Raw genomic sequence first — 1153433 nt, forward strand, 5'->3', positions numbered from 1 at the left:
GGCACTTTGCAAAAAACACCTCTGTTTTCTTTAAAAAAATGTGATGTGTCAACGTTGCGTTTTGGGGCATTTCCTGTCACGGGCGCTAGGCCTACACACACAAGTGAGGTACCATTTTTTTCGGGAGACTTGGGGGAACGCTGGGTGGAAGGAAATTTGTGGCTCCTCTCAGATTCCAGAACTTTCTGTCACCAAAATGTGAGGAAAATGTGTTTTTTTAGCCAAATTCTGAGGTTTGCAAAGGATTCTAGGTAATAGAACCTGGTCAGAGCCCCACAAGTCACCCCATCTTGGATTCCCCTAGGTCTCTAGTTTTCAGAAATGCACAGGTTTGGTAGGTTTCCCTAGGTGCCAGCTGAGCTAGAGGCCCAAATCTACAGGTAGGCACTTTGCAAAAAACACCTCTGTTTTCTTTAAAAAAATGTGATGCGTCCACGTTGCGTTTTGGGGCATTTCCTGTCGCGGGCGCTAGGCCTACCCACACAAGTGAGGTATCATTTTTATCAGGAGACTTGGGGGGAACATAGAATAGCAAAACAAGTGTTATTGCCCCTTGTCTTTCTCTACATTTTTTCCTTCCAAATATAAGAGAGTGTGTAAAAAAGACATCTATTTGAGAAATGCCCTGTAATTCACATGCTAGTATGGGCACCCCGGAATTCAGAGATGTGCAAATAACCACTGCTCCTCAACACCTTATCTTGTGCCCATTTTGGAAATACAAAGGTTTTCTTGATAGCTATTTTTTACTCTGTATGTTTTAGCAAATTAATTGCTGTATACCCGGTATAGAATGAAACCCCACTGCAGGGTGCAGGTCATTCATTGGCTCTGGGTACCTAGAGTTCTTGATGAACCTATATATCCCTGCAACCAGAGGAGTCCAGCAGACGTAACGGTATATTGCTTTCAAAAATCTGACATTGCAGGAAAAAGTTACAGAGTAAAACGTAGAGAAAAATTGCAGATTTTTTCACCTCAATTTCAACTTTTTTTTTTTCAGTTGTTATCTTCTGTAAAAAACCCTTGTAGGATCTACACAAATTACCCCTTGCTGAATTCAGAATTTTGTCTACTTTTCAGAAATGTTGCGGTTTCTGGGATCCAGCTATGGTTTCATGCCCATTTCTGTCACTGACTGCAAGGAGGCTGAAAGCACAAAAAATCGTAAAAATCGGGCGTGTCCCAGTAAAATGCCAAAATTGTGTTGAAAAATTGTTTTTTTTTTATTCAAGTCTGCCTGTTCCTGAAAGCTGGGAAGCTGGTGATTTTAGCACCGCAAACCCTTTGTTGATGCCATTTTCAGGGAAAAAAACACAAGCCGCCTTCTGCTCACCTTTTTCCCATTTTTTTGTAAAGACCGAAATTTTCAATGTATTTTGGCTAATTTCGTGGCCTCCTTCTGGGGAACCCACAATGTCTGGGTACCTCTAGAATCCCTAGGATGTTGGAAAAAAAGGACGCAAATTTGGCGTGGGTAGCTTATGTGAACAAAAAGTTATGAGGCCCTAAGCGCGAACTGCCCCAAATAGCCAAAAAAAGGCTCGCCACAGGAGGGGGAAAAGGCCTGGCAGCGAAGGGGTTAAAATGTACTCTATTTTTCTGAACTGATTTGAGATTTTAATGGTGCCATGTTTTCAGTTTGCTACTGTGTGAGTTCTGCATTAATACTTTACAGCCTCTAAGTTAAGCCTGACTGCTTTTGGGTCAACCTACCAGAGGGCTAAGCACAGATTTAGTTAGTGACTTTTATGGTTCAATCTAACAAGGGCTGTGTTTAAAATTTGTGTGGAGCTTCCAGTCCTCTCAACTAATAATCCATCTTTTTGCAGGAGGCACTGAGGGAAAGGAGAAACAAATACCTGTTATCTGGTGTCTCTCCTGGCTACCTGCCAACAGAGGTGATCAGATCTCCCTCTTAGGAGATCCTGCTCACATACATGATGAAAGCAAATGGTTCCGGCACACTTCAGAGCCCTTTCAAATGGCAATGCACCATGCATACACTGGCAGCATGAAATCTTGCAGACAGAGGGGTTCGGTGGCAGGGGAAGTGCTTCTGCTGCCATTCATGATCGGAGTGTGAAGGGAGCACCTTGAGGAGAGCTACAGTGCTTCCCCTGCAGGTGGGTGTTTGGACGTGAACTCTGCATCAACAGTGCCCAAAAGACTGCACAGTGGACATGAGCGTCATGTCCCCTGTACCCAAGTGTTAATGCAGATTTTGGGCAAAGATGAGCCAGAAGCTAGAGAATGAGCCCATATTATACAAATACATCGACATCTATAATCAGATGTATTCTCCTTAGGAAATATGAATATACAGAAATGCGTAGGCACACAAAGGCAGGTATGGGTAAATAACAAATGTAAAACACACTGACAAATTTGAATAGAGGTGCACAGGAAGGCATACAAGGCCATACGTGTACAGACAAGCCCAAGCTGAGATACCACAGGTGCCCTTGATGATGCGCCCACCGTTGAATGGGTAAATATAGCAAGAAAACACAGACAAACACAGTTAAGAAGGCTTAGGTGTGACAGTATGAAACAGACAGACAGATAACAGAATCATCCAGGTAGATACATGAATAGGTAGGCAAGCACTGTGAAACACAAAGATGAATAAAAACAGGAGGAAACAGGTATATACACCAGAGAAAACAGATGTAACCACATATTTGAACAAGCAATGGCAAAGCCAATAGATCTTGCTTTAATGTGCTAACACTGTAAACACAATTATGCACAAATGCACATAGACTATTTTACCAATTCACTGTGTGCCACGACGTAATCTGCTGACGGGCACAGCAATCTTGTGGTAAAAAAAATATGCCACGAACAAAGGCGGTACAAAAAAAGGCAGTTGGCACAGCGACACAGAACACGTTATATGTGCACACTTGTGCATTTTTGTGTCTATAGGCATTATCTAAAAATTTTTTACAAAAGATACGTGCTATTTTAACTTTCCTACTATATTTATCATTACAACAATGAAAATAGTGGAAACAAACTGTACATTTACAATAGATCTACAGCAGTTTAATCTGTTCACACTCATTTTAAAATGGATTTAAAGTATTTTTACACTTTAAAGCTTACAAGGGTGACTGTACTCACATGTTAAGACTCAAAATAGAAAATTAAAATCTAATGACTATTACCAAGTCAAGAGAGTTGGTAAACCAAAAACCGTCATAGCTTTCACTGTTTAAAAGCCTACACTGAACATTTCATAACCCTTTTAGCTTGAATTGCTAAACCTGTTAGGCTGGAAAGTCCATGAAGTTAAATGTTTCTTTCATAACCTTTCTTTGACTTATGAGTTGCAACAAAATATTGTCCTAAACAATGGAACCAGTATTAATTATATCCTTTTCACTTACTAAACTGTTTTGGAATGTGTTGACATACACAGAAAATAGGCCCTCATTCTGACCCTGGCGGTCTTTGACCGCCAGGGCGGAGGACCGCGGGAGCACCGCCGACAAGCCGGCGGTGCTTCAATGGGGATTCCGACCGCGGCGGTAAAGCCGCGGTCGGACCGGCACCACTGGCGGGGTCCCGCCAGTGTACCGCGGCCCCATTGAATCCTCCGCGGCGGCGCAGCTTGCTGCACCGCCGCGGGGATTCTGACCCCCCCTACCGCCATCCAGATCCCGGCGGTCGGACCGCCGAGATCCGGATGGCGGTAGGGGGGGTCGCGGGGCCCCTGGGGGCCCCTGCAGTGCCCATGCCACTGGCATGGGCATTGCAGGGGCCCCCGTAAGAGGGCCCCTAAATGTATTTCACTGTCCGCTGCGCAGACAGTGAAATACGCGACGGGTGCAACTGCACCCGTCGCACAGCTTCCACTCCGCCGGCTCGATTCCGAGCCGGCTTCATCGTGGAAGCCTCTTTCCCGCTGGGCTGGCTGGCGGTCTGAAGGAGACCGCCCGCCAGCCCAGCGGGAAAGTCAGAATTACCGCCGCGGTCTTTCCACCGCGGAACGGTAACCTGACGGCGGGACTTTGGCGGGCGGCCTCCGCCGCCCGCCAAGGTCAGAATGAGGGCCATAATGTTTTGTCTGAATGACCTAACCTTATGAAGGGTATAAAAAATATATACTTATGTACGTAATATTGTTCTTGCAGAATGTAAGAGCATGTGGAAAAGGAGGCGCATATATCAAACACTTCCATCTATCAAGACTTTTATTGTGCAAATCTACAACCTTTCAAGAAAATATTTACAAATGTTAATGATTGTTACAACTGACAATGAATAAAAGCTGTCCACGGTAAAGTTAGACACAACCTCATCATTACAAACATTAGCATTTTAATTTGAGAGATTTTATTATTACTGCAAGAGTATGAGAGCAGAGACCTCAAAGCTGATGATCCGTGACCTATGGGACACCCATAGCGATTTCTCCCTTCACCTTGAAGCTACCTGGCTCTTGAATTTTTTGAGTATGAGATAGTTATTCATTCCGCCTCAGGATATACTTTAGTATTGCACTGGAGCAGAGAGGACTTGATAAACAGTAAGCACTTGTAGCTGATAGCCCTGGAAAACTGTGTTAGAGTGGGAAAGAGAATTATTTTTAACCTTTTTGTGAAATATTCCCAGTCTGAAGTGACTATTAGAGTTTGCTTCTAGAAATGTTCTTTCATTCTGTGGAGTAGAGACGAGCAGAATAGGGACAGATTCAGTACACAGTTCATGTGTGTTTCTGTATCCCTTTTTTGATTATAAAAGAAAATTGATTCCTACAATAAATATATTAAAGCTCCATAAGACACTCTTCATTGACTTCAGAGAATGAAGACTATAATTACATTTGAAGTTTATAAATCTTTTTGTTGCAGCTTGTTAATACCTAACAGCCACCTCAAAGAAAGATCCATGCTGAGGGCCCATAAAAGAAGAGTAAGTGGTAGCAGGGAAATTGCAATAGAGATAGTGGTTCTATAATGAGGATGCACCCAGCACACAATTTAACATGGAATGTGTTAAATCCAAAACAGGCATAGACATTCTTGAACCTCTGTGTCCTTTGTAAGGTCCAACATCAAAAGACACCGCAGCTTCGCTAACAGGCATTATCGTGGGGGAATTTTAGCTTAAAGACCCACCAGTCCATGAGAACCGTGGAGTAGACATCACTCGTGTTTTTTTCATGTCTCTAAACCTTTTTGGAGACTCATTGAATGGGGCCAGGCACTGTTATTCCGCGCTACTTGTCGGGCGGAAGGTTGGGGGGGGAGTTACTCGTGCGTATATTGTTAATTCAAAGTGAACATGTGTGTTAAAAATGTCAACCAATACAGAAAATTAGTTTTTCATTAGCCTGCATGCCGTCGCATAATCAGCAAGTTACGCAGTCATTTTCGTAACTGTCCATTTTTATTTGCTCATTATTTGACTCAACTGCGCAATTAAGTCCACAGATGCTGCATAAAAAATACAAGCTACCTCATTCGGACATGATAATGGCATTCACACCCTTGATTTGGTAATGTTCTCTCCGCGGTGAGGTGGTGTTTCTTTAAATCGGGCGTGTCTTGGTACCCTGCAGTCTACAAGTTTTGCTAGCATGTACTATGACCGATAAATCCAAGTTAGAGAAACAAGGCTGGCAGCCTTCGCGTGAAGTATCAAAGAGAGCTCCATCAGTGGATCATAATGTAATTGATGAAAGCTGGCTGTAAATAATCAATATGTAGCAATCAGAAAACACATGGATCAGGAGAATAAAAAAAAATGTATCGAGCCTCTGGGCATGGAATCCATCAGGGAAAAAGAAAACACTCTTTCAAGGGCCACACGTAATACAAATTATTCCTTCAGAAGCCGAATCAATTAAATACAAAGGACTGATAGAACAGCTGAGCAATTTCAAGATTATTTGGTACACGGATATATTTTCTTAAATGTATCAATTCTATCCTACCTAAAAGCTCTGTAATAGGAGCATTTCAAAATCCTTATGAGCTGCTGAACTCCCAGTACACAGATTTCCGGTTGAATAAGAAACCAGCAACTCATTGGTGATTAAAAATTCCAATTGGAAAAATCACACTTTTCCTAGCACTTTGTCTAAATTTGGCCCAGGGAAAAAGTGTTGAAATGCCTAATATAAAGAATGGGACATATTCCTGGCCTATTTGGTGAATAAGGGGGTTATTCTAACTTTAGAGGAGTGTTAATCAGTCCCAAAAGTGACGGTAAAGTGACGGATATACCACCAGCCGTATTACGAGTTCCATAGGATATAGGTGGTCATTCTGACCCTGGCGGTCTTTGACCGCCAGGGCGGAGGACCGCGGGAGCACCGCCGACAGGCCGGCGGTGCTCCAATGGGGATTCCGACCGCGGCGGTAAAGCCGCGGTCGGACCGGCACCACTGGCGGGGTCCCGCCAGTGTACCGCGGCCCCATTGAATCCTCCGCGGCGGCGCAGCTTGCTGCACCGCCGCGGGGATTCCGACCCCCCCTACCGCCATCCAGATCCCGGCGGTCGGACCGCCGAGATCCGGATGGCGGTAGGGGGGGTCGCGGGGCCCCTGGGGGCCCCTGCAGTGCCCATGCCACTGGCATGGGCATTGCAGGGGCCCCCGTAAGAGGGCCCCTACAAGTATTTCACTGTCTGCTGCGCAGACAGTGAAATACGCGACGGGTGCAACTGCACCCGTCGCACAGCTTCCACTCCGCCGGCTCGATTCCGAGCCGGCTTCCTCGTGGAAGCCTCTTTCCCGCTGGGCTGGCGGGCGGTCTGAAGGCGACCGCCCGCCAGCCCAGCGGGAAAGTCAGAATTACCGCCGCGGTCTTTCGACCGCGGAACGGTAACCTGACGGCGGGACTTTGGCGGGCGGCCTCCGCCGCCCGCCAAGGTCAGAATGAGGGCCATAATGGACTCGTTATACGGCTGGTGGTAAATCCGTCACTTTTCCGTCACTTTTGGGACGGATTAACACCTCCTCCAAAGTTAGAATAACCCCCTAAATGTTTTATGGGCTACTCATGTAATCACGCTTAGGCATACGAGTAGCCAAGTACCAACTCAGATAGCTTATTAAATTCACGATAATTGACGATAATGTTACTCAGGGAAGTTTTTCACTACCACAGCTAATCCTTACTAATTGTACCCTTCAATCATAAATGTTTTGCTACATCTAGAACTGCATCTATTACTATAATCCTAAATTATTTAACAAATATTCGTAAGGCTTATTTACCGTCCATGTTCATTTTTAGGTTTAATTGTAACAGCACTTGCGCCGTTCATCTTGAAAATAGTTTACTTTACACATGCTACGGAGAACTTTTGTTGACGCCCCTTCAGCCATTGGGTGTCAGCCATTCACTCGAGGCCGTGACAATCACATCTTGGATCAGTACATAGGAATGTTTTGATTTTACTTTCTTTCTAGCGGTTGTTTGGGTGTGTCCTTCTGCCTGCAGAGCAATGCATGGAGAACTATTTTGCATCACACACATATTTCTCTGGCTTACCTTTGCACTGTGAACAAAATGCTATACCCATCCATGTGTTGCACTGAAGCATTTTTTAATAATGCTTTGTCAGTGCTCGACTGGAAGTGTCAAAACTATTGTCTTTTTCAAAGCTTGCTAGAAGAGTAACTGAGTAGAGGCGCTGACAGAGTCACCTGTCACTTTTACTGAAAACCTCTTGACATATTCGAGCAGAGATAGCCACGAGCAAAAGAGAAGAACGTCTTTTTTAAAGTCACTAAAGATCAATAGTTTGGTAGGAGACAAGGAATCCGTCGTTCCTTTAGAAGTGATGTTGGTCAGTTTTAAAGCAACAATAATATAAAATGACAGAGCGTCATGCCGTAAAGATGAATTCAAAAGTACAGTCTTTTAAGATTATGTTTTTGGAAGTACAAATGAGGTGCTAAATTATAGCTGGGATGCTTTACCAGGTATAGAAAGAGATGTAAAAATGACCGAAAATGTTTCAATATTAAAGTAGGGTTTTAAGAAAAACGTGTGCCTGTATTTGTGGCATGTGCAGTTCTCAGGGTAAGCCCTACAAAATATACCTTAAGTAGACTGACCCTATAAGCCTGATTTTGATGTGGGAAGTCATAAAGAATACTTCAGTCTTAGAAGGAAATTGTGTAATTCAATGCATATCTACACATATCTACTGTGCTATGCCGTGATTTGGGCAAATCAATGGCTTCTTCTCATACTAAGAAATGCAGGCAGTGTTCCTCATCACCAACCTTGCGCCCAGGACAAATGTCTTTCTTCTATTGTTTGCTCTGTGTAAAGATGGTGTACCACCGTATAGTAGTAGCCTTATTGCAGTGCAGCATTGTTTGCGCTGACAGAAGCTTTTCTTTTTACTTAAGAGTATTCTGAGATTTCTCCAAAACAAGAGAAATTATTAAAAGAGCACTTCTGCTTTTGTGTATCTGGGCCCAGATTTGTGAAAAGTGGCGCAGCACCTAGTGCAGTGCCACTTTTCTTGCACCCCGTTGTGCCCACCCAGTGCCACCACGTGTACGCCGTATTTAAAATATGGCGCACCATGACGGTAGACAGGATGACTAGTGTCATAATTTTTTATGCTAGTCTGGCACTTTGCAGGACTATTGTAAAAAATGTTGGCGCTAATCCTTCATAGCACCCAGAGGTTCATTGAACACAATCAGAGCCTCTTTTTAACGCCTGCACTTGGCAGACTTTAAAAATCCCAATAAAAATGGTGCAAAAGAATCTCATAGATTCCTTTGCACCATTTTTACATCCCCCCCCTAGTGCCGTAATGCCCCTCCTGTGTAGATTATGCCTAGCACAGGCATAATGTAGTGCATGGGTTTACAAAGTGGCGCAATGCAAGCATTGAACCAATCTGTAAATATTACACTGCATTTTTGCCCTTCCAACGCCACATTTGTGTAAAAAAAATTAGGCTAATGTGGTGTTGGAATGGCGCTAGGCCACCGTAAACCTGTGCCTTGATTTAGTAGAACAAAACCACAACAGACGTGTAAACATTTCTAAACCTTTTGTCTGATAGTACATATCTGAAAGATAACTGCAATCTCTGATTTCGAATTAATACCACACTCTGCATTAGCACTCCCAGAGCATCAAGGAAGCACATTCTGTAGAACTAGGCACTTGCATTCATTAATGAATTGGCACATTACGAAAACTCCCAAGTAATGCAATGTTATGTCATATTGAAATGTGAACTCTGCCTCAAGATTCTGGAAAGCAATAACGCAGGCCCTGTTAGATTACCATAAAACGTCCAACTATTCTCCACAATCACATGCTCAGATAGAAAGTAGAAAAGAATAAGAATCGTCACAGCCAATAGGTCTGGCCTTAGTAACCTGGTGCAATGGTTAATTTCTTTTTTGTTTTTTATTACAAGAGTGTGTCACAAAAAGAAAGAAATGTAGCCACCCTATTTTTGTATTACAAAGTTAAAAAAAAAATCACTAATGTGGCCGTTTTACTAGATGTTTTTTTTAAAGTAAAGCTGTTAAATTGTGACAAGCATTTTATTGTTATTTGTAAAGGTGTGAAGGACTGTTCACCACCTAATCAAGCAATCAAATCACAGGCAGCTAAAATGTTACAATGTCATCTAAATATGCCATGACTTAAAAGAATAAACAAAAAAAACAAATCATCATCTAGCTGGGCACTTGAAGTGCAGAAAAAAATAAATAGCAACTGTTTAAAGTTAGTATAAAAAATAACTAAAATTAAAAAGCTCTCTTGCAACCAGATATATCTTTGAAAATAAATTAACTGTTTTGCGGTAATGTGAACAACTGTGTACATGTTTTATGCAGTCATTCAAAGCGATGTAACTGATCAGTGGATGAATCCTGCTGAGTAAACTCAGTCTATGTATCTATGTTATGCATTTTTTAAAATTAGTCTGGCGAGACAGATAAAGCTGTTTCAAATGCCAGAACTTAAAAGAAGCATATCTCCAATTTTGGTTGGCTCTGTACAAGAATATATGAGCAAGCTTACTTTCTTTGAGTGACATTATGTGCAACCATCTACAACATAGCTCATGGCAATTCTCAATGGTATTTTTTCCCCTAAACATTTAATTGCCATATGCTTCTATTTTTGTGGACTTCTTCAAAGGCCACACCCATACATCACAGCTTACTTATTATTTGGCATGCTATTTAAGGCAGCAAATATCCCTCTTAACCAGCCTTAAACAGTCAAACTCACTTTATTGAAATTTACCGATTAGTGCAGCATCCGTAATCATTATATCATGTAGCTAACTAAGAATGATAGTAAACAAGACTGCTGGCATACTGTACATTGGCAGGTTTGGTCCTAAATTTTTGTGGTGCTACCAGCCTGATAAAGACCACAACAGAGTGGCTATACAGCTTCATGTTTACCTCTTTGGCACATAAACCCATACTTTATTTTCCAACACACTAAGGGGCATAATTATGAGCCCCTAGCACCACCACAGTGTCACTTCAGGTGACGCTCCAGTGATGCTGTGACCTGCACCGTTTTTACAAGGTGGCGGTAAGCCACTTTTTGTGGCTTAATGCCTCCTTATAATTACGCCCCTTCACACGCAGCACTTTGCGTGGAAGGGGCATACAATGGGTGTTGCTGTGAGCGTGCCACAGCAACACTTATTGCATTTTGACGCTGGCCCAGATTTAGGTATTTTCGCATACCTGAGGCAGCAAAAACATCTAACACCACCCCATGGGTGATGTTGGTAATACGCAATGAGGAAGAATACTTTTATTTCTCCTTGTTTTGTGGTTTTTCTATGTGTGCTGCATTCTGCAGCACGCGTAGAAAGAGCAAAATGCCAGCGCTCCATCATTTTCCAATAAATATGGGCCCATGTGTGCCATCTCCCTCTGTCTTTCAGCAGTGCTGGATGAGAATATGTGGAATAGGTGGTTTCTTTGATTCTGGACTTTGCATATTTTGGCATGCTGAAATGCAACATCTGTATATGAAAAAATGTTTGTAGTTCCATTCACAAAGGGGAAGGGATCCCATAGGGAACCCTTCCCTTTTGCGAATGGGTTACCTCCCATTTCAAATGGTTGCAAACTGCGATTGCTTTGCGACCGCGTTCGCGGTCACATAGCAATCTGGCATTGCACTGCGACTCGCAATTAGGAAGGGGACTCCCCTTCCTAATTGCGACCCCCAAACTCGTTTTGCGATTCGGTAACCAGGTTACCGGATCGCAAATGGGGTTTTGTGCATTGCAAAGTGCAGTTTGCACATTGCAAACAGCAAAATTCACTGTTTGAAACATGCAAACTGTTTGCTACGCTGGCCCTTAGGCCCTCATTCTGACCCTGGCGGATTGAATCCGCCAGGGCCGAGGGCAGCGAATGCACCGCCAACAGGCTGGCGGTGCATTCATGGGCATTCTGACCGCGGCGGTAACGCCGCGGTCAGAAACGGGAAACCAGCGGTCTCCCGCCGGTTTCCCGCTGCCCATGGGAATCCTCCATGGCGGCGCAGCAAGCTGCGCCGCCATGGGGATTCCGACCCCCTTCCCGCCAGCCTGGTTCTGGCGGTTTACACCGCCAGAACCTGGCTGGCGGGAACGGGTGTCGTGGGGCCCCTGGGGGCCCCTGCAGTGCCCATGCCAACGGCATGGGCACTGCAGGGGCCCCCTAACAGGGCCCCACATTGCTTTTCAGTGTCTGCTTAGCAGACACTGAAAAGCGCGACGGGTGCCACAGCACCCGTCGCACACCTTCCACTCCGCCGGCTCCATTCGGAGCCGGCATCCTCGTGGAAGGCGCTTTCCCGCTGGGCCGGCGGGCGATCTTTTGCAGATCGCCCGCCGGCCCAGCGGGAAAGTTGAAATGCCCCCCGCGGTCTTCTGACCGCGGGGCGGTGTTTAGGCGGTTTCCGCCCGGCGGGCGGCGTCCGCCGCCCGTCCGGGTCGGAATGAGGCCCTTAGTCCTTTAGATTCAAGATGTATTATAATGCAAACATTTGGATAGGACCGTGACCCTAAATCCTGTGCGTCACAGAGCACACACATTTTAGAGGGAGTACCGCTAATGATGTCATTGGTGAATGACTCTAGCTGAATCTGGTGCTGGGATAGTTTTTATCATTTGCACAATGCAACAATACTACTTTTAATGCAGTGTCAGTTATGTGAACAATAATAAACTTTGGTCTCAGCCTTTGTTTACAGGCTGATGCCACTATTGAACTACTAAAATTGATAGATGGGACCTCTGTTCAGGGTGAATGGAGAGTACCTCCATAATTTACACTATTGAGTACTATTTTAATGGATTCTTAGCCAGCTTGACTTAAAACCACTCGCCAGTCCAGGCTTCCTGCAGGGTGTCAGAGAAACTTCAGACAGGGGGAATGCAGGGGCACAGAAAACTAAACTGCTAATTGATCACATACTGGAATCATAGCTGTCCAGATTTCATGAGTTTTAAGCTAACATGCTACAGTTGGATTCTTTCTGACAATCCTATATGAGCATGGCGCATCACCATAGAAAGAATCACGCAGTCAGCAATTGGCATTGATGACTTCAGCTGGAAGACTTGGAACAAACTAAAGACTTGAGTCACACCTGCTGTATAAGCTTTAGCAGTCTATGTTACACTGCTGACAAATAGTACTTGATAGACTGCTAAGGCCCCACAGTGTTGCCTGGTATATCTAATGAAACAAATGAACAATGCCATGATCAGGCTGTATTGGGTACTTCTTTGATAGTTGCCCGCTCCTCATAAATCTACCACCAAGCAAACGTTTTGAGGCTAACACTAAACATTGAATATCTCTCAGAAAACCATGCCATTGGACTAATAAAATCATGAACAAGTGCCAGGTATTTCAGAGGCATGTTTGGACTTTGGGCCAGCTGTATCAAGCTCTTTTACCAGTTGCAAACAGATAATCTGGCCCTTTGCGACTAGTTAAAGGCTTTTTGCCATGTACCATTCCTATTTTGTGAGTCAATAACCTGTTACTGACTAGCAAAATAGGGATTGCGACTTACTAATAGGAAGTGGTGTGCCAAGGGTGTAACTTCCTAATAGCGAGTCACAGAGCCATGTATGATTGTTTTGTGACCAGGAATGCGGTCGCAAAACAATCACAGTTACCACCAACTTCAAGTTGGAGGTAACCCATTAGCAAACGGGAATGGGTCCCCAAAGGACCCTTTCCTCTTTGTGAATGGGGGTGAAAACATATTTTTAGAGAAGGCAGTGGTCTCACAGACCACTGCCTACTCTTACAAAACGAAACTGAAAGATTTCCTTTTTATTTTTGAAGTGCATTTCGTTTTCTTTTTAGGAAAACGGGCTGCATTTAAAAAAAAAACGCTTTATTTAAATGTCAGTGACAGACATGGTGGTCTGAAGACCCCAGCAGGCCACCTTCCTGTGAGTTAAACCATTCCAAATTGGATTGCAATTTGTGACCGGCTTCATGAATATTAACAAGGCATGTCTCTTGCGACCCATTTCAGAATCACAATCAGTGTTAAACACACTGTTGTACATAACAGTTGGTAATTTCCTAATAGCAAATCCCAAAAAATTGCTATCAGGACATCACAAACCTTAAACTACATACATTTGGCTCTTAATTTCGAGCTGCACTGTCCGAGGGCAATTTCACCTCACAATAAAATGTCACATGATTTTACAGTTTTCATGCATTAAAATTGTGGTAAACAGCATTGCATGCCCACCCCACCTTCAGAAAAAAGAAGAAGCAAAAGCGGCATGAAACTTAGCTGCTCCTGTAGCCAAAGTTGCAAGCAAGTTGTGTGGCTAGTGTTAATGACCAGAAAAATCAGTCTTAGTTCTTCCACACCCAATAAGTCAAGTGCAGAAAAATCTAACCACTAATAATGTGAAAGAGTGATTGATACTTAGCTTTTTAAATTATTGATATGTAATTTAGTATTGTATCTGTTATTCTGTAACTATGCATTTTGTATACTTTTATGTGCATCTCCTCTATCTATCCACAAGGAAGAGTGTCATTAACGTGGAGCCTGATCAATACATAGCCTGCAAATACAAGAATTTAATCCCAACAGATTTGGGTCAACAGATCAAATGTATGTGGGTGAATAAATGAGTTTCAAATAGTCGGCTAAAAATAACACCTACTCTGTAAGCCCCTACTAATAATTCAGTTTTTTTTTCAGGCCCTCCATAAATGTCAATCTTATTATTAGTTGTGGATGTAGGATGGAACAACGCATGTGAGAATGATTTTTCATTGTAATAGCATGCCTAGTAAAGGCATATGTGGGAATGGCATGAGTGGTTCAAGCATGCCACCCCTCCACCCGCCCTAAGGCCCAAAAGCACCCCACCCCTAATACTAAAACTTTCCTGACCCAACCCTAAAAACAGAACTACCTCGATACCCCCACCCACCCTGAGCCCTAAAACCTTCCAGACCCCTCACCTCCCCAGAAATCAACTGACCCATCCAACTCTGCCACTAAAACCCAAACTACCACAGCCCCCGCCACCTCTGCCCCTAAAAACAAAACTATCCTGACCACCCCACCTGCCCCTAAAAACAAAACTACCCCGACCCTAAAAACAAAACTACCCCAACCCCGCCTCTTAACACAAAACTAACCCGACACCCCCACAAACCCAGAGCCCTAAAACCTTCCCCGACCTCCCCACCCGCTTTAAAAACAACCGACCCCACCCCTAAAAACCAAACTACCACCAATATCCCCACCCCGCCCCTAAAAACCAAACTACCCTGCCCCTGAAAACAATATTACCCTGATACCCCCACCCAGCCTGAGCCCTAAAACCTTCCCCAACCCCCCACCTGCCCTAAAAACACTACCTCACACCCCTAAAAATAAAACTAGACCCAACCCCCATCCGCTCCTAAAAAACAAACTACTCCGACCGCCCCACCCCACCCCACCCCTAAAAACAAAACTACCTCGATACCCCTTACCCACTGAGCCCTAAAACCTTTCCCGACCCCTCCACCGACCCTAAAAATAACTGATCCCCCTCCCCTAAAAACAAAACTTCCCTGATCCCCCACCCCCTCCTCAAGCCCTTAATGCACTCCAACCCTAAAAACTACCCCCCACCCTTCCCCAGCCACACTTACCAGACCGCATCCTCTCCCGATCTACTCTGCATTTTTCTCTGCCTTAACAACACATATGCGTAATTCAACACATGCTTGGTTAAGGCAGAGAAAAAGACAGTCGTTGTTCCAGCAGGCATGGTTACGCTTGCATTGTAAGCATAATCATTGTTAGGGAGGCATTGTTAAGGATGTTTTCTTCTCAAACTCTGGTGCCTTACATACCATTGATTTCCTGTCTACCACTACCCAAAGCTCTCACCTCTCCTATGCTGAGGAGGTCTACCAATGTTGATTCAAATTACTGTAGGTGTGAGCATGATTAGTGCATGTAAATTCTAAATGTTAAAGACTGTCACTAAGATCTGGTAATCTCAAGGTTTTAACTGGTCTGTGTTTCACCTGGTCTCAGACCTAGCTGTAATTCAAAACTGATTTTGAAACAGGTTCATGTCAACCTCGGTGGCTTCAACATTTTTTCAAGGGGGGGCATAATTTTAACCTCATCAGCTGTATTAGTGCAGGCAGCGTAACACTCCAGCTGCCATAGTTTGCACTGTGAGCCTTCACACCAGGCTGTACCTATATCCAGGGGGAGGCCAGCATCCCCCTCCTCATCTTCCCCTCCCATGGATGCCTATGCCTGTCAGGCCTATATTGGTATACTCTACAAGGAAAACACTGATTGATTTCTCCACAAAGATATCTCTATCCATGTTGGTGAGCTAATTCCTATTTATATTACACATGTTTTACTTACTTTACTTCCCTAACAGTATTTGCTTGTTCCAGGATGCTGTTTTTCTGTAGGTTTTCCACTGCAGAGCACCTAGGGTTATGGTGATGTGCCACTTGTAATTGTGAGTAAATCCGGAAGTGTGTAAGGGAGCTATAACGCTGTTGAAATATTGACTGTGTGAACATAAAGCGAAATTAAGTGCTTATGGGTGATTATATGTAAGGGATGGTGAGGTGAAGTGAAGGAGATGCAATTATGTAAGTGCAGAAGGAGAAAGTGAAAAGAGGATGCATAAGAGGAAAGTGATGAGAAGTGAAGTATGCAGGTGGGGGATCTCTGAAAGATGTCCGGAAATAAAAGGGTGTAAGTGTTTTACAGAGCGGCTGCAGAGGAAAATAGTGTGAAGGAGAAAACAAGAGTAATTGCAACAGTCTGAATACCACTATCCCTTCTGCAGACCCAAAAAATATTTCTTTCAATTTCATATTTTCAGAATTGAAATATCTTTAAATCTAACTTTTCACCACAATATTATTGTTATTCATTTATCTTCCAGGCATAACAAGTATTGTTGGCAAAGAAATGAGATCCATCATATTTTAAGCGCATGCCCCTTATTGTATGATGTGTCTGTATGCATTAACAGAAATCTCATATAAAGGTACTCAAAAGCTAATCAGATGGAATGCTGAGTAAAGCAGGAGATTTTAGCTTCACGGGTGTTAAGCCATGGCCTTAATTATAAAGAGCACAACTCTTGGAATGGATTCACATATGCGCTTATTTGGCCACACACCCAACTTTTTCATCACACTTATAGCCCTTGGTACCTTCTATATAGGCAACTGACACCTTGGCAGATAGGTCAGTGGATCAATACGCCCATTGTAGAAATCTGTGGGAAGCTTGCCATGTTTGAATCCAAAGATCCACGCAACCTTTCGACCAACTGAGTGATAAAATGACTATATTTAAGTAAGTAATCAATACCACCAACAATTGATGCTTAGTGACCGGAGAAGTTGTAGAGTCTACTATATAAGAGCAGTAAATATAGCTATATGTTGAAGGCAAAACAAATAATTGGCTGTGGAGACGTCTTGTCTAGTCCTTGAGATAACGGTTCTCAACCCTCGCTCCACTTTAACACAATTGGCGCATTTTAGGAAAATTATATTTTCTCAATGGTAAGGGAAAGTTTGGCTGCCGTGGGCAATGGTCAAATCTCAGCCGACAAGTCTCGGCCGGACGGTGCAATGCTATGTTTTGCCACACATGAACACAAGTGAATAAAGCAGCATTTTAGAGACTGGCTTGGGAAATATGTGTTAGTGCTTAGATTGTGAATTGCTGATGAGGCAGAGCGGAGTTGTATTGCGGACGTCTATAACCTCATCAAATTGTGTGATACTGGCCAAACCACTTCATCTTATTTTGCCTCCATTCCCTTTTCACAAAATGTTGAGAATGTCGAGAAAGCTCCAAAAGTCAAAGGAACTGAGATATTTGCGTTCATATTTCTCTCAAGTGTGGGTAGGACACTCACTGGATAGACGCTGTGGCTGTCTTTCTTATCCAAGCGAAGCTTTAAAAAGTCTTCAGTCGAACATCATTAGTTTGCTAATGTGTCCTTAAATTGATTTCTTTAAAGTGGGACTCTTCGCCTGGTCGCTATCTAGAACAAATTAAATATGAATTTATCTACAAGCGCCAAGCCACATTTCACGAGCAGTAATAATGGAAGCGGTCAATTGTCAGCGAGATGACAGACTTATTTTTCTTAAGGAGATATTGCCTCTCGTTCGATATTGCCTCTCGTTCGAAGCGGCTGAAATGGCCTTGACATCTAAATCAAGCCTTTCAGAGAAGGTGCAATTAAGTGAGAGAAAGCGTTAAAGATTGAAATAAAACTGGCGAGAGGAAGGGGGAAACGGGAGAAGAACATTAAAGAAAAGGAGATGTGGGCTAAAGGCTCCAGTGGCCGCTCTTCATAGTCGGGAAGGAGGCTTCTACTACCAGCGTCAGCTCAACGTCCTGTGATTCTGGGCAAATCACGCAATCTCCCTATGCTTATGAAATGGGTAATGGCTGGTTACTTACTAGTAGTCTTCCTTTCCAGGAACAGAAAATATGCCAGCACCAAAGAAAGAGTCCCCTATTAGAGAAGCAGATGGCTAAAAAATGTGGCTCTTGTTTGCAAATGGGGGCAGGTTTGAACTTGTGAAAACATGCTGTGTACTACAGCCTATATTCATGTGCTTTGTGGGACAGTGAAGCATGGCACTGCAAGTCATCTTGCTGCGTTGCCCTGCCTCACAGTGAAGGAGCAGGAATGCACCATATTTTTATCCTATGGCACATTCATGTCCTTTTCCCCTGTGCTGGAGCCCTTTTGGCTGCCTAGCGTCAAAACAGACAGCCTTGGTGCAAGGGTGTCTGTGTTGTATGCAGGATCATTTTTGTGCACAAAGGGACACCTTCCTGCTCAAAAACAATCCTGAAAGGCTTTTCCCTCTTTCTATGTGTGATGCAGAATGCTGCACACATAGAGGAAAAAAGAAGGAGAAATAAACATATTTTTTCTTGGTACTCCTCTCCTGGGGAGGCGTATCTTTTTAATGGATTCCTAGGTTTACAAGTTCTTGTTAATCAGGGAACCCATGAAAATCTTTGGATGTTGTGTGGAACTACCCATGCAACACCCATGGAAACTCCCTGGTGCAGAGTAATGTAATGCAGAAATTTGTGCTGCGTTACATTACTCGAGATTTATGAAGCCATGCAGGGCCACGCAAGGAGGCCTTGCTTGGCTTCATAAATCTCACTTTAGTGTGGTGCAGGAGAGACACAAACCAGGTCGTGAATATGGACCCATGTTTTCAGGGTATGGAAGATAGCATGGATTCGAGTTAGCGGCAGGCAAATTTTGTTTTTGCATAGGGAAATCAGCAGTAAAACCGGCCCAATAGACCATAAAACAGGCCCACAAGCAGCCAAAAATAACAACCGTCAGAGCAGCCCTTTGGGCATTGCCTCATTGCCCAATAGGCCAGTCTGATCCTATTCATTACTCCAAGTTCTACTCTTCCCTGTCACAGTCCTTGCAGAGTGAGCAGTAGCTTCTCCCACTCAGTGGTGCAACAAAGGTCCCTGCAGCACCCGCTGTGCTGGAGGGCCCTGAGCTCCAGGGGGACCTCTCAGGACAGTACCCTGGCCTGAGAGCTCCGGAGTGAGTCCGGAAGGGGGCCCTCTAAGACCTTTGCAGGGGCCCCCTCAAGTTTGATATGCCATGGCTCCCACTTGATGTATCACAAAGGGCCAGATTATGAGTCTAGTAGTCTCAACACTGGTGGTCAGGTCTCTGATCCCAATGGGCTGATGGCTGTCTTGGTTGTGATCAATCAGGGGGGCACTGAAGTCAGCGCTGCCCTCTAGATTACAACCATGTTCTCCTCCAGCCTTTTCATGGTAGATCAACCACCATGAAAAGGCTGGCAGAGAACAAGTGTTGGAAGTCACTGGTAGACTCCTGCACTGTCCACAACAGTGCTGTGGCCAGTTCAGGAGCCACCCTCTCAAGCACAGGCAGAATGCGCACTCTCTGCCACGAGCGGCTTGCAGGGCACGGAAGGGGTTGGGCGGCGAGGGGGTGGAAAATAAACATTACATTTTTTTAATTAAAAAGAAAACACTTACCTTCTCCCTCGTTGCTCCTCCCCTCAGCCGCAGGCAGGCACAGGCTCCCAGCCTGCCCTGCGGCCAATCCTGACACTGCTCAGAGCAGCATCAGGATTGGCTGGGAGCACCCAGCCAGGGTGCCCCAAGGCAGACTGGGAGCCTGTCCAGGCTCTCTCCAGCCCGTCAACTGTGTTGCTGGGCTGGAGAGAGCCTACTGCGAATGTGTGTTTCACCAACACAAGATTGCTGGCCAAACATACATGTGCAGTGCGGAGGGGTGCTGATCCACATCCCTGTGGCCTGCCTCTTTAAAAGAAAATGATATTAAACAAAGTTTATTATTGTTTTCTTTTAAAGGTTTTGCACCTGGTGATGCTGGTGGTGGGGGGGCAACGCTCCTCCGCCCTAACAGAGGAGCTTCCCCTGCTCTCTGCTCAGAAGACAGTGTGCATTCCGAAGGGTACTAGGGAGGCCCCCTGTGTGACGGCATTGGACTCAGCTTCATGTGGAGCCGAGTCAAATTCCACCACATGTTTTCCACTGGGATGAGTGAGGGAAACTTTGCATTCCACCGGTCAGCCCAGTTGAAAACTCCTAATAGGGCAGCTGGGGAGACCACTAACTCCACTGCAGTCTCCTCACCATGAGTCTGGCAGTCGGGTTTTCCGACCACCAAACTAGTAATCAGGCCCTAAGATTTCAAATAGTTCCCATTCTTACATCATGGCAACCAACCAATTTCCTGTCATACGATATAAAACAATCCGGTCACCAGCCTCTCATTCGGTTTGTGTAGCGGCAGCTGTGCCACCCAGAGAGAGAGGGATGGGAAACATGGAGTATAATGGAAAATAATCTATTTAGGAGAAATAAGATGACTAGCAAGTAATCAGTTATTGCCTCTTTATCCCTCTTCCTCATCACAAGGAACCAATACCAAAGCAAGCACACAGCTCCACTGTGGAGAAAAAGATGTATTCCCAATAAATCAGAAATGTATTCCATTATCAAGATCATTGTTGAATTATCAACAGCAAATAAAAAATATAGGTGGTCATTTCAACCCTGGCGGTCGAAGGTAAAGCGGTGGTAAAACCGCCAACAGGCCGGCGGTAACAAAAATCGAATTACGACCGCCAACAAAGACAGCCACTTTAACACTCTGACCGCCACGGCGGTACAAACAAACAGCATGGCGGTCACCGCCAACAGACAGGCGGAGGACAATGTACTGCCCGCAGTATCACAACCTACCAATCGGCCACCTTTTCCGGGGCGGATTCACCACGAACGAAAACATGGCGGAAACAAGACTTGGAAGGGAAAATGCTCACCGCTGCACACCCCAAGAGGAACCAGGACGCCATGGAACCAGAGCTGCACTTTTCCCTGCCCTTTCCTTCTTGCTCCTCTACCAGGAGCACGAACGCCGGCGGCAAAGACCTCGGTGAGTAATGCACCAACGACACAGGGGAGGGAAAAAACAGTGACACACACACGCAACACCCCCACCCCCACCCTCACCCACTACAACATACACACTAATACAGCATGATACATTACAGTTAGACACCCCAAACCCCCTGGAAGAATGCAAAGACAAAAGGAAATGAGTGTAACCGTTGTAATATATTAAAATCCAGTACGCAAAAATATATATACACTATTAACAAATATATACACCAAGAATAGTAGTCCAGGTATTGCTCCATTTAAGTCCGTGGAACACTGGGCCCACACAGCATGGGCGAGGCCCACACCCAATACCCGAACATGACGGAGAGAACACTGCAGGGGCATCAGATAGCAATAAAACAGGCACCTCAGGGGGAAGGGAAAGGGGGGGGCACCTCAGCCAGTTGAGTGCAGAACTCCAAATCCACGAGGGGGCCCCATGCCCACTGTGCAATCCTGGGGAGTACACAGCCACAGTCTCTCAAGTCTCTACAGTGGGTGGTTTGCTGAAGGGCTGCCTGGCCAAAATGAATGCCCTCCAGGAATGCATTGGTTTGTTGCAACTGCCTCTCTACACCCTGGATGGCATTCAAAATGGTAGACTGTCCAACAGTGAGGGACCTGAGGAGGTCAATGGCCTCCTCACTAAGGGCAGTAGGAGTGGCTGGGGCAGGGCCTGAGGTGCCTGGGCAAAGGTGATGCCCACCCTCCTGGGTGAGTGGGCACGGGGCAAAGGCTGAGGGGCTGTTTGGAGGGTGGTGCTGGTAGGGGGGTGGCGGCTGTACCTGTAGATGCGGGGGCACAGGTGTGTCCACCACAACAAGGGAGCTCCCATCAGAGGACGAGTCCATATCACTGGTCTCAGCTCCGGCCCCCGCCGTGGAGCTACCCTCACCCTCCGTCCCACTGGTGAATTCCGAGTCCGTAGTCTCGCCCTCCAGGGCCATGTGGGATGCAGCTCCCTCCTGCTCCGGTGCCATTGCTCCTCCTCCTGATGATGCTAATGCACACAAGAACAGGGAGACCACAAAAGGGTGGGGACGACAGAAGAAAGACATGTTGAGTGCATGCATTACCAGTACCGTTGGCAGACACGACAGACACAGAAGCCCCCTACACTACGCCGTGCACTTGGGGTCCACTGTTCAATCCCTGGGACATGGCCTACAAGGCTAGGGCCGACATCTGCACACACATGGATGTCACAGGAACCTGACTAGGTGTAGTTGGCACTGTACACAGGTGGGGTAGGGTGGCACAGGGTCTGCCAGGAGAAGGGGACCTAACTAGCACACTCGTCCTGGCCAAGGGAAACCCACAGCCCACCTCCCCCACCCAGTCACCTCCACTGCGTGCTGAATCAGCTGAATTAGCATGTACTCACCCCCTTGTGGCTGCTGTGATGCCCTCAAGCGCCCATCCAACTCTGGGTACACCACTGCCAGGATCCTGAACATCAGGGGGGTCATGGTGCGACAGGCACCCCTCCCACGTTGGGAGTCCATACCCAGCTGGGCCTCCGCCGTCTTCTTGCTCCAGCGGCGAATGTCCTCCCGTCTCTTACAGCAGTGGGTGCTCTGTCTGTGATAGACCCCCAGGGTCCGGACATCCTTGGCAATGGAACGGCAAACATCCTTCTTCTGGTGGGCGCTGACCTACAGGAATTGTACAGGGGAAAAAAAGTTATCACCAACTGCACTGTCACAGTCATTGGCCCCCATCCCTACCCTTGCCATGTGGCACATGCACTCACCGTTTTTTCATGCACGCCTCAATCTCCCCCCCCCCATCTTTCATCCACCCCACTCCACGCAGGCATAGCCCCTACAGAATGCTCCCAGTGTACTAACCTGTTTGTCTGGAGGACCGTAGAGTAGCGTGTACTGGGGGAGGACCCCATCCACGAGTTTCTCCATCTTCTCCGATGTGAAGGCCTTGGGGGGGACTTTCCCCAGACGCATGAGCCATTGACTCTTCCAGACTGAGGTCACAGCAGCACTTGCAGTGTAGGTCCTCTCCTGTAGAAGAAAAGATATCGAGTGATTGAACAGATAGAAAATGGCAGTCACGTCCGCGGCGGTGCGTACCGTCACCGCCGCCGCGTGATTGGCTCCTGGGACCCATAGGGTTCAATTTTAACCAATGCAGAATTGCGCCGCAGCAGTGACCTCACATCCAATTGTCCCACTTTACAGGTCACACAGCCGCCATTTCAGGGGCCCACATTGCTAAATTTTTAACTGCGTCACACATACCTAGGCCTTGCCTCAACACTCACACATGCAAATTTCAGATTAAGAATCGTGTTCTGTGTAGGCTGTGTGTACGTACCTCTGAGTTGGTTGACTTTGTGTTCGCTGTTGTCCTTCATAGGCACCGTCCGCTGGGACATGTGAGGAGATGGCGGCATCCTCGGGTGTACAGACCGCTGGTGGATCTGTCGACAATGGAGGAAAGACATGTGATCATCACCTACAGGCTTGATCGTGCCACAATCCTGGAACTGTGTGCCCAGTTGGAGCCAGACCTGATGTGAGCTATCCGCCATCACACAGGAATCCCCCCTCTAGTGCAGGTGCTGTCAGTACTCCATTTCCTTGCAAGTAGGTCATTTCAAACAACAGTGGCCATAGCATCAGGGATGTCCCAGCCTATCGGTTGTCCAGACTGTTGTCTGCCCTGCTGAAACACATGCAGAGCTACATCGTTTTCCTCAGGGGAAGGATTTGCCTACAGTGAAAGGTGATTTCTATGCCCTGGGACATATCCCCAACATTTTAGGTGCCATTGATGGGACATATGTGGCTTTGGTACCCCCCGCAGGAGTGAACAGGTGTACAGAAACCAGAAGAGTTATCATTCGATGAATGTGCAGATGGTGTGTTTGGCCGACCAGTACATCTCCCATGTTAATGCCAAATTCCCTGGCTCAGTGCATGACGCTTATATCCTGTGGAATAGCAGCATCCCTTATGTGATGGGGCAACTCCAGAGGCACAGTGTGTGGCTATTAGATGAGCACCTGGAAGCAAGTCAGTGGGAATGGTTTTCTGGGTCTGGGGATATCCCTACAGGTTAGTGTGGGTCTAACAGTTGTCTCTCCATATTTGCAGGTGACTCTGGTTACCCCAACCTGTCATGGCTACTGACCCCAGTGAGGAATCCCAGGACAAGGGCAGAGGAACGCTACAATGAGGCCCATGGGCGAACTAGGAGGATTATAGAGTGGACCTTCGTCCTCCTGAAGGCCAGGTTCAGGTGCCTCCATATGACAGGTGGATCGCTATTTTACTCACCAAAGAAAGTGTGCCAGATCATCGTGGCCTGCTGTATGCTTCACAACTTAGCTTTGTGATGACAGGTGCCTTTTCTGCAGGAGGATGATCCAGATGGAGGTGTTGTGGCAGCTGCGGAGCCTGTGGACAGTGAAGACGAGGAAGCAGAATAAGAGGACATTGACAATAGGAACTCGGTGATCCTGCAATACTTCCAGTGAGACACGGTAAGAATACAAACCTGCCCACTACATGTACTTTAACACTACTACCTCTCTACTGTCTGTCGTATTCACCCAGTGTAGGGTCACTGAGTTGTCACTTTCCCTTACGATTTCACAGATGTGGGTCCCACTGTGTGACATCTGCTTTGTATCCTCATGGACTAGAGCTGTGTGACATAGGTATGTTGACATTACAATTGAAAGAGCATTTTGACACTGTAATTGCTAATACACTAATTTGAAATCACAGGCAGACTCCAGATTGTTTTGTGCTTTAATGGTATTTATTTAAGTGCTAAATAGTGGAGGGGGTTGTAAAATTTTGAGGGGTGATAGTGGAGGAATGTCTATGGCAGAGTCCAGTCTATTAGTCTCACAGGTGCATTGTCCAAAGGGGCATAGGAAGTGGAGCTGGGGCAGGTTAAGTATGGACAGGGTGACAAAGTGGGACAAAAGAAAGACAATCAGGGTGGTCTCATTTCTTGGCAGGGGTCTTAGCATCGTTCTCTGTCCTCCCTGAAGCCCAAATACTGTTTCTCCTGCAGCCGCTGGGTCTCCTGAAACTTGGCCAGTACCGTTTGCCATTGTCTCCTGGGAATGATGGTATGCTCCCATGATGTTGGAGAGGGCCTCATGGAGAGTGGGTTCCCTGGGTCTGTCCTCCCCCTGTCACACAGCAGCTCTCCCAGTTCCTCTGTGTTCCTGGGCCTCTGTCCCCTGGACCATTTGCCCACTGCCCCCAGGTCCCTGTTGTTGTTGGGGTGGTGCGTTAGCCTGGGTTCCCTGTAGTGGTGGACACACTGCTGATTGACGTGTCCTGGGGACAGAGGTATGGGCCCACTGGGTGGGTGCTGTGCTGGTGTTTCCAGAGGGGGGAAGCTTTGTGGTGGCCTGTGCCAGTGTGTGGGGAACCGACTGTCCCGAGGTCCCAGATGGGCTGGGCTTGTCATCTAGATCAAGTTGGACAGAGCGGCTGTCATCACTGTGGGCCTCTTCTGTTGGTGGTGTGGACATGTGTGGACCCTCCTGTCCGTTGACTTTGGGTAGGGGTCCTGCAGGGGTATAAAAGGATGTTTATTGCATCTGTCTGTGCCAAGGTGTGCAATGGGCAGGTGACCGTATACCCCAGTGCTTGCATTCCTATGTGGGACCTTGTGTGATAATGATTTAGGGGGGTGTATGGGTATGTGCAGTGGCCATGCATTGGTGATGGGTGTCCATGCTTTGGTGTTGCATGCAGGGCTTGGTGTTGGGATGTGTGGTTTGTGATATTGGGACATTTGTGAGGAGTTGGAGTGATGGGGGTGAGGGCGAGGGTGGGGGTATGTGATGGCATGCAGGTAGGGTAGGGTATGTAATAGTTAAGGTTTGACTTACTAGAGTCTCTTCCTCCATCTACTCCTGCGAGGCCCTCAGGATGCAGAATCGCCAAGACTTGCTCCTCCCATGTTGTTAGTTGTGGGGGAGGAGGTGGGGGTCCGCCGCCAGTCCGCTGAACCGCAAGGTGTGTCTTGAGACCACGGAATGCACCTTCCCCCGTAGGTCATTCCACCTCTTCCTGATGTCATCTTTATTTCTTGGGTATTGTCCCACTGCGTTGACCCTGTCCACTATTCTTCGCCATAGCTCCATCTTCCTAGCTATGGAGGTGTGCTGCACCTGTGATCCGAATAGCTGTGGCTCTACCCGGATGATTTCCTCCACCATGACCCTGAGCTCCTCCTCAGAGAACCTGGGGTGTCTTTGCCGTGCCATGGGGTGGTGTGGGTGATGTGTGGGGTGGTGTGTGTTGTGATAAGTGGGGTGATATTTAGTGGTGTGTTGTGTGAAGTGCGTGGAAGTTATGTGGGTGATGGTATTGTGTGCCTGTGGATGCTTGATAGTAGTTTGTAGTGTCTCTCTGTGGCCTTCTTTCGGTATTTTGGTCGTAGGGGTTTGTGGGTGGGTGTTTTATATTGTATTGGGTGTGTGGGAGTTGTGTTTGTATGTGTATCAGGTGTGTGTATTTCGATTTGTCTAATGTGGCAGTGTTTTGTAAATGTGTGTGTATTTTGAGCGCAGCGGTGTGTACCGCCAATGGAATATCGCGGTTGAAAGACCGCCGCGTGGATTAGTTGGTCGTGATAGTGTGGGCGTATTTCTGTTGGCGTGACGGTGGAGGTTTTCTTATCGCCAGTTTATCACTGACCTTTGGTGTGGCGGACTTCTTTGGGTGTCTGAACTTTGGCGGATTCCGAGCAGTGGGTCGTAATAGCTGTTGCAGAATTCCGCGGCCACGGCGGTGTGTTGGCAGTCTTCTGCACAGCGGTAAGCGGCTTTTACCGCCAATGTTGTAATGAGGGCCATAATTTTATGCATGATTATTCTCCAATCCCTGTACTGAAGCCGAGAAATCCTGCTGAAGTACTTTACCTGAAATATTGATCTATAGTGAATTACAAAAGGGTTAGTGGAAGCCCAAGTGGCTGCTTTACAGATCTTCTGCACTGTAGCTCCATAGAATGCCACCCACGAGGCTGCCATACCTCTATTATATTTACCCTGGACAACTCCTGGAATGCTCCTTCCCTTGACTCATGAACTGAGATTAGTGCAAAATGTAACTGTATGCTTAACGTAGCAGCAGAAAGCTTCAACTCCTGCCCAGTTTAATTTCCTGAAGGATCGTGCCCTGCCCAGATAAATGGATGCAACCCTTTCTACATCCAACTAATGGAGAGCCTTCGCATCATCTGATTCTGGATCAGAACACAGACCTGAAAGAACTAAATCTTCCAAATAATGAAAATGGGATGCCAAAATCAGAACCACCTTAGGGACTCAGGGTAAAATAACCTTGTCTGGAAAGAACTTAAAAAATTACCTAGAGGACAACAAAGATCCCAGTTCCTCCACCCTTCCTGCAGAGTAAAGGGTCACTAGAAAAATTACTTTACATGTAAGATATTTTAGTTCTGCTTGCTTAACAGGATCAAAGGGGTGGTTCTATAAAGCCTATGACCCCAAAGGGCGATCCCAACAAGGTATGGGAATACTAAAAAGAAGTCTGTTAAGCAAAACCCCCTTAGGAGTTTGACAACCAAAGGGCTACATTCTCAAAATCTGCATTTCTAAGTGCCCTCACTCATGTCCATTGGGCTGATAAACTAGAAAATGCCAAACCCATGATAAAACCTTCCTTCAGAAATTCCAAAATGAACACCCGAATAATTAATAATCTTGAAGACTGCCTTTTCTTGCACCAATTGTCAAAAGAGTGCCAGTGATAAGAATAGGCTTTTAGGGTAGCTAGAAGTCAAGGTTGTTGTATTATTGAAGCCACTGAAAGAGAACAACCACTGGCTTCCACATTAAACATTTCACAACCACACGCCCAACCTCTGAGTCTCTAACGAGGGTGGGAAGGATAACAGATGAGCACTGAATGGGTCTTTTAATTTCCACTCCTGCAGCACCTTTAAAGAATCTTCAAACAAAATAATTCCAAACTAGAATCAGAACTCTGTAGTACATAAATAGTCCCTTCACAGAACTCTCCTCCACTTTTAATTGGAGCAACTTGAAAACATGAATCATCTGTTCCTTCTTCCACTATTTCTCTGAGAATAATGTTCCTCTTAAAACTGTTCTATTACATCTCTAAAACAATAAACAACATTAAAAATACAATACCTTGTTTGTTCTTTTATTTATTAATACCACCAAACAACTATTCATATTTTACAAAAACATGTACTGTAAAAATTGCATTACCTCTCTTCTTACCTTTCTACTTACATAATCTAAAAAATATTTTATTTGTTTACATATTTTTTTAGGGCAGCAGTGGGAGGGATAATGTTAGCCTCCATATCTTTAATAAAATCTAGATTCTCTGTTCATTACACTTGGAGAATCGCTATTTCATTACAAGACCATAGGCTACCATTCTGCATGTTGAAAGCCCTTCAATACCACATTTGCCATGTGTTCAATTAGTCTAAAATGATCTTATGCAAAAGTGTTTGCATTTGACCTGTCAGCAGCTTCTAACAAATTTATTTGAATCTGCCACCAGAAAAAGTAGGCTTTACAGGCCATTGCACCTCTTACAGAGTGTGACTGAAATTGTTGAATGCCAATACCTGCTTGTTCCAAATACTATTTAATCCACCTTGCTATAGTAGCAGCAGTCAGAACTCCATTTGGCTTTGCATACGAGATCAGTAACGTGTTTTCTCAATAGTTTCTATATTCCAATATTCTGCTTTTGTGTGCATTCAAGCATTCAATCACACACATTTTTTACATTCTTCAAATTATTGGTAAAATATAGAATTAGACACTGTCTTAGTTCTTAGTTATCTTGTGTTCCTTGCAAAAATACTCAAATTCTTTTGCTAAAGGGTCTGCTCATCCCCAAATGATTGATGTACAGAACTGCTGGAATATTGTTAATTTTCATCAACACAGTCTGCCCTCCAAGAACTTTTCTGAAACTCCTCACATCTGCTGTTAGGTTCAATTTGTATGTTTTTTCCTCTCCTCTCCTGACCACAGACCCCCTGTCCATCTCTCTCCTTAGCATGCTCCCATCCTGGCCAAACTGGCATCTGTTTCCAACACAAAATCCAGTGCACAACAAAAAAATTGGTCAACCATTCAACGCTTCCATATTTTGCAACCACAACTTCATTTCTTCTTGTGCTTCCAGATTTTAAAAAATACTTTGTTTCCATACCACAAACCTTTCTTCAATGCCTCTATCTTCATTCTCTGTAATGCACAATAATGTAACGGTACCTGAAAAATTGAGTGAATGGATGAAGACAGAAAAACTATCATTCATGTTAAATCTCTCAAAAAAAGAACACCCTTCTTTAACACATGCAATATTTCCTTTTGAATCATCTTCAGTTTCCTTTCTGGCAGTTGAAGCACCACCTTCATAGTGTTTACCTCAAACCTTAAAAATGTCATCATTTGTGCTGGATCCAAAATTGACTTCTCTAAATTTATATTGAAACCAAGACTTTCCAATAATTCTTTCACCATATATAACTCTTTCCTCAACTGTTCTTCATCTTGGGACATAATCACAATGTCACTTAAGTTTACTATTAACCTAACTCCTCTTTACCTCAAATAAGCCAACACTACTCTCATTACCTTCGGGAAACACCTTGGGGCCGAAACAAAACCAAAGGACCCAGGAACTGATTATAGCTGTTTTCCTCCTGAGGAACTGCAGAAATCTCTGACTTCCCTCACCCATTAGAATAGTGAAGTATGCCTCATTCAAATCCAGCTGCACTACTGATAGAGATCAAATTTGACTAATACATTTGTGGCATAGAAGTTAGCATATGGTGACTTATGAGTTCCATCTGAAAGCCTAACAGAAAAGTTAATACGAAATGCGACAAATGCACGTTTGAATGATGGTGGACAATGTGACCTCCATTCTTATTTGACATCACGTTTTGTCATAAAAGATGTTTTGCATTTATATTTGAGCGAACTACTGACATTAATTATTATTAAAAAGTATTATTCTTAGAAGAATTAGAAATGAAGCATATGATGAGTATTAAGCAAACATGAATTAATCATACTTATACTGATTTAAATTAATTTGCTAACGTGAGTTACATGTGTGCAGAGAAATAAAAATGCATGTTTAAACTGTTTCTAATGCCATAAATAAGGTTTGCAGTTAAATAATTAGCTTTGCATATTTGATTTAAATTGGAAAGTGCGCAATGTATTTAGGATTTTTAGCTAGACTAGGCCTGAAGATTCATTTTTGCACCAGTAAGAGATAATAAGTGATTCACTCTGTTTTCCTTTAATCTGAAATAATTTCTAGGTTGCTGATGTGTGGGAGAGTATCCTATTGTATTAAAGACCAAGGGAACGTTTCAGTGTTAACAAATGTAACAATATTTGATCTTTATTAATTACATGTGAGAAATGTTAGAATCATACTCCTGGAAAAAATTGTGAAGTTGCAATGTACAAAGAAATATCATATTTTGGCGGAACTGTATGAATTCATCGTGATGACTATGCATCTTCCCTGAGAAAATCCAGAATAGTTGCAACCCTGATGTGTGTCTGGAATTCCAAATGAATATTGTAATGTGCGCTAGATGAACCCACCTGTAGGGACAATCAGAAATGTGTGGACATTTCTAGTTAGGGAGAAACTTTTGAAACTTTTAGTGAGTCGAGTAGAGTTGAAGCTGGCTGATGATCCTTGATCTCTGCTCTCTCTTCTCCTTTATCCCTATGACCCTTAGATGCCTTTTGAAGAAATAAATTCATTCTTTCTGATTGCCCCACTTGCTTATGCTGTTTAATACTAATATGCCCAATAAATTCTGAGCTGCTGACCAGCTCGTGTTCTGTACTGTCCTGATGCTGCTGTCTACTGATGCTGTGAAGCTGTGGACGATCTTTTGGGCAAAACTTTACTGTCTGCTGTCCCATGAGGAGAGGTATAATCTATAAGGTGGTTTCTTGTTTCCTTTTCAGCTTAGCTAATTACAGCAGTGTATTTTTATAGTGAGTTACCCTAGTTAGATGATTTTTCCTAATTATTTTTGCCTTTTCTTTGTTTGCCCGCATCTATTAGTCTGTTCCCACACATGCAAGTCTAAATTCATGTTAGAGATAGGTATGGTCCACCCCGAAAACTAATTGTCTTAATTGAATTTTGATGATTTACTAATGTCACCATCATCTGCTTTGAAATTTGATTATAATGTGCATATTATAGTTTTGTTAATTTATGTTGTCCTTTTGGAGTGTTGAAAAGCATTGATGCTAAGTAGGCTTAATCTCAATAAATGTTTTGGTTGGCCTATGTTTTCCATGTATGTCTATAATGTAGTTTTGCGTGCATTACACCATTACATTAGCTTTATTGTTGTAAATTTGTATATGTTTCTCATGTAATTGGTCTGTGTTAAATGAAACCAATTACCACACTCCTCACCAGTCGACGTCTAGTATGGTGGGATAAGTTATGTTGTCTCACCAGAGTGCTTGCGGTTTCTGAACCTGAGGCAGGAAGAAGATCTACCTGGGTGCTCCAGCACTAGCCAATCGTTCTTTAATAGCTTATCTCCTAAACAGTGGATTCCTTCCATTTTGAACTTCTTGTATATCAAAACATTGTTTAGCGCCCTTAGATATGTAATTGGTCTCCATCCCTTGTCTTTTTTGGACCAAAAAAAGAGTGCTTATGTACTATTTCATACATTCTTTTACAGGTTTTTGTTATGCCTTTCTGTAACTTCACTTCTACTTCTGCATCTACTACTAACATTTGATTTTCTGTCTTAGAAATCTCTCTTTGTTCTCTCTCCTGCCAAGGACATTCCACAAAATCTATTTCAAAACCTTGAACTGTTTCTTTGACCCAAGGATCCTTTGTACTATTTTCCCATGCACTCACAATTTTTTTAACTGTCCCCCAACTTGTTCTTGGAAAGAACCAATTGTAATCTCCATACTCACATTGGGCTCTTTGTAAATTTTGTCCTTGCATCGAACCTCTTGCTTGTCCAGTGTGACCAACTCTGCCTCTATTCAAGTACAAACCTGTTGAGACCTGATAACCTCTACCATATTACCATATCCTTTATGTTGATGTTATATTGGGACCTTTTCATCCCACAGCCAGTAGTAAGTCCCCCTCGGCTGGCCCTATCAAAAACACCTGTATTGGAAATGTCTCTCATGTTTATTTGAGCTTTGTATAAATCTGTGAAGGCAGATACATGTTTTTCTAAACTTTTAACTAATTCTTTACCAAACAATAAACCTTTGCCATATTTGCTAGGTTTTCTATCTGTCATAACATCTAGCTTAGGGCTGATTTTCTTTAGAACAGCTTTCCTGTATTCAGCCATTATTACGGCATTTGCATTGCCAAATATTATTATTGCTAGTTGGCACCATCCTCTTGATAATTCCAATTCCACCTCACTTTTGTTAATGAACGCCTCATCTGCCATGTCAAAAATTCTAGCTAATGGCCCTAAAACATCTAAAACTTTGTCCTGACATTGCTTAAGAGAATGTTCCAATCCCTTACATGGATCTCTACCCATCCAAAAATAAAAGCTGATTGATTCAAGATCTAAATTAGGTGTTACATATACCTTTTAGTCTATAACTGGCACTGAACATTCCACCTTTAAAATCCTTCTCACTTCCTTTCCCAAAGGCCTCCTCAATCCATTTTAATACATTTTCCAAAATGTTCAATTGGCCACCAGTCACTATTATGAGGATGCCTTATATTGAAAGGAGAAAACATTACTACCCCTGAAGGGTTCCTTAATACATATTCTGAGGATGAACTCCCAAAATCATCACATTCCATGCTAAAATCATCATCCTGTGTCATGTCAAAAACATATTCATCCAAATCATTGTTTATGTAAAAAAAGGACATTTCATCTGAATTATTCATTTCATCTTTATTCGTGTCATTAAGGACATTCTATCTCTGTGTCGCGTAGGGCACCTTTTTTCTGTGTGCTGCTATAGACACCATTCTTTTTTGTGGATTTTAAACCATCTCTCTGTCTTTTATTTAATTAACTTTTCTCCAAGTGCTTTGTTTTTCATAATGTTTTGCTACCTTTCTTTCTCATCTTGTCACCCTCAGACAATGAAAATAATTCCTCACAAGATTCCATCTCTTTCCTCTTTTATTCTTTAAGAATACCATCTGAGGTATCCTTAACTTGCGTTCTCATCTCTTGTTGAATAAGTCTATTGATAATTTCCTCATTAACCTTTGCGCCAGTAATTTCCATACTACCACCCTGTTCAGGTTCTATAGTAACCAATCAAAATAGACCTAAAACACTGCTTCTACCAAAACACCTCAAAAAATCAGATTTACACTCTACAGCACAATAAAAAACTTCCTTTAATGAACAGGTTGTTAATTACAAATGCTTCGTATCACCCATTTTTCCTCAGCTGAATGTTTGCCCATTAATTTAATGGTATCCAAACAGCAAAGAACAATCAACCTTTATTGACTTATTATGAAAAACAAACCCAATCCAAAATGGCCACTAAGATCTCGCGAGATCTCAGCAGCCAATTGCATTCCTAAACCTGTTGGCAGAGTGTATGAAGTTACCCACAGCAGAAAATAGTCCCATAGTGTAAATGCTTCACAAATCACACAATCTATTGGGAAACTAAAACAATATAGTAGACATTTGGTGAATGAACAGTTTATTCCACAACAGACAGCTAACATGTGTTTTGTCTTCAGACGACATTTTCATGGATGCAAGAACACATACAAAGAGAAAGAATTTGTATATACATAGTTATAATACAAAAACAAATACAATAATAAAAATATATCAGGGATAAAAAGTTGGTATGTGTAGTAATTACCAACAACAGCAAATTCAAGAAAAGCAAGCGAGTACAAAAGAGAACCATAGGATTAGCAAAGGGAGAAATGTAAGGAAAAGACTGAACCATGCCATAGATTGTATACCCAGATGAAGACAAAAATTTCTTTAGTGTATGTTGTCAGAATTTAGAGTCTGAAAATTAAACCACATGCTCTGACAACAACAACACGGAGGTACGAGCACAGAGGCATGTGTGAATGGAGCTACACACGCTTGCCTTGTGCCACGCTTCAGGCCTGCAATTGAACTGGAGAGCTAAAGCTCTAGCAACCAGAAAGTAGCATACCAACCTCACGACATGCTTCTTACTTACAGTGCAAGCATCTACTTCATCAAGAAAAACAAAACAAGAGTGCAAGGCATTTACCCGCTCCCAAGAAAGGTAAGCAAAATAATATGGAATAGTAAGTGCTAAAAAGAAAAAACACTCACTCAGCACTGGCTGCTAACTGAAGTTATAAATGGATCTTTTTAAAACCCCAAACAACTATATTTTTTAAAAAAACTAAAAATATCAGAAAATCTACTTTTCTGATTATGATCCTATAAATTAGAGGATATATAAAAATAAAGTAGAACCACAATTAACTCTAAAAAATTAATTCCTTCCTCATTCAAATTTTTTAAAGGTGCTGCAGGAGTGACAATTAAAAGATTAATGCATAATGTTAGCCTCCGGTCTTGTAATGAAATCATTGTTTCATCATCTGTCATTTTTTATAACACCTTCTGTATTAGAGGAATTGAGGGGAAAGCATATTGCAGCCCCTCTGTCAAAGTGAAAGACATTGCGTCTATTCTGTAGGCTTTCTGATATTGTGTGATCATGCCGATCCTGGGAAGGATGACACTGTCTTCTGAGGCAAACCAATCCACCAGCAGAAGGCCAAATGTCTTTCCCAAGTGTTAGAATGTCTGCCATGTCAGTGACAATTTTGACACAGATCTAAAAACCTTGCTGAGTGATCTGCCACTGAATTCTCTTTTCTCACTTACTTACTTATTCCTACTACCTCCAGCTGGGTTATAGGCTATCATCAAGGACTCTCCAGTCATCTATGTCCTGAGCTTTTTTTTCAATCTGACTTCAGGTGTAGCCCAAATCCTTCCAGTAAGTCTTGAGGCCTCTGCACCAGGTGTTTGGCCTTTCTCTTTTCCTTTTCCCTTCAGGGTTCCAGGTCAAGAGTTGCCTGGTGGTGTTGGATGTGGAGTTACAGAGGGTGTGACCTATTCAGCCCCTGCTTCTTTTCAGGATTTCTTCATGAGCAAGGATTTGGAAAGTCTGCTGCCATAGGTCATTGTAGCTGATGGTGTTTGGCCAGCAGATTTTGAGGATTTGTCTCAGACAGGTGTTGATGAAGGTCTGGACTTTATCGCTGATAGTCACTGTTGTCCTGTTGTCAGAAGGACTGATTTCCATTGGTGTTGAAAAGCTTTACCTTGGTTTGCAGTGTTAGGTCCTTTGAGCTTCAGATCATCTTTAGCTGAATGAAGGCAACCCTTGCTTTGCTGATTCTTGCCTTGACATCAGCATCTGTGCCACTCTACTTGTCGATGACATGGCCCAGGTAGGTGAAATCCTCAACCTCTTCCAGTGCATCACCTGCAAGAATGACTGCAGTTGTACTGGTGTGTTAACCTTCAGAATCTTGGTTTTTCCCTTCTGGATGTTGAGGCCAAGTAGTGCTGACATGGCTGCCACATTGTCAGTCGTCAGCATTGTTGCATCTGCAGAAGAAAATGGGAGATTAGGGCCAGATCATCTGCAAAGTCAAGGTCATCGAGTTGTATTCAAGATATCCATTGGAACTCATTTCTTCTCTCGTACTGTGGATGTCTTCATGATCCAATCTATGGCCAAAAGGAAGAGAAAAGGTGAGCGCAAACAACCCTGACAGAAGCCAGTCCTGAATTGGAAGGCTTCCATGAGTTGATCTCCATGGACTATCTTATATGTAATTCCCTCGTAAGAGTTCTTGATTACTCTTACAAGTTTATGTGGCATACTGTACTGGTGGAGGAGTTTCCAAATGGTCTCTTTGTCCACGTTGTTGAATACCTTCTCATGGTCAATGAAGTTAACTTACAGGGGGTAGTTCTGTTTCATCAACTGATTAACTAAAGGGTACTTGTACTGTTGCCTTCTTGTCCAACACTTTCTATATTCCTTTCGGTAGAACCCCTCTTTTCATTGGATGACTTAGAGAAGGAGACGTGCATAAATATTCAGCCAGAGGAGAAATTAATTTTATTTAATAACCCTCTTGGATGTCATGCAGTACCCATCTGTCCTGAATCGAGCATTTGTATTGCTCCAGAAAATACATAAGTCTTCCACCAACTGAAAGTTTCAAGCTTTACAGGAGTAGTCAGTGCCTGGTCTAATAATTTCTTGTCCTCAGAAGATTTGTTTATCATATTGTCAAGCTGATCCCTGAATAACTTCAGCCCAGAGAAAGGAATCTTCCTGAGAAAGGTCTGTTGTATGGTGTCTGCTTTCCAAGGCCTAATCCATAGCAGATGACGAGTCGCTACTGTAGAACACACAGCAGAAGAGCAGCACTCAGAGTGTATTAGAAGATATCTGACATAAATCTCAGTTGCTATAACGTGGTCAGCAATATCTGAGAAAATTCTTTACCTTGATCCAAATGTTATTCTAACATCTGGATGTCTTTAATATGCTTAACTGTACAAAGCAAAATGTTATTGATGGAGTGATCAGTAGAGTACATGAAGCTAGTTGGGTGTGAATAATAGTATATGATTGGTTCTTCTAACTTAATAATGGCACACCACTGCACCAACCTATGTCCTCTTGCTTCTCAGGTACCATCATGCTTACTTAACTCTCCAATATTGACATGTTGACTGAGATTTACTAAGGGCTTGCATCCCCTTTGCTTCACACAAGATGATGCAAGCCCTTAAGAGTGTGGCTCTGTGTGGCATAGTAAATCTTGAGTAACACAAAGCAGTGCAAGTCACTGCTTTGCTTTACTGAGCCCTCGGAAGGCATTCCATGGGGAAACGCAGGTGCTTCCACACATTCACCCATGGACTTTGGTGTATTCCCAGATTTACTAATACTAGTAAACCTGGGAATGCGTCAAATTGCTACACCTTCCCAAGGGAGGCATAACAAGGAGAAATATTTTTAGCTCTCCTCATTTTTCTTCTTTACATGTGTGCTGCATTCACATTTTTATTTTCATAACAATAACTATTTTCTAACTTTGTGGGTGCTTCCTATTTTGAATTTTGAAGCCATAAGTCACAAACTGATTAGATAACATGGAAGTCTGAGGCCTGAAGGACTGCTTGCTTTTGGTAACTGCACTATCATGTTCCTTACACAACAGATGTAATGGGCTCATCAACTTGATGAGTGTTGTGTTTGTCCATCCCTCACCTTCCCCTAATTCCCCTAACCCATCCATTCATAAAAACGTCTAACCCTCTTTCCCTAGGTTAGGTGATCAGTTGAGTTGTTGAATAATTTCCACCATCAACAAATCTTAAAGAAGGTGGTTAGCACCAAAATTGAGTTCTGCCCACTTCAACACTCCTATCCAGGAATGGAAGAGACATCGTACTGCAGAGACTTAATTACAACAATGAGTGTCTAATCTGTGCCCCATGTATTCTACGGGAGAAACCTTCTACTGAGTCCTCCTGACTCCTTCTGAGATGTGAGGGGCTTGTAATCTTACTTTAGTAGCTAACTCAGCACTATGTTGCTAATTGTTTTTTTATTATGGTAGTCTCAAGCTTGGATTTCACACTCATTCCATTTTCTTTTAGTCTACTTGTAAGGAAATGCCACTTTTTGCATGTTCACCCCCATATTTTTGGACTGATGCTGCTGTTTCTTTGACTCTGAGTAGGCACTGAGGCCTGATAACCAGACCTCAATGGCACTGTTCTAACCGCTTACAATTGGCATGTACTGACTCACTGATAAGACCCTAGTATATGGTACCCAGGGTACCAAGGGTATGAATGGCAGAGTCTCCAACCAGGGCTGCAGCACTGATTGTGCCACCCTGAGTGCGACAATGTACAAAATTGGTCCCAGCCTGCCACCACAGACTGAAAGGACAGTATCTACACTGATACTTTGACTTTAAAGCCACCATTTCCCTTAACAATATATGTAAGTCTCCCCTAAGGCAGGCCTACAGAGCCATATGGCAGTGAGCTCTACATTACTAAGTAAGACATATAGGCCCTCATTATGACATTGGCGGTAAATGCTGCTTACCGCCATGCTGACGGCCGCCAAAATACCGCTGTGGTGGCAAATATCCGTTCAAGTTATTATGACACACACACACCAATTCTACAGAATACAGCCACATACACAAATCCGCCAGACCAAAGGTCAGTGCAAAAGTGGGGGACCCAACACCCATACCGTTGCGCCAACAGAACAAAGCCCACCACATTACGACCCACGAATCACCACGACGAACATTCAACGGCAGTAAACCATTGGCGGTACATACTGCTGGGCTCAGAATGGACACCTACATACAAAACAACACCACATTGGCCAAAAACACACCTGACACCTATACACACACCACACCCACACACCAACATAGCTATAAAACACACACTCACATTACCCGCCACCCTTTCCAGGAGATTGACATGAACAGCACAGAGACAACTAGGCCCACACACCACTCACATCCAAACATCCCTCACACACTCCACATCACACACCCAATCACATTACTCAACATACTCTCACCAACACACACCACACAACACCCATGGCACCACAAAGGCACCCCTGTTTCACTGAGGAGGAGTTAAGGGTCAAGGTGGAGGAAATTGTAAGGGTAGGGCAACAGCTGTTTGGAGTACAGGTATAGCAAATATCCATTGCCAGGAAGATGGAGCTATGACAGAGAATCGTGGACAGGGTGAACGCTGTGGGACAGCTCCCAAAAACAAGGAACAACATCACGAAGAGGTGGAACGACATATGGGGGAAGGTACGTTCCATAGTAGCAAGGCACCAGCTTGCCATACAGAGGACAGGCAGTGGACCCTTACCTTCTCCCCCACAGCTCACAGCATGGGAGGAGCAAGTACTGGCATCACTGCATCCTGAAGGACTCGCTGGAGTAGCCGGAGAACTGGACAATGCTAAGTCAACATTTACTACTTATCACCACCCATACCTGCATGCCATCACACCCTCTCCCCCTCACTCCCATCACTCCACCACATCTCATGCACTGCACCCACACATATGACTAACCCTAATGCCAAGCCCTGCATGCTATATCAATGCATGGACACCCCTCCCAGCCCTGCATGGACACTCATCACTAAAGCATGCACAGCATAGGGAAACTAACATTCCCTCAATACATCATCATACTGTAGGAGGCTGGCCTGGCTTATAGTGGGTACCTGATGGTACTTACACCTTGTGCCAGGTCCAGTTATCCCTCATTAGTAGATTATTACTGGTCTACAATTTAGGCTGATAGAGGTAGCTATAGCGTAGCAGCTTAGGCTGAACTGGGAGACATGCACAACTCCTACCATACCACTTTTATCATATAGGTACTATTTCATGAGAAACACAATACGCAGAGTTATTAAAAATAAAGGTACTTATTTTAGTAACAATGTGCCAAAAATATCTCTGAGGAAAGTAAAATACACACAATATACACGCAAACCAAAATCAGGTAAGTAAACAGTTAGAAAAGTAGTGCAAACACTGTAGAATACAATAGGATGTAATAGGCCTTGGGGGCAACACAAACCATATAGTAAGAAAGTGGAATGTGAACCACTTAGGGACCCCTGGCCTAGTGTAGTGTGTAGAGGGTCGCTGGGAGTATAAGAAATCACTAAGGGTGTCCAAGGTACACCAATCCAAGACCCTGAAAAGTAGGATTAAAGTGATACTACTTCCCCAGAAACACACTAAAGTCGTGATAGAAGATTCTGCAAAGACCACAATAGACTGCAAAGCCCTGAAAACTGATTCCTGGACCTAATTACCTGTAAAGGAAGGGGACCAAGTCCAACAGTCACGAAAGTGTCCGGGGGGACAGGAGCCCACTAAACCCCTGATGAAGGTGCAAAATGGCTGCCTCTGGATGGAAGAAGCTGAAGATTCTGCAACAACGCAAGGTGCTAGGAACTTCTCCTTTGTGCAGAAGATGTCCCACGGAGTGCTGGAGGATGCAGCATTGTTTCTTTGGAGAAAGACTGCAAACAAGCCTTGCTAGATGCAAAGGTTGCAGTAGAAGAAAAAGGGTGCTGCCCAGGCCCAGGAAGGACCAGCAGATCACCACTTGGAAGAGGAGACAGAGAGGGGTCTCAGCAACACAGAGAGCCCAAGCACAAGAAGGCAGCACCCGCAGAAGAATTTGAACACAGGTTCAAGAAAACTGAGCATGTGGTCATCTCAACACTACAAAAGAGGTTCCCACGAAGTCGGTGGTCAACTCAGCGAGTTGAGCAATGCAGAACGGAGTGCTGGGGACCTGGGCTAGGCTGTGCATGAAGGATTCCTTGTAAAAGTGCACAGAAGCCCTAGCAGCTGCAGTTCACACAGTACATAGGATTACTGTCTGGAGAGGGGAGACAAGGAATTACCTCCTCCAAATTTGGACAGTTGGACAACTGTACAGTCTGGGTCACTTGGGTCCACCACTTGTGTTCCAAGGACCACGTTACTCAGGATGAGAGGGGGCACAGAGTACCTGTGACAATGAAGTTTGGTGCTTGCTGGAGCAGGGAGAAGATTCCATCAACCCACTGGAGATTTCTTCTGGGCCTTCAGTGCAGGGTGAAGGTAGACAGCCCCCAGAGCATGCACCACCTGGAAACAGTCAAGAAAGCTGCCAGGATTAGGCACTACAATGTCACTGGTAGTCTTCTTGCTACTTTGTTGCAGTTTTGCAGGCATCCTGGAGCAGTCAGCGGTCGATCCTTGGCAGAAGTCAAAAAGGGAGATGCAAAGGAACTCTGGTGAATTGTTGCACGTCGTTATCTGAGTAAAAGCTCACTGAAGAGACCCTAAATAGCCCTCTGAGGAGGATTGGCCACCTAGTCAGGTAAACACCTATCAGGAGGGGTCTCTGACATCACCTGCTGGCACTGGCCACTCCGAGCCCTCCATTGTGACCTCACACCTCTGGATTCAAGATGGCCGAGGTATGGGACACACTGGAGGAGCTCTGGGCACCACCCCCGGGGTGGTGATGGACAGGGGAGTGGTCACTCCCTTTCCTTTGTCCAGTTCCGTGCCAGAGCAAGGACTGGGGGTTCCCTGAACTGGTGTAGACTGGCTTATGCATGGAGGGTACCATCTGTGCCCTTCAAAGCATATCCAGAGTCTGGGGGAGGCTACTCCTCCCCACCCGTTAAGACCTATTTCCAAAGGGGGAGGGTGTAACACCCTCTCTCAGAGGAAATTCTTTGTTCTACCTTCCTGTGACTGGGCTGCCCAAACCCCAGGAGGGCAGAAGTCCGCCTGTGGGTTGGCAGCAGCGGTAGCTGCAGAGAAAACCCTAGAGAGCTGGTTTGGCAGTACCTGGGGTCCATGCTGGAGCCCCGGGGATGCATGGGATTGGCACCCCAATACCAGATTTGGCATGGGGGACAACTCCATGATCGTAGACATGTTACATGGCTATATTCAGAGTTACCATTGTGAGGATACATATAGGTATTGACCTATATGTAGTGCACACGTGTAATGGTGTCCCTGCACTCACAAAGTCCGGGGAAATTGCCCTGAACTATGTGGGGGCACCTTGGCTAGTGCCAGGGTGCCCTCACACTTAGTAACTTTGCACCTAACCTTCACTAAGTGAAAGCTAGACATATAGGTGACTTATAAGTTACTTAAGTGTAGTGAAAAATGGCTATGAAATAACATGCGCATTATTTCACTCAGGCTGCAGTGGCAGTCCTGTGTAAGATTTGTCTGAGCTCCCTATGGGTGGCAAAAGAAACGCTGCAGCCCATAGGGATCTCTTGGAACCCCAATACCCTGGGTTCCGAGGTACCATATACAAGGGAATTATAAGGGTGTTCCAGTGTGCCAATTAGAATTGGTGAAAATGGTCATTAGCCTATAGTGACAATTGTAACAACAGAGAGAGCATAAGCACTGAGATTCTGGTTAGCAGTGCCTCAGTGACACAGTTAGTAACTACACAGATACACACATTCAGGCCACAAACTATGAGCACTGGGGTCCTGGCTAGCTGGATCCAAGTGAGACAGGCAAAAACATAACTTACATACATGTGAAAAATGGGGGTAGTATGCCAGACAAGAAGGTACTTTCCTACACATACACAAGCAAAAGATGGCAGTGCAACACCAACGATAGAGGGGAAGCCAGGGATGTACAAATGTCTCACACATGAAGCATAATACAACACTTACATCCCCACAGGTACCCCAGCCAATGTCAGTGGAGATGAGGTGCCACGACTATCCAGTCCCCCAACATAAGATGCCCCCAGTGATGACAGTAACTCTGGACTTCAAGATCTGGATGACCTACCTGGCCCATAAGGGGCCAAAGGAGAGCTGGTCAACCAATCCCACTCACAGACCCCCAGAGAGCCTCCCCATCAGGATCCAACACCACAGGACCCACCCAGCGTACCCACACATTTGTTTCAAGGACACGTTAATCAGCAGTGTGCCCACCTGTACAGGGACCCCAGTCCACACCTTGTCCCCAAGACAATCAGGGTCAGGGGTACAGGCCAACAGGGACACTGGGAGGACTGTTGTGCGCCAGGAGGGAGGACAGGACCAGGGAACCGACTCTCCAGGAGGCACTTTCCGAGATCCTGGGAGCCTACCAAAATTCCCAGGACACGATGGGCCAGATCCTTGAAAAAGTGCAGGAGGACAGGTGGCTGCAGGAGGGACAGTATCAGGGGATCAGGGAGGACTTGCAGGCCATTAACACCACCACTGCAGGGGTGCTGGCAAACATGGCCAACATCATGAGGGAGGCAACACCACACCAGCGGGCCCCTACCACTAGCCTGTCCATTGACCAGTCCTCCACTTCCACTGCCGCTAATGGCCAGGAGGCCCCACCACAGGGCCCACAGACCACCAGCACCCCTCTCCCTGCAGAACGTGAACCACCCGCAAACGTTCTCTGCGACCTGGACAGAAGCAAGAGACACTTGCGAAGACCACAGCCAGGAAATGAGACTTTCCTGATTGTCCCCTTTGTGTCCCACTCAGTCACCTTGTCTACCTTGAACTGCCTTTGCTCCCCTTCCTATGACCACTTGGACACTGCACCTGTGCTACAAACAGACTGGAACAATACCCTGGACTTTCCTCCATCATTACCCTATTCCATTGCACTTTTCCCTCAATTTCTTAGCACTACAATAAACACCCTTGAGCACAACTAAAATACTTGTATGTCATGTGTTGAAACAGTGTATTTATAGAAACAGTTACATCCGTAGCAAATTAACTGTACAGTGTGAGAGCATAGAAATAATGACCTGTGGCTGGCAGTAGTTAGCACATCAGTAGACAGTTGTCCTTGCGCCAACATCTGTAAAATGATAATCCATAAGTGACAGTAAGTAGAGGTAAAAAGTGGTCAATGCCCTCATGCCACAGCCACACAGAATACAATAGTCATAGAAATGTGAAGTTGCCCTGTCTCACCTGCGTGTCATTGGAAGGACTGATGGCTAACTGACGTTCTGTTGTCCTCATCCTCATCTTCGGCCTCTTCACCCTCATTATCATCAGGGTCTACTGCAGCCACAGGGGCATCTCCAGTCTCTTCCTCCTGTAGAAAAGGTACATGGTGTCTGAGGGCCAGGTTGTGCAACATGCGGCATGCCACTTCTATCTGGCAGATTTTCTTGGGTAAATAACGCAGGGATCCACCTGTCAGATGGAGGCCCCTGAAACTGGCCTTCAGGAGGCCAAAGGTTCTCTCAATAATCCGTCTGGTTCACCCATGTGCCTCTTTAGCACTTGTCCTAGCATTCTTCACAGGAGTCAGCAGCCACAATAGGTTTGGGTAGCCAGATTCATCTGCAGGTATTGAGGAACAACATTTAGTCAAACACTATCCTATGAGGTTAACACCAGAGGCATACACTAACATACAGTGGGTGGGAACCAAGGCTCACATATTAGCCACACCCTGTGCCTCTGTAGTTGGGCCATCACATTTGGAATGCTGCTATTCCTCAGGACAAAGGCATCATGCACCGATCCAGGATTCTTAGCATTGATGTGGGAGACATACTGGTCCACCAGACACACCATCTGCATGTTCCTGGAGTGGAAACTCTTACGTTTCCTGTACAGTTGTTCATTCTGGCGGGGGAGACAAATGCAATATGTATCCCGTCAATCGACCCAATAATATTCAGGATATGTCCCATTGCACAGTGGCCAAATCTTCCACCTGGGAGAAAGCTATGTAGCTGCACAAGTGTTTTACCAGGGAAGACAACACACTTTCCAGCACGATTGAGAACATTGGCTGTGACATTCCTGCTGCCAAGCCCACTGTCACTTGGAAAGAACCAGTTGCCAGGAAATTGAGCACTGATAGCACTTACACAAGAGGGGGGATCCCAGTCAGATGACGGATAGATGAGATCAGGTCAGGCTCCAACTGGGCACACAGCTCTGTAATTGCGGCCCTGTCCAGTCTATAAGTGAGTCTAATGTGCCTGTCCTCCAGTGTAGCTAAGTCCACCAGGGGTCTGTACACGGGGTATGTCTCCACCTACTATTCATCTGCAGCAATAAGGCCCATATTTATACTTTTTGACGCAAAACTGCGCTAACGCCGTTTTGCGCCCAAAAAAATTGCGCCGGCTAACGCCATTCTGAAGTGCCATGCGGGCGTCGTATTTATTGAATGACGTTAGCCGGCGTTAGCCGCCGGCGCTGTCTGGTGTGCGTTAAAAAAAACGACGTACACCAGGCAGCGCCGGCGTAGGGGGAAAATGGCGTATGGGCGTCCACAAATGGTGCAAGTCAGGCTGAGGCAAAAAAATCACCTTAACCCGATTTGCGCCATTTTTTTACGAAGCCCATCCCCCATTGAAATGACTCCTGTCTTAGCAAAGACAGGAGTCATGCCCCCTTGCCCAATGGCCATGCCCAGGGGACTTCTGTCCCCTGGGCATGGTCATTGGGCATAGTAGCATGTAGGGGGGCACAAATCAGGCCCCCCTATGCCACAAAAAAAAAAAAAAATTTTTTTACCTGAACTTACCTTAATGTCCCTAGGGTGGGTCCCTCCATCCTTGGGTGTCCTCTTGGGGTGGGCAAGGGTGGCAGGGGGTGTCCCTGGGGGCAGGGGAGGGCACCTCTGGGCTCATTCTGAGCCCACAGGTCCGTTAACGCCTGCCCTGACCCAGGCGCTAAAATCCGGTGCAAATGCGGGTTTTTTAGACCCGCCCACTCCCGGGCGTCATTTTTGCCTGGGAGTATAAATACGACGCATATGCATCGGAGTCATTTTTTAAGACGGGAACGCCTACCTTGCATATAATTAACGCAAGGAAGGTGTTCACGCAAAAAAATGACGCTAACTCCATGAACTTTGGCGCTAGACGCGTATAACGCCAAAGTATAAATATGGAGTTAGTTTTGCGTCGAATTTGCGTCTAAAAAAACGACGCAAATTCGGCGCAAACTGAGTATAAATATGCCCCTAAGTATCTAAGGGACACAAGAGTGAGTAGGCTGTCACAATTGGAAAAACAGAACCACAACAGCAGTCCACATGGTGCACTTATGTATTTGGACAGTGTTCATGGCGAGGTATGTGCTAATCTATGCTGTGAAACAGTTAATGTTGATATGCCTGTCCCACCCCCCGAAATGGCAACCATCTGTCCTGTATGTAGGGACAGGTGGAAGTGAGGTAACGCCACCGAAGTTGGGCATCATGGTGGAAGGTGGTCTTGCACGGCAGTGCAATTCCTAATTGGATAATATGGGGCTCTATGGAGTACAGTGGCCAATGGGGATCTATGCTGGTGGTGACGGTGTACACCGCCGCAAATGTGACCTTCATTTTCTAACTCAATCCTCACTTGTTTCCTGACCTTCAACAGGAGAAGACCTACAGTGCGTATGCTGCTGTGACCTGTGTATGGAACCTACCATGGCCTGTGTGCCCGGGGAAAGGGCCCCTGCTTTCACTTCGAAGGAGTTGAAGCGACTGGTGGATGGGGTCCTACCGCAGTATGGACAGCTGTTTGGGCCTCCAGACCAACTCGTGAGTACACTTTGGGCACGATGCATGTGTCAAGGATGTATGGAGATGTGTGTGCAAGCATTGTGTAAGGGTGGGGAATTGTCTGTTGGCGGTGCACATGTTGTGCGCTGGGCTATGTATGTGCCAATGGTGATGGAAACGGGTATGGTGGGCCATTTGTGTGAGGGGCTGGACTGTTTGATTAATGGTGTTCTCCTGTCTATATTGCCTCTGCAGGTCAGCGCCCATCAAAAGAAGAGATTATGACATGCCATTGCCAAGGACATGCGGACCCTGGGCGTCTACGGCAGGCGGTGTACCCACTGTTGGAAACGGTGGGAGGACTTGAGACTCTGGGAGTGGAAGACCACGGAGGCCCAGCTGGGAATAACCTCCCAATGAGGAAGGGGTACCCGTCAGACCCTGATCCCCCTGATGGCCCGCATACTGGCAGTGGCCTACCCTGAGCTGGGTGGGCGCTTGAAGGAATCACAGCAGCCACAAGGGTGGTGAGTACAGAAGGTATTAATACATATTTTGTATGGTGGGATGGTATCTGGGTGGTGGATGTGTGTCAGTGGAAGCCCCTAAGGCCAGGCCAGACATTACAACATGGGCCATCTGAAGGGTAATGGGTGTATGGCAAATACAGGTAACCTAGCTTGTTAGCAGTCAATTTCAGGCAGGGCATAGTGGGTCCCAGGAGTGCTGCAGTGGCGGTGTGTTGTCCTCATCTTGGCTTTTGACTTGCCATATGCCTAGTAGTGCAATGCATAGTACTTAAGTCTGTTCCCTGTGTGTGACGGCGATGTGTATGCCAACTGTCGTGTTGGTGCAGTTATTGACCCAGTGTATCCTTTGTCTCTCTCCCCTCCCTACTTGTTTTGTCATCCTATCCTTGTGTGCATTAGCATCAGTTGGTGGAGGAGCAGGGGCACCGGCGACAGAGGGAGCTGAGTCCCACATGACCCAGGAGGTAGAATCCACTGAAGCTGAGGGGACCAGTGGGATGGAGGGCGAGGGGAGCACCACGGCAGAGCCTGTGGAAGATAACACAGACTCAAATACCTCATCCGATTGAAGATCCCTGGTGGTGCGGACACCTCTGTGACCACCCCAGCTGCATGTACAGCCGCCACCCTCGAACCAGCTCCACCCTCCCAGCAGCCCCTCATTGAGTTTCCCGTGCCCACTCACCCACAAGGGTGGACATCTCCTTCGCCCCAGGCACCTCAGGCCCTGCCCCAGTGAGCCCTGCTGCCCTGAGTGAGGAGTCGATTGACCTCCTGAGAGCCATCTCTGTAGGGCAGTCAACCATTACGAATGCCATCCAGGGCTGGCATCCCAGATGCAGAAATGCAATGCATTCCTGGAGCGGCATCCACAGTGGATTGGCAGCCCAACAGATATCAATTTAGGCTCTGGCCTCCCTGATGGGAGACATTCACCCTGTTTCTACCATCCCCCCTCCAACTCCCACTTCCCAGTCCCATTCTCCTCAACCCCAACCCATCCCAAGCACACATACAGACGAGCATGCACACAAGACAACACCCAAGAGTAGCACAGGCAAACAGAAGCATCACTCTTCATCCCACAAGCACTCACACAAATACCATACAGTTGCAGACACAGCAACATCCACTGCCTCCTTGTCTCCCCCTCCTCCTCCTCCACCTCCCTCCCAGTCATGTCCACACTCACACCTGCATGCACTACATCAACATCCACTACCAGCATCACCACACCAAGCAGGTCACACACCTCACTGGCAGACTGAAGGAAAGTGCCTTCCTTGGCATGTTACCCCCATTTTTACCAGTATGTCAGTATGTTTTTGCCTGTCTCACTGAGATCCTGCTGGTCAGGACCCCGGTGCTCATAGTTTATGGCCTAATGTGTGTGTCTGTATAGTGCTTAACTGTGTCACTAAGGCTCTGCTCATCAGAACCTCAGTGCTTATGCTCTCTCTGCTTTTAAATTGCCACTGTAGGCTAGTGACTTCATTTACCAATTTTAATTGGCACACTGGACCCCCCCTTATAAGTCCCTAGTATATGGTACCTAGATACCCAGGGCATTGGGGTTCCAGGAGAGCCATATGGGCTTCAGCATTTCTTTTGCCAACCATAGGAAGCTCAGACAAACCCTTAAACAGGCCTGCCATTGCAGCCTGCGGGAAATAACGCACAAGTATTTCACAGCCATTTTCACTGTACTTAATTAACTTATAAGTCACCTATATGTCTAACCTTCACTTGCTGAAGGTTAGGTGCAGAGTTACTAAGTGTGTGGCCACCCTTGCACTAGCAAAGGTGCCCCCACATAGTTCAGGGCAATTTCCCCAGACTTGTGAGTGCTGGGACACCATTACACGCGTGCACTACATATAGGTCAATACCTATATGTAGCTTCACAATGTAACTCTGAATATGGACATGTAACATGTCTAAGATTATGGAATTGCCCCCCATTCCAAACCTGGTATTAGGGAGCCAATTCCAGGCATCCTGGGGGCTCACCATGGACCCCCAGTACTGCCAAACTAGCTCTCTGAGGCTTGCACTGCAGCTACAGCTACAGCTGCTGCCGTCTCACAGACAGGGTTCTGCCCTCCTGGGGTCTGGGCAGCCCTATCCCAGGAAGGCAGAACAAAGCATTTCCTCTGAGAGCAGGGTGTTACACCCTCTTCCTTTGGAAATAGGTGTTACAGGCTGGGGAGGGGTAGCCTCCCCCAGCCTCTAGAAATGCTTTGAAGGGCACAGATCGCGCCTTCCTTGCATAAGCCATTCTACACTGGTTCAGGGACCCCTTTTCCCCTACTCGGGTGCGAAACTTGTCAAAGGAAAGGAGAGTAACCACTCCCCTGTCCATCACCACACTAGGGGTGGTGCCCAGAGCTCCTCCAGTGTGTCCCAGACTTCAGCCATCTTGCTTTGCAAGGTGTAGGGGAACTCTGGAGGCCTCTGAGTGGCCAGTGCCAGCAGGAGATGCCAAAGACCCCTCCTGATATGTCCATACCTGTTAAGGTAGCCAATCCCCCTCTCAGGTCTATTTAGGGTATCTCCGGTGGGTTCTCTTCAGATTCTGCTTGCAGGTTTCCCTCAGGAATCCTCTGCAACTACTTCATCATCCTCTGAACTCGGATCAACCGCAGCCTGCTCCTGGAGCCGCTGTAACAGCAACAAAGTATCCACAAGGGATACTTTTCTTCTGCAACTTCAGCTCCAGCCAGCAACTGCAACAGTTTCCTTGGTATGCAGACTCTAAGGACTCCCTGTCTTCACCCTGCACCAGAAGGACTGAAGAAATCTTCCGTGGGGTGACGGAGTCACTCCCCTGCTCCAGCAGGCACCTTCTAAGATGATGACCTGTACCTTTGGAGTCCTCTCACAGTAACAATCATGCTCCTAAGGACACAGAGGTTGGACCCCATCGACATAGACTGTCCTGAAGTCCTGCTGATGCAATTTGGAAGGGGTAAGACCTTGCCATCCCTGAGAGCAATGGTACCCCTGTGTTCTGCGTCTTCTTCATCTTCTGAGGCCTCTGTGCACTATTTGACAAATTCCTTCATGCACAGCCTGGCCCATGTTCCCAGCACTTCATCCTGTGATGCTCAACTCGCTGAGTTGTTCTCTGGCGGCGTGGGACCTTCCTTTGATGTGCTGCACTAACTGTGTTTTGCACCTTCTTTGTTCCTGTGTCCTGGGACTCCCGTGGGTGCTGGCTGGCATCCTGAGGGCTCTCTAAAGTGCTTAGAGCCCCCTCTTCCTCCTCACACAGAGTTGAGGCCCCCATGTCCCTCCGTGGTCCAGCCAGCACCATTTTGACTCAAAACGCACTTTTGTCATAACCAAGGCTTGTTGGCGACTTCCAACATGAAATCACGTCTGCATCCATCTTCACATCGTGGGACATCCTTTGCATCATGCAGGAACCCGCTGGCACCTTCCTAGGGTGCATTCCTGCAGTTTTTGAGTAATCAGAGACTCTTCTTTTGCACTCACTTCTGGGTTGGCAGGCGCTCCTGTCCTTCCTGGAACTTCTTTCGACTTCTGGACTGGACTTGGAGGCCTTGGACTGGACTTGGTCCCCTTCTTTTGCAGGTCTTCAGGTCCAGGAATCCAGCAGTTGTTGTTTGAAGACTTGGGTGGTCATTACAACCCTGGCGGTCGGTGTTAAAGCGACGGTAAGACCCCCAACAGGCCGGCAGTAAAAAATTTGCAATTACGACAGTGGAGGAAACCGCCAACAAAGACAGCCACTTTAACGCTCGGACCGCCACGGAGGTACAAATAAACAGCACGATGGTCACCGCCAACAGACAGGTACCGCCCACAGTTTCAAAACAGGCCAATCCGCTACCTTTTCCGGCGCAGATTCACTGCGGATAAAAACACGGCGGAAACTGGATTCCGAAGGGAAAACGCTCACTTCTACACACACCACGAGGAACTAGGACACCATGGAGCCGGAACTCCAAATTCTCCCTGCAATAGTCTTCCTGCTCCTCTACCAGGAGCATGAGTGGCGGCGGCGAAGACCACGGTGAGTACTGCACCTACGACACAGGGGAGGGGGATGGAAAAAACAGGGACACACACATGCAACACCTCCACCCCACCCTCACCCACTACAACACACTCACTAATACATAATAATACATGATAGTTACACCCCCAAACCCCCTGGAATAATGCAAAGACAAAAGGAAATGAGTGTAACCATTGTAATATATTAAAATCAAGTAGGCAAAAATATATATATACACCATAAACAAAATATACACCAAGCATAGTAGTCCAGGTAGTGCTCCAATTAAGTCCGTGGAACACTGGGCCCACACGGTATGGGCGAGGCCCACACAAGATCCCCGACCATGATGGAGAGAAAACTGCAGGGGCATCAGAGAGCAAGAAAACAGGCACCTCAGGGGGAGGGAAAGGGGGGCACCTCATCCTGTTGAGTGTACAACGCCAAATCCACGAGAGGGCCACATGCCCACTGTTCAATCCTGGGGAGTGCAAAGCCACAGTCTCTCAAGTCTCTACAGTGGGTGGTTTGCCCACTGTTCCATCCTGGGGAGTGCAAAGACACAGTCTCTCAAGTCTATACAGTGGGTGGGTTGCCCACTGTTCAATCCTGGGGAGTGCCAAGCCACAGTCTCTCAAGTCTATTCAGTGGGTGGGTTGCCCACTGTTCAATCCTGGGGTGTGCAAAGCCGCAGTCTCTCAAGTCTCTACAGTGGGTGGGTTCCCCACTGTTCAATCGTGGGGAGTGCAAAGGCACAGTCTCTCAAGTCTCTACAGTGGGTGGGTTCCCCACTGTTCAATCCTGGGGAGTGCAAAGGCACAGTCTCTGAAGTCTCTACAGTGGATGGGTTGCCCACTGTTCAATCCTGGGGAGTGCAAAGCAACAGTCTCTCAAGTCTCTACAGTGGGTAGGTTCCACACTGTTCAATCCTGGGGAGTGCAAAGCCACAGTCTCTCAAGTCTCTACAGTGGGTGGGGTGTCCACTGTTCAATCCTGGGGAGTGCAAAGCCACAGTCTCTCAAGTGGATAACAGTCTCCACTGGTTCTGGAGGAGGCATTGTGCCCAGAGTACTTCATCCTGCTAAGGACTGAAGTAATGGATGTATTGCTCCACTGGTTCTGGAGGGGGCTTTGTGCCCAGAGTGCTTCATCCTGCTAAGGACAGAGGTAGTGGATGTATCTCTCCACTGGTTCTGGACGGGGCTTTGTGCCCAGAGTGCTTCATCCTGCTAAGGACAGAGGTAGTGGATGTATCTCTCCACTGGTTCTGGAGGGAGGCTTTGTGCCCAGAGTGCTTCATCCTGCTAAGGACAGAGGTAGTGGATGTATCTCTCCACTGGTTCTGGAGGGGGCTTTGTGCCCAGAGTGCTTTATTCTGCCCGTGACGGACTCAGTAGCGACAGTGCCCTTGGCGCTCATGGGCAGCGGTGCTTGAGGCGGCGGTGCTCTGTTCAGCGGTCCTTGGAGCGGTGGAGCCCTGTTCAGCGGTGCTTGGACTGGCGGTTCCCTGTTCAGCGGTGCTTGAGGCTGCGGTGCCCTGTTCAGCGGTGCTTGGAACAGCGGTGCCCTGTTCAGCGGTGCTTGGAGCGGCGGTGCCCTGTTCAGCGGAGCCCTGTTCAGCGGTGCTTGAGGCGGCGGTGCCCTGTTCAGCGGTGCTTGGAGCGGCGGTGCCCCGTTCAGCAGTGCTTGGAGCGGCGGGCTCCTTTGCAGTGACTCAGCTGCTGGCAGTCCTCTCTGTCCCAGCGGGGCTTGTGCTGGCAGTCCTCTCTGTCCCAGCGGGGCTTGTGCTGGCGGTCCTCTCTGGCCCAGCGGGGCTTGTGCTGGCGGTCCTCAGGACCAGCGGGGCTTGTGCTGGTGGTCCTCTCTGGCCCAGCGGGGCTTGTGCTGGCGGTCCTCTCTAGCCCAGCGGGGCTTGTGCTGGCGGTCCTCTCTGGCCCAGCAGGGCTTGTGCTGGTGGTTTTCTCTGTCCCAGCGGGGCTTGGTCCTCTCTAGCCCAGCGGGGCTTGTGCTGGTGGTCCTCTCTGGCCCAGCGGGGCTTGTGCTGGCGGTCCTGTCTAGCCCAGCGGGGCTTGTGCTGGCGGACCTCTCTGGCCCAGCGGGGATGATGGCGGTGGCCTCCTGGGCAACGGGGATGATGGCTGTGGCCTCATGGGCAGCGGGGATGATGGCGGTCTTCTCTGCCGTGCTGCTCTTCCCAGACTTTCCTGGTTTCTTGTGGCCCTTCCCCACCTTGGAAGGTGTCGCAGCTGACTCCACACTCCCACCGGGACCCCTGTGAGCGGCTTTGGTGGTTTGAGTCTTCGCCCTCTCCCGCCGGGCACTGGCCAACTTTTGATGCTTCACAGGTTGGGGACTGTCTGTGCTGTGGCTCCGTGCCACACTGGCTGCCATGGTGGCCGGTGCACTCCATATTCCGGCGACTACAGGCACCACTGGTCCTGGAGATGATGTGGCTGAGGTGCTAGTTCGGGATCTAAGAGACGGACGGGGTGGGGGAGGTGTGGGAAAGAGGTCAAGGTTGAACAGGAAAAGTTTTTGGGAGACACTGGGACGGGTAGCTGGAGGGGGTTTGGGAGTGGAGGAAGAGGTTGGGGTTGTAGGAGGTGTTCGTTTGGTGACTTTGGGTGAAGGTGCATGCGCTGGAGACTGTTGTGAGGGGGATGGCTGTTGGGTGAGTGTGTGCCTGCATTTGTGTATATTGGGAGGTGGCGTCACAGACACACTTGGAGAGGACACAGGGGACGTGTGAATGGTAGTGGGGGTGGTGACTGCACATGAGCGGGGTGTGGTGGTAAGTGTGCTGGTGATGGCAGTAGTGGCTGTAGATGTAGTGCATGCAGGTGTGAGTGTAGACAAGACTGGGAGGGAGGAGGGAGACGAGGAGGAGGGGGACACAGTGAAGGCAGTGGATGTTGGTGTGTCTGCATGTGTGTGATGCTTGCGTGAGTGCCTGTGGGATGTGTGGTGCTTATGTCTGTCTGAGCTTCCCTTGTGTGTTGAGGTGTGTGCATGCTGGTCAGAAGGTGTGCTTGAGATAGGCTGGGGTACAGGGGATTGGGTCTGGGTGGAGGAAGTTGGAGGGGGGAGGCTAGAGACGGGGACAATGGCTGCCATCAGTGCCGAGGCCAGAGTCTGAAAAGCTCACTGAAGGGCCGCCTGACCAAAATGAACGCCCTCCAGGAATGCATTTGTTTGTTGCAACTGCCTTTCTACACCCTGGATTGCATTCAAAATGGTAGACTGCCTAACAGTGAGGGACCTGAGGAGGTCAATGGCCTCCTCACTGAGGGCAGCAGGGGTGACTGGGGCAGGGCCTGAGGTGCCTGGGGCGAAGGTGATGCCCACCCTCTTGGGTGAGCGGGCACGGGACAAAGGCTGAGGGGCTGCTGGGAGGGCGGTGCTGGTAGTGGGGGTGGCGGCTGTACCTGTAGATTGCGGGGGCACAGATGGGCCCGCCACCACAAGGGAGCTCCCATCAGAGGACGAGTCCGTGTTGCTGGTGTCAGCTCCTGTCCCCGCCGTGGAGCTCCCCTCACCCTCCGTCCCACTGGTGAACTCCGAGTCCGTAGTTTCGCCCTCCAGGGCCATGTGGGATGCAGCTCCCTCCTGCTCCGGTGCCACTGCTCCTCCGCCTGATGATGCTAATGCACAAAAGAACAGGGAGACCACAAAAGGGGGGGGACGACAGATGAAAGACATGCATTACCGCTACCGTTGGCAGACACGACAGACACAGAAGCCCCCTGCACTACGCCCGGCTCTTGGGCTCCACTGTTCAATTCCTGGGAAATGGCCTACTAGGCTATGGACGACATCTGCACACATGGATGACACAGGGGCATGACTAGGTGTACTTGCCACTCTACAGAGGTGGGGTGGGGTGCCACATGGCCTGCCTTACGGAGCGACCTTGCCTACTAAACTCGCCCTGGCCTAGGGAAACCCACAGCCCACCTCCCCCTCCCAGACACCTCCACTGCGCGCAAAATCAGCAGGGTGAGAGTTTACTCACCGCCTCGTGGCTGCTGTGATGCCCTCAAGCGCCCATCCAACTCAGGGTACGCCACCGCCAGGATCCTGAACATCAGGAGGGTCATGGTGTGACGGGCACCCCTCCCACGTTGCGAGGCCATCCCCAGCTGAGCCTCCTCCGTCTTATTGCTCCAGTGGCGAATGTCCTCCCATCTTTTCCGGCAGTGGGTGCTCCGTCTGTGGTAGACCCCCAGGGTCCAGAGGTCCTTGGCGATGGCACGCCAAATATCTTTTTTCTGGTGGGCGTTGACCTACATGATTTGTACAGGGGGAAGAGAAACTTATTACCAACTGCACCGTCAAAGTCATTGGCTCCCATCCCTACCCTTGGCATGTGGCACATGCACTCACCGTTGTTTCATGCACACCGTACTCTCCCCCCTTCCTTCTTACATCCACCCCTCTCCACACAGGCATAGCCCATACAGCATGCTCCCAATGTACTTACCTGTTTGTCTTGGGGACCGTAGAGTAGCGTGTACTGGGGGAGGACCCCATCCACAAGTTTCTCCAACTCCTCCGATGTGAAGGCAGGGGCCCTTTCCCCAGACACTCGAGCCATTGTCTCTTCCAGACCGAGGTCACAGCAGCACTTGCAGTGTAGGTCCTCTCCTGTCGAAGATCAGGTAGCGAGTGATTGAACAGATAGAAAATGGCGGTCACTTCCGCAGCGGTGCGTACCGTCACCGCCGGCATACATCGTTATTGGCTCCTGGGACCCATAGGGTCCAATGTTAACCAATGCAGCATTGAGCAGCGGTCTTCGATTGCCTACCGCGACAGTGTACAACGCCAGCGCAGTTACCTCACATCCAATTGTCCCACTTTACAGGTCAGGCAGCTGCCATTTCAGGGGCCCACATGGCTTAATTTTTAACTGCGTCGCACATACCTAGGCCTAGACTCAACTCACATACAGGTCACTTTTTGGATTATGATTGGTGTTCTGTGTAGGCTGTGGGTAGGTACCTCTGAGTTGTTTGACTCTGTGCTCGCTGTTGTCCTTCATAGGCACCGTCCGCTGGGACATGTGAGGAGATGGCGGCATCCTCCGGTGTACTGACCGTTGGTAGACCTGTCGACAATGGAGGAAAGACATGTGATCATCACCTACAGGCTTGACCGTGCCACAATCCAGGAACTGTGTACCCAGCTGGAGCCAGACCTGATGCCAGCTATCCGCCATTCCACAGGAATCCCCCCTCAAGTGCAGGTGCTGTCAGTGTTCCATTTCCTTGCAAGTGGGTCATTTCAAACAACAGTGGCCATAGCATCAGGGATGTCCCAGCCTTTGTTTTCCAACATGTTGTCCAGACTGTTGTCTTCCCTGCTGAAACACATGCAGAGCAACATCATTTTCCCTCAGGTGGAGGGTTTTCCTACAGTGAAAGTTAATTTCTATGCCCTGGGACATATCCCCAACATCATAGGTGCCATTGATGGGACACGTGTGGCTTTGGTCCCCCCCACAGGAGTGAACAGGTGTACAGAAACCGGAAGAGTTATCATTCGATGAATGTACAGATGGTATGTATGGCAGACCAGTACATCTCCCATGTGAATGCCAAGTTCCCTGGCTCAGTGCTTGACGCCTACATCCTGCGGAATAGCAGCATCCCTTAAGTGATGGGTCAACTCCAGAGGCACCGTGTGTGGCTATTAGGTGAGCACCTGGAAGCAAGACAGTGGGAATGGTTGTCTGGGTCTGGGGATATCCCTACAGGTTAGAGTGTGTCTAACAGTTGTCCCTCACCATTTGCAGGTGACTCTGGTTACCCCAACCTGTCATGGCTACTGACCCCAGTGAGGAATCCCAGGACAAGGGCAGAGGAACGCCACAATGAGGCCTATGGGCGAACTAGGAGGGTGATCAAACGGACCTTCGGCTTCCTGAAGGCGAGGTTCGGGTGCCTCCTTATGACAGGTGGATCCCTATTCTACTCACCAAAGAAGGTGTGCCAGATCATCGTGGCCTGCTGTATGCTTCACAACTTGGCTTTGCGATGACAGGTGCCTTTTCTGCAGGAGGATGGTCCAGATGGGGGTGTTGTTGGAGCTGTGTAGCCTGTGGACAGTGAAGACGAGGAAGCAGAAGAAGAAGACATGGACAACAGGGACTCAGTGATCCAGCAATATTTCCAGTGAAACACAGGTAAGAATACAAACCTGCCTACTACATGTACTTAAGCACTTCTACCTCTCTACTGTCTGTCATTTTCACCCAGTGTATGGTCACTGACTTGTCACTTTCCCTTACGATTTCACAGATGTGGGTCCCAATGTGTGACATCTGCTTTGATTACTCATGGACTAGAGCTGTGTGACATAGGTATGTTGACATTACAAATGAAAGAGCTTTTTGCTAATACACTATTCCGAAATCACAGACTGACTCCAGATTGTTTTGTGCTTTAAGGGTGTTTATTTTAGTGCTCAATATTGGAGGGGGTAGCAAAATGGTGAGGGTTGATGGCGGAGGAATGTCCATGGCAGAGTCCAGTCTATTAGTTTCACAGGTGCATTGCCCAAATGGGCATAGGAAGTGGAGCTGGGGCAGTTTAAGGATGGACAGGGTGGCAAAGTGGGACAGAAGGATGACATTCAGGGTTGTCTCATTTCTTGGCAGGGGTCTTGGCATCGTTCTCTGTCTTTGTCCTGGATCTCAGGGACCGTTTGTGAGGTGCTTCTACCTCTGCAGGGGGTGGGGTGCTGGTGTGGTGGTCCTGTGGTGGTGCCTCCTGTCCACTAGCGCCGGCGGAGGTGGTGGGCAGTTAATCGTCCAGGCTAGTGTCAGGGGCCACTTGTAGTGCCACAGTGTCCCTCCTGGTGTTGAGTACTTCCTTCAGCACCCCTACGATGGTGCCCAGGGCGGAATTGGTGGCTCTGAGTTCCTCCCTGCACCCCAAATACTGTTCCTCCTGCAGGCGCTGGGTCTCCTGAAACTTGGGCAGTACCGTTGCCATAGTCTCCTGGGAGTGGTGGTAGGCTCCCATGATGTTGGAGAGGGTCTCGTGGAGAGTGGGTTCCCTTGGCCTGTCCTCCCCCTGTCGCACAGCAGCCCTCCCAGTTCCCTTGTGTTGCTGGGCCTCCGTCCCCTGGACCTTGTGCCCACTACCACTGCCCCTAGGTCCCTGATGTTGTTGGGGTGGTCTGTTAAACTGGGTTCCCTGTAGTGGTGGACACACTGCTGATTGACGTGTCCTGGGGACGGAGGTATGGGTCTGCTGGGTGGGTGCTGTGCTGGTGTTTCCAGAGGGGGGCAGCTCTGTGGTGGCCTGTGCCAGTGTCAGGGGAACCGAATGTCCCGAGGTCCCCGATGGGCCGGGCTGGTCATCTAGATCCAGTTGGACAGAGGTGCTGTCATCACTGTGGGCCTCTTCCGTTGGTGGTGTGGACATGAGTGGACCCTCCTGTCCGGTGACGTTGGGTAGGGGTCCTGCCGTGGTATAAAAGGATGTTTATTACATCTGTGTGTGCCATGGTGTGCAATGGGTGGGTGACCGTGTACCCCAGTGCTTGCATTCCTGTGTGGGACCTTGTGTGATGATGGTTTAGGGGGGGTGTATGGGTATGTGCAGTGGCCATGCTTTGGTGATGGTTGTCCATGCTTTGTTGTTGCATGCAGGGCTTGGTGTTAGGATGTGTGGTTTGTGATGTTGGGACATTTGTGAGGAGTTAGAGTGATGGGGGTGACGGTGAGGGTGGGGGTATGTGCTGGCATGAAGGTAGGGTGGGGGATGTAATAGTTAAGATTTAACTTACCAGAGTCCATTCCTCCACCTACTCCTGTGATGCCCTCAGGATGCAGAACCACCAAGACCTGCTCCTCCCATGTTGTTAGTTGTGGGGGAGGAGATGGGGGTCCGCCTCCAGTCCGCTGAACCACAAGGTGGTGTCTTGAGACCACGGAACGCACCTTCCCCCATAGGTCGTTCCACCTCTTCCTGATGTCCTCCCGATTTCTTGGGTGCTGTCCCACTGCGTTGACCCTGTCCACTATTCTTCGCCATAGCTCCATCTTCCTTGCAATTGAGGTGTGCTGCACCTGTGATCCGAATAGCTGTGGCTCTACCCAGATGATTTCCTCCACCATGACCCTGAGCTCCTCCTCCGAGAACCTGGGGTGTCTTTGCCGTGCCATGGGGTGGTGTAGATGATGTGTGGGGTGGTGTGTGGGGTGATAAGTGTGCTGATATGTAGTGGTGTGTAGTGTGAGGTGCATAGAAGTTATGTGGATGATGGTGTTGTGTGCCTGTGGATGCTAGTATTGTTGATGGTGGTGTCTCTCTCTGGCCTTCTCTCAGTAATTGTGGTCGTAGGGGTTTGTGGGTGATGTGGGTGTGTGTTTTATATTGTAGTGGGTGTGTGGGTGTGGTGTGTGTATGTGTATCAGGTGTGTGCATTTCGAATTGTCCAATGTGGTGGTGTTTTGGAGATGTGTGTGTATTTTGAGCACGGTGGTGTGTACCGCCAATGGAATGCAACAGTTGAAAGACCGCCGCGTGGATTCGTGGGTCGTTATGGTGTGGGCGTATTTCTGTTGGCGTGACGGTGGAGGTTTTGGTATCGCCAGTTTATCACTGACCTTTGGTGTGACGGACTTGTGCGGGTGGCTGAATATTGGCAGATTCCGTGCTGTGGCGGATTTCCGCAGCCGCGGCGGTGTGTTGGCGGTCTTCTGCACGGCGGTAAGCGGCTTTTACCGCCAATGTTGTAATGACCGCCTTGGGTGGTTACTGCAATATCCCAACCACGAGGTGTAGTGTGTCCTAAGGAAACTTGCAGTACTTTACTCCTGCTTGTCTGGGCTTTGGGGTGGGGTAATTTACTTACCTTTACTGTATTCTTACTCTCCCAGCGATTCTGCACCCACTACACTTGTCTAGGGGGGAATCTGTGATTCACATTCCACTTTTTTAGTATATGGTTTTGTTGCCCCTATACCTATTTTCACCCATTGCGGGCCATATTTATACTCTGGTTGCGCCGAATTTGCGTCGTTTTTTTCGACGCAAATTCGACGCTAAACTAACGCCAACTAACGCCATATTTATACTATGGCGTTAGACGCTTCGGGCGCCAAAGTGCCCGGAGTGTGCGTCATTTTTTTGCGTGAACCCCTTCCTTGCGTTAATGATATGCAAGGGAGGCGTTCCCGTCTTAAAAAATGACTCCCAGGCCTTTACGTGGTATTTATACTCCCGGGCAAAAGAGACGCCCGGGAGTGGGCGTGGCCAAAAACGGCGCATTTGCGCCGCTTTTTAACGCCTGGGTCAGGGATGGCGTTAAGGGACAAGTGGGCTCAAAATGAGCCCAGAGTGCCCTCCCCTGCCCCCAGGGACCCCCCCTGCCACCCTTGCCCACCCCAGGAGGACACCCAAGGACGGAGGGACCCATCCCATGGACATTAAGGTAAGTTCAGGTAAGTATTTTTATTTTTATTTTTTGTGGCATAGGGGGGCCTGATTTGTGCCCCCCTACATGCCACTATGCCCAATGACCATGCCCAGGGGACATAAGTCCCCTGGGCATGGCCATTGGGCAAGGGGGCATGACTCCTATCTTTACAATGATAGGAGTCATGTTGATGGGGGATGGGCGTCGAAAAAAAATGGCGCAAGTCGGGTTACGACGATTTTTTCGACGTAACCTGACTTGCCCCATTTTAAGACGCCCATACGCCATTTTCCCCCTACGCCGGCGCTGTCTGGTGTACGTGGTTTTTTTCCACGCAAACCAGGCAGCGCCGGTCTGCTTGCGCCGGCTAACGCCATTCCATAAATACGGCGCCCGCATGGCGCTTCAGAATGGCGTTAGACGGCGCTAAATTTTTTGACGCTAAACTGCGTTAGCGCAGTTTAGCGTCAAAAAGTATAAATATGGGCCTGCATTCTACAGGATTTCCTACTGTTTGCATTGTTCTATGACTATTTACTTATCTAATTTTGCTGTCTAGTGTAAATATTGTGTATAATACTTACCTCCAGAAGGAGTATTGTCTATAAGATATTTTAGTTTCTGTGTCACCCAAATAAATACCTCTATTTTTGGTAACACTGAGTACTGTCTTTACTTGTGCATAAGCACTGTGTAATTATAAGTGGTATTACATGAGCTTTGCATGTCTCCTAGTTCAGCCTAAGCTGATCTGCTATAGCTACCTCTATCATCCTATGCTGCTAGAACACTACTACATTCACTAACAAGGGATAACTGGACCTGGTGTAAGGTGTAAGTACCCAAGTGCCCACTATAAGTCAGGCCAGCCTCCTACACTGTGTAGTAGCACACCAATGCTATGAATATGTGTCAGTGGATACTCTTGTGAAAACCATGCTCACAATTGTTTCTCCATTACGCAGGTGACAGTACATATGCATTGAGACCATGGATCCTTACCCCATACCTAACACCTGCAGATCAAAATAAGAGGTGCTATAGCATTGCACATAGGCGAACCAGAGCTGTGATTGAGAGGACCTTAGGCTTTCTTTAATCCCCTTTCCGATGGCTGTATAAAAGTGGAGTTGCACTCCAGTATGCCCCATAGATTGCATGCAAGATTGTGGCTACATGTGCCATCCTCCACAACAGTGCAACCAGGTGTGGGCTACATCTCACCATTGATGAGGTGGAATCCGAGGACAAGGAGCAGGAGCATGAGACACCGCTACCACAGCCTGGTGATGGTAGAATTGCGATGGAGAGCAGACGGCGACGTGATCACATTTCAACCCATTACCTTGGCATATAAGTGAAAACTGATACCGCCCTCACAAATGTCATACACACATAGCCATGTTCTTGTTAACAACTATCCTCTAATGTCAGGATTGTAATATGTGAATAGGAATACAGTTGCATACATCTTGCTATAACAACAAGTGATGAACGGAATGCTGAACATTGTCAAACACTCACCCCCAGTCACAGATCTGGGTTTAATCCATTGTTCTTTTGCTCAAAATGCCACCCCAGTTTGGACCCAGCCATATGCAAATCAGTCTTGACCCTGTTCCTCATGGGAACAGTTCAGCCCGAACTGCCAAGCCAGGTCCTCACTGGACCAGAAACAAGCATCCTGGGACCGGTTTCAGGGTTTCACCCCTCATCAGCCAGACTAGTTTGAATCTAGTGGCATGGGAAGCACGGGACCCACGTCTGGGCATACCCTTCCCACTTAGGGCGACAAAGCAAAAACAACAAGTGATGGACGGAATGCTGAACATTGTCAAACACTCACCCCCAGTCACAGATCTGGGTTTAATCCATCGTTCTTTTGCTCACCATGCCACCCCAGTTTGGACCCAGCCATATGCAAATCAGTCTTGACCCTGTTCCTCATGGGAACAGTCCAGCCCGAACTGCCAAGCCAGGTCCTCACTGGACCAGAAACAAGCATCCTGGGACCGGTTTCAGGGTTTCACCCCTCATCAGCCAGGCTAGCTTGAATCTAGTGGCATGGGAAGCACGGGACCCACGTCTGGGCATACCCTTCCCAGTTAGGGCGACAAAGCAAAAACAACAAGTGATGGACGGAATGCTGAACATTGTCAAACACTCACCCCCAGTCACAGATCTGTGTTTAATCCATCGTTCTTTTGCTCACCATGCCACCCCAGTTTGGACCCAGCCATATGCAAATCAGTCTTGACCCTGTTCCTCATGGGAACAGTCCAGCCCGGACTGCCAAGCCAGGTCCTCACTGGACCGGAAACAAGCATCCTGGGACCGGTTTCAGAGTTTCACCCCTCATCAGCCAGGCTAGCTTGAATCTAGTGGCATGGGAAGCACGGGACCCACGTCTGGGCATACCCTTCCCAGTTAGGGCGACAAAGCAAAAACAACAAGTAATGGACGGAATGCTGAACATTGTCAAACACTCACCCCCAGTCACAGATCTGGGTTTAATCCATCGTTCTTTTGCTCACCATGCCACCCCAGTTTGGACCCAGCCATATGTAAATCAGTCCTGACCCTGTTCCTCATGGGAACAGTCCAGCCCAAACTGCCAAGCCAGGTCCTCACTGGACTGGAAACAAGCATCCTGGGACCGGTTTCAGGGTTTCACCCCTCATCAGCCAGGCTAGCTTGAATCTAGTGGCATGGGAAGCACGGGACCCACGTCTGGGCATACCCTTCCCACTTAGGGCGACAAAGCAAAAACAACAAGTGATGGACGGAATGCTGAACATTGTCAAACACTCACCCCCAGTCACAGATCTGGGTTTAATCCATCGTTCTTTTGCTCACCATGCCACCCCAGTTTGGACCCAGCCATATGCAAATCAGTCTTGACCCTGTTCCTAATGGGAACAGTCCAGCCCGAACTACCAAGCCAGGTCCTCACTGGACCGGAAACAAGCATCCTGGGACCGGTTTCAGGGTTTCACCCCTCATCAGCCAGGCTAGCTTGAAACTAGGGGCATGGGAAGCACGGGACCCATGTCTGGGCATACCCTTCCCACTTAGGGCGACAAAGCAAAAACAACAAGTGATGGACGGAATGCTGAACATTGTCAAACACTCACCCCCAGTTACAGATCTGGGTTTAATCCATCGTTCTTTTGCTCACCATGCCACCTCAGTTTGGACCCAGCTATATGCAAATCAGTCTTGACCCTGTTCCTCATGGGAACAGTCCAGCCCGAACTGCCAAGCCAGGTCCTCACTGGACCGGAAACAAGCATCCTGGGACCGGTTTCAGGGTTTCACCCCTCATCAGCCAGGCTAGCTTGAATCTAGTGGCATGGGAAGCACGGGACCCACGTCTGGGCATACCCTTCCCACTTAGGGCGACAAAGCAAAAACAACAAGTGATGGACGGAATGCTGAACATTGTCAAACACTCACCCCCAGTCACAGATCTGGGTTTAATCCATCGTTCTTTTGCTCACCATGCCACCCCAGTTTGGACCCAGCCATATGCAAATCAGTCTTGACCCTGTTCCTCATGGGAACAGTCCAGCCCGAACTGCCAAGCCAGGTCCTCACTGGACCGGAAACAAGCATCCTGGGACCTGTTTCAGGGTTTCACCCCTCATCAGCCAGGCTAGCTTGAATCTAGTGGGGTGAATGTTTGACAATGTTCTGCATTCCGTCCATCACTTGTTATTTTTGCATACATCTTGCTATAGCCATCAAACAAATTTGGTTACATCACCGAAAAACATCCAAGCCATATGCATATAAATATAGCAAAACTCTGTACATCACAGCCTTCTACGGCTATGACCACCATGGCCTGTGCCTGGCTGGCCTCAGAGGTCTGGCAGGCACTGCTGCTCCGCAGGATGTGGGCATCTAGAGCAGAAATGCTGCTCACACTGGACGTCTCCTCACTGTCCTGAAGTGTGTCATCTGTGCCCCTTGATGCCTGGGAAGTCTGTAGTAGGTCCACAGCTGCAATAATGTGGGCCTAGTCCCCTAGCCACAACTCCAGCAAAATGCCCCAATTCCACCTGAAAGGTGACTGTGTGTCGTGACTGCCATCTAGTAGTCATGGTTAGACGGCCAATGGACTGACTTAGCCGATCCATTTGTGCAGCAGTGCTGCGCTCCTGATGCCTTACATGGGCACGATCTGCAACAATTTCCCTGCATGGATCACTCATGGCAGTGGTGAGGCTGACAATGTTGCCATTCATGGTGGCCAGTTGTGTTTGCACATTCCCCAATCTCTGTGTCAGAGTGTGTTTTACCTGTTGTAGATTTCTGTTCATTAATTGCATCTGTTTGTTTTGTATGAGTTGACCTGTGAGTAGGGATGTCTCCAGCCCCAGAAAAAGCAGAGTACTGTGGTCCTCATCACCCACATCACTCACCACATGATGCCTTCTACGCCCACGCACTGCAATTCTCGGTGGGTGGCTCCCACTCATCTGTGGACTGGGAGGCATCTGTGCAATCTGATTGTCAGAATCTTGATCCTCAATGGGTACAGGGTCAATACCAGCTATGGTTTGTGGGTTGCACACCTCTGTGGCAATGCTGACTGCCTTCTCTGCGGCCATGTTGGCATCATCTCCTCCCTCCACACAGGGGTCATCATTGGATACCTGAGGCAGACCTATGGAACACAATGGATGCCCTGTAGGTACCTATGATATGTTTGGTACAATACATTTCTTTATCCATCACTATTTTGAGTACTAGGACTACATTACCCATTATGCACTATACTTCTACTGGCAATATAAACATGGACTACTCAGAATGATGCATGCTTTTATGGACTGGGGATAGCTGCTGTCAGGTGTTAGCCACGGCGCCTACATTGCCGATCGGGATAACATAGTCCTTTTGGACTACATATCCCATGACGCCTAGAGGGGAAGAGGTCGCTTAAAAAGCAAGCACATACAGGAAGTAATGTGCGTTATTCGTTTCCTAGAAACCAGTCGGATGGGCAACGAGGGCTCTTGCTGACGGCGTTTCCGAGGTTGAGTTGTTTGCTTAGGAGGTTTAATTCCTCCTTCGGTTTTCCGTGGAGCCTGGGACCTTCCCAATATCAGGGGGGAGTGTCGAGTTTATTTTCCCAGAGGAACCTGCCACGAAGGAGAAGTGGTAGCGGTGAGACGATTTGGTGCCGGAATCCCTCGCCTTTCTTTTTCAGTTCGACAAGGACACTGGTAACTTCTGAAGCACGGCGGTCTTTTGTTTGAGTTACCAATAAAGCACGATTATCCTTGGGGCCAGAGAACATTATATGTTTGGCTACGACAAGGGGTTAATGTTTATTTTTGCGGGAATTGAACTGCCGGGACGATTTTTCTTTTCAATACGTAATGAAATAACACCGGGTTATTCCTACAAATTGCGTGACTATGACCTGGGGCTTAGTGGATTAACTGAGTCATAGAAAGGACTACGAGATATGTTCTTATCATCGTTAATTTTATTCCCTTTCTCTTTGTTTCTGTCTCCTCATTATTTCGTGACTATCTTGTATAAATGTGGGTGTTGAGCAACCCATTAGAGATCATCGGTATTAATTGTTGGTTTGGGGCGTCCATCTATGATTCAGATGGAGCACAGATAGGTGTTGGATTAGTTCTGCCCTCATGAGTTATGGGCAGGTACGGTCGTTGGTACTTTAGCGAGACATTGCGAGAGTAGACAGGCAATGTGATATTAACACTGTGTATTTCTCTCTTTACAGATATCCCGTCCCTGCTGTTCCTTCCCCTTCCTTCCCTCACCCGATTACTCCAATGCACCGTGGTTTATATAGGTGACTTGGTGGAGTCAGGAGGCGGACCCTTATTTGCATCGCGCCGAGTCTGAGGAGCATCTACAACGTGACAGAATAACGCACCCACGAATAACGCTCCTCCCGCTCGGTGTGATACAAAGATGGCGTCTATGGATGATGTATTACAGGCGTGAGTAGTAGTGCAACAAGAGTTGGCTAATTCTAGGGTGGAGGCAGCAGCGTTAAAGGAAAAGGTAGAAAGGCTTACTAGGAATCCCTTCGATGCTTCAGCATCCACACCACAGGTAACCGTGAATGTCTCCCCTCCTATCCCTTTGGCCAGCCCGGAACGGTATTCAGGGGACCCCAGGAAAGTTCAGGCCTTTCTAACTCAGTTGTCTCTACAATTCTCTTGTAGACCCGCGTCTTTTCCCTCTAACCTTTCCAGGGTAATGTTCGCTATTTCTTATCTCTCGGGAGACGCAGCCAATTGGGCCGTACCATTAGTCAGGAACGATGACCCCTTGTTATCAGACTGGAATGCCTTTCAGACGGCGTTCGAGAGGGTGTTTGATCATAGAACAACCACTTTTAGTGCTGACAGGGAATTACTGGAGTTGAGACAGGGGAGGTCTGATCTGGTCTCTTATCTCACGACCTTTAATAGATTGGTGGCAGAATCAGGGTGGCCAGAAGAGAAGAGAATGTCTCTCTACTATCAAGGTTTACGAGACGACATGAAGGATATACTCGCTCAAATAGACCCGCAGCCTTCCACTTGTACAGATCTTGTGAATCTTACCCTGAGACTGAATCACAGATTAGCAGAAAGAAGGGGAGAGCGTAGAGCGGGGGATAGGCGACCAGGCATTCCAGAAAGGGAAGTGCGATCTGTTTCTACTCCCAATGATATAGGTGGGGAGCCTATGGACGTGGGAGCCGTTAGGGCACCCTTGTCGAAGTCCGAGAAGGAGAGTAGGAGGGTACAGGGGTTGTGCATGTATTGCGGCAGGAAGGGTCATTATGTAAGAGAGTGTCCCCAGAAACCACGTAAGAGATTCTCCTACTCCCCCACCCAAAAGGCAGCGGTTACGGCAGGAAAAACATCGGAGAAAGAGGAATTGCCCGTTATAGAACCCCAACCGGTGTTACGGTTAACTTCCTTAGCCCTTTTTCCACAGGAGCAAAAGGCGTCCCACCTTTTGTTAGCAGTGGAGCTGGTGTCCAAAGAACGAAATTTTCCAGTATGGGCGATGATAGACTCCGGAGCCACGGGAAATTTCATAGATGCAGGGGTGGTTAGGAGATTGGGACTTCCTAGCATTCCGAGAAAGGACCCCGAAATAGTGTTGGCGGTTGATGGTACACCGCTGAAATCTGGGCCCCTTACAGAACATACTGAGGACGTTGGGTTGATCTTCAATGGGGTATCTCCGGAACATAAAGAAAGAATTAGACTGGATATAATAGAGGCTCCTCAGTATGAAATTATTTTAGGAATGCCCTGGTTAAGAAAACACAATCCTGTTATAGATTGGCAAACCAAGACGGTTAGTTTTCAGTCCTCGAGGTGTGAGAATAACTGCTTCTTGTATGACGAATCCCCAATGTTAGCATTGGCTCAAGGGTTACAGTTGGCCACAGTGATGGAGAAAACAGTGATATTGCCCTCTGTTTATGCCGAGTTCAAGGATGTGTTCGACGAAGGTCAGGCTGAGACATTGCCACCCCATCGTGTATATGATTGCAAGATAGATCTGATTCCTGGAGCTCTCCTTCCTTCCTGTAGGGTATATGCTCTATCAGACCCAGAAACCAAGCATTTGAGAAAATACTTGGATCACTTCCTGGAGCTCGGGTTCATTAGACCATCTTGTTCTCCGGCAGCCTCTCCACTCTTTTTCATAGCTAAAGCTAATAAAGAGTTGAGAACCTGCATCGATTATCGAATGCTGAACAAGAATACAGTGAGGAATAGATACCCTCTTCCTCTCATTCCTGTGTTATTGGAACAGGTGAAAGAGGCGGTAATCTATACAAGGTTGGACCTGAAGGGAGCTTACCATCTGGTCAGAATCCGCGAAGGGGACGAGTGGAAAACGGCGTTCAAAACCCATTATGGTCTGTTTGAGTACTTGGTAATGCCGTTCGGGTTGTGTAACGCCCCGGCGGCATTCCAGTATTTTCTGAACGATGTTCTCAAGGAATACGTAGACCGTTTCGTGATCGTTTATATAGATGACATTCTGGTGTATTCCACATCCCTGGAGCGCCACTCTGACCATGTTTCCTTAGTACTCCTAGCATTGCGACAGCATAGTCTTTTTTGCAAACTGAGCAAATGCGAGTTCCATGTCCGGAAGGTTGAGTTCTTGGGGGTGGATTTAAGCCCTGAAGGGTTTTGCATGTCGACAAGAAAAATACAGGCTGTTCAGGAGTGGCCAGTACCCACTAGTGTGAGAGACGTGCAATGCTTCCTTGGGTTTTCCAATTACTATAGAAGATTCATCTTTCATTTTTCTCACATTGTGTCACCTATAACAAGGTTACTAAGAAAGGGGGTGTCTTTTGTTTGGTCAGAGGAAGCAGAGGAGGCCTTTTGCTTTTTGAAACAGGCCTTCTGCTCCGCACCTATACTTCAACATCCCCAGCCGGAAGCCCCTTTTATCGTCGAAGCGGATGCCTCGGATATAGCGATAGGGGCCGTGTTATCACAAAGAAACAAAACCACCGGACAGCTTCATCCTGTTGCGTTTTTATCTAGGAAACTATCGGCTGCGGAACTTAACTATACGGTGGCAGAAAAGGAATTGTTAGCCATCAAAAAGGCATTCCAAGAATGGCGACACTACCTATGGGGAGCTCAACACCCGGTCACGGTATATACTGATCACCGAAATCTGCAGTATATGAAGGAGGCAAGACAACTTACCCAGCGGCAAATGAGGTGGATGCTGTTTTTTTCAGAATACGAGTTTGTGGTGACCTTCCGTCCTGGGGTTGACAATCGCAAGGCAGATTCACTGTCTCGACAAGAGGACGTGAGAACCATCGCTTCAAGACCTGAGGAAGCAATCATCAAACCTGAAAGAGTGCTTTGTGCCCTTCATATCTCCCATTTCTTAGAAAAGGTTTCTAAGCATAAGTCTGCTGCTCAGTGGAAGAAATGGGCGGAGTTAAGTCAGGACCGTACCCTTAAGCATGGAATACCGTTGCAAGGTAATCGTTTGTATTTGCCAACACGTGAACTCCGAGTGCAAGCCTTTAATTGGTGTCATGATGCGGTAACGGCTGGTCATCCTGGTTACACCAAAACGGCGCAAATAGTTCGACGACATTTCAGGTGGGAAGGTTGGGCTAAAGACGTTGCGGCCTGGGTGGCTCGGTGTGAGATATGTGCACGGGCCAAGGGAGAAAACGCGAAGAGCCAGGGCAAACTGATACCTTTGCCCACTCCGGATAAACCATGGCAAACCATTAGCGTGGATTTTGTGGTAGGATTACCAATGGATCAGGGGTACAACGCTATCATGGTGGTAATCGATAGCCTTACCAAGATGGGTCATTTTCTCCCTTGTAGAAATCTGCCTACAGCCAGTCAAACCGCCCATCTAATTTTGTCTCAAGTGGTGCGGTTACATGGTCTACCGAGAACCATTATTTCGGACAGAGGCCCCCAGTTTGTTGCTAGGTTTTGGCGTATGTGGTGCAAGGTGCTGCGCATTGAATCCGCACTGTCCACCAGTTTCCACCCACAAACCGATGGCCAGACGGAGCGCCTCAATCAAACCCTGAAAAAATATCTGAGGTGCTATGCAAAGGACGCTCACGAATCCTGGGTTTCGTTGCTATGGCTGGCAGAACTATCATACAACAATGCTTGGCATAGCTCGATACGAGAATCTCCTTTTCGTGCTAACACGGGGTTCCACGCGGAAATGTTGCCCATAAACATACCTAGGGAAGTCACGGATCAACCTACGGTTCATGCCATGATTAAGAATCTGCAATCCGTGCAAAAGAAGATACGACTCAATCTGGAGAAGGCCAAAGAACAGTATAAAAAGTGGGGTGATGAACATCGGCGTGAGGGGCCGGCATATCAGCCAGGCGATAGAGTGTGGCTTTCCACCAAGTATATACGCTTCAAGATGCGTAGCGTCTTTCATCCTCGTTACATTGGTCCCTATGAGGTGTTACGCCAGATAAACCCTGTGGCTTACCGTCTCAACTTACCTGCTTCCTTAAGGATCCATCCGGTATTTCATTGCAGCCTTTTGAAACCGGCTCTTTCAGCGACCCGGCAGGCGGTGCCTCCGGTGGTCAGAGATGGGCAGCTGGAGTACGAGGTGCGCAGAGTGTTGGATTCCAAACGACGGGGGGGTCAGCTGTGGTACTTGGTTTCATGGAAGGGGTACAATGCTGAGGACGATTCATGGGAGCCGGAAAGCAATGTCCATGCCCCTAGGGCAGTACGGCTGTTTCATGCCCGTCATCCCTCTAAACCTGGTCCTAGGAGGCGCTTTGGAGGCGGGCGTACTGTCAGGTGTTAGCCACGGCGCCTACATTGCCGATCGGGATAACATAGTCCTTTTGGACTACATATCCCATGACGCCTAGAGGGGAAGAGGTCGCTTAAAAAGCAAGCACATACAGGAAGTAATGTGCGTTATTCGTTTCCTAGAAACCAGTCGGATGGGCAACGAGGGCTCTTGCTGACGGCGTTTCCGAGGTTGAGTTGTTTGCTTAGGAGGTTTAATTCCTCCTTCGGTTTTCCGTGGAGCCTGGGACCTTCCCAATATCAGGGGGGAGTGTCGAGTTTATTTTCCCAGAGGAACCTGCCACGAAGGAGAAGTGGTAGCGGTGAGACGATTTGGTGCCGGAATCCCTCGCCTTTCTTTTTCAGTTCGACAAGGACACTGGTAACTTCTGAAGCACGGCGGTCTTTTGTTTGAGTTACCAATAAAGCACGATTATCCTTGGGGCCAGAGAACATTATATGTTTGGCTACGACAAGGGGTTAATGTTTATTTTTGCGGGAATTGAACTGCCGGGACGATTTTTCTTTTCAATACGTAATGAAATAACACCGGGTTATTCCTACAAATTGCGTGACTATGACCTGGGGCTTAGTGGATTAACTGAGTCATAGAAAGGACTACGAGATATGTTCTTATCATCGTTAATTTTATTCCCTTTCTCTTTGTTTCTGTCTCCTCATTATTTCGTGACTATCTTGTATAAATGTGGGTGTTGAGCAACCCATTAGAGATCATCGGTATTAATTGTTGGTTTGGGGCGTCCATCTATGATTCAGATGGAGCACAGATAGGTGTTGGATTAGTTCTGCCCTCATGAGTTATGGGCAGGTACGGTCGTTGGTACTTTAGCGAGACATTGCGAGAGTAGACAGGCAATGTGATATTAACACTGTGTATTTCTCTCTTTACAGATATCCCGTCCCTGCTGTTCCTTCCCCTTCCTTCCCTCACCCGATTACTCCAATGCACCGTGGTTTATATAGGTGACTTGGTGGAGTCAGGAGGCGGACCCTTATTTGCATCGCGCCGAGTCTGAGGAGCATCTACAACGTGACAGCTGCATTGTGGCCTGACAAGTGTGAACATGTGATATGTGCTGCTCACTTTTTGAGGTTTCTGGTGCTGAACTGTCCAGGTCCCCTATTCCCACGACAGCCTCCGGCTCCAGTGTGGTCCCTACCATACTTTCCATTGCTCTGGGTGGTGGTGCTGTGGATGGCCCCCCACCTGTTCCATGTGCCTCCTTCAGCTGCTCTGCAAAATTTGTATTCGTTCTGGACCTAAGGTCATACCACCTTTTGCGGACTTCATCAATGGAGCGATGGCTGACTCCAATGGCATTGATTTTGGCCTTTATGTTCAGCCATATTTTCTTTTTTTGCTGACTCAGATACAGTCATTGAAGCTCTCCCAAACAGGACCTTATGATGTGAGCAGCACTCCTCAGTGAGTATTTTCAACTCTTTTGCAGAGAACTTTAGCCTTCTCTTCTTCCCTGCTATGTTTGCCTCCTTGGTTTGGCTAGCCATGGCTCCAATTGCCCGTCTCTGCTTGGTGAGCCTCTGCTGTTTGTGCTGCGAAGGCTACTCCCATATTCATGAAGGCCACTTCCTGGTTCAAAGGCCATTACCCAGCACCAGGAAATGAAATTGTTCTCTTTTTGCTCCCCGTTCACTAATTGCGACTCAATTGCAATTTGCGAGTCCGGATCGCAAAATGTGAGACGGTTTCAATTGCAGTTGGAATTTTGTGAGTCTCTATTTGTAATTTCACAAATTGTGATGCGAGTTACCCCGAATCTCTAAATTGGTGTTCCCTTCCTATGTACATACCGGTTTTGTGACTCAGTAATTGCAATTCGCATTGATTCGCAATTACCGAATCGCAAATCTTGATTTTAGTACATCTGTCCAAATTTTTTTTTGTGTGCAGCTGGTTGTGTGTTTGGTGTGTGTGCTTGTCGGTTGTGTGTCGTGCATGTGTGTGTCACTCTTGTTTTACTCCCACCCTCCCTTGTGTGCTAGGCGGCAGTACTCACCGTTGTCGTCTTTCTCGGCGTTGGTGTTCCAGTTGGAGCGCAACATAGAAGATCATCGTGAAAACTTGGAGTTCAGGTTTCATGGTGACGTTGTTCTTCCCTGTGTTTCCGATGGTGAGTCCTTTCTCTTCTGTGATGTGTTTCTGCCAGGCTTTTGATGGCGTTGGAACCACTCTGGAAAAGGTGGCGGATTGCATGGTCAAAATATGGTGGGCGGTACTTTGTCTTCCGCCTGGCTGTTGCCTGCTACCGCCGTGGTGAGTGTTGTTTCTGCCCTGGCGGTTGGTGTGGTACATTGGCTGTCTATGGGAGTTATCACCGCCATGGTCATAATTTGGCAGCACTTACCATCAGCCTCTTGGCGGTATTACCACCACTTTATGCCTCACCGCCAGAGTCATAATGAGGGCCATAACCTTATATATGTCTTAGCAGCAACATCTCCAAATTGTTGTTTTGCTGTGGAAAAGTTAGTAGCCCCATTGGCTAGTAGAGGGTTACCAGTTTTGCATCCCAAACTGGCTAACTTGTGACTGGGACTACCTAACTGGGAAGTATAAGGTATCAAATTAATCATGGCATTGAACCTGTCCTGATGCCAAGGTCATATTTAATGTCACTATTAAAGTAATGCAACTTTTAGACCGTTGCCACTCTGTGACCCATCTGGTCCAGTGGCTTAACATGGACACTTCCAGCAGACAGCTTTCTGCCTGCCAGGGGAGTGGTGTGAATGACTCCCAGGGTTAGAAAGACTAGGGATTTGTGAAAGGGTGATTTGGTACTGTTTTGTTTCACTAATGACCGAGTTGAAACACTCATGCACTGACAAAAAATCCCTGGAAGGTGCTTCTTAGTCCAAAAAAGACATTTACTATTTCCCTACGCAAGGTTCCTATAAGGAGATTAGCTTGCTGAAAGCACACGTTTAAAAATGGTCACAGCAATGAAATGAAACAATGTACAAATGATTCTCTGCTGCAACATACACAGCAAATATATGTATGTACATGATAATGCAAAGCAAATAATGACTAAAAAAATATGCATCACCATGAGAAAAGGGCACCGCTGCTTCATCTCCCCCTTTTCAGCATCAGATCGCCAGATCCCAGAATCGATTGAGAAGAGAGAGAACAATTATCCTCATGGGAAGGATGGCACACTCCAGCGTCCTGGATGTGTCTGAGATCTGCAAACACTCTCTGTCCCCGGTCCGTCTGGTCTCGGCCTCTTACGGGGGCCCCGCGGCACCCCCTACTGCCATCCTGTTCCTGGCGGGAGACCCGCCTGGAACAGGATGGCGGTAGGGGGTGTCAGAATCCCCATGGCGGCGGAGCGCGCTCCGCCGCCATGGAGGATTCTCAAGGGCAGCGGGAAGTCGGCGGTACACCGCCGACTTTCCGTTTCTGGCCGCGGCTGAACCGCCGCGGTCAGAATGCCCAGCGGTGCACCGCCAGCCTGTTGGCGGTGCTACCACCGACCTCCGCCATGGCGGTAATTACCGCCAGGGTCAGAATGACCCCCTTAGTGTGTTAGCCCAAAAGGTGAGCTTCAAATTGGGAGCCACTTTGGTGGGCAAATGCAGTTAACTTACCTTAGAGGCTCTACTTTGTTCAGGTAGGCAGGCTGGAGACAGGGCCAAAGAGAGAAGACCAGTGCCCAAACTGGTTGTGTTAATGGAGTGTTGTCCACAGGTAGCACACCTCGAGGGTGGGCTACCAAGCTCCTCACAGTCAAGGGAAGGTTCAGAACTCCACAAAATGGCTAGAATGATGCACCCAGGGATCTCCACATGCCACACTTTGCTGGAAATTCATCACCTAAAGGGTGGGGACCTGGTAGCCTATTGGCCAGGGACTTGGTTGTTCCCCCAGGACACTTTCTTTAGATATATATGGCACCTTTCGCACTCTGAGCATTAGATCACATTAGAGCTGGAACATGGACCGAAGAAGGATTGCCCTGCTGCCTTTGGACCTGCATGAAGAGATGCTTCATCGTCTGCTGGACTGCACCTGCTGTACTTTGGGCTAACAACGCTTTGACTGTCTCTGTAGCTTCTGCCATGGTGAAAAGTCATGCCCAGACCAAAGCTGTGACTTCAAGGATCAGTTGGCTCATTCCCTGGTAATCAGCTCTGGGGAAAAAAGAGCTGAGGAAGCCCAAACCATCAAGTTGGTAGCCACCACAAACGATTTGCAGCTACCGGCAGCTGGGTTCCCCAGGAAACTTATGCTTGGCAGCCAAAAGTTGCACCCTGGTCAGTCAGACCCAAGAGTGTTATCAGAGTCCAGATTGGTCCCCAAAGGGGGACACCAGCCTCCACCATACGTTTTACTCCAAGCACTACATTTGGAGACCAGTAGCCCAACAGCAGCTCTCCTTCTACTGGCTTGAAGATGACTTTGTCAGGCATCGACCTCTGTGGCCAAAGTCACCTACCATCCATGTCATATAAGACACCCAAATATTCACACTAGTTGTAAACTGTGATGCACTTCACCTCATCGGATTAATTTATAAATAGAATCACATCCTGTTACAATCCCTGTGATGCCATCCCTGTTAGCGCAAGTTGTCCACCACCATTTGCATTAAGCAGGCCCTTTGCAAAACCTTTCATTAATATATGGACAGACAATGGGAGAGGTAGCAGACATCCCTTTATATACTCAGGCTGGAAAAGGAGCTCTATGAAAGCAGGGATTGTGGTTTTTGCTGGATGATGACCAACCTCATTAGTGTTCACTAGTTACAGAGGGTAGGGCAAGGGCAGTAAGCGATATGCAAATATTTCTGGCACTGCTGGGAGGATTTGTGCTGCTCAGCCACATCAAGCAAGGGTGGGAGGTTTGTGTATGGTCACTCATATTCTCTTTTACAACACTGTTTCCAGCATGGGTTCTAGAATGAACAAGGTATGATAAGTAGAGTAGTTAACAACACATGAGAAGGGAGCTCTGGGAGGGAAATATTGAATGGGAAGGAGATGCACACAATTGGACAATTGGTTTGTGATGGGACAGATACAGAGAACAGCTTGTCATCCCTGCATTGGTTGCTGTGCTTCTTTAACTGTGTATGATGCTATACTACCCAGTAATACAAAAGGAGATATTCATAGTGCTAAACAAACCCATTTATTCAATTTAACAAACATATATGAATGTCTCACATTCTCCTCCTACAAAAAGTCTGTCCCTCACTCAAACCCAAATTACCACAACAGTACCCTGCCCTGAATGTTTTTCCCATCCTCTCCTCCCACAAATGGCTAACCCCCTCAACTAAAAATAGCATACCCCAAAAACACCCTATCCTTATCTGTCTTTCCACAACAGACCTGCTCCCTCATCCAAGCTCAACATATCCTAAAAGCACCTTGTCCCCATGTTTCCTTCCCACCTTCCCAACCCACACATCCCACCCCACCTTATGAAAAACAGGCCTCTACAGCCTCTACCTGAAGCAAAAGGTCCTGCTGGCCACACTTTGGGCCTCATTACAACCTTGGCGGTAATGCCCCCTTCTGCTGGGCCAACATACTGTGACCGCGGCGGTATACCGCTATGGGTATTATGACACACGTAGAGAAATCCGCCACTATACAGACACCCACATAAGTCCGCCAAAGGTCAGTGATAAAATGGCAGTAGCAAAACCCACACCGTTACGCCAACAGGAATACGCCCACAGTATCAGGACCCACGTGTTGGAAAATGGGTTATTGGTAAGGGCAGGTAGCTACCTACACTTAGCAATAGGCCACTAACCTCCACTAAGGTCCAGTTAGTTCTCAGTAAATTAATCCCAGCTCAACCCTTGGTAGCTTGGCAACAAGCGTCAAGGCTTAACTTAGGAGACAGAGGGGGTCATTCTGACCCCGGCGGTCTTAGACCGCCGGGGCCAGGGTCGGCGGGAGCACCGCCGACAGGCCGGCGGTGCCCCGCAGGGCATTCTGACCGCGGCGGTAAAGCCGCGGTCAGACCGGCAACACTGGCGGTCTCCCGCCAGTGTACCGCCGCCCTATTGAATCCTCCAAGGCGGCGCAGCTAGCTGCGCCGCCGAGGGGATTCCGACCCCCCCTACCGCCATCCAGTTCCCGGCGGTCCGCCCGCCGGGAACCGGATGGCGGTAGGGGGGGTCGCGGGGCCCCTGGGGGCCCCTGCAGTGCCCATGCCACTGGCATGGGCACTGCAGGGGCCCCCGTAAGAAGGCCCCTACAAGTATTTCACTGTCTGCTTGGCAGACAGTGAAATACGCGACCGGTGCAACAGCACCCGTAGCACCTTCCCACTCCGCCGGCTCGATTACGAGCCGGCATCCTCGTGGGAAGGGAGTTTTTCCCTGGGCTGGCGGGCGGTCTTTTGGCGACCGCCCGCCAGCCCAGGGAAAAACTTAGAATACCCTCCGCAGTCTTTCGACCGCAGAGCGGTATTTCGGAGGGGGAAGTCTGGCGGGCGGCCTCCGCCGCCCGCCAGACTTAGAATGACCCCCAGAGTGTAAAGCATTCAAATATCACAAAACAGTAATTAAATAAAACACAGGAAACAGTTTAAAAATCCAAAAGCAATTTATAAAAATAGATTATATTTGTATCTTTAAAATGACACCGAAAACAAATAAAATCGGATAAGGGGAACCAGAGATATGAATTTTTTAAGAATTTTTTTTTTTTTAGCACCTAGAAACAAAAAGTGCCAATCGGTCATCTGGTTGCACCTCGACCGGGGCAAAGTGAAAGATTAAGGCCGACCGTGATGGAGCCCTGCTCGGCTACAGGTCACGGGAGGCCTCGGTTAAAAGTTTACCTTCACACTTAGGGCCTCAGTCCGACTTTGGCTGGCGGCGGTTGCCGCCAGCCAAACGGGAACCGCCACTTGGCCGCTCCGCGGTCAAAAAACCGCGGAGGCCATTCTGGCTTTCCCGCTGGGCTGGCGGGCGCCCGCCGGCCCAGCGGGAAAGGCCCTGCAACAATGAAGCCGGCTCTCAATGGAGCCGGCGGAGTTGCAGGGGTGCGACGGGTGCAGTTGCACCTGTCGCGATTTTCACTGTCTGCAATGCAGACAGTGAAAATCTTTCTGGGGCCCTGTTAGGGGGCCCCTGCACTGCCCATGCCAGTGGCATGGGCAGTGCAGGGTCCCCCAGGGGCCCCACAACACCCGTTCCCACCATCCTGTTCCTGGCGGTAAAAACCGCCAGGAACAGGATAGCGGGAAGGGGGTGGGAATCTCCATGGCGGCGCTGCTTGCAGTGCCGCCATGGAGATTCAGCCCACCCAGGGGTATTCCGGCGGGAAACCGCCGGATCCACTTTTCTGACCGCGGCTTTACCGCCGCGGTCAGAATGGGCAATGTAGCACCGCCAGCCTGTTGGCGGTGCTTCCGTTGCCCGTGGCCCTGGCGGTCTAGGACCGCAAGGGTCAGAATGAGGCCCTTAGTCTCTTTTTTGATGATTGTTCTTCAGCGGGACGAACCTGCCAGTCCAATCCGACCTCCTGGAGCCCTTCTCCAGATACGCGATGCGGGAATCCTCAGTGGAGATTTTTACCTTTGGACTTAGTCTCTTTTTCGAGGTGAAAATCCTTCGACCGGGCTAAACCTGGATCTTGATCCGACGTACCTGGAGTCCTCCTCGGATACGCTGGCTGGAAGTTCCCGGTCAACTTTTTAACTTCCGACTTAGTCTCTTTTTCGGAGATTTTCTTTACCGGGACGAATCAGCAAATCAGGCCGGGTCGCGGTTGAGGCAAGCCGGCTAGAGTTGCCGCGGCGGGTCGCTCCCTCTATAGAGCTTTTTTACAAAAGTTCTCCAAACTTCTCAAAACTTCTGGGGCTTCTCCCAGATGTCCTTTTAAGGTTCTTTTGAGGTCCACAGCTCATCCCAAGGGTCCAGAAGTTCTGAGATGGTCCTTGGGGGTGCGGACTACAACTCCCAGAATGCACCTGGCGCAAACTCCTTTTTGGCCACTGGGCAGTGGCCAGCTGGTTTATTTCTTCAGGAGTTGGTGCAGGGGACTCTAGATAGCAATTTTTCACCTGTAGCAAACAGGGAGTCCCTCCTTGAACCAGTTGAAGCGAGGCAAAGTCCTTCTTGTGGTGAAGCCCAAGTGTGCAGCTGGTGCAGTCCTTCTGAGTGCAGGTTCCAGGTGCAGGCCAGGGGTCCAGCAGGGCAGTCCTTCTTCTCCTTTGGTTCTTCCTTGTTGGATGTGGTAGGGAACTGAGGTGTGGGTGCAGGTCTGCCAGTTTTATCCTTGCTCCTGGGTGAAAAGCGGGGGGTCCTGGTTCTCCAATCAGGTGCAGGGTCCTTCCCCCTGTGATGACCACTTCCTGGGAAGTGTGGCAAAAATCAATCCCAGGAGGCAACATTCTCTAAAAATCCATCATGGCTGAATCTGATTTTTGGAGGTTACATCTGGCTGAGCCCACCCACTGGTGTGGCTAAAAATCATAAACACACCGCTCTCCTGCCCTCTCCTAATCTAATCAAGGGGGGACCTAATTGTCTGGGGTTGCAGGATGTGGGGGTGTTGCTGGTTGCTTCAAATGTCCATCTCTGCCTTTGAAGACCAGTTTGGCAGCCCTCCCCCTTCCTGCCTCACCATCTGCTGAGGGGAGATTCCTTCCCACAGGCAGATTCCTTTGTGTGAAGCCAGGCCACTTCACATCTCATCAAGGCAGCTTTGCCAAGCTATTAGAGGCTGGCCAATCAGAATACAGCAGCAAGAACAATGCAGGGCTGAAATTGGCAACTTTTCAGGTAAAGTTTAAAACTCTTTACCTGAACAAGTTATATTAAATCCCACAACTGGAAGTTGTGGGATTTATTACAACAATTAATTTGATACCAAATTCTTGGTATGCATCATTTAAGGAGACTTTAAAAATTAAAATAAAGACTCCCCATTCTAGCTTATGAAGGCCATTTACTACAATGAGGAGAAACGAATTTGCCTGTTTTTACCTCACCAGGGCTTATAAAACTATTTTTATACAGTCCCTGCTTATAGTTACATGACACCCAGCCCTAGAAGCACATAGGGCACACCTTAGGGGTGACTTATATGTAAAAATAAGGTAGTTTAAGACTTTGGAACTACTTTTAATTCCAAAGTCGAATTTGCATATAACTTTAATTTAAAAGCAGCCAGCAAGGCAGGCCTGGCTTTAAAATGACACAGGGCACCTCAGCAGTGCACCTATGGGTGCACTATCTATGCTGTGGTCCCTAAACCTACATGCCCTACCATATACTAGGGACTTATAGGTAGGTTAACTGAGGCAATTATAATTAGCCTAATTTGCATATCCATTTTACACAGAGCACAGGCCCTGGGACTGGTTAGCAGTACCCAAGGCACCATCAAAGTCAGGAAAACACCAGCAAAAAGTGGAAAATGGGGGCAAAAACTTAGGGGGCCTCTGCATTCAGCCCTGTTTTCTCACACCACGAATAACTGCAGAAGTCTTTCAACCGCGGTAAACCATTGGCAGTACACACCGCTATGCTCAAAACACACCCCCACTTACAAAACTACAGCACATTCGACAATTCAAACTATACATACCTGACACACATACACCCACCACACCCACACACTCAGACCACTATAAAACACCCACCCACATTACACACAACCCTTTCAACTAAAAAAAAGATTGCAAACAGAGAGAGAGACAAGGCAGGAGCACCCACTCAATCTGAGCCACAGAACACCATGACCCATACACCATCCACGTACCTCACAACACACACCACAACACATCACCCCACACATCCTCACACATACCACTCACACCACATCCATGGCACCCCAAAGACACCCCAGGTTTTCTGAGGAGGAGCTAAGGGTCATCCGGATAGAGCCACAGCTATTCAGATCGCAGGTGCAGCAGACGTCCATTGCAAGGAAGATGGAGCTATGGCGAATAGTGGACAGGGTCAACGCTGTGGAACAGCACCCAAGAACAAGGGATGACATCAGGAAGAGGTGGAACGACCTACGGGGGAAAGTGCGTTCTGTGGTTGCAAGACACCAGGTAGCCGTACAGAGGACTGGCGGTGGACCCCCACTTCCTCCCCCAAAACTCACAACATGGCAGGAGCAAGTCTTGGCAATAATGCATCCTCAGGGCCTCGCATGAGTAGCAGGAGGACTTGACTCTGGTAAGTCAAATCTTTACTACTATATCCCCCACCCTACCTTCATGCACATTAACACACCCATCCCAATACCAAGCCCTGCATGCAACACCTATGCATGGACACCCATCACAGACCTGCATGGACAACCATCACTAAAGCATGCCCATTAGAATCACCTTGCCCACAAAATCACCATGCACACAAGGCAAAGCTGACAGAGCAATCACAACCAAGCAGGGAAACACACCCATGCACAAGTTGGCATACGCAGATACAATAACATTGCATTTTCATCCCCACGGGACCCCTACTCAACGTCACCAGAGAGGAGGTACCACCAACATCCAGTCCCCCCACAGAAGAGGCCCACAGTGATGACAGCAACTCTGCACGCCTGGATCACAATGACCAACCTGGCCCATCAGGGACCTCTGGACAGTTGGTTACCCTGCCACAGACCCATTCCACCACAGAGCCTCCCCCCTCTGGAACCACCACCACAGCACCCATCCAGCGAGCCCATACCACTGTCCCCAGGACATGTCAATCAGCAGTGTGTCCACCACTACAGCGACCCCAGGCAACCCCACAGTAAGGGGAAGGAGACAGAACCACCCAGCAAGGCCACCACAAAGACTCCAGCTGCCAGACCCAAAGTGACACCTGTAGGAGGCTGGCCTGGCTTATAGTGGCTACCTGATGTTACTTACACTTTGTGCCAGGTCCAGTTATGCCTTATTAGAAGATTAGTAGTGTTCTAGCAGCTTAGGCTGATAGAGGTAGCTATAGCAGAGCAGTTTAGGCTGAACTAGGAGACATGCAAAGCTCCTACTATACCACTTATAGCATATAGCACTATATCATAAGAAACACAATACTCAGAGTTACCAAAAATAAAGGTACTTTATTTTAGTGAAATTATGCCAAAAGTATCTCAGAGGATATACTCCCTCAGGAGGTAAGTGAAATACACAAAATATACACACAAACCAAAATCAGGTAAGGAAAACACTTAGAAAAGTAGTGCAAACACTGTAGAACACAATAGAATGCAATAGGAGAAAATAGGCCTAGGGCAACACAAAACATATACTCCAAAAGTGGAATGCGAACCACAAATGGACCCCAGGCCTAGTTTAGTGTGTAAAGGGTTGCTGGGAACTTAAGAAAACACTAAGGGTGTCCAAGATACCCCACCGCAAGACCCTGAAAAGTAGGAGTAAATTTACCCTACTACCCCAGAAAGGCAGTAAAGTTGGGAATAGGGGATTCTGCAAAGACAACAACTGACTGCAAAGCACTGAAGATGGATTCCTGGACCTGAGGACCTGCAAAGGAAGGGGACCAAGTCCAAGAGTCATGCAAGTGTCTAGTGGAGACAGGAGCCCACTAAAGGTGCAAAAGGGCTGCCTCTGGGTGGAAGAAGCTGAAGATTCTGCAACAACGGAAGGTGCCAGGAACTTCTCCTTTGGTCAGAAGATGTCCCACGTCGTGCTGGAGGTTGTAAAGTTATTTCCATGCAGAAAGACCACAAACAAGCCTTGCTAGCTGCAAGAGTCACAGTTAAAGGTTTTGGATGCTTCTAGGGCCTCGGAAGGACCAGGATGTCGCTCTTTGGAGGAGGAAACACAGGGGACGCTCAGCAACACAGAGCCCACGCAGAAGCAGGCAGCACCAGCAGAAGTACCTAAACAGGCGTTCAGAAGATCTGAGCACGGTGGTTGTCTCAGCACAACAAAAGAGGGTCCCACGAAGTCGGAGGTCAACTCAGCGAGTTGAGCAATGCAGGAATGAGTGCTGGGGACCTGGGCTGTGCTGTGCATGAAGAAAGTCTTGCAAAAGTGCACAGAAGCCCTAGCAGCTGCAGTTCACGCAGTACGCAGGACTACTGTCTGGCGTGGGGAGGCAAGGACTTACCTCCACCAAATTTGGACAGAAGGGCCACAGGACTGTCGGGGACACTTAGTTGCAGCTCTTGTGTTCCAGGGACCAAACCCGTCAAGATGAGAGGGGACCCAGAGGACCGGTGATGCAGAAGTTTGGTGCCTGTGTTAGCAGGGGGAAGATTCCGTCGACCCACTGGAGATTTCTTCTTGGCTTCCAGTGCAGGGTGAAGGCACACAGCCATCAGAGCATGCACCACCAGGAAACAGTCGAGAAAGCCGGCAGGATGAGGCACTACAATGTTGCAGGTAGTCTTCTTGCTACTTTGTTGCAGTTTTGCAGGCATCCAGGAGCAGTCAGCGGTCGATCCTTGGCAGAAGTCGAAGATAGAAGTGCAGAGAAACTCTGGTGAGCTCTTGCATTCATTATCTGAAGAGAAACCCACAGAAGAGACCCTATATAGCCCTCAGAGGAGGATTGGCTACCTAACCAGGTAAGAGCCTATCATGAAGGGTCTCTGACGTCACCTGCTGGCACTGGCCACTCAGAGGTCTCCATTGTGCCCTCCCACCTCTGCATGCAAGATGGCAGAGGTCTGGGACACACTGAGGGAACTCTGGGCACCTCCCCTGGGGTGGTGATGGACAGGGGAGTGGTCACTCTCCTTTCCTTTGTCCAGTTTCGCGCCAGAGCAAGGGCTGGGGGATCCCTGAATCGGTGTAGACTGGTTTATGCAAGAAGGGCACCATCTGTGCCCTTCAAAGCATTTCCAGAGGCCAGGAGAGGCTACTCCTCTCAGGCCCTTAACACTTATTTCCAAAGGGAGAGGGTGTAACACCCTCTCTCAAAGGAATTCCTTTGTTCTGCCTTCCTGGGACTGGGCTGCCCATGCCCCAGGTGCGGCAGAAACCTTCTGAGGGTTGGCAGCAGCGGTAGCTGCAGAGAAAACCCCAGAGAGCTAGTTTGGCAGTACCCGAGGTCCTTGCTGGAGCCCCGGGGATTCATGGAATTGTCTCCCCAATACCAGAATGGTATTGGGGTGACTATTCCATGATCCTAGACGTGTTGCATGGCCATGTTCAGAGTTACCATTGTGAAGCTACACATAGGTATTGACCTCTATGTAGTTCACACCTGTAATGGTGTCCCCACACTCACAAAGTCCGGGAAATTTGCCCTGAACAATGTGGGGGCACCTTGCTTAGTGCCAGGGTTCGTTCACACTAAGTAACTTCACACCTAACCTTCACTAAGTGAGGGTTAGACATATAGGTGGCTTATAAGTTACTTTAGTGCAGTGTAAAATGGCTGTGAAATAACGTGGTCGTTATTTCACTCAGGCTGCAGTGGCAGTCCTGTGTAAGAATTGTCTGAGCTCCCTATGGCTGGCAAAAGAAATGCTGCAGCCCATAGGGATCTCCTGGGACCCCAATACCCTCGGTACCTAAGTACCATATACTGGGGAATTATAAGGGTGTTCCAGTATGCCAATCAGAATTGGTAAAATTAGTCACTAGCCTGCAGTGACAATTTTAAAAGCAGAGAGAGCATAAACACTGAGGTTCTGGTTAGCAGAGCTTCAGTGATACAGTTAGGCAGCACACAGGGAACACATCCAGGGCACACTTTATGAGCACTGGGGTGCTGGCTGGCAGGATCACAGTGACACAGGCAAAACAAACATATATACAAGTAAAAATGGGGGTAACATGCCAGGCAAGATGGTACTTTCCTACACAACACCCCCAAACGAGGGACAATAATGCTAACATTGCCCAGATGAGTCTTCATTGTCTAAGTGGAAATATCTGGAGAGTCCATCTGCATTGGAGTGGGTACTCCCAGGTCTATGTTCCACTGTATAGTCCATTTCATGTAGGGATATGGACCACCGCAACAATTTAGGGTTTTCACCTTTCATTTGTTTTAGCCAAAGTAGAGGTTTGTGGTCTGTCTGAACAAGAAAGTGAGTACCAAACAGGTATGGTCTCAACTTTTTCAGTGCCCAGACCACAGCAAAGGCCTCCCTCTCTATGACAGACCAATGCTTTTTTCCAGGGGTCAACCTCCTGCTGACGAAAGCAACAGGTTGACCCTGTCTATACTATGAACTTTTTGGAGTAGCAAGGGCTTTTTAGGACAGGTGCAGAGCACATGGCCTGTTTGAGCTCCTCAAAAGCTTTTTGACAGCTAGCTGTCCACAATACCTTTTTAGGCATCTTCTTACTAGTGAGGTAATTAAAAGGAGCTGCAATGGAGCCATAATTCTTAATAAACCTCCTATAGTACATTGTGAGGCCTAGAAAGGTTCTCACCTGGGTTTGAGTTTTAGGGGGAGCCAATTCCATAATGGTCTGGATCTTCCCCTGCAGTGGTGCAATCTGTTTCCCACCAACCAAGTGGCCCAGATAAACCACTTTACCCTGCCCTATCTGGCACTTTGAGGCCTTGATAGTGAGGCCTGCCTTTTGCAGGGCCTCCAAAACTTTCCACAGGTGGACCAGGTGATCATCCCAGGTGGAGGTAAATACAGCTATATCATCCAGATGTGCTGCACTAAAAGCCTCCAACCCTTGCAGGACTGTTTTCACCAGCCTTTGAAAAGTGGCAGGTGCATTCTTCAGACCAAAGGGCATCACAGTGAATTGATAGTGCTATCCAATGTTTGAAAACGCAGTATTGAGTTTAGCATCTTCTGATAATTTAATCTGCCAATACCCTGCAGTTAAATCAAAAGTGCTTAGATACTTGGCAGAGGCCAGTGTATCTAACAGCTCATTTGCCCTGGGTATAGGGTGAGCATCTGTCTTGGTTACTTGGTTGAGCCCCCTGTAGTCAACACAAAACCTCATCTCTGTTTTACGATCCTTACTGTGAGGTTTTGGGACAAGCACCACTGGGCTAGCCCATGGGCTTTCTGAAGGCTCTATCACTCCTAAGTCTAACATTTTCTGACTTCTTGTTTAATGCAGTCCCTGGCATGGTCAGGCTGCCTCTAAATCTTACTTTTGACAGGTAAACTGTCTCCAGTATTGATTGTATGCTCACACCAAGTAGTGGTACCTAGTATCAGTGAGAAGAGTTCTGAAAACTGACTTAAAAGATTTACACAGTCTTTCTGCTCAGCAGTAAGACAATCTGCAAGTACTACTCCCTCCACTAAGCCATCAGCTTCAGTGGTAGAGAAGAGATCAGGGAGAGGGTCACTCTCTTCTTCCTGTCCCTCATCAGTTGCCATGAGCAGGGTGAGATCAGCCCTGTCATAGTAGGGTTTTAGGCAGTTGACATGGAGCACCCTAAGGGGACTCCTGGTAGTGCCCAGGTCTACCAAGTAGGTAACATCACCCTTTTTCTCAACAATTACATGGGGTCCACCCCATTTGTCTTGGAGTGCTCTTGTGGCCACAGGCTCCAATACCCACACCTTCTGTCCTGGGTGGTACTGGGTCAGGACAGCCTTCTGGGCATGCCATTGCTTTTGCAGCTCCTGGCTGGCCTCAAGGTTTTTACTGGCCTTTTTCATGTACTCAGTCATTCTTGGTCTTAGGCCAAGTACATAATCCACAGTGTCTTGTTTAGGAGCTTTTAAAGGCCAACCTTCCTTACCAAGTGCAAGGGGACCTCTCACAGGGTGCCCAAAGAGGAGTTCAAAGGGGCTAAAGCCCACTCCTTTTTGAGGTACCTCCCTGTAAGCAAAAAGGAGGCAAGGTAACAGGACATCCCATTTCCTTCTGAGTTTTTCAGGGAGTCCCTTTATCATACCTTTGAGAGTTTTATTAAACCTCTCAACCAGACCATTTGTTTGTGGATGATAAGGAGTGATGAACTTGTATGTTACACCACACTCCTTCCACATTGCTTTGAGGTATGCAGACATGAAGTTAATACCTCTGTCTGACACCACTTCCTTAGGAAAACCCACCCTGGAAAAGATTCACAGGAGGGTCTTTGACACTGCAGGAGCTGTAGTGGTCCTTATGGGGATGGCTTCAGGATACCTAGTGGCATGGTCCACTACCACAAGGATAAACCTATTGCCTGAAGCTGTTGGAGGGTCAAGGGTGCCAACTATGTCAACCCCTACCCTTTTAAAGGGCACCCCAACCAAAGAGAGTGGAATTAAGGGGGCCTTTGGAGTGCCACCAGTCTTGCCACTGGCTTGGCAAGTCACACAAGAGCAACAAAACTGTTTGGTGTCCTCTGACATCTGAGGCCAGTGAAACAGGGGAACAAGCCTGTCCCAAGAATTACTTTGGCCCAAATGCCCAGCCAAAGGAATGTCATGTGCCAAAGTAAGAAGAAACTCTGTGTATTGCAGAGGGATGATCAATCTCCTGGCAGCTCCAGGTTTAGGGTCCTTTGATTCAGTATACAGGAGGTTGTCTTCCCAATACACCTTATGGCTATCACTGACATCCCCATTCTGCTGTTTGATAGCTTGCTGTCTCAAACTGTCTAGTGTGGGACAGGTCTGCTGTGCCACACTCAGCTCTTCCCTAGCAGGCCCCAATGCACCAAAAAGCTCAGAAGTGTCTGCTGCCAGCTCCTCTGGTGTAGGTTCTGCACAGGGAGAGGATTCCTCTTCCTCAAAAGGGGAATCTTCTGGTGAGGGAGGGATAGTGGGCAAGGATTTACCCTTCCTACCCCTAGCTTTTGGGAGCACTTGGTCCATTGTTCCAGGATCCAAGTTTCCCTGTCCTTTTTGCTTTTTGGCCTAAGCCCTTGTTAAAGCAAAAATATGCCCAGGAATGCCCAGCATTTCTGCTTGAGCCTCCAACTCCACTTCAGCCCAAGCTCATGTCTCCAAATCATTGCATAGTAAGCAATCTACAGGTAATTCAGTGGCTACCACAACTTTCTTTGGACCAGTAACCCCCCAGTTGAGATTCACAACAGCCGCGCGGTGGCTAAGTGTGTTATTGTGAGCATCAGTCACTTGGTACTGCTGACCAAGTAGGTGTTGATCAGGGTGAACCTGTTTCTCTATAACCATATTTACACTGGCTCCTGTGTCCCTGTAGGCCTCAACGTCAACACCATTAATTAGGGGTAGTTGCTTGTACTTACCCATATTAAGAGGACAAGCAACCAAGGTGGAAAAGTCAATGCCACCATCAGAGACTAAAACAGCCTCTGTGGTCTCCCTAACAAGACCAACCCCAACTACACTGCCAATAGTGAGGCCAGCTACACCCTTGGATTGGCTATTTGTAGTAGACTTCCCACCACCACTGCTATTACTAGGGGCACTAGAGGCTGCAGTTGGGGTTGCGGTGGTGGGAGCCTTGGTGGTTTTCTTTGGACAAGTGGCATCACTTGCCCAATGGCCTTTTACTTTACATATATAACACCATGGCTTTTTCTGATTGTTAGAAGAAGATTTGGACCCCCCACCCCCAGAGGATTTTTGTGGGCCTGATGAAGACTCAGAATGTTTTTTGTCTTTGTCCCCACTCTTGTCAGAAGACGTACCATCCTTCTTCCTGCCATCCTTGTCAGCCCCTGTATGAACTTTTCTGTTCACTCTTGTTCTGACCCATTTGTCTGCCTTCTTTCCCAATTCTTGGGAAGAGGTCAGATCTGAGTCTACCAAGTACTGGTGCAACAAATCAGACACACAATTGTTCAAAATATGCTTTCTCATGATTAAATTATACAGGCTTTCATCATCAGTCACCTTACTGCCATGTAACCAACACTCCAAGGCCTTCACTGAACAGTCTACAAAGTCTGCCCAGTCTTGGGAGGACTCTTTTCTGGTGTCTGAACTTAATCCTGTATTGTTCAGTGGTTAAGCCAAATCTATCCAAGAGTGCATCCTTCAAAACTTTGTAGTTATTAGCATCACTTTCTCTGACAGTAAGGAGCCTATCCCTACCCTTACCAGTGAAAGATAGCCACAAGATAGCAGTCCACTGCCTCTGAGGAACAAACTGTACCATACAGGCCCTCTCAAGTGCAGCAAACCACTTGTTAATGTCATCCCCCTTCTTGTAAGGGGGGACTATCTTATGCAGGTTTCTGGAATCTCGCTCTCTAACAGGATTATTATCAAAAACACTGCTGATGCCACAATGGGGATCTAACCCCAACCTCTGCCTTTCCCTTTCCACATCCAGAGATTCCCTGTCTAAGGCCAGCTGCTGCTGTTTAAGCTTCAGCCTGGCATCTTCCAACCTCAGCTTTCTGAGTTCCCTTTCCATTAAGTTATTCTCAGGGTGGGAGGCTTGGGAATTGTGAGACACAGAAGAAATATGGGAATTGGCAGAGAGATACCTGTCCCTGACTGGCTGGACTCTAGTAACCTGGCCTTTAGGAGTGAAAGATGCCCTACTAATGTGTGACCCCCTACCACTACCAGTGTCACTAGATGGCATGTTAGCTAGAAGGTCCTTGGAAGAACCCTCCCCAGCATCCTCAGGGGACTCCTCTGAGTCTGGCTGTGTACCCCCTCCTCTAACTCCTGATCCTGGGATGGGCCAGACTGGTTCTAGTCACTTTCTAGGAGAAGGCTAAGAAGAAGATCTTTTGTAGGATTCTTACCAATTGCTAAACCTATTTCAATGCAGAGTCCCCTCAAACTTTTAAAGTTTAGATTCCCATATGTTGCCTGGACAACTGTGGGAGTAAGCTCTACTGCAGACATGATAGAAAAGGTTTAGGACAAAGAGAGAAAAACTTTTTCAAACTTTTGAAAACTTTTCAGAAACGTTTTAGAATGTTTTAGAGAAGGAAAGTTAAACTGTTTAGGTTACTGTGTATATTCTGAAGTATTTAGTATATGTTTTTCTTATGAAAAGCACCAATGACAAAGTGGTAAAGCAGTTACAAGTAATTATCCCACTGCTGCACCACCAATGTAGGAGGCTGGCCTTGCTTATAGTGCCTACCTGATGGATGTAGGATATCCAAAACTTTCTCCTCCCATGCTGTCAACTGTGGGGGAGAAGTTGGGGGTCCACTGCCAGACTTTATTATGTCAATGTGTTGCCTGGGGGCAACTGCACGCACCTTCCCCCATAGGTTGTTCCACCTTTTTCAAATGTCCTCCCTTGTGCGTGGATAGGTTCCCACGGAGTTCACTTGTCCACAATCCTCCGCCATAGCTCTATCTTCTTGGCAATGGATATATGCTGGACCTGTGCACCAAACAGCTGTGGCTCTACCCTGACGATTTCTTTTACCATCACCCGCAACTCCTCATCATTGAAACAGGGGTTGTTTTGTGGGGACATGAATATTGTAGTGTAGTGTGTGTGTTGAGCAGAGGGTGTAAGGTGTTGAGGTATGGTGTTTGGTGTGTGATGGGTGTATAGGTGGTTGTGGTGTGTTTGTGCAGTTCTGTCAATGTATGTGCTTGCAACGTGTAGCAGAATTGTTGAGTTTGCAATTAATTGTGGGTTGTGTGGGGTTGTGTTTTATAGTGCTGTTGGTGGTTGTGTACGGTGTGTACATATGTGCCGGGTGTGGGTTTTTCAATCTGGCCAGTGTTGGCTTCTGTTGGTGTGGAGTGGCCAAATCGGCCGCTGCTGTCCACACCACCAATGTGTGGCCAATTTGAGTGTCCACTGTGGTGATTCATTGTTCATAATTTAGAAGCCGGTGTGTTGCAGGTGTAGTGGGGAGGGTGGTGGTACCGACTGTTTTTTGCCTCCGTTGGGTCTGGCAGGATTGTTGTTTTGGCTGCTTTCAGTCAGTTTTGTGTTTGTGTGTCATAATCTGGCGGGTGGATAGCCACCTCAGTGGTGGTCTGTTGGTGGCCGTCACCACGGCGGTCTTCTGAAAAGACCGCCAGTCTTATAATGAGGGCCTATGTTGCAGATGTTGGGTTATGAGGCATTTGCAGTAAATCTCTAGTTATGTGAATATTGCTGTGGCTGTTCAATTGCATTAATCCAGTGGCCCTGATTAATAGTAATCTGTAAAGTGGGGGGCATGAAAAAAGGGGGGTCTCCCAAAACATATTGGGCAGTTCTACTTATATCAGTATTTCCATAGGAAATGCATTTTTTGTGTTGCTAATAACCTTGACACCGTTCAATGAATCTCCATGAAACTTTGCCTAGTTTGTGCATGGAAAGTTTCAGGGTGATCCGTCAAGCGGGGTCCAGGAAAAGAAGGGGGGGGGCACAAAATGCAAAATTCCAACACATTTTCTATAGACTTCTTTAAGAAGCACTACCGCAAAAAAACGCTAAAACGAATGACATCAAGTTTGGCAGGAAGCTAGATGTTGGTCTGCAGATTGAGCTTTTTTTGATTTGGGATAAATTCATTCAGTATTTTTTTAGAAATTAAGGTACAAATATTTTTGTATATCAGGATGGTTGGGTCTAGAAAAGACTCTAGAGAGTCTCCAGGAGTGCAAACGTAAAAACAGAGTGCTCTGATTGGCACAGAAAGCTTTTTTTCCCTGGACTACCTTGCTTCTGTATCTGTCAGACTCCCGCAGGAGTGAGCCCTCTGATTAGCTGTCAGCAACATGAGAAACATATTGTTGTAGCCATTATAGTCCTGGTCTCTTAATATTCCTCTGTAAAAGAAATTGTTGTCCAGAGATTTTCATTTTTGATTTGTGTTTTTGGATCACTAGAGAAGTAATGTAGCTTGGATAGACATTGCCAATCCGGGCCCATTTTTTCTGGATGACATTGCAGTGATGATGTAATATTATAGGAACCATGAGACCTATATATACTTCACATTGGTGTCAAAACATAGGTTTTTGGGGTCAAGTCATCTAATAAAGAAAGAAAATAACTCCTCAGAGCAACCGTTCTGCCATTTTCCAAATTGTCGGTACTATAATGATGTATTATAGCCATCATATTTGTAATTCATTTAAATTTTGTTTTTGTTTCAGGTTTTCTGTTGATTCAAATTTGTAAACATAAGCGAAGCAGGCGGTAGCAGAGGACCTTTACCTCCTGACAGAGTGTTGCTATCTACAAAATCTGAGAACAAAGGAAACTGTGTCATATGGTAAACTGACCTGAAAGAAAACCTAACATCAACAGCGGCTGGACAGAAGAGAGGTTGAAATGCTACATGTAGAAGGCTGGCCTGGTTTGTAGTGGGTACCACAGATACTTACACCTTATACCAGGTCCAGTTTTCCCTTATTAGTGAAATGTAGTCAGTGTCTAGAAGCTAGGCTGTCCAGAGGTAGCTGTATGCAGAGCAGCCAAGGCTGAACTAAGAAACATGCAAAGCTCTTGCAATACCACTGTAGTCACACAGTACTCACACACATGAAAGACAATACTCAGTGTTACCAAAATTAAAGGTACTTTATTTTAGTTACACAAGGCAAAAAATACTTTGGAGAATATATTGCCTTAGGAGGTAAGCAAATTACACAATATATACACTAGTAACCAAAAACAGTACGTAAACAGTCAGAAAATAGTGCAAATGGGGAAAATCTCAATAGGTTGCAATGGGCCTAGGGGGTACACAAACCACATACTAAAATGGTGGAATGCGAAAGTTGGTTTCCCACCTAGGCAAGTGTAGTGTGTAGAGGGGCGCTGGGAGTGTAAGAAAACACCAAAGGTAAGTAAAATATCACACACCAGAGCCCAGGAAAGCAGAAGTGAAACATAGCACGTTCCCTAAAACACACTAGAAGTTGTGATAGAACATAATGCAAGCAACAGAAGAGACTGCAAGACACCAGTGATGGATTCCTGGACCTGAAGACCTGTGGAAGAAGGAGACCAAGTCCAAGAAACACTGAAGACTCCCGGAAGAACAGGAGCCCGTGCTAACCCGGATAAAGGTGCAAAAGAAGAACCACCAGTGAGAATACAAAGTCAGTATTGCACCAAAGAAGATAAATGCGGGTTCCTGGTTGGTGCAGAAGATGTCCCACGCTGGATAGATGAATGCAGTCTGGTTTTCGTCAGTGAATTCTGCAAACAAGCCTTGGTAAACGCAAAGCTCACAGTTCATGGAAAATGGTGCTCACCGGGCCCAGGAAGGACCAGGTCAACTCTACCCAGGAGGGTGAGACAGAGGAGGATCTCAGCAACTCATAGAGCCCTCAGAAGACTAGGCAGCGCACACAGGAGTCCCACAACATGGGGACAAAGAAGGAGCAAATGGAGGTCCACGCAGCATGGCACAAAGGATTCCCACGTTGCCTGAGAACCACTCAGGAAGCTGTGCATCACAGGATGGAGTGCTGGGGGCCTAAGCTGTGCTGTGCATGAAGAACGTCCTGTAAGGTCGCACACAAGCCTTGGTAGCTGCAAGTCATGCAGTGCATAGGGGTACTGTCTTGCGTGGGGAGGCAAGCTCTTACCTCCACCAATATTGGACAGCTGGACGTTGAGACTGTCAAAGTCACTTTAGTCCACCATCCATGTCACTGGATCCACTACTGTCATCGGGAGAGGGGACCCAAGCCACCAGTCGCCGCTGCAAAGAGGTACCTGCTGAAGGAGGGAAGTGGCTCTTTCACTCCATGGGAGATTCCTTTGGTTCTTCTGGTGCAGGCTGAAGACAGGCAGTCCGCGGAGCATGCACAACCTGGAAACCATTGCAGTTTCTGGCAGGAGCTGAAGTTACAAGCTCACAAAAGTCATCTTTGTGTCTTTATTGTAGTTTTGTAGAGTTCCTGGAGCAGTCAGTAGGTGATCCGTCAGTAGAAGATGAAGTAAAGGATGCAGAGGATTCCTGCTGGAGTCTTGCAATCTGAATTTGAAGAAACACCCAGAGGAGAGACCCTAAATAGCCCTGAGAGGGGGATTGGTCACCTAACAAGGTAAGCACCTACCAGGAGGGGTCTCTGACAACAGCTGCTGGCACTGGCCACTCAGATGCTCCCAGAGTTCCCTGACAATCCTGAAAACAAACTGGCAGAACCCAGGGACACTCTGGAGGAGCTCTGGGCACCACCCCTGAGGTGGTGATGGACAGGGTTCACACCAGAGCAGGGACTGGGGTCCCTGAACCAATATAGACTGGATTATGCAAGGAAGGCACCATCTGTGCCCTATCAAAGCATTTCCAGAGGCTCTGGGAGGATATCCCTTCCATGCTTGTAACAAATATTTCCAAAGGGAGAAGGTGTAACACGCTTCTCCTAAAGGAAATGCATTGTTCTGCCTTCCTGGGATTGAGCTGTGCAAGCCCCAGGAGGGCAGAAGCCTGTCTGTGAGGTGCAGCAGCTGGGGCAGCAGTGAAAACCTCAGAAGGCTGGTATGGCAGCACTGAGGGCACACGGTGGAGCCCCTAGGGGGCATGGAATTGTAAAACCAATACTGCAATCAGTATTGGGGAACAATTCCTAGTTGTTAGACACCTTACATGGCCATATTCAGAGTTACCATTGTGAAGCTGTACATAGGTATTGACCTATGTGCAGTGCACACTTAAAAGGGCATCCCGCACTCACGAAGTCTGGGAAAATGGGCCTGTACGACGTGGTATCACCTCTGCTAGTGCAGGGGTGCCCTCACACAGGTACTTTACACCCAGCCTTCGGGGTCTGAAGGCCTAACATATAGGTGACTTATAAGTGACCTGGTGCAGTGAAAATGGCTGTGAAGTAGTGCATGCACTATTTTACACAGGCTGCAATGGCAGTCCTGTGGAAGCCTTTGTATGGACTCCTTATGGGTGGAAAATAAATGCTGCAGCCCATAAGGATACCCTGGAACCCCTACTGCCCTGGGTACCTATGTACCATATACTAGAGACTTATAAGGGGGGTCTAGTATGGCAATTTGGAGTGAAATACTGGGTTACCAGTATATAAGGACCAATGTAGAACCAGAGAGAGCATAAGCACTGGAGTTCAGGTTAGCGGGACTCCAGTGACACAGTTAAGCACACTGACAAAAACATTGAAACAGACTGACAAGTAGGACACAAATCATACACCCTTGGGTCCTGACTAGCAGGATCCCAATGACACAGTCAAATTACACTGACAAACAGGCCGAAAATGAGGGTAACCATGCTAGAAAGAGGCTACTTTCCCATACTAGAGAAATACAGAAAGACTAAGTTCACAAAATATAGATACTGATAGGTGAAGAGGATCATATATTTTATGATTGTAACAACAAGTGCTACAAGTTGTATACAATAGAAGAAAGCCTGAAAAAATGTGTCAACAGATAGCAGAAGCCAGCAAATTACAAAAAGAATCCAAGTCTTCTGAGAAAGTGATGACAACCAAACCCAATGCCCATCCATTTAGAAGATCGATGGGTGCCCCTCGTCCACTTCCAACAACTGATCCGAAAGCAGAGGATCTTCAATGTGTTATTTGTGGTTTAGCAAGAACAAGGGCCAAATGGAGTGACGAAAGAACAAAGTACAAAGTATGTGAGCCTCAAAGGGCAAACATGTTTTTATCTGCAACTAGTATCTTCCAAGATTAAGGCCCTCATTACAACCCTGTCTGTCGGTAAGAAAGCGGTGGTAATACCGCCAACAGGCCGGTGGTAAAAGAAATTGAATTACGACCACGGCGGAAACCGCCAGCACAGACAGCCACTTTAACACTCAGACCGCCATGGCGGTAGCAACAAGCACCATGGAAGTAACTGCCAACAGCTAGACGAAAGACAAAATACCATCCACAGTATTATGAAACACCAATCTGCCACCTTTTCTGGGTCAGTACCAATGCCATCAAAAGCACAGTGGAAACAGTACACAGAAGGGAAACAACTTACTTCTGGACACCCAGGGAACAACCACAATGCCATGGAGCCCAAACTACAGGTGCTACCCATGCTGGTCTACCTCCTCCTACACCAGGAATACCAACGCCAACAAAGATGACCACGGTGATACCGCCCCTAGCACATAGGGGAGGGGGGAGGAAAAAGAGAGTGACACACACATAGGCAACACCCCCAACCCTATCCCCACCCCCAATACCATACACACAAACAGATGCAATAACATTACATATCCACCCGTACCCCTCAGGAATAATGCAAGGACAAAAGGAAAATGATTGAAGTGAAAGTAATAAGATCAAAATCCTGAAAAAGTTCTCAAATTACATACAGTATTTACAGATATTCAAATGGAGGGACACTGCCCAGTCCATAATGTCTGTGTACCAGAGGGCCATATCACATAGGCCAAGGCCCCAATTGTCTCCTGCCTCAATACAGAGAGAACACTGCTGGGGCATCAGGTCGAAAATAAACAGGCAGCTCAGGGGGACGGATAATGGGGGGGCACCTCAGCCGGAAGATGGTACAACAGCACTGGTCCTGGAGGGGGCTACATGCCCTGTGCGATGTCCTGGAGAGTGCACAGCCACAGTCTCTCAAGTGGGTGGTTTGCCCACTGCTTGGTCCTGGGGAGTGCAAAGCCACAGCCCCTCAAGTGGGTGGTGTGGTATGCCCACTGCTTGGTCCTGGGGAGTGCAAGGCCACAGTCTCTCTAGTGGGTGGTTTGCCCACTGCTTGGTCCTAGGGAGTGCAAAGCCACAGTTTCTCTAGTGAGTGGTTTGCCCACTGCTTGGTCCTGGGGAGTGCAAAGCCACAGTCTCTCCAGTATGTGGTTTGCCCACTGCTTGGTCCTGGGGAGTGCAAAGCCACAGCCACTCAAATGGGTGGTGTGGTTTGCCCACTGCTTGGTCCTGGGGAGTGCAAAGCCATAGTCTCTCTAGTGGATTGTTTGCCCACTGCTTGGTCCTGGGGAGTGCAAAGCCACAGTTTCTCAAGTGGGTGGTTTGCCACCTGCTTGGTCCTGGGGAGTGCAAAGCCACAGTCCATCTAGTGGATGCCTTCTTCGACTGGTTCTGAAGGGGGCCTTGTGCCCGGTGTGCTTCATCCTGGCAAGGAGAGGGTGAGTGGATGCCTTCTTCCACTGGTTCTGGAGGGGGCTTTGTGCCCCGTGTGCTTCATCCTGGCAAGGAGGGGGTGAGTGGATACCTTCTTCCACTTGTTCTGGAGGGGGCCTTGTGCCCAGTGTGCTTCATCCTGGCAAGGAAGGGGTGAGTGGATGGCTTCTTCCACTGGTCCTGGAGGGGTATCTGTGCCCAGTGATGCAGATCTTGGGGAGTGCACGGTCACAGTCTCTCACCTGGTCTTCAGACCCACGAGATTTGCAGTGGGCAGGATGTATGACACTCCATGGAGGCTGGACTACAGTCCATCCGCCTGCGGCGATGGCTGCACAGTGGTGGCAGTGCCGGTGATGGTTACGGTGCTGTCAGTGTTGGGGGGAGGCTCCAGCCCTTCTCCTGCAGCCTCGGACGGTTGCCCACTGGGACTGCTCCTGCTGCCAGTGATGCTGGTGGCGGTGCTAGTGGTGGTGCTGTCAGTGGTGGGGGGAGGCTCCAGCCCTTCCCCTGCAGCCTTGGACGGTTGCCCACTGGGACTGCTCCTGCTGCCAGTGATGCTGGTGGCGGTGCTGTCAGTGGTGGGGGTAGGCTCCAGCCCTTCCCCTGCAGCCTCGGACAGCTGCCCACTGGGCTGCTGCCAGTGATGCTGGTGGCAGTGCTGGTGGCGGTGCTGGTGGCAGCGCTGTCAGTGGTGGGGGGAGGCTCCAGCCCTTCCTTCCTCTGTAGCCTCGGACGGCTGATGTGCCATGGTTGGTGTTGTGGACTCAGATTCAGCTCCAGCACCAGGCCTACTATCCTTCCTGCCTGGACTTGGCACCTGGTGGTCCCTTCTTGCCCTTGACAGCTGCTGGTGCCTCCTTGCCCTTGGCAGCTGGTGGTCTCTTTTTGCCCTTGGCAGCTGCTGGTGCTTCCTTGCACTTGGCAGCTGGTGGTCCCTTCTTGCCCTTGGCAGCTGCTGGTGCCTCCTTGCCCTTGGCAGCGGGTGGTCCCTCCTTGCCATTGGCAGCTCGTGGTCACTTCTTACCCTTGGCAGCTGGTGCAGGCACACTGGCAGTGCTGACGGGTGTCTCCTTGGAGCCTCTCACACCAGCAGTAGCTGCCGAAACTACAGTGGCCGTGGACTGGGTGGCTGAGGTGCTGGCCTGGGTTCTGCCCACCCTGGCTGGAAGTGAAGGACGGGGGTGCAGGGAAGAGGTCAAGGGTGGAGAGGAAATGCTTCTTAGGGACACTGGGGTGGGAAGAGGGTGAAGGTTTGGGAGTGGACGAAGAGGGAGTGGTGGTTGGAGGTGTCTGTCTGCTATGTGTGGGTGCAGGTGCATGGGCTGGATGCTGTTCTGAGGTAGATGGCTGTTGGGTGTCTGAGTGCTTGCATTTTGGTACTTTGGGAGGAGGGGGCACAGACACAGTGGGAGAGGACACAGGGGACATCTGCATGGATGTGGGGGTGGTGAATGCCAGTGAGGGGTGTGTACTGATAGGCGTCATGGTGATGAGGTAGTGGATGAGGATGTAGTGCATGCAGGTGTGAATGGAGATGCTACTGGGAGGGAGGTGGATGAGGAGGAGGAGGGGGACACAGTGGAGGCAGTGGATGTTGGCATGACTGCATCTGGATGGTGTTTGTGTGAGTGCCAGTGTGATGATGTGTGGTGCTTGTGTTTGCCTGAGCCACTCCTGTGTGTTGTCTTGGGTGCATGCTGGTCTGATGGTGTGCCTGGGATAGGTTGCAGTTGAGGGGAATGGGACTAGGTAGAGGAAGTTGGAGGGGGTAGGCTGGAGACAGGAACAATGGCTGCCATCAGGGAGGAGGCCAGGGCCTGAAATGATCTCTGTTGGGCCGCCACACCAGTGTGAATGCCCTCCAGGAATGCATTTGTTTGTTGCAAATGCCCTGCCAGCCCCTGGATGGCATTCACTACGGTTGACTGCCCAACAGAGATGGATCACAGGAGGTCAATAGCTCCTCAATCAGGGCAGCAGGGCTGACTGGGGCAGGGCCTGAGGTGCCTGGGGCGAAGGAGATGCCCACCATACTGGGTGAGCGGGCACAGGAAACACGCTGAGGGGCTGCTGAGAAGACAGTGCTGGTACCGGGGTGGCGGCTGTACCTGTAGTTGGGGGGGGCACATAGGTGTCTGCCACCATCAGGGAGGTTCCATCGGAGGAGGTATCACTGTCAGAACTGTCCCCTCCAGTCTCCGCCGTGGTGCTCCCCTCACCCTCCGTCCCACTGGTGCCCTCACCGTCATTGGATTCGGCCTCATGAGCCATGTGGGATGCAGCTCCCTCTGTTGCCGGTGCCTCTGCTCCTCCACCAGATGATGCTAGTGCACATAAAGACAGGGTGACAAAACAAAAAGGGGGGGAAGAGACAGAGGATACACTTGGTCAATGCCAGCAACAAAAACCCCTGTGGCGTATACAACACACAGGGAACAGCCCTATGCACTAGGCAATGCACTACCAGTCACAATGCTAGTCACCAGGCCATGGAGAATAATGCCTAACGCCCAATAGCAGCATACTAGAGACCCACTGATCCCTGCCCAGTAGTGGATGCCCACTAGCATGTTTGGGGTGGAGTGCTACAGAGCCTGCCCAACATGGAACCTACCCTGCAATGTCCGACCTGGCCTTGGGGCACGCACAAGCCCACATCCCCCACCCAGAGAACACCCCACCAAGCCCAATTTGCAGAATTGGTAAATGCACTCACCCCCTTGTGGCTGCTGTGATGCCCTCAAGCGCCCATCCAACTCCGGATAGGCCACCACCAGTATGCGGGACATCGGGGGGGCAGGGTTCGATGGGGACCCCTTCCTTGTTAGCAGGCCATCCACAGCGGGCCTCCTCCGTCTTCCTTGCCCAGCGTCTCAGGTCCTCCCACCTTTTGTGACAGTGGGTGCTCCGCCTGCCGTAGACCCCCAGGGTCCACACGTCCTTGGCGATGGCACGCCATGTACCCCTTTTCTGATGGGCACTGACCAACAGAAAAAAAGAACATATAAGAAGGGATCAGTCATACCGTCCGGCCTGTTACATCTATGGCCCGCCACATCCCTCCATCCCCTTATGTACATACATTGACCACCATACATGAAGCTCTCTCCCCAGGACCCCTCAACCACCCCCCTTAAACAAGGCCTTCACACACAGCACTCCATACAGTCATGCCACATGCATCGTGCACACTTTGTACACACCTGTTGGTCTGGAGGCCCATAAAGCAATCGGTACTGGGGTAGGACCCCATCCACCAGTCTCTCCAACTCCGCAGCGGTGAAGGCAGGGGCCTTTTCCCCAGAGACTCGAGCAATGGTCGCTTCCAGACACAGGTCACTGCAGCACTTGCAGTGTAGGTCCTCTCCTGTTGAAGGTCAGCTAGCAAGTGAGTGAACTGATAGAAAATGGGGGTCATGTCCGCGGCGGTGCGTACTTTCACCGCCCGCGTACATCACCATTGGCGAATATACCCCATAGGGGCCAATGATAACCAATGAGGAGTTGCACGGCGGTCCTCGACCTCCTCCCACAACGGCGCACAACGTCAGCGGAATTACCTCATTTCCACCTGTCCCTCCACACAGGACAGGCGTCCGCCATTTCAGGGGGGGGCAGGCCATGGCACATAACTGCGTCACAGCAGACATAAGCAAATTTAGGGACTACAGGTAAACATACTCTTTCTGTCACAACATGCAATGCTATTTACTCTGAGGATATTTATGAAAATGACCTGCTGTTCACCATTTTGCCCCCTAGATTACAACCGCTGAGGATGATTAGGAGATGGAGACATCCCCTCATGTACAGGCCTGGTGGACTTGGCAACAATGGAGGACAGACACATTATCCTCACCTACAGACATGACAGGGCCACAATCCAAGAACTGTGGGCCCAATTGGAGCCAGACCTGATCTCAGCTATCCGTCAGCCCACTGGGATCCCCCTCTTGTGCAAGTGCTATCAGTGCTATATTTCTTGACATCTGGCTCCTTCTAAGTGACAGTGGCCATGGCAGTAGGGATGTCACAGCCAATGTTCTCAATACTGCTGACCAGAGTGTTGTCTGCCCTGATTAAACACATGCGCAGTGACATCATTTTCCCCAAGGTAGAGGATTTGGCCACAGGGAAAGCTGACTTCTATGTAATGGGACATATCCCCAACACCATTGGAGCAATTGATGGTAAACATATTGCCTTTGTCCCCCCCAGGAGAAATGAACAGGTGTTCAGAAATCGAAAGAGCTTTCACTCGATGAATGTGCAGATGTCAATGCAAAGTATCCTATGTCTGTGCATGATGCCTTTATGCTGAGGAATAGCAGCTTCCCATATGTGATGGCTCAACTCCAGAAGCACCATGGTGTGGCTAATAGGTGAGCCCATGGTCCCCACCCAGTGTATGTTGGTATATGGGTGTGGGCCTGGCCCTAAGGGTGAGTGTGTGGCTAACAGGTATCCCTCGATATTTGCAGGTGACTGGTTACCCCAACCTCTCATGGTTACTGACCCCAGTGAGAAATGCCAGGACAAGGGCAGAGGAATGTTACAATAAGGCATATGGGTGAACAAGAAGATTTATTGAGCGTACCTTCAGCCTCCTGAAGGCCAGGTTCAGGTGCCTCCATCTGACAGGTGGATCCCTTTGCTACTCACCAATGAAGGTGTGCCAGATAATTGTGGCATGTTGCATGTTGCACAACCTTGCCTTGAGATGCCAGGTGCCTTTTATGCAGGAGGATGGGGCTGGTGATATGCGTGTGGCAGTGGTGGAGCCTGTGGACAGTGACGAAGAGGAGACAGAGGATGAGGATGTGGACAACAGAACAACTACCATTCAACAGTACTTCCAGTGACACACAGGCAAGACACTGTAACTTCACCTTCCATTGCTGTTTTGTGAAGTGAATTTTCTCTGGCAGGCTGCTGTTCCCACTACTATGGCCAGTTACTGTACCCTTCGACATGTCTATTCACAGATATTTGTGCCCTACTCTGGCTCCTAGTGTATTGACTGCAGCACATTACAGGTCATACCTATGTATATATAACTGTACAGTATAATCGCAATGTCTACAGATTGTTAAACGAATACATCCTTAAATCATTTGACATACTCCATACTTGTATTTTTTTCAAAGGGTGTTTATTTAGATGCTGAGAAGCAAACGGGGATGTACAATGGGCTGGGGTGATGGTGGGGGAAAGTCTAGGATAGAGTCCTGTCTATTGGTATCACAGTTGCATTGTCCAATGGGGCATAGGAAGGGGAGCAATGGAGGTTCAAGGTGGACAAGATAACAGAGTGGGACACAAGGGTGATAATCAGGATAGTCTTATTTCCTGGCGGGGGTCTTGGCAATGTTCTCTGGCTTCTGCCTGGATCGGAGGGAACGTTTGCGGGGTGGTTCTCCTTCTGCAGGGGGTGGGGTGCTGGTGGCCTGTTGTTCCTGTGGCGGGGCCTCCTGTTCACTAGCGTCAGCGGAGGTGGAAGGCTGTTCATCAGTGTGGCTATTGTCAGGGGCCCGATGGTGTGCCACTGCCTCCATCATGGTGTTGGCCATGTCAGTCAGCCCCCCTGCAATGGTGACCAGGGTGGTGTTTATGTCCTTCAAATCCTCCCTGATCCCCAGGTACTGTTCCTCCTGCAGCCACTGGGTCTCCTGCAACTTGTCCAGTATCTGGCCCACCGTCTCTTGGGAATGGTGGTATGCTTCCAGGATGTTGGTGAGTGCCTCGTTGAGAGTCAGTTCCCTGGGTCTGTCCTCCCCCTGTCGCACAGCAGTCCTCCCAGCTTCCCTTTTGTCATGTGCCTCTGTCCCCTGAACCGTGTGCCCACTGCCACTGATCCCAGGTCCCTGATCATCCTGTGCTAGTGGGGTTGCCTGGGTCCCTGTAGTGGTGGAAACACTGCTGATTGACGTGACCTGGGGACAGAGATATGGGCCTACTGGGTGGGTCCTTTGCTGGTGTTTCCTGAGGGGGAGGCTCTGTGGTGGGTTGGCACTGTGGCAGGGGAACCGACTGGCCTGCGGTCTCTGATGGGCCAGGTTGGTCATCGTAATCCAAGCGTGCAGAGCTGCTGTCATCACTGTGGGCCTCTTCTGGTGGGGGACTGTATGTTGGTGGCACCTCCTCTCCAGTGACATTGGGTAGGGGTCCTGTTGGGATGCAAATGCATTGTTATTTTATCTGTGTGTGCCATCTTGTGCAATCGGTGTGTTTCCCTGTATAATTGTGCTTTCCCTATCGCCTTAGCCTTGTATGATTGCTGATTGTGTGGGCTGGGTGATTCTCTCTACTGGGCATGCTGTGGTGATGGGTGTCCATGCAGGGCTGTGATGGGTGTTCATGCATTGGTGTTGCATGCAGGGCTTGGTATTGGGATGTGTGGGTTGTGATGGTGGGGTATATGTGAGGTGATGGAGTGATGGGAGTGAGGGTACGGGTATGTGTGGCATGCAGGTAGGGTGGGGATATAATGGTAAAGATTTGCCTTACCAGAGTCCAGTCCTCCTGCTACTCCTGCGAGGCCCTCAGGATGCATGATTGCCAAGACTTGCTCCTCCCAAGTTGTTAGTTGTTGGGGAGGAGGTGGGGGTCTACCGCCAGTCCTCTGTACAGCTATCTGGTGTCTTGAAACCACGGAACACACCTTCCCCCATAGGTCGTTCCACCTCTTCCTGATGTCATCCCTGGTTCTTGGATGCTGTCCCACGGTGTTGACCCTGTCGACGATTCTCCACCATAGCTCCATCTTCCTTGCAATGGACGTCTGCTGCATCTGTGATCCGAATAGCTGTGGCTCTACCAGGATGATTTCGTCCACCATGACCCTTAGCTCCTTCTCAGAAAACCTGGTGTGTCTTTGGGGTGCCATGGATGTGGGGTGAGTGATATGTGTGAGGTGATGTGTGGGGTGATGTGTTGGGGTGTATACTGTGATGTGAGTGGATGGTGTATGAGTGATGGTGTTCTGTGCCTCTGATTGAGTGTGTGCTCTTTGCTTGTATCTCTGTGCTTGGTCTTTTTTTTGGTTGTAAGGGGTTGTGGGTAGTGTGGGTGGGTGTTTTATAGTGGTGTGAGTGTGTGGGTGTGGTGTGTGAATGTGTGTCAGGTATGTGTATTTTGAATTGTCCAATGTGGTGGCGTTTTGTAAGTGTGTGTGTATTTTGAGCGAGGTGGTGTGTACCTCCAATTGTTTACCGCGGTTGAAAGACTGCCGCGTTGATTCGTGGGTCGTGATACTGTTGGTATATTCCTGTTGGCATGACGGTGTGGGTTTTGCTATCGCCAGTTTATCACTGTCCTTTGGTCTGGCGGACTTGTGTGGGTGTCTGTATTGTGGCGGTATTCTCTGTGTGGTTCATAATACCCGTGGCGGATTACCGGTAAGCGGGATTTACCACCAGGGTTGTAATGAAGGCCTCAGTCTCCTTCTTTTGCAGGTCCAGGAATCCACAATTTGTTGTTTGCAGATTTGGTTGGTTCTTGCAATAATTCCAATCACGAGGTGTAGTGTGTCCCTGCAGTACTTTACTCCTGCTTTTCTGGGCTTTGGGGTGGGGTAATTTACTTACCTTTACTGTATTCTTACTCTCCCAGAGATTCTGCACACACTACACTTGTCTAGGGGGGACTCATTGAATCGCATTCCATTTTCTTAGTATAAGGTTTGTATTGCCCCTAGACCTATTTTCTCCCATTGCATTCTATAGCATTTCCTATTGTTTGCCCTATCCTATGTCTAATTACTTGCCTTATTTTGGGATCTAGTGCATATATTGTGTATAATACTTACCACCAGAAGGAGTATTGTCTCTAAGATATTTTTGGTACTGTGTCACCCAAATAAACTACCTTTATTTTGTGGTAATACTGAGTATTGTCTTTACTTGTGTATATGTACTGTGTAACTCTAAGTGGTATTGCATGAGCATTAAATGTATCCTAGTTTAGCCTAGGCTGCTCTGCTATAGCTTCCTCTATCAGCCTAAGCTGCTAGAACACTACTACATTTCACTAATAAGAGATAACTGGACCTGGTATAAGGTGTAAGTACCCAATTTACCCACCACAAACCAGGCCAGCCTCCTACAAGCATCAACACCTGCAAGCAAAGGAGGCAGGGCACAGATGAATGTAGAAGCTACTGGCCACATGACCTCCAGTCACAAAACCCAACATCAAGGGACCCAGTGGACCGGAGGCCGAGCGGCGTGCCACTTGGGAGACCGGATCGAATACATCGTCTTCAGAATTCTCCTTCAGTGGCCACTCCCTAGTGGTGGCGTACTCTCACTGTCTTTCACCCCCCATTTTATCACCGGACTCACTGTAGCTCCCCACCCAGTTGGCCGTGCACCCCCATCCAAGAGGGAGGGCATCTTGTTTGCTGCAGGCACCTCTGCCCCAGCCCCTGTTAGCCATACTGCCCTCACTGAGGAGGCTATTGACCTCCTGAGGTCGATCTCTGTGGGTCAGTCAACCATCGTGAATGCCATCCAGGACTGGCAACTCAAATACAATAGAGTAATGCGTTCCTGTAGGGCATTCACAGTGCACTGGCTGGACTACAGAGATCTTTTCAGGCTCTTGCCTCCTCACTGATGGCAGCCAGTCACCCCTTGTCTACCATCCCACCTCCACTTACCTCTTTCCAGTCCGATTCCACACTTCCCCAACCCAGCCAAAACACACATAAACAGACAGGCATGCATCCACCTCATCATCTAAGGAAAGCGCAGACAAGCATAAACCCACAGGACACACCACAGGCAAGCACACAGACAACTTCCACCTGCAGAAACAGCCACAGTCACGACCTGCACTGACACCCGTACCACCATCAGCATCACAGACACAACACCTGATACACCTGCAGGCACCACACCAACATTCACAGTTCCAGCCACCACACTTATCCTACCTGCAGACAACTCCCCAACAGACCCTCAGACATTAACCCATCATCACACCCACAGACACCACAAGTACTGAAATGCCTAAATTCCGCAGATCCACCATATCTGCAGTCACAGACGCCCACCCACCAACCATGGCATCTGCCAGCACCTCCGACCCACCTCTCAGCCCAAGACACATAAACACCCTCACTCACCCACCCAACAGACACCCACCACCTACAAGCATACCTCATACAAACATGCACCCAAGACATCCATACCTAAAATTCAAACAACCACTCCCTCCCCGTCCACACCCAAACTCTCTTCTGATAATCGTCCCTGTGTGTCAATAAAGATTTTCCTTTCTGAGAATTAACTTTTCCCTGCTCCTCCCCCATGACAGCCACAAAATGACTGTTTCCACTCCCCAACAAGGCCATCTGTTTCATCTCCAAGGCCTCTCCTACCCCCTCTGCCAGCACCCCTGCCCCTCCTCCTGCCAGAAAGAAGGCCACCCTCCCAAAAAAGTCCAACCCCCTCCACCCAAACTCCCTCCCAAGCCTAAGCCTAAATCCCCCTCCTCACACCCCCCACAAATCCCTGAGGTGTCTGTCTACCCCCTTGATGCCCCTTCCTGTGGATGTTACGGGCAGTCAGGAGTCAAGCAGGGGCACCATCTAGTGCCTTTGGGGCTGTTTTATAATGGACAATGGACTGGCCTATGGCCTTGCACAAACTTATTTTAATCCTTATTATCTACATATAAATCACCAGCAAGTTTTTTGTTTTTGTTACACCCTTGTCCTGCATTTCCTTTCCTATGTTTGATTTGTTCCTGGCTGACATTGATTGTGTGCCAGTATGTGTGTGTGTGTGCTGCTTCATGCTTCCTGTATTGTCTGAGCAGTCTGTGAGGTTGTGTGCAGTGCTTTTATCCCCCACGCATAGGGTGTGTTTTTTGTGATGGCATGTGCAAATAGCTATAATGTTGTTGTCATGGTGGTGTGTTGTGTTAGTGATGATATGTGTTTGTTGTAGTGCTGTGTGGCTTTTTGTGCTGAAACTCCTTGAGTCTGCGTGTAGTGTGCATAGCATGATAGCTTTGGTGTACTGTGTGTGTGATGTGTGTGTCGATTGCTAGGTTGTGTTATGGTGTAATTGTGTGTGTGTTCCATCACAGATAGTTGTACATTGTCTTGTTTGTGTGTGAAGTCCCTGGCCAGAATCAGTAGTGAGTGTATGACATGTGTTTATATTTGTGCAGCTGTGTTGTTATTACAAGTTTGTATGTTGTATGTGTTTTTGTGAGGCTGGGCCTCTGCTGTGTTGCTGTGCGTAACTGTGTGTTCTTGACGTGTGCTGTGTGTGTGCTGGCTGCAGCGTGCATGCTGTGTATGTTTGGGTGTATTTGTTGCTGTGTGTCAGTATGTGTGTCACTGTACTGTTAAGTGTGAATATGGCCCTCACACCTTCCTCCTTATGGTATGTTATGTTTCAGTTCAACTTCATTCATTTTGCAACTGTAAGAGGTGAGTATGTATACTTACGGTTGTTGTTGTCCTCGTTGGCAGTGATTCCGTTGTCTTTCTGTGAGCAAGAGCAGTGGGATGATGTCTAGTTGTGGTTCTCCGGTGGCTCTGGATGAGTATGGCTTCCTGGAGGTGTGTGACTCCTTTTATACTGTTTGTTTCCACCTCGTGTTCTGTGGAAATGCTGGTGGTGTGCAACCTCATATTGAGTCCGGTGGATTCATAGTCTCCATCGGACTGGTGGTGGCTCCAATCATCCCTGGTGGTCTGAGCTCAATGGCGGTGCTTTGGCGGTCTGCACCACCACCACCAAACTTATAAGTTGGTGGACTTCTCTGTCTGGCTGTTTGCAGTCGGACCTCCACCACCAACATGGCGCTCCTCAGACTGCAAAACTCAAAATGAGGTCCTAGGGGCCTTACTTATACTTTTTGGTGCAAAACTGCACTAATGCAGTTTTGCACCAAAACGTTTTGCACCGGCTTGCACCATTTTATAGCACCAGCTGGGCAACATATTTATGGACTGGTGCGAGCCGGTTCAAAGGATAGGCTAGCATAAACAAAAATGACGTTAGGCAGGTTAGAGTCAAAATAATGACTCTAACCAGATTAGTGACATTTGTTTACGCTAAGGGGCATATTTATACTCTGTTTGCACTGAATTAGCGTCATTTGCTTTTACTCTAATTCAGTGCAAAACTATCTCCATATTTATACTTTGGTGCTGGACCCGTCTAGCGCTAAATTTATGGAGTTAAAGTCATTTTTTGGAAGTGGAAACCTACCTTGCCTTAATGAGATGCAAGGTAGGCGTACCCGTGCAAAAAATGACTTTATGGCCTTAACGCCATATTTATACTCCCATGCAACAATGGTGCAAGGGAGGGAGGACGCACTAACGCAGTTTTGCACCAAAAAGTTTAGCACTGGCTTGCACCATTTCTGTGCACCAGCCGGGCACCATATTTATGGAATGATGCAAGCCGGTGCAAAGGGTAGGCTAGTATAAAAAAAAAAGACATTAGTCGGAAGGGGCTGGCGGGATGGAAGAAGGGGGTTTTACACCCAAAAATTATGTTAGGCAGGTTAGAGTAAAAAAATTACTCTAACCTGCTTAGAGTCATTTTCTGACGCAAAACCATCCATACCACACGACTCCTGCGTTAGAAAAGACAGGAGTCATGCCCACTAACCCAGTGGTCAGCACAGGGGACCAGGGTTTCCTGGGCATGGCCATTGCACCCTGTGCCATGTATGGGGGCCTATTTCACTTTAAAAAATAAAATACTTACCTGTACTTACCTGGGATGCAGTCCCCCATCCTCCGCTGTCCCTCTGGTGTGGGTGGGGTGTCCCTGGGGCCTGGAGAGGGCACCAGTGGGCTTATTCCATGGTGTTCCACCATGGAAATAGGCCCACAGGTCCCCTAATGCCTGCCCTGACCCAGGAGTTAAAAAATGGGGCAAGGCAAGCTTTACCCCATTTCTTTACCCCCCCTCCTGTGCATCATTTATGCACTGGAGTGTAAATATGGCGTTAAGGTCTTGGAGTCATTTTTTGCACGGGAATGCCTACCTCGCATCTCATTAAGGCAAAGTAGGTTTCCACATCCAAAAAATGACTTTAACTTCATAAATTTGGCACTAGACGGGTCTAGCACCAAAGTATAAATAGTTAGTTTTGCACTGAATTAGAGTTAAAAAAAATTGACGCTAGTTTGGTGCAAACAGAGTATAAATATGCCCCTTAGTGTTCACTGAAGCATCACAAATGTTTTGCCAAGTTAACATCTCCAAGTTCATCTTGTTCGATGTTGATGACCAGACTTCATCAAGCTGCACAGGTATAGTTGTCCACTTTTAATGCAGGCAAGGTCAATTGTTCCACTTTTAGATATTCGTCTGATTCACTCACATTCTTTGACAAATAGTTCAAGATATCTTTAAAACACAATGTATATTACTTTGATATCTGTAGAACAGTCTCAAAATTTTTGCATAGATGAAATCTTCACCATTCGCAATTGTGACATATAATCCGCAACAACAGCAGTTTTCAATGAGAACGCCTTTACAAATTGAAATTCTTCAGGTGAAAGTTTGTTCAAGCTCTTATACAATGTGTGTCTCACAGGCATGTTTGCAGCATCACCATCAAATAATGCGTTTGTTGGAAGAAGATCATGTGACAGAATGTCCTTGATAAATTCATCCCTTTCTTTGGTTACATCCATCTCTCTATGTGCTTGTGAAAGTTCTTTTTTGTAACCTGTTTTGTAGTGGCTGGTTGGACGAAACTCTTACTATGGCAATTAAAGTATATAAGTTTAGCTTTAGTGATTATGTCAAACAGCTTTTTCTCTTTCAGTACAAATCTTTCCTGCTTCATTTTTCATATAGTTTCGATCCATGTTCCAGTACATCTGGTGGGCGTGTCTTTATATCATTATCCACATATTGTTTGGACATGAAGTTTTGTAGTTACTCAGGCTCGGTCATTTCAAAGGGGCTTTCTTACTGCTGCATGAAATTAAGAAGGCTGACAACATGATAATTAAAATGTTTCCCTTTCTTTCTCACACGTTCATGGTGAGGAACAGTTTTACAATGGTCCATTAATTTTGATTTTTTCATCTCTCTGAAAAAAATGCAAATAGAAAGGACTTCATGGTAAACTAGCTGCCAGTGAGCCTCATATTCACTTTTATGTGTCTGACCAACATGTCCTTTGGAGCTTTTCTGTGATCTCTGGATCATCTGTTCCAGATTCATACCTGGAGCCACAGCATTGAACCCTCCCTCTCGGTGTTTCACCACAATATGTATTTGGATGAATTTTCTGTAGAGGTATGCTTTTTTCACCTCTAGTTTCTTCACTCTTTCTAAATACCAGGATCCATATCTCAGGTAGTTTGTGCAATTGAATTCATGAAACACAATAATCAGTGACTCCATAGTCTTTATGTGCAGCTCCCAATCACTTTCCTGATCCGCATGTATCACGTTTTTCACTAGAGCTATCATGTGTAAAACATTTCCCCAGTACTTGTGAAGTTCAGACTTTTCTTTACATTCTTTGACAAACTCTACAAACTTGTTTTTCAGGTTTTCTGATTTTGAACTGAATGTATTGAACATTACCTGGCTTTGCATTAGGTCTTTTGAATGACGTGCACCCTGTGCCTTGTTCACTTCTGAGATAAGATATGCAAAACCTATTTTATCATTCTTGTTCCAGAAAGCATCCCAACGCAATGTTCCTATAACCTCAAATATGATGAGCATGCCTGGTAACATATTAACATAATGAGTTCTGCTCAGTACTGAATGGACAGTTTTGCTTCCAATGATTTCAGCCTCAATTAGTGCATTGACTATGACACATCTCCTGAGATAACTTTCTGCACACTGCAACACAACTTTTGTCACGTGGAAAACATACATCATTGGATAAGATTGTCAAATTCTATTGTTTGCTTATAAAAATGTCAGCTACAATACAAAAAACACCTTCATCATATTAAATTGGCAGGATAGGCTGGTCTTCAAGCTGAACATGCACATTTTGGAATTTGTTTACAGCTATGTATACTGTTGCAAGGTTTGTGACTGGAAATGTTAGTACCGGCAAAAGCTCAACCTTCTACAGTGGGATGGTATTCTGGGAGATCAGAGCATGGATTCCAGCCGACTGAGGAATTCACTTTTCTTCATCCTTCCGTCCACACGGAATAAGTGATATGATATATTCAGGTAAGTCAGCTTTGCAGACAGCAGCATCAGTTAGAAGAAAATCCATGTCCTCAGACTCTTTGAAACTTTCTGGTAGCTTGGGACGTTTTGATGTCTTGCAGTGATTTGGCACAGATTGACAAGGCAGTTGGGTTATAAGTTTGCAGCTTTGTTTGATTATGCCTACAGCTGACACAGCTTGTTTATCAGCAGCTACTTCATTGGTACAGTCTTGAAAAAGCACTGTGGCAGTATCATGTGTGCTGGATGTTGTAGACAAAGAAGATTTGTTTTCAAAATCAAAATTATCAACAACAGCAATTGTAAATCCTTTCCTGGTAAAGTGACTTGGAAGTGGTGTGCTGTCGGATTCACAAGAGTTTATAGCATGAGTTGCTCACACGTTTCTGTTCCGTACTATATATATCATTGTAACTTCTTGATACATCAATCCTATTCATTGAGGTGAATAGCTCTCCACTTTTGCACTTGTCATAGATTGTTTGGGCAGTCATCATGTGTAGTTGAGTTTTCTTTTTGCTGTGATGTAATTCATAAAACATGATTTAGAAAAGACAATACATTTGCACATCATGAGCCTGTCAGTTGATGGGATTGTCTTCCACTTCTTTGCTTGTATCTTTAAAGCTACCACCAATGTGATTGGCTGCTGTTCCAAACTCAAGTACTTGAGATTGTAACAGTATTGCTTTGCTGATATTAAACAATGATGTGAAAAATGTTAAGACAACATCAAACATTCTTATTGACTTCCATGATCTGCGGAGCTGTGGGCTATCACAAAATTTGTTATGAAGTCGAAAATCTAAATATTTCAGGATGGTTTTTAAAATGGTTCATGCTAATTGTACTGCATTCTGTAATCTTATATTGGCAGCAAGATTTTTAGGAGTCAAATCAGCTGAGAACACCATACAAAGCTTATTCTTTTTGTTAGACTGACAAAAACAAATTCTGTCAGTTTACATTCTCAGCAACAATATCTTAATTTCATTATTATGGATCAATACAGTCCCGTCAATGGTGACTATTATTTCTCTGATTTCAATGAGTGTGAACCCATAGCCAACACTCAAGAGTGCCTTTAAAACTTCATTTGATTTGTCAAAGAGTGCAAACTCAACTGAAGGCTGGCTGTTGCATTACTGCTGAGAGGTCATTGGGCATACAAATCCGCTGCAAATGAATTCACCTTGCTGTTAGGATCACCTACTCGGCTGAAAACATAGGGGGTCATTATGACTCTGGTGGTAAGTGCCGCTTACTATCATGCTGACTGCCAGCAACATTCTGTGACCGCGGCGGTATACCGCTACCCGTATTATGACCCACACACAGAATTCTGTAACTATACAGACACACACACAAGTCCGCCAGCACAAAGGTCGGTGAAAAACTGGTGGTACCAAAACCTACACCGTTACGCCAACAGAACTACGCCCACAGCATTATGACCCACGAATCACTGCGGTGGACATTCAACCACGGTAAACCATTGGCGGTACATACTGCTGCACTCAAAATACACACACTCAAACAAAACTACACACACCTCACACACATACACACACCACACCCACACACACAACACTATAAAACACACACACACACACATTTCCCACAACCCTTTATGACTCAAAAACATTGACAACTGAGAGAGAGAGACACCAAGAGCACCCACAGAACCAGAGCCTCAGAACCCCTTCAACCACACTCCATCCACGCACCTCACAGCACACACCCCAACACATCACCCCACACACCCACACACACACCACTCACACTACACCCATGGCACCACAAAGACACCCCAGGTTCTCAGAGGAGGAGCTAAGGGTCATGGTGGAGGAAATCATCCGGGTAGAGCCACAGATATTCGGATCACAGCTGCAGCAGACATCTATTGCTAGGAAGATGGAGCTATGGCGGAGAATCGTGGACAGGGTCAACGCCATGGGACAGCACCCCAGAACAAGGGATGACATCAGGAAGAGGTGGAACGACCTATGGGTGAAGGTGCGACCTGTGGCAGCAAGACACCAGATTGCATTACATATGACTGGCAGTGAACCCCTACCTCCTCCCCTACAACTAACAATATGGGAGGAGCAAGTCTTGGCAATCATGCATCCTGAGGCCCTGGCAGGATTAGCAGGAGGACTGGACTCTGGTAAGTCAATTCTCTATTACTATCAGCTCCCCCACCTGCATGCCATCACAAACCCCTACCCTCACGCCCATAACTCCACCACCTCACGTACTCCCCACCATCACAACCCACTCATCCCAATGCCAAGCCCTGCATGCACCACCAATGCATGGACACCAATCCCAGACCTGCATGGACAACCATCACCACTGCATGCACACTAGAGACAATCACCTAGCCCACCAAACAACAAATCACACTAAGGCTTAATTGCCATGGCAATATCAACTGTAGAGGGCAACCTACCCATGCACAAGAAGATATACGTAGAAACTATAACACTGCATTTACATCCCCACAGGTCCTCCACACAACGTCACCGGAGAGGAGGTGCCGGCAACATCCAGTCCCACCCAGAAGAGGCCCACAGTGATAACAACTTCTATGCAAGCCTGGGTCAGAATAACCAACCTGGCCTATCAGGGACCTTCGGACAGTCGGTTACCCAGGCACAGTCCCATACCACAACCAACCCTCCCCCCTCCGGAAACACCACCAAAGCACCCACACACTGGTCCATACCACTGCGCCCAGGGCACATCAATCAGCAGTGTATCCACCACTAGAGGGACCCCAGGACACCCCACAAACACTGGACGAGCAGGGACCTGGGGTCAGTGGCAGTGGGCACATGTTTCAAGGGACAAAGGCACAGGACAACAGGGAAACTGGGAGGACTGCTGTGCGACAGGGGGAGGACAGGCCCAGGGAACCGACCCTCCACGAGGCACTCTCCAACATCATGGGAGCATACCACCATTCCCAGGAGACCATGGGCACGGTACTGGCCAAGTTACAGGATACCCACCGGCTGCAGGAGGGACAGTACCTGGGGATGAGGGAGGACCTCACAAAAATCTACACCATCCTGGTCACCATAGCAGGGGTGTTGTCTGACATGGGCAAGACCATGAGGGAGGCAGTGGCACAACAATGGGCCCCTGACTCTAGCCAAACAAAGGAACATCCTTCCACCTCCGCCAGCGCTAGTGGACAGGAGGCCCCTCCACAAGACCAGCAGGCCACCAGCACCCCACCCCCTGCAGAAGGAGAACCACCCCACAAACGGTCCCTGAGATCCAGGCAGAAGACAGCGAACATTGCCAAGACCCCCTCCAGGTAATAGGACTCTCCTGATTGTCACCCTTCTGTCCCATTCTGTCACCCTGTCCACCTTGAACAGTCATTACTCCCTTCCTATGCCCCATTGGACAATGCACTTGTGATATCAAGAGACTGGACTCTACCCTGGACTTTCCTCCACCATCGCCCCAGCCCCTTGCCCGTACCCCCATACTATTTAGCACAAAAAATAAACACCATTGAATTATAAACCATACTGGAGTCAGTGTAATGATTGGAATGATGTATTCTCACAACATTCTCAAAGCATTGCAACGTCTATGTTTTTTTAATTATACCAATGTATGACAGTTGGTGGGCAGCACTACACATAGCAGGATCCAGAATGGGGCACACAGATCTGAAAAAAGGGAATCCAAAGGGAACAGTCAGTGGCCATAGATAGATGGTAAAAGTCTGCCATGTACAATGTTCAAAATTATACTGAAATGTGAAGAGGAGTTACAGTCTCTTACCTGTGTGTCACTGGAAGTACTGCTGTATAATGTTTGTTCTGTTGTCCACATCTGCCTCCTCTTCCTCACTGTCCACAGGCTCCACCACTGCCACAAGACCATCACCAGTTCATCCTCCAGCAGAAAAGGCACCTGGTGTCTCAAAGCCAGGTTGTGCAACATACAGCATGCCACGATGATCTGGCACACCTTCTTGGGTGAGTAGTACAGGGAGCCAGCAGTCAGATGGAGGCACTGGAACCTGGCCTTCAGGAGGCCGAAGATCCTCTCAATAATCCTCCTTGTTCGCCCATGTGCCTCATTGTAACGTTCCTCTGCCCTTGCCTTGGGATTCCTCACTGGGGTCAGTAGCCATGAGAGGTTGGGGTAACCAGAATCTCCTGCAAATATCGAGGGACAACTGTTAGACACACACTCACCCTTAGGGACAACCCCATACGCAGACACCTACTTATACTGTGTGGGGACCTTGGGCTCACCTATTAGACACACCTGGTGCCTCTGGAGTTGGCCCAACACATAAGCAATGCTGCTATTCCTCAGGATATAGGCATCATGCACTGAGCCAGGATATTTGGCCTTCACATGGGAGATGTACTGGTCCGCCAAACACACAGTTTGCACATTCATCGAACAATAGCTTTTTCAATTCCTGTACACCTGTTCATTTCTGCGGGGGGACAAATGCCACATGTGTACCACCAATGGCACCAATGATGTTGGGGATATCCCCCAGGGCATAGAAGTCAGCTTTCACTGTGGTCAAATACGGCACCTGGGGGAAGACGATGTAGCTGCGCATGTGTTTCAGCAGGGCAGACAACACTGTGGTCAACACGTTGGAGAACATTGGCTGAGACATCCCTGATGCCACGGCCACTGTTGTTTGAAAGGAGCCACTTGCCAGGAAATGGAGCCCTGACAGGACCTGCACTAGAGGGGGTATTCCTGTGGGCTGGCGGATAGCTGACATCAGGTCTGGCTCCAATTGGGCACACAGTTCTTGGATTGTGGCACAATCAAGTCTGTATGTGATGATAATGTGTCTGTCCTCCATTGTCGCCAGGTCCACCAGGGGTCTGTACACCGGAGGATGCCACTATCTCATCATCTGCCTCAGCGGTTGTAGCCTATAGAGGAGAACAGTGAGCAGAAGGTTATTTACCACATAGATAGCACAACTGTGTTAATGTCACAGAAAGAGTGTTTGAATTCGAGAGTCAAGCCATGTGCCCCCCTGAAATGGCAGCTGCCTGACTTGTGAGGAGGGACTAGGGGAAATGAGGGAAATGCGCTGGCATTGTGCTGCGTCATGGTAGGCGGTTCGATGTCCACCAGGCAGCTCTGCATTGGTTATCATTGGGCCCTATGGGTCCCAGGAGCCAATGGCGATGTACGCCGGTGGTGACGGTACGCACCGTTGCAGACGACACCGCCATTTTCTACCTGTTCACTCACTTGATACCTGACCATCATCAGGAGAGGACCTACACTGCAAGTGCTGCTGTGACCTAAGTCTGGAAGCGACAATGGCTAGAGTGTCTGATGAAAGGGCCCCTGCTTTCACTGTGGATGAGTTGGATAAACTGGTGGATGGGGTCCTCCTCAAGTACACGTTACTCTATGGTCCTCCAGACAAACAGGTGAGTACACTGTGAGCATGATGTGTGGGCAATGCCTGTTTGGAGTGGTGTGGATGAAAGCCACATGTTGGGTGGTGCTAAGGCGTCCTGGTCTGAATGCTGCATGATAGGTGGTCACTGTATGTGTATCAGGGCATGGGTGGGAACTGGTGGGCAATGAGTATGACGGTCCGGATGGGTGAGTAATTATAATTTCCGCTGTCTTTTCCCTCTAGGTCAGTGCCCACCAGAAAAAGGGTATTTGGTGTGCCATCGCCAAGGAGGTGCGGACCCTGGGGGTCTATCACAGGCGGCGCACACACTGCTGCATGAGATGGGAGGACCTGCGCCGCTGGACCAAGAAGACGGTGGAGGCCCAGCTGGGGCTGGCCTCCCAACGTGGAATGGGTGCCCATCGCACCATGACCCCCGTGATGTTCCGCATACCTGCGGTAGCCTAGCCAGAGTTGGATGGGTGCTTGAGGGCATCACAGCAGCCACAAGGGAGTGAGTACAGTTTCAGAAAGCTGACTTTGTGCGCATTAGTAGGTAGCTGAGTGGGGGATGAGGGCCGTGGGTGCCCCTAGGCCAGGGCGATAACGGCAGGGTAGGTCCCTTGTTTGTAGACTCTAAAGCACCCCTACCCCAGTTGTACAAGTGGCCAACTACTACTGGGCAGGGTCTTGTGGGTGTCATGTGTGCAGATGCTGGCTTTAGGCATTGTACCCTATGGGCTGGTGACTACCTTAGTGAGTGGTTGGGCATGGCCTAGTGCATAGGGCAGCTCAGTGCGTGTTGTGTAAACCAACGGTAGTGGTGTTGCTGGCATTGTCCATGTGTATCCTCTGTCTATCCCCCCCCTTCTTGTTTTTTCACCCTGTCCTTATGTGCCTTAGCATCATCTGGCGGAGGAGCAGAGGCACTGGCTACAGAGGGAGCTGCATCCCACATGGCCCATGAGGGCGAATCCACTGAGGGTGAAGGCACGAGTGGGACGGAGGGCGACGGGAGCTCCACGACAGGGACTTGAGGGGAGACCAGTGACAGCGACTTCTCCTCTGATGATAGCTCCCTGGTGGTGGCAGACACATCTGTGCCCACCCCAGCAACAGGTACAGCTGCCACCCCCTACCAACACTGCCCTCCCAGCAGCCCCTCAGCGTGTTTCCTGTGCCCACAGACTTATGAGGGTGTGCATCTCCTTTGCCCCAGGCACCTCAGGTCCTGTCCCATCAGCCCTGCTGCATTCAGTGAAGAGGCTATTGACCTCCTCAGATCCCTCACTGTTGGGCAGTCAACCATTCTGAATGGCATCCAGGGTGTCGAGAGGCATTTGCAACAAACAAATGCATACCTGGAGGGCATTTATTCTGTCATGGCAGTCCAAGAGAGAGCATTTCAGTCTCTGGCCTCAGCACTCATGGCAACCATTGTCCCTGTGTCCAGCTTCCCCCCTCCAACTTCCACTACCCAGACCCAATCCCCTCTACCTCACCCTATCCCCAGCACACCATCAGACCAGCATGCACACACATCAACACACAAAAGTGGCTCAGGAAAACATAAGCACCACACATCATCACACAGGCACTCACACAAGCACCATACCCATGCACACATACCAACATCCACTTCCTCCACTGTGTCCCCCTCCTCCTCTTCGTCCACCTCCCTCCCAGTAGCATCTCCACTCACACCTGCATGCACTACATCATCAGCCACTGCCTCCATCACCAGCACGCCCATCACAACACACCCCTCACGGGCAATCACCACTCCCCCAACCATGCACACGTACCCTGTGTCCTCTCCCAGTGTGTCTGTGAGCCCTCCTCCCAAAGTACACAAATGCAGGCACACACCCACTCAACAGCCATCCACCTCACAACAGCCTCCAACCCATGCACCTTCACCAAACTCAGCAGACGTACACCACCTACAACCACTACCTCATCCTTCACTCCCACACCCCCTCCATCTTCCCGTCCCAGTGTGTCAAAAAAACGTTTCCTGGCTAACGTTGACCTCTTCCCTACGCCTCCCCCCCCTGTCCTTCCCCTAGGGCCAGGATGTCTAGATCCCAGGCCAGCACCTCAGCCACCAAGTCAGCGTCCTCTGTGGTCCCTGCAAGTCCGAGAGGATGAAGGGGGCACCCATCAGGGCTTGCAGTGTGCCACATACCGATGCTAAAGACCACCCGATTCCGCCACCTGCCAAGGTTTAGAAGGGGCCATCATGCAGCACGGACAAGACGCACCACCCACCCAGCAAGGCCTCATCCAAAATAAAAGAGGACAGTGCCAAGGTCCCAGCAGCGTCTACTAAGGTGGGAAAGGGACACAAAAGCAAGGGCAAGTCACTTCAGGGCTCGGAGCCTCCAGGTGAGGGACTGGTGACCACCATTTGTCCTAACAGGCCAGCAACCTGTACCACAGTAAACACCGCCGCAAGGACCACCACCTGCACCGCCACCTGCCCCGCAACCTGCACCACCCCTGCTCTGCTGCTGCCGCAATGACAGTCACCAGCATCATCCCTAGTAGGCAGCTGTCCTAGGCTGCTGGAGACGGCCTGGTGTCTCCCTCCACTACTGCAAGCACCTGCACTAAGGGCACCACTGCAGGCACCGCCACCTGCACTGCCATATGCACCGCCACATGCCCAGCCAGTGCCACTACATCGGACATCAGCAGCATCCCCAGTGGACAGCCGTCCGAGGCTGCAGGAGACATCCTGGACCCTGCACACACCACTTGAGGTACCACCACCAGCACTGTCACTACCAGCAGTTTGCAACCTAAGTCACGGCAGGATGGAGTGTGTCTTTGCCTCCATGGAGTATCATGCTGCCTGTTCCCTGCACATATCGTGCCTCAGACACTCAGCTGAGGGAATGTGAACTGCAACACCCCAGGTGCAGCATCACTGGGCACAATGCCCCCTCCAGAACCAGTGGAGAGATGCATCCACTCACCCAATAATGGCAGGATGAAGCAGACTGGGCACAATGCCCGCTCCAGAACCTGTGGAGAGATGCATCCACTCACCCAATCCTTGGCTGGATGAAGCAGACTGGGCACAATGCCCCCTTCAGAACCAGTGGAGAGATGCATCCACTCACCCAGGCCTTGGCAGGATGAAGCAGACTGGGCACAATGCCCCCTCCAGAACCAGTGGAACAAGTCAACCACTTGAGAGACTGTGGCTTTGCACTCCTCAGGACCAAGCAGTGGGCAAACCACTTACTTGAGAGACTGTGGCTTTGCACTCCCCAGGACCAAGCAGTGGGCAAACCACCCACTTGAGAGACTTGAGAGACTGTGGCTTTGCACTCCTCAGGTCCAAGCAGTGGGCAAACCACCCACTTGAGAGACTTGTGAGACTGTGGCTTTGCACTCCCCAGGACATTGCTGTGGGCATGTTGCCCCCTCGAGGAGCAGTGGCGTAGTACCATTTTCCGGCTAAGGTGCCCCCCTCCCCTTCCCCCTGAGGTGCCTGTGTTTTTTCGACCTGATGCCCCTGCAGTGCTCTCTCCATTTAAGGCAGGAGTCAAGTGTGGGCTTCGCCCATGATTTTTTGGGCCACTGGTCCACGGACATTTGCAATGGACAGTGTACGGCCCTCTGTCATATTGCACATATTTGTAGAAACTGTTGTTTTCAATTGTTCACTTTATATGCATTTTCAAAATATCACAGATTTGACTCAATTCCTTTTGTCCTTGTGTTCTTCCAAGGGGTTACGGGTGTATCTTTAATGTTTTTGAATGTGTTAGTGTGTATTGTGTTGTGGGTGAGGGTTGGGGGTAGGGGTGTTGGGTGTTGCATGTGTGTGTCACTCTCACACTCGAAGTGTTAAAGTGGCTGTCTGTGATGGTGGTTTCCGACGCGGTCGTGATCCCATTTTTTTGTCCGTCAGCCTGTTGGCGGTATTACCCCCGCTTTATCTCCAACCGCCAGGGTTGTAATGAGGGCCTAAGTCCAGAAGTCAAAACAAATCCCAGAAGAGGGTGCAAAAGAAGAATCCCCGGTTGAATGAAGGCTTCAGAGATGCACCTTGGGAAGATCCCAGTGGGTTCCTGCATGATGCAAAGGATGCCCCACATCGTGAAGTTGGATGCAGGTGAGTTTTGGGGCTGGATTCCTCCAACAAGCCTTGGTTCCGGCAAAGTCATGTTTTGCGTCAACTAGGTGCTATCTGGACCTAGGAGGGACCTGTGTGTGGAGGAAGAGGGGGCTCTCAGCACTTCAGAGAGCCCTCAGACCACCAGATAGCACCCAGAGGAGGCCCAGGACACGTGAACAAAGGAGGTGCAAAATACAGTTGGTGCAGCACTGCAAAGGAAGGTCCCACGCCACTGGAGATCAACTCAGCGAGCTGAGCATCACAGGAATTGGCTACCTTATCAGGTAAGGACCTATCAGGATAGGTCTCTGACGTCACCTGCCAGCACTGGCCACAAAGAGCCCTCCGGAGTGCCCCCACACCTTGCAAATCAAGATGGCTGAAGTCTGGGACACACTGGAGCAGCTCTGGGCACCACACCTAGGGTGGTAATGGACAGGAGAGTGGCCACTACCCTTTCCTTTGTCCAGTTTCGTGCCAGAGCAGGGGACAAGGGGTCCCTGATCAGTGTAGACTGGCTTATCCAAAGAGGACACCATCTGTGCCCTTCAAAGCATTTCTAGAGGCTGGAAGAGGCTACCCCTCCCCAGCCTTTAACACCTATTTCCAAAGGGAGAGGGTGTAACACCGTGCTCTCAGAGGAAATGCTTTGTTCTGCCTTCCTGAGACTGAGCTGCTCATCCCCAGGAGGGTAGAACCCTGTCTGTGAGGTGGCAGCAGCTGTAGCTGCAGTGCAAGCCTCAGAGAGCTGGTTTGGCAGTACTGGGGGTCCATAGTGGCACCCCAGGGTGCATGGAATTGGCTCCCCAATACCAAATTTGGAATGGGAGGAAAATTCCATGATTTAAGACACCTTAGATGGCCATATTCAGAGTTACCATTGTGAGGCTACAAATAGGTATTGACCTTTATGTAGTGCACACGTGTAATGGTATCCCCGCACTCACAAAGTTCTGGGAAATGGCCCTGAATTATGTGAGGACACCTTTGCTAGTGCAAGGGTTCCCTCACACTTAGTAACTTAGCACCTAACCATCAGCAAGTGAAGCTTAGATATATAGATGACTTATAAGTTACTTAAGTGCTGTGAAAATGGCTGTGAAATAACATGTGTGTTATGTCACACAGGCTGCAATGGCAGTCCTGTGAAAGGGTTTGTCTGAGCTCCTTATGGGTGGCAAAAGAAATGCTGCAGCCCATAAGGACCCCCTGGAACCCCAATGCCCTGGGTACAAAGGTACCATATACTAGGGACTTATAAGAGGGGTCCAGTGTGCCAATTGAAATTGGTAAATGAAGTCACTAGCCTATAGTGACAAATTTAAAAGCAGAGAGAGCATAAGCAATGAGGTTCTGATTAGCAGAACCTCAGTGATACAGGTAAGCACTATACAGACACACACATTAGGCCATGAACTATGGGCACTGGGGTCCTGATCAGCAGGATTCCAGTGAGACAGGCAAAAACATACTGACATACAAGTAAAAATGGAGGTAACATGCCAAGAAAGATAGTACTTTCCTACAATGCTAAAAAAGAGAAAGTCATGTATTGTCATCACAGTCACAATATGACACTTCCACCATGCAGTAAACATAAGATTTATTACATCCTGCTCGACAACACCCCCAGGTAGTGCCAGTTAAGTGCCAACATCAGGTCACAACTAAATATGAAGTAGGTTCCTCAATTTAAACAGTGTTATACACCAGCTAAGCAAGCTAACTGACACCTACAATACCAAGGATCAAGTTGACTAATCACACTGAACATACCATGACAGGGTGACTTTGTCACATGATACAGGTTCCCTATCCACACCAACATAGTAAAAGCACCAATCAAACAATAGTTTAGGAACATCAATTTGCTTATCAGTAATCAAAAACACGTACTCAACACACACACATTTTACTCTGATGTAAAATACCAGGCTATGACACATGCTGTAAAGCAAAGGCAAGCAAGCCTGTGTAGACAAGCCATAACTTCTTCCTTTCACATAGTTACAACCATACACCATGGACTTATGGAAACCTGTAACAACTCAAATTCCCATTCATCACAATTTTCAGGTTAAGGAGTCAGAAACCATGGCACACACACATCTACCAATAGTGATGTATCAAGGATGGAAATTACAATGTCGACCAAGCCATCCAGCTCATTGGTCTTCTGTAAATAAACGTTATCAGTCAAATAAGGGCCAAGTAAGCACAGGCCTATGTTCCATACTCAGCCACAAGATGTCAAAAAGACTTTACCTTAATATTGGACTACCATACGGTGAAGAAAGATGACAATCAGATCTACCTAATCATGCAATTAGTCCATCAATAGGCCACTGACTGAGTGGAAACATCACTACACACATATCAGACATGGCAAGCCTTACATCTGTTTGTGTAGGATGCTCAGAGGCAAAGCACATGTGTTGCTAACATGACAGGTACGCCTATCATGATGTAGGCCACAAGCCTAGAAACACAATACAACACACAGTTGTATGTGAACTTTCATACATGCAACATATTGGTGTCATTGCCAGCATTAGGTTCCCAAACAGCTAGCACTCAATGTACACATCCTTCATAGCAACAGAAAGTAGACATAACTATTTCCAATGTTGATTCAGTACTAAACCTTTCAATTTATACATGATGTTGACACATATCTGTCAAGTACTTACCAAGGGGGATAACCTTGTTACAGGTGTGAAGTAGTTATCCTTGTATGTCATATGACATGTCCGGTGGACATCACAGCCTCACATGCTGCTGTCACTTATCAGAAAGCATCAGAAAACTAGAGATGACGAGAATATGTATGACTCTATTTTGCACATGGACAGGAATCTTGAGACATTGCAGAGAACAGAAATCAAGGACCTACACAACTTACCACCATGATATTGGGAAGATTGACCTGATGGTGGGTATGTACAATCGCCACCGTAGGAAATGCAGTATAATGGTGTACCATAAAATGCTATTGTAATGAGGGGACTACATATTTGAGTACCATGGCACCAAATACATAGGTATGTGCACATGTAAGTGCTATAGATGGCTATATTACATCAATGTGTACAGAGGTGATTTGTGACACTTTGTACTTACCACATTGTCAGAGCTGACATACTGTTCCCTAATTTAATCACCTGGTAAGGGGACAAACATAAATTTGGTCTGTATATACCCCCTTGTGACTGTTGTGCTGCCTTGAAATGCCCATCCAACTCAGGGTAGGCCACAGCCAAAATGAAGGCCATTTAGGGGGATCAGGGTCCGACGGTCATCCCGTCCTTGATGAGAGGACATCCCCAGCTGGGCATCTGCGGTCTTCCAGCTCTCTGCTGGCTCGTCCGGTTGTGGACCACCAGGGTCCACCCTTTTTTGGCGATGGCATGCCAGATCTCCTTCTTCCGATGGGCATTGACCTCCATGGATGACACAGAAAAAATAAAGATTGCCATGTCCACATGTTCCATACTAAAACAGGCAGGGTAACTAACTAGTTAGTACAACTAGCCAACACTGACTGTCTTGAACATCCCCTCCACAGATAGATGAGCATATGCAGTCAGGCCAGATGTGAGGCGGACACAGGCAGACGACATGCAACTTCAGCACCAGCTTTCATGTTATCTCATATGACCAGACAGCAAACACTTATGCAAATATGGTATTTCAGGAGAAGTCTGGAATACCAACTCCACTAACCTTGTGCAACAGACACAATGTGAGTCATGGAACATACAGAAAATACTCTCCACAATATCTCAGGACTCAATCCCTGTCCCCAAATAAGTGTATGACAGTAACTCATCCCATTCTATCAGAAATGTGGCACCCTACATAACTTTAGGACACATTCTGTAGCATTGCCCATCAGCCTTTGCTTAGTATTACAAAGTTTAGTTGGCCTAAGGAAATGTTTGTGCTCATGGTGTACTTACCTGCTCCTCTGGTGCACCATAGAGCTGTCCAAACAGGGGTAGGACCTCCTCCACTAGCTTCTCCAGCTTCTTGGGTAAGAAGGCAGGGGCACTATCTCGTATAAGACGTGGCATGATTGCTCCTAGAGACAGTACACAACAGCTCAAGTAGTGGAGGTCTTGCTGACAGACGTATCAGGAGTCAAGTGAGAGATGAAGTTTAAAATTGTGGTCACGTCTGCCACATACATCACCATTGGCCCAAAGGCAGCTATGTGTTCCAGTGGCAATATCCAACGTGGTAGTATCCGCCTACCACCAAGCTGATGTCCACCGACAGACTTAGGTCATTTACTAATGTCCTGTACAGTAGGTCAGTCAGGTGCCATTTTAAGGTCCTTAGATGCTCAGAATAGTAGAAATAAAATGCGTCATGAGGTCAGAAACATTTCTACACCATCGTTTTCAGTGCTGGCTTTGTGGAACTGTGTATTTAAAATCTGAATAAATAGACATGTTATACTATTCATGATATTTGAGCAATTTATCATTAGTGGCAGATTCTGCACCCTCGTGACAATTGGAACAATGGTATTAGTGTCTATCATATGTGAAACATGGTAAGAATGTCATTATCACTGAGACTTTCATGACATGCATATCCATTTCTTAGTCACAATAGAGGTAAGGGGATGAGATTGCAGCAATAAGCCAGTATTTCCCTAGTTCTGTCCTGTGTACCATATTTACCTTTTTCATATAGCATGTCCAAGCATCATGTGACATATGTAGGTTTACACTTACAATGGACGCAATGACTGATAGACATAATTTCTTATATTCCATCATCTAGTTACCCTGGAATGAAGATGGTCAGACAACCTCCAGTGTACCGTCCACTAGCAGATCTGCAGACTATGGAGGATCGACATGGGATCCAGATCTACCGCCTGGATAGGCACACAATCATGGATCTCTATTGTCAGTTGGAGCCAGATCTGATGCCTGCCATTTGTGATCCCAATAGCATTCCGCCCATTGTACAAGTCATGTCAGTGCTGCACTTCCTGGACACACACACCTTTTTAAAGTACCATGGCCCTTACTGCAGGGATGTCACATCCAATGTTCAGTTTAGTCTTGAAGGATGTCCTTGCAGCACTGTTGAAACACCTGGACAGCTACGTCCGATTTCCACATCGTGAAGATTTGGTCCATGTGAAGGCTAATGTCTATGCTTTGGCACATATCCCACATGTGGGAGGAGCCCTTGATGGTACCCATGTAGCCTTGATTCCCCCTAATGTCAATGAACAGGTGTATTGGAACAGGAAGAACTTCCACTCCAGAAATATCCAAGTAGTCTATTTTGTGGACCTCTACATTTCCCAAGAATGTGGTAAGTACCTGGGTTCAGTTCATGATGCCTTCATCATGAGGAAGAGCAATATCCCACTGCTGATGACACAACAGTATATAGAGAGGACCTGGCTGGTTAGTAAGTGATATATATGTTGTGTGTCAGTATCTTATGTCTGTTACCAAATGTAATGATGTCAAAGTTTTATGTATGCACACATGTCATGATTCCTTACAGGGGATTCTTGCTACCCAAACTGTCACTGGTTGTTGACACCAGTGAGGAACCCAACCAAGCCAGGAGAAGTTTGCTTCAGTGAGGCTCACAGAACAACAAAGCGTGTTGTGGAGCAGCCTTCTGGGCTCCTAAAGGCTAGATATCATTGCAATGATAAGACAGGTGGAGCCCTCCTCTACTCACTCGCCAAAGTGTGTCAAATCATTCTTGCCTGCTGCATGCTCCACAATCTCGCTGAGACGTCACATCCCATGTATACCAGATGAGGGGTAGCCAGCATTCCAGTGGGCAAGAATCCAATAATGGCAAGTGAGGATGACAGTGATGAGGAAGAAGATGGAGACAGCTGGGCAGATCTCATAAATCAGTACTTCAACTGACTGTAGGTATGTGTTGTTCTGTTCAATACTTGACTCAGAGGGTTATTGGGAGGCTTGGAGATGTTTGAAAAGGGTCTTTGCATGACCATCAGACAGCTCATTAGTTGCTTAGCTGTATTTTGTGCATGCAGATTTGTACTTGGAGTTGTGCTTATCGTGATGATCTCCTTTGTTAATGTTTTTCTCACTACACATTCATTGTTACTATTGTATTTGGGTCATGCCTTTATTGTTCTTCATTTCTATTACCTGCCTATATATTTTGTACAACATTTCTACTCTGCAGATTTCTTTACATGGTCATCCTCATGTGGTCAACTCCAAATTGTGTCACAGGCTGGTGGGATTTGCAGGTCTGACATGTGAAGTGAACATGGATGGATCAAGGCACTGTATGGCATCATGGTGGTATCTAAGTTCCATGCCCACACTGTTAGGACAGTGGGATGGTAGTGTACTGTTCCATACATTAGAAGTGTGTGCCATATTGTTTGATTCAAGGGTGTCATATGTATGGTTTTGTGCCTCTGACAGGTTATCCTGTGCAATCCATAACCTCAACCTCCTCATTGGTTTGATGATGCTGCTATTTAACTTGAATATAGCTGCCACTGTGTTTCCTCATTGCAGACCACTGTGCATGTGTGTCAAGATTGACATAGGTGAGTAGTATTGTGAGGAAGTAGCCTCTTTCTAGCATGGTTACTCCCATTTGTGGCCTGTTTGTGAGTGTTTGTCAGTGTGTTTTTACTGTCTCACTGGGACCCTGCTAGCCAGGACACCAGTGCTCATAGTTCAAAACCTAGTTGCTAGTGTGTTTTCACTGTCTCACTTGGATCCTGCTAGCTAGGACCCCAGTGCTCATAGTTTGTGGCCTTGTGTGTTGTCAGTATGCTTGACTGTGTCACTGAAGTTCTGCTAACCAGAACTCCAGTGCTTATGCTCTCTCTACTTACCAAATTTGTTACTATGCATTAGTGACTCCATATTCCAATTCTGATTGGCACACTGGACCACCCCTTATAAGTCCCTAGTATATGCTACCTAGGTACCCAGAGCATTGGGGTTCCAGGAGATCATTATGGGCTGTAGCATTTCTTTTGCCACCCACGAGGAGCTTATACAAACCTTTCTTCAGGACTGCCATTGCAGCCTGAGTGAAATAGTGCAGACACTATTTCACAGCCATTTTCAATGCACTAAGGTAACTTATAGGTCACCTATATGTCTAACCTTCATTTAATGAAGGCTAGGTGCAAAGTTACTGTGTGTGAGGATGCACTTGCACTAGCAAAGGTGCCCCCACGCTGTGCAGGGCCAATTCCCTGGACGTAAGTGCGGGGACACCATTATAAGCGTGCACTACATATAGGTCAATACATCTATGTAGCTGCACATGGTAACTCTGAATATGCCCATGTGAGGTGTCTAAGATCATAGAAATGTACCCCCAATCCACATCTGGTATTGGGGGGCAATACCATGCACCCTGGGGGCTCCACCAATGACCCCCAGTACCCCAAACCAGCTCTCTGAGTTTTCCACTGCAGCTCCAGCTGCTGCCACCTCACAGACAGGTTGCTGCCCTCCTGGGGATTGAGCAGCTCAATCCCAGGAAGGCAGAACAATGCATTTCCTTTAGGAGATGAGTGGTACACCCTCACCCATTGAAAACAGGTGTTACAGGCATGGGATGGGTAGCCTCCCAGAGCCTGTGGAAATGCTTTGGAGGGCATAGATGGTGCCCTCCTTACATAATCCAGTCCACATCAGTTCAGGGACCCCCAGTCCCTGCTCTGGCGCAAAACTGGACAAAGGAAAGGGGAGTGACCACTCCCCTGTCCATCACCACCCCAGGGGTGGTGCCCATAGCTCCTCAAGTGTACCTGGCATTAGCCATCTTGGAATCCAAGGCGTGGGGACCCTCTGGAGACCTCTGAGTGGCCAGTGCCAGCAGGTGACGTCAGAGACCCCTCCTGGGAAGGTAGCCAATCCCCCTCTCAGGGCTATTCAGGGTCTCTCCTCTGGGTTTTTCCTCAAATTCGATTTGCAAGATTCCGCCAGGACTCCTCTGCATCCTCTGCTTCAGCTTCTGACTGTCAGATTAAGCGCCGACTGCTCCAGGAACTGATGTAACTGCAATAAAGTATCCAGGACAGCTCCTGTGACCTGCAACTTCAGCTTCAGCCAGCATTTGCAACAGTTTTCAAGGTGTGCATGCTCTGAGGACTGCCTATCTTCACCCTGCACCAGAGGAACCGAAGGAATCTCCCATGGAGTAACGGAGTCACTTCCCTGCTTCTGCAGGCACCCTTCTGTGGCAACAACTGTTACTCTGGGACTCCTCTCCTGATGATGAACATGCTCCCAGTAACACAGGTGGTGGACTGAAGTGACCCAGGCTGTCCGAAGGTCCAGCTGTCCACATTTGGTGGAGGTAAGAGCTTGCCTCCCTGTACTGCAACAGTACCCTTATGCACTGCATCTTCTGCAGCTCCTTGGGCTTCTGTGCAGTTCTTCCAAAAGTTCTTTGTGCACAACATAGCCCAGGTCCTTAGTACTCCAGCATGCATCGCACAGCTCCCTGAGTTGTTCTCCGGCGGCGTGGGACCTTCCAATGTAGTGCTGCAATGACCGCACTTTGCATCTTCCTTGTCCCCATGTTCTGGGACTCCCTTGGGTGCTGCCTGGTCTTCTGAGGGCTCTCTGAAGTGCTGAGAGCCCCCTCTTTCTCCTCAGTCCAAGTTGAAACCCCGAGGTCCCTCCTGGGTCCAGGCAGCTCCTTTTTGATGCAAACCACGAACTTGTGTGAACCAAGGCTTGTTGGCGGAATCCAGCAACGCAAACAGCCTGCATCCAACTATGTGACGTGGGACATCTCCTGCACCATGCAGGAACCCACAGCCATCTTCTTTGGTTCTCTTCTGTACTTTTCTTCTGATCAGAGATTCTACTTTTGCACCTTCTTCTAGGTTGGCAGGGGCTCCTGTCCTTCTTGGACTCTTCTTTGACTTCTGGACTTGGTCTCCTCTCCCCACAGGTCTTCAGGTCCAGGAATCCATCATTTGTTGCTTGCAGTCTTGTTTGGTTCTTGCAGAATCCTTTATCACGTCTTGTAGTGTGTCCTGAGGAAACTTGCTGTCCTTTACTCCTGCTTTCCTGGGCTCTGGGATGGGGTTCTTTACTTACCTGTGGTGTTTTCCTAACCTCCCAGCACCCCTCTACATACTACACTTGCCTAGGGGGGAATGCAGCATTCACATTCCACTATTTTAGTATATGGTTTGTGTTTCCCCTAGGCCCATTGAAATCTATTGTATTTTCTACTGTTTGCACCATTCTATGACTGTTTACGTACCTGATTTTGGTTACTAGTGTATATATTGTGAATAATACTTACCTCCAGAAGAAGTATTGCCTCTAAAATATTTTTGGTCTTGAGTCACTAAAATTAAGTACCTTTATTTTTGGTAACACTGAGTAATGGGCCAGATGTATCAAGGTTTTTTGCATTTGCAAACAGTGTGAATGCCCGTTTGCGAATGCAAAAAGCCAGTTCAGAATGTATGAAAGGCATTCTGAACGCAATTTTAAGGAATCGCAATTGCGGCTGTCTCGGTGTCCTCTTCCTGGTCACAAATGGTAGGTGACCTATTGAAGAAGTGGAACAGACAGTCACAGATTGTAATGCAATACGTGGTATCAAACTTTGACAGTAGATATCCTTTGAGCCTTGTACAGAAAGGTGTAGCTTGATTCCCTGATATGACAGTTTCATCTGCTTTTAAATCTGTGGTACAACTATATTTGAGATACAGGGAATTTCTATTGCAGTAAATCCTAGTTTGTTTTAACGGGATACAAGAGTTAGCTTAGCCTGTGGCTTGCAGACTTGTGCCCCTGTCACCAAGTGACTTTTACCCCACTCAGCTTTGTCTGTTTTATGGCATTTATTTAATTAATTAATTTAAGATGGCTGTCTTGTTTTGATCTAGGCCCATGTTTTGATTTTCCTTATCAGTGCCACCACGCTAAGGCGTCAAGATCAGACGGCAAATACAAACTGGAGGCATTAGGCACTTTCCCTCTTGTTGGTCAGTGCCAGCAGTTGATGTCAGAGACCCCTCTTGATTGGTTCTTACCTGATAAGGTAGCCAATCCTCCTCTGAGGGCTGTTTAGGGTCTCTCCTGTGGGTTTCTCTTCAGATAATGAATGCAAGAGCTCAACAGAGTTCATCTGCATCTCCCTCCTTGACTTCTGCCAAGGATCGACTCATGACTGCTCCAGGACACCTGCAAAACTGCAACAAAGTAGCAAGAAGACCACCAGCGACATTGTAGTGCCTAATCCTGCCGGCTTTCTCAACTGTTTCCTGGTGGTGCATGCTCTGAGGGCTGTCTGCCTTCACCCTGCACTGGAAGACAAGAAGAAATCTACTGTTGGTAGACGGAATCTTCCCCCTGCTGACGCAGGCACCAAACTTCTGCATCACCGGTCCACTGGGTCCCCTCTCATCTTGACGATCGTGGTCCCTGGAACACATGAGCTGGATCCAAGGGACCCCTACAGTCAAGTGGTTCTTCTGTCCAAATTTGGTGGAAGTAAGTCCTTGCCTCCCCATGCTAGACAGTAATCCTGTGTACTGCGTGATCTGCAGCTGCTAGAGCTTCTGTGCACTCTTGCAAGGATTCCTTGTGCTCAGCATAGCCCAGGTCCCCAGCACTCCGTCCTGCATTGCTCAACTCGCTGAGTTCACCTACGACTTCGTGGGAACCTCCTTTGTAGTGTTGAGACGACCGCCGTGCTCAGATTTCTTGAACACCTGTTCAAGTGCTTCTGCGGGTGCGGCCTGCTTTTGCATGGGCTCTCTGTGCTGCTGAGCGCCCCCTCTGTCTCCTTCTTTAAGTGGCAACCTCCTGGTCCTTCCTGGGCTTGGGCAGCACCCATTTTCTTCTACCGTGACACTTGCAACTAGCAAGGCTTGTTTGCGGTCTTTCTGCGTGGAAACAATTCTGCATCCTCCAGCACGCTATGAGACATCATCTGAACAAAGAAGAAGTTCCTGGCACCTTCCGTTGTTGCAGAATCTTTGGCTTCATCCACCCGGAGGCAGCCTTTTTGCACCTTCATCTGGGGTTTAGTGGGCTCCTGCCCCCCTTGGATACTTGTGTGACTCTTAGACTTGGTCCCCTTCCTTTGAAGGTCCTCAGGTCCAGGAATCCGACTTCAGTGCTTTGCAGTCAGTTGTTGCCCTTGCAGAGTCCCCTATCTCGTCTTTACTGTCTTTCTGGGGTATTAGGGTAACTTTACACCTACTTTTCAGGGTCTTGGTGTGGGGTATCATGGACACCCTTAGTGTTTTCTTACACTCCCACCAACCCTCTACCCACTACACTAGGCCTGGGGTCCATTCGTGGTTCGCATTCCACTTTTGGCATATATGGTTTGTGTTGCCCCTAGGCCTATTGTCTCCTATTGCATCCTATTGTATTCTAGTGTTTGCACTACTTTTCTAACTGTTTACTTACCTGATTTTGGTTTGTGTGTATATTTTGTGTATATTACTTACCTCCCAATGGAGTATATCCTCTGAGATACTTTTGGCATATTGTCACTAAAATAAAGTACCTTTATTTTTAGTAATTCTGAGTATTGTGTTTCTTATGATATATGGGGTCATTTTGACCTCTGCGGTCTTTTTCCAAGACCGCAGAGGGACCGCAGTGCGGAAGACCGCCAATGGTGGCAGTTTGCCACTCGGCCTATTATGACCGTTGGCAGCTCTCCGTCCTTTTGCGGACGGAGAGCCGCCAACAGCCATACTGGCAGGAGGCGGGGAAGTGAAGTTTGCTCCACCTCCACCGCCACGCCAACAGAACACCGCCCAGCGAATCACGTCCTGTGATTCGCCGTGGCGGTGTTCTGTTGACGGTGTGGTGTCGGCGGAGCTGCCCCCATGGCTCCTGTCCTCTCCCGGAAGATCGATGGACCAGATAAGTCGATCGTCCGTTAGGGGAGGGGGGTGGGGGGGTGTTGTGTGTTGTGTGGGTGCATGGGGGTGTGCGTGTGTGTATGTAGTGGGGGTGTGTGAGTGCGTGTATGCTTGCGGGGGTGTTTTGAGTTTGGGAATGAGTGCGTGTATGTCTGTAGATATGTCTGTATGGATGTGTCTGTGTATGTTTGAATGTGGGTGTGCGTGTCTGACTGTGTGTGTGGAGGTTGGCATGTATGTCGGTGTGTGTGCGTGTATGTGTGTTCGTGGTGCCTGCATGCGTGTCGTGTGTGTATGACTGATGTGATGTTGGGGGTCGGGGTGGGGAGGGGGTCCTGCCACCTTTGAAGGGTGGCAGGGGTGGTGGGGGGTGTAGGGGAGGGAGTCGGTGTGTGGGTGGGCGAGACCCCTATCAGTGCCAGGGAAGGAATTCCCTGGCACTGATAGTGCTTACCGCCATGGATTTCATGGCGGTTCCAACCACAGAAAATCCACGGCGGTAAGCCGGGTCAAAATACCGCTGGCGGTATAGTGACGGCCGCCAGGCTGGAGACCCAGGTCTCCAGCCCGGCGGTTGTCTTCGCCCTGGCAGGCGGAACAGAGAAGCGGCGGATGACCATGGTCGTAACCGCCATTTCCATAATACAAAAAAAAAGACCGCCAGCCTGTTGGCGGTCTTACCGCCGCTTCTCCGCCTTCCGTCAGGGTCATAATGACCCCCAGAGTGCTATATGATATAAGTGGCATAGCAGGAGATTTGCATGTCTCCTAGTTCAGCCTAAGCTGCTCTGCTATAGCTACCTCTATCAGCCTAAGCTGCTAGAACACTACTAATCTACTAATAAGGGATAACTGACCTGGCACAAGGTGTAAGTACCATCAGGTACCCACCATAAGCCAGGCCAGCCTCATACATACATTCACTTATAAACCCCGTGCTACAAAAAGATGTTGAGTTAATATGCTCTTCTCAAACATTCAATATTCTGCAAATGTACCACGAGTGATTTCCCACACAAATAAATAAAGTGAACTATGCAAATATGTTTTAAAATGGAGTGATAAACATTATCTCTTTCATACTCAGATCACAAACATTGTTTAATGTATAAATAAAAGGATTAAAAAACATTATTATTTGTTTCATTACTATATATGTCTCTTCTTCCTCTATTATAGCCCCCATTTTGGATTTAAGTAGCCATCGATCTTCTAAGTGGATGGGCATTGGGTTTGATTGTCGTCACTTTCTTAGAACACTCGGATTCTTGTTGAGATTTGCTTGTTTCTGTTATTTGTTGACACATTTTTTTACTGGCTTTTTTCCATTGTATACAACTTAAAGAACTTGTTGTTAGGATGATAAAATATGTGGTCTTCTTTGCCATTAGTTTCAATATTTTGTGAAATTCACCTTGCCGTATTTCTGCAGCATCTCAAAGTCTCACGGTTCCTGAAATATTACATCATCACTGCAACATATCTGCCATTTTATAAAAAGTCAGCCAGAAAATTTGGCCTGGACCAGCAATGTTTAGCAAAGCTAAATTGCTTCTCTAATGAGCCAAAAACACAAATCAAAAATGAAAATCTCTGGACAATATTTTGTTAAGGAGGTATGTCAGGGGGCGGGAACTAATACAGGACTTGGGGACTTATGGCTTGAGTTAGATATTGATGGGCAAGTTACTCTGTCACAACAGTGATGGATATCCTGTCTGCGGAAATCTAAATCTCATTATATCCTATAGGATTTAGGGCCATATTCATACTTTTTGACGCAAAACTGCGCCGGCGCAGTTTTGCGTCAAAAATATTACTGCCGGCTAATGCCATTTTGGTGCGCCGTGCGGGCGTCAAATTTATACTTTGACGCACAGCGGCGCAAACCACAGGTGGGAGTCATTATTTTTGACGCACACCGCAGCGTCAAGTCATAAAGCAAAGTGACATTAACGCGGCGGAAATGACTGTGGGTTGATTTACGACCCGGCAAACCGGATATGCGCCGTTTTTTTACGCAATAGCATAAAAAAAAAACGCGAACACTGCCATTTCACCAGAGGAGAGCCAAAATGGATCCCAGATGTCACTACAGACCCCAGGAAGATGAAAACAGACCAGGAACCAGCCAGGAGGACCCACACAAGAACCAGGACACTTATAAGAAGAAAAGAAAGTGTCGCTTCAGTGCAGAGGAGCAGGAAATTCTGGTTAAAGAGGTGACGGAACACCAGCACCAACTGTTTGTCACCTCAAGTTGCCAATCAGTAGGAGAGAGGCTATACGGCAACAAATTGTTGACAAGATTAACAGTGTGGCTGAAGTATGCAGAACAGTCATCGAGTGCAAGAAACGCTGGCATGACTGCAAGCTCAGGACAAAGGAAAAGATGGCCAGGAACAGGAAAGCAGGACTGCAGACTGGAGGGGGGAGTCCAGCACACCAGAAGGCCCTGGACAACATGGAGGAGATGGTGGCAGCCGTCATCCCTGAGGAGATCGTCACAGGGATTCCAGGACAGCGCAGACTACCAGGAGACAACGCACATGCAGGGAAAGTCGCATGGGGAATCAAAATGCACTAATGTTAACAGTAAGCAGGAGGGGATACCCACCACAAAATGCATGGAAGTCATCATATACATGGAGTGGCATGGGTAAAGGGGCACGGTATGGGGGCATGGCCGGCACAAACATAAGCTGGGGCACACCAATACACTACACCAACAATTGTCCCATGGGGGCATGCTGTCATGCCAACGATGGAGCAATGGGAAATCCACGCCAGGAGGGAAGGCCACAACGTCAAATTGACATCCCGGCACACGTCAGCCACCATACCCCATACATTAACTAGGGCCCTCTTAAAAACCTCTAGCCATAACGACAAATGGAATGTAACTGTGATAACACTTTCCACTACTACCTCCGCTCTGTGTGCAGCTCAAGTAGCCAATGACAGTAACCTCCCCATGGATAATACACACCTAAATTAGGGGGTTGAGGATGACAGCTTCAACAATCCCCTGAAAAAAAACAAAGGCCCCAGTACCATCAAGTGTCAATGCCCATAGTTGTTGTAAACATCAGCCAATGTAAACAACAATAGGAGCTACACAGCACTAAGGACATACCCATGCTGCATATGTCAGGGTCCATCATGTGCCTGGGTCACAATGTAACATCCCAAATGTCATACTGCTCAGACAACAGCATTGATGGGGGGACGCATGTAACTGGTCACTGAAATACACCTGCACAGTCAGAGGAGGAAATAGGACACTGATACGATTATCAGGGCAATCCAATGTACCACGCATTCCCCAACATCAGCAGTACACATTACCAATGCCAACATCCATATTGTGTCATAACATTTCTATGCATAGGATATGCCACATGTCAAATACATTTAAGTGGATGTGAAAGATCAGAGATTGGAGCAGGCCCAGATTGTTAAGTGTGCTGCCAGGGCCATCAGAACACCCACAGCTAGTGAAAGGTCTCACAATGAGAATGGATGTAGATGGAGGGTTGAGTAGGACAAGAAGGTGGCAATTCTCTATTTGGCCAAAACCAACACCTAGAAGAGATGATGCCGACAAGTCTAATAACTCAATAACATACATGTGACATGCAGGTGGGCCATAGGCCTGGGGGAATGCCCATCTGAACGACTGGAGCAATGAACACGAAACAAGATCACAATGTGAATTCATCCCAAGGCAGGCATGTCACATCACTCATGCCACAACACAGACACACTAATTGTACCCTGTTTCATTGCAGAGGAAGATGGATCTCCTGCGGATATGCCTGTCCCAGATTACCCTGATGACATGGATGACAAGCCGATAAACATTCCCCCGGAGCCTATCCAAAAGGTCCTTGAAACCCTCCAGACCCCACCTTCAGTCACAAGGAGGAGCACAGAACAAGCAGCCATCGCAGAGGATCCACCCACCGCTCCAATACAGTTGAGGACTCAGACGACACAGGCACCAGCTTTGAGAGAACTGTAGTTGGGGTACAGCAGGAGTTGGCCAAGGAGGTGCGGGTGGGGATGCAAACTATGGCAGCCAGCATTGAGGGGGTGCGTTTGTGCATGATGTCATCTGCAGATCAGGCAGCAGCTATGCAGGCCATAACATCTATCTTGCAGGAACAGCAAAAAACCCAGACGGAAATCAGCACAGCTGTAATACAGTTGACCCAACACCTACAAAAGCAATCATGTCAACGCGTGCATGAATGCAACATTGAACCCCTTAGGGCCGACCTTGCTGCCTACCATCGTGATGTGGCTGCTATTCTCAAGAACCAGCAGATCCTCCTTGCTGCAGTACTGCCCTCAAGACCTTCACAGGTAGCAGCGACCAGAATGTCTGACTCTACGTCTTCTAACACTGAGGTGTGTGTTGCCCCTTCACAACCACCAACAACAAGGGCAGAGGAGGCAACACACACATCAGAAGAAGAATGGAACAGATCACATTCACACGGAAAAGTACCCGGAAGCACTAGTCCCTGCCACATGGCCAAATATTACCAAGGTCCTGCGCTTTGTAACTTGCCAGTCTTGCAACAACTCTACTTAATGACAGTTCTGCTTACCACTGTATATCTGGTCAGCCTGCCCAGTGATTGTCTCTCTCCTACTCATTGGCAAATCCTGGCCCTCTGCACTCATCAACCCCAGCCTGTCAAAAGCATTTCCGTAACCCCTTGTGTAGGATCACAATGTAAGATGTCACTATAATGGACTCACAATCATGGACAATGTACAGATAGCACTACAACACTTTTCAATAAATAGCACTTACACAACAAATCTGCCTCTGGGTAATGGTACATATCAACTGTGAAGTAGATAACTGAAATGTGCCTACTGTCAAATTATGTAGCTTGCCAATACAACTGTCCTGATATTATGTAGTCAGATAAATCTGCACAGTGCCCATGATTGCATCATACTCTGCCCATCCTGAGGGACATATCTGATTAAGTGAGAAACCATACACCATCATGCTGTGTTGGACAGAAGAATGCTTCCTCAAGGGATATCTAAGTCATCAAAAAGTGGCCGCAAAATGTTGTCACCGTGCAATACTAACACATATAACAGTGCACACTAATATAAGAAAATACTACAAAAACTGCATAAATGAAGGTGTCTGAGTTTACATACAAATAGGTAATCATGCTGAACTGTGTCACAAATAACGTATGAGAGTCATGAAGAAAAGAATACAAGAGTGCCTACGAGAACTCATCTTATAAGGGTGTCCTTGATCATCACACTGCAGTCAGACCTAAAACTGTTCCCCCAATACCAAGTCTGGAAGCACTGTTTGTGACGTAGAAAACACACTTATCAACAGAAACACATTGTCATCCATATTAACTATGATTGGTGGCTGCAACGAAGGGTGAAAACTTTGCAAGGTAGCTCTGGGGTAGCTGCCAATCGTACAGATCAGTTGGGATTTTTTTGTAGCATAGGACACAAATGTAATAGTACAAAATTCAAGTACACTGATTCCAAACCCAGGATCAAGCACCATTTAACAAATAGGGGGTCATTACAACCCTGGCGGCCGGCAATAAGGTGGGTGGCGGTAACACCGCCAACAGGCTGGCGGTGTTCCGCCAGCAATTATGACCGTGGCGGAATTGCCACGGCCATACCGCCGGCCCCTCCAATATACCGCCAGGATTCCGCCTGGCGGTCATAATCCCCAGGGCAGCGGTGCAAGCACCGCTGCCCTGGGGATTATGAGTCCCGACCGCCAGCCTGTCCGTGGCGGTGAACACCGCCATTGAAAGGCTGGCGGTAAAGGGTCTTGGGGTGCCCCTGGGGGCCCCTGCACTGCCCATGAACTTGGCATGGGCAGTGCAGGGGCCCCCAGGCATAGCCCCGTCGCGCATTTCACTGCCCGAATTTCAGGCAGTGAAATGCGCGACAGGTGCCACTGCACCCACTGCACATCAGCATTGCCGCCGGCTCTATTACGAGCCGGCTGCAATGGTGATGTGACATTTCCGCTGGGCCAGCGGATGGTAACACTGTTACCGTCCGCTGGCCCAGCGGAAATGTCATAATAGGGAGACAGGAATACCACCGGCAATGGCGGTATTCTGTCTCCCGCGGCCTTGGCGGTCTGTTTCCAAGACCGCAGAGGTCGTAATGACCCCCATACTGTTAAGGGTTAACCAAATATTTATTAAATGCTAATCACAGAAGAGGAAACTGAGGGAAGAATCTTACCTACACTAATCTACCCTGACTACTCATTACCCACAACTGTCCCTAACTAACCTTAGCTACACTTACTTATCACATGTAACAAAACGTTCTAAACAACCACCCTCCCACCCCCCTTATGAGACGGGACACATGGAGGGCAACACATACTAACCTAAACACATACTATACTATCCTAAACAAATATATATTTTTTTGTATTTTTTTTTTTAAACACACAAGAACCCCAACATAGCCCCCCACCCACTCACCCACACACTTAATAAGTAAACATAGAAAGAATCAGGACCCCACACCCCCCTCCCACTAACACTAACTAAACTAACAGCCTATACTAACCTAACACTAAGCCCCCTAAGCCCACTAACTATAAGAACAAGGAAAGAGGAGGGAGGGGAGGGAATCATGTCCATTTAAAAAACAGTCTAGAAGTTGGCCCTGCGGAGGGTCCTCTTGATTGACTTCACACGCCGGTTAATGTGGTGCACATCCCGGCTCAGGTGGCTTAACTTGCGCAGCACACAGTCCATCTTCTGTTCCCTGTTGTGGAAGGCTGCAGGGTCAACAGATGGAGCTGGGGCAGTCTGGGTACCGATGGAGGAGGTCTGTGTGTTTGTGGAGCCAAGGCCAGTGGGCTGTCCTGCACCTGTAGCAATGCTGGGGCCTGGAAGTCCAGCAGATGTAGGCACAACAGTCCCAGCTATGGGTGGGGCCACCTGGCTTGGAGTGGTGGTTGTGCTGGTGGTGGCTGTGGTAGGCAAAGTAGGGCCACCCTATGGGAAGGCCCTCCATGACCCGGAGGCCCGTTCATGGCGATATTGACGGGCCATCTTCCTGAACCCCGACTCCACCAGCAGGATGTGCTCGTATCTCATGGCCCGGAGCTGGAATTCATGGGCCTGGTCTTGAGTCATGTTTGCAGCTGTGAAGACAAATGCAAATATTCTACATTAGTAACTGCATTGTGTGAAATGGCACAAGAAGTTAATCAGACAATACCTATACTGTACTTGTAACAGCTCATATCACAATACAGATCATTGAATGTCCCTGAGGAATTAAATGGCAGGCCAGCCTACAAAGGTCACATCACACATACTACATCCATAACCTACAAGATGGGTAACAACTGGCTTTGACTTGCCATCTGAGTTCAGCAAGTTATCAGCTAACAATCATGCTGCATATCCTCCGCCAAGACCTGGGCTACCAATGTCAGTGTACGGAATGCAAAACTAAAGCCACATGGTCTGTAAGTTGTAACTGGACTTGCCAGTATAGTACCAAGTGCCAAACCTGAGTGTGTTTACTAGGTTCCAACCAAACAGTCACTTATTCACATGTATGTGTAACATACTGGTAGCATCAGTACTAGGTACCCCATTCACAAACCCATGCCCGTGTTTGTCGGTGGGTGGGTGGATAAACATCTATCAATTTCCAACAACATGTACACCGAGGAGTGTATAGAAAACTCCACACGTGTTTCGCTCTACACACACACCACAGGTAAGGTCTATCAACAATTAGGAGTCAGCAAACCCTAGACCAATCATAGGGCCACACATGTCAGGAAATGCAGAACTTGGTACACAACATATACTTCCAGTAAGGCCTGACTTACATCAGACACAGAGTTGCAAGAACTCCCATGATCATGATTAGCATGCACACCTAGGGCATTGCACTCAAGTTCCACATACTTGTAGCACTACATGTGGATGTACATGCTGCTAGGAGGTTCTACCTACAGTTTAATAAGTACCTTGGTAAATAGGGAAGCAGAAGTCTATTGGAAAGCAAGTTGCTGTACCAATCTTGGAGGATGTGGTTCTGACAGGCTGACTAAATCTGAGCTGACTTCCAGTGCGACTCTTGTTGATACAAGTGTCATACACATGACTCACCCCAGTACTCACTGTGGGGCCTACAGGAATGGCCTACAGTCCCTAGATAATACCATAGGATACACATTGGCCAACTCTAAACATTTGAGAAACTGAAATCCCACTCATGGAACAAGAGAAATGATTGCCCAACGCATCACACCTAGCTATGCGTTCAATACACACGAGTCCATAACCAGCACACACAACACATAACAGACATATCAACACTTACTGGAGTGGTCGGAAAAATGTGCTCAAAATCTGTGCACAGAGCAACAATTTCATTAACATATACAATGTGTAGGCTGAATAAGGAAATGGCAGCCATTCAGACATGATGATACTGCATCTGATATATCACCACCAACTTGTACATAGCATGGGTCTCCTGTACACACATATCTGCACACATGCATTGGCCCTAACTATCATGTGGTGTTAAACATGCCCTGCCATTGGTAACCTGAAGAAAATATGGAGTGTAATTGTCTCATCATGTGCATCCAAGAGAGACATCCAAAGCCTGGTTACTTGAGGACTGCATTACCAGTCAAACATTCTATGTGGCCATGACACATTAATGACGCATAGGTACAATGTACAGAGGGAGGGGCAGGGACTTTTGTAAGCCCTCCTGTTGTTACAGTTTATTCAATTGATGTGGCCCAGCTATGGTGATTAGCACCAACCATGGAGATGTGAACCCATGTGCATACCTTTGGACTGCCATCCCTAATTGGAATGTGGCACAACTAACTCCAAATACCAGTCTAAGATGTTAGCTGAGGGCACCTTACACCTTTTCACAATGTTTCCAAATCCAGATCTGACATGTATCCAAAAAGATAAAGGACCACAATAATCCCAAACATTCATAGTACTTCCGTGAACGCTTTCCTTCCACACTCACCAGACTCACATGAGACATATGTCTGAGCCACTTTGCTATAATCAATTGACGTGAAGCCAGCACTCATTTTCTGCATCATGTAGTGATTCTAAAGTCAGTCTAGCTATTGCGTCAACAAAGTTAGCCAATATGTTGGTACATCTTTACTTCTCTGGCCAAAGTTCCCTATATAGACATGATTGGCTCCTATTTTGTTTGGTTGTCTGACACAAAGGCCGCACCAATTTACTTAATGGAAAAGTATCCTGTAAGTTTGCTGAGCACCTACTACCTGACAGCTAGCAATTGTGATCCTTACCATAGTGCATCAATTATCCCTGTATGTTTCCCCAGCATTACACACAGTCAGCAAGTTAGCTGGCAGACATAGTACAAATCATCTGATGTCACTACAGAGCATTTAATCGTGCACTTTTACATGATTAGTACTCACCAACAGGGCCACCAATCATGATTCCCAGGTGGTCCAAGAGATCCTGCTCCCTGGTGATGAGGTCAGCCCACCGGTGCTTCACCTGGTGGTCACTCCTCTGGCTGGCATACACACGCTGCAGGTGATGCAGCACCTTTCCCCACTGGATTCTGCGCGCCTCTGTGTGATACCCCTGTATCACCCTGATCCCTGCCGCGATCATCAGTGGCAAGAAATGGCACACAAGCCATATGAAGCCCCCCAACGCCTCTTCACCCATCCTGCCAAGACATGGCCTACCAGACATTGTGGAAATGTGAAAGGGAATAGGGGTTAAAGAAATAGAAAGGGGAAAAGGGGGAAAGTAGGGGTATAAATACAGAAGAAAAGTAAACTTAACCACTATAAGAGCCCAACTATCCCCAAACTACCCCTACCCACAACAGACTCCCACAAACAACAAAAACACTAGATAAATGGACAAATGTACACAGAACACAGTAGGACAATATACACCAACAATATTTATTTTACAAATTGACAATAGAGAGCACACAGGACAAAAAAGCACAAAATCTTAGGACACCACTCTCTACACAGCCACACAGTCTAGAAGAATCATAGACTGCAAAGTGAAAGTGAAAGTACACCCACTGTAAATGATCTGTAAACAGGATATCCTATTACATCACTTCCTGTATGAAATGTCCACCCTTTTTCGCATTATGCGTCATTTTTTTGTCCACCAATACTGTATTTGCGTCATTTTTTTTTTACGCACAGGAGTGAAAATTAGCCCGCATCCAAATAATAGTACATGGCCTGTACAAATATCTGGATGCGGCCTAATGTTCACTCCTGTGCGTCAAAAAAAATGATGCAAATACAGTTTTGGTGGACAAAAAATGACGCATAACGCTAGGAACGTCAAAATTTCAGGGCATGAACTTGTTTTGGGCATTTTTTCAGTTTTTATGTTATGTTACATTTGGGACACATCAGAAATAGGTTGATTGAACCCACTATGGTGTTGATGGTATATGTTCACATGTGTGACATCATATTGCAGAGGACCATGATCCTCTACTCCCTTCACAGGATTTGTACGTTTGGCTGACACACTAGATGGCCATATGTATGGTCTACATATAGGTGTTGCACAAATCGGGCATGTTTGGCATAAGGAGAGGATAGCAATGTGACACACATATGTACAATACCTAAATGCCTTTGGCTCAATGTGTGTGCTTTGGAAAGTAATGTATTTGTTGACCAAGTGTGTGTGTATCACATGAAGCATTATTGCACAAATGCTTGTATGAATGTGACGTCCATGTGCCCAATCCTTAGATGCAAGTCATTGTGGAAATGAGAGAGGACATATGTTAGTCATACATGTAGCAACATCTGTAATGTGGACTTCCAAGATTTAGGGTAACGTAGACACCACATGTGACAAAGCATGCACCAGATAGATGGCAGACGCTTGGTCATGTCAATGGTCCACATTTTCAACATCCTATGTCCTAGAGTTTTGGTAACAGCTTCCTAGGCACTAGTTGGTGAATCCCACAGTGAGTCATACACATGCATTGAGGAAGTGGGTACCATGTAATTTGCCCAGACAGACAAAGGTGAATCACAAATGTATGATGACACCACAGTTGAGGTCATAGAAGTGAGCCACAACTCTCAAGTGGCTGTGGTGGACCAGCAGACGAGGCAGCACGTGTCCACATATTTCCAGTGATCAATTGCATGTAGGTGTCTTGTTCATGTGTGTGGTCCAGTGATAATCCTGTATATTTTTTGGGGTGTAATTTGTCACAGTTTGGTCCAGTACTCATCATAAGTCAGTGGCAGCTATTCCTGTATCTACTGAGTATCCTTGGTTGATCAATGTGAATAAAGTGGATGAGGACATGTGAACCTACATGGGGATGGTCCCACCCTGTCACTTAAGAAATGTAATGAGACAGTCAACAGGGCAACCTTGGTGTGCTGAGTGAGATAATGTCTCAGTTGTCATGTTCTGGCAGGTGTCATTACAACATTTTTACACAGGTTAGCCTCTGCAATTCCCACTGCATCTGGGAACATCATAGCCTCTGTGCTGATTATTCTCACAACTATTGACCACACACGGCCCATCAATATGTTGTGAGCACTGTGATTCTATGAGTGAACTGTCAGGGTTCTGACATGTGTGGATTTTTCATGGACATTATCAGAGGTTGCTGGTTCTGCTGAAGGCCCCGTACCCAATCCTTTCATATGGCCCTGGGACACTGTCACACTTTGTCATTCATGCATAAATGAGACCCAGACAAGGGATGGGCCATGAATTTTGCTTTTCACAGAGGATTTAACTCATATGGTACAGTTAAAAGGCAGATGCTGCTATACATTGAAGAAGCCCATGCCGAATACCCCCTGATGAATGAGAGGTTTTCTGACGCAATGTGATACATATGTAGACACAGGGTACTTTAGTGTGACGCACAGACAGATGCCAGTCAGGCTGACAGAATGCAGGGTGAATCAGGATCCAGCAATTTGACAAGTTCCATAATCAGTGGTCTGACTCAGACTGTTTGGAGGACGAACTAGACAGTTGACATGTCAAATTGTACATGTCCTGTGTTTTTTAAGGTGACAAATGAACCCAAGGGCTGTGTTACATGGCTTAATTAGTATCAATGCTTAATGGTGTATTTGACATAATGGCACTCCTATGCTGTTCCAGGCATCAGCAGGGGCAGTGCTTGTTGAAATGGGTGGTGTGCATGGAGGTGATCACAGGTGTGGGCTGCATCTGTTTCTCACAAGTCCTGTAGGTGAGATTTGCATTCGAATGGCCAACAGACTTTTTCACATGGGAAGCAATCTACAGGTGCTAACAGGGCTTAGAAACTAGAAGCCAGTGTATTAATTGACCTGACGTCCATGCAGTCAGATGTTCTATGACAATGGCATACCATAGGAAAGGGTGTAGCACACTGGATTGCTATTGTTAGTCTGTGTGTGTAGAGGAGGGAATATCAGGGTACACATCTTAGTATTCCAGGGACATCTTCAGACAGGTGGGTTGTAACCAGGTGCATGGGTGTGTCAGGAGTTAGGAAATAGGCTGACATGTACATGGAATGTCATGTGCGCAATGCTGCTCATATGAGTGGCACTTGTGCTGTCTATGTTCTGCTTCTATGGAACTCTGGTCACAGATAGTCCTTGCAAATATTGGATGCAGTTGGACTTACTGCTGTCAAGGGTCTGGTCAGACATTCCTGTTACTGATGCAAAAGCACATCGACTGCCTCATGTATGAGGCTTGCTTTCCCCTTTTTGAGTGATGATGTCTTAGTTGTGTGCCATATGCTGCGTTGGACTTTGATTTCAACAGGTATGTGTGAAATAGGTGTAGTCCTCTTCTATTGGCCTACAAAGGAGAAATGTACATGATATATGTCATTTACAGTGTGTGTGTGTATGTGACCATTGTATGTTACGCATCACATTAGCTCTGGGATTTTCAGTGTCCTAATCAGTATATCAGCAATGCTCCATGAGGCAACACTCTTATTCTGATAAGTAGAGATGAAGGCGTGCAAAAATGATTAGCCAGACCATGATATGGTGATTATTTAAATTAGTTCATTAAAGTGGTGATGGTGATTATATTTAAAAGAAATTGTTAACAATATGTTGCCGCCTGCGTATACCAGTGGCCGTGTTCTGTAGTTCCTCCTCATGTTGCAGGCCACCATCCTCGTCTTCCTCCTCTTCGGGCATGTGTGGCTCTGGTTCCAGGAGGGAAATGTTCCTTTTGATGCAAATGTTGTGCAATATTGCACATGTTAGGATGATCTTACAGACCATCTCCGGGGAATATAGGAGGCTACCACCAGTGATGTTGAGGCACGGGAACCTTGACTTGAGGATGCCGAAGGTCCTCTCGACTATTGTGTGTTCTCCTATGTGCGTCGTTGTAGGCACGCTCTGCTGCAGTACTCGGGTTGCCAATAGGTGTCATTATCCATGGCTGGATGCCATACCCCTGATCAGCTGCAAGAGAAAATGAATGGGATCATGTTGATGTAGCTGGCCCTATTGAAATTACCTTTCATGGCAGTAGTTGTCTTGTGTTGTCTGTGACTCTTTTGTGTTATAATGTCGCATCCTAGGCTTCTAGGATGTACCATCTGCATTGTGTTGTTTCCTTGGCTGAACGAGTGTTTGTCTGGCGACCGTTTGTCAGCAGTATGTCTGGGTATTTGCAGTAGTGTGCACTCCCTAGCATTGTGACTTGTGATACAGGTGTCCCTGTGTCTTCACTGGGGGTGAGATGATAGTGCCATACACAGGTTAAAATTGACAGTGTTGTTAACACATTCATATCAATGTACCCTGGGCATCCCATACCTTTAAGACTTATGCAATGGATTCATGTAAACGTCATTGGGACACTTAAAATTTGCAAGGTGACATTTAGGCAACCCACTCCTCACGTTGTGATCATTGACATCTTAACATTAGACTGTATGCTAATTTCCGATGTGTGACAGGTTCACTGCAGACCTATGAAACATGGCTTGCGATGTCACGACCTCAGTGTGTCCCTGTCGACATGTTGCTGTTGTGGTGTATGTGTTGTGTGTCCTAGAGGGTTGCTGTGCAGTGTATATATAAGTAGGTTTTTGTACTTACCAACAAGTAGTCCTTTGCCATACCGTCCATCCTGGAAGTGCTCATTGATGGTGCAGTGACGGAAGATGAATGAGTCATGGACACTCCCAGGATATTTAGCCACGATGTTGGTGATCAATCCCTGGTGATTGACAATGGCCTGCACATTGATGGAATGTGTGTGCTTCCTGTTGCAGTAGAGGTGTTCAGTTGCAGCAGGTGGCACAAGGCGTACATGTGTGCAGTTGATTGCACCAAGGACGTGTGGGAAGCCACTAATGAGGTAGAACCCCTGTTTTGTTTCCTGCTGCTTCTGCAGTGTGTTAGGGAAGCAGATGTGGCGGGGTGTAAGTCCAATGATGGCATCCAGTACTTTGGGCAAAAAGGCAGAAAATTATGGTTGTGATATTCCTGCAACCAGGGCACCAGTTGTTTGAAAAGAGCCACTTGCCAGCATGTGCAGTACGGCAAGCAGCTTGATTTCTGTTGGGATGGTGCAGGGTGTCAGCAAAGTGGGTGCCAACTGCAGCTGCTGAATGGCCTGCCAGTTCAACCTGTACCTCCGGATGATGTTGTGTTCCCTGAGGCCATGAAGGGTTGTTCTGGGGTGGAATATCCTCTCCTGCCTTCTGCGCTGCCTTTGGGGTCCCTGCTGGTGTTGTGGTAGCTGCTGTTGTAGCTTCTGGGCTCTGCGTCTGTGTGCACGCTGGATAAGAATCACCTCCATGTTTCCCTGTTGCTGCTCTGCTGTTGCTTCTGTGTGTTCCGATTAAATACAGGTGTGTTTGTCCTCATTTTAACGCCTGCCCTGACCCAGGCATTAATTTTTTATGCAAATCAGGCTGTGCGTCATTTTCCGGTTCCGCCTCCCAGCCGTGCGTAATTTTTGCCCGAAAGCATAAATACGACGCACGGCCGCTTAAGTCATTTTTTGGACGGTAACGCCTACCTTGCATATCATTGACGCAAGGCGGGTTGCCGCATCCAAAAAATGACGCACATGGCGGAATTTTGTCGTCCTCGAACTCGGGCGTCAAAGTTTAAATACGGGGCAACGTTTGCGCTGAATGTGCGGCAACATTTTTGACGCACATTTGGCGCAGACAGAGTGTAAATATGCCCCAGCGTTTTTTGCTGCAATCCTGCTGGACTCCCACAAGATTGTGGTAAAAAATGTACAAATTGCCAACCTGTGCCACATTGTTTAATGTAGGAGAGGGGGCGTGCGACCCCCTCTCCTGATCCACTTCTGAACACAGGCAATGTTATTGTTATGGAGAGGGTGGTGCACAACCCCCCCCTTAGCCACTGCACATCTCAATCCTTTAAAATCATGGTCTTTGGTGATGGGGTCCTCTGGGCTTCAGAAGGCTCATTTAAAAGAATAAAATCCCTTGGTGGTGAGGTCCCAGGAACCAAATTAGTCTCAGGGAGGGCTGCTGCAAACGCCCTTCCCTTTTTTAATTACTTAGCCCTGGGGATTTGGGGTCCTTGGGGCGTAAGAAGGATCAAAGGGGGGGGGGACCACGCAGCCCACCTCCCCTTTATAATGTAATGCGGCCTCAGGTAATGGATTGCTGTGGTCTAAAAAGGCTCAGGTAGGTGAGCCATGTGGTCCCCTCCCCTTTAAAAAACAAACAGCACTGGGGGATGGTTTCCCGGGGGCTAAAAGAGGCTGAAGGAGGTGGGGCATATTGACCCCCCTCCCCTTTGGAACAACTGTCAGTCCTGGGTAATGCGGTCCCTGGGGACTGAGAAGGGCTTGGGAGGGGTCATGCAGCCTCCTTCCCTTAATATATATGTTTTGGCCCCAAGGGAGGGTCCATTCGGCCAGAAATCCAACCCTACTCTATGTTTTTGTTTCAGAAATTCACTGAAAAAAACAAAGATTATAGTAACATTAGAGTTAGATGAATATGTCTGGGACAAAACTAACATTTAATACTCAAACAACACATAAATTCACTATTTATTATTAGCAGAGATAGGTATAACTAGTTCCTCACATATTACATCATCTATGACCTGTTCTATGACATCATTTATGAAATGACTGGGGTAGCCGACCTCAAAAGGGCAACCAACCCCTTTCATTGTACACAGCATAAGTTTGGCCACAGCAGCCACGCCCTGTATTCAACTCCCTGGAGGCAGTCACCTGGAGGCAGCCAAACCCATGCTACACATGGCCCTTGGTCATCCATGGTGTGGGGGTAGCTACAGGCTATGTCTTGTAGCCAGGACCTACGTCCAACTCCCCGCAGGCAGGCAGCCAACCCCATGCTGAACACTGCTTTTGGCCGTACACATCAGGGGATTGGTCAAGGCCTGATCTGCCACCAGGCCCTGTGGTTAAACACCCAGCAGGCTGCCAACCCCACATTGTGCATGTGAAGCATATGCTTGGCCTCTGAGCCTGAGATACCCCATACCCTCAGAGGAAAAGATATATATATATATATATATATATGTATATATATATATATATATATATATGGGAGGGGGTGAGCAGCACGCTCCTTAACCCTTAAATAGGCCATGGACCATCACCTAGGGCCAGTTCCAGTATAAAGGGAAAGAGGCTGCATGGCTCCTATCCTGAAGCCTGAAATAGCCCCTGGGACACCATCCCCAGGGCCAAATACATTTAAAAAAAGATTGGGGGCTGTGCAGCACACTCCCTGAGACTTTGTAGGCCTCCATCCCCCAGGGCCAAAATCTAGAGGGAGGAGGGCATGCAGCCACCAGAGCCTTAAGAGGTTTCAGGGAACCTATCCTGCAGGGCAAAATGTAATAAAAAAAGGGGGGGGCTGCGTAGCCCCCCTCAGTGAACCTTCTCAGGCCCCAGGAGCACCATCCCAGGGCCAAACTAAAAACAAAAGGGAGGCGAGTGGGCAATGTGAGCCCCCCGACCCCTAATATACCCTAAAGACCCAATCTTTTGGGGTCAAATATAATAAAAACGAGGAGAGGGACAGGAAACCTCCATCTCCGAGCCTTCTCTGGCTTTTTGGACCCCATTTCATGGGGTGATGCCTATTTTGGCCTTGGGGAACACATCTCTCAGGGCATTCATTATTTATAGGTAGGTGTCACTGTGCCCACTTGGGGCACCCACAAAGCACACACACTGGGGGCCATGAGGGAGTCCCAGGGCCCCTGCAGGTCCAGCTGGCTCCCTGGATGGTGCAGGAGCCACCATTGCTCCTGCCCAGAGGGAGCAGCTATTTATGCTGATCCCACCGGGAAGGGATGTTATGAGTTCTGCATGCAGCCCCCCATCCCCAAGACCTAATAGGCCCTAGACACACCACTTCAGGCCAAAGTCAACACAAAAGGCAGGCCTTCAGGGCTTCCCTCCCCAAGCTTTAACCGGCCTTGGGGACCTCATCACTCAGGGCCAAATTCTAAGGGGAGGGGAATGAAGCCATCCTCCCCCAGCTTTACCAGGCTTCAGGGACCCCTATCCTCTAAGGCTAAAGCCAATAAAAAAGTGGAGTGGGCCATGCGGCCTCATCCCCCAAGCCTTATTAGGCCCAAGGGACTGCATCTCCCGGGCCGAGTGATTAGTAAAGGAAGGGGTGCCTGCCCCCTCCCCGAGCCTAATTAGGCCAGAGGGACTCCCATCCCACTGGGGCCAAGATGTACATGAAATAGAAAGGGAGTCATGCAACTTCTGTCCCCAATCCTTTATAGGCCTTGGTGACCCTATTCCCTGGGCCTTACCTTATTTTAAAGGGGAGTGGGCTGCATGCCCCTACTCCCCAGAGTCGCATTAGGCTCTGGGGACCCCATCCCCCAGGCTGAGTAATTCGTGAAGGTAGGAGGCATGCCGCACCCCCTCCCTGAGCCTAGTTAGACTTTGGGGACCTCACTCCTGGGTCCCAAATATAAATGAGAGGAAAGGGGGTCATGCGGTCCTCCTTCCCTGAGCCTTCATACACTCCAGAGACAGGACTTCATCCCCTGAGTCTATCATTTTTAGAAGCTATAAATACTACTTCCTGCAGGCAGGATCTATTTTTTCATTTGTTTCCAAAATGTACACATATGCATGACACGTGTAAAATTACTTTGTACAAGTCCCATTCATTGCTGGACTCTGGGTCACATATGCCCAGTCCAGTCAGTGGCAGAATGGAATGGGGGAGCTAGCACCCCATTTCCTTTGATTCTACCATCTGAAAGCAGGTGGTCTCACCACCACAGTAGCTTCGATGTGGAAGCACATCATGATCTGGATGGCGATCCCCTTGTCTGCACCCCACTCTGAAATGTCATTCACAAAGACTAATTTTCAAACAATATTACACAATTATTTTGTGTTATCTTTTTTAAGGCATGGGAAGGCAATATGTCGACCCTATTTTCAAATATACATCCCCTGGACAATGGATACAATAACTTAAGGCTTGAATTATAATTCTAAAGTGTTAGTGCACTAATCATAAAGTGCATCTAATTAATGTAAATGTACATGTACATGTATGAAATGCTAACACTAAATTGTTTCAATTGTATATTGCGCTAATCCCAATTCAAGAGAACTAGAACCACATAATTTTTAAGTACTAGTGCATTAATCTATTTGATCATAGAGCACATCCAATGATTGTACATGTACATGTATAAAGTGCTATCACTTATTTGTGTTGGTTTTGTTAGACCTGACAGTCTTATGGTTGTCATCCCCAAACGTTTTACCTGCCTACCTCCACTTTTCTGACACTGTTTTTGCTGGTTTTAGGACTCTGCACACTTTACCACTGCTAACCAGTGCTAAAGTGCATATGCTCCCTCCCTTAAACATGGTAACATTGGCTCATCCCCGGCTGGCATATTTGATTTACATATATGTCTCTAGTAAAGTATACTACATGTGCCCGGGCCTGTAAATAAATGTTATTAGTGGGCCTGCAGCACTGATTGTGCCACCCACATAAGTAATCATGTCTCAGATCTGCCATTGCAAGTTCCACTGCCACTTCGACTTGGCATCTAAAAGTCTTGACAAGCCTTAAACTCCCCTTTTTCCACATATGTCACCCCTAAGGAAGGCTCTAGGTAACCCATAGGGCAGGGTGCTATGTAGGTAAAAGGCAGGACATGTACATTTGTGTTTTATAAGTCCTGGAAGTGAAAACTCGCAAATTTGATTTCCACTATTGTGAGGCCTGCTCCTTTCATAGATTCGAATTAGGCTTGCCCTCATATACTTTTTGAGTGGTAGATTCTCATCTGAAAGGGGTAACCAGGTCATATTTAGTATGACCAGAATGGTAATAGAAAATCCTGCTTATTGTTGAGGTTGGATTTTCTATTACTAGTTTTAGAAATGCCACTTTCAGAAAGTGAGCTTTTCTCTGTACTTAAAACCATTTGTGTCTTACAGCCTGTCTCCAATCAATGCCTGGTCTGTGCTGGTTGACAGCTCCCTTGTGCATTTCACCCAGTCAAACACAAACGCAGGACACTCAGTCACATCTCTATTCATCTGCATGCTGAGTGGGTTGGAAGGGTGAAGGGCCTGACACTTACATTTCAAAGCTCAGTGGCCTGCCCTCACACAAAGGACTCATAACCCCCCACCAGGATCCTGGCAGACAGGTCTGGGCTGAAAGGGGAACTTGTGCACTTCAAAAACACTCTTTGAAGCCTCCCCCACTTAAAAGGCATTTGGGGGTATATGAACTGGGTCTCTGACCCCACCAACTCAGACACCTGAACTCTGTCAGACGACCTGCTTGGCTGCCCAAATAACTCTCTGGACTGCTTTGCTGAGAAGGACTGCTGGCTGCTGGCCTCTGACTGTGCTGGAAGGACTCTGCCTTCCCCCAAAACTGATTCCAATGGCTTGGATTGAGCTTGTCTCCTGTTCTGAAGGTCCCGGGACAGCAAAGACTTCAACTACTAGCTTTTTGCTGGTACCCAGAGACTCTGGAACGACTTCAGCGATGCCAGCAACGCCGCAACCTGTTCCTGCTCTGTGGACCTCATTACACGCACTGACCACGGACTGCAACGCAAGTCAGATGTTGATGCGACTCCGCAGATGTCACTCAGGGACATTGCAACACTGTGAAGTCGACGCATCATGCCCTGATGGACCGGAACTAGCGACCTCACAGGGTCAAAAGGATTCAACGCATTGTGGATGATGACGCATCATCTCCCCCTGCATCCGGATGGAACCAATGCCTCACCTCCACCTGCTCTGCATTATTGAACTGACTCCTCTTTCCTCAGAAGCTGTAAGGGACTGACTCTGCACCGATTCCAGCAATGCCTCTTTCTGACTTCATGCGAAGTCCTTTGTTCTTTGTTTTTCAAAAGGTAGTGTACCTGGGGTCCATGTGACTCCGTGATCGGCACACATGGTGTTAGATAGCTGGGAACGACTCCGTCAATGGCGCTGTGATAGCCCCTGTCGGAGGTACTGTGTTTCTAGGCGGTTTAGATTAATTTAATCTTTAGAAATTCATAACTTTGCTTGTGCACATTGGATTTTCCTCGTTTCAACACTATTTTATCTGGATAAATAATTTCTATTTTTTCTAAACCTGTGTGGTGTCTTTTTGTGGTGTTTTAACTTGTTTATGGTACAAGTTCTCCACAAATACTTTACACATTGCCTTCTAAGTTAAGCCTGATTGCTCAGTGTCAATTTACTGGAGGGTAGGCCAAGGATAATTTGGATTGTGTTGTGATTTACCCTGACCAGGATTGGGGTCCCTGGTTGGAAAAAGGTGTATACCTCTGCCAACTAGAGACCCCATTTCTAACAGTTTTATATTATATAGTTTGTATGTCATTTTATTTACTCGATATTCATAATGTCCTGCATCTTGCTCATTTCCAGAATCCAAGCAGAGTCAACTCATTTGTTTTCAATGATCTTGTAGGAGGCATATAGCTTCACATCCAGAGATCACCCAGAGAAGCTACCTTTTTATAAGCTATCTTTGGATGTTCTTAAAAAATCTCCTTTCAGCTCTAATACAGCCGTAGAATTTTCTGATTCTTTTGTATATTGTTCCAAAATTGAAGTTGTTCTATATTGTGGTCCATAATAAATTGGGTGTCACTATCTTCCTAGGGTTCTTTGTTGCTGATTACTAACAATTCTTCCCTTGATTTTGCTCTCATACTTGACATGGCGTTCTGGAGAACCTCAAATGGATAACCTCTCTGATCATACTGTACAAACATTTCTGTTGCTTATTGTTCAAAGTCTGTGACCTCTGAATATTTTTGTCTGCCACGTTACGTTTCTCCAAAAGTACATGAGACTTTAGAGTCTTGGGATGCCCACTGTTTGAGTGCAAGATACTGTTACACAAAGTCTCTTTTCGATTAATTTTGCTACAGACTTTCATGTCCTTAATGTACACTTCAATGTGTAGAAAATCAATTTTGTTAGTGTTAATGGTATGGGTAGATCTCAGGGCATACTTATTGTTATTCAGGGATAAGATAAACACTTCCAAAACATTTTTTCGTCACCTACCCAGATGATAAATAAATCACCAATTGAACATGAAAACATTTTGAGTCAAGCAAAATTCTAACATTTCCAGTAACATGTTAGAGTTATCCATGTAACTCACTGACTTTGCTCCAAAAATATTGACATGCTTTGAGGCCCTCACAGTGTTGGATAGATGTATATAATGAGGTTATGTCTATCGTTACCATCAGATAATCATCGTTCCAGGGAATCTCCTGGAGATTTTTAATCAGGAAATCAAATGAATCTCTCACATATAGTGGGACAGCTGTCACATACTAAAAGAGGAACATGTCCACGAACCTCAATGTTTTTTTTCCAGCAAAGAGCTTATTGAGCTCACAACTGGATGAATGGGGGATTTGTTTATGTTTTATGCACTTTCAGTAGGAAGTAGATGGTTGCATAATCAGATGCTCAGTTTTCAGATCTCTACAATCATCCAGATCAATTCAAGCTAGATTCATCCACTCCACAAGTTTGCCATGATATTCTGCAGTGATCTCCTTCATTGGGGTTTTGTTCAACCTCACATAGTGCTGTTCATTGTTAAATTGTTTTTCAGCTTCCAACACATATTTCACATGATCTTGTATCACTATAACTACAGATTTGTCAGAGGCCATAATCACAATATGTTGATCTTCCTGTAGTTCACCTATAGATTTTTTCTCTTTAAAAGTTAAATTGGTTCCTTTTTTGTGAACTAACCGATTGAGATCTTCCACCATTATTTTTTGGAATAGATCAATTTTTTTCCCAGCAGGCATTTGCACGCTAAAGATCTAGGTTTGAAGCTACTATTCTAGATTTCCAAGTGGTTAGAACCACTTCTTTGACGGAATTGTGCATCAGATATACCTGGGGCAGTATCTACTGTCAAATTACTCAAATTCTCCCTCTAATGTTGTCAGTGCTCTTAAGTCAGGTAAAACTTTCACTATATTAATGACTCCTCAATCTCTTCTTTTCATTCTTACCTGTTGTTTCTGGTACAGGTCGACAAGTATTTTCTTAGTTTTAATTTCCATGAAAACTTGAATAAATATATCCGTTCATTTGCTAAATCCAATCCAGCATCTGGGCAGAAGGCTACATCATTACCCAGCACCCTAACTTGATCCTCAGTTAAATTTATGGATTCTTTTACTTCTCCATATCTTGAGTTTCCTCTTCCTCAGCCCTTTTTATTACATTGCTTCTCTCCCTGTGCCTGGGACACATTTGTTTCCGTCTCCCTCATTTAATTAAAAGACGCATTGGAACAGATGGAGAAGAAAGTCAGTGAATATGACCTGGTAGAATGTATTAGGGATTATCTGCTCTGCTGACACCAGCTGACTTTTGACAGTAGTCATACTGGTTCCTGTGTCACGCAGAGCCTCCACCCTATGCCAATATTTATATTTTTTTCTCCCTGGGCTGGGTCTTTATGTTTGTTTACTGCATACATATGACACAATGGATTGCTCATTTAAGTTAATGAGAACACTGATTACACATCCAGAAAGGAAACTGGATAAAGCAATGGTAAAAAATAAAAGAATTGGAAGGGGAATTAGATAAGCATAGAACAAATGACAACATTAAATTGGTTCCAGCAGTAAATCTAAACATCTGGGGTTTTGGGTCCACTACTTATATCCCTTTCTACCTTTGAAGTAGGCAAACCTCAAAGGAAAGTTTCTGTTGTTCACAAGATCCTGCCTTGCCCAGGCCTGGCCCCAGACACACACTATGGGGTTGGAGACTGCATTGTGGTAGGGAAGGCACAGCCCATTCAGGTGTAAGAAATCAATCCTCACTCCACTCTTGCCCAGATGGCTCATCAGGATATGCAGGCTACATCCCAGCTCCCTTTATGTCACTGCAAAAACAGAGTCCAGTACACAGTCATATCATGGGAAGCAGAGGCAAAAAAGAGAGGGGAGACCACACCAATAATGCCAGGTCTAACACTTATCATATATCTGTAGGAAAAGTACCATGTTGCTTGGCATGTTACCCCCAATTTCTGCCTGTTTGTCAGGGTGTTTTTACAGTGTCACTGGAATCCTGCTAGTCAGGACCCCAGTGCTCATAGTTTGTGGCCTATATGTCAGTGTGTTTTACTGTGTTGTCAGTATGCTTCACTGTGTCACTGGAGTTCAGCTAACCAGAACTCCAGTGCTTATGCTTTCTCTGTGTACCAAATTGGTCACTATAGACAAGTGACTCCATATTCCAATCCAGATTGGCACACTGGACCCACCCATATATGTCCCTAGCATATGGTACCTAGGTATCCAGGGCGGTGTGGTTCCAGGAGATCCTTATGGGCTGCAGCAGTTCTTTTGCCACCCATAAGGAGCTCATGCAAACACTCCTTCAGGACTGCCATTGCAGCCTGAGTGAAATAGTGAAAACACTATTTCACAGCCATTTTCACTGCACCAGGTAACTTATAAGTCACCTATATGTCTAACCTTCAGTTTCTGAAGTCTAGATGCAAAGTTACTGTGCGTGAGGGCACCCTTGCATTAGCAATGGTGCCCCCACATTGTCCAGGACCAATTCCCTGGACTTCATGAGTGCGGGGACACCATTATAAGCGTGCACTACATATATATCAATACATATATGCAGCTTTACAATGGTAACTCTGAATTTGGCCATGTGAGGTCTCTAAGATTGAGAAATTGTACCCCCAATCCGATTCTGGTATGGGGGTAATTCCATGCTCCCTGGGGGCTCCACCATGGACACCCAGTACTGCAAAACCAGCTCTCTGAGGTTTCCACTGAAGCCCCAGCTGCTGCCACCTCACAGACAGATTTCTGCCCTCCTGGGGATTGAGCAGCTCAATCCCAGGAAGGCATAACAATGCATTTCCTTTATGAGAGGGGTGTTACACCCTCTCCCACAGGAAATAGCTGTTACAGGCGTGGGAGGGGTATCATCCCAGAGCCTCCAAAATGCTTTGAAGGGCACAAACGGTGCCCTCCTTGCATAATTCAGTCTACACCGGTTCAGGGACCCCCAGTTCCTGCTCTGGCGTGAAACTGGATACAGAAAAGGGGAATTGTAGGAGGCTGGCCTGGTTTGTAGCGCATATACCTAAGGTACTTACACCTTAAGCCAGGTCCAGTTATCCCTTATTAGTGAAATGTAGACAGTGTCTAGCAGTTTAGGCTGCCTAGTGGTAGCTGTAGCAGAGCAGCCAAGACTAAACTTGGAGACATGCAAAGCTCTTGCAATACTACTATAGTCACACAGTTCTTATACACAATAAAATGCAATACTCAGTGTTACCAAAAATAATGTGACTTTATTTTAGTGACATGAGGCCAAAAATATCTTAGAGACAATACTCCTTCTGGAGGTAAGTATTATACACAATATATACACTAGTAACCAAAATCAGGTACGTAAACAGTCATAGAATACTGCAAACAGTAGAAAATGCAATAGATTTCAATGGGCATAGGGGAAACACAAACCATATACTAAAATAGTAGGAAAGCAGGTGTAAAGTACAAAATGTTTCCTCAGAACACACTGCAAGTCGTAATGAAGAATCATGCAAGAACCAAGTAAGACTGCAAGCAACCAACAATGGATTCCTGTTTCTGAAGACCTGTGGAGAGAGGAGACCAAGTCCAGAATTCTATGAAGAGTCCAGGAAGAAAGGGGAACCCCTGCCCACCTGGAAGAAGCTGCAAAAGTGGATTCTCTGGTTGGAAGAAAAGTACAGAAATGCACCAAAGAAGATAGCTGCAGGTTCCTGCTTGGTGCAAGAGATGTCCCACGTTGAGTTGTTTGATGCAGGCTGTTTGCGTTGCAGGATTCAGCCAACAAGCCTTGGTTCACGCAAGAACGCTTTTCATCAAAGAGGAGCTGCCCGGACTCAGGAGGGACCTGGGGGTCTCAACTCAGAATGAGGAGACAGAGGGGGCTATCAGCACTTCAGAGAGCCCTCAGAGGACCAGGCAGCACCCTTGGGAGTCCCAGGACATGGGGACAAAGGAGTTGCAAAGTGCAGTCGTCGCAGCACTACACAGAGGGATCCCACGCCGCCGGAGAACAACTCAGGGAGCTGTGCGTCACAGGAAAGAGTGCTAGGGACTGGGGCTACGCTGTGCATGAAGAACGTTTGGAAGAAGTGTACAGAAGCCCAAGGAGCTGCAGAAGACGCGATGCACAGTGGTACTGTCGCTGTATGGGGACGCAAGCTTACCTCCTCCAAATTTGGACAGCTGGACCTTTGGACATTCAGGGTCACTTTGGTCCACCACCTGTGTTACTGGGATTACGCTCGTCGACAGGAGAGGAGTCCTACACTACCGGTTGTCGTCACAGAAAGGTGCCTGCTGATGCAGGCAAGTGAGTCCGTCACTCCACAGAATATTCCTTTGGTTCTTTTGGTGCAGGGTGAAAACAGGCAGTCCTCAGAGCTTGCACAGCTTGGAAACTGTTGCAGTTGCTTGCCGGAGCTGAAGTTGCAGGTCACAGTAGTCTTCTTGGGTACTTTGTTGCAGTTACAGCAGTCCCTGGAGCAGTCTGTGGTTGATTCGATAGTCAGAAGCTGAAGCTTCCCCTGGCTAGACATCTGGGGATAAATAAGACCAGGGGCAGACTTGTCCCTCACTTTCACTGGCCTCACATGTCAGAGTACATAAAAGAGATCTGTCATTCTTGTGTCACTTGCCAAGCCAGTGGAAAACTGGTAACACCACAAAGGTCCCCTTAATCCCACTGCCTGTGGTTGGGGTGCCTTTTGAAAGGGTAGGGGTTGATGTTGTTGGCCCCCTTGACCCTCCAACTGCTTCTTGAAACAGATTCATCTTAGTGGTAGTAGACCATGCCACAAGATACCCAGAAGCAATCCCCTTAAGGACCACTACAGCTCCTGCAGTGACAAAGGCCCTCCTGAGAATATTTTACAGGGTGGGCTTTCCTAAAGAGGTACTATCAAACAGGGGTAGTAACTTCATGTCTGCATACTTAAAAGCAATGTGGAAGCAATGTGGTGTAACCTATAAATTTACCACACCCTATCATCCACAAACAAATGGACTGGTTGAGAGATTTAATAAAACTCTCAAAGGCATGATCATGGGACTCTCTGAAAAACTCAGAAGGCGATGGAATGTCCTCCTGCCATGCCTCCTTTTTGTCTACAAGGACGTAACCCAAAAAGGAGTGGGCTACAGCCCCTTTGAACTCCTATTTGGTCACCCTGTTAGGGGTCCCCTTGCTCTTGTTAAGGAGGGTTGGGAACAACCTTTAAAAGCTCCAAAACAAGACGTTGTGGACTATGTACTTGGCCCGAGAAGTAGAATGGCAGAGTACATGAAAAAGGCCACTAAAAACCTTCAGGCCAGCCAAGAGCCTCAAAAGCGATAGCATGACGAGAAGGCTGTTGTAGGATGCTGGCCTGGCTTATAGTGGTACTTTCACCTTGTGCCAGTTCCAGTTATCCCTTATTAGTAGATTAGAGGGGTTCTATCAGCTTAGGCTGATAGAGGTAGCTATAGCAGAGCAGCTTAGGCTGAACTAGGAGACATGCAAAGCTCCTACTATACCACTTATCTCACTTAGCACTATATCATAAGAAAACACAATACTCTGAGTTACTAAAAATAAAGGTACTTTATTTTAGTGACAATATGACAAATGTATCTCAGAGGATATACTCCCTTAGGAGATAAGTAATATACACAAAATATACACACACAAACCAAAATCAGGTAAGTAAACAGTTAGAAAAGTAGTGCAAACAATGTAGAATCACAATAGAATGCAATAGGGAGAAATAGGCCTAGGGGCAACACAAACAATATACTCCAAAAGTGGAATGCGAACCACGAATGGACCCCAGGCCTAGTGTAGTGTGTAGAGGGTTGCTGGGAGTGTAAGAAAACACTAAGGGTGTCCAATATACCCCACCCTAAGACTCTGAAAAGTAGTAGTAAAGTTACCCTACTACCCCAGAAAGACAGTAAAGTCGAGATAGGGGATTCTGCAAGGACAACAACTGACTGCAAAACACTGAAGATGGATTGCTGGACCTGAGGACCTGTAAAGGAAGGGGACCAAGTCCATGAGTCATGCAAGTGTCCAGGGGGAGCAGGAGCCCACTAAGCCCCGGATGAAGGTGCAAAAGGTGTGCCTCCGGGTGGAAGAAGCCAAATATTCTGCAACAACGGAAGATGCCAGGAACTTCTCCTTTGGTCAGAAGATGTCCCATGGTGCGCTGGAGGATGCAGGGTTGTTTCCACTCAGAAAAAACACAAACAAGCCTTGCTAGCTGAAAGAGTCGCGGTTGAGGATTTTGGGTGCTGCCAGGGCCCAGGAAGGACCAGGAGGTCGCCCCTTGGAGGAGGAGACAGAGGGGGCGCTCAGCAACACAGAGAGCCCATGCAGACGTAGGCAGCACCCGCAGAAGCACCTGAACAGGCACTTAGAAGATCTGAGGACAACGGTCGACTCAGAGCAACAAAGGAGGGTCCCACGACGTTAGAGTCCAACTCAGTGAGTTGGGCAATGCAGGATGGAGTGCTGGGCACAAAAGAAGTCTTGCAAAAGTGCACAGAAGCCCGAGCAGCTGCAGTTAACGCAGTACACAGAATTACTGTCTGCCGTGGGGAGGCAAGGACTTACCTCCACCAAATTTGGACAGAAGGGCCACTGGACTGTTGGAGACACTTGGACCCAGGTCCTGTGTTCCAGGGACCATGCTCGTCAGGATGAAAGGGGACCCAGAAGACCGGTGATGCAGAAGTTTGGTGCCTGTGTTGGCAGGGGGAAGATTCTGTCGATCCACATGAGATTTCTTCTTGGCTTCCAGTGCAGAGTGAAGGCAGACAGCCCTCAGAGCATGCACCACGAGGAAACAGTCGAGAAAGCCGGCAGGATGAGGTGCTACAATGTTGCTGGTAGTCTTCTTGCTACTTTGTTGTGGTTATGCAGGCGTCCTGGAGCAGTCAGGAGCCGATCCTTGGCAGAAGTCAAGGAGGGAATTGCAGAGGGACTCTGGTGAGCTCTTGCATTTGTTATCTGGTGAGATACCCACAGGAGAGACCCTAAATAGCCCCCAGAGGAGGATTGGCTAGAGAGAAAGGTATTCACCTATCAGGAGGGGTCTCTGACGTCACCTGCTGGCACTGGCCACTCAGAGCTGTCCATTGTACCCTCACACCTCTGCATCCAAGATGGCAGAGGTCTGGGACACAGTGGAGGAGCTCTGGGCACCTCCCCTGGGAGGTGCTGGTCAGGGGAGTGGTCACTCCCTTTCCTTTGTCCAGTTTCGCGCCAGAGCAGGGCTGAGGGAATCCCTGAACCGATGTAGAGTGGCTTATGCAAGGAGGGCTACTCCTCTCAGGCCCTTCACACCTATTTCCAAAGGGAGAGGGTGTAACACCCTCTCTCAGAGGAAATCCTTTGTTCTTCCTTCCTGGGACTGGGCTGCCCAGGCCCCACAGGGGCAGAAACCTGTCTAAGGGTTGGCAGCAGCGGTACCTGCAGAGAAAACCACAGAGAGTTAGTTTGGCAGTACCCGGGCTCCATGCTGGAGCCCCGGGGATGCATGGAATTGTCCCCTCAATACCAGAATGCTATTGGGGTGACAATTCCATGATCCTAGACATGTTACATGGCCATGTTCAGAGTTACCATGGTGATGCTACATATGGGTATTGACCTACATGTATTGCACGTGTGTAATGGTGTCCCCGCACTCACAAAGTCCAGGGAAATTGCCCTGAACAATGTGGGGACACCTTGGCTAGTGCCAGGGTGCCCTCACACTTAGTAACTTTGCACCTAACCTTCACTAAGTGAGGGTTAGACATATAGGTGACTTATAAGTTACTTAAGTACAGTGTAAAATGGCTGTGAAATAACGTGGACGTTATTTCACTCAGGCTGCAGTGGCAGTCCTGTGTAAGAATTGTCTGAGCTCCCTATGGGCGGCAACAAAAATGCTACAGCCCATAGGGATCTCCTGGAACCCCAATACCCTGGGTACCTAGTTACCATATACTAGGGAATTATAAGGGTGTTCGAGTGTGCCAATGAGAATTGGTAAAATTAGTCACTAGCCCACAGTGACAATTTTAAAAGCAGAGAGAGCATAAACACTGATGTTCTGGTTGGCAGAGCCTCAGTGATACAGTTAGGCACCACACATGGAACACACACAGGCCACAAACTTATGAGCACTGGGGTCCTGGCTAGCAGGATCCCAGTGACACATATCAAACATACTAACAACATAGGGTTTTCACTATTAGCACTGGGCCCTGACTAGCAGGACCCCAGTGAGACAGTAAAAACACATACTCACAACCTAACAAGGCTAGAAAGAGGCTACCTTCCCACTGCTGTCCTGACTGAGATCCACCCAGGACAGAAGGTGTGGTTATTGGAGCTTGTGGCACCAAGAGCACTCCAAGACAAATGGCATGGACCACATCTTATTGTGGAAAAGAAGGATGAGGTCACCTATTTGGTGGACCTTGGCACTCTCAGATGTCCCCTCAGGGAACTTCATGTCAATCGCCTTAAACCCTACTCTGATAGGGCAGTTTTGACCCTACTCAAGGCCACAGATGAGGGACAGGAAGAAGACAGTGACACGCTACCTGACCTCTTTTCCAATACTGCAGCTGATGGCTCAGTGGAGGGGGTTGTCCTTGCAGACTGCCTTACAGCAGAGCAAAAGAAGGACTGCATTAACCTCCTAGGCCAATTCTCTGGACTCTTTTCACTCACACCTTCTTAGACCACTTGGTGAGAACATACTAATGATAGTGGAGACAGTTTGCCTGTCAAAAGTAAGATTTATAGGCAGCCTGACCATGTCAGAGACTGTATTAAATCTGAGGTTAAGAGGATGTTGGACATAGGAGTTATTGCACACTCAGACAGCCCCTGGGCCATCCCAGTGGTGCTTGTCCACAAACTTCATAGTCAAAATGGAAAAAGAGAAATTTGGGGCCATATTTATACTTTTTGACGCAAAACTGCGCTAACAAAAAAAGTTAGCCGACCGGCGCTGCCAGGTGTGCGTGAAAAAAAACGACATACACCAGGCAGCGCCGGCGTAGGGAAAAATGGCGTTTGGGCGTCCCAAAATGGGGCAAGTCAGGCTGAGGCAAAAAAATCGTCTTAACCCGATTTGCGCCATTTCTTTTGGGCGCCCAGACGCCATTAACATGACTCCTGTCTTAGCAAAGACAGGAGTCATGCCCCCTTGCCCAATGGCCATGCCCAGGGGACTTCTGTCCCCTGGGCATGGTCATTGGGCATAGTGGCATGTAGGGGGGCACAAATCAGGCCCCCCTATGCCACAAAAAAAAAAAAAAAAAATACTTACCACAACTTACCTTTTCTTCCCTGGGATGGGTCCCTCCATCCTTGGGTGTCCTCCTGGGGTGGGCAAGTGTGGCAGGGGGTGTCTCTGGGGGCAGGGGAGGGCACCTCTGGGCTCATTCTGAGACCACAGGTCCCTTAACGCCTGCCCTGACCCAGGCGTTAAAAAGAGGCGCAAATGCGGGGTTTTTTGCCCCGCCCACTCCCGGGCGTGATTTTTGCCCGGGAGTATAAATACCACGCACATGCCTGGGAGTAATTTTTTAAGACGGGAACGCCTACCTTGCATCTCATTAACGCAAGGAAGGTGTTCACGCAAAAAAATGACGCTAACTCCATGAACTTTGGCGCTAGACGCGTCTAACGCCAAAGTATAAATATGGAGTTAGTTTTGCGTCTAATTTGCGTCGAAAAAAACGACGCAAATTCAGCGCAAACGGAGTATAAATATGCCCCTTGGTTTTGTGTAGGCTACAGCAGCTCAAATTATCAGAGAATGCTAAACCAAAACCTGCATGTTCAACCATTGGAGGGTGTAGGAGGCTGGCCTGGTTTCTTGTGGGTACCATGGGTACTTACACCTTATACCAGGTCCAGTTATCTCTTATCAGTCAAACGTAGTAGTGTTCTAGCAGCTTAGGCTGATAGAGATAGCTACAGCAGAGCAGCTTAGGCTGAACTAGGAGACATGCAAAGCTCATGCAATACCACTTACAGTTACACAGTACCTATACACAAGTAAAGACAATATTTAGGGGGTCATTACAATATTGGCGGTAAAAGCCGCTTACCGCCGTGCAGAAGACCGCCAATACACCGCTGCGGCCGCGGAATTCCGCCACAGCTATTATGACCCACATCTCGGAATCCGCCGAAATTCAGACACCAACACAAGTCCGCCACACCAAAGGTCAGTGATAAACTGGCGAAAACAAAACCTTCACCGTCACAAGAACAGAAACACGCCCATGCTATTACGACCCACGAATCCACGCGGCAGTCTTTCAACCGCGGTATTCCATTGGCGGTACACACCGCCGCGCTCAAAATACACACACATCTCCAAAACTCCGCCACATTGGGCAATTTCAAATACACACACCTGATACACATACAAACAACACTCCCACACACCCAATACAATATAAAACACACACCCACATCACCCACAAACCCCTATGACCCAAAATCAGAGACGAAGGCGACAGAGAGAGAGCACAGCAATAGAGAACCCCACCACACAGAGGCACAAAACACCATCACCTATACAACAATCACGCACAAAATTCCACATACCACTACACATCACCACACTCATCACCACATACACCACCCCACACATCACCTACACCACCCCATGGCACACCAAAGACACACCAGGTTCTCGGAGGAGGAGCTCAAGGTCATGGTGGAGGAAATCGTACGGGTAGAGCCACAGCTATTTGGATCACAGGTGCAGCACACCTCAATAGCAAGGAAGATGGAGCTATGGCGAAGAATCGTCGACAGGGTAAACGCAGTGGGACAGCACCCAAGAAATCGGGAGGACATCAGGAAGAGGTGGAACGACCTACGGGGGAAGGTGCATTCAGTGGTCTCCAGGAACAACATCGCGATTCAGCGGACTGGCGGCGGATCCCCACCTCCTCCCCCACAACTAACAACATGGTAGGAGCAGGTCTTGACCATTATGCATTTAGAGGGCCTCGGAGGAGTCGGTGGAGGAATGGACACTGGTAAGTCAAATCTTAACTATCATATCTCCCACCCTACCTGCATGCTATCACACCCCCACCACCCTCACCCCCTCCCCTCCCCTATCACTCCAAAAACTCACTAATGTAATTCTAACACAAATCACCCATCCCAACCCCAAGCCCTGCATGACACAACTAAGCATGGACACCCATCACTAAAGCATGCCCACTGCACATACCCATAACACCCCCGAACCATCATCACACAAGCCCCCACACTGGAATGCTTGCACTGGGGTACACGCACACCCACCCATTGCACACCATGACACACACAGATGCAATATTCATGCTTTTATACCCCTGCAGGACCACTACCTAACGTCACCAGACAGGAGGGTCCAGACATGTCCACTCCACCCCCAGAAGTGGCCCACAGTGATGACAGCAGCTCTGGCCAACTGGATCCAGATGACCAGCCCGGACCATCGTGTGCCTCAGGACAGTCGGTTCCCCTCGCACAGGCACAGCCCAACACTGACCTTCCACCGTCTGGCCACACCAGCACAGCACCCATCCAGCGGGCCCATACCTCCGTACCCAGGACACGTCAGTCAGCTGTGTGTCCACCACTACAGGGAACCCAGGATAACCCACCACCCCAACAACAACAGGGACCTGGAGGCAGTGGTAGTGGGCACACGGTCCAGGGGACGGAGGCACAGGAACACAGGGGAACTGGGAGGGCTTCCGTGCGACAGGGGGCGGACAGGCCAAGGGAATCCACTCTCCATGAGGCCCTCTCCTCCATCATGGGAGCACACCACCACTCCCAGGAGACGATGGCAACGGTCCTGGCCAAGTTTCACGAGACCCAGCGCATGCAGGACGAACAGTATTTGGGGTTCAGGGAGGAGCTCAGAACCATCAGCTCCGCCCTGGGCACCATCATAGGGGTGCGGAAGGACATACAAAAGACCATGAGAGACACCGTGGAACTCCAAGGGGCCCCTGACACTAGCATGCGTGATGCACTGCCCACCACCTCCGCCGGCACTAATGGACAGGAAGCCCTGCCACAGGACCACCACACCAGCACCCCACCCCCTGCAGACGGAGAACCACCCCGCAAGAGGTCCCTAATATCCAGGAACAGGACAGAGCAAGATGGCAAGACACCCGCCAGGAAATGAGACCACCCTGATTGTCCTCCCACTGTCCCACTTTGTTACCCTGTCCAGATTGGAACTGCCCCAGCTCTACTTCCTATGCCCATATGGGCAATGCACCTGTGAGACTAATAGACTGGACTCTGCCATCGACATTCCTCCAACATCACCCATCACCATTTCCCACCCCCCCCTCCAATAATTAGCACTTCAATAAACACCCTTGAACCACAAAACAATCTGGACTCAGCCTGTGATTTTGAAAATGTGTATTAGCTATGACAGTGACAAAATCCGTTCTCAATAGTAATGTCAACATACCTATGTCACACATCACGAGTCCATAAAGGATGCAAACAGATGACACACGTTGGTAACCACACCTGTGAAACCGTAATGGAAATGTATCACTCAGTTAGCAGATACTACTTCAAATTGACAGACAGGATAGAGGTAGAAGTGTGAAAGTGAATGTAATGGTAAAAAGATTGTTCTCACCTGTGTGTCACTGGAAATATTGCTGTATGACAGAGTCCCTGTTATCAATGTCTTCTTCCTGTGTTTCCTCCTCATCACTGTCCACAGGCTCCACAGCTGCCGTCATCTAGACCATCCTCCTGCAGAAAAGGCACCTGGCGTCGCAAAGCAAGATTGTGAAGCATCGAGCAGGCGATGATGATCTGGCACACCTTCCTTGGTGAGTAGAATAGGGAACCACCTGTCATATGGAGGCACCTGAACCTGGCCTTAAGGAGGCCAAATGTGCGTTTGATCACCCTCCTAGTCCGCCCATGGGCCTCATTGTAGCGTTCCTCTGCCCTGGTCCTGGGATTCCTCACTGGGGTCAATAGCCCTGACAGGTTGGGGTAACCAGAGTCCCCTAATAGCCACACCCGGTGCCTCTGGAGTTGACCCATCACATAAGGGATGCTGCTATTCCACAGGATGTAGGCGTCATGCACTGAGCCAGGGAACATAGCATTTACCTGGGAGATGTACTGGTCTGCCAAACATACCATCCGTACATTCATCGAATGATAACTCTTCCAGTTCCTGTACACCTGTTCACTCCTGTGGGGGGGGGGCAAAGCCACATGGGTCCCATCAATGGCACCTATGATGTTAGGGATATGTCCCAGGGCATAGAAGTCACCTTTAACTGTAGCCAAATTCTCCACCTGAGTGAAAACGATGTAGCTCCTCACGTGTTTCAGCAGGGCAGACAACACTCTGGACAACACGTTGGAAAACATAGGCTGTGACATCCCTGATGCCATCGCCGCTGTTGTCTGAAATGACCCACTTGCTAGGAAATGGAGCACTGATAGCACCTGCACTTGAGGGGGGATTCCTGTGGGATGGCGGATTGGTGACATCAGGTCTGGCTCCAACTGGGTACATAGTTCATGGATTGTGGCACAGTCAAACCCATAGGTGATGATTAAATGTCGCTCCTCCATTGTTAATAGGTCCACCAGCGGTCAGTACACCGGAGGATTCCGCCATCTCCTCACATGTCCCAGCTGACGGTGCCTAGGAAGGACAACAGCGACCACAGAGTCAACAAATTCTGAGGTATGTACCCACAGCTACACAGAACATGACACCAAATACAATATCCTTCCTGTATGTGTGTTGAGTGTAGGCCTAGATATGTGTGACGCAGTTGTAAATGAAGCCATGTGGGCCCCTGAAATGGCGTCTGCCTGACCTCTAAAGTGGGACAATGGGATGTGAGGTAAATGGGATGTGAGGTAAGTGCGCTGGCGTTGTACACCGTCGCGGTAGGCGGTCAAAGACCGCAGCACAATGCTGCATTGGTTAACAGTGGACCCTATGGGTCCCAGGAACCAATGACGAAGTGCGCCAGCGGTGATGATACGCACCGCCGCGGACATCACCGTCGCGGACGTGTCTGCCATTTTCTATCTGTTCAATCACTCGATACCTGATCTTCGACAGGAGAGAACCTATACTGCAAGTGCTGCTGTGACCTCGGTCTGGAAGAGACAATGGCTGGTGCGTCTGGGGAAAGGGCCCCTGCCTTCACTGCACAGGAGTTGGAGAGGCTCGTGGACGGGGTCCTCCCCCAGTACACGCTACTCTACGGTCCTCCAGACCAACAGGTAAGTACAGAGGGAGCACGTTGTATGGGCTATGCCTGGGTGGAGAGGGCTGGATGTCAGTAGGAAGGGGGCAGAGTCCTGCGAGCATGTAGAAGTACAATTGCCTGTGCCTCATGGCAAGGGCAGGGATGTGGGCCACTCACTTCGACGGTGCTGTTGCTAATGACTTCTCTTCTTCCCCTGTACATGTCATGTAGGTCAGCGCCCACCAGAACCAGGATATTTGGCGAGCCATCGCCAAGGACGTCCGGACCCTGGTGGTCCACCAGAGACGGAGCACCCACTGCCGTAAAAGATGGGAGGACATTCGCCACTGGAGCAAGAAGACAGCGGAGGCTCAGCTGGGGATGGCCTCCCAACGTGGGAGGGGTGCCCGTCGAACCATGACCCTCCCGATGTTCCAGATCCTGGCGGTGGCGTACCCTGAGTTGGATGTGGCACATGAGGGCATCACAGCAGACACAAGTGGGTGAGTACACTCACATTCTCATGACTTTGTGCGCAGTGGAGGGGTCTGGGTGGGGGAGGACTGCTGTAGGTTTCCCTATGCCAGGGTGAGTTCCGTAGGCTATGCCCCTCCGGAATCCAGGTCATGTGCCACTCCATCCCACCTCTGTAGACTGCCAAGTACAGGTATACATGCCCCTGTGTCATCTATGTGGGTAGATGACACTCATAGCCATGTAGGCCATATCCCATGAACTGCATCTGTAGAGGCCAAGAGTACGGCGTAGTAAGCCATGCACTCAACATGTCTTTCTTCTGTTTCCCCACCCCTTTTTGTGCTCGCCCTGTTCTTTTGTGCATCAGCATCATCAGGCGGTGGTAAGGTGGCACCGGAGCACGAGGGGGCTGCACCCCACATGGCCATGGAGGGCCAAACCACGGACACAGAATACACCAGTGGGACGGAGGGCGAGGGGAGCGTCACGTCGGTCACCGGATCAGCCAACAGCGTCACGGACTCGTCCTCCGATGGGAGCTCCCTTGTGGTGGCGGCACCATCTGTGCCCCCCACTTCTACAGATACAGCCGCCACCCCCCCACCAGCACCGCCCTAACAGCAGCCCCTCAGCCTTCGCTCCGTGCCCGCTCATCCAGGAGGGTGGGCATCACCTTCGCCCCAGGCACCTCAGCCCCTGTCCCTGTCACCCCTGCTGCCCCCAGTGAGGAGGCCATTGACCTCCTCAGGTCCCTCACTGTTGGGCAGTCTACCATTGTGAATGCCATCCAGGGTGTAGAAAGGGAGTTGCAACACACAAATGCATTCCTGGAGGGCATTCATTCTGGTCAGGCTGCCCATCATCGAACCCTGCAATCTCTGGCCTCAGCACTGATGGCAGCCATTGTCCCTGTGTCTAGCCTCCCCCCTCCAACTTCCTCCACCCAGACCCAATCCTCTGTACCCCAGCCTATCCCAAGCACACCATCAGACCAGCCTGCACACACCTCAACACACAAGGGCAGCTCAGGCAGGCATAGGCACCACACATCCCACAGGCACTCACACAAGCATCACCCACATACAGACACAGCAACATCCACTGCCTCCACTGTGTCCCCCTCCTCGTCGTCTCCCTCCTCCCTCCCAGTCTCGTCTACACTCTCACCTGCATGCACTACCACTAAAGCCACTAGGACTCGCACCAGAACACCCAGCACCACACCCCGCTCACCTGCACTCACCACCCCCACTACCATTTACACGTCCCCTGTGTCCTCTCCAAGCGTGTCTTTGATGCCCCCTCCCAAAGTACACAAATGCAGGCACCCACACACCCAACATCCATCCACCTCATGACAGCCTCCAGAACCTGCACCCAAATCATCTAAAGTTACACCTCCTACAACCACCTCCTCTTCCTCCACTCCCAGACCCCCTCCAGCTACCCATCCCAGTGTTTGTCAGAAACTGTTCCTGAGCAACCTTGACCTCTGTCCCACCACCCCCACCCCTTCAATTCATAGGTCCCGTACTAGCACCTCAGCCAAAAAAAGTCTGGTACCAGTGGTGTGTGTTAGAGGTCTGTGGAGTGCACCGGCCACCAGGGCAGCCAGTGTGACACGGAGCCAAGGCACTGCCAGTCCACCCCCTGTAAAGCACCAGAAGTTGGACAGTGCCCGACGGGAGAGGGTGAAGGCTCCTGCCGGCAAAGCCGCTCACATGGGTCCCGGGGAGAGTGTTGAGTCAGCTGTGACCCCTCCCAAGGTGGTAAAGGGGCAGAAGAAGTCTCCAAAGTCTGGAAAGAGCAGCACAGCGGAGAAGGCCGCCATCCTCCCCGCTGGCCAGGACACCACCGCCAGCACTCTCGACACTGGTCCATAGACCACCGCCAGCGTCAGTGCCCTGGAGGCCAGCACTCTCATCACTGGTCAGTGCCCAGGAGGGCAGCACTATCGTCACTGGTCCAGAGACCACCGCCAGAGTCAGTGCCCAGGAGGGCAGCACTATCATCACTGGTACGAAGACCACCCCCAGAGTCAGTGCCCAGGAGGGCAGCACTATCGTCACTGGTCCGAAGACCACCGCCAGAGTCAGTGCCCAGGAGGGCAGCACTATCGTCACTGGTCCGGAGACCACCGCCAGAGTCAGTGCCCTGGAGGGCAGCACTATCTTCACTGGTCCGGAGACCGCCTCCAGTGTCAGTGCACCGGAGGGCCCTGGCAGCCACAGCCCCGCTGGGCAATGAGGGACCGTCATGCCACACACCGCTGCACAGGTCAGAGACAGCAAAGTCAAGCCCCGCTGAACAGGGCAAAGACCGCCATGACAAGCACCGCTGAACAGGTCAGAAACTGCAAAGTTCTAGTACCGCTGAACAGGGCAAAGACTGCCATGGCAAGCACCGCTGAACAGGGCAAAGACCGCCATGGCAAGCACCGATGAACAGGTCAGAAACTGCTAAGTCAAGCACCGCTGAACAGCGCAAAGACCACCATGGCAAGCACCACTGAACAGGTCAGAAACTGCTAAGTCAAGCACCGGTGAACAGGGTAAGCACCGCTGAACAGGGTAAGCACCGCTGAACAGGGCAAAGACTGCCATGGCAAGCACCGCAGAACAGGTCAGAAACTGCAAAGTCAAGCACCTCTGAACAGGGCAAGCACCGCTGAACAGGGCAAGCACCGCTGAACAGGACAAAGACCGCCATGGCAAGCACCGCTGAACAGGTCAGAAACCGCTAAGTCAATCACCGCTGAACAGGGCAAGCACCGCTGAATAGGGCAAAGACCGCCATGGCAAGCACCGCTGAACAGGTCAGAAACTGCAAAGTCAAGCACCGCTGAACAGGGCAAAGACCGCCATGGCAAGCACCGCTGAACAGGGCAAAGACCGCCATGGCAAGCATCGTTAGCCCATGTGCAGCTGGGACAGTGACAGAACTGGGACCGTCATGGCGAGCGTGATGCACTCTGGGCACCAGTCCCCCTCCAGAACCAGTGGAGAACTACATCCACTACCTCTGTCGTTCACAGGATGAAGCACTCTGGGCACCAGTCCCCCTCCAGAACCAGTGGAGAACTGCATCCACTACCTCTGTCCTTCAAAGGATGAAGCACTCTGGGCACCAGTCCCCCTTCAGAACCAGTGGAGAACTGCATCCACTACCTCTGTCCTTCACAGGATGAAGAACTCTGGGCACCATTCCCCCTCCAGAACCAGTTGAGACTGTTATCCACTTGAGAGACTGCAGCTTTGCACTCCCCAGGATTGAACAGTGGGCAAACCAGCCACTGTAGAGACTTGAGAGACTGTGGCTTTGCACGCCCCAGGATTGAACAGTGGGCAAGCCAACCACTGTAGAGACTTGAGACTGTGGCTTTGCACTCCCCAGGATTGAACAGTGGGCAACCCACCCACTGTAGAGACTTGAGAGACTGTGGCTTTGCACTCTCCAGGATTGAACAGTGGGCAACCCACCCACTGTAGATACTTGAGAGACTGTGGCTTTGCACTCCCCAGGATTGAACAGTGGGCAAGCCAACCACTGTAGAGACTTGAGAGACTGTGGCTTTGCACTCCCCAGGATTGAACAGTGGGCAACCCACCCACTGTAGAGACGTTCGAGACTGTGGCTTTGCACTCCCCAGGATTGAACAGTTGGCAACCCACCCACTGTAGAGACTTGAGAGACTGTGGCTTTGCACTCCCCAGGATTGAACAGTGGGCAACCCACCCACTGTAGAGACTTTAGAGACTGTGGCTTTGCACTCCCCAGGATTGAACAGTGGGCAAACCACCCACTGTAGAGACTTGAGAGACTGTGGCTTTGCACTCCCCAGGATTGAACTGTGGGCAAGCCACCCACTGTAGAGACTTGAGAGACTGTGGCTTTGCACTCCCCAGGATACATCAATGGGCATGGAGCCCCGTTGTGGATCTGGCATGGTGCTGTAATCCGGCTGAGGCGCCCCCTCCTTCCCTTCCCCCTGAGGGGCCTGTTGTATTTTGTATCTGATGCCCCTGCAGTGTTCTCTCCGTTTGTGGACAGGTATCTAGTGTGGGCCTCGCCCATGCTTTGTGGGCCCAGTGGTCCAAGGACATTGAATTGTGCATACCTGCACTACTAATCGTGATGTATATATTTGGAATGTGTATATATTTCTGTATATATGAGCTTACTGTATTTGGATACATTACAATGGTTCAACTAATTTGGTTTTGTCTTTGCATTCTTCCGGGGGGTTGGGGGTTGTTACTGTCATGTTTGGAAATGCATTGGTGTGTGTGTTGTAGTGTGCGAGGGTCGGGTTGGGGGTGGGGGTGTTGCGTGTGTGTGTCCCTGACTTTTGCCTCCCCCCTCCCCTATGTCGTAGGTGCAGTACTCACCGTTGTCTTCGGCGCCGCCGTTACTGGTGTTCGTAGAGGAGAAGGAAGACAAGCGCAAGGAGTATTTGTAGTTCCAGCTCCATGGTGCCCTTCTTCCTTCGTGGAGTGTGTTAAGGTGAGCGTTTTCCCATTGCAAAAGCAGTTTCCGCCGTGTTTTTATCCAAGTGTGAATCCGCCCCGGAAAAGGTGGCAGTTTGGCCTGTTGTAATACTGTAGGCGGTACTTTGTCTTCCACCTGTCTGTTAGCGGTGACCGCCGCGCTGCTTGTCTGTGCCGCCATGGCGGTCGGAGCGTTAAAGTGGCTGTCTATGTTGGCGGTTTCCGCCACGGTCATAATTCCTTTTTTTTTTCTGCCGGCCTGTTTGCGGTATTACCGCAGCTTTAACACCGTCCGCCAGGGTTGTAATGACCCCCTTAGTGTTACCAAAAATAAAGGTATTTAGTTGGGCGACACAATACCAAAAATATCTTAGAGACAATACTCCTTCTGGATGTAAGTAGTATACACAATATATACACTAGACACCATCATTAGACAAGTAAATAGTCATAGAACAATGCAAACAATGGGAAATGCTTTAGAATGCAATGGGAGAAAATAGGTCTAGGGGCAACACAAACCATATACTAAGAGAGTGGAAAGCGAATCACGAATTCCCCCCTAGACACGTGCAGTGTGTGCAGAATCACTGGGAGAGTAAGAATACAGTAAAGGTAAGTAAATTACCCCACCACAGAGCCCAGAAAAGCAGGAGTAAAGTACTGCAAGTTTCCTTAGGACATACTACACCTCGTGCTTGGAATTATTGCAAGAACCAACCAAGTCTGCAATCAACAAACAGTGGATTCCTGGACCTGAGACCTGCAAAAGAAGGAAACCAAGGCCCACATTACAACTTTGGCGGGCGGCAACCCCGCCCTCCAAGTTGTAACCACTGTGCAGCCGCCAATGCGGCCACACTCCCGCAGTGGCCATTATGACATCCCCGCTGGGCCGTCGGGCGGAAACCGAGTTTCAACCCACCGGCCCAGGGGGGATGTCGGCTGCAACATGGGAGACGGCTCCAAATGGAGCCAGCAGTGTTGCGGCCGTGTGCCGGGTGCAGTTGCACCCATCGCTCTTTTCACTGTCTGCTGTGCCAAAGGCATGGTCAGTGCAGAGGCCCCCAGGGGCCCCTGGTCTCCCCTTTCCACCAGCCTTTCCATGGCGGTTCCTACCACCATAAAAAGGCTGGCGGGAAGGGGACTCGTAATCCCCTGCGCAGCGCTGCAAGCAGCACTGCCCTGGAGGATTAAATCCGCTAGGACCAACGTGGCGGAAAACCACCGGTCCCGGCGGTGCGACTGCGGCGGAATATGTGAGTTTGCACCGCCACCCTGTTGGCGGTGCAACCTCCAAAACAGCCCTGGCGGTCTTTGACCGCCAGGGTTGTAATGAGGGTCCAAGTCCAGAAGTCCAAAGAAGTTTCAGGAAGGACAGGAGCCCCTGCCAATCCAGAAGAGGGTGCAAAAGAAGAGTCCCCGGTTGGACGAAGACTGCAGAAATGCACCCTAGGAAGATGCCAGCGGGATCCTGCATGATGTGAAGTTGGATGCAGGTGAGTTTTGACGCTGGATTCCTCATACAAACCTTGGGTCTGGCAAAGTTGCGTTTTGCTTCAACTAAGCGCTATCTGTACCCAGGAAGGACCTGGGGGCCTCAACTCTGTGTGAGGAGGAAGAGGGGGCTGTCACCACGTCAGAGAGCCCTAAGGGCATCAGATAGCACCCACGGGTGTCCCAGGACAGGGAGAGAAAGGAGGTGCAAAATGCGGTTGGTGCAGCACCACAAAAGAATGTCCCACGCCGCCGGAGATCAACTCAGTGAGTTGAGCATCACAGGATAGAGTGCTGGGGACCTGGGCCAGGCTGTGCACGAAGGAATTTTGCAAATAGTGCACAGGGGCTGCAGAAGGTGAAGAAGGCGCAATGCAAAGGGGTACTGTTATTTGGGGGGAAGGCAAGGTCCTACCTCCTCCAAATTGGGACAGCAGGACCACAGGACAGTCTGTGTCAAAGGGGTCCACCACCTGTGTTCCAAGGAGGACGCTCGTCACCAGGAGAGGAGTCTAAGAGAACCAGTCAATGACATAAAAGGTGTCTGCGTGAGCAGGGGAGTGACTCTGTCATCCCACGGAAGATTTCTTTGGTCCAACTGCTGCAGGGTGAAGGCAGGGAGTCCTCAGAGCATGCACACCATAAATTTGTTGCAGTAGCTGGCTAGAGCTGAGGTTGCAGTGGAAAAGTATCCCTTGTGGATACTACTTTGTTGCTGTTACAGCGGTTCCTGGCGCAGGCTGCTGTTGACCCGAGGTCAGAGGATGAAGTAGTAGTTGCAGAGTACTTCTGCTGGAAACTTGCAAGTAGAATCTGAAGAGAACCCACAGGAGTGACCCTAAATAGCCCTGAGAGGGGGATTGGCTACCTTACCAGGTATTGACCTATCAGGAGGGGTCTCTGACATTTTCTGCTAGCATTGGCTCCTCAGAGTCCTCCAGAGTGCCCCCAAGGTGGCTGAAGTCGTGGACACACTGAAGGAGCTCAGGGCACCACCCTTAGGGTGGTGATGGACAGGGGAGTGGTCACTCCCCTTTCCTTTGTCCAGTTTCAGGCCAGAGCAGGGAACAAGGGGTCCTGAACCGGTGTAGACTTGTTTATGCAAGGAGGGCACCATCTGTGCCCTTCAAAGCATTTCCAGAGGCTGGGGGAGGCTACCCCTCCCCAGCCTGTAACACCTATTTCCAAAGGGAGAGAGTGTAACACCCTGCTCCCAAAGGAAATGCTTTGTTCTGCCTCCCTGGGACTGAGCTGCTCTGCTCCCAGGAGGACAGAACCCTGTCTGTGAGGTGGCAGCAGCTGTAGCTGCATTGCAAGCCTCAGAGAGCTGGTTTGGCAGTACTGGGGGTCCAAGGTGGAGCCCCCAGGATGCATGGAATTGGCTCCCCAATACCAGATTTGGAATGGGGGGACAATTCCATGATCTTAGACACCTTACATGGCCATATTCATAGTTACCATTGTGAAGCTACATATAGGTATTGACCTATATGTAGTGCACGCATGTGATGGCATCCCCACACTCACAAAGTTCCGGGAATTGGCCCTGAACTCTGAGGGGGCACCTTTGCAGGTGCAAGGGTGCCCTCACACTTAGTAACGCACCTAGCCTTCATTAAATGAAGGTTAGACGTACAGGTGACTTATAAGTTACTTAAGTGCTGTGAAAATGGCTGTGAAATAACGTGTGCATTATTTCACGCAGACTGCAACGGCAGGCCTCTGCAAGAGTTTGTCTGAGCTCCCTATGGGTGGCTGCAGCCCATATGGATCTCCTGGCACCCCCACCACCTGGGTACCTAGGTACTATATACTTGGGATTTATAAGGGGGGGTCCAGTGTGCCAATTGAAATTAGTAAATGAAGTCACTGGCCTAAAGTGACAAATTTAAAAGCAGAGAGAGCATAAGCACTGAGGTTCTGATTAGCAGAGCCTCAGTGACAAAGTAAAGCACTATTCATTAGACCATAAACTATGAGCACTGGGGTCCTGACCAGCAAGATCCCTGTGAGATAGGCAAAAACATACTGACATACAGGTAAAGTGGGGTAACATGCCAAGGAATATGGTACTTTCCTACAGTCACCCAAATAAATACCTTTATTTTTGGTAACACTGAGTATTGTCTTTACTTGTGTATAAGTACTGTGTAACTCTAAGTGGTATTGCAGGAGCTTTGCCTGTCTCCTAGTTCAGCCTAAGCTTCTCTGCTATAGCTACCTCTATCAGCCTAAGCTGCTAGAACAGTACTACATTTCACTAATAAGGGATGACTGAACCTGATATAAGGTGTCCGTACCCAAGGTACCCACTACAAACCAGGCCAGCCTCCTACAGGCATTCACTTCCTTTGCATCTCAACTTACTGTCACCCATGACAATGTGGGTGTGTGTTTTATAGTGGTGTGAGTGGGTGTGGGTGGTGTATGTATGGGGGTCAGGTGTATGTTGTTATTAAATGGCCAATGTTGTGTAGTTTAGTATTTGAGTGTCCATATATTGGGCTCCAACTGATGACATAAATCCACAATAGTTTGCCTGTTCAGACAGAAGAGATTTATTATGTGACATTCTTCCATTGCTTGAAAGTCTGGCAGTGGACGGTAGTCTGGAACTTCTTGCTTCCTCCCAGGGTACCTGTAGGAAAGTACCATCTTGCCTGACATGTTACCCCCATTTTTATTGTATGTGTGTTTGTTTTTGCCTATGTGTCACTGGGATCCTGCTAGTCAGGACTTCAGTGCTCATACAGTATGCCCTGTATGTGTTCCCTGTGTAGTACCTAAGTGTATCACTGAGGCTCTGCTAACCAGAACCTCAGAGTTTATGCTCCTTGCTTTTAAAATTGTCACTGCAGGCTAGTGACTAATTTTACCAATTCTCATTGGCACACTGAAAACACCCATATAATTCCCTTGTATATTGTACCTAGGTACCCAGGGTATTGGGGTTCCAGGAGATCCCTATGGGCTGCAGCATTTCTTTTACCACCCATAGAGAGCTCAGACAATTCTTACACAGGACTGCCACTGCAGCCTGAGTGAAATAACGTCCACCTTATTTCACAGCCATTTTACACTGCACTTGAGTAACTTATAAGTCACCTATATGTCTAACCCTCACTTGGTGAAGGTTATGTGCAAAGTTATTTAGTGTGTGGGCACCCTGGCACTAGCCAAGGTGCCCCCACATTGTTCAGGGCAAATTCCCCGGACTTTTTAGTGCGGGGACACCATTACACGCTTGCATTACAAATAGGTCACTACCTATATGTAGCGTCACAATGGTAACTCCGAACATGGCCATGTAACATGTCTAGGATCATGGAATTGTCACCCCAATACCATTCTGGCATTAGGAGGACAATTCCATGCATCCCCAGGTCTCCAGCATATAGCCCGGGTACTGCCAAACTAACTTTCCGGGCTCTCCACTGCAGCTACCGCTGCTGCCAACCCCTCAGACAGGTTTCTGCCCCCCTGGGGCCTGGGCAGCCTGGTCCCAGGAAGTCAGAACAAAGGATTTCCTCTGAGAGAGGGTGTTACACCCTCTCCCTTTGGAAATAGGTGTGAAGGGCCTGAGAGGAGTAGCCTCTCCTGGCCTCTGGAAATGCTTTGAAGGGCACAGATGGTGCCCTCCTTGCATAAGCCAGTCTATACCGGTTCAGGGATCCCCCCAGCCCTGCTCTGGCATGAAACTGGACAAAGGAAAGGTGAGTGACCACTGCCCTGACCAGCACCTCTAGTGTGTCCCAGACCTCTGCCATCTTGGATACAGAGGTGTGAGGGCACAATGGACAGCTCTGAGTGGCCAGTGCCAGCAGGTGACGCCAGAGACCCCTCCTGATAGGTGCTTACCTTTCTCTGTAGCCAATCCTCCTCTGAGGGCTATTTGGGGTCTCTCCTGTGGGTATCTCACCACATAACGAATGCAAGAGCTCACCAGAGTTCCTCTGTACTTCCCTCTTCGACTTCTGCCAAGGATCGACCGCTGACTGATCCAGGACGCCTGCATAACCGCAACAAAGTAGCAAGAAGACTACCAGAAACATTGTAGCGCCTCATCCTGCTGGCTTTCTCGACTGTTTCCTGGTGGTGCATGCTCTGAGGGCTGTCTGCCTTCTCCCTGCACTGGAAGCCAAGAAGAAATCTCCCAAGGGGTCGATGGAATCTTCCCCCTGCTAACGCAGGCACCAAACTTCTGCATCACCGGTTCTCTGTGTCCCCTCTCATCCTGACGAGCGTGGTTCCTGGAACACAGGAGCTGGGTCCAAGTGTCTTCAACAGTCCAGTGGCCTTTCTGTCCAAATTTGGTGGAGGTAAGTCCTTGCCTCCCGACGCCAGACAGTAATCCTGTGTACTGCGTGAACTGCAGCTGCTCGGGCTTCTGTGCACTTTTGCAAGACTTCCTACATGCACAGCCAAGCCCAGGTTCCCAGCACTCTGTCCTGCATTGCCCAACTCACTGAGTTGGACTCCGACGTCGTGGGACCCCCTTTTATTGCTCTGAGTTGACTGTCATCCTCAGATCTTCTAAGTGCCTTTTCAGGTGCTTCTGCGGGTGCTGCCTGCTTCTGTGTGTGCTCTCTGTATTGCTAAGCACCCCCTCTGTCTCCTCCTCCAAGGGGCAACCTCCTGGTCCTTCCTGGGCCCTAGCAGCACCCAAAATCATCATCCGCGACTCTTGCAGCTATCAAGCCTTGTTTGCTGTCTTTCTGTGTGGAAACAACTCTGCATCCTCCAGCGCGCCGTGGGACATATTCTGACCAAAGGAGAAGTTCCTGGCACCTTCCGTTGTTGCAGAATCTTTGGCTTCTTCCACCCGGAGGCAGCCTTTTGCACCTTCATCTGGGGTTTAGTGGGCTCCTGCCTCCCCTGGACACTTGCGTGACTCTTGAACTTGGTCCCCTTCCTTTACAGGTCTTCAGGTACAGGAATCCATCTTCAGTGTTTTGCAGTCAGTTGTTGTCCTTGCAGAATCCCCTATCCCGACTTTACTGTCTTTCTGGGGTAGTAGGATAACTTTACTCCTACTTTTCAGGGTCTTGGCGTGGGGTATCTTGGACATCCTTAGTGTTTTCTTACACTCCCAGCGACCCTCTACACACTACACTAGACCTGGGGTCCTTCTTGGTTCGCATTCCCCTTTTGGAGTATATGGTTTGTGTTGCCCCTAGGCCTATTTCTCCCTATTGCATTCTATTGTGATTCTGCATTTTTGCACTACGTTTCCAACTGTTACTTTCCTGATTTTGGTTTGTGTGTGTATATATTTGGTGTATATTACTTACCTCCTAAGGGAGTATATCCTCTGAGATACTTTTGGCATATTGTCACTAAAATAAAGTAACTTTTTTTTAGCAACTCTGAGTATTGTGTTTTCTTATGATATAGTGCTATATGATATAAGTGGTTTAGTAGGAGCTTTGCATGTCTCCTAGTTCAGCCTAAGCTGCTATGCTATAGCTTCCTCTATCAGCCTAGTGCTTCATCCTGCTCGTGGCGACCTCAGTAGCGTCGGAATCTTTGGCGCACAATGGCCTGCGGTGCCGGTGGCGGCGGTGTCCTGGGCAGCGGTGCTGGTGGCGTGGGTGTCCTGGGCAGCGGTGCTGGTGGTGGCGGTGTCCTGGGCAGAGGGGCTGGTGGCGGTGGTGTCCTGGGCAGCGGGGCTGGTGGTGGTCTTGTCCACCGTGCAGATTTTCCCAGACTTGCTGGTTTTACTGTGCCAATTCCCCACCTTGGATGGTGGCGCAGCTGTCTCCACACTCCCAACTGTACCTCTGGGAGCGGCTTTGGTGGCTGATTTCTTTCCTCTCTCCCGCGAGGCACTGGCCAACTTTTTGTGCTTTACAGGTGGGGGACTGTCTGTGCTCTGGCTCCTTACCACACTGGCTGCCCTGCTGCCTGGCGCACTCCAGAAGCCGGTTACTACTGGCACCACTGGTCCCGCAGATGTTGTGGCTGAGGTGCTGGGTTGGGACCTGGAGAGGCGGGCCCTAGTTGACTGAAGGGGTGGGGGAGGTGAGGGGAAGAGGTCAAGGTTGGACATGAAAAGTTTTTGGGGAACACTGGGACGGGTAGATGGAGGGGGTTTGGGAATGGAAAAAGAGGTAGTGGTTGTAGGAGGTGTACGTTTGGTGACTTTGGGTGAAGGTGCATGGGCTGGAGGCTATCGTGAGGTGGATGGCTGTTGGGTGGGTGTGTGGCTGTGTTTGTATAGCTTGGGAGGTGGGCTCACAGACACACTGGTAGAGGACACAGGGGATGTGTGAATGGAAGTGGGGGTGGTGACTGCACGTGAGCGGGGTGTGGTGGTGGGTGTGCTGGTCATGGACGTAGTGGCTGAGGATGTAGTGCATGCAGGTGTGAGTGGAGACGAAACAGGGAGGGAGAAGGGAGATGAGGAGGAGGTGAACACAGTGGAGGCAGTGGATGTTGGTGTGTCTGCATATGTATGATGCTTGCGTGAGTGCCTGTGGGATGTGTGGTGCTTATGTTTGCCAGAGCTTCCCTTGTGTGTTGGGGTGTGTGCATGCTGGTCTGATGGTGTGCTTGGGATAGGCTGTGTTACAGGGGTTTGGGTCTGGGTGGAGGAAGTTGGAGGGGGGAGGCTAGAGACAGGGACAATGGCTGCCATCAGTGCTGAGGCCACAGTCTGAAAAGCTCGCTGATGGGCTCCCTGACCAGAATGAATGCCCTCCAGGTATGCATTGGTTTGTTGCAACTGCCTCTCTACATCCTGGATGGCATTCAAAATGTTAGACTGCCGAACAGTGAGGGACCTGAGGAGGTCAATGGCCTCCTCACTGAGGGCAGCAGGGGTGACAGGGGCAGGGGCTGAGGTGCCTGGGGCGAAGGAGATGGCCACCCTCCTGGGTGAGCGGGCACGGGACACACGCTGTTGGGCTGCTGGGAGGGCGGTGCTGGTAGGGGGGGGGTGCCGGCTGTACCTTTAGATGCGAGGTTACAGATGGGCCCGCCACCGCAAGGGAGCTCCCATCAGAGGAGGAGTCAATATTGCTGGTCTCAGCTTCTGTCCCCGCCGTGGAGTTCCCCTCGCCCTCCGTCCCACTGGTGAATTCAGACTCTGCTGTGTCGCCCTCCAGGGCCATGTGGGATGCAGCTCCCTCCTGCTCTGGTGCCACTGCTCCTCCGCCTGATGATGCTAATGCACACAAGAACAGGGAGACCACAAAAAGGGGAGGAAGACAGAAGAAAGACATGTTCAGTGCATGCAATACCGCTACCGTTGGGGGACACTACTGACACAAAAGCCCCCTGCACTACGCCGTGCACTTGGAGTTCCCTAATCAATCCCAGGGACTTGGGTTACAAGGCTATTCCCGATTGCTGCACACATGGATGTCACAGGAGCCTGACTAGGTGTAGTTGGCACTGTACACAGGTGGGTGGGGTGCCACAGGGCCTGCCTTAAGAAGGGACCTTGCCTACTAAACTCGCCCTGGCCTAGGGGAACCCACAGCCCACCTCCCCCTCCCAGACACCTCCAATGCGCGCTAAATCAGCAGAATGAGAGTGTACTCAACCCCTTGTGGCTGCTGTGATGCCCTCACGTGCCCATCCAACTCCGGGTATGCCACTGCCAGGATCCTGAACATCAGGGGGTCATGGTGCGACGGACACCCCTCCCACTTTGGGAGGCCATCCCCAGCTGGGCCTCTGCCATCTTCCTGCTCCAGTGGCGAATGTCCTCCCATCTCCGTCTGTAGGAGACCCCCAGGGTCCGGACTTCCTTGGCGATGGCATGCCAAATGTCCTTTTTCTGGTGGGCGCTGACCTACAGGAATAGTACAGGGGAAAAGGAGAAGATATTACCATCCGCACCGTCACAGTCATTGGCCCGCATCCCTACCCTTGCCATGACGCACATGCACTCACCGTCATTTCATGCACGCCTCATTCTCACCACCCCCTATCTTTCATCCACACCACTCCACACAGGCGTTGCCCATACAGCATGCTCACAGTGTACTTACCTGTTTGTCTGGAGGACCGTAGAGTAGCATGTACTGGGGGAGGACCCCATCCACGAATTTCTCCAACTCCTCCATGATGAAGGCAGGGGCCCTTTTCCCAGACACACGAGCCATTGTCTCTTCCACACTGGGGTCACAGCAGCACTTGCAGTGTAGGTCCTCTCTTTTCAAAGATCAGGTATCAAGTGATTGAACAGAGAGAAAATGGCGGTCACATCCGCGGCGGTGCGTACCGTCTCCGCCGGCGTACATCGTCATTGGCTCCTGGGACCCATAGGGTCCAATGTTAACCAATGCAGGATAGTGCTGCGGTCTTCGACCGCCTATAGTGACGGTGTACAACGCCAGCACAATTACCTCATATCCTCTTGTCCCACTTTACAGGTCAGGCAGTCGCCATTTTATGGGCCCACATGGCATTATTTTTTACTGCGTCACACATATCTATGCCTTGCTTAAACACTAATGCAGTCATATGTCGATTTGCTAATATTTTCCGATTAAGCTGTGATTATGTACCTTAGAGTTGGTTGAATCTCTGCTCGCTGTTCTCCTCCATAGGCACCATCCGCTGGTGCATGTAAGGAGATGGCTGCATCCTCCGGTGTACAGACCGCTGGTGGACCTGTCGACAATGGAGGAGCGACATGTGATCATCACCTACAGACTTGATCATGCCCCAATCCTGGAACTGTGTGCCCAGTTGGAGCCAGACCTGTTGTCAGCTATCCGCCATCCCACAGGAATCCCCCCTCAAGTGCAGGTGCTGACAGTACTCCATTTCCTAGCAAGTGGGTCTTTTCAAACTAAAGTGGCCATGGCATCAGGGATGTCCCAGCCTATGTTTTCCAACATGTTGTCCAGAGTGTTATCTGCCCTGCTGAAACACATGCGGAGCTACATCGTTTTCCCTCAGGTGGAGGATTTGCCTACAGTGAAAGGTGATTTCTATGTCCTGGGACATATCCCCAACATCATAGCTGCCATTGATGGGACACATGTGGCCTTGGTCCCCCCTTCAGGAGAGAACAGGTGTACAGAAACCAGAAGAGTTACCATTTGTTGAATGCGCAGATGGTGTGTTTGGCAAACCAGTACATCTCCCATGTGAATGCCAAATTTCCTGGCTCAGTGCATGACGCTTATATTCTACGGAATAGCAGCATCCCTTATGTGATGGGGCAAATCCAGAGGCACTGTGTGTGGCTATTAGCTGAGGACATGGACCCAATACTGTGTGACTAGGTGTCTGGGTCTGGGGATGTCCCTATGAGTTAGTGTGTGTCTAACAGTTGTCCCTCGCCATTTGCAGGTGACTCTGGTTACCCCAGCCCGTCATGGCTACTGACCCCAGTGAGGAATCCCAGGACAAGGGCAGAGGAACGCTACAATGAGGCCCATGAGTGAACTAGGAGGATTATGGAGTGGACCTTTGGCCTCCTGAAGGCCAGGTTCCGGTGCCTCCATATGACAGGTGGTTCCCTATTTTACTCACCAAAGAAGGTGTGCCAGATCATCGTGGCCTGCTGTATGCTTCACAACTTGGCTTTGCGACAACAGGTGCCTTTTCTGCAGGAGGATGGTCCAGATGGAGGTGTTGTGGCAGCTGTGGAGCCTGTGGACAGTGAAGATGAGGAAGCAGAAGAAGAGGACATAGACAACAAGAACACGGTGATCCTGCAATACTTCCAGTGAGACACAGGTAAGATGACAACACTGCCTGCTGCATCTGATTTAATTCTACTACCTCTCATCTGTCTGTCATTTTCACCCAGTGTATAGTCACTGAGTTGTCACTTTCTCTTACGATTTCACAGATGTGGGTCCCACTGTGTGACATCTGCTTTGTTTCTGCATGGACTAGAGCTGTGTGACATAGGTATGTTGACATTACATTTGATAGCATTTTGCCACTGTTATTGCTAATACACATTTTCGAAAGCACAGATAGACTCCTGATTGTTTTGTGATGTAAGGGTTTTTATTTAAGTACTCAATAGTGGAGGGGGTTGTAATATGGTCAGGGGTGATGGTGGAGGAATGTCTTGGCAGAGTCCAGTCTATTATTCTCACAGGTGCATTGTCCGAAGGGGCATAGGACGTGGAGCTAGGGCAGTTTAAGTATGGACAGGGTGACAAAGTGGGACAGAAGGATGACAATCAGGGTGGTCTCATTTCTTGGCGGGGGTCTTGGCATTGTTCTCTGTCTTTGTCCTGGGTCTCAGGGATCGCTTGCGGGGTGGTTCTCCATCTGCAGGGGGTGGGGTGCTGATGTGGTGGTCTTGTGGCGGTGCCTCCTGTCCACTAGCGCCAGCGGAGGTGGTGGGCAGTTCATCGTCCAGGCTAGTGTCAGGGGCCCCTTGTTGTTCCCAGGGAGGAATTGATGGATTTTAGTTCCTCCCTGAAGCCCAAATACTGTTCCTCCTGCAGCCGCTGGGTCTCCTGAAACTTGGCCAGTACCGTTGCCATCGTCTCCTGGGAATGGTGGTAGGCTCCCATGATGTTGGAGAGGGCCTTGTGGAGAGTGGGTTCCCTGGGCCTGTCCTCCCCCGTCGCACAGCAGCCCTCCCAGTTTCCCTGTGTTCCTGTGCCTCTGTCCCCTGAACCGTGTGCCCACTACCACTGCCCCCAGGTCCCTGGTGTTGTTGGGGTGGTGGGTTAGCCTGGGTTCCCTGTAGTGGTGGAAACACTGCTGCTTGACGTGTCCTGGGGGCAGAGGTATGGGCCCGCTGGGTGGGTGCTGTGCTGGTGTTTCCAGAGGGGGGAAGCTCTGTAGTGGCCTGTGCCAGTGTGAGGGGAACCGACTGTCCCGAGGTCCCAGATGGGCCGGGCTGGTCATCTTGATCCAGTTGGACAGAGCTGATGTCATCACTGTGGGCCTCTTCTGTGGGTGGAGTGGACATATCTGGACCCTCCTGTCCGGTGATGTTGGGTAGGGGTCCTGCAGGGGTGTAAAGGCATGATTATTGCCTCTGTTTGTGCCATGGTGTGCAATGGGTGGGTGACCGTGTACCCCAGTGCTTGCATTCCTGTGTAGGACCTTGTGTAGGACCTTGTGTAAACCTTGTGGTTTAGGGGGGTGTATGGGTATGTGCAGTGGCAATGCTTTGGTGATGGGTGTCCATGCTTTGGTGTTACATGCAGGGCTTGGGTTTGGGATGTGCGGTTTGTGATATTGGGACATACGTGAGGAGTTGGAGTGATGGGGGTGAGGGCGAGAGTGGGGGTATGTGATAGCATGTAGGTGGGGGGGGGATAAAGTAGTTACAGGTTTGACTTACCAGAGTCCATTCCTCCTGCTACACCTGCAAGGCCCTCAGGATGCAGTATAGTCAAGACCTGCTCCTCCCAAGTAGTGAGTTATGGGGGAGGAGGTGGGGGTCCGCCGCCAGTCCTCTGAACCGCAGGGTGGTGTCTTGCGACCACAGAACGCACCTTCCCCCGTAGGTCGTTCCACCTCTTCCTGATGTCATCCTGTGTTCTTGGGTGCTGTCCCACTGCGTTGACCCTGTCCACGATTCTTCGCCATAGCTCCATCTTCCTAGCTATGGTGGTGTACTGCACCTGTGATCCGAATAGCTGCATTTCTTCCCAGACGATTTCCTCCACCATGACCCTGAGCTCCTCCTCAGAGAACCTGGGGTGTCTTTGCGGGGCCATGAGGTGGTGTGGGTTTTTGTGTGGGGTGGTGTGTGTTGTGATGTGTGGGGTGATATTTAGAGGTGTGTTGATTGAGGTGCTTGGATGTTTTGTGAGTGATGGTGTTGAGTGCCTGTGGATGCTAGTTTGTAGATGGTGGTGTCTCTCTCTGGCCTTCAGTCGCAATTGTTGACATAACGGTTTGTGGGTGATGTGGGTGTGTGTTTTGTATTGTATTGGGTGTGTGGGAGTGGTGTGTGTATGTATATCAGGTGTGTGTATTTTGAATTGTCCAATGTGGATGTGTTTTGTAAATGTGTGTGTATTTTGAGCGCAGCGGTGTGTACCACCAATGAAATACCACGGTTGAAAGACCGCGGCGTGGATTCGTGGGTCATGATAGTGTTGGCGTATTCCTGTTGGCGTGATGGTGGAGGTTTTGTTATTGCCAGTTTATCACTGATCTTTGGTGTGGCGGACTTGTGTGGGTGTCTGGATTTTGGCAGATTCTGAGCTGTGGGTCAAAATGACCGTGGCGGAATTCCGCAGCCGCGGCGGTGGGTTGGTGGTCTTCTGCACGGCGGTAAGCAGCTTTTACAGCCAATGTTGTAATGACCCCCATTGTCTTTTGACTGCATCGACAGAGCAGCATTTTCTCTTGGTGAGTATGGAATGTCCAGTGGCCTGATTTTGGTACAGATACTGTTACCCTCATTCCTTGGGCCCACATGTTAGCATGTGCCCCTTTCACTTTTGTTATGTCATGTACACTTCTGTTTCCTACATGGGCTACCTGTCGTCATGGGATGATGTCTGATTCCATTACATATGTATACATGCCAATATGTGTTTGGATTCAGACATATCTAATGAGTACACAGTTAATGTGGTGCCCCAGATAGGAGTGTGTCACCATTGATTAGTGACTCACACATACCGTAGCCCGCCATGTCATGACATTTATTATTTTCAATTTCAGCAGCAATTAGGACATGCAAGGTAGGACTACATTAATTACTCACATTGTGCATTTTTATTTCCATGCCATCGCTGTGAAATCATTTTTGTAAGTGCTTTGCACACGTCATTTGGTGAAGGTTCATTGCCTGACTGTTGACATGCATCAGGAAATGAGCTGAAGGAATTCTGGAACATATGTGAGTGTTTATGCTCATTCATCCATGGAAATCTGTGTTTGCATGACAAAAAGGGACAGTAATGTACCTTCACACTGGGCAATATATTCAGGCCTTATACAGGTACTGGAGTTTCCTTGAGCCTCGACAACATTCAATGGACTATTGGCTTTTACTCGTGCAATGCTAGAAGGGTGTTGTCGGCAAAACCAATCAGGTGATTTCCCTGGGACTAGCAAATTCATTGCGGTATGGATATGTCTATATACAAGTCTACCAGGCATTTTGGAATACTGGTCTCCAGTGTACATTTTCTGTTTAAGATGTATTATCTTAGGTACAACTTCCCTGAGGGTATTTAGACAACGTTCATGTTTAGAAGTTTCCATTGTGAAGTTCTGACAGTGTGACATGGATATTTCCATGTCACCTTCCTCCAGCTGTTGTAAATCTTGTGATAGCATAGCTGGGTTATTTGTCCATCATCTCATCCTGATGTGGTTTTGAGGATACAAGGTTTTTCTGGATGTATGGCCGTTTTTAGGATGTGTGAGAATGAACTTGGCATTGTCATACTATTTGATGAGGTTACTGAGGGATGCAACAAGGTGCAAGCTATTCAAGGTGACAAGGTCTTCTACCTGATCCATGGATATTGTGATTGGACAACTACACGTATGCAATTTGAGATGTCTGTGATTCTGATTTTCCTTGGGCAACTGTTTATAGTTCTTTTAGCATGCATGCATTGGTGTTGAAAATTTTGATGCCATGTTGGTGGAGCTTGTAGCTGGAAGCTACTGTACATTATTTTAATATTTGTTGATCACAGCTGTTGTTCAACTGTGATCATGCACATAGACCAACCCTTTTTGTCTCTGTAATTTCAGCACAATCGCAGCCAAGCAGAGGAGACTGGAGAGACCAGTGGGAACCCAGCTAGCCACGGTACCTATGGTCAAGATACATCAGACACAGAGGACCCAGTGGCCTGCAGGGTGAGGGGAGTGCATTGGAAGAGACAGGATTTACCTCTTCATCTTCAGATTTGTCCTCCTGTGGCCACTCCCTAGGGGCGGCGGAACAGTCAGGGCCTGCATCTGTACCATCCTTGTCCGCCAGCCCCAGTTCCATCTCCACCTTCTCTGTTGCTCCCCACACAGTTGGTCGTGCCTCTCACCCAAGATGAGTGGTTGTTTCCTTTGCACCAGGTACATCTTTCTGCCCACGTTACCCCTGCTGCCATCAGTGAAGAGGCTATTAACCTCCTGAGAATTATTTCTGTGGTCAGACTGCCATGCTGAATGCCATCCAGGTGCAGGGTAGCCAGCTTCAAAAGGTGATTGTGTAACTGGAAGGCATTCATAGTACACATACACCACCCCCTCCACCTCACTGCCCCCAAGAAACGCAACTGCACACAATCACACACCCAACAGACACACCCAAACATACATCATCAGACATCCAAACACCAGCATCAACAAAACACACATCAGACACAACCACTCCCTCAACCTCGAACCCCCTACCCACTTTTGATGCCCCTTCCCATTTGCCCAAAGAGAGTTCCCTGTTTTGCCTTGCCCTTATCCCTGCCAAAACCACCCCCTCCTAAAAACAATAAGAGCCCACCCAAATCCCAAGACAAGCCATTGGCCTTTACTACTTTCTGGAGGTAGACTTAATAAAGAAAAGTTTTTAGGGTTATTACACATTTGTCCTGCCATTCCTTTTATACCATTTTGCTATTCCAGAGTAATTAGTGATGCATGCCTACAGTTGTGTTTATTTCACCCTGATGGCAGATCCATTTGCTGTTTTTGTCAGCATCTGACATTTGGGAGCAGTGCTGGAGTCACACAGGAAAAGGGGAAATGATCAATGGATGTGAAAGAGGTAATCAAATTGGGGTGTCATTGCATTGTGTGGTCTTTGCTCTGGTAAGTATTTAATGTTGGCTTAGTCACTTTCAACATCTCTTGTGTTACATTTGTCACCCTGATGTATGTTGCCCATTGGTATCATGTTTGTGAGCTGGAATTCAGTTTGTCCACACATGGAGAGTGTTCAATTATGCTACCTTCCTATAACTTTGAATGGCCATGTGTCCTTTTTCATGAATGTATCTTCCAGCTAGTTCATTTACATATGTGGCCCATGCTGTTGCTGGTAGATTTGCTTTCTTGACTTTCACTTCCACATTTGGCACATGGACATGGCACTTGTTAATACTATTGGTTATCCCTGAGATACACGAGGCTCCAGTACCTGTGCAAATAGTGTTTATGAGTCACATAAATCCCAGTGCAGCATCCTTCCTAGGATCCCCCTGATGCCACCATTCCTAATCTACATGTATTCATCACATTGTGCGTTTTGGATATTGTTCTCACTAAAGATTGTGCATCCCATTTAGCTTAGGTACTCCTGCAATGTGTGTGATATGTGTGAGTCCATTAGAGGTATGTTATAGAGAAGGGGTGTTTGAGTTCAATGACACATCCATACATATGTGTATTTAATATCACAACAGGTCATGGAATGTAATGAATGTGCAGGCATCACTTCCATTTGTATGGGTGTTTGTGATGTGAATTTGATGTTGTGCAAGTCAATGTTATGTCTTCATCACTGGCCCTGCAACTGGGATGTGCAGACATGTCCGTTTTTGACAAATGTGGGGTGATGTGACCAATGGGGGCATTGTGGAATTGTGTTGTATGTTGTGTACGCATCCGAACTGGGACACATATGATATATGATATACTTGGTCCACAGAGCACAGCCCCCATAGCTGGTGAATGGTGGATCATCGATGTTCTGTGGAGTTTGTGGTAACAGCTAGGTATGTTGTCTCATCTTTGGTTGCCTCCACGGCCGCTTGAATTTTGGGCACCATCGATTATCATGAGCAGCGGCAGGCTGCGTATGATCAGCTTCATGGCAGCACAGGATGTGTGAAGCTGTCTGGGGTGAATTCCTCCCACATGTCCCTCCCTTTCTGGCAGCTGAGACATGGTGTTTGGACTGCCAAAGACACATCAGTGGAAAGCATTGTCATAATCTAACCTGCAGGGAACACTAGCGTCTGTCCTCCGACATGCAGATTGTACTATCTCGCCACTGTGGCAGTCTGCACTGCCTGTCAGTGCCGGTGGGACCGCAATGGTCTTTTGTCTCTGAAACCATGTGCATCGTAATACGAAGGTCTGACCGCCAACCTGACGGCGGTCGGACCATCGCCGCCACCATGGCAGTATATGGAACATCAAAGTCTTAATCAGGCCTGTAGTTAAAAGCCACTATCAATATTTACATTTTCAACAATGTCTAAGCTGTCAGCCAGTCTTTCTAATGGTATTGGCTCATCTTCTGTTATTAAAAGTAGCAACTGTAAATCACAAAGGTCGGATACAGTATGTTGCGGGGGCTGCTCAAACGATGGAACACATTGTCTAGGAACTGTGTGAAAGTAATTCTTTAATTTCAACAGACATGTACAATTATACAAATCCACAAATACATCCACAGGTCCCCCATTTGTGTGGGGCAGAAAATTAACCCCTTACTCAAAACCCTTCATTCACTTTCATTCAGTATATAATTTGATAAATTGGCAATGTCCAATTCTCTTTGTACACTATTATTCCTCATCCACATTCCTTCCAGCTCACCACCATTTGCACTTGCAGATCCTAGTTTTTATTGTACCCTGTCTGTATCCCCTGGGCTACCAGTTCTCTTTGTTTCCCTCCATTTCCTCCCACCCCTTCAGGCTTTGTATTTGTTCTTACTTGTTTGTTGCGTACCCTCAACCGTTCCATTTCCATTAAAAAAGTGGACCTGCCCTAAGGGGTGGAGACACCAGGGTCTCTATTATATGCCAGAATGCTCTTCATAAATATTGATGAACCACTTCTTATAAGCCTGGTGTCCAAGGACTCCTTACAACCTCTCTTGACATCCCCTAGTACCTTAATATTATCATACCTTTTGGCAAAAGTGTATACCCTTCCTTCCTTATAATTTATCTAATCTCTCTTGATTTTCTTGAGTTTCTTGTCATGTAAATACACCTGCTGTCCCTCAATAATTTTCTCCAAAGTGTCGTTATTCTTTCTAACAACTTCCTTGAGATAACTCACCTCAATCTCCTATTCCATTTTATCAATTTCAGCTTGTAGCTTCTTTACTTTTTTATCAATGTGTCTCATCTGTATTTCCATCACTGTTATAGACACACCCTGTAAGATGTCCTCCCACTCTTTTAGTGAATCCTCATCAAGGTCCTTGAATGTAGGGAATATAAGGATCCTTAAGCCTCTTGGAATTCTATTGTTGTCCAAATATTTCTGCAGGGTGACCCCATCCCACCATCTGGAAATTTCTTGTTTTCTTACTCTTTCCACAGAAAGGAAGCTCTTAGTGACACCCATGCCAGCCCTTTCATTGTGACCTAAGTCTTAGGGTGTAGTATTGACTATGGTAGTAGCCTGTATGGACCATATGCAACAAGTCAATGTGCCTGGATGTGAAGGTGTCTTTACAGTCATGCACAAGTAGTTTGCTCTTCAGAAGGTCACAATCTGTTGTGTTTCATAGTGGCTCACATGACAGTACATGTTTGTTGGCCCTGAGGTACATGATGTTAGTGGGCTTGGTGAGTCAGTGTAGGTCATGACCAGGGTTCTGGATAATCAGCAGATGAATACCAAAGTGCATATGTATGTCCCTGTACTTATCAGCATGTGCAATTTCCACTTGTAGTGTGTTAACAAATTAAAAATGCTTGTGCTAAGTGTCTACAAAATGTTTTTGATGAAACAGATATCCTAAATTATGCATTTATGTTCTCTTCTTTCATCTGTTGTATCCATACAGGTCAACGCTCATCAGAAGCAAGCCATTAGGAAAGCACTCACCCAGAATTTGCGGACCCTGGAGGGGTCTACGCCGGCGCAGTGTCCCTTTACCAAAAAGGTGGGAAGACCTGACGACACTGGGCCCGAAAGATCACAGTGGTCCAGCTGGGGCTGTCCTCCCATCGTTGACGTGGCATGCACCAAACCATAACCCCCCTAATGGCCCTCATGCTGGTGGTGGCCTACCTGGAACTTGATGGAAAGTTGAGGGAATCACAGCAGCTGCAACGGTGTGAGACCTTGTCAGATTCATGCATGTTAGAGTACCACTTTTATGTGTTAGAAACAGCCATCTCCCCCTGAATATTGGAGCTGGCCCATGTGCGACACACAACAAGAGTTATTGTTTGTGTAGGTCTGGTAGTAGGAACGTGCTGATGTGCTTGCCTATTGTCCAAATGACCAGGTACACAACAGATTCCAGTCCACTGCCAATATGTTCTATTGAGCAGACACATGGCTGAGTAAAGTGATCAATCAGCTCATGTTGTTTGATGTTGTGTGTGTCATTTGTACCCAACAGTCCACAGGCCAAAAGGGTGTCATGAGTGCTGGTACCTCACTACTGTGTCTAATGTGATGGTGGCCCTCATTCATGTGACATGGCATATAGTGCACTTTGGGTGCAGTCACTGAGCAATAATTCCCCTTGGTAAGTGGGAATGTACAGTTACATGAGTTGGCTAATATCACTGTTGCCAACAGTATTAGTGCCAGATTTATTAAAAGTGTCGCTGCACCTAGTGAGGCACCACTTTTCTTGCACCCCTTAGTGCCCCCCTAACACCACTATGTGTGTGCCGTATTTCAATTACGGTGCACCATGGCAGTAGTTAGGGAACTAGCATCATAATTTTTCACGCTAGGTCAGCGCTTTTCAGGACTAGCGTCAAAACGTTGATATTAATCCTGCAAAGCACCCAGAGGCCTAGTGAAACCAACAGGAACCTCTTTTTAACACCTGCTCTGAGCAGGCATTACAAATCTTTTAGATTCCTTTGTGCTATTGTTTCGCCCCCCTTGCATACATTATGCCTGGTGCAGGCATAATGTGGTGCAAGGGGTTACAAAGTGGTGCAATGCATGCATTGTGCATCTGTGTAACTATCGTTCATACATACCCTAATCCATTAATAATCAATGTCACTTGTCCACTCCAATTGCTGAAGAAATGAAGGACATGACAGGTAGGCCTACTGTACTTATTCACAGTGTGCATTTCCATAGCATTTATGTAGAATTGTTAAGCTCAGTGATTTGCCTATGTTTATCGGTGAATGATTATTACCTGACTGTTGACATGCTTCAGGGAGTGACATGCAGAAATGTGTGAATCATATGTGAGTGTGTACAGTCAGTAATACACTGGAATTTATGTTTGCATGACAATTGGGTACAGTGATGTGCCTTTCCATTGAGAAACAGATTAAACCACTTCTTCAGTTAATGGAATTTTCCTGAGCCTCAACAACATTCAATGGGCTATTGGCTTTCAGTTATGCAATGTTGAAATGGAGTTATACCAGTGCCAATCACAACTGATGATTTTTCTAGGCCTAGCTGATTGTGCTGTGGATATTTTTAGGCAAATCTCCCACACATTTTGAGCAGACTGTCTCAAGCGTATTTTTCAGTATGACATGTGAACACTATTTTGACAATGGACAAATTAGGAAGTTACAATTTGGAAGTTTGTAAAGTATGACCCACGTTTTTCCATGTCACCTTCTTTTAGCTAGTGTACATCTTGCTGCAACTTAGATGTATTAGCAAACTATCATTTCATTATGATGTGGTATGAGGAATATTTACATTTGCAGAATGTAGGGCCTTGTGTATAATCAGTAGTGTTGGACCTGACAGCCTTAGGGTGGTTAGCCCCCAACTTTTTGCCTGCCCCGCTCCACTTTTCTGACACTGGACTCTACGCACTTTACCATTGCTAACCAGTGCTAAAGTGGATATGCTCTCTTCCTTAAACATGGTTACATTGGCTCCTACCCAATTGGTATATTTAATTTACTTGTAAGTCCCTAGTAAAGTGCATTACCTGTTCCCAGGGCCTGTAAATTAAATGCTACTAGTGTGCCTGAAGCACTGATTGTGCCACCCACAAAAGTAGCCACTTCAACTTGGCATTTAAATGTACTTGCCAATGTTTAAACTCCCCTTTTTCTACATATAAGTCACCCCTAAGGTAGGCCATAGGTAACCCACAGGGCAGGGTGCTATGTAGGTAAAATGCAGGACATGTACATATGTGTTTCATATGTCCTGGTAGTGAAAAAACCCTACATCTATTTTCCACTACTGTGATGCCTGCTCCTTTCATAGACTAGCATTGAGACTACCCTGATATACTTTATGAATGGTAGATTCTGATCAGAAAGGGGTGACCAGGTCATATTTAGTATGGCCAGAACGGTAATAGAAAACCCTGCTCATTGGTGAGGTTGGATTTTATAATACTATTTTGGAAATGCCACTTTTAAAAAGTGAGCATTTTTCTGCACTTAAAAACCATCTGTGCTTTGCAGCTTGTCTCCAATCAACGTCTGGGGTGGGCTAGTTGACAGCTTCCTTGTGCATTTCACCCAGACATCCACAAACACAGGACACTCAGTCACACCTGCACTCATCTGCATACTGAATGGGTCTTCCTGTGCTGGAAGAGTGGAGGGCTAGTGGCCTGCCCTCACTCAGTGGACAGCCAATCCCGCTACTGCGACCCTGGCAGACAGGCCTGTACTGAAAAGGGAACTGGTGCACTTCAAAACCAATCTTTGAAATCTCTCCCACTTCAAAGTCCTTTTCGGGTATATGGGTCTCTGACCCCACCAACTCAGACACTTCTGGACCTGAACCTGCAACCTGTCAAGAGGAGCTACCTGGCTGCCCAAAGAACTCACCTGGACTGCGTTGCTGGGAAGGACTGCTGCCCTGTTGTTGCCCTTCTGCCCTGCTGCCCTGCTGCCCTGCTGGCCTTTGACTTTGCTGAGAAGTGCTCTCCAATGGGCTTGGATTGAGCTTCCCTCCTGTTTTCTGAAGTCTCAGAGCCACCTCTTCAGGAAACTCCTTGTGTGCCCAAAATCGATGCACAGCCTGCCAGAAACAATGCACAGCCTGCCTTGCAGCCAAGAGATCACTGCACTGCCAAACCATAATGACGCAGCCCGACTTCCCGAATGGAAAGTCAATGCAGCACCTGCCTTGCGACTGAAAATTTGACGCACAACCCTACCGGATTGATGCACAGCAGGACTGGAACTAGACAAGACTATGCACCGAAAAACGACGCAAGCCCCTTGTAGCGTGGAAAGAAATGACGCATCATCTGTGCTACATCAGAAAATCCAACGCACACCCTATTTTTCCACGCATCTTCTCTTCTGTGGTCTCTGTGCATGTTATTTTTGATGCAAACCAGGTACTTGTGTAATCCAGACAACTGTTGATTTCTCAGATTTAAGACTCTTTTTTTATCTTGCAAAAGTGATATTTCAACTTGAGCTTATTGAATCTTTATTCTCTTGACCTTATTTTATTCAAATAAATATAATGTATTTTCTAAATCCTGTGTGGTGTATTTTTGTGGTGTTTTCACTGTGCTACTCCATGATTTATTGCACAAATACTTAACACAATGCCTTCTAAGTTAAGCCTGATTGCTCAGTGCCAAGCTACCAGAGGGTGGGCACGGGATAATTTGGAGTGTGTGATTTACCCTGACTTGGATTGTGGTCCCTATTTTGACAAGGGTGTATACTTCTGGCAAATAGAGACCCCATTTCTAACAAGTAGGAATAAAATTTGCATTGCCATACTATTTTATGACAACAGGTCATTGAGTTATGCTACAAGATCCAAATCATTTAATGTGGCAATGTTTCTTACTTGATACATGGGTATCAAGCAGGCAAACAATGCATTGATTACTTAAGCAGAAGGGAGTCCATGCATCAATTCTTTCTTCTCTGGGTAATCGATGCATTGATTCTTTCCACGCTGAGGAGGAATGCATTGATTTCAAGACAAACAGCCTCAGGACTTTGCGGTGATGAAGATTTTGATGCCCAGGATTTATGTGTGGAAAATTCTGTCACACTGTGCGAAGGGTCCATGTTGATAACAGGTGATGCATCGATTCTCTAGCTGGAAGGCAGGCGCTGCATTGAATTTTCAGCCGTGGGACAGGTGCTGCATTGAATTTTCTGACATGCACATAGCGGTGCATGGATTTTCCCTCACAGGTTACTATCTTTAACTTCGAAGGGCCCAGAGACTGGATTTTTCATCACTTAGCAAGTCAGGACTCTCAGCAGAACAGCCCATGCACTGGCAGATTAAGTCTTTGATGTCCCTGAGACTTCTTAACAGGAGGCAAGCTCAGTCCAAGCCCTTGGAGAATCTTCACAAGCAGGATGCACAGTAAAGTCCAGTCTTTGTCAAGCAGCTACAGGCCAACCTAGCAGAGAACACTAGGCAAAGGGGCAGTACTCCTCCTCCAGCTATTCAGCTCTTCTCCTTGGTGGCTGCTCCTCTTCATCCAGAAGTGTTCTAAAAATCTCAGTGATTGGGTCCATTGCCTATACTCATTTCTGTCTTTGAAGAAGGCAAATTTCGAAGGAAAGTCTCTGTTTTTTACAAGATCCTGCCTTGCCCAGGCCTGGCCCCAGACACACTCCACGGGGTTGGAGATTGTACTGTGTAAGGACAGGCACAGCCCTTTCAGGTGCTGGTGTCAGGTCCTCCCTCCCCACTCTAACCCAGGAAGCCTCATCAGGATATGCAGGACATATCTCAGCTCTGTTTGTGTCACTGTCTAGAGGGAATTCACAAACAGCCCAACTGACAGTGTGACAATTGTGAGTACAGAGACACCAAAATCCAAATATCTATCTGCTCCCAATGGGAAACTTCACTTAAAGGATTCTCAAAGGCCGCCTCCATGTTAACCTAAGGGAGCGATAGGCTTTGCAATAGTGAAAAACACATTTGGCAGCATTTCATTATCAGGACAAGTAAAGCACACCATTACATGTCGTACCTTTTGAATACACGTCACTGTGCCCTTGGGGCTACGCAGGGCCTATCTGAGGGGTGACTTACATGTAGTAAAAGGGAAGGTTTGGGCCTGGAAAGTAGGTACACTTGCCAGGTCAAATTGGCAGTGCAAACACACAGACACTGCAGTGGCAGGTCTGAGACATGTTTACAGGGCCACTCATGTGGGTGGCACAACCAGTGCTGCAGGCCCACTAGTAGCACTTGATTTACAGGCCCTAGGCACCTCTAGTGCACTTTACTAGGGGCTTGCTAGTAAATCCAATATGCCAATCAGGGATAACCAATCATAATCATAATGTATACAGGGAGCAGTTGCACTTTAGCACTGGTTAGCATTGGTAAAGTGGCCAGAGTACCAAACCCAGCAAAAACAAAGTCGAGCACACAATCAAAATTAAAGGAAACAGAGGCAAAAAGACGGGAAAGCGCGCCAAGGATGCCAGGAGTAACACATATTTTAATTGCACAACTTTGCTAATGCAATTGAAGTCTGTGATTCTGACTTTACAATAGGCAACTGTGCACATTTCATTTAGCACGCATGCTTGGGGCCTTGCAAATGTTTAAGCCACTTTGGTGGACCTTGTAGCTGGGGTCTACTATACATTATAGTTATATTCTGTGATCCTTTGCATTTCAACATCATCCCAAGCACATCTCAGACATGGAGGGACCCAGTCTCTTCCATAGGGTAAGAGGAGTGCCACGGACTCTACATCATCCTTGTCCGAATGGTCCAGTGGACACTCCCTAGTGGTGAGCCGTCTAGTTTGCTCCATGTACCTCACCCCCTGCCCCTGTTCTCCCTGATGCCCTGAGTGAGGAGGCTATTGACCTCCTGAGAAACATCTCTGTGGGTCGCATGGCACTACTGAATGCCATCCAGGCATCCAGGCATCCAGGTCCAGGTGCAGGGCAGCCATCTGCAACAGATGGTGGCCTACCAGGAAGATAGCCACAGTTCTATGTCTGCCCTACATAGATCATTTCAGGCTCTGGTCTCATTCCTCACAGCAGCCTTCCACCCATCCCATACTTCTACCTCACCACCTGCCTGTCCCCATGCAATTTCCTTATACCCATACCTGTTCCAAGCACACTCATATATAAGCATATACACACCTCAGCAGCCCCAAAGAGCACACATAAAAAAACACCACAAAACACACAAGCATGCAACCACTCAATAGACACTGACCCCACTCACAACCACCACCCCCACAATACCTGCAGATACTATAGACCCATACACCACAACCACCACCATTCCCACAGACACAAGACCCACACCAACAGACACAACCAGCACTCCCATCATACCCCCGGACACCACACCTGCACCAACAGACACATCCACCACTCCTACCATACCCCTAGACACCACACCAACAGACATTCCTACCAGCCCCACCACACCGCAGGATACCACACCCATACAAACACACACATCCCCCAGCATATCCAGCACATCTACATCACACACCACAAAGAAACGCAAACACCCACAAAAACCACACAAAAGACACCTATAAAACACAACCATCATACATCAGACACACAGACAGCAGCGCCACTAACACACACACTCACACCTGACACTTCCACATACTCAACCTCCCTACCCCTAATCCCTCCTGGACACCCTACCCATTTCCTTAAAGAAAGTTTGATGCTTGCCCTATCACTATAAAAACCACCCCTCCCAAAGCCAAATGGACCACAGCCGCACCCCAACTAATTCCTTCCACATCCAAGTCCTTGCCTGTGACACCTGATCCCCCATTGAATCCAGCCATACCCCTAAGAAACCCCAAAAAAGGACACCACTCCCAAAGTCAGGCCCCCCGCTCCCAAAACCAAACCCACCCATCCCAAAACAGCCCCCCCCCCCTTCAAGGACATCATTGAAGTGCCTGGACTGCCCTCTTAATGCCTTTTCCTGGTGAGGTTCCCATGGCAGTGTTATGAGAGGCAAGTTTAGAGGCACAGTCGTGCTCTGGACCACCTATAGAACTATTGGACTGGCCATTGTGTGTATTTTATTTTAAATAAAAAGATGTTGCTAGTTTTTTTACACATTAGTCCTCCTGTTACTTTTCTACTGTTGGATGTACATGGATACTTTGAGATGCATGACTACAGTTGTGTTTGTTTCATCTTGATTGATGATCTGTTTGATGTGGTTGGTGTGATCTGACCTTTGAACCACGGCTGATGTCACCCAGGACAAGGGGAAATTTCCAATGGATGGACACATGGATTTAATCTTATTGGGGCTGACATTGCATTGGGTGGTGTTTCATATGGTAAGTATTTCATCTTTGCTTGCCATTGCCAACACAATTGGGTTCCCATTCTCCCCATGATGTAGGATGGAGATGTGTTAATGTGTTCAAGCTAGTGATTTGTTTTTCCACACATGGAGGATGTTCAGTTGTCATACCTTTGTATATATTTTACTGGACGTGCCCATTTTCATGTCCATACCTTACATCTATTTTAACTAAATGTGTGACTTGTGCTGTTACAGCTGTATTTGCTTTCATGACTTGTACTTGCACATTTCTCACATATGCATGGCACTTTATTATACTATTGGCTGCCCTTGATATACATCATGCCACAGTTCCTGTGTAGATAGTGGTTTGGATGGATGAGCAAAGTGGTCTGTGGCCCAGAGCACCAGTCCTCCAGGAGCTCCCCTGGTATAGGCATTCCTATTCTACAGTGATTATTTACATTGTGACCTTTGAATGTTTCTCACACTGATTATTTGACATCCATTTACATTGAATTATCTTGGATGATATGTGGAATTCCATAACAGAGGTTTAGCAGAGAAGGTGGGATTCAGTTTCATGACATTTCCACACAAATGTATTTTTATATCACAACAAACCATGGCATGTGAACAATGCGAGGGTGTCACTTAGATTTGTAGGTGGGATATCGATGATGAGTTTCTGTTGTGTGACACAATGTTATGGATGCATCACTTACCCTGAATATTGGTTGTGCACACATTTACAGATTAGAAGAGTGGGCCAGTGCAGTGTCAATGACCTGGCCAAAGAGAGCATCATAGGGCGTGAATGTTTCATTCACTGAGTACAACTTCGAATAGGGGCACACAAAATATCCTTGTCCATGGACCACGTACTCCACGCCAGGTCTATGGTGAAGTATCAATTTGCTGTGGTGTTGTTGGTAATGGGTATTTGTTTGGCTTACCCTCAATTGCATACATGACAGCATTGGTTTTGGACACCATCTAGCAACACAAGCAGCGAAAGTGCATGTACGATCAGCTACTTGGCAGAACCGGATTTATGAAGCTGAGTACAGGTGAGTTTCAGCCTTCTATGCCTCAATTTGTGCCTGCTCAGATGTGACAGTTGGACCACCATAGTCATGTCAGAAGAATTCCAGTTCGTAATTGGACTGGGTGCCCGCCCTCCGACAGACGCATTGGCCTATCTCGCTAAATCAGTGATCTAGTTTTGCTGGCTGTGTCCGCAGGACAGTGGCGGTCTTTTGTCTATGTAACCATATGAGTCATATTACAGTGGTCAGACAGCCAACACTGCAGCGGCGTGACCATCCCCACCACCACGGCGGTCCCAGTACTGCCAAAGTCATAATCAGGTGCTAAGTCACATGAACTACACTAACATCCAAGAAAAGTTACTGTTGGAAATGTGAATTCAAAATGTACAAAATATTATTCTAATGCATACTACAAAAAAATGATGATGTAATTAATGTAAAGGAATATAACCAACCCCTACAACACTATGGTGGTCATTATGAAATTGGCTGTTTGGCACGCCATGCCGGTGGTGGCAGGAAAACCCACCAGCTGGCATGGCGGGCCACACCGCCACATAAAAAACATCTTGAGGGCCACCATCGGCAGCCCTCACTCACCGCCAGGCTGCCTCCGTCAGGCAGCCTGGCAGTGGTCGGAATCATTATCCGACAGGGCAGAGTTGCTGCCCCTCAGAAAATGATACCTAATCCTCCAGCCTTTCCCTGGCAGGGAAACCCTCCAGGGAAAGGCTGGCAGAGGGGGTGCGGGGTCCCTACACTGCCCATGCACTTGGCATTCCTCTGGGCCGGCAGGCGGAAACAATGATTCTGCCCGCCGGCCCAGAGGAATATACCTAATACAGCCGGCGGCGATCCGGGGGTGCTGGTGGTCAGTGTTTTCACCGCCAGCACAAACACCGTGGTTTTGACCATCGTGTTCATTATGAGGGCCTATGTACTAAGTGCCTGATTAAGAGTTTGGCAGTCGGATCGCCAGACTGCCAACCTGGGGGTCCCAAAAAGACCGCTGCTCCTGTGGTCTTCAGACTTCTGTATTATGAAGTACACAGGAACAACGTCTGCCCTCCAAGCCAAAGTGCAGACCGTCAGCGGCGCAGTGGTCTGCTATCATGGCAGACTGTACTCTGGTGCTGTCAGCACCACTGCCAACTACCAAGCCTATTACAAGCACACAGTTTCTGTGATGGTTCATTTTGGCAGTTAGCCAATGGTGGTCGACCACCGTGGCCTGCGTTCATCAAAGTAACAGGCAAGTGCACACAAAAAACAACACGGTTGACAATTATGGGCCCAGTGGACTCACCTGGAAATCACATTATAAAACACACCCTTTCATAGACCATGATCCTTTACATCTCCACTGCAGCACAACAAGACAGAGACCACACTACTTTTTGTAACTTCTAGTCACATAAAGAAACCCTTTTTGACCATCCCATTTTCACCTTACACACACTTCTACTTTTCTCATTTTTTGTACCAAATATCACTTGTCTTGTTTACTTTGTCACTGTCACCCAATTTATTTTCAGTCATGTCACGTACCAAAAACTACTATTTTTCAGAGGATGCGTTGAGAGTCATGGTGGTTGAAATCATAAGAGAAGAGCCACAGTTGTTTTGAACCCAAGTCCTGCACACTCGTTTCAGTAGGAAAATGAAACTGTGGCACAGGGACATCGACAGAGTGAATGCTGTTGGCACCACCCTGCGCACAAAGGAGGACAGTAGGAAGAAGTGGAATGACCTGAGGGGCAATGTGCATTCTCTGGTCTCCAGGCAACGGATGGAGGTTAACAAGACTGGTGTTGGCCCTCCCAGTGCCCCTTTCCATGGGAGGAGAAGGTCTTGGCCATCCTGCATTCTGAGGGCTTGACAGGAATACATATGCAACGGAGTATGGTAAGTTACAACACAACAACTGTTGTAAAACTGCAATGTCATGCATGCTCACAGCTCAGCTTTTGCCACAGTGTTGTTCATTGACTATAACAACATTCAACACCCAGAGTATTTGAGTTGTAAGACTGTCAATGTGTATTGTTGGACCTAACATCACAGCTACCAAAGGCCATAACATGCCATAAGTTGGAATGGTGCATGTAAGTGTTTCAATAAGAAATATTTATCCCAGGACTAATGGAATGCCTCAACATGTTAATGTACGCTCCAACCTAAATGCAGTCTGGCTACGATAGATAATACCCAACATTTGTCTAGTGTGATGAAGTAGAGGGAGTGACCTGTCTCAACTCCCAAGAGGCCCTGTTTCTGTAACTTCTAACACCAGCCCAGTGTTCACTTTCCCAAAGACACCTGTATGTGTACTCTCTAATGAAGATTACTCACCTGGGAGTATGCCATTTGTCTAGTGTGTAAAGTAAAAGGAGTGACCTGACTACAACTCCCAACAGGTCCTGTTTCTGTAAGTCCAACTATCAGCCAGGTGTTCACTTGCACAAATACATCTGTTATTGAGCTCTCAAATGAAGTTTACTCAGCTGTTAGTATACCATTTGTCAAGTGCTGGGAAATAGAGGGAGTGACCTGACTACAACTCTCAGGAGGCCCTGTTTCTCTAACTCTAAACAACAACCCAGTGTAGACTTGCCCAAATACATGTGCTAGTGAACTCTCAAATGAAGTTTACTCACCTGGGAGCGAGCAATATACAGATGATGCTCAACTCGGATATGTGCCTGTCTAACTAGCTCCATCTTGACCTGGTATCCCAAAATGAAACTAGTGAGGACACAAATGACACCTTACCAAGTTTGTACACCACATATACCCAGGGCATTAAGCTGCATCAGCAGATTAGTAGAGGCAGCAAACACAATGACACACCAATGCACACATGATGACTGCAGATACAGGTACAACGAAGTTGTGAGTTTGCCTGTATCACAATCAAGTAGGCCTCCAAATGATCAAATGAACATGTTGCCTCTCCACTGTTTTGGCATCACTGTTGGTAAGGTGTCATTTGTATTCCTTCATCCACACTGCAAATGATCAGCATATCTACATCTACTTAGCTACTTGAGTTCAACAGTCTAGGCAAGTTTCACACATGCCATATCAAGTACTCCAATACCAGGGCCTGTCAAATGTATCTCACAGTATGGGACCTAGTCCAGGCTGGGGTAGATTTACTGTGGCATGTTGCCATCGGTCCCTCACAGGCCACTAGTATTCAGTGTGTCAAGGGTGCTGGTGCCCCAATAATGTCTTAAAAATGATGTTTGCATTCATACATGTGATGTAGCACACATTGGTGGTCATTACAACCCTGCCAGTCGGTGTTAAAGCGGCGGTAAAAGTGCGAACAGGCCCGCGGAAAAAAAATGGAATTACGACCGTGGTGGAAACCGCCAACATAGACAGCCACTTTAACACTCCGACCGCCAAGGCGGTACAAAGAAACACTGCGGCGGTAACCGCCAACAGACAGGCGGAGGACAATGTACCGCCCACAGAATTACAACAGTCCAATCTGCCACCTTTTCTGGGGCGGATTCACCGCGAACAAAAACACGGCAGAAACAGGACTGGGAAGGGGAAACGCTCTCCTCTACACATCCCACAAGAAATCAGGATGCCATGGAACCCGAGCTCTAGATTCTTCCAGCCTTTATCTTCCTGCTCCTCTACCAGGAGCACGAACGGCGGCAGCAAAGACCATGGTGAGTACTGCACCTACAACACATGGGAGGGGGGAGTGAAAGAACAGTGACACATACACGCAACACGCAAAACCCCCACCCTCACCCACGACAACACACACACTAATACATCATGATACATTACAGTTACACCCCACAACCCCCCCTGGAAGAATGCAACGACAAAAGGAAATGAGTCGAATGATTGTAATATATTCAAATACAGTAATCAAAAACATATACATATATAAAGATATGTACACTATAAACAAATATATACACCAAGAATACAAGTCCAAGGTATTCCACTGTCATAGTATGTGGACCACTGGGCCCAAAAGGCATGGGCGAGGTCCACACAAGATACTCGAACAAGATGGAGAGAACACTGCTGGGGTATCAGATAGAAAAAAAACAGGCACCTCAGGGGGAAGGGAAGGGGGGGCACCTCAGGCTTATGAGTGCACAACGCCAGATCCACGAGGGGGCTCCATGCCCACTGTTCAATCCTGGGGAGTGCAAAGCCACAGTCTCTCAAATCTCTACAGTGGGTGGTTTGTCCACTGTTCAATCCTGGAGAGTCGAAAGCCACAGTTTCTCAAGTCTCTACAGTGGGTGGTTTCCCCACTGTTCAATCCTAGGGAGTGCAAAGCCACAGTCTCTCAAGTCTCTACAGTGGGTGGTTTGCCCACTGTTCAAACCTGGGGATTGCAAAGCCACAGTCTCTCAAGTCTCTTCAGTGGGTGGTTTGCCCACTGCTTAATCCTGGGGAGTGCAAAGCCACAGTCTCTCAAGTAGAAAACATCCTCCACTGGTTGTGGAGGTGGCTTTGTGCCCAGAGAGCTTCATCCTGCCAAGGACAGAGGAAGTGGATGCCTTTCTTTACTGGTTCTAGAGGGGGCTTTGTTCCCAGAGTGCTTCATCCTGCCAAGGACTGAGGTAGTGGATGTATCTCTCCACTGGTTCTGGAGGGGGCTTTGTGCCCAGAGTGCTTCATCCTGCCAAGGACTGAGGTAGTGGATGCCTTTCTCCACTGGTTCCGTAGGGGGCCTTGTGCCCAGAGTGCTTCTTCCTGCTCGTGGTGACCTCAGTAGCGTCGGAATCTGTGGCGCACAATGGCCTGCGGTGCTGGTGGCGGCGGTGTCCTGGGCAGCGGGGCTGGTGGTGGCGGTGTCCTGGGCAGCGGTGCTGGTGGCGTGGGTGTCCTGGGCAGCGGTGCTGGTGGTGGCGGTGTCCTGGGCAGCGGGGCTGGTGGCGGCGCTGTCCTGGGCAGCGGGGCTGGTGGTGGTCTTGTCCACTGTGCAGATTTTCCCAGACTTGCCGGTTTTACTGTGCCCCTTCCCCACCTTGGATGGTGGCGCAGCTTTCCCCACACTCCCAACTGTACCCCTGGGAGCGGCTTTGGTGGCTGATTTCTTTCCTCTCTCCCGCGAGGCACTGGCCAACTTTTTGTGCTTTACAGGTGGGGGACTGTCTGTGCTCTGGCTCCTTGCCACACTGGCTGCCCTGCTGCCTGGCGCACTCCAGAAGCCGGTTACTACTGGCACCACTGGTCCCGCAGATGTTGTGGCTGAGGTGCTGGGTTGGGACCTGGAAAGGCATGACCTCGGAAACTGAAGGGGTGGGGGAGGTGAGGGGAAAGGGTCAAGGTTGGACATGAAAAGTTTTTGGGGAACACTGGGACGGGTAGATGGAGAGGTTTGGGAATGGAAAATGAGGTAGTGGTTGTAGGAGGTGTACGTTTGGTGACTTTGGGTGAAGGTGCATGGACTGGAGGCTATTGTGAGGTGGATGGCTGTTGGGTGGGTGTGTGGCTGTGTTAATATAGCTTGGGAGGTGGGCTCACAGACACACTGGTAGAGGACACATGGGATGTGTGAATGGTAGTGGGGGTGGTGACTGCACGTGAGCGGGGTGTGGTGGTGGGTGTGCTGGTCATGGACGTAGTGGCTGAGGATGTAGTGCATGCAGGTGTGTGTGGAGACGAGACAGGGAGGGAGGAGGGAGACGAGGAGCAGGGGAACACAGTGGAGGCAGTGGATGTTGGTGTGTCTGCATATGTATGATGCTTGCGTGAGTGCCTATGGGATGTGTGGTGCTTATGTTTGCCAGAGCTTCCCTTGTGTGTTGAGGTGTGTGCATGCTGGTCTGATGGTGTGCTTGGGATAGGCTGAGGTACAGGGGTTTGGGTCTGGGTGGAGGAAGTTGGAGGGGGGAGGCTAGAGACAGGGACCATGGCTGCCATCAGTGCTGAGGCCACAGTCTGAAAAGCTAGCTGATGGGCTCCCTGACCAGAATGAATGCCCTCCAGGTATGCATTGGTTTGTTGCAACTGCCTCTCTACACCCTGGATGGCATTTAAAATGGTAGACTGCCGAACAGTGAGGGACCTGAGGAGGTCAATGGCCTCCTCACTGAGGGCAACAGCGGTGACAGGGGCAGGGGCTGAGGTGCCTGGGGCGAAGGAGAGTGCCACCATCCTGGGTGAGCGGGCACGGGACACACGCTGATGGGCTGCTGGGAGGGCGGTGGCGGCTGTACCTGTAGATGCTGGGGGCACAGATGGGCCTGCCACCGCAAGGGAGCTCCCATCAGAGGAGGAGTCCGTATTGCTGGTCTTAGCTCCTGTCCCCGCCATGGAGCTCCCCTCGCCCTCCGTCCCACTGGTGAATTCAGACTCTGTTTTGTCGCCATCCAGGGCCATGTGGGATGCAGCTCCCTCCTGCTCTGGTGCCACTGCTCCTCCGCCTGATGAAGCTAATGCACACAAGAACAGGGAGACCACAAAAAGGGGGGGAAGACAGAAAAAAGACATGTTCAGTGCATGCAATACCGCTACCGTTGGGGGACACTACTGACACAGAAGCCCCCTGCAAAACGCTGTGCACTTGGAGCTCCCTAATCAATCCCAGGGACTTTGGTTACAAGGCTATTCCCGATTGCTACACACATGGATGTCACAGGAGCCTGACTAGGTGTAGTTGGTACTGTACATAGGTGGGTGTGGTGCCACAGGGCCTGCCTTAAGAAGGGGCCTTGCCTACCAAACTCACCCTGGTCTAGGGGAACCCACAGCCCATCTCCCCCACCCAGACACCTCTAATGCGCGCTAAATCAGCAGAATGAGAGTGTACTCACTCCCTTGTGGCTGCTGTGATGCCCTCAAGTGCCCATCCAACTCCGGGTACGCCACTGCCAGGATCCTGAACATCAGGGGGTCATGGTGTGACGGACACCCCTCCCACGTTGGGAGGCCATCTCCAGCTGGGCCTCTGCAATCTTCCTGCTCCAGCGGCGAATGTCCTCCCATCTCCGTCTGTAGGAGACCCCCAGTGTCCGGACTTCCTTGGCGATGGCATGCCAAATGCCCTTTTTCTGGTGGGCGCTGACCTACAGGAATAGTACAGGGGAAAAGGGGAAGATATTACCATCCGCACCGTCACAGTCATTGGCCCGCATCCCTACCCTTGCCATGACGCACATGCACTCACTGTCGTTTCATGCACAACTCATTCTCGCCATCCCCTATCTTTCATCCACACCACTCCACACAGGCATTGCCCATACAGCATGCTCACAGTGTACTTAACTGTTTGTTAGGAGGACCTTAGAGGAGCGTACTGGGGGAGGACCCCATCCACGAATTTCTCCAACTCCTCCATGCTGAAGGCAGGGGCCCTTTCCCCAGACACACGAGCCATTGTCTCTTCCACACTCGGGTCACAGCAGCACTTGCAGTGTAGGTCCTCTCCTGTCAAAGATCAGGTATCAAGTGATTGAACAGAGAGAAAATGGCGGTCACATCCGCGGCGGTGCGTACCGTCACAGCCGGCGTACATCGTCATTGGCTCCTGGGACCCATAGGGTCCAATGTTAACCAATGCAGGATGGTGCTGCGGTCTTCGACCGCCTACCGTGCCGGTGTACAATGCCAGCGCAATTACCTCATATCCCCTTGTCCCACTTTACAGGTCAGGCAGTCGCCATTTCATAGGCCCACATGGCATTATTTTTGACTGCGTCACACATATCTATGCCTTGCTTAAACACTAAAACAGTCATATGTCGATTTGCTAATATTTCCCGATTAAGCTGTGTTTATGTACCTCAGAGTTGGTTGACTCTCTGCTCGCTGTTCTCCTCCATAGGCACCGTCCGCTGGGGCATGTAAGGAGATGGCTGCATCCTCTGGTGTACAGACCGCTGGTGGACCTGTCGACAATGGAGGAGCGACATGTGATCATCACCTACAGACTTGATCATACCACAATCCTGGAACTGTGTGCCCAGTTGGAGCCAGACCTGATGTCAGCTATCCGCCATCCCACAGGAATCCCCCCTCAAATGCAGGTGCTGTCAGTACTCCATTTCCTAGCAAGTGGGTCTTTTCAAACTACAGTGGCCATGGCATCAGGGATGTCCCAGCCTATGTTTTCCAACATGTTGTCCAGAGTGTTGTCTGCCCTGCTGAAACACATGCGGAGCTACATTGTTTTCCCTCAGGTGGAGGATTTGCCTACAGTGAAAGGTGATTTCTATGCCCTGGAACATATCCCCAACATCATAGCTGCCATTGATGGGACACATTTGGCCTTGGTCCCCCCTACAGGAATGAACAGGTGTACAGAAACCAGAAGAGTTACCATTTGATGAATGTGCAGATGGTGTGTTTGGCAGACCAGTACATCTCCCATGTGAATGCCAAATTTCCTGGCTCAGTGCATGACGCTTATATTCTACGGAATAGCAGCATCCCTTATGTGATGGGGCAACTCCAGAGGCACTGTGTGTGGCTATTAGGTGAGGACATGGACCCAATACAGTGTGACTAGGTGTCTGGGTCTGGGGATGTCCCTATGAGTTAGTGTGTGTCTAACAGTTGTCCCTCGCCATTTGCAGGTGACTCTGGTTACCCCAGCCTGTCATGGCTACTGACCCCAGTGAGGATTCCCAGGACAAGGGCAGAGGAACGCTACAATGAGGCCCATGGGTGAACCAGGAGGATTATAGAGCGGACCTTCGGCCTCCTGAAGGCCAGGTTCCGGTACCTCCATATGACAGGTGATTCCCTATTCTACTCACCAAAGAAGGTGTGCCAGATCATCGTGGCCTGCTGTATGCTTCACAACTTGGCTTTGCAACAACGGGTGCCTTTTCTGCAGGAGGATGGTCGAGATGGAGGTGTTGCGGCAGCTGTGGAGCCTGTGGACAGTGAAGACGAGAAAGCAGAAGAAGAGGACATGGACAAGAAGATCACGGTGATCCTGCAATACTTCCAGTGAGACACAGGTAAGATGACAACACTGCCTGTTGCATCTGATTTAATTCTACTACCTCTCATCTGTCTGTCATTTTCACCCAGTGTATAGTCACTGAGTTGTCACTTTCCCTTACGATTTCACAGATGTGGGTCCCACTGTGTGACATCTGCTTTGTTTCTGCATGGACTAGAGCTGTGTGACATAGGTATGTTGACATTACATTTGATATTGCATTTTGCCACTGTTATTGCTAATACATATTTTCGAAAGCACAGACAGACTCCTAATTGTTTTGTGATTTAAGGGTGTTTATTTAAGTGCTCAATAGTGGAGGGGGTTGTAATATGGTCAGGAGTGATGGTGGAGGAATGTCCATGGCAGAGTCCAGTCTATTAGTCTCACAGGTGCATTGTCCAAAGGGGCATAGGAAGTGGAGCTAGGGCAGTTTAAGTATGGACAGGGTGACAAAGTGGGACAGAATGATGACAATCAGGGTGGTCTCATTTCTTGGCTGGGGTCTTGGCATTGTTCTCTGTCTTAGTCCTGGGTCTCAGGGATCGCTTGCGGGGTGGTTCTCCATCTGCAGGGTGTGGGGTGCTGATGTGGTGGTCCTGTGTTGGTCCCTCTCTCCACTAGCGCCGGCGGAGGTGGTGGGCAGTTCATCGTCCAGGCTAGTGTCAGGGGCCCCTTGTTGTGCCACAGTGTCCCTCCTGGTGTTGAAGAATTCCTTCAGCACACCTAAAATGGTGCCCAGGGAGGAATTGATGGATTTGAGTTCCTCCCTGAAGCCCAAATACTGTTCCTCCTGCAGCCGCTGGGTCTCCTGAAACTTGGCCAGTACCCTTGCCACCGTCTCCTGGGAATGGTGGTAGGCTCCCATGATGTTGGAGAAGGCCTTGTGGAGAGTGGGTTCCATGGGCCTGCCCTCCCAGTTTCCCTGTGTTCCTGTGCCTCTGTCCCCTGAACCGTGTGCCCACTACCACTGCCCCCAGGTCCCTGGTGTTGTTGGGGTGGTGGGTTAGCCTGGGTTCCCTGTAGTGGTGGACACACTGCTGCTTGACGTGTCCTGGGGACAGAGGTATGGGCCCGCTGCGTGGGTGCTGTGCTGGTGTTTCCAGAGGGGGTAAGCTCTGTAGTGGCCTGTGCCAGTGTGAGGGGAACCGACTGTCCCAAGGTCCCAGATGGGCCGGGCTGGTCATCTTGATCCAGTTGGACAGAGCTGCTGTCATCACTGTGGGCCTCTTCTGTGGGTGGAGTGGACATATCTGGACCCTCCTGTCCAGTGATGTTGGGTAGGGGTCCTGCAGGGGTGTAAAGGCATGATTATTGCCTCTGTTTGTGCCATGGTGTGCAATGGGTGGGTGACCGTGTACCCCAGTGCTTGCATTCCTGTGTAGGACCTTGTGTGATAATGGTTTAGGGGGGTGTATGGGTATGTGCAGTGGCCATGATTTGGAGATGGGTGTCCATGCTTTGGTGTTACATGCAGGGCTTGGGTTTGGGATGTGCGGTTTGTGATATTGGGACATACGTGAGGAGTTGGAGTGATGGGGGTGAGGGCGAGGGTGGGGGTATGTGATAGCATGCAGGTGGGTGGGGGATGAAGTAGTTAAAGGTTTGACTTACCAGAGTCCATTCCTCCTGCTACTCCTGCAAGGCCCTCAGGATGCAGTATAGCCAAGACCTGCTCATCCCATGCAGTGAGTTCTGGGGGAGGAGGTGGGGGTCCGCCGCCAGTCCTCTGAACCGCAAGGTGGTGTCTTGAGACCACAGAATGCACCTTCCCCCGTAGGTCGTTCCACCTCTTTCTGATGTCATCCCGTGTTCTTGGGTGCTGTCCCACTGCGTTGACCCTGTCCATGATTCTTCGCCATAGCTCCATCTTCCTAGCTATGGTGGTGTACTGCACCTGTGATCCGAATAGCTGTCGTTCTACCCGGATGATTTCCTCCACCATGACCCTGAGCTCCTCCTCAGAGAACCTGGGGTGTCTTTGCGGGGCCATTAGGTGGTGTGGGTTTTTGTGTGGGGTGGTGTGTGTTGTGATGTGTGGGGTGATATTTAGAAGTGTGTTGTGTGAGGTGCTTGGATGTTTTGTGAGTGATGGTGTTGAGTGCCTGTGGATGCTAGTTTGTAGATGGTGGTGTCTCTCTCTGGCCTTCAGTCACAATTGTTGACGTAAGGGTTTGTGGGTGTGTGTTTTATATTGTATTGGGTGTTTGGGAGTGGTGTCTGTATGTGTATCAGATGTGTGTATTTTGAATTGTCCAATGTGGACGTGTTTTGTAAATGTGTGTGTATTTTGAGCGCAGCAGTGTATACCACCAATGAAATACCGCGGTTGAAAGACCGTTGCGTGGATTCTTGGGCCGTGATAGTGTGGGCGTATTCATGTTGGCGTTATGGTGGAGGTTTTATTATCACCAGTTTATCACTGACCTTTGGTGTGGCGGACTTGTGTGGGTGTCTGGATTTTGGGGGATTCTGAGCTGTGGGTCATAATGACTGTGGCGGAATTCCGCAGCCGCGGCGGTGTGTTGGTGGTCTTCTGCACGGCGGTAAGCAGCTTTTACAGCCAATGTTGTAATGACCCCCATTGTCTTTTGACTGCATCGACAGAGCAGCATTTTCTCTTGGTAAGTATGGTATGTCCAGTGACCTGATTTTGGTACAGATACTGTTACCCTCATTCCTTGGGCCCACATGTTAGCATGTGTCCCTTTCACTTTTGTTACATGATGTGCACTTCTGTTTCCTACATGGGCTACCTGTCGTCATGGGATGATGTCTGATTCCATTACATATGTATACGTGCCAATGTGTGTTTGGATTCAGACATATCTAATGAGTACACAGTTAATGTGGTGCCCCAGATAGGAGTGTGTCGCCATTGATTAGTGACTCACACATACAGTAGCCCGCCATGTCATGACATTTATTATTTTCAATTTCAGCAGCAATTAGGACACGCAAGGTAGGACTACATTAATTACTCACATTGTGCATTTTCATTTCCATGCCATCGCTGTGAAATCATTTTTGTAAGTGCTTTGCACACGTCATTTGGTGAAGGTTCATTACCTGACTGTTGACATTCATCAGGAAATGAGCTGAAGGAATGTTGGAACATATGTGAATGTGCTCATTCATCCATGGAAATTTGTGTTTGCATGACAAAAAGGGACAGTAATGTACCTTCACACTGGGAAATATATCCAGGCCTTATACAGGTACTGGAGATTCCCTGAGCCTCTACAACATTCAATGGACTATTGGCTTTTACTCGTGCAATGTTAGAAGGGTGTTGTCGAGGGTGTTGTTGGTAAAACCAATCAGGTGATTTCCCTGGGACCAGCAAATTCATTGTGCTATGGATATGTCTATATACAAGTCTACCAGGCATTTTGGAATACTGGTCTCCAGTGTACATTTTCTGTTTAAGATGTATTATCTTAGGTACAACTTCCATGAGGCTATTTAGACAATGGTCATGTTTAGAAGTTTCCATTGTGAAGTTTTGACATTGTGACATGGATATCTCCATGTCACCTTCCTCCAGCTGCTGTAACTCTTGTGATAGCATAGCTGGGTTATTTGTCCATCATCTCATCCTGATGTGGTTTTGTGGATACAAGGTTTTTCTGGATGTATGGCCGTATTTGGGATGTGTGAGAATGAACTTGGCATTGCCATACTATTTGATGACAACAGGTTACTGAGGGATGCAACAAGGTGCAAGTTATTCAAGGTGACAAGGTCTTCTACCTGATCTATGGATATTGTGATTGGACAACTACACTTATGCAATTTGAGATGTCTGTGATTCTGATTTTCCTTGGGCAACTGTTTATAGTTCTTTTAGCATGCATGCATTGGTGTTGAAAATGTTGATGCCATGTTGGTGGAGCTTGTGGCTGGAAGCTACTGTACATTATTTTAATATTTGTTGATCACAGCTGTTGTTCAACTGTGATCAGGCACATAGACCGACCCTTTTTGTTTCTGTAATTTCAGCACAATCGCAGCCAAGCAGAGGAGAAGGGAGAGACCAGTGGGAACCCAGCTAGCCACGGTACCTATGGTCAAGATACATCAGACACAGAGGACCCAGTGGCCTGCAGGGTGAGGGGAGTGTATTGGAGGAGACAGGATTTGCCTCTTCATCTTCAGATTTGTCCTCCTGTGGCCACTCCCTAGGGGCGGCAGAACAGTCAGGGCCTGTATCTGTACCATCCTTGTCCGCCAGCCCCAGTTCCATCTCCACCTTCTCTGTTGCTCCCCACACAGTTGGTCGTGCCCACTCACCCAAGATGAGTGGTTGTTTCCTTTGCACCAGGTACATCTCCCTGCCCACGTTACCCCTGCTGCCATCAGTGAAGAGGCTATTAACCTCCTGAGAAGTATTTCTGTGGTCAGACTGCCATGCTGAATGCCATCCAGGTGCAGGGTAGCCAGCTTCAAAAGGTGATTGTGTAACTGGAAGGCATTCATAGTACACATACACCACCCCCTCCACCTCACTGTCCCCAAGAAATGCAACTGCACACAATCACACACCCAACAGACACACCCAAACATACATCATCAGACATCCAAACACCAGCATCAACAAAACACACATCAGATACAACCACTCCCTCAACCTCGAACCCCCTACCCACTTTTGATGCCCCTTCCCATTTGCCCAAAGAGAGTTCCCTGTTTTGCCTTGCCCTTATCCCTGCCAAAACCACCCCCTCCTAAGAACAATAAGAGCCCACCCAAATCCCAAGACAAGCCTTTGGCCTTGACTACTTTCTGGAGGTAGACTTAATAAAGAAAAGTTTTTAGGGTTATTACACATTTGTCCTGCCATTCCATTTATACCTTTTTGCTATTCCAGAGTAATTAGTGATGCATGCCTACAGTTGTGTTTATTTCACCCTGATGGCAGATCCATTTGCTGTTTTTGTCAGCATCTGACTTTGGCAGCAGTGCTGGAGTCACACAGGAAAAGGGGAAATGATCAATGGATGTGAAAGAGGTAATAAAATTGGGGTGTCATTGCATTGTGTGGTCTTTGCTCTGGTAAGTATTCAATTTTGGCTTAGTCATTTTCAACATCTCTTGGGTTACATTTGTCACCCTGATGTATGTTGCCCATTGGTATCATGTTTGTGAGCTGGAATTCAGTTTGTCCACACATGGAGAGTGTTCAATTATGCTACCTTCCTATAACTTTGAATGGCCATGTGTCCTTTTTCATGAATTTATCTTCCAGCTAGTTCATTTACATATGTGGCCCATGCTGTTGCTGGTAGATTTGCTTTCTTGACTTTCACTTCCACATTTGGCACATGGGCATGGCACTTGTTAGTACTATTGGTTATCCCTGGGATACACGAGGCTCCAGTACCTGTGCAAATAGTGTTAATGAGTCACATAAATCCAAGTGCAGCATCCTTCCTAGGATCCCCCTGATGCCACCATTTCTATTCTACATGTATTCATCACATTGTGCGTTTTGGATATTGTTCTCACTAAAGATTGTGCATCCCATTTAGCTTAGGTACTTCTGCAATGTGTGTAATATGTGTGAGTCCATTAGAGGTATGTTTCAGAGAAGGGGTGTTTGAGTTCAATGACACATCCATACATATGTGTCTTTAATATCACGACAGGCCATGGAATGTGATGAATGTGCAGGCATCACTTCCATTTGTATGGGTGTTTGTGATGTGAATTTGATGTTGTGTAAGTCAATGTTATGTCTTCATCACTGGCCCTGCAACTGGGATGTGCAGACATGTCTGTTTTTGACAAATGTGGGGGTGCAGTGTTAGTGATGTGACCAATGGGGGCATTGTGGGTCTGGAATTCTGTTGTATGTTGTATACGCATCCGAACTGGGACATGTTAGAAATGGGGTCTTTGGTTGACAGTCAGGTTACCCCCTGTTCAAGCAAGGACCCTCACTCTAGTCAGGGTAAAAGAGAATCACCCTCAGCTAACCCCTGCTTACCGCCTTGGTAGCTTGGCAGAGCAGTAGGCTTAACTTCAGAGCGCTAGGTGTAAAGGATTTGTACCAACACACACAGTAACTTCATGAAAACACTACAAAATGACACAACACCGGTTTAGAAAAATAGGAAATATTTATCTAAACAAAACAAGACCAAAACGACAAAAATCCGACATACACAAGTCAAGTTATGAATTTTTAAAGATTAAACTCAAAAATAGCGCTTAGAAACAAAAAAATGCTTCGATGAGATGTTAACACTGCGTTGTGACGGGGTCGTTCCCAACAAGCCAACACCATCGGTGCCGGACACGGAGTTGTGTAGACCCCCAAGTACAGTACCTTTGGTGAAGAGTGAAAACAAGCCGATGCGCGTAGTCTGGAATCGCGGCATCTGTGCGAAACGTTGAATCCGTGCACTTCGAGCGGCGTCGGTCACGACGCGGTGCGGCGACTTCCACGGAGTCGCGGACTTCAGCGGAGCTGCTGCGGCATCGGGCCTGCGAAGAGCGTCGCATTCCAGCAAAGGTCACGGCGTCAGGTGCAGGCGGCGTTACCAGATTCAGCAGCGGCGTCGGTCCGAAGTCGTCCGAAGTCGATTTCCTTGGATTCCACCAGCTTTCCTTTCAAGGGCCCAGGGACTGGATAGGGCACCACTTGTCAGAGAAGGAGTCTCTCCAGAGACTCCAGGTGCTGGCAGAGAGAAGTCTTTGCTGTCCCTGAGACTTCAAACAACAGGAGGCTAACTCAAGCCCTTGGAGATTTCTTCACAAGATGGAAGGAACACAAAGTCCAGTCTTTGCCCTCTTACTCTGGCAGAAGCAGCACTGCAGGAAAGCTCCACAAAGCACAGTCACAGGCAGGGCAGCACTTCTTCCTCAGCTATCAGCTCTTCTCCAGGCAGAGGTTCCTCTTGGTTCCAGAAGTGCTTCTAAAGTCTGTAGATTTGGGTGCCCTTCTTATACCCATTTTAGTCTTTGAAGTCACCTTTCTTCAAAGGGGACTCACACCTACTTGTGAAATCCTGCCTTGCCCAGGCAAGGCCTCAGACACACACCAGGGGGTTGGAGCCGGCATTGTCAGAGCCAGGCACAGTCCTTTCAGATGAGAGTGACCACTCCACCCCTCCATCCTAGCAGAGATGGCTAATCAGGAAATGCAGGTTACACCCCAGCCCCCTTTGTGTCACTGTCTAGTGCGAGATGAGAAACAACCCAACTGTCAAACTGACCCAGACAGGGAATCCACAAACAAGACAGAGTCACAGAATGGTTTAAGCAAGAAAATGCTCACTTTCTAAAAGTGGCATTTTCAAACGCACAATCTTAAAATCAACTTTACTAAAAGATGTATTTTTAAATTGTGAGTTCAGGGACCCCAAACTCCACATGTCCATCTACTCTCTAGGGGAATCTACACTTTAATCATATTTAAAGGTATCCCCCATATTATCCTATGAGAGAGACAGGCCTTGCAACAGTGAAAAACGAAGTTGGCAGTATTTCACTGTCAGGACATATAAATCACATTACTAAATGTCCTACCTTATCCATACACTGCACCCTGCCCTTGGGGCTACCTAGGGCCTACCTTAGGGGTGCCTTACATGTAAGAAAAGGGAAGGTTTAGGCATGGCAAGTGGGTACACTTGCCAAGTCGAATTTACAGTGTAAAAATACACACACAGACACTACAGTGGCAGGTCTGAGACATGATTACAGAGCTACTTATATGGGTGGCACAACCTGTGCTGCAGGCCCACTAGTAGCATTTGATTTACAGGCCCTGGCACCTCTAGTGCACCTTACTAGGGACTTACTCGTAAATCAAATAGGTCAATCATGGATAAACCAATTACGTACAATTTGCACGGAGAGCATATGCACTTTAGCACTGGTTAGCAGTAGGAAAGTGCTCAGAGTTCAAAAGCCAACAGCGACAGGTCAGAAAAAAATAGGAGGCAGGAGGCAAAAAGATTCAGGATGACCCTGCATAAGCAAAAGTCCAGCAGAGCACATCCCCCATAGCTGGTGAATGGCGGACCATCGATTTTCTGTGGAGTTTGTGGTAACAGCTAAGTATGTTGTCTTATCATTGGTTGATATTATTGGTATAATTGGTTGCATCCACGGCCGCTTGAATTTTGGGCACCATCGATTATCATGAGCAGCAGCAGGCTCCGTATGATCGGCTTCATGGCAGCATGGGATGTGTGAAGCTGTCTGGGGTGAATTCCTCCCACATGTCCCTCCCTTTCTGGCAGCTGAGACATGGTGGTTGGACTGCCAAAGACACATCAGTGGAAAGCATTGTCATAATCTGACCTGCAGGGAACACTAGCGTCTGTCCTCCGACATGCAGATTGTACTATCTCGCCACTGTGGCAGTCTGCACTGCCTGTCAGTGCCGGTGGGACCGCAATGGTTTTTTGTCTCTGAAACCACGTGTATCGTAATACGATGGTCTGACCGCCTACCTGACGGCGGTCGGACCACCGCCGCCACCATGGCAGTATATGGAACTCCAAAGTCTTAATCAGGCCTGTAGTTAAAAGCCACTATCAATATTTACATTTTCAACAATGTCTAAGCTGTCAGCCAGTCTTTCTAATGGTATTGGCTCATCTTCTGTTATTAAAAGTAGCAACTGTAAATCACAAAGGTCGGACACAGTATGTTGCGGGGGCTGCTCAATCGATGGAACACATTGTCTAGGAACTGTGTGAAAGTAATTCTTTAATTTCAACAGACATGTACAATTACACAAATCCACAAATACATCCACAGGTCCCCCATTTGTGTGGGGCAGAAAATTAACCCCTTACTCAAAACCCTTCATTCACTTTCATTCAGTATATAATTTGATAAATTGGCAATGTCCAATTCTCTTTGTACACTATTATTCCTCATCCACATTCCTTCCAGCTCACCACCATTTGCACTTGCAGATCCTAGTTTTTATTGTACCCTGTCTGTATCCCCTGGGCTACCAGTTCTCTTCATTTTCCTCCATTTCCTCCCACCCCTTCAGGCTTTGGATTTTTTCTTACTTGTTTGTTGCGTACCCTCAACCGTTCCATTTCCATTAAAAAAGTGGACCTGCCCTGAGGGGTGGAGACGCCAGGGTCTCTATTATATGCCGGAATGCTCTTCATAAATATTGATGAACCACTTCTTATAAGCCTGGTGTCCAAGGACTCCTCACAACCTCTCTTGACATCCCCATGTACCTTAATATTATCATACCTTTTGGCAAAAGTGTATACCCTTCCTTCCTTATAATTTATCTAATCTCTCTTGATTTTCTTGAGTTTCTTGTCATGTAAATACACCTGCTGTCCCTCAATAACTTTCTCCAAAGTGTCATTATTCTTTTTAACAACTTCCTTGAGATCACTCACCTCAATCTCCTATTCCATTTTATCAATTTCAGCTTGTAGCTTCTTTACTTTTTTATCAATGTGTCTCATCTGTATTTCCATCACTGTTATAGACACACCCTGTAAGGTGTCCTCCCACTCTTTTAGTGAATCCTCATCAAGGTCCTTGAATGTAGGTAATATAATGATCCTTAACCCTCTTGGGATTCTATTGTTGTCCAAAAATTTCTGCACGTTGACCCCATCCCTCCATCTGGCAAGTTCTTGTTTTCTTACTCTTTCCACAGAAAGGAAGCTCTCAGTGACACCCATGCCAGCCCTTTCATTGTGACCTAAGTCTTAGGGTGTAGTCTTGACTATGGTAGTAGCCTGTATGGACCATATGCAACAAGTCAATGTGCCTGGATGTGAAGGTGTCTTTACAGTCATGCACAAGTAGTTTGCTCTTCAGAAGGTCACAATCATCTGTTGTGTTTCATAGTGGCTCACATCACAGAACATGTTGGTTGGCCCTGAGGTACATGATGTTACTGGGCTTGGTGAGTCAGTGTAGGTCATGACCAGGGTTCTGGATAATCAGCAGATGAATACCAAAGTGCATATGTATGTCCCTGTACTTATCAGCATGTGCAATTTCCACTTGTAGTGTGTTAACAAATTAAAAATGCTTGTGCTAAGTGTCTACAAAATGTTTTTGATGAAACAGATATCCTAAATTATGCATTTATGTTCTCTTCTTTCATCTGTTGTATCCATACAGGTCACCGCCCATCAGAAGCAAGCCATTAGGAAAGCACTCACCCAGAATTTGCGGACCCTGGAGGGGTCTACGCCGGCGCACTGTCCCTTTACCAAAAAGGTGGAAAGACCTGAGGACACTGGGCCCGAAAGATCATGGTGGTCCAGCTGGGGCTGTCCTCCCACCGTTGACGTGGCATGCACCAAACCATAACCCCCTAATGGCCCTCATGATGGTGGTGGCCTACCTGGAACTTGATGGAAAGTTGAGGGAATCACAGCAGCTGCAACGGTGTGAGACCTTGTCAGATTCATGCATGTTAGATTACCACTTTTATGTGTTAGAAACAGCCATCTCCCCCTGAATATTGGAGCTGTCCCATGTGCGACACACAACAAGAGTTATTGTTTGTGTAGGTCTGGTAGTAGGAACGTGCTGATGTGCTTGCCTATTGTCCAAATGACCAGGTACACAACAGAGTCCAGTCCACTGCCAATATGTTCTATTGAGCAGACACATGGCTGAGTAAAGTGATCAATCAGCTCATGTTGTTTGATGTTGTGTGTGTCATTTGTACCCAACAGTCAACAGTCCAAAAGGGTGTCATGAGTGCTGGTACCTCACTACTGTGTCTAATGTGATGGTGGCCCTCATTCATATGACATGGCATATAGTGCACTTTGGGTGCAGTCACTGAGCAATAATTCCCCTTGGTAAGTGGGAATGTACAGTTACATGAGTTGGCTAATATCACTGTTGCCAACAGTATTAGTGCCAGATTTCTTAAAAGTGGCACTGCACCTAGTGCAGCATCACTTTTCTTGCACCCCTTAGTGCCCCCCTAACACCACTATGTGTGTGCCGTATTTCAATGACAGCGCACCATGGCAGTAGTTAGGGAACTAGCATCATAATTTTTCACGCTAGTTCAGCGCTTTGCAGGACTAGCGTCAAAACGTTGATATTAATCCTGCAAAGCACCCAGAGGCCTAGTGAAACCAACGGGAACCTCTTTTGAACACCTGCTCTGAGCAGGCATTACAAATCTTTTAGATTCCTTTGTGCTATTGTTTCGCCCCCCTTGCATACATTATGCCTGGTGCAGGCATAATGTGGTGCAAGGGGTTACAAAGTGGCGCAATGCATGCATTGTGCATCTGTGTAACTATGGTTCATACATACCCTAATCCATTAATAATCAATGTCATTTGTCCACTCCAATTGCTGAAGAAATGAAGGACATGACAGGTAGGCCTACTGTACTTATTCACAGTGTGCATTTCCATGGCATTTATGTAGAATTGTTAAGCTCAGTGATTTGCCTATGTTTAGCTGTGAATGATTATTACCTGACTGTTGACCTGCTTCAGTGAGTGACATGCAGAAATGTGTGAATCATATGTGAGTGTGTACACTCAGTAATACATTGGAATTTATGTTTGCATGACAATTGGGTACAGTGATGTGCCTTTCCATTGAGAAACAGATTAAACTACTTCTTCAGTTAATGGAGTTTTCCTGAGCCTCAACAACATTCAATGGGCTATTGGCTTTCAGTTATGCAATTTTGAAATGGAGTTATACCAGTGCCAATCACAACTGATGATTTTTCTAGGCCTAGCTGATTGTGCTCTGGATATTTTTAGGCAAATCTCCCACCCATTTTGAGCAGACTGTCTCAAGCGTATTTTTCAGAATGACATGTGTTACAACACTATTTTGACAATGGACAAATTAGGAAGTTACAATTCGGAAGTTTCTAAAGTATGACCCACGTTTTTCCATGTCACCTTCTTTTAGCTAATGTACATCTTGCTGCAACTTAGATGTATTAGCAAACTATCATTTCATTATGATGTGGTATGAGGAATATTAACATTTGCAGATTGTAGGGCCTTGTGTATAATCAGTAGTGTTGGACCTGACAGCCTCAGAGCGGTTAGCCCCCAACTTTTTGCCTGCCTCTCTCCACTTTTCTGACACTGGACTCTACGCACTTTACCATTGCTAACGAGTGCTAAAGTGGATATGCTCTCTTCCTTAAACATGGTTACATTGGTTCCTACTCAATTGGTATATTTAATTTACTTGTAAGTCACTAGTAAAGTGCATTACCTGTGCCCAGGGCCTGTAAATTAAATGCTACTAGTGTGCCTGAAGCACTGATTGTGCCATCCACAAAAGTAGCCACTTCGACTTGGCATTTAAATGTACTTGCCAATGTTTAAACTCCCCTTTTTCTACATATAAGTCACCCCTAAGGTAGGCCATAGGTAACCCACAGGGCAGGGTGCTATGTAGGTAAAATGCAGGACATGTACATATGTGTTTCATATGTCCTGGTAGTGAAAAAAACCCACATCTATTTTCCACTACTGTGATGCCTGCTTCTTTCATAGACTAGCATTGGGACTACCCTCAGATACTTTATGAATGGTAGATTCTGATCAGAAAGGTGTGACCAGGTCATATTTAGTATGGCCAGAACGGTAATAGAAAATCCTGCTCATTGGTGAGGTTGGATTTTATAGTACTATTTTGGAAATGGCACTTTTAAAAAGTGAGCATTTCTCTGCACTTAAAAACCATCTGTGCTTTGCAGCTTGTCTCCAATCAACGTCTGGGGTGGGCTAGTTGACAGCTTCCTTGTGCATTTCACCCAGACATCCACAAACACAGGACACTCAGTCACACCTGCACTCATCTGCATACTGAATAGGTCTTCCTGTGCTGGAAGGGTGGAGGGCTAGTGGCCTGCCCTCACACAATGGACAGCCAATCTCGCTACTGCGACCCTGGCAGACAGGCCTGTACTGAAAGGGGAACTGGTGCACTTCCAAACCACTCTTTGAAATCTCCCCCACTTCAAAGATCTTTTCGGATATATGGGTCTCTGACCCCACCAACTCAGACACTTCTGGACCTAAGCCTGCAACCTGTAAAGAGGAGCTACCTGGCTGCCCAAAGGGCTCACCTGGACTGCGTTGCTGGGAAGGACTGCTGCCCTGTTGTTGCCCTTCTGCCCTGCTGCCCTGCTGGCCTTTGACTTTGCTGAGACGTGCTCTCCAATGGGCTTGGATTGAGTTTCCCTCCTGTTTTCTGAAGTCTCAGAGCCACCTCTTCAGGAAACTCCTTGTGTGCCCAAAATTGATGCACAGCCTGCAAGAAACAATGCACAGCCTGCCTTGCGGCCAAGAGATCACTGGACAGCCAAACCGGAATGACGCAGCCCGACTTCCCGAATGGAAAGTCAATGCAGCGCCTGCCTAGCGACTGAAAATTTGACGCACAACCCTACCGGATCGATGCACAGCAGAACTGGAACTAGACAAGACTATGCACCGAAAAACGACGCAAGCCCCTTGTAGCGTGGAAAGAAATGACGCATCATCTGTGCTACACCAGAAAATCCAACGCACACCCTATTTTTCCACGCATCTCCTCCTCTGTGGTCTCTGTGCATGTTATTTTTGATGCAAACCAGGTACTTGTGTAATCCAGACAACTGTTGATTTCTCAGATTTAAGACTCTTTTTAATCTTGCAAAAGTGATATTTCAACTTGAGCTTATTGAATCTTTATTGTCTTGACCTTATTTTATTCAAATAAATATAATGTCTTTTTCTAAATCCTGTGTGGTGTATTTTTGTGGTGTTTTCACTGTGTTACTCTATGATTTATTGCATAAATACTTAACACAATGCCTTCTAAGTTAAGCCTGATTGCTCAGTGGCAAGCTACCAGAGGGTGGGCACAGGATAATTTGGAGTGTGTGTGATTAACCCTGACTAGGATTGTGGTCCCTATTTTGACAAGGGTGTATACTTCTGGCAAATAGAGACCCCATGTCTAACAAGTAGGAATAAAATTTGCATTGCCATACTATTTTATGACAACAGGTCATTGAGTTATGCTACAAGATCTAAATCATTTAATGTGGCAATGTTTCTTACTTGATACATGGGTATCAAGCAGGCAAACAATGCATTGATTACCTAAGCACAAGGGAGTCCGTGCATCAATTCTTTCTTCTCTGGGTAATCGATGCATTGATTCTTTCCACGCTGAGGAGGAATGCATTGATTCCAATACAAACAGCCTCAGGACTTTGCAGTGATGAAGATTTTGATGCCCAGGGTTTATGTGTGGAAAATTCTGTCACACTGTGCGAAGGGTCCATGTTGATAACAGGTGATGCATCGATTCTCTAGCTGGAAGGCAGGCGCTGCATTGAATTTTCAGCCGTGGGACAGGCGCTGCATTGAATTTTCTGACATGCACATAGCGGTGCATGGATTTTCCCTCACAGGTTACTATCTTCAACTTCGAAGGGACCAGAGACTGGATTTTTCACCACTTAGCAAGTCAGGACTCTCAGCAGAACAGCCCATGCACTGGCAGATGAAGTCTTTGATGTCCCTGAGACTTCTTAACAGGAGGCAAGTTCAGTCCAAGCCCTTGGAGAATCTTCACAAGCAGGATGCACAGTAAAGTCCAGTCTTTGTCAAGCAGCTGCAGGCCAACCTAGCAGAGAACACCCAGCAAAGGGGCAGTACTCCTCCTCCAGCTATTCAGCTCTTTTCCTTGGTGGCTGCTCCTCTTCATCCAGAAGTGTTCTAAAAATCTCAGGGTTTGGGTCCATTGCCTATACTCATTTCTGTCTTTGAAGAAGGCAAATTACAAAGGAAAGTCTCTGTTTTTTACAAGATCCTGCCTTGCCTAGGCCTGGCCCCAGACACACTCCAAGGGGTTGGAGATTGTATTGTGTAAGGACAGGCACAGCCCTTTCAGGTGCTGGTGTCAGGTTCTCCCTCCCCACTCTAGCCCAGGAAGCCTCATCAGGATATGCAGGACATACCTCAGCTCTGTTTGTGTCACTGTCTAGAGGGAATTCACAAACAGCCCAACTGACAGTGTGACAATTGTGAGTACAGAGACACCAAAATCCAAATATCTATCTGCTCCCAATGGGAAACTTCACTTAAAGGATACTTAAAGGCCGCCCCCATGTTAACCTAAGGGAGCGATAGGCTTTGCAATAGTGAAAAACAAATTTGGCAGTATTTCACTATCAGGACAAGTAAAGCACACCATTACATGTCCTACCTTTTGAATACATGTCACTGTGCCCTTGGGGCTACCCAGGGCCTATCTGAGGGGTGACTTACATGTAGTAAAAGGGAAGGTTTGGGCCTGGAAAGTAGGTACACTTGCCAGGTCAAATTGGCAGTGCAAAACTGCACACAGACACTGCAGTGGCAGGTCTGAGACATGTTTACAGGGCTAGTCATGTGGGTGGCACAATCAGTGCTGCAGGCCCACTAGTAGCATTTAAATTACAGGCCCTAGGCACCTCTAGTGCACTTTACTAGGGGCTTGCTAGTAAATCCAATATGCCAATCAGGGATAACCAATCATAATCACAATGTATACAGGGAGCAGTTGCACTTCAGCACTGGTTAGCATTGGTAAAGTGGCCAGAGTACCAAAACCAGCAAAAACAAAGTCCAGCACACAATCAAAATTAAAGGAAACAGAGGCAAAAAGACGGGAAAGCGCGCCAAGGATGCCAGGAGTAACACATATTTTGATTGCACAACTTTGCTAATGCAATTGGAGTCTGTGATTCTGACTTTACAATAGGCAACTGTGCACATTTAATTTAGCATGCATGCTTGGGGCCTTGCAAATGTTGAAGCCACTTTGGTGGACCTTGTAGCTGGGGTCTACTGTACATTATGGTTATATTCTGTGATCCTTTGCATTTCAGCATCATCCCAAGCACATCTCAGACATGGAGGGACCCAGTCTCTTCCATGGGGTAAAAGGAGTGCCACGGACTCTACATCATCCTTATCCGAATGGTCCAGTGGACACTCCCTAGTGGTGAGCCGTCTAGTTTGCTCCATGTACCTCACCCCCTGCCCCTGTTCTCCCTGATCCCCTGAGTGAGGAGACTATTGACCTCCTGAGAAACATCTCTGTGGGTCGGATGGCACTACTGAATGCCATCCAGGCATCCAGGTCCAGGTGCAGGGCAGCCATCTGCAACAGATGGTGGCCTACCAGGAAGACAGCCACAGTTCTACGTCTGCCCTACATAGATCATTTCAGGCTCTGGTCTCATTCCTCACAGCAGCCTTCCACCCATCCCATACTTCTACCACACCACCTGCCTGTCCCCATGCAATTTCCTTATTCCCATACCTGTTCCAAGTACACTCATACATAAGCATATACACACCTCAACAGCCCCAAGGAGCACACATAAAAAAACACCACAAAACACACAAGCAAGCAACCACTCGATAGACACTGACCCCACTCACAGCCACCACCCCCACAATACCTGCAGATACTATAGACCCATACACCACAACCACCACCATTCCCACAGACACAAGACCCAAACCAACAGACACAACCAGCACTCCCATCATACCCCCGGACACCACACCTGCACCAACAGACTCACCCACCACTCCTACCATACCCCCAGACACCACACCAAAAGACATTCCTACCAGCCCCACCACACCGCCAGATACCACACCCATACAGACACATCCCCCAGCATATCCAGCACATCTACATCACACACCACAAAGAAACGCAAACACCCACAAAAACCAAACAAAAGACACCTATAAAACACAACCATCATACATCAGACACACAGACAGCAGCACCACTAACACACACACTCTCACCTGACACTTCCACATACTCAACCTCCCTACCCCTAATCCCTCCTGGACACCCTACCCATTTCCTTAAAGAAAGTGTGATGCTTGCCCTATCACTATAAAAAACACCCCTCCCAAAGCCAAATAGACCACACCCCAACTAATTCCTTCCACATCCAAGTCCTCGCCTGTGACACCTGACCCCCCATTGAATCCAGCCATACCCCTAAGAAACCCCAAAAAAGGACACCACTCCCAAAGTCAGGCCCACCCCTCCCAAAACCAAACCCACCCATCCCAAAACCGACCCCCCCCCTTCAAGGACATCATTGAAGTGCCTTGACTGCCCTCTTAATGCCTTTTCCTGGTGAGGTTCCCATGGCAGTGTTATGAGAGGCAAGTTTAGAGGCACAGTCGTGCTCTGGACCACCTATAAAACTATTGGACTGGCCATTGTGTGTATTTTATTTTAAATAAAAAGAGGTTGCTAGTTTTTTTACACATTAGTCCTCCTGTTACTTTTCTACTGTTGGATGTACATGGATACTTTGGGATGCATGACTACAGTTGTGTTTGTTTCATCTTGATTGATGATCTGTTTGATGTGGTTGGTGTGATCTGACCTTCGAACCACGGCTGAAGTCAACCAGGACAAGGGGAAATTTCCAATGGATGGACACATGGATTTAATCTTATTGGGGCTGACATTGCATTGGGTGGTGTTTCATATGGTAAGTATTTCATCTTTGCTTGCCATTGCCAACAAAATTAGGTTCCCATTCTCCCCATGATGTAGGATGGACATGTGTTAATGTGTTCAAGCTTGTGATTTGTTTTTCCACACATGGAGGATGTTCAGTTGTCATACCTTTGTATACATTTTACTGGACGTGCCATTTTCATGTCCATACCTTTCACCTATTTTAACTAAATGTGTGACTTGTGCTGTTACTGCTGTATTTGCTTTCATGACTTGTACTTGCACATTTCTCACATATGCATGGCACTTTATTATACTATCGGTTGCCCGTGATATACATCAAGCCACAGTTCCTGTGTAGATAGTGGTTTTGAGGGATGAGCAAAGTGGTCTGTGGCCCAGAGCACCAGTCCTCCAGGAGCTCCCAGGTATAGGCATTCCTATTCTACAGTGATTATTTACATTGTGACCTTTGAATGTTCCTCACACTGATTATTTGACATCCATTTACCGTGAATTATCTTGGATGATATGTGGAAGTCCATAACAGAGCTTTATCAGAGAAGGTGGGGTTCAGTTTCATGACATATCCACACAAATGTATTTTTATATCACAACAGACCATGGCATGTGAACAATGCGAGGGTGTCACTTAGATTTGTAGGTGGGATATCGATGATGAGTTGCTGTTGTGTGACACAATGTTATGGATGCATCACTTACCCTGAATATTGGTTGTGCACACATTTACAGATTAGAAGAGTGGGCCTGTGCAGTGTCGGTGACTTGGCCAAAGAGAGCATCATAGGGATGTGAATGTTTCATACACTGAGTACAACTATAATAGGGGCACACAAAATATCCTTGTCCATGGACCACGTACTCCACGCCAGGTCTATGGTGAAGCATCAATTTGCTGTGGAGTTTTTGGTAATGGGTATTTGTTTGGCTTACCCTCAGTTGCATCCATGACAGCATCGGTTTTGGGCGCCATCTAGCAGCACAAGCAGCGAAAGTGAATGTACGATCAGCTCCTTGGCAGAACCGGATTTATGAAGCTGAGTACAGGTGAGTTTCAGCCTTCTATGCCTCAATTTGTGCCTGCTCAGATGTGACGGTTGGACCACCATAGTCACGTCAGAAGAACTCCAGTTCGTAATTGGACTGGGTGCCCGCCCTCCGACAGACGCATTGGCCTATCTTGCTAAATCAGTGATCTAGTTTTGCTGGCTGTGTCCGCAGGACAGCGGCGGTCTTTTGTCTATGTAACCATATGAATCATATTACAGTGGTCAGACAACCAACAGTGCAGCGGCGTGACCATCCCCACCACCACGGCGGTCCCAGTACTGCCAAAGTCATAATCAGGTGCTAAGTCACATGAACTACACGAACATCCAAGAAAAGTCACTGTTGGAAGTGTGAATTCAAAATGTACAAAATATTATTCTAATGCATACTACAAAAAAATGATGATGTAATTAATGTAAAGGAATATAACCAACCCCTACAACACTATGGTGGTCAATATGAAGTTGGCTGTTTGGCACGCCATGCAGGTGGTGGCGGGAAAACCCACCAGCTGGCATGGCTGGCCACACCGCCACATAAAAAACATCTTGAGGGCCGCCATCGGCAGCCCTCACTCACCGCCAGGCTGCCTCCGTCAGGCAGCCTGGCAGTGGTCGGAATCATTATCCAACAGGGCAGAGTTGCTGCCCCTCAGAAAATGATACCTAATCCTCCAGCCTTTCCCTGGCAGGGAAACCCTCCAGGGAAAGGCTGGCGGAGAGGGTGCGGGGGGCCCCTGCACTGCCCATGCACTTGGCATTCCTCTGGGCCGGCAGGCGGAATCAATGATTCCGCCCGCCGGCCCAGAGGAATATACCTAATACAGCCGGCGGGGATCCGGGGATGCTGGCGGTCAGTGTTTTCACCGCCAGCACGAACACTGTGGTTTTGACCACTGTGTTCATTAAGAGGGCCTATGTACTAAGTGCCTGATTAAGAGTTTGGCAGTCAGATCACCAGACTGCCAACCCAGGGGTCCCAAAAAGACCGCTGCTCCTGTGGTCTTCAGACTTCTGTATAATGAAGTACACAGGCACAACCTCCTCCCTCCAAGCCAAAGTGCAGACCGTCTGCGGCGCAGTGGTCTGCTATCATGGCAGACTGTACTCTAGTTCTGTCAGCACCACTGCCAACTACCAAGCCTATTACAAACAGACAGTTTCTGTGGTGGTTCATTTTGGCAGTTAGCCAATGGTTGTCGACCATCGTGGCCTGCGTTCATCAAAGTAACAGGCAAGTGCACACAAAAAACAACACGGTTGACAATTATGAGCCCAGTGGACTCACCTGGAAATCACATTATAAAGCACACCCTTTCATAGACCATGATCCTTTACATCTCCACTGCAGCACAGCAAGACAGAGACCACACTACTTTTTGTAATTTCTAGTCACATAAAGAAGCCCTTTTTGACCATCCCACTTTCACCGTACACACACTTCTACTTTTCTCATTTTTTGTACCAAATATCACTTGTCTTGTTTACTTTGTCACTGTCACTCAATTTATTTTCAGTCATGTCACGTACCAAAAACTACTATTTTTCAGAGGATGAGTTGAGATTCATGGTGGTTGAAATCATAAGAGAAGAGCCACAAGTCCTGCACACTCCTTTCAGTAGGAAAATGAAACTGTGGCACAGGGACATCGACAGAGTGAATGCTGTTGGCACCACTCTGCGCACAAAGGAGGACAGTAGGAAGAAGTAGAATGACCTGAGGGGCAACGTGCGTTCTCTGGTCTCCAGGCAACGGATGGAGGTTAACAAGACTGGTGGTGGCCCTCCCAGTGCCCCTTTCCATGGGAGGAGAAGGTCTTGGCCATCCTGCATTCTGAGGGCTTGACAGGAATACATATGCAACGGAGTATGGTAAGTTACAACACAACAACTGTTGTAAAACTGCGATGTCATGCATGCTCACAGCTCAGCTTTTGCCACAGTGTTGTTCATTGACTATAACAACATTCAACACCCAGGGTATTTGAGTTGTAAGACTGTCAATGTGTATTGTTGGACCTAACATCACAGCTACCAAAGGCCATAACATGCCATAAGTTGGAATGGTGCATGTAAGTGTTTCAATAAGAAATATTCATCCCAGGACTAATGGAATGTCTCAACATGTTAATGTATGCTCCAACCTAAATGCAGTCTGGCTACGATATATAATACCCCACATTTGTCAAGTGTGATGAAGTAGAGAAAGTGACCTGTCTCAACTTCCAAGAGGCCTTTTTACTGTAACTTCTAACACCAGCCCAGTGCTCACTTTCCCAAAGACACCTGTATGTGTACTCTCTAATGAAGATTACTCACCTGGGAGTATGCCATTTGTCTAGTGTGTAAAGTAAAAGGAGTGACCTGACTACAACTCCCAACAGGTCCTGTTTCTGTAAGTCCAACTATCAGCCAGGTGTTCACTTGCACAAATATATCTGTTATTGAGCTCTCAAATGAAGTTTACTCACCTGTTAGTATACCATTTGTCAAGTGCTGGGAAATAGAGGGAGTGACCTGACTACAACTCTCAGGAGGCCCTGTTTCTCTAACTCTAAACAACAACCCAGTGTAGACTTGCCCAAATACATATGCTAGTGAACTCTCAAATGAGGTTTACTCACCTGGGAGTGAGCAATATACAGATGATGCTCAACTCAGATATGTGTCTGTCTAACTAGCTCCATCTTGACCTGGTATCCCAAAATTAAACTAGTGAGGACACAAATGACACCTTCCCAAGTTTGTACACCACATATACCCAGGGCAGTAAGCTGCATCAGTAGATTAGTAGAGGCAGCAAACACATTGACATACCAATGCATACATGATGACTGCAGATACATGTACAACTAAGTTGTGAGTTTGCCTGTATCACAGTCAAGTAGGCCTCCAAATGATCAAATGAACATGTTGCCGCTCCACTGTTTTGGCATCACTGTTGGTAAGGTGTCATTTTTATTCCTTCAACCACACTGCAAATGATCAGCATATCTACATCTACTGAGCTACTTGAGTTCAACAGTTTAGGCAAGTTTCACACATGCCATATCAAGTATTCCAATACCGTGGTAACCTGGCACACTCTGCTAACCTACAACCTAAGAATGTCCAATGTCTCCATTTACTGTGACACAAAACCTTTGAAGTTGCAAGGCACACTTCAACCAGTAACAATGTACTCTCTTACTCAACAGGTTTAGTTAGCATAGCCCCGGGATAGACCTCTTTCACTGACCAGACTACTACTCCACCCCTGGATGAAGCCCTCTGTGATTACAAAACTCCAGATACATCTGGTAAACCTTGTCAGATGGCAACAGTGAGTCTTACTGTGCCCACAACTACATCTCCCAGCCCTGTTGCATCAACATCACAGCAACAATACGCCCCAAAACCTATGTACCTAGCACAGTTTTCACCATCCTGTGCCCCCTAGTCCTGGATCCACCAGTCCAACCCAACATTCCTGATACTGAAGTTCCAGAGCCCAGTGGGGGAAGGCACCCTGTGCCAAGGGCACAGGCTTGTTTGGTAGAGTCAGTGGGAGGTATGCTGTGGGCCGGCAGAGTGAGGTCAGTGGGGCCACTCATGACCAGGAGACCATCAGTCAACTTTTGTGGGTCTATCAGGAGTTCTAAGGCGTGATGGGCTAGGTATTGACTAAACTCCAGGAATAAAGCAGCTGCAGAGTGACATGCATACATGTGTGAACAAATGGAGGCCCACAATTCAAACATGGCCTCCCTAACAGGTGTGCTGATGGACAGCCATACAATCCTGAACAGGGCTTTTCCAACCCAATCTTTCCCTTCCTTTGGGGAAACTACATCACTCACATGTACATCAGTGCCAGCCACAGGAAGGGAGGCCCTGCCAGAGGCACAACCACCCACAGGCACTCCTGCCTTTGTAACAGCTGAACCCCCACCTCCCGCCAGCGGGATGTCCATTCACAAATCTAGGAGGTGTGGATGGTAAGACACCCACCACTGCTAGCAATAAACCTCTTCTTTCATGTCCACCTTTGTGTGTCACATGTACACTCTGTGGACTGATCCTCAACCACATTCCATTTCAAATGGGAGGAGTACTCTGCACCTTGGACTTGAAATGGTGCTGCAGCTACTCCAGTGATATAATTCACCATGACTGTCCCATTCACTTTACATTTTTGTTTTTTTTCTGTCACAAATGTTTTGCATGTAGTAGCATTGCAATAAATTCACCCATCAAAAGCTCATTGTCTGCTGTCTTAAATTTCACATTTTGCCATGTAGATATGTCAGGCCATGTGAGCCATCCGATGATGATCCAAGGTACTTGTGCAAGCAGGGATATGTTACATGTACATAGTGTCCACAAACACCTACATACAAGTGTCTTGTCAAATAAGACATTTTATTCAATTGTTCAGCTCATAGGCTGTCAATGTGTGAGAAACATAGCAATTCATTCTTGATTGAATCATACTAGGTAAATTATCAAATTTACAGGTACAGACCTCCGAACCATGGAAGGAATGGATTTATCAGACACTGTCCTGTATAATAGGCAAATATTAAAGTGGTTGATGTCATCAGCTGGAGTCATATCGCCTACCACCCAAAAGTAAGCCAACATCCTATAATGCAAGACTCAGACAGATGGCAGTACAATGGTTTCTGATCACAGGGTCATTACAATCCGGCATCTGGTTGTATGACACCAACAAATGTCCGTGATGTGTCACATGCCCTTTAGCCTACAATGATGAAACACATCAACAGCTCCATACTGTTCGTAGAAAAGAGTGATTAGCCAATATGAAGGTAAACTAACATGAATTTGGCCTAGAACTACATATTTTCGGACTACGTGATAACAAACAAGATGCATCATGGCCACCACATGGCAAGGAACAACTCCAATGGAGTCTTCCAAACGTTCATTATATCACTGCGCAAGCTGTCTTGGCACAAGCCTTGTGACATACATTCCCAGGAACAATCCATGTTCACTTTGCACGTCCAAAACAGCATTATATACCTACCATTGTCACAAATCTAAAATGCCCACATGAAGATGTCATGGTGAAAATACCTGAGAAAAGAACAAAACCGGAAGTAGAGTTATGAAACCATACATGTGACACAAGTCACATAGTAATCATCTGGACAACTAAGTACATTATAAAATATCTGACACAAACAAAACAGCAACATCAAGATGTGGATGTATCAAAAGCTTCCACATCAAACACCCTTTGGAATATTTTGCCTGCGCATCAGCACCCTATTTCCAATAATAAACTACACACATTACCACAACTACAGTTCATTGTACAGTCAAAGTCATGACATCTCATGACATACCTACCATCATGAGAAGAAGCTGTCTATGAGATCTTTTTGCAACTCAGCTTGTTCCTCTTCACCGCTGTTATCATAATTTGGCATTTTAGGATTCTCACCTGGTGGCACCACAGACTCCCCCTTCTCTGGAATGCAAGCAATATTCCTCCACAGGGCGATGTTATGGAGCATGCAACATGCCACAGTGATCTGACACACTTTACCAGGTGAGTAGAGGAGGGCTCCCCCAGTCCTGTCCAGGCAACAAAATCTGGCTTTCAAGAGCCCAAAAGCCCTTTCAACTGCCTGCCGTGTTCTTCCATGGGCCTCACTGAAGTAGACTTTCCCTGGTGTAGTTGAATTCCTCAGCAGCGCAATTAACCAAGGACGGTTTGGATATGCTGAGTCTCCTGTTTAGGAATGAGACATAAGTGCCACAATGAGTCACTCACTTCATGATTGTAGCACCTGACATTGCACACACAAAATCAGGACAGATGTGACTTACAAACCAGCCAGGCCCTCTCTGGTTGCAGTTGTGGCATTAGCTTTGGTATGGTGCTGTTCCACATTACAAAGGAATCATGTGCTGAACCTGGGAACCGGACACAGACGTTTGAGGTATAGCGATCTGACAAGCATATAACTTGCATGTTGATAGAATGGAAGTGCTTCCTGTTTCGATAGACTTGTTCACTTGCTTGCGGAGGCACTAAGGCAACATATGTGCCATCAATGGCTCCCACCAGACAGTACTGTTTGATGATGTGACATTCTTCCATGGTTTGAAGGTATGGCAATGGATGGTACATTGGAGGTTGTCAACTCCTCCCACTCTCAGGGTACCTATTTGTTAAATTACATGAGTTGGAGCATTGGTCACTGTGTCCACACCAACTTACATAATGTATAGCAACAAAATCATGTGACAAAGCATTTCTGACTGGAAATACATTACAGCCATTACACATCATAGATGTCAACTACACAAGGGTCAAATGAAATCCCATCATTGTCTACACGTGTCCATAACATAGATTTGGCCAACACCCAGCTATCTGCTCCTCAAATGCCCCTCGAAATTTAACAGTCTGTTCCAAACGCCAGACTTACCGTCAGCGAGGATGGACAGTGCACCAGGATAATACGCCAACTGTGCCCAGCAACACACTACACTGGTGATTGTGTAGTAGAACCTACACAATAAGGCTGCTTTAGAAGGTTTGTGATGATCCAGCACATATATCAGTGTTGTGATGCATTTATCAGGGCCCAGTACTGTATTCCAACCACCAAATTGTTGGATGCCTGACCTATTTCACTGGACATTAGCAACTGCCCACAGCTGCCAATGGACGTTGAGCACGCGGGGGCAGTTTCAACCATGGCAGACCCAGCCATAGGCTAACATTGTTGCCTGTGATGGTTGCGGTCCAATGGCTGTGCCGTCTGTGGTGATGACCACATAAGTGGCTTACAAGTACACAACGTTTAGCAAATTCCCTCTCTTGACTCCTGACACTGCTGGCGTCAACACCTCCACCACTTTAGATGCTGTCTTCCGCCTCTAGGAGCAATCATGCCAGGCCAAGAAGGTGAAAGGGTCCCTGCCTTCTCTTCTGAGAGGTATGTGGACTAGGTCCCTCCTCTGTATGGTCAGCTCTATGGCTCACCAGAAGAACAAGTAAGAACCTCATATTCTCATTTGTCTCTGTTCAACACCATCCTTTCCTTTCATGTAGGCTACAATGTGCCTCTGTGTGTCAGTTAGACTTTTTGGGTGCCTACCGTCACATTTTGCGTGCAATACATTGGATGTACATAGTGCAGGTAGTGTAGAAAAGTACTCTACGTATTTCACATTAACATTGTGTTGTGTGATGTATTATAAGGCCTAGATCTTCCTTGTGTTGCAGTCATATATCTAGGCAAGGAGACTTTACAACCATACATCACATCATGCATCACAGCATGAACTGTGTATGTATCCTTTTGAGTCATTTGAGAATCCTGTAAGCAGTGGGTATAGTGCCACAGATCACTCAGCTCACACCTGGCCTTACCAAACTGTTGTTTGAGAACCATATACAACTCACTGTGCCCTTCAGAGTGCCACACAAGCCACAATCCACATAGAGGATGGGCACATGATATATTGTCATGCATGGAAGTGATGGAAATGTGAGTGTCATGTAGGTTCTGCATGCTCAGCCTGCGGAGACCAGGGCCTGTCAAATGTATCTCACAGTATGCGACCTAGTCCAGGCTGGGGTAGATTTACTGTGGCTATGAAACTGTGGCACAGGGCCAACTCCCTGTGGACCTGAGATCCTGGCAAGTGGCCACAATGAGTATCCAGGGGCAAGACCTGGCCTGAAGGCCTTTGTCTATTGACTTTTTTAGAAATGGGTACTGAGGTAACTCCCTGACCTAGTTCATATATGTGTTTTGCCTTACTCCCACGACTCTGCTGTCACTTCTAAATAAGTTATATTTGTCCATTACAGGTGTATTGGGCAAGTGACAAACCAACAGTGCAGATAGTTAGTTGATACCAGGAAGGCATGACATGTGACTCACTAGTTTGGTTGCATGCAAACAATCAGACCAAACATACCTTAGTATGTTGGATGCCATCTCTGTAGGATTTCCACATATGGTAAGAGGTACTACAAGTACATATTACACAGACCCACCCCAAAGTGGTATGTGTTTACATTGTATAGGTGACCTGTGCACACATGCACAGGGATGAGACTTTCCACGGCATTCATGGCAGCCCTCTCATTGTCGCCTACGTTTTAGGGTGAAGTCTGTACTATGGTAGCTGCCTGTGGAGACTGTATGCATTGAGTCAATGTGGCTGGATATGTATGTGTCTGTCCAGGTAGGCCCAAGGACTTTACCCTTCAGAAGGCCACAATGTTGTGTGTGTTTCATTGTGACTCACATCACAGTACATGTTGCTTTATCCTAGGCTACCTGATGTCATTAGGCTTGCTTGGTCAGTGTAGGCCATGAGCAGGGTAGTGGATTAGTCTGCAGATGTCTCCAAAAGTTTGTAGTCATGTACCTGTCCTTATCAGCATGTGTGCTTTACACTTGTGGTGTGTTGACAAGTACAACATTTTTGTGCTTGGTGTTTCTGAAATGTGTGTGACACAACCATTTGTCCACAAAAAGGGATTTGTAACCTTTTGATTTGTCACGTGCATCCACACAGGTAAATGCCCATCAGAAGAAAGATATTTGGAAACCCATCACCCGGAAGGTGCAGGCCTTGAGGATCCATAGCCGGAGGAGCACCCACTGTTGGAAGAGGTGGAAGGACCTGAGACACTGGGCCCTGGAGACCACAGATAACCAGCTGGGACTGTACTCCCAATGTACACAGGGAGCACTTCGGAGTCTGACCCCCTCACTCCCTTCCCCACAAATGCCCGCATTCTGCCTGTGGCCAACCCCGAGCTTGATGGGCATTTGAGGGAAATACAGCAGCCGCAAGAGGGTGAGTCCTGTGCATATTCCAGCCTGTTACATTGCCAAGTTTATGTGTTAGAGTCTGCCATATCCTCCTGCAGATCGGAGATGGGCCATGCATGACACAAAAGATGAGTAATTGTTTTTGTAGGTATGATAGTTGGATCATGATGATGTGCCTTGCCTAGTGGCCCAGTGACCGAGGACACAACAGAGTACAGTTCACAACCAATTAACTCTCCACGGCCAACACAGGGCTGAGTACAGTTATCAATCAGGTCAGGTTGTTTGTTGTTGTTGGTGTCATTTGTACCCCCACAGTCCACTTGTCTTCAGTGTGTCAACCCAAACAACATGAAGAAATAGATTACTGTACTCAGCCATATGTCTGCTCAAGTGTGTATATTGGCATCTGTCCCCCACAAGCCACTTGTCTTCAGTGTATTATGAGTGCTGGTGCCTCCCTTCTGTCTGTCATGTAAAGGTGGCCATCTTAAATGTGACATAGCATATATTGCCCTTTGGATGCAGTCACAGATCAATTCTTTCCGTTGATAAGTACTGACTGTCCAGTGACATGATTTTAGTGACATCACTCCTTGTGCCCACATGTTAGCATGTATTCCTTTCACTTTTGCCATTTCATTTTTACTGCTGTTTCATGCATGGTCTACCTGTCTTCATGGGATGATGTCTGATTTTCTCACATATGTGTGTATGCAAACATGTGTTTTGAATTGGACATATGTGAAGGGGCTACAGTTCATGTGGTGCCGCAGGCAGGAGTGTGTTACCATTGAGGGATGGTGCACACATACCCTCTTCAGTCATTCCATGTAATTTGGCATGTGCAATTGCAGAAGCAATGAAGGACGTGACAGGTAGGTCTATAGTTTTTACTCTCAATGTATATTTCCATGTCATTGATGTAGAATCATTTCACAGTCATGAGATATCTGACACTGAGCGATTCAGTGGACCAAAGGGTAAGAAGAGTGCCAGGGAGGACACATGATCCACATCATCATCTTCAGATTCTTCCTCCAGTGGCCACTCCCTAGTGGTGGTGGACCCATCAGGACCTGCTCCTGTTCCATCCTTGTCCCTCATCCCGAGTTCCATCTCCACTCTCCATCTTGCTCCACACCCTGTTGGCTGTGCCTGCTCACCCAAGAAGATGGGCATCTCCTTTCCCCAAAGGACCTCGCACCCCACCCCGTTACCCCTTTTGTCACTCACACACACTACAACACACACCATACCTCCAGACACCCCCCCAACACCCACAAACACAGCCACCACACCCACATTATCCAGCACCTCCACCTCACAGCCCCTAAGAAATGCAATCGCCCACACTCACACACGCAACAGACACCAGCCAAACCCAAGCATGCCTCAGATTTGCACACACCACCAGCATCAACACCTACAGCAGACACGACTTCCCCAATCTCCCAACCCTGAGTCCCTTCCAAAGTTTCCACCTGTTTTGCCCAAGCAAGTTTCCTTTTTGATCTTGCCCTTACCACTGTGATCTCTACCCCCTCCCAAAAACAAAATGACCCCACCCACATTCTGACTCATCCCTTCCACGTCTAAGTCTTCCCCTGTCACACCTGCCCCCCAAAACCATCCATACCCCTCCTACCCTGAAGAAGCCCACCCCTCGAAAAGTTAAGCCAACCCCTCCCAAAGTTAAGTCCTCCCCTTCCAAACCTACCTATCCCAAATCTGACACCATCAAAGGATGATCCCTGAGGTGCCTGCATGTCCAGTAGATGCCCCTTCCTGTGGAGGATCATTAGCAGAGATCAGAGTCAGTCTAGAGCACAGTACACTGCAGAGACTTTCTCACAGACTGGCCAACGGCCTTTCATTCACATTACTCTGGAACAATAAACCCAAGGTATTTATATGGGTACACCTTTGTCCTGCTATTACTTTTCTACCTTTTTGCTGTTCCTGAGTAATTAGTGATGCATACCTAGAGCTGTATATAGTTCTCCCCGATTGCTGTTTAATTTGCTCTGGTTGTCAAAAGCTGACTTTGGGAGCAGTGCTGGTGTCAACCAGGACAAGGTTGGATGTTTACTGGATGGATATGTGTGGGGTAATCCAATTGAGGTGTCATTGTATGGTGTTTTGCTTGATATGGTAAGCATTTCATCTTGGCTTGGCCAATGTAAACATGTTTTGTGTTTGATTTATCCCCTTGATGTATATTGTACATTTTTATCATTTGTGTGAGCTAGAGTTTTGTTTGTCCACACATGGTGGGTGTACATTTGTGCTAACTTCCTATACATTTTACTGACCATGTGCCCATTATCATGTGTGTGGTTTCAAGCTACGTAATCTGAATGTGTGGCTCATGCTGTTGCTGTTGTATTTGCACTTACCAATTGGCACATAGACTTGGCACTAGGTTCTACAATTGGATGTCCCTGTGTTACATGAAGGCCCAGTTCCTGTGCAAATTGTGTTTTAATTGCATTTGTAAAGTGATATGTGTGCCAGGACTGCATCCTTCCAGGAGTCCGCCTGATGCTGCCATCCCCATTCTGCAGGTATGGTTTAAATTGTGAGCTTTGGATAACTTTCTCTTACAATATTGTCCATACAAATTACCTTCCATTCTCTTGCCATGTGGGTGATATGTGTAGGTCGATTACAGGGATTTTGCTTGGAAGGCGTGTTTGGGTTAATTGACACATCCATATACATGTGTCTTCAGTATGCTGACAATCCATAGCATGTGTAAAATGTGAGGGCATCAGTACAAATAGTAGGATGTGATACTGATGTGGTTTTGCTGCTGTGTGACGCAATGCAATGTACATTTCACTGTCCCTGGAACTAGGATGTACAGACATGTGTGGTTTTGTGGAGTGTGGTGGTGCACTGTCAGTGACCTGCTCAAAGGGAGCATCATGGTGCTGTGATTGTATCATATGTTGTGTCAGCTCCCACCCAAGGCACAAAATATTATGCCAGGGTCACGGAGCACAGCCCCCATACCAGGACAATGGCAGCGCGTCGATTTGCTGTTGAATTTGGGGACAGATGTAGGTGTGTTATCAGTGGCAGTACACAAGGGATCAGCTTCATGGCAGCACAGGATGTGTAATGCTGTCTGCAGGTTAGGTCTTGCCTTTTATGCATCCGTTTCCGCCAGCTTGGACATGGTGGTTGCACCGCCACATCGCCGGAAGGCAACATCATGATATTTCTGAGGGAAACAGTGGCTCTGACAGCCTCATTGGCCATTCTCATGACCGCAGCGGTCTGGATGCCTGGCGATGCCAGCAGCGCTGTGGTGGTCTTTGGTTTATGGAACTGCATGCATCGTAATATGGTGGTCCGCCGCCAACCTGATGCCCATCGTACCACTGCCGCCACCATGGCGGTCAATGAACCGCCAAACTCGTAATCAGGCCCTAAGTGTAGAATATGCTACAAAGAGCCACTTTGCTTTTGAAATAAAAAAAATGAAAGCACTATCCTACATCCCTGTCACTGAGGTAGCTAACGACTACAATTTACTATTAAAAAGCTTTTTCTGCTAACAAAATTAATACAAACTAAGCCCCCATTGCGTTATTTTGAAGGTACTTTGGCTGGCAGACTACATCGCTAAGGACACAGACACTAACCCAAATTCCCAATAGGATGGTGGAATGTCCACATTGGCACAGGAAGCCAATTCCAATAATGCAGTGGATGGATGGCACAATGCCGTTTAGTCCACACTAGTTAGAACCTAACCGACACTTGTTAAATGTATAGAAACATTACAAAATGAGCAAAGCTACCAATATCTGTAAATTGAGCAATCAGTAACCCAAGTTGTACCTAAACTTAGTAAACTAATCAAAAGAATGTACGCCATGCTGCAATTTAAAGTCAAACTTTTCATAAGCAACAAAGGGCTTAGCAATAATAGCTTAAAGCATATTATAAAATACATACTAACCAATGAAACTCCAAAAAATATATTATATAATCTTAACCAACATGACAATTACTTTTTATATAAATAATAGATATAATACTTTCTTACACAAACCAAAACACATATTTTTCTTAAATAGACAGATATAATAGATTAATATATACATTATTTACATACAAAATGTAAACCTCACTGTTAGAAATGGAGTCTTTGGTTGGCAGTCAGGTTACCCCATGTCCAAGCAAGGAAGCTCACTCTAGTAGGGGTAAGTCACACACAATCCAAATTATCCTGTGCCCACCCTCTGGTAGCTTGGCACTGAGAAGTCAGGCTTAACTTAGAAGGCAATGAGTAAAGTATTTCTGCAATAAATCATGCAATAACACAGTATAACACCACAAAAATACACCACACAATATTTAGAAGAATACATAATATTCAAAATGATCAAGATGCAATAAGTATATGTTGAAATATCACTGTAAAAATTATATAAAGTGTTGTTAGTCTTTTAAAAAGCAACAAGTGTCTCTTGCAAGCACAAAGTACCTGGTTTGCGTTCAAAGTCTCTGCAAGGGACCGCAGAGGAGGAGATGCATTGAAAACGGGCAGGTATGCGTTGATTTTCTGGCGCACACAGTTGATGCGTTGTTGAGTGTTCCTGCAGGGCAGGCTTTGCGTCGATTTCCGGTGCTTAGACTGGGATCCTCTTCGGGTTGCGGGGTTTTTGGACGCCCGTGATGATACGTCGAAATCCTGGGTGTGCAGGACAAAGTCACAGGGGCTGTATCGATCCGGTGGGCAGTGCGTGGAAATTTCTCCTGTACGCCAGGCGCTGCGACAATTCCTCTCAGGAAGTCGGGCTGCGTCGTTCCAGCTCAGCTTTGCGTCGATCAAATTTTCCGGTTGCAACAATGGCGCTGTGTCGATCTTCTCCTTGCAAAGTCAGGCTGCGTCATTTCGGTTTGCCGTGTGGTGATTTTCTCACCGCAATGCAGGCTGTGCATCATTTCTTGGAGGCTGTGCATCAATTTCCGCTGCACAAGGAGCTCTTTTGCAGGAATGAAGTATTTTTGGTCCTGAGACTTCAGGGAACAGGAGGCAAGCTCTATCCAAGCCCTTGGAGAGCACTTCTCAGCACAGCCAGAGAGCAGCAAGGCAGCACGGTAACAGCAAGGCAGCAGTCCTTCTCAGAAAAGCAGTCCAGGTGAGTCCTTTGGGCAGCCAGGCAGTTCATTGCCAGGTTGCAGGTTCTGGTTGAGGGTGTCTTCTCCAGGAAGCGTCTGTGAAGTAGACGTGTCTACCTCAGAAGTGTCTGAGTTGGTAGAGTCAGAGACCCTGCTTCAATACCCACATGTGCATTTGAAGTGGGGGGGAGACTTCAAAGAGTGGCTTAGAAGTGCACAAGGTCCCCTTTCCGTTCCACTCTGTCTGCCAGGGTCCCAGTAGGGGGCATGGCAGTCCTTTGTGTGAGGGCAAGCTACTGTCCTTTGACATGTAAGTGTCAGGCCCTCCACCCTCCCCAGCCAAGGAAGACCCATTCAATATGCAGATGTATGCAAGTGTGACTGAGCATCCTGTGTTTGGGGTTTTCTGACTGAATGCACAACGGAGCTGTCAACTAAACCTAGCCAGACGTGGACTGGAAGGCACAAAAGGATTTAATTGTAAATGCTCACTTTCTAAAAGTATGGTAATAGAAAATCCAACTTCACCAATAAGCAGGATTTTCTATTACCTTTCTGGCCTTACTAAACATCACCTGGCTACTCCTTTCAGATCAGAATCTACTACTCACCTGGCTACTCCTTTCAGATCAGAATCTACTACTCAAACACTGTATGACTGTAGCCCTAATGCTCTTGTGGGAAAGGAGCAGGCCTCACAACAATGCAATACGAATTTAGGAGTTTTCCACTACCAGGACATCTAGAACACACATGTTCATGTCCTGCCTTTTTCCTACGTAGCACCCAACCCTATGGACTACCTAGGGCCTACTTTAACCTATATGTAGAAAAGGGGGAGTTTAAGGTTTGGAAAGTACTTTTAAATGCCAAGTCGAAGTGGCAGTGAAACTGCACACACAGGCCCTGCAATGGCAGGCCTGAGACATGGTTAGGGGGCTATTTATGTGGGTGGCACAGCCAGTGCTGCACCCCACTAGTAGCATTTAATTTACAGGCCCTGGAAACCTGTAGTGCACTTGACTAGGGACATACAAGTACATTAAATAAGCCAATTGGGTATGAGCCAATGTCACCATGTTTTTAGGAGAGATCATATTCACTTTAGCACTGATTAGCAGTGGTAAAGTGTGCAGATTCCTAAAGCCAGCAAACATGAGGTCAGAAAAAGAGAAGGAGGAAGGGAAAAAGTTTGGGGGTGACCCTGCAGAAAGGCCATGTCAACACTCACCAGCCAAAAAGGTCAAAGAACAAACTCAAACTGTTATATAAAAGAATTACAACACATAAAATACACAGCTCCATATAACAATCACAGAAAAGTGACAAAAGTATGCAATTTACCACCCAAAGCAAATAAAATAAATATGACTCACTGTTCTGTAGCTGCAGATCAAACTCTGTATCCAGGTAATCAAAATGTATAATCAACTAAAGTAGGAAAAATATTTTTTTTTAATCCCCCAAAAAATGCAAAATAGAACAAATTCAATAGAGATGCCTCAAAGCAATTCAAAGACACTTCTGGAAAGCCAAAAAAAGAAATCAAAGTTAAAAATATTGATATATTATAAACCAAAAGCAATTTCCTTCAAAATCAATGGTAACATATGCCTGTAGGACGTGTTAAGAAAGAAAAACCAGTAAAGTAAAACAGAAAACTCACCCACAAAAATATTACATTCCTGTAGGAAAGTATCCTCTTTCTTGCCATGGTTACCCCCATTTTCTGCCTGATGTTGGTGTGCTTGACTGTGTTCACTTGGATCCTGCTAACCAGGACCTCAGTGATTATGCTCTTTCTCCCAAAACTCTGTATTTCATGCACAATTGGCATACTGGTGCCTCCTTATAAGTCCCTAGTATATGGTACCTAGCTACACAGAGCATTGGGATTCCAGGGGATCCCTATGGGCAGCAGCATATATTTTACCACCCATAGGGAGCCCATGCAAAGGCTTCTGCAGGACTGTCATTGCAGCCTGCGAGAAAAGGTGCAAGCGCCCTATAACTGCCATTTACGCTGCACCAAGTCACTTATAAATCACCCCTATTGCAGGCTCTCCAGCTCTGAGGGCAGGGTGCAAATTAACTCTGTGTGAGCGCACTCCTGCACTAGCAGAGGTGCCCCCACAACCTCCAGGACCAGTTTCCTGGACTTCGTGAGTGCGAGGACGCCATTTTACGCGTGTACTGGATATAGGTGACTACCTATGTCCAGCTACATAATGGTAACTCCAAACATAGGCATGTTTGGAAACAAACATATTGGAATCATACCTCAAGGCTTTTGCAAGCAGTTGTTATATGATTACATGCACTCTGGGGGCTCCTTAGAGGAACCCCAGTATTGCCATTTCAGCCTTTTGATGTTTTCCAGGCAGTCCCAGCTCCTGCCACCTCGCAGACAGGTTTCTGCCCACTTGTTGTTTCAAAAGCTTGAGCCCAGGAAGGCAGAACAAAGGATTATCTTTGGGAGAGGGGTGATACACCCTCTCACTTTGGAAAGCGGTGTTACAGGCATGGGAGGGGTAGCCTCCCGAAGCCACGAGAAATGCTTCTAAAGGGACATTTGGTGCCCTCCTGGCATAAACCAGTCTGCACCGGTTAGGGACCCCCAGTCCCTGCTCTGGCGTTAAACTGGACAAAGGAGAGGGGAGTGACCACTCCCCTGTCCATCGCCACCCCAGGAGTGGTGCTCAGAGCTCCTCCAGAGGGTCCCTGGGTTTTGCCGTCTTGGGTTCAAGGTGGGCAGGGAACTCTGGGAGCATTTGAGAGGCCAATGCTAGCAGATGACATCAGAGCCCTCCCCTGATAGGTGCTTACCTGGTTAGATGACCAATCCCCCTTTCAGGGCTATTTATGGTATCTCTTTTGGGTGGCTCCTCAGAATCGAATTGCAAGACTCCAGCAGGAATCCTCTGCATCCTCCACTTCGACTTCTCACTGAAGAAGCTACATCTGGACCCTCCAGGAACTCTACAAGCTGTAACAAAGAAGCAAGACGCCTTCTGCAACACTGTATCTCTGGCTCCTGCCAGCAACTGCAACTGTTTCCCAGTCACGCATGCTCTGAAGACAGCCTGTCTTCAGCTTTCATCGGAAAGGTAAAGGAACCTCCCATGGGTGAAGGAGCCACTCCCCTGCTTTTGCAGGCACCAACTGCAATGACGGTCAGCTGTGATGATCCTGCATCACGGGTGGTAGACTGAAGTGGTCCAACGGTCCTCTCTTTCAGCTGTCCCATTTGGCGGAGGTAAGACCTTGCCTCCCCACACAAGACAGTACCCTCGAGCACCACGTGTTTTGCAGCTACCAAGGCTTATTGGCATCCTTCCTCCAAGTCCTTAATGCAGCATGTAGTTCCAGCCCCGAGCCCTCTATCCAGCGATGCACAGCTTCCTGAGTGGTTCCCCAGCAGCATGGGAGTCTTTGTCGTAGTGATGCGTGGGCCTCTTTTGCAACTTTCTTGTCCTCCGGCAGTCGGACTCCTGCGTATGCTGCTTGGTCTTCTGTGGTTCTCTGAGTTGCTGAGAGCCCTCTCTGACTCCCCATGCTGGGTAGAGTCCACCTGGTCCTTCCTAGCCCCAGGCAGCGCCATTTTCAATTAACTGTGAGCTTTGCAGGTTCCAAGGCTTGTTGGTGGACTCCAACGACGCAAACCCAACTGCAATCCTCCATCCAGCGTGGGACATCACTTGCACCCTCCAGGAACCCAACTTCATCTTCTTGGGTTCAGTGCTGACTTTTCTTCTTCACCAGTCGTTCTCCTTTTACACCTTCATCCGGGTTAGCAGGGGTTCCTGCTCTTCCTGGACTCTTCTGTGCTTCTTGGGGTTGGCACCCTTCTTCCACAGATCTTCTTGTCCAGGAATCCATTGTTGGTGTCTTGCAGTTTCTTCTGGGTTTTGCATAATTCTTCTCATTTCTGTGTGTGTTCTGGGAAAGTTACTGTGATTTACTCCTGCTTTCCTGGGCACTAGGGTGGGTTCTGGTAATTATCTTTGGGTTTTCTAGAACTCCCAGCTCCCCTCTACACACTACTGTTGCTTAGGTGGGAGACCGACTTTCGCATTCCACTTTCTTACTATAAGGTTTGTGCTCCCCCAGGCCCATTTATGACAATTGTGATTTTCACTAATTGCACTGTTTTCTAACTGTTTTTATGCACATTTCTGCATACTAGTGTATATAATTTGTGTATTACTTACCTCCTAAGGGAGTATAGCCTCTATGGTATTTTTGGTATTTGTGTCACCAAAATAAAGTACCTTTATATTTACAACACTGAGTATTTTCTTTCATGTGTGTGAGTACTGTGTGACTAAAGTGGTATTGCATGAGCTTTGCATGTCTCCTAGATAAGCCTTGGATGCTCATCCACAGCTACCTTTAGAGTGCCTGGCTTCTAGACAGTGCCTACACTTCACTAATAAGGGATAACTGGACCTGGTATATGGTGTAAGTACTATATGGACTCACTACACTCCAGTCTAGCTTCCTTCAATTCACAAAAGTACATGTACATTACAATTAGGCCCTCATTACAAGGCTGGTGGTCTTAAGACTGCAGGCCTGGCTGTGGTGATCAGGACCACCGGTGTTGTGGCTGTCCAACTGCCGCAGTTGTGGCGGTTTAAACGACACATTAAGACCGTGGTGGTTAGACCATCAGGGTATCGTCAGCATCGCTGGGATCCATGATCGGACAGCCTGGCGTTGGCAGAGATAGGAATCAGAAGGTCAGAGAAGTAGGTCATAATCAGCAGGGCAGGGTGCAGGGGACAACATGGGGGCCCCTGCACTGCCCAGGCACTTGGCATGGGTAGTGCAGGGGTGCCCCTGCTCAGCAATATTGCAAAGTTCACTGTCTGCTGTGCAGACAGTGAACATTGCGAAGGTATTGCCTCCGGTTCGATTACAAGACGGAGACTATGCTGCAACCTGTTTTCCGCCAACCCAGTGGCAAACTCATAATGAGTCCAGTGTGGCACCAACCTCCCCGTTGGAAGTTCGGCAGACAGTGCAAACCGTCTCCTGGACTCCTAATGAGGCTCTTAATCATCATAAAGCAAGTAACATAACGCAGTATAATATAACATAGCGATACACTACTAAAACAGTGCACAAAAAAACAAATCTACACACTAGTGAAAAGCAGAAGAATGAATACAACTAAACATACAAAAAAAGCCACAAGCAAAACTATGACTAACCTCTAGAATGCCCCTTATTTCTCTTGCTACCCTCAGAACCCTAAAAAACACCTTTCAGAAAGACTTACCTGTTCTGATAAACAGCAGCACCTTACCGTAGCCTGGATCCCAGAAAATATACTAAAAACAACAAAACTAGACTATAAAATAGAAGGTAGCTGTAAAAAACATGGCTGCTAAATGAAACTAAAAAAGACTGTCTTTTGGAAATGAATGAGAAAATAATTTAAAATGTTGAAAAATGTATTTAACAAATTATAAACATGCACAACATGTCAAAAAATGTTGCATAAAATGCTGTGACAAAATGTTAGAAAGTCACAATATATACATTAAATAATAGTATAATTGAATAAAAATATACAATACATAAGGAGCAATTTAAGAGCCCCCAGCACCTCCTTGCACCACATTAGTACGATTTTATTTTTACATTATTGTGGCCCAACTAAGCCAAAATCAGGGTGCCAAATTTACAAAGTGGTGCAATGCATGCACCAGGCATAATGAATGCAAAGGGGGTGTTCCCCAGTTAGGCGTGAAGAAATCTAAAAGAAGCTGCTCCAATCGATGAGTTTGCTGTTAGTGGTACTCAGGAGAGTGAGCCTGTGCCTTCTGAGTGCTGCCACATGTACCATACGCAGCCAAACATCGCTGAGCAGGATCAGAACTTGCAAGTGCCTGTGCTTAGGGAACCCACAGCAAAGTCAAACACTTCTGTGCTGCATGAGCGAGTAGGATTTGAACTAGAACTGTGGATCCCCCACTGATTTACTGTTGAAGGTGCTGAGGCACCATAGACACTTTTGACTAAATCCCTTAGAGTCAAATGGGAACTCTTGAGCAGGGCCTAATAGAAAGCATTTCCTGGATGTGGCTACCAGTGAATGGGGAAAAACACCAACCACATTATAAGAAAGAGGGATTTGCCTGATAGCTACTAGGTTCCAAACCTCAAGGGGCTTGTGGAATTGCTCATGAATATTGTTATTCCTTCGAATGTGTAGAATTAGAAATAAAATAGTTATTTTTCTTGTAAAAGTGTGCATTGGGCTGGACATTGATTTATTTTTGAGACTGTGTGCACTTTGAGTTATGATTTGTGTTCACTTACCTGTATTTATACTTCCTCCCTGAGGGAGCCTTGATAGCTCACCCACAGCTACCACTGAGAGTCAAGTTAAGAAGGGGTACTTGGCCCAGTTGCTCAGGATCCATACTAGTTTGAGTCTCAAGACATTAGGAATAAATGGCATCAACCACTCTGGTTGATCTCGGTAGTCCCTGCATGCCAGGTGGCCCTCTAAAAGGGGTTCTAACAATGAATGAACAGCTAGGCATCAAGTGGACCATAACTAATAATGGTGAGATGATAAATAGCCCCTTGCCACATCAAATACACAATGAGATGAGAGGCATGTAAACCATGAACAACTGGTGTGTGAGCGTGAAGATTGAGCATAGGCAGAGCATAAATGGAAAGAAAAATGAGAGGAAGGATAGAGCCTCAGTGGAGTAGTTAATGAATAATGGGACACAAGGATTGAACCTAAAGTGACCAATGCATGAATAATAATAATAAAATGGAGAAAGCCTAAGTGGTCTAATGGTTGAATAATGGGATGAGAGGAAGAGTAGAGCGTAAACAGACCAATGAAGACTGAGAGAAAATATAGAGCATGGCTACTTCATGATGTGGTGTAGCCATTTTTAAATATAGCTTCATGCACATTAGTTTATCATACTAGGCCGCTGTGCACCTGGCCCTAGATACATTTTATTCAGCCTCGCACTGTTATTTTACAATAATCAGTTTTACGGTCTTGTTTAAATTTCCTTCTATCACACTGTTTAGCTTAGTTCAGCACTGTGTTCTCAAATAATGCATTCTTGATCGCCCTGTGCTTCAGCCAAGGCTACAGTCTGGTACATTGCTGGTAAATGTGGTAGAAGTTTAGTCTTCAGTATTCGGAGAAAATGCACATCCTTACGTAGGGACATTTTCTTAAAACATCTGCATGTTAGTTATAAAAACACTTCCTAGTGCTAGTACACGTCAGAGGGAGATTCCGGCCAGGAACCGACAACTAGATGCTGACTGCCCCGTTGCAGATGCTGATGCAGATTACAGGCCTTTGCTCAGGTATGAGGGTTGATGTCATCCCGGGAGAACCTGAAAGGCAGGCTTAGAGCTTCACATGCTGTACTCAGAATATAACTTAGAGAGAACATAATCTACTGGCACTATGATAGCCTTATTCTTGTGCTTCACTCTCATTGTTACTATTTCAATCCTATTGTGTTGCGTAGTTCTGGTTATTGCAGCTCACACTTTGCAATCTAAAATGCAGTTGTTTTATTAAAACAATCTTTAAAACTTATACTGCCTTTGTCATTTCTATATGAGATCGTACTGTGTATGAGAGAACCGGTTGTGACCTGAGTGACCACGACTTCCCTGGGAAGTGCTAAGATGTCATGCGATCGGCTGCCCAATTGCTCTTCCCTTTGGGAGAGATGAGGCACTGCTAGTTAGCCGGAGCAAAACCTGGATTTAGAGTAAAAAGGGTCCTTCACCGTGGGCAGACTTAGTCCCCCACACTGCGAACGATCTTGCCGCTCAAAATCCAGTAGTCTCATTAGGAAAATGAGAGCCTACGCGACATGGCGCTGCCAACGTTTGGTCAGGCTCTAATTTTCGAGTGCACCGGTATGTCTCGGTCTCATATAATATAATGACCCCCCCAGTTCCGTATACGGAGACCTCCGTGGTACTGAGGATTTCCACCACCGCCGTATAGGTAACTCTATTTTACAGCGGGTGGTTGTTCAAACTTGAACCTTAAAAGGAAAAGAGACCCTGTCATGGTGTGCCTTCTCTGAACCTTTAGTGCTTTTATAATGACTAATCCCCAGGCTGTACAAATAGCTCTCAATTTGAGACAACCACTTACGGTACATTTATTAGCACATGGACTTACAGCACAGAGAGGTCCAGTCACATTTGTGGTGGACGCTCAGGCAGCTTATAGAACAGAACTGTTCTATTCTTGGGTCACATTTCCAGCAGTTGATGGGAACACAAATACATTTCATACATACACAGTTGCAAATGCGCCTGGACAGTACAGGGCATGCGCATACTGAGAGATACCTCTATCTTATCAAGAACATAATAATTGGCTTGATGGCCCCTACCCCATACAATATTACCAGTACGGTTAGATCCAATAAGTAATGAAGGTCCTACCTGGCCTTTATTGGCCACATATACACCTCATTCTGCGGTTGCGAACATGGCGGTGGCTGAGGTTCGACGCTTATATACTGAATTAACAGCAATATATAGACGATTAGTACAATTTGTGATACAGACACTAAATACAAACCCAGCGCGTGCTGCTCCAGCACAACCACATGCAGTAACACCAGGTATAAATCCGGTGACTGTACACTCTATTATGGGTAAAGTTCCAGCAAAACGAGAGGAGACTCCATTTTGGCTGGCACAAAAAAGTAATACGCTGGAGGTGGTATTTCCCCATACAGGACCTCAGGATAAACATAGAATATTAACTATGTGCTTGCCCTTTGGGATGGTTCCTACAGTGGAACACTGTAATACATGGGGCACAGTATTTGCCGTGCTCTATACAACGGCACACAGTATACCGACACTAGCCAACCTACCGGAAGTGCTTAAACAAATTCAAGATGAATTCGGGGCTGCCCCGGCCTGAGATTTAGGAATGCAACTGATGGACAACTTTGCCACGGTTTCTTCAATTATCCTAAGTAATCTTAAAGGGGAATCAGTTGCATTTGCAGTGCGCATGCGTCTTCGTGATGTTCCGCAACAAGATCAGGAGCGGGAACTGCCTAAAATAATAGCGGAAACATATTCCAGTATCGGTCGAGATAGCCTTGGGGCTAGACCACAAAAACATCAATTTCAGGGTAAAATTAGTAAAGAGAATACTAAGCAACAACCTGAGGGTAATTAGAAGCGCTGGGAGAAAAAGCAACAAACACCTAAAAAAGAAAGGGGAGAATCTCGGCGTACGGAGACCCCACAGAATAGGTATAATCTCAGAAATAGAGAGAGTATAAAAACGCCTGATAGATATCAATATACTGATACATGCCAATCTCGTTCCTTTCAGGACTTACTGGAAAAGAGAAATGAGAGAGGTGGGCGATCAGAGCGGAGAACAGAGTACGTGAAACCGAGACAGGAATCACAACGCTCTTCGGAGGTTTCTGTTAAGAAGGAAGAGAAACCAGTACAACAAAAACAACAGTTTAAAAAGAAAAAAGTGGCAGCAGTCTCAGTTAGACATGCCACTCTGGATGAGGGTTCTCTTGAAGAAAAAGAACTGGGCTCTAGCACTGCAAGACAGCGCGGCTGAGGTCACAATAGTTCACCGGAATCTTCTAGAGCATCTTGAGGTGAAAGCAACTGATGACTTCATTCAAGTAGAAACAGCAGATAGGTGTGTCTCCGAGCCCGATAGGGTGTATAGAGTAACTCTACAATTGGAAGGAGACATTGAACGCACCATACACGCAATCTTCTGGGATTGTGTAGTTGAAATATATGACATTTTTCTGGCCGAACAAGATTGGCCGCCTGATTTTGTCCGCACCTGCCCTGTTGGGGAGGAGGTTATTAAACCTTCCTTTTCACCCCTTGTTCCTGAGGAACTCACTGAGTCCTACTCTATAGAATGGGCCCTCGCACAACCACCTGCGTTATATAGAAATCACATGGGATGGGACAGGGATTCTCCATACCATGTAATTCCCATTAAAGGTGAACTGCAGCCACAACCGCAGTATCCCATAAAACATGGAGCAAGGGCACCGGTGAGAGAAATACTTACGCAATTAGAATACCAGGGAGTGATTGAACCCTGTGTCTCGCCGATGAATAATCCCTTATTCCCTGTAGCTAAACCGAACCATTCATATAGAATAGTCTTAGACTACAGACATTTAAACGGACATACACGTACATATGCTATACAAAATTCAAATAGCACTGCCCTAATGAGCAACATTGTACGGAAAAAATGACTTTGGATATCTCGAATGGATTCTTCTGCCAGAATATAGCACCTGAAAGCAGAGATTTAACAAGCTTTAGCGCACTAGGCTCCCAGAAAAAAATCTGTTGTTTGCCTCAAGGCTATAAAAACAGCCCTAGACTGTTTTCTGTTCGTGTGACTGCTATCTTACACGAGATAGACCCTGAAGTGTTGTCATGTGTGGACGATATATATCTCACGGATGACGAGTTGCTACAATATTTCAGACGGGTAGCCCGCATTGTTGTAGGGTTTGCCAAACTCGGCTACGAATTTAACTTCAAAAAATCAGAAATTGCCTTCCTCAGAGTCCTGTTCCTGGAATATGAGCTGTCGAGTAAAGGGAAGAGCCTAACGCCACAATTTTTAGAAAAATGTGCACAATTGCAACCACTGAATACGATTAAGAAATTACAATCATTGTTGGGCTTTCTAAATTTTGGCAGAACAAACATTCCTGATTATGCTATGCGCATAAAACCATTATATGAATTAATACGTCCAGATTTTTAAAGCAAATTCTGGACAATCGAACATACACATACTCTTCGAGAGTTACAGGCAGATATGCTAGCAGCAACACATTTACATTCACAGCACAATAAGACGCATTTGGTCATCAGGGGGATAGCTGGGGCCATTGGGTTTACTTATGTCACATTTAATGAAGGTAAGACGGTCCCGATTGCATACAAGTTACACTTGTATTCCGCTGCTGAACAACGTTTTGCGCCCACAGAGAAAATTCTCACTGCTGTACAGATGGCTGTTATTAAAGAAAGACCTCTTGCCCAAGGAAAACACATTATTGTCGTTTCTCCTATTCCGGCCCTTGAGGCTGTTACAAAAGCTAGCGTCCCGAACACAAAAGCACTTCACCCACGATGGATCCAATGGGCGACGTCTTTGACAGCCACTGATGTAGACTACTTTTTTGACCCAAAGTTACAAACTCAGGAATTCCTACAATACGAAGTTGAATATCCAGTTCCTGCTGACACATTGCCTATTGATCAGTATCAGGTGGTCATGTACACTGATGGCTCTGCGCAACCAGCGACTGGAACAAAACATCAATATTCTGTTGCATGTGCGGTTATGAGCAGCTATATGGAGGGGGAGAAATTCTGTCCCCAACATACCTATACACAGACCTTAGGGAATTGTACAGCACAATTGGCTGAGCTAAAAGCTCTACTAATGGCACTAGAACATACAGATCTGACACAGTTCACACTGATTGTTAGTGATTCTTATTATTGCGTCCAGTCTTTTAATGAATACCTGCATTACTGGCGCTTGAATGGGTTCAGAGATTCAAAAGGCAACACCATAAAACACAGACTACTGTGGGGGAAGGTAACAGACCTGAAAGAGACGCTACCCAAAGTCCATGTTGTGCATACACTTAGGGCCAGATGTATCATCACGGCCCTTTGCAAGTCGGAAATAGCAATTTTTAAGAAATCGCTCTTTCCGACCCGCAAAGTGCCATGTATCACATTTGCGATTCGGTAATAGCGATTTCTTAAAAATCGCAAATGCTATTACAGAATCGCAAATTGCGATACTGGCCCCATTCGCAGCTATGGGCCTGTTGGCCCATATCTGCGAATTGTTTGCATTTCCAAAATTGCGATTTCTGATCCAGAAATCGCAATTTTGGAAATGCAAAAGCACAGGGTGCTGGGGGGCTAAGGCCCCCTCTGCTGCACCCCAAAAATGTTTTGGGGGACATGTAAGGTGCACACATGCCAAAAGGGCATGTGTACTTTACATGTTCAATTTAAAAATGCATTTTAAATGCATTTTTTTTAATTTTGCACCAGGTTACCACCTGGTTTAATTTCATGGTATTTTGCATGTGCAAAATGCCATTCTGCGAAAAATCGCAATTTGCGATTTTTTGCAGCATCGCCTTGCGATGTGGATTTTGCGAATCGCAAATTGCGACTCGCAAAACCAGGTCGCAACGCAAGAAATCGCAATTTTAGCGATTTCTTATTTGTGGTCTACGAATGCCTTTCATGCATCGCAGACCACTTTTTTGCACTCGCAAACGGCCGAATTTTGCGATTCGAACTGTTTGCGAGGGCAAAAAAATGTCATACATCTGGACCTTAGACACCAGCGCGTTTGAATACACGTTACTGTTGTTAAGGCAGATGGTGTTCGCGTAGTCGTGTTCACGCTACGCCACGCCCACCTCCGGTGCCGGCTCGTTCGAAGATCGAGAGTGGGCTGAGGACGCTCCTCAGCTCGGGAGAACGCTGCCCTTTGTTTTCTTTTCCACCCGTATCGGAGGGCACCAGGCGGCCGGGGCTCCTCGCGCCCTCACTGCGCGGAGCGAGCGAGGTCGCAGAGACGCCGCCGCCTTGCCGCTCCGTGCGGATTGCGGAGTCCCCTGCAGGCCGAGGCCAGGTCGCACCTAGGAGCTTGGCGCGCACCGGCCTGTAAGCGTGTCTTGTTTGGATTTCTTTTGGATTAAAGCGGACTCCGCTTTTTACACCATCTGTACCATCGGCGTCGGTTTGGGGCCCCGTGCCTCCCCCCATTCCTGGGATGTAAGAAGCAGCAGGAGGGGGAGAAACAAAAGGACTAAAACCCCAGGAGGATATCCAGAAGTGGCTGGGCAACAAATGCAACCAGGTACCGGGTCTGTGGTAAGGGCTCCATAAGGGCTATATTACTCTTTCTTCTATAGGACCAGGCCCCCCTCTTTTTTTTGCAGGTCTACTGACTATCAATTTACGAACTTGGTGGGGGCTCTCTGCTCCCTTTTTGGGTGAGTTGGCTCTTGCATAGTGCATGATGCATGAACATTACATAAATGGGACTATGGACTGTGCTAAAAAGTAGTAATAGATTGTTAAACTAGAGCTTGTAGGAGTAATGATCTTTTGAAATACCCAGACTGAAAACTGTGCTCAGAATTGAACTGGATTAGACATCAGGATATGTACAGCCAAGCCTACTTGAAGTTTGTGAATTTCTGTTCCTTGAAAACCTTTGGCGCATTGTTGTTGAGCACGCAAACTGGGCTAGTATGTTTGGAGAGAACTTGTGATAGCAATTATTAGCAATCTTATGGCTATCATGGCACCCAAAAACAGTCGAAACCTTGGGGAGAAAGGAGAAGGGACACGAGCTGCCCGGGCTAAAAAATCTAGTGGTGAAATTGCCACCAGTAATAAAAGACCAACCCTAACGCTTGGGAAAATAAGCGAGAAGCAGGCTATGGGAACAAGTAGAGAAGCCAAAAACAATGCCCTTCTAATGTCTCCCCCCGGGGGAAAGAAAACACAGCCTATAATTACTGGCTTTTGGAAGGGAGGCATACAAGAGGGCAATCTTGCGCACTTCTCTCCCCCCACCAAGTAGGAATGCAATCGACAGTATGCATGAAACAGGTGGATGATAGAGAAGTGAAGGAGCTTCCTGAGGGTGGAAGTCAAGAGAAGGACCTCCCTTCGGACTGGCAGCAAACTTCTATGTCCTTGAAAGTCGCTGAGAGCGCAGTGCTCAAGGGGGGAAAGGAATCCTAAGGCCAAAGGATGTAGAGACATATACGGCCCCCGAAGGGAGTCCTCAATTCGGATTCGAAGAACAGGGAAATTGTGTCCTACCCCAAGTTACTCAAGAAGCTATCTGTACATCAAAGGATTCAGCAAGGGTGCCAGAATTGTACAAAGATGGAGGGGACAAATTTTATTCTTTAACAGAGGACTCAGACTCCACTAACAGTGATCTAGGGCCAAGTGAAAGTAGAGATAGTATCTCTTCTGAATCTGCTAGCTTTCTATCCCTCGCAGAGTCCACGGGGTGACAGCGGCGGCAGAAAAGCAAGAAAACCCCAGTGGAAATAATGCGGAGCCCTCAGCCCAGACCCTGAAAGCTCTCAAATGGGACTATTCAGGTACAAATCTTATGAGCACAATAGAGGCCCATCCCTCCCAGAATGCAACTAATATGGCTGATGAATCGGTATGTGGCCCAGCCCATTCAATTGATGATCAACATACAGATTCTGAAATGCTACAGTCTATATACAATTCAATAAAGGAGCTACAAACTGAGACAAGAGCAAAAAGCCGTAGAGCACGGTTGGCTACTAAACAGCTACAAGGGACAGTGTGTAAGGTGGTCAAATCCTGCACAGAAATTGAGGGGAAACTAAGTTCAATGGAAGAGAGGACGTCGGTCATTGAAGGAAAGATCGAGGCTCTGAGAGCGCAAAGTACAACGCATAAAGGACAATTAACTGACATTATGTGGAAGCTAGAGGATCATGAAAATAGGCAAAGTAGGAATAAGTTGTGCTTCCTTGGCATCAAAGAAGAAGCAGAAGGCAGCAATATTAGGGCCTATATGATTAGAGTATTGCAGGTAACGTTTCCAGAGATTTCCAATTGGGACTGGGAAGCTGAAGTCCAGAGGGTACATAGGTACCCACTAGTATGCCGGGAAGGCCGCAGAGAGGAGTCTAAACATCCTAGAGCTATTCTAGTCTATTTCGGGAACTATCTTTTAAAACAGTCTATATATGAAAAAGCCCGTCCCAAAGCCCTGCGCAGTGGTGGCGGAGCAACTTTTTTCACTCGACCCGATTACTGTCATGTTACAGTGGAGCGAAGGTGGAGACTGCAGCAGCAGATTAAGCCCTTTCAAGATAAAGGGGGAGAGGCTTATTTACTTGCTCCCGCTTGTCTTAAAACTGTGTTCAATGGGAAAACTAGAGTATTTAATTCAGAGGTTCAGGCTAAAGAGTATTTGCTTGGGCTGTGATTTAGTATGATGTGAAGAATGTATGTAGTCTCGGTGTCCTCGAGGGGAGCGTAAGAGGCCGGTTAACCAGGGGTTGGGGGTGGTGGGCAGCAGGAAGCACCTAGGCGACACCAACATTCAGGCCAACGGTGGTCTGACTGCCTCAGTGGGTGGGTTAGGGAGAGGGAGTGGGGCGTTTTCAGGGGGGAAGGTTGAGGGGGGTGTCATGGGGATATGGGGGGATGGGGTGATGGGGTGGGGACAAGCTCAGTTTGGGGTAAGGGATGGGGGGAAAAGAGAAAAATGTTTACCCAAAAAGATGCGTAGCGTTATGCATGATTGTACCAATGTAAGATGGTCACTGGTTACGTGTAAGGCTAAACCAGCCAAGTTAGGCAAATGTCATGAATTGAGATTGTACACATGTCAAGTATTAGGCTTGCAACCATTAATATATGTGGGTTAAATACCCCCCGGAAGAGGAAAACAACCGCAGATGATTTGAGAATGTTAAAAGCAGATATTTACTGCATGCAAGAAACACACGCAGAAAAGGCAGATAGGAAATTGTTAGAAAGCCTGGGTTTGCGGTTATTAGGGTGTACCGAACAGATGACCAAAACAAAGTGGGTTGCGATCATGGCAGCTAGTACTAGCTGCATTGTTAATCGGCAGAAAGTAGATACAATTGGTAGGTGGGTGATAATGGAGTGTTTACTAGGTAATGTTAGACTTACGTTATGTTCATTATACGGCTCAATGGAAGATGACCCCTTACTATTTGATTTTATATCTGTAGAACTGACACTTTGGCCCGCACCATACATTATCTGTGGCAATTTTAACTTTAATGGGTCATGGGATGGGGCACAGAGCCTAAGAGATATTAGAAGGAATAAATATCCAGGGCGTAAGCCTAGAGTTTTTCAGGCTCTTAAGAATATGCAAAGGAAGGTCGGATTAATAGACGCATGGTTAGCTCTGGAAGGTCCTAAACCGGGATATACCTATTTTTCTGCACCACATAGGAAATTTGCTAGATTGGATTATTTTTTAGTGTCTCCAATATACCTAGGCGAATTAGAGATTAAGTTATACCCTGCCTGATCCTGTATGACTGACTTCTGAATTAGTGACTCATGTGACGGCCAGTTCCAAGGTCTCAAATTCAAAGGGGAACCAATGTTAGACATTTGTAGTAATGACCTGGGCCCAGGGGATGTTGGTTGCTCAACAATGGTGATAAACAAAGGCAAATGTACATTAGAACTCATGTCTTGGAACATTGCTGGGTTGGCAAAGAAATTAGATGATAGCGAGTGGGCCTTTTTTATTAAGGATATAGATATTTGTCTCTTTCAGGAAACTTGGGTAGAGGATGCTACTATTATAGATGGATTTCTTTCATTCAGTGTTCCTGCTATACCTTCAGAGAAGGGGTTGGGCCGGGCGAAAGGTAGGTTGTTACTACTTGTTAATAAGAACTTGCAGTGTGACTATAAGCTTTTGGAAATTGATTCTGTAGATATAAAAGCTATGTGTATTACGTTTAAAAGAACTTTATCAATTGTTATTGTTAATGTTTATATACAATCGGTCTCATGCAGTTCTGAGTCTCATACCCTGGCCATTTTGTCCGAATTTGTAGAAAGCCTTCACCCCTCAACTATTTTAATTGTAGCTGGAGACTTTAATTGTACCTTTGAACCTTCCACCCTTATTAGTGACCTAACTGATGAAGAGGATGAGCTGTGGGGGATCCCGCAACTATCTACTATTCGGCCCTGCAAAAAATCTCAGGTGGCAATACAATTAGCCACACTATGTTTAAAACACGGCCTTAGGGCCTGTAATGGCAGGACGCCATCTGATATGAACATTGCACCAACGTTCAAAAGGGGCAAGTCCACAAGCACTATTGATTATTTCTTAGTTGATGTTAGGTTGTGGCCCCACTTGGAAGACATGAAAGTAGTAGTGAGAAGCGATAGCGATCATTTCCCCTTGCTTCTTACTCTTTCCGGAGAAATGTTCAGGAGAACACTCAATAATCATGTTACAATAATCCCGTCACCATGCTGGAATAATAAATTCACTAAGATTACATGGCCAAAAGTGATGTCCAACCCATATCATATCAGAGCAATATATCAAATCTTTCTGAATAGCTTGGCCCAATATGAAGAGCAGACTGTGGGGAACATTCCGATTCTTAAAATACATGATAGTATGGTCATTCAGCTACGGGGTTCTTTTATCAAGCAAGGCGGCCAAAGCCATGTGAAGGAAAAGGGGTACGTAAGGGATGGTTCGATGAGAGGTGTTTAAAGGGTAAGTCTGGGCTAAAAGCAGTAGTAATGTCTGGTTCACAGGGGGAGATTAAACAAGCTAGGTCTCTATATAAAGAAACCTTGTCCAATGCAAAAAAGTGGTGGGAGGATTCCTTGTGGCAGGAATTATTAAATGCCTCTAGAGAGAAGGATAATAAGCGTTTTTGGGAACTTCTGTCTAAAAGAGAAAATGGAGGTAGGAGTTGCCCCAGCAACCACATACAACCTGAAAGCTGGGTAGAACATTTCTCCACTCTCTATGCCTTACCAGAGGGCTCAACGGACACTAATGTAGTCTACTCATCATCCGTGCTATTGGATTCGAACCCCAGTATGCAATCCAAGTGGGGGCCCAGTATATCCCTAAGGGTAATCTCATTTTTAAAGTAGAAGAAACCCTTGAGGCTATAAACAGTCTGAAACTTGGCAAAGCACCCGGACCGGACAAACTTCCTGGAGATCTTTATAGATCGGAACCAAATATCTGGTCCTGGTATATCAATGCCATCTCAAATAGTATAGCTGCAGGGGGACAAATCCCAGGCACATGGAAGGGGGCTGAAATTATACCCATCTATAAAAAAGGAAACGCCAACGTTCCAGCTAACTACAGGCCAATTAGCCTTATAGACAACTTGCAAAAGATTTTCGCCAAACAAATTCTACAGAGGCTAACTAGCTGGGTTGAGGAGCACCAAATTCTTTCCCAACTACAGGCCGGGTTCCGCGCTAAAACTAGCACAGTAGACCAGGTCTTTCGATTGGCTATATTGTATTGGAAATATGTCTTTATTGCCAAGCAATGTCTATATGTAGTATTTATAGACCTGCGATCTGCTTTTGATCTGGTTCCAAGAGCTAAACTGTGGGAAGTGCTGGGCAGACTGGGAGTTCCAGAGGACTTACTACTCCTGCTAAAACGACTACATGAAAACACTTATGCCCAAGTGAGGTGGGGCGAACAGGGCGAATTGACAGAACAGATCCCAATCAGAAGGGGAGTCCGCCAAGGTTGTGTGCTAGCCCCCTTATTATTCACTCTATTTATCAATGAAGTAGTGAAGGTTGTGTCCACATGCCAGAATGACACTCCCTCCTTGAATGCACAAAAAATCCCTATCCTGCTTTTTGCGGATAATTCGCTCCTCATTTCCAAGACACGATGGGGTTGCAAATCCTTGTTGATCGGTTCAATTTATTTTGTAGCAACCACGGGTTGGAGGTTAACATTAATAAAACAAAACTAATGGTGTTATCCAAAGGGCCTAGTAAAAGATGTTCCATTTACATTGGTGGTGTTCTCCTGAAGGAAGTTAGCTCTATAGACTATTTGGGAGTTAGGCTAACTAGTAAACTTTCATGGGAAGAGCAGATCACAAAAAGCGCAGGGTTGTTACAACACAGAGACTCATCCATACTGCGCTTCTATCAAGGTTCATTTGCAAAAGCTGTTTCCCCAGCATTAAAGATTTATATAGCCTAGGCACAATGTGCAGCCATGTATGGAGCGGAGGTATGGGGTTTCTCCAACTGTAATAAGATCTCAGTGGGGGAAAATAACTTTGCGAGGGCCTTGTTAGCGTGCCCACGCTCTACACCCCTGCTTCCAATATTTCTGGATCTGGGGTTAAGCCGAGTAGCAGATCTAGTTATTTTAAGACCCCTCCTGTATTGGATCAGGTTATGGACTACCCCTGAATTAGATATATATAAGACCTCATTACTTGACCTATTAAAATGCCAAAATGCCAATACTCTCCCCTGGATCTGTCATGTGTCCCATTGGTTCCGCTTGTTGGGGTTGGGCGATTATTGGGAAAATCCTCACAAACTAGAGAGACGGCATAAAAATGTTTTAAGGTTAACGTATCGGTCTTATGTTAAGGATAACAACATAACCTGTAAATCTCATGGTCGTCTAACCAACTCTTTTATTGATCTTGAATGGACCCCAAAGTTCGAATCCTACCTGGACATTATACCGTACCTGCATGGCAAAAGCCTATATGCAAGGTTTCGTTTGGCTCTTTGCCCCTGATGTCATTGATTCACATGTGGGGGCCGATCAGTCTTCCTGATATATGCCCTGCTTGTGGCATTACCTCTGAAACCATCGAACACTTTATGTTCTTCTGTCCAGCCTATGTGAATCCACGATCAAAATGGATCCGCAACACTTGTAGGGCTATGGGATTTAAGAACTGTTGCCTGGCTCTACGGGTGTTAAAAAGTCACAATTCAGTTGATGTACTTCTTCCAGTGAGCAAGTATTTAGTGATAGCCTGGCGCGTACGCTGCCATCTCCAAAAAGCAACTTAAGGTCATTATCTTTTTAGAGTTTTATGTCTAGTTTGAGCTTTTTTTTATTGTTTTAATGATTCGAAACTAATTTATAGATGTGTAGATGTTGTATTTTAACAAAAAAATATTATTTATTCTTGTATCTTTTGCTAGTTTTGTTTTATGTCGCTTTCATTGTCAATTGATCGAATAAAGCTGTGTGTGTACAAATAAAGTTATACCCTCGTTTTATGGTGGATCATAACCTGCTGATATTAGTGAGTAAGGATAGAGAACGCCAGAGAGTTCAGAAGACTTGGACATTTGAGCGTGGTTTGCTGAATGATCCTTTGTATATACAGCACATGAGTGTGCGGCTAAAGGAATTCTTAGATTTCAATATTGGAACAGCCCCAATAGAAATGGTTTGGGATACATTAAAGGCAGTTATATGGGGGGAAACTATGGGGTACAGTATAAAGCGACGGAAGCAGGCGACAACTCAGCTTCAGATATATATGGGGAAATTACAGACAGCAGAAGAGCAGCTTATCCGGGCTATTAGGAATGACGTTGGGGTCGAGGACGCTATACATCAGGTTTCAATCACAAAAATGGCCTTTGGGAACTATTCAACCGAGAGGCTAGCGGGAAAAATAGCAACAAAACGTAGTGAGTGTTATGAATGCAGTGAAAACGTAGGGCATATATTAGCCATGCGGACCTGCCAGAGGGCAACTTCAGGTATAGTCATGCAAGTACAAAATAAGGCAGGGCTGACAGTTACGAGACCTGACTCTATTAGGGAAGCCTTCCGGGAATACTATACAGAATTATATGACAAGGCTAATATGGGACAGGAGCGTATTGATAGTCACTGGCTGATGCCGACTAGATATAGCCAGATTACAGCAGACGATCAAAAGGTACTGGGACAGGAGGTGACAGTGGAGGAAATGTTAGACGCACTTGAGGCACTTCCAAACGGGAAAGCTGTGGGCCAGATGGCATTCCTTTAGAGTTATATAAACATTTTGAGAAGGTGCTCTCATCAGTTTAGTTGGAATTGATGATTCATGTACAGATGGGAGGAAACCCCCCTCCATCCTGGGGCTCTGCTAATATTGTGGTATTTTTAAAGAAAGGGAAGAACCCGGATAGCTTAAGCTCCTTCCGCCTGATGAATAGTGATGCAAAAATGTATTCTAAAATATTAGCGACTGGACTGTCTGGATGCATTCGTAAGTTGGTTAGCTGTAATCAGCATGGTTTTGTTCCCGGTAGGGACACAACTGATCACATAAGAAGGGTTATAGCATTATTTGATGCTACGCATGTGGCAGCAGAGCCTATGGCTATGATTCTATTGGATGCAGAGAAAGCATTTGACAGAGTTAACTGGAAGTATCTTTGGGATATATTAAGGGTATATGGCTTAGGAGAAAGATTCACCACAGCTGTCAAAGCGCTATATGAGGAACCGAGTGCTAGCATACAGATCGGGGGAGAATACTCCCATCCCTTTAGGATTAGATGGGGTACACGGCAAGGATGTCCATGCTCACTATTATTATTTGCGCTATATTTAGATCCCTTCCTACGATTTTTGGAAAAGAAAGCAAATGTTCAGCCAGTTATTCGCTATGAGTGGGCAACAAAAATGTTGGCTTATGCAGATGATGTGGCAGTTATAACTGCGAACCCTGACCTTGCCCTGAGAGAAATTGAGGATGCAACAGAAAATTTGGGGGCAGTCTCTGGCTATCTCCTCAACAGAGATAAGACACAAATAGTTATGAATGAGTATTGTAGGTCATCAGATACACGGAAAGTAGAACACGCAGTGTACGTAGGGATTGATATTCGACCTCAGGTAGAAGAGATTGTCCAGTCTAGTCTTTTGCCTATTATAGAAAATGCCAGATATAATTTTAGTAGATGGAACAACTTGCATATGACGATCATGGGGCGGTGTAATTTGATAAAGATTACGTTTCTACCAAAAGTACTATATTCATTTTGTGCGATTCCATTGGAAATTGAGAAATCTTGGTTTAGGAAATTAGATCAACTAATTATGCAGTTTGTTTGGTCATATGGTAAGATACGCAGGGCAAGCAAATATATGACACTTTCAAGGGGAAAGGGTGGATGGTCCCTCCCCAACTTTAAATTGTATCAGATGGCAGCTACAATGCAGTATATGCAATCATTGTTTATAACGGGAGCACTGGTAAATGATTGGGAATATGTCCCTAGTATCTATGAGGTATTAATTGGCCCGGATGCAAAAGGGGTGATGTTTAAGCTTTTGGAACCAAGCTATTTGAAGAAAAATCGGTTTAAAGTTCTCCAGGCAGCTTTCAAAATTTGAGGTTCGTGGTGAAAGAAAATTGAGTTGTGAACGCATAATTATTACACTTTGATCAAAGATAACATGTTCCTCCCTGAGATTTTTCATGACAGTATTATGGAGCGGTGGAATCAACAGGGCATACGGGGGAAATTCGAATTAGCCCAAACAAGCTTTTTCAAATACTTACAAGTAAGAGGTTTTATCTTACGAAAGACTGGTGGACCAGTAGGGTTTGTTAAGAATGCTTTACTAGAAAAGATGATTTCACCTGATAAGAATACAATACGATTATTATATGTGGAATTGACAGATAATCTATCTGATGATCTGGTGAAGCATAGCCAAAAATGGAGTATTAAGTTAAATGTGGAAGAGGAAGCCTTCTATGAGTCCCTAGAGTTAGGGTGTACCTCCCTGCTGTCAGTATCTCTCCAGGCACAACATTATAAAACAATATTTGACCTGTATATCACGCCCGGGAAATTAGAACAATGGGGTCGGGAACAAGGGGTACATTGCCCAAGATGTCAGCAACACGGGGTGGATATAATCCATATGTTTACGACTTGCATAAAATTAGTGAATCTTCAAGGGAAACTGGAACAGTTTGTTAAAGATGTTGTAGGATTAGAAATTGAGTTATCACCGGGGGTGGTTATATTAGGAGTCACGGAGCAAAGGAAGCCTACTGTCAGAAAATTTCTTTTTATGATTATGTCAGTATATCAACTGCGTATTTCATCGGTATGGCTTGATCAAACACCCCCTACATATCAGAATTGGTTAGATCATCTCCTTGCAGTATATCAGCTGGAAAAGGCCCTGTATGAGCGAAAAGGGAAAAGAGGGAGACAAAAAAGCAAGAGAAATATGGGTTTTTTTGGATGAATGGCTTGCCAATAAGTGACGATTGTACAAGATATGTTACATGTGGTAAATGATCTGCAGATTTATTGTTGTGATTTTTGGTAACTATACATATGTTTATTTATGGTTGTTTTGGGTACTAATAAAAATATTTTTTTTTAAAAAGGAATACACGTTGCTGGAAACACTGTGGCTGATGAAGCCACAAAGTTGGCAGTGGCAGTTGCCACTGTAGCTGCAGTGACGCGTTCGAGTTCCAAACCAGACACAGACATTATGGCTGCCTTAAAAGCTACGGTTGATGGTACGCCTTATCCTAAAGGATTTCCTAATAAATATTAATACTTGATGGGAAGTATGCTGAACACAGAAGTTAAAATTCCAGGCGTGGGCGTACGCGACATCCCCAATAAAGATGTAAGATCACAATTGATTAAAGCAGCGCATGAGGGGGGGGCATCTGCACATGCTGGTGTGGCTGCTACTATTTCACTCTTGCAGGCCTGTTATTGGTCGCCTGGTCTCTATAAAGAGACTAAGCAGTATGTGCATTGTTGTGACATCTGTCAACAAATTAAAGTTTCCACAGCTAAGCGCCCGCCGCAGACACCCCTCTTAATCTCGAACAGACCATTACAATGTGTGTACCTGGATCATTGCGGTCCATTAACACCGGATAATGCATACAAATATATACTAGTAGCTGTTGATTCTTGCTCCAGATTTGTGTGGGTGTGGCCAAAACGCTCGGCTGACGCTCGATCTGTTATTAAAGATTTGAGAGTCTTTGTCGGTACATATGCAGTTGCAGCATTCCATTCGGACCAAGGCCCTGCTTTTGCCTCAAGGGCATTCGGGGACACCATGGCTTCATTGGGGGTCCAGCTCCAGTACTCGTCTCCATTTCATCCCAAGGGAAATTCTGTTGTGGAGTGATTAAACCGTGATTTAAAGTAATCCTAAACAGCCAGAGTCTTAGGTACGGGTCATAGTTGGCTAACCCACCTGTATGGAGTTCAGAGAGCACTAAATAACCTGCCTAGAAGGTCCCTTTGGGGTTGACTTCATATGTTTGTTCCAGATCTTGATGGTCCTGGTGTGGAGGTGGCGGAAACACCTTTTGACATAAATGATCGTGTCACTGTTTTACAGGAATTACAGTAGTTCCGTGAAGATAACTCTTCTAAAAGTGCTGCCTCCACAGGAATTAAAGATGTGCCAGTAACACCTACTGGCTGGATTCCCAGGGTTGGGGATCTTGTGCGTGAAAAGGTTGCAGTGAAAAAATAATTTGGCCCTTCTTATCGTGCACCAGTCCCTGTGTTGGGGATACACGGAACCAGAACTGTTATTCTACCCCCGTTGCCAGGTGCCAAAGAAAATCGCTTTGTTTCTATGGAAGAAGTCAAGTTACAACATGTGGCCGATTCTACACAGCCGACCAAGAGGAACGTCCAGTAATTCCCGAATCCCTCTCACTACTGGAGAAGAAGTTCCGCTTCAAGTTGTCTATACCAACACTGCTACCTCTCCGAGCTTGGGGAGGGTGGATGATGATCTCGCATTAGTTCGACTAACAACGAGCAACTTAGAAACATTTGATCAAGTCACCATGAATACAAATGTGACGGATGGTGCTGTCTACAGTGTCCCACCACGGGAGACACCGACTCCTCCATTGACTACGGCAAAGCCTTTTGCACGAACTGCCTCTGGTTACTTTGCCAACAACAACGATGGTCTGTCGGACTCGTTTGCCTCTTCGACTGCTGACCTGTAGGGTCCACGTAAGCTGATACATTTTCTTAAAGATACATATTTTATTTTTCCATGGAACTAGCTGTGGCTTTTATTGACTGTCCTAGCATTTTTTCTTTGGATTGGGTTTGGCATGACCTTTTTTTGGTTAATACATGGTCACTTTCTTCCCGAGAGATCAGCGGTTGAACGGGTGGAGGAGGTATTGAAACCACATTTTTCATCACATAAGGTTCGAAGAGACTAGTCCTTTGTGAACATTGCTGCAGTGCCAATTCCAGATGGGATTGTGTGGGATAAAGTAATGTTTGATATGTACGTACCCACTGAACTAATTCAAATACCGTATGTGCTAAAGTTATCCATGAATGATATAGTTATACCAGGCATTGTATCTGATGATTGGGATGTGACAGCAGTTGACTCAATGATGACAGAATTGCAATATTATACTGTCTATGAAAATGAAGATGTTTACCAGTTTAAAGACAATTATGGTGACATGTTTTGCTATAATTATTATGGGCACCACTTCATACATAAAGCGAGCAGTCCAAAAACAATATTTGATTATGCGCAATGGGAACATTGCCCAACTCCGCCGCAAGGGAGTTCAAAAACTTATTTTGAAAAGTTTACATATTTTTCTGGGCATTATCAAAAAAATGCTGAGTCATATTATTTTAAGATAACTCCAACTAGGGATAAACAAATGTTGTTGACCAACACGAAATTTATATATCTGGACTCCTTTGTTTCCCGGTTATCAATTGAAGGTTATGAATATTGGTCAAATAATGTTGATTTGAAAAGTGTTTGGGGAACAAAAAATTGGCAAACCAGGGGTAGAGAAACATTGTTTAGAGCATGTCTCATCCCTGTTCAAATGATTTTTTTAAATGAAACAGTACAACAGACCAGTTGCTTAGGCTTAGCTACAATCAGAGAATTAAACATGCCCAGCATACCTGCCCCTGCAAAATGTAATAACTGGCAAAAGTACACAAATGCAACTTTTAGTGAGCTTAATGAATGGGTCCAGACTGGTACATTTAACACTTCACTGACACGTCCAGGCGGGTGGTTATTGTGGCCAATAGATACCAACGGGTGTCATCAACGTTTTGTCACCTCCTCGGGGGGTTTCCGAACGAGTAGGTCAGACCCTCGCTATATAACACCACAACATGCTGAAATAATTACAACATATAGTCTGGGTAAATTGTGCCAGCATTGGCTAAAATCATCCTCACTAGATGCAGTTAAGACACATCGCACTCTCCTGTCTAATAACACTGACTTACAAGATTTTTTGTCAGGCCCAAAGATACCACGTAGGAAGCGTTTCTTGTATGAGGTATACAATGAAATATGGAAACTTTCCCAACAAGAGGCTGCAGCCCGGTTAAGACAGATAGATCAGGAAAATCTGAAAAAAGCATTAGCTGTTGTGGATAAAGGAATTCACACATTGTCTGACCGGATATTTACAATTAACAACATTGTTTCATCTTCTATAGACATTATACGATCTGATGTGTCTTCTTTATATCAAGGACAGAGTCAGACCAAGTCCATTATGCAGTTGGGTTGGACGCTTCAGACATTGAAGGCGGGTCGCATTCCGTGGCAGCACATCCGTGCCAGGGAAATATTTTTTTCCTTTAATTTAACGCGACAACAACAACTAATGGCTAAGAAGGAGAAGACTTATGTCATGCTCAACATTGAAAAGTTAGAAAGATTGCATTTTACTGTGGCCGAGATTCCCTCAGCAGAGTGGTTGATCCATGGGGTTATTAATCTGCCTATTTCTACATTACAATTCACTTCTTGTTCGAAACATGTTCCGGTAGGCAGATATGAAAAGTTGGGAGATAGTTACATCCATGAGGTGTGGGAGCTTCCCTTCTCGTACAAATGCCTCAATGGCATGAAAGAGGTCTTTCTTAGTGGCAGTGAACCTGAGACTTCAGTCAGCCATTCGATGATTTGTAAGCAGCTGTCCTTGCATGGACATGCCTCGGTTGCGAACTTGGCATTGCTATCTGAAGGGAGTTCCAGTCCCCTTGATTAAACACATGTTCCAGGTGCTTTCAAATGGCAGCTACATCCTCCTCAATAGTGAAGACTGTTGTGGCATGCGGGCCGGAATAGTTTACGTTGTTTCAGTCACTAAGGTCGTTACTTGCTGCGGGAACGTGTTGTTTCCCCCCACTGAAATTAGGGAGGTAGCGGATATTTGGCCTCACATTGCTACTTCGAATTTTGACAAGTTAAGTAAACTGAAAGCTTTATTGTTTCAGAAGCATGTGGCCCTTACATCTGCACGCGAGACCTACGCACTTCAGGTGGCAAGGTCATCGGCGGAAATACAGTCCCTGTTAAATACAAACTTTCCGAGACACTTTGATGAACTCGTGGGATGTATATTTAATGGCTGGATTAAAACATTTCTTCAGAGCTGTTGGTATTGGTTTCATTCACACCTTTTCCTCTATATTTGATTTAATACCTTCGGCTATTCATTCAATTTTCTGAAGCATTTTTGGGGGATTTCGGATAACTTTGGCTTTATTAGCCGGCATTTTGCTGTTGCTGTTGTTTTTCCGCAATGGCTGTCCCACTGCAACAAGGACGAATGTGGGCGCTCCCATCAGCGCAGCTGTGTCGTGAACGCATGATGCAGCACTTTGGAGCAACACTCCTGGAACATTTGGAGTGTGACTGGTCTCTGTCATTTAGACCGGTTTTGGATTGTGTGCAGCCCCTATTTCGGTGCCGTTGGTGCTCTCTTGAACATGCACTGGACGTTTGTCTCTCACAGCAACGCCCCCCAGTTATTGATGCTGATCTGTTGATGTTCTCGATGAGGGTTCATTACCAGACATGCGCGCTGCGGCTGCGTTTGCTTAGAGAAGCTGATTACGAGCTACCCTTCCTGGAGGAAGTTGATATTAACTTGTTCGTAGGCACTACACGGCATGCCGCCTTGGTTGACACTGGGGCTCTGGAACACACCTGCTCCTTGGTAGTTTTTGGTGTGGATTTACCGGATTTGTCATCTGCCGAGGTGGAGAAGCTCCTGCTTTCCATGACTGATGCTTGATTTGGAACTATTCTAAATTGACATTTTCCTTTGAATTCGGCATTTGGCCGCATGCTCGTTGTTGGAAATGGCCCTTCTGCAGGGTTATCCCCAGACTTTTTGCCTTCCTCCTTCTCTTTTTCTGACCTTATTTTTGCTGGCTTTTAGACTCTGCGCACTTTACCACTGCTAACCAGTGCTAAAGTGCATATGTTCTCTCCCTTTAAACATGGTAACATTGGATAACACCCAATTGGACTATTTGATTTACCTATAAGTCCCTAGTAGACTGCACTATATGTGCCCAGGGCCTGTATATTAAATGCTACTAGTGGGCCAGCAGCACTGGTTGTGCCACCCACTTTAGTAGCCCCTTTACCTTGTCTCAGGCCTGCCATTGCAAGGCCTGTGTGTGCAGTTTCACTGTCACTTCGACTTGGCATTTGAAAGTACTTGCCAAGCCTAAAAACTCCCCTTTCTCCACATATAAGTCACCTCTAATGTGTGCCCTAGGTAACCCCTAGAGCAGGGTGATGTGTGGGTGAAAGGCAGGACATGTACCTGTGTAGTTTATATGTCCAGGTGGTGTAAAACTCCTAAATTCAGTTTTACACTACTGTGAGGCTTGCTCCCTTCATAGGCTAACATTGGGGCTGCCCTCATACATTACTGAAGTGGTAGCTGCTGATCTGAAAGGAGTAGGAAGGTCATATTTAGTATGGGCAGAATGATAATACAAATTCCTGCTGACTGGTGAAGTTGGATTTAATATTACTATTCTAGAAATGCCACTTTTAGAAAGTGAGCATTTATTTGCACTTAAATCTTTCTGTGCCTTACAATCCACGTCTGGCTGGGTTTAGTTGACAGCTCCTCGTGCATTCACTCAGACACCCCAAACACAGGGTACTCAGCCTCACTTGCATACATCTGCATTTTGAATGGGTCTTCCTGGGCTGGGAGGGTGGAGGGCCTGCTCTCACACAAAGGACTGCCACACCCCCTACTGGAACCCTGGCAGACAGGATTGAACTGAAAGGGGACCTGGTGCACTTCTTAGCCACTCTTTGAAGTCTCCCACACTTCAAAGGCACATTTGGGTATAAAACAGGGCCTCTGCCCTACCTCATCAGACACTTGCTGGAGAAGAAACCTGAACCAGAACCTGAATCCTGCCAAGAAGAACTACCTGGCTGTCTAAAGGACTCACCTGACTGCTTTCTACAAAGGACTGCTGCCTTGCCGTTGCCCTGCTGCCTTGCTGAACTCTTACCTTGCTGCTGAAGTGCTCTCCAAGGGCTTGGATAGAGCTTGCCTCCTGTTCCCTGAAGTCTCAGGACCAAAAAGACTTCTCTTTTTCATTTGGACGCCTTGTGCGCCGAAAGATTAGATGCACAGCTTGCTCCGCAGTGAAAAATTCACTTCACGCCGATCCGGAAAGACGCCGCTCAACGCAACGCCTGCGGTGCGACCGGAACTTCGACGCACTGCCTCGCCCTGACAACGCCGACTTCAGAAAGGAAATCGACGCGACGCCTGCCGTGAGGGAGATGATTCCACACACAGCCCACCGGAATGACGCACAGCCGGAAAACAAGCCTATGATTCCAAGCACCGACCCCGGGACATCTGGTAATCCCGCGAACCACAGAAGGAGACTGTCCGCGCTCCGGAAAACGACACACGACTTCCCCAAAAGAAAAATAACGACGCAAGTCCGTGTGTGAAGGGGCGAAACCGACACACACACCATTTTTCCATGTATCTCCTCCTCTGCGGCCCTTTGTTGAGATTTTCTACTTTAAACCAGGTACTTTGTGCTTGAAAGAGACTTTGTTTGCTTTTTAAAGACTTAAGACACTTCATAACACTTTTCAGTGATATCTCTACAATTCCATATTGCATCTTTATTCGTTTTGACCTGCAAATATCCAGATAAATATTATGGGGGTGATTCCAACCCTGGCAGTCGGTGATAAAGCGGCGGCTAACCCGCCAACAGGCAGGCGGTTAAAAAAAAGGAATTCTGACCCTGGCGGGAACCGCCAACACAGCCCGCCACTTTAACACTCCGACCGCCACGGCGGGACAGACAAACAGCGCGGCGGTCACCGCCAACAGGCAGGCGGCAGACAATGTACCGCCCACCCTATCACAACTCACCAATCCGCCACCTTTTCCGGGGTGGGAGCCCCGCCGATAAAAACACGGCGGAAACAGACTACGAAGGAGGAAAGCTTACGGGCACACACATATGCCATACACCCACCCCTTCACCCCCCTCCCCACCCACAACTATCTACACACCAATGCAGAGCAACAACTCAGAGGTTCATTGAAGTCATGGAAAATCATCTATTTGAAATATAAAAAAAAAACAAATGAACAGTGCTAAATCTAAATACATAGGCAAGAAGTCCAGCTCATTTTGTTAAAGTTCCACAGTCCGTGGGCCAATGTCCACAAACACATGGGCAAAGCCCACACAGGAGACCAGATACCCTTGGAGAGAACACTGCTGGGGCATCAGATGATAAAACTACAGGCACCTCAGGGGGAAGGGAAGGGGGGGCACCTCAGCCAGTTGAGTCCACGACGCCAGATCCACGAGGGGCCTCCATGGCCACTGTCCCATCCAGGGGAGTGCAAAGCCACAGTCTCACAAGTCTCTACAGTGGGTGGATTGCCCACTGTGCCATCCTGGGGAGTGCAAAGCCACAGTCTCACAAGTCTCTACAGTGGGTGGATTGCCCACTGTGCCATCCTGGGGAGTGCAAAGCTACAGTCTCACAAGTCTCTACAGTGGGTTGATTGCCCACTGTGCCATCCTGGGGAGTGCAAAGCCACAGTCCATCAGATGGATAACCGACTCCACTGGTATTGGAGGAGGCAGGGTGCTCAGAGTGCAGCGTGAACACCAGCTCGACACAGAACCAGCACTGTCAATGGGCCAGTGGTGCTTGAGACGGCGGGGCCCAGCGGAGCGGTGCTTGAGACGGCGGGGCCCAGCGGAGCGGTGCTTGACAGGAAGGGCCCAGCGGAGCGGTGCTTGACAGGAAGGGCCCAGCGGAGCGGTGCTTGACAGGAAGGGCCCAGCGGAGCGGTGCTTGAGACGGCGGGGCCCAGCGGAGCGGTGCTTGACAGGAAGGGCCCAGCGGAGCGGTGCTTGAGACGGCGGGGCCCGGGGGAGCGGTGCTTGAGATGAAGGGCCCAGCGGAGCGGCGCTTGAGATGAAGGGCCCAGCGGAGCGGTGCTTGAGATGAAGGGCCCAGCGGAGCGGTGCTTGACAGGAAGGGCCCAGCGGAGCGGTGCTTGAAATGAAGGGCCCAGTGGAGCGGTGCTTGACAGGAAGGGCCCAGCGGAGCGGTGCTTGAGATGAAGGGCCCAGCGGAGCGGTGCTTGACAGGAAGGGCCCAGTGGAGCGGTGCTTGAGATGAAGGGCCCAGCGGAGCGGTGCTTGACAGGAAGGGCCCAGCGGAGCGGTGCTTGAGACGGCGGGGCCCAGCGGAGCGGTGCTTGACCGGAAGGGCCCAGCGGAGCGGTGCTTGACCGGAAGGGCCCAGCGGAGCGGTGCTTGAGATGAAGGGCCCAGCGGAGCGGTGCTTGACAGGAAGGGCCCAGCGGAGCGGTGCTTGAGATGAAGGGCCCAGCGGAGCGGTGCTTGAGATGAAGGGCCCAGCGGAGCGGTGCTTGACAGGAAGGGCCCAGCGGAGCGGTGCTTGAGACGGCGGGCCCAGCAGAGCGGTGCTTGACAGGAAGGGCCCAGCGGAGCGGTGTTTGAGACGGCGGGGCCCAGCGGAGAGGTGCTTGACAGGAAGGGCCCAGCGGAGCGGTGCTTGACAGGAAGGGCCCAGCGGAGTGGTGCTTGAGACGGCGGGCCCTGTTCAGCGGTGCCTGTCTTGGCGGGGCCCTGTTCAGCGGTGCTCTTCACGACGGGGCCCTCTTCAGCGGTGCCTGTCTTGGCGGGGCCCTGTTCAGCGGTGCTCTTCACGGCGGGGCCCTCTTCAGCGGTGCCTGTCTTGGCGGGGCCCTGTTCAGCGGTGTTCTTCACGGCGGGGCCCTCTTCAGCGGTGCCTGTCTTGGCGGGGCCCTCTTCAGCGGTGCTTGTCCTGTCTTTCAAGGGAGCCAGACCTGGCCAGGACTCCCCGCTTAGTCGCCCTCTGACCGTGCGGTTGCTGGCCCCTCCTGTGATGGAGTCCTGGGCCCGTGGGTGTCCTCCGTCACACCCGCTATGGGGCTGGTGGGGCCCTCCTGGTCCGCGTGCCTGCTGGCTGACTTCTCCGCCCTGCTGCCCTTGCCCTCCTTTGATGAAGCTCTCTGGCCCTTGCCTCCCCTTGATGTTGTGGCAGGTGACGGGCCACGACTACGCTCCTTGGTGGCAGCCTTCTCGCGCCGGCCCTTTGTTTTTCGGGTTCTCTTCCCAGGGGGTGGGCTGGCTGTCCCCTTGCTGCTGGCCGATGTATCTGCACTCGGAAAAGGTGGACTCCAAAACCTGTGCACAATGGTCGCCCTCGATGCAGGGCTGGTGGTGGCTGAGGTGCTCTTAGGACTCTTACCAGATGGAGGGGGTGGGTCAGGTGATGCAAAGAGGTTAACTTTGGAGAGGAAATTTTTTTTAGGAGCAATGGGAAGGGTAGGTGCAGTGGGTATGGGAGTGGAGGAAGAGGATGTGGTTGTAGGAGAGTCAAGTGTGCTGTCTTTGGGTGCAGGTGCTTGTGACGTAGGCTGTCGTGAGGTGGATGGCTGTTGGGTGGGTGGCTGCCTGCGTTTGTGTGTTTTGGAAGAGGGGGTGACAGACACACTGGGAGAGGACACAGGGGACGTGTAAATGGCAGTGGGGGTGGTGACTGCACGTGTGCGGACTGTACTGGAGGGTGTGCTGGTGATGGAAGTACTGGCTGATGGTGGTGTGCATGCAGGTGTGAGTGGAGACGTCACAGGGAGGGAGGAGGGAAACGAGGAAGAGGGGGACACAGAGGTGGTAGTGACTGTTGGCATGTCTGCATCTGGATGTTGTTTGTGTGAATGCTTGTGGGATCTGTGGTGCTTATGTCTGGATGAGCTGCCCTTGGGTGTTGAGGTGTGTGCAGGCTGGTCTGATGGTGTGGATGGGATAGGCAGAGGAACAGGAGACTGGGACTGGGTGGAGGCAGTTAGAAGAGGGAGGCTGGAAACAGGGACAATGGCTGCCGTCAGTGCTGAGGCCAGAGCATTGAACGATCGTTGATGGGCAGCCTGACCCGAATGAATGCCCTCCAGGTTTGCATTGCTCCGATGCACCTCTCTTTCTACACCCTGGATGGCATTCAAAAGGGTAGACTGCCCAACAATGAGTGTCCTGAGGAGGTCAAAGACCTCCTCACTGAGGGCAGCAGGGGTAACTGGGGCAGGGCCTGAGGTGCCTGGGGCGAAGGAGATGCCCGCCTTCCGGGGCGAGCGGGCAGGGAGCGAAGGCCGAGGGGCTGCTGGGAGGGCAGGGCTGGTGCGCTGGGTGGCGGCTGTACCTGTGGTGGCGGTGGGCACGGATGTTGCCGCCACCGCAAGGGAGCTCCCTTCCGAGGACGTGTCGGTGTCGCTGACGTCCCCACGGGTCCCCGTTGTGGAGCTCCCCTCGCCCTCCGTCTCACTGGTGAACTCGGTGTCTGTAGCATGGCCCTCCGGGGCCATGTGAGTTGAAGCTCCCTCGTGCTCCGATGCCAATTCTCCTCCGCCTGATGATGCTAATGCACACATGCACAGGAAGATAAAGAAAATGGGTGGGGGGAGAAATAAAGACAGGTTGAGTGCATGCACTGGCAATACCGTTGGCAGAGAGGACAGACACAGAAGCCCCCTGCACTACGCCGCGCAATTGGGGTACACTACTCAGTACTTGTGACTAGCCCTACAGGTCTATGGACAACAAATGCACACATGGGTGATGCAGGACCATGGATAGCTCGACTTGGCACCCTACAGAGGTGGGGGGCGGGGGCACAGGGCCATGCCTAAAGGAGGGGACTAGCCTACAGAAAGCACCCTGGCCTAAAGTCACCCACAGCCCTCCTCCCCAACCCAGACACCTCCACTGCGTGCAAAGATAGCAGAATGTGCAGATACTCACCCCCTTGTGTCTGCTGTGATGTCCCCACGCGCCCATCCAAATCGGGGTAGGCCACCGCCAGGATCCGGGACATCAGGGGGGTCAATTGGCGGCTGGCACCCCTCCTACGTTGGGAGGCCATCCCCAGCAGAGACTCGGCGGTCTTCCTGGTCCCGCGGCGGATGTCCTCCCACCTCTTTCGGCAGTGGGTGCCCCGTCTGTTGCGGACCCCCAGGGCCCGGACATCCTTGGCGATGGCACGCCACATCTCAATCTTCTGATGGGCGCTGACCTATCTGACATGTACAGGGTGGGAAAGGAAATATCATCACTTTTCTGCATGGTAGATGTGAGTGGCCCCCCCTCCCCAACCTTGCCATGTGGCACATTCTCTCATCTGTCGTGCATTGCACTCCTCATTCGCTCCCCTCCCCACCATCTTACATACACCCCACTCAACACAGGCATAGCCCATTCAACGTGCACCCAGTGTACTCACCTGTTGGTCTGAAGGACCGTAGAGTAGCGCATACTGGGGGAGGACCCCATCAACAAGTTTCTCCAACTCTTCTGAAGTGAAGGCAGGGGCCCTTTCCCCAGTCGCAGGAGCCATAGTATCTCCCAGACCGAGGTCACAGCAGCACTTGCAGTATAGGTCCTCTCCTGTGGATGATCAGGTCTCGAGTGATTAAGCAGCTAGAAAATGGCAGTCACGCCCGCGGCGGTACGTACCGCGGCGGTGCGTACCGCGACCGTCGGCGCACATCGTCATTGGCTACTGAGACCCATAGGGTTCAATGTTAACCAATGCGGCTTCGCACCGCGGTCTTCGACCTCCTACCGCCACGGTGTGCCACGCCAGCGCATTGACCTCACATCCCATTGTCACACTTCACAGGTCAGGCAGCCTCCATTTCAAAGGCCCACATGGCTTAATTTCTACTGCGTCACACAGGCCTAGGCCGTGCATTGCCACTCATACACGCCTTTCACTGCATTGCGATTCATTTACTGTGCAAGCTGTGTGAACGAACCTGTGGCTTGCTTCACTCTGTACTCCATGTTGTCCTTCCTAGGCACCGTCCGCTGGGACTTGCGAGGAGAAGGATGAATCCTCCCGTGTACCGACCGCTGGTGGACCTGTCGACAATGGAAGAACGACATATTATACTTCGTTACAGACTTGACAGAGCCACTATTCATGAACTGTGTGCCCAGCTGGAGCCAGACCTGATGTCCCCCATCCGCCAACCCACAGGGATTCTCCCTCTGGTGCAGGTTCTGTCAGTACTCCATTTTTTGGCAAGTGGGTCTTTTCAGACAACAGTGGCCATGTCATCAGGGATGTCTCAGGCTATGTTTTCTAAGGTTTTGTCCAGAGTGTTGTCTGCCCTGATGAAATACATGCGGAGATACATTGTTTTCCCTGAGGAGGATGATTTGGCTACAGTGAAGGGTGATTTCTATGCCCTTGGACATATCCCCAACATCATTGGTGCCATTGATGGGACCCATGTGGCTTTGGTACCCCCCAAAGGCAGTGAGCAGGTGTACAGAAATAGAAAGAGTTATCATTCTATGAATGTCCAGGTGGTCTGTTTGGCAGACCAGTACATCTCCCATGTGAATGCCAAGTTCCCTGGGTCAGTGCATGATGCGTATGTTATGCGAAATAGCAGCGTCCCCTATGTGATGGAACAGCTACAGAGACACCGTGTGTGGTTATTAGGTGACTCTGGTTACCCCAACCTCTCCTGGCTATTGACCCTAGTGAGGAATCCCAGGACAAGGGCAGAGGAACGGTACAATGAGGCCCATGGGCGAACTAGGAGGATAATAGAAAGGACCTTCGGGGTCCTGAAGGCCAGGTTTAGGTGCCTGCATATGACAGGTGGATCCCTAATGTACTCACCAAAGAAGGTGTGCCATATCATCGTGGCCTGCTGTATGCTTCACAATCTTGCATTGCGACGCCAGGTGCCTTTCCTGCAGGAGTATGGTCCAGATGGTGGTGTTGTAGCAGCTGTGGAGCCTGTGGAGAGTGAAGAGGAGGAAGACGACGGGGACGACACGGACAACAGGGATACAGTTATACAACAGTATTTTCAGTAGCACACAGGTAAGATTCACCCACGCCATTTTACATTTACTTGAGGCCTCCTGCGTCTCTACTTTCTGTGTTTCCCACCATTTCCTTTTAACTGAATTGTGACTTTCCCTTCACTTTTCAGAGCTGTTTGACCAACTGCGTGACTTCTGCTTTGTTTGCCCATGGACTACAGCTTGTTGTCATTGGTATGTTGTCATTACAATGTAACAGAACATAATTGCACCGTTATGTGTGATACATAATAGTAAAATAAAAGCAGACTCCTGTAATTGTAAGTGCAATAAGTGATTTATTATAAGTGCTACATATCGGTACATGATAGTAAAACGGTGATGGGTGGGGGTGGAGAAATGTCCATGGCAGAGTCCAGTTCTCAGTCGCACAGGTGCATTGTCCATATGCCTGTGGAAGGATGGAGCAGGGGCAGTTCAAGGTTGGACAGGGTGACAATGTGGGACAGTGGGATTACATCAGGGGGTATCTTATGCTGGCGGGGGTCTTGCAATCCTACTCTGTCTTCTTGTGTGATCTCAGGTTCCGCTTGCGGGTGGTTCTTCTTCAGCAGGAGGTGGGGTTCTGGTGGCCTGACGTTGTGTGGGGGCCTCCTGTCCACTAGCGCCGGCAGAGGTGGTAGGCTGTTCCTGGCCTGGGCTAGTGACAGGGGCCCTTTGGGGTGCCACATGGTCCCGCAATGTGGTGACTATCTGGTTAAGGGCCAGGAAGATGGTCCCCATTGCGGAACCGATGTTCCTCAGTTCCTCTCTGAACCCCATGTACCGTTCCTCCTGCTGTGCCTGGATCTCCTGGAACCTGGCCAGTACCGTCGCCATCGTCTCCTGGGAGTGGTGGTATGCTCCCATGATGGTGGTGAGGGCCTCTTGGAGAGTCGGTTCCCTAGGCCTGTCCCCCCCCTGTCGCACAGCAGCCCTCCCAGTTCCCCTGTTTCCCTGGGCCTCTGTTCCCTGGACGGTGTGCCCACTACCACTGCCCCCAGGTCCCTGTTGTTGTTGGGGTGGTGGGTCAACCTGGGTGCCCTGTAGTGGCGGACACACCGCTGATTGACGTGTCCTGGAGACAGAGGCATGGGCCCGCTGGGTGGGAGCTGTGCTGGTGTTCCCAGAGGGGGTTAGGTCTGGTGTAGCCTGTGGCTGTCTGTGGGGAACCGACTGTCCAGAGGTCCCCGATGGGCCGGGCTGGTCATCTGGGTCCAGGTCGACAGAGCTGCTGTCATCGCTGGGGGCCTCTTCTGGGGGTGGGATGGACATCTCTGGACCCTCCGTGGCGGTGTGGTGGTGTTCGGGTCCTGCAGGGGTATAAGGGTATGGTTATTGGTTCTGTGTGTGGCTTTTCGTGGGATGGATGGGTGTCCGTGTACCCAAGTGCAGGCATTCCCGTGTGGGGGCTTTTGTGAGGGTGGCTTGTGGGGGAGATGGTTATGTGCAGTGGTCATGCTTTGGTGATGGGTGTCCATGCTTTGTGGTCGCATGCAGGTCTAGGTGTTGGGATGGGTGGGTTGTGATGGTGGTACATTTGGAAGGAGTTGGTGTGATGGGGGTGGGGGTTAGGGTGGGGGTATGTGCTGGCATGCAGATGGGGTGGGGGTGGGAAGTAGTAGTTAAGATTTGACTTACCAGAGTCCATTCCTCCGCCTACTCCTGCGAGGCCCTCAGGATGCAGGATGTGCAAGACTTCCTCCTCCCATGCTGTGAATTCTGGGGGAGTAGGTGGGGGTCCGCCGCCAGTCTTCTGCACCGCAATGTTGTGCCTTGATACCATGGAACGCACCTTCCCCCATAGGTCGTTCCATCTCTTCCTGATGTCCTCCCGATTGCGTGGATGCTGTCCCACCGTGTTGACCCTGTCGACTATCCTTTGCCATAGCTCCATCTTCCTAGCAATTGTTGTATGCTGCACCTGTGCCCCGAAGAGCTGGGGCTCTACACATACTATTTCCTCCACCATGACCCTGAGTTCTGCGTCAGAGAACCTGGGGTGTCTTTGGGGTGCCATGGGGTGGTGTGGATGAGGTGAGGGATGTTGTATGTGTTGTGGAGTGTGATGTGTGTGGTGGTGTATGGTGTTTTGTGCGTTGTAATTGTGTGGGTGATGTTGTGATTAGCCTCTGTGTGATGGTCTACTCTAAGCAGTTCTGTCTCTCTCTGTCCTTGATTTGCAATTGTGGAAGTAAGGGTTTTTGGGTAATGTGGGTGTGTGTTATATATTGTATTGGGTGTGTGGGGGTGGTGTGTGCATGTGTATCAGGTGTGTGTATTTCAAATTGTCCAATGTGGTTGTGTTTTGTAAGGGTGTGTGTATTTTGAGGGCGGCGGTGTGTACCGCCAATGGAATACCGCGTTTGAAAGACTGCCGCGTGGATTCGTGGGTCGTGATAGTGTGGGCGTATTTCTTTTAGCGTGACAGCGGAGGTTTGGTCATCGCCATTTTTTCGCTGACCTTTGGTGTGGCGGACTTTTGTGGATGTCGGGTTTTTGGCGGTTTGCCAGTTGGGGGTCAGAATGACCGTGGCGGTTTACCGCGGCCGCGGCGGTGTTATGGCAGTCTTCTGACTGGCGGTAAGCGCCTTTTACCGCCGAGGTCAGAATGACCCCCTATATATTTTTCTAAACACTGTGTGGTGTATTTTTGTGGTGCTATATTATGTTATTGTATGATTTATTGCACAAATACTTTACACATTGCCTTCTAAGTTAAGCCTGACTGCTCGTGCCAAGCTACCAGAGGGTGGGCACAGGATAATTTGGATTGTGTGTGACTTACCCTGACTAGAGTGAGGGTTCTTGCTTGGACAGAGGGTAACCTGACTGCCAACCAAAAACCCCATTTCTAACACTCATTTTTAAATTTGCAAATTAGCATGCTTGTGTGTCCTCTTAACTTGTTAAAATTTGAATAGGGTTTTAAGTATATTTTAGCTTAGGGCATTTTCGCTTCGGCTTAAACCACTTTCTACCGACAAGGGGAGGGTGTAGTGTAGCAATTTTTTTAATATAGCTTCATGCACGTTTAACATACTAAGCTGCTGTGCACTTGGCCCTAGATACATTTTATTCAGCCTTGCACTGTTATTTTACAATAACCAGTTTTACGGTCTTGTTTTAATTTCCTTCTATCACACTGTTTAGCTTAGTTCAGCACTGTTTTCTCAGATAATGCATTCTTGATCGCCCTGTGCTTCAGTCAAGGCTACAGTCTGGTACATTGCCGGTAAACGTGGTAGAAGTTTAGTCTCCAGTATTTGTAGAAAATACACATCCTTACGTAGGGAAATTTTCTTAGAACTTCTGCATGTTAGTTATAAAAACACTTCCTAATCCTACTACATGTCAGAGGGAGATTCCGGCCAAGAACCGACAACTAGATGCTGACTGCCCCGTTGCAGATGCTGATGCAGATTACAGGCCTTTGCTCAGGTATGAGGGTTGATGTCCTCCAGGGGGAACCTGAAAGGCAGACTTAGAGCTTCACATGCTGTGCTCAGAATATAACTTAGAGAGAACATAATCTAGTGGCACTATGATAGCCTTATTCTTGTACTTCACTTTCATCGTTACTATTTCAATCCTATTGTGCTGTGTAGTTCTGAATATTACAGCTCATGCTTTGCTATCTAAAATGCAGTTGTTTTATTAAAACAATCTTTAAAACTTAAACTGCCTTTGTCATTTCTATATGAGATCGTACTGTGTATGAGAGACCGGTTGTGACCTGAGTGACCACGACTTCCCTGGGAAGTGCTAAGATGTCATGCGTTCAGCTGCCCAATTGTCTCTTCCCTTTGGGAGAGATGAGGCACTGCTAGTTAGCCGGAGCAAAACCCGGATTTAGAGTGACAAGGGTCCTTCACCGTGGGTCAGACTTAGTCCCCCACACTGTGAACGATCTTGCCACTCAAAATCCAGTAGTCTCATTAGGATAATGAGAGCCTACATGACAATGAGTGTGTGTTGTACGAAAAGAATGAAAGAAAGAGCCTGAGTGTACTTTGTATGTATAATGAAATTAGTGGAAAGCTGGGGCCTGACTAGACCAATTAGTGAATAATGAGATGATAGGAAAGATAGAGCCTTGGCCGGCTATGAATTAGAGAAAAGGTGCATTAGAGAAAAGAAAGTATCTGAGTGGACCCTAAATGGACATAGCGATGAGAGGAAGAATAAAACCTGAATGTTACAATAAATTAATACTAAGATGAGAAGCCGAATAATAGATTTATAGTGGACTAGTGACTAAATAATGCCATGAGATGAATTATAAGGCATGGGCAGCCCATGCATTACTGAAGTATGAGATAAAAGGTGGAGCCTGAGTGAGCAATGAATGACTAATGAAATGAGAGGAAAGATAGTGTCTGGGCGGACCATTAATAAATAATTAGATGAGGGGACTGGAGATATGAGAAGAAACATAGAGCATCAATGGACCAATAATTGAGTAATGACATGTGCAGACCATGAATTTACTGCAGTATGACGGGAAAGAAAGCCTCTTATTGGTCCTTGAGCGAGAAGTGAGACTAGAAGAAAGACAGGGCCTGGGCAAATTGTGAATTACCAGTATATTGAGAGGAACAAGGAAACTGAGTAGACCTTGAATAAATATTAAGAGGTGAAAAGGGGAGCCTGAGCAGACCATGAATACAGAGAGTGGAACAAGCTTGACCAGGCCATGAGCAGTCAGAGAGCTGAGGACAAACAGAAACTTCATAGATTGTGGTGGATAGAGAGATTTAACTTAAAGCCAGGAAGAAGCCCATGATTAACTAGGAAAATGAGAAGAAAAAAGAAAGCCTCTGTAGACATGAATGAATAGATATGTGGGGGGAAAGACAGAGCCTGAACAGACCATGAATAAATGGAGAGATTAAAGGAAAGGTGGAGCCGGAGCTAACCATGAAATGTCCAGAGAGGTGAGTGGAAGGATACAGTCTGAGCAGGCCAATGAATGAATAATGAGATGAGAGAAAAGAGAGAGCCCGGGCAAGCAATGAAAGGAATGATTAGATGAAACATAGAGCTCAAACGACAATGAAAGCGTAACAATATGAGAGGAAAGAATTATCATGACCAGAACATGACTGAAGAGAGAGATGAGAGGATTTGCACAACCTGAGCAGACCAATAAATGAATAATGCGGATAGAGGAAAATTGAGCCTGCGAAGATCATGATTGAATGAAGAGATGAGAGAAAACGTAGAGCTAGTTAAGATCATGAATGAATTCAGAGATGATAGAAAATGTAAAGCCAAGAGTAATGTGGATGAATAGTGGGATGAGAGGGAAGATAGAGTCTGGAAGACCAGTAAAAAAAACTGTAAAAAAGGATATGGAGCCTCTTAAGTTTATCACCCTTTTCCTCTGCTCACAATGCCCCCGATTGCGCTACTTTAAGGAACATGGAATTTACTCCGCCTGGCTATGGCACTAGTAGCGCCCAGTGCAACAATGTTTTTTGCCCCTCCTCATGACCTCCTTCTCTATGGAGACGCTAGTCTACTACCCTCGACCAGTCCCCCTCATTTCTCCATAGCCTCGGTCTCTCAAAGAGCTGATTGGGGTTGGCTTTACCAATAAGAATGCATTGCTACCCAAACTAACTCTTTTCAGCAACATTTCGGGAGGATCAGTGAATGAGAGATGTTAAGAACGAGAGCCTGGGGCAACATTGAATAAACAAAGAGATATAGGATGAGATTAGAACCTGATCCCACACAGGGTAAACATACAGTTGAGAAGAAAGACAAACCAGTGAATGGAAATAGATTTTGCAAGCTACAGCCCGAGCAAAACATTGAGTGAACAGAGATGTGAAGAGTGAGAGCTCGAACTAGCCATATATGAATGAATAGACATGCGAAGAGGGATAGCCGGGCTCGGCAGCGGCTGAAGAGGGATACAAGCAGAGATAGACTGAGTAGACCAGTCAATGAAAGCAGCGAAAGTACGAGGAACTATATTCTGAGCAGACCAGCGAATAAATATAAATATGAGGAGCGGCGATCTGGACCGATGAGAAACTGGTGGAATGCATGCATTAATGCGAGGAAAGAGCGTCGAACAGACCAGAGACTGAACAGAAGGGAGGTCGTTTTAGTAGAGCAGAAAATAGGAAAAGGCGAAAGTTGATTTGAGGACAGATCTTTTGAGCAGACCAATCAATGAGTAAAGAGATGCGGAGAGATATTCGGAGCATACTGGCGATTGACTAGAGATGCGAGAAGCGATAGCCTGGGTTGCTAATGAATGAAATAAATGTGTAGGGAGAGATATTCGGAACACAACAGTCAATGAATACAAAAAAGGAGGAACTGTTCCGAGGAGACCCGAGGATAGAGAGAGACGTGGCGAGCTTTGGTCTGAGCAGTGACTGAACTAAGACTGAGGGGTGCGGGTCTCAGCAGCCCCCAGCTCCGGGAGAGATTGCAGAGGAGCACAGCGCGCTCGTCTCAGCCCTGGAAGCTCCGCGGTGACATCACGGTCGGTGTCTTTATAATGACAGACACTGGATGCTCCTGCAGCCAGATGCGCAGGGGCTCGGCGAAGACCGCGCCTCGGACTCTCAGCAGTGCACTCCAGTGATACGCTAGGACCGGGACTTTCAGTACCCGCTGCTATTCACAGCCGATGCTGCTGGCACCGTTCCCTGGACTACCGAGCACTCATATTTGTGACTAAAGTTTCTTTCAGACCTGTGGATCTGAGAGAGGGAACGAAGGCAGGTAAGACTGCAGTTTCATACTGGATGGAAGCAGAGTGCTGCACATGTTTATTTTAAATAGCGTTGATACCACTCACTGGCGTCAGGGCGCTGTAGAGCAAAAAGAGACACGGGAATAACAGCTGGCAGAATGTACTGTTTACAGACTTTCACCCCCTTATCAGTTGAAAGCGTAGCTCAATGGGTTGGACACCCGCTAGCACTAAAATGCCCCCCCCCCCCCCCCCCCACCACCACTCCTGCGTTTGAACTTTAGTAGATAGCTCAGTGACGTCTTAGCAGACCTTTGAAAATAACCAGTGAGTCACAGGTTCCAGTGGAGGTGGGTGAGCCAAAAAATTAACAGGAAGCGCTGAGCCAAGGGTCTGGCTTGGGAATAATAGCCCCCAAACCAGAACCCTGCCATGAAAATGTTTGGCATGTATATTGTGCAACAAACATCATGTAAGAACATGTTATAGTCTCATATAAAAAGTGTATAACTTTAACACACGTAAGCGTTTCACCTTAATAGTCAATATTGTATCACTGCATTGAAAGGCATTTCTTAAAAGTGATGGTATTTAAACATGAACTTGTAAGCCTTTGTCATTAGTACACTTAGAATCAAGTCAGTTGTCAATTGCCCCCTACATATAGCCCAGATTATAGATAGAGCAACAGTATGGTATACAAAATTATAAACGAGAGGTTGTTGTACAGCGCACACCCTGAGCGCATGCCACTATGCCAAAGTTTGCTGTGGTGTGCGATAAGGAAGAAAAAGAAGACATGGTGAAATTAAATATTTGCCTAGGATCACACATTTCGGTCAAGCGGGGAAGCCGGGATTGTTCAGACTTTTTTTCTCTCATTCAGCCTCGATTTTTTTAATCCCTTTTTCACCACTGTGTAACATCAAAGCTTCACGGTTTGTGAATGGTGGGGGAAGGTGGAGTTAGGAAGGAGCCACATTGCAATTCAGTTTGTTTTGGCTCAATGATCCAAGACCACCTTAAACTGTACCAGTGGCAGGCGTCTGTTCGATCCTTCAGTAGCTCTTCCACTTCAAGGTTTGAGTCTTGCTTGAGTCGACTCAGCCTTTCATCATTTCAACGTCAATACGTCGACACACCACAACATAACTTGCCACTAAAATACCTTCATACAAGTCAATGTGTTTACTGCCAAGTATGGTCTAAATAACCGATAATATAGACAAGCTTTGCCCTTCTAGCACGCTTTTTAATGTGATATTACCTATAGTTACAAGCGATTCCTTATCACCAAGGCCACAGCTCGGGGCCAATAGAATTACGAAATTCTGCAGCCGCTGAGTTTTCTGCATAATTATAGATTCGCTGCATTTGTCACATAATCATCGCCTGCTTCATAAATTGCAGATTTTAACAACACAAGTTGTCTCTATTTCAAATGATCGAAAGTTACTAAAAAAAAGCAGCCATGCGTGTTGGTGTGCAGTGGTCCCCTTTTAGTAGGGTATTGCTGTATTTGGGTGTTAAAGTGGTACGAATTAGGCGAAACTTCAGCTAAGGATTGGTAACATGGGTAAAAATTACAAAGTAATTAAGAAATGCTATCTCAAAATGTGCTGCATTTTGCTGCATAATTTGCCTTTTTTGCTGCATTATTTAGCCAAACCTGCCACGTAATTTCGTCCTCCCCTGCTTCATCATTCTAGTGGCCCTGACTATACTCTGCTAACAAACTTCTCTATAACACGTTATGATTTTCGGGTCTGTTAGTCCAATTCAATCAGTCGAAGTAGCCAATATGCTGCTTACCAGAAGTCAGAGTTGAAAAAAATTGGTGACAAAGTGTGACTGCGTGTTAGCGCTTTATTTATTTTCTAATAGTCTGTTCTTGCAAGTGGTTGGAGAGCCAATATTGTGAGACAGGGCCATCATTAGGGCAGAGCAACTGTTGCAGACACACTTCCAACTGACCTTGGGGTGGATGTGTTTAGAAATAACTTATGGGTTTACAAGTACCTGTTGCAGTTTTATCTGTGTGTCTGGCAGATTTCAGGCAACAATAAAAATGTCAGGATAACTAGCAATTAAAGTTCCTGCTGAAGAGAGATGGAGTTTTATCTAGTGGCAGCGTACTCATCATAAAGTAGTAGAGAAGGTGATGCAGATCACAGAACTTTATTTTATGTGGTTAGCTCAGTGGGTTACTGCTTGTGCCGCAGAGATCATTTTGCTACGGGCAGTTTATAAATTAATACAGCACCGTAACTTATGAACTGTGATTAAAGAGCTGCAAGCAAACTGCATAGTATAATTTAGGACTTTAAGGGGTATATATATAGAAAAATGGTGCATCATGATTCTAGCACCTCATTCCATGCCCCTAGCAACACTATTGGCCATATTTATACTCCGTTTGCGCCGAAATTGCGTCGTTTTTTTTGACGCAATTTCGACGCAAAACTAACGCCAACTAACGCCATATTTATACTATGGCGTTAGAGGCGAATAGCGCCAAAGTTCCCGGAATGTGCGTCATTTTTTTGCGTGAACCCCTTCCTTGCGTTAATGATATGCAAGGGAGGCGTTCCCGTCTAAAAAATGACTCCCAGGCCTTTACGTGGTATTTATACTCCCGGGCAAAAGAGACGCCCGGGAGTTGGCGTGGCTAAAAGCGGCGCATTTGCGCCGCTTTTTAACGCCTGGGTCAGGCATGGCGTTAAGGGACAAGTGGGCTCAAAATGAGCCCAGAGTGCCCTCCCCTGCCCCCAGGGACCCCCCCTGCCACCCTTGCCCACCCCAGGAGGACACCCAAGGCTGGAGGGACCCACCCCAGGGACATTCAGGTAAGTTCAGGTAAGTATTTTTTTATTTTTTTTAAATAATATTTTGTGGCATAGGGGGGCCTGATTTGTGCCCCCCTACATGCCACTATGCCCAATGACCATGCCCAGGGGACAGAAGTCCCCTGGGCATGGCCATTGGGCAAGGGGGCATGACTCCTATCTTTACAATGATAGGAGTCATGTTGATGGGGGATGGGCGTCGTTAAAAAATGGCGCAAGTCGGGTTAAGACGATTTTTTCGACGTAACCTGACTTGCCCCATTTTAAGACGCCCATGCGCCATTTTCCCCCTACGCCGGCGCTGTCTGGTCTACGTGGTTTTTTCCCACGCAAACCAGGCAGCGCCGGTCTGATTGCGCCGTCTAACGCCATTCCATAAATACGGCGCCCGCATGGCGCTTCAGAATGGCGTTAGACGGCGCAAAACTTTTTGACGCTAAACTGCGTTAGCGCAGTTTAGCGTCAAAAAGTATAAATATGGGCCTATGTGTGCACCATATTTACAATACTGCACATCATGGCGGTCGTGTCCACGTTAGCATCATTATTTATGGCACTAATGTGGCACTTGTCTGGATTAGCGCCACAAATTATGGCGCTAATGCAGCACTGGGCGGTCCATTTTTTCAATGGGAGAGTCATCTTATTGCTTGCAGTAGCTAATAATGATGCAAAAAGTGGCGCCACAAAATCTAGTAAATTTTGCTGTGGCATTTTTCGAGGCCTCCCTACTGGGAATCCCCCACTTGCATACATTATACCTGGTGTAGGCATAATTTGGAGCAAGGGTTTACAAAGCAGCACAATGCTTGCATTTCACCACTTTGTAAATATGGTGCATGGGAAATGCCGTCTTAACTCCACATTTGTGTAAAAAGAAATTACACAAATGTTGCGCAAGATGGAGCTAGGGGCATCATAAATATGCACCTATGCTTTTTACCCTAGTCTTTCATTATCTTTTCAGAATGTTGCTGAAAAGGGTTACTTTGGGTAAAAATGCATTCCTATTAGTAAAGCCAATCCCAATCAGCTCTTCAAAACAAATGAAAAGAAAGATAAAGAGGAGCTATGTAGAGATGAGGGGCACCGGTCGAGGGTGGTAGGGTTGGGTCTCCATAAAGAAGGTCATTTGAGGGGGGGACAAAAACACTGTTGCACTGGGTGCTACTAATGCCATAGCTGGCCATAATTTTACTCCTTCCAGGTGGAGTAAAGGGCATATTTGAGAAAAATGGTGCTGTACACAGTGCAGCGCCACTTTTCTTGTGCCCCTTAGCACCCCCTAACACCACTATGTGTGCGCCGTACATTTAAAATCTGGCGCCAGGGCTTGACAGGATTAGTGTGAAAATATTTTATGCCAATCCTGCAAAGCACCCAGGGGCCCATTGTAAACAATGGAAACCTACTTTTAACGCCTGCTCTGAGCAGGCGTTAAAAGTACTGAACAAAATGATGCAAGGAAATCGTTTAGATTTCCTTGCGCCATTTTTTTAGCCTCCCTAAGGAAGAGCGCACGCTTTGCATACATTATGCCTGGCGCAGGCATAATGTAGCGCAAAGGGTTATAAAATGCGCGGTGCATGCATTGCACCACTGTATAAATATGGCTCAGCATTTTTGGCCTTTTAATGCCACATTAGCGTGAAAATAATGACGCTAATGTGGTGTTGAAATGGTGCTAAGGACTCTTAAATATGTCCCTGAATTCCCTTGTCAATAATGTATAGTAAACAAGACAGGACATTATGAGCAAGTGGGAAGGATGATCCACTAAAGAGGCTCCTGCCAGTTATGTCTTGCTACTTGGGTTACAGAACCAGGCGGGGCTTTGATATTTACACCTCATATAATTTACGCGCGCCATATTAAGGAATTGAAATGTCAGATGCAGCCAGGGTTGCTGGAGCGCTGTGTGATGTCTAGACAATCCTGAATTCATTTTACTACTCCGCATTGCAGTGAATGTTTTTTTATCCCCAGTGATGTTTTTTTTTTACTCGCGCACCATATGTTCAGTGATGTTAGGGTGCAGGAACGTGCGTAGCGATCCTATTTTTGTTGGTATGGCCTCGCAGCGCCATCTCAAGTTCAGGTGCCTTCTTTAATTGTTTTGGGGCAAGTCATGGCAGACGCTGTCAGATTCAGTTTTGAAACATTATTGTGCATATGAGACTTGTTCAGTAAGGTAAAAGTGTTTTATATCTGTGCCCAGAGAGATTTAAGATGTTTATAGCATCTTCAGGTGGATAGGCTTGCCCATTGCTTGGCAAGCTGGTAAGTGTAAATTTAAAATATTTCTTATGAGTCTCCACTTGCACAAATACCTTACTGGCGGTGACTGGCTTTTCCCCGGCCACTCCAGCCTTTTATATAAACCCGACTAACTCGGACGTCTTCCTCTGTCACTGGGGGCCAGCCAGCCTCTGACTTTCCATCATCAAACTCTGCGCCTGGCATGTCCCTGTCGAGAACTCCATCACCTGCTCTATGTGTGTAAGGACTAGAGCACGTTCTAAATGTTTTCCCACCTAGAGATTCTGGAGAGTTGCTGTTTTTATACTTTCCTTAGTTCTCCTTTTAAACTGTGTGTGAGGAAACAGTCCGAAAAAGCCAATTTTAAGATCTAAACAGTGCAGCAGCGCCGACTCAAGGGTCCTGTCCCTGCTGGAGAGAAATATGAGTTTTGTATAAAGTAGCGCAAAGGGTTAATATGCCTGCTTTAAAGAACGTGTAGCGTCCAAATCAAGAACTGTAAGTGGATAGCTCAGTGGGTAACTGATGTTGTCGCAGAGATCCTTTTGATACTTGCGGTTCATATATTACAAACCTAATATAATTCAGTGGGCTTGGACCGTTATCAAAGAGATGCATACAAACCACATGATGTAGGAGAGAGCGTCATGTTTTCCCCAGTCTTTCATTATCTTAATATTGCCAGAAAGGGTTCGTTTGCGTATATATGCATTATTGATAGTAAAGCCAACCCCAACCCCAACCATTGCAATAGTTCTAAATTCTGGGTTTGTGTTTCTCCAGGCAAAAACATACTGCCTAGTAGCATGGGTGGTATGTATTCCTTCCTCTACCTTCTAATCCTCATTGTTTGGTGTAAAATTTTCTATAGATTGATTTACACACATATGATTCTTTGTCTCTGTATAATGTGTGTGTGATGTAAAATGCTCTGACACCCTACACTGATATAAGTAGCACTATACAACAAATGAAGTAAATGTGAGGGTGGGTCTATGGAAAGATGAAGGGCACTGGGGGTGGTAGTAAGGGAATTCGTGGAGGAGAAGGTTAATGGGGGGGTGTGGGGGTCAAAAAAGATGTGGCGCCCTGCTTGGCCATCAAACTACCTGAACCTCTGCAACACGAGATTCGGCTGCTCTTGAGAGCAGGGGGGCTTTTCGGCAGTATCCTGCAGGGAGCGTGGGCATGGGCATATCTTGGTCAGTAAGACTGGGGCTGGGTGTGAGCTTCAGATTTCTCAACAATCAGCTGGGACATTGTGCTAAAACACATATATGTGAAACAAAGAGGAATTAATGGGCAGTGAAAAGATGGGGATACACTCGTTAATGGTACTTACAAAAGCAATATTTTTTCGACTAATCAACATTTGTTAAGGCTTTCAATACATGGATGAAAAAGAGTGTGTGTGTTTGTCGATGGGGGTATGTAAAAATCCCAGGTGAAATCCGCAGACACTTCACATTATCCGACTGGAAACACTTGTACTCAACTATTTACTGCCGAGTACATTTTTAAGGGAAGTGTGAGACTCCACGAACTCCTCCTGGACCTACTCCCCTCGCAGTGGGCGACATCATAGTTTGCTGACTCGTCGTTAACGACAGGTTCAATGTTTGTTCAGGTATTTTATATGGCGCTGGTAGTCACTTTATGGATGTCCGCTTCAGAGCGTAACAGCACGTGTAAGCGCACAGAAGTGTTCAAGCAAAGCGATGTGCCGCCACTATTTTAAGCATGAGCTGGGACACAAACGATAGCCTCCGACTAACTCGAGATGAACCCCGAACGGCCACTAGAGGGCACCTTATCGCCGTAAATCACTTTCATGAGCCAAGGGACATATTCAGATTATTGTGAGCTGCGGCTTGAGGGTCCGAGTGCAAATGTCATGACGCGATGTTGATCAGTAGACTAAGTGCTGTAAAGGGGGTGGCCGTTCGAGCACTAGCAGAAAACATGCCATGTTTACAAGCTGCCTAGTCATTTAAAGTGGTTTAAACTCATTGAAATATGTGAAAAGTCTTTGCATTACTGACCCTCATTAAGGGCCATATGTACGAACACATTTTCCCATTGACAGAGAATGGGAAAAACCCTTTGATACATCTGGCCCTAAATCTGTTAAACGTTCCTAGTCTGAGGACCGCCTGTTGTTGGCTGAACAAACACTCGAATTAGAGGCGACAACCTGGTCATACAGAAAGATCAACCAGACTCGCGACGCTCCCCATCAACCACTTGTAATTTCCTTGCTCATTTTTGCTGAGGTGCTTTAACATGCATCAAGAGAAACCTATTTTATATGCCTTCCTTATTTGAACACTCTATTGTGACGAGATATTTGTTTTGCGCAGGTGTTCTATGTAGCGCCAACATGCCATATTACAGCTGCCTCGTGGCACTCTGAAGAAGTATGAGCATACATAAATACCAAAATGAGACTGAAGCCTTACAGTCACAGTGGGAAGTTTCAGCCTCTTGCATCAAGGCGTGTCGTACTGGGAGGCGTTGCTCTCTCGCTGCTGACCTCTGACTCTCTGAGGCTGACCCCTAATTTGATAGGTTCAGTATGTAGGCTATCTGCATTTTACTAGGCAACCATTCAGTATTTGTAATGGCAGTTTGGCATCCATTTTGGAAGCGGTGTGGTTGGCCTCTGCCTAGAAGTGCCTCGTTTCTACATTTTTGGCCCTTCGCTGGTATGACAGCAGGGTAACTGAGAGATCACACGAAGGGCAGGTGTGCTATTCTGATACCCCTGTGGGTTTGACTGCAGTGGTCCTGTGGGTCTCTCACACGTGTTGTGCTATGACAACTGCTTGGCTCGGACTATTGTGTTGCTCTGACAGATATTTGGCTATGACTGGAGTGTGGCTGAGGCTCGGGAGGTTCGGGAAGCTCTGTCTCCCATGCCAGTGTGGCTAAGATTGATGTGGCATTTGCAACAGTTGGCCCTAACAAGTGTAGCTGGCATGACTGCGCAGTGTCGGCCCTCAGCATGTTGAGCAGGTGCAGAACCGAGGCAGGGATAGAACAGGGCCTGCAGCGCTCGGATAGAAAAGCTTTTCGAAGAGGTTGGCAGCCGCGCACCTGTCTAGAACGTAGGTACTTAAGCTGGGGTTTGGCTGCTCCAAAAACAGTGACCTACTAGGTTATGAAGACTTCTCAATATGTGGAAAACCAAAGAATAAACACTAACCCAAGGTCTGTGGGTGCCTGCAGAAGGACTTTGAGGATGCGCATGTGGAACATATCACCTATGAAAGAATGGTGTCTGACCTACATAAGGACTCACTCATCCCCCTCTACATTCCTCAGCCCCAGAGATATCTCTATAACCTACATGCCACTCACGCCTTAACCGTACATGTTCTAAGGGCGATGATAATCTGTTCTGCAGGGAGTGGAAGCTTGCACTTGCTGCCTTGTGTGAGAAGGGGAAGCTTGCTTTGCTACTGCGATGTTGTACATTTTCTGTGAGAAGGCAAAGCTTGCGGCAGACCAGTATGTCTGTGGCATGTGAAGGAGGGAAGTTTGCACTGTTTTTGCTTTATGAAGATGCGATGTTTCCTCTGTTGCTGCCCGGTTTGTACATGGGGTAAGAAGGGGGGAAGGTTGCACTGTTTCTGGTCAAGTTGTACTTGTTCTATGAAGATGGGGTGTTTCCATTTCTGTTGCCCCCTCACCTTAAGAAAAACCAAAGGACATACTAAATGCACTTATACCTACAATGTAATTGGTACATTATAGCTTAAGAACCAGGGGCTGTTTAACAATTTTTGATGTAATATACAAAGATATATAATTCTGAGGAATGTGCTTGACTGTGTAGAAGTAATATTTGAGCTCTGAAACATGAAACGGAAAGGGTAAGCATATGAATGTATGGACATTTCATACTTCTATGCTTCATCTATGCTTACTTCTGTTTACAGAGAACATACAACAGACTTTAAATTCCTCTCACTACCTTTTTAGTGTGCTAGTTACCTGTATTTTTTCTGTCCTGTATGTGTGAATGAATTTGATGATGCTCCACCTGCTACTGCCACCATGTATTTACTTATTCGTTCTGTCAGGGAATATCACACTGTTGCTAAAGTGTTGTACTTTTGTTTGTTTGTGACTTTTGGACTTAAGCTTTCCAGGACACAAAATATTTTGCATTGTCAATGCTTGTTTTAATGCATAACGGGACTGAAAGAGCGAACCCTTCCATTAAACGTGAGTAGAGTTTACTTTGGTTTTATATGTGAAGGATGCAAGTTTTGAAATGTGCAGGGCGATTTTCCAAAAACGCAAAACATAGCTGGCAAGTGGCTTCATGTCATGTAAAATACCTTTGGCCAATTCCTGCATTTTAGCCAACAGCACTTTGTATGCTGGGAATTTGAGTCCATAATGACAGTGTTAAAAGCTGTGTTTAATTTGAGCCAGTGTTTGCAGACGGCACCTACCTGCATTTATTTTTTAGTACTGTAACTTATTATATTTCTACATATTAAGCACTGATTAAACACAACACTGCAAGCCCCACAATGCAAAATGCTGTTGCCTGAAAGGTCAGGAATGGTTGATGGTATCACATGACAGAGTGATACTTAGCAGACTTGTGAAATGCAAAAACAAAATGAAGGGCATATTTAAAAGCCCCTAGCACCATTCTAACACCGCATTAGCGTCATTTTTTGACGCTAATGCAGTGTTAGAGGGCCAAAAACGCTGCACCTTATTTACGAAGTGGCGCAATCCATGCATTGCACATCTTTGTAACCCTTTGTGCTACATTATGCCTACGCCAGGCATAATATATGCATAAGGGGTGGTTCCCCTGTTAGGGGGCCCAAAAAATGGCGCAAGGAAATCAAACAGATTTCCTTGTGTCATTTTTTTCGGCACTTTTAACGCCTGCTACCCCTGCCAGCTCGGTCAGTGATTCCGCAGCAGCTGTGTGGCTCTGGTAACAGTGGTGCCCTCACTGCAGTGCTTCTATGGCAGAAAAGGGGCTGTGAGAACGCCGTTCAGAGGGCTGCGGGGCAAGCAGGAGTTACAGGGCCCAACTATGGAAGCGGATGCATTTTAATCCTGATGACCTGAGACCCTCCCTACTATAGATTCTGAGCAACTGAGCCACATACCCCTTCGGCACTTGATTCTCAGGTGTAGTGTAGTCTGAGCAGTCCAAGGCTCCCTTGAGATAGACGTGGATGTAGGGGGGTGGACACAGGCTCACAACACAAGATACATGTAGCAGCAGCAATAGATTATTGTCCAAATAAATACTCCCATTTAGGATAAGAGAAATACTTTATTTTACTGCTAACAACACAAGGGAAATAGGACATTCATGATCAACTAGATAGTCTCCTTGAGATTGGGGCTCTAGTGTTTTTGTAGGCAGTTTGCTGTGCACCACCTCCTCCTTGCTCTAGTGATAGTAGTCATTCCACATTCATTATAGGCAGCATCTAGGGCAATCCTCACTGGAAGTCTGAGGTTCAAGAGTTCACTCTGGCTCTAATTTAAAGTCAAAAGTGTTCCAGCACTGATGTGCTATTAAGCAGCAAGTTACCGCAGAGCTGGTTTGGCCCAAATTTATTCATACCCACACCTGCAGTCTCGGAGCGTTCAGAGTTCCTGAGCATGTCCACACTGTAGGCACTGGAGTGGCAGTGGCTGGTGCAGGTGAGTTCACTGCACACAGCCCTGCACTTGACAATCCTTGAGGTCAAACTGGTTAGTGATATAAATATATTGGTGCTAGAATTTGCTAAATCGGTGATTCACAAAGCAGAAATTGGAAGATCAATCCCTATGACATGATTTAAAATGGTATAAAATGCCTAAAAGTATGAAGATTCCCATAAAAAAACTATAATATTGGCTTATTGAAGCCGTAAAAGGGCATAACTTTGACTCAATGTGTTCCATTTCGCGTGAACATTTTTTTTTAAACAAAAAATTCTGAAATATTTATGAATTTGTTTTGTTAATTGCTGCTTGTGACCGAGTCCACTTTGAACTGCTAGGTCTATAATAACATGATCTTCTTCCTTCCAGGATGATCTGTTAATATGAAGATGCTGTAGCATTTATAAACAAGGTGCTGTCACGGCGCTTATGAGATAACAAGGAGTGCTCCTCAGGTACTCAGCACCCCAGGCAAAGCTTTCCTTTGCACTGAGAATCAAGCAGATGCAGGGGCCACAGCACCCAGCTCCTGGAGGACACAAACGGAGCACAAGGCCAGCACAAAGGGGATGCAGTCAGTGGCAGTTTCTCCTAGTGACCCAGCAGGTCACAGGTCAGCACAGCAGCAGCAGTCCAAGGCGGTTCCTGGTGAGCCTCTCCAGCAGCATTCTGTGTCCATTTCTTCAACAATGTTTCTTGTGTAGGAAAGTGTCTCTAAACATGGGGAAAATCCCCTGTACTTTTCAGTTTTGCAAAGCATTTTCAAAGAGAGGGAGAAAAGGTTCCAACCAGTTACAACTGGTTGAAGGAGTATCCCCTCTCTCCTCCAGCACAGGCTCCAGGTATCAGTTGGGGGAAAACAAACCCTTTGTGTGAGGGCAATGCACAGCCTTTACAAATGCAGGTGCACCCCACCACCCCTTCACTCAGCCCCGGAAAACCATTGAGAATGCAGATGCACCTCTGTGACACCTGCACCTCCCTTTGTAAAGGCTGTCTGAAAAGTATGCACAAAGCCCAGCTGTCACTCTGCCCAGATTTGGATTGGAGTCCACCTACACCAGTAAGCAGCATTTCTCACTACAATTACAACCATGTCAAACATGCCTACGCTACCCCTCATAAATCAGACAATACCCCCTAGTCATAAGGCAGGGCATTTGCAATGTAATCCTATGAGCAAGGCAGCCCCCAAGGCAGTGAGAAACCAAATAGGCTGTGTTGGACCTGGCTTTTTGACAGGGACATCCCCAAACTTTTTGCCTCCTTCCTCCTATTTTTTCTGACCTGTTGTTGTTGGCTTTTGACCTCTGAGCACTTTACCACTGCTAACCAGTGCTAAAGTGCATATGCTCTCTGTGTAAATTGTACTATTGATTGGTTTATCCATGATTGACTATTTAATTTACCTGTAAGTCCCTAGTAGAGTGCACTACATGTGCCTAGGGCATGTAGATTAAATGCTACTAGTGGGCCTGCAGCACTGGTTGTGCCACCCACCTCAGTAGCCCCTTAACCTTGTCTCAGGCCTGCCATTGCAAGGCCTGTGTGTGCAGTTTCACTGCCACTTCGACTTGGCATTTAAAAGTACTTGCCAAGCCTAGAACTCCCCTTTTTCTACATATAAGTCATCCCTAATGTGTGCCCTAGGTAACCCCTAGAGCAGGGTGCTGTGTAGGTAAAAGGCAGGACATGTACCTGTGTAGTTATATGTCCTGGTAGTGTAAAACTCCTAAATTCGTTTTTACACTACTGTGAGGCCTGCTCCCTTCATAGGCTAACATTGGGGCTGCCCTCATACACTGTTGAAGTGGCAGCTGCTGATCTGAAAGGAGCAGGAATGTCATATTTAGTATGGCCAGAATGGTAATATAAAATCCTGCTGACTGGTGAAGTCGGATTTAATATTACTATTCTAGAAATGCCACTTTTAGAAAGTGAGCATTTCTTTGCACTAAAAACTTGTTGTGCCCTTCAATCCAGGTCTGGCTAGGTTTAGTTGACAGCTCCTTGTGCATTCACTCAGACACACCCCAAACACAGGGTACTCAGCCTCACTTGCATACATCTGCATTTTGAAGGGGTCTTCCTGGGCTGGGAGGGTGGAGGGCCTGCCCTCACACAAAGGACTGCCACACCCCCTACTGGGACTCTGGCAGACAGGATTGAACTGAAAGGGGGCTTGGTGCATTTCTTAGACACTCTTTGAAGTCACCCCCACTTCAAAGGCACAACTTAGTATAAAACAGGGCCTCTGCCCTACCTCATCAGACACTTGCTGGAGAAGAAACCTGAACCAGAAACTACATCCTGCCAAGAAGAACTGCCTGGCTGCTCAAAGGACTCACCTGTCTGCTTTCTACAAAGGACTGCTGTCTTGCTGTTGCCCTGCTGCCTTGCTGAACTCTTGTCTGGCTGTGAAAGTGCTCTCCAAGGGCTTGGATAGAGCTTGCCTCCTGTTCCTTGAAGTCTCAGGACCAAAAAGACTTCTTCCTTTCACTTGGACGCTCCGTGCGCCGAAAATTTTGACGCACAGCTTGTTTCGCGGCGAGAAAAACGCCGCACACCGACGCTGATCGACGCGACGCCCTCGGGACGATCGAGACTTCGACGCACAACCTCGCAAGGACAAAGCCGCCCGACTTTCCAGGAGAAATCGACGCGACGCCTACCGTGAGTGCGAAACTTTGACGCACGGCCTCGCAAGGACAACGCCGCCCGACTTCCAAGGAGAAATCGACGCGACGCCTGCCGTGAGACCAAAATTTCGACGCACGGCCTCGCAAGGACAACGCCGCCCGACTTCCAAGGAGAAATCGACGCGACGCCTACCGTGAGATCGAAACTTCGACGCGCAGCCCCGCAGAACGACGCGCAGCCGGAAAATAAGCAGGAGAATCCACGCACAGACCCGGGACATCTGGTAATCCCCGCGATCCACAAAAAGAGACTGTCTGCGCGCCGGAAAACGACGCCCGACTTCCCCGCGTGGAAAAGAACGACGCAAGTCTGTGTGTGCTGAGAGGAAATCGACGCACACACCCCTTTTTCCACGCATCTCTCCTCCTGTGGCCCTCTGAGGAGATTTCCCACCAGAAACCAGGTACTCTGTGCTTGAAAGACACTTTATTGCTTTTTAAAGACTTAAAGACACTTAATATCACTTTTCAGTGATATCTTTACAAATTCGTATTGCAACTTTGATCGTTTTGACCTACAATTACCCAGATAAATATTCTATATTTTTCTAAACACTGTGTGGTGTATTTTTGTGGTGTTATACTATGGTGTTGTATGATTTATTGCACAAATGCTTTACACATTGCCTTCTAAGTTAAGCCTGACTGCTCGTGCCAAGCTACCGGAGGGTGAGCACAGGCTGATTTTGGATTGTGTGTGACTTACCCTGACTAGAGTGAGGGTTCTTGCTTGGACAGAGGGCAACCTGACTGCCAACCAAAAACCCCATTTCTAACATTGGTGATCAGCGGTGAGGATAGGACTTGTGTTTGTGCAGTGACATACAGTAGCTAAGTATTTCACTACCTACCCACAGTTGAAGGTCAACTTGATCTTTCATCTTTTTTTTTTTGCTTTTGGTTCTCTGATGTCCTCCTGGATATACTATTGATATTTTGGACTTTGGATTTTGGTTTTTGCCGGTAAGACCTTGTCAGCAATGAGATTGCTTACCTACTCACTCTTTGTGCCTACTGACCACCTCACTAAGGCTGACTTAAGGAGGCTTTGCAGAAAATGGGGCCTTCCTGTATCAAGGAAATCTACTAAGATGGAAATGCTACATGCCTACGTAGTCTGGGCAGAGAGAGAGGCAGAAAAAAACCAAATGACTAAATACCCCTCAGATGAGGAGGGGGACTACTCAAATGAGGAAGATGACGACTCAGATGAGGAAAGAGATCCAGTGAGAGCAGAATGGCTCCGAGCTCGAGAGCGGTGGGTGGAAGAACTAGATGAGTTTCTTGAAAGGGCTGAGGCAACAAGTCTCTTAGCCCTGGAAGAAGAAAAGATTGCAGCTCAGGAGCTGAGCTGTAAAGAGCTGAAACTGGAGGCCGGAAGGGCTGAGTCCAGTTCAGATGGTGGCAGCAAAAATCTTGCATCCAGTACTGCTGAAGAAGGGCACAAGCCCAGAGATGTGGTGCCCAACTTGAAGAAGGGAGTTGACACACCCCAGGTGGTTCAAGAGTATGAGGTAGTTCCCGTTATGCACAGGGTCCCTGAGAAGGATTGGGGAACTGGCACAGGGAGTCATATTCCTACTGGGGGGAGGGACACTTTACTGACTCTAGCAGAGAGTGACAGAGAAAAGGGTTCCCCCCTGGTGGACGTCCTGGATATAGAGTGTAGAGACATCCCAGAAGAGTATGGGTTGAGTGTCAGGGACAGGCAGATACTGTCTCACCAGTCTCAAGAGGGTGACATAGAGTGCTTTTCCAAGGCTGAGTTACTGGGTGGTTGGGTGAAGGGTACTGTGGTTAATACATGTGAAGGGCAGAGTGATGTAATTGCTGGAGAGCATATGTCTGGTCCTTATTTTCCAGAGCTACGCCAACACCAGGTGGAGTGTGAGTTCTCTGACCCCAGGGAACTTACAGTGGAGGCAGACTTTTGGGTGAGTACCAGAGAGTCTGAAGAGGCATTTGGGGGTGCTCCTGAAGGGAGTGGTCTAGGTGGTTCCCGACCAAGTGAGGTGGGAGAGGATTGTAGTGTCCCAGGTAGGTCTCAGAGCCTAACCTGTACCGTAGGGCCACCTTTTGAGGGAAGCCCGCAGTGTCAGAAGAACTTGGGGGGATGACTGTAGACAGCATCCCAACAGTTCTGGTGTCTGGCAGTACCACTCCTAGTGAGGGGGTGCAGAAGTCCAGACATAGGGTTGAGAGGGGGTGGCAGACCCCAGTGGAGGATCTTGAAAGTCAGGGGTCAGCTCTGAGAGCAGAGCCCCCCAGGAATGACCCAGGTGAGACCGTTTCTGGTTTGGGGGAAACCCAGACTCTGCCGGATGGGCAGAGGTCGGGAGACCTGCGCCAACCAGACTCTTGTGTGGCCCTTGGGGACGGCGTGTCCCTTGTGGGGGGTGAGAGTGCCCCGCAGGAAGTCCTGGCATGCCAGGCAAAGATTCAACCTCAGGGTGGTGACTCTGGGTTGGATAACTGGGTTCAGAGGTTAAACTTTGACCTGGTGGGGGGTAGATGTGCCCCCCAGAAAGTCCTGGAATGCCAGGCAATGGTTCAACCTCAGGGTGGTGACTCTGGGTTGGCTTACCAGGTGAAGAGGTCAAACTCTGACCGGGTGGGAGGTAGGTGTGCCTCCCAAGAAGTCCTGCTGTGCCAGGCAATTGTCCAACCTCAGGGTGTTGACTCTGGGTTGGATGGTCAGGTTCAGAGGTTAAACTCTGACCTGGTGGGGGGTAGGTGTGCCCCCCAGAAAGTCCTGGCGTGCCAGGCAGTTGTCCAACCTCAGGGTGTCGACTCTGGGTTGGATGGCCAGGTTCAGAGGTTAAACTCTGACCTGGTGGGAGGTAGGTGTGCCTCCCAGAAAGTCCTGGGGTGCCAGGCAATTGCCCAACCTCAGGGTGGTGACTCTGGGTTGGCTAACCAGGTTCAGAGGTCAAACTCTGACCTGGTGGGGGGTAGGTGTGCCCCCCAGAAAGTCCTGGTATACCAGGCAATGGTTCAACCTCAGGGTGGTGACCCTGGGTTGGAGAACCAGGCTCAGAGGTTAAACTCTGACCTGGTGGGAGGTAGGTGTGCCTCCCTGAAAGTCCTGGCCTGCCAGGCAATGGTTCAACCTCAGGGTGGTGACTCTGGGTTGGATATCCAGGTTCAGAGGTTAACCTCTGACCTGGTGGGGGGTAGGTGTGCCCCCCAGAAAGCCCTGGTGTACCAGGCAGTTGTCCAACCTCAGGATGGTGACCCTAGGTTGGAGAACCAGGTTCAGAGGTTAAACTCTGACCTGGTGGAGGGTCAGTGTGCCCTCCAGGAAGTCCTGGCGTGCCAGGCGATTGTTCAACTTCAGGGTGGTGACTTTGAGTTGAATGGCCCAGTTCAGAGGTTAAACTCTGACCTGGTGGAGGGTCAGTGTGCCCTCCAGGAAGTCCTGGCGTGCCAGGCAATTGTTCAACTTCAGGGTGGCGACTCTGAGTTGAATGGTCAGGTGCAGAGGTTAAACTCTGACCTGGTGGGGGGTAGGTGTGCCTCCCAGAAAGTCCTGGTTTGCCAGGCAGTGATCCAGTCTGAGGGTACAGACCCTGGGCTGGAAGACCAGGTTCAGGGTGTCCCCCCGGACCTGGAGAGAGGGGCTACTGATAACAGTGCCCCTACCCTATTGTCTTCTGAGGAGGCCACTCCTAGTTGGAGGGTGCTGGACCCCAGAAGGGAGGGCAGGGGGAGGGAAGCCTCACCCCGGGCCCTAGTCCAACCTGAAGGTACAGACCCCAGGTTGGAGGGCCAGTTTCAGGTTAACAGCCCTGCACTGGTGGAGGAATGGTACAGGGCGACTTCTATAAGCACCCTGACCATGGTGGACTCTGGGGGTACCGCTCCAGGAGGGAGGGTACAGAGCCCCAGAGAGGCTGTCATCCCTGACCTGGTGGAAGGGAGAGTGGTTAAAGGGTGCCCAGCACCTGGGGCTACCGCCCCCCACTCTCCACAGCCACAGTGGTGGGAGAGCTTTGAGAGGCCTGGGGCCTGGCTCTCATCCCTGACAACTGTCAGTAACCACGGTGGCTTGCTGTCCGGGTGGACAGAGTTATCCCTGGGGAGGGGACAAGTGTCACACCCCGGGGATAGAATGGGCAGCACCACTGTGTTGGTCCTGGTGGTACTATCCTGCTCCTGGGATACATCTGTGAGCAAAGTAAGGTTAGGTGCTGCACAGATGGGATCCGCAGGAAAGGAGAAAGGTTCCCCATGGATGGGCTTAGTGGGCCCTGAGAGTATGGACAGAGGGATCCAATTGGAGTCAGGAAGGCGAAGAACTGCAGCATGCCCCTGCTGTTGTGGGCCTGGGTCCTTGTTCTGTCGCCTCAAACAGGGAAGTACATCAGGATAGTGATTGTTCTCCCCTGGCTTTAGGCTGGTAGGGGGTCATGTTGGACCTGGCTTTTTGACAGGGACATCCCCAAACTTTTTGCCTCCTTCCTCCTATTTTTTCTGACCTGTTGTTGTTGGCTTTTGACCTCTGAGCACTTTACCACTGCTAACCAGTGCTAAAGTGCATATGCTCTCTGTGTAAATTGTACTATTGATTGGTTTATCCATGATTGACTATTTAATTTACCTGTAAGTCCCTAGTAGAGTGCACTACATGTGCCTAGGGCATGTAGATTAAATGCTACTAGTGGGCCTGCAGCACTGGTTGTGCCACCCACCTCAGTAGCCCCTTAACCTTGTCTCAGGCCTGCCATTGCAAGGCCTGTGTGTGCAGTTTCACTGCCACTTCGACTTGGCATTTAAAAGTACTTGCCAAGCCTAGAACTCCCCTTTTTCTACATATAAGTCATCCCTAATGTGTGCCCTAGGTAACCCCTAGAGCAGGGTGCTGTGTAGGTAAAAGGCAGGACATGTACCTGTGTAGTTATATGTCCTGGTAGTGTAAAACTCCTAAATTCGTTTTTACACTACTGTGAGGCCTGCTCCCTTCATAGGCTAACATTGGGGCTGCCCTCATACACTGTTGAAGTGGCAGCTGCTGATCTGAAAGGAGCAGGAATGTCATATTTAGTATGGCCAGAATGGTAATATAAAATCCTGCTGACTGGTGAAGTCGGATTTAATATTACTATTCTAGAAATGCCACTTTTAGAAAGTGAGCATTTCTTTGCACTAAAAACTTGTTGTGCCCTTCAATCCAGGTCTGGCTAGGTTTAGTTGACAGCTCCTTGTGCATTCACTCAGACACACCCCAAACACAGGGTACTCAGCCTCACTTGCATACATCTGCATTTTGAAGGGGTCTTCCTGGGCTGGGAGGGTGGAGGGCCTGCCCTCACACAAAGGACTGCCACACCCCCTACTGGGACTCTGGCAGACAGGATTGAACTGAAAGGGGGCTTGGTGCATTTCTTAGACACTCTTTGAAGTCACCCCCACTTCAAAGGCACAACTTAGTATAAAACAGGGCCTCTGCCCTACCTCATCAGACACTTGCTGGAGAAGAAACCTGAACCAGAAACTACATCCTGCCAAGAAGAACTGCCTGGCTGCTCAAAGGACTCACCTGTCTGCTTTCTACAAAGGACTGCTGTCTTGCTGTTGCCCTGCTGCCTTGCTGAACTCTTGTCTGGCTGTGAAAGTGCTCTCCAAGGGCTTGGATAGAGCTTGCCTCCTGTTCCTTGAAGTCTCAGGACCAAAAAGACTTCTTCCTTTCACTTGGACGCTCCGTGCGCCGAAAATTTTGACGCACAGCTTGTTTCGCGGCGAGAAAAACGCCGCACACCGACGCTGATCGACGCGACGCCCTCGGGACGATCGAGACTTCGACGCACAACCTCGCAAGGACAAAGCCGCCCGACTTTCCAGGAGAAATCGACGCGACGCCTACCGTGAGTGCGAAACTTTGACGCACGGCCTCGCAAGGACAACGCCGCCCGACTTCCAAGGAGAAATCGACGCGACGCCTGCCGTGAGACCAAAATTTCTACGCACGGCCTCGCAAGGACAACGCCGCCCGACTTCCAAGGAGAAATCGACGCGACGCCTACCGTGAGATCGAAACTTCGACGCGCAGCCCCGCAGAACGACGCGCAGCCGGAAAATAACTAGGAGAATCCACACACAGACCCGGGACATCTGGTAATCCCCGCGATCCACAAAAAGAGACTGTCTGCGCGCCGGAAAACGACGCCCGACTTCCCCGCGTGGAAAAGAACGACGCAAGTCTGTGTGTGCTGAGAGGAAATCGACGCACACACCCCTTTTTCCACGCATCTCTTCTCCTGTGGCCCTCTGAGGAGATTTCCCACCAGAAACCAGGTACTCTGTGCTTGAAAGACACTTTATTGCTTTTTAAAGACTTAAAGACACTTAATATCACTTTTCAGTGATATCTTTACAAATTCGTATTGCAACTTTGATCGCTTTGACCTACAATTACCCAGATAAATATTCTATATTTTTCTAAACACTGTGTGGTGTATTTTTGTGGTGTTATACTATGGTGTTGTATGATTTATTGCACAAATGCTTTACACATTGCCTTCTAAGTTAAGCCTGACTGCTCGTGCCAAGCTACCGGAGGGTGAGCACAGGCTGATTTTGGATTGTGTGTGACTTACCCTGACTAGAGTGAGGGTTCTTGCTTGGACAGAGGGCAACCTGACTGCCAACCAAAAACCCCATTTCTAACAGGCTGTTTGTCACAACCAGAACAGGCCACACAACCAGGCATATGTCCTGCCTTCTTCATACATAGCACCCTGCCTACAGGGCTAGCTAGGGCCTACCTTAGCGGTGACTTACATGAAGTAAAAGGGGGGTTCTCGGCCTGGCAAGTAAATTTAGATGCCACGTGCCTGTGGCAGTAAACTACGCATGCAGGTCCTTTACTAGCAGTCCGGAGACAGGTTTATAAGGCTACTTCTGTGGATGGCGCAAGCAGTGCTGCAGACCCATTAGTAGCATTTAATTTACAGGCCCTAGGTGTAGGGATACCACTGTACAAGGGACTTACAGGTAAATTAAGTGTGGCAATTAGTTGTAAGCCAATCATACCCACTTTAGTAGGGAGAGCAGCTGCACTTTAGCACTAATCAGCAGTGATAAAGTGCTCAGAGTCAACAGCAAGAGATCAGAAAAATTAGGAGGAAGGAGGCAAAAAGTTTGGTGATGACTCTGCAAAAAAGGACCAGCTCCAACAGGATAACACTGGATTACCTTATTAAACTTAATAAGTGATAACCTGATTTTGGTAGGGAGATAGGAAAATGAGATTTGCACTCAAATGAATTGTATTTTTAAATCCTCTTTAATGGTATTGGATTTTACATAACAATTCTGAAAATGCCCTTTTTAGAAAATTGGCATTTTCTTGACCTAACCATTTGGTGCCTGATAACTGTGTTTTTGGTCACTTGACTAAAACGCTTCTCAGCTGGCTTTTCTGTATTTCTCCCAGACAGTGAGACAAAGGGGGGCTAGATGTTGGCAGGATGGAATTCCTGTAAGGATGATTGTAGGGGAGCTCTTCCCTGACCCACTTACATTTCAAAGAGCTGCTTACAGAACACATACAAAGGAACCTGACACCAGTTTTTTGTAACCTCAGACAAATTGAAGCCTTGGACAAGAATCAAAGAACTTTCCATAACCAGACGTGGCAGTAGTAAAGGGAGTCCCCCCCATTTCAAAGGCTGGCACCAGGTATAGCTATTGGATAGAATAAGCCACTCATCAAATCACATCTGGATGTGTGGGAGACTCAGAAAACGGACTCCCTGCTGTCCTGCTGATAGAAGGAGTGCCCTGCTACTCGGCTGTCTGAGAAGGGAATCCTGGACCTACTCCTTGAATCCAGGACTACCAGAGTGACTCCAAAGGCTATCTGGCTGGCCTCCTGTGTGAGCAACAGGGGGCATGCAAACTCCAGAGACCTATCCTGCTTTTGCCCAACTAACCAGTCCTGCAACTAGAAATACTTCAGTCCTGCTGGCCTCTGCTAGTGTGAGTCCATTATTGCCAAGAAGTGTCTTCCAGGTCCTGGGCCCTTGGCAGGCATCAGAGTGCACTCCTCTGTAAAGAAGAGCAAACCCCTTCAGTTTTGGGCTCTTTCTGACCACAGATAAGCCGATTCGAGCTGATAAAGTGCCTCACACAATGACCCCAGCGCAAAGCTTCAGTGAATCTGACTCTCAGCATTACAGAGACAACCAGCAAAGACTGGTAATGTGAGATCTGCACTTTAGAAATGCATCGACATAAATAGACAATGCTCACATCCCACCAAACTTGTAGATACTCCATTCTTTCTAATGTCGGGGGTCGCACCAGGATTACACCAGAAGAGCCTTTACATGGCAGACACTGACTGTGATAATGGTTCTCACGCATAAATAGAAAAGTCCCTGCGAGTTGGGACCCTTTTATTTTTCAGAGGAAACAAATTTCCATTTTGTGAATGTGTTTTCTCTGAATAAAGTTTGTCCAGCAGAAGCTTTGAACAAGGCACCCAGTCAGCAGACCTTAATTGCTTTGGTGGGAGCCAACACAGCAGCATGTACCTCTGCAGCGCACAGAATCCCGACAGGTAGGTGGCTATCTCTAATTAGGATGGATGCTCCTCCTCCAGTAGGATGGAGGCAATGGCCACCAAGCTCTAGTGGACCGACAAACGATCAGCTAGGTTAATGATTGTGTCTGAACCTTTTCCTTTCAGGTTAAACATAAACCAGATTAGTGCTTGTTTCACTCACTGACCTTTCTTAAATATAAATGCATGCTTACATAGCTGACAATTTACATCGGGTTGTAAAGAAAAGCAACATGTGAGCTGTATAAAATTGCTCCTTTGGTGACTAGACAGAATGTTCCTTAGGTGTCTGCAAGACCTGCTTATTCGGTAAAAGGACTTTGATGCCACCTGCTGCTTGCCATAGGTTGACTGCAGTGTCTCTCTTCTTTGCTGCCTCTAACCACCCTATAAGTCACTTCCTTTCTTGGCTGAGGAGCACTGGCCAAATACAGTTTGCTTATGCTTTGATTGTTCATCTCTTGTATTGAGGAACTCTTTTATTGTTTCATGCCTTGGCTCATGGTCTGATGTACGTGTATACTCTTCATTGCCCCATTCTGCCTGCTCTTTTCCCTCCATCCTTCACCACACCAATCATAGGATGTTGAGCCTCCTGTCCTACTTGAGCCCTATTTCTGAGCTCCAACACCCTCCCCAGCTCCATTATATTTACACCTCCTCATTGGCCATTGTTCTTTTAAGACCCACCACATGTGGCCTCCCCCTCTCTATTATTTGTTTTTTAAAACAACTCCCACTTTCCGTTATTTTTAATCCACCCACCCTCTGGCATTGGTTTTGATCCTCATGACCATCGCCTTTGTTTCCCACCTTCCTCCCCCTTGTTTTGCTTTTTTCCACCAAAGGTGTATATAGCGCAAAGAGATCCCAAAGGTATTTGAATGCTTTAGATATGCTCCGTGCATGCTTAAAGGAATAGTGATCTCTTCAAAATCACTACTTCTAAGTCGAGCTATAGAAGGCATTCTAGTTTCTTGTGGGAAAGGAGTCATGGCATACTGCCCATATGTTCTATACAATCATCACTTGTCTGAAGCACTTTGCAAAAGGTCATACCAAGAATATCCGAAAAACATTGTTGCAGTTATTAGGAATCTGAAGAATACTATTAAGTAGAGATATCTATTTTGTTGTTTTAAAATGCATGTACATTTTGTCACTTACCTTGACCCACACTATTTTAATTCACTCTTTCCCCACTAAGTACGGTGATTGAGTAAAAAAATGACCAGTCCCCCTCAAACACAGTTCACTCATCACTTAAGAATTCCGCACCCTTGATGTACATTCCTCCCCGGCACCTGAAAAGATCATCTCATGGTCAAGAAAAGCATCACCCAGCCTAATGTAAGCTGGGGCTGCAGTGGCACAGCTTCTGTGCATTCCACTACTAACATGCGTGCAAACTTATCAGAGCCCTGAAACACGAGCGGGAGCTCAATCAGGTGTAGAATTCTTTATGAAATGCAGTACACGTACTTTTTGTCAGGAAATACGTGTATGTGTGTTGTATGGGGTTCCTATGCAACAATATGTTATGTTGCTTTCCAGAGGCAGCTTTACACTAAAATACAAGAGCAGCATCAGCATAACCCAAAGGGACTAGTGTAGTGGAGGCAACATCTCATTGTGAGGTGAAACTTTGGGATCAAGGTAGCTTCCCGTTAGTGGGTTAGCATTGTGGAGGGAGGTTTCTTGTTGGTGTGCTGGGTACGGGCATTAGAGGCTGTGACTTATAAGGAAGCAGTGACAAATTGAATAGAGCATATCAGTGTTCTGAGGAGCAGGGCCCGGGGGAATGATAATTGCAGGAAGGACTTCCACTTTTAGCCTGCAATGTAAGTCTGCTGCCTACTTTGGGATAATGGTTTCAGGGGGAGACACCTACACTAGGGTGAGTAAAGATCAAGTTTTCAAAGTTAGGATAGGCTGTATACCTAAAAGTAGGTTTGCAATTTGGCATGGGTGGGACACCGGAATGTCGTGACAGCACCAGGCCTGGCTTTAGTTCTGGTGGTGCCTGGTGAGGCAATCTTTTTCAGAACGCTGACTCCATCCATGACTTCTTTCTCCATTGACTCCTTTGCTATCACCCTCCAACAGTGCCCCTCATCTCTCCATAACCCTTCTCTCACATGCACTTCATTTTATTTATTGCACCACTCATACCAATGTATGGTGTCTGAGTATTTCATATCACACATATTGTTGAGTTTAGTATTAATATCCCTGCATGCAACATATTTACACTACACAAATATACACTCAATTCCAAAACACAATCCACAAAAATGATTCAACTTTGCAACATCCCACATAAATCCACACCATATAATACTACTCCACACCATGCCACATAATACCACTACAAACCAAGTCACATAATTCCACACAACACCACACAATTCAGTGCACACAATCTGGCACCACAAGTTGTCATTACACTCCACCTATTACCATTCAGTACCATTCAGCGCCACATCATTACACTACACATAATTACACTCTACTCAATACAACATAACACCCCACATAAATGCACTCTATGTCACATACCAACTATTCACTTAATTGCACTCCACACCCTAACACATAATTCCAATACGCATAATTGTACTTAACACCACACAGTTCCCACGCCACACTATTCAACTCCACACAATTCCACAGCTAACAATTCTAATACAAACCGACATAATTCCAACCCACACCACATAAATCCTCTACACTCCTAACCAAAACACAAAGGTAAAATACATTGTCATTTACAATGCCAATGGCTCAAACTCTCGCAAATGTGAGACATATTGCATCACAAATGCTTGCCTATATTCTCTTTTCCCACTTTTAAAATGCCACTCTTTATCTTGTTTCCCTCAGTACACTCCTGTTTCATAACTTTTTCCTTTCAACCCCCACACCATCCAAATATATTGTTGCCCCCTTCCCTCCTTCACTCCATTGTTTCACTCTATTCTCTCTCTTCCAACCTTCCTTCCCCTTTACTTTAGTTTCCCCAACTTCTCTCCCTACCGCCAGTTTCAGCCTCTTGCCTATTCAGCATCCCCCCATTTCTTCCTCGACATTTGTCCTTCACCATCGCACCATAGTGTGCCATTTCAGTCTTCTCTCCTTCATGCCCTCCTGTCTCCCTGTCCACCTGTCCTCAGCCTATCCTTCCATCTTCCCATCTTCTCTTAAATGCTATCCCTTCCTTCTGTTTCTTCTCCCTCCAGTTCTACTGCTGACCCTGCCCCGTAGGTCCACTCCTGACCTCCATTTTCTTCTTCCTTCCTCCTTCACTCCTAACGTCCTATCCCACTCTTCTCTAAAATGATAACAACGATCACTGTCACTTTCACCAATGAAACATTGTGGTACAGTTTTAAATCTCCACAAGAAGAACGATTAAAATGAGATTTTTTTAAATCACAAAAGTTTCCTTTTTTTACACATCCGGAATTATTTATCAGAAAGCTTCTCATATGAAATAGAGTATTCTTTCATAAAGGCAATAAATGTTCAGATTGGCTGATAGTGGAACATAATGTGCGCTATCCATATCAAATATGGCTGCAAGGGAGAAGAGAATTTGCTACCGAGGCAACATTGGATCTTGTGTCCCGGTGTCATGATGGACTTGATATATATTCTACACATTTTCAAACACTATTTGCCTTGATGCGGGTACTACATCCCCAGGTATCTATATAAAAAATACAAACACATTTGATGTGTGTAGGAAAGTACCATCTTGCCCGGCATGTTACCCCCATATTTCACTGTATATATGTTGTTTTAGTTGTATGTGTCACTGGGACCCTGCCAGCCAGGGCCCCTGTGCTCATACGTGTGCCCTGTATGTGTTACCTGTGTTATGACTAACTGTCTCACTGAGGCTCTGCTATCCAGAACCTCAGTGGTAATGCTCTCTCATTTTCTTTCCAAATTGTCACTAACAGGCTAGTGACCAATTTCACCAATTTACATTGGCATACTGGAACACCCTTATAATTCCCTAGTATATGGTACTAAGGTACCCAGGGTATTGGGGTTCCAGGAGATCCCTATGGGCTGCAGCATTTCTTGTGCCACCCATAGGGAGATCTGACATTTCTTACACAGGCCTGCCAGTGCAGCCTGAGTGAAATAACGTCCACGTTATTTCACAGCCATTTACCACTGCACTTAAGTAACTTATAAGTCACTTATATGTCTGACCTTTACCTGGTAAAGGTTGGGTGCTAAGTTACTTAGTGTGTGGGCACCCTGGCACTAGCCAAGGTGCTCCCACATTGTTCAGGGCAAATTCCCCGGACTTTGTGAGTGCGGGGACACCATTACACGCGTGCACTATACATGTCACGACATATGTATAGCGTCACAATGGTAACTCTGAACATGGCCATGTAACATGTCTAAGATCATGGAATTGTCACCCCAATGCCATTCTGGCATTGGGGAGACAATTCCATGATCCCCGAGTCTCTAGCTCAGACCCGGGTACTGCCAAGCTGCCTTTCCTGGGGTTTCACTGCAGCTGCTGCTGCTGCCAACCCCTCAGACAGGTTTCTGCCCTCCTGGGGTCCAGCCAGGCTTGGCCCAGGAGGGCAGAACAAAGGACTTCCTCAGAGAGAGAGTGTTACACCCTCTCCCTTTGGAAAAAGGTGTCTGGGCTGGGGAGGAGTAGCCTCCCCCAGCCTCTGGAAATGCTTTGATGGGCACAGATGGTGCCCATCTCTGCATAAGCCAGTCTGCACCGGTTCAGGGATCCCTCAGCCCTGCTCTGGCGCAAAACTGGACAAAGGAAAGAGGAGTGACCACTCCCCTGACCTGCACCTCCCCTGGGAGGTGCCCAGAGCTCCTCCAGTGTGCTCCAGACCTCTGCCATCTTGGAAACAGAGGTGCTGCTGGCACACTGGACTGCTCTGAGTGGCCAGTGCCAGCAGGTGACGTCAGCGACTCCTTCTGATAGGCTCCTTCAGGTGTTGCTAGCCTATCCTCTCTCCTAAGTAGCCAAACCTCCTTTTCTGGCTATTTAGGGTCTCTGCTTTGGGGAATTCCTTAGCTAACGAATGCAAGAGCTCATCAGAGTTCCTCTGCATCTCTCTCTTCACCTTCTGCCAAGGAATCGACTGCTGACCGCGCTGGAAGCCTGCAAAACTGCAACAAGGTAGCAAAGACGACTACTGCGACCTTGTAACGCTGATCCTGCCGCCTTCTCGACTGTTTTCCTTGTGGTGCATGCTGTGGGGGTAGTCTGCCTCCTCTCTGCAGTAGAAGCTCCGAAGAAATCTCCTGTGGGTCGACGGAATCTTCCCCCTGCAACCGCAGGCACCAAAGAACTGCATCACCGGTCCTCTGGGTCTCCTCTCAGCACAACGAGCGAGGTCCCTTGAACTCAGCAACTCTGTCCAAGTGACTCACACAGTCCAGTGACTCTTCAGTCCAAGTTTGGTGGAGTTAAGTCCTTGCCTCCCCACGCTAGACTGCATTGCTGGGAACCGCGTGTTTTGCAACTACTCCGGCTCCTGTGCACTCTTCCAGGATTTCCTTTGTGCACAGCCAAGCCTGGGTCCCCGGCACTCTAACCTGCAGTGCACGACCTCCTGAGTTGTCCTCCGGCGTCGTGGGACCCTCTTTCGTGACTTCAGGTGAGCTCCGGTTCACTCCACTTCATAGTGCCTGTTCCGGCACTTCTGCGGGTGCTGCTTGCTTCTGAGTGGGCTCCTTGTCTTGCTGGACGCCCCCTCTGTCTTCTCACGCAAATGGCGAAATCCTGGTCCCTCCTGGGCCACAGCAGCATCCAAAAACCCTAACCGCAACCCTTGCAGCTAGCAAGGCTTGTTTGTGGTCTTTCTGCACGGAAACACCTCTGCACGACTCTTCACGACGTGGGACATCCATCCTCCAAAGGGGAAGTTTATAGCCCTTGTCGTTCTTGCAGAATCCACAGCTTCTACCATCCGGTGGCAGCTTCTTTGCACCCACTGCTGGCATTTCCTGGGCATCTGCCCACTCCCGACTTGATTGTGACTCTTGGACTTGGTCCCCTTATTCCACAGGTACTCTCGTCAGGAAATCCATCATTGTTGCATTGCTGGTGTTGGTCTTCCTTGCAGAATTCCCCTATCACGACTTCTGTGCTCTTTGGGGAACTAAGGTGCACTTTGCACCCACTTTTCAGGGTCTTGGGGTGGGCTATTTTTCTAACCCTTACTGTTTTCGTACAGTCCCAGCGAACCTCTACAAGGTCACATAGGTTTGGGGTCCATTTGTGGTTCGCATTCCACTTCTAGAGTAAATGGTTTGTGTTGCCCCTATCCCTATGTGCCCCCATTGCATTCTATTGTGACTATGCATTGTTTGCACTGTTTTCTATTGCTATTACTGCATATTTTGGTATTGTGTACATATATCTTGTGTATATTTGCTATCCTCATACTGAGGGTATTCACTGAGATACTTTGGCGTATTGTCATAAAAATAAAGTACCTTTATTTTTAGTATATCTGTGTACTGTGTTTTCTTATGATATTGTGCAAGTGACACTAGTGGTACTGTAGGAGCTTCACTTGTCTCCTAGTTCAGCCTAAGCTGCCTGCTAAGCTACCTTTTCTAACAGCCTAAGCTGCTAGACACCCATCTACACTAATAAGGGATACCTGGGCCTGGTGCAAGGTGTAAGTACCCCTTGATACCCACTACAAGCCAGTCCAGCCTCCTACAATGTGTCAAACTCGAAAACAGGAAATCCTGACCCACATGGCGTGTGGACCAATGCCCAGACATCTGGGAGACAAAAATGACTTCAATAAAAATTACCTGAACCATAAACATCTAACAACTCATCTACTTTTTAATGAATGCTACACGTATCTTACTTTACTAAAATTACATTAAATGACTTACAGAATTAAAAAAGTCAGCACCATCATGGGCCAAAGTGCAATAGTACTACAAGATCTATAATGCCAAATCAGAGTTGAAAGCTGGTAATCCTTTGGGGTAAACCCTTTGGGAAAATATGAAAACCTTCAAGGAAAGGGGGCTAAAGGGTGAAAGGGCTAAGCTGGTGTTAAAATGGGTTCTTTCTATCCTACACTTAACTCTACCTATCTGCATTTTCCCTGCACCCTCTTAGCCCAAAAGGCATCTCTGTAATCGCCATGAAGCAGAAACCCACGGCATATCTCCTCAGACCTGCCCTTGGTGAGTAGCATCCTGCCAAGTACTGAGATGTACAAATCGAACGAACCTTTGTGTGACTCAACGGAGCACAGCACAAGATAATAGGAAAAGATGCGGGATCGTATACAATATCTATGGAAATGGAAGAAGAAGATGGACAGAATCTGTCTTCACTTCAAACAGGACAAACAGAAGAGAAAACTGTGAAACAATGGTGAATGAAGCAGCACTTTTCTAGAGGGTAGGCATGGAAGAGCAAGCCTGATATTTTCTGGCGCATGAGTACCAGCTCTAGGTAGGTAGGGTCCATATGTAAACGTTTTTTGCGCCGCATTTGCGTCATTTTTTGACGCAAAAGCGGTGAATACTTACAAAAGATATTTGTATTGTGTAAGTTTGTGCCGCTTTTGCGTCAAAAATTGACGTAAATGCGGCGCAAAAAAGTATAAATATGTGCCCTGGTTTGTTTTTTTCTTCTTTGCACTTCTTCACTTCGAGCCTGGTGATGTATTGGCTACTTCTGTTGCAAGGTCTCTCAAAGATGGCACTTTTTTTCGACCAGATAAAGCAGAGCTTCGATCATTACATTCTTACACATGGTGCAGCAGGTTTTGAACAAGATGGTGGCCTACATGTATTGTCTGTGTGGATCCTCTAATGTGTTGCCAATGTATTTATCCCATTAGGAAGCAGGCTGTGGCATGAAGGAGCAACGTTGTTGCCTCAGTGGTTTTGGGTGACTGCAGCGGGTTTAGGAAAATTGCAGGGGTGGAATGGGGGCAGTGAGGCCATCTGACTATCCCAGACACATGTGTGAGTGGAAGGAGAAGAATAACATGAAGGTGAGGAACCAAGCATACATTTTACTTTGTTGTAGGTCGATGCTGTTTCAAATTGGTTAAGGTGTAGTGTGTTCAAAAGTAAGTGTGGGTGGTGATGATTTTATGATGTGTGTAGGGTATTTTATTGTGCCTGTGAGAGAAGACTATGTGGTGGGGTGTGCCATTAGATGAATAATGGTACTCTTTGTGTTATGAATGACACACTACTGTTGCCCTTAAGCCCCGATAAGCCTAAAATGTTAAAAAAAGAATTGCTTTTTTCTTCATCTAGTCTGTGTGTCAGACACCTAAGTTAAGGTACACTGTGAGTCCAGTAAATGAGGAGGAGTCTGATGAGCACGTACATTCCGGCTTTAATTTGCTGAGAAATGCTGAGTCAAATGACCTTATACCTTGGGAGTCTTTTGGAAGCTGCTGAATATTATACCTACTGAAAGTTGGCAGAAAATACAGAAAATTCTTGTTAGAACCAGTTGGCTGGCCTTCCAAACTATACTGCGTTTTAGGGTGCAATGAGACAACTAAAAATGCCTCTTTAAAATTGCGACTTCCATCATATACAGCACCATTGAATTGGGGATCTATGGAAACTCATAAAAATGCAGCTCCTCCACCAGTAAAATTGTAAGCATTTCTGTGCAGACACGACAGTTTCATCAACAACATGAGTTCTCTTTTAATGCGAACATTTCAGTATTTCAGTGCAGCAGACGTAGTCCGAGGACTGCTAAATAAATACATTACGTACAAAATGTAACATGTGAACCAGTCACTGTGGCCTGGACTATGGACTGGGCACAACTGCTAGTCAATGAAGGACTGGCACTTGCATGGGTAGATCTCAATAGAGGATGCTGCCTTTTTTGGGGGTTGGCAATGGGACATAACGGAACCAAGGATACTGCCTTTCAACTATTTCAGTTTGTGTGTGTTATGTTGTTGCATGTCTTAGACCTTCAGCACCCGGTTCCAGACAGAGATATTCTACCCTGTGGATAAGCACAGGAATATCAGGCCTCCAGCAAGCAGCCTGTCTGGAGTTGACAAACGAGGAACATTTGTCCACGAAGTTAGTCTTATTATTATAATTTAAGAAGTATGTTTCAAGAAATAAGCCAGCTTTACCAGCACAGAATTCTAAATTGTGATTGCAAATATGGATTAATTTTTTTTTAGGCCATGCCTTGGCAGACATTATGGGCCTGATTACGACCTTGGCGGATGGGATACTCCATCACCAACGTGACGGATATCGCATCTGCCATATTACAAATTCCCCTCTATCCTTTGGATCTTGTAAAATGGTGGGCGGGATATCTGGCACATTTGCGATGGAGTATCCCATCCCCAAAGGTCATAATCAGGCCCTATGTGATCAACCTAAAAAGGGGGTTTAAAAAGCACCACCAAGAGAGGGACTTTGGCTCCTCCCACACGTTGGTAGCCAAGACTACATGTTTTGACTTAGCAGACGTTGTGTGCATCCATAAAAAAAAGTGCTTGGCTTCCCTGCAGCTGTGATCATTTTGTTTATTTGGCATGAGCTTTCAGGGACACATAACACACTAATGCCATTACTGTGTCTTACAGAACTAGATAATTTATAGTGTTTGTTTTTCTCTGGCAGCAGCACAGATGGGAGGAGGGCAGGCATTAACTGTAGACCTCAGAAAATTGTGTTTGAGATCCCAGGGTGACACTAATCTACGTTGATTTTTAGGTCTGGCTCGATGGTGTAACCAGCACATGACCTTTTGTGATCAACAAAAACACAACTTTCAAAGTCATACTGAGAGAGGGGTTTGGGCCCCACCAACACATTGCTTCCACTCAGTATAGGACTTGAAAGTCTGAATGTGTGCACTTCCACAAAAGGATGGTTTGTATTGCACTTTTTGACGTATGACAACATTTAGATCAATACAGTAGGACTGAGTTTGTTATGGTGACAAGCCAATGCTCATGGCTATTGGCCTTAATTATTCATTATGAAATGTTATGATAAAGGCACTAGGCCTGGCATATTTATTGTGAAAAACATAAGTTACAGTGAGTAGGAGTATTTGTGGATTGTTAATACTCTATATTAACGCCTACAGATAGGTATTTTGTAACATGGAATCTTGTAGATTATCATAGTAGGCAATGGTTTTAGGTGTTCGTCACCCAGTGTGGCAAGGCATCAATATGGAAGGTGTGCTCTTTAAAGAATTCTTGTAGGGCATTTGTAGCAGAAATAATATATTGTTTGGTGAAATGTAATTTTGTACTCCTTTCTAATTTTATGGCTGTCTGCCTGATGGTTGCCTTGTGGAAAAGCTTATGCTCAAAACTGTAACATGAGTTGGTTATGGTGGCAAGCTATTTGTCTGTTCGGTATGATGGACATATGTTCAATGTCATAGGGGTGGTCTGCTTATTATGAAGCACTGTGACTAAAGGAGTTGGTCATGATTATTAATTGTGACAAGCATATGTTAAAGCTAATATGCCTTTAACAGTTAGTTGTTATTGCGTTCTGTTACAGGCTATGGGCAGGCAGTTTGTTAAATGTAATCTCACAGATTACAATAGTAGGCAAGGGATTTAGTGCTAGCCACCCACTCTGACATAACCTGGGGGGTTTCACTGTTTTGGGTCTTGTTAGACCCTGTTGAGAGGTGCTGTACATTGTTTTGTAAAATGTATTGTTCTACATTGTTGTAATTTTATAATTGCATACATGATGGTTGCCACTTTTTGTGGAGTTCAATAGGCCATTGCTGGCTAAAGTGTAAAGACAAAGGGACAAGGCCTCATTGGATCATTAGGAAAAAACATACAAGATTTCATAGGTTTCACCTCTTTGTTATGAAACTTTATGACAAACCCAGTAAGTCTAACCTCTTTATTGTGAAAAGTATGTGTTAAACAGTAGGCATATAAGGATGGATTGTTATCACACCATGCTAATGCCTTTAGACAGGTATTTTATTACATAGAATTTCACAGATTGCCAATATAGGCAAGAGTTGTGCTGTTGGTGATCCATCCAAACAAATGGTGGGAATAGAAGTTATGAACTACAATAATCCCTTTTTGGCTTTCTTAGAAGCAATAGTATTTTACTTTGCCAACTGTAATTTAGAATATATTTGTACTTCTTTGACTGTATGCCGGATGGTTGTCTTGTGGAAATCTTACGCTGAGTTCAGTGGGCTTGAGTTGGGTATGGGGACAAGCCAATGATAAAGGCTATGGAACTGATTCACAAAAGCTAAATTTACACTTTTGAGTAAGTATATATATATATATATATATATATATATATATATATATATATATATATATATTTTGGTATTCACAAACTACCAGTTAATAGTAAGTTTATGACTGCAGATACTCTGCAGTTGGATGGAGAACTCTGCACATATAAATAGGTTTGTCCTATCTTATTATGCGTGGAATTCTCCCCCCCTCCCGACTGCAGAGTCTCTGCAGTCATGAACTTACTATTAACTCGTAGTTGGCGAATACTAAAAAGAAGTAAACATAAACAAAAGTGTCATTTTATTTTATTTGACTGATTGTTTATTATAAAAAGGTACAGTGAAAGCACTAGACCTGGAACCTAGATAGTGAAAATCATATATTAAAGGTAATAGGCTTTTAATGGGAGAGTGTTATGATTTTGAATTAATGTCTACAGTGGTTTGACATTGGTTTCCCTCTCTGACAAACCATGAGTCTAGGAGATTTGCACTGTGAGAGCCCATATTGAGTCATGTTAAGAGAGATAGTATTTTGCTTTGCCAAAACATAATTTTGTATACACTTGCAATTTTGTGACTAAGGGCCAGATGTAGCAAAACTTGGTTTTGCGACTCGGAAATTGCGACTCCGAGCGACTCGCAATTTCCGAGTCGCAAAACCATATGCAGAACGGTGTCTCAGACACCGTCTGCGAGTCGCTATGGGGTCGCAAAGACCCACCTCATTAATATTAATGAGGTGGCTCGCAAATTGCGGCCCCATAGCGACTATGGGCACTCACTAACATGGAGGCCTGCTGTAGTCAGCAGACCTCCATGTCCGTGACTGCTTGTCAATAAAACAGTTTTTTTTTTTTTTTAAGTGTAGCCCGTTTTCCTTAAAGGAAAACGAGCTGCACTTAAAAAAAAATCTGAAACCTTTTGTCTCTGAATTTTTTCAGGGCAGGTAGTGGTCCCTTGGACCACTACCTGCCCTGAAAAAATATTTTGGGGTCCATTCACAAAGGGGAAGGGGTCCCATGGGGACCCCTTCCAATTTGCGAGTGGGTTACCATCCACTTCAAGTGGATGGTAACTGCGACTCCATTTGCGACCGCGTACGCGGTCACAAATGGAATTGCATCCCACTGCGAGTCGCAAATGGAAAGGGAACACCCCTTCCTATTTGCGAGTCGGAAATGCATTTTGCGAGTCGATTCCGACTCGCAAAATGCATTTCTGCATAGAAAACTCCGGTTTGCGACTCGCAAACGGCAATTTTTGCTGTTTGCGAGTCGCAAACTGTTTCCTACATCTGGCTCTAAATGCCTGATGGTTGTTCTGTGGGATAGCTCAAGTTCAGTACAGTGGGCTTGAGTTAGTTACGGTGAAAAGCCAATGTTAACCACAAAAGGCTTGATTGGTGTTCTGGGAAATGGTATGCCCAATGCCATAGGTCTGGCCTGTTTATTTTGAAAAGTTACGAAGACAGTAGACCTTGCTTGTTTCTTTGGAAAAGTATTTGGTAAAGCCAGTAGTCCTCTAACAATGTAATGGGATCACATTATGTTACAGGACGTATGAAGGTATTTGGTTAAATTTTATTTCAGAGATTACCATAGTAGGCAAGTATTTTGGTGTTAGTCACCTAGTCTGATAAACCCAGGAAGTAGAATTTCACTGTGATGATTCTTGTTAAGCTCTGTTGAGAGGGGTTGTGTATAATTTTGCCATCTGTAATTTTGTACAGATTTGTAAGTTTAGCAATGTCCGATGGTTGCCAGCTTAAGTACACCTCAGTCGATCTGGGTTGAACATAGTGGCAAGCCATTAGTAAAGGTTAAATGCTTTATCAGCTCACGAGGTGTAGCTATGTCACATTCCTTAAGTGTGTTCTGTTCAAATAAAAGGGATGACAAAGAAAGTAGGGCTTACTTGCTCATTGTGCTTAGCATCTATTAAAGGCTTAAGGGTCGATTGTCAGTACACTGTGCTAAAGCCTGTATTCAGGTAATTTTTTACACAGAATCTCGCAGATCACTGTAGTAGGTAAGGGTTTTAGTGTTGGTGACCCCCTGAGCAAACAATGGGAGGAGATGATTTGTACTGTGATAATCTTTATTAAGCTCTACAAGAATAACAAAATAGCTGTCTACCAAGGATTACAATAGGAAAGTACAAACCCTGAGGAAGTCATTTTTGGAGGTTAAGCAAACCTATGAATCTCTTATACATGTTGCTGTATCCTGCAAAGCTTTGAGTGGTGACAGATGGCAAGACCAACTTCTTTGAGATGCCAAATGAAGTGTGGTCATGGCGGTAGCTTTGGCACAAGGTTGCAAATCGGGATGGACCCCAGTGTATGGAAGTGCACAGAGGGGGAGATCCCGCTGGTATGTCCGTGTGGGCCCCAGGGTTGAAGAGAGTCCCCGGATGACTTTGTTTCCTAAACTGTTGTCAGGGAAGATGGCACAATGGGAAGGGATTCTGACGTCGTCTGGAGAGAGGCGTTTGCCAGGGTGACTCAGAAATGGGATTGGGGTAATAGAGGCAGCAATTAAAGACACAGACGGGCATGGATAAGTGAGTAAGACATTCACATGAGGATTTGATTGGGCATACTAAAGGAAGGAGCATTAGGGTAGCAGAAGGGGGTCTTGACTGTGATTCCCCCATTAGGGTTGGAGGACCTCTCTGGACCCTCTTGTGAGATCCAAAGGATAATTAGGGTTAGACTTTGCATTTCAAGAGTTATTTTTTCTAAGGAAAAGGGTGGAGTGGGAATAGGAGGAGACTTGAGCCATGCAGAATGGGCAAACACTCTGTTTCGATGTTTTTAGTTGATACCCGAGGAGTAGGAAGGGGCTAGTTTTACAAGGTTGCGGTTACAACATTGACACGGAGATGATACAGGCAGCAGACACTCACAGATGCTAACGGTGAATAGTAAGGGACACTCAGTGGATTAACCCCCTGAACCTGGCAAGGAGAAGGTGAAATGATGCATCCACACTATAACATAGGCACACACATCTTAAATGTTGCACATCCACAAACTGCTCACATGGAATGTCTGAGGACTCTGAAGGTATGTGAACGAATTTAGGGTACTATCCTATTTATGCAAGTATGTGGTGGGCATAACGTGTTTGCAAGAGGCTCACCTTGTAGAGAGGGGAAGCCAAAGCTAAAAAAGAAATGGGGAGGTTAGTTGTTCTCATCCATTTATTCTGCCTATGCCAAAGGTGTGTTCATGTTTATATTTTTATATTTTGTATTTTTTCGTAATGCAAGGGGCAACAAAAAAATTCAACATAATTATTACAGCAGGGTATTTCAGACTTTTTGCCCATTATTTACTCAGATTCTCGATCATCAAGGTTCAAAAGTTCAATGACTTCATACATCATATCTTAACAGCAAAGAGAGCTAAATACAGTACACATTCATGACATGCAGTCCCAAAAAATAAAGTGTCATGTGCCAAATATATGTATCTCTGAGACAAGATACAAAAGTGCAATGGCTCCATACATCACAGCTTAGCAGCAAAGAGGGCTGAAACGGTAAAGATTCATGAAATACGGTCCCGAAGAATAAAGTGCCATGTGCCAAATATATGTATCCCTGAGACACTAGCACAGTTAAGAGATTATTTTTCAACCACAAGCCTCCTGTATGTTAAACTGCTTATATGCAGTACTCTAAGATCCCCAGAGGACTCAAGTCCCCCAAGCCCGATGAAGACCCAAGGCATGACCATTTGTTAAAACAAATACATATTTGAATACCCATATGCATCATGAGATGCTCAGTCTCGAGGAGCGGTTCCCTGATTAAGATCTCTGATCCACTCTGACATTAGTGACCAAATTACCTCTTGCTATTTCCTGGCCTTCTGGCTTTTATGTTCATACCGACCCTTCTCTATATTCTACATAGCTAAGAACTGTGACCTGTGTTCTTCAAATGTTGGAGGATCTAAGCTTATCCAGCTGGAAGCTATGCAGATGCAGGCAACCACCATGGCTACAAAGACCAGATATATCTTGCCTTTGGCTAACCTATCTTCTTCACCGAAGCCCACCAAAATTACTTGAGGAGTGATACTGACTGGCTTCGTGAGGATAATTCTGATAAAGGCCCTAACCTCTCAAATGTAGGTATTTAATATCCGCCAAGCAAAAAACATGTATAATTTCAGCTTGATCAGCTCCACACTTATGACAATTGGCATCATCTCTCCTACCTCATCAACATATTTTAGCAGGAGTATGATATAAATCAAAAACTGTTTTAAAATGCTGACTTTTCAAGTCTGCTCTTAAAAGAGTTTCCCCACCGATATCAGAGAGCACTCAAACAGTGGTACTGACACCCCCAGCCTCTCTTCCCATCTAATATTCTGGGAGTGTAAATCATCAGGTTGAACCTGAACTAATAGACTGCAGAGCTACTACGATGCTCGATGGCCTCAATAATTGGGGATTTTAAGAGTGAGATGTTTTTCTTATCCAGTTTCATAACAACATTTCTCATCTGCAGGTAGTTAAAGAATTTATATCTACTCAAACCAAATTTATCCTGCAGCTCACTTCCTAGATGCCACACACCTCAAGTCTTTTACCAACACTATCATGAAGTATAGCTGGCAGATCGGGGGATCCCCATAACGGCGTATATTAATTGAACCTTGTATTATTTATTTTCCTTTTTAACAGCTGCCATACCTTAAAAGCCCCATCCAATGTCTTCAATCTGGTTCTTTTGTAATAGCTCCTTTCTACATTCCTCAAGGAACATCCCTTTGGCTTCAGACCATAATGTAAGCTCATAAATAGTGGGCCTCTTCGAATAATTTACATTGTGTGTGTGGCTCGTGATTAAGACCTCCATATGCTGCAGCATGCAAGAACAGTAATACAGCACAATGCTGGGTGCCGCCCAACCTGCTTGGTTTCTGGGAAGGATCATGTATCTTGATGCCCTTTGTGGCTTTTAAAACTTCCAAATAAAGCTGGAGCTTAAATCGTCCAACTTGGTCAACCAGCTATTAATTATTTCCAAAGGTATAGGCCTGAACATGTATAATACTTTCGGGAGAATGAGCATCTTCAAAATATTAAACCTCCATACTAATGACAAGTGTAAATTATTAATTCTATTGAAATCCTATCTAATCTTCCCCTTCAGTGGACTAACTTGTCAGGGGTTACTCCCAAATAATTTACATGTTCAATGACCCTCTGATCCTCCCATTCGATCCCCGCTGTGCAGACTATTTGAGTCTTTCCTTTGTTGAGATGGTACCCAGCAATTGACCCAAACTTTTTGGGTTCACTCTCGATTATGACCCGAGCTTTTCTGGTATCCGGTGTCACAACCGCTACGTTGTCAGCATGGGCCAAAACTTTACAGTTCATTTGCCTGACTGAAACTGGCTAGATCCCCTTATAGTCTTCTAATCGAGCAATCAATGGGTCTATTTACAATGCAAATAGTAAACGTAAGCACGGACAGCCCTGCCTTGTCCCTCTCATCATGGGAATCTTCTCTGAGCTTTCCCCCATCAACTCAAGCCTCACATTAGGAGCTAGATATAAAGTCCTAATGGCTTTGTTAAAGCCTAGACCAAGGCTCTTCCATCTCAGTACCTCACAAAGAAGTCCCTAAGAGACTCGATCAAATGCCTTTTCCGCATTCAATAAAATTAGCCCCATAGTGGCAGCATTGTTGACTAAAGTAATTACCCTAAGTACATGGTTTGTAGTTCCCCACCCAGTGATAAAGGCATGCTAGTGGGGAGTCACCTGACTGACAATCACTTTAGCTAAGCTTGGAGCTAAGATTTTAGAATATGCTGTGGAGTTTGCGTTAATTAGAGATATAGGCATATAGGACCCTGGATTGAGAGGAGGTTCACTCTTTCTCTTAAATAGCATTTTGAAGGCGAGGTGCAGGATGGCAGCCATGTGAAGCGGCGGTGCGAGTCCTCCCCATCTGGTACACTCTGCAGAGTCAGCACATTGACAGGAGAGCAGATCCTTCCTCTGGCCTGTATGCTTGTCAGCTGCGTGGTTTTCATCTGCTGTGGGCATCTCGAGCTGAGAGCGGTGCATACCACGGTACATATCATGACACTGGTCCGGCAGGTCAGGCTCACTTTGGGGTGACTTTAGACTAACAGAGACAGCAAATGGTGCTGGATGAACCTCCACTCCCCAGCAGGCGGGATGGGACCCAAGACAGCTGGGGCCTCGAATTTCCAGCCATGTCACCCAAGTGGGAGTACAGCTAATTGAGGTAAATCACTCTCTAACTGGGAAGCTAATGGTGTTATGGCTCCATAAAAGGCAGACCCTGGAGGTCCAGATCCCGCTAAGGTAGCGGTGGTGGCTGATTTTGTTTCCAGAGAACAGATCATGTCACTGGTCCAGCCACAACTGATAACGAGCCCCCCCAAGACCTCACAGCTTTCTCAGCCCCCTCTGCTCTGTCAGGCATTGGAAGTATCGACAGCTTCAAAGGACCAGAGTCTGGATGTCAGCAACCAAGAGGCTCTCAGTGTGGGCAGGGAAGTAGGGACTGAAGCAACAACATGGATCATGAATGCAACAATAACTATGACAGTGACTATGGTAACAATGAGTACCCTGGGGCAAACCAACCCTTCCATGTTTCCGAGCGGGTCCAGCTTGAAAAGTATGTATATGACGGATGCGGGGGCCCTAGTAATACCACAGAGGTATCGAAGAAGAAGGCTGACGACGCCTTATATAGGGTACAAGGAAATGGGATTAAGGGAAGTAGCACCCGCAGTCCGAGGGTGGACACACAGGAGGAGCCCCATGGGGGACAAACCCCCAGTGATAGGATCAGGGAGTGTATCTCCAGTGGGGCAGTCGGCACAAGGAGAATCTGCTAAATAGAAGTACAAATGTTCTGGTCGGGGCTAGGGTGAGGCTGATTTAGTGGAACAGATTTTCACGCTGTCAGATCAACCTGAATGGTCTGGTGATGATACAGACGAAGTGACTGGGAGAGGTAGTGGAGGTAGCAATGCAAGTCACTCTAGTGAAATGAGTGAAGGAGGGGGGTCTTCTTGGACAACTTCGGTGTAAAGGACCCCTGACAAACAGTAAAAAAGGCCAACCTGGCGGATTCTCGACATGGAGATAATGCTGGTTTAAAATGGGATTACTCAGCGATGCCAAGATGGGAAGAGAGTTTATCATCTGCCCAGGAGCGGAGGCCACAACTCCGGCTGACAGAGCTAATCTGGAATCAATTTATCAGGGGATTATGGCCCACAGGGAGGAAACCAGGGTGGATAACTGAGTGGAGGCCGCCAATAGAAAATTGCAAGGCGCCATACGGAAAATGGCAAAAGTATGCTCTGAATTCTCTGAGAAACTGTCTGAAATTGAGAATAGAATAATGGCTTTAGATCGGTACTTGCTCACAAGTCAGAGGTGGTGACAGAGCATGAAGCACGTTTGACGCATACCCAATGGAAAATCCATGAATTTGAGAATAGACTGAGGATCAACAACTTGGGATTGCAGAGGGGCTGAGAAGGATAACACTCACAAGTTAATCATTGGTCTATTTAGAAACACCTTTCTAGAGCTGGCAGAATGGAACTGGGACATGGAAGTCCAGAGAACACATTAGTTCCTCTTTAGGCAACATTGGCGGCATGTGCAAGAAAGTGGCAAGCCAAGGGTCATCCTGACATTTTTTGGTAACTTTTTCTTTCAGCAAGCCATTTTTGAAAAAGCCAACCCTGATGCAAAGCGGTCGGCTGACGGTCATACATTTTTTGTCAAGCCAGATTTTTGTCACATAACAGTGGAGAGACAATGGAGTCTGAGGCAGCTGATTAAGTTGTTTCATTCTAAAAGGGCACAGGCATTCTTGATGAATCCTCCTAAGTTACAGGTTGTTTGGCAGGATAAAATCAATCAACATTTTTCCTCTGAGATTGAGGCAAAAGACTTTCTGGAGAGCCTTGAGAGATAAATGTCTTAGAGGGCTCGAAGAAGTCTGTAGGAGGGCTCCTTGTTTCTAGTAACGAGCTCTGGAGCAACATCCACTTTGAGAGCATGAATGAATGACAATTAGTGACTGCTTAACAATAGTGATAATGATGTTGCAGAGTTTTTATCACGTAAAGCTGCTTGAGCACACCAGGGTGTATTTCAATGCATGCTGAGGTGGTGCTTAGAGATACTTTGGAAGCAGCAATGAAACTATAAAATTGGCTGAGATCTGGTGTAAGAATGTTGAATGCCTCAGAGCAAGTTGAAAAACACTACCCAGGGAATGATGTCCAGGGGGTGGCCATTGTAGCTTGCAAAAGTACCTGTAAAGGCAATAGAAGCCTGACAGATAAAGCAGGGAGGTGGGTCATCTTGGAACCAATGGATGTTTAATTTGTGTTCAGTGTGCTGTTCCAATTTTGATGAACCTGCCCTCATTGACTATCTTAACCCAGAGCTGTTATCCTGGCCAACACCCCTCATTTTATGTGGGGATCTCAATATTCAAATGCCTGTCAGTGGGAAGATTTGGGGATGTAATGTAAGTACCAGAATGAAGCCAGCTGTATTTAGAGCAATCCAGAGGATAGACGTAGACCATGAAGCTGGTCAATGTTTGGAGTAAACTGAAGAAAACATGCCCTGGATATACATTCTTTTCCTTTGCCCATAACAAATTAGTGCAGTTGGACTAACTTCTAGTGTCAGTGGCTGGACAAGTGAGAACTGAGATACTCCCCAGGTACTATCTGACCACAATCCCCTAGTGCTTCTTTCTGTAATTGAGGGCCTAACTAAATCACGTGGGCTCTGGATGTTTGATAGGAAACTTTCAACTGGAACATATGCGTAAATCGCTAAGGGATTTTCTGCCAGTTAATTGGGGGACGGCCTGTAAAATGGTGTGGAATTGCCTTAAGTCAGGCATCGGGGAAACACCTAGCTATAGTCTTTCTAAACTGAAGCAGAGGTGGAAGCAGATCCAAATTGTATATGCTATTCTTTCGCTCCTTGAAGTAGCACTGGACAGGTGTATTCAGGAAGGGCAAGACTGTGCTGGAACATTGCAGAATATTTGTGTATGTGAAGCTAAAATTAACCAGTATTATATCTACTAGATAGCCACCAAGTATCTGAGACATAAGACAGAGTGTTATGAGTATGAGGAACATACTGGTTGACTGTCGGCACACCGCATAAGGCAAAAGGAGGCAGAGAAGGGGATTGAAGCCATTGTTGATAAACAAGGACAAGATGGTGGGGACCCCCATACAGATTGTTAGAGTTTTTTAAGAATCCTATGAAGAACTCTACACTGAAGATATTTTGCCTCAGATAGACAAGTATGCCAACTTTTTTAGCACAGTTGGTGGGAATACCTTGAGTGAAGAAGAGAGGGCTATTCTTGATCAGGCAATCACTCTGGAAGAGGTAGCTGAAGCAGTCATGTCCTTGGCAACAGGTACAGCTATAGGACCAGATAGGATTCCTTTGGAATTCTAAAGGATCTTCCTTCAGGAACTTAGGGAAATGATAACTGCTATCTTCCTCAGTTTGTGGGTAGAAGACATATCTCCCCCCTTGTGGGAAGATACACATATTGTGGTATATAAGAAAAAGGGAGGGGTGTCAATTTGAGTGGCTCCCTGTGTCCCCTTCAGAATGACTTATTCAGATGCAGAGCCAGAAGGTAAATATATACTTATACACAGCACATTGGACGGTAGAGATCTCTGCATCATTAATACTTATGCCCCTAATGGTGATGAGAAATATTCTTATGTGTGGAAGCTGGCCCTTCTGCTTGACTGCATAGGCCTCCTGATACTGTGGCAGAAGACTTCAAGTGTGTATTGAATGGGGAACTGGACAGATACCCACCGAGGCCCAGCACCAAACCAGGCATGGTACAGACTTTGCAGCAGGCAATCAATAATCTAGGTTGAAGAGACGTCTTGAAAGGTGCTGCACCAAAGTGGTAGGAAGTATTCATGCCATTCTGTGACACATGACACATACAGCTGACTAGACAGACAGTTGGGAACTAGGGAAGTAATCGACAGAATTCAGTGAGCTAGGTACATGGGCAGGGCCCTATCAGATCATTATCCTCTGCTGGTGACCATAGATAATACACAAACAGAGGTGGTGACCTCAAACTTGAGATTAATTGCCACTGGAGGCTTTGCGGGACCCTGCTTGCCAGGAAACACTGATTAATGTCTTGATAACATATATGGCTAATAATTGGGGTATGGCAGCCAGTAGGGTGATTGAGTAGGAGGCAATGAAGGCAGTCCTAAGGGGAGAGTGCACGAGTAAAGTTTATCAAACACCAATTAACTAGAGATAACAAGGCACTGGAGGAGCAGCTAGCAACACTGCAGAGAAAGAGGCTAACTCTCATGACACAAGGATAGAGATCGTGGATACTAAGCAGGCTCTGGGGGAAACCTGAGACAGGCTAGCCAAATTAAAGGAATACTGTTAGCACCTTCAAAGTTAGGGTGACAAGCCCAGTAAGCTACTGTCTTGAATACTGAAGAGAAAATGATAGACCTCCTTGATGGTCATGAGGCAAACTAACGGAAGGCTAGCGACCACACAGAGGAAAACTAATGACACACTGTAGGTTCATGCACAAGACCGCTACGGCAGAGTGGGACAGCTTGCTTGGGACTCCGTTGCCTCCTCCTTATAGAGGATCAAATTACCTAGCATATCACTAGAAGTGCGCAAGGATTTGAAAGCCGATTTTATGTTAGAGGGGTTTCGAACAGGGTTTAAGACTGCGGGGAAAGATGCCGGAAAGTGATGACTTCCAGTTAGAATTCTATCAGACCTTCACAGGGCAATTTATGGAAAAATTGCTGGAGGTATTGGTAGAAGCAAGAAAAACTGGGAGCCTCCTTTCTGCAATGCAGGAGGATATGGTGTGTATGAGAGAAAAACCAGGAGGAGACCCCTGGATCCCTCCCATTATAGGCCCTGACAATGAAGAACACAGAAGTCAAAGTATTTTGCAAACTTCTGTCTGAGAGATTGTGCATAGAGGTGGGGTCACTGGTACACCATGACCAGTGCAGCTTCATCCCCGGCTGCACCTGTGACGGCTAACACACGTGCTTCACATGATGAAGGATAGGAGGGAGGACAAAGCACTGATATCAGTGGCACTTGCAAAGGAGTATGATACACTCAGCTGGTTCTCATCATATGAGGTTTGGCCTGTTCCTCTGCAGCTGGTTCCAGCTAAAATATATGTTCCCCAGAGGGAGTGTCAGGCCGGGAAGAGTGATGCCCTCTGTCTCCGCTACTGTTTGCACTGGCGCTGTAGCCGCTGGCCATTAAACTCCAATATGTGAATCCGTACATTTGCTCTCCCTGTATGCTGGTGGTGTGCTTCTCTATCTGAGGAGTCCTTTTCCAATCTTCTGTCTAAACTTAATGAGTTTAGGGATAGAGCTGTTCTCAAAATTAATAGAAATAAAATGTATACTTTCCACTGGGTACACTTAAAGGTTGGCAGGAGCCTGAATTGACTAGGCTGTGCCTCAGATAAGAAATGGAGAAAGACTACTGTCTGCAACTACAATAGATGGCCTTTGCTGCTACAACATTGATAGGCTGCTGGAGGGTCTCAAAACCCTCACTGCTTTCTCAAATACATTTCCCCTCTCGATGACAGAACGGGCGGCCATCTTTAAGATGGTCTTCCTGCTTTGATGCCTTTATGTAGTGCAAAATGTGATGTTTCCAATTACCCAGGAACACTTAAAGATATTGCATAGCTCACTGATCTCCATGGTTTGGGTGGGAAACATAGCAGAGTGGTAATGAAAGTTCTAAAAATGGTTCACGACCAGGAAGACCTTGGACTGCCTGACATAGTTTTATTACTACAAGTCACAGCTACAGCATGTGGTGCAATGGGTGGGCGAGGAGAACACTTTGGAAAAGGAGATTCCTGGTGGTGCCTGCAGAGAAACCCTCTTACGGGAACTGCTCATGAGGGGCTCAGGAATTGTCAGATATGTCCTTATCTGGTGTGCCAGACTGCGAATTCTTGGGAGAAGGCAACTGTTAGGGTTTTATTACTCTCACAAAAAGGACAAGGAAAATGGTGGAAATCAAAAAGTAGATTCTACTGGATCATTGAGCAAATGACAATTGTTAAAGTATCGGCCCTCACCCACTAATCGTGGCATGCTTCATCATCTGGCTCTTGCTACCTCATCCCTATGCTTGCCAAAGATAGGGACAGAGTAATAAGGGGGGAAGGGGAACAAAAATGAGACAATACAAACAAAGAACAAATAACAGTGATCTATACACAGAAAAGCACTAAAACTGTCTCATGGGAGTCCAATAAATCTTTATTATGGGTCCCTCTGGGCAGGATTAAAAGAAAAATAGGCTCATGGTGGTGATCTTGGGCTGCAATCACCTGCCACCCCCAAGTCTCTGCTACTAAGGCAACATGTTTCGACTGTTTCTTTTGCCATATGGGTCGATTGGCCTTCATCAGGACTCTTGATCCCCTTAAGTACACTCCCCTACCTGTTCTTGTACAAGGCTTTTAAGTCAACATGAATGCTTGGGCTTAATTGTCCCCAGTCAGTAACAGTCTCTGATTTATCAGGTTTTCATTATGACTTTCTTAATTTGGCGCTTGGTGGGAGCACCTCCCTGTAGTCACACATTTGTCAAGGGACCAGTGCCACCATACCACCACTCAGAGCTCCTTGGAGATTCAGTTCTCCTTCCTTTCATTCTCTACTTTCTCTGCATCTCTTTCTATCATGTTCTCCTTTTCAATCAATCAATCAGGAATTTGTAAAGCGCACTCCTCACCCGTGAGGGTCTCAAGGCGCTGAAGGGGGGGGGGATAAGGGGGCCATCCCTCAATGCTTTCCCATCCTCTTTGTTTTTTTATTCCCCTAAATCAAAATAGATTTTCAACTTTCCCTCCATTCCTAACTCTCCTCTCCTATTCCTTCCCTTATAACTTCCTTTCTTCTTTGGCTTCGCTCGCTCCCTTCTTCATTCCTTTCTCCTACTTATCCTCACCTACCATCCACTATATTCATTCAAAATCAGACTCAATTTCTGCCCTTTCTTCCTGTTTCCGTACTTATACTGTTTCAATTGTTGTTTATTTTGTCCTGCCCCCATCCTCTCTTGTATTCCCCTTTTCTCTTAAAACTCCTCTACATTTTCTCACCTCATCTGCCATCACTGGCAATCCAGTTCCCTCTCTTTCCCCTATTCCTTCTATCCACCTTTCTCCTTACTATTCACCAATCTCCCCCATGTTCAATTTTCACTATCAACCTTGAAAACCATCCTGCAACCCACTCTCATCCTCACTCTTTTCTTCACCATCAGCATTTTATCTATTACTCATGCTGCTTCTTCTCATCTTTTCTTCCTCTATCTATCTCACTTTCTCTCTCTCTCTGATTCTTTCTATTTGTTTACTACCCATATTCCTTGCTACAGCTCCGTTGTTGTCTTTCTCTATATTTTTCACACTTTATCTTTCTTCTCTGACTCTCTTGCTCTGTTTATCTATTTCACTCTTCCCTTCTCTAGTCCTAATCTTTGTCTCTATTTTCCGATCCCTAATATCTTCTTCCTCATCTTTAATTTACACCCAGCATTGTTTGGTGCACTGGTAGGATGTGGAAAGTGTGGAGCCTCTCTAATTTGTATACAACATGACATCACAGAAAGTGACATTACAGTGACATCACTTGACCATTCATCCTCTTTAGTAACTCTGAGGTGACTTTAGAAGAAGTAACTTTACTGGTAATAAGTGAAATGGAACAGCATAAATAAATAACAAGTCTAATTAAAATGAATAACTACATCTAATTGCTGTATTAATTGGTAATGCATTGCATTATCTCACTAGACAGAAAAACTAGCCCCAGGCTCTTTTTTCTGACAGATCAGTGAGTTACAGGGCAAAGTGAGTCACAGACGAGGCCACTTCCTAAAAGAAAGGTTGAGTTGGGGAAGTATAATACAATAAATTGTTTTTTGTATATAAACCTACAAACATCTGCTCTTTTTAAACATTCAGATGTTACTCTTGCCCAATTTATTGAATCAATTTACTGACATCAGGAGGGTGGAAGGCTGATCCTGCCTTTCAGGATTCAAACTGATCACCACTAGAACATCATGGTCTCATATTTATACTTTTTTAGCAACGCATTTGCGCCGCTTTTTTACCAAAAACGGCGCAAACTTACAGAATACAATTGTATTTTGTAAGTTTGCGCTGCTTTTGTGTCATAAAATGACGCAAATGCGGCGCTAAAAAAGTATAAATATGGGCCCATGTTTTATTAACAGGAAGCTTTTTTTCCCTTTTTGGTCTTTTGCCCCTCTTAGTTCTCCTCAATTCTGGTGCCTCTTTTCTACACGCCAGTCTCTTTTTCCCTTTCCCGTTGCCTGCCCCATGTTCTTGTGCGATTGTTTCTTTTCCTTTCCCGTATCTACTGTTATTGCTCTCCACTTTTAACCTATTTTCTTCATTTCTTCCTCTTGCCTTCTGCTAACCCGCAAATACCCTACCCTTAACACAATCCATCCGTTCCCCATTTTCTGTTTTGTAGTTTCTCCTCTTCCTGTCCTCGGCTTTTTTCGTTTCTATCTCTCTTTACCACCTTTCTTGTCAGTATTGCCGATGCACGTCACCGCGACAGAGCCAGACAGACGTCTTGTGTGGCTCACTTACCGGGGGCTCTGTATCTTCTTCCGCCCTGCACATGCCTAGAACCTGGCTTGTTCACACTCCACTGTCTCCCTCATTCTCTCTTTACATTGCAGCTACATCCCTCTTTCTCTGTCCGTCGTTTTACCTATCTTTCTGCCTCGCCTTCTCTCTTCTCATTCTCTCCTTACTTCATTTCACTCTCTATACACCTTTCTTACAGCGAGTCCTCATAAGTACCCATTCATAAATTGTTTTTCCTCTTCTGCGCTGTTTTTATTTTATTTTCCAATTATTCCCAAGACAACGTATAATACAACGAAAATGGCAGTGGATTTACATGTTGACGATTTAATCACCTCCATACCCTCCAACCATCAGCATGAATATTTAAAATTGCAAAAATTCACAATAAGTAACCAAATATGTTAGTTGTTTTTTCAGGGAAACGATGGAATTAGATAAACTTGGCTCCGAATTTCAATCATGATGTAATAATCATTCTCCCTCGGCGCGGTTGCTTTTCATGAAAGTTATATTTTCTACGTGTGACTTATATTTCCAAGGGAAGTAGTATAATATATTCAGTATTCACATAGAGTTAATCTAGAATCTTACCTGGTCTTCTACAGCGGATGCTGCTATTTCTCTATTCCGTGTGACTCATTTTGTGGTGTTAAACTGATTTGAAGGCGGATTCCGCCCTCCTGGGATTCAATGTTTTCAGAGTAACTTGTAAGCTACAAACTCATCTCTAAAGCAGGGCTCGCCCACAGAGCTACTAAACCGCCCTGTTGCTGCTAGTTTTATATCGATAATGCTTAGAAGTTGACAGAAGGGGGTGCTGCATCTTCTGCAAAATTGCACATATTGCAAACAACATGGGCCCATGGTTTGCGTCAAAAGATTTACCACCATTCCAACGCGCCAGGCGGGCGCCTTATTTATGGATTGACGTTAGCCGGCACTGCAGGCTGGTCAGTGTTAGAAATGGGGTTTTTGGTTGGCAGTTAGGTTGCCCTCTGCCCAAGCAAGAACCCTCACTCTAGTCAGGGTAAGTCACACACAATCCAAAATCAGCCTGTGCTCACCCTCCGGTAGCTTGGCACGAGCAGTCAGGCTTAACTTAGAAGGCAATGTGTAAAGCATTTGTGCAATAAATCATACAACACCATAGCATAACACCACAAAAATACACCACACAGTATTTAGAAAAATATATAATATTTATCTGGGTATCTTCAGGTCAAAACGATCAAAGTTGCAATATGAATTTGTAAAGATATCACTGGAAAGTGATATTAAGTGTCTTTAAGTCTTTAAAAAGCAATAAAGTGTCTTTCAAGCACAGAGTACCTGGTTTCTGGTGGGAAATCTCCTCAGAGGGCCACAGGAGAAGAGATGCGTGGAAAAAGGGGTGTGTGCGTCGATTTCCTCTCAGCACACACAGACTTGCGTCGTTCTTTTCCACGCGGGGAAGTCGGGCGTCGTTTTCCGGCGCGCAGACAGTCTCTTTTTGTGGATCGCGGGGATTACCAGATGTCCCGGGTCTGTGCGTGGATTCTCCTGCTTATTTTCCGGCTGCGCGTCGTTCTGCGGGGCTGCGCGTCGAAGTTTCGATCTCACGGTAGGCGTCGCGTCGATTTCTCCTTGGAAGTCGGGCGGCGTTGTCCTTGGGAGGCCGTGCGTCGAAATTTTGGTCTCACGGCAGGCGTCGCGTCGATTTCTCCTTGGAAGTCGGGCGGCGTTGTCCTTGCGAGGCCGTGCGTCAAAGTTTCGAACTCACGGTAGGCGTCGCGTCGATTTCTCCTGGAAAGTCGGGCGGCTTTGTCCTTGCGAGGTTGTGCGTCGAAGTCTCGATCGTCCCGAGGGCGTCGCGTCGATCAGCGTCGGTGTGCGGCGTTTTTCTCGCCGCGAAACAAGCTGTGCGTCAAAATTTTCGGCGCACGGAGCGTCCAAGTGAAAGGAAGAAGTCTTTTTGGTCCTGAGACTTCAAGGAACAGGAGGCAAGCTCTATCCAAGCCCTTGGAGAGCACTTTCACAGCCAGACAAGAGTTCAGCAAGGCAGCAGGGCAACAGCAAGACAGCAGTCCTTTGTAGAAAGCAGACAGGTGAGTCCTTTGAGCAGCCAGGCAGTTCTTCTTGGCAGGATGTAGTTTCTGGTTCAGGTTTCTTCTCCAGCAAGTGTCTCATGAGGTAGGGCAGAGGCCCTGTTTTATACTAAGTTGTGCCTTTGAAGTGGGGGTGACTTCAAAGAGTCTCTAAGAAATGCACCAAGTTCCCTTTCAGCTCAATCCTGTCTGCCAGAGTCCCAGTAGGGGGTGTGGCAGTCCTTTGTGTGAGGGCAGGCCCTCCACCCTCCCAGCCCAGGAAGACCCATTCAAAAATGCAGATGTATGCAAGTGAGGCTGAGTACCCTGTGTTTGGGGTGTGTCTGAGTGAATGCACAAGGAGCTGTCAACTAAACCTAGCCAGACGTGGATTGAAGGGCACAACAAGATTTTAGTGCAAAGAAATGCTCACTTTCTAAAAGTGGCATTTCTAGAATAGTAATATTAAATCCGACTTCACCAGTCAGCAGGATTTTGTATTACCATTCTGGCCATACTAAACATGACCTTCTTGCTCCTTTCAGATCAGCAGCTGCCACTTCAACAGTGTATGAGGGCAGCCCCAATGTTAGCCTATGAAAGGAGCAGGCCTCACAGTAGTGTAAAAACGAATTTAGGAGTTTCACACTACCAGGACATATAACTACACAGGTACATGTCCTGCCTTTTACCTACACCGCACCCTGCTCTAGGGGTTACCTAGGGCACACATTAGGGATGATTTATATGTAGTAAAAGGGGAGTTCTAGGCTTGGCAAGTACTTTTAAATGCCAAGTCGAAGTGGCAGTGAAACTGCACACACAGGCCTTGCAATGGCAGGCCTGAGACAGGATTAAGGGGCTACTGAGGTGGGTGGCACAACCAGTGCTGCAGGCCCACTAGTAGCATTTAATCTACCTGCCCTAGGCACATGTAGTGCACTCTACCAGGGACTTACAAGTAAATTAAATAGTCAGTCATGGATAAACCAATCAGTAGTACAATTTACCCAGAGAGCATATGCACTTTAGCACTGGTTAGCAGTGGTAAAGTGCCCAGAGGTCAAAAGCCAACAACAACAGGTCAGAAAAAATAGGAGAAAGGAGGCAAAAAGTTTGGGGATGTCCCTGTCAAAAAGCCAGGTCCAACATGACCCCCTACCAGCCTAAAGCCAGGGGAGAACAATCACTATCCTGATGTACTTCCCTGTTTGAGGCGACAGAACAAGGACCCAGGCCCACAACAGCAGGGGCATGCTCCAGTTCTTCGCCTTCCTGACTCCAATTGGATCACTCTGTCCATACTCTCAGGGCCCACTAAGCCAACCCATGGGGAACCTTTCTCCTTACCTGCGGATCCCATCTGTGCAGCACCTAACCTTACTTTGCTCACAGATGTATCCCAGGAGCAGGATAGTACCACCATGACCAACACAGTGGTGTTGCCCACTCTACCCCTGGGGTGTGACACTTGTCCCCTCCCCAGGGATAACTCTGTCCACCCGGACAGCAAGCCACAGTGATTACTGACAGCTGCCAGGGATGAGAGCCAGGCCCCAGGCCTCTCAAAGCTCTCCAACCACTGTGGCTGTGGAGAGTGGGGGGCGGTAGCCCCAGGTGCTGGGCACCCTTTAACCACTCTCCCTTCCACCAGGTCAGGGATGACAGCCTGAACCTGGTCCTCCCCTCTGGGGCTTTGTACCCTCCCTCCTGGAGCGGTACCCCCAGAGTCCAACATGGTCAGGGTGCTTACAGAAGTCACCCGGTACCATTCCTCCACCAGTGCAGGGTTGTTAACCTGCAACTGGCCCTCCAACCTGGGGCCTGTACCTTCAGGTTGGACTAGGGCCCGGGGTGAGGCTTCCCTCCCCCTGCCCTCCCTTCTGGGGTCCAGCACCCTCCAACTAGGAGTGGCCTCCTCAGAAGACAACATGGTAGGGGCACTGTTATCAGTAGCCCCTCCCTCCAGGTCCGGGGGGACACCCTGAACCTGGTCTTCCAGCCCAGGGTCTGTACCCTCAGACTGGATCACTGCCTGGCAAACCAGGACTTCCTGGGAGGCACACCTACCCCCCACCAGGTCAGAGTTTAACCTCTGCACCTGCCCATTCAACTCAGAGTCACCACCCTGAAGTTGAACAATTGCCTGGCACGCCAGGACTTCCTGGAGGGCACACTGACCCTCCACCAGGTCAGAGTTTAACCTCTGCACCTGACCATTCAACTCAGAGTCACCACCCTGAAGTTGAACAATTGCCTGGCACGCCAGGACTTCCTGGAGGGCACACTGACCCTCCACCAGGTCAGAGTTTAACCTCTGAACTTGGCCATTCAACTCAGAGTCATCACCCTGAAGTTGAACAATTGCCTGGCACACCAGGACTTCCTGGAGGGCACACTGACCCTCCACCAGGTCAGAGTTTAACCTCTGAACTGGGCCATTCAACTCAGAGTCACCACCCTGAAGTTGAACAATTGCCTGGCGCACCAGGACTTTCTGGGAGGCACACCTACCTCCCACCAGGTCAGAGTTTAACCTCTGAGCCTGGTTCCCCAACCCAGGGTCACCACCCTGAGGTTGGGCAATTGCCTGGCACGCCAGGACTTTCTGGGGGGCACACCTACCCCCCACCAGGTCAGAGTTTAACCTCTGAACCTGGTCATCCAACCCAGAGTCAACACCCTGAGGTTGGACAATTGCCTGGCACAGCAGGGCTTCTTGGGAGGCACACCTACCTCCCACCAGGTCAGAGTTTAACCTCTGAACCTGGGTATCCAACCCAGAGTCACCACCCTGAGGTTGAACAATTGCCTGGCACGCCAGGACTTTCTGGGGGGCACACCTACCCCCCACCAGGTCAGAGTTTAACCTCTGAACCCGGTTATCCAACCCAGAGTCAGCACTCTGAGGTGGAACAATTGCCTGGCACGCCAGGACTTTCTGGGGGGCACACCTACCCCCCACCAGGTCAGAGTTTAACCTCTGAACCCGGTTATCCAACCCAGAGTCAGCACTCTGAGGTTGGACCACTGCCTGGTACACCAGGACTTTCTGGGGGGCACGCCTACCCCCCACCAGGTCAGAGCTTATCCCCTGAACCTGGTTAGCCAACCCAGAGTCACCACCCTGAGGTTGAACCATTGCCTGGCAGGCCAGGACTTCCAGGGAGGCACACCTACCTCCCACCAGGTCAGAGTTTAACCTCTGAGCCTGGTTCCCCAACCCAGGGTCACCACCCTGAGGTTGGGCAATTGCCTGGCACGCCAGGACTTTCTGGGGGGCACACCTACCCCCCACCAGGTCAGAGTTTAACCTCTGAACCTGGTCATCCAATCCAGAGTCAACACCCTGAGGTTGGACAATTGCCTGACACAGCAGGACTTCTTGGGAGGCACATCTACCTCCCACCAGGTCAGAGTTTAACCTCTGAACCTGGGTATCCAACCCAGAGTCACCACCCTGAGGTTGAATCTTTGCCTGGCATGCCAGGACTTCCTGGGGGGCACTCTCACCCCCCACAAGGGACACACCGTCCCCAAGGGCCACACAAGAGTCTGGTTGGCGCAGGTCTCCCGACCTCTGCCCATCCGGCAGAGTCTGGGTTTCCCCCAAACCAGAAACGGTTTCACCTGGGTCATTCCTGGGGGGCTCTGCTCTCAGAGCTGTCCCCTGACTCTCAAGGTCCTCCACTGGGGTCTGCAACCCCCTCTCAACCCTATGTCTGGACTTCTGCACCCCCTCACTAGGAGGGGTACTGCCAGACACCAGAACTGTTGGGATGCTGGCTACAGTCACCCCCCCTAAGTTCTTCTGACACTGCAGGGCTTCCCTCAAAAGGTGGCCCTACGGTACAGGCTAGGCTTCCCTCCTGGTGTTCCCTCATGGAACCCTCTAGGACCTGGGACCTACCTGGGACACTACAATCCTCTCCCACCACACTCGGTTGGGAACCACCTAGACCACTCCCTTCAGGAGCACCCCCAAATGCCTCTTCAGACTCTCTGGTACTCACCCAGAAGTCTGCCTCCATTGTAAGTTCCCTGGGGTCAGAGAACTCACACTCCACCTGGTGTTGGCGTAGCTCTGGAAAATAAGGACCAGACATATGCTCTCCAGCAATTACATCACTCTGCCCTTCACATGTATTAACCACAGTACCCTTCACCCAACCACCCAGTAACTCAACCTTGGAAAAGCACTCTACTTCACCCTCCTGAGACTGGTGAGACAGTATCTGTCTGTCCCTGACACTCAACCCAAACTCTTCTGGGATGTCTCTACACTCTATATCCAGGACGTCCACCAGGGGGGAACCCTTGTCTCTGTCACTCTCTGCTAGAGTCAGTAAAGTGTCCCTCCCCGCAGTAGGAATATGACTCCCTGTGCCAGTTCCCCAATCCTTCTCAGGGACCCTGTGCATAACGGGAACTACCTCATACCCTTGAACTGCCTGGGGTGTGTCAACTCCCTTCTTCAAGTTGGGCACCACATCTCTGGGCTTGTGCCCTTCTTCAGCAGTACTAGATGCAAGATTTTTGCTGCCACCATCTGAACTGGACTCAGCCCTTCCGGCCTCCAGTTTCAGCTCTTTACAGCTCAGCTCTTGAGCTGCAATCTTTTCTTCTTCTAGGGCTAAGAGTCTTTTTGCCTCAACCTCTGCAAGATACTCCTCTAATTGTTGCTCCTGTCGCCTTTGACTTCGGAGCCATTCATCTATTTCTGGGTCACTGTCCAACTCTGAGTAGTCTTCCTCCTCATCTGAGTAGTCTTCCTCCTCATGTGCGTAGTCCTCCTCCTCATCTGAGGGGTACTTAGTCATTTGGTTTCTTGCTGCCTCTCTCTCTGCCCATCTTTCCTCCCCCCAGACTATGTAGTGATGGAGCATCTCCGCTTTAGTAGATCTCCTTGCTACAGGAAGGCCCCATTGTCTGCAAAGCTTCCTTAGGTCAGCCTTAGTGAGGTGGTCAGTACGAACAAAGAATGAGTAGGTACACAATCCCATTTTGATAAGATCTTATCAGCAAAAACCAAAATCCAAAGTCCAAAATATCAATAGTATATCCAGGAGGACATCAGAGAACCAAGAGCCAAAAAAGATGAAAAATCAAGTTGACCTTCAACTGTGGGTAGGTAGTGAAATACTTAGCTACTGTATGTCACTGCACAAACACAAGTCCTATCCTCACCGCTGATCACCAATGTTAGAAATGGGGTTTTTGGTTGGCAGTTAGGTTGCCCTCTGCCCAAGCAAGAACCCTCACTCTAGTCAGGGTAAGTCACACACAATCCAAAATCAGCCTGTGCTCACCCTCCGGTAGCTTGGCACGAGCAGTCAGGCTTAACTTAGAAGGCAATGTGTAAAGCATTTGTGCAATAAATCATACAACACCATAGCATAACACCACAAAAATACACCACACAGTATTTAGAAAAATATATAATATTTATCTGGGTATCTTCAGGTCAAAACGATCAAAGTTGCAATATGAATTTGTAAAGATATCACTGGAAAGTGATATTAAGTGTCTTTAAGTCTTTAAAAAGCAATAAAGTGTCTTTCAAGCACAGAGTACCTGGTTTCTGGTGGGAAATCTCCTCAGAGGGCCACAGGAGAAGAGATGCGTGGAAAAAGGTGTGTGTGCGTCGATTTCCTCTCAGCACACACAGACTTGCGTCGTTCTTTTCCACGCGGGGAAGTCGGGCGTCGTTTTCCGGCGCGCAGACAGTCTCTTTTTGTGGATCGCGGGGATTACCAGATGTCCCGGGTCTGTGCGTGGATTCTCCTGCTTATTTTCCGGCTGCGCGTCATACTGCGGGGCTGCGCGTCGAAGTTTCGATCTCACGGTAGGCGTCGCGTCGATTTCTCCTTGGAAGTCGGGCGGCGTTGTCCTTGCGAGGCCGTGCGTCGAAATTTTGGTCTCACGGCAGGCGTCGCGTCGATTTTTCCTTGGAAGTCGGGCGGCGTTGTCCTTGCGAGGCCGTGCGTCAAAGTTTCGCACTCACGGTAGGCGTCGCGTCGATTTCTCCTGGAAAGTCGGGCGGCTTTGTCCTTGCGAGGTTGTGCGTCGAAGTCTCGATCGTCCCGAGGGCGTCGCGTCGATCAGCGTCGGTGTGCGGCGTTTTTCTCGCCGCGAAACAAGCTGTGCGTCGAAATTTTCGGCGCACGGAGCGTCCAAGTGAAAGGAAGAAGTCTTTTTGGTCCTGAGACTTCAAGGAACAGGAGGCAAGCTCTATCCAAGCCCTTGGAGAGCACTTTCACAGCCAGACAAGAGTTCAGCAAGGCAGCAGGGCAACAGCAAGACAGCAGTCCTTTGTAGAAAGCAGACAGGTGAGTCCTTTGAGCAGCCAGGCAGTTCTTCTTGGCAGGATGTAGTTTCTGGTTCAGGTTTCTTCTCCACCAAGTGTCTCATGAGGTAGGGCAGAGGCCCTGTTTTATACTAAGTTGTGCCTTTGAAGTGGGGGTGACTTCAAAGAGTCTCTAAGAAATGCACCAAGTTCCCTTTCAGCTCAATCCTGTCTGCCAGAGTCCCAGTAGGGGGTGTGGCAGTCCTTTGTGTGAGGGCAGGCCCTCCACCCTCCCAGCCCAGGAAGACCCATTCAAAAATGCAGATGTATGCAAGTGAGGCTGAGTACCCTGTGTTTGGGGTGTGTCTGAGTGAATGCACAAGGAGCTGTCAACTAAACCTAGCCAGACGTGGATTGAAGGGCACAACAAGATTTTAGTGCAAAGAAATGCTCACTTTCTAAAAGTGGCATTTCTAGAATAGTAATATTAAATCCGACTTCACCAGTCAGCAGGATTTTGTATTACCATTCTGGCCATACTAAACATGACCTTCTTGCTCCTTTCAGATCAGCAGCTGCCACTTCAACAGTGTATGAGGGCAGCCCCAATGTTAGCCTATGAAAGGAGCAGGCCTCACAGTAGTGTAAAAACGAATTTAGGAGTTTCACACTACCAGGACATATAACTACACAGGTACATGTCCTGCCTTTTACCTACACCGCACCCTGCTCTAGGGGTTACCTAGGGCACACATTAGGGATGACTTATATGTAGTAAAAGGGGAGTTCTAGGCTTGGCAAGTACTTTTAAATGCCAAGTCGAAGTGGCAGTGAAACTGCACACACAGGCCTTGCAATGGCAGGCCTGAGACAGGGTTAAGGGGCTACTGAGGTGGGTGGCACAACCAGTGCTGCAGGCCCACTAGTAGCATTTAATCTACCTGCCCTAGGCACATGTAGTGCACTCTACCAGGGACTTACAAGTAAATTAAATAGTCAATCATGGATAAACCAATCAGTAGTACAATTTACCCAGAGAGCATATGCACTTTAGCACTGGTTAGCAGTGGTAAAGTGCCCAGAGGTCAAAAGCCAACAACAACAGGTCAGAAAAAATAGGAGGAAGGAGGCAAAAAGTTTGGGGATGTCCCTGTCAAAAAGCCAGGTCCAACATGTCAGAGTAAAAAAAATTACTCTAACCAGGCAGCGCTGGCGTAGGGGAAAATGGGGGTTGTGCGTAAAAAAATTGTGCAAGTCAGGTTAGAGTAAAAAATCATGGCTCTAACCGGACTTGCACCATTTTTTGACGCACATCCCCCTTTGAAATGACTCCTGTCTTAGCAAAGACAGGAGTCATGCCTCCCTGCCCAATGGCCATGCCCAGGGGGCTTCTGTCCCCTGGGCATGGCCATTGGGCACAGTAGCATGTAGGGGGGCCCAAGTTAGGCCCCCCTATGCCACAAAAAAAATATAAAAAAATTCTTACCTCAATTTACCTGTACTTACCTGGGATGGGTCCCCCCATCCATGGGTGTCCTCCAGAGGTGGGTGGGGGTGGCAGGGGGTGTCTCTGGGGGCAGGATAGGGCACCTGTGGACTGCTTCCATGGTCAGAGACAATGAAAATGAGCCCACAGGTCCCTTAACGCCTGCCCTCACCCAGGAGCTAAAAAACGGCACACATCCGGCTGGGTGCTGCTTTTTAAGGACCACCCCCTCCTGTGCTTCAAAATGACGCTGGAGTATGAATAAGGCGCACAGGCCTTAAAGTCATTTTTGGACAGAAACGCCTACCTTGCATGTCATTAATGCAAGGCGGTTTCCTGCATCCAGAAAATGACTCACACAGAGGAATTTTGACGTTTGCGGGGTCGGGCGTCATAGTATAAATATGGTGTAAGATTTGCGCCGAATGTGCATCAAGGTTTTTTACGCACATTCGGCACAAACTGAATATAAATATGCCCCATGGAGTCCAGAATGCTTGTTGCATTAGAAGGGCTTCATCGTCAGAACACATTTTTTAGCAGCTCAGCTTCTGATATTTTGATTGGTCCCTTTCATTTAATGACACCTTTTATGACATGTCCCTAATGAATCACATGCTCTCTGAACTTCAGAGAGGTTATGGGTGGTTGAACAATGGTGTGTGTAATGTGCCTCGCATTAGAGGCCACATGTAGGAAGATTTTTAGAGGTCACAATCGTCCGATTTGCAGAATTTGGGATTCTGTTACCAAAACTACAGAATCGCAATTTGGGTTTGAGATTCGCTATTTGCAAGTTGCATGCTTATGGTTTTCCTTCCAAATACAAAATAGTTGTGGTGTGTATTAATGTTGTACGAATTAATTCCAGTGGCAAAACATTAATATTTTACCACCGCCTCTAAGAAAATGGTAAGTCACTTGCAAACAGGAAGGTGTCACCAAGGAAGAAAAAACAGGAAGATAAGATGCATTAAAAAAATGAAAAGTGTAAGTTTAATTATTTAAGAGTGGGTAGTGGTCCCAAGGACCACTGCCTAGTATTTAATAAAGTTTGCAAAACTTTTAAGATTTTTGTAAATGCATCCCTTTTACTTTAAAGAAAACAGGCTGCATTTAAAAATTATTTGCTTTATTTAAAAACAATCACAATATGGTGGTTTGCTGACAGCAGCAGATCATCTTCACGGGGAAGGCAGCAAATATTAATAATGGGTAGCAATTTGGGACCTACTTTATTAATATTCATGGGATAACTAGACTTGCAACTCACTACCATTCTGCATTTTGTAAACCAACCTATTAGTAGGTAGCTTAGTTTGCAAAAAATTACAATGCATTCGCTAAAGGTTAATGCACAAATTGTGACCAAGTTTACCAAACACATTGTATGTATACTGAAACACAATTTAGGTTTTATACATACGCCAATGCTGTTTGGTGATCACCAAGGCTCTGATTTTGCATATCAAAGCCTTTGTGACTACAAACTGCCTTTGTATGTAAGGTCCTTCCTCTGGGCAAGATGTACTAAACAATGGTTGCAAAATACCGGTCGCAAATTGTAACCCGCGTTTGTGTGGCCAGCTTGGTATTTTGCAAACCGACCTTTGAGCTAATAAGTCAGTTCACAAGCAAAAACAAATTGTAGTTGGTCACAAGTCAACCTATGACATGAATATTAATGAGGTAGGTCTCAAATTGTGACCCATTCCGATTCACTGCCTTCACAAGGATGTCAGCCTGCTGATCTGCATACCACCATGTTTGTGATTGTTTTTTAAGAAGCAAACGTTTTCCTTTTTCTCTTTTCTGTTTCTTTGTTTAAGAGGAGGTTCATCCAAAACAAATGTTTTTTTTTTTTCAATTCCCAAGTGGACCCCTTTCACTTTGCAAATGGGTTGCAATCTCCTTTAAAGTGTCTGTAAAATGTCAAAGTTTTGTGACTGTATTTTGGTTGCAAAACATTGATTCATAGCATACTAATTCAGTATTTGGAAGGGTCGCCTGCAACACACCCTTTCCAAATACCGAATTTGTATCCATTTCTAGACCAATTAGTGATTCAGAAACAGGTCTTGGAATTGCTAAATTTATACATATGAGAAAGAGTGTTAACAGTTGCAAATCCACCTGATTTACAGTGAGATTCAGAGTGTTTACACATGCTAAAACCCGTTCTGCATCTGGCCCCTGGTGAATTATTCATGGCAGCCCCAACCTCCAGCACAACTCACACACATTGTTAGACTGGTGAGCAATAGCTATAGGGCAGCAAACTTCGTGTGGAGCATTCACTTAACATTCTAAAAGAATTACTTTTCTAAACATTAGTCGGACACGTGACAATTGTGTAGCAATGAATCCTCTACATGTACTACTCTTTGAAAAGGAATATTTTGCTTTTCGTTCTATAGAACGTGAGAAAGAAAAACTCTGTTGACTGAATGGTAGTTTTAAACTATTTCACACATAGATTCATCTGGTTGTTGTAATCGTAATCTCCTGTTTCTAGAAGTAAGCAAATGTGAATAGTCGTGTTAGACCAGCAGAGTTTATAATTCTAGGGAATGTCTTGTAAGGGTGGACACCTTTAATATACTGAGCACAGTTTTTATATAACAAGGCAACCTAAGCTGAGCTTTAACAGTATTGTGAACTTCAGGAGTTAGATCTATATGTGACTTTAGAGCAAACTTTTTAATAAATGAAGAACTGCAACAGTGTACCTTCAGTTACTTAGGAATTTGAGGGAAGTGATTTAATTTTCCAAATAAAATTTTCACCTTTTCACTGCTTAGACTACATTTTTGAAACTTGCAAAACTCTGTTCGTATGTGAATATCTAATGTGAAGTGCTTTCAGTTTTTTAAATGTAATTTGAAGGCTAAACTGAATGGAATTATGAGTAATATCGTATTGGACTTCCAATCCACACTCCTTGATAACTGTTACCAAGTGGAAATGATGGGAATGATGGTCATTTTTACTGTACATTAATGCATTCGAGTATGTCAGGATTCTGCCGAGTTCCTGTAAGAATAAACTCTGCCAAAATGATTGGTTAATTTCACGCCTGAGTTGCTCGCATGCTCTTGAGCTAGAGCTCTTTTTCAAAATTCAAGGATTTGGTTGTTCAAACACGATTACCTCTTTGGTCTTAAATTGTATCCATAGAAACTAAGGGGCATATTCACAATATTTTGGCTCAGGGCAGCGCCATAATGTTTCTTGCTGCGCTCCCCTCCGTCAAAAGAAAAGGGTAGGAATGCACAATATTCATAAGATACAGCACATTCCTGTCCTCTTCCACTGCACTGGTGCACAATGGGCTGCCATGCGCCAATACAGCACCCCTGCACCATCGTGCAAAGGTGCCTGCATTGTAGGAATGATTGTTTTTGTGCAGGAAGGGGCACCCTCCTACACAAAAGCAAACAATGGAGGTGTTTCCTCCTTTTATGTGTGCTGCAGAATGCAGCACACAGAGAAAGAGGTAAAAGCGAGGAGAAATAAAGTTTTTTCTCCTCTTTACACCTCCACTGGGAAAGTGTAGGCTTTTGACACATTCCCAGGTTTACAAATCCTTGTAAATCTGGGACTGCATCAAAATCCATGGGTGTTGCGTAGGAACACCCACGACAACGGCCACAGCACTCCAGTGGCAGAACAAAACTTGAGGGGGTCCCCCTGCAAAGTACCAAGAGGGGCCCCCTACCTCCTGGACCCAGTTAGGCGCTACCACCTGTGCACAGTATACTGTGCTGAGGGGGAGGGAGGGAGGGCTGGAGCTTGGGGACCCCCTGCACCACAGGGTCTGCATGGGGCCTTTGTTTTGCCACTGTGGAACACCTCTTTTACGTCGAGTAAGGCAACGCAGCGACTTGCGCTGCGTTGCCTTACTATATGCCTACAAGGCCATAAAAAGCCATGCACATTGGCTTTCCATGGCCTTTTAGATAATGGCTGCAGCCTGCACTGCTGGTTCATCAACAAAGGGGCACACTGGTGACGCAAGCTGCTTGTAAGTACGGAAATGAGTGTGGGCTGTAGTAGTGCAACCTATTAGGTTCGAGGAGAAATGTTCTAAACTCAAATGCGACGTGGTTGTAAACAGTGCCTCCTACAAGGTCTTGCTAGGACTAACCCGCTTGTTTCACTCTAAACCAGATAATGGTAGGGGCATGAAGTGATTAGACTCACAATAATTTCAAGTGGTAAAGCCTTTAATGGGATCACTGAAGTGGAATGAAGCAGAGGTTAAAAGTATAAGTAACACCTGGTCAGCCCAGAAAAAAATAAGATTATTATTGAAATGGGTGCAAGGTTCATCTAGTCTAAAATGAACAATTATTTTCCCCAAGCGATGCTATAAAAATACTGCAGTGTAACTTGAGCGCCGCCTGGGTGTAGTCTTTGACTGTTTGCCTGTGTATTGTTGTTTGATGTTGAATCCCCCACTCCTCACTTTCTTTGTATTTTCATTCCAATTGTTATGATTAAAAAGTTTAAAAAGAAAACTCCCCTATTTAGAATATTTCATAAATATGACAAAACTGAATTTCTCTTCAGCCGTATATACGTCAAAGCGCAGCATACATAAGAACTCCCTGGTAATCCCGAGCATCACAATATTCATTTATTTATTTTTGTACTTGTATTGTGCTAGCATTTTGCCAAGAGCCACCTTGCAGTGCTTATCTTAGGCTGCTCAGGAACACTCGTCAGAAGCTTACATTCAGGATAGTCATTTGTGGGAGATTCATGAAAAGACACAGAGGTTGGATCCTCCAAAGTTGGGCGATGTTCCAATAAAGTGTACTAATGAGATCTAGGTTTATTTGAACATAATCGTCTTTAGGTCTTTAAGCCTCTTCCTAAGGACAGCAATGTGGGAAGAACATGCAGGAGAGGATCCAAACATTTCCATACAAGAACTCCCTGAACTTTCACTGCCGTCCCTGCAATTTGTTCTCATGTATTGGCTAGTAATGTGGTGGCATCCAAGGGTGTAAAGGTGGTTGTAAAGAAATGGGTTCTGTTCATCAAATCAGCCTAGAGTTTTGACCACCTGGTATGTGACCTTTTTACTACGAGTGTAGCCCCATAACCTGTTACTCACTTACGGTAAACTGATGATAAATGGACTGCATGTGTCTATCATCAGTGCCTGCATTTTAAGATAAGCCCACTGTAATGTAGCAAGGGTAAGGGGCAATTGGTTGGTTACACATGAACACATGTGCACATGCTTGTGCGCACATGTGAGGGTTGGAAGTGGGAGATTCCCATTGTGTGCAGCCCAGTAGCTGTGCACAGGTAGCTTGGAACAGAGGGGACTCTGTAGGAGTGTGTATTGATCTGCAGTGGTCCTCATAATGTTAGTACACACACATAGGGAAAGTTAGTGTGGTTTACTATCTTGTCTGCAGTGACCCTCATTATACACCTGTGGGCAGCCTCACAATGCAGCTTCACCTCACCTTGGCCTACAGACACCAGAGCTGTACAGATTTAGAGTGTAATCTGTATGAAAAAGATCAATTCTGCAAAGTCCGAAGAGATATCTGTACAGTTTATGGGTCATTCATGAACGTCATATTTCTCTGACTCAGCTCAGGATCAGAGCCCAGGTCTTTTGTAACCCTGCTGGGCTGGGTTGATTACATTTCTCTCCAGAAACAGACGCCTCCCAACACAAAAGGAGCAATTAACAGTGCTTAACTCAGCTTCTAAGGATGAAACGAGTGGGGCAAAATGTTGTGCATCAATCAGCCAGCTGTCACACTGTGCCCGAAACCAGCCTGCTCAAGCCCACTAAGCAAAGGAGGGAGGCCAGACCTCTAGATCCAACCCAGGAAGGGGCTCCCATTGAAGATTTTTTGGGAAAGGCCCTGGCCATGATGTTAGTGTGAGTCGCAGCTGAGACCCCCCAGAGCAGATGTGACAAGTGACTCCTGGGTGATGTAATTTTGAAACATTCCAGCAGGCTGTGCAGGAAGGTTGGGAGAGGGGCATGAGGTGATGTGGCACCCCAGGATAGGTGAGCTGCTCCTCCCAAATATGCATTTTGACAATTTATTTTGATGCTTTTGAAAACACACAGTGGCAGAAGAGGGAAATGATACATTATTTCTGATATCTGTCCAGACTAATTGAGCTTCATTGATCCTAGGGAAAAAATATTTGGCTTCATCGGTCTCGCTAACATTTTGTGTATGGGGCGTGTTTCCAGTTTCAGCCGCCACAAATGTCAAGGGGGGAGGGGTGACAAAAAAAAACACTTACAGTTCTTGTTGCCGCTGCCTCCTGCTGCCACCTCACTCCTCTTCTGGTGTCCCAACATTCACTGGGACACCAGCACAGGCTCCCCAGAAAACCTGGCACTGTTTTCATGCTAAATCTAGCATAAAAGCAGCATCAGGCTTGATCTGAGCGGCTTGGACTGCCACTCAGACACTGCCCTGGGGTATGTGCAGTTCCTCCAGCCCTGCTGTTCAACACAATGGCCGGCCAGACACACATGCACACTTAGGTGCGCTCTCTTCCCCTCTAACCTCCCCATCCCGTGGCCTGGTCCAGCCCCTCTCTTGACACGCTGGCTGAGCCCAAGGTCTTCTGGCTTTAAGTCATGTCTGGCATCTACAAATTGTGCAGCGGTTTTCTGTGATCAACTTGTGCAGAATCCACACACCTCCAAATTTCCATCTGCCCATGCCTGTTCAGGACCCATTCTTTTCCTGGGTTCACTAATCTGTGTGCATTATGTCCCTCCCTAGTGCAGTGAATCTCATTCCATTTAAATAATTAAACTTCACTGCCAGTTCTTTAAGGAAAAGCTTCATTGACCACTCCCTGTAACTGCACTTACGATTACTAGTTCAAAGTCGGTATACATGAAGGACAATTACCAGTAAATATACATAATTGGCAGTTCCAAGGAAGCAGATAAGTGCTATTTCCTTGTTAGCAACCATGATTTTCAGTTCTCTATTCACAGAAAATATATACATGATGTCTAAAAACTGTCAATTCTATGGTATTTAGTTGAGTAGTAGGCCCCTCCCTGAGATGGAAGAGAGTGGTTCCCAATTTGTCAGTGATCATGTATATGTTACTGGTATCCTTGGTGACAATAGTAATATGAAAAGAGGATTCTGTATTGACCACCTGTTTTTTCAATGAGAACATGAATAAAGGAGGGGATGTGAAAGAAACTGGGAGCACTGATCACTGATCTCAACTCCCTCTCTTAATTTTTCTCAATCCAACGCTCTGAATTTTTGCTGAGATAGGAGAAGAGATTAGAAACTCAGAGGATAGGTGCTCTTTAGTTCTTTTCACCCTTCCACCACCTCTCATCATAAAACTGCAAAAACTGCACAAGTAGATAGATAGAGGTACCAGGTGAGGTCACAGGAAAACACTCAGTAGTTTCATTTACTGGTCCCTCTTCTCAGCACTCATTTATTTTTGGAGTGCAAGAGGAGTTGGATGTACAGTTGGAAGAGCTAATGAGCTCCCCACAATCCCTACCAACGGCACCCAACCTTATCCTCAAAGAGATTAGAACATGGACGTGTGAGGGTCATATTGGGGGTCAGTAAAGAATGCATCTGGCATTTTCCCTCAGCACACCAAACTAATGTTCCTCAACTGAGGTCCTAGAAATGGGCATGCAATTCGCAATGAGAAGATTGAATTAGCACCAGTGCAGCGACCGGAAATTTGATGCATGGCCCACTTGATCTACGCACAACCGACCCAGAACTTCACAGCCCGACTTACAGAGAGGAATCGATGCAGCGCCTGCCGTACGGTAGAGAATTCAATGCAACACCCACCGGATCGACGCAGCCCCTGTGACCTAGTCCTGTCAGCGCCGGAAATCCACACATTTTCCCCCGGGCATCCAAAAACCCCGCAACTGGATGAGGATCCAACACCGAGCGCCGGAAATTAACGCACAGCCGTCCCTGTGTGAAAACTAAATGACGCATCGCCGTGTGCGGCCTGAGAAATCGATGCACACCTCCCCATTTTCCACGCATCTCCTCCTCTGCAGTTCTTTGTGGAGATTTTGAACGCAAACCAGGTACTTCGTGCTTGAAAGAGACATTTATTGTTTTTAAAAGACTAAAGACACTTGATATCACTTTTACAGTGATATCTCAACATATACTTATTGCATCCTAACTGTTTTGACCTGCATTTTATCAGATAAATATTATTTATTTTTCTAAACACTGTGTGGTGTATTTTTGTGGTGCTATACTGTGCTATTGCATGAAATATTGCACAAACACTTTAAACATCGCCTTCTAAGTGAAACCTGACTGCTTAGTGCCAAGCTACCAGAGGGTGGGCACAGGATAATTTGGATTGTGTGTGACTTACCCTGACTAGAGTGAGGGTCCTTGCTTGGACGGGGTAACCTGACTGCCAATCAAAGACCCCATTTCTAACATCCCTTGATTCAAAAGAACCCAGGCGGGTGGTTACTTGTTTAGGGTTTTAGCTGCTAATCCTTAGAATTCACTTTCAACTCAGTTGTGTCTGTGTCCATCTGAGACCATTTTTAGGAAGAAGCCTAAGACCTGACTCTTCTGACTAGTACACTTTTGCTTTCAAATTGCTGGTTCATTCAATCTGTAAATGCTATAAGCATAAACATCTAGTTCTCAGTGTTGACAACTTTTGTAGGTCTCAATTTTCACACACCAGTCAGTATATTTACCAGTTCGGACACTCATGCCAGTTGTCAGATTGCACATTGCTTCCAATTCCCAATTGTTGCTCTTGTTTGAGTTCCCAGTGTGCATACGCTTTACAGTTTCATCTTTGTACACACTTATTAAATGCTAGTTTCCAAACCCTTGCTATTGTGCATGCTTGTGAAAGATCTTGGCATTTCTACCCTTCCACTCACTTTCACAATTTCATCAGGAAGACAAGACTGATGATGTGTGGGTAGACAACAGGGGTGGCATTATGTAGCACAGATTAAATAATTTTACTTTATATTTGTCAACCTCCTAGTTTTAGGTTTATGGTTGGATTGTAAATTAAAGGCAGAGGTTGACATAAAAGGGGCTGTATGGCCCCTCCCTCAAACCTACCTTCCAACCACAGCCAAGAACATGAGTACAGTGGGAGAAGTGCCCATTGGAAAAGCTGCATATTGTCATTGCTGCTCGGCCTACCCCTTGTCCATGTCCACCCTCTAGTTATCAAATGAAAGCCAGTTATGGATGACTTCCACCAAATGATGCCCAATATGTATCTTACATCACTGTAACGTGAGACACACATCAGAAAATCTAGCTGAATTTTATCACTCAACCATCTCATAAAGCTGTCCATTTTCTCAGTTGGTCCAGTGAGCAGACAGCTGTGAAAATGAGATTTTGTACCGTCTCTGCATCCCAGACCTTCCCCACAACTCGGCAAATATATGGTGATCAAATTAGAAAAATGTGGGTTCTCTTATCTACAAGCCTCAGAAGTACTTTTGAAACCGTTAGGTCACAACACACTTTTGAATCTTCAAATTTGACACTCTCAGACAACACTTTGGGGCAGACTTAGAAGAAAGACTACACCAGCATAAAGTGATGCAAAGCGGCAAAATGTATTAGAAGACTGTTTCTAGTGCAAATGATATTTCACATTGAAAAGATGTTCTTTTCTCGTGTCAGATTGCTGTTTGCTGTAATTTGGGCCACTTTTCATCTAGACGTTGTTATATGGGAGTAACTAGGGTATATCAGCTCAAGCTCCAATAGTTTTTGACACAAAGCCTGATCTACTAAGATAGACAGATCTCACTTTACATAAAAAAAGAACACCTCCATAAATCAGGTACTAACATGGTTAAATGTTTTAAATTCTCCAAGCTTTCCCCATATTTCATGTGTTCTGCATTGTACATCACACGCCCACTTGGCATAGGATTTTGTACCAGAGAGGTGTGCTTCAGTAGAAAGTCTCCACTAGACAACATGCACAAAACTCGGCACCATGGTGCATAGGTTGCGCATGGTACTAAGCAGCCCGTTGGTGTGCCAGAGAAGGGGTTTGACAGCAGCATCAGGCATGTTTTAATAAATGTGACTGTGCTTCTTTCTCCCCCTTTCGCAGTACAGTGCAGCACCTTTGATTGCTGTGCTAGGTTGTGGGAAAAAAAATCTTCCCATTATGTTTATTAAGCCAGCAGCTCCTAAGACTGGGGGCCTCATTTACGAGGCCCTAGCAGCACACTGTGCCATCGGAGTATCATTTTTTTGACGATCCTGCACGCAGCGTGCCAACTCATATTTACAACGCCATGTAAAGCCGCCTTGTGTGGCTTTTCAAGACCTTGTAAATATGGACTCCTTTCACGCATAACAATGCGTAAAAGGGGCGTTCTATGGGTGTTGCTTGGGATGTTCCCATGCAACACCCATGGAACCTGAAGAAATCTGACGCATTCCCAGATTTACACGTCTGGAGAATGTGTCAGATTCCTACGCCACCTCAAGGGGTGGTTTAAGAATAATGCAAGGGGAAGAAATATATGTATTTCTCCCTGTTGTTCCCTCTTTCTATGTGTACTGCATGCTGCAACACACATAGAATGAGGAAAACACCTCTTGTGATTGTTTCTGTGCAGGAAGGTTGCCCTTCCTGCACAAAAATAATCATCCCCACAATGCAGGCACTCTTGCACCATGAGGTGAGGGTGCCTGCGTTGGTGCTGGACAGCAATTTGTGTGCCAGCGCAAGGGAAGAGGACAGAAATGCACCGTATCTTGTAGTTACGGTGCATTTCTGTCCTTTTCTGGTGACGCATGGTTCCACCCTGCGCCACTGGCCTCGTAAATGAGGCCCTAAGGGGCATATTTACAAGGAGCTTGCACCGCCACTGCATAATTAATTTTGACACAGCAGTGGTGCATTCAGTGTTCCTTATATACAAAGTGCTGCATTCAGTGAAAGGCATTGCTTTTCTCTGTCTTGTGTGTTTTTTTACCTTCGCTACAACTCGCTGAATCAGGTGATGGTGATCGTATGCAAGGTAGGTGTTTCCTCTTAAAATCCAACCAGAATGGATGCATCTATGTTTACAAGTATTTAATTTAAGAAAGTGACACATCACTGACAAATTTTGTGCGGAGTTCAAAATGCATCAACATTCTTGTGCATCGGCAACCCAGGCCTAAAAATGATGCATGGCACTGGTACATAAGCAGAATATACCCAAAGCTCTTTGGCAAGCTAAACTACATCATGGAGCTACTTGTACTGCAGCTCAGAGTAGGAAGAAAATGACCACCACCTCCATCATCACCAAAGAGGCAGCGCAGGAGAAGAGAGAGGACATACTGGCTGAGGACTACCCTCATTGACCTCAGGGAGGAGGAGGTAATCGCCTATTACAGACTCATGAGGGACTCCATTATCCAGCTCCTGCACCTAGGCCACTGTGGCCCTCATATACAAGAGGCCTGTGCTGCTGGAACGTCTAGTTCCATGGCGCTCGGGGGGACCAGGACTCACAATCATGTCTACGAGGCAACGCAAAGTCACCGTTTGTGACCTTTCATGGCCTCATAGATATGGACTAAGGCAATGCAGTGCAAAGTGCTGTGTTACCTTACTCTACATAAAGATGTGTTCCATGGGCTCTGCATCGGGATTTCTCACACAACCCCAATGGGTTTTGACACGTTACCAGATTTACAAGGATTGGTGAAGCTGGAAATGTGTCAAAAATGTGTGCATTCCTAGGGGAGGGGTAACAAGGAGAAACCACTTTATTCCTCCTTGTTATTTACTTCTTCAATGTGTGCTGCTTTTTGCATCATACATACAAGAGGATAAAGCCTCTGTTTGCTTTTGTGCAGGAAGGTGTCCTTTACTGAATAAAAACAATTGAGCCCACAATACAGACACACTTACACCATGATGCATGGGTTACGTGTTTGCGCTACTCAACAATATGTGATCTTGTGCATGCAGAAAGAACATCAATGCACCATATTTCTGCTGTATTTGTTTATGCAGGGTGCCACAACTAAGTGACTCTCTGTGCACCCCTGTGGCAACAACCCCTAAATGATGCCCTATGTGTGTTTTCAAATGGTGGGAAGCTCCTCAGTAATACAACACTATATCAAATAGTGTGTCTCAATACAGTGTTGAAGGAAGAGCCTCCATTTCTGTTGTCTGTGTTTTCACAGGTAACTCTGATGGTAATGAGGCATGTCATGTATCAAATTCTTGTGAAACTGAGAAAGTATCAAGTATATGGCGCTCCCCAGGTCATATGTACCATGGACAAATACATTAGTCATCATATATATGCGCCTGCCATCTTATGTGCACTCCCTTTTGTGCCACACAAACCTACTCTAACAGTCCTCCAAGGGGTCAGACTGTGCCACAAGTTAGACCCTAATGCATAAAGTATAGCTCAAAGGATAGTTTGCCACACATTCACCATTCATGTAATGTGTCTGTCTTGGTGCAATGCTGCCACTGTCTGCCAGTGCAGGCTGCACATGCAGGACACTTCATCACATTCAAGAATATGGCCCTTATTACAACATTGGCGGTAAATGCCACCTAACACCGTCCTGACGGCCGTCAGCATACCCTGACCGCGGTGGTGTACCGTAACGGGTATTATGACCCACACAGAGAAATCCGCCACTATACAGATACCCACACAAGTCTGCCAGCCCAAAGGTCAGTGATAAACTGGTGATACCAAAACCCACACCGTTATGCCAACTGAAATACACCCACAGCATCATGAGCCACGAATCCCCGCGGCAGACATTCAACCGCGGTAAACAATTGGTGGTACACACCGCTGCGCTCAAAATACACACACACTAACAAAACTACACCACATTGGACAATTCAAACTACACACACCTGACACACATACACACACCACACACCCACACCACTATAAAACACCCACCCACAATACCCACAAACCCCTTACAACGAAAACAAATATTGTCAACTGAGAGAGAGACAAGCCGGAGCACCCACTGAATCTCAGCCACATAACACCATCACCCATACACCATTGACGCACCTCACAGCACACACCCCAACATATCACCCCAACACATCACCCCACACATGCCACTCACACTACACCCATGGCACCACAACAACACCCCAGGTCTCTGAGGAGGAGCTAAGGGTCATGGTGGAGAAAATCATCCGGGAGAGCCACAGCTATTCGGATCATAGGTGCAGCAGACATCCATTGCTAGGAAGATGGAGCTATGGCAGTGAGTCGTAGACAGGGTAAACGCCATGGGACAGCACCCCAGAAGAAGGGATGACATCAGGAAGAGGTGGAACTACCTATGGGGGAAGGTGCGTTCTGTGGTTGCAAGACACCAGATAGCTGTACAGAGGACTGTCGGTGGACCCCCACTTCCTCCCCCACAACGAACAACATGGGAGGAGCAAGTCTTGGCAATCATGCATCCTGAGGGCCTCGCAGGAGTAGCAGGAGGACTGGTCTCTGGTAAGTCAAATCTTTACTAATATATCCCTCACCCTACCTGCATGCCATCACAAACTCCTGCCCCTACCCTCACCCCATCACTCCACCACCTCACATATACCCCACCATCACAACACACCCATCCCAATACCAAGCCCTGCATGCAACACCAATGCATGGAATACCCATCGCAGACCTGCATGGACACCCATCACCACAGCCTGCACACTAGTGACAATCACTTAGCCAAACCAAGCACAACTCACACAAACCAAAGCTGCCTTGCTAATAACAGTCATAGAGGAAAACATATCCATGCACAAGATGGCACATGCAGATACATATAACACTGCAATTATATCCCCACAGGACCACCACTCAACGTCACCAGAGAGGAGGTGCCAGACACATCCAGTCCTCTCCAGAAGAGGCCCACAGTGATGACAGCAGCTCTGCACGTCTGGATCACGATGACCAACCTGGCCCATCAGGGACCTCTGGACAGTCGGTGACCCTGCCACAGTTCCAAACCAACACAGAGCCTCCCCCACTCAGGAAACACTAGCACAGCACCCACCCAGCGGGCCCATACTTCTGTCCCCAGGACACGTCAATCAGCAGTGTGTCCACCACTACAGGGACCCCAGGCAACCACACAAACACAGGACGATCTGCGGCCTGGGGTTAGTGGCAGTGGGCACACGGTTCAGGGGACATAGGCACAGGACAACAGGGAAGCTGGGAGGACTTCTGTGCAATAGGGGGAGGGCAGGCCCAGGGAATCGACTCTCCACAAGGCACTTGCAGGGATCCTGGGAGCATACCACCGTTCACAGGAGACCATGGGCCAGATACTGTACAAGTTGCGGTAGACCCAGCGGCTGCAGGAGCGACAATACCTGGGATCAGGGAGGACCTGAAAGACATCCACACCACCCTGGTCACCATTGCATGGGAGCTGGCAGACATGGCCAACACCATGAGGGAGGCAGTGGCACACCAACGGGACCCTGACACTAGCCATACCGAAGAACAGCCCTCCACCTCTGTCGGCGCTTGTGGACAGGAGGCCCCGCCACAGGACCAACAGGCCACCAGCATCACACCCCCTGCAGAAGGAGTACCACCCCTCAAATGGTCCCTGCGATCCAGGCAGAAGCCAGAGAACATTGCCAAGACCCCCGCCAGCAAAAAAGACTCTCCTGATTGTCACCCTCGTATCCCACTCTGTCTTCCTGTCCACCTTGAACTGCCATTGCTCCACTTCCTATGCCCCTTTGGACAATGCACCTGTGATACAAATAGACTGGACTCTACCCTAGACTTTCCTCCATCAGCAACCCAGGCCATTGCAATAACCCCTCCACTTATTAGCACCAAAATAAACACCCTTTGAACAAATTCAAGTATGGAGTCTGTGGATTATATGACACATGTAAAAGTTTCACAAACTGTAAACATTGCATTTCTAATCTACTGTAATATTAACATAAACATAACCTGTAGTGGGCAGCAGTAAACACACCAGGAGCCAGAGTGGGGCACAGATATCTGCAAATAGAGATGCCAAAGTGTACAGTAAGTGGCCATAGACATAGGGAAATCAGGCTGCCATGTTCAATGTCAAACACAAAACTGCAATGGAAGGTGAAGTTACAGTGTCTTATCCGTGTGTCACTAGAAGTACTGTTGAATGAGTGTGCTTCTGTTGTCCACATCTTCTTCCTCTGCCTCCTCTTCACCACTGTCCACAGGCTCCACCGCTGCCACACAACCATCTCCAGGCTCATCCTCCTGCAGAAAAGGCACCTGGCGCCTTAAGAACAGGTTGTGCAACATGCAACATGCAACGATGATCTGGCGCACCTTCTTGGGTGAGTAGTACAGGGATCCACCTGTCAGATGGAGGCACAGGAATCTCGCCTTTAGGAGGCCAAACGTTCTCTCAGTTATTCTCCTTTTTCACCCATGTGCCTCATTGTAATGTTCCTCTGCCCTTGTCCTGTATTCCTCACTGTGATCAGTAGCCATGAGAGATTAGGGTAACCAGAGTCACCTGTAAATATTGAGGGCTACCTGTTAGCCACACACTCACCCTTAGGGCCAACGCCACACCCATATACCTACATCAACTGGGTGTGGACCATGGGATCACCTATTAGCCACACCCGGTACCTGTGGAGTTGAGACATCACATATGGAATGCTGCTACTCCTCAAGATAAAGGCATCATGCACAGAGCCAGGATACTTGGCATTCACATGCGAGACGTACTGGTCTGCCAAACACTCCATCTGCACATTCAGAGAGTGAAAGCTTTTTCTGTTTCTGAACACTTGTTCATTTCTCCGGGGAGGGACAAATGCAATATGTGTGCCATCAATGGTACCAATGATGTTGGGGATATGTCCCATTGCATAGAAGTCAGCCTTCACTGTGACCAAATCCTCCACCCAGGGTAATTCGAAGTAGCGGTGCATGTGTTTCAGCAGGGCAGACAACTCTCTGGTCAGCACTTTGGAGAACATTGGCTGAGACATCCCTGATGCCATGGCCACTGTTGCTTGGAAGGAACCACTTGCCAGGAAATGGAGCACTGACAGGACCTGCACTAGAGGGGGATACCTGTGGCCTGGAAGATACCTGAAATCAGGTCTGGCTCCAATTGGGCACACAGTTCTTGGATTGTAGGCCTATCAAGTCTGTAGGTCAGGATAATGAGCCTGTCCTCCATTGTCGCCAGGTCCACCAGGGGTCTGTAAATGGGGGGATGTCTCCATCTCCTATTCATCCTCAGCGGTTGAACTCTAGGGTGAAAGACGGTGAGCAGAGGGTCATATTCACACACGTCAATATTAATATGCATTTCTACCTTTGCAGAAACAGTATGTGAATTTGAGAGTCAGTTGATGTGCCAATGTCTGCTGTGACGCAATTAGGTGCCATGGCCTGTTCCCCCCTGAAATGGCGGCTGCCTGACCTGTCAGGAGAGACAAGTGGAAATGAAGTAATTCCGCTGGCGTTGAGCGCCGTTGAGGCCGGCGGTCGATGACCGCCGTGCAACTTCACATTGGTTATCATTGGGCCCTATGGGTTTTAGGAGCCCATGGTGATGTACGCCGGTGGTGACAGTATGCACCGCCGTGGATGTGACCGCCATTTTCTATCTGTTCACTCACTTGCTAGCTGACCTTCAACAGGAGAGGACCTACTCTGCAAGTGCTGCTGTGACTTGTGTCTGGAAGTGACAATGGCTTGAGTGTCTGAGGAAAGGGTCCCCGACTTCACTTAGGAGGAGTTGGAGAGACTGGTGGATGGGGTTCTTCCCCAGTACACTTTACTCTACGGTCCTCCAGACAAACAGGTGAGTACACTGTGAGCATGATGCGTGGGCCATGAATGTATGGATTGCTGTGTGTTTAAGCCTCGTGTAGGCGGGGCTGAGGGGTCCTGGACAGAGTGCTGCATGTCTTGTGGTCAATGTCTGTGCGTAAGGGGATGGGAGGGATATTGTGGGCCATTGTGTAACAGTCTGGACGGTATGACTAATCCCTTTTTCTATGCATATATTTCTGCAGGTCAGCTCCCATCAGAAAAAGGGTATTTGGCGTGCCATCGCCAAGGAGGTGCGGACCCTGGGGGTCTTTTTCAGGCAGAGCAGCCACTGCCACAAACGGTGGGAGGACCTGCGCCGCTGGGCAAGGAAGATGGCAGAGGCCCAGCTGGGGCTGGCCTCCCAACGAGGAAGGGGTGCCCGTCGTACCCTGACCCCCCTGATGTTTCGCATCCAGTTGGTGGCCTATCCGGAATTGGATGGGCGCTTGAAGGCATCACAGCAGCCACAAGGTGGTGAGTACAGATTCAGAATCATAATTAAGGTTTTATCTGGGTGGGGGGTGTGGGCTGTGGGTGCCCCTAGGCCAGGGTGACCATGGCAGGGTAGGTCCCTTGGTGGGCAGGCTCCAACCCCAATAGTGTTAGTGGGCATCTACTACTGGGCAGGGTCCTGTGGATTTCAGGTGTGCAGCTAATGGCATTAGGCAATGTACCCCATGGGCTGGTGACTAGCTTTGTAACTGGTAGTGCATGGCCTAGTGCATAAGGCTGATCCCTGTGTGGTGTGTACGCCAACAGTAGTGTTGTTGCTGACATTGACCAAGTGTATCATCTGTCTCTCGCCCCGATTCTTGTTTTGTCACCCTGTCCTTGTGTGCATTAGCATCATCTGGTGGAGGAGCAGAGGCACCGGTGATGGAGGGAGCTGTATCCCACATGGGCTTAGAGGCCAAATCCACCAACGGTGAGGGCACCAGTGGGACGGAGGGCGAGGGAAGCACCATGATGGAGACAGGATGGGATACTGCCAACAGAGACTCCTCCTCCGATGGAAGCACCCTGGCGGTGGCAGACACCTCTGTGCCCAACAACGGGTACAGCCACCACCCCGTACCAGCATCACCCTCCCAGCAGCCCCTCAGCATGTTTCCCGTGCCCACTTACCCAGTAGGGTGGGCATCTCCTTCGCCCCAGGCACCTTAAGCCCTGCCCCAGTCAGCCCTGCTGCCCTCAGTGAGGAAGCTATTGACCTCCTGAGATCCCTCACTGTTGGGCAGTCAACCATACTGAATGCCATCCAGGGTCTAGCAGGGTATTTGAAACAAACAAATGAATACCATCGCAAGATTAGCGACCTCCACGACAGCTTCGGACACCAGACCCAACCATAGACCACCGAACCGGCATCCACGGCCATCACCCTCAACAACTGGTCCCACATCAACACAGAAGAAACCAAATCCATCATGAACTCTATCCACTCCGGCGCCCCTTTGGACCCCTGCCCGCACTTCATCTTTAACAAAGCCGACGACATCATCGCCCCGCACCTCCAGACCGTCATCAACTCTTCTTTTTCTTCTGCTACCTTCCCCGAATGCTGGAAACACGCCGAAGTCAACGCCCTACTAAAGAAACCTACGGCTGACCCGAGCGACCTAAAAAACTTCCGCCCCATCTCTCTTCTGCCTTTCCCAGCCAAAGTAATAGAGAAGACCGTCAACAAACAGCTGACCATCTTCCTGGAAGACAACAACCTGCTCGACCCCTCACAAACCGGATTCCGAACCAACCACAGCACTGAAACCGCCCTCATCTCAGTCACTGACGACATCAGAACCCTGATGGACAACGGTGAAACAGTCGCCCTCATTCTGCTCGACCTCTCGGCTGCCTTTGACACCGTCTGTCACCGCACCCTAATCACCCGCCTCCGCTCCCCCGGGATCCAAGGCCAGGCCCTGGACTGGATCGCCTCCTTCCTCTCAAACCGTTCCCAAAGAGTTTACCTCCCTCCGTTTCGCTCAGAACCCACCGAGATCATCTGCGGCGTACCCCAAGGCTCATCACTCAGCCCGACACTCTTCAATGTCTACATGAGCCCCCTCGCCAACATCGTACGCAAGCACGACATCATCATCACCTCCTACGCCGACGACACCCAACTTATACTCTCCCTCACCAAGGACCCCGCCAGCGCCAAGACCAACCTACAAGAGGGTATGAAGGACGTCGCAGATTGGATGAGGCTCAGCCGCCTAAAGCTGAACTCTGAAAAAACGGAAGTCCTCATCCTCTGCAACACCCCGTCCGCCTGGGACGACTCCTGGTGGCCCACGGCCCTCGGCACCGCACCGACCCCCACGGACCACGCCCGCAACCTCGGCTTCATCTTGGACCCTCTTCTCACCATGACCAAGCAAGTCAACGCCGTGTCCTCCGCCTGCTTCCTCACCCTCCGCATGCTCCGCAAGATCTTCCGCTGGATCCCCGCCGACACCAGAAAAACCGTGACCCACGCCCTCGTCACGAGCCGCCTGGACTACGGCAACACCCTCTACGCCGGGACCACAGCCAAACTCCAAAATCGCCTGCAACGCATTCAAAACGCCTCGGCCCGCCTCATCCTCGACATACCCCGCAGCAGCCACATCTCCGCACACCTGAGACACCTGCATTGGCTCCCTGTCAGCAAAAGGATCACCTTCCAACTTCTCACCCACGCACACAAAGCCCTCTACGACAAGGGACCGGAATACCTCAACAGACGCCTCAGCTTCTACGTCCCCACCCGCCTCCTCCGCTCCTCTGGCCTTGCACTCGTTGCTGTCCCTCGCATCCGCCGCTCCACGGCAGGTGGGAGAATTTTCTCCTTCCTGGCGGCCAAGACCTGGAACTCCCTCCCCACCAGCCTCAGGACCACCCAGGACCACTCCGCTTTCCGGAGACTCCTAAAGACCTGGCTGTTTGAACAGCGATAACCCCCCCCCTTTTTCCCCTAGCGCCTTGAGACCCGCACGGGTGAGTAGCGCGCTTTATAAATGTTAATGATTTGATTTGATTTGATACCTGGAGGGCATTCACTCTGGAGTGGCGGCCCAACAGAGAGAATTCCAGGCTCTGGCCTCTGCACTGATGGCAGCCAATATCCCTGTCTCCAGCCTCCCCACTGCAAGTTCCTCTACCCAATCCCAATCCCATCAACCCCATCCTATCCCAAGCACGCCTTCAGACCAGCAATCACCCACATCAACACACAGGAATGGCTCAGGCAAACACAAGCACCACACTTCATCTCACAGGCACTCACACAAGCACCATCCACATGCAGACACACCAACATCCACTGCCTCCACTGTGTCCCCTCCTCCTCCTTGTTCCCTCCCCTCCCAGTAGCTTCTCCACTCACACCTGCATGCACTACATCCTCATCCACTACCTCCATCACCAGCACGCCTATCACTACACACCCCTCTCTTGCAGTCACCACCCCCACATCCATGCACACGTCCCCTGTGTCCTCTCCCACTGTGTCTGTGACCCCTCCTCCCAAAGTACACAAACGCAAGCACACTCCCACCCAACAGCCATCTACCTCACAACAGCATCCAGCTCATGCACCTGCACCCAAACACAGCAGACTGACACCTCCTATACCCACTCCCTCTTCCTCCACTTCCAAACCTTCACCCTCTTCTCACCCCAGTGTCTCTAAGAAACTTTTCCTCGCCAACATTGACCTCTTCCCTTTGCTTCCCCTCCCCCCGTCCTTCACGTCAGGGCTGGGTGGCCAGAACCCTGCCCAGCACCTCAGCCATCCAGTCCACGGCCACTGTGGTTTCTGCAGCTGTGAGAGGCTCCACGGAGGCACCCGTCAGCCCAGCCAGTGTGCCACCAACACCAGCCAAGGCCAAGAAGCGTCCGCCTCCTGGCAAGGGCAAGAAGGGGACAGCATCCAGCAAGGTGAAGGAGGCACAACCATCTTGTAAGGCCAAGTAAAAGACTCCAGCTGGCAGAAGCAAGGAGGCACCACCATCTGCCAAGGGCAGGAAGGGGCACAGAACACCAGCCATGGCACTTCAGCCATCCGAGGCTGCAGGCGAAGGCGTGGAGGCTACCACCACAACCGCCAGTACTGCCACCTGCACAGCGGCCAGCACTACCACCTGCCCCGCCGCATGCAGCACCACTGCCAGTAGCAGCAGCCCCAGTGGGCAGCCGTCCAAGGCTGCAAGTGAAGGCCTGGAGGCTACTACCACAACCGTCAGTAGCGCCACCTGCACCACGGCCACCACTGCCACCTGCACCATGGCCAGCACCGCCACCTGCACCGCGGCCAGCACCGCCACTTGCCCCGCCGCAAGCAGCACCACTGCCAGCAGCAGCAGCCCCAGTGGGCAGCCTTCCGAGGCTGCAGGTGAAGGTCTGGTGGCTACCACCACCACTGCCAGCACTGCCACCTGCAGCTCAACTGCGCTTCACTGAGCAGCCATCACCGCCGGAGCGCAGTGTGTGTGGTGATGACTACATGGGCTGCAGTGCATTCTGGCCCCTGCAAAAGTTGTCGTTGTGACACCCAGGTGAGAGACTGTGACATTGCTCTCCAAAACATCTGCATCACAGGGCGCAATGCCCCCTCCAGAACCAATGGAAGAAGGCATCCACTCAGCCCCTCCTTGCAGGATGAAGCACACTGGGCACAAGGCCCCCTCCAAGACCAGTGGAAGAAGCCATCCACTTGAGAGACTGTGGCCTTGCACTCCCCAGGACCAAGCAGTGGGCAAACCACCCACTAGAGAGATTGTGGCTTTGCACTCCCCAGGACCAAGCAGTGGGCAAACCACCCACTTGAGAGACTGTGGCTTTGCACTCCCCAGGAGCAAGCAGTGGGCAAACCACCCACTTGAGAGACTGTGGCTTTGCACTCCCGAGGACCAAACAGTGGGCAAACCACCCACTTGAGAGACTGCGGCTTTGCACTCCCCAGGACCAAGCAGTATGCATGTAGCCCCCTCCTGGAGCAGTGGTGTTGTACCATCTTCCGGCTAAGGTGCCCCCCCCATTCCTCGTCCCCCTGAAGTGCCTGTGTGTTTTTGACCTGACGCCCCTGCTGTGTTCTCTCCGTACTGAGGCAGAAGTCAAGTGTGGCCTTGGCCTATGTCTTTTGGCCCAGTGGGCCACGGACTATTTTTGAGTGGGCATTGTCCCACCTTTTGTATATATTGTTTATATTCTACATTCTGTTTTTAATTTATGCATGTATTTCTAAGTATTACTAATATTACACTTATTTTACTCCATTCCTTTTGTCCTTGCGTTATTCCTGAGGTTTACGGCGTGTTTATGTAATGTTGTTGCATGTGTTTGTGTGTATAGTGTTATGACTGAGGGTGGAGGTGCGGGTGTTGTGTGTTGCGCTTTCTTTTTCCTCCCCCCTCACTTGTGTGCTAGGTGCAGTACTCACCATGGTCGTCATCGCCAGCGTTCGTGTTCCTGCTGTATGAGAAGATAGACCGGCATGGGGAACACCTGCAGCTCGGGCTCCATTGCGTCCTGGTTCTTCCTTGAGTGTCGAGAGGTGAGTCATTTCTCTTCAGAGTACTGTTTCCGCCGTGCTTTTGATGGTGTTGGTACCACCCCGGAAAAGCTGGCGGATGGGCGGGTTGTAATGGGGTGGGCAGTACATTGCCTTCCACCTGGCTGTTGGCGGTTACCGCTGAGGTGTTTATTGCTACCGCTGTGGTGGTCGGAGTGTTAAAGTGGCTGTATGTGTTGGCGGTTTCCGCTGTGGATATGTTTCCATTTTTTTTACCGCTGGCCTGTTGGCGGTGTTACTGCCACTTTAGCAATGACCGCCAGGGTTGTAATGAGGGCCTATGTCCGATAATGTCCTCAATCAAAGAGGCAGTGCATTTCTGAGAGTTTACCAGTTGCACTATACAGCACAAGACTCCCACAGATCTCTCCCCTTGTGTACTGTAAGCACAGTGGACACATTGCACTGCTGTGTGTAGACAATCATGTCCCACATTGACATGCACTCACTAATCTCTCCATGGCAGTAGCCAATGAACAACAATGACTACTACTGTCACATCTAAATATGTGTGAAAGAATTAGTCAACATCATCTACCTGGTTAAATTTTGAAAAATCTGACATGTGTTACTTCAGAAAAGCCAATAGCAGTCCCAAAGAAACATAATAGAGGCGTGTGAGAGAAGTGTCTCCTCGATGGCTAACTGGCTCTCCATACTATGAATGATCCACCACTTTCATGGCATTCGCACTCACAAGTATTAGAAATAGTAAATGTATCACCCAAGTCAGTATACTTGTACTTGTAGTACAGTGTCATTCATACAAAAACTGAAAGCATATGCATGCCAAACAACATGACTGCACATCTCATACTGGTTGAAAAGTGTATGAGTCATTCAGGACACATAACAAAATGTACATGAATGTGGGCACATCAACCATCATGACTATTGACTGATTGTTCCCCTCCTGTCTTTTCAGCTGACCAAGGATATGACCCTATATGCATATCCCCAGACAGCGTTCCAGCGGAGCTACAACCTTGCACTTCACAGGACTTGGTCCATACTGGAGCGGACCTTTAGAGTCCTTAAGTCCTGCTTTCGCTGTCTTAATATGTCCGGGGGGAGATTGCTCTAATCACCTACTATGGTATGTAAGATCATACTTGTGTGCTGCATTTTATACAACATATGTGTGCGGACCAATGCCCCATGGGATGAGGGAATTGAAGTTCTTGAAGGCCCGGAGGACGATGATGAGAAAGATGAGGACCAATCTGAAAATGTAGCTTTGTTGATTGCAGATGTCTGATCGAATCAAGGGATCACGAATGTGTGGACTACATGAGAAAAGTGTAGTAAAATGACAAAAAAATGTGAACACTAACAATGTGTAAGCAATCTTACTTCAGAGTTACAATAAACATCAAAGTACTCACATTACACATGTTAGTAATTGGGATGCAACAAAGGTGTGTAGCAATGTGTAACAAAATGTGTTGGACAACATGTTGTAATTCAACAGATGTGTGCATACCAACAACCTCTGCCAAATGCACGTCCATCTGGAAGACAGACACCAATAAAAGATTGCAATGTGGCATAGTTTGAACAGGTCATGATAATGCGTTCTGTCTGTTGCAAGGCAATGACCGTCAGACAGCCAAACACAATCCAAATGGTGTGCTAAAGTAGATAGTGTACGATAGCTACGTGTGTGTGTTGTACAGCTAGCCATTTGTACAGCCTCAAGCTTGTGAAGGATAGTAGAGTTAACTCATAGTCACATGACGGGAACAGAGTTCAACCCATACAGTCTAAATCTGCTACATCAGTGTCTGCAGGCACATATTAAATCTATAGAGACATCACATAATACACATATAAGTGCAAAATATTCAACTGTGACAGTGCGAGATTGACTACCTAGTACCAATGCTGCCATGCTTGCCCAACCAGGCTAATAGGAAAATGGACCAAGCAGGGATATATCCTACCATGCTGGTGTGTTGCACTCAGATTCAAACAATGGGTAGACTCCAACAACTACATTTTATATGTGATTGTAAAAACACAACACAAAGAGTCACAATATTAAAAATTTGCCCAGAAGCAATGACTAAATGCAAGGTGAATCCAGCCAATGTACCATGCACTAATGTATTCCAGTTGATAGAGACAGAATGTGATAATAAATGCCCAGGTGACCGTCCTGTGTGAATGTATACTGTTGGAAATGGCCCTTTTTGCTGGGTCATCCCTAAACATTTTGCCTCCTTCTTCCTATTTTTCTGACCTGCTTTTGTTGGCTTTAGGACTCTGGGCACTTTACCACTGCTTACTTGTACTAAAGGACATATGCTTCCTGTGTAAATTGTATTGTTGATTAGTTTATCCATGATTGGCATATTTGATTTACTAGTAAGTCCCTAGCAAAGTGCACTAGAGGTGCCCAGGGCATGTAAGTCAAATGCTACTAGTGAGCCTGCAGCACTGGTTGTGCCACCCACATTGGTAGCCCTGTAAACATGGCTGAAACTTGCCAATGCAGTGTCTGAGTGTGCAGTCTTGCACTGACAATTTGCCCTGGCAGGTGCACTAACTTGCCAGACCTAAACATTCCCTTTTTACACATGTAAGGCACCCCTAAGGTAGGCCATAGGTAGCCCCATGGTTAGGGTGCAGTGTATGTTAAAGGTGGGACATGTACTGATGTATGTTACATGTCCTAAACATGTACTGATGTTTGTTACATGTCCTAACAGTGAAATACGGCTAAATTCAGTCTTCACTGTTGCAGACCTATCTCTCTCATAGGTAACATGGAGGCTGCCTTTAAATATTAATAAAGTGCAGATTCCCTTTAAGAGCAGATAGAAATATGGAGGTCTCCAAACTCACAATTTAAAAATACATCTTTTAGTGAAGATTGATTGGCCCTGATTTATACTTTTTGCTGCAAACCTGCGTTTGCGCAGGTTTGAGGCAAAAAGTATAGTGCCGGCTAATGCCATTCCTAGATGCCGGCTGGGCGTCATATTTAAGGAATGATGCTAGCCGGCGCAAAGGGTGGGCTAGCATAAAAAATTATGATGCCAGCCGGGAGGGGGTGGCGGTATGACAGATGGGGATTTAGCACCAAAAAATGACGCTAGGCTGGTTAGAGTAAAAAAAATTACTCTAACCAGATTAGCATCATTTTATGGCACCGAACCTACCATGCCACATGACTCCTGCCTTAGAAAAGGCAGGAGTCATGCCCACCACCCCTATGGCCAGCACAGGGGACAAGGGTCTCCTGGGCATGTCCATTGCACCCTGTGCTATGTATGGGGGCCCATTTCACTTGGGCCCCTATGGCACTTTAAAAAATAAAATTAAATACATACCTGTACTTACCTGGGATGGGGTCCCCCATCCTCCGCAGTCACTCTGGTGTGGATAGGGGTGTCCCTGGGACCTGGGGAGAGCACCTGTGGGCTTATTCCATGGTGTTTCACCAAGAAAGTAGGCTCACAGGTCCCCTAATGCTTGCCTTGACCCAGGCGTTAAAAAATGGGGCAAAGCAAGCTTTGCACCATTTTTTGACCCCTCCTCTCTCCCGTGCACCATTTTTGCATGAGAGTATAAATATGGCGTTAAGGCCAAAGAGTCATTTTTTGCACGGGAACGCCTACCTTGCATCTCATTAAGGCAAGGTAGTTCTCCACATCCAAAAAATGACTTTAACGCCATAAATTTGGTGCTAGACAGGTCTAGTGCCCAAGTATAAATATGGAGTTAGTTTTGCACCGAATTAGAGTAAAACAATTATGCTAATTCGGTGCAGAGTATAAATATGCCCCTTAGTTTGAAAATGCCACTTTTAGAAAGTAGGCATTTTCTTGCTTAAACCATTCTGTGACATTGCCTGTTTGTGGATTCCCTGTTTGGATCAGATTGACAGTTGGGCTGTTTGTGAATCCCCTCTAGACAGTGAGAGAAAGGGAACTGGGGTGTAGCCTGCATATCCTGATGAGCCATCTGTGCTAAAGTGGAAGGGGGAGCTGTCACTTACACCTGATTGGGCTGTGCCTGCCCTCTCACATTGCAGTCTCCAACCCCCTGGTGTGTGTCTGGGGCCTGGCCTGGGCAAGGCAGGATCTTGCAAACAAGAGAGACTCCCCTTTAAAGTTTACCAACTTTAAAGGCAGAAGGGGGTATAAGTAGTGGACCCAAAACCCCAGAGATTAGATTTCTTCAAGATCACTTCTGGGACTAAGAGGAACTTCTGCCAAGGAGAAGAGCTGAAGGGCTGAGGAGAAGTGCTGCCCCTGCCTGTGACTGTGTTTTGTTGGGATGTCCTGCAGTTGCTGCTTCTCCCTGTGAAAGGGGACATGGTATATTCCTGCTTGTAAAGAATCTCCAAGGGCTTGAATTCAGCCTGCCTCCTGTTTTGAAGTCTCAGGGCCATAAAAGACTTCCCCTGCTAACACCTGGACTCTCTGCTGAGACTCTTGCCCTGCCAAGTGGTGTCCTATCCAGTCCCTGGGCCCTTGAAAGGTGAAGTTGGCAGCACAAGAGCTGAAACTCCACACACAGAACGCTGTGCAGGGAAATTTTTAATGCACCATCCGCAACGCGGCTGATAAACGACACGCCACCAGCTTTGTGGATGGATACATGTGTACCTCATCTCTGCACTGGGCACATAAATATTCGAGTAATGGAGGAAAAGAATTTTTTTTTCCACATAAATTGTATTCTAGAGTTTGGGTGCACGTAAATCGAAAAGTCGGTCTCCCCTTCTGAGATGGAGGGCACAATAGGAGTTAGTCAGAGAAGGGTGGTGTGTCAGGGGGTTCTCCTCTAGAAGTATTAGGGGATCTTGTTTCAGAGGTAGATGGTTTACAAAACCCACGTGGTTCATAAAGTTGAAGCTTAGAACCATGAAAATGCTAGGTTTCTGGTAGTGAGTGTAGTTTGTGTACAGCAGATCAAGCATTTTTCTTCTGTTTCGGATGTGATGCCACTTTATCTCTGCCTTCTCGCTGTGGTGGTTGCTTGTTTTTCTACATGGAGGAGACCACACCTTCAGTTAAGCCTGGACTGTTCTTAAGGTAAAAAGGACTAACATTAATTTGCATGTGGATGGAATCCGTCTATAGTGGGACAGTCGGTGACAAATAATGACTGTAATGTGGACCCACAGATTCCCAGGGGGTAGATAGTAATTCAGTCCTTAATTAGATCACTTTGATTACACCTTAAGTGCTACAAGTTAACCTACATGTAGGTTTCGTCAGGACTTATTTACACAAGACTGGCTTCTGCCAAGAGCACAGTGAATGAAAAATATCAATTGGCAGAGATTAATTCAGATACTCCCTTCAGCACTTTTAATTGGTTGCGGAGATGCTTTAAAGGCAACAGGTGTGTACAGAAGTAGGTCCCAAGCTCACTGTGCCATTGGGCCTGAATAGCATTTCACCAATCCCGCTGGCGGAAAGTTTAAATAAAACGAAAGGACAAAGGTTCGCCTGTGTAAAGCATTGGCAGGGGTTGAGGAGGGGATAGTTTTGACGCCAGTCAATAAATGAGCAAAAAACTTTATTTGACACTTGATTACAAACTACCTACGATCAATTGAACAGCTCCAAGCACGATAATCAGGGGAACACGTTAACGCAATACAAATATGTGTCTCTAGATTTACTGAAAGAAAATGAATATGTTGGCCAATTACGGGACAATCTGTTTGAACAGATGTATGCAAAGGCATCCTCATTTCAACTGAAATCCAGACAAAGGCATGCTGAAAAGACCCGCGGTTTGCTGATTTTATCTGCTCTAATGAACAACACAGACATTCACAAATAGAAAGGGCAGAAAAGCAGCAGGCAGCATGCATTACCGTCTGTCTACATTGTCTTTATTTCACGTAGAGAGGGGGCAGCTACGCTGTTATCTGTTTGATGTGCGCTGTGCTGTACTGTGACATTTCACAGCTCCGCTATTACAGGCCATTTCTGCATGCTGCGCGTCTCACTGCGGGGCGCCAGGAGGTGTATCAAAATGCGTGAGGCGCGTGCTGCACGTGTGAGGGTCGCGCTGCAAGAACAACAGGGGTCAGTATCGAGATGTGGTCAAGGAATATTGTGAAATAAATGATGTTGTGGCGTAGCAAAGACACTATGGGCCAGGGCGCAAGCATTGCCTCTGACTGCTGTTGGGGTAAGAAAAAACAGCCATTAGCAGGGTTCCATGGATCCCATGGCGCTCGGGGCCCCGGCGCCACTACATCTGCTGCACGAATGATAGCTACGCACCGTTTCAGCTGTAAAACCAGAACAGGGTGAAGCAAGTTATACTTTGACTCTAGGACAGACTTCTGAGCGAGATCTGGAGAAAAAAAAGTGCTGGCTGAAGGACTTCAAAACTCTTTGTCACGAGTTATTTGTTAAAGAGGAATTAAGGGGGAGCATTAAAGTTAGTGAATTTGCTTTATACGAATTCAGAGAATCGGGAATTTGCAATTCAGATTTGCAAAGTGCATTCAGAACTGATTGTTCTTTCAAATTAAAGCTCAATAGGAGACTAGACTGAAAAATATTTAATATGGAGAGGGTCTAAGGATGAGCTGTTCTGCATTGTCGTCGCTTGATTTTGAACCTTGTATAAAGGGGCAGTTTGTTCCATTACAGCCTGCGTGTACCGCTGTCGTGTGGATTTGGTTTTGCTGATGACATCTTCACTCTACTCACTCTGTGTTAATCAGCCGCCTGTCGAGACTGACTGATTGTGCACAGCGAAAATCATAAAATGCGATGTTTACAGAAATAACAGGCACGCAAAATGCCCTTCGTACTAAAGGTACTGAGAGATTTAAAATAAAGGAGGAATCCTCGAAATACATTTTACACAGAGCCAACAATCTTGGCAACATTTGAGTACTTAAGAAAAGGTGCACAGCTTATAATTCGTTGTTTAACCTATTTTGCCTTCAATCTTTTTTTTAATGAACCTCAATATTCTCTCCATTAACTCGATTTTATGTCAAGATTGGGTGGCAATTATGCTGTCTTATTTGGATTTTCACAGTAGCCACAGAGGAACAATTCTACACTCCCCATTAAGCGGTGGATTTATATAGTTTCCTAGCACTTTTGTTAATCCTCTCTTTGTTTTTACTTCTCTAGCCATGACTGTTCTTTAGTTATATCGGTACTCCAACAGGTATCAATGTCGGAGCTTTTTGTGTGCATGTGGACCACCATGATGGTGCTATTATTTTTTTTGTTGTCCTTATTCACCACGGCCCCTGAACCAACTCTCCTCCAAAACACCGCTCTCACCCTCTCAACAAGAGAATGGTCCATACCAAGGGACTCAATTTAACTCTCATACAATCTTCAGCCGAAGGGGGAGAGACCACTGTCGGACAGGAGATCCTAGAGAGAGGTGTATAATCATTGGACCACCGAAAGAAAAATTGTCATTAAATACCCACTAAATACTTACTACCCACCCATTCAAACAAACTTCAAATAATTTCTCTCCAATCTAGTAAAGGGGCCCAAAAGTTCACCCTTGTCCTCCTAGTATTTCATAAATTCAAGTCCAGTTCCGAGGTATGAAACACAGCATTAAGCCACTCGAGTGCGTCGGAGGGGAAACAGACATCCATTTCTTACATATTTCTCTTCTGCCCAACAGAATCACATAAAACAGAAGTTTAAGCCTTTCATTACTCCCCCTTCTGCTCCATGATTCCTGTTCCTGTGGTTGCCCAAATATTATCAAAGGAAGAGATGCTATAATATCCCATCCTAATATGATCGAGGCCGTCATACATACTTCCTCCCAAAATAAACAAATGTCTGGGCATTCCCAGAACACATGAATATCTGTTGCCCCTTCATGACCGCATTTTAAACATTTAATCACCTCTGCTTTTTTAATTTTAGACATCTTATCTGGCGAAATATAGGCTCTATGTATAGTGGAAAAGTGGTTCTTCCTTAATGAGGCTGGTTTTACAACCTCAAACAAAAGTGCCAAAGACTTCTTCCACCACCTATGAACCCTCTCCTTAGGAATAAAATCACTCCAATGATCGATAGGCAATTTAAAATCCCCATCTAATCCTTCTAAAATTTCCCAATACCAAACCGCAACCTTTTTTGAAGATAGGGAGAGCAACGGGAGAGAGTCTTCCAAATCCCACACCCCCCTTTACCCCCTGTGACCACTCCTTTATCTGCAAAAAACATCAGTCTTGACAGGGATCCTCTAGTTTCCTTTGTCAATTCTTCCCATGAAAGCAAAATAGCCTCATGAAATAGATCTCCCAAAACTTCCATCCTCGACATTTTAATTGTTAAAGCCAGAACATCTTTAAAACAATCTGGTGTGCCCAGAGAGTCACAATTGGGCGCATTACAAATATAATAGGTTGCCTTTGCTGCTGATCTTAATTGATACCAACACTTCGCAAGACTCTGCAATGTTTTTCAATGTAACCTTTTTGAAAAACTTACGGTCTCCAAACTTAAACAAAAAGTGTCTTGAAGCCCCCTTAATAGTTGAAGCCATGTTCTTAAACATAAGACCCTTTGCTGTAGTGTCTGGACAAAAAAATAACATCCATGAATTCTTAAGTAAAAAAGCCCAAGCATAATACCTCAAATCTCCTAATGTCAGGCCTCCGTTTTCCCTCCTTCTACGCAATTGTTTCCAAGATATTCTTGGCCCCTTTGACCTCCATCTGAAATCGTTTATAACCTGTTGCATCTTATCCAAAATCCTTTATGCATAAGAAGAGGAATAGCTGAAAACAAAAAATTCCACTTAGGGAGGATGGACATTTTAACCAAATTGACTCTCCCAAGTATTGTCAATGGAAGGTGTGCCCATCTTTGCATTATACCTTTACATTCTGCTAACAATTTTTGTCGATTCTTTTCTACTAGCTGCTTAGGATCATGAGTCACCAATATACCTAGATACCTTACTTCCTTCTTGCAATATACTGAGCCTTCCTCTATATTCCAAGACATAGTATCTGTTTTTTCAACATTCACCCTATATCCTGATATACTGCCAAATCCCTCAGTCAATTTTAGAACTGCGGGGAGAGCTGTTGATAAATTATCAGTGTATACAAGAAGCTCATCCGCATATAGTGCTACTTTTTTCCCAACCTTTACAGCTAAAAGGAGAGATTGACAAACTCTACCTGATCTTCCTAGCAAATGGCTAAATATACAAATTAAACAGTACAGGAGACAGTGGGTATCCCTGTCTAGTGCCTCATGAAATTGCAATAGATCCTGTAAGGTTCCCATTAACCAAAACTTTAGCCGAAGGGGCCCTATAAATCTGATCAATAATCCCACACAATTTGTCCCTCAAATTAACTCGTCTTAGAATCGATTTTAAATAACTCAGATTCACCTGATCAAAAGCTTTCATCGCATCAATAATAATAATCGCCAGGGGTGTCTCAATGGAAGTAGCCAAATCTATAGCCCCAATCAAATTAAAAGACAACTCATGCAAATATCTTCCCCTAGAAAACCCTTTCTGATCAGGGTGTATCAAATTATTCACTACCCTATTCAGCCTATCAGCTAATATTTTAGCAAATAATTTATAATCACTGTTCAGCAACGATATAGGCCTATATGATGCACATTTTGCAGAGTTTTTATCTAGTTTGAAAATGAGTGTAATAATCGCCTCATTCCACAAACTTGGAATACCAAATCCATTTTCAAAATTTTTGCCAAATAATTCAGTTAAAGTTGGAATAATAGCGTCCCCTAATGCCTTATATAATTCCATTGGGATACCATCCGGCCCATGATGGTGCTATCTTGATTAGAAGTTCAATAGGAGATGTTGGTTTGGTGAAAGACCCAGGGGGACATTCTTCCTCTGTGCAGTTTTGGGCTGCCCCATGCTGAGTCTTATTTCTCTGTGGCAATCTGATGGACTTGAGCTCTTTGACACTCAACTCAGAAGGAGAGCTTGCTGATTGAAACATCCCCTTGTAGAATGCTGGAAATTACTTTGGTAGATAATTTCCAAAGTTTTCTGGGAAGTGAACATTTATTTACATAGGATGAAGTGGCTATAATGGACTTAAATGATGCTTATCTATTAGGACTTGTATGTCAGAAACTCATAAGGGACCTTCAACTCCAGTGGGGATGTCACGTTTTCAGTTCTCCTCTTTTACTTCTGGGTTGACTTCAGCTCCTCAGTGCTTCACAAAGCCTCCCAAACACGTAGCAGGTACCCAGAGAACACAGAACGTATGTATCTGGACAACATGTTTTTGTATTCACATGTATCTGGACAACACATTTTTCTGGACCAAAGACTATTCACCATTCTTTTCTCTGAATGGTTGAAATGACAATCAATTGTCTGTGGGACTTAGGTTTTGTCATCGTGTGGTAAATGGTTTCTCTGGTCCAGTCAAGTTATAGCAATTGTAGGGCTACACTGTGGATTCATAGAGGGAAATGTTACAATTTCCAGATTTGAGGTTGAGACCTGTTAAAGGTTGTTACATCACCACCCAGCTGTCTTATAATACTCTGATAAATGTGGCTTAGACAGTGGGACTTCTGGACCCTTTAACACAAGCAACGATTCCAAGACACCTTCATCATTGGGCTTATAAAAACTTAAACCTTTTGCTGCTACAGATGAGACCAGTCTTATACAGATACAGTTCCATCGAGCAGAAGTAATCACAAAGAGATGTGGTCATGATTGAACCACATGAAGACTTGAAATGGAAAATTAGTTTTCTATTTTCTCAGATCTAGTTTTAGAATAGGTTGTAAGCCAGTGGAAATCGGGAGTGATTTGTGTCAAGTTATCAAATGGAGCAGCAAGGTCTCTGGAGAGGTTTATATTGGAGATCAACTGTATGGAGCTGCTTGTCAGTTCCATTGTAATTAACCCTTTCATTAAAGACATAGGCCCTCATTACAACATTGGCGGTAAATCCCGCTTACCGCCGTGCAGAAGACCGCCAACACACCGCTGCGGCGGCGGAATTCCGCTACAGCTATTACGACCCACAGCTCAGAATCCGCCATAATCCAGACACCCACACAAGTCTGCCACACCAAAGGATTTACTGGCGATAACAAAACCAACACCGTCAAGCAAATAGGAATACGCCCACACGATCACGACCCACGAATCCACGCGGCGGTCTTTTGACCAAGGTATTCCATTGGCGGTACACACCGACGCCCTCAAAATATACACATATTTACAAAACACAACCACATTGGACAATTCGAAATACACACACCTGATACACATACACACACCACTCTCACACACCCAATCCAATATAAAACACACACCCACATCACCCACAAACCCTTACTACCAAAATTGCGAAAGAAGGCCAGAGAGAGAGACACCACCAGAAACAACATTAGCATCCACAAACACACAACATCATCACTCACACAACATTCACGCACCTCAAACAACACACAACAACACATCCCCTCACACATCACAACACACACCACCTCACACATCACCCACACCACATCATGGTGGAGGAAATCGTCCTGGTAGAGCCACAGCTATTCGGATCACAGGTGCAGCACACCTAAATTGCTAGGAAGATGGAGCTATGGCGCAGAATCGTCGACAGGGTCAACGCAGTGGGACAGTATCCAAGAACTAGGGATGACGTAATTAAGAGGTGGAACGACCTACTGGGGAAGATGCGTTACGTGGTCTCCAGACACTAGATTGCAGTACAGAGGACTGGCGGTGGACCCCCACCTCCTCCTCCACAACTAACAACATGGGAGGAGTAAGTCTTGTCAATAATGCATCCTGAGGGTCTCGCAGGAGTAGCAGGAGGAATGGACTCTGTGAGTCAACTCTTAACTATTATATCCCCCACCCTACCTGCATGCCATCATATACCCCCACCCTCTCCCTCACCCCCATCACTCCAACACCTCACATATGTCCCACTATCACAACCCAGCCATCCCAACACTAAGCCCTGCATGCAACACCAAAGCATGGACACCTATCACCAAAGCATGTCCACTACAGATACCTGCACAGACCCCAAACCAAATATCACACAAGGACCTAGACAAGAATGCAAGCACTGGAGTACAGAGTCACTCACCCATTGCACACCATGTCACACACAGATGCAATAATCATGCCTTTACACCCCTGCAGAACCCCAACCCAACGTCACCAGACAGGAGGTTCCACACATATCCAGTCTCCCCACAGAAGAGGCCCACAGTGATGACAGCAGCTCTGCACAACTGAATCAAGATGACCAGCGCGGCCCATCTGGGACCACGGGACAGTTGTTTCCCCTGACCCTGGCACAAGCCACCACAGAGCCTCCCCCCTCAGGAAACACCACCACAGCACCCACCCAGCGGGCCCATCCCTCTGTCCCCAGGACACATCAAGCAGCAGTGGGTCCACCACTACAGGGAACCCAGGCAAACCCACCACCCCAAGAAAATCAAGGCCCTGGGGGCAGTGGCAGTAGGCACACGGTTCAGTGGACAGAGGAACAGGAAAACAGGGGAACTGGGGGGACTGCTGTGCGACAGGGGGAGGACAGGCCCAGGGAACCCACTCTCCACGAGGCCCTCTCCAACATCATGGGAGCGTACCATCATTCCCAGGAGATGATGGCAAAGGTAATGGCCAACTATCAGGCGACCCAGCAGCTGCAGGAGGAACACTATCTGGGGATCAGGGAGGAACTGAAGTCCATTAACACCACCCTGGTCACCATTGTAGGGGTGCTGCAGGACCTTGTCAACACCAGGAGGGACACAGTGGCACAACAAGGGGCCCCTGACACTTGCCTGGATGATGAACAGCCCTCCACCTCCCCCGGTGCTAGTGGACAGGAGGCACCACCACAGGACCACGACACAAGCACCCCACCCCCAGCAGATGGAGAGCCCCCCGCAAACGGTCCCTGAGATCCAGGAACAAGACAGAGAACATTGCCAAGACCCCCGCCAGGTCCCCCTTCTGTCCCACTTTGTCACCCTGTCCATCCTTCAACTGCCCTTGCTCCACTTCCTCTGCCCCTTTGGACAATGCACCTGTGAAACAAATAGACTGGACTCTGCAATGGACATTTCTCCACCATCACCCCTGCCCATTTTACAACCCCCTCCACTTATTTGCACAGAAATAAACACACATCAATCACAAAACAATCTGGAGTCAGTCTGTGCTTTCACAAATGTGTAATTGCCATAACTATGGAATGTAGCAATGTCAATTTAATTGTCCACATACCGATGAAATACAGCTGTAGGACTGGAGGAAATATAGCAGAGGTCACAAAGTGGGACCCACATCTGTTAAATGGAAAGACAAAATGACAGACTTATGATAGCTCAAACAATAGTATGAGATGTGTGAGGCAGTTACATCTTCTTACCTGTGTCTCACTGGAAGTATTGCTGGATAACATTGTTTCTGTTGTCGATATCCTCTTCTTCTGCCTCCTCTTCTTCACTGTCCACAGGCTCCACAGCTGCCACAAGACCTCCAGCTGGACCATTCTCCTGCAGAAAAGGCACCTGTCGTCGCAAAGCCAGGTTGTGCAGCATACAGCAGGCCACTATGATCTGGCACACCTTCTTCGGTGTGTAGTAAAGGGAGCCACCTGTCAAATGGAGGCACCGGAACCTGGCCTTCAGGAGGCCGAAAGTCCGCGCTATAATCCTCCTAGTTCGCCCATGTGCCTCATTGTAGACGTTCCTCTGCCCTTGACCTGGGATTTCTCACTGGGGTCAGTAGCCATGACAGGTTGGGGTACCCAGAGTCACCTGCAAATTTCGAGGGACAACTGTTAGACACACACTAACCCGTAGGGGCAACCCCATACCCAGACAACTATTCCCACTGTATAGGGTACTTGTCCTCACCTATTAGCCACACACAGTGCCTCTGGAGTTGCCCCATCACATAAGGGATGCTGCTATTCCTCAGAATGTAAGCGTCATGCACTGAGCCAGGAAATTTGGCATTCACATGGGAGATGTACTGGTCGGCCAAACACGCCATTTGCATTTGCATTTCCGGTTTCTGTACACCTGTTCACTCCTGCTTGGGGGTACCAAGGCCACATGTGTCCCATCAATGGCACCTATGATGTTGAAGATATGTCCCAGGGCATAGAAGTCACCTTTCACTCTAAGCAAATCCTCCACCTGAGAGAAAACGATGTAGCTGCGCATGTGTTCAGCAGGGAGACAACACTCTGGACAGCACTTTATAGAACATTGGCTGTGACATACCTGATGCAATGGCCACTGTTGTTTGAAAAGACCCACTTGCCAGGAAATTGAGAACTGACAGGACCTGCACTAGAGGGGGTATCCCTGTGGGATGGCGGATAGCTGATGTCAGGTCTGGCTTCAACTGGGCACACAGTTCACGGATTGTTGCACGATCAAGTCTGTAGGTGACTATTACGTGTCTCTCTTCCATTGTCGACAGGTCCACCAGTGGTCTGTACACCGGAGGATGCCGCCATCTCATCACCTGCCCCACTGGACGTGCCCTATGGAGGAGAACAGCGAGCAGAGAGTCAGCCTACACTGAGGTATCACAAAATGTTATTTGCACACATTTATTAATCCGCAATGTGCCTGTTACTGTCTGTATGCAAGGCCTAGATAGGTGTGATGCAGTTATTATTAATGCAATGTGTCCCCCTGAAATGGTGGCTGCCTGACCTGTAAGGTGGGACAAGGGGATTTGAGGTAACTGCACTGGCGTTCTACACCGTCGCGGTAGGTGGTCGAAGACCACGGCGCAATCCTGCATTGTTTAACATTGGATCCTATGGGTCCCAGTAGCCAATGACGATGTACGCCGGCGGTGACGGTGACCGTACGCACTGCCACGGACGTGACCACCATTTTCTGTCTGTTCACTCACTTGATACCTGGCCTTCAACAGGAGAGGACCTACACTGCAAGAGAGGACCCTGGGGGTCCACCACAGACGGAGCACCCACTGCCGGAAAAGATGGGAGGACCTTCGCCGCTGGAGCAAGAAGATGGCGGAGGTCCAGCTGGGGATGGCCTCCCAACGTGGGAGGGGTGCCCCTCGCACTATGACCCCCCGATGTTCTGGATCCTGGCGGTGGCGTATACGGAGTTGGATGGGCGCTTGAGGGCCTCACAGCAGCCACAAGGGGGTGAGTACAGTCACATTCATCTGACTCTGCACACATTACGAGGTGTCTGGGTGGGGGAGGTGGGCAGTGGGTTCCCCTAGGCCAGGGCGAGCTTGGTAGGCAAGGTCCCATGTGAGGCAGGTTCAGTTGAACCCCATCCCCACTAGTGGTTAGTGCCATCTACACCTAGTCAGGATCCTGTGATTTCCATGTGTAAAGCAATCGGGCTTAGGCCTAGTACCCCATGGGCATGTGAATAAACTAGGAACTATAAGTGCATTTCATAGTGCAGAGGGCTGCTGTGTCTGTAGTGTCTGCCAACTGTAGTGGTGTTGCATGCACGGAACATGTCTTTCTTCTGACTTCCCCCCCCCCCCATTTTGTGGTCTCCCTGTTCTTGTGTGCAATAGCATCATCAGGCAGAGGAGCAGTGGCACTGGAGCAGGAGGGAGCTGTATCCCACTTGGCCCTGGAGGGCGAAACAACGGAGTCTGAAGCCACCAGTGGGACGGAGGGCGAGGGGAGCTCCACGGCGGGGACAGGAGGTGACAGCAGTGACATCGACTTCTCCTCTGATGGGAGCTCCCTTGCGGTGGTGGGCCCCTCTGTGCCCCCCGCATCAACAGGTACAGCCTCCACCCCCTCTACCAGCACCGCCCTTCCAGCAGCCCCTCAGCGTGTGTCCTGTGCCCGCTCACCCAGGAGGGTGGGCATCTCCTTCGCCCCAGGCACCTCAGGCCCTGCCCCAGTCAGCCCTGCTGCCCTCAGTGAGGAGGCTATTGACCTCCTGAGATCCCTCACTGTTAGGCAGTTTACCATTCTGAATGCCATCCAGGGTGTTGAGAGGCATTTGCAACAAACAATTGCATACCTGGAGGGCATTCATTCTGGCCAGGCAGCCCAACAGAGAGCATTTCAGGCTCTGGCCTCAGCACTGATGGCAGCCATTGTCCCTGTGTCCAGCCTCTCCCCTCCAACTTCCTCCACCCAGACCCAATCCCCTGTTCATCAGCCTATCCCAAGCACACCATCAGACCAGCATGCACACACCTCAACACACAAAAGTGGCTCAGGCAAACATAAGCACCACACATCCCACAGGCACTCACACAAGCATCATACCCATGCAGACATACCAACATCCACTGCCTCCACTGTGTCCCCCTCCTCCACGTCTCCTCCCTCCCAGTTCATCTCCACTCACACCTGCATGCACTACATCTTCAGCCACTACCTCCATCACCAGCACACCCATCACCACACACCTCTCACGTGCACTCACCACCCCCACTACCATTCACACATCCCCTGTGTCCTCTCCCAGTGTGTCAGTGAGCCCTCCTCCCAAAGTACACAAATGCAGGCACACACCCACCCAACAGCCATCCACCTCACAAAAGCCTCCGGCCCATGCACCTTCACCCAAATTCAGCAGACATACACCTCCTAAAACCACTACCTCTTCCTCCAATCCCAAACCCCCTCCATCTACCCGTCCCAGTGTGTCTAAAAAACTTTTCCTGGCTAATATTGACCTCTTCCCTACACCTCCCCCGTCCGTCCCCTAGGGCCAGTCTTTCCAGGTCCCAACCCAGCACCCCAGCCACCACATCCCCAGTCACAGTGGTGCCAGCAGCTGCACGCTATTGGAGTGCGCCAACCATCAGGGCTGCCAGTGTGCCACGGAGCGAGGGCAAGGATATTCCGCCACCTGCCAAGCTAAAAAAGTTGCCCACATCCCAGAGGGGGAAGCAGAAAACACCTGCCACCAAGGGGTCAGGGAAAATGAAAGGGGATAGTGGCAAGACAGCTGCGCCACCATCAAAGGTGGGGCAGGGCCAGAAACTGAAGGGCAGGTCAGGAGAGGGCATGGTGGCACCGATTGAGGGACCAGTGTCACACCTTCTTTCCACGTCGACGCCAACCTGTACGGTGGAGAAGACCGCCACCTGCACCGCCACCTGCACTGCCACAGACTTCGCCGCCAGCACTGCTGTCACAGACCCCGCCACCAGCACCGCTGTCACAGACCCCGCCACCAGCACCGCTGTCACAGACCCCGCCTACCGCCAGCACTGCCGCCACAGACCCCGCCACCTGCAGTGCTGCCACAGAGCCCGCCGCCAGCACCGTTGTCACAGAGCCGGCAGCAAGCACCGCTGCCACAGAGCTGGCCACAAGCACCGCTGCCACAGAGGACACCACAAGCACCGCTGCCACTGAGCCAGCCGCAAGCACCACTATCACAGAGCCCGCCACCAGAACCGCTGCCACAGAGCCCGTAAACAGCACTGCCGCCACAGAGCCCGCCGCAAGCACTCTCGCGACTGACACCGCCGCAAGCACCGCCAGCAGCCCCATGACATCCTGAGCTAGTGGCACCACAGCAGACATGGCTGCCATCCCCAGTGGTCAGTCATCCGAGGCTGGTGGTGAGTTCCAGGAGCCTGGGCAGCTTCCATGAATCATCACTTTCAGTGGAGAAAGGCATCCACTACCTCAGTCCTTGGCAGGATGAAGCACTCTGGGCACCAAGCCCCCTCCAGAACCAGTGGAGAGATATATCCACTACCTCCGTCCTTGGCAGAATGAAGCTTTCTGGGCACCAAGCCCCCTCCAGAACCAGTAGAGAGATACATCCACTATCTCAGTCCTTGGCAGGATGAAGCACTCTGGACACAAAGCCCCCTCCAGAACCAGTGGAGACTGTTATCCACTTGAGAGACTGTGGCTTTGCACTCCCCAGGATGTAGCAGTGGGCAAACCACGATCTGGAGAGACTTGAGAGACTGTGGCTTTGCACTCCCCAGGATAATGCAGTGGGCAAACCACCCACTGGAGAGACTTGAGAGACTGTGGCTTTGCACTCTCCAGGATAAAGCAGTGGGCAAACCACCAACTGGAATGACTTGTGAGACTGTGGCTTTGCACTCCCCAGTACAAAGCAGTGGGCAAACCACCCACTGTAAAGACTTGAGAGACTGTGGCTTTGCACTCCCCAGGATAAAGCAGTGGGCAAACCACCCACTGGACAGACTTGAGAGACTGTGGCTTTGCACTCCCCAGGATACATCAATGGGCATGGAGCCCCCTCGTGGGGCAGTGGCGTTGTGCGTTCATCAGGCTGAGGTGCCCCCCTCCCCCTGAGGTGCCTGTATATTTTCTATGTGATGCCCCTCCAGTGTTCTCTCCGTTTGGAGTCAGGTATCTAGTGTGGGCCCCGCCCATGCATTTTTGACCCAGTGGTCCACGGACAATGATTGGTGCACTATCCAGACTTGTGTAGTTGGTATACATAATTGTATATACTGGATTTTGAGTTTTGACTGATGTTTTTTTTAAAATTACAATCGTTCAAATCATTTCATTTTGTCCTTGCGTTATTCAAGGGGGGTTGGGGTACGTATATGTAATGTTGCAGCATGTATTTGTGTTAATGGTGTTGTGGGTGAGGGTGGGGGTGTTGCGTGTTGCGTGTGTGTGTCACTCTCTTTTCCCTCCCCTGTGTTGTAGGTGCAGTACTCACCATGGTCGTCGCCGCTGTCGTTGGCGCTCCTGATAGTGGAGCAGGAAGACCATAACCGTCAGGATCTGCAGCTCTGGCTCCATGGCGTCCTGGTTCCTCATGGGATGTGGAGAGGTGAGTGTTTTCCCTTCTGTGTACTGTTTCTGCCATGTTTTTATTCGCGTTGGTTCTGCCCCGGAAAAGGTGGCGGATAGCCGTGTTGTGATAGGGTGGGCGGTACATTGTCTTCTGCCTGTCTGTTGGCGGTGTCCACCGCACTGTTTGTACCGCCGTGGCGGTCGGAGTGTTAAAGTGGCTGTCTATGTTGACGGTTTCCGCCACGGTCATAATCCCATTTTTTTTTCCGCTGTCCTGTTTGCGGTATTACTGCCGCTTTAACACCGATCGCCAGGGTTGTAATGAGGGCCATAGTTTAGTTCACAGTTCTTCTTCGCATTGATAATACTTCTTGAAACATAGAATAAGCATTGCTTCTATTTAAAGTCATTATTTGGAATACCAATTTGAAATCCTATTATTCACTGCTATTATGTCGCAAAAGTGTAAAACATAAGATGCTTTCATTGCTATGATGTCACCAAGAGTAACCCTTGCTTTCCCAGTCTTCCCCACTTTGTCAAGGTCTCCAGCAACTCCAAAGAAGGAGTGAAATTCCAGATGATTTCCATTCTTCTCCACAGTCTCTTTCAGGTGTACACAAACTCTAGAAGAGTGGAGGAATTCAAGTGGTACTCACGCACCACCATTCACCCTTTCTCCTGTCAGCTGCAGGTGTGCAGTGACCCATGGTAACAGGAGAAGCTCAATCCATGCTGACTGTGCAGGGAAAGTTACTGTCAGGAGAATGCTGGCTGCCCACCCTCTAATAAACAACAGAAAGCACAGAAATTTGATGGGTAGAGGAAACAATTCCTCAGATTGTCATGGAGAGTGTGACTAGATGTCCTGCTTTGTGTTTTTAAAATATTATTACAACTGGAAGTGAGGGGGCGGATTGCTGTATGTGGTTATGGAGACTGACTTGACACGGATATGCTTCATTTTAAATTTAGTCAATGAAAGGGTCTGGCTAGTGAAGTAGGAAGAGTAGCAAGACATTCATACTGTTTCAGGTTGTTGCCGATTGTGGTGAGGACGAGAGGCCTTGAACTTTCATTTTTCAAATTCATATTTTGGTGCAGATTTGCTGAGGGTGGAAGGACTTGCTCCTGAAACTTGTACACCAAACAAAAAGAATGAGCTGATTCTGTTGCTACAACACATGCCTTACACAGTATGCATTCCATGAGTCCAAAGGACGTCAGCATAAGAGTCTGGGTGACTGTTACACGTGTAACGTTATAAGCGAGGACTGTAGGCATGATTCTTCTTTAAGGTTACAAAAAGTAGCGAGTGCATTGGTATAATTTTAAAACTTAAACAAATTTTAAAAATTATTATCTAAACATAAATATTAAAAAATACTAAGATCAATTCATTATAATAGCAAATGACAGGTATAAAAAAATTGAAGAATGTACATACCAACAACATAGCAAAACTATTTAAAAAAAAATGAAAACAAGGAAATGAAAAAAATTGACAATAAACAAACTTTTAAAAGTGAAACAGATATACATTCAAATAAATTAAAAAAAATGAAGAAAAAAAAACTCACTACTTTCGTTGCAACCTGAGCAACAATTGGTGAAGTGTTGGGCTTCGGAGGGGGTAAAATCTATTATTAACTCTCCAGCTTTAGCAAAAGTTGGGAAATATTTGGTTTTTAGAAGGAACATATTCACTATTCTAACTCCAATCTGAGGACCAGTACAGAAAATGTTGGACTTTGAAGGGATCAAATTTACTATTCCTACTCCAAAGAAAAAAAGTCAGGAAAGTGGGGGACTTTGTCGGTGGTCAAGTTTATTATTCCCATTTACCACAAGCAAATGAAGGGCAAGTATTCAACTTTAAAGGGGTCAGATCCGGTCTGAGCAACAGGGAAAGTGCTGGACTTTGGATCTCCACTCCAACCTAAACAAGTTTATGGAAAATATTGAACTTTAGAGTGGCCAGAGTTACTATTTCCACTTCAATTTAGTGTGCGTAGGGAATGTGTTGGACTTCGAATGGGTCAGATTTACTATTCATTAATCCAATTTAAGGAAAAGTAGAGAAAGTGTTGGATTTTGGAGGGATCAGTTTAGTATATCCACTCAATCTGAATATCAATAGGAAAAATGTAGGACTTTTGAGGGGTCAAATTTGCAACCCCCACTCCAATTTTGGTTAGTAAGATCTATTATTCCCAATTCAATGTTAGAAAAAGTAGGGAAAGTTCTGGACAGTGGAAGGGTCATATAAGAAAGTGGATTACTAATTGGGCTGGGTGTGAGACCTCACCATGTAAAAATGTCCCTATTCTGCTTCAGATACTTTCATTTAGACTTTAGCTCAGTCCTTGGTAGCTGTGACACAGAACCGTTAGACTTAACTCACAGGAAACCAGTGAAAAGCATTTCTTAGGACCCAAAACAGTTAATAAATCAAAAATACAGCACAATAAAAATTCCACTCCAATTTATAAAAATGGTATAATTTTTTATATAAATAAATAGACACAAAAAAACAACAACTATTGGATTGGGGAACCAGAGATAAGATTATTAGATGTTTTAAAGTTTTCTAGCCCCAAAAAGCGCAAACCAAAGGCATCAGATCTCTCTAGACTAGGTCAAAGCCAAAAGTTAGGCCGACTATGATGGACTGTGGGTCAGATACTGGGACCAGGTTCATCCCAGTAAAAGTTTACCTTCTGACTAATGCCCTCGTTACGAATTTGGCGGTCGAAAACTCCAACTGCCAAACTTGCAGGGAGGAGGCAAGCGTCATACCGGCTTCCTCCCCCCGGTTATATTATGATGTTTCCTCTGGGCTGACTGGTGGGAACATCATATTGCGATGTTTCTGCAGGTCAGACCAGTGGGAACAGTGCTACGATATTGGTCTTGGCTCATGTAAGGGGAGCCAATACCATAGCTCTACATCACCCTCGGAATGTGCACGGTCTGCAAAACAGACAGTGTGCATTCTGACGGTGCTGGGCAGGGAGGCCCCTGCACTGCCCATGCTATGGCCATGGGCAGTGCAAGGGTGTACCTGTTGCCCCCAGCACTGTGGTTCCAGCAGTTTTTCCATGGATGGATCCCCATCCATGGAAAGGCTGCCAGAAACAGGAGACATGATCAGCATAGCAGTGCTCAGTTCAGCACTGCTGTGGCTGACCACAAGTCTGTGCACTGTTGACAGTGACAGCGGTCCCCTGGTGGTCTGACTGCCAGGGTCATAATGTAGTGGTCAAACCGCCTGAAGTGTGGCGGTCCGACTGTCACCACTAGTCTGGGGGTCCCTGAACCTCTAGACTCATAATGAGGCCCTTAGGTTTTTGACTATCAGTCCTGTGGTTTAGCAGGTACAGTCATTTTCTGTTTTCCACAGGTCCAGCAGTGTTCTGAGAAAGGTAGCCAAGGGTGCCACTTGTTTGCCCGGTTCTTGGTTGTGGGTGGGGTGACTTCCTCATTAATAAGAGAAAGTTAACAGAGGCAACACTACTCACTTTGATATCACTTCTTGGGGTGTTAGCCCTAAACAATATCAGAGTGTTCTGCTCTGCCAAAATGCAGCATGACAGAATATTGGTCAGAGCCCTAGGCACAAACCTGAGGTGTGTCTAAGGCAACGATGAACTCCTCCTGCAAAACCAGTTCTGGGGAAAGATTTCCCCCACTGGCATTGGTTCCACTCTGGCTACTGATACAACAGTAGGCCTAGGTGTGAGTTATATCTGCCTTTGACAGGGGTTGCCTGCTGGAAGCTTGTAATATGGTGCCCATCGCCCTCTAGGTCATCATGTCTGGAGGAGGTCACACCTCTCCCCTGCTAAGGCTCTTTAATCCTTTTCCTGAGAGAAATTCACACCTCCCAGCCGAATGGCAGTTAACAGCAGGAGACTGGCTCAGAAAGGCCTACTGGAGGCTTTAAGTGGATTTTCAAAATCGTATTTTAAATCCCAACTTTACCATCATTATGGATTTAAAATTCTAAATCAATTCAACTTAACACATGGGTCTAGCTCTTCCCAACCCAAAGTTATACCTTATAAGTTGTTATAATGTATCCTAGTACTTTTCTATTGGAGAGCCAGTCTCACCACACTGCATACTGACTTTGGAAATGTTTCACTAGCAGGACATGTAAAACGTAAGTACACATGTTCAACGTTTAATGCTATGCACCCTAGGTAAAATAAATATGACAATCAGGTTTAAGCCAATTGCACCTCAGCTTTAGGGATCAGATCGCATACACTGGGTGCTGAAAATCAGAACCCCAGTGTTCATATTCAGTAAACCAGCACTAAATCTATCAAAAAGTATTGGAAAAAAACTGGGGGTGATCCTGCAAAAAAGGGCCTGTTCCCACAGTCAGAGTAAGGAAAGTGCTGGACTATGAACGGTCAGATTTACAATTTTCTCTCCAACGTAAGAGAACATAGGGAATTTTTTAGACTTTGGAGGGGTCAGATTTACTTTCCAATTTCAACATAAGGAAAAGTAGGGCAGTTGTTCAATTTTAAAGGGGTAAGATTGAATGTGCCCAGTCAAATGTGAACAACAGTAGGGAAAGTGTTGGAATTTGAAGGAGTCACATTTGCCATTCCACTCCAAAGTAATCTGCAGTAGGAAAAGTGTTGGACAACAGAGAAGGAGGGGTGGCTCCTTCACAATGCCAAAGGAGCGTCACACCACTGGCTGAGCCAGCAGCTGAAAAATAAAACAATATTTTAAAATTGTTTTATTTTTCAGCTGATGGCTCAGCCAGCATGTGCAGGGAGGGGTGGGGCTGGTCAATGGGAGGGAGTCAGTGCACTATGGCCCAGATTTAAAAGACTTTAGTGCATCAGCACTGATGCACCAGGTTTCTTGCACTTCCTACTATATGGCACACCATGCACACATTAGGCCAATAGCATCAACATTTTTCACGCTATTGTGCCGCTTTGATCCACTAGCGTCAAAAATGTTGTCGCTAGTGGAGCAAAGCACAAGGAGGCCCATAGTGCGTCATTTTAATGCCTGATTTGAGCAGTCATTGAAAATGACATAAAAAATGGCGCAATGAAGTCTTGTAGATGTCATTGCACCATTTTTGTGGGCCTCCTAACACTGGAGCGCTCTCCTAGCATACATTATGCCTGTCGCAGGAGTTATGTGGCGCAAGGGTTCGCAAAGTGGCGTAGCGATTTTTGCCTCGTTGAGCCACATTATCGTAAAAACAAAATGACGCTAATGTGGCACACGGGAGGCCCTAGGTCCTCGTACATGTGGCCATAAGAGTGTATGTCAGTTTACCTGGCTGTCTTAGGCCGGCCAAACTGACATTTTCACTTAAGTTTCTCCAACCCGACTGTGCAACCCCAGTGCACAGTCTGAGTGGGAGACCAACCTGCACAGATCAATCCTGATTCTGCTCTTATGCTAGCTATAGCATGAGAGCTGCACCAGGATTGCGTGGAGAGCCTGTGCTGGTGTCCAAGGGACTGCTAGGACACCAATACTATAGAGAGGAGAGGATCAAGGCGCCGGTGCCGGCAGCAGCAGCAGCAGAAACAGGTACGTTTTTTTCTAATTAATATTTTATTCCTCCCATAATCCTCCCATTTCAACTTGTCCACCCCTCCCCCGCGATTTACAATGGCTGCCACTGTGAAGGAGTCAGATTTTACTATTTGTATTCCAATTTGAGCAACAGTAGGGAAAGTATTGTACTTTGGAGGGGTCAAATTTACTTTTCTGACTCCAGCTTAACCAAAGGTAGGGAAAGTGTTATACTTTGGAGAGGTCAGAATTACTGTTTCCATTCCTAAATGTTTTAGATAAAACATAAGAATATAGATGAAAATGTTAAAGGTTTTTAAAAAATAAATGAAGCTATTGAATGTAAAGCAAATACAATTGAATTAAAAAATACACATCTCGAATTTCACATAAAAATTATGAAAGGTTAAGGTTTTTTTAAGTAAATACACTTCCTTATTGCTAAACTAAATTATTACAATTTATAAAAGGTTGTGAGTTGTGGTGATGGTAAACCTCACCAAGTAATAATGCCACAAATCTGTATCAGATCCAGTTAGGTCACACCATGTTAAACCTTAGCTCAGTCCTGGGTAGCTATGGCCATGTGTATGGTAACACATATAAAGTATTTAACAGTAGCAAAACAGTCAGTAAATAAGAAACATAACACAATAAAAACCAATTTCTAAAAATATACTATATTTCTGCCTTCAGATAGACACCAAAATGGGAACATCTGATGAAGGTAACCAGAGTTATCATTTTTGCAAGGTTTTCATAAATCACTGCTTTTCACTCGAAAAGTTTTAAAAAGTAAAAACAAAATATAAATCACTGTTTTTCACTTTCAGCAGTAATCTATGAGCCTTGAAATTGAGGGACAAGCGCAAAGGCAAAGCTTCAGGCTGACCACAATGGAAGTCAAAGTCGGATGTCGACTCTAGGATGGCCTTGGTCAAGATTTTGCGTGCACACCTAGAGACTTTTCTGGTTCTTTTTCTTGTTGAGAGTGGGAGGCTGGCAGGGACCTCTGAAGCTTAAGTGTGGTCCTTGGTTCAATGTGGATGGATCAGCAAAGCCCAAGAATCTGTTGTCAGCCTCGGTTCACAGCACGGTTCGAGGCTACCTAGAAACCAACAGTTGCAGTACTCTTGGAGCCCTGGACTTTGGGCTCAGGAACCGTTATCTCTGGCTTTAAGTTGGCAAATGTAGTTCTGTGGAGACAAAGGGTCTCTTCTAGAACCGGCCAAGGGTTCAAAACCTGAGAGGGACCTCTTAGGGACCAAAACTCGAACTCTGTGATACACCAAAGGAGTCCAAGGCAAGTCCAGGGCGAACTGGTCAGCAGGGAACTTTGCAGGTGCAGAGTTTCTTTAGCTTTTGTGTCCCTGAAGCCTAACACTGGGCTAACCATCTAGCTGTTAGAGTCCACTCACTGGTCCTTGGCATGAGTGAGAGTAGGTCCAGCCCTTTAGGGTCTCTCTCCATGGAGTCAACAGCAGGAGCAACTCTTCTCTTACCGATGTCCTGTTGTGATCCAGGTGAGTCATCAGGTGCAGTCTTCCTTGGTGCAGCCCCTATTTCTAGGGTCTACAGAAGCAGTTTTAGTAGGTATGCTCTTCATTTTGAGTCCAGTAGTGTTCTGAACCTGGAATCCAGAGGTGCCACTTTTATGCTTATTTTGAGCTTGTGGATGGAGAGGACTAAGGGCCAGATGTAGTAAGGTTCGAATTTGCGATTCGGAAATTGCGAGTCTGTCCGACTCGCAATTTCCGAATCGCAAATTCGGATGTAGAACGGTGTCTCAGACACCGTCTGCGACTCGCTATGGGGACGCAAAGACCCACCTCATTAATATTAATGAGGTGGGTCGCTTTTTTCGACCCCATAGCGAGTCCCTGCACTCACAGGGATGGTGGCCTGCTGAAGTCAGCAGACCTCCATGTCTGTGACTGCTTTTTAAATAAAGCAGTTATTTTTTTCATTTTGCAGCCCGTTTTCCTTAAAGGAAAACAAGTTGCAAAATGAAAAAAATACCGAAACCATGTGGTTTCGTTTTTTCAGTGTAGGCAGTGGTCCATTGGACCACTGCTTGCTCTGAAAAAACATTCTGGGCAACATTCACAAAGGGGAAGGGGTCCCCTGGGGACCCCTTCCCTTTTGCGAATGAGTTACCACCAGTGTGACACTGGTGGTAACTGCGAGTTGCTTTGCGACCGCATTCGCGGTCACAAAGCAATTCTGAATTGTGATGCGAGTCGCAAATAGGAAGGGAACACCCCTTCCTATTTGTGAATGTGCATCGCGTTACGGCTACCTACATCTGGCCCTTGATCTCCAATTGGGCACTATTCGCACAGGCTACCCTAACCCACTTACACATAAGTTCCTATGGGATTGGCATTAAGCAACCACACAGTGCATCCCTCTTCCAAAATCCAAGATGTCAGGACCCTTCTTGCATGGGACAGAGATGTGTCAAGGCCCCTCCAGTGTGTCCAGTACGAAGAGCCTACCCTACTGGAAAAAAAAGTCTGCAATGGATTATCCCCTCTGGAGAAGATGCCAACTTGTCTACCTGCACATAGGAGTGGTCAAGCTAAGGTATATTTCATATTTGCTTTTCAGGCGTAGCAGCCCTTTGGAAGCTGTGCCATCTGTGGTCACTGCCCCAGGGCCATCATGACAGGACAAGCTCACACAACTTGCCTTAAGCAGACCTTTTGTTTCCCTTTCTGGGAGTACTTCACACCTCTTAGAAATATGGTAGCAGGCTGCTTCAGGTGTCAATTCCCGCAGTTAATCTGTTAATCAGAAATAGGCATTACAAATTTGGGGCAGGAAGGTGCTGACTTAACTACTTTGAATAAACATTTCCTTTAATTATCCAAATTCAGCATGAAGTTGGGGTTAACATAACAATTCATTTGATACCTTGGAGTACTAGGTTTGGTGGTCCCAAATCGAATCTAGCATTTAATGCGTGAGATAGAACAACTTCATGTTAGTCAATAGGGTTACCAGCCTTGCTACAGTGAAAACAATATTTGTGAGTTTCACTGAAAGGATATGTAAAAGTTAAAATCAACATGTCCTTTTTAATATTTGCATTCCTTATGGGCTAATAAGCTTTGCTTTAGGAATGATTTACAAATATTAAAAAGGAAGGTTTGGGCATGGCACAAGGGTTACTACCAGCCTTTCCTACTTGGACACATATTTATTGAAACTACTTATATTTCTGCCAGTGAGGCCTGGTTTTCAATGATGGCCAACCTCTCTTTTAGAGGCTTAGATGTTTATCTATCTAAATAAAAATGACATCTGGCAGTGTTTCTGTTAATAATCTTGTTATTGTTTACATTTTTACCATTTATTCAGAAAATTGTTTCACCTCCACTGTGCAAAGATGCTTAGTCCTTAATGCCACAACTTCAATAACACCTCTACTTTCTTTGGTGCTGGAGAAGCCAAAAAAGGATTTTGAGCAGCAGCCACATGATGCAAATTCCAAATGAACACATTTCTCCTTGTTAATGCCTGCTTCAAGGAGTCTTTGTTTGGCGTTCATTTTTTAAAATCTATATTTTAAGGAGACGTTTTTTGAAGCAAAGCCTGGTTTGGATATCTTAATGGACCAGGCTGTGCTTCACATCCTATGAGTCTATGCTCAAATCCACCAAAGCAACACTCAGTAATTAATGTTTATTGTGTCTCAAAAGTCATCAAAGTAAGCAAAAGTGTGCACAATCCATTTATAAAATAAATATACACCAATAAATACACTCTCTCAATTGGATTTCAGTAAGATTTACAAGACTGGTCCTTTTAAATTCACAAACGTTTCAAGAACACTTCTGGAAACCTGTGACAGTGTGGGGGTTTTATATCGGTATAGTGCTCAAAACACTGCAAAGAAGCAAGACACTGCAAAGAAGCAAGCAGGCTTTGAGGAAACTTTAGATTGCAGGATGTAGAGAGCTAAGTCCAGTCCTCTCACTCCCAGGCAAGAAGCAACAGGCAGCTGGCCAACACAGCAAAGCAAACAGCAAGTTGGCAGTCCCTCCTGGCAGCACAGCAATCCTTCTTCCCATTAGAATGTCCTTTGTCCAGAAGTGTTCTGGGTATATGGTGTCAGAGGCTCAGTTCTTACACCCAAAAGGCCTTTGATATAGGGGTAACTTCAAGAGGATATCTCTGAAGTGCACAAGGATCCCTTTCAACCCAGCCCTGGCTCCCGACCACCAGTAGGGGATAATCAGCCCTTTGTGTGAGGTCAGGACACAGCCTATTCAGATATAAGTGTCAACTGCCTCTCCCTGCCCAGGATGACTATTAGTATGCAGATGAATGCATATGTATCTCCTATCACAACCAGCCCTTCCTGTTTGTGGCTGTCTGGAGAGAATTCACAAATGTAGGGGTCACCTAAACCCAAATGTGTATTCAGAGATAGGCTAAGGCACAGAATGGTTAAAGTAAGAAAATACCAACTTTCTAGAAGTGTCATTTTCAGACCTGTAATTTAAAAAACACCTTCACCAAAAGATGTATTTTTAAAAAGAGAGTCCAGAGGCACCACTCTCCATATTTCTATCTTTTACCAATTGGAAATTACACTTAAGAAATGTTTTAAGAGATAGCCCCTGCAACCGTGAAAAACAAATTTGAGAGTTTGTCACTATCTGGGCATAATAAACTCAAAAGTACATGTCCTGGGGCTAGCCAGGGCCTACCTTAGGGATGACTAACATGTAATGTAAAAAAAAGGAAGGTTTAGACCTGGCAAATGGGTACACTTGCCAGGTCGAAATGGCATTTTAAACCGCACTGTAGTGTGTTGCACAACCAGTGCTGCAGGCCTACGACTAGTAGCATTTGGCTTACAGGGCCTTGGTACACATAGGGGCATATTTATTAGAAAGTGGTGCATTGGTCCCGATGCACCATTTCTCATGTGTCCGCCCTTGCCCCACCTAAAGACACCATGGTTGCGCCATATTTGTAATACAGTGGCCCATGGCGGTCAATACCACAGCTCTTTCCTGCACTACTGTCAAAAAAAATTATGCTAGAGCAGCAAATCACAGAGAGGCCCATTGATTTTAATGGGTGCTTCATTTTAACACCTGCCTTGAGCAGGGTTAGAAATGGGGTCTTTGGTTGGCAGTCTGGTTTCCCCTGTCGAAGCAAGGACCCTCACTCTAGTCAGGGTAAAGGAGAATCACCCTCAGTTAACCCCCGCTCATCCCCTTGGTAACGTGGCACAGCAGGCAGGCATAACTTCAGAGTCTAGGTGTAAAGTATTTGTACCAACACACAGGGTAACTCAGTGAAAACGCTACAAAATGACATAACACAGGTTTAGAAAAATAGAAAATATTTATCTAAACAAAACAAGACCAAAGCGACAGAAATCCACCATACACAAGTCGAGTTATGAATTAAAAAGCAAGAAAGAGTCTTGAATCCTTGAGAAAACAGTAAAGACACTGTTAGCATTGAAAAGTACTTGGGTAGCGTCAAAATAACATGCACAGGTGCGTGTGCATCGGAAAAGGTTAGCGATGCGCCGATTTCTCACCCGTAAGCAAGACCGTGTGTCGTTTCTCCTCCTCCGGTCGGATCGGCGTGCGTCGTTTCTTCTCGCCACAGGAGAGCGATGCATCAGTCCAGGCAAGTACTCAGGTCTGGGTAGGCTTGCGTAGTTTTTCCACACCCAACAAGGTTTGCTTCGAATATCCTGCCGCACGGTATCAGCAAAACCACGCTATGTGGGTTGTGACATTATCAGCCTCCGTGAGCGGGTGTTAATAGACATTTCTCCATTTCTTTCTAAAAGTGGCATTTTCAAACACGCAATCTCAAAAACAACTTTACTAAAAGATGTATTTTTAAATTGTGATTTCAGAGACCCCAAACTCCACATGTCTATCTGCTCCCAAAGGGAATCTATGCTTTAATCATTTTTAAAGGCAGCCCCCATGTTGACCTATGAGAGAGATAGGCCTACAACAGTGGAAAACGAACTTGGCAGTATTTCACTGTCAGGACATATAAAACACATTGGTATATGTCTGCCTTCAACATACACTGCACACTGCCCATGGGGCTATCTAGGGCCTACCTTAGGGGTGTCTTACATTTAAGAAAAGGGAAGGTTTAAGTCTGGCCGGTGGGTACACTTGCCAAGTCGATTTGGTAGTTTAAAACTGCACACACAGACACTGCATTGGCAGGTCTGAGACGTGATTACAGGGCTACTTATGTGGGTGGCACAACCAGTGCTGCTAGCCCACTAGTAGGATTTGATTTACAGGCCCTGAGCACATCTACTGCACTTTACTAGGGACTTACTAGTAAATCAAATATGCCAATCATGGAAATCCAATCGACAATACAATTTACCAGACAGCATATGCACTTTAGCACTGGTTAGCAGTGGTAAAGGGCTCAGAGTTCTAAAGCCAACAAAAACAGATCAGAAAAAAATAGGAGGTAAGAGGCAAAAAGATTGAACCTGCAAAAGGAAAAAAGTCCAAAAAGCAGACGTTAAAAATTACAGAAAAAATCTAGCAAAATTCACTGCTTCATTTTTTCAGGCCTCCCTACGTCGGAACGTCCCCCTTGCATAAATTATGCCTGACGATGACATAATGTGGGCCAAGGGGTTGCAAAGTGGTGCAATGCATGCATTGCGCCACTTTGTAAATCTGGTGCGGGGGAAAGGCCACCATAGCGTCATAAAAATGACGCTAAAGCAGCGATAAGGTTGCACAAGGGTCTTTTAATTCTGCTGCATAGTGTACTTTACTAGACTACTAGGGACTTACTAGTAAATCAAATTTGTCTGTCACGAAGAAGCCGATGTTACTATGTTTTAGACATAGAGCACATGAACTTTATCACTGGTAAGCAGTGAAAACTGCATAGAGTCCTAAAGCCAGCAAAAACGAAGTTCAGCACGCAGTCAAAACAGGAGGTCAGAAAGGAAAAATTCAGGGGAAACCATGCCAAAAAAGCCAGATCTAACACATAGCATATTCGTACTGTGGAAACACCTACATTAATTAATAAACACATAAAGTAATAAACGCACCAATTCATTAAATAGGAGGGAACATCCGGCATTGTGGAATGTTGGGAATCTTTGCAAGAGTTAGATGGAAACCTTTTAAGTATTACGAGTTTCAGAGAAGAGAAAGGGAGTCTTTTTTTATTCAGTTTCATAAGAATCCTTCTCTTCTCTCTCCCAGAGCAAACATGATAGTTTTCTTTAGCTGGACCCCCAGCGAATAACATACAAAAGAATATATTACTTTTTGTTGTCGCTGAAACCCCAGGAAGAATGTTCTTACTATGTATGAATTTGTGATACTACTGTAAATTGGACCGCCTGTGAGCTCTGAATCAATAAGTGGATGATTCCCAGAGTTAGCCTGAATTCATTAGGTCTGTTTTAAAAAGTATATGATGTTTACTGAAAATTGCAGAAACTATTACAAAAGAATCTCTCAGGCCAAGATATGACTTTTGAAACTGCAATAAAGTTATGTAGATAACACTCAAAATGGCTGTTTTCTGTCTGCACAGACCCCTGACTTACATTCACGTTTTTCCTTCAGTTCATTTGGAAATTGGCTCACATGATAATAAAATCTAGATGGTGGCAGAATGTACTGGAGCAATTTTTGAAGCACAGCTTTAGCAATTAATTAAATTCATACGTGTATGATCACGTTTGAATATTCTACTTCAATAAAAAATAAATGTTGGACTTTTTTGCCGTTATTGGAGTTATATCTATTTTTCCTTTCTAGACATAGTATAGCGGTTGTAGGCATGTCCTTCTAAGAACTTCCTCAAAAAGTTGTCATCGTAAGTGATGTTGAGCAGGTTTGAAATGATATAGTAATCTGTGCTCCATCTTTTTAGGTATTTTTGTGTCGGTTCCCTTTCAGCCTGTTTCGAGACGGTTGTAGGCATGTCCTTCTAAGAACTTCCTCAAAATGTTGTCATCGTAAGTGATGTTGAGCAGGTTTGAAATGATACAGTTATCTGTGCTCCATCTTTTTAGGTATTTTTGTGTCGGTTCCCTTTCTGCCTGTTTCGAATATTTGGAGACAGCTTTGGCTTCATGTGGAACCATTAGTCACTTGAAATAACTTTGGTCCCTACAACTGCTAATGATAGGAACCAACTGAGAGCAAACAGAAAATTGATCCAACGACCATGCATTTTGTTTCACATTCTTGCATGTGCGCGCCTGCAACAGGCTATTGCATCAGCTTTGAAACACTTCAGCAAGACCTGCTTTCATGCTGATCGGATGTCAAGGAACACTATTTGTACAGCAATCAAGATTTCCTCCTTCCTGGAGTTATTGCTTCCAACATCTCTTGAGCCAAAAATGATTGATGGAGATGTATTGCCTATGTACGCTGCTTCTGCAGGTACCATCTGCACCTAAAGCTTTTTTCTTCAACTGGAGTCATCTCCATAAATGAGTTCATTGACCCCAACTTAAGGCTGTACATCCTGGTATAGAAATGACCTGTAACCTTTTCACTTTAGTAGACAGAACTCTATAGTTTATTCATAATCACCCCAGTGTCTACCAATAAACTGCATTCATGCTAAAAGGATCAATAAAAACAGTCAAAGAATAACTTCAGACATTTTGTATTCTTTCATTTGTAGCAGAAAGTATCCATGGAGTCGTAACTTCACATTCCGTTTTTTAGGCAGTCGGCTTTAAGGGACTCAAAATTAGATCTCAGAATGTTTAAAGGGACTCTACATGGTAAAAGAAGAGGGGCGAGTTACATTTTTACCTAAGTGAAGATGAGTGATTTGAGCAAAAGAACAACTTAGTGCAAAATATCTGCAAGACTGTATTTCGCCTCTCCCTTTATGTATGGGAATATGACTCCACTAAACTTCTGAGCTCATTCAGCGCCACCGTGAGCCCCATTAAACAACGAGGTCAAAATCCCCACGCCGTATATACAGGCTGGAGCAATGCCAACCAGCCAAGCGCCACCCCAAGCACACCGCCAGCCAAGCACCACCCCAAGCACACCGCCAGCCAAGCGCCACCCCACCCACACCGCCAGCCAAGCACCACCCTAAGCACACCGCCAGCCAAGCGCCCCCCTAAGCACACCGCCAGCCAAGCGCCACCCCACCCATACCGCCAGCCAAGCGCCACCCCACCCACACTGCCAGCCAAGCGCCACCCCACCCACACCGCCAGCCAAGCGCCACCCCAAGCACACCGCCAGCCAAGCGCCACCCCACCCACACCGCCAGCCAAAGGCCACCCCACCCACACCACCAGTCAAGCGCCACCCCACCCATACCGCCAGCCAAGCGCCACCTCAAGCACACCGCCAGCCAAGCACCACCCCACGCACACCGCCATCACTTTTTGTTTTGTTTATAAACAACACAGAAACCACTAACTAATTATAAAATAAGAACAAAACTACAAACACAAAAGCTCTAACTAAATACATGACAGTGATGCCAACCGTGAAACTCAACATATGAAAATATAAAACAGGCAGTTCACGCTCACGGTATTTCCCAAACAGTTTTTTTGTGTGGTAACTTCTAAAACAGCTGGGCACACACAGCCCAGGCTTTGAAGGGCATTTGGGGCAGTACATCCGGCTCTCCCTCCGGATTGATCTCCGGGTACATACTCTACATTTCTTTGTGGGCAAGTCTTTTTTGGGAGTGGGAGGAATGTGATCTGGAAAGTGCCGATCTTTCAAACTAGCCACATCCTCCACCACTTCTAATCTAGGAACTCTTGCATGTTCCACCACAATAAGGCTTTCTATCACTGACTCCTGAAATTTAACAAATGTCATCGTTGACTCAAGTGAACAATCCTTGAACACAATAAAAGCATTAAAAGTTGCCAAATGAAATAAATGTAGGGCCAACTTTTTATACCACACTTAAGACTTACGAAGAGCAGTTTAAGGTTCCAACCTCTGATCTACTCTATCAACACCACCCATGTGCCTATTGTAGTCCAAAATGCATGCAGGTTTGCGCACTTCCGCAACCTGACCCCAACCAATCACAGGGGAAGTACTCTCATCATGGATGGTCGATAGCATGTACACATCCCTCCTGTCTGAAAATTTCAGAGCTAGCAGCTCATTATTTCGCAAGGCACTGCACTGTCCCCTCTCAAGTTTTTACAGACAAGCTCCCTTGGATAGCCTTTCCGGTTAGAACGGATTGTGCCACAAGCAACAGTGTCCACTCTAAACAACTCCTTGAACAACTGCACTCCATAGTAGAAATTATCTACGTACAAATGGTGACCTTTGTTAAACAGTCGCCTACCAAGTTTCCACACAATTTTTTCGCTAACTCCAATAGCGGCCGGACAACCAGGAGGGTCAATACTGGAATCCCTACCAGTGTAGACCCGGAAATTATACACATATCCTGTACTGCTTTCTGACAGCATATACAATTTAATCCCATACCGTGCCCTCTAACTAGGAATGTACTGCTTAAAAACTAAACGCCCCTTGAAAAGGTCCAAAGACTCGTCCACACTTATCTCTTTGCCTGGAACATAGACCTCTGAAAACCTATCTACAAAATGATCAAGGACAGGCCTAATCTTAAAAAGACGGTCACAATCAGGGTGATCTTGTGGCAAGGCTAAAGCACTGTCTACAAAATGCAGCATACGAAGAAGAAGCAAATAGCGATTACGTGTCATAGTTGCAGGAAATATAGCCGTTGCCATCAAGGGACTAGTAGACCAATAAGAAGCCAGAGACGGCTTCCTGATCAACCCCATCAAAAAAGTCAAACCTAAAAACTTTTTCATCTCTTCCAGATATGTAGGAACCCACTGAGTAGCTCTACACTGAGGCTTAAGTCTGGCAGCGTTGTCCCTCAAATATTGCTCTGCATACAAATTAGTCTGCTCCACAATCTCTTCCAAAACTACATCATCCATAAACAAGTGAAAGAAATGGACAGGCAAAAAGTTTTCCGTATTGACTCTACACCCTGGGAGACCAGTAAATGCAGGTAACTGTGGCTGCTCCTTGTTTGGGGCAATCCAGGTGTCAGGTCTTCTAATGGGAAACCCTTCAGCCCCAGGCTGCTGCACTCTTGGCACATCAGTGTCCTCCTCTACAACAGGCCCTTCATCTGCACTGAGAGTAGCTTCCTCATCAGAAGAATACTCTCGGACAGAAGACTCACTGCCAGAATCTCTCACTTCTTCCTCTGCCTCAGATGCAGACTCAGTCTCGTCATCATGGTCTGAAGACGACTCAAAGAGCATGCCAACAACCTACTGAGCGGTCACTCTGCGGCTAGCCATGATCCTCACTAACAACAAATGGATTGCCAACAACAACTAGCACTAAAATAAGTAATAAACAAAGTGTAGCTTTATCACAAAGAGTTATGTACTAAAAAACTATACCATTCACTTGCCTGAAAAAGCTACTCACCAGCAACTACTCTGCACAGACACAGCAATCACCAATGATATCCCACTAAAAAGAAAAAAGAAAAAAGCAAATTAGACATATGACAACACAAATATCATTGTGCTAAAATCTAAGGTCAATTTCACACACAATACTGCATTTAGTACACCACCTACAAACATGTCATTCATGCACGTCAACAATACTCCTTTGGAGCAAATTGCTTTCACTTACCTAAAACATGCAACTATGCAAACCGCAGGACAACTACTGCCAAAACCGCAAGGATCCACAGCAAAGGACGCAAAAGCTTTGAACTAGAACAAAAAGAAGAAATAAACTGCTATAATCACAAATACAAATACTTCGCCAGTTGACAAACACCCCACCACCAAGAACTTAGAAATTGTCCCTGGTGCCTAAGTGGACTCTGCCCCCCTTGGGGGCAGATGGGCGTAAAAAAAATTGGCCGATCTGCCTCCCAAGGGGGGCAGAAATGGGCAACAGCTCTGTGCCACCTTTAGGGGGCGACCCTGCCCAAAGGGGGCACTCCCAGCACAAAAGAAAAAAAGGGGAAAAAAAAAATGGCGTATTGGTGGTTTCTATGTTCCTTGTGGGCAGATCGGCCTAAAAAAATTGGCCTATCTGCCCCCAAAGGGGGCAGAGATGGCCAATACAAAATTTCCCCACTTTGGGGGGGCGACCCTTGCCCAAGGGGTGCCCCCAAACACACACCACACACATACACACCACACAATCCCGGGCGCCTAGTGTGTTTCGACCACCCTGGGGCCAGATCGTCCAAAAACATGGCTGATCTGCCCTCGGGGGGCCGAAACAGAAAAAACAAATAGCCCCCCAGTGGAGTGACCCTTGCCCAGGGTTCGCCCCCAAAATAAACTTATAAAAGTAAATCCCTGGTGTCTAGTGGGTTTCGCCCCCCCGAGGGCAGATCAGCCGAAAAATAGGCCGATCTGCCCCCGGGGGGGCGAAATACTAAATAAAATAGCCCCCCAGGGGAGCGACCCTTGCCCAAGGGGTGGCCCCCAAAATAAACTTATAAAACGAAATCTCTGGTGTCTAGTGGATTTTGCCCCCCCGGGGGCAGTTCGGCCAAAAAATCAGCGATCTGCCCCCGGGGGGGGGGGCGAAATACTAAATAAAATAGCCCCCCAGGGGAGTGACCCTTGCCCAAGGGGTCGCCCCAAAAATAAACTTACAAAACTAAATCCCTGACGTCTAGTGGATTTTGCCCTCCCCCCGGGGGCAGATCGGCCAAAGATAAAATAGCCCCCCAGCGCTCCCAAAAACGAATAAAATAAAAAATCCCTGGTGTCTAGTGGAGATTCGTGCTCCACGATCACGGGCCCTGCCCGCGATCATGGAGCAGGAATCCAGTGAAAACCAGCACAGGGGGAAAGGAAAAACCCTTTCCTTTCCCCCGTGTCTGTTCCCCCCCACCCCAAACCCCCAAAAAGGGAATGACTTACCGCAAGGAAGTCCTCTTCCCTCGACGCGCTGGAAGCAAATGGCTTCCAGCGCATCCCAGCAATACTTGATGACGTTGGCGCGCTGTGAGCGCGCTGACGTCATCAGATTGTCGGGGGTGGTCAGGGGTGGAAGGGGAAGGGCTTCCCCTTCCATCCCTGCCTTAGGGCAGTGGGTGGGGTGCAGTTCCCGGGTGTAGGACGAGGTGATCTCGTCCATGGCACCCGGGAACTGGTGCCTTGGACGAGATCACCTCATCCAAGGCACTCTAGGGGTTAAAGAAGTTCTAACCTTAGGATCCCCAGGGTGGGAATGTCTCTGTAGTCAGTCCCGAAGAACCTGCAACTTAACTCACAGTTCAGTTGCCACTCTGAGCCACATAAAATTGACACCATCAAGCAAAAGACAGCTCTCGCTCTAACTCATAACAACGAGGATATCAGTTCTCTTACAGCAGCAACCCTGGACTGTTCTCAGAAAAAGCTCACTGCATATGTATAATAATAACATGGAGTAGAACTACTTTTATTCGGTTATTCTAAGGCTGTTTAGGCAAACCCTGGAAAACAGTTAGGTCTTTTTCAACTTAGGTTTCACAATTATTAACCTGTGCCTACTGTATAGTGTAAGTTTTATTGAATACATATTTACACATTAATATTGACATATATGTAGACATTAAGTTTAACCTATTTTTGCATGATGGTTGTTTACTGAATCCTCCAGCACCTATGACGATATAATGGCTTGTGCATGACAAGCTACTTATGGGTATTTTATTGAGCCTTTAACCCACTTCTGTTGCTGAACAGCTGGATGCATGCACTTGTGGGAGCCAAAGTTTCTTTTTTCTTGCCGTTCCACTTTTTAATGCATCCTTCCATCTAAGACTTTACAATTAGTAACTATCAAGAGTAAAAGCTTTATGAGAGTTCACAAAATGGCTAATGTGATGTTTTCACAAATATGATAATTTTATGTTTTAGAGTGCATATCTTTTTACTTGAACTCTAAACTGTTTTTGGCAGGTTGATACTTCTCGCTTGGAAAAAGCTTCCTGCTCAGCGGACACATTCTGAATGAGTAGAATCTTTGCCTCTACGGTCCCCCTAGCTCTCACCATATAGAAAGGAGGTAAAAATGCTCACCACTTAGTGTTGGCTGGCAGCAAGAGGGAAAAGGATGGAATAATAATAATAAATAATAACCCATGATTTGTAAAGTGCGGCTCGGGCTAATATGGCATACCCTCTCCGTAAGATCAGAGCTGGAAGTAGCACTCCATTTTTCTACAAACAGAGATTTGGGGAGTCCTCTGCCTTTTCTCCACAGTCTGCAATATGTAATATTGATTTGTATAGCACACTAATCACCCGTGGGGGTATCCAAGCATTTAGACGTTGTGAAGAACCAAGGGACATATTTAAGAAAAGTGGCGCTGCATACAGTGCAGATCCACTTTTCTTGCACCCCTTAGTGCCTCCCCGATGCCACCATGTGTGCCCCATATTTGATTGTTTAAATATTTGTTTCCTCTAGTCTGGAGCTTTGCAGGATTAGCATCAAACATTGTGATGTTAATCCTGCAAAGCCTATTGAGGCCCATTGTAATCAATGGTGTGCCTCCTTTTAACGCCTGCTCCGAGCAGGTGTTAGCACGTTGGTCCTTAATAGGTAAACTTACAAGGGGGCGCGTATAGGTCGATGAACCTTTTGACTCGTTTAGGATGTTCTCACCATAGTTCAAGAACAGAAACAATAATCAATAATCATTAATCAAATCAATAATCAATAGAGTTAGTAATTTTCACACACCATGACTTTTCACTCATGAATAACCACACCTTGGCAAAGGTTTAGTAAGTTTATTTTCCTTAAAATAACAATGCTAAAGTCATGTAGATTAATCTCAAAATCAAATTAAAACATGCAAGAACAATACTGGTTGACCAAAACGGTGAAAGAAACGCAATCTAATCAAAGCCTGAATCCCAACGCATTCTAAGGCAACGGTGCAAATCAATAGCAAAGTTAGCTGCAGTAGCGATATATGATACATAGAATTCAGCAAGATAATTAATCAAAAATTTGTCCCTGCAATTCATTAGTCGTCATGTTAATAGCCTCAACTAACCCATATTAGCATCAGCATGTTGGACTTCATGCAAAACAATTTACAACACAAATTTAGGAAACCATCTAGCTAAGGAGACTATTAAGACAGCACAGTTGGTACCTAGAGAGAAAAGGCATAAAAATGCTTTACAGTCACATTGTCATATCTACCTGTCATCGGTATGGGTCAGCAGCAGAATTGCTCTTCGTCCTCAGGTCATCAATCGATCAGCAAAGCATCAGGCTCTCAGTTAGAGCGTATGAGCCCAATGTCAGAATCTTGAGTTGCTTCTAAAGTATTGTCTTCTCTCTCTATCTGTAAAAGTCTAGGCCCATATTTATACTTTTTGACGCTAAACTGCGCTAACGCAGTTTAGCGTCAAAAAATTTTGCGCCGTCTAACGCCATTCTGAAGCGCCATGCGGGCGCCGTATTTATGGAATGGCGTTAGCCGGCGCAAGCAGACCGGCGCTGCCTGGTTTGCGTGGAAAAAAGCCACGTACACCAGACAGCGCCGGCGTAGGGGGGAAATGGCGTATGGGCGTCTTAAAATGGGGCAAGTCAGGTTACGTCGAAAAAATCGTCGTAACCCGACTTGCGCCATTTTTTTTCGACGCCCATCCCCCATCAACATGACTCCTATCATTGTAAAGATAGGAGTCATGCCCCCTTGCCCAATGGCCATGCCCAGGGGACTTCTGTCCCCTGGGCATGGTCATTGGGCATAGTGGCATGTAGGGGGGCACAAATCAGGCCCCCCTATGCCACAAAAAATAAAAAAATAAAACTTACCTGAACTTACCTTAATGTCCATGGGATGGGTCCCTCCATCCTTGGGTGTCCTCCTGGGGTGGCCAAGGTTGGCAGGGGGGGTCCCTGGGGGCAGGGGAGGGCACTCTGGGCTCATTTTGAGCCCACTTGTCCCTTAACGCCATGCCTGACCCAGGCGTTAAAAAGCGGCGCAAATGCGCCGTTTTTGGCCACGCCCACTCCCGGGCGTCATTTTTGCCCGGGAGTATAAATACCACGTAAAGGCCTGGGAGTCATTTTTTAAGACGGGAACGCCTCCCTTGCATATCATTAACGCAAGGAAGGGGTTCACGCTAAAAAATGACGCACACTCCGGGCACTTTGGCGCCCGAAGCGTCTAACGCCATAGTATAAATATGCCGTTAGTTGGCGTTAGTTTAGCGTCGAATTTGCGTCGAAAAAAACGACGCAAATTCGGCGCAACCAGAGTATAAATACGGCCCCTAATCTCAATAATGGTCTGAGGTCTTTTCCCTCTGACGCGTTGTTATATCAAAGTCACCCAAACTATCCCCTAATTCCCTATTGGTCAATTAATCATACGTTTACACAGTGCCCAATAATATTTCCATACTAAATCTATGAATTCTAATACTTCGCTCTTCACTTGACGTTGATTGGTCTGCTTTACGATGTCCTCATCATCCGGCTCGTCAGGTAACAAATTGTTGCATCTTCGTCTCCAGTCAGTGTCTTCAATGTTCGCATCCTGGGAAAGCACATCCCACACATATTACGCATCGCTTGTTACAATTTTAAGGACATTGTCTCCTGTTAGTTGGTTCTCATAGAAAGCTTCTGCTAAGCATTTTTAATAGACAATGGATATTTCACAGTTAGTTCACTCTGTCAGCATTTTCTATTAACCTCTAAGAAATACAGCTTCTGCATGAGGCCTGGCAAAACTAGGCCAAGACACTCGCTAAGTTAAGGCCTACAATTAATAAGCTAAAACATACTTTATAAGCTTAAATATGACATATTACTACATCAGTCTAGTACAATTTCAATATTTCATTAGTATTAACCATCAATTAGTACATTTTGTGAATATTGGTGACTATTCTCTGAGGTCACATTTTCAAACGTGCATTATTTTTCCCTACGTTATTCATTTTCTACATAACTCATTATTCAAAATACATAAACATCCATTAATAATTTCTAATTAAGACACCTGCTTCAGCACAGGCGTTAAAAGTGCTGTAAAAAAATGACGAAAGAAATCTCTCAAATGCATGTATTTCATCACTTTGTAAATATGGTATGGGATTTTGGCCTTGTTGGGCCACATTAGCGTAAAAAAAAAGTGGCTCTAAAATATGCCCCAAGTCTTCAGCTTCTTGCGGAACTCATAAAGTGAGGAGGAGGCTATAATGTGTAGAGGGAGGTCCTTAAATATCTTGGGTGCAATATAAGAGAATGAGCAACCTCCAGTTTTGATTCTGAGCATGAAGGGAACTTGTGCGAGTAAGAGTGAGGCAGAGCGTGTCTGGTGGGTTGGTGAATGTGTACGCAGCTGTTCAGGTATTCTGGTGCTGTATTGTGTAGGTTATTGTAGGTGTGCATGAAAAGTTTAGCTGCACTTGTGAATGGGGAGACAATGAAGCTTCCTGATGTGCGGTGTGATGTGGCTGTGGTGTTGGAGGTCAAATATGAGTATTGCAGCAGAATTCTGGATCGTTTGGCATCTGTTTAAGATTTGTTTTGAGATTCCGGCAGAGAGTGTTGCTGTAGTCCAGCCTGCTGGTGATGAGTGCTTGCCTGATGGTTGTCTGATGTTCTGAGGCAACCTTTTGAAGAGTTTTCAAAGGACGCATAAGATGCGAAAGCAGGAGGTGCACACTGTGTTATCTTTAGCTGTTATGTTGAGCTTGTCGTCAAAGATGACCCCTAGATTTTTTGTGTGGTCTTGGGTGTTGGTCCTAGCTCCGACTGCCACTAGGTGGAAACCCATGAAGAGACCTTTGTTACTGAAGACCAGTGCTTATGTTTTGTCAGAGTTGATCCATAGGCAGTTGATTTGCATTCAGCCTGCTACCATGGGCATGTCTAGCAGATGCTGATGATCAAGGTGGGCTTTGATTTGCTTTGTTGATGTCTTTCCCAATCACTTTGGCAGGATAGGAAAGCAGGAAGATGGGTTGGAAGTTGCTCAGTTGATTTGTGTCAACTGTGGGCATTTGAGGAGTTTTTAGATTTCTGCAAGTTTCCATTCATCCGGGAAAGTGACAGGCGTAATGGAGGTATTGATGGTGTGGGTCATGGTAGTGTTGATTGGTGATGGTCCCAGGTTGTAGATGTGGTGGGGATATGGATCCATTGGGCATGCTGACTGGAAGGTCTGCATGATTGCTGCTGTATCATTTCTGGTGGGGGTTGTCATTTGGTCAGGTGGCCCTCTTGGTTGTTTGGGTAGGTTAGCTACACTTTTTCTGGGGTTGGTTTGGTGTGAGAAGTTGCTGTAGTTGTTTGCGATTTTGCTGTAGAAGAAGATGGATAGGTTGTTGCAGAGTTGCTGGGAGGCAGCGATGTTGGTGACAGTGGTTGAGGGCAAGGTGAAATCCTTAACAATTGAAAAGATCTCCTTGCAGCTTTTGGAGGTTCCTTCAATGAGGTCCACTAGTGCCTTTTTTTGGTGTCTTTTATTTGCCAGTGATAGCGTCTGAGTGCAGTATTGTAGGTATTTCTGTCAGTGGGATCATGCCTAGCTCTCCATTTCCTTTCTAGATGTTTACAGTGTTGTTTGGTGTCTCTGAGGTCTTCTGTGGCCCAGCTGGCCATCTTGTATGATCTAATATGCTTGTTGGGTTTGATGGTTTCAAGGGAGTTGCACGAGAGTCAGCACAGTTCTGGATTCAGTTGTTGGTGTCCTTGTCAAGGTTATCTGTGGGGCTAGGTTGATCAATGCTGAGGGTGCTGGGCCTGTCTGCTTATGTCATTTTGCCCCAGCTGCGGACTGAAATGCTGTTCCTGGTACTGATGTTGACTTGGGGTGCGTTGATTTAGAAGTGAATAATGGAGTGGTCGGTCCATATGAGCGGTGTGGTGGAATATATTATGCATTTAAATATGCATCAGGCATTCTGGAAAACCGTGGCAAGAGAGACGTTGTCCACATCACCCACCCACTCAGGTGAATTTTAGAAGTCTTTGGGATAAACCGCTCTAGAGTGTGCAAATACTCTTGGGCAAAAAGGGAAACACTGGGAGTTCCACAGCTGTACTGTGCATGCAGTTCTGGTACTGCCACTTTGTCCACTACTTTGGGTATAACTACATAGCTCACCACCACACTATCAAGATAAGTTTATAATTTATAACATTAAACTTGCATTCCAATTTCTTTTACAAATTGTGAATTATTTTATTTCTTGTTTTTTTACTTCTTGTTAATGTTAATTACATTGTTTTCTAACTTTAATTGTACTCCTGGTCTTTCAATAATGTTGTTGCTTATTTTTTTTATTTTTTTCCCTAATTCTGATACACCACCTAATATTCTATTTATTTTAATTGCATATCAGCAATGTAATATATTGACCTTATCCTATCCCTACAGCTAACCCTGAACCCTCACATAGTTATAACTAAATTAATTTAAAATTATGGTTTATTCTTAACCTAAGCCTTAAACTTTGCTCTTAAACATCTTTAATTACATTTAAATCCATTTCAGAAATTCATTTTAATTAGTTCAATTTAAGTTAAACACAGTCACTGTCAAATCTAAACGTATCATACATTTACACTCTATGAAATGTAATTACATTAACAAATAACTTTAACACTTATACTAGCCGTTTATTGAGTTAAATTGATGGATCTGTGGTTTCTGTGTAAATTGTGCCTGCATATGTGCTGCTTCGTAGGCGCCTGTGAAAATCTGCTTTGTTCTGTCTGCATGTGTACATGTATGCGGGCATGTGTATCTGTGAACAAGGCTCCCTCACATCCCAAGTTTGATGTCTATTTTGTTGTGACTTGCAGCTCCCGTGCCCCATGTCACAGCAAACCAAAGTGAAAGAAGACATCACAAATGGTGTGGTCTGCCTTCTCTTCTGACTAGTGCTGAGGGGGTATAACTGCCATCCAAGTACTGATAAACATTGGAGACAATGTCACCTTTCCAGTGCTGTCTGTCCTTGAGAGCCTAATCCGCAAGTAGGAATCCACCCCACCAGACCACTTGTGCCTGAATAGATTTTGCATGGTTACCTGTTTAGTCCATTCCTGTTGTGAGTATTAGGCCCACCCACACAAGTGAAACATTATTATCAGGAAACATGGAAATGCTGGGCCATAGGAATGTTGATGATCCCACAGAATTTGACATTTTTGCTCACAGAATTGTGAGTAAAATTCATGATTTTAACCAAAGAGGGATTTGCAGGGCATTCTAGATAAGGAATCATAGTGGGATCTATGCGAGTCAGGCCACCCTGAGCTCCCTTGGGTATCTAGTTTTCAGAAATGCCTAGGTTTGGTTTTCTTCCCTGGGTGGCTGATTTACCCAGGCTCAAATTCCACAGCCACCTACATCACTAAAAAGGCTCAATTTTGATAGGGAAAATGTGATGCCTCCATGTTGCATTTTGAAGTCTTTCCTGGTGCAGGCACCTGGCCCATCCACAGAAGTGGGTTACCTTTTATATCGGGAGAAGTTGTGAACCACCGTGCAGCAGGAATGTTTTGGATTCTATCAGATTCTGGAACGTTCCCTCAGAAATGGGATATACATTTGTGATTTTAACCAAAGTTTGAGGCAAGCCAGGCTTTGTGGGTAAGAAAAGGTAGTAGGAATAACACAAGCCAGAAAACATTAGTTTTCCCTTGGGATCTAGTGTTCAGGAAGGTCAAAGTCTGCTAGGTTTCCCTAGGTGGCAGCAGGGCCCAAATTCTGCAGCTACCTTCACAGCTAAATATTGTCAATTTTGATGAGTGAAATTTGATATCTCTATGTAACGTTTTGGGGCCTTTCATGTCATGGGTGGAAAGCCCAGTCCCACAAGTGGAGCACCACCTTTATCAGGAGAAGTGTGGGAATGGCGGGTGATATGAATTTTGTGGATTTTCACAGCTTACTCAACTTTCTCTCTTTGAAATATGAGGGAAATGCCTGCATTTTGCTAATGTTTGAGGTTTGCAGGCAATGTGGGTAAGAAATGTATGCAAATCACACTATCTTGGACCCCTGGTATCTAGTTTTCATAAATGTTTGTGCTTGGTGGGGGTTTCTAGGTGGTGGCCTAGCACAGGGCTAAATTCAGCCACTATCAATGTCTCTTTTCATGACAAATAACTGATGTCTCTGTATCACTTTTAGGGGCAGGCTTGGGCAGACCCTGCCAGGCACCAAGCATTTTCCTGGTGGACTGGCAAGGTAGGGGCTAGTTTTACTACCCTTGGAGGGTGGTTTTGTTGCTGGGTGCTGCACCTGTGTTTCCTGCCTGTAGTGCTTTGGTACTTTAAAAACAACCAATGAAAAACAAATGGTTTTAAAGTTTGCCAGTCAAACTCCATTTGCTTCAGAACCAATTGTCATTTCTCATCATTAGCAGTGCTTACTTTTAGGGCTTTGTGGGTAAGGGGGTGAGGTGTCTGCTGTCACATCAAAATTCAAAAGTTTGTTTCTTTAATAATGTGACCTTTGAGTTCAGTATATTATTACATTGAATGACCATTGTTAAGCCTTGATCAAAGCCTTCCCAGCTTTTAGGAACAAGCAGAGTTGTTAAGGAAACTCATTTTCACCACAGTGTTTGCATTTTTGTAAATGGCAGCCAATTTTTATAAATGTTTGTGTTTTCAACCACTTACTTGTAGTTTGTGATGGAAATGTGTGTGAATGATAGCATGGTGATATTCACACCAATAGTTTTTGTGTGGCTCGGTCAGGGCTTATCAACTTTATGAGGGATGTCGAGCCCCCAAAGCGTTGGTTCCACATGTGCGAAATGGCTACTCCCTGTTTCTTTTACATAAAGGTAAAAGGTATAGTGAGGAAAGCAGCAGTGGAGGATTTTCCCAAACACACAGAGTACAGATATGAAATGAAAATTAGCGGCCCTGGTTTCGCTCACAGACAGAGATGTGCGTTGGGGTCTTTAAGTGTGTTGTCTGAGTGCATAGGTGCCTGCTTGTATGCTGGTCTTTGTATCTATGTTGAAGCTTATAACTCTTTTACCATGTCTGTGACATACACCTGTCAAACCTATGGGCTTTTTAAAAATGCTAATGGCCATCAGACAATTTATTGATATCTGTACTGGCCTGCACACAGTGTCTGACATGGATGACACTGCCCTATCTCTAATGGCCTTTCATAGGTGTATGTAGCATCTGAATGACTGTGCCCCAGTCTTCTGTCCTCTAGATGGCAGATATCTGACTTGTACCCGCTCATAATGATTTTACCCAGACTATGGCCCTCCTTACGAACTTGGCGGTAATCACCGCCGACTGCCGAGCTGCCGGTGAATAAGAGACCGCCAGTGGCGTTGAGCTGCACACCACCAAATAATTATGCCAAAAAGATAAACCTCCAAACATCCTGCAACCTCTACCAACTGCCAGGGTCAACGATGGCGGAAAGGCAGTACACCCCACCCGCCACCGCCATGCAGACAAATCCTCCACTCACCAAATAATGATGCACAAATAACCTGGGCGGACAGTGAATGCAGAACGACCATTGGTGGTACGGACCGCCACGGCCAGCAACGGGACCCACCAACAACAAATGGACACATTGGCAAGTTTGAAACCCACACACTTGACACACATCCACAACACTATAAAACACATACATACAGTACATGCCCCACAATCCTTTTCAATGCCAATAGCATGACATACATTGACAACACGCATACACTGAACTCAACATCACACAAGTCACACACACAAATACACCACCAAAACCCATACATACCCCAAACACCATCACAAGCAACACACCCAACCACACAACAGCACCCTCACAAATACACCTACAACACACCACCCACAACAAACACCATGGTACCTCCTAAGCAACCCTGCTTCACAGAGCGGGAGCTAAGGGCCATGGTGGACGAAATACTCAGTGTTGAGCCACAACTATTCGGGGCACAGGTGCAGCAGACACCCGTCATCAGGAAGATGGAGCTATGGCAGAGGATGGTCAACAAGGTCAAGGCAGTGGGAAACCATCCACACACAAGGGACGATATATGGAAGAGATGGAACGACCTGTGTGGGAAGGTTCCGTCCATGGCATCCAAGCACAACATCGCTGTACAGAAGACTGGTGTTGGTCCCCCACCTCCTCCCCCCGAATACACCTACTGGGAGGAGAAGGTCCTGGCCATCCTGCACCAGGAGGGCCTCACCGAACTCACTGGAGGACTGGACTCAGGTAAGTCAACTACAGTACCTTAATAGTCACCACACCTGTAATGCATGTATCAGCCCATCCCCACACTACCAACAGGACCTCATCCACTACCCAGTCCACAACACCCACATCCAAGTCACCTGCATGCCCAGAATCCCATAAATCTCCATCCAGCCCCCTGCACACAGTCACCTACCCCTGCATGGAATCCCAGTGGCACTACAGCACCCACAATGCACCTCCAACCACCTCAAAAATGCACCAAAATGTACACAAAGGGACCTTGCATACCACAACAGGGGAATAGAAGCATAACATATTGCAGATCAGTGCAGCAATTGCCAAAAATGTACAGGGCACCCACATGTCTATTCTCCCTCACACAGGCACCACCACCCATGCCACCCTGATGGAGATGTCAAGGAGTGCCAGTCCTCCACCTGAAGACGGAGTCCCCACACAGGAGAGTACAGAGGGATGTCTGGACACAGAGGACATTTCTGGCCCATCCCACAGTCCTAGTCTGTCACCCTCCAGAAGCCCCACCCAGGACACCACTGACACCCCTACCACACAGCCACCATCATCAGCTCTGGCCAAACGACCCCACACCAGTGTTTCACGGGCAGGATAATGAAGGGCACAGTGCAAGTGGGACTACCAGACCTGTGCAGGAGACACAGGCACAGGGGGCTAGGGGCAGTGGAAGGGCATCAGCGGCCCAGGGGGTAGGCAAAGGATGGATGCTGCAGCCCACGAGGTGATTTATGAGGTCCTGTAAGCATACCACCATACCCAGGATAGGTCAGATCCTGGCCACCCTGGAGCAGAATCAGAGGCTGCAGATAGCACACCTCCAGGAGGCCACGGAGCAATGGAAACAGCTCAATGCCACCATGACCTCCATTGCAGGGGTGCTGGAGCACCAGTACAACAGCCAGCCTGAGTCCTCCACCCACCTGCAAGCCCCTACCACTAGTCAGGACACTGCCCTGCAATCTACATCAGCATCATCACTGGACTGGTGGCACTGCCAGATGACTCACAGAACGTCAGCACCCCTACCCCTGCAGCCCAGCTGCACCTTTGCATACATGCCTTCAGACCCAGATATGCCACTGAAACCCCAGCCAAGACCAAGCCCAGCTCCAGGAAGTGACTCTGCCCTGAACTGTCTTCCTTGTGTGCCACTGAGCTACTTTGTTGACATGCCACTGCCATCACATCATCTTCCAATGGCCACATGGACTATACCCCTTTGCAACCAACAGCAGAGCATATGTAACTGAGTATGTTTTTCACCATGTACCCACTCCATTTCACTGTCCCAACACTTATGTATATATTGCCATTGAATAAATACACCTATGCACTCAAATTATATGTCCTTCATCAACATGAGAGATCAATTGTGAATGTGAATGCATTAGCCAGATACTCTCATAATGACATTTTTATTGCATGAGAGGATCCAACACACTGTAGTGTCTGAACTATGTCACACTGTACCTAAAATTGCGTTCCCTGGCACATGCCAATTCAACCATGATTTAGCATTGTCACTGACAAAAGGCACCACAGTACTTATTACATGAGTCAGACTGTAACTATGCAATGAACAAATCAGCATTATTGAACAGTACCTTAGAGTCACTGGAAGTATAGTGGATTAGCTGGGTCCTGGAGTTCAGATCTTCCTCCTCTTCTTCCTCACCATCACTCTCATCCCCTCTCTGAGGTTGCAGGGCTGATTGGAAAGCACCCTCCTCTTCCAGAAGGGGGATAGCTTTCCTCACAGCCATGTTGTGCAGCATGCGTCAGGCCACCACTATCTTACACATCTTGTCAGGGACATAGCACTGGGATCCCCTAGAGAGATGAAGGTAACTAAATCTTGCCTTCAGGAGTCCTATAGTGCGCTCTATCACCCTCCTAGTACGACCAGGGACCTCATTATAATTCCTCTCTGCATCTGTCCTGGGATTTCTCACAGGTGTCAGGAGCCATTGCAAGTTGGGGTAGCCAGAATCACCTGCAAATTGGGCGAAAGAGTACTTGAGCAAACTGCCTTTACTTGCATACAGCCTGGCTATCAGCTATGTAACTGATACAGGGGGTCATTCTGACCCTGGTGGTCGGTGATAAAGCGGCGGCCAACCCGCCAACAGGCCGGCGGACAAAAAAATGCAATTCTGACCCTGGCGGGAACCGCCAACACAGCCCGCCGCATTAACACTCCGACCGCCACGGCGGAACAAACAAACAGCGCGGCGGTCACCGCCAACAGCCTGGCGGCAGACAATGTACCGCCCACCCTATCACGACCCACCAATCCGCCACCTTTTCCGGGGCGGGAGCCCCGCCGATAAAAACACGGCGGAAACAGACATTTCCAATGGAAAACGCTCACCTCGAGACACTCCACGCGGAATCCGGACAGCATGGAACCCGAATTGAACATCATACCTGCTCTCGTCTACCTGCTCATCTACCACGAGTACGAACTCCGGCGCAGACGTCAACGGTGAGTACTGCACCTACGACACACGGGAGGGGGGAGGAAGAAAGGTTATGGGCATACACATATGCGACCCCCCCAATATGTACACACCAATGCAGAGCAGGAAGTCACAGTGACACCACACAAAGACCCTTTAAAAATACAATGACACAACCAAATTTGGAATAAATTTTCATGTACAAAAAAAGCACCTGGAAATAATTGAGCAACCGTGAAAAATATTTACAAAAACCAAAAAGATATACACATCAGTGTATCACTGAAGTAACAAGTCCTGCACATCCTACGAATCTAACATGTCCGTGGGCCAAGGTTCTGCGAAACAAGGGCAAAGCCCACACACGAGACTTGAGTCCTTTGGAGAAAACACTGCAGGGGCATCTGATGTCAAAACTACAGGCACCTCAGGGGGAAGGGAAGGGGGGGCCACCACAGCCACATGAGTCCACGACGCCAGATCCACGAGGAGCCACCATGCCCACTGTACCATCCTGGGGAGTGCAAAGCCACAGTCTCTCAAGTCTCTGCAGTGGGTGGGTTGCCCACTGTACCATCCTGGGGAGTGCAAAGCCACAGTCTCTCAATGTCTCTACAGTGGGTGGGTTGCCCACTGGACCATCCTGGGGAGTGCAAAGCCACAGTCTCTCAATGTCACTACAGTGGGTGGGTTGCCCACTGTACCATCCTGGGGAGTGCAAAGCCACAGTCTCTCAATGTCTCTACAGTGGGTGGATTGCCCACTGGACCATCCTGGGGAGTGCAAAGCCACAGTCTCTCAAGTCTCTACAGTGGGTGGATTGCCCACTGTGCCATCCTGGGGAGTGCAAAGCCACAGTCTCTCAGGTGGATTACAGAGTCCACTGGTCAAGGAGGAGGCATGGTGGGCACAGTGAACCATAAACAGTGCCTGAGACGGCGGGACCCAGCCCAGCGGTGCATGACATGGCGATGTCCAGCGGAGCGGTGCTTGACAGGAAGGGTCCAGCGGAGCGGTGCTTGACAGGAAGGGCCCAGCGGAGCGGTGCTTGACAGGAAGGGCCCAGCGGAGCGGTGCTTGAGACGGCGGGGCCCTGTTCAGCGGTACCTGTCTTCACGGCGGGGCCCTGTTCAGCGGTGCTCTTCTGCACGGCGGGGCCCTGTTCAGCGGTACCTGTCTTCACGGCGGGGCCCTGTTCAGCGGTACCTGTCTTCACGGCGGGGCCCTGTTCAGCGGTACCTGTCTTCACGGCGGGGCCCTGTTCAGCGGTGCTCTTCTGCACGCCGGGGCCCTGTTCAGCGGTACCTGTCTTCACGGCGGGGCCCTGTTCAGCGGTGCTCTTCTGCACGGCGGGGCCCTGTTCAGCGGTGCTCTTGCAGTATGTCAAGGGAGTCATACCTGGCCTGGACACCCTGCTCAGTCGCCCTCCGACCGTGCTGTGTCAGGCCCCTTCGGGGAGTGAGTCCTGGGCCCTTTGGTGTCATCCCTTGCAGCCGGGATGGGGCTTGTGGGGCCCTCCTGCTCCGCGCTCCTGGTGGTTGTCCTCTCCGCCCTGCTGTCCTTCCGCTCCTTAGATGGGGCTCTCGGGCCCTTGCCTCCCCTGGCTGCTGTGGCCGGTGAAGTGGCCGGAGTCACCTCCTTGGGGGCAGCCGTCTCTGTCCGCTCACGGCGGCCCTTCAATTTCCGGGTCCTCTTGCCTGGGGGGGGGGTGGCTGTCCCCTTGCTGCTCACCGAAGTGTTACTGCCGCCAAAGGGTGGACTCCACATGCCATGCACCACTTGCACTGTAGAAGTTGGGCTGGTGGTGGCTGAGGTGCCCTTGGGACTTATCCCAGTTGGAGGGGGTGGGTCGGGGGAGGGAAAGAGGTCAAAACTGGAGAGGTAATTTTTCTTGGGACCAAGGTAAGGGGTAGGAGTAGTGGTGAGAGAAGTAGAGGAAGAGGATGTGGTTGTATGAGAGCCAGGTGTGCTGTCCTTGGGTGCAGGTGACTGGGATGTAGGCTGTGGTGAGGTGGTTGGCTGTTGTTTGGGTGTCTGCCTGCGTTTATGTGTCTTGGAAGAGGGGGTGACAGACACAGTGGGAGAGGACACAGGGGACGTGTAAATGCCAGTGGGGGTGGTGACTGCAGGTGTGCGGACTGTAGTGGAGGGTTTGCTGGTGGTGGAAGAACTGGCTGATGTTGGGGTGCATGCAGGTGTGAGTGTAGACGTCAGAGGGAGGGAGGAGGGAGACGAGGAGGACGGGGACACAGAGGTGGTAGTGACTGTTGATATGTCTGCATCTGTGTGTTGCTTGGGTGAATGCTTGTGTTTTCTGTGGTGCTTATGTTTGGATGAGCTGGCCTTGGGTGTTGAGGTGTGTGCAGGCTGGTCTGATGGTGTGGATGGGATAGGTTGAGGTACAGGAGACAGAGAAAGGGTGGAGGCAGATAGAAGAGGGAGACTGGAGACAGGGACAATGGCTGCCGTCAGTGCTGAGGCCAGAGCAGTGAACGCACGTTGATGGGCAGCCTGACCCGAATGAATGCCCTCCAGGTAGGCATTGCTCCGATGCACCTCCCTTTCCACCCCCTGGATGGCATTCAGAAGGGTAGTCTGCCCAACAATGACCGTCCTCACCAGGTCAATGAGCTCCGCACTGAGGGCAGCAGGGGTAACAGAGGCAGGGGCTGAGGTGCCTGGGGCGAAGGAGACGCGCGCCTTCCTGGCCGAGCGGCCACGGAGCGAAGACTGAGGGGCTGCTGGGAGGGCGGTGCTGGTGCGCTGGGTGGCGGCTGTACCTGTTGTTGCGGGGGGCACAGATGGTGCCGCCACCGCTAGGGAGCTCCCAAACGAGGACGTGTCCGTGTCGCTGATGTCTCCACCGGCCCCCGTTGTGGTGCTCCCCTCGCCCTCCGGATCACTGGTGCCCTCGGTGTCTGTGTCAGTGCCCACCGGGGCCTGGTGACCTGCAGCTCCCTCCTGCTCCGACGCCAAATCTCCTCCGCCTGATGATGCTAAAACACAAGAAGACAAAGATTTAGGGTGGAGGGAGAAATGAAACAAAGTTGAGTGCATGCCTTAGCAATACCCTTTGCGGAGAGGACAGACACAGGTGCCTCGTGCACTAAGTCGCGAACTTGGGGTACACTACTCAGTACTTCTGACTAGGCAAACAGGTCTAGGGACAACACACGCGCACATGTGTGATGCTGGAGCATGGGTAGCTGCACTTGGCACCCTACAGAGGTGGGGGGCGGGGGCACAGGGCCATGCCTAAGGGAGCGGACTACACTACAGAGAGCGCCCTGGCCTAATGTCACCCACAGCCCTCCTCCCCCACCCAGACGCCTCCAATGCGCATACAGATAGGAGAATGTGCGGATACTCACCCCCTTGTGTCTGCTGTGCTGTCCTCAAGCGCCCATCCAAATTAGGGTAGGCCACCGCCAGGATCCGGGACATCAGGGGGGTCATGGTGCGACTGGCACCCCTCCTAGGTCGGGAGGCCATCCCCAGCAGTGTTTCTGCGGTCTTCCTCGTTCCGCGGCGGATGTCCTCCCACCTCTTGCGGCAGTGGGTGCCCCGTCTGTTGTGGACCCCCAAGTTCCGGACTTCCTCGGCGATGGCACGCCAAATATCGATTTTCTGGTGGGCGCTCAGCTGTTTGACATGTACAGGGTGGGAAAGAGAAACCGTCACATATCTGCATGTTTGGAGTACATGCCCCCCCCTCCCCAACCTTGTCATGGTTCCCATTCTCTCATCTGTCGTGCGTTACACTCCTCATTCCCTCCACACCCCACCAACTTACACCCCCCCCTCCACACAGGCATAACCCATTCAATGTGCACTGAGTGTACTCACCTGTTGGTCTGGAGGACCGTAGAGTAGTGCATACTGGGGGAGGACCCCGTCCACGAGCTTCTCCAACTCTTCTGAACTGAAGGCGGGGGCCCTTTCACCAGTAGCAGCAGCCATTGTCACTTCCAGACCGAGTTCACAGCAGCACTTGCAGTATAGGTCCTCTCCTGTGGATGATCAGGTCTCGAATGATTGAGCAGATAGAAAATGGCGGTGCGTACCGCGGCGGTGCGTACCGCGGCGGTGCGTCCCGCGACCGCCGGCGCACATCGTCATTGGCTCCTGAAACCCATAGGCTTCAATGTTAACCAATGCGTCTTCGCACAGCGGTCTTCGACCGCCTACCGCCACGGTGTGCCCCACCAGCGCAGTGACCTCACATCCCATTGTCCCACTTCACAGGTCAGGCATCGGCCATTTCAAGGGCCCACATGGCTTAATTTCTAATGCGTCACACAGGCCTAGGCCTTGCAATGTCACACATACAAACATATCAAACCATACATTTACCTGTACTGTGCAAGCTGTGTTGTACGTACCTGTGAGTGGATTGACTCTGTACTCCATATTCTCCTTCCTAGGCACCGTCCGCTGGGACTAGCGATGAGAAGGAGGAATCCTCGCGTGTACCGGCCGCTGGTGGACCTGTCCACAATGGAAGAACGCAACATAATACTACGATACCGACTTGACCGAGCCTCCATCCATGAACTGTGTGCCCAGCTGGAGCCAGCCCTGATGTCCCCCATCCGCCAACCCACAGGAATTCCCCCTCTAGTGCAGGTTCTGTCTGTCCTCCATTTCTTTGCAACTGGCTCATTCCAGACAACAGTGGCCATGTCATCTGGGATGTCTCAGCCTATGTTTTCCAAGATCTTATCCAGAGTGTTGTCTTCCCTGATGAAACTCATGCGGAGCTACATCATTTTCCCAGAGGAGGGTGATTTGCCTACAGTGAAAGCTGATTTCTATGCCCTTGTACACATCCCCAACATCATTGGTGCAATTGATGGGACCCATGTGGCTTTAGTCCCCCCAAATGACGATGAACAGGTGTACAGGAACAGGAAGAATTACCATTCAATGAATATCCAGGTGGTCTGTTTGGCTGACCAGTACATCTCCCATGTAAATGCCAAGTTCCCAGGGTCAGTGCATGACGCGTATGTTATGCGAAATAGCAGCATTCCCTATGTGATGGAACAGCTACAGAGACAGCGTGTGTGGCTAATAGGTGACTCTGGTTACCCCAACCTGCCGTGGCTATTGACCCCAGTGAGGAATCCCAGGACCAGGGCAGAGGAACGGTACAATGAGGCCCATGGGCGTACTAGGAGGGTGATTGAGCGAACCTTTGGGCTCCTGAAGGCCAGGTTTAGGTGCCTGCATATGACAGGTGGATCCCTAATGTACTCACCAAAGAAGGTGTGCCATATCATCGTGGCGTGCTGTATGCTCCACAACCTGGCTTTGCGACGCCAGGTGCCTTTCCTGCAGGAGGATGGTCCAGATGGTGGTGTTGTAGAAGCCGTGGAGCCTGTGGAGAGTGAAGAGGAGGAAGACTCTGAGGACGACACAGACAATAGGGACAGAGTGATACAACAGTATTTCCAGTAACACACAGGTAAGAATCACCCACGCCATTTCACAATTGCTTATAGCCTCCTGCATCTGTACTTTCTGTAGTTCCCCACAGATGTTTTTCATTAAGTTTTGCCTTTCCCTTCCCTTCTCAGTGCTGTCTGACTCAGTACCTGACTTCTGCTTGGTTCGCCCATGAAATACAGCGTATTGACATTGGTATGTTGTCATGACTAATTGACAGAACAGAAATTGAACAGTAATATGTAATACATTTGTTAATAATACAGCATGACTCAAAACAGATTTGTGTGCAAAATGTGATTTATTTACAGTGCTAGATATCGGTACATGTGATTCTAAGGGTGATGGGTGGGGGTGGAGGAATATCCATGGCAGAGTCCAGTTCTCAGTCTCACAGGTGCATTGTCCTTTTGCCTGTGGAAGGATGGAGCATAGGCAGTTCATGGTTGGACAGGGTGGCAATGTGGGACAGTGGGAAGACTTGAGGGGGTATGTCCTGCTGGCGGGGGTCTTGACATCCTACTCTGTCTTTTTTTTTGGTCTCAGGCTCCTCTTACGGGGTGGTTGTTCTTCAGCAGGAGGTGGGGTTCTGGGGGGCTGTCGAGGTGTTGGGACCTCCTGTCCACTAGTGCCGGCGGAGGTGGTAGGCTGTTCCTGGTCCGGGCTAGTGACAGGGGCCCTGTGTGGTGCACCATGGTCCCGCAACGCGTCCTCTATCCTGTGGAGGGCCAGGACGATGGTCCCCATTGCGGTCCCGATGATTCTCAGCTCCTCCCTGAACCCCATGTAGCGTTCCTCCTGCTGTGCCTGGATCTCAGTGAACCTGGCCAGTACCGTCGCCATCGTTTCTTGGAAGTGGTGGTAGGCCCCCATGATGGTGGTGAGGGCCTCTTGGAGAGTGGGTTCCCTGGGCCTCTCCTCCCCCCCCTGTCGCACAGCAGCCCTCCGAGTTGCCCGGTTTCCCCCGGCCTCTGTCCCCTGGACGGTGTGCCCGCTACCACTGCCCCCAGGTCCCTGTTGTTGTTGGGGTGTTGGGTTAGCCTGGGTGCCCTGTAGTGGCAGACACGCCGCTTATTGAGCTGTCCTAGAGACATAGGCATGGGCCCGCTGGGTGGGAGCTGTGCTGGTGTTGGCAGAGGGGGTCGGGTCTGGTGTGGCCTGTGGCTGCCTGAGGGGAACCGACTGCCCAGAGGTCCCCGATGGTCCGGGCTAGTGATCAGGTTCACTGTCGACAGAGCTGCTATCCTCAGTGTGGGCCTGTTCCGGTGGTGGGATGGACACTTCTGGACCCTCCTGGCTGGTGTGTTGTCGTTCGGGTCCTGCATGGGGTAAGAGAGTTTGGTTATTGTTTCTGTGTGTGCAATAGCGTGCGTGTTATGGGTGCCCTTGTCCCCCAGTGCAGGCATTCCCTTGAGGGAGGTGTTGTGAGGGTAGTTAGTGGGGGGGGGGGGGTTAGTGCAGTGGTCATGCTTAGGTGATGGGTGCCCATGATTTGTGTTGGCATGCAGGAGTTGGTGTTGGGATGGGTGGGTTGTGCTGGTGAGACATTGTCAGGGAGGATGTGTGCTGGGGGTTGGGGGTGAGGGTGGGGGTGTGGGTTGGCATGCTGGTGGGGTGGGGGGGATATAGTAGTTTAGATTTGACTTACCAGAGTCCATTCCTCCGGCTACTCCTGCGAGGCCCTGAGGATGCAGGATATTCAAGACCTCTTGCTCCCACGATGTGAATTCGGGAGGGGTGGGTGGGGGTCCGCCGCCAGTCTTCTGGACCGCGATGTTGTGCCTGGAGACCATCGATCGGACCTTCCCCCGTAGGTCGTTCCATCTTTTGCGGATGTCCTCCCTATTCCTGGGATGCTGTCCCACCGCGTTGACCCTGTCCACGATCCGCTGCCATAGCTCCGCCTTCCTAGCTATACTGGTGTGCTGCACCTGCGAGCCGAAGAGCTGGGGTTCCACTCTTAGGATTTCCTCCACCATGACCCGGAGTTCTTGGTCCGAAAAGCGTGGGTGCCTTTGGGGTGCCATGGGGTGGTGTGGGTGAGGTGTGGGGTGGTGTATGTGATGATAAGTATATTGGTGAGTGGTGCTTTGTGCTACTATGTGGTGTGTGTGATGGTGTAGTGTGCCTCAGTGTGTCTTGCTATGGATTGTCTGCTGTGTCTCTCTCTCCTTCTCTCAGTAATTAGGGTCGCAGGGGTTTGTGGGTGATGTGGGTGTGTGTTTTATAGTTGGTTGATTGTGTGGGAGTGGTGTGTGTATGTGTATCAGGTGTGTGTATTTCAAATTGTCCAATGTGGCTGTGTTTTGGTGCTGTGTGTGTATTCTGACCGTGGCGGTGTGTAGCACCAATGGAATACCGCGTTTGAATGACCGCCGTGTGGATTCGTGGGTCGTAATGGCATGGGCGTATTTCTGTTGGCGTGACGGTGGAGGTTTGGTCATCTCCAGTTTCTCGCTGCCCGCTGATGTGGCGGGCTGCAGTGGAGGACGGATTTTTGGAGGTTTGGCCGTTGTGGGTCAGAATGACCGTGGCGGTTAACCGCGGCCGCGGCGGTGTTATGGCGGTCTTCTGACCGGCGGTAAGGGCCTTTTACCGCCGAGGTCAGACTGACCCCCACAGTGTCATACACACTCACCTATGAGCCAAGCCCTGTCCCCCTGTAGTTGTCCCATCATGTGTGGCACATTGCTGTTTTGCAGGACAAATGAATCATGGACTGATCTTGAAAACCTGGCATTGACATGTGATATGTACTGATCAGCAGTACACACCAATTGTACATTTATGGAGTGATAGTTCTTACGATTCCTGTACACCTGTTTATTCACTTTTGGGGCTATGTGGGTTCCATCAATGGCTCCTATCACATGGGCGATATTAGCGAAGGCATAGAATCCAGATTTGATGGCGGTGAATTCAGCCCTTTGGGGAAACTGGACATAAGTTTGCAATGTTGAACAAATGCATCCAGGAAATTGGACAGGATGTGGCTGAACATTGGCTGAGAGACCCCTGTAGCGTGCCCACTGTCACCTGAAATGAGCCAGTGGCCAAAAAATGTAGCACAGATAGCACTTACACAGTTGTAGGGATGGCATGCTGATTCCGATGGGCCAGCTTCAGAACAAGATCCATTAATGCACAAAGGTCATCGATTGTAGCTCTATTGAGTCAGTAGGTGATAATGATGTGATGTTCCTCCATAGTAGCCAGATCTACCAGGGGTCTGTAAACAGATGGGGCCCTCCCTCACCACATGGGTCTGTACCTAAGGGGGAGGAAAGAATACATTTTAAGTGTCAACATACAATTGCATCACATGATGTCACTGTACTTTTCAAAATGCGTCTCATATGTAACGCACCAAAACAGAAAGAATGAGGTTCACCGTCAGGCTAATGTGTACTGAGGTTTCTCTGTCATAATGGCATCACATTGTATACACGATTCCAACCATGACTACATGTGTGGATCAAGGAATCATGTCAGTAATTGATGAATGGGAGAAATAATGGGCCATGGATGAGGCCCCCGGCAAGGCTATTGAGAAGTGGTGAAAGCAAAATGGCAGCCTCCTGCCAAACAGGTATGGTGGTGTGGAAATGACTTAATTTCTCTGGCGTTAGTCATCATGGCAGAAGGTGGTGTTCACTGCTGTGCACCTGATCATTGGATCACTTGGAACCTGGGCCACTCATGATCGCCGCCAGCGGTGACGGTACACACCACCGCAGAATCTACCGCCATTTTGTTAGACCCTTGACACTTGACTCCTGCATCACGTGAAGGGTAGTACTCCACTGCGTGTGCCGCTGTGTCCTGACTCTGGTCCCTGAGATGGCACATGTCACAGGGGAACGGGCCCCGGCCTTCACCACGGAGGAGCTGGAAAAGCTGGAGGAGGGGTCCTACCCCTGTATGCGAAGTTGTATGGGCAACCAGAGGAGCAGGTGAGTTGCCATCTGTCATCCTTAAATGTGTGTGATTGTGGCTGATGCCTGTATGCATGTGTGTTCGATGTGTGACTGCACAGCCGTAGGTTGTCTGGCACATTCTGCCTGTGTTTTGTTCATATGCACGTCAACATGGGCCGTTCAGTATGAAAGGGCATGGCATTTGTGTAAGGGGGACCCACAATGACGTCTGTTTCTTTGCTCTGTGTGTCCTGTGCAGGTCAGAGCCCATCAAAAGAAAGGCCTGTGGCAAGCCATAATCAAGGAAGTGTGGACCCTGCGGGTCTACAACTGGTGGAGCACCCACTGAAGGAAGCGGTGGGAGGACCTGAGGCGTTGGGCCAGGAAGACAGAAGAGGCCCAGCTGGGGAAGGCCTCCCAACGAGGAAGGGGTGCCCGTCAGACCCTGACCCCACTAATGGCCCGATTCTGGCAGTGGCCAGTCCAGATTTGGATGGGTGCTTGAAGGCAGCACAGCAGCCACAAGGGGGTGAGTACCAACACTGTTGTGATACATCTTTGATGGGTGAATTTGGTTACTGTGGGATGTATGCATTGTAGTGCCAGGCACTTAGACAGGTGTGCCCCTGCAGTCCTGCCCCCCTTCACGTCCTTGGGATAGTGTCATAGCTAGTTTTGGCAGGGTCTGTAGGCCTATGAGGAGTCCCATTTTTGTCATCTGGTATTAATTGTGCCCTTATGGACTTGTAAGTGCACTGGCTTGGCATGGTCTCTCATGGGTGTACTTCGCACAGTATATCAGAGTCGTGTTTCATGAGGGTTATGTGGTGTATTCTGGGGTCATGCCTACTAGTCAGTGGAACATTCATAACGTATGTTGTGTCCGCTGAGGGTTTGTGCCTGACCTGGGTGGGAGTGTCTGTGACCCAAAATGTACATATTTTCAGGATTTTACATACTTCTTTCTTGTTTTGTTTTCCCACCCCTTTGCTCTTGTGTCCCTGTGTACATTAGCATCATCTGGTGAGGGAGCTGAGGCACCGGCGAGTGGGGATGCAGCAGCCCATGGTTCCAAGGATGCAGAGTCCACCGATGCCAAGGGGACCAGTGGGTTGGAGGGCGAGGGGAGTACCACGGGGAGGCAACTACCACTGGAGGTAGTGACTCTGATACCTCCTCTGATGGCAGATCCCTGGTTGTGGCAGCCCCTACTAGGCCCACCAATTCTTTGTCATTTTCTGCCACTCCCATACCATCACTGTCCTCCCAGTTGCTCCCCACTGAGTTGCCCGTGCCCTCTCACCCAGGAGGGTGGGCATCTCCTTCACCCAGGCACCTCATCCCCTGCCCCAGTCAGCCCTGCTACTCTCACGGAGGAGGCTATTAACCTCCTGAGAACCATCTCTGTAGGGCATCCATCCATTGTGAATACAATCCAGGGACTAGCATCCCAGATGCAGTAATGCAATGCATACCTGGAAGGCATTCACGGTGCCATGTCTGGCCTACTGAGATCTTTTCAGGCTCTGGCCTCCATTTTGTCGGCAGCAAGTGTCCCTACTTTTTCCGTCCCCCCTCCCACCACCTCTATCCCTTCCAGCACCCCACTCCCTTCACCCATTCCAAGCACACATACAAACAGCCATGCACACAACTCAATACACAAGAAGCACACAGACAAACACGAGCACCACACTTCCCACCACAGACAGGTACACACCCAACATACCAAAGCACACACAACAACATCCACTTCCCCCAGTGTGTCAACATCCCCCGCCACCCTGTCTGTTACCTCACCATGAACACTCACATGCACTGCACCCTCAGTCATTGCTGCTGCACCCATTCATGCAGTCACCACAACATCTGACATCCAGACATGCACCCCAGACACCACACCTACACTCACCACGACTACATTTACAGACACTTGCAGCACACTCACCAAACCTGCAGAATCCCAGACAACATCCATCTACACTGGCAGCCGGTCTTCTCTCACTGAGTCCACCCCCCCTCCTCCCAAAACACTCAAATGTTCGCACACATCCACACCACACACATCCACCACACATAAGCATACTATACAGTCACCTGCATCCACATCCAGCACAACTACACCTAGTACGAGCACTCTCTCAACCTCCACTCCCGCACCTGCCTCAAAATCCCCTCCATCTGCACCTAAGAAGTTTTTCCTATCCCATGTTGACCTGTTTGAACCCACTTGCCCACCCTTTTTTGACCCTAAACGTTCACATGTCTTTGCCCAGTCCACTCCTTCCTCGTCTAAGTCTGCCCCAATCCACCCTTACCATTCCTGTGTCTCTTCCCCATGGAGGAATAAGCCCCATTTAGCCCCAGGTCCCTCTGCCACCCCCGGTCCAGGCCCACTCATTATCCTTCCAAGGGGAAGCCCAAACCCCCTCCACCTCCCAAACCTAATCCCAAGACCCCCCTCTTCCAGGCCTAAGTCCCCACCGCTGCCACCCCCTACACCTGTTCCCTGAGGTGCCTGGCTGCCCCATTGATGCCCCTTTCCAGTGGAGTTCCCTTCGCCCATTTGGAGTCAAGTTTGGGCTATATTTGCACTTCAGGGACTTTATGATGGACTTCCCAATGGCCTTATTTGGACATTACTTTTGATAATTAAAATAAATTTTAATTTCCCAGCAGTGCTGTTGGCACAATATAGTGACGTTGTTCAGCGTTTAATTGTGGGGGTGGGGGGTGTTGTGCACAGGTGTGTACATTTGTGCAAGTATTTGTTGCCTTGTGTCTGGTAAGTAATTTTGTTATGGTATGTATGGCTTGGGATGGTGGGGGGGTTGGGAGTGCCTAATTTGCCTTTTCTTGCTGCATAATTTAGTCAACCCTGCCACATAACTTGGTGCTCCCCTACTATATGATTCCAGTGCCCCTAACTATCAGAGACGTAACTAATATGTGACTGACTCTACCCCAACTGTATTTGCTTTTTATAAGTGCACCTTCTGATAAACCAGCTCCCTTCAGTCCTACCAGAATATTAGATGTGTTTAATTCATGTCCATATCTCTGTCTAACCTCTACTAACATTTTCACCCCTTCCTGCTTTTCCTTCACAGCTCTGCTTAACTTTTAACTGATGCTTTCAGGTACTACTAGATTTCCCCAGACATATGACTGATATTACTCCAGCCCCACCATCCTCCTGGAAGTGCATCTGGCATGTAAATAACTCTGCTGCATCCATACCGGGTGGTCTGAAGTGCACCTTATATATGACTGACTGGCCAAAATCTGCTGACCTATGAAAAGGTGAACTTGGAATGTGTTATAATTGGGGTCTCTAGTTGGCAATTAATTTACATCCGGTTCAAGTAGGGACCCTCACTCTAGTCAGTGTAAAGGAGATACACCGCTCAGGTTACCCCTGCTCACCCCCAGGCAGTCAGGCGTACCTAAGAAGCAATCCTTATCTAATTCAAACAACCAAAATTACAAAAATCCTCCATATACAAGCAAAGTTATGCATTTTTAAAGTGAAAAGAGTCTCAGTCCGTAGAAATCAATGGATGTGTTGTTTTAGCACAAAGTACCTGATATGTATAAAAAATAAAGCTACACAGGCGAGTGCGCATCAGAAAAGCAAGCGACTCGCAAATGAGGCCGTGCGTCAATTCTTTCTCCACCGGGTAAGTGATGTATCAGTTTCCATGTGAGCAGGCTCCAGTCTCGGCAGGGATGTTGAAGATTTTGACGCCCAAGGATGATGCGAGGAAAATCCAGACACACGGAAATTATGAATCCGCGCTGAGCTGTCGATGCGTAGATTTCACTGGCGCTGCATTCATTTTTCAGTCGCAGTGCAGGTGTGGCATAAATTTTTCTGCCACTTGGCTCCAGTATATGGATTTTCACCTTGGGTTGACCAGATTCTCCTTTCAAGGGTCCATGGACTGCATATGGTACCACTTGGCAGGGTAGTGGTCTCAGCAAGAGAGCCCAGGTGCTGGCAGATGAAGTCTTTGATGGCCCTGAATCTTCAGAATGGGGGTCAAACTCAGTCCAAATCCTTGGAGAAACTTCACAAGCAGGATTTCAGAAAGCAACGTTCAGCCCTTTACCTCTTAAGTCAGAAGCAGCAGCAGCAGGCCAGCACAGCAAAGCAGAGTGGCAGGTCCACCTCAAGCATCAAGTTCTTCTCCTTGGCAGAAGTTCTTCTGGATCCAGAAGTAATTTAAAGTTATGTAGTCAGCAGTCCAATACTTATACTCATTTCTGCCTTTGAAGTAGGCACATTTCAAATGAAAGTCTTTGTAGTGCACAAGATTCTGCCTCTTCCTTGCCCTGCCCCAGACGCACTCTAGGGGGTTGGAGTCAGTATTGTGTGAGGGCAGGCACGGCCCATTCAAATGCAGGTGACGGCTTCTCAATCCCATTCTAGCTCAGGAAGACTCATCAGAATATGTAGGACACACCCAATATTCCCCACAGAACTGGGTAATCTAAACTGTAAAGCAATGTTCATGGAGGAATCATTTGCATCCAAATATTTCAGCAATGTTAAATACTATTAATGTTGTAATTAGCCATAAATCAAATTCCATAAATGGATAAATCTTCAAACAGCGTGTTTATTAGTTTCTGGAAAAATAAAGAATTGTTATATATACACTAGTAGAATATTCATCAATATAGCAAAGCAACAAAGAGAATTGATAGTGTTTTTATATAAATGCACTGGTGACCCCTCAAGTCCACAATCCCTTTGCATCCAAGGGATAGAAGGAGAGCAAAACCCCCCCTGACTCTCCAAATACAAAAGGTTTGAGTCCTATATGCAGTCTTTCAAACAAACAGAAATCACTCCTAATGGACTCCAGCAGCTCAGGTGAAGAAATGTGTCATGGAGAGAATAAGGTCAACATTCGGTCTCCCAAGGCTCAAACTATCCATGAGATCATCCTCAAGACAATGCGTCACAGTGGATTAAATCACAATAATTGTTGCTTTCAACATCAACTTCGTAGAACAGCACTGCTTAATCCTTTTCATTCGGCACATCCAACGTTAGTCAGTTACTCCAGTATAAACAAAGGACAATGTAATTTCACCACAGATCTGTAAACTCCCACTGGGCAGTATTTCACTATCAGGACATTTAAAACACACCAGAAGATGTCCTACCTTATAAATACACTGCACCCTGCCCACGAGGCTGCCTAGAGCCTACCTTGGGGTGGGGGGACTTACATGTAGTACAAGGGAAGGTTTGGGTTTGGCAAGTGGTTTCCGTCTAACCGTCAGTCTGGTCTAATGACTCATCCCATCAAAGGTATTAAACAAAAATAAAACTAAACCATAATCTCAAAAGCATAATCTTCCCATTAAGGATGACAATTTTGAGTGTTTTAAAAGATGTAAAAAAGAGAAACACTGTAGGAAGGTTCTGCTTTGTATCAAGCCCAGTGGTGTCCGGCTACAAAGCACATTGAAGGCTTCCATTGATTAACTTTGATTTGTTACACTATAGGGCTCAACTGGGGAACCAAAAAGCAGCTCTGACAAAAATGGTTAAGCCAGACGCCAGACCCACTGCGTTAGTCTCCTCGCCCCTCTCTCTCTCTCACTCGCACTTTCTCTCTTTCCATCCATACATTGTTGCTCCGTCTCTCTACTCTCTGCCCACTCTCTCTAATCGCTTACTCTCCTTCTCCCCCTCTCTTTAAACCCACCTGTGCCTGCTGTATTTAACCCTGGGAATCTGAGAAAATCATTGACTCCAGCCCACCGGGAAAATGCCCGGTGCAATAAAAGGCCACTCTTGCCCTGTTACAGTATGTTAATTACTTTATACCAATCCTGTATCTTGCCCTCCACATCCATCAATCCTTAGTCTTACATTACACACTTTGATTGGCCATCCATGCAATGATCCTTAAGGGACAGAACACTCTTGATAAATAATAGAAATAACATCAAGTCGCTTGCCCCGATAGGATTAAAAGAAAGTTCGAATGGGACCCGGGACAATCACCTGTGCCCAAAAACAAAAATACAAAAAAAAAAGAACTGGTATAATCACAGGCAGTTTATGAAGGAGCCCATAGATGTTTATGCATCTAGTTATATGAACAATATTTCAGTTCACAAAACCTGCTTATTAAAGTTTTGACTGCATATGTAAGGTAATTACTGTAACTGTACAGCAATGTCTTTTTTTGCATGTTCACCGCAACATGTTTGGACTGATACTCCTGTTTCTTTTGACACTGAGAGTGCACTGAGGGCTGCTAACCAGGCTTCAGTGCCAGTGTTCTGACCCTATGCAAACTGAATGTAGAATTGGATACACCCAATTGGCAAAGACTGACTTACTTATAAGTCCCTAGTTTATGGTACCCAGGGTATGTAAGACAGAGTGTTCACTCAGGGCTGCAGCACTGTTTGTGCCACACTGTGTGTGACAAAGAACAAAATGGCCCAACCTGCCACTGTAGACTGTAGAAGCAGTGTTTTCAATACCAGATCGGCTTTGCCTTTCACCCCAAAGGCATAGCCACTCTATACCTTGGCAGGTAAGTACGTTTCCCCTTAGGAAAGCCTACAAAGTCCTCTTGCAGGGAACTGTATTTTTTAAGTTGTTAGATCTGACAGCCTTAGGGTGGTCAAACCTAACTTTTTGCCTGCCTCCCTCCACTTTTTGGACACTGTTTTTGTTGGTTTTAGGACTCTGCGCACTTTACCACTGCTAACCAGTGCTAAAGTGCATATGCTCTCTCCCTTAAAAAATTGTGACATTGGTTCATTCCCAATTGGCTTATTTAATCTACTTGTAAGTCCCCTGTAATGTGCACTACATGTGTCCAGGGCCTGTAGATTAAATGCTATTTGTGGACTTGTAGCACTGGTTGTGCCAACCACATAAATAGCCCCTTAATCATACCTCAGGCCTGCTATTGCAAGGTCTGTGTGTGCAGTTTCACTGCCACTTCAACTTGACATTTAAAAGTACTTGACAAGCCTTAAACTCCCCTTTTTCTACATGTAAGTCACCCCTAAGGTAGGCCCTAGGTAACCCCTAGGGCAGGGTGCTATGAAGGTAAAAGGCAGGACTTGTACCTGTGTAGTTTATATGTCCTGGCAGTGTAAAACTCCTAAATTCCCTTTACACTGCTGTGAGGCCTGCTGCTTTCATAGGCTAACATTAGGGCTACTGTCATATACTGTTAGAGTTGTAGATTCTGATCTGAAAGGAGTATCAAGGTCATATTTAGTATGGCCGGAATGGTAATACAAAATCCTGCTGACTGGTGAAGTTTTATTTAATGTTACTACTTTAGAAATGTCACTTTTAGAAAGTGAGCATGTCTCTGCACTTAAATACTTCTGTGCCTTGCAATCCAAGTCTGGCTAGCTTCAGTAGACAGCTCCCTTGTGCATTCACTCAGACAACTCCAAACACAGGATGTTCATTCACACTTGCACACATCTGCATTGTGAATGGGTCTTCCTGGGCTGGGAGGGTGGAGGGCCTGACACTTACATGTCAAAGGACAGTAGCCTGCCATCACACAATTGACTGCCAAACCCACCTACTGGGTGGGACCCTAGCAGACAGGGTGGAACTGAAAGGGACCTTGTGCACTTCTAAGCCACTCTTTGAAGTCTCCCCGCTTCAAAGACATATTTGGGTATTTAGACAGGGTTCCTGACCCTACCAACTCAGACACTTCTGGACAAGATACCACTGGAGAAGAATCCCTAAACCAAAATCTGCAACCTGCCAAGAGGAACTGCCTGGCTGCCCAAAGAACTCACCTGACTACTTTTCTGCAAAGGACTGCTGCCCTGCTGTTGCCCTGCTGCCTGGCTACCCTCTGGCTCTGCTGAGAAGTGCTTTCCATGGGCTTGGACAGAGCTTGCCTCCTGTTCCTTAAAGTCTCAGGACCAAAAAGACTTCATCCTGCAAAAGAACTCCTAGTGCGTTAAAAATTTGACGCACAGCCTGCAAGAAACAACGCACAGCCTGCATCACGGTGAGAAAATCACTGCACGCCGAACCGGAACGACGCAGCCCTGCTCCCAGAAGTGGAGATCGACACAGCAGCAGTGTTGCCACCGGAACTTCGGTGCACAGCCCATGGAATCGACCCAAAGCTGAGCCAGAACGACACAGCCAACTTCCTGAGGGGAATCAACGCAGCGCCTGTGGTGTGGCAGAAATTTCCACGCATGTCCCACGGATCGACCCAGCCCCTGTGACTTCGTCTTGCACGCCCAGGATTTCAACGCATCGTTCCCGGGGCGTCTGAAAACCCTGCACCCTGAAGAGGATCCAAGTCAGCGTGAAGGAAATGGACGCAAAGCCTTCCCTGCATGGAAACTTATTGATGCATCCTCTGTGTGTGCCCAAAGAAACCAACGCACACCTCCCTGTTTTCCATGCATCTCCTCCTCTGCGGTCCCTTGCGGAGAATTTGAACGCAAACCAGGTACTTTGTGCTTGCAAGGGACAGTTGCTGCTTTTTAAAGACCAAAGACACTTTATATGATTCTTACAGTAATAATTCAATGTATACTTTTTGATTCTTGATCGTTTTGACCTGCATTTACCCAGATAAATATTATATATTTTTCTAAACACTGTGTGGTGTATTTTTCTGGTATTATACTGTGTTATTGCATGATTTATTGCACAAATACTTTACACATTACCTTCTAAGTTAAGCCTGACTGCTAAGTGTCAAGCTACCAGAGGGTGGGCACAGGATAATTTGGATTGTGTGTGACTTACCCTGAATAGAGTGTGGGTCCTTGCTTGGACAGGGGGTAACCTGCCTGCCAACCAAAGACCCCATTTCTAACATAAGTAAAGACATATATTTTTGTATATCTCTTAACAACAGTGTTTCTTAGTTGTAATTTTGCTGTGGATAAAGTTGGCTTACACAGAGTACCCAGTTGGCATCTCAACCCACCTAATTCCTGAATGGGATTACCCAACTGTTCATGTACAGTATCAAATTAATTGTGGCATTATGGCATTAAAACCGACCTGGCGCCCAGATCGAATTTAGTACCACTATTTAATCTAAGGAAGTGGCAGAAAGTTACCAGTCTGTGCCCCAGCTAGCCCATCAACCTCTCAAAGGCCCTGGCAAGCAGAGAGCTTCTGGACATCTTGGGAGGTGTGTGACTGCACCTCAGGACAGGAAAAAAGGCAGTTGCCATGGAGAGCGTTGCCCCCTCTCCCTCAGGATGTTCACTTAGGGTGTTAGCCCAAAAGACGAATTTCAAAGGTGAAGCTGCCTTTGTGAGGAAAGTACCATCAACAAACTTCAGCAGAAAGCCTTTTGTTCCTGCAGGCAACGTGGAGACATGGTCAAGGAGTGAAATCCTGCCCAAACCAGTTCTACTGTGGGCGTGTAGCCCTCTTGTAGCCACACCTCTAAGGTGGGCTACCAAGTACCTAACAACTGAGGAAGGATCATGGCATCTTGAAAGCGGCAAGAATGGTGCACTCTGGGATAGCCAGATGCCACACATCACAGGAACATCATCACTAGGTAAGAGGGAACCCAGTAGCCTATTGGCTAGTGAACCCTTGGTCTCCTCCGGGCACTTTCCTGGGATAAATATGGCACCCAGGCACTCTGATCCTTTAGATCATGCTGAAATCAGTGAGAGGACCGGAGAAAGACTGCCCAGCTGCCCTTGGACCCTCATAAAGAGAGGCTGCATACCTGGAAAGGTTGCATCTGCTGCACTTTGGGCTGGCAAAGTTTGAACTGTGCCTAATGCTCCTGGCTCAGGGAAAAGTTAGTTCCCAACATCCAATGACAGCAATGACTCAAAGGATCAACTGATCCCCTGGAACCAGCACCAGGGACACAAGACCTGAAGTTGCCCAAAATGACAAGTTGGTAGCCACCACAGAGGTTTAGCCTCTACCATTCGCCAGACACCCAAGAAGACAAATATGAGATAGCCAAGGTTGCACCGGGTCTGACTGACCTGGAAGTGCTATCCAAGTACATACTTATTGCACCCAAGGGACACTGGCCTCTGTCTACAGATTTCACCCCAACGGCGGTGCAGACTGATCAGTAGCCCAGCATTAGATGGCCTGCTACTGCAACGTAGAGGACTTTTTAGGGACCCTTATCTCTGTGGCGAAGGTAGCCACACTTCACCGAAGAGCACCCACAAAGACACCCCCATTGACGGCACCACAAGTGGAGCATTCTTTCAGCATCTTTTGCCTACATACCCCAGCATCACGACCACTCCATTATGGTCAAGGCAGGTTGTCCTTTAAAGTATGGATTTTGCTTCAAAAATGATCCGATGGCCAGGTAACTGTCCAAAATGTCCACTTGGCACCCTAGACCTCAGTGTGACCAGAATTAGTTGCCCAACTTGGGATGGAGTTGCCAAACTAGGGGGTATATTTATAAGCCCCTAGCGCCACCTTGTGCCACTTTAGTGTCACTGGTTTTATTTTTGCGCTAATGTGGCCAAACGAAGATAAAATCCTCACGCCATATTTACAAAGTGGCGCAATGCATGCATTGTACCACTTTGTAACCCTTTTCACTACATTATGCCTGCACCAGGCATACTGTATGCAAAGGAGGTGTTCCCACGTTAGAGTGCCAAAAAAATGGCAAGGTCAGTTTTTATGGCACTTTTACCACCTGCTCAGATCAGGTGTTAAAATGGGGCCCACCATTATTTATAACAGACACCTATGTACTCTGCAGGAGTAGCACCAATATTTTGGCGCCACTCGTGCAGAGTGCCTCAATAGTGTCATGACAAATGATGCTATTGCCACCTACCCTGCGTCATAGTGTGCCATATTTTAAATACTGTGCACGTAAAATGGCGGTAGGGGGGCAATAAAGGGTGCAAAAAAGTGGTGCTCCACACAGTGCAGTGGTGCTTTTCTTAAATATGCCCCTAACTGTTTCAACTTTTCAAAAGTTTCCATAGATTTTGTTGATCAATGCTTGTTTGTAGTTGCATTAAAAAGTGATAATATCTTCTAAAATCTGTATCTCTGGAACTCCATGTAGATTTTGTTCATCAAGCGCTCCTAAAATTCATAAAAATATATTCTATTTTTATAAATTGATGTCTTCTTTCTTTTGTGTGTCATTGCTTTTTTTAGTTAATTGTTTGATGCTGTTAAATGCTTTGCATATTATTCCTTTGTTAAGTGTTACTGCTCGCAGCCACAGCTACGTTGGGCTTAAGGTTGAGTAAATGTACCTGACTGGACCCAAAACAGTATTTATGAGTGAACAGCATGATAAGGCCCCACAGCCATATCAAATAGAACATTAAAATCCTCATAATTGGTTCCTAGTAGGTAGGATCTCAAACTTTTGTTTATCTGTACCATACAATTAATGTAAGTGACCACTCAAAGAAAATATCCAAGTCAACACTGCAAAAAAGGTTTTTTCTGAGAGTGCCTAGTTCTGTTGCAAGGCATCTGCTTTCCAAGGAGAAAGTTTTTGAAGTTTGTGATGGACCTGAGAGCCTTAGGGCTGTCTTCCTCCAGATGTTTTGCCTGCTTGCCTCACATTTTTGCAGATTTATTTTTGTTGGCCTTAGAACTCTGAGCATTCCACAACTAATGACCAGTGCTAAAGTGAATGTGCCCTCTCACTAAATCATGGTTTGATTGCTATATACCTAATTGGTATATTTAACTCACTTATGAGAGCCTAGTAAAGTGAAGTAAATTTCTCCTGGGCCTGGAGATTAAATGCTACTATTGGGCCTGTAGCACTGCTTGTGACATACACTTAAGTAGCACTTGAAAACAAGTCCGAAGTCAGGCCTGTCATTACAACCTGAATACATTGTTCACTGTTATGCCAAACCCCTTGGCAAGCCTTCAACACGTTTATATTTACATCTGGGTTACCCCTAAGTAAGGCCACAGGTAGCCCATAAGAAAGTGTGCTATGTAATTAAAAGGCAGGGCATATACTTTAAACTTCTACATGTCCTGGTGGGGAAGAACTCTCAAATTCATTTTTCCCTTCTGCGAGATGTACTTCTCCCATAGGATAACACTGGGAATTCCTCATTATATTTAGGGGCATATTTATGAGCCCCTAGAGCCACCGGAACATCACTTTCCATGAAGCTCCGTTGATGCTATGCCCTGCGCTGTATTTATAAGGAGGTGGCAAGCCACTTTTTTGTGGCTTAATGCCACCTTGTACATACGGCCCCTTCACATGCAGCACTTTGCGTGAAGGGGCATGCAATGAGTTTTGCTACGGGCGTGCCACAGCAACACCGATTTTATTCCTCCTCGTTTTTTTGGCTTTTTATGTGTGCTGCATTCTGCAGCACGTATAGAAAGAGTAATATGCCAGAAATTATTGTTTATGTGCGGGAAGGTGTCTGTTCCTGCACATAAGCAATCATTCAAAATGAAGCTTAGACAGAAGTGTCAAATTGCCATTAGTGATTATGTGCAGGAAGGGACACCTTCGCGCACATAAACAATCAAACCCCTCAACGCAGACATCCTTGCACAATGGTGCGCAGATGCCTATATTGGCGCTGGCAGCTAAATTTAGCGCCAGCGCAGGGCAAAATGCAGGGCTGTGGGGCATAATATAATAAATACGGTGCAGCCCTGAGTTTCTAAAGTGATTAAATGTGGCGCTGCGCCACTTTTTAGTAAATCTGGCCCTTAATACGCTCTTGACTCTTTTCCCCTTGGGAACAGTCCAGCCCGAACTGCCAGGCCAGGTCCTTCCTGGACTGGAAACAAGCATCCTGGGACCAGTTGGAGGATATCCCCTTTCATCAGCCAGGCTAGCTTGAATCCAGTGGCATAGTGAGCCTGGGACCCACGTCTGGGCATTCCCGGAACACTTCGGACGACACAAGCAAATACAAATGATGGACAGAATGCGGAACCAATCAAACAATCACCCTCAGTCAAAGATCTGGGTTTAATCCATCACTTGTTTTTCTCACCATGCCACCCCAGTTTTAACCCATCCATACGTAAATCAGTATTGACCCTGTTCCCCATTGGAAAAGTCCACTCCGAACTGCCAGGCCAGGTCCTCCCTTGACCAAAAACAAACATTCTGGGACCAGTTTCAGGACATCGCCCTTCATCAGCCAGGCTAGCTTGAATCCAGTGGCACAGTGAGCCCGGGACCCACGTCTGTGCATGACTGGGCGACAAAAGCAAACAAACACAAATGATGGACGGAATGTGGAACCAATCAAACATTTACCCCTAGCCACAGATCTGGGTTTAAACTTTTAGAAAGTTAGCATTTTTCTGCTTTGAGTCCAGTGTGCCTGCAGCCTGTCTCCAATATATGTCTAGGGTGGGGTGACAGCAGGTCATGTGCATTCCCTCTAGACAGAAACACACAAAGTGAGCTTAGGTGTGACTGATGGACCATCAACATCCAGATGGGCCATCCTGGGCAGGATGTAAAGGAAGAGTTGGAAACAGCCTCTTACTTCTACCTGAATTGGCTGTGTCCTGTTACCACATAAAGGGCTGCTTAACCCCTGTAGTGTGTCTGGAGCCAAGCAGGAAGGGAGGACCTCTGTGCACTTAAAAGCCTCTCTTTGAAGTCTCCCTAACTTCAAAGGCACCACTGGGTATAAAAACAGGACTTCAGACCCTACAAACTCAGTACACTTGTGAACCTGCAGATACTCTGCCAGAAAGAAGGACTTATATACTGCTACAAGGACTGCCACTCTGTTGGATTGCTGCCCTGGAAGCTTTCTTCCAGTGCTGACACGTTGACTGTTGCCCTACTTCCCTGGGTGAGAAGAACTGGATCCACATTACTTGAACCCAGAATCAGAGCGTCTCTAAGGGCTAGCTCTCTTGCCTCCTGATTGATGTTTCAGGGACATAAAAGACTTCCAACTCGACTACTACAGCACCTGGACTCTGCCATCTGTGAGTCTGTCCTTCAAAGTGGTGTCAACCCAGTCCTGGACCTTTGGACGTGGGTCGGAAGTGCTGCTCAAGCAGAATCCATGCATCTCTGTCGACACAAGGACTCACAACTGGTGCATCTACTCCACTGCAGCCACATCACCGCTGTTGTGAAGATCGACTGATGTGTAGCTGACTGTGCAGTGGATCAACTCCAATCCTGTTGCATAACTGCCACTGTGTGGCTCAGGACAAGTGCATCATCTTCCTTTGTGGACCGATGACGACGCCTCATCTCACCTGCACCCCGCATCTCTTCCCTGACGATGATGGAACTAAGTTTCTTTGCAGTGGGCCCCTGCTTCTCCCTGTATACAAGCTGTGCTCCTTTTGACTTTGTCCCAGTCCAGCTCAACCAAATATCCCCACTTGGTGCTTTTTGTTTCAGTTTGTCATTTAAAACATACGTAACTCCGGTTCTACTAATTGCACTTTTTTTGTTTTTATCTTGTTTTATTTATTAAATTAAGCTCTGTTTGTCTAACTAGGTTTGGGATCTTGTATCACGTTTGCAATGTTTTAAGGTTTGAAGTATTACACAAATACTTAATACATTGCCTCTTAAGCTAAGCCTTACTGTTCTGTTCAAAGCTACTAGGGGGTGAGAACATGTTAATTTAGGGTACGCTGGTGACTTTCCCTGACTAGGATTGTGGTTCCTGCTTGGACAGAGTCCATATCTCTGCCAACCAGAAATCACATTTTTAACAGGGTGATTCCTCAGAAGAGAGTATGTTTCGGTGCTTTTGAACTGCTCTTTGGGCACCCTGTTAGGGGTCCTTTAAGTCAAGTTACAGAATGTTAGGAGAGACCTCTTAAAGAGTTGTAACAGCATATTCTAGATTATGTATTATGCCTCCACTTCAGGATGGCACAATTTATGAAGAAGACAAACAGAAAATTGGAGGCCAGCCAGGAGCTTGTAAAGCACTGGTATGACTAAATGTTTTCAATGGCTGAATACCAACTTGGACAATTTGTGTGGTTCTTAGAGCCTGTGTCACCCAGATCCAAACAATACAAATGGACTGTGACTTCCCTAAAAAGGTGGAAATCACATACTTGGTGGACTTAGTTACCCTAAGGAACCCTCATAGGGTAATACATGGGAATAGGCTCACGTTACATCACAACTAAACAGCTATCACAGTGCTCATAGTGACAGATGGTGGGAAAGAGGAAGAAAGTGAAGCTATCACAGTGCTCATAGTGACAGATGGTGGGAAAGAGGAAGAAAGTGAACCTTTCCCAGACCTGATGTCAACCAATGTCAAAGATGGTTCAGTGGAGGGAGTGGTTCTCTCTTCCATTTTGACAAGCCCACAACAGAAAGACTGTTACAAATTGCTTGGACATTTTTCTGGACTGTTTTCCTTGACTCCAGGTCTGACAACATGGTGTACCCATGATGTGGACACAGATGACAGTTTACGAACTGTCAGATCAAGTTAAGGCTAGCTTTAAAGCTGAGTTTGGTCAAATTCTAGAGTTGTGGGTGATTGAGCCCTCCAGTAGTCCATGGGCCAGCCCAGTGGTTCTAGTGCCCAAACCCAATCCGAAAGAAGGCATAAGATTTTGTGTGGACTACAGAGGTCTAAATGCCAAGCACCAAGACTGATGCTCACTCCATGCCCAGAGCTGGTGAGCTCATAGACAAGTTGGGGGCTGCACAATATCTGAGTACCTTTGACACGACTTCAGATTATTGACAGATAGCCCTCCCACCAGGAGCCGAGGAGAGTTCTGCCTTTTCAACCTCAGAAGATCACTTTCAGTTCCAACTGATGCCCTTTGGCACCTACCATCTTCCAGAGGTTGGCGAATAGAGTATTTTCCGGTCTGGAACGTTTCAATGAAGCACAGCTAGATGATATTGCTGTCTTTAGTTCTACCTGGGACGATCACCTAGAACACCTCAAGGAAGTGCTTTAACCCCTTTAACAGGCAGGACTTACTATCAAGGCAAGTAAGTGCCAGATAGTGCACAGATCTGCAGCACTCATGGGCCACCAAGTAGGTGGAGGCCATGTACAACCCCCCTAGCTCAAGATCCAGACAATTCTGGCCTGGGAAACTCAAATACGGCACAGATCAAACCTTCTTAGCCCTGACTGGATATGATAGGAGGTTTGTCAAGAGTTATGGTACAATAGTGGTAAATTCAAAAGTGTTAACTGCACTCTCAAAAGGACTGTGCCTGCTGCACTTTAAGCTAGCAAAGTTTGGACTGTGCCTATGGTTCCTGGCTCTGGGAAAAGAAGATTCTCAACATCCAACAAGAGCAGTGACTCTAAGAATCAGTCAGCCAATCCCCTAGAACCAGCTCATGGGTCACAAGAGCTAAAGTAGCCCAAACTCACAAGTTTGTAGACACCACAGACATTTTGACACTACCAATCGCCGTGCACTTAAGAGGATATATCCAAGAAAGCCAAAAGTTGCACCCAAGTCTACATGGCCCAGGAGTGTTACCTGAGTCCAGATTCATCACACCCAAAGGACAGTATCCCCCACCTAAGGATTTCAACCCAACCCCACTGCAGACTGACCAGTACCCCAGCATTTTCTGGCCTGCTTCTGTAATGTAGAGGACATTGTGGGACCCCAATCTCTGTGGCTACATTTTTCCACTTTACATCTGGACCAAGGAGCCACCAAAAAGACACCCCCATTGACAGCACCCAAACTGGAGCATTTTCTGAGCATCTTTTGCCTGTATCCCTCAGCATCAGGACGACTCCATTATTGTCTAAGGTGGTTGTTCTATAAATTTTGGATTTTGCTTCAAAAACACTCTGGTGACCAGGTAATTCCCAAGTGACCAAACTGGATCCCCAAGACCTATGTTATGAAAGAAACAGGTCACCAAACCCAGGCCAGAGTAGCCAAACTAACTGTCAAACATATCAAAAGTTTGCAAAGTTTTTGTTGAAAATGTATGTTTGCGGTTGCATTTAAAAGTAATAATATCTTCTAAAATCGGTATCTGCGGAACCCTCTGGTGGATTTTATTAATCAAGGTCTCTAAAATTCATAAAAACATAATGGGCCTGATTATAACTTTGGAGGAGGTGTTAATCCGTCCCAAAAGTGACGGTAAAGTGACGGATATACCACCAGCCGTATTACGAGTCCATTATATCCTATGGAACTCGTAATACGGCTAGTGGTATATCCGTCACATTTGGGACGGATTAACACCTCCTCCAAAGTTGTAATCAGGCCCAATCTATTTTTTTTAATTGGTTTCTTCTTTCTTTTGTGTTTCGTTGCTTTAATATTTCATTGTTTGGTGCTGTTAAATGCTTTACACATTGTTATTTTACTAAGCCTTACTGGGCGCAGCCACAGCTACTCAGGGCTGAGGTTAAGGTTAAGTAAACGTACCTAACTGGACCAAACATGGCATTTTTATGAGTGTAGTGAGGATAAGGCCCCACAGCTGTATCATCTAGTACACTCAAATCCTCACAGTAACTATAAGATAACTTGGGGTGGAAAAGTAGGGATGGTACATCTGGAGACCAAATGCAGTGACATATTGTGATGTGCTATTGAATAATCCATACCAAGTGGGATAGCGTATGGTGTTAGGTATTATAATTCTTTGCATCCTCTCATTTCTGTGTGTCCTCTACCCTATGGGCAGGCTTAGTATACTAAAAGATTTCTTGCGGGGGCGTGTCCAAGATGGCGGCGCGCTGGGACGGGCCTGTCTGCGCTCTGCTGCCTCGACCCGCAAAATTGCTTTTCGGCCCGGCGGGGGGTAGCCTGGAGGCCCCCCCCGAATTGTGAAGCACGCCCGCGGGTTCAGCGACCCGGCAGTGGCCCTGAGCAGAGCCGCGCTACGCCCGCAGGGAGAGCGGCGATCGGCCCTGGAATCAGGGCGAGGCTGCGTAGTGGCGTGAGAGGCGGCCTGGACCGCGAGACGGGCTTTCCCCCGGCGGCCCTTTCATCTTGGTGCTAGGGTATCGGGGGGCCTGGAGGGCTCAGTCTGGGCCCCGGGAGCGGCTGGAACGCGGCGTGAGCCCTCGCCCTGAGACGCCCGAGCGCTCTGGAGGTGGGGGGCGCCCCCATATGTGAAACAGGACGGGGGCTTGAGGCTGGTGCTCCCCACCCTGGCACCTATGAGTGGGGCGGAGTAAGAAGATCGAGTCCCCGATAGAGGACAGGGGGCCCTGCTGCTTGGCCCCAATACTGCTGCACTTTATCACCTGAACCTCAATTAAGCGCGGGCCCACATACTCGGTGAAAGAGGCAGCTGAAGCGTATCTTTGTAAGCGGTGGCTGCCGGGTGTGGGACCCAGGTGTGGTCTGTGACACAGTGGCAGATGGTGATCGGTCTCAGACAGAGGCTTTGGAAGACCTGCAGGGTTGAGTCGGCAAATCGAGATTAGGCCGGAGCGCCATGGCGACGTCTAAATCCAAACGTGAGCGCTCAGTGAGAGACATGCTTGCGGGGGCACGCCTGACATCTGGGAGTATGGCGGAGGACTTACCTGCGGCGAAGGCCCTGGAAAGTCGGGTGGAGACAGACCGTGATGAGAGTTCTCCCGTAACAAAGGGCTTTCTGACCTCCCTGTTTGATTCGCTCTGGGGCGATATCCAAGAGATGCGTAGGGACACCTCACAGGAGATGAAGGAGCTGCGAGGAGAGGTGACCTCCTTCGGTGAACAACTATCGCAGCTAGAAGATGGTGAGATCCCTCGTGGTGAAGAAGTGGCGGGCCTGCAACAGGAGGTAGTCCGCCTCCGAGAGCAGCAGGACCTCCTCCAGACAGTGGTAGAGGATTGGGAAAACCGCTCGAGGAGACACAATATCCGTATCAGAGGGGCCCCGGTTTGGACATTGGGGACTATGTGGTGGGTCTGTTTCGCTCACTTCTTGCACCAGACGAGACACAGTAGGTTGTCCTGGATTGGGTTCATCGCGTTGGACGTGCTGGTGGCCCTGGAGATCGTCCTCCGGACATCCTAGCCTGTCTCCATAATTATGTTCTTAAAGAAAAGATCTTACAGCGGGCCTTCAATCTTCAACAGGTACTCTTTCGAGGGCATGAACTCCAACTATTTCACGACCTATCTGTGCGGGCTCTGCAGAGGCGGAGAGAATTCAGACCGACCACAGACTACTTGCGAGTGCACAATGTGTCCTATTCTTGGGGCCACCCGTTCCGCTTGATCTTCCGCTGGGAGCAGCAGCTCCGGCAGGTGAAATCTGTTTTGGAAGCCAGTCGTATCCTGGGTCTGGAGGATATAGGCCGTGAGGCGAGCGAGGAGGCGATCCTGCCTATGGGGGGTCCTCCCCGTTGGCGGCGGAAAGAGAAAAGAAGGAAGCTGCAACACCCAACGGCCTCGGAGCTGAGGTCGGAGAGAGAATCTGTCCTGAACAGTGTGGCCGCCGGAACTTCAGCCTAGGAAGGGCAGTAGGGGGTGCCCCGGATTGCTTTTGGCCGCGTTGCTAACAGCATACTGATCGTCGAAGAGGGTCGGGCGGCGGGGGCGATTGACCTGGTTACCTGACATGCTTGGATATACTGCCCCGTGGATACTTCACCTCGCGAAGATGGACGATCGAGGACTTCTGTGTTCTATGCACCTGTTGTGCGTATTAGTTGAATGTTGTTGGGTTTCCCTACGATACTGGCTCTTTGTAGAGATATCCTCAGGCCTGGGTGTCTTAGGTGGTCTTGACCTTTATGTGGGGGGTGGTCCTATGGCGTGCTCCCTTCTCTTTTGCTTGTCGCCCTCATTATAGGATATGATCATTAAATGTATAAGCTTAAATGTTCGGGGGCTTAATAACCCTACCAAGAGGCTAGCCATCCTGTCTGCCTTAGAGAGATTGGGGAGCCATATATGCCTTCTGCAGGAGACGCACCTTGTCTCAAAAGATACTTATCGTATGTGGTCTAAGTGGTTCCCCAGGCAGTTCTGGTCTTCGTTACCATCAAAGCATGCAGGGGTGGCGATACTTCTAGCACGCTCATTCCCTAGGGAAGTGATATCAAAATTGCACGAGGTTCCAGGGAGGCTTTTAGCCATGAGGTTGAGACTGTTTTTTTTTTCCTTTACGATTGCCTCCATATATGTGCCTAACTCCCAGCAGGAAATTTTCCTAAGACAGGCTTTGACTCCGTTGCTCCAATCCCCTGATGGTGCTGTCCTGTTGGGGGGCGATTTTAATCTGGTGATGGACGGGGACTTGGATCGTTCAGGCCACCGGTACGGGCAGACAGGGTCTTTGTCTGATGATGGTCGACAGTGGCTGAGTGAGTGTGGTCTGGTGGATGTGTGGAGGAGTGCGCACCCCACGTTAAGAGATTATTCCTTTTATTCAGCAGCAACTAAAACATACGCTAGGTTGGACCTTTTTCTAGCAACACAGGAGCTTCTCACCCGGGTTAGGAATTCAGTGATTGAGCCGCGAGCCCTGTCAGATCACGCCCCGGTTACAGTTAAGATTCATATGAACACGGAGCAGGTAGGCGCATCGGGGTGGCGATTTAGGGATAGTTGGTGAGATTGTGGGACACTGGAGCAGATGGTACATATTTGTCGCCAACCAAACTTTTGAAAATGGAATCAGTAACTACACATGCTATGTTAGGGCAACGGTTACGAGGGGCGCCAAGCTTTCTCTCTAATGGGTTGGTTGATGGAAGGAGTGAAGCAATTGTATCCAACTTCTATAGATGTGGAGGAGAGTTGGGGTCTTTGGCCTACGATTTCAGAGGCACCGGTATGGGCAGACGGGGTCTTTGTCTGATGATGGTCGACAGTGGCTGAGTGAGTGTGGTGGATGTGTGGAGGAGTGCGCACCCCACGTTAAGAGATTATTCCTTTTATTCAGCAGCAACTAAAACATAAGCTAGGTTGGACCTTTTTCTAGCAACACAGGAGCGTCTCCCCCGGGTTAGGGATTCAGTGATTGAGCCGCGAGCCCTGTCAGATCACGCCCCGGTTACAGTTGAGATTCATATGAACATGGAGCGGGTAGGCGCATCGGGGTGGCGATTTAGGGATTCGATGCTTCAGAATGGTGCAACGTTAGAGGCGATCCGTAGGGCAATAATAGAGTATCTTAGCTTTAACAATGATGGGACAACCAGCATTGCGACGCTGTGGGAGGCACTGAAGGCTGTGCTGAGGGGCGAGGTGATGTTGCTTTCTGCAAGGGACAATAAGTCAAGGAGACATCTCAGGGAGGACTTGGGGCAGCGAGTGAGGGTGTTGGAGCATTCGCATAAGCACACCGGCGCACCTAGAATATGGCGAGAGCTTGAGAAAGTGAGGAAGCAGTTGAGGAGGTTGGACTGGGACAGGGCAGAGTATACGGTAGTCTGCCTTAAACATAAGTACTATGTGGGAAGTAACAAGTGCGGGAAGCTACTGGCACATAGGTTGAGAGCGCGGCGTCAATGATAAAAATAGTTTGCTCTCCCTCAGGAGCAGAAGCTCGTACGAGCTACCAAATAGCGGAGGTCTTTGCTGAAATCTATCGAGGTCTATATGGGGCTGAGCAGCCAGGCACTTTAACTCCGGAATCCTTCTTAGAGGGTATAGCAGTTACTCCTTTGACTGAGGGGGAGGCGACTTCGTTAGATCAACCTATAAGGGCAGAGGAGGTCATATCGGCAATCGCACGGCTACAGACTGGGAAGTCACCTGGCCCTGATGGTGTTTCTGTGCTTTTTAATAAATCCTTCTGTAAGGAACTTGTACCTGTTTTAGTGAGACTCTTTAAATCCTTTCGTCAAACGGGCGCCCTCATGCCTAGCATGTTAGATGCTACTATCGTGGTTATCCCGAAGCCGGGGAAGAACCACCTCATACAGGCCGATCTCCCTCCTGAATATTGATGCCAAATTATTTACTGGCATTTTGGCACACCGTCTCAACTATTATATGCCGGGGCTTGTGGCTCCCGACCAAGCAAGATTTATACCGCATAGGCAGTGTAGTGATAATACCAAGCGACTGCTCCATCTATTGGACAAAACCGAACGCTCTTGAAGGGAAGCGCTCTTCCTATCTATTGATGCTGAAAAGGCGTTCGATAGGGTTTACTGACCATACCTGTTCAAGGTGCTAGAGCACTTCGGGTTGGGCCCAGGTTTCATGGCGTGGATTTGCTGCATCTATCAGGCACCTCGGGCGGCGGTGCAAGTTAATGAGACGCTCTCTTTACTCTTTGCTGTCCAAAGAGGGACCCGGCAATGGTGTCCGCTCTCGCCCCTCTTGTTCGCGCTTTACATGGAGCCTATGGCGCAGAGGCTCCGGGACAACCCTCTGATCACGGGTGTGAAGTTTGGGGGGGACGAGCATCTCATATCGTTATATGCAGACGACGTCATTCTCACTTTGGTGGAACCTACGACCTCATTGCCGGTGCTAATGGATGTATTAGAGGAATTTGGACGAGTCTCGGGATTCCGGATGAACATGCTAAAATCGCAGGCTATGGGCAAGTTTATCAGTGCTGAGCATGAAGGGGACCTGAAGGCTCGGTTCCATTTTATATGGTCTTCCTCGGGGCTTCCGTACTTGGGGATCGAGTTGGGCTCCATGGTCGCCAGCACGGCGTCGTTGAATTACACGAAACTAATCCGGGAGGTGCAGCGGGATTTAGAGACATGGGGGAGACTCAAATTGTCTTGGTTGGGCAGGGTGGCGGCAGTGAAGATGACCATCCTACCACGTATACTGTATCTGTTTCAGGTGCTTCCGCTGGAGCCCCCGCCGTGAACGATAGCGACCCTCCAAACAGCGGTTCTAAGATTTATATGGGAAGGGAAAGCATCGAGGATACCGCGACGGGTGCTGTATCGCCCTAAGCAGGAGGGCGGGCTGGCGGTCCCATGCCTCCTTCGATATTTCCATGCAGCACAATTGCGTTTCCTCTTGGAATGGAGCCGACCATCCTCCGAGAAGCATTGGTGCTTCATGGACGAGGTAGTGGCTGGTTCTCACATATGGAAGGAACCCTGGCTTAGACGCCGTCACAGAGCGCGGGGGTTGTATGTATCCCCGGTTACGGAGGTTTCGATGAGGGTGTGGGATCGGGTGGCCGGCAGGGTGGGTTTGACGACCTTCCCTTGGGTGCTAACCCGGATTTCGGCCCGGGCCTACAGTCTGAGGCACTGCGTCGATGGTATGAGGGGGGCTGTAAAAGGGTGGGATATTTATTCGATGAGCAGGGGGTGATTCCCTTTGACCAGCTGAGGGAGACATATGGCCTAACCGAGGCTGACAGGATGATGTATTAACAAATATGACACTGGGCCCTGCTTCCAGCCAATAGGACATTAATAGATAGGCCGTTAACGCTGTTTGAAAAATATCTGAGCTCTATGCTCTCTTGCGGGGGGAGGCCCGTACGCCCAAGACTAAGGGTCAACTGAGATGGGAGAGGGAACTGGAGAGAGAGCTATCGGAAGAGGAGTGGGAGAGTATTTTTTATAGGGCCCACCACACAGCTTACAATGCAGCAGGCACAGAGACAGCCTATAAAGTGGCCTCCTCCTGGTATTACACCCCAGCAAGGATCCATGCTTGGGATCGCGATAAATCTAGTCTCTGTTGGAGGGGGTGTGGGGGAGGGGGGTCGCTTGTGCATTTACTATGGCACTGTCCCAAACTACATCGGTACTGGGAGAACATAATAGACATTATTGACACAGCTTTTGACACTCAGGGGGTCATTCTGATCCTGGCGGTCATGGACCGCCAGGGCCAACGACCGCGGAAGCACTGCCAACAGACTGGCGGTGCTTCCTGGCCAATTCTGACCGCGGCGGTAAAGCCGCGGTCAGAAAAGGAAAACCGGCGGTTTCCCGCCGGTTTTCCCCTGGCCATAGGAATCCTCCATGGCGGCGCTGCAAGCAGCGCCGCTATGGGGATTCCGACCCCCTTCCCGCCATCCTGTTCCTGGTGGTTCTTACCGCCAGGAACAGGATGGCGGGAACGGGTGTCGTGGGGCCCCTGGGGGCCCCTGCACTGCCCATGCCACTGGCATGGGCAGTGCAGGGGCCCCCTAACAGGGCCCCATAAAGCTTTTCAGTTTCTGCTTTGCAGACACTGAAAATCGCGACGGGTGCCACTGCACCCGTCGCACCCCTTCAACTCCGCTGGCTCCATTCGGAGCCGGCTTCATTGTTGAAGGGGCTTTCCCGCTGGGCCGGCGGGCGGCCTTCTGGCGGTCGCCCGCCGGCCCAGCGGGAATCAGAATGACCCCCTCAGATTCCTAGATTCCCTGCGTATATTTTGCTGGGACGGCAGATGGCCTTAGCTTTAAATGCTGCAATACAGCTTTTGCTATCCGTGTGGGGGACTGACCAGATCCCGACAGCAACTTCATGGCTACACAAGCTCTGGTTTATCCTCGCTATGGAAAAGCTTACCCTGACTTCTCAGCAGCGGGGCGGGGACTTTAAAGAACTTTGGCTACCATACTTACAAATCCTATCTGGGGAGTTTACAGAATTGATATGTCCGACTTATTTGAGGGTTCTGAATTTGAATTGAGTTAATAGGGGCTAACCTTTAGTGGAGATGTATACATGCGACAGGGACTATACTGTAACGGGGCCTGGGATTGTTTGATTCTTGTATTGTCAGCCAGCTATGGGGAAACAAAGTTGTATTTTGTATTTAAGGTTTTGCTTTTTTTTTTTCTCTATGGTTGCGCATGGAGAAAGCTGTCTATGAATGCAATTGTAATATTTTGATGTGTTGCATATGCGATGTTCTATAATTGAAAAGTCAATAAACAGATTTGATCCATAAAAGATTACTTGCTTTGAATTTTTATACAATTTCAATCTATAAATGCTAATGTGATTTCGGAGCACCTCCGCTATCTTATCTATTGTGTATTCTGAGTTAGTTGGGTATGTAACTTTCTAATGAATATAATCGTTTTCTCACTATCTCATTGTTGTTATTTTGTCAACATTCCTTGTGCCCTACTGGAGCTTGATTTGCTGGGGTGGTCTTTATATGTGTTCTCTGATCTCATTTGATATTTATCTAGACCCATAGTTATACTTTTTATTATACATTTTGACGCAAAACTGCTCAAACGCAGATAGCGCTGGCTTGTGCCATTCCAGAGCACCAGCAGGGTTCCAAATTTATGGAATCCCACAAGCCGGCACTGTGGTTGGGCTAGTGTCATTAAAAAATGACATTGGCTGGCTGGGGGCGGCAGTATGGGGGAAGGGTTTTTTGCCTCAAATCATGATGCTAGGCTGGTTAGAGGCCAAAAAGTGCCATTAACCAGCCTAGAGTCATTTTCTGACGCAAAACCATCCATACCACATGACTCCTGTCTTAGAAAAGACAGGAGTCATGCCTGTCACCCAATGCCCAGCACAGGGGACAAGTGTCCCCGGACACGGCCTTTGCACCCAGTGCTATGTAGAGGGGCCCATTTCAGGGCCCCCAATGGCACTTAAAATATATTTTTTAAGTACTTACCTATATTTACCCTACTTACCTGGGATGGTGTCCTCCATCCTCTGGTGTGCGTGTTTCTGGGGCTTGGGGTGGACACCTGTGGGCTCTTTCCATGGTGCTTGACCATGGAAATCGGTCTAAAGGTCCCCTAATGCCTGCCCTGACTCAGGTGTTAAATAATGGCACTAAGCAGGCTTAGCGCCATTATTTAGGCCCGCCTCCCCCTGTGCACCTCTTTTGCATGGGAGGATAAATAAGATAGCTAGGTGCTTTAAGTAATTTTTTTGAATTGGAACATCTACCATTGACGCAAGGTGGTTTCACGCACCCAAAAAACTACGTTAACTCCAATATTTTGACGCTAGACGGTTCTAACGTCAAAATATAAATATGGAGTTAAGTTTGTGCTGAATTTGCGTGAAAAAAAATGACACTAATTCAGAGCAAACAGAGTATAAATATGCCTCTAAATGCCAAAACCGGAAGCACACTTTAGGCTGTCTACCATACTTGTTGTTTGGACATTTATGAATATTAAACTTATGTATATGGTGACTCAGAAACAGCTTGACGATTTAAAGTTGATTTGTATAGGCTGATTAGTTCAAGTACATTTAAATGAAAAACTTACTTTCTTTGTTAGATGGATTGAAAGCCCTGAGCAACCAACAAGTTGGTACAAAAAACGTGTTGACTGCTTCTTCATTGTAGGTTGCTGGTTTGCATCTCCTTTGCACTAAACATATTATTGTTTGTTGAACTGACTCCTTCATCCATTTGGGTCCTTTTTGTTTTGTTCTCTGTCCATAGGATTGGTACATTTTATTTTCCTCAAAGTCTCATTAAGGATCAAAGACCATTGATTTGGAATGATTTATCCTGCATAAAAATTTGCGGACAGAATAGATAATCATTTACAACAGATTGAAGATCAATGGACATGTAGAGGTAGTTCCTTGAGGAAAAGGATGGGTATTGAACCCTGCAGAAAAGTAATGAAGACACACTTAAATTTAGATGTTTTTAGATGTGATGTCAGGAATAAAGTATATTTTTGTGTATAAAAAGTAGGATCATGCTGCTATGATTTAATGTGTGATGTGCCTTAGAACCGAAGTAGCTGGTTTTTATAACATTGCTTTTTCTAGGTAATTTATAGAGTTTTTGATCATATTCAACCAACATCCACACTGCTCAAAGCACAAAAAGGGATGGGCAGCACGGCTTGGCCTTCTGCCAGGTCCTGTGCCCAAACCCACTGCAAGTACCCAACTACTCACTGTGCATAGCTTTTGGCTGTGCACTGTGGGGAGTGCCCACAGGTCCTAGCACAAGGTCAGGCACAGCAGTGTTCTGGGCACCCAACACCACTTTAAACAGCTTTTAGCTGAGCACAGTGGAGGGTAGGCTTCAGGGACTGGCAGCGGCACAGTCACTGTGCCCAACGCCACCTTGAGTGCTCAATCTCCTGTCAGGCATTCCCTCAAGCCATGCACAGCTGTTGGTTAGCCACTTGGCCTGGCCTTCAGCCTGGTCATGAGCCCAACCATGCCACAAGTACCCAATGCATGCTGTGCACCTGAATGGGAGCAGTGGTTAGCGGCACCGGAGCATCATAAAAAGTGATGCTCCGTGGCACTAGGGGCTCTTCAATCTGCCCCTAAATTCCTAACTATTCTTATGCCTATACGAATTTCAGTGAAGAATGTCAGCACTACAGAAACCTCTGTAAACGTTTCTGTCAAGAGAGATGTGAGCAGAGTAAAGCCACAGAAAGAAACTCAGGCCTGCACTCTGGTCAAACTATCATAGACATAAATGCACATTTGATTTAAACTACTTTCCACTCATTTCTCATGAACAGGATGAATATAACATGATTATGGAAATAACATTCCTAAAATACTGTAACATAAACATACGTGCAAAATGATTAATAAATGTGGTTTCCACGAAACGTTCACAGGATTTTAATCATGACTGCAATTTACTAGTATGCTTTTCAGTGCACCACCTTTACATGAAAATCATTTACACAGGTTATATAGGAAGCAGATTATTATTTTATTTTACGTTCCAGGAAGCATAATTAAACAGCAAAGTTATGCTTCCCCACTTTTTTTGTTTTCTTTGCACCTTTCTCCCATCTTCCCTTGCACTGATATGTTCTTGTTTTGAGAGACACCTACTTAAATATTTTTGTTCATTTCTAGGCTGATAAAATTAGATTCTGTGTTTGTTGTCAGATTTACTTGTAGAAATTCAAGTATTTTGTTCATGTGATCTCTGATGTGTCTCTGGACATACTTAAAACATGATTTAAACTTAAAACCTGTTACATTAGAGCTTGGAAACCTCACTGAAAAAGAATGTAAAATTGTTTTTTAGAGATTTTGGAAGTAGGACTGTGTATTTAGCTTTCACAACGAAATCTATTTTATCTTCTTATCTCAAATTTGCAGGTAAACCCGAGTCCAAAGTAACATGACAGACACAGCAGCAGATACAGAAGATGGTGCCAACAACACCTTTTCCAACACAGGCAGCCACCGTGGTAACTTCAGCTATTCACCATATTACCAGCATTCCCCACCAGTCGCTGCAAGTTACATTATTTCCTACCTGTTCATATTTGCCTTGTGTATGATTGGCAACAGTCTAGTGTGCTTGATCGTGCTGAAGAACAAGCGGATGCGAACAGTTACCAACCTCTTCATTCTCAATCTCGCCATAAGTGACTTGCTAGTAGGGATCTTTTGCGTGCCGACCACTCTTGTGGACAACTTGATAACAGGTAAAAGTGCTGTTTGGTCAAAGATAAAGTGCTATATCTTGCTGAAGGAAAGAATGTGGGGTCGACAGCATTTGTAGAATGGAGATGTCCACTCTAATGTGTACAGAATTAATGAATTGTCCTATTTACAGTTTCTGTAGCTTGGTCAAAGCACTAGGAGACAAAGGGACGACTACGCATTACACGATGATCCTTTCGAACAACGCAGGTTTTGTCTATTTCTTCTAAAACATAGTTATAAATACTAGATCGAGTCCTGTAGAGTTGCAGGCACAAATGACTGCTTACCTAATCACTATCATTATTTCCTCCTGAAACGGGACTGGCCAGCGTTTCTCACATGTTGAAGTATAACCTGCTTTGCACCCACTCAAAGGCTCTTCAGTGCCTTTGACATACCGTCCTGCCCACCAATAGATGCATTTCGCATTTATGCTCTTGACATCTGTGCACTACTCGGATGGATCGGTGTATCCTCCTCTCTGTACCCTTGGAGGTATCTTGCATATCTGCATTCACTTATTTCTAGAATAGTAGAAGAAAATCACCAGGTCAGCACTTTAGGATTTGTACCTTTCACAACTAATATCAAAGCACCATTGCTCCCTCACTTATCTGTTAACAGAGTGCATAATCTATGTCCTCTTCCAATGCCCCGGATCAGGTGGTCCATTCTGATGAGAATCATGATTAATAAAGTAAGCTAAGCATGTTTAGAAACCATCCAAACATAGTTGGACAAGTCCTTCAACATGATAAGTGCGAATAAAAAGATGGTATTTTTGTTTGTTTCCACTTAGAGCCAAAGAGAATCTCCACAACCCAATTTCACATAATTTTGATTCCTTTACCAAAGGGATCAATTAAAAAAATGCAGATTGTTATCCATGGAGATATATCTGTGCAAAATCATATCAAAACTGTAGTTCGAATACTTTTTTGGAGTGAACAAGGCTTGAAAGATACTCCTTCCAAACTCACTGCAGCACTGCACCTTAATTCCATTGAAGCATAAATTCCTAAAGATTGGTTCAGTTTTGGCTTTCTGAGAACTAATCTTATTCTGTGATTGACAGTCGTATCACATAACAATTTAATAAAGAATAAATTGTAATGTAACAATACATTTTGTATTGAAGACCAGTCTATATATGGATTCATCTAGGATATTTAAACTCACAATCAAATTAGTGCAGATTGACACTCATACTTATCTTCAGAAGCAAGACAGGGATTATATGTAAACAATGGAGCACTAAGACGGCTGTAGTATTCTCTATCATGCAAGACCAGATGCAAACATCCTCTGACTTAAGTAGGTAATTCTCTGTCCACATCCTAACATTTGGAATGCCTTACAGACAGTGCTTAAGTTATAAAGCAAAATGCCCCTGAGCCTACAGTACTGTGGCCGGTGTTATGAATATTGGGGCTGCTGAATACCAAGGCTGTGTAGTCTTGATTGCGCCTTATGTATTTTTTTATTATTCACCAGCCACTCCCTGCTTCTTTATCTCACTCTTGCTGCTTTCTTCTCTCTGTTTTCTCCTCTAGCACTTGTTTTTCTAGTTTCCTCGTCCTTTTTAATTGTGTTGTGTTTTTCTTTCTTGATCCGGGTGAAAGTTTAATGAGAAACCACAAGATTTGTCTTAAAAAATGTGTGCATGCACACCGGCAACCACTGGCTCAAATTAAGCACTCCTTACAGGATAAATAAATAGAGAATTATGGTAAGTTCAGAACAGAGACAATTGTCCTGAAGTACATTACAAGACCATTGAAAAAGTTGGTTCATCCAAGCATACTTTATTAGAGAAGATAGCTCCAATGGGCCAGACTCACAAAGAGCTTCTGCATTCATGGCAGAGGCCCCACTGGCGAGGGGAACTCTCGGTACTAGGGGTGAAATCTCAGCAAAGAGAATTCTTATTGAGGAGACTCCCCCATGAACGCGGTGTCTTTGCCATAAGTGCATAGGCCCTTTTTAAATCAGGCCCATTGTCTACTACTCTATTGATTTTCCCACTCTCTTCAGCCTTGTGTGCAACTCATTACCAATGAATTCTGACGGTTACACAACTTCATAATTCACACTAGTATCCACTGCTTAGCACCCGCACATTATGGAATCACTGGTTACATGTATCAAAGTAAATGTAGCCCATAAAGAACATCCAAGCATGGATCAACACTCTCAACATGCCATTCTATCCATGCTCCTTGATGAACAGTACTCACAAAGGCTTATTTGACAGTGTATACCTTTATGTAAACAAAGGTACTTCCAAATAGGAAGGTATGGAGACTTGGTGTTTGGGATAGCCTTACAACCTGCACCCAACCAAAACAGCAAAACCTTTCTATTCTCCCAACCATTCAGTAAAAACAAAGAAGGACAAAAAGGTAAAAAGGAAGGGAAGCAGTAAGGGTACACCGAAAGGGGAGGAGAATGCATAACATGGAGGAGGATTTTGAATTCAATTTTATGGTGCAGTTTGCTCCCTTTTAGTCCAGTGGGCTTCCATTTGGGTACCAGTGCTCCTTACATCTTTTTAGGAATGGGAACAGTTTTCTTGTTCTCTCAGCTTTCGGTCGCTGGTCTATCACTTCTCACCGCGGTGGTGTAAACAAAGGCCCCCACAGCCCCCGCAGTGCGGGGGGGGGCGAGCTCCAGGAGGCCCGCTCAGCACAGCACACTGTGCACAGGCAGCAGGCCTCTGACCGTGTCTAGGGGGCCCCCCTCAAGGTACATTGCAGAGCGACAGCTCAAGTTTCGTTACATCACTGCTCACCTTCAGCCCCACTGGTGAGAAAGTGAGGTTGTTTTATGCTGGTTCACTTATAGCTCTTTAGGTGAGTCCCTATGGACTAAGGAACTCCACCTAGTTATGAAACACAGATTATCAAATGCCTTCTAAGAGAATTTCTTGAAAATAACTTCTTCCTGTCTTCCTTGCCTCTGCAGGTGAGGGACAGCCTTAAGTTTGGGGTCTCTCTTATGGCCAAGAAGTGATCACACTTTTGCACCTTCATAACTGCTGAGACTTTAGACACTGAGGTGCAGAGCACACAGAATAATGAAACCAATTTAGCCTGTGGTGAATGTCTTCTGTTCTCTTCGTGTAGCTGAGTTCCTGTGATGCTGTGGTCAGTGCTTAATTTGAGCCAGTTGTTGACGGTGGGGCCCACCTGCCGTCAGTTTTGGGGACTGGCACTTTGTTTCTGATCATACACTTCTGGAGAGCAACAGAGAGAAAACACACACATGGGAACGAAGGAGGAATAGAAAGTTGGAAAACCCATCACAAGGGGAGAAAGCAGGAAGTGGATTAAAAAGGTATGAAGTGAATGGGAGACTACACAGGCTTGGCAGTCGGAGTTCTGACATTTAATAGGGGCTGTTGGAAGCTTCTAAGCAGAGTTTTAGGCACCAACACTTATTATTTTACAAATTAAGCACAGGCTGTGGTCCTGTCCCCATCTTTAGCATTCCACCAGCAGTGGAAGCCTGCTACAGATCCATCACCTTATGAAGTATTCTTAAAACACTTCCATCTGGGACGTATGCTTATCAATAACAATTAATGAGGGAAGATCTCTTGCAACCCTGGGGATCCTAATATTGCAAATGCTGCATCTATAATTGGAGAGAAATTGCATTTGATTAGTTTAATTTTTAATGACAAATAGGAATGGTTTAATTCAATTACTTAAATGACCCTTAAGAAATTTGGACAGAGCACTACATTCTAGTTACCTGTTCAACGTTTACTGATCATGTCAACAGAAAATGTTGCAAGTTTGCTAGTTAATCGATTATTGTTGCTCTTTGCAGGTGGTTGACCTTTGTTACCTTACTGGTTGGGGTTGGACATGTTCTCAGATGGGGAAATGGGCCGTACCACTCACTTGCACTTTGTCCCAAAGCTGGAAATATAACTGAAGTTTGTTTTTGCAGGACTGAAGCCTGCTCAACAGGGGAACTCGGAAAAATAGCATACTGTATGTTTGAAAATACTATCCCATCCCTGGGAAGTCCAGGGCCTAGATAGCCATAGTGCAGCATGTGCAGTAGCACAGGGGCAGAGAGGTCTGATGGGCTACTGTACGCCATTTAACCTGTTTTAACTGGAAAATGTTTGCCCGTGCTCTTCGCTTGCATTAGGGCCCATGGCATCCTTGCTAAGCCACAGTGGGAACTGCTTCGCTGCGAAAAATAAATTGTCTCTGTGAATCAGCGTTAGTGCCTTAAGCATTAAAAGGCACAATTATTACGCACTCTTGTTGGCTAGACGAAAATAAACTCAGGCACAATTTAAGCCCAATGTTCTCCTGTACTGCGCAGCGTTTTTGGATCGTTACATTATTGCCAAGCGCCCTCAACAGAAAAAAGCACCGAAATGATAACCTTTTTAAATCGAAGATTACGATTAGAATAGAAATAAATAATTGTGGCTTAAAGAAAGCTGGAGACATTGGGTTCAGATGCGGTTTTAGCCTCCGCCTTCAATGTTTTATAGAGATAAGAAAAAATGCATAGAGTTTTAATATAATAGTTGAGACATGTTTTGGTGTCCTTAATTCAGGGGCATAGCATAAAAGGGGGTATTTGGGGTGTCACACCCCCCTCAAATAAATGTACTTTTAGGTAAATAGTTGGGTACGTGTACTTTCAGTCGGGTATGGTAGGGTGTCTGCCGGATTTCACAAGGAATGTTTACATAAATATAGACAAAAAATGCACACACACACACACTCTCTCCTCTTTAAAAGCCTTCAAAAATGCTAGTTATTCTTCAAAAATTATGTTTTTTCTCACTCACTGCCCATACCAATCCGCATTTGTCTCCAATTTCACTGCCCCTTTATCCTCTCTCATGTGCCCTGCTTGTCCTATAATGTATTTTAACTTTATGTGCCAGCGCGATTGTTGGAAAATCTGAAGCTCACACTGCCCAGTCTTACTGACCAAGTTATGCCCCTACCTTCTCATATAAGAAGTGTGTCTCAGTATAATAATTTATGGAAGCTTTTTACAGAAGTAAGAAAGATAGGCTGTGGCCCGTTGTCCTGTTTGCATATTCCATAAAGTGTTATTCTAAAAAACAGATATGTGGCATATCGTCTTATTTTATTAACTTATTCTTAGCCAGAGATCGAAGTGGGCATTATTTGAGGGGCAAGAGGTGCCCATGCATTAAAATTTGAGACAAACTGTTCCCCTACTTTATGTAAAAGGCAACTGTCCCTGGACGGTTAATGCAGACACTTGACTCGCCTCAGCTGAAGTGGAAGGTGAGAGTGCTGTGAAGTAGAGGGAGGAAGAGCCAAATGAACAGGAAACAGGCCTTCTTGCCAGTGTTGTCTGCTGCCTGAAACAAATGTAAGTATGCGTATTTGGTTAATCTGAAAAAGTAAAGACTGCTTGGAAGCTGGTGTTGGCTTTAATTGATGGAGTCACTTGAAGAGTATTCTTTTTGAGTGGTATTGTAAGGCGACCTGATGAGCTGGGGAGTGTGCTTTTAACTGAAAGTTATAAAAGATGTTTGCACTAGGTATAGTCTACATGACTCAAATCTATATTTTGGAAAATTTACTTTAAACCTAAATCTGTTCATGCACTTTGTGGCATCCTATCGTAAGTTTAAAATAATGAGGTATATATTCAGAGTGTTTTCTGTCACAGGTTCGGACATCTGAACACTAAAAACTATTTCACATGCAGAAACCAGAATTCAATTTTGTGGCTCTCTGGTTACACACACAGATATCTGCAGTGATCGCATTAACCAGTGGAGGTTTCCCAACATAAAATAGTGCATTTCCCACTGATTAGTTTAACTTGCATCTGTCTACCATTGAGGTGTGTCTTTTTATATGTAGTTACATCTGTAGCTATGCACTGCTAGGACATTGTGCATCTAACCTTCTGGGGTGGGCTAAAGTTACAATTCGATTCTGATTGCACGGGGAGGATAGCATTGAAGTACAAGTTTTAGAGTGAACCACAGCAAGTGCTGCATGTGATCTAGCGGAGACTGTGGGGCTGAGACATGGAGAAAAGGACTCTAGTACAACACTTTGATCATTGCCTGCCAGGACATCCAGAAAATGATTACTTTGACAGAATTGTGAAGATACCTATATATGTGACCCTGAATGTGCATGATTGTGGTGTCAGTGTAAAGTACTTTTTTATTTTTTTAATTCAAAGCTCTTTTGGGCATTGGTTTCTTGTATGCTTCATTGAGGTCTGAATCTCTAAATCCATCTTACCCCTCTGAGAATCAAATGTCAAAGAAGTGTATGTGATATTCAGTTTTGGGTCAAATAGTAGGTCGGCCCTTTAAATATCAGGGTTAAAATGGCTCAATTTGACACAGTTGGTGCCCAGTAGACCTTGTGTGCTTCGGACATGGAGCCATTCTCCAAAACATCTTAATTAGCTAAAACATACATTACGTACTCAACGATGCAAAGGTCTATTTGGTATAGTAACTGCGTAGAGGGAATTGGACGAAGGTACTGGTTAATGGCTATGGGGCCTACACATATGAAATTTCCTCGTTACAATCTAATATATTAGTGGAAATTAAATTGAAGTCAGACTCCCCTATTATATCCTCTTACTGTTTTCTGTAAAAGACACTAAAGGATGAAAATAAGGCAGTTTAATTTGATTTCTACCTTTGAGATTAAGAAAATAATTTTCCGGTCTAACAGATTTAAAACAACTAGTATATATGCAGAGCACGTGGGTGGATGGGATGAGACAAGAGAAGATTATTAGTTGATTGAAAAAGGTCAGAGATGGTCAGCAATAGTGTTGGAGAAATTAATGTTATAGAGGAAGAATAAAGTCCAATTTTGCAATAATAGATATGGCCAACATACTAGAACATCGATTTCAAAAGTTTACAAAAGTCGTCTTTAATTTTCCCACTGATGAACATCCCGAGAGCACAAACTTGAGAACTGTCTCCAGAAATAAACATCAGTCCAGATCATGGAATTAGGGAGATGGGACAATATAGAGGATATGTATCAACAGGTGCATCCTATATTTTAAGGCTACCAATTACCATTGCCCATAGGCAAAGGAGAGCTTCAACTATCTTGATTTGCAGTTTGAATTACTCATGTATGCTTAGGGACATAGGGCAAGACGTCTTGATGTAGGAATCAATGACAAATGGCTCCAACTCTCTGAAACCATGTTCCAGTCCTTGGTTTGTCTTCGTCCAAATAATTGAAATCTGTAATTTCATCCAGTTGGCTCAAATAGAATGACTTGACCCTAATATTTCTTGAAAGAAATTAGCGGGTAAACCTTAACCTGGGAAAGGAGCACAGCACCTAACGCACCATGGGCAGCAAACCTGCACAGTGTGTGGCAGTGGGCTTTATGCAGTGATGTTTGGCTGCAGGGTCTACTTAAAAAGCTAAACGCTCCTCCCAACTTTTCATGGGTGCCCACCCACCACTGCTCATCGTCTTTCTCTTTGAACAGTTGTGGGAGGCTGCCTGGCATGGCGAAGGGCAGGCCTGATCCCTAGGCACACCACAGGTGGCGAACCCCTGCTGCACACAGCATTCATCTGTGCACAATTGACTCTGGCAGAAGTATCAGGCCTTCAACCTGAACTATAGCCTGCCCCTATTTTTGTTACATTTTTAAAGTCCTCAAAGTCCTCAAACTCATAAACTCTTGCTGGACAATCTACTCTGTCCATGGAATTTTTAATTGGACCATAAACACTCGGGGCTCGGTTTGTAGCTCATTGGGAGGGCACACTGGGGGCTGCAAACCCATTCAAGGGGTTTGAGAACTCTGTAATATTTTTTTAATTTGAATATTTATGGACTCCTTTTAGCCCCTCCATACCTGAGTCAGGAGATCAGGGGAGGAGCACTCTGCCACCACATACTACTCCAAATGTTTTTAGAACATGGGGGACCACAAGATTTTTTTTTCAAGTTCCGGCCAGCCAATAAGTCAGCTTCGGGTCCACAAACACATTTTGGTTTAGTGGATTCCAAGTGGGCGCCAGGAGAAAAAGCTTCCATGTCCAATTGGATGATTACATTTTTTTAATATCTAAGTTCAAGGATGGTCTGTGAACCTGGCTTTGTGGACAATCCGCAGACGATCGATTCTGATATTAACATCTTGCAAACTGTGATTGGCTGGCTCAGTTTTAGCTTTTCTAATACTAATTTATCAAACACCTACACGTAGTTATCTCAATGCAACCAAACATGCTTCCTTGAATAAAGTTACATTTGCATGCTGATGTTACTTAATTCTGTTCAGCCGCTTCATCTTTATTTGTGTTAATTGCTTCCTAAGGGAATGAAAGTCTATTTTTGACATTCCCTTTTTTGCCACTTGCTTCATGAAATGTGCAATACTGAACTCAAATTGGATGACTATGTTTTTGGAACGTTCCATGCAGATTCATAGAATGATACCAAGGTCATTCACAAAACAAAAATTCCTTACAATGGAAAATGTGACTTAACCATACCTACGGGGATACAATTGCTGCATCTCTAATAAATAAATACACACACATATGAGCTGACAAATCATTTTTAAATGTCAATAAACTCACAAATGTATGGGTGTGCCTAAACTCTCCAGGGTATTTCCTCTTAGGAGCACCCACTCTGTGTCCCTGGATGAAAATGTATTCACAGGAATACCTATTTGTGAGCAATACATTACGTAAGTGTACACCTTATCTTGTGAACCAGAAACATCGTTTTTCACTTCTAAAAATTACATTGAACATGTAACTATAAGCTACATATACAAATGGCGTTTGATGTAACAGCACATTCTTGAATTATTTTCAGCACCGAAATAACTCCTTCCCACAGAGCCTCTTATGCTAAGAATAACTATCATACCAGCAAATGAATATCATATCTACTGAGCCACAAATGTGGTCGTTAACACTTACCAACATTGTGAGAAAACAGGGCTGATTGCAGAGGCCCCCTAACTTTTTGCCCCCATTTTCCACTTTATGCTGGTGTTTTCCTGACTCTGATGGTGCCCTGGGTACTGCTAACCAGTCCCAGGGCCTGTGCTCTGTGTAAAATCAATATGCGAATTAGGCTAATTATAATTGGCTAAGTTAACCTACCTATAAGTCCCTAGTATATGGTAGGGCATGTAGGTTTAGGGACCACAGCATAGGTGGTGCACACCTAGGTGCACTGCTGAGGTGCCCAGTGTCATTTTAAAGGCAGGCCTGCCTTGCTGGCTGCTTTTAAATTAAAGTTATATGCAAATTCGACTTTGGAATTAAAAGTAGTTCCAAAGTCTTAAACTACCTTATTTTTACATATAAGTCACCCCTAAGGTGTGCCCTATGTGCCCCTAGGGCTGGGTGCCATGTAACTATAAGCAGGGACTTTATAAAAATAGTTTTATAAGCCCTGGTGAGGTAAAAACAGCCAAATTCGTTTTTCCCTCATTGAAGCAAATGGCCTTCATAGGCTAGAATGGGGAGACTTTATTTTAAATTTTAAAGTCTCCTTAAATGTTGCATACCAAGAATTTGGTATCAAATTAATTGTTGTAATAAATCCCACAACTTCCAGTTGTTGGATTTAATATAACTTGTTCAGGTAAAAAGTTTTAGACTTTACCTAAAAAGTTGCCAATTTCAGCCCTGCATTGTTTTTGCTGCTGTGCTCTGATTGGCCAGCCTGCAGCAGCTTAGCCAAGCTGCCTTGATGAGGTGTGAATTGGTCTGGCTTCACACAAAGAAATGTGCTTGTGGGAGAGAATCTCCCCTCAGCAGATGGTGAGGCAGGAAGGGGGAGGGCTGCCAAACTGGTCTTCAAAGGCAGAGAAAGACATTTGGAGCAACCAGCAACACCCCCACATCCTGCAACCCCAGACAACTAGGTGCCCCCTTGATTAGATTAGGAGAGGGCAGGAGAGGGGTGTGTTTATGATTTTTAGCCACACCAGTGGTTGGGCTCAGCCAGATGTAACCTCCAAAAATCAGATTCAGCCATGTTGGATTTTTGGAGAATGTTGCCTTCTGGGATGGATTTTTGCCACACTTCCCAGGAAGTGGTCATCACAGGGGGACGACCCTGTACCTGATTGGAGAACCAGGACCCCCCTGCTTTTCACCCAGGAGCAAGGATAAAACTGGCAGACCTTCACCCACACCTCAGATCCCCACCAGAATTCAACAAGAAAAGAACTAAAGGAGAAGAAGGACCGCCCTGCTGGACCCCTGGCCTGCACCTGGAACCTGCACTCAGAAGGACTGCACCAGCTGCACACTTGGGCTTCACCACAAGAAGGACTTTGCCTGGCTTCAACTGGTTCAAGGAGGGACTCCCTGTTTGCTACAGGTGAAAAATTGCTATCCAGAGTCCCCTGCACCAACTCCTGAAGAAAGTGACCAGCTGACCACTGTCCAGTGGCCAAAAAGGAGTTTGCGCCAGGTGCATTCTGGGAGTGGTAGTCCGCACCCCCCAAGGACCATCTCAGAACTTCTGGACCCTTGGGGTGAGCTGTGGACCCCAAAAGAACCTTAAAAGAACATCTGGGTGAAGCCCCAGAAGTTTGGAGAAGATTTGAGAATTTTTGTAAAAAAGCTCCATAGAGGGACCGACCCGCCGCGGAAATTCTAGCCGGCTTGCCTCAACCGTGACCCGGCCTGATTTGGTGGTTCGTCCCGGTAAAGAAAAATCTCCGAAAAAGAGACTAAGTCCGAAGGTAAAAAGTTGACCGGGACCTCCCAGCCATCGTATCCGAGAAGGGCTCCATGGACGTCGGATCAAGATCCAGGTTTACCCCGGTCGAAGGATTTTCACCTCGAAAAAATTACTAAGTCCGAAGGTAAAAATCTCCACCGAGGAATCCAGCATCGCGTATCCGGAGAAGGGCTCCAGGAGGTCGGATAGGACTGGCAGGTTCGTCCAGCTGAAGAAAATCTTCAAAATAAAGACTAAGTCAGAAGGTAACTTTTTAACCGAGGCCTCCCGCGACCTGTAGCCGAGCAAGGCTCCATCGCGGTCAGCCTGAAACTTTGACTTTGCCCCGGTCGAGGTGCAACCAGATGACCCGATTGGCGCTTTTTGTTTCTAAGCGCTAGAAAAATAATAATTCTTTAAAAATTCATATCTCCGGTTCCCTTTATCCGATTTTATTTGTTTTGGTGTCATTTTAAAGATAACAATATAAACTATTTTTATAAATTGGTTTTGGATTTTTAAACTGTTTCCTGTGTTTTATTTGATTACTGTTTTGTGATATTTGAATGCTTTACACACTGTCTCCTAAGTTAAGCCTTGACGCTCGTTGCCAAGCTACCAAGGGTTGAGCTGGGGTTAATTTACTGAGACCTAACTGGACCTAAGTGGAGGTTAGTGGCTTGTTGCTAGGTGTAGGTACCTACCTGCCCTTACCAATAACCCATTTTCCAACAAACATACATTATAGGAGTGTTGATATGACTTCCTGTCTGAACTGTCTCCTCTCAGTCCACCATGGTCATTCTGAGTCCACTTATTTCAAGACGCCAAACCGTTCATAAAGCATGAACAAATTCTCTATTAACCATCTCCCTGATAGCAACATCCTTTCACCAAAGATTACAGTTTTAATTTCACTAATACCGTCCTCCACTGAACAGTTCCCTTTTAACCTCCACTGGCTTGCAATTGTTAACCTAGCAGCCAGTGATCTGAAGAATGGTGTACCTAGCATTGAGTAGGTTTTAAATAGTGGGTACAAAATATACACCAAATATTTGCAACCTGCCCAGCATTTTCCGAAGGGAACGATATAGCAATCAGTTGCATTGCAAAATGTGTATTTGCAGGAGATCACAAAGTTACCTGTCTAATAAGTATTGAATAGGTAGGACACCATGGTTGCGAACACAGGAATGCAAGCCTGCAAGAGACAGTAAGGGGCCGTATCATGATACCGCTGTCTTCATTACACCAGTGCATAAGCTTTCTGCCACCTTATTTTTGGTGCCTTGAGTGCATACACTAACACAAATTTTGAAATAAGCAGGCTTTCACTGTCCTGTGTTTCCGAGCTCTGCTGTCAGCAAAATATGCATTAACACAGAGATATTTTGAGTTAATGAATACGCTCAAGATGGCAAAGAGAAGTGAACAGATCCTTCCAGCACTGGTGCAGAACCGTAAATGCAAACACGATAGAGCCCAGATCTCTGTTCCTTTTTTCATATTCTTGACTGGATTTTTTTTTATAGAAGCTCTAATCTCTCAAAAGGGCATGTACTGCTCACTTTTAAAAAAAATAGTTTTCCAGTCAGGAATGATATTGAAGGAAAGCATGCTCCTTTGGACTACTGCTTGCTTCCACCAAGTCAAGAATTGATGATTCCCTTAGTGAAAGCTGAACCTTGGAGACAGCTTCTCCATTGCAAAATAGATGAATGAATTAATGAATTAAACTTTTAGACCACAGCTGCTATTCACAAACTGCATCCACGAGCTATAGAGGCAAATTCTGGCTGATGGAATTAGTTAGAATGAAAAGCCAAGTTTTTAACCTCTTCCTGAAAAGCATAAGGCAGGCATTGCTCCTGCAAATAAACCTAGGGAATTCCAACGTTTAACAGCTAAGTTGGAGAAGGAGCATTGGCTAATGTGATTTTGTTTGAACTATGGAATCACTACCTGATTGGTAGTAGCTGACCAAAGAGCGTATAGGACAGTAGTGGAGAAACATATGTCTGAGACAGACTGGTCCAAAATGTTTAAGTTCCCAATGTACAAAAATAGAAGCCTTAAAGATGGACCTTTAGCAGAAGGGCTGCCATTGATGTTCTAAATGAGAAGAAATTGACAAACGGGGGTAGCAGTTTCAAGGTGAAATAAGCAGCTGCATTTTGAATGATCTGTAATAAACGGCGAGAGAAGTAAAAGGGAACCCCAATGTAAAGAGAAGGTAGATGCTACCCTAAATCGGGTGTCTGCATCTGGGGGTGTTTGGAAATAATAAGCTTCTTTTTTGATCCTTTATCTTTTCAAGGAAAGTGTTTTGATTTCACCATATCCTTAGTGAAAATTGAGTCTCTGTTTATACATTAGTTGATGGAGGCTTTATACTCCCAATACAATTTTCTGTCATCCTCTCCATGCTACAAGGCACAAGACTTTGGTTGTGGCAAGGATTCTGCCAATCAAATGACAGAATGCTTGCTTCTGTCAGTAGAAGATTCTAATTTGTCCAAGTGTTGAGAAAGGCCGGTGGTGGGGTGGCAGTCGGGCAGCTCAATCACACTCAGCAAAAGGAGAGTCCTGGGAATGTATGAATCCTGGGAATGTATGGTACTGGTGAGCCAGTCCTTGGGATTCTTCTTTTGACCAGGAGGTGCTTGCATCCCCCTGAAAGTTAATCTCATCCCCGGGTGAAATCCCCATGATTCCATCTGACATTCTTTGCTGGGGCATAGCAGAGAATGACTATTGGTACGTGAACACAAACTAAACATCTGAAAGTCAGAAAAGAATGAAAAAAAGAGCTTTATATTCCTATTTTGGAGCAACATGATGCACCAAATGTTTGTAATTTAAAATGATCCGATATATATTTTTTTAACTTTAGTTTTTTTGTTTCTAAAATGTATTTTTGAAAGACTGGAAACTAACATTAAGCAAATAATATTTTACCCAACAGGAAAATAAATTACGTTGTAGAATTTCTTTATAGAACAGTCTGGTGCATACTTCCATTCCTCCATGGCAGCAGAAAGAGTGCAACAATTAGAAATATACACAGCACTGTGGCATCCGTACCTGTCTCTTATTCAAAACTTAGAACCCCATTATGTTATTTTGCATCACATAAAGCTGGAATGCAAAGGCCGCCGCCTCTCACTCAGTGATCCGTTCATTTGTTTGGTGTGCACTGCTTGCAGGATGAGTGGGCACGATTTTATTCGAACTTTTTTTCTTTTGCTTTTACTTTTTTGTCAGCTTCTCATTTTGTTAATGTTTTCACCAGAACATTTCTCCTACATATCTCATCCTAAAAACTGGCTGATTTCCGAATATGTCCACAAGTGCCTTTTACTATATTTTTGTAGCGGCACAAATGACTGTATTAGTTGCAGTGCAAAAGACTAAAATACATAGGGCCTGATTACAACTATAGGTGGCATTTATCGCGCATGATAGCGATATAACAAGGTACGTTATTTATGGAAAGAAATATTCACCACATACTACAAGTTGTTGCGGAGTCACATGGAGATTTTGGTATTTAAGGCACCAAAATCCACAAGATATAGCAAATACCATATGGTTTCCACCTATTAAATTTCGGCAGATTTGACCTGCCGAAATGTAATGAAGGTGTTTTCAATTTAATGCATCCGATAATTATCTGATGTGTTAAACACTTAAAAACTCATAATTCCAACCTGTGCAGGGGTTTGTGCTTGGGACCGAATCTAATGAGCTACTCCTACTCAGGCCCTTAAAGAAGTGGGAAGCGGCACACATTGGCAGGCTGCAAATATTGAGCTTTATTTTTATTTACAATTTCAAGGTCAGCGGGTCACTGGTGTATTGAGAGAGTAATTCTTTAATATCACAGTTACGCTGCACTCAGGCTGTTGCTTTCTTCAGCTCACCATCTGTGTTGTAGTTATGTGAGTAAATTTCGTTGTAGCTGCAATTGCTGGGTCGCTTGATGAGATATTTAATTTGAGAGTAACAGCTGTGCATATTGAATGTAAATACATCCTGCTTCATTATGAAAAAGCAAATATTGTCAAATTCCTGCTTGGAATAATCCTTATTTTGTGGTGGCAAATGTCAAAATAACCTCGAATATTGACAAAACAAATAGCTCTGTAGTTACTATATTATGTCCCACAAGCACAGGTTTTGTATGTATTAATACATGGAATACAGAGCTTTTGACTTTTTCAATGCCTATTTATTTAGAGCTGGGAGGAAGTGAGACCTTCACCAATATTTAAATAGGAGTCAGTGCATTTACAATCATACATAGAACTGCTGAATGAGAAACATTTGACTATATCTTTACTTGCATGTTTGTTCATGGAATCTGCTTTTCATAAAACAGACATTTTGTTTACACACCGTGCACTTTGTCTGATCGAATTTGTTTCGTACGAAAACACTTATGTCAGGATTCCCCTGGCTCGTGCTATTACTTTTAGGATGTGGTGCTTTCCAGCAAGTTATTTAATTGGATAGTGGTATCCACCCAAAGTGTGACTCCTTTTATCACTGGCTAAGACCCTCTCCCGGCCATTCTGGCTATGAAAGGTATATGTGTGGAGAGCCCAGTAAACCCCCAGGCTCATGACTTCACACAACACAGGCTTTTAAGCAACTCCCTCCTTTTGTCAGCATGCACCTCCTCACATACACAGGCCATTTAGTCTATTTGATCCCTTGGTTGGCCTACATAATACGTGTCAACTATAGACTGGATATTTCTGGATTTCTGGTTATACCCTGAGGTACTTTTACCATCGTGTAAACAAAGATTGAAGGCTTGCTTCTGGGTTTTAAGTCGGTATATTAGGGTGGCACTGAAAGTCTCAATTGTACTGCATTACAGCATAGCGCTCTAAAACGTAGCCTGGGCATGAACATGAACACAATCTTATTCGGTTTGTTAACGATCATAGGACCTTACTTATCAGATTGAGACTGAATACATTGTACTTTATGGTTGCATTCTTAGAACCAGTCTCGTGCTACTAAACGTGCCTATGTGACGACTCTTCTTCACAGGCTACTGTACACTTGATGCTATTCTGCAAATATATACTATGACAAAACTATGTTTATTACCATTTGTGCCAGAGGCTAATTTTAAATGCTGTGGGCAAGCCATACTGTGTGTACAACTGATGCCTTCTACTAACATGTGTTTGACGGTACTCAGTTATTTCCCGTGTCCAATTAAATGGGTGACCAAATTTGGGATTCCTTAATGTTTCTATGCTAATTGCGCTTGATGTATTTTTAGATTTATTGTGATATATTTACACTGATTCTAGAATGGTTTTTATCTATGTATGTGATCTCTTTTAGATGACGAAGTGGGTGTCCTGGCTCTCTGCACCACTTTTTATGTTCATATTAGATGTGGAAATTTGATATTTGTTTGTGTCTTTTATGACTTACTTGTGGCGGAATAAAGAATTTGCTTACTAGTCTCATTGTGTGTCTGGGTCAGATAAACCATAACTTCAAAGGAGGGAGAAAGGCTCCTTGTACTTACTTCATTGAATCAAGACAATGCATACAGGTCACTTGAATGACTAATATAAACAACACTTTAATGAAGACCTGAGCAAAGACTGCAGCTAACCATTCTTACATGATGATAAGGGATGTGCAGTGTGTTCATGTCCTGCATCATGTGGTCACCTGTGGCAGGGAGAACCGAAGCCCTGCTACACCTCTTGATTCACTGAAGCACTGTCTGGAAGAGATGTGCTTTCCATGGGGGCTTGATGGAGTGTGAGCATGATTGAATGCTTGCCAAACTCATGGGTTAGGGTACATGGTAGGCACTGTCTGCTGTTGGTTACCATGTGATTGAACCAACATCATTGAACTTGGACTTATATGGGTCCCTTCAAAATTTAATTTACTCCTCAGTCACAGTGGCTTGTTGAACTGACACCACATATCGTTGTGATGAAATATAATCTGTTCCTATGGGCCAGGATGTAAGTTCATCATTTGACTTCAGAGAAGCTCTAGATACCGGTTCAAAGAAAGGCAGGAATAGACTGTTCCAGATCCAGGAAGCCTGTCTACACTCAGAGTCAAGACCAGACTCCAGGCTGACAAAGAAACATCTGGTGTTGCTTATATGAGAAGGAGGTAGACTGCTTTGAGAGTTCAGCATCTGTGTGAAAAATGTGAAGAACAGCCAATACCTAGTTGCTGTAAGTGCTATATCGAGACAGTGGCTGATGTTAGGAGTCAGTCATTGACTAAAATTCTGCTGCTGACGGCCCACCCCAACTCAAGAATAAGGTTGTTGAAAATATCTTTATTTCTCCTCGTTATTTCCTCTTTCCATGTGTGCTGCATTCTGCAGCATGCATAGAAAGAAGAAAGTGACATAAAAGATTGTTTTTGTGCAGGAAGGTGTCCCTTCTTGCACTAAGCCAATCCTGCCCAGAATGCAGACACCCTGCACCATGGAGTAAGGGTACCTGTGTTGGCATGTGGCAGGGCAGTCTAAAGTGTGCCAGCAAAGGGAGAGAACTGAAAAGTGCTTGTTTTGGAGCATAGGGCACCATAAGCCCTCTTTCATCAGTGCTTAATTTGAGCAGAGGTTTCTGATGCGAAGCACCAACACTTATTTTTGAGGGCCGTCGCTCATGCAATTACTGCAAGCAAAAACTGAAAAACGCCACAAAGGGAGAAAGCAGAAAGCTGCAATAGTAACCTGAAAGGGCAGGGAGTGGCTGCAAATGGATTAAAGAGGCCAGAGATGACTTCAGGATTACGCTGCCCCAGTATTCCGTGCTCGCACATTCAATTGCAGCAGCTGCGTGTTTCAGGGGAGAGCTTTGGGCACCAGCCCGTTTTTTATTTACAAATTAAGCACTGACTTTCATTCATGCAAAGCAGCACAGCATCTTGTCTTGCTGCACTGAGTTGAGTGAATTCTTTAAAAATCTGTCCCCTCCGGTGTATCTGCCCCCTCAAATGCCCGAGTGCGCCTAAAAACTAGCCAACTCTTTGTTGCGATCTGACTACCATCTTTTGGAAATGTTTCCAAAGCGGGATTGCTAGATACATTGTGAAACAGGATCTGCTTTGCCAATGCAAAGTACAAGATTTCCAGTGGCCCCAAAACACCTTCCAAGAGGATGAGGAATGCTGCAACAGCCCTTTTAGGAAAAAGACTATTAGCGGATGTTTGAAAAGTAGCTCCATGGCTACCAGTGCACATTTCTACAAGACATTACTTTTGTCTTTATACATGCAAGAAAAACACACTTTGAAATGGAGCGAAGTAGTTGCAGCATCAGAGGTGAGATTTTTGAGTCCTGACTCATGGAGGAATGGTTTGAACTTGAAGAAGAGACAGAGGGAGAAAGAGGCGAGTAGGCGTAATCCTTTCTTAACCCTATCGATAGTCAGGTTGCTCGAAGTACTTTAAAAGCGTAGCAGAGATTTTAAATTCTTTTTTTATTTTACGCCCATAATATATCGAAGAATGGTTAATTTAATTTATGTTGCGTATTTATTTATGCATGTGTTCATTATTTATTTTACAAAATAAGTGACCTTTTCGTATTGTGTTTTAGAACTGGTTCATTTTCCAGTGCATCGAAAAAAATGTGCATTCTAAACAAACGCGTTGCCAGGCTAAAGTCGGAGGCAGAAACATATGGGCCCCCTGAAGGGGATTTGCAGTCAGGCATACACGTGCCTTATTACTATTTGCTATTGAGTTTAGGGGTCAGTTCAGAAATTGCAGACCTAGTGAAATAACTATCTTGTCATAATTTGCATAATTAAAAAGTGTATGCTGCAGAACAGGTTTAGGATGGCTCTCCTTTCAAATATCTTTGCAAGGCTGCTCTCCAGGACAGCCTTTTTGCACTGATGCCCATCACAGCGGGTAGTCTGTATCTGGAAGCACCAACAACAGAGGCGCAAAGAGGTGTGAGAAGCCCAACTGAAAGTGCGATCAAGACAAAAGGCACATCCTCCCCTAAAGAGTCCCTTTCACTTTGCATAGACTCCTCAGCTTCACCCCCTGCATCTCTGAGCAGCGTCTGGATTGGCCATAGGGCAGGCTGGGAGCCTGTGCCTGCTAGAGAACGGTGGACCGGTAAAGTGGCGCGCAAGTAAATAGTAAAAAAAAAAATTTATTTTTATATTATTAATATTTCCCCCCAAATTGCCCGCCCCTTGTATGCCCCATGAGCTGCGACTTGCTCTATTAATGTATTTCTTCCCACACCTCATTTCAAAGATCCCAACCTCTCTCTTTTATTTCCAAAGTGACAGCCATTCAATTTATAACAACCTAATCTCCTGTTGCTTATCTAATAACCAAATATCTAATACCAAACATCTGCATGAACTCACAAATCCCATTTCTAATATACCTCAAAGAAACTGGAGTGAACGCATGCAGTGGTTTGCTTCAGCACAAAAAACTAATTCCCAATAACCAATAATACTGAATAACCCACTAACTATGGGATGCCAGGCCGAAAACACTTAAACACCTCATCAAGAGTAGTAAGCACTATGTAAACACCAATACAAAACAATAACTCACTGAATCAAGAGGACTGTGTAAGAGTTCCTTAGGTTTTTTTTTAAAGACTGTTGTTCTAAATGAGAAAATAGACTTAACGCCTTGGTGAACACAGAGAAAACAACAATTTAAAGAATTGTTCATTTTCACAAATGTTGTTTTTAGGTCTCAGATAAAGAGGGAACTGGAAGTGTAGAATTTTTGCATGGAACAAATTTAATTTTACTGTTTTCCAATTCTTCATAATCGTAAGCACATTGACTTTCTCCTAGAAATGCACATTGATCGTTAGATCAATATTTTCTTGTGAGGTTGTAATTTCCCTCAAGTTTGCTTTGGTTGAAGAGTTGTCAAACAACCGGAATTAAAAAACAAAATGTAAAGGCTCGTCAAAGAAAGAAAGAAATGCACCCACATAACAGATGAATATCAATGCCAATAAAAAAAGTCGTATTTATTTCTGTAAACAATACAATTACTGGGCTAAGCCTCCAGGGGTGTGTTTCATAGAACTCACAAAGTATGATAATCTACACGTTTCTATAATTGAAAGATCCACCTATTCCATTTAGTACCTCTTTGTACTATATGGGCAATTTATTATTGAAAGATAGGGAGAGGTGTGTTGCACAGCCCTGTTCGCATTTGTTTTATTTAAACCAGTGGTGTACCAAAACAGTTCTGATATCCAAGTTTAAGACACCTAGTGAACCTGATTTTAGGAACACTTGTTAAGCCTTCACTAAGCTTTGGACAGGAGAGGCATTCTGAGATAATGTAATTGGGTACAATTGTAACACAGCTGAGATTTTAGCAGGATTTAGCAATAGAACTACTGTGCATAGGCAAGATTGTGCTGAAATGGTTCAAGCAAGATGGCGGCAATATTCCACTGCAGCTATCTTCTCAAGGGCTCTGCCCACACACACGCTGAGAAACTGAGTTTTGGACAGGATCCTGAAATTATGTGTTTGCCTCCCTACTATAAGCGATTTTACTGAGCATTTTAGGAGGGAGGCAGGGAATTCCATGGTACATGAATCAACCTTCTTAGACTGGACAAAAGTTACTTAAAGGATTTACCTAATTGAAGTTCTTGGCCTTAAAATACTTTCTGTTTCTTTTTCTTTTGTAGTGGAAGTTGCTCATATTTCTCCTAGCACTTTTGTCTTGTTTCCCTACCTTTTAAGCTGTTTTGTTTTATTCCTACATTCCCACCACATTGCATGTTTGTAGCACTACAACATTTTTACAAATGTACTATAAAATGCTATTCACAAACATATGTGTGGAGGATCTACCTTCGCCTCTCCTGTCTTTTTCTGTTTGGAGGAATCCACCCTGACTACAGAGCCTCTGCACACATAGGTATACATTTAAGTAGTAAATGTGGGAGGGACAGAGGGGAGTGGGTAGAGAACGGGGAATACTTATGACTAAAGAGAAGGGGATTAGGGAGGAGTAAGGATCGGTTTAACAGGGTAACTTAATTTTTAATTAAGCCTTTCATCAATTTAGATATATTAAATTACATTAATAATTATTCTGAAGTTAAATAAAAACAATTACATAAAAACTATACAAATATTATGCATTGAATGAATAAGAAGTAATGTAATTAGATTTTAATAAATTGAAGACTACATTTTTAAATCCAAAAAGTGTGTAAAAAATGTTTTACTTAAAGAAGAAATGTTTTTATATATATATTTTAACATTAAAATATCGTCATTTATATATTTAACTCATTTATGTATTTTAATTTACTTTAACATCATTACTGATGGCACTTTTTAAAGTCTTTGCCTCTATTATTTTCCATGGAAGGGGTTTCTCAGTATCAGTAGTTGGCCATGTGCGGTGCTGGCCTTACTACTGTTTGTTTTTGGCAGTAGCAGCTTACACTTTTAAATTAGTCTCTATCTCCTTTGTTCAGGGGGTAAGGACTTGTAAGGCCAGACTTTGAGTAACTGTACTGTTGAATTTTGTGAATAGCCAAAAGTAGTCAAGTTATTCAAAAGTATAAATGTACATTAAACATGGAAATTACTCACAAGTATGCCTTTGTGAATAGCTTATTGGTCTATGTATGAATCAATGTCTGCATCCATGTTAATCTGCCTGTGTGGATATGCCTCTATATGTGTCTCTGTACCAATGTCTGTATTAGTATGTAGATGAATGTTTGTGCATTTATGTTGATATCAATTTGTATAAACATTCCAATGTATGTATGCTTCCTCCTTGAATAACAATTTCTGCACACATATGCATAGGTACAATTGACTTAATGTTTATAAATGCAACGTAATGGCAAATATGAAGGTGTGCACTTGTATCTATATATTGTGATCACCGCTCTTTGGGAGCTAAAATAAGTCAATGTCTCTTTGTTCTGGTGTGAAACACCACACTACCATTTGAGTGTGGACCACATGAATGTATTTGGGTCATTTGCATGAACCGACATGAGCTTGTACATGTGTGCTCTGCACCCACCTTGCGTGGTGCCCAGACATTTATACAAGGAGAAATTTGATGTGACTATATGTATCTATGTGCTGGTCAATGTTTGTTCATGCATGCATATGAACATATGGATATATATCTAAGGAGTTCCTTGATTTTATAAATAACTCAGACTTTATCTCAGGAGAATATGAGGAAAAACAATTACATGCAGAATCATGAATACCACACCTGATTCCTCCAGTAATCCCATTTCTCCCAGTGTCCCCCAGAGACTTTGGGTGCTTTCAGCAGCAAAATTGTGTGGATGAATTGTAGAGGTCCTGTGGTGTTCCCATGGATCTCATCATTCAAATGGGGCCTGTAACTCATATTAATGACCCAATCGGAATTGCAAGGGCACTTGAAATGCTGCCTCATGTTTATCAATACTTTGCATATATGCATGTGAATGTTTACATTTGTACTCACATGTCTATTTATGTCAAGGTTAGTGTATGTGCATTTAGCAATGGCTGTGTCTGTATCTTTGCTTCCGTGTGTATATAATTTATTTATAGTTAGTCAGGCTACGATGATGTATATGTTCTATCATATGTAAATGCATTTGTAAATATACATCGATCTGCGTAAAAATGCATGCATAGGTAAGGGCATCTCATTAACAGGAAAGACATCCTGGACATCTCAAGAATCTCCCTCTACTGTGTTATAGTACCTCCCATACTCTACAATGGTAATAATTAGCATATTACACTCTTCACATCTACATGCATACTATTTATGTATGTTTATGCTATATGCACTAAAAGTAAACTGGCATACACTTTATGGATATATAGACGCTAAGGCCCATATTTATACTTTTTGACGCAAAACTGCGCTAACGCAGTTTAACGCCAAAAAAATTAGCGCCGGCTAACGCCATTCTGAAGCGCCATGCGGGCACCGTATTTATTGAATGGCGTTAGCCGGCGTTAGCCGACCGGCGCTGCCTGGTGTGCGTGAAAAAAAACCACATACACCAGGCAGCGCCGGCGTAGGGAAAAATGGCGTTTGGGCGTCCAAAAATGGGGCAAGTCAGGCTGAGGCAAAAAAAACGTCTTGCGCCATTTTTTTTGGGCGCCCAGACGCCATTAACATGACTCCTGTCTTAGCAAAGACAGGAGTCATACCCCCTTGCCCAATGGCCATGCCCAGGGGACTTCTGTCCCCTGGGCATGGTCATTGGGCATAGTGGCATGTAGGGGGGCACAAATCAGGCCCCCCTATGCCAAAAAAAAATAAAAAATACTTACCACAACTTACCTTTTCTTCCCTGGGGTGGGTCCCTCCATCCTTGGGTGTCCTCCTGGGGTGGGCAAGGGTGGCACGGGGTGTCCCTGGGGGCTTGGGAGGGCACCTCTGGGCTCATTCTGAGCCCACAGGTCCCTTAACGCCTGCCCTGACCCAGGCGCTAAAATCCGGCGCAAATGCAGGTTTTTTAGTCCCGCCCACTCCCGGGTGTCATTTTTGCCCGGGAGTATAAATCCGACGCAATAGCATCGGAGTCATTTTTTAAGACGGGAACGCCTACCTTGCATATCATTAACGCAAGGAAGGTGTTCACGCAAAAAAATGACGCTAACTCCATGAACTTTGGCGCTAGACGCGTCTAACGCCAAAGTATAAATATGGAGTTAGTTTTGCCTCGAATTTGCGTCGAAAAAAATGACGCAAATTCGGCGCAAACGGAGTATAAATATGCCCCTAAGTGTTTGGATGCCACTACCTGCTGACGTCTTTTGAAAGTGGTATGCCTGAAACATACAGCTGTACATTTCGCTTTAAACAAAGATGAACACTTGGTCATTCCTACATTTTTTTGATTGTAAGAGCTTAATCTATAATTATTTTTTGATAAAAATGATGAAACCTCTCAGTAACATCAATTGTCAGAAATAGCACAATCATTCCTGAGTCACTGATTATGTTTCTTCCCCACTTTTTCTAGTTGTTGTTTTTTACCTTACAACTTGTTGTAGTTGAATTTGTAATTGTGTGAAGACATAAAAAACATAATTACCTTCTTGACTAACAGCAATTTCTTCTGACTAGCCAGGAAGCCCCCACAGAGAGGCAAAATACCCTCTCCTTTTAGAGGAAAGGGAGAAACATTGTTTGGGCCCAATTGTCCATCCACCCACTGAATACTAGGCTGTGCTCCATTTGATTTTGATAAACTGCAAAATTTTGGTAAAAAGTATGTGAAATTACATGTTACAGGAAATGCAAAACTGGCATTTTGGACTCTATTTTACTGCAAAATGCATCCTCACGAGATTTCAGATGTGAGGATGTTTTACGTCTAAAAAGTAGTAGAAAAAAAACAAAATCACAAAGAACAACTGTTGCTTGTGCTCAGTTGATTGCATTGTTCTGGTGTGTTCGCTGTAAATTATAATTAAATATTTAGTTCAAAATAAGTTAATAGTGCTCTAGCTTTTTTGTTTTTATTACATATACAGAATTAATTTACTATAAAATTTAACAGAAATATTTTTGCCATCCCTTTCCAAGTTTAATAAACCTTTTCAGTTTTCTATTTATTTTACTATACAGAGAGCTCTACACTTACAGTGGAGTCTCCCTGTTATAAAGAATAGGTAAAAGAAACAAGTTTCTCTACCTGGAAAAAAACAGAAAACATATTTTCATGTTAAATAATATTGTAAATTATTGTTGTTTTTACTTAATTTAAATGTAGAATAAAAGTAAAAATGCTATTTCACTATTAACTTAGTTTTGAGTTAAACCTTTAATTAATTTTAATATTTTAAATTAAATAATTTTTTCTGAAGTTTAAATTAAAAAAATAAACACATAAAGTCAAATAAATAAGTTATTTATTCTGTGCTAATAGTTATTAAAAGGGATGTATAGAATTAATTAAAAGTACTTTTAATATATTTAATTAAAATGTATTTTCTTTTTTTATTAACAAAGTTAAAATATTTTGAAGTTGATTAATAAATAGACTTTATTTTTATATTTAACATTAAGTTATACTTATTTCTATTTTTAACAATTTATCTTAATTTAACATTATTTCCCATGGTTATTTTTAGTATGTACCTTCATTATTTACTGTGGGAGAGTGTTGCATTGCCAGTGTTTGGCCAAGTATGGAGTGGACTTACTCCAGCTCTGAGTTGAAGTGATTCACAATTGTTTTGGATCCCTTTTTGGCTGTAGTAACTTTTGAAATGCAGTTTGTGAATAGCAACGGTCTTACTCTTTTGTGAGTATGCACACATCCCTCCCAAAACCCCTGACTGGCCCTCCCTAAACACCTCCTTACTCCTCCTTATACCATCCACTTTAGTAACAGATATTCACCATGTGTCAGCCACTTCCCTCTGTCCATTCCCCATTTACTACTAGAAGGTATACTTACTTGTGGGGAGACTCTGCATTCGGGAAGGAGATATCCACACAGAAAAAGATAGGAGAGGCGGAGTCAGAAACTCCACACATAAGTTTGTAAGTTTCATTTTGTAGTAAATTTGTAGCACTATTGTGGTAGTGTTGTGTGAACCACAGAAAGAGACACTGCTTAGTTTGTGCAGGTGGTTGCATGTGGTGAACTCCTGCACCCAGCAATCAAGGACATATTTTTCATAATCCAAGTTTGACCCACGATAAGGATAGGCACAAAGGGAGGAAGGTGGGAAAACAGTGATGAAAGAAGAACTCAGGGATGAAACAGACCGTCCAAGAGTGAGATAAACTGACAAGAATGATAGGGTGGTGGAAGAAAGAGATATAGGGCCTCATTATGAGTTTAGCGGTCCCACTACGGGACTGCCAAACTCATGGGGAGGATTCCACCGCCCCAGCTGTGACGTTCCACCCCAGTGTATTACAATGTTTCCACCAGGCTGACCGATGGGAGCATTGTAATACTTGTTCCAGCCAGGCTGACAGGTGGGAACAGTGTTAGGATATTGGTCTTGGCTCCTTTGAGGGAGCCAAGGTCAATATTCGAACACTCCAGCACCCTTGGAATATGCACTGGGCAGGGGGGCCATAGGCAGTACAGCCCCCCCCGCCTTGGGCTGCAACATTGACTTTCCACCAACCTTCTCATAGCAGGGTCCCTCCATTGAAAAGGCTGCTGGAAAGTGGAGTTGTAATCAGCCAGGCAGCGCTGAGTTCAGCGCCACCTGGCTAGTTACAAGCTTGGCCGCCATCATACCTTCTGGAACAATGTTCCCGGCAGGGATGGTGGTCCCTGGCAGGTTCCCCTGCCAGGCTTGTAATTGGGTGGTCAGACCACCAAAGGTGCGGCCTCCTGACGGCCTCCTCACATCTACTGTTCACATCATGTCTAGCAAGGAGCTGGTCTAAACATAGGCAGTGTATGTAATTTAAGCAACAGCTCTATTTTACTGGTTTGGTATAATATGATGGCATCCTCTTGTGGTGATCAACGGGGACTCATTTCATGGATTTAAAACTGGTGTGAGCCCTCAGTTGCCAATTTCAAGGCTCCCATAATACACCAGCACAGGTGTTTCTGCCTTATTATGAAACTTTTTTCAGTTTTTTACTGCTGGGTGGAATATTCCACAATAAGGCCCAAGATGTTTCAATTTTTGTGACATTTGCGGAGTGCTGTGGCACTCTTGGGGGCACATGTATGTACCATTTTTTCTGTCGCAAACGGCCACATTCACAGAATCGGACCGCTTGCGACAGGAAAAAAACATTTTGGTATGTACAGACCCTATTTTGTGATTCGGTAATCTATTTACCGAATCGCAAAATAGCTTTGCCAGTTGCATTTAGGAATGGGCGTTCCCTTCCTAATTGTGAGTCGCAGTGCGATGTAGCATTGTTTTGTGACCGCAAATGCTGTCACAAAACATTCGCAGTTAGCACCAATTTCAAACTGGTGCTAACCCATTCGCAAATGGGAAGATGTCCCCCTGGGACTTCTTCCCCTTTGTGAATGGCAGCTAAAATATATATATATTTTTTAAATGCATCTCATTTTCCTTTAAGGAAAACGGGTTGTATTTAAAAAAAAAAAAACAGCTTTGTTTAAAAGCAGTCACAGACAAGGTGGTCTGCTGTCTCCAGCAGGCCACCATCCCTGTAAGGGCAGCCATTCCCAATGGGGTAGCAAATTGCGACCTACTTCATGAATATTCATGAGGAATGTAATTTGCAACCCCATTCCGAATCACAAACAGTGTAAAGTACACCGTTGTACATAAGGTTTTGCAGCCCGCAATTTGCAACTCGCAAACGAGTCGCAAATTGCGAGTCCCAAAACTCGGGGTCGGACATCTGGCCTTGGTATATCTCTTGGGTTTTAAAAGACTTTATAAGAAAAATAAATAATATGTTAAAATCTATGCATGTTTAGGAAGGTATGTGGTGTAAACACTGTCTTTCAGGAATACTGACTTGAAATATGCATTTTTTTCAGCCTACACCTGGTACCGGTTTCATTCTACACCCTTACCCATTGAGGCATTCTCCTACCCTTCCTCTGTCTTCTTTGAGGAGGGTGGGGATTGCCATAGTCGGTATCAGGTGTTTTCTTCTGCTGCTGGGAGGACCCCCAACAAAGCCGGATAGGTTAAAGTGAACCCCAACAAGCAGACATTGCATGTTAGCCAAGTCAAAGGCAGCATGTCCTCTTGAGGAAAGGCTGCCAGCATCCTTCATCTGCACCCTACCCTAAACTGGAGGATGTGCGCAAGCATCATAGTTAGATGAATCAGTGGTGGTACTGGCATCCAGATGTGTGCTTTATGGTAGTCTTCCTATTACATTAAAAGAGTCATCCGATACAGAGGAAAACCAGTTCTGTTTTGGCTAGTCATGCATCGTTAACAATCAGCATTGTTAGGCATTCCAGAGTGATTCATTGTTTGATGTTGTCTCTTGCGGTTTTAAGATCCTTTGTGGCATCATTCACCTGGTGGACTCCTCCTGTTAACAGAAATGTCTTTAGAAATATTATTAATGCAATAAAGTCAAGGTCTGAATAACATGCGGTTCACTTAGAGGTCATTGCAGGACAATGCAAGCCCTTAAAAAGTATTTGGAAAGCCATACAAGAGGCAATTTGTTCTACCTTCCATGCCTTTGTAAAGAAATGTCATGTAATGTAATTCAGTGGCTTGTGCTGCGTTGCATTACATTTCGTTGTAATAGGTGTTTCATGGTTGAAGCATGAGTGTTCCAATGCATCCACCTATGGTATATGATACAATCCCATATTTACTAAAGGTAGTAAACCTTGTACTACGCCAAAATGGTGCACGTACCACAGAAAGGTGTAACAAAGAGAAATTACTTTAGTTTGCCTCATTATTTCCTCTTTCCAAGTGTGCTGCTTTCCTCCAGAGCACTTGTGCTGCAAATAGTTTGTATTCCAGACAGTAAGACAGGACGTGTTTCGACCCCTGCGGGTTTTGATCACATGTCATCTGTTTAGAGTAAAGTGCTTTCATATTGCAAACAACACCCATAACAGGCTATCTCTTCCAGTTTGAAGGTTGCCCAAACAAAAATTACATGAATTATACAATACAATATGCAAAACTGGGCTGGTCATATTTACCCATTTACATATCTAATACATCATTTTTTTTAAGCTCAACATACTTACTTAAGAAAACATCATTGTCATACATAGTTCTGGAGCAATTCCATAAGCTGTGTATCAATCAATCAAAACAAGCTTTATTCGATTTTGTATATAAAATCATAAAAACAAATACAATATTAACTTAAAATAGTTTAAAAGAAGAAAAAACTGACACTTAATACCATCATCATCATCATATTAAAAGTATAACAAACACACTTTAAAACTTCCATACTAGGGTTGCATACACTTTGGGCCAGATGTACGAAGCATTTTTCAAGTCGTAAACGGCGAATCTGGCCGTTTGCGACTTGAAAAATGCTATTTGGGATGTACGAAGGCCAAACTGCGATTCGGTAACTTGTTACCGAATCGCAGTTTGGGTTTTGCGATTCGGTATTAGGAAAGGGCGTGTCAAGGGCGTCACTTCCTAATACCGAATCCAAAGGGTAAGTATGATTGTTTTGTGACTGCAAATGCTATCGCAAAACAATCACAGTTAGCACCAGTTTCAAACTGGTGCTAACCCATTGGCAAACAGGAATGGGACCCCTTCCCCTTTGTGAATGGCAGCGAAAATATTTTTTCAGAGCAGGTAGTGGTCCCATGGACCACTGCCTGCACTGAAAAAATGAAAAGAAAACTTTTCATTTTTGATTTTGAAATGCATTTCGTTTTCCTTAAAGGAAAACGGACTGCATTAAAAAAAAAAAAACTGCTTTATTGAAAAGCAGTCACAGACATGGTGGTCTGCTGTCTCCAGCAGGCCACCATCCCTGTGAGGGCGGCCATTCCCAATGGGGTCGCAAATTGCGACCTACCTCACGAATATTCATGAGGTGGGTCATTTACAACCCCATTGGGAATCATAAACAGTGTCATTGACACTGTTGTACATCAAGTTTTGCGAGTCGCAAATTGCAAGTCGCTATGACTCGCAATTTGCGAGTCGCAAAACCTGAATTTCGTGCATGTGGCCCTTTCTCTGTTTTTTCACTGCCGATAAAAATTTAGACCAAACATTACAAATAAAAACAGAAAGCAAAGATTGTAAAAATGGAAAGACAGGCTGACATTGTACAAACTCCAGTGATCTCAGCACTGGCACAATCAAATTTTCCTCTAAGCATTATATTATTTACAAAACAGAACTACATGGTATGTGCTTTGACTCGACATGTTATGACAAGGACATTTTTCAATAGATGGAGTCCAATCATTGATCTTAGGGAAACTCGTCAGATAATTAAATATCTCCATTCTGAAGCGTGTTAATACATATCTATGTTGAGCACTATTCACCTGTTTTAAATAAGGCTGCTTAGCGTGTGTTACTAACTTCTTCTGCTTTTTTAGGACAGTTGGCTTTAACAGCTCAGCAGACAGACTTATTTCCTCAAGTAGAGACAAGTACTATTTTTTAAATTTCTGTCTTGCAACCTGCTCCATGGATTCTGGTTGATCAAAAAAATCAGGTTGTCCCAGATCACTCTTAAAATTTTCGATATATTTCACCCATGGACTATATGACACCATGTCAGATTTAAGACAATCCCATTATACCTTGTGATTTAATCTTGGGTGCTCAGAAGACCAAGGGCCAGATGTATCAAAGATCGGTTTTGCATTTCTTAAATAGCTAATTTTAAGAAATGTAAAATGGGATGTATGAAATTTGCGATTCAGAAATAGCGATTTCTTAAAAGTCGCAATCGCTATCACTGAATTGCAATTAGAGAATGGGACTCTATTCGTCCCTGTGGGCCTGTCCGCCCAGAGGTGCGAATAGTTTTGCATTTACCAACTTGTGCATTCCAGTTATGAATTCACAAATTAGGTAATGCAAACCCCAGGGTGCTGGGGGCCTAAGGTCCCCTCTGATGCTCCCCCAAAAAATATTTGCGAACATGTGAAGCACACACATGCCCTAGGGGCAAGTGTGGGCTACATGTCTTTTTAAAAAATGCATTTCTATTTGGGTTTGGTGGTAATTGCATTTCCTAAATGCCCAATTCGCATTCAGGAAATGCTTGATACATGTACTTTGGAAACCGCAAATAGGAATTCCCTATTTGCGATTTCCTAGTTATAGAATCGCAATTTGCTAAATGGGGTCACAATATAAGGAATCGCTAGCGATTCCTTAAAATTGCACAGCAATGCCTTTCATACATCTTGAAAGGCATTTTTGCATTCGCAAACGGCTGAATTTTGCGATTTGCTCCGTTTGCGAATGCAAAATTGCTTGATACATCTGGCCCCAAATCTTATGCCACAATAATATTGGCTGAATCTTTACAATATCAGTAGTGAGAGAAAGGCCAGCTCCACATGACAAACGTATGAAAAGCTACTAGATAGTAATGAAAGAATATACCTTAAAAATGCGTTTTCAACCAATTGCAGGGCATGGCTGTTTAAATGCCCCCACAACCTGCCCCAGATAGGGCTATGGACAGATACTTCACCTTATAGATAGACAATAATCAGTAGTCATAATGCTCCAGCCTCTTCCCAAGTTTACGGACAATATTACACAAAGCCATGGTAGCTTTCTGAAAGAGAAGCTTCCTAGTACAAATGCCCTGTGTCCACAGACCCTTTTGGTCAAACACAATACCCAGATATGAGAAAGTCTTTGGGCCTGATTACGATCTTGGCAGCATTGCCACAAGACCATCAATATGGTGGGTGTGAGACTGCCGTCAAGGTGGCAGCCATACCCCCGTCATATTGCGATGTTTCCACTTGGCTGACCGACAGAAACGTTGCATTATGACATTTCTGACAGTCAGCCCAGTGGAAACAGTGTGGTGGCATTGGCCTCGGCTCCCTTAGGGAGCCAAGGTCAATGAGGTCACACTCCAGCACCCTCGGAATGCGCACTGTCTGCATAGCAGACAGTGCGTATTCCAAAGGTGGTGGCAGGGGGGCCCTGTACTGCTCACAACATGGTCGTAGACAGTGCAGGGGCCCCCAGCACTGGCTTTCTGCCAGCTTTTCCACGGTGGTGCTGCCATGGACAACTTCATCCTCTGCCAACCCATCAGGATTATGATCCTGGTGGTGCTCTCCTGCGGTCTGACCACCAGGATCATAATCTGGCGGTCGGCCGCAAAGAGTGTGGTGGTCTGCTGCCACTGTGAGTTTGGCAGTCCTAGGACCACCAAACTTGCAATCAGGCCCTTGGTGTTACAAATCTTTGTGCTGCCAATCATCAGATTTGGGGTCTTTGAGATTCTTTTACCACACATCATAGCAAAAGTCTTGCTGTTATTAGCTAACAGCCGTAATTACGCCATATAAGAAACAAAGTGGGTTAGCAACTATTGCGCAGCCACAGGTGTGTGGGCCGTGAGCATCGTCAGCATAAAGGAGGGCGGAATCGGTCAGTGTCCAATTTGGGGAAGATATTTACATTGTTCAACTAGCACCCTTCCCAAACTGTTTATATATAAAGTAAAGAAGAAGGGTGGTAGAACACAACGCTACCTCAACCCTTTCTTTATGCTATATGCCCTAGTACATTCTCTCTTCACCCCATATCACACCCTCACGATACATCCCTGGTAAAGTTGCCTGAGAAATTGTACATTAGCGGGGTCTACTCCTGGGTCCAACATATTAGTCCACAACTTATCACGGATAACAGAGTCGAAAACAGGCCAAAGATCTGCAAAAACTAAGAACAGACTCCCCTTTCTAATCTGGCAGTATTTCCCAATTAACATTCTTAAATTGCGCCAATGCCCAATAGTTCCCACTCCAGGCCAGAAGTCGCACTGTAGGTCAGATCAATTGCCCTTATCATCAGCCCAAACCTGCAGTCCTTCTAAAAGAATATGTCCTGCTACCTTGACCAAGGATTCCAATAATTAAATCAGCCGGTAGCAGGCTGGACTGCGTCTGGCTCCCTTTTCATTGTTAGGGACAATGAGCGACTCTGCCCAGGATCCCGGGAAACCTACCTGACAACAAGCTTTTAGGACCTGTGTAATGAATGGGCTCCCCAATGCAATGTTCACTTTAAAGAGGTCATTGGGATGCCATCAGGGCCTGTAGCTTTTCCCCCTTACTTGCATTTAAGGCCTTAATAACTTCATCTAGAATCAAAGATAAACTGATTGAACAGTGGAAGAAGACAGTATTGCGGCGACTAGATACGTCACAATCGGCCGAACCCTCAGCAGAAACTGAACAGCTGCTGGAGAAGTGGGAAACCCACTCTAGCTCACTGATAGCAATCTCCAGCCATGATTTTCTACCTCATTCAGAAAGGGTGAATTACTTGCACGCCAAAATGCAACATTGTCCTTGCTATAACTGCCCTCTATTAACGACTCTCAAGCTTTCTTTCTAAGGCATATTTCTGATGTTTTATTGGCTGTTTATGGTTCCTCCTTGCAGCCCTGATTTCATAAACACAACAAGAGGATTTGTGCAGCACAGCTTTTTGACTCCTATGCACTTTAGGGCAAGCAGAGTCAAACCATCCCCTCTTCTCACTAGCTGCACACCTCCGACCATCCGATGGCCCACTCTTCACCCCTCTAGCGATAGACTGGAAGTCCAAACAAATTTTCTGAGGGTCATTTATCACTTTTAAACAAGTCTTAAAAGCCTCAATATGACCCTTAATCAGCTGTTCCAAAAATATGACCTTTAATCAACCATTCCAAACATTTGTTGGGCTGAATTGTGGACCATTGCGAAGAATATTTGTTAGACGTGGCCTATCTCACCCATAGGTTTACATAGGGACTGCTTTTAAATACCTTTGAGGTGCAGTTTCCTATCAAGAGCTGTTAGAGATTTAGAGTTTGGGGGTCTCTAAAGTCACAATTTAAAAATACATTTTGTGGTACAGTTGGTTTTTCCATTGTTTGAAATGCCACGTTTAGAAAGTAGGCATTTTCTTGAGTAACCATTCTGTGCCTCTGTCTGCCTGCGGAACTCACATCTGGTTCAGACTGACACTTGGGCTGAGGTGTGTGCTGCATATCCTGATGAGTCTCCTAGGCTAGAGTTGTAGGTGACGAGCTGACACCTGCACCTGAAAGGGCTATGCCTGTCCTCACACAATGCAGTCTCCAAACCCCCGGAGTGTGTCTGGGGCCAGGCCTGGGCAAGGCAGGATCTTGTGGACAACAGAGACTTTCCTTTGAAGTTTGAAGTTTGCCTACTTCAAAGGCAGAAATGAGTTTAAGTAGTAGACCCGAAACCCCAGATTTTTAGAACACTTATGGACCAAGAAGAACATCTGCCAAGATGAAGATCTGAAGAGCTGGAGGAGTACTGCCCCTTTAATGTGTGTGTTTTGCTGGGCTGAGCTGCAGTTGCTGCTTCTGCCTTAAAGAGGACGAAAACTGGACTTTGCTGTGCATCCTGTTTGTTAAGTTTCTCCAAGGGCTTAGACTGAGCTTGCCTCCTGTTAAGAAGTCTCAGGGACATCAAAGACTTTATCTGCCAGCACATGGGCTCTCTTTCTCAGACCCACTGACTTGCCAAGTGGTGTCACAACCAGTTCCTGGGGCCCTGGAAGGAGAAGGTGGAAGAACAGAGTGAAAATCCACATACCTGAGCCGAGCGGCAGAAAAATTGATGCAGCGCCTGCACCCCAGCTGAAAAATCAACACAGCACCGGTGTAATCGACGTATCGGCAGCTCAGGGTGTATTCATCACTGCAGTGCATCCCGATTTTCCATGCATCATCCCTAGGCTTGAAACTCTTCAACATCACCACAGACCTGAGGCTGCTGGTCCAGAAATCGATGCATCGCTTACCCGGCGGAGAAAGAATCGACGCACAGCCTCACTTGCGAGTAAGGAATCGACGCATCACTTGCTTTTCAAACAAACTCTTGCCAGTGTGGCTTTATTTTTCATGCATACCATGTACATTGTGCTAAAACAATGCATCTATTTATTTTGATGGATTAAGACCTTTTTTTAATTTAAAAGTTCATATCCTTGCTTGTGTATGTTGGATCTTTGTTGTTTTGATCTTGTTTAATTTAGAAAATATTGACGATTTTTCTAAACTGGTGTGGAGTACGTTTGTGGTGTTTTCACTGTGTTACTGTGTGTGTTGATGCAAATACTTTACACGTTGCCTCTGAGATAAGCCTGACTGCTTGTGTGAAGCTATGAAGGGGGTGAGCAGGGGTTATCTGAGCTATATATCTCCCTCACCCAGACTAGAGTGAGGGTTACTGCTTGGAGAGAGTGCAAACTGACTGCCAAACAGAGACCCCATTTCTAACAATATCCATTTGTGGCGATCTTGATATTATTTACTATGTGTGAGGATGTATTTGAGGTCATAAATGGTAGATGTATGGTAGTAAAAGTAATAGAAATACTCTGGGGTAAATGATCACTAATTACAAAATCATGGGTAATGAAATTTACAACCCTTCGAAAGTGACAGTTAGTAATCTGAACAAAGTCAACAATCAAATTTACCCCTCTCCCATTAGAGGTGCAAATAAATAGCAATGCCAGTGAACATAAATCATTACCAAAAGCCAGGGCAAACTTAAACAATAGCTTATTTTATCTCCAAAGCTACTGTGTAAAACATTTGTTTGACCAGAGTTTCGCAGTTAGTTAAGACACAAATCTTTTTTGATGGCCATTGACGCAGATTACCAATAAAATCACCTCTGCACAATATAATCAAATCCCTTTTAGATCCATTATTAATAATATCAAGGTCTTTGTAAAGTTGATTCAGAATAGTGATAATTTCTGTCTTGGAGCGTTATTGTAAAAATGAACGACTTCAAGTAGACCAGCAGGCATAAATTCAAATGTAACAACCTGGTGATGTATTTTTGACACTGCCATGGCAATGTTTGGCAAGGGGAAACAATTTGAAACATACATACTTAAGCTCCCCTTTGGCCTCCAGTAGCTAGATGGCACAGCCGGGCCATGATAAGTTCCATACCTGTTAATGAGAATTGGGTTTACTACCCAGGTCTCCTGGAGGCAAAGGATTTTAAATTCAGACACAATTTCAACACTTTCTGGCAATATGCACTTTTTCTCGAGACCTGTCACATTCCAAAATAAACCCCACACTGCTACGCAGTCAAATCCATTAGCAGAGGAGGGAGAAGAGTTACTAGATATATTTGGGACTGCTCTATTAAATCTTAGGGACTCACTCTGTGAAGACCCAGATATCATGCAGGGTTCCATGACATGTCAATCGACACCATCAAGATGCAGTAGACTGGCAAAGTGATTACTAGTGGAATGGAATAATACTCAGTAGGTGGACAGTCCCTATGGGTGGTCAAGGGCCTACCAAACCATTCCGCTTTAGTCAAAAGTGGATAAAAGTATCCAGGAGGTAATATTGATAACTGGTTTGGAGACACCAGTGCAGAACGTGCTCTATCTAAAATTGTTTTGACCCAGTGGGGAGTTTTAAAAGACAAAACTACACAGTTACCCTGTAGGGATTCTCAGCCCCTCCCACCCATTTAATCTTCTGGCCATCTTTATAGCTATAAAATGGTCATATGTTATGCCTGTTTTCCTACCCAACCAGTGAAATGCTCAGTTCCTAAAAGAGACCCATGATTCTTTTTCTGCTGGCAGTAAAGTAAGCACATTGCACAAAACAATCACATAAGGTGTGGCTGCAGGTGGTAAGTCAAGAAAATCAAATACACTCTCCGATCTGGGACATGCCCTGTTGTACGGTTTGTATGCACTTGAAGGGGAATGGGGAAATTAAATCATCACAATTAGGAGCATGGATAGATGACTGCATGGTGCTAGATTGCTGCAATGGGAATTGGTTAACCGCCGTGCAATTTAACTGACCATTATCAGATAGAAACTTATGTGCACCTAAAGCTGTATGTGATGCAACAGAAGAAACACGTTCACCAGAAAGTGGCATGATATCAGTCACGGTGAGCCCCATAGAGTGGAGGCACGTAGGCCTACTTCAGCCATATTTGCAGTAAAAGTAGCCACTGTAGACTTAACAACAGTTTCTAATGATTAAACCTGCATTAATAGAACCTTCAAGTTATCTATTACAATTTTGCCAATTTCCTATTTACTGTACACTTGGGCCACAACTAATTTACTTACTGGTTTAAACTTGTGTCGCTTCCTGGACCCCACATCTGCTGCAATGCTTGTGTTAAGGGTAGCCCCTGGGGTCCTAGGGCATTTTGAGGGTGGTTGAGGGTCATTACTACTCTTTTCTCTTGTCTTTGCTACACAGGCGCCAGAATGAGTTTCTGTACCAGATGCACACTCTCGCAGTGGCAATGGTGTCACACCCTCAACACACGTTGAAAGGGACTCTTTTACACTTGAGATTTGTTTTTCAATTGCATCCTTCATCCCCATAATATAATTCAATCGGGATGTACAATTCATGCCCACTATTTCAGCCTTCTCCCCAGATGGAATATTAAGGAGGGGATCGGAGTCTAAAAATCAGGCTGCTAAAGCAGGCATCGTGAGCAGTATCCCCTTCTACTGAGGCCTAATATCTGGGTTCCCTGTTGTTCAAACCAAAAGAGTTATATGGCCCCCTAAACCTCCTTAGTGAATACATCCAGTTCCTCCCCAAAGTAACATCACTCAGCAAAAATAAAACAAAGCTAATGACCAGACGGATCTCCACTTCGTGTGTCGCCAAATCAAAAAAGCAAAGACATATCAAACACACAGACCCGGAGACTTTGTACTGTCACATAGCTGTCCAAAGGCGTCCTGACAGTATCCACATAGCAGCCCCAAGGCAGAGCCAAAGCGGGTGACCCTGGCCTGCCTTATCCTGTCCCTGATGGGCACAGGACGTGTCCGCCCTTGGCCCAAGCTTCACACGGGCATGCCTGCGTGCAGCCTGCACTGTGGGAAGAGAGAGGCAGCGCTATAAGTGTGTTGTCGGCACCTCCCCCTCATGTCAGATGTGGTAAGTTAGGTGATGTGGTGGTGCACCCTGGGGCAGGGAGTCCCACCAGCATGAAGTCAGGTAAGTTCGGGCAGCCCCCAGCCCAGCAAAGTATCCCATGTCACGAGGAGAGAAGCAACGCTGGAGGCGTAATGTCACCGCCTCCCCTCAGTGCAGCTGCGGCAAGTTAGACCTTGTGGTGGCACCATGGGACAGGGAGTCCCACCAGGGTGAAGTCAAGTAGGTTAGGGAATATCCCTACCCAGCAAAATGTTGCATGCCATGCGGAGAGAGGCTGCACTATATGCATAATATCGCTCCCTCCCATCTGTGCAGCTGTGGCAAGTTAGGTGATGTAGCAGTGAACCCTGGGACAAAGAGTCCCACGAGGGTGAAGTCAGGTAAGTTTGTGCAGTCCCCAGTTCAGCAAAGCAACCTGCTCCACAGGGAGAGAGGCAGCGCTTTAGACATGATGTCAGTGCCTCTCCCTCAGTGCAGATGTGGCAAGTTAGGCGATGCAGCTGTGCACCCTAGGACAAGGAGACCCACCAGGGTAAGTAAAGGCAGTCCCTAGCCCAGCAGACTTTTTGAACCGCGGGAAGAGAGGCAGCACTATAAGCATGATGTCAGCATCTCCTCCTCAGTGCAGCTGAGGCAAGTCAGGCAATGGGGCAGTGCACCCCGGGACAGGGAGTCCCACCAGGGTGTAGTCAGGTAAGTTAGGGAAGCCCCCAGCCCAGCAAAGCATCTCACACCACAAGGAGAGAGGCATTGCTATAAGCACAATGTTGCTACCTCCCCACGGTGCAGCTGCAGCAAGTTAGGCCATATGGTGGTGCACCCTAGGACAGGGAGTCCCACCAGGGTGGAGTCAGGTAAGTTAGGGCAGGCTCCAGCTCAGCAAAGCGTCTATTCCCTCAGGGAGAGAGGCGGCACTGTAAGCAGGATGGCAGTGCCTCCCCCTCAGTGCAGGTGGTGTGAGTTAGGCAATGCAGCTGTGCACCCTGGGACAGGAAGCCACACTAAAGTGAAGTCAAGTGAGTTGGGGCAGCCCCCAGCCCAGCAGAGCATTTGCACCATGGGGGGAGAGGCAGCTTTATAACCACGATGTTGGCACCTCCCCCTCAGTACAGTTGCAGCAAGTTAGGGGATGTGGTGGTGCACCCTGGGACAGGGAGTCCCACCGGGGTGAAGTCAGGTTAGTTAGAGCAGCCCCCAGCCCAGCAAAGCATCCCTTGCAATGAGGAGAGAGGCAGCACTATAAGCGTGATGTTGCTGCCTCCCCTCTGTATGTCTGTGGCAAATTAGGTGTTGTGGCGGTGCACCGTGGGACAGGGAGACCCACCAGGGTGAAGTCAAGTAGCTTAGGGCAGCCCCCAGCCCAGCGAAGCATCCCATGCCACTAGGAGAGAGGCTGCACTATAAGTGCAATGTAACAGCCTTCTCTTTGTGCAGCTGTGGCAAGTTAGTGGGAGTGGCAGTGAACCCTGGGACAGGGTGTCCCACCAGCGTGAAGTCAGGTAAGTTAGTCCAGCCCCTACCTCAGCAAAGCATCCTGCTCCGCAGGGAGGGAGGCAGCGCTATAATCATAATGTCAGTGCCTCGCCTTCAGCGCAGATGTGGCGAGTTAGGCGATGCAGCTGTGCACCTTGTGCAGGGAGCCCCATCAGGCTAAGTAAGGGCAGCCCCAAGCAGAGCATTTGCACCATGGGGAGAAAGGCAGCTCTATAAGCGTGATGTTGGTGCCTCCCCCTCAGTACATGTGAGGCAAGTTAGGCGATGTGCTGGTGCACCCAGGGACAGGAAGTCCGACCAGGGTGAAGTTAGGTAAGTTAGGGCAGCCTCCAGCCCAGCAAAGCGTCATGGCAGCTATAAATACAGAACTGCCAATGCCTCCATTTTGATCTCTTCAAATAACAGTGACCTTTATAATCAATCATAAATGAATGTATGCACCACTGCAAAAAGTATCAGGGCATCATCATCAAACTTTATCACATAATAACATTTGACAACTGTTATTACTTAAGTCATCCATCAAAGTCCAATGAAATTATGTTATTATTATATTATTATGGTATCTTCACTAAAAAAGAGAAAGGTTAAAGTGACGTCACACCTAGGAAAATATTTCACTTACAACATAACATTTTCATCTAAAAAAACACTTAAATTACCAGTTATAGTTTACTAACCCAACTGGAACTTGCAACACTGCCAGGTACAGTGTTCTTGGAATGATGGTATTTGAGACATCATCAGTGATGTCATCAATGTCGTCATTAAACATGTCCTGAATGACTGAGTATGTAAGGTCATAAAAAGTGGATGATGGAGTTGCAGGTTCTGCCTAGGCCAATAAACTATAACTGGTGAATTTCAATGGATTTCTGAGTAAAAAAATGTAACATTTTAGCTGACATTTTTAAAGAACTATAAAATCACTTTAAACTGTGTATTTTTCATTAAATGTCTTGTGTTTTTATCAAAATAAAGTATTTTATTAGCATACCTAACTATGCCAATTCCCACTGTGCATGTCCTCTGGCCAGGCCGTGTTTCCACCACCCTCCAGGTGGCTAACTTAAATAGACACCCATCCCACTTTTTTAAATTGCTTTTTTAAACTTGCCGGAAATATTGTCCAGTCATGACTCTCTCTTGTAAAAAGGAAAGGTGCATTTATTACACACATCACTAAACACAACCCATCTAGTAGGTGAAAATTCCTTTGGTGAAAAGCTGAAATCACATGTGTCCCATAGTGGGTCCTGAACCCCATAATCACAATACATCCCAGCTATATCAGATGCAACATCATGATATAAAAGGGTGTCGTTTTATAAGGCAGGCCTACTGTTTTTTTCAAGGGGGCACCACATCAATGTTGTTGTGTATTTATGACAACAGTGTAGCACACCTGAAGTCATCTTGATGGAATCAACACTGGAAAATCTAAAGTATTTCTACCCAGCATTGCAATTCACTTAACTCACTTGCAGAAGAGATAAAACCTCCAGAACACAGGAACTAAATGGATCCGTTGGATCGCTGTGCCCATCTCCCCTGGACCATGTGAAGTACTGAATAAAGATTGCAACACGGATTACTATAGGACATAATTGCTGTTTGGGAATAAACCCCAAGAGCTGTGAAAGATATATATGGACAGATCGATCATGATAGAAAAATTGCCAAGTATGCTATGCGTGATACAGTAAACAAAATAAAGTGACAGAGAGATACGTGGCAAGCCCAAACCATCCATCAAGTGAGGAAGTAGGAATCTCCTACTCTCCAGAAGTAAACCAATACAATCATCCAAGCTAATGCAGGAAACTAAGATAGGGAAGGTAGGCATGGATGTGTCTCCGCTCTATCAATATCACTGGAATGTGGCAGACCGAGTAACAGAGGCAGAAAGCAACATGTATGAACTGGAAGATACTGTGAACCAATTGCAGATCACAGTGACCCAATTAGTCATCACAATGTGGTCTTTGGAAGTCCTCATAGAAGATGCAAAAGGTTTAGCAAGAACTGATAATCTGTTATTTGTGGGATTCCCAGTTGAAGAAGAAGGCAGAAAGCTTAAACAATTCCTGGAACAAAGGAGAAAATGTTTTGTCAAAGAGGCGGCTCTATCAGCATTCTTCTTCATGGAAAGGGTGTACAGGGCACTGTACAGTAGGACTCCTGGCACACCACTGAGGCCTATTGTTGCAAAGATACTCAACTATAAGTACAGAGATGACATCCTGCAGGTGGCAAAAGGAAGTGCTGCTGTGACATATGAAATCTATGGTATAATGACTTTCCCAGATTACACCAATAAAGACCAGATACAGAGACAGTCTTTCAAGAGAGTGAAAGTGAAGTTGAGAGTAATGGACCTTAAATATACATTGCTTTAATTAGCAAAACATTTCCAGCTTAAATCATATTTCTTTATTAAGCCCAAGGAGGCATGGAATCGGGTGGAGGAGAGGCACAATACTAGGGGTGGGAAGAGCTTGTTGAATTTCACTCAGTGGAATTGCACACAGTTACCCAAAAACTTTGTGTGATTCCGCTGAGTTCGCCAAAGGGTGTAAAATACACATGTTGCACTGATTACATTGCAATGTAGCACCAGTAGTGTGAGTAGCGCTGCAAAATCAGGGCAGATGGCATCATGCATTGCGCAAAGGCACTTAGCCATTCAAGTTGATTCTGCTGCTCCTCGACTAGATAATCTACCCAAACAGAAGCAAATCTACTCAAGAATCAGCTGTCTGACCACGACCTCTCACTCCTGCCAGCAGTAGAAAATGCACTAGCGGGTCCCAAATCTCTCTTGTGCTTGCATTTCTGGAAACTCACAGGGACAAAATCAGCAACGTGGCGTTTGGTGGATTTTGACAGGAACGCCCCGTTACAAGAGTAAAGCAGAGTAGCTCAATTCTGCAGGTGGAATGAAACATTTCATCCTCTCTAAACAAATAAGAAGAGGCCTGGATCTAGAGGTCGACCTTTAACAATGTACCTGGGTCAGTGAATGTCTGAAAGGATGAAACTTTCCTATTATAATTATTATATATATTATAATTATATTTAATTATATTTTTACCTTATTTTAAATAATTTAATTTAACATAATTTCATATGGGATTTTATTTTAATCCCCTACCTCTGTTATTTTCTAAAGGTGGCTGATGGATCACCAGTGGATGGTCATGTGTGGTGCTGGACCATTAGTTGTGTCTTACACCCAGATGAGGAAAAAGTTGTACACTTACTCAAAAGCTTGGGCTTGGGACTCCTCCATAGTCAGTTTTGTTGTTATCTGCAACTAAAGCTTGCACTGAGCCATACCTGACAAATGTGGAGATGATTCCCAACTTCAGCACATCGAAAGTCAACCTCACAGTGTCCAAAGTGACAAGCAAGGAAAATCTCTGGGGTATGGTAGCTACTTTTTCAGGATGAGGAATGGAGGGAAGCAATGATGGCCCAGAGGTAAGTTGCTAAACATTACTTAGTGGCCGTTGCCACTGTTTAGTCATGTTTATGTGAAACGTTCCATAGGAATAGTGTTTTTGTTTCATTATTAACTATGGCGTCATTTGACAAATCTTCATGAACTTTCCCAAAAAAGTTCATGCACCTCAACTCCTTTCTGGAAACATTTATAGTGATCTGTCAATTGATCTGTCAAGCAGGGACCGATTCAAAGGTGGGGGTCACAAAATGCTATTTCCCTATGGAGTTTTCATAGGAAACTTTAGCTAACATAAAAGTAAAAATGGCTGAACAGAATTACAACAAATTTAGGAGAAAGCTGGATCTTTACCCTGAAAGTAAGGGCCTCATTATGAGTGTGGTGTCCCGAGAATCGCCACACCTGCAGTGATGGGGTGGACTGCCTCACTCACATTACAACCCCGGTGGGTCGACCCTAAAGACCGCCATCCTCATCAAGAATATGGTTCCAGACGTGGTGACGGCATCCTGAGTTGTACTCAGCCATGGCTGAGTACAACTCAGCTTTCCACCAGCCTTTTCATGATGGGGACCTCCCATGAAAAGGCTGATGGAAAGCCAGTGCTGGGGGCCACAGGGGCCCCCCTGCCCAGGACCGTCGGAAGGCCCACTGTTTTCTTTGCAGCCAGTGCACATTCCGAGGGTGCTGGAGTGCTACAATATTGGCCTTGGCTCTCTTAAGGGAGGCAAGACCAATATTGTAGCACTGTTCCCGCCGGGAAGCCCATGGGAAACTGCGTACTACAATGGTCCCGCTGATCAGCTAGGTGAGAACATCGCTTGGGGGGACGTCACCTCCATGGCGGTGGCGTCCTCACCACAAGTTGGAGCTCCTCCAGTAGCACCGCCAAACTTATAATGAGGCCCTAAGTGTATTGTGATTTGGTGTAAATCTGTTCTGTAGTGTTTGAGAAATGAATGTTCAACAAATAGTAATATTTGGGTGAGACATGTCCAGATATACTCTGATTTGCCACTTTGATCACAACCTGAACAAAAGTTTGTGGCAACCATTACAGGTCTAAAGGACATGAAAGTATTTTATCTTTAATAATAGGGTGATATTTCTTCTAGAAATAATTGTTAGTGCTCTAGAAAGCTCTCAGTTAGCGAGAACAGGTTTTTAAACTAGTAGCTATTATCAGTTTTTTATCCATTTGATGATTGTATTATTTATTGTATGAGTACCTAAGTGTTTTGCACCCTTCTGTAATTGGCCTAAATTTAGGCTACAATTGGGTTTCTCTATTTTTTAGTTGCTCTCCTGGGAAACATTTTTCTATCAGGTTCACTCAATTCATTATTTACTGCAGTATTCTCTGTAGGAAATGCTTTCAGCTTTACTGCTTTGATTCCATCAAGATCGCGTTCACATTTGTCAAAGACACAGAATGTTAGCACTCTATTTACCACACCTCTCACCATGCACCATCCTGTGGTAGTCATTTCTCAGCCTTGTTAGAATTTGTTGTTCATTCTCCTCTCTCCTTTTCATTTACTATGTCCTGGTATTGTTGCCAGTAAGGGTTTCTCCAGGGACCAGCCCTCAGATATTGACCTGGGTTGGTACCTTTGGCCCCGCTTCAGCTTCTAATTTAGTAGGCCTCTTTCAATTAAGTACCCCGCCCTTGAGCCCTCTATTATGAACTACCAAGTTGCTGTTATCTCTTGGGCTCTTCTCTTAAAATTGGCCCACATCTCCTAAATTTCTGAGAGAGGGGTTTTGTGGTGAGAAGGGACACAAGGAACAGTCTTTTCCCCTGCCTGGTTATCTTAGGTCTTGCTTCTTCAAGACCTGCTCCTGTGAGGGCAGCTGTTAATCTCTTATTTCTGTGGTCTTGCTGCATCTCCAGTGCAGCCTTTGCTATTTGCCCGCTTCCAGTACAGCAAGGGAGCAGTACAAGAAGCCAAGACAGAAACAAGCCAGTCTCAATGATATGCTGGACTTCTTGAACTTCCTCACCCTGGACATATCTACCCTGCTTCCTTGGGCATCAATCACCCACTGGCTGTGCTTTTAACGGAGCTACCCTGATCACTTTTCTCAGATCTACATTATCTTTGATGAGCTGCTGTTTTGTCAGGCCTCCGTCCTTCTCCCTCAAGCAGAACAGTTATCACTGTGGGTCAATATCCTGCTATTGTCCATCACTGTTCTCTGGGATAGGTTCAAGGGTATCTGAGTGCACATACATCACATTTGCGATGGCTGATACAATTCCATACGAGATTTTATGCGCTGAACAAGCAGGATCAGACTGGCCATTATACCACTCTGGTATTTTACCGTGGGTGCAAAAGATGACCTGCTTTCAAAACAGGATGATCTGTCATTACCCCAGTATGCCTCCTAGTCTGCGCCTTCAGCAGTCTAAGAGTAGTTTGACATTTTTATAAGGCTGATTTTGGTTTCCAGTACTACCTTGACTTCAAATGATTCAATAACATGCGTCTGAAGGCAACGAAATGTGAGTGGTGCAGTTTTCACACTGTGCTCTGTAGCAAGACAAAATCATAGTAAAGGTTTACTTCAAAAGCTCACTAATTTATCTCTGGCTAACAATCACTAAGTCACTGAGCAAGCATGCGTAAAACAGCTCATGCATTTAAAAAGTAGTGCTAAATGGTGCAATTTACAACACATTTTTCTAAAGATATTAAAAAGTGTCAGCAGCATTAGATTTGGACCTGAAGCGGCAGTCTTGATATAACTTTATAACTCTGCGTATGCCACAGTACCCAAGAGCATTTAACCTCTGTAATAGTAATGAGATTTTTGTGCCATTTAAACCACTTGATACATAGTACATATTGGTTATCTGACACATCGTGATTCAGTTATAAAAATCTAATTGTGAACTCCAAGCAAAAGATATAGGGGGTCATTACAACCCTGGCGGACGGTGTTAAAGGTGCGGTAATACCGCAAACAGGCCGTCGGACAAAAAAAGGGAATTATGACCGTGGCGGAAACCGCCAACATAGACAGCCACTTTAACACTCCGACCGCCACGGTGGTACAGACAAGCAGCGCAGCGGTCACCGCCAACAGACAGGCGGAAGACAAAGTACGGCCCATAGTATCACAACCCGCCAATACGCCACCTTTTCCAGGGCGGATTCAGCGTGGATAAAAACACGGCGAAACTGTTTCTGCAATGGGAAAACGCTCACCTTAACACATCCCACGAGGAAGGAGGACACCATGGAGCCAGAATTACAAATCCTACCTGCCCTTCTCTTCCTACTCATCTACGAAGACCAGCGCCTGCGGCGGCGAAGACAACGGTGAGTACTGCACCTACGACATAGGGGAGGGGGGGGCAAAAGTCAGGGACACACACACGCAACACCCCCACCCCCACCCTCGCATATTACAACACACACACCAATGCATTTACAAACATCAGAGTAACAACCCACAACCCCCCCGGAATAATGCAAACACAAAACGAAATCAGTTCAAACATTGTAATGAATCAAAATACATGTGTCAATTATTTACAGATATATATAAACTCATACAAAGGTATATACAGTACGAGAAGTAGTGCAGATATGCACATCTCAATGTCCGTGCACCACTAGGCCAAAAATGCATGGGCGAGGCCCACACAAGATACCTGTCCACAAATGGAGAGAACACTGCCGGGGCATCAGAGAGAAAAACAACAGGCACCTCATGGGGAAGGGAAGGGGGGGGCACCTCAGCCGGATTACAGCACCACGCCACATCCACGACGGGGCTCCATGCCCATTGATGTATCCTGGGGAGTGCAAAGCCACAGTCTCACAAGTCTCTACAGTGGGTGGTTTGCCCACTGTTCCATCCTGGGGAGTGTAAAGCCACAGTCTCACAAGTCTCTACAGTGGGTGGTTTGCCCACTGTTCCATCCTTGGGAGTGCAAAGCCACAGTCTCACAAGTCTCTACAGTAGGTGGTTTGCCCACTGTTCCATCCTGGGGAGTGCAAAGCCACAGCCTCACAAGTACATAACAGCCTCCACTGGTTCTGGAGGGGGACTGGTGCCCAGAGTGTTTCATCCTGTGAAGGACAGAGGTAGTGGATGGATCTCTCCACTGGTTCTGGAGGGGGAATGGTGCCCCGACTTGATTAGTCTCCCCCTGACAGTTCCTGTCCCGTCACAGTCCCAGCCTCACATGGGATAACGATGCCTGATGTGGCGGTCTTTTTCCTTCTTATGCGGTGCTTGCCCTGTTCGGCGGTGCATGCCCTGTTCAGCGGTGCTTTGCCATGGCGGGCTCTGGACTGTTCAGCGGTGCTTTGCCATGGCGGGCTCTGGACTGTTCAGCGGTGCTTTGCCATGGCAGGCTCTGGACTGTTCAGCGGTGCTTTGCCATGCCGGGCTCTGGACTGTTCAGCGGTGCTTTGCCATGGCGGGCTCTGGACTGTTCAGCGGTGCTTTGCCATGCCGGTCTCTGGACTATTCAGCGGTGCTTTGCCATTGCGGACTCTGGACTGTTCAGCGGTGCTTTGCCATGGCGGTCTCTGGACTGTTCAGCGGTGCTTTGCCATGGCGGGCTCTGGACTGTTCAGCGGTGCTTTGCCATGGCGGTCTCTGGACTGTTCAGCGGTGCTTTGCAATGGCAGGCTCTGGACTGTTCAGCGGTGCTTTGCCATGGCGGGCTCTGGACTGTTCAGCAGTGCTTTGCCATGGCGGGCTCTGGACTGGCCATTGGTGTGTGGCATGACGGTCCCTCATTGCCCAGCGGGGCTGTGGCTGCCGGGGCCCTCCTGGGCAATGACTCTGGCGGTGGTCTCCCGACCAGTGACGATACTTGGGCCCTCCTGGGCAATGACTCTGGCGGTGGTCTCCTGACCAGTGACGATACTTGTGCCCTCCTGGGCAATGACTCTGGTGGTGGTCTCCTGACCAGTGACGATACTTGTGCCCTCCTGGGCAATGACTCTGGCCTTCGTCTCTATTTTTTGGTCGTAGGGGTTTGTGGGTGATGTAGGTGTGTGTTTTATATTGTGTTGGGTGTGTGGGAGTGGTGTTTGTATGTGTGTCAGGTGTGTGTATTTTGAATTGTCCAATGTGGCGGTGTTTTGGAGATGTATGTGTATTTTGAGCGCGGCGGTGTGTACCGCCAATGGAATACCGCAGCTGAAAGACCGCCGCGTGGATTCGTGGGTCGTAATAGCATGGGCGTGTTTCTGTTGGCGTGGAGGTGGAGGTTTTGTTTTCGCCAGTTTAACACTGACCTTTGTTGTGGCGGACTTGTGTGGGTGTCTGAATTTCGGCGGATTCCGAGATGTGGGTCATAATAGCTGTGGTGGGATTCCGCCGTCGCGGCGGTGTGTTGGCGGTCTTCTGCACGGCGGTAAGCGCCTTTTACCGCCAATGTTGTAATGACCCCCATAATGTCGGTTTTAAATATTATATTAAAGGAATTAGGAACACTTGAAGAATTAAGTAGGGGTGTGTTTGTATGTAAGCTATAGACTCACTCATACAAACAAATGAGTCAACCTAATCCATGAATAAACACATACATTGCTAATAAACATTATAAAAGAGGTAAAAAACAGATGTTAAACCTACTCAGTAGATTGATATATAAATATAATGGGGTTGAATCCTTCCTACATTATCCAACATATTTATCGTTGGGCTTCAGCTCAGTTTATCATCTCATAGCTATTATATACCTCCAACGTGGATCAAAGAATAACATCATCAAAGTGCAGTATCTAATGTTCATCATCAGAAGTTAGCACGGATATGCTTTATAATTTGATTAAAGATTAATCAATAATTAAGTTATATCAACCATAAAATGCAATATGTGACGCCATTCATTAGTTAAAAATAAACTCTGACATAATTTCTTTACAGTCATTTCTGCACATGGTTAGAGGCAATCCTGTTTTATCACTATTCATATATGCGTAGTTCAAATCTACTTAACAATTCTATCTAAAAAATAAAAATGTCTGATAATCCACATCAATTAAAAACATGCATTAACATAACTTTTCATTTTTACAAACTCATGACATCTCAGTCTTAAAAAATATAATTCATACCTATCAATTCCACTATAATATTTCTACTCTGTTTTATAATTTCCTTGACTTTTTGATCCAATGAAGTCCTCACATTCCAGGTGCTTGATAACTAATCTTTAGCTCATTTAGATGCACCTGAAGTAGTTTTATTCTTATCAGTTTCGTCCATTCTTTAATTAACCTTTATGTCTTATCTTATTCAAGCTAACCGATTATAAACTTTCTGTGACATGATGTTATAAATATGTTAGAGTATCCTTCAACACTTATCTTAAGTCCTACTAGATTTTGGACTGGGTCTCGTTATTTATAGACCTAAAATCATATATGTATATATCAGCGTAGTCATGCTTCATCTTCTTTGTAGCATTTTAGATTACCTATTAATAGAACGCCCACCATTATCGAATCCATGCAGTTGGACCAGATAGTGGAAACCTAGGAAAACAGTCTCTTATCAGGTTGTTGGTCATAATGTATCTAATTAGAGCAAGTCTACATTCTGAGTGACAAAAATACTAATTGATCGATATTGATCCTAAAATTCAGGTATACCATAAAAAATAATCTGATTTTGTCAAGACCCTAGTGATGTATTTATTGATATTTATTACTTTCAATAATATTCCTAGATCCCAGGATTTTTTTTAAGTTGTCTGTCTTCTATTCCAAATGAAGATTTGCACTAATTAGATACTTTCTGTCCCAAGATAATTAAAAACAAATAAAATACAACTTTTTAATATACAGAGAATATAACTCTGACTGGGGTTAGGGCTTTCTGCCCTTCCTTCTAAAATAAGCATTTTTGCCTGCTCCCGTCTTTTTTGCCTCTGCTTCCCAGGTTTTGACTGTGTGCTGGACTCTGTTTTTGCTGTTTTTGGTAATCTGGGCATTTTACCACTGCTGACCAGTGCTAAACTGCAAATGCTCCCTGTGTAAAAGGTATGTGTGAATGATTTATCCATGATTGGCATATTTGATTTACTAGTAAGTCCCTAGTAAAGTGCACTAGAGGTGCACAGGGACTGTAAATCAAATGGTGCTAGTGGGCTTGCAGCACTGATTTTGCCACCCACCATGAAACATGGCCTAGACCTGCCATGCAGTGTCTGTGTGTGCAGTTTTAAACTGTCAATTCTACCTGGCAAGTGTACCCATTTGCCATGGCCAAATCTTCCTTTTTCATAAATGTAAGGTACCCCTAAGGTAGGCCCTTGACAGCCCCATGGGCAGGGTGCAGTGTATGTTGAAGGTGAGACATGTACTGATGTGTTTTACATGTCTTAGGAGTGAAATACTGCCAAATTCTGTTTTCACTGTTGCAAGGCCTATCTCTCTCATAGGTTAACAAGGGGGCTGCCTTTAAATAACTTTTAATTGTAGATTCCCTTTGGGAGCAGATAGAAATGGGCAGTTTGGTGTCTTTGAACTCACAATTTAAAAATACATCTTTTGGTAAAGTTGTTTTTTAAATTGTCAGTTTGAAAATGCCACTTTTAGAAAGTGGGCATTTTCCTGCTTAAACCATTCTGTGACTCTGATGTTTGTGGATTCCCTGTGTGGGTCAGACTGACAGTTGGGCTGTTTGTGAATCCCCTCTAGACAGTGAGACAATTTTGGGAACTGGGGAGTAGCCTGCATTTCCTGATGGGCCATCTGAGCTAGAGTGGAGGGAGGAGTGGTCACTTACGCATGAATGGGCTGTGCCTGCCCTCTCACAATACAGTCTTCAACCCCCCGGTGTATGCCTGCAGCCTGGCCTGGGAAAGGCAGAATCTTGTGAACAACAGCGACTTTACTTTGAAGTTTGCCTACTTCAAAGGCAGAGAGGGGTATAAATAGTCTACCCAAAACAACAGACATTTAGATTACTTCTGGGAACAAGAGAAACCCCTGCCAAGGAGAAGAGCTGATGAGCTGAGGAGAAGTGCTGCCCCTGCCTGTGACTGTGCTCTGTTGGGCTATCCTGCAGTTGCTGCTTCTGCCTGTGAAAGGGGACAAAGGCCGGACTTTGTTGTGCATTGCTCCTTGAGAAGAATCTCTAAGAGCTTGAACTGAGCTTGTCTCCTGTTTTGAAGTCTCAGGGCCATCAAAGACTTCCTCTGCCAGACGCTGGACTCTCTCCTGAGACTCCTGCCCTGCAAAGTGGTGTCCTCTCCAGTCCCTGGGTCCTTGAGAGGTGAAGTTGGCAGAACAAGGACTGAAATCCACGCACAGAACTCCGTGCGGGAAAATATTCGACGCACCACCTGCAATGCAGCTTGAAAACAACGTGCCATCCACTTCGTGGCAAAAATCAACGCTCCATCTGCATTGCGGCTGGAGAAATGATGCAACACCTGTTTGTGGCTGCTGTTAATGATGCAAACCCCACAAAGCATGCTTTTCCATCACCGTGGGGCCGGTTTTCACACTCATCATTGCTGGGCATCAAAAGTCAATGCAGGCTGGCACGGAACCGAGGAGCCTGTCCGGAAATCGACGCATCACTCTCTTGCGGGAGAGAAAAACGACACTGTGCCTACCCGATCGGAGAAGAAAACAACGCGCGGTCTCAATTGTGAGTGAGAAATCGACGCATCGCTGACTTTTTCAACATACACTTGCCCATGCAGCTTTATTTTCGATGCAAACCAGGTCCTTTGTGTAACAGCAATGTTTCCATTGTTTTCTACGGAGTAAGACTCTTATTTTTTTGAAAATTCATATCTTGACTTGTGTATGTTGGATTTTTGTCATTTTGGTCTTGTTTCATTTAGATACATATTACCTATTTCTCTAAACTGGTGTGGTGTCCATTTTGTAGTGTTTTCACTGTATTGGTGTTTGTGTTGGTACAAATACTTTACACATTGCTTCTGAGTTAAGCCTGCATGCTTGTGCCAAGCTAGCAAGGGGTGAGTGGGGGTTAACAAGGTTTGTTTCTCCTTTGCCCTGACTAGAGTGAGAGTCCTTGCTTGGACAGGGGTTAACCTGACTGCCAACCAAAGACCCCATTTCTAACAAGTACTATAAATGGAGAGAAACCAAGAAGGTTGATAAAATGAACACAGCCGTGTCTTCAGAGTGGTCAGGTTGAATGAGATCAGGAGAACATCAGTTTCATTACATTTTAGATGATAAGCAGACAATCAACCTAGAATATTTTTGACACCTTTGGGGGAGAAGACCTTGAGGTACGGCTGGGTGTGATCTACACATTGGTAGAAGGAGATTCTTTATTTATGGAACCCCTCTCCCAAGCATTCCAGATAGAGCGCTCTGGCCTGCACCTAACCGTGAGAAGTATCTTTAGATAAGGATATGAGGTAGGAAACATGTCTGTCAATTTTGATCATTTGGGTTTAGTTTGATAGATATAAAGTTATAAAGTAAACTAGTCTAACCATGTATCCCTAAATCCCATGTGTTCTTTCAGAGTGAGAATGAGAGTATTATGATTTACAGTGCTGCAAACTGCAGTGAGAGCAGTTTTGGTACTGTATTCAGCCCGGAAACTTGATTGAAAATTTCCAGGAACTTGTTCTCTCTGACAAATTAGTTCCCTTGGTTGAGCGCACAATTTCCCAAGATTCTGGCAAAGAAGGGTAGGTTAATTACAAAGCAGAAGAGACATCCAGAAAAGAGAGCTGATCTTTTAACCAGAACTCCAAAGTATCATTGCTAATCTGAAATGTTCAATTCATTCTGACAATCCCATGCCTGTATATCTTGCTCATGTGCATTTCTACTGAATTCCTTAGTGGGTTAAGCTGATCAAGCTCTACCTCTCCCGATGGGTGTTTTGTGTCAGTAAAAATATAGATCAAGTCACCACGTACCAAAATAAAAGTGACAGCAGACCCCTGTAACTTCCACCGCAACTGAATAAAAGAAAGATTATTCTCCTACCGATCACTCCCAAGTCAAGCCAAACTGCAAAGATCATCAGAGAAGAAACTTAGATTGGGCTTCTTTTGGTAGAAGAACATGCTAGTTTTTGAATGGGCTTGCTTTAGTAGGATGTTGGATTGTTTTGGGCTACTTATGACAAGGGTTGTTTTGTTATTAGAATTTTGAACTTGCAGTCGATGGGCATGACTTGGGCTGTTTTGATAGGAGAATAATTTTGCTACTATGCAATTGAGGCCCAGAGTGGTGCATTTGACTGCAGAAAAAAGGGGGCGGGGTCAATGGTAAGGTCAAGGCCGCACCATCCCACGGCTAAATCCTGTGTGGTCCATTGTCTTTCTGCTAGATTCAGAGGAGGCAGGCTATGATGGTGGTGGTTGCTCGCTAGTCTATTGAGTTTCTATCTATCTATCTATCTATCTATCTATCTATCTATCTATCTATCTATCTATCTATCTATCCATCCATCCATCTCTATATTCACTGAAACAACAAAGGCTAAAGTGAAGTTATGTGAAAGTAGCAGTTAAAATGTTACATTTTTAACTCTAAAAACCACTGAAATTCAACAGTTACAGTTAACTCAAGGAGTTATAGCATGCACCTTTGCTATACAATGTGTTTCACCAATTATATAATTTCAGATCTCATCAGTGCTGTTGTCAATGAAATGATAGCATAGCATATGTCATGTGTGATGTAGTATGGTAATCATGAGCAGAGCATGGTGAGGACGTAAGTTATGCTTAGTACCAGATCTCCATAGGAAATTGATTTTTACATGTTAATAAGTTTGGGCCAGTTTGACAAATCTTCAAAAAAATTTGAAAAAAGGTTCATCCACCTCAGCTCCTTCAGGGTGATCTGTTAAGCAAGGGCTGAGAAAAAGAAGGGGTGCCAAATTGTGTTTTCCACATGCAATTTCCCATAGGAACTTTAGACACAGCTACTGCCTAAATGGCTGAACAGACATACACCAAATCTGGGAGGAAGCTAGTTATTTTCCCAGAGAGCATGCTTTTTATGATTTGATGTAAATATGATCAGCTATTTCAGAGAAATTTAGAGACATTAAGGTTCAAAATTTGTAGATATCTTTTGCTGTGGGACTCCAGTCAAAAAATTAATTTGGAATGGCGGAGCCCACAGTAGTCTAGTTGGACTGAAGTATCTGATTGATGGACACAACAGAAAAATGTTGCAGCCGCCATTACGGACTCAGGGAATTAGTCCTGAATCCTGAAAATAGCAAAATGATTAGGGGCAGGGTACAGACCTGCTCGGGGCCAAAATTAAAGAAAAATGTTGCCATGATTTCAGGGAAGTCACTCGAAAGAGACCCCAAAAAAAAATTAAAGCACACCTTTTGGCCAATGCAAAGATCCTTACGGAGACTACACTCCCAATACACTATGAAACCTCATTATGTGGAGAAGCCCCAATCCACAAGTCTGGGCTCAGTGTGCTGACTGTGCGTAGAGTCCACACCCTCTAGTGACCTAAGCCCTGTGGTGGCCAAGCTTCTACTACACACAGTGCGGAGGGTGTGCCTAGAGCCACTCCAACCAGATGTGCAAGCCCCATTAGGTAAGCAAGGTCCTACTATGCACAGTCTGCACTCAGTGCACAGAACTCACTCTCTTCAGACATGCAAGCCCCATTAGGTGGGCAAGCCCATACTACATATAGTTATCACTCTGTACAGAAACTGCAGGTAGAACCCACTCCCTCCAGAGACCTAAATCCCATTAGGTGGCCTAGCCTCGACTATGCAGTGTATGCTCAGTGTGCAGACCATGCGTATAATCCACTCTTGCTGAGCATGCAAGCGCAGTTAAGAGGGCAAGCCCGTAATCTGCACAGTCAGTGCTCAGTAAGCAGAGTGTGCGTAGAGCCCACACATGCCAGAGATCGAAGCCCCATGAGGTGAGAAGCCCTTACTACACACAGCCTGCAGTCTCTGTGCAGATCTTCTACACTCAGATATTTTTAGTAATATTTTACCTGACCTTAAAAAAAACTAGAAATGAATTAAAAGGTAAACGGGCATTATAGTTAAAGGGTGGTAATAGTTTGTTACTGGATGTTAAACTATAGTATTTCCCTGAAAAAAAGATAGTTTAAAGTAATGTTAAAGTTAGATGAACATGTGAGTTACAACTAATGTTATAGTTAGGTGAATTTGTGAGCTACAAGTAATGTTATAGTTAGGTGAACTTGTAAGTTACATATAAAGAACACTGAAATTCAATAGGTATAGTTTACTGAGATAACTATAAATTGAGCTCATGCATGCGCTGCTTATGACCTCATGTATTACATCACTCAAAACCAAAGCCCGTCCAATAACTGGCCAAAAAAGCCAGGCATTCCTCAGAGAAATGCATAATCAACTGTATTATATTGTTTGGTATTTTCAAATGGTTGGCCCCTCTTGCAGCAAAGGCAACCGCTGCAAATTTTTAATGAGCTTTACTGGAGGCAGAGTAAATTGCATGTTAAAAATCAAAACATTCCATGGACAGTGATCAGGTGCCAGCTTCACCCAGTGGCTCATTTGAGAACTTGTAGAATAACACACCACATATGTAGCTGGAGAGTGTCTCCTTTCATACCTACATTGAAATATGTGATGAAGGAGAGATTTACATAGAAATGGATGCAAAGACTGAGATGGGACTGGTGCTGGCAATGAGTACTGAAACTAACTAACTGAAAATATTAATTTCTGCAATTATGCGATTATGATAGTGGAAACTCTCAAGCATATCCGGCACATATGTTACACAGGCATTTTGTAACTTGCCCTGAATGTATTTCTTGTTGTCCAGCTGGAGATACAGTTTGGTGCCATCTGTCTTAATCTGAAATTCTAAGTGGTGTTGTTTGGTGAGACAGTGAAGTGTGCGCATGGCAATGATGAATAGTAGGAAAGAAAGGGGGACATCAAATGGATAGCCCATGGGCATTTGGGTCCTAATTACACTTCCTGTTACTGCACAGAGTCTGACTTCGGAGAACCACTTAGATTATCGTACCACAAATGATTTGCCAGGTCAAACTGTATGGTAATTGCCTGTACATGTGGGGGTCGATGCTGTGAACATGAATTTCCGAACGGTAATTCCCATTTCTGTGTAAAAACATGGAAGGGGAGGTACTTACCTGACCAAATGTTATCAATATTTACCAAGTGCAGTAAATACCTCTCCACCAACTAATCCTCTTGTATTGGGTGCACAGATCTCAATGGTTTGACGGCCCAAATCCTGGTCATGTGGCTGCATCTAAGAAATAAGCATTTGCAATGCAACAGGTCTCGCATTTCTTTGCGTTAGAGCTATTAGCAGTTGTAAACTCCCAACCGGACTTTTCTTGCCACATTAAATGGAAAAAAAGAGCGCGACTGCGCTGCTACAGTTCACTCGTAGTGAAACCTATCAGCAAAAGGGGAATGATGTACGTAACCAGCAAAAGTGCAATTAACTATGTAACAGGGTCGATGTCATGCAAAGCGCTCGACTTCTGGTAAGCGAGATCGCGTTGCAAAAAAAGATAAAAAGTAGTCCACAAACCGGACGGAAAACAGCCAGCCTCGTATGTTTTCAGTACCTTCAGTACTTGGTTGCTGCGCTCGAGGAGGGCTAACCACCGGAAAAGGCATGACGTATGAATGCCTTCCACTAATGAAAGCAAGCAGATTTTTAAAGGCAAGCCCACGGACCAATGAAAGACACTGACTTGACATGGGCGGGGCTTCGAGCCCTTTTCTAACTACTACAGCATTGCGCAAGTGCATGCTAGTGCAGGCTCGACCCTAAAAAACAACACCAAGTCAGAATTTTCTAAATGCAACAGGCGAAGGTGCTATGTGGACGTTCAAGGCATACATATGCTTGTTTCTTCATCACAAAATGAAGAAACGCAAACATTAAAAATCACAAACAGGGTGCACTCAGGCAAATGAGCACAATAGGTTTCATATGCGTGTGCATTCGATCAAACCCCAAAGCACTGCGGCCCATGCAGTACTTTCATTCACAGCTGTCAAACTTCCCAGGTGCAAGTGTAAGTAGCTAATTGAGTTAAGGCTCAACCTTGAATTCTGGGAACTGTAGTCCTGATTTAATAATGGGTTAACAATGACCACAAATCACAGAGTTTAAAGGAAAAAACCCTCCACTTAATGAGCTACTCATGCATGGACCTGGAAAACATGAAAGTCGTGTTAATTTCATGTTTTAGTTATTTAGAAGTTAAATGCTGGTCCATTATGAGTGAAGTAATCTTCACCTTAAACAGTACGATGTTGGTTGGAATCCTGTGATGGTCTACTTCGGCTTTCCAAATTCCATAAATATTTTACAAAGTGCAGAGCTGTAGCGGTCAAATTTTGGATAAACGTCACCGCAAAGACGTAATTTTACCACTGATTGGTGCACAAATACATTGCAGAACTGCAACGCCTTGTCCCATATTTCAATAACAAGTAATAGTATCAGCTGAAATTAACACCAGCTTCTTTAAAAAAAAAACTGCTTTATAATGTGAGCTTTATGAACATCAGGGCTGGAATAGAGCGGAACCAAATGGGTTTCAGTTCTTGAGAACCAAGCTCCCGACGGACACTTGTGAACAGCCCAGACTGTATGCTGATTCAGTGATTGGTGCTGACGGAACACATGCGACGATGGCCACATGCATTCAGTGAGCGTCTCCTTTCCGGTGAAACCGACTGCTTAAGTCTCACTTCATGACAACCTACTCGCTTTTGTGTTCAAGTGGTGTCCCGGTTGAGAGTACCCTGCCGCCAGAGTCATCACCTTATCAGGGAGGCCAGAGAAAGACTGACTCATCATGTCACTTTGCAAGAGATAAACTGTGATTTGGAGGTGTTTTTGACTTTCTCAAGCGGTGCATTTATCTAAGATGTGAATGTCCACGCATTTTATCTGTGAAATTCAGGTAACGGGGTCGATGTTATGCAACGTGCTCGACTTCTGTCAAGTGAGATCGCGCTGCGAACAAAGATAAAAAGTAGTCCACAAACCACACGGAAAACAGCGAGCCTCGCATATTTTCAGTACTTGGTCGCTGCTCTCGAGGAGGGCTAACCACCGGAAAGGCATGACATATGCGTGCCTTCCACTAATGAAAGCAAGCCGATTTTAACAGGCAAGCCCACGAACCAATGAAATACACTGACATGACGTGGATGGGGCTCCTAACTCCTAAAGCGTCTCACATGCGACTCAGGCTCGACCCTAAAAAGTCAGCCCGTGTTTTTCCCATTCTCTTTTTAGTTGACTGAGTCGGCTATGGTAGTTGTCTAAACAATTAGCTCTTCATAGATTAAAGCAAATGACTATTGGTCTGGGAGCAGTTCCGGATGTTCTCCATAAGTGTTACATTTTCTTGTAACTTTCCTCTAGGATTTTGAATGGGAATGGAATATTTAAAACATTTGTAGCCTGGACAAAGACATTGGAATTCTCACGGTTTCTTTAAAAGCTGGGAGGCAATTGGTTGCTCCATATAGGATGGGTGTCCTTGTGGCATAGTAATGTCAGAGCTAGCCTAGTGGAATAGCACACTTTAATCCTACTACATGGTTATATTGCTAATTTTCCAAGATTTTAAGGTGGGAAGTAATATATGTTGGGAACAAACATGCTGAGAGCGGTGTTTGGAAAGGTATGGTCAAAGTAGGTCCAAGACTGCAGAGTCCATTGCAGATTTTCAGGATAATAATATTAAGTTCGATTTATATTCCACTATTGTAAATACATTTAACTTACTTAGGTACACTGAAAATCTGGCAAAGGTCTAGCCTGCCTGTACACACAACGGACAACGTATGGATGGTTTTTATATAGTTATTACTGGCTTGGTCCTAAAATGAATCACATCCTTTTAACAGAAAGAGATCAAGGAGCTGCACTGCCCGTTACCAGCCACCATCCTTAGCTAGTGGTAATCCACAGGGCTCGATCCTTTCTCCTTTACTGTTCGATCGGTACATTTTTCCCCTTGCCACAGTACTCCATCATGCAGTATCTTAGTTTTAAATGTAAGCGTATGACACTCAGCTCACACTCAAGGCTTGCCGTATAGTAGATACAGGGCTCCACAGTAAGCAACCTGGAGACCTGGAAAATTGTTTGACTATCATTCGGTGGAGGGTGTCCACCAATTAATTGAAACTGAACCTACTAAGGTTGTGATTTTGTTTACTCACTCAGATACCACTCTGTGGAGAAATAGTCTGACCCAAAGTTATAGAGCCACTACCAATGCCTAAGCAAGTTGGCTGAAATCTAAATGTATGGGTGGATTCTAATCTAGCACTAGAGTTTAAGGTAACAAGTGTGGCAAATGTCTGCTCCATCAAAGTGCAGATTCTCTAAAAGATTTTCTACACATTGTGACAATTTTACAATTCCTAGTTGTGAACGCTCAAATTCAATCTAGACTTAATTAGGCTAATTCTGCATGCATATACATACATCCTGCCTGAACAAAGTGTGATTCAAAAAAGGCAAAACTCATAATTCTGATATGTGTTTTAACAGAAGTTACAGCACACACCGTAATTATCGTAATTATCTGTCCACATGAAATGAGATAATGCCAATTCATTATCGTCGAAACTGGGAGGGAGTCATATCAGGTATGTGGTGTGCATGAATGACATTGAGAATCTGGATCAAATCCTGACTGGTCTTCAAAAGCTTTTTAGTTACTTTAACAGAAAAATGAGTAAAGAGACTAAGGGCCAGATGTATCAAAGTGGTTTGCGATCGCAAAAAACTGCATTTTGGTATGTAACAAATTCAATTTGCAAATCAGTACTTGTTACTGAATCGCATATTGGAATTGCGACTACATACTGATTCGGTATTAGGAAGGAGTGTGTCAAGGGCGTTCCTTCCTAAAACTGAATTGCAGGGGTATGTATGATTGTTTTGTGACCTTGAATGCAGTCGCAAAACAATCGCAGTTACCATCAATTTCAAATTGGTAGAAACCCATTCGCAAAGGAGAAGGGGTCCCTTGACCCCTTCCCCATTGTGAATGCATGCGAAAACATTTTTTAAGAGCAGCAGTGATCCCTTGGACCACTGCCTACTCTTAAAAAATAAAAAATAAAACTTTTCATTTTTCATTTTTAAACGCATCCCGTTTTCCCTTAAGGAAAACGGGCTGCATATAAAAAAAAAAAAAAGATTGCTTTATTGAAAAGCAATCACAGACATGGTGGTCTGCTGAGCCCAGCAGGCCACCATCCCTGTGATTGTAGCCATTCGCAACGGCTCACAAATTTCTACCTACCTCATGAATATTAATGAGGTAGGTCCATTTGCGAGCCCTTGTGAATCGCAGTATGAAACTCCTGGAGTTTCATACATTCCTATAGCGATTACTTAATTGCAATTCGCAAAAATTCACAATTAGGTAATCGCTATTGGACAAAATGATACATCTGGCCCTAAGGGCCAGATGTACAAGGCATATCGCAGAATCGGCCCATTTGCTACTAGAAAAATGCTTTTTGGGATATACAAAGCCCAAACTGCGATTGAGTAACTTGTTACCGAATTGCAGTTTGGGTTTTGCAATTCAGTATTGGGAAGGGGCATGTCAAGAGCGTCCCTTCCTAATACCGAACCTAAATGGTATGTATGATTGTTTTGTGACCACGAATGCGGTCGCAAAACAATCATAGTTAGCACCATTTTCAAATTGGTGCTAACCCATTCGCAAAAGGGACCCCTTCCCCTTTGTGAATGCATGCGGAAAAAAAAATTCAGAGTGGCAGTGGTCCCACGGACCACTGCCTACTCTGAAAAAATGAAAAGTAAACCTTCCATTTTTGTTTTCGAAATGCATTACATTTTTCTTTAAAAGACCATTTGTATACTTGCTTTGCGCTGAATTAGAGTATTTTTTTATGCTAATTCAGTGCAAACTTAACCCCATATTTATATTTTAGTGCTAGACCCATCTAGCTCCAAAATATTGGAGTTAAAGTCATTTTGTGGATGTATGAAACTACCTTGCGTCAATGAGATGCAAGGGAGGCGTTCCCATCCAAAAATTACTCTAAGGCCCAAGTGTCTAATTTATCCTCCAGTGCAAAAATGGTGTACGGGAGGGAGACGTGCCTAAATAATGGTGCCATTATTTAACGCCTGGGTCAGGGCACCTGCTAGGGGACCTGTGGACCCATTTCCATCTTCAAATACCTTGGAAAGAGCCCACAGGGGCCAACCCCTAGCCCCTGGAACACCCCCACCCACACCAGAGGGACACGACAGGATGGGGGCATCCCATCCAAAGTAAGTAGGGTAAGTAGAGGTAAGTATTTTATTCATTTTTTAAGTGCCATTGGGGGCCTTGAAATGGGGCCCCTACATGGCACTGGGTGCAATGGCCTTGCCCAGGGGACCCTTGTCCCCTGTGCTGGCCATTGGGGTGGTGGGCATGACTCCCGTCTTTGATAAGACAGGAGTCATGTGGTAAGGATGGTTTTGTGTCAGAAAATGAAGCTTAGAGGCATTTTTTTGCTAATAAACTAGGCTAACATCATTTTTGGTGGTGGAAAAACCCCTTCTCCCATACCCCCACCCCCACCCGGCTAACATCATTTTTATTGACGCTAGCCCACCCTTTGCACCGCCTTGTTGGATTCCATAAATTTGGCGCCTGGCTGCTGCCCTGGAATCACGCAAGCCAGCACTATAGTTTTTGACCAAAAGTGTGTATGCGCAGTTTTCGTCATAAAGTGTAAATATGGGCCTAAATTGGGTGTAATTTGACGAAAGCTATAACTCTGATCTTTGGTAAACACAAGGGACAAATGAGATCAACGTGGCAAATGCTTCTTCCTCTTTGTTGAAAAGGTGAGATATACTGTTTCCTCTGCTTGTTGGGAAAATCAGAGCGATGGCTTGCAGTAGCGGTCATATTCATAGACTCTTTTCAATGAAATGCTCCACTAGTGGTGCAGAGAGGACCTTACACCTGAGTCTACAATGTTGGCAGATGCGAATTCTGATCTTTTGAATTGTCTGTCCATTATAGAGCAGGTTATACAGGATGGAGTATACGTTATGCCAGTTGCAGTTAAACAAATTTCTCAATGAAACCTTAATGTTCCTGCTAAAGCGTCCCTTTTTGGTAATTTATTTCACATCAGGACTCGTTTTATGCCAATGAATCTTTTGACCCAGTTGAGAGACACCGTAGGACGAGATAGCTAAACAATATATCAATCAATACATCAATGACATCATCAATATTTATCACAACAATACATTTCACCTTAGTCAAAGTCATTAATCAATTCAAGACGCTACTATGACCTTTCACCCATGAATAACCACACCCGTTTAGAAGAATTTTATGGATTTTATTCCCTATTAGTTACAATCTAAGATTAAGGGCCTCATTATAACTTTGGAGGGCGGCAACCGCCGCCCGCCAAGTTGTAACCGCCGTGCGGCCGCCAATGCGGCAGCACTCACGCGGTGCCAATTTTGACATCCCCTCTGGGCCGCAACACAGGAGCCGGCTCCAAATGAAGCCGGCGGTGTTGCGGCCGTGCGACGGGTGCAGTTGCACCCGTCGTGCTTTTCACTGTCTGCATAGCAGACAGTGAAAAGCCGCATGGGGCCCTTTCAGGGGGCCCTTGCACTGGCATGGGCAGTGCAGGGGCCCCTAGGGGCCCCGCGACTCCCCATACCACCAACCTTGAACCGCCAGGAAAAGGCTGGCAGTCGGGGACTTGTAATCCCCTGGGCAGCGCTGCTAGCAGCGTTGCCCTGGCGGATTACTACCGCCGGGGCCATTGTGGCGGAAAACCGCCGGCCCCGGTGGTGTGACCTAGGCGCTTCCGCCGCGGTCGTAATGAGCCAGGAAGCACCACCAGCCTGTTGGTGGTGCTTCCGTCATTTTAGCCCTGGCGGTCACGTACCGCCAGGGTTAAAATGACCCCCTAAGTGCGTTAACCTCAAAACCAAGAAACATAACAGCATAGTCACAATATGGCAACTTTGATAAGATTTCATTAAGGCAAGAATCACAAACATTAGAACATAACACGGCGTGAACATAGATCAAGTTTAGCAAAGAGGCAATATCACGTCAGTTCAACATAGCATAATGTCAGTCATTTGTCTATTTGCGTCAGTTTGGTGAACACCTGTCCTAACCACTAATTAGCAGTCGCATGTTGGGTTTCATGCAAAACAACTTAGAACACCAATTTGGAAAAGCATCTAGCTATGGTCTCTGTCAAAAGCAAGCAGTTGGTACCTAGCAAGTAAAAGCAAACAGACAAATTACAAATGCATTGTCATAATTACCCTCCAAGGATTAGGTCAGCGCACAGGTTCAGTCTTCGTCTTCAGGACATCGGTCAGATCACCATTAGTCAGGACTCAGCTAAAGGGCAAAAAGGGCACTTCCCTCATAAGGAGGAAAAGTGTAAATGGATAAACTAAGGGCAAGGATGTTTTTTTCAATAATCTCAAGTCACCAAACAGAGTGACAGAGTTTCTGGATAAAATCAATAGCATTCCCTAACCCACCGCTCCAATGACTTCCTGTGACATGGGTTTTTATTCCTTTTTCATTGTTCATTCCCCCAAAATTCTATTGGACAATTGCTATACCCCACTATCTTTAACCTATCAAATTAGACATTAGGTAATCCTAATCTTCACCCCATATTGGTTTACAAGTCTTTGATTGGTCCTCGTAATTGACGTCTTCAGAGGTGACACGTCCGGTATGACTTCATTTCTTGATAATTCTTTGCACATCTTTTGGTCAGCAGTTCCATTGTATTCACCGGTTTGAATGACCTTGTACATTAGATTAATCTACACTGTTTCACTTCTTTTAAAACATTTATTCCATGGGCGTAGAAAAGGCGCCTGAGAACGGATTTAACATGGTCACATTCATCTTCCAAGTTTGAAGAAAAAGAACATTGTAGGGTCATGGCCCCTTGTGAGTCAGCACACTGAAAAATAGAAAAATGCATTTAATACAAGAGCCAGGCAGCTAAACTCCGGCTCATGCTAACTTAAGGCCTATGAGAATTTCAGCACAATTTCAATAACGCAAATATTAGTATAAGCTCATTTGAACGTAACATAAACATTTTGATCATCATTATTGATTTGCGTATACATTGGTGGCCACTCATCGTGGTGACAATTCAAGTGCACGTTTATGCAAAATCGCTATTCATATAGTTTCTATGCGGCATCATCACACATTAGTTCATAAACATTTCATGTTAATATAGATTATATAAACTACGCTCTCTCATTCCCATAGATTAACTTCTTAGTTTCAATAGCGAGGTTACGAATCCTACTCTGACCACATTTATGGTGTCCTAGTAAGGGCGAAATGACCCAAAAGTCAATGATGGTGTTTGGTGGATTATTGGAGGGAGTGTGGACATGAACGTCAATTAACCAAAGTGCCACGGTTGCCGAATGACATCACATACCATTTAACCTTTTCTTTCATTTACACACCAATGCTTACACATACACAGACATCCACACAAACATGCTCTCTCACTTAAACACACTCTCACTTGCAAGCACGCACACAACATACATATAAATGCATTTCTTACTTACCTTAACTGCTATGGAGGGTCATTCTCCAGCTAATTGTAATATATTCTTTATTACAGTAATAGTGAATAAAAAAACATTATTCTCTATTATTGTAATAAAACGTTGACAGACAATAAGGAGTTGGAGCCACAAGCAACATCCATATGGACGAGCTGCACTTGTATTCCTGGCATTGAATTTGCCACCTTTGAGGCCGGGGGTTGCAAAGGCAATACCAGAGATGCAAGGGGCAAGCCAAATGATGATGGTGCGGAGTGAACCAAATGGTTTCTAAGATTTTTCCCATTCTTAAGTACAAACATAGGAACATTAGTGCAAGGTTCCATCCTGCTAAGATATGCCGGTGTCTTTTATACATCTTGTCACAAATTTTGATGCAGAGGAAAACATGGTGACACAGACCACCCTGTTTGACTTTCTTTTTTATTAACTACCAGGATGGTGTTTCTGGGGCAGTACCACGCTCTTTTCATAGAGCTTTTCATAATACTTTTGGGTAACCTCTAAATTGAAATCTGGTTGAAAGCACTTCTGCTTCCCTGAAATAATAACTGCTTTTTGTTTGCATTTCCTGCTGATTCAGAGGAACTGGTTATACAGAAATATGAAAGGAAGTTGTTTCTATCGGTGGGTTTACAGAAAAGGGTAGTGGAGATATGATGATTCTCAACCTTGATGGCCAGGAATAGAAAGAACATTTCAGAATTATGGCAGTGCACAGTACATGTTAAGCGTTTACAGTTCGGGTTGAGTCATGTGAGAAATTTGTCAAGACAATATGTCACCTATAAAATTAGAAATATGTCATCAATATATATTTTCAATAAAATGATGTACTTCTGAATGGATTGGAGTCCGACAGAATTACAAAGGGTTCCAAATTCTCCATGAAAATGGCATTGTGGGGAGCAAAAAGATGTGCCTTTAAATTGTAACTAGAATTGATTGTCAAATAGGAACGTTTTTGGTAAAGGCTAGCTGGAGGAGGAGAATTATGAAGGCCTTAGGGTACTTAGGGTCATAGCCTAGTATCAAGCAGGTTCTGAATAACTGTTCTCCCAACATTTTGAGGGATATTAGTATAAAGCTACTTAATATTGACTGTTGCTAAAAAGATAAAACAAGTTTTGTACAGTTACATGGTTTATCTTCAAAATTATTGATAAAATCAAATTTTGTGAAAATGTAACAATCAGTCAAGGCAGTAAAGTTTTTTTTATAAAGAAATCCACGTATTAGTCTATTGTTTTTATTATAGAGCCACATTCTGATTTCATGGATACAACTTGTGGGGCATTGGTGTTCCTGTGAAGTTTAAGGAGTATGTAAATCACTAGCTGTATGGAATTGTTCACATTAAGGTGCAAAAACTCACTGGGACATAAGAAACTGACCTCTTTTGCACCAGTGGTCAATTTAAGAATCTCAGCTTGCAATTCTATAGTGGAATTTCTGCTGAGTTTGGAATAATGCTCACTATTGGATAGTGGGTGATGTATTTCAAATCTATAACTGTCAATGTCTTGTAAGACTGTGCTGCCACCCATGTCAGATGTCTTGATATTCAAAGAGGAACCGCACTTGAATATTTCTAGAGCTGTTCTTTCTTCTCATGAAATGTTGTGTCGTGTTTGTTTTACATCACACAAGCTTTATTCGGTCATATTTACCCATGAAAGCAGATAAAAAATCACAACGAATAAAATAGTAGTGTATACATAATAAATACAAAGATACAAATGGGGTAAAAAAAGACAGTAAATATACAAATAAAAAATAATTAAGAGCCATATGTACATGTAATCCTTAACGTACTACCACAGGTTACTTGGTGATTAGGAGAACTATCTCTCATCAGCGTCTATTTGCAACTTGGAATATCTCATATAGTTTTTATTACCATCAGCTGCAGATTGGCCGCAGTAATCATAAAACTTTTATATAAAAATAGGTAGATAAATAAATTAAGAACAATGTTCAACTGAGGACAAATCATTTGGGCTTTTTAAAACCCGAGAACGTATATGTCATGCGGCTGCAAGGAACTTGCTGACAGCACAGAATAAAAGAGTAGAAGTGTCTCTCATCAGCAACCTAAGTGCAACTTTACAATGTCTCAAGCCCATATTCCTACAAGCTGGGCGAATCCACTTCCGCCGAGCAATCCCATAAGCAGGACAGATAAACATAAAATGTACTGTAGTTTCTGCAGTACAATTACAACTAGGGCATAGATTTGTTGTTAGAGCAGGTCGCCAGGTGCTAGAAAAGGACTTCAATGGTAAGCACCCATACCGGAAACGGGCATACAAGCTTTTACTTAATAGGTCAGGAATTAGATCCAGGAAGGGTTCGAAATAAGGATACCACTTGAAATCAAGGAATTGTGATGTCAGTCGAGCATGTGACGTACATAGCAGATAATTATTCCTGTCATAAGACCAATAAACTGATTTCAGATGTTACTTCTGGGCCCGCCTTAGATTGTGGGGTTGTCTGCAAAAATCCTTGCGTCCCAGAATGTGGAACCATCTTGAAACATGCTTGAGCCAGGGAATGGAAAGTGCACTGGGTTTATCTATCTAAGATGTCTTGTAGGGATTCCTTGTATACAGCTAATTCAGGGGTAGTCCAAATACGTACCCAAAAAAGTAAGGGTCTTACTTTTTTACATCGGAAATACGGGAAAACCTGAGGTCCAGAAACACTGGAATCAGTGGGGTAATGCGAGGGCATGCAAGGAGAGATCTTATATAGTTGTTTTCCCCCACAGATAATTTGCTAACGTTAGAGAATCCCCAAACCTCAGCACCATAGGACGCCACGCCCTGAGCTTTTGCTAAAAAACATTTGATGGCTGGAGAGACAGCTTGCATGGAAGTAGATTTGTAGAAGCGCAGGATAGCTCCAGATCTGTGCTGTAAAAGTGCTGTGCTCTTATCAATCTGGGCCTCCCATTGCATATTGTTGCTAATTCTAACCCCAAAGTAATCAATAGAACATACCTTACTTAAGGGAACCTCGTTGAGTAAGATAGTACATCTTCTGGTAGGGCCTCTACTAAAAGTCATAAATTTGGTTTTCCTGGGGTTAAGCTCCAATCCATAGTCCACACAAAAAGCACTGAACCTATCCACTAGGACCTGAAGACCCATGAGGGTTTTGGAAATCAAGAGAGAATCATCAGCAAATAGCAAGATTGGAATTTTTTGGTCATTCAAGGAAGGAGGGTCATTTTGACATTCAGATACAACTTGCACCGCCTCGTTAATAAACAATGAAAAAAGGGTAGGAGCGAGGACGCAACCCTGGTGTACCCCCCACCTGATGTCTATTCGATCAGTGAGTTTAACCCTGATTACCCCATCTCACTCATGCGTAGGTATTCTCATGCAACCTTTGAATTAGATACACTAAATTCTCTGGGGCACCGATTTTATTCAGAACTTCCCAAAGTTTCCCTCTGGGGACCAGGTCAAAGGCAGATCTGAAATCCACAAAAGCAACAAACAATTTTTGTTTTGCTAGAGGGACATATTTCTAAAATAGCAAGGAAAGCCTAAAGACCTGATCCATAGTACAAATTTTTGGGCAAAAACCGTCCTGAAGGGGAGACAAAACCTTATTATTTTGAACACATTCCATGAGCCTGTCTAAAACTTGCTTAGCAAAGATTTTTTGCAAATTATCAATAAGGCTGATTGGTCTGTAATTGACAGGTGAGCCCACATCACCTTTTTTATATATAGGAATTATCTTCACCCCATACCACATATCAGGGATAGGGCCACCTTCTGCTATGGCATTTGATAATGTATTTATGTACCACGCCCAAAGGACAGGTTCAGATTTGAACAAGTCCCCCAGTATCTTATAGGGACCAGGAGCCTTGGCTGGTCTCAAGGAATTAATAGCAGCCGTGGTTTCAGTTATTGTGAAAACAGTATCCACCACGGAGCCATCAGCAAAAATTCTGCAATCATCGCCCCCATAACACACAAAGTCCTGTTGTGCAGGTAAGGCGTAAATCTCAGAAAAGTGGGCCACCCATCTTTCAGGCTGGATATGCGTGCTAATAGTATCATTACCCCCTCTATATCTACAGGCCAACAGCCACCAGAAGGACCCATTATCTCGGTTCTTAATGGCATCCAACATCCTCTTCCAAATATCGTGTTTCCATATTTTCTTTGCTAGTTCCAAGGCCTTGTTGTACCTGAATCTGGCATGTCTGATCTCCCCCTGAGAGTGCATTTTAAGGACTGATTTTAGATTGGACTTCGCATGAATGCAATCCTTGTTAAACCATTCCCTAGATTGAGTATTATCAGGGGAATGCCTAGAAATGGTTTCCTTATAAAAAATGCCTTGTAAGGTACTTGCCATTTCTGCATGGATTCTCAGGACTGGAATATTACTAACCTCTTTCTCAACAAACCTAGAATAAAGTTTTAGAAAGGATAAATAGATTTCCTTAATCAGGTATGGATTTGAGAATACTTTTGGCCAGCTAACAGGAGTTAGTCTATGATTAATGAGAGGGTGCGGAAAATCAGTAAACTCAGAATTCCGAACTCTCTTGAATGCGTGGCTGGTTAAAGTAAGGCACAAAGGGTTATGATCACTATCATGGCGAGGTTCTACCTTCATATCTAAAGTGCTTGTCCAAAGCCTAATATCCACCAAGAAACAATCAATGGTACTAGATGAGGACCCATTCTTAAAGGTGGGGGTACAATTTAAATCAGATCTAGTACGGCCATTGCATGCTCTTAATCCAAATCTGGAGCAGGGGAAAGCCATCTGCGAAGCAGCACAAAAACCAATACAGTGGGGATCCTCCTTCGGTTGAGGAATACCCCAAAATTCATCCTCCTCAGTTGTCAGATCACTAATAAGATTATTGGTTTCAAGGGAACAGTTCATGTCTCCCGCAACCACCAGGTAACCTGATGGATGCAGGAGCTCCATATATTCGGCTAGCTGGACAAGTACCCTGGACTCAACGCCTCACGAAACAGACCTTGCGTACACAATAATCAAGATCACTATAAAGCCAGGTTGGAATGTAAGTTGAATGGTAAGTCATGCGAATTAAGACGTAATACTGAATGATTACATTCCAATTTTTTGTTCAAAAGGATCATGAGACCACCTTTCGATCTACCAAAACCCCCAGATGCAGGTTGGGCCGCAGAAAAATATGTTATGAACATATCTAAATAGATCACCTCTTCAGCCCAGGTTTCCTGGAATAGGCATTGTTATAAGTACGTGACAGGAGGCAATAATATGAATCTAAAAATAACTAGAACTATCATGCCCCATTTCTTGTAAATAATATCTTATGTTCACAAATGTTATTGTTATAACGGAAGAAAACTTAAAGTGAATACTTAAACCAAGTTGTGACTATTCAACCAATGGTACACTCCCGTGCTCCTTAGAATGCAGAGACAAATGGACCGGCCGGGAGCTTACCTTGGAATGTTGAGTTAGTCAGTTGAGTCGGTTGGAGCGGTGTAGGCGTGTGAGGAGTTCTGTGAATAAACCATTTCATCCCACAGTTGTTGTTGTTGCTGACATTATTTACAACAACTTAAATTGGCGATGAGGATGGGATGCTGCGCAGGGGCAGTTGAACTCCTCACCCCCGGTTCTTGCACCATTGTTGGAAGTTACCAAGCAGCAGTGCCTTCACTGAACCACAAAGTTGGGATTTTGTGGTTCCCTCAAACACTGGTGTGCACCCATGTCTAGGGTGTGGGGAAGGTAGCCTGTCTCCAGTCGAGGAAGGCAGCCACTCAACTCCTACTGGTGTGCTTCTCCGGTTTGTGTGGACCTGTGGATCGGAGAAGCGGAGTGACGCGGTGCCGATCGGAGAAGCGGATTGACGCGGTGCTGGCGAGCTGGGGACGTCGAGGATCTGAGGGGCAGAGTAACGAGGTGTGTGGAAGAGGCGTATTTCCACAGCACCTGTGCACGACGCGAACAGAGTGAGATGACTCTCCTTTTCAGCTTTGCTTCCGGATTACAGGGCTGCGCTGCCAACTGACAGCTGAGGGTGGAGGCTTTCTCATCGATCGGAGTTGAAGTTATGAACATTTTAGGGACCTGAACGTGATGCCTCAAAAATAAAGGGGGGAATTATTGCAGCGTTAGCAAGTTGACACGGTGCAACTTCTAATTTATGTAAAAACAACTGTGTATTGAGGAATTGAGGCCTGAGGATTCTAACTCATAGCAGACTGCAGTTAGAAAAGCTGTTCCACAAGTGGAGGACAAGGAATATTTGGTATGATTTTCTTCCAGGAGCTGACATGGTACAACAGTAGACTTATGCAAACACAACTGTTTAGGTGTGTAATTTTGGCCAGAGGACTCTAACTCATAGAAGACTGCAGTTAGGGGAGCTGTTCTAAAAGTGCAGGGCAAGGAATATTTGGTGCAATTCCCTTTCAGGTGCAAAAGGGAATTAGAGTTAACAATATATAAAGTTAATATTCTGAACAATTGACTATACAGGTACATAGCATAACATGGCTGCTGCTAGTATGTCCAAACCTCCTCCGTTCCTGAATGAGGTAGGGGAACCTAGCCTACTTTGGAAAGACTGGATAAAATTATTTGAATCGTACCTAATAAGTATTGGTGGGGAGAAGTTCTCACCACTGAGAAAACAGCACATCCTTCTACATAACTTAGGCATACCGGGACGGAAAGTTTATGATAACTTATCATATCCTGAGGAGGAGGAGGGGGAGGATCTAGAAGAATATGAGAAAGCACTCAAGAAATGAGGAGGTCATTTTGGGTTAAGTGTTAACGTCATTCTAGAAAGACACAAGTTCTTTAGTGGGACGCAAGGCAAAGATGAGAAGGTTTCAAGCTACGTTGCTTGCCTGAAAAGTCTTGCTACAACTTGTGATTTTGGAAATCTTGAAGACTCTTTAATTAGAGATCAATTGGTAAGATGCACCAATAATGTTAAAGTACAGGAAAAACTATTGGTCCTAAACCCCACCTTAAAAGAGGCTATTGAGGTTGCCAAGAGTATTGAGCACACAGCAGAGTGCATGAAGTTAATCAAAAGTGCCATCACAGAGGAAGAGGTAAGAGAAGTCAAAGTTAGTTCCAAACAGGAGTGTAGAGAACCAAAATTTGAGGAAGAGGTTTGGGTCCATGAAGTCTTACTAAGGAAAAATACCCCTGAAGGCACGAGAAATAAGTGCTATAGATGCGGTGATAGGGTAATAGTAGACATCTTGCTAACAACCCGGTGTGTCCTGCTTGGAATTGCATATGCCGGAAATGTGGAGCTAGGGGACATTACGCAAGAGTAGGCAAAGGTGACAAAAATGAGTATAGCGAAAGGAAAGTAGTGCATAAAGTAGAAGACTCCCAAGATCTTCAAGGCAAATTTGTGTTACAAGTGAAAGGAGGTAATGAGATCAAGTGTAGAAATGAGGCATACCCTACCTGTGACATTACTCTGGATGGTGAGCATGTACGAGTGTTTGCAGATTCATGTTCCCCGTTCACTTTTAAAAATTACAGCATTTACGAAAGCAGTTTGAAGAAGAAAGGGTACGTGTTACAACCAGTGCACATTTCCCCGGGTTGGTACAATAATGATCCCATTCCATTGAAGGGAACGTTAAGCATGCACATAACATTTAAGGACAGGCAAACCACGGACAAGGTATATTTTACCAGCAACGGATCAAATCTCTTGGGCTGGGAACATCAGCGAGAATTGGGCATACGTCTAGACCCTAACATGGAGGAACCAGTACTATTAGTGGAAGCTTTAGGTAGTGAGTATGCAATATGTAAAGAATTCCCCAAAGTATTTGAAGATAAATTGGGTCGGCTGAAAAACTACCAACATAAAATCATTGTAAAGGAAGGGGCAATCCCAGTAGCCCATCAAGTAAGACCAATTCCGTTCCTTATGCAAAAACCTTTGAAACAGGAATTAAACAAATTGGAACAGTTAGGGGTCATTGAACCGATTGAAAGCTCATCATGGCTGGCTCACATTGTGGTAGCCAGGAAACCTGTTGGTAAGGGCAAACACGTATGCGTGGACTTGAGAGACTTGAACGCCAATATTAGCGTCATAGACCTATCCTCGGCTTACCACCAAGTTGAGTCGCACCCCTCTTCACGTTCTCTCACCTCTTTCATCGCACCGTTCAGAGCTTTCAGGTATTGTAGGATGCTATTTGGTCTGGCATCTGCAGCGGCTGTGTTCCAACGTATTATTCAAAACATCTTGCAAGACATTGATCGTGCATTATGTTTCGAGGAAGATGTGTTGATTTATGGTGACAGTGAAGACGTACACAATGATACTTTAAGGGAGGTATTCAAAGTTTTGAGTAGGCTGGGATGACAATTAAAAAGGAGAAGTGTCAAATTTGTGTGGAATCGGTAGAATACTTAGGACAGAAGATCACGAAGGATGGCGTCCAACCCAAACATGATTTGGTAAAGGCTGTAAAGGAAGCATTAGCGCCCACCAACAAACAGGAACTAAAATCATTTTTAGGTTTAGCTGAATACATTGCGGTTTGTACAAAATTTTGCCATGGTCACGGCTCCTATGAGGATGCTTTTAAAAAAAGATGTTCCTTTTGTATGGAATACTGAATGCCAATTGGCATTTAGCAATGTCAAGGAAGCCATAGTTCAGTCTCCACATTTAGGAAATTTTGATTCTAAACTAAAAACGTGGGTAACTACAGATGCTAGTGGCCAAGGTTTGGGGGTGACGTTGTCTCAAAGTGTTAATGGACAAGAAAGAATTGTAGCCTTTGCATCGAGATCGTTATGCGGAGCAGAGGGGAACTATTCCACTATTGAAAGAGAAACCCTGGCATGCTTTTGGGCCAGAACTCACTTTAAGTTCTTTTTGTGGGGTTTACCGTTCACGATCCGAACTGATCATAAACCCCTAGTCAACATATTTACTACCCAAGGGAGGGAACGCGCCACTCCACGTATAGCTAAGTGGATGATGGGCCTTGAGGGTTACAATTTTGGCGTGATATATGTTCCAGGTAGCAAGAATACTATAGCCGATTATTTGTCCAGATCTACTAGGAGCGGTTCAGTAGAGATGGAAATGCAGGATGGTAAGATGGGTACGCAGACACCAGAACCAGTGTTATTAGTGGAACTTGCAAGTCTTACTAAGGAGGAATGGGTGGAAGAGACCAGGAAGCACCGCATACTACAACTACTCCAGGAAAAGATTAGCAGTGGGTGGCCAAATAAACTAAAAAACGTGGAGGAAGATCTGAGGGATACTGGGACATCAGATCGGAACTTCACATTTCTAATGAGTTGGTCATGAGAGAAGAGAGAATTGTACCCCCTAGCAAGTTGTGGGATAAACTTTTGGGGCTAGCGCAAGAGGGAAATCCAGGGCAAAGTCTTACAAAGAATAAATTGCGAGCCACGTATTGGTTTCCAAAAATGGATTGGTTGGTAGAATGTATGGTGAGAGATTGTGTTGCGTGTGCCATGAGTGATAAAACTAATCTGACACGCAAACCTCCGCTGTCACCTGTGAGTGTCCCTGTTAAACCTTGGGATAAACTTGGACTTGACATATGAGGACCAGTAAACCATCTGGGTGGCAGGGTACGTTATATCTTCGTATTAATCGATTATCATTCGCACTGGACAATGTTCACAGGAAGGGCAGTGTTTAGTCAGTCCAGGTCAGATAACGAAGGAGAGGTATTCTCTGTCATAGTTGGAGGACAGTTCTGGTATAAAACTTGGGCCTCACTCATATAGCCATCGGATGGAGTGCAACAGCTACTAGTCTTGCCACCAGGTGGATACATGTGAAGAACAATACCTATTCCTCTACCAGCCCTCAAGGAACTGGACCTTATATCAAAGGCAATAAGATTATCCACCAGACTAGTATCACAGAAGAGAATTGAGATAAAGTCAAATTACGATCCTAGTTGACCATGTCTTCACACCTCCAGGATGTCAGACCAGATAACAGAGAGACATTTCCTCTGTGTACGTATCCAAAGGATAACTTTATTAATGAGGGAGTCTTGGGTCTCTTTGTGACCCGCTGGCAGCCTGGGAACCCCTGTCATGTAGATGTAACCATCTCTCCTTCTCCGACCAAGTCTCCCCTTCATGTCATACACCTGTGTTATTCACGGATTCCCGGGGGGCCAAGAGGGGGAAGCCTAGATGGACTATCGGGCGCCTGCACACCCATGACTCCCCGGGAATACTTAGAGGTGATGACATGGGGGAAATAATCTGCTTCCCTAAACCATACATATGCCCATTTTTATTTGGGACTGGGTTGGACAATCGCCCAATTGTGGTTGACGTAGATGAACAGGTCACTCTTCCGCTCGCCACATTGCTTCCAGGCCTAACATTAAGCATTGGGCGTGCGAAAGAGGTGACCACTTCGCCACTGATATCTGAAATAACTGGCATATTTAACCTCCCAACCGGCATAAGGTTATGATCATCCTCACTGGACAGTTTGCAATTGCACACTGCCCTCTGTTCGGGAAGCCCAGAAATTTTATCCAAGATTGTCAGTACTAAGGTCTTTAAATCGTCCAGCTTTTAAGAGATGGTAGTCAGCTCAAGTGCACCATTTGATTGCATCTTCTTAACCTGCTTCCCCATTACTGGTTCATCAGGGACTAGATACAAGGCACGTTCTGGAATTTCACTAAGAGTAGACAGAGCTGAGAATCTGTTAGAACAGGGAATATCAGTAGGGATTAGGGCCACTTGCCTTGGAGGAAAACTGTCCCTGGTTTGAGGGCATTCGACTGACTTCACGCACGAAGCAGGGCTCTTCGTAGGCAAAGAAATTAATGTCTGAATTGCAGGCGGAGGGTGTAGATCCACCTCTACAAACATTTTGGGCATCTGTTGTCTTTTCTTGAAAAGGTCAGGGATCTTCCTATGCGAGATAGTATCAGGGCTTGGGAGGGCAGTAATGGACGGGCTCCTCAATATTGCCTCGACCTCCTCAAACAACAAATCAATAACTTTAAATTGATTGCTGCTGGTATTGGAGCATCCATCCACTTTCCCACGTAACCGTTTCTTGTGCTTTATAGCTCCAGAGTAGGGCACAGGGATGTTGGCAGCCTTCGGCTTCCCCATAACTTTAGCAAAGTGATCAAGAGTTGTGTGGGGAAAAAGAAAGGAATAGAGCAAGTACCAAGGAAAGTGCTGTAGGTCTCCTTACCTGAGACACTAATGCTCCAGATCCAAAGCAACCCAGACTCGAGCAGGCAATGACGGGCGAAGACAGGCCCGTCTTGGCCCAGTCTTGGCCCGCACGCGTCCCGCGCGCATCCCGTGCAGCGAAGTACAAGGCCCCTGAAATAGGGCCGGCGATGCAGGAATGCTGGAGGATGTAGTTCCTGCTCCCCCTGCTGCCGTGTCAAATGTCTTTGATATGCGCGTCCCACACGGTGAAGTAGAAGGCCCCTGAAATAGGGCCGGCGATGCCAGGAATGCTGGGAGATGTGGTTCCTGCTCCCCCTCCTGCCGTGTCAAATGTCTTTGATATGCGCGTCCCGTGCGGCAAAGTACAAGGCCCCTGAAATAGGGCCGGTGATGCCAGAGATGCCGGGGATGTGGTTCCTGCTACCCCTGCTGCCGTGTCAAATGTCTTTGATATGAGCGTGTTTTTTAAAACTTGGACCTCGGTGCAAAGCAGTGCTGTATTTTCCCAAGCTGTCAACGTTGTGTGCCTTTTCCATAACTCGTTCTTCTAAATAGTAAGTATAAACCCATAAATGGCTATAACACCATTGTACTCTTTTATAAGGTTCTCTGTTAGAATAGAGCAGTACGTTTTCCATCTACAATGTAGCATTCTGGGAGGGCCTATAGGGACTATATTCATAGTATAGAACAAATGCACCTTCCCATCTCCATTGTCTCTTCTGTGATGACCTCAGTTGGTAGTGCAGCTCAATTGCAGCTTTCCATCTCCACTACACTCTTCAGTAAGGACTTCTAATGGTTTTATAGTGCACCTTCAGTTTCAACCCCTATTGCACTCTTCTGTGAAGACTTTTGTTGGTAGTGTAGTGCAACTTCAGCTTTCATCCATCTTTAGATTCTACTCTGAGAATAACTGTTTGCAGTACAGTGCTACAAGCTTTCTATCTATATTCTCCATTTACTCTCCTGTGAGGACATCTGTAGGTCACATAGTAGCACTTGTCTAAGACATTGGTAACCTGAATTTAGATGGTGGGCAACACTGTATACATTTTCTCAAGATGTCAACTCTGTCAGTGCACCGTCATGTCTTTGTTTTGAATGGTGCATGTATGGTTTCACATCTACAAGAATACATATGGAGGTTGCATAGCTCACTCTACCGATACTTATCTATGACTAGTGTAAGAAAGAGATTTATTTTCTTTTAGGTATGGCACTGCTATTTCTGTGTATAGTTATTAATAAAAGGTTGCAAATAAAGGAACGCGGGGAAAAAGCTGAACTTGATGAACCATTAAGTGTTCATCCATGAAGAGCTGTTGCACTCAAAGTTTTGTCATTTCTTTGATTTTTAGGCCCCCTCCTGCACTCCTTTGGCAATAATCTGTAATGAGAGACTATTTAGCGGCGGTACTATCTGCCCGCACATTATAATTTTATGTGACCATACCTGTCCTCGCTTTAGTGCAAGTGCAGTCTTCCATGTTCCATGAGGCCATCCAGGGTTGTAGCTTAGCCAATGAATTTCAGGAGGTGTGAATCTCAAATTTCTCAGCAAAAAAAGCAGTGGGCCTCATGGTGAATGGGTGAGATGACCAAAGTTCTAAATTAACTGTTCCCATGAGGTACATGAAAAGTACTGATTAGGTGGGGCTCTGAGGTTGATTTAGAGTTTGTTGTACAGGTACTTCCTCCACTGCCATGGTTACGGAGTACTCTGTCAACCAACTTCAAGATACTTCTGTGGGTGCAGAATTGCTACTTTTTTATAACATCTCTCCATTTACACATTTAAGTTCCTGATCCAAAAAATTAACATATTTAAGCCTCTTAGTGAAATCAGGATGAAGGGAAAACCAACACTGACCTGGGACACCCAGACCAAACTTCCAAGGCAAGTATGCATTTATCTGGGGGTGTCACACCCCAAGCACCCTCCCTGAACCTATGTCCCTGAGGATATCTGTTTGTAGTGCAAGCCTGCTATAGCATTACATCTCCATTATTGTATTCTTCTGTGAGAACATCTTTTGGCTATTTATTGCAACTTCGGCTTTCAAGCAGCTGTATTCTGCTCTGAGGACATCAGTCAGTTGTGTAGTATAACTGCAACTTTTCTGGTCCTAACTTGGTTTCCAGTAGCACCCTCGTGAAGCTCGAGGTGAAAGGAGGACTGTCCTTTTAGATATTTGGGTTGTGGTAAGACTTGGGTCTCTTATTCTGCCAATGATAAAACCAAATTACAAATCAGTGCTACAGAGCAAAAACAATGCTATATATAAAATACTTCCTCATCCATTCCACATAAGCAAGCCCAAAACTAGCACAATTCAAACTCCTCACCCACACTTTCAAGGCACTACAGAACACTGGCCAAGCATACCTTAAGAATTGCACCTACTTTCACAAACCTTCCAAACACCTTGGCTTAGGCAGACTCCTACTTGCACAAATCCCACACATCCAGAAAACCAGAGCTGGTGGCCAAGCCTTTTCCTACTTTGCTTCTAAAGCTTGGAACCACCTACCACAACTCATAAGAGCATCTCCCTCATGTCTTCAATTCTGTAAGAAGCTGAAAACTGGATTTACGAGTAGTTCTAGTAGGCCCTAAGTGTACCTAGATTCACACCTATTCAGTGGCAGGATTCCCCGCCAGGTGATACTGCACGCTCTACAAATCTGCTTAACATTACATAACGTAACATAAAGGAAAAGGATACATCTAAGCCCCTTCCTTAGATTTGTGAAGTATGTATTGAATACAATATATTTGCCAAAATGCTGCAATCAACATCACATTACACGCCAAGCATAATAATGACACAAGCAATATTACATCTAAAACCTAAAAATATATATGTATTCTTATATTAAATGTATAATGCATCCAGTATTGCCATACACAAAAGACAGCTGATGCCAGACCTAATAGATTTGCCAGTGTTTATCACCTGCAGTGATTAGAACAAACACAGTTCCTATACAATCATAGGCTAACTGCACTTTGTGTCAGAAGATGACTATACACAATGTTAGATTACAAGCATACAATTGGATCTAATGTGTTCAACTGGATCTGTTTTAGACAAGGTATAATTACTTTTGTTTCATATAATATAATCTAGTGAGCAGGAAGAGAAGCAGGCCTCTATAATGAGATACAGGACTAGCAATGGAATTACAAAGGACTTTTAGGTGAGAAAGCTTAGCAACCTGTCTGTCAAGTGCTCCTCTTTTAAAATGACATTGAGGCAATTAGTGGCAAAAGAGTCAGGTAATGAGAACATAATTAAGGCATAGCAGCAAAAAATTGTAGCACAGATTGAAAAATACTTTAATGCAATGACAACTCAGGCCCATATTTATGTTTTTTTAGTGCCGCATTTGCGTCATTTTTTGACGCAAAAGCCGCGCAAACGTACAAAATACAATTGTATTTTGAAAGTTTGCGCTGCTTTTGCGTTAAAAAATGACGCAAATGCGGCACTAAAAAAGTATAACTATGGGTCTCAGTGTTCTTGAATTAGTATCCTCCCCTCCCTACTCAGATATTAATACATGCAATAATATTTATTGCTACTGTTCTTGAGTATAAATGGTTCATAGCAAATATTTTGACCAATTCACAGTTATTGCAGAATATGTAGCTGTTTCAGAAAAAAACAGTTTCTTCTTCCATGTTTAATTAGGAATTTTGGCATCACATATACAACATTTTTTGAAAAGTATGGGATTGATTTATCAAAACTTTGCTCTATGGTAAAGTCATCCAAAGTAGTGTAAAGTAACACAAAGGGGCATATTTAAGAGCCCCTAGCGCCACCTTAGCGCCACCATAGCATCATTTTTTTTATGCTAAGGCAGCGCTAAAGTGGCTTTTCTGCTGCGCAGTATTTACAAAATGGTGCAATGCATGCATTGCTCCACTTTGTATCCACTTGTGCCACATTATGCCTGCAGTACACATAGCACCCCGACGCAAGAAGAAAAAACGGGGAGAAATAAAGATATTTCTCCCCGTAGCATTATTCTAATGCCACCCCTTATAAATCTGGCTATAAATAAGGCTCATAAATCTGGGAATGCATCTAATTCCTTCGTGTTCCATGGGTGTGGCATGGGACCACTCCAAGCAACACCCATGGAACACCCCTTTCACACAGTGTTATGCTTGAAAGGGGTTCATATTTACAAGGCCATGAAAAGCCACGCAATGTGACTTTGCATGGCCTTGTAAATAGGGGCTGGCACACTGTGCCACGGGAGCGTAAAAACAAAAATTACGCTCTTGTGGTGCAGTGTACAGCTACGGCCTCGTAAATGAGGCCCTAGATGTCTTAGGGGTTGAAATATGATTAAGATTGCTTTAGCTGGTGTAAATGGCATGCTAGTCAGCGTCTGCAAAGATTGCAGGCATTACAATGGTTTGCAAGCCCTTTACAAACCCCTAAACTTTGATTGGACTGGCATGACTTGAAACTATTCAGAAAATCACTCTTGAAAAAAGCTACAGTGCAATCCTAAGACCTGAGAAGCACAACCATCTCCAGTGGCTCAAGAGGCAGGTAAGAGGGATAGAAAAGATCAGTCAAATATCAGAGTTCTTGGAGGGAAATTACAAGGAACAGGACATAGTGATGGAAAATAAAAAGCAAAAAAAATCCATGTACTTAATGTGGGCACTGAGTACAAGGCATGTTCAGCGGCAATGCTCAGTGGCCAAGGATGGATTTCATGGAGACCATGAAAAGCGTGTGGCAGGGGCCTGACAAGGTTTGTATGGCTTGCAATAAAACTAATCTCAGTGGATATTTGTATTTGCATTGTAACAATAACATGCTTCTTAGTTTTTAATAGAAGATTTAGAGGATATGTTGAATGCATGTGAGGTACAGAGGGGCTTATTTACGTGCCCCATGGCTCAGGGCGGAGCAGCAAGTGTCTTGCTGCGCCACCATGCGCTACCGAAAAAAGGCAGAAATGTGCCATATCTACAAGATACCAAACACAAATGATGGACTGAATGCAGAACCAATCAAACATTCACCCCCAGTCACATATCTGGGCTAAATCCATCAAATCTTTTGCTCACCACGCCACCCCAGTTTGAACTAAGCCAGATGCAAATCAATCTTGACCCTGTACGCCATGGGAACAGTCCAGCCCACACTGCCAGGTCCTCCATGAACTGAAAATAAGCATCATGAGGCCGGTTTCAGGGTATCACCCTTCATCAGCCAGGTTAGCTTGAATCCAGTGGTATAGTGAGCCCGGGACTCATGTCTGGGAATACCCGGTGCACTTAGGGGTACAAAAGCAACAAACACAAATGATGGACAGAATGCGGAACCAATCCAACATTCATCCCCAGTCATAGATCTAGGTTTAATCCATCAATTCTTTTGCACACTACTCCACCCAGGTTTCTGCCTAGCCATATGCAAATCAGTCTTGACCCTGTTCCCCATTGGAACAGACCATGCCGAACTGCCAGGCCAGGTCCTACCTGGACCGGAAACAAGCATCCTGGGACCAGTTTCAAGGTATCACCCTTCATCAGACAGGCTAGCTTGAATCCAGTGGCATAGTGGGCCCGAGATCCACATATGGGCATACCCAGTGCACTTAGAGCGACAAAGGCAAACAAACACAAATGAGGGATGTAATGCAGAACCAACCAAGCTTCACCCCCAGTCACAGATCTGGGTTTAATCCATCCATTCTTTTACTCACCACGCCACCCCCAGTTGGACCCAGCAATGTGCAAAATCAGTCTTGACCCTGTTCCCCATGGGAACAGTCCAGCTCCTCCGTGGACCAGGAACAGGCATCCTGGGACCAGTTTCATGGTATTACCCTTCATCAGCCAGGCTAGCTTGAATCCTGTAGCATAGTGAGTCTGTGACCCACATCTGGGCAAACCCAGTGCACTTAGGGTGACAAAAGCAAGCAAACACAAATGATGGACGGAATTTGGTGCCAATCAAACATTCACCCCAGTCACAGATCTGAGTTTAATCAATCAATTATTTTGCTCACCACGCCTGTCTCAGGATGCTTGTTTCTGGTCCAGGGAGGACCTGGCCTGGCAGTTCAGGCTGGAAGGTTCCCATGGGGAACAGGGTCAAGACTGATTTGCATATGGCTCGGACCAAAATTGAATGGCATGGCAAGCAAAAAAACTGATGGATTGAACCCAGATCTGTGAATGAAGGTGAATATTTGATTTATTCTTCATTCCATCCATCATCTGTTGTTTTTGGATTTCTCGACTTAAGTGGGAAGGGTATGCCCGGATGTGGGTCCTGTGCTTGCTATGCCAACACATTCAGTCTAGCCTGATTTAAAAGGGTGATATTCTGAAACTAGTTCTAGGATGCTTGCTTCTGGTCCAGAGAGGACTTGGTCTGGCAGTTCATGCTGGACTGTTCCCATGGGGAGCAAGGTCAAAACTGATTTGCATATGGCTGGGTCCAAACTGGAATGGCACGGTGTTGGAAAATGGGTTATTGGTAGGGCAGGTAGGTACCTACACCTAGCAACAAGCCACAAACCTCCACATAAGTACAGTTAGGTCTCAGTAAATTAATCCCAGCTCTACCCTTGGTAGCTTGGCATCGAGCGTCAAGGCTTAACTTAGGAGACAAAGTGTAAAGCATTCAAATATCACAAAACAGTAATTAAATAAAACACAGGAAACAGTTTAAAAATCCAAAACCAATTTATAAAAATAGCTTATATTTTTATCTTTAAAATGACACAAAAACGATTAAAATCGGTTCAGGGGAACCGGAGATATGAATTTTTAAAGTATTATTATTTTCTAGCGCTTAGAAACAAAAAGCGCCAATCGGGTCATCTGGTTGCACCAGGACCGGGGCAAAGTCACACTTTCAGGCCGACCGCGATGGAGCCCTGCTCGGCTACAAGTCGCGGGAGGCCTCGGTTAAAAAGTTACCTTCTGACTTAGTCTCTTTTTTGATGTTTTTCTTCCCCGGGACGAACCTGCCAGTTGGATCCGACCTCCTGGAGCCCTTGTCCGGATATGCGAAGTCGGTTTCCTCGGTGGTGATTTTTACCTTCGGACTTAGTCGTTTTTTCGAGATGAAAATCCTTCGACCGGGGTAAACCTGGATCTTGATCCGACGTCTGTGGAGCCCTTCTCGGATACGATGGCTGGGAGGTCCCGGTCAACTTTTTACGTTCGGACTTAGTCTCTTTTTTGGATGTTTTTCTTTACCGGGACGAACCACGAAGTCAGGCTGGGTCGCGGTTGAGGCAAGCCGGCTAGAATTTCCGCTTCGGGTCGGTCACTTTATGGAGCTTTTTTTCAAAAATTCTCCAATCTTTTCCAAACTTCTGGGGCTTCACCCAGATGTTCTTTTAAGGTTCTTTTGGGGTCCACAGCTCACCCCAAGGGTCCAGAAGTTCTGTGATGGTCCTTGGGAAGTGCGGACTTCAACTCCCAGAATGCACCTGGCGCAAACTCCTTTTTGGCCACTGGACAGTGGTCAGCTGGTCACTTTTTCAGGAGTTGATGCAGGGGACTCTGGATAGCAATTTTTCACCTGTAGCAAACAGGGAGTCCCTCCTTGAACCAGTGGAAGCCAGGCAAAGTCCTTCTTGTGGTGAAGCCCAAGTGTGCAGCTGGTGCAGTCTTTCTGAGTGCAGGGTCCAGGTGCAGGCCAGGGGTCCAGCAGGGCAGTCCTTCTTCTCCTTGTAGTTCCTTCTTCTTGAAATTTGGTGGGGATCTGAGGCGTGGGTGCAGGTCTGCCAGTTTTATCCTTGCTCCTGGGTGAAAAGCAGGGGGGCCCTGGTTCTCCAATCAGGGACAGGGTCGTCCCCCTGTGATGACCACTTCCTGGGAAGTGTGGCAAAAATCCAACCCAGAAGGCAACAGTCTCTAAAAATCCAAAATGGATTAATCTGATTTTTGGAGGAGAGATCTGGCTGAGCCCACCCACTGGTGTGGCTAAAAATCATAAACACACCCCTCTCCTGCCCTCTCCTAATCTAATCAAGGGGGCACCTAGCTGTCTGTGGTTGCAGGATGTGGGGGGTGTTGCTGGGTGCTCCAGATGTCCTTCTCTGCCTTTGAAGACCAGTTTGGCAGCCCTCCCCCTTCCTGCCTCACCATCTGCTGAGGGGAGATTCTCTCCCCCAAGCACATTCCTTTGTGTGAAGCCAGGCCACTTCACACCTCATTAAAGTAGCCTGGCAGAAGCTGCTGCAGGCTGGCCAATCAGAGCACAGCAGCAAAAACAATGCAGAGCTGAAATTGGCAACTTTTTAGGTAAAGTCTAAACTTTTTACCTGCACTAGTTATATTAAATCCAACAACTGGAAGTTGTGGGATTTATTATAACAATCAATTTGATACCAAATTCTTGGTATGTAACATTTAAGGAGACTTTAAAATTTAAAATAAAGTCTGCCCATTCTAGCCTATGAAGGCCATTTACTTCAATGAGGGAAAAACTAATTTGGCTGTTTTTACCTCACCAGGGCTTATAAATCTATTTTTATAAAGTCCCTGCTTATAGTTACATGGCACCCAGCCCTAGGGGCACATAGGTCACACCTTAGGGGTGACTTATATGTAAAAATAAGGTAGTTTAAGACTTTGGAACTACCTTTAATTCCAAAGTCGAATTTGCATATAACTTTAATTTAAAAGCAGCCAGCAAGGCAGGCTTGCTTTTAAAATGAAACTGGGCACCTCAGCAATGCACCTAGGTGTGCACCACCTATGCTGTGGTCCCTAAACCTACATGCCCTACCATATACTAGGGACTTATAGGTAGGTTTACTTAGCCAATTATAATTAGCCTAATTTGCATATCCATTTTACACAGAGCACTGGCCCTGGGACTGATAAGCAGTACCCAGGGCACAGCCAAGAGTCAGTAACCACCAGTACCTATCCAGAAAGAGTGGGGGTGATCAGGCAAAAAAAAAGGACTTTCCTACACACGGCAAGCAAAAAAACTGATGGAACAAACCTCGATCTGTGATTGTGGGAAAATGTTTGACTTGTTCTGCATTTTGTCCATCATCAGTTGTTTTTGTATCTACAAGTTACAGTGCATTTCTGTCTTCTTCTCCTGCTGGCACACAAATTGCTACCTAGAACCAACGTAGGGAACCTTGCGTCATGGTAAAATGTTATACTCTGGTATTTAGGAATAATACTTCAGTAAATGTTTCTTTCATGCATGTTGACTGGTGCTGAAGATTGATGGATGATTGTCAGAAAGTGGGCTGTTAATTTGGGAGGCGGAAGCCCATGAATAATTAATAAATAGAATCTGGTTAGGTTAAAACCACTTTGAAAACTATTTCTACTCAACTACAGGTATCAATAGCACAAGATGCAGGTAATTCCTCCAAAAAATGTCTGTCTCTACCAAAAAATATTAAAGTCAATAACGCAACAATATGAAATTCCAGTTTAGAAAAAATAAATAAAAAAATCTAGAGTCATATGTGAAAACATTTGAGCCGTTACAAATGCAAAAATTGCTTTTTCATATGTTCAATTGGCAAATTATTTGTTACTGAATAGCAATATGGTTTAGCGATTTGGTATTTGGAACAGGCATGTTTAGTGTGTCCCTTCCAAATAACGAATGACAGTGCTATGTATAAATGTTTTGCTTTTGTGACCAAATTACAGTAACAAAACATTCATTTTTTACTGACTACTTAAAGGTAGGGATAACCATTCACAAACAGGAAAGGGTACCTGTGGAACTATTTCCACTTTGAAAATGTAAAAGAAAAATATTTTTTTACAAGAAAGGAGTGCCTTCTCTTAGAAAATGAAACGTTAAATTTTTTCTTTTGAAATCCACCCTTTTTTCTTTGAAGGAAAACGGACTGCATTAAAAACAAGCATTTGCAATGCAAAAGGGTCTCGCATTTCTCCGAGTTACAGCTATTAGCTGTTGTAAACTTCCAACAGGACTTTTATTGCCATCATTAAATGGAAAAAAGCAGCGTGATTGCGGTGCTACAATTCACTCGTACGGACAATTGAAGACGGCACGCAGGTAGAATTTTTTTTTAAAAAGAGCTGCTACAGTTCACTCATAGTGAAAACTATCGGCAAAAGTGCAATTATCTACGTAACCAGCAAAAGTGCAATTAACTATGTAACAGGGTTGATGTCATGCAAAACGCTGGACTTCTGCCAAGTGAGATCGCGCTGCGAAAAAAGATAAAAAGTAGTGCACAACCCTGACGGGAAACAGCGAGCCTTGCATGTTTTTAGTACTTGCCCGCTGTCCTTGAGGAGGGCTAACCACCAGACATATGCGTGCCTCCCACTAATGAAAGCAAGCAGATTTTGAAAGGCAAGCCCACGAACTAATGAAAGACACTGATGTGACATGGACGGGGCTCCGAGCCCTTTTCTATCTACTAAAGCATCTCGCAAGCGCATGCAATGCAGGCTCGACCCTAAAAATAAAAATAAAAAAGTTTGCTTTATTAAAAAGCAATCAAAGACTTGTTGGTCTGCTGACCCCAGCAGGCTACCATCCCTGTTATGACTGTTCATTTCTAATGGGTCACACATTGCGACCTACCGCATTAATATTCATGAGCTAGTGCGATTTGTGACCCATTAGGAACCGCTATTGAAAACATTTAAGTTTTCCTGCATTAGGAATTGTGATTTCCTAATTGCGATTCAGTAGGAATAGCAATTTAGTAATCACAGTTTCTAACTTTTGTACATGTGACCCTTAATGAGCAAAAAGACTCCAAAACAATTGAAATCGGATAAGGTAAACCAGGGATATGATGTTTAAGGGTTTAATGGAAATGGTGCCTTAAACATACAAAGCACCAATCAGAAGTTACAGTCCATAGTTATGTTATGTCATGTTACATGGAATTTGTAAATGGCACGTACACCAGATAGGTTTCATGCCGCTGAAGTCATAGGTAGGCAGCACGCTGTCAGGGGAATTAGCCATATGCTTGTTTAAATTGCCAGGTTTCTAGGAGTTTCCTGAACCTCGCATAGTTGGGTGCGGATCTGAGGTTGAGGGAGAGAAAGAGTTCCATGTGTGGGGGGCAATCACCGAAAATCTGGCATAGCCCCACATAAAGGCCCTCATTATGACCAAAGCGGTAAAAACAGCACTGCCGGCGGTGGCGGTAACAACCGCCAACAGACGTGCGGTCCGAACTGCCAAATAATGAACCAACTGAAACACAGGCATCCTGAAAACCACTCACCGCCAGCAGAGGAGTGCAGACAACGATAGCAGAGCCTGCCCACAGGCCGACAGAAAGGCCCTACCTGCCCATCAAATAATGAAGCACTAGACCGCCGTCAGTTCCGGGGCGGGAACTACTGCCATGCAAAGCCAGACGGAAATGAACCAAATACAAGGAAACACTTACCGGAGGCTCACACAACATGCCGAAGCAGACATGGATAGAGAGTTGCAGATCATGCCAGCCCTGCTCCTTGCCATATACCTCCACCACTGAGACCGCCGACGAAGACGACGAATGTAAGTAACGCAACCTACTAAACAAGGGAAGAAAGGGCACTGTTACATACCCACCCACTCCACCCACCCTGCAATGCTCCCGCAACCTTTTACAGCAGCACAAGCCATACACCCCACAGCAAGATGTACTTACCCAACACAAGGCAAATCCAACCTGTCCAAAGTACATGCACGTGCCCAACACCCCCAAACAATGAAACGAGAGACCACGGATCCAGAGTGTGCCTCAAACAACACAGGTCACACATTAATCTTTATTGTGCTCACTGAGCAACAGAATTGCACAGAAAGCCAATGGCCAGCCCATAGTAAAAGAAGTCCGATGGGCCACAATGGCCCCAACTTGACTCCCACAAGTGCAACGGTACTCCACCTCATAGGGGCAACAATGGAGCATCCAGGCGACTCAGGAAACAGGGGCAGGAGGTGGTGGGGGTGGGGATTTACGACTGGGAGGCTTAGAGTTCCATTTGGAAGGTGGAGGGGGCTTAGGTTTTGCCACAGCAGCTGGTGGAGCAGACTTGGCCTGGGGTGCAGCAGATGTTTCTGGGCCAGCACGGGATCTCTTCCTCACAGGGGAGGTAGCACGGGAATGGGAAGGGTGGACAGGGGCAGGCTGTGACATGGGAGGAGTGGACAGAGCTAGGAGGTGAGCACATTTAGGGACGAGACTGGGTGGGCCAGTGGATTCAAATAGGTCAACATGGGATAGGAAAAGTTTCTTAGGTGCAATTGGGGTGGACCTGGAGGAAGGCATGGGAGTGGAGGTAGAGGGAATGGTCATGACAGGTGTAGGTGTGCGTGACGTGGGTGCAGGTGACTGGACAGTATGCTGAGGTGTTGTGGATGAGTGACGGTTGGGTGTTTTGGTGCATTTGAGTGTCTTGGGAGGAAGGGGAGCGGACACAGTGGGACAAGACAGGCTGCCAATGTAAATGGATGTTGTCTGGGTGTCTGTAAGTCTTGTGAGTGTGCTGCTTGTGTCAACTAAAGTCGTTGTGGTGAGTGCAGGTGTGGTGTCTGAAGTGCATGAATGGATGTGTGCTATTGTGGTGACTGCAGGAATAGGGTCATCAACATTGAATGAGGGTGCAGTGCCTGGGGGTGTGCATGTACAGGGGACAGACAGGGAGGCGGAAGAGGTGGACATACTGGGGGAAGTGGATGTTGGTGTGTGTATGCTTGTGGTTGGAGGTGTGGTGCTTGTGTTTTGAAGTGTGCTTCTTGTGTGTTGAGGTGTGTGCCTGCATGTCAGAATGTGTGCTTTGGACGGTTGAAGGGAGTGGGATGTTGGAAGGGGTAGAGGTGGTTGAAGGGGTGGACAGAATGACCAGGGAAAATAGCTGCCGTCAAAGAGGAGGACAGAGCCTGAAAAGATCTCTGTAGGCCAGACACGGCACCGTGAATGCCATCCAGATAGGCATTGGTCTGCTGCACCTCTGATGCTAGCCCCTGAATAGCATTGACGATGGTTGTCTGCCCTACAGAGATGGTTCTCAGGAGGTCAGTAGCCTCCTCCGTGAGGGCTGCAGGGCTGACTGGGGCAGGGAAGGAGGTGCCTGGGTCGAAGGAGACGCCCACCCTTATGGGTGAGCGGGCACGGGCAACTCGGTGGGGTGCAACTGGGAGGGCGGAGATGGTATGAGGGATGGCGAAAGATGACACAGTAGGGCTGGGCCGGCTAGGGTCCGCCACCGCCAGTGAGCTCCCATCGGAGGAGGTATCAGAGACACTATCTCCAGTGGTAGTTGCCTCCCCCATGGTACTCCCCTCGCCCTACAACCCAAAGGTCCCCTTGGCGTCGGACGACTCTGCCTCTGAGGATCCGTGGGCCGCTGCTTCCCCACTCACCAGTGCCTCACCTCCCTCGCCAGATGATGCTGATGTACACAGACAACACAAGAGAACAGATATGAGGAGACAAAACAGGACAGACACATGTAAATAGCTGAATGGAGGTACATTAGTGGTTCATACATACACCCACCCAGAAAATATTCCACCAGGCAGCACCTACCGCTATGCACATGGCTATGCCCCTGACTAGTGGCCAGAACCCTGCTCTACAGCCATTCCCAATGAACTTAAGGACCTGACTTACTACAGACTTGACCCTTCCACCCCCTACTCCCCACAGGCGCCAATATGTAGATGGACATCAGTCAGAGTCCCTGCCGCTACACAGCATAAATACGAATGGACACACACACATCCATCAAGGAGCCAAAATATGGTATATGTTTTCACCCCCTTCTGACTGCTGTGCAGCCTTCAAGCACCCATCCAGGTCCAGGTACGTCACCGCCAGGATGCATTGCATAAGGGGGGTCAAGTGAAGTTGAGGTGATGAGTTCGCGTATGCACCACGGTGGTGTGCACCGTCACTGACGGCGGCGATCATGATACACTAAGAATGCCCATTGACAACCATGTTAACCAACGAATTTGCCCACGGCGGTAAACACCGCCTTACGCTATTATGTCAACCGCTAGCGCAATGAGGTCCCTTCCACCACGACACTTCTGGGTTACAGGGGGCAGACATTTTGGCCTTAACTATGCAGTTGTAAAACCCTCATCAGCACAATTAAGGCCCGATGGTCCCCTAAACACCCATAGGCATGAAACAATATACATTACCTAACCGGACCAGTCCTGATATTTCATTGTGGTCATGTTGCTGTAAAGTCACACACACTAAGCATTTGTGTCGTCGACAATCATGCCGGCAGTGCTGAATGAGAAACAATGTGTGCAGATGTATGTGTGTTCCTCACGCGTATTTTCAACTCCTCCTAGGTACAGACCCTTGTGGAGAGGGAGGGCCCCATCGGGGTACAGACCACTTGTTGATTTGCGGACCATGGTTGAGCGTCACATCATTATCAACTACAGACTCACTCGTGCTACTATTGATGAACTTTGTGCATTACTGGATCCAGAACTGAGACCGGCTAATCGTAATCAGCATACCATCCCTACTGAAGTGCAGGAGCTCTCTGCACTCCATTTCCTGGCCACAGGCTCATTTCAAGTGACAGTGGGCATGGGTGCAGGTTTTTCACTGCCAATGTTTAGTATTATACTGTTCAGATTCCTGAATGCATTCGTACGACACCTGCAGTCCTATGTGAGGTTTCCCCAAAGGGCTGACCTCCCTGCCATCAAGTCGGACTTCTATGCCTTTGCCAACATACACCATGTGATAGGTGCCATCGATGGCACCCACATAGCTATCATCCCCCCAAGAGTCAGTGAACAGGTGTACAGAAACAGGAAGAACTTTCATTCTATGAACATTCAATTGGTGTGTACTGCAAACCAGTACATCTCACATGTGAATGCCTGTTCCCTGGATCAGTCCATGATTCCTTTGTGCTGAGGAACAGTAGTGTGCCACACAAGATGGAACAACTACAAGAGGACAGAGGATGGATCATAGGTAGGTGTTTCTGACACTCATTGCCACATAGCAGACAGCCAGCTCAATGACAGTCCTGTTTTGCACCATTTTCTAGGTGATTCTGGCTATCCCAACTTGCGTTGGCTCCTGACACCAGTGAGGAATCCTGGAACAGATGCAGAGAGGAATCACAATGAGGCCCATGGACATACTAGGAGGGTGACAGAGTGCAAAATAGCTCTCCTGAAGGCTAGATTTTGTTGCCTACATATCTCTGGCGGTTCCCTGGCCTATGGGCCTGAAAAGGTGTGTAGAATAGTGGTGGCCTGCTGCATGCTGCACAACGTGACTGTAAGAAATTCTGTCCCCCTCTTGGAGGAGGAGGGTGCTGTATATCCAGACCAGCTTCCTCAGAGAGGGGATGAGAGTGATGGGAATGGTGATGAAGGAGAAGATGTAAACTCCAGGACCCAACTGACACAACTCTACTTCCAGTAGATCTGTAGGACAATTGGATGAGATTGCTGTCTGTGCAGCATGCTGTCAGTGTACCTTGCCATCTAGGGGGGTGTTGGGTCAATATTCATTGCCACTGTGACCAGGTCTTCATAGGACAGGTTACATTATAGCATAATAGTTCAACACATCGGTAGGCACAACAACATGCAATGCGTGTGGTGCATTTCCTGCTACTCAGATAATAATAGAGTTATCATCCAGTTGTATCCATACTTCACTTTATTTAAACATAATGACAGGGGACATTGTAACAGGTGAACTGATGTTTTATTTGGTGCAGGGATTAAATCGTGCAGACTACAATGAAGGGAGTGTGCTACTGGTGGTTGTACAATATAGCAACATGGTTGCAGCATTTGTTGGCAGTAGTGGTAGGTCCTACTATGTTTACTGGCGTTTGTTGTAGTTTTCACACAGTTTGGTAATTGATTCAGTGGGACACATGGAGGAAAGTTCTTGCCAGATTCACTTCTCTGAGGGGGCCTTGGTCTTGGCAGGTGTTCTAGTGCCATATCTGGGCCTGAGGGTCCGTTTAGGTGCCTGGTGTTGGCCTATATGGGTTGAGATGGATGTCCCCTGTGTGTCCTGAGAGGGTGGAAAATGTGCAGCTACTGCTGATGCTGTTGTTGTCCGGTCTGTATCCTGGCCTGTAGCAGGAGTTTCTTGGTCTGTGTGGGCCTCAGGTTGTGTTGGGACAAGGTGCAGCAGCGCACCTGCTATGCTGGCCATTGTGGCATTGTGCAGTTTCCACTGTTCCATGGCCTCTTGGTGGTGTGCTAGCTGCATCCTTTGACTCTGCTCCAGGGTGGATACTATCAGGGCCAATCTGTCCTGGGCATGGTGATATGCTCCCAGGTACTCAGAGATCACGTCCTGGGCTGCAGCATCCATCCTGTGGCCTCCCCCCTGGGCCACTGATGCCCTCCCACTGGGCCTAGCCCCCTGTGCCTTTGTCCCCTGCACAGGGCTGGCAATACCACTTGTACTGCGTCTTCCTGCCTGTTGGTAGGGGGTGTATGTGGCCTCTGTCCATGTGTTTCCCCAGTCTGTGGCCTGGATACACAGGTGTGGGGACGGTTGCCCTGGGCTAATGTTGTTGGCTGGGTGGTAGGGTTGTCAGTGGTATCCTGGGTGGGGCTGCTGGATGGTGACAGTCCAGGACTGTGTGAGGGGCCAGGGTAATCGTCAATGTCCAGGGTTCCATCCCCAGTGTCCTGGGAGGTGCCTCTGTCTCCTTGTGGGGCACTGCCACTCCTTGTCCTGTCCATCAGGGTGGCATTGGTGGTGGTGCCTGTTGGGGGGAATGGACATGTCTGTGACAATTGTATGAATGGGGTGCACAGGACTAGGCAGTTTTGTGCAAGTTTTCACACTTTGGGGCCATGCAGGACACTTTCGTGAGGTTAGCATTGCTTTTTGCTTAGGATGTGGAGGTGCATTGTGGGTGCTGTAGGCCATTGTGATTCTTTGCAGGGGTGGGTGGCTGTGCACAGGGGGAGGGATGTGGGTCTGTTAGTGGGTTTGTGGGCATGCAGGGGAACTGGATGTAGTGATTGTGGCCTGGGTGGGCTTGTGGTCCTGGTGGTAGTTGGAGCAGTGAGGTGGTGCATGCATTACAGGTGTGATGGATATGGGGTAATTATAGATGACTTACCCGTGTCCATTCCTCCAGTGAGTCCAGTGAGTCCCTCAGGGTGCAGGATGGCCAGTACCTTTTTCTCCCAGTCAGTGTAGTCGGGTGGTGTTGGTGGAGGTCCTCCCCCAGTCTTCTGGACTGCAATGTGGTGCCTGAGTGCCATGGACTTGACCTTCTCACAGAGGTTGTTCCATCTCTTGCAGATGTCGTCCCGGGAGCATGGATGGTGTCCCACTGCATTGACCTTGTTGACTATTGTCTGCCATAGCTCCATCTTCCTTGCGATGGGTGTGTGCTGGACCTGTGCCCCGAATAATTGTGGCTCGACCCTCAGGATCTCATCCACCATGGTCCTTAGCTCCCTTTCTGTGAAGCGTGGGTGTTTGGGGGGGTGCCATGGTTAGTGTTGTGAGTGGTGTCTTGTGTGGATTTAGGTGAGGGTGCTTTTGTGTGGTTGGGTGTATGTATCGTGTATTGTGGCTTTCGGTGTCTGCTTCTGGGTTTCTCTGTATTAGTTGGACTAATTTAATTGCAAAGGATTGTGGGTTGTGTCTGTGAGTGTTTTATAGTATTGTGGATGTGTGTCAGGTGTGTGGGTTTCAAACTTGCCAATGTATACATTTCTTGCTGTTGGGTCCACTTGCTGCCCGTGGCGGTCTGTACCGCCAATGGTCATTCGGCTTCCACTGACCACCGCAGTGATTTGTGCTTCATTATTTGGAGGGCGGGGAGTTTGTGTGCTCGGCGGTGGCGGGGTGGGAGGTCCAGCATTTCCGCCAACAAGGTCCTGGTGGTGACTGGTGGCAGGGAGATTTTTGTTGGTTTCAGTTTTTTTCATCATTATATGGCGGGTTTCTGTTTACCACCAATGGCGGTCTTCTGTTTGCCGTCGCCACAGCGGTCGACGGTGTTTACCGCTGTGTTCATAATGAGGGCCTAAATCTTGATACACATCTTAGGTTACAACCAGGGGTGTAGCTCTGAATTCTGGAGGATACAAACACCGGGCTTTTGTTGTGAAGAGATCCGAAGATAATGCAGCCTGTTTTAAAGATAGGTCTCTCTGAGCTACAGGAAGCCAATGTAGATTTTTCATCAATGGCTTGATTTCACAATGTCTGGATTGATGAAAAACCAATCTAGCTGCCTGGTTTCGTGCTATTTGTAATCTACAGTTGAGGGCTAGTGGAAGTCCAAAATAGAGGGTGTTTGCATAATCTTTCCGGGAAATAACTAAGGCAATGATGACATGGACGATAGATTCAAAAGTAAAGAATAACCTGATGTTTCTGTTCTCTCAAGTCTGAGAAAACATGAGGAAATCACTGCTCCTGTCTGTGGTTTTATGGATAGATCCTTGTCAACAATGATTCCGAGGATTTTTACAACTTTCTTGGACATGGGAGGAGATCCAACTCAGGGGGAAGGAGGGGCTCCATAGATGGAGTTTGTTTTTTGTGATAACAATTTCTGTTTTATCAGTATTTAATTTTAACTAGTGCGGGGGCCACTGGTTGCTTTGGGCACTGGGGCTCCGTCCCTAATGTTTGTGCTTTATGTGCCAAAGACATTGGTAATTAAATAATCACATTACTCATTGTGTATTACGATTATTTAATTATCAGTGAGGATGGCACCTAAATCATGAAAAAATGTGCAGACCCAGCATCATATCGTCAGTGCCTGTCCTTTCTGTCGGCTTCATACTCTGCTCTCGCATTGTAGGAGGGTAAGAATACCAGGCAGGCACTTTCACTGACAGACACACTGGTGCGCATGTACCAATCATTGTGGTGACCAAAGGGCTTAATTCACTGCAGCCCTGGCCTTCCTTTATCTGAGTATTCTGGGGTCCACCAGAGCGTCAGTTTTTGAAGCAGCCCTATACTGCTCTGTACTATCTGGGGCTGGATGCTTATTTTCAGAAATTCCCCTTTCCATGTCATCATAGGGTGGGGTGTGGTCCGTAAGAATCACAGACCCCACCCCACCTTATGACAAGTTGGGAAGGGTGGGTAGGCATGTCCACAGAAGCAGCAGGCTGCAAAAGGCAGCAATCAGGATCGACTTTCGCTAGATCCCACTGGCAGGCGATAGTACCAGCTCCCTCCAGCAGACCACCCAGGGCCAGCTAACCCCTCATCAGCAGGATTGGATTCCCTGCTGCTGGGTTCTGTGACCGGAGGTTACAAATGCTGGGTCCAGACACCCAGAAATAACTCTGTGCATGAGTGGGATCTAGCCGTGCACTTATCTTTTCAGCGTGTCTGTACTTGTAAATATAGATCGCAGTATCTGTGCCATGCAGAGATGCCTCACAGCATCACACTGCTCAAGCAGGCCAATGGCAACTCCTGAGAAATATGAGGGTCAATCCAGAACTGGCAGCTTTGAAACTGGGAACCCTGGCTCAAATTTCAGCATCTGCTCCACCTACTGTGATACTGGGCAAATTAATTAATCCTACCGCACCAAAAAAAAATATATATATAATCTGGCCATGTGTAATGTAACGGGTGCTCGTGAAGCTCGCCAATACCCTTAGGCTGAGTTATAAAAAGGTGTTGCGGGGTGGGGTAGTGGGAATTAGGCTTTCAAAAATGAAACCGTACATCTCTTACGTTAAATGTAACTTTGGTTACCATAGTCAGGGTTGCCCAGTCACATTGTTCCCCAGGAAAATGGCAGAGGCAAAGTGATTAGCCATAAAGCAGAGGCGTGTGCTGAATAGATATGTGATGGGACAATTACACAGGCTAAAGGTACCACTTTCGGAATTTACTAAGCATATCACTTTAATGATAGCGTGAAGATCCCATTTCCCTCTCCCTCTTCTCCCATACAGCACAAGTAAGTGACCATAGAGTGAGAGGGCAATAAACACCTTGGTGTCCACAGGGCACAGGGGATGTCAATCTATCCAGGAAATACCAAGAGATGAAAGGCCAGCCTCCCAGGGTCACTTCCAGCAGCAAAAGGTAAATAACCTGTTTGGAAGCAATTTTAAAGCACCTATTGCTGCATGCTTACCCTCTACTTTTAGGAGGAGAACCATAACCTATGAGTACAATCTGTAGGAGTTGTACAGAGGATCTAGAAGCAAGAGAGAAAGGAGGGGGTCGGGAGAAGACATACAGGAAGAATCTTCTTAAGACATGACCATTGTTTTAAAAAAGTGAGGATCTGTGCCCCACAGTGAGTCTATGACCTTGTTTGGAAGGTGCTGGAGACGAGCAAAAGACTACCCTCAGCGCCCTAGCTTTACTGGCCCAGGTACTGTCTCTTCTTAAAGGTACGTTTTTGCTGATAACTGAAAAAATATGAATGTGTCCATCGCAAGTGTAATTGCTGGTTGGCAGACAGTATGGGTTTTAATTGAGATTTAAAGCTTCATGGTGGATGACTAATGTTTATTCTTTTTCAGAGATGGCGTAAGGGTGTTACTTGGTGTGTTCTGGTATATATTCTTTCAATAGTCACATAAAAATTTGGACCAGGTGCAGACTTATTGCTGTTCCTAAAATATATATCTTGAATGCACTTGTTTTATCTTAACCATTAAATAATGTTTATCATTTGACCCAAAATGTGTCTGATTCAATTGTAAAATAATGGCTACAGGTTTTCAGTGCTTTCAGTTACATGTGATAGAGCGTTCCGTACTAATAATTTACCTGTATTCGGACGCTCTTTAGGCCGATGAATCTTTTGACTAAGTGGGACTCTCCGTACTCTATATCGAGCAATTTATCAGATCAATAATCAATAACGAACATAAGCAATACCCTGAACAACGTAACACTTAACCATTAATCCAGAATACATTTCGGCGAACCCTGACCTTTCAGTCAGGAATAACCACACCAGTTTATTGCGAAGTTAGTAAATTTATTTCCCTATATTAACAAAGCTAGCACGATATAGATGTGTCTCAACACCAAATGATAAACATATATGAACATTAATAGCTGTCCATAGCGGCGAAACAAGTGCAATCTATGCAGCATTTGAATCACAAGACATTCAATAATAGCAATGCAAATCACTAATACGATAATCTGTAATGAGCTAATTGCATACATTTAGTCAGCATAACAAGGTCTCAAATTGCATCGTGCAACAAAAGGAATCCTCATCTAACCTCAAATTAGCATCAGCATGTGGGACTTCATGCAAAACAATTTAGCAACATTAATTTAGAAAAACTCCTAACTAGGGATCTTGTCAAAAATCAGCAGTTGGTTACCTAAAAGAAACACAATGCAATTGTACAATTTCCTTTCATATTTACCAATTACGATCAGCATACAAGGAAGTCTTCGTCTCACAGGTACCGTTTCTTGATCAGCATGGGTACCGTTTCGATCAGCATGGGACGGGGCAAAGGGGCAGGGGTGGACGGGGCAATTGCCTCACGGCGGCAAGGTAAAACTACTACTTCATGCAAAGGGATCAAAGTTAAAGTCTCTAGGGCAAGAATCATTTAAGGTCTCTTTCTCTCGATTAGAGAAAGCATCAAAGTCTCTTTCAAAATGGCGTCGCAGCAAAGTGGGCCATAATAGCTACGAAGTCTGCAAAGTGGCGGGTATCGAGCTGGCAATGGCTGTAATGGCTGCAATGGCTACCTTCTTCTCGTGCACCTGGTTTTTATAGACAACAGTTCGAATCCAGTAGGGTCTTCCATTGGAGGGTTCATAGGTTAGCTTCAAATTGTCCAATCAAAAACGACAGTTCTCAAGCTTTTACTTAAGCATACATTATCCTTGGAGATGGGTACGCATGTTGCAACATTTTATACCAATTAACTCACTTTCAGAGCCTCCATTGTCCGCACCTGCAGATCGACCTTGGAGTAAAGAGAAAAATGCCAAGCTGGCACGAAACTTTAAGATAAGCATGTGAACGATCTCAGTGGAAAAGTACAGCTTCAAGCAAAAATACACGTTTAATAGCACATTGGAAAAATACGAGCATCTAAACCGTGAGACCGGGCAACTAGGCCAAAGCCTCCGCTAAAGTTATGCTAAGCTAAAGCATTTCAAACAAGCAAATCGTAGCATACGTTCATGATTATGTCGCATTAGTGCAATTCTAATACACCGCGTTATATAAAGCACGCTTATAAATGTTGGCAAACTACTCTAAGGGCACATTTTGTCCCCGTACAATCTTTATTAGTTCGGTTAAAGTCACACATGATTATTTCAACACTAAGCTCTAATAAATGTAAAACCTTCATTTCTGCTTCATCAATCCCTTCTCTGATGACTACTAGTCATCACACAAATCATGCCCACAAATTTTATTCCATTAAAATTCTGTCAGTTCTCTTTTCCTTTTAGTTCCCCTAGTTTTCGCTTTGTATTCTTCTGCCATTCTTTTCATTATTTTCTCTTCCTTTCTTCTTTTAATTCTTTCCATAATCATTATTATTCCCCTTTTTATTCCCCATATTCCAAATATACAAATTATAACTATTAAAATTCCCTCTATTATTTTTAGCAATATTCCATTCCAAATTCCCCCAATCCAATGTCCCACTGAAGCAAGTCCTTTTCCAACCTTCTCCCACACTCCTGGTTCTTTCAATTCCTTCAAATCTGCACTTTCTTTTGTTAGATTAGCAAGCATAGTTTTAATTTTCACACTATTGTCTGGAATATAAGTACAACAGTGGCGCGCACCAAGCATTTTGCAAACACCGCCATCCTTTGCTAAAAGAATGTCTAAAGCAAGCCTATTTTGAAGAGTCATAGCTCTTTCCGCTGCAAGTTCAGCATCTATCAGGATTATAGCACCTGAAAACTTTGTCAACATGTTATCCACTATAGTAGACAACTTTCTTATTTTGATAGAATTCAGCACAACTCCCAATGAAGGAATCATGGCTCCAAATATATCTCCTACCACAGCACCTGCGGTCTCTCTTTTCTGGATACGATGGGATCCAGATGTCTTTTGAATCATCGATAGGTCATCCAGTTGATAAACCTTTGGGAACACTATACCCAAATAACATCTCACCCACCATCCCTTTGGAAGACGATAATAGGCATTATACCCACAAATGTAATATACACCTGGAATGACAGGGTCAAGTCCGTTCATCATGAATGTCCATTTGGCCTTAAAGATAAACGTATGTTTACACTCACTCGCTCCTACGAAAATGTTATCATAATAAGATTCACCTCGATATATACAAAATTTCCCAACATGCCAAGCGTCTAAAGCTATTCTCCCTTGTGTCTTTATTGCGGCAAAATCATAATTATCTACTGAAGTCCTCTTATGTAGTTCCTTTTCTAATTTCACATTCATTTGTGCCCTTCTATCATCTGTGCGATCTAAAAAGCTTATTTCTACTGCAGAGAGCGAGCAGGTAAGGTTTTCCCTATGAGCGTGAGCCGTTTCAAAAGGTAGCATTGGCTCGAAAAATTCCCTCATTATTTTAGCATCCCAATCCTTAGCAATCTGGCTTAGCTGCGCTATTATAGGAACATATGCAAAGGTAACATCATAATTTGAGTAAAAATACTGTATGTTAGTTTGACCATAAAACCTAGACATTACTATACTACATGTAATCCCGTATGTAAGAGGCATGTGGTGATATGTCACCCCTTCCTTTACTGATGTCGGTATTTGTGTACACACATAACAATCTTTCGCATCCATAGTCTCAACATATTCTGTTAGCAAGCGATAGAAAACATTATACGAAAGCTCCTTCTTATCATGCAAGAGTCTCTCATCTATTTCTAGTCTTTTCAGTGCGGTTAGTTCAGTGACAGTAACAGGAGCAAAAGTAGAAACATCAATTTTCTCATTCTCACCCTTTCCATGCATTCCAAGCACTATTGCCATTATTATTAGTACACATGTAATTATCAAGCCTATACACACATATTTACAATATTTCTTTCTACTGTTTTGCGTCATGATCTGTATAGAATCAGAGAGCTAGAAGCACCTATAGATGAAACTATTTAGCAATTCAGTTACAAAGCTGAGCGAGCGCAATGTTCACACAGTCTTCTTCAAAAGGCCAGTCACTTATCGGTTAGCAGCATTTGTCTCAATTCGGCAATAACTCAGTCTTTATCGGTTCAGCAAATGTCTCATCCGGTTTTGCAATGTCTCAGCTGGTTTTATCACTTTAGATTGTAGCAGGCAATATCATTTATCACCCTTTCAATCAACACTGTCCATAAAACTTTTCTTTTCTATTGGTATCTCTTCTTCTTCGTTCTCGATGCTTAGAGATACAAACTCGTCAGTCCAATCGTCATTGACTGCATATGCCCATTCTGGACCGGAATATCTCCTATTCGGTATCCTTTTCCTTTTCAATTTTGCTTCTCTTTTCGATTCTGCCTCGCTGGTACTTTCCTCTTTTGTCAAGTCTTTTTCTTCACTCGAGGTTGGTACCACGACAGACACTTCCTTCCTTTTCTCTTTCACTTTTGGACTTTCTCCGTCATTCAAACCTTCTCCAGCCCTTTGTTTTACTGGTGATATACTTAGTCTCCTCTTTGCACCGTGTCCATTTGATGGACCTGCGACCTTTTCTGTAGAAGCTTGAACCTTTTCGTTCTGTTCCGCCTTGTTCCCTCCTTCTGGGGAATCAATTACGTTCTCTTTTTTTTTTCTGTATCGTCTGCTTCTGGGAAAGCCCTCCTCTGATCAGGCTCTCCTGCTTTTTCACCTTTTTCGAGCCCTTCGTCACTGTTACTTTCGTCAGGCTCATTATCACTTTCAGCTGCTTCAGGTTCTTTGTCACCTTCAGCTGCTTCAGGCTTTTTGCTACCCTCAGCTGCTTCAGGCTCTTTGTCACCTTCAGCTTCTTCGTCGCTGTCTGAACTTTCTCCTTGGTCTTCCCCAAGTGAGTCGGACTCTTCGTTCTCCAATAATATCCCTCTCTCTCCTGCTTCTGCCTGTTCGCTTTCAGTCCTGTTTTGTTCTGTCTCAGCACTCAGCACTGTTTTATCAGGCACTGGCAGTTTCAGCGCTTCAACTTCCTCATCTGTGGGACACAACACTTTCTTTGTGTGACTGGCGTGGATCCAGTTGGGAACCCCCGCACACTTCACAGTGGTAGTTGTCGTAAGGATCACTTGGAAAGGGCCTTTCCAACGGGGTTCCAGACACGACTTCCTCACGTGCTTCTTTACCACGACCCAGTCACCTGCTTTCAGTGCGTGTCCTGGACCTTGGATCGGTGGCAAGGTGGTTGCTTCCACCTGGTGAGAGAAAGAGCGAACCACGTCAGCTAGACCCTTGCAGTAGTCTAACACCATATCATCTGTAATATTCAAAAGCGCGTTTGCGGGAACTGCAGGAAGTCTCATAGCCCTGCCCATGAGAATTTCGTGCGGAGACAATCCAGTCTTTCTATCAGGGGTGTTTCTCATTGACATTAGCACCAAGGGCAATGCGTCAGGCCATTTCAAATTTGTCGATGCACATATTTTCGCCATTCTTGATTTCAGTGTACCATTCATCTGCTCCACCAATCCTGATGCTTCGGGGCGATAGCTACAATGCAGTTTTTTCTCAATGTTCAGCGCTTCGCAAAGTAACTTTATCACCTCGTTATTGAAGTGACTTCCCCTATCTGATTCTAAAGAGATCGGGAATCTGAAACGTGGTATCAACTCTCTCAACAGTAGCTTTGCAACTGTAAGGCTGTCATTTCTACGTGTGGGGTATGCCTCAATCCAGTGACTAAAAATGCAAACAATCACCAACACATACTTTAGACCTCCATGCACAGGCATCTCAATGAAATCTATCTGCATACGACTAAATGGGCCACTGGCTCTGCCAATGTGGCTCGCGTTCACAACTGTTCCCTTTCCTGGGTTCATCTGCTGGCAAGTGACACATCGATGGCAAACTGCTTCTGCAGCTTGACGAAATCTGGGGTTAAACCAATCAGTTTTGAACAATCTTATCATGGCATCTCTCCCTAGGTGAGCTTGCCCATGATAGAACCGCGCAAGCTGTGATAAGAGACTGTTTGGCAAAACAAATTTTCCCTCATTTGAAACCCATAACTCATCTGGTCTCTTTATACATTGTGATTTAATCCAGGAATCTCTCTCATCCTCCCTGACATTATTCTGCAATGCTTTTAGTTCATCTATCGTATCTACGACCTTTAAGGCAAATGCTTCAGCTGGTTCGAGTTCTGGCTCACTTATCGAATTCCATTCATCCCTGAGTAATATACAGTTCAAGGCACAAAATCTTGCGACTTGATCCGCATATGCATCTCCCAGAGAAACATAGTCCTGTCCTTTTGTATGAGCACTGCACTTTACCACTGCAACTTCAGCTGGCATTTGGATGGCGTGTAACAATTCCCTTATTCTCTCCCCGTTTTTCACTGGGGATCCTGAAGAAGTCAGGAAACCTCTCTGTGACCATAGTTGTCCGAAGTCGTGCACAATTCCAAACCCGTACTGACTATCAGTGTAAATGGTGACTTTCATCAATGCAGACAGTTGACATGCTCTCGTAAGGGCTACAAGTTCTGCTACTTGTGCAGAATAGACTCCTTGGAGCCAGGCCGCTTCCAAGACACCTGTTACAGTACATACAGCATATCCTGCTTTCAAAATTCCCATCCCATCTCTTAGACATGAACCATCAACGAAAACAATTTGGTCATTTTCATCAAGCTTAGTATCCTTAATGTCAGGTCGAGGTTTTGTGCAAAATTCAGTCACCTGAAGGCAGTCATGCTCGACGTCTTCAGCGTTCTCAATTTCAGCATTTTCACCAGGAAGCAAGGTTGCTGGATTCAACGTAGTGCACCTTTTCAGCTGCACGTTCGGTGAGCCCAGAATTATCGTTTCATACCTTGTGAGTCTTGCTCCGGTCATGTGTTGCGTTCGGGAGCGGGTCAAAAGTATCTCAACTGAGTGAGGGACCATGACTGTTACTGGGTGTCCCATCACTATTCCTTCACTCTGAGTGAGGCTGATACCAACTGCTGCTACGGCGCGCAAACACCCTGGAAGTGCTTCTGCGACCGGATCCAAGGTAGCTGAAAAATACGCTACTGGTCTGTTTACGCCACCATGGGCTTGAGTCAAGACAGACAAAGAACATGCATCACGTTCATGACAAAACAATGTGAAAGGCTTTGTGTAATCAGGCATACCTAAAGCTGGAGCCCTGCACATGCACTCTTTCAATTCAACAAAAGCATCCATCTCATCTCCTTTCAGTTCAATTTGATCCAAGGCATCCTTCTGGGTCAGTTTCAGTAAAGGCTTTGCTAGAGTCGAAAAGTTGGGAATCCACTGACGATAGTAACCCACCATTCCCAAAAACTTCCTCACCTCCCTCCTTGTCTTGGGTGGACTCATTTGTAGTACACTTGTTATTCTTTCCTTCATTATTCTCCGTGACCCTTTCTCTATTTGGTGACCCAAGTATTTCACTTTCTTCTGACAGAACTGCAATTTGGAAGGAGACACCTTGTGTCCATTCCTTCCCAAATGGTTCAACAGAACAATGGTATCGGCTGTGCAGCCACTTTCCGTCTTTGATGCAACCAGCAAGTCATCAATGTACTGTACTAGGGTTGACTCGAATGGCAATTCTAATGCTTCCAAATCTTTCTTTAAAATCTGATTGAAGATTGACGGTGACTCAGAGAACCCTTGAGGAATTCGACACCAACTGTACACTCTGTCTAGGAATTTGAAACAAAAGAGGAATTGGCTGTCCTCATGAAGAGGCACAGAAAAGAATGCTTGTGACAAGTCGATAACTGAGAACCATTCGGCATCGCAAGGGACTTGAAACATTATCACAGCTGGATTTGGTACGACAGGGCAACACTTGACTATGATGTCATTTATTTTCCTCAAGTCCTGCACAAGTCGGACCTTTCCACTTGGCTTTATTAGTCCCATTATTGGTGAATTACATGGACTGCTTAACACTTCTTTCAATACCCCCTGTTTTACAAATTCGTCAATAAGTTGGGCAACTTTCATGAGGGTATCTTGTGCCATGTGGTATTGTGGGGTCTGGGGAAAGATTGCATTGGGCTTTACAGTCACTTTCACTGGTTCCACTCCTTTCATCAATCCCACCTCTTTCCCTGTCATATCCCACACTTCCTTTCCGACTGTTTCCCGTAATTCGGCTGGAATATCTTCTTCAGTTATCATCGGGAAAAGACAAATCGGAGGATATTCTTCATCGACAGTTTCCATCTCATCCCCCTCTACACTGTCCTCTTCTTCCCCATCACTGCTCGTCTGGATTGTTATTCCCTCGTTCGAACACATGATCGAACAACCCAATTTGCACAATAGGTCTCTCCCTAAAAGTGCTATCGGGCTTGAGTCACATATCACAAACTGATGCACCCCTTGATAGTTACCGATGCTGACTGGTACCGGATCTGTTATTGGGTTCGTCAGGTGCCTGTTTGCTACTCCCACCACTTGAACTGTCCTCCCTGAGAGTGGCAAATTTGGTACTTCACTGCTCTTAACAGTTGAACGTGTGGCTCCTGTGTCGACCAAGAATGAAACACGATGACCCATTACTCTTCCCTCTACGTACGGACCCTTTTGATCAACTTCCAAGGATGCTGCAAGCACACAATCTCCTTCTTCTTCTGAACTTTCACTCTCCCATACATTGTTTATTCCACTCTCACTGTGTAGTGGGAACTGTTGTACGGTGCCATTTGTACTCATTACCTGACCCGAGACCTGTGGAGGAACCATCACTTGCTGCTGACTCATTGGTGCCAAAGGTATTTGCATTTGCTGATTAGGTACCATGGGAAACTGCTGTTGCATTGGCTGCATTTGCGTCACCTGCATACAAGGCATCTGCATCTGCTGCGGCTGCATAGGTTGTAATCCCTGCAACTGATTTACGGTCTGGAAATTTGGGCTTGGACCTCTCATTTGCGGTCCCCTCATTGTCTGAAATGCATTGACATCATTGTTTTGCTGACTAACACCTGCACCTGCACCTGCACCTGCACCTTCCTGCACCACCATCGGGCACTCGCGTTTCCAATGACCGACAATTCCACACACGTGACATGGCATCACCTTCTTCATTGCCTGCACACCCGTCACAACAGTGTTCAAATCCGGACCATTATTCACAAAACCTCCTCTGCCCCTGCCTCTGGCCTGTGGCTGAAACATCATATTTCCCTGCAACTGCGGCTGCGGTTGCGGTACCTGCTGTTGGAACCCTTGCATCCCTTGCAAACCTTGCAGACCTGTCTGAGCTGCTTTAAGTTGCATCATCATCACCTTCTCTTTCAACCTTTTCTGTTTCACTTCAATTTCGTCGCTACAGTATTTCGCATAATTCAACACCTCATCAATCGGTTTCGACTGCCAACAAATCAAATGCGACTTTATCATCTGGCTTATCTCTGGTCTCAGCCCTTCCACAAATCTGAACACAAAATGAAGCATGTCCTTCGCCTCTATTGTCTCTGTACCACTGTAGTTCTTAAACGCCTTCAACAATCTCTCATAGTAACTATGAATCGACTCTTTAGCCTCTTGGGCAGTTCGATCGATCTTCTGCCAATCCACATTTTTCGCGGCAACGTTCGTCTTCAAATGCTCAATCACCTTGTTGTACAAGCTCATCACCATAGGTGATGGTGCACCCGTCTCCCTGTCTCTCTCTGGTTCACTTGTTGGCCAACCTACAGCTCTTTTGCAATCCTCCCACAAATCTGCAGGAACTACAATCTCAAAGAGAGTGTTCAGGTCTTCCCAGAGACATTTTGCAAGCTTCACAAACCTATCAGTCTGTTGATACCATTCAATCGGCTTCTCTCTCAGTTTGGGAAAATCATCCGTAAATGACTGAATGTCGCTTCTGTGCCATGGTACATGTATTAATTTTCCCCCTGCTGTCTCCCTCATTGGTAACATGGTTACTGCCTCGCTACTCTGTGGTCTTTTCTCGTTGAGCTCTGTAGCACTGTCCCTCCTCTTTTCCTTCCTCTTTACCCACCTGCTTTCCCACTTGTCTAAGCACCTCCACACTTGTGCACTCTGTAGCAATTCTCTAAGGTGCGCCTTCATACCTGCTGACCTCATGTGTTCAAAATCTGTGGTCCCAAAATCCAACCTATAGCTCCTGCTCAAGTGTTTTGTCTTGTCTATATCAACCCCGTTTTTGTCAGCTACTTCTTGCAAGCTTTTGTGTACCTTGTTCACTTCTTTTGTTATCCTGGGACATAGATACCTCAGCTCTTCTTCCGAGTAGGACTCTAACCTATTTACCCCCATAGTCCCTTCCACCAATTCCTGTGCTTCCATGTTCAACCTGACCCTATTCAGATAATCTTCTCCCTTCCCACTGGCTGAACTTTGTGTGGAATTTAGACTGTTGAACCACTGTGTCAGCTGTTGCGCATTCAACCCCATCAGTGTAGCATTCACATCGACTGCCATTGATGGTTGCGGCAACTTTTCAGTATTCGATGACAGAGGTATTATCAGTGGGGGACTCGACCTCACCAGTGTTGACTGAGCACATATGGGACTAAACTCCATCAAGGACCCAGATCCATTTGGCTGAGCCGCTATCGGAGTTATCCCTGGAGTGTTTTCTATGCACCTCCTTTCTGTCCCACTCTGCAGCATTGATCCCTGACCGCTCATACCTAAGTTAGGCTGACTGTACAGAGGTACCGGTGGACCTACAGTAATGGGTAGCAATATCGCATCTGGGTTTTGCCCACTTCCCATGTTCTGAGGCATGTTCATTCCCACACCATGGGTCATCATCGCCGGCATGCCCATCTGACTCCCCGTCATCTGAGCATGTGCATTTCCCCCCTGCATCTGCTTTTGAGGCATCAGAAATTGAGTGGATTCAACTTGTGCCATTGTCGGGTTGTGACCATTCTGTACTCCCCTTACGGTTGGATCTAGAATCATTCCTGCACTGTTGTCACTGCTATAGTACCCTGGAATCTGCGGCTGATAATTTTCTGCTGGTTTCAACATGGGCACATCTGGATATATTCTCCTAACCTGCGGTATCTGTGGGGTGAACAGTAGACTCGGGTCCTTAGATCCCGATGAAGCTCCTGAACTCTGACTTTCACTGTTCTGTACCGATGCCGGAGGGGCAGAACTGGTACTTGGACCTTGTCCACTCTCTGCATAAGGTGGTGGACGGTCGTTCAGCAATTGCATGATTAACTCCTCATCCTCTAACTCCTCTTCTCTTCTCAACTTTTCCTCGTCCTCTCTATCCTTGGAACACCTCCTGTTTGTCTTACAGGTAGCCTTCTTGCCTGTCGTCTCTTCTTCCTTAGTGATTGCGGGAAACAATTTTATCCCCTGCAATACATCTGACCTCCACACCTTCTGTGCATTATCCCACCTAGCGTCTGCTAGTGTCTTTTCTACCTTTCTTATCCTGTTCTCAAACTTATTTTGCTGTTGCTGTCTAGCCATCAGTTCCCAAATCGCTAGAGCCTCAAACTGGGCTGGCCTTGGAGGTACTTTCATGTCGTACATCGTGAATCTCAAATTCTCTAGGATCCTTATATTGAATGCCCCATGTATCGGGAACGCTACGCTCCCATGTTTCTCCGTCAGCTTGTGCCATTGCTTTAGCCAAAGGCACGGAGCTACCCCTTTTTCCTCCATTACAATGTAAGCTGGTGTACCTTCGGGCGGCGTCTCCTCTCCTACGCTCGCTTTAATGTAAGACTCCCCCTTCATCCCACTCCTTAATGCTTTAAAAAATTTCATTTTCTCGTCTTTTATTTCACAAAATTTGTAATCAATAGGTGACTTTAATTCCCGGAATACTCTTCGCTTGCCTTTCCCCTTCCAATCGAGCCCCACGGACTGCGTCCAATCCGTGCGCGACCCTTCTCTCCAACCAACCTATCCCAGCGCGGCTCCTAGTGACGTCACACTCACACACACTGCGGCTGACAAAGCCTCGCGGCTAGTCCTCCTTCACTCAGCTCCTCTCGTAACAACTTCTTGCATGTATCGCGAGCTACCAAAAAATAAAACAGATCTGTCGGTTTACTACAGGAAGGGTAACACAATCGCTTCAGGACCTTAGGGATTTTTCACTAGCCTCGGCAGTTATTCCATCTTTCTCGGTCCCCACGTTCGCAAGCAAATCTGACCCGCAGACCTACTCTCAACTTGTCAATGATCTATTCTAGTGCACTTAGAATCTTGTCAAAGCCCAAAGTCGAAGTTCCGTTCACTCCCTTAACACACGTACCGACTCGTTGACCACGCCCGATCAACCTACTAAACCGCCCAGACCACAACATGGATCAACATACTCCGGAGTCTCTTGACCTCGCAGGGCCCGTCTCAACAACAACAACCACGTGGACCTTTTTATGCACAAAGCGCCACACGCACATGAAGTTCGACGACTTCCCTACTCTCGCACTCGGAGTCGCACCTCCGCTATTTCTGTGAAGTTCGACGACTTCTCTACTTCTACACTCGGAGTCGCACCTCCGCTATCCTCTACAAAAGAAAAAAAAAAATCCTCGCAACCTTTTCACACACCCTGCGGCAATAAGCTGTGCAAGCGCAAAACCCTATCTTCACTCATACCATCACTAGTACCGCCAACGCTGATTCCACACCTCCGTTCTCTCCATTCGCAAGCTCCGAGATCCCGGGAAAGTCGCGGTGGACCTAGCCCATCATCATTCTGTCAATCTATTTTACCCAAGAAAAATCTAATTCAACTTCTCAAGAGGGATCTCAAAAGGCGTTACCGTTAATTCAACACCATGTACTTTAAGAGTACAGGGTCCCAAAAGACGAAACCGTCCTCTGCTACCATCTACTGATAGAGCGTTCCGTACTAATAATTTACCTGTATTCGGACGCTCTTTAGGCCGATGAATCTTTTGACTAAGTGGGACTCTCCGTACTCTATATCGAGCAATTTATCAGATCAATAATCAATAACGAACATAAGCAATACCCTGAACAACGTAACACTTAACCATTAATCCAGAATACATTTCGGCGAACCCTGACCTTTCAGTCAGGAATAACCACACCAGTTTATTGCGAAGTTAGTAAATTTATTTCCCTATATTAACAAAGCTAGCACGATATAGATGTGTCTCAACACCAAATGATAAACATATATGAACATTAATAGCTGTCCATAGCGGCAAAACAAGTGCAATCTATGCAGCATTTGAATCCCAAGACATTCGATAATAGCAATGCAAATCACTAATGCGATAATCTGTAATGAGCTAATTGCATACATTTAGTCAGCATAACAAGGTCTCAAATTGCATCGTGCAACAAAAGGAATCCTCATCTAACCTCAAATTAGCATCAGCATGTGGGACTTCATGCAAAACAATTTAGCAACATTAATTTAGAAAAACTCCTAACTAGGGATCTTGTCAAAAATCAGCAGTTGGTTACCTAAAAGAAACACAATGCAATTGTACAATTTCCTTTCATATTTACCAATTACGATCAGCATACAAGGAAGTCTTCGTCTCACAGGTACCGTTTCTTGATCAGCATGGGTACCGTTTCGATCAGCATGGGACGGGGCAAAGGGGCAGGGGTGGACGGGGCAATTGCCTCACGGCGGCAAGGTAAAACTACTACTTCATGCAAAGGGATCAAAGTTAAAGTCTCTAGGGCAAGAATCATTTAAGGTCTCTTTCTCTCGATTAGAGAAAGCATCAAAGTCTCTTTCAAAATGGCGTCGCAGCAAAGTGGGCCATAATAGCTACGAAGTCTGCAAAGTGGCGGGTATCGAGCTGGCAATGGCTGTAATGGCTGCAATGGCTACCTTCTTCTCGTGCACCTGGTTTTTATAGACAACAGTTCGAATCCAGTAGGGTCTTCCATTGGAGGGTTCATAGGTTAGCTTCAAATTGTCCAATCAAAAACGACAGTTCTCAAGCTTTTACTTAAGCATACATTATCCTTGGAGATGGGTACGCAAGTTGCAACATTTTATACCAATTAACTCACTTTCAGAGCCTCCATTGTCCGCACCTGCAGATCGACCTTGGAGTAAAGAGAAAAATGCCAAGCTGGCACGAAACTTTAAGATAAGCATGTGAACGATCTCAGTGGAAAAGTACAGCTTCAAGCAAAAATACACGTTTAATAGCACATTGGAAAAATACGAGCATCTAAACCGTGAGACCGGGCAACTAGGCCAAAGCCTCCGCTAAAGTTATGCTAAGCTAAAGCATTTCAAACAAGCAAATCGTAGCATACGTTCATGATTATGTCGGATTAGTGCAATTCTAATTCACCACGTTATATAAAGCACGCTTATAAATGTTGGCAAACTACTCTAAGGGCACATTTTGTCCCCGTACAATCTTTATTAGTTCGGTTAAAGTCACACATGATTATTTCAACACTACGTTTAAGCTCTAATAAATGTAAAACCTTCATTTCTGCTTCATCACATGCGGTGACAAAGGACGTAATAACACTATAAATACACAAGTCACTAGTCTCTCAGGATTCATTTCTGTGACTCTTTGGATACGCACACTAACACCCGCAGTATCTCGTAATCCAATTAAGGTTTCACATTGCAACAGAGTTCATTTTGCACAGCTTAGGTCAACTAAGATTTATTTTTCACTTAAGGTAGGTGCATTATTTTATAGGCTGGTACCTGAAGATAAAAGAGAACATGTTGTCCTTTATGCACATCTTCGACCGACCTCTATACTCACAGACCCCTCCACCCCATAAGACCCAGCATCATACTTCCCATATTTTGTGTATTTTTATGACCTAACAACTATTCACATGACAGCTAATTTGTGTTCCAGAATCATGCCATATTGCATACTCAATGCACATTGGCCAGAACGTTACTCTCTAGGCAACCATCTAACTGAAAAAGCATCTCTTTCCTAGTGTAATGTATGTTTTAGACACCACCGTTGAAACAGGATTTGATCTTCCCTCAACCATGTGCATTAGAATACGCTGTTAATGAGGAAGAGTAACAGTGGATGCTACATCAGGGCATACCTCCGTGTGTTTTTGGTCAATCTCTTACAGAAGTTGTAATTGCAAATGCACAATTTCCCACTCATTTTTTGCAATTTTCACAGGCAGAAACTCCTTATCCCCCAGGTCAATGTCAAGCTTGTTCACTGCATTTGCTTACCCTCCAAAGTTAATTTGGTATTCTTACGCCCCACCACTATCAAATTCCACCAGCCACTACTAAATTAGTGACTATTCATCCAGTAGCGAATGTATAACTTTGTGTTTTGATAGAACTCCATGGATTCTGAAGTATGATCTATGGTGAAGAGCAGCTGCAAATCATCAGCATAGTTGTAGATATTCAACTTCCACTTCTGTAGGGAATGCACTAGAGGGCAAATGTAAAGATTAAAAAACGATGGAGTGGATAGGGAGGATCTCTGTCAAACACCATAGCTTAGTTGGACCTTCGATGAACTGAAGGGAGAGAGACAGACCAACTGAAAATGGTCTTATAAAATAGATTTCATCCAGTCCTGGGTAAAGTCCTGCAGACTTATGGCCTTGACACATGCAATCAGAATGGCGTGGTTGACAGTGTAGAATGCTGTTGATAAATCTAAGCGGACCAATGTCCGAGTGATGCCTTTATCTGCTTCCTCTCTCCTGTCACCTACTACAGAAAGGATGACTGTTTTTGTTGAGTGGGGAGGTCAAAAGCCTGCCTGGTGGGAGTCAAGATAATTAGAGTGATCTAAGAAGGAGCAGATTGCTAAGTGACATGGGTCTGTAGCAGCTTTGCTGGCTTCTGTTATCCAGTCCAATATTGCCTCCTCGAATTCAGGCAGGCTTTAAGTAGGGGAGGGTAAGGAGAGTGCCTGTGTGTCACAGAAGGGCTACTATTTATACGATTCAAGTTCCTAGAGAGAATACCCAGGCATGTGATAGGTTTGAGAGGGGTCAGGCCATTTAAAGTTAATTTGATTAAGTGTTGGTCTAACCATACACAAGGAAAGACAATGAGATTGGAAATGGTTAAGTTAGTGGACTAAACATGGTCTAATGTGTGACCTATGATGTGAGTGGGTACAAACACAAGTTGGTTGAAGTTAAGACTGTTTAGTATTTCAGTCAGATCTTTAGAAGTTTGGCCACCGGTGTCCTTGTTCACTCAATAATTGAGATCTCCAATGAATAGGACTTTTCTGTGGTCAACGGCTAATGAGGTGATGGAGTCAGTTAAGAGTTAAGGGATTTGTTGTAGGTGGCCCCTATGTCTGTACATAAGGGCACATCAAGGGGAAGGTTGGCAAGTCTAATTTGATCAACATATTGTCAACTGTTGGGATCAATAGAAATGTGAGTATTGTGAAAAAAATATTTTTTTGACAGCTGCTGCAACCCCTTCTCCCTTTTTACCTATCAGTCTGTTAGTGTTGAGTAAATAATAATTTTCAGGGAGGGCTGCTAGAATATCTGGGACCTATGCGCAATTTCAGTCTGTTCACCACAGAGTGTGAAGTAGGCCATGCAGGTCACACCAGTCGAAGGCTCTTATTCACAAACTGCTCTCGTACTAGTACAAACATGGAGCCTCTGAAGAAGCTGTCTTTTCCCAGGCTTATCAGGTCCGTTTCATGATTACATACTTGATGCTTTGAAATTGATGTATTTATGGCATTTGTAATACATTTGGAGGACATTTGAATCCATCTTGATATCGTTCTGAGTAGGCGCTTATGTGGAATTTTGGCTTGAAAAAGTCTTTTTGACAAAACACGCGTCTGCGTTATTTTCATTTGAAGGATGTCTTGCGCACATGGAACACTTGTGGTCTACACCGGAGATGTACAATTAAACCAATTAATGAAAAAAAATTCTTGATGAATTATACTGCGTTGATATACGATTCTTGACAACAACACAAAGGACTAAGTGATGGACCTTTTTGGTGGTGTGCCGCGATACTTTATGTTATGTGATTGGGTTGTTTCTCAACCTGGATTTTGCATCTTAAGTGTCTGGGTGCGTTATTGCTTGGCACCCACGTGGTATTGTATTATAACTATAGTAACTAAGCTGGTATTTCAAGGAAGTGCGAACCTTTGTTGCACAGCCACTACCATTTGTTTGTTATAGCACTTTTTAGTATGTTCACTACTTTTTGGTATACACAAACTTAACTTTTGCAGTATCTACACAACACAAGGCCAACCACATGCGTTGCAACCTCAATTATTTTCTATGGAAGGGTACTGCAGTACCAGTGGTTGTTCATGAGTAGTGCTGGACTTACTACTGTTTTTTTTAGTAGTCACTCAGAGTAAAGTGTAAACTTACTCCAAAGTGTAAGTTACATCCGCGAATCAGGTCCATAGTTTTTATCTTCTAAATTACTCTACTTTTTGGAAGTCTGAGTCCTCCAGCAATGTAAGGGAAGTAGCTGAAGCCAGTGAGGGTCCATATAAGTGGGATAATTGATCTCTGAGCTCCCAATGAATCAATCATTTGTCACAACAAAAGTTTGGATCAGGCCAAAGCAGGATTCTGTTGCTATCAGTCTCACTTTGCCATGTTGCCCCTATCCAAGGCTTTGACTTCTGACTTTTTGGTTCTCAAAATCCACCAGTGGGGTAAAGGCTGGAAGCTGTAGCCAAATAGAGCAGATACATAACTTGTTATGTTATGTAATGTTGATTTATATAGCACACTAATCACCCAAGAGGGTATTCAGCCGATTTGGCATGTGTGTGGTAATGTGGTCCCCAAAGTGCTTATATAAAGAGCCAAGTCTTCAACTTCATGAATAACTCAAGAAGTGAGGAGGCGACTCTGATGTGAAGAAGGAGGTTGTGCCATGTCTTGGGTGCGATTTAAGATAATAAGCAACCTCTGTTTTGATTTTGTGGATGCAGAGAATGTGTGCAAGGGAGAGTTGGGCAGAGTGTAGGTGTCCGGGGGATGATGAAAGTGTATGCAGCTGTTTAGGTATTTTGGTCTTGTGATGTGTAAGGCTTTGAATGTGTGTGTGAGAAATCTGAATTGGCTGTGCTTTTGAATGGAGAGCCAGTCAAGCTTCCTGAGCTGTAGTGTGATGTGGATGTGGCCTGAGAGGTTTAGTACGAATCTCACAGCAGTGTTCTGGATGGTCTGGAGTCTGTGTAGCAGTTGTTTTGAGATTCTGGCATAGAGAATGTTGCCGTAGTCCAGCCTGATGGTGATGCGTGCTTGCGTGATGGCCGACTGGTCTTCTGAGGCAACCATTTGAAGATTTTTTGGAGCATTCATAGAATGTGGAAGCTGGAGGTGCACACTGCCTTGACTTGAGCCATCATGATGGGCTAGTCATCCAGGATGATCCCTAGATTTCTTGTGGCTGTGACAGATTTTCCCAGTCCTGACGCCACCAGGTGGAGTCCCATGGGGAGACTTTGTTACCGAAGACTAGTACTTCCGTCTTGTCACAGTTGAGCTGCAGGGATTTGATTCACTTCCGGTCTGCTTTCATGGTCAGGCAGTTGATGAAGTTGATTCTGGCAGTGGTTGTTTTGTCTGCGCTGCCAGGGAGATGATGAGTTGGGTTTCATTGGTATAGGAGATGACAGTAATGTCTTGTGATTGGAGGGTGTTGGTGAGCAGTGTCATGCATATGTTGAAAAGGATGGGGATGAGGGAGAAATACCTGTGGGGCTCTGCATATCAATTTCTTGGTCTCTGATGTGAGGGGTGGAAGCCTGGCCCTTTGGATTCTTCCTGTGAGGAAGGAACAGATCCACTTGAGAGCAGATACTTGTAAGTCAATCTTGTGAAGTGTTCTGATGATAGTGTTAGGGGAGACAATGATGAAGGTCCAGAGAGGTCAAGCAGCATGAGGGCTGATGCTTCTTCTTATTCCAGGATAATTTCAATGTCAACGGTGGCAGTGATGAGTGCTGTTTCTTTGCAGTGGTTCTCTATGAATCTGGATTGAGTATTGTTTAGCTTGTTTAGGTGCTTGTTGATTGCCTTTTCAATCACTTTGGCTGGATAGGGAAGCAGGGAGATGAGTCAGAAGTTGCTCACTTCATTCAGATCCTTATCCTGTTCACTAGCCCACGGATTGGGGAATTCCCTACATTCAATCCTGGTTCCTTTTTACAGCTTTCCACATTCTTTTTCAACACTTGATTTCCCAGTTACTGTAATCTTCCCAGTAACCAATAATCAAAATGGACTTTGTTTTTCTACACCTGAAAGAGTCTTGTCCATCCCTCTAGTCACTTCCCGACAGATATGATAGTTCTTAACCTCTGTCAGAGCGGAAACTGGTTCCCCTCCTGTAGGGTCTAAGGATAGCTTAAGATGGCTTTCACAATTTTATGTTTCAGTTCCAGCTGTCAAGGCAAACTCATTTTCTTTCAGGAGGATAGTTTATAATCAACCAGGGATGTACATTCAGTCTCTGGAGCAGGGCTGCTCGGCGAACCTGATCTAAAACAATTTATTCGCAGGCAGTGTAAGTAACATGTGTTGACCACTCTAGAATTTTCTCAAGCCTAGATAAAAAATTAACTTTTATTCACAGTTAGGTCTGGTCATGATAATTGCAGCTTATTCTATACAGAACAATAGATTTTTGTAACTATTGACTGTGGGGAATACATTTTTCAATTTCTATTATGGATCAGTTTTATACATTAAGCACCCACGGCAAACTTATATGGCAGACTTTAGGTGTAAGCTAGATATTATATAAAAATATCACTTTCTGCATGGCAAAGGCACTTTTCCTTGGCATACGTTACTGCAGTACTTTTAAACTGCACCCCAGCCAGGGCACCATGGTGCTCTGTGGGTCCATACTTCCTTTCAGATAAATGGGTGGTGTAAATACACACTGCAGTCTACATATGACATTTAACTTGCTATTGAATAATGCAATTTGTGTGCCATCTACTAGGGTCTTACTGAAAACGTAAAAAAGCCAGTTAAATGAAACCAATGCTCATTGCATGTTTAAGAGGAAATCATATTCGCTATGCTTCTGTTTAGCAGTGACGTAGTGTTCACAACCCTAAAGCCAGCAAAACCAGGAAGAAATAAGTTGGCTGACGAAAACAAAAGTGATGTCCTTTCTTACTGCGATTAATTAAGTTTTTTTGTACTTCTGTTGTGTTGTTTTGTAGTTTTTATTGTGCTGCTAAGGTTCCATATTGGATTTTGCTGTGTTGTGGTGTTATGTTTTTTCTGTTCCATGCTCATATTCCAAAAGAGCTGTCTAGGACCCAAAGGACATGGTTTGGAACTTTTGACTGTAATGTGAACAGAAATGGGCCAATCAGGGAAGCTCCTAGGGGAAAGTCTGAGAGCCAGATTTACCCAGACCTAGCGCCACTGGAGTGTCACTTTTAGTGATGCTTCCGTAGCGCTGTGCAGTGCACCACATTTATAAGGTGGTGCTAAGCCACTCTTTGTGGCTCAATGCCACCTTGTAAATTTTGGATCCTTTGGCACAGTTTCCTGCATCATAGGGACCTGCAATGTTTGTTGCTGTGGTAGTTCCACAGCAACTCCAATCGCTTTTGACACTGCCACAGATTTACTAGAAGCCATAAATCTGTGGCTGTGCCAAAAACTAACACCACCCCAGGGGTGACGTTAGCATTGCACAAAAAGGGGGAACACCTTTATTCCAGCTTCTTTTTTTGTTTTTTCCATGTGTGCTGCATTCTGCAGCACACATAGAAAGAGCAGAAGGCCATGAATGGTTGTTTATGTGCACAAAGGTGTTCCTTCCTGAACATAAACAATCATAAAAAAATGACGATTTGGTTCTTCACTAGCACACATAGAAGTGTCAAATCACCATTATAGATTGTTTATGTGCAGGAAGGGACACCTTCCTGCACATAAACAATCACTCCCCTCAATGCAGACACCCTCGCAGTTTGGTTCAAGGATGCATGAGTTGGTGCAGGCAGATTGATTTAGTGCCAGGGCAGGGGAACCACAGGGGTGCACCATTATCTTGTAAATACGGCACACCCCTGCGTTTCAAAAATGGCACAGTGGCGGTATTAGCTTATGATTCTCGGTGTGCAGGTGATTAATGTTGATTTTATTGATGAATGGTTGCTCTGTATTGGCATAATATTGGTTCTATATTGGTGTATTATCTTACTTGTGTGGATGTAATAGGTTGAATGATTTATTGGATATATCAGTTCCATGCCGCGCTGCCCCTGCTGCATGCCTACATATTGTGTAGAACCTCTGTAACCCCACACCTCACCTCTGTCTCCCAGTCCTTTGCAGCTATTCTGAGTGCCCATGTAGAAAATTAGGGGGCATAGTTATCCTGGCTTTGTGTCGTTCTTGTGTTGTGCAAGGGGGCACAAGAGAGATACAAAACCTGAGTTAGATTTATCAAGCCGTGCAAGGTCACCTTGCATGGCCTTGAGTGGCTTGATAAATCTGTAGTAATGCAAGACAGCCAAATTGCTGCCTTGCGTTACTTTACCTATGGGAGACGTTCCACTGGTGGACGGTGGGTGTTCCCATGCATCCACCAATGGATTTTGGTACATTCCCAGATTTACCAACACTGGTAATCCTGAAAATGCATTAAAATTCTACGGTTTCCCAGGGGTGGAGCAACGAGGAGCACTATCTTTATTTGTCCTCGCTGTTTCCTCTTTCTAAGTCTGCTCCATTCTACAGCAGATTTAGAAAGAGGAAAATGGCTCTTAGGGTTGTTTTTGTGTTGTTACATGCCCCTACCTTCAGAAATTAATCCTGTGCAAGGTATCTTGCTGCATGGAATATAAATGTGTCCCTTAGTGTATCCTACTTGTTGCGGGGCTTCAGTAGTGGCTGACGACTCAGCAAAGTAGTGGGGTGGGGGCAGGGGAAGCACAACAAAAATAATTTAAAAAGTATATTAAAAGAATTAAACTTACCTAGTTGCCGCCGCTGCACTCTAGGCTCCCAGCCTGCCCTGTGCCAATCGTGACGCTGCTCAGAGCAGCGTTATGATCGGTTGCAGCACCCTGGCTGGGCGCTCCAATGCAGACTGGGAGCCTGGGCTGGCTCTCTCCCACCCAACAACACAGTGCAGGTTTGGAGAGAGCCCTTGTGCGCATGTGATGGCCAGCACATCTCTCCAAACCAATTTTTTAAACTCTCTGGAGGTTCACAAATATGTGGAAATATTTTTTCAGATGGATGTTTCTCTAGCATTCAGATTTTACACATTCCAATCATTGTGCATTCATATTCTAGAAGAGTGTGGCCTTTGGCTATGCCAACCTTTTGAATTGATATGTCTATTATTTGTGAATTTTTTTGCTAAAAGATGAAGAAAGATTGAAGAAATGTGTGTTGTATTTACTTTGGATGTGTGTTTCTGTAGGTATGTGTACTCACAAGCACAGTGCAAAATTGCTACATTTTAAATAAATTCCATATGTAACTTGTTAAATGTATATTTACCCTTCATTTGTTGTGATGTTCAATTATGTAACTGAAGGGATTTATATTGATTGTGGGTGTGTTTGTGTGTTCATATGTGTGTATGTGTCAGTATTCTTGTTTTATTTATGAGTTGTAACCAGGCAGAGTGGGACAGCGCTAAATAATTTGATGTGTTAGACAATGGGATTTAGCATGAGTGAGGGGAATCATGTCTATGCTGTGGTGTGTGTTCTCTGTATTATGTGTCTGTGTCCATGCTACTGAAATGTTTGCAAACAATTAAATACCAAGTATGTATAAACTTGAAAACACATATGCTCCATTTTGTTGGGTGTATTGATGATTTGACAGGGCTTATTCTTCAGTCACTCACCTTATGCTGTGTGTTCTGTTTTTTTATTTACACTTTTAGTATTGTTTACAATTTAAAAATGGTACTAAGTTTTAATTTGTATGATTCAACTCCATATGTACTGTTCATGACTTATGTTGCTTATAAGAGATCTTGGGCCAGATGTATCAGGCTTCCGTTTTGCATTTCTTAAATAGCAAATTTTAAGAAATCTCTATTGAAGAAATGAAAAATGGGATGCATCAAAATTGCGAGTCGGTAACAGCGTTTCTTAAAATTCGCGAACGCAATTTGCGAGTAGCAAATACCGAGTTGCAAAAAAATAATGAATCAGTATTTGAAAATCGCAATTGCAAAAACGGCAAACCGGAACAGGCTGATAACATCACAACCAGAAAGTGAGTCAGCCCATGCTGTTTCCAGTAGCCACACCCACAGGAGCAGGCAGAGAGACACAGTCCACCACCAGGGAGGCAGCCTTGTGAGCCAGCCAGGACCAAACAGCAACATAGCCACTGATGGGAATGTGAAGCAGAAAAGTGACAGGAAGCGCAAAGCTCAAATTCAGTGAGCAGGATTTGGAGGTGCTCACTGAGGAGGTGGTCAGGAACCACAACAAACATTTTGAGAAGAACTCACTCCAGGTACCTGAAAGTGAGAAGAGGAAACTGTTGTCATACATCCAGACCAAAATATGCGCAGTGGGTGTTGTGCAGTGCTCCGTTGAGGAGATACGCAAGTGCTGGTACAGCTTCCGTTCCTATGCCAAAGAGAGGGTAGCCAGGTGAAAATCACCAATGTTTTGGATACAATGCACACAGCACGGAATGCTACAAACAGCGTACTGGGTGGTGGGGATAGGGAGGAGCTCTCTAGCCTCAGCAGTCTTACAGCCACTGTGATGGATCCTAGGCTTCGCAGTACCAGACACAGTACTGTCTTTGAACCCGCTACAAGAGGTGCCACTGAAGCCACTGAGCAGTCAAGTGGAGTGCGTTGATGTAGGAAGTGATGATGATGAGGGGTGTAGGGGACTAGCTTAACATGTAGCAAAACAGTTATACTATGATGGTAATAGTGTGATACTGTTACTCACACCTGTTTGTGTATAGTGCATAGCTATATCCTAATCACAGATATGTTACCTGAAGTCAAGGCAATAAAGATGCTACCTACAGCAATACATATAATATACGTAGTATTGTCATTACTTACATCAGAAATGGTTGGGAGTGATGTCAGCACGTCTTTGTCTGCCCTCTGCTGCACTGCTTCTGTCTACTGGGTGAAGGGGTGACAAGGGATCACCATCCTCATCTGAGTCCTCCTCGGTGGGTTCCACAGGTATGCCCCTTGATGTAGCAATGTTGTGCAACATAGCACATGTAGCCACGATTTTGCAGGTTGTTTCAGGGCTGTATTGTAGTGCACCACCACTCTTGTGGATGCATCTGAAGTGACTCTCAGCAGTCCGAAGGTCCTATCCACAACACTGTGGGTTGTCCTGTGAGCAGCATTATACCTCCTTTCGGCTGGCTTTGCAGGACTCAGGTAGGGCATCAGTAAGAAGGACCGCACGGCGTAGGCACTGTCTCCTGCAATGACATGAGAGTAAAATGAGTACTTGTTATACGTTACCTCTCATTTACATCAATGCAAACATTGTCATCCATTACATTAACCAGTAGATATCCTTCACCAAACTCCCCAGCTATTAGTTTTGAGTAAATCCTACTGTGGCGAAAGATGTAGGAGTCATGGGTGAGATCGGTTATGATGTTGGAGGCATTGCTAATTACTTGTATGTTCATGGAATGTGAATTTTTACGGTTCTGATGAACATACTGTGTGTCCGATGGTGGACAGATAGCTACACGTGTCCCATCGATGGCGCCTATTACATGTGGGAATCAGGCAATCTGGTAGAAATCAAATTTTGTCTGTAGTATTTCCTGTGGGGTGTTAGGGAATCTTATGTGCTGTTGAATTTTGCTCAGCATTGCATTGAGAAATGCATTGAAAAATAATGAGACAACACTCTGTGAGACCCCTCCAGCTGCTCCTATAACCCTTTGAGAGCTCCCTGAGGCTAATAGGTGCAGGGAGCATAATACTTGCACATGGGTGGGTATACTATTGGTCCTGTGTGGTGTGCTGTAATATGGGTTGTAGATCAGCTATCAGGTCAAGTATCATGGCTGAGCTTAACATGCACTTCTCATATATTTCCTCCTCTGTCTGGTCAAAACGGGTCATGCGCACTCTGAAAATGCACTCCTGTCTCCTCCTCCCTCTCCTCAAACCTGCCAGGATCCTCATCCTCCTTGCCATGACGTAGAGTGCGGCCATTGTGGAAAAGGGGCTGAGTCATTCTGGGCCTCTTTATATAGGTTGCACCTGGTTACCACCTGATTTCAATTTTTGGTAAATTGCATGTGCAAATGGCAATTCTGCGAATATTCGCTATTTGTGAATTTTTGATGCACAGCATTGCGAGACGGAATTTACGTGTCGCACTCTGCGTATCGCAAATAGCGACATGAATTTGCAATTCTCATTCTGCGAATCGCAAATCTAGGTCACAATTTGCTTTACGCAGATAGCGATTCAATAAAGCATGTCGCTATTTGCAAAATGCAGATTGCAACATGCAAATTCATGTCTCATTTGCAAGGAATCGCTATTTTAGCGATTCTTTATGTTTGCTCTGAGGATGCCTTTCATACATCGTTAAAGGCATTTTTGCACCGTTTGCGAATGCAAAAAAGTTTGATGCATCTGGCCCTTAGTTAGGTTCTGGCTTGCCTCTGTTGATCTGAATGTGTGTGTTTCCATAAAGAATTTATAAACTCAAAGAATGCTGCAAGATTTTCACATGCCTATTCACCTTAGTAAGTTGTTCTTTTGTTTTATGATTGTGAAGGGATTTCAGTGTGTGTGTGTGTGTATGTGCATGTGCAGGCGTGTGTATAGGTGTGTGTGTAAGGGGACACATTTTTTAGTAGGTTGCTGTGTGTCTATTTTTGATGAATTATTCACAAACACATTATCAAACATGGCAAATTGATTTGTTTTGCACAAAATTAAATTCAATAATACGTTAGACTATGGTCTTGTGTGAGGAGTTTAACATTTATGCTGTTGTATGTATTCTCTATATTGTCTGTCCATCTGTGTGTCTGTTGTTACTAAAATGTTCATTCATGGCCTGAGCTATGAGGAAGATGGGCGTGTGGGCATGAAGCTCCGCAGCCAACCCCATGCTGCAACTATCCTGGTGCCTACCCCATGTCACCCCAAACCAGAGGGGAGGATTCAGGGCAGGCAGCAACAATGGAGAAATCAGTGAGCCAGGTGAAGGAGGGCCACGGGACGGTGAAATTGGGCTGCCGCCGAAGTGGGGCAAGATGGCAGCCTCAGCTCCTGCGGTGAGCTAAGTGACCTTGTTATGGCTCTGGCTGAGGCCTGCGCTGTGTGCAGGGATTGTTGGCAGCCCCGTGGATGGAGGGGGTCCGTCCCTGAGTGCAGGAGAGGCAGCGGCAGAAGAGGCAGTGATCTGCCATGGCCTAGTTGAGGGACTATATCCAGGCCAATGTTGGCCAGGAAGAGTGCCAGTAGACCCCCGAGGGAGCGGCCCTCGTGGAGACCCAGTGAGAGGTGTTGGTAAGCTGTGAAAAAAGGCTTGGCTACCTGTGGATGGACCATGGTGGGGCCTGTGGGTAGTGTTGATGACCCCCTCCATGGACTGAGTGAAAGCAGAGGTGTGAGCTTGGGGGACAGACCGCTCTGGACACTTTTTTTACATGGCCTCATTTGCTTGGGAATGGTTGGAGTTGAATGTATACTTGTTCCCTGGATGAGCAGACAGGCGAACAGGAATGGCAACAATGGACGTTGAGACAGAGGAGGCGAGCTGGCCCGGCGGCGGCACAGACAAGATCACATACACATATGGGGGGGCAGTGTTGTGGCGGACATTCAACAGCCACTGCTCATGGGATCAGGTAACAAGTGGGACTTTCTGGCAAAGGAGCTTGATGAAAATGCCAATGACTCTGGGAGTTTGGGAGCGGGCTCAGAGGGGAGTTGCAGGCAGCTCTTACCCAAATGACTGCTGATATAATACTTTGAGGCTCAGTGCTGATTATGTGGGACGGGGAAAGGAAAAGCTGCCCAAATACAGCCAGTTGCTGCTTGGATGGGCAATGGATACCACTGCAAGCTGCCTCCCCATTACATTCACCAGGAGATGCTTGCATGCTAGCGTGTAATGTTGTTGTGGCTGGTTGAGTGAGGGCGATGGATACCTCGAGCATTGGTGGGATGGGTAGTTGTAAATTCTCAGCATAAGCAGGTGTGGTGGGGGAAGGAAGGGACTTTTAGAGGCAGACAGAGGCACCATAGAGATTGATAGGCACCAGCCCGGGAAAGACACCGAGGGCAATAGCCACATACCACCTAAATACCCCGGACCTCACCCTTAGGGTTATGTCCTGGAAAGTCAATGGCCTAAGCAATAACTTGAAGAGGTGGGCAATGAGGAAATATTTGGTGAGACAGAATCCATATATTATTATCCTTCAGGAGACACATCTCATAGGGAACACCTACAGAGTTCTGCACCATGGCAAATATTGATGGTTGGTACATGCCAGCTTTTCATCCAGCTCCATGGGGGTGGGCACACTGTCTCGCTGGTCCCTTTACTTGCAAGTGCACCGTACATGGGTGGGTAGTATGGGATGCCAAGCTGCAGTGAGTGGTTGATGGAATGGGGCAGACCTGATAGAAGTCACCAGTTCCTTCCCTCCGGGATTGGAGGCTGGTGGGTTAGATAGACTGGTTACATCGCAGGCAGAGGTTTCAGAGTCTATACTGTTGGTAGGGGGGACCTTAACATAACCCACCATGGTGATCTGGATAGAATGACACAATCTGGGGCACTGCCCAGACAAGATGTGCATTTGGTGTTCTTTCTGGACACTATGAGTTTGGTGGACCTATGGCGGGGGGAACACCCAGGAATTCGAAAATACACATATTGCTCTAAGGAACCATGCTCCATGTCCAGGCTGGACTACTTTCTGATGCCGCAACACCAGTTGGGTTGCTTTGGGTACGCTGATATCCTTGCACTGAGTAATATCTGACCATTCACCACTGACAACAATCCAATTCACTGACATTCAGTGTTTGAGGAGGGAGAAGAGGTTGGACCCCTGGGACCTGACTGTGTGGGATACTGGAAAGCTGGAGGTAGAGACCACAACTCAGTACTTCAAGGAAAATGTAGGGGCAGTGGATTTAGGGGTCACTGTGTGGGAGGCCCACAAAACAGTCCTACATGGCCACCTCATAGCCAATGTATCCAGTTAACATAAGGAAAGAGGCACAGAGATTGATGAGCTCAAAAGGCAGCTGGTTCAGTGGAAAGCCAAACATGTGTCCAACCCCACCCCGGGCCATGCAGGAAAGCTAGAGGGAGGGAGAGAGGAAATGGGCCTCCTGCTACACCAAGAGGCGAGGGCAATGTACAGAGCACAGTAAGGCAGACTATATGAAGTAGGTTATAAATGAGGCAAGTTGCTAACTTGGCCGGTCAAAAAGGAAGAAGACCAGAGGTGGGTGGCTGCAGTGTAGCTGGCTGATGGGAAGTAGATGGTGTCCCTGAGGTCCATAGCACAGGCCTTTATGGTGCATCTGGAAGAACTACACTGGGTCGGGGGGTTGCCACAGCTGAGTGAGCTTGATGATTTCATAAGTGAGCTTGATGATTTTATAAGTGAAATTTCGGTATCCGTGCTGCAGGCCGACCAGGATGAATCCCTCAGTATGGAGATGTCCAAGAGGATATTGGCTGAGGCCACTAGTCAGATGAAAAGTAGGAAGTTTATGGGTCCCAACGGGTCCTCCAGAGCTGTTTAAATGTGAAAAGATGTGTATAACAGGCCAGTTAATGTCACTGTTTAACAGGGACCTACAGCACAGTTGCCTACCCCGAGACCTCCAGAGGGCAACCTTAGACTTGATTCATAAACAGGGAAAGCCCAGAGAGGAGTGCCCTTCCTGTCATTCCATCTCCCTCCTTACCTTAGAAACAAAGATTTTGGAGAAGGTCTTATCCAATATACTTGTGCAGGTGATTGAAACACTGTTGGCCTGGACCAATTGGGCTTCATTCCCTAGCCTTCACCTGTCATCTGCCTGGCACTATGAAAATGATTTGCAGAGACAGCTCTCATACTTTCTTAGATGCTGAAAAGGCTTTTGATTCCCTGAATGGCCTCATCTCAAGGTTGTACTGAGGTTTATGTCTTGGGTGGGTTTATGATGCAGGGATGCAGTGGCTTGGGTCAAGGTGGTAGGGGGGCCCGCTTTCTCCCTGCTGTTCGCATTGGTGATTGAACCATTGGCATGCTGGTTCCAATGAGATGCATTATTGTGAGGCTTGAAATGGGATCTATATTGGAAAGATGTCATATCCCTGTAAGCAGGTGGCATCCTGCTGTACTTGGCAACCCCGGAAAACTTGGTATCTAGGGTGCTGGAGATTTTGGTGATGTTTGGCTCCTTTAAAGGCCTGAGGATTAACTAGCATAAGTCAGTGGTCCCACTCTCAGAGGGGTTGGGATGTGAGACTTGGCAGTATTCCATAACGTGATAACCCAGTGGGTTTAGGTTCCTGGGAATATTTGTCACAAAATATAGGGACTTGGTCATAGCAGAAAACTGGGGATAATCCTAGACTCGTATAAAACTGGAGTGGAGCTGTAGAAGAACCTGTCACTTTCTCTGACTGGCAGTTCGGCCCTATATAAAATAGTATATCTTCCTAAATATCTGTTTGTTCTACAAAATACTCCAGAGAAGTTCTTTCAAGTGGTGACAAATGTCACATGAAGCCTGCTCTAGGATGGTAGGACATCTAGGATAGCATGAAAATCCCCACACGGAGGCCAGTGGACCATGGTGTAGCTCTCCTTGACCTCCCCTTGAATTACTGAGCTGCCCTGCTGCAGATAGTCAATGACTGGTTCTTCTCCTCAAAGCAGGAACCCTTAGTGATAGCCGAGAGACGTACAAAGGACCCGGAGGGAAATGTTCATCAGTTATGGGATGGACACGGGATGTCTCAGTTGCCGACACCTATGGAGGTGGTGGTCAGGATCTGGCACAAGGTGACAAGGGCCTTTGGTTGCAGTGGTAAGTTCACATTGGAAACCTAACTATGGGTCACCAACTGGTAGAAGGCATTGAGGATGGTATAAGGACATGTGAAATGGGAATTGATTGGAATATCCAAGGTGGCGTTGGGGGACGTGTGGAGAGGATGAAATGGTACTGTTCCCCGATTTTCAAAACCAGTACAAACTATCCTCAAGTCAATACCTCTGCTGCCAGCATCTGAGACAAATCCTTCAGCTACATATGGAGGTGCTTAGGGAGGGCCCATACAAATTCCCTTTAGAATATAGCGTACTCAGGGCTCTTCTGACTGACAACGCTGTGTGTAAATTATACTAGGCACTCCTACACAATAGCAACTCCTGAATGGATTGTCTCTGAGGACAATGGGAAGGAGATTTTGCCAGACTGAGGACAGTGATTAGGAGGGGCTTGCAGGTACCCTTGGGAGGCAGCCATTTGAGCAGTATCCAACTGATCCAAGGGAAACTACTCCACAGGGCCTATTTCACTAGAACTAGACTAATTTGAATGGGGAGCACAGACTCAGAACTGTGTCTGAGGGATGCGGAAATTAAGGTACACTACTGCTTGTCATCTGGGGATGCCCCAAACTTTGGAGGTACTGGGGGTGAGTGGGAAGGAGGATATCCACAGGCGTAGGCTGTCTACTGGAGTTGACCCCCAGCTGGTTGCCCTAGGGAACTGGAGGAAATAGTCCTTGGACTGACACTCCCTACTGTTCTGCAACACCACCTTGATGGTGGTGAAATGAGAAGTGGGTTGGCTGTTGGAGTGCAGAGGTATCCCAACTCAGAGGGCCTGGAAACTCAACATAGATTGGTGTATGTGCTATGAAAAAAATGGTGCATCAGGCATGTGGCTGCCCCAGGAAATACAAGAATTGTAAGGACAACATTCTGAGGAAGATGTTCCATGGGGGAGGCTGAGGACTGGGGAAGGGACCCGGCTGGGCCCAGGGACAGAAGGCATTAAGGAGCCTTAGAATCATATGGTGGGGTCCCACATGGTGTAGGCCCATGTATGTAATTTTTGCAGGGATTGGCCCAGTGCCACTGTCAATAGAATAGTTTCTATTGTTTTTCCCATGTCTCAAGCTTTTTTTTTTGCGGGAAGGTGGCCGCTTTCCACCCGGATATAATAAAATCAATAAAGAGGTTTTTGAAAAAAATGTTCAGTAATAATAATGTGCATGTTCTACACTGTTTGTATTTATGATTGGGGAAAGCCAATGCCAACTTATGCTTTGTTTATTCTCTGTCCCTTACTTTTACCTATGAACTTTATATATGATGTGAAGTAGTTTGCTGTACTATACAATTCTATGTATACCATTCATCACATTGTTTATGTGACTTTTGGTTAGGTTTTGGCAAGGTATGGTCTCACCCACAACAATCCCAGAGCACACAGGCCCTGATTTATACCTTTGACACAAAACTGCACTAACACAGTTTTGCGTGAAAAAGTATACTGCCTGCTAGCACCATCCTTAGGATGTCGGCTGGGTATTTATTTATGGCATGATGGTAACCGGCTGTATGGCTCGGCTAGCATCATACAAAAGGACGCTGGCCAGGTGGGAAAGGCATAGGGGGAACAGGAGGTTGTGCGTCAAAGGATAACGCTAGTATAGGCAGAGGCATAAATAATGCCTCTAACCAGACTAGCAACATCCTTTGACGCACAGCCCCATGGACATGATCTTGGTAAAGACAGGAGTCATACCCATCACCCCAAAGGTCATGCCCAAGGGACATATGTAAGGGGACTTACCTTACTCGCCAGAGGATGGGGTCCCCATCCTCTCGCGTCCCTCTGGTGTGGGTGGGGATGTCCCTGGGGTAAGGGAACGGCAGCTGTGGTCCCATTCCATGGTCTCTGACCATGGAAACAGGCCCACAGGTCCCCTAACTCCTGCCCTGACCGAGGCGTTAAATAATGGCACAAACTTAGAGCCATTATTTAAGGCCCCATTCCCCCAAGCTTGATTTTAGCATGGGGAATAGATATGGCGCTCAGGCCATATCATCATTTGTTTGCCTAGGAATGCCTACCTTGCATCTCATTGACGCAAGGTAGTTTCCCGCAGGCAAAAAATGACTTTAACTTTTAGGTTTGTGCCGAATTTGTGCAAAAAAATTGGCGCAAATGGGGTATAAATATGCCCCACAGTTTGTTATGTAATTTCAATGTCAATTTTTGTTTAATTGGCCAACCTATTACTTAATACTTTCTATCGTACATGCACAAGGATTTACACATTTGTTCCAATGTTTGAAAACTGTTTGAAAATTACACAGACTTTGACATGCATATTACAACCTTACATTTTACTGAAACTAAAAGAATGTATTTGCATCAACCAAGAAAACCACCAAATGGCTGAAAAACCTCAGTGTAATGAAAATTTGGTGGACATTCATTTACCATTTTCATAGCTATGATGAGAAATAACGTCCGACCAGAACTGCAGAAGGACCTGGCTTGGCAGTTTGGGTTAGACTGTGCCTACTGAGTACAGTCAAGACTGATTTACATATCACTGGGTCCAAACTGAGGTGGGGTAGTGTGCAAAATAACAGTGGATTGGGATTGATGGATTGGGAGGAGGCCCAAAATATTGCCAGTGGCTGAGATTAGTTTAAGCATTCCATCCACCACTGTTTTGTATTCTTACTGTGTCACCCTAAGTAGGACAGGTAAGCCCAGATGTGGGTCCCATGCACACTGTGTCACAGGAATTAAGCTGCACCCAGCTGATGAGCCCATAACTAGGGAGAAACTAGTCCTGGGTTGCTTGTATTCCTGTTCAGAGTGGATCTGGCATAGTAGTTAGAGCTGGACTGTTCCTATTTGAGGACGGTCAACACTGATTTGCATATACCCGGTTCCAAACAGAGGTAGCATGGTGTGAGATTAATTCAACAATTCCATCCATCACTGTTTTGTATACTTTGAATTATCTCATTTCAGTACCCAACTTTAATGAGACTTTAACCCTGGATTTTCAGTGAATTTCTTCATGTTTTAATATAAGCTAAGATCTTATTACCATACTTAGCTGTCACAGCATGGCCAGGCCCTGCACCCATTGCCCCATGGAAACCCAACCACCACTGCACATAAGCTTTAACTACAAGCAGCAGGGGTTGGGCACAGGGCCTACACCCAAACCTCACCGGTGTAAGAAAGTTGCTCATTGGTTGAAGGATGTGAGTGTTTAGTAATACGTCTGCAAACTTCCATCTACTGTCAGCCAAGTAACCTGTTGTAGCATTGACCATCTTAGGATAGCAAGGCAGTGCTGTAAAAGGCCTACTCAAGTGAGGTAGAGAGGGCTAGTACCCCAGTCCATAGATTATAATTAATTGTCCATCCAGTACTTTAAATACTATATTTAAGTTACAAATACGTACAAGTAGGCAGGTGGAAATGCTTATGGTGTTACTCTCCTAAAAAGAAACTGTCCTAGTGAGCCACCCATATTTATAGTAGAATAGAAGGGGGTGTAGTTATCAAAAGACAGGTCCAGTGTCTTTGTCAGAGTATCACCTCATATGCAAGAACAGAGATGTATCATGACAGACCAATAGAGCACTATTCATTCTGCTAGACAGGTTACCGCCTTTCAATGGCTTTCTTTAGAATTTGTAATGGCTTAGGGTTTGATGGCAACTCTGGCAGTCGGAAAGATCTGAGCGCCAAAGCTGCAGGCACAACAGCATCATCACGCATTATGAGGGTGCTGGCAGGGGGGGTCCCCAGCGTTGGCTTTGAGCCAGCCTTTTCATGGCGGGAGCCCGCCATGACAAGGCTGGCGGAAAGAGGACTTGTGATCAGCATGGTGGTGCTCAACTCAGCACTGCCGTGCCTGACCACGAATCTGACCGTTGCCGCCCTGCCGGAATCCATGATCCTGGTGGTGGTCCCCTGGCGGTTCAACTGCTAGGGTTGTAATCAGGCGTTTGGACCTCCAGGAGTGCTGCAGTCTGACTGCCGTCACGGGTATGGCAGTCCTCGGACCGCCAAACTCATAATTTGGCTCCATATGTTAAACTGGTGATATTCAACAAATATGACATTCATTAAACCATATAAACTATCATTTAATTTTGTGTTTCTCAATCAAGTATGATAATTTCAATAAAACATGAACATAAGCCTACTTTTTACTTTACCTATACTAAAACACAACTGTAAGACCCCCAGCATCCAAACCCTCTCAGGCAAAACCCAAGCTTTCACAGCTAGAAATTGTCAAAAAGCTATCCGGAGTAAACCAGTTTTACCCCCCTTGTAGACTTAGGGTGACTTTTATAAAAATGATAATGGAGCTGCTGTGGAAACTCACATAAAAATAAAGCCCCCCTCCTGAAATTAATATAAGTCTGGGACGGGGGGATGCACAACCTGACAAAAGACAAGAGTCTCACAAGACCTGCATTAGTTCTAATGTGCTTCAACAAACACTATCAGTTCTGATCCCCCAGTGGGCAATAATATCTTAAACAGATTTATTCATGTAAATTAGTTTATTTACTTAATTTTATTTTAAACATAATTTCATCTAAAAAAATCAATAAAGTTTGCTAAAAATATCTCACATAATTTCTCTAAATATGTTTCTCTATAATACTATTTACAAACAGACTATACAACAATCAACATATAATAAACAACAAACATAGAAAAATAGAAATACAAATTCAAGAGGCCCCCGCTGCTCACTCATTAGTTCTCACCTACATAGACATTCACTCTCATCCTCACCATTCATATCCCAATCCAGCCATTCTACACATACAAAACACCATTTAACAGAAAACAATATTGATTTTCAGACACTGCATTGTTGTGAGATGGGTTCCTCCAAAACATTGGTCAACTAAAGTTTCAGAGCGAAAGGAATTAACAGCCTTCTTCAGGACCACACTACCATGTGATTAGTTCGAAGTGGTGGCACAAAGGGGCAGAATATCTTAGAAACTGTGCAAGTTTGCACTAATTAGCATTAGGTTTGATTCATGTGGTCTATGGGGAAGAGACACTCTACCCTTTTTTTAAAAAATACTCCTGTTTCAATGCTATCACCTTCAAGGACTGAATGAAAACAGGTCATGAATAATGAAAATAAGCTTCCTCATATCAGGTCATAAGTAGCAATAACTCCTCACTCACTGCAGTTAATTTATTTGTACTACTACCCAATCCAATATAATTAAGTGGACCTGGGAAATTGGACCTGGGACCTTTGTTTATGTCCTCAAAAAAACCTTTGAAGACCAAATCATGACCCTATGGCGTAACCCCGTTTCTCTCTCGGTGTCTCCTGTGGGAACTGTCACATCCATAGTAGTGCAACAAACATTTAAAAATGTGTTTGCGGAGCCACTGCCCTCTGGAGCACCACAGGCAGGATATGCAATTTTTAAAACAGCCTTGCAACAGCTTATGGGGAACATTACTTAATGCGATACAATTTACAAATATGTGCAAGAAGGAAGATAGAAATGCCTATGGAAACACCCTCCTTAAAGTCCACACCAATATGAGGGATGTGTCAGTCCTGAACCCCCAATACCATGATACTGCCACACAAATAAGCCACAGTGTAAGGAGATATAGTTATCAAAAGGCAGGCCTACTGGTTTTGTCAGGGTGTCACCAAATTTATAAAAGCAGAAACATACCATAGAGAACAACAAAAAAACAATTAAACTTTCTAGAAATTATACCACTATAACGTGTATTGACTCATTGTAAGGCATTTCCAAGACAGTTATTACAACAGTTATTATCATTGTCACTGTCAAGAAAGTGTTATAATTTCAAGAAAATATAAGCATAAATATTTATTTTCCCTTCAACAAGGTGCAAGAACATCTTTAGAACCCACCAAAAGAATGCCTCATACCCAAGAGACTTTGACCAAATACCCAAGTTCTGACAATGTTTAAAACTGCATGAAAAATCTGCTGTTATTAATTTAAACCTGTAGGAGAGTTAGGGTGACTTTGAAAAACATTTTAGAGGTGTTTCTGTGGGTTCTGTCACAATCCTGGAAATCCCATAAATTGAAAATGCACACGAAAAATAGCACTCTCATGGGCTTATTGGGAGCTCCTTTCTTCAGCTAAACTTTGCCCGCAGCAGCCTTCTGATGTGGCCACTGTGGAGAAATTGCTTTTTTTGGAGTGGGTGCCCCACTCTCACTGGGGACAACTGTAGCATTTATTTTTGTTGGAGGGAATGGGGGGAGCTCCCAAGCCCATTCCGGCTCCCTGCATGCACACAAAGTGGGAGCCACCATACTTTCCTCCCCCTGCCCATGATGACTGGAGGCTGGAGCAGAAAAAAAGTATTTGCATCTGCAGTTAGTGTGTGTAGGAGACGTCAGGCTGTGCGCACCTGCCTTCCTGCAGACACAGGCACACGGGTTGGAAGAGCATCTGGCTTATGTCCTCAATCTTGTCCCTCAGGGGACGAAGGCTCCAGTGAAATAAATCAAAATTGCATGCAGCATTCATTTCATTCATCGGTGCCAGGAAGATGGGTACTTGGGAGCTAAGACTCCAAACATGCCCCTCCCAGAGGCTATATAGTTTTTTAATCTCCTAGCATTAACCTAAGGGGGCTTGGCCTTCCCTGGGGTTAAAGAAGGTTCTGATGTACAGGGAGTGGAGCACTACTGGTTCCTGCTCTTGGCCAGTCCCGCCCCGGGACAGAGCTTCTTTCAGCATTTTGTCAGCCCCTGGTGGGCTGTTTTGTATGTTTTTAGTGTTTTTTTTGGGGTGACCCACTCTAGCCACTAGGATGGGACTCTTCAGGCCTTCTCCCTCCAACCACAAATGGCACAGGGCCTTACATTTTTTTAAGAGTGCTGTAATAGCTGCCATACTGCATACTCCATGTAGAGGCCAGTCAATCTAAATCCACCTATTTTCTTGAATGGGTCGAACAGAGCATACCTGGATACCGGGAGGCATATTTAGTCAACTTTGACACAATGCAGGGCAGCAAGCAAAGTTGCTGCAGTGCATTGCATGAAAGGGAGGGAGCAGAAATGCTTCATATTTACAAGGATAGGGAGCATTTCTGCTCTCTCCTTCCGCTGGTACACTTCAGGCAGCCTAGCGACAACGCAGGCACCCTTGCACAATGGTGCAAGGGTGCCTGTGTTGCAAGGAGAATTGTTTTTGTGCAAATTTGATTCCATGGAATCAATAATGACCCTCAGAACGTTAGAGGCGGTGATGGGGAGCTAGTGTTGAGACAAAATGAAGTGGGTTGGATCAGTCTTCTGCGGAGTGTTGAGATGGGACACAATACGGAAAATGAATTTAATTATTTTCTTTATTCATGTCATTTGCTCCTGCTTGAGCTGATTTCTGGTACTTCTCGTTGTATAATGCTTATGGTGCTCTATGAACAAGAAAAGAATATATCTATATATCTACACGTGGAGCCGTGGTTTGGATGCTCTCTAACATGGGCTAAAATTGTGAGATTTATATATAACTTGAATAGGTCAAATGATCACATTTACCTTACCCATTATAATTTTAAGTGGTATTTTTTTAAATATGTAATACAGGATAATGTATCCATCATGGAAATAACCCCTGTTAAATTACATAAGGGCAGGTCTTAATTGATGATTTATTGTCACCATGTATTTAACTATAAAATATGCAGGTATTGTGTGGAGTGGTGGGCTAGACGATTGTTATTTAGTTTTGGCCAGTAGACCCAACACAGGGTTTGAATCTAGTATGTGGCTATATTTGATTTCCATTTGTATCATTTTAGTAATTCCTTTTTTGGACTAACAAATATTACTACATGTTAATTACAATTTTGTGATTTATTCATGGGTACTAATAATATTTTGAAACATGTAAGATAGAACAACCTATCTGCCACTCAAATAACTCCTTTTAAATTATACTTGTCACTGTGCCCTTGACTGCAAAGCCTTGGGCACTCTGTGAAGTAGTGGGCTAAACATCCACACCCTCAGGTTAGATTCCTGCAATAGTATAGGGCTTGAATCTGACATGTGGTTATCATGTCAGTTTGAATGTCTTTGTGAAATAAAAAAAATTGTACATCACTGGGAGAAGTCCACTATATTTCAAGTCAGACCAACATTAGGTATAAATTGAGCATGGGATTATACGTGGATCACATCTTTCTGTGGTCTTTTATGATTTGGAACTAGATTAAGCCACTATGGAAGAAATGTATATTTTTGTTGTGACTGATAAGGGCTAGATTGAGTTCTTGTCACTATAAATATGACATCCAATAAAGTATGATGTGGAAAGACACATTTGTCCACCAGGGACAGGCTAAATTAGGGTGTTGTCACTGGAGGTTAGATTTAATTTAAACAAAGACATGTGTATTTAACTTTAAGGGGTCCTAGTCATGTGACCCTGGAGGAGTATTCAAATAGAAGTGAATTTGGTGGCAAGGACACCTCATCATGGTGTTTGTCTAAGTGTTTGGAAATGGACGCAGTGCCTCAGAGTGGCTTATTATGGCTATTATTTGATTCTAACTGGTGAGTTATTTTTCTCTAAGTAGGGGTGATTCTAAAGACCAAGTTTTCACATGATGTATTTGACTATTTATGTTTTTAAATAATGTGTCATGGAGTCAGGGGTTCTTTCATTTAAAAGCTGAATAACCTTCTGGCTAAATGAGATTTAGGGGATATTTGTTGAAGGTAGTGTAATTTATTGCCTTGTCTTCACCACTTGACCTTCCTTATCATGCATGCTTGCAAGGCTGTATGTATCTCTATTTCCCAATTATTAAACCAGAAGGGATAATGTTATGTGGGGAATTAACTCATTTATGCAATTTTAACTGTGGACTGGCATCCTATTTTGACCTTTCTGTCTAGGCCTTTGATTTAGCTCCACATGCATTTTAACATTAAACCACAAGCTGCAGAAGCTTTTTGTTATCATTTTGCTTTCAACTGAACATGAATTTAACATGTCTGGGTAGAAACAATTTTGAGTTTGGCCTTGATTGTGAGTGATGGCAACGACATTTTGCTGGCGGTTACTATGTACACATATTTTCAATTCATTTTTAGGAATTAATATAATTTGACCGAAAGAATAATACAAAATATGCGGTTGAGAACTTGCAGGGGTTGTACTGGGAAACTTCAACCTTCTGCACAAACAAAAATAGTGTTGGTATGTTATTTAAAGCTAAACATAAAAACGTTCATGGCAGAGAGAAAAAATCTTTTTAAATATTATGTTTAGATTGAACAACTGTTTAGTAATATGTATGATAGAATATTGACATGTAGGGGAAATATATTCGAACTAAAATATTTCATTATAGAGTGATCACAGGAGTTTATTGATACCTAGGTCTTGATCATAATTTGGATTACTACTGCAGCATTATGGAAAAGGGGCAGGGTTCAGTCCTTCCCTTTTCTTTTTAATGTCTTTAGATGGTGCTTTTTTATGAGCAGTAACCAACAATACATAGGGGGAAGATACATGTGCACATGTTTTTAAAAGTGTAATGATTAAATTTGACATTGGTTTCTATTAGCATGATGAGCTCAAAACTTTAGATGTCATGTTTGTATCGCTCTATTATGTATTGGAATCATATCTTTTGATGTAGTAAATGAGAATTATGTATACTTTATGTATGTTTGGTTTACAACCCTCAGGAAGTCCACAGGTGTTGAACGAAATCCGTTGTCTGTTGTCTGTTATATTGAAGAGAATAAAAGATCACATTGGAGCAACACATTTGGATGATTACTTCCTTTATGAAGTTTGTCGGTGACCCTCCAATTGCAATTCACCTTACTGCACAATAACAATTTCTCAAGACACTTTCCTCTTTCTTTGTGTGCAGAATATTGCAGAACGCAGAGGAAATGATGAGGAGAAAAAAATATTTTTCTCTTTGTTACGCCATCCTGTGGGAGGCACATAGATTTCACGCCGATGTTCCACCAAAGGAACGCCTCCCAGAATGAAATGTAACTTAATGCAACCATGGAAAATCACAATTTTGACCCCTTAACACTTTTTTTCTTGGACCTGCTTGACAGATCAACAAACTTTCTACGAAGGAGCCAAAGTGGATGAACTTTTTCTGGTAACATTTTGTGCTGATTTGTGAAAGGTGTGAAAGTTTTTAAAGGAACAAAAAACGTTCTTGCTATAGAAACTCTTTTCTAACACCAAAATTAGTCCTTTGCCATTCAGCCATTTTTTTCTTTATCGTACAGCAAACTGTTTTATAGGAATTACCATATGAAATTGCACTTTTGAGACCCTGCTTTTTCTAGGCCCCTGCTTAACAGATCGGCACAAACTTTACATGAAGGAGCACAAGTGAGATGAAATTCTATTTTGGAAAGTTCTGTGCCAATTTGAGAAACGCCACCAAAGTTATTAAAGAAACAAAAAGCACGCTTCCTATGGAAAATCTGACCTAACAATAGTTACACAGTTGAAACTGCCATTGTGTAATATATATTACACAGTGGCACCTGCCACTGTGTAGTTATAGTTCGGTTAAAGTTTCTATAAGTAAATTATTTTCACTAATAATTTTGATACAGCTAGGTGAATCTTCACAAAAAGTTCTAAAAAACTGATCATCCACCTCAGCTCCTTTCTAGAAAGTTTTGTACTGATCCATTAAATAGAGGCCAAGAAAAAGGGGGGAGGCAAAACATTGATTTCCTATGCTAATTCCCACAGGAAAATTTGAGAAGTTATACAGAAAAATGTGTCTGAATGGAATTACACCAAATTTGGCCAAACGCTAACTCTCTACTCAGAAAGTATGCTTTTTTTTTGTTTGGTGTAAATCTATTCACCCATTTTCGAGAAATTTAAGTTTAAATAGGTGCTCAGATGGTCACGAGGACAAAAAGATAGTAAAAAATCGATGGTCCACATTATATATACATACACTTTTTTTGTTTTGCTATTGTGGCTTTTGACTAATTTTCATAAAAAACTTTCCATTCTAACTCAGTTCCTTCTTCCAAAGTTTTGGGGAGACCTGTGAAGTGGGGGCTGAGAAAAAAGAGGGTCCCAAAATGCAATTTCCCCATGCAATTTTCATGTGGATTTTTAGCAAGGATACATAGAAAATGGCCAAAAAAATGAACACCAAATATGGCAAACAGCAAGATCTTAATCTAGAAAGCGTGATCTTGGGATTTGGTGTAACTATATAAATATATTTAGCCGATTTGGGGGAATTAAGGTTAAAAATAGAAATACCTAGCAATGCTGGACTCTTGAGGGACTCTTGCAGGAAAATAAAGAGATGTGATTGGCAGGGGAGAAAGTTATAGTTAGCTTGCTGAACTATACCTGGTAAATTTCAGTGGTTTGTCAAGTTTAAAACATCACTCTATTACTGCCATTTCCATCTAACTATAACATACCCCTTTTCTTTGTTTTTTTTCAGTGAATTGTAGGGGTTTGTAAAACATGAAATAAAAGTATTTTCTTCATACCTAACTATGGTATCACTTTAACATATGGTTTTTCGGTGAACATGTATTCACTGCAAAATACAAATGGTTAAGCAATTTGCCACCAAGTCCCATTTACTGAGCAACCTGTGCAGTGCGCAGTTTGGGCCATGTGCAGCAGGAGATGGCTGCAGTGCCTGGCCTGTACTTGCACCCAATCCCTTTGGCACATATACATTTCCCATTGTATTTCCCGTAAGAACAATTGATCAACAATACAGAAAGGTTTGGTGTAATTGAAAGGAAATACACCGAACATGGCGCAAAGTTGATACTTTACTCAATTATCGTGTATTTGTCAGTTTAATGTATTTTTGTTCTATAGTTTTCAAGAATTTAGCATTTCAAATGGGTTTTAATGTTGGGTATGAAGAGGATAACATTCAGAAACAGACTTATCTGGCCCATTAAGCAGTAGAGGATCCATGGTATAGTAAGGATCTGATTTGCGCGATGCAAGATTGGGAGAAAAAGTTGTGACTGCCATTTCTGCTCTACAGTTCTGTGATACTGTAAGGACCTGATGGCTGGCCACAACTCTGGGAGAAAATACTGTGGCCGCCATTATATAACTCAGGGACTCTGCCTCAGAGTCCTAAAAAAAGTGTAGGGGACACATAAGCACATGAGGGGAAACGGTAAGCACACCCTCACCTCAAGTTCCATGTGGAGGTGTCCCAAAGTTACCCCTTAAGAAAAAGATACATTTTGTCAAAAGATCTGTGGTACCAGTACACATTACTGTGGAACCCAATGAGTCCCATATGTCTGTTTCTTCAGTACTAATGCAGACCATCCCAAAAAAGCATCCTTTCCATCATACTTCCATTGTGTTCATGCAATCTTACATGGGACCTGGCTTGCGGGGCTCAACCACAGTGAGGGAAGCGTCTGCGGGACTGTGGCACCATGGTCAGGACTTCAATTATGGATTGTTTGCTTATCGAACATTGAGCATGGCTGGTTAAGTTACTTGCAAACCATAAGGCATCTAGCACAATCATTGGATGATGCCATTAGTGATGTCATCACATTTCATTCACCATGTCATGAGTGATGTACTATGTGAGATCATAAGCAGTGCTTGAAAAGGGGTACTAATTATAGTTAGTTCGTTGAACTATAATTGGTGAATTTCCGTGTGAAGCACTGGTTGGCCGCAGGGTCTGGCCTGCAACCAGGCAGCCTAACCCACCACAGGGCAACAAACCCCAACTGCACGCAGCCAAAGTAAGGGTTAAATGCAGGGCCTGGCCTGCTTCCAGGGTTTGTGCCCAACCTACCAGGGATCACTCACCACAGCCATGCCCAGCTGCGATTGGCTGCAGGACCTTTCTTGCGATACCCCAGCAGCAGTGGCAGTACAGCGGGAGTACCACAGTATCTCATAGAGGCCTGCCATAAATCCAAGGGGAGTATTACAGTACTTTTTAGTATGTTTCTATACTAGGGGGGGTCCTATGTCCACTCCCCACACAGGACTGGGTGTGAGAGTGTACTCACCCCCCCTTATATTTTTTTATATTTTTGTTCTGTAAAGGTGCCTTTTCCTTTGATGTTGCAACCAGCCAATCTGATCTTTTTGGTACCACTGCCAGGTTTAACTCTCTTGGTACCAAAATGGCTAATAGGAGTAAAAGGTCCACTCACCAATCCTGTCTGAGTATTTTTTTCATCTTGGTGCCAAGGTACTCCCAGAGTACTGTACTGTGGGAGTACTGCATGACTAACTGTCTAGCTATCTTTAACTTTTTCTAAGGGTTACTTAGAAAAAGTGGGCTTCATGCCCACCCAGAGCTCCTCTTTAAACACTAATGGGGTCATTACGACCCCGGCGGTCGGTGCTATGGTGGAGGTATTAGCGCCAACAGGCTGGTGGTACCTACCTCCACTATTATGACATTGGCGGTTTGGCCAAAGCCATACGCCAAGTCAACACACTGACTGTCACTAGGCTGCCCATGGCATTTTGACCCCTTCCCTAGCACTGATAGGGGTCTCCCCCGCCCCTTTCCCCTCGTTAGAGTCCTCCCCCACCCTCCCTCTCCTCCTACTCCTCATCCCCTCCCCACATATACACACATACATACACACCCATACACACATGCATACACACATTCACCCACGTATGCATAGATACATACACACTAACTGCAAAACTCACAAACATACATCCAGGCACACATGCAAGCACTCAACACAACATGCATGTACACACCCACACACATACACACACTCATGCACACACGCATCAAACACAATCAGACACAACCCCACACACTCACACAACACCCCCTTCTCCTGTCAGAGAACCAGACTTACCTGCTTGCAGGGGGTCCTCCGGCAGGAGACAGGACGCAGCGCTGCTGCCAGCAGCAGTGTCCGCCAGCAAAACATCACCAGGCCGTATCATGGAAGATAATACGGTAGGCGGTGTTTTGCTGTCGTGACACTGCTGCTGGCAGCAGCGCCACCTTACCGCCGTCCGCCGCCATGACCGTCCCCGGAATTCTGCCAGCCTTCTGGCAGAATTCCAGACACGGTCATAATGGCATAGGTGGTCAGTAGCCACGCGACGGTATGTTGGCGGCCGTTGCCGTGGCAGTAGGCGGCATTTGCCACCAATCTCATAATGAGGGCCTAAGCTTTCAAAAAACAGCTGAACTAATTTAAACTAAGCTTACAAAAACACACTTACTGAGTAAAGTTTTTTTTTCACCAAATGGGGTGTAATTCTTTTGAGCCGTTTGTTTCAGTATCACAGAGAGCAGTGTTTCTAACTGGAATAAACATGGGCAGTTGCACTTATGGGAGCCCCTCTCTCTTACTTGGCCTCTGCTTGACAGATCAGAGTGAAACTTTCCCTGAAGGGATTGAGGTGGATGAAATGTTTGTTTTCGCAAGTTATGTGTGGATTTGTGAAGTTGTGTCAAAGTTATTTAGAGTCTGAGTACAGTAGTTTAAAGCACAATATCAACGGACCTCTCAAATAAATTATGTTCAGTAAGGGGAACAGAAAGAACAACTCTATAGAAACCAACACATTAGCCTTGTCTAGCGAAATGTCAGCAGCTTTGACATCTCGATTGATCTGATACATCATAGAAAACAAAGTACAAATGTGCTTTTCTGTCAATCTTCCTGGTATGAATCTGGACTGATCTGGCAGTACCTGCTTGGCAGTTCCAGAATCGACTCATTAGCAACAATCTTGCTAAATGTGTTATTATCTGTGTTTTCTTAAAGATAGAGGTTGAAATGATTCTAAGAAGTGTAGGGTTTAATTAAGTTTTAGCAATGTGATAATTTTGTCTCTCTCAGCACTGATGCTATCGTTCTCTTCCCCAAACTTTTGGAGCAAGTATGGTATGAGAATATTAATGTATCCTTTGTAAAACCATTTTTGGCAAGCTATCTCTACCTGTTGCTTTACCACTTGCCATTGATTTCAGACCATCTTTAATCTTCACGAAGGTGGTATTTAGAATTTCTCCATCTATATTTTCTAGCAAAGCAAGAATGACCCTTTCAAGAAAATCATTAGAGCCTTGGTATATAACTTATTCTGAGGTTTGTAAATCCTAATGTTAAGGTTAAAATATTTCACAAATGTTTCCTCCGCATCATGCAAAGCTTAGCCCGTTTCAATATCTACCCTAGTGATAGTGTATGCAGCACCCTAAGGTTTGAATATATTAGCCAGTGGTCTGCTTAATATCTCACCCTCACCAGATGTGCATGCTGTGTTAGCCTTGGCCATATAATTCATTTTTCTATCTGCTTCTTTCATATTCTGATAATATAATGTAGTTTGGAGAGTAATTGGAGATCACCTATAACTCTTTTTTCTGTACTATATGCTATATTTCCGCTCTGTACTTTAGTGGAATTTTTCTAGTTTGCTCAATATACTTTGAATGGATCTCAATATACCGTAAGCCTTGAATATACAGTATCCTGAATGACTACTTTAGAAGCTTCCCAAATAATTGAATGATTCCACAGTCCCCAATGTTTTTAAAATAGTCCTCTACTGATGTTCTCCTTTCGTTCCTAAATGCCAAATCTAGCAGAATATTAGATTGAGTCTCCAAGTAATACATTTTGCCTTTAAATTGGTAGGTGTGTCAAACTGCTTACGCTCAGTGTGCCTAGCCAGAAATCTAACTCCACCTAAGATACTATACAGTGGTGGGATGTATCATAGAGTGGTGTGTAAATTTTCTAGCTTCATTCATTCTTCGAATGCCTACCAATTTGCACCTGTCTATTATTGTTTTGATCATTAGGATTGCAATAGATACACTTCTAGCTACCCTATCTGTCCACTTTATTGTTGAGTGCATGGTTGAGCCCCTGCATCAAATAAAAGGGAACATTGATTATTATCAATACATTTGACTGTCCTGAAAGAATAAATACATGTTAGATGTTTCCTATCCCATATGCCATGTAATAATAGATATTGGCCATTTATATCTTTTATAACATTTAGGGCCTGAATTAAGAAAAGTGGCGCTGCACTCAGTGCAGCACCAGTTTTCTTGCACCCCCTAGTGCCCCCCTAACGCCACCATGTGTGTGCCGTATCTAAGATATGGTGCATCATGGTGGTAGTTAGGGAACTAATGTCAGAATTTATGACGCTAGTTCAGAGCTTTCCAGGATTAGTCTAAAAAATGTTGACGCTAATCCTGCAAAGCCCATTGAGGCTCATTGTAAACAAGCAGCTTCCTTTTAACCCCTTCGCTGCCACGCCTTTTCCCCCTCAGGTGCCAAGCCTTTTTTTGGCTGTTTAGGGCAGTTTGCGCTTAGGCCCTCATAACATTTTGTCCACATAAGCTACCCATGCCAAATTTGCATCCTTTTTTCCCAACATCCCAGAGATTCTAGAGGTACCCAGACTTTGTGGGTTCCCCCGAAGGAGAACAAGAAGTTGGCAAAAATACAGTGGAAATTTAATTTTTTTTCTCAAAAATGGGAAAAAAGGGCTGCAGAAGAAGGCTTGTGGTCTTATTCCCTGAAAATGGCATCAACAAAGGGTTTGCGGTGCTAAAATCACAATCCTCCCAGCTTTCAGGAACAGGCAGACTTGAATCAGAAAACCCAATTTTTCAACACCATTTTGGCATTTTACTGGGACATATCTCCTTCCAGTTAGTGGCAGAAATGTGTGTGAAACCAATGCTGGATCCCAGAGAGCTAAACATTTTGGAAAAGAAGATAACATTCTAAATTGAGCAAGGGGTAATTTGTGTAGATCCTACAACGGTTTCCTACAGCAAAATACAGCTGAAATCATCAAAAAATTGAAATTGAGGTAAAAAAACAGCCATTTTCTCCACGTTTTACTCTGTAGCTTTTCCCTGTGATGTCAGATTTTTGAAAGCAATATATCATTACATCCGCTGGACTCTTCTGGTTGTGCGGATATATAGGGCTTGTAGGTTCATCAAGAACCCTAGGTACCCTGAGCCAATAAATGATTTGCACCTTGCAATGGGTTTTCATTCTATACTGGGTATGCAGCAATTAATTTGCTGAAATATAAAGAGTGAAAAATAAGTATCTAGAAAACCTTTGCATTTCCAAAATGGGCACAAGATAAGGTGTTGAGAAGCAGTGCTTATTTGCACATCTCTGAATTCCAGGGTGCCCATGCTAGCATGTTAATTACAGGGTATTTCTCAAATAGACCTCTTTTTTTACACACTGTTCTACATTTGGAAGGAAGAAATGTGGAGAAAGACAAGGGGCAATAGCACTTGGTTTGCTATTCTGTGTTCCCCCAAGCCTCCCGATACAAATGGTATGTCACTTATGTGGGTAGGCCTAATGCTTGGGACAGGAAATGCAACATGGACACATCACATTTTTACATTGAAATCTGACGTGTTTTTTGCAAAGTGCCTAGCTGTAGATTTTGGCCTCTAGCTCAGCTGGCACCTGGGGAAACATACCAAACCAGTGCATTTTAAACTAGACACCTAGGGGAATCCAAGATGGGGTGACTTGTGGGGCTCTCACCAGGTTCTGTTACCCAGAATCCTTTGCAAACCTCAAAACTTGGCCAAAAAAACACTTTTTCCTCTCCTTTTGGTGACAGAAAGTTCTAGAATCTGAGAGGAGCCACAAATTTCCTTCCACCCAGCATTCCCTGACGTCTCCTGATAAAAATGGTACCTCACTTGTGTGGGCAGGCCTAATGCCTGTGAAAGGAAATGCCCCAAAATACTATCTGGACACATCAAAATTATCAAACACAAAACTACCTGTTTTCTGCGGGGGAGGCATCTGCGTTTTTCGTCCTGGGCTCAGCAGCCATCTGGGAGGCTTACCAAACACAGACATTTCTGAAAACTAGACATCCAAGGGAGTCCAGGGAGGTGTGACTTGTGTGGATCCCCAATGTGTTCTTACCCAGAATCCTCAGCAAACCTCAAATTTAGCTAAACAAAATCAAATTTTTCCAACATTTCTGTGTGGGATAACTTCACCGGGACAAATTTCCTACCACCCAACGTTCCCCTCAGTCTCCTGGTAAAAATGGTACCTCACTTGTGTAGGTGGGCCAAGTGCCTGTGATAGGCAAGAGCCAAAAACATGTCGAAATTGAGGGGGAACCAAAGCAGGTTCAAAAGTACAGTTTGAAAAAAAACATTTTTAGGCTGACAAGTGCAGCAGAATTTTTATCGGTATAGATGAGACAGTGCTGGGTGGTAGGAATTTTGTGGATTCCTGCAGATTCCGAAAGGTTCCATCACAAAAACGTAGGAACAATTTGTGATTTCCAGCAAAGTTGTGAAGCATACCACCCTGGAAACACCCAGATGTTTAATTTTCAGATGTGTCTAGGTCTTGTGGATTTTTCTACATAGCAGCATCCCAAAGTCCCAAAAGTGCACCCCTCACCATTCCAAGTGGAACGATTTTGATAGTTAACCAAGCTCTCATGACCCAAATGTAAAACCAAAACCCAAAATAATCAAATGTCCTCTTGCTTGTTGTGGTATAAGATGTTTTAGTGTGCGAGGGGAGAGCTGAAAGACTGTTTGCCCCTTCATTTGGGGTCTGGCCATAACCAGGCCCATACTGGTTGATAGCCACCACCACCCTATTTTTTTATTTTATTTTTATTCCCTGGCATCTAGTAGACTTTCTGCCCCTCTGGGGTGTGGATTGGGGGTAACTGCCCCATCTGCCCACTGGTGGGCAGAATAACTTTGGCCCCATTTATTTGGGGAGGGGGTATGGCCATAGCCCCACTCTCTTATTTTGAAAAAAAAATCTTCCCTGGTCTCTGGTGAGCTTTCTGCCCCCCTTGAAGGCAGACGGGCCTTCCAAAAATAGGCCGATGTAATGTGCCCCCATGGGGAATGACCCTTGCCCAAGGGGCTGCCCCCCCAAACAAAACACACACACACCAATCCCTGGTGCCTAAGTGCTTTCTAATAGAAATAGGCCAATCTTCCCCCAGAAGGAGCAGAAATGGCCTAAAATAAATTCCAACCCCGACGAAAATTCCGACCCTTGCCTAAGGGGTTGTTCCCCTTGCGTTAAATTGGCATAAGAAAAATCCCTGGTGCCTAGTGGTTTCTTCCCCTCTTGGGGTAGATTTGCCTAATAAAAATTGGCCGATCTGCCTCCAGGGGGGCAGAAATGGCCTAAATACAATGTGCCCCCCAGAGGAGCGACCCTTGCCTAAGGGGTCGCTCCCCATACATAAAAACATAAAGTAAATTAAAAAAAAGATCTCCCTGGTGTCTAGAGGTTTCTAACCCCCCCCGCTACCCTTATGAGTAAGTATAAAAAAAAAATGAAATACCTTTTGTCTAGTGGGCATTTCTGCTGCCCGATCTCATGGAATGCTTGCAGAGACATGAAAGAATGGAAAGGCCTTTCCTTTCATGCCAGCCCACTCCTCCCGAGCGTAAGAGAAATGCTGAGAATTTCTCTTCCGCATTGCGCTGGAAGCATCCTTCCTTCCAGGGCGATGGGAGGTGACCTCTGATGAGGTCTGCACGCAATCGCGTGCTCATGTCATCAGATGTCACTGGGGGGGTTGGGGGGATGGGGGTGGATGGGGAAGCAATTCAATACATACATTATGCCTTGTATTGTTGAGCAATATTAGCGTAAAAAATGATGCTAATGTGGTGCAAAGAGGCGCTTAGTCTCATAGAGAATGTGTCTTCATTATGACGGTTACTCCAATGGGAGCAGGTAAAGTAAGAAGAAAAATAAAACTGTGCGCTCCATTCATTAGAAAATGTATTCTCTTTGTCTTTAACCAATTATTTTTCGTGCAATAGAGATATATTTATTTTATATCTTTCCAAAATTCTAAAACTTCCCATTCCTTTCTCAGATTATTTAAATCACTGACATTTCCATCGAAAAACTTCGCAGGTTGAGCCACATTATCAGTATCAACTAGATGGAATATACATTCCCTTGTATCACTTGCACCATGATGATCTTATGTTCCATGACTGGTGCATTGTGATTGTGTATAAGGTTCTGACCATAATAACTAACACCCTCTAAACTAACTGACTCTCTGATGTTCTGAAAACAACCTACATGACCCATACTTGAGTGATACTCAGAAGCTCTTAGTTCAATAGCTGCTTCTCAAATCACTCTCCCTTTCCATTTTGAAACAAAATTTCCATTTTCTTCGCCAAAATGTTGCATTTCCATTACTTCACCAAACTGTTGAAGAGTTCCAGGTGCTTCAGAAATATGTATCGAGCTTCACACATTGCATCTCTGAAGTGCACATGATGAAAATTATACTGTTCATAAATGTGTTTCTTTCTTCTTTGGTATCTACAATTCGATTTGACTGACTTGGTGTTATTAAGGTTCTTCTTTTCCCCACTGCTTTCAATAATATCAACATGTGAGTAATATTTGTTTTTTAAAGTATTCTAGAGTCTTCATGATTTTTTCCTAGATTCAATAGTACTTGCCAAATCTTTTTATATATTGAATTCTTTATTGAGACTATATTTGGTTAAACAAAATATACATTGGAGCATAAAACAATACGACTATCTAAGAATAATATAAAAAACAACCTTCAAATAGAGCTAAAATACACATTTCCAATTGCTCACGACCTTTAAAAAATTGCCTACTGCACAAATCACATCTAAAAAACGTATTTCTGTTGAAAATGTTTTCGCAGTTTGAGTGATATTAACAGGTTTTAAAAATGCAGTCTAATAAAATATGAAGATTTGTACATTTTCCTCCTACAGAATACCAGCCCAAGATCATACAAAGCTCTAATTTATTAGCAGCAGTTGGACTTGAATAATAGGAGTTAAGCCTTATTCAAAATATGACAATGTCTTGGTGCAAAACATAACTTGGTATTTTTGCTTTATATGGAAATTTGTTATCTTCGACCCAAGCGTACCTAAACCAGAAATCACTGCCTACCCTTAAATAATGTTTTTGGACCATTCATGAAACTGAAGGAGTCCCCTGAGCACTTCTTCCCATCTGAGGTGTTGGTAAAACATTAAAACATTAATGTTTCGTGGCTGCATATCAGTCACACAGTATGAAAGCATTCCAGGAGGAATCACAATTTGGAATGGGCATTCTAAATACGCCCCTTCCAAATAATGGTTCCTTATAATTTCCGAAGCAACTTTTAGTACATTTGAAAAGCATATTTGTTGTCAAAAATCCTGCGATTTACTGAATCACAGGGTTTAAGACAAGGAAATGCATTAGTACATCTGGCCCTAAAGTCTTTAATAAATTCACGTAACCTTACTATTGAAGAAAGAAATCGAACTTTGCATTGGTTTTCATCCCAGTCCATTTTAAGTTTTGATCACAAAATATCCCTCAAGTATTTTGGTGCAGATACTTCCTTAAATTTTAAGTCCCCCTTGGAACTAATGCTTTTGGGGCGAAAACTAATGTTTTGGTTTCATCAAGATTTATTGTTAAACAGTTTTGCATACAATATTTACGGAAAACAATCAGGGGTATATTTATGAGTGGCTTGCACTGGCCTTGAGTTACGTAGTTTAACGCAAGGCCGGTGCAAGAAGTAAGTCATATTTTTAAAATGACACATCTGCAAAAATGTGTAATTTTTTAAGAGTTGCATGAGGCAAAAGCTGTTCTGAATCCCGGTGCAGTGAAGGCGTTCCCCACAAATTCCAACACAGCTGTAACACAGTGGTATTTAAGGAGTTAGCACTGGACCACGCATCACGGAGGTAGTCTAACACAAAGCTAGAAATGCATCAGAATTGCAGCACGTTGGCAAACCAACGATAGAAAATAACGCAGTACCAGCAGTATAAACTCCTCAACATCACAGAACATTTTTGTAAACTCAGCTACACCATGGATGTCATCATACAGCAACTAGGAGTAGCTAGGAGACCACCATGTAAGGAGGGAGGAACGTATTTTCTGCCAACGCATATCCCTGATTGACCTCTGGAAGGAGGAGGTCCTGTTGTTTTACAGGTTGAAGAGGGATTCCGTCATGGACTTGCTGGTGAAGACAGGGCCAAGTCTCCAGACAGCAACTACAAGGGCCATAACATTCCAGCACACTTCAAATTGATGTCTGTACTAAACATCTTGGCCTCTGGATAATTTCAAACTGCAGCAGCAAGATTGGCAAACCTATCCCAGCGAGTATTATCTGCCTTTCTCCCATTTGTGTTGGATGCCATAATTAAGTTGACCACAAAGTACCTACTCTTCCCCAAAACTACTCAACAGGAATAGGGTACCAAGCAAGGGTTCCACAACATTACAGGATTCCCCCATGTGCTTGTTGCCATAGATTGTACATGTGCAATGTGTGCACCCTGCAGCCACTACACACCTAAACAGGAACCGGACACAGAATTATTCAATAAATGTCAAGGCAATAGTGGAACGTCAGGCATTCTTCATAAATATTCTAGCTAAATACCCTGGAAGTGCCTTTGAGGTCTACATTTTCTGCCACAGTCTCATCAATGAGCGGTTCAAGAATTGCTGTTACAGTAATGGCCTACTCATTGGTAAGGGAAGTAGAACTACCAATACTAAGCCTATTTTGAAATGAGTGCCTAAATATGCTCCTCTGTGTTTGGATCATGTGTGATGTGCACCTAGTGGTAGTATTTCACTCAAACATGTAGCCAATGATGCCCCCATGTGCGATTACCTCACAGATTATGAAATGGAAGAATACAAATATACATAGTGCTAGGTGTTGTGACTTGTCATACTGTGTGAGCTGACAGAACCATAAGTAGTATAATTGCATTGAAAGCAAATGACAAACCATGTGCCCCACAAGCTGTGTGCAATGGTGTATAAAGGTGCTAATATATGTGAATTCTCTTGATTCAAAATATTGTAGGCAAAATCTTCACATCTACAGTATCTGTTTCACACCTGGCAGTGTATCTGTTGGCTGATAAATTTCTAAGGACTACAAACCTGAAAGGTCTTCAAATATCAATGGCTGTCATGCACTGAAAGTGATGGCTCAAATAATGTAACAAATATCTACTCTAGGCACATGCAGCCTAAAAGTGCAAATGGTGGGTATACACCAGCCATACAGCATTCAGTCATAAAATACACATTCATAAGGCACGTTGACATTCTTCATCAATGTAATAGATGATTACATACATGCTGCAAGTTAACTACATTTGCTGCATCTCCCTTAATCAAAGTAATGGTTGCACATTGATTACATAGGTCAATACAGAAGTCACACACTAGGAACAAACCTAGGTCACATAGTGATGAAGGAAAAGTATTACAATGCAATTACCACAAACATATCTACACAATTACGATCAAGAAATGGTGTAAGAATCAAGGCCTATAAGTACTGATTCATCCACATTGACATTTCACATACATACATTTTCTGACAGAACAGAAGCTTTACCTTACTGGTCTGTTGGATCAAGTCAGTCTTTCAAACATAATTAGGTCTCATACAGAAAAGGGACCATTTCTATTCCTATTTGTTAGTCTAAGTTCTTCCAGACATCTTGCCATGGTGAAAATAATACCTGAAGGATGGTTATTCCAAACTGAAATATCTATGTCAATGGAAGCTTTTTATAAGCTACCGGACATGCAAATTCATAACTAACTACGTAAAGCTGTGGCATACCATTTTGCAACCTAGCACATCATAGTTGAAAATATGTCAACTTTATTTGTGAGTGTCAAACTTACTTTCACTATTCCAACTCCTAGATCTCAATATGGCGGCAAGAGACTCATCTAAAGTTGGAGAAATTGTACACACCTACACCTCAATTTACATTTAGCAGATACAAATAGACACATTTCTTATCTTGCCAATCTTTGGCAGTTAACTTAGCAACAAGCATGTGTAAAGCAATGTTCAACAATAACTAAAACATATCGGTGTCAATTAAAATTAAATGTGTTTCAAAATGCCTGCATACAAATGGCACATAGGTAGTTATTTTGAAGGCATAAAGAAAACTATCATTGTTTTGTGATGTCTGTTTTCAGGTGACCGGGGATATGGTTTGCAGCCATGCCTGAAGACCCTGTTCACTAATCCACTGACTGAAGGGCAGAAGAAATACTAGGCAGTTCTGTCCAAAACCCGCAGTGAGCGCATGTTTGGGGTACTAAAGTTCTGCTTTAAGTGCCTCAACAAGTCAGGTGGCAGACTGCTCTATTCACCTGCCATGGTGAGCAAAATAACATTGGTTTGTGCAATTTTGCATACTATATTTTTAAGAACCAGTGCCCCATGGGACGATGAAGGGGCAATGCCACATGAGAATGAAGAGGAAGAAGACTCTGAGGGAGAGATTGTCAACACAACGGCAGGTCGGCTGAGACGGACCAAAATTGTTGAAAATTACTTTTCAAAGTAAAATGGAAATTACGTCATTAATGACATAAACTATCTCAATATCTCACCTAATAAATATTCTTTCGAACTCATCCATTGTGTGGTGTATGTGTCAATGTACCTAGACAGACACTCACCTTTTCCCAACTAGGTATAGGGCCCAACATGTATAATTGTATAGCTGTTGATAAACATAGTGGCGTATCCCCAACTCAGACCAAATCAACACAGCAAGTCAACAGCCTTGCTGTGTTTTGCTGTATCAAAGTGTGTTAAAGGTAGCACTCAGTGTATGATGTATCACAAATCTTACAAAAAGTCAGTCCCTGAGACAATCTTCCAATTGATGTGTGTTTCACATATGGACTAGCATGCAGAGTGACAGCACTTTGCTGGTATGTGTGTTGCAGCAGATACCATCACGGATCATGAGAGACGTGTCATGGCCAAAGTCCTAGTCTCAAGTGTAGATGTCAAATCTTCATTTGAAAAAATGCAGTCACACATGTTTGTTGATCCACAAAATAGCACACATGTAATACCCTTTCATTGTTGATTGATGTAAATACCACACATGATACAATACACATTTACCATGCTTTGTACAGCAATGCAAGGCGGCTCAGAGGCCCGTACCAAAACATAATAAACTGCTGAAGTAGCAATGTATGGCATTTTTCAGAAAAGTAAGACAAGGTAGATGTTTTCCAGCCATCGCATCACGTTAGGAAGACAAATATGGGTAATGTGTGAAAGGTGTATGTCAAAATGCAAACACAAATGGTTGTGGACATACACAATTTTTTAAAATATGGTGAGTGGCTGTGTTGGGTAGGAATATGTAAAAGAGGTAAAAGTTGTGCACCCCTGGCATGAGTGCCTAACCTTAGTGTTGAGTGGATCACAAAGGCTGGTATATTCCCAAAGGGGAACATGGAATATAGTTGTGTGCTATGACATAGGCCTGTGTTATGGATTGGACCAGGAAGGCCACCCAAAGACCTACTCTCATGGTAGTTGTATGCTAATGCCTTCACCAGGAGTAAACAAGAGAAAACATGGACAAAGTGTAGTGATCAGTAGTAGTGAACTTCACCATTCAATTCCTGGTCACTGCACTGAGGCCCACTGGCCCACTCACCTCTTTTAAAGTGATGCTTCTCTGTGTTTCACTCACCCTTGCCCAACATCAGGTTGATCTGGAAGTGCGTGCATGATAAAAGTATGTGCAGAATGCATGTGCCTGTGCCAGACATACACAACACATAGGATGAAATTTGGAACAGTGTTAACATGGTTAATGTGTGTGGGCTGGTAGTCTGTGTTCAAAGAGAGCTAACGTCTCTGTGCTTCCCTAAGTGTGTGTTGAATCTGTGATACATCACAAGGAAAGGTCCTGGACACATCTCAGGAAGAGAGAGAGAGAGATTGGGCTGAAAAGGGAACCTAAAAGAGTGGGTCAGAGGGCCCAGCATAAACCATATAATGCACATGTGACTGTGGCTGACATCCAGGTGTGTACCCTGGTAACTAATTTGATTTTTTTTGTGGGAGCAATCAGCTCTAGATTCCTGGTTTGCTGCGCTGCCCAGCTGTCTACTGTTCACTTGGCTGGGTGATAGAGTCTGCACATGCATCCCTTAAACCCAGAGTGACTCCAGGACAATCTGCTTGGCTTACCTTTGTGAATTCTCAGGGATATTAAAGACTTCAAACCATCCTGCTTCAGCACCTGGACTTTGCCATCTGCCCGTCTGTCCAGTCAAGTTGTGCCATCGCAGCCCTGAACTCATGGAAGTGGGCCTAAGGTGTTTGCTCCAGCAGAAGCCACACTTCTTCAGTAGATCCTATGCATTGCCTATTGCACAGGTTGGAACCAGCGCATCAATACTGTTGCATGGTTTGGAACCAGAAAATTGCCTCTATTGCGCATTTCAGAACTGGCGTATTGCCCCTGTTGTGTGGGTCAGAACTGGCACATCACCCCTGTTGCGTGGCTCAAAATCGGTGCATCGCTGCCATTGTGTGGGCCTTAGCATAGCTGCATAAGTGCAACTGTGCAGTGCATCATGCAATGCACATTTCCATAGCAATGCATCACAAAATCAACTCACTTGTTACGTTCAGGAAATGATGCAGTGGGTGTGGCAGACTGCAAACTTGAAAGTGTCAAAGTTACTTCCACTTTTTGTCAGTGTCTGTTGGTTGGAGCTGGTTGTTGTGGGAGTAGGGAGAGAGTTTTGTGGAGATTTGGGCAGTTTGTGGTGTAGTCGGTGGCTGGTCTGTCCCTTGTTTCTCTATATTGTGCACATTTTGTGTATTTGTGTTGTAAGCTGTAATTTGATTTATCTTTGTATTGTCGGGTATTTGTCCTTTTTGGGGGCTGGTTTCTAATTTAGGCCTAGTTTGGTGTTTAAGGGTAGTTATTTTTTTGTTTAGGGTGTTAAGAAGGGATAGGGCCATGTCTGGGAAGGGTAGAGAAGAAAATTATTCTGCAGGAGAGGTTGGTGGCTTGACATGGCTGATGCTGCAAAACCTGTCACAGATAATGGCTTCTGGGAGTAGGGTCAGCCAAGGCTACACCCCAAAGGATTGAAAGGACAGATGAGAGAGGGTGCGGTGGCACATGGCCCAGGTTTTCAGAGAAGACCAGTCTGTTTCGCACCTCAAGCACAGTTGGGCAGATTTGATAGCCCATGAAGTTGATTTTGTGGACTTGCTCGGTTTGAAGGTTGGAGAGCCCATAGGTATGTATTCATGTACCATCAGCATGTGGTAATGTTACTGTATTAGTAATGCTAAAATGAAAACCCAAAACTTAGCTGCATATGTGGATGCCTTGTCAAAAGTAAAGCAAAAGAGAGTGACACCGAGTGGGAGGAGTATCAAAGGGTCACACTAAGCAGCACCCTTAGTATAAAATCGTATTTCCATCATATGGAGTCAGCACTCGTGGGCCAAATAATGGAAGGCAGCCCTTTTCCCAGTGGAGGGTCACTATTGACCAATAACCTGCCTGATGAATGTATTGCCATGTCAATGTAATGGTATACATGAAGGATTGCTGTTTTGATTCACTCAGCTGACACTGATACTGCACACTATGTCATACTAATTGCCCCATGGCTAGATTTTCATTACATATCGCCATCTACACTGCACACAGAATAAGGTATGAGTGTTTGGAAAGGCTAGTATGTATATACCAAGTTTCACATTTATTATTACACACAGCACAGCAAATCAGCTTGTTGTGCCACACCAGAGTAAAAGAGCAGGAATGCATCATCTTTACCTTTACAGTGCATTTCTGTCCTTTCCCATCGCAGGCAACTTTTTGTACCTAGTGCCAATGGTTTAACCTTTGTGTCATGGTTCAAGGGGGCCTGTGATGATGCTGGCCAGCAGTACTTAAAACCTCACATGCCTGAAGAATGATTCTGGCATGTTATGTGAGATATTGCTGACCTTTTACCTCCAGTCAGATCTGTCATACCAGGTAGCTAGCTGCATTCCATGTTCTGACAGCGTATACATATGTGTGTAACAATGCCATTATATTAGGATGTCATAGTGCTTAGTTTTGAATTTGAACTGCGTGTAGTAGCACCATTTACATGCAATTTCCAAATCAATGTCTTGCAGTTTGACATGTGCCTTTCACCCAGGGTGAAGTGAAATGCTTCAGTGAACCTGATGTCACAAGTAAATGTAATGCGTACACAGCATTAGCTCTGTGACGTCTGTTTGTAGTGAATGCTAGTTGTAACAGTGTGATGTGTATGGGGAGGCATTCATCACCTGGCAAGATATGACATTCAGTGTGCCAACATAACAGCCTGTCTCTACAGAATCATTTGGCATTGATGAGGAGGCATGATAATGTGAATGTAGTATCAATATAGACAGGGCCACTGGAACTCAGAAACTGTGAGGCTGTGGGGATTTCCCATATTTATATATTTGGCACATTTACATTATTTATTTGGCACATTTACATTATTATCCATCATCTGGAACATATTCTGCAGATTTTAAAATTTAAAATAATCACATGGATTGGCATGTCAATGCCAGCCTCGTGGCCAGTATATCCTCATGTGGCGTTTCTGCGACACATTCGTACAATGCAAGGTGTGAAGCCAAGTTGCTGTACTGTGTAAAAGCTAGAAAGCAGGAATTCTCAGTGAAACCAGGATACACCACATTACTGTGCTTTCTTACTAGTAGTGTGCTATTTTCTGGCTATCACTAATGCAGGAACACTTGCACCATGTTGCAAGGGGCCTTCATTGTAGGCAACATGATTCCTGGCCGATGAGTACTCCTGGCTACATACACACACACTGAGAGACATGTGGCATTTTGTTTGTACGCTGATGAATGTACCACATGGGGAATGAGTGTACAGAAAAGCCAGAACCTAAAATTTCTCCTGGTGTTGTTACACCGGTATACATGATCCATTATGTCTTGTTTCCAAGTTATTACATGATGCTAAATTGGTGAAGTGTTCAATGCTAAAGAACTGCAGCAGTGAGACATCCACCCTAAATCTACTGGCTGGCTCTTTGACGCAAAGTAAGCCAAGTTAGCAATGTGTGCTCCCTTGCATAACTCATTACTTATGAAATGCAAAGTTACATAAGGTGGAGTAGCTTATCTTAACACCTCTCAAGTAGGTTTTGCTAACATTTTGTCCCACTCCTTGCATGATGCAAGACAAACACCAAAAGTTAACATATCTGGGCCATGTCTATAATTTGCCATTGACACATCTGAATGAGTGTGAATCACTCACTGGTATGAGCAATACGCATATTATTTTCTTGTGACTAAATAGATGCATGGTACACCTACACTGACCAAACTTGAGTCAGTTTGACCTAAGGTATTAGGAGATGTCACTGTACTGAAGGCATATTGTACATATGTGTATCTCAAGATATGGTGTAGGTGTGGTGTGGCACATGTGATTGCATGTCAATGTCAGACAAAATTTGGTAAATGTCCTGAACATTTGCAACTTGAACTAATATGTGTTTACATTTACTCCCTAGATAACAAGACAGTAGACATGGCCAAGAGCTTTGAGCTTCAATCAGCACACTATGTCCACATCTGTAAGAGTGCCCGTGGCTATCACAAAATGGGAACCAGATATGAAAACGGAAGGCAAGTGGAATATGGGGATCAGGAAGGAAGCCCAGGCCCGGAAGACCCCTGTGGCAAAAGAATCTCAGGGTGGCAAGCAGCGGCAGGGAAGCACACAGCTAACTCTGGGACGCTCATGTGGGTCAACCAGGGCAGTCACAGGGAAACAAAGGGCCAGATGTGCTGCACCCTCCACCTTCAACTATGTAATGGTGAAAATGCGCAAATTGACAGGCGAATGGCTTACACTGAAAAAGAGAGGACAAGTATTCAGGAAATATTGTCGACATGTCAGGACACACTGGAGCAGATTGCAGCACAGATCTGACTCTCCCTCAGAACATTCCCTTCCCAGTTATTTTTATTGTTGACGTTTTTACATTTTTAGTAGGCATAGTGATAGTGTTTAGTGGAGGTACAGGTTTAGTTTAGATACGTTTTGGATAATGAAGAAGTTTTTAGATAGTGTTTTTTTAGTGTGTTCTTAGTATGGCAGGTTTGTAAGTGTGTGGGGGGTTAATGTTTTGTGTGTAGAATAAGAACAAAACAAATATACCAAAAAATATGTATTTGTTTAGGCTTCTATGTCCAGTTAGTATATGCTTAGAATGTGGTTAATGTTTGTATTGTAATGAGCTATGTGTCTTAAGAGTGTGGGTTGATGTTCAACTTGTCAAGTGCAAATAGTGGGTAAGATAGGTTGAGTGAGGTAAGTTAGTATAGGCCAGTGTTAACGATAGTTAGCGTAGGATACGTAGGGTTAGTTAGTTTTTGTAGATAGTAATTTTTCACCATTAATAAATGTACTGTTCTCTAGATGAATGTTATTTGTGTACAGTTGGTATGGTTGTGTTGGGTGAGTAGAGTTCATTGTTAGTATATGGTGTTTTGTCAGGGGCCTCTGGACAGCTGTAAGCCTTCCTCAGATTTGAGTTCTATATAAACTATTTCGATACTGTTGACTCTGAAAGTGGAGCCCAGAAAGTGACCCAGCACAGGAAATCCCCTCCTGTAGCTTCATGAGTGTTTAGGCTACTTTAATTTGACTTTTTTTCAGAATGCTGCTCCCTGTCTGCATTGTGACCTAAACTGCTAACACCCTTGTAGCACTGTGCAAGGAGGTCTGCATTGTTGTGTGGATTTTAAATGTGCAGGAAGTGACATTTGCCTCGACAATGCCCACCATGATTTGCTATTATCTTGCTTAGTGTGCCACATCATACTCCTCACTTTGACAAGGCCGACAACAAATGTATTTTTATATATGTTTCCCATTTATCCCTGCCATGGGGAGGCATAGTATTAATACAGGTTCACTGGTCTTCCACCCGCACTAAACTTGTATGTACAAATGATTTGATATGTGGATGGACTCACACTCAACAATGTGAGGCCTCTATGTGGCAGAGTAACATAAGTCATCTATTTTGTCCTGTGTTAAATTACTCAACACTTATCAGTGCACATGGGGAGGGGCAAGGCGCACTTGCATTTCAGTTACTATCATTTACAGTTTTGTGCTACCCTAGTGCATGCGCCTGTAGCACAAGTACATTGCTAATCCATGAGGAGCATGGGCATGGCTATCTGGCTAGTATTTGTACAACCATCCAGAGTTTGGTATTGTTGATTATGTTTCTGTAAGTAGTAATGTTTTATAATTTGCAAATTATGTTGTAATCTTTACATTGCAGCACTGATTTTGACATATGTTACAGTGGTTGGACCTAACATGCCTCACACATCCCATTTATAGGTGATAATATTGTGTGTTTCTTGTCAGAACCTTTTCACTATGTGTGTTATCGGGAAAAAGCATCTTGTTAAAACACCCTTACATGAGAGTGATAAGGTACACATTGCTCGTCATAACATTGCAATGGGTATTATTGGTATATGTGCAAATACAAAGGCAGCATGTGCAATTAAGTTGTGCTCTATCTTCTTCAGCTTAACAAAAGTAACATTGGGGGTTATAGTTACAATATATTCATAAAACTTTGAGGAACACCGTACAAATCTCAATACACTTTCAAAAAGTTATATTTATTTTCCTGTCCTCACATTACAGCATGTGAATAGGTTTATTCTTAAAAGGTTTTACAAAAACATGTCAAATCAAATAGGTATTGTGTGTAAAATACATTAGTTCACACATGTTACAACACATTACATGTGTAAAGTGAGATCAGCGAGGAGAAAAACATTGCCATTATCAGGTGTTGCAAAGGTTTTAAAGGCACAAGTGGAAAATAAAGTAAAGCACAAACAAAGAGTACTGTCCTGGCTTACAAAGAGGGTAACATGATGTCCTGCAAAGGACAGGTAGGAAAACCAGCCAGGGGGGAATCACAAATGTTTATCAGGGTGTTGATCATTGGAAACTGGGTAAGTCTGCATCTTCCTCCTTTGATGTGTGTCCTGCCTCCCCTGGAAGTTATGATGTTTGAATGGGAGGCAGCGGAGAGGTGTTATCAGCCTCAGGCACACACACATCAGAGACTGAAGATGTGACTTAATTGTTCCAAACAACATTTGTGAGTGCCAGTAAGGCAGCATGGTAGTCCTGGGCCAGGGTGTGATGGTTGGCCAACAAAGAAACAAGGTTTGTATTGAGAGCACTTGTTATGAAGGAGTCTATTTTGGCCTCCAGGAACTGGATGGATGTATTAATGGCCCTCAGCTGCCTGACAACTTCTCTGGTGTCAGATGCAGAAGGATGGTGGTGTTGCTCCTTCTGCAGCATGATGCCAGTGTTGTCAGCTAGGAACTTATCAGTCCCTGCGAGCTAAGAGTAGGACTCTGTGATAGCCTTTGACAATCGCTTTTTAGGGCACAGACACCTAGGGACTCTTTCAAGAGTGACCTCTATGGTCGCCATCCCAAACCAGACCTCATCAGCCATCTACCGCTGGATTCCTACCACTTGCAATTCAAAGAAAGTGGGTCCTCAGAGTCCTCAGCTGTGATGTTATTGTTTGATGGTGCATGTCCAGTGTGTGTCAGTTCATCTGGAGAACCAACAACGGCACCCTCCTATGTCAGTCCCAGAGAAGAATTGTCTAGGAGCTGTTGAAAGGTGTCTTAAACCATGGGAGGGCAGGATGGTGTCCTCAAACGGCTGGGATTCACAGACAGACTGATATCCATGATGTGTTGTTTGTCCCTCTGGAAAAAAATAGAAATATGTTAATATGATTCCATAATTTCTTATGACATAAGTGATTTCTGTAATATTCAGACAGTATTTTTCTTCCCTTCCAAGTACTCATTGATATGTGGAACATATGTTTCTACAAGTGTATATGGCCATGTTGTTCTATTGGTTCTTTTCACATGGCAATACATGTACATTGTTCACACAACCTCAGTTTTCACTAGGGAATATATTTGTGTAAATTCCAGGTAGTGCAACGCAGCTCAGCAGCTTGCTGTCCTGCCCTGTCTGAAAGAATGAGTGCAAGAATGTGCCACATTCTACATGTGTCTGCTGTCTGCCTGCACTGTTGCAATTTAGGCTTCATAGCACCACTGCAGAGACCGTTGCACCATATAGCAAGGGTGCCCCCATTTGCTCTAGCCATCTGTTTGCACCCCAGCACTGGCCAAGGCATGTCAATTATCATTATTATATCTCACACTATCCTGCACTCTGCTGTTCATGCAGAACTACACACCAAGCTGCATTGATGTACTGTCTTGCATGCAATGTGTGCATTAGTCGACCCTAGGGTTAATCTTTCACAAACATCCGCACAACACTACACGGCAATCCACCTTGCTGCACTGCTTTTGAGGAGAATGGCCTGTGCAAGCCATGATCCAAGTTTGACTGGAGAATCCTGTAGTTTTCTAACACATGCAGTCAATTCCAGACGCCACAACATTAAGAACTAAGGAGAATCTCTGAAGTGGGTAGCCTCCTTTCTAATTGGTACTATGCAACAGCTAATGCTCACTTCATTCTCTCAGAACCCAAGGGACTTATCTCCAGAGTCCAGCAAACGTCTTCACTCTGTCCCACTATTTCAGATATGTACACAACTCCTCTGGCAATCATAATTCAGACCCAGGGACTATACTCCATCTCTTACAATGATGACACCCAGATCATACACCAACTCTTAGGAGACACCAACATCACCACAGTAGTTACATTATATTATTAACTAACATGGCTAGCTGTATGTGAGAATAGCTGCTCATACTCCACATGACAAGTTAGAAGTGATGACATTCAGCAACATGTACTCACTCGGGCTGCCACATGACTAAGCCCAAAACCATTGCCCTCCAACCACCACGGACACCTGTCCATCATCCTGGACACCTCACTCACCATGAAACCTCACATTTCCACAATCACCTCTACTTGCTTTTACTTTATGTGCATAGTCAAACATTTCTTCATATGGTTCACTCCTGACACTTGTACGACCGTCACACAGCCATCATCACATGTTGATTGTAGTACAACAATGACCTCTACTACAGCATCTCTGCACACCTATTACTCAGCCTACCTTGCAGCATACACCTCCCACGTCACCACAGAAAATGACATTGCTTCACCATTCAGACACACTGGCAGTTCAAGATGCTTAGCCACACTTACAAGGCACAACGCTAACATGGGCTCACATAGCTCACACACCATGCACAATTTCACAACCCAATAATAAACCTCCACTCTTTATCACTTGTACTCATCCACAAGCCCAATGTCCATATTATTATGCCAGGTGTTAGGGTGTTCATCAGATCAGATGTGGCAAATATAGTTTTGTACTAGAAACTATACATGCGGCTAGTTGAGTGATACTAATTGCAGTGCATGCATCTCCTCAGTACACTCTCAGGAGACTTACTGACCCTGTACAAAGACATTGACTAATTTTACATTACAGTACACTTTGGACTACTTGGCCCCAACACAAGCACAACTGCAAGATTGTGCAAGGGGGTCTGCATTGGCACTGGCATATCTGCCAAGTTTCCTGGGACCATGCATGATGTGCTGCTCCAGACCAGTTTTTTTCCTTTGCATTCTGTAACTTGTAGTCCTGTTTTGTGAAGGGATAAATGACAAGTCCCAGTATTGAGAGGTAATACCTTTACTGGGGCAGCACTCATGGACCTGGGAAACTTGGTAGGGCTGGACTGGGGTGATAAAATTGGTACTGCCCATACAAACGACAGTTGTATGAAGGATTAGTTGACATGTTATGGTTGCCTTTCTTTTCCCTTTCATGCAGCGCAGTGCAGCACGGCGCAGTGCAGCAAAGTGTGCATGTCAGTATGGCACCTCCTACTCCAATGGATCCAAGTCCTCCTGATGTCAAGTCCTCCTCCGGTCCTCTTTGCCGTTTTAAGGTCTCTGGCCAGTTGTTCTTTTGTTCTGCCCTTGTTAATGTGCCACCTTTTCTTGCACTCTAGGATGGTCCTATTTTTTCTGCTATGTAGATGATCATGTCCACTATGGGTTGTCAAATGCTACCCTTCCTTGCTAATGGCAATTTTGAGGTGACAATTGCGAGATGTTCATTTATTGTCACCACACTTATCAGAATCTGGTTCTCCGTCTCATTGAAATTGGACTTCCTCTTCCCCTAGGATTGTGGCAAGTCATCTGTGTTAATTGCTACCCTCCTTCCATGCTTTTCTGTAGTTTTGAAGTATTGCTGTGTTGATTGCACTTTTGTGTGACCCAATACTGATACTGATTTTCAGCACATACAGGGGCTTTACGGCATACAAATCAGCCTTGTATGACATAGGAAGTACTTGCGTTGCAGAACCTTGTGCTATTCCTGACACCGTGGTGTCAGAATTAATGACGCATCTTTGGTCCTTGCCCCATGGTGTGCCGGCCCATAAATATAATGCATCCATGAGGCAAAGAAATGCTGCAACACAGCACAGAATATTCCGACACAACACTGCTGCAATGCAGCGTTGCATATAAGTCATACATATGACCCTCAGTTTTCTTTGGAAACTGCTCTACCTACTATCCATGATCATTAGACCATCCACATACAAAGAAAATGAATCCTTCCTACTTTTGGTGAGCATGGGATCGTTTGTGCCAATATTGTTAGAAGATCTGCCATTAAATATGAAAATAATGGAACCAGCATGCATCCCAGTTGCAACCTTTTATACAAAAGTATTTTTTCAGGGAGGGAGTGCTTGTGCTTGATTTCTACTCTCTTCCAAATTTGGGAGCACTGTTGTCTTAGAATTGAATGTAAAGAAGAGAAAATACCCTGTCAAACAATTATTACCATAATAGATGATCATTTACCACATGAAAAGAGGCTCTGAAATGAGCAAAGCTGCGAAGGGCATTTCAATTTTGCTCCATTGATTTCCTCGCCATTACCCATAACTAAAACTGTGATGTATGACCTCTAAAGCCACTGTGTAATTCAGGAATTAGATTATTTTACTTAATCAATTCTTTCAGGACCTGCATAAGTTTGAAGATGCGTTTTCCCCTACATTTATTATTATGTCAAGTGACAATTTTTGGATAACATTAGATTTTTCTTTTTTGTGTATTGCATTGATCAGGAACCCTTTTCAACTATTAGGAAATATTAGGAGTCAATATTTTGGCCAACAAATCTGAATCAGTTTTGATAGTAACCACTAGTAATATCTGGGCCCATGGCTCTTACTAAAATTGAAGAGCTGTTGGGAGCATGGCTTAGCTGAGCAAGATGGTGGTGACATCTAGGTGTACTCCTGACCATCCTGACCCTCATTACCATCCAAGCAGCTGAGAGTTTCAATAACACAGCTGCTCCCATGCTCAGACCTGTGGAAATTGAGGGTTACTCAGGATTATCTCCATCGCCATCCTGGAAAGTTGGACTCCTGGAGTCCTGCGGCCTTGCAGCCTGCTGCCTGAAGATCAGGAGTGGCATGCTGTTCAGCCAATGGGTGAGTGAAGAGGAGACCTGCACCAGAGCAAGGCCACATTGCTATCCCTCCCTGCTATCAGTTCTGAGGATTTCAACAGCCCCCGGAGAGGCTGCAGCAGAAGTGGATGAGCCCCGGGGAAGGTGAGCACTGCTCACAGCCACAGTGATAAAATAGATCCAGCAGGTGCAGCTGCTGAGGCCTGGAATATTTTAGGGGGGTTTTCTCTGCCCCAGTATAGTGACTTTGCTGGCCCACTTTGAGCTCCATCCCCCCCCAGTTCTCCTGTAGAAAGGCAATAAAATAGGCCTCCCCAGGGGTTACATGAAGTTACCTCTCCCTTTGTTGCTCCCGGCCTCATTTGCCTATCTGCTTGGCGCTGAAGTGCTGTTGTAGGCTGCTGGGGCATGTGGGGGTGGCCCTGTTTCTGGAGCAGTCCTGGTACTACCTCTGTGCTGGCGGTGCACCATCATAGTCCCCCTGCTGTCCCCACCTTGGGATCCTGGCTGGGTGCTGAACTGTACTTCCCACATGGACTGATTTCTATAAAGAGGGCCATGTTTTGGGGCTTCTATAATTGATGCATTGGCTAAGAGCCTTGCTCACATATTGGATACCTACACTACCTATGATCCTGAGGCTTTCAGCCCCCCCACTTTTGCCACCGCTCTGCTGTGAGATAATTCACTTGTGGCACCCAGTGCTTGTGCTGCCCCTGAATGCTGGATGCAAGCGGGCCAGATTGGGACCTGTTGGACCGGCCTTAACAGCCTTTGCGTTTCAGCCTCTGCTCTGGAAGTCCCTACTCAGCACAATAGTGAAGGACGAAGGACTGGCAACACATGCTCAGACTTAAATCAACCACTTCACAACAGCTCCAGAAGTGAGCACCAAACATCATGGGGCTACTTCTTCCTCTGACTGCCGCACAGTGGAACTTATGAACCTTAGCACCACCCTGCAGGCTATCCAGGTGTCCTGGGAAGTGGTTGAAACCAAGATAGGAGAGGTTAGGGTTGATGTCTCTCTTATCTGGCAAGATCTCCAGAAAATAACCCACAGAGTGACCACGGCGGAGGAGAGCATCTCCACGTGGGAGGATGTGATCTCGTTCCTAGCCTAAGGAGGCAAAGTTACTATCTATCACCACCACACTGGAAAAACATGAAGAATGCCAACAAAAGATTTCAACAATGTGTGCTTTATGGGTTTCCCGAGGGTTCAGAATCCTCTGACCCTGCGAACTTCCCCCATGACAGGCTAAAATCCCTGGCTGCCCAAAGAAGCCATCTCACAATGGTTTGTGATTGAGAGTTCTCCCAGGTTGAAGGCCGAGTGCTCTCCACCGGGGGCATTTCCTTGCCCACTCATTGTCCAGGTGCTGAACTACTGGGATAGGCACTCCATCCTGTGTGAGACCCATAAGGTTGGGACATTGAAGTTTCAGGCTGCTTAAATCATGTTATTACCAGACAATACCTTTGAGATCCAGAAGCATCGCTGAATCTTTGTTGAGGTTAAACAGAGGTTGTAAATCGTCAAACTCAAATATATGCTTATCATTCCAGAAAGGCTCAAAGTCCTGCATGAGGGCTGTTCTCACTTTTCATTACCCTGGAGGAAGTCTGGGAGTGAGATACAGAGCTGGCACCCACGGGCTGTCTACAAGTGGACCCCAGCACCATTCTTAAAATGAAGAAATCCATTAAGACTTGACCCTCGAGGACTGGGCAGCAGTGGCGTGGTGGATCTTGCCCAACACGTGGCTATTCTAGGGGGGTGGCGAGCCTTCTGCATAAGTCATTCCCCTTATCGGTTACACATATGAATGCTAATCAGCTGGGCAGATAAGTGGGGGTGGAGTGCCTACTGGAGGGACATGCCTGCAGCATCCTCAGTGTTTACATCCCACCCCATTTATATAGTCCAACCTACCAGGCCCTTACATGTATTCTCACTGCCTTTCCTGTAGGTTTGCTATTAACAGTGGTGACTTCAATGCTGTGCCTGACGCCATCATGGACATGCTGGTGCTCCACCTTGTACCTCTCCACACACTCAAAGCAACTTCAGGGGTGGATGGAGTCTTTTGGTCTTTGTGATATATGGACGCTCTGGAACCCCCGGGACAGAGCATACACCCACATATCTGTGTTTCACAGGAAGCTTTTACACATCACCCTCCTCCTGGTCCCTGTGACCGAGTTGCATGACCGAGGTGCAATATATTACCCTAGTGGATATCCTCCCTTGAGGCATTTTCGGACCACTCCTACCTGGACCTTTGTTTTGGTGGTTGTGGCCCTGCTGTGTTTCCCATTTGGTGCCTGAACGCCTGGTTCTTTCAGGAAGAGAGCTGTGTGTATTTCCTATCCACTGAGTTGCATGCATACTTTGATGCTAATGCTGCTTTAACAACCTCCGTGAGCACCCTTTGGGCCGCAGGGAAGACCATAATGTGAGGGATTGCTAAGGTCGATGTGTGGCAGTTGGAAAACAGCAAGTGACAGACAATGATGAGCTTGGAGACTCAAGTCTCTGCCCTTGAACGATAATACGTTAGCAGCACCACTGAACCTGTGCTGCATCAACTGGACCTGATTACATCCACCCTTAAACAGACTGCCGTTGACAAGGCCCATCAGTATTGGATGACTTCCATCTGACGATTTTATGAGTTTGGGGACAAATTTAGCAAGCTCCTTTACTGGCTGGCCACTAGAGATTTGGCCACCAGGATCGTACCTGAGATTCTTGACACATGGAGTCCTACTGGTCAACTCTGTCACCATAGCAATGACATTCACTGCTATTACCATGAATTGTATGTGCAACACCCCTGCCATTCCCCTAAATGTAATCAAGCACTCCTGTTTGATGTACCACTCCTGCAGCTCTTGTCCAGTGAGTTGGCAACCCTATATGAACCTCTTACTGAACAGGAAATACAGGATGCTGTAACTGGGCTGTCATCCGGGAAAAGACCTGGGCCAGATGGATACCAATTAGAATATTACTGGAAGTTTCGTGACAGCATCATGCCTCATCTACTCAACCTATACACAATAGAGTATGCCTGTAAGGGCGAGATACTGCCAAACTTGATGCTGTGACTATCGCAGTGATTCACAATCCTGGTCAGCCCTCGCCCCAGTGTATCTCCAACCATTCTATCTCCCTTATTAACACTGAGATAAACATGTTTGTGAAAATCCCTGCATCTAGAATCCGGCAGGCAATTTCCAGACTGGTGCACCCAGACCAATGAGAGCTGATGGCTATTCAGAGCACCGGCCACTCTATACGTCGCCTGCAGGTTACCTTCGCCCAAGCACATAAAATACGTGAGTGTGTGCTCTTCATCCTTGACTTTAAGAATGCTTTGACTTGGTGGACTGAGGCTCTATGAGGACAGTGTTGGTTAGAATGGGTTTTGTTTCCTGAATACGATGCTACATTGACCTCCTGTACTCCCACCCCAGAGCCCGAGTAATGATTAACGGGGTACTCTCGGACCTCTTACCTGTAAACAGAGGCACTCATAAAGGATATCCCCTATTATATCTTATTTGCCCTCACAATCAAATCGTAACTCATTTGTTTGCCCTCACCATCAAACCTCTCACCCAATTGGTATGTTGCAACACTCAACTCCGTGGGTGAAGCTAGGTGGCTCAGAGGATTACAGGATTGTGCTATATGCTGATGATGTTCTCCTGTACCTGGCCACCCCCTGTTGGACAGGGCTGTGATGCCTTGGCATTCCGGAGCTTTATGAGGAAGCCTTTGGCTTGCGGGTGAATCTGCATAAATCTGTGCTAGTGCCAGTTCGTGGTTATGCTGCAACGACACACTGGCAGACCTCTATACCCATAAAATGTTTGAGCTTCAAGTACTTGGGGATAAACATATCCCTTGCCCCATAACTGATTTGGTACCTCAACCTGCCCCCTCCTCTCACCTGGGCGATTGTGGACCTGCAGCATTTGGTGCACCTCTCACTTAACCTGTTAGCCCATGTGGCCCTTTTTAAAATGATGATTCTCTCCAGCTGCCTCTACATTTTCCCAAACATCCCCCTGCTAATTCCCGATCTATGCCTTCCTGTTGGTTGTCCACTCGCGCCACATTGCATGGACTAAACACCGGTTGACAGTTTACAATGGTAGGGTGGTGATGGCCAATCTCCAAATGTACTATTGAGCCACACAGCTCCTGTGATCAATGATAGGCTTACTGGCTTAATATGGGATGGGATGACCACTCATATCGGACAGAACTTGCCTTACTGAGTCTGGATAAGGTTGTGGGCTTTCTCCATGGGGAGCCGTTCACTGAACGTCTTCCTGAGGTAGCTAGGGTGGTTTTCCTGACTGGGAGAGCAGTGTCACAAGTCATGGGTTGGCATAACAGTAACTCAGCAGACCCCACTGTTGCACAGTGGCTGGCTCCAACACATATCTAACTTTCAAGGCTTCCAAGATTGGGATCACATAGGATTTACGAATCCAGGTGACATCTGGTAAGGGGATCACATCAAATCCTTCCAAATGCAGCTTGCTGGAGGCCCAATTGCTTATGGGTACGTTGGAAAGAGGGGTGCTCCGTATTTCCAGTAACATTATCAATAATACCCCTGATGCACTGGTTCTCCTAAGGACAGAGTGGGAGGCCTGGCTGGATTCTTTGGATGATGTTGACTGCCGGTTTGCCTGTATGGCTCCCCACAAAACAGTGATGTCCTCTTGGCTTCATCTCATTCATATGAACTATCTACACTGCACATACATTACACCTTTCAACTGTGGCTGGCCTGGAAAATATTCCAATACTTGCTTTTGCTGCCCTTCCCTGAATGCAGACTTCTTCCACATGACATGGCTGTGTCCTCCAGTAACGGAGCATTGGAAGCGTGTGGCCCATGCCTTGACCCGGGTGTTGGGGTGCATGCATGCTCACTGTCACACTGAAGAAGGCACTACTGGGGTTTTGGAGGATCTTGGCAACTCCAGGAGAAAGGTTCCTTATCAGTTTACCCATGGTTGTGGCGAACAGAGGAATTGCTCGGTGGTGTAAAGGGGCCACTGCACCAACAGTGGCTGAGTGGAGGAGGGGGATGGATTGGTGTGCGGTGCAAGAGGAGCCAGTGTATGCAACATAGGGGTGCCCCAAAAAAATATGAACACATATAGGGGTTTTGGATGGATCACTATGGACTGCAGGTAACATCATATGGCTCATCTATCTTTGTTTTCGCTGTGGCAGGTGTGGTGATTGGCGAGGGGTGGCTTCTGTAGTCATGTACTGTATTGCTTTAAAATCAATAAACTTGGTTAGAAAAAAATGAAGAGCTATGAGTTCGTTTTATTGCTATTAAAAAAAAAAAAATCTATTATTGAGGAATCACTTTGATACTCTGATGAATGCCCAATCTTTGAGGTATACCAGTATAATTCTCCTAGAAAAAACATTTCAAGAATCTTCAGCTATTTTACACGTTAGTGCGAGTTGCCTCATTGACTTTCCATATAGCACTAATCACAAAAATTCTCTACTGTCCATAGAATTGCTAACACCTAACATTTGATTAGAGCAGTTACTGTGAAACTCTGATTTCTTATTCTGCAATGTATTCCTATAATTACTTCTAAATTGTGTATATTTGACTACTCACATGGATCATTTAATATCTTTAAGTTAACATACATCTTCCTTATCTTACTTTTAATTTCATAACAATAGCTTTCAAGCCAGTAGCTAATAGTAATGTGTGTTCTGTTAAGATTGCCCTGGTTCATATCAGAATTTTTCACCTCAAACCTCATTGTATTTTCAGGCTACCATCCCGTAAATCCGCTTTTAAATCTACGTTTATGCAACTTCTGACATACTTCTGGTATCGAGTTAGTTGGAAAAGATGCTTTGCATCTAAACGTATCTCTGATTGGATCACCATTTAAAATAACAATCCACTGTTTTATAATTTGACATCAACTCCTAATGTTTGTATGTTTTCTTTTAAAATAAGAGGGGAGTACTCCTAATGATTTCCGTAATTCACCTAGGTAAAACAAACTTTTTCATTTGCTTGCATACATTTGAATGAAAGCGATGCACAGTCTGAAATATAATGCCTTCTTGAAGGTTCAAGACTTGCACATCTTTTGGGATTTCTTGTGCCTTCACTTTGTTAAAGACTGACATTGAGGGTATACATTTGGCATCCAGCTTTACCACACAATAAATACAACACGCGTGCCCGTCACTGCTTTTAAATTAGTCTTCTGCAATCAAATACAAAGGTATCCTGAATCAATGACTATCTGCTGTCCTATATCTTATGATTTATACTTGTTTTGTCTGTCCCTTGTAATAATTACAACAGAATCTTTGCGATATCAGCTGAAATGGCAACCCATGTGACTATTTCCTTTTATAAACTGCTTCTCTACACTTTATGTGCTCAGTGCATTGGCAGCCTTCATTGCTTGTGGAACAATACCAATCAGAAGTGCATTGTTAAATCTTTCCAAATCAAGAGCTAGATTCCTTCCATAGAAAAACGTCTCACAAAATGTACAGATTGTTTATGTAATACACTGCGAGCATCCAAAGATGATGAAACGTGCTGTCCCACACATTCTCTGAGACGAGCAAAACGAGGATCATATAGATTGGAAAGTTCCCTTACCTACCAAGGGACCAGGTTCTGCACCATTCTTAGTTTTTGGTTTACCGAAGCCAAGCGGAGTATTTCCTTTCAAAAGCTTTCAGTAATTTTTGCCTGATGTTGCAAGGAGAGGAGCGTCTCTATTTAAAGACAGGCAATGGGGTAGTCTTTGTTGCATGTGGGCTAGTAGCAGTGGTCACTTTGCTCTCAGACCAGTTCTACCTTTTCTCTCATTTCTCAATCAGGTACATATTAGCTATTCCCATTAAGATCAATTGCAAATGTTAACACAGCAGTTTTTTGTAGCTCTCTTGATTAAAATAGACCTCAGTAAAACAAGTGTGTTCTAACGCCTCTTCAAAACCCTCCTTGAAGATGCTCTACTATAGTTTTTTCCTTTTCATTTCTGATTCAAAAAGTTAACCAACGTGTTAAATTCTTTTATCCCATTTAGCCTGCAGATTAATCATTTTTCTGTACAGTGCGAATGTGCTGACCATTATTGGTTCCACAAACATGATTGATTTTGATGCAGTCGTCTTAACTGTTTCTTGTTTGTACATCGTTTTATTTGATTGTCAAAAGCACACCAACTAAAGAACATGTGTTTCAATTTCTGTATTTTTTATATTCTTGAATGTAAGAATTTGGGTTATTAGTTGAGAGGGGTGAGAAAATAGCTCAAATACTTATAAAACTCCGGGCCAGATTAGGAACGTAAAGCAGCCCTGGCAACCTTGTAAGACTAGCCCTCAGGAGGAAGAGGGCAGGGAGGGGGAGCCTGGAAGTTGGGAGGTTTAGGGGCTGGGTGTGCAAGAGTGAAGAACTGTTACAGGGGGGCCATATTTCTGCAACGCTCCAACACCAGATGCCAGTAAAAAAAACTGGTCCCCACTACTGCAAATCTGGCCCCCACCCTTCCAGCCTCACAGGGACACTCCTGGTGCCTGCTACGGTCAACCCTGATCAGACTTCTTATCAGGGTGAACCACTAAAGTCACTAAATCAATTCTAGTTCAGTTTCCTGGTGGTTTGGAACAGAACAGTCAGGGTTAATTTAGAGGCAACGTGTAAAATATTTGTGAGGTACTCAAACAGTGATGATCTGAAAACATAACACAAAGGAAATCCCAAACCAATTTAGGAAAATAGGAAATGTTTTAATAAAAACGACAACGAACTGACAAAAATTCAATAAGTATAACCAGACAAATGAAAAGTTTGAGTTAGAAATAGAACCGAAAAGGGTGTGTGGCTTGGAGCCCAGAGAGCTGGCCATCTGAAATGAGAGCTCTGGGAGCCGGGGAAGATTGTATGCAGTTTTCTCCCTACATCCAAAAACATCAACCACCAATTAAGCCAGAGGGAAGTCCAGCATGACCCCCTGAGTCCATAACAGGGCTTTAAAACTCCTGAAGCTCCCCATTTCCATCAATTGTCTCCCGTCCCAGGAACCTGCAGTGGGCCCAGTGGTGAGAAAATGGCAGCTGGGGTGCCATTAAGATCAGCCCGCCTCTGTGATCTGTCTTATTGATCCCCAAAGAGTCTCATCCGAGTGGCAAGGGCACCAAAGATAAATTGCTTGCCCTCTGCTTTTGCTGTTGTCCCAGTACTCGCTACTGGCATCCCCCTGTGGGCCTAATACAACTGATTGCTAAAATGGCACAAGTTTTATGGAACATTACCTTGCTTGCTTCTTCTAAAAACGGACTGTCTATCCCAGAGATAGAGGCAAGAGACACTGCCCCATAAGGTTGGAGGCACTAGCATCCTGGTGCCTGCCCCTCCCAAACTAGTATTCTTCTGCCCACCGACTGGAACATACGGGAACGCTAGAGGAGCAGTTGGCCATGTAAACAAGATCACACCAGATCACACCAAAAAGTAAAATGAATAGTGAAATAGCACTCACCACTAAGCCCTAAATCAGCCCGAAGCGTGCTGTGGACACATCATAGTAAGGGCAGTGTGGGAGAGCGCTCTGGCACTTACAGCCACATATTGCACAGATGTAGGTTCGCGGAAGAAATATCACTCACCACTAACCCCTATATTAGCTCGTAGCTGGAAACACTACTTACCACTAAGCTCTATATCAACTTATAGCATGCTGCTGTTGCAGCCTAACTCGGGCTGTGCGGGAGTGCACATTGATTCTTTGACCGCAGAATACTGAGACGCAGGTACTTACGTCCACTGACTTCACAGACGTAGACTCCATGGTGGAAATATCAGTCATTACTTTTGTTCTTTCCTTTGTTTCTGGACAGTTAGCAAATTTGCATTATCAGGCATGGTGTGGTGCAAGTTATGGCATGTGTTATGTGCATTGGAAACCATAAATTGCAAATTTCTCCCGTTTGTTGTGTTTGAGACACAAATATACCCAGTTTTTCACTGTTGTTTTTGTCAGTTAAAAAAGGTTCAAGAGAATTTAAGATTCGGTTTCCTAAGGACACCGTAAAATCTGTGAAAAAACAGCAATTAATGGTATGAAGAATATAAACCGCTGTATCATGATTAATGCTATGTACAATGTCATCAGCAATATCATTTAACATGTCATAAGCATTGTAATATGTGAGGTCATGATCAAGTTATGCTTCTCACTGATCCATAAATGGTGAATGCCAATTCTTTTTAGGTTTTGCAGTGGTAACTGCACTGTGCGTTTTTTTAATAAACTTCAGATGTTTTTTTAAACATATGTTATGACGTTAAAGGAAAACCTAACCATAGCTTCACTTTAACATTTGTTTTATTCAGCGATTTCTGTGGTGTTTTGATCATATCACATGGAACTTTTTTCATACTTAGGGCCAGATGTAGCAACTTGGCAATTTGCGACTTGCAAATTGCGAGTCCCTGCGACTCGCAATTTGCAAGTCGCAAATTGCTATGCAGTACGGTGTCTCAGACACCGACTCGCAATGGGGTCGCAATGACCCACCTCATCAATATTCATGAGGTGGGTCGCAAATTGCGGCCCCATTGCGAGTATAGGCACTCGCTAACATGGAGGCCTGCTGACGTCAGCAGACCTCCATGTTTGTGACTGCTTTTTAAATAAAGCAGTTTTTTTTTTTTAAGTGTAGCCCGTTTTCCTTAAAGGAAAACGAGCTGCACTTAAAAAAAAACCGAAACCTTTAGTTTCGGTATTTTTTCAGGGCAGGGAGTGGTCCCTTGGACCACTCCCTGCCCTGAAAAAATATTTTTGGGTCCATTCACGAAGTGGAAGGGGTCCCATGGGGACCTCTTCCAATTTGCGAGTGGGTTACCATCCACTTGAAGTGGATGGTAACTGCGACTCCATTTGCGACCGCGTACAATTGCATCCCACTGCGAGTCGCAAATAGGAAGGGAACACCCCTTCCTATTTGCGAGTCGGAAATGCATTTTGCGAGTCGGAGCGAACTCGCGAAATGCATTTCTGAATAGCAAAGTGGCTTTTGCGCCTCGCAAATGGCGATTTTCGCCGTTTGCGAGGCGCAAACACTTTGCTACATCTGCCCCTTAATTCTCTATTTACTTATAACCTTCACTACACACAAACTATGGCTGCACATAGTAGGCAATGGCTCTAGGTGCTCTAAAGGTTGGCTTACCCTACAACCTATGGCCTTTAGCCATGTGAACTAGCAGCTAGCTGCAGGGCACAATTTTAGCATGACCCCTTACCCTAGCTGTATATTGTGTTCAGTAAGTAGCCCTAGTTTCCAATCCACCGCTAGTGATTAAACACCACTGCACTTAAACAGTTGTGAGCATCAGGGTTGGGTAGTATGAGCACTCATGTAACATTGCCACTGGCCATGAATGAGCGACCACTCCTGTGCACAGCAGAGGGGAAGGGCATCAAGACTTTGTGTACAGCTATGCCCTGAAGCCAAGTCACTGCATGAAGTCTAACCCCGCTGCACAGAGCTTTTGGTTCTAAGCAGCGAACTTTGTTCACAGGGGCTAGCTGCAAGTGAAAACCTGCATTCAACCTGCAATGGGAGGCCAATCCACACAGAAAAATGCCTTGTAGATGAGTAGCCATCAAGAACATTTGCTGGTCAAACCTTTTTGGTAGGTTTTATGATGTAACCTCTAACCTTTTCACGGATCACGCTTGTCTCTAATGTGCCAAGAAATTTCAGTGGCAACATCCTCGTCGTCTTGCTGTTCTGGTCTTCTTCATTGCACTTCTGCCTAGGGGAATTCATTGGTGGTCATAGTGCTGAGATACGTTATCATACCTGAACTCCTGAAAGAGTAAATGCTTGGATGGGCATTTTTGTAGCACCCAATTACAAAGAGTGCAAGTTACATTGCAGGTATTACATTTTATTCTCCAGCTGGATGGGTGAAACATTTCCACACCAATTTCTTTCTACCTGAGGTGTATCAGAAACCCTGTTATGTGGTCACTGCCATGGCAACATCATCTCACTTGTGTGTCCCTGTAGAAGATGGTCCTGTTGTTGTTCTAGCAGCTTTTTGGCCTTCTCCACTCGCCTGAGGTCCCATGATGGCAACAGATGAATTTTCTCATGCTCACTCTCTGAAGAGACTCTAAGACTGGAATTGCAGACTCTGTAACATTTTATAATGTCGAGTTGCATAGTAAAGCAAACTAATTTTTAATGTTTGAGACCATGGGTTTGCTAAGAGAAATGTGAAACTCAGGACTGCATTGAGGGAGCACAGTACTGAGAATCAGTATCGCAACTCAAAAGCTTACCCTTGGTACCACGAAGGATTTCTGAATCTGTGCACAACCTTGGAAAGATTTCATTGTTTATGTTTACTGTATTATTCTAAGTCAAATAGTTCTTGTCCTTTTTGGCATATGACTGCTCTCCATGCTGTAAGACATCCAGAGCACAAAAGGTTAGCTTGCGTTTTCTTCCTGTGTTTTTGGGATACAAATATTTTCTCCAAATTCATCTATAACTTCTGGACAGGATGACCAGCAGAAAAGAAATTCAGGGGACGCTGCCCAAATTACCAGTGAAGATCAAACCAAAGACAGACCAAGCTCAACCATCCGTGAGCATCCACTGCACTCTGCTTTTTGCTATTTGTTTCAAGTGTGAGCCACTGGACCTGTGCTCCACGCAAAGGATCAGTAACCCACAGTACACATTAGTTTACCCAAACTGGTATACAGCAGTGTAAAGTGCCATTTGCACTGAAAGAAAAGCATCTTTCCAGCGCAAAATGCCTTATACACTTGAATATAAATATCCTTGCAACACTTTGCTAGACTTTGCCTCAATTTTCAATACATTGTTTCACACCAAACCACTAGTAAATCTGGCACTGTGTGTGTGGAAGTTACATTAGCATGGTTTAATGCATCCGAAGTAGTCTTTTGTAAAATCAAATGTGGCGCCGTATCAGGATGGACTTTTTGAAGCAGCGGATAGAAGAGTGCCTGTTTTAATCACCTGCGAGTTGTAAAATGTACTAATTTAACCCCATATTTCTTTCAGTTAGTGCTATGTATGCAACTTGTACAGCTTGCAAACAGCAGACATCATTTCCCTTTTTTCTGTTTCTGAACTGTGCTCTCTGCAAGAAAGCACTAACTCAGACAAGTATCACGTTAAAGCAATTAACTTTACACCTTAAAGGTACATAAAACAAACACTCTGCTCTGCACCAGAAATGTCCATCATGATACAGCCCTGCACAACATTCAGTTTTAAAACATCATAAATGCATTCCCACAAAGCTTGCATCTGCCAAATCTTTCTTGATCTTCTTAATAAAACATTTAGGGCCATATTTATAAGAAAGTGGCGCATCACTAGTGATGCGCCACTTTACTTGTGGCCCCCTTCCATCCTCTAACGCCACATTGGCAGTACCGTAGTTAAAATACGGTGTAAGATGGAACATGTAAGGGGCAATTGCGTCATTTTTTTATGCTATTGTAACGCTATTCTGGATTAGCATATAAAAAAAATGACGCTAATCCAGTAGTGTTAAGAGGCCCTTTTAAATCAATGGGAGTCTAATTTTAATGCCTTCTTTAAGCAGGAATCAAAAATGATGCTAGAAATGCCACAAAGGAACCATGTAGTTTACATTGTGCCATGTTTAGCGACCCTCTCACGGGGGAATGCCCCCTTTGCTTGTATCATGCATATATTATACATGGTGTGGCACAAAGAGTTTACAAGGTGACACAAATCTAGTTTGCGCCATCTTGTAAATATGTGGCTAGGGTTGTGGCCCGTCAGATTAACTTTTGCAACAAAACATTTACCGCAAATGTGGCGCTAAGGGGCACAAGTGTGTAAATTTGGCCCTTAGTCTTATGGCTAATTTTCAAGCTGCTCAATTTCTCACTTCTTTAGTTTAACAATGGTCAACACTACGGTTTTTACTATGAACATTCAACACTGTTTTCCTTTAACTATGTTTCCTTTTATTTTACTTCGTTAACGCACACTGCAAGGGCTGTTGCAGTTGGGAGACTACTTACCCCAGAGTACCCCTTGTGTTGTAGAAGGCTGTTAGTGGAGCGTGACCACTTCCTCTGAAAGCTCTAATTAAGTTGCCTTTATATCCTACTGCAAGAGAAACCCATGGCAAGAATTGTTACTGTTGGGGGACTACATACCCCAAAGTGTGCTCGTTCTCTTGGAAGGCAGTTGATGAAGCGTGCCCACTCCCTCCGAAAGCGCATCTGGGTGCTAAGGGGCACAAGGAAAGGGGTACAAGGAAAGTGGCACTGCCCTCGGTGCAGCTCCACTTCTCTTGAATCAGGGCCTTAATTTAATAGCATAATATGGAAAAGAAAAGCTGCATCATGACTGCTTATGGCCAGTAAAGATAACACACAGAATTTTCCTCCTTGCTGTTAGATCATTTCCTGGTTAAAGCTGTTGGGGCCTTAAATGAAGAAAGTGCTAGCACAAAGCTGCTAAATGGCTCTATTAATGTTGTTAGCAAAGAGAAAGGGGTTGGAGAGACTATGGAGGTAATAGCAGAAACACATTAGGCTAATGTATCCGACTTGGTCAGTCCTGCTATGTCTAATCAAAGACAGTTACCTGCACCATTTCTGAGATATTTGACATCAATTTACCAAACAATGTGGTGACTTTGATGAATACAATCTTGGATACTTTGTTTAACTTCGTAAAGCATCTTTTGATCCCTCTCTTTGAGAATTTACATGGGAGCCTACAAAAAATTAAACACTATTTGCCTTCTGCAGAGGTGATCTCTTAAAATCCCAACAACATATAAATTGTGGTTCCTTTTCTCTTACAATCCTGAATTTCTAAAGGCATTTTAAGGTCTATCAGTGTTGATCATACTAACCAGGGTTCATGTCATGAGGAGTGCCTAATCCATTGGAGGATAGATTACATGATACTACTAGCTTCCACAACAGGCTGCCCCTATGTCATGGTTTCGAAAAATGCTCCCCTTTTAGTAGATGCCCAGAGGGTGGGCAGTGACCAGTTAAAAAAAATAAGACCTTACACTTGCTTCATTGTTGATTCAGGGATCAATTTCTTTCCTTTAATTTTGTTATTTTTGTTAAGCGGTAAGCCTTGATTGGCCCTTCCCTAAAGGAATGTAGTGGTGACTGTATTGTGATTAATTTAAAAAAATGTTTTTTCTTGCAAAGGCTGTTATCGTTCCATTCACAGGGACATTAAATGGCTCCATGATATGTGTATGTGGTCTCTCTATGCTCATTTTACCACCCGCTTGTAATGAACTAAGTTCAAGAAAGCTACTTGTAGCAACAATGCAAAGTCAACTGTATTCACAGTTGTGAGCCAGCTTTAGGACGGTGCACCCTGGGCAATTGCACCTGGAACTGACTGTGGTGGAGCATGTGACCTTCCTTGTACGTCCAGCAGTTTTCAGGCAACAATAAAAATGCAAAGATAACTTTGGTGATTAATGTTCCTGCTGGTGAGAGATCGAATTTTGTCTAGTGGCAGTTTTGACTCATCATAAGTAGTGTGGAGGGTTAATTTGCCTGCTGCAAAGAACGTGCACCATGTAGATCACAGAACTGAGTGAACTATGTGTATCATTATAAAAAATGAAATAAGTGACAGAGAGGCCATGGAAAGATGAGGTGCACTGCTGGAGAATGGTAGTGGAGGAATTAAATGAGAAGGAGGTAAATGGGGGCGCCAAAAAAGAATGCTACAGCAGGCACTACCAGCACTAAAGCCGGTCCTGTACACCATTGTCACATATAGATTTTCTCTATTGTCTACAAGAGAATCTAATGATTGACTTTCTTTGGGGGATTCCAGTCTACTTAGCTCTAACCATGCTACTTTGTCGCATGTGGGAACCCAATCAATCCTTGCCTCAACAAACATGTTGATCATTAATTAGCGGTTCAACACACAAAGCCATATATTGTAGAGTTTATCAAGTTAATTTCCTAGGATCTAGCTGGAATTATGAACAAATTGTCCAATACGGAATGGTTGCTGTTTGGTAAAGCCTATGATATCTTTATGTTTAAGTAAACATGAGAAATTGACACTCCTCTTTTAGAGAGCTCAACTCTTTTCCATATTAAAGCTTTGCCATCCGCTTCAGGAAGAGCCAGATGGGGTCTAACAATTTGGGAATCTCTCATTTTAAAGTACGTTGTGAAGCTATTTTCATTAGGCCAGTCCAATATAAAGGTCATTTTGTAGACATTTTCTCAGTACGGGTAAAGTTCTTAACAAATACCTCTCTAAAACTTTCTTTCTAAGTGGTTTTTACGTAGATTTAGAAACGGATTTCAACCCATGGATAAGTCATATTATCAGTAGTTCTAAACATGGTAGTTCAAACTTTTTTTATGAATGTTTGCCTTCATTTATTGCTGAACAAGGAGAAGCTCTAATAGATGTTCTTGCCGACCATAATCTGTGCAGTGCTTATGAGTTTGTTACTGAGAATTCAGGAGTTGTCCCGACATATAAGGAGAGGGAATGTGTCAGTTCTATGGCCTACTCTTTTGTCTCCCTGAATATATGGGGTGGCTTCAGATACTACTATCAGTGGCGTAGCTTGGTCAGTAAGATTAGGGGAGATTGAGCTTCATAATTTCCTGCAATCAGGCTGTCATACAATGTTTAAATACATTATACAACAAGAAGGGTACATGGGAGGGGCCTAAGGGGCAGGGAAAGGGTAGAGGAATGTGGATTGGTAGGAGTACTAAGGCCCTGATTTATACTTTTTTGGGCAAAACTGAACTAACACAGTTTTGCACCAAAATGTTTAGCACCGGCTTGCACCATTTCTGTGCATCAGCCGGGCACAATATTTATGGAATGTGCAAGCCGGTGCAAAGGGTATAACAAAATAACAAACAAAATAGCATAACAAAATGACGTTAGTCGAGTGGGGCTGGCGGTATGGAAGAAGGGGGTTTTGCACCAAAAAATGACGTTAGGCAGGTTAGAGTAAAAAAATGACTCTAACCTGCCATACCACATGACTCCTGCCTTAGAAAAGACAGGAGTCATGCCCACCACCCCAATGGCCAGCACAGGGGACCAGGATCCCCTGGGGATGGCCATTGCACCCATTGCCATGTAGGGGGGTCATTTCAGGGCCTCATCTGTACTTACCTATACTTACCTGGAATGGGGTCCCCCATCCTCCGCTGTCCATCTGGTGTGGGTGGGTGAGTCCCCGGGGCCTGGGGAGGGCAGCTGTGGATTTATTCCATGGTGTTCCACCATCGAAATAGGTCCACAGGTCCCCTAATGCCTGCCCTGAGCCAGGCATAAAAAAATGGTGCAAAGCAAGATTTGCAAAATTTTTTGACCCCCTCCAGCGTGATTTTTGCACGGGGATAAATAAGGCGCTAGGGCCTTAGACTCATTTTTTGCCTGGGAACGCCTACCTTGCATTTCATTGACGCAAGGTAGCTTTCCAAGGCAAAAGATGACTTTAACTCCAATATTTTGGCGCTAGACATGTCTAAAAATGACCCAAATCATGCACAGAGTATTAATATGCTCCTAAGTGAGGGAAAACACAATATTTTATAAAATTACCAATGTTTTTGACAACTTTAAAAACTATGAGGGAGAGAGTGTGTGTGTGTTTTGTCTGAATGTATGTAAAAAGTCTGGGTGAAATCTGGCATACATCTCACTATGCCCGACTGAAAGTATCTGTATCCAACTATTTAAAAAAAAAATTAATTTATGAGAGGGGTGTAGCACCCCACACCACCCCCTTAAGCTATGCCCATGACTACTATGTTTTGTCAAGTCATTTCAGTAACCATGGTCCTTTAGTATTCAGGTTCGCAGGCTTGATCATTTATTCACATCACCTTGAAGCTTGAGAAGCATTTGAATCCCAACCTGACCTCTGAGTCTAACACAACCCCAGATACTATACAATTCAATCCTCCCACAAGGGGTAGACCCTCTGGCATGAGACATTGACCATGAAGAACCCACCGATCTTGCACTCGAGATTGTGACCCCATCTCAATGCCTACTACAGTCCAAGAGGGCTATTGCCCATCTATCTGATGCTGACATTCACTCCCTTCTGCTATCATACAACACCACACATAAGGACTCTTCACTCTTACCAGTCAAGATCCAAACTATTCCTGCAAACCCACTTAGAGAACCACTCTCAACTTTAGAACTATGAACAAGTATAATGTATTACATGTCCATGTAACACACCAAGAAAGTTCAGTAACTACATCACAGTTATGCTTCTAAGCTGCAGGTCAGCAGTGAAACGAGGAGTTGACATTGGCAATCTCATTCTCGCACAAGACCTTGTCTTCCTGATCCTAATTGAAACGTGGCTCAATGACACTTCCTCACCCTTCTGGACATTATAGTTCCTATTAACTATGACATCCTTAATTGGATAGATCTGAAAGAGTGTGAGGAGGCATAGCATGCATGTATTGCTCCAGTTACACCCTGAGACATACACAAACTTCTACAATGTAGTCCTGTAACTATCTAGGCATTGAAATATGGAACAATGACAAGATGGTGTGCAGACCCAACATGATTTACCGCCCCTCAGGAAATAACCTACCTTTCATTGAAGAAAAAATGGAGACAATCTCCTCTAACATGGACCCACACCCTAAACAGATCTTCCTTTGGGATTTCAACATTTGCTGGAATCTTGCAAAGGACCCTCTGCTGAACAAGGCCATTCTTTTGGACCGCAACCTTACCCAATCTTGTAATAGCCCAACCCACAATAAAGGCTCCACCCTCGATCTAATCATTACCAAGGATAATGTCATGCAACCGGAATCCATATCACCCTGTGACTGGTCAGATAACTACCTAATCTCCTTCCTCACCTTGGAAAAGGTGTTGATAAGACAAGACCAACCTCATAAAACTAAACAATGGTCTAGAGACCTTAGAAATATCAACATAACCAATCTAACTTCCATTAGCAACAACCTCCCTCCTCCTCCCTCAAACCTGACAAATGTGAATGGCCTTTCTGATTATTACATCCAATCCATGTCAGACATGTTTGATTCAATTGCTCCGAAGCTGCTTAAAAGAATACACAGCAGACACTCCAAAACCTGGTTTAACTGCTACCTTAACAAGGAAAGGCATAAATTAAGGTTTTCTGAGAGTTCATGGATAATTTTTCCTTTCATTACACACCTTAAGCATTTGAGGGGGCCAAGAAGCTTGTATAAGAAATTCATCCATAGCTCCAAAGCAGAATATTGCAGAACTCAACTGGACAATGCCAAAAGCAGACCCAAAAAAATATTTGAAATCATCAAACAACAAGTAAGCTGCAAATCCACCTACCACTTTGCATACAATGGGTCACTCCCAACTGGTCTCTGATCATTTCAGTGAAAAGACAAGGAAGATTGAATCAGGACTGCAACTTTCCTCCCAACGTCCACTAAGCCAGGCCCAGTCTAATCTCCTTCCGGTGCTTCCCCTGATGATGTTCTCTCATGATGGTTTCATTACAAAAAATAATGCTGCATGGAATACCTTTAAATGCCTGAATGAAGCTGAGATACTCAAAACAGTAATATGAATAAAACCCTCAAACCACTTCAATGATCCTCTGCCCTCCAAACTCTTCATCAAGCTTAGTATTCCATACTCCCATTCTGGTCTAAGGTTGTCAAAGCATCTCTCTCCCAGGGTAGGATTCCCATGACTGTCTAAAGATAGGATAGTTTACTCCAATCCCCAAAAAACTAAGGCTTACTTGTCTGAACTCAATAATTTCCATCCAATTACTAGCAACATGACACTAGCAAAACAGCTAGAGAAAGGTGTACTTCTACAACTCTGCAACCTAATTTCAGCTCCGTGACCATGACCAATATTGCTTCATAACGGGTCATAGCACTGAAATGGCTCTAACATACATTGTAGATGGAGCTCTGAGGCTACTTGATCAGAGCAAACCTTGCCTTCTTATACCTCTTGATCTCTCATTGGAATTTGATATGGTCAAACTTGACAACATGATTGACCCTCCTGAGAAATTGATAGGGTTATCTGGTCCAGCTCTAAGGTGGTTTTCGATACTCCTTTATAACAGAACACAACAAATCAAAGTCAATCAATCGCTTTCGGACATTACGCCGGGTTCAACTGGAGTGCCTCAAGGATCTGCACCCTCACTCACGTTACTTAACTTGTTCATGGAACCTCACATTGAAAGTCTGAATCACTCAAACATACATTATCACATGCACGCTAATGATACAGAATTGTACTTGAAAATCTCCTCACCTGAAGATATCAAAACTCTTAACTGCGCCCTACCAAAAACCCAACAATGGCTACTGCACAATCACTGTGTGCTAAAGACAGTCAAGACAGAATTTCTCATGATCACCCCCGCAATCACTCTGCCCCATAGAAGAATTACTCAAACAAATAACAGCGCTCAACTGCGCCCAATATGTTGTTGATTTCACTAGATCATTGGGGCATAACATCGGAAAAAAACCTGAATATGCAAGATCTCATCAGTGCAGCCACCAGAGGAGCCAATTACCAATTGAACAAACTGAGGAAAATCAAATCCTTCTTGTACCTTATGATTTTGAGTTAGCAGTCCAATCTCTAATTATCTCCTGTTTAGATTACGGGGAGTGCTACTCTGTCAGTATTACCCAAAGGTAGGCTGGCACCATTAAAGGCCAAACTCAACTCAGTTGTAAAGCTCATCACAGGATCAAGAAAACTCAATTACATTACATCAGATCTAAAACATCTCAAATGGCTCCCATTGAAACAAAAATTCAGTTGAAGTTAGCCTGCTCAATGCACAAGGATTTTCATCATAACACTCCCGTCTATCTGACAAAAAATCCTGAACCATCTCATGGGAGTCGTTCCATAAGAAGTACTAAGGGGCATATTTATACTCTGTTTGCGCCAGAATTGTGTAGTTTTTTTTTACGCAATTCCAACGCAAAACTAACTCCATATTTATACTTTGACGTTAGACGCGTCTAGCGCCAAAGTCCATGGAGTTTGCGTCATTTTTTAGCGTGGACACCTACTTTGCGTTAATTATATGCAAGGTAGGCGTTCCCGTCTAAAAAATTGACTCCGAGGCATGTGCGCCGTATTTACACTCCCGGGCAAAATTCACGCCCGGGAGTGGGCGGGTCAAAACAAATGACGTACGGCCGCTTTTGCGCCGTTTTTTAGCGCCTGGAAAAGGCAGGCGTTAAGGGACCTGTGGGCTTGGAAGGAGCCCAGAGGTGCCCTCCCATGCCCCCAGGGACACCCCCTGTCACCCTTGCCCACCCCAGGAGGACACCCAAGGCTGGAGGGACCCATCCCAGGGACATTAAGGTAAGTTCCGGTAAGTATATATATATATATTTTTTTTTTGTGGCATAGGGGGGCCTGATTTGTGCCCCCCTACATGCCACTATGCCCAATGACCATGCCCAGGGGACAGAAGTCCCCTGGGCATGGCCATTGGGCAAGGGGGCATGACTCCTGTCTTTGCTAAGACAGGAGTCATTTCTATGGGGGTTGGGAGTCGAAATAAATGGCGCAAATCGGGTTGAGGCGAAAAATTTGCCTCAGCCTGACTTGCCCCATTTTTTGGCGCCCAAGCTCCATATCCCCCTACGCCGGCGCTGCCTGGTGTACGTCGTTTTTTTTCACGCACACCAGGCAGCGCCGGCGGCTAACGCCGGCTAACGTCATTGATTAAATACGGCGCTAACTATTTACTGTTGAAGCCACCAAGGTTTAAAAAAAAGAAAACGTATTACCACTCCTTTTCCAGTCTTGCCTCAAGAACATGGAACCCACTATCTCCTGAAACCAGATCAAACCCCTCGACTACCTCCTTCAAAAAATGTAAAACCGCTGTTGCTGAATAGATACCTTTAACAGCTTGACTGTTTTTCCTGTACACATCACTGGATCATAAATCTACTAAGCTGTTTGTTACATTGTATTTACTGTTTCTTGCTTGTTCCATTCTGCATTTGTATGTTTAACTTGTTGGCTATTTATACAGTATTTGCTATTCGTTTCTATTCTGTTTCTTGCTTTTTCATTTTTGCATTTTGTGTTTAACATGTTTGCTATTTCAACAGAGTTCTGTTAACCGTATGGGTCATTTTTGCGCTATATAAAACTTCCTAACTAAATAAACAGGACATCTGTTACATTTCAGAATTTCCTGGAGACAATGGCTTGAAAATTAAATGAACTTTGATCGCCCCATGAATTTCACAACTGTCCTTTTTAGGAGCAGTTTTGTTCTGTCAGATTTTGTTTAACTGAGAATACTAACAATTATAATTTCTTCAAATCTTTCATAAGATCCTTTTTTCAGTTAGAGAGCTATGGTTAAGACAATGTATAGCCTTTAATCTGGTATGAAACACAAATGGTTTGACAGTGGATGCGCTGAAGCCTCCTCTGATTTACATTTGGCCAATATACACCTTGCGCCTGATTCAGAAAGGTAAACTTACACATTTGTGTACATTTACACTCGCTGTTGTAACTTTACTACTTTTTGATTTTCACAAACTATGAATCTAATTTCATTCCTACCAAAATTACTAGTAGTAAAATTACACTCACGGTTTAGGGAATACGAAAATATTAGTAAAGTTACTACAGCAAGAGTAAACTTACACAAAAGTGTAAGTTTACCTTTGTGAATCAGTTCCTCTTTGTATGATAAGGAGGGAGAAACAAATCAGTTGGGGCAACCATCTGCAAAAAATGTTGGGAAACTAGTTTTATGAATAGTTAGTGTAATTTCTAGTAGATAATAAATGGCTCATTGTTTGATACTGGCAAACATCCAAGGCAAGACACTTTTACTTCTGCTGATAACTGAGTTGCCTACTTCAAGACTATCTGTTGCTCTGTAATAGTTGAAGACCTGATCAGAACACTTATAGTTAGGGTTAGACTAATTGTGTGGGTAGTTGAGGTTACTAAGGCAACTAAGGACAGTCCTTCAGATAATTCATCAGGGCCCGGTGTTATAACTATGGATATTTTTAATTATAATTATGATCTGTTGGCCTCATTTGTCACTAGTGTGTTAAACGTAGCCAGTAAGATACACTTATCGGAGTTCTGGTCCCACTCTGTCATTTTACCTGTATATAAGAAGTGTGACAAGATACTTCCATGCTGTTATCACCTAATATCCCTCATAGACACCATGATGAAAGCAGTTAGGAGGTTAATTTTGTAAAAATGGCAGAACTGGACCTACAATATAAATATTCTTGTGGAGACACTGTATGGGTTAAGGGTGGGTTTGGGCACATTAGAGCAGTGCTTAAATCTGAAGCTCCAGATTATTAACTACACAAAGTGCAACTGATTACTCTTTTCTTTTGGTCTTAAAGGAACTCAGCTTGGGCTTTGTGTCAATCAGTAGTACCAAGATCTGCAACATATTGCCTGGGATAGGAGTTGAAATTGATATACTACATTATCTGATGTGCCTCCAATTAAACTTAAAAGCTAAGGTACGGTATGACCTAAATGGGGAGTGCTCAGATAACTTTTCTTTGGCCAAACGAGTTTGGCAAGAGTGTGTGTGTATTATAATATTTTCTTTTTATTCTTTTTACAAATGGCTTTGAAAATTATTTCAAGCCACTGAAACAAGATACCCCAAAAATAGACAGTCAAGAGCTTCCATTGCTCTTGTAGGCAGAATGTGCTATTTCGATGGCCAGAACTGTAAATGGCTTACAGAAACATATTCAGAGATTTGTTGGGATGATGGAAGGGCTAGACATAAAAAATAACATCTTCAAAAGTCTCATTTTATCTTTAGGTCCAAGGAAACTTATTATTTTTGCTATTTATGGTCTTAACATTTAAAAAGATTATTGGTGTAGTTATATTGGCATTCTTTTTGACAAAAATAAAAACAGATCTCTTTTGCTACAGAGTTGCAATTTTCAATTTCCAATGAAATGTGTGATTGATATATACAAAGGTAAATGCACCCCCAAAAGTGAGTTATGATGCTGGTATCTGCACTCATGCTGAAGATGTTGTTAGACCGCAGAGTGGCAGAGAATAATCTTTGTAGAAAGCTGTTGGATCTTCCATAGGCATAATCTAAATCTCCTTTCCATAGTGAATTGAGGCTTAATTATTTTAAAGTTTGCCTGAGACTACCACCTTTACCACTACGGGTCTCAATGTGGTCCAATCAGGTAACAAGAATAAATCAAAAAATCATAAAGGATTGGTTGAACCTTAATTGCTCTTCAAGTATCACAAGGCTGAAACACAATAAGACACTCTGTACCGGCTTAGGTAATCCTATTTTGCTATCACAGATGTGGGTATGAGTATAGAAGACATAAAATAGGCAAAACAGCATATTTACATCTGTCTGATACCACCCTAGAGCATTGTGAATTACTAAACCCTTCTGCGAAATCCTGTTACATTCTAAATATTGTGCTGTGTATGGAGCACTATAGAACTGTGATTGTCTGTTTTCATGACCATTGGCAGTTGGCCATATTTATAAAGGGTTCTATTAATTTTTTCTATGTTTTTCCTACAGAATGGTTTATGTCTGATTAAATTAATCTTTGTGCTTGTGACTCAGCATCCAATCAAATCAAACTTTGTTTTTCTGTACATTTTCAAAAAAGCTTCAAAAAAGAAATGTTTCTTACTGTTTCTTAAAACATAGGGTTTTCTCAATGAAGACCTGTATTTTTGTTTTTACAAATGTTTGATTCTCCATTGGTTTGTTACCTTTTAAGACAATATTTGATATCTGTTGTTAAGCTCAGGGATGTGTAGTTTAAACATCATGGGTTGTAATAGTTTTAGCCTGCCTTTAGTGGAATGCATTCAGACATGTGAGCTACCAGATGTAATGATTATGCTTAAGGGGATGATTTATGTGCTTAGAGAGTTGATTTAGGCTCAGTTATTGGTGTTCTTTATCATTCCGAAGTAAAAAAAAAACATTTGCAACATTAGACCCTTAGCTGGTGGACCTTTCCCCACCCCAGTGCTGACCCCTTTTTTGGCACTTTGGGGTAGTTCACGCTTAGGCCTTCATGACGTTTTGTCCACATAAGCTATCCATGCCAAATTTGAATGCTTTTTGCCCAACATCCTAGGGATTCTAAAAGTACCCAGAGTTTGTGGGTTCCCCTGGAGGAGACCAAGAAATTAGCCAACATATTGCTAAAATCTCTTTTTTTCCGAAAAATGGGAAAAAAGGGCTGCAGAAGAAAGCATGTGTTTTTTCCCCTGAAAATGGCATCAAAAATAGGTCTGCGGTGATAAAATCACCATCTTCCCAGCCTTTAGGAACAGGCAGACTTGAATCAAAAACTTTCAACACAATTTTGGTATTTTACTGGGACATACCCCATGTTTACTATTTTTTGTGCTTTCAGCCTCCTTCCAGTTAGTGACAGAAATGGGTATGAAACCAATGCTGGATACTGGACAGCTAAACATTTCTGAAAAATAGACCAAAATTCTGAATTTGGCATGGGGTCTTTTGTGTAGATCCTTCAAGGTTTTTCTACGGAAAGTAACAGCTAAAATACCAATATATTGAAATTGAGGTGAAAATAATAGCCATTTCTGGCCACTTTTTCTTCAAAAACTTTTTCCATCTATGACAGATTTTTGAAAGCAATATAACATTACATCTGCTGGACTCTTCTGGTTGCTGGGATATACAGGGCTTGTAGGTTCATCAAGAACCCTAGGTACCCAGAGCCAATACATGAGCTGCATCTTGCAATGGGTTTTCATTGTATACCGGGTATGCACAATTCATTTTTTGAAATATAAAGATTAAAAAATAGATATAACGGAAACCTTTGCATTTCCGAAATGGGCACAAGATATGGTGTTGAGAAGCAGTGGTTATTTGCACATCTCTGAATTCCAGGGTCCCCATACTAGCATGTCAATTACAGGGCATTTCTCAAATAGATTTCTTTTTTACACTTTGTCTAATATTTGGAAGGAAAACATGTAGAGAAAGACAAGGGGCAATAACACTTGTTCTTCTATTCTGTTTTTTTCCATGTCTCCTGATAGAAATGGTTCCTCATTTGTGTGGGTAGGCCTAGTTCCCATGACAGAAATGAAACATGGGCACATCACATTTTTACATTGAAATGTGACGTGTTTTTTAGAAAGTGCCTAGCTGTGGATTTTGGCCTCTAGCTCAGACGGCACAGAGGAAAACTTACCAAACCAGTGCATTTTTGAAACCGGAAACCTAGGGGAATCCAGGATGGGGTGACTTGTGAGGCTTTCACCCGGTTCTGTTACCCAGAATCCTTTGCAAACCTCACAATTTCGCCAAAAAAACACTTTTTGCCACATATTTAGGTGATAGAAAGTTCTGGAATCAGAGAGCAGCGACAAAGTTCCTTCCATCCAACATTTCCCCAGGTCTCCCGATAAAAATGGTACCTTACTCATGTAGGTAGGCCTAGTGCCCGCGAAAGGAAATGCCCCAAAACACAATGTGGACATATCACATTTTCCTAAAGAAAACCAACCTGTTTTTTTGCAAAGTGCCTAGCTGTGGATTTTGGCCTCTAGGTCAGCCGGCACCTCGGGAATCCTACCAAACCTACACACTTTTTAAAACTAGACACCTAGGGTGACTTGTGAGGCTCTCACCAGGTTCTGATACCCAGAATCCTTTGCAAACCTCAACATTTGGCAAAAAAAGCCCACTTTTTACTTACATTTCGGTGATGGAAATTTATGGAATGTGAGAAGAGCCACAAATTTACTTCCACCCAGCATTCCCCCAAGTCTCCTGATAAAAATGGTAGATCACTTGTGTGGGCAGGCCTAGTGCCTGTGTCAGGAATGGATCACACAACGGTCAATGTTCGTCCTTACATGAGGACAACTGTTGACCCTAGAGTGATCCATTCCTAACGCAGGCACTGGGTTCAGACACTCAAGTGGGGAAGTGTTTTTATTAGGACAGGTGGGGAAACACTGCATGGTAGGAATTTTGTGGATTCCAGCATATTCCTGTAGTTTGTGTGACAGAAATGCAAGAAATAATAGAGTTTTTATTCAACATTTCACCTTTGAAGAGTATTCTTGGTAAGAAACCTTTGGGGAATACACACAAGCAACAACTCTGTGGACTCCCCCGGGTGTCTAATTTCCAGAAATGTCTGAGTTTGGTAGGATTCCCTAAATGGGCACCGAGCCCGGGACCAAAAATGCAGGTGCCTACCTTACAAACCAGGTTATTTTGTAATAGATTTGACGTCTCCACAAAATGATTTGGGCGGTGGAATTTGGGGCTGACCTAAATTGGGGAGCTCCCAAGATAGCAAGTTCTCTGTGCTTGCCGCCATGTGTACCTGCTCTCTGGGTTGGGCTAACCTGCTATTGTCCCACTGCACAGACTGTGCTTGCGAAGGAACAGCAGGACTGTCCTCATCACTTCCCTCAGAATCACTGGAAGGGGAGTTGTCGGAAAAATCACTCCCAGAGTCTGCGCCATTGTCCTAGTCCTAAATGCTGTCTCAGTATCTGCTGTCTCAGTTTCTGATCCTACGTCAGAGCTGTCCTCTATAACCAGAGTTAGGGCTTGAGCAGCAGTCATTCAAAAAGACGCCATGTCTGCCACTGGCTAAACTTTCGCTTTCAAACACTATCCTACGTAGACAGTCACAGAATTGCTTGTGGATGTGTGTGTGATGTGAGCAACAGTAAAGATCACCTTACCTTTGCTTCTTCCCTTAATCATCACATTCTCCCAAGACACTCAAAAAAACAAAAAAGACACACTATTACTTCACCTTGTCACATACCAATTGTCACAGTCATTAGCGCCCCTGGTGCCCAGTCCAACAGTCATTATTGGTGCTCCTGCTCCCATGACCTCCTCCTCGGATTCCCTCACTACCACCCAGCAAAAGTGCCCTTCATCTCTCCAAAACCCCCCTCGAACATACATTTCATTTATATTATAGCACAGGTAATGGCTGGCTTTAACAATCCACTCAGCTATTTACATAAAATATAGATTTGCTCTTTGCAGTAGGCACATACACCTTCTGCGCTACTTTGTGGCATCAAAACTGCCACTGGACAAAAGTCAGATCCTTTTGTAGCAGAAACATAATCACAAGAGTCGATTGACTTTTTTATTGCTGCCTAAAAGCTATAGTTGAAGCGCTTCAGTTGAAGTATGTGCATTACTTTGAAGACGCAAGCTGCAACTGCAAGAGAACTGGTGGCGAATTTATAAATATATATATATATATATATATATATATATATATATATATATATATATATATACACACACATATATACAAACACACAAACACCCACCCACACACACACACACATACACACACATATATATATATATATGTAAAGAGATCACTTTTATATGTTGGTGTGGTTTCCTTCCCCAGGGAAACCACACGCATTGACAAAAGTGATCTCTCTCTCTCTATATATATATATATATATATATATAAATAAATATATATATAGAGAAAGAGATAGATATACATATCTATACATAGATATGTATATCTATTTATATAGATATATGGATAAATATCTATATAGATATATCAATATATAGATCTAGATATATAGAGAGAGGTCTATATATATTTTTTATTAGCTGTAAGGGTTCCCTAGGGGGCAGCATAGTAACCCCCAGGGACACCATCCAGCTATTTAAAAAAAATTGCCCCCACAGGGGGTCAGCCCTGCTCACGGGTGACCCGCTGTCAGTTTAATTTAAAAAATAAATGTATTTAAGTTTTTAATTATTTTTTAACCCTGGCAGGGGGCTGCGATCCTCCAGAGCTATGCTAGCCTTTTTGTTCTCTAAATATACCACCCCGGGGGGTGCGTTTTCAGAGGGGCCAACCCCCAAGTGAATTGTCTGGTGTCTAGTGGGGTTTCAGGAAGGCCTCGTTTGAAAGGGGAGAATCTCCCCTTTCAAACAAGGCCTTCCTGAATGGTAGGGAGGCCTGTTTGGGCCCGTTTTCCCCGCCAGAGCAGTAAGCAGCCTTACCTGCTGCTGCCTGCTCGGATGGGGAGGACAAAGTGTGACGTCACTGGAGGATTTTTCAAAACCCTCCCTTGTGCCGGCCACAAGTCCTGACCTGCAGCAGGGAGGGTGCCTGCAGCTATCGGGTTAATGCATCTTGTCCACACACAGCCTTTGTCTGTGGAAATGGTCCAACCTGTGTTGTCCACAGACAGAGAAATCCCAGAAAAATGTCAAAAATTGTTTTCCACATACCTCCAGGACCATGGCATGGTATACATCTACAACAATATAATCCAGTTCAAAATGCCTGTAGTATTTTGACCAGATGAACTGCAATTGACAACAGAGGCAATACAATCTTCCTTATCATCCTGAATGAATATCCAATTCCATATGTAAGTGTGCACAAAACACATTATAAACACAGAGGCTTTTTCAGAGCAAAATATTCATTATAAATATAATATTCTTTTGTTTAAAAAAAAACGTTTTTTTGCAATACTTTTGGCATTTCTGAAACAAAGCCTCATTTGATTAGATGATTTTCTTGCAGGTCCTTTTGAGGTTTTATGGAGGATTTGCAGATTCCACAAGTAACAACACAATGTAATGTGGTAATAATTTCAAAAATAGAAACATTTTGGCATATGGTGAGTTCTGCAGCCAAATCTTGCCCCCACCCTCTATTGGTGTCTGACTTGGTCTACGCATGACCTTTCGCTAAGCACAGCACCATGGTCTGGGAGACACTGGTTTATGGCAAGGCCCCACATCCCAACCTCCACTGACATTTAATTCCCACTGCTCTTCTCTTTCATATACTGACTACAGGGGTGGGTCACAAGCCCTGGCCTCTGTCCATTCTGGGAGCCCAACCCACCTTATGTGGGCATCTATTGCCACTGCGCATGGCTTTTGGTTGTGTGTACTAAAGATTATCTGCAAGCATCAAAGGGTCTGCAGATCTGCAATATCCTAAAAGGAGGCAGCTTGATCGCTTTCACAACAAGATCTATAGGAAGCTTGTAGATACAGTGAAAGTGAAACTGATGCTGCAAAACCCATGTGTTGTGCCCTGGGAACTGTAGAGGATCTGGGTATTGACATGAACACAGTGTTTAAAATATAAATTTGACTGCAGGAGACACCCCAATGCTCCTACGGTTTTGGATGTGCTCAAACTGTATTTATGTGATCTGAACATTTTTGTGTGAGGGTTGGGGTACAATCCCAATGTCCTGTAATGGTAGCTGAAACATTTCTTCCTGCTTTGTGGCCAGCCAATGGAATATTTCTGGTATCTTGGGCTAGTCTTCGGATCCGCAGTACCACAAATACCATCTGGGAAAAATTGATTTACAACACACCTAGAATAAAGTTCTATGTTCATGCCTGTTTGGTGTAATTCCATTCATCCTCATGGGAAATGCCACTTTGCAGACTACACTACCACAACCCCTTTTTTACCCTCCTCATCACAGAAAATGACAAAAAATACCATGAATAATACGAATTGGATGTACTTTTTTGGGAAGTTTCATGCAGATTGATCAAATAGTGTTAAAGTTAATAAAAAAATTCATGTCCAGTAGAAACTCTGACCAATCATAGCTACAGCACTGCTACCATTATCATTGTACTATATAACCTGCTCTGGCGGCTCCTTGATTGCAATGTTTTTGATCTAAGAATATTCACATTAATAAATACTAACACCTAAAAGTGAAATGTAGTTAAACAACGACACATAAACCAATTTATGCTACTGTTTTTATAGTGTTCTCTGTCGAAATCTTAAAAGTAATGTGAAATGCAGTCGCATCTCAACGATGAATTACTTTCATTTGTAATTCCCTCTATTTCGTTAAAAGGGAGTCCATGAGCATTGAATTTTGTGTGTGAGGTATGATTTGTATGGCTGTTGTGTGAGCTATGGACATGACTCCTATATGATAACTTCAGGATTTAAATTATTTTTCAATGTAATATGTTATGCTAAATGCACTTCAGCAGTGTTCTTGTATGTGAATTTCACAAGTTTTTTTAGAATATTCATTGAGGTCTTGTTACCAATACTGACCGCAGCTTCACTTTATGCTTTGTTTTCAGCAAATATATAACCATATGCGAATAAAGGAACATATATATATATATATATATATATATATATATATATATATATATATATATATATATAAATATATATTCAATGAAAAAACAAAAATTAAAGTGATGTTATAGTTAGATGTTGAAATGGGTTAAAGGCTAATCTACATAAAGCAAATAATAACATCAGTTATGGTTCAGTGAACTATCTATAACATGCACCTCCACCATGCACTGGGTATAACCTAACATATTACATCACTCATCACATCACTGATGGCATTTCAAAATATACTAATGATGACATCATGGATGAAATCATCCAATCTACTTCTCCTCAAATTACTGTACAAGCCCCTAGATAGTTTTGGAAAACAAGGACAGGAGTAAAAGGCCTGCAAATATATACAGCACTGATTGTCTAAATGAACATGTGCATGTTCAAAATAGAATTAGTGCAGTACTAGAAAAAAGTATAATTTCAAATACCAAACGTTATCTGGTTTAACTACCAGTCAACTGTTATGCACAAACAGTACTTCAAGTAAACAAGAAAGAGACTGAGCACGATTAGTGTGAGATGCAGATGTATATTGCTAATGAGATGCAGCTTAAATTAGTGTTGCAAAAATATGAAATAATAACTAAGGCTTATCCTTACAATACATTATTCACCTGTGGAAATTTGTGCATATATGTGTGTAAAAGCACTACCCTGAAGTGCTATTAACAATTTTGATATAAACTGGAGATTTATAAAGTAGATATTTATTTCTTGAAGATGAGTGAGCATTATCAGGCATTATACATTGTTGAACAATGTATAATCTATGAGTGACTCACAAAAGTTGCAAAATAATTGTGAACATTGTTGTAATAGCATACGCTGTGCTACTCATTTCCAGAGCATATGTAAGATATTTTTACAAACTACGGAGTGTTGAGTATATGACATGGCTGTGCATGCCTTAGCAGAGGCAAATGTGAATGTGAAGCAGTTGTTTTTAAATCCTATGTCAGATGAGATATTTACAAGGTACATCTTATTAAGGTAAATAACCATCACTCTTGTGAGCAGTATTCAAGGTTTAGTAAATTGCTGATCCCATTAATATCCATAGAGACATTATGGCCCATTTTTATACTTTTTTTGTGCCGCTTTTGCGCCGCTTTTTGACACAAAAGTGGCGCAAACTTACAAAATCCAATTGTATTTTGTAACTTTGTACTGCTTTTGCATCAAAAAATAACGCAAATGTGGTGCTAAAAATGTATAAATATGGGCCTTTACTTTTTCCTCACCTGAATGCTAGAAATAAAAGAGCATATCTATAAAATGCTGGAGATTATGCAGACATGCATTATGCATGTTGCGAACGGTTACACCCTTTAGCACTAGAGATATTATAGAACATTAGATCTGGATGTACCCCGTTGAACACCTTGCATTAGTAAAAACACATGGAAAAGCATCGAATTCTTAGGATGATGTTATCTGTGATTCATTGATGATGTCCTTATGTATGTCATTTGAAGTGTTATCTGTGAGGTCATCAACTATGTCATTTAACATGTTATGAGTTATATATTACGTGAGGCCATAAGAAGTGTATATGGGGCAAAAGTTAGTTAGTTCACTGATGAATTTCAGTGTTTTGTGGTTTACAAATTTTAGCATTTAACACATTTCAACACCCAACTATAACATCACTTGATCTTTTGGGTTTTTTTCAGAGAATTTCTGTCTTTTTGTGTAACGAAAGGGAAGATTATATTACTATACCTGTCCAAAATGTCTGATTAACTTTTGATTTTAACAGTTTTTTTTTATTCTATTCAGCCAACATCCACACCAACGCCCTGCACAGCGGGTGGTTGTGTGTGGGTGGCCAACTCACGGCACCCTGCCTTCTGTGGTTAGCTTGATGCCAGCATCTCTGCCCCCTTCTGCCTGCCTTCCATTCTCTGTCTGCATACCCCTGGTGCCCTTCTTGCCCTCCGTCATGAGCATATTGCCCCTGCACCTCTCCCACCTACATAGAGTTCTCCATCATATGCCCATGTCCCCCTCCCACCTGCCCTTCGTGGCCACTTGCTTCCCATGCCTATGCTGGCCTGCCCTTCCCACTTCTGCCTTTCCTGTGTCCTCTGTGTGTGAGCCTCTGTCTCCTCCCTCTTGCCTCCATTGTCTGTTCTACTGACCAGCAGGCTTCTTCTCTATGGTCACCTTGCTGCCCATTCTCATCCCGCACCCCCTGCTTTCCATGTGTGACGGTTCCCTCTCTCCCTCCACACTTCCTGCATCACTGTTGTCCATTTTTCTTCTCCTGGCTATGCTTGCCTGCCCTGCATGTTCAGCTTTCTGCCACTGCCTCCATTCCTTGGAACTCTGTTCTCTAATGTGTATGTCCCTACCCACTCCTGACACTCCCAGTGGTCTGTTCCTGCTCATGGCCCCTCCTCCTCCCCTCAGTTCTCCATGTGGGTGCCCTGCACCCTCCTGCCCTCCCACAATGGGCTGTAGTGCTGCTCATGCTAGCCAGCTCTGAATGGTCTGCTTGGTGCCACTGCTATCTCCATCCTGCCCTCTATAGTAAGTTAGCTACTCATGCTGACTCATTCCCTGTGGTTAGTTTTCTGCAGCTTCCCCCACCCACTTTCCCATGCCCTCCTTTCTATATCTGCACGCTTCTGCCCCTACTGCCAGCTCTCAATGGTCACCTTGTTGCCCTTGCTAATGCTGGCCTGGCCTTTTGGTTAGTGTGCTGCCTCTACCCACATCTCCATGCCCTCCATTCTCCATGTGCATGCTCCTGCCCCTTCATTCTGCCCTTTGTGGATTGTGCATTCCCTGACCATGCCTGCCTGCACTTTGTGGTCAGATTGTTACCCCTACTTGCATCACCCCTGCCCTCCATTCTCTGGATGCATGCCCCAGGCCCCTCCCTCCTTCTCCCTGTGTCTATTGTGCTGCCACTGACCATTCTGGCCCGATCACTGTGGCCGGCTTGCTGACCCTGCCCTCTCACTCGTGCTGGCTGTTATCCATGTGCATGCTCCTTCACCCTAACTCCAGCCCTTTGGGGTCCATTGTGCTGTCACTACCCCTGCCACCTTCTTGTCCTCATTTTAGCTACAACATTAACAATAATTTCAATGACAAAAATAACCCCTCCTTGTACTCATTTCTCAAGGATTGTTTTAGGTTTTACAGCCTTAATTTCACAAAGAAGGCTTCAAGTGTGCCACACCTTTGTCATAAATCCAAACATTAGCACTGTAGGTGCTTTTTGGAGCATACTTGGAAGCTTCAATACCACCCTGAAAAGTTAACTGACAAACTGCTGATGTTGAAAGTACGTTTCAATCAGTATGTCAGAATGTTGACATGGATGAGAAATAGGTTAAAGAACTCCTAGAAAATGTGTCCTCATTTTAGCATGGTAGAGCACTACCCATAATTCCTATGACAAAATGACCACCATAATTTTAATCATTTCTCAAGGAAATCTTTTATGTTTTATAGCTTGGAGTAAATCAAGCTGGCTTCAAGTATGCCATAGAGTTACAATAAATGCAGAATGTTAACTCTCTAGAAATTCATTAGAACACTGTGGGAAGTTGCTGTAGAACACTGTGAAGCTAACTGACGGATTGCTGCTGTTGTTGAAAGTACATGACTCATTATGTCGGTCAGAATGTTTTATTAACAATGGATGAGAAATACATTTGAGAATTCATCGGAAATGTGTCCTCATTTTAGTTTTCCGAAGCACTAACCATAATTTCCATGAAAAAATGCACCCCCTCATGTTGTTGATTTCAGAAAGAGAAGCTTTAGGTTTAGAAGCTTAGAATCCCTCTAGATGCCATCAGGTGTGCCACACTTTTGGTATAAAAACTAAATGTAAGCAGCAACTACAACACTGCAGAAAGCTGAAGTAGAACACTGGGGAGTCAATTGACAGGCTGCATCTGGTGTAAGTACCTTTCAGTCTGAATGTCAGACTGTCTCACATGACTGAGGAAGCTAGCATGAATATTTAACAAATGTGCTCTCAATTTAGCTTCTGGAGCACCCCACACACCTCTGTGAAAAAAATCATGACAGAAAACATCTTTCTCTCAAACATGGTTCATCAACTCCCAGAAGAAGATCAGCATTTTTCACTGGGTAAAATCATATTAGAACATACTACAATTACTAAAATTAGTATAATATCACCAACAAATGATTTATATTGTGACTAAACCCTGTCACCACCCTTTATTTAATGCTACTTTTGTGTCACTTAATACCTGCCATTCACTACAATGTATTCAATGGGGACTACGAGCCTGACTCCTGTAATGGCTGCCACAAAACCTGTCCTTGTTGTAGCCAGCCAAAAAATGGGATGACTCTTTGCCTCCCCACCACATGCCTCTTAGGAATCTGGGTTGTGTAGGAAATTGGGGTTATTGGTTGTATGGCCTGCACAAGTAATAGGTCCACAGTTTCTCCTTACTGGGAACCATGTGCCCTATTGTAGAGCGTGACTTTCTCTGGGTAGTGAAGCAAACCAGTCCAAGGCCTACTCAGGAAAGTTGGTGTGGGCTAGTTATCACCTTTTACTGCAACACAATAATAACACTTAATAACTTATTGTCCAGCCAGGGTTTTTTCTGTAGAATACCATAGTTGACATTGCATAATCACCTTTGACTGCCTAAAGGGGTCATAAAACATGTAAGTTAAGAATACTGACTTGGTTAAAAGTTCAAGAGAAGCAAACCACATGTTAAAGATATAATTTGGTATATAAATGCAATTATCAATAATAATAACCATGTGCAAATGCACTTATGACTGTCAATAAAGCATATTCACTATGATCCATAATCACTGTCAAAATTATTATAGCAATACAGTATTTTAAAATGAGCAAAACATGTGTCTGTGTTTTTTATAAACTTTCCATTAATGCAAATACAATAATAAAAGCAGCCCCTAGAGAGCATCACATTTTGATCACATAACATGCAACCATAGACTTAGCCGCTAGAGGACGCTGAACAACATGTAGCTTCTTTTATCATCTTTAGGCCACATAAATGCACACATAGAATAAGCCCCCTGAGAACATCAAACTCTCAACTGAAGAGCACATACTCTAGCCTTAGTTTTGCTTTAAAAACATTAAGCAAAGTTTCAGAAGGGTCCTAGTTTCTGGGACCCCACAAACATAAGGTCAGTGCTTTTTTAGAAACTCTTTAGGGGATAGGTGCTGTGCTCCGGCAGCCTCCCAAGCTCTGTTGGTGGCGCCTATGCCACCTGCGGGCCATCACAACTAGAAAAATATGTAAGTGGAAAGGCCCCGCATGGCATCATGATGTGCTCCAGCCTGGAGCAATGCATGCTATCTGTGAGGCTCTCCCACTCAGCCGGGGAGGGACGCTGCCCTTTTCTTTGCTGCGCAGCCTCATGCTGCATGTCCTTTCCTGCTTTTCTTTTTGTTTTTGGGGGGGTGCCGCAGCCTGTCTCTCCTTGCCTGCTCCTAATGGCCGGGATCCCTGTGTTTGTGATGACCACCTTCTCTACCACAGACATGGGGAGCGGGCAGGCCCACCTCCCTGGGGGGGGGGAAGGGGAGGCTGCTTGGCACAACAGCACTTCCCCTGACTTCTGGTGCTCGGGCTGGGGTCCTGGCACCCTACTTCACAAATGGGGCTGGAGAGATGAGGGCCAAGAAATAGTCTGGGGAGGGGCCCAATGCATGTCCCCTCGCTGGGATCAAGATTAAATGAAGTATTGTGCACTAGGGCTCTCAGCTCTGTCTCTTGCTGACATCACTATCAGAGCCTTTCCTACCAAATCTCCAGCAGGGATCCCCCTCATGTGCTAGCTCCAGAGGTTTGGGCTCCTTTGTTTTATTCAGTGGGCTTACGCAGGCCCATCCCTGGTACAGTGTGAAAGTTGATTGACTGAGGTAGATCATTCAGCCCTACACCTTACCTCCTCAGAAGCTGAGTGAAACACTGTTAATTGCTCCCTTTGCATGCTGGAGAGAAATTTAATTAACCTGGCACACCAGTGTGACAAAAGGCCTGGGCTCTGATCCCGAGCTGGGACAAATAAATATTTTTTTTTGGTCAGCCATAAGTTGTACAGATATGTTTTGGGAATTTTCATGTTTGATTTGCAAACCCCATTTCAATACGTCACTGATCTCGTTAGCCAAAGGGAAAGGGAAAGTGCATTCTAAGGCAGTTTTCTCCAAAATGTTACTACAGACAAAACAGCAAATCACACTGACTTTCCCAATTAGTGCACAATAAGTTCATGAGACTTAACCCAGGTCAATATCTAATCCTTCAGAGTCCCCTTCACGTCAGGCTGCCTGTGCTCATTTACAGGGCTGTGCATGACAGTAGTCTCACAAGCGCAGCCAACACATGTATGCACTCAAGTTCATGTGTAACCAGCAAAGTATCATATACACTTGCTATGTCACAGCAGCCTTATCTTAAAAGGCAGGCTCTGGTGGCAAACAGGCACAGTCCATTTGCCATGTGACTACTATGGGTGAGACACATGTAGTGAGCTTACACTCATTAAAAAGTCCAAAACCGGATGATCCAAAAGGCAAAACATCTTGGCTCATTGAATGGGTGGGACCCAATTGCAACAGTCTGTACACCCTGCCCACTTAGTTCTTCATTTTTAATTCATTTTCAGGACACAAGGAACCAAATCTATGATTCCTGTTGTGGCTGCCACAACATACTGCTGAGGTTGTGGCTAGAGGCCAGGATTGACGAGCACCCATTTTAGTGGTCAATCAGAACATATTTCAACACCGCAGTCCAGATATTTAATTTTAACCCCTTAAAATTCTCAAACTACATCTAATACCAAAGCACACTTTCTGAGTAATATTCTAATTTTCTGCCAAATTCAGTGCAATTCCATTCACCTGATTTTTCAACATAAACTTCCAAAATTTCCAATGGGAATTATCATGGCAAATTAAAGTTTTGCCTTCACAAAATCCCTAGATCACCATAGAACGTTCCGGAAAGGGGCTAATATGTATGAACATTTTTTTTCAAATGTTTTGTGTTCATTCATTTAACAGCACCATATTTTAAAGTAAAACAAAAGACATGTTGAAATCAGATAAGAACTTACAAAAACCCTTACATTAAAAAAATTAAAAAGCATTAAAATTAACCAGTTATAGTTTAGTCAACTAATTATAATCTTAGCCCCCTTCATGCACTGCTTATGACCTCACATTTTACATCACCCATGACATTTCAAATGGCATCATTGATAAAATAATTGATGACAGGATTTAGTCATTTTGACAGCAGCCACCAGGTATGTGGACTTGAAAGCAGCAAGCTACACCTGAGCTCAATTTATGATCACCAATCAAGTGATAAAAGACAAAACCTTTTACCACATGCTGCTATAACATATCTGGCAGGGTGTTCTCATTTGGTGGATGCTTCTCATTTTTTACTGGTATTCATTAACCTGACAAAGAAAATGCCTCCATAGATTCTAATGCAGTCATCAACTTTTGAAACCTCGAACACCCTCCACGAAAAAGGTTCATACTCTATTTACCTTAGTGAGGTCACCCTCCTAAAGACCTGCAATCTTAAATCAAGAGATTCACAGGTATGCATGTACCACTGATAAGACGCCTTCTGCCAGGTTCCATGTACAGCCCTCTGTAGTTTGGTAAAATACACTACACATATTCCTGAAATAAGCACAATGGCATACAACCTGAGATCCATACTTAGAACCCCAGTTAAACCACCTCTAAGTGGATCTTTCCTGGATTCTACATTACTCAACATTCTGTAATGCCTCAAAATCATCAGTGAAGTTTTGGAAATAAACATCCACACTTTTTAAACATCCTTGTTACATAGAATATGTCAGTGGTACTGTATTGCAACTATGTAACATGGGCATATGCCCAAACATTCACTGGTGGATAATCTATTGTCAATAAATGTTCAGCTCTTCTCATATATTTCTTTGCAGCAGGTTTTGCCTTTAAGCCATAACCTACTTTGAACCTACCTCTGCAACCTATATCTGGTCCAATCAGCTGTTTCCTTGTTCCACATGAAGTACTACTTACATCTCAAACTTTAATTGTGCACTAATTACTTTCCAGCATGCACAACCAAACCTGCCACCAGAGCTTAATTTATTTCCAGTCTATGCACCCACACATAACATCTAAACTATATATGACTGTATGCCCTTAACTAACAACATTCTTTTTTTAAATTATGTAAGATTTATGGAGTAATGTGAACAGCAGTACCATGGATGTCATTTGAGATGCCACAGTGATTACATCAATATCATTTAACAAGTCATAGATGACGAAATATATGAGGTCAAAAGCAGGATATGATGGGGGGTAAGTTATAGTTAGTTCAAAAACATATGCCAGGCGTATTTCAGTGATTTTATATTTTTTAAACATAATATCTTATCTTGTTAGAAAATCTACCTAAATCATCACTCTAACACTTGTTTTTTTCAGTGATTTTTTGTTTTTAATGCAAACTAAGAATTTGTGACCATACCTAACTATGATGTTACCTTAACCTTTAATTTTAAAGAAAGTTAAAGTATTTTCTTTATCACAAACAAAAGTTGAGCATGCCCCCAAAAACCGAATGCAACATGCGCCAAGTCGTCCCACTCTGCACAATTTTTGGGCATGCACAGAGGGGAATTGGGACAGACCCCGTGCTTAACTGTCTGGTGGTACCTAACACTCCACCTCACATGATATTTGGCCATGCACAGCAAGGGTGCCTACAGTTCACGACAGAGTCTTTTCTATAACTATGGGTGGGAGTGAATAGTGTAATTTGCTGTAGTATAATTAAACGAATTTACAGTAAAATTACAGAGGATTATGCATAATACTCTAAGAGTTTAACCCAATTTTTAGCTCTATTTTCCTACTGCAAAATGCTTCAGAGGATGCAGTTAGCGCTAACAATATAGTGGTTAATGCAACAAAACACAAACAGCAGAAGTTGCTCATGCTCTCAAAATTTGTTGTTCCTCTCCTTTTGGGGTAGGATTTGTGTGCCAAATCACTCATAATTACACGAACAGGAAATCTTGTTTAGGCTTGCATGGCCTAAAGCTGTGCACAGCAGGCAGTGGACCAGTCGCAAAGCCTGGACAGAGTGCCAAATTCATTCAGGTGACCAATCCCAAGTCTAAGCCCAACCCCTGCTCTGCACAGCTATTTGCAGTTTGATTTCCCTGCACAAGACCCTGTCAGGGTGTGCCCAGTCGGCCTCTTATGATGCCATTATGTTTTTTAAGACCCAAAACCAATACTGCAAGTCCTGTAAAGGCTGCAACAACATATTCTCTATGTTGTGCACAGCCAATAAAGATGAAGCTATTCACTTACAATGGGCCAATCGGAGCATATCTAGTCACCGATGGTCCAGATATTTGTGACATTTTACCAGCTTTAGCCCCGTCAGACCACCCTTGAGCACCTTTTAAAAAGCTGATTTCTCAAAAAATGTTGAACAGAAATGCAGAAAGCATGATTTCAGAACAAAGATTTACCTTTTTGCCAAATTTGACTTAATTCTGTTCAGCGGTATTTCCATATCAGAAAGCAAACTTTCCTATCGGAACTAATATGGGAAAACACACTTGATGTATTGGTGTTAAATTTTCAATAAAGGACCTTTTTTTGGAAAGTTTTGTGATGGTTCATTAAAGGGGGTCACAGTTATTAAAGAAAATAAATGCCTTTCCTATTGAAGTTCTGGCGTTGGTCGAACTTCTTAGTCATTGATGCTAACAATGATGTAATCTAACCTGTTATGAGTGATGCAAATGTGAGGTTATAAGAAGTGTGTGACTACGCCTAAGTTATAGTTTGTTTTCTAAACTCTTCCTGATGAATAGTTATTCACTTTTTAAACATTACTTCTTATCTCATTCAACAATTAAATATGCTGTCACTTTAAACAAGTGAACTTCAGTGAATTTCTAGAGTTTTTTAAATGTAAGATAAAGATCTCACTACCATATCAGTTTAACCTTTGGTTTTTCAGTAAACGTTTGTGTTTTTTTCTCATATTGGAAGCTGAGAATATGCTTAACCCCCTCGGGCAACCTTTGGTCAACCCCACTGCTGTACGCAGTCTTCAGCCTTGCACAGCGGATGCTGTTCACTGTAGAGTCTGGCCTATGTCCAGACTCTGCATGCCTGTGCCCCCTCAGCCGGTTCCCCAACACCCTGCTGTATAATATATATATATATATATATATATAGATAGAGTTACAATTAAAGTATTATTCATATTTAACTTAAGAATTAATGTAGGGAAATGTAACCATGGAAATCAAAAGAGGTTGAATGAATGTACAATAAACTGGGTATTCATGTAGCATTTGTTGCCTTAACAACACAAAAGGATGATGGACGGAGTGGTGAACCTTTTCAAACACTCACCACAGTCACAGATCTGTGTTAAATCAATTGTTCTTTTGCTCACCATGCCACCCCAGTTTGGACTCTGCCATACACAAATCAGTCTTGAACCTTCTCCCCATGGGAACAGTGTAGTCCAAACTGCCAGGCCAAGTCCTCCCTGGAATGGAAACAAGCATCTGGGACTGGTTTTGGGGTTTCACCCCTCATCAGTCAGGCTGGCATCAGTCAGTGGTACAGTGAGCAAGGGACCCACGTCTGGTTATACCCTAGCCACTAAGGGCGACTTTAGCAAAATAAAAGGATGAAAGATGGAGTGCTGACATTTTTCAAACACTCACCCCCAGTCACAGATCTGGGTTAAATCCATTGTTCGTTTGCTCACCATGCCACCCTAGTGGAAAGGCTATGCCCGGAAGTGGGTCTCTTTCCCCGTGCCCCACTGGATTTATTCCGCCCCCTCACCCACAGTGTTCACAAACTTTGCAAGAGAGGTTAAAAATGGAAAATAAGTTTTGGTCTTAAATTTGTAACCTATTAATGGATTGTCTGTTGTGCAAGCCATTAAAACAGTGGTTCTCAATTCTGTGCTCCAGGGACCCCTGGGGGGTCTGCGAAACCTAGTCCGGTGTGTGTGACTGCTCAGAAAGTTAAATAACTTTAACGGATTAATAAAACATATATAAATAAAAGGCAACATGGAAAATTGAAAATGTTAAAACATTCTGTAATTGTGAAGGAATTTGAAATTGTAGGCTAAAAATTAAAGTAGGATCCTAAGATTGATTTGTGGGAGTGCACCAAACAGAATATACTATGGATGTTGAATGGCCACAATCGAATTTAGAAACCCTACAAACTTCCCATTAAAATTAACATTTTCGTTTTTTTATATCAGTTTTTGAGTAAAATAAAAACATATTGTCTGTGTATTCGTTTGATGAATCCTTGCTACTGTATTATTTGTTTATTGTTTTATGCTTCAAATAATTAAGAATGCTTAGGGCGAGGTACCTCGCTTCCAATAATGAGTCAGTGGAGGTCCCCAGATTCCAATAATTATTCAGTGGGATCCCCAGGTTCTAGTAGTCATTAAGTGGGGAGGTCGACAAACATTAAACTGTTGAGACCCACTACACTAGAGCAATTGATTTGGCCTTTAATTTAGAAAAATCTGCAGAGATGTAAATCCCCTTTATACTAATGCTAAAGAGGCCCTTGATACTCGGTTCCACTGTCAGAAAGCACTAACTTTATAGTCCGGATCCAATGGAAGCAAGGTGTGTTTCCACACTATACCTTATCAACTACCAATCAAAAATAGTTGCATTATACAGGTTGGCAAGTGACATGGGGAAAAGGAAATGGGACAAGAGAGAGAAAACAGAGACATTAGAGATCTCCACTCTGACGTATCTGTCCTGCAGGGCATGAACTTTAACTGTTAAAAGGGGTTATCCAATATACATGTACGAATTAGACTGTGTCATATACTATGCCTTTATATAAGCAGCAATATACCTTCATATTATTTCTATCTTCATTTCTCTTGTGAAGTGGAACATCTAATATTTCTGAAAACTGAAAACATAAATAAGAGTTTAAAGTCCTAAGACTTGTGCAACCTCTCCTTTTATGAGTTTGTAGTATAACAAAGGGTACATTTAAATGCAGTAACACTTTAAATGTTGTTACACTTTCAACTTTAGATGCATGTAATATACGTTTCTGGTTAGAACTTCATGTGAAATTAAATGTATGATATGTCTCAGTATTGCCTTTTTGTTTATTGCTGATTACACTAATTACCTTCCTTGAAATGTCAATTACTTTAATACAATATGCACACCATAAAGAATATAAATATCTTGAGCTAAAAACATGCTTCATGGTAGCATCATGTAATAAACAGTAAATAGGTCAGACATACGTTCAAATTGTAGCCCATCTTTTATTTCTAGTTCAGAACATCCCACGGAATATACATTTTCATAGACTCTTTAGGGCAGATTTATGAAAGGTGGCACTGCACAAGTGGCACTGCATGTAATGCAGCAGCACTTTTATTGTGCCTCTTAGCGCCCCCTAACGCCACCATGTGTGCTCTATTTAAAATATGGCGCACCATGGCGGTAGTCAGGGATACTAGCGTCAAAATGTTGTTACGCTAATCCTGGGAAGCACCCAGAGGCACATTTAAAACAATGGAAGCCTCATTGTAACGCCTGCTCTCAGCCATTTTTTTTGGCTCTCCTAATTGGGGAATGCCCCCTTTGCATGATTTATGCCTGGCACAGGTATAATGTAGCGCAAAGGGTTACAAAGTTGCACGATGCATGCATTGCGCCATTTTGTAAGTATAGCTCAGCATTTTTGGTCTAGTTGCGCCACATTTGGGTCAAAAAAATAATGCAAATGTGATGCAAGGAGGCACTAGGGGCTCTTAAATATGCCCCTTTGTTACTATGATTGTGTCCGTAGAATACTTCTCTGATCACAGTGACAAGTTCCACAAGGTGTGGCATCTTTGGAAACACCTCTCCTTAAGTTGGTTTTGGAAAGCAATACCTCTGCTGCAACAACTAGGGGGCAGGTTTAAGGAAAGTGGCGCTGCACACAGTGCAGCGCCACTTTCCTTGCACCCCTTATCACCCCACTACCGTCACCATGTGTGCACTGAATTTAAAATACGGTGCACCACGACACAGACTACGAGACAATTACATCATTTTTTGTGAAGCTACTGATGTACTGTGCAAGAGTAGCGCCAAAATATTGGCACTACTCCTGCAGAGTACATAGGGACCCAGTATAATATATGGTATGCCCACTTTTAACACCTGCTCTGAGCAGGCCTTAAAAGTGCAGAAACAAATGGCGCAAGGAAATCTCTTAGATTTCCTTGCACCATTTTTCAGGCCCCCTAACAGGGAGTCTCGGCCCTTGCATACATTATATCTAGCACAGGCATAATGCGGTGCAAGGGTTTACAAAGTGGCGCAATGCAAGCATTGCACCGCTTTGAAAATATGGCACGTGGGCAATGCCACCTTAACACCACTTTTGCGTAAAAAAAATGCTGCAAGTGTGGCACAATGTGGCACTAGGGGCATATAAATATGTCCCTAAGCATTTTAATTGCTATAACGTCAAAGGTACTGTCCTTATTCCCAAATGACTTCGGAAACATGGCTAATGTAGTTATTGCTCGGTACTCTCACTTAGTGCATCCTTCAAAGTGGAAAATCCTTTCGCCAAATGGCACCAACATGCCCTGTCTAGCTCCAACCTTTACTTCCTTTTACTGGAGCTAACATGAGTGTACTCAAACTATGATGCACGTGCACCCAGAGTATGGAGAGTTTAGCCAAAGAAAGAGGCATCTGCCCCTAAGGATTGTTTTTGTGCAGGAAGGTCTCACTTCAGTAATTTCGGGAAGGTATCCCTCCTTGCACAAAAACAATTTGGCCATAATGAGGCTCCCTTTCAACATCGTGCCTGTAGTGCGCCAGGGCAAGCAGTGAGCACACTCCGTATCATTGTAAACATGGAGCATTTCTGCTCTCTTCTTTTCATGCAACCCAGGACAGCAAGTTCTATTGCTACGGCATGTTGCATGAAATGTAGCCCCAAGTGTTTAAATTTCAATTTGGATACGCGAGGGGATATTGTGTAGAAAATGGTGTGAATGAGTAGCATGAGAACAGTTATTTTTTATTTCTAGTTTCTGCAGGGAGTGGGGTAGTTGAGGGAATTATATGTTAAAGGTGATACGAGTTAACAGGTGGCCAGGTATGTTTGGAGTTGTGCAGAAGAAGGTTATTTTCAGAGGGTGATGGGGGGGTGTGGCAGAAGAGTAGGTATTTTATTTTTCAGTCTGAGGCAGAAGACGAAGGGGAAGGGTATAAGTGATGGGTGCTGAGGGTGTTTTGCAGCAAGCAGGGTATTTATTCAACATTGCATTGCAGGTTATGTAAGGCACTTTACATCCTCATAATGTATGTTGTAAGTGGAGGCAGACAATTTAGACGGGCAAATATAACATAGAATTACAGATGAGTCAAAAATGTAAATAACTGGGATGTGTTCCACCTCAGGATTCTGAGTAGCATCACAGGAAAATTAAAATGAACTCTTGTTGTCTAGTTGATGTCACTCAGAACATTTGGTGAAAGCTTCTGCCATACAGTATCGTTAATGCTCCGCACCAGTGATTTTTATTACAGCATGAGACCACTAATGATCATTATTACTTTGGCCCATTGATGCTCTGTAATGTTAGGGACACTGAATACCATTTATGCTGCTCCCGTTGAGGCCCTCTTGAAAGGGGTGTGGTGTGGGAATAATGAATGGTATTCCCACAACAAGGATACCATATACCAGTACCTCCAGGTTGCTGGAACACCAGGCCATTACAAGATTTCCACTGAGAAATAGCAAATGATACCTGTGAATCAATATTTTTGCACTGATTCCCACATGTTGTTTCACACCTGCTGGCAGTTTTTTTGCTGCGTTTTTCTTACTTTGAGAAGGAGAAATGTCTGGGTAAAAAACTCATGAGCTGCAGTATACATGTGACACTTGTTTTTCCCATAGCTGGTCTCCATTATGAGTTTGGCATGCCGACAGTCGGCCTGCCAGACCCATGGGCATGAGATGGCAGCAAAGCTGGATGTCTCCCCCTTGGCCCTATTACAATGTTTCCACCTGGCTGACTGGCAGAAATCTCCGTACCCGAGCCGAGCCCAATGCCGTCGCACAAAGGGTGACCCCAGCACCCTCGGAATGTGCACTGTCATTGTCGACAGTGTGCATTCCGAGGGTACTGTGCAAGGGGGCCCCTGCACTGCCCACAACATGGTCAATTTCAGTGCAGGGGCTCCCTCTGACCCTCAGCACTGCCCTTCCACCAGCCTTTTCTTGGCAGGGACCCTGCCACGAAAAGGCTTGTGGAAAGGGATGTCGTGATCAGCAAGGCGGTGCTGAACTCAGTGCCACCATGGCTGACCACAACTTCGACTGCCACCAACCCATTGGGATCTTTTGTCCTAGTGGTGGTGGTGGTCTCCTGGTGGTCTGACCACCACAGTCGTACTCTGGTGGTCGGACCACCAGGAGTGCAGCGGTCTGACTGCAACCGCGAGTTTGGCGATCTCATGACCGCCAAACTCATACTGAGGGACATTGTATCAAAATATTGCTGATAAGAATATCGACATGAAACAGGTAAAAATAATGATTTCTTATTAAATATAGTTTTTAAAGAAACACTTTTAAAGTAGTGTATTACCTAAAACTGATATAATGTTTGTTTAACATTTTTTAATCAACCATATGTGTAACATATATATATATATATATATATATATATATATATATATTATATAATATATTATTTTAACATTTTACATCATTTAATAACCAATTTTGAAAATATTTAATTCTAAATATTAACAGTTAAACAAATGGAAAATTATCAAATAGTCCTAATTAATATTATAAAATAAACATAATAATTGCACTGCAATTTTAGAAATCAAAACATTTCTATATATATTAACAATATTTAGAAAAAATCAAGTAAACTATACTATAAATACAAAGGAAGCAGAGAACTCTACATAGTTCCCAAACTTAGGTGGCGAGCAGCTCCTACATAGAGCACCCAGAGAACCCTTAAACACCAGCGACACTGAGTCTGCTCACCTCAAATGTCTGTTTTACCAGCAAAGTTTTTAAGCATACAATTAACACAGTACCATCAATATCGAGCTAGAAAAGGGCAGAGTGTTTTGCCATTTCTACAACAAAGTCTTCAAGCAAGGGATTAGCTAGTGCCATTCATGGTGAGCTACAAAATGACATAATGGTGCCGGTGTTGTAGGGTTTTATGTAGGAGTTGCTCTTCATCTAAATTTGGGAACTACCCACAGTTTCCAGCTTTCTTTTTTGAATAATTTATGTGGCACTCTAAGCCTGAAAGGGTATTGTATTACCAAGTGGTGGTTGACACTGGGTATTTATAGTTAGGTCAGCTGTTCCACAAGAAAAGCTTTTATTGTGCTGCTAATAACTTTGGCCCAGTTTGACGGATCCCCTCAAAAGTTTCTCAAAAAGTGATACTTTATAACTAATACGTGCAGGTAAAGTTTTGGGGTGATCTGTCGAGCATGTACTGAGAAAAAGGGGTCCCAAAATGCAAAATCTACATGCATTTTCCACTGACTTATTTAGGAAGGGCTATAGCAAAAACTGCTGGGCTTACTCCATGTGGATGTAGCAGGAAACTAGATCTTGGTCCACAGATTTTATTTTTTTATGATTTGGTTGAAATCCGTTCAGTAGTTTTTCAGAAAAATATTTGTATATCTGGACGATTGGATCCACAAGTGTCTCAGCTGAAAAATAGAGCATTGTGAATGGCCCAGTCAGCCTTTTTCCCTTGGGCCAATTCACCCCCATGACAGTCAGACTCCCTACAGGAACGAATATTCTGATTGGCTACTAGCAACATCAGAAAGATGTTGCTGGCATCCTTTACATGACTTGTGACTTAGGGCCTCGTGGGGGCATAGAGATGCTATGCCAGTGGTGTCCCCCCCAGTCATATTACAATGTTCTAGCCCAGCTGACCGGCAGGAACAGTGCTACGGAATTGTCCAAGACCAATACTATAGCACCTCAGCACTGCTGAAATGCGCACTGTCTGCAAAGCAGATAGTGCCCCTCCGATTGTGCTGGACAGAGGGGGCCCTGCACTGCTCATAACATTGGCATGGGCAATGGAGGTGGCCCCCTGTGGCCCCCAGCACTGGCTTACTGCCATCCTTTCCATGGAAGGGTCCCCACCATGGAAGGGCTGGTGGTAAGTGCAATTGTGATCAGCACAATGGCACTGAGTTAGAGCCGCCAAGGCAAAGCCACCCTACCCACCATCAGCTCATTGGGAACCATTCTCCCGGCAGTGATGGCGGTTCCCTGGAGGTCTGACTGCCAGGGTCGTAATGTGGCGGTCGGACCGACTGGAGTGTGGAGGACCAACCATCACCGTGAGTCTGGCAGTCCTTGGACCGCCAGACTCTTAATGAATTCCATGTTCCCATAGGTGATGTTTGTCCCCTGGCAGTCCAACCACTAGGGTTGTAATGTGGAGGACATACCACCTGGAGTGCGGTGGTCCGACTGTCACTATGAATCTGGCGGTGTTTGGACCACCAGACTCATAATGAGGCCTTTAGTACCATGTCCTGAAGTTTTAATTAAAAAAAATATAGAGGACAGGAATTTGAATACCCTATCCCTTGACGTTCCCTGGGTGGGACCCAGGGCCCCGATGGGGCCAAAACAAAACAAAATGGGAAAATGTTGCAGTGATCCTGCTGGACTCCTGCAGGATCAAAAAAAGGAAATGGTCGATGGGAGTTCTTTCTTTCTTTAAGAGGGGGTGCACATGGCCCCACTCCTCAAGCCATTATAGGCCCCAAGAGCCCTAGAGGCCACATTTATTAAGGAGAGGGGCACCCCTACAGCCCTCTCCCCAATCTATCTCAGGACTGAAATAATTAAAAAAGTGAAGGATGGCCATTCAGCCTCCCTTCTCAAGTCATCACAGGCCCCAAGGAGCCCACCCAGGCCAAAATGTCATCAAATGGAGTGGGGGTGCAGGCAGGCCTAAACCTTAGGCCTCTAAAAGCCCAGGGATCCCATCCACCAGGGCTGGTGCACATGCTGTGTCCTGGGAAGCCCACTCCCAGGACACAGTGGTTTCCCCAAACGCACTGGCATGGGCAGGGAAACCTTGACAAAACATTAATGTTGTCATTGTCATATTCACCTAACTATAGTACTATGTTGCTTTAACCTTTATTTTTTCAGTGAAAAAAAAATATATATATATAATATACATATAAACATATATATTTATCGTCTAGACTAATATATTAAATAATTCAAAATAAAAAACAAATAGTAAAAATATTTCACTAAAATTTATATAAACATTTCTAAGCCCACAATCTTAGAAAAAAATAATACAAAATTAACAATATTATACTTATTAAAGTTTCACTCTAAGCAACAGTAGGAAAAGTGCTAGACTTCAGAGGGTTAGATTTACTATGCCTTCTCTAGTCTCCTCAGTTGTGTGAAAGAGTTGGGTTTTGGAGGGGTTAAATTTACTTTTCCCACTTCAGTCTAAGCAACAGCAGGGAAAGCTTTGAATTTTGGAGGGGTTAGATTTACTATTTCCACTCTTCTCTGAGCAACAGCAGGAAAAGCACTGGACATCACAGGGGTTAGGTTTTCTATTCCCACTCCTGTCTAAACAACAGTAGGACAAACAATGGACTTCGGAAGGGCTGGAATTACTATTTTCTCTCCAATTTAAACAGCAGAAGGGAAGGCTTTGGACTTTATAGGGGTTCGATTTACCTATGGCTGTTTAAACTGGAGTGTAAATAGTAAAGTGTTGGGCTTTGAAATGTTTACATATGAGAATACACAATCTAATCATTTACTGAAAATATTTCTAAACCTAAAAAGAAAATAATAAGTTATTGTACATAGGAAAAAATCATCTATTGTTAAGGAAAAATATGAAAAAAAACTTTGAAATATAAAATAGAGATTATGAAAACAAATTGTTATCATAATATTCCCTTACCAAGCTACAGAAATTTAGAAAATTAAAAAATGCCAACTTTTATATTTAGATTAGTACAAAAAGCAAAAACAAATATAAAACGAATTAATTGAACAATTAATAATTTAAATAAAGCACAAAAATTAACATAAAAAGTACAATGGTAAAACAATACATAATCAAGTCTAAATTAAACGTCCCCTCATTAAAACAATTACTACAAAAAATATCATGCCTTTAATATCTTCCCTCCCTTTGTCCCCTACATAAAATAGCACAGTGGTAAAAAATATATGCACATAAACAAATAAAATGAAAACATGGATTAAATAATATAAACCTTCAGAATAAAAAAATAAAAAAATTGTTCATAATTAACTCCTTTGCTGCCAGGCCTTTTCCCCTCAGGTGCCAAGCCTTTTTTTGGCTATGTGGGATAGTTCGCTCTTAGGCCCTCATAACATTTTGTCCACATAAGATACCCACGACAAATTAGCCTCCTTTTTTTCCAACATCCTATGGATTCTTGAGATACTCAGAGTTTGTGGGTTCCCCTGGAGGAGACCAAGAAGTTAGCCAAAATACAGCTAAAATTGTGTTTAAAAATGGGATACAGGGCTGCAGAAGAAAGCCTGTGTTTTTTCCCCCTGAAAATGGCATCAACAGAAGGTTTGTGGTGATAAAATCACCATCTTCCCAGCTTTCAGGGTCAGGCAGACTTGAATAAGAAAACCAAGTTTCAACAAAATTTTTGCATTTTCCTGGGACACACCCCATTTTTACTATTTTCTGTCCTTTCAGCCTCCTTCCAGTTAGTGAAAGAAATGGGTATGAAACCAAAGTTGGATCCTGGACAGCTAAACATTTCTGGAAAGTAGACAAAATTCTAAAGTCGGCATGGGGTCATTTGTGGAGATCCTTCAAGGTTTTCATACAGAAAGTAACAGCTAAAATAAAAAAATATTGAAATTTTATATCTTTTTCCAGCTATGGAAGATTTTTTAAAGCAATATACCATTACATCAGCTGGACATTTCTAGTTGTGGGGATATGTAGAGCTTGTAGGTTCATCAAGAATCCTAGGTACCCAGAGACAATAACTGAGCTGCACCTTGCAATGGGTTTTCATTGTATACCGGGTATTCAGCAATTCATTTGGTGAGATATAAAAAGTGAAAAATAGGTATCAAGGAATCCTTTGTATTTCCAAAATGGGCACAAGATAAGGTGTTGAGAAGCAGTGGTTAGTTGCACATCTCTGAATTCCGGGGTCCCCATACTAGCATGAAAATTACAGGGCATTTCTCAAATAGATGTCTTTTTTACACACTGTCTTACATTTGGAAGGAAAAAATGTAGAGAAAGACAATAAGTCTTGTTTTACTATTCTGTGTTCCCCCAAGCCTCCCAATAAAAATGGTAACTCATTTGTTTGTGTAGATTTAGTGCCCGTGACAGGAAATGCTCTAAAACAGAACATGGACACATCACATTTTCCCAAAGAAAACTGACCTGTTTTTTGCAAAGTTCCTAGATGTGGCTTTGGCCTCTAGCTCAGCCAGCAGGTAGGAAAACCTATCAAACCTGTGCATTTCTGAAAAACACACCTGGGGAAATCCAGGATGGGGTGACTTGGGACTGTCATCAGGTTCTGTTACCCAGAATCATTTGCAAACCTCACAATTTGGCAAAAATAAACACTTTTTCCTCACATTACGGTGCTGCAAAGTTCGGGAATCTGAGGAAAGCAACAAACTTCCTTCCACCTAGCATTACCTCAGGTCTCCTGATAAAAATGATACCTCTTTTGTGTGGGTAGGCCTAGTGCCCACAAGAGGAAATGCCCCAAAACATTGGGTGGACACATCAAAATTATCAAATACAAAACTACCTGTTTTTGCGGGGGCACCTGTGTTTTTGGTCCTGGGCTCAGCAGCCATCTAGGGAAACCTACAAAACCCAGACATTTCTGAAAACTAGAGAAGCGACGGAGTCCTAGGAGGTGTGACTTGCGTCGATCCCCCAGTGTTTTCTTTCCCAGAATCCTCAGCTAACCTCCAATTTAGCTAAACAAAATCACACTTTTCCCACATTTCTGTGTGGGATCATCACACCAGCACATATTTCCTACCACTCAACTTTCCCCTCAGTCTCCCGATAAAAATGATACCTCACTTGTGTAGGTGGGCCAAGTGCCTGTGACAGGGAAGAGCCAAAAACATGTCGAGATTGTGGGTGAACCAAATCGGGTCCAAAAGGGCAGTTCGATAAAAACGTTTTTAGGCTGACAAGTGGGGCAGAATTTTTCTCAGTATAGATGCGACATTGCTGGGTGGTAGGAATTTTGTGGATTCCTGTTGATTCCAGAAGGTTCCATCATATAAATGTGGGAAAATGTGTGGCTTCAAGCAAAGTTGGAGGTTTGCAGGGCATTGTGGGTAAGAAAATGGTGCTGGGTGCATGTGAAGCTCACCACCCTGGACTCACCCAGATGTTTAGATTTCTGATGTGTCTAGGTCTCGTAGATTTTATTACATGGCAGCGCCTCAAAGTCCAAAAAGTGCAGCCCTCACCATTCCAAGTGGGACAATTTTGAATGTTTGACTAGCTCTCATGGCCCAAATGTAAAACCAAAACCTAAACTAATCAAATGTCCTCTTGCTTGCTGTTGGGATAAGATCTTTTAGTGTGTGGGGGGAGAGCTAAAAGACTGTTACCCCCTTTAGTTGGGGTGGCTGCAAAACCATGCCCATACTGGTTGGTAGCCACCAGCCCATTATTAATATTATTATTATTTTTTTTTAGTTCCCTGGCCCTGGCATCTAGTAGGCTTTCTGCCCCCCCGAGGAGTGGATTGGGGTCATTGCCCCATCCGCCCACTGGTGGGCAGAACAACTTTGTCCCCATTTATTTGGGGTGGGGGTATGGCCTGTGAATGAAATTGGTGCAAAAAAAAAATCCGTGTTGTCTAGTGGTTTATGCCCCCTTGGGAGCAGATTGGCCTAAGAAAAATAAGTCAATCTGCTCCCAAGGAGGGCAGAAGTGGCCTAAAAACAATTTGCCCCCCTCGAGACCGACCCTTGCTCCTCACGTTTGAAAAATAATAAAAAAAAATGATCTCTGGTATCTAGTGGCTTCTGCCATTTCTGGGGGCAGATCGGCATTATTACAATAGGCAGATCTGCCCCCAGAGGGGCAGAAAAGACCTAATTCAAAAATGCCTCCCAGGGGAGCGACCCTTGCCTAAGGTGTCGCTCCCCTTTATTGTTTACATCCACAAAAACAAAATTCCTGGTGTCTAGTGGGCATTCTGCAGCCCGATCGCTTTACAATCGGGCTGCAGAAATGCTCAGACAGACATGAAAGGAAAGGCCTTTCCTTTCATGTCCTTACCTGCCCCCACCCCCAATCAGGAGAGAAATGCTTTGCATTTCTCTCCTGATCGAGCTGGAAGCTAAGCTTCTAGCGCAATGGGGACGGCCTCTGATGAGGTCAGTGCATGATTGATCACTGACGTCATCAGACGTCACTGGGGGACGGGGTTCCTGCCCAGGGGAGGGTGGTGGGAGGCCCACGGAGGGAGCGCTAGCACTCCCCCTTGGGCCAGGTGCTGGAGCTGGAGCAGAGCTGCAGCCGAGGACGAGACCAGCTCGTCCTTGGCGCTGAAGGGGTTAATATTCATTTAAATATTTAATTAACCCCAAAAAAATGACTTAATATTAACTGTAAATACATTTTATTTTAATTAAATACATACCCTACTCCCTACAAACCCATAAATCACCACTAAAATATAACTCACTACTACTAATAATACAATTAAGATGTACATTAAAATTAACAAATGAAAATAAAAATATAATATACAAATTAAGCAATTAACCTAATAATCAATTTAATAAATATTTTACAATGAAAACAAATTACCATTACATTTAAATTATTTATAATTTAACTTCCCGCCCTATTTCCCTATAGATACAACACCCCACTACTGCACTAAGAATAAACAATTAAATATAAAAATAAGGGTCCAGTTTAAATTTTGGTGGTAAGTATACTCAGGGCCTGATTACGAGCCTCGCGGTGGCGGTCAGGACCGCTGCTGCTGTGGCGGTCCGACTGCCACATTATGACCCTGGTGGTCACACCGCCAGGGTACCGATGTCTCCGACAGGACGCATCCAGTGCTGCCCAGCTGATTAAGACCTGTATCTCCACCAGCATTTTCATGCAGTATCACCACCGTGAAAAGGCTGGCAGAGAACAAGTGCAGGGAGCCAAAGGGAGGCACTTGGCATGGGCAGTGCAGGGATCCCCCTGCCTAGTATCCTCGCAATGCTCACTGACTGCTGTGCAGACAGTGATCATTGCGAGGGTGTTGGTGCACCCTCTGGTTGCTGCACTGTCGCCGGTTCGATTGGAAGCCGGAGACAGTGCTGCTGTTGCTTTCCCGCTGAGCTAATGGGCGGAAACCTTGGTTATAATGGACCCGGTGGGGAGGTAGCCAGTATGGTGGCAACCTCCCCTTCAGAAGTTCGTCAGTCAGGCTAGCCCGTCTGCTGAACTTATAATGAGTCCCTTGGGAACAAAAGTGATGGAGATTGCCTACTGCCAACATGATACTCTGCCTGTCGAATTTAAAAGAGGGAAGATGATAGTTTGACCACAGCAGAGACTACTCCGTCTCTACAGCGGGCAAACTTCTCTGATGGCTCTATGGAGTAAGGACTGTCAGAAAATAGGCTCTATGTCCATCTGTCCGATTAGGATGAGCAGAGATACAATGTGTTTTTGACTGCCTGTCATTGCCAGGAAAATCCTGGCAGTAAAAAATAGTTAATGCCAACCTCACCATGGACGATGTCTATAAAATGATGAGAGCCCACTGATTTTTAATTGTTGTATATATCCAGATAGTCTTATTTCAGAAAATCACAAATCCATATCAATATACGAGAGATAAGGTTCAAATAATCATTAATTGCATAAATGATATCCAGTTTTGGACTGTTTGTCAATCAAATGCCACAGGTCAATGGTTGGGAGACAGTTGTGATAGCCAACACGTGTTTCACCCCCTGCGGTAATTTCACCTGGGGCTTTCTCAAGGTGATATAATGTTCAATGGAATGATAACTTGTCGATTAGTGGTCCAGATCCTCCTTAGGTTAATTCTTCTATATGAAAACGGCAACGTGCTGCCTAGTGCACGTCTTGTTCAGACGCCAACTTTGCCATGTCTCCATCATGTTTGAGGAAGCAATAGGGCAGAGTTCTAATGTATTCGCAGGGACAGCCTTGACGGCCTGACAGACATTTCTAAATTTGACAGTTAGGACCTCCTCTAGGGCAAAGGATTATTTTCCTCTGTTGCCATTGTGGAAAACTGCCGAACAGCCGAGAATTAAATTAGGTACTAAGGGCCATATGTATGAAAGCTTTTTCCCATAGACACAGAATGGGTAAAATCTTTTCGTACATCTGGCCCTAAATTACTTAAACACTTTAAATTACAAACTATTGGGCTTATTTCCAAGCTCCTAGCACCACCGTTGCATCGTTTTTTGGGGCACAGAGGTGGTGCTAAGCAGGTCTCTATAGTGCGCCCATGGGACCATTGTGCCAGTTTGTAAAGCCTTATGCCACATTATACCTGTGCCAGTTATAATGTATGCACGGTAGGGATTCCCGCATTCTACAAGATTTCACTGCATCATTCTGCTCTTTCACAGCATCAATTTCATAATACGTGCTCAGGGCAGGCGTTAATGTGATGTGGAGCTTTTTAACACTGGACCCCCCCTCGCATTGCTAGAGTAGAGTAATTTATTTTACGCTAGTCCAGCAATCAGAGACTTTAGTGCCACAAATGCATCAGAATTTCTTACTAATCTGTAAAAACGTGTTCTGTAGAGTGAATAGAGCTCATCCATGGTGACGTTAGGGGCACTCAGGGGAGCGCAAGAAATCGGATGCATCAGATTCTTGTAATTGAGGCCCTATATTTAAAAAAAAAAAAATTATAATAACAATACTAATATTGAAAATTTACATATTAATTAAAACATATTAAATAATTAAACCCCTGGATTTTTTACAACTATATAAAACAAAACAATATTAAAAACAATATTCTTGAAAATAATATTACATGCCAAAGAATTATATTTTTGCCACCAATATTCTATCCCACACTATTTTGGCAGTAATTATAAAATACTGTAACACCTGAAAGAATAAAATACGACTTTAAATCTCAATAGATTTTCTTCCTTATACATATATTCCATTTCTATGTAATCATGCATCTATACATTTATTCATTTACTCCTACTGTACTAGAGAAAAAAATCATTCTCTCCAATGCTGCACTCTGTCTCACCCTATACATCTCTCAATCTATCCTCTATCTCCACTCTTTGACCCATCCCAAAACTCATTCTACCGCTATGACCTCTGAAATAATCCTTCCTAGACCTTTCCCTCCCCTATCCATCCTGGTTCACCCCAAACCTCAGTTTACTACTACAATCTCCCAAACAACCCTACTATGTTTCCTTTGACTCATCCCAAACCTCATTTTACTACTATGATCTCCCTAATACCTTTTTACAGACCCTTTCTCCTCCATCTCTCTTTTTATTCACCCCAAACCGCGTCTCACTACTATGATCTCAAAACTAACACTTTCTACACGCTTCCCTCTTCTATCTGTCCATTATTCTATCTCAATCCAACCAACAGACTCACATGTCCACCTCTCAAATTATACTTATGTCACACAATATTTGAAAATCGAGATTTTGTCCAAATATCCAATTCCTTTGCTGAATAGATCTTCTACCTTTGAAATTCCGGCCTCCCTACACAGCCTAATATTATGTACTAGCGTTTCAGATATCTGATGAATATGGTGATGTCATGGCTGCTCATGTTGGTTATCTATGCCAACGTAACTTTGTCACCCACAGCAGCACAGGGGCCGACAGAGGACGCTTATCTGTACCTGAAAACAAATTACAGATGTCTTTACCCTACAACGCTGCCTAAAAGTCACTCTCTCACCTGAGCTCCCATGTTTGGTTGAACATTTCAGTACCCATTGCCGATGCCCAGACTAGTAGTAAACTTCATAATCTGCAGCCCTCATATCCCCCTTCTTGCCCAGGACTATGTATTTTAGTAAGAGCTACTCATCCTCTACCTGAACCCCAGATTAGATTTTAAACCATTCCCAGTAGTTCTCAAAAGAAATACAGTCAGTTCTCCTAAATCATATAACAACTTATAGAGCATGCATATTTTGCTGCTAACACTCTTCCAATTGAAGACAGTGGTAGCCCAATCCAAAAAAAAAGCAATTGCTTAGCTGCTGTTTCTACCTTTTCCAGGTTGCCTTCCATTAAGTGTTGAGTTCTGAAGTGTGGTATGTCTGGACACCCAGGCATCTAAATGTTTCAAAAATGAAATGCCAGTCTGCTAGCTGACTGACAGGAGAGGACATTTCCTGGTATCGGACAAATTGGAAGAAGACAACATTTTGACCAGTTCACTTTAAACCCGAATGTCTCCCCAACCTTGTGCAACACAGACGTAACATCAGTTAACTCAAGGGCATTTCCACTTAGATAAAAATGTATCATCTACATACATTGAGGTGACATGCCAATGACCATCTAATCTGATTCCCCAATCCAGTTCCCCTTGTCTGTTTATGCAGGTCAATGGTCCCATAGCTGCAGCAAACAATGTGGGTGAAAGGAGACAGCCTTACCTCATGCCTCATTTCACTTCCCAGGGTGTTAGACACAGGACCCACACTGAGGCCCATATTTATACTTTTTTAATGCTGCATTTGCGTACATTTTTGGCGCAAAATCAGCACAAATTTACAAAATACAATTGTAAGTTTATGTGCTTTTGCATCAAAAAACGACGCAAATGCGGTGCTAAAAAAGTATAAATATGGGCCTTAGTTTTTCCAATGTCACCATTAGGTAAGGCCTTGTCAATGTCTAGAGAGGCCACCCAGTTAATTTTAGCTTGAGTCTCTATCCTTGTTCATGAAACTGAACAATCTCCTTAAATTCAGAAATGTATTCCAGAAATTTAAAAGGGGCATCAGGCAATAAAACCACATCCAATGTCTCGCTGTCTGCTTTTGGTAGTACTGTAAGTATTGCCTCCCTCATTGATTGTGGGAGGATTCCCTGTCGCTTGGCTACTTGATAAACATTCAATATTTTGGGGGTTCGACAGACATGAAACCATTCCAGTGGAAATCTACTGATACCTAGAGTTTTTTTTGTATGCCCACTGATCAATTACCTTGTTTATTTCACCTGTGGTATCTCTATTGACTGACGCTACTCCACAGTAAAAGCTGCCCAAATAGGCTAATAATTGGTTAGTCCATCTGTCCTGAATGTCATCAAAGAGTTATGTGTGATACTCCACAAATGCACACTTGATTTCATGTTAGTCATTACTGATCAGCTCTGCAATCTGGTGTGTGGTGCATAGGTGCTCTAGGTGTCTGATTGTAACAGCCATGCCAGCGTCCTACCTGCCATATCCCCCTCTGCCTGTGGTCTTGTGATATGCTCTTATAATTGATATCACATAGTCACAGGGTCAGTTCAGTGTGACTGCTTCATGTATCATTAATTTTTTGTGCATCTATCAGCTAAATTGATTCCATGTCTTCCAGCATTCATATTAGCTGTTCCATATTCAATACTATTTCCAGAAGGATTTGTTTACTAGCATAGCTTGTTTTGATGTATATACCCCATAAGACTATTTTGTAGGTGTCCCAATCTCCTCTGGCATCACCCTCATTCTTCAGAAAATAATGGGTAAAAAACTCCACCACAGTTTCCCGATATGGAGCACATCAAACAGCACTTCCACTCTAAAGTGGCAGGTGGGTATGGCTGGATGCGGCCCCTCCTCCAACTGAAAGTCAGTTAAAGTGAGTTACAGTCTGCCAGTGTACACCCTAAATATTGCGAGCCTGGGACCCTGGTCTAGAGCCCCTTGATTAACAAGTACACCTAACCTAGTGAGAAGCTGATGGACAGGTGAAAAGAAGGAATATGTCTTCACTACTGGGTGCATTTTGCACCAAATTTCCAGCAGTTGTCTGTTTCCCATGCAGATATTGAAATAATTCAGCAAACCACAGTATTATGTCTTGTGCAATGGTGGGAATGACTGGAACCAGTCAGTCACCCATTAAACCCCCCACCATACAAACACACACACACACATGCACGCACGCATGCACGTGCACACACACACACACACACACACACTAAGCATGAGGGCCTCGAAACAAACCCAGGTTCAATTTATCCAGAGAAGCTTCATGATTGAAATTAGGGGCACAAATAAAAGCTACTACCAATGATTCTCAATCTAATGTGCCCTTAATGATCACCTAACTATGATTGTCATCTGCCTTTCTATGTTTCATCTCATGCGGCACTCCTGGATCCACCCACATCAATGTTCCCTTGTAGGAAAGTAGCCTCTTTCTAGAATGGTTAACCACATTTTTGGCCTATTTGTCAGTGTATTTGAGTGTGTCTACTGGAATCCTGCTAACCAGAACCCCAGTAGCTATGCTCTCTTCCTCTAAATTTGGTTGTTACTGCTAACACAGTATTCCACTCCTAATTGGCATACTGGTGTCCCCTTATAAGTCCCTAATATATGGTGCTTAGGTACCCAGGGAATTCGGGTTCCAGGGGATCCCTTTGGGCTGCAGCATTTCTTTTGTCACCCATGGGAAGCCCATGCAAAGGCTTCTACTGGACTGCCATTGCAGCTTGTGTGAAATGGTGCATGCACCTTTTCACTGCCATTACCTTGCACCAGGTCACTTATAAGTCACCCATATCTCAGGCATTCCAACCCTGAACGTGGGTGCAGAGTACCTGTGTGTGAGGGCACCCATGCACTAGTAGAGGTACCCTCATGTTGAGCAGAACCATTTTCCCGTACGCATGACTGGACATAAGTCAATACCTATGTACAGCTTCACAATGGTAACTCCGAATATGGCCATGTTTGGTATCAAACATGTTGGAATCATACCCTAAGGCTTTTGCAAGCATTGGTTGTATGATTCCATGCACCCAGGGCGCTCCATAGAGGGCCCACAGTACTGCCATTACAGCCTTCTGAGGTTTTCCAGGCAACCCCAGCTGCTGCCATATCACTTCTGTTGCTGAAGCAGCTCGAGACCAGGAAGGCAGAACAAAGCATTTCCTTTGGGAGAGGGGTGTTACAACCTCTCCGTTTGGAAATAGGTCTTACAGGATTAGGAGGGGTAGCCTCCCAGAGCCTCTGGAAATGCTTTGAAGGGCACAGATGTTGCCCTCCTTACATAATCCTGGTCTACACCGGTTCAGGGACCCCCAGTCCCTGCTCTGGTGCAAAACTGGACAAAGGAAAGGGGTGGTGCTCAGAGCTCCTCCAGACTGTCCCTGGGTTCTGCCATCTTGGATTCCAAGTTGTCAGGGCACTCTGGGAGCATGTGAGTGGCCAGTGCCAGCAGGTGACGTCAAAGCCCTCCCCTGATAGGTTCTTATCTGTGTAGCTGACCAACCCCCCTTTCAGGGCTATTTAGGGTCTCTCTCTTGGGTGGTTCTTCAGATTCAGATTGCAGGACTCCAGCAGGAATTCTCTGCATCCTGTATGTCACCTTCTTACCGACGGAACAGCATCTGGACCCTCCAGGAACTCTACAAACTGCAACAAAGAAGCAAAGATGACTTCTGCAACATTGTATCTTCAGCTGCTGCCAGCAATTGCAACTGTCTCCAGGTTGTGCATCCTCTGAGGACTGCCTGTCTTCAGCCTGCACCAGAAGATCGAAGGAATCTCCCTAGAAGTGAAGGAGTCACTTCCCTGCCTCAGCAGGTACCCCTCTGACAATGACCGGTGGCTTGGGTCCCCTGTCCTGACGAAGTGCATGGATCCAGCAACACAGGTGGTAGACTGAAGTAGTCCCGACAGTCCAGACGTCCAACTGCCCAACTTTGGTGGAGGTAAGAGCTTGCTTCCCCACGAAGACAGTACCCCCAGGGACTGCGTGGGTTGCAATTTCCAAGGCTTGTTGATATCCTTCCACAAAGTTCTTCATGCACCATGCAGCTCCGGCCCCCAGCACTCTATCCTGTGACGCACAGCCTCCTGCGTGGTTTTCCGGTGGCGTGGGATCCCTTTGTGTAGTGCTGTGTGGGCCTCCTTTTGCACCTTTTTTGTACTCATGCTGTGGGACTCCTGTACATGCTGCCTGGTCTTCTGAGAGCTCTATGAGTTGCTGAGAGCCTCCTCTGTCTCCCCCTCCTGGGTAGAGGCCAACAGGTACCTCTTGGTCCCAGGCAGTGCCATTTTCCACTAACTACTAGCTTTGCGTGTGCCAAGGCTTGTTGGTGGAATACAGTGACACAAATCAGGTTGGAATCATTCATCCGGAGTTGGACATCATCTGCACCAACCAGGAACCCGCATCCATCTTCTTGGGTGCAGTACTAACTGTTGTTCTTCACCGGTGTTTCTTCTTTTGCACCTTCATCCGGGTTAGAAGGGGCTCCTCTTCAGTGCTTCTTGGACTTGGTTCCCTTCTTCCACAGGTCTTCAGGTCTAGGAATCCATTGATGGTGTCTTGCAGTCTCTTCTGGTTCTTACAATATCTTCTATCACACGTACCTGTGTGGGAAGTTACTGTGATTTAGTCCTGCTTTCCTGGTCTCTGGGGTGGGCTCTATTACTTACCTTTGGTGTTTTCTAATACTCCCAGCACCCCTCCACACACTACACTTGCCTAGGTGGGAAACCGACTTTCGTATTCCACTATTTTAGTATATGGTTTGTGTTCCCCCAGGCCCATTTCTAACTATTGTGATTTTCACTATTTACACTGTTTTCTAACTGTTTTTACAGCTATTTCTACACTCGAGTGTATATACTGTGTATATTACTAACCTCCTAAGGAAGCATAGTCTCTAAGGTATTTTTGGCATTTGGTTCACCAAAATAAGGTACCTTTATTTTTGTAACACTGAGTATTTTCTTCCATGTGTGTGAGTACAGTATGACTACAGTGGTATTGCATGAGCTTTGCATGTCTCCTAGTTAGGCCTTGGCTGCTCATCCACACTACCCCTAGAGAGCCTGGCTTCTAGACACTGACTACATTCCACTAATAAGGAATAGCTGGAGCTGGTACCAACTACAAACCAGACCAGCCTTCTTCATCCCCTAGTGTAAGAAGTCTTCCCCCTCCACCTGAAACTTCCAACTTCTAGTCAATTTTTGTAATTCTGTTCTATGAGTTTCCTGGAGGAATGCTATGTCTAAATGTCATTGTCCAAGATAGTCATAAATGTGATATCTTTTAGTAGTTGCTCCAATACCCCTCACATTGCATGTCAGTATACTATAAGTATGTTTCCCTCTAAGCCTTCTGGCTGCTGCCTGAGTGGATGCGCACACCTACGTTTCCCTCCGTACAGACACCTACAATCAGTGCACACTACAGAGGATTCCATTACATTCATTAACTGCTTCACTGGAGTCTTTGAAGTGTGGTTGAACTTGGTGAGGCTGCACTTCCAAATGCATTTTTAAAGACACATTTTTTGTCTTTAGAAATGCTAATGGAGGAGATTTAAATACCTGTTGGGTAATCAAGAAACAGCAAGAGAGAATTCCCAAAGCTTTCCCTGCAGCCTGAGTCCAGTCTGCCACATCCACAGGCCTCTGGCACATCTTTCTTTTTTAGGTTGAGTCTAGACAGCGCTTGCACTGTCACTTAGCAGTCTTAGCACTTAGCACCCTGTTATGCATGCTTTGTGGGGGTCAACCCCACCCATGCTTGTCATTTGTCTATGTCAGTGCCCTTTAAAAATACTTTCTTGCTAATGGGCAGTCCTTCCTCTTTGTCCCTCCTTTTTGACTTGTGTGTACACTCAGGGAACAGGTAACAACTTCTGTATTTTTGCACTTTGAATATGTGTCTTTTTCTTAGAGGGACTATTTGATTATTTCTTCCCTGCTCATTTACATTCCAGGTGAGCATTTGCTGCTCAGAGCAGCACCCAGTTCATGAGTACCGGGCTTCATTTTAACAGTGCGTGTCCCTAAAGTGTTTGTGTTTTTCGGGCTTGATTAGCACTGCACCCACTCCACAGACGCCGTGCTTTGCAGGCCTTTCTTTTGTTTTATGCCTGGCCACCGCCCTGCTTGCAAACCTTTTTTACAGATGGATGCTGCACAACCACCATGCTGCTGCCATTCTGCCCCCAGGGCAGACTCACGTAGTACAGTTTCTGAGGAGTGGAATCAGACAAGGGAGTAACTGTGCACTCAGTGAATCCTTTGTGAATTTGAAAACAATGTCCGGTTGCTAAGCTGTTCCAAGTGCAAGCTGCGCAGCTTCTTTCTACGTGTCTATATGCTGTTTTCGTTCGCGTCTTTATTTTCTCTCTCAGACTTCAAACTTAAAGGTTCTCCTGGTTTTACTTGGTCATCCCCATACTCCCTCCCCTTTCGCTGCTTACTATATTATGCTCAACAGCTGTTTTTTTTTCTTCTTTTAGTTTTCCCAAATCATCTCAGGAAGCTGCCTGGTTCCATCTTACTTTTCTGGTGAACTTTGTGAAATCTGAGATGTCCACCTTACTGTTGCCAATATCAGAGGACTCTTCCAAACACGTTCATACTGCTACCAGGGCACACAAGGAAAAACATCTTGTTTTGCGTCTCTCTGGGTTCAATGTGGGCACAAATGTTGTCCATTCAACATATTTTCTACTGATGAATTGCATTCCGACTCTCTAAAATGCATAGCTGCTTAAGGCAGAAAGTGGCATTTGGGAAGGTTGCCGGTCATGGATTTTCAACAAAAATCCTATTCCCAAGCGTGCAACCAACTAAACAATTGTGCTATTTTGGTATTTTGGTAATTACTCCACTGCACCACTTGGCCACATGATTCAAATAAATTAAAAAAAATCTAGTTGGACTCATCACTTCTTTGTTTACGAGAAACAACAGTGGCAATATATTAGTCCATGTCATTATTTCAAAGAGGGGGCATATTCAGGCTCTTTTCTACAGGCGAATCGCACTACTCCAAAATTTACTCAAGTACCAACAGGAGCTGTCCAACTGCAGTAATACTCAGAGTGCAGGCAGTGATTCCATTAGAAACTTTGCGAATGAAAATATTTCAAACAATCATAATCTTTATAAAGTGACTTCATTTGAATGAATGAATTACTTACTGAGTATGTAAGTTAAAAAGCTAGTGACTGGTGAAAGAATGAGAAATATAGTGAATGTATGAGTGAATGGACAAGTGAATGGATTTGTGAGTGTCTGAAACAGCATATGATTGTCAAAGCGAGAAAGGGAATGCACACTTGAGAAGATAAGGGAATGAACACTTGAGAAGATAAGTTAAATTAACCCACATGGTGTAGGAATTGGGTTTAAATTATGTTTCCAATGTGTTTTTAGTAGGACTAACTGACAATCTCATTCCTAAGTTGCTTTTTGTGTCTTTTGTTTAGATTTCACCCTCCGGTCTTCCGCAGCTTCATGATTGTGTGGAGGGGTGAAGCGGCAGCAGTCAGGCTATTTTTGGCAACTTACTGTTGTGCCATTAACTTGCTGCAATCTTGGTGATTACCATTTCATTTCTCGTTTTTTGCCTAATTAAGCACCTATTTAAGGTGCATGCCGCAGCGGACACATAGTGAGTGCATGCAGAGTAGGTTGACCACCCGTCCGTAAATTTAACGGACTGCCCGTAATTTCCACCTGCCGTCCATTGTCTGTGATGAAAGGCTTAACAGACAGCATTTGTCCATAATTTTAGCCTTTCACCAAAAGGACAACAGATGGCAGGGTGAAATTACGGGGAGATGATTTTCCCCAGGTGGATTGAAGGGAAGAGAGTCATGTGTGCTCTGAGGAAGGGAGGGGAAGGCAGATAAGAAAAGGCCTCCTTGCCAGGGGGTCTCCCTCCCTAAAGAAATGTAAATGTGGGTAACTGGTAAATCTGTAAATGCAAAGGGGCTTGAAAACCTGCATTGACCTTAATCAAAGGAGTCACTTGAATCTTTCTGATGGCAAAGATATTATCATTTAGAGAGGTACTGTAATGGTGTTCCAAGGTGAGCTGTGGAGTGTGTGGTTTTATTGGAGTGTTATAAAAACTGTTGGTACTAGGTATAAACTGCATTTTATTCAAATCTGTATTTGAGAAACAATTTTTTTATTTAACCGAAATGTATTTGCGCATTTTGTAGCAGCCTATATTATGATGTAATTGTATTTATGTAGCGCTTAGTATCCCTGATGAGGCGTCAAATGCATGTTTAAAATAAGGACTTACACATTCACAGTTCTTTCAGGGACCTCTGTACCTCATAGTACTAACAAAAGTTAGCAAAGCCAATAGGTCTTTTCTAAGCAAGAGTTATTGGCTTTGCCAATGTGTTTTAGCCATGTTATACACCAGAGTGGCTGCTGTTCATGGCCATAAGTTAGTGGCATAGTGGTGTGTAGTGGAGTAGAGTGGCATAGGAGCAGTGGCGTAGTGGTGCAGATTACAGTGCAGTGGTGTACAATGCAGTTGTTTAGAGTACATTGGCGTAGCATGCAGTGGTTTAGAGTGCAGTGGCATGGAGTGGCTTTGGACAGAGTAGAGTGGCATAGAGTGCAGTGGAATAGAGTGGCATACAATAGAGTGGCAGAGAGTGCAGAAGTGTAGAGTGGTGCAGTGGCATAGAGTGCAGAGTAGACTTGCATGGCAGAGAGTGCAGTGGCATAGAGTGGAGTAGTGTAGAGTGGTGTAGTGTAGAGTATAGTGCTGTAGAGTGCAATTGCATAGAGTGGAGTGATGCAGAGTAGATTTGCATAGAGTGCAGTGGGATAGGATGCAGTAGTACATAGTAGATTGGTGTACAGTAGAGTTGCGGAGAGTGCAATGTTGCAGAGTAGAGTGTCAGTGCAGTGATGTACAGTGGAGTAGAGTGGCACAGAGAGCAGTGGCATAGAGTACAGTGGTGCAGAGTAGAGGGCCGTGGCATACAGTGCAATTGTTTAGAGTACCTTGGCGCAGAGTGCAGTGGCATAGAGTGGCATGGTGTAGAGTAGCATAGAGTGCAGTGGAGTAGAGTGGTATACAATAGAGTGGCAGACAGTGCAGTAATGCAGAGTGGCGCAGTGTCAAGAGTGACATAGATTGAAATGACCATTACATTTGCACAGACATTCAGTTTTTCAAATCAAACTATACTGTGCACAGATGATGATGTGTGGAAATTGCATCACCTAATGCAATGATTTGTTTTAATCATATAAAGGTATTTGTTTCCAGCACAGTTCAGAATTAACAAAAATGTGCTTCATTTGTACTCCTAATTCTGATAAATTCTGAAGCTTATTTAAATGTTGTCATGGGATAGAAAAAAACTATATCCTAACCCCACCATCCAGCAAGATTGTTGCATAAATCCTCTCACTTTTAAGTTAGAGAAAGAAAATACTACGTTTCCACCAAAGACAGAGCCTGACATTTGACTTTGTTCTTTGGATGCACAGCAAATTTGATGAGATAAGAACAAAATTCACAGGCTCAGTTTACAGAAAGGGAGCACTTGGAAGGATACTGTAAATAAGGTTTGGGCAGGGGAAGGGACAAACTCAGGCTGCATAGCCTAAAACAAATAAAGCCAGCAAATTTAAAGCAACAAAATGTGAGTTACAAACTACAAGGCCAATGGCAAGCAACGGGCAGAATTAATTCCCAAGTAAGTTCTATGAATGTACTTAAAGTGACAGCCGTGGGATACTTTGTGGGGAAAGTCCAGTATTTTAGTCCAGTCCTTATCTTGCAGAGATTATGCCACATCAATCACCCAGGTAGTATGACGAGAAGATCTGGAGTGGTTTCCATGTTGCAGGAAAGGTCTGTACACCCATTCTATCAGTTTTCCACCAGTTGTTGTATAGCTTCTGGCAGACCACTTGTAGGGTTAGTGCTAGGTGGCAGACATGAAATAGGGCATTTAATGATTATTTAAGGTGGTTGTGAGTAAGGAGTTGACCAGGGTGAAGATGGCCACAGGGGTTTGGAAATTTAGTAGGTTGCTGTCCAGAAACAAATCCCCCAATTTTAAGACACCTGCAGCATGTCACTGATAGAGTTGCTCTGAGCACAGCCGTCCTGTGCGAGTGGGAAGGCTTAGCAAAGATAGTGCCGGAGCATCAGTGAGTTTACAGGTTCTAGCAAGGCAGGAGAAAGCTGTGAGTGATAACTCCGGATGGTGATTCGTAGAATGGTCAGTAGGAAACAATAAGCAGTGCATTAAGCCTTCCTCAAAAGTCTTTACTGATAAACCCCATCTCATGCAGGGAGGTGGGCAAAAAGCCAGTGAACCACCCTTTGGACTGGTGCAGCTGAATAATAGCACTCTAAGGGGGTCATTACGACCTCGCTGGTCTTGTAAAAAGACCGCTGAGGCCGCGGGAGACAGAATACCGCCATTGCCGGCGGTATTCCTGGCTCCCTATTATGACATTTCCGCTGGGCCAGCGGAAATGTCACATCAACATTGCTGCCAGCTCGTAATAGAGCCGGCGGCAATGCTGATGTGCAGTGGGTGCAGTAGCACCTGTCGCGCATTTCACTGCCCGAAATTCGGGCAGTGAAATGCACGACGGGGCTATGCCTGGGGGCCCCTGCACTGCCCATGCCAAGTGCATGGGCAGTGCAGGGGCACCCCAAGTCCCCTTACCGCCAGCCTTTCAATGGCGGTGTGTACCACCACAGACAGGCTGGCGGTCGGGGACTCATAATCCCCAGGCGGAATCCTGGCGGGACATTGGAGGGGCCGGCGGTATGGCCGTGGCAATTCCGCCACGGTCATAATTGCTGGCGGTACAACGCCAGCCTGTTGGCGGTGTTACCGCCACCTTACCGCCGGCCACCAGGGTCGTAATGACCCCCTTAGTCCAGAAGACCTAATCCACCTGCAGTCACAGGTAGCTTTACAGTGGAAAGAGCTACCTGACGGTGCCACAGTGACCAAATCAGATGTGTGGCATGTCTGAAGAAGGAATGAAGGACGAGCAGGAGAAGGTTTGCAAAATAATACGATCATTGGGGTAGCACATCATCTTCACTAGTGTCACGTGGCCCACTACAGAAAGCAGAAGAGAAGACCAAAAAGCAAACTGGCTTTGGAGGGACCATGATGCTCTGCCGAGATTTCCATCCTGCAAATCAGTAGGAGACTGGTAGATATTAATCATTAGGTATCAAAAGGTAACTGGTTCCCAGTTTAATCAGAGATCTAATTGTATATAAAGGGAAAAACAGTGCCATATGTTAAAGAAACACTAATTACATTTTAACATTTTTACTTTTTGTTTGTGCAATTTAAATCCCAAATATTTTGAAGATTCTATATGTATTTAACACTAAGGGATGACCCAGATCACTAGTTTGGCTTTTGCTCAATTTCAAACCAATTTAAAGACTATGGCAAAGCGGGCAATTGCCTTGCACAACCTTACAAGAGATCTGGTCCCTGCTCACCCTTCACAAGCACGAACAGCGGACCATTGCACCAGAAGAGTTGGCCAAGGTGGATGGGTTTTGCTTGTTCAACCACTTGACGGTGCCTCTTCTGTTTCTCTCCTGTGTGCAGAGACAAATCCCCAGGTACCCAATACCTTCCGATAGTCTTGGTGGACCCATCTTGTCTGATTTTAGGAACTGTCCCACCTAGTTCTTCTCTTCCTTGTTTCCCCAGTTCTTAGCAAAAACGCTTTGAATCACTTGCTGTGGATCTCCCATTTGATCTTGATTTCATTCTCCTCTTATATTATCTTTGATTGGTGGTCCGGGCTCCCATTTCTGAGATAAATGTAGAGTCCCAGACATACATTCAAGTGCTGTGAGACTACAGACAAGTTGTGGGTACCTCTCATCTTGACATTAGGTGTGAGACTGTCGCCCACACCATCTGCCCTGCCTCATTAATTTATTTTTTAGGTTGAAAGTCCATGGGCGGTTAGGGAGAAACAGATATTTTGTTCAATTTGTTTAAACTAGCATAAGGTTAATTACCTTCATGTTTCTCAAACTGTTTGCCAGGGGTTTGAAAATGTTCGGAAACATAATCAAAATGTTGCAGTTTCTTTCTTTTCAAGAAAGATTGGGTAGATTTGGGTAGGGGTGATGGGCTTGACACAGTGCTGAAGGGCATTAAGTTACTACTGAACAAGGATGTAATGTGGCACAAGAATGTAGCATACCAGGGGGTAATCACAAAATGACAACAGTGAATAAATAGTGCTATGTTAAAAAAGAGTAAATAAATGCACTGACAACATAGTGAGGCATGGCCTCTCTTGGATGTGTCTGTAAAACTGACCTTTGTTCTTGAATTTATGTCCTGAATTTTGACCCTTTGCCCTGAATTTTTGTCCTGAATGTTGACCCTTTGTCCTGAACTTTTTACAGTCCTGTTCAGAATTTGCCTCAATCCCAGGTGGTCACCCTAATGCAGAGGCGAGCGGATGGCACGCCAAAGGGGCCAGAACCCCTGGCCCTTTCATGCCTCCCACCCTGGCTGAATTACTGAACCTTTTGCCCCCAGTAGGTAAGGGATGCCACCAGGAGTAAATGTGGCCAGATCGAAAACCCATTGCAATACATGTGGGTTAAGTCTGAAGCCTACTTAAACCGTGAGGGGGGATAATTAGCACGACTTCTCATCAATTGCTCCCTTCCAGTTTTGTCTCTCTGAATTGCTGGTCACTAGTTAAACATAAATTAGAGCTCAAGGAATTTTTAAAGGAATGTTCTCCAGATGCGGCCTTCCTGAAGGAGACTTAGCTGAGTGAGAGCTCCTGGCTGGATATCCTGGAAGGCATTGCTCAAGGCTTTGCCATAGAGAGACGGCCTCATCAGAGAGGTGGAGGTATTAAAATTATTTTTAAACACATCCATTGAATGCTTCTTTTCTGAACGTTCCATTGAAAGGTGTGAAGTGGCATTGTTCTCTTTGACTCTTGAGCAGAACTTCAACAGGTCAGTCATTCTGCTCTACCGCCTGCCAGGGCCAGCAGCTAATTTCTGCTTGTTCCTGACAGATGTGCTGCCTCCTCTGGTCCTGGAGTCTGCTAATTTTACAGTAGTTGGGGATTTTAACCTAAATTTCAGTGACGCCGGCTGAACTTCAGATTCCTCAGCTCACCCAGTTAGTCTCGGTCCAACCCATAGACTTATCCATATTTTAAACCCTTTTTCATTAATCTGTCTCAGTTAGCATCCATCCCGCCTTGCCTCGGCGAACCAGACGGGCACTTTTAAGGTCTCACATCCTGCATCATCAGTTCAATGCCCATGTGCCAAGTCAGTTTGGGTACACCAGTGGTCTAAGTTGAGTGTATCTGACTTCTCCAAAACACTGAACGTTGTCAACCAAGTCTGGCTGGAGGGGTGGAAGATGACAATCTACAACTGGAAACCTGAATTACGGGAGCCCTCGACCAAGTAGTCTCACTGACGTACTGGTCATTCCAGAGAAAGAAGCCATCTGCAGAGTGGTTTAGTGAGGAACTTAGAGGGTTGAAACCGAAGTGCAAGTGCCTGGAATGCCTATGATCCAGCCCTTAAAGTGAAGTATTTTATGGCCCTCAAGCAGTATCACTAGAGCATTAGATTTGGCCACTGAGACTACTACTCTAACAAAATTCTCGCATAAAAAAAATCCACACTGGAAATGTTTGGGATTGTTAAGTCTCTCACCTCTCTGTCTCAAGTCTCAGCATCCATGGTAACCTCAGAAGAGGCCTATGCCTCGCTCAGTTTTTTCAGATAAGGTGACAAAGTGTTATGATTCCTTTTCTGTGGAGGCATGAGAGCTGCCATTTTTCAATCTGTGGTTTTCACCCAAAGAAGATCAGGTAGGTTTGTAACTTTTTAAGCCCATTGAGTTGGAGGAGGTGTACACATTTAGTGCTGTTAAATCTGGCTCACCTCTAGATCCAGCTCCTACATCGATTTTAGCATGAGGTAGGGAAGTGCTATTGCTGTTGATGCATGAGCTAGTGAATACCTCCCTGGCATCTGGCATGGTACCAACAAAGTGGAAGCATGCAGTGGTAGTTCCTCTGCCCAGAAAGCCACTGCTGGATCCAGCCATCCTGGAAAATTATCGTCCTCTCTCACAGTTATCAGGCTGGCCAAAACTATGGAGAGGCATGTAAATTGCCAGCACTCTCAGTATATTGAAACAAATGACATCCTATACAGATGCAGTCAGGATTTTGAAAATCTTATAGCGCTGAGCTGGCCCAGCTGTTAGCCTTGGAATTGCTGCACCAGGATTTGGATGCAAGAGTTACAGATGCTGTTATGATGCTTGATCTTAGTGCTAACACAGCCACATCAGTAAGATCGTATCTGGAGAAGGTCGCCGGTTGGATGGAGTTGAATTGTTTAAAACTTAACACTGGGAAGACCAAGGTGTTAATTTTGGGAAATCAACATGACATCTGGTCAGCTTCCTGGTGCCCACCAACTTTTGGCCCAGTACTCAAACCCAAGCCTAAGGAAAAAAATCTTGCCATCTGGTTTGACCTGAAGCTCTCTTTCAATAGCCAAATCACAGCTCCGGTGAGTAAATATTTTGGAATATTCTAGAAATCTTGAAAAAGGTTCTAGAGTTGATCCCAGAGTCTGCAAGGAAAACAGTGGTTGAGGCCATGATCACTTCAAGGCTGCACTACTGCAATGGTTGTACCTTGGAGTGAACTAGACATGGAATCTGCTTTTGCAATGAGTGCAGAATGTGATAGGCCTATTAGTAGTTAATTTGCCCAACCACGCTGCTTCGGGAGTGGCTTTAACCAAGCTACACTGGTTGCCAGTGCAGCAGAGCATCTCATTTAAGGAGTTGTGCTATAGTTACATAGCCCTGACTGAAAATAGTGGCCCTAGGTATCTTCAACCTCTGATTCAATCATATGCACCTCTTAGGAGTTTAAGATCATCAGGGGCCAGCAGAGTGTGTGCCCTAAAATTAAAAGAGTGTGAATCAGTGGAAGCTCCTTTAGTTTCCTGTCTTCAAACCTCTGTAACGCACTGTAGCTCTCTGTTCGACAGGCCCTGTCGGAGTTAATGTTTAGGAAAAAGTTAAAAACATGGCTGTTCAGGCATATTTGACTGTTATTTACAGCGAATATGTGCTTTGAGATGTGGGTCTGAAGCACAGGGACACTTCATCTCAAAGTAGTAGTGTGCTTTAGAAGCTGAACTATAATCATTATTATTTTTATTAAATGAACTGGTTAATGAATGAAGAATGAGTGTCCACGTGATTGAGCAAGTGAGCTGGAGAGCAGTTGAATGTGGGAATGAGTATGTGAATGAAGCGGTGAGAGATTGGATCACAAGTATGCAAACTAGTGAGTGAATAAGCAAGCAGAAAATCAATTAGAGGGTGAGTAGTAAGTGAGTGGGAAAGCAAGTGAAAGAGAACAGACTATAGCAAGTGACTGAACGATAATGCACGTGATTGAGGTGAGTGAAGGAATGAACAAATGACTAAGGCCCTCATTACAACTTTGACGGGCGGCGGAGGCCGCCTGCCAAAGTTGCGCCGCAGGAATACCGCACCGCGGTCTGAAGACCGCGGCCGGCATTCTGAGTTTCCCGCTGGGCGGGCGGGCGGCCGCCTTAAGGCCGCCCGCCAGCCCAGCGGGAAACAACCTTCCCACGAGGACGCCGGCTCGGAATCGAGCCGGCGGAGTGGGAAGGTGCGACGGGTGCAGTGGCACCCGTCGCGTATTTCACTGTCTGCAATGCAGACAGTGAAATACAAAGTGGGGCCCTCTTACGGGGGCCCCTGCAGTGCCCATGCCATTGGCATGGGCACTGCAGGGGCCCCCAGGGGCCTCACGACAAGCCATACCGCCATCCTGTTCCTGGCGGCCGAACCGCCAGGAACAGGATGGCGGTATGGCTTGTCAGAATCCCCTCGGCGGCGCAGCAAGCTGCGCCGCCTTGGAGGATTCAAACGGGCCATGGGAAACTGGCGGGAGACCGCCAGTTTTCCTGTTCTGACCGCGGTGTTACCGCCGCGGTCAGAATGCCCTGCGGGGCACCGCCAGCCTGTCGGCGGTGCTCCCGCGTGCCGCGGCCCTGGCGGTTCTATACCGCCAGGGTCGTAATGAGGGCCTAAATGACTGTGCACATGAGAGTGACTTGGTGAGAGTGAGCTTACAAACGAGTGAATAAGCACGAATTGAGTGAACAAATGACGACCAAGATTTTGAAGCAGGGACTAAGAAAATGAGCATGTCAGTGAACAAGAGAGAGAATAAGAATCTAAGTGAATTAGTGCAGAAGTGTGTGAGTGATCAATTAAATCAGTGAGTGAAAATAAAGCTGTCTGCAGTAGGGATCCTAGGCAATGTAACACAGCGAATTCCTTAGCCAGACTGTCTCTACCTCTCCCCACAACATGAAATGTAACTCAGCATATTCTTCAGAGAAGAATAAACAATAATTGTCTAGAAACACTATTTCTTCATTCATTATTTGACACCATGTTTAGGGTTGTGAAGCATTGGCTAATTCATTCTGCAGCAAACTCCCTAGCCACCCAAAAAAAAGGAAAAACGAAAAACAATATCTTTACAAGACCTGACAGGTTTAATTGTCTGTCAAGCCCTTAGAAAAGATCCTTAAAAATTATATATATATATATATATAAATGTGGAATTATATCTATTTTAAAAATATATATATTTAAAATATATGAGTGACTTTTGTGCAGCCCTCATCTACCACTGGCTTGCATTGGTGTCATTTCCATCCATGAGAGCACAGGGTCCCTTGCTCTGTAAGTGACTAAATTTGTATGCTCCAATGTACACATCTGTCTAGAAATGAATGAGCTACAGTGTCAGAGCTGGTAGGCCTGTCTTTTAGACTTCCATTTCCTACTTATAGGTGTTTTCTTTTTATTTCTTTCCTTCTCCGCTTTGGTGCTACAGCTCCAAAAAACTAACTGGCTACTTGCTCGACTCTCACTTCATCTCTAGTATACGTGTGCTGCAGAATGCAGCACATGTAGTAAGAGGAAAAAAGCAGGAGAAAATAAAGATATTTCTCCTCATTACGCCTCCCCTGGGGAGGCATAGTATCTTGACACTTTCCCAAGTCTACCCCTAATGGTAAATCTGGTACTGCCCCAAATGTCATGGATATATGCGTGGGAACGCCCATGGTCCACCCATGGAACAACTCCATAGGGCAGAGCAAGGCAACACAGTGATTTGTGCTGCCTTGTGTTACTCCAGATTTTTCCAACTGTGCAGAGCCACACAAGGTGGCTTTGCATGGCTTGATAAATCTGCCATTAACGTTGTGTCACCCTTGCGCCCACTTACGTGACGCAAGGGCGAAGCAACACTATGATAAATCTGACCCGATGTACAATGCCATTGTAAGACATCTACAACTTTGTACAACACCATTACAAGAACGTCCACCTGCTGATTTGTTTAATTTTGTTATTGCAAGCATACAACTACCATTTTTAGGCAATAGCATGTTTTATTTTTTCTACTTTTATTCTTTCAATTTATCTTGCATACGTGGCTGAACTTGTGTATGTGTAATATTGTGATTGTGTAAGTTGGTGAATGCAAGAATGAATAAGTGATTTATAGATGGACAAGGGCAAAGATGAGTAACATGGCGCATGTGTGATGGCCTATTCTGTGACTAAACAAATCAGTGACTTAGAGGTAGCTTTTAATTAAAAGCAAGACTCATTGGCATTGCCAATGCTTGTTATGTACCTTTAAGTGGTAGGTGCTCGACTTGCCTTGTTGCACAACTTATGTATGTATGTATATGAGAATTTATATAGCGCGTTCCGGCCTTAGCATCGAAGCGCTCGAGGACATAAATAACAAGAGGACGATCGAGGGCCAATCACCCTACCGTGGAAACAGCCAAGTTTTCACTCGCTTCCTAAATATTGCGAAGTTGTGTTCTTTCCTAATGTCTAATGGTAGAGCATTCCAATATCTGGCAGCCGCCACTGTGAAAGCTTTATCTCCCCACCTGACTCTCTGCGTTCGACAAACCTGAATCAGGTAGGAATTGTCTGATCTTAGGACTCGTCCTGGACGATACCACCTAAGTCTATCGGCCAGGTATTCAGCACCATTCCCATATAGCACTTTAAAGGTTAGGCAGAGGGCTTTAAAAATAATCCTATTGCCAACCGGAAGCCAATGGAGACACTTTAAGCTATGGGAAGCCGAAGCTAAGCGTGGAAGTGCCAAAATCATACGAGCTGCATTATTCTGAATTAACTGCAGTTTCCTCAAGGAACTCTCATCAATGTCCAACAACAGAGAGTTGCAGTAATCCAATCTGGACATAATCAATGCTAACATAACCATAATTCTTTCCTCCTGCTTCAGGAACGGTAAAATCTTTCTCAGAGTTTTCAATGTCCAATAGCTAGATTTGACTATAGCACTAACCTGTGGTTTAAAGCTTAATGAGTCATCAAAGATCACTCCTAAGTTTCTAGTAGCTATGCACGGGACAGGTAATTGCCCACATTCATCCGGCCACCATCGCGAACTCCATAGTTCCTTACTGCAGCCATACAAGCCAATCTCCGTCTTATTTGTATTAAGCTTAAGCCAGTTCTGTCTCATCCACCTATTAATATCCTGCATACAATTATTAAACTGATCCGGCACTTCCTCCCAATTGCTCCTGGACACCGTAATGATAAGTTGTGTGTCATTAGCATAAGAGGATGGGATAAAACCATATGATCGGATAAGTCTTAACAAGGGGGCCACGTAGACGTTGAAAAGCGTTGGACTCAACGCCGAGCACTGAGGTACGCCACATGGCAGATGAAAAGCCGGTGCTTTAAAGCCTTCCCAGCTTACAATATTAGATCTATCACTTAAGAAAGCCTCCAGAATTTTAAGAGCGGAATGTCTTATTCCAGCATGATGAAGGCGAGAGACCAATATCGCAGGCGAGATGGTATCAAATGCCGCAGAAAGATCCAATAGCACAAGAATAGTGCCTTGCCCCTCATCCAGTAACTTCCGGATGGAGTCAGATGTTGTTAATAGCGCTGATTCCGTACTATGAGCCCTTCTAAACCCATGTTGAGACTGATCAAAGCCTCCAGCCTGGCTAAGAAACATGGAGAGTTCATAATTAATGTGTTTTTCAAATATCTTAGCCAATGTCGGTAGCAAAGAAATAGGACGCAGGTTGCTTAACTCAAAGGCAGTTTGATCGGGCTTCTTTTTGAGGGGAATAACAGTGGCCTGCTTCCATGTAGAAGGAAAGACCCCTAAGGATAGAACTTCCTGAAAAATGATAGCTAATTTCTGAACCACAGGTTCCGAAATTAGCTGCAAAATGCTGGGTGGGAAGGGATCCATGGGTGAGCCAGATTTAATCCCCATTAGAAATTCTTTGATCCTATCCGGCAACAACGGAGGAAAACATGTAAGCAGGGGAGTGTCCTGACTAAGAGAGTCCACAGGGTCTATCAAAAAATCCATCAAGGGGAAATCTGCATGCATTTGCCAGATTTTGGTTTAAAAAAACACTGCAATTTGATTACAACTTGCCTGAGAATTAGGTGAGGTGGTAGGGGGAACAGGAGATGTAATTAGAGAATGAACTACCTTAAATAGTTCTTTAGGCGCATTAGATGCATTCTTAATTTTAGTAGAAAAAAAGGCTGATTTTGCCTCAAAGCAAGCTGCCTTATACATTTTTAAAAACAATTCTTAATTTCTCCTTCTCTGTCTCATTAGGATATAACTTCCATTGTCTTTCTTATTGACAGTACCTTCTCTGTAGCGCTTTTAAATCACTATTAAACCAGGGCCAACTAGTTTTCTTAGGCCTGCCCTCCGGCTTTACTATCACCGGGGCCAACTTCTCCATGGCGAGGGCTAAACCTGAATTAAAAACCTCCAGAGCAGACAAATGAAAATTCACCGCTACCTTCCAGCCTTCCTTTACTGTCGGGCCCAGCTGAGTCTCAGTAATTTTATTCCATAACCGCAACAATTTGTTGCCTGATTTTATCTGTTGGCTGGGGAACCACTTAACACTTTTAAACAAGAGAAGGTGATGATCAGTCCAGGCCACAGGAATGTTGGACACAGTCATCAGATCCTCTGGGCGGGCAAAAATCACATCAAGAATATGCCCTGCCTGATTGAGTTGCCACGGTGACTGTGAGAATCAAATCAAATGAAGACATGACATTCACCAACTCTTTAACACAGGGGAGCTAAATTAAAATCCCCTAGAATAATACAATTAGATGCCACAATCAATGGCTCAATAAGAGAGGGCCAGTCTAACATAAATAAAGCAGCTGAGCCTGGTGGTCTATAAATCAGTAGGCCCTCAATCAAAATACAGTTATTATGGCGAATTTTAAAATACAAGCCCTCACAAGACTTATGTGGAGATCTGTCCGGTTCCCACTGGCAAGACAGAGTAGACTTACAGATAATGGCAAGCCCACCTCCCTTGCCTACTAGCCTATCCAATCTAAAAAAGGAATAACCACTGGGAGAGTCTTCAATAAAATCCAGGTTAGAGTCTGCCTTCGCCCAGGATTCTGTTATAAACAGACAGTCCACTTGTTTAGAAATAATCATCTCCGCAATTTCGGTCTTATGTTTTGCCAATGACCGTGCATTAATCGATGCATAAACTACCGGTTAAGTAACCACTGAATTCTTAGGAAGGACCACTTCCAATTCATCTAATGCCACAGATGGCTGGGAGGTCATTGGAGTCCACCCACAATCCCTGCAAACCCTCTAAAAAATCTGCCCTGAGTATGGCAGAAGAGCGTGTTGGCACTGATCAGCCGGAGCCATAGCCCGGAGCATGGATCCCGGGTAACAAATACGACTCGGGATTACACTGCCTTGAGCAAACAACCCGGCCTCCATGCTCGACCGTGCGCGGACGGGCGCAGACGGGCTTGCCTTAGGCGCGCCTTCGCCACGCCCGCATCATTCCCAATAGTTATGGCCCCTTCCCCCGGAAAGCCCCCCCCCACAAGACAGGCAGCACTAGACTGCTAACCTGTCTCCCTCAAACAACACAATGGAGCGACAATGGAGGACGGGCGGGCTCTTACAGGCCCAAACCCAACCTCGTATAGATTTCAGCAATATTAACAGTGAAATTCGAAGTGCACTAAAATAAGAGTAAAACACATTTAAAAACACATAAAAAAGGCACCACAGTCGAGGACTCACAATCATGCCTCGTTGCGCGCCCGCATCATTCCCAATAGTTATGGCCCCTTCCCCTGGAAAGCGCCCCCCACGAGACAGGCAGCACTGGCCTGCTAACCTGTCTCCCTCAAACAACAGAATGGAGCGACAATGGAGGACGGGCGGGCTCTTACAGGCCCAAACCCAACCTCGTATAGATTTCAGCAAAATTAACAGTGAAATTCAAAGTGCACTAAAATAAGAGTAAAACACATTTAAAAACACAAAAAAGGCACCACAGTCGAGGACTCACAATTATGCGTACCTTTCTGTCGCCAGCCGAAATCGAGCTCCATTATCAGATATGTCAGAGGTATAAATATATACAGTATCAGAGTACAACTCACACTATGCGAGGGATATGAAACTCATATCCAGATGACCTGGACCAATGCTCGGTACTGCAGCTGATCCTTGACCAAATGGGTTATTGATAGGGCAGGTAGGTACCTACACCTAGCAACAAGCCACAAACCTCCACAAAAGTACAGTTAGGTCTCAGTAAATTAATCCCAGCTCTACCCTTGGTAGCTTAGCATCGAGCGTCAAGGCTTAACTTAGGAGACAAAGTGTAAAGCATTCAAATATCACAAAACAGTAATTAAATAAAACACAGGAAACAGTTTAAAAATCCAAAACCAATTTATAAAAATAGCTTATATTTTTATCTTTAGAATGACACAAAAACGATTAAAATCGGTTCAGGGGAACCGGAGATATGAATTTTTAAAGTATTATTATTTTCTAGCGCTCAGAAACGAAAAGCGCCAATCGGGTCATCTGGTTGCACCAGGACCGGGGCAAAGTCAAACTTTCAGGCCGACCGCGATGGAGCCCTGCTCGGCTACAAGTCGCGGGAGGCCTCGGTCAAAAAGTTACCTTCTGACTTAGTCTCTTTTTCGATGTTTTTCTTCCCCGGGACGAACCTGCCAGTTGGATCCGACCTCCTGGAGCCCTTGTCCGGATACGCGAAGTCGGTTTCCTCGGTGGTGATTTTTACCTTCGGACTTAGTCGTTTTTTTCGAGATGAAAATCCTTCGACCGGGGTAAACCTGGATCTTGATCCGACGTCCGTGGAGCCCTTCTCGGATACGATGGCTGGAAGGTCCCGGTCAACTTTTTACGTTCGGACTTAGTCTTTTTTTCGGATGTTTTTCTTGACCGGGACGAACCACGAAGTCAGGCCGGGTCGCGGTTGAGGCAAGCCGGCTAGAATTTCCGCGTCGAGTCGGTCACTTTATGGAGCTTTTTTCTAAAATTTCTCCAATCTTTTCCAAACTTCTGGGGCTTCACCCAGATGTTCTTTTAAGGTTCTTTTGGGGTCCACAGCTCACCCCAAGGGTCCAGAAGTTCTGTGATGGTCCTTGGGAAGTGCGGACTTCAACTCCCAGAGTGCACCTGGCGCAAACTCCTTTTTGGCCACTGGGCAGTGGTCAGCTGGTCACTTTTTCAGGAGTTGGTGCAGGGGACTCTGGTTAGCAATTTTTCACCTGTAGCAAACAGGGAGTCCCTCCTTGAACCAGTGGAAGCCAGGCAAAGTCCTTCTTGTGGTGAAGCCCAAGTGTGCAGCTGGTGCAGTCTTTCTGAGTGCAGGGTCCAGGTGCAGGCCAGGGGTCCAGCAGGGCAGTCCTTCTTCTTCTTGTAGTTCTTTCTTCTTGAAATTTGGTGGGGATCTGAGGCGTGGGTGCAGGTCTGCCAGTTTTATCCTTGCTCCTGGGTGAAAAGCAGGGGGGCCCTGGTCCTCCAATCAGGGACAGGGTCGTCCCCCTGTGATGACCACTTCCTGGGAAGTGTGGCAAAAATCCATCCCAGAAGGCAATAGTCTCTAAAAATCCAAAATGGATGAATCTGATTTTTAGAGGAGAGATCTGGCTGAGCCCACCCACTGGTGTGGCTAAAAATCATAAACACACCCCTCTCCTGCCCTCTCCTAATCTAATCAAGGGGGCACCTAGCTGTCTGGGGTTGCAGGATGTGGGGGTGTTGCTGGGTGCTCCAGATGTCCTTCTCTGCCTTTGAAGACCAGTTTGGCAGCCCTCCCCCTTCCTGCTTCCCCATCTGCTGAGGGGAGATTCTCTCCCCCAAGCACATTCCTTTGTGTGAAGTCAGGCCACTTCACACCTCATTAAAGTAGCCTGGCAGAAGCTGCTGCAGGCTGGCCAATCAGAGCACAGGAGCAAAAACAATGCAGAGCTGAAATTGGCAACTTTTTAGGTAAAGTCTAAACTTTTTACCTGCACTAGTTATATTAAATCCAACAACTGGAAGTTGTGGGATTTATTATAACAATCAATTTGATACCAAATTCTTGGTATGTAACATTTAAGGAGACTTTAAAATTTAAAATAAAGTCTGCCCATTCTAGCCTATGAAGGCCATTTACTTCAATGAGGGAAAAACGAATTTGGCTGTTTTTACCTCACCAGGGCTTATAAATCTATTTTTATAAAGTCCCTGCTTATAGTTACATGGCACCCAGCCCTAGGGGCACATAGGGCACACCTTAGGGGTGACTTATATGTAAAAATAAGGTAGTTTAAGACTTTGGAAGTACCTTTAATTCCAAAGTCGAATTTGCATATAACTTTAATTTAAAAGCAGCCAGCAAGGCAGGCTTGCTTTTAAAATGACACTGGGCACCTCAGCAATGCACCTAGGTGTGCACCACCTATGCTGTGGTCCCTAAACCTACATGCCCTACCATATACTAGGGACTTATAGGTAGGTTAACTTAGCCAATTATAATTAGCCTAATTTGCATATCCATTTTACACAGAGCACAGGCCCTGGGACTGGTTAGCAGTACCCAGGGCACCATCAGAGTCAGGAAAACACCAGCATAAAGTGGAAAATGGGGGCAAAAAGTTAGGGGGCCTCTGCAATCAGCCCCAGTTTCTCACACAACCCCCCCCCAGCCCACACGCCCAGGAGACTCAGCCCAACCCTGGGAGAGTCTTCCTGGCTTGTTAGGCGAGGAAGACAGTGAAGAAAACTGGCTGTCTCTTTGCAGGGCCTACTCTGCCTTACATCCTCCTGTCAGGGTCTCTCCCTCTGGGTAGTGAACCCACCCCAACAATGAAAGGACCCATTTCAAACTGAAACTTCCCTCTAGGGGGGTCTTCCTCCTCTCTCTCTGCCAACTTGGGTAGTGAGGTGCCCACCTCCCCTACTCCTAACTTTGCAAGGGCAACACCTAGCTTACCCAAAGAGGTCACCCAACACTTGAGCAACCCCACCATGACCAATAGGGTCAGGGGGCCTACTTTGCTATTGGCCCTGGGGTCTGCCTCCCAGGCCAAGTACAGTGCTGCCAGGAAGGCTAGCACCCAGCAGAGGCTACTGACAGCTGTCAGTACCCAGAACCACACCCTAAGCTCTCCACTGACAGGTGGCTGAGCTGCTTTAGGGGCTTCTTTGGGGTCCTGGTACCCCTCTTGCTGTCTAGAGTGGGGGGCTACCACCTCCTGTGGCAGACACCCTCCTTCCACTCTCCCTTCTGTCAGTGCAGGGGCAACACCTTGCATCTGGACAGCTGCCTGACTACTCAGGACTTCCTTGGGGTCAGGTGAGGCCTCACCAGTGCCAACTCTGGGCTGCCCCCCTACTGGGGCAGAAGGCCTTTGGCTCCCTGGAACTCTCTTTAAGAGTGGCCTACCCTTCCTTTTCTTCTTTCCTTTTCTTGGGGACCCCTGTCTCCTAACTGTAGGGACTGACTCCCCAGGACTTTGTGTTGGGGGGGCGCCCTGGGCGACCACCCCATCTGTGACCAGACTCACCTCTGGGAGGTCATTGCCCAGGATACAATCTAGGGGAAGGTCAGCACTGACTACCACCCTAATCCAGTCAAGGATACCCTCCCTCTCTAGGGGCACTATGGCTACAGGTTTGGAGGTGACCTCCCCTGTGGCTATCCTGACTTTCTTTGTCTTTCCTGGGACATACATGTCTGGGGTCACTAACCGGTCACTCACTACAGTGTGACTGGCACAGGTGTCTCTCAGGCCAGTGGTAGGGATCCCATTCACTTGAATGTGGTGGAAGTGCCTACTCCCACCCTCAGGGATCACCAGCTTACCATCTGGTCCTGTCTCCCAGCACAATGCTAGGAGGATTTCATCATCTGAGGAATCCTCCTCTATGGCTACACTGGACAGCCCAGTGCTAACCACCTTCTTTGGACAGGCTGCATCTCCTCTGAAGTGACCTGTCTGCTGACAGTCAAAGCAGGCCCTACTGTCCAAGAGCTTTTTTAACCCGGGGTCTCCCTGTCTCTGCATGTCAGAGTGGGAGTGGGATTTACTCTCCTCCTTCTTAGGGTTCTGGGGTACAGAGGGAGTCTCTGTGGTGGGCTTACCACCTCCCTCCTTAGGTTTTTGGGGACCTGTCCCCCCCTTCTTGGAGTCTCCCCCCTGGGACTTGACAACCACCCTGGTTCTCAACCACTCATCAGCTGCCTCCCCTAGCTCTCTAGGGTTGGTCAGCTTAGAGTCCACTAGATGCTGGCGTAACCTTTCTTGGATACAATTGGTCAAGATGTGCTCTCTCATGATCAGATTGTATAACCCCTCATAAGTATTTACTTTGTTGCCAATAATCCAGCCCTCTAGTGCCTTTAGTGAGGTGTCCACAAAGTCAACCCAAGACTGGGTACTGACCTTCTGGGTGTCCCTGAACTTCATTCTATATTGCTCTGGGGTCAGACCAAACTTCTTGACTAAGCACCTCTTCATACTAGGGTATGAATCTGCCTCCTCCCCCCTTAAGGTCAGAAGCCTATCCCTCCCTGAGTTGGGGACCAACTCCCACAAAAGGGAACCCCAGTATTGAGGCTTAACCCTTCTCATTTGGAGTGCCCTCTCAAAGGCCCCTAGCCACTTATCTATGTCATCCCCCTCTATATAAGCAGGAACTACCCCCTTGGGTAATCTGGGGCAAACTCCCCCACCCATGGACACCTCAGCTTCTTTATCGCTGCTTCCATCTCTTTTTTCTTTGTATGCCCACTTTTTCTTCTCTAGGGCCAGCTTCTCTGCTTCCAAAGCTATGTAGGCTAGCTGGGCTTCCAGCTCTCTTTCCCTGATGGATGGGTTCTCTCCTCCTGAAAGGACCCTCTTCCTACCACTAGCTTTGGGTCTGCCCCTAGTGACTGTGTCCAGTGAGGACCGTTCCTCCTCTTCCTCACTTGGGGTCTGATGCCTTTCCTCCCCTGAGTGGTTAGAGTTAGCATCATCCTCTTTTGGTTCCTCCTCTGGAGCTTCCTCTGTCTCTACCTCTTGGGCCTCAGCCCATGCTGTCAGGGATTTAATCAGGATTTCCTTCCTGAGATTAGTGGTTGCAGGCAACCCCCTCTCAATACACAACCCCCTAAGCTGGACTACTGTCAGTGTGGGTAGGCTAGCCAGATCAAGCTCCATGGTTCCCTAGTTTTGTGTCAACAAAAACTTTTTGCAAAAATTGGTAACAAGAATTTAGAAAAATTACAAAAATTCAATAATTGAAATTAATCCAAATTAATTTTTAAAAAAAATTAAAATTAAAAATTAAAAACAATTTTTGCACTAGGACAATTTAAAGGATTTTTAATTTGTTTTATCTAAAACTGTAACGTGATATTGAACACAAGTACAGGATCCCGTCGCTGCTTCCAATTATGTTGGAAAATGGGTTATTGATAGGGCAGGTAGGTACCTACACCTAGCAACAAGCCACAAACCTCCACAAAAGTACAGTTAGGTCTCAGTAAATTAATCCCAGCTCTACCCTTGGTAGCTTAGCATCGAGCGTCAAGGCTTAACTTAGGAGACAAAGTGTAAAGCATTCAAATATCACAAAACAGTAATTAAATAAAACACAGGAAACAGTTTAAAAATCCAAAACCAATTTATAAAAATAGCTTATATTTTTATCTTTAGAATGACACAAAAACGATTAAAATCGGTTCAGGGGAACCGGAGATATGAATTTTTAAAGTATTATTATTTTCTAGCGCTCAGAAACGAAAAGCGCCAATCGGGTCATCTGGTTGCACCAGGACCGGGGCAAAGTCAAACTTTCAGGCCGACCGCGATGGAGCCCTGCTCGGCTACAAGTCGCGGGAGGCCTCGGTCAAAAAGTTACCTTCTGACTTAGTCTCTTTTTCGATGTTTTTCTTCCCCGGGACGAACCTGCCAGTTGGATCCGACCTCCTGGAGCCCTTGTCCGGATACGCGAAGTCGGTTTCCTCGGTGGTGATTTTTACCTTCGGACTTAGTCGTTTTTTTCGAGATGAAAATCCTTCGACCGGGGTAAACCTGGATCTTGATCCGACGTCCGTGGAGCCCTTCTCGGATACGATGGCTGGAAGGTCCCGGTCAACTTTTTACGTTCGGACTTAGTCTTTTTTTCGGATGTTTTTCTTGACCGGGACGAACCACGAAGTCAGGCCGGGTCGCGGTTGAGGCAAGCCGGCTAGAATTTCCGCGTCGAGTCGGTCACTTTATGGAGCTTTTTTCTAAAATTTCTCCAATCTTTTCCAAACTTCTGGGGCTTCACCCAGATGTTCTTTTAAGGTTCTTTTGGGGTCCACAGCTCACCCCAAGGGTCCAGAAGTTCTGTGATGGTCCTTGGGAAGTGCGGACTTCAACTCCCAGAGTGCACCTGGCGCAAACTCCTTTTTGGCCACTGGGCAGTGGTCAGCTGGTCACTTTTTCAGGAGTTGGTGCAGGGGACTCTGGTTAGCAATTTTTCACCTGTAGCAAACAGGGAGTCCCTCCTTGAACCAGTGGAAGCCAGGCAAAGTCCTTCTTGTGGTGAAGCCCAAGTGTGCAGCTGGTGCAGTCTTTCTGAGTGCAGGGTCCAGGTGCAGGCCAGGGGTCCAGCAGGGCAGTCCTTCTTCTTCTTGTAGTTCTTTCTTCTTGAAATTTGGTGGGGATCTGAGGCGTGGGTGCAGGTCTGCCAGTTTTATCCTTGCTCCTGGGTGAAAAGCAGGGGGGCCCTGGTCCTCCAATCAGGGACAGGGTCGTCCCCCTGTGATGACCACTTCCTGGGAAGTGTGGCAAAAATCCATCCCAGAAGGCAATAGTCTCTAAAAATCCAAAATGGATGAATCTGATTTTTAGAGGAGAGATCTGGCTGAGCCCACCCACTGGTGTGGCTAAAAATCATAAACACACCCCTCTCCTGCCCTCTCCTAATCTAATCAAGGGGGCACCTAGCTGTCTGGGGTTGCAGGATGTGGGGGTGTTGCTGGGTGCTCCAGATGTCCTTCTCTGCCTTTGAAGACCAGTTTGGCAGCCCTCCCCCTTCCTGCTTCCCCATCTGCTGAGGGGAGATTCTCTCCCCCAAGCACATTCCTTTGTGTGAAGTCAGGCCACTTCACACCTCATTAAAGTAGCCTGGCAGAAGCTGCTGCAGGCTGGCCAATCAGAGCACAGGAGCAAAAACAATGCAGAGCTGAAATTGGCAACTTTTTAGGTAAAGTCTAAACTTTTTACCTGCACTAGTTATATTAAATCCAACAACTGGAAGTTGTGGGATTTATTATAACAATCAATTTGATACCAAATTCTTGGTATGTAACATTTAAGGAGACTTTAAAATTTAAAATAAAGTCTGCCCATTCTAGCCTATGAAGGCCATTTACTTCAATGAGGGAAAAACGAATTTGGCTGTTTTTACCTCACCAGGGCTTATAAATCTATTTTTATAAAGTCCCTGCTTATAGTTACATGGCACCCAGCCCTAGGGGCACATAGGGCACACCTTAGGGGTGACTTATATGTAAAAATAAGGTAGTTTAAGACTTTGGAAGTACCTTTAATTCCAAAGTCGAATTTGCATATAACTTTAATTTAAAAGCAGCCAGCAAGGCAGGCTTGCTTTTAAAATGACACTGGGCACCTCAGCAATGCACCTAGGTGTGCACCACCTATGCTGTGGTCCCTAAACCTACATGCCCTACCATATACTAGGGACTTATAGGTAGGTTAACTTAGCCAATTATAATTAGCCTAATTTGCATATCCATTTTACACAGAGCACAGGCCCTGGGACTGGTTAGCAGTACCCAGGGCACCATCAGAGTCAGGAAAACACCAGCATAAAGTGGAAAATGGGGGCAAAAAGTTAGGGGGCCTCTGCAATCAGCCCCAGTTTCTCACACTGGTTCTTATCACGGAATCATCTCCCGCTTAAATAGGGTCCTAAAAAGTAATAGACAAACAAATTTACTCGTAGCCGGGCAGCCTGGGATGATGTGCTAGAGACCCCCCTCATGGATGGAGAATGGCACAAAACCCTGTCGCAGGTTCAAGAGTGGCCAGCAATGCTCATTTCAAGCTAGTGTAAATTTATTTTCTATAGAAAGCTCATTTAACTCAGCAGTGCCACCATAGAGCATGTCTGTTGCCCCATGCCTCCTGTGCCAGATGCAATAACACCCCGGTGTAATTTGGATAGGTGGCCTGGGACTGCTCGCCAGTTAGGCAATTTTGGAAGGATATACAGTTGGAAGTCTGTAGGGTAATGGCACAACAGGTGGAATCCTTATCACTCAGTTACACACATAAGCAAGAAAAGTGCAAACACCAACATCCTATTGCCGCACATGAGAAATTTAAATTAGAGGGAAAATTCACTATGAGTTTTTAGGTCACCAGTCATCCATTAAATTTAACAGGCAGTAGGAACAAATTCCTCACCCACCCACTACTCCACAACAGTACACCTGATTATAGGATATCTCTCTGTCTCTCCTGGGCAGAATAGTATGCTATTGAGCACACCTTAGGGACAATTTTAAATTGCATAGAAGTTATGGTAAAGTAGTTCAGATTTCGTGGAGCAGTCTGGGAACAGTATTTCCAACATTATGTATTATGCACATGTCCATTCAGTGCAATCCTAACCATTGCCTCTTTTTATGCCATATACCCTAATACACACTTAATTGTTCATGCATGCACAACATTAAAAGAAGATTCTTACCGCCGACTTCAATCCAGAGAAGAGATGTGCCTGATGCACGGGCAAGTGTCATGATTTCATATTTTGGAGATTACAACTTTGGCATCATTTACCACAGCAATATAAGTTATAACAAATGAATGGAGGGCTTATGTAAACCATAGACCTGAGTGATGATCCCTCCACTTATACTGAGTAGCCCAACCCTGTATACTATGGAATACTTAAACAAATGTAGGTCAATTCACTGAAGTATCTCTATTATTTAATTCTTAGTAATGTTGTGTTATGCTATAGTAATTTGTAAAACACATGGCTGCCTGAAAGGGCTTCCCAAGAATAGTCTGCCACTACAAGGAGAACCCTACACACAACAAAGGCCTATGTTCCAAACAGTCATGTCTTCAGCTGTTTTTTTTTTTTACATTTGAGGTGATCAGAAGTTTTTTGCAGATGTGCAGGCAAGTTGTTCCAAAATACAGAAGCTATTGCTCAAAAGTAGCATCCTCCCATCCTAGCCAGCTTGATGCAAGGAACCACAGCAAAATTTGCATCAGCCAATCAAAGAGACCTAGTGGGGTGATAAGGTGGAAGGCAAGGCAAACAAACCGAAAACATCCTTCTTGATTTAAAATACTGTGGGTGACATATGGGGCCTTGAACTGAATGTGTTCCTAACTTGATTGGGAGCCAGTGCAACTGATCAACTAACTGAGCAAAATTTTAGCAGTGGAAAAGTAGTCTTGCCACTGCGTTCTGAACAATTTGCAGCCTGCTTTTCACATGCCTGGGAGAGCTCAGATACAGAATGTTACAGTAATCCAGCAGAAAGGTGAATAAAAACTGGATGCCCAACTTCTGAACATGGGGTTGAAGGAAGCCAAATATAGCTTTGAGTCTTCTTAGGGTAACAAAGCATGCTGCCGACAAGGCACTGACTTGAGACATAAAAGAAAGTGAGTCATAAAACCTGTACTGTAAGATGGTCTAAACACATTCTGCAAAGTGTCTTGCAATAGGTTCTTCTCTAAGGAGTCCATCACAAGATTGTTTGCATATTTCTCCCTCCATCACTTTCGCAAGTAGAGGAAGGAGGGAGATGGGTCTATAGTTTTCCGGCAAGGCAGGATCAAGTGTAGAATTCTTATAGGAGGGAAATGACTTCTACATGTTTCCATGAAAAGGAGACCACAGTTGAGGACATGGAGAGATTGGCTAAGCTCACAAATGTCGGTGCTAGAATCTCCTGAACTTCAGGCACAGAGCTGGTTTAAGGGGGACCTTGGGGGAAGCCAGATCTTACTTTGCCCATCAAGGATTTAAAAAATATGTCATCTATCAATTCAAACTTAACCAATCCAATCCACTGTAATGATCTCGCATTTCCAAAAGAGAGGCAGCCTACATCAAATTTGAGGTTCGTAGCAGAAAAATGTGCATAAATATGATTGACATTGTTGATGAAGTTGATGAAGTTGTTCACCAGTCTGTCACATCCCATCCGAGTGTTAGCTTTATGCCCAAGTAAACTCTGAACTATGACATTTTTTTTTTTGTTGGGTTGCTGTTCTTCTCATTTTTTAGCATACAAATCGACCTGAGCCTTGTTAAAAAATGTAAGATAGATTTTGAAATCCTTTGTATAAATTAATTTAGCTCCAAGCTCATTCAAGCACTTTGCATTTTTCCTTTCCTTCATCAGTTTTGCATCGAACCAGGGGGCGGAAGTCATATATCTCTGCCTACCCAAAACTTACAAGTATAAGATCATCAAGGTGGAGACTAGCCAGGAGTTTGTTTTTGAACAGCTGACTTGATATTCTCATAAAGCTCTGGGATATTATCCTTGATAAGATTACTGAATTTATTAATATCCAATTTATGCCATTGCCTCTCCCTGAAACATTTAAACTTTGCCTGGTCCAGAGACCTTGGAAATTCCAGTTTAATGGGACCACAAAGTGGTCAGACCACACCACAACAAAAGGGGTGGGGATCTGAAGGGAAGGTAAGTTACAAAAGACAGGGTCCAACAGATGTATAAGACATGTCACTCACTGTGTCAGTTGAATAGCTTCCAAATCACTGATTAAATGAACAACCTAGCTGCTGTAGTTCTGCTCAAGATGTGCATTAAGGTCATCAATGATATGGAAATTGTCTAATTTCAGTGCTACAAATGAGATGTAGCCCACTAGAGTTTCCCTGAAATATTTCACTGGCCGAGAAGGTCTGTACACCAGTAGATCAGAAAAAGTTAAATTCTTGTTCAGTTCAATTTGAAAGAGCACATTTTTGCATTCTTGAGCATTGCATATGTCTAGTCGGCAGGTAAAAGGATCTTTCTAGGCAATTTCAATGCCAGCCCCTCCATATGGTTCTGTCACACCTTTCAGTGCAATATCTTATCAGGAGAGCTAGTGTTACCGCTGCATGAGTGAACTAAGTCACTATATTTTCTTGAGGAAAATAACATCATTAAAGTACTCAGAAAAAAGTCTAATGGTATACATGCTATGGCTTATTGTTCTGCTTGATCACAGTGAGACCTGTCCCTTTCAGTAAAGCCTTTCTTTAGACTGGAGTGCTTACAAGTATAAAACCCTCTCACCTAGGTCCAAGAGAGGAGTGCACTTACTATGCAGCGTGGGATGATAGGTTAGCAGCTCAGTGGCAGAATACTCAATGGTCTGTCTGATAAAAAGACCAGGATCCCTGGTGTCCGGCACTGGCCGGGCACATACAGGCTTGCTATTAGTGCACCTTTTGTGTGCCAGTGGCGTGTCAGTGTATAGTCCTGCTTTTAATCAGTCATTGAGCATTTAGGTAGTAACATGTGCTAGCCCACTAAAGCACCAGTTTCCAGGCCTCACAACAATGGCCACCCAGGAGAAAACTCCTCTGCAAAGCAGATGCTGAGGAGAAAGCACCAACACACCCATTCCAGGCAAGACTGTCCAATTATTTCCCAGCCCCTCAAGTAGCACAGCACAAAGTTAAAAAGCACAGTGCTTAAAAAACACAAAGTATAACCCCTCCACCCCAGTGTACCTAAACCCTTTTAAATAACTGTTCTAATGAGAAAATAACCAGTAGTGGCAACAACGGACAAACATTTAGCCAACATGTGTTTTCCGATTTATAATCACTTCTTCAAGTCCAAAAGTCTTTTATGCAGAATATTGTTGTACTAATTCTCTAGACCGTGGCAGCAGAAAAGCTGAAATCCCAATCCATTAGTCTCTGACTTGAATAACTTTCTCAAAACAGTCTTCCTCATTCTGATTAAGAATGGTAACATCCCTGGCTTCAATAGGTCTTGGTTTTGGTCAAGTATTTAAAAAATATTTGTGTTCTTAAATTAGGGATGGTGCTGGTATTGAGGCTTTTTCTTGATTGTACCATGTTTAAGGGGATCACCATACTGTCAACAGATTACCAGTTCCACATCCTTCAGATCTGCGCCATTCATAATTTAAAAAACTGCAACAATCAGGATTCAGGAATTTCAGACCAACTATTACTGCTACTTACAGAGGTGGATCAGAAAACTAATATGCAAATTCTGCAATGGTACACTTTTCTGCCTACCTGCCCTGGGCACAGTCACCACCATTAGCCACTGTGCAATGCTAGATGCAAATCTATACAAAGGTTAGTTGTTAAGCTTTCTCAAGAGATTCCAACGAAGCATTTCTACCTAACTATGAAGGAGAAACCAACGTTATTTAAAAAGAGGAATCATTGTTTTTACAATGTGAAGGTAAAAGTGCTAGCATTTCTTCTTATCAAGGAGTCACAGGAATTTGTATAATAGGTGGACCAGAGTTGTTACATTGGACAGGTGTTTAAAAATGTTAAACACTTTAATCAGTCTCATTGCTACTTAATATACCATTGCTTACATTTCACGTATTCAAATCTGTATTTATAATTTCTGTTCCAATATTATTTAGAGGAAACTTTTACCACAAACAAGGCTCTATTTATTTTCTAGGTAAGGTTTATTAAAAGGAATGGAGTGTTCAAGTTCTCATGTCATGTTTTTATGCCTCTCAAGAAATGCATCATAATTTGCTTCAGTGTTCTCTGTCTAGTCATGCAATTTAAAGCTGTAGTAACTCTTTAGTTGTTGAATGGTTTTGAAGTGGGATGTGAGTGATATCATGAAATATTTTTACTTAGGAATTTGTATATGTGGAGAATTGAAAGGATCTGCATGTTTGAAGAATTAAATGTGACATCACTTTAAAACCATACTACTTATTGTAATGAAAATTCAAAAGTTCACTTGTAGAAATCATTGCTGACTAGTCATAACACTGAGCACTGAGCAGATTGAACTACACAGTAGAAGCATTGTATTGAATTGTTTGTGCCTCATACAATGAAAAAATCCACCGGACAAATGGCTGCAGAAAACAGGAGGGATGACAAAGACATGCCCAACACTCCTGTGGCTTTTGACAGGAGTGTTGGACCTGTAACATCTGATCTTTTTCTAAAATTCTTTATTGGTATTGAACAAAGAATAAGAAACAATTTGGGTGAGCTGTAGCATCTGTTAGCGATGTCCCTCCATTTGGAACAATAGAGCCTCATCACTCCCGATTACGGTTACATTTCATGCTGTGTGCAAACGTTTTTACTGTTTACTGATGGAATGCGCTGCTTCCATTTTATGTGGTGATGTGTAAAACAAAGTAACATATCTGAATACATTGAGGTACAACAACTTTCTATACACAACACAAGGAATCTATTCCACGTAGAGTACATCACCATTTGCATACTGAGTAAAGAAATTTACATACTCATGGAGGTGTTCAGGTTGGTATGAAATGGCCACACCTTACTCTGGTGGCAGACGGGGGTACTAGAACTTCTTCTTCCACTTTTGCTCCAGGCCCTGTGGGGGCAACACTGCAAAGATGGAGGACCTAGCTGAGGGGGATTTCTTCTGCAACCAACAGCTGTACAGATTACTTTAATGTCACAGCATCTGTGGTCTGCAACATCTGTGAAGCTATGCTCTGCTCTGCAAAGGTGCTCATTTATGAAGCACAGTCGGAAAATATTATCTTCAGCCTTTATCTCATGAGCCAGTATTCCTGAAAAAGATTCAAGAAAACCTTTTTCAAACCTTTTCTTGTAGTATGGTGTTCTATTTCTGTGCACAAATGTTTGTAGATGTCATTCAGTATTCATGAACATTGGCTTTGTTTTCATGTTAATCCACACTGAGGTGTATGTTGTGTGCCTTATTTATCAATTACATGTGAAGATGAAAATGGAAGCATACTCTTTGGTGAAAAGTAGAACTCAAGAAGTCACAGTGATGTGCTGTGTGATTTTGGTGATGCTTATTTCTTATCCGCCAACATGTAGGCTTTTTTCACCTCAACCTCCATCTGTATTTTGTGTATCACTTGCCTGCCGCTTCTGTGTCTGTTTGGTGTTTGCCCATTTTTGCAAACAGCTAAACTGTTCCAAAGTGACACTGCATATATTGTATTGTGGTGTTGCATGTGTCAGTGAATTTAACATATAGGCCCTCATTATGATCTCGAGGGTAAAAATAGAAGACCGCCAGCGCCACTACCCCCCCCACCCGCTGGCCATGTAATGTTTTCCCCACTGGGCCTGGCAGTGTTTCCGCCCTCCGGCCCAGCAGGGAAAAGGACAGTAACATTGTTGGCGGCTCCAAATGTAGCCACAGCCAATGTTGGTGTGCGGCGGGTGCAGCAGCACCCGTCGTGCAGATCACTGCGCGTAAAACGGGCAGTGACCTGCGCGATGGGGCACTGCACGGGGGCCCATGGAGCACCACTTCCACCAGCCTTTACCTGGCAGGGGAACCCGCCAGGGAAAGGCTGGGGGAAAAAGAGAACATTATCCGAAGGGCGCTGCCCTGATGGAAAATGATTCCCTCCACCATCAGGCTGCCTGTTGGCGGCAGCCTGGCGGTGGAGGAGGGCCACCGTGCACTTTATCCATTATGTGGCGGTTCAGACCGCTGTGCCGGTGGCGGCCTTTGCCACCGGCATGGTGGTCTGAACCGCCGGGGTTCATAATGACCCCCATAGTCTGTAAAGAATGGCTTGCTTCACCTGTGAAAAAGTACATTATATAATGCAATTGACTTAGGTGTGATTTTGATAGATGCATTTTGTTGTTTTGGAACTGGGCGTGCAAGTTCATGATAGTTTTGGCCATTATTTGGCGGTTTCGACCGCCGTGCCGGTGGCGGTCTTTGTCGCCACCACCGGCATGGCGGTCTGAACCGGCGGGGTTCATAATGACCCCAATAGTCTGTAAAGAATGGCTTGCTTCATCTGTGAAAAAGTACATTCAATACAATTGACTTAGGTGTGATTTTGATAGATGGATTTTGTTGTTTTGGAAATGAGCGTGCAAGTTCATGACAGTTTTCGTACACTAAGGCCCTCATTACGAGTTTGGCGGTACCTGGACCGCCGTGTTGGCAGTGGTGGTCATACCGCTGACGGGCCAGCGGTGAAGATCGCCAAATTATGACCATGGCAGTCTTCCCAACAGTTTACCGCCAGTACCACCAGTGTGGGCACCTTCAGAGAAGCAGGGACCATGTATCCACCGGACATATTAGGAGGCTGCACACCGCCAGGGTTTCTGCTGCAGTCACACCGCCACCAAACCCCTACCGGAAACCAACTCTATAAAAGGGAACACCCACCTTCTGGAACACCGAGCTTCCTGAAGTCACCATGGAACCTGAACTCAAAGTACTCCCACTGCTCCTGCTTGTACAACGACTCCGGAACCAGCAACAGTGACAAAGACAACACCATTAGTACTCATACCTAGCACACACTGGAAGGAAAGGCATTAGTACACACCCACACTCAACACACACAGCCGGGACACCTTGCAACAGACACACACATGTAACCATACACCCATACGAACTCACCCACAGACACAAACACACTCACACACTACACACACTCACACACAAACTATATACATCACGCCCAACACACACGGGCATACACACACCAACCCGCACACACTCATTACTCCCACTGTCGAACACAGTCATACACAATCCCACTGACTCACCAGCCACATCACAACTGCAACTACACATATGTATTGCCAACCACACTCACTGCACACTTCCACATGACAACACATACACACAACAGACAACAACACCACACAACCAATCAACACTATCACACAGCTATTCAAAGATCCATTTGTCACACTACGCCCACACAACGCATAGGACATTGCAAACACTACACAGGGACGCACACACAACAACCATACAAGGACATCCAACACAAACATTACACATGCCAATACAAACTATACACAATTTGACTACACACATGCATGGAACAAACACAAAGTCATCCAACACACAAAACACAGCACTGACAGTGGGACCAATGGCTGGCCCACACACACACATTGAGACCAGGCAAAACAGCTAGCACAACCAACAGAAACACACATCACACACACACAAATTAAAGTCCACAAACACTAAACACCCACGTAGAAAGAAAGGCAGGACAAGAAGGTTACCATCGAAGCCAACAGCAGGTTGGGCCAGATGTATTAAAATGCCATCAAATAAATAAGGATCTAGGTACAAATTACATAAGGCCATTGGCCATTCCAAAGTCAATGGTGCCCAAGACACAAATGACAAATAACTGTGCCCCTACTTGTCTCCTGACTGCAAAATGACCTCCACTGGGAAGGAGCATCAAGGCGGCAGGCAGGCAACTCAGCAATTAGGGGGAGGGTTGTATGGGCCTCGGTTTGGGAGAGGGGTCCTTGGGACTGGGCCTGGGCTTAGGCCTTGTAGGAGGGGGTCTTTGTGCTTAGGCTTGGCTTGGGAGGGGTCCTTGGGTCTGGGCTTGTGAGGGGTAGACTTCTTGGCAGGAGGAGGGGTGTGGGCACTACAGGGGGCAGGGGAGGACTTGGAGGTGGAAGGGCTAGACTTGGGGAGGGACAGAGAGTGCTTGGGGTCTCACAGGGTGGGAGAGGGGCAGGAAACAGGGAAACCTTTTTACACACACGGGCGGTCATGGTAAAAGGGTTTGGGAGTGTAGGGAGAGGGAGTGGTTTTCAGATGTGTAGGTGTGGATGTCTTGGGTGCAGCTGCATGCGTGGAATGCTTGTGAGTGCTGGGTGTATGTTGGGTGGGTGAGTGCAGACAGTTAGGGGTTCTGGGAGGACGGGAGGTGGTGCTGGGAGATGCCGTGGTGGATAGGTGACCTTCTGTTGTGGTGGTGTCTGGAGGTGTGGTACTTGTGCTGCATGTGGGGGTGTCAGTGGTTGTGGTGGGTGCGGATGTGGTGACTGGGGTGGATGTCTGCAGGTCTGATATTGTGCTGACTGTGGGTAAGATGGGACTGGGAGCTGGATCCATCAATGATGGTGTGGTGGCTGCAGGTGTGTCTGGTGTAGTGTCTGTGAGGGAGAGATTGGCAGGGAAGTCAGTGCAGAGAGTGGATGATGGCATGTCTGCAGGTGGGTGCTGCTTGAATGCATGCCAGTGGTGGGTCTTGTGGTGCTTATGTTTGTCTGTGGAACCCTTGTCTGTTGAGGTGGATGCATACTTGTGTACGTGGGCTTTGGATGGGGAGAGGGGTTTGGGAAGAGGTAGTTGGATGGTAGATACAGGGACACTGGCTGCCATCAGAGAGGAGGCCAAAGCCTGAAAGGAGTTTGAAGCCAGCCATGGCATTATGAATGCCCTCCAGGAATGCATTACTCTGTTGGACTTGAGCTGCCAGTCCCTGGATGGCATTCACAATGGTTGACTGACCCATAGAGATGGACCACAGGAGGTCAATAGCCTCCTCCCTGAGGGCAGCAGGGTTGACTGGGGCAGGGGCAGAGGTGCCTGCGGCGAAGGAGATGCCCACCTCATTGGTGAACGGGCACAGGCCACTGGGTGGGGAGCTGCAGGGAGGGCACTGCTAGTAAGGGTGGTGGCGGACAAAGATGGTGCTGGGGCTGTTCCAGATGGGTCCGCCACCGCCACGGAGTGTCCACTGGAGGAGGATTCCAATAAAGAGGTGTTGGATCCGGTCTCACCCATGGCACTCCCCTCGCCCTCCATCTCACTGGGTCCATCAGTGACAATGGTGTCACCTTCCAGGGTCCCGTGGGCTGCTGCTTCCCCACTCACCGGTGCCCTTGCTCCTTCACCAGATGATGAACACAATGAGAGAGAGAGAGAGAGAGAGAGAGAGAGAGAGAGAGAGAGAGAGAGAGAGAGAGAGAGAGAGAGGGAGAGAGTGGGAGAGAGAAGAGGGACAAAATGGTTAACATACACCACCCACTGACACAGCCAAACGTGTACATCTGTCACAATACATTTCATGGCTAGGCAATCTCATTTGTAAAGACACATTTCCTACATCATTGCATGACATGCCACTACTACCCACACCTGTCAGCCAACCCTCATACCTACACCAATACATAAGTAGGACTGCACTATCAGACTCATCCCCATGATTCCAACTAATGCCCTCTTAAGCCGGGACAGCATGCCGTGGATGTACTATCAATACTATGACTGAATACACATTTACCTCTCCATTCCCCTATCACCCATTGGTCGTGCAGCTGGCACAACAATACACGGCAGGCTCTACAGTGACAACACCTGATTAGTCCATGTACTCTGTAAAATGTCTGTTACAGTAAAGACAATTCCACTCACTGAGCACACACCACCTACTTGTCCTTACAAATGGCTGGCCACTCAGTATAGTGATGCTATCATGAAGGACAGCTCAGATTTAGCCAATACCAGTCAGACACCGAAAACACTTCACATCAGATGTGCAATATGTGAATCTGTGATTTAGCCATGTGAGTAGTCAGACCCCATCACAGAGCCAGAACTGCTGAAACAAAACACATATATACTTACTCAGCATACTACTAAATGCATCCACAATGGGTCACAGCCCATGTTCAGTCTTGTGTCGAAGGATGTAATGTGAGCTTTTTTGAAACACCTGGACAGCTACATCAGGTTCTCCCAACGAGGGGATTTTGCCTATGTGACGGCAGACTTCTATGATGTGGAACATATCCCTCATGTGATAGTGGCCAAGGATAGCACCCATATAGCTTTGGCCCATCCCTGTGCCGATGAACAGTTGTACAGGAACCCGAAAAAACTACAACTCCATCAATGTTCAGATGTTGTGTGTGTGGCAGATCAGTACATCTTCCAAGTGACAGCCATGTTTCCTGGATCTGTGCATGACTCCAACATTCTGAGGAACAGCAATGTCCCACACATGATAGCACGTCTACAGAGGGAAGGGGCTTGGCTTATTGGTATGTAAGCATTTGGATGTGTGTCCCTGTTATGGCATGTGTCATCACAATGTTCCCTGTGGCTGTACCTATCCTGTAAAAGCTCCTATCTCTGTGCACACAGGGGACTCTGGTTACCCTAACCTTCCCTTGCTGTTGTCACCAGTGAGGTACCCGACCTCTGAAGGGGAACACCGTTTCAATGAGGCCCATGACAGGACGAGGCATGTAATAGAGAGGACATTTGGCCTCCTGAAGGCCAGATTCAGGTGCCTGCACATCTCTGGAGGTGCCCTCCTCTACACCCCCAAAAGGTATGCCAGATCATAGTTGCCGGCTGCGTGCTCCAAAATCTAGCCCTGAGACATCAGATTCCCTTACTAGCTGATAAGGATAAGGCAGCTGGACCAGTGGATGGTGATGCAGAAATTGAAAGTGATGAGGAGGCATATGAGGACGGTGTACCTGGCTCAAAGCCTGAGCTCATCAATCAGTACTTCCAGTAACATACAGGTATGTTGCCTGTGTATTTGCATGTCTACGTTTTCAACATACTTTGATATCAACGGTCCTTCTGATTTGGAATACCTGTGGTGGTGTGAAGTGTTCATAGCCCTCAAAGGCTGAGCACATCAATCAGTACTTCCAGTAACATACAGGTATGTTGTATGTGTATTTGCATGTCTAATATTTCAACATACTTTGGTATCAATGGTCCTCCTGATTTGGAATACCAGTGGTGGTGTGAAGTGTTCATATCCCCATGTGTTGTTGTCACTGAAGCGTGGGTCGTGTGGGTGTGTGTTATATAGTGCTGTGAGTGGGTGTGCCTGGTGTGTGTATGTGTGTCAGGCGTGGGGTCTTCAAACTGCCCAATGTGGTGTTGTGTTCTGACAGGTGTGTATTCTGTCAGCAGCGGTTTGGACCGCCAATGGTTTTCTGCCATCGAAAGAGCGCTCTGCTGATTTGTGCATCATAATATGGTGGGCGGAAAGTTGTCAGCGTGGCGGTGCTGGTGGTGGGACCGCATCTTTCCCACCTGCCAGTGCCCTGGCGGTGTTGGATTTGTGGCTGTTTTTTTACCAGTCTTCATTGTGGAGTCTTAATATGGCTGGCAGGATACTGCCAACACTGTCAGTCTTCTGGCGGCCGCCACTCCTGCAGTCTTGCCAAAATACCTCCAAATTCATAATGAGGGCCTAAGTAGGCCTCTGATTGGAAAATACTTCAAAAACTCTAAATGGGAAGGCTTTCTTGCCGATGTACCAAATGGTGTTAAGTAGTGTGAGGTAGATTTAGAAGGGACCTGTGTTGTCCTTGCATGAAAGAATGGTAAACCGGCCCTATATAAAATGTATTCTTTTTTTTTAATTACTAACAGGCTACAAACAGGTCAGTGAGAACTAGAAAATATGCCTTGTGTAGGATTCATTTCCCTTAACCCCAACAAGATAAGCTATTGAGAGTGAGGAGAATGATGGACTCATGATCAGGTTATGCACTCTCACCACTAAGTAAACCCTTTCTGGCCTATCCACTCTGTTTCCGCATCTCACTCCAGATCATGAAACAGAGAATTGCTCCTCCGACAGATAGGAATGACTTGTTAAAACGTATTTCTTCCTCAGAGTAGCAGTAATGATAAAGGTTCAAGATGATAAGATCTTGAACCTCCACGAGGGGCTACAAAGGGGGAAGGGAAGATAAAGGAAATGTTCTACACAAACAGTGTCTTCGCCTTCTATGGCAACTGTGAAGAACCCTATTGCTAGGAATTTGTAGGAAGGAACTCATTCGGAACGGAATGACACACACCAGAGGGGTGATGGACTGCTTTATAGCAATTTTTCTTTGCCTTTTTGGCGTGATAGTGCTCCACAGGGGTGACTGCCCCTCTATAATCGTTTTTAATGGAAGGGAAAATTCCCAGCCACTTTAAAGTCAGACACCACCCTCAAAAGCTTCGGAATTTGAGAGCAATCTAAAATTGGTCAACATTTCTACGTATGGGGGTTAGCTAACAGCAGCCTTCCCATTGTTTATGCATTGAACTGGCAGCCTGACGAGCCTGTGAACAACATACTTGACTATGGGTTGTAAATTTGCAGGACAAAGACCCCAGTCAGAGCTCCGAGCTCCTTTATTAAGCACTCTCTCACAGCCTCTTAGACTCCTCCGCTCACAAACATACCCACTACCATTGTCAGAAGCTCGCTGCCAGTTTGCTTACGGTTTCAAATGGACTCACACTTACTGACAGGTTATTAAATGCACGTCAAACCTCTACGTATTGAAGACACATGTTTGAAACAGTTAATGCCCAGGCTAAAACAAGAAATCAAACCAAGCATTAATGTGTACATAGATAGCCATTTCAGTTACTGTGAACTAACTGGCTTTAATAAGCAGTTTGAACATACTACAAAATACCAGCAGTGTTATGAAGATGTCTTTCTAAACTCGGCGTGGTTTGATTGTAAATATATTCATCAAATTACAGTGCTGTTGATCCCCCTACTTTTCAGCAAGGAAATACAACTATTGATTGATATATCGCTGAGGAGGTTACGTGCCACAGCATGGAGTAGTCAAGTGAACAATGTATAGTATGCAGTTGTGCAGCCTCATTTGGGCCCCACAATGCTTTTCTAGAGGAACAAACTGGTATGTTGGAATTAAAACATGTCTGTAGTTCAGCCAATATGTAAGGGTTCAATTTCTACCTTAATACATTCTAATGTGACATATTTTGATGATATTCAAACTGATAAAGTTCGCATGGATACCATGCTTATTTGAATTTAAAATTGCTATTATCTTCCAAAGTTGTAATATAACAATAAATTAATATACAGAAAATGTAATTCTACAAATACTTATTCAATTAATCCAATGTAGTTGTCTTTAATTTGAACAATCATTTGCTTTTTTCATGATAGATGAATGCAATTTAATATGATTTCATACCTACTCGTCGAAATTACATTTTCTTACTAATTAGCGACTAATTGCGTATGCTTAGAAAACAGACGTGTCAAAAATTACATCAATTGAAAGACAACGCTCCATTTACTATATCGCAAAGGTTAATTTTATAGGCATAACTTGAACTTTTATTGTAATTCATTTAAATGTGATTAATTTTGACATCTACATAGCACTGAAGCAGTGACAGGATGCTATTTAAGGAGGAAGAAAAGCATGATGGATGCCGACAATTAGTCCTATGAAATTGTTTTTAGTGCTTGAAGAGTATTAAATAACTGTAATGAATACATACCTGTAGGAGGCATATCTTCAACGAACCATACAGGAAAGTCGCGGTTAGATGGTTTAGCAAACTATGGAAATCCTGCTGTTTTTACAATGTTCTTCATTGAGATAAACACCTGCTCGGGGTTTCAGAAATCATGAGACAAATGGAATTGACTCAAAAGAACGCTTGGAAATGCAAATAGTTTTTAAAACCAATTCGAAAGTGGTAGATGTGCACAGTGTATTCCTCTGGAATGAGAGACCTCGCCAACTCATTTCTGATTAGGGCTCACATTGTTGACACTTTTAGGGTGACATGTCTGCCTATAGAATGTTACAAATCATGTTTTAACTGCAGTTTTAAACAACGATCATTCAATAACATCATTGATGACATCACTAGGGACTACTCAAATGACATTATTGATGACATCACTGATGACATCACCAATCTACTGTTCATATTAATCTCCAAACCAGGGAAAGGAAAATAATGTGTTTTTGATAGGTAATAGGGCGATAATAAAATATACACTGAGCATTCTTAACAGTAAATTGCAACATACGGTGCCCTCGGAAAGGGGAGAAATCACCCTTCTCCCCCAGTTTGCAATCCAAAGATTGTCCAACACACAAATTCAGGTCCAAGACACACGCCCAAAATAATGTGCACTCTTTAAACATTTGGATTTTTTTTCTTTTGGTTTATTCTTGGACAGTTCTGTGTCTTCTGATAATTCACAGTCGGAGCCAAACCACAGCTAACGTGTTTTGTCATTTGGGAATATCCCAATGACGAAACCGTAGTATCCCAGAGGTGTCAGTATTTCTCTCTGTTGCTGAAGTCTGTTGTTCCTCAGAAATAGGTTCAAAAATCAAATCTATGATTGAAAAAGTGTACATCGAAAATAAAAATCTTTAACAGTAGACTAGCACAACTAACTTATCATATTCATCTATATGCGGTCGAGGGAGTACCCTCTTATTGGCATTCAAGTCAAACGCCATGTCTGGCCCGTATTCGCTAAACCAGACAGTGAAGACAGACTACACTCCCATTATTGAATTCAACATGTTATAATGTAAAGGGTAACTTGAGCGTCGGCCATATTGGATGATATGATTGTCAAGCAGTATTGCCCACATCTCAAAATCTCATTTGTTTATTTTGTTCCTTTTGTAAGCTGCACTATCGTGATAAGGACAAAAACACCTGCTAAAATGTAATATATAACCTTCAATGTCAAATATGGGTCACTAAATTGACTTATGTTATAAATGTAAACCTCTTGAACAGTCCACTACTGCTGTTTTCCTCTACCTCAATTACCATAAAATCACTGAATCAGCACCCAGCAATGACAATTTGCTCCCAATTAAAATTACTAGCTATCGATACTTATCAATTTAATTTTTACATTTATAACACCATCTAATTTGTGTGGGACCAAACTAAGGGCCTCATTACAACCCTGGCGGTCAAAGACCGCCTGGGCTGTTTTGGCAATTGTACCGCCAGCAAGCCGTATTACGACCGCAGTGGTAGCACCGCGGTTGCACCACCGGGACCGGCGGTTTCAGGCCATGGTTGTCCCAGCGGTTTTAATCCGCCAGGGCAGCGCTGCACAGCAGACAGTGAAAAGCGCGACGGGTGCAGCTGCACCCGTCGCACGGCCGCAACACCACCGGCTCCATTAGGAGCTGGCTCCAATGTTACGGCCAACATCCCCGCTGGGACAGGCCAGCGGGGATGTCGTAATGCGGCTGGCGGGATTGCGGACGCATAGGCGGCTGCTCGCCGTCTGCCCGCCAAGGTTGTAATGAGGGCCTAAGTGAGGTCGTTTTATATGTGAAATGTAAATATCGACATAATATAGATAGCATGAGGGTTACATATTGGTATCAGGAGCAAAATGAAACTCAGTGCCTCATTATTATTAATATAATAGACTACATCACATATGGAATAATTGGTAATGGCTCATTTGTTAGTTTTAATTCATCTAGTTTCCCTACAAATATTCCAATTCTTGATCAGTATTGACCCCTCTTCCACTGCCCTTACGTGCATGATCCATATTGATTCCTTCTTCTTAAGTATAACTCTCTATTACCACCTCGGAGTCTCTGGTGATGTGTTCCATTCCATAAAATTTGAAGTCCTTATTCAAACCCTGTGCTCCACACTCCTTGATGTATGTCGCCACCGGATACCTCTTGTCTTCTATAAACCAGTACAGCCTTTGAAAAATGTACATATGCATTAAATAGCAAAAAGTCTGTAAACAATAACTTAAATAAACATATGTGCTGATATGAAATGCCTATATTGTTAACCACGTCCTCCACACTCAAACCTCATGAGGTAGTCAAGCCCCTACTACACACAGCCTTTGTCCTGTGCACAACTCTTCTCTACTCCCTCTACACAACAAGGCCCCATTAAGGGGCAAAGCTCCTACTACTCATAGCCTTCACCCTGTAAACAGCTCTTCATGAACAGGCAACTCTCTGCACACACTGTTGCTTCATTATGTGCCAGGTAGGTCTTCATATCTCAGTTTGGTTTTAGCTGAAAATGCATTGTGGATAGTATTCAAAAGGAGGAACCAAGATAAGAATATCAATGAACTGATTAACAAATAACCATAAAATGGAATAAAATTAAAACAAAAGAAGAATCTACATTCAAAATATTTTAAGATTTTTAAAGTGTCATAAATAAACCCATGAGTTTTCTAGAAGTGGTGCCTGGTCTTGATGACCAGTAGGAGTGTGGAATAATTGGAGCTAGTTAGCATGTTTTGTTAAAGAATTAAATGATGGTTGCTGCCTGTCTTTTCCTATTCTGTGTCCTGTAGAGTCATTAGCTAGGTGCGTTAAGACATTTTCATTTTTTTAATGTTGTGTGATTTGAAAGAGGATGAACCAGCCTCATAACGGTATTATAGTCACTACTGCCTAGAAACAGTACACAAAAGAACAATTACATTGATTTTGCTACAAGGTTATAAAAGTTTAAACAAGAATCGCACACATGAACAAATTCCCACCAAATATTATAGTTATCATATGATTATCAGAAAATCCCCAAACTTTAAAAAAACAAAGAAAAAAAAGACAAGTGTCTGCCATTTTTCTTTTTAACATTGCTGATGTAATAATACCAGGACTGACTAGCTAAGGGTACAAGAACACACATTAACAGACCAGTTGTTGTCAATTTGGCCGAGGCATCACAGGGGGCTTCCGTGAAAAACAAGGGAGCATTGCAAAGGAAACCAGATTTCGGGAACAAGCTTGCCAGGAGGTGGCAATCTTTCTCCCATCGTCCAATGTCCAACACCAGGGCATACAACCACCATTCTAGAAATGTTCACCATCACCATCAGCAAATCAACAATCAGTATCCAAGCTCTCATATCATTGGCACACATGCTTCTTGAGAAGCATTTGACACTGTGAACCATTAAGGACTACCCTCTCACTTAATCAATGCTCCTTTCCTCTAGTGGCTCCGACCTCTAGTAATACTCTGGCGAATGATGCTCCCACTATTTTGGGTCCCCCAAAGTTGAAGCACCCATGCATAATGTAATGGTGGCAGTGGTCATGATTTCTGCAGAGGTGCTGTAGCTTGAGCAGATGCCTGGCATAGGTTGTGGTGCAGTTTGCCAATGTCCTACAGCTTCTAAGTAGGAGCTGAGGTCAGGCTGACAATCTCAGAGGCCCAGAGAGAGGCAGCCACCCCCCCCCCCCCCCAGCAATGTTCAAAATATTCTTCATGATGGCAAATATCACTGCAGAGGCGAGTTTAGGGAGCACATGCAGGTGGGTGTCATTCAGCAGTAGGTGGCCTAGGGAAGCAGCATCCCCAGCAAATGGGGAAAGCGAGCATCCATGTAGATTCTTCTCATCCTCCTATGATAGCCGGTAGAGAGTGGATGTTGGGGCATGCAGTGGGTGGGCCTTGATTGGATTTAGGGTCAGCAGCTCCACAAATGTTCTCCTTCCCTGCCACCACTATCTTATATTCATAGACATGTATAAAAATATCGCAATAGAGGTGATTTATGTATCCATTCACTTGTCAGAATTATCATTGATGGTCAACTACCCTGGATCTGCCTTTTAATTCTATGGCCCTCATTACGACCCTGGCGGGGGAGAAGTGGCAGTAATACTGCCAACAGGCCGGCAGAAAAAATAATTGAATTATGACCATGGCAGTTACCGCCATGGTCACCCGCCACTTCTCAACTCCGACCGCCCGGGCGGTGATGACTGCTGGGCTGGAGACTTCGGTCTCCAGCCCGGCGGCCATCACCAGACGGACGGCGGTATCAGGACCCTGCATACTGCCATGGATTTCAGGTGGTTTAGAACCGCCATGAAATCCATGGCGGTAGGCACTATCAGTTCCAGGGAATTCCTTCCCTGGCACTGACTGGGGTCTCCGTTACCCCCTCCCCAACCCCCGAGTCCTCCCCTCACACCCCCCACACCCCTGCCACCCCCCAAAGGTGGCAGGACCCCCTCCCCACCCCCAACATGCACATACACACACCCCCTCCCCACCCCCACCCCAAACATGCACATACACACACACCCCTACACGCACACATGCATTACAACACATACCCGCACAGTTACAGACATGCACACAGAACAACCCGCACACATTTCCCATAAACACAACACACCCCCGCATACATACACTCACTTACATACCTCCTCTACATACTCACACGCACATCCCCATGGACGCAGACAACACACAACAACCCCCCACCACCCTCCCCTAAAGGACGATAAACTTATCGGTGTTCTTCCGGAAGGGGACGGGATCCATGGGGGCTGCTCTGCCGCCAGCTCCCCATTACCAGAACACCGCCACGAAGAATCCTGGGTTGGGGCGTGGAGGTGGAGAAGCCTGCACTTCCCCTCCGACCGCCAGTATGACTGCTGGTGGCTCTCCGTCTGAAAAAGGACGGAGGACTGCCAGCAGTCATGATTCGCTGTGCGGAAAACCGCCTGCTCTGGCGGTCTTCAGCACAGCGGTACCTCAGCGGTCTTGCAAAAAGACTGCCTAGGTTGAAATGAGGACTATGGGGGTCATTCTGACCCTGGCGGTCATCGACCGCCAGGGTCGACGACCACGGAAGCACCGCCAACAGGCTGGCGGTGCTTCCTTTGCTATTCCGACAGCCGCGGTCTCCCAGCCGGGTCCGGCGGTTTTCCGCTGGATTTCCCCCGGCTGGGAGAATCCTCCATGGCGGCGCTGCTTGCAGCGCCGCCATGGGGATTCCGACCCCCTTCCCTCCAGCCTGTTTCTGGCGGTTTTCACCGCCAGAACCAGGATGGCGGGAACGGGTGTCGTGGGGCCCCCTAACAGGGCCCCAGAAAGGTTTTCACTGTCTGCATTGCAGACAGTGAAAATCGCGACGGGTGCAACTGCACCCGTCGCACCCCTGCAACTCCGCCGGCTCCATTCGGAGCCGGCTTCATTGTTGCAGGGCCTTTCCCGCTGGGCCGGACGGCGCTCCTTTGGCGGGCGCCCACCGGCCCAGCGGGAAAGCCAGAATGGCCTCTGCGGTCTTTTGACCGCGGAGCGGCCAAGTGGCGGTTCCCGTTTGGCTGGCGGCTACTGCCGCCAGCCAAAGTCGGAATGAGGGGCTATGTGTGTTACTCATAATAGTGTAATTATCTTTGACATCCAGCTCAATAAGCATATTGATAAATGCTCTTGCGTTTCTTTTATGCTCTGAATGATAGGGAACATTATCCACTATCTTCTGTACAATTTTTGGAAAACCGTGCTCCAGGCACTTTTGTTTGGGTTGTCTTGCCTCCTCTAATGCCTTTTAATCCCTGCATTCTTATCTATCTCAGGCAAGACATCAGCACATTCAGATTGCAGTAGCCCATGTAGGTTTAGGCCTGAACAAGCAATCCTCTTTTTCCATGCCCACATCATAAAGGTATTTATGCCTCAGGCAAAGGTATTAGTGAAGGGTGTTTTAAATGCTGTTTAGTAATTCGTAAAATCGTAGGCTCTTTTTTCCGTTGCATTCTTAGCTCCTTTCTCACGCAGAAAGCTAACATGTTTTGAACACTAAAGTAACAGATGAGCTTTAAGTAAAATGATTTGGCAATGAGTTACAGCTGTACACATTTAAGAATGTGATGTAGGCATTCAAACAATGCACCAACCATTAACATTTCTTAAATGTGTTCTCTTCCAAGATTGCACAAAATGTTGTGTTGATAACATAGGTACTTCACTTTGCATTCTTTGAATCAATAATGATTTACATGTGGGGTACATTACAGCTTTAGACAACAATGAAGTGTTTTGGTATTTATTATGCCTTTTTTATTGCGGCAAAGATGGCTTATTTAACCTTGGACCTTTTTGCTTGCTTCAGTCCTTGTCAAAATCTCTCCCCATCTATACCTCTCCTTATAAGTATCTTTCCCTGAAGATACTTCACCATGCTTAGCTTGCATCCATCATGCACCTCTCAGTCTGCACTTCTTCCCTCTGATTCTCTGACAGTTTACACCCAGCCTTCACCCAGCTCTTTCTTCACCTTTGTTGGAGTGTGTCTTTTAAAAGCAATATTAACATGAAAAGCTTGCAATATATTGTGTAATGAAGCTGCATAGAGAATGTGTTAACATAGAAAAATAATGCACACGTTTGAAATGTGCCCACGGGGAGTGGCTACCAAGGTTAGTTCAACAGTTTTGATTTAACCGCATAACCCGAGGAGAAATCGGCCATTATTGAACATTCCACTCTAAGCCATACTTTGCCATTTTACTGAGGCATTGAGGCCCTTCTTTTGAGACTTTGCATTTATTCTTCATGATATTTCAAACCATCCTCTATTCAATTCTTACTTGATGCTTACTTCTCCTCCATGTGAGGGAAGAGCCTTATTCCTTAGCTATGCCACACTGAGACTTTGCCCTGTCCTATCTCTGCTGATGGTGAATCGAATGATGTCCTGAAGATGAAAACTGACGCTGTTTGCTGATTCGTTGGAGGGGTAACTATCTGATGAAAATTGTAATTGTCTGTTTGCCTTTTCTTTCTAGGTACCAACTGCTCTTTTGAAAGAGGCCATAGTTAGATGTTTTCCAAATTTGTGTTTGCTAAATTGTTTTGCATGAAGCCCAACATGCTGATGCTAATTCGAGGTTAGTTAAGGTGTTCACAAAAACCGGACGCAAATAGACAAATGACTGAGTTCTTGCTTTGTTGAATCATGCACTACTGAGACTTTGCTAAGCTGCTTCTTATTAATGATGTGTTAATGCCGAACGAATATTCTCTATGCATTGATTAATTGTGTTCTAATTATAAATCTGAGGAGTTACTAATGAGACTGATTGCTAATGAGATTAACGAAGATGACTATTAGATTGTAACCAATAGGGAATAGATATCCTAACACTTAACTAGATTTGTGTGGTTATTCCTGACTGAAAAGTCATGGTGTGGACACTTTACTGATTCTTATTAAATGTTATTGATTAACTTGTTGATTATTTACTGCGAATATTGATTGGGTTATTGATATTGATTTTGTGATGCCAGAAAGATATCTCATACTGGGATGTCTCCGAACATGGTCAAAAGGTTCATCAGCCTAGGCGTGTCTCTTTGTAAGTTTACTTATCAAGGTTCTGACGCGCTATCACCTCTCTCAGGCTTTACCTCTCTCAGCCCACACCTTTCTGAGCCAATTCCTCTCTCATCCTGCACCTAGACTTCCCCATACTATCCCTGCTTGTAGCAATCTCAGCTCACATTTAACAATGCTCACCTGCAGTTCTCCAAGCCTACATAATTTCCTGCCCTCACATCTCCCTCACGTACCTCTGTCCCTGTACCTCTCACTAATGGTCACCCTTCCTTCTGCACCTCTCCCCAGCCTATACAGATCCTGCATCTTTCAGTGCCTGAAAATCCACCTACCAGACCTCTCCCTGTCTGTATATGTCACTGCACACACTCCTCCCTGACACCCCTTCTTACAGGAAGCCGTCCAACCTGCATATACCTGTTTTCTGCACCTCTCACATCCCAGTACTCTGCCAGCTTTTCTTCCCATTCAAGTACTGTTCATTGGAAGCACATTTCACTTTACCTCTTCCTACTCACATCTGTTTCGGTCCACACCACTCAATGTGTCATTCTCTTCTCACTAGTACATCTCTCTCTGCATCCCTCTTCCTGCTTCTATCTCTTAAAAATTCAACTATTTCAGAAGGGACAAACCTTAAGTGATCTCCATGTTAGTCCATCATAAGAGCATAACTGACTAAACCTTGACTATACAGAATGAATATGTGGCCATAGTACAGTGTGGAAAATCTGGCATCTCTTAGCTATAACCCAAAATGCCATATCCCAGTGCTTTTTCTCTTTATTACCAATATGAACAAAATTCAGATCAAAGTGCTCGACATTACTCAGACCCGGCAGGTGATCCAGGAATGCTATATATTAAAATCCACAAATTCTCTAATAAAATATCAACTACAGAAAGTATGTGCATGAGCTACACACATGAGCTAATACCTGTTTTGTACTAATTAAGTGGTAAACTTACCAATGTCCTGTACTTGTAAATAGTGATCACCAATCAAGTGGTTCACCTAGATAATCAAGTAGTCTGCCTCTCTAAATCCTTGATTGCCTCAACAACGTTTGCCAGCCCAGTGAGATTATGGATTTAAAAAAAACCACTGGGTTCCTCCTCTGCTTGCGGTTCATGGGAATTACGTGTGCTAATAAATGCATGCTTCCAGACCCCAAAACTAGAGCCGCCATTATGGAATAGGGTGTGTATTCAAAGGAAGATGTCAAAATAACTTTTTCAGCCTACCTTATAGAAAAATGGAGATTCCAATTGGCCAGGAGTGCTGTACAAAGGCCATAATCTTAAAAGGCTACAGATGTGGAACTCAAAATTCATCATGTGTGGACCTACCAGCCCTAATGCAGAGCCCTCATCTGGAGACCATTAATCGAAAAATGAACATATGAGAGTTGCAAAGGCCCAGATTTAAGAGGGCCTAGCGCCTCTTTGAGCCACATGAGCATCATTTTTTTATGCTAATGTGGCAATACGAGGCCAAATCTGGCCTCTTCAATCCATTTACAGCCACTCCCTGCTCCATTCAGCTCACTCTTGCAGCTTTCTGCTTTCTACCATCATGATGCTTTTTTCATTTTTCTCTTCCTTCGTCTTTCCCATATGTGTCTTTTGCTCGCAGTAAATGCTTGAGGCAGAAAAATAAGTGGACCCTAAAAAATAAGTGCTGGTGCTCTCCACCGGAAACAACAATCACAAATTAAGCACTGTTTGTAACCCCTTGCGCCACATTATGCCTGTGCAAGGCATAATGTATGCAAGGGGGGGCAAAAAATGGCGCAATCTAAGACATTTCTTTGTGTCATTTTTTGGGCACTTTTAACGTCTGTTCAGAGCAGGCATTAAAAGGAGGCTCCCATTGGTTTCAAAGGGCCTCTGGGGGCTTTGCAGGATTGGCGTAACATTTTTTGATGATAATCCTGCAAAGCGCCAAACTAGCATCAGACTATTTTTATTGACTTTGTTTTTTTTTCTTTCAGCAGAACCTTTATTCGACTTTCACAAGTCTGATGGATGCTTAAGCAAATGTATTGGGACGGAAAATACATGCAATCAAACTAGTGAAGTGGGAAGAAACTCTCTTATTGAAAATGAAAATGTGACCAGACATAAATAAAACGTGTTATATGCATGATACCTGTCTGCAAATAGCATACATGCTAATATTTTGTAAGACTGTAGATTTAGAGAACAACATTTTAGAATTATCTTTCTCTCTTAACTTGATTTGGAGTAGAAGAATTTACAAGTCGCGAGAACTAAAACCTCTTATTTTTTCTGCTTACATATGGGCTTAATTTAATATTTTGACATGTTTAAAATGGTGCCTTGCCTCCTCTACCAAATATACATACATTCCAAGCAAGACTAGAAAACATTGTATCAAAGGCTTTGCATTTCTAGTGTTTGAAATGTAATCGGTATCAAATGGCAGAAATGATAGATAGTCTGAGAAAACATTTGCAAATGTGATACTGGACATAGGTGGAATTCAATCACATTAACTACTAATGGTAGGCATTAGGTATGGGCAGTGTGGGAAGCTGCCAAGGGCCCCGTGCGTAACTCAAGAGCATGGCGCCTGTGTCAGTGTGCCACAGGACACACTTCTAATACCTCTCAAAGACTCTGGCCACACTCAGAACTCTTACTCTGCCTCCTTCCCCATCTGATTGAACCATAAGGTGTTTTGCGAGTGAGATGTGTCTTGACCCCATACTCCAAGGACATGGATGAAGTACCTCTGAGAGTGGTAGCAATGGGAACATTGAATTGGCTCACAAGGTCAGGAGGTGAGGGAGTGCTTGTGATTAAAAAGCAAGATAGAAGGCCACTGTTCCCTTCTTATATGGATTTTTTCAGCAACAAGGCATCTCTTTGATTCCCACAGCGAGCACGAGTCACAGAAGATTAATACATTTCAACTGAGTGGGTCTGTGGTGGTGGGACCAGGCAAATCACACTGGCATGACTGTGCTCCAGTGTTTGCCCTTGCGGCGGGACACTATGGCTGTGAGGCCCAGGAGATGACCCCTCCTTCCCTCTGCCTAGAAGAGATCGATATTGATTTTGCAGCACTGGATCATGGCTACGAGGTCCTGGGGAAAGGCCCTTTGCTTGGGTCTCACTAAAAAGGAATAGAGCAACGAGACCAAGGGAAGGAGTTCTCGTCTTCTGGGACTCACAGCGCTGGATAGAGTTGCCATCTTTCTCAGGATGAAATAGTGGTCCTTGGATTAAATTATGTTATTCATAAATGACCAAGTTCTGCTAGGTCAAAACCAATGTGCATAAATGCATCAGCATTCTTTGTAGCATGGCAAATATCTCATGGTTATTATAAAGTTTAAATTGGGATGTCAGGGGTACAAAACTATCCCCTTTAAAACTTCACCCTACCTCACATCCATACTCAGTCAGGATATGACAGAACATAAAGGAGCACACGATAATTTGCTGCTCAATCCACCCACCGTCAAAACTACTCATGCTCAGTATTAATCCTTCTCAAGTACTTCCTTTCTTTTGTGAATCTCACTACCAGCAGACTTAAGAGTAAAACCCACCATGATTGTTTTGAAAAAAGCCCAATTCTTCTGACTATATCTGTCTAGTTAATCTACCATTTGCTCATGAGTTATTTATCCCCCTTCAGTTACTCCTTCTACTGTATTTGATAAATGACAATTGCCTTATTATTCTTTTTCTGTCCGTTGTGTGTTTTTTAAAGGTATCAAACGAACCTTGACAAACATACATTCCTAATGTAAAAGAGAGAGAGAAAGATATTATATAAGGTGTAGGGTGTGTCATACAAAATACATGCCAATAAACCCAGGAGTTAAAATATGCAAAACAGAAAAATGCATTTCATATTCATTCTTTTAGCAATTTATTGATATAACGTGGAACAAGCAAGTTCATCCATTCTAAATAGGATACCACATTTTTAGCAGATAAGCATGGTGTGCTTGTGCTGACCTATAGCCTTTTCCATTCTGCTGAGACATATCAGCTCTGCCACTACGCGCTTGCATTTGGCGGAACCTTTGGAGTTCTTAGAGATATAAGCTCTGCCACTACATGCTTGCATTTGGTGGATCCTTCTGGACACACGTTTGTAGTTCTCAAATGTGCAACCATCACGACAAAGTAGTAAACACCACTCAGCAAGCAAGGGGGGGATTTAATTCTATTTGAACGCCCCAAAATGATCATCCTACAATCCCACTCAAAAGTGCCCTGGATCACGGTATGAAGGTAGTCTAACAACTGATCCTAATAAGTTGTTAAGTTTTAAAATGTGGACATGAAACAAAGATATGGGTCATATCAGCCTCCCAAGGATGTTATCTGTGGGCTGTTAAGTTTGAGTTGTATGCGGTGGGAAGTTAAATAAGTAATAATTAATTAACACTTAACTCTTAATTGGTAATTGTTTTTTAATTATATCATTTGTGGAATACTTATTTGTTTTACTTATCATTTAGTTAAAGGCTGCTAAGTGTGTAGGGGGTGCAGGGTGAGAAGATAATTAAGTAATAATTAGTTAACAATTCATTATTAATTAATTATTTAATTGATTTTGAATTATGTAAAACAAGAATCATTTTAGCCATGGGATGCTGCTTTTGTAGGGGAATAGGGTGGGAAATTAATTAAGTAATAATCAATTAACTACTAATTATGATTTGTAAAGTCCAAATTTTCCCTACTGTTCTACTGAGTGGAGTAAGAATAGTAAATGTATTAGACCTGACAGCCTTATGGTGGTCTTCTCCTAAAAGTTTTTCCTCCTTGCCTCACATTTGTTGCTGATTTCTTTTGTTGATTTTAGGACTTTGAGCACTTTACCACTGTTGAGCAGTGCTAAAGTGTGTGTACTCTCTCCCTAAAACTGGTTTGATTGGTATATACTTAATTGCCAAATGTAATGTACTTATAAGTCCCTAGTAAACTGAACCAAATGTGCCCAGGGGCTGTGAATTAAATGCTACTAGTAAGCCTGCAGCACTGCTTGTGTCACACACTTAATTAGAACTTAAAAAACATGTTGACCTGGCAATTAAAAGCCCTCGCGAAGCCTTAAACTGCCCTTTTATTACATGTACATCACCCCTGAAATAGGCCCCAGATAGCCCATATGGCAGGGTGCTATTTAAGTAAAAGGCAGGACATATACTTTTAAGTTTTACATGTCCTGTTATCGAAAAACTTTCAAATTTGTGGGTCACTACAGTGAAGCCTACCCCTTTCATAGGAAAACAATGGGATTTCCTACTATATTTAATATATTGTAATTCCTGATTGAGAAGGAGTAGACCTGTCATGTTTAGTACCTATGGGATCATAAAGACAAATCCTTTTAGTAGAAATGTCAGATTTATTGTTACAATTTTGGAATCAACACTTTTAAAAAGCTGACAATTTCCTGCTTTTAGAACTATATGCCTGCAGCCTGCCCCCAATACACACCAGGGGTGGGGTGCATTCCCCTTAGATAGCCACCCACAAAGGAAACTTATTTGTGTCTGATGGGCCACAAACACCCTGATGGACCATCCTGGGCGGGATGGGACGGAGGGAAGGACTGACACTTACACCTGAATAGGCAGTGTCTTGTCCCCACACATAGGGTAGCAAACCCCCCAGTTGTGAGTCTGGAGCTAGGGCAAGAAGGAAGGATCCCTGTGCACTTCAAAACCCTTCATTGAAGTCTGCCCCACTTCAAAGGGACCACTGGCTATAAGAAATGGACTTGTGACCCTACCAACTCAATACACTTTTAGACCTGTGGATACTCTGCTGGGGCAAAGGGCAGTTGTGCTGCTACAAGGACTGCTACTCTACAAGACTACTGCTCTGGAAGAGCTGCTTTCTTGCTGTGCTGCCACGCTGCCAGCTGCTTTCCTTGCCTGGATGAGAAGGACTGGACCCAGAATTCTTAAACCCAGAACCAGAATCACTCCAAAGGCTTGCTGGCTTGCCTCCTTTTCTTCTGAAATCTAAGGGACACAAATTCATTCCAACTCATCACCTCCAGCACCTGGACTTTGCTTACTGCAAGTCTCGTCCTGGCAAGTGGTGTCAAACCAGTGCTGGGCCCTTGAAGTGGGTATAGAGTGCTGCTCCAGTCCAAAATCTATGCATCAAAACTATTGTCCCTATTGGAACCGGTGCATCGCCAGCCCCCTGGTGCAGCACCACTGCTGGGAAGATTGAAGACACTGCATCGCCGTTGATGTCAGTGCATTGCTGCTGCTGTGAGGATCAGGAACACAGCATTGCTGACTGAGCAAAGCTTCCCCTCCATTCCTGGTGCATCTCCAACTTTGCGTGGCTTGAATAGAAAGCATTTGCCTACACCTTCGGGATTGACACCAGCGCATCATTTTTTTTGCTCCTCGCATCTAGTTCTCGACATTGACGCAACTCTGAACCAAGATACTTTTTCAGTGAGTTAAAGGCTGGTTCCTCTATGTGACCTGTGCCCCATTGCGGTTAGCCTGACTTTTCAAATTTGGTACTACAACTAAGTTTATTCTTTAAAAATTCATATCTCAACTTATACTTATTGGATTTCTGTTGTTTTGGTCTTGTTTTGTTCATTAAACTAAGCTCTATGTTTCTAACCATGTGTGTAATATTTTTTATATATAGAGTGGAGAAGTGGCACAATGGTTAGAGGAGCAGACCCTGATGCAGAGATCTGGCCCGGGACCAGGGTTCAATTCTCACCTCAGCAGGTCCTGGGCTCAATTCCCTTGAACCAGATAATTCTCACCTCATTGCCTAATCGAATTAATGGGTCCCACTATGTAACTCTGGGCAATAGCTTGCTTAATCTCCACAACAACCCTGACAGCATTTGGATGCCTGGTTTCACCCTGGTGGTTGCCCAGGAGTGGGCACCTCACAGGGAAAAGCCAGGAGGGGTTACACATCAGTATGTGTACAGCACCTTGAGGCCCTAACAGGTGAGTAGTGCAAAGGAAATGCAAAGGAAGCTACCACAATTGAACACCCTCCATGCCTGCACAAGTAAAGCTCAATGTGCCACACATGAGATGAATGGACAATCCATATCAAGGGGACAAATGTAACACCACTTATGCTGACATTGGACAACACAAGGTGAAATACTTACCACACCAAACATAACACAATGCAATGACACCCCATTTGGATTAAAAAACAAATATCCATACAGTGAACATCTACCTTTGTCTTGGGTGACACCAGCACTGCCCACAAAGCCAGATATCACAAACAACAGCAAATGGATCAGCAATTAGGGTGAACCAGACACAACTGTAGACATACAGTACAAGTTACTCAGGAACAACATAAAGGTAGAAAGGAATTGCAGAACAAATGTGTACCTAAAAAAACAACTACGTGTGTTTATTGAATTGAAATGAAGAAGATCAAAGGCCATTGGCCAGTCCAATGAATGTCCATGCACACTTGACTCCAATCACTGCCAGGGAACCTCCACAGGAAGGGACATCAAGTGGGTAGGCAGGCACCTCAGGGATCATCCTCAGGTGAGGTGGGGTCAGGTTTTGGAGTGGTGAACTGTTTCTTTGGAGGTTGGGTTTCTTCTTGGGGAAGTGGTATGGGTTCTTGCAAGTGACAGGGAGGAACTGATGTGGAAGGAATCAGTTGGGATGTGGATGGGGGCCTCTTGAATTTGAGAGGGGGTTTAGAGGTAACTGGGGAAAGGGCAAGGTCAAAAAGGAAACTCTCCTTTGGAACACAGGGACAGTCATCAGAAGAAGTTGGTAATTTGGAGGTTGAGGGAGTGGTAGTCTGGTATGTCGGCGTAGATGTCTTGGGTGTGTGGGTGTATGAGGTTTGCTCTGTTTGGGTGGTGTCTGCTGTCTGTGTGATTGTGGATATTTCAGTGTCTTGGTGCTGGGTAATGTGGGAGTGGTGGATGTGTGTGTGTCTGTTAGGGTGATGTCTGTGGGTATGCTGGAGGTGGTACATGTTTGTGTGTCTGTTGCGGTGGTGTTTGCGGGTAATGCTGGATGTGATGGATATTTATGTGTCTGTTGGGGTAGTGTCTGCTGGTATGGAGGGTGTGGTGGATGTGTCTGTGTGTGTTGTACTGGTGTCTGTGGGTTTGCTGGGTGTGGTAATGTGTCACTTGCTGTTGTTGTGGTACATGTGGGTATGATGGATGTGGTGTGTGTGTCCATGGGGGTGGTGGGGTGTCTGGTGAAGTGGTGGCTGATGTTGTGTTTGTGGGTGTATGTTGGATGTCTGCATGTTGGTGTGTCTTGTGGTGTTTGTGTCGAAGTGTGCTGTCTGTGAGCTTTTAGATGGGTGCATGCAAATGTGTCTTTGTGCTTGGAATAGGTAGGGGAATAAAGTTTGGATTGGGAAGAGGGAGGTTGAGGAGGGGAGGAATGTGGGGGGGGGGGGTGACTGGCTGCCATCAGCGAGGAGGCCAGAGCCTGAAAAGATCTCTGAAGGCCAGACATGGCACTATGAATGCCTTTCAGGAAAGCATTGGTCTGCTGAGGTTGGCTAGTCAACCCCTGGGTGGCTTTCAAAATGGTAGTCTGACCCACAAAGATGCTCCTCAGGAGGTCATTAGCCTCCTCGCTCAGGGAAGCAGGGGTAACAGAGGTTGAGGTGGAGGTGCCCGTGGCAAAGGAGATGCCCTACCTTTTGGGTGAGCGGGCACAGCCATCTGGATGGGGAACAACAGGGAGTGTGGCGATAGAACTGGGGCTAACGGACAAAGATGGTCCAGGATTAAGTCTGGATGGGTCCACCACCACTAGGAAGCGGCCACTGGAGGTAGAATCCAATGATGAGGCTGTAGATCCAGTCTCCTCTGTAGCACTCCCCTCACCCTCCAGGCCACTGGGTCCCTCCGTGTTGGTGGTATCTTGACCGGATGTCCAGTGGCCAAATGCTTCCCCACTTGGTTGTGCCCTGTCTCCTTTGCTTGCCTAGGATGATGCTGCAAATACAAAGAGGAAGAGGGTCACCACATATTTCTGAACTCATTTGAACAAAGCTGTGATTAGCAAACATTACTGTGATGTCAACTAGGCCCCAGCAACAAACTATATCGAAGTGGCTCCTACATGTACCATACCATATGCATGCATACCATCTATACTGTCAACAGTTGCCAACAGGAAAATTTGGATCACAGACAACTACAACTGCATTGCTGAAACTGTGTAATCACAGTAACCATTGAACAAGTAGGAGACCATATCACCTTCAATGCTTTGCCTCATGGAACATAGCTCTGTTACCTGTTGCCATAGAAAAGTAGGCCAGTGCCAACTTAATTCCTACAGATCCCACACAACGCCATGCACACATGTCTGTGAGCTTTTAGATGGGTGCATGCAAATGTGTCTTTGTGCTTGGAATAGGTAGGGGAATCAAGTTTGGATTGGGAAGAGGGAGGTTGAGGAGGGGAGGAATGTGGGGGGGTGACTGGCTGCCGTAAGTGAGGAGGCCAGAGCCTGAAAAGATATGTAGGTAGGCCAGACATGGCAATATGAATGCCTTCCAGGAAAGCATTGGTCTGCTGAGGTTGGATGGCCAACCCCTGAAGGGCATTCACAATGGCAGTCTGACCCATAGAGATGCTCCTCATGAGGTCAATAGCCTCCTCACTCAGGGCAGCAAGGGTAACAGAGACTAGGGTGGAGGTGCCTGTGGCAAAGGAGAAGCCCTCCCTCTTGGGTGAGCTGGCACAGCCATCTGGGTGTGGAGCAACAAGGAGGGTGGTGATAGAACTGGGTGTGGTGGACAAGGATGGTACAGGAGTAGGTCTGGATGGGTCCACCACCACCACTAGGGAGTGGCCACTGGAGTTAGCATCCGATGATGAGGATGTAGATGTGGTCTCAACATAACACTCCCCTCACCCTGTAGGCCACTGGGTCCCTCCGTGTCGGTAGTGTCTTGACCACAGGTCTCATGACCAGATGCTTGCCCATGTGGTTGTGACCTGTCTCCTTTGCTTGCCTGGAATGATGCTGCAAATACAAAGAGGAAGAGGGTCACCACATGTTCCTAAGCACACTTGAACAACAGCTGTGATTAGCAAACATTACCATGATGTCAAATAGGCCCCAGCAACAAACTACATCAAAGTGGCTCCTACATGTACCATAGCATATGCATGCATGCCATCTATACTGTCAACAGTTGCCCACAGGAATATCTGGATCTCAGACATCTACAACTGCATGACTCAAGTTGTGTAATGACAGTAACCACTGAACAAATAGGAGACCATATCACATTCAAAGCTTTGCCTCATTGAGCATACCTCTGTTACCTGTTGCCATACAATAGTAGGCCAATGCCAACTTAATTCCCACAGATCCCACACAAGGTCACGCAGACATCTATTTGTCACATACACAATAACACAACGATAAGAAATGATGATCCAAAATCTTGACGTGTTGCTGACAGCAGTGCAGTAGTCTGGAGAAAATGACATGGAAATACCCATGTCACACCGGAAACATCAACAATGCACACTTCACCAAGTGAAATTTGTCCCAATGAAGTCATGGATGTAGTACTAATGTTGCTCAGATACGCTACACAATTGGCATGGAAATGGACACTGTAGACAATATGTGCTAAATATCAGGGAGATATGTCCCTAAAATCCATAACACAATCAGCAAGCCCCAGGGAAATCACCACTAATGTCTGTTACCCCTTACAATGACATACTCTTATTGCATCAGTGGACACCATGAGTCCTTTGTATGTTGGAGAGGCACCGAGATTTGCAATTACCAGTAGAAGGCTCTCAACATGTTACCCAATGAGAAGCTACATCACTGTCTCCATTTTGGTCCTTCAAACCCAGATGTCAAGGGATGAATGGGTGTACTCAAACAAACATATATGATTCCAACATAACTGCAAGTCACTCCATGATGCATGCCATCAGTCAAGTTACAAACCTTCCCCATTACACATGTGCAGTGCACTTACCCTCATGATGCCACACCAGTGGCATAGAAATGCACATTGTGACTAAATCATCAATTCATGCACGTCATGTACCTCATTGCTACTGCAGTTGTACATGGCAAATGACATGCAGTGATGGGTGAGGGTATGTGTCAGCCAACAATCAATGGTGACACACTCCTGTCTGTGGCACCACATGAGATTATCCCCTTGCAAATGTCTTATTCCAACAACAGGTTGACATGCACATATATGTGAGGGAATACAGAAGTTAGACCATAAACATAGATAGACCATACATGGAAGAGCAGTGTACACATTTTGTCAAAGGAGAAGAGGAGACATGCTAACATGTAGGCAAAAGAAATATTGGCAAAAATCATGGCACTCATATCATGTCAATGGACATTCCCCACTTACCAATGGAAAGTATTGATCTATAGCTGCACCAAAAGAACAATGTATGCTCTGTCACATGTATGATGGCCATCTTCACATTACAGACAGTAGTGAGGCACCAGCGCTCATCTCACACTGAAGACAACTTGCCTCTGGGTGCCAGATGCCAGTATACTCTTTTGACCAGGCACATGGTGATGACAGTTATCCATCACTTCCTTTCCTTTGACTTGTAACATTGAGGAGTATTGGTCTGTAGTGTGGAATTTACACCCACAACAAAAAACAGGACTTGATTAATCAATGTACATAGCCAAGTGTTGTCGCTAGAGAGAAAATTGTTTGTGTATTGTACCCAGTTGTGTCCTAAGTCCCTGGGCCAATAGGCAAGGTACATCACTATGCACCACATGACACATCAAGACAAACTCATCTACTATGTCACACCTGACTCATCCCTAATTGCCAGGAAGAGAGGTCAGAAATTAACACATTAACTTGGGAAAGTGACAGGCAGGAATATGCCTTGTACTTACCCTTTCTGGCTGCTGTGCTCCCCTCAAATGCCAATCAAGATCTGGGAATGCCACCACCAGGATGTAGGATATTAAGGGGGTCATGATCCGATGTGCGCCCTGCCCATGTTGAGAGGACAGCCCCAGCTGGACCTCAGCTATCTTACAGGCCCAGCGTCTCAGGTCCTCCCAACTCTTGTGACAGCAGGCCCTCCCTGGGTCCGCATCTTCCTGGTAAAGGCTCTCCCTATCTCTTTCTTCTGATAGGCATTTACCTGTATGGATGCAAGACACAAATCAAGAGATTGCAAATACCAAGCTAAAATGTTCAATGTGTCAGCAGACAACAACTATAAAGCACACAAGCTAATAAGTACAGGGACATGACTACAGAAGTTTGTATCCATCTGCAGACTCACCCTGCTCAAGGTCTACAATGACAATCAAACCTACTGACATCAGGTAGCCCATGTTCCAGCAACATGCAATGTGATGTGACCACAATGTAATACTACACACAAATGTGGCTTCTGGACCAACACTTTCACACTCTGCGAGAGTGACTAATTGCATAGAGTCCCTACAGGCAACTTCAGTTGTACAGACTTAACCCTTACAGAAGGGGCTGGCATGGCGGCTACAGAAAATGTCTCCCTCTGTATGCATGGACCTGTGGCCTACCAAATGCAGACTCATGCCACTTTGGGGGGGGGGGGTATGTACCTGTACCACAGAACGTTCCTTTTGACATATGTGTCTATCCTACAGAGATGGCATCCAACATACAAAGGTATGCATTGTACAATTTCTGCTATGTGTTCAAACTACTTACTCACATGTCATGGCCTCCCAGGAATCTACACACTGCCTGCACTGTGGGACTGTAATTCGTGCAATAAGCCTGTTCTGTACAATTATTACGTCTGTGAAGCCGTGGGGATAAGGGACCTGTCATGAGTCAAAGACACACTTTGACAATGAGGCAAAAAGGACATATGGACTACTTCTGGGAGGTTCCTCAGTACACATTCCTATTCTAGTCAATAGATTGACGCATTCAGGGCATGTTTTGCCACTAGAGCATCATATTCCCCACATGACAGGATCTGCAGGTGTACAGGGAGTGGGTACAGTGTCACAGTTACGTAGCCACATTGACTCTCACACAGCCTAGACTAGGTCCCATACTGGGAGATACATGTGACATGCCCCGATTTCTGCAGGCTGAGCATACAGAACCTATAACACTCACATTTCCATCACTTCCATGCATGACATCATGTGGCCATCAGCAATGTGTCATGTGGTTTGTGTGACAACCTGAAGGGCACAGTGAGTCATAATATGACTTCCAGGCTACAGTTTTGCAAGGCTAGATGTGGGTTGAAAGATCTGTGGTACTATAATCATTGCTTACATGATCCACATGTGACTCAGACATGATGCATACACAACTCATGCTGTCATGCACAGACATATTGTCCAACATTTACAACCATCAGGAAGAAAGAGATGTCATTGGATAGTAGTAAAGTCTCCTTGTCTAGTTATGTGCATCCAACACAAGGAGGAGCTAGGACCCCAAAAAACATCACACTACACTATCTGAATGCAAACAATGTATAGTACTGGCCACTAATACGTGCACAATGTACATCCCATTAATGCGACACAGACTGCAACAACAGGTACATAAGAAGTCTAACTGCTACACAGGGGCACATTGTAACCTGTGAGGAAGGAAAGGATGGTGTTGAACAGAGTCAACTGTGCACACAAGGTACTTACCTGATCCTTTGGGGAGCCATAGAACTGTCCATACATGGGAAGGACCTCTTATAATAAGCCTCCCCAGCTCCTCTGGAGAGAAGGCAGGGGCCCTTTTACCTGCTGGGCATGGAATGATTGCTTCCAGAGGAAGCACACAGCAGCTCTAGTAGTGGAAGTGTTGCTGGCAGCAATGTCAGGAGTCAAGTGAGTGAATTTGCACAAAATGGCAGTCAGGTCCACCACGTATGTGGTCATCACCACCAACGGATACAGCCATTGAGCACAACTGCAAACGGCAACAACGTTAGCCCATGGCAGAGTCCACTGTGGCTGGAACAGCCTACCGTCCAGGCAACTTCAGCCAGGGATCATGAGCAGTTCCTAATGTCCAGTGGAGTAGGTCAGGCATCTGCCTTTTTAGTGGCCTGAAATACTGTATTTGACTTTATAAACTGCATCACACCTAAAATACATGTGTTGTACCATCACAAACACCCTTATTTGGTCTTCTCATGTAGGTCCTTTTACACAACCATCAGTGTAGTGTGTTTCAGGGCACAGATGTTGTTAGACAGTGGTGCACGGTCCACCACCGCCGATGGACTTTTTGGCCATCTGAAAAAGTCACATTTCTAGGGGCAATTTTGGAGCAGATAGTTGATTTTTATCCAAATCCATGTTATGGCCACATGTGGTGACAACCATGGGGGTCACATGTGACTCTGTGTAGCTGCCAGCTGAAATGTGTACTGTGTGTCATAACATAACATGTGTATTTGTAAAGCGCACGTTCACCCGCAGGCATCTTGGCGCTGAATAACAGATGTTTATTGTTACCCAACTCAATGGTACTCATTTTATAGACCTCAGAATTTTGGATGAAAGGCTGAGTGAACCTGCCGGGATTGGAACCTGTGACCAGGAGGTCGAACACAGGCCCCTATAGTGGACGCATTAGTCCACTAAGCCACCAGACCCGGCTCATGTCTATCCAGTCAAAAATACTTTGTCACATTATATCATTGGCATCATCATGTATGTTGCTTTAGATAGAGTGACTAATGTTACAAGTCATGTTTGGTCACACTTACGTACCTTGGGTAGAGGGAAGATGTGACAACCTCCTGTCTCCCGTCTACTACCAGACATTCAGACCATGGAGCACCGGCATATTATTCAATTATACTGCCTGGATAGGCAAACAAAAGTGGATTTATGCCATCAGTTGGGGTCAGATGTGATGACAGCTAACAGTAATCCAACTTGCATAACACCCATTGTACAAGTGATATCAGTATTGCACTTCCTGGCCACAGGGCCTTTCCAACAATCCATGGCCCTATCTTCTGGTATATCCCAAACTATATTCAGTCTAGTGTTGAAGGATTTCCTCTCAACAATGATGAAATACATTGACACCTATATCAGGTTTCCCCGATGTGAGGATTTAGCCAATGTGAAGGCTGACTTTTATGGTTTTGTCCACATCCCACATGTGGTGGGGGCCACTGATGGCACATATGTGGGCTTTATACCACCGCAGGCCACTGAACGAGTCTATCACAACAGAAGGAACTTCCATTGTATCAAAGTGCAAGTTGTCTGTTTGGCAGATCTCTGCATCTCACATGTGTGTGCCTGTTATTCAGGATCACCCCATGATTCTTTCATGATTCTGAACAGCACCATACTCCAACTGATGTCACAACTGCACCCAGAGAGGGCTTGACTTGTTGGTAAGTCATGTCTGTCCTGATTGTGTGTGAGCAATGACAGGTGCTACAATCATGAAGTGAGGGACTCAGTGGTTCACTTATGTCCCATTCCTTAACAGGAGGCACAACATATCCAAACATCCTTGATTGTTGAAGCCACTGAGGAATCCAACTAGGCCAGGGGATGCCTGCTTCAATGAGGCCCATGGAAGAACAAGGTGGGCAGTGGAGCGGGCTTTTGGGCTCCTGAAGGCCAGATATAGGTGTCTGGACAGGAATGGTGGAGCCCATAAGACGCTAGCTCTCTATATAGTGCACGAAAAAAACATGCACTGTGCAGAAAGTCCAAGCAACCCTACCTTGGTAACCAGAGGTAAAAAGCAGACCACGTAATCCTCTGTTTTTGTGTTATTGTGGGTGAGCAGTTAGGCTTATCTTGGAGATGTGGTGAGCATTTTTTGTACTCACAGTATCAATAAATGTGGGCATGTTCTGTTTTTGTGCGTAATTACATACCATAGGAATGAATGGGAAAATCTTCAAAAAGCATATAAAATCAGGAAATGCTCTCACAAGTGTCACCTTATATTTTTTGGTCGAGGTTGTTAAGATGTCCTGTGGGCCAGCTGGATAACTTCGGGCGGTTCCCGGTTCAAGCTGGAGCAGCGGTTGAAAGTCTTGGAGCTAGTGCACAACGGAGAGGAGGACCACTTGGAAACATACTGCACAGATGGACTTAAAAGTCAATCCAGTATGGCCCCTTTGAGGGTGGACTTCGCAAGGAATTAGGGACCTCTACAGCACAGTTAGTTTGTCGATGCAGGGGTCAGGGAGACCGGGTGCAGTGCAGATTTGTCAGCCAGGATTTGTGCATCTTGGGTCCTTGGAACAGGAGCAGGTCACTTGGAGGGTAGATTGCCCATCAGTGGGGCCACTCGGGCGGTGCATCTTGAGTGCTCTGAAGTCCTGTGATTGGTGCTTGCTTCTGGGCTTTTGGGTATCCAGAGTGGACTTTGCTTCTGGGTGTCTGGCGTTAGGGTCCAGTACTCAGGCCCTGAAAGTCCTAATGCCAACAAACGCGGCACACTGATAGATTTTGTCCTTCAGGTCATTCATGTTGATTTTGCTCAGGCTGCCCAGTCTAGTTCATTGGTCAGCAGCTGGTCAAAGAACTGGACTTCACTGGTTCCCTACCTGCAGGGTGCAAGAGAGTGATACTTTCACTTTGAGGAAGGTCCTTGGTGATTTTCAGAAAGCTGGAGATGGTTTGGGGTTTTGAAGAGTCCTTCAGGATTCCAGGCCACACCCAGCGGCAATGGTTGAGTCCTTGGAGCAGCAGGTCAGGCTTGGTGGCTTTTTCTTTGAGCAGCAGGACTTCTGTTCTTATGCTTTGTGTCTTCTTTGGTCCTATCAAATCTGATCTGTTGGTCTAGAGATGTCCACTAAATACTGCATTCAGGAGGCGTTAGGGAGAGTACCTGGTAGTGGCTACTAGGCCACTTACCATAGGGTGGCTACACCCTCTAAGTGACCACTTCCTGTGGGAAGGAGTCATACCTCTAACCTGGATGAGTGATTTTCCTGCCATCCAAGATGGCAGAAAATGATATAAAGGGGTCACCCCACCTGCCATACCCGAGGGGGTGATGCAGGCTGGAGATGGCCACTCTTCCTGTCCTTGCCAGTTTTCCTCACTGGTTTACCCACCCAAGATTAGGGGAAAACCATTGGGCAGCCTTCTGCTGCTAGCAGCAGAGGTCAGATTTCAAAGGCAGAAAAGCCTTTGAAGCTGACCTCTGGTGCATGGTGCCTGCCTGGGGGAGGGGGTGTAACACCTCCTCCCAGGAACGGCTTAGTGTTCTGGTTCCTGAGAGCAAAATGCTCTCACCCCAGGAATCATGTCTGGTGGTGGGTTAACACCGGTCAGCAGCCATGCCAGGGCTGTTTAGGTTTTGCAGGGGGCACCTTCAAGGTGCACTCGGGGTACATTTTATAATAAATCCAACACTGGCATCAGTGTGGGTTTATTATTCTGAGTTGTTTGGTACCAAACAACTCAGGGTTCAGAGAGAACATAATGGAGCTGGGGAACTTATAATGAATGACCAGTGTCCAACACATGCATTTGCTATGGTTCCACTGTACACTATGTTTTAAGGTTTTAGCAAAGGCACAGTAGGGGCATATTTGAAGATGCACACATATGCCATCGCATGCATTATAGTGCACCCTGTCTTAGGGCTGCAAGGCCTGCCTGAGGGGTGACTTATCTATATTGCATGCAGTGTTAGTGGTCATGGCACTCTGGTTGAGTGCCATGTTGAGTTTACAACTTTGGATTTACCTTGTCATGCACTTGCAATGACAGTCTGCATGAGGACTCTCAGAGTAGCACAATTGGTCTTGCAGCTTTGGGGGCCCCTCTTCAGTTCCCATCCCCTAGGTCCCATGGGTACCATTTACTAAGGATGTACAATGGTGGCTGAAGTGACAAACATAATACAGTTTTGGGGAAATAGATCTGTTACGGGGTCCTGTTTAGCAGAGACCCAGGGCACTTACAGTTTGAAACCACATCATTTTCCAGGCAAACAGTGGAGGCTACAATGACAAAAGAGGCCCTTTATCACAGAGCTCTCCTTTACTCACCGAAGAAAGCATGTCAGATCACTGTGGCATGCTGCATGCTTCACAACATCATCCTGCGGAGGAATATCCCATACATCCCAGAGGAAACGGAGTCTACAGTGCCATCGGGTGGGAATCCTGAAATTCCAACTGAGGATGACAGTGGTGAAGAGGAAGGAGCTGACTTGCAAGAAGATCTCATCCACAGCTACTTCTCTTGAGTGTATGTCTTGTGATGTCATGACTGTGAGTGTACAATTAACTGTAGTTGTGAGAATGTTTTAATTTGAGTGTTTTGGATACTGCTAGGGAGCTAATGCTCTGCAATAAACTGCCAAAGGCCAGTTGATGAGACAGATTTTGAAACATCTCCACCTTCATGATGTTGCTTTGTTTGTGCCAGTTTCCTTGCAATCTAGTTTGTTTTCCAGATGTTTGCTATGTGACTTTTGTCATGTATATGGTTTCAACACTATATTGTTTTGTTTGTTGTAAAGGTACCTTTACCATGTCATCTTCATGTGGGAATTTCAGAGTTGTGATATTGGCAGGTATGCTATACTGGTCTGACACATGAAGTGGACATGTAATGTAGGTCAAATAGTTTGGGGGGTAGAGACCTGTGCCAAGACAGTTTGGACAGTGTTTGGGTGGAAGGTCAGAAGTACCCATTGGACTTGTTTTGTGTGCTGTGCTGGGTCTGATGCATCATTCTTGTCATCATGTAGGCTTGACATAGATGGTGCTAGATTACAAGCAAGTCATTTTTCTGGCACTTTGGATAAGCACTTTTTTGTATGACCTGTATCTATCAGTAGATGTGAACCATCATTGTAGGCAGCAGTGCCTGGAATATAAGTCAGAACCACGAATGCTGGACCCACGCATGCCTAAATAACGCGGTCGGAAAAACGACTGCGTTGTTACCACGAATGCCTTTTCCATGAATGCCTTAACGATTTTTCATTGTAAAGGCATTCCTGATAAAGGCATGCATGGACCAGCATGCGTGGTTCCAGCATGGGACCCTCCCCACAGCCCCAACCCCCACCCCTACCCCGCCCCTAAAACAATTCTACCCCTACCCCACTACCCTGACCCCCACCCCTAAAACTTAAACTACCCCGCCCCTAAAACTACAGCAACCCTCTACCCCTAGAAACAAAAAACACCCCTCCTCCCCACCCCTAAAACTGCTGTGACCCCTCACCCCTGAAACCTAAACTACCCGACCCCACCCCTAAAACTACCCCTATACTACAAATACCCCGTCCCCCTCCCCACCCCTAAATCTACTGCGACCCCCGACGCCCCTAAAACCTTAAACTACCCGACCACCTACCCCTCCCATAAAAACTAAAAATACCTTGACCCTCCCCACCCCTAAAACTACTGCGACCCCCAACACCTAAACTACCCCGACCCCCACCCGCCCCTAAAAACTAAAAATACCTCAACCCCCCACACCGCCCTGAAAACTACTGTGACCCCCCTCCCCCCAAAACCTAAACTGTCCTGATCCCCCACCCCTGCCCCTAAAAACCAAAAATACCCCGACCCCCCATCCCGCCCCTAAAACTAATGTGACCCCCACCCCCCTAAAACCTAAATCACCCTGACCCCGCACCCCAGCACCCCCGCCCCTAAAAACTAAAAATATCCATCCCCCACCCCTAAAAATGTCCCAGCCCCACTAACCTGACCACGTCCTCCTCCAAAGCCGACTCTCTTCTTCTGTGCCTTAACAACGCATGTGCTTTGTTCAGCACATGCGTGGTTAAGGCACAGAAGAACAAAGTCATGGTTAACAAAAGCGTTGTTCCGCTTTCGTTGTTCAAGACATCGTTCTTCTGGAGCCGTGGTTCAGGATGTTTCCCCAGTGCCTGCGCTACAACACTGACATATGTTTGTGTCATACCACCAGATGCCTGGGCATTGGATTATGATGGCCCTGTGATCATGGACTGTTGTAATGCCATCTGTCTGCATCTTGGATTATGTGAAGTAGAATTATTTTGGTGTGATATGTAATAAGGCTCAATGTTTGCCTAGTCTACAGGACAACGTCTGACAAATCCTTTCTTTCGATGGTCTGGAGGTCTGTACCTGTCAACATGCTCATTTAGTCAGTAAGAGTCAATCATTTTTGATCTCCAAGAGTCCTGACAGATTAACAGCCTATGTGCTGAATACTGAAATAAATGTTTTCGTTTGAGCAGACACTTGTATGTATGTGTTTGTGTGTGTGGGGGGGTTAATCCTGACCTGGGCACCGTGTACCTGCAAACTATCCCATCTTGAACAAGTAGCTTGGCTCATCCTTGAATGGTTCACGTAATCTGACATATCTACACAGCTAAGTATGAAATCAAAATCAGCAGACCAAGAGTCAGTGAATGGTGATTTTATTGTTCAGCTATGATTAACAGAAAATATATGTGACAATACTGAACATCAAATCAAATGTGAAGGGGTCATTCAGGGTGAATGAAATCAGTGGAGTAGTTGCCACACCACTGGGAGTCCATAGTCCAGAATACTCCTCCCATTGGAAATGGTAGGTGGTTCAGAGTCGGTCCAGTGTAAATGTGAAACATACAAAGGTGGTCCTTAAGGAAGAGGGTTATTAATGGCAAAGGTGGGTGTCTTGCCATTCGCAACCCTAGATTCTTTGCTGGACACCCCCGCTTGCGTAGGGGGGAGATCTGCTGCTACAGAGGCAGGGGTGTCTAGGCCTTGGTGTTCCTCTGGCAGGGCCTCCCTTTCAGGGGCTGGCACTGATGTTGCTGGACCTGTCATTGATTGGCCAAAGGAAGGGGTAGACTGGTTTTGAACAGCCCTGCTCAGGGTAGTATGTCTGTGCCTCAACACCCCTGTTAGGGAGGCCATGTTAGTTTTGTGGGCCTCCATCTGTTCCTGCATGTTCCTATGCATGTCCCTCTATAGCTGCTCGATTTCCCAGAGTTCAGTTAACACCTGGCCCATGACGCCTTGGGACTCCTGATAAACCCCCAAGACGTGACTGATGGTGTCCTGGCCAAGAGCAGCCCCAGAGGCCTCACCCCGATGGCACACATCAGCCCTCCTATGCACCCTATCCCCACAGGCCTATGCCCTTGCCACAGGGTGCCCCCTCCAACTTGTTCCTGGACACTCAGTCTCTTTAGTGTGAAACTGCACTTGAGTATCCAGGACTGGGGGGCATGAGGTGGTAGACACTGTGCTCAGGATACAGGGTGGGGGGGAAGGTTTCCTGAGAGGTAGCAGCAACAGGGCTGAGAGGTGATATTGTGGGCACAGTGACTGACTGTTGCCATCTGACCAGGTTGGCCAGATGTGCCAGAACCATCCTCCACCTCCTGGAGTGTCGTCTCCACTGAGGGCATCATCTGGGGGGTAGTGGCAGTCTGTTCCATGGCCTCTGTGCACCCAGCGGTAGCTCGATCTGTTGAATATACAATCTTACTGGTTGTACTGTGACATCTACCTTCAGCGGTTTAGAGTTACAGTAAGCAGAGACCTTGTACAAAGTTAAGTTGTAGTTAATCCAATTGCTAAAAGTAACTATTGTATACAGTGATTTGACATGACTTATGAAGCATGCCAACCCAATTTGACTCAAGCAGTTGCTGAGATGGGCAGATCAGTTGCACTTTGGAGGATGGCCTGAAAATGACATCTTGCCAACAGTGCAGCCAACACAGTGGCTAGGCAAGATATGACTTTGACCATTTGGAGGCCTAGTTGGTTGTGATGCAGGCGGATCCAGGACTTTGCTGTATATGTGACTAGAGTCATCATGTGTAGAGTACTGTGTCAATGTGTCTGCTGCTGCTACCAATTTGGTGATACAGCTTGAAGCCTTAGGAATAATTGTTATACTCAATGGGTAAGGTGTCATTCAGGTCCTCAATAATTTCCTTTTGAGTTAGCAAGTCAAGAATTAATTAGGTAGACAGACACATCTCTGACATGTGCATGATCTGTGCTTGGTCACTCCCAGGTGAGTATACTTCATTTTTGAGTTGACAAACAAGGGTATTTGGGCAAGTGGCCACTGTGCTTGTGTTTGGAGTTACAGACACAAGGCCTGCTGGGAGTTGCAGTAAGGTCAATCCCTGTACAACACATACTATGCCAATGTTATCCCCGGGTGAGTACACTTCATTAGGAAGTTGACTAACAGGGGTATTTGGACAAGTGCAGACTGGGGTGGTATTTGGAGTTACAGACCCAAGGCCTGCTGAGATTTGCAGTCAGGTGACTCTCTCTACTACACACATGATACAAATGTTATCCCCCAGGTGAGTTAACTTCATTTCTGAGTTGACAAACAGGGGTATTGGGGCAACTGAACATCCTGCTGGTGGTTGGAGTTACAGAATGTGAGAAGGTAGCCTCTTTCTAGCCTTGTTACCCCCACTTTTGGCCTGTTTGTGAGTGTATGTCAGGATGTTTGTCACTGTTTTCACTGTCTCACTGGGATCCTGATGGCTAGGCCCCAGTGCTCATGGTGAAAACACTATGTTTTCAGTATGTTTGTTATGTGTCACTGGGACCCTGCTGGTCAGGACCCCAGTGCTCATAAGGTTGTGGCCTATATGTATGTGTCACTGGGACCCTGTCACACAGGGCCCCAGTGCTCATAGGTGTGCATGTATGTGTTCCCTGTGTGGTGCCTAACTGTCTCACTGAGGCTCTGCTAACCAGAACCTCAGTGGTTATGCTCTCTCATTTATTTAAAATTGTCACTAACAGGCTAGTGACCAATTTTACCAATTTACATTGGCTTACTGGAACACCCTTATAATTCCCTAGTATATGGTACTGAGGTACCCAGGGTATTGGGGTTCCAGGGGATCCCTATGGGCTGCAGCATTTCTTTTGCCACCCATAGGGAGCTCTGACAATTCTTACACAGGCCTGCCACTGCAGCCTGAGTGAAATAACGTCCACGTTATTTCACAGCCATTTTACACTGCACTTAAGTAACTTATAAGTCACCTATATGTCTAACCTTTACCTGGTAAAGGTTAGGTGCAAAGTTACTTAGTGTGAGGGCACCCTGGCACTAGCCAAGGTGCCCCCACATTGTTCAGAGCCAATTCCCTGAACTTTGTGAGTGCGGGGACACCATTACACGTGTGCACTACATATAGGTCACTACCTATATGTAGCTTCACCATGGTAACTCCGAATATGGCCATGTAACATGTCTATGATCATGGAATTGCCCCCTCTATACCATCCTGGCATAGTTGGCACAATCCCATGATCCCAGTGGTCTGTAGCACAGACCCTGGTACTGCCAAACTGCCCTTCCTGGGGTTTCACTGCAGCTGCTGCTGCTGCCAACCCCTCAGACAGGCAGCTGCCCTCCTGGGGTCCAGCCAGGCCTGGCCCAGGATGGCAGAACAAAGAACTTCCTCTGAGAGAGGGTGTGACACCCTCTCCCTTTGGAAAATGGTGTGAAGGCAGGGGAGGAGTAGCCTCCCCCAGCCTCTGGAAATGCTTTCTTGGGCACAGATGTGCCCAATTCTGCATAAGCCAGTCTACACCGGTTCAGGGACCCCTTAGCCCCTGCTCTGGCGCGAAACTGGACAAAGGAAAGGGGAGTGACCACTCCCCTGACCTGCACCTCCCCTGGGAGGTGTCCAGAGCTCCTCCAGTGTGCTCCAGACCTCTGCCATCTTGGAAACAGAGGTGCTGCTGGCACACTGGACTGCTCTGAGTGGCCAGTGCCACCAGGTGACGTCAGAGACTCCTGCTGATAGGCTCCTTCAGGTGTTAGTAGCCTATCCTCTCTCCTAGGTAGCCAAACCCTCTTTTCTGGCTATTTAGGGTCTCTGTCTCTGGGGAAACTTCAGATAACGAATGCAAGAGCTCAGCCGAGTTCCTCTGCATCTCTCTCTTCACCTTCTGATAAGGAATCGACTGCTGACCGCGCTGGAAGCCTGCAAAACTGCAACAAAGTAGCTAAGACGACTACTGCAACTCTGTAACGCTGATCCTGCCGCCTTCTCGACTGTTTTCCTGCTTGTGCATGCTGTGGGGGTAGTCTGCCTCCTCTCTGCACCAGAAGCTCCGAAGAAATCTCCTGTGGGTCGATGGAATCTTCCCCCTGCAACCGCAGGCACCAAAAAGCTGCATTACCGGTCCCTTGGGTCTCCTCTCAGCACGACGAGCGAGGTCCCTCGAATCCAGCGACTCTGTCCAAGTGACCTCCACAGTCCAGTGACTCTTCAGTCCAAGTTTGGTGGAGGTAAGTCCTTGCCTCACCTCGCTGGGCTGCATTGCTGGGAACCGCGACTTTGCAGCTACTCCGGCCCCTGTGCACTTCCGGTGGAAATCCTTTGTGCACAGCCAAGCCTGGGTCCACGGCACTCTAACCTGCATTGCACGACTTTCTAAGTTGGTCTCCGGCGACGTGGGACTCCTTTGTGCAACTTCAGCGAGCACCGTTTCACGCATCCTCGTAGTGCCTATTTCTGGCACTTCTACGGGTGCTACCTGCTTCAGTGAGGGCTCTTTGTCTTGCTCGACGTCCCCTCTCTCTTCAGGTCCAATTTGCGACCTCCTGGTCCCTCCTGGGCCCCGGCAGCGTCCAAAAATGCCAAAGGCACGATTTGCGACTAGCAAGGCTTGTTGGCGTCCTTCCGGCGGGAAAACACTTCTGCACAACTCTCCAAGGCGAGAGGGATCCGTCCACCAAAGGAGAAGTCTCTAGCCCTTTTCGTTCCTGCAGAAACCTCAGCTTCTTCTGTCCAGTAGAAGCTTCTTTGCACCCGCAGCTGGCATTTCCTGGGCATCTGCCCATCTCCGACGTGCTTGTGACTTTTGGACTTGGTCCCCTTGTTCCACAGGTACCCTAGATTGGAAATCCACAGTTGTTGCATTGCTGGTTTGTGTCTTTCCTGCATTATTCCTCTAACACGACTTCTTTGTCCTTAGGGGAACTTTAGTGCACTTTGCACTCACTTTTCAGGGTCTTGGGGAGGGTTATTTTTCTAACTCTCACTATTTTCTAATAGTCCCAGCGACCCTCTACAAGGTCACATAGGTTTGGGGTCCATTCGTGGTTCGCATTCCACTTTTGGAGTATATGGTTTGTGTTGCCCCTATCCCTATGTTTCCCCATTGCATCCTATTGTAACTATACATTGTTTGCACTGTTTTCTAAGACTATACTGCATATTTTTGCTATTGTGTATATATATCTTGTGTATATTTCCTATCCTCTCACTGAGGGTACACTCTAAGATACTTTGGCATATTGTCATAAAAATAAAGTACCTTTATTTTTAGTATAACTGTGTATTGTGTTTTCTTATGATATTGTGCATATGACACTAGGTGGTACTGTAGTAGCTTCACACGTCTCCTAGTTCAGCCTAAGCTGCTCTGCTAAGCTACCATTATCTATCAGCCTAAGCTGCTAGACACCCTTTACACTAATAAGGGATAACTGGGCCTGGTGCAAGGTGCAAGTACCCCTTGGTACTCACTACAAGCAAGTCCAGCCTCCTACACAGAAACAGGGCCTGCTGGGAGTTGCAGTCAGGTCACCCTCTCTACTGCACACACTATACAAATGTTATCCCCCCAGGTGAGTACATTTAATTTCTGAGTTGACAAACAGGGGTATTGGGGCACATGAACACTGTGCTGGTGGTTGGAGTTACAAAAATAGGGCCTGTGGGGTGTTGCAGTCAGGTCACTCTCTCTACCACACACACTACGCAAATGTTACTCCCACCATCCCCCAGGTGAGCTGGAGGTTGGGATTAGAGAAACCAAGCCTGCTGGGAGTTGCAGTCAGGTCCATCCCTATACCAAACACACTATACAAATGTTACTCCCCCAGGTGAGTACACTTCATTTAGAATTTGACAAACAGTGGTATTTGTATAAGTGCAGACTGGGCTGATGTTTGGAGTTAGAGAAACAGACCCTGCTTGGAGTTACAGTCAGGTAAATCCCTGTACTAAACACACTATACACATCATTTGGAAGTTGAAAAACAGGGTTCTTTGGAGAAGTGGACTGAGCTGGCATTTGGAGTTGTCCCTGTACTACACACACTATACAAATTGTATCCTCCCAGGTGAGTACACTTCAACTGAGAGTTAAAAAACAGGGGTCTATGGACAAGTGGACACTATGAATGTGTTTGGAGTGAGAGAAACAGAGCCTACTGGGAGTTGCATTCAGGTCAATCCCTGTACTACACACACTATACAAATGTTATCGCTCCAGGTTAGTAAACTTAATTTGTAACTTGACAAAAAGGGGGATTTGGACAAGTGACCACTATGCTGGTGTTTGGAGTTTTAGAAACAGTGTCTCCTGGGAGTTGCAGTCAGGTCACTCCTTGTGCTACACACACTATACATATATTGGGTATTTCATATCTGTAGGCAGACTGCATTGATATTTGGGCATACTTTTTCATGTTGAGGCATGTCTTGATTCCTGTGATGATTGTTTGGCATTGTGAGATTTTCAGGCCCCATTTGGACATATGGCATGTGATGAGCCTTGGTAGCTGTGATGCTGGGCCCAACAATACACATTGATAGTGTTAACACTCAGGTACTCTGGGTATTGAATGTTGGAGGGGTACATGAACAAGACAGTGGGTAAAGGTGAGCTGTGAACATTCATGACTCTGCATTTTATGACATTTTTTGTGTTGTGACTTACCAGACTCCACTCTCCCAGGTATTCCTGTCCTCAGGATGCAGGTTGGCCAAGACCTTCTCCTCCCAGGCAAAGAGTTGTAATGGGGCACTGGAAGGGCCATTGCCATACTTCTTAGCCTGTAGTTGGTGCCTGGAGACCAGAGATCGGACCTCGGTCGTGAGGTCATTTCACCTCTTCCCAATGTCCTCCTTTGTGCACAGGGTGGCGCCTACAGCATTCACTCTGTTGACAATCCTGTCCCACATTTCCATTTTCCTGCTGAGAGGAGTATGCTGGACTTGTACTCCAAACAATTGTGTCTCTACTCTGAGGATTTCATCCACCATGACTCTTAACTTATCTTCAGAACAACGTGGATTTTTAGAAAGTGACATCTTTTGGCAAAACTACCAATGACAGGCACTTACTTAACAGGAGAAGTGCAATAGAGTGTGAATGGACACAATTGTGTGCAGGGTGTTCTATGGGATGGTGAAAAAAGGGGTGGCTAGTCTATGAAGTCTATAGAAAATCAGGTGCTCGGACTTCTGTGACTTGACTTAGAAATGCAAAGGATTGTGGTCTAGGAAGGGGTGTTTTTTTTATAGTGTCCTTTGCAGCTGTGTTCACTTGGCCAATGTGTGTCATTTGTGTTGTTTTTAAATCCATCCAATTTCCAGTTGTCTGTTACTTTGCTGACCATAAACTGCAGTGGTCCAGACTGCCATTGACTGACTGCCACAAGAAGACTGCCATAGCATCTGTGTGTTTGGAATATGCGCAGTGTTTGGTAATGGTGCTGATGGCACTGGAGGTCGGACCGCCTGTTTCCAGGCTGTCCTGCCACTGGCGGTCTGCCATTTTTCTTGGCAGACCTGCCTGTGGAACTTGTAATAGGACGGTCTGGAAGACTGCCAGCATGGCAGTCTTTTCAGGACTGTCACCATGACAGTCTGGCAGTTCGACCGCCTAAGTCGTAATTAGGCTCTGTAGCTCGTGCGCCTACCATGCACAGTTTTTCCTTCAATATTTTGACTTCTAACATTTCATTGATATTTTTATTTGTGGTATAAAACTTTTCATGAGCGCTGTAATATCTGGGGTAATTAGCAGTGCATGGCAAGGTCACGTGTTATAGTTGCCTTAGGCCACAAGTTAAAGTAACTTGAAATAATTCCAACTGTAACTGCTGAATATTTCCGTTTTGTGCAAGTAAATTCAGAGCCTAACTATAACCTCTCTGTAACCTATGTGTTTTTAAATGAATTTCTATGTTTTTTTAAATTCTATTTGCTAACTATAAAGTCACTGTAACCTTTGCTTTTTTCAGTAAATTTCTATTTTTTTAAACGTAAAGTGATTTTCATAACAATACGCTAATCCAACCACCACAGTGCATGGCCTTCAACCGTGCGCGGTGGGAGTTGGCCACAAAGCCTGGCCTTTTGCCCAGCCCTGTGGCCATCCCCCAATAAACTCACAACCCCTTGCCACGTACGGCCTTTGGCTGTGGAAGGAGGGGGTTGGCCGCAGAGTATGGTCTGCTGTCAGTCCCTGTGGCCAACCTCTCTAACCATCCTACCCTGTACTTTGCATAGCCTTTGGCTGTGTGTGGCAGGAGTTGGTCACAGGGCCTGTCACTATGGGTGTGAGAATAGGTGTGAGAGGTTGTTTCTGGGTGTGAGATTATCTGTCTGGGTGTGTAATTGGGTGTGAGAGGGTCTGTGTCCATGTGACAGCGGGTATGAGAGTGTTGGTCTGGGTGCCAGAGTAGGTGTAATAGGGAGTCTCTGGGTCTGACAGTGGGTGTGAGAGTGTCTCTGTGAGTGGGTGTATGGGTGTCTGAGTGGGTCTGTGAGTGGGTGCATAAGTGTCCAAGTAGGTCTGTGAGTGGGTGCAGTGTCTCTGAGTGGAATTGTGAGTGAGTGTGTGTGTGTGAGTGGGTCTGTGAGTGGGTGCATGAATGTCTGAGTGGGTCTGTGAGCAGGTATGTGAGTCTCTGAGTAGGTTTGTGAGTGGATTGCTGTGTGCCTGAGTGAGTGTTAGAGTGCATCTGTGAGTAGGTGTGTGAGTGTCTGTGTGGGTGCATCAGTGCATCAGTAGCTGTGCGAGAGACTCTACCACAAAGGAACCTCACCTGCCCTTTTATCCAACAACAATCCATAGCTTTGCATGAAATATCTGCCGCCTTGGGTAAATGTCCAGTGTGTGTTTTACACTACAGCTGTGTAATGGAAATGTCACCAGTGACCTTGTGTGCATTTTGGCAACATGATTATTCCTGTTGCCTATTTATTGAGAATTCAGTGATTAGGTGAATCCTTTGACAGAGAGACCAAAGAGACTACATCTATATGAAGTAAGTGATATTTTGCTTTGTGGAGAGGTCCCCATATTCCTCGGCATCAAGAACACACCAAAATTGGTGGAAAATGCATTTCGGGCCCTTTGGGAAGCTGTCCACCATTCTGGTAACAGGGAGAAAACATGTACACTACTAAGGTGGACAGAGTGGGCCAAGCGGGTTCAGCTTCCAGGTGATTTGCACATTTGCATACTCTTAGCAATTTAAAGGCAAACCTGCTGACTCTAGGGGAAAGGAGCCATGCAGCCCCCCTCAAGGGCTGATTTTGGCCCCAGGGACCCATCTTCTGGGGCCCACAATTATTCAATGGGGGTGGGGGGCCACGCGGTCCCTCTCCCCCAGCCAATTTCAGACCTGGGTACCCCATCCACCATGGCCCACCTCTATTAAATGGAGGAGGGGAGCTGCACAGCCCCCCCTCCCTGGGTTGAGACTAGCCCTGGGGATCCCATCCTCCGTGGCTCAGCCATCTGTCCTGGCTGTGTAATGGGATCCTGGGGGAAGCCTCAAGGCCTTGAGGTCCCAGGCTGCTTCTTGCCTCCTGCGGAAGCTGACATTGCTGTCAGAGACAGGGAGCTGCAAAACATGAAGTTCCCTGTCTCTCAGAGCAATCGTTTCCTCTGTTTCCCTGCTCGCATATCTGGGGGCAGGGAAACAGAGGAAACCTCCGCTCCCAGCAAGTGAGAGCTGTTTGATAGCTCTCGCTTGCTGGGAGCGGAGTTGTGTTTACTCTGCCTTGGCGGGAGCTGCCAAAGTTCCCGCCGAGTCAGAGCAAACAGCTATATTCCGGGGGGACCCTAGAACATAGCAGTTGCCGGCCTTGGGGATGGAGTTCCCCGTGACCATTATTGGCTCCTCAAGGGGGAGGCTGCGCATCCCCCCTCCAACCTTTAACTTTGCCCTGGGGATGTGGTGGTCTATGGGGCCAGGGGTCGACAACAGATCCCCTTCATTATCTTATTTCAGCCCTGGGGAGGTGGCAGACCCTGGGGCTGTGGAAGGTCTGTGTGGCTCCCTTATTTGCAATAACTTTCCCCAGGGAGGTGGTGGTCCCCAGGGCACAGGGGTAATGCATGCCCCCCCACATAAATGTAATATTCTGCTCCAGGGAGGTTGTGGTCCCTTGGGCTGCGGGAAAGGCTGTATGTGCCTCCGTCCTTAAAACAACCGTTTTGCCCCAGAGAGGTTGTGCTCCCCAGTGTGCGGGTGGCCTGGAGGCCGGCCACATATTTATTTAATAAAGTCCTGGGAAGTTAGTAGTCCCCTGGAGCTCAAAGAGCCTTAGTAGGGGGCTCCTTGCACCACTTCCATTTCTTAGAAAATGCCTTTGGGACCTGGCCCACTCGGGAGCTTTATTCAAAACAAAAACAGAAACCTGCTTGTGTTTTTTTTTTTTTATTTGCCACAAATTTGGAACGTTGTAATGAAATTGCAGCAATTATTTTTTTTAAGTGCTTTTTTGCCCTGGCAGGGTCGTTCTGGGACCCCAGCACCAGAGCTAAGTGGTATGGGGGTCCCTACTCTGGACCCTTTTCTTTTTTCACTTTTTTTCAGGAACTTGGCTGAAGATCTCTGCACAAGTCGTCAGGGAGGAACCACAGCCTTAGATATACAAATATGATTTTCCTTTAATTTCTCTTAAAGTACTGAATGGATTTACACCTAATAACAAAAAGCGTAAGCTGCAGACCAAAAGCTAACTTTTTGCCAAATATGGTGTACTTCCGTCCACGGTTTGGCTGTAATCATGTTCAAAACTCCTATAGGCATTAACATGGGAAACGCACCTTTTATGACACCCCTTTTTCTTGTCCCCCAGTTGTCACATTACCTGAAAACTTTCCATGAGCAACAAGAATCACTGGCACACTTGTTTTGGAAAATTTAGTGAAAGTTCATCCAGCGGTGCCAAAGGTATAGGCAAGTCCCAAAAAGTTTTTTCTATGGAAACATGGCCTAACTATAACTACCTATTAGCAACTGCCAGTATGTAGGTATGCATATATATATATATATATAAATATATATATATATATATATATATATATATATATATATATATATATATATATATATATAAACAAAGGACATTATAATTAGGAAATAGAATAAAAAGAAAACCTAAGAAATTCACTAAAAAGCAGAAGGCTACAGGGACATTACAGTTAGGTTCAGACTGTACACACACATACCATAGATATTCAGCAGTTATAGTTATAGTTATCTCAATAAACTATGACTTGTACCCTAAGGTTAATATAACTCTCGCCCTCACCATCCATAGTTTTCTCATCATTAATTTTATTGCAAATGTTGCAGAGATATTGTTGATGATGATAAAGGATGTCATGACTGATGTAATACGAGGAGTAATTAACAGTGCATGGCGAGGACATGAGTTATAGTTACCTAATAATAGGCATTAGTTTTAGTTTTGTGCAATAAGTATAACTATATCTGGTGTATTTCTAAAGTTTAGTGTGTGCAAAATCCGAACCCAACTATAACGACCTGCAACAAACCTCTTGCATGCAGCCAACCACAAGCTAAGCCTAAGGTTCTCTTCGATTGGGTGCTCGGACACTCCGACCTCCTTTGGGGCAGGAAGTTGGGCCGGTTAGAGCCCACTTCCGGTTTTCGGGGGCTAACCGCGGTTTGCGGTCTAGTGGTTCGGCCAAGGGGGGATATATGTCGGTGCAAATACGGCCGCGCAGCGGACGCGCGCAGCGGGCGCGCCAAAGCTGCGCCAAAGGCAAGCCTGTCTGCGCCCGTCCGCGCCAGAACGGGCCAGAGGGCCAGGAACCTTTTTTCTGGAAATATTAGTTACACCTCTGAAGAACTTAAGAGGCTGGCAGGCCCCAGGTGCACCCACACTCTGAGCCCGGACACTGCCGGTGCCTGGAGGTGTGCGCAGTGCAATTGGACGGTGCCTTTGCCATCCTGGATGGGAAAGCAGGTAATCCAGGGAGTTGGGGCTGCAGGAGAGAATAATGGTGAACTTGGGTTGGGTGGAAGGGTAAGGGATGGTAGAGCGGGGGGCCCTTTTGCTCTTATAAATATTAGATCCCTCCCTAAACACAAATTTGAAATTAACGAGCTCATCCTTACTCTCAATATAGACTGTCTGTTCATAACAGAGACTTGGGCAAGGCCTGATTCGGACCCCGATTCTATTGAGGCATCCCCTACCGGCTACTCCTTTTACAGGGTGGATAGAAATACAGGTAGAGGAGGTGGCCTGGCCATCATTTGTAGGTCAGAGCTCACTTGTACCTGGAATAATGCTAGTCACATTCCAGAGGTCTGTGAAGCTATGGCCTTTAAATTGCTCCGAGACAAATTTCTAGTCTGGGAGGGCCTGCTAATTTATCGCCCCCCCGGTCCTGTCTCTAAGTTTCTTTCGTTATGGCCCTCAGTATTGGAACCTTTAATTATGGCCCCTAAAGCCATCATATTGGGAGATTTTAACATCCATTTTGATAATACATGTGACACGCTGGTTGCAGAATTCCTTAACCTCATGGTGGCTCTAGACTGGGTCCTAAAGGATGGGACGGCCACTCATAGAGCTGGTCATACCCTAGATGGGATTTTCACCCGTACCGAGGAAGCATTATATCTGTCTACCACCCCATTAGAGTGGACAGATCATGCCCTTTTGACGTTTAAATTCCTGGCCAAGCAGCAGTCCATAATATCTATTCCCCAGAAAAAACTGATAAGACCCTGGAGGAAAATTGAAGTAGAACTATTGAAAGCTACACTTCTACATAACTGGAATGATCCAAAGGTGTCCAGGCTGTCACCGCTTGCTCGATTTAATTTGGGTATTAAACAAGCAATGGACACGCTAGCACCTGCAAGAATCTCTGCTTCCCGTATTAGGAAGAAACCCAATCAACCTCGGTTCTCGCAAGCCCTTAAAATCCTACAGAGGAAATACCGTCAGAAAGAGCGCGGCTGGAAACCCAGCCTCGGCGAAGCCGAGAGGGTGGACCTTAAGCTCGCACTTATCACTTATAAAAAAGCCTGTCAGGTAGCCAAATCTGACTATTTTACAGGTAAAATTAATGAAGCAGCTAATTCTTCTAGAGAACTATTTAGAACTGTCAACAATCTCACTACTCCGTTAGGCTCCCCCAATGTAGAAAATTCTCAAGATTTCTGTAATAAAGTTGCTAATTTTTTGGAAGGCAAAGTGCTTGACATTTACTCCAGCTTTAGATTGGATAAGACACTAGCTAGTCTGTCCCCCCGGCGGACTGTTCATCCGCACCCTGAGGTGACTACCAACGGGTTGCCGGACAAGCCACTTTTACTTTCAAACTTTAAGATGCCCTCCTTTGAGGCTCTGTGTAAACTGCTCTTGGAAGGCAAATCCGGTTCCCCTATGGATCCTTGTCCCCCGGCTATTCTTCAATTAGTACCAGAGCTAGTGGCTTCTATGTTGGCCCCTATTTTTAAGGAAGTGCTAGAATCGGGTTCTTACCCTAGGGCCTGGAAAGAATCGACTATTATTCCACTAAAAAAGAAGGCAGCTGGTAAACCTGATGACTTGTGAACTTACGGCCTATAGCCCTCCTCCCCTATGCGGCCAAAATCCTAGAAAAACATCTTAATAAGGAAGTGGTCGACTTCCTGTCTGTGTCTAAAGGCTTGGACAGCTCGCAACATGGTTTTCGGAAATCCCACAGTATGGAATCAGCTCTCATTGCATCATCAGACACCATACGCAGATTGGTGGACAAGGGACAGGGGGTCTTTTTGGTGTTATTGGACCTGTCGGCAGCTTTTGACACCATTGCTCCCCATATCCTGCTTGACCGTCTATATCAGGCAGGTATTAGGGACCAGGCTTTCAAATTGATTGAATCTTTTCTATCTGATAGGTGGGCCACAGTTAGCAGTGGTGATTTTAGATCTTTTTCTTACCTTTTGCCGTGTGGGGTCCCTCAGGGCTCCTCTTTAAGCCCAACGCTATTTAATGTGTACGTAGCACCGCTGGCAGAGCTGGTTCGCTCTTTTGGCTTCTTTCCCACTTCATATGCTGATGATACTCAAATCATTATCCCTATTGATAAAGATCTTGAAGAAGTGGCTATCCGCTTCAACGCCTGTATGACAGCAGTCAATCACTGGATGAAGTCCAACTGGTTGAAACTCAACTGTGAAAAAACTGAGATTTTGTGTTTTGGAATTGGAAGGGTACATTGGTCCACTATCTGGTGGCCTGAAGAGTGCGGGATGCTTCCTGTTCCACGTTCGACCTCAAGAAATTTGGGAGTAATATTTGATGAGCAACTGTCATTCAAACCTCAGGTCAATCTGATAATCAAGTCCTGTCTGTGGACCATGAAGAAACTAAAGAAAATATTCCCTTTTATTCCTCAGACTTGTAGAACAACTGTCATTCTGGCTCTAGTCATTTCCAGACTGGATTATGGAAATGCGCTCTTACTTAACTTGGATAAAGAATCTTTGCACAGGCTTCAGCTGGTGCAGAATACTGCTGCCAGGCTGTTATTTAAATTACCTCGTGGGGCCTCTGTTAAGAAGTGCCTTAAAGATCTACACTGGCTTCCGGTTATCCATCGGCTTTCTTTTAAGGCTCTCTGCATCACTCACAAGGCTGTTCATGGGATTGGGCCTGCAATACTAACCACCAAGTTGCAATGGCATAGGCCTAATCGGCTGTTGCGCTCAGCTGGTGCCTATCGAATTCAAACATCTCGCACTAAGAAAGTAAAATGGGGAGACAGAGCATTTACTATAGCAGCTGCTAAAATCTGGAACTCCCTTCCATTGAATAGCAGGCAAGAACATAATTATTTAACATTTAGGAAACTGGTCAAGACTTGGCTGTTTCCTCAATAAGTTCGGGAGTCCTCCGACCAAGTTTCTCCGCCTCACCCAGTTAGCGCTTCGATGCCCTTGGGCCGGAACGCGCTTTATACATACTCAATACAATACAATACAATTAGTTGGTGTGTCAGTGGGTGAAGGAGTAGCTGTGTCAGTCTGTGACTGCGTGAGTGAGTGCATGTGAGTGGCTGCCTGGATCTGTGAGTGGGTGTGCGAGTGGTTTTGTAGGTCTGTGAGTAGGTGAGCGAGTGGCTGTGTGGGTCTGTGAGTGGGTGTATTTTTAATTGGGGTCTAGATCCATGGATTTATAGTGGATTCACATAGAGGGCCGCAATGAGAGCCACAGAGGATCCACAGATCCTTGAGCGCTAGCAAAAAACATTTTTGGGCAATTTTGTGCCCATTAGGGGTCCCTCACCGACCCCTCTATCAGTCCTACAGGGTCAGAAAACCTCTATACTGACCCCTTACATCTTATTTTATCTTTACGCCCCCCTCCGCATCGAGCTGATAGACAAAATGGTTGCCCCAACTTTCCTCTCAGGTTGTGACCAGTCAATCATGACATTCCTGATGGCGCTTGGATACTCTAATCTACCAAGGTGGATTCACAACTCTAGTTTTACATACATCCTTTTTCTTTAATAGCTTCAGAACTACTGAACACATTCACATCAATTTACAAAGAGAGATCTCTATGGACCAAGATCTAGGTTTCTGCCAAATGTGGTGTCGTTTTTATCCAGCAGTTCGGACTGTAGTCCTGTCTAAAATTATGGGAAATTGCATGGAGAGATAGCTTTCCAGACAGCAGCTGAACTGAGGGGCAAACTAGGTTGGAATTTTCGTGAAGATTGGTCAAATGGCACCAAAGTTATTAGCAAAACCAAAAAACGCTTTTTCTATGGAAACTAGGTGGTAACTATAATATATATATATATATATATATATATATATATATATATATATATATATATATATATATATATGTGTGTTTGTGTGTTTATATAAGTATTTATTTATATATTTTTATATGGTATTAAATATTAGTCATATATATTCAATTTACATTATATTAAATGTATATATGAAATCATTTCACATTTACTTCTTTAAACTCCATTTATATTAAAAATTCGATATTTAGGTTTATTTTTTAACAATATTAGTGACGATAACTTTTTTGTGATTTTTTTACTTAACATAATAAATACAGTACCACTTAATTTTGGCGGTAATGGAAGGATTTCTGCCCTATTTGTAGTCCCTGTCTGTGCTTTATAAAACTTTAAAATAAAAATAAGGACTTCTATAAAATCTCAGTAAACTATTTTAGAGTGACCTGAGTAATACCTTTTAACTTTTCCTCTGTATGTTGGAATTGCAATCAGGCACTAATCTGGAAACAATTTAGTAAACATTAGAAAGTGCACACTAGGGCAAACAAATCTGTCATTTAATTGATGTCAAAGTTACACATTAGATGGGCCACTTTTTTTCCCTTTTGCCCAGGGCCCCAAAAATTCTTTGACTGGCCGTGACTTTTAGGCCCAGATTTAAGAGGGCCTAGCATTTCCTTGCGCCATATTAGCATCATTTTCTTTACTCAAATGTGTCCCAACAGAGCCAAATTCTTCACTTTATATTTATAACGTAGTGCATTGCACCATTTTGTAACCCCTTACACCACATTATGGCCCTCATTACGACCCTGGCGGGCGGCGGAGGCCGCCCGCCAGGATTCCGCCCTCCATAATACCGCTCCGCGGTCAGAAGACCGCGGAGGGTATTATGAGTTTTTCCCTGGGCTGGCGGGCGGTCTCCAAAAGACCGCCCGCCAGCCCAAGGAAAAACTCCCTTCCCACGAGGATGCCGGCTCGTAATCGAGCCGGCGGAGTGGGAAGGTGCGACGGGTGCTACTGCACCCGTCGCGTATTTCACTGTCTGCAAGGCAGACAGTGAAATACATTTTGGGGCCCTCTTACGGGGGCCCCTGCAGTGCCCATGCCGTTGTCATGGGCACTGCAGGGGCCCCCAGGGGCCCCGCGACTCCCCCTCCCGCCATCCGGTTCCCGGCGGGAGAACCGCTAGGAACTGGATGGCGGGAGGGGGAGTCGGAATCCCCAAGCCGGCGCAGCAAGCTGCGCCGGCTTGGAGGATTCCTTGGGGGCAGCGGGAAACCGGCGGGAGACCGCCGGTTTCCCTTCTCTGACCGCGGCTAAGCCGCCGCGGTCAGAATGCCCCGCGGGGCACCGCCGGCCTGTCGGCGGTGCTCCCGCGTGCCGCGGCCCTGGCGGTTACAAACCGCCAGGGTCGTAATGAGGGCCTATGTCTGCTCCAAGAATAATGTATGCAAGGGGGGTGTTCCCACGTTGGGGGTCCACACAATTGCCGCAGTGGAATCTATGAGATTCTACTGCATCATATTTTGTGGCTACTTTTAACACATGCACACAGCAGACATTAAAAAGGGGGACACCATTGCTCTCAATGGGTCCCTATGTACTGTGCAGGATTCACACCAAAATGTTGGCACTAATCCTACACAGTACATCAATAGCGTCAACATTTTTTACTCTGTTGCCTCTACTCTGCACCATGGTGTGCTGTATATCAAATGCCTCACACACATGGTGGCGGTAGGCAGCGCTATGGGGTGCAAGAAAAATGGCACTGCATTGGATGCAGCGCCACTTTTCTTAAATCAAGTCCTTAGTCTTTTAAAACTATATTAAGATTGATTGATTTCTATTTTTGTACATTTCACATTTAACTATGGAAAGTGGTCTCCAGGCACTCAGCACTCATTTGAACCAAAGTAGTGACAGTGTAATTTAGGCATTAGAGAATAAATTAGCTATAAGGGGTTTGCAAAAGCTTACAGAGCTCACCAATAAGGCACATCTCCCTAAGTGAGCCCTTCAAAGTCTTGTAACAAACAGAACATTATCAGAAAAAGCCTTTGCAAATAAGTAGCTGTGCTCGAGGCATGAATAACGTTATGGCACTGGCAGGCATCTTTATAACATTGACTTCTTCCTCCTAGTCAGACGGTGAAGAGAGTGGAGATTTGTGGGATTGGAAGATCATTTGCTCAAGACTAAAACTAGGTGGACTACTGCTGTAGAAGTCTGGCCTTAAATTGTCAGGAAGGCGGAAGAACGAGTAATTGCAGTAGTTTAGATTAGTTGAATTCAAATCTATTGGCATTGTCAATTCATAACTGGAATTTTCTTGCCACATAAATTGGTCAACCCTGCCTCATAATTTTGTCTTCTCCTCCTATATCATTTCGGTGGCCCTGCATATAACTAAAGCACTGCCATTTACCTTCTTCCTCTATCTGAAGCAAAAAATGAAAATGTTGCCATTCAGCATCCTAATTTAAATCTACCATGATGATAATTCCAGTAAAATGCTACTTTCACCACCCTACCATCAGAGTTGGTGGCTGGCCTACACAGTTCCCCCAAAAAACAACCACAGGACAGCCACAGAGGAGAATTAAAAGTAGAAGAGACATCCAAACAAAGAGTGTTCAGTCAGAGTATAATAAGGATATTAGTTGGCATGAATTATGGTTATAATTATAATAAGGAGAGATTATTAAAATATATACAATTTTCATATAAACCTTTATCAGAAAAATGCTTTTGACATTAGACTGTAATGCCCAAAACCAGCTGTGGCTCCTCCATTAGGGCAGAGGAGCGTCGCCCCCCAGCCAGCAGCAGAATCTGCAAAACCTTTAACAAACAAAATGATAATAAACCATGTTTATTATCATTTTGTTTGTTAAAGGGGTGGGCCACAGGGTGACAAGCACTGAGGGGAGTGCACAGAGTACTTCCCTCACTGCGCATGTATGTTTGGCCGCCCATTTTGGGCTGGCCAAACACACATGAGCGGTAGGCGCTCTCCAGCCTAGCAACACAGTTGCCGGGCTGGAGAGGGAATGCACAGGCTCTCATCCTCCCTGGGAGCGCCCCGGCTGGGCACTCACAAAAGCGTTTTTTATTAAAGTAATGCTCTGCATTATGGGGCAAATTTTTGTGCCGCAAATATTATAGTATGTTGACAGCAATGCTCAGAATAGCCCCTAGAGAACACCACAATAAAAATAGCATTTGGAAGAAACATGGTCATATATCCATACAGTCAGTCCTTAGACAGCATAACCACATTAAAAACAAATGGGGTAAGCAATGGGGGAAGGGCATTATATATTACACGTTTCAAGGCTAGCAGAACTATTACAATGATATTACAAACAAGACCCATAAAACATAACTTCTCTCAGCCATTAAAAAACAAAAGTTTTAGCTATGAGAGAGATTAAAAAGATAACGAATGGTGCTAGGGGTTATGATTTTGGAGTCCCCACTAACATCGGGGACTGAGAGATGATGTGGGCAGAACAAGCACATTGTGGTCAATTCTTTTAAGGTGGTCCCATTGTCGTAGGAGTTATGAGCAAGAATGTTTTGTAAAAGTAATGCCCAGTAAAGCATTATGGGACAGGTTTCCATGCCAAGAATATTTTAATATGTTGATATGACTGTAATGCTTAGAACAAACCCTAGAGGACACCACAATAAAAATAACATTTGTAAGAAACATGGTCAGTCAACTATATAGTTAGCCCATAGTGGGCATAACCACACAAAAAGAAAATGGCAATTAATGATCCAGTGTAACCATATATTTAGCCCCTAGGGGGCATACTGTATTACATATTTTCAGGGGTAGCAGGCCTATAGCAATGATGTTACAAACAAAGCACTTAAAATACAAGCTATTCCCAGCTGTAAAAAAAAATTCCAGCCATGAGAGCGTTGAAAAAGACACTGAATAGAGGGAGAGGTTACTATTTTGAGGTCCCCTCAACCTAGTGTGGGGACCCTGATATGACCTAGCCAGAAAGTGCACATTGTTGTGAATGTTTTGTAGATGGTCCCGTTGTCCTAGGACAGTTATGAGCATGAATGATTTGTAAAAGTAATGACCTGCAAAGATTATAGGGTGAGTTTCCAGAGTGCAGTGAATATTGTAGTATTGGCTCTCCCGCTGTGCCGGGAGAGCCGCTTTCACTTTCACTTTGGAGATATCTGTTTTATGTAAAGCATTTACCAATTTTATGTGTCTTAAGGGGAGAGCCACAAGAAATAACTCTGATTAGGTAATTGTGAACATTGTGACCAGCCTCTCCAATTTTGCCGATCCAGTTCACTCTATTATGCTTGTTTGCTCTGTGAGCACCATGGTCGCCATGCAGCAGGAAGGGGAGATAAAAAAAAAACAGTTTGCCCATGCTTAAGTATATCGGCAATTGTGCACTAATCCATGTAATGGGGGCAGTCTGCGAGGCATGACAAAAACAGCCTTAAGGCAAGCAAACAGAAAGCATTACTAATGACATTAAGTGATTTTTGAAAGGCAAGCCCACGAATGAAATGATGGGTGTGACATGGCCGTGGTTAAAAGCCTACAATACTTACACCAGGTCAAAGCGTTTGCAAGCTCAACCGAGTAAAATGGGGCTTATGGTCAAGCCCTCAAGCTTGCAACAATAAATATTATGAATGCCAAAATGTAAGGTTTCAGAGCCACATTCAGTAATAAAGAATGCTACTTGAGGCTTGGTCTCTCATGTCAACATTAATGAGGAAATCAGCATGATAGTTTGTGAGACCTTATCCAAAGGCTGCAGAGACGCTTAATAACATAAATGCAGTTTAATAACATAGATGCATCTTAATAACATAAATGCAGTTTAATAACATAAATGCGGCTTTGCTGGCCCATCTACCTTTTTCCAAACATGATTGTTAGCAGCTACTTCCATGGTCCCAATGCAGTGGTAGATGTTAAATTCCAATTTAGAGTTAAAGAAAATTATGTAACTCTATTTGTGCAGAGACCTGGATTCTGATAATGATTTATATGAGCTTAGCTGGAAAACGATGTAAAGAGATGGGTGTAATAGACCATATTGTTGGGGTCAGCCAAGGGCATATTTGATAAGTAAATTACTAAAGGTTTTTTTTCGATTGCCTGATACTACACCAGTAGTGAGAGATCAATTACAGAGCACAGTAGTCAGTCGAGTCTGACTTACCTTCATGGGAGAAGGGTTCACTTATGAGCCTAGGAAGTTCGATTTGACCTTAGCAGGAATTATATCAGCTGGAGAGAGGAAATAGAAACAATTAGGTCTTTGGCTATTGTGGTGGATTTGGTTATCTTGGTGTGTGGTGGGTTTGGTTATCCTGTGGTGTGCCGGGGGTGACAGGAAAGTGGCATCATGACGTGACTATTGGAAGAAACCATTTAAAAAGTGTTATAAATTTTAGATTGAAAACAATCTGAGAGTTCAGATTTTAGGCAGTGTGCGGAGGATTGCTCAGTCTCTCGTTAACAGGAGAATAAAAACATGTATGTGTGTAGGAGTACCTAATAGACATTCGATATTGCTGCAGATTGTTTTGTAGACACAAATATCATCTACATTAGCAAGCTAAACCTTTCATATGTAGAAAGATCGCCATCACCAGGCAAGCTTTTTTCACTGTTGTTTAGCGTCAGCCATTTAGCGTTTGAATCAAGAGTGTAATGGTTTACTTCTGTGGTTAATCATTGGTTAAAGATGGACTACTAATACGGTAGATATCAATTCAATAAAGGTATGTTATGTAATTGGGAAAGTACACGCGCTCCTCATGATTTTATAAAGCAGCATGTTTTAATCCTAACTATCACAAAAATATTACAGTTAAACGCCTTAATTTACCTGTTTCCTGATGCATGCACTGTGGGAAATGTTTACAGTTAAACAGCTCCTATTCCACCAACACGCCTTCAGCAGAGCCTCACTTGTCCGTGAATATGGAATGTTAGCACGCAAATTGTTACTGCAAATATCCAATGAAGCTACGTTGGTACACTGTGTATTCAACTGTTAAGGCTGCTGTCCTTTGGAGCAATTGTGTATTCTGCATTTTTCTGGCACCGGTGAGGAACTTATTTGTGAATTAATATGAAATATGCTTTCTTTTTTTAGTTTTCTAGCCCACTGTACATAAGTACCACGAAACATTACAAGAGAAAACAGTTTAATCTCAAAGGCCATATATATATATATCAAATCCCAAAGGAGATCAACATTTTTCACATGATGAGAGCACCATAAAATTCACCCAAAATCACAAAATATGTGTGGGAGCAGCAATAAATGTCACGTTGCTCAAGGAGAAAACATGGTGGGGTCTAATCAACAAATACATAGCAACAGATACATTTCATGAACCGTTCTTCCATTGTAGTGCTATGACAAAACACATCTAACAATTTATTTTGTAAATTATATTCCAAATTTCAATGATCTGATTTAAAACACAGTGTTATTCAAGGGGATGGACATCTCGAGATGGTTACTGACAGAGGTTAAAGAATCAGAAAAAAATGGAAGGGGAGCAGTGAACTGCAGAAGCTTCATCATGAGCATTACAGGAACCAAAGTGGTGTACATACTTCTAGCACAGAGTTTTCAATCTTTGGTGTAAATCAGTCTAGATAACTCACAAATTCTCATTCTTCTGCGAACCTTACAACCTATGGTCCTATTTCTAAACCAGTTTGCGTCACTTTTGCACCACAAAATGTGGTGCAAGAGAGACTCAAATGTTACATGTGATTTATGAAGCCATTTAATGTCTCTTTGTTTGGCCCTGAGTGCCTTCATTAACCTGGAGTAAGGAACCCAGTGCAAATGCTGCACTGTCTTACTATGCCCTGGCACGGCGTGTCCATGGGCATTGCATGGGTGTTCTCACGCAACTCCCATCATTTTTGACAAATTCTCAGATTTACCAGAACTGGTAGACTTGCAATTGCGTCAAAAAGATACGCCGTCCCAGGTGCGGTGAAACAAAAAGAAGCATCTTTATTTCGCTTTGTTACATCCTCTATCTATGTGTGCTGCATTCTGCAGCACACATAGAAAGTGGAGTATACCTCTCAGGATTAGTTTTGTGCAGAAAAGTGCCGTTCCTGCACAAAAACAATCCTGCATGCCCCATGGTGCAAGGGTGCCTGTGTCAGTAGCTAGGATACCAAAAGGGCACCAGCACAGGGAAAAGGGTAGGAATGTGCCATATTGCCTTAAAAATTGAGTATTCCTGCACTTTGCATGACATATAGTGCAGCGCAGCAAGGTGATTTTCTGCGAGGCACTGTGTGACATTCTCATTTATAGGATTCCTAGTTCTTTTTCACTGGTTGCACAAGGGCCAGAAATGGCACACTGGGAGACACTATTGAATACCATCAGCCTCATACCATGGGAACAATAGCTGCTAAATCACTCCAGTATAGAGTCCATTTCCCCACAGTATTGAGTTGGTGTTTACACCAATTTACCAATGTTGCAGTACACCATGGTGCAAGGTAAGAGATGGAGGAAATTCCACCTGGAAATACAGTTTCCTGCTCATTCTATTATGTCAAAAAATGTTTGGCTTGATTTTCTTCTTTGTGCATAAATTAAGGTCCATGATAGGTAATGTCACTTTGAGAATCCAGTGTTGATTGCACGGAGCCCATGCTGCTGCATCTTCAGAAGAGTTTGCTTTTGGATTGTGGCCCACTTACGTGTTTGTGATAAAGAGAACAAAGTCCTTGATTCTTTTAAATGCACCATCTGCCTGGTTTACATCTAAAACGGGTATTCTGCTGTCCAATCTACCAACTAAAAAATACACAACTCATTGCAGATATAGAATTAAACTGTTGTCCAAGTTTAATGTGCTCTTTTCCTGCCCACTGCCTCATAGGACATTTAAGGCCAGATTTACAAGGAAGTGGCACATCAGCTGTGATGTGCCACTTTTCTTGTGCCCCTAATGACACCATGTGTGCACCGTATTACAATACTGCGCACCATGGCGCACGTTAGGACAATAGCATCAAAATGTATGACTCTATTGTGGTACTTTGCAAGGTTAGCACCAAGTAAAGGGAGGCCTAGAGGAGGGCACGTCATTTTAACACCTGCTCTGAGTAGGCATTGAAAATTACCATAAAAATGCTGCAGTGAAATTTTTAAAATTCACTGTGCCATTTTTACGGGCCTCCCTATGGGGGAACACCCCACCTTGCAGACATTATGCCTGACAGAGGCATAATGTGGTGCAAGGGGAGGCAAAGTGGCACAATGCAAATATTGCACCACTTTGTAAATATGGCGAAGGAGAATGGCTTCCTTATCGCCACATTGGTTTAAAAAAATGGTGCCAGTGTGGCGCTAAGAGGTAGTAGGGCATTGTAAATCTAGCTCAAAGTGAACATAGCTACAACAGCGGTGGCTCCTCCTTTAGGACGGAGGAGCGCCCCCTGCCAGCAGCAGAAGCTGCAAAACCTTTCACAATGAAAGGATAATAAACTGTGTTTATTATCCCTTCATTATGAAAGGGGCGGGCATTGGGGAATGATGGGAATAAGGGGAGTGCAATGTGCACTCCCCTCAGAGCGCATGTGTGCCAAACCTGCACACCGAGAGCCGGAGCCGATGCGTCAGATTCTTGTAAATGAAGCCCTTTGTTTTTAAAAGTGTATACTCTACACCTGCATGTTTACTCCTATATTTTGCTAAGCATTCTGAGCATTGAGAAATAATTCCTGGATTACCTTTGTACATAGATGACATTCATTAATTTTCAAGTGCACTTCAGTTCACAATATTTATTCATTGAGTGCAACATATGGAAGAATAAGTCATGCCAGACTGTCACTTTGCACAATTAATGTTCCTCTTGATTTTTTCTGCATCAAAAAACAATTCCGTACGGAGAAATCACTTCCCCTAAAATCCCAAGAAGTAAAAGAATGTTCCCTTGCATTTCTTAATGTGGAAAGGTGCTAACTGCTGCATTTTATAAATGTAGATGTTTCTTGAAAGAGGAGATACCTGCAGGGTGGCACAACCTGAAATGCCCCCTATCATGGTCCGGGTACTAAGAGACTCTCTAAGAGTTTGACAGACAGCCCACCATCCGGCAAGGTGAAAGAGATCATTACCTCTACAAGCCTGCTGAAGTGTCATCAGGCATATTTAGAGAATTCTGCCGACCGGGTGGGGATCTCTGTGCCTTCAAAGGTGCTGCCACCACAGCGGCTCATCTAAAGGTGCTAAAGGTTTGCTGAGTAGCTGTCATGTTTCCTACTGACGCTCAGCAAACCTTTGTGTTTGATAGACACAAACGTCCAACTCAGGAGTTAATGATTCTCTCATTTTGAGATTTTTCCAATTGGTTTGGTTGTCATTTTTTTTACTTCTGCTTGGGATCACCAAGCTTTCCTTGGTGGTACCATAAAAGAAAGTAGTACATCAAACAGTCCACTCCAAATGATCTGGGTGCCCTTATGTACATACACTGATATTATGTTATGTTATGTTTGAAGCTTTTATATAGCGCAAAGACTCACTCCGGAAGAGGTATCTCAGCGCTTGCTACTGAACAGTTGCACAGAGGAATTACAACAACCGTGTTTTTATGAGTTTTTTTAAATGTGGAGTGGTCTGAACGTGTGCGGATATGAAGGGTAAGCGTGTCCAGTAAACAGGGGCAAGGTAAGAAAAATATCAACCCTCAAATCTGGCTGTGCAAATATGTAGGATCTTGAGGAATGCCTTGTTAGTAGACCTGAGTGACCTGGTGGGGTTAGTAAAGGCAAAATCTAGAGTAAAGATAGATAGGTAGTGCACGCCTGAGAGTTTTATGGGTCAGACAACAAAGCTAGAAAATAACATATTTCCTAATGGGCAACCAATGTAAGGCTTTTAAAGTAGGTGCAGAGGAAGACCGAGAGGGGAGGCTGCAGATCAGGTATTTGGCGGTATTCTGCACTACCTATTAGACAACAGGGTATTATTAGTGGCCCTGAGTAAAGTGTTGCCATGGTCAAGGTGACTCATAAGTAGTGCCTGGACCAATGTCTGCCTGAACGTCGAAGGAAGCTAAGGAAAGACATTTTAGAAGACGCATAGTGGCAAAGCAGATACCACAGGTAATGCTAACCTGACCTTTCATAGAAAGGGAGGGGTCAAGTTTAATGCCCCGGTTTTTTACAGCCTGTTTTGGGATTGGGGCAGAACAAATTTCCCTGGGTCACCAGTCTGCCAACCAGAGATTCTGAATTTTACCAAATAGTACAATCTTCGTTTTCTTTCTGTTTAAAAGGAGTAGTTTTTTGGTCATCCAATCGCCAATTTCTCTCATACAGTTAGCGACCCGAGACTTAACTAATTCCAGATCTTACACACAGGATGCGGTCTGCAAACTGTATGATCTTATCATTTGAGCCAGGGTGAATATATAGACATTGAACAATATCGGGCTCATTGGAGAAAGCTGTGGAACTCCTTTGTTAACTGGAAAATTGTGACATTTAAAGGGACCTGAATAGATGGTTTAGGTTCGACTATTGAGGAAGTCCCTGAGCCAATATAGCGCACTGCCATATATCCCTGTGTTTTACAATCCGCAGATTGGGACTTGAATGGGAAACCATATTGAAAGTTGCAGATAGATTTAATAGTATCAGCATAATTGGCATACATATCTAGTGACATTCTGATGGTGGCAGTGACTGCCGCTAGTGCCGTCTCCATACTATGTAATGCTCGGAAACCCAACAGGGAGGGGTCCAAGACCTTGTGGCCCTCCACGATTGCAGCTAATTGTTTATTTACATGGCCTTCAAGTGCTTCTCCTAATGTGGGAAGCAAGGAAATAGGACGGTATTTAAAAAGGGTTTCTGGGTTGGCAGCAGGTTTCTTTAAAATAAAAGACCCTTGTACGGAGTTCCATTCTGCCAGAAATTTGGCAGAGGCTAATGAAAAGTTATAAACAGTGATCACTGATGGCGAGATGGATTGGGCTATGCACAAAATATTCCTGGGGCGACATAGGACCGCAGGAGATCTATATTTCATCAAAGCCATCATATTCTGAACCTGTTCTAGAGAGTGGTTCAAATTTTTCCAACATATTGGAGACAGTCAGTGGATCTGGCTAAAATCAGTTACATCCTCCTGCTGATCTTAGTTGACTGAAAAATTAAGGTATAAAGCGTCTATCATATCTATTAACTAGTCAGCCATAGAGTCGTATAGGGCTTGTGAGGATGGGATGGTGTGATTATAAGCTTGAGGCTTCATGAAATCATTCAGGGGGTCATTCTGACCATGGCGGTAATTACCGCCATGGCGGAGGTCGGCGGTAGCACCGCCAACAGGCTGGCGGTGCACCGCGGGGCATTCTGACCGCGGCGGTTCAGCCGCGGCCAGAAACGGAAAGTCGGCGGTGTACCGCCGACTTTCCGCTGCCCGTCTGAATCCTCCATGGCGGCGGAGCGCGCTCTGCCGCCATGGGGATTCTGACACCCCCTACCGCCATCCTGTTCATGGCGGCTCTCCCGCCATGAACAGGATGGCGGTAGGGGGTGCCGCGGGGCCCCCGTAAGAGGGCCCCAAAAAGTATTTCAGTGTCTGCCCAGCAGACACTGAAATACGCGACGGGTGCAACTGCACCCGTCGCACCTTCCCACTCCGCCGGCTCAATTCTGAGCCGGCATCCTAGTGGGAAGGTTGATTTGCCCTGGGCTGGCGGGCGGTCTTTTGGCGGCCGCCCGCCAGCCCAGGGCAAATGTCAGAATCACCGCCGCGGTCTTTCGACCGCGGTGCGGTGTTCTGACGGCGGTACCTTGGCGGACAGTCTCCGCCGTCCGCCAAGGTCAGAATGACCCCCTCAGTGTCTTAAAATGTTCATTAGTAGGATTTCCTGCATGATCAATCTTTTGTGTTAAGCAAAGTTTAAGGGCTATTTCAATCTCTTTGTGGTAACAGCTAAAGGACCTTGCCTGTGAGCTTTCTTGTCCAGTGGCTATTTAGCAGCACGCCACCTACGTTACAGGCATTTGCAGTTGGACCTTTCCTGATGCAGGTTATCAGAGTACCAGGGGTCTTAGCTCATGGGAAGGATAGCTGGCAGCTTTTTAAATGGTTCAAGTCCTTCGAGCTGTCAGGGTAAGGTTTCCACTGGGGGAGCGAAGAATCAGATTTGAAGATTCCTAAGGAGGGCTTTCCATTTGTTTTGGTGACCGGTTGTTTGGAGCTGTGACATCTGTGGCCTCTCAGGAGAGACTGGTCTTGAGACAATGCACAGGGCAAAGTGCATAGGCCTGGTGGCTGCCTTCCAAGTACTCACGATATCAGCCGACCACTGCAGCTCTCTTCACAGCACTAAAGGTTTGCTGAGAAGGTGTCATATTTAAATCAGTTAGTAGCAAACCTGAAAGAGCCATTAAAAATGGAAATTGAGCAACTTTTGGAGGTATGAATATGCTGTCGCTATAATGTCAATCGTAAGCTTCTTTCTCAATCTTTCTCTTTGCCCATGGCATCCTTGCCACGCTATTGGTGTACGGGAGGGGTTCTAGGTGTGTTTTGAAATTCAGTCAACACGGCTGATCTAATGAAGTGAAGAAGAGTTGAAGTGTATTTACTACATGCATGACCAATGAATCGGAGGACTCTGAGGGTCAGTTTCTCAAAGCCTAACAAATAGAAGCTGTTCAAAAAATACGAACCTAAAGCACGGTTTGAGCCTGTAAAACTTGGTGCAAGTGGACAAAGCAGACGTTTACTGAATGCAAAGCTTGAGTAGAAGGTAGCAGTATTGCCCAGCCGCATTCTTGACATGGGGAACTCACTCCAACACCGGCTATACGGAGACCGACAAACTCATTAGTTGGAAGAAGTTTATTTTCTTAACTTTTTTACTTGTTAATTTCATAACACATGTTTAGCAATAAATCACTTTAAAAAACTTCAAAACATATTTACAAGATAATAACCATATTCATAAGATTTATTCTGTAACCATAAATCACTTTGACAGGATCCCTTCCTGTCCTGAACCTCCCTTGGACCACATAGGTGAACCGTACCTCACCTGTATCCCGAGGGGTGACGGCTCCCCTGACTTCACCGTTCCTTGTCCTCTTGCTCAGGTTTCCGCCTCCTCTCCAAACACCAAACTGCCAAGGGGTGTAAAGAGGTGGCCAGGAGCGGGAGCCCCATGGCCACCCCGGGGATCTGGGCTCCCTACCCCCTAATCTGGTGTGTACATCCGCAGTTTGGTTCAGGACTTCAGGATCCTATCTCTGGTGTTAACCCAGGGTCCCAGTCTTGGCGACCCCTCTGTTGGTTCTGGTTACTTTAGTACTTCTTTGCCAACCATATAACAAGGGAGAGGGTAGGTGGGACAACACCGTATCAGATGATCTCAGCCGCTGTGCGAACAAGAAGGCCAAGCCTTTTTGGGGGGGCACTTAAGTAGCCCCCCATCTGGAGCGTGGGGGCTGAAACCGGATCGACGGACGCTGCCCCTACGTTTTTCCCCCTACCTAACTTCCGCCCCACACCTCGTAAGATGTGAGGGCAGAAGTTCCTGGGACAGCTCGACGCACAACTAGTGCGAAGGGTTCAGGCCACGGCAGCCCCGATTCTTAAGGGGCCGCGCTCCCCCATGTTGGGGGGGTGCTTTTCCCTAAGCCGCTGTGGTTTTTATCCTTACACAATCGCTTTTACAGATGAGGAGCTTGTAGGTGCACGTGAATCTTGTAAGTTAATGAGATAACAAGCAGCAGTGAATGAGTTAATCACCCAATAAAATGTGTGGTTGAATTATGTCAGCACACTTTAATAAACTAATGAACTGGAAGCAATTAGTGAACTGATAATAGATAGGTATATCTATCAGTATTAAAATTACTAACTAATTATGTGAGTGGATCTAATGAGCTGATGATTGTTAGTGATTGGTAAGATGATGTATTGATGTGGGTAGGGATTAAGATAGTGATCTGGGTATTTAAAGAGCTGATGACGGAGAGTAAATAATGATCTACAAAAAGGTGGTACTTCATGGATATAAAGAATAGTAATGAGGTCACAGAAAGGATCCTTTAAAATAGTAGGCGTGACATTGTTCTCATAGTCTATTGCCGGTTACGAGGTTAGTAAGAACTGTAGTATTCTAAATATATTTTCACCCGAGTAGATTTTGTCAAAACAGTGATCACAGAAAGTATTCTAAATGGATTTTTCGCTTCACTACATTTGCCTTCCAGATGGGCCATTTTATTAACGGACCACCTCATTTGTTATTCACGTTGTGTCTACCACACATTTTCACATTGATGATTTTTTTTCTATCAATTCTGACTTTTCTTTCAGCTGTACACAAAGGTGTGACTTATTCGCTAGAGACATGGCAGTTGCTGATGTTGGCTTCATCACATTTCAAGTTCCCATATAGACAGGAAAATTCTATATTCTGACAGTACAGTGGCGCAGTGCTTTGTGACACTTTTGCAATTTGATGCGATAGAATAAAAAGCTTATTTTCAACATGCTGAATGTTCTCGAAGTTCAACAATTTCTCTGAAAAACACTTGCATTTTTTTGGCCACTGACGATTGCAACCTCCGTTTCTAGCAGGGCAAAAAGGAATGAATAAAGGAATGTTTTATTAGAGCTCATGAAGGAATTTTATTGTCACTTAGTAGGTAAGAATACTGTATACGTTTGGAAGAAAATTAAGTTTTGCCATTTGCACTATGTTACTGATATGAACTTTCATTAAACAACCCAATGAATTCTGGGAAATGAAAAATTGGGGTAAAGTTCTAGGTTATAAATGCTTGTAGAAGGAAATAAATACTGCATAGTGGGGTCAGAAGCATCAGGATAGTGTTTTGCCATATTTAAAACATGACGTGAGAAACCGCAATTTTAGTGAGGTTTTGTGAATGCTTGTGTGGGAAACTGGCACTTTGTTGCAGTACCCCCCACACTTTTTGCTTGGCTTCTGCATGCAACTTGGACTGGAGTGCACTGGGATTCTGCTAACCAGGTTCCCAGTTCCAGTGCTCTATCCCTAAAACATTGCAAAGTTAATTAGAAACAACTTTAGCTACAATAATAATCCCCTAGTAAAAGCTACTGAGGTACCTGGGGCATGGGGTACTAAGGGTAGGCCCGTGAGGGCAGCAGCACTGATTGTGCCTCCCTTTAGGTCAGAGGTCTTCAAACAGGGGGAGGGCCCCCTTAGGGGGGGCCTCAAGTGTTCCGCGCGGGGTGCCAGACACTGGCTAAAAACAGCACTATACAGATAACATGCCTTTGTTTTAAGCAGAAGCATGTTATTGCATTTTTAAAAAGGTAACAGTACTTAACTGCAATGTTTAAGTAGGTCTACACATATTTAAACATTGACATCGTTATAAAAGAATTGTGAAGGATTCTGAGGGGGGGCCAATGATTTTTATTTTACAACTGGGGGGCGCCGCATTAAAAAGTTTAGAGACCATTGCTCTAGGGCCATGCATCCAGATGCACCCAGCACTGCCATTGCAGGCTGGGTGTCCTGGTGCAAACTTAAAACACAAACTCGACATGGTACACTGCCTGTTTGCCCTGTCCACCATATACTGCATATATGCTTAAAACACCCATCTGGCCTTACAGCCCTAAGGCAGGGTACACCATATCATGTGTGAGGACATAGCTGCCTGAGCAATATGCCCCCCACTGTGTCCTTGCCAAATCTGGGATATAGTGAGTGGACAGAGCAGCCATTTTTTAATACATGTGCTGGACACTGGTCAACATGAGTTTCTCAGCTACATGATGGCCACCCTGAACCCTGGGTTGTTTGGTATCAAACAACTCAGAATGATTAATGCAAACTGGTACCAGCACTGAAGGTATTATAAAATGCACCCAGGGCCTGCAAAAGCTAACTACCCAGGCATGGTTGCTAACTGGTTCTGTCTAGTCTGCCAACTCCAGGCACCCAATCTACAAATCTTAGGGGGAGCTCTGTCTTTCTGGTTTGTAGAACAATGCCCTTCCTCGGTGGAGGTGCTAATAACCCCTCCCTCAGGAATGTGCACTGCCCTGGCGGCGAACTTCAAAGGGCTTACTGCCTTTGAAACTCGACCCCTATGCCTGCTGCTAGCATCAGATGGTCAACCCCTTTGCACACCCCCACTTTTGGTGGGAGCAAAGGCGGGACACTACACACAGGGTAGGAGGAGTGGCCCTGTCTGGCACGCACTACCCCTAAGATGTAGACACTCCATTTCATTTTCTTCCATCTTAGAAGGAAGGAAAAAAGGCAGTCAGGAATAGGGAAGTGACCTTTCCCACAGGAAATGGTCACTGTTGTGGGTGTAGCCACCCAAAGGTAAGTGTCCTATTGGACACTACCAGATTCCCCCTAAAAACGCCCACTAAATTCAGTATTTAGTAGGCATCCCTAGACCAGGTACTCAGATTTGATGGACAAAAAGAAGATCAGCACCAAGAAGGTACCAGGCGTAAGAACTGTGGACCTGCTGTACAAAGAAAAGGCACCAACCCCTGCCTGCTGCACCCAGGACGCTATAATCGCCGCTGAAAAGCTGCTGGACAACTGGAATAACTCTAAAAACCCCAGAGGACCCCCAGGATTTGAGATTCACCCAAGAACTCCCTCCAGAGTGGAGGTACCACTCTACAACAAGAAGAATCCATCAAAATTGTGAGGGTCACTTTACTGACCAGCCCCTAACTCCTGAACTGGAAGTCACAGCTGGACCCAATGACAAACCAACAACCAAGAGGACAAACCCAGCAAGAGTGCCAAGATTGGTGGTACTGAGTTCTCCAGTGGTTGAAAGATGCCAATACCCTGGGTTTTGGTCAGCTGACATCAGACAGCAGTAAAAACAGTCCTCCGGGGGATGAAAAAGGACCAGGAAGAAGCCCCAGTCAAAGGACATTAGGAAAATCCCAGACCTACTGCAAGAGTGCCCCCCGTTGTCCTTCAAATGACCCTTGAAGCAACTTGCCCTTTGATGCCTCCGGATTCAAAGGGCATTTTGGAACACAACTCCTGGCTTACTGATTTGCTCACACCCGGCCACCCTGTGCTATACAATGAAGAACCTGCTGTGCCCGAAGGGTCCCTCACCCCTTGCGACTGCAACACTCCAAGGGGACCCCAAGGGACCACCTCTAAACTTACCTACACATACCTTTTCCAAGTGGTCCCCCACAGTGGCCCTGCACTAGCACCAGAGACCTTTCACCGCTGCTCCCGCCCGAATCGGGAGCCGACTGAACTTTTCCAGTTGGCACAGTGTGTCCACCGGTGACCTCGACCAACCTGCAAAAGAAGAACATGGTAAAGCAACTGTGTATTTTTAAAGGTGACATTCCATTGATTCCTATGGTGCGTATTTACGCACAAAAAGACTATTTTTTATTAAAGTTCAAAAATCCATATCTCAAAAAGTACTTAACCAATTTTGGTAATCTTAGTCTTAAAAGTTGCATACAAATCTGAACTATTTTTATAAATTGCTCTTGAGATACTCCTTTGAGTGTGTGGTTTGCAAGATTGATACTGTGAGTACAACAAATGCTTTGCACTTCTCCAAGATTGGTCTAACTGCTCAACCAAGCTACCTTAAAAATTAGAGCATTAGGTTTATCTATTTTTTACTCTTGTAAACCAGTGGTTGCCTGGACCCCCTGCACAGTGTGCCTAGCTTTGCACACTTTGTAGCGGGCCAGCCTCCTAAAATGTGAAGTTAGTTTTGCTGTGTGGAGTGTAAACATTTGGCATAGGGACATGCTTCTGCTTAAAAAAATCATGAGATACAGGCAGGAGGACTAGCTTGAGGAGCAAATAGATTTCAAAAGACATTTACTGCCTGAACTAGTGTCCAGCAAATGTTTATTGCTTGAGTCTGTCCCCTGGTGAAAATATCATGTGGGAAATGTCAAGTTGTCAAGTACCACCAAATTTTGCAATTTTTCCAAATTTCACAGGCATTATGAAAATGTGTAACACTCCTAAGAACCTCCATATGTTTTTACAGGTTTGAGATGTATGGGAAAGTCTGAGGGGCATATTTACAAGCTGCTAGCTCCTTCCTACGTCACATTAGCATAACTTTTTTACACTAATGTGGCATTAGGAAGGATTTTTTGCCACGCACTTTGCGTCCCCTTGCACCACATTATGCCTGAACCAGACATAATGTATGCAAGAAGGGCGTTCGGGAGCTATGAGGCCCACAAAAATTGTGCAGTGAAATCTATGAGATTTGTAATGCCTGGTCAAAGCAGGCATTAAAATGGCACACCCATAGAAACCTATGGATTTTCTTGGACTTTGCTGCACTAGTGTCAACATTTTTGATGCTAGTGCAGCAAAGCGACACAATGGCATCAAAAATATTGAAGCTATTGGTCTAACGACCACCTTGGTGTGCCTCTGTTGTAAATGCGGAGCACCTATGGTGTTGTTAGGTGGGGCAGGGGCAACCCAAGAAAACTGCTCACATTGTGCCACTTTGCGCCCCCTTGTGCCATATTATGCCTGCCCCAGGCATCATGTATGCAAGAGGGGCGTTCCGGGTCTAAGAGGCCTGCACAAATGGTGCAGTGAAATCTACAAGATTTCACCTTGCCATGTGTTGCATCATTTTTAATTCCTGCTCAAAGCAGGCATTAAAATGGTGCACCCATATAAACCTATGAGCCTCCTTGCTCTTTGCTGCACTAGCATCACATTTTTTACGCTAGTGCAGCAAAGCACCACAATAGCATCACAAATGTTGACGCTATTGGCCTAACGACCGCCATGGTGCGCAGTATTGTAAATACAGAGCACCCATGGTGTTGTTAGGTGGGGCAGGCGCAACGCAAGAAAACTGGTGCTTCCACACTGATGCACCAGTTTCTTGTGAATATGCCCCTTAGTCGTTAAGCGCAGTTTAATGTTGTTTAGGAAATTGATAATACCTTCCGCCATGAAGTTCCAGATCACAAAATAATTTGCTGTGAAGCTACATTGGAATTGAAAAAGCACTTGAGAAGTCAGATTGCTTATCAGCGGAGGATATAAGTACTGCCTTGTTTAAGACGGTTGGTTACAAACCCCCCCCCTACTAGGAATGAAGCAGAACCCAAGAGCAGGGGTTTAGATCAAGTTTGGGTTACTTCCTCTCTGAAGTAGACCTAGCCTGAATAAACTGAAGCATGTTGTGTATCCTTAGCCCAAAATGAATTCAGTTTCCATCTTTAAGTGAGCCCTAAGTAGACCAAGATGGCCAAAGGTATTGTGTTTTCAAAATGTCCATCTTTTGACAGCCTAAAGGGCCTGGCAAGTCGATATTCACTGTTGGACATACAAATAACCTCATTGAAAAAGGTACCTGGCTGCAACAGGCTTTCATAGGTACAAGAATCGGAAAATCATGCATAACTTAGATGACATCACCACAGTGAAGCAAAAGCATTTTCACATTATAATGAGGAAATATACAACATAACAATGCCATAATAATAAATACGTACTAGCTAGCATGTATAATATTGTTCAATACTTGATATTTCTAATTTTTACTAATATTTATAAATTATTCATCCCTCAGGCTAAGGATTTATGATGTCTCCCGTATGTCTTGATGGCTTTAGAGGACCACATTACACTGTTACCTATTATGTAGACTCAATATACTGATTATGCATTATTAAGATGAATGAATCCAAATGATAAGTACAAAGTAGAAAATGAAATATGATACTGTTAGAAATGTGGTCTCTAGTTGGCAGTGGTTTTCACCCTGTCCATGAAGGGACCCTCACTCTAGTCAGGCTAAGGGAGTCACACAGCTAAGATAACCACTTTTCACCCCCTTGGTAGCTTGGCTCAAGCAGTTAGGCTTATCTCAGAGACAATGTGTAAAGTATTCGTACACACACACACACACACATACGGTAACACAGTGAAAACATCACAAATGTACTCCACACTAGTTTAGGACAATAGTGAATATTTATCTGAGTAAAACAAGACACAAACAACAAAATCCAACACATACAAGTGAAGGTACGAATTTTCAAAGATTGAATGTAGTATAGTGCGTACAAACACAATAGCTCCAACTGGGGCTATCAAACCGTCTTGATGGAGCAGCTTTCAATAGTCGTGGCTGGTCACGGAGTTGTGTAAATCCCCGTTTACAGTACCTTGGAAAACGATGAGGAAACAAAGATGTTGCATGGCGTTGGGGAGATAAGGCGTCACTGGAGCCGATACGGCATCGGCATTGGTTCCTTACTGCCACCCGGGAGGTGAGGTGTTGGTTCTTTACTGCAAGGCAGGGAAGGTAAGCCATCAGTTACTTGTAGTTGCAGAGAAGGTGAAGCAACATTGGCGGTGAGGCAGTGGTTCTTTTCAACAAGGCAGGGTCGATGAATCCAGCAGGTCAAGATGCGTTGACTTCGCTGTGTCGCAATCACAGAGTTGGGTGCCACAGACGTTGGTGACACAGTACTCTGGGCTCATGCTTTGGCAGGATTTCAGAGGTGCTGCCGTGGCGTTGGGCCTGTGTCTAGGTCGTGGTCATTGCACTCAGAGGGGACAAAGGCTCTGGTGCAGGCTGAGGCACGGGGTCAGAGAGCAGCACCAGTTCCAAAGTCATTCTGGAAGTTGATGCACTAGTTTATTCTCTGTTGCACCATAACTCACTCCCAAGGGCACAGGAACTGGATTTGGTACCACTTGGTATACCAGGACAGTCAGCAAGAGACTCCAGGCGCTGGCAGGTGATGTCCCTGAGACTTCTTAATATGAGGCAAGCTCAGTCCAAGACCTTGGAGAACCTTTGGAAGCAGGATGTCGAAAACAAAGTTGAGTCCTTTCACTCCCAGGACAGAAGGAGCAAGCAGCAGGCCAGCACAGCAAAGCAACAGAGTGGCAGTCCCTCCTACATCATCCAGCTCTTCTCCTGGCAGAATTACCTCAGTCGAGAAAGATTCTAACTATGTGGTGTCAGAGGTCCATTACTTATAGCCATTTCTGCCTTTGAAGTAGGCAAACTTCAAGTAAAAGTAATTGTAGACCACTAGACCCAGCCATTCCCTGCCCTGGCCCCAGACACACTCCAGGGGGTTGGAGAGTGCTTTGTTAAAGGACAGACACAGCCCCAATCAGGTGCAAGTGCCAGCTCCCCCATCACTCTAGTTCTGGAAGTCCCTTCAGGATATGCAGGCACACCTCAGCACCCTTTGTGTGACTGTCTAGAGTGAATGCACAAACATCCCAACTGTCATCTTGATCCAGACGTGTATTCAACAGACAGGCAGAGGCACAGAATGGCTAAGCAAGAAAATGCACACTTTCTAAAAGTGGCATTTTCAAACTCACAGTTCAAAAACCAACTTCACCAAAAGATGTATTTTTAATAGTGAGTTCAGAGATCCCATGCTCCATATCTCTATCTGTTCCCAAAGGGGAAATACACTTAAAAGATATTTCAAGACAATCCCCATGTTACCCAATGGGAGAGATGGGCCTTGCAATAGTGAAAACTGAATTTAGCAGTATTTCACTATTAGAACATGGAAAGCACACCAACAGTGTCCCACCTTTTAAATACACTGCACCCTACCCATGAGGCTGCCTTGGACCTACATTAGTCGGGGACTTATATGTAATAAAAGGGACGTTTTGGGTCTGGCAAGTGGGTGCCCTTGCCAGGTTGAAGTGGCGGTTTAAGACTGCACACACATACACTGCAGTGGCAGGTCTGAGACATGTTTACAGGGCTACTCATGTGGATGGCACAATCAGTGTTGCAGGCCCACTAGTAGTATTTGATTTGCAGGCCCAGGGCACACATAGTGCACTTTACTAGGGACTTAATAGTAAATCAAATATGCCAATCGCTGACAAACCAATACAATTGAGACAGGTAACACTTGCACTTTAGCACTGGTCAGCAGTAGTAAAGTGCCCAAAGTCCCAAATCCTTCAAAAACTAAATTCAGCACCGGATCAGACACAGGAGGTCAGAAGCAAAAAGGCAGGGTAAACCACACAAAGAGCTGACAGGTCTAACAGATGTTAATCACAATATCCAATGTTCCACAAATTATGTACAATTAGCCTGTGATCCCTCTATGAAAATGGTAATCGAAGTAGGGCCAATGGACTCCATCAGTCTAGATGTAAAAATACTCTACAGGTATGAAATCAGAGTTCGTACACAAACACTAAAAAAATTCAGAGCAGTTCTAATGTTTACAAAGCTTTTTGGAAGGTGTCTGTAAAGGATTTGAAACAGAAACATTGCTAACATTTTTGATACATTAGTAGACGTTTCACAAACAACTAATATTCACAAAAGTTTATTGTCTCAGGAGCTATTGCTAAAAATGCAAATGGCCCCTCAATTTGGAATTGTTTGTATTTCTTTGCTCACAATCATCTAAATTGGAAATCAAATTAAAATATATTAACAATGCAAGCAGTACCTGGAGGGCAAGGAGAGACTGTGTTGTAGACATATGTGGGTGAATAGTGGAAGTAAGATGACTTTGGTGTACCCTAATGATTTGTTTTTAAAACATGGGCGAAGTGCCCAATAATAAATGTTTCACTCTTTCGTGGCTCCTTGATTAGGGGCCTGTACCTCCCTGAGTTTATCATGTTTTATTGCCAAACTTTCTAGATAACCTACATTTTGAGAAAACTGTTTTTAAGTGCAAATGTTTTCTTACCAGGGTGAAAAGATGTGATGCACCAAAAACATTAACCAAATCTTTGCGGAGAAAATTGTCCTTTAGGTTTTGATAACAAAGAGCAGTTTTCAGAAAAATCTGTCTAGTGAGGTGCAATTTTAAACACCGTATACTACGAGCACCATATCAGAGGGCTGAAGTAACAATTGTTATTTACAGCACTTTAAAGCTGCTAAAAACGCAGTATGAAATGATACTCGAGGAAGGCCAGTGAACCGTGCAATTAACCCCTTTGCTGCCAGGCCTTTTCCCCCTCCTGTGCCAGGCCTTTTTTTGCCTATTTGGGGCAGTTCGCGCTTAGGCCCTCATAACTTTTTGTCCACATAAGCTAACCAAGCCAAATTTGCGTCCTTTTTTTCCAACATCCTAGGGATTCTAAAGGTACCCAGACTTTGTGGGTTCCCCTGAAGGAGGCCAAGAAATTGGCCAAAATACAGTGAAAATTTCGTTTTTTTCAAAAAAATTTGAAAAAGGGGCTGCAGAAGAAGGCTTGTGGTTTTTCCCCTGAAAATGGCATCAACAAAGGGTTTGCGGTGCTAAACTCAGCAGCTTCCCAGCTTTCAGGAACAGGCAGACTTGAATCAGAAAACCCAATTTTTCAACACAATTTTGGCATTTTACTGGGGCATACCCCATTTGTGCAATTTTTTGTGCTTTCAGCCTCATTCCAGTCAGTGACAGGAATGGTCATGAAACCAATGCTGGATCCCAGAAACCTAAACATTTCTGAAAAGTAGACAAAATTCTGAATTCAGCAAGGGGTCATTTGTGTAGATCATACAAGGGTTTCCTACAGAAAATAACAGCTGAAAAAGAAAAATATTGAAATTGAGGTGAAAAAAACATAAATTTTTCTCTACTTTTTACTCTGTAACTTTTCCCTGCAATGTCAGATTATCGAAAGCAATATACCGTTACGTCTGCTGGACTCCTCTGGTTCCGGGGATATATAGGGTTTGTAGGTTCATCAAGAACCCGAGGAACCCAGAGCCAATAAATGAGCTGCACCCTGCAGTGCGTTTTCATTCTATACCGGGTATACAGTAATTCATTTGCTGAAATATAAGGAGTAAAAAATAGCTATCAAGAAAACCTTTGCATTTCCAAAAAGGGCACAAGATAAGGTGTTGAGGAGCAGTGGTTATTTGCACATCTCTGAATTCCGGGGTGACCATAGTAGCACGTGAATTACATGGAATTTCTCAAATAGATGTCTTTTTTACACACACCCCTATATTTGGAAGGAATAAATGTAGAGAAAGACAAGGGGCAATAACACTTGTTTTGCTATTCTATGTTCCCCCAAGTCTCCCGATAAAAATGATACCTCACTTGTGTGGGTAGGCCTAGCGCCCGCGACAGGATATGCCCCAAAACACAACGTGGACACATCACAGAAAACAGAGCTGTTTTTAGCAAAGTGACTACCTGTAGATTTTGGCCTGTAGCTCAGCCGCCACCTAGGGAAACCTACCAAACCTGTGCATTTCTGAAAACTAGAGACCTAGGGGAATCCAAGGAGGGGTGACTTGTGTGGCTCGGACCAGGTTCGGTTACCCAGAATCCTTTGCAAACCTCAAAATTTGGCTAAAAAAACACATGTTCCTCACATTTCTGTGGAAGAAAGTTCTGGAATCTGAGAGGAGCCACAAACTTCCTTCCACCCAGCGTTCCCCCACGTCTCCCGATAAAAATGATACCTCACTTGTGTGGGTAGGCCTAGCGCCCGCGACAGGATATGCCCCAAAACACAACGTGGACATATCACAGAAAACAGAGCTGTTTTTAGCAAAGTGACTACCTGTAGATTTTGGCCTCTAGCTCAGCCGCCACCTAGGGAAACCTACCAAACATGTGCATTTCTGAAAACTAGAGACCTAGGGGAATCCAAGGAGGGGTGACTTGCGGGGCTCGGACCAGGTTCTGTTACCCAGAATCCTTTGCAAACCTCAAAATTTGGTTAAAAAAACACATGTTCCTCACATTTCTGTGGCAGAAAGTTCTGGAATCTGAGAGGAGCCACAAATTTCCTTCCACCCAGCGTTCCCCCACGTCTCCTGATAAAAATGATACCTCACTTGTGTGGGTAGGCCTAGCGCCCGCGACAGGATATGCCCCAAAACACAACGTGGACATATCACAGAAAACAGAGCTGTTTTTAGCAAAGTGACTACCTGTAGATTTTGGCCTCTAGCTCAGCCGCCACCTAGGGAAACCTACCAAACCTGTGCATTTATGAAAACTAGAGACCTAGGGGAATCCAAGGAGGGGTGACTTGTGTGGCTCGGACCAGGTTCTGTTACCCAGAATCCTTTGCAAACCTCACAATTTGGCTAAAAAAACACATGTTCCTCACATTTCTGTGGCAGAAAGTTCTGGAATCTGAGAGGAGCCACAAATTTCCTTCCACCCAGCGTTCCCCCATGTCTCCCGATAAAAATGATACCTCACTTGTGTGGGTAGGCCTAGCGCCCGCGACAGGATATGCCCCAAAACACAACGTGGACATATCACAGAAAACAGAGCTGTTTTTAGCAAAGTGACTACCTGTAGATTTTGGCCTCTAGCTCAGCCGCCACCTAGGGAAACCTACCAAACCTGTGCATTTCTGAAAACTAGAGACCTAGGGGAATCCAAGGAGGGGTGACTTGTGTGGCTCGGACCAGGTTCGGTTACCCAGAATCCTTTGCAAACCTCAAAATTTGGCTAAAAAAACACATGTTCCTCACATTTCTGTGGAAGAAAGTTCTGGAATCTGAGAGGAGCCACAAACTTCCTTCCACCCAGCGTTCCCCCACGTCTCCCGATAAAAATGATACCTCACTTGTGTGGGTAGGCCTAGCGCCCGCGACAGGATATGCCCCAAAACACAACGTGGACATATCACAGAAAACAGAGCTGTTTTTAGCAAAGTGACTACCTGTAGATTTTGGCCTCTAGCTCAGCCGCCACCTAGGGAAACCTACCAAACATGTGCATTTCTGAAAACTAGAGACCTAGGGGAATCCAAGGAGGGGTGACTTGCGGGGCTCGGACCAGGTTCTGTTACCCAGAATCCTTTGCAAACCTCAAAATTTGGTTAAAAAAACACATGTTCCTCACATTTCTGTGGCAGAAAGTTCTGGAATCTGAGAGGAGCCACAAATTTCCTTCCACCCAGCGTTCCCCCACGTCTCCTGATAAAAATGATACCTCACTTGTGTGGGTAGGCCTAGCGCCCGCGACAGGATATGCCCCAAAACACAACGTGGACATATCACAGAAAACAGAGCTGTTTTTAGCAAAGTGACTACCTGTAGATTTTGGCCTCTAGCTCAGCCGCCACCTAGGGAAACCTACCAAACCTGTGCATTTCTGAAAACTAGAGACCTAGGGGAATCCAAGGAGGGGTGACTTGTGTGGCTCGGACCAGGTTCTGTTACCCAGAATCCTTTGCAAACCTCACAATTTGGCTAAAAAAACACATGTTCCTCACATTTCTGTGGCAGAAAGTTCTGGAATCTGAGAGGAGCCACAAATTTCCTTCCACCCAGCGTTCCCCCACGTCTCCCGATAAAAATGATACCTCACTTGTGTGGGTAGGCCTAGCGCCCGCGACAGGATATGCCCCAAAACACAACGTGGACATATCACAGAAAACAGAGCTGTTTTTAGCAAAGTGACTACCTGTAGATTTTGGCCTCTAGCTCAGCCGCCACCTAGGGAAACCTACCAAACCTATGCATTTCTGAAAACTAGAGACCTAGGGGAATCCAAGGAGGGGTGACTTGTGTGGCTCGGACCAGGATCTGTTACCCAGAATCCTTTGCAAACCTCAAAATTTGGCTAAAAAAACACATGTTCCTCACATTTCTGTGGCAGAAAGTTCTGGAATCTGAGAGGAGCCACAAATTTCCTTCCACCCAGCGTTCCCCCACGTCTCCCGATAAAAATGATACCTCACTTGTGTGGGTAGGCCTAGCGCCCGCGACAGGATATGCCCCAAAACACAACGTGGACATATCACAGAAAACAGAGCTGTTTTTAGCAAAGTGACTACCTGTAGATTTTGGCCTCTAGCTCAGCCGCCACCTAGGGAAACCTACCAAACATGTGCATTTCTGAAAACTAGAGACCTAGGGGAATCCAAGGAGGGGTGACTTGCGGGGCTCGGACCAGGTTCTGTTACCCAGAATCCTTTGCAAACCTCACAATTTGGCTAAAAAAACACATGTTCCTCACATTTCTGTGGCAGAAAGTTCTGGAATCTGAGAGGAGCCACAAATTTCCTTCCACCCAGCGTTCCCCCACGTCTCCTGATAAAAATGATACCTCACTTGTGTGGGTAGGCCTAGCGCCCGCGACAGGATATGCCCCAAAACACAACGTGGACATATCACAGAAAACAGAGCTGTTTTTAGCAAAGTGACTACCTGTAGATTTTGGCCTCTAGCTCAGCCGCCACCTAGGGAAACCTACCAAACCTATGCATTTCTGAAAACTAGAGACCTAGGGGAATCCAAGGAGGGGTGACTTGTGTGGCTCGGACCAGGATCTGTTACCCAGAATCCTTTGCAAACCTCAAAATTTGGCTAAAAAAACACATGTTCCTCACATTTCTGTGGCAGAAAGTTCTGGAATCTGAGAGGAGCCACAAATTTCCTTCCACCCAGCGTTCCCCCACGTCTCCCGATAAAAATGATACCTCACTTGTGTGGGTAGGCCTAGCGCCCGCGACAGGATATGCCCCAAAACACAACGTGGACATATCACAGAAAACAGAGCTGTTTTTAGCAAAGTGACTACCTGTAGATTTTGGCCTCTAGCTCAGCCGCCACCTAGGGAAACCTACCAAACCTGTGCATTTCTGAAAACTAGAGACCTAGGGGAATCCAAGGAGGGGTGACTTGTGTGGCTCGGACCAGGTTCTGTTACCCAGAATCCTTTGCAAACCTCAAAATTTGGCTAAAAAAACACATGTTCCTCACATTTCTGTGGCAGAAAGTTCTGGAATCTGAGAGGAGACACAAATTTCCATCCACCCAGCGTTCCCCCACGTCTCCTGATAAAAATGATACCTCACTTGTGTGGGTAGGCCTAGCGCCCGCGACAGGATATGCCCCAAAACACAACGTGGACATATCACAGAAAACAGAGCTGTTTTTAGCAAAGTGACTACCTGTAGATTTTGGCCTCTAGCTCAGCCGCCACCTAGGGAAACCTACCAATCCTGTGCATTTCTGAAAACTAGAGACCTAGGGGAATCCAAGGAGGGGTGACTTGTGTGGCGCGGACCAGGTTCTGTTACCCAGAATCCTTTGCAAACCTCAAAATTTGGCTAAAAAAACACATGTTCCTCACATTTCTGTGGCAGAAAGTTCTGGAATCTGAGAGGAGCCACAAATTTCCTTCCACCCAGCGTTCCCCCACGTCTCCCGATAAAAATGATACCTCACTTGTGTGGGTAGGCCTAGCGCCCGCGACAGGATATGCCCCAAAACACAACGTGGACATATCACAGAAAACAGAGCTGTTTTTAGCAAAGTGACTACCTGTAGATTTTGGCCTCTAGCTCAGCCGCCACCTAGGGACACCTACCAAACCTGTGCATTTCTGAAAACTAGAGACCTAGGGGAATCCAAGGAGGGGTGACTTGTGTGGCTCGGACCAGGTTCTGTTACCCAGAATCCTTTGCAAACCTCAAAATTTGGCTAAAGAAACACATGTTCCTCACATTTCTGTGGCAGAAAGTTCTGGAATCTGAGAGGAGCCACAAATTTCCTTCCACCCAGCGTTCCCCCACGTCTCCCGATAAAAATGATACCTCACTTGTGTGGGTAGGCCTAGCGTCCGCGACAGGAAACGCCCCAAAGCGCAACGTGGACACAACCAAAATTTTGGAAGAAAACAGTGCCTACCTGTGGATTTTGGCCTGTAGCTCAGCCGGCACCTAGGGAAACCTACCAAACCTGTGCATTTCTGAAAACTAGAGACCTAGGGGAATCCAAGGAGGGGAGACTTGCGGGGCTCGGACCAGGTTCTGTTACCCAGAATCCTTTGCAAACCTCAAAATTTGGCCAAAAAAACACTTTTTCCTCTCATTTCTGTGGCAGAAAGTTCTGGAATCTGAGAGGAGCCACAAATTTCCTTCCACCCAGCATTCCCCCAAGTCTCCCGATAAAAATGATACCTCACTTGTGTGGGTGGGCCAGGTGCCTGCAACAGAATAAGGCCCAAAACCTGAAGAGATAGAAGGGATAGGTATTTTTGCAATATATCATTTTGATGTGTGCACATACGTCCGTGATGTGCCAAACACTAAAATAGTGAAAAGAAACACACTTAGGTTATGTGAAGAAGACCCCTCACCCACCAACCAAGTTGGTGGCATGCTTCATCATCGGGGTCCCACCCGAGGCACCTAGCGTGTCACAGGTGTGCTGCGACGCCTGATTACAGCGGAGCAGGTTTTGTCATTTTTTACAACACATACTGGTTGGATTTGGCACGAGGGTGAGTGATGGTTCAGTGGATCAAATTTTATTAACAAGAGATTTCACAAAAATGAAATGCACTGCTAATAACTGAAAGGCAAAAAAGTGAACCAATGACTCACAGCTCGTGAGCTGTAAAGCCGCGACAAGGCACCAACCGCTTTACAGTCCATTCACACACCTTTCATACATGACACGCACAAGACCATTCACACCGCCAGCCACGGGCCCAGCACATTACAACACTGACATCGACAGACCGCGCCACTCAAGGGCCCATCACTTACATACGCCACATGCCTGATACAAGAATCACACCAGCTGATGGGAGTGTGGACTGCCGTTTGGCTGGCACCGCCAGCCAAGCGCCACCCCACGCACACCGCCAGCCAAGCGCCACCCCACGCACACCGCCAGCCAAGCGCCACCCCACGCACACCGCCAGCCAAGCGCCACCCCACGCACAACGCAATCACTTTTTTTTATTTATAAACAACAAATAAACTACTAATTATAAAATAGGCACAAAACTACAAACACAAAACCTCAAACTAAATACACGACAGATGCCAACCGTGAAACATATGAAAATATAAAACAGACAGCTTACGCTCACGGTATTTCCCAAAAGTTTTTCCTTGTGTGGTAACTTCTAAAACAGCTGGGCACACACAGCCCAGGCTTTGAAGGGCATTCGGGGCAGTACATCCGTCTCTCCCTCCGGATTGATCTCCGGGCACATACTCTACATTTCTTTGTGGGCATGTCTTTTTTGGGAGTGGGAGGAATGTGATCTGGAAAGTGCCGATCTTTCAATCTAGCCACATCCTCCACCACTTCTACTCTAGGAACTCTTGCCGGTTCCACCACAATAAGGCTTTCTATCACCGACTCCTGAAATTTAACAAAAGTCATCCTTGACTCAGGTGAACAATCCTTGTATACAATAAAGGCATTAAAAGTTGCCAAATGAAATAAATGTAGGGCCAACTTTTTATACCACACATACGACTTACGAAGAGCAGTGTAAGGTTCCAACCTCTGATCTACTCTATCAACACCACCCATGTGCCTATTGTAGTCCAAAATGCACGCAGGTTTGCGCACTTCCGCAACCTGACCCCAAACAGCCACAGGGGAAGTACTCTCATCATGGATGGTCGATAGCATGTACACATCCCTCCTGTCTGAAAATTTCATAGCTAACAGCTCATTATTCCGCAAGGCACTGCACTGTCCCCTCTCAAGTTTTTTACAGACAAGCTCCCTTGGATAGCCTTTGCGGTTAGAACGGTTTGTGCCACAAGCAACAGTGTCCACCCTAAACAACTCCTTGAACAACTGCACTCCAGGGTAGAAATTATCTACGTACAAATGGTGACCTTTGTTAAACAGCCGTCTAGCAAGTTCCCACACAATTTTTTCGCTAACTCCAAAAGTGGCCGGACAACCAGGAGGGTCAATACTGGAATCCCTACCAGTGTAGACCCGGAAATTATAAACATATCCTGTACTGCTTTCTGACAGCAGATACAATTTAATCCCATACCGTGCCCTCTTACTAGGGATGTACTGCTTAAAAACTAAACGCCCCTTGAAAAGGACCAAAGACTCGTCCACACTTATCTCTTTGCCTGGAACATAGACCTCTGAAAACCGATCCACAAAATGATCAAGGACAGGCCTAATCTTAAAAAGGCGGTCACAATCAGGGTGATCTCGTGGCAAGGCTAAAGCATTGTCTACAAAATGCAGCATACGAAGAAGAAGCAAATACCGATTACGTGTCATAGTTGCAGGAAATATAGCAGTTGCCATCAAGGGACTAGTAGACCAATAAGAAGCCAGTGATGGCTTCCTGATCAACCCCATCAAAAAAGACAAACCTAAAAACCTTTTCATCTCTTCCAGATATGTGGGAACCCAATGAGTAGCTCTAGACTGAGGCTTAAGTCTGGCAGCGTTGTCCCGCAAATATTGCTCTGCATACACATTTGTCTGCTCCACAATCTCTTCCAAAAATACATCGTCCATAAACAAGTGAAAGAAATGGACAGGCAGAAAGTTTTTCGTATTAACTCTACACCCTGGGAGACTAGTAAATGCAGGTAACTGTGGCTGCTCCATGTTTGGGGCAATCCAGGTGTCAGGTCTTCTAATGGGAAACCCTTCAGCCCCAGGCTGCTGCACTCTTGGCACATCAATGTCCTCCTCTAACTCAGGCCCTTCATCTGCACTGAGAGTAGCTTCCTCATCAGAAGAATACTCTTGGACAGAAAACTCACTTCCAGAATCTCCTGCTTCCTCCTCTGCCTCAGATGCAGAGTCAGTGTCGTAATCATGGTCTGAAGACGACTCAAAGAGCATGCGAACAACCTGCTGAGCGGTCACTTTGCGGCTAGCCATGATCCTAACAACAAATGTATTGCCAACAACAACTAGCACTAAAATAAGTAATAAACAAAGTGTAGCTTTATCACAAAGAGTTATGTACTACAAAAACCTATACCACTCAGTTGCCTGAAATAGCTACTCACCAAGCAACTACTCTGCACAGACACAGCAATCACCAATGATATCCCACTAAAAAGAAAAAAGAAAAAAGCAAATTAGACATATGACAACACAAACATCACTGTGCTCAAATCTAAGGACAATGTCAAACACACAATACTGCATTTAGTACACCACCTACAAACATGTCATTCATGCATGTCAACAATACTCCTTTGGAGTAAATTGCTTTCACTTACCTAAAACATGCAGCTATGCAAACCACTGGACAACTACTGCCAAAACCGCTAAGATCCACAGCAAAGGAAGCAAAAGCGTTGAACTAGAAGAAAAAGAAGAAATAAATTGTTATAATCACAAATACAAATACTTTGCCAGTTGACAAACACCCCACCACCAAGAACTTAGAAGTTGTCCCTGGTACCTAAGTGGATCCTGCCCCCCCTCGGGGGTAGGTGGGCGTAAAAAAATTAGCCGAAATGGGCAACACCTCTGTGCCCCCTTTTAGGGGGCAACCCTTCCCAAAGGGGGCACCCCCAGCACAAAACAAAAAAATCCCTGCTGTATTGGTGGTTTCTGCCCTCCTTGGGGGCAGATGGGCCTACAAAATTACACACACACCACACAATCCCTGGCGCCTAGTGTGCTTCCACCCCCCCGGGGGCCAGATCGTCCAAAAAATGACTGGTCTGCCATCGGGGGGGCCGAAACAGAAAAAAAAAACTCCCCAGGGGAGAGACCCTTGCCCAAGGGGTTGCCCCCAAAATAAACAACAAAAACAAAATCCCTGGTGTCTAGTGGATTTTGCCCCCCCGCCCCCCCCGGCGGCAGATCAGCCCAAAAATTGGCAATCTGCCCCCGGGGGGGGAGGGGGGGGCCAAATACTAAAAAATGTGTCCCCCAGTGGGACGCCCCTTGCCCAAAGGGTCGCCCCCCCAAAAAAACTTTACAATAAAAATAAATCCCTGGTGTCTAGTGGTTTTCAACCCCCCTCGGGGGCAGATCCGCCAAAAAATCAGCGGATCTGCCCCCCGGGGGGGGTGGGGGCTAAATACAAATAAAAATTCCCCGGGGGGGCCACCCTGGCCCAAGGGGTCGCCCCCAAAATATACACAAAATATAAAATCCCTGGTGTCTAGTGGTTTTCGCCCCCCCCCGGGGGCAGATCTGCCGAAAATTCGGCGGATCTGCCCCAGTGGGGGGCGAAATACAAAAAAAAATTGCCCCCGGGGTGGGGCGACCCTTGCCCAAGGGGGTCGTCCCCAAAATAAACATAAAATACTATATCCCTGGTGTCTAGTGGTTTTCGCCCCCCCCTGGGGGCAGATCCGCCGAAAAATCGTCAGATCTGCCCCCAGGGGGGTGCGAAATACAATTAAAAAATGCCCCCGGGGGAGGGCGACCCTTGCCCAAGGGGTCGCCCCCAAAATAATCAATATAATAAATTTTCCCTGGTGTCTAGTGGTTTTCGCCCCGGGGGGGGGCGAAATACAAAAAAAAATTGCCCCCGGGGGGGGGGGGCGACCCTTGCCCAAGGGGTCGCCCCCAAAATAATGGCAAAATAACACTATCCCTGGTGTCTAGTGGTTTTCGCCCCCCCCTGGGGGCAGATCAGCCGAAAAAACGGCGGATCTGCCCCCAGAGGGGGGCGAAATACTAAAAATAATTGCCCCCGGGGGGGCGACCCTTGCCCAAGGGGTCGCCCCCAAAATATTGAACACAGTAAATCCCTGGTGGCTAGTGGAGATTCCTGCTCCACGATCGCGGGCTCTGCCCGCGATCGTGGAGCAGGAATCTAATGAAAACAGGCACCGGGGGAAAGGAAAAACCCTTTCCTTTCCCCCCGTGTCTGTTTCCACCACCCCCGACCCCCAAAAACGAAGAGGACTTACTTTTTGCGTCCTCCTCGGTAGACGCGCTGGAAGCAAATGGCTTCCAGCGCGCCCGGCAACACTAGATGACGTCAGCGCGCTGTGCGCGCGCTGACGTCATCGGATTGCCGTGGGGGGGGGGGGCGGGGGTGGAAGGGGAAGGTCTTCCCCTTCCATCCCCGCCTGGGGGGGGAGGGGGGTTGCACGGGGGGCGTGCTAGCGCGCCCCCAAGTTCCCCTGTGCCTAGGACGAGATGATCTCGTCCAAGGCACAGGGGAACTGTAGCCTTGGACGAGATGATCTCGTCCAAGGCACCCAAGAGGTTAAGGCAATGACAATCAGAATCAGGAGCATGCATACTAAAACCATGTTACTATAGAGGCCACTAGTAGATGCATTCTGATTATCAAATGTTGATATATGTAGCAACACTCAGTGTGAGGTCCCGCTTATTATGCAGTGTTTGTTTACTATTGCTCAAAGGCTTTTTATGAGCCAGCATTATGAAAGTGGCAGCCTCACACATTGCAAAAACCTTCTGAGCAGGAATCAAAGAATAATTCAGCTAAGAGCATAGTAATTTTTTACGTGTTGCACCATTCATAATTTTTTTACATGTTCCTGAGCTTAATAATATTCATCGACCAAGGAGACTCAGGAAAACCTATGTGAGTCACAATGCAGTATGTGCTCAAACACTGCCATTATTTTGGAGGGAAGGTTTCTTAGTTTCTGCTGATGCTGTATCTAGTCTGTGCTTGAACTGAACTATTCCTGCTCTATGTGTGGTGTGGGGTTCCAGAGCTGGTACCTGTGCAAAATAATTCTCATGCAAATACAAAACACCCATTGTGGGGTTGTATGATGGAACCACGCATGCGGCAACCACGCATGCCTGAACAATGCAGTTGTTTTTCTTTGTAAAGGCATGCCTAGTAAAGGCATGTGTGGAAATGGCATGCATTGTGGTCACTTGCCACCTCCCACCCTAAAAACAGAAGTTCTTCGACCTCTCCACCATTAAAAACTACCCTGATACCCCCCCACCTACCCTAAGACCTAAAACCGCCCCCCACCCAAAAAATAAAACAACCAAACCCCTAAAAACAAATTTACCCTGAACCCCCAAACCTGCCCCTAAAAACCCAAACCCGATCTGTCCTAAATACAAAATTACCCAACACCCCATCCCTAAAAACCCACCCTCTGCCCTAAATACAAAATTACCCAAACCCCCACCCTGCCCCTAAAAACCAGATCCCCCCACCTGCCCTGAATACAAAATTACCCCAACGTCCCACCCCACCCCTTAAAAGCCGACCCCCCACCTGCCCTAAATACAAAATTACCCCAACCCCCTACCCCGCTCCTAAAAACTCAACCCCCACCCACCCTAAATACAAAATTACCCCTACCCCCACCCGTAAAAACCTACCCCCACCTTAAATACAAAATTACCCGACCCACCTACCCCCACCCCTAATAACCTGCCCCAAATAAAAAATTACCCTGACCCCCACCACGTCCCTAAAAACCTGACCCCCCAGCCACCCTAAATACAAAATTACCCCAACCCACTATTTTGCTTTCACTAATGACTGAGCTGACAACAATCTCTGGAAAGCACTTCTCGGTTTAAAGGAGACATTTATTATTACTTCACCATGAGGTTCCCAAGAGAGGAGATTAGTAGGTTGGAGGCACACGTTTAAAGATAGTCATAGCAATGAAAGGAAAATATATCAAAGTGATTCTCAACTGCAATGTACACAGCAAATATATGTGATTATATTATAGCATAACTGTCAAACAAAGAATAAAAGTCAAAATTCATCACCGTAGGGCCTATCACTGCTCATCATCTTTCTCATGCCAGCAAGTTGATGACCCCTGTTCAACTGCGAGAAAGAGATTTTCCACCTCACGGGACAGGTCAGGCAGTTGACGTCCACTCCTGACTGAAGTCTCGGAAAATTCCCCCTCACTGGTGCCCAGGGACACCTTTCCTAATATTCAAAACATGCTGCTTACTTTAGGTCAGAGTTGGAAGAAACAAGCGTCGAAAGTTGGCCAAGTTTTCAAGGCTGTCTCTCCCAAGGCCGAAAAACACAAAATATGCGCTTCCTTATCATGCTGTCATGTTCGGTAAGAGAAAATACATGGGATCCATGGGATTTGTATTTTAATCAATCAGGTTCAGGTTGGAGTTGCAGTCCCACCCCCAACCCTACACACAAACGCCCGAAGGGAGACCACACAGCACACTCATGGTCAGTGGCGAGTCGTAGTAGGATCTGCAAAAGAAAAAAGTATGACTTTTCTTGCAAATAACATTTGTCATCTGAAATGTGCTCTCCTTTTTCCTTTCCTTGTTTTATATTCAGTAGAAAGTTATTGGGGCACTTTGCTATGATTTCTGCAGGTTCTGGAGGGTCATTTGGGGTTTCAACCCACACCTTAGCACTGAGGTTTTTATCTACTGCACCATAGCTTCCCTTTCCTTACACTGTCAGAAGGGCTCGGGCAGACTCCTTCCTTACCAAACCTCCATTCACTGCACTCATGACAAGTTGGGCAATTCTGTCTCCAATCTGTATGAATAAATCAGCTCCTGCACTATTTAACAGAAGAAATTTGATTTCTCCTTGGTAATCTGCAGCAATCACTTCCCCTAAAACCTGATTAATTTGCCATATCTGTCCTGGTAACTTTCCTCTCCCCAACTGACCTTTAACTGTTTGCACGGCAGATCTCTTTTGTGTGTGCTGACAAATAGGACATTGCAAAATCACAGTTTTTATCAAATTTAGGGGAATGTGCATCTCTCTAATCTCTGCCCCCCTGTAAGTGGCTTTTTCTCCCAGATGTCTACATTTCTGGTGCACCCACTTAGCCATTCCCACCAAGTCAGAATTCTGGGTTGACCCTTCTGTCTTTGCACTTTTGTCTCCAGAGGAATTGAACCAGCATTCTGATGAGTCAATGGGACGATAATCATCTGTGACTTTACTCTGTTTTAACATTTCCCAAATTTCCTGCCACAACTGTTTGAACCAGTTATGTACAAGCCATGTGGAAAACAAAACGGCTAATCCATTGGCAGTGAACCAAGAATCAGTGTAAAAATAACTTGTCTCAAACAGCTCTTGCTTTAAAGTCTCACACACAGTGTACAACTCTGCATATTGGTTACTTTTTCCTTCTCCTGTGGTGGACAACAACTTTTCAGTAACTGGAATGTATAACACTGCTTTCCATTGTCTTTTAGTACCCACGTATTTCAATTAACCATTAGTAAAGCAAACATGCTTTTTATCCTCAGGGAACAAGAATTCAAACGGTGCACTCAATTTCACTGGTGACTCTTTTACCTGTGGTACTCCCTGCACCCTCTCCTGATCCTGAAAAGGGGCTTGTGAGACCTGTTCATTTAAGGCTGCAGTGCCTGTCGGTCCTACTCGAGCCCTGTCTTGTATGTACCAGATCCAGTGTATGATACTAGCCTCTTGTGCATGTCCTATACGGTGAGATTTAGGTGAACTCATCACTCACTGCATGAATGATATTTCAGATTTCAGAATTACATTATACTTTAATGTCATTTGTTCAGTATTCACTATAGCCCAATAACAAGTCAAAAGCTGTTTTTCAAAAGGAGTATAGCGCTCCTCAAAGTCAAGTAGTTTTCTAGTCCAAAGCCCCAGGGGCGCCCTTGTCCTCCCCTGTTTTTGCCACATACTCCAGTTTGAATATTGTCCTTGGACATTTACATGTACATCAATGTTTCCCTCGTGCACTGGGCACAAATCTGAAGTCTGTTGAATTATTTAATTTGCCAAATCAAAAGCACGCAGCTGCTTCTCACTGCATTCAAACTATGTTTTTTCCTAGTTACTTTGTACCAAAGGATTAAGATTTTACTCAGATGACGGCTATACTGTTTCCAAAAATCATACAATTTCATGAAACTCTGTGTTTCTTGCTTAGTGCAAATAGTAAGAAACTCTCAAATCTTTTGTTTTACCTGTGACAAGATCTGTCTATTTTCTGGATTCCACTGAATTCCCTGAAACTGCACATTTTGTGACAGTACCTCTGTCTTGGCAGAATTAATTATACGCATCGTACTTTACAAAAGTGGTCTGAATATAACATCAACTTCTTGCTCAGTGTAATCTTTTAAAGAATGCACTTCAACTCCTGCCAAAAACTGTGGGCTGCTCTGCGCATGGAGAACTACGCTCTGCTCATGAGGCTCACACTGGCCCCCACCTTTTTAAACCTCCGCATTAGTGGAATGTGAAAAGCCAGATTCTCCTGTAACAGCTTTGTAAATTTCAGCTTTTTGTTGCAATAATTTGTTCTGGCTAATTTGCTCACGTAAATTCTTATTTTCAGGTTCTAACTGTTTACATCTCTCATGTATTTTTCTGAAAGCAGGCAAAAGTATCCAAACCCTTCTGTCAAGAACAAAAGGGACATCATTTCTTTCAAAAAGCACCTTTTCTAAAGATGAAAACACTTTTGCTTTATCAAAGCACTCATCCCAAAACTTAGAAAGTACAGATAAACAAGAAAACATGTTTCTCACAGCACCATAAGGCAGTTTTGATTTCACATGCATTTTCAAACATGGTCTGCAGTGCTTCCTTTAATTCTCTAAACAACAAAAAACAATTACACTTTTAAATTGTGCCCTTCCAATCTCCAATTACACTCCCAGACTGCTGACTCGACAAAATGTTTTGCTTTACACTTCAGAATAACAAAACTATGCACTTCAGGACAATTTAGGGCACAACGTGAAACAATCACTCATTTAACTTGTTAAAAAAAATTCCCTTTCGAATCCTGCAGACTACACCAAAATGTTTTGCTTTCACTAATGACTAAGGAGATTAGTAGGTTGAAGGCACACATTTAAAAATAGTCACAGCAATGAAAGGAAAATGTATCAAAGTGATTCTTAACTGCAATGTACACAGCAAATATATGTGATTATATTATAGCATAACTGTCAAACAAAGAATAAAAGTCAAAATTCATCACCGTAGGGCCTATCACTGCTCTTCATCTCTCATGCCAGCAAGTTGATGACCCCTGTTCAACTGCGAGAAAGAGATTTTCCAGCCTCACTGGACAGGTCAGGCAGTTGACGTCCACTCCTGACTGAAGTCTCAGAAAATTCCCCCTCACTGCTGCCCAGGGACACTTTTTATAATATTCAAAACATGCTGGTTACTGTAGGTCAGAGTTGGAAGAAACAAATGCCGAAAGTTGGCCAAGTTTTCAAGGCTGTCTCTCTCAAGGCCAAAAAACACAAAATATGCTCTTCCTTATCATGCTGTTGTGTTCGGTAAGAGAAAATACGAAATACACAAGCTTAGTTTACCATGTGGAAAAACACAGCTCATTTGCAATGTCTAACGCCATGATAAAGCCAATAGGCAGCTAAACTGAATATTAAATGTAATGTCTAACGCCACGTTAAAGCCAATAGGCAGCTAAACTTTATACAAAATGTAATGTGCTACTGGTGAACATTGAAAAACTAATATGCACAGTGGTGAAACACAAAGTCAGTGGGCAAACATAATAATTTTCACTACACTCACCACCCCATCCCTAAAAACATAATAACCCCGAACCCCCACCCCACTCAATAAAAAAAAACCTAACCACCCCAACCCCTTCACACCCCACCCCGAACCCTAAAAACTACTCCCAACCCTGCCCCAGACCCACTTACCTGACTGCGTCCTCTCCTGATAGATCCTCCTTTTTCTCTGCCTTAACCATGCATGTGCGTTGTTCAGCACATACGTGGTTCAGGAAGAGAAACAGGCCTGTATTGTTCAGGCAAGTGTTGTTCTGCTTGCGTGAACAACGCAGGCGTGTTTCCAGATGCGTTGTTCCGGATCTTTCCCCCTGTATGGCATTGAGAAAGCAAATGAAACATGCATATTTTATTCTTAAGGTTTAGAATTTTACACCCCTTCCTACCTTGGGAACTTTATTTAATTATTGAGTAAAAAAGCTTTCCCAGAAAAATCTGTGAGGGCATTTATTGAGCAATTTGAAAAAATCAGTTGCTGAATAATATACACCAGTGGTTCCCAGCCTATGGTCCGGAGACCCCTGGGGGTCTGCGAAGCCTCCTCAGGGGGTCCACGACTGCTTAGAAAATTAAATAATATGAACAGTTTAGGTCCCCACCTTTTAGTAATGACTCAGTGGGGGGGTCCCTGGATTCCAATAAACAGTCAGTGGGGGTCCACAGAAGTCAAAAGGATGGGAACCTCTGATGTAGATCTTACTCAGAGAGTTTAGATTACTCTTTTCTAGTGCAGTTTGAAGAAATGTGTTAATTTTGTACATTTTGCTGCACCATTTTAAAATTTATTGGATTAAAGTTCATAGGTAGTCCTGAAGTAGCCCTGATGAAATATTCCAATAGTTTTATGGTGTGCCAGAGAGCCAGACAAATTTATTCCTCCCCAGAGGTTTTTAGATTTTGCTTTCTTTCCCCAAGAAAACATAATCATAACTTGTAGCAAAATGGACCATTTTCAGTTAAAATTCCACAGAAAATGTCTGGAAACCCAAAGTTTCACAGACAGTTCAAATCTAGTATTCTATTTGGTATGGTTTTCCCCTTTTTTCAAGACACTTCTATTTTCTATCTAATTTTATTTTACCACCTTTTTAATTCCAAACACATTTGTTTTCAAATATTATCCCTGAGAAGTACTTCCTTGTGGCAGTGTGGAAACATTTAAAGTTATGCAAATGAAGAGACAGTAGGCTTATCTCTTAGGTTGGACAGATCGTACGGTCTCAGAAATGAGCTACTGCTCAGGCAACAGAGATGACTAAAGTTGAGACAGAATACATATCTTTCCGGTTACACTAATCTTGCAGACTCTGGCCTCACACAGCAGTACTGATAATATCATTAAAAAGATTTATCAATATAAATCATGAAGTCCGGCCACATGAATTATAATAATGTGTAATAGCTGCAAGTGCCCTCTGGAACCAAGGAATTGTATCAGTAATTTGGACTAAAACCTCAGCAATGATATTCAAGCAATCATCAGTTGTATATATGTTGTGGAACTTCAACACTTTTCTTCCCAAACATCAGCTCAACACAGAAAACAATTCTTCCCAAAGCAAGCTTTTTATTTGCTTACATAACTTCAATGGTGCTAAAGAAGATTGATTACATTTTGAAAAATAGCTTATAGTCATCCAAACACCTGCTTTTAATTTTGAGCATCTCCATGAATTTTGACCCCAAGTACTAGCTTCTCACATGTTCTACTTGCCACAGTGGCAGAATCATGTTCACATGCTTAGGGTTCACTATGTAATACTCTCACAATACTCCAAAGACGGTCCCTTCGATTCACACTAATAAATCCTTAGCTCAGTCCTAGTAGTATGGCAAAGAGCAGTTAGGCTTTACTAGAGGAATATGTGTCAAGCATTTCAGAGTACCAACATGGACAATAAGTAATTGACACAACTCAAATGAAATCCAACATAATTTATAAAAATAGAGCATATTTTTATATAATATTAGACACCAAAACAAAGCAAAACAGTTCCGTATAACCAGATCTATGGATTTTGAAGCAGAAATAAAATCACTGCATTTACAAGCTGTCAAATTTCATCCTATCGATTAATGGGAAAAAATCACTAGTGACACTCTGTCACTTGCGGGGTGAGTTTAGAGAAACCTGCTTGTGGTTAAGATTGTGAGGCTCCCAAGACCAAGCTGAGACAGTCAGACCAATTTTACCTGGCTCATGGTGCTCTGATGTAGAAGTGTCCTGGCTGGCCTTGGTGCTGAATACACAAGCTGCAGATGCTGAAAAATCGTACTTGTGACACTTGGTCACTTGCAGGTCGAGTTCGTGAGAGCCCACTGGAAGTTAAACTTGTGTGGACCCCTGGAACCAGGATTCACCAGGTAGAAGAACCACACCTAGTCTCGTCGTTTTGGGTTCAGAGGTGTGTTTGGCTATCCTTGGTGCTGAACAGGAGCTGTGGTGGCTGGTTTTACCAATGATATGGTGCGCATGAGGAAGCAGATACACAAATTCGACAACAGGGTCACAGGAAATGTCGGCTGAAGGTGTTGTGGTTTCCCTCAAGTTGCAGCTTCAAGTAAAGGTGGTGTTGAACAGACTGGCCACCAAGACTTGGCAGTGTAATGTACAGGAGAAGCTATCACCTTTCCAGAGGTCCAATGAAAAATGGTAGCCATAATTTGGCAGCGAGCTGGATTACACGTCACAAAATGCACTGGACTGTCTGTCTTTGGTCGATCCCTCGGAGGGCTCAATGGGCAGTGCTTCTTCGGACCTTGTGAGTACTTTTTACCTGCGGTGGGTAGGAGACTAGTGTCAATAGTCCAAGGGAGTCTGGTCTTGCCTTTGACTCTCAAAGGTTTCCCGCTTGCTGGAGGAAGCAGTCATTGGTCCAGGACAAGCTGCAGTCAGCAGTTCCAAGAGGTTGGCACGGGTTCAAGGTATCCACCTTTTGTTAGTGCAGGTTCCCAGTGGCATCGATGCAAGTCTCCTCTTGTACTGTGGTCGCAAGTTGTTGCAGATCTGAGATTCTGCTGCCAAGGTGGCCCCTTAAATCATAGATTGGGTGGCTTTTTGGGGTGTAGGTGCAAATAACCAATAGGCAACTACCCCCAGCAGCTAGCTCATCCCTGAGGTGACAACATCTGGTGTCACCTAAGGGGCACCCCTAATTTGAGACTTTTCAAGAATGAAAAAGTATTTCTCTGCTATATCAGGCTACCCACCCTAGAGTTGTGGCTAGCCTTCTGGGTGTGCACGCCTCCTGGCTAACCAATTTTCCCACCTGCCTGGGTGCTTGGGATCAGAGGGAAGGCTTTGTCCTTCACTGGGAGACAGCCTGCATGCATATCAGAGGTGGAGTGCCCTTTGAGGCTCACCCCCTTGAGGTGCCACTTCACTAGCCTACTCGGGAGGGCGGGAGGTGTGTCCTCCTTCCCGGTCAGGCCATTGTCTTGACTAATGGAAGTGTTTACACCTTTGCCCAGGGAGTCAGAATCCTGTCATGGTTACAGCAGCTGTGGGCTGGCAGCCAGAGCTCAGGAAAACTGGGGTAATTTTGTGGGCAACCTCTAAGGTTGCTTTCTGAGTCCATGCCACATCATCCTCAACACAAGATTCATCTCAGGGGTGAGAAGGCAAGTTGTTTGATACCAAACATGACCCATTTTGATGGTACCAAAATGGAGTTGGTTACTTCAGGTTTTCCCGGGAGCCAGCACATGTTAGCCTTAGGACCATTGTTCACTTATGGTATCCTTTATTGGGAAAGGCCACTATTTGGACATACAAACTTGCACTTATATGTCCATACCCTGCCTTCTGGGCTCAGGAGTCCTTCCATTGGGGTAACTGACATATATTAAAGACAGTACTGGGGCTGTGCCACACATGGTGTGGACACAGTCAAGTTTGAGCATTATGCCTTGCTCCTGCAGTCTGCAATGGCAGGCCTGCTGTCTGTAGTTTTACTTGGGTCACTCAGGTTGGCACAAACAGTGCTTCGGGCCCTGGTGACGCCTTTAACATCCAGTTAAATCCAGTAACATCCAGTTAACATCCAGGGCTTCAGTCCCTGGATACCACTGGTACCATATACTGGGGACTTACGAGGGCGTTAAAGTACTTGGCAATTGGGGATACCAATTCACAGTTACTAATCTAGGGAGTGAGCAGTGGCACTGGAGCCTGGTTAACATGCTCCAGTGCACCTTCAGAGTTATAACTAACAGCATCTATAGCAAAAAGAGTGGAGTGGCTATCGAAAAAGGGCACTTTCCTACATGTATTATAACCATGCAGTTTATTGCAGTCATAAGCTAACAGTGATCGTCGAATGCCAATGATGCATGTTTGTTGCCAAGGTGAATAACAGAAGTCAAGGGTAGCCACATTTGCCAGGGATGTTCATTGCCACGATTGGGCTGTCCACAATGATGCGAATAATAATAACAATATGTAGAAAATAACCCCCTTATTCCAGGGATACTATTATGCCAGGGAGGAAACCATGATGTCCGGGATGCTCACAATAGGTCAATGAAGGCCACCTTCTGGCAGAGTTACCATAAAGCTTAGAAAGTCCACAAGATGCCAATGTAGGATATCATATAACAGTGACACCATAGGATCTAAATGTCAACACTATTCCAGAATGGATATCATGTCCCATGACCTTCCTACAGACTAAAATGTTCACAGGGTGGCTGAGAGAGACACATTTTGCCACCCTAATGTCTAGATGGTCCAAAGAATTCCAAGGATGCTGATCATAAGAGCAGAATGACCACCACATCTCCACAGTCATCCATGTCACCTGCTGAATTTGCCAGGCCCAAACCTTCCTTTTTAATACATATAATTCACCAATAAGGTAGGCCCTAAACAGCCCAGAGGGCAGGAAGCAAAGTATTTAAAAAGTTGGACATGCTATTTTGAGTTTTACATACCCTCATTGTGAAAAAACACTAGATATATTTATTATTACTGCAAGGCCTACCTCTCACATAAAATAACAGTGGAGTTATCTTATTGCATTTAATAAGCTGTTTCCTTTGATTGGGAAAAGATAGACAGCTCAGGTTTGGTGTCTAAAAAATAGTAATTCAAAGCCCACTTTAACTGTAACATTGGATTTTTCATCACAATTCTAAGAAACTGTGACTTTTAGAGAGTTTACATTTTCGTGTCCGAACAATTTGTTGCCTGCAGCCTGATCCTGGGCCACATGACTATGTGTAGCTGCCAGTTGGTATTTGTGTATTGCTACCAGACAATGAGACAAAGGGAAGATGGGTTTTGGCAGGATGGGCCACTCTGAGTTAACGAGGAGGAGGAGCTGCCACCTACCACACTTGTACATCACAAAGGCTTTCCCTGATCACTACCACAGAGGTTTTGTCACCAGTCCTCCTAGTCTATTGTAGCCCAAACAAGGTGGGTCCAGAGCAGAGAGAAAGGGATGCCTGACACCTCAAGGGAGTGGAAACCTCTAGAAGATTCCTCCAATTTAAAGTAGGCACCAGGTATAAATGTTGGACCCTTAGACCCAACTCTTGAATACACTGGACCTAGGTACTCTGCAAAGAAGAACAGGGCTGATGTGCTGCTGAAAGGACTGCTGTGCTGTGGAACTGCTGCTCTGAAGAACTGCTGTTCTGCTGTGCTGACCTGCTGTCCTGCTGCCCTGCTGCCCTCTTGCCTGGATGAGATGGACTGGACCGGCATCTCTAAACCCAGGACCATAGAGTGACTCCAAAGACTAGTTGGTTGGCCTCCTTTTAGAAGCCTCAGGATTAGAACAGTTTTCCAGCAACCTTGAACCCAGCACCTGAACTCTACAATCTGTGAGTCCTACCCTGCCATGTGGTGCCTCCCCAGTCCTGGACCCTTGGAAGTTGGCCTAAGGTGCTTACTAGCAGAACCAGTGTATCCTCTCTGCTGAGCAATGTACCAATGACCAAAACCAATGCATCACCTTGGCAGAGCGGCACACTCTCGTGTAAAACGATGCATTGCCTCTGCTGCATGGACTATCCTGCCATAAGGACTCTGTATTGCCCTGGCAGCCTTCAGCCCTATCAGAACCACTGCTTTGTGATGCAGTCCTGATGCAGGCCCTCCCATCGCAACACTCTCCTCAATGGCAACCTCAATGACGGCACAGGACTTTGCATCTCAAGCCCTGTAGCTTCTTCAGATCCAGCAGGTGCACAATGCATCATCGACTCAGGGCTTCTCGTCACAACCCTCCCTCATCAATGGCCTCCTGGATGATGACGTAGGACTTCAATTTGCAGCCTCATAACTCCTCAAAACTTACGATGCATAATGCATCTCCAACCAGGCCACACATTGCCTCGGCTCGAAGATGCATCCTCAACATAGGACTCTGCAGCTTTTTGCAACCAAGATTTGAGGTACTATTGTTCAGTGGGCCCAACTGGGTCCCTGTAGCTGTACCACACTCTAATGCGGTTGTCCTGATTTTGAGGCTTTATCCTGTCTAGCGCGACCAGATATTCACAGTTGGCATTTTGTGCTTTTGGCACTATTTTCACTCATATTTATTAAATTGCAGATCTCTGGTACTACTGATTCGATGTTTGTTATTTTGTTCTTGTTTTATTTATTAGAACATACTCTTGTTTTCCAATTTGGTATGGGATTCTTCTTGTTTTCACTTCATTACTGTTTGAAGTGCTGCATAAATACTTTACACATTACTTCTAAGTTACGCTTGACTGCACTGTGCCAAGCTGCCAGAGGGTTGAGCACAGGTGAATTTGGGGTTTGCTTGTGTCCCACCCTGACAAGGACTGTGGTTCCTGTTTGAGTAAGGCTTCACTCCCTCAACCAGTAACCCAATCATTACCATCACCTCAGTCTCCAACTATAGCTCATTTTTCAGTTTCATTCACATATGTTTTACAACCTTGCCACTTCCCCGAGTCTTGAACTCTCTCCATGAAGGAGTTGTACTGTTTTTTTGTTGATTTTGATTGACAATATTGTGTGGTTGGTATCTTGCTAAAGGAGCTGTTCAGGTGTTAAAGTCCTAAAGAAAGATATTGTTGGTTTAGATGATGGATGATGTGCCGGTTGTCTCTGATTTCTTCAATGAAACATTTGCTTGGATGAGGTGGTGGTCTGAATGACTGAAATGGAGAAGTTATATAAAATTAATGATAGGGGATTCCTAGATCATAGAAATTGCCCTTTTTGCAGGGTTATCCCCAAACCTTTTGCCTCTGACCTCCTCTTTTTGACTGTGTACTGCATTCCTTTTTTGGTGGCTTTAAGACTCTGGGCACTTTACCACTGCTGACCAGAGCTAAAGTGCAAGTGCTCCCTGTCTAAATTGTATTTGTCATTGGGTTATCTATGATTGGCATATCTGATTTACTAGTAATTCCCTAGTAAAGTGCATTAAGTGTGCCTAGGGCCTGTAAATCAAATGGTACTAGTGGGCGAGCAGCAATGATTGTGCCACCCACATGAGTAGCCCTTTAAACATGGCTCAGGCACCTTTAGTGCACTTTACTAGGTACTTACTAGTAAATCAAATGTATCAATTATGGAAAAGCAAATTACATATACATTTCACACAGGGAGCACTTCCACTTTAGCACTGATCAGCAGCGATAGAGTGCTGCCCAGAGTACCAAAAACAGGTACCAGCACACAGACAAACCATGGCAAGCAGAGGCAAAAAAGACAGGTGAGACCACACCAAGGATACCAAGTCTAACACCTGTCCCCCCCACCTGAAAGTGGGGAGAACTACCCAACCTCAAGGGAGTTCTCTTCAGTAATGCAGAAGAATCTGGACAGTCCATCAGCATTGGCGTGTGCTGTTCCAGGGCGGTGTTCCACCATAAGTCCATACCCTGTAGTGAGATCGGCCACCTCAACAGTTTTGGGTTCTCACTCCTCATCTGCATTAACAATCTGAGGGGCCTGTGGTCTGTCTGAACCCAAAAGTGAATCACAAAAAAAAAGGGTGTTAGCTTCTTCAGCACCTAGACCGCGGCAAAAGGTTCATGCTCAATTGCACTCCACCTACATTCCTAGGGGAGTAACCACCTACTAATGAAGGCTACAGGCTGGTCTAGGCCCTCTTCATTTAGCTGTGACAACACTGCTCCCACACCATGATCTGAAGCATCAGTCTGCATGACAAATTCTTTAGAGAAGTCAGGTGCCTTCAGCGCAGGTGCCTTGCACATGGCTGCCTTCAGGGCATCAAAAGCTGTCTGGCAAGCCTCGGTCCAGATCACCTTTTTGGGTTGCTTCTTGGAGGTTAACTCAGTTAAGGGAGCAACAATAGTGCCATTCACCTTGACAAACCTCATATAGTAACCTGTGAGACCTAAAAAAGGCTCTCACCTCAGTCTGGGTCTTGGGAGGCTCCTTCGCCAGCATGGTATCAATCTTTGGCTGTAGGGGTGCCACCTGGCCACTCCACACCAGGGGTCCCAAGACTACCACAGAACCCTTTCCTATTTGGCACTTACTTGCCTTAATAGTGAGGCCTGCCTTCTGAAGGGCCTCTAACAATTTGCAGAGGTGCTGCAAGTGTTCATCCCAAGTGGGATGAACACAGAAAATGTCATCCAGGTAGGCTGCACTGCAATTCTCCAATTCAGCCAACACCTGGTTAACCAGCCTCTGAAAGGTGCAAGAACATTTTTCACCCCAAAAGCCATCACCCTAAACTGGTAGTGCCCATCTGGGGTAGAAAATGCAGACCTCTCCTTGGCCCCCTCAGTTAGAGCAATCTGCCAATATCCAGACAATACATCAAATGTGCTGAGATATTTGGCAGCCCCTAACCAATCAATGAGCTCATCAGCTTGGGAGATGGGGGTGCGCGTCAGTCTTTGTGACTGAATTTAGTCCTCGGTAATCCACACAGAACCGACCAAAGAACTGGCCTAAGGGCTACTGGAGAACTCAATAACCCCAAGAGCTAACATTTTGGAGACCTGATCCTTAATGCTGGCTCTACCCTTGTCAGCCACCCTGTAAACTTTATGTTTCGCAGATGGACTGTCCCCAGTGTCCACATCACGTGTGCTCAAGTGTGTGACCCTGTGATCAAGGAAAAGAGAGAGGCAAAGTGACCCAACACTTGACAACAGTCCTTCTGTTGTTCTAGAGTCAGTGAGGTGGAGAGGTTCACACCCTCCATTGAACCATCTTTCTCTTTGGCAGACAGAAGCTCAGGAAGAGGCTCACTCTCTTCCTTCACCCCTTCATCTGTTGACAAGAGCTTAGTCACCTCTGTCCTTTCAAAGTGAGGCTTGAGGCGGTTCACCTGTAGGACCCTCAAAGAGTTCCTTGGTGTCAGCAAGTTCACGAGATAGGTGATATCACTCTTGCGCTCCATCACCTCAAAAGGCCCAGTCCACTTGTCCTGGAGAGCCTGAGGCCCCACTGGAGCCATCACCCACACCTTTTGTCCAAGATGAAACTCAACCAGAGTGCCATTCAAGTCATACCACTGTCTTACATCTTCCTGGCTTGCTTTCAGGTTCCTTTGAGCAAGCTTCCTGAAGCGGGATGTCTGATTCCTAAAAGCCAACATGTAACTGAATACATCCTGGTGGGTCTTACTGGAGGCTTTCTCCAAGAGTTCCCTAATCAGACTCAAAGGTCCCCTGACAGGGTGGTCATACAAGAACTCAAAAGGGCTAAATCCAAGACCCTTTTGTGGCCCCTCCCTGTAAGCGAAAAGAAGGTATGGCAAGAGGACGTCTCACTATCGCCCCAAGGGCTCTGACAGGGCCATGATCATGCCCTTCAAGGTGCAGTTGAGTCTCTCACCCAGACTGTTTCCTTGGGGATGGTAAGGAGTGGTAAACTTGTAGGTTGCCCCACACTCCTTCCACAGAGACTTCATGTAGGTAGATATGAATTTGATACCAATATCAGATACCACCTCCTTGGGGAACCCCATATGGGTAAAATCCCCCATCAATGCACGTCCCACCACAGGGGCAGTGATTGACCTTAAAGGAATGGCTTCTGGGTTCTGGTGGCATGGTTCACCAAGACCAGGATAAACCTGTTGCCCATGTCTGTCTAGGGATCCAGAGGCCTCACAAAGTCAATACCCACCCTTTCAAAGGGGATGCTAACCACAGAAAAAGGTTGGAGGAGAGCCTTACAATTTCCCCCACTATTGCCACTTTCTTGACAAGTTTGGCAAGACCTACAGTGTGCATCTTAGTGCCTGCGCATTTGGGGCCACCAAAAGTGGGTGACAAGCCATTCAAAGGTCTTGTCCTGCCACAAATGTCCAGCTAAAGGCATATCATGAGCCAAACCCAGTAGAAAGGCTCTGAAGCACTGGGGTAGCACCAGCACATGGGCTGCCCTAGGCTCAGCAACCTTAAACTCGCTGTATAGGAGCCATCCTCCCTATAAATCACATATGAACCAGACGCCCGGTCTGCTGCCTGCTGCTGCAAACCCACTAGATTAGGGCATGTCTTTTGTGCCTCACAGAATGCTTCCCTGGTGGGTCCCCCTTCCTGCTGCCACTGAGTCAGCTCAGAGACCTCCCCTATTTCAGCCACCAGTTCCCCTGTAGGCTCCAATTAATTGCCCTCAGGTTCAGCTTCCTGCCGGACTGTGGGAAATTCTGGGGCGATTTTCCTATGCTCTTTGCCCTTCCTCCGGCTGGCAGACACCTGGGCCACTCTTTCAGGCTCCAGGCCCTCCTGATCAAGCTGAAGAGGCTGCCATTGACTGGGTGGACACACACACCCACCCAGGCAGACCCAACATCTCCAAGTGAGAATTGTGTTCCACCTCTTTCCAAGGGGAATCCTCCTGTCATTGCCAAGCATACAGTCTGCAGGCATGGTTGCACTCATAGCTACTCTCATGGCACCAGAAACCACCACCCCATTTAAAAGGAACCTTTGCCACTCTGTACAGGCACTCTGAGTAGTCTACTGCAACTACCTGGTGAAGTGCATGGGGAACTACCAGCTCCTCAGGCACCAGTTGACTGCTCACAGTAGTCACAATGGCTCCTGTGTCTCTTAGAGCCTCCACCCTCTGTCCATTGATGGTCACCCACTGCCTGTACATTTTAGTGTTTTCAGGTGCAAGGGCTCTCTAGACCATCTCACTGTCCCCTAGTGAGACAAAGGTCATCTCAGCTGGCTCCCACACACCTGGAACCAACTCCTCTCAAAGCACTACACTGGACAAACCCTGTGACTGAGCACCAGTGGGTGCCAGTGTCCACTTGGGACATATGAGATCCCCCTCACAAGACCCACCTGGTCAAATGCATAACATTTGTGGGGATACTTCTCTGTAGGTTTCCCCTGTAGAGACCCATGGTTTCTTTTCAACTGGGGGCTGCAAATCTTTACCCTGGGAACTAGGGTGGGGCCCTTTAGAAAAATCCCCCTGTTTGCCCTTACCCCCCCACACCTTTTCTAATGGGGACCCTGCCCACCCTTTGAATGGTCTTCCCCATCCCTCTTCTGGACCCTGGTGCTTTTCCACCAGTCTGCTTCCTGAGCAGGGGTATGTCATCTTGCTGTCATGCTGTCAATTAGATGCTGGTGCAGCTCTGGAAAACAAGAACTATACAAGTGCTCCCAAGCAATCAAATTGTACATCTCCTCATACGTTGTTACCTTACTGCCCTTCACTCAACCATCCAGTGACCTGCACAAAGAGTCTACACACTCCAACCAAGTTTGGGAATCCTTCTTCTTATAGGACCTAAACTTTTCCTGACCCTGCTCAGTAGTCAGACCATATACTGTGAGTAGGGCGTCCTTCATAATAGAGTAATTGAGTCCCTGAGTATCCCCTAAGGACGTCAGAGTGTCCCTTTCCTCTACCTCAAAGTGCTTTGCAGACCTGCCCCCCAATGTTCTTCAGGGGCCACGTTAATGTGGAGAGCTCGCTCATACCCCTTAAACCACAGATAGATGTCATCCTCCCTCTTGTAATCCTGAACTATGTCTTTTGGAGTGTGTACCCTCCTTTCAATCTGCTGAGGTACTGTTGCCACCATCTCTACTAGACTGGCTCCCTTAAACTGAGCTCATGAGCCAAGAGCATCATCCCCTCTTCAATGGCCAGCCTCTTCTCCTCCATATCCATATCCCTCTCCATCTTAGGCTTCTCTAACTCAAACAGGTGCACACTCTCTGCCTGTTTGTCCTGCAACTCCTCTGGAGTCAGACCCTTGGATGACACACTGCTACCTGCCCTGGAGACCATCCCCCCAGGCAGAACAGGTACATCCACTACACCACCTGGGTTACTCTGCACCTCCTCACCCTCCTCCTCCTCTGTGTGCCTCAAAGTCTCCTTGGTTGCCACCCAGGCCCTCAATGCCTTTTGCAATCCTCTTTCCTGGAAGAGCTCTTGAATGGGCAGATAAGATCCGTACAGAACTGCTTCAGTTGACCCACTGCGTGCTCCTTCAGTTTCTCCAACTCAAAATAGCCTTTGTAGACACAGCTGGTGCATCGCCAAATTGAGACATGTTGATAGGATTCAAAGTTCCAAAAAGAACAGAGTTCCCAAGAGAAGTAAAAAAAAAACTCACAAAAAATGGATGCAGAGAAAGTCCAAAAGGAGAAAAAGCAAAAACAAGTAGTATGTAGTTATGTAATGGTCTGCACTGGAAACAGTAGTCTACACTTATTCACTGTATGTCAAGTACAAATACAAGTTCTATCCTCACCGCTGATCACCAATTTTAGAAATAGGGGTCTCTGGTTGGCAGTCAGTTTGCACTCTGTCCAAGCAGGGATCCTCACTCTATTTAGGGCAATGGAGATACACACGTAGATAACCTCTGCTCACCCCCTTGGTAGCTTGGCACAAGCAGTCAATCTTACCTCCAATGCAATGTGTAAAGTATTTGTAACAACACACAGTAATACAGTGAAATCACTACAAAATGGACACCACAGCAGTTTAGAAAAATAGGCATTATTTATCTACACAAACAAGACCAAAACTCTAAAACTCCAACATACAGAAGACAAGATATGACTTTTTAAAATAATAAGAGTCGTACTCCATGGAAAACAATGAAAGAGTTGTTACACAAAGTACCTGGTTTGCGTAAAAAATAAAGCTGCACAGGCGAGCATGCATCGAAAAAGCCAGCGATGGGTCGATTCCTTACTTGCAAGTGAGGCCGTGTGTAGTTTCTTCTCCGTTCAGGTAGTCTATGTGTCGTTTTTCTCTTCTGTAAGAGAATGATGTGTCGATTTCCGGACACGGCACCTCGGATCCACATAGATTAATGATGATTTTGAAGCCCAGCAACGATGCGTGAGAAACCCGGATGCACGGTATTTGAAAACAACTCTGTGTGGGGCATGTGTCATTTTCAGCAGCTGCAAGCGAGTGTTGCGTTGTTTCTCCAGCTGTGATGCAAGTAATGTGTTGATTTCCCAGCCGTGAAGCAGGTGGTGCATCGATTTAAGCCACAAGGTGGGTGGTGCATCATTTTTACAGCCGCTTTGCAGGTGGGGCGTCTAACTTTTCCCCACACGGCTTCCTGTGCGTGGATTTCAGGCCTTTTTCTACCAGCTTCACCTTTCAAGGGCCCAGAGACTGGATAGGGCACCACTTGGCAGGGTAAGAGTCTCAGCAGAGAGTCCAGGTGCTGGCAGGGGAAGTCTTTGATGGCCCTGAGACTTCAAAACAGGAGGCGATCTCAGTCCAAGCCCTTGGAGATTCGTCACAAGGAAGAATACACCACAAAGTCCAGTCTTTATCATCTTTCAAAAGAAGCAGCAACTGTAGGCCAACTCAGCAAAGCAGAGTCACAGGCAAAGGGCAGTACTCCCCTTCCAGCTCTTCTCCTTGGCAGAGGATCCTCTTAGTTCCAGAAGTAATCTGAATATCTGGGGCTTTGGGTCCACTACTTACAGTCCTTTCTGCCTTTGAAGTAGACAAACTTCAAAGGAAAGTCTTTGTTGTTCACAAGAACCTGCCTTACCCAGGCTTGGCACCAGACTCACACTAGGGGGTTGGAGATTGCATTGAGTGAGGGCAGGCACAGGCCATTTAGGTGTAAGTGACCTCTCCTCCCTCCATTCCAGCCCCAGACAGAGAATACACAAGTAGGCAGAGTCACAGAATGGTTTAAGCAAGAAAATGCCCACTTTCTAAAAGTGGCATTTTCAAACAGACAATTTAAAAAACAACTTTACCAAAAGATGTATTTTTAAAGTGTAAGTTCAGTGACCCCAAACTCCACATCACTATCTGCTCTCAAAGGGAAAATGCTCGTTAATGATATTCAAAGGCAGCCCCCATGTTAACCTATAAGAGAGATAGGCCTTGCAACAGTGAAAATCTAATTTGGCTATATTTCACAGTTAGGACATGTAAAACACATCAGTACATGTCCCACCTTTAACATACACTGCACCCTGCTCAGGAGGCTACCTAGGGCCTACCTTAGGGGTGCCTTACATGTATAAACAGGGAAGGTTGTGGCCTGGCAAGTGAGTGCGCTTGTCAGGTCGAATTGGCAGTTTAAAACTGCACACACAGACACTGCAGTGGCAGGTCTGAGCCACGTTTACAGAGCTACACATGTGGGTGGCACAATCACTGCTGCAGGCCCACTAGCAGCATTTACTAGGGACTTACTAGTAAATCATATGTGTCAGTCAGTCATGGAAAAGCCAATTACATATACATTTTACACAGGGAGCACTTGCTTTTCAGCACACTGTCAAACCATGGGAAGCAGAGGGAAAAAAAGAAGACAGGGGAGACCACACCAAGGATGCCAGGTGTAACATGTGGGGATTGCCTTGAAATATCTTGTAAGTATAATTTCCCATTGGGAGCAGATAGAGTTGTGGAGTTTGGGGTCTCTGAACACAAAATTTAAAAATACATCTTTTGGTAAAGTTTGTTTTTGAACTGTTAGTTTGAAAATTCTAGTTTTATAAAGTGGGCATTTTCTTGCTTAACCATTCTGTGCCTCTGCCTGTCTGCTGAATACACGTCTGGGTCAGGATGACAGTTGGGCTGTTTGTGCATTTACTCCAGACAGTCATACAAAGGGAGCTGAGGTGTGCCTTCACAACATGATGGGATGGGTCTTCCTGAGCTACAGTGGTGGGAGAAGCTGGCACTTGCACCTGAATAGGGCTGTGCCAGTCCTCACACAAAACAGCCTCCAATCTTCAGGAGTGTGACCGGGACCAGGGCAGGAAAAGGCAGGGTCCTGTGCGCTATAAAGACTTTTCTTTGAAGTTTGCCTACTTCAAAGACAAAAATGGGTATAAGTACTGGACCACTGACACCACATAGTTAGAATCCTTCTGAACTGAGTAAATTCTGCCAGGAAGAAGGGCTTGATGCTGTGTGAGGGACTGCCACTCTGCCTGTTGCTTTGTTGTTCTAGCCTGCTGCTTACTGCTTCTATCCTGGGAGTGAAAGGACTGGGCTTGGCTTTCTATATCCTGCTTCCAAAGGTTATCCAAGGGCTTGGACTGAGCTTGCCTCTCTTAAGAAGACTCAGGGGGCATCAAAGACTTGCTGAGAGTCCTGACTTGCCAAGTGGTGCCAAATCCAGTTCCTGGGACATTGGGAGTGAGTTCTGGTGTAACAAGGAAGAAACTAGTGCACTGACTTCCAGAACAACTTAGGAACTGCAGCTGCTCTCTGATCCTATGCTCTAAGAAGGAGGAAAAGGTATCTCTTCTTGAACTAAAACAATCCTGTCTGTAATGCAGGCACCCTTACAGCATGGCACAAGGGTGCCTGCATTAGCACTAGGCAGCACACAGTACACCAGCACTAGAAGGGAATAAAATTGCACCATATCTTAGTAGACATGGTGCCTTTCTGCTCTCTCCTTTTCACACAAGGCAGCACATCAACTTTGCGAAACATTAGTAAAATGCACCCAATAGTGCCCTGAGAGGCACCAGTTCCGTGGTTTCAGGGAACACTAGATTATATGGGGCACACAAACTCTACCAAAAATGAACAGTCCATAGAAAAAAACGGGAACAATGAAAAATTGGCAAGGATGACATGTCTGATGTGGAGGTAGTGGACGTTCATCCCATTAAGTTAACACAGATGGGCTTAAGTGAAATATAAAAGATTTGAATCAATAAAACATCTTAATTGAGGAACACTTTTACCACCTTGGAGTTCTCATTGACATGGCAGACAAGCAATAGTCTATTTATACATACCATGTCACTTTGAACCATTTGGTGTGAAACAGAGCCAGCAGACATAGCATAATTTTGACCATTCTGTGTTCACAGGAATTTTCATGCCCCACCCACCTTTTGGCTCACACATTTAATTATTTGTCTTTGTGCTTTCACTACTATGTTCCTTCCTTTGTCTGCAAGTGCAGAATGTGAACAACCGCATGATTTTGCTCCTCTTACTAATCTATCAGTGAAATGTGCTGCATTCTGACATCTAAATTCCACTCTTGCATCACCAGATGGTAGCATATCTCACCCTTGCTGAGAATTTAGTCCAGCTCAATTGTCCACTTGCTTCCCAGCTCGCAAATGGGTGCAGCTGGACCTGATGATTGAAAGTATCATTTGTGGCTCATTGGCCTACAAGGACTATGGACTTTCCTACAGTTTTGGAAATAAATTCCCTTTGTTAAGCTTGTCAGTTAAGATAGAGGAGGGTCCAGAGATAAATCTTATGTAATTAGTTGTTTGCCTTCTTGTCTCTACAGTCAGTAGGACTGAAATAATTCACCTCTACTAGATGGGACATAATGTTGCTAGTGAAAGTGAAAAATTATACTTTATAAAAGAAAAGCAAGCAGGTTGTCAAATAATGAGGGGGAGAGTGTGATCTGGGCTTTTGGAGCTAGAAATAACTTAATGCAATTCCTACTGATCTTATGTAACGGCAATACATTATTCTCTATAAAAAACTGTTTCTGATAACCTGACTTATTTTAGCCAAACTATCAGATGGACTTGATGTCAATAGGCCTTCTCTGGAAATTGACATGTTCCTCATTTACTCTAGACAGGGCTACCCTTCCAATTTTTTTGAATCATCCCACTGATCAAGTATTTCATGTGAACTAGTTTTTCTGTGTAGTGATGCTATTTGTAAATCTCTACTGGAAAAAATATGCTTTATAACTACAGCAGAGTGGATTCCTGGAACATATTTACAACAGTCCTATTGTAAGTACTTCCTAAAATCTAAACTGCTCACAGGATTAGAGATGGTAGGATTTTTGGTGGACCCTCCATGCGCCTTACTGTGATTTTGATCACAGCCTATTGCGGCTGAGGAGGCACTAGTGTAAAATCCTAGGATCACCATTATACTATTAGCCTATGTGGCTACATAGTAACAGCCATCCTATAGTCAGTTTCACAGTGCATCAATGGATCAAGGAAATTGCAAGATGCCATCTCTTGATTCACGGCAACCAAGTGACTTTGAAGGGATGCCACAAAAAGGTGCACATGCTAGAGAACTGACCAATGCACTTCCTACATAACAATTACACCTGACACGCTTCTTCTAACAGCACAATCAATGATGTCCTCAAAGCATCTCCTTCAAACAGTTGTTTACATTCTTCCTACCACCCTCCCTTTGCTTCACTTTATTGATGACAATGCAATGTTTGACTTTTATTCACCCCCCCATGAATTGTCTGCTCCTTTCCATATATATTCTATGGCCCTCATTACAACTTTGGCGGGCGAGAAGCGCCGCCCGTCAAGTTGTTTCCGCTGCGCGGCCCCCAATGCGGCCGCACTCCAGCGGTGCCCATTTCGAGATCCCCAGCTCAAGGGGGATGTCAGCCGCAACACGGGAGCTGGCTCCAAATGGAGCCGGCGGTGTTGTGGCGGTGCGACGGGTGCAGTTGCACCCGTCACGCTTTTCACTGTCTACTATGCAGAGAGTGAAAAGTGCCATGGGGCCTTGGCAGGGGGGCCTGCAACTCCCCTTTCTGCCAGCCTTTTCATGGCGGTTCAGGGCTGGCGGGAGGGGGACTCCCGCCAGCCAGCCCTTGGGGATTACTACCGCCGGGACCAAAGTGGCGGGAAACTGCCGGGACCAAAGTGGCAGGAAACCGCCGGGACCAAAGTGGTGGGAAACCGCCGGTCCCGGCGGTGCGACCGCTGCCGTAATTCCAAGGAAAGCACCGCCAGCCTGTTGGCGGTGCTTCCGACGAAACAGCCCTGGTGGTCTTTGACCGCCAGGGTTGTAATGAGGGCCTATATCTTTTCTTACTTTCTATTAATACATGTATTCTTTGATTACTATGGTGTGCCTTTACACTGGCCTTAGCTGGCTGTGTTATCCGTCTCTGATTGTTGTACATTACAAAGTCATGAGGATTTAGGTGCGGGAACACCAGAGGGTCAGAATCTATGATTCTGTATCTTATCCTGCATCTACATCTGGGAGTTATTTACCACTGAATGAGGAATAACACAGAGAACTGAGAATTCCAGGTCCAAGATGGTTGTCGAATGAAAGAATGTGTTTGTAACAAAAGATGAAATAGAGAATAGTACCATAGTTGTCACATCTGAAGTGATATAGAATTTTTATCTCACGTTTAATAGGGCACAGGGTCACCAACAAAAAGATGGAAACATTTTTGTGGTGGGGGAAGTTTAGGCAATGGCGTTTCTATAAACAACAACTCCCAGTTCAAAATCATTCGGGATTAAAAATTTGTTACTGCTGAATGATCTGCTCTAATCAAATAACACACATGTTATGTGTATTCTTCCATTTTGCTCACTACGTGCCCAAAGCAGACATTGGTTCATCTTTAGACAGCTAAACTGAAGGTCAAATTGGTAGCCTGGAAAAATGTCTCATACTTTAAGCATCATTTCTTAAATGTAACTGAACATTAAAGAAAACAGTTGTTGTTATTTGGAGTCTAAAATGTCTTTAAACTGGCATTCTGGCTCAACTGTCCTTGTGATGTACCATGCAATCATGGTCTTCTAGGAGCACCCACTGTGCAACGGCATTGGCCTCGGCTCCATGAGCAGAGGCCTATGTTGTTACACAGCTCCCACTGAAAATCTTGTAATTGGCCTGGCGGGGAGACCAGCAGCTCTGCAGAGGTCTCCTCTCCACGGGGCTGGCATGTCAATGGTCAGCAGCCAACCTCGTAATGAGGCTTTAAGTATGCATTTATGCTCTATCGGTACATGCTAAAATTTGCAAATATTTAATGTTTCACAAGGTGTCCAACATGCCAAAATGAATTTGTGGTTTGATTAGGAAGACTTTTTAAACTTTTTGTGTTTCAAGAACAGACTCTACCTATTGAGTACCTATTGAGTACATGATTTTCTTCCCTTTATAAATGACCAATGTTGTAGGACAGACTTGGACATTAGTATGTGATTTTTTTAATGCAGTATTCTTCTCAGGCATATTAGTTTCCTATGATGTACATGGCTGGAGAAGAACCCGGCCAATGTCAGTTCGGCTGCCCTAGTCTTCCTCCATCCATAAATATACCCACAGCCGTACAATATAAGGATATTGAAAGTCGCAGAGGAGTTTCATGAACATAGAGAGGAACAAAGCTGATGGCCGAGTTCCTTTTTAAGGTTGTGGAACCTTGCAATATACTTATCATGGTCACCAGAGGGTACTTTATCCCATATAATACTTGGTCACATCATCATCTTTACCACAAACCACTTAAAACCTTGGTGCAAACTCTTTCATATGACAAAGCGACCATGCTTGCAACATGAAGAATTCAAATAGAACCCCTAGTGCAAAATTAGGTACATCAAAAACCTGTTAGATACTTGTTGCACACAGAGATTAGAAACAGTTTACTGCAAGCCAGTTAAAAAAAATTAAATAAAGCTGCAATAGCTCCGAATGTATAGAAACCTGCATAAATAATATTCAAAATGTTCTTTATCTATGGAGTGCAGAAACAAACATATTCTCTCTGCTTGTCATTGTGAGCTATTAAAATAGAGCAAAAAAAACGAAAGCAACGTTCTGTTTTCATTGTATTAAATATCTGCTTCAAATATGCTTCATTACCGGCCCTGCCTTTCACCTCGGCTGTGACATCAGAACATGTCTGTAATAACTTATAAAATGTAAGTTCTGACGTGCTTTCTTTATACTCAGCAACTGAATGCATCACAAACCGCTGATAACAAAGAAAGTAGAAACTAGCAAATGTAAAGGGATTACAGAATCACAGGTAATATGAACAAAACCCTGTCTGGCGGGAGAAGGCACGTTTTGCAGGCATAATAGTCTTTCTATTACCTCTATAATTTAATTCTTTTCTAATATGTTCTTGGTGGGAGCATGAGTGGGACAGCATTAGCTCTTTTGGACCTCCCCCTTCATAGACTCAAGAGAGAGATAATTATGTCTACATAAAGATTGTACCTCTCGACACGTAATAACCCTTAGGAAAAAGAACTGGATAGGAGGTGGTAGCACTGTCCTGCAGTGCACTGCCCACCCCAAAAGAGGATTTAAAACAAGGAAGGCTACTCTGATCCATGGGGGCATGGCCTCTCGCACTGCATAGTTAAAAAAGTAACATGAAAACCCACCTACGCAAGTGGCACTTTCTAAAACCACATATAGATGGTACCTCTCTCTCGACACGTAATAACCCTTAGGAAAGAGAATTGGATAGGAGGTGGTAGCCCTGTCCTGCAGTGCACTGCCCACCCCAAAAGAGGATTTAAAACAATTAAGGCTACTCTGATCCATGGGGGCATGACCTCTGCACTGCATAGTTACAAAAGTAACATGAAAACCCACCTACGCAAGTGGCACTTTCTAAAACCACAAATGGAATAAACCTCTATTTTGTTTTAATTCCCTGGCACCTAGTAGGCGTTCTGCCTCCTCAGTTAGTGGATTGGGGGTAATTGTCCCATCTGCCCACTGGTGGGCATCACAACTTTGTTCCCATTTATTTGGGGTGGGGCTATGGCCATACCCCCACCCTCTTTTTTAAAAAGAATCTTCCCTGGTCTCTGGTGGGCTTTCTGTCCACCTTGGGGGCAGATGGGCACTACAAAAATAGGCCGATCTTCCTCCAAGGGGGGCAAAAATGGCCAACAGTAATGTACCCCCATAGGGAGCAACACTTGCCCAAGGCTGCCTCCCCAAAGAAAACATGAACACTCACACACACACACCAATCTCTGGTGCCTAAGTGGTTTCTGCCCCCCAGAGGCAGGTCAGCCTTATAGAAATAGGCTGATCTGCCCCCAAGGGGGGCAGGAATGGCATAAAATAAATTTGCCACCCCAGGGGAGAGACCCCTGTCTAACGTGTCGCTCCCCTGGTGTGAAACTGACAAAAAAAAAATCCCTGGTGTCTAGTGGTTTCTTCCTCCCTTGTGGGCTGATTGGCCTCAGAAAAGTAGGCCGATCTGCCCCAAGAAGTGCAGAAATGGCCTAAAAAGAATCTCCTCTTTATTGATTATGTAAGAAAAAATATCCTGCGTGTCTTGTGGATTCTCGTGGGCATTTCTGCAGCCCGATTGTTATGTTCAAAGAGACATGAAAGGAAAGGAATGGCCTTTCCTTTCCTTTCATATCTCTTTGCCACCCCCCAATCGGAAGAGAAATGTATCTTCTGATCATGCTAGGAGGTCAGATGTAACAGGGGTTGAGGTGGAAGAGGAAGCGATTCCCCTTCCATCCCTGCCCATGGGCGGGTGGAGGAGGGCCCTACGCTTCCCCAGAGGGCCGGGTTCAGGACATAACGGTTACATCCTGGGCACCCAAGCAGTGCTGCCCAGGACGTAACCGTTATGTCCCAGGCACCCAAGGGGTTAAGGGGAGTTAGAGGTTTTGAGCAAAACTATTTTTTTGAGAATATGTTTTTGCTTAAATATTTTTGAGATACCATCAATTAAAGGTTTTTTGCTATTTATTTTCATCAGCACACATACATTTAGCAGAAAGTTTCTCAAGCTGTGTGCTCTTTTCAGAAGCTTACAGATTTAGGGCCTGATTTAGAACTTGGCGGATGGTATACTCCATCACAAACATGACGGATTCCCCAATGTGATGGTCCGACATCAACAATTACGATCGTGGTGGTTGTGCCACGGTCCAACCTCCACCACTGCCACTTCTCCTCCACTGGATTACATTCCCCTGGGGATTACGACCCCCTCTCTGCCAGCTTTTACATGCCGGCAGCGCCACCATGTAAAGGCTGGCGGAGATAACATGCAAGGGGCTCCTTTGGGGACCCTGCACTGCCCATGCTCCCATAGCCAGCCCCATTACACCTTAAAGCAGACAGTGAAAAGCTGGATTGGTGCTGGTGCACCCTACGCACCGCAACATTGCCGCCGGCTTAATTATGAGCCAGCGTCAATGTTGTGGGATGTTTCCCACTGGGCCAGCGGGAAACTTGTAGTAGGGGCCACGGGAAAGGGACTGCACTGGCCGTACCCTGACCACGGGACTTTGGCAGACGCCCTTTTCCGTCCACCGAAGTCCCAATTAGGGCCTCAATGACAAATTGTTTGGACTAAAAACACTCGCTTGGTGAGTTATTTTGTGGGCAAAATAATAAAAAAAAAATTAGGATCTTGTATTAAAGACAATCCAAAACTGTTTTATTTTGGTGAAATGCCTATGTACTCCTTCAATGCGTAAATAACATTTGATAGTTTAATTTGGAAACCGCCTTTTATGTCTATTTCTAATAATTTGTTTTATCCATTATTTTACTAGGTTGGCCCTTCAGCAATGCCGTATGCAAAATGAGTGGACTTGTGCAAGGGATGTCGGTATCTGCTTCTGTTTTCACGCTGGTTGCAATTGCTGTGGACAGGTACGAAGGGGGAGTATGTGTCTGGTTAGCAACACGATCAAACCAAATTCGGAAAAATCACATGCGTTAAAGCTGGAGAGTGCATCTATGGTTCCAAAGGGATGGATCCTTACCTGGTATTCAGAGAGAACAATGTCTATATAGTTCATTTCCATTTGGAGTACTTTTACATACATTTATCACATGAGGATATCCTGAAAAGCTGGCCAATCGTGAACCACTGTTGGTCATCTTTATTTTACAGTTATGCATTCCAATATATTTTCTTAATCTCTGCTAATTTGCAAGCAAGGTAATGTTTCTGAGTCTGGGTTACATACATTTGGTTAAAAATAAGCCTCTCAGGTAAACATTTTCCCAAACTGTGAAGGAACTGATTCAGGGATATAGACATTTGTAAGGAGCACATGCTAATGTCCTTATGCAGTTGTACACATTATAGGGACCTAGATGTACAAGACACTCAGCATTAACAGCGCCTCAGGATACATCCTGGTTTTGCACTTTACACAAACACACTTTTAGAGCAATCAGCTTCACACTTCCCAGCCTATCTGTCTAGCCCTACAGCCAGCATGATCCTAAGCATTTTATCTCATTAACCTTCATTTTAAGACACAATCTCCACAGCCCAAAAACTATTTACAATTTCCATGAACTCCGTAACTTATGTAGCGTTACAGCCCTCTATTCGGAACTATACTGGAATGCTCATCAGTCCTCTGTAATGTTCGGGACTACCCATTCTGTGAATATAATGATACACACACATTGGCATTGTCGTAAGGTCTCTTGTATCTCTACAAGACTGCTGGATTAGGGGGGTGCAAAACCTCTGCTTGTAGGTGACTGAGTCACTCCTACACCAGCTGGAAGCTGTCAGTCACCTCAATCCTTCTGGCTTTCTAGCAGCACCTCACCAGAACACAGATAGTAAAGTTGATTTCTGACAGCCTACACATAGACTCTAGAGATTTTCTCAGGGAAAAATCATGATGGAACGAATCGTACTCTTTTCTTTTGTTAGCAATAAGTTTCTTATACACACAAGCAAGAAAGGAGATGGGGGATAATTTTCAATACATTTATTGAAAAGACTGCAATCCATGATAAAATACATTACCTGCAATGATTAGAATAATAACAAGAGACAAAATCAGGATTGTGACAATTAGCGGTGTGGATATGAACAATCCCAACATTTTGCAATAAGCATCTATAGACAAATTTCTCTCTAAAACATACTTTCTACCCTAAAGTGAGCAAGGCGTGATTAACCTAATCTGCCCGAGCCATGTCCATGAGAAGCGCCCACTGTAGAGACACAAAGGCTGAGGTCTGCTGCAAAGAGACGTGCAGTGTGGATGGAATATCCTAGGTGGAGCCCCCTCTACTGACCTTGGTCTCACAGAATGTTTTTATGGGACCCATGTTATTGTCCATGCAGAGACCCTAATCTTGGTATGTACCTAGCTGTTAGATTGTGTGCACAAATTTGGATCAGCAATAACAATAAAAAAATGCCTGATATGTTCACATTCTGGTTTGGTCTAACCTGAAACAAAGAGACATGATGAGAATCCAAGACGCACATTATTGATAATGACGCTTTCACCGAATGGCAACTGATTACAAAATTTAAAAAAAACGTATAAAATGCGTTAACTGCAAGTACAGCCAAGAACGAATAATAAAACAGAGCATGCCTATCTAAATAAAAGGGTACAGGTCTGAAAGCTAAGCTAAACTCTTGAACCCAAGCAACTTAACTGGATCCACAGCACCATCTGGATTATACCTTAAAGGTCATTAGGGATGAGCAATAACCAATCACAACTGTTTCTGAATTCCACAGACTATGAATCAGTACAAACAATATTCAATATCTGTCATCAGGGTCTGGTTGAAACTACATTTATTCAATCATTTTTCATTATACTAAAATTAAACGTGTTATATAGCCACAATATGTACATCATTAAGTGATATCCAATCTCATTTACTAGGATCCTGTAAAATCTCAATTTTAATGAGTATTTCATTCTCTAATACCATGTAAGACAATTTCTTTTAGAGATTTCACCACATACCAAACCAGAGAATCCTCTAATCAACATTAATATTTAAAAGCAGTTTTTTTAGAATCTCAGCTAAGTAGTTATATAATGGCACCACCATCTATAATACCTTCTTTTACTATGCTAGATGTGCTTTGGACCATATTATTCAATGAGGTATCCCTGACGCAAAATGATGCTCTTCTCTTGTTCCACTTTGTGTAAAACAATTCAAACACTGTGTTGACAGCTCTCGTCCTGCATTTTTCACTTCTTGGACTTTAGTTCTTCCAACAGGTCTGATTTAGATCTCGGCAGACAGGTTACTACATCACAACTGTGATGGATATTCCGTCTGCTGAAATATAAATCCCATAGGACAGAATGGGTTTTTAAATTTCAGCGGACGGGATATCTGTCATCATTGAGATGATGTCTGTCAAGATCTAAATGAGACCCAAAGTCCTTTAATTTCAATACATTCCCTCCAATAGCCTGGATCACCTTAGATACCACAACCAACAACTCAAACGGAATATATGATTTTATCTTGTATACAACTGCAATGTAATGTATTTCTATTTTGGTTTGATGATCGAATGCTTAATGTACTTCGTACATAAAACTGCATTTATGTTAAACAGCAATCCATAGTGCACATGTGGGCAAAGTTAGACCAAAAGATCATTACAAATCAGTGACTAAGCTGTCGAGATTTGACACAGATTGAAGCAAGAATCAAGAAAATGAATAGGTGAAGAGGAAAAGGAATGGTTTAGTACAAAGAGAATGAGGTGGCAGGCATTGATGATTGTTTTATTTGTTACAAAAAGAACAGATTATTTAATAAAGGTCAATTTGAGGTCTATTTTTCATCTTCCCTTGCCATCCAAGTTGACACTGAGTTTTGTAAACTCACAACTCTTTGCTTTTACTGAGAAGTGTATGTTTTTGAGTCCCGCTCAGGCACACCTATGATCCATGCATGGTGCTGAGGAGGAGTTGGTTTCCCTCACTAATATCAGATCTATTTTGGACAAGGGTGGCTACACCCTTTCTTACTTATTGAGTAGTAAACCTATTAGTTGAGGCGTGACCTTTTAAAAAATGTATGCTACCTTCTCTAGTTGGTCTTCTCTGGTCCTTTTGTACTTTCAGTCCATGCCTATGCAGACACCATCAAGTTAATTATGTGATTAATTGTGGATAGAACACAACATCAGTTGTGTTTCAAGGATTGTCTTAAGGCAATAGGAGCCTGAATGGATCTCGATCTATCACCTCTACATTGGTAGGGAACGTATTGTTTTCAAAGTCCTTAAAGGGGCATTATGCCTCTCACAGTAGAGGCCTTACCTTCGGTCAGAGGCTTGCTTTTCAAACCCTACTGTTGTGCAAGCAACTGTAGGGCTTTTTCTGACCATATTTATACCATGTGTTCATAAGATGAGAACTGATTGATAAATTTTCATTGCCTCCCCTAAGCCAAGAATCACAGTTCAATTTGACATCAGGCTTACAGAATTGCCTCTAAGAGCTCATGAAATGCTTTAGACGTTCCTGCGTAACTGAATTAAATACATTTCATTTAAACCTTAAGACCTATCTGTTCTCTTATGCCACATTGTTTTAATACTATTGATTTTATTCTACCATGAGCACATGGTTTAACGTTAGAGCACTATACGGTAGGGTAGAAGTGCTCGGAGAGTAACTATGAATTAGGAATGTTTGCTGTTAATTTTGAGGAAAGTCATGCAATCTCAAAAGGTATGCTGTATCTCACAATTTCTTTCTTTTAAGCTGCCCTAGAGTGTTCATGGATATATATTCTTCATGTACTCGTTACTGATATACCGGTGTTGTATGGTGCTGAAATGCCCACCCCTGTTTTTGCCCTCACCGTAGGTGGAGAATATAGTAACCGTACCCATTTAATGTAGGAGTCTGGTACCCATAATAGGTAAGTGTAGCAAGCATAAATTCCCAGCTCAATGTGTCAAATGCGTGACGTATATCTAAAGATACACAGCCGCCATGTGGATACTGAACGCGGGCGCTGTCCATTACATGATAGAGATGATGAATACTCAAACATGTGTTGCATCGCAGCACAAAGCCATTCTGATTGGAATGTAATAGATGGGGCAAGTGAGGGAGCAGGCATCTCGCCAGAATGTTACTCAGGATTTTGCACTCTGTGTTCAAAAGGGTCAGTGGTCTGTAAGAGGTTAATTCAAGTGGGGCTTGCCAGGTTTCAACAATGATGTTACAGTGGCTTGTCACGTTGTGGGGGTAAGTATCCCACTCGTAGGAACTCCGGATATAATTTTTCTAACTGAGGGGCTAACTTGTGCATATAAGATTCGTAGAACTCAACAGGGAGTCCATCCGATCCTGGAGTTTTATTGCAGGCCATCTCTCTAATGGCTCCCTTAATTTCTCCTATAGTGTATTTAGCACCCAGTGCTTCTTGTTCTGCTGGCGACAATTTAGGCAAGTTTGTCCTATCTAGGTAGCTGATCAGTGTTGCTGCAGATGGGGCTGCAGGGGCTGTATAAAGGTCAGCATAAAAAATTTGAAAAGCCTTGCTAATGTCTAGCTGTGTGGTGACCAAGTTCTGCATTTGAGAGTGTATGCCCATTACCGGGGTCGGGAGGCATATAAGGCAAACTAATAATGCACAAAATTTGTCAACATCAGTGTGCGTCCGTTGTACATATGCATTATAGTCAACTAATCTCAGATGTTCCAGTCCTTCTGTGTGCCCCACTCTCACCTCCTGTAGTACCTTTGGATCTACCTCCTCCTTGCCACTGCCTGTTCTATAGTGAGCATTTTATTTTAGTTTTTTTAAGGGCCACCAAAGCTTCATTCTGAGCACCCACCAGTGTGCCAATTGAGGCACCATGAATCACTTCCTTGAAAGCCTTCCACTCATGTAGTAACAACGTAGCTGTTCCCATGATTTCCACAAAGTAATTATTTATAGTTTGTGCCAACGAGTCTCTAAAAAGGGTATCTCCCAAGTAGGTGGGTTGCAGTCTCCATATGGCTATGGGTGTCAGTAGTTTACCCCACTGCAATGTCAACTCTAATGGGTTATGATCAGACAATGTCTTCGCGAGGTAGGTTGTATGCACCACCTCAGGCAGGAACTGCGGGGATAACAAGGATCTATCAATGAGTGTATGTAGCCAGTGTGGGTATGAATAAAAGGAGTACTCCAGGTGTCCCACATTTCGAGCGCACCAAGCATCCACCAGTGACCAACCCGTCACCCACTGCTGTAAGGACGCCGTTTGACAGAATGCTGCCTGTGCCCAGGTAACGGGGGATGTGAGCGGCCAAGTTTTGTATCCAATATCGCATTGAAATCTCCCCCCAACACCCATGGGCACTGCTGGCAGTCAGTCAGGACCATTGTTAGGTGTGCCCAGTAGGTCTCCTGATCCGTATTACGTGTGTTTATACAGCCCAGTACTAAAGGATCCCCATCCAGTGTACCCCCTCAAGAAAACATATCTGCCCTGTGTGTCTATTCGCACCTCTAACGCCGTAAAGGGAATTCTCATCTTAAGCCATATTGCAGCTCCCCGGGAATAGCCCAAGTAAGACGTATGAAAGAGTTGACCTCTCCACCTCCTCTGCAACTTTTGCGCTACAGGTGTCAGTAAATGTGTCTCCCGCAAAGACTATCTGTGCCTGTCTCCTATGCATTTGCACTAGTATTCTATGCCTCTTATGCAATGTGTCCTTATATTCCAGGTCAGGATCTTGTATGAGGTCACATGAGCCCGAATAATATGATATATAATGTCCCATTAATGGAAGAAAACCCTTGTGCGGCTCCGTGTCCACTTACTTTATCAGGAGCATCTGTCTCTTGCCTTAAACGTATAACAGCCCAATTCTCGGTCCAGCGCTGTGTGGCCATTTGACCAAACTTAGTATGTAACAACAGCAGCTTGTACAACAAAAAATTAGTGCCTATGCACATTTGGGGGTTGTAAGCCAGTATTTGCGTTTCCAAGCTTCATTTTATACGAAGCTGCTCAGGTCGGGCCCTGGACCAAACAACACAATGCGCACCTGCCCAAGCCGCCTAATCTCATGTGAACTTTTCAACCTTGAGGATGGCAGTGTACTACTATGAATTATTGGGCCAACGACACACTCCCCCTGTGCCTCATTAACAAAGAATGTTTGTAGAACCAGTATGGGAGTTGTGACAGTACTTAGCACGGGTCTATCTCAGAATTAAAGATCTAAAGCCAGCTGAGGAGTGATAGAGGGGAAGAGGGCAAGGCTACCCACGGAATCAGTCAGTGCCCCATCCTGTTACGTGCTGGAGCCCCCTCAATCAGCATGGGCACGAAGCTGTGAGGCCAATCAAAGTGTCTCCACACAACCCATAAGGGCTTTCTGTGAAGAGAGTGTCAGTCCGCAGGTACCCCGGGTTGGCAGCTGGGCGAGGACAAGGGTGACCATGCCTCCTTTGGAGCCATGGGAAATTCTAACACCTGTCTCCACGCCAGTCAAGATTTGGGAAGGTTTGGTCAAACCATTCACGTGCCGCTTCTGAAGAGTGAAAAAATATCACCCTGTTGTCATGTTGAATTCGGAGTCTTGCCAGGAACATCAGCACATAAATGAGCCCAGCCTTTCTCAGATCTTGCTTAACCACGTAGAAGGAAGCATGCCTTAGTTTAACCAACAGTGTGTAATCCGGAAACAGTGAAACCTTTACATTATTAACTAGGATTGGGGACTTCTCCTGGGCAGCCCTGAGTAGTGCATTGTGGTCTCTATAATTCAAGATTTTTGCCACTGTAGGTCTGGGTGGCGCTCCAGGGTTTGACTTTTTGGTTGGAACCCAATGTGCTCTTTCAACCACAAATATATCCAACAGACCCTCTGGTGCCACCACTGCTACCACTGTACAGAGCCAGTTTTCTATATATTGTGTTGGCTATTGGCTCTCTGTCCCCTCTGGCATACCCAAGATACAGAGCTGCTCCACCTGCTGAAGTAGATTATTGATTTTTGTGGCTTGCATTTCGTTAGCAGGTTCCAAAACAGAGAACGTGGTTTCGCTAGTTTTGACCCTGCCTGCTGGTTTACGATGTTCTTCCTTGAGGAAAGATACATCGGTGGCGAGTGCTCCCATCTGCAGTTCAATGGAGAGTTGGGACTCACAAATTTCCTGCAGGATGAGGTCTAACTTGTCCTGGGGCGGTGCATCAGCAGTGGGAGGCACACAGCACATCGAGACTCGAGCCTTGTGAAGATGCAGGGCGCCTAGGATTGTCGGGCTTCTAACTTCGTTTTCGTTCTCCCCATAGCTGTTCATGGTCAGGCTTGTGAAGTGTTCAACAGCGAGTGTATCAGTAAGAGAGAGACGCCGCATCCTTTAAATGGCATGTTGTACTTCTCCACACAGGGTACCCAGTCACGCAACTCCATGGGGGCGCAGCTACGATGTGTTGTCCTGTGGGCCATGTCCCGTTTACTGGGGCCAGGTAGGTATCTGATAGGGGAGCCCTCAGGCGGTCACATCAGGGCTCCCGCTAAAGAACTATCCGGTGTATCATGCCAGCATGGAGCGTAGACCTTCCACTAGTGTTTGTCCAGCCTACGTAATTCAGTGTGGGCCGCTCCGCTCTCCTCCCACTCCTGGAGCAACCTCACACACAGTTCAGCAGGTCTCGCAGGAATTTATTCAGCGATGGATCCATGCAGTTCGGACGGGCCTATCAGCCACTGCAGTCAACCACCTCCGGTCCGCAACCGGCAGCTTCAGCCGTTTGCTCCCCCCAGCTGGCTCAGTGCTCACAGAGGAAGAGAGGGGCACACGGTCAGGCCCCCGATATGAGAGTCCAGGCACTGCTCAATCTCCACAATATGCCGCCATTCACTGCCAATATGGCCGCCGGACCTCACGGTCTCCCCGGCGCTCGTGGCACACCTTCTATGGCCTCTTTTTTTTGGGGCTACAGAGGCGAGGTGCGGGCCTCTGGGCCTTTCACAGTGTTCCGGCTCGCCCGCTCCCACTGACCTCTGGACTCTGGCAGCCACAATATTTGGGCTGTTCTCCGGTGGGGCTCAGTATGATCCGGGGAGCCACCAGGATTCCCCACCACTCAACAGCTCTGACAGCAGTCGTCCTGCGGCAGCCCTACCCTCAGTCCTTGTCTTCCAGGGCCTCTGCCTCCTCCGTGCACAGTCCAGGCCACATCACACTCAGCAGCAGCACCACGGCCTGGTCATTTTCCCGGGGTTCCTGGTGGCTCTCAACTCTCCCCCTCCCCCTCCCCCCAGGACCACCACACACTCTGCTCTCAGTGTGGCAGCACTGGCAGGGCCAGAAATTTGATTAGGCAAAAATGTTAATAAATTTGTCAAGGGCCGACCCGGGAGCCTCACTAGAGCGTGTCCGCCATCTTAGGCAGTTAGCCACCCCCCTCTCTACCTACTAATGTTAGTTGATAGGGATATGCATTAAAAACCAGGAGTGCAGGGATGGAAACACCTTACTTAAGGGCTACGTTCCAATGCAAAGCAAGATTTTCACTGGAAAAACCCTTTACTTTAGTTTCCATCACTTTGGGTGACACTGCAGAGTACTTTGCTTCAAAAAATAATATGGGCTTGCTTTCATCACTTTCAATTTATTTACATACACACCATCAACACAAACCTTATTTTGAAAAAGAATGATCTAAAATGCACAGACATTTTATCTGCATTGTTTGCTCCATAGGCAAGCTGGAATGAACGTTCAATACTGGCAAATGCTATGCTTATTTTTCAGCAAACCCCATTATTATTACTTCAAATATTCGTTTTTAGAGTTCTTACAGCTGTATAGTGTTATAGCTGTATAGTGAGTCATGTCTATCTCTAGGCAAGTGTTCTAGTAATTTAGGATTACCCAAAATACTTTGGGGCAGATTTACAAGAAACTGGTTCATCAGCACTGATGCGCCAGTTTTCTTGTGTTGCCCCTGTCCCACATAACAACACCATGGGTGCACTGTATTTATAATACAATGCATCATGGCGCACGTTAGGCCAATAGCATCAACATTTTTGATGCTATTGTGGTGCTTTGCTCTAGCGTCAAACATTTCACAGCTAGTGGAGCAAAGTGCAAGGAGGCCCATAGCTTAATATGGCTGTGTCATTTTAACGCCTGCTCAGTGCAGGCGTTAAAAATTATGCCAAAAATGATGCAGGGAAATCTTAGAGATTTCACTGCATCATTTTTGTAGGCTTCCAAATGCTGGAACCCCCCCCTTTTACACATTATGCCTGGTGCAGGTATAAAAGTGTGGCAATGCATGCATTATGCCACTTTGTAAATCCGGTGCGGTAAAAATGCCTTCCTAACGCCACATTAACGTAAAAACTGATGCTAATGTGGTGCAAGGAGGGACTAGGGGCTTGTAAATCTGCCTCTTTGTCTTTCTTCCCTGTCTTTGTGCGGTGGTGGTTGTGGAAAGCTCCTGCTCAACCCCTGCACCCTCCGATGGATGCACTGTGGGGGTGGTTCTGGGAGGCTCCTGCTCAGCCCCTGCACCCTCTAATGGCTGCACTGTGGTGGTGGTTGTGGGAGGCTCCTGATCAGCCCCTACACTCTCTGATGGCTGCATAACCATGGCTAGCAGTGGGGGCTCTGTGACAGCTGCTGGTGCAGGCTCCTTCCCCTTCTTTGTGGATGGTGCAGGCTCCTTCCTCTTCTATGTGGCTGGCGCAGGCTCCTTCCCCTTCTTTGTGGCTGGTGCAGGCTCCTTCCCTTCTTTGTGGCTGGTGCAGGCTTCTTCCCCTTCTTTGTGGCAGGTGCAGGCTCCTTCTCCTTCTGTGTGGTTGGTGCAGGCTCCTTCCCCTTCTTTGTGACTGGTGCAGGCTCCTCCCCTTCTTTGTGGCTGGTGCAGACTCCCCTTCTTTGTGGCTGGTGCAGGCTCCCTCCCCTTCTTTGTGGTTGGTGCAGGCTCCTTCCCCTTCTTTGTGGCTGGTGCAGGCTTCTTCCCCTTCTTTGTGGCTGGTGCATGTTCCTTCCCCTTCTGTGTGGCTGGTGCAGACTTCTCTTCTTTGTGGATGGTGCAGGCTCCTTCCCCTTCTTTGTGGCTGGTGCAGGCTTCTTCTCCTTCTTTGTGGCTGGTGCAGGCTCCTTCACCTTCAATATTGTTGGCCTGAAATCCTTTCCACCACGAGTAGGTGGTGCTACCACTGGGCCCGTGGAATGTTTGGCTGAGGTGCTTGGCTGGGTCCTTGCTACTCTTCCCATACATGCAGGACGGGGCGGGGAGGGGTAGGGAAGAGGTCAAGTTGGGGAAGGAAAAGCTTCTTAGTGACGGTTGGGTGGGAAGAGGGAGGAGGGATGGGAGTAGAGGTTGAGGGAGTAGTTGTAGGAGGTATATGGCAATTGGATTTGGGTGAAGGTGTTGGGTGTCTGAGTGCTTGGGTTTGTGTACTTTAGGAGAGGGGGACAAACATGTTGGGAGAGTACACAGGGGAGGTGTGCATGGATGTTGCGGAGGTGTCTGCCAGTGACATGTATGTTGTGCTTGGTGTTGCGATGATGCTGGTAGTGGATATTGATGTAGTGCATGCAGGTGTGAGTGTGGACGTAACTGGGTGGGAGGTGGAGGAGGAGGAGGGGGAGACAGTGGAAATAGTGGATGTTGTTGTGTCTGCAACTGAATGATATTTGTGTGAGTGCCTGTGGGATGAAGTGTGGTGCTTATGTTTGTCTGTGGAACTCTTGGGTGTTGTCTTGTGTGCATGCTCATCTTGCTGGGTGCTTAGGATGGGTTGGGGTTGAGGAGATTGGGACTGGGAAGTGGAGGTTGGAGGGAGGACAGTTGAAACAGTGACTATGGTTGCCAACAGAGAGGAGGACAGAGCCTGGATCGATCTCTGTTGGGCTGCCAATCCACTGTGTATGCCCTCCAGAAATGCATTAGATTGCTGCATCTGGGCTGCCAGCCCCTGGATGGCATTCAGGATGGTTGTTTGCACTACAGAGATGGATCTCAGGAGGTCAATAGCCTCCTCACTCAGGGCAAAAGGGCTTACTGGGGCAGGGCCTGAGGTGCCTGGGGAAAAGGAGAGGTCCACCCTCCTGGGTGAACGGGCACGGGCAACTCGCTGAGGGGCTACTGGAGGGAGGTGCTGGTACTGGGGTGGCGGATGTACCTGCAGCTGGGTGGTCACAGAGGTCTCTGCCACCACCAGCGAGCTCCCATCGGATGAGGTATCTGAGTCTGTATTGTCCCCTCCAGTCCACGCCGTGGTGCTTAGCTCGGCCTCCGTCGCACTGGTGCCCTCAGCATCAGTGGACTCTGCCTCCAGGGTCCTGTAGGATGCAGCTCCCTCTGTCACAGATGCCTCTGCTCCTCCACCAGATGAATCTAATGGACATAAGGACAGTATGACAAAACAAGAAAGGAGGAGAGAGAGACAAAGGATACACAGGGTCAATGACTGCACCAACACCACCGTTGGCGTGCACAGCACCCTCACACACAGGGAACAGGCCTACACACTATGCATTACACTACCAGTGGAATGGCTAGTTACTAAGGAATGAGGAGGGGCACACACCGCCAACTTCAGCACACCTGGGACCCACGCAGATCTGCCCAGGAGTGAGTTCTAACAAGCTAGGTAAGCAGTATTTCCCATTCAGACCCTTAGCCACCAGAGGACCTACACTGCTTTGTCTGGCCTGGCCTAGGGGCACCCAAGGACACACAACCACCACCCAGATACTACCCCACCAGCCGTAAATTGTCATGATACCCACTGTACTCACCCCCTTGCGGCTGATGTGATGCCCTTAAGCACCCATCCAGCTCAGGATAGGCCACTGCCAGTATGTGGGCCATCAGGGGGGTCAGGGTCCAAAGGGCACCCCTTCCTTGTTGGGAGGCCATCCCCAGCTGGTCTTCAATGCCCAGCGTCTCAGGTCCTCCCACCGTTTGCGACAGTGGGTGCTCCGCCTGCCATAGACCCCCAGAGTCTGCACCTCCTTGGAGATGTCACGCTATATACCCTTCTTTTGATGGGCGCTGACCTGCAGAGGCAATACAGACAGGAGAACACCATTAGACAAGCATTCCAGCCAGTAACAAAAATGGACCACCATACCAAATTCCATCACCATTGGCACACACACAGAGCCCAGCACACAACGTGTATACTGCCAAGAGGACATCCACCCACCCCCCTTACACGAGGCCTTCACACACACAACTCCATGCATTCATGCCACATGCACCGTGCCCACAGTGTCCTCACCTGTTGGTCTGGAGGCCCATACAGCAGTGCGTACTGGGATAGGACCCTATCCACCAGTCACTCCAACTCCTCCGAAGTGAAACCTGGGGCCCTTTCCCCCGTCACACGGGCCGTGGTAAGTTCTAGACACAGGTCACAGCCGCACATGCAGTGTAGGTCCTCTCCTATGGAAGGTCAGGAAACAAGTGAGGAATGATTTAGAACATGGTGGTCACGTCTGCGGCAGTGCATACTATCACCGCCGGCGTAGATCACCATTGGCCACTGTTCCCCATAGGGCTCAATTATAACCAATGAGGACTTGCACTGCGGTTCCCGACTGCCTACAACGTCCGCGGCATTACCTCACTTCCACCTGTCCCTCCACACAGGACAGGCAGACGCCATTTCTGGAGGGGGAACAGGCCTATGGATTGATGCTGTGTCACAGGATAAATAGGCACATACTTCACAAATTACACTGTTCCATTACATGATTGCACATTGCGGACCGATGCTGTGGCTCCATTGTTCAGTTTGTGACAGCCTCATCACTCTTTTGTTCCTTAGATACCTACTGCTGAGGATGAATAGAAGATGGAGAAATACCCCTGTGTACAGACCCCTTGTGAACTTGGCTACACTGGAGGACAGGCACATTATCCTCACCTATAGACTGGACAGGGCCACCATCACATAGCTGTGTGCCCAATTGGATCTGGACCTGGTATCTGCTATCCGTCACCCCACTGGGATCCCCTCCTCTTGTGCAAGTGCTATCAGTTCTCCATTTCCTGGCAACTGGTTCTTTCCAAATAGAAGTGGGCTTGGCAGCAGGAATGTCAGAGCCAATGCTTTCATATGTCCTGACAAGAGTGTTGTCTGCCCTGATAAAACACACGTGCAGCTACATTGCATTCCCCAGGTTGAGGATTTGGTCACTGTGAAGGCCTCATTCTATGTAATGGGACATATTCTTAATATAATTGGTGTGATCAACGGAACACACATTGCATTTGTCCACCCCCGCCAGAATGAACAGGTGTTCAGGAATCGTAGGAGTTTCCACTCCATGAATGTTCAGATGGTGTGCTTGGCGGACCAGTACATCTCCCACGTCAATGCTAAGTATCCTGGGTCAGTGCATTATGCCTTTGTCCTGAGGAATAGCAGCATCCCAAATGTGATGTCCCAACTACAGAGGCACAGGGTGTGGCTAATAGGTGAGCTCTGGTTCCCACCAAGTATATGCTGGTGTATGCCTATGCTGTTGGCCATGTAGGATAGTGTGTGGCTAAATGTTGTCCCTCAATATTTGCAGGTGACTCTGGTTACCCAAACCTATCATGGCTGCTGACCCCTGTGAGGAATGTCAGGACAAGGGCAGAAGAACGTTATAATTAGGCACATGGGCAAACCAGAAGGATCATTGAAAGGACCTTTGGCCTCCTGAAGGCCAGGTTCCGGTGCCTCCATCTGACAGGTGGATCCCTGTGCTACTCACCCAAGAAGGTCTGCCAGATAGTAGTGGCACGCTGCATGTTGCACAACCTGGCCCTCAGATGACATGTTCCTTTTCTGCAGGAGGAGGAGACTGAAGATGTCCCTGTCGCAGCAGTGGACCCTGTGGACAGTGAGGATGAGGAGGCAGAGGATGAGGATGTGGACAACAGAACATCTGTGATCCGTCAGTACTTCCAATGACACACAGGTGAGACAGTGCAACTTTACATTTCAATGACGTTGGTTGTATTCTGTGAGGCACTGGCATGCTGGTATTTCCCACTTCTTTGTCCACTTACTGTTACCTCTGGATATTCATTTTAAAGATGTTGGTGATCTGACAAATACTCCTGTTGTGATCACAACAGCCAGCTACAGGTCATTAATTCTATGCTCATTCTATGTACAGTACATTTACAATGGTTGTAGCTGTTTCAATCAATACATATTTGAAATACATGACATACTCGAAGTCGATTTTCATCAAAGTGTGTTTATTGTAATGCTAATATATAGAGGGGAAAGTGCCATGGGATGGGGTGATGATGGGTGAAAGTCTAGGGTATCGTTCCAGTATGTTCGTAGCACATGTGCATTGTCCATGGGGGCATAGGAAGGGGAGCAATTGCAATTCAAGGCAGACAAGGTGACTGAGTGGGACACCAGGGGGACAATCAGGAGAGACTAATTTCCTGGCGGTTATCTTGGCATGTGTCTCTGGCTTCTGTCTGGATCGCAGGGAGCGTTTGCGTGGTGGTTCACCTTCTGCAGGGGGTAGGTGCTGGTGACCTGTTGGTCCTTTGGGGGGGCCACTAATGGAAGTGGAGGATTTTCAGATGACTGGCTAGTGGCAGGGGTCAGCTGGTATGACACTGCCTCTCTCATGATATTGGCCATGCCTGCCAGCACCCCTGCTAAGGAGATCGGGGTGTTTTTGATGGCCTGCAAGACCTCCCTGATGCCCTGATACTGTCCCTCCTGCAGCCGCCTGTTCTCCTGCATGTTGTCTGGGATCTAGCCAATCGTGTCCTGGGAATGTTGATAGACTCCCAGGATCTCGGAGAGCGCCTCCTAGAGAGTCGGTTCTCTGCTCCTGTCCTCCCCCTGGTGTACAGCAGTCCTCCCAGTGTCCCTGTTGGCCTGTGCCTCTGTCCCCTGAACAGTGTGCCCACTGCCACTGACCCAAGGTCCCTGATTGTCTTGTGTGTGAGGTGTAGCCTGGGGTCCCTGTACAGGTGGGCAGACTGCTGAATGACGTGTCCTAGGGACAGAGGTTTGGGGATGCTGGGTGGGTGCTGTGATGTTGGTTCCTGATGGGGGAGGCTCTGTGGTGATCTGTGACTGGGCTTGGGTGACCGGCTGTCCAGTGGTGACTGATGGGCCAAGTAGATCGTCCTGATCCTGAAGACCAGAGTTACTGTCATCACTGTGGGCCTCTTCTGTTGGGAGACTGGACAGTGATGGTATCTCCTCTCCAGTGACGTGGGCAGGGGTACCTGTGGGGATGTAAATGATGTATTATGCTTCATGTGTTTGACATATTGTACATCCCTGGCTTCCCCTCTATGGTTGGTGGTGCCCTGCCAGCTTTTACTTGTGTATGTTGGTGTATTGTGAGATTGTTATTTTCCCTATGCTGTGCATGCTTTAGTGATGAGTGTCCGTGCAGGGCTGTGAGGGGTGTCCATGCATTGGTACAGCATGCAGGGCTTGGCATTGGGATTAGTGTAATGTGATGGTGGAGTGTGTGGGATGGAGTGGGGTGATGAGAGTGAGGGTGAGGGTATGTGATGGCATGCAGGTATGGTGGGGTGATAATTGTTGAAAGTTGACTTACCAGAGTCCAGTTCTCCTCCAACTCTGGCCAGGCCCTCAGGATGCAGTATTGCCAGTACCTGCTCCTCCCATGCTGTGAGTTGTGGGGGAGGAGGTGGGGGTCCACCGCTAGTCCTGTGTATAACGAGCTGAAGCCTTGCTGCTATGGAACGTACCTACCCCCGTAGGTCATTCCACCTCTTCCTGATGTTGTTCCTTGTTCATGGGTGCTGTCACACAGTGTTGACCCTGTTGAAAATTCTCCGCCATAGCTCCATAATCCTTGCTATTGATATTTGCTGCACCTGCGCTCCAAATAGCTATGGCTCTACCCTGACGATTTCCTCCACCATCACCCCTAACTTCTCCTCAGTGAAACGGGGGTGCCATTGTGGTGGCATGTGTGTTATGTGATTTGTGTTGGTGAGGGTGTGTTGGGTAATGTGTTGGGGTGTGTGATGTGGAGTGCGTGAGGGGTGTATGGGTGTGAGTGGTGTGTGTGTCTAATTGTCGCAGTAGTCTTCATGTCAGTCTCGTGCCAATGATTTGTATTCGTTAGGGGTTGTGGGACATGTGGGTGAGTGTTTTATAATGGTGTTGGTGTGTGGGTGTGGTGTGTGTGTGGGTGTCAGGTGTGTGTTATTTGAATTGTCCAATGTGGTGGTGTTTTTTCTGTGGGTGTCCATTGTGAGAGCGGCGGTATGTACCGCCAATGGTGTACCACTGTTGAATGTCCACTGTGGTGATTCGTGGGTCATAATGTGATGGGTGTTGTTCTGTTGGCGGAACGGTGTGGGTCTTGGGACCGCCACTTTAGCACTGACCTTTGGTCTGTCGGATTTGTGTATGTGGCTGTATTCTGTTGGATTGGTGTGTGTGTGTGTCATATTATGGTGAACCGATAACAGCCAGAGCGGCGATAAGTTGGTGGCCATCAGTGTGGCGATAAGTGGGATTTACCGGCAGTATCATAATGAAGTCCTATATTTTCACCTCTGCATTAACTCTATAGACATGTTCTAGTGCAGTTTCAGGCACGCGGAATATCAGATAACTCCCCGCTTGAGATAAAGATTCAGACACACACAGAGAGTCAAATGCTCACCTTGCGAATGGCTACATGGAGGCCTACATCCCCATAAGAAGTAGACAGAATCTCCAAAGTCACAGACTAATACTTCAAAGAGAATGAGGGTAAGGAAGTGGACAAGATAATACTGTGGAAAGCCTACAAGGTGACGTTAAGGGGGAAGGTCATAGCAGGCGAAGCAGCAGACAAAAAAGAAGAGGAATGAAAAATGTGATGAGTTAGAACAACAAATGTGCATACTGGAGGCTAAATATGTGCAAACGCCAAGTGCTGAGACAGAATGATAACGAGAGGATTAGAGCAGAGTATAGAGCAACGGCTACAAATGAGGTGAAATTGATACACCAGGCCCAACAACGCTGTATACATGTATGTACGGAGGCAAGGCTGGGAAGCTGCTGGCATGGTCGGCGCTCAGGGAAACTGAGAAAACACACATTACAGTACGGATTGACACCCAGGGAGCCAAAATACATACTAGTGGCAACATAGCGTAGACAATAGCAAACTACATGAGCGACATTTACAAGAGAGAAGATGGCAGCTGTAGTGAGACCCTCCAAGATTTTGTGAAAGATTGCCCGGTAGGAGACTGGATGAGTCAATAGCTAAGGCACTGGATGAAGACTTGATGGTGGAGGAACTAGGCATGGCACAGGAGTGGGTAGACACAGGCTCTAGCGGTATGTTAATGGAAATTTTCTGATGCATGGCGATGAAAATAATTCCCTTGCTACATAAAATGTATACCAAGGCATACAGCGCCGGGGTGCTGCCTGAAGACCTAAGGACTACAACAATAACCCTGGTGGTGAAGCATTGGAAGAAGGCAGACAAATGTGCTCATACAGACTCTTGTCAATGATAAACATTGATGCAAAGATTTTAGCAAAAGCCCTCACAAATCGCCTCCAGGGTGATAACTGAGCTGATACACCCGAATCAAAATGAGTTTATGCCGCATTACTCCACTAGATTCAACCTTTGATGACTATATAATAACCTAGCAAAGATATTGGGATGCAAACCTAGCTGGTGGTAGCCTTCTTAGATGTCCACAAAGTATTTGACTTGATGGACCGCCCATATATGTACACAATGCAAGCAAAGATGGGATTTGGTCCTACATTCCTGTGATGGGTCCAGTTATTGTATACAAAGCCACAAGCGAAAGTGAGAGTGAACGGGGTACTGTCTTGGGTCTTTCCAACAGAGTGGGTAATGCGATAGGGTTGCCCCCTGTCACTGTTGTTTTTTGCAGTAGTCGTAGAGCTGTTGGCTGAATGGAGACGCATGGATGTGCAGAAAGAAGGATAGAGGTAGGGCACAACATGGGAGGAACTAATATCATTGTATGATGATGACATACTGTTATACCTGGTAGACCCTGATAACTATCTTGATTGCATCAAAGAGATATTTGATATATATGGGTAATACACTGGACTTCAAATTAACTGGGTCAAGTCCCTGACCTTCCCGGTGGGCAACTGGAAAGCAGAGTCCATCCTCCCTGTGCCACTTAGGGTTGAAGGAACTCATTTTAAATACTTGGGCTTGTGGATATCCACATAACCTGCCATACGCTTCGAGGACAATATCAGGCCACCAGTCAGGAATCTAAGAAAGGATGACTGACACTGGGAGAATTTACCTCTATCATTGCTGAGTAAAGCAGTGGTAAATGATAGCACTCCCAAAGTTCCTCTATATACTGCCATATCCAGTGCCTAAAAGCTTCTATTATGGTGGGGGGAGCACTGAGAATAGCTCTTCCTCACCTTCAAAGATCAGTATATGATGGAGGAACAGTGCTGCCTTATATACGGTAGTATTGCAGGCAGCACATTTATCCATAATTAACGAACGGGCCTTCACTCCACGGATGCGTCCAGCTCTCTGAATGGATGGGGAAATGATGGGGACTAAAGGCCACCTACATGTCCTATATAGGTGAAACTGCGAGAGGATGCCCCTCCGGCCACCAGACTGACTGTGGTGCTGTGGCATCAACTACATAAGACAATAGGATGGAAGTGTCAACTGACACCAAGCACCCCTCTATTGGTGGGAAAGAGGTTGCCAGGGTTAATGGGGTTGGAGGGCTTCAAACGCTGGGACCTTATAGGGATCAGTACACTGGTGGATGTCTAGGACGCCAACGGACTGGCCCCATTCACAAACTTCCAGACGGAGTATGATATGTATGATATGTACCCCTCACAATACTATAGATACCTTCAAATGAGTCATGCATTAAAAGCATAGATTGCAGCAGAGGAAGATACCATGGAGTCCACTCCACTAGAAAAAAGGTTGCTAGGTGCATTCTGCAGCACACATAGAAGAAGCAAAATGCCATGGATGATTGTTTACATGCAGGAAGAGACACCTTCCTGCACATGAACAATTCTTCAAAATAACGCTTTGGTACTTCTATGTGTGCTGCAATTCGCAGCACACATAGAAGTTCCAAATAACCATTATAGATTGTTTATGTGCAGGATGGATGCCTTCCTGCACATAAACAATCTATCCCCCCAACGCAGATACCGTTGCACTATGGTGCAAGGATGCCAGTGTTGGCGCTAGGAAGCTTAGTTCAGCGCAGGAAGCAAATGCATGTGTGTGTCGTATTCCTCTATGTACGGCGCCCCCCTGCATTTCAAAAGTGGCGCAGTGCAACACAGCGCTGCTATTTCTGGTGCAGCACCACACTGCACCACTTTGGCATAAATCTCAAAATTACATGCTAACATTGGTTTGGGACAGGGTACTGGAATGTTTCAAATACAATTTCAGGTTTCAGGAACTTCTTTAACTTGAAAGGACCAGGCTGAGGTCTGGCTAGTCATAGTTAAATATACAGACAGGCCTGCGAAAAGGAAACATTTTGTTTCCTGGGCTTTCTATAACCAGTTTGGGATGAAACTAGTGGGAAGGTTGCAGGACCCAGAAACAGAAACTGGCTAGTCATAGTTAAATATACAGACAGGCCTGCGAAAAGGAAACATTTTGTTTCCTGGGCTTTCTATAACCAGTTTGGGATGAAACCAGTGGGAAGGTAGCAGGACCCAGACACAGTTTGGTGTAGTTGACAAGGAGTGGCATCCTCATTTCCCTAAGCACATACTGCCTAGTACATAATCCACCTCCAATGGCAGAAAGGTCAAGCCATCTTGGATTTTACTTGTAGGATGGTAAACTAGATGTCCTGAAAATGTGAGGGCTGCCCAGGGAACTTTGGTTGGGGAGTGACCAGGAGTCACCACCAGCCACTGGCTTCTAAATCCTACAAATGTGGCATCTTACCCACTGCTTATGAGCATCTGAACCTTGTGAAGAACAGAAAAGCCCTGGACCTGCTGTATGTGAAGTGTAGAGACCCAAAGAGCTGGACCAGCACCCACTTGTGTCAATTACTGAGAAGTGGACTCCAATGGCCAGTGACCCTCCTTGTGGCAACAAGCTGCAAGAGCCCTTTGTTGAACTGTGTCCTAGTCCCTGAGTGCTGGACCTGAGGCCATGGAAGTCTTAGAAGAGGCCAAGAGAATCTGCTCTAGAAACTCTTAAAAGGTGGGCATTAGAACATTTTTGGACTCACCAATACTGGCAGATTTTGACGGGACACCATGAGCTACAGCCACAGGTCTGCCCCTTGGTGGATTTTGAGCTCCATAAAAAAAATTCAGTCTGAAGATATTAAAATATTGACCAGGCAAAGGTGAGAAGAAGAATTTGGTAGCAGAGAAATTTGAATTTCTCCAGCTCATAGGTTTTCCTGCCCAAAATAACGGTTTCAGTGGTCCTCCTCCAGTGTCTATCCAGCCTCCAGAGGACGTCATCTGATACAGCTAGCAACTTTGCGCTGGTTGGGGATTTTGAATTCCATGTCATTAAGTTGCCAAAATGGTATGGAATTGCTTAGGTGCCTTATCTAAGATGAACCATATGCTTCACTCAAGTACACCGGAAATCACACTAACACGGGACATACACTAATCGAGACAGGCAAAAGAAAGACTTAAAGTCAGAAAAAAGAGAGACTGGATATATCTACATGTGTATTTTTTAACATGAAAAATCACATGATTCTGAATACACAGACTGTTTTGTTGCTATATGTGCTGCAAATTTTTTTGTGTGTTTTTTTAAATAGATTTGAAATGAGTATATCATGTCCCTGCATGTTATGTACACTATAATAGTTTGCATTTGTTCTTGTTCTGTGGTATTAAAATGTTGTGCTTGTATACCTGACATTGAAAATATTTTTATGAAATAAGTAATGAGTCGTGGCATTTTGAAAAAGATCTACATTTTACAACCCAAAATAAATGCAGCAATCCATTGAAAATGAGGGTCGCCACTTCACTATCAAATTTCCAGAAGCCATTTATGTGGATTTTTCACCTGAATATAACGAGCTTTGTTTTGTACTGCAGTAATACATCAATAAATCAGCATAAAACCGCAACAGTGCATACACATTACAATCACAACAAATGCAACTCAAACATTTGAATAAATATTCTGCCGCACATTACCGCCACCTTAAGTCTGCTTTAATAATGTGTGGCAAAAAGTGTTCACACTAAGCATAGCCTTATTTTGCACCAACAGTACATATTACCACCAGTCAAAAATGTTTCTTGATCCAGTGGTTGATTTGACTTTTGTAACTACCACTGGAAATTAACTTAAGTATCATTACAACAATAACCATAGGAGAAATATGTACCACTCTATACCATATTGCAGACTTGCAGTGATGACTAAAGAGCTAAAGAACTACCTTGCAATAGTGGCACCCACCCACAATGGATAGCTGATAAAACTAATTGTGCATTATAGATATTTTTCCTAAATAAAAAAAAAATGATTTAATGCAAGAGACAATAGTTTCTGAACAACTTGTGAAACCTTCCTTATTTACCAAAATGACAAATATATATTGGTCCAAATTTACTAGCATTTAGCATCGGCATGCGTCATTTTCTTAACGTAGACTGATGCAAAATGTATATAGGGATTTACTAAGCAATGCAAATCTTGATTTCTGTGGCCTTGAGTGGATTAGTAAGTAAAAAAAAGTATAGCACCTTAGCACATAATGCTGCCTTGCATAACTTGGTGTCTGGGAGGTGTTCCGTGGGTGGAGCATGGGCATTACCATGCAGCCATCCATAGATTTTGATGCAAGCCAAGATTGACTAAAGGCAGTAAACCTAGGTTTGTGCCAAAATGGTGCGTGTTAGATCTAACATGCCTTAGGGTGGTCTGTTTTTGCTGGTGTTAGGACTCTGCGCACTTTACTACTGCCAATCAGTGCTAAAGTGCAGATGCTCTCTCCCTTAAAACATGATAATATTGGTTCACACCAAATTGCCATACTTGATCTACTTGTAAGTCCCTAGTAAACTGCACTACCTGGGCCCAGGGCCTTTAGATTGAATGCTACTAGTGGGCCTGCAGCACTGGTTATGCCACCCACATAAGTAGCCCCTTAACCGTGTCTCCGGCCTGTCATTGCAAGGCCTGTGTGTGCAGCTTCACTGCCAATTCGACTTGGCATTTAAAAGCACTTGCCAAGCATTAAACTCCCCTTTTTCTACAAATACGTCACCCCTTAAAGTAGGCCCTAGGTAACCCATAGGGCAAGAAGCTGAGTAGGTAAAAGGCAGGACATATACCTATGTGTTTTATATGTCCTGGTAGTGGAAAATTCCTGAATTCGTTTTCCACTACTGTGAGGCCTGCTCCTTTCATAGACTAACATTAGGGCTACCCTCATATACTGTTTGCATGGTAAATTCTGATCAGAAAGGGGTAAAAAGGTCATGTTTAGTATGGCCAGAATGGTGATACAAAATCCTGCTTATTGGTGAGGTTGGATTTTATATTACTATTTTAGAAATGCCACTTTTAGAAGGTGAGCATTCCTCTGCACTTAAAATCCACCTGTGCCTTACAGCCTGCCTCCAATCCACATCTGGGTTGGTTGACAGCTCCCTTGTGAATTTCACCCAGACAACCACAAACACAAGATACTCAGGCCCTCATTTTGACCCTGGCGGTCTTCTGACACATTAAGAGTGTGGTGGGTTGACCTCTGCCAACCTGCCATATCCCCTTCTGTACCGCCAGGGCAGTTGGACCCACCGGGCTGGAGATTAGCATCTCCGATCTGGTGGTCCAATAAAGACTGCCGGTGGTATTAGGAGTCGGCTTTCTACCAGGGTTTCCGCGGCAGTAGCACCACCACAAAAACCTTGGCTGAAAGGCTAACGGTGACAGGAAATGTCTTTCCTGTCACCAGCAGACAACTCCCCCTCCCCCCGCAAGCCCAATCCCCCCCACCCACCCTCCATAACAGAACCCCACACCCCCTACCAGAACAGCACCCCTCACCCCCTTCTAGTACAGCACCCCCTCCACCCAGCCCCCCTACTAGTACAGCACCCCCAGCAGTACAGCCTCACCCCCCCACATACATGCACAAATACCCACACGCACCCCGCATACACTCATTCACGCACCCCGCATACACTCATTGACCAATACTGAGAGTCAGGCATTCACTCACAAGCATCCATACACGCATTCACTCACATGCCTCCATACACGCACTCACTTCAACCTTCATACACACATTCACTTCAACATTCATACATGCATTCAACCACACAGACACACACACACACGCATACACACTTACATTCACACACGCAGACAACATCCACTCACACACAACGCCCCACCCCCTCAGACCATTGACTTACCTTGTCAGGCGAGGAGGTCCTCTGGCAGGGAATGGGCTCTTCCCCCGCTGGCAGCACCCCACCACCAGGACACCACCAGGCCGTATTATAGGTTGTAATACGGTTGGTGGAGTCCTTTTGGAGGGGCGGGCCCGTGGTGGAACTGCCCATGCGCCTCCAACTGCCAGCACAACTACTGGAGGATTTACGTCCAAAATGTGGCAGAAATCCTGCAGTACTTGTAATATGGTGGTTGTGAAAAGACTGCAGAAGTCGTAATGAAGGCCTCAGTCACACCTGCACTCATCTGCATACGGAATGTGTCTTCATGGGCTGGAAGGGTGGAGGGGCCTGAGACTTACATTTCAAAGGCTTGTTGCCTGCCCTCACACAATGGACTGCCAAACCCCCTACTGGGACCCTGGCAGACAGACCTGTACTGAAAGGGGATCTAGTGCACTTCAAAACCACTCTTTGAAGTTTCCCTCACTTCAAAGGCGCTTTTGGGTATATAACCTGGGTCCCTGACCCCACCAACTCAGACACTTCCTGGGACAGACACTCTGAACCAGATCCTGCAACCTGCCAAGAGGAGCTGCCTGGCTGCCCAAAGGACTCAACTGGACTGCTTTGCTGTAAAAGACTGCTGCCTTGCTGTTGCCCTGCTGCCTTGCTGGCCTCTGGCTCTGCTGAGAAGCGCTCTCCAAGCACTTGGGGTGAGCTTGCATCCTGATTCTGCAGTCTCAGGGCCAAAAATACTTCTCCTCTTTAAGGAAACTCCTTGTGCGGCGAAAATCGACGCCAGCCTGCCAGAATCGATGCACAGTCTGCCCAGCGGTGAAAGAATTGCTGCATCGCAATGACGCAGCACTGCTCCCTGAGTGGAGATCAAAGCAAGGAACTTCAACACACAGCCATACCAGATCGACGCATCACCAAGCAGGAATGACGCACCCTGACATCCTGCATGAGGAATTGATGCAGCACCTACTGTGCGACCAAAACTCTGATGCATTGGCATACCGGATCAACACAGCACCTGTGACTTCATCACGCATGCTCAGGAATTCCCTGCATCATTCCTGGGCATCAAAAGACCCCACATCATAGTAAGGATCCAAGACTGCAAGCCGGAAATCAACGCAAAGCCCTTTCAGCGTGCGAAGAATCGACACATCGTCTGTGCACATCAGGAAATCCGATGCACACCTTCCTTTTTCCAAGCATCTCCACCTCTGAGGTCTTCGATCATGTAATTTTGATGCATAACAGGTACTTTGTGCATGCAAGAGACATTTGTTGATTTTTAAAGACTTAAGACTCCTCTTATTATTGCAAAAGTGAAATTTCAACTTGTACTTATCAAATCTTGATCGTTCTGACCTTAATTTACTCAGATACATTTCTTATATTCTTCTAAACCTGTGTGATGTATTTTTGTGGTGTTTTCACTTTGTTATTGCATAATGTATTGCACAAATACTTCACATATTGCCTCCTAAGTTAAGCCTGACTGCTCAGTGCCAAGCTACCAGAGGGTGGGTACAGGATAATTTGGATTGTGTGTGATTTACCCTGACTAGGATTGTGGTCCCTACTTGGACAAGGGTGTAAACTTTTCCTAACTAGAGTCCCATTTCTAACATTGGTGATCAGCGGTGAGGATAGGACTCCTGTTTGTGCAGTAACATACAATAGCTACGTGTACACTACCTACCCACAGTGAAAGGTCAATCTGATTTTTTTCTCTTGTTGCTGCAATTCTTCTTCCTACTTTATATTTTAACCTAATCCTCAAGCAACACGTCACTGGCTGGGTCTCAAGGAGGACCTGGAGAGTTTGACCTAGGCAAGCTGGAGACATACACTGTTAGCCAGCTGAAAGTGTTCTGCAACGGGGTGGGAGAAGGGTGTATACCTCTCCCAACTAGAGACCCCATTTCTAACTGTGTTCCTGCCCGAGGACAGTGCAATGGGTAACATGTCTTCACTACTCCTCCTTGGTGTTTCACACAAAAAAAAAGGAATATTCCTCTAGGGACTGTTTTTATACAGGGATGTAAACAATCCTGTCTGTAACACAGGTACCCTTGCATCATGGCACAAGGGTGCTTGCTTTGGTACTAGATTGCTTGAAATGCTCCAGCACTATGAAAGAGCAGAAGTATGCCATATTTTCGTAGATATGGTACTTTTCTGATCTCTCTTTCATGGAATGCAGCACAGTAAGTTGCCTTGCAGTGTTGTGGTGTGTAAAAGGTTAGTAAATCTAGCCCATTGTTAAAATGACCTATGTTGATTTCCTACTGCTAATCGGATTTCACTCAGTACGATTGACAATAGACACAAAAGTATATACTGTTTGCCAAAATGTAAATCCCTTTATGTCCTATGGGTTTTAGAGTTCAGCAGACGGGATATTGTCACTGTTGTGACGGAGTAACCCATCTGCTGAGTTCTAAATCAGGCCCTACATTTTTTATTAAATCATTAGTTCACCAATATCTTTATTAGTGAATCAATTAAAATAAATACAAATTACAGAACAATACATATAGCATGTCCCATAAAAATCGAATCCCTATTCTAATCTAGTTTTCAGGAATACATATCTCAGTAGTACTCTAAAAGAGTTCTCGTCTCGTATGTAAAAGCATATAATTTTAGTCAAAATACCTCACTGAGAATTTAAGTAAAAATCTCTCAGTAATAGGTTAAAGCAAGATAACATCAGCCTCAAAATGAATCAAAGACATCAGCAAGGAGAATAAAGCATAAGGTGTCAGAATCAGAGAGGGGTCTCAGAAAGTCTCTGAAAAAGTGTCTGAAAAGAGTGAGCCTGCGAGAGGAGTAAGTCTGTTTAAGCTCCCAATAATATTAGTAACTATCCTAAGCTGGGAACACTCTTTTATAATGTCTTACAAAGCAACAAGTTGCAAAATATTTGAAGATAATCTTCAGCTCTAGCCAATAATCTCACAAATCTTCATGTGAACAGGACAACCTACTTCGATATGGCAAGTTTTAATAAAGAACATTCTAAATATGCAATACATTTAAATATTTTGCAATCAGCAACCAAACATTCAAGCTTCTTCCCATGAGTGAACAGTAATAAGATAAAAAACAGTTTAGTAGACACAAAACATTTTTAAGATGATATAATCTCCACTCTCACACATCTTCACATCTTTTTAGCAAAGCCTTACTCATAAAGAAATGTTATACTTTTGGTCATGACACAGATCAAAACAAGCAAAGGGGAAAGAACAAGTAAAATGAAAGAAACAGGAATTGGTCCTTGCTATAACCTCACCTAAGTACATGTTGTCGTGGAAGCTTCAAGTGCAAAATCCACACTTAATGCAGTGTTTGGTGAAGGTTTACAAAATCCTTTTGTACAGGTTAATAAATACAATGTTTTTAAAGCTTTAAAATATGATCCTGTCTCATGATTGTGCAATCAATCGATCCAGTTCAATCACATACATACTTGTTCCCATACATGAAATAGCTCTGTTGTGGATAGAATCAAGAAGAGAGTTCCAAAGCTGACAAATACAAAATACACCATGTGTATTGTAAGGTAGCCTTTTCCAGTTAGATCTAGGAGGATTATAGAGATTAAAACTATGGCCATGATTTAAGAGGGCCTAGCGCCCCTTTAGCACCACCTTAGTGTACATTTTTTTATGGTAAGGCGGCGCTAAAATGGCCTTTTCCCCACACCAGATTTACAAAGTGGTGCGATGCCTGCATTGCACCGCTTTGTAACCCTTTGTGCTACATTATGCCTGTGCCAGGCTTAATGTATGCAAAGGGGGCGTTCCCCCCTCAGGGGGGCTGAATAAATGGTGCAACGAAATCTAAGAGATTTCTTTGAATCATTTTTTTTGGCACTTTTAACGCCTGCTCAGAGCAGGCATTAAAGGAGGCACACCATTGTTTACAATGGGCCTTAATAGGCTTTGCAGGATTAGCATCAACATTTTTTACACTAATCCTGTAAAGCTCCAAATTAGTGTCAAAGGTGTTGATGCTAGTTTCCTAACTACCGCCATGGTGTGCCACTTCTTAGATACAGTACACACCTGGTGGCGTGACGGGGGTGCTAAAAGGGTAAGAAAAGTGGTGCTGCACTGGGTGCAGCACCACTTTTCTTTACTTTGGCCCTAGATTTAAAATGTTTTGGAAGCTTCCTGTAAAGTCTGGGTGTTATGAAAGACAATCTTATTCAGCAATATCAATGACAAATCAATTGTTAGATGATCTATATGATAGTCACACTAATCATTAGATTATTCCAATAATCTAATTTTGGAACCTTGATCAGTTTGCCAATTGTACATCCTTGTTTTACCATAGTCATGTATTATCTGTGCAGCATATTTGTATATGGAATTCAAAAGCAAAACCACTGTATTTTTATGACTTTCACTATCCAAGAGGGAATCCAAGTTGTCTTTTAAGGTCATACTTTGGACTGCTTAGAAATAGTAAGATTGATCAACTTTACCTGTTTGTAGCTGCCATTAATATTTCAAAACAGCTAGAGAGAACCAAATTGATTGAAGTTCTGCCTTCTGTACTAACCTATTGAGAAATGTAGAGTGAATAAGGCTACATATAATTTTAGTGGTCAAAATATGGCTAGCTTATGTGTTAACATAATTTTGAAAGTAAATAAAATGGCAAGATCTAATAATGAGTGATAGAAATTTGGAGGATGGAGAAAAGCATGAGTTCAGCAGGACACCACAAGATACCTTTATCTCATCCGATGTTGAATGCCCAAAATACAAGGGTAGAGAATCCTTCTTCTGAAATGATGAAAAACAATTGGTAGTCTTATTTTGCCCCATCTATAAACCCTCCAGACTAAAGAGCTGGAATACAAGGTCAAGGGTATTGAATGCCATTGATATAAAAAGCACTGCCATGGCAGATGCAACACTCTTCACAATATCCCAGATGTGGTCTCATTATCTCTCCTTAGACTAAAACTTAACTAACTTTTTTCAAATATGTAACTTAGGAAATAGTTTAGTAGCAGCTACATTATCCAAGACATTCAAGAGAAAGTACATATTGGCCGTTGAGTGACAATCCCTAAAATTGAATCATCTAATTAAGCCCTTATCCAGGAAGGGAGTCAAGTGAGAGTGTTTGAATAAAACAATAATAAATCCTGATGGAAAATACTAATTAATTAGGTAAGTGGTTCCTATAGTCACGCCTCAGTGGGGCTTGATGATCATGATTCTCTCAAATAAGTAGTCACATTCATTTTTAGAATACCTGCATGAAACAAAAAAATCTGCTTTGTTAAGTCACATTCATTGTAATGTGGTATTTTCTGATCAATATAACAAGAGTGGTATAAAATTTTGCCATTTAGGCCAGTACAGTCCGTAGTCAATAAAAGCACTAGACAGGTGAAAATACTTCAAAGTATTTAATACTCTAAAAATTGCTTTGGTGGTTGAAGCTTGCTACTCAGCAGGATGGTGGTGATCCAAGTAGATGTCCGGTGATGATTCTCTCTCCTTATCCATTCTGTGATGTCAGATGAGCAGTGCAATGCTCTAGGCTGAAGTGGGCTCAGGGGAGTGGGTGATACTCCCATTGGTATTTTTCTTGAAACACTGGCACCTGTATGGCTTCATATACTAAATCATTCGATCCTCATCAGCCCTACAAGCAGCCATTGGTGCCATGAGAATAAACATAGTGGAGCCAGCAGTGGCAGCCTCTGGTGGACTTTTGAATGTAAGGGAGAGAAAGCAGAAAAGCAGACAGGGGGCATCAGGTGACTGGAGTTGTTGTTGGAGCTCACATGAGGCATGATAAAGTGCTCAGAGAGGGAAGTTTTCTATAGCTTGCGGCCTATACATTACCAGGCTGGTGCTCCTTGCAACTCAATGTACCCCCTTGAAATTGACAAAATAAAAGTGGCTACTGTTAACTTTGCGGACTCCCAGGGGTACTCGCACCAAAGGGTGGGAACTACTGATCTATGTCATGGAAAACCTTGCTATTTTTACAGATTTGCTCAATAAAATATTAATTTCATTATTAAAAGTGAAGCACTTTTCATCCCCTGGCCATCTCTGTTTCTTAACATTTTAAAACTATTTTTAGGTATTGGCTGAAGACAGTTTTGTCAGTCGAATGTTCGAAACCTATGATTTAGGATATAGTAATGGATAAAGTAGCCTTTTGGTAAGCCCTTTACCCATGATTGGATAGCTTTATTGCATTTCTCACTAAAATGGTAATGATTTCCTAGCTTCCCTTCCTATTTTTGTTCAGTCCAGCCTCTTCAGCAAAGCTTATTTACCAATGATTTGATTTCTACGAGTTGTATCCCATCACTGCTGACATCATGCAACTATTAGTTTGTCTTCTTGCCCTTCATGAGAGTGCCCTGCCTTTCCGCCCTCTCTCTCTCGTATGTTAGCTCACTTCCTCACCTTAAACACTCCAATTATCCACTGCTCTTCTGCCCTCTGCTTTAATATTTTTCTATAAATAAAAAAATAATTGGTTCTGAGAAGGCAAAGTAGATGCACTCTGCTACTGGGTTGTTTACTTCTCCACTTATCTGTTGCTCCCAGCTTTTATTTAAAATTTAAAACAATGTTTTTTCTAAGTGGGCTTAGCAGCTTTATACTGTTTCTGGGCCACTTCTTTGTGTAGCTTTGTGTGGCATTGTGTGCATACTTTGTATTTTATTTTACAATTTTAAAATGTCTTCCTAGTAGTGATAAATTAAAGTTTCTAAAGATAATGGTCACATTTGCATCACAATTCATGTGCACACATTCACACATCAGTGGCCATGTTAGAATGCTTTTTCTGTATTTGGAAAACCATTTCAAGATGGCCGGCCATTGGTGAGTGTGCATGGACATGATCAAGACACACTGACAGTCATCTTCCAATGTTTTTCCGACCAAGTAAACCTATTCCAAGATTATGACTGACACTAGCACATGCATACAAGATGACTGTGACATGCTGTAAGCCAATTTGAAATATTCCTTTTGCTTCATCCCAAGCAAACAAACATTGGCAAAGACAAAAGCCTGTCAATCTTCAAGGGTTTGCATAAAAAACGGAGAAAAAATATTGTGTGGATAAAAGTTTGTGTCAAGAATGTCAAGGACAAAATATTGTGAAGCGGAGTTTCTATGGTTAAGCAAACTTTAACTATACTTAACTCCACATATACGCACCTTGACAATATATACATCTTCATGGTATGTAGATGTGGAGTGCAGAATAGTAAATCTATACTTACCTCATTACATTTACCTTCTCAATATTTTGGTCCTTGATATTTTTGACACAATATTCTGTCCACACAAGAATGTCTGTTTCCTCGACATTCTGCATGTTTTTATCCTTCCTTTCCTGCTCCTCCCACTTTGGCAACAGGAAGTGGAGTTCGTTCAATATTCAAGACCTTCATCTATTTCAGGGCTGTTCTGTTTCTATTAATTCAACAACATCTTGCTAGACACAGCAGCACCGCTTCAGTGGTATCAGCTACATGGTCGATCACTGCACCTTCTGAAAACAGGCACTCTTTTCTGGTACTATTTCAGTGCTTAGGTTATTGACAGTTTCCTGATCCTTTCCTGATACTAAGTAATTTCTCATTTACCAGTCTGTGGTGCTCTTAGGAAGATATCCTCCTCTGCTGCAGCTCCAAAAAGTAAGGATTTGAAGAAACTTTCCAGGTAACTTTTTGAAAAACACATGTTTTAAGCATTTTTCATCAACAGCTTTTTGAGCGAGACTTAGGCGACTGACAGCACTGTATTGAAATCACAGCTATTACTCAGATGTGTCGAGTTGCTTTTAAACTCATTAGAACAAAAAGATAATTCTTTCCCACTTAAGGTGTAATTGTGCTTTAATTGAGAGTGCCTCACTACATCTTTTAAAAGTGGGAACATTGATTTATTGGCTGCAAATTAAAAATCCAATTTGTTTTATTGCTGAAAAGAAACTGCCCTCCCACAAACAATTGTTTTGATGTGTTTACGAGAATGCTTCTTCCTTTTTAATCTTGTGTGTACGCCAGGTCATTAGCGAACAATTTGTTGTCCATGTGCATACAAACTGTAGGTTTTAATACACATAAACATGGTAAGTTTTTACCAGGTTTCAGTTTTTGTCAGTAAACAATAATTTAAACATATTACAAATTCTGATACCTTCTTTCCACATAATTGTCTTGTATTCTTCCAAGAAGAATAGGTTTCCAAAGGTTCTTTACAATAAATGACATGCTGCATAGGAGATTTAGATGTATGTGTGTTAACCTTCAAGAAACTCAGGGCCTCATTTAGGATGTACCAGACTAGGAGGAACACTCTAAACCAAAGATTCTCCTGTCCCACCACACCAGCAATTCTACGGCTCTCTTTACCATTAAGCATACCACTGACTTATCACCTATGGAGCCGCCGCTTTCTCTGCCAACAGTAACCCCTGATCCAGGGGTCCGACAGCCATAGGGTTGCTGGTCATATTGTTGGTCATCCCGTTCTATTGAGGGCAGGATTACCATTCCTTATTTTCCCTGCCTGTGTCATCTAAAAGATGCAATACACGGCAGACACGGTTAGGGAAATCCCAGAACTTGACCCATGTGCATGGAGCGAGAAAAGTCCCTGCTCTTTGGGTCATTTGTGTTTTTATCAGAACAATCAACCTCTGAACAAAAACATTTGTCGAGTGGGCGCTTTAAACATGGTGCCAATCCAGCAGAGCTTCAGTGCTGTAAAGGGAGCTGCTGTTTCTCTGGATACCTTTATTACACACCAGACAGTCTGGTATTATTAAGTAAGACAGGGGGGTCCTCCACCAAGATGATGGAGAGGGTGGCTTCTGTCTTTTGCGTTGACCAGCAGAACATCCATCAGGATGTAAATAAGACTGTAAACTAGTATCATGCTATGGTCCTCCTAAAATAAGTGTTATACTTTCTTGTATTCTTTTTTTGTGTTGTTGTTACGTTTTGTATTGGTTTCTTTAAATACTACAGTTTTTCACTAAAATCATGACATTCCATTTTGTGTTTCTGAAGGATATATAGTGCTAGGCTCCTGGGTAGGATATAACATTATTCATCAAATTTGAAGCAGTATGCCATAAAATATGGGGTCTATGTAAACAACACTTTTTGATACTTGCTATAGTATTACCTCACCTTGGTATTGTAGAGGACACACCTTTCTGTATTATGCAAGTCAGAGTTATATTTTATATTCCGGCAAATAGTGAGACGTCTTGATTTGCTCAGCTCAGTATTTCCTGAATAGCAGGGACACCCCTTGACCAACTGCATGTTAAATGAACGGATCCCATTGAGGACTAAACAAACTGACTATTGTTTATTACATCTCACATTTGGTCACTATGGGGGTCATTATGAAATTGGCAGGCGCCGGTCTTCTGCCCACCGGCCCTATTAAGGGTTCCAGCCCAGCAGGGAACAGGGCCTTAACATAGACGTCAGCTCATAATGAGCCAGCTGCAATGTGGCAGTGTATTGGGTGCGACAGCACATGTCGTGCTTTTTACTGACCGTAATTCGGGCAGAGAAAAACATGACGGGCTGTCAATGGGTTTCCCCTCTGGCACCCCTTTTCCGGCAGCCTTTGCATCCTTTTATGTATACACCAAACAATGTTTATGATCTGAACATGAAAAAAAAATATGTTTAACACTCCTGTTTTAGACACATTTTCATAGTTCACTTTCTTTATTTGTTTCAGCAATCACTCGTTGTACATTTGCAGAATGTTGAACATTTGAGAAGATCATATCAACAGGGACATCTTTTTATAGCAAAGGTTTTGCAAGTACATGTACGTGTAAATTCTGTGGGTAGAGGCTATTGAAACTTTGTAGGTTTTGGCACCCCATCAATATCTTTCCAACCAAATTCATATAGATCTTTCTCTACACATTCATGATGCAAAACATTTATACATATTCCGCTCAAGTAAAGCGCTCTCTTAATGTGCCTGTGCACAGAATATGACGTCAGTGCACGGTCACTTAGCGGGACTGATCTCTTGAACTCACTGTACAGAAGATCCGCAAATGTGTGACAGCCAGAACTCGTTTTCCACACCTGCTCAAGATATTTCTCTGTGTCTTTAAAGTCACATTCTGTTCTGTCTCAGGAAATCATTTAAGAAACTTCATAGGGCCAGCAGTTAAAGCTCCAAGCTTTGTTCCAATTTTGCTCATAGTATCATTACCAGTGAGAATATGTGCCTTGTACAGAATATGAAGCGTGATTATGTGTCTTTTCTCACCTGTTCCATAACGTATCCATAACTCTGACAATCCTTGACTTATGAACATTGCAACAAATCTAAGTAGCACAATAATAACATCTGTGCCATTTGACAGTACAATGACTCGATTGGAAGCATTCCGAACACCCCACTCAACATGTGGCACAACACAAAGTTCAGCTTCCTCCAATTTGCTATTGAGTTCTTGAAAAATATGGCCTGTACCTTTTGAATATCTCTCTGCAGACACCAACTCCTTATTGACAATCATTCCACTTGTAATAAGTGGACATTCAGTGTTCACTGAAGTATCAACAATATTTTGGTGGGTTAACATCTCCAGGTTCATCTTGTTTGATGTTGATGACCAGAATTTATCAAGTTGCACAGGTATAGGTGTTGAATTTTTGATGTAGGCACGGTCAATTGTTCCACTTGTAGACATTTGAATGAGTCTCTCACATTCTTTGACAAATAGTTCAAGATAACCGTTAAAGACAATGAGCAGTTCTTGTAAGGCTGTTCTGTAGAACAGTCTGAATGACCTCTCTGAAATTTTGCATGGATAAAATCTTGACCATTCGCAATTGTGATATTTATTCCAGACAACAGCAGTTTTTAATGAGGTCACCTTTTCGAATTGAAATTCTTAAGGTGAAAGTTTTTTTTTTTAGCTCTTGTACGAGATTGTGCTTCACTGGTTTGGTTGCAGCATCTCTATCAAATAACACAAAAGTAGTTTTTTTGTAATCTGTTTTGTAGTTGCTGCTTGGACGAAAATTGTGGAAATTAAATCATGTAAGTGTAGCTTTAGTGATTATCTCGAACAGCTTTTTCTCTTTCAGTACAAATCTCTCCTGCTTCAGTTCCGTGTATAATTTCAATCCATGAACATAGACAGGTAGTAGACGTGTCTTTCTATTGTTATCCACATTGTTTGGTCACGAAGTTGTGTATTCACACAGACTCAGGGGGTCATTACAACCCGAGAGGTCCCGGACCGCCCCAGCAGCGGTTGCGGTAGTACCGCCAACATTCTGGCAGTGTCCACCAGGCGTATTATGACCGTGGCGCATTTGCCACGGTCAAACCGCCGGTACCGCCAGCCTACCACCAACCGGTCGTAATCCGCCAGGGCAGCGCTGCTAGCAGCGCTGCCCTAGGGATTATGAGTCCCCATCCGCTAGCCTGTCCATGGCGGTTAAAACTGCCATGGAAAGGCTGGCGGTAAGGGGGACTCGGGGTGGCCCTGGGGGTTCCTGCACTTCCCATGCACTTGGCATGGGCAGTGCAGGGGCCCCCAGGCACAGCCCCATCACACATTTCACTGCCTGAATTATGGGCAGTGAAATGTGCGACGGGTGCTGCTGCACCCGCTGCACATCAACATTGCTGCCGACTCTATTACGAGACGGCTTCAATGTTGATGTGACTTTTACGCTGACCCAGCGGAAAAGTCATAATAGGGTGCCACGCATACCGCCAGTACTGGTGGTATTGTGGTGCCCCCGGCTTCGGCGGTCTTAAGAAAAGACTGCCAAAGTCGTAATGACCCCTTCAGACATTTCAAAGGTCTTTCCTTGCTGATGCATGAAATAAAGAAGTCTGTGAACATGTTTAGTAAAATGTTCCCCTTTGTTTCTCATTAGTTTGTGGTAAGTAACTGTTTCACGATGGTCCATTCATTTTGAATTTGTCATCTCTCTGCAAACACTGAATATAGAAAGGACTTTATGGTAAACTAGCTGCCCTTGAACAACATCTTCACTTTTACTTGTCTGACTAATAATTCCCTTGGAGCTTTTTTGTGATCTTTAAATTGTCTGTTCCACTTTCATACCTGGAGGCAGAGCTTTGAATCTTCCCTCCCTGTCTTTCACCACAATTAATTTTCTATAGAGGTATGGTTTTTCCACCTCTAGCTTCTTCACTCTCTCCAAATACTAGGACCCATATCTCTGGTAGTTTATGCAATCAAATTAACGAAACACAGTAATCAATGACTCCACATTCTTCATGTGCAGCTCCCAATCACCTTCCCGATAAGCATGTACCATGTTTTTCGCTAGAGCTTTGATGTGTAAAACATTTCCCCAGTACTTACAAAGTTCAGATTTTTCTTCACATTCTTTGACAGACTCTGCAAACTTGGTTTTCAGGTTTTCTGATTGTGAACTGTGTATTGAACATTGCCGGGCTTTGCATTATATCTGTTGAATGAAGTGCACCCTGTGCCTTGTTCACTTCTGAGATAAGATATGCAAAACCTAATTTGTCATTCTTGTTCCAGAAAGCATTTCAATGCAATATTTCTAAAACCTCTGACATGATGAGCATACCTTGTAAGGAACAAACACAATGCGTTCCGCTCAATAGTTACTGGATAGTTTTGCTTCCAAAGATTTCAGCCTTAATAAGTGAATTGTCTATGCCACATCCACTGAGTTAACTTCCTGCACACCGCAATGAAACTTTTGTCCTGTGGAAAATGCCCATCATTGGATAAAGACCATCAGATTCTACTGGATTGCTAATAAAATGCTAGCTGCAATACGGGTAAACATCTTCATAGCAGAAAATGGGCAAAGTAGACATTTCTTCAAGCTGCTCATGCATAATTTGGAAATTTTTTGAGCTGTGCATACTGTTACGTAGTTTGTGACTGGAAATGGTATTACTATTAAAAACCCAACCTTCTTCATTGGGACGGTATTCAGGGAGATCAGAACATGAGTACCAGCTCACGAAGCAACCAGAGTTTCTTCATCCTTCAGTCTGCACCGAATAAGCGATAGGATAAATTGAGTTAAATCAGCTTTGCAAGCCGCAGCATCAGGTAGGAGAAGATCCATGTCTTCAGCTACTTTGAAATTTTGATAATGTGGAAGTGATAGATCCTTTGTCTGACGGCAGAGTACTGCCACTTCAATTGCAAGTGGGGCTGTGCCCAGCTCCACCTACACCCCCATCATGCCAGCAGATGGTCCAATCAGGCACACCTAATCCCTCTATTGGGTAACTATCTGGGAGACATTCACAAAGTCAACTGTCAGTTACACCCAGCCAGGGGACCCATGACAGACTGCAGAAACAAAAGGGCTGAGGGCAGCAAACGACAAACTTTCTAAAAGGGGCATTTTCAAAATTGTAATTAAGAATCTGACTTTACCATTAAAGATGAATTTTCATTACAATTTAGTAGTCACCAAAAATTATATAACCACCTACTCCCAGTTGGAAACAGCTTAATAAATGTAAAAAGGAATCCCCAATGTTATCCTATGGAAGAGATAGGCCTCACAGTAGTGAAAAATAAATGTAGGAGTTTTTCACTAGCAGGAAATGTAAAACTTAAAAGCACATGCACAACCTTTTATTTATACAACATCCTGCCCTATGGGCTACTTTGAGCATACCTAAGGGGTGACTTACATATAAAAAGGGGACCCCAAGGGTTAGAAAGAAATAATTATTTCCCAGTCGACATGGCAGTTTAAAACTGCATTCAGGGTGCAGTGGCAGGCCTGGGGCATATTTTAAGGTGCTACTTACTTGGGTGGCACAATAAGTGTTGCAGGTCCACTAATAGCAGTTAATTTACAGGCCCTCGGTATATGAAAGACCACTCTACAAGGTACTTAGAAGTAAATTAACTATGTCAGTGTGTTATAAGACAAGTTAACAATATTTAGGTGCATGAGAACAAACACTTTAGCACTGGTTAGCAGTGTTTAAGTGCACAGAGTCCTAAGGCCAAACAAAAAGGAGTCCAGTAAAAGTGTAGGTAGAGAGGCAAAATGTTTGGGGGAAGGTCACCGTCATGCTGACAGCCCTAACAGTGGGTGATGTGAGGAACTTCCAAAAAAGAATCAGAAATTAGGGTATGCGCAAAATAAAAAAGACGGAATTAGGGAAAGCACAGAAACAGACATAGGGCCAGATTCATCAATATTTGATGCAGTTTATTGCAGCAAAACAACTTGCTGAGCTGCATTGCTTCAAATGGAGAGGGCAGGAGGAATGTGCCATATTAGCTAATGCTATCTCACTGTGTTGCATGCTATGTGCTGTCTAGCGCCAATGCAGGTACCCTTGTGCCATGGTAGAAGGGTGCCTACATTGCAGGCAGGTTTGTTTGTGTACAGGACGTTACACCTTCATTCACAGAAACAATCCTTAGAGCCTTTTTCCTCTTTCTAAGTGTGATGCAGAATGCAGCAAAATAAAAATATTTATCCCTGTTGTGCCTCTATTGGGAAGGTGTACCATTTTGACGCATCCCCAAGTGTACAAGTCTTGCAAAATCTGGAAAGGCACCAAAAGCAGGGGTGGATGTGTGGGAACACCCTCTTTCCTCCCCAGTAAAGGCTTCTGGCACAGAGTAACCAAGGCAGGCACTTGTGCCACTTTGCGTTATTCCAGATTTGCCTAGCCACACAGGGCCATGCAAGGTGGTTTTGTGTGGCTTGGCAACTCTGACTTAAGGATTGTGTTGCTCTTGAATCACCTTGCATGATGCAAGGACAATGCAATTCTTTGATAAATCTAGGCTATAGTCACTGAGTCAAGCTAAAATTTCGAGATCAAATACTGGAGTTATGCACCAACTCAATGAGGAACAGGGAGGTCACAATAAAGCAGAGTACTCATGTTATCTGAAGTTTAGATGTGTGTCCACTGTGGAGCATACATGAAAAACATGGCATGAAGAGTCAAATTTAATAACATTTACATTTGAACTGAGCTCCTTTTAGCAGGACTTCATCACCAGAGTCTCTACCCAAACATAAGCATAGCTATGTACAATTTTCTATCCAATCCAACACAAAGTTTTTAAAGGAGCAATAATTCTGCTTCCTGTGGCGAGTGAAAATATACTGATGAGACATAATCAAGAGACCCTGAACATCATTGTTTCTCTAAGCAATGAATGCTAAGTGTGCAATGATAGTTATTACAAAGACATCATATTTCTGCTGGAAAACCAAGATGGCACGATCTGTGCTAATTTTATTTCCATGGTTTATTGCTCGGTTATTTGTAGGAAATCATCATTTTTTGCATGGTCACCCATAATGTTTCACATTCTGTTGGATCCTATTTTATTGCTCTGCACACTGGGGCACTGCTGCCCAGTTCATGGGCTCTGACACCTAAAACATGGAGAAATTTGCTAATACTGGATTGGCATATTAAACGTTTCATAATGCCATAGTACATAGTGCGGACATTCATCCATGGCAAGGAAAGTTAACTGTCGCCTGCGGAGTGCAGCACATTTTGGGCTATTAGCTAGTGTGACGAAAGCTAACAGCTACAGCCCCATCATTTCAGCTTGACTTCTACAGTGCATAACCTGCAATGTGATCTGTTCAAATAACCCTTTTTTGGAGGTAACCCCCCAACATATATTAGTGAGTCTCCCTTGTAGGATCTATAGCCCACAAGGCAGGGGGTATGGTATTTAAAAGACAGAAATTAAGAACATTTAATATTATCACCATGTCCCTACAGTGACAAAGCCCAATAAGTTTTTTTCACTGTGACTATCCTAGCTGTCCTATGTAAAAAAAATAAAGTGCAGATTAAAATACTAATACTACTAACGTGGGAAAGGAACCAGTTAGAAAAAAAATGTAACCACTAATTTTAATAGTTAATACAAATCCAATTCAGTGCTGAAGTCATATTTTAATACCTAATTAGGAAAAGTAACTTTTAGAAAGTTACCTTTTCCTGCCTGAAGTTCCTGAAGATTTATTTGCACTAACTGCCTGTATTTATCCCTGGAATAGATGTGGAAGGAGTTTGAAATGCTTTCCCAGAGCAACCCATAGGCTGACCTGACAGGGCATAGGTTACTCCTCTGAACTCAACAGAATATTCAGAATGAGGGGTGTGGACATCCCCAGCACTTAGCACCCAAGTTTAGTGTGGCTGAGCTATTTCACTTTCTTGAAAATGCCCTGCCACATGGCATTTTGGGCTTGCTTGCAGTAAGGCAAACATGTAAGAATGAGAAGAGTGGGTAGATTGGTCCCCAGGAACTTTTACTCCTTTGTTTATGGAGTGCCCAGGAGTGAACCCCACCCTCTAAGAGGTGCCAGGCAAAAATATGGCACACCAGAGCATCTGGACAGAACACTTTCTGTACCTAGGGGAGATCAGAAGGGGAGTGGACCGCCTCTCTATTACCAGAGAAAAGCCCTGAAGCACAGGACCTGCTGCTTCTTGTACTAATGACAATGATATTGACTCCAAGGAGCAGTTAGCTGATCATCTGTGTGGCTACAGAGAGACAACATTCTGCAGGAGGCCTTTTCCTGGAAATACCAGGCTGATCAGTAGCAACTGGAACTTGGCGAAACCATGCTGTAAGTCTCTAAGTGCCTCCCCTGAGATCCTAGGGGACATTAGAAGTGTACTCCTGTGGTTGTGTGGGCACCAGAAGAAAGTATGAACACTTAAAAAAAAAAAATCCTTCATACCTGAAGGACTTAGATACTCTTTCGGTCTTTCTGAGTTCCAGAAATCCACTTGGTTGACCTAAAATTGCATCTTAGTGCCAGTCTACTATGACCATTGACTTTCATTGTCCCTTTGCTTTTTCATGGTGCTATTTCTACTCAAAACTTTACAAAATTTACACAAATGTTCATTTAATCAATTTAGGCTTCCGAGCCTTCTGGAACTAGCACCTTTGTTTTTTTCCATAGTAGGTATACACCTAAAAGGACTTTTGAAAGAGATGACATGGCATTACATGGTGATATTTGGTATCCCATCTTCACCCCTCTCTTCTCTCTTCCATTCACCCTTCTTCACTGAAGAGATGGCCGTATCCAATATGCCACACCCTTCATACCTCTGTTTAGTTATAAAATTAGGCACAATCAGTAAAATAATGAATCTCATTTCAATTGCACATAGTTGCCAACCAGCCCTGTGCCATAATGGACATTTTCTGCCAGTCTTTTCATTTAATTGAACAGCACTTTGAATTGTCCATCTTGCAATTTTACCTTCTCTGTTATTTAAGCATGACTAACCCCCCATACAGATGGCTAATAAACCATGATGACTCAAGTTGACCTTTATGAGAAGAAATTAGTTTGCAGCTGTAGGGCCAGGCCTTAACCTCAGATATCTATTTTAGATCAGCCATTTCATAAGTGAGACATCTAAACATATATTTGAGAGCGTTGTCACTTCCTGTCTTCTTTTTACCGTGCTCTGGTTTCATTTATCTGCTAATCTGTTCTCATCAGGTTTCCAGGCAAGTGTCTATTTATAGATAGAATCTGATGATTTTAGGAGGTGTTCTACATACACCATTAACTGGTGCCCGATTGCTTATCCAGATGTTTTGGACACAGAGAACAACACAGATCCACCCATGCACACAGAAAACCACACAGGGTAACACACATCTCCACTGACACCACTTTCATCAGCAGGTGTCAGGGACAACTCAAAAATGATCTAACTAGAATCTAGATATTTCAGTATCTGGCCCAATACACACCTGTATCAACTGCACCTTAATCCTAATTGCAAATCCAGTATTAGAACACACACACACAATGTGGCCTATTTCCAAGGTACCCGAGACTAAATAAAGTAAAACTCTTGTATCATATCTGGCATGTTAAGGCTGATTCACAACAGCATGTCAGAGTTCATGAAAGAGTATACCTGTAGTACTACTTCTCATAGTTGGCACCAATGTTGTCAATGCACCTCAATCCAAGTTAGCTACAGCCCTTGCAAACCTACTACTGGGGTCACACCGCTCTTACAAAGTAACTTAAATGCTCATCTCTAGGACATCCAGGTTATTTCAATACTGAAACCCATATGATATTCCATCAATGTGCCTCAAAGTTGCACTGCAGCACTCCAATATGTCACAACTGAGACATACTGCTGTAAAAAAAGGCCCTTTTAATCTGATGTGAGCCACCATTCCTTATTCCACTACTGAGATTCCTGCATCAGTCTGCCAGTGTTTTTATATTTTTATAATTGTACTTGAAAACTCACCTGCACCATTTGTGCTGTTATATTGGTGGAACCTTTATACAACCTTTCCAATGCACCAATGTTCTAACCAGTTGCAACACCCTTGATTCATGTAACAATGCAAAATACAATTGCTAAACCAATACACACCAATCCTGCTGTCCCACAACCTCTAGTTTTCCATTTGTACCTTCTGCCATCCCAGCTTTTTGGACCCACTTAGAGTTATTCCAATATACCTCAATTGTGACCCTCACTCTATCTGGTAGACATATGCATATTTGGATATGCCCCTCCCAGCACAGCTTCTAGAAATTACGATTTTCAGTTGCCAAAAGTCTTTGAAAGTAAATGTATGTCAAATAAATTCATTTTTCTTCTACTGTAATCAAATTAATCCATTTGAATGCCTCAGTGAGATGAGTCTGTATAATTTATTCACTTCATATTCAAGAATATTCCAAACATTTTTCAAAATTCCTCTGCACAAAACATAGATTGTCGTTTGTATCCTTAATGCATTTCATGCTACTTGAAACACTACTGCAGAAGGCCTAGGGATAGCCTAGCCAACCAGAAACATAAATCTCTTTGCCCAGGTTGCCTCTGAAGTATCACTTCATCTCAATCTAGCAAGCAAATGCTCACTGATAGCAACAATAACGCCCTCCTAAAAGGTAAGTCTGCAGTTTCTAACACCACCTCTGTGCCTGCTTTCATCTTGGACTATGACGTTGATGCTCTAGCTTTAATGAAAACCTTGGTTTATCCCATTCTTCCACAACATTCCATTATTTGATATCGTAATACCCCAAGGCCATAACATCTTCTGCCTTGATTGGAACTGAGAAATCAGAAAGGAGCAGTGTTCAAACAACAAATGCGTAAAACTGTTCACTCTTTCAGGCACTCACTGTTGAGATCACGAACAGAGCACCCAATTCTTTTACACTAAGCTTACACAGTCCAGTTTGGAATGAGAAAAACACCTGAAGGACCTTCTTCAATTCCCATAGATCTGATCATCTCCCCATAAGATCAGATTTTTCTGGGAGGCTTCAAAATCCACTGGGAAAAGAGCTGATGACAATCACTCATCTATGTGTAAAACCTTGTCCTTTGATAATAATATCTCCCAACACTGCATCTCCCTTACTAACAAAAAAGTCTTCAAGTAGAATGTTCAGATCACCTCATCATCCCCATCAACACCTTTCCTTCAATGCTCCCTCTACATGTCCATCAAGAAAAACAACTCTAATATAATGCACAAATTAGCTCCTGCGACCACAAAATTCACAGTGTCCTAGCTAAACTCAACCTAGTATAATGAGGATGAGAACAAGAATGAGACCTCAAAGCACACAAAACAAGATGGAGAAAACCTTCTAGTCATTTATAGCCAAACACCCACCATCATCTGACAAAGAAAAACATGTTTACCAAGAATACACACATAGCACATGAAGCTCCTCCACTTTAATAATCCTCATATGCTGAACATTGCCATCACAAATATGAAAGCATTAACATTCAAATCAGTTTTCAACCCAGGTCCTCCAGCCACAGATTACTCCAATGTCCTCTCCCGTCTGTTGCTACCAATGATCAACCCTAGCTGGACTGCGACTCATGAAATGGCTTGTGCATCTCCTGTTTAAGACTTTCAAAACAAACTCACATGTGCTATTCAGCCACAGGCCCATGTCAAGCCTTCAGTTCTTTAAAAAACAGGAATGATATGTTAGCAGCTACTCAGAGCACTAGACTTGTAATACGAATCTCCTAAGCAAATTCCAATCTGTTTTTCATTTTGGTTACGGTAATTAACCTATCTTTATGCTCAGAATGTTGGGTGGTGTTCTGCATCTTTTTTAACATTGGAGTTCTTGCTTCCTGATTATAGTACGTTTTGTCAGCCCTTGGTGCCATAGATCACAATATCCTCCTCAATTCCTAAGAAACAGAACTGGTGCTGAAGGAACAGTGCTTGAATGGTGTATATCCTGTCTTTCTGATAGAACTTAATTCATCAAAATAGGAAATTCATATTGTATTCCTGCCAAAGTACCATGCTGAATACTTCAGGCTCCATATTTCCTCCTGTTTTTCAATGTCTGCATGGAAGCACAAAGTCAAGTTCTAACAAAGCGTGTTACTTCTTTTCTACAACATATGGCTGATACTTAGTTACACATTAAAATGGAATGCTCCAACAGCTTGATGCGCATTCCATCTTTCTTAAGGCAAATTCAGAACTGGATGACAAATATGAAATTAAAACTGAACACTGAGAAGACTTTCGTTTTCCTACTCTCCCCAAAAAAAGGATTAGAACTTCCAGTCAAACAGTCAAATCACCTAAAGGGAATGGATCTCACACTTAAAGTGATCAACTCAGCAAAATACCTTGGCTTCATACTTGGTAAGCTACTTTACCCTGATCTCTATACACATCAACAATATCAGATTCTATCTATGAGCTTTTCCTCATGAAATAACGTTCTTAACTACCCTTCCAAATTCCAGTCATTATACACGTAGGGGTATTGCATGCATTGTACCATTTTGTAACCCCTGGTGCCACATTATGCAGCGCCAGACATAATGTATGCAAGGGATGCATTCCTCCATCAGGGGGCCACAAAAATGGTGCAAGGAAATCTAAGAGATTTCTTTACATCACTTTTTTCGCCACTTTTAATGCCTGCCCAGAGCAGGCGTTAAATGAGGCACACCATTGTTTACAACGGGCCTCAATGGGCTTTGCAGGATTAACTTCAAATATTTGCTGCAAATCCTGCAAAGATCCGAACAAGGGTAAACAATGTTAACGCTAGTTCCCTAACTACTGCCATGGAGCTCTGTATCTTAGATAAGGTGCACACATGGTGGCATTAGGGGGGCGCTAAGGGGCGCAAGAATAGTGGTGTTGCACTGGGTGCATCACCACTTTTCTTAATTCTGGCCTGTAGTCTTTTTAAATCTGCTATTGACAGGTCTACCCATATCTCACCAGGCTCCTCTCAAAGAGCACCTCCCATCGGCAGCAGGTCTGCTCTCTACTGCAAATAACTTTCAGTACATCACACCAGCCCTTACATCACTAGGTTAGCTTCCCGCTGTACAACCTCTCTGTGTAAGATTGAAGGTATTAACTACCAGGCAATTCACATCAAAAACCAGAATATCTATAACATAAACATTGGGTTTCTAGCAGAAACTGAACATAAAGAAGCCAAGCTCATCTCAAACTAGACTTCCCCAAAATTCTGAAAATACACTACTCTGAGTCATAATCTGACAATGCAGCAAGGGTTTCGAATACTCTTGCAGCACACATCAAACATGCCACAGCAATCTCTTCCTAAAAGTATTCATGTAATCTACATCCACCTATTACATTTGGCCTCTTCGACCTGTAATACACAGATGTAACTATGCCCAAGAGGATCTCAATTCATGCTTTTAGGGCTTTGCTAGCTTCTTGGTTGGTAGTCTAGGCTATTCTGTAAAGCGTTTTCCCTTTTATGTCTGGATCTAGATGTACTATATAAATAAATTACTATGTCAATAAAGAATAATTATTCATCTGATCAACTGATTATAGAGTAATCCGCATTCTGATGAAACAGGAAGAGTTATAGTCACTTTGGAGAGTTTATACTTGTGCTTAATACAACTTATAATATAACTGGCTTTTGGATTGCATGAGCTATGTAATGAAAATGCATTCCTTTAGTCATGCATTGGGTGACTGAGGGCACGGTGGCTGTAGGAGCCGAATAGAGTCCGGACTGGGAACCCAAAGCAGCCTGGACAATTTTGTCAGACCAGACGCCCGACCCCCCGCCCCCAAGGAGTATGGCAGGGAGACTGGGTGTATGCTTTTGTTACTGGGTGCAGATATTGTAGCACCTTTGCAAAGCCCCCACCACCACCTCGCCAGCCTCTTGGGAAACGCCCTCTGCCCTCCACGGCCAGTCCGGCCTTCCTAACACTCGGGTGCTTCAGTGCCCTGTTTCAGGCACATGAGTCAGATGAGTTATGCAACCATGTGGTGCAGCCAAAGGAATATTTAAAGCAGAATCAGGTCCTTCAGTATGAAGTCAAAAGATAGTATTCTACCTGTTTGCGAGTAATTGGTTCAGTAAGTTTTCCTGTCTGCACTGGTAACTACCAGCATCCTACTGGTGGATTGAATTTAGTATCTTCAGTAAAGAACATTCACCTTCTTAGTGTGCAGATGAACCTCAGAAATCCCGTATTAGAAAAGCTACTTAGGAGACGCACTGACTGGTCTAGTAATCAATCTTTTATATTCCTTTGCATGAATAAAAAAAAAAAAACATGCCATAAACCAACAGCGCAAAGGAAGCCTACCACTGGAATTTGTTAGATTCTTTTCTAGGTTTGATTGCCACCACAGCATCTTTCAAAAATCTTTGAAAACATTCGTTGTCAAAGAGCAGTTTGAAAAATGATGAGCCGTAATTGGGGCCATCTCCTTTTTTACTTGAAGAAAACAAGCACCCATAAAATATTAAAGTTGTCTTTCGGTATGTTTCGTCCAACAATTTGCATGAAAACGTCTTCATGCCTTTGTTGCTGAACAATTAGTGAGTATTCTACTAACTTTGTACTGTGTCTTGGCAGCATTTTAGCACACTACACATCAACTAAATAAATAGATAAATGTCTAACTGTAACATACAGTTTTCTGATTGCTGTAAGTTCACCTAAATGCAGCTTTGACAAAATACTTGTGAGATCTTTGCTGAAATTCACACTTAGGAAGGTGGTCATCTAGAGATGTGTCGCTAAACTACATCTCATCGTCTCCAGCATAGGAGTGCTTGTTGTTTTGTGTAATTGAGAAGAGTGGACCGTTTGAATTACTACTAAAACGTCACTTTTTTGAGGTAGGCCATCATTAGTGGGTGTTGGTGAAATTGCCGTTTTATTGCTGTGAAATGTATTTTGGTGTTGCACATTCTTGGATGTCATTTTAGTGTCTGGACATGAGAACTGTATGTGCACCCTTCAGGTGGTTGTGGGATAACCTTTTGTCTAAGGGCGCGATGATTTTATGGTGGTTATTTGGCGGCCATTGAAAATCTGTATGTGCTTGTCCATGGGATTTGTATACAACATGTATAGGTTATTCTTGACATCTGTTTGGGGACATCCTTTTACCAGGTCGTAAAGGATAAATAAAGTTTGTTATAATGCATGTTTGTAGTAAATGTGTGTTCCCGAACATTGTGTTGTGTCAGTTTAAAGGTCAGAGCAAATGTCACTGCCCTTCAGTTGGCCATGTCATTTGGCTACTCCTTCCACTTCCTCCCAACGTTTAGAAACATGAGGATCTCTGAATCTGACATAAACTGTGGCTTATAAATCAACACAGAGGTCAAGGGAACACATTTCCAACTCTGACTCCTTAACAGAATCTTCCTGTTCCTCCAATATGATTTCAAAATAGATTTTACAAGTGATATTTGTCATGGGTTGTTTTGACCACTGTAACATGGTCTGTTCTGGTATCCCTTTAAAGGATATGAAATCAGGCATTGAGACTACACCTCCATCTATTGTAATTTGACCATACCAATACAGCCTAGCACGTTTTATCAGTACTTCCTGATGAATCAATGTTTAAGCTTGAAACACTAAGGGGCATATTTAAGAATTTGTAACACAATGCAATGGATCATGTCACTTTGCTGCACTGCGTTACAGGGAAAGGGCAGGGATGTGCCATATTTGTTGCAATATGGTGCATTCCTCTCCTTTCCCCAGCGCTGGTACACAATGGGCTGCCTAGTGCCAAAGCAGGCACCCTTGGCCCTGGTGTGTTGCATGCAGGATTGTTTTTGTCCAGGTAGGGATACCTTCCTGCACAAAAACAATCCTGCAAGGCATATTCCTCTTTCTATGCGTGGCAGTGCAGTGATTTGCACTGTGTTACTTTACCCTGGATTTATGGAGCCACTCAGGGCCATGCAAAGTGGCCTTGCATGGGTTCATAAATCTCTATTTTAAGTTTTGTCACGCTTGCACCACTTTGTGTGGTGCAAGCTCGATGCAACAGGGTTCATAAATATGCCCCTAAGGGCCTAATTAGGAGGTTGGCTGATGGGATACTCTCTCAAAATAATACGTATTTTGAAATTCATAATGTCTTTTTTTAATTCAGTTCAACCCTCTCAAGAGGCACAGGCGACATTTAGTGCTAAGGAAATCTCCCATATAAATACATAATGAAATTTATATGTATGCCATAGGATCCTAGTTTGTTGTGGATAAGCTATGTTGTTTTGTTGTCCATGTTTAAGGAATGTTTTGTTTCTGGGCACAGAACGTGTGTTTGTCAGATTAAATTTAGCACTGATTAGGAATATGTGATGGAACAACGAATCCTGGAACCACGCATGCCTGAACAACGCGGTTGGAACAACGGCCATGTTGTTACCACGAATGCCTTTCTCACGCGTGCCTTAACAACAATTTTTCATTGTAAAGGCATGTGTGGGACGGCATGTGTGGTTCCAGCATGCGACCCCCCCACCTGCCCTAACACCACCCCTGGCACTAAAACTACACTGATCCCCCACGCCGCCCCTAATATTAAAACTACTCGACCCCGCATCTAATACCAAAAATACCCCAACCCCCACCCTGCCCCTAAAACTAAAACTACCCCGATGCCCCACCCCACCCCTAAAAATTAAAACAACCCCGACCCTCACCCCAATACTAAAACAACCCGACCCCCACCCCTAAAAACAAAACTACCCTGACCCCATCCCTGCCCCTAAAAACAAAACTACCCCAATCCCCAACCCCTGCCCCTAATACCAAAACTACCCCAACCCCCTCCAAGCCCCTAAAACTAAAACTATCCGAACCCCTCACCCCACAGCTAAAACTAAAACTACCCTGACCCTGCCCGCCCTAATACTAAAACAACACCAACCCCCACTCCTAAAAACAAAACTACCCCCACCGCCTCTAAAAACTAAATTACCCCAAACTCTGCCCCTAAAAACAAAACTACCCCGACTCCGCACCCCTCCCCAATACTAAAACTACCATGCTCCCACTTCCACCCCAAAAAAATAAAACTACCAAACCCCCCACCCCTGCCCCTAAAACGCAAACTCCTTGGACCACCCCACCCCACCCCTAAAAGCTAAAACTACCCAGACCCCCAACCGCCCCTAAAAACTAAAACAACCCGGCCCCCCATCCCTAAAAACAAAACTACCCGACCCCCAACCCCATCCATAAAACTAAAACTACTCCGACCCCCCACCCCTAAAAACGAAAACTACCTAACCCCTTCCCCTAAAAACTAAAACAATCCAACCCACTACCTCCCCTAATAGTAAAACAACCCTCAGCCCAGCCCTAAAAACAAAACTACCCCGACCCCCTACCCCCAAATACTAAAATTACCCCAACCCCCACCCGCCCCTAAAACTAAAATTGCCCTGACCCCCACCTCTAAAAACAAACCTATCCTATCCCCACCTGACCCCTAAAAACCAGAACTACTCCATTTCCCCACCCAACCCTTAAAAACAAGAACTACCACCAACCCTCAACTGCCCCTAAAATCAAACTACCCCACCCCTAAAAACTACCACCAACCCTGCCCCAGCCCCACGTACCTGACTGAGTCCTCCCCGGATGCTGACTCCCTTTTTCTCTGCCTTAACCACGCATGTGCATTGTTCAGCACATGCGTGGTTAAGCCACAGAAAAACAGAAAAACAAAGTCGTTGTTCAGGCGTGGTTTGCTTGCCTTGTTCACAATTTCGATGTTCCGGAGTCGTGGTTCCGGATGTTTCCCCCATTAGTGGGTGATCACAGTTCTTTGATTTGGTGCAAGTTTGGTATGCGTGTTTTGTATTTGGATGTGGTTGTAGTTGGAAGCAAATTCAGTTTAGGTTATCCCTTATTGTTAGTGGAAAGGGTTTTAGAGTGGTACATGCTTGGAGAAGGATTTTGTGCTTGGACATTGCTGCTTGCTGCACAAGGTGTGGTTGAGGTTAGCCTTACTGATGAGTTGTGCGGATCCATATTTGGGTTGGTCCCTATGTCTGGTGGTGAGCGGTTAGCCTGAAGGTGTCAAGTTGTATTGAAAGATGGGTTTAAAGAACCATTTACTGGGTTAAAGGTAGTGCTACCCTAAGCCAATGTGGTGGCATTGTGGCATTTGGGTGGAATCTTCAAACCCGTGACGGTTTGGATACATTTTGAGAGTGTGTGAGTTGGGACCCGTGGTTGGAAGAGCTTAGCTTATATGAGGATGAAGATAAGGACTTGTAAAAAGCACATGGGTGAGATATATTTTGTTGGTTGTCTGGTGACCAGTGGTGTGACCCTTGTGTGTCATTGCCTATTAAGGCCTCTGCCATTTTGTTATTTTTTACACATTTGCATCATTAATATGTATTAAGGAGGGATGCTATAAGGGGTGAGAGTGCTGAGAGGCCCTATGCTGCAATTAGGGGGAAATGTGAAACGGTGAAGTTAATACTAAATTGACTGGCAAAACATGAGGCCTTTGTAAAGTAACTAATTGACAGTGTTGCTACATGCTTTACGTGCTCTGGGCCTTTTCTGTACAACAGTACTGTTGTGGGTCCTGTAATGTCATCTATATTTAAGGGTGAATATTTACTTTACCTACTCCTTAGTTTTCAGTTTGCTCCACCATTATCTCTAGACATTTCTGAAGTTGACCCTATTATAGTAATCCTAAACATAACTAAAACACCTAAAGTATAATCAAATTTTACATTTACTTTAGTTACTGATCTCTAGCACCATGTCAAATGTTTTCCATTTTCTCCATGTAAATAGCCCTTTAATAACTTTTGTGCAGGGTTAGAAGGGAAAGGCTCAATCTGTACTGGTGCAGCACATAATAGAAAAGCAAAACATTAGTGTATATTCTTGTTTGTGTTAAACTCATATCCTTTCTCACATCCACAGGTTCCGCTGCATTGTGTATCCATTCAAACCGAAGTTGACGCTGTTGAAAGCAATCAACACAATCGTCATCATATGGGTTCTCGCATTTGCAATCATGTGCCCATCTGCCGTCATGCTTACAGTGGGCCGGGTGGAAGGCCACTACATGGTAGCCAGTGCTGATGATAACCAGACATATCCCCTCTATTCCTGCTATGAAGCATGGCCTGACATTGAGATGAGGAAAGTCTACACCACAGTACTCTTTGCACACATCTATGTGGCTCCCCTAACACTGATTATTGTCATGTATGGAAGAATTGGACTTAAACTCTGCAAGTCATCAGGCCCGTTGAGGGAACAAATGGGAGATAGCCAAGAAAGATGCAATGCTGTCTCTAAGAAGAAGATCAAGGTCATCAAGATGTTGATAATTGTGGCTCTTCTTTTCATGCTCTCCTGGTTGCCCCTATGGACTTTGATGCTGCTCACTGACTATGCCAATCTAGGTGATGAAGAGATCAACCTATTAACTGGGTACATATTCCCATTTGCCCACTGGTTGGCATTCTCCAACAGCAGTGTCAACCCCATCATATATGGATACTTCAATGAAAACTTCAAACGTGGCTTCCAGGCTGCTTTCAATTTACAGCTGTGCTCAGATGAGATGAGCCACCACAAGACATACTCTGAGAGGACACCTGGGAATGTCAGCTTTGGTACTCGCAACAAGGTCTTCACTGATGGGGAGTCGTCGGACTCCGTGTGCATGAAAAACCTGCCTAAGACCATTCAAAAGCCATTACAAAATGGACAAGCCCTAAAGCAAGGACTCCACCTTGAGGATATTGAAAAAATAACCCCTCTTAATGGTGTATGCAAAGCATGGGATGCATGAAAACAGTACTGAGAAGAATTAACATTGCACTTTAATTTCTAAGGAATACCATATGTCATCCTGGCAAGAGGTGTGTGGGCTTTTGTGGGTATTGACCACTGCTTACATTGACAGACAACCCTAGACATCGTGGTATGCAGGGTTCACTTTTGAGCCAATCTATTACTGCGTCTCTTGTTAACATTTAAGGTTTCCTCCTAGAACTCAAACAAGGGCTGAAAATCCAGATGGAGAATTTGTGTACAAGACTGACAATCTGGGAGGGTTGTGTTAACTAGCATACATACACTCCTTTCATACTGAATGTGTAGAGAGCTGTACAGTTTCAAAGTCAGTTTTGGTGATGAAGATGGCTGTTGTTTCAAAATACTTGCATACATAGGATGCACATAAAACCTGATGCATTATGACTGATTCCAATTCATCAGTGTCTCCACTTCATGTTTGTGATTTGTCAAGAAATGAACCATGACGATGCTTATCCAAATGCATCACACAACACAATGCTCTCCTGTGAACCACGTTCCCCAGGAAAATGTACTCCATTCTTATATGGGTAGCCAGCTAGGCAAATAATAATGGTGTTTAAGTGGGAGAATTATGTCCTTTGATATGTGTTATAATTGTGGAGAACAATAGACATCCATTACATAATATTTTGGTTTTGAAGTTTGCATTTTTCCCATGTTTACATTTTGTAATGCAGAACTCTCAAATATTAAAATAAATGCATGCATGATTCCACATAACTCACAATTCATCAATGTTATATTCTTCAGGTTGGGTGTCTGAGCAGATGGGTAAGTAACAATTTGCAAATCAAACTACAACCCCTTTGGAAATCTAATTTAAAAATCTACAGTGGTCCCAGATTTAGCATGTTTTAAAAAAAATTTAGACCGCCATACTACAAAATGTAAATATTCATGAAGGATGGCAACTAGATCTTGGATGCACATAGCACTTCACAGAACATCTCTTATATCTTTTTCACAGCCCCTAAAGATGTGCAGGGGATCCATAACAAAGACAACAAAGACAGATGGAAGAGCTGCAACACTTTGGCAGATGTCTAGGTCTCTCATACATGTGGCTTTAAGTATTTTTGAACTAAAAGTGTCAAATGAAATGTTTCTCAGACTAATTGTCTCAAATTGTTTGCCCAAAAAGGAGTTTAAAAATAGAGCAATGGTGCAAAATATCATACTCAATGTTAGCACACTGGCATGGAAATGAAAACTGGAGGATTAAAAAACCTGTTTATCAAATGAACAGATATGAAGCCACAAGCAAATCCCTAGAAGAGATAGAAGGAGATTTGTGCCAAAACATCTACCAGCCTAACAAACTGTGTATTTCAGACCAGATGTACAGATTAGCAAAGGGCACTTGAATTGGCTTTAATTTTAAAAGATTTAATAAGAACGGAAAAATATGGAAGCTAAATTGATTTATAATGAAGGTTTAGGACAAAATAACAGAATCGGAAGGTACGTAGAAGGGAGTTGACTAGCAACACATTGAAATGAGAAACAAGAAAATAGTCGGGCATAGTCAGTGGAGCAACAAAAGCCCCTGCAGGCCCCGTGGTGCGGGGAAGGTGAAGTGAGTTCCAGGGGGCCCACTCAGCACAAAACCTGGCCTGAGTGAATCCAGAGGGAGCTTCCCTCCATGTAATATATGGGGAGCCCCCTAAGGTTTCGTTTCGCCATTGGGCGCAGTTATACAGTTTCAGCAGAGAATGGTAAGAGGCTGCATGCAAAAACAGAAACACTTTTCAAAGAACTACTCCTGGGTCACATGGTCTTTGAGATGAGCCTACACCACCCAAAGGGAGCCGAGCAAGGTCCACAAATGAGGCTGAACAGCAGCAGGTAGAAAGAAGAGGATCAATTATCCAGGGAAGAGAGATGGAAGGCAGATATCAGACAAAATCCAAAAGGTCTCGGCAGGAGAAGGTAAAAGGCATGATTTAAAACAGAACTCAGGTAAAGGTCTTCTTCAAGACCATTTCTGAGCAATGACCCTTCTCCCCTAAATGGGAGTCAGAGATGGCAAGCTTGTTGCCATAGATGGAGAGATCAGTAGTAGGTAGAAGAGAGAATGAAGAGCAACAAGTTTTTGTGTAACCTATCGAAGCGTTACCTTTTACTCCAGTGGTGGGTTTGATTTTACATGAGGTGCCACAGAAGACCCAAAGAACAATTAGAAACTGAAATTAAAGATCTGAGATCTGAGTTGCAGTTTACCAAGGAAAGATATCCACCAAACATTTACATTGACGGCATTAGTGAATCAGTACGAAATATTGCCTCAAAACATCAATGGTTGTGTGTATTTTCTTGTTTCGTTACCCAAAGTCTCTATTAGGCTCTATTTATGTAATGTGCAGAGGATTTTAGCTATTCAGAATGCTTGTTTTCCTGTTTCAACTATTAATGGTGCATGCGCTAAGAAGATCACCAAGAACATTCCCGTGCTGAATAAGGGAGATAAATGACATACAGTGTTTGCATTTTATATCAATAATTGTAATTTTAATATAAAAATGTTGAAAAAGATATGCGTCATATTTTGGAATCTATGTACTGATCATTTACTCCAGTTCTTTAAAATTCTGAACATCCTTGTTCAAAGTCATGTTGTCGCAAGTTCTAGATCCTTTGTGCACAAATTTCAGCTGAATATTTACAAACTACCAAACTACAAGTCAGTTGTGGCACAGTGTGTTCCTAAATCTTCACTGGAGTTTGAATTTATAACTGGGCGGCTGCAGCATTGTTTGGCGTAAGCCGGAGACCTGTTTTAGTGATTTGTAGACATACAAAATCTTCAAAAAATTATTCGACATAAGAATAGTAAAAAAGAGGCATTCCAACCCAATTACATGATAAATAATAAAAATTAGCTTGTACATTAAGTCTGCCATCAGTGGAAAACTAATGGACATTTGGAGTCAAGTAGAACATTAAGTTGAATATGCTGAAGTGCTGGGGCCCCAGAAAACTCCTACTCTCCAGTTACAGGCTCAACTACCACCAGCACTCAGGGGTGAGACACCATCACAAACCTCACCCTCAGAGGTTGACTAAATCTTTGGACTTTGTTATAAATGTAGCAGTCAGAATCATACAATCCCAAATCATTGACATGAAACCATAAACAATATTAAACACCATGAAAAACTCAACAATAAATAAAAACTGCAAGCTGAATAAAGTTTCAAAGCTCCATTACAATTCCAAAATCAATGTAACTTAAATGGTGCTCAAAACTAAGTTACAAACATACATGAAAACCATAGGTTCACTACAATGTCTGAAATGATTCAACCTACTAAACATTATAACTGTGAAACACTCCAAAAGAATAATATAGATTAGCAACAATACAATATGCACATGTTTATTAATTTTCAGATGATGGGATCATCAGTGAATCATCAAAATACAGTTTTCGCAATTAGTTCCAGAGCTTAGCCATTCCTAACACTAACCAGAATTGGGACTTGCATGTGTGGGAACGGGATGACACAGGTGGGCAAAAGCAAAATTAAAGAAAGACAAAAATAATGTGGATAACTAGAGCAACTAGTTTACAAATATGCTGGTTTAAGTGACTAAGCTATAAAGGAAACAAGAAACCACATAGTTATAACTCCCTCTCCTCATGGGACAGCAGACAGGATGATTCCAAAGGAACGGTCATCTTCTTCCAGTGTCAGCTGATATCAGCATCAAGATGGTGCAGAACACAGGATGCACATAGGACAGATCAGCAGTTCAGAATTAGTTGGCATCAGTAGTACTGACCCACATAAAAGAATGAGGCAGTTACAAATATGATGAGGAAACTCATCAGGATACTCAGAGAAGAGATCTGAGAGCAGACTTAAACAAGAATAGACAAACTCCAAGAGAGTTCTAAACAATACCATGCAGGGGAGAAGACTGACGAAGACTGACCTAAATTCCAAAGTTCTTCACTAATTAAAATAACCAAAATCTATTTGATTGATCCTTCAGGTGGGCACACTCTGGGTGTCAATTTCAGCATTCAGTCATTGTAGATGGCACCATTAATTCCTGATACTTTTAAGAATCTTCTCAGTAAAAATACAGTGTTTCTATTGTGACTATATGCAATTCCACCAAAATATTACATTTTCTAATAATTTGCTACATGCAGTTCCTTTCATACGACCCAGAATAAACTAAACTATTTCATTTCACATGAACACTTGGAATTTCCAGTCTGGTTCAACAGCTTGAACAAATACTGTTACATTAGCTAAACTTGAAACATGTTCTTCTGCTGCAATACAAAATAACATTCAACATTACGGTTAGATGCATAGGAAAAGATTTCAGAAGGAAAAGAATAAACAAGTGATTTCCCATTGCTGCTTTCAAAATGACCCTCCAGGCCTAGTCAAGCTAAGAAACCGAAATACACATCAATAATACAAATACAATTAATACATTAATAATCCTATTTCACACCTTGCTATTCATATATGCAAAGCAAATTATTTTATTGCAAACATTGTTCATGTTATATCAAAGCAATTTTAAACATATATTTATTTTTCTTCACATGTTAATGGGAGTCACTCAAAATAAGTGTGTTTAATTCACATTCATTTAATGCAGTTTATGGATAGTTGATCCTCTTGATTTTACCTAAAAATATTACTTGCATGTTAATATTAATTAATAATTCACACTTTTATGAATGTACAATATTTTCATGTTAAATGTGGTGTAAAAATGCGAATGGTAGGCACAAATGTCCACCACAATTTCAATGTGCCCATTTTAATTTCTACATTATTTTCTCTGTGAGGCCTTTAAAACTGCAGAAATATTAGCTGTCATATGTCACTTCCTTGCCACTAGTTTATTAATAAAACATTCTCTCTCTCAAATGTATGCAAAGATTCTAAACACCAGGAAGAACCATAACATACATAGTGGACTTTACCAAAAATACTACACATCATCCTTTTTACAGAAACAATAAAATATCTACAAAATGAGCTATGGAAATAAATGCAGAGAGCGATGTTGTACTTACAAATACAGGTCAAAGTCCTCAAGCTGTTTTAGGAGTCCTCCTCACTCTTACATGTTTACAAATTCTCTCTACTCAAATTACCTCTCTCTACTCCACACAATTGTCATCTCCTTTTTCCACACTTGTTTTCCTTTACTCCATCTCTTCCTAGCACCACAGACTTAGGGAGTTTCCACATCTTTCAGCAATTCTGACAACTAGAAGCTTTGCTATCACTGGAATAGGTTGACAACATTTACTCGTTACTCGCTTCACTGTTCCAGCCATTTTTACTCATGTATAGTTATCAATAGTTACCACCAAATCTCTGACCAAATTTCTTATGTCACTTTTTCTCCTCACTTTGTCATGCAAACTTAATACTTCCCCTCAACTGCTTGTCATCCAACACTTTGCACAATCCACCTTCCTTGTCTTCCTTCTCCTCTGCATCTCAATGGGAATCAGCTCAGTTGTACCCTATAGAGAAAGTCTATATTCTTATCATCCTTCTTCTAGACATCTTCCCTACTCTCTGAAACCAACCGCTATGCCCACATTTAACACATTGTTCAATATCTCCACTTGTCACCGATTTCTAGGTAGTGGACTAATGGGTACATAAACTGAAATGTATTCACACTCAGAAGCCTCTCTGTCCCACTTGCAATGCATTGCACCCAGTATTTGTTATTCATTTTAAAGAATCCCTGTCTATGTGGAATACTTCTCTCCTTTCAGTAATTTTTAATTATAGTACTGTTGACAGTGCAGCTACTCACCCTATTAATGAAAGGCCTGATAAAGTTCAACTGCTCCTTTTACCCACCTTTTTGGCAGGTGCGAATTCAAGAAGCTCCCCTCAAGGAGAAGAGCTGAAGAGAAGTGCTGCCCCTGCCTGTGATTGTGCTTCAGTGGGCTATCCTGTAGTTGCTGCTTCTGCCTTTGAAAGGGGACACAGACTGGACTTTGTAGCAGATTCCTGCTTGTGAACACTCTCCAAGGGCTTGAACTGAGCTTGCCAGTCTCAGGGCCATCAAAGACTTCCTCTGCCAGCATCTGGACTCTATGCTGAGACTCTTGCCCTGCCAATAGGTGCCCTATCCAGTCCCTGGGCTCTTAAAAGGTGAGGTTGGCAGAACAAGAGCTGAAAATCCACGCACAGAATGCAGTGTGGGGAAATTTTCAATGCACCATCTGAAACATGGCTAATAAACGACGCGCCCCCAGCTTTGCGGCTGAAATCGACTCTCCACCTGCATTGTGGCTTGGAGATCAACACATCACAGCTGGAGAAACAACGGCTGCTAATGACACAAACCCCACGCAGTGTGGTTTTCTAACACCGTGCAACAGGATTTTTCACGCATTGTCCCTGGGCGACAAAGTCATCCCGACTCTGCGCGGATTTGAGCTGCCCGTCCAGAAATTGACTCATCGCTCTCTTGCGAGGGAGAAAAACGGCACATTGCCGACATGACCGGAGAAGAAATGATGCATAGCCTTCCCTGGGAGGGGGAAATCAAAGGATCGCTGCCTTTTCTGTTATATGCTCGCCCGTGCAGCTTTATTTTTGATGCAAACCAGGTACTTTGTGCAAAATCAACTTTTCTATTGTTTTCTATGGAGTAAGACTCTTATTCTTTTGAAACATCATATCTTGACTTGTGTATGTGGGATGTTTGTTGTTTTAGTCTTGTTTAATTTAGATAAATATTACCTATTTTACTAAACTGGTGTGGTGCAGTGTTTCACTGTATTACTGTGTGTGTTGGTACAAATACTTCACACATTGCTTCTTAGTTAAGCCTGCCTGCTCGTGCCAAGCTACCAAGGTGGTGAGTGGGCGTTAACCAAGTGTGTTTCTCCTTTGCCCTGACTAGAGTGAGGGTCCTTCCATGAACACGGGGTAACCTGACTGCCAACCAAAGACCCCATTTCTAACAGTTTGCATCACTTTTGTGACGCAAGGCGCAAAGTGTAACGTTTTGATTTACTATCCAATGTAAGTCCTGATTTGCATTGGACAGTGTCCTACAGCTTTGCAGTATTTTGCTTTAAGTGGGTATTCTACAGGTGGGCATGGATGTTCCCGTGTAACCACCCATGGGTTTTGATAAAAATCCTTATCTAAACACATTTGTAGAGACAAATTTTCCCCAAACTCATATGACATCTTGAGGCAGGCATAACAAGGAGAAATGTTTTCAATCCTCCTTGTTTGTCCTACTTTGCATGTCTGCTGAATTGTAAAGCAAACATACAAAGTGGGAAAAACCATAAAGCATAATTTGTACACTGTAAGGAATTCCTTCTACTACAAAATGTACGCTTCAGAGAATGCAGACACACTTGCACTTTAGCAAAAGGAGGGCGTGTGCGTTGGTGCGTGCTGCCAAAAGTGCACCAGCGCACAAGGAGAGAATCAATGCACCTTATCTTTTTTCTCTCACTTTGGCCGAATGCTTCACAGCATTTTTGCTGCAGCATTGACTTGGATCAAAGAATAGCACATATGTTCTTCAATCTCACACAATCTAACTCACAGCTTGTCACTGACTCTCACTCAGTTTCACTCACACATACATGCTTAGACATATAGACATTCCCATGCATACACATGCTCTTTCTCTCATATAAACACTCTCACCCACAAGCATGCACATAACATACATTTAAAACATTTTTACTTACTACAGCTGCATTAAAGGCCAGGTTCCAGCTAAGTGTGCTCTAATTTGTATTCCACTATTGGAGAACAATGGATAAGCAGGCTACAAATAAGAAAAGTTGAGCAGCCCCTGTGTTTCTGGTACTGACTTTGCCACCTCTGAGGCCAGGGGTCTGAAAGGGAGTGCCAGGGGTTGCATGTCTGCATGCCAGGGGTCACAGATGCGACCCCTGGAGACCATTAAATTATGGGCATGCGTTTTGGTGGCTAACTTGGAACTGTAGACTTGAATACTACTTTCGCTTTCAAAACAAGAAGTACAATCTTGTATCTTTATATCAACTTCAATAGCACTCTATATCACCAATAAGATTAATCAGTCCTTTCTTTAGTTTTGGTAACCACCATGTAACCCGCATGAGCTTCCTTCTCAACCTTTCTCTAACCTTCAATAGAGGAGTTACTCTGTCTCCTCTGAAACCATAGTTCCTCTTCACCAACTCAAATGTAGTGAACTTTCCCTCTCTATTGTTCAGTAAACACAAATTGATCCATCACTTTTCTTTCTACAGCGTTGCTCCTTGGAGCAGCTTTCCTATTGACTTCTGTCACATGGAACATCTCTTTCCTTGCTCTCCTCTTTTCCATTTCTCATCTTTCAGCAATCTGACATCTTGGATTTTTTAGGGCATACAAATTCTCTATTTAAAAACATCCTTTTAAGGGTTATAGTCCATTAGGGTTGTATTAGAAAGCTGGTCTCTAGTTGGCAAAGGTATATACCCTTGTCCAAATAGGGACCACAATCCTAGTCAGGGTAAATCACAACATAATCCAAATTATTGTGTGCTCACCCTCTGGTAGCTTGGCACAGAGCAGGCAGGCTTAACTTAGAAGGCAATGTGTAAAGTATTGGTGCAATAATTTAGGAAAATAGATAATATTTATCTGAACAAAATAAGATCATGAAGACAATAATCCACTATGCACAAGTCAATATATCACTTTTTAAAAGTTTAAATAACTCCCAAGTCCTTAAGAATCAGTTGTTGTATCCTTATAACTCACAGTACCTGGGATGCATAAACAATAACAACGCATGGGGTTGCAGAGGAGGTGATGCATTGAAAAATAGGGTGGTGTGTCGGATTTTCAGGTGCAGCACAGAAAATACGTTGTTTCTATTCACGCTGGTTCCTCAAGGGGATGTGTAGATATTTTGACACCCAGGGACAATGAAAATCCTTGACACACTATTAAGAAGGAACAGGCGCTTCATCGAACCAGTAGTTGAGGCAATGATTTTTCAGCAACAAGGGAGGGACTGTGTCGATTTCTGCAGGAGTTGCATCAATTTCCCAACACACAGGGATTTTATTATCTTTGGTGAAGTCTTTGTGGCCCTGAGACTTCAAAACAGGAGGCAAGCTCAATCCAAGCCCTTGAAGAGCACCTTTGGGGAAGGCAAAGTCCTTCCAGTAGAGTCCGGGCCGGCAGGCAGCAGGGCAACAAGTAGGCCAGCAGTTCAGATGAGTCCTTTAGGCAGCCAGGCAGTCCCTCTGACAGAGTCCAGTTGCAGGGTCAGAAGTGTCTGATTTTGTGGGGTAAGAGCCCCAGTTTATATACCAAAATGCCTTTGAAGTGGGGGAAACCTCAAAGAGTGGTTTTGAAGTTCACAAGTTCCCCTTTCAACCCAGCCCTGTCTGCCAGTATTCCTGTGGGGGTTTATCAGTCCTTTGTGTGAGGGTGGGCCACTGGCCTTTGAAGTGTAAGAGAGAGCCCCTCTACCCTCCTGCCTATGGAGACCCATCCAGTATGCAGATGAATGCAGATGTGACTGAGTTTCCTATGTTTTTGGATGTCTAGGTGGAATGCACAAGGGGAGCTGTCAACCCGCAAAGACCAGACGTGGATTGGAGACAGGCTGTAAGGCACAGAAATACCCATTTTCTAAACTTTGGCATTTCTAAAATAGTAATATTAAATCCAACCTCAACAGTAAGCAGCATTTTCTATTACCATGCTGGCTATGCTAAACATGACAGGGCTACTCCTTTCAAATCAGAATCTGCCACTTAAAAGTCTATAAGTACAGTTCTAATGCTGGTCTATGAGAGGAGCAGACTTCACAGCAGTAGAAAACAAATTTGTGAGTTTTTCTCTACCAGTCAATGTAAAACACACAAGGACATTTCCTGCCTTTTACTTACAAAGCACCCTGCCCTATGGATCACCTGGGGCCTTCTTTCCATCTTTCTGTATTCATCCTGCTTCCCCTTCATATGATTGCCATCCATGGCAAGGTTACAATTCTTCTAACTATCAAACGGCAAGGTTACACATTTTTCAAACTATCAAACATTGCTAGTCCTGCAATATTTACCAAATTATTTTTCAATCCTTCAAAATACTTCTTGCATTTTTCTATCCGCTCACACTTAACTACTTTCATGGGCATATGTTATTAAAGACTAGCATACAGGCCATATTTTACAGACTTTGAATAGGATATCACCATTCCTAGAAATTAAAATACAATACATGTTTCTTTGTCCACTTGGCCTGGATCTCCCTCCTTCACCCCTATTCTTATGTGCCAGATAATTTTCAGCATGTTTTCTGATCTCAAACTTCTCCAAACTCACAAGGAGTTGTTGCTCCTAGAGAATCTCCACAGCTCTCCTTACTCTCTGGAGAGAGGGTCTTCGAAAAAACACCATGCACCAAAATGTCATCCTCGAAGAACAGGACACCTGATGTATCTTAGAACTATTGAAACCTGCTGGAATACTGACTCAGCAGACAGGTATCCAAAATGTATTTCACAGAACGTATTAACCCTATGTTGTGATGAATTTTGTGAGAGCCCTTGATACAGGATGCAGGTTTGTCTGGTGAAATCTGATTACAAATCTAGAGTAGTACAAACGTAATTATAACCCAATGAAGTGTGATAGCTCCTATATTTGGCAATGGATGTCTGTCTTCTACAACAAACCCAATTAATATTTTCAAAGCAGTGAATAATCTGATTAATCATCAATCACCACTGGACTGACCTATTGATTTGGCACCTCTTGTGCTATCAGATCTACCTTAGACAGAGTATATAATACCCCTCCGACCCAACACCTGAGGTTAACCTTTTGAGCAACACAATTTTATCTTTCATAGAAACCTTTTAAACGTGCCATATTTTCTTGAAAACACAATGGGAATTTCTTCTTTCTCACGTCCTTTCACTACTGACTCCTCATTATACTTCACAGCTTGGGGATTATGAGTTGCATCTAATTTTATTTTTAACCTTCAACAATTAACCCCTTCGCTGCCAGGCCTTTTCCCCCTCCTGTGCCAGGCCTTTTTTTGCCTATTTGGGGCAGTTCGCGCTTAGGCCCTCATAACTTTTTGTCCACATAAGCTAACCAAGCCAAATTTGCGTCCTTTTTGTCCAACATCCTATGGATTCTAGAGGTACCCAGACTTTGTGGGTTCCCCTGAAGGAGGCCAAGAAATTAGCCAAAATACAGTGAAAATTTCGTTTTTTTCAAAAAGATTGGAAAAAGTGGCTGCAGAAGAATGCTTGTGGTTTTTCCCCTGAAAATGGCATCAACAAAGGGTTTGCGGTGCTAAACTCAGCAGCTTCCCAGCTTTCAGGAACAGGCAGACTTGAATCAGAGAACCCAATTTTCCAACACAATTTTGGCATTTTACTGGGACATACCCCATTTTTGCAATTTTTTGTGCTTTCAGCCTCCTTCCAGTCAGTGACAGAAATGGGCATGAAACCAATCCTGGATCCCAGAAACCTAAACATTTCTGAAAAGTAGACAAAATTCTGAATTCAGCAAGGGGTCATTTGTGTAGATTCTACAAGGGTTTCCTACAGAAAATAACAGCTGAAAAAGAAAAATATTGAAATTGAGGTGAAAAAAACAACAATTTTTCTCTACGTTTTGCTCTGTAACTTTTCCCTGCAATGTCAGAATATCGAAAGCAATATACCGTTACGTCTGCTGGACTCCTCTGGTTGCGGGGATATATCGGGCTTGTAGGTTCATCAAGAACCCGAGGAACCCAGAGCCAATAAATGAGCTGCACCCTGCAGTGCGTTTTCATTCTATACCGGGTATACAGCAATTCATTTGCTGAAATATAAAGAGTAAAAAATTGCTATCAAGAAAACCTTTGTATTTCCAAAAAGAGCACAAGATAAGGTGTTGAGGAGCAGTGGTTATTTGCACATCTCTGAATTCCGGGGTGACCATACTAGCATGTGAATTACAGGGCATTTCTCAAATAGATGTCTTTTTTACACGCTCTCCTATATTTGGAAGGAAAAAATGTAGAGAAAGACAAGGGGCAATAACACTTGTTTGGCTAATCTATGTTCCCCCAAGTCTCCTGATAAAAATGATACCTCACTTGTGTGGGTAGGCCTAGCGCCCGCGACAGGAAACGCCCCAAAACGCAACGTGGACACATCCCATTTAAAAAAAAAAGAAAACAGAGGTGTTTTTTGCAAAGTGCCTACCTGTAGATTTAGGCCTCTAGCTCAGCCGGCACCTAGGAAAACCTACCAAACCTGTGCATTTCTGAAAACTAGAGACCTAGGGGAATCCAAGGAGGGTTGACTTGCGGGGCTCGGACCAGGTTCTGTTACCCAGAATCCTTTGCGAACCTCAAAATTTGGCAAAAAAAACACATGTTCCTCACATTTCTGTGGCAGAAAGTTCTGGAATCTGAGAGGAGCCACAGATTTCCTTCCACCCAGCGTTCCCCCAAGTCTCCCGATAAAAATGATACCTCACTTGTGTGGGTAGGCCTAGCGTCTGCGACAGGAAACGCCCCAAAGAGCAACCTGGACACATCCACATTTTTGAAAGAAAACAGAGGTGTTTTTTGCGAAGTGCCTACCTGTAGATTTTGGCCTCTAGCTCAGCCGGCACCTAGGGAAACCTACCAAACCTGTGCATTTCTGAAAATTAGAGACCTTGGGGAATCCAAGATGGGGTGACTTGCGGGGCTCGGACCAGGTTCTGTTACCCAGAATCCTTTGCAAACCTCAAAATTTGGCTAAAAAAACACATGTCCCTCACATTTCTGTGGCAGAAAGTTCTGGAATCTGAGAGGAGCCACAAATTTCCTTCCACCCAGCTTTCCCCTAAGTCTCCCGATAAAAATGATACCTCACTTGTGTGGGTAGGCCTAGCGCCCGCGACAGGAAACACCCCAAAGCGCAACATGGACACATCCAAATTTTTGAAAGAAAACAGAGGTGTTTTTTGCGAAGTGCCTACCTGTAGATTTTGCCCTCTAGCTCAGCCGGCACCTAGGTAAACCTACCAAACCTGTGCATTTCTGAAAACTAGAGACCTAGGGGAATCCAAGGAAGGTTGACTTGCGGGGCTCGGACCAGGTTCTGTTACCCAGAATCCTTTGCGAACCTCAAAATTTGGCTAAAAAAATACATGTTCCTCACATTTCTGTGGCAGAAAGTTCTGGAATCTTAGAGGAGCCACAAATCTCCTTCCACCCAGCGTTCCCCCAAGTCTCCCGATAAAAATGATACCTCACTTGTGTGGGTAGGCCTAGCGCCCGCGACAGGAAACGCCCCAAAACGCAACGTGGACACATCCCTTTTTTTTTTAAAGAAAACAGAGGTGTTTCTTGCAAAGTGCCTACCTGTAGATTTTGGCCTCTAGCTCAGCCGGCACCTAGGGAAACTTACCACACCTGTGCATTTCTGAAAACTAGAGACTTAGGGGAATCCAAGATGGGGTGACTTGCGGGGCTCGGACCAGGTTCTGTTACCCAGAATCCTTTGCAAACCTCAAAATTTGGCTAAAAAAACACATGTTCCTCACATTTCTGTGGCAGAAAGTTCTGGAATCTGAGAGGAGCCACAAATTTCCTTCCACCCAGCGTTCCCCCAAGTCTCCCGATAAAAATGATACCTCACTTGTGTGGGTAGGCCTAGCGCCCGCGACAGGAAACGCCCCAAAGCGCAACGTGGACACATCCACATTTTTGAAAGAAAACAGAGGTGTTTTTTGCGAAGTGCCTACCTGTAGATTTTGGCCTCTAGCTCAGCCGGCACCTAGGGAAACCTAACAAACCTGTGCATTTCTGAAAACTAGAGACCTAGGGGAATCCAAGGAGGGTTGACTTGCGGGGCTCGGACCAGGTTCTGTTACCCAGAATCCTTTGCGAACCTCAAAATTTGGCAAAAAAAACACATGTTCCTCACATTTCTGTGGCAGAATGTTCTGGAATCTGAGAGGAGCCACAGATTTCCTTCCACCCAGCGTTCCCCCAAGTCTCCCGATAAAAATGATACCTCACTTGTGTGGGTAGGCCTAGCGTCCGCGACATGAAACGCCCCAAAGCGCAACCTGGACACATCCAAATTTTTGAAAGAAAACAGAGGTGTTTTTTGCGAAGTGCCTACCTGTAGATTTTGGCCTCTAGCTCAGCCGCCACCTAGGGAAACCTAACAAACCTGTGCATTTCTGAAAACTAGAGACCTAGGGGAATCCAAGATGGGGTGACTTGCGGGGCTCGGACCAGGTTCTGTTACCCAGAATCCTTTGCAAACCTCAAAATTTGGCAAAAAAAACACATGTTCCTCACATTTCTGTGGCAGAAAGTTCTGGAATCTGAGAGGAGCCACAAATTTCCTTCCACTCAGCGTTCCCCCAAGTCTCCCGATAAAAATGATGCCTCACTTGTGTGGGTAGGCCTAGCGCCCGCGACAGGAAACGCCACAAAGCGCAACGTGGACACATCCAAATTTTTGAAAGAAAACAGAGGTGTTTTTTGCGAAGTGCCTACCTGTAGATTTTGGCCTCTAGCTCAGCCGGCACCTAGGGAAACCTAACAAACCTGTGCATTTCTGAAAACTAGAGACCTAGGGGAATCCAAGATGGGGTGTCTTGCGGGGCTCGGACCAGGTTCTGTTACCCAGAATCCTTTGCAAACCTCAAAATTTGGCTAAAAAAACACATGTTCCTCACATTTCTGTGGCAGAAAGTTCTGGAATCTGAGAGGAGCCACAAATTTCCTTCCACCCAGCGTTTCCCCACGTCTCCCGATAAAAATGATACCTCACTTGTGTGGGTAGGCCTAGCGCCCGTGACAGGAAATGACCCAAAGCGCAACGTGGACACATCCAAATTTTTGAAAGAAAACAGAGGTGTTTTTTGCGAAGTGTCTACCTGTAGATTTTGGCCTCTAGCTCAGCTGGAACCTAGGGAAACCTACCAAACCTGTGCATTTCTGAAAACTAAAGACCTTGGGGAATCCAAGATGGGGTGACTTGTGGGGCTCGGACCAGGTTCTGTTACCCAGAATCCTTTGCAAACCTCAAAATTTGGCTAAAAAAAACACCCTTTCCTCTCATTTCGGTGACAGAAAGTTCTGGAATCTGAGAGGAGCCACAAATTTCCTTCCACCCAGCATTCCCCCCAGTCTCCCGATAAAAATGATGCCTCACTTGTGTGGGTGGGCCAGGTGCCTGCAACAGAATAAGGCCCAAAACTTGAAGAGATAGAAGGGATAGCACAGCGAGTTTATAAGGGCATATTCTTTTATACATCTTTAGACGGACTCTGCTTTGGGGACCCACATAAGTGAGGTGTCATTTTACTTGGGAGACTGAGGGGAAAACTGGCGAGTAGGAATTTTGTGCTGGAGCGGTGATCCTACTAAGAAAAGTCAGGAAAATATGCTTTTTTATGCAAATTTTGAGGTTTACAGAGGAGTCTGGGTAAGAAAATGTTGGGGGAGGCACGCAAGCCACACCTCCCTGGACTCCTTGGGGTGTCTAGTTTTAAATAATTTCTGGGTTTTGTAGGTTTCCCTAGATGAAGGCCGCACCCAGGACCAAAAACATAGGTGGGCCCTCCCCCCCAAACACAGGTATTTTTGTAATATATCATTTTGATGTGTGCACATACGTCCGTGATGTGCCAAACACTAAAATTGTGAAAAGAAACACACTTAGGTTATGTGAAGAAGACCCCTCACCCACCAACGAAGTTGGTGGCATGCTTCATCATCGGGGTCCCACCCGAGGCACCTAGCGTGTCACAGGTGTGCTGCGACGCCTGATTGCAGCGGAGCAGGTTTTGTCTATTTTTAGCACACATACTGGTTGGATTTGGCATGAGGGTGAGTAATGGTTCAGTGGATCAAATTTTATTAACAAGAGATTTCACAAAAATGAAATGCACTGCTAATAACTGAAAGGCAAAAAAGTGAACCAATGACTCACAGCTCGTGAGCTGTAAAGCCGCGACAAGGCACCAACCACTTTACAGTCCATTCACACACCTTTCATACATGACACGCACAAGACCATTTACACCGCCAGCCACGGGCCTAGCACATTACAACACTCACATCGACAGACCGCGCCACTCAAGGGCCCATCACTTACATACGCCCACATGCCTGAAACAAGAATCACACCAGCTGATGGGAGTGTGGACTGCCATTTGGCTGGCACTGCCAGCCAAGCGCCACCCCATGCACACCGCCAGCCAAGCGCCACCCCAAGCACACCGCCAGCCAAGCGCCACCCCACGCACACCGCCAGCCAAGCGCCACCCCAAGCACACCGCCAGCCAAGCGCCACCCCACGCACACCGCCAGCCAAGCGCCACCCCACGCACACTGCCAGCCAAGCGCCACCCCACGCACACCGCCATCACTTTTTTTGTTTATAAACAAGAAAGAAAACACTAATTATAAAATAAGCACAAAACTACAAACACAAAAGCTCTAACTAAATACACCACAGAAATGCCAACCGTGAAACATATGAAAATATAAAACAGACAGCTTACGCTCACGGTATTTCCCAAAAGTTTTCCCTTGTGTGGTAACTTCTAAAACAGCTGGGCACACACAGCCCAGACTTTGAAGGGCATTCGGGGCAGTACATCCGGCTCTCCCTCTGGATTGATCTCCGGGCACATACTCTACATTTCTTTGTGGGCATGTCTTTTTTGGGAGTGGGAGGAATGTGATCTGGAAAGTGCCGATCTTTCAATCTAGCCACATCCTCCACCACTTCTACTCTAGGAACTCTTGCCGGTTCCACCACAATAAGGCTTTCTATCACCGACTCCTGAAATTTAACAAATGTCATCCTTGACTCAGGTGAACAATCCTTGTATACAATAAAGGCATTAAAAGTTGCCAAATGAAATAAATGTAGGGCCAACTTTTTGTACCACACATAAGACTTACGAAGAGCAGTGTAAGGTTCCAACCTCTGATCTGCTCTATCAACACCACCCATGTGCCTATTGTAGTCCAAAATGCACGCAGGTTTGCGCACTTCCGCAACCTGACCCCAAACAGCCACAGGGGAAGTACTCTCATCATGGATAGTCAATAGCATGTTCACATCTCTCCTGTCTGAAAATTTCAGAGTTAGCAGCTCATTTTTCCGCAAGGCACTGCACTGTCCCCTCTCAAGTTTTTTACAGACAAGCTCCCTTGGATAGCCTTTCCGGTTAGAACGGATTGTGCCACAAGCAACAGTGTCCACCCTAAACAACTCCTTGAACAACTGCACTCCAGTGTAGAAATTATCTACGTACAAATGGTGACCTTTGTTAAACAGCCGTCTAGCAAGTTCCCACACAATTTTTTCGCTAACTCCAAAAGTGGCCGGACAACCAGGAGGGTCAATACTGGAATCCCTACCAGTGTAGACCCGGAAATTATACACATATCCTGTACTGCTTTCTGACAGCAGATACAATTTAATCCCATACCGTGCCCTCTTACTAGGAATGTACTGCTTAAAAACTAAACGCCCCTTGAAAAGGACCAAAGACTCGTCCACACTTATCTCTTTGCCTGGAACATAGACCTCTGAAAACCGATCCACAAAATGATCAAGGACAGGCCTAATCTTAAAAAGGCGGTCACAATCAGGGTGCTCTCGTGGCAAGGCTAAAGCATTGCCTACAAAATGCAGCATACGAAGAAGAAGCAAATACCGATTACGTGTCATAGTTGCAGGAAATATAGCAGTTGCCATCAAGGGACTAGTAGACCAATAAGAAGCCAGTGACGGCTTCCTGATCAACCCCATAAAAAAAGACAAACCTAAAAACCTTTTAATCTCTTCCAGATATGTGGGAACCCAATGAGTAGCTCTAGACTGAGGCTTAAGTCTGGCAGCGTTGTCCCGCAAATATTGCTCTGCATACACATTTGTCTGCTCCACAATCTCTTCCAAAAATACATCGTCCATAAACAAGTGAAAGAAATGGACAGGCAAAAAGTTTTCCGTATTAACTCTTCACCCTGGGAGACCAGTAAATGCAGGTAACTGTGGCTGCTCCATGTTTGGGGCAATCCAGGTGTCAGGTCTTCTAATGGGAAACCCTTCAGCCCCAGGCTGCTGCACTCTTGGCACATCAATGTCCTCCTCTAACACAGGCCCTTCATCTGCACTGAGAGTAGCTTCCTCATCAGAAGAATACTCTCGGACAGAAAACTCACTTCAGAATCTCCTGCTTCCTCCTCTGCCTCAGATGCAGAGTCAGTGTCGTAATCATGGTCTGAAGACGACTCAAAGAGCATGCGAACAACCTGCTGAGCGGTCAGTTTGCGGCTAGCCATGATCCTAACAACAAATGGATTGCCAACAACAACCAGCACTAAAATAAGTAATAAACAAAGTGTAGCTTTATCACAAAGAGTTATGTACTACAAAAAACTATACCACTCACTTGCCTGAAAAAGCTACTCACCAAGCAACTACTCTGCACAGACACAGCAATCACCAATGATATCCCACTAAAAAGAAAAAAGAAAAAAGCAAATTAGACATATGACAACACAAACATCACTGTGCTCAAATCTAAGGACAATGTCAAACACACAATACTGCATTTAGTACACCACCTACAAACATGTCATTCATGCATGTCAACAATACTCTTTTGGAGTAAATTGCTTTCACTTACCTAAAAAATGCAACTATGCAAACCGCAGGACAACTACTGCCAAAACCGCAAAGATCCACAGCAAAGGAAGCAAAAGCGTTGAACTAGAAGAAAAAGAAGAAATAAATTGTTATAATCACAAATACAAATACTTTGCCAGTTGACAAACACCCCACCACCAAGAACTTAGAAGTTGTCCCTGGTACCTAAGTGGATCCTGTAGATGGGCGTAACAAAATTGGCCAATCTCCCCTCAAGGGGGACAGAAATGGGCAACACCTCTGTGCCCCCTTTAGGGGGCGACCCTTCCCAAAGGGGGCACCCCCAGCACAACACAAAACAAAAAAAAAAAATCCCTGCCGTATTGGTGGTTTCTACCCTCCTTGGGGGCAGATGGGCATACAAAAATAGGGGCAGAGATGGCCAATACCAACTGTCCCCACTTTAGGGGGGTGACCGTTGCCCAAGGGGTGCCCCCAAACACACACCACACAATCCCTGGCGCCTAGTGTGCTTCCACCCCCCCGGTGGCCAGATCGTTCAAAAAATATCTGGTCTGCCATCGGGGGGGCCGAAACAGAAAGAAAAATAGCCCCCCAGGGGAGCGACCCTTGCCCAAGGGGTTGCCCCCAAAATAAAAAATAAAAACAAAATCCCTGGTGTCTAGTGGATTTCGCCCCCCCCCCCTTGGCGCCAGATCAGCCCAAAAATTGACAATCTGCCCCCAGGGGGGGGCGAAATACTAAAAAAATAGCCCCCCAGTGGGGCGACCCTTGCCCAAGGGGTCGCCCCCAAAAGAAACTTTACAATAAAAATAAATCCCTGGTGTCTAGTGGATTTCGCCCCCCCCTGGGGGCAGATCGGCTGAAAAAAAGGCGATCTGCCCGCAGGGGGGGGCGAAATACAAAACAAAATTGCCCCCGGGGGGGGGGGGCGACCCTTGCCCAAGGGGTCGCCCCCAAAATACACACAAAAAATAAAATCCCTGGTGTCTAGTGGTTTTGCCCCCCCCCCCCCCGGGGGCAGATCCGCTGAAAAATCTGCGATCTGCCCCCAGGGGTGGGTGAAATACAAAAAAAAATTGCCCCTGGGGGGGGCGGGGTCGGCCCCAAAATACACACAAAAAAAAAAATCCCTGGTGTATAGTGGTTTTCGCCCCCCCCCCCCCCCCCCGGGGCAGATCCGCCGAAAAATCGGCGGATCTGCCCCCAGGGGGGGCGAAATACTGAAAAAATTGCCCCCCAGGGGGGCGACCCTTGCCCAAGGGGTCGCCCCCAAAATAAACCTACTTGAAGAAATCTCTGGGGTCTAGTGGAGATTCCTGCTCCACAATCGCGGGCCCTGCCCGCGATCGTGGAGCTGGAATCTTGTGAAAACAGGCACAGGGGGAAAGGAAAAACCCTTTCCTTTCCCCGTGTCTGTTTTCACCCCCCCACCCCCCAAAAACGGAAAGGACTTACCTTTTAGTCCGTTCCCCTCGACGCGCTGGAAGCAAATGGCTTCCAGCGCGCCCGGCAACACTAGATGACGTTGGCGCGCTGTGCGCGCACTGACGTCATCGGATTGCCGGGGGGGCGGGGGTGGAAGGGGAAGGTCTTCCCCTTCCATCCCCGCCTTGGGGGGGGAAGGGGGTGCACCGGGGGGCGCGCTAGCGCTCCCCCAAGTTCCCCTGTGCCATGGACAAGATGATCTCGTCCAAGGCACAGGGGAACTGTAGCCTTGGACGAGATCATCTCGTCCAAGGCACAGAACAGGGTAATCTCTCTCTCTTTACAACACAAACCCTTCCTAAAATGTCCCAGTAGTCAAGCTTAATTCTGTCTCAAAGCATCCACGTACATCCATGTGAAATCCCTCATAACCTCTTGGTCTGACTTTAGCTTCTCCCAACTAAATATATCCTTTAGATAACGTTTAGGACACTTTATAGATATGAATGTAAGTTTGGAGCCAAAATCCATCATTCCCTCTATTTCTACAACCTAACAGTGGCAATTCTCTTTGACTAGCAGCTTTGTTAATCTCAATCAACAGAACCATATATCCCACTTTTTCTCTCATTTCTTTCACACCTTTGGTTTAAAATCTACACCTAACAATTTCCTCCTTTTCCCACATCTGTTGCATGGCATTTCTTTGCCACAACACCATAGCATATTGCCATATGTTTCAAATTTCCTTGCATCATCGTGTTTTTTCTGTCATGATTATTCTTATTGAGAATTTTCATTGGCTTTTCCTACAGCTTCCCTTTTGCCTAAACTTTGCCTTTTGTCATTAGCCTTAATATTGTATTGCTACATCTTCATCATGTGTGACATTTTATTGTGCTGACTATTTCTAAAATTCAACTCAAATTGGAATTTCCCTTCAACCACAAATCACCCCTCACTTTATTGCTTCAGTTCAATATGCACTGATCATGTATATATTTTTTAGATCGTCAGAGCAATTAAACAACAAATTTTCTCAGAGGCAAAATAAAGGTTGTTTTCACACATACACACTTCAAACTCGTCATATTTGTGACCATGTTCTGCTAGAAGACTTTCGTGAATGCCCTGATGTTCGGGTCAAAGGCAGTGATTTAGAAGAGCTTTTTTCTGTTCATTTTCATATTTGGAACACTAGTGGCAGCACGTTTTCCACATTAAAGGATGATCCTGCTAGCGCGCCTGGTCCTTAATAAGTAAACTTACAAGGGGACGCATATAGGTTGATGAGCCTTTTGGATCGCAGAGAATATCCTAGTCATGTAGTGACTACCGTAGTCAATAATCAGCATAAACAACCATTAACTTTTAATAATCAACATCTATATCATCTATTCTTGAGTAACCACAACTCGGTAAAGAGATTAACAATTTTATTTCCCTATTGATTACAATACTAAATCATCTGTTAAATCAAACTTTATTCAATTAGCTCAATTATTAATTCATTAATGAAGTATCAAATACATAACTCAAAGAAAACATATGCTTGATTTATTCTACATAAGCCAAACGATTACAGCATCAATAGCAGAGTTCAGCAGATAGCTTGTCAGTCATTTGACACGGTTAACGTCACTCTTAAAAGCCTACCTAACCAAGATTAGCATTAGCATGTGGGCTTCATGCAAAACAATTTAGAGAAAACATGAATTTGGAAAACATCCTTCTAAATGAAAATCTATAGTCAGCGCAGTTGGTACCTAGAAGAAAAGGCACAATTAGTCAGTCACATTTTCATAGTTCACTATCCACAGAATGGATCAGCAACAAAGTCAGTCCTCGTCTCAGGTCATCAATCAATCAGCTACGCATCAGGCTCTCAAGAGTATGAGCCCAGTGACAGAATCTCGAACAGCGTCTCCTGACGTCATCAATTCTCCCCTCGCATCTCTCGTTTTAGCCCCTTGTCATGACTTTTTATTAGGGTCTCCCAGACCATCGCCTTAATTCCCAATTGGTCAGTCAGTCAGCAGATATGACTTTAAGCTATAATATTTGTTTAGCGAATGTATGAATTTTAATATCAGTCCTTTCACAAGATGCAGATTGGTCCGCTACACGATGTCTTCATTATCCGACTCTTCAGGTATCCAAATTGTTGCATGTTTCTCTTCAGTCAGTGCCTCCATTGTTCAAGTCCTGGGAAAGTACATTTAGCCTACTCCACACATAATTGTATCAAATTGTCTTCATCATCTCCTGTCCGCCAGTACATTGCATAAAATTCTAACTAAGCAACTTTAACATCAGACAGTTCAGGGTTGAGTCATACATCCAGCTTCTTGCAACTCGTTTAGTATTGCAGCTCTCTGTATGCAAGACCTAGGAAAACTAGGCCATAATTTCTGTTAAGTTAGTGCTACAAGTTAAGGTAAAACCTAGGTTATACATTTCAATCTGACATATTACTACATAATTCTTGTATATTTTTCATTATTTCACACAGTTTCAGTTATATTAGTACCATCTCGTATAAGTAGCTATCATGCCCTGAGGGCACATTTTCAAACGTGCACATTATTTTCTCTACGATTAATTTCTATACAAACTTTTCACATAAACATCATTATTAATTTTCTAATTAGCATATCTGCTTCAGCAGTCCCTCCTCTGATGACTAAATATGTCATCACACCTTTCTTTACCAACATTTTACAGTTCCATCTCAGCTGTATTTTGCCTTCTTCTCAAATTTTCCCTAGAGATTCTTCCCCTAGGTTGTTCATAGCTCCTCCGATTATTTTTAGATCTCCTTCATTTTATCCTTTGCCATAATTTGCATATACCCCATGATCCTAATATACAAGCAATCTCAATTAATATTCCCTGTACAATATTTAATAATAGCCCATTCCAAATTTGACTAAACCAATTACCCACTGAAGCAAATCTTTTTCCATTGTTCTCCCAAACCCCTGGTTCCTTCAATTCTTTTAAATCCTTACTTGAATTAGTTAAGTTAATGAGTAAGTCCCTTGTCTCCTTATCAATATTAGGTATGTACGATCAACAATGCCTAGCATTAATCATCCTACAGCCTCCACCGCCTTTCGCTATAAGTATGTCTAAAGCAAGCCTATTTTGAAGCGTCATAGCCCTATCCGCAGCTAGTTCAGTATCTCACAGGAGTATTGCCCCTGTAACATTTGTCAGCCTGTTATCCACAATAGTAGACAATTTGCGTATCTTAATTGCATTAAAAGTAACTCCTACTGAAGGAATTACTGCACCAAAAATATCTCCCACAATTGCAGAAGAGGTTTCCCTACTCTGTTGCTTATGATGTAATTCAGTGACTTTCGGAAATTTCTTTAGATAATCTATATGAAAATATTTCAGGGAAACCTATCCCCAAATAACATCTTCCATACCATCCTCTAGGAAGACGATAATACACATTTAGTCCACAAATAAAATAGATCCCAGGAATCGCAGGGTCCTAACCATTCAGCATTAAAGTCAATTTACTCTGAAACAGAAACACATGCCTACATTCACTCCTTCCATGAATAAAGTGTCAGTGTGTGATTTTGGCCTATATATACAAAGCTTCCTTACATGTAATGCATCTAAAGCTAACTTCCCTTGCGTTTTAATAGCAGTGTCAGCATAATCATTCTTATAAGTTCTCTTCTCTAATCCCTTCTCTAACTTTTCCTTCAATGCCTTTCTCCTGTCGTCAGTATGCCCTATAAAGCTCTTTGCTAGTGGTGTAAGCAAACATGTTAGATTATTCTTGTGCGTGTATGCAGTCCAAAACTTTAATGTCAGTTCAAAGAAGCCTCTAACTAATACTATATCATGCTTCTTAGCTACTTTACTCAGAAATCTAATAATATGAAAAAATGAAAACACTACATCGTATTTAGAGTAAAAGTATTGTATATACTCTTGGTTATAGAATCTTGTTAGTAGCACACTACAACTTATGCCATAGGCAAACTATGGTACGTAACTCCTTCTTCCACTGAGGAAGGAATTTGAGTACACACAAGACAATTCCTCGCATCCATCGCCTTAACATACTGACTCAACAAGCGATAGAATACATTAGAAGAAAGCTCTCCTTGAGCATTAGTATAATCATGTAAGTATTTCTCATCTCACTTAAACCTTTCTAAAGCTGTTAGTGTGGTAGTTTCAGGAACAGAAACAATAGTAGTCTTTTTCATATCATAAATAGACATTCCCACAAACATTATTATAAACATTATTCCACACATAACTGCCACTCCAACACTCAAATATCTACAATACCTAACATTTCTAACTCAGTTACTTAATTCAGCCATGATCTGTAAAGAATCAGAAAGCAGAAGTAGCTCTTAAATAAAGTGCAGCTGGAAAAATCAAAAATGAAGAAAAAAATCTCTTCTCACAGTTCAGTTTCACATCCAGGAACCCCTTTTCTTTGTCAAAATAGATTAGCAGCTTGTCACATCCGGTTTTTCAATTGTCATACCAGGTAATCAAGGTCTCTTCTGGGTCTATTTTAACAGTCTTTTTCTTAAGTTTCTTAGATCAGCTCAACAATTCAGTCATTCAATCACCTTCAGGTTACATCAAAGTACTGACTCAGAACTTCTCTATCAAAACAAAAGGACATAAACTTGTTTTGCCATTCATTTGTAGCTGTATATGCCTACTCAGGACCTGCATATCTTCGACTTGCTATTCTCTTTCTTTTCAAACTGTGTTCACCACCTAATTCTCCTTCACTCAATTCTTCCTTTCTCGTAGTATCCACTTCTTCTTCTGTTGTTTCATTTATGACCAATTCCTTCTTCTTTCCAATTTGTGACTGAGGCCAATTATCTCCTTTTCTTGTTCCTTCTGTCAGTATTCTTCTCAATATTGGACTCTTTTCCTTTTCTTTCTCTATGGTGTTTTCTCTTGATGGACTTGCAACGGACTCAGGAGGAGTCAAATCATTTTGGCTTTGATCTGTCTCAACTCTTTCACCCTCTTGATCTAGCACTTGCTCTGTCTGCTTTTCAGCACTGTCTGTTTCTGGGAGAACCCCTGCTGCGCTAGGCTCTCCTGCTGTATCCGTTGAGATAGGCTCTTGCAAACCCTCCTGTAATTCTTCACTTTCGTCTCTTACAGAGGTGATAGGCCCATCTTCCACAAGTTCAGGCTCAACTTCTGGTTCAATTGGCTCTTGTTCTGGTTCAAGTGTAGCTACCTGTTTCGCTGTTGTTGGTGGTCTCAACAACACTTCTTCATGCTCTTATGGACACACCACTCTCTTTGTATGACTTGCGTGTATCCAGTTTGGTAGTCCTGCACACTTTACAGCTGTCGTAGTAGTTAGCACCACCTGGTAGGGACCCTTGCAACGCTGTTCCAAACAAGTTTTGTAGACATGCTTTTTGATGACGACCCAGTCTCTGGCTCTCAGATTGTGACCTGGGTCATGGATGGGTGGCAGGGTGGTGGCCTGCACCTGCTGAGAGAAAGCGCGAACCACATCAGCCAGACCTTTGCAGTAGTCCAACACCTTATCATCTGTAATATTGTCAAGTGCATTGGCTGGAACTGCTGGCAATCTCATTGCATTGCCCATGAAGATTTCATGGCGCGACAGCCCTGTCTTCCTGTCAGGTGTGTTTTGCATTGGCATCAACACCAAAGGTAATGTGTCTGGCCATTTCAGATTTGTAGCGGCACACATCTTGGCAATGCTTGATTTCAAAGTACCATTCATTTGTTCCACTAGTCCTTATGCTTCAGGGCATTAGCTACAATGCAACTTTGGCTCAATGTTTAGTGCTACACATGAGAGTTTACTCAACTCGTTATTAAAGTGAGTTCCCCTATCTGATTCTAAAGAGATTGGAAATCCGAAACATGGTATTAACTCTCTAAGCAACAACTTTGCTACTGTGAGACTATCATTTCTTCATGTGGGGTATGCTTCAAAAGACACACACAATCACCAACACGTACTTCAGACCACCACACACAGGCATCTAAATGAAATCCAATTACATCCTGCTGAATAGACCTCCTGCTCTTCCAATATGGCTCAAATTCACCACTGTCCCTTTTCTCACGTTCAGCTGCTGACAAACTATGCATCGATGACATACTGTCTCTGCTGCTTGCCTGAATTTAGGATTGAACCAATCAATCTTGAACAATCTAACCATGGCATCCCTTCCAATATGTGCTTTCCCAAGATAATAACAAGCCATCTGAGGCAATAAACTATTAGGCAAAACCATCTGACCCTCCTCAGAAATCCAAATTTCACCTGGTCTTTGGAAACATTTTAATTTAACCCAAAGTCGTTTCTCCTACTTGTCTGCATTTTCCTGAAACGTTTTCAATTCTTCCAATGTACCAAACACTTTCAATGCAAAACTTGTAGAAGTACTTTCTTCCTCAGGCATCAATTCCCACGTATCTTTAAACGATATACAGTTCAATGTGCAAAACCTTGCGTCTTGATCAGCATATCCATTTCCCAATGAGAGGTAATCCAGCGTCTTTTGATGTGCACTGCATTTTACCACTGCAATCTCTTCAGGTAACTGTATTGCGTACAACAACACTTTCAAGCAATCACTGCATTTCTAAAGCGCGCTACATACCCGTGAGGGTCTCAAGGCTCTGGGGGTGGGCGCTACTGATCGAAGAGCCAGGTCTTGAGAAGTCTTCTGAAGGCCAGCAGGTCCTGAGTCTGTCGTAGATTGGTAGGTAGAGTGTTCCAGGTCTTGGCGGCGAGATAGGAGAAGGATCTGCAGCCGGTGATGGTTTTCTGGATACGGGGAATTGTGGCGAGGGTGAGGTTGGCTGAGAGGAGGCTTCGGGTGGGGGTGTGGAAGCTGAGTCGGTTGTTGAGGTATGTAGGTCCGGTGTTGTGTAGTGCTTTGGGTGCGTGGGTGAGGAGTTTGAAGGTGATCCTCTTGTTGATGGGGAGCCAGTGCAGGCCTCTTAGGTGGGGTGTGATGTGGCTGCGTCTGGGAACATCAAGGATTAGTCGTGCTGAGGCGTTCTGGATTCGTTGTAGTCGTCTCAGGAGCTTGGTTGTTGTTCCTGAGTAGAGGGCGTTCCTGTAGTCGAGTCTACTGGTGATGAGGGCCTAGGTGACGGTTTTCCTCTTGTCAGGGGGAATCCATTTGAAGATCCTGCAGAGCATCCGCAGGGTGTTGAAGCAGGACGCGGAGACGGCGTTGACTTGCCTGGTCATGGAGAGGGTGGAGTCGAGGATGACCCCCAGGTTGCAAGCGTGGTCTATGAGTTCCGGGGCTGTGCCTAGCGATGTGGGATACCAAGAGTCGTCCCAGGCTAATGGGGTGGGTCCGAGAATGAGGACCTCCGTTTTGTCTGAGTTCAGCTTCAGTCTGCTGTCCTCCATCCAGTCGGCTACGGCCTTCATTCCTCTGTGAAGGTTGGCTTTGGCGGTGTGGGGGTCTTCGGTGAGGGATATGATCAGTTGGGTGTCGTCGGCGTAGGAGATGATGTTGAGGTTGTGTTGTCGTGCGACGTGGGCGAGCGGTGCCATGTAGATATTGAACAGCGTCGGGCTGAGGGAGGATCCCTGTGGGACTCTGCAGATGATCTCAGTGGTTTTTGAGCGGAAGGGTGGGAGGCGGACGCTCTGGGTTCTGCCAGAGAGGAAGGATGTGGTCCAGTCCAGGGCCTTCTCTTGAATTCCGGCGTCATGGAGGCGTGCTGATAGGGTGCGGTGGCAGACTGTGTCAAAGGCTGCTGATAGGTCCAGGAGGATGAGGGCGGCTGTTTCCCCTTTGTCCATCAGGATCCTGATGTTGTCAGTGGCAGCGATGAGGGCGGTCTCGGTGCTGTGGTTGCTGCGGAAGCCGGATTGGGAGGGTCCAGGATGTTGTTGTCTTCGAGGTAGCGGGTTAGCTGTTTATTGACAATCTTCTCTGTCACTTTTGATGGGAACGGGAGCATGGAGATGGGCCGGAAGTTCTTGAGGTCTTTGGGGTCCACCTTGGGCTTCTTCAGAAGGGTGTTGATCTTGGGGTGCTTCCAGCTTTCCGGGAAGGTTGCTGTCTCGAAGGAAATGTTGATTGTTTTCCGGAGGTGGGGCACGATGGTTGTGCTGGCTTTGTTGAAGATGTGGTGAGGGCAGGGGTCGGATGGGGATCCGGAGTGGATGGAGTTCATGGTTTTGATGGTGTCTTCGTTGCTGACATAGGACCAGGCGGTTAGGCGGCAGGTGCGGGTGGTGGTCGCAGGGGAGGTGGTCTCAGTGGTGGGTGAGGGGGTGTCGGAGTTGAAGCTGTTGTGGATGTCGGTGATCTTGCGGTGAAAGAAGGTGGCCAGGGAGTCGCACAGGTCTTGTGATGGTGGGATGTTTTTGGTGTTGGAGAGTTCATTCACGATGCTGAAGAGCTATTTGGTGTTGTCTAAGCGGTCCTTGAAGGTGGTCCTCTTGGCGGTCCTGATGAGTTGGTGGTGTCTGCGGGTGGCGCTCTTGTGGGCTGTGTGGCTGTCTGGTGTTCAGTTGTGGATCCATTTCTTCTCCAGTTTCCGACAGGTGCGCTTGGAGATCCGGAGGTCTTCGGTGAACCAGGTGGCTTTCTTGTTGGTGTGGTTGGTTGTGGAGGTCTTGAGAGGGGCGAGGGTGTCAGCGCAGTCGTTGGTCAACTGTTTGAGGTTAGTCGCGGCGGTGTCTGGGTCGGTGGGGTGAGGGTGGTAGTCAGTTGGTCTTTGGTGACCGTGCCCCAGCAGCGGCGTGGTAGCTGTTGGGTGCGGTGTTGTGTGGTGGGTTTCCTGAAGGTGAAGTGGACGCATCCGTGGTCGGTCCAGTGGGGTTCATTGGTGTGGCTGAAGGACACGTGGGGGCTTTTGGAGAAGATGGGGTCCAGCGTGTGTCCAGCGGCCTGGGTCGGTGTTGTCACGAGCTGTTTGAGTCCGAGGTTGGCGAAGTTGTCGATCAGGGCGGTGGAGTTGGCGTCGTTGTTGTTCTCGAGGTGGAAGTTCAGGTCCCCGAGGAGGATGTAGTCCGTGGAGGCGAGGGCATGGGTGCCAACGAGGTCGGCGATGGTGTCACTGAACTGTGGTCGTGGTCCGGATGGTCTGTAGACGAGTGTTCCTCTGAGGGTGGTGTTGGGGTTGGTGTGGATCTGGAAGGGCATGTGCTTGGCGGTGGTGAGGGTGTCGTCGGTGTTGGTCGAGACTCGGAGGGTGTCCTTGTGGATGATGGCGATTCCCCCTCCCATTCCATTGGTGCAGTCTTTGCGGGAGATCTTGTAGCCCTATGGGACGGCTATGGCGATGTCTGGTGCTGAGGTGGCGTTCAGCTAGGTCTCCGTCAGGAAGGCGACGTTGGGGGAGGTTGTGTCTAGGAGGTCCCAGAGTTCGATGGCCTGCTTACGAGCGAAGCAGGTGTTGAGGAGGATGCAGTGGAGGTGGTTGGGTTCTCTGGTTGGTGGTTTGGTGGACTGGATGGTGGTGAATCTGCAGTTCCGGCAGGCGAAGGGCCCTTGGGTGCGCTTCAGGGTGGCCCGGTAGCAGGGGTGGTCTCGTCCAGTGTTGAGTGCATGAGGGTGCTGGAGTCGTAGTGCAGTCTGGCGTTGGGGTGGGCGCGGGGTGCAGGGGTCCTGGCGCCGGGCGCGGTCCAGGCGCGGACGGCCAATGGGTGAGGGCACGGAGGCAGAAGGTAAAAGGGGACGGGCCGCAGGGGAGCAGCGGCGGGAAGCAGGGGCGGGGGGCACAGAGGGCAGTGGCGCAAAAGGTAGCGCCTAGCAGAGAGACAAAAATGAGAGACAAAAAGCAAAAGCAAAAGCAGAATGCCAAAATATAAACAACAAGTTACAAGACAATTTGGTTAAAAAAAAAATGATTAGCAGTACAACCAACAGTCACCACGGGCGGCGAAACCTCGGCAGCAGCGGGAGTGAGACATGGGCACCCAGGAGGAGCCGTGCGGCGTGGGGAGCGACCCGAGGTGAGTTTTATCATTTATATCTTGTCACCATTTCTTACTGGTGTTCCAGTAGAGGTCAGGAAACCTCTTTGCGACCACTATTGACCAAAATCATGAACAATTCCAAATCCATATTGACTGTCTGTAAAGATTGTGACTCTTAGTCTTGCAGAAACATGGCATGCTCTAGTAAGAGCTACCAATTCTGCCACTTGGGCAGAATGTACACCTCAAAGCCAGGAAGCTTCCAATGTCCCTGTAATTGTGCATACTGCATATCCTGCTCTCAATGTCCCTGTTCCATTTCTGAGACATGAACCATCAACAATGACAATTTGGTCATTTTCCTCCAATCGTGTGTCTCTAATATCAGGCCTTGGTTTTGTACACGGCTCAGTTACTTCAAGACAATCATGCTCGATGTCTTCCTCTTTCTCAATTTCAACAGTAACATGTGGAATCAATGTTGCTGGATTCAACACTGTGCATCTTTTCAATGTTACATTTGGAGCACCCAAAATGCTCGGCTCATACCTTGTCAGCCTTGCACCAGTCAAATATTGCATTTTCATCCTTGTCATCAAGATTTTAACAGAGTGTGGTACCATTACCGTCAAAGGGTGTCCCATGACTACCCCCTCACATTGAGAAAGACTTTGATAAACTGCGGCTACTGCACGCAGACAACCTGGTAAAGCTACTGCGACTGGGTCCAAGGTAGCTGAAAAATAGGCTACTGGGAAATAAGCACCTCCATGAAGCTGTGTCAAAACAGACAAAGAACAAGCATCACGTTCATGGCAAAACAATATGAATGGTTTTGTGTAATCCGGCATTCCCAACACTGGAGCTCTGCACAAACTCTCTCTCAGTTCATTAAACGTTTTCATCTGAGTCTCATCTAGGGTATTGGGATCTGTAACTTCCTTATGAGTTAACTGCTGCAAGGGTTTGGCAATCTCAGCTAAATTTGGAATCCACTGTTGACAATACCCTACCATTCCCAGAAACATTCTGACATCTCTGTGTGAAGTCTGGGGATTTCTCGGCAAAATCATGGTAATTCTTTCCTTGGAGATTCTCCTTGACCCCTTCTCAATCTGGTGTCCCAGGTATTTCACTGATTTCTGACAATACTGCAGTTTTATAGGTGACACCTTATGTCCAGATTTTCCCAAGTGAATCAACAGGGTGATCGAGTCCTACTTACACTTGTCCCTTGTCCTGGATGCGATCAGTAAATCGTCAATGTTTTGCACTAGAGTCGATTGGTATGGTAATTTCAATGACTCCAGAATTTTTTTCAGGATCTGATTAAACAGTGATGGTGACTCCATATACCCTTCTGGAAGCCTGCACCAGCTGTAGACTCTGTCTAAGAATTTGAAACTAAAAAGAAACTGACTATCTTCATGAAGAGGCACAGAAAAGAAAGCTTGTGACAATTCAACCACTGTGAACCACTCTGCATCGCAAGGAATCAGAAACAGTATCACTGCTGGATTTGGCACTACTGGACAACACTTGACCACCAGATTGTTCACTTTACGCAAGTCCTGCACAATGCACACTTTCCCACATGGCATCTTTAAACCCATTATTGGTGAATTACATGGACTGCTCAAAACTTCTTTCAAAACTCTTTGTTTTAGAAAATCTATAATTATTTGTGCCACCTTCATTAGGACATCCTGTACAATGTTATACTGTGGAAGTTGCGGGAATACTATGTTTGGCTTCAAAGTGATCTTAATCGGTTCCACTCCCTTAATCAAACCTACTTCTTTACCTGTCAGGTCCCAGACATTTTCTTGTACTGTTCCCTGTAAATCCACATGTAATTCTTTCACAGTAAACATTGGGAAAAACTCAATCAATGGGTATTCTTCATTAGCATTGCTGACCATCGTCTTAGACGCCTGTTCTTCTTCATCATCACTATTAGTTTGTACTTCTATTCCAGTGTCCGAACAACTAATGGAGCATTTTGTCTTGCACAGTAAGTCCCTTCCCAGTAGGGATCCTAGACTCGAGTCACAGACTACAAACCTATGCAGTCCCTGGTAGCTACCAATCTAAACCTGCACTGGATCTGTGATTGGATTTGTCAACTGTCTATTCTCCACTCCCACAACCTAAACTGTTCTGCCGTAAAGAGGTAAATTTGGAACTTCTACACTTCTTATTGTAGATTGTGTAGCTACTTTGTCCACTAAAAATGAGACCTTGTAACCCATCCCCTTTCCCTTCACAAAAGCTCCTCTCTGATCTACTTCTAGGGATGCTGCAAGCATACACGGTCCTTCATACGAACTGTCACTCATCCATTCTTCGTTTATTTCATCCCCACTTTAAAATGGAAATTTGTGTACTGTGTCATTACTTCTGTCTTGTCTCAGACCTATGACCTGATAAGTAAGCATCATCTGTTGCTGTTCCATCGGGGCTTGAGGTATCTGCATTTGCTGTCTAGGTACCATGGGAACCTGCTGCTGTATTGGTTGCAACTGTGTTAGTTGTGCACGCAGCACCTGCACCTGCTACATGGGCTGAAAATTCTGCACTCGGTTCTGAACATTTGGAATAAATCCTCTCATTCTTACGACTTTCACGGTTTGACATGGACTGACGTCACCACCTAGCTGAACAACACCATCCTGCACCATCAACGGACACTCCCGCTTCCAGTGTCCCACGTTTCCACACAAATGACACAGTAACATCTTTTTCACCCTCTGCATGTCATTCTCAACTACCACAGTACCCAAAGCCGGATCACGTGTCATGTCCATTCCATGACCTCTACCTCTCATCTGAGGCTGGAACATAATAGTTCTCTGCTGCTGTGGCATTGGTTGTACTAAAGCTCCTTGTACTCCTGTCTGTGCTGCCTTTATTTGCATCACTGTTGCTTTTTCCTTCAGCTTTTTCTGCTTCAATTCAATCTCATCACTACAGTATTTTGCATACTACAACCCTTCATCAATCGGCTTCGCTTGCCAACAAATCAAGTGATTCTTAATCATCTGTCCTACTTCTGGTCTCAACCCTTTGACGAACCTGAACACAAAATGCAACATATCTTTCGGCTCAATTGCTTCCTTACCACTGTACTCTTTAAATGCATTCAGCAACTTCTCATAGGAGGTATGTATCAACTTCATAGTCTCTTGCACTGTTCTGTCAATTCCCTGCCAACCAAAATTCTCATCTTCAGGAACTCAATCACCTTATAGTAATGTTTCATCACCTCAGGTGGGGGTGCACCTGTAACTCTATCCCTTTCCGGTTCACTTGTCAGCCAAACCACTGCTCTCTCACATTCGACCCACAAATCAGCCGGAACCACTATTTCCAACAAAGTATTTAAGTCTTCCCACAGACATTTAGAGAGTTTCATGAACCTGTCTGTCTGCTGATACCACTCAACCAGTTTATCTCTCAGTTTCGGGTAATCATTTGTGAATGACAATATATCACTTCTGTGTAATGGGACATGAACACACTGCCCTCCTGGAATTTCTCTAATTGGATCCTTTTCTTTCTGAACACCTCTGGACCCTTCTTGTGAATCTCGTTTCCATTTATCCTTCTTCTTTGCCCATCTACCTTCCCCCTTCTCTAATGTTTCCCATATATGAGCACTCTGCAATAATTATTTTAAGTAAGCCTTCGTTCCTGTCGACCTCATGTGCTCAAAATCCTTTGCCTCAAAATCTAACCTGTTACTTTGTTTTAAATGTTTTGTTTTCTCAATCTCGATATCATGTTTCTCTGCCAGCTCTGACAATTTCTGATATATCTTACTCACTTCCCTTGTAATCCTTGGACACAAGTACCTCAGCTCTTCTTCTGTGTAGGATTCTAACCTGTTCACTCCAATCATTCCTTCAACTAACTCTGTTGCTTCTGTAGCTAACCTCACAAGATTTATCTGCTCTTCACCCATGGGCGTATTTGGAGGTGTATTTAGACTGCCCAACCATTCACTCAGTTGCTGAGCTGTCAATCCCTGTAATGAGCTATTACTTGCATTTGGCACTGGTACCTGTTGCATCGCTGCACCTGGAGTTTGCGGCATCAAAAGTTTCATACTTTGACTCGCACTCTGGCCATTTACTGCATCTGGAAGTGCTACAAGTGGACTGAGATCCATTAACGGTCTAGATCTATTAAAGGTCTGACCCATAGAAGACAAAGGGGGTTATTCCAACTTTGGAGGAGGTGGTAATCCGTCCCAAATGTGACGGATTTACCACCAGCCGTATTACGAGTTCCATAGGATATAATGGACTCGTAATACGGCTGGTGGTATATCCGTCACTTTACCGTCACTTTTGGGACGGATTACCACTTCCTCCAAAGTTGGAATAACCCCCATAATCTGCACAGGATCACTCACTCCCCTTCTCACGAAACTTTGTGACATTTCGCTCTGATCTCCTGCACTCGCTTTCTTTTGTACAAATAGAAGCTCCGCTGGTCCAACAGTAATCGGTAGCGATATCACATCTGGAGCTGCACTGACACTTGTACCTTGTGGAAAAGTTACTCCCATAGCCTGATTCATTACTGGTTTGACATCTGACTGTGTTCCTGTTATCGGTGTAAACTTCGGCAAACCCTGTGGCTGTGCCGGAGGCAATAACGTTGGAGTCGGCTCAGTCTGAACTAGCATTGGCCTCTGGAGCACTTGCTCCGATGGCACCACTAAGCACGAGATTGTCTCAAGAACTGGTACAGCTGGAAAAATTCTCTGTATCCATGGTGGATGCATCTGTGCTTGGACGACAGAGGTAGTCCCTGCATTGAGTATACTCTGTACTAACCCTTGTACCTGTCCATTATCTGTCTGCCCTGGTCCCACTGTCCCGATGCTTGCGCTGGAGCAGTTGGAGCAGAACTAGTACTTGGACCCCCTGGATGGGTCGCATATGGAAGAGTTCGATCCGTCAAAAAATGTGTGATAAGATCCTCAACATCTGAATCCTCATCATGTACATAGGGCTTTTTCTTTTTCTTTGTCCCTGTACTCTCATCTCCCTTAGCAGTATCTTCTTCCTCTAACTCATCTTACTCTGCGATTGCAGGATACAAGTTAATTCCCTGCAATGTCTCTGTTCTCCACCTTTTCTGTTCCCAATCCCACCTAGCTTCTGCTAAGGACTTTTCCACCTTTTTTATTCTCCTCTTGAATTTCATCTCTTGTTTCTGTCTGGCAACTAGCTCCCAAACTGCTAAAGCCTCAAACCTTGCTGTCTCGGTAATGGCTTTGTCTCATATAAAGTCATTCACAATTTATCCAAATTTCTTAAATTAAATGTTCCATGCTCTAGAAACGCTAAAGCTCCTAACTTCTTTGTCATCTTGCACCACTGTTTCAACCAAAGGCATGGTGCGACACCTCGCTCTTCCATTACAATATACGCCAGAGAATTTTCCAGTGGGATTGGCTTCCCCACTGACGCCTTAATGTAAGAATCACCATTCACAGCACTTCTAAACGCTTTGAAAAGCTTCATTTTGTCTATTTTATTTATTTCAATTCAATAATGCAATGACTTTTACTCCCAAGATTTCGTTCACCTGCTTACTCAACCAATTGCCTCTTACGGACGGCTGCCAATCTACTCTTCTTACTAACCAACCTATCCCAGCGCGGCACACTCCGACGTCAAACTCACACACTGCGGCCGACAAAGTCTTGCGGCTTGTCCTCCTAGACTTCAACTCACACAAAACTAATGCAAAATATTGCGAGCACCTTAGCCAAAAACCATTAAAACAAACCTGCTGGTTTATAGCAGGAAGGTACACAATCGCTTCAGAGACCTTACGGATTTTCACTAATGGCTCTTTCGCTCATATAGCTATTCCTCTTTCTCAGTCTCCCACATACGCAAGCAAAATTCAATGCGCAAATGTCACTCTCAACTGATTAATGGGTCTGTCCTGGTGCACAAAGGACTCGCCAAATCTCAGTCACAAATTCTCTTACTCATTTAACTCACACAATGACTTGTTGACCACGCTCGATCAACCAACTAAACCAAATAGATTACAACATATAACCATGTGTCTCCTACACTTGTCAATATACTCCTGAATCTTAGACCATGCAGGGTCCTTACATCACCAACAACCTCATGGACAATTTTTGAGCACAAAGAGCCACACACATATGAAGCTCGATGACTTTCCTACTCTCATACTGCGGAATACGCACTCTCCTACTAACCTAAATTGGAGTATGCAAACTCCCTACTTTACCTCACATACATCACAATTCACCTGCGATTTGCTTAAGCCTATGCAAGCGCAACCTACCACTTTCATACTATTACAAGAATGCCAAGAACATATCCATCTTTACTAGCGGGATCCAGCATCTGGGAAAGTCATTTCTGGGCTTAAGGTGACACCATCTTTGCTACAATTGCCATTTCAGAGAAAACAAAATTAAAACCTTATAAAAATATGAACAACTAACCTTAACTTAAACTACCACCATAACCGATAATCACCACATAACCAGTTTTCCAAGGAAACAAACCATCAAGCTGCTACCAAAAACTGCTAGCCCGCCTGGTCCTCAGAAAGTAAACTTGCAAGGGGACGCGTATAGGTTGATGAACCTTTTGGATCGCATGGAATATCCTAGTATGTAGTGACTACCAAAGTCAATAATCAGCATAAATAACCATTAACTTTTAATAATCAACATCTATATCATCTATTGATGAATAACCACAACTCGGTAAAGAGATTAACAATTTGATTTCCCTATTGATTACAATACTAAATCATCTGTTAGATCAAACTTTAATCAATTAGCTCAATTATTAATTAATTGATGAAGCGTCAAATACATAACTCAAAGAAAACATATGCTTGATTTCTTCTACATAAGCCAAAGGATTCCAGCATCAATAGCAGAGTTCAACAGATAGCGCATCAGTCATTTCTCACTGTCAACGTCACCCTTAAAAGCCTACCTAACCAAGATTAGCATTTGCATGTGGGACTTCATGCAAAACAATTTAGAGAAAACATGAATTTGGAAAACATCTTTCTAAGTGAGAATCTATAGTCAGCGCAGTTAGTACCTAGAAGAAAAGGCACAATTAGTCAGTCACTTTTTCATAGATACCTATCCACAGAATGGATCAGCAACAAAGTAAATCTTCATCTTCAGGTCATCAATCGATCAGCTACGCATTAGGCTCTTAAGAGTATGAGCCCAATGACAGAATCTCGAAAAGCGTCTCCTGATGTCATCAATTCTCCCCTCGCATCTCTCGTTTTAGCCCCTTGTCATGACTTTTTATTAAGGTCTCCCAGTCCATCTCCTTAATTACAGATTGGTCAGTCAGTCAGCAGATATGACTTTAACCTATAATATTTGTTTACCAAATCTATGAATTTTAATATCAGTCCTTTCACAAGATGCGGATTGGTCCGCTTTACGATGTCTTCATCATACAACTCTTCAGGAATTGAAATTGTTGCATGTTCCTCTTCAGTCAGTGCCTCCATTGTTCAAGTCCTGGGAAAGTACATTTAGCTTAATCTACACATAATTGTATGAAATTGTCTTCATCATCTCCTGTCCGCTGGTACATTGCAGAAAATTCTAGCTGAGCAACTTTACCATCTGGCAGTTTAGGGTCGAGTCAAACATTCAGCTTCTTGCAACGCGTTTAGTATTTCAGCTCTCTGTGTGTGAGGCCTCTGAAAACTAAGCCATAATTTCAGCTAAGTTAGCACTACAAGTTAAGGTAAAACATAGGTTACACATTTCAATATGACATATTACTACATTATTCTTGTATATTTTTCATTATTTCACACAGTTTCAGTTATCTTAGTACAATCTCGTATCAGTGGCTGTCATGCCCCACGGGCACATTTTCAAACGTGCATATTATTTTCTATACGATTAATTTCTCTGCAAAACTTTAAAAAATAAACATCATTAATAATTTTCTAATTAGCATATCTGCTTCAGCAATCCCATCATAGATAAGAAAAAAATGGACACTGTACACTTGTTATGATGGCAACCTTGGCAAAAATGATGCGACTAAGGTGTTAATGTGCAAGTAAAACCATATGCGAAATAAAAAACAGCACGTGGCTCTAAATTGTCTTTCTTGTAGACAGGCTGGCTGAAGAACAAACTTTGGGCCTGATTTAAAGCATGGCAGGTGGGCTGCCGTCTGTCAGGGTGGAAAAGGCATTACCTCCTGGCAAGACCCACCACCACCATTGCTAGAAATCACACCCGGGACTGTGATGATCACTGCATGTTCACAAGAATCACTACCATACCAGCCACCCTAAGGAGGGAGGACCAAGGGTTTGGTAGACATGGTACTCAGTAAGTTTGCCATGGCTGATCAAACTTTAAACCAGGCCCTAATGAAAAAACACATAACAAAGTGGAAAAAATCATCAGTCGTTAATTTAAGCACCTCAGCTCCTTCCTTCAGTAACACTTCCCAAAGCAAGAATCCAAAACCTGATACCCACATCACTCTTCCACATTGGCACACACACTCCCAGTTTCTGCTGTCCTTTTCTGAACTAAAATATCAACACCACTATTTAGAAAATGGTAATCCCTTACTTAGTAGTTCTCGTGATACAATGGAGCAGAGGAGTCCTCAGTAAATTAGAGAAATTGCCTCACTGGCAATGCTGAAGTGCCAATGGGTATATGTAGGTACTTTGTATATATATGTATGTAATGAAAGTACGTAGAAATGGAATTTAGCAAAGTAACCTATTTTTATCTAGACATACATACCTTCATGATATTTTGGTTGTCAGTATTTTGGCTCTGATATTTTCTCATGGCAATATTTTTGCACATGACATTCCTGGTATATCCGTCACTTTACCGTCACTTTTGGGATGGATTAACACCTCCTCCAAAGTGGTAATAACCCCCTTAGTGTTTTGTACGTCATACTTCACATAATAATTAAAGTCACATCAAAATGGTGGAATTGGACACATTCCACATGCTGTGGTGCCGTTTCACAAAGGGTGATTACATAGTGTGCTTTGATGTATTTTAGCAGTGGACTGGAGGGAAATATTGGCTGACCAGGATTTGCCTTTTAGTCCACAGTCCTATGTAAGAGAGAGGGTAGGGCATGGGATTTAGATGCATAGTCATATATTCTGAGGCTAACAATCAGTAAATTATTGTGATACTCTCCTGTGATTTGCATGTTGGAGGTCTTTGAAGAATGGAATGAAGGGACTAAACAATAAGGCTTCGGTGATCACCCACAGTGCAACACTTTTAACCTGGGTAGTGGAAGAGCTTTTTAAGACATTGGTCCTCATTACAACCCTGGCGGTCAGTGTTAAAGCGGCGGTAAGACCACCAACAGGCCGGCGGTAAAATAAAACGGAATTATGACAGCAGTGGAAACCACCAACATAGACAGCCACTTTAACACTCTGACCGCCACGGCGGTACAAACAAACAGCATGGCGGTCACCGCCAACAGACGGGCAGAAGACAATGTACCGCCCACACCATTATGAGAGGCCAATCCGCCACCTTTTCCGGGGCGGATTCAATGCAAACAAAAACACAGTGGAAACAGGACTTGGAAGGGAAAACTCTCACCTCTACACACCCCACGAGGAACCAGGACGCCATGGAGACGGAGCTCCAAATTCTACCTGCGATTGTCTTCCTGCTCCTCTACCAGGAGCACGACCGACAGCTGCGATGACCACAGTGAGTACTGCACCTACAACACAGGGGAGGGGGGAGGGAAAAGAGAGTGACACACACGCAACACACAACACCCCCACCCCCACCCTCAAACACAACAACACACACACCAATACATGCTGAACCATTACATTTAAACCCCCCAATCCCCCCTGGAAGAACGCAAGGACAAAAGGAAATGAGGTGAACGATTGTAATCAGGAAAAATCCATTAGTCCAAAATAAATATACACTATTAACAAATATGTACACCAAGAATTCAAGTCCATGTACTGCACCTACATAGTCAGTGGACCACTGGGCCCAAAATGCATGGGCGAAGCTGACACTCAATACCAGATCCAAACTGCGAGGACACTGCGGGAGCATCAGATCGAAATAAAACAGCCACATCAGGGGGAAGGGAAGGGGGGGCACCTCAGCCGGATGAGTGCACGATGCCAGCTCCACGAGAGGGCTCCATGCCCATTGATGTATCCTGGGGAGTGCAAAGCCACAGTCTCTCAAGTCTCTCAAGTCTCTCCAGTGGGTGGGTTGCCCACTGCCTTATCCTGGGGAGTACAAAGCCACAGTCTCTCAAGTCTCTCCAGTGGGTGGGCTGCCCACTGTTTTATCCTGGGGAGTGCAAAGCCACAGTCTCTCAAGTCTATCAAGTGGGTGGTTTGCCCACTGCTGTATCCTGGGGAGTGCAAAGCCACAGTCTCTCAAGTCTCTCCAGTGGGTGGGTTGCCCACTGCCTTATCCTGAAGAGTGCAAAGCCACAGTCTCTCAAGTCTCTTCAGTGGGTGGGTTGTCCACTGCTTTATCCTGGGGAGTGCAAAGGCACAGTCTCTCAAGTCTCTCCAGTGGGTGGTTTGCCCACTGCTTTATCCTGGGAAGTGTAAAGCCACAGTCTCTCAAGTCTCTCCAGTGGGTGGTTTGCCCACTGCTGTATCCTGGGAAGTGCAAAGCCACAGTCTTTAAAGTGTCTCCAGTGGGTGGGTTGCACACTGCTTTATCCTGGGGAGTGCAAAGCCACAGTCTCTCAAGTCTCTCAAGTAGTTGTTTTGCCCACTGCTGTATCCTGGGGAGTGCAAAGGCACAGTCTCTCAAGTCTCTCCAGTGGGTGGGTTGCCCACTGATTTATCCTGGGGAGTGCAAATCCACAGTCTCTCAAATGTCTGAAGTGGGTGGTTTGCCCACTGCTGTATCCTGGGGAGTGCAAAGCCACAGTCTCTCAAGGCTCTCCAGTGGGTGAGTTGCCCACTGCTTTATCCTGGGGAGTGCAAAGCCACAGTCTCTCAAGTCTCTCAAGTGGGTGGTTTGCCCACTGCTGTATCCTGGAGTGAGCAAAGCCACAGGCTCTCAAGTCTCTCCAGTGGGTGGGTTGCCCACTGCTTGATCCTGGGAGTGCAAAGGCACAGTCTATCAAGTGTCTCCAGTGTATGGGTTGCCCACTGCTTTATCCTGGGGAGTGCAAAAACACAGTCTCTCAAGTCTCTCAAGTGGGTGGTTTGCCCACTGCTTCATCATGGGGAGTGCAAAGGCACAGTCTCTCAAGTGGATAACAGTCTCCACTGGTTCTGGAGGGGGCTTTGTGCCCAGAATGCTTCATCCTGCCAAGGACTGAGGTAGTGGACGCCTTTCTCCACTGGTTCTGGGTGGCGGTGCTGGTGGGGGGCTCACTGAGCGTGCTGCTGTCAGCGGTGCCCTGGGCGGCAGTGCTGGTGGGGGGCTCACTGAGCGTGCTGCTGGCGGGGGTGTCCTGAACGTGGGTGCCCGTGGCAGCGGTGCATGTGGTGGTGCCGGTGGCGGTCTTGTCCGCCGTGCAGGTTGGCAGCGACTTCCCTTTCTTTCTCTGGCCCTTCCCCACCTTGGATGGTGGCGCAGCTGTCATCCCACTCCCAACTGTTGTCCTGGCTGAGCCCTTGGTGGCAGGTGTTTTGGCCTTCTCCCTCTGGGCTGTGGGCAACTTCTTTTGTTTGGAGGTGTGCGAATGTCCTTGGCCTGGCTCCTTGGAACACTGGCTGCCCTGCTGCTTAGCGCACTCCAGTAGCCGGTTACAGCTGGCACCACTGTTCCCGGTGATGTGGTGGCTGAGGTGTTGGGTTGGGACCTGGAAAGGTGGGCCCTAGGGAATGGAAGGGGTGGGGGAGGTGAAGAGAAGAGGTCAAGGTTTGACAGGAAAGGTTTTTTACACAAACTGGGACAGGAAGATGGAGGGGGTTTTGGGAGTGGAGGAAGAGGTAGTGGTTGTAGAATGTTTCGTTTGCTGACTTTGGGTGAAGGTAAATGGGCTGGAGGCTGTCGTGAGGTGGATGGCTGTTGGGTAGGTGTGTGACTGCGTTTGTGTAGTTTGGGAGGAGGGCTCACAGACACATTGGGAGAGGACACAGGGGATGTGTGAATGGTAGTGGGGGTGGTGAGTGCACGTGAGCGGTGTGTGGTGATGGGCGTGCTGGTGATGGAGGTAGTGGCTGAAGATGTAGTGCATGCAGGTGTGAGTGGAGACGTGACAGGGAGGAAGGAGGGAGACGTGGAGGAGGGGGACACAGTGGAGGCAGTGGCTGTTGGTATGTCTGCATGGTTATGATGCTTGTGTGAGTGCCTGTGGGATGTGTGGTGCTTATTTTTGCCAGAGCTACCCTTGTGTGTTGAGGTGTGTGCATTCTGGTCTGATGGTGTGCTTGGGATAGGCTGAGGTACTGGGGATTGGGTCTGGGTGGAGGAAGTTGGAGGGGGAGTGGGAGGCTGGACACAGGGACAAGGGCTGCCATCAGTGCTGAGGCCAGAGTCTGAAAAGCTTGCTGTTGGGCTGCCTGACCAGAATTAATGCCCTCCAGGTATGCAATTGTCGGTTGCAACTGCCTCGCTACACCCTTGATGGCATTCAGAATGGTAGACTGCCCAACAGTGAGGGATCTGAGGAGGTCAATGGCCTCCTCACTGAGGGCAGCAGGGCTGACTGGGGCAGGGGCTGAGGTGCCAGGGGCGAAGGAGATGCCCACCCTCCTGGGTGAGCGGCCACGGGGCACACGCTGAGGGGCTGCTGAGAGGGCGAGGCTGGTAAGAGGGGCACGCCACCGCAAGGGGGCTCTCATCAGAGGAGGAGTCCGTGTCGCTGGTCTCAGCTCCTGTCCCCGCCGTGGAGCTCCCCTCGCCCTACGTCCCACTGATGAATTCTGAGTCAGTAGCCTCGCCCTCTAGGGCCATGTGGGATGCAGCTCCCTCCTACTCCGGTGGCATGGCTTCTCCGCCTGATGATGCTAATGCACAAAAAAAACAGGGAGACCACAAAAAGGGGGGGAAAGAAAGTAGAAAGACATGTTCAGTGCATGCAATACTGCTACCGTTGGCAGACACTACAGACACAGCAGCCCTCTGTACTACGCCATGCACTTAGAGTTCCCTAATTAATCACAGGGACATGGGGTACAAGGCCTATGCCCGATTGCTGCACACATGGAAGCCACAGGAGCCTGACTAGGGGTAGATGGCTCTTAACACTGGAGGGGTGGGGTGCCACATAGCCTGCCTCACAAAGGGACCTTGCCTACAAAACTCGCCCTGGCCTAGTGTAACCCAAATCCCACCTCCTCCACCCAGACACCTCCAATCAGGTGGATGTGACAGTACTCACCCCCTTGTGGCTGCTGTGATGCCCTCAAGTGCCCATCCAACTCCGGATATGCCACCGCCAGGATCCAGAACATCAGGGGGGTCATGGTGCGACAGGCACCCCTCCCATGTTGGGAGGCCATCCCCAGCTGGGCCTCCGCCGTCTTCTTGCTCCAGCGGGGAATGTCCTCCCATCTTTTACGGCAGTGGGTGCTCCATCTGTGGTGGACACCCAGGGCTCGGACATCCTTGGCGATGGCATGCCAAATATGCTTCTTCTGGTGGGCACTGACCTACTGGAATAGTACAGGGGAAAAGGAAAAACTATAACCGTCCGGACCGTCAGAGTCACGTTCCCACCCTTGCCCTGACACACATCCACTCACTGTCGTTTAATGTACACCTCATTCCCCCCCCATCTCCCATCCACACCACTCCAAACAGGTATTGCCCATACAGCATGCTCACAGTGTACTCACCTGTTTGTCTGGAGGACCGTAGAGTAGCGTGTACTGGGGGAGGACCCCATCCACTAGTTTGTCCAACTCCTCCGATGTGAAGGCAGGGGCCCTTTCCCCAGACACTTGAGCCATTGTCGCTTCCAGACTGAGGTCACAGCAGCACTTGCAGTGTAGGTCCTCTCCTGTCAAAGATCAGGTATCAAGTGAGTGATCGTAGAGAAAATGGCGGTCACATCCGCGGCTATGCGTACCATCTCCTCAGGCGTACATCGTCATTGGCTCCTCGGACCCATAGGGTCCAATGTTAACCAATGCAGGATTGCTCCGCGGTCTTCGACCGCCTACCGCAACGGTGTACAACGCCAGCGCAGTTACCTCATATCCCCTTGTCCCACATTACAGGTCAGGCAGCCGCCATTTCAGGGGACCACATGGCATGAATTTTAAATGTGTCACACATATCTAGGCCTTGCATACACACGAAGACAGGCACATAGCGGATTGACAAATGTCTGCAATAGAGTTGTTTATTTCGTACCTCAGTGTTGGCAGACCGTCTGATCGCTGTTCTCATCCATAGAGCACATCCGCTGGGGCAGGTGAGGAGATGGCAGCATACTCTGGTGTACAGACCGCTGGTGGACCTGTCGACAATGGAAGAGCGACATGTAATAGTCACCTACAGACTTGATCGTTCCACAATCCAGGAACTGTGTGCCCAGTTGGAGCCAGACCTGATGTCAGCTATCCACCATCCCACAGGGATACCCCCTCTAGTGCAGGTCCTGTCAGTACTCCATTTCCTGGCAAGTGGGTCCTTTCAAACAACAGTGGTCATTGCATCAGGCATGTCCCAGTCAATGTTCTCTAACGTGTTGTCCAGAGTGTTGTCTGCCCTTGCTGAAACACATGCGCAGCTACATTGTGTTCCCTCAGGTGGAGGATTTGCCTACAGTGAAAGGTGACTTCTATGCCCTGGGACATATCCCCAACATCATAGGTGCCATTGATGGGACACATGTGGCCTTGGTATCCCCCGCAGGAGTGAACAGGTGTACAGAAACCAGAAGAGTTACCATACAATGAATGTGCAGATGGTGTGTTTGGCCGACCAGTACATCTCCCATGTGAACGCCAAGTTTCCTGGCTCAGGGCATGACGCTTACATTCTAAGGAATAGCAGCATCCCTTATGTGATGGGGCAACTCCAGAGGCACCGTGTGTGGCTATTAGGTGAGGACATGGAGCCTATAAAGTGTGAATTGTTGTCTGGGTCTAACAGTTGTCCCTCGACATTTGCAGGTGACTCTGGCTACTCAACCTGTCATGGCTACTGACCCCATGAGGAATCCCAGGACAAGGGCAGAGGAACGCTACAATGAGGAACATGGGCGTACTAGGAGGGTTATAGAGAGGACCTTCGGCCTCCTGAAGGCCAGGTTCAGGTGCCTCCATATGACAGGTGGTTCCCTCTACTACTCACCAAAGAAGGTGTGCCAGATCATCGTGGCTTGCTGTATGCTGCACAACTTGGCTTTGCGATGACAGGTGCCTTTTCTGCAGGCGGATGGTCCTGAAAGAGGTGTTGTGGGAGCTGTGGCGCCTGTGGACAGTGAAGAAAAGGAGGCAGAAGAAGAGGACATAGACAACAGAAACACTGTGATCCATCAATACTTTCAGTGAGGCACAGGTAAGAAGACCTCACTGCCTCCTACATCTGATAAAATTCTTCGACCTCTCATCTGTCTGTCACTTTCACCCAGTGTATGGACCCTGATTTGTCACTTTCCCTTTCAATTTCACAGATGTGGGTCCCACTGTGTGACCTCTGCTATGTTACCTCATGGACTAGAGCTGTGTGACATAGGTATGTTGACAATACAATGGACATTGGTATTTTCCTTTGTTATAGCAAATACACATTTGTGAAAGCACAGACTGACTCCAGATTGTTTTGTGATTCAAGGGTGTTTATTTAAGTGCAAATTAGTGGAGGGGGTTGTAAAATGGTCAGGGGTGATGGTGGAGTAACGTCTATGGCAGAGTCCAGTCTATTTGTCTCACAGGTGCATTGTCCAAAGGGGCATAGGAAGTGGAGCTAGGGCAGTTTAAGGATGGACAGGGTGACAAAGTGGGACGGAAGGATGACAATCAGGGTGGTCTCATTTTTTGGGGGGGTCTTGGCATTGTTCTCTGTCTTTGTCCTGGATCTCAGGGACCGCTTGCGGGTTGGTTCTCTATCTGCAGGGGGTGGGGTGCTGGTGTCGTGGTCCTGTGGCGGTACCTCCTGTCCACTAGCGCCGGCGGAGGTGGTGGGCAGTTCATCATCCAGGCTAGTGTCAGGGGCCCCTTGTTGTGCCACAGTGTCCCTCCTGGTTTCACAAGGTCCTTCAGCACCCCTACAATGCTGCCCAGGGTGGTATTGATGGATTTGAGTTCCTCCCTGAACCCCAAATACTGTTCCTCCTGCAGCCACTGGGTCTCCTGAAACTTGGCCAGTACAGTTCCATCGTCTCCTGGGAATGATGGTGGCTTCCATGATGTTGGAGAGGGCCTCTTGGAGAGTGGGTTCCCTGGGCCTGTCCTCCCCCGTCGCACAGCAGCCCTCCCAGTTCCCCGGTTTTCCTGGGCCTCTGTCGCCTGAACTGTGTGCCCACTACCACTGCTCTGCTCCTAGGTCCCTGCTGTTCTTGGGGTGGTGGGTTAGCCTGGGTTCCCTGTAGTGGTGGACACACTGCTGCTTGACGTGTCCTGGGGACAGAGGTATGGGCCTGCTGGGTGGGTACTGTGCTGGTGTTTTCTGAGGGGGGAGGCTCTGTGGTGGCCTGTGACTGTGTTAGGGGAGCCGACTGTCCTGCAGTCCCAGATGGGCCGGGCTGGTCATCTAGATCCAGTTGGACAGAGCTGCTGTCATCACTGTGGGCCTCTTCTGTGGGTGAAGTGGACATGTCTGGACCCTCCTGTCCGGTGACGTTGGGTAGGGGTCCAGCAGGGGTGTAAAGGCATGATTATTGCATCTGTGTGTGCCATGGTGTGCAATGGGTCGGTGACCCTGTACCCCAGTGTTTCCATTCCTGTGTAGGACATTGTGTGATAATTGTTTAGGGGTCTGTGTGGGTATGTGTAGTGGGCATGCATTGGTGATGGCTGTCCATGCTTTGTTGTTGCATGCAGGGCTTGTTGTTGGGATGTGTGGTTTGTGATAGCGGGACATATGTGAGGAGTTGGAGTGATGGGGTTGAGGGCGAGGGTGGGGGTATGTGATAGCATGCAGGTAGGGTGGGGGATGAAGTAGTCAAAGATTTAACTTACCAGAGTAGATTCCTCCAGCTACTCCTGCGAGGCCCTCTGGATGCAGTATAGCCAAGACCTGCTCCTCCTATGTTGTTAGTTGTGGGGGAGGAGGTGGGGATCCACCGCCAGTCATCTGAACCGGAATGTGGTGTCTAGAGACCACGGAACGAACCTTCCCCTGTAGGTCGTTCCACCTCTTCCTTATGTCATCCCGTGTTCTTGGGTGCTGTCCCACTGCGTTGACCCTGTCCACGATTCTACGCCATAGCACCATCTTCCTAGCTATGGTGGTGTGCTGTACCTGTGATCTGAATAGCTGTGGCCCTACCTGGATGATTTCCTCCACCATGACCCTGAGCTCCTCCTCAGAAAACCTGGGGTGTCTTTGCGGTGCCATGGGGTGGTGTGGGTGATGTGTGAGGTGGTGTGTGTTGTGATGTGTGGGGTGATATTTAGGGGTGTGTGGTGTTTTGTGCGTGGATGTGTATGTGTAATGGTATTGTGTGCCTCTGTATGCTGGTGTTGTCTTTGCTTTGCTGTCTTTCTGGCCTTCTCCAAATGTTTGGGTAGTAAGGGTTTGTGGGTAATGTGGGTGTCTGTTTTATATTGTATCGGGTGTGTGGGAGTGGTATGTGTATGTGTATCAGTTGTGTGTATTTCGAATTGTCCTATGTGGTAGTGTTTTGTAAAAGTGTGTGTATTTTGAGCGCAGCAGTGTGTACCAACAATGGAATACCGTGGTTGAAAGACTGCCACGTGGATTCATGGGTCATGATAATGTGGGTGTATTCCTGTTGGCGTGATGGTAAAGGTTTTGTTATCGCCAATTTATCACTGACCTTTGGTGTGGCGGACTTGTGTGGGTGTCTAGATTTTGGTGGGTTCTGAGCTGTGGGTCGTAATAGCTGTGGTGGAATTCTGCGGCCTCGGCAGTGTGTTGGCAGTCTTCTACACAGCGGTAAGCGGGATTTACTGCCAAAGTTGTAATGAGGGCCATTATCTGCTGCAGGGCATTGCTTTCATCTAAGTGGACTCCAGCTGCGACTAATATAATTTGTTACCAATGTTTCATTTGGGAAAAAGAGATGTATTGCTGTTCCACAATGGAATTCACCTGCACATTGCTTTACCAATTTCTGGACAGGCATTTCAGAGGTGGATTATATTAGTATATCGAGGCTACGGACATAGCTTAAAATGTTATCAACACCGGTTGATTCAGGCTTTTTCAATAATTCCTTCCCACAGCTGGAAATCCCCTCAACCTCCTCATGCTGACAACCCCTAGAAACTCTGCCTTGTATTGGTTTTGCTATTCAAAGCATACTGTCATCTAAATTCCCTTTTAGCAAATTACTTTATTGATAGTTGAACATTTGCAGAGAAATGAGTGACATCAATGTAATGAAAGTGGAAGATTCCACACAACTTGTTTTTCATATCGGTCAGTCAGCTTAGGGTACAGCCATCCTAGTTTGAAAGTCAAAACGCAGTTAGGAGGTGCGTGTATGACATGTGCCTGTTACTGTGTTGGCACCTGATTAGAGCTACCAGTATCACAACCTGGCATACCCAAACAACACAACACCACTAATAGTACACCACCATCAAAAGTACCACCACCAACAACAACAATACCACCATTACCACCAACAGAAGTCTCTATACCAACAATAAGACCACCACCAATACCACAACTACAATTCTAATGCCACCACTGTCTCCCCAAATACAATAACCAAAATACTGATATCACCTTCATCACACATACCACACAATAATCACCATCATCACTAATACCATTACCAGTAACATTAGAAAAAGATTTCTCACTACTAACAGTATTTACACAAACTAGACCACTACCATAACAATGCCCCTCACTAACTCCACCACAACTAAAACCACACCAACAATATTAGTGGTACAAATACCATCACCAACAGCACACCAACAATTTCACTGCCACCAATAGCACCACAAATGATGACTCTGTTTGCACCACCAGTACTTCTACCAATGACACCAGAGTATTATCACTACCATGAATACCTCCACCACCAATCATATTAACACTGCCTTACCCACACCACTACTCCACCACCACAGGCCAACCACAGTACGGAAACAATCTTTTCCGAATGGCCTTGGCTAATGCAGATGCTTTCAGGACTTTGGGGAAAATGTAAGTGTCATAGAAATATAATCGATTTCTTTTCAAGTACGTTTGAAATAACTTTACTTTCCTGTGCCGATGTCAAAAAGCCTTTGTAGAACAAATCCATGGTCTGTTTCTCTATTTAATTGTACTGATGCACTTTTAGGTTGAGTCTTACTTGTGATGCAGTGAATATGCTGTTTCTGTGCATCAATAGCTATGGATGGCCATCAGAACTATCTTCAGACCAGTGTAAAAGTTGTCAAATCACAAATGCCCCTTGTCAACTTGAGGAAGTTGAGCTCTATTTTCCCCTATTCTCCTAAGTCTGTACCTACCATCAATATCTTTGGAATGGGGACCCTTGATGTTTCTGCACAGCATCACTCTCTGCTTAGTTTTACCCAGTTTTACTGAGTGTGTGAAGGTTATTTAATTGTTTGGGTAAGCCACTTGATGGGTGCCACTGTTTTTGCCATCTTTTTTGCATTCAGGGATACTAACTTTGGGGTTTCATCAGCTGGGCTGCTGGTATTTGTTAAATTTTGGATTAACCTAGAGGTGTCATATCCAAGTTGGAGATGTTAAAGTACACCAATAAAAAGTCATCAGGAGTTTTTATTTTTTATCTTTCACTTTTCTGATTTTTTTTTATTTTTGATCAATCTGTACCTCTTCATCATCATTGTGTGGTAAAGATTATCACACCTTAAATAATATATTTGAGTCACAGTCTTATTGTTGCAGGTTTCTTTTACCTTTACAATAAAACCTGGCACTCTTTGGTATGACAGTCATAGATCAGATCCGTTATTAATTAATATTTTACATGAACTTGAAAAAATTCTGAAAAGATGCTTTGAACACGATCTGCTCTTCTTTGCAACGTTATTAATCCTATCTCTCTTACTGCTAAGTGCCAGAGATGGTTGTCTCATTGTCAGGTCATTTTATACTGCAAAAATAATTAAAACTTCTCAAATAAAAAGAAAGGTCCTTAGCATTTCCTTCCAGGATAAGCTGCCTCTCCAAGACGCAAAGGAGGCCTTTCCCCCTGAAGCTGAAGGTCCCATGTCATTTGTCCCGGCTTTTGGGGACGCAGGATTTTGAAAAAATGTATTGAAACCTATGTTATCCTTCCCATTTCTGAACTGGATCTAAAGGTCACATGTACACTAGGAAGCTTGCAACTCGTGGCTGGTAGCAATCAACCTTAACGATGTCTTCACACGGATGCAGGGCCTGTTGCCAGTAGAGTGTAGACACACTGGCCGTATCTTTAGAAGGGTTTTTATCAGGAAGACCAGCTCTCAATATTTTTGTTCAGTTGGGTCATGGTTAGTGCCTATTTTGTAAATGAATAAGTGTTGAGGCCCAAAGTTTGGCTTAGAAACTAATGGCTGGCGCTACTCCAAGTTGGCATGCTGGATACCAAGGCTTTGTAGTCACATTTCCATATTATGACTCTTTAATCAACCAACAGAAACCCTCTGCTCCTTTATCACACTCTAGCAAGTTCCTAGGGCCTAATTTATACTTTCTTAGTGCCGCTTTTGCGTCATTTTTTAATGCAAAAGCTGCACAAACATACAAAATTCAATTATATTTTGTATGTTTGCTCCGCTTTTGTGTAAAAAAATTACGCAAATGCGGTGCTAAAAAAGTATAAGTCAGGCCCGTAGTTTCTCCCTTTTTCATGTTTTTTGTCTTTGTCTTTCTTTTCCTATTGTATGTTTTTCCCTATCTTACTCTGGATCAAGGTCTACTAACAAAAAATGAATGCTGATCCCCAAAATGAGTGATGATGGTCAGGTCCTGTCATTAGATCGCTGGGAAATTAGGTGTGTGCACTGATCACTTGGTCAATGGCACACAGCTCCCTCACTGGAGACAGGTTTGTGTTTTATCCTTTTTTAAAGTTGTATGCCTAAATGCCCCTGTCATGCTGACTGTAGGTATATGGGGTGCTGGTTGAGGGAGGTAAAACCCTACTCAAACAGAAGCCACAATCCTTCTCAGGGAGCAGTCACAAGTAATCTCCAAATTCAAGTGTGCTCGACCACCTAGTAGCTTTGTATGAAGCAGGCAGGCTTAACTTAGAGGCAAAGTGTAAAGTGTTTGTACACTTCAAACAGTAACACAGTGAAAACACACCACAAAAGGTTCCCACACCAGAGACAGAAAAATAGGTTAAGCAATGTCCTGCGTCGTCATCAAGGATATCATCAATGAAGGCTTGCAATGCAAAGTCCAGTGTTGAGGATGCGTCATGAAGTCGATGCGATGCATTAGTTCTGAGGAGCTGTGAGGCTGCAATGCGGGTGACTGCATCATCATCAAGGCTACTGTAGATGAGAGATTTCTGATACAAGGGCCGTCAGGAAAGCTTCATGCAGAAGGCGGTTCCAATGCAGGCTGTGAGTTTATGCAGAGTCATCGAGTTGGTAGAATCGTCGCAGCAGAGGTGATACATCAGTTCTGCTCAGGATTGCACTGGGTAGCAGAGGAGATGTGTCGGTTCTGCTAGATCCACAGATGGGCTGAAATAGTATCTTCAGGCCCACGCCAAAGGGTCAAGCACTGGGGCAGCACCACTTGGCAAGGTAGGACTCACAGATGGCAGATCCCAGGTGCTGGGTTTAAGATTGTTGGAGCTTTCTGTTCTGAGACTTAAATCAGGAGGTCTGCCAACTAGGCCTTGGAGTCACTCTGGGTTCCTGGGTCCAACAGATCCAGGTCCAGTCCTTCACATCCAGGCAAGAGGGCAGCAGGCAGCCAGATAGCACAGCAGGGCAGCATCCAAGTGCAGTGACAGCCATTTCAGCAGCACAGCAGTCCATCTTCATGGCAGAGTCCCCACAAGTCCAGAAGTGTACTGAAGAGTTGGTGCTTGAGGTCCAATATTTATCCTTTTTAAATTACAATTTAATATCCAACTTTACCATAATAGAGTATTTTTATACAATTCAAAAGGCACCAAACATTATCATTTAGAAATTACAGCTTATTAAATTTAATAGGGTAACTTCAACACCATCCTATGTGAGAGGTAGGTTTTTACTATCAGGATATGTAAAACTAAAAATTACTTGCCCATCTTTTTAAATACACTGAACACAGCCCTCTGGGGTGTCCAGGAACTACCCTAGGGGTGACTAACGTATTAAAAAGGAAGGTTTGGGCCTGGAAAAAAGTGTATTTTGCCAGGTCGAAATGGTTACAACTGCACACACAGGCAGCAGTAGCAGATCTGAGACACTTTTAAAGGGCTACTGTAAGGAAATTACTTTTTTTTGCATGTTTACCTCCACAGTTTCTGAAATGGTTGGACTGATGCTGCTAGTTTGTCAACTCTGAGATTGCATTGAGGCATGCTAACCAGACCTCAGTGCCAAATCAAATCAAATCAAATCATTAACATTTATAAAGCGCGCTACTCACCCGTGCGGGTCTCAAGGCGCTGGGGGAAAAGGGCGGGGGGGTTACTGCTGCTCGAAAAGCCAGGTTTTTAGGAGTCTCCGGAATGCGGAGTGGTCCTGGGTGGTCCTGAGGCTGGTGGGGAGGGAGTTCCAGGTCTTGGCTGCCAGGAAGGAGAAGGACCTCCCACCCGAAGTGGAGCGGTGGATGCGAGGGACGGCAGCGAGCGCGAGGCCCGAGGAACGGAGGAGACGGGTGGGGGCGTAGAAGCTGAGGCAACGGTTGAGGTAATCCGGTCCCTTGTTGTGGAGGGCTTTGTGTGCGTGGGTGAGAAGTCGGAAGGTGATCCTTTTGCTGACTGGGAGCCAATGCAGGTGTCTCAGGTGTGCGGAGATGTGGCTGTTGCGGGGTACGTCGAGGATGAGGCGGGCCGAGGCGTTTTGAATACGTTGCAGGTGTTTTTGGAGCTTGGCAGTGGTCCCAGCATAGAGGGTGTTGCCGTAGTCCAGGCGGCTCGTGACGAGGGCGTGGGTCACGGTTTTTCTAGTGTCGGCGGGGATCCAGCGGAAGATCTTGCAGGGCATGCGGAGGGTGAGGAAGCAGGCGGAGGACACAGCGTTGACTTGCTTGGTCATGGTGAGAAGAGGGTCCAAGATGAAGCCGAGGTTGCGGGTGTGGTCTGCGGGGGTCGGTGCGGTGCCGAGGGCCGTGGGCCACCAGGAGTCGTCCCAAGCGGACGGGGTGTTGCCGAGGATGAGGACTTCCGTTTTGTCAGAGTTCAGCTTTAGGCGGCTGAGCCTCATCCAATCTGCGACGTCCTTCATGCCCTCTTGTAGGTTGGTCTTGGCACTGGCGGGCTCCTTGGTGAGGGAGAGTATAAGTTGGGTGTCGTCGGCGTAGGAGGTGATGATGATGTCGTGCTTGCATACGATGTTGGCGAGGGGGCTCATGTAGACATTGAAGAGTGTCGGGCTGAGCGATGACCCTTGAGGTACGCCGCAGATGATCTCGGTGGGGTCTGATCGAAACGGAGGGAGACAGACTCTTTGGGATCGGTTTGAGAGGAAGGAGGCGATCCAGTCCAGGGCCTGGCCTTGGATCCCGGTGGAGCGGAGGCGGGTGATTATGGTGCGGTGACGGTGTCGAAGGCAGCCGAGAGGTCGAGGAGGATGAGGACGACTGTTTCACCGTTGTCCATCAGGGTTCTGACGTCATCTGTGACTGAGATGAGGGCGGTTTCAGTACTGTGGTTGGTTTGGAATCCGGTTTGTGAAGGTTCGAGCAGGTTGTTGTCTTCTAGGAAGGTGGTCAGCTGTTTGTTGACGGTCTTCTCTATTACCTTGGCGGGGATGGGGAGGAGCGAGATGGGGCGGAAGTTTTTCAGGTCGCTCGGGTGAGCCGTAGGTTTCTTTAGTAGTGCGTTGACTTTGGCGTGTTTCCAAAATTCGGGGAAGGTAGCAAAAGAAAAAGAGGAGTTGATGACGGCCTGGAGGTGCGGGGCGATGATGTCGTCGGCTTTATTGAAGATGAAGTGAGGGCAGGGGTACGATGGAGCGCCGGAGTGGATCGAGTTCATGGTGGTTTTGGTTTCTTCGGTGTTGATGTGGGTCCAGTCGTTGAGGGTGATGGTCGGAGGTGTGGGTTCGGTGATGCTTGGTTGGGTCTGGTGTCCGAAGCTATCGTGGAGGTCGGTGATCTTGCGATGGAAGAAGGTGGCGAGGGAGTTGCACAGATCTTGTGAGGGCGTGACGGCGTTGGGGTTGGAGAACTCCTTGACGATGCTAAAAAGTTCTCTGCTGTTGTGGCTGTTTTTGTCCAGTCTGTCGGTAAAAAAGTTCCTTTTGGCAGCGCGGATCAGGTGGTGGTGTTCGCGGGTAGCGTTCTTGAGGGCGGTCATGTTGTCAGCGGTGTGGTCCTTGCGCCAGGCCTTCTCGAGGGCGCGACAAGTTTTCTTCAATTCTTTGAGGGTGTCAGAGAACCATAGAGGTTTTTTGGTGTTGGCCTATCGATGCGTGCGTTTGAGGGGAGCAAGGTTGTCTGTGCAGTTGGAGATCCAGTTTGTGAGGCTGAGGGCTGCGTCGTTGGGGTCGGTGGTGAGGGTGGGTTGGTTGGCGGCGAGTGCGGAGAAGAGTTGCTCTTCGGGGATTTTGTTCCACTGTCGACGAGGGATGGGTTGAGTGCAGAGGTGGCGGGTCTCGCGTCGGAATGTGAAATGTACAATGTACACAGCTGTGGTCGGTCCAGTGTATAGCGGAGGTGTGGCTGAAGAAGACGTGTTTGCTGGCGGAGAAGATAGGGTCAGGCGTGTGTCCGGCGATGTGGGTGGCGGTGTTCACCAGTTGCTTGAGGCCGAGGTTGGCGAGGTTGGCGAGCAGGGTGGTGGTGTTGGGGTCGTTGTTTTGTTCCAGATGGAAGTTGAGGTCGCCTAGGAGGATGTAGTCCGGCGAGGCGAGGGCGTGCGGGGAGATGAAGTCGGCAATGGCGTCGCTGAAAGGGGCGCACGGTCCGGGAGGACGGTAGACGAGGGATCCTCTGAGGGTGGTCCTGGGGTCGGTGCGAATCTGAAAATGCAGGTGTTCTGCGGCGAGAGGGGTGTCTTCGGTGGAGGTGGTGACGCTGATGGAGTCTTTGAAGACGATGGCGATACCTCCTCCTACTTGGTGGGTGCGGTCTTTTCTGGAGATCTTGTAGCCTTCGGGGATGGTGGTGGCGATGTCTGGAGCAGAGGAGGCGTTCATCCAGGTCTCCGTGATGAAGGCGACGTCCGGTGCTGTGGAGTCCAGGAGGTCCCAGAGTTCAACGGCGTGCTTGTGGACGGAACGAGCGTTGACCAGGATGCACTTGAGGTGGTTGATGGCGTGTGGGCTTGTGGTCGTGGTAGTTGCGTGGTAGAAGATGCGTTTGCAGGAGTTGCAGGCGAAGGGTCCATGGGTGCGTTTGGGGTGAGCTTGGAAGCAGGTGTTGGTGCGCCCTGGGTTGAGGGCGTGGAGGGTGGTGGGGTCGTAGCGGATCAGCGGGGCTTGGGAGAGCTGGGGACCAGGGGTCGTGGCGCTGGGCGTGGGCCAGGCGCGGACGGGCGCAGACGGGCTTGCCTCTGACGCGCCTCCGGCGCGCCAGCGGCATGCCCTCTGCGCTATCGCGCAGCGGCCGCCATATGAGGTAGGAGGTGGTGGGAGGGGTCAGCTGGGGGCGAATGGGAGCTGGGGGGCGGGGGCGTGCAGGAGGTCGCGGCGGGAAAGCGCAAGGGAGGGGGGACAGGTAGAGTGAGAAGAGCTGGGGGAGGGGAGTTTAAGGGTGGAGGGGGTGAGTGTTAGGAGGTTTAGGAGGTTAGGGAGAGAGATAGGAGTAGGGTTGTGAAGATAGGGGAGGGGGGTTGTAGAGGTGGGCGAGGGTGAGAGGTAGAGTGAGAGGATAGGAAGATAGGTATTAGAGGGGGGAGCGGAAAGGGGGGAGAGATAGAGAAATAGATAGATAGAGAAATACATAGATAGAGAGATAGGTAGATAGGAGGAGGTGGAGAATGAGGGAGTTAGATAGTGAGATAGATAGATAGAGAGATAGGTAGATAGGAGGAGTGAGGGAGGTAGATAGCAAACGGGTAGATACGGGTGATAGAGAGGGGGAGGCGAGTGAGGGAGGGGGATGAGGCAGGAGCAGGAGGGCAGGCGCGGGGAGAAGAAGACGGAGGAGGCAGAAGAGCCGAAGACAGAAGATAGAAGACAGAAGACAGAAGACCGGAAGAACAGAAGAACAGAAGAACAGAAGAACAGAAGAACAGAAGAACAGAAGAACAGAAGACCGGAAGACCAGAAGAACAGAAGAACAGGAGACCAGAGGATCACAGAAGAGCAGAAGATCAAAGAAGAGCAGAAGATCACAGATGAAGATACGGAAGACGAAGAACAGAAGGCAGAAGACAGGCAGAAGACCACAGAAGAAGATGAAGAAGAAGAGAGGCGACAGGAGAGGCAGAGAAGCACACAGAAGAAGAGAGAAGACGGGGAAAAGAAGAGTACAGAAGAAGATTACAGAATAGGAGCGAGGAGCGAGGAGGAAGAACAGAGAAGAAGATAAGGAGAAAAGAAGCAGGAGAGAGGTTGAGTAGCGCGGGGCAGGGCGAGGGGCTGTGAGGTGGGGGGTACTTACTGCGAGGTGGGTCTCAGGAACCTGGAGGAGCTGGAGGAGCTGCAGCGGCAGGGGGAGCGACCTACCCTTGGGTCAAGGGTCACTACCACTGTCGCGCAGTGGCCGCCATATGAGGTAGGAGGGGGGGAGGGGTCAGCTGGGGGCGAATGGGAGCTGGGGGGCGGGGGCGTGCAGGAGGTCGCGGTGGGAAAGCGCGAGGGAGGGGGGGACAGGTAAAGTGAGAAGAGCTGGGGCAGGGGGGTTTAAGGGTGGAGGGGGGTGAGTGTTAGGAGGTTTAGGAGATTAGGGAGAGAGATAGGAGTAGGGTTGTGAAGATAGGGGAGGGGGGTTGTAGAGGTGGGTGAGGGTGAGAGGTAGAGTGAGAGGATAGGAAGATAGGTAATAGAGGGGGTGGCGGGAAGGGGGGGAGAGATAGAGAAATAGATAGATAGATAAATAGATAGATAGAGAGATAGGTAGATAGGAGGAGGTGGAGAGTGAGGGAGTTAGATAGTGAGATAGATAGATAGAGAGATAGATAGATAGGAGGAGTGAGGGAGGTAGATAGCGAACGGGGTAGATAGGGGTGATAGAGAGGGGGAGGCGAGTGAGGGAGGGGGATGAGGCAGGAGCAGGAGGGCAGGCGTGGGGAGAAGAAGACGGAGGAGGCAGAAGAGCCGAAGACAGAAGATAGAAGACAGAAGACAGAAGACCGGAAGAACAGAAGACCGGAAGAACAGAAGAACAGAAGAACAGGAGACCAGAGGATCACAGAAGAGCAGAAGATCAAAGAAGAGCAGAAGATCACAGATGAAGATACGGAAGACGAAGAACAGAAGGCAGAAAACAGGCAGAAGACCACAGAAGAAGATGAAGAAGAAGAGAGGCGACAGGAGAGGCAGAGAAGCACACAGAAGAAGAGAGAAGACGGGGAAAAGAAGAGTACAGAAGAAGATTACAGAAGAGGAGCGAGGAGGAAGAACAGAGAAGAAGAAAAGGAGAAAAGAAGCAGGAGAGAGGGTGAGTAGCGCGGGGCAGGGCGAGGGGCTGGGAGGTGGGGGGTACTTACTGCGAGGTGGGTCTCAGGAACCTGGAGGAGCTGGAGGAGCTGCAGCGGCAGGGGGAGCGACCTACCCTTGGGTACTGTGTACTAACTCTATACAAAGTACAAGTTGAATTATCTATACCCAATTGCTGAGGACTGACGTACTGATAAGCCCCTAGTATATGGTTACCAGGGCATAGAAGGCAGAGTGTCCACTTAGGGCTGCAGTACTATTTATCCCATCCTGTGTGTAACAAGGTGCAAAAGGACTCTCAGCCTGACTGGAAGGGCAGTGTTTTCACTGCTAATTTGACATTGCCATTTGAACTTCTCTTAACAATAAACATAAGTCTTCCCTAAGGAAGGCCTATAGAGCTTTATAGAAGAGAGCTGTATATTATTAAATAGGACATACATTTTTCATATGTCTTAACAGCAACACTTCCAAATTGTCCTTTTGCTGTGGATAAAGTTAGTACCCACATTGGTTAATACTGGGCTACTGGTTGGCACCCGACCCGGATAACTCCTGAATGGAACTACATAATAGGCCATGTAAAGTATCAAACTAATTGTGACATTAAACCCAACCTACCTGGCCTAGTGGCCTCACAAAGGCTCTGCCACATAGGCAGCTTTCTGCCCATCTGGGGAGACATGTGAATGCTCCCAGGCTCATGAACAAAGGCATTTGCAGCAGAGAGAGGTGTGTTACCTCATCTCCCAGGATGGCCACTCAGAGTGTTAGCCCAAAAGGCAAGCACTAAAGGGAGGTCACTTTTGTGAGGGAAGTAGTGAAAACACCCGGGATGAGGATGCCTTTTGTTCGTGCAGACAAAGCGGAGACAGGTCCAGAGACAAAAAACCTGTGCCCAAACAATTTGTTTCTGTGGCCGTGTAACCCTCTGGTACCGCCACCTCTTGGGTGTGCTACCAAGCTGCTGGCAACTGATGAAGGGTCGTGCCATCTAGAAAGGTGCAAGAATGTTGCACAACGGGATAGCCAGGTGCTGCTCAACACAAGAAAAACATCACTAGGTATAGGGAGACCCAGTAACCCATTGGCTAAAAGCGTGGCCCCATCAGGGCTCTTTCCTCAGATAAATATGGCACCCTGCCACACAGATTACATTGGATTTGGTGAGAAGCCAAAGAAGGTCTGTCAAGCTGCCCTGGGAATTGAACGGAGAGATTGCACCATCGGTAGGACTGTGCCTGCACACTAGGGGCTACTGAAATTGGACTATACCTGTGGCTCCTGACTTGGACAAAAGTTGACTCCCAGCCCAAGATCAAAGCAGTGACTCCAAGAATCAGTTGGCTGATCTCTTGGAACCAGCTCCATGTCACATACTCACCTGGTTCAAACAGCGGATATGACAGTGGAGCTGATGCTGGAACTCCACTCCCTCTCAGGAAGACAGAGGACCCAGGGACGGTACACCTAGACCCGGGTGGCTTCCAGATGGGGAAGGGACAAATTAAGAAAATGAAAACTTGCATACAGGTTCAGCTCAGCAATGGTACTGCTCTGCTTCACAGGATGTGTCACTCTGGGAACTTGATACTGACTGGAGACTATGACGCTTCTGCAGTAAGCGCAGAACACAGAGTTACTGGATACATGGACTGGAGTTGAGACACTCCCAAAGCATACTAGTAAACAGGATTGGTCTCTCTACATAGGTTGGAGTTCAAACAATCTCTCAATGTATACTAGAGACAAAGTTACACTCAGAAATAGGTTACAATAGGTACGTAGGTTGGAGTCAGGGACACTCCCATGGAATGCTAGAAAACAAGGTTAAAATCGTACATGGGTTGAAGTTACAAGGTTCATTCATAATTCAGTCTCTAGTCCATGGGCAACACCGTTCAAGTGCCAAGGTTTGTAGAGCATGTCCGGAGCAAGGACAAGCAAAGAGTGCTGAGGTAAAATTACATAGATGGACACTGGAGCAAAGTCTAGAGTGTTGAAGAGGCAGACAGACAGGCCTGCTACTACTATAAATGATTAGAGCACACTAAACTGAATGAGAAGTACTTAGTCTAGTCTAGTACTTTAACTGGAATCCAAAGACTGCAGGAGGCTCATTGCAAGAAGCTCAAGAGGAGACAGAATTGTAGCCCTTGAAGGGAGACACTGGAAACACCACAGAAGTCAGGATCACAGACCCATCAGTAAGGCTTAGAGTGCAGGAAGCTCCGGGGCACTTAGGAGATGAGTGTAGAGACAAGGCTTGTGCAGGACTGGATTCTTGAAGGTCCGGGCGACTCAGAAGATGAGTGCATAGACAAAGCTTGGCTGGATAGGAACGTAGGAAGATCCAGGCGACTCAGGAGGTGAGTGCAGGGACACTGCTTAAGCAGGACGGGTATGAGTCTAAAGCCCTGATGCAAGTTTCAAGGGGGTATTTCTACAGGAAGCCAAGAGTGGTCCAAGAAGGCATGTGTCACACGTGGCAGCTTGGAATATTCCAATGAGCCTAGGGAAAATCACGTGTTACATACATCGGATATGAGGTCTATAAGGTGCAAATAGTAACTGACAACCATCACAAGTACAACAGAACCTCAAATGCGTGATGGTACAATTCAATGGTTCACAGCGGAATTCTGACTATCCTAAATAGGCATGTGATATCAGCAGATGAAAACTAGACTGAACTTGCATGGCAACAGAACATGGGGTCATTGAATCAGGCTTCCTGGGAGGTGGTAACCATGCCTGGGAGGTGGTAACCATGGAGTACTGCAGGCAGAAAGGCACCACAGGGAAAGGAAGGACATGAGACCAGCAAGTAAGGGCACAAGATGGACTTGTGAAACTCCAGGGACACAAGAGCTGAAGAAGCCTACACTGAGAAGTTGGTAGCCACCGTAGACGTTTTGCTACTGACAGTCACCAAATGACAAATCTGAGATAGTCAAAAGTTGCACCCACATTTGCCCGACATGGAAGTGCTGTCCAAGATCAGATTCATCACATGCAAGAAACACTAGTTCCCACCTAATGATTTCGCCCCAACCAAAGTGCAAGGAGACCAGTAGCCCATCATCAGCTGACCTGCTTCTGCAATGTTGAGGTCTTCGAGGGACCCTGACCTCTGTGGCTGAAGTAACTCTACTTCACCCGTTGACCAAGTAACAAAGACACCACCATCAATCGCACCACAACCAGAGCATCCTTTGAGCATCTTTTGCCTGTATCCTCAGCATCAGGACCGCTTCATTGATGTCTATGGCGGTCGTCATGTAAAGTTTGTAACTTGCCTTACAAATGCTCTAGTAGTCAGGTAACTGCCCAAAATGTCCACTCTGGGCCCATACACCTCTGTCCAGTTAGAATTGGTCATGCAACCCAGGCCAGAGTAGTCAAAGTATTTGTTTGCAAAGTGTCTGTGGACCATGCTTGTTTGCGGTTGCTTTTAAAAGTGATAATATCTTTCAATAAATCTGTATCTCTAGACCCCTCCAGTGGATTTTGTTCATCAAGGACTCTAAAAATGTATAAAAAGATAAATCTGTTATTGTAAATTGGTGACCAATTTCTTTCATGCTGTGTGACTTTCTTATTTTGTGGTTTGATGCTTTTAAATGCTCTATGCTAAGGGTCTGATTTATATTTCGCCGGAGTGGTTACTCTGTTGGAACGGTGATGGATATCCCGCCTGTTGAAATCTAAATACCATTAGATTTAGGAGGATGGGATATCCGTCACCGTTGTAACGGAGTAACCCCTTCGCAAAGATTTAAATCAGGCTCTAAGTTCCGTTGCCAAACCTTACTGCTCGCAGCCACAGCTAACTCAGGGTTGAGCTTGAGGTTACGTGAATGAGCCTGACTGGACCCATGATTCTATTTGAGAGTGTACTGCATGATAAGCCCACAGGCAATATCATATAATACAACCAAATCCTCACAGCTATTTAAGTGGATGGGACAATCAGTTCTGCAGGCCCACTACTATATGAAATTTACAGGCCCTGGTCACCTGCAGTACCACTTTATTAGGTTCTTACAAGTAAACCAAATATGCACATTGGGGATATGCCAATGTTACCACTTTTTAAGGACTGAGTACATGTACTTTAGCATTGGTTAGCAGTGGTGAAGTGCACAGTGTCCTAAGGCCATCAAAAATGGGATCAGTAAAAATAAGAGGAGGTGAAGGCATAAAGTTTGGGGGAAAGCCACCCTAAGGCTGACAGGTCTTACACGAACCATTAGCCAACAGGCTCAACACCAAAGAAGGGGATAGAGATTGTGGTGATGGCATTGGAAACAGACAGTGTTAAAAAATAGACTGTGGCACAGATGTACAAATGCAAACCCTGCAATTCATGAAGTAAAAGGGTTTGCAAAAAGAAAATGTGTTTTTCAAATGTACTAAACTCATTATTGATTCAGTAACATGTGAGCAAAACACTAAAGGGCATATTTAAGAGTACCTAGCGCCAACTTAGCACCGCCATGCCATAATGTTCTTGACGCTAAGGCTGCAATAAAGTGGCAATTTCCCGTTGCCATATTTACAAAGTGGCGCAATGCATGTACTGCACCACTTTCTAAACTCTTGCGCCACATTATGCCTTCACCAGACATAATGTATGCAAGGGGGGGCGTTTTACCGTTAAGGGGTGTAGGAAAGTACCATCTTTCTTGGTATGTTACCCCCACTTTTACCTGCATGTCAGTATGTTTTTGCCTGTCTCACTGGGATCCTACTGGTTAGGACCCCAGTGCTCATAGTCTATAGCCTAATGTGTGTGTGTGTGTGTATAGTGCTTAACTGTGTCACTGAGGCTCTGCTAACCTGAACCTCAGTGCTTATGCTCTCTCTGCTTTTAAATTTGTCACTATAGGCTAGTGACTTCATTTACCAATTTCAATTGACACACTGGACCCCCTTCTATGTCCCTAGTATATGGTACCTAGGTACCAAGGGCATTGGGGTTCCAGGAGATCCTTATGGGCTGCAACAGTTCTTTTGCCACCCATAAGGAGCTCAGACAAACCCTTTCACAGGACTGCCACTGTCATATTTTTCCACTGCCCAGCCTACATCAGGGGGCTTTGGCTGTGCTAAGGGGGGGTCTTATGATACTGCTAAATAAGAATTGCAGTGCGATCATTTTTCTTTAAACATAGACTCTCCTGATTTATTGGGTGTCCAGCTTGCATTTGACCCGATTTTAAGATGACTATCATTAATGTATATGCCAGGACGGTCTCCCGGGGATTAGAGTCTCAGACATTGGTTCAGTTGTCCGAATATATGGACACTCTTCATCCCTCAACCAAATTAGTGGTTGCAGGGGATATGAACTGTACTTTTGAACCCCTCTGTTCAAATAGTGATCTGACGGTTGAAGAGGATGAATTCTTGGGTATTCCTCCATTGATGAATAAGACACAGTGTACTGGCTCACGTGCTGCCTTACAGTTGACTTCCCTTTGTTTTAAATATGGATTAAGAGCATGTAATGGACGCACTTGTTCTGATTTGAATACTGCACCCACTTTTAAGCAAGGGCTGTTTTCCAGTGTTATTGACTATTTCTTAGTGGATGTTAGGTTTTCGTCATTGACAATTGATGTGAAGGTGGACTTACGTCATGAGAGTGATCATAATCCCCTGCTTCTTACCCTACATAATAACATATTTAGGATATCGCAGAACATCCATTTCACTGTGGTTCCAGGGCCTCTTCTGAACAATGGTCATACTCGTGTTAGTTGGCCTAAAGTAATGTCTAACCCTTATTTGATTATGAAAATGTATCGACTTTTTTTTAGACGTTATGGCTGGCTATGAGGAGCATGAGGTTAGCGACATCCCAATCCTTAGCATTCATTAAGAAATGGTAAGGAATCTACAGGATATTTTTTATAGGAAGACTACCACCAAGCAATTTTCTGATAATCTTAAAGCTAGGGAGCGGTTCAACAAAGAGTGTTCTAATGCAAAATCAGCTTTAAAATCAGCCAATATGACTCGCTCATAATAGAACCTTAACACAGGCAAAGAAAAGCTGGGGAAGACATAACCTGGCAGAAACTGCTTGATGCAATTAAACACAATGACAATTGGACATTGTGGAAGCTATTGTCCAATAGACATAGAAGGGGCAATGGAACAATTCGCACTTATATTCAACCTGAAAGTTGGGTGATATACTTTTCCCAACTTTTTGCTCCACCTAGCACCCTCGCGATACAGGAACCCCTCCCTTTGCAGATGGCTAAATATGTTATATGCCTGCTGATCAAGGAATGGATACCTCTCGTCATGATAACTCTATTGTTTTTACATTGGCGGAAACCACAGCTGTTATTAACTCTTTAAAATCTGCTAAAGCACCAGGCCCTGACAAGATACTGCGGGATCTCTTTAAATCTGAACCAGTAATTTGATCCTGGTACATAAACATGATTTCATAAGCCATAGCTGCAGGAGGCCAAATTCCTAACACTCGGAAAGGGACCAAAATAATCCCCATTTATAAAAAGGGTAATGTGAGTTCCCCTGCTAATTCTAGACCAATTAGCCTTATTGATCATCTTCAGAAAATCTTTGCTAAGCAGCTTTTGGATAGGCTTTTGGACTGGGCACAAGACCAGCAGGTGCTTTCCCCAACTCAGACGAGCTTTCGCCCAAAAATCAGCACAGTGGATCAGGTTTTCAGGATGACCATCCTATATTGGAAATATGTAACCCTGGCAAATCAAAATTTTTATGTTGTTTTTGTGGACCTTCGGTCTGCCTTTGATATGGTTCCCAGAGAAAATTTATGGGATTTTTTGCGCAGAATAGGTACCCCTGTTAACATAATCTATCTATTGCAATGGTTGCATGAGAACACATATGCCCAGGTGAGATGGGGGTAGTCGGGGAGAGTTAAGTGATCATATAGCCATTCAGCGGGGGGTTCGCCAAGGATGTGTTCTTGCACCAAATCTTTTTACTTTATTTATAAATGAGGTGGTGCATGTTGGGTCCTCCTGCCAAAAGGACACTCCCTCCCTCAGTGAGCAAAAAATTCCCTTATTACTTTTCGCAGATGACTCCCTTCTCATCTCTAAAAATCCCATGGGTCTTCAGATCCTTGTTGACAAGTTTAATACTTTCTGTGCAGACCATGGCCTGGAACTTAATGCCAGTAAAACCAAACTGATGGTACTCAGTTCAGGACCAGATAGGAGATGTACCATTACTATAGACGGGGCTCCCATAAGTAAGGTTTGCTCAATAGACTATTTGGGAGTAAGAATCACAGACAACATGCATTGAGAGGACAAGATTTGTAAACGGGTATCACTTCTTCAGCACAGGTCAGGCGCCATTCTGCACTATTATAAAAGCACTGCCACAAAAGCTGTTTCTCCGGCTATCAAGATCTATTTGGCAAAAGCGCAGAGTGCTGCTGCCTATGGTGCTGAGGTCTGGGGCTCTTCTAATACCATCAAATTTCTGTGGGTGAAAATAACTTTGTCAGAGCTCTACTTGCATGTCCACCTAGTATACCCTTGACTCCGGTCTTCCTGGATCTCGGGCTTAATTGCATCTCTGATGTGATAGCCCTGAGACCCTTACTTTTCTGGGTAAGTTTCTGGACCACACCAGAGCTTACCGTCTATAGGGACTCCCTTCTTGACATTCTAAATAGACCCAATGCAGTCTCAATCCCCTGGCTAAGGTATGTGTCAAAGTGGTTTCGTACCCTGGGACTTGGGAATTATTGGGAAAACTCTCAGAATTTAGGAAAGGCCCAGATTCAACTTCTGAAATCTGTCTACTGGTCTCATGTTAGAAACAATCATCTCCTTTGTACATCGTATGGACGACTGACCACTCAATTTCTTGATTTTAAATGGTATCCTGAGTTCGAATTTTATTTAGATTTTATCCCTGACCCTTTGAGTAAGAGCTTGTATGCTTGTTTTAGATTTGGTGTTTACCGTTAATGTCCTTAACCGGTAGTTGGACCATTCCACTGTCCATCACCACCCCAGGGGTGAGGCCCAGAGCTCCTCCAGTGTGTCCCATACCTCAGCCATCTTGTTTTCCAAGGTGTGTGGACACTCTGGAGGCCTCTGAGTGGCCAGTGCCATCAGGTGATGTCAGAGACCCCTCCTGATAGGTCCATACCTGAAAAGGTAGCCAATCCCCCTTCCAGGGCTATTAGGGTCTCTCCTGTGGGTTCTCTTCAGATTCTTCTTGCACGTTTCCATCAGGAAGCCTCTACAACTACTACTTCATCCTCTGACCTTGGATCAACCGCAGACTGCTCCAGGAACCGCTGTAACAGCAACAAAGTATTCAGAAGGGCTACTTTTGCTCTGCAACTTCAGCTCCTGCCAGCAACTGCAACAGTTTCCATGGTGTGCATGCTCTGGGGACTCCCTGTCTCCACCCTGCACCAGAAGGACTGAAGAAATCTCCTGTGGAGTGACGGAGTCACTCCCCTGCTGAGCAGCAGGCACCTTCTAAGTTGACGACCGGTTCTCTTGGACTCCTCTCCTGGTGACTATTGTGCTCCTTGGAACACAGAGGGTGGACCCCATCAATACAGAGTGTCCTGAGGTCCTGCTGTCCCAATCTGGAGGAGGTAAGGCCTTGCCTTCCCCGAGAACGATTGCACCCCTGTGCACCATGTCTTCTTCACCTCCTGAGGCCTCTGTGCCCTTTTTGCAAAATTCCTTCATGCACAGCCTGGCCCAGGTCCCCAGCACTCTATCCTGCGATGCTCAACTTGCCGAGTTGTTCTCCGGCGGTGTGGGGCTATCCTTTGTAGTGCTGCACTAACTGCATTTTGCACCTCCTTTGTCCCCGTGTTCTGGGACTCCTGCGGGTGCTATCTGGTGTTCTGAGGGCTCTCTAAAGTGCTGAGAGACCCCTCTTCCTCGTCACACAGAGTTGAGACGCCCAGGTCCCTCCTGGGGACAGAGAGAGCCATTTTGATACAAAATACGACTTTGCTGGAACCAAGGCTTGTTGGAGAAATTCATCACCAAAACTCCCCTGCATCCAACTTCTTTTCATGGGGCATCCAGTGCATTATGCAGGAACATGCTGACATCTTCCTTAGGTGCATTTCATTCAGTCTTCGTCCAACAGGGGACTCTTCTTTTGCACCCTCTTCTTGGTTGACCGGGGCTACGGTCCTTCCTGGAACTTCTTTTGAGTTATGGAATTGGTCTCCTTCCTTTGCAGGTCTTCAGGTCCAGGAAACCACCATTTGTTCTTTGCAGTCTTGTTTGGTTCTTGCAATAACTCTAATCACGACTTGTAGTGTGTCCTAAGGGAATTTGCAGTACTTTACTCCTGCTTTTCTTGGCTCTGGGGTAGGGTAATTTACTTACCTTTACTGAATTCTTACTCTCCCAGCGATTCTCTACACGCTTCACTTGTCTAGGGGGAATTTGTGATTCGCATTCCACTTTCTTAGTATAAGGTTTGTGTTGCCCCTAGACCTATTTTCTCCCTTTGCATTCTATAGCATTTCCTATTGTTGGCACTATCCTATGTCTTATTACTTACCTTATTTTGGTGTCTAGTGTACATATTGTGTATAATACTTACCTCCAGAAGGAGTATTGCCTCTAAGATATTTTTGGCCTTGTGTCACCCAAAGAAACAACTTTTATTTTTGGTAACACTCAGTATTGTCTTTACTTGTGTATAAGTACGGTGTAACTATACGTGGTATTGCATGAGCTTTGCATGTCTCCTAGTTCAGCCTAAGCTGCTCTGCTATTGCTACCTCTATCAGCCTAAGCTGCTAGAACACTACTATATTTCACTAATAATGTATAACTGATCCTGGTATAAGGTGTAAGTACCCAAGGTACCCACTGCAAACCAGGCCAGCCTCCTACAAGGGGAGTGAAAAGATGGCACATGGAAATCCAAGACATTTTTTGGGGCTATTTTATTCAGCACTTTTAACGCCTGCTCACGCGTTAAAAGGGGGCTTTCATTATTTACAATGGCCCCTGTGTGCTCTGCAGGAGTAGCGCCAACATTTTGGCACTACTCCTGCAGAGAATATCAATAGCGTGAAAACAAATTACGCCATTTCCCCCTACCCTGTGCCATGGTGCACCGTATTTTAAGTACTGTGCACACATGGTGGCAGCAGGGAGATGCTAAGGGGCACCAGGAGAGTCACGCTGCTCTAGGTGCAGCACAACTTTTCTTAAAGATGCCCCTATATGGGTTTAGTAAATGGTTAGGAATCGCTATTTGAAAGGGTCTTGTTTAAAGTGCCCATTACAAAAAGCGATTCCTTACGACATTTATTAATGTTTGGAAGCCGAAATCCAGTCATTAAATATTAATATTTCAGTAACTACTGAAGGGCCACCCACCTGGAAGTGGGAAGGGGTTCCCAAGGAAAATATTCACCTTTGCCAATGGTCAAAAACACCTTTTTTTGCAGTAGTCATTAGTCCATGGTTTTTAAAAACTTTTCTATTGTGGTTTTGAGCATATCTATTTAATGTATATTGCAAAGCAGTAACAGGCATGGTGGTATGTTGATCCCTGCAGCCCACCATCCCTGTAATAGCAGTGAATCATGGTGGGTTGCAATTTGCAACCTACCTCAATTATATTAATGAAGTAGGTTAAATTGAGCCCTGCCATGATTCAGTATTTTCGGAACTTGACTATTAGAACATAAGTCATTTGTGAAATACCATACAATTCACAAACATTTGGTGCACAGCCTTACAGCAATGCCAAAAACAATGAAAGACTCAGATTTAGACTGATCTTTTTTAATATTGATGACTTTCCAAATAGGCAATAGTTCTAAGGCAGCGAATTTCAGGAGTGGGATGCTGTTATTGTTTAAAGGTGAGCAAGAGTGCCTGTTTTGTTTCCATTAATGTTCTCACATAAAGACACTTTTCTTTCTTTCATAGTATTGCACAATACTTTCAAGTTGAAAAAATGGAGGGGGTTACATCTTCATGAACTGCTTGGATCTCTTTTTAATTTACCAATCTTTTCCCCAAAATGAAACAAAATTCATTGTAAGAACGGGCGCTGTAAAGACATGCGTGGTAAAGATGCATTTATGGTTCCCACTGCTTTGTTAAACCATGTGTGGTTCTGCCATGAGTGGTTTGGTCATACAACTGCTACCACAAACCTTGCTAAGGCGATATGATTGCGATTGTGGGAAGCTAGCAAAAAACATCTTGCACCACTGTGCAGCTGTGTGGTTCGTAGGGCAGATAGTGTACTAAATATGAACATTTTTTATACAGCATGAATCACAAACTGAACTCTTTCTTAAATAATAGTCAGCCAAGGCAATGAAAGTCTACCCAAGTGCATAAGTAACATTCACTAAGCCATGCAACGCAAAGCCACCTTGTGTGGCTCCTTGTGGCTTAGTGAATCCAGGATAACACAAGCCAGCCCAAATCACTGCCTTGCATTACTCTGTGTTGGGAATGTATTCCACAGGTGGAATGTGGACTTTGCTCTTATTCCTGCAATGTACAGTGCCCAAGTGTTGGTGCATTCCCTGAAGGTGTATCTTCATTTTCATGAACAAAAAGTGTGCAAGGGCAAAAACTCTCTATAGGAGCCACTGAGGCACACCATTATGTTCCATTCTCATTGCAACATTGGAGCACAGTTACACAGTTTCTGAGATAGCTAGACAGGGACAGTGTGACAGGAAGACTCAGACAGTGGGTCAGGAAGACATGGACATTGGGTCAGTGAGACGTGAATATAGGAATGGGAAAACCAGGGCATATAGACAGCAAGACATAGGCACTAACACAGTAAGACAACGACTTGTGGGAAGGACAACATGATTTTGGGACAGGGAAACATGAGCTGTAGGCGAAGGACAGAAGAGTGCAGATAATGGGATGCTGAGCTACAGACAGGGGTACAATGAGACACAATGAGGGTAAAGACAGGGAGACACAAACTCAGAGACACAGATATTGAAACAGGGAGAGACAGACTCAGGGGCATATTTACAAGGATGTGGTGCAGGCCAGGTGACCTGCGCCACATAGAAAGGGAAAAAACACACCAAGTTTACAAGCATTTCTGTCCTTTCCACCTGCACTAGTGCACAAATTGCTACCCAGAAAGGGTGCAAGGGTGTCTGCGTTGTCACCAGGATTGTTTTTGTGCAGGAAGACAAGGAGAAATAAAAATATTTGTCCTTGTTACGCCTGCCCCGAGGAGGTGTACAGTTTTGAGGCATTGCCAGGTTTACAGATTCTTGTAAATCTGGGAATGTGTCACAACCTGAGTGTTGCATGGGAACACCCACTGCAACTCCTATGGTACGCCTCCCTGATACAGTGTAAGGCAACGCAGCGACTTGCACTGTATTGCCTAGAAAAGCCTAGTGACTTTGCGTTGCCTTACAGATATGGGCCTGCACTATGCGCCCCCGGAGCATCACAAAAAGTGATGCACCAGCAGCGCACAGGGCTTGTTAATATGCCCCTCAGAGTCAAGTAGACATGGCCTATAAGATAGGTAGGCACATATTCTGAAAAATTGAGATATAGACACTGAGTCAGGGTCAGGGATAGCCAGGCTCTGGGGCTATGGATGGGCAGACACAAGAACACGGAGACATGAGTACGGGGGAACAGACCCACAACACTGGGATAGGAAGATACAGATGACATTGACATAGGTACCACAGATATTAACAGGCATCAGGACATAGAAATGATGGTATAGGACTAGGGATATGGGCTTTGGAATAAGAGTACGCGAACAGCATGAAGGATGTGAAGTCAAGTAATTGTGGAGGTGGATCCTATTGAATCAATAAAGCTCAACAATACTTTTTAGAGTGAGTAAGGTTTACCCGGTGGGTGATCCCAATCAAGTCTATGGGAAATGTTTTCCATATTTGGAGGATGTGAATGCTCCAAACAGGGTTGACACCCACCAAAGAGGATGAGTTAATCAATATGCGTTTTGCATGTTAGCACTTCATACTTCGTTATGAAGTATTGTCACAATATGTGTTCATAGCAATTCATGGTGCTCAATTACTGACCTTGACATTTTGGATGGATTCACTTCTCAACAGTCTTCACTGGCTTAAGTCACAGTTATTTTACCAACATATGGGACCATATATATATACTCGATGTAATCAAAAAGCTATTTCAAGCATTTGAATATCTGCAAAGTTGTCTCATGTGTGTAATTACTTCTGGTACCCTTGACTTGTTAACCAAAAATAATTTGCTTTCTGTCCTCTGTGGTTTTGTTTCCCTTTGTAACAGAGTAAGTGGTCTAAAACATCCTAGCTTGAAAAATACTGTTAGTTGAAAAGTCAGCACTGGCTTAAGCTTCCCTTGAATGTCACACATGAAATCGAGACATTTAGTAGCTCTACAATCAAAAATGAGGACCTTCATTCAGTATGACCAGTGTTATGTGTCATTGATGCAGGACTGCATTTCTCCATCATCGGTTGCCAGGTTGCATAGGCTATTTGAAAACGACTGTGCATAAATCAAATGGAGTTCTCAGTGCATTTCTGTTCCTCGTTTTTACAGTAGATTTAACATTGACCCTTCATAACTGTATTTGTCAAGAAATAACTCTGTCCTCATTCCCTGGTGTGGCCAATAACCTTCAACATGATCATGTTCCTCCAATAAACGATGACCACATCTGAGCAGTGACTATCAACTGACTTGGTGAGTCAGCAAAGAACACCTGAGCAATGACTTTGGCAAATGGTCCGGGTTCTGCTGTCTTCTTCACCTTTTATTATCATAGTCTCAATGACACAGAGACAGAATATATAAGCTACGGATGCAGTCAGGCGATGCCTTGTCTCTGCACATATTGTCTGCAGTGCAAAATGAAGGAGTGTGTTCCAGTCAAGTATAGTCACTTACTTACTCCTCCTTTCCTCAAGCAGATGATGTGCAGCATAGCTGGTTTCAAGTTGATACTGTCAATATGCTTACATCACAGCCTGTAGAATGGATCTTTGATGAAGGTAAGCTGTAAACCACTGTCCAGGTCAGTTATGCAGCACTGGGCATCCAGATCCATTAGTGTATCCAATCTAGATCTCACCAGACTTTCTGGCATCAATGTGAATTTGTGGGGTTTCTGCTCTGGAAGCATCAGTGCTTCACGCCTACACCTGAGGGCATATTTATGATATGCTTGCGCCACAGTTGCATCACTTTTAGTGATGCAGTAGAGGCCAAACCTCTCAGCCATATCAATGAGCCATGCAAAGCCACTTTGCGTGGCTTTGAATGGCCTCAAAGATATTGATTAAGGCAAGACAGCCTTACTCTGACCAGGAAGGCTTTCCATGGATGTTGCAGTGGGTTTTACCACACAACATTCATGGATTTTGATGCATCACCAGATTTACAAGACTCTGTAATCCTGGGGATGCACCAAAACCTTGCATCTTCCCACAGGAGGATCAATGAGGAGAAATATCCTTATTTTGCCTCATTTTTCCTCTCCCTGTGTGTGCTGCATTCTGCCTTCCAGGATTATTTTTGTGCAGAAAGGAGCCCCTTCCTGTAGAAAAACAATCCTGCTTACAATGCAGCACCTGTGTTGGCATTAGGCTGCCAAAACGGCGCCAGTGCAGGGGGACAGGATTGTGACTTATGCCACTGATACAGCGCATTCCTGCCCTTTTACATTGATGGAGTGCAGTCCAGCAAAGTGACTTGCTATGCTGCCTTGAACCAAATCCCCATAAATTTGGGCCTTGGGAATTTGGTCCCTCGTTCATCACTTTTTTTTCTTAGTGCTCGTGTTGTTTATGTTCATATATTTCAGGTGCTCCCCTTTCACAACTCGTCATTTTTTGAGGCTCAGAAGCCACAGATATGGCAGAGATTAAACACTGCATGCTGCACTAGATCCCTTTTTAGGTCTGGCAGTAGTCAAGACATTTTGAACTTCCTAACATATAGATTACCTATTAACTTAAACAGACTTTCAGTCCTCTTCATCTCCTGGGATATTGGGGGTCATTCTAACTCTGGCGGTAAAAACCACCAGGGCGAATGACCGCAGTAGCATCGCCAACAGGCTGGCGGTGCACCGCTGGGCATTCTGACCGCGGCGGTTCAGCCGCGGCCAGAAACGGAAAGTCGGCGGTGTACCGCCGACTTTCCGCTGCCCTTGAGAATCCTCCATGGCGGCGGAGCGCGCTCCGCCGCCATGGGGATTCTGACACCCCCTACCGCCAAGAACAGGATGGCGGTAGGGGGTGCCGCGGGGCCCCCGTAAGAGGGCCCCAAAAAGAATTTCAGTGTCTGCCTAGCAGACACTGAAATTCGCGACGGGTGCTACTGCACCCGTCGCACTCCAGCAACTCCGCCGGCTCCATTCGGAGCCGGCTTCATCGTTGCTGGGTCTTTCCCGCTGTGCTGGCGGGCGGCCTTTTGGCGGTCGCCCGCCAGCACAGCGGGAAAGCCAGAATGGCCGCCGCGGTCTTGTGACCGCGGTGCGGTCATTTGGCGGTAACCGCATGGCGGGCGGTGACCACCGCCCGCCGCGGTTAGAATCACCGCCATTGTGTCTTTCACATGTTCCTTCCACCTACTACAGGACACAGCATGGATAATGGGTTAACCCATTTCAGCCACTGGCTGACCACTGCGAGTGACCGCTTTCTAGCCTTTCAGAAGAGGCACATCTGCACAAAACGTAGTTTAATTCAGGAAAGATACTAATATGACAATGTGTCTTTTTTTAGAGCACATAGGGGCATATTTATACTCTGTTTGTGCCAAATTTGCATCAAAAAATTTTACGCAAATTTGGTGCAAACCTAACACCATATTTATACTTGGACGCCCAACCCTGGGAACATCAAAATTCAGCTCTGCGCGTAATTTTCTGGATACGTGAAACAGCCTTGCGTTAATGACATGCAAGGTAGGCGTTCCAGTCCAAAAAATGACTTTAAGGCATGTGCGCCTTATTTATACTCCAGCGTCATTTTGATGCACAGGAGGGGGTGGGCCTTAAAAAATGGCGCACAGCCTGATTTGCACTGTTTTTTAACGTCTGGGTGAGGGCAGGTGTTAAGGGACCTGTGGGCTCTTTTCCATGGTCTCTGACCATGGAAGCAGTCTGCAGGTGCCCTTCCCTGGACCCAGGGACACCCCCTGCCACCCTTGCCCACCCCTGGAGGACACCCATGGATGAGGGGACCCATCCCAGGTAAGTACAGGTAAGTATTTTTTTATTATTTTTTTTTAGTGGCATAGGGGGGCCTAACTTGGGCCCCCCTATATGCCACTGTGCCCAATGACCATGCCCAGGTGACAGAAGTCTCCTGGGCATGGCCATTGGGCAGGGGGCATGACTCCTGTCTTTCCTAAGACAGGAGTCATTTCAATGGGGGTTTTGCGTCCAAAAATGTTGCAAGTCCGGTTAGAGCCATGATTTTTTACTCTAACCTGACTTGCACCATTTTTTGACGCACAACTCCCATTCTTCCCTACGCCTGCTTTACCCGGTTAGAGTAATTTTTGTTTTACTCTAACCAGGCTGCACCGCTGGCTAACGTCAATCCATAAATAAGGCACCCGCCTTGCACGTTGGAATGCCGTTAGACGGCGGTAAATATTTTGACGCAAACCAGCGCTGGCGCTGGTTTGCGTCAAAAACTATAAATATGGGCCATTGTATTTTCACTTATAGTCAGTAATAATTTCTTATATTTTCGAAGCTTAATCAGCTCCTCCAATAATACGTTTCTACAAAAAACAATGCCAACAACAGCCAAAATCTCTTCACATGGTGGGCTGTACCCAAACTGCATCTACTTGTATTTAGGGTGAGAAAGCATGTAAGCATACCTGGTTCTTCACCAGGATCCTCACCACCTGCAAAGAAAAAAGTTCTGTGTTTTAGTAACACAGACAAATTACCTATATACCAATCTAAATCCTCTCAAGTGTTCAGTGTCTACATATTATCTGCTCATCTAATACATTTAGGGCCTCATTTACAAGAATCTGACAGATCCGCTCCGATCCGTCAGATTTCTTGCGCTGCTCTGCGACCCTCTAACGACACCATGGATGCACTGTGTTAACAACATAGAGCTCCATGACGCAGGTTTTCACAGATGTGTCAGAAATTCTGACGCATCTGTGGTGCTAAAGTCATGCATGGACGGGCTAGAGTAAAAAAATGATGATGCTACTCCAGCAATGTGAGAAGGCTCCCATAGACAAAAGCCCATCATCACTTTTACCGCCTCTTCTGAGCAGGCAATAAAATTCAGATGCAGTGAAGGGACAGAATGACGCAGTGAAAATCACAGCATGCAAAATAATACATGATGGTAGGTACTGGATATTCTACTTTTATTGGAAACTACACTATCACATTTCACCTGTTTGGTTGGACTTCAAACCCAGCAAGTAAAATGTTAAACTGTGATTTTACATAAGTTAATGCGTGGTAGTCTTTAAAATGGTGATCTTGACCCTCAGTGACTGTTTCCATAGTCTGACTCTTGAAAGATTAAATCCTAACAGGCCCTGCAGGAATACCATACTAGATAACTACTTCCCCCAAAGGGGATGAGATAGTATAGTAAAATCAGGCCAACCTTTGACATGTCAGAAAATGCTTACATCTCAGTAATTCACACAAAAGTGTTAATATGGAATTCTCAAAGGATAAATGCATCCTTTACAACTTTTCATTTGCTAAATAGTCTTTAAGAGCAACAAATCTCTTTCTGCGTCTAAAATTCAGAGAAAGACTTTAAACCAGGGGGTGTGGTACCGGAATATCACCCGATTGGATGCAGCGTGGATGCCAGTAGTTGATGGGTGCCTAGCAGTCAATGCAGGTAAAATAATCAATGTGTTGGTAAAACCAGTTATTGGGAGACTTTTTATATATCATCAGATATGAGTGTCCCTGGTCCAGATTCCCATCTGTTTTATGGTAATGTTTGTGAATAGTAAAAAGCCAAGAACGCATGTTTAAATGGAGATACAATTCTCACATTTGTATCATATTTCAGCAAGACTCAGTATAAATGTTGATAAGTTCATAGCATTTAAATTTGAATTTGACTGTGCACAATTATGTGTTTATTCAAAGCATTGCTTCCTCTTAGGTTTCATCTTGAAGCTTGCGGGCCACCGGTACAAACATATTTTGAGGTCCTGTAGTCAGGACATCTTTCAATCCATTACCAATTTTCAGGTAATTCAAGCCTTCATGGTACCAAATAATATTGAATTCTTTGTTAAACAGGATCAAGCAAAAACAGCTGAAACGTCTGTTAACGCGTCCGTCTATGTTAATTTATACACATCAGGACTCGTTTTAGGCCGATTAATCTTTGGGCCCAGTGGTGAGACACCGTAGGACGAGATAACTGATCAATATGTCAATCAATATGTCAATAACATTGTCAACAGTTAACACCAAAATTTACTTTACTTTAGCCATTAATAACATTCGGCACAACCATGACCTTTCAGTCACGAATAACCACACCTTAATGGAGTTTTGTGAATTTTATTCCCTATTGATTACAATCTAATAGCAAATGCATCAATCTCAAAACCAAGAAGCAAATAAACATGATCACAAGAGGACAACCATAATACGCTTTCAATAATGCAAAGGTCAGAAACATAGACAATCAGATGACTATAAGCAGATCGTAATACATAGAACCTTCTAGAGATACTAGTTCAGCATAGCACCACGTCAGTCACGTCAAGTTGTCAGTCGGGATGAATACCTCATCTAACCTCTAATTAGCATTAGCATGTTGGGCTTCATGCAAAACAATTTAGAACATCAATTTAGAAAACATCTAAATAAGGTCTCTAATCAAAACATACAGCAGTTGGTACCTAGAAAGAAAAGGCAAATAAATGCATTTCCATTAGCAATAATCGTAATTACCCTCCTCAGAATAGGTCAGCATACAGGATCAGTCTTCGTCTTCAGGACATCAGTTAGATCACCGTCAGTCTATCTAAATTAGAGGCAAGGGTCACTCTCCTCATAAGGAGGAAAGTGTAATGGGGCAGTCTATGGGCAAGGATGGTTTTGTCTAAGTCTCAAATCACCAAATAAAGTGACAGAGTTTCTGGATGCAATCGATATCATTCCCTGCCTAAAAGCCCTTTGTCTATTGTGTCATGGGTTTTTAAACCTTTTTCGTAATACATTCCCCCAAGATTCTATTGGTCAGTCACTACACCCCACTATCGGTAACCTATAAAATTATACATTAAGTAATGCATTTGTCATTTCACGATAATTCACTAATTCCTAATTGGTTTTCATAATTGATGTTTTTCGTAGGTGGCAAATCCGGGGTTACTTCATCGTCTTGGCACACATCAGGTCAAAAGTTCTCTTCTTCTCGCTTTACCGTCCTTGGAAGTTTACATTATTGTTTCGAAGCACATATCTTTTATACTAAAAGCTGCTAGCATGCGGATGGGAGAGTTCAGCGTTGTTACGAATTTAGTAAAGAAAAGAACAATTGCTGGGTCATGGTCTTTTGCAAGTCAGCACACTGGAGAAACAGAAAAATACGCTTTAATATGAGAGTTACACAGCTAGTTCTCCACTCACGCTAACTTAAGATATACGGTTCTAATGAATGCACTTTTATACGTGTTAATGTGCTTAGTTAGGCAAACTATAAACGATTATCTCTTACAGTCGACATTAGTTTATACATATGAACAATTCTCCACATTTATGAATACGCTTCAATGAATATTTTTATTAATACAGCATTGTTAAACATAAGCATTTCACGTCTATAATATGTAATATTTAAACTACGCTCTCTCACGTCTGGCTGCTAGGTGTCCGCCAGCCAGAGTACCAAAAAAGCCTGAACAAGCTTTGACAAACTAATTTAATTTTGTGCTTGGATCTAGATTTTTTAGTTGTCTTGCAACAACAATATTTTTATGGACTTGAATGCCTCACTATCCTTTCTCGGCATTGTAAGAAATACAAAGAAAAGGTAAGTTGATGAATGCCTACTAGGCTATAATTAAAACATTAAAATAAGACCTGCACATATTACTTGAAATTGTAGCTTTAATTGCCTGCTAGTCACCATCAGAAATATATTCCCCATCAGAATTGGCATTCTCGTTGCATTTGAAGAAAATCCAAGTACTGTCATAAAGAGTTTCACCATTCTTCAGGGGAAGTATTAATTAATTCCCTTCCCGTGCCTTTTCTCTCCTCTCCTCTTTCGTTATGGCTAGAGAGTGACCTCCGACGTTCCTGAGCAGGAGAACTGATTGGAGCACAGGACTGGTTAATTGGACAGAATAGCGGCAGAAGTGAAGTAGAGGCACAGGAAGGTAGAAATAAAGAAGGGGTAAAGAGATAGGTGAGCTAGAGGAGAGCTAAGGTAAAAAGAGGAAGGTAGGAAGCCCAAAATAAAGATACGAGGAGTTAGAAAGAGGCAGAATGCCGCACACATAGAAAAAAACGAGGAGAAATAAAAGTATTTCTCCTCATTGTGCCACCCCTGGGGTGGCATTAGTTTTTGGCACTGCCTCAGGTTTATGATTTCTCATAAATCTGGGGCAGCACCAAAATGAAATGGGTGTTGCGGTGGAATGCCCACAGCAACACCCATTGCATGGCCCTTTCATGCAAAGTGATGAATAGAAAGGGGACATATTTACAAAGAGGCCTTTTGTGGCTTAACGCTGCTTTGCAAATATGGAGCAGGGCATCGGTAAAGGAAACGTTACAGTGGCACAATGCCCTTGTAAATGAGGCCCTACATTTTACAGTGAGGTAGAGGGTGAGACAGAGCAAGTGAATAGGGGAATGAAGTATGAAGTGTTGGTGAGGGCCGGGTACATTTAGGGGTAAGGCAGAGAGAGAAATAACTAACGTAGATAAATAAGTGTGTCAGAGAGAGGAAGAGGCAATAAGAGGTATTGGAGAGAGGTAGGGGAGGTTGTGAGAGACATGAGGAGAGATGCAAGGTACAAAGATGGAGTGGAGAGTAGATAGAAGGATCTAGACAAGGACAGACATACTAGAGAGAAAGGAGTGACAGATGGGAATTGAAGTGTAAAGAGAATAGAGGTGAAGAAAAGAGATGAAGATGAGGTTGGGAAAGAGAAGTGAAGTTTATATAATGGCAGAAGAGAAGTGAAGTCTATATCATGGCATAGGCAGGGAGAGGGGGAGAGAGAGTTTTCTTTACATTGAGAGGTAGAGAAAGAGGGTAGTGAGAGAGTGAGAGGAAGTTATAACTGAGGAAGAATGAGCACATGGGTGAAAGGAGTATTTTCAAAATAAGAGAATGAAGGTAATAAGAGAACTAAGGTAGGAGGAATAGAGGTAGAATGAGAGAGATAGGAGGTGCAGTACCAAATGAGTGGTGCTGCACATTGGAAGTTGAATATATATATAAATATATATATATATATATAGAGAGAGAGAGAGAGAGAGAGAGAGAAAGCAAAATGAGGCAGAGAGATATGAATGAGCGCGTAGTGAAGAATGGACAAAGAGGTGAGAGAGAGGTGAAGTACAAAGATGGAGAGTGACAGGTGGTGATGTAAAGAGATGACACTGACAGAAAGGCGAAGTACATGGAGAAGGGATGCAGTTAGGTGTATTGAAATGAAAATGGAGCAGTGAGATGCTGAGGAGGAAGTGAGCTAAAGGGAACAGACATAACGAGTAAAAGTAGAGCGCTAGAAATGTGGAAGAAAGATCTGAGAGTAGTAGGAGAGTGGTATCGAGCAGTGTAGAGCGGTGAGGCTGCGAGAGGGAAGTAGAATGAGATGGGGTAAATAAAGTTGCACTGAAAGAGAGCTCGGTAGTCAGAGAGGAGGTAGAGCAAATAAAGATTGCGGTGGTGGTGGGTACATAGAGATCTAGAGAATCATAGTGCAAGAGGTAACAAGAGAAGATTGAGATAGAGAAGGTAAATCGGTCTAAGAAGAGAGTCATGTAACACAAAAACAGGAGGGAGAGAAAGAGTTAATGCAGCACAAGCAGGTAACAACGAGAGAAAGGAGTATAGAATTGCAGAGAAAGAGGGAGATGTATTGATTCGTGAAGAAGGCAGAGATAATATTCAATAACATAGACAGGAGAGAAGAAAGAGAGGTGAAGTCGAGAATGTTGATTAGAAAGAGAGAGAAGAAGAACAGCAGACAATGCAGCAGGCAATGTTGGCAGAGGGAGGTGAAAGTAAGTAGGAGGGAAAAATTAAGGGAAGTTGAGAGGAATAGATTAGTGAGAGAGGTAGGGAGAAAGGTGATAACGTGGGAGATGGGTAAGAAGAGAAAAGGAGACAGAAATTTAGCAACGGTGAGGTAGAAAGAGGTAGAGAAAGAGAAAGTCAAAGTTAGAGGGAGGCAGACAGATGGGGAGGTGGAAAGAGAAAGATATTGGGAAGAGTAAGACAGTGAGACAGAGACAGAGGGAGTCTTCTGAGTGTCCCAATCGCATACTCATGGGACCCGTGGCATTTGGATGGTGGGGACCCTGTACAATTCCTCACATTGCTCAGGTCTTATAATGTATCTGTTCTCTAATTAAGAGGATTTCTGAAATATCTTCTTTCCGACGAATTGTAAAAAGTTAATGAAAGATCAACCAGCAATTTTCCTTTTCAATGTCTTTATTTTTTTAACACATTCTTGATGGGAGCCATAAAATTTGGGTGGCATAACAATGCCTCCTTGCTGAGCTCCTAAATTATGCTACCTTCCCTACTGAGCCACCCAATGTGTGCCACATCTTCTTTCCCTTCATGATTTCATAAATACTACAGCTGCTGCTTCTGGACCCATTTCTCGCCAACTGGAGGTTCTGTTCTCTGGCTTCCTTATTATGTTTGAGAGAAAATTACACTGACTTCATAGAGCCATCAGTCCGTCAGGATCACCACAGCATGCAGCTGCAACCATGGCAACGCTCTTACACCCTGCTGTGCCATTCTTATCTTGTTCACAAGGTGACATGTTTTGTAATCACCAAACGGAGTCTGACTGTTAATTTACCCAGCTTCAAGTACATAGATTTTGAAACTACAGACGTTTGAGTGCCTTGAAGAGATAGCCTGCATACACTCAGGGCCAGACTTGGAATCAAAAGCAAATATTCCAAAAATGTTTAAACCATCCCTTATGACTTCTTCCCCATTCTCTCTCTTTTCATTAGTCCATAATCTGTCTTGCTGCTTCTCTCTTTTCTCCTTCCTCTCTCTTGTCTCCCTCTTTCGCGGATCTCTCGCATGGCTGTATTTTTCAGCCCTCCTTCTCTGTTTGCCTATGTCTCCCACAGACCTGCCAACCTGTGAAAAATGTTTACCGGGTGAAAATGGGGCGGGGCCTTTGAGTGGCGAGCCTTTGTAGCGAGCACAGCTGGAGGCACTTTAAATCACCGCCTCGGCCACTCCAACACTAAAAAAATAAAAAAATAAAAATAAGGTTCTGAAGCTGCCACCTATGTCCTAGGAAGCTTTCACACACTGTATGAGACATAGGCAGCTCCCAGACTCCTAATTATTAGCTGGAAACGCACTCTCTCTAGGGGTTTCCAGTTAATTGTGCTGCACCCCAGGTGATATGGGCTCCTCGCTGGGTGACCTTGTGAAAGAAGCTGACGTGTGACATACTGTAGCATCATGGAAATTGGGAGGTCTGCTCCCACTGTGCCTGCTGAAATAACAGGAGTGTCAGCAGCGGTAATGGAACTTAAAAAAAGTAAATCAAAGGCTCCAACATACCTGGGAAATATCTGATGAGATAAACAGATGGCCCTGCATTGCCTAAACTGGTACCCTTCACCGGGGTGTTTGGGGTGTTACACCCCCATAGAAAATGTATTTTATGATAAATAGTTGGGTAAAGGGGTTTTCACTCGAGTATAGTGTTGTGTCTGTTAGATTTCCCCAGGATTTTTTTACATACACACAGACAAAAACCCACACATATTTCTTTTCCTCCTTCTTTTTTGAAAGTCTTAAGAAATGTTGGTTATTTTCAAAATATTGGGGGTCATTCTGACCTCGGCGGTAAAAGGCCCTTACCGCCGGCCAGAAGTGTGCCATTCTACCGCCGCGGTAAACCGCCACGGTCATTCTGACCACCAACTGTGCAACCGCCAAAAACCCGACATCCACGGAAGTCCGCCTCATCGGCGGGCAGCGATAAACGGGAGATGACCAAACCTCCACCGCCACGCCAACACAATCACGCCCATGCCATTCTGACCCACGAATCCATGCGGCGGTCTTTCAACCGCGGTATTCCATTGGCGGTACACACCGTCGCGCTCACAATACACACACAGCTCCAGAACACAGCCACATTGGACAATTCGAAATACACACACCTGATACACATACACACACCACTCCCACACACCCAATTAACTATAAAACACACACCCACTTCACCCACAAACCCCTACAACCACAAATATCTGAGAGAAGGCGCAATACACTGAGAGAGAGCACAGGGAACGCAAAGCACAACACACACAGGAACACAACATCCTCACACACACCACATCTACGCACACATCACCACACATCACCACGCACATCACCACAAACACCACCCCACACCTCATCCACACCACCCCATGGCACCCCAAAGACACCCCAGGTTCTCGGACCAAGAACTCAGGGTCATGGTGGAGGAAATTATAAGGGTAGAGCCCCAGCTCTTCGGCACACAGGTGCAGCACACCACTATAGCAAGGAAGGCTTAGCTATGGCAAAGGATCGTAGATAGGGTCAACGCTGTGGGACAGCATCCCAGAAATCGGGAAGATATCCTAAAGCGATGGAACGACCTACGGGGGAAGGTGCGCTCGATGGTGTAGCGACACAACATCGCTGTGCAGAAGACTGGCGGCAGACCCCCACCCACACCACCCCAATTCACAGCATGGGAGCAAGAGGTAGTAAACATCCTGCATCCTGATGGCCTCGCTGGAGTACACGGAGGAATGGACTCTGGTAAGTCGAATCTCAACTACTTCACCCCCCCCCCAACCACCAGCATGCCAACCCCCACCCCCACCCTCACCCCCAATCTCAACCCCCCAGCACACATCCTCCCTGCCAATGTCTCACCAGCACAACCCACCCTAAACAACACCAACCCCTGAATGCCAACACAACCCATAGACAGCCATCACCAAAGCATGACCATTGCACATACCCATACACCCCCCCCCACCCTCACAACACCTCCCACAAGGGAATGCCAGCACTGGGGGACAAGGGCACTCAAAATGCACGCCATGGCACACACAAAAACAATAACCATACTCTTTCACCCCTGCAGGGCCCGAACGCCAACACACCGCCACGGAGGGTCCAGATATGTCCATCCCACCCCCAGAACAGGCCCCCAGTGAGGACAGCAGCTCTGTCGACCTAGAACCTGATGACCAGCCCGGACCATCAGGGACCTCTGGACAGTCGGTTCCCCACACACAGACACAGGCCACAGCAGACCCAACCCCCTCTGGGAACACCAGCACAGCTCCCACCCAGCGGGCCCATGCCTCTGTCTCCAGGACGCGCCAATCAGCGGTGTGTCCGCCACTACAGGGCACCCAGGCTGACCCAACACCCCAACAACAACAGGGACCTGGGGGCAGTGGTAGTGGGCACACCGTCCAGGGGACAGAGGCCCGGGGAAACAGGGCAACTGGGAGGGCTGCTGTGCGACAGGGGGGGGGGAGGACAGGCCCAGGGAACCGACTCTCCAAGAGGCCCTCACCACCATCATGGGAGCATACCATCACTCCCAGGAGACGATGGCGACGGTACTGGCCAGGTTCACCGAGATCCAGGCACAGCAGGAGGAACGGTACATGGGGTTCAGCAATGAACTCAGGAACATCGGTACCGCTATGGGGACCATAGTCCAGGCCCTCAACCGTATAGAAACCACATAGCGGGACCATGTGGCACCACAAAGGGCCCCTGTCACTAGCCAGGACCAGGAACAGCCTACCATCTCCGCTGGCGCTAGTGGACAGGAGGCCCCACCACAACGACAGGCCACCAGAACCCCACCTCCTGCTGAAGAACAACCACCCCGCAAGAGGAGCCTGAGATCCCAAAGGAAGACAGAGTAGGATGCCAAGACCGCCGCCAGCATAAGATACCCCCTGATGTCATCCCACTGTCCCACATTGTCACCCTGTCCAACCTTGAACTGCCCCTGCTCCATCCTTCCACAGGCATATGGACAATGCACCTGTGCGACTGAGAACTGGACTCTGCCATGGACATAACTCCACCCTCACCCATCACCGTTTTAATATCATGTACCAATATCTAGCACTAAAATAAATCACTCATTGCACTGAAATCATTCAGGAGTCAGCCTGTATTATTTACAAATGTATAACACATTATTGATCAATAATGTTCAGGTAATTTTGTGATGACAACATACCGATGTCAATAAGCATTAGTCCATGGGCTAACCAAGCTGAAGTCACGCAGTGGGTCATACAGCACTGAAAAGGGAAGGGAAAATCAAACATCATTTTAAAAGAACTGGGGGGAAATACACAAAGTAAAGATGCAGGAGGCTTTCAGCAAATGTTATATGGCGTGGTTGATTCTTACCTGTGTGCTACTGAAAATACTGTTGGATAACTGTGTCCCTGTTGTCTGTGTCGTCCCCATCGTCTTCCTCCTCTTCACTCTCCACAGGCTCCACAGCTGCCACAACACCACTATCTGGACCATCCTCCTGCAGGAAAGGCACCTGGCGTCGCAAAGCCAGGTTGTGAAGCATGCAGCAGGCCACGATGATCTGGCACACCTTCTTTGGTGAGTACATCAGGGATCCACCTGTCATATGCAGGCACCTAAACCTGGCCTTCAGGAGGCCAAAGGTTCTTTCTATGATCCTCCTAGTTCGCCCATGGGCCTCATTGTACCGTTCCTCTGCCCTGGTCCGGGGAATCCTCACTGGGGTCAATAGACAAGGCAGGTTGGGGTAACCAGAGTCACCTATTAGCCACACACGTTGTCTCTGTAGCTGTTCCATCACATAAGGAATGCTGCTATTACGCATAACATACGCGTCATGCACTGACCCAGGGAACTTGGCATTTACATGGGAGATGTACTGGTCAGCCAAACAGACCACCTGGATATTCATGGAATGATAACTTTTCCTGTTTCTGTACACCTGCTCATCGTCTTTTGGGGGTACTAAAGCCACATGGGTCCCATCAATGGCACCAATGATGTTGGGGATATGTCCAAGGGCATAGAAATCACCCTTCACAGTGGCCAAATCAACCTCCTCAGGGAAAACAATGTAGCTCCACATGTGTTTCATCAGGGCAGACAACACTCTGGACAAAACCTTAGAAAACAGAGTCTGAGACATTCCAGATGACATGGCCATTGTTGTCTGGAATGAGCCACTTGCCAAAAAATGGAGGACTGACAGAACCTGCACAAGAGGGGGAATTCCTGTGGGTTGGCGGATGGGGGACATCAGGGCTGGCTCCAGCTGGGCACACAGTTCATGTATAGTGGCTCTGTCAAGTCGGTATCGTAGTATGATATGGCGTTCTTCCATTGTCGACAGGTCCACCAGAGGTCGGTACACGCGAGGATTCATCCTTCTCCTCGCAAGTCCCAGCGGACGGTGCCTAGGAAGGACAACATGGAGCACAGAGTCAAGCAAATCACAGGTACGTTCACCACAGCTTGCATAGCACACGATTATCTATGTTTTGAAAGGCGTGTATGTGTGTCAATGCAAGGCCTAGGCCTGTGTGACGCAGTACAGATTAGGCCATGTGGGCCCTTGAAATGGTGGCTGCCTGACCTGTGAAGTGGGACAATGGGATGTGAGGTCAATGCGCTGGCATGGCACACCGTGGCGGTAGGCGGTCGAAGAGCGCTATACGAAGCCGCATTGGTTAACATTGAAGCCTATGGGTTTCAGGAGCCAATGACGAGGTGCGCCGGCGGTCGCAGTACACACCGCCGCGGTACGCCCCGCCGCGGTCGTGACCGCCATTTTCTATCTGCTTAATCACTCGAGACCTGATCATCCACAGGAGAGGACCTATACTGCAAGTGCTGCTGTGACCTCGGTCTGGAAGAGACAATGGCTGCTGCGACTGGGGAAAGGGCCCCTGCCTTCACGTCTGAAGAGTTGGAGAAACTTGTGGATGGGGTCCTCCCCCAGTATGCGTTACTCTACGGTCCTCCAGACCAACAGGTAAGTACACTGGGTGCACATTGATTGGGCTATGCCTGTGTTGAGTGGGGTGGATGTAAGATGGTGGGGAGGGGAGCGAATGAGGAGTGCAACGCACGACAGATGAGAGCATGTGCCACATGGCAAAGTTGGGGAGGGGGGGCAATCGCATCTAACATGCAGATAAATGATGAATTTTCCTATCCCACCCTGTACATGTCAAATAGGTCAGCGCCCATCAGAAAGTCGACATTTGGCGTGCCATCGCCAAGGAAGTCCGGGCCCTGGGGGTCCACATCAGACGGGGCACCCACTGCCGCAAGAGGTGGGAGGACATCCGCTGCGGGACCAGGAAGACCGCCGAGTCACTGCTGGGGATGGCCTCCCAACCTAGGAGGGGTGCCAGTCGTACCCTGACCCCCCTGATGTCCCGGATCCTGGCGGTGGCCTACCCTGATTTGGATGGGGGCTTGAGGACATCACAGCAGACACAAGGGGGTGAGTATCAGCACATTCTGCTATCTTTATGCGCAGTGGAGGCGTCTGGGTGGGGGAGGAGGGTTGTGGGTGACATTAGGCCAGGACGTTTCCTGTAGTGTAGTCCTCTCCTTTAGGCATGGCCCTGTGCCCCCGCCCCCCACCTCTGTAGGGTGCCAAGTACAGCTATCCGTGGTCCTGCATCATCCAGGTGTGTATTTGTTGTGCATAGACCTGTAGGCCTGGTCACAAGTACTGAGTAGTATACCCCGATTGCGCAGCGTATTGCATGAGGCTCCTGTGTCTGTCCTCTCCGCCAACGGTGTTGACATTGCATGCACTCAACCTGTTTTATTATTTCCCCCCCCCCCTTTTTCTTAATCTGCTTGTGCATGTGTGCATTAGCATCATCAGGCGGAGGAGATTTGGCATCGGAGCACGAGGGAGCTGCAAGTCACAAGGCCCCGGTGGGCCGTGGTACAGACACCGAGGGCACCAGTGATACGGAGGGCGAGGGGAGCACCACAACGGGGACCGGTGGTGACACCAGCGACACCGACACCGACACGTCCTCGGATGGGAGCTCCCTAGCGGTGGCGCAACATCCGGGCCCCCCGCCTCTACAGGTACAGCCGCCACCCAGCGCACCAGCCCCGCCCTCCCAGCAGCCCCTCAGCCTACGCTCCGTGCCCGCTCGCCCAAGGCGGCGGGCATCTCCTTCGCCCCAGGCACCTCAGCCCCTGCCCCTGTCACCCCTGCTGCCCTCAGTGAGGAGGTCATTGACCTCCTTCAGACCATCATTGTTGGGCAGACTACCCTTTTGAATGCCATCCAGGGGGTAGAAAGGGAGGTGCATCGGAGCAATGCCTACCTGGAGGGCATTAATTCGGGTCAGGCTGCCCATCAACGATCGTTCAATGCTCTGGCCTCTGCACTGACGGCAGCCATTGTCCCTGTTTACAGCCTCCCTCTTCTAACTGCCTCCACCCTGTCTCTGTCTCCTGTTCCTCTGCCTATCCCATCCACACCATCAGACCAGCCTGCACACACTTCAACACCCAAGGGCAGCTCATCCAGACACAAGCACCACAGATCCCACAAACACTCACCCAAGCAACACCCAGATGCAGACATGCCAACAGTCACTACCACCTCTGTGTCCCCCTCCTCCTCGTCTCCCTCCTCCCTCCCTGTGACGTCTACACTCACACCTGCATGCACACCACCATCAGCCAGTGCTTCCATCACCAGCACACCCTCCAGTCCAGTACGCACACGTGCAGTCACCACCCCCACTGCCATTTACACGTCCCCTGTATCCTCTCCCACTGTGTCTGTCACCCCCTCTTCCAAGACACACAAACGCAGGCAGCCACCCACCCAACAGCCATCCACCTCACGACAGCCTACGTCACAATCACCTGCACCCAAAGACAGCACACCTGACTCTCCTACAATCACATCCTCTTCCTCCACTCCCATCACCACGACTCCCACCCTTTACCTTGGTCATAAAAATTTTTACCTCTCAAATCTTGACCTCTTTCCCTCCCCTGACCCACCCCCTCCATCTGCTAAGAGTCCCAAGAGCACCTCAGCCACCACCAGCCCAGCTTCGAGTGTCACTGTGGTGCATGGGTTCTGGAGCCCACCCTTTGGCAGCAGTGACACTTCCATCAGCAGCAAGGGGACAGCCAGCCACCCCCCAGGCAAGAGGACCCGGAAACTCAAGGGCCGCCGTGAGAGGAGTGCCACGGCTGCCCCCAAGGACCAAAGTTCGGCCACTTCACCTGCCACAACATCCAGGGGAGGCAAGGGCCAGAGAGCCTCTTCTAAGGAGCGAAAGGGCAGCAGGGCGGAGAAGTCAGCCAGCAGGAGCGCGGAGCAGGAGGGACCCACAAGCCCCATCCCGGCTGTAAGGGAGGACACCAAAGGGCCCAGGACTCAGTCACCGAAGGGTCCAGCAACTGCACGGTCGGAGGGCGACTGAGCAGGGAGTCCAGGCCAGGTCTGGCTACCGTGAATTACTGGACAAGCACCGCTGAACAGGGCCCCGCCGTGCAGAAGAGCACCGCTGAACAGGGCCCCGCCGTGCAGAAGAGCACCGCTGAACAGGGCCCCGCCGTGCAGAAGAGCACCGCTGAACAGGGCCCCGCCGTGCAGAAGAGCACCGCTGAACAGGGCCCCGCCGTCTCAAGCACCGCTGAACAGGGCCCCGCCGTCTCAAGCACCGCTCCGCTGGGCCCCGCCGTCTCAAGCACCGCTCCGCTGGGCCCTTCCTGTCAAGCACCGCTGAACAGGGCCCCGCCGTCTCAAGCACCGCTCCGCTGGGCCCTGCCGTCTCAAGCACCGCTCCGCTGGGCCCCGCCGTCTCAAGCACCGCTCTGCTGGGCCCCGCCGTGTCAAGCACCGCTCCGCTGGGCCCTTCCTGTCAAGCACCGCTCCGCTGGGCCCCGCCGTCTCAAGCACCGCTCCGCTGGGCCCTTCCTGTCAAGCACCGCTCCGCTGGGCCCCGCCGTCTCAAGCACCGCTCCGCTGGGCCCCGCAGTCTCAAGCACCGCTCCGCTGGGCCCCGCCGACTCAAGCACCGCTCCGCTGGGCCCTTCCTGTCAAGCACCGCTCCGCTGGGCCCCGCCGTCTCAAGCACCGCTCCGCTGGGCCCCGCCGTCTCAAGCACCGCTCCGCTGGGCCCCGCCGTCTCAAGCACCGCTCCGCTGGGCCCCGCCGTCTCAAGCACTGCTCCGCTGGGCCCTTCCTATCAAGCACCGCTCCGCTGGGCCCCGCCGTCTCAAGCACCGCTCCGCTGGGCCCCGCCGTCTCAAGCACCGCTCCGCTTGGCCCTTCCTGTCAAGCACGGCTCCGCTGGGCCCCGCCGTCTCAAGCACCACTGGCACAATGACAGTGCCGGATCTGTGTCGAGCTACTGTTCACGGTTCACTGTGCCCACCATGCCTCCTCCTTGACCAGTGGTGACTGTTATCCACCTGATGGACTGTGGCTTTGCACTCCCCAGGATGGCACAGTGGGCAAGCCACCCACTGTAGAGACTTGAGAGACTGTGGCTTTGCACTCCCCAGGATGGCACAGTGGGCATGGTGGCCCCTTCGTGGATCTGGCGTCGTGGACTCATGTGGCTGTGGTGCCCCCCCCCTTCCCTTCCCCCTGAGGTGCCTGTAGTTTTGTCATCAGATGCCCCTGCAGTGTTCTCTCCAAAGACTCAGGTCTCCTGTGTGGGCTTTGCCCTTGTGTTGATACACTTTGGCCCACGGACACTTGGAATTTCGTTAAATGTGCAGGACTAATTGCCTCGGTTTATCGATTGCACTAAATATTGAATTGAATTATTTAAATTTTTATTGCTATTTGACCATGACTTATCAGAGGCTATTTTTACATAAATTTGGATTCACAATTTAATTATGTCTTTGCATTTTACAGCGGGGGTTTGGGTGATGTCACTGTGACTTGTTGCTCTGCATTGGTGTGTACATAGTTTAGGGGGGTGGGGGTCGCATATGTGTGTGCCGTAACCTTTCCTCCTCCCCCCTCCCCTGTGTCGTAGGTGCGGTACTCACCGTTGTCGTCTGCGCCGCCGTTCGTACTCGTGGTAGATGAGCAGGTAGACGAGAGCAGGTAGTATGTTTAATTCGGGTTCCATGCTGTCCTCCTTCCTCGTGGAGTGCGTAGAGGTGAGCGTTTTCCCGTTCGTAGTCTGTTTCCGCCGGAAAAGGTGGCGGATTGGTGAGTTGTGATAGTGTGGGCGGTACATTGTCTGCCGCCTGTCTGTTGGCGGTGACCGCCGCGCTGTTTGTTTGTACCGCCGTGGCGGTCGGAGTGTTAAAGTGGCGGGCTGTGTTGGCGGTTCCCGCCAGGGTCAGAATTCCATTTTTTGGACCGCCGGACTGTCGGCGGGTTGGCCGCCGCTTTATCACCGACCGCCAGGGTTAGAATCACCCCCATTGTGTTTTCTCTCATTCAGTATCTTTACCCATTCGCACTGCTCTCCCTTTTACTGCCCTATAAGCCGCTCTTATGCACCCGCTTATGGTATAATGTTTTTTGACATTATGGTGGTCATTACAACCCTGGCGGACGGTGTTAAAGCCGCCAACGGGCCGGCGGTAAATAAATTGCAATTACGGCCGTGGTGGAAACCGCCAACAAAGACAGCCACTTTAACGCTCCGACCGCCACAGCGGAACAAACAAACAGCGCGGCGGTCACCGCCAACAGACAGGCGGGGGGCAATGTACCGCCCACACTATTATGACAGGCCAATCCGCCACCTTTTCTGTGGCGGATTCACCACGGATAAAAACACGCCGGAAACAGGAATCTCGAATCTCGAAGGGAAAACGCTCACCTCTACACACCCCACGAGGAATTAGGACACCATGGACCCGGAACTCCGAATTCTCCCTGCGATAGTCTTCCTGCTCCTCTACCAGGAGTACGAACGCTGGAGGCGAAGACCACGGGGAGTACTGCACCTACGACACAGGGGAGGGGGAGGGAAAAAACAGGGACACACACACGCAACACCCCCACCCTCACCCACTACAACACACACAAATGCATATCAATACATCACAGTTACACCCCACAAAACCCCCCAGAAGAATGCAAAGACAATAGAAAATTAGTGTAACCATTGTAATATATTAAAAACAAGTAGGCAGAAATATATATATACACCATGTACAAAATATATACCAAGCATAGTAGTCCAGGTAGTGCACTAAGATAGTCCGTGGAACACTGGGACCACACGGTATGGGCGAGGCCCACACAAGATCCCCGACCATGACGGAGAGAACACTGCAGGGGCATCAGATACCAAGAAAACAGAGACCTCAGGGGGAGGGAAAGGGGGGGCACCTCAGCCGCTTGAGTGCACGACGACAAATCCACGAGGGGGCCACATGCCCACTGTTCCATCCTGGGGAGTGCACAGCCACAGTCTCACAAGTCTCTACAGTGGGTGGTCTGCCCACTGTTCAATCCTAGGGAGTGCAAAGCCACAGTCTCTCAAGTCTCTACAGTGGGTGGTCTGCTCACTGTTCAATCCTGGGGAGTGCAAAGCCACAGTCTCTCAAGTCTCTACAGTGGGTGGTTTGCCCACTGTTCAATCCTGGGGAGTGCAAAGCCACACTCTCACAAGTGGATGACAGTCTCCACTGGTTCTGGAGGGGGCATGGTGCCCAGAGTGCTACATCCTGTTAAGGACAGAGGTAGTGGATGTCAGTCTCCACTGGTTCTGTAGGGGGCATGGTGCCCAGAGTGCTTCATCCTGTTAAGGACAGAGGTAGTGGATGTCAGTCTCCACTGGTTCTGGAGCGGGCATGGTGCCCAGAGTGCTTCAACCTGCATCCTGTTAAGGACAGAGGTGGTGGATGTCAGTCTCCACTGGTTCTGGAGGGGGCATGGTGCCCAGAGTGCTTCAGCCTGTTAAGGACAGAGGTAGTTGATGACAGTCTCCACTGGTTCTGGAGGGGGCATGGTGCCCAGAGTGCATCATTCACCCGGTGACGGACTCAGTTGCGTCAGTGCCCCTGCCACTCATGGGCTAGCAGTGCTTGAGATGGCGGTGCCCTGTTCAGCGGTGCTTGAGATGGTGGTGCCCTGTTCAGCGGTGCTTGAGATGGCGGTGCCCTGTTCAGCAGTGCTTGAGATGGCGGTGCCCTGTTCAGCGGTGCTTTAGATGGCGGTCTCCATTGCAGGGTCTCAGCTGCTGACGGTCCTTCATGGCCCAGCGGGGCTAGCGCTGGCGGTCCTTCATGGCCCAACCGGCCTTTTGCTGGTGGTCCTTCATGGCCCAGCTGGGCTTGTGCTGGCGGTGGCCTCCTGGGCAGCTGGGCTTGTGCTTGTGGTGGCCTCCTGGGCAGCTGGGCTGGTGCTGGCAGTGGCCTCATGGGTAGCTGGGCTGGTGCTGGCAGTGGCCTCATGGGCAGCAGGGCTTGTGCTGGTGGTGGCCTCCTGGGCAGCAGGGCTTGTGCTGGTGGTGGCCTCCTGGGCAGCAGGGCTTGTGCTGGCGGTGGCCTCCTGGGCAGCTAGGCTGGTGCTGGCGGTGGCCTCTTGGGCAGCTGGGCTGGTGCTGGCGGTGGCCTCCTGGGCAGCTGGGCTGGCGGTGGCCTTCTTGGCAGCTGGGCTGGTGCTGGCGGTGGCCTCCTGGGCAGCTGGGCTGGTGCTGGCGGTGGCTTCCTGGGCAGTGGTGATGATGGCGGTCTTCTCCGCCGTGCAGCTCTTCCCAGACTTGCCGGGTTTCTTGTGGCCCTTCCCCACCTTGGAAGGTGTCACAGCTGACTCCACACTCCCAACTGGATCCCTAGGAGTGGCTTTGGTGGCTGGAGTCTTTCCCCTCTCCCGCCGGGCACTGGCCAACTTCTGATGCTTCACAGGTGGGGGACTGTCTGTGCTGTGGCTCCGTGCCACACTGGCTGCCCTGGTGGCCGGTGCACTCCACATTCCGGTGACTACAGGCACCACTGGTCCAGGAGATGTTGTGGCTGAGGTGATACTTCGGGACCTATGAGATGGACACAGTGGGGGAGGTGTGGGAAAGAGGTCAAGGTTGGACAGGAAAAGTTTTTTGGACACACTGGGATGGGTAGCTGGAGGGGGTTTGGGAGTGGAGGAGGAGGTGGTGGTTGTAGGAGTTGTACGTTTGGAGACTTTTGGTGAAGTGCATGCGCTGGAGGCTGTCGTGAGGTGGATGACTGTTGGGTGGGTGTGTGCCTGCGTTTGTGTATCTTGGGAGGGGGCATCACAGACACACTGGGAGAGGACACAGGGGACGTGTGAATGGTAGTGTGGGTTGTGACTGCACGTGAGCGGGGTGTGGTGGTGGGAGTGCTGGAGAGGGACGTATTGGCTGTAGAGGTAGTGCATGCAGGTGTGAGTGTAGACGAGACTGGGAGGGAGACGAGGAGGAGGGGGACACAGTGGAGGCAGTGGATGTTGGTGTGTCTGCATGTGTGTGATGCTTGCGTGAGTGCCTGTGGGATGTGTGATGCTTATGTTTGCCTGAGCTTCCCTTGGGTGTTGACGTGTGTGCATATTTGTCTGTAGGTGTGCTTGAGATAGGCTGAGGTACAGGGGATTGGGTTGGGGTTGAGGAAGTTGGAGGGGGGAGGGGGGAGGCTAGAGACGGGGACAATGGCTGCCATCAGTGTTGAGGCCAGAGTCTGAAAAGCTCGGTGAAGGGCCGACTGACCAGAATGAATGCCCTCCAGGAATGCGTTTGTTTGTTGCAACTGCCTCTCTAAACCCTGGATGGCATTCAAAATGGTAGACTGCCCAACAGTGAGGGACCCGAGGAGGTCAATGGCCTCCTCGCTGAGGGCAGCAGCGGTGACTGGGGCAGGGCCTGAGGTGCCCCGCCGTGGAGCTCCCCTCGCCCTCTGTCCCACTGGTGAATTCAGACTCCGTAATGTCGCCCTCCAGGGCCATGTGGGATGCAGCTCCCTCATGCTCCGTTGCCACTGCTCCTCCTCCTGATGATGCTAATGCACACAAGAACAGGGAGACCACAAAAAGGGGGGGAAGACAGAAGAAAGACATGTTGAGTGCATGCATTACCGCTACCGTTGGCGGACACAACAGACACAGAAGCCCCCTGCACTATGCAGCACTCTTGGGCTCCACTGTTCAATTTCTGGGAAATGGCCGACAAGGCTATGGACGACATCTGCACACATAGATGACAAAGGGGCATGACTAGCTGTACTTGGCACTCTACAGAGGTGGGCTGGGGTGCCGCATGACCTGACATACGGAGGGGTCTTGGCTATGGAACTCGCCCTGGCCTAGGGAAACCCACAGCCCTCCTCACCCACCCAGACACCTCCACTGCACGTAAAGTCAGCAGAATGAGAGTGTACTCACCCCCTTGTGGCTGCTGTGATGCCCTCAAGCGCCCATCCAACTCCGGATAGGCCACCGCCAGGATCCTGAACATCAGAGGGGGGTCATGATGCAACAGGCACCCCTCCCACGTTGGGAGGCCATCCCCAGCTGAGCTTCCACCGTCTTCTTGCTCCAGCGGCGAATGTCCTCCCATCTTTTCCGGCAGTGGGTGCTCCGTCTGTGGTAGACCCCCAGGGTCCGGACGTCCTTGGCGATGGCACGCCAAATATCTTTCTTCTGGTGGGCGCTGACCTACATGAAATGTACACTGGAAGAAGAGAAGTCATTACCAACTGCACCGTCAAAGTGATTGGCCCCCATCCCTACCCTTGCCATGTGGCACATGCATTCACCGTCTTTCATGCACGCAGCACTCTGCCCCCTTCCTTCTTACATCCAGCCCTCTTCACACAGGCATAGCCCATACAACATGCTCCCTGTGTACTTACCTGTTTGTCTGGAGGACCGTAGAGTAGTGTGTACTGGGGGAGGACCCCATCCACGAGCTTCTCCAACTCCTCCGATGTGAAGGCAGGGGCCCCTTCCCCAGACACTCGAGCCATTGTCTCTTCCAGACCGAGGTCACAGCAGCACTTGCAGTGTAGGTCCTCTCCTGTCGAAGATCAGGTATCGAGTGATTGAACAGATAGAAAATGGCGGTCACGTCCGCGGCGGTGCGTACCGTCACCACCAGCGTACATCGCCATTGGCTCCTGGGACCCATAGGGTCCAATATTAACCAATGCAGCATTGCGCTGCGGTCTTCGACCGCCTACCGCGACGGTGTACAACACCAGCACAGTTACCTCACATCCCATTGTCCCACTTTACAGGTCAGGCTTCCGCCATTTCAGGGGCCCACATGGCTTCATTTCCAACTGCGTCACTCATACCTAGGCCTAGACTCAACACACATACAGGCCACCTTTTGTGTATGATAGGTGTTCTGTGTAAACTGTGGGTACGTACCTCTGAGTTGTTTGACTCTGTGCTCGCTGTTGTCCTTCATAGGCACTGTCCGCTGGGACATGTGAGGAGATGGCGGCATCCTCCGGTGTACCGACCGTTGGTGGACCTGTCGACAATGGAGGAGCGACATTTGATTATCACATGCAGGCTTGACCGTGCCACAATCCAGGAACTGTGTAACCAGTTGGAGCCAGACCTGATGTCAGAAATCCGCCATCCCACAGGAATCCCCCCCTCAAGTGCAGGTGCTGTCAGTCCTCCATTTCCTTGCAAGTGGTTCCTTTCAGACAACAGTGGCCATGGCATCAGGGATGTCCCAGCCTATGTTTTCCAAAGTATTGTCCAGAGTGTTGTCTGCCCTTCTGAAACACATGCGGAGGTACATCGTTTTCCCTCAGGTGGAGGATTTGCCTACAGTGAAAGGGGATTTCTATGCCCTGGGACACATCCCCAACATCATAGGTGCCATTGATGGGACACATGTGGCTTTGGTACCCCTCCACAGGAGTGAACAGGTGTACAGAAACTGGAAGAGTTATCATTCGATGAATGTACAGATGGTATGTTTGGCAGACCAGTACATCTCCCATGTGAATGCTAAGTTCCCTGGCTCAGTGCATGATGCCTACATCCTGCGGAATAGCAGCATCCCTTAAGTGATGGGTCAACTCCAGAGGCACCATGTGTGGCTATTAGGTGAGCACCTGGAAGCATGTCAGTGGGAATGGTTGTCTGGGGATATCCCTCCAGGTTAGTGCGTGTCCAACAGTTGTCCCTCACTATTTGCAGGTGACTCTGGTTACCCCAACCTGTCATGGCTACTGACCCCAGTGAGGAATCCCAGGAAAAGGGCAGAGGAACGCTACAATGAGGCCCATGGGCGAACTAGGAGGGTGATCGAGCGGACCTTCGGCCTCCTGAAGGCCAGGTTCAGGTGCCTCCATATCACAGGTGGATCCCTATTCTACTCACCAAAGAAGGTGTGCCAGATCATCGTGGCCTGCTGTATGCTTCATAACTTGGCTTTGCGACGACAGGTGCCTTTTCTGCAGGACGATGGTCCAGATGGCGGTGTTGTTGCAGCTGTGGAGCCTGTGGACAGTGAAGACGAGGAAGCAGGGGAAGAAGACATGCACCACAGGGACTCAGTGATCCAGCAATATTTCCAGTGAGACACAGGCAAGAATACAAACCTGCCTCCTACATGTACTTTAACACTACTACCTCTCTACTGTCTGTCATTTTCACCCAGTGTATAGTCACTGAGTTGTAACTTTCCCTTACGATTTCACAGATGTGGGTCCCACTGTGTGACATCTGCTTAGATTCCTCATGGACTAGAGCTGTGTGACATAGGTATGTTGACATTAAACTTGAAAGAGCATTTTGTCACTGCAATTGCTAATACACTATTTCGAAATCACAGACAGACTCCAGATTGTTTTGTGCTTTAAGTGTGTTTATTTAAGTGCTCAATATTGGAGGGAGTAGTGAAATGGTGAGGGGTGATGGCTGAGGAATGCCCATGGCAGAGTCCAGTCTATTAGTCTCACAGGTGCATTGCCCATATGGGCATAGGAAGTGGAGCTGGGGCAGTTTCAGTGTGGACAGGGTGACAAAGTGGGACAGTAGGATGACAATCAGGGTGGTCTCATTTCTTGGCGGGGGTCTTGGCATCGTGCTCTGTCTTTGTCCTGGATCTCAGTGACTGTTTGCAGGGTGGTTCTCCCTCTGCAGGGGGTGGGGTGCTGGTGTGGTGGTCCTGTGGCAGGGCGTCCTGTCCACTAGCGCCGGCGGAGGTGGTGGGCAGTTCATCGTCCATGCTAGTATCTGGGGCCCCTTGTAGTGCCACAGTGTCCCTCCTGGTGTTGAGTACTTCCTTCAGCACCCCTACGATGGTGCCCAGGGTGGAGCTGATGGTTCTGAGTTCCTCCCTGAAGCCCATATACTGTTCCTCCTGCAGGCGCTGAGTCTCCTGAAACTTGGCCAGTACCGTTGCCATCATCTCCTGGGAGTGTGGTAGGCTCCCATGATGGAGGAGAGGGCCTCGTGGAGAGTGGGTTCCCTTGGCCAGTCCGCCCCTGTCGCACAGCAGCCCTCCCAGTTCCCCTGTTTTCCTGGGCCTCCGTCCCCTGGAAGTGAGCCCACTACCACAGCCCCCAGGTCCCTGTTGTTGTTGGGGGGGGGGGGTTCCCTGTAGTGGTGGACACACTTCTGATTGACGTGTCCTGGGGACGGAGGTATGGGTCCGCTGGGTGGGTGCTGTGCTGGTGTTTCCAGAGGGTGGAAGGTCTGTAGTGGCCTGTGACTGGGTGATGGGAACCGACTGTCCCGAGGTCCCCGATGGGCCGGGCTGGTCATCTAGATCCTGTTGGTCAGAGGTGCTATCATCACTGTGGGCCTCTTCTGTTGGTGGTGTGGACATGTGTGGACCTTCTGTCCGGTGACGTTGGGTAGGGGTCCTGCAGGGGTATAAAAGGATGGTTATTACATCCCTGTGTGTCATGGTGTGCAATGGGTGGGTGACCGTGTACCCCAGTGCTTGCATTCCTGTGTGAGACCTTGTGTGAGGATGGTTTAGGGGGTTGTATGGGTAAGTGCAGTGGGCATGCTTTGGTGATGGGTGTCCATGCTTTGTTGATGCATGCAGGGCTTGGTGTTGGGATGGGTGGTTTATGATGTTGGGACATATGTGAGGAGTTGGGGTGGGGGGGTGAGGAGTGAGGGTGGGGGTATGTGATAGCATGCAGGTAGGGTGGGGGTTGTAGTAGTTAAGATTTGACTTACCAGAGTCCATTCCTCCACCTACTCCTGCAAAGCCCTCAGGATGCAGAATCTCCAAGACCTGCTCCTCCCATGTTGTTAGTTGTGGGGGAGGAGGTGGGGGTCCGCCGCCAGTCGGCTGAACCGCCAGGTGGTGTCTTGAGACCACAGAACGCACCTCCCGATTTCTTGGGTGCTGTCCCACTGCGTTGACCCTGTCCACTATTCTTCGCCATAGCTCCATCTTCCTTGCAATGGAGGTGTGAATGGAGTGTGCTGCACCTGTGCTCCGAATAGCTGTGGCTATACCCGGACGATTTCCTCCAACATGACCCTGAGCTCCTCCTCCGAGAACCTGGGGTGTCTTTGCCGTGCCATGGGGTGGTGTCGGTGATGTTTGGGGTGGAGTGTGTGGTGATATGTGTGCTGATATGTAGTGGTGTGTTGTGTGAGGTGCGTGGATGTTCTGTGGGTGATGGTGTTGTGTGCCTGTGGATGCTGTTGTTCTTGCTGGTGCTCTCTCTCTGGCCTTCTTTCGGAATTTTTTGTCATGGGGGTTTGTGGGTGTTGTGGGTGTGTGTTTTATATTGTATTGGGTGTGTGGGAGGGGTGTGTGTATGTGTATCTGGTGTGTGTATTTTGAATTGTCCAATGTGGCAGTGTTTTGTAAATGTGTGTGTATTTTAAGCCCGGCGGTGTGTACCGCCAATGGAATACCGCGGTTGAAAGACCGCCGCGTGGATTCGTGTGTCGTGATAGTGTGGGCGTATTTCTGTTGGCGTGACGGTGGAGGTTTTGTTTTCGCCAGTTTATCACTGACCTTTGGTGTGGCGGACTTGTGTGGGTGTCTGAATTTGGCGGATTCTGAAATGTGGGTCATAATAGCTGTGGCGGAGTTCCGCAGCGGTGTGTTGGCGGTCTTCTGCACGGCAGTAAGCGGCTTTTACCGCCAATGTTGTAATGACCGCCTATATGCCTTCAGGTTTGTTGCAGTCGCGACTGTCTTATGTTTACGGCGGGGAGGGGTGGGGGGCTGGGCGGACACAGTATTAAAAAAATTAAAAATAAAAGGCACTTACCTTGAAACGTCTTCCTCACGGCGTCCTCCTGCTCCAGGAAGCTTCAGCACACGCAAACAGAAAACGCCACTAACCAATCCTGACGCTGCTTTCATGCTGATAACCAGCATGAAAGCAGCGTCAGGATTGGTGAGAATTGACTCCCTCAGCGCTCACCAGAGCACTGGAGGCCTGTGCCTTCTCTAAGTTAGCTGCCTTAAGACAGCTGGGTTAGAGATGTTTAAAGTGCGCATGTCTGGCTGGCTGTCGCAAGATGGCCTGCCAAAGGGACATGCGCATTTTAAACAAGTGCACAGCTCCCTGCTGCCACTCAGAAGCAACTGCCCTGTCCTGTCCTGACACTCGATTCAGGACGGGGTGCTGAAAAATAAAATGGTAATAAACAAAGTTTATTATAATTGTATTTTTCTGTTGTGGGGGGCATTTTTTTGGGCGAGGTGACGGTCCTCCACTCAAAAGGAGAGGCCGCCCTTGGTTTGTTGGAAAACCTGAAGCTCACACCCCTCCCGATATTACTGACCAAACTACACAACTTGGTTCCCTGCTTGGCTCTTTTGAATCCCAGTAATTTTTTATGTGAATTTCAGTTCATCAAGTTACAATTATCAGTGTTTTGGAAGCGCTAACATTGGCTTTAACATGTCATCCCTTCAACTATTGTGAACTTTTTTCTGAGATGTTTGATTTCGTCGGCAAGGGGAAAACAGTTTTATCATAACCTGCTGGAATGTCTTCACACTATGTTCAGGGTGTTGGTAAGTATGTATAGATTGAATTGTGAGCAGCATTCCCTTACTATGCTTTTCAGAAATTAGGTTTCTGGTTGGCTAGGACATGCACCTAAGCCAGGCAGAACCCACCCATTCTACTCAGGGCAAGGGAGTTACATGTCCAAGATCACCCCTATTCACACCCTTGGTAGCTTGGCACGAGCAGTCAGGCCAACTGAAAGGCAATGTATAAAGCGTTTGCCAACACACACAACACAAGTGGCGCAATAAATACACCACAAAGGAACACAACACCAAGTTATGTAAAAATAAATTGTATTGCACATAACATAATTAGACCAAACATAACATGTCATTAATACCCTGCTACCCAAGCTGTTGTCAGACCAATACATAGGTTACTAGTATTCTGCAGAAATCAGCAGTAGTCATACATAATACACAGGTTACTTCTTATTCTGCAACCTAAGCAGTAGTCAGGAATCTCATAATTAAAACAATGCCCTTGTCATGAAAGTATCAGAAATGTCCATATCATAACATCACCATAAGCGGATCATCATAAATCATATAGCGAATCATAGAACCTAGTAGCATACAATGCCAATAATGCCCATAGGAAGAAACATCCTTAACCACATGACGTGATTTATATATTAGGAGGGAGAGTAAAGACGGCTGCCCGTATCCTCGCAGTGCGACTGGGGAGCAAATCAGGGGGACTAGGGATTCCCTATGAGTCTCCTTGCTCTGGGTTCTCTAAGCCCCGCACCCCTGCCCAGCCAGTAGAACTCCTCACCTCGTCGACCTGGCCGGCGGGGTTCCCTGATCCAATGAGAGGGCTCCGGTCAGCACTCTGCTCCTCCTGGAACATCAGTGGAGCCCTCAAGGGCTCAAAAAGAGGGGGAGGGTCAGCGACACACCTGGCCGGAGGGGGAATCCTCCTTCAGGGGATCCTCCCAGCAAGATGGGATGCGCCCACTGTGCGGTCCGGGCTGTGGCGGTGACCCTACCATGAAAGAAGGGTCCACTAGGGCCCAGGGGGCACTCCTTATCACACGCGTCACCCCAGGGGTATTGGTAGGAGCGCCGCTGCTCCGGTTTTCACCCTCTCGTGCCCTAGGGGCACCGGTTGATGTGCATTTTAGTCACACTCCGGGAATCTGGGCTGCAGCGGTGATTCTCTGCCCAGTGGTAAATGCAGCAAAAGCGCTCCCCAGGTGCTGCGGCAGAGGTCAGAACAGATGCTTCTCCAGGCACTTTGGGTCCCAAAGAAAAGCGCTACCTAGGTTCCTCTGCAGGCAGGGCTCAGCACTCCCTTGTGCTGAAGAGCAAAGAGATGTATGGGAACAGGGGCCACAGCCTCCAGCCCCTGGGGGGTACACAAAGGGGGATCACAGAGCGTTAGGGCCCAGCAACAGGCCAGAACAAAGTTGATGCAAACAGTGGCAGTTCCTTCTGTTGCGTAGGTTCTAATTATCCTAATGAGACTGCTGGATTCAGGCAGCAGAATCACTTGTATTTCGGGGGACTGAGTCTGATCCCACACCAGGTGACACCTGCCGGCCTAATCCCGGTTTTGTTCCTGCTAACTAGCAGTGCCTCATCTCCACCCAAGAGCAGGGATGAATGTGCAACCGAGCGCATGACCCTAATAACTCCTCAGGGAAATTCGTGGTCACTCAGATCTCATCTGTTTCTCTCAGTTACATTAGACTCACATTTGTAAGGACAATCAGAGGCAGAGGATAGTTCAATAAGGTTTATTGAAGTTACTGCATCTTAAATATTAAAGCATGTGTTGCAATAACTAGGACGATGAAGCACAACAAGATTAAAATTGTGATGAGGATAGTAAAACATAAAAATAACGCTACCATATTGTCACTAAGATCATGAGGAGTTGTTCCTACCAGGCTATGTTTGAGCACAGCATGTTAAGCTCAAATTCTGTCCTTCAGGTTCCCCTGGGAAGACATCATTCCTCAGACCTGAGCAAGAGGCCTGTAGTCTACAGAAGCAGCTGCAGCGGAGCACTCAGCAATCAGAATACAGTTGTGGTCATCTGGCTGGAATCTCCCTCTAAAGTACAAGGGTCAAAGTAGTATTTTTATAATAAAACAACTGATGTTCCAAGAAAGAGTGTGTATGTTTCTGTGACCATTGGAGATAAAGTGTACCACTTTTGCCAGCAACCAATCTCATTACAGCCTTGAGAAAGAACAGAGTGAAAAAACTGTCTTGTTTAAGAACGCAGTGCTGGCAAGGCGAAGAACAGCTAGATAGAGAAAATAAATACAAGACCGGCAAATGTGGCTATTGTTAAAATAATATAACAAAGCTGAATAAAATATATCTAGGTTAAAGTGCACAGCAGCAGGCTTAGTTTTGCTAAAATAACATGCATAAAACTATACCTAAAATGGCTACACAACCCCCTCCCCTTGCTGGTTCGAAGGTGGTTTAAAGTCTAATCATATATTAAAGCCACTAAAGTTCATCCTAAGGCATATATATGGGAATGTCAATAATGACAAGTTAAAGGACACTTCAGGATGTATTAAAAGGACCATTTAAAATGTTAATTGTGGCGCCAAAAAGCTGGCTTTCAGAAGTCAGAGTAATTTTTAAAATTTCCAATCATATCCGGGATAACTGAGGACAGGAAATCCTCCTCTTCGGCAGGTGGTAGAGTAGGAAGTTCATCGCCAAGGAAAACCAAGGAGCAGTTGTGTTCCAAAGCATGAGCTCCAGCTAAGGCAGCAGCATTCTGTGGTGTGCCCAACAGTGAATTTAGAGATGCATGATCCACAAAGGGCAAACATAAACAGCTTCCTGTAGCAAACACACCCTCAATGCGCATATCTGGTAATGAGCCCTCAGCGAAAACACCAATAGATCAGTGTCCAATGAAAGCAAGCACTGCGTAGAAAGACAAAGCTTCAGTGCTTATTCAAAAGGGCACCAAAGGCACCGAAACACGGGCTGGACACAATGCAACACCGGTCAGAATGACAGAGGCCAGTCAAACTCCTATTGCTCCAGGAATGATGCTCCAAAGTTCTGCATCATGCTTTCATGACACAGCTGCGCTGGTGGAAGCGCTTTCAGTCCTCGTTGTTGCAAAGGGACAGCAATTGCGCAGAAAAAGTAGCATTAGCAAAATGCCACCTATTATAGCCAAAGTTATTGGAATCCCCCGAAAATACTGGAGAATATTGAGTGGATGGCTGAATGTATTAAGCCAAATATAGGAGAGAAAATGTGAACGATACCAGAACAAACAGCCTTAAAGAAATTTGAGATTTCAGTAGTACTGGATACATTAAATATCCGTCCCACAAGTTCACCAAAGTGTCTTGGAAAGTTAGTACTCAAAAGGGACTGTATCTCTGACCTCTCAACCTGAAGAGCATAGGTTTCGCGTGTAGATGTGAGCACCACATGCTTTTGAAACAATAAAGCCTTGAATCTGCTCAAATTGTCAAAATTCACATTTGAAGTAGCGATATGGGGCCAAATCTCAGCTACTTCCCACTGTCGTGTGGGAGGAAAGAGTACATTCCTGCAGCATGTAACAATCTTAGAGACTGAAACGACATTAACTATTCCGGCTCGCATCCCACAACAGCTCTCACTACTGAGGAGGACATAGCTGCCATTCAAAAGCACCTGGAATGCAGGTCTAATCAAGGAGAATGGGGCTCCCTTCAGATAACAAGCCAAGTTCACTGCCGAAGCGTTACACGCACCGTGCAAGGACAGCTGTTTACAAACCATTGAAGTCTCGCATTCACTACCTCTAAGACAGACCTCTTTCATGCCACTGAGACATTTGTACGAGAAGGGTAGCTCCCACACCTCAGGGACAACTATTTCTAAGCCTTTAATATCTTCCTACTGGAATGTGTTTTAAGCAGGATGTGAATTGAAGTATTGAAATAGGCAGATTGATGACCTTGTGTATCAGCCATTCAGCAGATGGTATTTCAGCCACAGTAAAAGGCAACTTTTCTAATTTCTCAATATTTAACATGACATAAGTGTAGGAAAGTATCATCTTACCTGGCATGTTACCCCCATTTTTACTTGTGTGTCAGTTTGTTTTTGCCTTTCTCACTGGGATCCTGCTAGCCAGGACCCCAGTGCTCATAGTTGTGGCCTGAATGTGTGTTCCCTGTGTGGTGCCTAACTGTGTCACTGAGGCTCTGCTAATCAGAACCTCAGTGCTTATGCTCTCTCTGCCTTTAAAATTGTCACTATAGGCTAGGGACCATTTTCAACAATTCTAATTGGCACACTGGAACACCCTTATAATTCCCTAGTATATGGTACCTAGGTACCAAGTGTATTGGGGTTCCAGGAGATCCCTGTGGGCTGCAGCATTTCTTTTGCCACCCATAGGGAACGCAGACAAATCTTACACAGGACTGCCACTGCAGCCTGAGTGAAATAAAGTCCATGTTATTTAACAGCCGTTTTACACTGCACTTAAGTAACTTATAAGTCACCTATATGTCTAACTCTCATTTGGTGAAGGTTAGGCGCAATGTTACTAAGTGTGAGGGCACCCTGGCACTAGCCAAGGTGCACCACATAGTTCAGGGCAATTTCTCCAGACTTTGTGAGTGCGGGGACACCATTACACATGTGCACTACATATAGGTCCATACCTATATGTAGCTTCACAATGGTAACTCCGAATATGGCCATGTAACATGTCTAAGATCATGGAATTGTCCCCCCCCATGCCAAATCAGGTATTCGGGTGCCAATCCCATGTATCCCCGGGGTTCCAGCATGGATCCCGGGTACTGCCAAACCAGCTCTCTGGGATTTTCACTGCAGCTACCGCTGCTGCCAACCCACAGACAGGCTTTTGTTCTTCTGGGGTCTGGGCAGCCCAGTCCCAGGAAGGCAGAACAAAGAATTTAATCTGAGAGAGGGTGTTACACCCTCTCCCTTTGGAAATAAGTGTTAAGGGCTGGGGAGGAGTAGCCTCCCCCAGGCTCTGGAATGTTTGAAGGGCACATATGGTACCCTCCTTGCATAAGCCAGTCTACACCAGTTCAGGGATCCCCCAGCCCCTGCTCTGGTGTGCAACTGGACAAAGGAAAGGAGAGTGACCACTCCCTTGTCCATCACCACCCCAGGGGTGGTGCCCAGAGCTCCGCCAGTGTGTCCCAGACCTCTGCCATCTTGAATCCAGAGGTGTGACGGCACAATGGAGGGCTCTGAGTGGCCAGTGCCAACAGGTGACATCAGAGACCCCTCCTGATAGGTGCTTACCTGACTAGGTGGCCAATCCTCCTCTGAGGGCTATTTAGGGTCTCTCCTGTGGGCTTTTCCTCAATAATGACGTGCAAGAATTCACCAGGGTTCCTCTGCATCTCCCTCTTTGACTTCTGCCAAGGATCGACGGCTGACTGCTCCAGGACGCCTGCAAAACTGCAAAAAAGTAGCAAGAAGACTACCTGCAACATTGTAGCGCCTAATCCTGCTGCCTTTCTCAACTGTTTCCTAGTGGTGCATGCTCTGGGGGCTGTCTGCCTTCACCCTGCACTGGAAGCCAAATTTCCAGTGGGTCAACAGTATCTTCCCCCTGCTAACGCAGTCACCAAAGGTCTGCTTCACCGGTCCTCTGGGTCCCCTCTCATTGTGATGAGAGTGGTCCCTGGAACACAGGAGCTGGATCCAAGTGACCCCGACAGTCCAGTGGTACATCTGTCCAAATTTGGCGGAGGTAAGTCCTTGCCTCCCTTTGCCAGACAGTAACCATGTGTACTGCATGAACTGCAGCTGCTAGGGCTTCTGTGCACTCTTGCAAGGAATCCTTCATGCACAGCCCAGGTCCCCAGCACTCTGTCTCGCATTGCTCGACTCGCTGAGTTGACCACCGGCTTCGTGGGACCCTCCTTTGTAGTGTTGAGACGACAGCCATGCTCAGTTTTCTTGAACCCGTGTTCAAGTACTTCTGCAGGTGCTGCCTTCTTCTGCGTGGGCTCTCTGTGTTTTGCTGAGGGCCCCCTCTGTCTCCTCTTCCAAGTGGCGACCTCCTGGTCCTTCCTTGGCCCGGGCAGCACCCTTTTTCTTCAACCGTGACTTTTGCAGCTACCAAGGCTTGTTTGTGGTCTTTCTGCATAGAAGCAACTCTGCCGCCTCCAGCATTCCGTGGGACATCTTCTGTGCAAAGGACAGGTTCCTGGCATCTTCCATTGTTGCAGAATCTTCAGCTTCTTCCACCCCGATGCAGCCATTTTGCACCTTCACCCGGGGTTTAGTGGGCTCCTGCCCCCCCAGGGACACTTTTGTGACTCTTGGAATTGGTCCCCTTCCTTTACAGGTCCTCAGGTCCAGGAATCCATCTTCAGTGCTTTGCAGTCAGTTGTGGTCTTTGCAGAATCTCCTATCACGACTTTAGTGTGTTTCTGGGAAAGTGGGGTCACTTTACTCCTACTTTGCAGGGTCTTGGGGTGGGGTATCTTGGACACCCTTAGTGTTTTCTTACACTCCCAGCAACCCTCTATACACTAAACTACGCCTGGGGTCCCTAAGTGGTTCGCATTCCACCTTCTTAGTATATGGTTTGTGTTGCCCCTAGGCCTCTTGCATCCTATTGTATCCTACAGTGTCTGCACTACTTTTCTAACTGTTTACTTACCTCATTTTGGTTTGTGTGTATATGTTGTGTATTTTACTTACCTCCTAAGGGAGTATATCCTCTGAGATATTTTGGCACATTGTCACTAAAATAAATTACCTTTATTTATAGTAACTCAGAGTATTGTGATTCTTATGATATAATACCTATATGATATAAGTGGTATAGTAGGAGCTTTGCATATCTCCTAGTTCAGCCTAAGCTGCTCTGCTATAGCTACCTCTATCAGCCTAAGCTGCTAGAACACTACTAATCTACTAATAAGGGATAACTGGACCTGGCACAAGGTGTAAGTACCATCAGGTACCCACTATAAGCCAGGCCAGCCTCCCACATTATAAGTTGCTTCTTTTTTAGCCATTAGTTGTTGTTGTCATGTTAAATTAAATGTGGCATGATAGACCTTAGTTGATTCTTTCGATGGTGTAAAGAGGACATGTCACTTTGTATTATGTCTATTGCAGAAGAAACAATGTTGCTTAAGGTGTCTATTTGGTCGGACAGGGTATTAATCCCATTATCTGCAAACGCTAATGCCTTCTGTAAGTTTTCCTTATCTTATTGTCTTAACCAGGCAGCAACTTCTTTTTGAAAAAGCTTCCAAATTTGATTATATACTGCATATAAGAAGCACTTTCTGCATTGTTTACTGGGGCCTAACCGGAAATCCTGATGCTTTAATCAACTCAGGTCTTAGGTCTTTATTGGGAATAACTCAAACTCCCACGCCTGGTATTTTTACTTCTGCATCTAAGAAGCCTCCCGTTTGGTAGGAAATGCTTTTGGTAAAGGCGTGCCTTCAGCCGTGGTTTTCACGGCAGCCCATATGTCATTGTCTGGTTTCATTCTAGGATAAGTTACTGCAGCAACAGAAGCTGTAGTTACTGCTGATTTGGCTGCTTCATCAGCCAGCGCATTCCCAGAAACGTGTATTCCAATGCGCTGGTGTCCAAGTGTATGTACAACATGGACATCAGGGAGCGTTTCCTTCAGATCTGCTACTTTACCACACAGAAGTCTGTGTTTGATGGTGATACCTTTGGAATCTCTGAACCCATTCTGGCGCCAGTAATTGAGATATTCATTGAAGTACTGGACACAATAGTACAAATCACAGACAATCAGTGTTAGCTGTGTAGGATCCGTATGTTCCAGTGCGCTCTGCTAGTTGTGCAGTGCAATCCCCTAGGGTTTGCATGAAAGTATGTTGTGGATAGAATTTACTACCCTCCATGTGGCCACTTACGACTGTGCAAGCAGCGGAGTATTGATGCTTTGTGCCTATAGCAGGTTGTGCTGAGCCATCGCTGTACATGACTCTTTGATATTGATCAATAGGCAATGTATTTGCCGGAACTGGGTATTCTAGTTCATATTGCAAATATTCTTGAGTTTGTAACTTTGGTTTAAAAATATATTCAACATCAGTGGCAGTCAGAGATGTTTCCCATTGGATCCAATGTGAATGTAATGCTTTAGTGTTTGGAACACTAGCTTTGGTGACAGTCTCGAGGGCTGGGATTGGAGATACAACAATAATGTGTTTCCACTGGGCCAGTCGTCTTTCTTTAATGACAGCCAACTGAACAGCAGTGAGAATTTTCTCAGTGGGAACAAAACATTGTTCTGCTGTAGAGTACAAATGTGATTTGTGAGCAATCGGGACAGTGCCACCCTCATTGAATGTTACATAGGTGAAACCATTTGCACCAGCAATTACTCTGATGACCAGATGTTTTTTATTGTCCCTTGTGTGTAGGTACTGTGCTGCAAGCATGTCTTGTTGCAATACTCTTGGAATGCATGTGTGTTTGACTGTCCAGAATGTACTGGAAAAGTCAGGATGTATTAAGTCATACAAAGGTTTTATGTGTGATGTGTAATCTGGAATGTAAGCGCTGCCAAGATTTAGGAAACCCAATAGGGATTGGAGTTTTTTAATGGTATTTGGAAATTGTAACTGTGCACATTTTTCCATGAATTATGGTGCTAGGATCTTTCTTTCACTTGATCGTTTGTATCCAAGAAACAGGAAGCTAAAGAAGGCTATTTTTGTTTTTTTGAAATTTAATTTATAGCCAAATTCGGAAAATCACACAACAATGCGGGCTACCTGTCTTAGATGTTGCAATAATTCATCATCTGTAAGGTAGATACAATCTACATAGGACAAACCCTCTGGGTCAATGTCTTGCAATATTGAAGTTACACGAGCCAAGAACAGTCCTCAACTGTTCTTAAACCCCTGTGGTAAATGACAGATTTTTTTCCGAGAGCCTAGTGCACTGAAACTTGTTAGGTCTCTACTCTCAGGCTCTATGTTGTTCATAAGTGCTATGCTATGAGAGTTTTGTATAGCATATGTGTGTGTATGACTGTTTACATGCCTGTAAACTAAGACTATTCTGTATGAATGGTCTGATTTAGCTACAGGGAATAAAGGATTATTCATTAGTGAGACACAGGGTTTGATTACACCCTGGTTCTCTAGTTGTGTCCCTCGCAGATGCTTCAGCATCATGTTTAATAGGATACTGGGGCTGAGGTTGGGGTTGATTCCTAATTGGAATTACATGATGGGGGGAATCTTTAGCCCACCCTACGTGGTTGCGATATAACACGAGTGCCTGTGCCAATGCTCAATCAATGGTGTAGGATTCTGCGAGCTCATGGGGAACAAGAGGTGAGAAAGATGGTTTGATAACCTCTTCCCCATTTGAGCAAGTATGAACAAATTCAGGTGGCCAATCCTTTTCGGCCAATAGAATATCATATATGTTTCCAACACGGTCCCAAAAGATTGCGTCAATTGTGCTTCCAATGTCTCCTTGTAACTGTAACATTACTTTACATGTACACCCTATCAGGCATGGAGACACGCATGTCTGCAGTTTCAGATTGTAAGAAGTCATCAGTTTCTTTCACCTCCAGATGCTCTTGAAGATTCTGACAAACTGTTGTGACCTCTGCTACGCTGTCTAGCAGAAGTAGCACCCATGACTTGTTCTTCAATAGAGCCCTCTTCTTGAGTGGCATGACAAATCACAACTGCTGCCACTTTTTTCTTTTTAAATTGAGTTTTGTGTTGGGGAAGTGTCTCTTCTTTTTTAACTGAAACTTCTGTTGACCGTTGTGATTCCTGTCTCGGTTTCACATACTCAGTTCTTCGCTCTGACTGCCCACCTCTCACTGCAATTTTTCCGGTGAATCCTGAAAGGAACGAGATTGGCGGGTCTCAATATATTGATAACTGTCAGACCTTTTAATATTATCTCTATTTCTAAGATTATATCTATTTTGTGGGGGTCTCCATATGCAGAGATTCTCCCCTTTCTTTTTTAGGTGTTTGTTGTTTTTTATCCCAGCATTTTTCCAAACCCTCAGGAGCTTGCTTGGTAGTATCTTTATTATTAGATTTACCCTGAGACTGTGGTTTTGTGGGTCTGGCCCCCAGACTATCTCAACCAAAACTAGATTAGGTCACCGCCATAATCTTTGGCAACTCATCATTTTTGATCCTGTGGAGGAACGTCCCGGAGTTGCATTCGCACTGTTAGTGCAACCGCTTCCCCTTTAAGGTTCCTTAATATAATTGAAGAAACAGTGGCAAAATTGCCCATGAGTTGCATCCCCAAATCCAGGGCTGCCGCGTATTCATCTTGAATCTGTTTTAACACTTCCGGTAGATTGGCAAGTGGCGGTGAACCGTGTGCGGTAGTATAGAGCGTGGCAAATACCATGCCCCAAGTACTGTGGGAACCATCCCAAATGGCAAGCACATAGTTAATATTCTATGCTTATTCTCAGGTCCGGTATGCAGAAATACTACGTCCAGTGCATTTTTTTTTTTAGCTAATCAAAATGGAATCTCTTCTCGTTTGGCGAGTACTTTACCCATGATCGAATGTACAGTCACAGGATTAATACCTGTCATTACTGCACGTGGTTGTACCGGGGCAGCACGTGCTGGGTTTGCATTTAATGTTTGCATTACAAACTATCCTAATCGTCTATATATTTCCATCAGCTCAGCATATAAGTGGCGGACTTCATCTACCGTCAAGGTTGCTGCATCAGGGTGCGGTGTATATGTGGCCAATAAAGGCCAGGTGGGACCATCATTACTTAGAGGACCTAACCTAATGTATGGGAATGTATGTGGTAGGGTGCCATCAAGCCAATTATTATGTTCTTGATAAGGTATTTCTAGATATGTATATGCTCTATATTGTGCAGGTAGGTTTGCAGGTGTATAGTGATGAAATGTATTTGTGTTGCCATCAGCTGCTGGAAATGTGACCCAAGAATAGAAAATTCCTGTTCTATAGGCTGGATGAGCCTCAACAACCAATGTAACAGGACCGCCCTGGGTTGTAAGGCCATGTGCCAATAAATGCGCAGTAAGGGGTGGTCGCATATTGACTGCAGTTGCTACCCATTGCGGGTTTGCCATAATGAATGGAAAATGTTGTTCAGAGATAAGCACATCAAATGGGGATTATCCTTTTAGAGCTGAAGCTTGAACAACCTACAGCGTTATTTCGGTACTCCCTACTTAGCTGAGGAGGAAAATCCTCAATACCACAGACGTCTCCGTATACAGTACTGTTGTGTCTTTGCATGTAGTGAGACAGAGATACTCAGGAGAACGCAAATATTTGTGCTTAACCAAAAGTTTGCGGTGCCATGTCGCATAAGTTCTCATTATCCTAATGAGAATACTGGATTCAGGTGACAGAATCACTTGTATTGCGGGGGACTGAGTCTGATCCCACACCAGGTGACACCTGTCGGCCTAATCCGGGTTTTGTTCCGGCTAACTGGCAGTGCCTCATCTAAACCCAAAAGCAGGGATGATTGGGCAACAGAGCGCATGAAACTAATGACTCCTCAGGGAAATTGGGGTCACTCAGATCTCATCTGTTTCTCTCAGTTACATTAGTCTCACATATGTAAGGACAATCAGAGGCAGAGTATAGTTCAATAAGGCTTATTGAAGTAACTGCATCTTAGATAATAAAGCATGTGTTGCAATAACTAGGACGATGAAGCACAACAAGATTAAAATTGTGACAAGGAGAGTAAAACATAAAAATAACGCTACCATATTGTCACTAAGATCATTATGAATAGTTCCTACCTAGGCTATGTTAGAGCACAGCATGTTAAGCTCTAATTCTTTCCTGTCTGTAGCCTACATATGCAGCTGCAGCGGAGCACTCAACAATCAGCATTCCGCCATGGTCATCTGGCTGGAATCTCCCTCTAACATACAAGGGTCAAAGCAGTATTTTTAAAATAAAACAGTTGATGTTGAAAGAAAGGATGCCTACGTACGAGTGTGTATGTTTCTGTGAACATTGGAGACAAAGCGTACCACTTTTGCCGGCAACCTATCTCATTACAGCCTTGAGAAACTACAGAGTGAAAGAACTGTCTGGTTTAAGAACGCAGTTCTGGCCTAGGTGAAGAACAGCTAGATAGGGAAAATAAAAACAAGACCGCAAATGTGGCTATTGTTAAAATAATATAACAAACCTGACTAAAATATATTTATGTTAAAGTGCACAGCAGGAGTCCTAGTTTTGCTAAAATAACATTTATAAAACTACAGCTAAAATGGCTACACAACCCTCCTGTGGGTCGCAGGACAGCACAGCAGCAGTAGTCCATGGCGGTCCTTGGCAAGTCCTTCCAGCAGCATTCTCTACAATTTACACAAGAAACATGCTGAAACTGGACAGAGAAAAATCCCCTGTACTTATACTGAGTTTCGCAAAGCATTTCCAGTGAATAGGAGAGGGTGTTTCAACCAGCTAGAACTGGTTCTGGGGGTGTACCCTCTCTCCTCCAGCACAGGCTCCAAACATCAGTTGGGGTTAAACACCCCTTTTGTGTGAGGCCAGGGCACAGCCTTCACAAATACATGTATGCCCCGCCTCCCCCTTCTCTCACCCGGGAAGGCTATTCAAAATGCAGATGCACCTCTGTGACACCTCCACCCTCCCTTTGTACAGGCTGTCTGAAAAGTATGCACAAAGCACAACTGTCACTCTGCCCAGTCGTGGATTGGAGTCAAGCTGCAAAACACCAGAGTCATCAGCACATAGAAATGCTCACTTTCTAGAAGTGACATTTCTGTAATAGTAATAAAACAAATTTCACCAGTAAGCAGCATTTCTCACTACCATTACAACCATACCAGACATGCCTATGCTACTCCTCATAAATCAGACAATACCCTCTAGACATAAGGCAGGGCATTTCCACTGCAATCCTATGAGAAGACAGCACTCACAACAATGAGAAACAAAATAGTCTGTTTGTCCCTACCAGGACAGGCCACGCTACTAGGCACATGTCTTGCCTTCTACATACATAGCACCCTGCCCATCCAGTGTTGCATGAAAGTGACATGAGAATGTAAACTTCAACAAATGTTCCAGCAGTGTGCCTTCAACTCAAGGAGTCATGCTGATGAATAAAGTTGCCTATTACCAATGCTTATGAGCCGTGTTTGCAGGTGGGGCCTGTCGTCACTCTTTTTTATAGACCAACACATATTTTTCATCAGCAGACCTTGATCCAGAGCAAGTGACAGAAAAACACTGGAGCTGTGTATTCTAGTGCTCATAATCATTACTAATCATGTGTTAATTAATGTACTAAAATGGTAACTTGTATGCTAAGTGGAGTCTCTGGTTGGCAGTCAGTTTGCAATCTGTCAAAAATGGGACCCTCACTCTAGTCAGGGTAAAGGAGAAACACACCTAGTAAACTCAAACTCATCCACCTGGTAGCTTGGCAAGAGCAGGCAGGCTTAGCTCAGAAGCAATGTGTGAAGTATTTGTACCAACACACACAGTAATACAGTGAAAGCACTACAAAATGGACACCACACCAGTTTAGAAAAATAGGTAATATGTATTTAAATCACACAAGACCAAAACAAAAAAAATCCAACATACACAAGTCAAGATATGAATTTTCAAAAGAATAAGAGTCTTCATCCATAGGAAAGAGTGAGAACGCTGTTGTTACACAAAAGTACCTGGTTTGCGTCAAAAATACAGCTGCATGGGAGAGCGTGCATTGAAAAAGTCAGCGATGCTTCAATTCCTTACTTGAAAGTGAGGCCGTGCGTATTTTCTTCTCTGGTCGGGTAGGTGATGTGTCATTTTTCTCCTTCAGAAGAGAGCATTGCGTCGATTTCCTGATGGGTACCTCAGGCCCGGCTGGCTTTGTGTCGATTTTTCACACACAGCGATGTTGCATTTGAAATCCGGCCGCACAGTGTGAGGACACAGAGCTGCACGGGGTTTGCGTCATTATCAGCAGCCACAAGCCGGTGTTGCACTTCGCTTCTCCAGCCACGATGCGTCGATCTTCCAGCCGCAATGCAGGTGGAGCGTCAATTTTAGCCATGTTGCAGATGGAGCGTTGGAAATGTCCCCCCATGGCGGTGTTTGCGTGGATTTCAATCCTCTTCCACCAGCTTCACCTTTCAAAGGCCCAGGGACTGAATGGAGCACCACTTGACACGGCAGGATCTCACCAGAGAGTCTAGGGTTTGGCAGAGGAAGTCTTTGATGGCCCTGAGACTTAAATAACAGGAGGCACGCTCAACTCAAGCCCTTGGAGATTCTTCTCAATCAGGAATGCACAACAAAGTCCAGTCTTTAGCCCCTTTTGGCAGAAGCAGCAACTGTTCGATAGCCCAACAAAGCACAGTCACAGGCAGCACTTCCCCTCAGCTCTTTTCCTTGGCAGAGGTTCCTCTTGAATCCTTGAGGAAATCTGCTTTTCTGGGGTTTTTGGTCCAATACTTATACCCCTTTCTGCCTTTGAAGTTGACAAGATCCTGGCTTACCCAGGCCAGGCTCCGGACTCCTACCAGGGGGTTGGAGACTGTATTGTGGGAGGGCAGGCACAGCCCATTCAGGTGTAAGTGACCAATCCTCCCTCCACTCAAGCTCAGATGGCCCATCAGGATATGCAAGCTACTCCCCAGCCCCCTTTGTCTCACTGTCTAGAGGGGATTCACAAACAGCCCAACTGTCAGTCTGACTCAGACAGGGAATCCACAAACAGGGAGAGTCACCAAATGGTTTGAGCAAGAAAATGCCCACTTTCTAAAAGTGGCATTTTCAAACTGGCAATTTAAAAACTAATTTCACCAAAAGTTGTATTTTAAAATTGTGAGTTCAGAGACACCACAGACCTCATTTCTATCTGCTCCCAAAGGGAATCTGCGCTTCAAGTTTATTTAAGGGCAGCCCCCATGTTAACCCATGAGAGAGATAGGCCTTGCAACATTAAAAGCTGAGTTTAGCAGTATTTCACAGTGAAAGCTGAGTTTAGCAGTATTTCACTGTTAGGACATGTAAAACACATCAGTACATGTCCCACCTTTAACGTACACTGCACCCTGCTCAAGGGGCTACCTAGGGCCTACCTTAGGGGTGCCTTACATGTAGGAAAAGGGTAGGTTTAGGCCTGGCAAGTGGGTACACTTGCCAAGTCTAATCAGCAGTTTAAAACTGCACACACAGACACTGCAGTGGCAGGTCTGTGCCATGTTTACAGGGCTACTCATGTGGGTGGCACAACCAGTGCTTCAGGCCCACTAGTAGCATTTGATTTACAAGCCCTGGGCACCTCTAGTGCACTTTACTAGGGACTTACCAGTAATTCAAATATGCTATATCAGGGAAAGGCCAATTACTTAGATAATTTACACAGGAGCACTTGCACTTTAGCACTGGTCAGCAGTGGTAAAGTGCCTAGACCGCCAAAAGCAGAAAAAACAGAGTCCAGCACACAGTCAAAACATGGGAATCAGAGGCAAAAAAGACAGGGGAGACCACACCAAGGATGCTAGGTCTAACATACTATTATTAAAAAAAACAGATTTACATATGTTATTTGATAATCATTAGTGTATGGTGTATTCACATTACTCAAATGTATTTCCTGACATGGACCTAACTGTGAGTAGGCTACAGTTGCCCAAAGTTTTACTGTAAGTCTAATGTGGATTTTAGTGTGTTTTGACATTTTCTTCTTTTGTTGCAGGCATCTGACAATCTGCGATGCTAGAAGAATAGTTCATTGTTTTACTTTAGAAATGTTAGCTTAGGCGTTCATTGGCTACTTGTTATGATGTATACAATATGTTGGGATGGGAGAGAGACTTCTGTAACAGGTGATTCAAACTATCAATACTTCTATGGCAGTGCAGCTGTGTGCTTCTTTTCCTGATGGTGTGAGCAAAGGGAGTCTACCTTTTTCATAAGGACGGTGCAATTTGATTGGCCCCATCTGATGGGGTATGGGTGGGAAGAATTTCTGAAAATCTCCAACGTATTTTAATTGTGTATCTTAAATGTAGTTCAGAAGATCCCAAGTTGACTATGCTGACAAAAGACCTTTCCCCAACTCTGCTGATTTCCTTATTCTTGAGGTTGGTTCTTGAACTTTTCTGCTTATTTCCGCTAATCCTTAATTTGGTACATTTGAATCTGACACCTTTCACTTAGAACTTCCCTTACCCATTCTTTGATGCTTTATTTAGATTACTGAAGTTCGTTTATGGAACCAATTCTGCCTTTATTTTGCATTTTGTATCTTTTAATGATTTTCATTTTAATTTATAACATATATCCTCAGACTGAGTAATCACTTTGATATACATGCTTATTTGATAAACTGATTTCTTAAACAACTGAAGTCTGTAACTTTGACTAATCTGCTAATAAACGTTCACGGTTTGGAAACCATCCTCTCTGTCATTCTTGTGGAACCAAATAGGTTTCACTGTAAATTGATATCTTGTGCTGATGATAGCTAATACAATACACTTTCATTCAATATTAAAAGGTCCAAATGACTACTGGCGGAACTTGTTTGTTGACTACACCAAAGCCTACAAGTATAGAAAAATGCAGCATATCAATTGGTAGCAATGAGCATGGTTTATTACTGAAGTGTAGGGAGCTAGAAAATACCACAAGAAGACTTAGAATTTGCCCAAGCCCAGCTCATGTCCCTGAAATCCCTGGTAAAATTTGGAGCATTGAAAGCATTCTGGCGGTTCTGAAAGTGGTTGTGGTGCCTGAGGAGTGAATATAAGCAGGGCTATACGTTGCTAATTGTATGTTGCTAGGGTTCACGGTATTTGTGTTGATGCTGTTTAGCTCCGGGAGTGGTGTTTATTTTGAATTCAATAAAGCTGAGAAGATGTGATTTTTGCATATATTCCTTATTTACATAAATGTGTATGATCTTGTTGTTGAAAATATAAAATTTGGTTATCAGACTCACAGTAGTCTAAGATCCTGGGATAGATCAAAAGTATATTGTGGTTTAACTTGTCTTTTTAAGGTTTGTGATCTTAGTCTGTGAGGTACCATTGTCTGAACAATTAAGATAGGGAAATAGTATACTACCGCTCTAAGAGTGTAGTATAAGGGATTGTTGTTGATGAATCCTTTTGCGTATATGAGACACTGCCCAAATCAGGGTGATCTCCTGCTGGTCGAGATTTCACTTGTGTGTGTGTAATAATGTCAAGAAAGTGCTATTTGACCATTTATCCTCTTGAATGAGTGATAACTGTGCATTTCTTTAGTGGAACAGACAAGTGTTATTTGATTTCCCTTGCCATTTAAAAAGCATTGCTTGGGCGAATCTAATTGCAAAGGAAGGTAAGTCGCTGCGAGAAGTTGCAACTACGTCATCAGGTGTTGCACTAGTATTGATCGGTTGGTGTTGGCATCATGCTGGTACTGGTTGGTTGTTGTAGGTGCTGCTCTGGGATTGGTCTATGTGTCATCAGGTGCTGCACTGTGAAAGGTCACAGTAGAGTGGGCAGTAGGACTGAGATTGGACATTGAGGCTATTGGGCATTACATTGTGATTTGCTGAGAACAGCAGCTCATTTTTCTATGTTAATTGATATTGAGATGCTAATTTGAATTAAGAATGAAGTGTTTTAGGACATTGGGGGGTATATTTACAAGGGTTTTGTGCCACCTTTGCAACATTTTTTTTTGTCGCAAAAGCAGCGCTAACCCAGCTAGACCTGTCTAGCACCACTTTTCCTAGGTCTGCTTCATTTTGTAGTTGCACTGCTTTAACCTGCACCATCTAATGACAATGTTATGCAGGATAGGCATTGCCTACTAAAAAATGATGCTAGCCCGCTAGCGCCATAATAACAAGCCTACCAAAAAAATATGTGCGCCAAGGAAAAATGACACTAACTCTGACTAGTGTCAAAATCATAACGCCTGGTCAGACCAGGTGTTAAAATGACTCTCAAGCCCTGCTACACATGGAAAACACACACACGGCAATCTGGCAACCAACAGGACAACATGGGCCTGCTACTGCTCCAGTTGGGCAACTAGAGGTCGAAGACAACACCAAGCATCACCAGCACTACCACAGCACCCTCCACCATCACAACAGCAGCCACAAAAGCAGTACAGAAGAAACGAGCGGGTATGTCGCCAATCTACAACCATACTTGGCCTCAGGGAAGATGACTACGGGGCTGATTCTAACCTTGGCGGACGGCGGAGGCCGTCCGCCAAGGTTCCGCCGTCAGAACACCGCACCGCGGTCGAAAGACCGCGGCGGTGATTCTGAGATTTGCCCTGGGCTGGCGGGCGGCCGCCAAAAGGCCGCCCGCCAGCCCAGGGCAAATCAACCTTCCCACTAGGATGCCGGCTCAGAATTGAGCCGTCGGAGTGGGAAGGTGCGACGGGTGCAGTTGCACCCGTCGCGTATTTCAGTGTCTGCTAGGCAGACACTGAAATACTTTGTGGGGCCCTCTTACGGGGGCCCCTGCCGTGCCCATGCCAGTGGCATGGGGACGGCAGGGGCCCCTAGGGGCCCCGCGGCACCCCCTACCGCATCCTGTTCCTGGGGGGCGAACCGCCAGGAACAGGATGGCGGTAGGGGGTGTCAGAATCCCCCATGGCGGCGCAGCTTGGGATTCTAAGGGCAGCGGTAAACCGGCGGGAGACCGCCGGTTTGCCTCTTCTGACCGCGGCCGAACCGCCGCGGTCAGAATGCCCTGCGGGGCACCGCCGGCCTGTCGGCGGTGCTCCCGCCGACCCTGGCCCCGGCGGTCTTAGACCGCCGGGGTCAGAATGACCCCCTACATCTGATACCATCATCTGAAGCAGAAGTCGATAGTCCATCTGCTCCAGCAGATTGCACCCACCATCATGGCACGAGCCGACAGGGGGACAAATGTACCACCCATGGCCATGCTCCTGGCTGTGCTGCACATGCTGGCTTCTGGATCCTTTCAGACGACTGCATCATGAGTGGGTGGTATCTCACAACCATCGTTCTCTGCCTTCCCACCAAATGTACTGGATGCCATCAATCGCCACCCTCCCCACCACATCCTGTTCCCTAACATCCAGCAAATGCAGCAGGAGACCAAACAGGGATGTTACCAAATCGCTGGATTCCCGCATGTCCTAGGTGCAATGAATTGCACACATTTGCAGCTCATCCCTCCTGCTGCAACAGAACATCTATACAAAATCAGGAAGCACAAGCACTCCATCAACGTGCAGACCATTGTGGTCTACCAGGGGCTACTCACCAATGTCCTAGCAAACTACTCTGGCAGCGAGCATGGTGCCTTCATCTTCAGGCACTCCATAATCAACCTACTCTTCCAGAATGGACATTTTGTCAATGGTCTACTCATAGGTAAGCAAGAAGCAACTACATAACACATACAAAAAAACAAGAGATTCGGGGCAAACAATACACACACCACACTCCCCACACATAGCTAGGGAATCATGGATGACTGCTGATCAACACATATGAAACATGCATCATTCCACACATCCAATGCACATCACCCTCACATAGGGCCACATGTACAAGCCCCTAGCACCACCGGACCGTCACTTTTAATGATGCTCGGATAGAACAATGCCCGCTCCGCATTTACAGGGTGGTGTTAAGCCACTTTTTGTGTCTCATCACCACCTTGAAAATACGGCCCATTCACATGCATCACTTAGGACTAGATTTACAAGAAACTGGCGCAGTGTGGTGCTGCACCAAAAATTGGCAGTACATCAGTCCTGAATTGCAGGGATGTGCTGTATATACAAAAATACTGGCACCTCTGTTTCCCCTAGTGCTGGCGCTAAACGTAGTTGCCAGGGCCAACGCAGGTAATGTTGCAGCAAAGTGCAATGATTGTTAGTGTGCGGGAAGGTCTCCCTTATATGTCTGCTACAGAATGTAGCAGACATATAAGTAGCAAATTGTCATTTTTGAATGATTGTTTATGTGCAGAAAAGGACACCTTCCTGTACATAAACATAATTCGTGGCTTTTGCTCTTTGTATGTGTGCTTCAGAATGCAGAACCCATGGAAAAAACACAAATGAGGAGAAATAAAAGTATTTATCCTCGTTGCGCCATACTTATGGCACACCTGGGGTGGTGCTAGTTTTTGGTGCTGCCTCAGATTTACAATTGCATGTAAATCTGGGGAAGTGTCAAAAGCAATGGGTGTTGCAGTGGAACACCCACAGCAACACCTTTTGCATGCTCCTCTGCCACCGAAAACTGCGTCAGTGGGGGCCATAAATACAAGGAAGCATTAAGCCACAAAAAGTGACTTAGCGCTCCCTTGTAAAAATGGCATAGTGCACACAGCACCCAAGCATCACAAAAAGTGACGCTTCGGTGTTGCTAGGGGCTTGTAAATATGCCCCCTAGTGTGGAAGGGGAGCTGCAATGTGTTTTGCTGTGGGCATGCCACCACAACACACATTGTATTTTGGTGCTGCCCTCATTTACGACAATCAGTAAACCTGAGGCAGCACAAATAAACAATGCCACTGTAGGTGTGGGATAACCATGGTCCAACAAACAAAAATAATTGATACTCTCTTTATGTACACTTTTCCTATGTGTGTTGCATTCTGCAGCACACTTCAAAAGAGGATATTGTCATCATTGATTGGTTATGGGCAGAAAGGGACACCTTACTGCTCAGAAACAATCACCCTTGCAATACAGGCATCACTGTAGCATGTTGCAAGGGTGCCTACATTGCAGCCTGGCAGCTAACTTAGTGCCAGCGTACCGGTAGAGGACAGAAGTACACCGTATCTAGTAGACATGCAACATCTCTAGCCTTTACCACTGGTGCAGAGCAGTGCAGCAAAACACTACCAGGGCCATCCAGTGCCACAGGGGCATGTAAACTGGCCACATAGATGGCAATACATCTGAAGCTACTATGCCACACTTAGCATGATGTCTACAGACACACATGTATGCTTACCAGGAAATATGGATAACAGTTCTGTGTGCAAAGGAGGTGTACCACATACATGGGAGGGGGTTTACATGCAACACACAGGGCACAACACCCATTTCATGGCACACACTAGACAAACTAGGTTTAAACTCATACAGCATGGCACATTGGCAGGTCATAAGTGACAGGACTAGTGAAAACTAATCTGCAACATCACACACATCCTGCATGGTTGATGTATCATACCACTAAAATCACACAATCACCATGCCCCTGAGGCTGTACCCCTGACTGGAAGGTGCACCACAACACAACAATACAATCATGCATGCAAATAGGAAACCCACATGAGCCAAGATGCAAGTCAGAGTCTCTACATCATTGACAAACACTGTGCAAGGCCAGTCAGGAGGAAACACAATGACAAGTCCGACTCTGTCTCTCTTCCCCCATTGCAGCAGCTAAGTATACGGCATCCAGCCATGGTTGAGGACATATTATGGGAACCCACACAATTATGCTGAGAAGGCATACAATGATGCACATAGAAGGACAAAGAAAATGGTTGAGAGGACATTTAGCATCCTTAAGTCCTGGTTTCGATGCCTCAGTCTATCAGGGGGGAGAACGTTAGATGCACCACACCTTGTGTGCACAATCATACTAGTTTGTGCAATATTGCACATCAGGTGTGTTAGGACTAATTTTCCCTGGGATGAACAGGTGGAGGACCCCAGGCAGGAAGAGGAGGACAATGACGGTCCTCCTCATGAGGGAGATGCACAAAATACTGCTGTGGGGGCAAGCAGATGGACAAATATTGTGTAAAACATCTTTGCTTAAACATTGTACCCGATTCCGCACTGTGCATCAATATCTTAATAAGTCACTTGATCACACATGTGTCTCAGAGCATTTGTCAGAATCAAATGCATCAGGAACACACCAACATCTCTGAAAGCATGACTATGCCAGAACAGTTGGAAATCAAGTACTTACACACTCAGGAAGTACAAACAACCACACACAATGCACTGATATCTGTATGTGCTGGTGTAACGTTTGCTTTGTCAGTTGAACACACATTTAACAATGAAACACACACATCACACAATTCTGTCTGGTTGACAGCAGACAGCAGACAAACTGTGAGCGAAAGCTGTACATATGTCTGTCCTGGGTAGTGGAAGAGTAGTGAGTATCTACAATAGTAGGTCAGTGTCAGCTGTGTGACAACTCAGTATCTGAATGTCACAATCAGGGGTGATAACTTACAACATATCCCTCAGTGGCACACACATATATGACACATAGGCCCTCATTACAACATTGGTGGTAAATCCCGCTTACAGCCGTGCAGAAGACCGCCAACACACCGCTCCGGCGGCTGAATTCCGCTACAGCTATTACGACCCAAAGGCCGAAACCCGCCAAAATCCAGACACCCACACAAGTCCGCCACACCAAAGGTCAGTGATAAACTGGCAATAACAAAACCTCCACAGTCACGCCAACAGGAATACGCCCACACTATCATGACCCACGAATCCACGCGGCGGTCTTTCAACCGCGGTATTCCATTGACGGTACACACCGCCGCGCTCAAAATACACACACATATACAAAACACAACCACAATGGACAATTCGAAATGCACACACCTGATACACATACACACACCACTCCCACACTCCCAATACAATATAAAACACACACCCAAATCACCCACAAACCCCTACGACAAAAATTGAGAAAGAAGCACAGAGAGAGACACCACCATCAACAATACTAGCATCCACAGGCACACAACACCATCACTCACACAACATCCACGCACCTCAGACAACACACACAAACACATGCCCTCACACATCACAACACACACCACCCTACACATCACCCACACCACACCATGGCCCCGTAAAGACACCCCAGGTTCTCTGAGGAGGAGCTCAGGGTCATGGTGGAGGAAATCATCCGGGTAGAGCCACAGCTATTCGGATCACAGGTGCAGCACACCTCCATAGCTAGAAAGATGGAGCTATGGCGCAGAATCGTCGACAGGGTCAACGCAGTGGGACAGCATCCAAGAACACGGGATGACATCAGGAAGAGGTGGAACGACCTATGGGGGAAGGTACGTTCCGTGGTCTCAAGATACCAGATTGCAGTTCAGAGGACTGGCGGCGGACCCCCACCTCCTCCCCCACAACTAACAACATGGGAGGAGAAGGTCTTGGCTATACTGCATCCTGAGTGCCTCGCAGGAGTGGCAGGAGGAATGGACTCTGGTAAGTCAAATCTTAACTATTACATCCTACACCCTACCTGCATGCTATCACATACCCCACCCTCACCCCATCACTCCAGCAACTCACATATGCCCCACTATCACAACCCACACATCCCAATATCAAGCCCTGCATGCAACAACAAAGCATGGACACCCATCACCAAAGCATGTCCACTACAGATACCCACACAGACCCCAAACCAATTATCACACAAGGTCCTACACAAGAATGCAAGCACTGGAGTACAGGGTCACCCACCCACTGCACACGATGGCACACACAGATACAATAATCATGCCTTTACAGCCCTGGAGGACCCCTACCCAACGTCACTGGACAGGAAGTTCCAGACATGTCCACTCCCCCCACAGAAGGGTCCAAAGTGATGACAGCAGCTCTGTCCAACTGGATCAAGATGACCAGCCCGGCCCACCTGGGACCTCAGGACAATCGGTTCCCCTGACACTGGCACATGCCACCACAGAGCCTCCCCCTCAGGAAACACCAGCAGAGCACCCATCCAGCGGGCCCACCCTCTGTCCCCAGGACACGTCAAGCAGCAGTGTGTCCACCACTACAGGGAACCCAGGCAAACCCACCACCCCAAGAAAATCAGGGACCTGGGGCAGTGGCAGTGGGCACACGGTTCAGGGGACAGAGGAACAGGAAAACAGGGGAACTGGGAGGACTGCTGTGCGACGGGGAGGGCAGGCCCAGGGAACCCACTCTCCACGAGGCCCTCTCCAACATCATGGGAGCGTACCATCATTCCCAGGAGACATTGGCAATGGTACTGGACAAATTTCAGGAGACTCAGCGGCTGCAGGAGGAACAGTATTTGGGGATCAGGGAGGAACTCAAGTCCATCATCACTACCCTGGTCACCATTGTAGGGGTGCTGAAGGACACTGTGGCACAACAAGGGGTCCCTGACACTAGCCTGGATGATGAACAGCCCACCACCTCCGCCGGCGCTAGTGGACAGGAGGCAACGCCACAGGACCACAACACCAGCACCCCAACCCCTGCAGATGGAGAATCACCCCGCAAACGGTCCATGAGATCCAGGAACAAGACAGAGAACAATGGCAAGACCCCGCCAGGAAATGAGACTACCCTGAATGTCATCCTTCTGTTCCACTTCATCACCCTGTCCATCCTTCAACAGCCCTAGCTCCACTTCCTATGCCCCTTTGGACAATGCACCTGTGAAACAAATAGACTGGACTCTGCCATAGACAATCCTCCACCATCACCCCTGCCCATTTACAGCCCCCTCCACTATTTTGCACTGAAATAAACACCCTCGAATCACAAAACAATCTGGAGTCAGTCTGTGCTTTCACAAATGTGTATTTGCAATAACTAAGGAAAATAGCAATGTCGATTGTATTGTCAACATACCGATGTAACACAGCTCTAGTCCATGAGGTAATATAGCAGAGGTCACACAGTGGGACCCACATCTGTGAAATGGAAAGGCAAAGTGACATGTCAGGGTCCATACACTGGGTGAAAGAGACAGACATATGATAGGTCTAACAATTGTGTGAGATGTATGAGCGAGTGACATCTTCTTACCTGTGTCTCACTGGAAGTATTGCTGCATAACATTGTTTCTGTTGTCGATATCCTCCTCTTCTGCCTCCACTTCTTCACTGCCCACAGGCTCCACAGCTGCCACAAGACCTCCTTCTGGACCATTCTCCAGCAGAAAAGGCACCTGTCGTCGCAAAGCCAGGTTGTGCAGCATACAGCAGGCCACAATGATCTGGCACACCTTCTTTGGTGAGAAGTAGAGAGAACCACCTGTCATATGTAGGCACCGGAACCTGGCCTTCAGGAGGCCGAAGGTCCTTTCGATCACTCTCCTAGTTCGCCCATGTGCCTCTTTGTAGCGTTCCTCAGCCCTTGTCCTGGGATTTCTCACTGGAGTCAGTAGCCATGACAGGTTGGGGTACCAGAGTCACCTGCAAATGTCGAGGACCCACACAACTATTCACATGGTATAGGTTCCTTGTCCTCACCTATTAGCCACACACAGTGCCTCTTGAGTTGCCCCATCAACTAAGGGATGCTGCTATTCCTCAAAATGTAAGCGTCATGGACTGAGCCTGGAAACTTGACATTCACATGGGAGATGTACTGGTCTGCCAAACACACCATCTGCACGTTCATTGAATGGTAGCTCTTCCGGTTTCTGTACACCTGTTCACTCCTGAGGGGGGGTACCAATGCCACATGTGTCCCATCAATGGCACCTATGATGTTGGGGATATGTCCCAGGGCATAGAAGTCACCTTTCACTGTGGGCAAATCCTATACCTGAGGGAAAACGATGTAGCTGCGCATGTGTTTCAACAGGGCAGGCAACACTCTGGACAACTCATTTGAGAACATTGGCTGGGACATCCCTGATGCAATGGCCACTGTAGTTTGAAAAGATACACTTGCCAGGAAATTGAGTACTGACAGGACCTGCACTAGAGGGGGGATTCCTGTGGGATGGCGGATAGCTGACATCAGGTCTGGCTCCAACTGGGCACACAGTACATGGAGTGTTGCACATTCAAGTCTGTAGGTGACTATTACGTGTCTCTCTTCCATTGTCGACAGGTCCACCAGCGGTCTGTACACCAGAGGATGCCGTCATCTCCTCACCTGCCCCCGTGGACGTGCCCTATGGACGAGAACAGTGAGCAGAGAGTCAGCCAACACCGAGGTATCAAAAAAATAATTATTGCACACATTTGTCAGGCCGCAATGTGCCTGTCACTGTGTGTGTGCAAGGCCTAGATAGGTGTGACGCATTTAAAAATAATGCCATGTGGCCCCCTGAAATGGCGGCTGCCTGACCTGTAAGGTGGGACAAGGGGATATGAGGTAACTGCGCTGGCGTTGTACACCGTCACGGTAGGCGGTTGAAGACCGCGGCACAATCCTGCATTGGTTAACATTGGACCCTATGGGTCCCAGAAGCCAATGACGATGTACGCCCGCGGTGACGGTACGCACCGCCGCGGACTTGACCCCCATTTTCTGTCTGTTTACTCACTTGATACCTGACCTTCGACAGGACAGGAGCTACACTGCAAGTGCTGCTGTGACCTCAGTCTGGAAGTGACAATGGATCATGTGTCTGGGGAAAGGGCCCCTGCCTTCACTTTTGAGGAGTTGGAGAAGTTAGTGGATGGGGTCCTCCCCCAGTTCACGCTACTCTACAGTCCTCCAGACAAACAGGTGAGTACACTGTGAGCATGCTGTATGGGCAATGCCTGTTTGGAGTGGTGTGGATGGAAGATACAGGAGGGGCGAGATGAGGCCTGCATGAGCGGACGGTGAGTGTATGTGTGTCAGGGCAAGGGTGGGAACGTGGGTCAATGACTGTGACGGTCCGGATGGTTAAAGATTTTCCTTTTCCCCTGTACTATTCCTCTAGGTCAGCGCCCACCAGAAGAAGGATATTTGGCGTGCCATCTCCAAGGACGTCTGGACCCTGGGGGTCCACCACAGACGGAACACCCACTGCCGTAAAAGATGGGAGGACATTCACCGCTGGAGCAAGAAGACTGCGGAGGCCCAGCTGGGGATGACCACCCAACGTGGGAGGGGTGCACTTCGCACCGTGACCCCCCTGATGTTCCGGATCCTGGCGGTGGCCTATCCGGAGTTGGATGGGCGCTTGAGGGCATCACAGCAGCCACAAGGGGGTGAGTACACTCTCATTCAGGTGACTCTGCGCGCAATACGAGGTGTCTGGGTGGGGGAGGTTGGCTGCGGGTTCCCATAAGCCAGGGCGAGTTTTGTAGAGAAGGTCCCTTCGTGAGGCAGGCTATGTGGCACCCCAACCCCATCAGTGATAAGAGCCAACTACACCTAGTCAGGCTCCTGTGACTTCCATGTGTGCAGTAATCGGGCATAGGCCTTCTACCTTATGTCCCTGTGATTAATTAGGGAACTCTAAGTGCATGGCGTAGTGCAGAGGGCTGCTGTTTCTGTAGTGTCCGCAACAGTAGTGGTATTGCATGTACTTAACATGTCTTTCTTCTGTCTCCCCCCCCCCCCTTTTTTGTGGTCTCCCTGTTCTTGTGTGCATTAGCATCATCAGGCAGAGGAGCAGTGGCACCGGAGCAGGAGGGAGCTGCATCCCACATGGCCCTGGAGGGCGAGACAACGGAGTCTGAAGCCACCAGTGGGACGGAGGGCGAGGGGAGCTCCACGGCGGGGACATCAGCGACAGCGACTCTTCCTCTGATGGGAGCTCCCTTGCAGTTGCGGGCCCCTTTGAACCCCCGCATCAACAGGTACAGCCGCCACCCCCGTACCAGCACCACCCTCCCAGCAGCCCCTCAGCGTGTGTCCCGTGGCCGCTCACCCAGGACGGTGGGCATCTCCTTCGCCCCAGGCACTTCAGGCCCTGCCCCAGTTGGCCCTGCTGCCCTCAGTGAGGAGGCTATTGACCTCCTGAGATCCCTCACTGTTGGGCAGTCTACCATTCTGAATGCCATCCAGGGTGTAGAGAGGCATTTGCAACAAACAAATGCATACCTGGAGGGCATTTATTCTGGCCAGGCAGCCAAACAGAGAGCATTTGAGGCTCTGGCCTCAGCACTGATGGCAGCCATTGTCCCTGTGTCCAGCCTCCCCCGTCCAACTTCCTCCACCCAGACCTAATCCCCTGTACCTCAGCCTATCCCAAGCACACCATCAGCCCAGCATGCACACACCTCAACACACAAGGGTGGCTCTGGCAAAAATAAGCACCACACATCCCACAGGCACTCACACAAGCATCATACCCATGCACACATACCAACATCCACTGCTTCCACTGTATCCCCCTCCTCCATGTCTCCCTCCTCCCTCCCCGTCTCGTCTCCACTCACACCTGCATGCACTACATCTTCAGCCACTACCTCCATCACCAGCACACTCATCACCACACACCGCTCACGTGCACTCACCACCCCACTACCATTCACACATCCCCTGTGTCCTCTACCAGTGTGTCCGTGAGCCCTCCTCCCAAACTACACAAACGCAGCCACACACCCACCCAATAGCCATCCACCTCACAACAGCCTCCAGCCCATGCACCTTCACCCAAAGTCAGCAAACGTACATCTGCTACAACCACTACCTATTCCTCCACTCCCAAACTCCCTCCATCTACCCGTCCCAGTGTGTCTAAAAAGCTTTTCCTGTCTAATATTGACCTCTTCCCTACACCTCCCCCCGTCCGTCCCCTAGGGCCCGCCTTTCCAGGTCCCAACCCAGCACCTCAGCCACCACATCTCCGGGCAGAGTGGTGCCAGCAACAGCAGGAATTTGGAGTGTGCCAAGCAACAGGGCTACCAGTGTTCCACGGAGCAAGGGCAAGGACATTCCACCACCTCCAAAAGTAAAAAGGTTGCCCACATCCCGGAGGGAGAAGGCGAAAACACCTGCCACCAAGGACTCAGGCAAAAAAAAGGTGGATAGTGGCAAGACAGCTGCGCCACCATCCAAGGGGCGGAAGGGCCAGAAAATCAAGGGAAGGTCCACGTCGACGCCAACCTGCACGGAGGACAAGACTGCCACCAGCACCGCCACCTGCACCGCAACCAGCACCACAGCCACTGGGCCCACCACCAGCACCGCAGTCAGTGAGCCCACCACCAGCACCGCAGCCACTGAGCACGCCACCAGCACCGCGGTCACTGAGCACGCCACCAGCACCGCGGTCACTGAGCCCGCCGCCAGCACTGCCGCCATGGAGCCCACCGCCAGAACCGCAGTCACTGAGCCAGCCACCAGCACTGCCGCCACAAAGACCGCCACCAGCACCGCCGCCACAGAGCCCGCCGCCCGCACCGATGCCACAGAGCCGGCAGCCAGCACCAATGCCACAGAGGCCGTTGCCAGCACCGATGCCACAGAGGCCGCCGCAAGCACCGATGCCACTGACACCGCCGCCAGCACCGCCAGAAGCCCCGCAACATCCTGAGCCAGTGGCACCACCGCAGACATGGCTGCCATCCCCGGTGGTCAGTCGTACGAGGCTTGTGGTCAGTTCCAGGAACCTGGGCAGCTTGCATGTTCCACCACCGTCAGTGAAGTATCACATCCACTACCTCTTTCCTTGGCAGGATGAAGCACTCTGGGCACCAGGCCCCCTCCAGAACCAGTGGAGCGTCACATCCACTACCTCAGTCCTTGGCAGGATGAAGCACTCTGGGCACCATGTCCCCTCCAGAACCAGTGGAGTGTCACATCCACTACCTCAGTCCTTGGCAGGATGAAGCACTCTGGGCACCATGCCCCCTCCAGAACCAGTGGAGAAAGGCATCCACTACTATCTCAGTCCTTGGCAGGATGAATCACTCTGGGCACCAAGCTCCCTCCAGAACCAGTGGAGAAAGGCATCCACTATCTCAGTCCTTGGCAGGATGAAGCACTCTGGGCACCAAGCCCCCTCCAGAACCAGTGGAGACTGTTATCCACTTGAGAGACTGTGGCTTTGCACTCACCAGGATAATGCAGTGGGCATCCCACCCACTGGAGAGACTTGAGAGACTGTGGCTTTGTACTCCCAAGAATAATGCAGTGGGCAACCCACCCACCGGAGAGACTTGAGAGACTGTGGCTTTGCACTCCCCAGGATACAGCAGTGGGTATGGGGCCCCCTCGTGGATCTGGCGTTTTGCACTCATCCGGCTGAGGTGCCCCCCCCTTCCCCCTGAGGTGCCTGTTTCATTTCGATCTGATGTCCCTGCAGTGTTCTCTCCGTTTGGAGTCTGGTATCAAGTGTGGGCCTTGTCAATGCATTTTGGGCCCAGTGGTCCACGGACTATGAATGGTGCACTATCCAGACTTGTGTAGTTGGTGTACATAATTGTTTATACTGTATTTCAAGATTTTCCTAATGGATTTTTATTTATTACAATCGTTCGACTCATTTCCTTTTGTCCTTGCATTCTTGAAAGGGGATGGGGGGGTGTAAATGTAATGTTGCAGCATGTTTTTGTGTATATGGTGTTGTGGGTGGGGGTGGGGGTGTTGCGTGTGTGTGTCACTCTCTTTTCCCTCCCCCCTCCCCTGTGTTGTAGGTGCAGTACTAACCGTGGTCATCGCCGCTGTCTTTCGTGCTCCTGGTAGTGGAGCAGGAATACCATTGCAGCGAGTATTTGGAGTTCTGGCTCCATGGCGTCCTGGTCGCTTGTGGAATGTGTAGAGGTGCGTGTTTCCCTTCCAAGTCCTGTTCCCGACGTGTTTTTGTTTGCGTTGGTTCTGCCCCAGAAAAGGTGGCGGATTGGCCCCTCATAATAGTGTGGGCGGTACATTGTCTTCTGCCTGTCTGTTGGCGGTGACCGCTGCAGTGTTTGTTTGTACCGCCGTGGCGGTCGGAGTGTTAAAGTGGCTGTCTATGTTGGCAGTTTCCGCCATGGTCGTGATTCCATTTTCTTTCCACCGGCCTGTTGGCGGTCTTACCGCCGCTCTAACACCGACCGCCAGGGTTGCAATGAGGGCCATGGTGAGTAAACTACAGATGACACTGTACCTGCAAGTCTAGGCCTTTCAAACTCATTTCAGTTGTCATCTTGCATGTATGCCAAGCAATGCCATTGCATGTCTCAAAACCTTACCAAAACACATGTGGCAATCAAGACACAGAGATGTTAACACATGCATGTTGTTCTCATAGCTGTCAGAACAAATCACTCAATCCACCCACACATATTGTGCATCTGACAAAGGTTATTGGCTGCAGCTGTGTGTGAGTGCCCATGTCAAACACACACATGTTGAAGGCCAGCTGACATATTTGTCTACGTACCTGGCTCAGCCGCTTTGTGGATGGGACTCACAGTCTACACAAGTGCTGTGACTGTAGTCTGGAGATGTGTGGGTACCAGTCCCTCATCCTGCATACAGTTGTCATAATACGGTTGTTAGAAATGGTTTTTTTTGGTTTGAAGTCAGGTTACCCCCTGTCCAAGCAAAAGCCCTCACTCTAGTCAGGGTAAGTCACACACAATCCAAGATTATCCTGTGCCCACCCTCTGGTAGCTTGGCACGAGCAGTCAGGCTTAACTTAGAAGGCAATGTGTAAAGTATTTGTGCAATAAATCATACAATACCACCATATAGCACCACAAAAATACACCACACAGTGTTTAGAAAAATATATAATATTTATCAGGATAATTGTAGGTCAAAAAGAATAAAGTTGCAAGGGGAAATTGTAGAGATATCACTGAAAAGTGATATACAGTGTCTTAAGTCTTTAGAATATAAACAAAGTATCTTTCAAGCACAAGTACCTGGTTTAGAGTGGAAAAATCTCCTCAGAGGGCCACAAAAGAAGAGGTGCGTGGAAAAAGGGTGTGTGCGTCAATTTCTCCCCAGCACACACGGACTTGCGTCGTTATTTTCCACGCGGGGAAGTCGTGCGTCGTTTTCCGGCGCGCGGACAGTCTCTTTTCGTGGATCGCGGGGATTACCAGATGTCCCGGGTCTGTGCGTGGATTTTCCTGCTTGTGCTCCGGCTGCGCGTCGTTCTGCGGGGCTGCGCGTCGAAATTACGATCTCACGGCAGGCGTTGCGTCAATTTCTCCTCTAGAGGTCAGGCGGCGTTGTCCTTGCGAAGCCGTGCCTCGGATTTTCGGTCGTCCCAAGAGCGTCGCGTCGATCAGCGTCGGTGTGCGTCGTTTTTCTCACCGCGGAACAAGCTGTGCGTCGATATTTTCGGTGCACGGAGCGTCCAAGTGAAAGAGGGAAGTCTTTTTGGTCCTGAGACTTCAGGGAACAGGAGGCAAGCTCTATCCAAGCCCTTGGAGAGCACTTTCACAGCCAGACAAGAGTTCAGCAAGGCAGCAGGCCAACAGCAAGGCAGCAGTCCTTTGTAGAAAGCAGACAGGTGAGTCCTTTGAGCAGCCAGGCAGTTCTTCTTGGCAGGATGTAGTTTCTGGTTCAGGTTTCTTCTCCAGCAAGTGTCTGATGAGGTAGGGCAGAGGCCCTGTTTTATACCCAAATGTGCCTTTGAAGTGGGGGAGACTTCAATGAGTGTCTAAGAAGCGCACCAGGTCCCCTTTCAGTTCAATCCTGTCTGCCAGGGTCCCAGTAGGGGGTGTGGCAGTCCTTTGTGTGAGAACAGGCCCTCCACCCTCCCAGCCCAGGAAGACCCATTCAAAATGCAGATGTATGCAAGTGAGGCTGAGGGGCATATTTATACTCCGTTTGCGCCGGAATTGCGTCGTTTTTTTTTACGAAATTCCGACGCAAAAGTAACTCCATATTTATACTTTGGCGTTAGACGCGTCTAGCGCCAAAGTCCATGGAGTTTGCGTCCTTTTTTAGCGTGGACACCCACTTTGCGTTAATTATATGCAAGGTAGGTGTTCCCGTCTAAAAAAGTGACTCCGCGGCATGTGCGCCGTATTTACACTCCCGGGCAAAATTCACGCCCGGGAGTGGGCGGGTCAAAAAAAATTACGTACGGCCGCTTTTGCGCCGTTTTTTAGCGCATGGAAAAGGCAGGCGTTAAGGGAACTGTGGGCTCCGAAGGAGCCCAGAGGTGCCCTCCCATGCCCCCAGGGACACCCCCTGTCACCCTTGCCCACCCCAGGAGGACACCCAAGGCTGGAGGGACCCATCCCAGGGACAATAAGGTAAGTTCTGGTAAGTATTTTTTTTTTTTTTTTTTGTGGCATAGGGGGGCCTGATTCGTGCCCCCCTACATGCCACTATGCCCAATGACCATGCCCAGGGGACAGAAGTCCCCTGGGCATGGCCATTGGGCAAGGGGGCATGAGTCATTTCTATGGGGGTTCGGAGTGGAAAAAAATGGCGCAAATCGGGTTGAGGCGAAAAATTTGCCTCAGCCTGACTTGCCCCATTTTTTCACGCCCAAGCTCCATATCCCCCTACGCCGGCGCTGCCTGGTGTACGTCATTTTTTTCAACGCACACCAGGCAGCGCCGGCGGCTAACTCCGGCTAACGTCATTGCTTAAATACGGCACCCGAATGGTGCTTCAGAATGGCGTTAGCCGGCGCTAATTTTTTGGACGCAAAACTGCGTTAGCGCAGTTTTGCGTCAAAAAGTATAAATATGGGCCTGAGTACCCTGTGTTTGGGGTGTGTCTGAGTGAATGCACAAGGAGATGTCAACCAAGCCCAGCCAGACGTGGATTGTAAGGCACAGAAAGATTTAAGTGCAAAGAAATGCTCACTTTCGAAAAGTGGCATTTCTAGAATAGTAATATTAAATCCGACTTCACCAGTCAGCAGGATTTTGTATTACCATTCTGGCCATACTAAATATGACCTTCCTGCTCCTTTCAGATCAGCAGCTGCCACTTCAACAGTGTAGGAGGGCAGCCCCAATGTTAGCCTATGAAGGGAGCAGGCCTCACAGTAGTGTAAAAACGAATTTAGGAGTTTTACACTACCAGGACATATAATTACACAGGTACATGTCCTGCCTTTTACCTACACAGCACCCGGCTCTAGGGGTTACCTAGGGCACACATTAAGGGTGACTTATATGTAGAAAAAGGGGAGTTCTAGGCTTGGCAAGTACTTTTAAATGCCAAGTCGAGGTGGCAGTGAAACTGCACACACAGGCCTTGCAATGGCAAGCCTGAGACAAGGTTAAGGGGGCTGCTTAAGTGGGTGGCACAACCAGTGCTGCAGGTCCACTAGTAGCATTTAATCTACAGGCCCTAGGCACATGTAGTACACATTACTAGGGACTTATAAGTAGATTAAATAGTCCAATCAGGTATGATCCAAAGTTACCATGTTTAAAGAGGAAGAGAGCATATGCACTTTAGCACTGGTTAGCAGTGGTAAAGTGCGCAGAGTCTAAAAGCCAGCAAAACAGGGTCCAAAAAGTGGAGGGAGGCAGGCAAAAAGTTAGGGGTGACCACCCTAAGGCATGTCAGGTCTAACATGTGTCCCCCCAGCTGAAAGTGGGGAGAGCTACCCGACCTCCTGGGAGCTCTCATCGCTAAGGCGGAAGAATCTGGAGAGACCATCAGCATTGGTGTGGTCAACCCCTGGGCGATGCTCCACCGTAAAGTCCATCCCCTGTAGGGAAATGGACCATCTCAAGAGTTTTGGATTCTCACCCCTCATCTGCATGAGCCATCTGAGGGGCCTGTGGTCTGTCTGAACCCGGAAGTGAGTCCCAAACAGGTAGGGTCTTAGCTTCTTCAGTGCCCAGACCACAGCAAATGCTTCTCTTTCAATGGCACTCCACCTCTGTTCCTTGGTAATAGTCTTCTGCTAATAAAGACTACTGGTAGGTCTGAGCCCTCCTCATTCAGCTGTGCTAGAACAGCCCCTATGCCATGCTCTGAAGCGTCTGTCTGAACAATAAATTCCTGGGAGTAGTCAGGGGCCTTGAGCACGGGGGCCGTGTACATGGCTTCCTTCAGAGAATCAAAGGCTTTCTGACAGGCCTCTGTCCAATTCACCAACCTAGGTTGTTTCTTGGAAGTGAGTTCAGTCAAGGGGGACACAATGGTACCATAGCCCTTGACGAACCTGCGGTAGTATCCAGTGAGGCCCAATAAGGCTCTCACCTCAGTCTGTGTTCTAGGTGGTTGCCAGGCCTTGATAGTTTCAATCTTGGCCTGGAGCGGCTGCACCCTTCCACCACCTACGAGGTGTCCCAAGTACACAACGGAACCCTGCCCAATCTAGCACTTACTAGCCTTGATAGTCAGGCATGCCTGTTGCAGGGCCTGAAGCACCTCCTTGAGGTGGAGAAGGTGTTCCTCCCAGCTGGAACTGTAGACAGCTATGTCGTCTAGGTAAGCTGCACAGAAGGCATCTTTACCAGCTAGGACCCCGTTAACCAACCGTTGGAAGGTAGCGGGGGCATTTTTCAGCCCAAATGGCATCACCCGGAATTGGTAACGGCCATCAGGGGGGGAAAAAGCAGATCTTTCTTTAGCCCCCTCAGTCAGGCCGATCTGCTAGTACCCGGAAGTAAGATCGAACGTACTCAGGAACTTGGCAGCGCCTAGCCTGTCAACGAGCTCATCAGCTCGGGGGATGGGGTGAGCATCAGTCCGGGTGACTGAATTGAGACCCCGGTAGTCCACACAGAACCGGAGTTCTGGTTTCGCACCTGGGGCGGTAGCCTTGGGAACCAATAGCACAGGGCTGGCCCAGGGACTACTGGATTTCTCAATAACCCCCAAAGTCAACATCTTGGAGACCTCCTCCTTGATGCTGGCCTTCACCTTATCTGACAACCTGCAAATGTTGTTCTTTACAGGAGCACTGTCACCTGTGTCAATGTCATGCACACAGAGGTGGGTTAGTCCAGGTGTAAGGGAGAACAGGGGGGAGAACTGCTCTAATAGCTCATAGCAGTTCCCTCTCTGTGTTGGAGTCAGAGAGAATGACACCACCTACTGACCCATCCCCTTCTTTGACAGCGAGGAGGTCGGGGAGAGGTTCACTCTCCTCTTCCATGCCCTCATCGGTGACTAGGAGCATACTGACCTCAGACCTCTCAAAGTGAGGTTTGAGCCGGTTGTGATGGAGAACCCTTAGGGGTTGCCCAGGGGTCTTGAGGTCCACTAGGAGCGTCGCGTCGATCAGCGTCGGTATGCGGCGTTTTTCTCGCCGCGGAACAAGCTGTGCGTCAAAATTTTCGGTGCACGGAGCGTCCAAGTGAAAGAGGGAAGTCTTTTTGGTCCTGACACTTCAGGGAACAGGAGGCAAGCTCTATCCAAGCCCTTGGAGAGCACTTTCACAGCCAGACAAGAGTTCAGCAAGGCAGCAGGCCAACAGCAAGGCAGCAGTCCTTTGTAGAAAGCAGACAGAAGTCTAAGTCTAAGAAGCGCACCAGGTCCCCTTTCAGTTCAATCCTGTCTGCCAGGGTCCCAGTAGGGGGTGTGGCAGTCCTTTGTGTGAGAACAGGCCCTCCACCCTCCCAGCCCAGGAAGACCCATTCAAAATGCAGATGTATGCAAGTGAGGCTGAGTACCCTGTGTTTAGGGTGTGTCTGAGTGAATGCACAAGGAGCTGTCAACCAAACCCAGCCAGACGTGGATTGTAAGGCACAGAAAGATTTAAGTGCAAAGAAATGCTCACTTTCTAAAAGTGGCATTTCTAGAATAGTAATATTAAATCCGACTTCACCAGTCAGCAGGATTTTGTATTACCATTCTGGCCATACTAAATATGACCTTCCTGCTCCTTTCAGATCAGCAGCTGCCACTTCATCAGTGTAGGAGGGCAGCCCCAATGTTAGTCTATGAAGGGAGCAGGCCACACAGTAGTGTAAAAACGAATTTAGGAGTTTTACACTACCAGGACATATAATTACATAGGTACATGTCCTGCCTTTTACCTACACAGCACCCGGCTCTAGGGGTTACCTAGGGCACACATTAAGGGTGACTTATATGTAGAAAAAGGGGAGTTCTAGGCTTGGCAAGTACTTTTAAATGCCAAGTCAAGGTGGCAGTGAAACTGCACATACAGGCCTTGCAATGGCAAGCCTGAGACAAGGTTAAGGGGGCTACTTAAGTGGGTGGCACAACCAGTGCTGCAGGTCCACTAGTAGCATTTAATCTACAGGCCCTAGGCACATGTAGTGCACATTACTAGGGACTTATAAGTAGATTAAATAGTCCAATCAGGTATGATCCAAAGTTACCATGTTTAAAGAGGAAGAGAGCATATGCACTTTAGCACTGGTTAGCAGTGGTAAAGTGCACAGAGTCTAAAAGCCAGCAAAACACGGTCCAAAAAGTGGAGGGAGGCAGGCAAAAAGTTAGGGGTGACCATCCTAAGGCATGTCAGGTCTAACAACGGTAAATAGAGCTTGGAGTGTAGAAGAACAAATGTCCATTTACAAATGTCAACTAGACCAAATATTATGACATAAATGAAGGACTGGACAGCGATGATGAGGAAGGTGAGGAGCAAGTGCAACTTGCCCAAACACTGCCATAACGTGGCACCTGAAGGCCACAGTGCACAATCTGGCCACAACATGTGGGAATGAATACACAATGTCAAACACTCACTTCAAAAAACAACATTGAAACTATGTAAGGCCATACACATAAGCACACACAAGGTATAGGCCAATGAACGTCCCAGTCAGACTGTAAGCAAGTCCCCCTGTGTGCTTGGCCAGCACAGAAAAGTATGAGTGATACATGTGGGAACTGACACTATCGGTATCCTAGGTCTGCAGACATGTCCCTGTCACACTTCCTCTCAATGAAGTACCAATGCCGAAAAGGAAGAAATACAAATTCTAACCTAAAAAACAGTTTTATGTAAGTCCTGAGTACATAAAAACGCAAGTTAAACGTAATGAACCTTTCAGTCCCTAGTAGATAATAGGGCAAGACTGACCTTAAGAACATGTAGTCCCTAGTAGATAATAGGGCAAGGCTGATCTTTACAACCTATAAGTCCCTAGTAGTTAATAGGGCATGGGATTCATTTGTACAGTTGGGTTCCTGCACATGACTGTGCACTGATGCGTAGCCTGCTATCCTTGTCTGATGGAAGCTCTGCCATGCAGACTGCGTGCTAAAAGAAGAAGTCTGAGCAAAACTACTTGGTGCAAAATTGCCCAGTCTAAATGTATGTGCAAGGAACTATTGGCTAGATGTACAAAAAAACAACTTTGCATTTCTTAAATAGTGACTTCAAACAAATCGCTATTCAAGAAAAACTTAAAATGCTATATAGAGAGATACTGATTTCCTATAGCGATTTCTACAAAGTAGGAATCACTATTAGGAAATCAATATTTAAAAATACCATTGCATTTTAGCCAATGGGCCAGTTTTACATTTCCTAAATAGAAATTTCTTATTAAGAAATCGCTATTTAGGAAATGCAAAACAAGGGATGGCAAAGGGCAAAGGGCCCCCCCTTGGTTCACCCCAAAAATAGGGGTGCAGCTGTAGAGCACACATATGCCTAGGGGGCATGTGTCGGCTCTATTGTAATTTAATAAAGCACTTTGGGGTGCTTTTTTTAAAATCAAACCTGGTTACCACTGACTTCAAGGCTGTGGTAATTGCATCTTCTTAATTCCAAAGTCCAATTTATGACATGCATTGTACATCACAACAGAAATCACAAACAGTGAATCCCTATTTGTGATCGCCTATTCTGAGAATCACAAAATGCAATTTTTACATGGTTAGAAACTGCAATTTGTGATTTCCTAATGGCCTTTGTACATAAGAAAAGGCCGTTTTGCATTTCTTAATGGCCCAAATACCAATTTGGACCATTAAGAAATGCAAAAGGGCTTTGTAGATCTGGTGCATTGTCACAAAATGAAAACTCAATGTACACCCTAGGAGCCCCAAGGCTTTGTGTAGTCTGCAGCTTTGAAGCTTGACAAATGCAAATATGCATCATAGGGTCTGGTGTTTGGGAAAACAACCTCTTAACACTTAAATAGAGTACAGATGTATCAACAGATGGTAACATGTTTCTTCACCAACATGAACAATGAAGTTGCTGTGAAGAAGTGATATGATCCATGAATGGATTTGAAGGGTTGTTGAAGTCATATCCCAGAATAGACCACTGTAGTTGGTTGAAAATATCACACAGGAAGAACACATACCACTCACATGCATGTCATGTAAATAAACACATCCATGACAAATGTGTGTCCACCACATCCCAACAAACGTCTGTACAGGGAACTGTACTTTACTCATGTTATGTGACAGTCTGATGTATGCCCCTTTGGACACACATAAAACTGTCACACTAGTTCACTGCCATAGGGATGGGTTATCTCCCAACAGTCAAGGGAAAGTCATCAGCATCCCTGGAAATACACTTAGCAAGGGTATCATGTGCATAAACATGTTGGGCACATGGGTCACCTAGTACAAGCTGTGTGGCTACACAAATATACCAAATGTGCCCTCTGCGTAATGTAATTCCAATAATGCATGTACCCTCACATCTGTACACTCACAGTACACATATTGGACATATTGTACGCATGGGAAGACATGCAGATGAGAAATGGTGAAGCTCCTCTGCCACTAGCAGTTTGTAAATGAGACCTAAATATGACAGCACCTGCCTGCAACACACATTGTAACACCCTCCCACCCCCCAACCCCTATCGTTGTGCGACAGACTGCTCTCTGCACCTTGGGATGCAGCACATATTGTTTGACATGTGCGCAGTCCTACTTTTGGGTGCACAGACCACATTCTATGGCTAGTCCATGGCATCCCCAGGGGTAAAGTAAGCAATTCATTGAGGTACCAACACATAGTTTACACATGAGGCAACCCTCTGAAGTTCGTGTCCATGAAGCATATGAAATTAGGGCAATGTATTGTCTGAACTTTGTAAGGCATGTACCATCAACCATGCATACTTACAACACATATATTGGACACATTTCAAGGGAGGAGTATGTGCAACACAAACATTGGGAACAAAGTGGCCAGGGCACACCCGTATCGTAAATCCAGATAATGTTCAGGAATTGAGTAGATGTCCGATCAGGAAATTTAGTGCAGAGGAATTTATTATAGATGCAAATGGGTAATCAAAGTCACGATCACAAAGAGAACGTTGTACAGTAAGTCCATGTATCCAGAGCAGCCAGATGTTAATGAATGATCAAGGTTACATTCAGATGACCATAGATAACAAAGAATCCGTACAGCAAAACAGCCAACACGTGTTTCGTCTTCAAGACTTTGTCAAGGCTTTGGATTTGCGTAATATATACCAGGATATGGAAAACCATAAACCGGACTGGTAGTGGAGATTTTAGTTTCTCTAGGTGCAGTCAATGAACGTTATAAAGATCAATAGTGGCCATGATATGCCTCATGGAAATAACCCCAACGTTCTCTTTGTGATCGTGACTTTGATTACCCATTTGAATCTAAAATAAATAGATATTTATCTGGATTTACGATACGGGTGTGCCCTGGCCACTTTGTTCCCGCTATTTAGGCAACCACCCAGTCCTCAGTGTGTGGCCCTCCGACACCTGTTGGTGGCAGGTGTTTGGCTAGCCTGGCACCCACCACTGTTTCACCTTTTGACTTTGTTATTTACAATCATTGGAGATACTTGTTGCTGATGTGCGAGCACCTGCTGGCATTCTCCACCTCCTGCTTTTGACTCAACACAAACATTGACAGGCAAGACAACAATCCACATCTCTGTGAAAATGTATACATGTGTTGCAGATGAAAACATACATCTTCACACCTATTCCAGACATTGCGTGAAAATTAATGATGCATTATCCCAATCCATGTTTTTTTAAAGCACTGCACTGCATCTGCCAAAAATGCCAAATACCATGCGAGGCATTCGAACGTCCTCATGTTGCGTTGTCAAGAGTCACAAAGAAAGGTCCATTAGCTCATAGTGTCAGAAAAAACTACGCATTGCAAAAAACGTGCTGCATCACCTCAGGAACTGAGATAATGGAGCTGCCATGCTGCACACCAAGAACTACCAAGGTAGTTTCACTTTCTGCTACAGTCACAGTCTTTTTGTCTGCCTTGTGGTGAGGTTGTGTGTATTTGGATCTTCTGTGGTTTGGAGTGCTGGTGGATTGTTTTTTTTGTGCTGTCTTCTGTTGCCGCAGCGTCCTTTTAATCCATTTTGCATTTTGTATCATTGTATAATTTAGTCACTGTATTGTGGGGTGCCTGTCTTTGGGGTAGTTCCCTAAGTTGGCTTAGGGGGGGGTAGCTTGGTTTTTTTCTTTGTTAGGGAGGGTGCCGTGGGTTGGGATTTTGCCATGTCTAGGAAGGAAAGGGACCATCACCTCAATCTGGTGGAAGTAGGAGGGTTCACCTGGCACATTTCCTCCCAAATATGGTGACCATGGGGGGCCTCAGTGATCCAAGGTTATGGCACGGAGGCACACCAGCTGTGGTGGGGAAAGGTCCTGTTCCACATGACAAGGATATACAAAGTGGAGGGCAATGCCTGGCAACTGAGGCATCACTCAGCAGATAATCATCACGCGGGAAAGGGACCTCTTGGACTACCTGGGAATTGAGGACACCGTAACCGTGGGTGAGTACACAATCTATGTTGCTGACTCCTGTTATGCAATTGCAAGTACATGCCTGATGGACATAGGCCCTCTTTTTGAAAGTACAGACAAAGGGCATGGCTGTAAGTATTGTGTCTGCGCAAAACAGCATCCATGATGAGAGCAATAATGCACCATTACTAAGACAAATGCCAAGTTCCTGTCCTTGTCCCTGTATATTGGCAAAAACAGCTTAATGTTCACCAATTCCAACACAAATGTACCATGGGTGAAGGGTAGATTGAAGAACTGTACATGTCCACTAAGGGCCTGACTAATGTTGCATAGTCATGTACTTGTGATGAGAAAAGTGACGCAGGAGTAAAGGGAGTCATAGTTGAGTGTGACCTGTGACCCATGTATGCCCAGAGTGCCATTACAATTAGCTCTGCTTGAAAAATGTTGCAGTAGGAAGCCATCTGCAAAATTTGAACATTGTAACTGTGACATATATGCATGGTTCCAGGGGTGTGGCCTGGGACCAATGGAGCTGCACGCGTAGTGCGGTGCTCTCGGACCACAATCCAGGCCCAAAGCTTAAATCCTGCCATAATAACGACCGGAGGTCTTAAAAATTGAAGAGAAGTGATCGGAGAATATACAGCACGAATAGGAACCGCAGCGTCCCACTCTGGGACACAGATCGCCCGAAAAACTCCACCTGACAACTTCGCGGCTGCCGCGACACAAAATGGCGGCCGCGACAGAGCAGTGAGCCCGCTACAACCGCGGCCCTCGGCTGAGAGGATACGAAGGCCCCGCGGAGGTGAGGACCCCCACACCAACCATTGAGGGGCAGAAGGGGCTCAAACACCTTCGCCACCAACAGCGAGAGCAACAATACGAAGCAGAACATCAACGAATTCGGAGGGAATAGAGAGGAGCATATAAGGAACGAAGTGCCGGTAACACCGAATGAAAGAGAGACAGCTCCGGTGAGTAGGAATACCAGCTGCCGAAAGACCTGGGAAAACGCAAACACCACCTCCCGAGACAGGAACTAATACTGACACATTGAGAGGAATCGGAAACCGCGGTCTAGCACTGGAGAGGGAGCCCACGAATTCCGGCACAGAACTTCCCCCTGTTATCAGAACAGTATGCAATGCCGACCACCAACGCGGGCATAATTATGAGAGAACTCCCTCATGATCAAACAGCTCAAAACTGTGAACTTCTAATAGCACTCGCCACGTGAGAACACCGGGACAGAGACAGACGACATACGGGCTGGACGATGCTGACGAACAATACCACTTTCCACTAATACGAATGGCCTTCACCAACCTGAGACCCATTACAATGGTAAAACCCAAAAAACACAACAAATCAACAGCGGAGGACTCCTCACACACTGAGAATCCACCCCCAACGCCCGCCAGAGAATCGCAAGCAGGACACGAACAACAAGAAACTACTCTGGATACTGTGCTGCTGGCCATTAAAGATTCCCGAGAAGCGCTTGAGCGTAAAATCGATAACCTCACCGCAGATCTTTCCCTCTTGCGAGACGACCACCGTAAATTAAAAGAAACTGTGGGTCTGCACGAGGCTATGCTGACAGGGGTATTAGAGACACACAAAGACTCATCCTCAGAAATCAAAGACCTGACCACCCGGCTGAAAACATTGGAGGCAAGGGCAGAGGATGCCGAAAACCGAGCCCGACGGAACAACATCAGATTGGTGGGGGTTCCGGAAGGGGCGGAGACCACCGCAGCTAATACAGAAATTTTTCTGGAACAGTGGCTTAGAGACACAATAGCATCAGAGGGCTTTTCACCATTTTTTGCGGTGGAACGAGCCCACAGGATCCCTGGCGGACCGCCCCCACCGGGAGTCAGGCCACGACCAATAATCGCTAGATTACTCCACCACAAAGATAGAGACTACATACTGTCACAATCCCGCCAGCAAGGAGAGAATCAATTGGATGGCCAAAAGATCATGGTATTCCCAGACTTGACGAGAGAAACACAGGCACAAATGGCATCCTACATCATGCCATGCTCTTTTTCTAGCAAAACTCAGAGTGGAATATGATAACAGGACCCATTTTTTTCTCACACCTCAGCTGGCGATGGAATGGCTCGAATCGCTGAACATCCACTGCAGAGCAACCCGCGACCAAACATTCCGAAACCCCGGGAAGAAACGTAGCAGATCCCGGAAGAAGACAACAGAAGCGGCTCCATCGAAACGTCAGTCACAACAGGAGATGCGTGATGCGGTGGAAACAGCAGCAGCGTTAAGTGGGGGAGACTTCCATACACACCGGACCCCAGATGCTGCATCAAATGTTGACTCAAACTGCGAACATTCCTCAATATCCTCCCAGGACACTCTCATCGGCTTGCCTTTGATCACCCCAAGAAAAGCGGATGAGATTATTTGACCTCGTTGAAAGAACAAGTTGGCAAGTGAGCTGACAATTTTGGGGGAAACTCATTATGTTTAGGGACACTGCTAGGACCCAACCGTGAATATAGAGCGATAGGAACCTGGATGTCATTTCTTAACCGGCACATTACACATGATCGGGCCTGGGGAAAGGTCCAGGGCGCTGCCTCTTGGTCTCTGGCACGCCTCCCTCCAATAGGTTGATAATTAAGATTACAATAGTTGTAATGGTTTGGACGGGGAGAGTTGTAGGTACCGCTCCTGGGGAGAGGGAGTTACAAAGGGGGTTTGATTTTGGTTGTGTTGTTTTCAAGGTTTATCAGGCACATCTATCTCGCAGCCCAAACAGTTCACACCTTAGATTACGAAATTCAATAGGTTTGTCCAGTAGTAGTAATAGAGCGGTGTTAGTAGACCGCCTCGACATCCCCCCTTAAATCATGACCACAGAATACAAGATAATCACATAGAATGTCAGGGGACTAAATAACATGTCCAAGAGGTACAAGGTTCACAGTTTTCTTAAACGAAGTGGAGTGCACATAGCTATCTTACAAGAAACTCACTTGTTGGAGCAGGAGACCAAGGCCTTGAAAAAGCGCTGGAGGGGACAAATATTCGCCACTACCCACTCAGCGTTTGAAAGGGGAGTGTTGATATGGATCAGACCAGGCGTCCCATTACAGGTTCTTCATACCTTGATCGACACTGAGGAGAGATACGTAGTGATTTCTGGTAGATTGGACGGGAGAGAGGTAACTCTTGTGGGACTATGCACCCCAAATCACGAGCAGGGAAGATTCCTAGACAGACTATCACTGGTCATGAGCACACTTCTCACTAGCACCACGTTAATAGGAGGAGACTTTAACTGTGTAATGGATACTGCAATGGATAGATCGCACCCATCATTGTAACAATCCGCAACCCATAAAACAGCACTGCACTTCCAACAGTGGCAAAAACACTGGCAACTAACGGATTGTTGGCGCAAACTTAATCCCCTCAATAGAGAATACTCTTTCTATTCAGCAGTTCACGACCTGCATGTACGACTGGACACCTTTTTGGCGTCCCCAGAGGTGCAATCTGTGGTGGTGAAGGCAGAGTATCTTGGCCGCACCATTTCAGATCATAATCCCTTATTGATTTCTTTGGCCTGGTGCGGCGAGAAACCTTTGATCCCCACTTGGCGTCTGAGAGCAGAGTCACTTGAAGATGAGGCTTTTAGAGCCCAACTGGGCACGCAGATCACGGAATTCTTCGAGAACAATGCTGAAACTGCTTCGTCCAGATCTGTCGAATGGGAATCCTTTAAAACAGTGATCAGGGGATATTGTATTAGCACAACTGTGGGAGTACGGAAAGTGCTAGAGATAGAACTAGGCGATCTCGAGAACTCCCTTAGGGATCTCGAACGTAAGCACCCAACACAACCCAACCTCTCAACACAACTCGAAGAGACAAGGGCTAGAATAATAGAAACTAACACTAGATTGTCCCGTTTCGATTACAAGCAATTCTTGCAGAAGCAACACACAGAGGGCGACAGAGCAGGTGCCCTACTGGCCTGGTTGGCCAAACCGCCCCAACATCAAACCATAGTGGTGGAGTTGGAGACCACTCCGGGTATTAAGGTATATGGACAGAAGGAGATCAATGCCACCTTTCTTAAATATTATTCAGAGCTATATGCCCCTCCCACCGAATTACTCAGCGACGCTCAATAACAAGATCTAGGGAACCTCAACCTCCCGGCATTGAAAGGGGAAGATAGAATAGCCCTGGCGACTCCCATATCGCTTACAGAAATAAAGACTGCAATCCAGAGTATGGCAAGGGGCAAGGTACCAGGAGCAGATGGTCTCCCCTTGGAGTTCTATCTTATATATCAGGATACATTAACCTCCCAGCTCCGCATCTTATATGCAGAGGCATGGAATAACAACAGCTTGCCTCCTTCCACCACAGAAGCCATAATGATTCCCCTTCTGAAACCCACCAAACCCCCCACAGAAGTTCGATCATACCGCCCACTATCAATGTTGAACTTAGATTATAAAATATTAAGCAGGGTACTAGCTAACAGACTTCTACCATACATGTCCTCATTAATCCATCAGGACCAATCGGGATTAATCCCAAAGCGAAGCACTGCCCAAAATATCCGTCGATTGATCTCACTCCTTCATGCCCTGCCCTCTGACGCAACTAGAGCAGTAATCATCTCGATAGATATCGAGAAAGCTTTTGATAGCCTACGATGGGACTACCTAGAACGAGTGATGCTGCAGCTAGGACTAGGAGAAGGGTTTGTCAAATGGACAAGGCTTCTCTATACAAATCCCACAGCGAGAGTAAGCACTGGCCGTACAATAACCCCCTCCTTTGCCATAGGTAGGGATACAAGACAGGGCTGCCCGCTATCACCTTTGCTCTTTGCGTTGGCAGTTGAGCCGCTCGCCCAATCAGCTAGGTCCCAGAGGTTCTACGAAGGCATTACAATCAATGCTTGGACACATCATATTGCTCTCTATGCGGATGACATGTTACTCTTCCTCTGGAACGCAGAGGCTGATCTACCAGGAGCAATGACAATGTTAGATAACTTTGGGGCTGCATCTGGGCTCCGGATAAACTGGGGGAAGTCGTCCATTTTCCCAGCTACTAGGGGTATCGAAGAACCAATAGACAACCGGGGTCTCTCGTTGTCCCCATCCACATTCAAATACTTAGGGGTTAATATATATCACTCCGATGAGGATTTACTAGAGGGGAACATTCAGAGCACGATTAGGAGTATCAAAAACAGCATGGTATTCTGGCAGACACTTCCACTAGCAGTCACTGGGAGAGTTGCTCTGATTGAGATGATAGTATTACCTAGAGTGTTATATTACTTCGCAACCAACCCACTCATTATACCGAGGGTGGTATTTAAAACAATTTCGTCCTTGATTACAGGATTTATATGGGGAACCAACAGACAAAGGATAGCATTGCGCACCCTCCAGAGAACAACAGCAGAGGGTGGTTTGGCTGTTCCCGACTTTGAATTATACTATTGGGCGAGCCAACTCCAATGGCTGGCGGGATTCGTCAAGGCACCCCCAGTGGGGGAAGCACTGAGAGCCCCTCTCCACTGCTCCCGTGATAGAATTCTGGGCATTCTACTAAACCCCAAGAAACAGAATAAACCGCTTCCGATAGAATGGGAAGCATTGCGTCACTGTTGGGAACAATACCTAAAACGAACACACACCAGAACACCGTACTCGCCAGAGGCCCCCCTGATCTGTATAGGAACTGTCGCAGGAAATCACGTGATAAGGGGTATTACCCAATTCCTGGCACTTCAGATCAACACCATAGGGGCTCTATATAATAATGGGAAACTGTGCTCTTATGCAGAACTGCAGGAAAGGTTCCAGCTACCACCAGGGCTGTTCCTAACCTTTAGCGCAATTGCCAGAACTCTTCGTAGACAATGGGGCACAGGACTAGAAGAACCCCCCAGACATACTATCTGTGACCAAATATGCACTATAGGAGACCAAGGGAGGTTGATATCAGGGATATATACATCTCTACTAACCAGCATATGTCTTCCCTTAAATAAACTTAAGACCAAATGGCAGGGGGAACTAGATGTTACAATAGATGACACACAGTGGACCAGAATAACCTCACACATATATACAGTTTCCAGAAACGCCAGGTTTAAATTAATAAACATATATGTCTTTCACAGGGCTTACCTAACCCCCTATATGATATCAAAGATTTATGGTGTAGAAAATGCCAGCTGCCCTCGATGTTCAGAACTGGCAGCAGAGTTGCTGCACATGCTCTGGAGTTGCCCACTAATCGGGGAATACTGGACGGGGATATTTGAGACACTCTCCACTTGCACGGGCAGAACCTTATCCCGATCAGCCATGGTGGCGGTTTTGGGAGATTTCCCTCGCCCTAGCAAGCATAAAATCACAAACCGATTTATAGAGCTTGCTCTGATCCTAGCAAGGAGAGAAATAACTGCACACTGGAAAGATCCGAAGGGCCCACAGATAAATCGTTGGAGAAATGCATTAATCAAGTGGGCGGAAACTGAAGGGACAGTACTGCTAAGGGAAACACTCAGGTGCCTAGGAACTAGAGACAATGCTCAGCATTGGAACATGATACTGGACAATTTTAGAACACCCGACACTTCTAACTCTGATGCAGAGGCAAATTTATCAGAACCAGATCATGTATAGATGACCAAGATATTCCTGTTGATGATTGTACAAGAGATCAAATAAGTAACTAATTTGTGAACAGAACAAACACCTCTGTATAATTGATGGAAAGTGCGTAAGAGGAGAGGGAAGGGAAGGGGGGTTTACAAAAAGATGGGAAGTCATTTTGTTCCGTATGCGTTTTTTTCATGCAATTATAAAGCAATAAAAGAAATCTTAAAAAAAAAAGAATGCATGGTTCCAGCACATATGTGTACATGCAAACCTGCCCTACCAATGTAAAGAACAGAGCCATGTCAAATGACCTAGTTGAGCATTCACCAACTTAAGTCTCCTATGTGCATTGATAAATCATGTGTAACGTCCAATAGTTGCCCATAGTGTTCATTGTTCTGCATTCACAGTGCTATATCTTATGTTATTTCTTGTAGGTGGACCCTAGCCTTACACCATCGGAGAGGTCACCAGTTTTGTAGACCCCGATGCTACCAGTGAGTGTCAAATTGTATGTGTAATGTATGTTGCAAGTATGGTGTGTGATGTAGTATGTTGTGTGCGATGCCATGTAACAAGTGCATGTATGCCACTACAGCCATTGTATGCCATACGTGGTTATGGGCTGTATATTTGCAGTTGTGTGTAGGATGTGCATCCCGAGTAACCAATGCACTGGTGGCAACATGTGGCACAGAGCCTTGTAAATGTTGGACAGGTTATATGAGTCCAAACACAGTGATGATAGTAAGAGCATGTGCCCGAAGTTCAGGTTCCTACACATATATGCAGGTTCACAAGATGTTGATCCCTAAACATGTTACTGCCCTGTGTGACACAGGTAGCATACAGTAACTCAGATCAGTGTGGTATTAATGAAAATGTGACTTGTTCCCTAAGATGTACAGGACAGTGCGCAACATACCACACCTCACAAATGCCAAAGTTTAACCGCCATTGTAGGGTACTGACACATACTCTGTGTCATATATTGCTACATTGCCAACCCATGTCAACCTCACAGAACTTGATATGTGTGATTGGTCTGAGGGATATCCATACAACATTGTCATTCGACATACCATCATTCAGTACATCATCAAATAGTTGTGGTCAGGATAATGTCCATGTTGTGATGCAAACAGCTTCACACAATGTACAGCATTGGCCACTGCTGTTTTAAAATCCCTGTGCAGATAAGGTCTACGGCATGCATGCACCCACATATGTGATGGTGGTGCTACATGCTAGTGAGCAAACGCTGACCAGATTTCAAGGCACAACTTACCAGGTACTGCCCTGTGTGGCCATGAGAATAGTGTCATGCACCTCTGACATGGGTGACTGCTCTGCTCCCTATTTCAACATATGAAACCTGTCACATCAATTTTCCATGTCGTAAGGTCTTCAGACATCTGTCCTTGCCATCTCAGGCATAAACAGTTACGAAAGTAGCTTTCACTGGCAGTCCTTGCTCAGATGATTTGGATACATTCCATCGGATCTGAGGTCAATGGCGCAAGCAAGAGGGATGTTGATGATCAATCTAACATCATGATTGTGACCTACCATGGACACATGGCTGATGTGTTTGATGACCTTGGCCAATGGTGACATGGTCCTTTGAAGATGTTCCTAAATGGTGAAATGGTATTTTGCAACATTGGCTAGCCTTGATACCTTGGACATGTGCAATATGGAGATGATGATTGATGTGCTGGTGTGTAGTAACCTTGCCCTTCAAGATGTCATTGTGATTTGTGCTGCCCAACACTGCAGATGGTGTTTTTATTGGATGCCAGTTGTTCATTTACCCAAATGCCTAATATGTCCTATTCTTGTTGCAGCTGCCAACATGACCGCATCCCAGAAGCAGGAGTTTACAAAGCATGCCAAACACTAGTGAAGAAGGTGTTCAGAGGATAGTCTTCAGGAGGATGGGGTGCCTCTATGAGAGTGAGAAAGCATTGGGGATATGGAAGGCCTTTCCACAAGGGGGTCCACCCGAGCACCCATCTGCCCCAAGTATCCTCACAGCAGGCACGTCTCAGGCCTCACACACACGAGGATCAACAGGAGCAGGACCATCCACTGCAGCTGTAGGACCATCAATGCCAGCTGCATCCTCAAGTGCCCCTAGCACACCCTAGGTATTCCACAATACATAGAGCTCCCTTTTGTGCATGAGTTCAGAATGGGGCTTGCCGACCAGAAATACCGAAGATCAAGGTTGGAGCAAGACTGAGGAGGTTAATGCTAATGCTCTGTAAAAATAAAGGCCTACATCATAAAACAATGAGCTGGACAATGGACCAGATGGATAATGCTTCCCTTTCCCATGTATACAGTTTGTAACATGGTTGAGGTATGTAGATAGTTAGGGTTAGCTTAACTAGCGTAGTGAAGAGATGTTTTAGGATATAGTTGTTTTTTTTGTGACGGCGGGTGGGTTATTGAGTATCTCTTTAGCTTGGGTTTTAAGGGGGTGGTGTGTTGGGTATCGGTGTTAAAAAAAAAAGAACAAAACATGCATGAAATTATAAAAAAAGGAAAATGCATATTGTTGTTTACACTACATGTTTAGTTAGGTAATATTTAGCTGTAGTACATGTTGTCTTTGTCTATTGATGTATTGTAAGGGGGTGGGGGTTGATATTCATCAAGTCTCATCTGATGTCTAGGATTAGTTCAGATAAGATGTTAGTTTTAGGAATACGTTAAGATAAGATAGTGTAGGTTAATATAGTGTAGGTTAAATTAGTATAGGTAGGTAGTTAGGATATGATTTCTTTTAGGGCCATATATGTAGTTTTATTTAATCTTGTTTTTCCACACTGTATGGTCTCCATCATGTTTTACTGTGTAGGTCATAGCATGTCTGCAGAGGTCATGCTAGGCAAATGCATTGGCTTTAGTTTGTTACATGTGTGACTTTATGTATTCCCATTGGCCAAGTACCTGTCAGGGTGGAAATGGTGTGACATCAGTGAATCCAGACATTGATCTGCAATGTACGTGGCACTCTGGTTGTGCCTGAATACACATCCCAAAACAGTTATTCAAACAGCATTTCTCTGTGTTGGGAAGTTATGTGACTTGGATTCTCATTATGGTGTGTGTGGTCGTTGCACTCCAACTAAGGCCCATATTTATACTTTTTGACGCTAAACTGCGCTAACGCAGTTTAGCGTCAAAAAGTTTTGCGCCGTCTAACGCCATTCTGAAGCGCCATGCGGGCGCCGTATTTATGGAATGGCGTTAGACGGCGCAATCAGACCGGCGCTGCCTGGTTTGCGTGGGAAGAAACCACGTAGACCAGACAGCGCCGGCGTAGGGGGAAAATGGCGCATGGGCGTCTTAAAATGGGGCAAGTCAGGTTACGTCGAAAAAATCGTCTTAACCCGACTTGCGCCATTTTTTAACGACGCCCATCCCCCATCAACATGACTCCTATCATTGGAAAGATAGGAGTCATGCCCCCTTGCCCAATGGCCATGCCCAGGGGACTTCTGTCCCCTGGGCATGGTCATTGGGCATAGTGGCATGTAGGGGGGCACAAATAAGGCCCCCCTATGCCACCAAAATAAAATATAAAAAATAAAAAATAAAACTTACCTGAACTTACCTGAATGTCCCTGGGGTGGGTCCCTCCATCCTTGGGGGTCCTCCTGGGGTGGGCAAGGGTGGCAGGGGGGGTCCCTGGGGGCATGGGAGGGCACCTGTGGGCTCATTTTGAGCCCACAGGCCCCTTAACGCCTGCCCTGAGCAGGCGTTAAAAAGTGGCGCAAATGCGCCGTTTTTAGCCACGCCAACTCCCGGGCGTCTCTTTTGCCCGGGAGTATAAATACCACGTAAAGTCCTGGGAGTCATTTTTTAGACGGGAACGCCTCCCTTGCATATCATTAACGCAAGGAAGGGGTTCACGCTAAAAAATGACGCACATTCCGGGAACTTTGGCGCTATTCGCCTCTAACGCCATAGTATAAATATGGCGTTAGTTGGCGTTAGTTTTGCGTCGAAATTGCGTCAAAAAAAACGACGCAATTTCGGCGCAAACGGAGTATAAATATGGCCCTAAATGTTGAAGTTGTTTCTGAGACATTCATGGCTGCCCCTCACAGTCCCATAAATGCAATCAGTTATTTGTTGCATCAATGTTGTTCTGTTGCTACCATTCCTACTTGGCACAGTCAGTTGTGCAGGGATTGGTGTGATCTATAGCAATTCATGCATGATAACTGTCCCATTCCATGCTTGTGAGCCTTATGTAATACTTGCTAGCTCACATAGCTATCAGTCACCTCAAACGGTTCTCAGTCAGTGTGTGGTGTCGTGTCTGTCACTAATCCACACATATACCATGGGCAGATACTCAGGGAAATATATAAAAAACCCTAGCACCATCAGAGCATCCGCTTTTGGGAAGCTTCAGTGGTGCTGTGCCCATTCCCATCTTTAGAATGTGGCAATAAATAACTTTGTGTGGCTAGAAGCCACATTTGAAATCTGGGCCCCCCAACTCAAATGTATGTGCAGAGGTATGTGCAATGAGTTTTGCTGTGAGCATACCCACACAAACAACCATTGATTTTGGTGCTGCCTCAGATTTACAATGAAATGTACACCTGAGGTAGTATCAAAACATTGACGCCACACCAGGGGTAGTGTTGGCATGACACAATTGGGCTTAATACAATTGTTTCACCAATATTTTGCTTTTTCTATGTGCGCTGCATTCTTTAGCACACTTAGAAAGAGCAATGAGCCATTATTGGTTGTTTATGTGCAGGGAAGGACACCTTCCTGCACATAAACAATCATTCCCTGACATTAGGTTAGATTGGCCACACTGACAGTCCACATTTGATAGGTCAACAGTGGGAGAGTGAAGAGTGGGCATTGCTAGTTTTTACAACACTGGCATGATGTTAAGCACAAAGCCAAAGAAAAACTGTCCATGTACCACAGACTCAAGCTACCAGGTGGTTTTGCGAGTGAAAGATGTTCCTTCCACATCTTCATCCTCTCATTTGTGTGGTGCCTCCTGTGTCAGGGGTGTTGCTGGTGTTGAAGTGGAGGGAGGCACACACACATCAGGGACTGAAGATTTGGACTTCAAGGTCCTGGCTGCTGCCATCTGTGGAAATATGAAAGGCATCACTGCAGCAAGAAGGATCTGCTGGTTTCTCAATACAGACGCAACATCATGGTGGTATGCAGCAAAGTTGTTAATGAGGGAGTCCTGCTTCCACTCCATGGACTCCAGGACAGTTTGTATAGCCCGCAGCCTGTTGGAAACCTCACTGGTCCCATTTTGGCAGGGAATTTGTTCATTTCTCTGCCTCATGACACCATTCAATTGGCCAGGGACTGCTGGAGTCCACAAAGTGGAGAAAAGGTGCCTCTGATGGCAGCAGAGTTGTCCTCATTCGGATTGAGGCACTTATGAGCTCCCACTAGCTTGCCCACCGTGGTCTCCAACCCCACCTGTATCTGCTGTGCCATCTCCCGCTGGCCTCCTTCTACTATTTTCTGGAAAATGATGTCAGGGTCCTGGGGGTCCAGGGCTCTGGTTGAGCTGGCAGGTGGTGTGTGTTGTTTGTTGGGTGAGTCAGCTGGAGACCCTGCAATCCTGTGTGTCCTCCCGGCATCCAGGATTTGCTAGAGAGTGTCAGGATTGATGGTTTCAATCTGGTCATTGCCATCATTGGAGAATTTCAGGACACGCAGCTCAGCAGGAGGTATGGCATCATCCTCTGCAATAAAATAAGGACATGTCAATGTTGGGCTGCAGTAGCTGTTTCCCTAATTGTGCCTTATTTGCATGACACAGACCGACACATCAGACCCCTCATATATGGGCCCCTAGTAGCACAATGTGCCACCAAAGTGTACATTTTATTAATGCTTGTTGGCACAATCTGCCAGTCCCCATTTCCCATTCTGGTCAAACCCACCTTGTGTGGCTTTTCATGGGGTTCTGCAGATGGACCCCTTTCATGCATTAGAACTGTGTGACAGGTGCATGCCATAGGTGTTGCATAGTGTGTTCCGACACAACCCCCATGGAAGCGTACGGAATCTGTTGCACTGCCAGATGTACATTTTGCGGTATATGTCAGATTTCTCTGGATGTCCACATGTGTTGTAAGAGTGATGCAAGGGAGAGTACTGTCCACAGGCATCCACCTTGTCACCTCCTGTCATGTGTACTTTATCCTGCACTACCCATAGTAAGATGCAAACACCTCTTATGTATGTGTGTCTGCAGTATGGTCTCCCTTCCAGCAGAACAACACTCATCCCTGCAACACAGGTCTCCATGAAGAATGGGTGTAAGGATGCCTGTGTTGCAGGGCTGCGTGTTGTTCTGCAGGAAGGGAGCCTTTACCATATGCACATATACACAAGAAGGGTTTGCATCCTATGATGGGGGTGCAGGATAAGGAACACGTGACAGGATATGACAACGTGGAGGCATGGGGACAGTTCTTCCCCTTTGATCACTCCTACAACACATGTGTGGTGGCATGAGGGACCTCACACATTTCCATACTTGTCAATGTGTGGTAACATCAGCTTGCTATGCCACCTCAGGGGTACCATTGTAGTGGTGCTACAAATTACAGACATTGTTGTTGGCCTATTTTTGTATCTTTCAATGTGTGTTGCAATCATCCACAGACATTAGATTGGTAGACAGCAGTCCTGATTGTTGGTATTACAGGATGTGTCCAGTCTTACACATGTGCAATTGGACCAGCAACACAGGTAACCCTATACAATGCTGAAAGTATGCCTGTATTGGTGTAGGAGAACACTTTGTGCCACATCTCCAAGTGTAGTACAGGGACGCATGGAATGTTATTGACCACTGTACATTCTGGATGATACAGCACAGCACGCTGCACTGCTGCACTGCACTGCATCATTTTATCACCGATGAGTAATTATGAGCTACATTTCCCAGACACTGACATCACACTGCCCCACCAAATCAAATCAAATCATTAACATTTATAAAGCGCGCTACTCACCCGTGCGGGTCTCAAGGCGCTAGGGGAAGGGGGGGGGGGGTTACTGCTGCTCGAAAAGCCAGGTTTTGAGGAGTCTCTCCGGAATGCGGAGTGGTCCTGAGGCTGGCGGGGAGGGTGTTCCAGGTCTTGGCTGCCAGGAAGGAGAAGGACCTCCCACCCGCCGTGGAGCGGCGGATGCGAGAGACGGCAGCGAGCGCGAGGCCAGAGGAACGGAGGAGACGCGTGGGGGCGTAGAATCTGAGGCGACGGTTGAGGTATTCCGGTCCCTTGTTGTGGAGGGCTTTGTGTGCGTGGGTGAGAAGTCGGAAGGTGATCCTTTTGCTGACTGGGAGCCAATGCAGGTGTCTCAGGTGTGCGGAGATGTGGCTGTTGCGGGGTACGTCGAGGATGAGGCGGGCCGAGGCGTTTTGAATACGTTGCAGGCGTTTTTGGAGTTTGGCGGTGGTCCCAGCATAGAGGGTGTTGCCGTAGTCCAGTCGGCTCGTGACGAGGGCGTGGGTCACGGTTTTTCTAGTGTCGGCGGGGATCCAGCGGAAGATCTTGCGGAGCATGCGGAGGGTGAGGAAGCAGGCGGAGGACACGGCGTTGACTTGCTTGGTCATGGTGAGAAGAGGGTCCAAGATGAAGCCGAGGTTGCGGGCGTGGTCTGTGGGGGTCGGTGCGGTGCCGAGGGCCGTCGGCCACCAGGAGTCGTCTCAAGCGGACGGGGTGTTGCCGATGATGAGGACTTCCGTTTTGTCAGAGTTCAGCTTTAGGCGGCTGAGCCTCATCCAATCTGCGACGTCCTTCATGCCCTCTTGTAGGTTGGTCTTGGCGCTGGCGGGGTCCTTGGTGAGGGAGAGTATAAGTTGGGTGTCGTTGGCGCAGGAGGTGATGATGATGTCGTGCTTGCGTAGGATGTCGGCGAGGGGGCTCATGTAGACATTGAAGAGTGTCGGGCTGAGCGACGAGCCTTGAGGTACGCCGCAGATGATCTCGGAGGGGTCTGAGCGAAACGGTGGGAGGTAAACTCTTTGAGATCAGTTTGAGAGGAAGGAGACGATCCAGTCCAGAGCCTGGCCTTGGATCCCGGTGGAGTGGAGGCGGGTAATTAGGGTGCGGTGACAGACGGTGTCGAGGGCAGCCGAGAGGTCGAGGAGGATGAGGGCGACTGTTTCACTGTTGTCCATCAGGGTTCTGATGTCGTCTGTGACTGAGATGAGGGCGGTTTCAGTGCTGTGGTTGGTTCGGAATCCGGTTTGTGAAGGGTCGATTAGGTTGTTGTCTTCCAGGAAGGTGGTCAGCTGTTTGTTGACGGTCTTCTCTATTACCTTGGCGGGGAAGGGGAGGAGCGAGATGGGGCGGAAGTTTTTCAGGTCGCTCGGGTCAGCCGTAGGTTTCTTTAGTAGGGCGTTGACTTCGGCGTGTTTCCAGCATTAGGGGAAGGTGGCAGAAGAAAACGAAGAGTTGATGGCGGCCTGGAGGTGCTGGGCGATGATGTCGTCGGCTTTATTGAAGATGAAGTGAGGGCAGGGGTCCGATGGGGCGCCGGAGTGGATAGAGTTCATGGTGGTTTTGGTTTCTTCGGTGTTGATGTGGGTCCAGTCGTTGAGGGTGATGGTCGGGGGTGTGGGTTCGGTGATGCTTGGTTGGGTCTGGTGTCCGAAGCTGTCGTGGAGGTCGCAGATCTTGCGATGGAAGAAGGTGGCGAGGGAGTTGCACAAGTCTTGTGAGGGCGTGACGGCGTTGGAGAACTCTTTGACGATGCTAAAAAGTTCTCTGCTGTTGTGGCTGTTTTTGTCCAGTCTGTCGGTGAAAAAGTTCCTTTTGGCAGCGCGGATCAGGTGGTGGTGTTCGCGGGTTGCGTTTTTGAGGGCGGTCATGTTGTCGGCCGTGTGGTCCTCACGCCAGGCCTTCTTGAGGGCGCGACAAGTTTTCTTCGATTCTTTGAGGGTGTCAGAGAACCAGAGAGGTTTTTTGGTGATGGCCTGTTGATGCGTGCGTCTGAGGGGAGCAAGGTTGTCTGCGCAGTTGGAGATCCAGTTCGAGAGGCTGAGGGCTGCGTCGTTGGGGTCGGTGGTGAGGGTGGGTTGGTTGATGGCGAGTGCGGAGAAGAGTTGCTCTTCGGGGATTTTGTTCCACTGTCGACGAGGGATGGGTTGGGTGCGGAGGTGGCGAGTCTCGCGTCGGAATGTGAAATGGACACTGCTGTCGTCGGTCCAGTGTAGAGCGGAGGTGTGGCTAAAGAAGACGTGTTTGCTGGCGGAAAAGATAGGGTGAAGCGTGTGTCCGGCGATGTGGGTGGCGGTGTTCACCAGTTGCTTCAGGCCGAGGTTGTCGAGCAGGGCGGTGGTGTTGGGGTCGTTGTTTTGTTCCAGATGGAAGTTGAGGTCGCCTAGGAGGATGTAGTCCAGCGAGGCGACGGCGTGGGGGGAGATGAAGTCAGCGATGGAGTCGCTGAAAGGGGCGCGCGGTCCGGGGGGACGGTGCGAATCTGAAAATGCAGATGTTCAGCGGTGAGAGGGGTGTCTTCGGTGGAGGTGGTGACGCTGATGGAGTCTTTGAAGACGATGGCGATACCTCCTCCTACTTGGTTGGTGCAGTCTTTTCTGGAGATCTTGTAGCCTTCGGGGATGGCAGTGGAGATGTCTGGGGCCGAAGAGGCGTTCATCCAGGTCTCCGTGATGAAGGCGACGTCCGGTGCTGTGGAGTCCAGGAGGTCCCAGAGTTCAACGGCGTGCTTGTGGACAGAACGAGCGTTGACTAGGATGCACTTGAGGTGGTTGATGGCGCGTGGGCTGGTGGTCGTGGTAGTTGCGTGGTGGAAGATGCGTTTGCAGGAGTTGCAGGCGAAGGGTCCATGGGTGCGTTTGGGATGAGCTTGGAAGCAGGTGCTGGAACGCCCTGGGTTGAGGGCGTGGAGGGTGGTGGGGTCGTAGTGGATCAGCGGGGCTTGGGAGAGCTGAGGACCAGGGGTCGTGGCGCTGGGCGCGGGCCAGGCGCGGACAGGCGCAGACGGGCTTGCCTCTGGCGTGCCTCTGGCGCACCAGCGGCCGCCATAAGAGGGAGGAGGGGGGGAGGGGTCAGCTGGGGGCGAATGGGAGCTGGGGAGCGGGGGCGTGCAGGAGGTCGCGGCGGGAAAGCGCGAGGGAGGGGGGGACAGGTAGAGTGAGAAGAGCCAGGGGAGAGGGGTTTAAGGGTGGAGGGGGGTGAGTGTTAGGAGGTTTAGGAGATAAGGGAGAGAGATAGGAGTAGGGTTGGGAAGATAGGGGAGGGGGGGTTGTAGAGGTGGGTGAGGGTGAGAGGTAGAGTGAGAGGATAGGAAGATAGATAACAGAGGGGGTGGCGGGAAGGGGGGAGAGATAGAGAAATAGATAGATGGAGAAATAGATGGAGAGATAGAAAAATAGGTAGATAGGAGGAGGTGGTGAGTGAGGGAGTTAGATAGTGAGATAGAGAGATAGGTAGATTGGTAGATAGGAGGAGTGAGGGAGGCAGATAGCGAACGGGGTAGATAGGGGTGATAGAGATGGGGAGGCGAGTGAGGGAGGGGGATGAGGCAGGAGCAGGAGGGCAGGCGCAGGAAAAAACAGAAGACGGAGGACGGAGAAAGCAGAAGAACAGAAGACAGAAGACAGAATAGCAGAAGACAGAAGAACAGAAGAACAGAAGACGAAGGGGCAGAAGACAGAGGATCACAGAAGAAGATACAGAAGACGAAGAACAGAAGGCAGAAGACCACAGAAGAAGATGAAGAAGAAGAGAGGTGACAGGAGAGGCTGAGAAGCACACAGAAGAAGAGAGAAGACGGGGAATAGAAGAGTACAGAAGAAGATTACAGAAGAGGAGCGAGGAGGAAGAACAGAAAGGAAGAAAAGAAGCAGGAGCAGGAGAGAGGGTGAGTAGCGCAGGGCAGGGCGAGGGGCTGGGAGGTGGGGGGTACTTACTGCGAGGTGGGTCTCAGGAACCTGGAGGAGCTGGAGGAGCTGCAGCGGCAGGGGGAGCGACCTACCCTTGGGTCCAGAACAAAAGATTCACATTCCACTTAAGTGGTGCAGTGTGACAGCCCATATCTACCAGGCAAAGGAAGGGCACCTTGCGTGCCTTGTCATGGCCTGGTAAATACGTGCCTGATTTACACCTGACACTGCATGCAGTTGGTATTCCATGTGTGTTGCTGGGGGTGTTTTCACTCAACACGTGTAACCCACCTAACTTCTAATGCCTTCCCAGATTTTCACATTTGGAATTTGTTCAGTTTTGTGCTACAACTCAGGGTTGGGGTAGAAGTGACAAGAGGGTGTGTGACATTTTTGTTTGTCACTATAATGTAATGTTTCTCTGTGTGTTGCATTATACGTCACACATAGTTAGATGGACACACCATGTGTGGCTGATTTTATGCAGGAAGTTGTCTTGTCATGCACAATAGCAATCAACACCACAACACAAGCACCCTTGCATCATAGTGCAGGTGTGACTGCGTGGGCACATGTTTGCAAATTGTGCACCAACCTGGATGGTAATTTCAGACCTACTCAATATGTTGTGTGTACATTACATTTGTGCCCTTTCCCAGTGGGTCAGGGAAGCATACCCCAGCCCCTGCTTCTCCACCCTGCACAACAAGCTTCGTAGATGGTGCCCAATGATAGTTACACATAGACAGATGGTACAGTTGACACAGTGAAGGGAGTTCTGTAGGGGTTGTGAAGTTGACTGTGCATATGGTGCGGGGTCAGTGCACATTAGATAGGTTTTGTGTTTGGTGATTATTGTGCCCCCATGCAATTTTTTAGCATGCATACAGTGACTACTATGTGCCTCCCCTTAAGCCACTTGTTAGTTACATTGCCTCCAGTTGTGACTTACCCTGCATTTCTTGTTGGTCATCATGGGCTGCACTGCCATATCCCTCAACTCCTGCCAACAACACCTCCAGGATGACCACTGCCACCATCTCCTCAAGCTCATCCAGCTGCTCCTGGGGTGTGGGACTTCCACCCCGGGTCTGCAGTGCTGCGTTTTGATTGCTGGCCAGTTTCGCTTTTGTTCTGCGCTTGAAATCGTGCCAGCGCTTTTTGCAATCCGTGATCATCTCCTTTACCTCCGCCACACTGTTGACATTATCAACTATGGACTGCCATATGGCCTCCATACTACCTAATGGAAACTTAGAGGTGACAAAGAGCTGGTTTTGGTGCTCTGTCCCCTCTGTGATCAAGATGTTGTTCTCCTCCTCATTGACCCTGCACTTCCTCTTCCTTTTCCCCTTCTCCTGGGAGTCTGTCTGTCCAGCCTGGCTGGTGCTTCGGGCATTAGGGTCTCACAGGGGTCCCTCCTGTCCTGCAATATCCATTGTAGCACCTCATGGCTTGTTTGGCATTTTCCTGGGCTTTCTGTTTTACACTTTTAAGCCCTAAATGGCACTAGCACGAATAGTGTAAAAAAACATCCCACCAGTCAAGCTTGCACCACTTTTGCGGCATTAGCATCATTTTTTGTGACAAGTCGCAGAGTCTAGCTTAGTTTTTCTTTTGGCCCCAGCCTTTTCTTTGTACCAGGATGCGTCTTTTCATAAATAGGGAACACATGGTGCTAAGAAATGACATAGTGCGGTGTTAACATTTTTGATGCACAACTGCACTAGTGCATTTCTTGTCAATTTGGGCCTAAGAGACTTCTTTAGAAGTAATGCTTCTCTGAAAGGTACACCTAGTCATTACATGGTGATCATGTAAGGTCCACTCATGTATTTGGTTTAAATATTGGAACAAGATCATTGAGAAAGAATATATAACCACCTTGATACAGTACCTTTAGTTTAAATATAATGGAACATTTAAGACAAGTATTGTATGACATCAAGCCCCACTTAGAGCAGCACAGTATGAAAGAGCATGCCCCATATGCAAAAGACAAAAAGAAATATCAGACCTCAGCTGAGAAGGCAGTTCGTAATTAGATGGATATAATGTATGTTACAGAGCAATAGGTATCAAGAAGCGATATGGTGGAGGGAGCAAGATTGTACCCTGTATTCACAAATGACAAAAAGAAAAAGGCATGGGCAGTGCAGGGGCCCCCAGTAAAGTACCCCATCGCGAAAATTGGGCAGTGATCTGCGTGACGGGTGCAGCTGCACCCGCCGCAAAGAGGCATTGGCGGCGGCTCCATGTGGAGCTGCCATCAATGTCCCGGCAAAGCAAAAACAACAAGTGATGGACGGAATGCTGAACATTGTCAAACATTCACCCCCAGTACAGTGATCTGGGCCTAAATCCATCATTTTTTTGCTGCCCATGCCATTCCAGTTTGTACCCAGCCATATGCAAATCAGTCTTGACCCTGTTCCACATGGGAACAGTCCAGCCCGAACTGCTAGGCCAGGTCTTCCCTGGACTGGAAACAAGCATCCTGGGACCGGTTTCGGGGTTTCACCCCTCATCAGCCAGGCTAGCTTGAATCCAGTGGCATGGGAAGCACGGGACCCACGTCTGGGCATACCCTTCCCACTTAGGGCGACAAAGCAAAAACAACAAGTGATGGACAGAATGCTGAACATTGTCAAACATTCACCCCCAGTACAGTGATCTGGGCCTAAATCCATCGTTTTTTTGCTGCCCATGCCATTCCAGTTTGTACCCAGCCATATGCAAATCAGTCTTGACCTTGTTCCACATGGGAACAGTCCAGCCCGAACTGCTAGGCCAGGTCTTCCCTGGACTGGAAACAAGCATCCTGGGACCGGTTTCGGGGTTTCACCCCTCATCAGCCAGGCTAGCTTGAAGTGATGGACGGAATGCTGAACATTGTCAAACATTCACCCCCAGTACAGTGATCTGGGCCTAAATCCATCGTTTTTTTGCTGCCCATGCCATTCCAGTTTGTACCCAGCCATATGCAAATCAGTCTTGACCCTGTTCCACATGGGAACAGTCCAGCCCGAACTGCTAGGCCAGGTCTTCCCTGGACTGGAAACAAGCATCCTGGGACCGGTTTCGGGGTTTCACCCCTCATCAGCCAGGCTAGCTTGAAGTGATGGACGGAATGCTGAACATTGTCAAACATTCACCCCCAGTACAGTAATCTGGGCCTAAGTCCATCATTTTTTTGCTGCCCATGCATTCCAGTTTGTACCCAGCCATATGCAAATCAGTCTTGCCCCTGTTCCACATGGGAACAGTCCAGCCCGAACTGCTAAGCCAGGTCTTCCCTGGACTGGAAACAAGCATCCTGGGACCAGTTTTGGGGTTTCACCCCTCATCAGCCAGGCTAGCTTGAATCCAGTGGCATGGGAAGCACGGGACCCACGTCTGGGCATACCCTTCCCACTTAGGGCGACAAAGCAAAAACAACAAGTGATGGACGGAATGCTGAACATTGTCAAACATTCACCCCCAGTACAGTGATCTGGGCCTAAATCCATCGTTTTTTTGCTGCCCATGCCATTTCAGTTTGTACCCAGCCATATGCAAATCAGTCTTGACCCTGTTCCACATGGGAACAGTCCAGCCCGAACTGCTAGGCCAGGTCTTCCCTGGACTGGAAACAAGCTTTGGCCTGGCTTGGCAGTTCGGTCTGGACTGTTCCCATGAGGAACAGGGTCAAGACTGATTTGCATATAGCTGGGTCCAAACTGGGGTGGCATGGTGAGCAAAAGAACGATGGATTAAACCCAGATCTATGACTGGGGGTGAGTGTTTGACAATGTTCAGCATTCCGTCCATCACTTGTTGTTTTTGCTTTGTCGCCCTAAGTGGGAAGGGTATGCCCAGACGTGGGTCCCGTGCTTCCCATGCCACTGTATTCAAGCTAGCCTGGCTGATGAGGGTTGAAACCCCAAAACTGGTCTCAGGATGCTTGTTTCTGGTCCAGTGAGGACCTGGCTTGGCAGTTTGGTCTGGACTGTTTCCATGAGGAACATGGTCAAGACTGATTTGCATATAGCTGGGTCCAAACTGGTGTGGCATGACGATGGATTAAACCCAGATCTATGACTGGGGGTGAGTGTTTGGCAATGTTCAGCATTCCGTCCATCACTTGTTGTTTTTGCTTTGTTGCTCTAAGTGGGAAGGGTATGCCCAAACATGGGTCCCGTGCTTCCCATGCCACTGGATTCAAGCTAGCCTGGCAGATGAGGGCTGAAACCAGTCCCAGGATGCTTGTTTCCGGTCCAGAGAGGACCTGGCTTGGCAGTTCGGTCTGGACTGTTCCCATGAGGAACAGTGTCAAGACTGATTTGCATATAGCTGGGTCCAAACTGGGTTGGCATGGTGAGCAAAAGAACGATGGATTAAACCCAGATCTATGACTGGGGGTGAGTGTTTGACAATGTTCAGCATTCTGTCCATCACTTGTTGTTTTTGCTTTGTCAATGTCCCGGCAAGGCATTTCTGTGGGCCGGAGGGCACCCACAGGAATGTTTCTAATGAGGCCGGCGGGGATCTGAGGACACTGGTTTTGACCGCCAGCATGAACACGGCGGTTTTTACCGCCGTGTTCATAATGAGGGCCATAGTCTGCCCTGTTAGAAATGGGGTCTTTGGTTGACAGTCAGGTTACCCCCTCTCCAAGCAAGGACCCTTACTCTAGTAAGGGTAAAGGAGAATCACCCTCAGTTAACCCCCACTCACCCCCTTGGAAGCTTGGCATGATCAGGCAGGCCTAACTTCCGAAGCAATGTGTAAAGATTTTGTACCAATACAGTAACTCAGTGAAAACACTACAAAATGACATAACACCAGTTTAGAAAAATAGGAAATATTTATCTAAACAAAACAAGACCAAAACAACAAAAATGCAACATACACAAGTTGAGATATGAATTTTTAAAAGAATAAGAGTTTTAGGGGCATATTTATACTCCGTTTGCGCCGGAATTGCGTCGTTTTTTTTTACGCAATTCCGACGCAAAAGTAACTCCATATTTATACTTTGGCGTTAGACGCGTCTAGCGCCAAAGTCCATGGAGTTTGCGTCCTTTTTTAGCGTGGACACCTACTTTGCGTTAATTATATGCAAGGTAGGCGTTCCCGTCTAAAAAAGTGACTCCGCGGCATGTGCGCCGAATTTACACTCCCGGGCAAAATTCACGCCCGGGAGTGGGCGGGTCCAAAAAAATGACGTACGGCCGCTTTTGCGCCGTTTTTTTGCGCCTGGAAAAGGCAGGCGTTAAGGGACTTGTGGGCTCGGAAGGAGCCCAGAGGTGCCCTCCCATGCCCCGAGGGACACCCCCTGTCACCCTTGCCCACCCCAGGAGGACACCCAAGGCTGGAGGGACCCATCCCAGGGACAATAAGGTAAGTTCTGGTAAGTATATATTTTTTATTTTTTTTGTGGCATAGGGGGGCCTGATTCGTGCCCCCCTACATGCCACTATGCCCAATGACCATGCCCAGGGGACAGAAGTCCCCTGGGCATGGCCATTGGGCAAGGGGGCATGACTCCTGTCTTTGCTAAGACAGGAGTCATTTCTATGGGGGTTGGGAGTGGAAAAAAATTGCGCAAATCGGGTTGAGGCGAAAAATTTGCCTCAGCCTGACTTGCCCCATTTTTTCACGCCCAAGCTCCATATCCCCCTACGCCGGCGCTGCCTGGTGTACGTTGTTTTTTTCAACGCACACCAGGCAGCGCCAGCGGCTAACGCCGGCTAACGTCATTGCTTAACTACGGCGCCCGCATGGTGCTTCAGAATGGCGTTAGCCGGCGCTAATTTTTTTGACGCAAAACTGCGTTAGCGCAGTTTTGCGTCAAAAAGTATAAATATGGGCCTTAATCCTTTACAAAAAAGTGATAACTCTGTTAGCGCACAAAAGTACCTGGGTAGCGTCAAGCAAGACCATGTGTCGTTCTTCTTCTGGTTGGGTCATCGTGAGTCATTTCCTCTCTCCTGCAAGAGAGTGATGCTTCGATCCAGACGGGCACCTCAGGTCGAGGCAGGCTTTGTGTTGTTTTCCCGCTCCCAGCGATGTTGCGTTGAAAATCTGGTTGCACTGTATCACAAAACCACACTGTGTGGGGTTTGCGTCATTATGAGCCTCCGTGAGCGGGTGTTGCACGTTGTTTCTCCAGCCATGATGCAGCGATCTTCCAGCCACAATGCAGGTGAGCCTTGATTTCAGTTGCAAAGCCTGCGGCGTGTCGTTTATCAGCTGCGTCACGGAAGGTGCGTCAAACATTTCCCCACACAGCGGTCTGTACGTGGATTTTCAGTCGTTGTCTGCCAGCTTCACCTTTCAAGGGCCCAGGTATTGGATAGGGCACCACTTGGCAGGGCAGGAGTCTCAGCAGGGAGTCCAGGCGCTGGCAGGTAAGTCTTTGATGGCCCTTAGACTTCTACAACAGGAGGCAAGCCCAGTTGAAGCCCTTGGAGATTCTTCTCAAGCAAGAATGCACAACAACGTCCAGTCTTTGTCCCCTTTCACAGGAAGAAACAGCAACTGCAGGATATCCCAACAAAGCACAGTCACAGAAAGGGGCAGCACTTCTCCTCAGCTCTTCTCTTTGGCAGAAGTTCCTTTTGATTCCAAAAGTGATCTGGTTTTCAGGGGTTTTGGGTGTTCTTCTTATACCCCTTTCTGCCTTTAAAGTAGGCCTACTTCAAAGAGAAGTCTCTGTTGTTATCAAGATCCTGCCTTGCCCAGGCCAGGCCCTAGACACACACCAGGGGGTTGGAGACTGCATTGTGTGAGGGCAGGCACAGCCTTTTCAGGTATAAGTGACCACTCCTCCCCTCCCCTCAGCCCAGATGGCCCATCAGGATATGAAGGCTACACCCCAGCTCCCTTTGTGTCACTGTCCGCAGGAGTGGTGCAAACAGAGCAACTGTCAAACTGACCCAGTCAGGGAATCCATAAACAGTCACAGAATGTTTTAAGCAAGAAAATGCTACTTTCTAAAACTGCCACTTTCAAACACGCAATCTAAAAACCAACTTTACTAAAAATATGTATTTTTAAATTATGAGTTCAGAGACCCCAAACTCCATATGTCTATCTGCTCCCAAAGGGAATCTGCACTTTAATAATATTTAAAGGAAGCCCCCATGTTAAGCTATGAGAGAGATATGCCTTGCAACAGTGACAACCATATTTGCAGTAGTTCACTGCCAGGACATGTAAAACACATAAGTACATGTCCCACCTTTAACATACACTGTACCCTGCTCATTGCGGTGGCCAAGGGCCTACTTTAGTGGTGCCTTATATGTATAAAAAGGGAAGGTTTAGGCCTGGCAAGTGGGTACACTTGCCAAGTCGAATTGGCAGTTTAAAACTGCACCTACAGACACTGCAGTGGCAGGTCTGAGACGTGTTTACAGGGCTACTAATGTGGGTGTCAAAATCAGTGATGCAGGCCCATTAGTAGCATTTGATTTTCAGGCCCTGGGCACCTCTAGTGCACTGTACTAGGGACTTACTAGTAAATCAAATATGCCAATCATGGAAAGCCAAATCCACTTAGATTTTATATAAGAGCACTTGCACTTTAGCACTGGATGGCAGTGGTAAAGTGCCCAGAGGATAAATAACAGCAAAAATAGAGTCCAGCTCACATTAATAACCTGGGAAGCAGAGGCAAAAAGTTAGGGAAGACCATGCCAAGGATGCCAAGTCTAACAGCCCCTCTTTCTTTTTTGTAGTGCCCCCATCTTCTCATCTGTGCCCTTGCCCTTTTCCAAGATAAGGTTTCCAAGAACAGGTGGACCCTTATACTCACCCCCAAATAAAGGTAAATTACCCTCTTTGTTTCTATCCAGTTATTCAACAGCTTAGCTTTAGTGACCCCCTGATCACCTTCCGAACACCCTAACATTAAACATTCTATGTACCACTACCACCTATGTATTGTAGGAGAAATATAACATTGTATGTCATTATTAGGCTATTTTAATTCTTGGTCCCAGATAATTACAATTAAGATGATTTAGGAGAAAACACGTTTCAGTCAACATCACTCGTATTGATAATTATCTACATCACCCTTATTCCATTGTCTCAATAAATCTTTGGCCCAGACTTTAGAAGACCAAAAATAGGTATGACCGTACTACACAATCATTAGTCATGCAGGTTGCTGTGAGAACACCAGTGCTCTGGTTTTCTTTAATGGTTCAGTCATTTTGCACAGTGACCATCTTCATTCAACATTCATGTGACAAAAATCCGATCACATGAACAAAACAGCACCAATAGTTCCAGGAGCTGTAGGTCAAGCTTTAAGATGAATTGCTTGCCGTGAGAGGAAATTCCCCAAATGTATTAGGATGGGCTAAGGGCCTGATTTAGATATTGGTGGAGGGACAGACCACCTCCACCAAGATTTAAATCAGGCCCTAAATTGCATCTCAGATTTGGTATTGATCGAAATGAAAAGCTATATCATCATCATCATCATCATCATTAGCTTCATTTCGGAAATGACCATACCATAAAAGCTCATCATACAATGCACATATAAAAAAATGAGTAATAACCATATAAAACACTATAATATAAAACACTCTATAAAATAATCGGAAAGAGCAATAAAATGCAAAAGTTTGTAAAACATGATCAGAATAAAAATCCATCAATATAAGAGCAATAACATAAAAGCCTTCGCCCAATAGGCTAAAAGAGCAACAAGAAATAAAAAACAATGTAGCGATATTAGGATTGATCTCAATTATTCCCTATGGAGACAACATTTCCATTTTTGCCCACAGTTATACTCTTATTCATGCGGTACCTCTAAGAGCTTTGCTCTTACATGCCAAATAGCATCTAAAAATCTAGCCAGCGCACATACCACAATACCATTGGTGTTTGTTCTGCAGATCCTAAGAGCTAAAAGCCGGGTATTAATGTCCATGGATCTGCAGAGAGGTATAATCCATTGAGCCCGCTGTTTAGCATATGCAGGACAGTGAAATAGCACATGTGCAATGCATTCTGGTGACCCACAGCCCATTGGGCATAGGCCCTGTTGGAAATTTTGTAAGCCCCATCTACAAGTAAAAGCACATAATGGTAACAATCCCAGTCTGAACCTAATGTAAAGTGCATGTGCTCGAGGGGAAGGAATCAAGTCCATATAATTCTCAAATTGCTAGTGACATTTGACTAATGTAAACCTATCTGTCAAGCTGAGCGAAGGCACCTCAACCAGTTTACCTATTTTTAGTTTTAGCCAATATGCATCCTTGACGGTTTGCATAGCATTTTTGGGAGACCATAAGGAGCTGGCCAAAAGTGGGCCAATCCTAGGTTAATCAAACTGTTTTCAACATAGTTACACCATGGGATTTTCCTTGTTATATGTGTACTAAGCAAAGCATTCAGCCATGTTCTAAAAGGGCCGTAGGTGTCCATAGACCAAATCTTAATCCAATACAATATTGGTCTTAAGGCCGCTATATGCGCAATGGAGTCCAAATTCAGGTCCATTCGAATTGGCAACGTAGGAGAACTAGTAGGTATTTTAAGCAGAACCTTTATAAATGAATTCTCGGTAAGCTCTAAATCCTTCAGATTGCCATGCCCCCATAGCTCTGCTCCGTACAAAGCGCCCCCCCTAGCTTATATTTTAAATATTTCCATTGCATGTGAGATTGCAAATCTGGGAGATCTATTGGCAAATTGCAGGACGCCCCCCGAATTCTGTTTTAGTCTCATATGTGCCTTTAATAAGTGGGCCTGCCATATATGCATATCCTCTAATCTGACTCCCAAGTAATCAAAATCTGCAACTCTCTCTAACACTTCCCCATCCATTAGAATCGTCTTCCTTATTTTACACCTTTTGTCACCAAAAATCATATATTTAGTTTTCGTGGAATTAACTTCAAGACCGTGGTCTTTACAAAAGGATGAAAACTTTGCAAGTAAATTGGCAAGGCTGGAAGCAGTTTGGGATAGTAATAAGGTATCATCCACAAATAATAAGCACAGGATTTTTGTCCCATCTAATTTTGGTGCATCATTGTCACAGGCAAGTAGGTAAGGGGTGCATGCATTGATAAATAATAAAAACAAAGTGGGAGCCAACACACATCCCTGCCTCAACCCCCCTTTAATCGGAATTTCACTTGTTACTTCCCCATTGACTCCCCATCGGATTTTTGCAAAGCTCTCAGTATACAAACTTGTGATTAGATTCAATAAAGGGCTCAGGAAATTGACTCAGTTTAGTACCTCCCATAACTTGCAGCGCAGGACCAGATCAAATGCATATTTGAGATCCACAAAGGCCACAAAAAGATTCCCACCATCCAAATCTACAATCTTCCATTTGATCGTGAGAAACCTAAATATCTGGTCAAACCCCTGCTTGGAGGTCGCTAAGCACTTTAGACTCTTCTAGCCATTCCTTAATCCTTAACAGAACCTGTCCAGAAGGCTAATTGGTCTATAGTTCATCGGAGTGGCCCCATTCCCCTTTTTATAAATAGGTACAATAATTTCACCATTCCAAGAATGAGGATAGATACCACTAGCCAAGACGGATACATTATTAACTAAGGGGCCCCACATATCTAAGTCTGATCTATATAGATCGGCAGGTACGCCGTCTAGGCCAGGGTCTTTTCCCAGTTTTTGGGCCATAATGGCCATTCTAGTTTCATTCAATGTGAACGGGGTCAGGCTATTGCTAGAGAGGGAGTCTAAACCTATTACAACACTATTATCAATCACAGCATCATACAACTTCGTAAAATGGGCAACCCAATTTTCCGGTGAAATGTGTCAATCTGGTCTAGAATTTTGATTTCGCCTATTGGAAGCCACCAAAGACCAAAAACGTTTTGACTGCTTCGCCTTAACTGCTATCAACAAATCCTGCCATGACTCTGCTTCCCTATTGACTTTACAAGTTTTTATTGTTAGGGCAAACTCGCGCCTAGCACTAATTATCAGGGATCTATCTTGGGATTTGATTGCTTTTATCAAACTGCACTTAGACTCCCTGCATACTTTGCCAAACCACCTATGATTGCGTCCTGCTGCTGAGCGGTTGTTTTTCTTAACAGTTCTAAAAAAGAGGTCCCTCAAAATTGAAAAAATATCCATGTGCAAAAGCATGACCGCATTTGGGGAATATATACAAGGATTTTCCACTAAAGCATGTTCCCCCAGAGTTTGCTTGAATTTTTGAAACACTCCCATTTCAGAGAGTGCTTATTTGAAGAAACTGCTAAGGGTGGAATAGTTCCGTTGCTGGATTGCATATCTGTTCTTTTGGCAATGAGCCCGCCATGTGTCACTAAAATTGGAGCATGGTCACTATTATACTGATTTCCTACACAAATGTCTTGGATAGTATGCCATATCCTTACATCAATAACCACGTAATCTAATGTACTACTATAATGCCTCCTAAAGAATGTGGGATTTGAGGGAGAATCCGATGGAAAACGCCCATTCCCTGGGCGAAGGCCATGCATTATCATAAAGTGTATAATCTGCAACGCCCTAGTACAAGATTTAGACTGCTTCTTCATAGAAGAAAAAGCGGGAATATTCCATGATGCATCTTCTAACTGCGTTACCTCAGAAAATACAGAATTTGGTTCAAGTGACAAATTTAAATTCAAAAGATAAATAAGTGCGATGATATATAATCTGACACCAGACCGTTCAACACCTAGATGGTTTTGGACAATTGATTGGGAGGACCAGGTCTATTATAGACGTTGATACACAGCAGGGGAGAACCACACTTTTGTTGAATAGATAAAGCCAATATGTCCTCTGAATCTACTGTGGCTTCTCTAATCTTTCCCTATTCTGTGGTTCTTATCCATATTATAAGCCCCACCGCCGCTCTCCCCACCAAAGAGGGTCTGGATTCTTTCCAAAATGAATTAAACCCTTGTCTAAAAACGTTTGTAGTCAACCAAGTTTCCTGGAACAAACATATGTCAAATATATCGATAAACTCCCCCCAGTCTGGATCATCTAATTCATTGCGAATTCCAGCCAAGTTCCATGTCAGGAGCTTTAGGGTTGAGGATTCCTGAGTTATGGGGAACTTCTCAGAGGGTGACAAACTACACAATGTAGCATTAATCTTCCTAGGGGGTAATTTGGTTGTGGATGGATCTAAAGCATCAGATGATGACCCCTTCACCCTGGAAGTAGGGGGCTCTAAAACTAACACCCCATCTGCCTGTGAGTTGGAGGTATAAGGAGATCCTCTACTATCCCGATCATTTTGAGGCAAAGAAAGTCAATCAGTATCTAAAACCACAGGCGTTTGTGCTAAGCTCCTTAAAGTAGACATCACATTCTGGTGATCATACTCCCTCTTATTAGCTGAAAGAGAATTCTCCTCAAAGATAGTTGAGAGAATTTCCTTCTTAGGTGGTGGGCTGGAATTTAAGGCAGGTGTGTTCAGTCTTGTCAAAAAGTCATTTGCAGGCCAACAGCTTTTAAAACGAATGTTTAAACCATTTTGTAAGGAGGTTCCGCATTTCCAAGTCTAGTAGGCCCTTTACCAGCTCAGGGGTAGATAGTACTAGATTTATTGTATCTAAATGGCCCTCAATCTCTGGGAAACGCTGTGCAGAAATTATGTCTGGGTGTATGATAGAACCGCATTGTCTAGTATGCCGAATCCAATATGTGACCTTGTTTATGAGAGATGCCCTATCTTCCTGTGCATTTGGCGCTAAAGATGGAACTCCACACATGAAAATTGGGTGTCACTACCCTTAAGTTGATGTGAGGTTTGCACAATTGCCGGTTCCTTTGCTAAATTAGTGCATGGACGAAGAAAAATTGGAGCTCCGAAATCAAATTTTGCACTAGGGGGACTAATGGAACTAGTCTGTGGAGCTCTAGTATTCTGGTCAGAATTGCTATTGCACAGGATGAAATCTTCCCCCTTATAGCAAAACCTTTCTTTTGAGTGATGTTAACAATTTGCCTTCGGCATGTGCATGATAGGAGTTTCCCTTTGGTAGCTTTTAGAGCGAAACAGGGTCATGACCTCTACTAGTAGTGTCTTCAGATCGTTCACTTGTTCTTTTAGGTCTGCTACGAGGTCAATCAAATCCTCCTGGGTATGGGATATAATGGGACAATGGCTTATAAATTGCACACTTGGGTTAGGGTTGCATATTTCTTCAATTTGGCCCTGGGACTCTGATAGTGAAAAATGATTAGAGCAGGGGACATCATATTCAGTCACGCTTCCTAATAAAGTTTCCTCCAAGCTTTCCTTGTCTCTGCATGATTCCTTGTTGCTTATAATTGATCCTTCAATCTGTTTTGTCAATGGCCTCGCAATAACACCACTATCAGGAGCATTTCCCCTATAACAAGATTTCAAAAAGGAAGTAAGTGAGCCATTTTTCAATCGCCTCTCGGGATCTTTTTTCTTTTCCGTCAACAAAGACTCCACTTCCTCAATCAAAGTGTCTATTTCATCAGACACGCAACTAGGTGAGGTATGCAATTTGGGAATTTTGGTCAGGGCAATGCCCCCCTGCGGACTACTCCTTGCCTTACACTTCCCCATTTTAACTACTCACCGTTGCGGTCAAGGAAACTATATACCAGGTTTCAATTATTTTGGTTGCACCATACTTTAATATATTTTAGGGAAAAATCCTACCTTAAAACCACGAAAAATGGCCCGGCCTCTTGACGGGCTGTGACGGGCGTAGACGGGCCCGCCCTTGGCACGGTGGCCCGGGCTGTGCCACGCGCATCTTGCGCTGTGGGGCACTGCGGCGCGCTATAAGCACCTGTGAGTATAGTCCAGCTCCCTAGCAGCAGGCACGAGGCACCCTGGGACTCCCAGGTCCCCAACAGACGGTGGCAGCAGTGGAGAAAGGGCTGCGGGCACCGCAGCGCGCTATAAGCGCCCGCGAGAAAAGTCCAGCCAACTAGCAGCAGGCGCGAGGCTCCCTGGGACTCCGAGTCCCCAACAGACAGTGGCAGCGGTGGCGAAAGGGCTGCGGGGCACCGCGGCGCGCTATAAGCACCAGTGAGTAAAGTCCAGCCCCCTAGCAGCAGGCGCGAGACTCCCTGGGACTCCCAGTCCCCAACAGATGGTGGCAGCGGTGGAGAAAGGGCTGCGGGCACCGCGGCGCGCTATAAGCGCCCGCGAGAAAAGTCCAGCTCCCTAGCAGCAGGCGCGAGGCTCCCTGGGACTCCGAGTCCCCAACAGACGGTGGCAGCGGTGGAGAAAGGGCTGCGGGGCACCGCAACGCGCTATAAGCACCCGCGAGTAAAGTCCAGCCCCCTAGCAGCAGGCGCAAGGCTCCCTGGGACTCCGAGTCCCCAACAGACGGTGGCAGCGGTGGAGAAAGGGCTGCGGGGCACCGCGGCGCGCTATAAGCGCCCGCGAGTACGATCCAGCCCCCTAGCAGAAGGCGCGAGGCTCCCTGGGACTCCGAGTCCCCAACAGACGGTGGCAGCAGTGGAGAAAAGTTATAAACTCACTGGGTTCATAAATCAAAATTGTAATCAGCAGAATCTGGGAAGACTTTTTGAAATCGGTCAATAAAGGTTGAGGATTGTTGCCTTCAAATCCTTCTATAATCACTAGCACACCAAAAGTATTCAGTCTTTACTGATTTTCAAGGTCTTTGAGCTTCCATTTTAGGTTCTGCACATAACGTGTTTGCTCCTCAGATTGCAGTCCTGCAAAAAGCTATTTCCTCAGCCTGAGAAACACACTTTTCTAGATCGCTGTGTGATTCTGACATAGCGTGAATGCCATTTGCAGTTTCTGTCACTAATAATTGCATTTTTAGATCACTGCCTTTCATCTCTGTGTAAAGAGCTTGAGTCTCTGTTCTATATGTCTGAATTGATTGTAAGGTAGTTCCAAGAAAGGGTTCTGTAGGTTCTGTCTCTCTGCCACCCCACTGGACCTCGGATGCTATTTTAGAAGGAGCTGGGCTTCGATTTTTTATTAACAACATTTTACTTGTCATTATTTAGATGTTTAAGTGAATGCACTTCTCTAGCCCCTGCATTCACCGCTATTTCCTCTTGTTTGTTGGAGGAGGTCCTGACTACTTGTAAATCCCTTCTGTGCCAGGACCATACTGTATATCTAACTTCTATGGTGCACTGTTACTTAGATACAGTACGCACATGGTGGCTTTAAGGGGGTGCAAAGGGGTGCAAGGAAAGTGGTGCTGTACTGGGTGCAGCGCCACTTTCCTTAAATCAGGCCCTAATTGTTTTCGCTCAAGGTTGTTGAGCTTGTTTTGGCCCCCAGATTTTGCCATCCATGGAGTCAGGCTCCTGATTTTTAATCAGAAACACCTTTTCTCCCCCTTTCTTTTAAAAAGTATTGTTTTTTATCTATTTTTGCATCACAGTGGACATTTAGGGGCACATTTACAATTATTCCACTCAGTGCAGCTCCAAAAAGTATTTGCGTCTGTGTTGGCCACAAAATAATCGACAACCCTGACAGACAATGACAGTAAATCTGGGCTTACATTCTCAACACGTTCCAAATCACCCAGTATGACAGAGGTTAAGGTATCATTCAAAACTCTACAAATATTTACTTTCTCTTTGCCATTCTCGTTTCTTCTCCCCCTTATCACAGTAATCACTTCAGGCAATTTTATGTGTTGACATATTTAATAGTATTGTTCGAATAAATCACTCTATCCGATTCTGTGCTTTTTTCAAAAATGACAATGTCTACCCTGAATGTTTACTATGTTGCTGCTGTAATTGCCAGCATTGACCCCAGTCTAAGCTCAACATCTGGTTGAGTTTGGTGACCTTGCAAGTGGAACAGGCACTGTCATCAAGCTCTCAGGTCTTGCACCTTCGGATTCTCCCGCCATGCTTGACTCAGCCTGCAAAAGAATGGTTTTTATTGGGTTTCAATGGAAGCTATAGCCATACTAGGAAGGCCACAACCCCACTACCTCCATCCAGGAACACAAAACTGGATGACTGATACTTGACAGAGGATACTACTTCATTGTGACGTTCGTCTGACTGGGGAACTTCTCTCTGTCATTTGATGTCTGGTAGCCTGCGCCCTGGTCTACTGCACCAAGTTGATCCATTCATTTGCCTCCATCAAAGAAGTATCCCCAAGAAGCAGGTAAAGTGATCGTTAACAGAAAAATATAGGGCCAGATTTACAAGAAAGTGGTAAATCGGTTCTGATGCGCCACTTTTCTTGTGTGCTCCTACTGCCACCTAACAACACTATGGTTGCGCTGTATTTACAATACAGCACACCATGGTGCACGTTAGAACAATAGCGTCAACATTTTTGATGCTATTGTGGTGCTTTGCTGCACCAGCGAAAAACTTTGATGCTAGTGCAACACAGTGCAAGGAGGTAAATTGATTACAATGGGTGAGTCACTTTAACGCCTGTATTGAGCAAGTGTTAAAAAGTATGCCAAAAATGACTCAAGGAAATTTTGTAGATTTCACTGCGCCAGTTTCATGGGCCTCCTAATGCCGGAGGGCCCCCTTGCACACATTATGCCTGACGCAGACATAATGTGGCACAAGGGGTTGCAAAGTGGTGCAATGCATGCTTTGTGGCACTTTGCAAATAAGGCACGGTGAAAAATGCCTCCTTGAGCCACATTAGCATGAAAAAAAGGCACTAATTTGGTGCAAGGGCCTTGTAAATTTGGCCCATATTGTCTCATTTCGAGAAGCTGCAGTATCAGAGTATGGAATAATGGAGAGATGTGTTGGCATGACTGGTGACCAGCGGTTAGCAGGCATCCATCTTTTTCCCAATATAATGTCCCTAGTCACTTTCAAAACGAGAAACCTTGAGTGGCCAGCATTTGTCAGCAATTATGATATGGGACTACTCCAAAAGACATGGACTTTTTCACCCAGATACCTAGAAGCATTTTTTAAGTATAGTATAGAAGTCACCCCTAGCTGAACAGATCACACGTTCTAGTGGTTTGCAAAATAGATTGAGGTACACATTGTTAGCGCATCTAACCTTAATAAGTAAACTTACGATATGAATAGGTTGATGAACCTTTTGACTCGCAATTAAGATGTTCTTACCATAGATCGAGTACATGATCAATAATCAATACACAATAATCAATAATCATTAGTATTCAATAAAAATCAATAATCAAATGGAGTCAGTAATTGTCAGGCACCATGACCTTTGAGTCATGAATAACCACCCTTCGAGTAAAGGTTTAGAATGTTTATTTACCTATATTAACAATGCTAAGGTCATGTAGATTAATCTCAAAATCAAATGAAACACATACAGGAACACTACTGGTTGTCAAAAGTGGCGGAAGAAACGTAATCTAATCAAAGCTTGAACTACAACACATTCTAAAGTTATGGTGCAAATCAACAACAAATCACTGCGTAAAGGGAAGGCCTCGGGTCCAGATGGTATTCCAGGTGATTTATATTTATCACGACCTGGAAATTGGATGTTGTATTTAAATACCCTCAGTAATGCTATCTTGAGGGGAGGTGACCTTCTCTCCCACATGGCGAGGAGCAACAACTGTCCCTATTTATAAAAAGGGGGAAAGAGAGCTACCAGCTAACTATAGGCCAATAAGTCTAATCGATTTAAAGTCAGAAGGTGTTCTGCAAGCAGGTCCTGGCTAGAGTGCATTCTTGGATCAATGTTCACTCGATTCTTTCAGATCTCCAAGCCTGGTTTAGGAAAGGGGTTAGCACAATAGATCAGGTATTTAGATTTAAACTCCTTTGTTGGAAATATCTAACGTTAAAAAGGGACAGCTTGTATGTCACCTTTATTGATCTAAAGAGTGCGTTCCATTTGGTTCCACGTGACCTGCTATGGAGGGTTTGGGAATCATATAACCTCGACAGTGAACTGATGAGGTTGATAAAACATCTCCCTGAAGGAACTTATGCACGGGTTCGATGGACACAAGATGCTGATTTAACACCCGCCATCTCCATTGCAAGATGGGTCAGACAGGGTTGTGTTTTGGCCCTCACCCTATTTAGCCTCTACATTAATGGGGCAGTAGATCAGCTGATACAGTGTAACCATGATGCCACTAAGTTAGCAGGAGCCCCTGTTCTGATCCTTATGTTTGCAGATGACACTCTACTGATTTCAAGGACTCCACTGGGTCTCCAAAACAAATTAGATGCTTTTGAAGCATTTTGTGAAAAGAGGGGCCTTGAAATTAATACAGATAAAACCAAGTTTATGGCTTTAAACCCACATAAGACAAATTTGGGGGAAAATGAAAATCGGTGGCCAATCAATAGAACGGGTCAGCCAATTCGATTACCTGGGGATCAGACTATCAGACGATCACCAGTGGTCAGCACAAATTGGGAAGAGTGTCATGGCCCTCCAACAAAGGTCAGTGGTGATTGGAAGAAAAATTAAAAACTCTATGGGAGGGCAAATCTCGCCAGCTATCACAGTTTATAAGGCTGCGGCAGTGACCGCTGCAACTTATGGTGCTGAGCTCAGGGGCCACTGTAATGCTAAGAAATTGACTGTGGTGGAAAACAAGTTCATACATCTCTTGCTGCACTTACCAACAAGTACCCCACTTACTCCTCTTAGGTTCCATCTAGCGCTCAATCAGATTCATAAAGAAATAGTTTTGAGCCCTCTTATATACCGGGTGTGCCTTTGGTCTTCTGAGCATTTGGGCCATATTTATACTTTTTGACGCAAAACTGCGCTAACGCAGTTTTGCGCCCAAAAAATTGGCGCCGGCTAACGCAATTCTGAAGCGCCATGCGGGCGCCGTATTTATTGAATGGCGTTAGCCGGCGTTAGCCGACCGGCGCTGCCTGGTGTGCGTGAAAAAAAACCACGTACACCAGGCAGCGCCGGCGTAGGGAAAAATGGCGTTTGGGCGTCCAAAAATGGGGCAATTCAGGCTGAGGCAAAAAAATCGTCTTAACCCGATTTGCGCCATTTTTTTTGGGCGCCCAGACGCCATTAACATGACTCCTGTCTTAGCAAAGACAGGAGTCATGCCCCCTTGCCCAATGGCCATGCCCAGGGGACTTATGTCCCCTGGGCATGGTCATTGGGCATAGTGGCATGTAGGGGGGAACAAATCAGGCCCCCCTATGCCACAATTTTTTTGAAAAAAAAATACTTACCACAACTTACCTTTTCTTCCCTGGGATGGGTCCCTCCATCCTTGGGTGTCCTCTTGGGGTGGGCAAGGGTGGCAGGGGGTGTCCCTGGGGGCAGGGGAGGGCACCTCTGGGCTCATTCTGAGCCCACAGGTCCCTTAACGCCTGCCCTGACCCAGGCATTAAAAAGAGGCGCAAATGCGGGGTATTTTGCTCCGCCCCCTCGCGGGCGTCATTTTTGCCCGGGAGTATAAATACCACGCACATGCCTGGGAGTAATTTCTTAAGACGGGAACGCCTACCTTGCATATCATTAACGCAAGGAAGGTGTTCACGCCAAAAAATGACGCTAACTCCATGAACTTTGGCGCTAGACGCGTCTAACACCAAAGTATAAACATGGAGTTAGTTTTGCGTCGAATTTGCGTCGAAAAAAACTACGCAAATTCGGCGCAAACGGAGTATAAATATGCCCCTTGGTCCCTTACAAATAGCTCTGGCACAGTTAATAACCCGTGATGGCGCGGAATCAATTACTTGGTTTAAATATATTAGAGACATGTGCCATGCCATTAAAATGGAAGGGATGTGGAGTGCTCCCCATCGCTTAACAAAGGAGGTAATATCATGTATAAAGCAATGTTACTGGGAGATGGTTATGCAGAAATGGTCTAGCGAGGGACAACGGACCAGGACAGCCCAATTTCTAAATCACAAATGCTCACCGAAATTTGAAACCTATATGGACAATGTACAACCGGCTTATATTAAAAGCCTTTTTTTCAGATTTAGATTGGGGATTCTGCCATTGAAGTCTTTCACTACGGGGTAGAACAAGGTTGACTGTACTCCTGGTTTCTGTCATTTTTGCCCGACACAGATCGAGACCATGGCCCATTTTGTATTTTTCTGTCCAAGATACTCAATTCCAAGGAGAAAGTAGATCATTCCCTTATGTAGAGAATCTCTCCGTATACTGACAAATGACACAAGTGATAAGGTAGTGTTTGTAGTAACAAGGTATCTTCAATGTGCCTGGGCAGTTCAATCCAGAGAGAGTTTACATCTGATTGGTTTGTAACTTTGTTAAGATGTCTGGTTAGATCATTGATTTATCAAGACAACACAGACTGATAGGTTATTAACTGTGTGACATTATAGACTGATCTTAACTAGTTGTATGTTTTTAAGACTTAATGAATATACGTTTTTAGTGTTTTGTAAATGTTTTTAGGGTTTAGACAGTTATCAACTGTGTGTCATTTTAGACTAGTCTTATCCAAGTTTTAACTTCTTTAAATCAATGACTGTAAGTACCTACAATTTTTCTTCTAAATTGCTTTTATGGCTCTTAGCTGAAATAAAGATTTAATTAATGATAACAACAAAGTCAACAAGAAAGTCAACTGCGTCAATGTGATAATAACATACATATAATTCAGATGAGAAATTCATGAAGCATTAGTCCGTTATCGTAAATCATTAGTGAGAATCCTTACCTATCCTTAGATTAACATCAGCATGTTGGGCTTCATGCAAAACAATTTAGTTACACAAATTTGTAAAACATCTAACTAAGGTAGAGCCATATACAAAACAGCCCAGTTGGTACCTAGAAAGAAAAAGCAAATATGCATAATAATCACAATCTGGATATACCTATCCTCAGGGTGGATCAGCAAAGCAGAATCAGTCTTCATCCTAAGGACATCAGTTGATCAGCAAAGCATCAGGATTCAGCATCAGAATTAAAGGGCAAAGTCTTTAAGCATTAAAGTTAAGCACGTCTCTAGTCAGGACGCATAAGTAATAACCCTTCGGTCAGGAAAAATGGGCAGTAAGCTGTCTTCTCCCAGAATTAAACCTCTTCCCTCTGTGTACTGTTGTTAAGTCAAAGTCACCTAAACTATCCCCCAAATCCCTATTGGTCAGTTAATTGTATGTTCACACTCTGTCCAATAAAACTAAAATCTCAAATCTATGAGTAATAACATTTCTCCGTTCACATATTGTTGATTGGTTCGTCTTGCGATGTCCTCATCATCCGGCTTATCAGGTGAGCATATTGTTGCAGCTTCTACACTAGTCAGTATCTTCATTCTTCTTGTCCTGAGAAAGTCAATATCACACACATTGCACATAAAGGGGGTCATTACAACATTGGCAGTAAAAGCCGCTTACCGCCGTGCAGAAGACCGCCTATACACCGCCGCGGCCGCGGATTACCGCCACAGCTATTATGACCCACATCTCGAAATCCGACAAAATTCAGACACCCACACAAGTCCGCCACACCATTGGTCAGTGATAAACTGACGAAAACAAAACCTCCACTGTCACACCAACAGAAACACGCCCATGCTATCACAACCCACGAATCCACGCGGCGGTCTTTCAACCGCGGTATTCCATTGGCGGTACACACCGCCGGCCTCAAAATACACACACATCTCCAAAACACCGCCACATTGGACATTTCGAAAGACACACACCTGATACACATATACACACCACTCCCACACACTCAATACTATATAAAACACACACCCACATCACCCACAAACCCCTACGACCAAAAATTTTGACGAAGGCCAGAGAGACAGCACAGCATAGACAACCCCACCACACAGAGGCACACAACACCATCACGCACAAAACACCGCACACCACTACATATCACCACACTCATCACCACATAGACCACCCCACACATCACCTACACCACCCCATGGCACGGCAAAGACACCCCAGGTTCTCGGAGGAGGAGCTCAGGGTCATGGTGGAAGAAATCGTATGGGTAGAGCCACAGCTTTTTGGAGCACAGGTGCAGCACACCTCAATTGCAAGGAAGATGGAGCTATGGCGAAGAATATTCGACAGGGTCAACGCAGTGGGAAAGCACCCAAGAAATCGGGACGACATCAGGAAGAGGTGGCACGACATACAGGGGAAGGTGTGTTCCATGGTCTCCAGGCACAACATCGTGGTACAGCGGACTGGCGGCGGACCCCCACCTCCTCCCCAACAACTAACAACATGGGAGGAGCAGGTCTTGGCCATTATGCATCCTGAGGGCCTCGGAGGAGTCGGTGGAGGAATGGACTCTGGTAAGTCAAAATGTAACTATCATATCCCCCCACCCTACCTGCATGCCATCACATACCCCCACCCTCACCCTCACCCCTATCACTCCAACTCCTCACATATGTACTAATAATACAAACCACCCATCCCAACACCAAGCCCTGCATGACACAACAAAGCATGGACACCCATCACTAAAGCATGCCCACTGCACATACCCATAACACCCCCCCAACCATCATCACACAAGCCCCCACACAGGAATGCTAGCACTGGGGTACACACTCACCCACCCATTGCACACCATGACACACACAGATGCAATAATCATGCCTTTACACCCCTGCAGAACCACTACCCAACGTCACCAGACAGGAGGGTCCAGACATCTCTACCCCACCCACAGAAGAGGCCAACAGTGATGACAGCAGCTCTGTCCAACTGGAGCCAGATGACCAGCCCGGACCATCATGGGCCTCGGGACAGTCGGTTTCCCACACCCAGTAACAGGCCACCACAGACCTTCCACCCTCTGGTAACACCAGCACAGCACCCACCCAGCGGGCCCATACCTCCGTACCCAGGACACGTCAATCAGCTGTGTGTCCACCACTACAGGGAACCCAGGATAACCCACCACCCCAACAACAACAGGGACCTGGGGACAGTGGCAGTGGGCACACGGTCCAGGGGACGGAGGCACAGGAACACAGAGGAACTGGGAGGGCTGCTGTACGACAGGGGGCGGACAGGCCAAGAGAACCCACTCTCCACGAGGCCCTCTCCTCCATCATGGGAGCATACCACCACTCCCAGGAGACGATGGCAATGGTCCTGGCCAAGTTTCAGGAGACCCAGCGCCTGCAGGAGGAACAGTATTTGGGCTTCAGGGAGGAACTTAGATCCATCAACTCCACCCTGGGCACCATCGTAGGGGTGCTGAAGGAGATACTGAACACCAGGAGGGACACCATGGCACTCCAAGGGGCTCCTGACACTAGCATGGACGAAGAACTGCCCACCACCTCCGCCGGCGCTAGTGGACAGGAGGCACCGCCACAGGACCACCACACCAGCACCCCACCCCCTGCAGATGGAGAACCACCCCACAAACGGTCCCTGAGATCTAGAAACAGGACAGAGAACTATGCCAAGACCCCCGCCAAGAAATGAGACCAACCTGATTGTCATCCCACTGTCCCACTTTGTAACCCTGTCCATATTGGAACTGCCCCAGCTCCACTTCCTATGCCCATATGGGCAGTGCACCTGTGAGACTAATAGACTGGACTCTGCCATGGACATTCCTCCACCATCACCCCTCACCATTTTACCACCCCCCTCCATTATTTTGCACTTTAATAAACACCCTTGAACCACAAAACAATCTGGAGTCAGTCTGTGATTTTGAAAATGTGTATTACCAATGACAGTGACAAAATCCGTTCTCAAATGTAATGTTAACATACCTATGTCACACATCTCAAGTCCATGAGGAATCTAAGCAGATGACACACATTGGTAACCACACCTGTGAAACCGTAAGGGAAATGTACAACTCAGTTACCATATACTGGTTGAAATCGACAGACAGGATGGAGGTAGAAGTGTGAAAGTACTTGTAGTAGGCAGGAATGTGTTGTCACCTGTGTGTCACTGGAAATATTGCTGGATAACTGAGTCCCTGTTGTCAATGTCTTCTTCCTCTGCTTCCTCCTCATCACTGTCCACAGGCTCCACAGCTGCCACACACCGCCATCTGGACCATCCTCCTGCAGAAAAGGCACCTGTCGTCGCAAAGCCAGATTGTGAAGCATACAGCAGGCCACGATGATCTGGCACACCTTCCTTGGTGAGTAGAATAGGGAACCACCTGTCATATGGAGGCACCTGAACCTGGCCTTCAGGAGGCCGAAGGTCCTTTCTATCACTCTCCTAGTCCGCCCATGGGCCTCATTGTAGAGTTCCTCTGCCCTGGTCCTGGGATTCCTCACTGGGGTCAGTAGCCATGACAGGTTGGGGTAACCAGAGTCCCCTAATAGCCACACCCGGTGCCTCTGGAGTTGACCCATCACATAATGGATGCTGCTATTCCGCAGGATGTAGGCGTCATACACAGAACCAGGGAACATAGCATTTACCTGGGAGATGTACTGGTCTGCCAAACATACCATCTGTACATTCATAGAATGATAACTCTTCCGGTTCCTGTACACCTGTTCACTCCTGTGGGGGGGGACCAGAGCTAACTGGGTCCCATCAATGGCACCTATGATGTTAGGGATATGTCCCAGGGCATAGAAGTCACCTTTAACTGTGGCCAAATCCTCCACCTGAGGGAAAACGATGTAGCTCCGAATGTGTTTCAGCAGGGCAGACAACACTCTGGACAACACATTGGAAAACATAGGCTGGGACATCCCTGATGCCATGGCCACTGTTGTTTGAAATGACCCATTTGCTAGGAAATGGAGCACTGATAGCACCTGCACTTGAGGGGGGATCCCTGTGGGATGGCGGATTGCTGACATCAGGTCAGGCTCCAACTGGGTACACAATTCCTGGATTGTGGCTCGGTCAAACCTGTAGGTGATGATTAAATGTCTTTCCTCCATTGTCAACAGGTCCACCAGCGGTCGGCACACCGGAGGATTCCGCCATCTCCTCACATGTCCCAGCGGACGGTGCCTAGGAAGGACAACAGCGACCACAGAGTCAAACAACTCAGAGGTATGTACCCACAGTCTACACAGAACACGAAATATAATCCAAAAAGTTGTCTGTATCTGTGTTGAGTCTAGGCCTAGGTATGTGTGACGCAGTTGAAAATGAAGCCATGTGGGCCCCTGAATTGGCGGCTGCCTGACCTCTAAACTGGGAAAATGGGATGTGAGGTAACTGCGCTGGCGTTCTACACCGTTGCGGTAGGCGGTTGAAGACCGCGGCGCAATGCTGCATTGGTTAACATTGGACCCTATGGGTCCCAGGAGCCAATGACGAAGTGCGCCGGCGGTGATGATACGCACCGCCGCGGACGTGACCGCCATTTTCTATCTGTTCAAACACTCGATACCTGATCTTCGACAGGAGAGGACCTACACTGCAAGTGCTGCTGTGACCTCGGTCTTGAAGAGACAATGGCTCGTGCGTGTGGGGAAAGGGCCCCTGCCTTCACTGCACAGGAGTTGAAGAAGCTCGTGGACGGGTTCCTCCCCCAGTACACGCTACTCTACGGTCCTCCAGACCAACAGGTAAGTACACAGGGAGCACGTTGTATGGGCTATGTCTGAGTGGAGGGGGCTGGTTGTAAGAAGGAAGGGGCCACAGTTCTGCGTGCATGAAGGACTGTGAATGCATGTGCCACATGGCAAGGGTAGGGATGTGGGCCACTCACTTTGCCGGTGCAGTTGGTAATGACTTCTCTCCTTCCCCTGTCCATGTCATGTAGGTCAGCGCCCACCAGAAGAAGGATATTTGGCGTGCCATTGCAAAGGACGTCTGGACACTGGGGGTCCACCAGAGACGGAGCACCCACTGCCTTAAAAGATGGGAGGACATTCGCCGCTGGAGCAAGAAGACGGCGGAGGCTCAGCTGGGGATGGCATCCCAACATGGGGGGGTGCCCGTCGCACCATGACCCCCCTGATGTTCCGGATCCTGGCGGTGGCCTACCCTGAGTTGCATGGGCGCTTGAGGGCATCACAGCAGACACAAGGGGGTGAGTCAAACATCATTCTGCTGACTTTGCGCGCAGTGAAGGTGTCTGGGTGGGGGAGGAGGGCTGTGGGTTTCCCTAGGCCAGGGCGAGTTCCGTAGGCTAGGCCCCTCCATAATACAGGCCATGTGGCACTCCACCCCACCTCTGTAGAGTTCCAAATACAGGTATACATGCCCCTGTGTCATCTATGTGTGCAGATGTTGACCATAGCCATGTAGGACCTATCCCAGGAATTGCATCTGTAGAGCCCAACAGCGCGGCGTAGTGCAGGGGGCTGCTGTGTCTGTATTGTCCGCCAAAGGTAGCGGTAAGCCATGCACTCAACCTGTCTTTCTTCTGTCCCCCCCCCCTTTTTCTGCTCTCCCTGTTCTTGTGTGCATCAGCATCATCAGGCGGAGGTACAGTGGCACCAGAGCACGAGGGAGCTGCATCCCACATGGCCATGGAGGGCCACACCACGGACTCAGAATACACCAGTGGGACGGAGGGCGAGTGGAGCTTCACGGCGGTCACCGGATCTGCAACCAGCGACACGGACTCGTCCTCTGATGGGAGCTCCCTTGTGGTGGCGGCAAAATATGTGCCCCCCACTTCTACAGGTACAGCCGCCACCCCCCCTACCAGCACCACCCTCCCAGCAGCCCCTCAGCCTTCGCCCCATGCCCGCTCACCCAGGAGGGTGGGCATCACCTTCACCCCAGGCACCTCAGCCCCTGCCCCTGTCACCTCTGCTGCCCTCAGTGAGGAGTCCATTGACCTCCTCAGGTCCCTCACTGTTGGGCAGTCTACCATTTTGAATGCCATCCAGGGTGTAGAAAGGGAATTGCAACACACAAATGCATTCCTGGAGGGCATTCATTCTGGTCAGGCTACCCTTCATCGAACCCTGCAAACTCTGGCCTCAGCACTGATGGCAGCCATTGTCCCTGTCTCTAGCCTCCCCCCTCCAACTTCCTCCACCCAGACCCAATCCCCTGTACCCCTTCCTATCCCAAGCACACCATCAGACCAGCCTGCACACACCTCAACACACAAGGGAAGCTCAGGCAAACATAAGCACCACACTTCCCACAGGCATTCACGCAAGCATCACACACATACAGACACAGCAACATCCACTGCCTCCACTGTGTCCCCCTCCTCGCCGTCTCCCTCCTCCCTCCCAGTGTCGTCTACACTCTCACGTGCATGCACTACCACTACATCCACTAGGTCCCGACCAGCACCCCCACCACCACACCCTGCTCACCTGCACTCACCACCCCCACGACCATTTACACGTCCCCTGTGTCCTCTCCCAGTGTGTCTGTGACGCCCCCTCCCAAAGTACACAAACGCAGGCACACACCCACCCAACATACATCCACCTCACGACAGCCTCCAGCGAAGGCACCTGCACCCAAAGACACAAAAGTTACACCTCCTCTTCCTCCACTCCCAGACCCTCTCCAGCTACCCGTACCAGTGTACCGAAGAAACTTTTCCTGACCAAGCTTGACCTCTTTCCCACACCCCCCCTCCAATTCATAGGTCCCGTACTAGCACCTCAGCCAAAAAATCTTCGGTACCAGTGGTGCCTGTTTGAGGTATGTGGAGTGCACCGGGCACCAGGGCAGCCAGTGTGACACGGAGCCACAGCACAGCCAGTCCCCCCCCCTGTGAAGCACCAGAAGTTGGACAGTGCCTGGCGGAAGTGGGGGAAGACTCCAGCCAGCAAAGCCGCTCACAAGGGTCCCGGGGGGAGTATCCACTCAGCTGTGACTCCTCCCAAGGTGGGGAAGGGGCAGAAGAAATTGCCAAAGTCTGGGAAGAGCAGCACGGCGGAGAAGACTGCCATCATCCCCGCTGCCCAGGAGGCCACCGCCAGCCCCATCGTCATTGGCCAGGAGGCCACAGCCAGAGTCAGTGCCCAGGAGGGCTGTCCCATCGTCATTGGCCAGGAGGCCACCGCCAGAGTCAGTGCCCAGGAGGGCAGCCCCATCGTCAGTGGCCAGGAGGCCACCGCCAGAATCAGTGCCCAGGAGGGCAGCCCCATCGTCACTGGTCAGGAGGCCACCGCCAGAGTCAGTGCCCAGGAGGGCAGTCCCATCGTCAGTGGCCAGGAGGCCAAGCCAGAGTCAGTGCCCAGGAGGGCAGCCCCATAGTCACTGGCCAGGAGGCCACTGCCAGAGTCAGTGCCCAGGAGGGCAGTCCCATCGTCACTGGCCAGGAGGCCACCGCCAGCCACAGCCCAGCTGCCCAGTGAAGGACTGCCAGCCTGAGCCCAGCTGGGCAATGAAGGAGCGCCATGGCAAGCACTGCTGAACAGGTCAGACACTGCAAACTCAAGCACCGCTGAACAGGGCAAAGACCGCTGAACAGGGCAAAGACCGCCATGGCAAGCACCGCTGAACAGGTCAGACACTGCAAACTCAAGCACCGCTGAACAGGGCAAAGACCGCCATGGCAAGCACCGCTGAACAGGTCAGACACTGCAAACTCAAGCACCGCTGAACAGGGCAAAGACCGCTGAACAAGGCAAAGACCGCCAACTCAAGCACCACTAGCCCATGAGCGGCAGGGCCAGTGACGGAACTGGGACCGTCACGGGAGAGTGATGCACTCTGGGCACCAGTCCCCCTCCAGAACCAGTGGAGACATGCATCCACTACCTCTGTCCTTCACAGAATAAAGCACTATGGGTACCAGTCCCGCTCCAGAACCAGTGGAAATATGCATCCACTACCTCTGTCCTTCACAGGATGAAGCACTCTGGGCACCAGTCCCCCTCCAGAACCAGTGGAGACATGCATCCACTACCTCTGTCCTTCACAGGATGAAGCACTCTGGGCACCAGTCCCCCTCCAGAACCAGTGGAGACATGCATCCACTACCTCTGTCCTTCACAGGATGAAGCACTCTGGGCACAAGGCCCCCTCCAGAACCAGTGGAGAGATACATCCACTACCTCTGTCCTTCACAGGATGAAGCACTCTGGGCACCAGTCCCCCTCCAGAACCAGTGGAGACTGTTATCCACTTGAGAGACTGTGGCTTTGCACTCCCCAGGATTGAACAGTGGGCAATCACCCACTGTAGAGACTTGAGAGACTGTGGCTTTGCACTCCCCAGGATGGTCCAGTGGGCAACCCACCCACTGTAGAGACTTGAGAAACTGTGGCTTTGCACTCCCCAGGATGGTCCAGTGGGCAACCCACCCACTGTAGAGACTTGAGAGACTGTGGCTTTTGAGAGACTGTGGCTTTTCACTCCCCAGGATGGTCCAGTGAGCAACCCACCCACTGTAGAGACTTGAGAGACTGTGGCTTTGCACTCCCCAGGATGGTCCAGTGGGCAACCCACCCACTGTAGAGACTTGAGAGACTGTAGCTTTGCACTCCCCAGGATGGTCCAGTGGGCAACCCACCCACTGTAGAGACTTGAGAGACTGTGGCTTTGCACTCCCCAGGATGGTCCAGTCGGCAAACCACCCACTGTAGAGACTTGAGAGACTGTGGCTTTGCACTCCCCAGGATGGTCCAGTGGGCAACCCACCCACTGTAGAGTCTTGAGAGACTGTGGCTTTGCACTCCCCAGGATGGTCCAGTGGGCAACCCACCCACTGTAGAGACTTGAGAGACTGTGGCTCTGCACTCCCCAGGATACATCAATGGACATGGAGCCCCGTTGTGGATCTGGCGTGGTGCACTCATCTGGCTGAGGTGCCCCCCCTTCCCTTCTCCCTGAGGTGCCTGTTGTATTTCTATCTGATGCCCCGGCAGTGTTCTCTCCGTTTTGATCAGGTATCTGATGTGGGCCTCGCCATGCATTTTGGGCCCAGTGGTCCACGGACAATGAATGGTGCATTACCTGCACTACTAATCGTGATGTATATTTTGTTGAATGTGTATATATATCTGTATATATTTGCTTCCTGTATTTTGATATATTACAATGGTTGAACTCATTTCTTTTTGTCTTTGCATTCTTCCGGGGGGGTTGGGGGTTGTTACTGTAATGTTTGGATATGCATTGGTGTGGGTGTTGTAGTGGGTGAGGGTGGGGGTGGGGGTGGGGGTGTTGCGTGTGTGTGTCCCTGACTTTTGCCTCCCCCTCCCCTATGTCGTAGGTGCAGTACTCACCGTTGTCTTTGGCGCCGGTGTCGATGATGGTCATACAGGAGCAGGAAGTCTAGTGCAGGAAGTATTTGGAGTTCTGCCTCAATGGTGTCCTCCTTCCTCATGGAGTGTGTAGAGGGAGGTGAGCGTTTTCACTTTGAAATGGCTGTTTCCGCCGTGTTTTTATCCACGGTGAATCCACCCCGGAAAAGGTGGCGGATTGGTAGGTTGTGATACTGTGGGCGGTACTTTGTCTCCCGCCTGTCTGTTGGCGGTGACCGACGCGCTGTTTGTCTGTACCGCCGTGGCGGTCTGAGTGTTAAAGTGGCTGTCTTTGTTGGCGGTTTCCGCCACGGTCATAATTCCCATTTTTCAAAATACATAAACCTGCACCGATCATTTTTTTAAGACACCTGCGCTAGCAACATTAACAGTTTAATCGGCATACATAATAAAGGCACCTGTAGAAATAAACAGCCCCATTCTACTACTTCTTGATGTTTATTTAGAAAACGTAATTATGAGGTTATGTTCCTAGTGGTAGCAGACTTTTACATCACTTGTGAGCCTATTGGCACTCTGCTGTACATCAAGAAAGAAGGCGATGAAAGTTGGGGTACCTGACCGAATAATGTGGTTAATTAACTTGTTTTTAGTATTTTATGTAACTCATGTATGTATCGGTTGTATGTTGACCTATGTAAAGCACTCTGATACCCTTGAAGGTCTGTTTTGCTCTATTATATTACTGACAATAAAAAATAAAGAAGTCCTGAGCCAGGGCCTCTGAACCTTTATCAGGTCACCGTTTCTGAATATATACCTGCAAATGAAATGGGTCTATGGAATAATTACATTAATCACATGATTTTAAATCTATGTAACTGGCATCTTATTCTTGACATAAGGTTGCGGAAAAAAAAGCAAAATCATGACCCGCTAGTGTTAACCTTAGGAACAAAGGGGCATATTTATACTTTTTTCGTGCAAAACTGCAATAATGCAGTTTTGCATCAAAAAGTTTTTCACCGGCTTGCACCATTCTTGAGCGCCAGCCGGGCACCATATTTAAGGAATGGTGCAAGCCGGCGCAAAAGGTAGGCTAGTGTAAAAAAAATGACGTTAGCCGGGTGGTGGTGGCGGTATTGGAGAAAGGGGTTTTGCACCAAAAATTTACATTAGGCAGGTTAGAGTAAAAGAAACTACTCTAACCAGCCTAGTGTCATTTTCTGATGCAAAACCATCCATACCACATGACTCCTGTCTTAGAAAAGACAGGAGTCATGCCCACCACCCCAATGGCCAGCACAGGGGACCAGGGTCCCTTGGGCATGGCCATTGCACCCAGTACCATGTAGGGGGGCCCATTTCAGGTCCCCCAATGGCACGTAAAAAAACATAAAAATACTTACCTGTAAACCCGTACTAGCACCTCAGCCAAAAAATCTCCAGTTCCAGTGGTGCCTCTTAGAGGTATGTGGAGTGCACTGGGCACCAGGGCAGCCAGTGTGACACGGAGCCACAGCACAGCACAGCCAGTCCCCCCCCTGCACCAGAAGTTGGACAGTGCCTTGCGGAAGTGGGGAAGACTCCAGCCAGCAAAGCCGCTCACAAGGGTCCCGGGGGGAGTATCCACTCAGCTGTGACTCCTCCCAAGGTGGGGAAGGGGCAGAAGAAATTTCCAAAGTCTGGGAAGAGCAGCAGGGCGGAGAAGACTGCCATCATCCCCGCTGCCCAGGAGGCCACCGCCAGCCCCATCGTCATTGGTCAGGAGGCCACCGCCAGAGTCAGTGCCCAGGAGGGCAGTCCCATCGTCATTGGCCAGGAGGCCACTGCCAGAGTCAGTGCCCAGGAGGGCAGCCCCATCGTCAATGGCCAGGAGGTCACCGCCAGAATCAGTGCCCAGGAGGGCAGCCCCATCGTCACTGGCCAGGAGGCCACCACCTGAGTCAGTGCCCAGGAGGGCAGTCCCATCGTCAGTGGCCAGGAGGCCAAGCCAGAGTCAATGCCCAGGAGGGCAGCCCCATCGTCACTGGCCAGGAGGCCACTGCCAGAGTCAGTGCCCAGGAGGGAAGTCCCATTGTCACTGGCCAGGAGGCCACCGCCAGCCACAGCCCAGCTGCCCAATGAAGGACTGCCAGCCCCAGCCCAGCTGGGCAATGAAGGAGCGCCATGGCATGCACCGCTGAACAGGTCAGACACTGCAAACTCAAGCACCGCTGAACAGGGCAAAGACCGCTGAACAGGGCAAAGACCGCCATGGCAAGCACCGCTGAACAGGTCAGACACTGCAAACTCAAGCACCGCTGAACAGGGCAAAGACCGCTGAACAAGGCAAAGACCGCCAACTCAAGCACCAATAGCCCATGAGCGGCAGGACCAGTGACGGAACTGGGACCGTCACGGGGAGAGTGATGCACTCTAGGCACCAGTCCCCCTCCAGAACCAGTGGAGACATGCATCCACTACCTCTGTCCTTCACAGAATGAAGCACTATGGGCACCAGTCCCGCTCCAGAACCAGTGGAGACATGCATCCACTACCTCTGTCCTTCACAGGATGAAGCACTCTGGGCACCAGTCCCCCTCCAGTACCAGTGGAGACATGCATCCACTACCTCTGACCTTCACAGGATGAAGCACTCTGGGCACCAGTCCCCCTCCAGAACCAGTGGAGACATGCATCCCCTACCTCTGTCCTTCACAGGATGAAGCACTCTGGGCACAAGGCCCCCTCCAGAACCAGTGGAGAGATACATCCACTACCTCTGTCCTTCACAGGATGAAGCACTCTGGGCACCAGTCCCCCTCCAGAACCAGTGGAGACTGTTATCCACTTGAGAGACTGTGGCTTTGCACTCCCCAGGATTGAACAGTGGGCAATCCACCCACTGTAGAGACTTGAGAGACTGTGGCTTTGCACTCCCCAGGATGGTCCAGTGGGCAACCCACCCACTGTAGAGACTTGAGAGACTGTGGCTTTGCACTCCCCAGGATGGTCCAATGGGCAACCCACCCACTGTAGAGACTTGAGAGACTGTGGCTTTTGAGAGACTGTGGCTTTTCACTCCCCAGGATGGTCCAGTGGGCAACCCACCCACTGTAGAGACTTGAGAGACTGTGCCTTTGCACTCCCCAGGATGGTCCAGTGGGCAACCCACCCACTGTAGAGACTTGAGAGACTGTAGCTTTGCACTCCCCAGGATGGTCCAGTGGGCAACCCACCCACTGTAGAGACTTGAGAGACTGTGGCTTTGCACTCCCCAGTATGGTCCAGTGGGCAAACCACCCACTGTAGAGACTTGAGAGACTGTGGCTTTGCACTCCCCAGGATGGTCCAGTGGGCAACCCACCCACTGTAGAGTCTTGAGAGACTGTGGCTTTGCACTCCCAGGATGGTCCAGTGGGAAACCCACCCACTGTAGAGACTTGAGAGACTGTGGCTTTGCACTCCCCAGGATACATCAATGGACATGGAGCCCCGTTGTGGATCTGGCGTGGTGCACTCATCTGGCTGAGGTGCCCCCCCTTCCCTTCTCCCTGAGGTGCCTGTTGTATTTCTATCTGATGCCCCGGCAGTGTTCTCTCCGTTTTGATCAGGTATCTGATGTGGGCCTCGCCATGCATTTTGGGCCCAGTGGTCCACGGACAATGAATGGTGCATTATCTGCAGTACTAATCGTGATGTATATTTTGTTGAATGTGTATATATATCTGTATATATTTGCTTGCTGTATTTTGATATATTACAATGGTTGAACTCATTTCTTTTTTTCTTTGCATTCTTCCGGTGGGGTTGGGGGTTGTTACTGCAATGTTTGGATATTCATTGGTGTGGGTGTTGTAGTGGGTGAGGTTGGGGGTGGGGGTGTTGCGTGTGTGTGTGTCTGACTTTTGCCTGCCCCTCCCCTATGTCGTAGGTGCAGTACTCACCGTTGTCTTTGGCGCCGGTGTCGATGATGGTCATACAGGAGCAGGAAGACTAGTGCAGGAAGTATTTGGAGTTCTGGCTCAATGGTGTCCTCCTTCCTCATGGAGTGTGTAGAGGGAGGTGAGCGTTTTCCCTTTGAAATGGCTGTTTCCGCCATGTTTTTATCCACGGTGAATCCGCCCCGGAAAAGGTGGCGGATTGGTAGGTTGTGATACTGTGGGCGGTACTTTGTCTCCCGCCTGTCTGTTGGCGGTGACCGACGCGCTGTTTGTCTGTACCGCCGTGGCGGTCTGAGTGTTAAAGTGGCTGTCTTTGTTGGCGGTTTCCGCCACGGTCATAATTCCCATTTTTCAAAATACATAAACCTGCACCGATCATTTTTTTAAGACACCTGCGCTAGCTACATTAACAGTTTAATCGGCATACATAATAAAGGCACCTGTAGAAATAAACAGCCCCCATTCTACTACTTCTTGATGTTTATTTAGAAAACGTAATTATGAGGTTATGTTCCTAGTGGTAGCAGACTTTTACATCACTTGTGAGCCTATTGGCACTCTGCTGTACATCAAGAAAGAAGGCGATGAAAGTTGGGGTACCTGACCGAATAATGTGGTTAATTAACTTGTTTTTAGTATTTTATGTAACTCATGTATGTATCGGTTGTATGTTGACCTATGTAAAGCACTCTGATACCCTTGAAGGTCTGTTTTGCTCTATTATATTACTGAAAATAAAAAATAAAGAAGTCCTGAGCCAGGGCCTCTGAACCTTTATCAGGTCACCGTTTCTGAATATATACCTGCAAATGAAATGGGTCTATGGAATAATTACATTAATCACATGATTTTAAATCTATGTAACTGGCATCTTATTCTTGACATAAGGTTGCGAAAAAAAAAGCAAAATCATGACCCGCTAGTGTTAACCTTAGGAACAAAGGGGCATATTTATACTTTTTGGTGCAAAACTGCAATAATGCAGTTTTGCATCAAAAAGTTTTTCACCGGCTTGCACCATTCTTGAGCGCCAGCCGGGCACCATATTTAAGGAATGGTGCAAGCCGGCGCAAAAGGTAGGGTAGTGTAAAAAAAATGACGTTAGCCGGGTGGTGGTGGCGGTATGGGAGAAAGGGGTTTTGCACCAAAAAATTACATTAGGCAGGTTAGAGTAAAAGAAACTACTCTAACCAGCCTAGTGTCATTTTCTGATGCAAAACCATCCATACCACATGACTCCTGTCTTAGAAAAGACAGGAGTCATGCCCACCACCCCAATGGCCAGTACAGGGGACCAGGGTCCCTTGGGCATGGCCATTGCACCCAGTACCATGTAGGGGGGCCCATTTCAGGTCCCCCAATGGCACGTAAAAAAACATAAAAATACTTACCTGTACTTACCTATACTTACCTGGGATGGGGTCTCCCTTCCACCTCTGTCCCTCTGGTGTGGGTTGGGGTGTCCCTGGGGCCTGGGGCCTGGGGAGGGCACCTGTGGGCTTATTCCATGGTGCTCCACCATGGAAATAGGTCCACAGGTCCCCTAACGCTTGCCCTGACCCAAGCATTAAATAATGGTACAAAGCAAGCTTTGCAACATTATTTGATCCCTCCCACGTGTGATTTTAGCACGGGGTGATAAATATGGCTCTAAGGCCATAGAGTCATTTGTTTGCACGGGAAAGCCTACCTTGCATCGCATTGACGCAAGGTAGGTTTCCACGTCCAAAAAATGACTTTAACTCCATAACTTTGGCGCTAGACAGGTCTAGCGTGAAAGTACAAATATGGAGTTAGTTTTGCACTGAATTTGTGTAAAAAAATGTATGCAAATTTGTTGCAAAGGAAGTATAAATCAGAAAACCACGGCACATCTCAAGGTCACAGTAAAAGCCATTTATTCCTTGGTGATTGTAGCAAGAGAATTGGTGAAAGAAAACGGCCGACACGTGTTTCGTCACACTGGACTTTTTCAAGGCTTTCGTAGATTAGAGGTATTGGTAATGTATATTATACTCCAGTGGTCATGAATATAGACCAGATATGTGTGGTATGTCAAGCGTTAACAGGGGGAGTCCGTAGACCATGATACGTCTGTTACCGGTCTCCCGTCACTACTGCTTATGGATCGCGTCGCATCTGATCCATAAGCAGTAGTGACGGGAGACCGGTAACAGACGTATCATGGTCTACGGACTCCCCCTGTTAACGCTTGACATACCACACATATCTGGTCTATTTTCATGACCACTGGAGTATAATATACATTACCAATACCTCTAATCTACGAAAGCCTTGAAAAAGTCCAGTGTGACGAAACACGTGTCGGCTGTTTTCTTTCACCAATTCTCCTGCTACAATCACCAAGGAATAAATGGCCTTGAGATGTGCCGTGGTTTTCTGTTTTACTTAAATGGACTGTGACCTACATAGGTTACGACCCTCACACCTTGTGGCTGGGTGTGGTACCACTGGAGCACTCTTCCTCACGAATAATGACTCTCTCAGCATAAACTTCAACCATCTATTGTGGCAGACATATTGGAAGTGCGCACCATTTTACACAGCCACATCTGTTGACCTTTCTGAAGTATAAATCAGACCCAAAGGGCTTCATTCACAACAAACTGGTGCATCGTTCTTGATGCACCAGTTTACTTGTGCCTCACTGTGTTTTTTGACCTTGTTGGGCCACATTACCATAAAAAATTATGCTAATGTGGCACAAGGAGGCTCTAGGCCCTCTTAAATCTGAGCCTTTCTTTATTAACTTTGGGCTCCTGGGATCCCATGAACCTTCACCGAGAGACCAGGGCCCTGATTTATACTTTTTGGTGCAAAACTGCACCAACGCAGTTTTGCACCAGAACGTTTAGCACCGGCTTGCACCATTTCTGAGCAACAGCCGGGCACCAGAGTTATGGAATGGTGCAAGCGGGTGAAATGGGTAGGCTAGCGTAAAAAAAAACAAAAAACATAATGTTAGCCGGGTGGGGCTGGCGGTATGGAAAAAGAGGGTTTTGCACCAAAAAATGAGTTTAGGCTGGTTAGTGTAAAATTTTTTTACTGTAACCAGTGTTAGTGCAGTTTTGCATCAAAAAGTATAAATATGCCCCTTAATTCTCATGACATGCCAATTCCCAAAAGAGGGCTGGGTACACAGGTAAGGCCTGTGCTTAGAAAAGGGAGCGGGCTGTGACCTATCAATCCGCCAATAAGCCTTCTTTGCAACGTTAAAAAATTCTAAATCTAAAAATGAAGAGAAGCAATCTGTTATAGGAACATACTTTCCCATTTGTGAGCAGGGCCTCTGAGCAATATAAGTATAGAATTGGCCTCATGCAAAGGATGGAAACACTTTTCCTCTGTGCTTGTGCCGTTTTATGTATATGTGCACAGAGGCAAAGTGGCCCTCAGGAGGCGCACTGACTGCACCATGAAGAGATGACATACAGTCAATGCATGCGCAAGGGCAAGATCTGCAAGTGAGGAAAAGGGGGTCCCATGAGCTCCCCTTGCAGGCTGGTGCAGTCACTCTCTCCATCCTTGTGTTGTGGGCTCTCTGTCCAACCGTTAAAGAGCAAGCCTCCTGAGCTACAAAAGATGAAGCAGGTGCTCAAAACAGTCACTACACCTTTTTTATTGGTATGCCCTCACGAATGACCTGATGGCAGTTGTGAGCCAGCACATTATCTGTAATGGGGTACACTGGTCTTGTTTGCACCGTACGCATCCTGTTAAAGTTGTGCAGGGAGCAAGGCCAGTGCACCTCATCTATAATACTACCCATGTAGCATTACAGTATGTAATTCTAGTAGGGCTGCCAATATGTGTTCTGTTACGTTTCCTGTTTTCTTCCTGGTGTAGGTACAGCCTGAAAGCACCAACAGTGTGCCCTGTTGGATATTTATAAAAAACACTTGCCTGAAAGTGGTTAATACTGTTATACTTAATCAGATTCAATGATTAGGAGTAAAGGGGTTGCCACATTCCACTTAATAAGACATTTTTCTCGTGCCTATTGTGTGTAACCTTCAAAGTATTGATGATGTATGCTATGTATTGTTTAATAGTACTCTTATTTTTATGTTTTATTGCTTATATTCAGTGCATTTGATTTGTGTTATGTGTTTTCATTGTTTAATGAGTGATTTTTACCTGAACTAAACTAAGAAAGGGGGCAGCAACGAGCTACGGAAAATAAATCCATGGATGCATCCTGTCAGAACTAATCCTGTCTGTGCAGACCTTAGATAAGCATGTGTCACCTCTGTGAATGCTTGCTTGTCAGTGCGTATCAATGGCTTCAGGGTGAGACTAATCACGTGCACACGGTCATGGCCTTATGTGGTGTGCCTTTGTGTGATGCACAAGTATTGTACAAGTCTCCGTGTCTTTACCTGTTACTCAGAACATCAGTATCACCCACCAGTCATTGTTTCTTAAAGCAGTGTTCCTAATCAAAGGCCCTTATTATGATTTACCTGAAGCAGTGTCCCCTTAAAGTTGAGAGATAGGGTAGTAGGGGTGGTGGGGGGGGAGGGGGGGAAGAGCTGTAATACTCCCCACAAAGCGTAAACAACTGAATTGGTGTGAGGATGCCAGTTGGAATAAGTGACTCTAACTCCCCTCATTCCCCCACACCATAATATGGGTAACTCATAATAAAGACCTATGGCCGACGGTGGAAGTCATCATGGTTCCACCAATACCAAGCTTTCATCATCTACAGTTTTCTGACTGTGCTGTCTGGCAGCTTCTCTGCAAGTAAATTCCACTTCTCTTACTCCTACATGGGAGCACTCTAAGTGCTGCAGAAAAGCAAGCTGTTTTGAGAACATATTTGGGCTCCATGTGTGAGACCTTGTTCAATACTTTGTGTGACAGAGTGTGCACAATCCTATGTGCTTTCTCTTTAATAGGTACAAGATGTGCTGTGAGAACGTGGTATTTTTGTGCATTTGTTCCTGACTGATTATGTGATACTGCAACTGCATCGTATAGTTTCCTATGCACTTTGTATGTGAAATAACATTAACAATCAAGGTCGTAACTTCTGTTATAGGTCATTAGGCCAGTGAAGGTGCGAGACACTTAGGTAGTCAATATCTCCATACACACTCAATAGACAATCAACAGTGTTTTGTTGTGCAGGTTCGGTCTAAGTGGGACCTTGGGAGGAATCTGTATAGGTGTCCGGTGAAAGAATGTAGACTACGAGGTTGTCACAGTGTAATTCCTGTTTATTCTCCATGTTTTACAAGTTCTAATCCCTAGAGTCCCTTCCATTCCTCGCCCCCTGGCTCATGCCAAACCTAAAATGCCAAATAAGCTCTGTATACATAATGTCCAATTCAGCCTTTTTTATGCTTCGTGTTAGTGCAACAAATATTATTTGATACATACATTTCTAGTGCAGGAGTCACTTATTAATCCTGTATATGTTTTTGCATTGTTTGTTTTGTGCAGTATGTGGCTGGTGTCTTTGTAATACCCTAAACTTGTAATTGCTGGGTTTATCAATATGGAGGAAGTGTAGTGCATGTTGTCCAACTAGTTGCAGGTACCCTGTGCCACGTCAAGCTCATTCTCATCCACCAATAATACCACAGGCTTCTATTGTTGGAAAAGTGAGACACACTTGTTCTAACGGCCTCGATCGATTATAGTGATACCTCTAAAAATGCGCTGGAGGAATTACCATTCCTCACACAAAGAACCTTACTGTAGAACACTGGTCATCAACTCCCTTCTGGGGCTATCACCCCTAACAACGGGAGTAATGAATGATCATTTTAGATCCGGTTCCTAACAAGAGCCACTATTAATGTTACTTAATGGGCTTATGGGTATTCTAAAGCTAAAGTAGCTATTAGGAAAATACTGTTACTTGAGAAATCTAATCTCGTGTCAATACTCTATTAATCCTTCAACGCTACATAACACACAGATTTATAAGGTGAAATATGGGATTTAATACTCACAGTCACTCGTCATATAGTGCAAATTTAAGGCCCTCTTACAGCCACGATGGGTGAGCAGTATTTATTATGAAACATTCGCCTAGCTATTTATCATACAGAAACGCTGCTAAATACTCCTTGGATTGCAAGCTTCGTGTAGGTTTCTCAAATGTAAGGGTGGTGGGCGGGAGCTCCTCACCAGCGTAGTGCAGACGATTTCTCCATGGCAATGTTCTTGTAGGAATAATATCCCACAAAAATGATTTTAGAAGACATCATCCTGTGAGCAAATCTGCTAAGATTGTGGCCTTGTCAAAGAGTGACCTGCAAAATCATACTCACCATGCTACAGAGACACCATAGCACAGTATATGGTTTTGGAGACTTCCACGCTATTCCCTCCTTAACAGCTAAATGATGCGCCTCCTACAACTCCTGACACCCAATTCACACCTACATCTATGGTCTTCAAACTTTTCTGTGCCTCACTACACTGTATAAATGTAATCTGGGCCTGACAGGATCACAAACATTTTTTCATAATTATCTTACAAAATGGCAGCTCTAACCATATTTACCAATTCAAAGACTGTAGTTACGTTCAGCTATTCCTTTTAAAAAGTAATCAAATACTGATTTCAGCGTGAAATGGGGAGTTTGATCTCGCTAGAGTGTAAAAGTAGCCAGAGTAACTGAAAAGAGAAGAGGGGGCTTTGAGGATTAGCACCACCCTTTAACACTGGAAATGAGTGTTCAAAAGATGTTACAGATGACCTAGGACATAGTGACTGCTGTCACTGGTTTTCAAACTAAAAAACAGCACTTTCTTTAGCATGACCTCTTTGCCAGTGTCCTCCTCCCACATTTGATGAACTCTCCTCTACCGTATCCCTCTAAAGACAAGTGACTCAGTAAACCTTGACAAAGGGACATGAACGCTCACAGTGTTACATAGCTCATCTCACACAAAGAGGAATGGGATTTGTAGTGCTATGATGACAACACTGTAGGGATTAAGGGACAAGGAGGACTGGATGCCTATCCCAGTCAGTAAACATCCGCATGATGCTAGACATAGGAACTAGACTTGGAAACTTGACAGTTTCCGGTAGGCACCATGAGAGAACAAGACAATTCCCACAGAAGATGGCTCATTAAGTAAAACCCTTATCACTGACGTACCCATGGCTTCAATATGACTAGTACGATCCAAGTAAGGCAATCTATTAATGTAAGTGAATTGAGTAATATTACATTGGTTTGTTGAAACACCTTTTCTTGATAATGCATAGAGACAGACTGTTGCCCAGACTTACCTTGGGGCCAGTCTCTGACAAAGATAACTGCTTACTATTCTTGAACACACCTAAATATAGACACGCTCAGGTCTCTGTGCTGCATTCTTGAACTTCATCTTACAATTTATGATGTCAGTGGCCCTGCCCCTCTCTGCTGGTTGGCTATTAAATTAGAGCCATTTTAAAGTTCAGAGGGACCTAAAACTCCTTGGGTCCCGGGCCCTGGTGCCATTGTACATGTTGTACTACTATAGCTATGCCACTGGAAAATGTATTGTATTAACCACACACAACTAAGCTGCCTCCGTTCTCTGTTGTTAAAGAGACCTACCTTGCTTCTAGGTCAGGGTTGCCACAGTAGTGCCTGGTAAAGGGCTAGCCAGGGCTACAAAGAGTTCTTCCTTAAAGACATTCCTGTTATAAGATAAAGCGCGAAAAACTGGTTCAAAACTAACAAGTAGCTCCTCGATATATCTTCACAAATGGTTAATATATATAATGATCCTTCAAAACATTGTCTCAATCCTTACACTAACATACTTCAAGAAATATATATGACACACTTTATTATTAACACAATTGGGCCTTGTTTTCTCGCAGACCATGGACCAGATTTAAGTGAAAATGATGGTGGACGTCACGGCACCAAATTTGGCAGCCTTGAACACCGTCATTTTCAAAATGCAAGGATATGCCATATTTACAATAATATGGCGCACCCCTGTGTTTCCCCTGTGCGGATGCAAAATTTGCTGCCACGCGCCAACGCAACCACCCTTGCACCACAGTGCAAGGATGGCTGAGTTGAGGGGAAGATTGTTTTTGTGCAGCAAGGGACACCTTCCTCCATAAAAACAATCTTCAATGGCGATTTGCTCCTTCAATGTGTGCTGCAAAGTGCACCAGACATAGAAAGAGCAAAAAACGAGGAGAAATGAAAGCATTTCTCCTCGTTGTGCCACCCTAACACCACCCCATAGGTGGCATTATACTTTGGGGCAGCATCAGGTTTACGTAAACTCGTAAATCCGGGGCAGTGTCAAAATGCAATGGGTGTTGCTTTAGCACGCCCACGGCAACACCCATTGCACACCCCTTCCACCACCCATTGCACACCCCTTCCACGCAAAGGGCTGCGTGTGAAGGGGCTGTATTTACAAGGTGGTGTTAAGCCACAAAAGTGTAAAGTGTGTAAAGTGTAAAAACCTTGTAAATACGGTGCAGTGCATAGCGCCACCGGAGCGTCACTTAAGTGGCGCTACCGTGGGGCTAGGGGCTCGTGAATATGCCCCCATATTTTAACTGTGTAGACTCTGTCCTCTCAGCCAAAGTTAAATTGGTAGCTTCTAAGCTACATGCCATAGAAAGCATATAAAACAAGACATATAGGTAACTAAAGCAGCGATAGACGTTGAGATAAAGCTCAGTAACAGGAGCGTCAGGGAGGCTGGTTTGTTCTTTTGCAAATAGCAAAGGCAATATACTGAAGCATTTGTTTCCCCCTTCCAATCATTAGATTGATTCAGCACAACTTTCAAACTTAAATAGCATTACCCTTGGTACCAAGACAACAGGGCCCTCAGCAGTTCAGTCAGGGTTGGAAACGGGAAAAAATATATCGCCTTTCTCAAATTCAACAATAAGAAATGAGACACAGACTGTGGCTCCAATGACCTGCCATAGCAAGGAATTCATGTTACCAGTCAAAAAAAGGAGAAATGAAATAGAAAACTGGTTCTGATCTACTGATCACTTACAGAGCCCCTTATATAAACTAGTACGCTACTATATTTTGGCACATTGCTTTTCACCATCATCCAGATCTGCTGAAAACTTAGGTCCATATTTATACTCGGTTTGCGCTGCTTTCGCGTCATTTTTTTTACGCTAATTCAGCGCAAACCTAACTCCATATTTATACTTTGGTGCTAGACACGTCTAGTTCCAAAGTTATGGAGTTAACGTTGTTTTCTGGACGTGAAAACCTCCCTAGCGTCAATGAGATGCAAGGTAGGCGTTCCCGTCCAGAGAAGGACGAAATGGCGTTGGCGCCATATTTATCCTCCTGTGCTAAAATCTAGCACTGGGAATGGGGGCCTTAAATAATGGCTCTAAGCCTGCTTAGCGCCATTATTTAATGCCTGGGTATGGGCAGGTGTAAGGGGACCTGTTGGCATATTTCCATGGTCAGGGACCATGGAAAGTGCACACAGGTGCCCTTCCCTGGCCCCAGGGACACCCCCACCCACACCAGAGGAACACCACAGGATGGGGTACCCATCCCAGGTAAGTCCTGGTAAGTATTATTTTTTTTTTTTCACCGCTCGGGCCCTGACATTTGTCCCCTGGGCATGGCCATTGTGGTGGTGTGAATGGCTCCTATTTTACAACAGTATTCTTTGCATCATTTTTATCAGCATTTTTAATGCTTGCCAAGAGCAGGCGTTAAACAGAGGCTCCCATTGTTTCCAATGGGCCTCTGGGTGCTTTGCAAGATTAGCGTCAACATTTTTTACGCTAATCCTACAAATTGCCAGACTAGCATAAAAAAAGTATGACGTAGTCCCTCTGACTACCACCATGGTGCACCATATTTTAAATACATGTTGGAGTTAGGGGGCGCTTAGGGGAACAAGACAAGTGGCACTGCACTAGGTGCAGCGCCACTTTTTGTAAATCTGCCCCTATATATTTTCAGTCAAGGACGTCAAAGGTTTGGCAAAACAATCTATGAATTCATGGAAAGACTCCACACAGTAATTAAACACCTTATATTCAATTAATTTATTGACGAAGAAGCCATGCAGCTTAGAGTGATCGATGGATGCATGTCTCATTCATTCAGACAATGAATGCTCAGAGAAACCCTCAGTCTGGAGCAAGTGTTGATGGCTAGTATAGCTGAGGAATGCGCTGAGAGATGAGCTGCTGATATGGAGGCTTGAAGTTCCCAGAGTGAGTCTGTCATGAGTATGAAATATAATTCGAAACAAAAGACTGAAGGACACAAAGTGATGTCTACACAGAATAAGATTTGTGTTTCAGATGTGGATTTGTGTTTCCACATGAAGGAAAGTGTCCCGCCTTTGGTCAGATATGCAAAGGCTGTGGTTAAGAAAACACGTTTGTGACAAAGTGCAGAGCAAAGGAAAAAGTATGTGTGTCACCACGCAAAGACAAAATGACCACCATTACATTCCAGAAGCGATGCTTGACAAGCACCCATAAGTATAAGCGGCGACATCAGTTGAGGCACATAGATACTAGACGAAGTTGATCATCATCTAAATCATCATCAAACAGTTTTTCTGGTTCCGTATTAAGTGAAAGTGAACAAGGTGATTGTGACATGCCAATACTTACCTCATAAAAACATGCACATGTCGTACTGGTCACTTGTGAGGAAAAAATCAGTCAATGAAAAGTAAACATGTCAAAGCGATGAGCTCACACAAACACTTTCCAAAGATTACATTATTCATAAATGGATGTTCAATACATTTCATAATCGATGGTGGTGCTTCAATAAATATAATGCCTGAAGAAAAGTAAAATCAACTGTTTCCGTTACCTTAGCTTACGCCATCAAAGACCAAAGTATACACAAAAAAAAACAAAAGTGCAACCACCAATTCATGTGCTTCAAAATACAGCAGCAAGTGCCTGCTTGCACACTTTCGACATGGCTCCTGGCACAGTACTGATTTTGGTGAATTACAACATGGATGCTCATTACGAAATAATAAGCCCAGTTCCTTGATTTTTTTCATGATTTAGGAAAGTCAAAGACTGTGAAATTAAAGCTGCAAAATAATGAGGATGTACGTCCTGTTGCTCAGAGACAAAGATGAGTTGCTTTTCCTTTACAAAAAGCTATTAAAAAAGAACTTGAATCATTACTTAAGCACAACAATATTGAGCATTCCACTGGTCCAACTCCATGGGTTTCTCCCATAGAAGTTGTGTCTAAAAATTACCATGAAGCAACTGTGTGCATATGCCTTGACATGCACTAGGCAAATTGAATTGAGGTAATTGAATGAGAATGACATCCAGGGCTGCACATTGCTAATATGATAACGTAATTGAATGGTGCCACCATTGTTTCAGAACTTGATTTGATTGAAAGTTATCATCAGTTGGAACTTAAAGAAAGCTGCATATACATTACAACCTTTTCAACACATGCTGGTTTGTTTAGATATAACAGACTTAGGGGCAGATTAATGGAAGGTGGTGCTGCACTGAGTGCAGTGCCACTTTCCCCCGCCCCTTAGCACCACCCTACTGCTACCATGTGTGCGCTATATTTAAAGCAGTGCACACCAGGTTAGGGGGCAATAGTGTCATTATTCATAACGCTATTGATGTACTCTGCAACACTAGGGCCACAATATTGGTGCTACACCTGCAGAGTACATAGGGCCTGATTCTAAAGAATGGAAGGCCCCTTTTAATGCCTGCTCTTGAACAGGCGTTAAAAGTGGCATAAAAAATGGCATAAGGAAATCTCATATATTTTCTTGTGTCATTTTTCTGGCTCCCCTAACAGGGGAACGCCGCTTTGCATGCATTACACCTGGCGCAGGCATAGTGTAGCGCAATGGGTTACAGGGTGGCACAATGCATGCAATGCGCCACCCTGTAAATGAGGTGTGGGGATTTCAGCCTTGTTGGGCCACATTAATTTCAAAATCAGTGACGTTAATGTAGCACAAGGTGGTGCTACGGCACTACAAATATGCCCCTTAATTTTGGTGTGTCATCGGCTGCAGAACTTTTCCAAGATGTTATACAATGCATCATACAACCTGTGGTGAATGCATTAAATTATGATGATGACATATTCGTTTTTTGAGTGACCCAAAGGGAGCATGATAAAGCCCTCACACAAGTATATCAATTACTCAGTGATGCAGGTTTAACCTTGAATGCAGACAAGTGTGAGTTCAAAAAGACAGAACTGAAATTGGTTGGCTACATCTTTTCTGATGGGTGTTGACGCCTGATCCTGCAAAAGTATAAGCTTTGACAAATGCTTAACCCACCCCACAAGATGTTTCAATGGTACATTCTGTTCCCAGAATGGCCAGTTACTGTTCATAGTACATAAAGAACTTTGCTACTGTTAGTGCTCCCAGACAAGAGTTAATGAAGAAAAGTTTTCCTTTACATGGTCAAAAGAATGTGAAAAAAGTTTCAAGAGAATCAAACACACCACTGAAAATGCTACAGAAATGACATACTTCAATCCAAGCTTCAGACAGAGATTGTGGTTGGCGCTAGCCCTGTCGGATTAGGCGCTATATGTTCATAGCATAGAGGACACCCAAATGCAAAATTACATTTCGTGGTATATGCTAATAGAAGTTTGTCTCAGACAGAACATGCTTTCTCACAGCCTGAGAAGGAAAGTTTAAGTGTAGTATGGGCTTGTGAACATTTCTATGTATTCCTGTACAGTAAGCCTTTTATGCTGGTGACTGAGCACGCTTTTTAAAAAAAAAATTGGCAATCCAAAAGCCAAGAATCCTCCTTGGATTGACAATGGGGACTGCGGTTTCAAGAATACGATTATACAGTTGTGCAACGACCAGGAACGGATCAAAATCTTGCTGACTACTTTTCGAGAGTGCTTATTCAAGGTCAATTATTATGAGTACTACTAGTGACTTCTCACATGTAGGGGAGGTCTGCACCACTGGAATGGAAATTTCTCTATGGAAAAGTATGAGGATTTTTTAGATGTTTATTACATTTATAAAAAACAACAAAACATTTGTATGTTAAATATTAAGATAAAATAATTTTATATTTTTAATTTCAATTTAGAACAAAAATATAAAATAGCAACAACATTATTAACTGGATTTTGTTTTAAATATTTAATTTGTTTTAGATTTATAACATGTTTATAATTATTATTATGTCCGCACAAAATTTATTTAAGTTAATTCAGCTGTTTTTGAAGGTTATATTTATTTTTCAATTAAAAGGTTATTAAAGTATTTTGTAATAAAATAAGGTTTGTTTTTATGTATATATACTGGTTTATTGAAATATATATATTTGAAAAAGCCAAAAGAAATTAGTTTATTTTACAATTATTTCCTATGCGGTTCTAGTTTAAGTATCTGCCTCTATTATTTTCCATAGGAGGGTGTTGCAGTACCAGTGAGTGGTCATGTGGTTAAGGTTGGACTGAAGTACATTTAAGATTGTTTTATGGCCTTTTGAGTTATAGTAACCCTAGAAGTGTAGTTTGTGAATTGCAATGTGATCACTCTTCAGTGGGTGGGTGTTTGTATTTACATGTTCTTCCTAAAGCACTACCTACCCTTCCCTAAACCCCTCCCATTTTGAGGTAAATATTCTCTATTTTCCCACCACTCCACTTGGGGACGTATTTATAGGCCCTTAGCGCCAAAGGCACTTTTTACGCCACCTTGTAAATACGGCCTCTTCCCACGCAGCACTGTGCGTGGAAGGGGCGTGCAATGAGTGTTGCTGTGGGCGTGCCAGAGCAACACCCATTGCATTTTGACGCTGCCTAAGATTTATGAAATTCCGTAAGCCTGAGGCAGCGCCAAAATCTAACACCACTCCCAGGGGTGGCATTAGCAGGGCTCAACGAGGAGGAATACTTTTCTTCCTCCTCGTTTCTTGCTTTTTCTATTCATGCTGCATTCTGCCGCATGCATAGAAAAGGCAAAATGACAGAAATGATTGTTTATGTGCACAAAGGTGTCCCTTCCTGCACATAAACAATCGTTTGAAAATGACACTTTGGCACTTTGGAGTGTGCTGCATTGTGCAGCACACACAGAAGTGTCAAAGTGCCATTAGTGATTGTTTATGTGCAGGAAGGGACACCTTCCTGCACATAAACAATCACACCCTTCAACACAGACATCCCTTGCACGATGGTGCAAGGATGCTTGGGTTGGCGCTGGCAGCTAAATTTGGGAAATGCAGGGGTGTGCCATATTCCGTTAAATACGGTGCATCCCTGGGTTTCTAAAGTGATGCAGCGCGACGCTGTCAACTTTGGGGCAGCACCGTGCTGCTCCACTTTTCTTTAAATCTGGCTCTTGGTCTTTCCCAAATTTTCTACTACTTAGTAAACCTACAAGTATGAAAATCTCCCAATGGAAAAGGTAGGAAAGTTGAAGGTGGACATTTACGCTTGTAGGTGTAGGAATAGCATTTTGTAATAAATAAGTATAACTGCTTTACATAGTAACAAATAGAGTTTGGGAATTGGGCCCACAGCTTGGGAGGTACATGCAAATGAAAATTAGGTTGATCATTGTAGCGTCTTCCCTGGCCTCGTACCTGCTGTATGACCAAGCCACACGGAGCTGTAAATCACACTTCTTTATTTCTCTGTGTGTACCTGGGCACTCAAACACTCTAAACCAAGCTTTCATTACATTCTATTTTAGCAATTACACCACACTAATATGGAGTCCTCAGTTAGCCAGAATAGTTACAGTTTAAACCATGCAAGACAGTATGGGCATATTTCAGATCCCATAGCACCACCAGAGGGTCACTTTTAGTGACGCTCCAGTGGTGATATGCACTGCACAGTATATACAAGGTGACCACTTAAGGCAACTTTAGCATTACAAATGGATAATTGACAGAGTGCTGACACTTTGCAAATTCTCACCTCCAGTCACAGTTCTATGTTTTAATCAATCATTCTTTTGCTCACCATGGCACCTCAGTTTGGACCCAGCCATATGCAAATCAGTCCTGACCCCACTCCCTGTGAGAACAGTCCAGCCTGAACATCCTGGCCTAGTCCTCCCTGGACCAGAAACAAACAACCAGGGACCAGTTTTGGGGTATCACCCTTCCTCAGCTAGGCTTGTTTGAATCCAGTGGCACAGTGAGCAAGGGACCCTTGTCTGCGCATACCCTGACAACTTAGGACAACTTCAGAAACCCAAAAGGATGATAGACCGTCAGGCCAGGCCCTCTCTGAACCTGAAGCAAGCACCCTGGGACCAGTTTCACAGTATCACCATTTATCAGCCAGGTTAGCTTGCATCCAGTAGCACAGTTAGCAGGGGACTCACATCTGGGCATACCCTATTCACTTAGGCCGATTTTAGCAACACAAAAGAATGATGGACAGAGCACTGAGGTTTTTCAAACACTCAACCCCCAGTCACAGATCTGGGTTTTATCCATTGTTCGCTTGCCTACTATACCACAGAAGTTTGGAGGAAGCCACATGCAAATCAGTCTTGACCCTGAACCCTGTGAGAACAGTCCAGCCTGAACTGCCAGATAAGGGCCTCTCTCAAACCAAAGCAATCATCCTGGAACCAGTTTTAGTGGACCACTATTCATCAGTCAGGCTTGCTTGAACCAATGGTACAATGAACAAGGGACCCACACCAAGGCATACCCTGGCCACTTAGGACAACTTTAGCAAGACAAAAGGATGATGGATGGAGTACTGACATTTTTCAAACACTCACCCCCACTCACAAATCTGGATTTACCCACTGTTGTTTTAACTCACTATGCCACCCCAGTTTGGACTCAGCCATATGCAAATCAGGCTTGAACCTGCTCCCCGTGGGAACAGGCAAGCCCAATCAGCCAGACCAGGTATTCTCTAAACCTGAAACAAACATCCTGGGACTAGTTTTGGGATATCCCCCTTTATCAGCCAGGCTAGCTTGAATCCAGTGGCACAGTGAGCAAGGGAACCACGTCTGGGCAAACCCTGGCCACTCAGGGCAACTTAAGCAACACAGAAGGACGATGAACGGCGTGGTGGTACTTTTCAAACGCTCCCCCAGTCACGGATCTGGTTTTATCCATGGCTCTTTTCCTCACCATGCCAACCCAGTTTGGATTCAGCCATAAGCAAATAAGTCTTGCCACTGCTCTCCATCAAAACAGTCCAGCCTGAACTGTCAGGCCAAGTCCTACTGGGACCCGAAACAAGCATCCTGGGGCCAGTTTCAAGAAATAAGCCAGGCTAGCTAGAATCCAATGGCACAGTGAGTAACAGACCCACGTCTGGACATACACTGACCTCTTAGGGTGAATTTAGTAACACAAAAGGATGAGAGAAGGATAACTGAAACTAAACACTTATCCCCAGTCACAGATATGGGTTTTATCCATCTGCCTATTTCTCACCATGCCACTCCAGTTTGGACACAGCCATATGTAAATCGTTCTTGACCCTGATCCCCGTGAGAATAGTCCAGCCTGAATTGCCAGGCCAGGTCCAATCTGGACCTGAAGCAAGTATCCTAGGACCAGTTTCAGGATATCACCCTTCAACAGCCAGGCTAGGTGGAATCCTTTAGCAAAGAAAGCAAGGGCCCACCGTCTGGGCAAACCCTGGCCACTTAGGGTGACATTAGCAGCACAAAAGGATGATGGACGGAGTGCTGATACTTTTCAAACACTCACCCCCAGTCACAGATCTGAGTTTCATCTGTTGTTCTTTTGCTCACCATGCCACCTCAGTTTAGACCCAGCCATGTGCAAATCAGTCTTGACCCTGTGTCTCATGAGAACAGTACAGCCTGAACTACCAGGCCAGGTTTTCCATTGACCTGAAACAAGCTTCCTTGGATCAGTTTTGGGGTATCACCCCTCATCAACCAGGTTAGCTTGAATCCAGAGGCACAGGTACAAAGGGACCCACATCTGGGCATACCAGAGACAATTAGAGATCAGTCTTGATCCCACACCCCATGAGAACAGTCCAGCCCTCTCTGCCAGGCCAGGTCCTCCCTGGACCTAAAACAAGCATCTTAGGACCAGCCGCAGGGTGTTGGAAAATGGGTTATTGGTAGGGCAGGTAGGTACCTACACCTAGCAACAAGCCACTAACCTCCACATAGGTACAGTTAGGTCTCAGTAAATTAATCCCAGCTCAACCCTTGGTAGCTTGGCAACGAGCGTCAAGGCTTAACTTAGGAGACAAAGTGTAAAGCATTCAAATATCACAAAACAGTAATTAAATAAAACACAGGAAACAGTTTAAAAATCCAAAACCAATTTATAAAAATAGTTTATATTTTTATCTTTAAAATGACACAAAAACGATTAAAATCGGTTCAGGGGAACCGGAGATATGAATTTTTAAAGAATTATTACTTTTCTAGCGCTTAGAAACAAAAAGCGCCAATCGGGTCATCTGGTTGCACCTCGACCGGGGCAAAGTCAAACTTTCAGGCCGACCGCGATGGAGCCCTGCTCGGCTACAGGTCGCGGGAGGCCTCGGTTAAAAAGTTACCTTCTGACTTAGTCTTTATTTTGAAGTTTTTCTTCACCGGGACGAACCTGCCAGTTGAATCCGACCTCCTGGAGCCCTTGTCCGGATACGCGATGTGGGTTTCCTCGGTGGAGACTTTTACCTTCGGACTTAGTCGTTTTTTCGAGATGAAAATCCTTCGACCGGGGTAAACCTGGATCTTGATCCGACGTCCATGGAGCCCTTCTCGGATACGATGGCTGGGAGGTCCCGGTCAACTTTTTACGTTCGGACTTAGTCTCTTTTTTGGATGTTTTTCTTTACCGGGACGAACCACGAAGTCAGGCCGGGTCGCGGTTGAGGCAAGCCGGCTAGAATTTCAGCGGCGGGTCGGTCCCTCTCTGGAGCTTTTTTCCCAAAATTCTCAAATCTTTTCCAAACTTCTGGGGCTTCACCCAGATGTTCTTTTAAGGTTCTTTTGGGGTCCACAGCTCACCCCAAGGGTCCAGAAGTTCTGTGATGGTCCTTGGGGGGTGCGGACTTCAACTCCCAGAATGCACCTGGCGCAAACTCCTTTTTGGCCACTGGACAGTGGTCAGCTGGTCGCTTTCTTCAGGAGTTGGAGCAGGGGACTCTGGTTTAGCAATTTTTCACCTGTAGCAAACAGGGAGTCCCTCCTTGAACCAGTTGATGCCAGGCAAAGTCCTTCTTGTGGTGAAGCCCAAGTGTGCAGCTGGTGCAGTCCTTCTGAGTGCAGGTTCCAGGTGCAGGCCAGGGGTCCAGCAGGGCAGTCCTTCTTCTTCTTTAGTTCCTTTCTTGTTTAATTCTGGAGGGGATCTGAGGTGTGGGTGCAGGTCTGCCAGTTTTATCCTTGCTCCTGGGTGAAAAGCAGGGGGGCCCTGGTTCTCCAATCAGGGACAGGGTCGTCCCCCTGTGATGACCACTTCCTGGGAAGTGTGGCAAAAATCCATCCCAGAAGGCAACAGTCTCTAAAAATCCAACATGGATGAATCTGATTTTTGGAGGTTACATCTGGCTGAGCCCACCCACTGGTGTGGCTAAAAATCATAAACACACCCATCTCCTGCCCTCTCCTAATCTAATCAAGGGGGCACCTAGTTGTTTGGGGTTGCAGGATGTGGGGGTGTTGCTGGGTGCTGCAAATGTCCTTCTCTGCCTTTGAAGACCAGTTTGGCAGCCCTCCCCCTTCCTGCCTCACCATCTGCTGAGGGGAGATTCTCTCCCCCAAGCACATTCCTTTGTGTGAAGTCAGGCCACTTCACACCTCATCAAGGTAGCCTGGCAGAAGCTGCTGCAGGCTGGCCAATCAGAGCACAGCAGCAAAAACAATGCAGAGCTGAAATTGGCAACTTTTTAGGTAAAGTCTAAACTTTTTAACTGGACAAGTTATATTAAATCCAACAACTGGAAGTTGTGGGATTTATTACAACAATCAATTTGATACCAAATTCTTGGTATGTAACATTTAAGGAGACTTTAAAATGTAAAATAAAGTCTGCCCATTCTAGCCTATGAAGGCCATTTACTTCAATGAGGGAAAAACGAATTTGGCTGTTTTTACCTCACCAGGGCTTATAAATCTATCTTTATAAAGTCCCTGCTTATAGTTACATGGCACCCAGCCCTAGGGGCACATAGGGCACACCTTAGGGGTGACTTATATGTAAAAATAAGGTAGTTTAAGACTTTGGAAGTACCTTTAATTCCAAAGTCGAATTTGCATATAACTTTAATTTAAAAGCAGCCAGCAAGGCAGGCTTGCTTTTAAAATGACACTGGGCACCTCAGCAATGCACCTAGGTGTGCACCACCTATGCTGTGGTCCCTAAACCTACATGCCCTACCATATACTAGGGACTTATAGGTAGGTTAACTTAGCCACTTATAATTAGCCTAATTTGCATATCCATTTTACACAGAGCACAGGCCCTGGGACTGGTTAGCAGTACTCAGGGCACCTTTAAAGTCAGGAAAACACCAGCAAAAAGTGGAAAATGGGGGCAAAAAGTTATGGGGCCTCTGCAATCAGCCCTGTTTTCTCACACAACCCCCCCCCCAGCCCACACGCCCAGGAGACTCAGCCCAACCCTGGGAGAGTCTTCCTGGCTTGTTAGGCGAGGAAGACAGTGAAGAAAACTGGCTGTCCCTTTGCAGGGCCTACTCTGCCTTATATCCTCCTGTCAGGGTCACTCCCTATGGGTAGTGAAGCCATCCCAACAGTAAAAGGACCCAACACAAACTGAAACTTTCCTCTAGGGGGGTCTTCCTCCTTTCTCTCTGCCAACTTGGGTAGTGAGGTGCCCACCTCCCCTACTCCAAACTTTGCTGGGGCAACACCTAGCTTACCCAAAGAGGTCACCCAACACTTGAGCAACCCCACCATGACCAATAGGGTCAGGGGGCCTACTTTGCTATTGGCCCTGGGGTCTGCCTCCCAGGCCAAGTACAGTGCTGCCAGGAAGGCTAGCACCCAGCAGAGGCTACTGACAGCTGTCAGTACCCAGAACCACACCCTAAGCTCTCCACTGACAGGTGGCTGAGCTGCTTTAGGGGCAACTTTGGGGTCCTGGCACCCCTCTTGCTGTCTAGAGTGGGGGGCTACCACCTCCTGTGGCAGACACCCTCCTTCCACTCTCCCTTCTGTCAGTGCAGGGGCAACACCTTGCATCTGGACAGCTGCCTGACTACTCAGGACTTCCTTGGGGTCAGGTGAGGCCTCACCAGTGCCCACTCTGGGCTCCCCCCCTACTGGGGCAGAAGGCCCTTGGCTCCCTGGAACTCTCTTTAAGAGTGGCCTACCCTTCCTTTTCTTCTTTCCTTTTCTTGGGGACCCCTGTCTCCTAACTGTAGGGACTGACTCCCCAGGACTTTGGGTTGGGGGGGCGCCCTGGGCGACCACCCCATCTGTGACCAGACTCACCTCTGGGAGGTCATTGCCCAGGATACAATCTAGGGGAAGGTCAGCACTGACTACCACCCTAATCCAGTCAAGGATACCCTCCCTCTCTAGGGGCACTATGGCTACAGGTTTGGAGGTGACCTCCCCTGTGGCTATCCTGACTTTCTTTGTCTTTCCTGGGACATACATGTCTGGGGTCACTAACCGGTCACTCACTATAGTGTGACTGGCACAGGTGTCTCTCAGGCCAGTGGTAGGGATCCCATTCACTTGAATGTGGTGGAAGTGCCTACTCCCACCCTCAGGGATCACCAGCTTACCATCTGGTCCTGTCTCCCAGCACAATGCTAGGAGGACTTCATCATCTGAGGAATCCTCCTCTATGGCTACACTGGACAGCCCAGTGCTAACCACCTTCTTTGGACAGGCTGCATCTCCTCTGAAGTGACCTGTCTGCTGACAGTCAAAGCAAGCCCTACTGTCCAAGAGCTTTTTTAACCCTGGGTCTAACTGTCTCTGCTGGTCAGAGTGGGAGTGGGATTTACTCTCCTCCTTCTTAGGGTTCTGGGGTACAGAGGGAGTCTCTGTGGTGGGCTTACCACCTCCCTCCTTAGGTTTTTGGGGACCTGTCCCCCCCTTCTTGGAGTCTCCCCCCTGGGACTTGACAACCACCCTGGTTCTCAACCACTCATCAGCTGCCTCCCCTAGCTCTCTAGGGTTGGTCTGCTTAGAGTCCACTAGATGCTGGCGTAACCTTTCTTGGGTACAATTGGTCAAGATGTGCTCTCTCATGATCAGATTGTATAACCCCTCATAAGTATCTACTTTGTTACCAATAATCCAGCCCTCTAGTGCCTTTAGTGAAATGTCCACAAAGTCAACCCAAGACTGGGTACTGACCTTCTGGGTGTCCCTGAACTTCATTCTATATTGCTCTGGGGTCAGACCAAACTTCTTGGCTAAGCACCTCTTCATACTAGGGTATGAATCTGCCTCCTCCCCCCTTAAGGTCAGAAGCCTATCCCTCCCTGAGTTGGGGACCAACTCCCACAAAAGGGAACCCCAGTATTGAGGCCTAACCCTTCTCATTTGGAGTGCCCTCTCAAAGGCCCCCAGCCACTTATCTATGTCATCCCCCTCTACATAAGCAGGAACCACCCCCTTGGGTAATCTGGGGCAAACTCCCCCACCCATGGACACCTCAGCTTCTTTATCGCTGCTTCCATCTCTTTTCTCTTTGTATGCCCACTTTTTCTTTTCTAGGGCCAGCTTCTCTGCTTCCAAAGCTATGTATGCTAGCTGGGCCTCCAGCTCTCTTTCTCTGATGGATGGGTTCTCTCCTCTTGAAAGGACCCCCTTCCTACCACTAGCTTTGGGTCTGCCCCTAGTGACTGTATTTACTGAGGACCGTTCTTCCTCATCCTCACTTAGGCTCAGATGCCTTCCCTCCCCTGAGTGGTTAGAGCTTGCATCCTCCCTTCTTTCTCCCTCCTCTGGAGCTTCTTCTGACTCTACCTCTTGGGCCTCAGCCCATGCTGTCAGGGATGTGATCAGGATTTGCTTCCTGAGATCAGTGGTTGCAGGCAACCCTCTTTCAATACACAACCCCCTAAGCTGGACTACTGTCAGTGTGGGTAGGCTAGCCAGATCAAGCTCCATGGTTCCCTAGTTTTGTGTCAACAAAAACTTTTTGCAAAAATTGGAAACAAGAATTTAGAACAATTACAAAAATTCAATAATTGAAATTAATCCAAATTAAAAGTTAAAAACAATTTTTGCACTAGGACAATTTAAAGGATTTTTAATTTGTTTTACCTAAAACTGTAACGTGATATTGAACACAAGTACAGGATCCCGTCGCTGCTTCCAATTATGTTGGAAAATGGGTTATTGGTAGGGCAGGTAGGTACCTACACCTAGCAACAAGCCACTAACCTCCACATAGGTACAGTAAGGTCTCAGTAAATTAATCCCAGCTCAACCCTTGGTAGCTTGGCAACGAGCGTCAAGGCTTAACTTAGGAGACAAAGTGTAAAGCATTCAAATATCACAAAACAGTAATTAAATAAAACACAGGAAACAGTTTAAAAATCCAAAACCAATTTATAAAAATAGTTTATATTTTTATCTTTAAAATGACACAAAAACGATTAAAATCGGTTCAGGGGAACCGGAGATATGAATTTTTAAAGAATTATTACTTTTCTAGCGCTTAGAAACAAAAAGCGCCAATCGGGTCATCTGGTTGCACCTCGACCGGGGCAAAGTCAAACTTTCAGGCCGACCGCGATGGAGCCCTGCTCGGCTACAGGTCGCGGGAGGCCTCGGTTAAAAAGTTACCTTCTGACTTAGTCTTTATTTTGAAGTTTTTCTTCACCGGGACGAACCTGCCAGTTGAATCCGACCTCCTGGAGCCCTTGTCCGGATACGCGATGTGGGTTTCCTCGGTGGAGACTTTTACCTTCGGACTTAGTCGTTTTTTCGAGATGAAAATCTTTCGACCGGGGTAAACCTGGATCTTGATCCGACGTCCATGGAGCCCTTCTCGGATACGATGGCTGGGAGGTCCCGGTCAACTTTTTACGTTCGGACTTAGTCTCTTTTTTGGATGTTTTTCTTTACCGGGACGAACCACGAAGTCAGGCCGGGTCGCGGTTGAGGCAAGCCGGCTAGAATTTCCGCGGCGGGTCGGTCCCTCACTGGAGCTTTTTTCCAAAAATTCTCAAATCTTTTCCAAACTTCTGGGGCTTCACCCAGATGTTCTTTTAAGGTTCTTTTGGGGTCCACAGCTCACCCCAAGGGTCCAGAAGTTCTGTGATGGTCCTTGGGGGGTGCGGACTTCAACTCCCAGAATGCACCTGGCGCAAACTCCTTTTTGGCCACTGGACAGTGGTCAGCTGGTCGCTTTCTTCAGGAGTTGGTGCAGGGGACTCTGGTTTAGCAATTTTTCACCTGTAGCAAACAGGGAGTCCCTCCTTCAACCAGTTGAAGCCAGGCAAAGTCCTTCTTGTGGTGAAGCCCAAGTGTGCAGCTGGTGCAGTCCTTCTGAGTGCAGGTTCCAGGTGCAGGCCAGGGGTCCAGCAGGGCAGTCCTTCTTCTTCTTTAGTTCCTTTCTTGTTGAATTCTGGAGGGGATCTGAGGTGTGGGTGCAGGTCTGCCAGTTTTATCCTTGCTCCTGGGTGAAAAGCAGGGGGGCCCTGGTTCTCCAATCAGGGACAGGGTCGTCCCCCTGTGATGACCACTTCCTGGGAAGTGTGGCAAAAATCCATCCCAGAAGGCAACAGTCTCTAAAAATCCAACATGGATGAATCTGATTTTTGGAGGTTACATCTGGCTGAGCCCACCCACTGGTGTGGCTAAAAATCATAAACACACCCCTCTCCTGCCCTCTCCTAATCTAATCAAGGGGGCACCTAGTTGTCTGGGGTTGCAGGATGTGGGGGTGTTGCTGGGTGCTGCAAATGTCCTTCTCTGCCTTTGAAGACCAGTTTGGCAGCCCTCCCCCTTCCTGCCTCACCATCTGCTGAGGGGAGATTCTCTCCCCCAAGCACATTCCTTTGTGTGAAGTCAGGCCACTTCACACCTCATCAAGGTAGCCTGGCAGAAGCTGCTGCAGGCTGGCCAATCAGAGCACAGCAGCAAAAACAATGCAGAGCTGAAATTGGCAACTTTTTAGGTAAAGTCTAAACTTTTTACCTGAACAAGTTATATTAAATCCAACAACTGGAAGTTGTGGGATTTATTACAACAATCAATTTAATACCAAATTCTTGGTATGTAACATTTAAGGAGACTTTAAAATTTAAAATAAAGTCTGCCCATTCTAGCCTATGAAGGCCATTTACTTCAATGAGGGAAAAACGAATTTGGCTGTTTTTACCTCACCAGGGCTTATAAATCTATTTTTATAAAGTCCCTGCTTATAGTTACATGGCACCCAGCCCTAGGGGCACATAGGGCACACCTTAGGGGTGACTTATATGTAAAAATAAGGTCGTTTAAGACTTTGGAAGTACCTTTAATTCCAAAGTCGAATTTGCATATAACTTTAATTTAAAAGCAGCCAGCAAGGCAGGCTTGCTTTTAAAATGACACTGGGCACCTCAGCAATGCACCTAGGTGTGCACCACCTATGCTGTGGTCCCTAAACCTACATGCCCTACCATATACTAGGGACTTATAGGTAGGTTAACTTAGCCACTTATAATTAGCCTAATTTGCATATCCATTTTACACAGAGCACAGGCCCTGGGACTGGTTAGCAGTACCCAGGGCACCTTTAAAGTCAGGAAAACACCAGCAAAAAGTGGAAAATGGGGGCAAAAAGTTATGGGGCCTCTGCAATCAGCCCTGTTTTCTCACACAACCCCCCCCCAGCCCACACGCCCAGGAGACTCAGCCCAACCCTGGGAGAGTCTTCCTGGCTTGTTAGGCGAGGAAGACAGTGAAGAAAACTGGCTGTCCCTTTGCAGGGCCTACTCTGCCTTATATCCTCCTGTCAGGGTCACTCCCTATGGGTCGTGAAGCCGTCCCAGCAGTAAAAGGACCCAACACAAACTGAAACTTTCCTCTAGGGGGGTCTTCCTCCTTTCTCTCTGCCAACTTGGGTAGTGAGGTGCCCACCTCCCCTACTCCAAACTTTGCTAGGGCAACACCTAGCTTACCCAAAGAGGTCACCCAACACTTGAGCAACCCCACCATGACCAATAGGGTCAGGGGGCCTACTTTGCTATTGGCCCTGGGGTCTGCCTCCCAGGCCAAGTACAGTGCTGCCAGGAAGGCTAGCACCCAGCAGAGGCTACTGACAGCTGTCAGTACCCAGAACCACACCCTAAGCTCTCCACTGACAGGTGGCTGAGCTGCTTTAGGGGCAACTTTGGGGTCCTGGCACCCCTCTTGCTGTCTAGAGTGGGGGGCTACCACCTCCTGTGGCAGACACCCTCCTTCCACTCTCCCTTCTGTCAGTGCAGGGGCAACACCTTGCATCTGGACAGCTGCCTGACTACTCAGGACTTCCTTGGGGTCAGGTGAGGCCTCACCAGTGCCAACTCTGGGCTCCCCCCCTACTGGGGCAGAAGGCCCTTGGCTCCCTGGAACTCTCTTTAAGAGTGGCCTACCCTTCCTTTTCTTCTTTCCTTTTCTTGGGGACCCCTGTCTCCTAACTGTAGGGACTGACTCCCCAGGACTTTGGGTTGGGGGGGCGCCCTGGGCGACCACCCCATCTGTGACCAGACTCACCTCTGGGAGGTCATTGCCCAGGATACAGTCTAGGGGAAGGTCAGCACTGACTACCACCCTAATCCAGTCAAGGATACCCTCCCTCTCTAGGGGCACTATGGCTACAGGTTTGGAGGTGACCTCCCCTGTGGCTATCCTGACTTTCTTTGTCTTTCCTGGGACATACATGTCTGGGGTCACTAACCGGTCACTCACTATAGTGTGACTGGCACAGGTGTCTCTCAGGTCAGTGGTAGGGATCCCATTCACTTGAATGTGGTGGAAGTGCCTACTCCCACCCTCAGGGATCACCAGCTTACCATCTGGTCCTGTCTCCCAGCACAATGCTAGGAGGACTTCATCATCTGAGGAATCCTCCTCTATGGCTACACTGGACAGCCCAGTGCTAACCACCTTCTTTGGACAGGCTGCATCTCCTCTGAAGTGACCTGTCTGCTGACAGTCAAAGCAAGCCCTACTGTCCAAGAGCTTTTTTAACCCTGGGTCTAACTGTCTCTGCTGGTCAGAGTGGGAGTGGGATTTACTCTCCTCCTTCTTAGGGTTCTGGGGTACAGAGGGAGTCTCTGTGGTGGGCTTACCACCTCCCTCCTTAGGTTTTTGGGGACCTGTGCCCCCCTTCTTGGAGTCTCCCCCCTGGGACTTGACAACCACCCTGGTTCTCAACCACTCATCAGCTGCCTCCCCTAGCTCTCTAGGGTTGGTCTGCTTAGAGTCCACTAGATGCTGGCGTAACCTTTCTTGGGTACAATTGGTCAAGATGTGCTCTCTCATGGTCAGATTGTATAACCCCTCATAAGTATCTACTTTGTTACCAATAATCCAGCCCTCTAGTGCCTTTAGTGAAATGTCCACAAAGTCAACCCAAGACTGGGTACTGACCTTCTGGGTGTCCCTGAACTTCATTCTATATTGCTCTGGGGTCAGACCAAACTTCTTGGCTAAGCACCTCTTCATACTAGGGTATGAATCTGCCTCCTCCCCCCTTAAGGTCAGAAGCCTATCCCTCCCTGAGTTGAGGACCAACTCCCACAAAAGGGAACCCCAGTATTGAGGCCTAACCCTTCTCATTTGGAGTGCCCTCTCAAAGGCCCCCAGCCACTTATCTATGTCATCCCCCTCTACATAAGCAGGAACCACCCCCTTGGGTAATCTGGGGCAAACTCCCCCACCCATGGACACCTCAGCTTCTTTATCGCTGCTTCCATCTCTTTTCTCTTTGTATGCCCACTTTTTCTTTTCTAGGGCCAGCTTCTCTGCTTCCAAAGCTATGTATGCTAGCTGGGCCTCCAGCTCTCTTTCTCTGATGGATGGGTTCTCTCCTCCTGAAAGGACCCCCTTCCTACCACTAGCTTTGGGTCTGCCCCTAGTGACTGTATTTACTGAGGACCGTTCTTCCTCATCCTCACTTAGGCTCAGATGCCTTCCCTCCCCTGAGTGGTTAGAGCTTGCATCCTCCCTTCTTTCTCCCTCCTCTGGAGCTTCTTCTGACTCTACCTCTTGGGCCTCAGCCCATGCTGTCAGGGATGTGATCAGGATTTGCTTCCTGAGATCAGTGGTTGCAGGCAACCCTCTTTCAATACACAACCCCCTAAGCTGGACTACTGTCAGTGTGGGTAGGCTAGCCAGATCAAGCTCCATGGTTCCCTAGTTTTGTGTCAACAAAAACTTTTTGCAAAAATTGGAAACAAGAATTTAGAACAATTACAAAAATTCAATAATTGAAATTAATCCAAATTAAAAGTTAAAAACAATTTTTGCAATAGGACAATTTAAAGGATTTTTAATTTGTTTTACCTAAAACTGTAACGTGATATTGAACACAAGTACAGGATCCCGTCGCTGCTTCCAATTATGTTGGAAAATGGGTTATTGGTAGGGCAGGTAGGTACCTACACCTAGCAACAAGCCACTAACCTCCACATAGGTACAGTTAGGTCTCAGTAAATTAATCCCAGCTCAACCCTTGGTAGCTTGGCAACGAGCGTCAAGGCTTAACTTAGGAGACAAAGTGTAAAGCATTCAAATATCACAAAACAGTAATTAAATAAAACACAGGAAACAGTTTAAAAATCCAAAACCAATTTATAAAAATAGTTTATATTTTTATCTTTAAAATGACACAAAAACGATTAAAATCGGTTCAGGGGAACCGGAGATATGAATTTTTAAAGAATTATTACTTTTCTAGCGCTTAGAAACAAAAAGCGCCAATCGGGTCATCTGGTTGCACCTCGACCGGGGCAAAGTCAAACTTTCAGGCCGACCGCGATGGAGCCCTGCTCGGCTACAGGTCGCGGGAGGCCTCGGTTAAAAAGTTACCTTCTGACTTAGTCTTTATTTTGAAGTTTTTCTTCACCGGGACGAACCTGCCAGTTGAATCCGACCTCCTGGAGCCCTTGTCCGGATACGCGATGTGGGTTTCCTCGGTGGAGACTTTTACCTTCGGACTTAGTCGTTTTTTCGAGATGAAAATCTTTCGACCGGGGTAAACCTGGATCTTGATCCGACGTCCATGGAGCCCTTCTCGGATACGATGGCTGGGAGGTCCCGGTCAACTTTTTACGTTCGGACTTAGTCTCTTTTTTGGATGTTTTTCTTTACCGGGACGAACCACGAAGTCAGGCCGGGTCGCGGTTGAGGCAAGCCGGCTAGAATTTCCGCGGCGGGTCGGTCCCTCACTGGAGCTTTTTTCCAAAAAATCTCAAATCTTTTCCAAACTTCTGGGGCTTCACCCAGATGTTCTTTTAAGGTTCTTTTGGGGTCCACAGCTCACCCCAAGGGTCCAGAAGTTCTGTGATGGTCCTTGGGGGGTGCGGACTTCAACTCCCAGAATGCACCTGGCGCAAACTCCTTTTTGGCCACTGGACAGTGGTCAGCTGGTCGCTTTCTTCAGGAGTTGGTGCAGGGGACTCTGGTTTAGCAATTTTTCACCTGTAGCAAACAGGGAGTCCCTCCTTCAACCAGTTGAAGCCAGGCAAAGTCCTTCTTGTGGTGAAGCCCAAGTGTGCAGCTGGTGCAGTCCTTCTGAGTGCAGGTTCCAGGTGCAGGCCAGGGGTCCAGCAGGGCAGTCCTTCTTCTTCTTTAGTTCCTTTCTTGTTGAATTCTGGAGGGGATCTGAGGTGTGGGTGCAGGTCTGCCAGTTTTATCCTTGCTCCTGGGTGAAAAGCAGGGGGGCCCTGGTTCTCCAATCAGGGACAGGGTCGTCCCCCTGTGATGACCACTTCCTGGGAAGTGTGGCAAAAATCCATCCCAGAAGGCAACAGTCTCTAAAAATCCAACATGGATGAATCTGATTTTTGGAGGTTACATCTGGCTGAGCCCACCCACTGGTGTGGCTAAAAATCATAAACACACCCCTCTCCTGCCCTCTCCTAATCTAATCAAGGGGGCACCTAGTTGTCTGGGGTTGCAGGATGTGGGGGTGTTGCTGGGTGCTGCAAATGTCCTTCTCTGCCTTTGAAGACCAGTTTGGCAGCCCTCCCCCTTCCTGCCTCACCATCTGCTGAGGGGAGATTCTCTCCCCCAAGCACATTCCTTTGTGTGAAGTCAGGCCACTTCACACCTCATCAAGGTAGCCTGGCAGAAGCTGCTGCAGGCTGGCCAATCAGAGCACAGCAGCAAAAACAATGCAGAGCTGAAATTGGCAACTTTTTAGGTAAAGTCTAAACTTTTTACCTGGACAAGTTATATTAAATCCAACAACTAGAAGTTGTGGGATTTATTACAACAATCAATTTGATACCAAATTCTTGGTATGTAACATTTAAGGAGACTTTAAAATTTAAAATAAAGTCTGCCCATTCTAGCCTATGAAGGCCATTTACTTCAATGAGGGAAAAACGAATTTGGCTGTTTTTACCTCACCAGGGCTTATAAATCTATTTTTATAAAGTCCCTGCTTATAGTTACATGGCACCCAGCCCTAGGGGCACATAGGGCACACCTTAGGGGTGACTTATATGTAAAAATAAGGTAGTTTAAGACTTTGGAAGTACCTTTAATTCCAAAGTCGAATTTGCATATAACTTTAATTTAAAAGCAGCCAGCAAGGCAGGCTTGCTTTTAAAATGACACTGGGCACCTCATCAATGCACCTAGGTGTGCACCACCTATGCTGTGGTCCCTAAACCTACATGCCCTACCATATACTAGGGACTTATAGGTAGGTTAACTTAGCCACTTATAATTAGCCTAATTTGCATATCCATTTTACACAGAGCACAGGCCCTGGGACTGGTTAGCAGTACCCAGGGCACCTTTAAAGTCAGGAAAACACCAGCAAAAAGTGGAAAATGGGGGCAAAAAGTTATGGGGCCTCTGCAATCAGCCCTGTTTTCTCACACAACCCCCCCCCAGCCCACACGCCCAGGAGACTCAGCCCAACCCTGGGAGAGTCTTCCTGGCTTGTTAGGCGAGGAAGACAGTGAAGAAAACTGGCTGTCCCTTTGCAGGGCCTACTCTGCCTTATATCCTCCTGTCAGGGTCACTCCCTATGGGTAGTGAAGCCATCCCAGCAGTAAAAGGACCCAACACAAACTGAAACTTTCCTCTAGGGGGGTCTTCCTCCTTTCTCTCTGCCAACTTGGGTAGTGAGGTGCCCACCTCCCCTACTCCAAACTTTGCTAGGGCAACACCTAGCTTACCCAAAGAGGTCACCCAACACTTGAGCAACCCCACCATGACCAATAGGGTCAGGGGGCCTACTTTGCTATTGGCCCTGGGGTCTGCCTCCCAGGCCAAGTACAGTGCTGCCAGGAAGGCTAGCACCCAGCAGAGGCTACTGACAGCTGTCAGTACCCAGAACCACACCCTAAGCTCTCCACTGACAGGTGGCTGAGCTGCTTTAGGGGCAACTTTGGGGTCCTGGCACCCCTCTTGCTGTCTAGAGTGGGGGGCTACCACCTCCTGTGGCAGACACCCTCCTTCCACTCTCCCTTCTGTCAGTGCAGGGACAACACCTTGCATCTGGACAGCTGCCTGACTACTCAGGACTTCCTTGGGGTCAGGTGAGGCCTCACCAGTGCCAACTCTGGGCTCCCCCCCTACTGGGGCAGAAGGCCCTTGGCTCCCTGGAACTCTCTTTAAGAGTGGCCTACCCTTCCTTTTCTTCTTTCCTTTTCTTGGGGACCCCTGTCTCCTAACTGTAGGGACTGACTCCCCAGGACTTTGGGTTGGGGGGGCGCCCTGGGCGACCACCCCATCTGTGACCAGACTCACCTCTGGGAGGTCATTGCCCAGGATACAATCTAGGGGAAGGTCAGCACTGACTACCACCCTAATCCAGTCAAGGATACCCTCCCTCTCTAGGGGCACTACGGCTACAGGTTTGGAGGTGACCTCCCCTGTGGCTATCCTGACTTTCTTTGTCTTTCCTGGGACATACATGTCTGGGGTAACTAACCGGTCACTCACTATAGTGTGACTGGCACAGGTGTCTCTCAGGCCAGTGGTAGGGATCCCATTCACTTGAATGTGGTGGAAGTGCCTACTCCCACCCTCAGGGATCACCAGCTTACCATCTGGTCCTGTCTCCCAGCACAATGCTAGGAGGACTTCATCATCTGAGGAATCCTCCTCTATGCCTACACTGGACAGCCCAGTGCTAACCACCTTCTTTGGACAGGCTGCATCTCCTCTGAAGTGACCTGTCTGCTGACAGTCAAAGCAAGCCCTACTGTCCAAGAGCTTTTTTAACCCTGGGTCTAACTGTCTCTGCTGGTCAGAGTGGGAGTGGGATTTACTCTCCTCCTTCTTAGGGTTCTGGGGTACAGAGGGAGTCTCTGTGGTGGGCTTACCACCTCCCTCCTTAGGTTTATGGGGACCTGTCCCCCCCTTCTTGGAGTCTCCCCCCTGGGACTTGACAACCACCCTGGTTCTCAACCACTCATCAGCTGCCTCCCCTAGCTCTCTAGGGTTGGTCTGCTTAGAGTCCACTAGATGCTGGCGTAACCTTTCTTGGGTACAATTGGTCAAGATGTGCTCTCTCATGATCAGATTGTATAACCCCTCATAAGTATCTACTTTGTTATCAATAATCCAGCCCTCTAGTGCCTTTAGTGAAATGTCCACAAAGTCAACCCAAGACTGGGTACTGACCTTCTGGGTGTCCCTGAACTTCATTCTATATTGCTCTGGGTTCAGACCAAACTTCTTGGCTAAGCACCTCTTCATACTTGGGTATGAATCTGCCTCCTCCCCCCTTAAGGTCAGAAGCCTATCCCTCCCTGAGTTGGGGACCAACTCCCACAAAAGGGAACCCCAGTATTGAGGCCTAACCCTTCTCATTTGGAGTGCCCTCTCAAAGGCCCCCAGCCACTTATCTATGTCATCCCCCTCTACATAAGCAGGAACCACCCCCTTGGGTAATCTGGGGCAAACTCCCCCACCCATGGACACCTCAGCTTCTTTATCGCTGCTTCCATCTCTTTTCTCTTTGTATGCCCACTTTTTCTTTTCTAGGGCCAGCTTCTCTGCTTCCAAAGCTATGTATGCTAGCTGGGCCTCCAGCTCTCTTTCTCTGATGGATGGGTTCTCTCCTCTTGAAAGGACCCCCTTCCTACCACTAGCTTTGGGTCTGCCCCTAGTGACTGTATTTACTGAGGACCGTTCTTCCTCATCCTCACTTAGGCTCAGATGCCTTCCCTCCCCTGAGTGGTTAGAGCTTGCATCCTCCCTTCTTTCTCCCTCCTCTGGAGCTTCTTCTGACTCTACCTCTTGGGCCTCAGCCCATGCTGTCAGGGATGTGATCAGGATTTGCTTCCTGAGATCAGTGGTTGCAGGCAACCCTCTTTCAATACACAACCCCCTAAGCTGGACTACTGTCAGTGTGGGTAGGCTAGCCAGATCAAGCTCCATGGTTCCCTAGTTTTGTGTCAACAAAAACTTTTTGCAAAAATTGGAAACAAGAATTTAGAACAATTACAAAAATTCAATAATTGAAGTTAATCCAAATTAAAAGTTAAAAACAATTTTTGCACTAGGACAATTTAAAGGATTTTTAATTTGTTTTACCTAAAACTGTAACGTGATATTGAACACAAGTACAGGATCCCGTCGCTGCTTCCAATTATGTTGGAAAATGGGTTATTGGTAGGGCAGGTAGGTACCTACACCTAGCAACAAGCCACTAACCTCCACATAGGTACAGTTAGGTCTCAGTAAATTAATCCCAGCTCAACCCTTGGTAGCTTGGCAACGAGCGTCAAGGCTTAACTTAGGAGACAAAGTGTAAAGCATTCAAATATCACAAAACAGTAATTAAATAAAACACAGGAAACAGTTTAAAAATCCAAAACCAATTTATAAAAATAGTTTATATTTTTATCTTTAAAATGACACAAAAACGATTAAAATCGGTTCAGGGGAACCGGAGATATGAATTTTTAAAGAATTATTACTTTTCTAGCGCTTAGAAACAAAAAGCGCCAATCGGGTCATCTGGTTGCACCTCGACCGGGGCAAAGTCAAACTTTCAGGCCGACCGCGATGGAGCCCTGCTCGGCTACAGGTCGCGGGAGGCCTCGGTTAAAAAGTTACCTTCTGACTTAGTCTTTATTTTGAAGTTTTTCTTCACCGGGACGAACCTGCCAGTTGAATCCGACCTCCTGGAGCCCTTGTCCGGATACGCGATGTGGGTTTCCTCGGTGGAGACTTTTACCTTCGGACTTAGTCGTTTTTTCGAGATGAAAATCTTTCGACCGGGGTAAACCTGGATCTTGATCCGACGTCCATGGAGCCCTTCTCGGATACGATGGCTGGGAGGTCCCGGTCAACTTTTTACGTTCGGACTTAGTCTCTTTTTTGGATGTTTTTCTTTACCGGGACGAACCACGAAGTCAGGCCGGGTCGCGGTTGAGGCAAGCCGGCTAGAATTTCCGCGGCGGGTCGGTCCCTCACTGGAGCTTTTTTCCAAAAATTCTCAAATCTTTTCCAAACTTCTGGGGCTTCACCCAGATGTTCTTTTAAGGTTCTTTTGGGGTCCACAGCTCACCCCAAGGGTCCAGAAGTTCTGTGATGGTCCTTGGGGGGTGCGGACTTCAACTCCCAGAATGCACCTGGCGCAAACTCCTTTTTGGCCACTGGACAGTGGTCAGCTGGTCGCTTTCTTCAGGAGTTGGAGCAGGGGACTCTGGTTTAGCAATTTTTCACCTGTAGCAAACAGGGAGTCCCTCCTTCAACCAGTTGAAGCCAGGCAAAGTCCTTCTTGTGGTGAAGCCCAAGTGTGCAGCTGGTGCATTCCTTCTGAGTGCAGGTTCCAGGTGCAGGCCAGGGGTCCAGCAGGGCAGTCCTTCTTCTTCTTTAGTTCCTTTCTTGTTGAATTCTGGAGGGGATCTGAGGTGTGGGTGCAGGTCTGCCAGTTTTATCCTTGCTCCTGGGTGAAAAGCAGGGGGGCCCTGGTTCTCCAATCAGGGACAGGGTCGTCCCCCTGTGATGACCACTTCCTGGGAAGTGTGGCAAAAATCCATCCCAGAAGGCAACAGTCTCTAAAAATCCAACATGGATGAATCTGATTTTTGGAGGTTACATCTGGCTGAGCCCACCCACTGGTGTGGCTAAAAATCATAAACACACCCCTCTCCTGCCCTCTCCTAATCTAATCAAGGGGGCACCTAGTTGTCTGGGGTTGCAGGATGTGGGGGTGTTGCTGGGTGTTGCAAATGTCCTTCTCTGCCTTTGAAGACCAGTTTGGCAGCCCTCCCCCTTCCTGCCTCACCACCTGCTGAGGGGAGATTCTCTCCCCCAAGCACATTCCTTTGTGTGAAGTCAGGCCACTTCACACCTCATCAAGGTAGCCTGGCAGAAGCTGCTGCAGGCTGGCCAATCAGAGCACAGCAGCAAAAACAATGCAGAGCTGAAATTGGCAACTTTTTAGGTAAAGTCTAAACTTTTTACCTGGACAAGTTATATTAAATCCAACAACTGGAAGTTGTGGGATTTATTACAACAATCAATTTGATACCAAATTCTTGGTATGTAACATTTAAGGAGACTTTAAAATTTAAAATAAAGTCTGCCCATTCTAGCCTATGAAGGCCATTTACTTCAATGAGGGAAAAACGAATTTGGCTGTTTTTACCTCACCAGGGCTTATAAATCTATTTTTATAAAGTCCCTGCTTATAGTTACATGGCACCCAGCCCTAGGGGCAGATAGGGCACACCTTAGGGGTGACTTATATGTAAAAATAAGGTAGTTTAAGACTTTGGAAGTACCTTTAATTCCAAAGTCGAATTTGCATATAACTTTAATTTAAAAGCAGCCAGCAAGGCAGGCTTGCTTTTAAAATGACACTGGGCACCTCAGCAATGCACCTAGGTGTGCACCACCTATGCTGTGGTCCCTAAACCTACATGCCCTACCATATACTAGGGACTTATAGGTAGGTTAACTTAGCCACTTATAATTAGCCTAATTTGCATATCCATTTTACACAGAACACAGGCCCTGGGACTGGTTAGCAGTACCCAGGGCACCTTTAAAGTCAGGAAAACACCAGCAAAAAGTGGAAAATGGGGGCAAAAAGTTATGGGGCCTCTGCAATCAGCCCTGTTTTCTCACACAACCCCCCCCCAGCCCACACGCCCAGGAGACTCAGCCCAACCCTGGGAGAGTCTTCCTGGCTTGTTAGGCGAGGAAGACAGTGAAGAAAACTGGCTGTCCCTTTGCAGGGCCTACTCTGCCTTATATCCTCCTGTCAGGGTCACTCCCTATGGGTAGTGAAGCCATCCCAGCAGTAAAAGGACCCAACACAAACTGAAACTTTCCTCTAGGGGGGTCTTCCTCCTTTCTCTCTGCCAACTTGGGTAGTGAGGTGCCCACCTCCCCTACTCCAAACTTTGCTAGGGCAACACCTAGCTTACCCAAAGAGGTCACCCAACACTTGAGCAACCCCACCATGACCAATAGGGTCAGGGGGCCTACTTTGCTATTGGCCCTGGGGTCTGCCTCCCAGGCCAAGTACAGTGCTGCCAGGAAGGCTAGCACCCAGCAGAGGCTACTGACAGCTGTCAGTACCCAGAACCACACCCTAAGCTCTCCACTGACAGGTGGCTGAGCTGCTTTAGGGGCAACTTTGGGGTCCTGGCACCCCTCTTGCTGTCTAGAGTGGGGGGCTACCACCTCCTGTGGCAGACACCCTCCTTCCACTCTCCCTTCTGTCAGTGCAGGGGCAACACCTTGCATCTGGACAGCTGCCTGACTACTCAGGACTTCCTTGGGGTCAGGTGAGGCCTCACCAGTGCCAACTCTGGGCTCCCCCCCTACTGGGGCAGAAGGCCCTTGGCTCCCTGGAACTCTCTTTAAGAGTGGCCTACCCTTCCTTTTCTTCTTTCCTTTTCTTGGGGACCCCTGTCTCCTAACTGTAGGGACTGACTCCCCAGGACTTTGGGTTGGGGGGGCGCCCTGGGCGACCACCCCATCTGTGACCAGACTCACCTCTGGGAGGTCATTGCCCAGGATACAATCTAGCGGAAGGTCAGCACTGACTACCACCCTAATCCAGTCAAGGATACCCTCCCTCTCTAGGGGCACTATGGCTACAGGTTTGGAGGTGACCTCCCCTGTGGCTATCCTGACTTTCTTTGTCTTTCCTTGGACATACATGTCTGGGGTCACTAACCGGTCACTCACTATAGTGTGACTGGCACAGGTGTCTCTCAGGCCAGTGGTAGGGATCCCATTCACTTGAATGTGGTGGAAGTGCCTACTCCCACCCTCAGGGATCACCAGCTTACCATCTGGTCCTGTCTCCCAGCACAATGCTAGGAGGACTTCATCATCTGAGGAATCCTCCTCTATGGCTACACTGGACAGCCCAGTGCTAACCACCTTCTTTGGACAGGCTGCATCTCCTCTGAAGTGACCTGTCTGCTGACAGTCAAAGCAAGCCCTACTGTCCAAGAGCTTTTTTAACCCTGGGTCTAACTGTCTCTGCTGGTCAGAGTGGGAGTGGGATTTACTCTCCTCCTTCTTAGGGTTCTGGGGTACAGAGGGAGTCTCTGTGGTGGGCTTACCACCTCCCTCCTTAGGTTTTTGGGGACCTGTCCCCCCCTTCTTGGAGTCTCCCCCCTGGGACTTGACAACCACCCTGGTTCTCAACCACTCATCAGCTGCCTCCCCTAGCTCTCTAGGGTTGGTCTGCTTAGAGTCCACTAGATGCTGGCGTAACCTTTCTTGGGTACAATTGGTCAAGATGTGCTCTCTCATGATCAGATTGTATAACCCCTCATAAGTATCTACTTTGTTACCAATAATCCAGCCCTCTAGTGCCTTTAGTGAAATGTCCACAAAGTCAACCCAAGACTGGGTACTGACCTTCTGGGTGTCCCTGAACTTCATTCTATATTGCTCTGGGGTCAGACCAAACTTCTTGGCTAAGCACCTCTTCATACTAGGGTATGAATCTGCCTCCTCCCCCCTTAAGGTCAGAAGCCTATCCCTCCCTGAGTTGGGGACCAACTCCCACAAAAGGGAACCCCAGTATTGAGGCCTAACCCTTCTCATGTGGAGTGCCCTCTCAAAGGCCCCCAGCCACTTATCTATGTCATCCCCCTCTACATAAGCAGGAACCACCCCCTTGGGTAATCTGGGGCAAACTCCGCCACCCATGGACACTTCAGCTTCTTTATCGCTGCTTCCATCTCTTTTCTCTTTGTATGCCCACTTTTTCTTTTCTAGGGCCAGCTTCTCTGCTTCCAAAGCTATGTATGCTAGCTGGGCCTCCAGCTCTCTTTCTCTGATGGATGGGTTCTCTCCTCTTGAAAGGACCCCCTTCCTACCACTAGCTTTGGGTCTGCCCCTAGTGACTGTATTTACTGAGGACCGTTCTTCCTCATCCTCACTTAGGCTCAGATGCCTTCCCTCCCCTGAGTGGTTAGAGCTTGCATCCTCCCTTCTTTCTCCCACCTCTGGAGCTTCTTCTGACTCTACCTCTTGGGCCTCAGCCCATGCTGTCAGGGATGTGATCAGGATTTGCTTCCTGAGATCAGTGGTTGCAGGCAACCCTCTTTCAATACACAACCCCCTAAGCTGGACTACTGTCAGTGTGGGTAGGCTAGCCAGATCAAGCTCCATGGTTCCCTAGTTTTGTGTCAACAAAAACTTTTTGCAAAAATTGGAAACAAGAATTTAGAACAATTACAAAAATTCAATAATTGAAATTAATCCAAATTAAAAGTTAAAAACAATTTTTGCACTAGGACAATTTAAAGGATTTTTAATTTGTTTTACCTAAAACTGTAACGTGATATTGAACACAAGTACAGGATCCCGTCGCTGCTTCCAATTATGTTGGAAAATGGGTTATTGGTAGGGCAGGTAGGTACCTACACCTAGCAACAAGCCACTAACCTCCACATAGGTACAGTTAGGTCTCAGTAAATTAATCCCAGCTCAACCCTTGGTAGCTTGGCAACGAGCGTCAAGGCTTAACTTAGGAGACAAAGTGTAAAGCATTCAAATATCACAAAACAGTAATTAAATAAAACACAGGAAACAGTTTAAAAATCCAAAACCAATTTATAAAAATAGTTTATATTTTTATCTTTAAAATGACACAAAAACGATTAAAATCGGTTCAGGGGAACCGGAGATATGAATTTTTAAAGAATTATTACTTTTCTAGCGCTTAGAAACAAAAAGCGCCAATCGGGTCATCTGGTTGCACCTCGACCGGGGCAAAGTCAAACTTTCAGGCCGACCGCGATGGAGCCCTGCTCGGCTACAGGTCGCGGGAGGCCTCGGTTAAAAAGTTACCTTCTGACTTAGTCTTTATTTTGAAGTTTTTCTTCACCGGGACGAACCTGCCAGTTGAATCCGACCTCCTGGAGCCCTTGTCCGGATACGCGATGTGGGTTTCCTCGGTGGAGACTTTTACCTTCGGACTTAGTCGTTTTTTCGAGATGAAAATCCTTCGACCGGGGTAAACCTGGATCTTGATCCGACGTCCATGGAGCCCTTCTCGGATACGATGGCTGGGAGGTCCCGGTCAACTTTTTACGTTCGGACTTAGTCTCTTTTTTGGATGTTTTTCTTTACCGGGACGAACCACGAAGTCAGGCCGGGTCGCGGTTGAGGCAAGCCGGCTAGAATTTCAGCGGCGGGTCGGTCCCTCTCTGGAGCTTTTTTCCAAAAATTCTCAAATCTTTTCCAAACTTCTGGGGCTTCACCCAGATGTTCTTTTAAGGTTCTTTTGGGGTCCACAGCTCACCCCAAGGGTCCAGAAGTTCTGTGATGGTCCTTGGGGGGTGCGGACTTCAACTCCCAGAATGCACCTGGCGCAAACTCCTTTTTGGCCACTGGACAGTGGTCAGCTGGTCGCTTTCTTCAGGAGTTGGTGCAGGGGACTCTGGTTTAGCAATTTTTCACCTGTAGCAAACAGGGAGTCCCTCCTTGAACCAGTTGATGCCAGGCAAAGTCCTTCTTGTGGTGAAGCCCAAGTGTGCAGCTGGTGCAGTCCTTCTGAGTGCAGGTTCCAGGTGCAGGCCAGGGGTCCAGCAGGGCAGTCCTTCTTCTTCTTTAGTTCCTTTCTTGTTGAATTCTGGAGGGGATCTGAGGTGTGGGTGCAGGTCTGCCAGTTTTATCCTTGCTCCTGGGTGAAAAGCAGGGGGGCCCTGGTTCTCCAATCAGGGACAGGGTCGTCCCCCTGTGATGACCACTTCCTGGGAAGTGTGGCAAAAATCCATCCCAGAAGGCAACAGTCTCTAAAAATCCAACATGGATGAATCTGATTTTTGGAGGTTACATCTGGCTGAGCCCACCCACTGGTGTGGCTAAAAATCATAAACACACCCCTCTCCTGCCCTCTCCTAATCTAATCAAGGGGGCACCTAGTTGTCTGGGGTTGCAGGATGTGGGGGTGTTGCTGGGTGCTGCAAATGTCCTTCTCTGCCTTTGAAGACCAGTTTGGCAGCCCTCCCCCTTCCTGCCTCAACATCTGCTGAGGGGAGATTCTCTCCCCCAAGCACATTCCTTTGTGTGAAGTCAGGCCACTTCACACCTCATCAAGGTAGCCTGGCAGAAGCTGCTGCAGGCTGGCCAATCAGAGCACAGCAGCAAAAACAATGCAGAGCTGAAATTGGCAACTTTTTAGGTAAAGTCTAAACTTTTTACCTGGACAAGTTATATTAAATCCAACAACTGGAAGTTGTGGGATTTATTACAACAATCAATTTGATACCAAATTCTTGGTATGTAACATTTAAGGAGACTTTAAAATTTAAAATAAAGTCTGCCCATTCTAGCCTATGAAGGCCATTTACTTCAATGAGGGAAAAACGAATTTGGCTGTTTTTACCTCACCAGGGCTTATAAATCTATTTTTATAAAGTCCCTGCTTATAGTTACATGGCACCCAGCCCTAGGGGCACATAGGGCACACCTTAGGGGTGACTTATATGTAAAAATAAGGTAGTTTAAGACTTTGGAAGTACCTTTAATTCCAAAGTCGAATTTGCATATAACTTTAATTTAAAAGCAGCCAGCAAGGCAGGCTTGCTTTTAAAATGACACTGGGCACCTCAGCAATGCACCTAGGTGTGCACCACCTATGCTGTGGTCCCTAAACCTACATGCCCTACCATATACTAGGGACTTATAGGTAGGTTAACTTAGCCACTTATAATTAGCCTAATTTGCATATCCATTTTACACAGAGCACAGGCCCTGGGACTGGTTAGCAGTACCCAGGGCACCTTTAAAGTCAGGAAAACACCAGCAAAAAGTGGAAAATGGGGGCAAAAAGTTATGGGGCCTCTGCAATCAGCCCTGTTTTCTCACACAACCCCCCCCCCAGCCCACACGCCCAGGAGACTCAGCCCAACCCTGGGAGAGTCTTCCTGGCTTGTTAGGCGAGGAAGACAGTGAAGAAAACTGGCTGTCCCTTTGCAGGGCCTACTCTGCCTTATATCCTCCTGTCAGGGTCACTCCCTATGGGTAGTGAAGCCATCCCAACAGTAAAAGGACCCAACACAAACTGAAACTTTCCTCTAGGGGGGTCTTCCTCCTTTCTCTCTGCCAACTTGGGTAGTGAGGTGCCCACCTCCCCTACTCCAAACTTTGCTAGGGCAACACCTAGCTTACCCAAAGAGGTCACCCAACACTTGAGCAACCCCACCATGACCAATAGGGTCAGGGGGCCTACTTTGCTATTGGCCCTGGGGTCTGCCTCCCAGGCCAAGTACAGTGCTGCCAGGAAGGCTAGCACCCAGCAGAGGCTACTGACAGCTGTCAGTACCCAGAACCACACCCTAAGCTCTCCACTGACAGGTGGCTGAGCTGCTTTAGGGGCAACTTTGGGGTCCTGGCACCCCTCTTGCTGTCTAGAGTGGGGGGCTACCACCTCCTGTGGCAGACACCCTCCTTCCACTCTCCCTTCTGTCAGTGCAGGGGCAACACCTTGCATCTGGACAGCTGCCTGACTACTCAGGACTTCCTTGGGGTCAGGTGAGGCCTCACCAGTGCCAACTCTGGGCTCCCCCCCTACTGGGGCAGAAGGCCCTTGGCTCCCTGGAACTCTCTTTAAGAGTGGCCTACCCTTCCTTTTCTTCTTTCCTTTTCTTGGGGACCCCTGTCTCCTAACTGTAGGGACTGACTCCCCAGGACTTTGGGTTGGGGGGGCGCCCTTGGCGACCACCCCATCTGTGACCAGACTCACCTCTGGGAGGTCATTGCCCAGGATACAATCTAGGGGAAGGTCAGCACTGACTACCACCCTAATCCAGTCAAGGATACCCTCCCTCTCTAGGGGCACTATGGCTACAGGTTTGGAGGTGACCTCCCCTGTGGCCATCCTGACTTTCTTTGTCTTTCCTGGGACATACATGTCTGGGGTCACTAACCGGTCACTCACTATAGTGTGACTGGCACAGGTGTCTCTCAGGCCAGTGGTAGGGATCCCATTCACTTGAATGTGGTGGAAGTGCCTACTCCCACCCTCAGGGATCACCAGCTTACCATCTGGTCCTGTCTCCCAGCACAATGCTAGGAGGACTTCATCATCTGAGGAATCCTCCTCTATGGCTACACTGGACAGCCCAGTGCTAACCACCTTCTTTGGACAGGCTGCATCTCCTCTGAAGTGACCTGTCTGCTGACAGTCAAAGCAAGCCCTACTGTCCAAGAGCTTTTTTAACCCTGGGTCTAACTGTCTCTGCTGGTCAGAGTGGGAGTGGGATTTACTCTCCTCCTTCTTAGGGTTCTGGGGTACAGAGGGAGTCTCTGTGGTGGGCTTACCACCTCCCTCCTTAGGTTTTTGGGGACCTGTCCCCCCCTTCTTGGAGTCTCCCCCCTGGGACTTGACAACCACCCTGGTTCTCAACCACTCATCAGCTGCCTCCCCTAGCTCTCTAGGGTTGGTCTGCTTAGAGTCCACTAGATGCTGGCGTAACCTTTCTTGGGTACAATTGGTCAAGATGTGCTCTCTCATGATCAGATTGTATAACCCCTCATAAGTATCTACTTTGTTACCAATAATCCAGCCCTCTAGTGCCTTTAGTGAAATGTCCACAAAGTCAACCCAAGACTGGGTACTGACCTTCTGGGTGTCCCTGAACTTCATTCTATATTGCTCTGGGGTCAGACCAAACTTCTTGGCTAAGCACCTCTTCATACTAGGGTATGAATCTGCCTCCTCCCCCCTTAAGGTCAGAAGCCTATCCCTCCCTGAGTTGGGGACCAACTCCCACAAAAGGGAACCCCAGTATAGAGGCCTAACCCTTCTCATTTGGAGTGCCCTCTCAAAGGCCCCCAGCCACTTATCTATGTCATCCCCCTCTACATAAGCAGGAACCACCCCCTTGGGTAATCTGGGGCAAACTCCCCCACCCATGGACACCTCAGCTTCTATATCGCTGCTTCCATCTCTTTTCTCTTTGTATGCCCACTTTTTCTTTTCTAGGGCCAGCTTCTCTGCTTCCAAAGCTATGTATGCTAGCTGGGCCTCCAGCTCTCTTTCTCTGATGGATGGGTTCTCTCCTCTTGAAAGGACCCCCTTCCTACCACTAGCTTTGGGTCTGCCCCTAGTGACTGTATTTACTGAGGACCGTTCTTCCTCATCCTCACTTAGGCTCAGATGCCTTCCCTCCCCTGAGTGGTTAGAGCTTGCATCCTCCCTTCTTTCTCCCTCCTCTGGAGCTTCTTCTGACTCTACCTCTTGGGCCTCAGCCCATGCTGTCAGGGATGTGATCAGGATTTGCTTCCTGAGATCAGTGGTTGCAGGCAACCCTCTTTCAATACACAACCCCCTAAGCTGGACTACTGTCAGTGTGGGTAGGCTAGCCAGATCAAGCTCCATGGTTCCCTAGTTTTGTGTCAACAAAAACTTTTTGCAAAAATTGGAAACAAGAATTTAGAACAATTACAAAAATTCAATAATTGAAATTAATCCAAATTAAAAGTTAAAAACAATTTTTGCACTAGGACAATTTAAAGGATTTTTAATTTGTTTTACCTAAAACTGTAACGTGATATTGAACACAAGTACAGGATCCCGTCGCTGCTTCCAATTATGTTGGAAAATGGGTTATTGGTAGGGCAGGTAGGTACCTACACCTAGCAACAAGCCACTAACCTCCACATAGGTACAGTTAGGTCTCAGTAAATTAATCCCAGCTCAACCCTTGGTAGCTTGGCAACGAGCGTCAAGGCTTAACTTAGGAGACAAAGTGTAAAGCATTCAAATATCACAAAACAGTAATTAAATAAAACACAGGAAACAGTTTAAAAATCCAAAACCAATTTATAAAAATAGTTTATATTTTTATCTTTAAAATGACACAAAAACGATTAAAATCGGTTCAGGGGAACCGGAGATATGAATTTTTAAAGAATTATTACTTTTCTAGCGCTTAGAAACAAAAAGCGCCAATCGGGTCATCTGGTTGCACCTCGACCGGGGCAAAGTCAAACTTTCAGGCCGACCGCGATGGAGCCCTGCTCGGCTACAGGTCGCGGGAGGCCTCGGTTAAAAAGTTACCTTCTGACTTAGTCTTTATTTTGAAGTTTTTCTTCACCGGGACGAACCTGCCAGTTGAATCCGACCTCCTGGAGCCCTTGTCCGGATACGCGATGTGGGTTTCCTCAGTGGAGACTTTTACCTTCGGACTTAGTCGTTTTTTCGAGATGAAAATCCTTCGACCGGGGTAAACCTGGATCTTGATCCGACGTCCATGGAGCCCTTCTCGGATACGATGGCTGGGAGGTCCCGGTCAACTTTTTACGTTCGGACTTAGTCTCTTTTTTGGATGTTTTTCTTTACCGGGACGAACCACGAAGTCAGGCCGGGTCGCGGTTGAGGCAAGCCGGCTAGAATTTCAGCGGCGGGTCGGTCCCTCTCTGGAGCTTTTTTCCAAAAATTCTCAAATCTTTTCCAAACTTCTGGGGCTTCACCCAGATGTTCTTTTAAGGTTCTTTTGGGGTCCACAGCTCACCCCAAGGGTCCAGAAGTTCTGTGATGGTCCTTGGGGGGTGCGGACTTCAACTCCCAGAATGCACCTGGCGCAAACTCCTTTTTGGCCACTGGACAGTGGTCAGCTGGTCGCTTTCTTCAGGAGTTGGTGCAGGGGACTCTGGTTTAGCAATTTTTCACCTGTAGCAAACAGGGAGTCCCTCCTTGAACCAGTTGATGCCAGGCAAAGTCCTTCTTGTGGTGAAGCCCAAGTGTGCAGCTGGTGCAGTCCTTCTGAGTGCAGGTTCCAGGTGCAGGCCAGGGGTCCAGCAGGGCAGTCCTTCTTCTTCTTTAGTTCCTTTCTTGTTGAATTCTGGAGGGGATCTGAGGTGTGGGTGCAGGTCTGCCAGTTTTATCCTTGCTCCTGGGTGAAAAGCAGGGGGGCCCTGGTTCTCCAATCAGGGACAGGGTCGTCCCCCTGTGATGACCACTTCCTGGGAAGTGTGGCAAAAATCCATCCCAGAAGGCAACAGTCTCTAAAAATCCAACATGGATGAATCTGATTTTTGGAGGTTACATCTGGCTGAGCCCACCCACTGGTGTGGCTAAAAATCATAAACACACCCCTCTCCTGCCCTCTCCTAATCTAATCAAGGGGGCACCTAGTTGTCTGGGGTTGCAGGATGTGGGGGTGTTGCTGGGTACTGCAAATGTCCTTCTCTGCCTTTGAAGACCAGTTTGGCAGCCCTCCCCCTTCCTGCCTCACCATCTGCTGAGGGGAGATTCTCTCCCCCAAGCACATTCCTTTGTGTGAAGTCAGGCCACTTCACACCTTATCAAGGTAGCCTGGCAGAAGCTGCTGCAGGCTGGCCAATCAGAGCACAGCAGCAAAAACAATGCAGAGCTGAAATTGGCAACTTTTTAGGTAAAGTCTAAACTTTTTACCTGGACAAGTTATATTAAATCCAACAACTGGAAGTTGTGGGATTTATTACAACAATCAATTTGATACCAAATTCTTGGTATGTAACATTTAAGGAGACTTTAAAATTTAAAATAAAGTCTGCCCATTCTAGCCTATGAAGGCCATTTACTTCAATGAGGGAAAAACGAATTTGGCTGTTTTTACCTCACCAGGGCTTATAAATCTATTTTTATAAAGTCCCTGCTTATAGTTACATGGCACCCAGCCCTAGGGGCACATAGGGCACACCTTAGGGGTGACTTATATGTAAAAATAAGGTAGTTTAAGACTTTGGAAGTACCTTTAATTCCAAAGTCGAATTTGCATATAACTTTAATTTAAAAGCAGCCAGCAAGGCAGGCTTGCTTTTAAAATGACACTGGGCACCTCAGCAATGCACCTAGGTGTGCACCACCTATGCTGTGGTCCCTAAACCTACATGCCCTACCATATACTAGGGACTTATAGGTAGGTTAACTTAGCCACTTATAATTAGCCTAATTTGCATATCCATTTTACACAGAGCACAGGCCCTGGGACTGGTTAGCAGTACCCAGGGCACCTTTAAAGTCAGGAAAACACCAGCAAAAAGTGGAAAATGGGGACAAAAAGTTATGGGGCCTCTGCAATCAGCCCTGTTTTCTCACACAACCCCCCCCCCAGCCCACACGCCCAGGAGACTCAGCCCAACCCTGGGAGAGTCTTCCTGGCTTGTTAGGCGAGGAAGACAGTGAAGAAAACTGGCTGTCCCTTTGCAGGGCCTACTCTGCCTTATATCCTCCTGTCAGGGTCACTCCCTATGGGTAGTGAAGCCATCCCAACAGTAAAAGGACCCAACACAAACTGAAACTTTCCTCTAGGGGGGTCTTCCTCCTTTCTCTCTGCCAACTTGGGTAGTGAGGTGCCCACCTCCCCTACTCCAAACTTTGCTAGGGCAACACCTAGCTTACCCAAAGAGGTCACCCAACACTTGAGCAACCCCACCATGACCAATAGGGTCAGGGGGCCTACTTTGCTATTGGCCCTGGGGTCTGCCTCCCAGGCCAAGTACAGTGCTGCCAGGAAGGCTAGCACCCAGCAGAGGCTACTGACAGCTGTCAGTACCCAGAACCACACCCTAAGCTCTCCACTGACAGGTGGCTGAGCTGCTTTAGGGGCAACTTTGGGGTCCTGGCAGCCCTCTTGCTGTCTAGAGTGGGGGGCTACCACCTCCTGTGGCAGACACCCTCCTTCCACTCTCCCTTCTGTCAGTGCAGGGGCAACACCTTGCATCTGGACAGCTGCCTGACTACTCAGGACTTCCTTGGGGTCAGGTGAGGCCTCACCAGTGCCAACTCTGGGCTCCCCCCCTACTGGGGCAGAAGGCCCTTGGCTCCCTGGAACTCTCTTTAAGAGTGGCCTACCCTTCCTTTTCTTCTTTCCTTTTCTTGGGGACCCCTGTCTCCTAACTGTAGGGACTGACTCCCCAGGACTTTGGGTTGGGGGGGCGCCCTTGGCGACCACCCCATCTGTGACCAGACTCACCTCTGGGAGGTCATTGCCCAGGATACAATCTAGGGGAAGGTCAGCACTGACTACCACCCTAATCCAGTCAAGGATACCCTCCCTCTCTAGGGGCACTATGGCTACAGGTTTGGAGGTGACCTCCCCTGTGGCTATCCTGACTTTCTTTGTCTTTCCTGGGACATACATGTCTGGGGTCACTAACCGGTCACTCACTATAGTGTGACTGGCACAGGTGTCTCTCAGGCCAGTGGTAGGGATCCCATTCACTTGAATGTGGTGGAAGTGCCTACTCCCACCCTCAGGGATCACCAGCTTACCATCTGGTCCTGTCTCCCAGCACAATGCTAGGAGGACTTCATCATCTGAGGAATCCTCCTCTATGGCTACACTGGACAGCCCAGTGCTAACCACCTTCTTTGGACAGGCTGCATCTCCTCTGAAGTGACCTGTCTGCTGACAGTCAAAGCAAGCCCTACTGTCCAAGAGCTTTTTTAACCCTGGGTCTAACTGTCTCTGCTGGTCAGAGTGGGAGTGGGATTTACTCTCCTCCTTCTTAGGGTTCTGGGGTACAGAGGGAGTCTCTGTGGTGGGCTTACCACCTCCCTCCTTAGGTTTTTGGGGACCTGTCCCCCCCTTCTTGGAGTCTCCCCCCTGGGACTTGACAACCACCCTGGTTCTCAACCACTCATCAGCTGCCTCCCCTAGCTCTCTAGGGTTGGTCTGCTTAGAGTCCACTAGATGCTGGCGTAACCTTTCTTGGGTACAATTGGTCAAGATGTGCTCTCTCATGATCAGATTGTATAACCCCTCATAAGTATCTACTTTGTTACCAATAATCCAGCCCTCTAGTGCCTTTAGTGAAATGTCCACAAAGTCAACCCAAGACTGGGTACTGACCTTCTGGGTGTCCCTGAACTTCATTCTATATTGCTCTGGGGTCAGACCAAACTTCTTGGCTAAGCACCTCTTCATACTAGGGTATGAATCTGCCTCCTCCCCCCTTAAGGTCAGAAGCCTATCCCTCCCTGAGTTGGGGACCAACTCCCACAAAAGGGAACCCCAGTATAGAGGCCTAACCCTTCTCATTTGGAGTGCCCTCTCAAAGGCCCCCAGCCACTTATCTATGTCATCCCCCTCTACATAAGCAGGAACCACCCCCTTGGGTAATCTGGGGCAAACTCCCCCACCCATGGACACCTCAGCTTCTTTATCGCTGCTTCCATCTCTTTTCTCTTTGTATGCCCACTTTTTCTTTTCTAGGGCCAGCTTCTCTGCTTCCAAAGCTATGTATGCTAGCTGGGCCTCCAGCTCTCTTTCTCTGATGGATGGGTTCTCTCCTCTTGAAAGGACCCCCTTCCTACCACTAGCTTTGGGTCTGCCCCTAGTGACTGTATTTACTGAGGACCGTTCTTCCTCATCCTCACTTAGGCTCAGATGCCTTCCCTCCCCTGAGTGGTTAGAGCTTGCATCCTCCCTTCTTTCTCCCTCCTCTGGAGCTTCTTATGACTCTACCTCTTGGGCCTCAGCCCATGCTGTCAGGGATGTGATCAGGATTTGCTTCCTGAGATCAGTGGTTGCAGGCAACCCTCTTTCAATACACAACCCCCTAAGCTGGACTACTGTCAGTGTGGGTAGGCTAGCCAGATCAAGCTCCATGGTTCCCTAGTTTTGTGTCAACAAAAACTTTTTGCAAAAATTGGAAACAAGAATTTAGAACAATTACAAAAATTCAATAATTGAAATTAATCCAAATTAAAAGTTAAAAACAATTTTTGCACTAGGACAATTTAAAGGATTTTTAATTTGTTTTACCTAAAACTGTAACGTGATATTGAACACAAGTACAGGATCCCGTCGCTGCTTCCAATTATGTTGGAAAATGGGTTATTGGTAGGGCAGGTAGGTACCTACACCTAGCAACAAGCCACTAACCTCCACATAGGTACAGTTAGGTCTCAGTAAATTAATCCCAGCTCAACCCTTGGTAGCTTGGCAACGAGCGTCAAGGCTTAACTTAGGAGACAAAGTGTAAAGCATTCAAATATCACAAAACAGTAATTAAATAAAACACAGGAAACAGTTTAAAAATCCAAAACCAATTTATAAAAATAGTTTATATTTTTATCTTTAAAATGACACAAAAACGATTAAAATCGGTTCAGGGGAACCGGAGATATGAATTTTTAAAGAATTATTACTTTTCTAGCGCTTAGAAACAAAAAGCGCCAATCGGGTCATCTGGTTGCACCTCGACCGGGGCAAAGTCAAACTTTCAGGCCGACCGCGATGGAGCCCTGCTCGGCTACAGGTCGCGGGAGGCCTCGGTTAAAAAGTTACCTTCTGACTTAGTCTTTATTTTGAAGTTTTTCTTCACCGGGACGAACCTGCCAGTTGAATCCGACCTCCTGGAGCCCTTGTCCGGATACGCGATGTGGGTTTCCTCAGTGGAGACTTTTACCTTCGGACTTAGTCGTTTTTTCGAGATGAAAATCCTTCGACCGGGGTAAACCTGGATCTTGATCCGACGTCCATGGAGCCCTTCTCGGATACGATGGCTGGGAGGTCCCGGTCAACTTTTTACGTTCGGACTTAGTCTCTTTTTTGGATGTTTTTCTTTACCGGGACGAACCACGAAGTCAGGCCGGGTCGCGGTTGAGGCAAGCCGGCTAGAATTTCAGCGGCGGGTCGGTCCCTCTCTGGAGCTTTTTTCCAAAAATTCTCAAATCTTTTCCAAACTTCTGGGGCTTCACCCAGATGTTCTTTTAAGGTTCTTTTGGGGTCCACAGCTCACCCCAAGGGTCCAGAAGTTCTGTGATGGTCCTTGGGGGGTGCGGACTTCAACTCCCAGAATGCACCTGGCGCAAACTCCTTTTTGGCCACTGGACAGTGGTCAGCTGGTCGCTTTCTTCAGGAGTTGGTGCAGGGGACTCTGGTTTAGCAATTTTTCACCTGTAGCAAACAGGGAGTCCCTCCTTGAACCAGTTGATGCCAGGCAAAGTCCTTCTTGTGGTGAAGCCCAAGTGTGCAGCTGGTGCAGTCCTTCTGAGTGCAGGTTCCAGGTGCAGGCCAGGGGTCCAGCAGGGCAGTCCTTCTTCTTCTTTAGTTCCTTTCTTGTTGAATTCTGGAGGGGATCTGAGGTGTGGGTGCAGGTCTGCCAGTTTTATCCTTGCTCCTGGGTGAAAAGCAGGGGGGCCCTGGTTCTCCAATCAGGGACAGGGTCGTCCCCCTGTGATGACCACTTCCTGGGAAGTGTGGCAAAAATCCATCCCAGAAGGCAACAGTCTCTAAAAATCCAACATGGATGAATCTGATTTTTGGAGGTTACATCTGGCTGAGCCCACCCACTGGTGTGGCTAAAAATCATAAACACACCCCTCTCCTGCCCTCTCCTAATCTAATCAAGGGGGCACCTAGTTGTCTGGGGTTGCAGGATGTGGGGGTGTTGCTGGGTGCTGCAAATGTCCTTCTCTGCCTTTGAAGACCAGTTTGGCAGCCCTCCCCCTTCCTGCCTCACCATCTGCTGAGGGGAGATTCTCTCCCCCAAGCACATTCCTTTGTGTGAAGTCAGGCCACTTCACACCTTATCAAGGTAGCCTGGCAGAAGCTGCTGCAGGCTGGCCAATCAGAGCACAGCAGCAAAAACAATGCAGAGCTGAAATTGGCAACTTTTTAGGTAAAGTCTAAACTTTTTACCTGGACAAGTTATATTAAATCCAACAACTGGAAGTTGTGGGATTTATTACAACAATCAATTTGATACCAAATTCTTGGTATGTAACATTTAAGGAGACTTTAAAATTTAAAATAAAGTCTGCCCATTCTAGCCTATGAAGGCCATTTACTTCAATGAGGGAAAAACGAATTTGGCTGTTTTTACCTCACCAGGGCTTATAAATCTATTTTTATAAAGTCCCTGCTTATAGTTACATGTCACCCAGCCCTAGGGGCACATAGGGCACACCTTAGGGGTGACTTATATGTAAAAATAAGGTAGTTTAAGACTTTGGAAGTACCTTTAATTCCAAAGTCGAATTTGCATATAACTTTAATTTAAAAGCAGCCAGCAAGGCAGGCTTGCTTTTAAAATGACACTGGGCACCTCAGCAATGCACCTAGGTGTGCACCACCTATGCTGTGGTCCCTAAACCTACATGCCCTACCATATACTAGGGACTTATAGGTAGGTTAACTTAGCCACTTATAATTAGCCTAATTTGCATATCCATTTTACACAGAGCACAGGCCCTGGGACTGGTTAGCAGTACCCAGGGCACCTTTAAAGTCAGGAAAACACCAGCAAAAAGTGGAAAATGGGGGCAAAAAGTTATGGGGCCTCTGCAATCAGCCCTGTTTTCTCACACAACCCCCCCCCCCAGCCCACACGCCCAGGAGACTCAGCCCAACCCTGGGAGAGTCTTCCTGGCTTGTTAGGCGAGGAAGACAGTGAAGAAAACTGGCTGTCCCTTTGCAGGGCCTACTCTGCCTTATATCCTCCTGTCAGGGTCACTCCCTATGGGTAGTGAAGCCATCCCAACAGTAAAAGGACCCAACACAAACAGAAACTTTCCTCTAGGGGGGTCTTCCTCCTTTCTCTCTGCCAACTTGGGTAGTGAGGTGCCCACCTCCCCTACTCCAAACTTTGCTAGGGCAACACCTAGCTTACCCAAAGAGGTCACCCAACACTTGAGCAACCCCACCATGACCAATAGGGTCAGGGGGCCTACTTTGCTATTGGCCCTGGGGTCTGCCTCCCAGGCCAAGTACAGTGCTGCCAGGAAGGCTAGCACCCAGCAGAGGCTACTGACAGCTGTCAGTACCCAGAACCACACCCTAAGCTCTCCACTGACAGGTGGCTGAGCTGCTTTAGGGGCAACTTTGGGGTCCTGGCACCCCTCTTGCTGTCTAGAGTGGGGGGCTACCACCTCCTGTGGCAGACACCCTCCTTCCACTCTCCCTTCTGTCAGTGCAGGGGCAACACCTTGCATCTGGACAGCTGCCTGACTACTCAGGACTTCCTTGGGGTCAGGTGAGGCCTCACCAGTGCCAACTCTGGGCTCCCCCCCTACTGGGGCAGAAGGCCCTTGGCTCCCTGGAACTCTCTTTAAGAGTGGCCTACCCTTCCTTTTCTTCTTTCCTTTTCTTGGGGACCCCTGTCTCCTAACTGTAGGGACTGACTCCCCAGGACTTTGGGTTGGGGGGGCGCCCTTGGCGACCACCCCATCTGTGACCAGACTCACCTCTGGGAGGTCATTGCCCAGGATACAATCTAGGGGAAGGTCAGCACTGACTACCACCCTAATCCAGTCAAGGATACCCTCCCTTTCTAGGGGCACTATGGCTACAGGTTTGGAGGTGACCTCCCCTGTGGCTATCCTGACTTTCTTTGTCTTTCCTGGGACATACATGTCTGGGGTCACTAACCGGTCACTCACTATAGTGTGACTGGCACAGGTGTCTCTCAGGCCAGTGGTAGGGATCCCATTCACTTGAATGTGGTGGAAGTGCCTACTCCCACCCTCAGGGATCACCAGCTTACCATCTGGTCCTGTCTCCCAGCACAATGCTAGGAGGACTTCATCATCTGAGGAATCCTCCTCTATGGCTACACTGGGCAGCCCAGTGCTAACCACCTTCTTTGGACAGGCTGCATCTCCTCTGAAGTGACCTGTCTGCTGACAGTCAAAGCAAGCCCTACTGTCCAAGAGCTTTTTTAACCCTGGGTCTAACTGTCTCTGCTGGTCAGAGTGGGAGTGGGATTTACTCTCCTCCTTCTTAGGGTTCTGGGGTACAGAGGGAGTCTCTGTGGTGGGCTTACCACCTCCCTCCTTAGGTTTTTGGGGACCTGTCCCCCCCTTCTTGGAGTCTCCACCCTGGGACTTGACAACCACCCTGGTTCTCAACCACTCATCAGCTGCCTCCCCTAGCTCTCTAGGGTTGGTCTGCTTAGAGTCCACTAGATGCTGGCGTAACCTTTCTTGGGTACAATTGGTCAAGATGTGCTCTCTCATGATCAGATTGTATAACCCCTCATAAGTATCTACTTTGTTACCAATAATCCAGCCCTCTAGTGCCTTTAGTGAAATGTCCACAAAGTCAACCCAAGACTGGGTACTGACCTTCTGGGTGTCCCTGAACTTCATTCTATATTGCTCTGGGGTCAGACCAAACTTCTTGGCTAAGCACCTCTTCACACTAGGGTATGAATCTGCCTCCTCCCCCCTTAAGGTCAGAAGCCTATCCCTCCCTGAGTTGGGGACCAACTCCCACAAAAGGGAACCCCAGTATTGAGGCCTAACCCTTCTCATTTGGAGTGCCCTCTCAAAGGCCCCCAGCCACTTATCTATGTCATCCCCCTCTACATAAGCAGGAACCACCCCCTTGGGTAATCTGGGGCAAACTCCCCCACCCATGGACACCTCAGCTTCTTTATCGCTGCTTCCATCTCTTTTCTCTTTGTATGCCCACTTTTTCTTTTCTAGGGCCAGCTTCTCTGCTTCCAAAGCTATGTATGCTAGCTGGGCCTCCAGCTCTCTTTCTCTGATGGATGGGTTCTCTCCTCTTGAAAGGACACCCTTCCTACCACTAGCTTTGGGTCTGCCCCTAGTGACTGTATTTACTGAGGACCGTTCTTCCTCATCCTCACTTAGGCTCAGATGCCTTCCCTCCCCTGAGTGGTTAGAGCTTGCATCCTCCCTTCTTTCTCCCTCCTCTGGAGCTTCTTCTGACTCTACCTCTTGGGCCTCAGCCCATGCTGTCAGGGATGTGATCAGGATTTGCTTCCTGAGATCAGTGGTTGCAGGCAACCCTCTTTCAATACACAACCCCCTAAGCTGGACTACTGTCACTGTGGGTAGGCTAGCCAGATCAAGCTCCATGGTTCCCTAGTTTTGTGTCAACAAAAACTTTTTGCAAAAATTGGAAACAAGAATTTAGAACAATTACAAAAATTCAATAATTGAAATTAATCCAAATTTAAAGTTAAAAACAATTTTTGCACTAGGACAATTTAAAGGATTTTTAATTTGTTTTACCTAAAACTGTAACGTGATATTGAACACAAGTACAGGATCCCGTCGCTGCTTCCAATTATGTTGGAAAATGGGTTATTGGTAGGGCAGGTAGGTACCTACACCTAGCAACAAGCCACTAACCTCCACATAGGTACAGTTAGGTCTCAGTAAATTAATCCCAGCTCAACCCTTGGTAGCTTGGCAACGAGCGTCAAGGCTTAACTTAGGAGACAAAGTGTAAAGCATTCAAATATCACAAAACAGTAATTAAATAAAACACAGGAAACAGTTTAAAAATCCAAAACCAATTTATAAAAATAGTTTATATTTTTATCTTTAAAATGACACAAAAACGATTAAAATCGGTTCAGGGGAACCGGAGATATGAATTTTTAAAGAATTATTACTTTTCTAGCGCTTAGAAACAAAAAGCGCCAATCGGGTCATCTGGTTGCACCTCGACCGGGGCAAAGTCAAACTTTCAGGCCGACCGCGATGGAGCCCTGCTCGGCTACAGGTCGCGGGAGGCCTCGGTTAAAAAGTTACCTTCTGACTTAGTCTTTATTTTGAAGTTTTTCTTCACCGGGACGAACCTGCCAGTTGAATCCGACCTCCTGGAGCCCTTGTCCGGATACGCGATGTGGGTTTCCTCGGTGGAGACTTTTACCTTCGGACTTAGTCGTTTTTTCGAGATGAAAATCCTTCGACCGGGGTAAACCTGGATCTTGATCCGACGTCCATGGAGCCCTTCTCGGATACGATGGCTGGGAGGTCCCGGTCAACTTTTTACGTTCAGACTTAGTCTCTTTTTTGGATGTTTTTCTTTACCGGGACGAACCACGAAGTCAGGCCGGGTCGCGGTTGAGGCAAGCCGGCTAGAATTTCAGCGGCGGGTCGGTCCCTCTCTGGAGCTTTTTTCCAAAAATTCTCAAATCTTTTCCAAACTTCTGGGGCTTCACCCAGATGTTCTTTTAAGGTTCTTTTGGGGTCCACAGCTCACCCCAAGGGTCCAGAAGTTCTGTGATGGTCCTTGGGGGGTGCGGACTTCAACTCCCAGAATGCACCTGGCGCAAACTCCTTTTTGGCCACTGGACAGTGGTCAGCTGGTCGCTTTCTTCAGGAGTTGGTGCAGGGGACTCTGGTTTAGCAATTTTTCACCTGTAGCAAACAGGGAGTCCCTCCTTGAACCAGTTGATGCCAGGCAAAGTCCTTCTTGTGGTGAAGCCCAAGTGTGCAGCTGGTGCAGTCCTTCTGAGTGCAGGTTCCAGGTGCAGGCCAGGGGTCCAGCAGGGCAGTCCTTCTTCTTCTTTAGTTCCTTTCTTGTTGAATTCTGGAGGGGATCTGAGGTGTGGGTGCAGGTCTGCCAGTTTTATCCTTGCTCCTGGGTGAAAAGCAGGGGGGCCCTGGTTCTCCAATCAGGGACAGGGTCGTCCCCCTGTGATGACCACTTCCTGGGAAGTGTGGCAAAAATCCATCCCAGAAGGCAACAGTCTCTAAAAATCCAACATGGATGAATCTGATTTTTGGAGGTTACATCTGGCTGAGCCCACCCACTGGTGTGGCTAAAAATCATAAACACACCCCTCTCCTGCCCTCTCCTAATCTAATCAAGGGGGCACCTAGTTGTCTGGGGTTGCAGGATGTGGGGGTGTTGCTGGGTGCTGCAAATGTCCTTCTCTGCCTTTGAAGACCAGTTTGGCAGCCCTCCCCCTTCCTGCCTCACCATCTGCTGAGGGGAGATTCTCTCCCCCAAGCACATTCCTTTGTGTGAAGTCAGGCCACTTCACACCTTATCAAGGTAGCCTGGCAGAAGCTGCTGCAGGCTGGCCAATAAGAGCACAGCAGCAAAAACAATGCAGAGCTGAAATTGGCAACTTTTTAGGTAAAGTCTAAACTTTTTACCTGGACAAGTTATAATAAATCCAACAACTGGAAGTTGTGGGATTTATTACAACAATCAATTTGATACCAAATTCTTGGTATGTAACATTTAAGGAGACTTTAAAATTTAAAATAAAGTCTGCCCATTCTAGCCTATGAAGGCCATTTACTTCAATGAGGGAAAAACGAATTTGGCTGTTTTTACCTCACCAGGGCTTATAAATCTATTTTTATAAAGTCCCTGCTTATAGTTACATGGCACCCAGCCCTAGGGGCACATAGGGCACACCTTAGGGGTGACTTATATGTAAAAATAAGGTAGTTTAAGACTTTGGAAGTACCTTTAATTCCAAAGTCGAATTTGCATATAACTTTAATTTAAAAGCAGCCAGCAAGGCAGGCTTGCTTTTAAAATGACACTGGGCACCTCAGCAATGCACCTAGGTGTGCACCACCTATGCTGTGGTCCCTAAACCTACATGCCCTACCATATACTAGGGACTTATAGGTAGGTTAACTTAGCCACTTATAATTAGCCTAATTTGCATATCCATTTTACACAGAGCACAGGCCCTGGGACTGGTTAGCAGTACCCAGGGCACCTTTAAAGTCAGGAAAACACCAGCAAAAAGTGGAAAATGGGGACAAAAAGTTATGGGGCCTCTGCAATCAGCCCTGTTTTCTCACACAACCCCCCCCCCCCCCAGCCCACACGCCCAGGAGACTCAGCCCAACCCTGGGAGAGTCTTCCTGGCTTGTTAGGCGAGGAAGACAGTGAAGAAAACTGGCTGTCCCTTTGCAGGGCCTACTCTGCCTTATATCCTCCTGTCAGGGTCACTCCCTATGGGTAGTGAAGCCATCCCAACAGTAAAAGGACCCAACACAAACTGAAACTTTCCTCTAGGGGGGTCTTCCTCCTTTCTCTCTGCCAACTTGGGTAGTGAGGTGCCCACCTCCCCTACTCCAAACTTTGCTAGGGCAACACCTAGCTTACCCAAAGAGGTCACCCAACACTTGAGCAACCCCACCATGACCAATAGGGTCAGGGGGCCTACTTTGCTATTGGCCCTGGGGTCTGCCTCCCAGGCCAAGTACAGTGCTGCCAGGAAGGCTAGCACCCAGCAGAGGCTACTGACAGCTGTCAGTACCCAGAACCACACCCTAAGCTCTCCACTGACAGGTGGCTGAGCTGCTTTAGGGGCAACTTTGGGGTCCTGGCAGCCCTCTTGCTGTCTAGAGTGGGGGGCTACCACCTCCTGTGGCAGACACCCTCCTTCCACTCTCCCTTCTGTCAGTGCAGGGGCAACACCTTGCATCTGGACAGCTGCCTGACTACTCAGGACTTCCTTGGGGTCAGGTGAGGCCTCACCAGTGCCAACTCTGGGCTCCCCCCCTACTGGGGCAGAAGGCCCTTGGCTCCCTGGAACTCTCTTTAAGAGTGGCCTACCCTTCCTTTTCTTCTTTCCTTTTCTTGGGGACCCCTGTCTCCTAACTGTAGGGACTGACTCCCCAGGACTTTGGGTTGGGGGGGCGCCCTTGGCGACCACCCCATCTGTGACCAGACTCACCTCTGGGAGGTCATTGCCCAGGATACAATCTAGGGGAAGGTCAGCACTGACTACCACCCTAATCCAGTCAAGGATACCCTCCCTCTCTAGGGGCACTATGGCTACAGGTTTGGAGGTGACCTCCCCTGTGGCTATCCTGACTTTCTTTGTCTTTCCTGGGACATACATGTCTGGGGTCACTAACCGGTCACTCACTATAGTGTGACTGGCACAGGTGTCTCTCAGGCCAGTGGTAGGGATCCCATTCACTTGAATGTGGTGGAAGTGCCTACTCCCACCCTCAGGGATCACCAGCTTACCATCTGGTCCTGTCTCCCAGCACAATGCTAGGAGGACTTCATCATCTGAGGAATCCTCCTCTATGGCTACACTGGACAGCCCAGTGCTAACCACCTTCTTTGGACAGGCTGCATCTCCTCTGAAGTGACTTGTCTGCTGACAGTCAAAGCAAGCCCTACTGTCCAAGAGCTTTTTTAACCCTGGGTCTAACTGTCTCTGCTGGTCAGAGTGGGAGTGGGATTTACTCTCCTCCTTCTTAGGGTTCTGGGGTACAGAGGGAGTCTCTGTGGTGGGCTTACCACCTCCCTCCTTAGGTTTTTGGGGACCTGTCCCCCCCTTCTTGGAGTCTCCCCCCTGGGACTTGACAACCACCCTGGTTCTCAACCACTCATTAGCTGCCTCCCCTAGCTCTCTAGGGTTGGTCTGCTTAGAGTCCACTAGATGCTGGCGTAACCTTTCTTGGGTACAATTGGTCAAGATGTGCTCTCTCATGATCAGATTGTATAACCCCTCATAAGTATCTACTTTGTTACCAATAATCCAGCCCTCTAGTGCCTTTAGTGAAATGTCCACAAAGTCAACCCAAGACTGGGTACTGACCTTCTGGGTGTCCCTGAACTTCATTCTATATTGCTCTGGGGTCAGACCAAACTTCTTGGCTAAGCACCTCTTCATACTAGGGTATGAATCTGCCTCCTCCCCCCTTAAGGTCAGAAGCCTATCCCTCCCTGAGTTGGGGACCAACTCCCACAAAAGGGAACCCCAGTATAGAGGCCTAACCCTTCTCATTTGGAGTGCCCTCTCAAAGGCCCCCAGCCACTTATCTATGTCATCCCCCTCTACATAAGCAGGAACCACCCCCTTGGGTAATCTGGGGCAAACTCCCCCACCCATGGACACCTCAGCTTCTTTATCGCTGCTTCCATCTCTTTTCTCTTTGTATGCCCACTTTTTCTTTTCTAGGGCCAGCTTCTCTGCTTCCAAAGCTATGTATGCTAGCTGGGCCTCCAGCTCTCTTTCTCTGATGGATGGGTTCTCTCCTCTTGAAAGGACCCCCTTCCTACCACTAGCTTTGGGTCTGCCCCTAGTGACTGTATTTACTGAGGACCGTTCTTCCTCATCCTCACTTAGGCTCAGATGCCTTCCCTCCCCTGAGTGGTTAGAGCTTGCATCCTCCCTTCTTTCTCCCTCCTCTGGAGCTTCTTATGACTCTACCTCTTGGGCCTCAGCCCATGCTGTCAGGGATGTGATCAGGATTTGCTTCCTGAGATCAGTGGTTGCAGGCAACCCTCTTTCAATACACAACCCCCTAAGCTGGACTACTGTCAGTGTGGGTAGGCTAGCCAGATCAAGCTCCATGGTTCCCTAGTTTTGTGTCAACAAAAACTTTTTGCAAAAATTGGAAACAAGAATTTAGAACAATTACAAAAATTCAATAATTGAAATTAATCCAAATTAAAAGTTAAAAACAATTTTTGCACTAGGACAATTTAAAGGATTTTTAATTTGTTTTACCTAAAACTGTAACGTGATATTGAACACAAGTACAGGATCCCGTCGCTGCTTCCAATTATGTTGGAAAATGGGTTATTGGTAGGGCAGGTAGGTACCTACACCTAGCAACAAGCCACTAACCTCCACATAGGTACAGTTAGGTCTCAGTAAATTAATCCCAGCTCAACCCTTGGTAGCTTGGCAACGAGCGTCAAGGCTTAACTTAGGAGACAAAGTGTAAAGCATTCAAATATCACAAAACAGTAATTAAATAAAACACAGGAAACAGTTTAAAAATCCAAAACCAATTTATAAAAATAGTTTATATTTTTATCTTTAAAATGACACAAAAACGATTAAAATCGGTTCAGGGGAACCGGAGATATGAATTTTTAAAGAATTATTACTTTTCTAGCGCTTAGAAACAAAAAGCGCCAATCGGGTCATCTGGTTGCACCTCGACCGGGGCAAAGTCAAACTTTCAGGCCGACCGCGATGGAGCCCTGCTCGGCTACAGGTCGCGGGAGGCCTCGGTTAAAAAGTTACCTTCTGACTTAGTCTTTATTTTGAAGTTTTTCTTCACCGGGACGAACCTGCCAGTTGAATCCGACCTCCTGGAGCCCTTGTCCGGATACGCGATGTGGGTTTCCTCAGTGGAGACTTTTACCTTCGGACTTAGTCGTTTTTTCGAGATGAAAATCCTTCGACCGGGGTAAACCTGGATCTTGATCCGACGTCCATGGAGCCCTTCTCGGATACGATGGCTGGGAGGTCCCGGTCAACTTTTTACGTTCGGACTTAGTCTCTTTTTTGGATGTTTTTCTTTACCGGGATGAACCACGAAGTCAGGCCGGGTCGCGGTTGAGGCAAGCCGGCTAGAATTTCAGCGGCGGGTCGGTCCCTCTCTGGAGCTTTTTTCCAAAAATTCTCAAATCTTTTCCAAACTTCTGGGGCTTCACCCAGATGTTCTTTTAAGGTTCTTTTGGGGTCCACAGCTCACCCCAAGGGTCCAGAAGTTCTGTGATGGTCCTTGGGGGGTGCAGACTTCAACTCCCAGAATGCACCTGGCGCAAACTCCTTTTTGGCCACTGGACAGTGGTCAGCTGGTCGCTTTCTTCAGGAGTTGGTGCAGGGGACTCTGGTTTAGCAATTTTTCACCTGTAGCAAACAGGGAGTCCCTCCTTGAACCAGTTGATGCCAGGCAAAGTCCTTCTTGTGGTGAAGCCCAAGTGTGCAGCTGGTGCAGTCCTTCTGAGTGCAGGTTCCAGGTGCAGGCCAGGGGTCCAGCAGGGCAGTCCTTCTTCTTCTTTAGTTCCTTTCTTGTTGAATTCTGGAGGGGATCTGAGGTGTGGGTGCAGGTCTGCCAGTTTTATCCTTGCTCCTGGGTGAAAAGCAGGGGGGCCCTGGTTCTCCAATCAGGGACAGGGTCGTCCCCCTGTGATGACCACTTCCTGGGAAGTGTGGCAAAAATCCATCCCAGAAGGCAACAGTCTCTAAAAATCCAACATGGATGAATCTGATTTTTGGAGGTTACATCTGGCTGAGCCCACCCACTGGTGTGGCTAAAAATCATAAACACACCCCTCTCCTGCCCTCTCCTAATCTAATCAAGGGGGCACCTAGTTGTCTGGGGTTGCAGGATGTGGGGGTGTTGCTGGGTGCTGCAAATGTCCTTCTCTGCCTTTGAAGACCAGTTTGGCAGCCCTCCCCCTTCCTGCCTCACCATCTGCTGAGGGGAGATTCTCTCCCCCAAGCACATTCCTTTGTGTGAAGTCAGGCCACTTCACACCTCATCAAGGTAGCCTGGCAGAAGCTGCTGCAGGCTGGCCAATCAGAGCACAGCAGCAAAAACAATGCAGAGCTGAAATTGGCAACTTTTTAGGTAAAGTCTAAACTTTTTACCTGGACAAGTTATATTAAATCCAACAACTGGAAGTTGTGGGATTTATTACAACAATCAATTTGATACCAAATTCTTGGTATGTAACATTTAAGGAGACTTTAAAATTTAAAATAAAGTCTGCCCATTCTAGCCTATGAAGGCCATTTACTTCAATGAGGGAAAAACAAATTTGGCTGTTTTTACCTCACCAGGGCTTATAAATCTATTTTTATAAAGTCCCTGCTTATAGTTACATGGCACCCAGCCCTAGGGGCACATAGGGCACACCTTAGGGGTGACTTATATGTAAAAATAAGGTAGTTTAAGACTTTGGAAGTACCTTTAATTCCAAAGTCGAATTTGCATATAACTTTAATTTAAAAGCAGCCAGCAAGGCAGGCTTGCTTTTAAAATGACACTGGGCACCTCAGCAATGCACCTAGGTGTGCACCACCTATGCTGTGGTCCCTAAACCTACATGCCCTACCATATACTAGGGACTTATAGGTAGGTTAACTTAGCCACTTATAATTAGCCTAATTTGCATATCCATTTTACACAGAGCACAGGCCCTGGGACTGGTTAGCAGTACCCAGGGCACCTTTAAAGTCAGGAAAACACCAGCAAAAAGTGGAAAATGGGGGCAAAAAGTTATGGGGCCTCTGCAATCAGCCCTGTTTTCTCACACAACCCCCCCCCAGCCCACACGCCCAAGAGACTCAGCCCAACCCTGGGAGAGTCTTCCTGGCTTGTTAGGCGAGGAAGACAGTGAAGAAAACTGGCTGTCCCTTTGCAGGGCCTACTCTGCCTTATATCCTCCTGTCAGGGTCACTCCCTATGGGTAGTGAAGCCATCCCAACAGTAAAAGGACCCAACACAAACTGAAACTTTCCTCTAGGGGGGTCTTCCTCCTTTCTCTCTGCCAACTTGGGTAGTGAGGTGCCCACCTCCCCTACTCCAAACTTTGCTAGGGCAACACCTAGCTTACCCAAAGAGGTCACCCAACACTTGAGCAACCCCACCATGACCAATAGGGTCAGGGGGCCTACTTTGCTATTGGCCCTGGGGTCTGCCTCCCAGGCCAAGTACAGTGCTGCCAGGAAGGCTAGCACCCAGCAGAGGCTACTGACAGCTGTCAGTACCCAGAACCACACCCTAAGCTCTCCACTGACAGGTGGCTGAGCTGCTTTAGGGGCAACTTTGGGGTCCTGGCAGCCCTCTTGCTGTCTAGAGTGGGGGGCTACCACCTCCTGTGGCAGACACCCTCCTTCCACTCTCCCTTCTGTCAGTGCAGGGGCAACACCTTGCATCTGGACAGCTGCCTGACTACTCAGGACTTCCTTGGGGTCAGGTGAGGCCTCACCAGTGCCAACTCTGGGCTCCCCCCCTACTGGGGCAGAAGGCCCTTGGCTCCCTGGAACTCTCTTTAAGAGTGGCCTACCCTTCCTTTTCTTCTTTCCTTTTCTTGGGGACCCCTGTCTCCTAACTGTAGGGACTGACTCCCCAGGACTTTGGGTTGGGGGGGCGCCCTTGGCGACCACCCCATCTGTGACCAGACTCACCTCTGGGAGGTCATTGCCCAGGATACAATCTAGGGGAAGGTCAGCACTGACTACCACCCTAATCCAGTCAAGGATACCCTCCCTCTCTAGGGGCACTATGGCTACAGGTTTGGAGGTGACCTCCCCTGTGGCTATCCTGACTTTCTTTGTCTTTCCTGGGACATACATGTCTGGGGTCACTAACCGGTCACTCACTATAGTGTGACTGGCACAGGTGTCTCTCAGGCCAGTGGTAGGGATCCCATTCACTTGAATGTGGTGGAAGTGCCTACTCCCACCCTCAGGGATCACCAGCTTACCATCTGGTCCTGTCTCCCAGCACAATGCTAGGAGGACTTCATCATCTGAGGAATCCTCCTCTATGGCTACACTGGACAGCCCAGTGCTAACCACCTTCTTTGGACAGGCTGCATCTCCTCTGAAGTGACCTGTCTGCTGACAGTCAAAGCAAGCCCTACTGTCCAAGAGCTTTTTTAACCCTGGGTCTAACTGTCTCTGCTGGTCAGAGTGGGAGTGGGATTTACTCTCCTCCTTCTTAGGGTTCTGGGGTACAGAGGGAGTCTCTGTGGTGGGCTTACCACCTCCCTCCTTAGGTTTTTGGGGACCTGTCCCCCCCTTCTTGGAGTCTCCACCCTGGGACTTGACAACCACCCTGGTTCTCAACCACTCATCAGCTGCCTCCCCTAGCTCTCTAGGGTTGGTCTGCTTAGAGTCCACTAGATGCTGGCGTAACCTTTCTTGGGTACAATTGGTCAAGATGTGCTCTCTCATGATCAGATTGTATAACCCCTCATAAGTATCTACTTTGTTACCAATAATCCAGCCCTCTAGTGCCTTTAGTGAAATGTCCACAAAGTCAACCCAAGACTGGGTACTGACCTTCTGGGTGTCCCTGAACTTCATTCTATATTGCTCTGGGGTCAGACCAAACTTCTTGGCTAAGCACCTCTTCATACTAGGGTATGAATCTGCCTCCTCCCCCCTTAAGGTCAGAAGCCTATCCCTCCCTGAGTTGGGGACCAACTCCCACAAAAGGGAACCCCAGTATAGAGGCCTAACCCTTCTCATTTGGAGTGCCCTCTCAAAGGCCCCCAGCCACTTATCTATGTCATCCCCCTCTACATAAGCAGGAACCACCCCCTTGGGTAATCTGGGGCAAACTCCCCCACCCATGGACACCTCAGCTTCTTTATCGCTGCTTCCATCTCTTTTCTCTTTGTATGCCCACTTTTTCTTTTCTAGGGCCAGCTTCTCTGCTTCCAAAGCTATGTATGCTAGCTGGGCCTCCAGCTCTCTTTCTCTGATGGATGGGTTCTCTCCTCTTGAAAGGACCCCCTTCCTACCACTAGCTTTGGGTCTGCCCCTAGTGACTGTATTTACTGAGGACCGTTCTTCCTCATCCTCACTTAGGCTCAGATGCCTTCCCTCCCCTGAGTGGTTAGAGCTTGCATCCTCCCTTCTTTCTCCCTCCTCTGGAGCTTCTTATGACTCTACCTCTTGGGCCTCAGCCCATGCTGTCAGGGATGTGATCAGGATTTGCTTCCTGAGATCAGTGGTTGCAGGCAACCCTCTTTCAATACACAACCCCCTAAGCTGGACTACTGTCAGTGTGGGTAGGCTAGCCAGATCAAGCTCCATGGTTCCCTAGTTTTGTGTCAACAAAAACTTTTTGCAAAAATTGGAAACAAGAATTTAGAACAATTACAAAAATTCAATAATTGAAATTAATCCAAATTAAAAGTTAAAAACAATTTTTGCACTAGGACAATTTAAAGGATTTTTAATTTGTTTTACCTAAAACTGTAACGTGATATTGAACACAAGTACAGGATCCCGTCGCTGCTTCCAATTATGTTGGAAAATGGGTTATTGGTAGGGCAGGTAGGTACCTACACCTAGCAACAAGCCACTAACCTCCACATAGGTACAGTTAGGTCTCAGTAAATTAATCCCAGCTCAACCCTTGGTAGCTTGGCAACGAGCGTCAAGGCTTAACTTAGGAGACAAAGTGTAAAGCATTCAAATATCACAAAACAGTAATTAAATAAAACACAGGAAACAGTTTAAAAATCCAAAACCAATTTATAAAAATAGTTTATATTTTTATCTTTAAAATGACACAAAAACGATTAAAATCGGTTCAGGGGAACCGGAGATATGAATTTTTAAAGAATTATTACTTTTCTAGCGCTTAGAAACAAAAAGCGCCAATCGGGTCATCTGGTTGCACCTCGACCGGGGCAAAGTCAAACTTTCAGGCCGACCGCGATGGAGCCCTGCTCGGCTACAGGTCGCGGGAGGCCTCGGTTAAAAAGTTACCTTCTGACTTAGTCTTTATTTTGAAGTTTTTCTTCACCGGGACGAACCTGCCAGTTGAATCCGACCTCCTGGAGCCCTTGTCCGGATACGCGATGTGGGTTTCCTCAGTGGAGACTTTTACCTTCGGACTTAGTCGTTTTTTCGAGATGAAATCCTTCGACCGGGGTAAACCTGGATCTTGATCCGACGTCCATGGAGCCCTTCTCGGATACGATGGCTGGGAGGTCCCGGTCAACTTTTTACGTTCGGACTTAGTCTCTTTTTTGGATGTTTTTCTTTACCGGGACGAACCACGAAGTCAGGCCGGGTCGCGGTTGAGGCAAGCCGGCTAGAATTTCAGCGGCGGGTCGGTCCCTCTCTGGAGCTTTTTTCCAAAAATTCTCAAATCTTTTCCAAACTTCTGGGGCTTCACCCAGATGTTCTTTTAAGGTTCTTTTGGGGTCCACAGCTCACCCCAAGGGTCCAGAAGTTCTGTGATGGTCCTTGGGGGGTGCGGACTTCAACTCCCAGAATGCACCTGGCGCAAACTCCTTTTTGGCCACTGGACAGTGGTCAGCTGGTCGCTTTCTTCAGGAGTTGGTGCAGGGGACTCTGGTTTAGCAATTTTTCACCTGTAGCAAACAGGGAGTCCCTCCTTGAACCAGTTGATGCCAGGCAAAGTCCTTCTTGTGGTGAAGCCCAAGTGTGCAGCTGGTGCAGTCCTTCTGAGTGCAGGTTCCAGGTGCAGGCCAGGGGTCCAGCAGGGCAGTCCTTCTTCTTCTTTAGTTCCTTTCTTGTTGAATTCTGGAGGGGATCTGAGGTGTGGGTGCAGGTCTGCCAGTTTTATCCTTGCTCCTGGGTGAAAAGCAGGGGGGCCCTGGTTCTCCAATCAGGGACAGGGTCGTCCCCCTGTGATGACCACTTCCTGGGAAGTGTGGCAAAAATCCATCCCAGAAGGCAACAGTCTCTAAAAATCCAACATGGATGAATCTGATTTTTGGAGGTTACATCTGGCTGAGCCCACCCACTGGTGTGGCTAAAAATCATAAACACACCCCTCTCCTGCCCTCTCCTAATCTAATCAAGGGGGCACCTAGTTGTCTGGGGTTGCAGGATGTGGGGGTGTTGCTGGGTGCTGCAAATGTCCTTCTCTGCCTTTGAAGACCAGTTTGGCAGCCCTCCCCCTTCCTGCCTCACCATCTGCTGAGGGGAGATTCTCTCCCCCAAGCACATTCCTTTGTGTGAAGTCAGGCCACTTCACACCTTATCAAGGTAGCCTGGCAGAAGCTGCTGCAGGCTGGCCAATCAGAGCACAGCAGCAAAAACAATGCAGAGCTGAAATTGGCAACTTTTTAGGTAAAGTCTAAACTTTTTACCTGGACAAGTTATATTAAATCCAACAACTGGAAGTTGTGGGATTTATTACAACAATCAATTTGATACCAAATTCTTGGTATGTAACATTTAAGGAGACTTTAAAATTTAAAATAAAGTCTGCCCATTCTAGCCTATGAAGGCCATTTACTTCAATGAGGGAAAAACGAATTTGGCTGTTTTTACCTCACCAGGGCTTATAAATCTATTTTTATAAAGTCCCTGCTTATAGTTACATGGCACCCAGCCCTAGGGGCACATAGGGCACACCTTAGGGGTGACTTATATGTAAAAATAAGGTAGTTTAAGACTTTGGAAGTACCTTTAATTCCAAAGTCGAATTTGCATATAACTTTAATTTAAAAGCAGCCAGCAAGGCAGGCTTGCTTTTAAAATGACACTGGGCACCTCAGCAATGCACCTAGGTGTGCACCACCTATGCTGTGGTCCCTAAACCTACATGCCCTACCATATACTAGGGACTTATAGGTAGGTTAACTTAGCCACTTATAATTAGCCTAATTTGCATATCCATTTTACACAGAGCACAGGCCCTGGGACTGGTTAGCAGTACCCAGGGCACCTTTAAAGTCAGGAAAACACCAGCAAAAAGTGGAAAATGGGGGCAAAAAGTTATGGGGCCTCTGCAATCAGCCCTGTTTTCTCACACAACCCCCCCCCCCAGCCCACACGCCCAGGAGACTCAGCCCAACCCTGGGAGAGTCTTCCTGGCTTGTTAGGCGAGGAAGACAGTGAAGAAAACTGGCTGTCCCTTTGCAGGGCCTACTCTGCCTTATATCCTCCTGTCAGGGTCACTCCCTATGGGTAGTGAAGCCATCCCAACAGTAAAAGGACCCAACACAAACTGAAACTTTCCTCTAGGGGGGTCTTCCTCCTTTCTCTCTGCCAACTTGGGTAGTGAGGTGCCCACCTCCCCTACTCCAAACTTTGCTAGGGCAACACCTAGCTTACCCAAAGAGGTCACCCAACACTTGAGCAACCCCACCATGACCAATAGGGTCAGGGGGCCTACTTTGCTATTGGCCCTGGGGTCTGCCTCCCAGGCCAAGTACAGTGCTGCCAGGAAGGCTAGCACCCAGCAGAGGCTACTGACAGCTGTCAGTACCCAGAACCACACCCTAAGCTCTCCACTGACAGGTGGCTGAGCTGCTTTAGGGGCAACTTTGGGGTCCTGGCACCCCTCTTGCTGTCTAGAGTGGGGGGCTACCACCTCCTGTGGCAGACACCCTCCTTCCACTCTCCCTTCTGTCAGTGCAGGGGCAACACCTTGCATCTGGACAGCTGCCTGACTACTCAGGACTTCCTTGGGGTCAGGTGAGGCCTCACCAGTGCCAACTCTGGGCTCCCCCCCTACTGGGGCAGAAGGCCCTTGGCTCCCTGGAACTCTCTTTAAGAGTGGCCTACCCTTCCTTTTCTTCTTTCCTTTTCTTGGGGACCCCTGTCTCCTAACTGTAGGGACTGACTCCCCAGGACTTTGGGTTGGGGGGGCGCCCTTGGCGACCACCCCATCTGTGACCAGACTCACCTCTGGGAGGTCATTGCCCAGGATACAATATAGGGGAAGGTCAGCACTGACTACCACCCTAATCCAGTCAAGGATACCCTCCCTTTCTAGGGGCACTATGGCTACAGGTTTGGAGGTGACCTCCCCTGTGGCTATCCTGACTTTCTTTGTCTTTCCTGGGACATACATGTCTGGGGTCACTAACCGGTCACTCACTATAGTGTGACTGGCACAGGTGTCTCTCAGGCCAGTGGTAGGGATCCCATTCACTTGAATGTGGTGGAAGTGCCTACTCCCACCCTCAGGGATCACCAGCTTACCATCTGGTCCTGTCTCCCAGCACAATGCTAGGAGGACTTCATCATCTGAGGAATCCTCCTCTATGGCTACACTGGGCAGCCCAGTGCTAACCACCTTCTTTGGACAGGCTGCATCTCCTCTGAAGTGACCTGTCTGCTGACAGTCAAAGCAAGCCCTACTGTCCAAGAGCTTTTTTAACCCTGGGTCTAACTGTCTCTGCTGGTCAGAGTGGGAGTGGGATTTACTCTCCTCCTTCTTAGGGTTCTGGGGTACAGAGGGAGTCTCTGTGGTGGGCTTACCACCTCCCTCCTTAGGTTTTTGGGGACCTGTCCCCCCCTTCTTGGAGTCTCCACCCTGGGACTTGACAACCACCCTGGTTCTCAACCACTCATCAGCTGCCTCCCCTAGCTCTCTAGGGTTGGTCTGCTTAGAGTCCACTAGATGCTGGCGTAACCTTTCTTGGGTACAATTGGTCAAGATGTGCTCTCTCATGATCAGATTGTATAACCCCTCATAAGTATCTACTTTGTTACCAATAATCCAGCCCTCTAGTGCCTTTAGTGAAATGTCCACAAAGTCAACCCAAGACTGGGTACTGACCTTCTGGGTGTCCCTGAACTTCATTCTATATTGCTCTGGGGTCAGACCAAACTTCTTGGCTAAGCACCTCTTCATACTAGGGTATGAATCTGCCTCCTCCCCCCTTAAGGTCAGAAGCCTATCCCTCCCTGAGTTGGGGACCAACTCCCACAAAAGGGAACCCCAGTATTGAGGCCTAACCCTTCTCATTTGGAGTGCCCTCTCAAAGGCCCCCAGCCACTTATCTATGTCATCCCCCTCTACATAAGCAGGAACCACCCCCTTGGGTAATCTGGGGCAAACTCCCCCACCCATGGACACCTCAGCTTCTTTATCGCTGCTTCCATCTCTTTTCTCTTTGTATGCCCACTTTTTCTTTTCTAGGGCCAGCTTCTCTGCTTCCAAAGCTATGTATGCTAGCTGGGCCTCCAGCTCTCTTTCTCTGATGGATGGGTTCTCTCCTCTTGAAAGGACCCCCTTCCTACCACTAGCTTTGGGTCTGCCCCTAGTGACTGTATTTACTGAGGACCGTTCTTCCTCATCCTCACTTAGGCTCAGATGCCTTCCCTCCCCTGAGTGGTTAGAGCTTGCATCCTCCCTTCTTTCTCCCTCCTCTGGAGCTTCTTCTGACTCTACCTCTTGGGCCTCAGCCCATGCTGTCAGGGATGTGATCAGGATTTGCTTCCTGAGATCAGTGGTTGCAGGCAACCCTCTTTCAATACACAACCCCCTAAGCTGGACTACTGTCACTGTGGGTAGGCTAGCCAGATCAAGCTCCATGGTTCCCTAGTTTTGTGTCAACAAAAACTTTTTGCAAAAATTGGAAACAAGAATTTAGAACAATTACAAAAATTCAATAATTGAAATTAATCCAAATTAAAAGTTAAAAACAATTTTTGCACTAGGACAATTTAAAGGATTTTTAATTTGTTTTACCTAAAACTGTAACGTGATATTGAACACAAGTACAGGATCCCGTCGCTGCTTCCAATTATGTTGGAAAATGGGTTATTGGTAGGGCAGGTAGGTACCTACACCTAGCAACAAGCCACTAACCTCCACATAGGTACAGTTAGGTCTCAGTAAATTAATCCCAGCTCAACCCTTGGTAGCTTGGCAACGAGCGTCAAGGCTTAACTTAGGAGACAAAGTGTAAAGCATTCAAATATCACAAAACAGTAATTAAATAAAACACAGGAAACAGTTTAAAAATCCAAAACCAATTTATAAAAATAGTTTATATTTTTATCTTTAAAATGACACAAAAACGATTAAAATCGGTTCAGGGGAACCGGAGATATGAATTTTTAAAGAATTATTACTTTTCTAGCGCTTAGAAACAAAAAGCGCCAATCGGGTCATCTGGTTGCACCTCGACCGGGGCAAAGTCAAACTTTCAGGCCGACCGCGATGGAGCCCTGCTCGGCTACAGGTCGCGGGAGGCCTCGGTTAAAAAGTTACCTTCTGACTTAGTCTTTATTTTGAAGTTTTTCTTCACCGGGACGAACCTGCCAGTTGAATCCGACCTCCTGGAGCCCTTGTCCGGATACGCGATGTGGGTTTCCTCGGTGGAGACTTTTACCTTCGGACTTAGTCGTTTTTTCGAGATGAAAATCCTTCGACCGGGGTAAACCTGGATCTTGATCCGACGTCCATGGAGCCCTTCTCGGATACGATGGCTGGGAGGTCCCGGTCAACTTTTTACGTTCGGACTTAGTCTCTTTTTTGGATGTTTTTCTTTACCGGGACGAACCATGAAGTCAGGCCGGGTCGCGGTTGAGGCAAGCCGGCTAGAATTTCCGCGGCGGGTCGGTCCCTCTCTGGAGCTTTTTTCCAAAAATTCTCAAATCTTTTCCAAACTTCTGGGGCTTCACCCAGATGTTCTTTTAAGGTTCTTTTGGGGTCCACAGCTCACCCCAAGGGTCCAGAAGTTCTGTGATGGTCCTTGGGGGGTGCGGACTTCAACTCCCAGAATGCACCTGGCGCAAACTCCTTTTTGGCCACTGGACAGTGGTCAGCTGGTCGCTTTCTTCAGGAGTTGGTGCAGGGGACTCTGGTTTAGCAATTTTTCACCTGTAGCAAACAGGGAGTCCCTCCTTGAACCAGTTGAAGCCAGGCAAAGTCCTTCTTGTGGTGAAGCCCAAGTGTGCAGCTGGTGCAGTCCTTCTGAGTGCAGGTTCCAGGTGCAGGCCAGGGGTCCAGCAGGGCAGTCCTTCTTCTTCTTTAGTTCCTTTCTTGTTGAATTCTGGAGGGGATCTGAGGTGTGGGTGCAGGTCTGCCAGTTTTATCCTTGCTCCTGGGTGAAAAGCAGGGGGGCCCTGGTTCTCCAATCAGGGACAGGGTCGTCCCCCTGTGATGACCACTTCCTGGGAAGTGTGGCAAAAATCCATCCCAGAAGGCAACAGTCTCTAAAAATCCAACATGGATGAATCTGATTTTTGGAGGTTACATCTGGCTGAGCCCACCCACTGGTGTGGCTAAAAATCATAAACACACCCCTCTCCTGCCCTCTCCTAATCTAATCAAGGGGGCACCTAGTTGTCTGGGGTTGCAGGATGTGGGGGTGTTGCTGGGTGCTGCAAATGTCCTTCTCTGCCTTTGAAGACCAGTTTGGCCGCCCTCCCCCTTCCTGCCTCACCATCTGCTGAGGGGAGATTCTCTCCCCCAAGCACATTCCTTTGTGTGAAGTCAGGCCACTTCACACCTCATCAAGGTAGCCTGGCAGAAGCTGCTGCAGGCTGGCCAATCAGAGCACAGCAGCAAAAACAATGCAGAGCTGAAATTGGCAACTTTTTAGGTAAAGTCTAAACTTTTTACCTGAACAAGTTATATTAAATCCCACAACTGGAAGTTGTGGGATTTATTACAACAATCAATTTGATACCAAATTCTTGGTATGTAACATTTAAGGAGACTTTAAAATTTAAAATAAAGTCTGCCCATTCTAGCCTATGAAGGCCATTTACTTCAATGAGGGAAAAACGAATTTGGCTGTTTTTACCTCACCAGGGCTTATACATCTATTTTTATAAAGTCCCTGCTTATAGTTACATGGCACCCAGCCCTAGGGGCACATAGGGCACACCTTAGGGGTGACTTATATGTAAAAATAAGGTAGTTTAAGACTTTGGAAGTACCTTTAATTCCAAAGTCGAATTTGCATATAACTTTAATTTAAAAGCAGCCAGCAAGGCAGGCTTGCTTTTAAAATGACACTGGGCACCTCAGCAATGCACCTAGGTGTGCACCACCTATGCTGTGGTCCCTAAACCTACATGCCCTACCATATACTAGGGACTTATAGGTAGGTTAACTTAGCCACTTATAATTAGCCTAATTTGCATATCCATTTTACACAGAGCACAGGCCCTGGGACTGGTTAGCAGTACCCAGGGCACCTTTAAAGTCAGGAAAACACCAGCAAAAAGTGGAAAATGGGGGCAAAAAGTTATGGGGCCTCTGCAATCAGCCCTGTTTTCTCACACAGGGTAACACACTTCCTCGGCCAGGCTAGCTTGAATCCAGTGGCATAGAGAGCAAGGGACCCACGTCTGAGCATTCCCTGGCCAATTAGGATGACCTTAGCAACACAAGAGGATGATGGAGAAGGACTGAAACTTTTCAAACACACCCCAGTCAAAAAACAAGGATTGATCTATCAGTCTTTTACTCAGCATGCCATCCCCATATTAACCCACCTGTATGCAAATAAGCCTTAACCCTGCTCCCCATGAGTACACACCATCCCGAACTGCCAAGTCAGGTCCTACCTAAAACCAAAACAAGCATCCTGAAGTCAGTCTTGGGACATCACCCTTTATCAGTCAGGCTAGCATGAACTCAGTGGCACATTGACCAAGGAACCACATCTGGCATACTCTGGTCACTTGGTGCAATTTTAGCAACACACAATGATGATGGACGGAACGCTGAAACTTTTCAAACACTCATCCCCAGTCACAGATCTGGGCTTTATCCATCATTCATTTGCTCAAGATGCCACCCCAGTTTGGCCCCAGCCTTATGGAAATCATTCTTGACCCTGCTGCCCGTAAAAATAGTGCAGCCCGAAACTGCCATGCCAGGTCTCCCTGGGCCACTTTAGCAACACTAAAGAATGAGAGACAGAGGGCTAAAACTTTTTAAACACTCACCCAAGTCCCAAATGTGGGTTTTATTCATTGTTCTTTTGCTCACCACACCTCTCTAGTCTTGACCCAACCATAAGCAAATCAGTCATGATCCTGGTCTCTGTGAGAACAGTCTAGCCCAAACTGCCATGCTCAGTCCTTCCTGGAGCTAAACAAACATCCTATGACAGGTTTCTGAGTATCACTATTTGTTAGAAATGGGGTCTTTGGTTGACAGTCAGGTTACCCCCTGTTCAAGCAAGGACCCTCACTCTAGTCAGGGTAAAAGAGAATCACCCTCAGCTAACCCCTGCTTACCCCCTTGGTAGCTTGGCAGAGCATTAGGCTTAACTTCAGAGTGCTAGGTGTAAAGTATTTGTACCAACACGCACAGTAACTTATTGAAAACACTACAAAATGACACAACACAGGTTTAGAAAAATAGGAAATATTTATCTAAACAAAACAAGACCAAAATAACAAAAATCCACCATACACAAATCAAGTTATCAATTAAAAATCAAAAAGAGTCTTTAAGTAGTTTTAAAAACACACTAGCGCTGCTAGAGTGAAAATTTACCTGGTCTGCGTCAAAAATAACCCAGCACGGGCAGGTGTGCATCAAAAATAACTCCCCACGGCGGTACTTGAGTCTTAAATCCAGCCGCACGATGATGATAAAATCCCACAGCGCAGGTTGTGATCAGCCGCAGATTGGATTTGCGTCAATCTTTTCCCCGCACGGCCCTCTGTGCGTCAATTTTCTTGTCTTTAGGGTGCCAGCTTCTCCTTTCAGGGTCCCAGAAACTGGATGGGCACCACAGGGCAGACTAGGAGTCTCTCCAGAGACTCCAGGTGCTGGCAGAGAGAAGTCTTTGCTGTCCCTGAGACTTCAAACAACAGTAGGCAAGCTCCAGATCAAGCCCTTGGAGATTTCTTCTCAAGATGGAAGGCACACAAAGTCCAGTCTTTGCCCTCTTACTCTGGCAGAAGCAGCAACTCCAGGATAGCTCCACAAAGCACAGTCACAGGCAGGGCAGCTCTTCTTCCTCAGCTATTTAGCTCTTCTCCAGGCAGAGGTTGCTCTTGGTGAAATAATTATAAGGGGATTCCCTGAACTAATAACCGTAGCTCAAACAGGGAAATAACCAATGTAGAAGAAAACTACTAATAGAGCTACTCAAATAAGTATGAAGATACCATCATCTTCATATACCAACACTATGGTTTAGAATGATGCTAACTATATATAACTGACCAGTTGTATGCTCATGATATCAGGCTACTATACTTAGGTGCTTGGTCTCAGATAAAGTAATCCTATTGCAAAATTAATATAAACTTATTTTATATATACAAATATTTTATTGTTCAATAGTAATACAATTAAGAAGAATATACATTATATCAAAAAAATATAGAAAAGACATACGAATCACCTAAATCAAGCATACCACATGCACACTAAACTATACAAATGAATAAACGTGTCTTATTTACAAGTGAAACAACACATCAAGAAACTAGGCTAAATAGCAAAATAAGGCTAAAACAATTTTCAATAATAGGAATATTGAAATATAGATCGTTCTAATGTGTTAGCATTAATAATCTGATACACAAAAAGGAAACAATGCTGACATAGTTCTATCCAAATGGTACCGTAGGGACCGAAGGCTTACACGTGTTTCGGTGTTTCAAGATATTATGAACAACCTTCCTCAGGGCCGTTCCCAGTGGTACTGTTCAATGATGCTCTAGTCTTAGCAGCCAAATCTTCTGGTTAGATTGATTATAGGTTTGTAATGTTCTTTTTGATAGTGTAGTCAAAAGATCTGATGGAAGAATTATATAGCAATTTACATAAATCATCGTGCTAGTTAACTAGAAGTCACCTATCTATATTTGACATATATATCTCTACCCAAGGTGACATGTTATCTTATCAAGAATACGTGCCCAAAGGATCAAAATGGACTTTGAATAATATTGTTAGTAATAAAATTTGAGATGTGAGAAGATAAAAACTAAAACTACTAAGTTGAAAAACATAGTAGTGACACATATGACATTAGTTGCTGTGGTACATGCCAAGTGCAACTAAGGGCCCGATGGTTAGTATATCATCATTGGTGGATGTCTTATATTGCTCTGCCAACATGCCTTAGTTCCCTTTGGTGAATACATGCAGCTTAATACGTGTAGAATGATAGAGATGATAAGTTTTTGTAAAGACGGACCTTACTTGAAGAGTCTTGTCTAACGTTTTTATGGGGCAATAGTTTTTCCGGCCGTTTCTGCTTCTCTGCAGAACATGATGATAACAAATATTATGCAGAAGGATGAACTAGATAAATAACAAAAACCGCATAATAGATAAGTAAATAAATAAATAATTATGATATATTGACGATGTAAGAGATATATATTATTGCTATTATTTATATGGGCTGAAATTCACCTAAATATTGGCTGGTATCAGCTATTAAATTTGAGTCCATATAGTCCGTTTTTTTTGTATATCGATCCTCAAAATCTTGCCGGCATACAGAGTGAATCCGGAATATAAGTGCCTGGATACAATGGTTTAGACTATTACAAATAACAAAAATGGGAAGAAGAGAAGGGCCAAAATGGTTAAACTATTAGCTATGTGAAACTCACACTGTACATTGTAGTGATGATAAAATGAATATATCACAAGTACAGTCAAAAGAAAACTACAAACTAAAATGAATATCGGTCACGGCGTTCGCTCTTGTCGCATCTGCTGACTAAGGTCAGCTGCAGCTGATCTTGGGCATTTTTATGCGGCTATGGGATAGCGTTCCCAATGCCACTAGGCCGCGAAGATGTGAAACGATTAGGCGGTCTAGTGCGGCCGCCATGTTGGGGGTATTCCGAGGACTCCGGAAAGGTGGAGACAAAATGATAGTTAAATACTGTTTGGTACCTCTACTAGAAAAACAATATCTATAAATGAATATTATCAAAAACCTACATCTATATATATACAATTCGTTTATCAGTAAATTAGACATTAGATAAAACCCAGCTATGGGCTCAATTAACAACTAACTCTGGGGATGTAATTCACGACACAAAAAACACATAGGTGATTCAAGTAATTCTATGAAGTGTACCCTAAATCTAATAATATAAATAATGGTAGCTAACAAAATAACTACCAAAAAGAGTATCTATCTTATTGTGGGAAATAATTTATACTAAGGTCATACTCTAGTTTAAATAAAGAGTAGACTTATAGAATGGCATTTTCCCATGGAATATATTAGTTCAATCCCTTTTCAAAGCTGTCTAGTGTAAAAATCCAGAAGACTTCTCTCTTTTTCCGGATTTTATGATCCTCTATCTGTCCAGAGTTCTTGATCTTTTCTAAGACAGTCCAGGAGAGGTCCTCGATCTTGTGTCCATGCTGTATCCAGTGTGTGACCAGCGGGGCACTTTCCTTACCATTTCGAATATTGGAGATATGTTCCAATATTCTGATTTTGACTTCTCTTCCACTTTCTCCTACATATAGGAGAGGGCAGGGACATCTAATTAAGTAAATACAATTGGCCGTTTTACAATTAGTCATATCCAATAGTTGGAAGTTGGTACTTTTCCACGTGAATACATTGCCCACGATGGCTCTCGGGCAAGCTTTACAGTTACCACATTTGTGGTTGCCTGTAATAGGTCGATTACCATGTATCGACTTCTGACAGAAGGTCTCATTTTTAGGTAAAATGGTTCTGACTAATTTGCTGAAATATTTTGGTTTTTCCTAAAGGACAGGAGAGGACGCTCTAATAGTGCTTGATTGGAGTCACTATTTAAGATGTGCCAATTGGCAAAAATAATTTTCCTGATTTTTTCATTGAGATTAGAATGTTGAATTACACAAACTATAGAAGGTGTAGATTTTTTATTTTGTTTCTCAAACATATTTACTCTGTTATAGTATTTAGCTCTTTTGTACGAGTCTCTAATCAATTTTCTGGGATATCCTCGTAGTAGAAATTTCTGCTGTAAGATGTTAGCATGGTGTTCAGAGTCACTCATGCTGGAGCAATTTCTACTGACCCGTAGAAATTCACTAAAGGGTATCCCTTGTTTCTGACTGGTAGGATGAAAACTGTCGTAGTGTAATATAGTATTCCTAGCTGTTGGTTTAGTGAACAATGACATTTCAAGTTGAGAGTTATTGTGGCCAATCCATATATCCAAGAATTCAACTTTATTTCTACTGGTGTGAATAGTAAACTTGAGGTTGGGATCGCATAAATTGATCCACTGACTGAATTCTGTTAGTGAATCTTCTTAGCCTGTCCATATGAAAAAAATATCATCTATGAAACGTGACCAGAGGTGAACGTTTTCATAAAATGGTGCCATCTCATTGTAAATATGGGTTTCCTCAAAGGAGCCAACATAAATGTTGGCTACACTTGGGGCGCAGGCAGCCCCCATACTGACTCCTTTCTTCTGCTGATATGTCTGGCCATCAAATTAAAAAAAGTTTTCTTGTAGGACAATATTGAGACACTGTAAAATGAAGGAAGAATGTTCTGTATTACCTTCTTTTTCGAAGAGGCGTGCAACAGCTGACCACGCCTCTTTTTGCGGGATGTTGGTATACAGTGCTTCAATGTCCATTGTTACTAATAGTTGTGTGGTCGAGTTGAACGGAAGGCCTTCTAATTTGGCAATAATGTGGCTAGTATCTCGAATAAAAGCTGGAAGTAAGTCTACTCGCGGGTTCAAGAATTTCTCAACGTATTTGGATAGAGGTTCTGTCAATGCCCCTACAGTGGAGACTATAGGTCTCATGGGAGGATCTGTCTTGTTTTTGTGTATTTTCGGGACCCCATAGAACACAGGGGTCCTAGTTTTCACTGGAATAAGGTATTGGAATTCTTGCTGGCAAATGATTCCATTTTCTAAGGCTTCAGCACTTATGCTAGTTATCTCTCTCTTGACTCGTTCATACCAACTATTTCCTGTTTTCTGGTAATACTCTGATTGGTTTAGCATAGTTTGAATCTTAGATTTATATGTTTCAGTTTCCAACAATACTATACCCCCTCCTTTCTCGCACGGTTTAACTGTAATATGTTTATCTTTTTGTAGTCTTTGCAAGGCTTGGTGTTCTCCTTGATTTAAATTAAAGTACGGTCTTGGAACGAATTTCAACAGAGATTGAATCTTGTTCAATACTATATTCTCAAAGATTTTAACTTCAGAACCAACCATATCAAGGTGGGGAGTGAAGGTAGAGATGGGTTTTAATCCAGATAAGTTAGGTTCCCTAATGTCTGTTTTGCCTTCGAAGTATCTAGAAAGTCTGATTTTCCGAAAGAAGGAATGCAAATCAGAGAGAAGGCCAAATTTGTTAATGGGAGTAGTGGGGATAAATGACAACCCTTTCTTTAATAATGACTCAGTATCTGTATCCATAGGTAAGGTTCTTAGATTGAACACTGGTACTGCCTTCAATCCCTCCCATATTGTTGTCTCCTGGTTTGCAGGGTATGTGGTGGATTGTCCACATTCTGAAATCTGCCCCTCTGATAATTGAGAGGTTGCTCTTGGTTCCAGAAGTGGTTCTAAAGTCTGTAGATTTGGGTGACCTTCTTATACCCATTTTAGTCTTTGAAGTCACCTTTCTTCAAAGGGGACTCACACCTACTTGTGAAATCCTGCCTTGCCCAGGCAAGGCCTCAGACACACACCAGGGGGTTGGAGTCTGCATTGTCAGAGGAAGGCACAGTCCTTTCAGATGAGAGTGACCACTCCACCCCTCCCTCCTAGCAGAGATGGCTAATTAGGAAATGCAAGCTACACCCCAGCTCCCTTTGTGTCACTGTCTAGTGTGAGGTGAAAAACAACCCAACTGTCAAACTGACCCAGTCAGGGAATCCACAGACAAGGCAGAGTCACAGAATGGTTTAAGCAAGAAAATGCTCACTTTCTAAAAGTGTCATTTTCAAACACACAATCTCAAAACAAACTTTACTAAAAGATGTATTTTTAAATTGTGTGTTCATGGACCCCAAACTCCACATGTCAATCTACTCTCTAGGGGAATCTACACTTTAATCATATTTAAAGGTAGCCCCCATATTATCCTATGAGAGAGACAGGCCTTGCAACAGTGAAAAACGAAATTGGCAGTATTTCACTGTCAGGACATATAAACCACATTACTATATGTCCTACCTTATCCATACACTGCACCCTGCCCTTGGGGCTACCTAGGGCCTACCTTAGGGGTGCCTTACATGTAAGAAAAGGGAAGGTTTCGGCCTGGCAAGTGGGTACACTTGCCAAGTCAAATTTACAGTGTAAAAATACACACACAGACACTGCAGTGACAGGTCTGAGACATGATTACAGGGTTACTTGTGTGGGTGGCACAACCAGTGCTGCAGGCCCACTAGTAACAGTTGATTTACAGGCCCTGGGCACCTCTGGTGCACTTTACTAGGGATTTAACAGTAAAACAAATATGCCAATCATGGAGAACCAATTACATACACATTTTAAACGGGAGCACTTGCATTTTAGCACTGGTTAGCAGTGGTAAAGTGCCCAGAGTAATAAAAACAGCAAAATCTGAGTCCAGCACACATCAATAACCTGGGGAACAGAGGCAGAAAGTTAAGGGAGACCACGCCAAGGATGAAAAGTCTAACATGTGTCCCCCCCAGCTAAAAGTGGGGAGCAACTACCCAACCTCATTGGAGTTCTCATCACTAAGGCGGAAAAACCTGGACAGACCATCAGCATTGGCGTGCTCTGTACCAGGACGGTGTTCCACCGTAAAGTCCATCCCCTGTAGGGAAATGGACCACCTCAACAGTTTTGGATTCTCACCCCTCATCTGCATTAACCATCTGAGGGGCCTGTGGTCGGTCTGAACTCCGAAGTGAGTCCCAAACAAGTAGGGTCTTAGCTTCTTCAGTGCCCAGACCACAGCAAACGCTTCGCATTCTATGGCACTCCACCTACGTTCCCTGGGTAGTAACCTCCTGCTAATGAAGGCTACGGGTTGATCTAGGCCCTCTTCATTAAGCTGTGAGAGTACTGCTCCAATACCATGCTCTGAGGCATCTGTTTGCACAACAAACTCCTTGGAGTAGTCAGGTGCCTTCAGCACAGGTGCTGTGCACATGGAACCCTTCAGGGCATCAAAAGCATTCTGGCAAGCCTCTGTCCAGATCACTTTCTTGGGTTGCTTCTTAGAAGTCAACTCAGTTAAGGGGGTAACAATAGTACCATATCCCTTAACAAACCTCCTTTAATATCCTGTGAGTCCTAAAAAGGCTCTCACCTCAGTCTGGGTCTTGGGAGGCTCCCAAGCCAGAATCGTGTCAATCTTAACACTATTCATCAGCCAGATGAGTTTAAATCCATTGGAATAGTTAGCAAGGGACCCACGTCTGGGCATACCCTGGCCACTTAGGGTGACTTTAGCAACACAAAAGGATGATGGACCGAGTGCTGAAACTTTTCAAACACTCACCCCCAGTCACAGATCGGGGTTTGATCCATTGTTCATTTGCTCACCACACCACTCTAGTCTTGACCCAACCATAAGCAAATCAGTCATGACCCTGCTCTCTGTGAGAACAGTCTAGCCCAAACTGCCATGCTCAGTCCTTCCTGGAGCTAAACAAACATCCTATGACAGGTTTCTGAGTATCACTATTCATCAGCCAGACGAGTTTAAATCCATTGGAATAGTTAGCAAGGGACCCACGTCTGGGCATACCCTGGCCACTAAAGGTGACTTTCGCAACACAAAAGGATGATGGACCGAGTGCTGAAACTTTTCAAATACTCACCCCCAGTCACAGATCGGGGTTTGATCCATTGTTCTTTTGCTCACCATGCCACCCCAGTTTGGCCCCAGCTATATGCAAATATGTCTTGACCCTGACCTCCCTCTCCCATGAGAACAGTCCAGCCTGAAGTGCCAGGCCAGGTCCTCCTTGGACTCAAAAGAAGCATCCTGGGACTAGTTTCGAGGTATCACCCTTCATTAGCCAGGCTAGCTTGAATCCAGTGGCATAGTGAGCAGGGGACCCACTTCTTGGCATACCCTTGTCACTTAAGGTGACTTTAGCAACACAAAAGGATGATGGACAGAGTGCTGAAACTTTTCAAACACTCACCCCTTGTCACAGTTCTGAGTTTTATCCATTGTTCTTTTGCCCACTTTGTTATTCCAGTTTGGATCCCGCCATGTACAAATCACTCTTAGCCCTGCTGTCCATAAGAACAGTCCAGCCTGAACTGGCCAGCCAGGTCCGTCATAAACCTAAAACAAACATCCTGGAACCAGTTTCCAGATATCAACGTTCATCAGCCAGGCTAGCTTAAATCCAGTGGCACAATAAGCAAGGGACCCACATCTGGGCATACATTGGCCACATAGGGCGACCAGAGCAACACAAAAGGATGATGGACCGAGTGCTGAAACTTTTCAAACACTCATCCCAGTCACAGATCTGCGTTTTATCCATCTTTGGTCTTTTGCTCACTATGCCACCCCAGTTTGGCCCAGCCATATGAAAATTAGTCTTGAGCCTGATCCCCCCCCCCCACCCCCCCCACACTGAGAACAGTCCAGCCTGAAGTGCCAGGCCAGGTCCTCCTTGGACTCACAAGCATCATTCTGGAACTAGTTTTGAGGTATCACCCTTCATTGGCCAGGCTAGCTTTAATCCAGTGGCAGAGTGAGCAGGGGACTCACATCTGGGCATGCCCTGGCCACTTAAGGCGACTTTAGCAACACAAAAGGATGATTGATGGAATGCTGACACTTTTCAAACACTCACTCTTAGTCACAGATCTGAGTTTTATCCATCATTCTTTTGCCCACTTTGTTATCCCAGTTTGGACTTCATCATGTACAAATCACTCTTGACCCTGCTCTCCGTAATTACAGTCCAGCATGAACTGCCCAGCCAGGTCCTCCCTGGACCTGAACAAGCCTCCTGGGACCAGTTTCCAGATATCTCCCTTCCTTAGCCAGGCTAGTTTGAATCCAGTGGCACGGTGACCAAGGGACCCACGTCTGGGCAACACAAAAGGATGATGGAGTGAGTGCCTAAACCTTTCAAACACTCTCCCCAGCCACAGATCTGGGTTTGATCCATCATTTTTCGCTGACCCTGCTACCCGAGTTTGGACCCAGCCATAGGCAAATCAGTCGGGAGCAGTCCAGCCTGAACTGCTAGATCAGGTCCCCACTGGACCTGAAACAAGAATCTTGGGACCGGTTCCTGGATATAATTCCTCCTCAGCACGCCAGCTTGAATCCACTAGCACAGTGAGCAAGGGACCCATGTCTGGACATACGTTGGCCACATAGGGCGACCTTAGCAACACAAAAGGATGATTGACAGAGTGCTGAAACTTTTCAAACGCTCACCACCAGTCACAGACCTGGGTTTAATACAATGCTCTTTAGCTCACCATGCCACCTCTGTTTGGACCCAACTACATGAAAATCTGCTCTGAGCAGGCATTAAAATTGTCAGAAAAAATGGAGCATTGAAATGCTGTAAATTTCACAGTGCCATTTTTTCGGGCCTTCCTGCATCGGAACGCCCCCCATGCTTATATTATGCCTGACGTGGGCATAATGTGGCTCAAGGGCTCTCAAAGTGGTGCAATGCAAGCATTGCACTACTTTGTAAATATGGCGCGGCTGAAAAGCCACCTTAGTGCCGCCCTAGTGGAAAAACAAATTACACTATGGCAGCACTAAGTTGAGGCAAGGGTCTTGTAAGTATGCCACTCAGGGCCAGATTTACAAGAAACTGGTTCATCAGTACTGATGCACCAGTTTGCTTGCGTTGCCCCTGACCCACCTAATGACACCATGTGTATGCCGTATTTATAACACAGTGCATCATGGCGGTCGTTAGGCCAATAACGTAAGAATATTTGACGCTATTGTGGCGCTTTTTTCCACTAGCGTCAAAAAATTACACGCTAGTGGAGCAGAGTGCAAGGAGGCCAATAGGTTAATATGGGTGCATCATTTTAATGCCTTCTCTGAGCAGGTGTTAAAAATGACACCAAAATTGGTGCCGTGAAATCATGTAGATTTCACTGCCTAATTTTTGCAGGCCTCTTATGCCCGAAAGCCCCCCTTGCATACATTATGCCTGAGGCAGGCATAATGTGGTGCAAGGTTTTGTAAAGTGGCACAATCAATGCATTGTAAATATGACACAGTGAAAATTGCCTCCGTGAGCTACATTAGGGTAAGAAAAAGACACTAGTGTGGGACAAGGAGGCCCTAGGGCCTTGTAAATCTGGCCCTTAATTTTTAGGTCTGCAGCTGTGATTGACAGTGCGCTACCAGAGCTGGTTACAAAGTTTTCAAACAGCAGTGAGAGACAACACCTTTATGCAACCAAGCCCTTTCTAGGATCCAGACCATGCGAGTGGCTTATGCAACAAATGATCAACAACATTTTGTAACACCTCTTTTTTGGGGGGGTCGAGCTTTGATAAATGTAATAATAAAGTGCCTTCCAAAGCCGTTGATGTAGATGAGTCAAGGTAGATAAAGAAAGCTGTGACTTGTGTATGTGAAGTGGGTCGTTTTTAGTATATATAACGTGCAAGGCACCAATGTGTACAGTCAGGTGCTATACCATTGTGCTAAGCATCTATAATGTAAAGCTGGGACTGTTCTACAGTCAGTGTTGCAGCAACTTTTTCTGCGTCTTTTTGCAAATGTACTTCACCACTAGCATATTTTTGCTCAACATACTATAGAGATGGTATCTAACAATTGCAGAACTTCGCCCATTTGTGTACTGTTTTAAAATAATAAGATGTGTTTTTAAATCCAGAATTCCAGAATGACTGAAACGTATGTATAAAAGATATAGGGGGTCATTCTGACCCTGGCGGTCATTGACCGCCAGGGCCAACGACCACGGAAGCACGGCAAACAGGCTGGCGGTGCTTCCTGGCCAATTCTACCGCCGCGGTCAGAAAAGGGAAACGGGCGGTTTCCCGCCGGTTTTCCCCTGGCCAAAGGAATCCTCCATGGCGGCGCTGCAAGCAGCACCGCCATGGGGATTCCAACCCCCTTCCCGCCAGGAAGAGGCTGGCGGGAACGGGTGTCGTGGGACCCCTGGGGGCCCCTGCACTGCCCATGCCACTGGCATGGGCAGTGCAGGGGCCCCCTAACAGGGCCCCAGAAAGATTTTCAGTGTCTGCTTGACAGACACTGAAAATCGCGACGGGTGCCACTGCACCCGTCGCACCTCAGCAAGTTCGCCGGCTCCATTCGAAGCCGGCTTCATCTATGCTGTGGCTTTCCCGCTGGGCCGGCGGGCGATCTTTTGCAGATCGCCCGCTGGCCCAGCGGGAAAGTCGGAATGCCCCCCGCGGTCATTTGACCGCGGGGCAGTGTTTGGGCGGTTTCCGCCTGGCGGGCGCCGCCCGCCGCCCGCCGGGGTCGGAATGACCCCCATAATGCTTTACAGTAGAATGAATCTCTCATAGTTTACTGCTGACTGAAGCTGACGGTTGCGGTAGTGTCACATAAGATTAGTGGTGCTCTTTGTTTTTGCCGTCCTGCAGAGTACTAGCTCTTCCTGTAGCTGCTCTTTCTGTTGTGAACGATAGCTCTTTTTAGTAAACATTTGTGGAAAATGTTGTATTTCAACAGAACACATCAGTTCCTTATCTCACTTCAGCTGTCATCTTTTTCAGCTTTAAGAACTCCAGATAGACTGAGGCTCTGACTTGTCCCCAAATTATACTCTGATACAGCTGTATAACATAGGCGATGACTAACAGCTTTTACTCATCCATCAAACTTCCACATTTCATTTCTTTTTCAATCATGTTTCAACAATTTATCTCTGAGTTTGTTCGCCAATGAAGTCACGTATTTCTCAACAGCTTTCGCTTGACTGCTGATTTCTACCGTTTTTAAATCCATGTATAAATAAATAATAATAAAATATATCATGAATTATTTTGTTCATTCATTTGTTGCTTTCGAGACTGTAACAAAAGGCGTGTCTGGAAAAAGAGTGGCATTGTTTACATTCACATAGATTGCTCTGAAAAGTCTTTTCTTCTTGCTTGTATTGTGATTCTGAATTGTCATTTCAAAATCAAGGGGTGACTCATGTAGAATATTTTGTGCCTGCTAATAGGGATAACTGTCTCTTTGAGCCGAAATCACCTTCTAAGAAAAGTTTTTGCCTTCTTTTTTATTCAAGAAGACTTCACAATGAGTGATCGATCACTCTCTATGTAATATTCTGCCTTGGTGCTATGTGAGCTCTGTTTCTATAAACTAAGGCCCAAATTTACTAAGATAGACATAACACTGCATGCCGTGGTAATATGTTACCCTGCGTTACTCTGTTTTCTTCCCTTATGCATGTGCCATATTTACTATACGTTGCACCATGATGCAAGCAAAACACAGCCAGTGGTGGCTGGTGACATTTTAATGTGGTGAGGTGTAAAAGCTGGGTATGACTTTTATGTAGCTAGTGAAGCAAGGAAGCTAAATGGACAAAGATGGGGTCCAAGGTGAGTTCTCCTCACACGAAAAAAAATGAAAAAAGATTGAGAAATGGTGCATTTGAGAGCAAATGATTTTGGTGAGAAACAAGGTTTGTAAAGCAATGGGAACATATAGAGCCTCATTACGAGCCTGGCGGTCACCAGACCGCCAGACTTGCAGATGGCGGATAGACCGCTGCCAATGAGGCAGTCGTAGCACCTCATCACAACCCTGTTGGTCGGGCCGCCAGGGAACCCCCAGCTCCACCAGTATCAGAGATCCCGGCCGTCTCGAGGTGGCAGCGGTCCTAATCCGCCAAGCCAGCACTGCAAGCAGCGCTATCCTGGGGATTACGATCCCTTTCTCTGCCATTGGTTTCATGGTGGTAGTATCACCATGAAAAGCTGGTGGAGAAAGGGTGCAAGGGCAGGGGCAGTGCATGGACCCCCCTGAGCAGCACCCTCTTGAAGTTCACTGTCTGCTTTGCAGACAGTGAACATTGTGAGGGTGCTGGTGCACCATGCGCTACAGCATTGCAGCCAGCTCAATTATGAGCCGGAGAAAATGCTGTAGGCTGTTTCCCGCTAGGCCAGCTGGCGGAAACTCAGGTTTCCCTAGCGGGAAACTCTTAATGGCGGCGGCGGGGAAGCTCCACGTCGGAAGTTAGCAACCTCCCTGTTGGAAGTTTGGCGGATGGTGAAAACCCGCTGAACCCATATCGAGCCCCTAAGTCTTGAAATACTAAACACATTAACAACTGCCCCATATCTTATTAAATTAATGTGTTCAACAGTTAATTTAATGTGCAAATTGTAAAGTGCAGCACCTTCAGACCCTTTAAAGTGTGTTCTTGCCCAGTGTCTTGCACTGCATGCAGCACCAACTTTGGAAGGAAATGCTCTAACCATGCATCAGGAAGTACCCACAGCTAATGGATGCAATTAATTATACTAAAATTTGTGCAGACAGATCTTTAAGTGGGATGAAAAAGTGGGGGCTCTCTAAAAGGGAACATGTAAAGTAAATATCTGTGATTCCCATAGTGTGCCATCCTGCCTGTATTTCAGTTTCTCTATGAGATGTTATTGCATCCAGAAACATAACACAACTGACATACACCTAAAACCTGTCAGTACTATTGGCTTTGTCAATGATTGTTAGCTGTTTAAGATAAATGAGTAACAACAATTATTAGTTATAAATAATTAACATTGGGAATGTTTAAATTCTGAAACAGTGAGACTGTGAATTAAATATTATTGAGGCCTATGGAAGGAGTATGGCCTTCAGTTATGTGTGTTTAATGTTAGATATGTATGTCCTTTTTCTTTTCACACCCCATCCATCTGCATATTTTCAATGTCCTCTTTTTCCTCTTCAGTGCCCTTTTTTCCCCTCCCCTGAATGAACTCCATCTCATCGCCCTCATGTTACCAACCCAAACATACGCTGCACTCATTCACATTTAAGCACTTTATTTCATTTTGTTTTTGCCTTCTAAATATTTTGACCTCTACGCACCCCTTCACACACATTTACACTGAATTTCATTGGCAACTGGAACACATGACCATTGTTCTGTGTGCTCTGCAGAGACATACCCACTGTCAGGCACTTTGCTTTGCCTTCAGCCTCAGCACCAGCGCTCTCAATCGAAGCCCCTCATAAACACCTGTCACGAGTCAAAGTAAGCACTATGCAAGAGTCATACAATGCACAGAAACACAGCTTGATGAAACAGCTAACTCTCTTGAGGAATGCAACTTTAGGTAAAACCTGTAAAATAAAAGGAACTAAATGGCTGACACACATTACACACATTTTATTTTAACATTCAATGTTCGCATATCAATCCATGTTTGTGGAATTAATGTTAAGGGCATGAAAATAAGGCACGCTTTAACACCATACAGCAGATAACTGCCTTTACTGTAAGCATGTATTTCTCCCCATGTGTTTGACTCAGATATTTGGCTCCAGTATGCAAGGGAGCAAGAACCGTGCTCGTCATTTGGAAGTTTCATGAGGTTCAAATACAGCAGCTCCACTTCTAAAGGAGCCAGAGATCTGCAGCCAGGACTTGGGTTATCACATGGGGGAGGCTAGCGTGACAAGGGGTCTCAGTACAATAAAAATAACACAAGATTAGAATTATAACCCTTACCATTACTGAAGACAAGGCACTAAGGCGGTGATTCTAACCGCGGCGGGCGGCGGTCTCCGCCCGCCATGCGGTTACCGCCAAATGACCGCACCGCGATCACAAGACCGCGGCGGCCATTCTGGCTTTCCCGCTGTGCTGGCGGGCGACCGCCAAAAGGCCGCCCGCCAGCACAGCGGGAAAGACCCAGCAACGATGAAGCCGGCTCCGAATGGAGCTGGCGGAGTTGCACCCGTCGCGAATTTCAGTGTCTGCTAGGCAGACACTGAAATTCTTTTTGGGGCCCTCTTATGGGGGCCCCTGCAGTGCCCATGCCATTGGCATGGGCACTGCAGGGGCCCCCAGGGGCCCCGCGGCACCCCCTACCGCCATCCTGTTCCTGGCGGGAGACCCTCCAGGAACAGGATGGCGGTAGGGGGTGTCAGAATCCCCATGGCGGCGGAGCGCGCTCCGCCGCCATGGAGGATTCTCAAGGGCAGCGGAAAGTCGGCGGTACACCGCCGACTTTCCGTTTCTGGCCACGGCTGAACCGCCGTGGTCAGAATGCCCAGCGGTGCACCGCCAGCCTGTTGGCGGTGCTACCGCGGTCATTCGCCCTGGCGGTTTTTACCGCCAGGGTTAGAATGACCCCCTAGATCACATGTGCTTGCATCCACTCCTAGTGCGTGACTAATGAGGAAAGGGTGGGTTCAATGCTTGTTATTGACAGATGGCTGCTCTGACGCCTGAAACCATGACGCTATAGGCGTCACTGGCCTATAATGGGTACAGCCACAGACCACAATGGAAATGAAGGGCTTTAGTGCAGTCAGCCCTGCATCATGCGACACAGTGTCAAAAGTTGATTTATTGCATTGGCTTCCATCTCA

At 46.1% G+C, this 1153433-nt stretch overlaps 1 protein-coding gene across 1 annotated transcript; it reads left to right on the plus strand.

Moving 5' to 3' along the window:
* Positions 1-284213: 284213 nt before the first annotated feature.
* LOC138266596 (neuropeptide FF receptor 1-like) lies at positions 284214-874977 on the plus strand. The gene is made up of 4 exons (XM_069215432.1): positions 284214-284743; positions 452492-452823; positions 820584-820683; positions 871544-874977. The coding sequence occupies exons 2-4, from the start codon at positions 452514-452516 to the stop codon at positions 872421-872423; spliced, it is 1290 nt and encodes a 429-aa protein (XP_069071533.1). The 5' UTR covers positions 284214-284743; positions 452492-452513; the 3' UTR covers positions 872424-874977.
* The last annotated feature ends 278456 nt before the right edge of the window (positions 874978-1153433 follow it).

Source organism: Pleurodeles waltl, chromosome 11, assembly GCF_031143425.1.
Source record: "Pleurodeles waltl isolate 20211129_DDA chromosome 11, aPleWal1.hap1.20221129, whole genome shotgun sequence".
NCBI classification, from domain to species: Eukaryota; Metazoa; Chordata; class Amphibia; order Caudata; family Salamandridae; genus Pleurodeles; species Pleurodeles waltl.

Excerpts from the sequence above, each read along its gene's own strand:
- LOC138266596 (XM_069215432.1), top strand. The coding sequence starts at position 452,514 with ATGACAGACACAGCAGCAGATACAGAAGATGGTGCCAACAACACCTTT. Across the intron at positions 452,824-820,583 it reads TGTGGACAACTTGATAACAG|GTTGGCCCTTCAGCAATGCC; the intron begins GTAAAAGTGCTG and ends TTATTTTACTAG. Across the intron at positions 820,684-871,543 it reads GTTGCAATTGCTGTGGACAG|GTTCCGCTGCATTGTGTATC; the intron begins GTACGAAGGGGG and ends TCACATCCACAG.